General features: G+C 43.1%; 1 long non-coding RNA gene, 1 other non-coding gene and 1 pseudogene across 2 annotated transcripts; 1 reads left to right on the forward strand and 2 right to left on the reverse strand.

The window, feature by feature from the left end:
• Positions 1–59,180: 59,180 nt before the first annotated feature.
• Positions 59,181–643,689, reverse strand: LOC126162548 (uncharacterized). The gene is made up of 3 exons (XR_007535088.1): positions 643,465–643,689; positions 480,402–480,620; positions 59,181–61,578 (listed from the first exon to the last, which is right to left on the reverse strand). It is a non-coding gene; the product is annotated as an uncharacterized LOC126162548 (long non-coding RNA).
• Trnat-ugu (transfer RNA threonine (anticodon UGU)) lies at positions 457,380–457,453 on the reverse strand. Its single transcript has one exon. It is a non-coding gene; the product is annotated as a tRNA-Thr (tRNA).
• A 72,867-nt stretch (positions 643,690–716,556) lies between the features above and the next one.
• On the forward strand, positions 716,557–716,674 carry LOC126164228 (5S ribosomal RNA; annotated as a pseudogene).
• The last annotated feature ends 436,759 nt before the right edge of the window (positions 716,675–1,153,433 follow it).

Consider the following 1,153,433-nt stretch of genomic DNA (forward strand, 5'->3'; position numbering starts at 1 on the left):
GCTCAGGCCGCCCAAGGGCTACTACTGCAGTGGATGACCGCTACCTACGTAATATGGCTCGGAGGAACCCTAACAACAACGCCACCAAGTTGAATAATGCTTTTCGTGCAGCCACAGGACGTCGTGTTACGACTCAAACTGTGCGCAATAGGCTGAATAATGCGCAACTTCACTCCCGACGTCCATGGCGAGGCCCATCTTTATAGACACGACACCATGCAGCGCGGTACAGATGGCTCAACTACATTCTGAATGCACCGCTCAGGATTGGCATCACGTTCTCTTCACCGATGAGTGTCGCATATGCCTTCAACCAGACAATCGTCGGAGACATGTTTGGAGGCAACCCGGTCGGGCTGAACACCTTAGACACACTGTCCAGCGACTGCAACAAGGCGGATATTCCCTTCTGTTTTGGGGTGGCATTATGTGGGGCCGATGTACGCCGCAGGTGGTCATGAAAGGCGCCGTAACGGCTGTACGATACGTGAATGCCATCCTCCGACCGATAGAGCAACCATATCGGCAGCATATTGGCGAGGCATTCGTCTTCATGGAGGAAAATTCGCGTCCCCATCGCGCACGTCTTGTGAATGAATTCCTTCAGGATAACGAAATCGCTCGACTAGAGTGGACAGCATGTTCTCCAGACATGGACCCTATCGAACACGCCTGGGATAGATTGAGAAGGGCTGTTTATGGACGACGTGACACAACAACCACTCTGAGGAATCTCCTCTGAATCGCCGTTGAGGAGTGAGACAATCTGAACCAACGGTGCCTTGATGAACTCGTGGATAGTATGCCACGACGAATAAAGGCATGCATCGTTGCAAGAGGACATGCTACTGGGTATTAGAGGTACCGGTGTGTACAGCAATGTGGACCACCACCTCTGAAGGTCTAGCTGTATGGTGGTACAACATGCAATGTGTGGTTTCCAAGCGCAATAAAAAGCGCAGAAAGGATGTTTATGTTGATCTTTATTCCAGTTTTCTGTACAGGTTCCGCAACTCTCGGAACCGAAGTGATGCAAAACTTTTTTTGATGTGTGTAGTAGACTTCTCTTGACCAGGAATGCCCTTTTCTCCCCACAGCCGTTCTTCTTCTTTACCCTCTTTGCTTCATCCATCGTGCGTTATTCTTCTGCCTAGGTAGCTCTCCGTCTACTTTGTGATCACCAGTCCTAATGTTTAGTTCTTGTTGTTCTCATTTCTACTACTTCTCAGTACTTTTGTCTTTCTTCGATTTACTCCCAGTTCATATTCTTTACTCATTAGACTGCTCATTTCATCCAACACATTCTGTAATTTTTCTTTTCTTTCACTGAGGATAGCAATGTCATTATCGAATCTTAACCATACATCCTTTCACCTTGAATTTTAATTCTACTATTGAACTTTCTTTTATTTCTGTCATTGCTTATTTGATTTACAGGTTGAATGGCAGAGGCAAAGGCCTGCAGCCATGCCTTGCATCCTTTTTAATCCGAGCACTTGGTTCTTGGTTGAAAATGTTCAAATGTGTGTGAAATCTTATGGGACTTAACTGCTAAGGTCATCAGTCCCTAAGCTGACATACTACGTAACCTAAATTATCCTAAGGACAAACACACACACACACCCATGCCCGAGGGAGGACCTGAACCTCCGCCGGGACCAGCCGCACAGTCCATGACTGCTGCGCCTTAGACCGCTCAGCTAATCCCGCGCGGCGGTTCTTGGTCTTTCACTCTTATTATCCGCTATTGGTTCCTATACATATTGTATATTATCCGTCTTTCCCTATAGCTTACTCATATTTTATTCAGGATTTCGCATATCCTGCACCATTTGACGTTGTCGAAGGCCTTATCCACGTCCACAAATCCTGTGAATGTGTCTTTATTTTTCTTTATTCTTGCTACCATTTCAATGGCTACATCAGAGGTGCCTCTCTGGTGACTTTACCTTTCTCTCATTGCCATCTAACACATCTTCAGTTTTCTTTTCCATTCTCCTGTATATTATTCTTTTCAGTACCTCAACGAAAGGGTAACATTGTACGTGCTGGAGCGTGGAATGTCAGAAGTATGAACGTGATAGGCAAGCTAGCAATTCTGAAAGGGAAATCAAAGGCTCAGTCTATATATAGTGGCGATCAATGAAGTGAAATGGAAAGACGACGAGGATTTCTGATCAGACGAGTATAGGGTAATGTGAACAGCAGCAGAAAATGGTATAGCGGGAGTAGGATTCGCTATGAATAAGAATTTAGGGCAGAGAGTGAATTACTGTGAACATTTTTGTGATACGTTTGTTCTCCTCGGTATCAACAGCAAACCAATACCGACAGCAATGGTTCAGGTATATATGCCGACGTCGCAAACAGAAGATGAAGAAATAAAGAAAGTATATGAAGATACTAAACGGGTAATTCAGTGCTAAAGAGAGACGAAAACCTAAGTCATAGGGGACTGGAATGCAGTCGGAGGGGAAGGAGTAGAAGAAAGGGTCACGGGGGAATGTCGGCTTCGTGCTAGGAGTGAAAGAAGCGAAAGAATGGGTTCTGCAATAAATTTCAGCAAGTAATAGCGAATACTGTGTTCAAGATTTACAAGAGGAGGATGTATACTTGGAAAAGGCCGGGAGTTACGAGGAGACTTCAGTTAGATTACATCATGGCAGGCAGAGATTCAGAAATCACGTACTGGACTATGAGGGATACCTAGAAGCAGATATAGACTCAGATCATACATTTGTAGTGAGGAAGAGCACACTGAAGTTTAAGAGACTAGTTAGGAAGAACCAGTGTCTAAAGAAGAGGGATATCGAAGAACTAAAACATGAAGAGAGACACTTGAAGTTCTCTGAGACTAGGTACTTCGATAAGGAGTAGCTCAGTAGGCAGTTCAGTTGAACAGGAATGCACACCTCTAAAAAGGGCAAGTGGAATGGGAATTCCACTGTTAAATTCAGAGAACAGAGAGGATAGGGGGAAAGAGAACGTTGAGGGCCTCTGTGAGGGGGAAGACTTGTTTGATAACGTGATACAAGAAGAAATAAAAGTCGTTATAGAAGAAACTGGGAATCCAGTATTAGAATCAGAATTTAAAAGAGTTTTGGAAGACTTCAGCTCGAACAAGGCAGAAGGGATAGATAACATTCCATCTGAATTTCTAAAATCACTGGGATCAAAGTATAATCAATGCTGAAGATATTCATTTATATAGATAAAAAACTTTCTATGGATTAATATTTTTATAGTCTCCAGCCAGTATCATCATGCTCAATACCCGTTCCTAATTTTCTATTTCCATAGATTATTCCTCTAATTTTTCTCCAATTTATGCATCAGAAGGATGCAATCTTTTCTTTGCAGCTGACTGAAGATTTTTATCTGCTTTGTGTCTTTTTATGGATCTTTATTATGACTATATGGAATATCACGGTTTTTTCAGGCTTGATCTAATGAATTTATTCATTGATCTTCTCTAGCTAACCTAATTTGGTTCCCAGATCGCAAAATCTATTGTCAGGTAGATACATTTCAAAAGTTAATTTATTAATTAATATGTCAACTAATCTTTTTCCATAATTTTCACTCTGCTAGAAGGTGAGTGGCAAGTTATTCAAAAACCTATTGATAATAAAATCGCTAAATTTATTTGTTAACTTTTATGTTATGCCCACTTTTTTATTACAATAATTTCTATTTTCAGCTAATTATTCTCCATGAAAACTGCTAATCTATCGATTAACTCCGTGACATCATTCATCCAAATATATTTGTATGGTTTTTCTGTGTATTTTTCTACTAAGCCTTCACTTTTTTTCCAGTTGAAAAGTCTGAACTTGAAAGTGGTTGTCTTAATTTTGGAGAATATTCTTCACAAATTCTTTTATCAAACTTTTATATATTTTTCCTTTAATTGATCTTATTTTATTTCGATTATTATCAGAATACAATGCTCCAGAATTGAATAGTATACCTGAATAATTTGATAACCTTTAATTGATCTTATTTTATTTGGATTATTATCAGAATACAATGCTCCAGAATTGAATAGTATATCTGAATAATTTGATAAATCAGCACAATAAAATTTTTCACCCATACCATAGATACTAATATGTTTTTTAGTTAACAGATTTATTAATTCATCTGTATCTTCATATTCTTTTCCACCAAATTAATTTATCTCTCTCAAATTTTACTGGTAAAATACCAATATATTTAAACATACCAACAGGTTTCAATTCAAAACCCTTCACTATGATTGATACATTTTAACATGTTTTCACTTATATTTATTTTTTGAATATCATCCAATTTATCTCTATTCTTTTCATTAAATTTTATTTTTTAAATTTTTTTCTTCATATTTATTCATTGCAGTTTGTATTCCTGAGTCTCTTAATATGTATTGAAACTAGAAACTGTGGACTTTCATATTGCTTTAATTTTTCAAATTTATTAAGTGCAGCTTCTATTTCTGATTCACTTAATGTGTAGTCATACATTGCAGAGTTATCATCAGATCATCTTTAATATGGACTTGAGTATCCTGGTAATTTTCCATGATATGGAATCATGTGTTTTTCAACCTCTCCACGTTCTTCAATTGCTTTCAGAACATTAACACCAAATCCTTCAATTCCTTCTTTTACCTGCTAGGTCGCATAAATAACAGGCTGATCTTCTTTTTCATATTTATCACATTCTGTTCTTGGTTGTTCATTCCATTTTTTAAATTCCTCTTTTCATTCTTCAATTTTTTCTATTTCGTTTGGCTTTTTAAGCAACCTCTGGGTCATATTTCGAAAATATTTACTAAGGATAAAAAATATTAATGAAATTTATTTTTAACATAAAAATAAGATTATGCATTACGCTTTCAATTTTGTTATCGATCGGACCTTACTTTTATTTTTAACATAAAAATAAGACTATGCATTACGCTTTACCCACAGTGTCGCATTAGCAATCGGTAAACTGAGGGACATGAGATACGAGTTGTAAGTCACGAAGACAGCTGAGCCATAGATGGATCTGATTCCAAAGCTACGTCATTAGAAGTACACGAATATTTTACGATTACAGGCATTTCAGTAACGGCTGTCAGTGACTGTAGTTTGGAAGTTAAATTTATTTTTGCTAGTAATACACTGCCTTCCGTCTTCAGTCCAATGTCTTCAGATGAAACAACTTCATTTTTAAAACCTGAATGAACATATTTGTCAGTTACCTCTGTTTCAGTTTATTACCCAGCAATAAATCAATGACTCCTTCATTTGACTACGAAATGTTCACCTTCTGTATTTCGTGGCCAAATGAAAGTAAACACTAACAATACTCCATTTGTACGTCAATCTCCTCAGAGTCTGTTTTTTCTTAAAACTGTGTCGTTCGTTCACTACTAGGCTATAAACTCAAACTGACGTAACGCTCAGAAAAGTTGATTTAGTCCTTGAAAATGGAGTCGTACTTCCTCAACTTGTCAGGTTTAAACAACACAATAAAATATTGTAACTGAATACTAATTAACAGCAAAAAATATTCTCAACCTACGAATCATTTGTCCAAAATCTTGCAATAAGGCTATATTCACCTATGCATTGGATAAATGTCCTTTCAAGTTCTTCTCTTTGTTTTCTCATTGTGCGCCATAAATGTTACCGTGATGACTTCGTATGTCAAGCACCACAGCTATCATTATATGCTGGTCGTAGAGGTGTGTAATTGTATGCTGATTCATTTGCTGTTTTTCAATACATGCGTACATACAAACACACACACACACACACACACATACATATATATATAGGGTGTTACAAAAGGGTACGGCCAAACTTTCAGGAAACATTCCTCCCACACAAAGAAAGAAAATATGTTATGTGGACATGTGTCTGGAAACGCTTACTTTCCATGTTAGAGCTCATTTTATTACTTCTCTTCAAATCACATTAATCATGGAATGGAAACACACAGCAACAGAACGTACCAGCGTGACTTCAAACACTTTGTTACAGGAAATGTTCAAAATGTCCTCCGTTAGCGAGGATACATGCATCCACCCTCCGTCGCATGGAATCCCTGATGCGCTGATGCAACCCTGGAGAATGGCGTATTGTATCACAGCCGTCCAAAATACGAGCACAAAGAGTCTCTACATTTGGTACCGGGGTTGCGTAGATAAGAGCTTTCAAATGCCCCCATAAATGAAAGTCAAGAGGGTTGAGGTCAGGAGAGCGTGGAGGCCATGGAATTGGTCCGCCTCTACCAATCCATCGGTCACCGAATCTGTTGTTTAGAAGCGTACGAAATGTGCAGGAGCTCCATCGTACATGAACCACATGTTGTGTCGTACTTGTAAAGGCACATGTTCTAGCAGCACAGGTAGAGTATCCCGTATGAAATCGTGATAACGTGCTCCATTGAGCGTAGGTGGACGAAACTAAAATGAGCTCTAACATGGAAATTAAGCGTTTCCGGACACATGTCCACATAACATCTTTTCTTTATTTGTGTGTGAGGAATCTTTCCTGAAAGTTTGGCCGTACCTTTTTGTAACACCCTATATATATATATATATATATATATATATATATATATATATATATATATATATATATATAGGGTGTCCCAGCTATCTTGTCCACCCAAAATATCTCTGGAACAATAACAGCTATTGAAAAACGACTTTCACCGGTATCAATGTAGGGATGGGGCCCATGAATGTACATATTTGGAAACATTCTAAAACGAAAGCATATGTGTTTTTTAACACAAACTTATGTTTTTTTAATGGACCTCCTATCGTTTTTCTTCAGCAATCCATAACATGACAAAGCACATGCACAATGGCGTTGATTGCATCGCAATATTCCCATTACATCCCGAGATATTGAGACGCGAAGTTGACGCTTGAAACACCCGACATGCGCTGCTGGCGCACGTCCTGAGGCTCAGGCGTGAACCCCATACTGCCCGTAATCGCGATGTGATTGACATGCGTAATCACACTTCCATACTTATCAAGTGTCCGAAACGAATAATACGGTCTGATGCCATCCTGCATTAACGTCGTACATTCCAGCAGGTATTTATCCCATAGGCTAGAGGTGATGCGGTTCTGTAACATATCTGTGTACCGCAACGTTAGTCACAAAGTTAACTTCGCTTATCGTTAATCCGTTACTAAAAAGGTAATGCCGTTCAACTTTAAAACTTTACTTTACTGTAGATCTAGCGCAAGTGACAGTTAATCATTCACTCGTGATAGTAAAATTCATGTTGATGAGTCTTAGTGAAACTAGCAAGTGGACTGAAAGTTTTACCGTTGTTTAGGTAAAAATGTTTCGATTTGGGAAGTTCAGGTAGGACATAGAAGATGAATGTAAACATGTTTAACCAATTAGTTTTATTATCACATAATTATCAATGTTACGTTTATCTAATGCGTTAAATGACAAATTGTTGCAAACAAATGTTTCTTAACATCACTGGGTAAAATGGCCCTTTGTAGAAAATTCCACTGTGATACCAGCACTACATACTAAACATAGAGTTCACATCTCATCCTCAAAGTGCCAATTGGCTTGCATACATAAGGTCACTCTGCGGATGAAGGATGCCCTACTTCGTGCTACTGTTTCTTCTTTGATGGCTGTACAAGCATCAATAATGCGTTGCTTCATGTCCTCTGGTGTTGTTGGTTCATGTTGGTAAACAGTATCCTTCACTGCTCCCCAAAGAAAATAATCCAGCGGTGTAAGGTCCGGAGATCGGGCAGGCCACCTAACTGGACCACCTCGTCCAATCCACCGACGAAGTCGTCGTGCTCGTAAGGCGTTATGTGCAGGGCGTCCGTCATGCTGATACCACATGACCACTCTCCGGTTCAGAGGTACGGTGTCCAAGAGAACAGAAAGATTGTGTCGTATAAATCTGGAGTATTGTCTGCCATTTTGGATGCCATTTATAAAGAAAGGTCCGATAATGGTATCTCTAATAATCCCACACTAAACATTAACTTTGCACGGACGTTGATGATCTACCTGACGGAGCCATTTTGGATTGTCTGCAGACCAATAATGCATATTCCTCATATTGACTTTGTTGGAGAATGATGCCTCGTCGGTAAAGAGAACATCTGCAAAAAATTTGGATTAGTTAGAAGTTCTTGCTGAGCCCACCGACAAAATGTTACCCTATTGCGGAAGTCATTTCCATGAAGATCCTGGTGTAAATGAACATGGTAAGGATGACATTTATGACGTTTAAGAATACGCTGTGCACTTGATTTCGACACACCAACTTCACGTTCAATTTGACGTGTGCTGATTTGAGGATTCACAGCTATGGTAGCGAGCACAGCAACCTCAGCACGTTCATCTGTGCGTGTTCTAGGACGATGTCGAGGTCTTGGATTTAAGCTTCCCGTTTCACGTAGACGAGATGTGAGACGACCAAACAACCGGCGCGAAGGCGATGGCTTGTCAGGGAATCGTCTTCTGTACTGTCGTTCTGCCTGAACAGCATTTCGTCCACCTACAACAGGGTACAGTACAGGTATGTAGAGTAGGGTAGAAAACAGACATATTAACTTAATAATCATACTGTTCGCTAACAGTACTATCAACAAACAAGCAATCTCATAACGTATTTCCCGTCAACGTACATTCTCCATAGATCAGCAGCATTTCTACCATATCTTCATGTGTGTACATTATACTGTACAGTATAAGTTCCACAACACAACGTTTACTCACAATGTGTACTACCTCCGTGCCGTCACTAGATTACTCTGATGCACGACTACACTGGAAAGCGGTGTACTGCACGCCAAAGCAACAACAAATGGGATGCTCGGAGGGTGGTGGAGTACAGGAGTTTGCATGGGTCGCAAATCATAAACAAGGCGAAGTGGTAACTGTGGCAGTAGTGGGAACTACGTTGGACACTTGAATAGGTAGAGCCAGGCCCTGCGCGACAGGCAGAACGGGTCATATAACGCATTAGATAAACCTTATTTTGGGTGTGCAGGATAAATAAGACAACCTGACGGGTGTACACCGATCGGTACTAGGTAGATACGTAGGTAGATACGTAAAACGAAAAATGGTTCAAATGGCTCTGAGCACTATGGGACTCAACTGCTGTGGTCATAAGTCCCCTAGAACTTAGAACTACTTAAACCTAACTAACCTAAGGACAGCACACAACACCCAGCCATATACGTAAAACGTGCAAGAGGGAAACCATTATGTGCTTATGAGAGTTGATGGCAGCAGACCGTATTATTCGTTTCGGACCTCTTGATAAGTATGGAGGTGTGATTCCACATGTCAATCACATCGCGATTACGGGCAGCATGGGGCTCACGCCTGAGCCTCAGGACGTGCGCTAGCAGCGCATGTCGGGTGTTTCAAGCGTCAACTTCGCGTCTCAATATCTCGGGATGTAATGGGAATATTGCGATGCAATCAACGCCATTGTGCATGTGCTTTGTCATGTTATGGATTGCTGAAGAAAAACGATAGGAGGTCCATTAAAAAAAAAACATAAGTTTGTGTTAAAAAACACATATGCTTTCGTTTTAGAATGTTTCCAAATATGTACATTCATGGGCCCCAGCCCTACATTGATACCGGTTAAAGTCGTTTTCCAATAGCTGTTATTGTTCCAGAGATATTTTGGATGGACAAGATAGCTGGGACACCCTCTATATATATATATAAAAAAAAGTTTTGCATTACCACTGGTTACCAGAACTCCTGAAGATAGACGTTGACTGTGGGTACTGTATCACAGACGAAGTCTCTCTGACTGTCCAGAGATATCACTAAACCCACCCATAGACGTATACAACCATTCATGAGCACGCCTATTAGATGGAGGGGGCCCGACAGCTGATCAGTTCCAGTCATTCCACCAGGAGGGAGGTACACGGCTCGTATTGTCTGTAGTTCAACCATGCCTAGACGGTCAACATCGCGGTTCGATCGAGTCCGCCTTGTTACTTTGTGCCATGAACGGCTCTCAACAAGGGAAATGTCCAGGAAGGTCTCTCAACAAGGGAAGTGTCCAGGGGTCTCGGAGTGATCCAAAGCGATGTTGTTCGGACATGTAGGAGATACAGGGAGGCAGGAACTGCCGATGACATGCTACTACTGCAGTGGCTGACCGCTACCTATGGATTATGGCTCGGAAGATCCCTGACAGCAACGCCAACATGTTGAATAATGCTTTTCGTGCAGCCACAGGACGTCGTGTTACAGATCAAACTGTCTGCAATAGGTTGCATGATGCGCAACTTCACTCCCGACGTCCATGGCGAGGTCCATCTTTCCAACCACGACACCACGCAGCGCGGTACAGAAGGGCCCAACAACATGCCGATGCTCAGGATTAGCATCACATTCTCCTCACTGATGAATGTCGCGTATGCCTTCAACCAGACAATCGCGGGAGACGTGTTTGGAGACAACCCAGTCAAGCTAAACGCCTTAGACACACTGTCCAGCGAGTGCAGCAAGGTGGAGGTTCCCTGCTTTTTTGGGGTGACATTATGTGGGGCCAATGTACTCCGCTGGTTGTCATGGAAGGCGCCGCAACGGCTGTGCGATACGTGAATGCCATCCTCCGACCGATAGTGCAACCATATCAGCAGCGTATTGGCGAGGCATTCGTCTTCACGGACGACAATTCACGCCTCCATCGTGCATATCTTGTGAATAACTTCCTTCGGGATAATGACATCGGTCGACTAAGAGTGGACAGCATGTTCTCCACACATGGATCCTATCGAACATGCCTGGGATAGATTGAAAAGGGCTGCTTATGGACGACGTGACACAACAACCACTCTGAGGAATCTCCTCTGAATCGCCGTTGAGAACTGAGACAATCTGGACCAACAGTGCCGAGGTGTCGCATCAGAGATATGAAGGGCAACTTTTGTTTTTAAATGTAGTGCAGTAGTTTCGTACTTATTTTCTGGTAGCGGCTATCGAGACGAATCCAGTGATGTGTAATAGTAAGGTCTTTGAAGGTGAACGAAGGTCACATAGGTGGCATGAACGTCCATTTTCACAAGGTGTTCGAAGTGATGATCATTGGTATCAATTCAGTGTTGCAATCTTTTTATCTTGGATTGAGTGGTATTCCTTATCACTTATCACTTCGGCACTTATCGAAGCACATGCTCTGACAATTCTCTCTCGTATATCTCGCAAATAATAAATATTCGCCGAATACGGCGTATCCATCTCACGTGCTATTGACATGTAAGCAACGTTCGACGGTTTCGCAATACAACACTAATAGGAACGGTAAGACTAGTATCATCGAATCAAGCGAATGATAATGACGTATTCCTTCGAAGAACAAGTTGATGTATTCTCATTTACCGTGAATGTCAACGAAGTTCAGTGAGAGCTAGAGATTTATACGCTGAAAGATATCCTCAATGTACTCACCCCACACGTCGTACATTTAAATATGTGTATGGTAAATTGAGAACAATTGGATTTTAACGCATCGGAAACATATCCGGCAAAGGAAAGTTACTAACAAAGAAACGGAAATTGGTACTCTTGTCACTGTGGTTCGAGACTCTGGTGTTAATTCGCGTCAAATCGCAAAGGAATCCTGCATGAGGCAGAGTAGTGTTGTTCGTGTTCTGCTTCGCCATAAATATCATTCTTACAATATCAGTATCCATCAAGAATTAACGCTTGGCGATGGGCTCAACTTCAGATTCAGAGGGACGACTCATTTATTAGTTTGATTTTGTTTACTGATGAGGCTACATTCACGAACCACGGATTTGCATAACATGCATTATTGGGCAACTGAAAATCCCTGTTGGCTGCTGCAAGCTGCATACCAAACCGTGGTCAATGAATGTATGATATGGGATTCTAAACGATAGAATTATAGGCCCCTATTTCATCGAAGGAAATGGTAGGTAGTACAAACATTCCTGAAAGAAATATTAGGTCTGTTACTGGAAGAAATACCTTTAGGAACAAGGAACAGAATGTGGTATTAACACAATGGGTGTCCGGCACATTTTTCGCGGATGGCTAGAAATAAGTTGCAGAGAGAATTCCCAAATCGTTGGATTGGACACGGAGGAGGTATTATCCGTGGCCGGCTCCTTCTCCCGTCTTGACGCCTCTGGATTTTTTCTTGTGGGGGTTCGTAAAAGACATTGTTTATACAGACGTTCCAACTACACCTGAAGATATGCGAGAGAGAATTGTCAGAGCATGTGCTTCGATAAGTGCTGATGTGATAACGAATAGCGCTCAATCCTTGATAAGAAGATTGCAGCACTGCATTGATACCAATGGTCATCACTTCGAACACCTTCAAAGACCTCACTGTTACACACAACGGATTCGTCTCGATAGACGCTATCAGAAAATGAGTACCAAACTATAGCATCCCATTAAAAAAAAAAAAAAAAAACAAACAAAGTTGACCTTCATATCTCTGAAGCGACCCCACCTAGCAACAAAAAACCAACGTCATATTATGGCCCCTGTTGTCCCATGCATCTTTTGTCCCACATACTTTTCAGCTCCCACCATACTTTCGGAGTTATTCTTGGTGGCAATAGTTACTGACTCACCCTGTTGATCCATATTTTTCCCTGCGGGGTTGTGTCTTTCTTTGCTCTACGATCTCGTCTTGTTTGTCTTTCCCCATCTTCGCAGTGGTCTGCCGCCTGCGGCACAGCCCTGGCCTTCGTGACGTGTGTCGTCGCCCGCGCCTCTGCCTCAGAGGTCGCTCGAGCTGTATAGTGTGTACTAGTTGAAGCTCTTTGCTGGCCTTCTTATTTGGCAACTTCTTCCTGAAATGAAGATGGTATTTTGATTTAATGCTAACTAGCATCTGCTTCATTCGTGACCTGCTTTCAGCAACAAGCTTTTGTGCGCGCCATTCCTTTCCTATTTCGAAGTGATTAGGTTCAATTTCTTCTGAATTTTCGGACTTTTCTGTCGATGATCCTATTTCTGAAATTGAATTTTATATTGATTATTATTGTACAGGAGCAATGAGCGTTTCCTGCTGTGACTCGTTTGTGAATGTTATGAACGTTCTTTTTTTTCAAAAAACATGTTCAAATGTGTGTGAAATCTTATGGGACTTAACTGCTAAGGTCATCAGTCCCTAAGCTTACACACTACTTAGCCTAAATTATCCTAAGGACAAACACACACACATCCATGCCCGAGGGAGGACTCGAACCTCCGCCGGGACCAGCCGCACAGCCCATGGCTGCAGCGCCTCTGACCGCTCGGCTAATCCCGCGCGGCGTTTTCTTTTTTTTCGGTCTTTCTGCAGTTTCTTTTGCCGTATCGCTATTGACGGATTGTTCTCAACTGGTATAAATCCTGCCTTGGTTACTGTAATCTTTCTTTATATTATTTCCAGTAACTTTGTTAATGTAGTTATAAATTTACTGGAATTCAAAACGACACCTTTCCTGGGATGGCTCTTTGATCTGGTGGTTGAGTACTTTGCTGTCTCTTCTGTTTGACGGTTTTCCTCAGTATCATTTAAGGTACTTTTGCTATCGTAGCATTTTGAGCTTTCTCTTTATGTGTGCAAGGGTTGGACAAAAATATGGAAACACTGCGGGAAATGCATTATTGAACGTAAATGTAGATGCTATTTAAGCCTGCAGCTTAAGCTGTTGTATTTGACTACGAACAGAACCTGTGCAAAGTCCTCAATACGTTCCAAGTGTCAGTTGTGGTCAGAAAGGGTTCTGTGTAGTTGTCGGTGCATTATGTCAGAGCTAAGTGAAATCATACTTGTCCAAATCGTTGGTGCTCGTAAGGTGGGGGCTTCCGTAACCAAGGTAGCCGAAGGGTTTGGTGTTTCAAGAGGGAACGCACGAAGATTTATACCGCATACCGGAAAGCAGAGAGACCTCAACCGCTAAATCTTAACGTGGACGAAAGCGTGTGTTGAGTGATCGTTATCGACGGTCATTGAAGAGGATTGTGGCGAAAAATAAGAGGACAGCAGCTGCAAAAGTTACCGCAGAACTGAATGTCGCACTCACGAACTCAGCCAGCACCAAAACAACACGAAGGGAGATCCATAAGAAGGAAATCAAAGGGCGAGATGGAATACCAAGATCACTCATCGGTAACGGAAGTGCCAGTAACAGAAAAACATGGTACCGAAGCCATGAAACCTGGACTATGGAGCAATGGAAGATTGTCATTTGGTCAGATGAGTTTTATTTCCCAGTGTTTCCAACTTCAGGCCGAATGTACGTCCCAAGAGTGAAACATGGCAGGGGTTTGGTGATTATTTGGGCAGCCATATCGTGGTATTCAAAGGGTCCCATGATTATTTTTCCATGCCGCATTAATGCCAAGCATTATGTGACCATTTTGGCTGATCAGGTCCATCCCATTGAACATTTTTTTGTTTCCTAATGACGATGCTGTATTCCAAGACGACACCAGTACATACAGCTCGCATAGTCCAGGACTGGGTTTTGTGAGCACAAGGATGAACTGTCGCATCTCCCCTGGCCATCACAGTTACAAGATCATAGTATTATTAAGCCTTAGTGATCTACTTTTAAAAGAAGGGTGCGTGATCACTATCCACCTACATCATCGTTACTTGAACTTGCCACTATTTTGTAGGAAGATTTATATGAGATTCCATTGAAAGCCGTACAGGACCCGTATTTATCCATTCCGAGATGAGTGAAAGCCGTTTTGAACGCCAACGGGCTTTCCTGCGCCGTATTAGTCATAGTAATGTGTTGTGTTTTTGATGTTTTCATATTTTTGGCAGCTCCTGTGTTTGTTAGTGTTTTTGGCAGGACATCAGTGCCCTACGGCATGGTAGCCATCTCTGTTCCATTTTGAGTAGGGTTGTTGGAAATGTAGTTGTCTGAGAGTCCTGTACGATGAAGATCGTTAATCCTGCAGTCACGCCACTGAAACTACACTTTAACATTACGGAAATGTGGAAATGGTTTGATGTGGTTTAGTGATAGCGATGTATGGCTAGGTTATGAAAATGTACCTGAGATCAGAGGCGACGCGGCAAAGTCAGTAGCTACCTGGTTGAATCACCTTCTCCCTGAACCCGTGGGTCAGCATACCTGGGAATTGTTATGGTTCGTGGCCGCCTTCACACACTTCTGCGACGATTATTACCTGCCGTGAAAGCGGAGGTCACTAACGAACGTCTTTTTGGTGACGTTCGACTCATAAAAATGTGTGTGAAATCTTATGGGACTTAACTGCTAAGGTCATCAGTCCCTAAGCTTACACATTACTTAACCTAAATTATCCAAAGGAGAACACACACCCATGCCCGAGGGAGGACTCGAGCCTCCGCCAGGACCGGCCACACAGAACATGACTGCAGCGCCTGAGACCGATCGGCTAATGCCGCGCGGCTCTCGACTCATAGAAACGCTGATTTGGTGCACATACACAGTGTTTCTCAGTCAATTTAGGACTGCGAGTATGAAATTCCAAATTTCAATGCTATCTCGTGGCGAGTTGTGGCATTACGATCTTTGGAGCTTCGACAACAGCCGTCTAGAAGGTTAAAGTACTGGCTTCACTGCAGCAGGCGTTCTGACAGCAAATGTAATAGAAATGTTTGACACATATCGGAAAATTGCGGTGGAACAGCGAGGCAATACGATGTTTTTTGAGCCCTACATCGTTCGTGGGCGAGAATTCGACCCGAATACCGAGAGGCAGGTTCCTGGTCGCTCCTGGATGACAATAACCCAGCCCACGAAGTGAAGCTTGTGATCGTTTTTTGCCAGCAAATGAATCACAGTCCTGGATCACCAATCTAATTTGGCCACAGCCGTCCTCTTGTTCCCCGAACTGCAACTCAAAATGAAAGGACACAATTACGATGCAACAGAGGACTTCCACGAAAATTGTACTGCAGTGCTAAATGCACTTTCAAAGAAAGAACTAAAGTGTCTGTCTCAAAACACTTTTAAAACGATTTTAGCTGTGTATTGATTCAGGAGGAGACTTTTCGTAGCCACAGTCCTAACGGAACTAGGACACACTGAGTTTGATGGGTGATTCCGTAACTAAGATGGCCCAAGTATTTGGTCTTTGAAAAGGCATTATATTCAAAATATATACTGCGTGTAGCGAAAGCAGAAAAACGTGAGTTGTTAAGCCACAACGCGGATGAAATGGTGTGTTAAGTGATCGTGGCTTAAAATAAGAGAACAGCAGCTGAAAAGTCACTGCAGAGCTGAAAGTCGCCCTTGCGAATCCTGTCAGCATCAAAAGAACACGAAGGGAGCTTCAGAAGCAGGTAACTGCTGGGTGAGCTGGAATTCCAAAATCACTCGTTCGTAAATCAAAATTCTGTAACAGGAAAACGTGGTGCCGAAGCCATAGAACCTGGACTATAAAGCACTGGAAGAATGTCATTGGTCGGATGTGTCTTGTTTCCCCTGTTTCCAACTTCTGGCCGAGTTTACGTCCCAAGAGTGAAACATGGCAGGGGTCTGGTGATGATTTTGGCAGCCAAATCATGGTATTCCATGGGTCCCATGGTTATTCTGTGAGACAGCATTACTGCCAAGGATTATGTGACGGTTTTGCCTGATCAAGTCATTCTGATACTACATCGTTTGTTCCCCAACGGTGATGCTGTGCTGCAAGACCATTGGGCTCTTGTTCACACAGCTCGCATCATTCAGGACTGGTCTGCATGCAGGAGAATGAATTGTCGCATCTACAAAGGCCACCACAGTCATCACATTTCAATATTACTGAGACTTTATAGTCTACTTTGGAGAGAAGTGTGAAGGAGCACTATCCACGTCCATCGTCGTTACTTGAACTTCCCACTGTTCTGCAGGAAGAATGATGCAAGGTTCCTTGAAAACCGTACAGAACCCGTGTTTATCCATTCTGACATGATTGGAAGTTGCTCTGAATTGACAACTGTTTGCCTACACCATATTAGGCATAGTGAAGTGTTGTATTTTTAGTGTCTCCATATTTTTGTCCACACTTTGTAGGTAGGAATTTGTAACTCTGGGTGTCAAAATTTCGTTTGTGTGAAGGCAGCTAGCTGCTATATCGGATACTGGAGTGCAGTTCAGAAAAATCCTATCGGTTAATCAATGACTGAGTCTTTCTCGTTGGTGGGAGCTGATTTGCGCATATTTTGTGCAGACCAGAGAGGAATAATAGAGTTTTTGAGGACTGTAGACAGGGACACAGAGGGGGACACCCTCGATCGAGGCACGGAGACTAATGGTAGAGATCGGAAGAAGACAGACTTGGCGTGGAGCCTGAACCATGTGGCGAGGTCGATACCTCGTACCTGGTGAACTTCAGCACCACCTCTTGGTATCTGGGCAGCTAGCGCTCTCTAGCGAAGGAAAGGTGGGGGTGACAATCGGACCAAGGGTTGGGGAGAGTCTTAGAGAGGGCGGTGCACGAGGCGGAGCCTACTTGCTTTGGGTTAGCGTGACCAGCTTACCCGGTGTGCGCATGCCCCAGCAGCGGGCACCGTGTGTTGGCGCTGGTGGTATAGAGCTCTATGGCAGTTATCGCAGCGTGCCAGCGGTTACTAGTGTATTCCGACAGAACCGTCTGATGAGTAGCTTGGCTGGAGATTTGCCCAGTTTGATTGCCATGCTTGATCGATGATAGAGATTGGGATTTGCTCCGTGCCGCCGTTGGATAAGCAGCTGCCAGCAGATATTCGTATACTCCTAGCTCACTTATTTGTTACATAGTTTAATTCTTAATTTCTTTGGGTGTTTTTGGTACTTGCATTGTTTAATTCATAAATTTCGGGCGTATTATAGTATTTGAGAGTTGTAGCATCGCGTTTTAATACCTGAATAGTGTAAAATCGCGTAGTCTCCTTCCGCCGCCGAGCAGTGTGTCAGCAGTGCGCAAGTAGCAGCATTACTGCATTTACTAGGCAATCTTGTATTTTAATAACCGTTTAAATTTTGTGTCAATTTGTTTGTGCTCTCTGTAGATTAGGTCAGACGTTCTTTGCACAACAGTTTTTAGCATAGATAGGGACTGCAACTGCTGTGTTCGGATGTGGGCTGAGTTGGCATCCCTTCCCTCCAAGCTTCAGGCAGTGTTAGCTTCGGTCACACAGCTTGAGGCTGTTGCCAATGGGCATCACTGTGGGGGTCTGGATGGGGGTTTGTCAGGGAGGCCCAGCTCGTTCCACGCATCCCCCGATCGGACTACGACTGTGGCTGCCCGGGATACTGCCCACATTGAGGCTGATCCCTCACCTGTGGTAGAGTGGGAGGTCGTCTCGGGGTGTGGCAGGGGGCGAAAGACATTCTGGAGGGCTGAACGGAAGGCCTCTCCAGTTTGTCTGACGAACCGGTTTCAGGCTCTGTCTCAGGCTGATACTGACCTTCGGCCGGACATGGCTGCTTGTCCTGTTCCAGAGGTTGTCCCTCAGTCTGCAAGATCTGGGCGGACGCAGAGGGTGGGCTTACTGGTAGTTGGGAGCTCCAACGTCAGGCGCGTAATGGGGCCCCTTAGGGATATGGCAGCAAGAGAGGGGTAGAAAACCAATGTGCACTCCGTGGGCATACCGAAGGGAGTCATTCCAGATGTGGAAAGGGTCCTTCCGGATGCCATGAAGGGTACAGGGTGCACCCATCTGCAGGTGGTCGCTCATGTCGGCACCAATGATGTGTGTCGCTATGGATCGGAGTCAATCCTCTCTGGCTTCCGGCGGCTATCTGATTTGGTGAAGACTGACAGTATGGCTAGCGGGATGAAAGCAGAGCTCACCATCTGCAGCATCGTCGAAAGGACTGACTGCGAACCTTTGGTACAGAGCCGAGTGGAGGGTCTGAATCCGAGGCTGAGACGGTTCTGCGACCGTGTGGGCTGCAGATTCCTCGACTTGCGCCATAGGGTGGTGGGGTTTCGGGTTCCGCTGGATAGGTCAGGAGTCCACTACACGCAGCAAGCGGCTACATGGGTAGCAGGGGTTGTGTGGCGTGGATTGGACAGTTTTTTAGGTTAGATAGCCTCAGGCAAGTATAGAAAGGGCAACAGCCTCAAAGGGTGCGGGGCAAAGTCAGGACATGCGGGGACTAAGCAGCAATCGGTATTGTAATTGTAAACTGTCGAAGCTGCATTGGTAAAGTACCGGAACTTCAAGCGCTGATGGAAAGCACCGAAGCTGAAATCGTTATAGGTACAGAAAGCTGGCTGAAGCCAGAAATAAATTCTGCCGAAATTTTTACAAAGGCTTATACGGTGTTTAGAAAGGATAGATTGCATGCAACCGGTGGTGGCGTGTTTGTCGCTGTTAGTAGTAGTTTATCCTGTAGTGAAGTAGAAGTGGATAGTTCCTGTGAATTATTATGGGTGGAGGTTACACTCAACAACCAAGCTAGGTTAATAATTGGCTCCTTTTGCCGATCTGCCGACTCAGCAGCATTAGTGGCAGAACAACTGAGAGAAAATTTGGAATACATTTCACATACATTTTCTCAGCATGTTATAGTCTTAGGTGGGGACTTCAATTTACCAGTTATAGACTGGGAAACTCAGATGTTTAGGACGGGTGGTAGGGACAGAGCATCGAGTGACATTATACTGAGTGCACTATCCGAAAATTACCTCGAGGAATTAAACAGAGAACCGACTCGTGGAGATAACATCTTGGACCTACTGATAACAAACAGACCCGAACTTTTCGACTCTGTAAGTGCAGAACAAGGAATCAGTGATCATAAGGCCGTTGCAGCATCCCTGAATATGGAAGGTAATAGGAATATAAAAAAGGGAGGAAGGTTTATCTGTTTAGCAAGAGTAATAGAAGGTAGATTTCAGACTACCTAACAGATCAAAACGAAAAGTCTGTTCCGACACTGACAATGTTGAGTGTTTATGGAAAAAGTTCAAGGCAATCGTAAAATGCGTTTTACACAGGTAAGTGCCGAGTAAAACTGTGAGGTATGGGAAAAACCCACCGTGGTTCAACAACAAAGTTAGGAAACTACTGCGAAAGCAAAGAGAGCTTCACTCCAAGTTTAAACGCAGCCAAAACCTCTCAGACAAACAGAAGCTAAACGATGTCAAAGTTAGCGTAAGGAGGGCTATGCGTGAAGCGTTCAGTGAATTCGAAAGTAAAATTCTATGTACCGACTTGACAGAAAATCCTAGGAAGTTCTGGTCTTACGTTAAATCAGTAAGTGGGTCGAAACAGCATATCCAGACACTCCGGGATGATGATGGCATTGAAACAGAGGATGACACGCGTAAAGCTGAAATACTAAACACCTTTTTCCAAAGCTATTTCACAGAGGAAGACCGCACTGCAGTTCCTTCTCTAAATCCTCGCACAAACGAAAAAATGGCTGACATCGAAACAAGTGTCCAAGGAATAGAAAAGCAACTGGAATCACTCAACAGAGGAAAGTCCACTGGACCTGACGGGATACCAATTCGATTCTACACAGAGTGCGCGAAAGAACTTGCCCCCCTCTAACAGTCGTGTACCGCAAGTCTCTAGAGGAACGGAAGGTTCCAAATGATTGGAAAGGGGCACAGGTAGTCCCAGTCTTCAAGAAGGGTCGTCGAGCAAATGCGCAAAACTACACACCTATATCTCTAACGTCGATCTGTTGTAGAATTTTAGAACATGTTTTTTGCTCGAGTATGATGTTGTTTTTGGAAACCCAGAATCTACTCTGTAGGAATCAACATGGATTCCGGAAACAGCGATCGTGTGAGACCCAACTCGCTTTATTTGTTCATGAGACCCAGAAAATATTAGATACAGGCTCCCAGGTAGATGCTATTCTCCTTGACTTCCGGAAGGCGTTCGATACAGTTCCGCACCGTCGCCTGATAAACGAAGTAAGAGCCTACGGAATATCAACCAGCTGTGTGGCTGGATTGAAGAGTTTTTAGCAAACAGAACACAGCATGTTGTTATCAATGGAGACACGTGTACAGACGTTAAAGTAACCTCTGGCGTGCCACAGGGGAGTTTAATGGGACCATTCCTTTTCACAATATATATAAATGACCTAGTAGATAATGTCGGAAGTTCTATACGGCTTTTCGCGGATGATGCTGTAGTATACAGAGAAGTTGCAGCATTAGAAAATTGTAGCGAAATGCAGGAAGATCTGCAGCGGATAGGCACTTGGTGCAGGGAGTGGCAACTGACCCTTAACATAGACAAATGTAATGTATTGCGAATACATAGAAAGAAGGATCCTTTATTGTATGTATTATATGATAGCAGAACAAACGCTGGTAGCAGTTACTTCTGTAAAATATCTGGGAGTATGCGTGCGGAACGATTTGAAGTGGAATGATCATATAAAATTCGAAAGGTAAGGCGGGTGCCAGGTTGGGATTCATTGGGAGAGTCCTTAGAAAATGTAGTCCATCAACAAAAGAGGTGGCATACAAAACACTCGTTCGACCTATACTTGAGTATTGCTCATCAGTGTGTGATCCGTACCAGCTCGGGTTGACGGAGGAGATAGAGAAGATCCGGTCGCGGGTAGTGGCTGAGTCCCTAGGGAGTACAGGCTACTTCTAAAGGAAGGGCCGCCACACGAAGGGGTATTGGTCCAAATGCTCGGCAGCAGGTAGGGTGTGCCGTTCGTGCAGTGTTATCTGCTGCAGCTGCAGCAGGACGTGTTCAAGTAAAATTCTTCAGAACTGCAGCTCCAGCAGTGCGTGGTTGTCTGAGGGACAATGACGCGTGTCTGGGCCATTGCTAAATAAGTTGTTTTACTACTCAGAATCTCTGCTCAAAGGGCATCCTAGCATCGTGTTTTCGACAATCGGCCTTCCAAGAAAACTGGAAAATTTGGGTTGGTTGAGAGATAGCCTTCTCGTTGCAGAAGTCATCATCAATAACTTTTTCTTCTTCTACTTATGAGGCAGGTTTGGCAACATCTGGATGCTACTCCACAACGACTGCTAATTTCTCTCTCTTGTAACATGGGAAAGAAGCTCATTGGTCGACTTTAATGAATATCAGCTACAGTGGTTGGACCAAAGTATGGAAACACCACGAAAAATGCATTCTTGAATATGAGTGCAGAAGCCTGGCTAGCCAAGACTGCAGGTTGCGTTGTTGTATTTGATCTCAGGCGGTACCTTTGCAATGTCCTCAACACATTGCAAGTGTCGGAACTAAGTGAATTCGAACTTTGGCAAGTTCTTGGTGCTCATACACAGTGTTTCTCAGTCTATTTAGGACTGCGAGTATGAAAGTCCAAATTTCAATGCTATCTCGTGGCGAGTTGTGGCATTACGATCTTTGGAGTTTCGACAACAGCCGTCTAGAAGGTTAAAGTACTGGTTTCACTGCAGCAGGCGTTCTGACAGCAAATGTAATAGAAATGTCTGACACATATCGGAAAATTGCGGTGGAACAGCGAGGCAATACGATGTTTTTTGAGCCCTACATCGTTCGTGGGCGAGAATTCGACCTGAATACCGACAGGCAGGCTCCTGGTCGTTCCTGGATGACAATGACCCAGCCCACGAAGTGAAGCTTGTGATCGTTTTTTGCCAGCAAATGAATCACAGTCCTGGATCACCCACCGGATTTGGCCACAGCCGTCCTCTTGTTCCCCGAATTGCAACTCAAAATGAAAGGACACAATTACGATGCAACAGAGGACTTCCACGAAAATTGTACTGCAGTGCTAAATGCACATTCAAAGAAAGAACTAAAGTGTCTGTTTCAAAACACTTTTAAAACGATTTTAGCTGTGCATTGATTCAGGAGGAGACTTTTCGTAGCCACAGTCCTAACGGAACTAGAACACACTGTGTTTGATGGGTGATTCCGTAACTAAGATGGCCCAAGTATTTGGACCTTGAAAAGGCATTATAATCAAAATATATTCTGCGTGTAGCGAAAGCAGAAAAACGTGAGTTGTTAAGCCACAACGCGGATGAAATGGTGTGTTAAGTGATCGTGGCTTAAAATAAGAGAACAGCAGCTGCAAAAAACACTGCAGAGCTGAAAGTCGCCCTTGCGAATCCTGTCAGCACCAAAAGAACACGAAGGGAGCTCCAGAAGCAGGTAACTGCTGGGTGAGCTGGAATTCCAAAATCTCTCGTTCGTAAATCAAAATCCTGTAACAGGAAAACGTGGTGCCGAAGCCATAGAACCTGGACTATAAAGCACTGGAAGAAAGTCATTGGTCGGATGTGTCTTGTTTCCCATTGTTTCCAACTTCTGGCCGAGTTTACGTCCCAAGAGTGAAACATGGCAGGGGTCTGGTGATGATTTTGGCAGCCAAATCATGGTATTCCATGGGTCCCATGGTTATTCTGTGAGACAGCATTACTGCCAAGGATTATGTGACCGTTTTGCCTGATCAAGTCCATCTGATAGTACATTGTTTGTTCCAAAAAGGTGATGCTGTGCTGCAAGACCACTGGGCTCTTGTTCACACAGCTCGCATCATTCAGTACTGGTCTGTGTGCAGGAGAATGAATTGTCGCATCTACAAAGGCCACCACAGTCATCACATTTCAATATTACTGAGACTTTATAGTCTACTTTGGAGAGAAGTGTGAAGGAGCACTATCCACGTCCATCGTCGTTACTTGAACTTCCCACTGTTCTGCAGGAAGAATGATGCAAGGTTCCTTGAAAACCGTACAGAACCCGTGTTTATCCATTCTGACATGATTGGAAGTTGCTCTGAATTGACAACTGTTTGCCTACACCATATTAGGCATAGTGATGTGTTGTATTTTTAGTGTCTCCATATTTTTGTCCACACTCTGTAGGTAGGAATTTGTAACTCTGGGTGTCAAAATTTCGTTTGTGTGAAGGCAGCTAGCTGCTATATCGGATACTGGAGTGCAGTTCAGAAAAATCCTATCGGTTAATCAATGACTGAGTCTTTCTCGTTGGTGGGAGCTGATTTGCGCATATTTTGTGCAGACCAGAGAGGAATAATAGAGTTTTTGAGGACTGTAGACAGGGACACAGAGGGGGACACCCTCGATCGAGGCACGGAGACTAATGGTAGAGATCGGAAGAAGACAGACTTGGCGTGGAGCCTGAACCATGTGGCGAGGTCGATACCTCGTACCTGGTGAACTTCAGCACCACCTCTTGGTATCTGGGCAGCTAGCGCTCTCTAGCGAAGGAAAGGTGGGGGTGACAATCGGACCAAGGGTTGGGGAGAGTCTTAGAGAGGGCGGTGCACGAGGCGGAGCCTACTTGCTTTGGGTTAGCGTGACCAGCTTACCCGGTGTGCGCATGCCCCAGCAGCGGGCACCGTGTGTTGGCGCTGGTGGTATAGAGCTCTATGGCAGTTATCGCAGCGTGCCAGCGGTTACTAGTGTATTCCGACAGAACCGTCTGATGAGTAGCTTGGCTGGAGATTTGCCCAGTTTGATTGCCATGCTTGATCGATGATAGAGATTGGGATTTGCTCCGTGCCGCCGTTGGATAAGCAGCTGCCAGCAGATATTCGTATACTCCTAGCTCACTTATTTGTTACATAGTTTAATTCTTAATTTCTTTGGGTGTTTTTGGTACTTGCATTGTTTAATTCATAAATTTCTGGCGTATTATAGTATTTGAGAGTTGTATCATCGCGTTTTAGTACCTGAATAGTGTAAAACCGCGTAGTCTCCTTCAACCGCCAAGCAGTGTGTCAGCAGTGCGCAAGTAGCAGCATGACTGCATTTACTAGGCAATCTTGTATTTTAATAACCGTTTAAATTTTGTGTCGATTTGTTTGTGCTCTCTGTAGATTAGGTCAGACGTTCTTTGCACAACAGTTTTTAGCATAGATAGGGACTGCAACTGCTGTGTTCGGATGTGGGCTGAGTTGGCATCCCTTCCCTCCAAGCTTCAGGCAGTGTTAGCTTCGGTCACACAGCTTGAGGCTGTTGCCAATGGGCATCACTGTGGGGGTCCGGATGGGGGTTTGTCGGGGAGGCCCAGCTCGTCCCACGCATCCCCCGATCGGACTACGACTGTGGCTGCCCGGGATACTGCCCACATTGAGGCTGATCTCTCACCTGTGGTAGAGTGGGAGGTCGTCTCGGGGTGTGGCAGGGGGCGAAAGACATTCCGGAGGGCTGAACGGAAGGCCTCTCCAGTTTGTCTGACGAACCGGTTTCAGGCTCTGTCTCAGGCTGATACTGATCTTCGACCGGACATGGCTGCTTGTCCTGTTCCAGAGGTTGTCCCTCAGTCTGCAAGATCCGGGCGGACGCAGAGGGTGGGCTTACTGGTAGTTGGGAGCTCCAACGTCAGGCGCGTAATGGGGCCCCTTAGGGATATGGCAGCAAGAGAGGGGTAGAAAACCAATGTGCACTCCGTGGGCATACCGAAGGGAGTCATTCCAGATGTGGAAAGGGTCCTTCCGGATGCCATGAAGGGTACAGGGTGCACCCATCTGCAGGTGGTCGCTCATGTCGGCACCAATGATGTGTGTCGCTATGGATCGGAGTCAATCCTCTCTGGCTTCCGGCGGCTATCTGATTTGGTGAAGACTGACAGTCTGGCTAGCGGGATGAAAGCAGAGCTCACCATCTGCAGTATCGTCGACAGGACTGACTGCGAACCTTTGGTACAGAGCCGAGTGGAGGGTCTGAATCCGAGGCTGAGACGGTTCTGCGACCGTGTGGGCTGCAGATTCCTCGACTTGCGCCATAGGGTGGTGGGGTTTCGGGTTCCGCTGGATAGGTCAGGAGTCCACTACACGCAGCAAGCGGCTACATGGGTAGCAGGGGTTGTGTGGCGTGGATTGGACAGTTTTTTAGGTTAGATAGCCTCAGGCAAGTATAGAAAGGGCAACAGCCTCAAAGGGTGCGGGGCAAAGTCAGGACATGCGGGGACCAAGCAGCAATCGGTATTGTAATTGTAAACTGTCGAAGCTGCATTGGTAAAGTACCGGAACTTCAAGCGCTGATGGAAAGCACCGAAGCTGAAATCGTTATAGGTACAGAAAGCTGGCTGAAGCCAGAAATAAATTCTGCCGAAATTTTTACAAAGGCACATACGGTGTTTAGAAATAATAGATTGCATGCAACCGGTGGTGGCGTGTTTGTCGCTGTTAGTAGTAGTTTATCCTGTAGAGAAGTAGAAGTGGATAGTTCCTGTGAATTATTATGGGTGGAGGTTACACTCAACAACCAAGCTAGGTTAATAATTGGCTCCTTTTGCCGATCTGCCGACTCAGCAGCATTAGTGGCAGAACAACTGAGAGAAAATTTGGAATACATTTCACATACATTTCCTCAGCATGTTATAGTCTTAGGTGGGGACTTCAATTTACCAGTTATAGACTGGGAAACTCAGATGTTTAGGACGGGTGGTAGGGACAGAGCATCGAGTGACATTATACTGAGTGCACTATCCGAAAATTACCTCGAGGAATTAAACAGAGAACCGACTCGTGGAGATAACATCTTGGACCTACTGATAACAAACAGACCCGAACTTTTCGACTCTGTAAGTGCAGAACAAGGAATCAGTGATCATAAGGCCGTTGCAGCATCCCTGAATATGGAAGGTAATAGGAATATAAAAAAAGGGAGGAAGGTTTATCTGTTTATCAAGAGTAATAGAAGGTAGATTTCAGACTACCTAACAGATCAAAACGAAAATTTCTGTTCCGACACTGACAATGTTGAGTGTTTATGGAAAAAGTTTAAGGCAATCGTAAAATGCGTTTTACACAGGTAAGTGCCGAGTAAAACTGTGAGGTATGGGAAAAACCCACCGTGGTTCAACAACAAAGTTAGGAAACTACTGCGAAAGCAAAGAGAGCTTCACTCCAAGTTTAAACGCAGCCAAAACCTCTCAGACAAACAGAAGCTAAACGATGTCAAAGTTAGCGTAAGGAGGGCTATGCGTGAAGCGTTCATTGAATTCGAAAGTAAAATTCTATGTACCGACTTGACAGAAAATCCTAGGAAGTTCTGGTCTTACGTTAAATCAGTAAGTGGGTCGAAACAGCATATCCAGACACTCCGGGATGATGATGGCATTGAAACAGAGGATGACACGCGTAAAGCTGAAATACTAAACACCTTTTTCCAAAGCTATTTCACAGAGGAAGACCGCACTGCAGTTCCTTCTCTAAATCCTCGCACAAACGAAAAAATGGCTGACATCGAAACAAGTGTCCAAGGAATAGAAAAGCAACTGGAATCACTCAACAGAGGAAAGTCCACTGGACCTGACGGGATACCAATTCGATTCTACACAGAGTGCGCGAAAGAACTTGCCCCCCTCTAACAGTCGTGTACCGCAAGTCTCTAGAGGAACGGAAGGTTCCAAATGATTGGAAAGGGGCACAGGTAGTCCCAGTCTTCAAGAAGGGTCGTCGAGCAAATGCGCAAAACTACACACCTATATCTCTAACGTCGATCTGTTGTAGAATTTTAGAACATGTTTTTTGCTCGAGTATGATGTTGTTTTTGGAAACCCAGAATCTACTCTGTAGGAATCAACATGGATTCCGGAAACAGCGATCGTGTGAGACCCAACTCGCTTTATTTGTTCATGAGACCCAGAAAATATTAGATACAGGCTCCCAGGTAGATGCTATTTTCCTTGACTTCCGGAAGGCGTTCGATACAGTTCCGCACCGTCGCCTGATAAACGAAGTAAGAGCCTACGGAATATCAGACCAGCTGTGTGGCTGGATTGAAGAGTTTTTAGCAAACAAAACACAGCATGTTGTTATCAATGGAGAGACGTGTACAGACGTTAAAGTAACCTCTGGCGTGCCACAGGGGAGTTTAATGGGACCATTCCTTTTCACAATATATATAAATGACCTAGTATATAGTGTCGGAAGTTCTATACGGCTTTTCGCGGATGATGCTGTAGTATACAGAGAAGTTGCAGCATTAGAAAATTGTAGCGAAATGCAGGAAGATCTGCAGCGGATAGGCACTTGGTGCAGGGAGTGGCAACTGACCCTTAACATAGACAAATGTAATGTATTGCGAATACATAGAAAGAAGGATCCTTTATTGTATGATTATATGATAGCAGAACAAACGCTGGTAGCAGTTACTTCTGTAAAATATCTGGGAGTATGCGTGCGGAACGATTTGAAGTGGAATGATCATATAAAATTCGAAAGGTAAGGCGGGTGCCAGGTTGGGATTCATTGGGAGAGTCCTTAGAAAATGTAGTCCATCAACAAAAGAGGTGGCTTACAAGACACTCGTTCGGCCTATACTTGAGTATTGCTCATCAGTGTGTGATCCGTACCAGATCGGGTTGACGGAGGAGATAGAGAAGATCCAAAGAAGAGCGGCGCGTTTCGTCACAGGGTTATTCGGTAACCGTGATAGCGTTACGGAGATGTTTAGCAAACTCAAGTGGCGGACTCTGCAAGAGAGGCGCTCTGCATCGCGGTGTAGCTTGCTCGCCAGGTTTTGAGAGGGTGCGTTTCTGGATGAGGTATCGAATATATTGCTTCCCCCTACTTATAACTCACGAGGAGATCACGAATGTAAAATTAGAGAGATTCGAGCGCGCACGGAGGCTTTCAGACAGTCGTTCTTCCCGCGAACCATACGCGAGTGGAACAGAAAAGGGAGGTAATGACAGTGGCACGTAAAGTGCCCTCCGCCACACGCCGTTGGGTGGCTTGCGGAGTATAAATGTTGATGTACATGTAGATGTAGCTGTTTAATGGTGAGCGATCTTTAACATTTCTGTCACCCTCTTTCCGGCCAGTGGCTCTTGTTTATGCTGCACCAGTTTAGTAATTATTGACTGCCTGGTGCTCTACCCACCGCCGTCCGTTTTCCAGTCTTATTTCCATAATGTCTATTGCTGAACTGTTGTCATCTGTGCTCAACCCTATCCCTCGAAGTCAAACTACTGGACATTTTACGGCTAATTCCTCTTAATTTAAAAACTCAAATGCCGCAGGAAAATGACTTTAGGTCTTTTTAGTGTTGCCGGCCTGTGTGGCCGAGCGGTTCTAGGCGCTACAGTCTCGAACCGCGCGACCGCTACGGTAGTAGGTTCGAATCCTTCCTCGGGAATGGATGTGTGTGATGTCCTTAGGTTAGTTAGGTTTAAGTAGTTCTACGTTCTAGGGGACTGATGACCTCAGAATTTAAGTCCCATAGTGCTCAGAGCCATTTGAACCATTTTTTAGTGTTATTGGCGTTTAATTTCTTTTAAAGGGCCTTGTGACCTGCATGTTTTGTTTTATACTTTAACTGTTCAGCTTTTGTTTATCAAGAAGGGAGTTCCTTTTGGTAGTGTTAAGAACTGTTGTGCGGAAGCGTTAGTAATTTGTATTTCTTGTGAAGTTTTAGATAATAGTTGCCTGATCATTTTGTGGTGTTGCAGTTGTTCTTGTTATGTCCGGGCTTGCTACGAAATGGGAAGAGAAATTCCGTCTTATGCAAGACACCTTTTTTCTGTTTTGTTTCACCCAGGCATGTGTCGGCACATTTTGTGCTAACTTCAGTGGGTTATTTTTTATTTTCTAACTTACATGATACTGTTGAACATTTGTTTTGGTATCTATTCTGCTACACAATCTACAACTTCTAATGATTTTTGATATTGTGGTGCTTTCTCACATGTTGTTGGGGGAGTGGATAGGCAGATTTCGTGACCTAAGGGCGCTTGGCACTGCACTTTCTCCCATTTTTCATAACGTAGGCGTTTGTAGATTGAGAGGAGTTAGCCGTAATGTCCAGTAGTTTGACTTCGAGGGATAGAGTAGAGCACAGATGACAAAAGTTCAGAAACAGACATTATAAAAAATCGGAGAAGTGCAGTGTCCAGCGACCATAGGTCACAAAATCTGCCTATTCACTTCGCCAACAACGTATGAGAAAGCACCACAATATCAAAACAATGAGAAGTTGTAGATTGTGTAGCCGAATAGCTAGCAAAATAAACGTACAATAGTATCATGTAAGTTAGAAAATAAAAAATAACTCACAGAAGATAGCACAAAATGTGCTGAAACATGTATGGGTGAAACAGAACAGAAAAGAAGGTGTCTTGCATAAGGCGAAATTCCTCTTCCCAATAGTTGCCTGACTAATCATTCGGACATACCGAAGTGCTTGTTACTTGTTGGCATGGTTAACTTAAATCTTCTACCCGAGCATTTATCCACGGTTGCGGTAATCGGTAACCAGTGCGTTGCACCCTGATAACATACTTTGCATTGTTCGGCATGTCTGATTAACTTAAATATAATTTTTTTTAGATTAATGTTTGTGTTTTGAGGCTGTTGCCGGCAGCGGTGGCCGTGCGGTTCTAGGCGCTGCAGTCCGGAACCGTGGGACTGCTACGGTCGCAGGTTCGAATCCTGCCTCGGTCATGGATGTGTGTGATGTCCTTAGGTTAGTTAGGTTTAAGTAGTTCTAAGTTCTAGGGGACTCATGACCTAAGATGTTAAGTCCCATAGTGCTCAGAGCCATTTGAACCTTTTTAGGCTGTTAAACGCCTCGTGCCTACTTCTGCTATAGCCTTCAGTACAGAATCTTTTGAGATGGGCCAATAAATTGTTGTTTTATCCCTGCTTTATTTAAGAGAGATTTTAATTACGTTATTGTTGGGCCATTGTTAACTTCACGCCTTGTCGCCGCAGATTGCGCGCCCGAGGTCTGCTTCGGCGTGTAATGTGCCTTTTGTGGGCTTCAACACTGATTTCACACCGGCGCGGTTCTTCATGATTTTTGATCGTGCTCTAAGGAATCTCTTGCGTGAATTGCTTTGCTTGCAATTTTTGAAGCACCAAGAGTATATATAATGCACTGTTTTAATAAGAAAAGATTTAATGCCTGTAGCTAGTAAACTGCTTTGGTAATTGTTTTGGAACGTAATGTAAAATTTGGATTCACAATGTAGATCAATTTTTCCTAATGTTGCACTGTTTTCATAGAAAAAAGTTAATTCTTGCAGCTAGTAGATGGTTTATTCTGAAAAGAAATGAACTTAAAAATGAATATTTGTAATATATTGAGGAACTGTATTGTGGTAATAAATTTTGTCAAGATATTATTTAAAGAAACAGACGACGTTCAATTTGTTACCCAGTCCTTCCACTAGAACCTGTTGATTGTGTCCTCTCATTAATTAAAGTTCTTGTTATGCTGTATCAAAATGGTAGCAGAGCGAAGTACGGAGGAGGCAGTGCTACGGTAATAGGGGAGGGGGGGGGGGGGGTGAGAGTGGTTGGTGATTAGAATATTGCGTTTAAGAAAACTCTAAATGCGGAAGGATATGAACACGTTCTGCATGCGGTAGAGAAAGAGTTTGGAGATAATGACTGTCTGTATCAGCACGGCCGTGCGCCCTGTCGTAAAGCAGTATACGTGAGTCATTTCTTGGTGGACAATAATATTTCTAAAATGGGTTGGTCTGCTCATAATTCCATCCTGAGCCCAATGGAAGACCTTTGGGGGGACTTAGAACGTCGACTTCGCTCCAGACATGGAACACCTTTGGGGTGACTTAGAACGTCGACTTCGCTCCAGACATGGAACACCTTTGGGGTGACTTAGAACGTCAACTTCTCTCCAGACATGGAACACCTTTGGTGTGACTTAGAACGTCGACTTCGCTCCAGACCGTGGCGTCCATTATCGCTACCTTCTCCGGTCTCGGCTCATGAGGAGGAACGGGCTGCCATTCCTCCAAAGAGACACCGCATTGAAAGCGTGCCAATGAGACTTCAACCTGTCGCAAAGGCGAAGGGTTGGCACACCTCATATCAGTGTCCACAAACAGGGGTCGGGATCCTTTTGATCACATAGTTTATTCTATTCACAATAGATGTATTGTGTAGCTTTGCACATACAGGCTACATAAAAGGTGTCATATACCTTAGAGGTTTTGGAGATAAGGTTTCTTCAGTTCTACGTACTTTATTTATAGGCACCACCGGTTTCACAGCATTTTAGCTGCATCAGCAGGTGCAGTAAAATCATGCTCTGATCGAGAAAAGAGAATGGGATGACTCAACGTTTATGGTCAGCAGTACTAGCTAGCTACTTAATGAAAAATTGCTGACTATGAACGCTGGGTCATCCCATTCTCTTTTCTCGATCAGAACATGACTTGATTTTACTGCACCTGCTGATGCATCTAAAATGCTGCGAAACCGGTCGTGCTTATAAATAGAGTACTTACAGCTAAAGCGGTCTTATCTCCAAAGTGATACATCCAGGCTGTGGCTGCCCCGACAACCAAGTCTTCTGCGTATTTTAGACACACTGCGCACGGAAAATTTACGTTGAATAATAAGTGCAGCCTATACAGGAGATACACGAATGCATCTCGAGAATCCGAGAAAGCGGACGAGTTACATACAGGGGAGTCCCACGTAGCAAAGACGCGCCGACAGAATCCCGGTAAGAAGACGAATGCAGCCCGTCGGAAGATGGGGGCGTTGCGTGTGATAAATTTGCCTGTGCCGGCTGGGAACGTAACAAATGGAGAGAAATGGCAGCACGAGCAGCAGCCCGCCCTCTCAGCAGCACGACGGCCGCCGCCTACGGCAGCCCGCGCCGCTGTACGCCAAGTGGCGCTGAATCATTGATCAGACGCCGGGGCGCGGCGACGGCAGCGCCCTGGGCGGACAGCGGCCGACCGCTGAGTGACGGCGCGGCCGAGGGCACATATCGACCTGAGTGGCTCGACTCGACGCGGCTCGATCCCAGTTTCCGGCGCGCGTAAACGTACTCGCACACACCATTCGGTACGTTCGTCCACAGTGATTGTCACACCAGATCTCCCAGTTAGCTTGTATGGATTAAAAACTCTTGAGATCTTTCTGTTATATGGAAATGAATCGTACGTCCCCACAAGTAGTTTTAGACTTTTAACCTACCACAAGGTAACTTGCAGAACGATGTAGTGGCTATTCATGAACCACCCTCCGACCAGAGGTGTAATTTTTAATTTCTCACTAAACAAGTCGCCAATTTCAACCAAAATTTTAAAAAATTTCGAGAAATGGCAACCAAACAGCAAGAGAAATTTCAAACAACTCGTGTACGAGAAAAATGAAATTACTCGTGACTTAGTTACAACAACGAAATGTAACACCACCTACACTCACGCTTGTTGCTTCCATTAAAACTCCACGTGTTTCTATGTATAGTGTATCCGTAAAACTGTAAACGAATGCCTGGCTTAATGTGCTTCCAGTCGCGACAGCTTGACTCAGATTTCATTTGTTACAGACGAAAATAAGGAATTTCTTTCTTACAAGAGACACCTTTGATCTCGAATGCTCGGAGCGGCACGAAGTCATGATTAGAATAACACTCAGGAAAAAAAAAAAAAGAAAACAACGTTCCAACCTATCATAACTGACGTTTTAATATAGAGAAACAAAGTTACTAAGTATCAATAACGTAATTCAATGATGTCAGAGTATCATTACAGTTTCAATCAACAGTGCCAAAAACCCCCTGCTTAAAGTCATTATAACGGTGCAAAACACACATATCCTACACACCTTTTAGTGTGGAAGTCCTCGCAGGGCAGATGCGTGATTTCGATAAAGTGGTTAAGACAAAGTGGAAGAGAACAACGTGCAAACCTCACTAAAGCCACGATTTTACATTCAAACTCACTTTCGCATTCAAGAAGTGCAGTATCAAAAGCCATAACGTGCCTTTCGCCAAGCATATTGCAACACAGGTGTGTACTTTGGTGCAGAAAATTGATTGTAGACCACAGGGTGAAATCTGATGATGAAAGTATCTTCACTTGTGGTCTGACATATTTTAGTCTTACAGTCCTTCGGATAAAGAGCTTATATTGCCGAAAGAAATAAACATCGAGGGGTTGGGTGAAATCTGATGATGTAAGTATCTTCACTTGTGGTTTGACACATTTTAGTCTTATAGTCCTTCGGATAAAGAGCTTATATTGTCGAAAGAAATAAACATCGAGGGGTTGGCAATATTTTGTTGACTTCGATGGCAGTACCTTCAGGTTAATATTTTAGTTTCGAAAACTTGCATGACACGACCAGGAGTCACTCAGCAATAGGCTCTTTTTTCTTGTCGCGTGTTCACCAAATTAGAAAACGTTTCATATGTTCTTTAGTTGTTTCTCCACCTTTTCGTGCCACCACATGATTGTTTCGTGGGCAGGTTGCTTCCAGTTTCTTTGAAATATTTGGGCGGAAGGTGCCTCGCGCCTCTCGAAAACGTATGTACGGCTTGTTTGATAGTCTGTCTGTCATTGCTAAAGCCACATCAGTTACGTAGCTGTGGGTAGAGCTATGCACAGACTGCAACACACTAGCGGTAGTTTTCTCTCTTGTGTGAGGCAGTGTTGATGATGAGGACATTTCATACTGGAATTGACTCTGGTTGCTGTTCCAAACATTTCCTTTCTCCACACCCTACTCTGTCATAAACACGCTCACGTCCTCCACAAACCGTTGTTCCTTCTCATGTATACTGTTATCATCTTCCATGTTTGACGTGTGATAGATGTAGTAATATGCCTGGTTGAAATGCCATATTCAGCCTTAAGATTGTCGATAAAAGAAACTGAAGCTGAAATTGTCCAAACCAATCATTTCAGACGCTTCTAGTGCCCCATTTGCAGGTGCAAATAATGAACTGTAGATCCATCCACCTCGCTCTATCACATTGCGATATGAAATGCTCTTTTATAGTTTGTAATTGCGACAGTCTGTTTCCTTTGAAACGGGTTCCTGCTCACCTTTTGTTGGACACATAGTTTAGAATTGATTTTCAATTCGATTTACTTTGAATACGCTTCTATAACCTCTTTAGTTTGCTACATGAATTGAAGCCACGATTGTAATAGTCTTCATAAATGTTCTCCAGTATGCTCTCATCAGCATCTTCTAATACACTGGCCTCGAGTGCATGGGTGGAGATAGTTCGTACTCACTTTGACTGGACTGTTTCTATTGCTCTGGAGATGAACGTCGTGCACTGCTTGAACAACCACATTCACGTTCAGGTTCTTCCTGTCATCAAAATCAGTATATCTGTCCAGCATAACGTCATGTATTTTTACATCATCCCTATTACATTTCTGAATTATTATGTTATATAACATATCCGTGAGCCTCCTATCCTCGATCTCAATTTCATTTCCACATTCAGCACGTCACAACTTTGTCCCTAATGCTATTTTGTCGAAAGTCGACATGTTGAGAAACGTGGCTGTTGTACTAAGGTTTATAATTTATAAAAAACAGCTACCAGCCACATGTATGGTTTAAAAGGTTTATTATCTTCAGACCATGACCGGTTTCGGATTTTTCTTTACAAATCCATCTTCAGAAGGCAGTTACAAGCATTCTAAGTTGGACCTAGTTTTGTTTTTGTTATTCGTTTGCTGCACTGGGAAAGAAAAGAAATATTTTTGTTGTCATATCGGTAATGGTATTTTTACACAAGATTTACTTCTTTTACAAAATCTAATTGCTCATGAGATAGTTCTCTGTTTTAAACTTAGTAAACGTGCAGGTTATTGTACTTACGAGCTATGTAGTTCTGCCTGCTCGTAAGTACAATAACCTGCACGTTTACTAAGTTTAAAACAGAGAACTATCTCATGAGCAATTAGATTTTGTAAAAGAAGTAAATCTTGTGTAAAAATACCATTACCGATATGACAACAAAAATATTTCTTTTCTTTCCCAGTGCAGCAAACGAATAACAAAAACAAAACTAGGTCCAACTTAGAATGCTTGTAAATGCCATCTGAAGATGGATTTGTAAAGAAAAATCCGAAACCGGTCATGGTCTGAAGATAATAAACCTTTTAAACCATACATGTGGCTGGTAGCTGTTTTTTATAAATTATAAACCTTTGTCCCTAATATTTGGATCACATTCGTAGGGTTAATTCTCTTCATGATATCAGTGTACACACTTTGTGCATTAACCTTGAAACGTCCCCTTAGAACAAATTTATACAAGACTGTGCTTAACCTGACACACAATATTATTTAGCGCAACGCAATCTGACTTTCAAAAATCCCTACAAAAGAATGGCCCTGACTAACATTAACCTATACCTTTCATAAATCACTTACCTCACAAAAATCTTCATTACTCGAACTACTGCAATACAGCGAGCGCCACTACTGCCAGCTAAATAAAAGATTCAAACTACGGAAGTCACTAACTACTGATAGGGATAGTTAGCAAATGAAAGATTTTAATAGAGAACAAACACTGTATTTACCTTAATATTCATAATTGACATCCAGTATTAGAAATTATCAAAACTCCGCCATCTCTCTCCCCACATCCACCACTGCTGGCGGCTCACCTCCAACTGCGCAACGCTACGCGCTGTTAACATCCAGCTGCCCCTCTACAATGGCAGACAACAATGCAAACTAGCCACAGACTGCACACAGCACAGCCAGTGATTTTCATACAGAGCGCTAAGAAAACCTAAACAGCCTACTTACATAGAGAAAACATAAACAGCCTACTTACATAGAGAAAACATAAACAGCCTACTTACAACCTGCTTGCGAACACTCCAAGAGACACATTCGTACTGCAGCAACTATACTATTCACGCGACTCAGAGCACTTGTTAGTGCAGCTACGACACGCCATCAGCTGATGGCGCTAGTATGTAAGTGCAAAGTTTTGGATGGAACTGACACAGACCGCTGTTGTTTTTATGATCGGGTGTTAGTCTAAGAATGGCTTCAAGCGGTTCCGAGCGTTCGATGTCGAAAGTCTCCCTTGTTAGGTGTAGCCTAGAGGAATCGCTTCTGCTGCTCACTCTTTTTCGTATTTACGAGTTTCCATTATCAGTAACTATTATTCATTTCTTTTAAAATGTGGACCGAATGGACAGAGTAGGCAATTTTAGGAATTTAAAGCAGAAAAAAGCGATCTGACAACTAGCTTGTTCATACTCAAAACAAGTTTATAAATTATTGGAGACAATAAATAGGAAAGCTTACGAGGTTGATTAAGATAACGTCACGATATTGCCAATGGAGGCCAAGCGAGGGAATGAAAGCTTGTTCGTCTTTAGAAGGCGTTAGAACGGAATTAAACAGAACAAACAAAGTTAAAAAATATCTTCTGCGCGAAGTTCCCTGGTGGCATATTCAATTTTATTTGTTTCATTTCTTTCCTGGGTTAGAATCACCGAAATGATTTTCGAGTCTTTATATAACATAAATATTCTCCGCCTGAACAGGCCTTGCAAGATCAGCGGTACCGACAGACCGCTGTGTCATCCTCATCACAGAGGCCTCACTGAATGCGGATATGGAGGCATTTTTGGGCGATGTAGATTTACGAGACTGCAGCCGGTACTTCTCGATCAAGTAGCTTCTCAATTTACCTCACAAGGGCTGAGTGCACCACTCTTGCCAACAGGGCTAAGCAGACCTGGACGGTTACTTATCCAAGTGCTAGCCAAGCCCGATAGCCCTTAACTTCGGTTATCTGACGGGAACCGAAGTTACCACTGCGACTAGGTCGTTGACATAAGGTAAATACTATTGAACTAAAAACTTCGTATATTAACATTTATAAGTCAAAATATCAATTAGTTTAAGCGCATGAAAACAGTTAGGCAAGCAGTTAAAACTTACAAATTTCCATTAATCGTAATCTACGGTAAATGTGTTTTCACGAGTGTCCTACATTACTAGGTCAATGTGCAACAGCTCAGAAAAATCCTTTGCGTCAGCACGTAAGTCAGTGCTGTATTTTGCTCCTAATTCCTCGACCCTACTGACAAGAAAGAGGCTCAACTAATCTATTGACTCAGTGGTTCAAACAGTCCCTCCATTCTGTTCATGTTAGTACAGACATCCACCGAGTACGTAAAATTAAGTATCTAAGTATCTAACACACCTGAGTTCCTAAAGACATACACCCCTTCGAAAGACATTTCAACTGCTGTTACGTTAATAGAAGCAGCCTTGAGACAAAAATTGATGGACTCTTCTGCATTATGGTTGAGAGGAAATACTGCCGCGTTGTTGCGCATGGAATGTAGTAACTGGTAGTGCAATGTCGAACATCAGTCATGCGACAGTTAGTAAATTACTTCAGTTTTTAAAGTGACAAGACTTTCGAGTGATTTAGTGTAGTGCTCCATCTCGTCCTAACCTGTAGTAAACTGTACATCTCTGCATGTCTTCTACAGCCAACACTCTTCATGAGATGAAGTGTGTTCTGCGCTCTAGTTTCTGTCCACAGTAGTACCCCTTCCAGTTACCTACACATGTAAGAAGATACTGCTTTTTCTAAGGACTTTTCGTAGACTTTTCGGTGTAAGTCCGTCCAAATAATTTATAACAAACCATATATCAAATTCTTCTTCTTTCGCCCTGCTCCAAGTTTAACTTCCATCAATATTGGGGCCAATACTTCCACCACCAAAGAGTATTCCTGAAATCAGTATCAATGTCTGATACCAGTAGAGCTACTTGATTTGCCACCGCCTTTCAGGTCCTGATATCTCCTTTGCGTCGGCCATTTTGAGCGATATTTCACTTCTTCCATTGTCTCTTCCCAGTTTTGATATTTAACAAGTCATTGCGCTCGTTTCTGTTAGTATTCAGTACTTTTGTCTTGCTCTGCGTCTTCATTTTATGAGCGGAAAATCTGTGCCATCTGCGACCCTGAACATTAGACTGGCATTTTTAATCTGACCCTGAAAGTCTCATTCACATTTGTCACTGATTCTTCGACATAAAAATTACACAACTATAATGATAAGAGCAACTCTGCATTTTACTATTCTGAAAGCAAATTTGTCTTTCTCGCCTTTTCTATTTGATGCTTCTCAACACCTAATAAAACAGACACCACCATCATCTAAAAAATCGTAATTTTTAACATCGTCACCAGTCATTTGACACGCAGTGCTACGTGAATCTCTCTTCCAAACGTATCCACTCATTAACCACCTATGCTTCACCTGCATGTTTTCTAGCGTTATCTTGCTCACCTTACATGCCAGTTCCTTGCAGTCATTTTTGTACAACTTCAACGTATAGCTTACATAAACTTCCGGAGAATGTTTTGAAAGTTTTTTCACTGGAAGTACAGATCACGGATCTTTAAGGTACAACAGACAATTTCGTTACATGCTACTGCAATCAGCGGAAATTGAAAGTTTCAGTTCTGAAGAAACAAAGGCAAACTTCTAGCCACAGGAAGTATCACTGTCAGTGTACTGACTGCCAGTATGCCTGGTATTATCCTTACCAATTTCATTCAAGTGAGGAAGTTCTGTGTAGTGATGTTTACTAACAGCACTACATTACCCAAGGTTTAGATTGGACAAACATGCTTCGCCCTTTGTTACCGATGACAGTGCTGTTTACTTCCGCAAGATATAAATGTTTTGAACTCCTGATCTACGGCTTGTTCGTATACTTTAAATACTTAAATGCTGGTGGTGTCTCTTCCTTCGCATCGTTTGACTGGTATTAAATTCGTTAAAGGGGTGCATGCCTATTTTACTTAAGCCTGTGTTGCTTCTGCGTGCTTCACTCAAGAAACTCGTTGTTCGTTAGCAAGAATATACCGACATTTTGTATGCAGTTATTTACAAAATGTGCCATATGTGGTGGCTTAGAGTACATGTAACTTGATTCAGTCTGAACTGTATAACACCTGTCTCTATTTCTAAATATTCTACTAATCCCATCGAAGTCCATTGACTAAGTGTCTGTCAATTACAATAATCATAAGTCGAATGGCAGCTAGACTAGGTCACCCGGCCTAAAGATTTACAGGTTCAATCCCGGGAAACGATCAGATTGCTTTCTGGTATCATTCGCACCAGGCGCAATCGCGACTAATGTTGAAGTAGTGTTTAAAGAGAGGACCTTTCTTCTCAGGCCAAATCTGCTGGGTTTGTACTTGTCACACTGGCCTATATCACTGCCGACGGAAAGGAACTGATGGGTATCCGTCCACACATCCCTACAGAACATCGAAGTACACTTAGTTCCTCTAAATGGTTCTGTGGTTTGCATACATCTTCATGTAGATCTAACATCGGCATGAGAGCTACTTAGGACAACAGGTACGGACTGATCTGCACCTTTTTGCACTACCTGTGATGCACTACTGGGAGAAGCGGGCGTAAGATACTCGTCCAGACATACACTACTGGCCATTAAAATTGCTACACCACGAAGATCACGTGCTACAGACGCGAAATTTAACGACAGGAAGAAGATGCTGTGATATGCAAATGATTAGCTTTACAGAGCATTCACACAAGGTTGGCGCCGGTGGCGATACCTACAACGTGCTGACATGAGGAAAGTTTCCAACCGATTTCTCATACAAAAACAGCAGTTGACCGGCGTTGCCTGGTGAAACGTTGTTGTAATGCCTCGTGTAAGGAGGAGAAATGCATAGCGTCACGTTTCCCGACTTTGAGAAAGGTCAGATTGTAGTCTATCACGATTGCGGTTTATCGTATCGCGACATTACTGCTCGCGTTGGTCGAGATCCAATGACTGTTAGCAGAATATGGAATCGGTGGGTTCAGGAGGGTAATACGGAACGCCGTGCTGGATGCCAACGGCCTCGTATCACTAGCAGTCGAGATGACAGGCATCTTATCCGCATGGCTGTAACTGATCGTGCAGCCACGTCTCGATCCCTGAGTCAGCAGATGGGGACGTTTGCAAGACAACAACCATCTGCACGAACAGTTCGACGACGTTTGCAGCAGCATGGACTATCAGCTCGGAGACCATGGCTGCGGTTACCCTTGACGTTGCATCACAGACAGGAACGCCTGCGACGGTGTACTCAACGACGAACCTGGGTGCACGAATGGCAAAACGTCATTTTTTCGGATGAATCCAGGTTCTGTTTACAGCATCATGATGGTCGCATCCGTGTTTGGTGACATCGCGGTGGACGCACATAGGAAGCGTGTATTCGTCATCGCCATACTGGCGTAGCACCCGACGTGATGGTATGGGGTGCCATTGGTTACACGTATCGGTCACCTCTTGTTCGCATTGACGGCACTTTGAACAGTGAACGTTACATTTCAGATGTGTTACGACCCGTGGCTCTACCCTTCATTCGATCCCTGCGAAACCCTACATTTCAGCAGGATAATGCACGACCGCATGTTGCAGGTCCTGTATGGACCTTTCTGGATATAGAAAATGTTCGACTGCTGCCCTGGCCAGCACATTCTCCAGATCTCTCACCAACTGAAAACGTCTGGTCAATGGTGGCCGAGCAACTGGCTCATCACAATACGCCAGTCACTACTCTTAATGAACTGTGGTATCGTGTTGAAGCTGCATGGGCAGCTGTACCTGTACACGCCATCCAAGCTCTGTTTGACTCAATGCCCAGGCGTATCAAGGCCGTTATTACGGCCAGAGGTAGTTGTTCTGGGCATTGATTTCTCAGGATCTATGCACCCAAATTGCGTTAAATGTGATCACATGTCAGTTCTTGTATAATATATTTGTCCAATGAATACCCGTTTATCATCTGCATTTCTTCTTGGTGTAGCAATTTTAATGGCCAGTAGTGAACAAGTCTAGATTTCCTGTGATTTCCTAAATTTTTTGAAGGAAATGGAAACGTGATCTCATTTTATGAAGCGTATAGCCTATTTCATTCGCTGTCTTTGTCCAAGAATTTGCTACGTCTCCAGTAGTCTCGTTGTAAGACGAGGCGTTAAATCCACTCTTCGCTTCTTTCTGAAGCATGTGCTGTACACTTTCCAACGCCGTCTTTAAGAATTATATTAGCAGAGATGATGCGGCAAACGCACGCAATAGGCCTTCTTCGTGTTATTATGAATCACTCTTTTCATCTCCTCCTCATTGCATTGAACTCCAAGAAAAAAAAGGAAAAAAAGCGCACGACGAAGGACTTATCCGAATGGGATGGAAATAGAACATTGTCAACGTATCGCCTTGCTGTAAGATGCCGCGAATAACAGCCAGAGGGGTCCTGCTATGAAATGAAGTGGCACCCCGGACCATCACTCCTGGTTGTGGGCCACAGGGCGGGCGACAGCCAAGTTGGTATCCCGCCTCTGTCCGAGGCTTCTCTACACACGTCTTCGGCCTGCCATCTCGTTGGAATAGAATTCCTTCAGTGCTGAGTCCCGCTTCGAATTAAGCTCCGATGACCAGCGAAGACGTGCCTCGAGACGACCTGGATGGCGGGGGACACCAACCTGAATGTTGCCCACCACACGGCCTGACAACCGGGAGTAATGATCTGGGGTGTCATTTCTTTTCATAGCAGGACCCCTTTGGTTGTTATTCACGACAATCTTACAGCACGCCGGTACGTTGACGATATTCTACGGCCCGTTGTGTTGCCCTTCGTAACATGCCATCCTGGGCTTACATTTCAGCAGGATTATGTGCGCTCGCACATGGCGTGAGTTTCTACTTCTTGCCTTCGTGCTTGTCAAACCCTGCGTTGATCAATAAGGTGGCGGATCTCTCCCCATTTGAGAACGTCTGGAGCATTATGGACGGAACCATCCAGCCTGCTTGGGATTTTGACGATCTCACGCGCGAATTGAACAAAATTTGGCACGATATGCCTCAGGAGGACAACTTCATCAATCAATGCCAAGCCAAATAACTGCTTGCATAAGTGCCAGGGGTGGACCAACGCGTTGTTGTATTGCTCGATTTGTGAAGCTCTTGTATATGTGTTTCTAAAAGGTCGGCTACCCCTACCATGTATCAATATGTCGATGTTTCTGAATTCTCTGTAAGCCGTAAACTGTTTCTCTGCAGATGAGATGGCTTCCACCTATCAAACAATGTGAACGCCCCTTGCTTGTATTTTAGACCTGCGTCTCACCTACGTAATGGACTCTATTGTTCATTTGGCTTCGGACCTTCAGTAGGTTGAACGTTGTTTCTCTCTAAGCTTCCCTGCAGACTGCAGAAAGCCTGGTTTCACTCTCAACAGCAGAGACAAGTGTGCTGATTCACTCTAGTAGTCTCCACGCACCAGTATCGTTGTTGAGACGTATTGGGCAGTCATGGAGCCAGTGTCCCCAGCAATCTTCTTGACTTACACTAATTCAAAAAGGGCTCTAAGCCTTATGGGACTTAACATCCGAGGTCATCAGTCCCCTAGATTTAGAACTACTTAAACCTAACTAACCTAAGGACATCACACACATCCATGCCCGAGGCAGGATTCGAACCTGCGACTGTAACAGCCGCGTGGTTCCGGACTGAAGCGCCTGGAACCGTTCGGCCACCGCGGCCGGCACTTACACTAGTCATGTTCCCTGAGGATAGTTCTAACAGATCCGGCGCATTGGATAATGAACAGCATCCCAGCTCCCGGGCAACGTTGGTATGTTATGCTTGACGCAGGCAACCACTTCCACTGTCGCCGCAACCCAGAGCAATAATCTGAAACCTATCGAACGCAGTCGACAAGTTCCTATCTCTCTTCGAACAGAGAACTATTCTCCCTTACAAAATATTATTTACTGTGTAAACTAAGGCACAACAGCACCTAACACCGACCAACTTAGTAGATAATGTATTAGCGTGTCGTTTTATTCTGGGCAGCGATACTCAAACAGAAAAAGGAACAGTCAACGGCGATATATCCGTTTTTACGAGTACACTATTTCTCATAAAGCGGAAACGATTACTCAGAACAGTATGAGTCGAATATGATGAACATTATTCTTATTGTGGAGCACATGACCGGTAGCAATGAAACATAAGAAGCACAGATCAAGGCAATGGTTTTGTGAGAAAACTGTTGATTGAAATATATGAAACGGCCGTGCCAGTTTGATATACGACAAATGAGCTCTTTATAAATAACTCAATACGTATGGCTGCACGAAAGCATTTATTTATTATTTATCTAATATCCGGATACATTTGGAATAACTTATTTTCATGGCCTCCCTCTAAATTCCTCCCCCCCCCCTTTTCACACACAGTACTACCATTAATAAATTAACTATTCCGTGAGATCTCACGATGTATCTCATCAGCCTTTCCCTTCTTTTAATCTCTTTGAGCAATGAAGCTTATTTTTGACCAATTCGGTTTAGTGCCGCTACATCAGTTACTCGGCCTTCCATCCAATCTGTAGCGTTTTTCTTGTGTGTGCTGCTTACTGTCCTCATTTCACATCCGTGTAGTAGTACATTCCTGACATATTGTCACATAAGAGTTCCTGAATCTGAAAATTATATTAAGTACTAAGATGTATATCATCTTCTGGAAAGTTTGTTTGTTTTTTTTTTCTTTTTTGCCAGTCGACATTTTATGCTTACTTTTCTTGGGTCACTGTCAGTTATTTCGCTGCATGAATGATATTTCTAGTGTCTAATTTCTTAAACTAATTTCCTTATCATTATGTGATTTTGTTCGACTACGTTGCCTTAACTTTGTTTTACTTGGATTTATATTCATCTTTTTCAAACGATCGGACTTGCAGGCGGTCGTCGTTTGCTACACTTCACAATATTTTGCCTGGGCAACTGCTAGTCGTGCTCAGAAGGGCCTTCGAAAAGTAACATGTGGCTAACTTACAGGTGTGCGTCGAAATATCGTGGAGCGAAGTATACTACGACCGGCAACAAGCTCGAAATTTTATTCAACTGTCAGTTCGTCGAGAAAATTTCAGTATTGTATTCATTTCAAGACACTATCCATTCTGTTCAAATGATCTTTCAAGTCTTTTGCCGACTTGATAGGTTACAATGTCGTCTATCAAATACTAAAGTTCTTACTTGTTCTTCCTGGACTTTAATTACCTTTCCAAATTTCTCTTTCACTTACTTTATCACTTTCTCAATATACAAGCCAAATAATACAAGCGACAAACCTGTCCAGAGCCCAGTCAACTACCTCTCTTTTACATCCTCCAACTCTTAGAACTGCAGTGTATTTCCTGTATTTTATCGCTGGTATGGCAAATCGCAGACAAGAAAATGAGCAGTTATAAAACTCAAGAAGTCCAATGAAAAGAAATCGTACAATAAGTTATCAAAAGACTTTAATTAGTAAAAAACTAAACGATTCAGTTAGTTTTTTCCCCTACAGATGAAAGGACGTGAGCATCTTCAGAGGCCACAAAAGGTTTCTTCAAATGCAAAAAAGTCTTTTTGCTGCTCGAAAAAATGTTGTTTCCACTAATATCAGAGATGTAGCACTAAATATTACTTATTTTTGATAAAACAATATCTTCGATGTTTTCAATAGTTTGTGATGATAACGGTGGGAATATCGTTCGTGGTGCAAGTGAGCGACTTTTTTTTCGAATTGGAAAGGAACGTCCTGAACGATGATTATACCGTAGTATTTTCGTAATAATCTGCGACCGAGGATATTGGGAAATCCTACAGATACCTTTACAAAATGTAGTAAAATGATCCTCTACCTTTAAGGATGTTACATACGGTTGTTAAAATATTGTAAGTTCCTACATTTACAAACAGTATTTGTATTTGTAATAGAAAGTTCTACTTAAAGCACAAAATAACATTAATGCAGTAATACAGCTGCAACAAGTTTCAAGATTGTATTGTAAATAATAGTAAATTCAAGGAATCTTAAAGAAGCAGTTCTGAAGTCATGTTCTACTGTCAGATCTGTTCTAAAAATTCCAGCCGGCAAAGTTTACGTGCAGACGAGCTAAAAGTTTTTCAGTAACTAAAGAAAACCTAACTCTTTATGTAAAATTAAGAAAATCGTGGTTAGTTATTTGGATAATTGCGGCCCACGAAGCAAAAATTGCCAAAAATCTGTTTTTGCCCTTTTCTGTATATGTACGGTAACTTTCAACCTCTGGTTCTCGGTAACGGATAATGATGCCGAAAAATTTTTGTGGAGGGTATATTGTAAAAACTTCGATTTGCCACAAATAGAAATTATACACGTGACCATTTCCACAACTGGCACCTAAAAATCGTGTTTTTTTTTTTTTTTTTTTTTTTTTTTTTTTTGATTTTCTCAGATATACAGTGGTGATGAAATTGCTAACCAACCGAATGGCTTCATCAGCCAGGACTAATTGGAGACGGAAACCAACCCTCAGAAATCGTGATGCGAACAATGTAGAGGATGAGTCACTCTTGTCTTGTTTCGAACAGAAAGCATATATATTTGGTAGACGATCTAAAAATTTCGCGTATTGGAGTACTTATCTTCAGACTGACTGACAGTGATGGTCACTGTTCTCGAAGTACTACGACGGCAAAAGATGCGTTGGACAACTTACGTTTGGACTGAACGATGGTGACTGTCACTGTTTCTTAACACGCCATTTGTCCTGGCATTGTTCTCGAAGGAAGCAACGGTAAAAAGTTTACCTTTTGTCATAATGACGTCGTCTTCCAGAATGACAGTTGCTAGTCCTGTTGAGGTGCTGTCTGGTGCAACGTAGGTGAACTGCACATCTTCCCGTTTAACAACGACCAGACATGGTAATCTGAAACATTTGGGGTCGAATTTGGAGCAGAGAATCAGAAGTAAATTTCCTCCTCCATCATTACTGATAGTACTAATTTTGACAGTGCATAAGAGGTGGAACAATATTCATCTGGAGACATTTTAAAAGCAGTGCATGCGTGCACAAGTGGCTGTAGAATGAAACATGATTGTTCAGCTGTTTGCATTAGTTTAACAAATTAATTCATATTTTTCCATGTTTTGGAAAAAAAGTAATCTGGTATGAGATGCGCTTCTCAGCAGTTTTATGCAGCATCTTCTTGCCTCTGTACCAACCTCAGTATCAAAACTGATTCGTGCAAAAACAGTTTCTAGTTGGTTGCCTATCTGAGAAATAGTTCCAAGGAATAATTAAGAGAACATTTCTGGGGTTTGCGTTTCCGACAACAATAACTGCAATTAAATGGCATTAAATCAGCGCACAAATCTACTTATACGTACTCTACATGTCACTGTGCGTTTCGTGGCAGAAGGTACTTCGTAGCAAAATTAGTGAACTTCCGTCCTACTCCAATGTAGTACTGTTTTGTCCTCTGCCAAGATTAGGTGTCTATTAATTGTAGGCATTGCAAACGTACGACGAATAATGGTACATCTTAGGGCAATGGCATCAAGTGAGAGAAGTAAACCATGTGCATCCAGTATGTATACCTGGGGGGCCCCATTCAACCTATTGAAGAGTCTGTTCTGGCAGCCATTCAGTGAACAGGGTACAACAACTACAGATTGTGGCGCACAATAACAAATGATGGCTGCAGTATGGGCTCCGAAGTCGTACTTGGATCATTCCAGCAACTAGCAGAGAACGTTGAGAAGACTAACCTTGCTAGCGGAGTTTCTACGAAGCTCACAATTTACAGCATTGTCCCTAGAACTGATCGTGGCCTCCTTGTTCTGGGTCGAGTGGAAGAACTGAATCAGAGACTTCAAAGTTTATGTGATAGGCTGCGACTTCCTTGACTTGCGCCATGGGGTGAGAATTGTAGGATCGTCGTAAATGGGTCAAGTATGACACTACACACCAGAGGCTGCTCCCCAAGTAGCTGACTGTGTATGGGAGGGACACAAGCGTTTTTCGATTACGCGTCTCTCCATCCAGTCCAGATTCAGAAAGCTGCAAGAGACTCCAGAAATATCAGCTTAAGATCCAAGGAAATACTAAAATTCTAGTAGCAGTGGTCTTGAAAAGTGGTGAGACCCACCTAGTACTAATTGCAGTAAGGATATTGAAACTTGAAGTTAATAGCAATGAGAATTTTGGAGAAAATTGAAGCATATATCGAGAGGATCGATATGGTATAGTTGTCACAGTAGACAAGACTCTCAATTGTATTGAAATAGAAATTGTATCTTCATGCGAGATTGCAAGCCTTAGTATCAAGGGTGGGCATAAAATTGAATACTTCTATCGACCAACAGAGGTACCTCCTGATGTAATTGAAAAAAATTGAAAAAATTAGAAAGAAACCTCAGTTCGCTTGGACTTAAGTTCCCAATCTCGCTGTAATCATCATTGGTGACTAATCACCCACCAATCGATTGTGAAAATTACAGTTTTGTTAGTGATGGGCGAGACAAGAGATTCTGTGAAACATTACTAAATTCCGTCTCTGATAACTACCTAGAATAGATAGTTCGGAATCCCACTCATGATGGAAATACATTATATCTAATGGCAACAAACATACCCGTGTAATGATCCAAAATTACCCACTTTTGCATCTCAAAAAAGAGTATGTATGACTTTTCCTGCCGATGGTTGAGTGCAGAACAATCTTGGTTTTGGCGAAGAGCTATAGCGCCATTCCTTGCCCGATATTTGCGTTTCAGGTTGGTGACTGCGCAGCTAGTTTTCATCTCCTGTAACAATTCTGTTCAGAAATATCTTAACCTCGAAACATCGCAAATGAATAATGTTCCTCAAAGGCATCGATGAGACGATCTCTCAGTCCAGCAGGCAACTGACGTGGCACTTACCTTGTGGACACGTCATTGAATTTCAACACATTATGGACAATAATGTGCGTTGAAGCAACATTAATATCTAAAGCAGTCGCCATTTCGTTTACAGTGATTCGCCCGTTTTCCTTCGCAAGTTCTCCCACTACGGCAACGTTTTCGTTCGTCACTAAGCGTTAAGTGGCGTGCCTGGCCTGTTTCGGAGAGTCTTCCACGGAAGCTACGCCTCTTTTAAACTTACTTTTCTACTCGAGCACTTGCTGCAGGGACACACAAGTTTCTGTACTGTGCTTCCATCCTGCGATGCTTTACCACAGGTTCAACAGCTTCACTGCTCAAGCAGGGTGTCGCAGATTGCTGCTCTAACGCGGTGCAAGACTTTCGGGAGGCTGTTTCTGCACTGATACAATTTTCTTTTCTGTTACGCAAAAACAGGCTGCCAACTTTTGATAATTTTTTGAAACACTAGGATAACTCTGCCTACTCCGAAATCAACGGTACTAGTGCACGAGTTTTATTGCACTTTTAAGATTTTCATTTGCATGACACTCGTATATTGGTTGTGCTATCTCTCTGCCATTTGACAGTGAGGTCGATACTCTACAACGTCCGCTATCAACGACTTCTCCGGCGGCGGGTAGATTAGCCAGCAGGCTGTTGCAGGGGCCACTATCTCTGACGCGAAGCTGGAGATAAATTCCTGCCGAAGGACGGCTGCAAGACATTTCAAATGGTGCCGTGCTAAAGTCTCTACCTCCTTTACACCATAGTTCTGCAACCCGGCTGTTTACTGGATTTCATGTGGGTTACGTTTTGGGTTGCTGCTCTTCGTAGAATAGGTAGACTGGCTTGACCCTTGACCATCTGGATTATTCTATTGTTATGTTCTACAATTTACGACCACCCAGTGTGAACTTGAGTTGTGAACTATCGAATAAATGCATATTTTCTGCGTAATAAATAGTGTTTTGTACCGTAGCAGGTGTAACAGATGGTCACATAGTTCTTCTTCTATATAGGTCCTATAAATTTATCCAACAAGGTTTAGCGAGAACAACGTTGACTCTCCTCCAAAGATTTCGATGTAAGTTCCCCGAGCACCTACGCTACAGTTTTTTATGTGCTACACCGATCTGTTGCTATCGTAGCACGATGCCTATGAATTCGTTCTATACTGTTTATGCTGCCAAGCCTCTTTGATAAAGACTCCAAACGCTGAGACAACTGTGAAGAATTCATAATACTTGTTTCTTTTCTGTTATATGTTTATGCCACTTGTATACTGCCTGATTTAAAACAAAGATCCTAGTTAAAATTCTGTTTAATTTCTGTATGTCATCTGCAGCGGGCTGATAAGCTTAGAAATCTGTGTATCACCGTATGATCATAGCCTGTAGTATAGAAATATTTTTGGTATATGCTTTGATCTGTGACTTTATCCCACCAGAATACATCTCTGTGTCGAACATGTGAACAATGCTCGCTAGTTTTGTATTGTCGGATGTAGGTAACGATTTTATTTAATGTTTTTGATGAATGAATTAGGTAAGTAATCATGGTAAACCTATTGCAGTGTTAAGACATACGGTCACACAGTATAACGATTTGTGTTTTGCTGGTACTGTAGTGGCTCAGCTGGACGTAGCGGGACACGGCGGAATGTAGCTAGCTACCTTTTTGTTAGAGGGCGACCTGGTTTTCTTGGTGAGATCCTAGTGAAGATAAGTTTGCAGCAGCCTGCCTCTGATGCGTGGATGATGTGTTAGATATTTCGTATCTTGTGGGTAATTGTAATGAATGCTTGTACTGAGAGAAAGGGGGAGGGGAAGGGAGGGAGAGAGAGAGAGAGAGAGAGATGGGGGGGGGGCTATTTTTTACTATTGATAATTATGTAAATTGATTGGAAGGAGAGAGGAAAATGGTGAAACCTTGTGCTGGCGTATAATCTTCTCATGGCGATTAGCCCGAGATGATCGCCAACTCTAAACATTACAATTCACATCCGACGGATTGAATTCTGTCACTCCAGGGGACAGTAACTGTGAGATGTGAGTGTGACCGAGGATATTGATGCACGATCAGCTAGCCTGTTACACAGCGGCGATAGAAACGCCATCCACCCCCAACTATCGAAATATTCATCCTCTAGACGAGTGTTTCCCCTCTTGTGTTAGCACTCGCCTTCGTAAATGACGTCCCTAACGCACACCTATGCGGTGGCGCTCGATTCAAGGGACGGCCGTTGAATCCTGGAGGTAGATGAAATTTTCACTCACAGTATTTGCCCGGCAGGGGTTGGAGATGTTGTTGCGTAAAGTTCCCGATTACCAGTCTTTGCGCCAATGCTCTGGATTACACTCCAAACGCCGGCCGAAGTGGCCGAGCGGTTCTACGCGCTACAGTCTGGAACCGCACGACCGCTACGTCGCAGGTTCGAATCCTGCCTCGGGCATGGATGTGTGTGATGTCTTTAGGTTAGTTAGGTTTAAGTAGTTCTAAGTTCTAGGGGACTGATGACCTCAGAGGTTAAGTCCCATAGTGCTCAGAGCCATTTGAACCATTTTTGATATACTCCAAACATCTCCGCGATGTCTCGTGACTCTGTTGACGATGACCCGTCAGAAGGAACGTTAGGCTATGCGGCCACACTGGTAAGTTTCGAGAGTAGTAGGCTATGTACCGACACTAAGTTTCACCCTTTTCCTTCTTTCAGTTTCATCAAACAGAAACGTAACACCATACACACATCCATTACCTTCATTTATACTCCACAAATACGCAAACAACGAAACTCTCACATATCCGCAAGAAACGGGTGCCAGTGCGCGCGGAAGAACACCACCCTTTTCGACTATCGGCTGAATCCACCTTGTGGGATTTTCCAGCTAACAATGTCATACGACATTTAATTCAATCGTATGTTAGCGACCTCAGCTGCTGGAGGCAGGCGTGTTTGGGGCTCACTAACTAAATCTAGATCATAAACTTTGCTCTGAACGAAACAGTAGGAAGTGTGGGATAAAACACTGACATCTCTCTTGCAACATTCTTTCCCATATTGAGGTTATATTCCGTATGTCGTTCTTGTAAATCTATTTCTGTCCAGTATTTTGAACACCATTCGAAGCGACAATGCAAAAAGGGTCTTGAAATACAACTACCGCTGTACAAATAAATACATTGTAAACCAGTTTTTTCTATTATGGAAACAAGCAAGTATATTTACCTTACGATTACTTGATTTGATATAAAAATGTAATGATCTTACCCAGAAGAAAAAGACCACACTGCACTGCGATTCGTAGAAATTCATGTGGATTTGCTAACCTGGTCTGTTCATAGCCTCAAACCTCAGTGAACGTATTTAGGTTGAACAAGAACGATCGGTTTCGTGCCGGATTAATTGACCGAAAAACTAAGCAACAATTATTCACGGTACTTCAGGCGGAAATTGAATAAATTCAATCTTCAGTGTGTCAGCACGTAGCCGAAACCCTTCTCCATAATTTAACGCCGCAATAGTGGCGAAACGAGGTCTAACAATTTTAATTACGCAATTTTTTTGGCAAAAAATAGGAACGGGCATCGGGAGATCTTTGGTCACGTACCGTAATTCACTCGTATAAGCTACACGTCACCATTGTATTGCCTCTACTAGTTCTGCAGGGGAACGCTGTAACGTTGAGGAAGCGAAAGTTAGTACTGTATTTACCACGTTAAGCCTCGGAATAAATAAGGTCCATCTTAAAATTAAATAGAACTAACTGTGTTAAAAGCCGTATGTGTAATTATATATGCCCATCTCCTAATTAAAACCGCGCAGGATTAGCCGAGCGGTCTGGGGCGCTGCAGTCATGGACTGTGCGGCTGGTCCCGGCGGAGGTTAGAGTCCTCCCTCGGGCATGGGTGTGTGTGTTCGTCCTTAGGATAATTTAGGTTAAGTAGTGTGTAAGCTTAGGGACTGATGACCTTACCAGTTAAGTCCCATAAGATTTCACACACATTTTGAACATTTTGAACATTTCCTAATTAAAACCGTTTCTACTTTACCACATCAACAACTAGCAGACGTTTCAGAACATAGTTCCGAGTATCTTGTTGCACTCTCCATTGGCAAAAAACGCGTTCATAAATATTTGAGTATTAAAAGGTAAAATAATTTTTACACGTTTTCGCTTTAGATCCCAGTGCTTCTACGGAAACTGCGCGCGAATTCTTGGACTTTTTACATAATATCTGGGAACACTATTAGCTGTAACGACCAGAAGCTTGACGAATCAACGAGCACCATCATGATGATGGTTAGTTATGATATCCTGTGCTAATGGATATACAAAAAACGTCCAATTAGGCTTGTTAATTTCGTGGTGTGACACACCACCCTTCTTCCATCGTCGCTTCAGATGGTGCACAGAATACTGGACAGGAATAGATTTACAAGAATGATACACGGAAATGAACAGAATGTTGCAGGAAGGATGTCAATGTTTTATCAAAAACTTCTTATTATTTCGTTCACCGCGAAGTTTGTTCAAAATGTTCAAATGTGTGTGAATTCGTAAGGGTCCAAATTGCTTAGGTCATCGGTCCCTAGGCTTACACACTACTTAAACTAACCTATGCTAAGAACAAAACACACACACACACCCATGCCCGAGGGAGGACTCGAACCTCCAGCGGGAGGGGCGGTGCAGTTCGTGACATAACGCCTCAGATTGCGGGGCGAAGTTTGTGATTTAGATGTAATCAGTCAGCGCAAAACAAGCCTGCCTTCAGCAGCTGAGGTCACTGACATGCGATTAAAGTAAAAGTCGTATGACACTATTTGCTGGGAAATTCCACTGGGTGGGTTCAACCGAGAGTCGGAAAGGGTGGTGTTCTTCCGCGCGTATTGGCAACCTTCCGTTGCGAAAATGTGAGAGATTTGTCGTTTGCGTATTTATGGAGTCTAGATAAGGGTAATGGATGCCTCTATAGTGTAGTCATATTTCTGTTCACCCTTACGCTACTGGCCATTAAAATTGCTACACCAAGAAGAAGTGCAGATGATAAACGGGTATTCATTGGACAAATATATTATACTAGATCTGACATGTGATTACATTTTCACGCAATTTGGGTGCATTGATCCTGAGAAATCAGTACCCAGAACAACCACCTCTGGCTGTAATAACAACCTTGATTCGCCTGAGCATTGAGTCAAACAGAATTTGGATGGCGTGTACGCCCATCCAGCTTCAACACGATACCACAGTTCATCAAGAGTGGTGACTGGCATATTGTGACGAGCCAGTTGCTCGGCCATCATTGACCAGACGTTTTCAATTGGTGAGAGATCTGGAGAATGTGCTGGTCAGGGCAGCAGTCGAACATTTTCTGTATCCAGAAAGGCCCGTACAGGACCTGCAACATGCGGTTGTGCATTATCCTGCTGAAACGTAGGGTTTCGCAGGGATCGAATCAAGGGCAGAGCCACGGGTCGTAACACGTCTGAACTGTAACATCCACTGTTCAAACTGCCGTCAATGCGAACAAGAGGTGACCGAGACGTGCAACCAATGGCACCCTATACCATCACGCCGGGTGTTACGCCAGTATGGCGATGACAAATACACGCTTCCAATGAGCGTTCACCGCGATGTCGCCAAACACGGATGCGACCATCATGATGCTGTAAACAGAACCTGGATTCATCCGAAAAAATGACGTTTTGCCATTCGTGCATCCAGGTTCGTCGTTGAGTACACCGTCGAAGGCGCTCCTGTCTGGGATGCAGCGTCAAGGGTAACCGCAGCCACGGTCTACGTGCTGATAGTCCATGCTGCTGCAAACGTCGTCGAACTGTTCGTGCAGATGATTGTTGTCTTGCAAACGTCCCCATCTGTTGACTCAGGGATCGAGACGTGGCTGCACGGTCCGTTACAGCCATGCGGATAAGGTGTCTCTCATCTCGACTGCTAGTGATACGAGGCCGTTGTGATCCAGCACGGCGTTCCGTATTACGCTCCTGAAACCACCGATTCCATATTCTGCTAACAGTCATTGGATCTCGACCAACGCGAGCAGCAATGTCGCGATACGATAAACCGCAATCGCTATAGGTTACAATCCGACCTTTATCGAAGTCGGAAACGTGATGGTACGCATTTCTCCTCCTTACACGAGGCATCACAATAACGTTTCACCAGGCCACGTCGGTCAATTGCTGTTTGTGTATGAGAAATCGGTTGGAAGCTTTCCTCATGTCAGCACGTTGTAGGTATCGCCACCGGCGCCAACCTTGTGTGAATGCTCTGAAAAGCTAATCATTTGCATATCACAGCATGTTTTTCCTGTCGGTTAAATTTTGCGTCTGTAGCACGTCATCTTCGTGGTGTAGCAGTTTTAATGGCCAGTAGTGTATTTATGCACCATTTCCTTTTTAGTTTCAAAAAATCATATAAATTATTGCCAGACTAATAGGAAAGTTCAGTTTGATCTTCCTTCGGACTGGAATCGCATTATTGTTATTATTAAAAACAGTTCACGAATGTATTTGGTGATGTTCTCTTTATTTTTTGATTTAACGGAATATACACGGATTAGTGTGACTACGATTCAGCGAAAACGATGGATGACATAATGAACATAATATTACTCTTACCATGTACACTGAATAGTGAATTGTAATATACACTAAGATAACAAATGTCATGAGGTAGCGATGTGCATATCTATAGATGGCGCTGGTATCTTGTGCACTAGATATAAAAGAGCAGTGCACTGGCGTTGCTGTCATTTGTACTCAAGTGATTCATGCGAAAAGGTTTCAGGCTTGGTTATGGCCGCACGACGAGAATAAACAACCTTAGAATGTGGAATGGCGGTTGGAGCTAGACATATGCGACACTGCATTTCGGAAACCGTTATTGAATTCGATGTTCCGATATCCACAGCATCAAGAGGGTGCCGAGAACAACGACTGGGAAACCGTGGCCTGGTCAGATGACTCACGGTTCGAGTGTGGCGCAGACCCTAAGAAGCTATGCACCCAAGTTGTCAACAAGGTACTATGTAAGGTGATGGCGGCACCATCATGGTGTGGGCTGTTTTTATATGGAGTGAATAGGCTCCTCTGGTACAACTGGTCATTGCCTGGAAACTTTTATGTTAGGCCTTTGGAGACCATCACATTCATGGACTTCAAGTTCTCAAACAACGATGGATTTCTTGTGGGTGACAATGCACCATGTCACTTGGTCATAATTGTTTGCGATTGGTTTGAAGAACGCTTTGAACAATCTGAGGGAATGATTTAGCCACCCAGATTGCCCGACATGAGTCCCATCGAACATGTATGGTATATAATCGAGAAGTCAATTCGTGCACAAAATCCTGCACCGGCAACACTTGTGCAATTATGGACGGCTATAGAGGCAGCATGGCTCAAATGTTTCTACAGGGGAGTTCCAACGACTTGTTTAGTTCATTCCACATCGAGTTACTGTACTACGCCGAGCAAAACCATAGGACTGGCCGGGGATCGAACCTGAGAACACTGGATTTGTAGTAACTCACTTTGCCACTAAGAGTTAAGTTATTCAGAATATTTACGGGGAAATAAGCTCAATGACAAGAGCATGTACAAAGAGAGAGAGAGAGAGAGAGAGAGAGAGAGAGGAGGAAGCGGAATGTAACTTCACATCTTTGGTGGCTTTGTATTAGTGATTACAAAATCAAGATAAATGGACAACTGAATGGGCTGAACGAGCACCCTGCTGTCCATTGTCAGTAGGAAGCTATACACCACCGGGAGGGATGAGGTAGAGCCGTACCTATGGTATGCTGGCCCTCAATTGTTGTTATAGGCGCTTGAAATCATGGGCTCTGGAACTGGGGTGGAGCTGACGTACGAGCGAGTCCCACACATGCTGCATGGGACAGCTTGCCTTGAAATCTTGCAGAAAGTTCCTAGAGATATGAACCGTGAAAGGCAGAAATGGGACGGGAAAAACCATCCGGTTAATGCCGGTACCGGTATTTTAGTTCCGATTAATAGGTATTTTCCGGTAATTTTTCGGTCTCCGTAATAACAGGCGTTTTTTATTTGTCACTAATAACCGAGTAAAAATCAGAAATATCATTTAGCTACATTAACCGTGCTAAATTTTCTCGTGTTTAAGTAAACTTTTTTAAAAAAGAAGTAGTTTTTATGCGTAAAATTTGCGTTGTTTTGAAATTTTGTTATTACAGGAAATGGGGAAAGCAATCAGTTCTATTTTAACAACAATGGCAACAGAAACGAGCAACTAACACATGATATAAGAATTGGTACAGCATTGCTGAGGCAATAACACCCCTGTTCGCGTGTGTCGTGGCTTAAGGTACGCGTGTACGTGTCGTGTGCAAGACTTGCCCCATACTTGATCTATATGGTAGTTTTTCGCTGTTGCCGCTGAACATTCGCTGTACTGCAGAATGGCACTGACACATTTTTACAAAGTGACGTAATAATGAATTACAATGCTACATTTGCCTTAAAACATGATTTGTCTGTCATTTCTATGAAATAATAAAGGACGAATGACATTGTGGTGACAAAGATAAATTAAATACTTAACAACTATTCATTAATAATCCACAATAAAAATAGAAAGTAGCAGATTTGCTGCTGGTGTCTACATAATATGCTTTCATCTGCTTGTAGCTCTTGAAGAAGGACAAATGAACACGAAAAACAGACTTCTTCAACCTCAGTTTTCACCCTTTAGAACTGACTGTTCGTAATGCCCAAAATACTGATATGATCCCTGATTACAACATGATTTTAAGCATACTTTCAAAAAATTAGAATCAATACTGGCATTTTTTTTCTTTTCGTTGTTAGATTTCTACGTTTATTACAGGAAATGATAAGAAAAAAGTGCCAGATACCGGTTACTTTGATCGCTTTTAACAGTCAGGTTAAACTGGCGTGAAAAAAATGATATAATCAAAAACCGGGTGTTTCAGTGATAACCGCCATTCCTAGTATGAGGGTGAGCATTATCCTTAATGAAGGATGGTACAAGGTTACTGACTGATCAGAGGTAACGCATGAAGATGCAGGTTGTGTGTGACATGTGCTGTGCCGTCAGGGTTACCTGAAACACTTCCAGAGGCGATTGAAATCACACCCAATGGCTCTTCACACAATGGCGCCAGGGAAAACACCAGTCTGATCCTCCTCCATCATGGGAAGAATGCGGCCTGTCCACTTCTCTCGGCGATGGTCGTCAGAGGTCGTGCAGCACTTCCATCGCTGAAAATGATGCGACACTGGTCGTCAGCAGTCTCACGTACGGCACGGTCCCACCGGTAGCCGTTTATGTTGTGGTCCTAATGGCAGCTTATACACGGGAGGTGATTCACTAGCCCAGCTTCTGGCAGTCTCTAGCCAGTGGCCAGTGTTGTGGTATGACACGTGGTATTATAAAGCGTTCATTACTTGCGCCTGCTGGCAGGTGCACGTGTGAAGGGGTTACGATGTGCTTGATGCACAATAGGGCAGTTCTCCCTCGGTGTTGTTAGGCTTGGTCGATCAGAACTTTGGGAATGGGAGAAGAACCGTACGTGTCATGCAGCACGTTGGCCACTGTCACATCAAAGCTCCCTGGATGCCGGGATGTAGCACAACTCTACGTATCAGGGACATGCAAATCCACAATGATGCCCATTCAAACCTTGTCATGCGCTAGCAGCGCTGTCTCCCTAACCGTCTAACACATTGCACACCCATTCTACACCTTCTCAGACTTAACAAGGTCGTATGGTGAGAACACTATTGCAGTTCTGACCGCTGATGATATGCATGTGTAAGGATTTTGATCCAAAACTAACCTTCCCTTACAGGTGCTTTACTTTTTTGTCATTGTGTGTAGTTTGTATCATGAATATATCCTCCCCGTTCTACAAGAATAGGTTCCAGGCTAACGTTGGAAAAAGACCTAGCGATCTTCTGTGGTTGTTTGCAAAATTCAATATTGTGAATGAAGACGCTGTATTGCTGAATGTTCTACACTATTGACTGTGATACATGCCCCGTTTCGGCTTGGCGCTTTCAGGTAATGTGTAGAAGATTAATGGTGTCTTCTTACCTTCCTACAAAATAGAGTCCCTGTTAAGTTCATCTAAGAAAACGGTCATTTAAACTGTTTAAGCACATAATTATCTATCTTTCACTTTATGACTGCATATTATAGGTACTTATTATGCATGAAGAGTTGTAGAGGAATTCCTACTCTTTTATATTCTTGTTGTTTATTGATATTTTTACCATTCGTATTTCAACTTTTTAAGTGATATGACAAAAGTGTTTGGTTCTCTAATCGTTTCTGTTCGTTGCGTACAGGCAGGCTGCATAAGAAGTTGACAGCGGGCCGTAATACTACAAGACATTCACAAAAGTATCTTTTCTTCTCTTGCAGAAATTCTTATGTCAACCTGCAACATTAAATCTCTCGTGTAATTAAACAATTTGAATGTCCAATATGAACAGGCACTGATATCTTCAGTTTTGTATCTCATTAAGATTAAAATCAAGCGAATCAAGACATGTTAAAATTGCCATTGAAGCCACTGAAGCTAGGTGTGCTGGCTGGCACACGTTCTGAGCAACACCAAATGACGCTGTACGATTTTTCAAGACAGTTTATGATTTGTCATGACGAAATACCAAAAGGGAAAGTATTTATCTTCAAGGAATGGAGTGGGCAATTGTTACAGTCACAAGAAATGACAACTTTATTTACATGTACAAATTCACGACAAGATGGTTACACAATATGAATACAGAAATAATATAATAAATAAATAACCAACTACGTAATGAAAATACATTCACAATATTTTAAGTATGTAATGAGGCAGTAGGGAATTCTATTTCTTACAACAATGAAAACAACAAATGATAGTGGACATTTAATGTATACTCCATAATAGCTTCTCTGAGACGAGGAGATACTGCATGTGATGTTGTTACACCTGTGGGAGATTTTCTTCTGCGTATAATTTTATGATTAATACGAGAGACGTTTGAAACAAATAAGAGTTGAAAAGTTCAATAAGCACTCATAGTGTGGGAGATTATAGATTAGTTAGAAGAACTACAGTGAGCGAAGTGAACAATTCTTTGAGAACACTTTTGCTAACTAGGACCAAACACTATCTAGCATTGTTAATGACGGTATAGAAGTCGAATCAGTCCGTGGTCTGCGTTGTAACTAGATCTGAGTAGTTAAATTCACTAGTTCCCTCTGCCTATAGTCAAATGAAAAAGCGAGTACGTCGTTTCTGCAATCAAAAACTGTAATAAACATTAACAACTAAGAAAACATTAAATATTCGATTTCTGAATGCTTACGCAAGAAATTCTAAGTACCTGAGCAATGGAATTACTGAGATCTACGCCCACAGACTGCCGTGCATGACAATTGCCACGACTGAAAAACATTGCTTCTTAACAACAATGTCAATGTTATGACTTCTGCTCACTGGCCTTTCCATTCAGAGAATTTCGGTATACAAAATATCGTCTTCTTAATACGAAAATTCCAAATTTAGGCCATTTCAAGGTGATAACGAGTTGATTACGAATTCCGAATACTGTCAAGGACATTTTTAGAACTTTCAGGCAGCAACATCTGTTATTCTTTTCATGCAGGCTCACCGTTCAAATATAAATTATTCTTACATTAATAAATAGTAAATACACGTGCGAAACTTTAACGACTGGAAAATCTTCGATATCACTAAACGCACAAAGTGTGACGTGGATTGGTGACTCTGTTTTGGTTTTTATTATAAGTACATTTACAACGCTATTTTAATTTCTTAAAATTGAAGTACAAATTTAATTATCTGGAGTTAAGTGACGTTATTTAAGTGCAAACACTCTCATGCTCTGGGAATCTGATATCTCAAATGATGAAAATACAACAAACATTTACAAATGCAACAGAATGCTAAAGTTCAATCTCGTAAGGGCTTAAAAGTAATCGCATTGCAAAGCTATACCAAGAATTTTATCAAAAAGAGGTTCCCACAATTTAGCCGAGTCTACTGCTGTGTTCCCACATCTGCTGACGTTCAGTAGGAGACATCCTACAAAATCTACGTGTTTGTTCGCGCTATGGGGTTTGAAATCGCCTTAGGCGACAATTTCACAGTAAGGCAACCGTATCTTTAGTGTTATTTGGATAATTTCCATCATCTTTACGATTAGATCGAGACTGGTTAGGACTGGCTGTAAAATATAATTATCGACGAGAGCCAGCAGTTGCTAACTTCGTCACACATCCGGTTTGGCAATTCAGTTCTAATTGGAATCAGTTCTTAAAGGTACAGTACTAAGTGTGAAACTCTACAGTGAACGCGGTATAACCACGAATAACTACGCTCAAGTGATCTGGTATATAAAGTTTAAGTACTAAGATCAAACAGCATGCTTACATGTAAAAGTGCTGGAAACTTTGATTAAACGAGAACTGTGCATCCCTCGCTTGCCATGAGAATAGGTCGCGCTGATTTCTGTGATAAGATGATTCGATCGTAGGTGAAATGGACGAAACTAAAATATCTGAAGCAATACCGCTTTCTTCCGAAGCGGGTCTTACACTAGACGCTTTTGAATAATTTAAGAATGATCGTTATGATTGTATGTTGGTGGCTAGATCCACGCAGTAATAGTAAATTTCTCGTATCTATTAACCCCCTTAAATTCAACGGAATAGATTGTTTTAACTAGCAGGTATCCATTCTTCCCTTTTCCTCTAAGCAGTCCGCCTTTGTTGCTCACTCCATTTCGAGGACCGTCTCGTGAAATGTGAACACATTTTTGACTTGTTTGCGAGGACAACGACACGCCCGAGGAAGTCGCCGGAGATGGGAGGCGGTAGCAGGCTGCCGAAGCCGGAGACGGAGGGTGTGGTCGTGGTCGTGGTCGGGGGCGGAGGCTGGGGGCGGCGGGTGGGAGGCGGCTGTCGTCGTGGTCCCAGGGCTCGCGGCAGGGCGCGCCCTACATGATGACGCACTTGCCCTTCTCGGCCCACGGGTTGTTCTTCTTGTCCGGCGCGTGGATCAGGGGGTCACTCTTCTCGTTCTCCTCCACGTACTCGCGCATCCTGCAACACAACAACACACGCCGTTGTCAGTAACGTGTTTAGAACATGCCTTTATTACAGAGCGGTGCAGGTTGTTAGCGGTTCAAATATGACAGGTAGTCAAATGAAAAAGAAACAGATGGTAACGTGTAGGTAAACTAGTTATTATTTCAAAAGTAATCGCCATTACTATAATCCATTTGAGGCAATTTGAACCATAAAGGCCCAAAGCACAGACAAAATTTTTTGAGAAAAATAGGTGTTTGTGGAAGTGAAATTTATAGCCATAGTCTCATAGGCCTGACTCTTTTTTTACACAAGTCTCAGCATCCTACGTTTGCTATAAAAGAACAAAGTGCCCAATAATATTATGAAACCTTAAGTAATATTTAGGATTATTATTATTACTATGTAATTATTAATGTTAATCCACAAAATTTTCATATATTGGATAGTGGCAGTAGTGTAGATTTGGCTATTGTGTAATTTGTAATTAATTTGAAACTAGAACCAGAACGTAAAGAATAGCTGCTACATGTACACCCGCTCCCCCCTCCCCCCCGCACACACACACACACACACACACACACACACACACAATTATGACCTATCCCAGTACTTCATGCTCCTCCGTATCATCGTTTTCATCAAGCACATTCTCTGACTTGAGGTTCAAGTAAACCTGTCTGTTCACTTCAGGCGTGTAGTAGTAGTTGTTTTGTTGAATCGTGTTTCAAGCTTGATCTAGTAGTTTTGTTAAGCCTTTGTGTTTCATGGTTAATTTTTCCCTTCCACCTATGTATATGGGGCATTATATTTTACAAGGCATCCACAAACAGTGGCTTTAAGAAAATGATTGCCTCCCACGACTCCACTGAGGACATGTTACTTTAAACAACAGTTCATAGCAACCTGTTGAAAACATAATTGTAAAATTTCTGAAATGTACATTGTTACCACGAACATCAGCTTTTGGTTTGGTAGTGAGGTCGGTGACAGTCTTAAGGATTCTGAAATCCTCGGCGTCCATTTTACGGACAGGAATGTGAAATCGTGGAACGTGAGGGCGCCAGTGTAGCCAGTGAGCATTCCTTCAGTAATGAAAAATTGCGCTTTGGACCCATATTGAAGTCAGCATCAGAGAAAGAGTAGAGACAGCTTTTTGCAAATGTTCAAATATACGGTGTAGCGGTAAAGCACTGACAAAACTTGTTCGCTTTAAGATCGACAGATATCAGGAGCATGAATATATTCTACAATGTCAAAATCGACGACAGAGTGCTTTACGCCCCTACGATTCTCAGCGCCTCATTTATTGCACTGTGACAGAAGACTGTCAGTACCCTCGTGGAAAAATGTTTGCGGTTGCCTACTGAACCATGATTGCACCCAAGCGTACACCTCTTCGCCCGAAGCAAATCAACGACCGCAAATGTCGTTCTACGAGGCTCCAAAAATATGAAGATCGCACGGGGAAAGGTCGGACTGTATGGTGGATGCGTAAAGGTTACCCAGCGAAGCTTCTGCAATGTATCTAAACAGGAGGCACGCCAGCTAAGGGCCCGCTGCTCGCTGACTTTTTGGAACTCGGCGCTCCACTTTGCAGAAACTGAAGCGCACCATCAGAATGTTGACGGACGGCGTCATTCTGTTGCAGGATAATTCCGACCGCAGGCTGCCAAGGTTGAAAAAGTTTCGCTGGGAAGTCATTACACATCCTCCGTACAGTCCCGATCTCTTCCCAGGTGATTTCCATATATTTGGACCCCAGAAGAAAAACATTCGCGACGGTCCTGTGTCTTTGGACGAGGGCATGCGTACAATAATGGTTCCACAGGCAACCGCAAATATTTTTCCATGAAGGCATTGACCGTCTTGTCTCACAGTGGGATAAATGTATTAATAGTTATGGCGATTACTTACGAAATAATTAAGTATACTTATTTCTTCCCAACACCAACAACTGAGGAACATATTTGTAGAAAAAAAGAATCTTCTTCAGTTGCCGCTAATTTCTTAATTTGTTGCACGACCGGTTTCGAAGCCTAAAGCTTCATCTTCGCCACCAAACATAGGAACATAAATGTGTTGCGATCGGACCAGTCAGTCACAGAGTGTCACACCCACGTCAAACAAACGCATGGGAGCGTAGAATCAGCAACCACAACGCACGATACTGAAGGCACTTTTTCCCCATTTGTTTCGTTTTCATTTGACTGCCACTTATATCTACAGGATGGCCAATAAATTTGCGCACGTGGCTGTCTTATGGAAAATCCTACGGTTTGTGTCCAGAAAAGTAAAAATTCTGCATCTAAAATTGTCTCCGTAAGACATTCCCACAATCGACTCTAACTACCGTGAAACTTCCTGGCAGATTAAAACTGTATACCGGACCGAGACTCGAAATCGGGACCTTTGCTTTTCGCGGGCAAATGCTCTGCCATCTGAGCTACCCAAGCACGACTCGGGCCCCGTCCTCACAGCTTCACTTCTGCCAGTACTTCGTCTCCTACCTTCCAAACTCTACAGAAGCTCTCCTGCGAACCTTGCAAAAGTAGCACTCCTGAAAGAAAGGATATTGCAGAGACATGGCTTAGCCACAGTCTATGGGATGTTTCCAGAATGAGATTTTCACTCTGCAGCGGAGTGTGCGCTGATATGAAACTTCCTGGCAGATTAAAACTGTGTGCCGGACTGAGACTAGAACTCGGGACCTCTCTTTCAGGAGTGCTAGTTCTGCAAGGTTCGCAGGAGAGCTTCTGTAAAGTTTGGAAGGTAGGAGACGAGATACTGGCAGAAGTAAAGCTGTGAGGACGGGGCGTGAGTCGTGCTTAGGTAGCTCAGATGGTAGAGCACTTGCCCGCGAAAGGCAAAGGTCCCGAGTTCGAGTCTCGGTCTGGCACACAGTTAAAGCTGCGACGAAGTTTCATATCAGCGCAGAGTGAAAATCTCATTCTGGGCTCTAATTATTGTTTATTTTCTACTATTGCCAATTTTTCGCTATTGTGTAGTACCTCTGCACAAAGCCACCAAACAGTCCGCCTACCAACATAAGCCGGGCAAATATACAAGTGGTCACGTGTACAACTGGTTTAAAAACATTTTAAAAATTAGCAGTTAAGAGGAAAGCACTGCCCAGCACGAGTTAACTGTAGTAAAATAGCTGTCATAGCACCAGCAATTCTCAAACTAATAACATCAGCATCTGAGTTTCTGTCAAAATAGTCTGCTTTTAGAACGAGGTGAGGGAAAAGCTCCTTATAACATCTAAACATGACACAAAAAGACAAAAACTTATCTCCAGTAAATGTTCTGAACTCTGATTTCTCGTCCTTTATTGTGAAAATCAGGCAAACAGGACAGCAACATCAAATGGCTCTGAGCACTATGGGACTTAACATCTATGGTCATCAGTCCCCGAGAACTTAGAACTGCTTAAACCTAACTAACCTAAGGACAGCACACAACACACAGTCATCACGAGGCACAGCAACATCAGGGAGGGAGCACTAACTTAGTCCAGGCAAGGATTCATGATGACCTATGTCGTGTATTTGGAAGGCACTGTTCCGGTACTTGATGAAGTGAATTATAGAAGTCACAAAGCCTAACAGGACATGAATTTAAGCCGCGCTCCTTTCGAATACAATCGCAGTGTCTGGAGCGCTATGCTATCGAGCCTCGCTGCGATACGTAATATGTAGTTAAAAACCCTTAGCTTTTTTAGAAAGGTACTGCGCCGCTGTCTGTGTAAGACTCGCTAAGAAACATCTTGTAGTGTTACCACTGACAGAATCTCTTTTTCTCGCTGTATTTAGGCGGCGAATTTTTTTTTAATTTTTTTTTTTTTGTATGCCCATCACGGTATGACAGCGTACCGCTCATTTTCTGCTTGTCCTGCTTGTCATTGGTCACGCGTATACACACATGAAACAGCGTAAGTAAGAAAAAGCGACAAAATTAAAACGTATAGTGGTTATTATCATTAGTCATTTCTGTACATTTGACTAAAGCTAGTTATAATACGTTTGAACCTATTGATTCAATCATAAGTGAACTGCATAGTTTTTCTATGCAAGTGTCTCAGATTTGAGAAATCACTGGTTTAAAATTGGTGGATATCTCATGTTTGGAAGATTCTCGTGTATTTTCTTCCTATTGTCGTTTATGAGGAGAATCACGTTAGTTCCAGGTCAGCAAGAGTAATCATTTCAGGGGAGAGGTACTCTTCACAGATATTACGCCCAATAGCTAGCTGGCTGCCAAAAATGCTGAACAACTTAGAATAGAACTCTCGTGATTTTTGTATGAAGATGGACTGAATCTGCAGATCCAACACACATTACTTTGTGTTGACTTTGCCGAGAATGCTTTAAATCTTTGAAAATGTTGCCGCAACGGCAATGAATATCTGAGTATGTTCGCGTCTGCTGAGCGAAACTGATCAAATAACTCAATTGCTGCGCTACCTGTGGTGGCTTATCTGCACATTATTTTGTTTTATAAAAGAAATAATCTATAATACAACATAAAGACGTTGTTACTAAAATCTCGGAAGGTTCATGACCGATTTACTACGAATTTTTAGACATAATCTAATAAATGTTCGGACGGAATTCATCTACATATTTTTAATGTATATGGTATATTAAAATATAAGTACAACGTATATTGCGGAAGCATAATTAGCAAAAATTTTGAAAAAATTTTTACCGGTTTACTTCAAATTTTTACACGAAACTCCAATAAACATTCGATCGGACACGGGCTACATATTTTTTGACACATACGATTTAAAATATCCGTATAATAGCAAATGGGGAACGCTGTTAGCAAGAATCCCGAGAATTGTTAAGCGGTTTACTCCAGATTGTTACACGATACTCTAATAAACATTCGGATAGACATATGCTACATACAAAGGCGTAACGTTGTTAGCAAAAATCTCGGAAAGTTCTTGAGCGCTTTACTTGAAATTTTTACACTATGCTCCAATAAACAATTGGATGGAGATATTGGATGGACAGGTGCTATATATTTTTTAATATAGAGGTTGTTCGGAAATTCCCGTTAAGGAATTTTAGAGGGAAGTAAGTACATTTGCATATGGATTCATGTCCGGGAACATACCATTTCCGTTCTACGGCGGTTTCAGTTCACATGTGTAACGCATCCATGTCTGCTGAGGGAAAGGGAAATGTCTCAGAATTGCATACTTGATTTTCCTACAAAACATACTGAACCGGCTCTTGGAAAATGTGCCATTGAATGTCCATCAGGAACTGTGGTTTCAACATGATGTGCACCACCTCACTTCTGACGGGAGGTCCGGAGACATCTCAACAGATAACATGGCGAAAGACGGGTAGGCCGATGTGGATCAACCGCGTGGACGCCGCGATCGCCGGGTTTAGCTCCTATGGACAACTTCTTGTGGGTCGAGACAGAAGACAGAGGAAGGTCTGCTGGCCCGAGTTCTGGTCGCTGCAATAAAAACTGAAGAGAGACCAGGTGGGCTGGATAATGTGTACCAGAACATGCATCGTAAGTACAATGCCTGTAACAATGTTGGTGGTCGCCACTTCGAGCCGCTGTTGTAATGCATCAATACTGTTCTGAATGTACGATATGCTGAGTTCTTTTCTGTTTTGGAGTAATGTAAATACGTAATGTTAAAATGTTAATATAAACAAATGTGCTTAAGTGATAAATGGATGTTTCGTTGTGTTTCCTGTCGGATAGTTACCTAGTAATTGTATTGCTTCACGCCTAATTCAACTTCTCAAGCAAAAGTGGACGAGTTAAACGCGTGAACCTATTGTAGAACAGGAATTTTCGAATATCCTGTATAATATATATAAATAAATATTATCTCCATATACCAGAAGATTTCTGCTCGCCTCTATGTCCCAAAAAGTTTCGGAGCACATTTCCACTGGATGTGAAACGCAAACTAGTGCAGCTAACTGTTCTGCCGAACCTTCACTATTGTGTTGTAGGCCTAACTCAATATGGCACGACTAGCGAAAACACAAGTGGGTTAGAGCTAAACATGAATGCTTGTATAGTACGACGATACAACAGGGTCTCGGCGCACAGTGAAATTTCTGCACTATCAAATGCACAAAATGGATGAAATCTTAATTGTAACATATGGAGTAAAGATTTGTATGATAGGAACACATGGAAAGAACCCTTTATTTTCCTTTTGTTTGTTATCTCTTCTTCCTTGCTTTCTCTTTGAGTACTTGCCATTACGTGTCACAAGGGATTCTGCGGAGAGGTGTGTGTGTGTGTGTGTGTGTGTGTGTGTGTGTGTGTGTGTGCGTGCGAGAGACGCATTGCTGACGCACAGACACTACGCAGACGTTCCATATGATGGATGGGGAGCATTAAGCGAAGGGCTGCGACTGACTGATGGTCCCTAGCGGAACATCTGAGGGCTATCGAAACATATACACGGGGCAGCGACAGCGCTGACGTCGCGTATGAGCAGGCAGCTGAGCTTTTAGTAATTGCCGTAACATCGCAAACTGATACGCGCTTGGCCATAAAGAAAAAAAAAAACGCTTCTATGAAGTCGTCTCTCAGCTATAACAAGCTAATAGAGCTGATCATAATAAAGACCAAAAATTAGTGAACATTAGCTATAGTAAAGCCGTATCGGTTGCAGCCTTGATTCTGACCTGGACTTATACCTATCTCTCGGCAGTGTCCGACATAATTTTGTTTACAGTAAATATAATAGCGTCTGCTGATTTGTTTCTACACAAAACTCTCCCCGATATCCGAAAGAATAAAATCTACGTTATGTGTGTACTAGATTTTTAGCTATAGTATCTCGTTATTGTGTTATACATATTTGATAGAGAAACACGAGAAACTAGTAGACATTCACTACAATTTTTTAGTGTATCGAACAATCGTGAGTATAGTTGGGCTACAGGCCACGAGATAATTATCCTTCAGATATAATCGTAAAAACGGAGCACCTTTCAGTGCGAGCGTAGGTGTATTGTTGCATCCAAGCCTTGCTTCACCTGAGTGACCGAAACAAGTTGTTGACATTTCAGAGAAATGGTTCAAATGGCTTTAAGCACTAAGGGACTTAACATCTGAGGTCATCAGTCCCCTAGAACTTAGAACTATTTAAACCTAACTAACCTAAGGACATCACCCACATCCATGCCCAAGGCAGGATTCGAACCTGCGACCGTAGCGGTCGCGCGGTTCCAGACTGAAGCGCCTAGAAACGCTCGGCCAATGCGGCCGGCGGACATTTCAGAGAACCTGTCGCATGGCGTGGGCCGTAGGGCGTAAGTGTTGTCTTACCAATCGGATGACACTGCAAGTGATGCTACGATGCACCAATCAACCCAACTGAGATATCACTCTGTTGTTCGTATGTCTCATACAAACTGTGGAAGTCCTTGTAAAGCATGAAACCTGTTATCTATGATCTACGGTGTTTGCGAATCAGTGCAAAAGTGGGTCATATAATTCACGCCTTCAAACACTACAGCGACTGTCTGAGATTTAGGATGAGGTAGGACTTTAAGGAGAAGAAAGTGTATCGCTACAACTGTGTCTGTTTCCCAGGTTCATGGCGATAACACGGTATTCAGATGTGATTATTTCTTGTTTGACCAACAGTCATAAGCAAACCTTACTATTTGCGTAAAGAGTCATTCCGAAACAGTCATTACCGATTACAGACAAATCACTGTCGGCTGCACCATAGAGCATGCTACTGGATCTAAACGTATCCATACAAACCAGAAAACTGGATGTATGTATAGGCCTGTATGTGTATACGTGTATTCCAACATTTCCTCCTAAATCTCTGGACCGATTTCAGCCAAACTTGGTACACAGATCACTTACTTTCTGGAAAGAAATGCCTTTGGCGTAAGGATCTCCTTCCTATCAAAGGGGCGGGGGTGAACAAGCAGTGTAACCCACGATGAACTAATACCCATAGTTTAGACTTTCAGAATTTATTTAGTTATTAATTCATTTACACAAGTTCCGTAGGACCAAATTGAGGAGCAAATCTCCAAGGTCATGGAACGTGTCAGTACATGAAATTACAACATTAAAGTAATAACAGATAAAAATAAGAGGTTTATTAACCCGAAAAAAGTCAGTCCATAAGTTTAAGCAAATGCAATCATCAATACACCAAGTATCAGCTTAATTTTTCAAGGAACTCCTCGCTCCTCGACAGAATAGGAGTGACCCATGAGGAAAGTCTTCAGTTTAGATTTGAAAGAGCGTGGCTTACTGCTGAGATTTTTGAATTCGAGTGGTAGTTTATTGAAAATGGATGAAGCAGTAAACTGCACACCTTTCTGCACAAGAATTAAGAAAGTCCGATCCAAATGCAGGTTTGATTTCTGCCGAGTATTAACTGAGTTAATGCTGCTTATTCTTGAGAATAGGCTAATATTGTTAACTAGAAAGGACAGTAAGGAACATATACACTCCTGGAAATGGAAAAAAGAACACATTGACACCGGTGTGTCAGACCCACCATACTTGCTCCGGACACTGCGAGAGGGCTGTACAAGCAATGATCACACGCACGGCACAGCGGATACACCAGGAACCGCGGTGTTGGCCGTCGAATGGCGCTAGCTGCGCAGCATTTGTGCACCGCCGTCGTCAGTGTCAGCCAGTTTGCCGTGGCATACGGAGCTCCATCGCAGTCTTTTAACACTGGTAGCATGCCGCGACAGCGTGGACGTGAACCGTATGTGCAGTTGACGGACTTTGAGCGAAGGCGTATAGTGAGCATGCGGGAGGCCGGGTGGACGTACCGCCGAATTGCTCAACACGTGGGGCGTGAGGTCTCCAGAGTACATCGATGTTGTCGCCAGTGGTCGGCGGAAGGTGCACGTGCCCGTCGACCTGGGACCGGACCGCAGCGACGCACGGATGCACGCCAAGACCGTAGGATCCTACGCAGTGCTGTAGGGGACCGCACCGCCACTTCCCAGCAAATTAGGGACACTGTTGCTCCTGGGGTATCGGCGAGGACCATTCGCAACCGTCTCCATGAAGCTGGGCTACGGTCCCGCACACCGTTAGGCCGTCTTCCGCTCACGCCCCAACATCGTGCAGCCCGCCTCCAGTGGTGTCGCGACAGGCGTGAATGGAGGGACGAATGGAGACGTGTCGTCTTCAGTGATGAGAGTCGCTTCTGCCTTGGTGCCAATGATGGTCGTATGCGTGTTTGGCGCCGTACAGGTGAGCGCCACAATCAGGACTGCATACGACCGAGGCACACAGGGCCAACACCCGGCATCATGGTGTGGGGAGCGATCTCCTACACTGGCCGTACACCACTGGTGATCGTCGAGGGGACACTGAATAGTGCACGGTACATCCAAACCGTCATCGAACCCATCGTTCTACCATTCTTAGACCGGCAAGGGAACTTGCTGTTCCAACAAAATGGCTCTGAGCACTATGGGACTCAACTGCTGAGGTCATTAGTCCCCTAGAACTTAGAACTAGTTACACCTAACTAACCTAAGGACATCACACACATCCATGCCCGAGGCAGGATTCGAACCTGCGACCGTAGCGGTCTCGCGGTTCCAGACTGCAGCGCCAGAACCGCGCGGCCACTTCGGCCGGCGCTGTTCCAACAGGACAATGCACGTCTGCATGTATCCCGTGCCACCCAACGTGCTCTAGAAGGTGTAAGTCAACTACCCTGGCCAGCAAGATCTCCGGATCTGTCCCCCATTGAACATGTTTGGGACTGGATGAAGCGTCGTCTCACGCGGTCTGCACGTCCAGCACGAACGCTGGTCCAACTGAGGCGCCAGGTGGAAATGGCATGGCAAGCCGTTCCACAGGACTACATCCAGCATCTCTACGATCGTCTCCATGGGAGAATAGCAGCCTGCATTGCTGCGAAAGGTGGATATACACTGTACTAGTGCCGACATTATGCATGCTCTGTTGCCTGTGTCTATGTGCCTGTGGTTCTGTGAGTGTGATCATGTGATGTATCTGACCCCAGGAATGTGTCAATAAAGTTTCCCCTTCCTGGACAATGAATTCACGGTGTTCTTATTTCAATTTCCAGGAGTGTACATCTTCTCCTCCTGTACGGCATGGCTGTGTGCTGCATGCGGCTGCCTCGAGTCGAATGAGCATGCTGTTGCCTCACGAGCGAGATGTACAGTAAATTTACTTTCAGTAAATTCAACTCCCCCTACACAACATTCAAATATATGGTCAGTGCAGTGCCGTGATTCATCTATGGACTCAAACGGAATACTGATTTTTACGTACATGGCCAGTCCCCCACCCCGCAAGGAACTCCTTGAAAAACAGCCAGCCAATCTGTATCCTGGTAAAGGATGCCTCTAAATTGTCAAATTATTTAAGTGGTGCTCCTACATACCAATAATTAGGGAAAAAAGTTTCTCGTTTATTATATTTTCGCTGTTCATATGATAAATCTGACGTATGACGTTTTAATTTATTACTTCTTTACTACTAACTCTATTTACAACACATTTCGCAGACATTAGCAACATATAATGCTGGATGCACCAGCACAATTATGTCATTGTACAGCACAAAGTTCGAAAGACACGACGTCATATACTTTGGGCTGCGTGAAAATGAAACTGCGGGCTAAATTCGATAGAGCTGAAATATGTGTACAAATACGCGTAAATTACGTTAAATGTGTGTGAAATATATTTGATACATGCATACGTGGACAAAACCACGGGTGAAAAGCGCTCGCTAAACCGCTGGACCTGGAAATAAATCTTGTGGGGGTAAGAACCACCAACCTCCTATTGGGGTGAACGTGATAACGTAGAGAGAGAAGGGAGGGGAAGAGGAGGAGGAGGAGGAGGAGGAGGAGATGGCAGACACGAGGGGTAAGGAGGAGATAGACACAGTCAGGGAAGGACGACGTAGACAGAGAGAGCAGAGAGAATGAGATGGACAGTGAAAGGAGAGAGGCGGAGTGGAAAGAGGACGAGATGCGCATAGATAGGGGGAGGAAGAGATGCCCAATGAGGGGGAGAACTAGATGGACAGAGAGAGGGGAAGGGCAGGCAGAATTAAGAGTCAGAGGAGCAGATGGAGTTAGAGGGTGTAGTGGGACGCGAAATTGAAGCGTCACCCATCCACCAGTGTCAGCCCAGTTTGCAGGTGAATATAAGTTTAATTTAGTTTTGTTTATGTATTTCTGTAATATTTTTTGTAATAGCTGTGAATTATCTAAAGTTTTTCGTATTTTTTGTATGTTTCATGTACGGAGAGGGCGGCGCAACGAACCGAGACAGCATCTTCGCTGCCGCGACCAGAGAGGAAATTGCTGGCCACTATACGTCGCGGGTCGACAGCCAAAGAGCAACAGAAGATCCTGGAACCGAGTTGTTGCGTCGTGCTTCTAAAAATTGAAAATGAAATTTTGTACTCTTTTTGTATAACAATGACGTCATAGAGAGCTTAATCTTATTGAAAATGTCAGTCCTAGTTTGGTAAGCCTCAGGTTCAGAACGTCTGTATGTAGGAAGTTAATAAAATAGTGGATACTACTAAAGTTGAAACACGTGTTCTGAGGATTTATTTATGGAGAATTATGTGAACTGATTAATAATATATTTGACAAGATTATTGGATTTTGACAGCGTTCATAGCAACTTCGAATCTGAAAAGTTTAGTCAATGTGTGATTCTGATATCGATTAAGTCAAGATAACGTGTGTCAATATAAGTTCTGAGGAGAAACAAACGAAATTTAAATTGAAAGAGTTTACGCAAACTAATTGGCCCAAGTGACGAAATTCTTTGCTTACGACTCAACTGATGTTTTACAGTTTCGTTCAAGAACCATTCTGTGACAATTTAAAAAGAATGTAAATCATTTTGAAGTGGGTTGTAACTGACGTAGGTGACGAAGTCTGCACATGGTCATATATCAAAAGAAAGTCATTTATAAACAAACCTATACGTCGTTACACTACAAGGGGTAAGGGAGTGGTGTGCAGAGGGGAAAGGAGCAGATGGCGAGAGGGGCAGGGGGAGACAGAGGGAGGGAGGAGGGAGAGACAGGAGATCGCCAGAGAGGAGGAAGGAGTAGATTGACTTATAGGAGACTGAAACAAATACATACCTGGGCAATGCTGGGTACCCAGCTTGCTCTTGTAATATAAGTAGTCTCCCACATTACACTGATAAAGCGAAAATAGTTATGTGTGGACAATGGAATCATCATCATCAAATACAGCAGAATAATAGTAAATTAATTTTTCTCTAAAATTATTGGTTGGTTTCATGTAATTTGATTTCCAGTTAGCTCAAAGAAAACTGTGTACAACTCTGTATAAGACAGGATGTAACATCAGAAAAAAAGAAATGGTAGAACATGAGAAAAAGGCAAGATGTAAAACGTAATGTTCATAATGTTCTGATGTGTGTATTTATATGCACGTGAGCTGCCGGCCGATGTGGCAGAGCGGTTCTAGGCGCTTCAGTCTGTAACCGCGCGACCGCTACGGTCGCAGGTTCGAATCCTGCCTCGGGCATGGATGTGGTTGATGTTCTTAGGTTAGTTAGGTTTAAGTAGTTCTAAGTTCTAGGGGTCTGACGACTTCAGATGTTAAGTCCCACAGTGCTCAGAGCCATTTGAACCATTTTGCACGTGAGCTGGACATCCTCTATTATAAATCACCTCACTCGCTTACGTTCAGGAACGTACAGTCTATGTCTTGCATTCATTAATACAACAGGCAGCTCCCCATTCTGTTCCAGACGGGGCAATCGGGACCGACCCAGCGCCGTGTCGTCTTCTGTCAATGAGTCTCCCTTCCGTTGTCGGCTTTCCGTACATTGGAACTGCTGCTTCTCATCATGTAGTAATTGAGTGGACTCAGTTCCGGTCCACTCACCAAGGAAAAATCTGACAGCATCGGGAATTGAACCCGGTTCCTCTGCGTGGCAGTCAGCCTCACTGACCACTTTTGCTTTTTCTTTCCTTTTTTTTTAAATATGATTTTGTTCGATATTGTTCGTTGCATTTGTTCGGGGCGGACGTCCAAGACACTCTTTCAAGTTTATCGATGATCCATTTACTCAGTATTTTTATTGCAGAGGGTAGTAACCCTCCGACCGAACATGCTGAGCTACCGTCCCGGCATACTTAGCTACGCGGACAGACATTCGTTAATATAATACAGATTACTTTCCTAAGGTCTTTCTACAATTCTGCTCAATATAGCCGCTATAAAAATACGTATAGGAAGTTCTATATGTTGTATACAGCCTCAAACATCTTCTGGGAACTGATTCAGCTACTATACATACCTACAACGGTTCAGAACGCCAAAACAACTTTATCGAACATGATTATAACACCAGAATTAAACAGAGCCTTTTCCTGAAGGTGAAATCGAAAGGGACAAATTTCGCAGGTATAGAAATTTCCATCACCTTGTAACAAAGCAGGTGCCCTCTCTTCTGTTTCTCCTCCCCAAAAATTTATTTATTTATTTATTTACATTTGGAAATATCTTCGAGATTACCACTTATATGACATGTGCACAGAACGAAAAATCTTGAATATTAACTCAGGACTTAGCCAACTTAACTTTATTATCCAGTACATGCATTCAGTTAATCAGATTCTGTTGGGGTAATTATTATACCTAAAAACTGTGCTAATTCCAAATACTAGTGATTCGAATCTTCGTTATCATTTTACATACGTAATCTGATTATGACCGAAGCAGAGAGTATATGAAATGTAGACTGGCAATGACAAGAAAAGCATTTTTGAAGAAGAGAAATTTGTTAACATCGAATGATGATTTAAGTGTTAGGATGCCTTTTCTGTTACTGAAATAGAATCCAGTATTCTGGCAAACTGGAGAGTATAATCCAACTGCAATTATTGTTTAATCCGGAGGTACTCATAAAACATCATCCGAAATTGTTCTAAAAGCATTCTCTGAAAATTATTTCGAGCAGTTAGTTCATGAGCCCACGCGAATAGTAAACGGTTATAAAAACACACTTGACCTCTTAGCAACAAACAATCCTGAGCTAATAAAGAGCATCAAAACGGATACAGGGATTAGTGAAGACAAGGTTACCTTAGCGAGATTGAATATTATAATCCCCAAATTCTCCAAAAATAAACGAAAAATATATCTATTCAGAGAAGCAGATAAAAATTCATTTGACGCCCTCCTGACAGACAATCTCCACTCCTTACAAATTAACAATGTAAGTATAGACCATACGCGGCTTGAATTCAGAGAAAGTGTATCGACAGCAATTGAGAGGTTTATACCAAATAAATTAACAAATGACGGAGCTGATTTCCCTCCCCCCCCCTCCCCCCCTGTAATACAAAACAGGTCAGAACACTATTGCAGAAACAACGAAAAAAGCATGCCAAATTTAAACGAACGAAAAATCCCCAAGATTGGCGATCTTTTACAGAAGTCCGTATTTTAGCGCTGATTTCAATGCAGAGATGCTTATAACAGTTTCCACAGCGGAACTTTGTCTCGAAAGCTGGCAGAAAATTCAGAGAGATTGTGGTCGTATGTGAAGTAAGATAGCGGTAAGACACAGTCAATGCCTTCTCTGCGCGATAGCAATGGATACACTGTCGACGACAGTGTTGCGAAAGCAGAGTTACTAAACACAGCGTTTCAAAATTCTTCACCAAAGAAGACGAAGTAAATATTCCAGAATTCCAATCATGAACAGCTGCCAACTTGAGTAACTTGGAAGTAGATATCGCCGGAGTAGTGAAACATCTTAAATGACTTGATAAAAGCGTCTTCTAGTCCAGATTGTATGCCAATTAGGTTCCTTTTAGGGTACGCTGATGCAACAGCTCCATACTTCATCATACAAAACAGCTCGCTCGACGAAATATCCGTACCCAAAGACTGGAAAGTTGCACAGGTCACACCAATATTCAAGAAAGCTAGTAGGATTATCCACTAAATTACAAGTCCATATCATTAAGTCGACTTGCAGCAGGATTTTGGAACATACATTGTGTTTGAACATTATGAATTACCTCAAAGACAACAGTCTATTGACACACAGTCAACACGGATTTAAAAAACATCGTTCTTGTGAAACACAACTATCTCTTTACACACACGAGGTGTTGAGTGCTATTGACAAGGGATTTCAAATTGATTCCATGTTTCTAGATTTCCAGAAGGCTTTTGACACTGTACCATACAAGCGGCTCTTAGTGAAATTGCGTGCTTATGGAATAGCGTCTCAGTTATGTGACTGGGTTCGTGGTTTCCTGTCAGAGAGGTCACACAGTTCGTAGTAATTGACGGAAAGTCGTCGAGTAAAACAGAAGTGATTTCTGGCGTTCCGCAAGGTAGTATTATAGGCCCTCTGCTATTCCTTATTTATGTAAACAATCTAGGAGGCAATCTGAGCAGTTGCCTTAGGTTGTTTGCAGGTGATGCTGTAGTTTATCGTCTAGTTAAGTCATCATAAGATCAAAAAAAATTGCAAAACGATTTAGAAAAGGTATCTGAATGATGCGAAAATTGACAATTGACTCTAAATAATGAAAAGTGTGAGGTCATCGACATGAGCGCTAAAAGGAATCCGTTAAACTTCCGTTACGCGATAAATCAGTCAGATTTAAAGGCCGTAAATTCAACTAAATGCTTAGGACTTACAATTAAGAACAACTTAAATTGGAAAGAACACGTAGAAAATGTCGTGGGGAAGGTAAGCCAAAGATTGCGTTTTATTACCAGATGACTTAGAAAACGTAACAGATCTGCTAGAGACTGCCTACACTACGCTTGTCCATCCTCTTTTGGAGTATTGCTGCGCTCTCTGGGATCCTTACCAGTAAGGATTAACGGAGTATATCGAGAAAATTCAAAGAAGAGCAGCACGTTTTGTATTATCGAGAAATTGGGGAGGGAGTGTCACGGACATGATACAGGGTTTGGGATGGACACCATTAAAACAAAGGCCATAAATCGTACGTTACTCAACAACAAACTGCAATTAAGGTATTTAGACTGGAAACCTGGTGTGGACCGCGTCGTTTAAAGTAGCCTGCTTTAGACAACCACTTTTCAGCGAGATTCGACGGAGGCACAGCTATTGGAGGCGTATTAGCTCAGGTAAATACGAGTACTCTTAAGCTCCCTAGTGAATCAATAGGTCGATAGACAACAAAGATAATTTCAGTTAGGAATAGAAATATTTTCTGTCTAACAATGGCGTCTACGCCGGAAGGAAGCCTTGGAACAATGTTCTGCAAGCGCATTTCTTATTTAATCACTACTTTGTAAATCTGGATGCCAGACGGGTTTCGAACCGTACTACTTACGGATATGAGTCTTGGTAGGTCACTACTACAGAATAGATCAATGCTGAAGACAATAAGTACATGCAGGCACAATAATCTCTGTCACCAGAAACAGAGATCTCATTTGTGAGAGGGAAGGGCATAGTGGGACAAGTTGCTGTTCCTTAATAAGGCAAGGCGTGTTCATCAGTCAGCAATTACGGCACACAAGTGCACGTTAACTGCAATGTGATGTTCGCGAAACCTAAATGTGAAGACGCACTGCAATAGTCGACGGTACAGCGGGGTGCCGCTTGATTACGCAGCTTGTGTTCAGCCTCTTGGCTCTACAATTAGCCAACTGCCAATGAACAGAGATGTAATTAGTGTCTGCTGTCTCTTCGGTCGCGCTGCCACCATTCGAAGAGCTATGAGGGAGTGATGGTAAAACCCGTTACGTGCGGTAAACCGACAGTTAAATATTTGTCTTTGCTACAAGGAACGTAGTGTCACCATTTCTTGTCTCGTCGAATCTCCGGCGTATAGTGTATGAAAACTCGGAGAAAATCAGACGTTTCGGAATGATGCTATTCTTAAGGAAAGACCGCAAAAGAATTTACAGATAATTATAGAATGTGAATTTTAAGGTTCAGTAACAGATTGCCTCCAGTGACATATAATTTCTCGCCCACCTTCCTTGCTTTAGGTACCACACGCTTCAGCTTCAACTTCAGTTGTCATATTCACTAACAAGGCATGGAAAGCTTGGAACTTCCATTCTATGCCGAATCGAGGTTCGAAGCCGGACCCTTGCCTTTCACTGTCAGCATTTTTACCACTGAGCTATCTAGGCGCAGCCAACAGCGTACGAGGAAGCTTCACGGCAGCGTACAAGTGTATCCCACTGCCGAGTAAGAGATTCATTTTCGAAACTGTGCTAATCTTTATCAATGCTGTAATGAGACCGTTTGTGATGTGCTGCATTGGTTGTAATTTTGTTGTACGAGGTGCATTCAAGTTATACGGCCTCCGATTTTTTTTCTAATTAACTACTCACCCGAAATCGATGAAAATGGCGTTACTTCTGACGTAATCGCCCAGCAGACGTACACATTTTTCACAACGCTGAAGCCATGATTCCATGGCAGCGGCGAAGGCTTCTTTAGGAGTCTGTTTTGACCACTGGAAAATTGCTGAGGCAATAGCAGCACGGCTGATGAATGTGCGGCCACGGAGAGTGTCTTTCATTGTTGGAAAAAGCCAAAAGTCACTAGGAGCCAGGTCACGCGAGTAGTGAGCATGAGGAATCACTTCAAAGTTGTTATCACGAAGAAACTGTTGCGTAACGTTAGCTCGATGTGCGGGTGCGTTGTCAGCACACGCGCAGCCCTTCTCGGACGTTTTTGTTGCACTGCAGGAAGGAATTTGTTCTTCAAAACATTTTCGTAGGATACACTTGTTACCGTAGTGCCCTTTGGAACGCAATGGGTAAGGATTATGCCCTCGCTGTCCCAGAATATAGACACCATCGTTTTTTCAGCACTGACGGTTATCCGAAATTTTTTTGGTGACGGTGAATCTGTGTGCTTCCATTGAGCTGACTGGCGCTTTGTTTCTGGATTGAAAAATGGCATCCATGTCTCATCCATTGTCACAACCGACGAAAAGAAAGTCCCATTCATGCTGTCGTTGCGCGTCAACATTGCTTGGCAACATGCCACACGGGCAGCCATGTGGTCGTCCGTCAGCATTCGTGGCACCCACCTGGATGACACTTTTCGCATTTTCAGGTCGTCATGCAGGATTGTGTGCACAGAACCCACAGAAATGCCAACTCTGGAGGCGATCTGTTCAACAGTCATTCGGCGATCCCCCAAAACAATTATCTCCACTTTCTCGATCATGTCGTCAGACAGGCTTGTGCGAGCCCGAGGTTGTTTCGGTTTGTTGTCACACGATGTTCTGTCGCACCCACGAACGCACTTTCGACACATCCATAACTCCATCACCACATGTCTCCTTCGCTGTCGATGAATTTCATTTGGTTTCACACCACGCAAATTCAGAAAACGAATGATTGCACGCTGTTCAAGTAAGGAAAACGTCGTAATTTTAAGTATTTAAAACAGTTCTCTTTCTCGCCGCTGGCGGTAAAATTCCATCTGCCATACGGTGCTGCCATCTCTGGGACGTATTGACAATGAACGCGGCCTCATTTTAAAACAACGCGCATGTTTCTATCTCTTTCCAGTCCGGAGAAAAAAAAATTGGAGGCCTTAGAACTTGAATACACCTCGTAGTGGAAGAAGGCTCGAAATATGACTAAAGCCTGTTACATTTATGGTTAGTAACACGTGACAGAAATTTTAACAGGAAGTACCACACGCTATCTAGTGATCACAACATAGGAGCCACTTTAAGCACAAGGAACGTTTCGTGTTCCTAAGACCAACTTCAATAAAGCCTTCGGCAGAATTGAAGCAGTGTTTAATTTTCAATTACAGTTCTGCTGCCAAATGTGTCCAAGCAAAGGGGACATGGAGTTCTTTATATGAATGCCACCCATGCGACAGTCACTCTGACTGTCACAAAGTTGCGCCCATCATTCTGAAGAGCTGCATAGACAGAACAGCAGGGAGCGCTACATATATATCAAAAGAGATTAGCTACAAATCCATTTCTCCGAATACATTTTATATACTTTTTGCCCTGCTGTTGCTGTTCTAACATGTCTATCGTTTTCCTACTTTTATATTATAACATTTCAACGTAACAAGACCTGAATTAGGAGGCTTACTTACCATCCTTTACGCATCCTACAAGCTCAGTTACATACCTCGAGTTCTAGTTTGGGTATTGATGTCAGCGCAGTGGTGTTGCAGGTATTGTAAGAAAATGAGTGGAATACATTTCTCACAGATAATTTCTGTTGGTGACGCTGAAACAAGTATGAGAGTTATGTGTTTGGTATCTGACATCTTCCTTCCCACTTCGACGTAAACATTTCCATTTACCTCCATGTCATATAATATATCATATTATGACCTTCAGTGTTGATGTCGATTACGTGATTCGTTTGAATCGGTATCTGTGCCTCCACCTCACCTCACACTGAGCTATCACAAAAAGTTAATCTGAGAAACAAATAATATACTTGGCACCTTATCATTGCTTGGACATTGAGATGTGTCGGGTGCAAAACGGGAATAGTCGGCAAACTGATTGTTACAAACAACGAAACGCCATTTTAAAATATTCTTAGTAGTAATAAAAGGCACGGTGAGTAAATATATATGTTTGCTGATTACATAATTTAACTTTCGTTAAGTTCTTACATTTCAAGTGCCAAGACACAAATTTATTGAAGGAGTGTTCTGTTATCCACCCTCATTTCAAGTGCCAAGACACAAATTTATTGAAGGAGTGTTCTGTTATCCACCCTGGATTTTGTGAGACCACTATTATTTACACCACTATCAGATGATTTCTGGTGTTAGCCATTTTCAAATGCGTACTATTACAGTCGTAAATTAATACCATCTCTCATTTTTATAAGCTATCGCTATTTTGATAAACACGAACGAGAACAACATTCTCTATTCGTCAAAAACTTAAAATAACATCACTGCTGTGGTGCAAGCGAACATAAACTTAAAAACTCATAATATATCGCACGGAACACCCGGGTTTACTCGACACTGACTGTTTTACAGTCATAGACTGTGCGGTTGGTCCCAGCGGAGGTTCGAGTCTCCCCTCGGGCACGGGTGTGTGTGTGTGTGTTTGTCCTTAGGATAATTTAGGTTAAGTAGTGAGTAAGCTTAGGGACTGATGACCTTAGCAGTTAAGTCCCATAAGATTTCACACACATTTGAATATTTTGAACAGTTTTACAGAGACCACAGTTCAAAGACAGTCCATCGAAGAGTCCCCACATGTCGATATTTGTTGAGGACTTTGTGCCTTACTATTATATATCTCTTGCTGGCGAGTTTATTATCATATGTTATGAACAGACGAAACTACTTTTGTCTGGCCACAACTGTGTGATTGCTCTGGGGGAAGCATCAAACTAGAACACATGAAATATTAGTTCACTTTATGTCGTAAATAGATAAAATATTTTCTTGACTTTGACACACATCTTTGCTGCAAGATTGCTCGATAAGTTACAACCATAACTGACTATTAAAGCATTACTTGATGTACAGGTTAACGAACTGTTCTCTTGCAGTACAATGTTCCACATTTAAGTAAATAAGTCCATCAGAAACTTCAACTATCAAGTTGGTCCTATATTATGACGTTGTTTACTCCAGTGAGGTCACGTACTGGGGCAGAGCTCTTGCCAGCTCGATACCATATTGACCTCAGTGTGAGGGCGCTGCTATGGTCAGAGTGGAGACATGGCCTTCAGGAGCGCCTCCCGTACTTCGTTACACATTGCAGCGAGCCCTCGCTAATCTCTTTACGATAGCACATATACTTTTCTTGCAAGATTTACACGTTCCCTTTCATCAAATACTCGGCTGTATATCATATCATATGATATGAAGTAAGCATTAGTATACTTGCGTAATAGACATGGAATACATACAGGTTGTCTGATACGTCACTTCCTATATTTAAACAGTTATAATTTCTTTATTTATGAACCAATTTTCTTAGACCTATTTTTGCTAGAAATAGCACTCCTTGACGTTGTGTTTAACATCATTTTCTCTTTTGTGTCAGTTAGAAAACGACGCTTGCATTGAGTGTGGAAGTACAGGCCAAGCTATCAGCTTGTTGTGAGGTTTGGGGATCTGTGGTGCAAGTACAAATGCGGTGGCTGGCTGAACGAGGGATCCATGCTACACTGGATGCAAAAACAGTTAAAAATTGAAATTTCAGATTACTAACAGCACAGAGTGTAGCCGATACAACAAAATGAGGTAAACCATAAACTTCGAGGACACCAGAGAATGTTAGCAGATGTCATGAAATGTTCATGAGGAGCTCTAAGAAATCACTGCGTCAAGGATCTCCTGAGAGTGGTCTTTCATGTTACGCAGTTGCAACAACTCTTAAGAAATATCTCATTTTCACGCCGTGGAAGCCACATTGTGTGCAGCATTTGTTTTCTGATGACTGTGACAGAAGAATGGATTTTGGATAATTTTTTTTTATTTGAAATGATGACTGGCCTGAACTTTTTGAGTACATTCTGTGGACTGTTGAGGCAGTTTTCCGCATTGGAGGATTTGTAAGCAGACATAACTGCCACTACTGGTCCGACGAAAACCCACACGAATGTATTGAAAAAGGACAGAGGCGTCCAAAGATGACAACATGGTGTGGTATCACGTCATCCGAAGTTGTTGGGCCTTCCTTGCTGCGAAACACAACGAAGGCGAAAGATTCCTGGTAATGAAACGTGTACTAACGGTAAACATAAAATAAGTAAAATAAAGTACCTCCAATGGTCACAGGTTCCTTTCAGTGTCGTACGACAGATACACGTTTAATTTTTTGTCAAAAGAAACACAAAACCATGTTCTGAAATAGTGTTTTGTTTCCCCACTGGACAGTGCCGCAAGTTCCTCCAAAAACTCGTAGCACAACACACACACAAATGTCATATTAACAAATGTAAATCCACCTGATAATGGAGGTTTAAACCTTTGAAACGCGTCGTGGAGATAAATAAACAGTGACTGGTCACAGTAAACTTGTTGTTTCATTTAATGTTAATAACAGTCACGGTAAAGCCTAACCTAAAATGTTCGCATTTACGATTTTTCGTTTCGCATTACGTAACAGAGCCGACTCAACTTAGTCTCGACAAGAAAATGGATGATTAAACTTTGTAAAAGATATGTTTTAATGTGTATTCCTCTGACATGTTATAGTATCTAAAGACCGAGAGAAAAGGTTGACGAAAACCAGGTCGCAGTCAGAGACGCTGCATCACCAGAGCGAGTGGGTAGCAGCGCGAGTCAGCGACGCTATAACTACTGCAGCTGACCAACAGAAACGTTACCGAAGGCCACTAAGAATGAACTTAACATGTACAAGGGATAATCAACGGTCTAATATTGTTCTAAAAATGGTTCTTATTTCGATCCTCGAGGAAGGAAGAGGGAGTAGTCGCTGTTATGACGCAGATGGTTAACGGTCGGTCGTAGTAGCGTATAACAGGACACTGACGTGTCGTATTTTGATTCTGAATTCTAGTTCGTCATCAGTAATGATATACTCCGACAAGTTAATTGAAATTAATTTGTTCAAGATTCGGCAGACAGTCTTGAGGTCGGGAGTTTAATCGATTGGATTAGTACTGAGAGGTGTTGGTGTCTGAGTGGCAGCTCAACATGATTGCTATACAAGCGCATGATAATTATGTTCGGAAGATAGCTAAGTGGACGTCCGTGTAACCCTACGCACTATGGATAATGAGTACGGAACTTCCGCACGCGATTGTATGATACATTTGTTGATGAATTTTCAAGAATAGTTCATCGTACCGGCTATTAGATGTTGTGGAGGTTTCTTTTCTTTGGTTAGGGATTTATGTGAATGATGGAGAACTCACCTATTAACTATCCAATATGTTGGATAGTTTGGAGTATTGATCGCGTGCACCGTAGAGAGTGACACAGCTGATATAATAGTGGGTGTAGAGGAATACGGAGTGAGTATCGGCCAATTAGGATTATTATTACTGCGTGTTCTAAGGTATCTGAACAACGCTGAGAACCCCACGACCACATACTGAGGTGAGACTTGTAGTTTTGAGGTCTGGACGGCGCAACTTTACGTCATTGTACGTCAATATACTATACCATATATCGCGATTGTCTTTGGAAACAGACTATCTTCCTATATTTTTGATAGAGTCTAGACAAAGAACGATTCAATCAAGACCCATTTAAGGAGGGACGAACAGTGAATATCTTTTACGATTCAAGTGCTGTAATTGATTTAGTAACTTCAAGGTGTAGTGGGTACGCGAATGTCAACGCCTGAAGAGATCTGAATATTGCTAAAATCTTAAATTAGAATACACAGTGGCGGTGACTCTTAGGTTTTTTGTTTGTGTTTTATTTCCGATTAGAAGAGGAATAACTTACACAGCACATCAACCAACCACTATAAATTGTGACTATTGAGATTTTCAAGATAAAAATAAAATTGTTTAAGTATCTGAAAGTCTAAAACTGTGATCTGCGTGCGTCATTTGTAGTACAGAGAAAGTACTGAAGGAAGTTTTCATTCTTTTAAGAGAAAGAATGAGATATAGAGACTAAGACAAGGAAAAAATAGAGAGAAAAGGTGATTTTTTAGAGTTGCCTTAGGGCAGGTAATTAAAATAAAGTTAATCCCATTTATTGGACTTGGGAAGAGCCAAGAATATAATATTACATAAACATAGAAAACCAAAGATTTAGCTACAAATTTTTTTGAGAAAATATGTAATAATCACTGTGCTGAGTCGGATATGAGCTAAAGAAGAAATCTTTGGAAAGCAAAAGATAGTACAAATACTTAAAGATAGGCAACATTATGAAAGAATAGGTTCGTAATAGATTTGGAACATTGGAATAAAAAATGATGAATTCTCAGGGTGCGAATAATACAGTCGCTGGTTCGCAACGGAATGCAAATAAAACGTAATAATAATATCGTTGCATCATTAGAAACGAACGGTGTACAAATACATAATATTTCGTGAAAGTATGCTAAAGCTCATCAGTGTCAGATTTTTTTTTTTGAAAGTGAATGGAGCTGTTGGTGGAGTTCATATCAGTCGATGGCTATTAGCGTGAGTCCCATCTAAATACTCGGAGAATGACGTTGATACGTGGTGTCCACGTGTCGACGTGACTTGTTACTTTTTGGACTACGAAAAGCTGCATGCTAGTGGGGAGAGCATACTCAGGTTTCAACGTTGTTGTATTTACTTAATACCTGCCAAACTAGTCTAAAAGATGTTGGTTATCGTAGGACCTCTGGAATTGTTCTTGTTAATTAAAGTCAGATGAATTATCCGAAAACTTTTCAACTACGATATCTAACATCGGCCATCTAGCCCGAAATCAGTATTGTGTCAAAGCTCAGATTGGTATTGTGTTTGTCAGCGGCACTCTTCCTTCGGAGATCAGTCATTATTTACGTCGTCGGTGAATTCTTCGTTGTAAAAGAAATAACGACAGTTCAATTTTGGACAGGATATTACGAAAGTGGCTCACCTAACAAATCGAAACTGATATTCCGACAAGTTACATCATATGCAGTGTGGTGTGCCATCCATTGTTCGTTGACTATTGGACTGTGTATACCAATATTGAAAAAGTGGATTCTTTTCTAAGCTGTCCACTGCGACACGAGGTGTCAATCTAATCTGCACGGTGCATCACAGCCACTAGAATTGCCCATCGCATGGTCAACAGTATTAGTACCCGCACATGATGCAGTCGGTGCAGCAACTGAAACCTCATCCGCAGCAACTTTCTGAATTTGCTCTTCGGTTTCTGGCACGGATCGAAGTTTATGACATGTGGCCGGGCAATGTTTTATGGAGTGACAACGAGGCACATTTTAAAAAATGGTTCAAATGACTCTGAGCACTATGGGACTTAACATCTGTGGTCATCAGTGCCCTAGAACTTAGAACTACTTAAACCTAACTAACCTAAGGACATCACACACATCCACGCCCGAGGCAGGATTCGAACCTGCGACCGTAGCGGTCACGCGGTTCCAGACTGAAGCGCCTAGAACCGCACGGCCACAACGCACGGCGAGGCACATTTTCCACTAGAGCGTGTGGAACAGTTAGACCGTGTTAGGTACGAAGAGCCATTGCTCTCGCTGTATGTCGCTGTGTGGTGTGGACCTTTTTTCGCGGTCTGTTCTTCTTTGAAGAGAATATCACCCCCATGGCCTGTCAGGTTTAGCGTGACGTCTGCACATTATCGATACCTCCTTGTAGAGTATGTGATTCCTGCTCTGGAAGAGCGCAACTGTGGGGAAACCAGCGTTTTCATGCAAGTTTGGGCAACACCTCATGTCGCTCGCTCAGATCTGCTTAATACAACCTTTCGCGTACGTGATAGCTCCAGAGGTTTCCCAGATACATTTTGTGCCAAAGCACCTGATCTGAATTCACGTGACTTTTGCCTCTGGAGATATCCATCTGATCAGAAGGCTAGTATACAGCAACTCGTTGCTCAGATTTCACAGGAACTGCTGCGAACAACTGTTGATCACGTCGTTCTACGGATGCTGCATCTCGTCAACATCTCCGGTCCTCATATTGAACAAATTGTGTAGGCAGTGGTAATAATAAAATCAACATTATGCCTTTCTCATTTGCTTGAATTTTCTGCCGAAGTCACGTTCCTAATCCATTACATATGGAAACATTTATATGCGTCTTTCTTGCATTCAGAGCGCTAGATTTTGCATCTGGTGGCGAAAACTGGAATTATTTTTTTCTTCCAGCGTGAATCGATTCCGCATTAACGGGATTTTCGCTGCCATACGATGATTACAGCCCACACTGGACGTCTGTGAGCAGCTGCACTTTAATTATTTACCCTCGATCCTACTAGAGTTCAGGAGAATGCAGAACCAAGAGTCCACTTTAGGCCACTTTCCCATAATAATAATAATAGTAATGGAACCAATGACGCGGGATTTAATTATTTATTTTAATTGGTCCAGTTGCAGGGAGGCGAGGCATCGTGTTCCGGCCATGTGCACAGGCAATGCGGCTGGCCTGTGCTCAGCCGGCATCGATCCGCGTGGCCGCTCGCAGCCGTTGTTTGCCGACGCCGGGTGGACAGCGCTGAGCCGGCTGGCACACAGCACGGAGCCCCTAATGGTAGGCATCCGGCGGTGCCCGCCTCCGGCAGCCGTAGCCAGAGGCCAGCGCCTGCGTGCATAGCACAAACGATACCCCCAAGCACAAGCCTTTGATCCTCATCCGCGAATATTGAAAACTTGTAAACCGTAGTTACCAGTACCATAGCTCTCACTGGATTGAAGAGCTCCTACCAAACAGAACACACCACGTCATTCTGATCGGAGAGACGTTTTCAGAAGTTGTTAACCCAGGGCGTGCCCCAGGGGAGTGTTCCAGGACGAGTACGTTTTACAATATACATAAGTGACTTAGTAGTTAACGTCGGACGTTCCAGGCGGCTTTTCGCGGATGAAGCTGTTGTATACAGAGACGTCGCGACGCTAGAACATTTTAGCGACATACAGAAAAATCTACAACAATTGTAACGTATCACGAATACATAGACAGAAAGACCCTTTATTGTATGCGTAGACAGTTGCAGGCTAATGACTGGAAGCACACATTTCCATAAAATATCTAGGAGTATGCAAAAGAAGTGATTTGAAGTGCAATGATCACATAAAATTAACTGCGGGTAAAGCAGGTGCCAAACAGAGCTTCATTGGAAGACTCTTCGGGAAATGTGATCGAGCAAAATAGAAAGTAGCTTACAAAACACAGCCGCGCGGGATTAGCCGAGCGGTCTGAGGCGCTGCAGTCATGGACTGTGTGGCTGGTCCCGACGGAGGTTCGAGTCCTCCCTCGGGCATGCGTGTGTGTGTTTGACCTGACTATAATTTAGGTTAAGTAGTGTGTAAGCTTAGGGACTGGTGACCTTAGCAGTTAAGTCCCATAGGATTTCATATACACATTTGAACATTTTTACAAAACACTCGTTTGACCAGTACTTAAATATTATTCGTCCGTATGGGATCCGTACGAGATAAAGGAAGTAGAGAAGATCGAAACAAAAGCAGCACGTTCCGTTACAGATTTATTTACCAATCGCGAAAGCGTCACGCAGATGATCAGCCAATTCTAGTGGCAGATTCTGCAAGAGAGGCGTTCTACATCACGTTATGGCCTACTGTTAAGGTTCCGAGAGCGTATGTTATCAGAAGAGTCGACCAAAATGTTTGTTCATCCTGTATACAGGGTGTTACAAAAAGGTACGGCCAAACTTTCAGGAAACATTCCTCACACACAAATAAAGAAAAGATGTTATGTAGACATGTGTCCGGAAACGCTTAATTTCCATGTTAGAGCTCATTTTAGTTTCGTCAGTATGTACTGTACTCCCTCTATTCACCGCCATGACTTCATACGGGATACTCTACCTGTGCTGCTAGAACATGTGCCTTTACAAGTACGACACAACATGTGGTTCATGCACGGTGGAGCTCATACACATTTCAGTCGAAGTGTTCGTACGCTTCTCAACAACAGATTCGGTGATGATGGATTGGTAGAGGCGGACCAATTCCATGGCCTCCACGCTCTCCTGACCTCAACCCTCTTGACTTTCATTTATGGGGGCATTTGAAAGCTCTTGTCTACGCAATCCCGGTACCAAATGTAGAGACCCTTCGTGCTCGTATTGTGGACGGCTGTGATACAATACGCCATTCTCCAGGGCTGCATCAGCACATCATGCGACGGAGAGTGGATGCATGTATCCTCGCCAACGGAGGACATTTTGAACATTTCCTGTAACAAGGTGTTTGAAGTCACGGTGGTACGTTCTGTTGCTGTGTGTTTCCATTCCATGATTAATGTGATTTGAAGAGAAGTAATAAAATGAGTTCTAACATGGAAAGTAAGCGTTTCGGGAAACATGTCTACAAAACATATTTTCTTTCTTTGTGTGCGATGAATGTTTCCTGGAAGTTTGGCCGTACCTTTTTGTAACGCCCTGTATATCTCACGAAAAGCGTATGAAGATAAACTTAGAGAGATTCGAGCCCACACGGAGGCTTACCCAGCAATTCTTCTTCCCGCGAACCACAAGCGACTGGAGCAGGGAATGGGGAAAGTGATACAGATACACGAAGTACCCTCCGCCACACACCGTAAGGTGACTTGCTGAGTGTAGAGGTAAATGTAGATGAAGGTATCCGCAATGCGTAAATTTTCGTCTACTCAAGTCAGACCCCATAATTTACACTCCACTGACTAGGGCCATAGAGGCTGATTTTGACCACATTTTAATACGACGAAAGAAGAAAATATAAAAATGCATCAAATGGAGCAGTCGAAAGGCAATACAGACGTCTAAAAATCATACTGGCAGAAAATACAAAACGCCTAACGTAAGCGGAATTGGCTGGAAGATAAATGCGAGGCAGCAGATCAAAGCACGAACAAGGAAAGATAGATTCCGCCTATGGGAAAATTGAACAGATCTTTCGAGAAAAGAGAAGAACTTGTCTAGATTTAAGGAACTCAGATGGCAACCCAGTAGTAAGCAAAGAAGGGAAAGCTGGAAGGCGATGGGAATGTGTAGAGGGTTTATCAAGGGAAGCAAATTCTTTTACAATGTTATAGAAAGGGAAGAGGATGTGATAGGAGGTATCATACTGTTGTAAGAATAAATCGTGGGTAGAAGCAGCCACAATGAAAATATTCCACGTGGTGTGCAAGATTTCAGTTGCAAACAAAGCAGGTACCGACACGTATTAACATTACCGAACTAACAAACACGGTCCCAGGATACTGACTCGAAATGTTTACAGAAGAATGGAACAACAGGTAGAAGTTGACCTTGGGAAGATCAGTTTGTGTTTCGGAAATGTGTAGGCACTCACTCTTTGACTTACTGTAGAAATTGGCTCGAAAAAATGCAAACCTAAGTGTACAGCATTCGTAGATTCAAGGAAAGTTCTTGACGATATTGACTGGAACAAACCCTTTGAAATTTGGAAGGTAGTGGAGTCAAACGCAGGAAGCGAAATGTTATTTACAATTTTTACGGAAACCAGACTGCAGTTGTAATAGTCGAAGGCCATTAAAGGCAATAAGTGGTTGAGAGAGAGTGAGGCAAGTTCGCAGTGCGCACCAGCGAAACGGAGGTTGGCTGATTCAAATGGTTCTAATGGCTCTGAGCACTATGGGACTTAACTGCTGAGGTCATCAGTCTCCTAGAACTTAGAACTACTTAAACCTACCTAACCTAAGGACATCACACACATCCATGCCCGAGGCAGGCTGAAGCGCCTAGAACCGCTCGGCCACTCCGGCCGGCGGAGGATCGCTGGGTGAAGGTATTACCTGACGACACTGTTGAAGAGGATCACGAATTGGTGAAGGAGTAGACCGTTTGCCTTTGTTTGATTTCTTGGATTCTTTCCAGTTGACAGTGGGAGACTCGGATATTTGTTGGCTGGACGGATGTAAAAAGTCTTCAGCAGAGTATTCCTTCTATCGTTTCGGGCCTGCCAGTTGTGTAGAAGGTGATTCGCCGCATGCGAAAATGTGGTGGCTTGTTGCACAGCTGGAGGAGGAGGAGGAACAGAAATGCGAACGTGACAATGGGACAATGTTGGGACAATGTTGGATTTCAAGTTTTAAGTCAGTGTGGCTGTGTCCTTCGTGGAGTGAGGTATGGGAAGAACAGTGCTGTAAGTGCCAGATGCTAAAACGCACGGCTTTCGACTAGCCGACAACTTGTGAGCGAGAGGATAAGGCACTTTTTCCTTCACCTGGATCTCCTGGACGGCCTCCTCATCGAGATACGCAGGATATTCTCGGGGTGAGGCATGATTGCTTGCCATGGCAATTGATACAGCGGGGAGAAGGAGGTGGGCAATTGCCCTCGTGAGCATCCCTACCACAAGTAACACATTTGGCTATGTTTCAACAGGACATTCGAGTGTGGTTGTAATGTTGACACTGGTAGCAGCGCATCAGGTTTGGAATGTATGGTCGGACCGTGATGGCTTCATAGCCTACTTTGATTCTTTGATGGAAGCACTATCCTATCAAACTTGAGACAAAGAGAGCATGTAGGCACTAACGTTGCATCACCCGTTTTAATTACCTGGTCAGAGGTAAGTTTTGATTTTTCCCTCTGTTTGGAAATTTGGAGATTTGTGGTAAATGCAGTGTGGAACCGCGCGACCGCTACGGTCGCAGGTTCGAGTCCTGCCTCGGGCATGCATGTGTGTGATGTCCTTAGGTTAGTTAGGTCTAAGTAGTTCTAAGTTCTAGGGGACTGATGACCTCAGATGTTAAGTCCCATAGTGCTCTTAGCCATTTGAACAATTTTTGTGGTAAATTCCAATGGGAACAAACTGCTGAGGTCTCCGGTCCCTAGGCTTACACACTATTTAATCTAACTTAAACTAACGTTGCGGAATACGTGAAATGTATTCGCAGTTGCGAACACGAACAAACATCATTTGTATAAGGGTCAAGGTTTTCTCGGGGTGATTGCTACCCGCGGGTTTTTCAAATAAGGGCACAGAAGTAGCGAGCAAGTTTGCCAAACTTAATCTCAGTTATTAGGCAGCTGTCACGCTGTGCGTGTCGTGTCGCAAAGTATTTTGATTCTGCTGGGCAATGTACGTCGTGCAATGCAAGATACAAACCTCAGATCTTCGAAATGTGCCTCAGTTGTCAGATATCTCAAACCAAAAAGGAATTACTGGCACTGGCTGCGAGCGGGCATTGATTGAAACCAAAGGGGAAAGTTGAAAATTTGTGCCAGACCGGGGTTCGAACCCGGGTCTCCTGTTTCCTAGGCACGTGCTCTAACTATTTTTTTGTCTCATTTTATTAGTTATTGTTTTATTACAGAGGGCAGATAACCCTCTGACCGAACACGTCGAGGTGCCGACTATTGAGCCATCCAGACACAGCGGTCATTGCAACTGCACAGACTATCCTAGCACGCGTCCCGTCAGACACAAATTCGCAACTTACCCACACGCTATTTGAAAATTGTGGTAAGGCCTTATAGGACCAAACTGCTGAGGTCATCGGTCCCTAAGCTTACACACTACTTAATCTAACTTAAACTAACTTACGCTATGGGCAACACACACACACACCAATGCCTGAGGAAGGACTCGAACCTGCGACGGGGAGAGCCGCGCGGACCGTGACGAGGCGCCCCAGACCGTGCGGCTACCCCGCGTGGCTGCTCCATTGTAAATCCTCTTGAAATATCAGCATGACCGGAATTACACTTTACGAAATTTCGACATTTAGAAACAACAATTCATTTATAATTCTTAGATGAACGCACTTCTGAACTTTTAGGCAGACTCAGCAGGTAGCGTTCTAGTAATTAAAAACTCAGTTTGTGAGAAAAAAGCGCATAATGGGACCAATAAGTGTAGACTCGCATTTACTGTATCACATTATGTTTATGCTTTGTAAATAAATTGCAATTATGCAGATTAAAAGGCAACGTGTATGCCTTCTCAGCTGTTCAACTTCACCAAAACGTTTGTAAGAAGAGTGGTACAACTTTTGATTTGTACCACTTTGCCTTTCACTATGCGTAAATTGCTGAGAGAAAGAGTGGTACTCCAACTTTTAGGGACAACAAAAAGGAATTTAAGATACAAATAACTAAAATGCTTTTAGTAAACGTAATTATAATATTTCATTTGTACAGTTCACCAAATGAATCACGAATTATTGTAAAGCATGAGTTTACATTAAATGAAACGCGAAACCTTTCATTTTGCAGGATTGGGAAAAATAAATTATTATTATTATTACTATTAATTATTATTATTAACGAATGTCCTCACTGGAGAGCCGGCCGTTGTGACCGAGCGGTTCTAGGCGCTTCAGTCCGGAACAGCGCTGCTGCTACGGTCGCAGGTTCGAATCCTGCCTCGGGCATGGACGTGTGTGATGTCCTTAGGTTAGTTAGGTTTAATTAATTCTAGGTCTAGGGGACTGATGACCTCAGGTGTTAAGTCCCATAGTGCTTAGAGGCATTTCAACTATTTGAACCCACTGGAGAACGATAAACAGGTGATTTTCAATCTTTCTACGGGTTCTTCTTGTTTTCCCAATACTTCTTCATTATCTCCCCGAAGGCCTTCTTTCTTTCTGCGGTCCATTTTGGTCGGTATGGTTTTGGTTCCATCTCTGGAATCAATTTAGCTTCTTAATGTATCCCTATCTAATGTGCTTGTTAGGTCAATTTTTGATTTTGTCAAATCCTGTGTTTTATATTATGTACATAGTGTCACGTCCGAAAGAACAGACACCGCATAACAGCTACCTCAAAGTTATAGATAACAGTCCGGCACATCAGCCAGATAGACGCGCGCGTCACCCGTCGCTTCCAGCATTTGGAGAGCTGCACCGCCCCGGATCGAATCGCGAATCCTGTCCCTCCCGCCTCCCTCCAGCCCCTTCCCCCATCCCGAAGGATTAACGACGAGGGCCGGAGTGCCGGCAAGTCTGGATGCAGTTTTTAGACGATTTTCCAAATTTGACTAGTTGGACATTGGGCTGATAGACTATCCCCGTCCGGCGTCAGTTACACGGTTCACAAACTTCCAGAAAACGTCCTTCCCCGACAAAAAGGAAACCCGGCTGCTCTCTACCACGAACAGCATCAAATCCACATTAAAATGGTTCAAATGGCTCTGAGCACTATGCGACTTAACTTCTGACGTCATCAGTCGCCTAGAACTTAGAACTAATTAAATCTAACTAACCTAAGGACATCACACACATCCACGCCCGAGGCAGGATTCGAACCTGCGACCGTAGCGGTCGATCGGCTCCAGACTGTAGAACCGCACGGCCACTCCGGCCGGCCACATTAACATGCCGATCATGTGTAGACACTAAAAAGAGGACAAAGACAACAGTACTGGCTATTGTTTGACAGGTTCGAAACCTGCCTCGGGCATGGCTGTGTGTGATGTCCTTAGGTTAGTTAGGTTTAAGTAGTTCTAAGTCTAGGGGACTGATGATCTCAGATGTTAAGTCCTATAGTGCTTAGAGCCATTTGAACCATTTATTGTTTGACAAACACATGCGTAAACGGTCGAACTCTGTTGGTCAAACTTTGTTGTCAAAACGACTTTCAATCTAATTTCTCCCACATCAAATAGTATTTATGTTCGACAAACACGTCAAACAAAGCAGCGTACTGGCAAATAATTTGATGACCACTTGAAGTTAGATAAGTTGTTGGATCGTCTACGTGAGACTTAAATGGTTGAAGTCCAGCATGCGAGTGAACATAACAGAAAAAACTAGCAGCACCTAAACAAGACGTCGCATTATTGTACATAAACTCTGCAGAACACCCGGCAGACAACCATTACCATTTCAAATATTTTTCCACCTCTAATGTGGAACCGGACGGACAGTTGATGCTCCATCAGAAAGCAATGCTTGCTTCCTAAACATTTTCAGATAATCACTCGTTGTCCGAAGAATGGCTTTGAGCCTTTACCACACCGTGCTGGCGCGTGTTTAGAACTTAGACAACAGACAACACAGGAGTGCGCATTCCCGGACCGATAAACTTGGCTGTTGTGCAGCATGGCGAAGCAGCTGCGGAGAGTTCGGCTCGCGCTATTGATGAGACAGCATTGCGCTAACGAATGCCCCGCACGTCGCATCACGGCAGCCGAGCTCGTATCCAGCCCTGAATATTTCAGCGGCCTCTGTGTTTGTGTGTCTGTGCGTCTCTGTGCCGATACGCAGAAACCTCTCTCCTGCCTCCACCATCTCGCGTTCTGTCTGCCTTTCCTTTACGTTACTTGCGCAGGCGTTCGTGAACGCAATACAGCAGCACGACCCGAATTTCTGTTGCTGGTATGGGAGTTCCTGGATGGCAGGGCTACTTCTCAGCTGCGATCACACGACGCCATGCAATGAAATAATTGATGTAGGTTGATTCTTTCAAATGAGAAGACAGCAGCCAGTCACTATTGATGGTGCTATTTATTCAAATAAATAGCCCTGTAACCGCTTTCGAGCCGACAGGTTCTTCTCAGACTGCTATTCACATGAAGATGCTCATTTTTTGAAGTTTACGTAGGTTTCGTGCTCTTTATTTCACCTTGTGACGAAATATTCTTGGGTTTGTGGTGCCGTCGAAAATCCTGCATCACTTTGTTAGAATGTTGTTGACTTGTATTGACGAAATGTTGTAGAGTATATACAGCACTTGTAACCACATTGCGTAAAGCGCGCGCGAGCGTGCGCACGCGCGCGCACGCACACACACACACACACACACACACACACACACACACACACACACGCAAAACCCAAAAAGCTTTTGTCACGTGGGAAGAGGAGGGCATTTCCAGCACTTGTTTTCCATGTGCAAAAACTTTTTGGTGTGTGTGTGTGGGGGGGGGGGGTGCTTTACGCAAAGAGGTTACTCTACAGTATTTCGTGAATAAAAGCCAACAAAATTCCAACAAAATGATGGAGGATTTTCGACGGCACCAACATCACAAGAATCTTCACCGCAATGGGGAATAAAGAGCCTAAATGTTATGTAAACTTCAAGAAATGTCGTCTCCATGAGGATAGCCGTCCGAAGACGAACGCGTTGGTTCGAATAAATTGCATTGTCAGTAGTGACTGATTGGTCTCTTCTTCTTCGATAGAATCAGCCTGTATTTTGGACACAGCCACGGTCAAAATGTTGGTTTTCGATAAAATAACAGAAGTGATTGGAAGTAGGAAATGCTGTATAATCCTAACGTGTAGGACTCACTATAATTAAAATGCATGTGTATGTAAATTCATTAATATTCAAAATGTGTTCATTGACAGGCGTTTTTATTTATTTATTGTTTTCATACATAGATAATGGCAGAAAAGAAACAAAGCTTCCTGCGATCATCCGTGTTACATTTCGCAGTATTTTGTAGTGAAATCAGTACTTAGTAACTGCAGAACTACGAGAATGAAATTAGAGAAACTCCTGAAACATACAACTAACGATTGAGTAACAACTTCAGCGATTATTACTATTAATTACCGACGCTAAGCATAATTGTTCTGATAAACTTGCTGAAATCTTGGAACAGTGCAGTGCATATTTCCCTGAACGTTAACAGCGTACTCAATCACATTAATGAGGCGGTAGACGGAGGGAGGGAGGGAGGGAGGAAGGTCATGTTTAACATTCTGTCAACGATAAGGTCGTTAGAGACGCAGCATCAGCTCTGACTGGCGAGAGGAGGAGGTAGTAAATTGGCCGTGTCCGTTTCAAAGAAATCTTCCTGGCATTTGACTTAAGCGTTTCTTTGAGAGGCAAGGCGTTACATTGCTCTAAAATGTTATGTCTGTCAGAAAGTTACCTCGTCTCGACTACGTAGTAAACGATAATGTTTTTGACAGTAGACATAATAGAAGTATGCGTGCTGTTAACTTCTGTGGTACAGTAAATCCAATAGCTCGTAGATCATTAACAAGGTATGTTGGGGTGGTTCTTTTTCTGCAGCATGTAAGGACACCTGAATGAATAAATGCCGATGAAAGGAGATGTACTATAATGCCTGTGGCAGCATGGTCACAGCAGCGGTCGACATGGAAGAAAAGTCATATCTTTCTTGTATTTATTCGTTACTGAAACCGAGTCCTTACGGCTAGTCAGATTGGTAAAAACTGTTATTTGAACTTGTTGATATTACATTATACACTGTGCTTCAAAAACACTTTTACAAACACTGGGGACAGGTACTTTATACTAAAACAAGAAAAAAGCTCTTATAAACAAATTTCCGAAAATCCTTCATTTTCTAGTCGTTGGTGAAAGTTGACGTTTAACGGCTTTCCAGCTGCAACCCAGCAACGTCACTTACCTACGCAACACATTGTATCCTAGATGACATTGTATTTCCAGGGAGACTTGTTTACATTCGTTATTCGTCTGCCTTCCAGGTGTCCATTACGTGCACGTACAACAGGTAGCGAGTTAACTGAAAGTGTTCTGTTCAAACATGGCAGTATATTCGTTTCGTGAGCAGGCAGAGATTATTTTTATGTACGGTCGCGCGAATGCTAATGGACACGAGGCTGCGCAGCTATACCAACGGCGTTTTCGGACCGAAAACAGCCGAGTCTTCCAACCTTTGGTTATGTGTATCATTGCGTTATTGAGACAGAAACCTTAGCACCACAGACTATTGATCGAGTAACACTACGTGTTGCTCGTAAGCCTGACCAGGAAGTGTAGATTCTACGGCCTGTCAGTGCAAGACAAGAGGCGCTGGCATTCTGCACATGTTCGAGTTGAGGATGGAAGATATTCCACGAGCAACTCGCGTATCCGTTTCATCTTCAACGTGTGCAGTGCCTTAGGCTTGCCGATCACCTACCATGGGAGAACTTTTGCCGATGGTTTGTTGCACAAACTGTCAATTCATCGTTTATCTCTTCAGCTTTGTTTACAGACGAGACAACATTTAGAAGAGATGGGGTAACAAATTTCCATGCGGTTCGATCGCAATCCTCATGGCGTAATATGCCCTAGACATTGGCGTCAGTTTAACATTAACATGCGGGCTGTAATTGTAGTTGACTGCCTAAACAGTCAAGACACAGTCAAGACCTAGTAGAAAATGTGGCCCAGCAAATAAGAAGAAACAGGTGGTTTATGCATGATGGAGCTCCAGCATATTTCAGTCTCTGTACCAGAGATGCACTGGCTTGTGTCTACCAAGTGTGATGAGTAGGTAGAGGATAGGTAAAGGAGGACCAGTTACATGTCCTGTTTGTTTTCTCGACCTCAGTCCTTTGAATTATTATTTCTGAGGGGCGTCTTAAATAGTACTGATCTATGTAGCACACCACCCGGATGCAGAGACTCTTCGTCAATGTGTTATGGAAGCCTGTGAAACCATTCGAAACCGTCACGGAGAATTTGAAAGGGGTGCGACTGTCCATGATCGACGGGTGTACGCCTGTTTAGAAGAGGACATTTCGAGTATTTATTATGAGTTTCTGTGTTGTTGAGCACCCATCATCTGTATTTAAACTTTCATGAATAAGTAGGAAACGAAGGAGTTTTGGACATATGTTCATCTGAACTTCTTTTCTTGTTTTGGTGTAAGGAACGTGTCCTGAAAGTTTGTAAAAGCATTTTTAGAAAACCCTGTATATGATAACACATCTAACAAAAAATCGTTTTGGGTATGAGTCCCATTACGTACTTTCATTGTTTTACCATACATATGGTGTGTTGCCAACCATATGTTATTCCCAATGTTACTTAAGTTCTTGAATACTGTTCTGCAAACTTTTATGTCTTTGGATGGACAGTGTGTTCAGGGAAGTTGTTAGATCACAATTTAATCACACCAGCGTCGTCTGTGACAATTTATTTCTATATCCAAACAAGATGTTATTGATCGAAGAGTCCACGATTGTAATACGGATTCATAGTGCCATATGGGAAACTTTACGCGTTTATTTTGCTACTTAATTATAAGCAAATGTACTTACGAATAGCTATAAACCGTCAATGCAATAGCAACTAGTCATCAAGGTACAGAACTAGAACATACGGAAATCAGAAGCGCCAAACAAGATTATCACTTGTCCTCTACTGCACTGTTTATATTTGTACAATTTTCGGAACCCTCTAATAGCGTTTTGGTGCACCTTTGAAGCGTAATACAGCAGTAATTCTGCGTGGCATGGATTAGACAAGTCATTGGTTGGTTTCCGGAGGAATGTGATGATGATGATGATGATGATGATGATGTTTGGTTTGTGGGGCGCTCAACTGCGTGGTTATCAGCGCCCGTACAATATCCCAACCTTTGCTCAGTCCAATTTCACCACTTTCCTGGATGATGATGAAATGATGAGGACAACACAAACACCCAGTCATTTCGAGGCAGGTGAAAATCCCTGACCCCGCCGGGAATCGAACCCAGGACCCCGTGCTCGGGAAGCGAGAACGCTACCGCGAGACCACGAGCGGCGGGCACCGGAGGAATGTGATGCCATACCTCTAAGCGCAGGTAAAGTGAGGACAGGTGGTTTGTGGACGCGGAGCCGGCGCCCAATAGCGTTCCAGATGTGTGCCGTCCGGCTCAGATCTGTCGAGTTCACTGCCATGCTCTACAGTCCCATTGTAGTGTGTGTAGTTATCCTGCTGGAAGGTGCCATCGTCGTTGGGGAAGAAATCAAGCATGAAGGGATGAATGTGATCCGCAATAATGTTCACGTAGTCCACAGCTCTCTCAATGATTTCGAATACTATCACAGATGTAGATGCAGATGCTCTCCGTCTTCAGGCCACAAGTGGCCCATCGGGCTCATCCGACCGCCGTGTCGCCCTCAGACGAAGATGCGGATAGGTGGGGCGTGTGGTCAGCACACCGCTCTCCCGGTCGTTATGATGGGTTTCTTTGACTGGAGTCGCTACTACGAGGTGCATTCAAGTTCTAAGGCCTCCGATTTTTTTTCTCCGGGTTGGAAAGAGATAGAAACATGCGCATTGTTTTAAAATGAGGCCGCGTTCATTGTCAATACGTCCCAGAGATGGTAGCACCGTACGGCAGATGGAATTTTACCGCCAGCGGCGAGAATGAGAACTGTTTTAAATACTTAAAATGGCACGTTTCCCTTACTTGAACAGCGTGCAATCATTCGTTCTCTGAATTTGCGTGGTGTGAAACCAATTGAAATTCATCGACAGTTGAAGGAGACATGTGGTGATGGAGTTATGGATGTGTCGAAAGTGCGTTCGTGGGTGCGACAGTTTAATGAAGGCAGAACATCGTGTGAGAACAAACCGAAACAACCTCGGGCTCGCACAAGCCGGTCTGACGACATGATCGAGAAAGTGGGGAGAATTGTTTTGGGGGATCGCCGAATGACTGTTGAACAGATCGCCTCCAGAGTTGGCATTTCTGTGGGTTCTGTGCACACAATCCTGCATGACGACCTGAAAATGCGAAAAGTGTCATTCAGGTGGGTGCCACGAATGCTGACGGACGACCACACGGCTGCCCGTGTGGCATGTTGCCAAGCAATGTTGACGCGCAACGACAGCACGAATGGGACTTTCTTTTCGTCGGTTGTGACAATGGCTGAGACGTGGATGCCATTTTTCAATCCAGAAACAAAGCGCCAGTCAGCTCAACGGAAGCACACAGATTCACCGCCACCAAAAAAATTTCGGGTAACCGCCAGTGCTGAAAAAATGATGGTGTCCATGTTCTGGGACAGCGAGGGCGTAATCCTTACCCATTGCGTTCCAAAGGGCACTACGGCAACAGGTGCATCCTACGAAAATGTTTTGAAGAGCAAATTCCTTCCTGCACTGCAACAAAAACGTCCGGGAAGGGCTGCGCGTGTGCTGTTTCACCAAGACAACGCACCCGCACATCGAGCTAACGTTACGCAACAGTTTCTTCGTGATAACAACTTTGAAGTGATTCCTCGTGTTCCCTACTCACCTGACCTGGCTCCTAGTGACTTTTGGCTTTTTACAACAATGAAAGACACTCTCCGTGGCCGCACATTCACCAGCTGTGCTGCTATTGCCTCAGCGATTTTCCAGTGGTCAAAACAGACTCCTAAAGAAGCCTTCGCCGCTGCCATGGAATCATGGCGTCAGCGTTGTGAAAAATGTGTAGGTCTGCTGGGCGATTACGTCGAGAAGTAACGCCAGTTTCATCGATTTCGGGTGAGTAGTTAATTAGAAAAAAAAATCGGAGGCCTTAGAACTTGAATGTACCTCGTATTCGGTCTAGTAGCTCCTCAATTGGCATCACGAGGCTGAGTGCACCCCGAAAAATGGCAACAGCGCATGGCGGCTTGGATGGTCACCCATCCGGTGCCGGCCACGCCAGACAGCGATTAACTTCGGTGATCTGACGGGAACCGGTGTATCGATTGTGGCAAGGCCGTTGCCAATACTATGACAGGTCCTCTGGAAACCCAGGTGAATGTACTCTACATTGTAGTAATGGCCCCACCCGCCTGCGTCTGTCGTGCGGTACGCGTGTAGAGCAGGCGCTTGCCTAGGTGACGGCGTATCCGGACACTAGCCTCCACTTGATGTACCAAGAAACGCGAACCATCCAACCAGGTGAGACGTCTCTATTGATACGTGGTCTGATCTGTAGGATCCAGTGCCCAATGGAACGCTGTCGTTGGATGTACGTGGAGGCGTGTTGGGGTTTGCGGAGCTTCATTTCCAACAGTGTGTGCTGAATGGTGTGTTTCGAAACACTTGTGTCTGCACTAATACTGAACTCTGTCGTCATATCTGTCATACATCACGACCAATTCTGCTTTACGGAGCGGGAGAGCCCCCGATTTACACGTTTTCTGCTGAGGCGTTGTTTCAATATCCATCAGTCACTTTCCATAGGTGCAGCATACCTGGTTAGTAGGCACCTCTCGTTCGGTCCTGTGGCTGGTGAATACTAGATACCTATTGAGCCAGGAAGTGTCAGCGAATATTTTGTCTCTGTCAAAAGTTGTTTCCTATGACGCGACCTATAACCCCTAGCCGTTTGATGCAAAAACTTTGAAACACAATCTTTGCAGAATGCAACAGAATGACCTTTTTAAAATTTGGGATATTGTAGATGTTGAAATTTTAAAGTTTTGATATAAGGAACCGACATCTGGAAATGTGAAATAAAATTCTACAGCACTGTGCAGTTTCTAAGCATTCGGTAAGCTAAATGAAACACCAGAGTACTCTAGTCTGAAAAACATTGTTGGTAGCAGAGCACAGTCAAATACTGTATACTGAATCTGTGATTTCAGTACTGTAAATGTTCAATGTGAAGCCCATCATAGATTTCCAACAGTGTGTGCTGAATGGTGTGTTTCGAAACACTTGTGTCTGCACTAATACTGTACTCTGTCGTCATATCTGTCACACATCACGGCCAATTCTGCTTTACGGAGCGGGAGAGCCCCCGATTCTCTTTGACTCCGCGCTTCCTTCTGCTGGTATCAAACACTGTAAAGATGCGCTCAGTAAGCTCAAGTACTGTTCCTACTGGTGATGGCTACACAAAGGAGTTTAAATAACCCCAGGGGGAAAACTCAGGAGGAGTGAGGTCAAGGGAGTGCGCACAGGCCAAGGAACTACACATCATTTTCCAATTACTCTCCTCCTGAAGTTGTCTGTGAGGTACGCGCTGGCCCGACGATCGAAGTGCGCTGGAACACCATCGCACTGAAACCATAAACTAGAGCGCAGTTGCAAGTCAACCTACTCCATACGTTCAGGCAAGACATTCCCCAGAAAGTTCAAATACAAGCACCGTGCAGCATTCAAAAGATCCAGTAACATATGTGGTGCAGCAGGATGATCTCCAACAATTCCAACCGTAGTGCGTGTATTGCCAACAGCCCAGTGGTGGCTGTAGAAACTCGATTTCGCATTTTCGGTTACAAGTTCGTGGTGTCAAAAACCCTTCGAGATTTATCATCTACAATATCCTAAATTTTAAAAAAAATGTTCGAATGTGTGTTAAATCTTATGGGAGTTAACTGCTAAGGTCGTCAGACCCTAAGCTTACACACTACTTAACCTAAATTATCCTAAGGACAAATACACACACCCATGCCCGAGGGAGGACTCGAACCTCCGCCGGGCCCAGCCGCACAGTCCATGACTGCAGCGCCTTAGACCGCGCGGCAAAAAGTTTTAAAACATCATTCTGTTACATCCTGTATGTGTGCTTTCCAGTACAGATGAGGTGCGCCTGGAGTAATAAGTTAAACTTTCCACACCTCTGAGACAGTGAAAGTAGACAACTAATGTATGATCAAGACACCCGTAACACCCCCGTTCGTTGGGACATGGAGGGGTTTGGGGGGGGGGGGGCGGGGATTGGGGTAAGAGGTGATTTGTGAGCATAGCTCTGGAGCGCCGGAGTTGATACAACCAAATCTGCTGTATGAATTACTATATGGAAACATACTGTTGGGGTATACCACCATGAGGAGTGCAGTGCTGGGTGTGAACGTAAAAACAGTCGTAAGCTTATGTATTGCTGTCAGATACATAGTTTCTTGAGTTGCTGCACTGATTGTCGACAGAACCAATGACATTTTATGTCTTAGGACTGGGATGGGGTCGGGTGTGGGGATAGGATGGTGTATCATGTGAAGCGTAGCTCTGGAACATTTGGAACCATTATTTCAACCAAATTTAGTATGCGTATCAAATTCTACCTGGGAAAAGAAGCTATGGGACTAGAACAGTGCTAGCACTCTTAGAGACAGGGAAGGAGGGATAAATAAGGAACAGAGAACCACCAGGGAATCAGCAAGTATTTGAATAAGACCGAAGAATGCTGCGGGGCTCCTTCATTTCACCGCTGTTTGGAGACACACAAACACACAGCCCGTTACGAGCGGCTGACTTGTTTGCAGTACTTTCGCCGTTGCCTCTCGCGCGACAACCAGACGACAGCAGCCCGCGGCGGCGCGCTAGTCCTCTGCGCGAGCTCGTCGGCAGCGTGACGTAGCCGTGACGTCACGGCGGCGAGGCGCGGGCTATAAAAAGCCGCCGGCCCTTTTGCCTATTTGTGCGGAACGGCGCGGCACGCCGTGGCGCGACTGCTCTTCCTTTTCTGCGTGCATCGCCTGCGCGTCACGCCGGTAACATTCGAGCGAGCCGAGCCCGAATAAATTCCGTCAGAGTAGACAAAAATTCGTCTGCTGACCTGGAAGGCTTTGCGAGGAAGCTGATCGCGTAGCATTATCTTGGGAACAGAAGTGACTTTAATCGGGGTGACAGGAAAATCCTTTATCCGTATTCCATATTGAATTATTCTTGCCTCAAGTAATTAGAAAAACCGTGAGAAATACGAGGGTTGGAACTTCAATAGTGGAGAAGAAATAAAAACTTTGAGGTTTGCCGATGACATTGTAATTCTGTCAGAGACAGCAAAGAACTTGAAAGAGCGGTTGAACGGAATGGACTGTGTCTTGAAAGGAGGATGTAAGATGAACATCAACAAAAGCAAAACGAGGCTAATGGAATGTAGTCGAATTAAGTCTGGTGATGCTGAGGGAATTAGACTAGGAAATGAGACACTTGAAGTAGTAAAGGAGTTTTGCTATTTGGGGAGCAAAATAACTGATGATGGTCGAAGAAGAGAGGATATAAAATGTAGACTGGCAATGGAAAGGACAGCGTTTCTGAAGAAGAGAAATTTGTTAACATCGAGTATAGATTTAAGTGTCAGGAAGTCGTTTCTGAAAGTATTTGTATGGAGTGTAGCCATGTATGGAAGTGAAACGTGGACGATAAATAGGTTAGACAAGAAGAGAATAGAAGCTTTCGAAATGTGGTGCTACAGAAGAATGCTGAAGATCAGATGGGTAGATCACATAACTAATGAGGAGGTATTGAATAGAATTGGGGAGGAGTTTGTGGCACAACTTGACAAGAAGAAGGGACCGGTTGGTAGGACATGTTCTGAGGCATCAGGTGATCACAAATTTAGTTCAAAAATGGTTCAAATGGCTCTGAGCACTATGGGACTTAACATCTTAGGTCATCAGTCCCTCGTAGGTTCAACTCGATTTCTAAAGGAAACACTTCAAGGCATTCGCTGCAGAACTGCTACAAACTCGTCGGGCAATGGACCGCGCCGCTCGAACTGTCAACACAACTGGCACTGCTAAGAGTATCCTGCGACTTCTACATCGCTGGCGACGGGCTATACACAATGCTGGTGACTACTTTGAAGGTCAGAAAAACTATGAAACACGTATCTACACTCCTGGAAATGGAAAAAAGAACACATTGACACCGGTGTGTCAGACCCACCGTACTTGCTCCGGACACTGCGAGAGGGCTGTACAAGCAATGATCACACGCACGGCACAGCGGGCACACCAGGAACCGCGGTGTTGGCCGTCGAATGGCGCTAGCTGCGCAGCATTTGTGCACCGCCGCCGTCAGTGTCAGCCAGTTTGCCGTGGCATACGGAACTCCATCGCAGTCTTTAACACTGGTAGCATGCCGCGACAGCGTGGGCGTGAACCGTATGTGCAGCTGACGGACTTTGAGCGAGGGCGTATAGTGGGCATGCGGGAGGCCGGGTGGACGTACCGCCGAATTGCTCAACACGTGGGGCGTGAGGTCTCCACAGTACATCGATGTTGTCGCCAGTGGTCGGCGGAAGGTGCACGTGCCCGTCGACCTGGGACCGGACCGCAGCGACGCACGGATGCACGCCAAGACCGTAGGATCCTACGCAATGCCGTAGGGGACCGCACCGCCACTTCCCAGCAAATTAGGGACACTGTTGCTCCTGGGGTATCGGCGAGGACCATTCGCAACCGTCTCCATGAAGCTGGGCTACGGTCCCGCACACCGTTAGCCCGTCTTCCGCTCACGCCCCAACATCGTGCAGCCCGCCTCCAGTGGTGTCGTGACAGGCGTGAATGGAGGGACGAATGGAGATGTGTCGTCTTCAGCGATGAGAGTCGCTTCTGCCTTGGTGCCAATGATGGTCGTATGCTTGTTTGGCGCCGTGCAGGTGAGCGCCACAATCAGGACTGCATACGACCGAGGCACACAGGGCCAACACCCGGCATCATGGTGTGGGGAGCGATCTCCTACACTGGCCGTACACCACTGGTGATCGTCGAGGGGACACTGAATAGTGCACGGTACATCCAAACCGTCATCGAACCCATCGTTCTACCATTCCTAGACCGGCAAGGGAACTTGCTGTTCCAACAGGACAATGCACGTCCGCATGTATCCCGTGCCACCCAACGTGCTCTAGAAGGTGTAAGTCAACTACCCTGGCCAGCAAGATCTCCGGATCTGTCCCCCATTGAGCATGTTTGGGACTGGATGAAGCGTCGTCTCACGCGGTCTGCACGTCCAGCACGAACGCTGGTCCAACTGAGGCGCCAGGTGGAAATGGCATGGCAAGCCGTTCCACAGGACTACATCCAGCATCTCTACGATCGTCTCCATGGGAGAATAGCAGCCTGCATTGCTGCGAAAGGTGGATATACACTGTACTAGTGCCGACATTGTGCATGCTCTGTTGCCTGTGTCTATGTGCCTGTGGTTCTGTCAGTGTGATCATGTGATGTATCTGACCCCAGGAATGTGTCAATAAAGTTTCCCCTTCCTGGGACAATGAGTTCACGGTGTTCTTATTTCAATTTCCAGGAGTGTATTTTGTACGAGCAGTAAACAAATAGTTGCCACTATTGAAGTTCCAGTCCTCGTATAAGTAAGGTTGGTCGGATGGGTACTTGATTCCTAGCAGGAGTCTAGTTTTAGCCTACGTGCTGCCTCTCTCAGTAGATTATCTTTCGTTAAAAAAATCATGCAGTCTACATCTACATCATTTACATTCACTCATTACTCTGCAATTCAAACTTAAGTGCTTGGCAGAGGATTCTTCGAACCACCTTCAGACTATCTCTCTACCGTTCCACACACAAACAGCGCGTGAGAGACATGAACTCTTAAACCTTTCTGTAAGAGCTCTGATTTCTCCCTATGTAGGTTGGAGACAACAAAATATTGTCACTTTCAGAGGAGAAAATTAGTGATCGAAATTTCGTCGAAAGACCTAGCCTTGGTTTAATGATTGCCTTCCCACCCCAACTATCTTAACATATACGTGACACTCTCTTTCTTATTTCGCGATAATAAACGTTTTTGGTGGTAACTTCCTATAGGACCAAACTGCTGAAGTTATCGGTCCCTAGACTTACACACCACAAATCTAACTTACGCTGAGGACAACACACACTCCTCTGCTGAGGGAGGACTCGAACTTCCGAGGGGGGACGCAACGCGATATTAAAAAAACGAGTTGCCTCCTTTGGACTTTTCCTTTGTCCTTCGTCACACTTATGTGGTAAGGATCCCACACAGCACAGCAATACTCTAGCAGAGGACGAACAGGTGCAGTCTAGACAATCTCTTTAATAAACCTGTTACATTTTCTTTGTGTTCTGCCAATAGAATGCAATATTCGGTTTGCCTTCTCCACAACATTATCTATATGATCATACGAATTTAAGTTCTTCGTAATATCAATTCCTAGAAATTTAATTAACTTTACTGCCTTCAGATTTCTGTGATTTATCCTGTAACCGAAATTTGACGGATTTCTTTTCGTCCTCATATGGATCAGTCAGTTACCACGTTTCACATCACAGTGATATCGTGTCTAAGATATTTTGTAATTGATTTTATCTTCTGTTGACTTTACTTGTCGGTAACCGACAGCATCATCTACAAACAATCTAAGAGAGTTGATCAGATTGTCTCCTAAATTGTTTATATATATTAGGAACAGCAGAGGGTCTATAAAACTTCCTAGGGGAACGCCCGGTATCGTTTTTGTTTCACTCGATTTTCCGTCTATTGCTACGTACTTCTGCCTTTCTGACGGGAAGCCGCGAATCCTGTCTCACGACTGAAGCAATACTCCTTATGCACGCAATTTGATTAGAAGGCTCTTGTAACGAAAGGTCTCAAAAGCCTGCTAGAAGTCTAGATATATGGAACCAATTTGTGATCTCCCGTCGATAGCACTCATTACTCTGTGAGAATAAAGAGCTAGTTGTGTTTCACAAGAATGATATTTTCTGAATCCGTGATCTTTATGTGCCAATAGACCGTTACCTTCGATATTCATAATTTTCGAACACAGTATATATACCAAAATCATACCGCAAATCGGCATCAGTGATATGGCTCTGAAGTTCAGCGGATTATTCCTGTTTCCTTTCTCGAATATTTGTGTAACCTGTGCAGTTTTCCATTCTTTCGGCACGGATCTTTCGTCGAGCGAGAGGTCGTGTACGACTGCTAAGTATGGGGCTGTTGTATCAGCTTACTTTGAAAGAAACCTAATTGGTATGCTATCTGGACCGGAAGCCTTGCCTTAAAGAGTGTTTTGAGCTGATTTCCTTCATTGAGGATATCTGCTTCTAAGTTAGTCAAGTTGGCAATTAACGGATCAAAGTCTGGGATATTTACTTTGCCTTCTTTGGTGCAAGAATTTCGGAAAACTGTGTTAAATAACTCTGCTTTAGTGGCGTTGTCATCGGTAATATTGCCATTGGCATCGTTTAGTGAAAGCTTTGATTGTGCCTTGCCGTTGCCGTACTTTATAAACGACCAGAATGTCCTTGGATTTTAGGTCGGATTTCGTGACAGAGTTTGGTTGTGGAAGCTATTAAAAGAATCTCGCATTGAAGTTCAAAATGGTTTAAATGGCCCTGAGCACTATGGGACTTAACATCTATGGTCATCAGTCCCCTAGAACTTAGAACTACTTAAACCTAACTAACCTAAGGACATTACACAACACCCAGTCACCACGAGGCAGAGAAAATCCCTGACCCTGCCGGGAATCGAACCCGGGAACCCGGGCGAGGGAGGCGAGAACGCTACCGCATTGAAGTCCGTCCTAAGTTTCGAGATTCAGAAAAACATCGCCAATCCTGGAGATTTTGCGTTCTTTTAAATTTGGCATCGTGTAGTTCATTCAGCTGTACGTAAATATTTCTGATTGTCCATTAACTTACTATGCTTTATCGATTAATTAGTAGATGTGTTGCCAATTTCCTGATAGGTGATAAAGTGAAGCAGGTGTAACGCCCAAGAATGCCAATGCATTCCATGAAAATTAGGTTTAACTTTGAATGGATTTGGACGTTAACAGAAAAGCAAAATATTGGGATCGAAGGCGGCATATTATTTATAATATTACCACTAACTTATTAACTGCAGCGTTGGAAATGGGAAGCGTTATTCCACCAAGGACGAGTTTGATATTTATCAGACTCTCTGGTGCTGTTCATCACCTAAGAACTAATTAAATAATTAATCTTTCTTTCCTTTCCGAAGTGGTGTCGCTAATCGACTTCAATATGAGGAGTCACTCACACGGGAAGAAATACACTCTTACATTAGTCGTGGAGTGAAAGCAGACAACCTCCGAATGTCATCTTGAGAGATTTCTTGCGATGCTTGACACACAGGTGGTACCAGGTCTTACCAAATGAAATCGGGACTCATCTGACCACGCCACCGTTTTCCAGTCGTCTAGGGTACAAACGATATGATGACGGAGAAGCAGTGCAGGCGATGTCGTACTGTTAGCAAAGAAAGGCACTCGCGTCGGTCGTCTGGTGCTATAGCCTATTAACACCGCAATGTCCCACCGGATACGTTCGTCTTACCGCCCACATTGATTTCGGCGGTTATTTCAGGCAGTATTGTTTGTCTGTTAGCACTGACGACTGTCGTGTGGCCTTAATTATATCGGGAACTTTCACGTGAACTGCATGAATTTATCATGAATCGCGTAAATACAAATATTAAAAAACTAAAAACCCGCCTCGATTGCGAAAAATGCACCTAGTGTTACGTGTTAAACAAGATTTCGGAGTGTATAACTACACCTTCTTCAGAACAACAATAAAACCCACAAGTGCCTAGAAAGACCTTCGTCAATGATTAAAAGAACACCATAGCTATACAGTTATAAACGAAAAAGAAAAGGAAACACAAACAGTACATAGGTACCAAGTGAAAACCACTACTTAACTTAATGTTGTTCTGAAGAAGGTGTAGTTATCTACGCCGAAACCTGGGTTAACACTTAACACTTGGTGCTTTTTTTGCAATCGAGGCGGGTTTTTAGTTTTTTAATATATTAACCAACGATTGCTGACGCGCTGCGATGTTGAAAGTTCGTAAATACAAATGACAACTTCGCCAACGCACTGTCCTTTTATACCTTGTGTACGCAATTCTACCGCTATTTGTGAATGGGCATAACGCTATCCCGTGACTTTTTTCACCTCAGTGTATATAGTACACAAAAAAATTAACTGAACACAACATCTCAGAGAGAGAGGAAAAAAGAAGCTGCAGGCATAACGCGGTCGGAAACACAGGATGACCGTGTCACCCCTCATCAAGTCTCCGATACTTGTCAATGCAGTTAAAGTCCGCAGCGCCAGATGATGTGAGCGAGGTGTGGGCGCGGCGCCGCCAGCCGGTGTTTGGCGCGCATCGACCCGCGGCTCGCGGCTCGCGGCCGTTTGCCGCCGGAGCTGCCCGCAGCAACGCGACGCGTGTCTCCAGCCTGCTACGGCAGCTGCTGCCGCTGCCGCTGCCGCCGCTGTTCTCATTAGGGGACGCCTACTCACACCAGCTCTCGCTTCTCCACACTCCCTAGACTCCAGCCGCCTCATCAGTGAGCTGCTTCCGAGACACCGGAACAACTTGTCACTGGGTTACGAACTGATACACTAAAGTGCTTTAGAAAGCATCGCTCCTGCGAAACGCAACTCGCCCATTTTTCACATGGTATCTTGCGAACCATGGATGAAGGGTATCAGATGGATGCCATATTCCTTGACTTCCGGAAAGCGTTTGACTCGGTGCCCCACTGCAGACTCCTAACTAAGGTACGAGCATATGCGATTGGTTCCCAAGTATGTGAGTGGCTCGAAGACTTCTTAAGTAATAGAACCCAGTACGTTGTCCTCGATGGTGAGTGTTCATCGGAGGTGAGGGTATCATCTGGAGTGCCCCACGGAAGTGTGGTAGGTCCGCTGTTGTTTTCTTTCCACATAAATGATCTTTTGGATAGGGTGGATAGCAATGTGCGGCTGTTTGCTGATGATACTGTGGTGTACGGGAAGGTGTCGTCGTTGAATAGCTGTAGGAGGATACAAGATGACTTGGACAGCAGTTTTGGATTGGTTTAAAGAGTGGCAGCTAACTCTAAATATAGATAAATATAAATTAATGCAGATGAATAGGAAAAAGAATCCTGTAATGTTTGAATATTCCATTAGTAGTGTAGCGCTTGACACAGTCACATCGATTAAATATTTGGGCGTAACATTGCAGAGCGATATGAAGTGGGACAAGCATGTAATGGCAGTTGTGGGAAAGGCGGATAGTCGTCTTCGGTTCGTTGGTAGAATTTGGGAAGATGTGGTTCATCTGTAAAGGTGACCCCTTATAAAACACTAATACGACCTATTCTTGAGTACTGCTCCGTATCAGGTCGGATTGAGGGAGGACATAGAAGCAATTCAGAGGCGGGCTGCTAGATTTGTTACTGATAGGTTTGATCATCACGCTAGTGTTACGGAAATGTTTCAGGAACTCGGGTGGGAATCTCTAGAGGAAAGGACGCGTTCTTTTCGTAAATCGCTACTGAGGAAATTTAGAGAACCAGCAGTTGAGGCTGACTGCAGTACAATTTTACTGCCGCCAACTTACATTTCGCGGAAAGACCACAAAGATAAGAGAGATCAGGGCTCCTACAGATGCATATAGGCAGTCATTTTTTCCTCGTTCTGTTTGGGAGTGGAACAGTACCCTCCGCCACGTACCGTATGGTGGATTGCGGAGGACGGATGTAGATGTAGATGTAGTGTGGGTCGGTGAGTGTCAGACTACAAAGTTCCAGGCTTCGATCACCAGTCGCCACTAAGATTTTTTCCTGCCATTATCGCTTCCGTGGCCTCTGGCATGTTTGTTCATGTGAAACGTGTGAAGCTGCAGCGCGTTTCGGAATACTCGTAGAAGTGTAGGTCCCCATATAACTGACTGGGTAAGTTAGTTCAAAAGGTCAAAGGAAGGCAAGAGGATGCCGCCAACGAGAGGATCACGGTCAGTAAAGCGCACTGTGTTCTAACCTTCGGGTGAGGACAGCCGAAGGGCCGTCACAGGACTAGACACGAGCCAGGCGTATTTGCACTATTTGGACATAGAATGTGTGGCCGTGCTGATACGAAGGCTATTCGTTTCTTAAGGTGATCGGCCGCGAAATGGAAACCACAGTGAAAATCCGATGAAGCTTTGTACAGATGTGTTCGGCAGTGTCTCTAGTATGTCTGTCAATCCCGTCAGGTTGTTCTATTCAGTTATGAGGGTCTAGTGGGCACGTAAAAACGCCTAGAAAATATTGTCACCCGCCAAGTGTGAGTAACTGCTGGGAGATGTCGTCTGCTTTCATCCAGACCACATACCGTAACTGTCATGCATTTCCATCTTCATGACAACTGGGCCGCACTCTCCAGGGGTAATGAAAATGCTGCTGCAGTGTTTTCGATGGGAAGCGTTTGATCACCCCCAATACAGCCTGTAGTTGGCTCCCCCTGAGTTTCCTCTTTGCTCACTCGAACCGCTGGCTATGAGGACATTTTGCCAGAGACAACGAACTGCTGACCAGCGTAGAGCATTGGCGGAAAGCAGAGGCGGCTGCTTTCTGCGACGAGGATATTGGAATGTTGTTACAACGTTACGACAGATGTCTGAGTCGAAGGGCGACTATATAGAGAACAAGCTGGAAAACGTAGCTAATTGGTGAAAATAAATTTTTTTGGATTTTCACAGTGGTTTCCAATTCGCGGCGATCGGACCTTACTTTCCAAATAGCCCTCGTAATATCGTATGTTTATAACTGATGAAATGTAATGTCGCATGAGAAATGTCTTGATGTACCAACTGGGTCTGTTATGGCTCTTTTGTGCCTATAATTTAATCAAATAATGAAGGAAGAGAGTAAAAAGCACTTTAGCGTAAACGTCAACTCCTACTTTCTCTTTTTCTTGATTTTCAATGTTTTTCTAATTACTGCCGATAGACATTCTTCTTCTGTAGAACTGTAGCGTTCCTTATGAAAAAGTTGGTGGACTACCGATGCCGGCCTCGGTGGCCGTGCGGTTCTAGGCGCAGCAGTCCGGAACCGCGAGATGTCTACGGTCGCAGGTTCGAATCCTGCCTCGGGCATGGTTGTGTGCGATGTCCTTAGGTCAGTTAGGTTTAAGTAGTTCTAAGTTCTAGGGGACTGATGACCTAAGATGTTAAGTCCCATAGTGCTCAGAGACATTTGAACCATTTTTGACTACCGATCTCTCGATAGTTCCACGACTTACTAAGGCGTGCAGAACATAACGCCTCCGAATTTTTATGTGAAAACTCAAACATTTTTTGTCAAAACTAGACATGGTTGTCTCACTGGGAATTCCGCGATCGTTCATTAAATAAAATATGGCGTTTCAGTCTTCGATCGCTATTCGTTATTTTCAATTACCTGTTTCGGGCTAGCTGCCCATCTTCAGATCTGTTAGACAATGTTAAAAATGTAATTAATAAGAGAGATACAGTTAGTGATAAAAATATCTTAGTTTACAAAAAGAAATTTTGGAACGTATTAAATGCCAACATACCACGTGTTGTAGTTACAGAGTAACTTGTCCGTACAGAACACACAGTTCACTGTCATAAGTAAAGTAAATTTCAATCTGTTAAAACATTATATCTCTTAAATACTGCGATATAATGTTTTAACAGATTGAAATTTACTTTACTTATGACAGTGAACTGTGTGTTCTGTACGGACAAGTTACTCTGTAACTACAACACATGGTATGTTGGCATTTAATACGTTCCAAAATTTCTTTTTGTAAACTAAGATATTTTTATCATTAACTGTATCTCTCTTATTAATTACATTTTTAACATTGTCTAACAGATCTGAAGATGGGCAGCTAGCCCGAAACCGGTAATTGAAAATAAAGAATAGTGATCGAAGACTGAAACGCCATATTTTATCAAACATTTTTAAATAAAACAAAGGTCAGTAACATTCTACATTTTTGTTCCTATGTCTTCTTGTTTATTTCTCAGTTTAGCTACCCTGACGACGAACATATTTCTCCCAACGACAGACCACTTTGTTGATACCGTCACTGTATAATGTTTGACTTTGTTAACGGAGCCACACCCTCACCTCTGCTTGCATCGCCTCTCCACTATCAAAGTAAAACCCTCGAAGGTATTCTTTACGCTCGAAGGTGTTCTTTACGTTCTGAAAACAGATCAAAATTGGATGGGAACTAGTCGGGTCTGTGTGGAGGATGATCGATGACAGTGAACCTAGGACGTCGGATTGTTGCAGATGTCGCAGCGCTCATGTGTAATCTCGGCATTGTCAAGCTGAAGCACAGGGTGCTCAATGTGTGAACGAACTCTCTGAATTGCAAACTATTACAACACACCGTTTCTCATGCACCGACGAAGTTACCTTCCACACCGAAGAATTAGACGCTACGATTCGGTGCCGTCTAACGGAAGAGTGCTGCAAATGTGTAAACATGAAGAATAAAGGTTTAAGCCTGTTAATAACGTTTGTTTTATTTAAAGATCTCGCACGTTCCGAAGATACTCTCGGAGCTCATTTTCGTCAAGAATTTGCGAATTGCTCAGAATTCTACGTTAAAGCTATCGCAGCCTGCTGACAGTATAAGTAGATGGAAACAACGAACGAAAGTTATTCACGTGACTTACATGTGAAGTATCCGAGGTCTGAAGTTCCTTATCCGCAAATACAAGGCTTGTCCAGAAAGTAAGTACCGATCAGTCACGAAATGGAAACTACATTCAAAATGAGAAATGTTTGCGACAGTTGGCTCCATCTTCCAGCTACTTCCCTAAATAGTCGCCGCTCCAGCTAGGACATCTGTCGCACCGTTATACCAACTTTCCAATATCCTCGTCATACAAGGCAGCCGCCTATGCTTCACACCAATTCTCTACGCTCATCTATAGCTCGTTGTCTGTACGAAAATGTTGCCTTCATAGCCAGTAGTTATTGTGTGCAGAGATGAAACACAGAGGGAGCCAATTACCGCCTGTAGTGCCGATGATCAAACGCTTCCCATCGAAAACGCTGCAGGATCATTTTAATTGCCCCTGCAATTTGCGCCCAAGAATTATCACAAAATAGGAACCGTATGACAGTTCTGTAATGTGAGCTGCATAACATCAGGCGAAATTTCTCACCAGGACCTCATACTCGGCGGGAGACACTATTTTCTACGCATCTTTATGTGCTCACCATGCGCTCAGAAATGAAAAGAGCGAAGTGATGCAACCGACAGGGATACTAGAGACATTGTCGAACACATATGTGAAAAGCTTTATCAGATTTTCACAGTGGTTTCCATTTCTTGACCGATAGGAACTTACTTTCCGAATATTCCTCGTACAATAAGGTGGAAACTAACTACAGACAAAATTTGCTCTCCTTTCGTGTTTTCGCTCCTTCATTTGCTTCCCTTCAGCGTTTCTCTCACGGCGGTAAGGTCTTCTTCACCCATGACTGATTGGCAGTTATTTTTATATTTGTGGCCGAATGCAGTTTCTGTCGCAGTGACCGTCAATTATACTAAAGCAAAAAAGTCATGGTCGCTGCTGGTCGACCGATCGTCTGATATTTTTTATGTTATACATTTTACTGTTTCTGTGTCAACTACTAAGGTGGACAAGGAGAAGGAGGCAGGTATTCGCGTAAATGAGAGTGAGAAAACAACTAACTCCACTACAGCGCAACTGTAGCTCTAACACCATGTGTCTATGACAGATTGTAGTGATGGGGAGGGGGAAGGGCAGTGCTGCCAACCTTCAGTCACTCAAGCTTGACAACTCGCAGCATGTATCTGTGCTATCAAAATGGGCGAGAAAGCGAGCAAATAGACGAGAAAGAAGAGCGATTGGCCGGCGGCTGGCCCTCGTCAGTCGGATCGCTGAAACGTCAAAGTTATTTTAATCATGGTGTATGCAGCTTGTGGTGTTTCTGATTCGTATTTGACATTCTCAGGTTCCCCATTCAACATGTAAATCATCGAATAGTTGAATGGCATGCTGATGACGCTGCTCCATAACCTGTGTCTCGGCCGAGCGAAGTATCGCAATGGTTAGCATCCAGGACTCACATTCGGAAGGACAACGGTTCAAATCCGCGTCTGGCCACCCAGATTTAGATTTTCCGTGATTACTGTAAATCGAAATGGCGGTGTGGTTCCTTTGAAAGGGCATGGCCGATTTCCTTCCCCATCTTTGAAATATTCGGAGCTTGTAATCCGTCTCTTATCATCTCTATTTCGATGGGACGTTTGCTAAACAGTCGAACGGTGCACCGACCGTCTCAGTAACCGAAGTAAACAGCATGCACACTTCAGCAAAGATCAGTAGTAACAAAGCGCTAACTCACTTGAAACGAAACTTGTGACGAATTGGAAGTCTGCACAAGCCAGAGACTGAGATGAGAAATCAGTTTCTCAGGCAGTTTTCCATGTAGGCGGAGCGCGCAAATTTTATCAGTAACGTCACTCTCATTTCAAAACATGCCACATTGTCGACTGGCTGCCTTCCATAATTTCCTTGTTTATCTCATGTTGATTCATGAGCCATGTCCACACACTATCTTTTTAGGGTGGGGAGGGGGAGAGGGGCATGGCGGAGGGTGAGGCAGAGCATGATAGCGGGGTGTTATTAACGCACCCTTGGTGTGGAACACTCTCCCATTGCATTCAGGCACGGAACATAGCAGTACCATAAGGTGTGTAGGAAGGAGTCAAATCTTCAGCTCACCAGTATATTTGGAAGACAAGGTGCGTTTATAAAGTTCGATGAATGGTATCTGGAAAGAAATGGTCCCAATATGCAGATATCAGCGTTTGCGAAACTCCTGCGAAGACACCTTTGGTAACTGAATGAAGCATTGAAGTCGCAAGATTTTTGGGACACCTGTTGAAAGGTAATGCCAGCGGTGGACTGTCTCTTATGAATGCCTAACCTTCTCCAGAACATAGTGGCAGCATACGTACAATATTGCAGTTCTGTGTTATTCCGAATTACGATGCAATGTTCCTTCGGGCATACATGCATGTCTGAAGGGACAGGCACTTCGGTTGACTACAGTCGTTACCAATTAAATGAAAAAATTGCAGTTGTGAAAATGTATTACCATGTCTCCCCTGCACGGAGATATACATAATGGATGTATGAATACAGGCTGTAGACATATGGCTTACGACGTATGAAAGTTTAGGTTTGGCCCTGAGTCGTGCTAGGGTAGCACAATGGTAAGGCGACCGCTCGCGATCAGCAGAAAATCCGGGTTCGAGTCCCGGTCCGGTACAAATGTTCACTGTCGTCATTCCACTATACAGCTGATGGTAGTTCATACTCGCCACTGCGAATACATTTCATGCTGCGGTACCATTGTCAACTTTTCGTGATGATGACGTGCAGAAGAGCTGGATATCGGTCACACATCTTAATGAAGTCTCCACTAGCTTTAACTGTACCAATCTGTATGACACAAAGAGAGAACACAAGTTCTACATAATAAAATGGTTGCCAATGATGACACTGAGACACTGCCCGATAATCCAGATCTGTCTCAGAGAGTCGATGACTGTCATCATCTGCTACACTTGCTCCAAGTTGTACAACGTTATACTTTCCAACTACCGACCCTCACGTTCCTGGTTAGCAGCAGTTTCCTTTTAGCCACGGGTACGCTTGCACCAGTCAGAAACGCATTTCCTGAACACAGCTTCTGGTGCTTTAATGCGTTCCGTCGTTTGCGTCTCTGTCGCAGTTTTTAGCAGTCTGGAACAAATCACGGTATTTAACATTGCTCCATTGCAATACTTCAAGAATCTAGACATTCATAACGCTCGAATGAGCGCAGGAACAAATTTGCTTCACATTCTCTCAGCTTCAACTAAATTATTGCGTTATTGCCTTCATAACACGTTTCGAGAGATAACGCTCCCGCAATCAGACAAAACTCGTGGAAGAACCTTGTAAATTACAACCAGATGAATAAATACTAATATTATTCTTGTCACACAATAAAATGTCTGACTGATTGTTCTCGCCTCATCTGATAACAACAACGTGCGTTATTCTGCGCCAGCTCCGTCACAACGGCTTGCTCCCTCGGGTTCAGCGCCTTCCATCGGAAGTGCTGAGTGCTGGGCCCCGATAGTAATGAGTACCAGCGACTTGGTCTCGTCATCCAGCCAGTTCAGTTACCAGCTACCAGCTGAAGCCGGCCGGAGTGGCCGTGCGGTTCTAGGCGCTACAGTCTGGAACCGAGCGACCGCTACGGTCGCAGGTTCGAATCCTGCCTCGGGCATGGATGTGTGTGATGTCCTTAGGTTAGGTAGGTTTAAGTAGTTCTAAGTTCTAGGCGACTGATGACCTCAGAATTCAAGTCGCATAGTGCTCAGAGCCATTTGAACCATTTTGAACCAGTTGAACTGCGAAGAAACTGAGGCAGGGAGATAAGGATACCTTCGACGGAAGACGGTGAGCCGGAAGGGGTAACCAGTTATGAATGAGCTGGCGCCGTTGATACCAAGTAAGACGAAGACAATTAGTCTCATTTCTTTTATGTGGGTGGACATTTTATTCGTTTTTAATTATCTTGTGGAAGCTTGTAAGAATCTTGTACGAGTATTGCTTGATTAGTGGGAATACACGCGTCGTGTACATAAATGAGATTAGAATTATTGAACAGTGTACTTTAAACAAACAAATGACTTTCAAATTCTTTACACAATCACGATCTCTTATCCAGTAAAAATAGGTGAAATTAATTGTTTCAGGTTAATGAGTTCTATGCTACGCGACACTCCTGCACATCGCTCCCCGTTCGCATGCGTGTTTATGCGTATCAGACACACGCTACCATTTAGATATTGGTGCAGTAAGTGAATTGTTCAACAGAAATAAATATCAGAGGAGAGCATTGCGTCTCTGGGACGACGTAAGATTCGATACATGTTTAGTTGGGACTGGTGATCGCATAAATGGAAGAAAGTAGAACTACAGGAAGAGGTCACCCTTTGCTTTTTTGTAAATAACGCAGTAGGACGCACCTGTGTTATTGTTTAAGGAACCATTTTCGTATTTTTTCGAAGGGGTTTGCGGAAACTGGAAAAAATGTAACAATTGGGCGGGAACTGTAGCACCTTGTTGTAGCGCTGCACCACTGCCTCCGACAACAGAAAGACGAAGGACAAAGAGTAAGGGCGAAACGGCTGCAACGGAACGGTAAGGGATGGAAAAATCTTTACAGCAGCACCTAAATGCCTGCAGCAAAACGTCCCAATTCAGGCGTCTTAGAAGACCATCAAATCTCCTGCAGTTCAGAACTGTTCTTTTGGAGAACAACAAACGTATCACACAGTAGGGGCATAGTTTTGTTATTGCCCCCAGTAAATAACGTCATGTCATATCTCTTTGTAAAACACTCTTTCACATTGCTTCATTTCGGTGTTTCGCTTTTTATGCTATATTACTAGCTTCGGAACAACATTTTCCTTGTGAATCCTCCAAATGCTCAGAGTTCCATTATCGTAGTATTCAAAGTACAAATTACTGCTGAGTGTTCATTCCAAGTTTATTAACAGTGAAATATGTTTGATTATGAAGATATATTTAATTACGATGTTTTCCTTGCTTGTGTACACAGTAAACTGATGGAGCCCATTACTCGTTCCATATACGTAACCTGCGTTCCGTTCCTACTGTCCTGTCTGTGCAGTGAAAATTCTTTTTTCTTTTCTCTGCGTCTTTCTGCATTATATGTTGATGAAGAATTTTTTTGTTTTCATATTAAAATTTTTATTTATATTTCTGACATTTGCAGCAACGATAGATGCGACGCCACATCAGGAAACTTGTGGTGTTACATTAGACTTGAAATTATATCTACACTGTAAAGAAATAATGCCATATTGTACTACAAATAAAGGAAGCGTCCGAAGAATATTTCGAGGTGTTTCTTAGAAGGACGGAGAACTAACGATGTAATGCACAAGAGGTCATACACTTCATTTACATAAGATGCTCACTCTGACCACTAACACTGATGCTTCTCAAATTTTGACAGGAAATTAGTTTAACAAACCTCATACAGATCACGCACAAAGCAGTTCGCCTTTAAGCTGTGTCATTGTAGACGAGTGAACAGGTTATTCCCCTTAAACTTTTTGCCCTAAAAGGTCGACAAAGGTCCAGGTCCTTCTTTAAATTTCCCAGAAATAAAACCAGTAAACCAAGAGCGTGCAGCAGACGGCTACCAAATTTACGTCTTCGTTCACTCGCTATGAAAATATTAAATAATACCGAAACAACAGTTTTATTTTTCATATTTATACACTTACCATAATTAACTTTTAATTTTTTAAAATAATCTGTTATTCAGACTATCTGCTTTGCATTATCTACAAGTTTAATAGAGTTTGTTCCAAAGTGAAAAATGCCATTAGTGTAGGTGTTGTAAAAAGAACATTACTTCCTGTGCATTAGCTTGCAGCCGCGAGGAGTAGCCTCGCAGTCTTAGGGGCCCTGCAACGGTTCGAGTCCTCCCTCGGGCATGTGTGTGTGTGTGTGTGTGTGTGTGTGTGTGTGTGTGTGTGTGTGTTCTTAGCATAAGTTAGTTTAAGTTAGATTAAGTAGTGTGTAACGCTAGGGACAGATGCCTCAGCGGTTTGGTCCCATAGGAACGTACCACAAATTTCCACATTTCCATTAGCTTGCACTTAAATGTCGTTATGTTGTCTTTAGTTTTCAGAGTCAACAGTTTCTTATTTTCCTTTCTCGTTATTAAAGAAGGGAATAATTACTACTGTAGTGAATATCCGAGAAAGTTTGCTTCAATAGTCGAAATATTGCAGTAGTATTGCGACACTTCTATTCAACACATTTATTGTGCATCGGAAATGTAGTGTCTGTGGTGAAATGATGGAATGAGGTCTGCCTTTTTATGCAAAACAACAATTCTTCATACTTTTACTCAAAGGTGTTTGGACACATCTTTATTTCCCATCTGAACATTTAAAAATGTGCGTGGTAATAGCAGTTTTGGTGTATTCCGAAAATCTGGTCACAGTTTCCCATTACTACTGCGGTTTTATCTTTTCTTTGCCTTGATTACCGTCCAATTTTTGTTATAGACAATCGACTACTCAAACTTGACCAATCAATGATACAGTCGACAATCAAGCTACCGTTAAGGTAAAGAGACAGTTCATATGAAAATAGTAATAACAAATGGTTTACACCTAATTTTTAAATCTCATCATTATTTTGTTAAAATATATTGTTAAAAATATTAATGGATTCTTTCACCACTTCTTGGTAGATCAGTTTCATATTTAAGATTGAAAAGCAAGCAAACCACATTTTGTTCAATTAATATTTGTCCATTACGATCCTTCTTTCGACTTATTAGATCTTCATCAGATATCAATTTTCCTTTTTTCCTTTAATACGCGTGATTTTAATCCTTCATTTTTAACAATCTCGCTGTGAACTTGTTTGTCCTCCCCGTGTCTTCTACACGTAAGGCTTCATCATATCAGTCTTAAAACTTTTGTATAATGTTATTGTAAGTTTCCTCATCCACCAAATTTTCCTTTTTTTTCCTTTTCTTGCCTTTTATAAAAATATTAATGAGTATAATGAGCATTATTTCAGTTTATTTGCAACATAACTGACGAATAAAATGAAAATAAAGAAGGATTCGAACCCACGGCCTTCTGATTACCGTTCAGTATTCTTTCCGCCGCGCCAACAGCATCCCGTAAGTTACGTTAACATAAAAGACCCATGTATCACACAACCCGCGCCAAAAATGCTGTTTCTTCTAAACGCTTGGCCATTTGAAACTCCTGTTTCTGTTACTTTCTTTCCTGGTCGAGCCCTACTTATACAAAAAATCTGGAGGAAATCGGTGACGACAACTAGGCGCAGTTCCCTTCTTAATTTATTTTAGAATGGTGTCAACAGTACAGTATCAATAGTATAGATTCTATCAGCATAAACGCCTTGTTCTACTGTAATAGACGCAAGGGGCGCGTGTACTCACTGTGTGGAATGAAATAAGCATGTGTCTTTCCATTAGTTGTTTCTTCATATATTTATCACAAGTTATGACTTGTTGGAAAACTACAGGTCCAGTACTTTGCGTCGCACGAGTTGCATACTACACACGTATTTCCACAGTCGTGCAGGGAATCTTTGTGTGACTGCTGAGGATTTTCGAAACATCAACGTCGTTTGTTGTGTACGTCTACGTACCCAGATAAGTGCAGCGATGCTTCGTGAGAAAAACAGAGTATTTCGGGATCAGCTACTTCACCATGCGCAAACTGCAGTGTCCAGTTGCAATACTGACGTCGAGCAACAGTATCTGACCTAGTCAGTCGATGCACTACCGTTACGTGGCAAGATTTCAGTTTGAGTTCGTGCCCAATTATGTCAGCAGATGCCGCCGACACAGCGCTGAAAGGCGTAACGACTTTTTAGGACTTTTTTCCAAGGTCGCGGCTAACTCTCCCACTTCGGCAGCTAGAACCTGTGCGCCACATGGGGCACTCCGAGGAACGGGCCGGAGCGTACGCGGAGATCGGGGCCTGGCACCACGATACTGCCACCCGCGCGCTGCAAGATGTAACTCTTCCGTCGTATTTTAAACACTCTGTGTAATTCAGGAACAGGTGTGAACCGATGTATGAAATGCGCCGTTAGTTTCATTCAAAATTTCACTAAATGTTTCGTATTGTCCAACAAGAATTCCTAGATTTTACAGGTAAAGGGACTTAGTTCCCACTACAGCTAGTGCCGAAAGCAATGACCCGGTAACTCTATTCGCATCTTCACAATTGAACATTCCATCTCACATAATATAGCTACCTTTATTTTTTACTCTCGTGATACTCAAATTCCCTTCAAAGCGACTGCGCCATTTTAATCTAAAGTTATCCATCAAAGTTCAATTTTCTGTTCAGCGTTTTATGGTGTTACTAAATCTTGGTGAATGTCGTTCTGGAGATCGCTGTAGAGTATTGGATACACTCACCAATCTGTATGTGTGTCCTTTATAGCTCTGCTGCAATATCGGCGAACTGCACGAAAGCGGATGTAGCGTGACGCGTGCATGCTACAGGTGCACCGATTCCCAGTAACATGCTGGAAACATAACGCGCTAGTCAGTTCCATTTCGTTCCAGATACGTGTGTGATGCCTACTTCCCCAACTGTAGGAGATTCATTGCGTACAACGGCGGTATGTGGTTAATCGACAGTGAATATGACCTAGTTATTTATGCAACCGCAGTAGGTACTTCCAGGAAATTTCTGCACATCATCGAAAGACTAAAGGACAATGGAAAACATTTATCAGATTTCAAAATAAAGCTGAGCCAATGGTGACGGACGGATGCACAAGTCACATTTTTGTGTTGTTTTAAATCATCTGGCATAATTCAAGGCAACTGTACCTGAAAAAGTTACTGATTTGAGCTATTTAATTTCTAACTGACTTGTTTTTCAAGAAGCATGGTAGTATTCTCTACTACGTAGCGTAGCGTTTCTGTTGTCGATCTTTCACAGCATTTGTAATCTCTTTACCCCATCTTCATTATATGACTTGCTTCCTCTCATGTTATCCTGCCATCTTACATCAATAATATCCATTATTTTTTCAAGTCGAATGTGTTTCTGACTAGCGAAATACATACTGTCTTAGCTAGGATACCTAACAAAACTGACAAATCAGGAAAATTTCGAACAATATCAACTTAAACAGCAAGTTAAATGAAAGAAATAAAAAAATTAAAAAATAAAAATTAAGCACCAGTAAGTGATTTACAAAATATCGTAATTCTACATCCACCTCTCGAACAATAAATACGATTCTACATTAAAAATACCAACTGGTGTGGGTTTGTTATGACCTTTGGACAACTTTTAGCTGTGCTGATTTAGCTCACTTGTTTTTTGTTTATTTCGGTGTCTAGGAGATCTACTGCTCGCTCGAACACAATGACCACTGAGCTCTCCGCGGGCTCAGTGACCTTGAGGTGGCTGCGGTGCAAGCCACAAATCAGTGCAGGCTCATACAGGTATTGATCCTTCTAGAATGTCGTCGTCTATTCCTACCTTACACTTGACCAACTTTAGTGATCTCTATGCCACCCAGAAAGTCAGCTGTAAGTCACAACTAGAAAATTGACACGTATCGTTACACAGGTAAAGAAAACTTACCATTTTTCATTACACTATGAGTGGAGTGAGAGACTGTCAAAGAAGGGAGGTAATTTAACAGGTTAGGATACTTTTCCTCGGGTTTTAGGGATCCAAGGGTATGCATTTCTGTATGGGGCTTTGGGAAGGATTGTAGTGCTAGCAGAAGGATTCTGCAACAGTGTATGGTCTACCCTAACGTTCTGAGTGTTTTCATTGATATCAATGAATACCTTAGGATGGAGGTAGAATCAAAATTATAGTAACAAGTAGTCTTCCCAAAAGGCGGATAGATGGAGAGGCACCAATCAGAAATGTCAGTTGTACCTACTGTTGTGGCTAACTGATTCTAAATGGCTCTGAGCACTATGGGACTCAACATCTGTGGTCATCAGTCCCCTAGAACTTAGAACTACTTAAACCTAACTAACCTAAGGACATCACACACATCCATGCCCGAGGCAGGATTCGAACCTGTGACCGTAGCAGTCGCGCGGTTCCGGACTGAGCGCCTAGAAACGTTAGACCACCGCGGCCGGCCCTAACTGATTCTGAGGGTGTTATCAATGTTATAGATAAATTTTCTTTCTGCGAGGGTAAGAAATGAGAGAGAGAGAGAGAGAGAGAGAGAGAGAGAGAGAGAGATGAGACCTGGCTTTGAAGGCGAGGCAATTTCCAGACGGGCAGGTGGAGTTTAAAGTGCAAGTATAAAGTGATTTCACGGGATGCATGCGGATGGAATAAATGGAGAGGCACAGTTGAGATTTAGTGAAGGAGTGAATTACGTTTCAGCGGCAGTCTGTGTCGGATTATACTTCTCAGGCGAGCTGAATATAGATGAGGAAACGAAGTTGATTATGAGATGAGTTTTGCTATGTTGCAATACAAGATATTCCTCTAGAAACTTCTGCGTTACTATTTATGAGACCATTAACTCTTACTCTGAACTGTGACACAGAGTCTCACTCTCTAGAGGTGCAAGGAGAACCTGCGGAGGGTGGAGTAGTGATGGCAAGCGCTGTATGTAACCTGGCCCAGTGGTGAGATCAAGAATTTTCAAAAGCGGCGACACACTGACCCCGTGAAAACAATTAGGCGACCATTATAAATCCACATTGGGATTATGATGGTCAGAGACGTAAATGTTGGTCCACCAATTAAACGTTTCCGATGGCGGACGTGAGGTGATCACGTGGCATCGTCTGTGTCGCACCGTAGCTGGACCAGCTTGCCAGCGACAGCGTATGTTTCTCGTTTATGAGGAAGGAGGAAATATTTTGAAAGTAATGACATCGTTCATCATCACCTTAGTCCATATGGTCCGTTTCCGTGACTAAATAAAAGCCTATTTAATTCACCATCTATACCGTACGAAGTGCACGCTAATGTCTAGAGTAGGTCTTCCAAGACTTTAGAAGACAACTGAATATCGATGTCTCGCGGCGTAGAAGTGAACTATGGGGCCCAACACAATCGCTTCAGAATCTTCGAAAATAAAACAAGCGAAACGCAAAGTCAGTTACCAGCAGAGATAAACCTTGTACACTAAGAAAATATTTAGAATCAGTTTAGCGAGTGAGAAACGGAAGTGAGAAACTGATCTCCATCGACAATATTTCAGACGTTGTTCAGCTATATTCGAGTATTCTGTATGGAAGACCCGTGGTCTCCAATGAATCGTTACAGAGTAAAAACGTTTATTATTTATTCGGTTAGTTACTCTAACTACTTTCGTTTCGCAACAGTGAAAAATGCTGTAACATTAAATCATCAAAACGTATACACGAAATGCAGAGTAATGCAACGAATCTCAGATGATAAGGTGGGCTGTGTAACGCATCTTTTGATATAACCAAACAAAAAGGCGGGCTCTTGTGCCTGATTAAAGTATTTGTGAAACGGTAATTACGCTAAATTAACAGTGAAAGACTGTACTTCTAAAAAGACAAACGCTTTTTGAAAAATGCTTTCTGTAAACTCTTGATATTGTACTACTTTTTATTTTAGGAACGTGTAACCGTGTCATATACGTGGTAAGAGCCATGAATTTGTTTCTATCGTTCCCTTTTTGTCAGAGGCACAATACGTATGACTCTTGATCACAACTTTAGAGCATTTTATTTCAAAATCCATTTTTCTTTTATGATAGGGCCAACCTTTCAGTTTTCCTGTGTTAATAACATGAAGCAAGTCATTACTGGTCGTTTGTTTAAGTTGGAGGCGAGTACCATAAGAGCTCTACTACTGTTACTACTTTTACCGCCGGCCGGTGTGACCGTGCGGTTCTAGGCGCTTCACTCTGGAACCACGTGACCGCTACGGTCGCAGAATCGAATCCTGCCTCGGGCATGGATGTGTGTGATGTCCTTTGGTTAACTTTAAATGCGAACATTTTTAGGTTAGGCTTTACCGTGACTGTTACTGACATTAAATGAAACAACAAGTTCACTACTGCAGTATATATGTGATGTGTTACGACAGCAAAAGGAACCTGTGATCACTGAAGGCAGTGCCACAAGTTCCTCCAAAAATCGTAACACAACACACACACAAATGTAATACTTACTAATGTAAATCCACCCAATGATGGAGGTTTAAACCTTCGAAACGCGTCGTGGAAATAAATAAAACGGTGACTGGTAACAGTGAACTTGTTGTTTCATTTAATGTCCTTTGGTTAGTTAGGTTTAAGTAGTTCTAAGTTCTAGGGGACTGATGACCACAGATGTTAAGTCCCATAGTGCTCAGAGCCATTTGAACCATTTGAACTACTTTTACCTTCTGAAGCCTGCACCTTTATTCGAAGTCCGATTAACTTTTTACAAAGCAATTTCCTTTTCATGAATGTTACCTACGTATAAGATTATTCGTCACGAAGCACGTCCTCAACCAACAATGATCATTTTGGTCCGATTTTCATTTTTAGGTGGTGTGTGTGTGTGTGTGTGTGTGTGTGTGTGAGAGAGAGAGAGAGAGAAATCTTATGGGACTTAACTGCTAAGGTCATCAGTCCCTAAGCTTACACACTACTTAAACGAAATTATCCTAAGGACAAACGCACACACCCATGCCCGAGGGAGGACTCGAACCTCCGCCGGGACCAACCGCACAGTCCATGACTGCAGCGCCATCAGACCGCACGGCCAATCCCGCGCGGCTTTAGATGATAAATTCATTAAGTCCCATTTTATTCAATCTGAAAATAATCAGCATTTACAATATTTCAGTAAAAATGAGAACGGTTATATCTTCTTTTTACTGCCTTTGGTTTCTCTTTATTTAAAATTAGATTACTAAACCCTCATAAAATTTACGATTGCATTAGGGTTTAAAGTAGGACACTTTGTACTTAATTTGGTACGCAACGTACCATTGTATGCGGATTGGTCCATGTCAGACGGATTATGCTAGGCTGTTTTAAAAGGATGTTCGCATTACGTAAGATGGTGTACGTCGGTGTGGTAAGTTTCGTGCCGTACCGTCAGGCTGACTTTAGAGCTAAGGGCAGATCCAGCGGACGAGTGCCGGGGGCCGTTACCGGAAGATACAGCGCGGGCTGACACGGACGCCTCGCCGCCGAGTTACAAGGCGGGCACGCTTCTCGCACAACTTTGGCCGTCACGTGCCGCCTCATCGCTCACCCCGAGGAGCTGGCAAAGTACTCGCTGGTCTCGTCTCCACAGCACGCGGCCAGCGTGTGTCTCCTTATGTTTTACTTGCTACACAAAGAAGAAACACGATACGAAATGTACAGTATGTCCACAATTAAAGTTCCATTTTCAAAAAGCTGTACATGGAGAATCACTGCTGAGAATGACGTCGGATTTGAACAGAATATTGTAGACGCAGGGAGGAACGTCATGGAATTAAAAAAAATGTTTAACGAACGATGACCAGTACATGATGCTGTAGGTGTCACAATGTGCACCCCAAAGGACGCGCGGCACATAGCTGTTCCTGCGCCCGAGACCTCCCGCCCCCCCCCCCCCCCCCACCCACCACCCCCCGCTCTAACACGACTGTCTTCATGACGGATCGCACGCTGCTGGTAAAGCTTTTTTACAAGAACAGCGAGAGTGCGACAGTATCCCATCAGAAATTTTCGACAGTCACGGCTATAAGAAAAGCCACTGGTCCGATGTCTGCTAAGGGTCTGAAGAAACGATTATAAAATTCGAAAAGACGGTTGGTGTGCAATGTGTCAGTGGGAGGAAAACATTTGATTCGACATCTGTTGTCACAGCATTTCAGGAGGGATAGAGCGGTGGTGCGCAAACATGCAATGCACGGGGAATTGCCCGAACGTATTTTTCCGACGACATGAGTCGTGCTGGTAGTGTTACCTGCACCGTAACTGGGTAACGGTATGAGAGTCATTCCAACCCTTCAATAGGGTGGATGTGTGGGTAAGATCCTTTCTATCCAAGACGCACATTACGTAGCCAGTGAAGCGGTTGCTGCAGTGCATTTCGAAAAAGCTAGAATAATCAGCCGTCATTTCACTACAGCCTGGCCGTCCTGGCCGTGACATTTCTGCTGGTAGTGTTCTATTCAGTGCTTCAATTTCGAACGTAGCTGAGTTGAAGGCACGCATTGCGCAATGAATTCCGAGTCTCGCCTATCAGCTCTGGAACGTGTCGTTTCTTGATTTCAATTTGTAGCAGGAAACGGTGCACAGCGTACTGAACATGTCTTTCGCCAGTCTCACGACAAATAGAACCGGATGTAATTTCGCTCCAGGACAATTAAAAACCATATGAAGATTGTATACCATCTTCATATACACTCCTGGAAATTGAAATAAGAACACCGTGAATTCATTGTCCCAGGAAGGGGAAACTTTATTGACACATTCCTGGGGTCAGATACATCACATGATCACACTGACAGAACCACAGGCACATAGACACAGGCAACAGAGCATGCACAATGTCGGCACTAGTACAGTGTATATCCACCTTTCGCAGCAATGCAGGCTGCTATTCTCCCATGGAGACGATCGTAGAGATGCTGGATGTAGTCCTGTGGAACGGCTTGCCATGCCATTTCCACCTGGCGCCTCAGTTGGACCAGCGTTCGTGCTGGACGTGCAGACCGCGTGAGACGACGCTTCATCCAGTCCCAAACATGCTCAATGGGGGACAGATCCGGAGATCTTGCTGGCCAGGGTAGTTGACTTACACCTTCTAGAGCACGTTGGGTGGCACGGGATACATGCGGACGTGCATTGTCCTGTTGGAACAGCAAGTTCCCTTGCCGGTGTAGGAATGGTAGAACGATGGGTTCGATGACGGTTTGGATGTACCGTGCACTATTCAGTGTCCCCTCGACGATCACCAGTGGTGTACGGCCAGTGTAGTAGATCGCTCCCCACACCATGATGCCGGGTGTTGGCCCTGTGTGCCTCGGTCGTATGCAGTCCTGATTGTGGCGCTCACCTGCACGGCGCCAAACACGCATACGACCATCATTGGCACCAAGGCAGAAGCGACTCTCATCGCTGAAGACGACACGTCTCCATTCGTCCCTCCATTCACGCCTGTCGCGACACCACTGGAGGCGGGCTGCACGATGTTGGGGCGTGAGCGGAAGACGGCCTAACGGTGTGCGGGACCGTAGCCCAGCTTCATGGAGACGGTTGCGAATGGTCCTCGCTGATACCCCAGGAGCAACAGTGTCCCTAATTTGCTGGGAAGTGGCGGTGCGGTCCCCTACGGCACTGCGTAGGATCCTACGGTCTTGGCGTGCATCCGTGCGTCGCTGCGGTCCGGTCCCAGGTCGACGGGCACGTGCACCTTCCGCCGATCACTGGCGACAACATCGATGTACTGTGGAGACCTCACGCCCCACGTGTTGAGCAATTCCGCGGTACGTCCACCCGGCCTCCCGCATGCCCACTATACGCCCTCGCTCAAAGTCCGTCAACTGCACATACGGTTCACGTCCACACTGTCGCGGCATGCTACCAGTGTTAAAGACTGCGATGGAGCTCCGTATGCCACGGCAAACTGGCTGACACTGACGGCGGCGGTGCACAAATGCTGCGCAGCTAGCGCCATTCGACGGCCAACACCGCGGTTCCTGGTGTGTCCGCTGTGCCGTGCGTGTGATCATTGCTTGTACAGCCCTCTCGCAGTGTCCGGAGCAAGTATGGTGGGTCTGACACACCGGTGTCAATGTGTTCTTTTTTCCATTTCCAGGAGTGTAGTTAAGGCTAATCGGCCATTGACCTTCTTCTTCCGTGCTGGATGGACACGTATTGCCCGAACTCTAACGGGACTCGGTAAGTTTGTCTGCTGCGAGTAATGAGTGTAACGGGCAGGGGCACTACGAATGTAGTGTGTGGATATTAAGTTGTAGATGTGAGTCTCACTGGGAGCGTGCAAGGGACAAATCCCTGCAGTCGCACTATCCTCTGTGCCCGCGGTGGCTCAGATGGATGCCGGCACGGTGGCTCAGCGTGTTCGGTCAGAGGGCTGCTCGCCTTCTCTAATAAAAAAAACTGAGTAAAGGAATCAACGATCAACTTGAACGGATGTCTTGTGACGTGCGGCTGGCCGGAGTGGGCGAGCGGTTCTAGGAACCGCGCTACCGCTACGGTCGCAGGTACGAATGCTGCCTCGGGCATGGATGTGTGTGACTTCCTTAGGTTAGTTAGGTTTAAGTAGTTGTTTAAGTAGTTGTAAGTTCTAGGGGATTGATGACCTACGAAGTTAAGTCCCATAGTGCTCAGAACCATTTGAACCATTTTGTGACGTCCGCCCAGACCACACGCAACGAACAATACCGAACAAAATGAAAAAAAAGGATGGTTAGAGCGCCTGCCATTGTAAGCAGGAGATCCCGGGTTCGAGTCCCGGTCGGGGCACACATTTTCAACTGTCCCCCGTTGATGTATATCAACGCCTGTCGACAGCTTAGGGTCTTGATTTAATTATCATTTCAATTAAAAACCAGTATCATTTTCTTTTTATGTGGTTTATGGCCTCAGAACCATTAAAAACTGATTTTTCTTATCCGACGTGGTGCGAATTTCCCGTGGTGGATGAGCTTACGTAATTAATAGTGCCACAATTCGTACATGCCGAACTTGTGCAGTTGTGCACATTGAACAAGACGGATCGCGTAATGTGCAACTCAGATCATAGGCATCTGTCATTTATAGCCGATCCTATTTGCGTTAAGACGCATACAGTGCCATCTACTGGTAAAATTTTTTCTTTTTTGTTCTATGACGAACACTGGACCATCGGATGTTTAGCCGTCGTGACACATCTCCTGCACTGCTTGGAGATCGCACATTGCGTCGAGCATTCTCAGCCATAGCTCCAGTAACTTCTCCAAAAATTTGTGGTGCAGTTGGGAGTCGTCATGTCCCGGGAGCAATTCCAAAATCACTAGTTAATTCGAACCTCCGAATCGTGTTCTTCACCTCTGGTGCGCAAAGACGAGCTCGCCGCATTCCTTTAATGCGCCGATACTTGCGAAGAGCAGCAGCACTATTGCTGCCGTTTTAATAAAACAGCTTTACCGGAAAAGCCGTGCTCATCTTGTCCAGACTCATGCTGGCTGTCTGCAACGTTAATGCACAGCGATGCTTTTGTTTCAGCCCTACGTCGCCATACCAGTAACGGCGCCTAACGGAAAGTCAGGACTCTAACCGTACTGACAACGCAAATCCTGAAGTGCACCGTCTGAACATAGTTCCTGTAAAGTTAGGTACCCATACGGTGAATAGTTTTCTGTCTACACTGACTCAAGTAACGGAGGTTTAATTATTGCTACCCTGTATATACGCTCGTCTACACAAGGGAAAGGTATGGAATTCGGGTATGGGGTTTCGTGGACCTTTCCTCGGCATTTTCTGGGCTGCCGTGTTCGCCTCTGCCCCCGTGCTCAAACCTACGCTCACGTATTACACAAGGACCACTAAATTTTGTCTCGGCCGCTTCAGCGCCGCCCCTTGCTGCTCTAAGATTCCGGCAGGCATGCAAAGCGAGTTCGGCTCTGGTGCGGTGCTTTGTGCTGGTGGGCTCGCCTCGTGTGCTGCGGCTGTGGCTGCGGGCGCCGTCAATCTTGCAGCAGCAGCAGCGGCGGCAGCGCCGAGAGCAGAGCGGGGGAGGAGCGCGCGCTGGGTCGGGCCGGGCCGCGGCTGCGGCTGCCGGAGCGACGGCTGCATTATGCAGGCTCCACACGCCCTCTCGCCGACACGCAGTATGGCAGGCGAATGTGCCGAGCTCCGCAGGTCCGTGCGATCACAGCTCTAGTTAATGTACTGTTTACGCCCGACAAACACATCTTCGTCTCGAATAAAACTCATTTCAGTTTTAGGCAGCGTCTTTATGAGACACTAAGATAACTGTAAAAGCAACATTACGGTCGTCTTTTCAACTGTACTCCTCAGGGCGATTGAACTGAAGAGTTACGGGGATAGCCTTCCCCGTACAAGGCACCTGATTTACCTTGACCACCCTGCGAGGTGCCGGGGTGGACAAGAGTTTGTACCTCTTTAATTCAGACGAATTTTGCATGAGAACGACACATGCACTCGACCCCCTCCTTATCTACCAGGTAATTAATTACGCGCAAAACGGTAACGGAAGGAAATGATGGTGGACCCTGCTACTTAGTAAAATATGGAGTGCACACTCACAATGATTTAATAAAAATCGTAATCTACTCAAAAAAAGAGAACTTTATCAAAATAAACAACAGGAAATCGGATTCTGTCTATATCTACGAAATGATATGTGGATTAACTATTACAATGAGATTTATTATATATCAGAACATAAATGCACATGATTGTCGACGCACACAGTAGGTTAAAGAATAGGGTATACTGAAATATCATGAGAATAAGAGTTGGCTCGAGAACAAGTTGCTCCTACTCTCTGTGATGCAATAGATTGACGATAATGACTCGAGGTTGTAATGGTTCTTTATTTATATGACCATTACAGCACCAACCCCAGTTCTCGGTACCAGTAATATCGTACTACTTTTCTGCGAAGTAACAGACATATTTTTGTGACAATATTCACATTTGGTTCTATTAATGTATAGGTACTCCGATGTACCGATATATTACAGTGACATGGTTCTTGTGTGTATTCATTTCTCTGAGACTGTCATAATCTTTGACTTACTTGTCACCGTTTTGGCGTGAATGCGCACACAGCAGTCTTTGTTTCACTTTGCAGAAGTTAAGTCGTTATTTCGCTTTGTAAAAGAACAGTCAAGTCCTGTGTTTGGTTAAAGTAGAAGTTAAATATATGAAGATTGATACAAAACTGTTTTCTTGATGATGTGACAATTAAGAAGAAGTATATGTGAATTTACAAGAAGTTTAATAAAAATTTGGATCGTGAACACCAAGTCAAAAATTATTTCTACCACACCATTGTTCTGATCTGGGATCGTTTGATCATTAAGAATTTCCCGAAAAACGCATTTGTTAGGTCTTCAACTATTGCTAAAATACAGATCTGGACCTTCTAGCACTCAAAGTGCAATCACTCTAGAGCCAACAAGATGAGCCATAACAACCTCGACGAAATCTACGTGGGAATACATTCAAGATAAGTGCCAAAATTAATGACTTTTTGCAGTGACTTCATTACGTCCATTCTGACGATACCATCCACAGTCAATAACTTTGTTGTTGCCCGATAAAGCGAACATATGCTGCGTGAGCAACATTATTAATCTGATTTCTAACCTACTTTGCAAGTGGCAGTATTGTTAGAAGGTCCTAATGAATCAAATAATAATGTCCCGACTATATAGCAGTATCGCAATTAGTAGTGAGAGCTCAAATGGGATCACATGGAGAAACAAGCGAGGTGGATTTGTAGCAAAAGCTAGCGCGCGTGCTGCTGAGGGATTCAGTATAAAATTGATAAGGTCCTATAATGCCGGAGCCGCAAAATACTGTACCAGTACTGAAATATGCAGCACGTCGTCGGTAGGCAGCATTCTGATGACGTAGGCGTCGACTTCTGCCGTGCAGCAACTCTGTGTCATCCCCTGGCCGCGAAGGCTGTCCGAGAATTCTAAGTTCTTCCGAAAACGAGCGACCAGGTAGCAAGACCGTCCGACTCCAAGGAAGATCAGATCCCGAAACCCCCGCCCGCGCAACACAAGAGCGAAGCCAACATTGCTCTACTCTCTACTCTCTTCGAAAAACTGCGAATCAGCATTCAGTTCTGATTCCAAAATTCCCCCACACTGTCTCAGAACATCATTCGCGCCAATAGCGACCGTTCCCCCCAATTTCGAGCAGGGATTTATGACGTCAACTAGCCTCAGTTTAAGTTGACCAATCATGCCTCTGCTATTCAGCTGAGGGCACTGAACCTGCCGTTTGACCGGCTACGAAAACAACCTGCCTAGACCACCGGCCATTCGGCGCCAGACAGTCGCACCCATCAGGGCACAGTCCACAAGTATTCTCAAAATCAAGAGGACAATGCAGTCAGTCGGTGCCTGGAATCTTCGTTCCGGACGCGCCGGAATGGTAAACACATAAACTGCAGCGACACTCAGACGTCTCGTAGGTAGTTTCCCCTGCATACAATTGGCGAAACTCGACCGACGTCAGTCGTTCCGCCAGGCGCTTAAGCCTATTGTATGAACCCCTCAGAATTCTGGGAAGTGCAGCCCCCAAACGGAAACTCAGTGTGCCGCATCCTCCGATGCTTGCCTCGCACAGGCCATCCAGGGAAGTAAAACATGTTTAGGAATTTTTTTTTGAGCTCTGAGTACAAATACTCTCATTACAATAATCTTATTCGGTCTGTTACTACCGTGCAATGACATAGAACATTAATAAAATTGATGAAAATGAGAGGTGACATGCAAAAGAGGGCATGGAACCTCTCAACCCCAATTAATTTTTTGTCCTGAAGCAAAATAAAAGAAATGCGTCAAGGAAATGTTTAGCTGCCAGGGAGACATTAACCAACATGATTGCCATTCTTGTATGCTCGTTCCTTATGAAAATGTGTGCAGCAGTGTGTCTTTTTTAAATATCACCATAAACTTTATTTGGTAATCCATTTTGATTCCTCAAGACCCATTCAAATACGTTATCACTGTGTACCATTCACATAAACATTACGTAACAAAGGAACTTCGGGTGTACCCCAAGGGATAGTTACACAACCATTACTTTTCACGATATGTATGATGATTCAGCTGCCCCTACCTACGAGTTTTATGCAACGGACAATGCCTTCAAATACCACATGCAAATTGTTATATTCTTTCGCTCGCTGTGTGCAAACTATTAGTCTTACAGAAAAAATGAGCAGGACCTTTTTGTAGGAAATTTAATGTAGTTAAATTTTGTACCCTGATGCGTTTTCGCTAGAGGCCGTAGTTTTCTAATTATTCAAGAAAATCATACGAAAGCGACTTTCAAACGCGATTTTCTTTCATAGCTCGAAAACCGTGACCTTCAGCACAAACGTAACCTAATACAAAATTTTACTACATTAAGTTTCCCACAAAAATATTCTGTTCATTTTTTTTCCGTAGGACTAATAGTTTGCATGTGGCGAGCGAGAGAAAATGAAATCTCACACGTAGTTTTCGAAGGTGCTGTGGATTGCATAAAACCTATAGGTAGGGGCAGCCGGATCACTCTGTATACAAATGACTAGCGGACAACGTCGGAAGTTCCATGAGGCTTGTCGCGGATAATGCTGTTCTATAACGAGAAGTCGCAACGCTAGAAATTTTGAACGAAACACCTGCAGAGAATCTACGCTCAGTGTAACGATTGGCAGTTGACCCTCAACATCAGCAGATGCAACGTATTGCGCATAACTAGGCAGAAAGACTCATTATTGCATAACTAGGCGATTGCAGAACAACAACTGCAAATTTCTAGGAGTATGCGTACAGAACGATCTGAGTTAGTCTAACTATATAAAACCTATAGCAGGTGTGAAAGATGGCAAACTGAGATTTATTGGAAGAATCCTCAGGAGGCGTGGTCCACTCACAAAGAACATAGTTTACAACACCGTCGTTCGTAATACTTGAAAGCTGCTCGGCGGAATTGGGTCTGTACAAGATCGGATTGGTAGACAAAACACAGATCCAAACAAGAGCAGTATGTTTCTTTACAGGTTCATTTAGTAAGTTCGAAAGCGTTACGGGGATGCACAGCCAACTTCACCAGTGACGGTACAATAGAGTTAAGGTACCAAGGGTGTTTGTCCGTAGACGATTCATTCAATATATTGCTACCTTCCAAGTGCACCTCACGAAAAGGCCATAAAGGTGAAGCTCCTGACATTCGAAGCCGCACGCAGTGTTACCAACAATCGTTATTCCTGTGAACCATTCGAGACTGGAACAGGAAGAGGAGGAAATGACAATGGTATACAAACTACCCTCTGCTACACATGGTAACGTGACTTGAGGACTGAAAATGTTATGTTGGTGTAGTCGGGTTTTGAGGAGCTGCTGCCTGCAAATACACGTGGACCCTTGGACTGGAATCGTTGGCCGTGAGGCATCAGCGTATCTCTGCAGGAAATACATCTATATTTTTTTGTGGAAGATTTTTCCACCATTTGGTTTAATTGTTCATTTATTTTACACAATCATGATTTCAGCGTTTTAGCCATTCTTAAGTGCATGTTGAAAGGTTAAAATAAGTTTGACCTGTATTTTAATATTTCAACATGCTCTTGAGAATGACTGCGAAGCCGAAATTATGATTGTGTAAATTAAATGAACAATTAACAGTCAAATGGTGGAAATGTCTTTCATAAAGTTCTACAGAACTGATCCTCCATGAAGGGAAGATCACTAACATTCATAATCATGGAACCTGAGATAAATAAATCTGGCACATAGCGCTTTGTGATTAGGAATTTATTATTTCGTATATGTAATATAATTTCTTTAGTAAGGGTAAATTCTTTGCATTTTATGTTTGTACAATTTGGCACCTTAACATCTCACCAGTAATGAATTAGACATTCTGTAATTGTAATGGTATGTCTTGCCATGTGAACATGGGAGAAAGCAGGAAGGAAAGACAAGCCTCGTAATCGCTCACGCACGTGAGACTCAGACGTATCTAACGGTTTTTCGGCGTGAGGGAGGGATTGGCGGGTAAGTCGTCGATCGCAGCGGCTCTCGATGGAAGCTTAACGTGTCACGTGCTGGACCTACATCGTCCGCCGCAGTTTGTTCTGCTCTCCTGCGACGGAAACAAATGCCGTGCGCCGCTGTTGACAAATGACGTGTCAGTCGCGTGGCAGGCTGGGAGGGAAGCGCAGATGGAGGGGTGGCTGAAGCAGCGAGCTGGTGCTCTCTCCCCCCTCCCCCCTCCCCCCTCGCCCTCCCTTCTCCTCCAGCCTCTCTCCCTCTGCGGTAGAAGCCGAGATCCAGCTGGGCGCAGCACGACCCTGATACCGAAAAAAGTCCTTGTTCAAGATAACCTGCGTGCGGCTCTCGAATTCAGGGTAACGACTCACAGTTCGCTGGTCACTAGACAATGCGCCTGCTTCCAGTCTTTCGCATTGAATCGCAAATCTCTCTGTGGCAGGGCACGTGGTCCTCTTCGCATTACAACGGAGCTGCCTATATGACGAAGCCGTGTTCCATTACCTCTTTTCCTGCCGTTTTCTAACAAAAACAGTCTGCAGTTTGGCGTAAAGCCCTGGCGACACTTGTTACATATCGCCGAGGAGAGAGGAGCGGTCCTGCCTCATCACTTCAGCAACTTCAATGAACGTCAAATAAATAAATAAATAAGAAGAAGTAGAATTACATAATTATGCAATCCTGATCCTAAATCGAAACATGTCGGGATGCTTCATTTGACATTCAAGAATCTTTCACTATTCACTGTCAATATGAGCGACTCTACTGTTATAACTTTTCAGAAGAGAAGTTTTAATTCTTATTTTATCCTTGGCTTCAAAACTAGTGTGCCAACTGTTTCAGCTTTCTTTCTGAAATCCGCCGAGTCATGTTGCTTCTCATACAGCAATACTGAATCCAAAATCTTTTAGACAGAAACGCAACAAAGTCAAAGATTTGTCTGTCCGTATCATAATACATCATTGGTTAACAATACTTTCCAAACGCTCAAACAGAAACCTGCCCCACTAGGCTTTTAGGAATAAATCTGAGTATCGGCTAAATATTGACGAGTACGAGACGGGCAAGTGATTAATGAATGTTAGCGATATCGTAGGTACGATTCGTTCCTTCGCGTTTGTTTTCGTGATGTCCTACACAGTAGAGGTGCATCAGAAATTCTTCCTAAGTAAGTCACCAAAATGTCATGTGTACATTTATTAAGCCATGTTAGCGGAATGAATGTGAATGACGTTCATCAGAAATACATAGTTGTAACTCAGGTCCCATGTAAAAACTACGATGGATAGATGTGGTGCTATTGTACAAAACAGGCAGGAACACACACTTTTTTTACTCAACAGTCGTTCTTCCATTCGGCGCCCTTCTAAATTGAAAAATTCGCATAGGGAATACATAATTTCTGCGTATTTTGAGTGCAAATATATTCCTCTTATCTTCACAAGAACGTCAGTTAAATTTTAAAATTATATTCTACAAGTTCGCCACGACGATACCGGCAAATGGCGAACACAATTGTTCGTGAAGAGTCCAGTCTATAGCCTATGTGGCCTGGAAACAACAAAATAAAATGTGTTACGCTACACTTACACAACATACTTTCCGGCATGAAAATACGTTTTTGTTAGTACTGTATTTTTACTAGTCGATCGAAATAAATTTCTCTTCCGGAACGTAGCGGTGACGAGTGTGTTACGGTGCCGCAAGGCGATTTCTTTTTCATGCGTTACAGAACACCGCCAAAGAGCGTCTTTCACGGAGAGGAGGAAGCCGCTGGGTCGTAGGCGCAGCCCTTGATCTGCTGGCAGAGAGGAAGAAGATCCAGAGATTAAAGTCTTAATGAGGTGGCGGGCCGCCTGATCAAGGCAGCGGACGCGCAGAGTCTGCAAGGACTGCAGAGGAAATGATTATAATGGATCTAATGCAACATTAAAATGACGAAAAAATTAAGGAAAAAGGGATTTGGGGATTAGGTGCGAATTTGTCCGTTGGACATCTTGGAAAATGAAGGAAGGATGCCGGCCGGAGTGGCCGTGCGGTTCTAGGCGCTACAGTCTGGAACCGAGCGACCGCTACGGTCGCAGGTTCGAATCCTGCCTCGGGCATGGATGTGTTTGCTGTCCTTAGGTTAGTTAGGCTTAAGTAGTTCTAAGTTCTCGGCGACTGATGACCTCAGAAGTTAAGTAGCACAGTGCTCAGAGCCATTTGAACCATTTGAAGGAAGGATGCAGTCATTCTAGAGTATGCCTTAGGGCTTACGCTATTTAACGAAACCATAGGAAACCTACATCTGGATGGACAGACGGTCATTTGAACCATTGCATCCCCCCGCCCCGTCTTACCTGCGAATCGAATGTCTTTTCATTGCACTAAGTCGTTCAGTTCGGTTGACCATTTTTACAAAGAGACACAAGAGTTGGATCTCATACGTGCTAAGTGATGATCTTACCTACAGAGGCACATTTTGTTCGCCTTGTTAACACTGATAAAATCTTATACCGACATATTCCCTCCTTGTTGTTGTGGCTTTACAATTCAGCGTGGGTCTTTGTCATTTTAACCTCTTCCTTTTCTGCCCAATCGTTTACTTTCCTTCTCCATCCTATGATTCCTACGGCTCTGATGTTTTCTTCCACGTCATCCAGCCACCGTTTACGCGGTCTTCCCTTGGATCTTCTTCCCGTCGGTCCCTATTAGAAGCCCTTCTCTGCAGTTCTCGTGTCCTCCATCCTTAGGACGTGACCCAGCCAGGCTACTCTTACTTTTAATTAGCCTTGCATTATCAGCTCCTTGTACGAGACGATCCGACTCATAATTCGCCATTATTTCGTATTCCTTCATGAATTTTCGGTAATATTCTACGTGCAAATATTCTGAGTTGTTGTTCACCAGTACTGGTTAGCGTCCATGCTTCACATCCATATGTAACCACTGCCCTAATCGTAACCTTATATATAATCAGTTTTGGCTGTCAATTTATCATCCAAGATGTCATTAGCTTTTTATTAAGTGTATGATAACACCCATTACCACTTGAAACGCGGGCTTTTATTTCAGTAGACATGGAACTTACTTTACTAATATTAGCCCCAACGCATTCAAAATCATCTAGGAGCTCAAAATTAAAAAGTGCTGCTGACCAGTTGCCCATGTTACCTTTCCCTGTTCTATAGTGTTTCATATATTTAGTTTTTTATTCGTTAATTTCCAGTTCTCTATGCTGTGTGGCTTCTTTTAATTCTACAGACACTCTCTTCAAAGGTATCCTTCGTCCACTAATAACTGCAACGTCATCAGCGTACGCAGTCAACTGCGTGGTCCTTATACCCGCATGAAGAGTGATTCAGCTGCCCCTACAGATTCGTTTTATATAACCCGCATTGCGTCTGTATCAAGAATGGTACCAAGACAGGCGACAGGCACGTAATCGATAGTACGTCCCTCTCAGAGATTTGGGCGACAGTTGGGAAGAGAAGTCTTCCGAAGTAAGAGTGATTTCAGGTGTGCCGCAGGGGAGCATCGTAGGACCGTTGCTATTCACAATATATATAAATGACCTTGTGGATAACATCAGAAGTTCACTGAGGCTTTTTGCGGGTGATGCTATAGTATATCGAGAGGTTGTAACAATGGAAAATTGTACTGAAATGCGGGAGGATCTGCAACGAATTGACGCATGGTGCAGGGACTGGCAACTGAATCTCAATGTAGACAAGTGTAATGTGCTGCGAATACATAGAAAGAAAGATCCTTTATCATTTAGCTACAATATAGTAGGTCAGCAACTGGAAGCAGTTAATTCCATAAATTATCTGGGATTAGGCATTAGGAGTGATCTAAAATGGAATGACCATATAAAATTAATCGTCGGTAAAGCAGATGCCACACTGAGATTAATTGGAAGAAACCTAAGGAAATGCAGTCCGAAAACAAAGGAAGTAGGTTACAGTACACTTGTTCGCCCACTGCTTGAATACTGCTCACCGGTGTGGGATCCGTACCAGATAGGGTTGATAGAAGAGATAGAGAAGATCCAACGGAGAGCAGCGTGCTTCGTTACAGGATCATTTAGTAATCGCGAAAGCGTTACGGAGATGATAGACTCCAGTGGAAGACTCTGCAAGAGAGGCGCTCAGTAGCTCAGTACGGGCTTTTGCTGAAGTTTCGACAACATACCTTTACCGAGGAGTCAAGCAGTATATTGCTCCCTCCTACGTATATATCGCGAAGAGACCATGAGGATAAAATCAGGCATACCGACAATCTTTCTTTCCACGAACAATACGAGACTGGAATAGAAAGGAGAACCGATAGAGAACTCAAGGTACCCTCCGCCACACACTGTCAGGTGACTTGCAGAGTATAGATGTAGATGTAGATGTAGATAAACGGAATCGCACAGTAAAGAATACAAGTTTGGTGTGGCCATGAGTAACACGGTATTTTTGGACCGAGCCATATCTTACTTTTTCCACACTTGTTCAAGTGTTTCCAATCGTTTTTTGTATAATTGGTGGTGTTGTCATAGAGGTTTATTCAGATTATAATAAGGAATATTTCGTAAATGGTTCAAAATCGTTGCCTTATTAATTGTGTTTCATGATCAGAAACAACGAAATTAATAGGAGATATCAAAATGGGAAGCGCGGAAGTAACAACTTTCCGGTATATAACCCACTGAAATATTTATATAAGGGTGGTTCAGCTGCTCCTATACATGACGTTTTATGATACCTCACACGACACAACAATGTTGTTGGTCATTTCACTCTGGAGATGTGAAGCACATTTTAAAACGTCACAGAGCGAATGGTAGAGTATACCAAGACAGACCTATTGCACAGAACTTGTTTATGAAACTATTTTAGCACATTAACGCGCCAGATCTGATTTTAATGTTGTCATTGGGTTATGTTCGGGACGTTGTTACTTTCACACTTCCCATTTTGATATCTACTGTTAATTTCGTTGTTTCCGAGGTTGAAACACACTTTATAAGACAACGTTTCCGAACCATTTACGAAAGATTCAGTACTATAGACGAAATAAACTTGCAGAGACATCCAAAACCTGTATGACTACGCCTCTAACTGCACAAAGAAAGGCTGGAGGCTCTTGGATAAGTATGGCAGTAACTCAGCTGTATTTTCTACAGTGTGAATCCGTTTACTGTCGCCGTAAGCTCTAGAGGGAACGTATATCGCCGGCCGCGGTGGCCGTGCGGTTCTGGTGCTGCAGTCCGGAACCGCGGGACTCCTACGGTCGCAGGTTCGAATCCTGCCTCGGGCATGGGTGTGTGTGATGTCCTTAGGTTAGTTAGGTTTAAGTAGTTCCAAGTTCTAGGGGACTTATGACCTAAGATGTTGAGTCCCATAGTGCTCAGAGCCATTTGAACCATTAGAACGTATATCGATTACGTGGTTGTATCCTAGATAGCTACATCTACATCTACATCTACATGGATACTCTGCAAATCAGATTTAAGTGCCTGGCAGAGGGTTCATTGAACCACCTTCATAATTCTCTATTATTCCAATCTCGTATAGCGCGCGTAAAGAATGAACACCTACATATTTTCGTACGAGCTCTGATTTAGCTTATTTTATTGTGGTGATCGTTCGGCCCTATGTAAGTCGGTGTCAATAAAATATTTTCGCATTCGGAGGAGAAAGTTGGTGATTGTAATTTCGTGACAAGATCCCGTCGCAACGAAGAACGCCTTCCTTTTAATGATTCCATCCCAAATCCTGTATCATTTCTGTAACACTCTCTCCCATATTTCGCAATAACAGTAAACATGCTGCCTTTCTTTGAACTTTTTTAGTGTACTCCGTCAGTCCTATCTGGTAAGGATCCCGCACCGCCGGCGTATGTGGCCGAGCGGTTCTAGGCGCTTCAGTCTGGAACCGCGCGACCGCTACGGTCGCAGGTTCGAATCCTGCCTCGGGCATGGATGCGTGTGATGTCCTTAGGTTAGTTAGGTTTAAGTAGTTCTAAGTCTAGGGGACTGATGAACTCAGATGTTAAGTCCCATAGTGCTCAGAGCCTTTTGAACCATTTGATCCCACACCGCGCAGCAGTGTTCTAAAAGAGGACGGACAAGCGTAGTATAGGCAGTCTCCTTAGTAGGTCTGCTACATTTTCTAAGTGTCCTGCCAATAAAACGCAGCCTTTGGTTAGCCTTCCCCACAAATTTGCTGTGTGTTCTTTCCAATTTAAGTTGTTCGTAATTGTAATACTTAGGTATTCAGTTGAATTTTCGGCTTTTAGATTAGACTGATTTATCGTGTAACCGAAGTTTAACGAGTTCCTTTTAGCACTCATGTGGATGACCTCACACTTTTCGTTATTTGAGGTCAACTGCCACTTTTTGCACCAATCCGATATTTCTTCTAAATCGTTTTGCAGTTTGTTTTGATCTTCTGATGACTTTATTAGTCGATAAACGACAGCGTCATGTGCAAACAACCGAAGACGGCTGCCCAGATCGTCTCCCAAATCGTTTATATAGATAAGGAACAGCAAAGGGCCTATAACAGCACCGTTTCTGATACGGACGTAGTGCGGTTCGCAGAAAACGGATGGGTAGAGGCAGCTGAATTACCCTTTATTTGCCGTTTTCGTACACTCTACTCCTCTCGAAAAACACTGAGCTGCCCAGCCTAATATTCACGTACGAACTATTTACAGTTTTAATTCTCTTACCGTCTACTACCCCTGGATGGAACAGGAAAAGAGGGGATGGGGATGAAGACAATGGTAGCGGAACAATGGACTGTCACGCACTGGAGGGTGGCTCGCAGAGTGTTCTAGATATAGACGTGGAGCGTCGGCCGGTGGCGTGCCGGCAGCGTGGCTGCCCCCGGGGCGAGGCTGTTTAATAATGCGGCAGCCAGCGGTGGCGAGCTGGCGTTGCGTTGACACAGGCTGGCCGTGGCCCCCGGGCACGGGCACGGGTTGGGGTTGGGGGCAGGGCGGCCATTCCGGCCGTGGACAGCACGCAACACTTCCAGAAGAGCTGCCGGTGCGGCGGAAGACTGCGTCAGCGCGTGTTCCTCTGTGTTAATGGTAGCTACATGCTCTGACAGAAAAATGTATCCAAAGAGGCCGAAGGGCCCCTCTAACGTTCGTAGCCCTAGCAAATGCCCATGACACACTATCATTAAATAATTTGTGACTGAGCGTAAGAAATATTGGTGTTTTGCTAGAGCAGGCATTGATTGCACCGGAAATAGCGACTGTTGAAATTAAATTTATCAGGACAGCCACAAGTCACAATCAGAATGTTTTATTTTTAAGTTTTCGTTATACTATTTTACAATACCATCATCAGAAACTCTGGAATTTACACTGTAAAATGTACAACAAAGTGTGACAACGCGAAATATCACATTAACGTTGAAGAACGTATATGGTAACTTACGTTTAAAATACGCACTAGTTGGCTAATTACACCGCCGCGTGAGATTAAGTTGGCTGTACAACAGTGGTGGATATTCAGAGATAATGTAGTTTTCTTACTGATCACTTGTTCGAATCTACTTCACGGAAAACCAATGCGTTTCAGCTACTACACTAACATCGAAATGTGCGAAACTACCGCCATTTGTTACGAAATTCGTATCATTTCAATCGCCGCTTTTAGGGGCGTGTATATAGACACGTCATTTCTGTACTGGCCAAAATTTCACTGTGCTGCAATGTTGCGTTAAATTGGGCACCATGCGGCGGGCCATCCCAGATGAAAACACACACACACACACACACACACACACAGAGAGAGAGAGAGAGAGAGAGAGAGAGAGAGAGAGAGAAAGAAAGAGTGTTTTTGTGTTTAGTCCCCTTTATATTTATTTACTGTTTAACATTTTCAGTTTCGTTATTATGGTGCTATCAGACGTGACATTTACTCCATTTATGCATCTGACGCACTCCGTGCAAAATCTTTTTCAATATCGTTCTTTGACGATCACGACCTGTTACGACGAAAACCGTTTAACGAAATAAACTGACACTGGAGAACGTCTATACATTCGTGCTCTTTATTCATAAGATTAAATTGCATTTAATTCTTGAAACATATGTGTGATGTGCAGTTCATGTTCAAGACAAAGGGAAAAGCCTGATACTAAAATTATTCTTGTCGCTTTTGTTGGTCAGAATATAGCATAGATCATATTTATCAGTAATTACAGTTACATTTATATTTTTAGCAGACAAAATGTAGTTGTCTTTCATGTATATAGCGTGAAAACGAAATGTGAATGAGCTTGAAAAACAGCTTTCTACTACACGTTAAAGAAGCCACTAATTTATAGTATATTATTGTGCTTCCTGTACGTCCTTTCCTTTGGAATTGTAAACGCGCTTTGTTTGGCCGATAGGCCAATTTGTACAGACGCCTCTCTCACATTATTAGGAGGGGGTCCACGCACTGAAGGACGCTCGAGTAGATATCCTGGCGCATACCGCCGTTGAAGTTTGCAGGTACTTCGCAACTATGCCGACGGGGCTACATTGGTCCCTCTTGGATGGACCGTGCCGTATCTTCCTACTCGAACCCCGTAGTTGAAGCGCGATCGATACTGTTCTCGTTGGGTATCAGCATCGGCAAAGGCCCGTACCATGTTCTGTTCACCCAATAAAGGCATAGTTCTGTCGCCAGGACGGACGGAAGCGAGCACAGGAATGTTCAGTAATTGACTTTACAGGCTGCCTTGAAACACGACCTACAATATATGTTGCAAGACAGTTCGATTCGCTACTAACGTTCGTAAAGATTACAAAATTTACGATCTGTTTTGAGGCAGCTGATTCAGATGGGAACTTGAATATACTTGTTTTTGGCGGGTGGTGCACACTAAAGCGATGACTGAATAAGGGACTGTCAGGCAAGCAGAAGTAATGCAAAGTACAAGAAATGTGGGTTTCAAATCGTATTTGTGCAATAAAATTAGGCAAAGTAAAGAGACGTCCGTTTACTTGTAGTATATGTACAGTCTTTAGTGGCCCATAATGCGTTTCATGGAATTTGTTTTGTTTTCCAGCAGAACTAATGATTCAGTTTTGGGCAGGATGTACGGAAGATTTCCCTAGTCGCGTATTTAGAATTCTCGTACAAGCGCTTGCTGCCTGGATTCCAACCAGGCTGTGAGATCGCGTCGATGTCGCGTTCATATGTAAAAAATAAGCAATTTTCTCTACACTCACAGCTAAAAAATTTACGTCAATGGAAATACAGCACTGACTCAATCAGGAACAGGCATTACAACTCAAAGGGTTTCCATCGTAGCAACAAAAAGTGTCACAACAACTGACAAAGCAAATATCGGGTTTCCCAGAAATCTTTCCCTGATTGGCAACAATTATAAGGCATAAAATATGACACATGGACAAATAGTTTTTATCTTGAATGGAATGTGACATATTCAAATTTTTGTGTGTGTACATACTTACTGTTACTTTGTTTGTTACAGGGCGCAGTAGCGTAACAACAGCTGGATCGGACACCATTTGCAAACAACATGTACTCAGAGCAGGAGGGAGCCCATTGTTCCTCTGCTATTGCTAACCAAGTTCACCAGAAACACTCCACAGAAAATTCCACGCAGCATACCATAGACAGCACCAAGATTTGGTATACGCAGTTGAAGGAAACAGGGAGCGCCTGTGATCTCGCTAGAACAGGCAGACCTGGACCTCGTGTGCAGGTAATTCAGACACCGACATGCCTTCGTTAGGATTCCCAAGAAGTCAGTATGCTTCTGGCGTTTTCTCTGGGCTGTCTTTGGTGACTATGTCTAGTGGTACCGGAGGACACATTGAGTTTTCTTCCGGTGTGAGTACATGTTGTTTGCAAATGGTGTCTATTTCCGCTGTTACGTCACTAAGTGACGGTAATTATGTCTGTGTAGAAAAACTCTACTATGTCACACGAAATTCAAGATAACAAGTATTTGCATATGCGTCATATTTTGTGCCCTATGAAAGGGGAAAGATTTCTGTGACACTCGATATTTCTGGCTGTAACGTTTACTTTTCAGAGGTTGGTAATTTGACCAAACAATCACAAAAAGTGTTTTCTTAGCAATTTGTAAGCTTGCAGCCCTTCTCGTTATATTCCTATACTTAAATGCCGTCGCGCAAATCTAAAATCGGGCAATTGGCGTGATTACGGATAGACTGCAGCCTTTCTTCATTGCTGCGCTAGGGAGGAGAGGCTGTCTTTTACCTCCGGGGAAGCTAGCAGGCTGAGTGGAGCTGGAGCCGTCCTTGAGGGATTGGAAAGAGGAAAAGTCGCCGCCCATATCTGGGACCTACCTGGGCGGCGTCTAGCGCTCTACCCGCTAGACCACCGTGACCACTCAATCTTTATTAGCTAGAGCGAATTTAATGAAAAGCAAGTAGAAATTATTTAATTGCGTGGGAAGAACTCTCATACAGATAAACAAGGAAAGGCTAAGGGTTGTAGCGGTGTGCCTAACACTCATTCCATTTCCTTGTTTCGATTTTTAACACAGTTAGATGATTAATCAGTGGTAGTATGCACATGATTTATATTCAGTGATTCACACGGATGACATTTGTAATGTTAGTGTTTATTAGAAAAAAAATTCCATAGTATGGTAAAAAGATTTACTTAACACACACCACTGTCACTACCTTCGCAAAGCTATTTCACTCAAGTTAGTGTACTTCAAATATTTCTCCATAAACATTTCTGTATTTTACAGGAGATTTACGATTGCTTATCATTCACATGCGGTTGTTGCACCATTTGAGCCACTCTAAAATCCTGAGTGGAACCTCTTTAATAATTCCTTATTACCCTCTTTTCCTTTGAATTTTGCAATTGATGTTCTTCCTCTCAACTCATTTCCACTCTTACCTGTCGTCGACATACATTTCTCATAAGAGCTTCACCAATATTCAGCACAACTATGTTCCTCTACGAACATGTCCGTCTCCCAGAGATAACTTGCCTCCAGCACCCCCCCCCCCCCCCACCCGCTTCCCCTCCCACCAGTAGCTATGGCAACTTAAAACATGTCATGCTGTGTTTAGTGTAGTCCTATGATTGAAAGGGACAGGGAATTACAAGGAATACAAACAGCAACGAAAGGCAAAATTCATCAGAAATAAGTGAAATGTAGACAACAGTGGTAAATTTATAGCCACAAATATACGTTTGCAAATTTTCCGAAATAGTAAGTTTTTCTAAAGAAATAAATGAAAGCGCACTGATGAAGACGCTACAGTAGTGAAATATGGTTTTTCTAGGTCAAACACACGTTATGTTTTGATGATAATGGTATATATGAATGATTAATTTCTACAAGCATGCGAACGTAACTAATACATTCATCACAAATCACACTATTTTATAAATGGTGAAACATATCAAAATAATTCTACGGTTCGCTAAGGAGCACGTGTTTTGCTAAACGTTGACTTTCGTAACTAATTACGTACACGATTACTTTTGTAACTAATGACATACTTAGATACAGAAGATGTCTTCTGTCTATTCACTTCGCTTCCTAGTTAATAAATTCTCAACGAACCCAACTGAATGGGGAAGCAACCTGAATAACTGGAAGTCGAATATTACAGATCAGCTGCTCGTTTTGCATCTTGCTGTTTAATCCGCAATGGAACAACCGTATTTCCTTAAAAATATACATACATAACAGTGTGCTACTAGCAGTGGCATTCTATGGGTCTTGGAAACAGGTATATGCTGATGTAACGTGTATTAATGTTTGAAACGTTCCACAAAGCAGCAGGGAGACGTGCACAGGTTCGCCTTTATTGCTCCTAAACACTGCATAGCAGACCGATAAATGCACATACTCTTCATAGTTAATCCATTACTCTCCTCTTTCAGCGAAAGCTTTTACTGCAGATATGAGCAAAGCTTTATATCACTGAATTCCTATTACGCAGAGCTCGCAAAAGCAGTCAGAAGTTTCATTAAAAAAAAAAAAACTTCTTTCTTTAAATGTACCAGCGAATAAAAGAAGTGAACAGTATGAATCAAACTACGTAGTATAATTCGTGGAAATCTTTATTTAGTTTATTTCGATAGCTTCACCTCTTTGAATATTATAGGCTTACAACGAAACAGGACGAGTGAAATATATGTGCTCCGTCTCCAACGACCTCGTCGATCACTCGCCATTAGAACCCAACCCTGTTTTAGATACGCAGTTACTCGGATAGCACCCATTGTTACTTTTCACAGGGTTCATTTTTAATCCCAAGCAAACGCCTTCGTACGAAGTCGCATTTTGCTCAGCGAAAGAGTACTAACCAAGCTAACTGCCAGTCCTGAAAAATCAATAGTTTGCTGACCAACCTCTGCTTCATCCACACATTAGTTTACTTCTGAATGTAAAGGATTGCATGAATACAGGTTAAATCGCTTTCTGAAACTAGCTCTGTAGAATTGTGCAAGCAATTAGTGCCTATTTGCTTCTATATAAGCAGAAAAGTTGAACTCTATATAAGCAGAAAGCTTGAAAAATACAAATAATGGTATTTTCTTTATTTTCTGGAATATTTTCATTCCAAAAATTGTTGTCAATGTTCTGAAGCGCAGTTACCCATAGTTAGAAACTGATATATTAAGAAAATCTTCCTTAAGATAAATGTAAGCGGTAGTCAAATGAAAAAGATGTGTGTGGGGGAAAAAGTAGTAAACTGTTAAGGTTTTCAAAAGTAATCGCCTTAACAGTTAATACATCTATCACATTGTGAGACAAGGCGGTCAATGCCTTCATGGAAAAACATTTGTGAGTGCCTACGGAACCATGATTGTAACAAGGCGTGTACCTCTTCGTCCGAAGCAAATCGATAGCCACGAATGTCTTTCTTCAGGGCTCCACTTTGCAAAAATTGAAGCGCGGCATCAAGTCCAAACGCGGAGCAACGATGAGGGATGGCATTATTCTGTTGCTGGATAATTCCACCTCACATGATGCCAAGCTTGTTTCGACTAGGCTGCAGAAGTTTCGTTGGGAAGCCCTTACACATCCTCCATGTACAGTTCAGATCCCTCCCCTGGCGATTTCCATATTTCTGGAACCCTAAAGAAAGACGTTCGTGGCCGTCGATTTGCCTCGGACGAAGAGGTAAACGCCTACGTTCAATCGTAGTTCCGCAGGCACTCGCAAACGTTTTTCCATGAAGGCACTGATATCTTGTCTCCCATTGGGATAAATATATTAACAGTTAAGGCATTACTTGTGAAATATTGTAGTAATCAGTTCACTTACTAGTATTTCCATCTGCATCGTTATTATTTTACTGCCCTTCATATGTGGGACATACACTTGTCTCTAGTAAGTAAGAAAGTTCACTTCCATTTCAAATTATGTCGAAATTCAATTAGTTGGCGTTATTTCCCGAAAGAATATCACCGCACTGAAAATAAAAATGGGTGAGGGGTCGGCGAAGTAGAGAAAAGAAAATGTCTGTGGAAAAGGAGGATACTTTTTATTTTTTATTTTTGATGGGGTGGGGAGCTGGACTCTCGGTAAACAGAATAGCGCCTGTAGTATATGCACACCCACATAGCAGTCACGTACTGCGGGCTACTATCACGGAACAGGCGCATTCCTTGTCCTGTCATAGAAGGTCTCTTCAACTACGATGTCAAGGGGCTACTTCCCGAGCTTTAACTGACTACGGGTAAACATTTGACCCAATATGGATACCACGCAAGCTAGTTTCCCTCTTGCATTCCAGCAAATAGTGAGTTCAACGAACAGCTACATTCAGCACACGTGACATTCTTGTGATTAGTTTGCAGCTCACTGCTCCCGCGTTTAAACACATGTTTCTAAACTTGCCTGTCAGCGAGCACCGGCTTGTCATCTGAGTGGAATTCTGAGATAACGAAAGAAAATTTCTTGTTCATATGATGCATTTTAACTTCTTTTTAACTCGTGATGTCCTGAGCGTGTCAATAAATATAAAGGGGCGCGGGACGACACAGTTTTATATTTAACGGAATAATTTCTGCGGCGAACGTGTGTTACGAAACTTTAGTCTACTGGTTATTCTCCACACACAGCGTGTAGAACGTCTGTGGAGTTTGAAAAGTGTGTATTTCAACTGGTGGCACGCTGAAGCATTGAATGGGTTAGTAACGCATACACTAACAAATCAGTTGGTAAACAGTTGCCAGCAAAATATTGGTATGTGGTTCTGAGTCTGGGTCTAAGACTACGTTGTACTTGTCAGAAACGTTCAAACTGGATCACACCGTTGCACTGCTAATACTGACTATTGGAAGAAGAAGACGATATAGGTATTACAATTACTGACAACAGAAGAAGATTGAAGACAAAACCGAAAAAGTGTTTATGAAAATATATGTTTGGAATGTGGTTTGAAGGTAGAAAGTAGGTCTGAGGATTGTTGTTTCCTCTTTTTCTTCCTCTTCGCAATGATTTGTACATCGGAAAGTGCCGAGTTGCGTTGTCATTCAGCGTCAAAGTTAAACTATATGTAAATCGCCCTATAACTGTCTGGGGAGGTCACTTCGAAAGTGAGAGGAAGGCAATAGCAAACCACCTCCAACAAGACAGCGCCTAGTAAAGCACTTCGGTGCTGAAACCGAACTTCGGTTTGAGGGAGCTTCACCTTTATTTTTATTTGCTTCATATTAACAGTGCAGCATCAACAGTTATGCCTAAAAAGACATTCTCCACACAGTCTTACATTCTATCATCGCGTAAGACTGCGCGGAAACACGCTCCTAGTAACAACCATGCTGGTATCTTTATAGTTTTGCACTCTAAAATCGAATGGTCGTATTAACAAATATGTTGTGCTAGATGTTAGGTCTTAAATGCTCATATTAACAGAAGAAAGTGCGATTAACGTGATAACTTTTAAAACGTTTCTAAGGGTGTAAATTGAAAAATATTTCCTAAAATGTTGTCCCTCAATCAACCAAGCAACCTGGCCCATCTCTCTCCTTCCCCCCCCCCCCCTCCACACACACACACATACACACACACACGCCCAGATAACACAAGGGCAGAATCAACACGGAAAAAGTATTAAAATGACACAGTAAGCATGTGTGCCTGGTTGATCACTAAAGTCAAAGTGGGGGAGCCAGCCAGGACGGAACGCCACGCAGCATAGTTTGCCAGACTGCAGCTTGTTATTCATGAATGAGTTCAACCCAGCTGCACCTGACCCCTCTGCCTCGACACGCAGAGGAAAACCAAACTGCTGCGTCTTCGTGTGTCTCCAGTGATGATGATGATGTTTGGTTTGTGGGGCGCTCAACTGCGTGGTTATCAGCGCCCGTACAATTTCCCAACCTGTGCTCAGTCCAATTTCGCCACTTTCCTGGATGATGATGAAATGATGAGGACAACACAAACACCCAGTCATCTCGAAGCAGGTGAAAATCCCTGACCCCGCCGGGAATCGAACCCGGGACCCCGTGCTCGGGAAGCGAGTGTGTCTCCATCTAGCTCCCTTCCCTTCTGCGCCTGCTTCCTCGTTGCCCTGAATTCCAGCGCGTCCTAGTACTCAGCAGAATGCTTCCCGTGGATTCAGTTTTTATAGCACAATATTTGTTGTACAGGGTGGTTCATAGGTATAGAACCACCGCTCTAAAACAAAACAGGTGATTGAACACAATTATGAGGTCAACTAGCATGAGATGGGAGGGGGAGAAAATCTGCGAGGCTATGTCATCAACATGGAAGCCATTTTAGAAACTGCCACCTCGAATGTAATTCATGATTTTTAAATGGAAAGGGATCATGTCCCATATCAGACAGATAGCTGCACGAGAATAACAATGATTCATTTGAGTATAGCTTTCGTCACTGAGTTACGAGAGGTTTATTCCTTACAGAAGACGTGAAAATTATTTATTCTTCACAAGCAGAGCACATTTTTATTTGGGTAAATAAGGTAGGCCATACAATTCACATTTAGTGGATGATAGTAAATGTGTATATTGAATAAAATCTTCTTGGTTCTCAACCCGCGTCAATTCGAATAAAATTTTTGAGCTTGCGATAGCTATCACCGTAATCGTTGTCAGGAGTACAAACCGCTAACTACTGGGGCTGGCACGGTTTTTCGCTTACACAGGTACGGCTGCAGCATCTGGGACCAATAAGAGAGGGCTGAAGTGACGTATGAGCGGAAGGTGAACTGGGCAGCTTATAGCAACTGCGGCCAGTCGCGGGAGCTGGTGACGTCTGATGGCGGGAGGGGCCAGCGCCATATAAGAAACCGCCACTACCGCCTCCCTAGAAGCGTCAAGCATCCATCTTTGCTTCCTTTCGACATCCAAAGCCCGCCCCCACACCCTAATGTTTGTGTACCCTGGCCTCTTTTAAAATTATTACTACTTATTCCAATTCCAACCGCCTCCTTTATAACCGAATCCTAATACGTTGACGCGTGAGCCAAGACTCTCGTCTTTTCAGATTATAGGTTGTGTCCGTTTTCCACACAATGATCAGCTGTGGTCGACTTGTCAAACTCCCTTTGTTAAATTTGTCGCTTGTGCTCGGTATAAAGATCCGCAATTGTGCGAATAGTTTAACCTAGACGCTGCTGCATTCTCAAGGGACGCCACACACACCGGGCACGCTAAGAGCTATGTCGTCGTTTTGGCCATCTCTGAATGGTGCCAGGTGCTGCAAACTTTCCTATGTAAGCGGAAAACCGTTCCATCCCTGGCAGTCACTGGTTTTTACTTGTGCCTGACAACGACGGCGGAGACAGCTATCGAAAGCTCGAACATTATATTCGAATCGATGCAATCTTGAAAACCAAGAATGTTTTATTGTGACATGCCGCCGCGAAAGAATCAGAGGACAGATGTTACTTACTCCTGGTATTTATTGAAGACGTGAAAACCGTATATGTTTGATATATTTCATAACTCTATTTGCGTTTGAAAATTACCAGTTGCATCCAATTTGACAGGTTGCAAAATGCTGCCATGTTAGTAACAGCCTCACAGATTCTGTTCCCCTCCTCCATCAGATGCTACTTGCCTTATATTTCTGTTTACCCAGTTGTTTTTGTTTTAGGAGGTTGGTTCCACTCTTAGGAACCACCCGACTCTCCATTCTCCTAGGAGAATACTGTAAAAATCACGAATCATTTACCTCGGCAGCGCTAATTTCCTTGGAGTGTGGCGTAAACTTCCGAGCCGCGCACTATTCAAACGTCCGCAACTACTACACAAAAGTCGTAACATTTAACGTATTTTTAGCTCTTGATTTCTTGTAAAACCTATAAAAGAGTTTTATCAATGAATTTGTCTCATATAGAATTCACACTGGCGAAAAAAAATCACACTGCCCTTTTTAAAAAAAAATATGTTGGCGATAGTTGTTTTCAGTTGATCTCTGCTAGCATATACATAGAGCGTTTGAGACCAAGCAACCTTTGAATCACTTTACTGGCGAAAATTAGCACAGCCTTTGGCTGATATCAGAGTTAAGCGCCTCACATTGTATACTCCGGAAGCTACTATGTACAGTATGTATCCAAATTCTAGCGACAAAATTTATTCAAGGCTATCTTCTAAGTATTTTGGTATAAGGTACCCACAGTTTCCCGTGGGTCGTTACAAAGTAATTGCATTTAGTCGATTTATTCCCAGATTAATTTTAAAGACAAACTAGAAACATTAAAACAAACTGAAGTTAAAGGTATAAAATTAACAATTGAACCCACTTCCATTATGTATTGTCTATAGGAGCAGTATTCGCAATTATAGGAGGTGTTATTCAATGATACCTAAAATACCTGCATAACATCACAAATGTCGGCAGTATGTTTCGTTTGGAAATGAATTTCCCTCATTCACTGTCGGCCGGTGTGGCCGAGCGGTTCTAGGCGCTTCAGTCTGGAACCACGCGACCGCTACGGTTGCAGGTTCGAATCCTGCCTCGGGCATGGATGTGTGTGATGTCCTTAGGTTAGTTAGGTTTAAGTAGTTCTAAGTTCTAGAGGATTGATGACCTCAGATGTTAAGTCCCATAGTGCTCAGAGCCATTTGAACCATTTGAACCTCATTCACTCGCGGTAGTTGCTTCTGGCAACATTAATGCTCACTTCACTCTCAAACGTGCATTCAGTAGTGCTCAGTTTTGTCTCGGGTTGGTTATTTCGACAATGTTAGTTGCACGTTAATAGTGTTACAGAGTTGTGTGCAAAGATTCTGTTATTTAGAGATTGTTGATACGCAGGTCGTGTATGGGTTCACTCAATGCAGTGGAAGAGCGGCGCAACGGCGCTATGCTGAGCTGTTCCTGCGACGACTGCAGTCACGTCGCACACTACTTTTCTACTTCTTTCGTCTGAAAGTTATTACTTTACCGTGTGTTTTGTGGTGCAAATTTCAGTTATTGCGTAGTAAAGACTTTTTCACTCGTGTGAAGGTATTTTCATAGAAACAAAGGTAATTGGGGTAGTTGTTGCTGCTGCGATCTTCAATCCGTAGACTGATTTGATGCAACTCTCCATGATATTCTATCCTGCGGAACGCTCTTCATTTCTTAGTAGCTGCTACAACCTTTCCACAGCTGAAACTGATTACTATGTTCCTCCCTTGGTCTCCCTCTAAGATTTTTATCTCCCACAATCCTCTCTAAAACCAAACTGACGATTCCTTCATGCCTCAGGATGTGTTCTGTCAACCTATATTTCCTTTAATCAAGCTATCACATAAATTTATTTATTTTTTCCAATTTGATTCTGTACCTCCACATTTGTTACTCGATCTACCCATATAATCTTCAGCACTGTTCTGCAGAATCACATTTCAAAAGCTTCTATTTCCTTCTTGTCTAAAACTTTATTGTCCACGTTTCACTTCCTTACAAAGCTGCACTCCAGACAGATACCTTCAAAAAGGTGTTCTAACAAATTTATATGTTAACAAATTTAGCTTTTTCAGGAATGATTTCGGTGCTATAGCTAGTCTACATTTTATGTCTCCTCTACTTCATTCATCATCAGTTATTTCGCTGCCAAAATACCAAAACCCATCTGCTAATTCTAATGTTTCATTTTCTAATCTAATTTCTTCAGCGTCGCCTGATTTAATTCGACTACAACCCATTACCCTTGTTTTACTGCTGTTTATATTCATCATACAACCTGAAGACGCTATCCATTCCATTCCATTCAGTTGCTCTTCCAAGTTCTTTGCTGTTTCTGATATATTTACAATGTAATCGGCATCTTTATATCTCCTAAGTCAACTTTAATTCCCTTTTCAAATTTATCCCCGGATTCTTTTACCAGTTGCTCAATTTTTTTTTTATGCTGCCCGCCACGAATTCCTCTCCCGTGTCAACCTCTTCATCTCTGAGTAGCACTTGCAATGTATGTCCTCAATTATCTGTCGGACGTATTCCAATCTCCGCCTTCCTCTACAGTTTTTACCCTCCGTAGCTCCCTCTAGTACCATGGAAGTTCTTCCCGTAACAGATGCCCTACAGTCCTGTCCATTCTCCTTGTCAGTGTTTTGCAGACATTCCTTTCCTCTCCGATTCTGCGGAGAACCTCACCATTCCTATCTTATCAGTCCATATAATTTTCAGCATTCATCTGTAGCACCACATCTCAAGTGCTTCGATTCTCTTCTGTTCCGATTTTTCCACAGTCCATGTTTCACTACCATACAATACTGTGCTCCAAACGTATATTCTCAGAAATTTCTTTCTCAAATTGAAGCCTACATTTGATGTTAGTAGACTTCTCTTGGCCACGAATGCCCTCTTTGCTAGTGCTAATCTGCTTTTTATATCCTCCTTGCTCCGCCCGTCACTGGTTATTTTTCTACTTAGGTAGCAGAATTCATTAACTTCATCCACTTCGTGATCACCAATCTTGATAAGTTTTTCGCTGTTATCATTTCTGCTACTTCTCATTACTTTCGTGTTTCTTCGTTTACTCACAATCCGTATTCTGTACTCATTATTGGACTCTTCATTCCATTCAGCAGATCATGTAATTGTTCTTCACTTACTCTCAAGATAGCAATGTCACCAGCGAATCACATCATTGATATTCTTTCACCTTGAATTCCACTCCTGAGCCATTCTTTTACTTCTAGCATTGCTTATTCAATGTACAAACTGAACTGTAACGATGAATGACTACATCCCTGTCTTACATTCTTTTTAATCTTAGCACTTCGTTCTTTATCTTCCACCCTTATTGTTCTCTCTTGGCCCATGTACATGTTGTATATTACCGGTCTTTTAAGTCCCATAGTGCTCAGAGCCATTTGAACCTGTAGCTTAGCCTTATTTTTCTCAGAATTTCGAACATCTTGTACCGTTTTACACTGTCGAACGCTTTTTCTAGGTCGACAAATCCTATGAACATATCTTGATTTCTCTTTAGTCTTGCTTCCATTATAAACTGCAACGCCTTAACTGCTTCTCTAGTGTCTTTAGCTTTAATAAAGCCAAAACGATCGTCATCTAATACATCCTAAATTTCTTTTACATTTTTCTGAATATTATTCTTGTCAGCAACTTAGATGCATGAACTGTTAAGCTGATTGTGCGATATTTCTCGCACTTGTCAACTCTTGCAATCTTCGGAACTGTATGGTTGATGTTTTTCCGAAAGTCTGATGGTATATCGCCAGTCTCACACATTCTACACACGAACGTTAATAGTCGTTTTGTTGCCACTTCCCCTAATGATTTTAGAAATTTTGATGGAATGTTGTCTATCCCTTCTGCCTCATTTGATCTTAAGTCTTCCAAAGCTCTTTTAAATTCGGATTCTAATCTTGGATCCACTATTTCTTCTATATAGACTCCTATTTCTTTTTCTATCACGCTAACAGACAAGTCTTTCTCCTCGTAGAGGCCGTCAATGTACTCTTTCCAACTATCTGCTCTCTGCTCTGCATTTAACAGTGGAATTCCCAGTGCACCATTGCTTTTAATTTCACCGAATATTGTTTCGATTTTTCAATATGCTGAGTCAGTCCTTCCCACAATAATTTCTTTTTCGATTTATTCACTTTTCTCATGCAGCCATGTCGCATTGCCTTCCCTGCACTTCCGATTTATTTCATTCTTAAGTGACTTGTATTTCTGTATTCCTAAATTTCCCTGAAAATTTTTGTATTTCCTTCTTTCACCGATGAACTGAAACATTTCTTCGGTTATTCATGGTTTCTTCGTAGCTGCCTTCCTTGTACCTACAGTTTCCTTTCCAATTTTCGTGATTGCACTTTTTTGGGATGTACGTATTAAATAATATTGGGGTAAACTACAACCTAATCTCACTCTCTCCTCAACCATTGTTTCCCTTCCACGTCCAACTCTTAGAATTAGTCTGGTTTCTGTAGACATCTGGTTCCTGTAAAAGCAGTAAATAACCTGTTGCTTCGCGCATTTTATTTTTGCCACCTTCAAAATTTTGATTATTGTCTTCCAATCAACTACAATGTTGAGCTTGCTATAAATCTAAAAATGCTATAAACATGGGTTTGTCTTTCTTTAACCTATCACCTACGATAGAATGGGATAAGCTGTAGGGTCAGTATTGTTTCGTATGTTCCTACATGTCTTTGGAACTCAGACTGATCGGCTTTTTCCAGTTTTTCCTGTAAATAATTCGTGTCAGCATTTTATAAGCATGACTTATTAAACTGACAGTGCAGTAATATTCACCTCTGTCCGCACCTGTCATTTTTCGAATTGCATTTATTACGCTCTTGTTTAAGTATGAGTGTATTTCGCTTGTCTCATACCTTGCACACCGAGTGGAACAGCGTTGTCATGCCTGGTTCTCTCAAGGATCTAAATTATTCTGAGAGAATGTCGTCTTCTCCATGGGACTTGTTTTTCGATTAGGTCTTTCAGTGCTCTGTCAAATTCTTCCCAGAGTATCATATCTCCAACCTCATCTTTGTCTACTTTCTCTTCCCATTCTGTATAGTGCCTTGCAGTTCATTTCCCTTGAATAGCCTTTCAACCTTCCAACGTTCCTTTCTTTGGTTAGTAGTGGATTGCCATCTGAACTCTTGGTAGTCATATAACTGCTTCTCTTTTCTTCAAATGTGGTTTAATTTTTCTTATAAGAGGATCAATTTTCCCCCCGATATTTACACTTCTACAGTCTTGCGTATGTCCTCCAGCCATTCCTGCTTATCGATTTTGCACTTTCCACCGATCTCATTTTTAAGTCTATATTCCCCTTCGCCTGCGTTCATTTGGTGCATTTTAATAGTTCCTCTTTACCTCAGATAAATTTAATATCTTCTGTATCATAAAAGGAATTCTACTAGGCTTTGTCTTTTTATGTATTTGTTCCTCAGTTTGTTTAATTGTTTTATCTCCGAAAGCCACCACTTTGTCTTATATTGTATTTCCTTTCGTTTCCGTATGCTGCTCCTGTAAATCTCACCAAGTTATGCGTTCTTCAATTTTGTTCAGGTCCCATTTCCTCAAATTCCTACCTTTCTGCAATCTGTAGTTTTAATCTGCAGTTCGTAACCAATAATTTATGCCATGAAATGTATTCGCAAACTGCGGATACAGTACTGCAACAGCTATAGAATTTACTGGACTCATATGAGAGCTCGCACAACCATGTGATTCCCCCACCAGAATAGACTTTTTTATTTTTCTCGTCAGCTTGCCTTGGCTTTGGCAGTGTCGGTACGTGTGTGTGTGTGTGTGTGTGTGTGTGTGTGTATCGATGCAGTGTTCTATTGGAAGACTGCACTAATTTATTTCATGCTAAGGCCGGGTCGGTCCTAGAAGCATGCTCGGATAGCCTAGTCAACCTGAAACCTTTCGGTGTCTGCAGGTCTCTCCTACGGGTACAACCTTCTTTCATGACTCTCCAAACAAGCTTTAGCGACGATTGAATTACGCTCTGTGCAAAAATTCTGCCACGCGGCTTTCTCTTTCATTCCTTTCTCCCTGTCCATGTTTCCCTTGTCTTGCTTTTCCTACTGCCCGCATCTCGTGGTCGTGCGGTAGCGTTCTCGCTTCCCACGCCCGGGTTCCCGGGTTCGATTCCCGGCGGGGTCAGGGATTTTCTCTGCCTCGTGATGGCTGGGTGTTGTGTGCTGTCCTTAGGTTAGTTAGGTTTAAGTAGTTCTAAGTTCTAGGGGACTTATGACCACAGCAGTTGAGTCCCATAGTGCTCAGAGCCATTTGAACTATTTTGAACTTTTCCTACTACCGAATTCAATCCCTCAATAAAATTAAACTTTTCGTTTCCGTTAACTAACAAACCTAATGAATCATAATGACTGTTAAAGTCGCCAGAGATCACTGGTGCCTTAAGACTCAGAAATTGTCCCTGAAGAAAAGCTAAATTTTGTCACTATGGTTTGAGTTCACCCTGTATACCTTAACAAGAGGTAAATTTCACAACTGTGTAACATTACTGAATGTTTTATGTCATGGTGTTTGTTCTATATTCTGAAAATGATTCAGAATAGACACAAAAGAGCGTTACCGTTATGTTTTACGATGCTCCTCTTGAGGTTTGAGTGTTAATGTACCGGGTGATCAAGAAGTCAGTGCAAATTTGAAAACTGAATAAATCACGGAATAATGTAGATAGAGAGGTACAAATTGACACACATGCTTGCAATGACATGGGGTTTTATTAGAACAAAAAAAAATACAAAAGTTCACAAAATGTACGACAGATGGCGCTTCATGTGATCAGAATAGCAATAATTAGCATAACAAATTAAGACAAAGCAAAGATAATGTTTTTTACAGGAAATGCTCAATATGTCCACCATCATTCCTCAGCAATAGGTGTAGTCGAGAAATAATGTTGTGAACAGCACTGTAAAGTTATGGTGAGACATTGGCGTAGCCGGCCGCGGTGGTCTCGCGGTTCTAGGCGCGCAGTCCGGAACCGCGCGACTGCTACGGTCGCAGGTTCGAATCCTGCCTCGGGCATGGATGTGTGTGATGTCCTTAGGTTAGTTAGGTTTAAGTAGTTCTAAGTTCTAGGGGACTGATGACCACAGCTGTTGGGTCCCATAGTGCTCAGAGCCATTTGAACCATTTGACATTGGCGTCGGATGTTGTCTTTCAGCATCCCTAGAGATGTCGGTCGATCACGATACACTTGCGTCTTCAGGTAACCCCAAAGCCAATAATCGCACGGACTGAGGTCTGGGGACATGGGAAGCCAAGCATGACGGAAGTGGCGGCTGAGCACACGATCATCACCAAACGACGCGCTCAAGAGATCTTTCACGCGTCTAGCAATACTTTGTTGTTTTTTGTTTTTTTTTGTTCTAATAAAACTCCACGTCATTCCAAGCATGTGTGTCAATTTTTACCTCTCTATCTACATTATTCCGTGGTTTATTAAGTTTTCAAATTTATACTGACTTTTTGATCACCCGGTAGTTGTGAAGAGATGAAGGGAATGACACAGAATAGAAAGAATCAAATAAGCAGAAGGATTATTGATGAGAGTAGAATAATTTGTAGGTTAGAACTCCTAAGATGACATAGCGTGTTATGGATGCAACACTTAAAGAGATTGCCAGTTTCGGGTGGCGACACAGGATCCGCACGAGAACAAATAAAGCTGTGTGTGCGGAACGCGAGCCGATCGCGGCCGGCGCTGCTGCGGCAGAGTGTTTGCCCTGCGGTGGCAGCTCCCGAGCGCCATGCCACGCTATCCATCCATCCATCAGGCAGCCCGGCCGCCGCCGTGCGCTGCCTGCGCCACTCTACGCGGTGGGGGCGCAGGCGGCTGCTGGCACCGTTCATTACGGCGCGAGGTACCGGCGCAGAAACGGCAGGCGCGCCGGCTTCCATTACAGTGTCACACAAAGTTTAGACTGCAGCTCTCATTCTCCCGCTTCAGCAACACCCGGTAATGAGAATAAATAATACAATGAGGTGACGAAAGTCACGCGGTGCCTCTTAATATCGTGTCAGACCTCGAGCAGCAGCTCGACGTAGCATGTACTCAACAAGTCACTGTGGAAGTTCCCTGCAGAAATATTGAGCCGTACTGCCTATATAGCCGTCATAACTGCGAAAATGTTTCCGGTGCAGCACCACCTGCACCAGCTGAACTCTCGATTATGTCCCACAAATGTTCGATTGGATTCGATCTGGATGGCCAAATCACTCGATCGAATTGTCCAGAATGTTCTCCAAACCAACCGCGAACAATTGTGGTGCGGTAACGTGACGCATTGTCATCCACAAAAATTCCGTCGGTATTTGTGAAGATGAAATCCAGTAATGGCTGGAAATGGTCCCCAGGTAGCCGAACATAACCGTTTTCAATCAATGATCCGTTCAGTTGGACCGGAGTACCCAGTCCATTCCATGTAAACATAGCACACACCATTATGGAGCCACAACCAGCTTGCTCAGTGTCTTCGTGGCTCTTACCAACTGAAATCTGGACTCATCTGACTAGGCCACGGTTTTCCAGTCGTCTGGGATCCAATCGATGTGCTCACGAGCTCAGGATAGGCTCTGCAGGCGATGTCGTGCTGTTAGGCACTCGCGTCGATCGTCTGCTGCCGTAGCCAATTAACACCAAATTTTGCCGCAATGCTCAAACGGGTACGTACGTCGTACGGCTCACATTGATTTCTGTGGTTATTTCACGCAGTGTTGCTTGTCTGTTGCCACTGACAACGCTGAGCAAACGCAGCTGCTGTCGGCCGTTGCGTTGTCCTTGATGAGAAGCAATGCCCGAAGTCTGGTATTCTCGGCACACTCTTGACTCTGTGGGTCGCGGAATATTGAATTCCCAAATGATTTTCGAAATCGAGTGTTCCATGCGTCTAGCTCCAACTACCATTCTGTGTTAAAAGTCTGTTAAATCTCGTTGTGCTGCCGTAGCACGTCGAAAACATTCTCACATGAATCACTTTAGCTCAAATGACAGTGCCGCCAACGCACTGCGATTCTACCGCCAACTGTGTATGTACCTGTCGCGATTCCAAGATTTTTGTCACCTCACTGTTTGTGTTTCTTGTATCTTTGTTAGTCTGAGGCTTGAAAATGCCGAAAAGAGTTTACCTTGCAGAAAAAGGGGCTGCTTTAATTACTATCTAAAAACAGAATAGGATTATTGGCAACTCAGTATGTCATATATTTCTTTCGATAGGTACGCCTTTTGCTGAGAAACAGTGCTGCAACGGGCCTCAACGTGCTGTGGCTGTGGCGGCCTTTTACAAAAACGGCGACTGTTACTGTTGCTAGAAGGGAATACCGTCGTCATTTCAACCTTCGACTGAACGATTATGTACCATCATCACATGCAGTTAGGCTATGGTTGAAAACTTTGAAGCAACGCCAGTACACTTAATCTGAAATCTCCAGGAAGCCAAGAAACTGTCTCTCACAGGAACGAATAGATGAGGTGCAAAATGTTGTAACCAACAGTCCAAAGCGTTCTGCGAGACAAATTCAGGCAGTAGTGGGACTATCCAGCCGTAGTGTGCACACAATTTTACTGAATGATTTAAAGTTGCAACCGCACAAGATACAGGTTGCGCTACAGTAAAAGTTAAGCAAATGTGAATATGAAAAGCGAATGACTATTTCTTGAACTGTATGGACACTCAAAGCCTCTTAAATTTGCTGTGGATGAGAGACGAGGCTCATTTTCATGTCAATGGTTACGACAAGGAAAAAAAACAGAAAACTGGTACGAAGATAACCTCAGAAACTCCACAATGCTCCTTACACAGCTGGAAAACCACAGTGTGATGCGCTGTCACTTTCTTTTTTGGGTATGAATATGGCCGTGAAACCACAATCACATACCAGCAGTATGCTGCCGTAGTTGATACATTCCTCACATCTGAACTTTAACAGTTTTCTGTAAAGAAATACTGGTTTCAGCAAGATGGCGCTACGTTTCACTGTGCTTAAATTTGAATGGCAGCAATACGCGGAGTGTTTGGTACCCTTATCATTTCAAGGAATGCGGACACTTTGTGGCCTCCCACATCTCCCGACTTCTTTTGGAGGTTCCTGAACGCCGGGTGTACGACAGACATACACAGTCAACTGCGGAAGTGAAAGACACCATGCGAACAGAAAGCAGCAACATTCCTACACACATGCTTGAACGTGGTGTGAACGATTTATATCACAGATAGATTGAGTGTCAACGAAACAATGGTGGCAACCTACAAGACATTTCAGAACGTAAACAGTGCCTGACATGGCAATACGCAAAGGTTTCGTTGAGATCGAAAATGTTTTGCTGTATAACCGCCGGCTTGTCTCGCTGTGCCCAAATAGGCCTTTTTTCTGCCACACCGGTTGTATACTGACGTAAGAGGATTGATACAAGAAATAGAGAAGATCTACATACGATCAGCGAGTTTCATGATAGGTTCATTCAGAAAGCTCGAAAACGTCACCGTGTTGTCAGCCACTGTAGTGGACGTGTTGTGTATCACGGTGTGGTTTAGTGGTGTAATTAAGACAACGTACGTTTCTAGTAGAGTCAACCAACGTATTCTTTCCTCCGTTTATCATGAAAACCACGAAGGTAAAATGAGAGAGAGCTCAGTTGCAGTAATCTTTCTTCCTGCAGACCGTTCATGACCGAAACAGGAAACAGAGGAAGAGTCGGTACCCTCCGCCACATACCGTAATGTGGCTTCTAGAGTATATATGCATTCTTCGTTAGACAGCTACATCTATCTCTAGTTTTATCTATTTATTGATGGACTACTGTCGGGTGCACACGTCCATCATCGGTAGCACACGTATTGCAGAAGATATTCCACAAAGGTAAACACTGTTCATAAACCTTGACGGTAAATGTTATATACCAATACTGCGGTTCAGTAGCAATAGTACACAACATAAATGAGGTAGTAAATGGTAGGATTATCGGTAGTGCTGGTAGAATGGTAGCGAAAAAAAAAAACATGAGAGCCGACGACATTTTTTTTTTCTGCATATGATTAGAGCCGCACATTATGCAGTATTAGTCCATTGTGTATTTTATATCCTTACGGAATATTAATTGCATTCTATCAGTAATGAAAATTAGTTGGTCGCGGAACTTCTGTGCTTTTATGTAGCCAAAGCAATTACTTTTAATTTATGTACAGTTTACAGGCACAAACGTAAAGAAATATAAATAATAATTGGTGTTATTATGTACTCAATAGAACGTTCTTCGTGATCACAGGCAAGAATTTCCTATACTGATGAATGCGAAAGTTGTTTATGAATAACATAAATATGCTTTATATCAGCTGAACGAAGTATTTAAACGATGTTTGATGTATTTTTGTTTTTTGTTTTCTGTTAATTATATCTTTTCGTTGGGGTTACAGCGTTTTCTAGGGCTACATGATAAATCTGTACTGTTTTCTTTATTTTTACTAAATATCTCTCTGTTTCACGATACAAATAATAAATTTTCGAATTAAACATTAACAGTTTCAGTTTTGCTATTAATATTTTGCTTTAAATATTGTTTATTCGTAAGTAAAGAATGATAATTCAGAACAAAATGTTCCGTAGGTTACCCGTCCTTTTATATATCCTCACTGTTTCTAGACGGTTCACCACTTATGGTTTTTGGTCAATCTAGTAAGATACTGATTACATACGCAAAGAAAGCGATGGTTATGAGGTAACTCCCGATAGGTATTGCAACACACCCTATGGCAGGTAATCGGGATACTACCTTAACTGAGCAAAGGCACTGGGGAAACTACCGTAGTTTATGCTTACGTATGGTAGTCTACGGTTGCTTACGGTGGTTTTAAAGCTGTGATATTACACCGATGGCATCCTGCATGTTGGTGGCCACAGCGCCACTTTGCGATGTTTTCTGTTACGCCACTACCTTTCCAAATCCGTGTAACCTGCTGCCAAGTGAGCCAGAAGGATGCCTATCATATTCCACTGCAGAAGCTGGAAATTGTTCAGTGATGCGAGCTCTTACCACATATCAGGTCCTGCCATCTGCTGTGAGGCCTGGAACGTTGTAGACGCACCACAGTGCAAGGACCGGGCCGGCGCGGTGGCGACCTACGTTTCATCACGACACTTCTGTTGTCTACATGACTAAAAATGTGACGACCTGTCATAAGAGCGCTGGATCAAGCAATCATAAACGCCAGACCCAGCAATGCAGTATCTGTCGTCGACTGAAAAAGTAGCAAAAAGCACGCCAGCCGTCGACCTGAAATGGGTCATTCTTTGCCAACTACAACTAGACGCTGCCTCTGCTTGCAGTGGGTCCATGGACCATGTCTAATACTGATGCTGTCGGGAGCTGAATGCAGCCTTCCAGCTCTCAACCTACAGCTGGCTGACGTCAACAGAATCCGGAGAGTCTTCCGGAGGTCCTTGATCTGCAGTCTGTTCTTGGGCGTTTACTGCATGGTGATCTGTTGGATGGTCGCCTAACGACGTGGCCGGCCTACACCAGAGTTTGGTGCCAATGCTTTGCTGACGTCTGCGGGTCTGACACAGTTCCACACCTGCTGAGGTGCTGAGTTTGATGATTCTGTGGTCGCCGGCGTCTATGTGTCAGTGGCCATCTCCTGCTGCAGCTTACTGAGACAAGCAAGCGCTACTACCCTGGCTCAACACGCTTCACGTGGACGTTGGCAGCTTAATAAGAATGAATTTTGCTAAATAAATCGTGTTGATATTTTCACAATCTGCCACTGTAGCCGAGTGGTCAACTTGATGGACCCTTAAATGGAGGGGTTCATCTTGCTGCCAGGGATTTTTCCTTCGTGAGAAGACTGGAGCGCGGTGCACTCGGTCGTCTGCAATGGAAGGGAGTGCGGTGAGCTGACACCATGCCCCTCCGTACCGCATCCGACGATAAATGACCGAGCATGTCGCGACGCTCGGTAGGGTATCGGGTGTTTTCAATTTTCTTTTCGTTGCGTCTTTGATTCCATGAAGGTTCAGGAACTCTTTCTTCATACCTGCTGCTCTGTCTAACACCGTGCAACCTCTATGTGACGTGCTTCGTTTTGTAATGACATTACTTCAGTCATTCGTCATCGGATGCTGTTTGGAGGAGCGTAGGGTCATCAACCGCACTCCCTGCCACTGTCGACTTCGAAGCCGCTACCTCGCGATCAGGCAGCTCCTAAAGTGGTACCACGAGGCTGTGTGAACCCCGATCCACTCCTCCCACTTAGAAAAATTCCTTGGTAGTAAAACGAATCTAAGCCGGTCCGCTTCACGAGAGTCTGTGCTTTGACCATTAGCTAGGGAGGCGGACACAGAAAGGTGTAAACGGTACTGCCAGGCTAAAAAACACTTGAGACATTCGCTTCGGTACTGTAGTGGGTCCTAGCAGGCCTAGATTAACTTCTGGAGGAGGACGAATGAATACTACGATACACATAAAATATTAGATCACTTTATTAACACTCGAACAGTCTCAAGTACTTAACTTGGAAGCAATCCATGTCCACAGAATAACTGAATGTATTCGTTACTGCCGCTGAACTCTGTCACTGATCACTTGATACAGTTCAGAGTGATAGTCTCTTCTCTCAGTGTACAATTCACTATTAACTTCGATACAAATGGCAAATGGCTCTGAGCACTATGGGACTTAACATCTGAGGTCATCAGTCCCCTAGAACTTAGAACTACTTAAACCTAACTAACCTAAGGACCTAAGAAGCGCCTAGAACCGCTCGGCCACACCGGCCGGCAACTTCGATACAGTTCTGGCTTTTAATACATCTCGTGCTGCTGGATCTGACATAAGCGATGATTGCAGCCTGTATTAAAAAACGAGAAACCCGCCTCGATTGCGAAAAAGCACCTAGTGTTAACCTAGGTTTCGGCGTAGATAACTACACCTTCTTCAGAACAATAAAACCCACAAGTGCCTAAGAAGACCTTTGTCAATGATTAAAAGAGCACCATAGCTATACATTTATAAACGAAAGCCAAAACCACTACTTAACTTTTGACATATGTACTGTTTGTGTTTTCCTTTTTTTCGTTTATAAATGTATAGCTATGCTGCTCTTTTAATCATTGACAAAGGTCTTCTTAGGCACTTGTGGGTTTTATTGTTCTGAAGAAGGTGTAGTTATCTACACCGAAACCTAGGTTAACACTAAGTGCTTTTTTCGCAATCGAGGCGGGTTTCTAGTTTTTTAATATATTAACCAACGATTGCTGACGCTCTTCGATGGTGAAGGTTCTTAGATTGCAGCCTGATCTGAGCAGCACTGCGCTCTGACATAAATAATTTTCCAGCAGCGGGAGCGTGTGGAACATCTTGGGGTCGTATCTATGCCGACGTCTCTCATTCGTTGCTGCATCAGGCAGCGACTGGCCCTCGTGAGGTACTTTTATATGTTCGTAGAATTATTTCTGATAATAATTCCAATAATAATAACTATCGGCGGTTGTAAACGCCCTTTTGCCTCATGTGTAAAAGAAACAGCTTCCATCGCTGTGCTCGGGAATGTCTAATGGTAGTGGTTTATGAGCTTCCTTGCAACTATTAAACCAAAACAACATAGTACAGGTTTCATTTGGCACAAACGTGAGCTGTAGAGAAAGTGACTGCTCGCGGTGTATCCGGCTATCATTATTTATGGATTACGACAGGAAGGAGACAGACTAATAGAATCGCGTGGCTGTTCCCTCACAATGTTAGTTTGATCTCTCTGAGCACCTTATAAAACGTGAGAGACAATTAGGCGGGAGCCGTTGCTGGCAGACTATAAATCACTCTCAGCTGAAGTCGGCTTTCTGCAGGCGGCTCGCCGTGTGTAGTGTGCTGTACACACGCAAGGGTAGCGACAGAGGCCGCAAGAAACGCCGCACTCGGCTCCGCCAGCCATTAGGCTGCCTCGCGAGTCCTCGCTGCGCATTATGAGCAGCAGCGGTCCGCAGTAATTACCGCATTCTCTGTCTTGTGCAATGTAAGCGCTCTGTAGCAAAGTAACTGACCTGAGAGCGGAAAAGGGCTGCTACCAGCCTACATCTTCCAGAGATGCCAAGAGGCCGAAAGCAGCAGATCTTGAGTGGAACTTCTTCATTGTCGCAGAAACGTCTTTACAAGACACTTCGATAAAAACATGTTCGTGATTGACGTTTGAGTGAGTCGAGTGATAGTGGACAGCCAACCGCAGCTGTTTCTCAGCCTCCACACGCTCTTCTTGTTCTCTGTGGCACGTGTAGATCCTCGCAGGGCGCGGTGCGTTACCCAGGGTGGAAGAAAGGAAGGAAGGAAGGAAGATTAGGCTTCAACGTCCCGTCCAAAGACGAGGTAATTACAGACGGAGCACAAGCTTCGATTAGGGGAACGAAATTGGGCGTGTCCTCTTCAGAGCAACTATCCCGGCGTTTTCCTGAAGAGATTTCGGGAAACGTCGGAAAACGATGGAGTAGAGTGCAGGGTGGGCGTCTGAACCTCCGTCTCTCTCTCTCTCTCTCTCTCTCTCTCTCTCTCTCTCTCTCTCTCACACACACACACACACACACACACACATACACGCACGGAAATAAATTCACTAAATGAGACTGTGATCCTCATTGATTTTTGCGAATAAAACCACCTGAATCGCTTTAAATATTTTCATTTCTTACATTTCGACTGCTACTATCATTGGCTCTGTAATTAAAGTAGCATAAGAAGGAGAGGAATTCTTGATACACTATCAGTCGGTAAAAGAGAAAAAAATTACCCATCCAAACTTAGAATTCGTGAAATCAAAATTAATCGTCGCTTGCAACAGAACGTATGCCTAACTTGTTCGCATAAACACTCATTCTCCACTGAAAGTCCCAGCGAGACATTCACAGTTTTCATAAAATTATTCTCGTTGCTATATAGGGTAAAATTCAAAATGATTCTACGTGTCTTTGAACATAAGGATATTACTTCATGAAGACCCCTTTCAGTAGTGGACGGGACGTTGGTTCATTTTACAACATCACTCGATATACAACCCAGAATTTACGGAAATTCATGCTTGTCGCGAGAGCCTACGATCGTACACGGTCACCGTTATAAATCAAACCGACTTGAGATTAACACATTAAATGCTGTTAGTTAAACCGAACAATAATAAATACCACAAAGTAGCGCAGGGCAACCAACAGACATCGTTGTAGTACTTAAAGTCGACTTTTGCCTGGACACTGTTGCAAGCCCAATCACTTCGCCTCGTACTTAAAGTCCTACGACCTTCATCCTGAATTTAGTACATACACACACACACACACACACACACACACACACACACACACACACACACACACACACACACATATATATATATATATATATATATATATAACGAGTACCTAAATATTTGTGTCCGCAAGTAGTCACTAAAGATTATCAATCCTATGTTTTTATTGTTTACACGTACATAGAATTACATGTTACGTCCAGAATATGATTTCTTACTCTCTCTTTCTCTCTCTCTCTCTCTCTCACACACACACACACACACACAAATACACACACATATACAGATACACATAATGCGCGTTAGGGACTGTTGTGTGGGCGACACACCTCTCTTCCGGCCGTTGTGAATTTTAGTGACCTCATGCCGCTACTATTCGGTCAAGTAGCTCCTCGATTGGCATGACGAGGCTTAGTGCTCCGCGTTCCAGTCCTCCCCTGATTATACAACCTAACTTATGCAATTTGAGCACAATGACTGCCGTTCATGTTGCTATATCTTTATTAGTAGCTGAATAACAAATCAGGTACGCAAATTCGATGTAAGGATATTCTAGTTATATTTTACAGCCACGTCTGTAAATGTCATCAGTAGAAGTTTCGCTCGCCACAGTTTGTGAGCGCCTGACCTTGTGTCACCGTAAACTTTATCATTTTGTGGTATGATATCGCAGCACAATACTACCACTTCATCGACTACACTTCTGGAAAGATGGAGCTGATTAGAAGAAAGTCTGTTGTCCTCCGATATCATGCCGCAATGCGGTAAACAATATTTCGACACAACGAGCTGAGATAAGTTGCACTATCACAGACTACATTTACAGACATTGCTGTAAAATACAGTGTCTTTAGACGGATTTTGCAGCATCAATTGAAACTACACAACTGCTAATAAACAAAAAACAGATATCAACATCAGCAAACAGACGGCTATAACAGTTTTGATACAAATGTGTTGTATGTTAACCGATATAAGGCGCCACATGATGAGCATACGTTCGAAACTCATAATGCTATGCCCATATAAACAATAAAATCTGTGAATTAACAATATTAAGTGACTGATTGAGACCACAAACGTACAGTTCCATTTTCATCACCGCCACCGACAATAGGAGTCAGTTTGGCTCCCAACAGCACCCGTAGAGTTAACGTCAACGTAACGCTTGCAAAGAAGCGCAATACTGCATCTGACTACCATTCTTTGACAGCAAACCAGTTTAAAGAACGCAACGTAACGCTCGTTATGCCATATTACGCCCACCTCTACATACGGCTTTACGAACAGCGATGGGGACATCTAAGCAAGGCTAGCTCTTCCGAAAACCCTGTAAACCAACACACTGTACTTCGTTCTAGTGAGCCATTCTTCCAATATATATCTTCCGGCAAGTCCTTTGAAGCATCCTGACTCAAAGAATTCACCGACTTGGAGAATGACAAGAGAAAACATCAACTCGGACTATTCACAAGGGTGATGGGACAGCGCTGGTGTGAATTTGTGTCGCTACCGCACCGCATACTGTACCATGTACTCTAACGTGGCGGGCACGCCTGTTGACTTGATGCGCGTTATCTGTCTCCTCTCCACAAGTTATCGCTCTCGACATCGCGTAAACATCGGGTCTGCAGGCCACTCGGGAAATAACCGCAGACGGGCGACCGGACCAGGCAGCACACGTAATTCCCACCGTCACCCTCCATGTTTCGTAATCACCTGCAACATTTAACGGCCTGAGTATGCTACGATTAGTTACTGCGTAAAAGTCACCTTCCAGCGCACCCCTAGACTTTTTAAGCACACAAAGCTCCGACTGATATCCGTCGCTTTTGTGGCATCTATCTCACTGAAAAGTAACATCTGTAGTAAAACAGAATGCTGTCCATTTGTAGACACACAGCATGAGTATTAAACAACTAAATGTCCCGTTGTTTTCAAGAAGCTGGAACACTTTGCTCTGTCACCTTCTCAAAGTTTTACCAAAAATTAGCGTATTTGGTCTGTTTTCTATCAAACAGGGAAAGTACTACTCCATCTTCTGCCATTTACGCTTTTTTCTCTTTTCATTTCTTAGTCAGTCATGTCATTTTCTTCTCCCCTTTCTTCACTGCATGAGATCTATTTGCGAAAAAAAGTCTCAGATAATTTTGCTAACCATCAGAAATTTCAGTCTTGAAGTTCGCGAACAGTCGCCTCCTGTTCTTCTGGATGGTAGTCCAGTACCTTATATGAAAACGGTAAACAAGTTCGGTATTACTTTCGATGAACAGCTGGGTAGAAAATATGCCTGCCTCAAAAAGTTTCTGAACGTATTGCCGCAATATGTGCAACGTAAACTTGTGCAGCCACCCGTTTCACCGAACTTACACTATTGCGATGTAATCTAGCACAGCGCGATTAGTGAAAAAAAATGGCTCTGAGCACTATGGGACTTAACTTCTGAGGTCATCAGTCCCCTAGAACTTAGAACTACTTAAACCTAACTAACCTAAGGACATCACACACATCCATGCCCAAGGCAGGATTCGAACCTGCGACCGTAGCGGTAGCTTGGTTCCAGACTGTAGCGCCTAGAACCGCTCGGCCACCACGGCCGGCGATTAATGAAAAGACAGCGGTTCGAACTAATCATGACTGACTGTGTGCGTTACATCTGAAACATCTCTGTCACTACTTCATACGCCAACTTCGGGTCAGTTGCGGTTAGCGAAGTTAATTGACTGCCAGACGCTACGTTTATTTTTTCGGCTCCTCAGTGCACATGGACCCCCAGCTCATTACAGATTGAGTACCTGTCGACTGATGATACTCTAACCACAAGGTGTCACTTATCTAGTACTCTGTGGCAATGCTCATCCATAAAGCAAAAGCTTTTGCGAACACTTTCTCTGTTGCCGTCTCTGGAACAAACTATCTGCCCTCTGCGCACAACTAAATGCCCCGTTGTTTTCAAGAAGCTGGAACACTTTGTTCTGTCACCTTCTCAAAGTTTTACCAAAAATTAGCGTATTTGGTCTGTTTTCTGTCAAACAGGGAAAGTACTACTCCATCTTCTGCCATTTACGCTTTTTTCTCAGTCATGTCACTTTCTTCTCCCCTTTCTTCACTAACTGTTTTTTGTCCTATTCCTCTTTATCTCGCTTTTCTGCCCTTTCTCATGTCCATATTTTATTGGAGCCTGCTTGTAACTTTCCAATATTGTTGTACTCTTCATGAACGAATGTGACCTGTGTTTATATTTTCTCTTCCTGCACTAAAGTAATTATTACGTGTTTTATAATGTCAAGAAAGTGTGGTACAAAAGTGTTGTACACATTATGGTAGGCCACGCAACTCCTACTGAATGCTGATTATGAAAATATTGTGATTTTTTCTGTACAAGAGCCTAACTGTACAGAGCGCTGGCTGCGTATTTTTATCGCTCTATTCTTCAACTGTTTCGCAATTTCTGACCAAGAACAAACAATATTAAATGAGCACTTTTTTGTCGGCTGGCAAAGAAAGGCGTGTAATGGAACAGGCATGTTATTCGTCATTTTTCCGATACGCATTCGGTGCGATAATTATTCTGATTCATTGAAGCTACATGGAATGAAGCTCAGTATTGTAGTGAGACTAAAATGGCGTAATTATCTATTTTTCTTTATCATTAATAGCGTGGTTATTAACCCTATTCTAGTGTTGTATGAAACTGCTTGAGTGGGATGATGATTGTTGTCGGTTCTGGTAAGCGCCGTAGAACATGCAGTTTTGCAGACTATTTTATCTTAATTTTACTGCTAACGATTTCCAAAATTATTGGCTGCAACTGTCAGCTGAACAACCACATCACGCATAGCACAGTGCGTGAAATGGCTCCAGCCAACAAGAATAATAAGTTTTGCTCTCAAATATAAAAAAGTAATGATAGCAAAGCTTCATATCTCATTCGAAAGTGATTTTTGCGAAATAATACAGAAGGTTTCTATATGAGCAAAGAGTTTGAGTGGCTCTTGCGTTCTAGGATGTAGTTTAAGTAGCGACCATGGCAAAACATGCACTACACTTCAGAGTGACATAGATAACTGACACTATGTTTCAACACAGTCGCCAAGCATCTGTAAACAACTGTTTGACTGTTCTGCCAGTCTTTCAACTCCTCGGTCCTAAACATCTTCTCCTTGCTCACGAAGGCAATCGAGGCGGCTTTGTGAACATCCTCACAGTTGAAAATAGCGTGGCGCAAGACTGGACTTCTGGATCAGTATCAGCCACGTCTGCGCGTCCTTGTTCAGATTGTTGACATCATTTCACTACGGCTCGTCCATATACCGTCTAAATTCTACGGTGAACCTGTATGCAATTTAGAAGTTTTCCCCACAAGAATCGCACTGTGCCGCGTACTTCAGCTTTGGAGAACGTTTCTAGTTGCTGCGCCATTTCAGACAAACACTGCCGCGGGGCTGTTACGCGTACCGCAGCAGAACTGTGTCTGCGGGCACATCAGAAAATGTGCTCTTCCGACAAGGCGCCGTTCTTGTTGCGCGCTGATCTGAGGGTGGAGCGAAATCTGTAACTTAACTTTCTGAAGTCGCTGCGTAGATTACATGTAATTTTCAATGTGTTTATTGTAATGAATGTAATGAAAAATATGTAGAATATCTAGTTAGATGTCAGAGAGGGTCTCATGGACCTAATCTCGCAAGGCTAAATCTCTACACATAAAGGCAATGTCCTGACTGCCTCATCAACGCCCAGCCCAAACCGCTAATGATAGAAACACGAAATTTGGAGGTGATGTGTATCTTATGCTGTAGGCTTCGTTTAAGAAGGGATTTTTCGAAATTCCGATTAAGGTGAAGCAGGGGATGAAGGTTTCGTTTTTCTTTATTTTGCAAAATATCGCTATTAAGGCAATTTTGAAGCCAGACCTACGAAAATTGGTATTTGGTTTCTCGGTCAGAAACAAAGAAATACGTATTTCAGCATTTTTGAAAGCTTAACCCTAGGGGAGGAGATAGCGGGTGAAAGGTATTTTTGGAAATATATCACTATTAAAGAACTACTAAAGTACTTTTAATGCTTCATCTATGGAAACTGATATTTGACATGTCGGTTACAAATAAGAAAACACGTGTTTCAGTGTTTTTGGAAATTGAGTCCCTAAGGGGGCGAAAAAGCCTAAGACTGAGTCAGTGACTTATTATCGCCCAACGCAAACTGCTAAGGATAGAAACTTGAAGTTAGGAGTGGGTGTGGGTCTACTGTAGGCATCGTCTGAGTGGGGATTGTCTAAAATTCCATTCCTAAGGGGATGAAATAAGGAATGAACGGTTTTTTGAAAGTATGTCCCCATTAAAAGAATTTTAAAGCTGGAATTACGAAAATTGGTATTTGGTTTCTCACACAGAAAATAAAAGATACGTGTTACAGCACTGTTGGAATTCAACAGCTAAGGGACTGAAATTGTGGGTGAAAGGTTTTTGCATAAAAATAATTACTAAAGAACTACTAGTGGATTTTTAAGGCTACATCTGTGACAACTATTATTTTACATCTCGTTTGGAATTTTTTTTAAAAAATACGTGTTTCAGTGTTTCTGGAAATTCAACCTGCAAAGGAGTGCAAAAGGGAACAAAAAATTTTGAGAAAATATTTCGTTACATTAAAAAAAACTTAAAGTTAAATTTATGAAAATTGGTGTTTCATTTCTCCGTTAGATGTAACGTAATATTTGTTAGGGGATGAAAGTTGCTACGGAAATATCTCCACGAGATCGCAAAAGGCCGCTTGTTGGTCAGAAATACATACGAGAAACACCATGACTGTATGGGCTTAGAATGTGTAGCAATTTGTGAACAATATAAAAATTTGATCAAAAAAAAAAAAAAACTCTGCAGACCATACAGTCTGCACGAGCGAAGCAGTGGGCGCTAAGCTAGTAAATATGTAAAAGAAGGCCTTAGAAACACTAAAATACAATGTTCCAGAAATGCTGGCATAATGGAATAATGTAAAATATAAACAAAAATTAGATGGAAGTGTGAAAAGTAAAAATATCATGGGAAAAACTGTTTAAGAAGAGCGTCAGATGCGACTGCTGTTTGTCATCAGAGCTGGGTAACTCGCGCGCCGAAAAGCCTTGCGATTTGGAGCAGTAGTGAAGGCAGCGGACTCGCATTGCTGAGGAGGGGGGTTCAGATACGCGGCCGTCAGTCCAGGCGGTATCCATCATCAAATTTCCGCCTGCCATTGCGGTTCTGCGTCGAGCGCGACTCGAGACCTCGCAATTCCAGACATTAAAGAGTCGTATGCGAACCACTGCGAAGTAAAGCCGCGTACGAACACTTCATATCATGTGACCATGTGGAAGCGGAAATAAGCTTTTGGGCCGCAGACTGGTTCTTCGCAAATTACTATTGCGTTAAAGTTCCTTTCTTATGTTCCGTAAGTAACTTCATACAAGGCCATGAAAAATTTTTGCGCCCTGACGGTGAAAGGCCAATTTTTCCGTTAAATACGCTTTGCCTATTGAACAAGTATTTTCCTGTAAGATTTCTTCCCTGAAGTATGTTCTGGGGAGGTCAGGTATACGAGGTCTTTTAAAGTCCTTGCATCAAACATCTAGTGGCGATAGATCGCTTAATAGGGACCAACATTTGTTACAGACAAAACGTTAGCCGTTCTTTAGTATTGGGACGGCGTGATATCACCGAAATAGCAGGGTGTTCTAACCGGGTGTGCCACAGCTACATCTGCATCTACGAGAGCGTTCTTAATTTCTTATGCGAAAAGTCTAAAAATGTTTTAAGTAAAACAAATGTTATTGACATTCAGCATCTTTATCCTTCATGCCTACATATTTATTTCTCATCGTAGTCACCTAGGCGTCGAATACATTTCTCTCAACAAGAAACAAGTTTGCTGACGGCGTCACTGTAGAATGACTTCGTTGATGGAACCATAACCTCACCTCTGCTTGCACCACTTCATAACTGTCAAAGTGAAATCTCCGAAAGTGTTCTCAAAGTTTCGGGAACCGATGAAAATCGGATGGGGCGACTTCGGGACTGCATGCAGATGATGAATGACAGTCAACCCAAGGCGTTGAATTGTTGCACATGTCACAGCATTTGTGTATGGTCTGGCATTGTCATGCTGTTTCTCACTCACCGACGTAGTTATTTTACACACCGCCATGTTATACGCTACAATATGGAGCCCTCTAGCGGCAGAAGATTGCGTCAGCGGAGCGAGAGAGTCGACCGAGTAATATGCATGATAGGTAACACTTAAGCGATATTGAGAACAGAATAAAAAATTCAGAGGCCTTGCAAGCTGCCGTATTTTGCTTGGTAGAGGGGCCATGTACCACTAATGCTTGTTTCCTTTCCTGTTCCAGTTGCAGATGTAGAGGTAATTTCGGGAGTACCGCAAGGAAGCGTGATAGGACCTTTATTGTTTACAATATACATAAATGACTTAGTTGACAACATCGGTAGCTCCGTGAGGCTATTTGCAGATGACACGGTTGTCTACAAGAAAGTAGCAACATCAGAAGACTCGTACGTACTCCAGGAAGACCTGCAGAGGATTAATGCATGGTGCGACAGCTGGCAGCTTTCCCTAAACGTAGATAAATGTAATATAATGCGCATACATAGGGGCAGAAATCCATTCCAGTACGATTATGCCATAGGTGGTAAATCATTGGAAGCGGTAACGACCGTAAAATACTTAGGAGTTACTATCCGGAGCGATCTGAAGTGGAATGATCACATAAAACAAACAGTGGGAAAAGCAGGCGCCAGGTTGAGATTCATAGGAAGAATTCTAAGAAAATGTGACTCATCGACGAAAGAAGTAGCTTACAAAACGCTTGTTCGTCCGATTCTTGAGTATTGCTCATCAGTATGGGACCCTTACCAGGTTGGATTAATAGAAGAGATAGACATGATCCAGCGAAAAGCAGCGCGATTCGTCATGGGGACATTTAGTCAGCGCGAGAGCGTTACGGAGATGCTGAACAAGCTCCAGTGGCGGACACTTCAAGAAAGGCGTTACGCAATACGGAGAGGTTTATTATCGAAATTACGAGAGAGCACATTCCGGGAAGAGATGGGCAACATATTACTACCGCCCACATATATCTCGCGTAATGATCACAACGAAAAGATCCGAGAAATTAGAGCAAATACGGAGACTTACAAGCAGTCGTTCTTCCCACGCACAATTCGTGAATGGAACAGGGAAGGGGGGATCAGATAGTGGTACAATAAGTACCCTCCGCCAAACACCGTAAGGTGGCTCGCGGAGTATAGATGTAGATGTAGATGTAGATGAGGGAGATACGATTGTCCCTATGCCTCCGTATGAGTCCTAAGTTCTTTTAACTTATCCTCGTGGTACTTAAGCAAAATATACGTTGGCGGCAGTAGAATCGTGCTGCAGTCAGTTTCAAATGGCGGTTCTCTGAATGTTCTGAATAGTGTTCCTCAAAAAGAATGTCACCTTTCCTCCAGGGATTCCCATTTGAGTTCCAAAAGTATCTCCGAAGTACTTGTGTGTTGATCGAATTTTTCGGTATCAAATCTAGCAGCCCGCTCCTGAATTGCTTCGATGTCTGCTTTTAATCCGACCTGGAGGAGATACGACACACTCGAGCAGTACTCAAGAATGAGTCGTACTACTGTTCTATAAGCGGTCACCTTTTCTGTTGAACAACACTTCGTTGAAATCCTTTTGATAAACTAAAGTCGACCATTCGCTTTTCCTACTACGGTCCTTACATGCTCGCTCCGGTTCCTACCGCCACACTTGGATATTTAATCGACCTAAATGCGCCAAGAAGCACACTATTAATGCTGTATTTGAACACTGCTTGATTGTTTTTACTATTCATCCGCATTAACTTATATTTATCCGCATCGAGAACTAGCTGCCATTCATCGCACCAACTATAAATTGGTCATCTGGTACTCTTCTACAGCAACTCAACGACGACACCTTATTGTACACCACAGGGTCTTCAGCGGCTGCTTGCTGCTCACCCTGACAGTCAGGTCATTCATCTATATGCAGAATAAGAACAGTCCTACCAATATTCACTCAGGCATTCCTGACGATATCCTTGTCTCTGACGAACACTCGCCGTAGAGAACAACGTACTGGGTTCTATTACTTAAGAAGTCCTCGAGCCGTTCACGTATCTGAGAGATTATTCCGTATGCTCGTACCTTCGTTAACAGCCTCCAGTGGCGCACCGTGTCAAACGCTTTTTGGAAATCTAGGAATATGGAGCCTGCTTGTTGCCTTCCATCCATGGTTTGTAGAATATCATGTGAGAATAGGGCAAGCTCAGTTTTGTAGGAGCGATGCTTTTTAAAATCGTGCTGATTTGTGGCTCTACCCTTGTAAACTGATACTGAGATTTTCAAAAGGAAAATCTCAAGAATGAGTCTCCCTAACAGGACAGTGCTATTTTAGAAGCGAATGACGCTGCAACTGTGCTGAGCCTACCTCCTTTCGTACGGAACTGATTACTGGATTGTAGGCAACATACAAGGCAGACGCACAGTTCGCACGCCTGCGCCCTGCCGCCTTTCAGGAGCATAATCACTACAAAAGGGCACCTATCACGAAACATTCTATCTACAATAAATGTTGTCCCCCACTGCGTGATCTATAACCCCTAGGTGCTTGATACAAGGACTCAAACGTGCTGAACAACTTTTTAAATGTTGTCGGTAAAGAAACAGACTCCTTACAAACCTCTGACAACTGTGAATGAATTTCCTTGGAGTATAAACTGTCTAAAGGCATTTTACAACTACAGTTTATAAATTTCAAGATTACTTCAAGACGTGAGGTAAATAAAGTTATCCCAAATTTTATCACTTGTCTAACCTTACTGCACAACAGATGCCAACATAAAATTCTATTGAGCCATGCGCGTTCTAATCACGAAGCATTTTGAGAGACCTATTATTCTTGTTATTATAGCTATGCGGCAGGTATGTGATTAATTTATTGTGAAGTTCTTTCTATGCTACAGTTTCTGACGTTAGTGTCCTGTTGGTAGGTTAGTTATTTTTAAGCATGTCAATAACATTAACAACAACCAACACTCTACAGCCATTCAAATTATCATAAAAACTACAAAAATGAAAAAGTCAGTGTGTTGAGTGTTGTTATTCACAATGTCTTTGAGCTGTGGTTGCACTCTCCAGGAACTTATTTGTTTTTACCTACCGAAAGTAAACTAAGAACTGTAACTACAGTGCAGAGAAGGTTCCGTATTATTTTATCACATACTTATTGCGTACATGAAGCAAAAAAAAAAAAAATTTGTATTACAGTTCACTGAGGAAGATCGAAAATACAACAAACGAAGCGCCTGTGACGATCAAACAGCATTTCAATCAGTAGAAGACACGGACCCTATGCACTAACAGAGAGAAATAATCTATTTAGCGACTACGGTACGAGAGAAGGTGTATAAAAGGATTTACTGATGTCGTTGGTACCTGTGTGCAGGGGCAAAGGAGCTTTACCCTTCGCTTGCAGCATGCATCTGGCACCAAGATCGGCGGCTGGGCAGCTCCCCTTTAAGGGCGGCCTTCCCTCTCTGCTGCCCTGGCCTTCCCTTCCCTCCCCTCGCCTTCCCTTCCCTCTCGTTCCCGGGCGACGAGTCCTGCGTAGAGAGGCACAGGCAGAGGCCGACTCCCTCGCAGACTGACGACAGAGCTGCTGCTTCCCCAGAGCACCACGATCGACGGGCTTCACATCCCACCACGGTCGTTCGGCCTTCTTTCAGTTTGTAACGCCGCAGGTTACAACAACAGCAGCAACATTCTGTAGAATTTTTAATTACTCGACTGTAAACAGTACCTGAGAGCAGATACAGGGTGTTTCAAAAATGACCGGTATATTTGAAACGGCAATAAAAACTAAACGAGCAGCGATAGACATACACCGTTTGTTGCAATATGCTTGGGACAACAGTACATTTTCAGGCGGACAAACTTTCGAAATTACAGTAGTTACAATTTTCAACAACAGATGGCGCTGCAAGTGATGTGAAAGATATAGCAGACAACGCAGTCTGCGGGTGCGCCATTCTGTACGTCGTCTTTCTGCTGTAAGCGTGTGCTGTTCACAACGTGCAAGTGTGCTGTAGACAACATGGTTTATTCCTTAGAACAGAGGATTTTTCTGGTGTTGGAATTCCACCGCCTAGAACACAGTGTTGTTGCAACAAGACGAAGTTTTCAACGGAGGTTTAATGTAACCAAAGGACCGAAAAGCGATACAATAAAGGATCTGTTTGAAAAATTTCAACGGACTGGGAACGTGACGGATGAACGTGCTGGAAAGGTAGGGCGACCGCGTACGGCAACCACAGAGGGCAACGCGCAGCTAGTGCAGCAGGTGATCCAACAGCGGCCTCGGGTTTCCGTTCGCCGTGTTGCAGCTGCGGTCCAAATGACGCCAACGTCCACGTATCGTCTCATGCGCCAGAGTTTACACCTCTATCCATACAAAATTCAAACACGGCAACCCCTCAGCGCCGCTACAATTGCTGCACGAATGACATTCGCTAACGATATAGTGCACAGGATTGATGACGGCGATATGCATGTGGGCAGCATTTGGTTTACTGACGAAGCTTATTTTTACCTGGACGGCTTCGTCAATAAACAGAACTGGCGCATATGGGGAACCGAAAAGCCCCATGTTGCAGTCCCATCGTCCCTGCATCCTCAAAAAGTACTGGTCTGGGCCGCCATTTCTTCGAAAGGAATCATTGGCCCATTTTTCAGATCCGAAACGATTACTGCATCACGCTATCTGGACATTCTTCGTGAATTTGTGGCGGTACAAACTGCCTTAGACGACACTGCGAACACCTCGTGGTTTATGCAAGATGGTGCCCGGCCACATCGCACGGCCGACGTCTTTAATTTCCTGAATGAATATTTCGATGATCGTGTGATTGCTTTGGGCTATCCGAAACATACAGGAGGCGGCGTGGATTGGCCTCCCTATTCGCCAGACATGAACCCCTGTGACTTCTTTCTGTGGGGACACTTGAAAGACCAGGTGTACCGCCATAATCCAGAAACAATTGAACAGCTGAAGCAGTACATCTCATCTGCATGTGAAGCCATTCCGCCAGACACGTTGTCAAAGGTTTCGGGTAATTTCATTCAGAGACTACGCCATATTATTGCTACGCATGGTGGATATGTGGAAAATATCGTACTATAGAGTTTCCCAGACCGCAGCGCCATCTGATGTTGAAAATTGTAACTACTGTAATTTCGAAAGTTTGTCTGCCTGAAAATGTACTGTTGTCCCAAGCATATTGCAACAAACGGTGTATTTCTATCGCTGCTCGTTTAGTTTTTATTGCCGTTTCAAATATACCGGTCATTTTTGAAACACCCTGTATAAACACAGATCACAAATTAGTAATGATGAAGAAGTAGGCTGAAGTTCAAGAGAATCGTCAATGTGTTAATAACTGTCGTAAGTACTGAAACACTGAGCAATGATGAGGTGCGTTTGAAGTTCCCTAAGGCTGTCTACTATCTGCATCACACTCCGCAAGCCACCTAACAGTGTTTGACGATGGGTACCATCAAGTGATCCCCCCGTCTCTGTTCCACTCGGGGATGGCGCTTGAGAAAAATGGTTGTCCGAAAGCCTCTAATTTCTCGAATGTTCTCGTCATTGTAATTCCGCGAGATCTGTGTGGGAGTATGTTGTCCGACTCCACTGGTAAGGTTCTTCGAAGTATCTATCAGAAACCTCTCCGTGGTGCACTGCGCCTCTCTTGTAGAGTCCGCCACTGGAGTTTAATGAGCATTACTGCAACGCTCTCGCACCGACTAAACGATCCCATGATGAAACACGCCTTTCTTCGTTGGAACTTCTCTACTTCTTCTATTAGTCCTAGTGGGTAAGGATCCCAGACTGATGAAAAATACTCAAGAATCGGTAGAACAAGCGCCTTGAAAACCACTTCCTTCGTTAATGAGTTACATTTTCTTAACATTCGTAGGAGGAATTTCAGTCAGGTATCTGCTTCTACTGTTTGTTTTATGTGGTCATTTCAGAAATTTATCATCAATAGTGCAATTGTAGTTCAGTGAATTTCTTTACATGTGTATGCGCAATTTGTTACATTTATTTACGTTCAGTTGTAACACGCCCGGGAGTACTATTGGGGGTGGGGGATCCTCTAAACTGGTTGTCGTTTCGTGACGGTGCACCCTGTCCACACCACGTACCTGATAATCCCGCGGCGGTCGTACTGTTCTGCTCCACACAGCTACTGGACTGCCTGAAATTATCTATCGAAGTATGCAAGCGAGTAAGGGGAGCCACTCAACGTTAAGCACAACACTGTTCTACATGTGGTATGAACAACTATATTCTGAGACGATTAAAGGAAATCGCAGGTACACTGTTTACATTCTAATTCATAAATGTTAATCCCAATTAACGATCTTGATGATTATCTGTCTACAAAAATCACTCAAGACGAGCGTTCGCGTAGCCGACACGACGCGGGTGATTGTTGATGATGCGGAAGCCAAATGATCGAACGAAGGTTCTTACGCTCGTCACACATACAGATGTCTGGTAATAGTCCTCCTTGACGCTAGTAATCATATAACACTGTTCGTAAAGTTAATTTTTCAGTTGTTCTCACAGTTCTCATTTGTACGAGCGTGCGCGTAATTGTCGCGGCGCGGCTGATTGTTGATAAATGCGGAACGCGATGACCGAACGCTCAAGTCCTCAGGCTCGCTACTAGACACTGGCACTTGCCTGCACTCTTTTATGGTAACTAATTTCTACTGATTCACATTGGTTCATTCTGGGAGACCGAACACGGCGCAGATGGTTGATACTGTACGACACGCAACGAGAGGATACACAAATACGTTATCGGCGGCACCGCTCATTTTTAATTACATCTTGTCGCACTTTCCTCTGAATTACTTCCATATTTAATCACTTTACTGTAATAGCACTTGTAGCAACACTTCAATCTGAATACTAACAATGCTTCTTACATGCAGAGCTACACACTACACAACATATCAGTTCCGTGTCCCGTGCTCGACTCTCTAGGCGTGGCTGCCCGCAAAGATACTCCCCAAGTAAGCCAGCGATATGACGGTACACTTACACAGTGTCAACTGCCAGAGCCTGCATCATTCCGACGCTTTCTACTAGATCAGTTTACAACTAAACTTTCGCTAGGTGAGAGGGCCCTCATAGATACGAGTCATAGTGGTACTAAGAAACTTTGGAGAAACAGTTGTAAGGACAAGAGGAAGCAAAGTAACGAACAAACCGCTGAAAGAAATATATTTTAACTTCCAAATGAGAGGATACCAAATGTTAATTGTATCAGGGGTGCCATATCACTCCAACTGCACACGCCTCACACCATTACAGAGCTCGAACAGTCCCCTGTTGACAAGCAGGTTCCTTGGATTCATGAGGCTGTCTCCATACCCATAGGTCCATCCGCGAGATACAATTCAAAACGACACTCGTCCGACCAAGTAACATGTTTCCAGTCACCAACTGTCCCATGTCGGTATTGACGGGCCCAGGCGATATGTGAAGCTTTGTGTCGTGCTATCATCAAAGGTACACGAGTGGGCATTCGGCTCCGAAAGCCCGTATCGATGATGTTTCGTTGGATAGTTCTCACCCTGACACTTGTTGATGGCCCAGAGTTGAAATCTGCACCACTATGCGAAGGGTCGCACTTCTGTCACGTTGAACGATTCTCTTCTGTCGTCGTTGGTCCTGTTCTTTCAGGATCTTTTTCCGGCCGCAGCGGTGTCGGAAACTTGATGTTTTACCGGATTCCTGATGTTCACGGTACACTCGTGAAATGGTCGTACGGGATGATCCCCACGTCATCGCTACTTCCAAGATGCTGTGTCCCATCGCTCGTGCGCCGATAACACCAAGTTCAGTCTCAGTTAAATCTTGATAACCTGGCATTATAGTATCAGTAACCAATCTAACAACTGCGCCAGACACTTGTTGTCTTATATAGGCGTTGCCGACCGCAGCGCCGTTTTCTGCCAGTTTACATATCTTTGTATTGGAATACGCATGCCTACACCAGTTTCTTTGGCGCTTCAGGGTATTTGCTGTCTCCAACTATAGAACAGTCTGATGCCTGTGTTTCAACCCCACGTCGCCGTACCTAACGGCAAATCATGACATTATCACGACTGATCACTGCGGCGCACAGTCTATCATTCCTATGAATTTGGATGCCCATACGGACAATAGTTTTCCTTCAACAGTGTAACGAAAGTTCATTCAAGTAACGAAAGTTTAATTATAAGCACCCTGTACATAGTGAACAGTAACGTTCCTATCACACTTCCCCTAGGTACTCCAGAAATTACGTTTACATCTGCCGTTTTCTTTCGTCTAAGAGTGACGTGTTTTATCTGTAAGAAAGTCTTGAATCCAGCGGCAAATCTGGTCCGACACTCGGTAAGCTCGTACTTTTTTCACCACACGGCAGCGTAGCCCCGGTGTGAAATGCCTTCGTAGAGTCAAGGAACACGCCATCAACCTGAGCGCCGTTATCTACAGCGCTGTGACATCATGGAGGACCAGTCGCCCTGAGTTTCACGAGATTGCTGTTTGTGGAATCCATGTTGACATTTTTAGAGATTTTTGTTCTCCAAAAACGTAATAATTCTTGAGCAAAACATACTTCATAATTCTACAATAGATTGACATCAACGATATAGGCCGATAATTGTGTGCACCTGTCCTACGACCCTTCTTGGAAATGGAGAATTACCTGCGTTTTTTCGAGTCGTTACGGTATACTTAGTTGCTCAAGCGACGTACGGTCGTCTGCTGCTAGGATGGGAACAACTTCTTTCGCGTAATCTTTGTAGAATCTTACAAGTGTCTTATCTGGTCCTGGCACCTTTCCACTACTAAGCGGCAGTAGCTGCTTTTCAATTCCGTATCAGTTATGTCAATATCTGCCATTTCGACGTTCGTACGACGATGAATACCACAGTAAGCTGTTCAGTCAAAGAGGAATGGAGGTCCCAGAAAAAGGCAGCCACAAACTTTGAGCTTCCAAATATAGGTACAAGGGAAGTGGCTGCGAAGGAAACTTAGGTAACAAAAGGATAAATATTATGGTGGACAGGTGACATTTTTATAAATTATTTGTAGTTCGACTAGTGTTGGAGGCTCGTTCATCATCAGGAATTTTACACTGGCACTGATCACATCGAAGCTTGTACCTAACATTGGTCAGCGATTGTTTTTGTCAGAGGAAAAAGTTGAAAATCTAACCATGTAAATTGTAAGGGTGGTGTTGCAGTGCCTGTGTTATTCTGAATTACGATGCGAAGTTCCTTTGGAATGCATGCATATCTAAAGGAACAGGCACTGCGGCCGTTACGAAGTACATTAAATGTATTCGCAATTGCGAATATGGACAGCCATCAGCTGTAGAGTGAAATGGCGACAATGACGATTTGTGCTGGACCGGGATTCGAACCAGGGTTTTCCATTTATAGCGACCGATCGCCTTACCATTTGGCCATCCGAGCACGACTCACAGCCAGACTCAAACATCCACATGTCGTCAACCACGTGTCTAGAACCTGTACTCGTAAATCCATTAAATATATTACCGCACAGGTGAGACATTTTGCATGAAAGTGGCTTGCCCTGTGCCGGCAGATACATAGGATATTGCGATACCTGCGCTATTCCGAATCACGATGCAATGTTCCTTCAGACATGCATTCTTGTCCGAAGGAATAGGCACTGTAGCGACTACAGCCGTTATAATATATGTTAATGTATTACCAGTTGTGAATACGGACAACCATCACCTGTACGGGAATATACATTATGGATCGACGAGGGCAGGTTCTGTAGGCATAGTTGACGATATAAGGAAGTCTGGGTGTAGCCGTGAGTCGTGCACAGACAGCCAAATGGTAAGGCGACCGCTCGCGGTAATTGGGAAATCCAGGTTCGAGGCCCAGTCCGGCATTCCATAGTTGTTCCTATTAGCAATTGCGAATATATTTAATGTAAACTGTAAAGGAAATTTGTTAGAATCACGAGGTAGAAGTACATCTCATGGCAGCTTCAGCAGAAGATCGATATTTTACTGAAACGATGTGGTCTGGTTCTCCGCAGTGAAAACTGACGCTGCGATATCGACGGTGTTTACGTTGACCGCACACAGCTCGCAGTGTGCCCCTGTTATCTACTCCGAAGAGCCATTTAAATCTGCCGCCGTGAGCTCCTGCAACCAAATGATAAACGTGCGCCTCGGCCATACCATCTACATGTGCTTTTTTTTCTTTTTCTTTTTTTTTCTTTTAACCATCATATGGCTGAAGTACGACCGAGCAGTATGCATACTAGGCAGTATAAAATGTGGCGAGAAACGTCCTGAAAAGCTTGTAAGAGTGTTGCAAGGTAAGTTGGGCTGAGGAGTAGTTGTTAAGAAAAAAATCGATTCGTTGCGCCGTTTTCGAGTTAATTAGCGTTGAAATAAGCCAATCAGACCGTTGCACGCACGAATTCAAGCAGCCAGCCAAATAGAGTTAGTAATTGTTCTCGTAGCGAAGATGATAACGCACGAGATTGCTCAGAATCTGGCTCGGGTTCGATCCTTACTACCGTCTCGTGTCCAGTTTTTGCGTGGATCTCTTGTTTGGCGTTGGGAACCAAACGAAGAACACATCTGGTGACACCGTCTCTGGTGGATCGCCTGAATTTATCTCGGAAAAGGCGGAACATATCGAATCTTGTTCTTAAGAATCACTTGTCAGCGCCGCCTACCTGGGAACACACTTAAAATCTTTTCAGACAGGTTTCCGCCACCCTGTATATGACAACGTCTATGTGCCTAGAAAAATTGTTCAAATGGCTCTGAGCACTATGGGATTTAACATCTGAGGTCATCAGTCCCCTAGAACTTAGAACTACTTAAACCTAACTAACCTAAGGACATCACACCACACACAACCATGCCAGAGGCAGGATTCGAACCTGCGACCGTAGCGGTTGCACGGTTCCAGACTGAAGCGCCTAGAACCGCTCGGTCACAGCGGCCGGCCTATCCCGTTAGAGGCGGTGGATGATAGACTAGCTCCGAACATCTGTCTAATAATAAATAATTTGTATTCAATTTAAAAGTGTTGCTTTAAAATGTCTGTCAAGTAGGTGGATGCAATTGAGAGTTGTACTTCATAACAGTTGTGCGTCAATTATACGGGAGAAGGGAAGTCTAGTTCGTATGACGTCTCCCCAGAGGGATTCCCTGCAATTGAATAAAAGCATTGCAGATACTACGAGCAACGGTTGCCCTTAGAAGATATAAAGAAACAACAGAAAGCGAAGTGCGGTGTAGGCTGACCGAGTGGAACATCCTGGGCGCACGTGGAGGGCGCGCAGAGTACGAGCAGCACTCAGTGGCGGCACACACGTGTGTCCGCCGCGTAAACAGTGGCGGCTAGACCTCCACAGCGCTCGCCACGAAGAGCCCCACACCGTGCTGTGCTGAGCTGAGCACTGCTGGGACCACCACACAGACTTGTTTGAAAGCAGACAACCTTTTAGGTGGGGCAACCACAGCTGTGAGTATTCCTCTTGGGTATTAACAACCACTTCAGTTGTATTTTGGTCCTTTATTACTGTACCCCTACCGTTTTTGTGGCGTTAAAGCCACATCTTCAGGTGACATATCATTAAAAATTTAGACCGGAAAAGCTCGGAATCTTTTTCCCAACATTCGTTGTCCGTCAAATACAAAACACAAATAAGAGAGCATGCGGCCTCGTCCCCTGTACGCAGTTCTATATAGATTGGAGAAGCGACCACTATGACATGATTTGTTTTGGACCCATCCACTATATTGGAATTTGGAAGTTTTTAATCCATGACGTAGCGTCTTTTAGCGGTGTTTTGTATTTGACGGACAACGAATGTAGCGAAAAAGATTCCGAGCTTTTCCGCACCAATGTTTTAATCATATGTCACATGAAGATATTGCTTTAACGCCACGAAACCTGTAGAGGTACACCCTAATAAAGGACCAAAACGCAGCTTAAGCAGTTATTACACTACTGGCCATTACAATTGCTACACCACGAACATGACGTGCTGCAGACGCGAACTTTAACCAACAGGAAGAATATGCTGTGATATGCAAATGATTAGCTTTTCAGAGCATTCACACAAGGTTGGCGCCGGTGGCGACACCTACAACGTGCTGACATGAAGAAAGTTTCCAACCGATTTCTCATACACAAACAGCAGTTGACCGGCGTTGCCTGGTGAAACGTTATTGTGATGCCTCGTGTAAGGAGGAGAAAAGCGTACCATCCCGTTTCCGACTTTGATAAAGGTCGGATTGTAGCCTATCGCGATTGTGGTTTATCGTATCGCGACATTGCTGCACCGGCCTTTGTGACCGAGCAGTTATAGGCGCCTAGAACCGCACGGCCACTACGGCCGGCCCCTCAGTCAACAGATGGGGACGTTTGCAAGACAACAACCATCTGCACAAACAGTTCGACGACGTTTGTAACAGCATGGACTATCAGCTCGGAGACCATGGCTGCGGTTACCCTTGACGCTGCATCACAGACAGGAGCGCCTGCGATGGTGTGCTCAACGACGAACCTGGGTGCACGAGTGGCAAAACGTCATTTTTTCGGATGAATCCAGGTTCTGTTTATAGCATCATGATGGTCACATCCGTGTTTGGCGACGTCGCGGTGAACGGACATTGGAAGCGTGTATTCGTCATCGCCATACTGGCATATCCCCCGGCGTGATGGTATGGAGTGCCATTGGTTACATGTCTCGGTCACCTCTTGTTCGCATTGACTGCACTTTGAACAGTGGACGTTACATTTCAGATGTGTTACGACCCGTGGCTCCACCCTTCATTCGATCCATGCAAAACCCTACATTTCAGCACTATAATGCACGACCGAGTGTTGCAGGTCCTGTACGGGCCTTTCTGGATACAGAAAATGTTCGACTGCTGCCCTGGCCAGTACATTCTCCAGATGTCTGACCAATTGAAAACGTCTCGTCAATGGTGGCCCGGCAACTGGCTCTTCACAATACGCCAGTCACTATTCTTGATGGACTGTGGTATCATGTTGAAGCTGCATGGGCAGCTGTACCTGTATACGCCATCCAAGCTCTGTTTGACTCAATCCCCAGGCATATCAAGGCCGTTATTACGGCCAGAGGTGGTTGTTCTGGGTTCTGATTTCTCAGGATCTATGCACCCAAATTGCGTGAAAATGTAATCACATGTCAGTTCTAGTATAATATATCTGTCCAATGAATATCCGTTTACTATCTGCATTTCTTCTTGGTGTAGCAATTTTAATGTTCAGTAGTGTACAAAAAGAAAGAAAATAGTAACAGCTCAGAACCAATAGCCCATAAAGGAAGAAAGTATAATAATCTGAATTGGCTTATAAGTGCAGATAATGCAAATGTGAAAGATGTGAATAGTAATAGTGAGTAGTGAGTAGTCTACTATGATCAATACACACAAACAAAATTTAAATATATAAAAACAACTTTCGGATATCGCGTATGTAACAGTACAAAGTAAACAATGAGACACACTTTAAGCCCAGTCGAAAAGTATACGTGTAGAAGCAGCCATGCTACACGTCTCTGATCAGATGCCAAAGAATGCATGGGATTGGCTCTTTGCTTTTTGGCTCCGAGCTAGCCGCTGCGCGCTAGTGTTTTGTTCGCATTATTAACTAGACAATGCGTCAGGTAGCGCCGCCAAATTGATGTGTAATTATTCATGGCACGATGGGAGAAGAAGTGCGCCAGCAGAGGTCGCGGGGTCAGCGGCGTGTTTGTTGTCCGTTCAAACGCAGCGCGCTGCACCGGCCGCCTCTCAATTATGTAGATGAGAGATGAGAGCGGCCCGAACAAGTGCGCCACGGCCGCCGGCGCCGCCTGCTTTTCATCTCCGCCAGCGCGGCTCCGCAAATTAGACAGCAAAACACGAAAATTCGCCTTTGTTGAGGGGCGTCCCTTCTCTTTAGTGCCGAATCTGCAGAGTAGCTCCTGTAAAGCATACCCTCTAAGACGTACCTTTATCACGATCTGCTTTTCCACAGGGGATTCCTTGCGGCGGAATGAAATGCTTTTTACTACCTTTGGCTAAGGACAATATTTATGCTTCGCGGCACTCGTGCTTGAAAAATTTGAGGGCGACGACCGTATTCTCTGGAATGTCCATCAGGGTCTCTTACACTGAGCACATCTTCCCACCGCCACAAAAAGAAATCCGTACGAGATTAGAAACATTTCTGAAACAATATTTATCACGCAGCAGCTTGTATACAATCTCTGAAAACCGTAGCTTCAAAACCTTCATGATCCTCTAGCGGAGAAACGGTGCATCTGCGACACTTTCGCCAGGTTAAACAAGTGTATCTTTTTATCTCCTCTAAACACTCTAACATTATGAACACGTAACTTTTTTACAACCTGTGTATGAGAGTCGCAACACGAGCAAACTGTAGCGAACTATTGGAAGATGCGTAGAGCATCGACACTTGTTTCAGGCTATGAGTGCTGGCTCTCAATCAATATATGTAAAGGTATCGTAATGCGTATTATTAGGTGGGATGTCACATAAGTGTTCGATCACACACTTTGCTTTCAATCACTGTAATCTACAATAAAAATAAAATATTTAGGGTGTGCCATCGGAGTGATCTAAAGTTAAACTAGTGTCTAAAACTGGTTGAAGAGAAAAAAAGAAAAGCTTACCAGCCTCGTCCATGTGAAGAATTCAAAGGAAATGTAATTCACCAACTAAACAGATCTTTATCAATTTATTATAAACCGGTTTCGACGACATTCTTCATCCTCAGGCCCTTTAAATATATAGTGGCTGAATTTTCCCGGAAGTCATAAATTAGAAAGTCCCACGTGAAAATAACAGGTATCCGCATCACACACAGTGCTTACTACGAGAGTATGCGAATACCGGTTATTTTCACTTGGAACTTTCTGACTGATGGCTTCCGGGAAAATTCAACCAGTATATGTTTAGAGGATCTGATGATTAAGTGTACATCACCTACCCCATTCACTGCCACCGCCTACCATCATGCTGTGAGGGTCTGAGAATGGTCAGACACTGACCGAAACGGTTACCAACAAAATAAATGTTACTGCGTTCGAGACTTCCTTTCAATCAATTTTTAAAGTAGGTACTTCTAGCCGACCGCTGTTTCTCCACGAGAAAAGTTCTCAAAAATTACTCTCTCCTGCATCATTTATATAGATTAGGAACAGCAGAGAGCCTATAACACTTACTTGGGGAACGCCAGATATCACTTCTGATTTACTCGACGACTTTTCGTCAGTTACTACGAAATGTGACCTTTCCGACAGGAAATCACGAATCCAGACGCACAACTGAAGCGATACTGCAAATGCACGCAATTTCATTAGAAACTGCTTGTGAGAAATGTTATCATCCTTTATTTCTTCTTATGTAGGCATTAGACCGTGGTCAAGGATATGAGTCCGTGGCTACGGTTCCGTGTCTAATGTTTAATATCACGGGATGGGTATGAAACAACATCAAGGATGAAAATCATAGAAATTAGGGTTTAAACGAAGGCTTACCGACATGGGGTCTTCCCTTACACCGTTCGCGAATGGTGAGGGAAAAGGGGATGTACCTAGTAGTGGTGTGGGTACAGAAAGTTCCAAGACGGTGTGGCCTCACGAGAGAGCTGCATACGTTATGGATTATGACTGCCAACATGTGTACTGCCGGACCTTTTCCACCTGGGAAATTTTGGAGGTTAAGTGTAGTGCAGCAATGTCTCATCAGCCAGAAGTTTTTCTTGCTACCTGGCCTGGGTGTCTGACACAAGAACCTCAGGTTCGATCACTGGACCCATAAAGTAGGACAGCTGAGGAGTTACTTTAAGTAGGAGTTGCGGAACCATTTACGAATAATGACGTTGACGGCTTGGAGAGTGGTGTTCCCATCAATATCTCCCCAGCAGAACGTTCAGTAGTACCTTGGATAGCTGTTTATTATTATCATCAATATAAATTGTGCCAGGCAACACGTGAAAGTATAGGCATTTAACAATAGGTTCATATACTACTTCTACTACTATTTTGAGTGCTACGGACTGGCAGTGTATATCTCGATTTCAAAATAAACGGATCACACAGGTTTATTTTTTGTTTGCTATAGCCCGCCCTCTGTCGCAGAAGATAAAAAAATATTTTGCAACCTCTCTCGAGGAAAAATCTACCGTTAAAAAAATTAAAGAAATGTCTAATGGATTTAAATCGCTGTAGTTCTCTGAGCAGCTAATCACATAACAAAAAAATGGAAGAGCATATTCCTGGACTGCATGGACTAATGACTAATGTAATATTAAGGAAAAATTTTTAGAAGTCAAGAAATTGTGAAAAAGAATGAATCGTAATAAATTTCAAGACAACTAGAAGAGAGTCAGTATGTTCGGAGACCGAGCCCAAAGTGAGATACATGTAAAAAATGTTGCGTTACTTACGTCCATAGCTGTCGCACTTTGGTAAGCTATGAACACACTTTAAATGGGTTAAATTATCTTTACTGGAACTTCGACCTACTTTCTAAATTTCAGATATCGTAAGATAGTAGTACAATTTTGTGAAATTAGTGAACAGAAAACCCAGTAACTGACCTCAGCAATCTTAAAAATCGGCGATACAGCCTTTTACAAAAATACATTCACTTTTGGTATTGGTATGTTAACAGCGTGTATTTTTGAAACAGTGGAACCAAGGCTGATGGGTTTATGAATTTACTGAATAATTTCGAAGCAAAAGTTGAACAGGTCGCCTCCATAATACAACAGATATGCAGCGAAATACGACGCACGGCAAAACAGGCCAAACATGGGATCACACATCAGATGCAACGGGCGTAAGTGAACTGGTTCATATGAAACTCATACCCCTGTGCTTCGGCCACAGAGGTTATTATATTTGCATGGACAACCGGAATAACACGATACGTGCCGTTGTCTGAATTAATTTCACTGGGTTGCATATGATGGGTAATACCGTTTGCATATAAGTTCACTATTGGGAGAGGCAATTTACTTTGCACATATTGCACGTTATATTTGAGCGCTAACATGCGGTTACGTCCGTCACTGCCAGCTTAGTGGGTTAATAGCAAGTTGAATTTACTACGAACGTGTGCATTAATTGTAGTAGTTTCTTGTGATTTTGTTTAACTGTTCTAGTTTACTCCTTAAAAATACATTCCATCTGATAATATAAAAGAAAGAACGAAATAATGACACTAATAATGATAATCCAGAATGAGATTTTCACTCTGCAGCGGAGTATGCGCTGATATGAAACTTCCTGGGAGGTTAAAACTGTGTGCCGGAATGAGACTCGAACTTTTTTTTTGTAACCATATATATATTTATTTAAATATATTAACAAACGATACATTTAAATAAAGAAACATTTGATTCTATTATCCTATTTCTAGGGTTGGTTAATATTTTATAGGTTTTCGTTTGTATATTCTTTTCGTTTTTATCTTATTGTTGTCCTTGAAAACTTTTACATGGGCATTTGTCGTCTTTTTTGTTTTGGTAAAGCATTGCAGGACAGGCGTAATAATTTATACGTAGCATCGACACATTGATTTTGAGTTCAAATTTCTGTGTGTCATGCACTTGTGAGGCCACGTTCAGATTGTGTATTCTGGTTTGATCTCTTCCTCTAGTTTGCACTGTTAGGGGGACAGTATGAGGAAAAAGTTCAGGATGATAGATGGAGCAGAAGTGGTAGAAATTTTTTTTTACATGTGCTACAGATTGTACATAAATTGAAGAAGAAGGAAAAAATTATGTCATGTTATATAAGAGAAGCAGAGAGGAAAGTGCGAGTAAACAATATAAATTTAATAGGGCACATAGTATAGGAAATCATTCAAAAAAATTATGAGTAGTTGGCATTTTTCACTAAGTAATGCTTGTATCCTAGACAATACAGTACAAAAATGAGTAAGAAAGAAAAAAAAGGTCATGTTAGTACTACTGGGCATACTTTTGACACTGATTTGGCTGCGAGCATGACAGATGTTTGGTGAGAAGCACTTTTTATCACTGATTTCACCAAGAAGAAACACTTTATACTAGTATACTTCACTATTTGAGGCGAGAGGAGAAAGCACTTATTCACTATCACTGCACACGTTCTTCTTGTGGTGAGTGTGGTGAGGTGGCTGGTGGCGGTGCTGAGGGTCACAGGCTGGGGAGGACTCTGGCGATCGCTGTCTGCAGTGGAATCTGCAGGAAGTTTCTGAATTTCTCGCGGTAGCGCCTGTGCTGCTGGGCTGTCTTGTTCTCCTCCCAGAGGTCCATCACGAAGGCCAGCAGGTCGGTCTGCCTCCGCGCTACGATGGCGTGTGCTGTCATGGCGAGGATCCAGAGAGTCGCCAGTCGCTCGGGTCGTGGAAATGGGTTGCAGTCTGTGGCGGAGATTGCTTCCACTGTGATGCTTCCCGGCGCCGTTCTGTTAATGTGGGCCACCATCTGCTGGCACGCTTCCATATGTTGGTGGCATTCCCACAGGTGAATCGGTGTTTGAGCGTGTCGGTCATGGCACATACGTCGCACTTGTCACTTGCGACGAGTTTTATCTCCGCCAGTCTTTGCTTGGTTGGTAATGTTCTGTTGACTATTTTGTACCATGTCTCGCCGGCCGGAGTGGCCGTGCGGTTCTAGGCGCTACAGTCTGGAACCGCGAGACCGCTACGGTCGCAGGTTTGAATCCTGCATTGGGCATGGATGTGTGTGATGTCCTTACGTTGGTTAGGTTTAAGTAGTTCTAAGTTCTAGGGGACTGATGACCTCAGAAGTTGAGTCCCATAGTGCTCATAGCCATTTGAACCATTTAAGTTCCATAGTGCTCAGAGCCATTTGTACCACGTCTCATTCGCATGTTTAAGCAACATGTTTTCCGAGACGTTTCCCCATATTTGTTTTCCATTGTATTGCGGGAGTTTGTGTTCAATTTTGTTTTTTGCCGGCTTTCCCCCGAGGGCCCAGTATATTCTGTTGGCTGTTCTGTGGCTGGGGTTCGCCACGGTGTCCAGAACGTAACTTTTGTTGGCGTAGTGCAGCCTGACGTGTCGAATTCTGAAGGGAATGTGCCTCGTGTCGACCAGCGCTTCTTCTGATACTGGCTTGTATCCTCCAATTATCTTGGCTGTGACGCTGGCAGGGTTATTGTCCTGGATGGCGAGCGTCCGTTTTCGAGATCTTTGCCTTTCGCGGGCAAGTGCTCTACCAACTGAGCTACCCAAGCACGACTCACGCCCCGTCCTCACAGCGTTACTTCTGCCAGTACCTCCTCTCCTACTTTCCAAACTTTACAGAAGCTCTCCTGGTTCGCAGGAGAGCTTCTGTAAAGTTTGGAAAGTAGGAGAGGAGGTACTGGCAGAAGTAACGCTGTGAGGACGGGGCGCGAGTCGTGCTTGGGTAGCTTAGTTGGTAGAGCACTTGCCCGCGAAAGGGAAAGGTCCCGAGTTCGAATCTCGGTCCAGGACACAGTTTTAATCTGCCAGGAAGTTCCAATAATAATAATAATAAAGAATAGGCCTCCGGTATGTTCTGCCAGTCGTAAAAGGCGACGAAAAGAACAAACCACTAATAGGGCTAACCCCCCTTTTAGTGTGATTACTTGGTTCAGGACAGAACTAAAGAAGCCTCGGACAAGCGCCGTCATGGTCGGGGACGACGCTTGAACCCTATGCCCGCCCACAATGGTAACGACACTGCTAGCCACATGGAAAATGATTTAAATCCGAATAGAGGTGTTTTGCAGGATATGCTTCCTGCAACCACCCTAGAAGGAAAACAAAGACAGAGGATGAGATGGTCAGATGAAGTTAATCGACACCTCATGTTCTGTTATTACCAAGCAACAAACCTAGGAACCAACACAACTGGATACAGATCACAAGTATACACAACATTTATTACCAGATACCCGGAATTAAAATTTTTAACAGAACAACGACTAGCTGATCAGATCCGTGTAATAATAAAAAATAACAGGATACCCCAGTCAGAATTAGAAAACATCAAACAACAAGTACAACAAATACTGGAACAAAATAATGTGCAATCAGAAGAAGAAGAAAACACAGTAATGGACTCAAACATCCCAGAGCAAACAAACAAAGACCAACACGCATCAATTAAACAATCAGAGGAAAACGAAATCTTAAGACAGCCACCAGAACAAGCACAAATAGAACACGAAGAGAGACACGTGTTAGATATAGAAGAGAAATTTCAGCTGACATATATAGAATACAAAGACACAAATACAGACATTAGACCATTCTTGCATAGACCGCCAAATAACCCACAAGTCGAAACAACAATAAAAACTATCAACACAATCATACACAACAAAATAAATGAAAACACAACTATGGAAGAGTTACAACTACTGGTTTATATAGGAGCACTCACTACACTAAATATACACACTAGGCAGAGATCAGAACAAACCAACACACAGAAGAAACGCACAAAACCAGCATGGCAACACAGGTTACAGATCAGAATAGAAAAACTGAGAAAAGACATCGGACAGCTAACACAATTTATAAGAAATGAAATATCAGACAAAAAACGAAAAAGGTTAGGTAAAATCTCACAACAAGAAGCAATAGAGCAATTAGATGAAAAAAAGCAGAAATTACAAGCATTGGCCAAACGACTTAGAAGATACAAAAAAAGTGAAAATAGAAGGAAACAAAACCAAACATTCAACACAAACCAAAAGAGATTTTACCAAACAATGGATAACACACACATTAAAATAGACAATCCACCAAACATAACAGACATGGAACACTTCTGGAGCAGCATATGGTCAAACCCGGTACAACATAACAGGCATGCACGGTGGATACAAGCAGAAACAGACGCATACAAGATGATACCACAAATGCCTGAAGTGATAATTTTGCAACATGAAGTCACCCGAGCAATTAATTCTACACACAATTGGAAAGCCCCTGGAAATGATAAAATAGCAAATTACTGGCTAAAGAAGTTCACCTCAACACATTCACATCTAACTAAGTTATTTAACAGTTACATTGCAGACCCATACACATTCCCTGATACACTTGCACATGGAATAACCTATCTGAAACCTAAAGATCAAGCAGACACAGCAAACCCAGCTAAATATCGCCCCATAACATGCCTACCAACAATATACAAAATATTAACTTCAGTCATCACACAGAAATTAATGACACATACAACACAGAACAAAATTATAAATGAAGAACAAAAAGGCTGCTGCAAAGGAGCACGAGGATGTAAAGAGCAACTGATAATTGATACAGAGGTGACATATCAAGCTAAAACTAAACAAAGGTCCCTACACTACGCATACATTGATTACCAAAAAGCCTTTGATAGTGTACCCCACTCATGGTTACTACAGATTTTGGAAATATACAAAGTAGATCCTAAATTGATACAGTTTCTAAACACAGTAATGAAAAACTGGAAAACCACACTTAATATCCAAACAAATTCAGATAGCATCACATCACAGCCAATACAGATTAAGCGTGGAATATACCAAGGAGACTCATTAAGTCCTTTCTGGTTCTGTCTTGCTCTGAACCCACTATCCAACATGCTAAATAATACAAGTTATGGATACAATATTACTGGAACATATCCACACAAAATCACACATTTGCTATACATGGATGATCTAAAACTACTGGCAGCAACAAATCAACAACTCAACCAATTACTAAAGATAACAGAAGTATTCAGCAATGATATAAATATGGCTTTTGGAACAGACAAATGTAAGAAAAATAGCATAGTCAAGGGCAAACACACTAAACAAGAAGATTACATATTGGATAACCACAGCGACTGCATAGAAGCGATGGAAAAAACAGATGCCTATAAATACCTAGGATACAGACAAAAAATAGGAATAGATAATACAAATATTAAAGAAGAACTAAAAGAAAAATATAGACAAAGACTAACAAAAATACTGAAAACAGAATTGACAGCAAGAAACAAGACAAAAGCTATAAATACTTATGCTATACCAGTATTGACCTACTCATTTGGAGTAGTGAAATGGAGTGACACAGACCTAGAAGCACTCAATACACTTACACGATCACAATGCCACAAATATAGAATACATCACATACATTCAGCAACAGAAAGATTCACATTAAGCAGAAAGGAAGGTGGAAGGGGATTTATAGATATAAAAAACCTACATTATGGACAGGTAGACAATTTAAGAAAATTCTTTCTAGAACGAGCAGAAACTAGCAAAATACACAAAGCAATCACTCATATAAATACATCAGCTACACCATTGCAATTTCATAACCACTTCTACAACCCTTTAGATCACATAATATCAACAGATACAAAGAAAGTAAATTGGAAAAAGAAAACACTACACGGCAAGCACCCGTATCATCTGACACAGCCACACATCGATCAAGACGCATCCAACACATGGCTAAGGAAAGGCAATATATACAGTGAGACGGAAGGATTCATGATCGCAATACAGGATCAAACAATAAACACCAGATATTACAGCAAGCATATTATTAAAGATCCCAACACCACAACAGATAAATGCAGACTTTGCAAACAACAAATAGAAACAGTAGATCACATCACAAGCGGATGTACAATACTAGCAAATACAGAATACCCCAGAAGACATGACAATGTAGCAAAAATAATACATCAACAACTTGCCATAAAACATAAACTAATAAAACAACACGTTCCCACATACAAGTACACACCACAAATTGTACTGGAGAATGATGAATACAAATTATACTGGAACAGAACGATTATAACAGATAAAACAACACCACATAACAAACCTGATATCATACTCACCAATAAAAAGAAGAAATTAACACAACTAATTGAAATATCCATACCCAACACAACAAATATACAGAAGAAAACAGGGGAAAAAATTGAAAAATACATCCAACTGGCTGAGGAAGTCAAGGACATGTGGCATCAGGATAAAGTCGACATTATCCCAATTATACTATCAACTACAGGAGTCATACCTCACAATATTCACCAGTACATCAATGCAATACAGCTACATCCAAACATATATATACAACTACAAAAATCTGTAATTATTGATACTTGTTCAATTACCCGAAAGTTCCTAAATGCAATATAACATATACCATACAGTTACAAGGAAGTCACGCTTGACCGAGGTCCGCGTCACGTTCCATTTTTAACCAGACTTAAGTCTGAGGAAAAAAAAGTCAATAATAATAATGATGTTGATGATAACAGCTACTAGTAATAAAAAGTGAGACGGAGTTTAAATGAAAAGAAACATAAATGAGTGAAAAAGATAAGGAGACGATAGTTTCTTTGACAGTTTTGAGTAACTTTAAGAAATCTCGATGGCTGGAGTACTTAGGTCCAGATTGCTTTTCACGCTTTCTTTCGGATCCACGAGGTTCCTGAAGGAAATCTGCGATGTACTGGCCTACTTCCTATTTTATCATCCATCTGATAGGTTCAGAACTGGAGATGATGCCCCTTTCAGACTCTAGTTTTGATCCGGGGATAAGATGACGGTTTAATGGACCTACAGTATTTCCCTTCTGTGTGCTCTTATCCTAGTACCGTGCCACTTCGTTCCTCCATTGCTGGTCATATCTTTCCGACCTGGGTGTGACTTAGGTGGTCAGTACGCTCGCTTTAGCTGCTGTGAGAGAACTATATCTCTTGCACTGAAGCAGCCAAGTTTAGCATCCAGATGCCGGTATTTTTTAAATTATGTATATATTTTGTATGGGGATAGTGATGTACTAAATGGTGAACAGGAGCAGCGGTTAGTACAGTTGAACCGTTTGGCTTTTTCCCCTCATTTAGCTTATCCATTGCAGATGTTTAAGAACCCGTGAGCCTGTATTCAGTGTAAATACATAAAACTGCATCCAATTAATTTTTTTAAAAATAGATATTCATTAATTCTATGAACCGGTTTTCGAACATTTTCAAGCTCATCTTCAGATTGTGTACAGGAAGCTACGTAGCTATTTCAAGTATAATGCTGGGTGCTGGCTCTGTGACAAGAAGCTCGAACATGCTTGTTATCGTTACAGAGCCAGCACCCAGCATTATACTTGAAATAGCTACGTAGCTTCCTGTACACAATCTGAAGATGTGCCTGAAAATGTCCGAAAACCGGTTCATGGAATGAGTAAAAAACTACTGCGAAAATGATTCGTTGGAATTTTCTGTATTTACATACTTTCTCCTGACCTTCGGGAAGAAGCAATAGGTCCGCCTCTTCCAATGGCAGAGGAGTCCCATTTCTCTTGTTACTACGCAATCCAAGGGCAAGTTACCCGATTACGCAGGGAAGCTGCTTCCTCTACACGCGAGATACCTTGGATAATAAGCTGGCATACCACAGTGCGTGTCGTGCACTTCTTTAGGAACAGGCCGGCCGGAGTGGCCGAGCGGTTCTAGGCGCTACAGTCTGGAACCGCGCGACCGCTACGGTCGCAGGTTCGAATCCTGCCTCGGGCATGGATGTGTGTGATGTCCTTAGGTTAGTTAGATTTAAGTAGTTCTAAGTTCTAGGCGACTGATGACCTCAGTAGTTAAGTCCCATACTGCTCAGAGCCATTTGAACCATTTTTTTAGGAACACTAATATTGTGATTCAATCGAACCTTCACGTGTGAAAAATCTTTGGCCCAACGACGAAGGCTCTTTTTTCTGTAAAATGCACAATTTTGACGTAGTCCTCTCTTCTAAAACAATGCAGTTTAACCAACGCGTTTGGAGTTAGATTTGTACCTCTGAAGCATGACTATAAGGATCTACAAAATTCACAATATCGCCACAACTTGGACTCCAAACTTGTTTCGTCAAAGGGCGCACAAACCGGTGCACCAGACGGATGCTCCGACGATTCTGCATTTTTACCATCGCCACGGCAGCTTTGTGGGCACGTGCATTGTTCTGGTATGTGATTATTTTTCTTTCGGAAATGAGTCCATTCTTTCGCATTTTACCGCTCAACTGACCAAGATGTATATTTACAAGTGACTGTTTAACCCTCTGCAAGAACTTGTTGTGTCCAGGCCGCCAGTTATGTTCGCTATGCTACTGGCAGGGAACACATGAATTACGTCGGGAGAAGATTTCCCCCCAAACGTGTTGGAGATGACTGCAGGTAAGCATGGTTTACAGTCTTCACTTCAGCCAGTGAATTTCTCCACCTACTTTTTTCGATAGTAAGAATGTAGGTGACCTGACGCCCGCTCCGTTTGAGAGCAGATGCAAAAGACTGTGGTTCTTTCATACGGCAACAGCTTTTCTCACAGTTCTATAGAACAGAGTCAAAAAAACGCACAAGATTCCTGTTTGGCTGCTCTTATAACTGTTGATAATGTGGAACAAGGAAGGTCGCGCAAAGTAGTGCGTGAGGAGGGAGCAGGTGGTGGCGATGGCATCTGTTCACTGCCGAGTACCCCATTTGCGCACAACATTTCTGCTTATTATAACGTAAGAGTGTGTGCTGGTCCTACGACAGCAGAGTTACCTGCATGTAGAGAGGCATTCACGCGTTTTTACGCAGTCTCTCAAGGTCGACTACGCTCTATCCAAAAAATAGCATCTGATCTCAGACAACAGTTCTGCAAAGGATATGAGACGCAAGCACAATAACGGACCTCGTTCAGTTCCTCGGCCACATAGAAAGGTTGTTGGACATCACATATCTTTATTTAAACTAAGGATTTCTTATTACTCGTACCGTAAGAATTTGTCCAAACTGTGACGAAAATGCACGAAGTTTTTGTGGTCGAATATTAAATTAATGTGCCCTACAAACAGTTGTGGGAAGTGTTCAGTACCTCTAATAGAGGTCTACCATTTGGATATCCTCGGTCTGACATTTGTTCTACCGGTGACGCTTTAGGGAAGCGGATATCTGCTGCTACCGCCAGTTACAAATTCGAATTGATTGTTCAAAAAGAAGTTCACTTAAGAAAAGTGGAAGCTTTTTAGTAACTAAAAAGACGCCTCGAGCACAATGCTCGGCAGGGATTACTGACAGTTTCGATTACGTGCTAAACTTCATTGTATCTCAGCTAACAAGTAATGTAATATTTTACCCGAGACAGCTATGATTTTTTTGGTGTTTATTACCTTGCCAGTTGTGAAGCAGTAACGCTTACACATCGTGACGGAGTTGCCAAGAGCGGCAGAACGAAGTGACCTCTTTATTGTTTCATTACTTGAAAAGTAGCCAAAATCTGGAGAGAGATTTAATTTTTATTTCAGGTGGAAGCGCTGGTAAGAACAAAAATTTTCTCAGGAGTATTTTCTGTATATGCTAGTGCACAGCCTGAAATTTTCAATAGAACAACTTATTCCTTTCTAATGAGACGTCATTCTTTTTCGTCCAGTGACCAAGATTTGTCCGTAATTTCAGGTAAGAAACAGAATCAGGTCATTGAAGTACCTGATGACTGGGACACAATCTTTAGCTCTTCTCGAAAACATCCAACATCTTACCGCATCTGAAAAGTAGACCAGACAATGATATTCAACATAAAAGAAGCTGCTGACCTTTACTTCAAACCATCTGTGAAAAAGAAAAGTTATACTGAAAGGGCTAAGGATGTATAAAATTGAGGCAGCCACGAGCTACATTTTTGTGTGGGGCAGTTATACAGGAGCTCGGCCCAAGTTTGCACTTCGAAACAACGTGCAACTTCCACACGAATTAACTTTCAGTCAGATTTACAAAAATGTACTCAAGATTAAGAAGCCGAAAGCTCAAGATCTCATGGTTCCTTTTTCCTTACTTGGTGAGTGACAGCCAAAACTTTTTCGAGATACTGGTTACCTGTGGAGAGGAATAAGACGGATGTAACTTGGATATGACTCGAACTGACGACAGTAGTGGAGAGGACCAATTAACGTTTCTTTCATCAGTTATGTGTATTTATAATGTAACTTCCTCCACTGTTCTATAAAAAACTGGTATATCATTATAATTAGTGCACTTACCGAGTCATCCGTTCATACTCCCACTTACGTTTTCTGACAAAAACCGCCTTTGTCGGTGAGGACTGTAATTTGAAAACATAAATAAATAAATCTTATCAGCTACGCTGAAAGGCAAGTTATATAGCGTCGTAATAATGTTTTAGACGATCCCAAGAAGCCACACAAAAATGTAATTGACGGCAAGACTTTATATAACTATTTAGAGCGCTTTTTTGGCTCTCTTTAAAAATGCAAGATTTTGACAAGGTTCGTTTTTGTTACGAAGTCGTCTTTTTTATTGTTTCCACTTGAAAAGGTGACTTACTGAAGTAAATACAGGTCCGAGAGATTACTAAAATCTGTATGTGTGCGCACGCGCTGCAATAATTACAGGCGCTTGATTGTACCACGTTTCTTGAAACAAAGGATCGTAGGTTTTAAACGGTTTGTCCTGTATATTCTGGTAGACCAGTTTATAATGTATATTTGTACAGTTGCTGATCTGATTTATTACTGAAAAAATAAACGGTGCTTTTTTACAGTGGAATATTGTCGTTAAATACCGTAATGAGGCTGCTGTTTAGAAGCCAGGCGCTACATATTGTGTTGCCAGCCTCAGCCAGACGTTACAGAGTGTTGCCAGTCTAAGCCAAAAGACTGGTGAGAGGTGCACTATCGGTTTTCGGGTCGTATAATAATATCGGTGAGGCAACGTGTTTGCTGGACACGGTATAAAATGACGTATTCGCAGTGTGGTGTATTTGCGGAGGTGTGGTCTTTTTTTCGAGGCGGACCGACGTCGGCCGCGCAGAGCGCAGCGCGTTTATTATTTTGCCGCCACAGGCGCTGCGTGCTCCCGCGGTCGAGAGTTCGCGCACGCGCAGTGCGCCCCGCACCGCAGCGGGCTCCGGCGCCTTGTTACGGGAATGAACTTCAGCCTGCGGCGCCGAACGCAGCAGCAGAACAGCAGCAGAACGCCGCTAATTGCTTGGCCCGCACCGCCCATCGATTGGGAAGTCATTCCGCGCCCTGGTCGACGCCCCGGCCAAGCTTACCCCCCCCCCCCCCTCCTTTCCACCCACGTCCCTCCCAAACAATGCTTCAACTACGCGCTTGTTTGCTTCTCCCGATTAACCTTGCCGGAAATCCCAAAGAGTAATTAGAAAGTTTCCCACCTAGACCAATATTTGTACCCGGCGTTAAATTCGAAAAGGACTGAATTGAGTGTGTGAATACATGAAGAAAGAGAGAGAGAGAGAGAGAGACTGAGAACCTTTCATCTGGTTTTTTTTTTTTTTTTTAATTGTAGAACCTAGTACATTACATGATTAAGCGCCATCCCTTTATAAGTCCTTCTCTCAGATTCAGTACATGAAATGTTCTCAACGAACGAGGTTGTAGACAGTTTTTACCAGTTGCGTCGGCCGACGTTGCATTATTATACATGTTAGACTCACCTACACCATTCGCTACAATATGTAAAGATTCACGAATATAATTGAAACGGTTACGATGAGTTCATTAAGAGGGCAAATCATTATGAGAAAGGTCACCCATCATCATCAGTTTTCATCATTTTATTTGATTTTTCTAAGATCGCACTGAAAGCGTTTTGCGATGATCTCGATTCGATTCTCTTTTTTATAGACTAGTTATTGTTATTAGTGAATATTGGGGTGCATGAAGTTTGATAACGGTTGCTGGAGTACACATTTGTTTTGTTTTTTCATCGTTAGGATACTAGCAACTATCGTGTTATTGTTTGATCACAACGATTTAAAACGAATATTATTTCAAAATACCTTCCCAAAACAAATTAAAATTTCATCTCTGTTAATGAAATGATTCATTTGTTAATTTAAATCTTTGTTCCGCTGCTATTACAAACGGAAAAAAGGCATAATAAGATGGAAAGACCTAAAGAGTTAAAATGACAGAGTAAAAAATAACAGAACAAGTAACAATGTATATATCTTGACAGGCACATTTCAAAATTTGCAAATCACGCTAGCTCAGAAGAATTTTACGAAGTGCTTTTAGTGGACAAACAAAGAATAAGCGAAATCCCAAGTAGGATCTGCTACATCGAAGTTACGGTTCGTGACATCGCCAAAATGAGAAATCAAGGATAAAAATATGTATATATATGAAATAGAAACACCTTGGTGGCAACAGTCACTAATCACAGTGAAAAACAGTAGACAGTTCAGAGGCAAGCTATTCTTTTACTCTCCTGGAATGTCAGAAGTTACAGGGACAAACGAAAAGCGTGGACAAAAAAATTAATAAATAATAATAATCATAAAGGAAAGTGTAAGAAATATTATAAGAGGCCCAAGTGTACGAATCTTCCTACGATGCAAACTCTTAGAATATCGATAGCAAAAGAAGACAATATGAACTGAACAGTTTTCGTTGTCGCAGAACAAGAACTCATCCAGTAGTTGTAAAACACACACACACACACAAAACTACAAATAAATTGCCTTGCGATCTACATGTTAGACGTCTAAGTTTTTGTTCCGGAACGTTATAGATCAGTACGAGCTAGATATCGGAAACTAGTAGTTTTTACAATTCAAGGCAAAAAAGCTGAATTCTTTACGTGCAGTATACTATATTTGTTCTTTTATTTTTTATTTTTAAATCTCTATCGGCAAATCACATGCGGATTTCGCAATGCTATAACTAGTTTTGGCCAGTCAGCGCTCGTCGCTAGACCAAAGGCACATCTGCGAGCGGTTTGCGGTATTTTTCATAACGCAAAGGAAACCGCTCGCAGAATGTGCCTTTAGTTTGAAGGTGTCTTCTGGCTGGCCGAAGTTGGTTACGCCATTGTGAGTTGCATATCTGAGTGTGTCGTAAAGATATATAAAAAAAGAAAATAATCTCCTAAGACAATATGTGCACAGTGTGTACTTTTAACTGCATCTGTTATATTACACGTACAGAAAAAAGCTGCACTGTCTTGCATTCTCAATGGTTTCGCTTCCTTACATGTGCGCGTTTCGCGTTTGGGTGGTTGGGAGGAAGCGAACACTCGCGATTGTTTAGTCCTATGCCGAAGCTCCGCGAAGTATTCACGGCAGGCAGCGAGATCTGTTTGTTGATATCCGCAGCGGATAACCACCCACCAGTTGAGAGTGAGAGGCTCTCTGACTGTTTGTTTGTAGGAACATCTTCAGCTGGACTGCCCCGGAATACGAAGGACCCCGCAAGCTATAGATTCCTTTGTGTAGCTGAGGAACCTCAATCAGTATTTTCGGTTAATACTCTAATATTCTCCGATTGCGGGGTCATTAGCCGTGAAACACTGGCTCATTTGGAATCTTCGTACCGCTTGTTTGAAGCAAACTTCTCTTTTATTTTTGTTGGGAACAGCAGTTTCTAGGAGACTGGCTTCGCGAGACCACATCCGAGAGCAGTCAGCCTGAGGGCAGAGCAGAGCTGGGGACCGACCCCGACTACCCAACACGTCGCACGGCAAACTTGACATATAAAGTGTATTGTATACGTACACGTCTTGTCAAATAAAACTTCTTTTTTTTATAACTGAATTTAACTTCATTTTTGTACATAGATAAGCGTGGCATACCGGCATCTACTTACATACTCCGCAAGCGACCGCACGGTGCCTGGCGGTGGGTACCTTGTACCACTACTAGTCATGTCCTTTCCTATTCCACTCGCAAGTAGCGCGCGGGAAAAACGACTGTCTATAAGCCGTCGTACGGGACCTAATTTCTCTCATCTTATCTTCGTGGTCCTTTCGCGAAATGTACGTTGGCGGTAGTAGAATCGATCGGCGACAGCCCTCAAACGCCGGTTCTCTTAATTTGTGCAATAGTGCCCCGCGGAAAGAGCATAGTCTTTCTTCCCATTTGAGTTCCCGAAGTATCACCGTTATACTTCCCTGATGATGGAGCCAACCGGTAACAAATCTAACAGCGCGCCACTGAATCGGTTCGATATCTTCCTATAATGTAACCTGGTGGGGATACCAAACACTCTAGCATTTCTCAAGAATGGGTCACACAGTCGTACTATATGCCTTTATACACACCTCAAAAAAATTTGGAATGTCATAGAGTTTTCTTATAGTCCAACCACTGAGGCTTGTGCAATACCTTATTAAGAAAACAAACATAATTCCTTCTGAAAACAAGAAAGATTTTGGTTAGTTACAAAAAATCACTACAAAACAAAGGAGACTCTCTCCTAAGCGTACAACTTAAAAACAAAAACAGTGAAAATGTTTATCTCATGATGATTATCAGCGTGGTGGGTATGCCTTCCCCGCACACGGATGAGTTCTTCCTCTCTGCGAGGCATGCTCTTGGGGTATGAGGTCCCACTCCTCAATGACAGCTTCAGTGAGATCCTGAAGATTGTCAGGTTGATTCAGACACTGTGCAATGGCCACCCACAACAGGTTCCATGCGTGGTCAATTACATTCATGTCTGGGAACTGTGCTGGCAAATGCATTCGATTGATGTTGCTTCTTTGAAGATACCGAGACACTGATAGAGTATGGTGTGGTCTTGCATTGTCATCGGCTAGGATGAAGTTGACAGTGACTTCATGTCTGTAGAGCCTTAAAATCGTTTGTAGGTCCTATTAAGGTATCGGGGCATGTCATATTGCTGTAGATGGAAATCAGATGGGCCCGCAGTCTAAACATTATTGCCGTCCAGAACATTATACTTCCACCTGAACGTATCGGCGTTCCTGGTGTCGTCTAGCGCTTCTCTAAACCCTAACACATCTAGTGTCCGGCCGCAGACCAATCCTGGACTCGTCAGCAAGCATGACATCACTCCATTTTGTAATGGCCCAACGTTGACGCGCAAGAGACCACGTCCTTCGACTGCGCAGGTTCCGTTGATTCAGTGCAAAACTTCTATTTGCTCTTTTGGAATGAAGACCACCCTGGTGCAGTCTTGTACGCAGCACTGCTGACCAACCTGACGTGCTCATTCCGTTTCATATCGTTTAACAACGTTTCGCCTAGATACTTAACCGATGTGACTGTATCAAGCAGTACATTACTAATGCTGTATTCGAACCTAAAAGATTGGTTTTCCTACTCATCCCTATTAACTTACATTTTCCTACATTTAGAGGAAGCTACCATTTATCGAACCAAGTAGTAATTCGGTCTAAGTCACTTTGTATCCTTCTACAGTGTTACAACGACTACACTTTCCCATACACCACACCGTCATCCGCAAACAGCAGTAAATTGCTGTTCACCCTGTCTGTCAGATCATTTATGTATATAGATAATAAGAGATAGATAGATAATAATATCACACTACAATGGGGCACTCCTCGAGACACCTTTGTCTCTGATGAACACTCACCATCAAGGGCAACACATTGGGTTCATTGCTCAAATAGTTTTCGAGTCGTTCGCGTATCTGGGAACGTAAACCGTATGCTCGGACCTTCGTGAACAGTCTGCAGTGGGACACCGCGTGACAGGCTTTTCGGAAATCTAGGTATATGGAATCTTCCATTTCCCCTCCATTCATGATTTGTAGGATGTCATATATAACCAATATTTTCTCAGTTTCTCAGCAAGATCTTTCACTAACGTATGAAGAAAGTTGTCACATGCTTCGCACATAGATCTTTTTACAGACACACGGATTTATCCCAGCCTTTTCCTGTCGTCTTTTGCACGTTATTTTTTGAGCTGAAAGGTCAACGGTCTCTGCTTCCTCAGAATCTTCCGAATTTGTTATTAAAACAGATTGGGTCTTTTCCGTCCTAAATCCACTTACTTGTCTTGTAAGTCTAATCGCTGTAGGAACATGAGTTCAGACTAGCACAACGGCAACGCAAGTCTACCGCTGCAAATGAGATCGGAGGTCAATAATATTTGGGTAGTTGCAAGCAGAGTTTAAATGTGCGGCCTCAGCTGATATTTTTGCATCACAAGGACATTCAACGAATAGGTCCGCAATGATCGTCGAATTTCCTTGGCTCGGTGTAAATGGAACTCTTGATAGTACCTAGTTCGTCTGCCTAGTCCTTGTACAGCAGACAGACAAGACCGTAAAGGAACTTTTGTTTATTAAGCTATTGTTAATTTATGTAATAATATATGTTTTGTACTTTGTATCGAGACATAGGGAAGATAGCGCACCATCTTTAATAAGTTTTCCTGTCCTGTTGCTTTGATTTTCACGCTGATGTGGCGATAGTTAGGTTATGTTCGTGGATATGCAAATGAATAAAAGCAATTTTACCATGTCGTACGCATGCTTGATGAGGACGAGTGCTTGCTATAGCTATGACCAAACATCAGTTTTTGTCCCCTGTCACCGTCTGTTACTTGTGATATGGCTTTGAGAATTATGTAATGTTGATAAATAGATAGACGGAAATAGTCACAACGTCAGGCTTTAAAAAAAATCTCTCGTGGTTGGAAAAACTGGATGAACGCCACAGCAAACCGCTTACAGCATAATTTGGCGAGAACTGCAATGAGCGATTTACTCGTCTCCACCAACGTTTGCAAGATCAGCTTTGAGTGAGTCTGGTTAGCAAGTGGACCTGAGAGAAACTAAAGCGACTTCTGGCGGTGCGTACAGTCGCGTAGTGCGCACGGCTGGCTATGTGTGCAGGTACCTGCCGCTGCCGCTGCCGCCGCCGCCGCCACAGCCACAGAGGGATGTCGCCCGCTGTTTCACCGTGTTTACTCACGCCACGCAGTCAGCTTCGCCAGCTTGCATAATGCACCAGCACTGCCGCACAACGCACGCAATTACCACACCTGCCGATCTGTGCAGCCTTGTGCTTTGTTGCAAAGGTTGTGCTCTTGGCTAATCATATACCACTGTATGTTGTTGTAGTCGTCAGCCGGAAGAGTGTTTTGATGCAGCTCTCCACGCTAGTTTATCCTAAGCAAACTTCACCTCGGCGTAACTTCTACAACGTCTGCCTTGGTAGCTGCAGGGTTAGCAAGGCAGATCGCTATCCGAAGTGCCCGGTTCCGATTCCCAGTCGGGTTTGGAGATTTTTCTCCGCTCGGGGACCGGGTGTTACGTGGTCCTTATCTTCCTAAGGTCGTCACCATGGGTACGCAGTAAACTGATGTATCTCCTGAATTCTCAGACCACAAAACTATTGTTCGTATTCTCACTGTCGAGATGGCTGTATGGGCAAGAACCGAAAGCGAAAATGTGATAAAAACCTCCTGTAACCTACTTCTAGCTCTAACTGCATACTCTTCGCTTCCGCATACAGTTTAAACCCCTCTCCCCTTCCAATAACTTGCATCCATTATCAAATTAACTATCCCCTAAAGCATCAAGCTTATTCCTATTAATTAACCAATTCTTCTAGTGACAATCAGCCACACATTTATTTACTGGACGCTTTTATTCTGTACTTCTTTTTTAGTTATCCGATGGTTCCAACTAATCTTCTGTTTTCTTCTATAGCACTCCATTTCGAAAGTTTCTCTTTTATTGTACATAGTTATACATTGGTGGTGAAAACTTAAGAACGTAAGTAACTTTCGCATGATGTGTTCCTGCGACGTAACATAGCTCGATGAAACTTGGACCATACAAAGAAAGGTTTAACTTTTTTCGGAATATATTCGCTGGATTACGAATTCTTTTAGCGTAAACTATATTGGGTACAGCTACACTACCAATCAGTGACACATGAAAATTTGGATTGGACAGGGAACACCCGCAGGCGTATGAGACGTCCACACGCTCCAGCTATCATTCGCAGTTGTCAACCGCGCTGGTGGGGGGAATGGAACGCCCTGCACAAGAACTCCTCAACCAAGCCAGTGGCCAGCATTGGAGGACAATGCACAGCATGTGTTAGCGTCCGTAGTGATCACACACCCCATTAAGAAGCATATCATGCGAAAGTTGCTTTCTTCCTTACGTTTTGCACACCACTGTGTCTGTACATGAAACTCCACTCGAAACAAAAACAAGGTGTGTCAGACATATTCATCTTATTTCACAAGACTATGTCTTCGAAAAGCATGAAGGCACAAACTGGGGGTGATTTTAATTCACTTGTCGAAAATAATAGTTTCCACTTGGCGCCAGTTTTGGGTTGCTGGTTCATGTGGAAGCCGGTAGAGCTCTGCCTGTTGCAGCTAGCTCGCTCTTTCATTGCGGAACTTGCGTCGTAAGTGCCAAACGCCGGGTCTTTCCGAAGGCTGTGAATTTAGTACTTCGTACGTCAAATATTCAATCAACACGGCTAGGACTGCCGCCAGTACCGACATAGGTGCCTCGCACATACGGTCCTCGCGCACTAGATCGTCCTCACGTTCTAGTCTGTATTTACAGCCTTTATTCTCAGTACGTGTCACCGACTGCCACTGTCCTGGTTTACCAGGCTCTAAAAGCTCATATCTTCCGAACAACACACCATATTTACAAAATAACTGCACCACGACAACCGCAATTTCTGGACAAATTTACATCAATCACTGAACGTTTAAAATATTCTGTGAGTTGTAGCGATTTTCAGCATTTGTATGAAGTAGGGATCTTTGAACACTTAAAGAACTTCTTTATTTTGTGGTGTCACAATAAGGAGGATATCTTCCATACGAGAAAATCCCCCTCTTTCCAATATTATGTGCTAGAATTGACGTAGCACTTAGTTTCTCGCATAAAACAAGATGTTAATAATACGTATTTAGAATCATCTAATATTGATTAACATAAAAAGGTAGACATTTATGTTTATTATGACAGCTGAGTGTTAATGCTAGCGCTTGTTTCTGTTAGTAACATTTCGTTTATCGTGTAGCTTCGTAAAAGTGATAAAATACGATAATTAGTGACGGCCATCCGCCAGGTAAACAAACATGTGAATAATGTAAACGAATATACAGGGTGTATCAAAAATAATCACCCGATATAAAAAAAAATCATAACTATTATGTGGTTTGAGGTATGTACGTGAACAACGTACTTTTGGAAAGAGCAAACTCTCAAGTTTTACATGGTTCCCGCTACGTAGCAGCAGTGTGCACCCACATCAGTTCTAGTAAAAATGGCGTTGGGACAACAGAAAGCGTTTTGTGTTCTACGTTTAGCGCAGAGCGGGTCAGTGATAACTGTTCACTGTGACTTTCGTACTTTGTATGGTGTGGATCCTCCTACGGCACAAAGCATTAGACGATGGAATGAACAATTCCGTAGAACAGGTTGTTCGTGTAAAGGCAAATCGCCGGACCGTCCCCGAGTGGGATGGCTCTGAGCACTATGGGACTTAACATCTATGGTCATCAGTCCCCTAGAACTTAGAACTACTTAAACCTAACTAACCTAAGGACAGCACACAACACCCAGCCATCACGAGGCAGAGAAAATCCCTGACCCCGCCGGGAATCGAACCCGGGAACCCGGGCGTGGGAAGCGAGAACGCTACCGCACGACCACGAGATGCAGGCCCGTCCCCGAGTGTCTGACACAGACGTCTAACGCATCCGCCATAGTTCCATAAGGAGACCGCAGAAATCCGTTCGCCATGCAGCTCGACAGCTCAACATGCCGCTGATGTCCGTCTGGCGTGTGGTGCATCCACGTTAACACATGAAACCATACAAAATTCAGCTATTGCAAGCTCTTCGTGAATCTGACACACAACAACGTGTGGAGTTCTGTAATTACGTTCTTGACAAGATGAAGGATGACAGTTTTCTTCCAAGCGTAGTGTTTAGTGACGAGGTAACATTTCATTTAAACGGAAAGGTGAACCGTCATAAACTGGGACTGTGTGGTACGGAACAACCACATGAAGTTGTACAACATGAGAGGGACTCTGCAAAATTTAATGCATTTTATGCAGTTTCATGCGAAAAGGTGTATGGTCCATTTTTGTTTGCCAAGAACACTGTTACAGGAAGCACATATCTCGATATGCTTGAGAAATTTTTCCCCACTATTGGAGACTGATTCGAATGACTTCATTCAAGAACATGGTGCGGCACTGCCACACTGGCATCTGGAAGTGCGGGAATTCTTAAATCAAAGGATTAATGAACGATGGATGGTCGCAGTGGGCCAAATGGTTCAGCCTTACATTACTGGTCCCAAAGATCACCGGACCTAACTGTATGTGATTATTCCTTGTGGAGATTTATGAAAGACTCTGTTTATGTGCCTCCGTTACCAACAACAAGTAACAGTGAATCGCATATCAGCAGCTGTGGAAGCTGTAACTCAAGTCATACCCACTGGAGTGTGGGAACAATTTGAAGAATACTGCCTTGACTTACGCCGAGCACCTCAAGGGGAGAAAAAAAAAAGGAGAGAGAGAGAGAGAGAGAGAGAGAGAGAGAGAGAGAGAGAGAGAGAGCATATGGCATCGTTGGCCGGGAGGCTTCATCCGGGGAAGTTCGGCCGCCAAGTGCAACGAGTGCAAGTCTCATTTCAGTCGACGCCACACTGGGCGACCTGCCGGTCAAGAGGACGAAATGATGATGAGGACAATACAACACCCGGTCCCCGAGCGGAGAAAATCTCCAGTCCGGCCGGGAATTGAACCCGGGCCCACTTGCATGGGAGGAGAGCACGCTACCACCTTTATTTATTTATTTTTTTATCTCATTTTGTTCTATATTGTTCGTTGAACTTGTTTGCGGCGGACGTTCGATGACACACGGCCAAATTCTCCTTTGATCCGTTCACTAATTTTTTTATTATTTGTAGCTAACCCTCTGATCGAACACGCTGAGCTACCGTGCCGGCGCTTCCACCCAGCTAAGCAGGCGGACTCAGGGAGTGCATTTTGAACACATATGAAAAGGTACGAAAAAAACTTTTTGAGTTTCCCAGCCGGCCGGAGTGGCCAAGCGGTTAAAGGCGCTACAGTCTGGAACCGCGCGACTGCTACGGTCGCAGGTTCGAATCCTGCCTCGGGCATGGATGTATGTGATGTCCTTAGGTTAGTTAGGTTTAAGTAGTTCTAAGTTCTAGGGGACTGATGACCTTAGAAGTTAAGTCCCATAGTGCTCAGAGCCATTTTGAGTTTCCTATTCATCAAAAAACAAGATTCACTGTATGCGTTTTTTTTTCAGAAACATAGACGCGCCAAATCGTATGATTGCTTTTGAGACAACCTCTATTTATAGCTTTCACCAAGATCTATATGCTGACACCTCTGTATCGTATCAGTGGTATTAAGACAACTACTTTTGAAGTGTCGCAGCGAATTTTTTTTATTGTTTGTACCTCTGGAAGCGATTACTTAGAGAGTACTATTAATCACAGCTCTGTCTTTAATTTGCAGTTTCACGACTAATGTGAATATTAAAAAACGCCAAATTTACAATCATCTCTTCACGCTTGGACAGCTTACGTGGTTCATACCAATTACGTTTTCCCATCCCCAGCCTGTAGTTCTTCTGGAGCAACATTAGGTACCCCGTCCTGAAGAACGTGTATCTCTCGGCAAGCCGTTTGGCATCCGGTGCGGGGCGTCCCACCCCTCGTACTGTAAGTAAATCACCACGAGGCCGCTAGCTGTCGTTCTGCTGACGTACTGCCCAGGTATACCAACATGCCGACTGACTAGCATTTCTCCTCGTTACGTCACAAAGTCCCTCACTGTCGTATTCTGTATTTTCACAAAGGAGAATGTGCAATGATCTTCGTTTTTGCACGGAAATGCTACGGATAGTTATTCCACGCCTCTGGATAGCCTATGCGCCCCGTTATTTATTCATAACCGTCATTTGTGCTCTCATCCATCGTAAGACATACCAGAGTAGTGTAGTATGATATGCAGATTACAATATCTGAAGTGTTGTAACGTACTTAACTTCTTCCACAAAGTAATGCGACGTTCGCGGTACAACTCACACGAAGACATTTAGATTTAAATCCACATTTGTATCTATGCGCTGTGAATCACTTTAAAGTCGAAACGTTAATGTTTATTTTCATTCCATCCATTCACGTATACGGCTTCTGTGCGAGCTGTTATTAGTCTGCTTTTATCTTAATGGTTCCTAACAAAGCGATTTATCGGCGATAGAAGAATATTAGCAGCAATCTTCCAGAAAGTCCAGACTTTTTAATAGTTCTGCACTCTATGTACCATGTTATTCTGACCTGATAAAGATCCCACATATGCGAGCAGTATATCAGTTTTACTGTACACAGGTTTTGTAGAGAGACTTATGTCGACATAGGGTAGTTTCGGGGTATCTTTATCAATGGACCGAAGCCTGCCATTTGCTCTACCTGCAACTTAGTCAGCGTCATTAATCCACCGCGTGTCACAGCACATTATTACTCGTAGGTATTTGTAAGACAATTCTGATTCCAGCTGTTTTTAATTAATCTTGTGGTCTCAATGTGTTTCAAATATTTCGTGAGGTTCATAACTTTATATGTATCTGAGTTAACAGATGGTCATTTGCTATATAATGAGGAACTGACTCGATATTATTACAAGTGTTAATCGGATAATATTTCCTGACACAAATTTGCGCGCTCTGCTAACAGTATGTAGTTGCATGTAACACTATCCTCTCAGTCAGTAATGCTTAAAAAGGACGGTATTAGCTGTGTTACACACTGCACTGGAGAACACCAGCTACTGCTTAACAATCTGTAAATGACTCTTTATCTGCCCTGTCAAATTTTCGACCCGGTTTTTAATCTAATTAGATATCCCATATGAACTTATGTTTCAAGCGTCGGTGCAGCACTGAATCGAACGCTTTTGATAAGTCTAGAAATATCGAATCCACCACTTAGGGTATCTTACATGGAATGGCTAGACAGGATTTTAATGATCCGTGCTTCCGAAATTAACCGTGATTGTTACGGTGATCATTTTGTCTGAGTATATGTTTTCGAGTTCTGCTACCAATGAAATAAATAATACAGGAAGATACATTGCTTTTCGACCGAAACAATTAAACCCCAACAGACAGACAGATCGCAATTAACAGCGTGAGACATTTGACAACGGCTGGGATGCAACTGAAGACAAGAACGCACTAGCTAGTGGTCAGGAACCGTAGACTACTGCGCTACCTCCTCTTCTTAGTCCACACACACGGAAATTTTTCATTATCTCTATATGGATAACTAAACATGTAAAAATTTCAAGCACTTAGTCACGTTAATAATTCAGAATATGACACGAACTCAAAAAATTAAAACCAGATCGCAATGGCTCAGCAAGCATTTTACAGGAAAAAGCATTTACTATGCGGGACACTGAACAGACATCTGTGTAAAAGAAAAGTGGACATTAAGGAAGGAAGACGGGAAAAGGCTGCAGACCCTTTGAGAACTGGGTATGTAGGAGGTTGGATAAGATGGAGTCAGGATTGAAAAGATATGGAGAAGAGTTGATAAAAAACGACAGATATCACAGGAAATCTGAAAAATAAAAAAAGAATTGGTTAGAACACTGTCTAAGATGGTAATTGTTACTGATAGATACTTTAGAGGGGACGATGAAAGGAAAAAGAAAAAGAGGAACCAGTTCTTAGACAATGTGAAACTGCACAACATGTAATGACAAAAAGGACTGCATAAGGCAGAGCAAGATGGCGGAAGGAACAGCAATAAAAAAAATTAAAAATATTGTACCACTACAGCAACAAGGCATTTACAAACTAGGTAGCGACAAGGGGACTGTGGAGAGAGGTATGCTCAAAGTTTTAAACTCTAGGAGCGAAGTCGCATTCACCCCTCACTGTAGTGCAGTTTGTTTTCTTCTAATAGAGAAACACGGGCGTCACGGCAGACTTCTATTGAGGACGCAGTTAGTGGAGCGTGAAATCGCTACTGAAGTTTGTCGACCATTCGGCCACCGTTCAACAAACACGTATGTCGTTGCCGGATTTACGAGCAGCAGTAAAATATGCCGGACGCTTGCTGCATATGAGCGCTGTTTTTCTTCTCAAGTGTTATAAATGAAATGTGTTCGCGTAGAAACTTACCACTTGTGGTATGATCCTTGCGAATTAACCGCTTTGGATATTCAGATATTGTCAACAATAATTACTAAGTGATAATCTGTCCGACACTCATACGCCAGGTGTCCATCTTCCCCCCCCCCCCCCCCCCCCCTCTCTGAAAGATGGCCTTAATGGTCTCCACTGTGACACCAACATGAAACTGAAGCGGCTGCCACGTTATGGTAACGGGAACAGAAGACATAACTCTTCACTAACGCGGACACTATATCGAAAAACTTTTGTTTCAATTATTAATTTACACCAGCAGTTACTGTTGTTGCAGTGAGCACACTGTTTCTCTTCGCTAGTCCCTGTGTAACTATTACAACCAATACCTACTTGAACCGCAAGGACGCGCAAAATTCGACGAACTATTCGTGACCAGTGAACCATCGTAAAATCGAAAACATGGTCAAAGTAATAAACATGGAAAAATTTCAGTTTTTAATTACCTTCGTTTCAAAAGTTACCTATCTACTGTGAATGAGTGTTATGAGAATAAATTAATTTCTGAGTTGTATGTGACGCGCTCATAACAGGACCGTAAGAACGTCCCCTCATCGATGTGATTCTTATTGACAGAGTGTGTAGGGCACGACGTGGACTTCAACATGTATAAATAGGAAGACGCAACTCTCAACCGTTTTCGAGAAAATAGAGTTTGAAAATTTTTCGTGTGTTTATATATTTTGCATGGGCACCGATACCCAAGGATTCCGCAGCCGAACGATTACGCACTTAGATTCAAAAGCGCGAGGTGTCTGAATTTAATCTCTCTGCCGGTACTACACAAAAGCGACAAAGAAACTGATATAGTCATGCGTATTCAAATACAGAGATATGTAAACAGGCAGAATACGGCGCTGCAGTCGGCAACGTCTATATGAGACATCACGTGTCTGGCGCAGTTGTTAGCTCGGTTACTGAAACCACAATGGCCGTTATCAAGATTTAAGTGAGTTTGAACGAGGTATTATAGTCTGCGCACGAGCGATGGGACACATCATCTTCGAGGTAGCGATGAAGTGGGGATTTTCCCGTACGACCATTTCATGAACGTACCGTGAATATCAAGAATCCGGTAAAACATCAAATCTCCGATATCGCTGCGGCAGGAAAATGATCCTGAAGTGAATGATTCAGTGTGACAGATGTGTAACCCTTCCACAGATTGTTGCAGATTTCAATGCTGGGCTAACAAAAAGTGTCAGCGTGCGAACCATTTAACGAAGACCCACTCGTGTAACCTTGATGGGTGCACGACACAAACGTTTACGCCTCGCCTGGACCCGTCAACACCGACATTGGACAGTTGATGACTGGAAACACGTAGCCTGGTCGGACGAGTCTCGTTTCAAATTGTATTGAGTGGATGGACGTACACGGGTATGGCGTAAGTAGCATGTTTATACACTACTGGCCATTAAAACTGCTACACCATGAAGATAACGTGCTACAGACGCGAAATTTAATCGACAGGAAGAAGATGCTGTGATATGCAAATGATTAGCTTTTCAGAGCATTCACACAAGGTTGGCGCCGGTGGCGACACCTACAACGTGCTGACATGAGGAAAGTTTCCAACCGATTTCTTGCACACAAACAGCAGTTTACCGGCGTTGCCTGGTGAAACGATGTTGTGATGCCTCGTTTAAGGACGAGAAATGCGTACCATCACGTTTCCGACTTTGATAAAGGTCGGATTGTAGCCTATCGCGATTGCGGTTTATCGTATCGCGACATAGGTGCTCGCGTTGGTCGAGATCCAATGACTGTTAGCATAATATGGAATCGGTGGATTCAGGAGGGTAATACGGAACGCCGTGCTGGATTCCAACGGCCTCGTATCACTAGCAGTCGAGATGACAGGCATCTTATCTGCATGGCTGTAACGGATCGTGCAGCCACGTCTCGATCCCTGAGTCAACAGATGGGGACGTTTGCAAGACAACAGCCATCTGCACGAACAGTTCGACGACGTTTGCAGCAGCATGGACTATCAGCTCGGAGACCATGGCTGCAGTTACCCTTGACGCTGCATCACAGACAGGAGCGCCTCCGATGGTGTACTCAACGACGAACCCGGGTGCACGAATGGCAAAACGTCATTTTTTGGGATGAATCCAGGTTCTGTTTACAGCAACATGATGATCGGATCCGTGTTTGGCGACATTGCGGTGAACGCACGTTGGAAGCGTGTATTCATCATCGCCATACTGGCTCATCACCCGGCGTGATGGTATGTGGTGCCATTGGTTACACGTCTCGGTCACCTCTTGTCCGCACTGACGGCACATTGAACAGTGGATGTTACATTTCAGATGTGTTACGACCGGTGGCTCTACCCTACATTTCAGCAGGATAATGCACGACCGCATGTTGCAGGTTCTGTACGGGCCTTTTTGGATACAGAAAATGTTCGACTGCTGCCCTGGCCAGCACATTCTCCAGATATCTCACCAACGGAAAACGTCTGGTCAATGGTGACCGAGCAACTGGTTCGTCACAATACGCCAGTCACTACTCTTGATGAACTGTGGTGTCGTGTTGAAGCTGCATGGGCAGCTGTACCTGTACACGCCATCCAAGCTCTGTTTGACTCAATGCCCAGGCGTATCAAGGCCGTTATTACGGCCAGAGGTGGTTGTTCTGGGTACTGATTTCTCAGGATCTATGGACTCAAATTGCGTGAAAATGTAATCACATGTCAGTTCTAGTATAATATATTTGTCCAATGAATACCCGTTTATCATCTGCATTTTTTCTTGGTGTAGCAATTTGAATGGCCAGTAGTGTATGTTTGTATGTTGGCAGCGCTAGAGACTGCGTTAATATCACTGACATCAGCGCTCTGCGCTCTCGCTAAGTGACTCTGTGGCTGGTCGAACTCGCAGTAGGAAGTTAATAGTTAGCAGTGATGGAGGTTAGAAGCAGTGTTAGCGCGAGCGGACGGTTTGGACGTGTGTCCTTCATGGAGATTTAATATTGGTTGGACATGGATTGTAAAATGATGATTGATGTACTTGTTAATACTTGGATAATGAAATTATCACTGTTCTACAAAAAAAGACCTTTTTTCTATTTCTGATAAAAAATATTGTGATCCTAGTTGTATTTTGAGTGCTGAATTGAAAACTGTTTTTGTTTTTTTTTTCTGTCAGGGATAGTTTATGAGTAATCGCAATTTTATTTCTCTTTTCAGTTTCTGATATAGTGCAGCAAACGTGAGGTGAAATTCGACAAACAAATGCACATCTTTATGATGTTATAAGTTCATCACATTAATGGAGGGTGGGATCTAACATATAACACAGTAACCTTCGTGTATACACTTTGAAGCATTCATTTGATATAAGAAATTACAGAAAATTGACAAACAATGAGCCACTGCCTTGTAATGCACATCACTTTTTTCTCTTGTATTGTGAATCTTTCTTCTCTCGAATGATATTCCAGCAATAATCTGCCAACATAGAAGGTACCCACTTCCCTTCATAGCGCCTTTCTATGGTCGAAATGTCTTTATGGAATCTTTCCCCATGTTCATCCGATACGCCACTACAACTCTCTGTGAAGTAGTCCAGATGAGAGCCCATCATATGTACCTTCAAAGACGTATTACACCCCAAATCCTGATATGCTTCGATCATATCCTTCACCATTGCTTTGTAGTTAGTAGCTCTTCTTCTTCCAAGGACGTTTTCCGTCACCATCTTTAAACAGTCTCATGCGGATTTTTCTTTATCAGTTAAACATGCTTCAAAATTTGCATCTTTCTGCAGCTCCCTGATTTGTGGGCCCACAAATACACCTTCCTTTATTTTTGCAGCTGAAAGACGGGGGAATTTGGTAGCTAGATATGCAAACCCACAGCCTGTTGGATCCATGGCCTTCACGAATTGTTTCATCAGGCCAAGTTTGATGTGAAGCGGTGGAAGTAGTATATATTCAGGAGCTACCAGACTTTCACGTTGTACATTCTTTTCGCCAACTTTACATCTTCGCCAGGGCCATTTCTTTTTCACGTAGTGAGAATTTCGGTCTCGACTATCCCACTCGCAAAGAAAACAGGCATACTTTGTGTAGCCTTGTTGCATTCCCAGTACCATAGCAATTACCTTGAAATCTGCACATATTTTCCACTTGTGTTCATTGTATTTTAATGAATTTAGTATCCTTTGTACGAATTCGTAATTCTCTTTTGTCAAACTAGCGTAAGTTACTGGAACAGAGGGTATTTGATTTCCATTATGGAGCAAAACACCCTTCAGACTTGTTTTCGATGCATCTCTGAAAAGTCTCCACTCCTGTGAAATGTAAGTGAAGTTCAGCACTTTCATCAGGCCAGCAGCGTCATTGCAAAATGTCAGTGCTTCGTCAGTTGAAAAATAAGAAATAAAGGCATGTTCTCTGTGCCTGAACACACTGATTTTAGTACTTTGGTGCAGTAGATTATACTCTTGTAATCTTGAACCAAGCAGCTGCGCCTTTTGTTTACTTAGTCCTAGATCATGTACTAAATCATTTAAATCTGCCTGTGTTAACAAATGTGGCGATGACTCACTTGTGCAGTGATATAAAGAATCATCATCTGTGATTTCTTCAGTACTACTTATTTCACCGTCACTCGGAATTGGACCTCGAGCTCTTGAAAGTACTGGATGGTTGTCGGAATGCTGCACTGGCACTCTCGCTGAAGGCAGATCTGGGTAAACAATGTGCATCTTCAACTTTTTGTTTGTAAAACCCTGAAGTTTTGTTAGACAGAAATAACAATCAGTAACATGGTCGTTAGGCTCCCTCCACACCATGGGAACAGCAAACAACGCCACATTCTCTTTACCTTTCCACCACTGAATTAGTTTGCAGTAATATGTAGCACAATAGAAATGTGGTGCCCATTCTTTATCTTGGTCTTCTACCTCTGCTCCAAAGTACTGTTTGTATGCTTTCTTTATGACTAAAGAAATTTTCTTCCTATCTCTGGCAAAAGTGAACTTCCCACAGATGTAGCAGAAGTTGTCCGGCTTATATCGACATCCACGACGACCTGGCATTTCTGCAAATTTAAAAATACCACTTTGGTAATACACCTGTATTAAATTAATAGTAGGGAACTAGAGCAACGCTGATGTGTAAAAACAAGCAGTCGTTTTACCTTCAGCACCAGGATCAATCAGTTTACACACAGGAACTAAAAAATTTCAACCGTGCTCGGAAATATGACATACAGTTACTTGTCAGCCAAAACACCCAATCGTTAAAAGACTGACACAAATTGCGGCTAACACCACTGTTGTAAACTCGATGCACCTGCCCCTAGGAGGCGTGAAGCTTTACTGCCGAGGCAGTTAATGCCGAGTTAATGAGATGTTTCAGGTGGTCTTAATGACATAGGCGTGGCGGGGGATAACCTAATGATGTCTGATTCTTCCCACCTGCTGTTGTACAAGAAATTATCACGTTCTATCACTACTGGATGCGGCAACATACCCGTATTTCTCTATAACGTCTCTGTGTTTGCCAAGAACTGTGAATATACATATATATACATATTACATAAAAAGTATCCCTGACAACGATATTTTGTTTACATATTTGAATTTCCCACGGTAAAATGGTCTAGAAGCACATACTTTAATATCAGAACCCATGTCGAATTATTGACGATTATATAATTTTTGGAACTGGATGTCATATGATTAAGGTAAAATCTGCTAAATACATTGTTTGCTCTGCAACAAAATCTTTCCTTTCCTAACCACATGCCTATTAGTAGCTAGAGCCTATAGTAGTTAGAATCTTTTTTATTTAGTTGATTGTAGTTGCTGCTTGCCGTATCTGCTGTAGTTCGTATCATGAAGATTGTCTGTGAGGTAAGTGAGTTATGAAAAAGTGGAGGTTATTGTTAGGATTTCTTCTAATTCAGGGCCATTCTTTTGTGTTAATTGTTTCAAGTCAGATTGCGTTGGGCTTGTATAATGTGGGCAATAAAACAATAGGATAAGTTTGAGTTGTATTTTCCAGGGAAAATTCTGTGAGTCAGTGTTGAAATGATAAAAAAGAAGTAACGGGACAAGGTTCAGTTACATTCAGGAGTTTAAGTAATAACGTAGAAGTTTCAACGGAGACAACCTTATGACTCCCCTAACGCTGCATATCAGTAAGGGACTCCTCAAGCTGACGGAGGCTCTGTAGTGGTGAGGGGCGGTGCAGTTGGAGTGATATGGGACTCCTGATACATCCAGATACGACTCAGACAGGTGACACGAACGTAAGAATCCTGTTTGATCACCTGCACCCATCCATGTCCATTGTGCATTCCGGCGAACTTGGGCAATTCCACCAGGACAATGTGACACTCCACACATCCAGAATTGCTACAGTGGCTCCAGGAACACTTTTTCTGAGTTCAAGCACTTCGGCCGGCCCCCAGACATGAACATTATTGAGCATATCTGAGATGCAGCGTGCTGTTCAAAAGAGATCTCCACCCCCTCGTACCCTTACGATTTATGGACAGCCCTGGAGGATTCACGGTGACAGTTCTCTCCAGACATTAGTCTGAGTCCATGCCACGTCGTGTTGCGGCACTTCTGCGTGCTCGCGGGGGCCCTACACGATATTAGACAGGTGTACCAGTTTCTTTGGCTCTTCGAAGTAGTTCTTTGTGTGTTATCTACATCAATAACCGGTGCTATGCTTCGATATTTGTGGCACGCTGCGAAATTGTGTTACAACCGAGAACCGTTTATGAATGTAAACAAAGTTTTTTTCAATAGAAACACCGAAAAAACCATGGACATGCAAAAATTCGGCGTTTATTACCTCTGATGTATGTCGCGATAGTTATAGGTTTTCATGTTCCTACGATCAATATCTTCCTGATTCGTACAGAGCTGCATAGGTTGCACATTGTATTTGTCACAAATGTAGATACAATAATATAAATAAAATGACTACACCGATTAGATTGAAAATTATCCTATATTAGTTTTCATTTCCAGTCTCCTTAATACAAAAATTCTCCTTTTTTCATGTTAGAAGTTAGAAAAATAGTAAATGATTATTTAATATAAATGATTATTTAATATTAATATTTGATACTTTGCACGGTCGTAATACATCTGTTGCTAGAATTACGTGGGAATAAAAAAAAATTACCAGCAGTGAGATTCGACCCAGAGACCTCGCGTTTATGAAGCCAAGCGCCTACTCGCTCGGCTGCAGAGCCCATAACACCAGCGGCCCTACAAAGCATGCAGCATAAGCGTGCTTTTAATTTTCAAACTGTATTTTCTCAAAAACGGTTGAGAGTTGCGTCTGCCTATTTACATGTGTTGAAGTACTAGTTGTGACCTACACACGCTGTCAGTTTGAATCAAATCGGTGAGGGGGAGTTCATACGGTCTCCTTGTCATAGCACAAAGAACGAAACTTTCGCTCATAAATGCAAATGAAATTCTGTAGTACGATTGACATCGCAGTTTTCATAACAAAATGAAACAAGTGAAAACGAGTCACCTTAAGCTCGTATGTGTAAGATTTTAAGTGTTGTAATAGCCGATCGGGGTTGTAGTGAAAAACAGTGAGAAAATAAATAAACTCTAAAACTGTAACCCAGGGAGGAAGAAAAAGCAGAAACGGTTTGATAGTGTCATAGGAATGACCGAAGACCAATTATCGATTATTTTCACAGCCGTGAAGAATCAGAAGAGAGGTACAGGCGTTGGACAAAAATATGGAAACGCCAAAAACACAACACATTACGCACCTAATACTGTACAGGAATACCGTTGGCATTCATAACAGCTCCTGGGACTGGATAAATATAGGACCTGCACAGTTTTGAGGGGATTTTCCTGCAAGACAGGTACGATGATGGAGGTGGATAGTGATCGCGCACTCTTCTCGCCAAAGTAAACCACGAGAGCTTACCAATGAGATCTGATGACTGTTGGGAGACGCGACGGTTCATCCTCTTGCTGATAAAACCAGTGCTGGACGATGTGAGCTGTGTGGACAGGATCTCAGGGCTCTTGGAACATAGCATCGCCACTGGGGAACAAGGATTGTATCACGAGAGGGACCTGATCAGTCAAAATTGTCACATGCTTCTTGCCAATGATGCGACCTTGCAGAATACACATGGGACTCATGTAATACAACGATACCACTGTCCAAGTCAACGAAACCCCGCCATTTTTCACTCATGAGACTTTAACTGGGCCACAAGTTGCAAACAGTGTGAAACAAGACTCATCTGACCAAATGTGCAGTTGTAGGGGAAGGAGTAGAAGAAAAGGTTACAGGAGAATATGGGCTTCGGACAAGGAACGGAGGAGCAGAAAGACTAATTGAGTTCTGTAACACGTTTCAGCCAGTCATAGCGAATACTCTGTTCACGAATAACAAGAGGAGGCGGTATACTTGGAAAAGGCCGGGTGATACGAGAAGATTTCAGTTGATTACATCATGGTCAGACAGAGATTCCAAAATCAGATACTGGATTGTAAGGTGTACCCAGGAGCAGCTACAGACTCAGATCACAATATAGTAGTGATGAAGAGTAGGCTGAAGTTTAAGACATTAGTCAGGGAGAATCAATAAGCAAAGAAGTGGGATACGGAAGTACTAGGGAATGATGATATACGCTTTAAGTTCTCTAGGGCTATAGATACAGCAATAAGGAATAGCTCAGTAGGCAGTACAGTTGAAAAAGAATGGACATCTCTAAAGAGGGCCATCACAGAAGTTCGAAAGGAAAACATAGGTACAAAGAAGGTAACTGTAAAGAAACCATGGGTAACAGAAGAAATACTTCAATTGATCGATGAAAGGAAGAAGTACAAAAATGTTCTGGGAAACTCAGGAGTACAGAAATACAAGTCGCTGAGGAATGAAATAAATAGGAAGTGCAGGGAAGCTAAGCCGAAATGGGTGCAGGAAAACTGTGAAGACATCGAAAAAGAAATGACTGTCGGAAGAACAGACTCATCGTACAGAAAAGTCAAAATAAACTACGCTGACATTAAAAGCAAGGGTGATAACATTAAGAGGCAACGGGAATTCCACTGTTAAATGCAGAGGAGAGAGCGGGCAAGAGGAAAGAATACATTGAAAGCCTCTATGAGGGGAAGATTTGTCTGATGTGATAGATGAAGAAACAGGAGTCGATTTAGAAGAGACAGGTGATCCAATATTACAATCAGAATTTAAAAGAGCTTTGGAGGACTTAAGATCAAATAAGGCAGAAGGGATAGATAACATTCAATCAGAATTTCTAAAATTATTGGGGGAAGTGGCAACAAAACGACTATTCACTTTGGTGTGTAGAGTGTATGAGTTTTGCGACATACCATATGAGTTTCGGAAAACCATCATCCACACAATTCCAAAGATGACAAGTGCTGACAAGTCGAGAATTATCGCACAATCACCTTAACAGTTCATGCATCCAAGTTGCTTACAAGAGTAATATATAGAAGAATGGAAAAGAAAATTGAGGATGTGCTAGATGACGATCAATTTGGCTTAAGGAAAGGAAAAGGCACGAGAGGGGCAATTCTGACGTTGCGGTTAATAATGGAAGCAAGACTAAAGAAAAATCAAGACATGTTCATATGATTTGTCGACCTGGGAAAAGGGCCCCACAATGTAAAATGGTGCAAGATGTTCGAAATTCTGAAAAAAGTATGGGTAAGCTTTAGGGAGAGACGGGTCATGCAAAATATGTACAACAGCCAAGAGGGAATAATAAAAGTGGACGACCAAATATTAAAAGGGTGTAAGACAAGGATGAAGCCTTTTGCCCCTACTGTTCAATCTGTACATCGAGGAAGCAATTATGGGATAAAAGAAAGTTTCAGAAGTGGAATTAAAATTCAAGGTGAAAGGATATCAGTGATACGATTCGCTGATGACGTTGCTATCGTGAGTGAAAGTGAAGAAGAATTACATGATCTGTTGAACGGAATGAACAGTCTAATGAGTACACAGTATGGATTGAGAGTAAATCGAAGAAAGGCGAAGGTAATGAGAAGTAGTAGAAAGGAGAACAGCGAGAAACTTAACATCAGGATTGGTGATCACTAAGTAGTTGAAGTTAAGGAATTCGGCTACCTAGGCAGTGAAATAATCAATGACGGACGGACCAAGGAGGACATCAAAAGCAGACTAGCAATGGCAAAAAGGGCATTCCTGGCCAAGAGAAGTCTACTAATATAAATATCGGTCTTAATTTGAGGAAGAAATCTCTGAGATGTACGTCTGTAGTACAGCATTGTATGGTAGTGAAACATGGACTGTGCGAAAACCGGAACAGAAAAGATTCGAAGTATTTGAGATGTGGTGCTGTAGACGAATGTTGAAACTTAGGTGGTCTGAGAAGGTAAGGAATGAGGAGGTTCTGCGCAGAATCTGAGAAGAAAGGAACATGTGGAAAACACTGATAAGGAGAAGGGACAGGATGATAGGACATCTGTTAAGACATGACGGAATGACTTCCATGGTACTAGAGGCAACTATAGAAGACAAAAACTGTAGAGGAAGAAAGAGATTGGAATACATCCAGCAAATAATTGAGGATGTAGGTTGCAAGTGCTACTCTGAGATGAAGAGATTAGCACAGGAGAGGAATTCGTGGCGGGTCGCATCAAGCCAGTCAGAAGACTGACGACAAATTAAAAAAAAATAAAAAATAAAAAAATTATTTACGTGAAGATTTTTGAATCGCAAGCTTCTGTACGACTCCTGGTGTATGTGTGTGCAGCACATTTTTCTTTTCCCCGTCATTTCCTTTCCCCTACCGTTTCCAGCAGTCGGATCGCTTGTGCGAAGCACGCCTCGAGTGAGGCTTCGAATGGTATCACCACCAGAGGGACTTCTCAACCTCTCTGTCAAATATCTTTCTTATTATAATTCCGGCACCGCTATTTTGTATCCCCATGTCGCCATGCCGGGTCATAAGTCTTTGGGACCTAATTGTAACACGTCCTGTTGGCTCCCCACAGCCATTCTCTAATAGCGCTGACATCGACGCTTAATGTCCCTCATTTCCGTTCAGGAAACGGCAGAGCAACATGTCCTCCAGAATGAGAACGCTCTAGTTACGTCCCGGCAGATGGACCTCATTTAGGGCTACACGGCGCCGTCGCACGACGAAGCACCGGAGCCCTGGCCGCTAAAATTAGTATAAGTCTATCACCGCCGCCTACCAAGCATTTCCTGGAGGAGTTGAATTTTTAAGGTGTATTGCTAAATTACAAACATCATTCAGTACGATTCGTTTGGAACAGAGAAAATTTTGCGCACTCTCTCTCTCTCTCTCTCTCTCTCTCTCTCTCTCTCTCACACACACACACACACACACACACACAAACACACACATCCTCTATGACATTAACAGAAATCATCGTGTTGGACCAGTTACAAGCGTAACGAGTAGAGGCATGACGATATGATGTTGGTTTACCAAGGTAAATGTACACTCCTGGAAATGGAAAAATGAACACATTGACACCGGTGTGTCAAACCCACCATACTTGCTCCGGACACTGCGAGAGGGCTGTACAAGCAATGATCACACGCACGGCACAGCGGACACACCAGGAACCGCGGTGTTGGCCGTCGAATGGCGCTAGCTGCGCAGCATTTGTGCACCGCCGCCGTCAGTGTCAGCTAGTTTGCCGTGGCATACGGAGCTCCATCGCAGTCTTTAACACTGGTAGCATGCCGCGACAGCGTGGACGTGAACCGTATGTGCAGTTGACGGACTTTGAGCGAGGGCGTATAGTGGGCATGCGGGAGGCCGGGTGGACGTACCGCCGAATTGCTCAACACGTGGGGCGTGAGGTCTCCACAGTACATCGATGTTGTCGCCAGTGGTCGGCGGAAGGTGCACGTGCCCGTCGACCTGGGACCGGACCGCAGCGACGCACGGATGCACGCCAAGACCGTAGGATCTTACGCAGTGCCGTAGGGGACCGCACCGCCACTTCCCAGCAAATTAGGGACACTGTTGCTCCTGGGGTATCGGCGAGGACCATTCGCAACCGTCTCCATGAAGCTGGGCTACGGTCCCGCACACCGTTAGGCCGTCTTCCGCTCACGCCCCAACATCGTGCAGCCCGCCTCCAGTAGTGTCGCGACAGGCGTGAATGGAGGGACGAATGGAGACGTGTCGTCTTCAGCGATGAGAGTCGCTTCTGCCTTGGTGCCAATGATGGTCGTATGCGTGTTTGGCGCCGTGCAGGTGAGCGCCACAATCAGGACTGCATACGACCGAGGCACACAGGGCCAACACCCGGCATCATGGTGTGGGGAGCGATCTCCTACACTGGCCGTACACCACTGGTGATCGTCAAGGGGACACTGAATAGTGCACGGTACATCCAAACCGTCATCGAACCCATCGTTCTACCATTCCTAGACCGGCAAGGGAACTTGCTGTTCCAACAGGACAATGCACGTCCGCATGTATCCCGTGCCACCCAACGTGCTCTAGAAGGTGTAAGTCAACTACCCTGGCCAGCAAGATCTCCGGATCTGTCCCCCATTGAGCATGTTTGGGACTGGATGAAGCGTCGTCTCACGCGGTCTGCACGTCCAGCACGAACGCTGGTCCAACTGAGGCGCCAGGTGGAAATGGCATGGCAAGCCGTTCCACAGGACTACATCCAGCATCTCTACGATCGTCTCCATGGGAGAATAGCAGCCTGCATTGCTGCGAAAGGTGGATATACACTGTACTAGTGCCGACATTGTGCATGCTCTGTTGCCTGTGTCTATGTGCCTGTGGTTCTGTCAGTGTGATCATGTGATGTATCTGACCCCAGGAATGTGTCAATAAAGTTTCCCCTTCCTGGGACAATGAATTCACGGTGTTCTTATTTCAACTTCCAGGAGTGTACAACAAGCATCATACAGACTTCCAAGATGGGGGACGGCAAAGGCCAGCTGGAAAGACCAAAACATATGAAATAAACAGTTCATACCAGCTCGGAAGGTCTAATGTCGAAGCAGACTTGTCATATGCGGCCAGTCATCTTTCCGTACTTTCACGTCGTAGGATAGCGCTACTGTAATGTTGAACGGGAGGTGATCGTCTCTTTAGCTTCCTCATTTAAAGGTAAATTTCGTCATCAAGAAACGGATATCCTGTTCACTCACAGCATCAATTTTTGACTGCTGATGGTCGCTGTATTTGCCTCTCATAGCGCACTTATCGAGTTGAAGATTTGTGTCCACCTGCACACCATTGCTTCAAACAATGCTGCCTCACCGTAAAACTCACTCATCTGACGGTGAATGTCAACTCCGAACGTCTATCACATAAAGAAAGGTAAATCTGTTAGTCAGCCTTAGAATGTCACATACGGCGAATGTTTCATGCCAAACATTATCATTCGCACACCGAGGGAGGTGGCGCAGTGGTTACCACACTGAACCCGCATTATGGGGCGAATTGAGTACGAGCTCCTGTCTTCCAAATATAGATTTTCCGTCATATCCATGAAGCAGACAATGGAACTTTCTGAGTGCTTCTTTGGAAAAATGCACTGCGGATCTTCTCTAGTCTTATCCAATCAGAATTTCCACACTGTCTAAAGTATCTTGTCCATGGGACACTAAAGCCTATCTTTTCTTTTTACCATTGGCACATAGCTCAAAATTATATGAAAATAGGTCGTATTGGTACCAGAAAGCATGTTTTAGATACATGCACAAAATGGCAAACGCTCCATAGTGATGAGATCAATAACAAACAAAACATGAAGTAAAGGGTCTCATCGATGAGATGGTCATGGGGATGGCCCACTAACTCCGGCAGAGGAGGTTGGGATCAACCGTTGACTTTTCAAAGGCACCATCCTGGCCTCACTTCATTTAGGAAAAACTCGGAATTATTGAATTAGGGACCCGTGTTTTAACCACACATACTGGGTAGTGCGCCACCAATATGTCTGCGCAATAGATCAGACCTGGTTGAGGCAAGTGGTATACCGTCAAAATGATAGAAGAAAGCGAAGTCTACCAATCTGTTTTGCGGACCGAAGGGAGGATCAGGTCCAAACTTTTCGCTGCACTTAACGATTATTAGAGAATTACTGTACGCAGACCAGTACTGAACTGGATCGTTAAATGCTTAAGCAGCTGGTCGTACGTAGCTGAAGGGCTAAGGTGACCATGTGAGGCACTGTCAGATTATGCAATCACAGTTCGACTTAAGCTGTTCAAACTGAACTTTCGTGGCCGCCTGTTTGTCTCCACTCCTTGATCACCACCTACAATGTATCAGGTGACCCAAACACATTGTTGATGTTAGTTAAGGCGTGGAATGCCTATTTATTCCTTAAATTAAAACATGGAGTTGATTCAAATTGCACTGAGCACTATGGGACTTAACTTCTGAGGTCATCAGTCCCCTAGAACTTAGAACTACTTAAACCTAACTAACCTAAGGACATCACACACATCCACGCCCGAGGCAGGATACGAACCTGCGACCATAGCGGTCGCGCGGTCCCAGACTGTAGCGCCTAGAACCGCTCGGCCAGGAAAGATGGAGTGATTAGCGGTGTGCGCTGGACGTTCATAACAAGAAAGGCAAAGCTCCACGTTGCGGCCCTGATGTGTAAATCGGGACCGACCGATTGCCGTGTCTTCCTCTGCTGTTGGTGTCATCGGATGTAGTATGGAGAGACGTGGCGTCCGCACACCCGTTCTCCCGGCCGTTGTTGGCTTTCTTGCACGTGGAGCCGCTTCTTCTCGTTCAAGTAGCTTGTCAACTGGCATCACGAGGCTGTGTGTACCCCTGTCCAAGGAGGAATCCCTTGCAGTACTGCCGGCCGCGGTGGTCTAGCGGTTCTAGGCGCGCAGTCCGGAACCGCGCAACTGCTACGGTCGCAGGTTCGAATCCTGCCTCGGGCATGGATGTGTGTGATGTCCTTAGGTTAGTTAGGTTTAAGTAGTTCTAAGTTCTAGGGGACTGATGACCACAGTAGTTAAGTCCCATAGTACTCAGCGCCATTTGAACCTTGCAGTACCAGAAATCGAACCCGGCACCTCCTCATAGCAGCCAGATCACTGAGCTGCGGAGGTGTACCCTGCACCTCCATGGTGTTCTGCTATTCTGATTGCCAACAGCCAGTGATTATGATGATGTTTTAGAAAATGAAGTGCATCCCACAGTACATAAGTTCTTCCTTAAGAGTCCTGTCTTACAGAACGACAATGCTCCAGTCACATTGGTAGTGTTGTTGAGATGGCAGTGTTATTGAGACGTGATGTGACGAATTTTCAGACGGCTTTAAAATACACTACTGGCCATTAAAATTGCTACACCATGAAGATATCGTGCTACAGACGCGAAATTTAACCGACAGGAAGAAGATGCTGTGATATGCAAATGATTAGCTTTTCAGAGCATTCACACAAGGTTGGCGCCGGTCTCGACACCTACAACGTGCTGACATGAGGAAAGTTTCCAACCGATTTCTCATGCACAAACAGCAGTTGACCGGTGTTGCCTGGTGAAACGTTGTTCTGATGCCTCGTGTAAGGAGGAGAAATCACGTTTCCGACTTTGACAAAGGTCGGATTGTAGCCTATCGCGATTGCGGTTTATCGAATCGCGACATTGCTGCTCGCGTTGGTCGAGATCCAACGACTGTTAGCAGAATAAGGAATCGGTGGGTTCAGGAGGGTAATACAGAACGCCGTGCTGGATCCCAACGGTCTCGTATCAATAGCAGTCGTGTTGACAGGCATCTTATCCGCATGGCTGTAATGTATCGAGCAGCCACGTCTCGATCCATGAGTCAACAGAAGGGGACGTTTGCAAGACAACAACCATCTGCACGAACAGTTCGACGACGCTCGCAGCAGCATTGACTATCAGCTCGGAGACCATGGCAGCGGTTACCCTTGACGCTGCATCTCAGACAGGAGCGCCTGCGATGGTGTACTCAACGACGAACCCGGGTGCACGAATGGCAAAACGTCATTTTTTCAGATGAATCCGGGTTCTGTTTACAGCATCATGATGGTCGCAACCGCGTTTGGCGACATCGCGATGAACGCACATTGGAAGCGTGTATTCGTCATCGCCATACTGGCGTATCACCCGGCGTGATATATGGGGTGCCGTTGGTTACACGTCTCAGTCACCGCTTGTTTGCATTGACGGCACTTTGAACAGTGAACGTTACATTTCAGAAGTGTTACGACCCGTGGCTCTACCCTTCATTCGATCCAAACGAAACCCTTCATTTCAGCAGCATAATGCACGACCACATGTTGCGCGTCCTGTACGGGCCTTTCTGGATACAGAAAATGTCCGACTGCTGCCCTGGCCGGCACATTCTGCAGATCTCTCACCAACTGAAAATGTCTGGTCAATGGTGGCGGAGCAACTGGCTCGTCACAATACGCCAGTCACTACTCTTGATGAACTGTGGTATCGTGTGGAATCTGCATGGGCAGCAGTACCTGTACACGCCATCCAAGCTCTGTTTGACTCAATGCCCATGCGTATCAAGGCCGTTACTACGGCCAGAGGTGGTTGTTCTGGGTACTGATTTCTCGGGATCTATAAACCCAAACTGAGTGAAAATGTAATCACATGTCAGTTCTAGTATAATATATTTGTCCAATGAATACCCGTTTATCATCTGCATTTCTTCTTGGTGTAGCAATTTTAATGGCCGTTAGTGTATATTTAGCCACGCGACTTCAAAGTTATCTAAGATTTAAGATAAATTGTAGAACAGTAGAACCAGCTGATTTTTCCTCCGTATCATTACTATTGGACCAAAGAATTTCATTGCCTGACATGTTGTACAGTTTTCCACTAGAGCCGGCCGGTGTGGCCGTGCGGTTGTAGGCGCTTCAGTCTGGCACCACGTGACCGCTACGGTTGCAGGTTCGAATACTGCCTCGGGCATGGATGTGTGTGATGTCCTTAGGTTAGTTAGGTTTAAGTAGTTCCAAGTTCAAGGGGACTGATGACCACAGATGTTAAGTCCCATAGTGCTCAGAGCCATTTGAACCATTTGATTTTTCCACTAGAAAATGTTGACAAGATGTATGCTCTCATTCACAGATTTTTCTGGACAGTGATATAAACCTGGTCCACAGCCATGATAACCAGGCTTATTGTTTTATTATTTTGCCAGCCACCTGTAGAGAGTAGTGGTTAAGCACAGTGATAAAAGTAATTTTAACTCCAGCGAAATCCGTTAACTCAGGGGTTATGACGAGACCCCGGGGAAGCATGTGTACCTATCAGCGCAATTACTTCACGAGCAAGGAAAATAGGGAGAGTGCTTACGATTTAGCGAACTGTCAACGAAACCGATATCAGAGACGGAGCACAAGGTGAGATTAACACGGATGTGGATACAGTTTTTGCAAAACGAACCATCCCAGTATTTGCCTTAATGGATTTAGAGAAACAACAGCCAACATAAGGCTGGCTGAGCAAGCAGGGATCTGAAACGGTACCTCCCGAAATCAAGTCTCACAAACAAATTCTGACCTCACAAAAATGTCTAGGAAAATCACTTTCTAGTTGACATATACCAATCTTGTTCTGAGGAGACACAAGATTCGCCAAGATGTGGTTACAATTCCATACAATCTACAAATGTAAGGTGATAGTAATAACGCTTGGAGGAGACGGTAGCAGTTGTACCGAAGCCCCTTATATTTTATAATATTTAGTAAGAAATTGGAACTCAAGAATGGTCCCTGACCCGTTACAGTCATACATTAAACGGCATGTCGCCTTCTCTATCGTGCGGCGCAGATTTTGCACATGGTCAGATAATTTTAATGCATTTCGGAGAAGCTCTGAAAGGTTTTCTCTTGTTTATTTGTAATTCATACAGTTGAACTTCATGTAATTTTGCTTTGAAATCGTTTCCGAGCGACTGTATGGTAATGTCAGCTTTAAAGTGTAAAATGTTCTCTAAATTTATTTACAAATGAAATGGCTTGTACGCAGAACACAGAAGTATCTACCAGTCATTCTGTAGCGCACACCCGCAGTGGAACACGACGAGCTGTAATGAGTTACGAGATGTTAGGTAGTTTTTGGTTGAGAGTGGCAGCTGGTTTTCGCGCAACTCAGACACTTGACAGGCGGGAGCTGGCTAGCGCACTTGTTTCTGTCACATTCACAAGTGTCTGTACGTGACGTCACGTCCGCCAGTGCAGGTCGGACAATGGACTGGACAGTACATGTTTGCATACGCGTAGTATAAACCATAAAACTTAACAGTTGCGCTCTACCAAATCTACGGTTCTATAGTTTTGGTACCGTAAATAAATGGTGTAGTAAATGATAGGATTACCGGTAACATTTGTAGTATTGGAAGGAAAATAAACAAATTAATGTGGAAAACAAGAACTTCGAGTCGATGAGTTTTATTTCATTCATTTTTTTGCTTCTCTGATTGTTTATTGGAATCTAGTAAAACATTGTTGCATACGTAAACAAAGCGATCGTCGTGAGGTAAAGCCCGGTATGTATACAACACGTCTCACGTGCACGTAACGCGGGTACGATCTTAAACTGACCAAGACTACTAGGAGAATTACCGTAGTCTACATTTACTTATGATAGTTTACGGTAGCCTACGGAAGTTTTACAACTCTAAGCCGAGCACGGTACACCAACTTCGAGAGCATAACAAGACGATTTAGCTGATGCATAGATAGATTACGCAAATTATGTATTTAATTAGTTATTGAGCCAAGAATGTATAAGCAATGAACTTTCACAATATCTTCAATAACAATTGTAATAAGAAGAAAGCTGCATTCAGACATAAGCTTGTATGCAGAGTGACAATTATTAGAATTATCAGAAACAAGAGGAAAATTGTCACTACACCTGTTGTTAGTACGGCTACGTGAATATTTGTTGGGGTGGTAGCGGATACTGTCACACTAGGTGAAGTTAAGTTTCATCCACAGCAGCTTTACTTCTAGACGGTTGTTACGTTAGAGGACCCTTTGAATACTTCCACATTATCTTGCAAATGCTTTTCCAATTTCAATAATCACGTTAATATACATTTGATACTCTTTAATAGTGAGTATTCGCCTGGAACCTCTCTTAATTGTTACTTTATCATACAACAGAAACTTTTTAATCACCGGATATCACAAGCACTTTTACTCTCCATATTGATGGAGATGTTGCTGCCATAGTGTAGCTCCCACGGCTGGTAATGTGATATTGTACGAGAACTATTCATCATTAAGATCCGATCGGTCGCGAAATGGAACAGCAGCGAAAATCCGATGAAGTTTTACACAGATTTGTTAGACAGTGTCTCCCGTTGATCGCGTCATGTCGCTCTTTTCAGTTCTGTGTGCACTGTGAGCACGTAAAGATGCCTAGAAAATAGTGTCTCCCGCCAAGAATGAATGCCTGCTGAGAGATTTCGCCTAATTTCATGCAGCCCATAACGTAACTGTTATGCATTTCCTTCTTCATGAAATTCTCGGTAACACACTGCAGCGGCAATGAAGACGCTCCCGCAGCATTTTCTATGACAAATATTTGATCACCCGTCATACAGCCTGGACTTCACTCCCTCGCTCTCGCTGATTTTCATCTCTGCTCAGTCCGCCCCGATAGCTGACTGGCCAGCGTGGCGAACTGCCGTCCTATTGGCCCGGGTTCGATTCCCGGCTGGGTTGGAGATTTTATCCGCTCAGGGACTGGGTGTTGTGTTGTCTTCATCATCATTTCATCCCCATTAAAGTTTCAGCGGCGACTATGAAGAGAAGTAGCTGGAGGGTGTAGGTAACTGATGCAAACAAAAACATTTTTGATTCCACTGTGGTTTCCATTTCGCGACCGATCGGTCTTCAATAAACGAACAGCCCTCGCACTTATTTAATTGGTATTGATGAACCCTTCAAATGGCTCAAATGGCTCTAAGCACTATGGGACTTAATATCTGAGGTCATCAGTCCCCTAGACTTAGAACTACTGAAACCCAACTAACCTAAGGACATCACACACAGCCATGCCCGAGGCAGGATTCGAACCTGCGACCGTAGCAGCAGCGCGGTTCCGGACTGAAGTGCCTAGAACCGCTCGGCCACAGCGGTCGGCGATGAACCCTTGACATCAAGCAAAACACCCAATGTGTTGACAGAAGTTTTCAGCTGTCAGCTGTTTCAAGATACCTATGCTATTAAACTGATTTGTTTCCATGGATGTCAAAATGTATGGGTGTGCCGTGTCGTCCAGATCTAGCACCAATCTTTTTAACGGTAGTGTTGTTGCTAGCAAATGTGGAGAGCACTACTTGGTATCTGGTATAAATATTCATTCTGTTGAAGCGCTTAGATGATTTTGTAAGTGTATCAAGAAAAGTAATAAACTCTTCGTCATCCAACTACATCTTTTTATTATTAGTGAGCATTTTGGATAATGGAATCGCGAATGTCATCTACGTCAAGAAAGAGGCAGGGGCGGAGCCAATCGGATTCTGAGTAGCTACAAATCTTTGACACTTCTTGAGTTTAGCAGTGTTAATGGGTTCGTTAAGTAAGTGTGGTGGACCATTATACAACATGGGAAAAGCTGGCTTTTATTTTGGTGGTACAAAGTTAGCGAACGTTATGGGCAATGATTCACCAAGATACTCTACCGCTGCTACTCCTCAGGGCTACGCAATAGACTCGTGCTACAAGCGAAACACGAATAACGTCGCCAGTAGCCCTGCCGTATGTTACGCATTGCTGGGGATGCAGCGACTGCAATAGCGTCCCCATAGATTCCGTCGACTACCGACTTGTAAAGAGATTGCGTTTGCTGGGACTCCGTATTCGTCTCAGAGAGTAGCAATTCCAACTCCACAAAATTGCAGTGCGTATAACACGTACTGAATTTCAGACGCCCCGCGACCTGTTTTTAGTTTGAACGTCAGAAAACTGCAAACGATTTGCTTTGCTTCCTCATATCAGGGACATGTACAAGAATCCGCGTCGCACTTCTGTTTATTTGTCACATCAGTATTGCTGACAGTCTGTAGGGAAGAAGTGAGCCTTGCGGCAAGCATTCAGAACGCTGATGTGTGACGTAAGAAGCCGGAAAATAGCGGAAGAACGTTAAGAAACAGAGAAAACGGAAAATCGTTACGACCACTTCCAATTGGCTTATTATCAAGACTCTGAGCAGGCCAGTCCATTACAAGGATGTTGTCGTGTAACCACTCTGCCATAGGCCGTGCATTATGAACAGGTGCTCGATAGTGATGAACGATGCAATCGCCATCCCCGAATTGCCCTTCAACAGTGGGAAGCAAGAAGGTGTTTAAAACATCAATGTAGGCCTGTGCTGTTATAGTGCAACAACGGGTGCAAGTCCCCTCCATGAAAAACACGACCACACCATAGCAGCAACGCCACCGAATTTAACTGTTGGTACTATACACGCTGGCAGATGACGTTCACCGGGCTTCGCTATAGCCACACACTGCCATCGGATCGCCACATTATGTACCGAGATTCGTTACTCCACACAACGTTTTTCCACTGTTCAGTCGTCCAATGTTTACGCTCGTTATACCAGGCGAGGCGCCGTTTGGCATTTACCGGTGTGATGTGTCGAGCAGCCGCTCGACCACGAAATCCAAGCTTCCTCACCTCCCGCCTAACTGTGATAGTACTTGCAGTGGATCCTGATGCAGTTTGGAATTCCTGTGTGATGGTCTAGATAGTTGTCTGCCTATTACACGTCACGACCCTCTTCAGTTGTCGACGGTCTCTGTCAGTCAACAGACGAGGTCGGCCTGTACGCTTTTGTGCTGTACGTGTCCCTTCACGTTCCCGCTTCACTATCGTATCGGAAACAGTGGACCTAGGGACGTTTAGGAATGTGGAAATCTCGCGTACAGACGTATGACCCAATCACCTGACCACGTTCGAAGTCCGTGAGTTCCGCGAAACGCCCCATTCTGCTCTCTGACGATGTCTAATGACTACTGAGGTCGCTGATATGGAGTACCTGGCAATAGGTTGCAGCACAATGCACCTAATATGAAAAACATATGGTTTTGGGTGTGTCTGGATTCTTTTGATCACATAATGTAACATGAAACGCACACAGCACGGGGTGCTTCATACACTGATGCACTCGCTTTAATACCATACACAAAGACATACGCAGATTTATCTGGGTTTGTTTAGCACGAGCTTTGTATCATCTGTACATATTAAAGATTACATTCACCGCTCCGCTTTGCTGTCGTGTTTATGAAGACTAATCTCAGGAACTGCAGTAGCGATGTTGATAAAGTTTTCTGTAACAGACTAATTCCGACAGATCGTCCGGCTGTAGACACCGGGTAGTTTTAACTAAGGTGCAGCTACTCACGAAACTCCACTGTGGGATGCAGCTATCTTATGGCGGCGAAACTTGGTAGACGTGATAATACATTAATGCGGAACTTACTTACGCTGGAAAGAATGGGTTCCAATTTTGGCCACTAGGGGCAAATCTGGCGCTATACACTATTTGTATGACGGTATGACATCCAAACTTTTTGACAAGTCACAACGTGAGTGAACGGTATGGCTATCGAGAAGAGAGACCACGCGCTGCTAGTGAAACTGTTTTATCTTAGCGGCAGTCATTAGGGCTACTCTGAGAGAGTATCGCCGCCTGAAAGGTCTGAGGAGAGGCCCGATGTCAATAAATGGCTTAAAGAAGATGGTAATAAAATTCGAAAAGAAGAGGCGGCTGTTGTAGCACCTGGAACAGAAAGACTTCCTACCCTAATGGACGATATTGACGAAGCTGCCGTTGCCGTAACTGTCCATGCAGCAGATGCATCGGCTTGTGCTAGGTGCTTGTGCAGTGTCACGAGAATTGTCCATCTCATACTCAACAGTAAAGAAAGATCCAGACGGAGCTGCGACTGGATCCTCATCCGCAGAAAAAAAATGGTTCAAATGGCTCTGAGCACTGTGGGACTTAACATCTATGGTCAACAGTCCCCTAGAACTTAGAACTACTTAAACCTAACTAACCTAAGGACATCACACAACACCCAGTCATCACGAGGCAGAGAAAATCCCTAACCCCAACGGGAATCGAACCTGGGAACCCGGGCTCATACGCAGAAACGTTCTGAATTTGCTCTTCGGTTTCTGGCACGGATCGAAGCTGATGACATTTGGTCGGGCAATGTTCTATGGAGTGAGATGGCACATTTTACACTACAGGATGCAACAAATAAAGTGGCTAATTTGGGGTGCTGTTAAACCACGTGTTGTGCAGGATGAGCCATTGCATTCGCTGTATGTGACTGTGTGCTAGGGATTCACAAGTACCTTTATTCTTTGAAGAGAATACACCCAGGGAGCCTCTCAGATGTACTGTGACGTCTAAGCGTTACCTAGATCTCCTTGTACAGCATATGATTTCTGCTTTGGAAGGGCGCGGATGTGTGGGAACCACTGTTTTCATGCAAGATGGGAACACCTCATGATGGATCTGCTTAATGGAACCTTCCACAAACGTGTTATCTCCAGAGGTTTTCCAAGTGTATCACCTGCAAGATCACCTGATCAAAAAGAACGCGTTCGCTAGGGACACATTCGATCTCTACCTGACCTGAAGGCCAGTATAAGAAACATGTTGTTCAGGTTCCACCGGGACTGCTGCAAGATCTCGTCGAGATCTCCGGTGCTCATGATTAAGAAATTGTTTAAGCGGTGGAAATAATAAAATCAACATTACGCCTTTCTCACTTGTCTTAACTTACCTGTACGTGTCCCGTTCCTAATCCATTACATATGGAAGCATATCCAAACGACTTCCTTGTATTCATAGCGCCAGATTTGCATCCGGTAGCCATAATTGGAGCTATTTTTTTTCCAGCGTAAATCGGTTTCGCATTCACGCTTTAGAATCCCTACCAAGTTTCCTTTGCATACGATAATTTCAGCCCACACCTGACCTGTGAGTAGCTGTAATTCTGACGAACCAGTTCTTATTCTTTATCCGTGCGAAACCGGGGCGGGTCCGTAGTTCGATTACAATTGATCGCTGCCTACGCACGAGGTAAGATCATAGCCTCGGTAGAGGTTGTCAGTTCCCGTTAAAATGTCAACTACTGACAGTCCGCTATCGTGGCACTATTGGTGTATGTAGCCAACAGGGATTATAGGAGAAGACGTATTTCTTTATTTCCGTCTATGATCACAAACTTGTTAGGACCTTACTACCGGTTTCGTTCAGGAATGACTAACTTCAGATCTGTTTTAAAACATGTCCTAATATAAGGAAGACATAGTGGCAGCGTTGAAGGATAAACACATAAGCTTAGCATTGTTGTACATATTAGGCCACAGTGCCGGAGGAGCCAACTTGTTAAGAGCGCTACTGTTCGTAATAGTCAGCTGGTTATGAACAGTAGCGCTGTTAAAAAGTTGACTCCGCCAACACTGTGGCCTAGTAGCCTAGTATTTGCCATATTTTAAATAAGTGAGACAGTGCTAAGCTGACTGTGTTTATCTTTCGATGATGTGACTTGGCTTCGTTATATTAGGACATGCAAAAACATGCATTAAAACAGATCTGAAGATGGTCTTTGCTGACTGGAACCGGTAGTTAAGAACCTAACAGTTCTGCACTTTCTGAACGACTTTTCTATTCAAACTTCCTGGCAGATTAAAACTGTGTGCCGGACCGAGAGTCGAACTCGGGACCTTTGCCTTTCGAGTGCAAGTGCTCTACCACCTGAGCTACACAAGCACGACTCACGCCCCATCCTCACAGCTTTACTTCCGCCAGTACCTTGTCTCCTACTTTACAGAAGCTCTCCCGCGAACATTGCAGAACTAGCACCCCTGGAAGAAAGGATATTGCGGAGACGTGGCTTAGCCACAGCCTGGGGGATGTTTCCAGAAAGAGATTTTCACTCTGCAGCGGAGTGTGCGCTGATATGAAACTTCCTGACAGATTAAAACTGTGTGCCGGACCGAGACTAGAACTCGGGATCTTTGCCTTTCGCGAGTCTAGTGCTCTGCCAGGAAGTTTCATATCAGCGCACACTCCGCTGCAGAATGAAAATCTCATTTTGGAATTTGCTATTCGTAAGCATGTCTCAGCTTATGAATCATAGAAGTGCAGTCACGTGTTGACTTCTGACCGCCTCCGAAGGCCGCCGGTCGCAAGACACAAACGCTCTGTGGCATCGGCATTCAGCTAGCTAGGGAGTGCTTCATTCCTAACTTCTCTGTGAGCTCCACTGCCGAAATGATTAACTCACGTTTTTCTAGCGCATCCCCTCTCGGCACTGGCAGGGCTGGCTGTTGGTCTAGTAAACCTCCCAATTGCAACCCATGCGAGAAGTAAACTTACTTTTAGTTCACGAAGAAGTACATCTTATGATTTAACATCGCCTAAAGACGCCAACATCTTGGCTGTCTGGACCAGACACACTCTGCAACTAAACAGACACATGCTTGTGAATAGGTCTCTGGAAAAAAAAAATAGTGTCAAGTTATCTGAAAAACTGTTGAGGAACCGGCAAAACGAGAAAAGGTGAACACATAAGTGTTGCCACTTATATGATGGCTAGTGCGACTCTTTACTGATGCTGTAGCCGCTATCCCGCTGTTGGCAGGCGCGCGATAAGATAAGGGTGGACAAGCGAGTGGAGGGGGGTAGGGGAGGGGAGTCAGGGGAGGGGCAAGACGGAGGGACAGGTGCAGCGGCGGCCTGGAGCGCCGCCAGCCCCTTGATCCACGGCTTCCTGCGGCCGCTGGCAGCGTCTCCAGATGCTGCAACTGCTACCACCGCCCACAGGCCACGAGGACGCCGATGGTTTGCAGCGTCAGCGCTGTCTCCATCCCCATAATCTGAATCATCTTGGAATTGCTGACATTCTACTTTTTCCCCCTAGATGCACTTCAACAAGAAACGGAAGAACCTAGTACAGCACGTCTGAAAACGGGCGTCGAAATCAATTGCATTACGAGTAACATTATTTGACTTATAAAAAACCGAAACAAAACTACTACAAATAGACAAAGAAGTCATAGAACAGGCTGATGCCTTTTTGCACGATGGTGTGTAAAACTTAAGTACGAAAGTAACTTTCGCATAAGGTCACTATAAAGGAAAATAGCTCGACGAAACTTGGACCATACATAGAAAGAACTTTTGCAGTTTATTAAAGAAGGTAACGGAAAGAAATACGCCATCAGACGAACGGAAATGACCCTTTATGCAAAGATAATAATTACATTGAAGTCATCGCGACTAGCCGGCCGGGGTGGCCGAGCGGTTCTAGGCGCTACAGTCTGGAACCGCGCGACCGCTGCGGTCGTAGGTTCGAATCCTGCCTCGGGCATGGATGTGTGTGATGTCCTTAGGTTAGTTAGGTTTAAGTAGTTCTAAGTCCTAGGGAACTGATAACCTCCGCAGTTAAGTCCCATAGTGCTCAGAACCATTTGAACCATTTTTTTCATCGCGATTAATAATCGTATCCTGGAAATTACAACCGGAGGGCATTGTTGTTAAAAGGGTGTGTGAGCACGGATGGCAGCGCATTCCCAGGCAGTGCTTGCGGTAGCCGTTCCATTACTCCACAAGCGCGGTGGACAACAATTAGATGGTCGTCGGTGCATGCAGACGTGGTCTAAAACTTCTGCCCAACGCATCCCACACTTGTTCGTTGGGATTTAAGTCGCGGGAATGGGTATGCCAGTAACTGCGGAATATCCTCTCGTTCCGAGAGCCCCTCCATCTCTGCTATTCCATGTGCTCGTGCAGTTTTCACACATAAAAATGAAGTCAAGACCGAATTCACTCTTCTAAAGACGCACATAGGGGAGGAGTACAGTGTCATAATAACGTTGACCAGTGAGTGTACCATTTTCCAAGATTTGGACGTCAGTACACTCATGCACACAACATAACATCTGGACCACCAAAACGATCATGTTCGAAAATGTCGGTCGTACCGTCACGTGGGGAGAGGTGGGAACACCTGGTGCACCTAATGACATTGTCGAACATTATTATTTTGGTGGTACAGGAGTTACGGTGTGCCGGCCGGAGTGGCCGAGCTCTTCTAGGTGCTACAGTCTGGAACCGCGCGACCGCTACGGTCGCAGGTTCGAATCCCGCCTCGGGCATGGATGTGTGTGATGTCCTTAGGTTAGTTAGGTTTAAGTAGTTCTAAGTTCTAGGGGACTGATGACCTCAGAAGTTAAGTCCCATAGTGCTCAGAGCCATTTGAACCATTTGAGTTTCGGTGTCGAGAAGCACAATGATCCATGAGCGGTTTCAACTCGCTACCCACTCTCCCATATTCGGCTTTTCTGTGATTTAGTGAGTGAATCACGCTGGGCTTTCCTAGTCCATGCTTTCACAATCCGAACCTCTGATTCACATGTAATGATTTGTCATTTCCGGTATATTGTAGCTTAATCTTCCTTACGTTCATGAATCACACTTCCCGTTTTCTGACGGGCTTTCAGACATTAGTAATCGCGAGCCTGTGTAAGACTCGTTAGATGATTCAACACTTAAATCTGTGGCCCTTCTCAGTTTGAAAATCGACAGATTTAAATAAAACTTCCCGTCGTAATTTATTTCGGGAAGTATACGAGTGTATTACGTTGATAATTCAGTCTGAAATTATTTAAAACGCATGTCGACTCTTTCAACCAAATCAGCAATTAGCGATTAAATTGGGTAGAAACTGTAACACATTACACAAATAATTTCGCAATCTTACAGTGTCACATTATTCTGCGTTCGAGTCTCTGCAGTATAATGGTGGACATTCACAGAAACTTTATTTTGTAGTCAAAGTGTAGTCGCTGGGATTGTTGTGCTGTTGAATTTTAAAAATACTCTACCGAGAGTATGTACAGAAACAAACATCGATATTATTTAGGTTACTTGCGTGTCATAGGATCCATTAGATTGGGAAAATACAGTCTGACATATCCATTTTGCAAAAGTACGTACACCCAGTGTAACGACGTGCCCTCATCTTCCTTCCTTTCTTACAGTGCCAAAAGTTCAGATTAAATGCTATTTTAACATGGATTGACTTGGGAATATCCCAAACGTGCACCTACAGCGATTTACCTTTCTTATTGTGCTATCACTAGGATTTTTATATCACATTACCTCTGTGTGTCCAGTGTTGCGTTAACGGCTTCTTTATTGTTTTCAGCATACTGTGAATTTAAGATTTGTTTTGTATCGGAATCTATCCTTTGTTGTGACTATGTAATTTCGTACCCGGGTACGACTGAAACTAATGTAGCTATACGCTGAATAATGGAAACAAACTGTAGTAACTTTTCCAGCGTTGAGATGACTTTATGGACGTTTACCGAAAGCCAATATATTAAAGAGAGAGAGAGAGAGAGAGAGAGAGAGAGAGAGAAAAGAAAAGAAAGAAAGAAAACAAACAAACACTGAGAGACACTTCGTCACACCGCGGTATTTTTACATGTCGGTTTTGCTGGTCGAACGATCTATTTGTGCATAAAATGGATGCTATCACAGTGAGTCTCTCACAGCCCAAGTGATCTACAAAGTAAACTTTACTGAAAGCCCAGGAGCTGGCGAAAAGCCTACAACGGCTCTAAAGCTGTCTAATGGAACAATATAAACTTCTGAGACGTTTTAAAGCAATTGGTTGCAGGTCCCACTTCAATCAACCGCTATTTATACAACAGTTACAGTGTTCAGCGTTCCGAATGGACAAAATAAACAGACGATTATTTCGCTAATGAGATATCGCGCGACACAAATTGATCTGGTTAATAACGGTCGAAACTATTTACTTGATGCCCTTTCTAATTAGCCACTTGTCAGCGTATCAAAGCTCCGAAGCTAACTAAAGCATAGACGGGAAGATACTTTAGTCAACAGTAAAAAAATATCCATTACAGCGGACCATCTTTTTAACCGCAGCAGCGAAAATGCCTTCACTCTGGAATATCGTTCCACAACAAATCACGGAAAAAACCAGAGAGGTAACAATACGTCTGCTAGTTTGTGTCCGGACGCGGTCGCAAATAAGATTTTGACACAGTTCTCATTGTGATTTCCTGTTGTGAGATAAAGCTAATGCAGAACGCAGCCTAGGTATTGTGTCAAGGAGTTACACGATTCGGCAGGTGTAAAGCGAAACGGTTGACGTGTCGCTTGCCTTATAACACAGAGTTTAAAACTATAGAACGGAAGGACATAAATTATACTTTTCTTTAATTCTCTTCTATTTATTACCGAGTGACCGTAATCGGTAACGGTTACTGGCAAACTTGAAGCGCAATAGACAGTCAGTTACAGTTTGTTTGGATCTGTATAGTAAAGATGAAAAACATTAAGACTTATCTGAGAGCACCACAGGGAGTCTTTGCATCTCACTTATTTCCGTAGCTTTAATATTTTTCGTGGAATCATGTTACTGTATCATCACCGCAAATGTCGGTTTTCCCTTTTTACCAGTTCCAAAATTACTTCTGCCGCTGTGAATACAGGCATATTGAAAGAATCGAATGCGAGACTAATCCTTGACGATTGTAATTGATGTTATCACCAAGTTAAGAGCTTGGATTATAGTCGAGATCTTCGATTGCAATCGATTTGCACTACCCTCTGTAAGAGATAAGTAAAATGAAATGACACAGAAATCCCTCTACAATGTATTTTAACGATAATGGTTTGTCACGTATCGCTAAACGACAATATAAGAGTTTTATGTTGTATTATCGGAAACTTTTTCAGTGGAAGAGCACGACCTGTGAATTCTGGCATTTTAGCTCATATTTCTCCCAGTTTCTGGAATGCATTGCACTTATTTCTTGCGTTCGTGGCCAGTAACGCTTAATAAGAATTGTTAAATGTTGCCACATTTCTCCTGAACACTCGAATACACCTAGCATATCACGGTTGTCACTCATTACCTCAAAAACAACATACCTTCATGAAAAGACGCCTCATCATTACCAAATATCTTCGACTTAACATAAGGTGAGAGTGGAAGTTAAGAAACTGGGCCATCGCTGCTTTACCACTAACCACGCAATGCGCATTAAACTGTGTGCACTTTGTATTGCAATGAGCGTCATCACGTACGAAGTACATGCATGCCCCGAGGGATGGAATTCAAATTCACGCAAACTATTTGTCACCTTTTTCAAAAAATAGTGAATGTCTGTTACAATATTACAGCTACTGAGTACTAACAGTTGCGATAATACAATGTGTACCCTATTTTGATCAGCGTTCAACAGATTGTTTTTAATCACACACTGGTAAGGAATTCTCCGGATCTCTTCATCGCATATTTGGTGAACATCGCTACGAACTCTGCGTGTATTCTTCGTAAATCTGCCTCTGCCATTTTGTTTTTGACGTAGCCAATGTGGCGCTTTTATTGACTTTCGGGAGATCAAAAGGACGTGAAGTGCTGCACGAAATTGTACTACTTCAAGAGGCCGTCTCGACCGCTCGAGATTTTTCCAATACAAAATGGTGTACTTTCCTCCCTTCCTCCTTCCCTCCATCTAACCAGTACCACAGCAACCAATAACTGCGATAAAAGCGTATTAGCAAGCGTTTTACAGTGCAATTAAAATCACTGCGGACTTCGCATTGCTTTCTACTCCGTTTATACTACTGCTCATTCAAAGCAACGTAGCCGGCCGCAGTGGCCGAGCGGTTCTAGTCGTTTCAGTCCGGAACCGCGCGACTGCTACGGTCGCAGGTTCGAATCCTGCCTCGGGCATGAATGTGTGTGATGTCCTTAGGTTTGTTAGGTTTAAGTAGTTCTAAGTTCTAGGGGAATGATGACCTCAGATGTTAAGTCCCATAGTGCTCAGAGCCATTTGAACCATTTGAAAGCAACGTAACTGAGACCGTCAGATACACACGTTTGTCACGTCAGGTACGTACTATACGAGGTACGGCAGTGACTAGCTAGCACCTTTCAGATAATACGTTCACAAGAAATGTTGATCAAACAGGATACTATTAGCACGCCTTTAGATAATGCATACATGACCTGCAGTTATTTTCGTGAAGAAACTTCACTATTTTCCTCCGTGTTTACTTGTATAAATTTTGAGTATTCCGCCTTGAAAAACACTTTTTTTGCCGAATTATGTTCCGATGGTTTTACACCATCATCAGTGAGTTTCTCTTTATTCTACTTAACTAGACATGACGATGATCACGTGCTGACAGCCTTGTGACCGTAGCTGGTATTTTAACTATTTTCCGTTCGCCTTTTTTGTGAGTGGTAGTGATTTTCACGATGTCGCAACACTAAAAACAAAATTTCGCAAGAAACACTGTTTCGTATTTACGATACATTCGTCTGTTCCGTCTTTATCGAAACGTGTATTATACGGCTAAAGAGTGAAAAACAAGAAGATTTGTTTTCTTCAAGTCAGAATCCTCAAAATGTATTTACATACCAATAAATGGAAGTTCGATAAGTTAATTTAACATCTTGTTGACAAACACATGAAAGTTCTGAGAGTTTTTCCTAAAAAAGAAAGCACGAAAGAACATCAAAGTATTATTTTAAATGAAGAAGACCCATGTAGAATGTTGAAAAAATTACAGAGCAAAGAGCAGATATTAAGTCGGAGTGAAAATAGCTCTACGACTGGAATTTGAAGTCATTTAGTCTATATTACGGAAACATAGTACATATCAAGTAGTTGACTGGCTCCCCAACTATAGCTAATTGGGACGTTTTCATTAGTGAAAAAAAGGTTGTAGCGCAGATGAGCAGATGTTTATTTTCCTAAAACCGTCATCAGCCCTGTGTTCCGTTGTCTCACTGGCTGTCCAAGCGTAGCGTTGTGGTACTGATAGAGAACTCCATATCATTAAATATTTCGTAGTACAAATTATGACCAGCTGCTGAAAACACGTGAATGTTATCTTCAAGCCAAACTGCTTTCATTGCGGAGCCTCATTTTAGGATTCTCTCTCTCACTCCTCCATTAATCCAATTCTCTCTCCTCTGTTAATCCAACTTGATCATAGTCCCAAACTGACGAGAAATAACCGATCCAATGAGGGTTTTCTGAGCTACGACTGCGGGTTAGTTACTTTTCATTGCATTCTTCCTATGAATCACTGCCTGGCATCGTATCTTTCTACAACTTGTTTTATGTGGCCGCCTCGCACGCATACTTCTAGTCTTTCACGGTTGTTGCATTTCCTAGCGCTTGGTCGTCAATGGTGTAACAGAACAACAATGCTTCATTCCAGCTATTTATGCGCGTACGTTGCATGTGGTTATGATAATACGCCAGAGTTTTAGGGTTCGATCTACATCTACAGAGATACTCCGGAAATCACACTTAAGTGAGTGGCAGAGGGTTCATCGAACCACCTTCACAATAATTATCTATTATTCCAATCTCGAACAGCGCGCGGAAAAGACGAACATCTATAACTTTCCGTGTGAGCTCTGATTTCCCTTATTTTTATTATGATGGTCGTTTCTGCTTATGTAGGTAGGCGTCAACAAAAATTTTTCGCATTCGGAGGAGAAAGTTGGTGATCTGAAGTTTCGCGAAAAAGTCTTTGTTTTAATTATGTCCACCTCAAATCGTGTATTATATCAGTGACACTTTCTGCCCTATTTCGCAATGACACAAAACCTGCTGCTCTTTTTTGAACTTTCTCGATGTTGTCTGTTAATCCTATGTGGTAGGGATCCCAGACCGCACAGCAGTAATCCAAAAGAAGACGGACAAGGGTAGTGTACGCAGTCTCTTTAGCAGACCTGTTACATTTTCTGTGTTCTGGCAATAAATCGTAGTCTTTGGTTTGCTGTATCCACAAAATTATGTATTGGATCGTTTCAACTTAAGTAATTCGTAATTGTAATCCCGAAGTATTTGTGTGATTTATTGTGTAACCTAAATTCAGTGGATTCCTTTTGATACTCATGTGGATGACTTCATACTTTCCGTTGTTTAGAGTCAATTGCCACTTTTCGCACCTTACAGATATCTTGCATAAATCTTTCTGCAATTTGTTTTTGATCGTCTGAGGCGTTTATAAGACAGTAAATGAAAGCATTATGTCCAAACAATCACAGATTGTCTCCTAAATCCTATAGATAAGGAACAGGAAAGGGCTAGAAATCACGTCTGTTTTACTCTATGAGTTTCCGTCAGTTTCTACGAACTGTGACCTCTCTGACAGGAAATCACGTATCCAGACACATAACTGAGACGATATTTCATAAGCACGCAATTTCACTACAAGCCGTTCGTGTGGTTCAGCCATCTGGAAATCTAGAAATACGGAATCAATTTGAAATTCCTTGTTAGTAACACTCAGCTCTTCGTGTAAGTAAAGAGCTAGTTGTGTTTCACAAGAATAATGTTTTCGAAATCCGTGTTGACTATGTGTGAGGTAATTCATACGGTTGGAACACAACATTTGTTCCAAAAACCTGCTGTATATCGATGTTAATGATGTGGGCCTATAATTTAGTGGATTACTCCTACCACCTTTCTTGAATATTGGTAGATCTAACGAATATGTGACACTTAAATTCAGTGCACAATATGTGAGTTTGCGAAAGTTCTGGAACAATATAGACCATGAAATGTTCACACTGCCAATGTGCTGATTGAAAGTTTCTCTCTGTTACTTATTTCAGTGTTCAACAATTGTTATTTGGTATCTCTCGAAGAAATTAAATAATATCAACCTTTACAGTAGCTGCGGATGTGTTGAAACCTTAAACAGATGTAAACGGTACCTTTCGATTGTGTTTTTTCTTTTGCTGTGCTATTTTGTATTTCCTTCAGAATTAATGGAAAATATTACCTTTTCTCAACGGACATGGGAAATCTATTCTCAAACAGTTGTTTCCACGCTAGGTTGCAAGTAACGGTTCATTCTATGCAGTATAGACTGAAATGACATATTTTTGAAGCGGTTTAAAATAGTAAATCTTTCTTGATTTCAGATCTGATTTGTTCGTTGGGTGCAGAAGGACCTAAAATTGCTGCCCAATTTGTCCGTCCAAGTGGAAATGGTGTTATTTTCAGGAGAAGTACGCAGAGTATACATCCATTGTTGGGGAGGCAATTTGGTTCTGTTTACAAGAGATGAGCATCAGACGCCAAGAGGATTAAAGCATGTCATAGAGAGCTTCTGGACACTGGCAACATTCTGAAGCGGCATGCTGCGGGTCGGTGTGTCTGAAGAACAAGGCGAGAATTTCCGCCAAGCGTTCCAGCGAAGTCCAAATCAATTCTACAACTGAAATAAGACACGTAAACTGTGTCTAATCAGAAGACTCGTGATAACTGCAGTGCAGCTTCCAACAATTGCCCAAGATCAGGATTAATTCTGATTCTGTGACATAAGAACAGCGGTCGCAGAAAATATAGCGCCCTGTTAAAACTAACAAGGAATTTAACTGTGGCACACTGTAAAAGTTTCCGCCTGCTTCGCCCTCCAGCTCGTTCGTTTCAGCGAGAAAACTGGGAAGAAGACTTTGGCGCATGTCGCAGAATAACGAACCTTCGCTGACAAGGACACATCCGCACAGAAGCAAGGACAAACGGGTCTGCAATATCCGTTGGTGAACAACATTTCGGCAGGGTAAGAAATGTCGCCAAGCAGCAACACACTAGCAGCTGCGCAGCACGCACAGAACTGGCTTCGTTCTGGCAGTGGGGAAATACAGCTTTGCGCCTTCAGAAGTCCGTACAGTGGCGAATGCTTCACACGTTGACGATCGCACGAATTTCATGGGCAAGACGTCTTGCTGTTTGTTAATTGCTTGTATGCCGATTATGGAACCAAACTAGGACGTCATCAATCACTTTTTCACTGAACACATCTTCAGATTTTAAAGACATCTGACTCACCGTGTTCGTCTTAACAATTGTTGACTGTAATCTGAGTCAACTGTGCAGAGCTTGCTTGCGTGATTCATCTGACTATGTGATGAGAGGAAGATGTTTTGCTGCACGTGAATGTTTTTGGATTAAAAATTAAGTACCAAAAGAGGATGTTTTACTGTTTTCATTCTTATTACTCAGTCCGAGGCACCTTGTGTGATTCTACTGCGTGAAGTGATTAACAAAAAAAATCCTTTTTTGGAAAATGTTACATTTTTGAAATTATTAGTTGAAAAAGCTGACATATAGACTATATGTGTTTATCTTTTTGCTATGGGTACCTATTGAATATGGTGAGCGTTAACAAGGATAGCGGACGTTAGTGCAGGATTAGTGACAACTGAAGGAGGCATTGTTATACCCACACGTGTACATGGAAACAAAAGAAAAAGTACCATCAGCCGGCTTCAATTTGTCTTAAAAATTACAGTAGAATATTCACAAGTCGCGTTTCTCATTCTGGATTATGGAACTGTTTTATCGATTAGTTATCAGACAACTCACTGCACTGTATATTACAGAGGCACTAGAAGTTTAGTGGCAACAACATCACTATCTTCTCTGTTCCGTTAACCGCTGCTAAAAAGATAAATGGATATAAGGAAAGGAAAGAAAAGGAAAGGAAAGGAAAGGAAAGGAAAGGAAAGGAAAGGAAAGGAAAATGACAGCTGCTCTTCGGCGAAATGTGAGTTTGTAATAACTACAAGCAGATAACTCCATTACTCATTAAAAGCCCCACAAATGTGCCAAAACGTACCAATGTAAGAACGGCCTACTCAATATCCAAAGCCAGCGATTTGAACACGGAAGGGCATAAAAGACTCGCTTAATGGCATACCAAGCTATTTTGGGAAGCTGGTGTGGAGACTGTTCCTTATGGACTGGGACTCGATAACGATCTAGCAAAGAATCTATTCCACAGTCTCGTTGGGTTGCCCGTCCCTGACATTATGGACGCTTTTTGAAAAAGAAACTTCTCGTGATATCAACTCGCTTGCAGCGGTGGTTCCGTTTTCCTTACATTCAGGTTGATGTCTGGGCGACTTTAGGCCAAAAGATAGTATTGGTCTTATTTCCTATTCCAAAAATCTCTCCTTCCGTACCGAAAGAAGCCATTTATCTCTTGAACTCACGACTCGTAAACAGTTCCCTACAGTTCACTTTTTTCACGAATTGTCGGTAGCATTCAATTTATTACAGCTACCCACGAGTATTACAGATTTTTTTTATCTATATCTTTTATTGGTTTTGTGAGATATCGTTTTCAATATGGGGTTACACTGTCTCGGATTTCACCAATTTTCATTTTATCTACAAGATTTACGCTGACTTATGTACGTGAGCAATACCACTAATTATAGTGGTTGACTGGCTTATTACTATTTTTACAGCTATTTGCTGCACCAAGCATTGGTATTACTGAGGTTTCACAGAGTTTGTCGTCACCTCATTCGTGTTATCGTCTCGCTAGTGTGGAGAGCACTCTGTTACTCATGGTAGTTTAGGTGTGCTGACATTTATTAAGTCACATATTGCTGACTAGTGAGAAACCAGGCGTTGCCCAGGTAATTATTTATAACTGTGCCCGAGACTTCGTACATGTGGAATTTATTTTTGACTCAGAGCTTCTTTGTATACAACGTTTGAAGTGGTTTGATAGAGGACGTAAACGAAGAGTTTGTTTGCTTCACTAACACGGGAAAGAGCCACGTAGATCTTGCCATGCAAAAAGCAGCCGACACCAGGGCTCATGCCCGCAACACGCAGCATATTGTCGTGTGCTTTGGGTATGGTCATGGCATAACATACTCTCTCTGGTAATTTTATATGCTTAAAGCGGAATGATAAAATTTTAGAAATAAGCAGTCTTCAGGGTATAAAAACTCGTTCGCTTGCGCCACTTCCCATTAAAATTTTCACTTCTATGATGTTACCTTGTACAGAATTAACTTTAAACCTCTGTGAGTGGAGGGTTCTGAAGAGCGAGATAATGTATGGTGCTCTCTGTCAGTGTTACGTCGCGCTTCGCTTTCGATAGGAGTTTCCAAGGAGCGTGTTAATGCCTAATGTTCATGAGTCGCAGGAGTCTCGCCTCACGATTTTCATTGGATTCTGGAGACTACATAACTGTTATGGTGTATTCAGAAAGACTCGACCGTTTTCTAGGAATTTCACTCTTAAAGAAAACAAAACGAAAAAGTAATGATAGGCACCAAAATCACAAAGCAAACTTAATAAATTCGTTTTTACTAGCAAAGAATATAAATAAAACGTATTGAAAGAAGAAAAGCAATATCGTTAAGTACTTAATACACACAAATTTAAATCAGTAAATCAATGTATCCTAGTCAAATTGGAAATTTGTGGTAAGGTCTTATGGGACCAAACTGCTGAGGTCATCGATCTCTAAGCCTACACACTACTTAATCTAACTTAAACTAACGTACGCTACGGACAACGCACACACCCATACCCGAGGGAGGACTCGAACCTCCGACAGGGGCAGCCGCACGGACCATGACAAGGTGCCCCAGACCGCGCGGCTAACCAGCGCGGCCATGTATCCAGGACAGGTAAATTCAATGTTACTTTGTATTCGTAAAGGTAAGATTGTGGTGGTTAAATCTGTCACTGACGTAAACTTACTAAGATACATCTGTTACTAAGTTAACGCCATATATTGATTTTTTGGTGTACTATCCAGTGGTAATTAAACAACTGAACTACTCAGCTGACCAAGTGGTTTTGTATAAAACTTTATATTACGACCTCTTTCCTTTCTTTTTCTGATTTTGATGAAATGAAGCCTATAGCCTATGTTGCCCCAAGCTACACCCAAAGAACCTGTGAAAATCCGATTAAGATTCGTGTAATAGTCTTGAAGATTAACGTGTTCAAACATACAAATAGATACGACGGTTTTACAGTTTAATTTTTAGTGTAGAAGAAAGATATAGATAAACTGTGCATATCCTGGGGTAAGGCTATGTCACAATCGTTCCTATGAGGGGATCTAAATACACTCCTGGAAATTGAAATAAGAACACCGTGAATTCACTGTCCCAGGAAGAGGAAACTTTATTGAAACATTCCTGGGGTCAGATAAATCACATGATCACACTGACAGAACCACAGGCACATAGACACAGGCAACAGAGCATGCACAATGTCGGCACTAGTACAGTGTATATCCACCTTTCGCAGCAATGCAGGCTGCTATTCTCCCATGGAGACGATCGTAGAGATGCTGGATGTAGTCCTGTGGAACGGCTTGCCATGCCATTTCCACCTGCCGCCTCAGTTGGACCAGTGTTCGTGCTGGACGTGCAGACCGCGTGAGACGACGCTTCATCCATTCCCAAACATGCTCAATGGGGGACAGATCCGGAGATCTTGCTGGCCAGGGTAGTTGACTTACACCTTCTAGAGCACGTTGGGTGGCACGGGATACATGCGGACGTGCATTGTCCTGTTGGAACAGCAAGTTCCCTTGCCGGTCTAGGAATGGTAGAACGATGGGTTCGATGACGGTTTGGATGTACCGTGCACTATTCAGTGTCCCCTCGACGATCACCAGTGGTGTACGGCCAGTGTAGGAGATCGCTCCCCACACCATGATGCCGGGTGTTAGCCCTGTGTGCCTCGGTCGTATGCAGTCCTGATTGTGGCGCTCACCTGCACGGCGCCAAACACGCATACGACCATCATTGGCACCAAGGCAGAAGCGACTCTCATCGCTGAAGACGACACGTCTCCATTCGTCCCTCCATTCACGCCTGTCGCGACACCACTGGAGGCGGGCTGCACGATGTTGGGGCGTGAGCGGAAGACGGCCTAACGGTGTGCGGGACCGTAGCCCAGCTTCATGGAGACGGTTGCGAATGGTCCTCGCCGATACCCCAGGAGCAACAGTGTCCCTAATTTGCTGGGAAGTGGCGGTGCGGTCCCCTACAGCACTGCGTAGGATCCTACGGTCTTGGCGTGCATCCGTGCGTCGCTGCGGTCCGGTCCCAGGTCGACGGGCACGTGCACCTTCCGCCGACCACTGGCGACAACATCGATGTACTGTGGAGACCTCACGCCCCACGTGTTGAGCAATTCGGCGGTACGTCCACCCGGCCTCCCGCATGCCCACTATACGCCCTCGCTCAAAGTCCGTCAACTGCACATACGGTTCACGTCCACGCTGTCGTGGCATGCTACCAGTGTTAAAGACTGCGATGGAGCTCCGTATGCCACGGCAAACTGGCTGACACTGACGGCGGCGGTGCACAAATGCTGCGCAGCTAGCGCCATTCGACGGCCAACACCGCGGTTCCTGGTGTGTCCGCTGTGCCGTGCGTGTGATCATTGCTTGTACAGCCCTCTCGCAGTGTCCGGAGCAAGTATGGTGGGTCTGACACACCGGTGTCAATGTGTTCTTTTTTCCATTTCCAGGAGTGTAGAACGATATACCGCTCTTTATCTGTTAAGAAATGTTGCCTAGTATGGCTAAGCGTACAGGAGGAACTACACTAAGACAGTATTTCTTGACTGATAAAGAGTAAATTTTAAACTTCCAATTAGAAACAAACATTTTATATGGAAGAAATCGAAGTAGAACTTATCTAATTTATTTTACAATGAAATTATACAACTGAGTTTCTCTTTTTCGCGATTAATAATCAGAACTGTGCTGTTAGCATGAAACATATTAGTGTTTCTAACAGCGTACAAAGTCATTCTAAGACATTCATCCCTAATGGTAGAAATAATCAGTTTTCTCATAAGAGCTTTGATAGCCACTCTGTAGCGTGTTCTTACAACCTTCCTTACATAACGAAAGCTTGGAGGCCATAGTCCGTAGCTAAAGCTGTATTTTAAACAGCCAAAGCAACAAAAGCATTCTAAAAACTAATCACAAAAGTTATTATCCCTCTTCAAATATTTCATGATACTTTCTTTTGGCAACGAGTAGGGCTCTGTACGACATCAGCCTGCTATTTAATTAGAAGTAAACAAAATTTCATTCAGTGTTGTCTATGAATTCGTTGTACGCGGAACGTAACAGTTGCACGACCGACGGCAGGCCGGCGGTATTGGTAATAGTCCCACGTGTGTACTCCGCGCTAGATAAACATCGAAACAAATTAAATTTTTGTGTGAGTACTGGTACAATATTGGCGGACATTATTTATTAAAACGGCCAATGTACTCCAGCAGATACATACCACAAGAATAAAAAAATAGTAGTTGCCGATTTGACAAATATGTGAGCATCGAAGTTGATTATATTTTAAAATGAATTACTAAAGCAATAAACGTTTATGACCGACGTGCAGTTGTTTCCGTTTAATGTCCAACAGGAACGTAATTTGTTGTACGTATTTATTTAGCAGTAAGGGATCGCAAAATTTATTCAGATATCATCGGTGTCGGATTATAAACAATCCCTTCTCAGATTTACTCTTGTTCCATTCCAGATCATCATTTCCTTTGACGTTTAAAGACCGCCCGCTTCCTAAACGAACAAGTTTCATTATAACGAGGGCGGGTGAATAGATGACTGGTTTGCAATCCGAAACAGGTAATAATTGTATAAACTTTGTGATGCTAGATTTCTAGATAGAAAATTGTTACTGACACTGTAGTAGTGGTTCTCCTTAAGACATGAAAAGATTAACTTTTGTAATTTATTGATATTAAAGACATGGACGAAAGGAATGTTTGTCTCAGCGTAGACCTATAACATCTCTTCGAAGTTAAGCTCTTTGGAAACAGATCACTGACTCAGCCGAGGAAAGACAGATAAAGCAATCGCCATATTCTCGTTTGAGCAATCATGGCGATATTCGACATGGGCGATTTAGGAAACCGTCACAAATGGATTGGGTCCGAGTACGGTGCAGCTCATTTATCTGTGGATAACATTAAACCATAGAACGAAATCAAAAATCTGAGTAATGTTAAATGAGTGACTTCGAAAAATTAGTGTTTTCAAATACGTCACGCTACCTCGTTGTTGTCGTTCGGCTTATGGAAGCCATAAATATTGACACCACAAATTGCAAGGCGGCTTGTAGCTATATCTCTTCCAAATGAATTGCAGTTATGGTCGATCGTATTTCTGCAGTGTCGATGGGCAATGGATGTTGCAATCAATCGCTCAGCAGTTGCGCGTATTGAAAGCCCTCGTGATGACAACGCCCGTGTGAAAGCCAGTGTACGCTGACGTACGGCAAATATTTGTCCCAATGCGGAAGCCTGCTTCCCAAGCAATCTGAAGCAATGACAGAGTGCTCAATATTTGACTGTGGAGTTCCACCTCTTCTAGCACACTGTCACGAAAATAATCTTTGGTACAGTGGGAACATTCATACAGGGTGAACATTAATAAAACTGGAAAACTGCAGGGACGGTTCCTCACTGAAAATGGAGGAAAAGAGGTCCTGAGAACATGTTCCCGGAAATGCACGGTAGATGGCACTGACGGATGAAAGTTCCTCTGACCACTTGCCGAGTGTTCCTCGTGTGTTATAGGCTGGGTGATTGAAGCAGCGTACTATAAGCAGCAGAATGGTCCAGTATTTATATGGTGAACAAGCCGAGATGGTGTTTGTGTACGGACAAGCAGACGGAAACGGTCGAGAAACAGCATGGCTATACCAAAAAAGTACCCTCACAGACACCAGGCACATCACACAACATTTCAAGCCCTTTTTGGGCGTTTGTGTGATCGTGATCATGATCATGATCATGATCATGTCTTCCAGACAGACAGACGTGCGGGAGGGGGGAAGGCGGACTGTACGTTCACCAGATTTGGAGGAGCAGGTTCTGTCTCTCCGCCGTTTCCATCTGCTTGGCCGTACACAAACACCATCTCGGCTTGTTCCCGACGTGAATACCGGGCCATTCTGCTGCTTACAGTACGCTACGCCAATCACACAGCCTGCAGCACACGGGGAACACTCGGCAAGTGGTTAGAGGAACTTTCATCCGTCAGCGCCCTCTACCGTGGCAACGATGCATTTCCGGACGCATGTCCATAGGACCTTTTTCCTCCAATTTTGTTTCTCATATCAGTCAGTAATAATAAATGTTAACTTTCGGTATGCACAAATACTATCAAAATCATCTGTTTGCCCGTTATTGCTGTCAGACGTAAATAGTTATACCTTTGTCTCTTAATTTCAACACTTGGTGAATAACATTGACTGAACTGCATCAAGTAAGAGCCAGCCACTTAGAGACTGAGCCCTCTTCGGTTTTCTTCACACTTCAGGATATGAAGGTTAGCGCCCGGTTATAAACTTCCTGAAAACTTACGATGCAATTCGAACAACTACTCAGCAAAATTGAGTTCGAAAATTTGAAGATTCCGAGAGCTGTTAAGTAGAAAATATGTCGGTCAACCTAACAACATTGCACGCAGTCGAGCACGTAGCTTTTTAGTCTCATAATCACGAGGCCCCTAGTTTGATTCCCTCTAGACACAAATTTTATTTATTAGACTTCATAAGTCTTGTCAAACTGGAATCTTAGTTAAGAAATATCGACATAAATCACAATTTTAAGAGGAAAGTAACACGAAAAAACGATTGATAAAAAATAAATATTTGAAGTAATACCATATTTGCGTTTTTAATACTGGTATTTTAGCTGTCACTAGAATTATAAAGCTATTTTAAATGCTATCTGATGTTTTCTAAGTTTGTACGAAATTTTAATCCGTTAGGAACCCTCGCGTTTCAAGACGATTAGGAATTAAAACCAAATATGTTATTTTGATTGCAAAGTTATGATTCACTTCAATATTTATTAACTGATATGTTTATTTATTAATGAATATTTAATTCGGATATAAGTTAGAAAAAGACGTCGCTGTTACAATGCCGTTTTCACGATGTCGCTGTTTAAAGTCATATGAGATGCAGACTTTGTTTTAGATTGGACGACTAACACTTTCACATAATCACATCACTTATGAAAAAAACTCATTTTATAAACAATTATATACTTTTTTCACATTACGTCACATTCACATTTCAGTCTTCAGTGTGGAAATCTGTAAGAAATTGTACACAGGGTAATTTCTTAGGTGACAGTTGTGTAGAATACACATTACAATTATTTTGAAGCATAACGCGCATTTCTCATAAAGCTAAAGAAGTCATCAGTCCGAAGATTGTTTTGAACACCATAGGTATGCCACTGCGCATGGTCCTGCTGGAGGTGTTACGCTATTGCCTGCTTCAGACCTTTGAACTGACTTACACAGTCAGCGTGAATTCCGAACCACGATGCAACTCGGCATTTTTCACCTCAAGAGACACTGCCAGAAGCGAAAGAAGTGATAAATGATAGATAAAAATCATGGGGTGGACCAGGAATCGGACCTGAGACCTTTGTATATATACTCTGGCTCTTTACCACAGTTCAGGTTTTCTTAAATCTGTTTCTGTGCCGTTCTTTCTGAGTGGATGTCGCATGACATCTCTTTTACTACATCGATGAGAACTTGACACAGCCCTTTTTTTTTTTTTTGTTACAAAAGGCTGACAGTCCCCTGACCTAATACTACGACCTACCGTGCCGATTTGCAACTGAGCCACTGTACATGACGACGTAACACAACAAACTACGACAAATTAATAATTATTATATTTCTCATAATAAATGCTAATTTTATTTAGCTTTTGGTGTTGCGTATCCGTGTGCTGCCAGAAATCTTCTTCGCTCCTGTGTCTTTTTGAGAATATGTAAAAATGCCCCCTAACCAGTTCATGGCATTTTTCTTCGTGTTCGGGAAAGATTCCTCATCTGTGTGTGGAAGGTTCGTCTGTGTTATCGCGTTGGCCGAAGTTCTTTGGACACTTGCTAATTTTTTTTTCTAACGGACACCCCTACGTTGTCTGCATTAATGCATACAAACTGATGTTCTTCATCGTCAGTGAGATTGCATCTGCCATATGAATGGAGTGTAGTCTTGAGTACGTAAGAGAATGGCTGGGTGTGCGCCTGCCGAAATATCGGCGGTGGTCGACGACGTCACCCGGCAGCAAACCCATAAGTTATTTGAACATTCAGTTCGCCGGGAAAAGATAAGGTCTCACAAGAGTATAAGTACTTTAAGTGGCACAAAATCTGGAAGAATACCCACGACCCGCTATTACCCTCCAACGTAAGGGCACAGTAGTATTAAGCTGTCTACAGAAAAACTCTTACGAACTCAAGACTACACTCCATTCATATGGCAGATGCAATCTCACTGACGATGAAGAACATCAGTTTGTATGCATTAATGCAGACAACGTAGGGGTGTCCGTTAGAAAAAAAATTAGCAAGTGTCCAAAGAACTTCGGCCAACGCGATAACACAGACGAACCTTCCACACACAGATGAGGAACCTTTCCCGAACACGAAGAAAAATGCCGTGAACTGGTTAGGGGGCATTTTTACATATTCTCAAAAAGACACAGGAGCGAAGAAGATTTCTGGCAGCACACGGATACGCAACACCAAAAGCTAAAAAAAATTAACATTTATTATGAGAAATATAATAATTATTAATTTGTCGTAGTTTGTTGTGTTACGTCGTCATGTACAGTGGCTCAGTGGCAAATCGGCACGGTAGGTCGTAGTATTAGGTCAGGGGACTGTCAGCCTTTTGTAACAAAAAAAAAAAAAAAAAAGGGCTGTGTCAAGTTCTCATCGATGTAGTAAAAGAGATGTCATGCGACATCCACTCAGAAAGAACGGCACAGAAACAGATTTAAGAAAACCTGAACTGTGGTAAAGCGCCAGAGTACATATACAAAGGTCTCAGGTACGATTCCTGGTCCATCCCATGATTTTTATCTATCATTTATCACTTCTTTCGCTTCTGGCAGTGTCTCTTGAGGTGAAAAATGCCGAGTTGCACCGTGGTTCGGAATTCACACTGACTGTGTAAGTCAGTTCAAAGGTCTGAAGCAGGCAATAGCGTAACACCTCCAGCAGGACCATGCGCAGTGGCATACCTATGGTGTTCAAAACAATCTTCGGACTGATGACTTCTTTAGCTTTATGAGAAATGCGCGTTATGCTTCAAAATAATTGTAATGTGTATTCTACACAACTGTCACCTAAGAAATTACCCTATGTACAATTTCTTACAGATTTCCACACTGAAGACTGAAATGTGAATGTGACGTAATGTGAAAAAAGTATATAATTGTTTATAAAATGAGTTTTTTTCATAAGTGATGTGATTATGTGAAAGTGTTAGTCGTCCAATCTAAAACAAAGTCTGCATCTCATATGACTTTAAACAGCGACATCGTGAAAACGGCATTGTAACAGCGACGTCTTTTTCTAACTTATATCCGAATTAAATATTCATTAATAAATAAACATATCAGTTAATAAATATTGAATTGAATCATAACTTTGCAATCAAAATAAAATATTTGGTTTTAATTCCTAATCGTCTTGAAACGCGAGGGTTCCTAACGGATTAAAATTTCGTACAAACTTTGATTAGCAGGTCTGTAATTTCGAGAGTCGATCTTGCGACGCTTTTTAACGCGGGAGTAGCTTTGGCTCTTCTCCAGTAACGTGTAACGCACTGATACTTCATCCTCTGTGGTATGTAGCAGCTAGAGTGAGGCCAGTTTTCGATGCAGAACGTAACGTATAAATCACTATCCTTAGTAACTGTGTCATCTTCAGATTCGAATCGGTTTTCAGACTATGAGACATTTCAACGACTTCCTTCTTAGTGCCGGCATTACTGGAGGCTATAGGAACTACAATAGTGCCCCGTCCTCTGGCGAAAGTACTCTGAGAAAGGAAATACAAATTTTCGCTTTTTTGTTTTGTTTTCTGCTGCCTTGATTTCGTACTGCGTTTGAGTACCACTGCAGTAGTCTATAAATCTTTGCAGTTGTAAAACAAAGAATATCTTTGCCAAAATATTTCTTGCACTGTAATCTACACCAAGGAGTAGGGTTTATGCGTTTGTAAATAATCAGCATTTCGTGAGTGATACTCGTTTTGGGTGAAACACCGAGTCATTCTCTGGAATAAAATAAAAGTGCCGACTTGTCTACCGAGGTCCAGCATCTCGTCCACATGTAAGATCATACTCAAAAGGGCTAAAATTAGGTTTCGATTACCGAGGGTTAACACGGCAAATTTCAGGAGGGTAGAGATCGCGAACATTTCAATAGAGTAAGTATTCCAAATTATCTTGGGACAGCTTCAGAGACGGATTAATCACAATGTTGACACAGGAAGGCGGTATTTTAATACTTGGCTTTATTCACTTAGACTACTACCTAGTTTCGAGTGTTCAGCTCTATAAATAGCATACTGTATTACCGTCACGAAACGGGGATCCATTTTGGTGAACGTAGCTTTACGTCAAGATAAATATCTACAGAACAAGGTGCCATACATTAAAAGATGTCGGCCTATTCACATGCGCATGTATTCGCTTTGGTTTACAAATTGTACTGTTCTTGATGGTTTAACAGTCTGTGACATAAGTCGGGAAAGTTTGCGGAGCTATAACGCAGACTGAGAACAGATTAACGATTTCAGAGATCTATGCTTTCATATACCCAAGGAAAGATAGTAAAATTATTAAAAAGATGTGGTGTAGTAAACTGGGTACTTCGATGAGAACAGGTTAACAATTTCAGAGATCTATGCATTCATATACCCAAGGAAAGATAATAATAATAAAAGTAAAATTATTAAAAAGATATGGTGTAGCAAACTGGGTAATTCGAAAATTTAAAAAACTTTCACTTAGTGCAGAAACGGTTTAAATGGTTTTGCCATTTATTCAGTGCGGAAATTATGAAGGAATTACTACTTTGGTTTAAGTTAGCCGTAATCAGAATGCGACTAAAATAATATACACTCTGTTTCGTCGTTCAGTTGTTCGTCGATTGGTGTATCTGACTCATTTTTAAAATTACTGAAAATTTATATCTCTTCTAGAATATCAATTTTTCTTTCCTTAAATAAATAGAGCATAAGTGGAAAACGCTGCTTTTATTTAATAAATTTATGGCTATGGTCGCCAATGTGAAGAAAAGTTTGATAGCTTAGCAGTAAGTTTGACCAGTTCACTACGAGAGTGTTATTACGCTACCCCGACGCACTAGACTGTTAGTGACGCACTTGACTGCTTGCGCCCGTGATACAGGGGTAGCGTCTTTGATTGGTAATCAGTATGTCCTCAGTCGCTGTTCGACCCACGCCGCAGCTTAGATTTTGAATAAAAATCATCAGCAATGGCGTCCGAAGACTTCCGGCAAAATAAGTCACCCTTTTTCTACCAACAGTCTTGTAAAAAGGGGCGGAGGAGTGGAGACAGGCGTTCAGTGAGGGGGGGGGGGGGGGGAAGAGGCAATCTGTCCCTGTAAGGCAGGAGGATCAGTAATAATCCACGGCCTGAGGATGTAGAAGGCAAAGGAAAGTACTGCGTTAGAGACACATAATTTGTATTCACAGGACACGTGACCTATAACTGAAAAAGTGTCATGATGATCTTTCCATTTGGAAAAGGTTCAGATTCAGTCCTATATTCGGATCTTCGGAAAGGGACTGCAAATGGGGATGTGACCATGAGAAAGAGGTTGAATAACCAACGAAAGGGTAATGTCCTACGTGTCGGTGAGTGGAATGTTAGAAGTTTGAACGTGGTAGGAAAGCTAGAAAATCTGAAAAGTGAAATGCTAAGGCTCAATCTAGGTACAGTGGAGGTCAGTGAAGTGAAATGTATGGACGACAAGGGGTTCTGGGCAGATGTGTGTAGGGAAATATCAACAGAAGCAGAAAATGGTACAACGGGAGTAGGATTCGTTGTGAACGGGAAGATAGTGTAGAGTGTGAATGCCTGAACAGTTCAGTGATAGGGTTGTTCTCATCAGAATTGACAGAAAACCAACACCGACAACGATAGTTCAGGTATACATACCGAACTCGCAAGTGGAGGATGAAGACTGAGAGAGAAAGCATGAGAAAGTGTATGATGGTATTTAACAGGTAATTCAGTACGGAAAGGGTGATGAAAATCTAACAGTCATGGGGGACTGGAATGCGGTTGTAGAGGAAGAAGTAGAAGAAAGGGTTACTGGAGTATATGGGCTTGGTGGTAGGAATGAGAGAGGAGAAAGACTATTTGACTTCTGCAGTAAATTTCAGCTAGTAATAGCGAATACTGTGTTCAAGATTCACAAGAGGAGGAGGTATCGTTGGAAAAGGCCGAGAGATACGGAAAGATTTCAGTTACATTCTTTAATATTGGTCAGGCAGAGATTCCGAAATCAGATACTGGATTCTAAGGCATACTCAGGAACAGATGTAGACTCAGTTCACAACTTAGTAGTGATGAAGAGTAACCTGAAGTTTAAGAGACTAGTCAGGAAGAATCAATACGCAAAGGAGTGGGATACGGAACTAGAAGGAATGACGAGATAATCTTGAACTTCTCTGATACTATAGATACTACAATAATGAATAGCTCAGTAAGCAGGTCAGTTGAAGAGGAGTGAACATCTCTAGTAACGACTATCACAGAAACATAGGTATAAAGAAGGGAACTGCAAAGAAACCCTGGGTAAGAGAAGAAATGCTTCAGTTGATTGATGAAAGAAGGAAGTACAAAAAAGTTCAGGGAAATTCAGGAATACTGAACTACAAGTGCTGATTAATGAAACAAATAGGAAGTGCAGAGAAGCAACGGCGAAACAGCTGCATGAAAAATGTGAAGAAATGAAAAAAGAAATAATTGTCTGAAAGACTGAGTGAGCTCATAGAAAAGTCAAAACAACCTTTGGTAAAAGTAAAAGCAAGAGTGGTAACATTAGGAGTGCAATAGGAATTCCACTGTTACATGCAGAGGAGAGAGCGGATAGGTGGAATGAGTTCATTGAAGGCTCTATAATGGTGAAGACTTATCTGTTGACATGCTAAAAGAAGACAGAGGGGTCAATATAGAACAGATATGGGATCCAGTATTAGAATCATAATTTAACAGAGTTTTAGGAGACTTAAGATCAAATAAGGCAGACGGCATAGATACCATTCCACCGGAATTTCTAAAACTGCTGGGAGAAATGGCAAAAAGGGAGACTATCCGCATTGGTATGTAGAATGTATGACACTAGAGATAAACCATCAAGCTGTCGGAAAAATATTGTCCATACAATTCCGAAGATAGCAAGAGCCGACAAGTGCGAGAATTATCGTACAATCAACCTAACAGCTCATGAATCCCAGTTGCTGACGAGAATACATGCAGAAGATTACAAAAGAAAATTGGGAATGTATCAGATGACGATCAGTTTGGGTTTAGGAAATTTAAAGGCAACAGAGAGGCAATTCTCACGTTGTGACTCATAAGGAAGCAATGCTAAAGAAAAATCAAGACACGTTCATAGGATCTGCCGACCTGGAAAAAGCGTTCGACAATGTAACATGGTGCAAGATGATTGAAAATCTAAGAAAAGTAGGTGTAAGCTACAGGGAAAGACGGCTATCATACAATATTTACAAGAGCCAAAAAGGAATAATGAGAGTGGAAGACAATGTACTAAGTACACGGATTAAAAAGGATATAAGACAGAGATGTAGTCATTCGCCCCTACTGCCCAATCTGTACATCGAAGACGCAATGACAGAAATAACAGAAAGGTTCAAGAGTGGGAAAAAAATTCAAGGTGAAAGGATATTAGTGATAAGATCGCTGATGACAGTGGAAGTGGAGAAGAATTACATGATCTGCTGAATGGAATGAACTGTCTAGTGGGTAAATATATGGGTTGAGAGTAAATCGAGGAAAGACGAAAGTAGTAAGAAGTAGCAAGAAGTAGCAGAAATGAGAACAAGAAACATAACATCAGGATTGTTGATCACGAAGCAGATGAAGCAGAGGAATTCTGCTGCCTAGACAGCAAAATAACCCACGACGGGCGGAGCAAGGAGGACATCAAAAGCAGAGTAGCACTGGCAAAGAGGGAATTCCTGGTCAACAGAAGTCTACTAGTATCAAACATACCGAAATAGAAGAGAATCCCAGCATTTTAGATGTAATGCTACAGACGAATGCCGAAAGTTAGGTAAGGAATGAGGAGGTTCTTCGAAGAATTGGCGAGGAAAGGAATATATGGAAAAACACTGACAAGAAGAAGGTATCCTTTAAGACGTCAGAGAATAACTTCCGTGGTACTACGAGAGGGAGCTAGAGGGCAAAAACTGTTGAGAAAGACACAGATTGGAGAGCGTCAAACCAGTCAGAAGACTGACTAAAACGTATTCGTGAGGAGCAGCTTCGAATCCCCTCTCGGCCATCCTGCCGTAAATGTCCCGCCTTTGCTCATGGTCGCTTCAGCAGTACCTTAAGAAGGGACGCGGCCAATTGCCTTCCCTTTCCTCATCCGACAGGGATCATGCAACGTCTCTAACGACGGCGCGCTGTGCGAGACGCTAGATCCCGATGTATCTTCCTTGCATTCAGATCTAACAAGGGGACCTCACAGACTGGCTCTGCTCGATTGTCTTGAGAGGTATAAGGCTTGAAGTGAGGTGTGTGCAAGTCAAATTCCTAAAACAGTGCGATGCAATTCTCTAGTTTCCCGCGTACTATTACGCTGTAGGTTAATGGGACAGACAATGGCGGTTTAATCCTCACAGATTTGCACAATAAAGCGCAAGTGCTGTACATCTATAAAACGTACATGCAGTGGGAGAAAGCGTGTAACTTGGCGCCATTTCTATTATAAATAGTGACGGCAACCGTGGACCCTCCATTAGATGTTCACCGCAGTTACCAAATGAATTTTGACATCTGAAACAATTCCTCGTCGACTATAGTAAAAGGAGAGATCAAAAAATTTCCGTTCTAAGGCAATACAGAGCAGACTCAGTACGCCGATCAGCGAAATCGCCGTGAGCATTGAGGCAATTATCCCACCGGCGCACCAGGTTGAAGATACCCGTTTGGTAAAACACTGTGTGCTGCTGTGTGAAGTCCGCAACTGCCTACTGCACTTTGGTGCTTGAAGTTAATAAAGAAGTGGCTGTCGTGTTAAATTCACTGCTCCCTTTCATCTAAGGGATCCATAACAATACACACAAAATTAGATGCAGGTATCGTATTTCTTGACACAGACTCCTTTGTAGATATCTCTTTACTTCCCTTAAATGGTATTACATACTGTTTCAAAAGAGAAACTCAGTTGTATAATTTCATTGTAAAATAAATTAGATAAGTTCTACTTCGATTTCTTCCATATAAAATGTTTGTTTCTAATTGGAAGTTTAAAATTTACTCTTTATCAGTCAAGAAATACTGTCTTAGTGTAGTTCCTCCTGTACGCTTAGCCATACTAGGCAATATTATAAAGATATAAAGATATTTTTCGAATGATAAATACTCTTAATTAATGGTAGCTGAGCTCTAAATTGGATTACCTCAAGAAATACAGTAACCAGACATTTTGTGTACATCTTGAATAATAACGTTTGGTTGCTCTTGTAAATAATTTATTTAACAACCGGTTTCGTAGCCTATTAGCCACATCATCAGGTGTCATTGAATAAATTATTTACAAGAGCAACCTAGCGGCTATTATTCAGGATGGCTGCGGTTGTCCATCATGCAAGACAGTGTGAAACATTTTTTTGTACAGCATTATTTATGCCATCACGCGTTTCTTCTTTTCATCAATCTTCGATCTCTGTAATAGATTTATGTCTTCGTCAATGCAACGTTTTTATCTTCTGAACTTTGAACTCTACAGCTGTCCAGTGCAAAATATTAATTATAATAACTACAGTGTTTCCCGAGTTGTGAGGATCCACAAGTTAGAGAACAGAACCCACCAATAATTAAACGTAAATATACAACTCGGAAAACACGGTAATGGAACGAATTGTTATTTTCCACAGGGCAGCTGCAAAATTCAAAATACAGCCGATAAAAACCTTGTACTGAAGATATAACGCCATTACGCCAACTGAAGATGAGCGAAAGCCCGAAACGCATTTTGGCATAATAAATCATAAAAGTTGGCCTATTGCGAATGTTATATTACGAGAGTCAAGACTGCAGTTCCCAAATAAGCTTTCTTAACATCTCGTGTCAATATGATATTCCTCCGTCCTCTATAAGGCACCACAGCTGAAACGGTAAAAGCTCTTTGAAGACTAATGAAAGATAATTTGCTTAAGAATGGTTAGAGAAAGACCATATAAGTTATGAAGGCGACAGACTATGTTCAAAAATTAATACTGCCCATTATTTTTTCATAAAGTATCTTAAATTTGGTAAAGAAGGACAATGAGGTTTACCTAATTGTCAAGAGGGTCCGGGATGTCGGTGGTGTTCAGTTCCTTATTGGTTACCTATCGTTACTTCTGACGCATAGCACACGCTGTGTGGGTTGGCCCTGCGTTCCCTGAATTGTCTATGATGCCATCCAACCTTAATTAGAGATTTCAGTTCTTAGGAGAGCGATTCAAAATTGCAGAAGCAAGATCTCTAATGGACGAACTATATTGCCGAGATCAATCTGTAATAAGCCCGATGTTTGGTTAGAACAATGCTTTACTACATTTTTTTTTTACTTTAGCTACCCTACGGCTATCCAAATATTTTTCGAAAGATATTCGCTGAATGGCGAATTCTTCGGGTATCCGCTGCACTGAGTATATCTACACTACCCATCGGTGACATAGGAAAATTTGGACCAGACTGGAACACGAATCCGGATTCCCGGCTTATCGAGAGAGCTCGCCTTATCATTAGGCTATCTGAGCATGCTCACCGGAGCGACCAAAACTTTCAAGTCACGCCGCCTACATTCTTATGACGTTGTCTAATCTGTTCATCCCTTAGTGCTAGCAACTTTTAGTTTTATTCCCGCATCAGGAAGAATGAAATTATGAGGAATCAAGAGTATGATGATGATGATGATCATCATCATCACCACCACCGCCGCCGCCGCATGCCCTGTCTAAGGCTTGTGATACATATTTTTATTTGACAGTTCTACAGCTGTCTAAATATTTTTCGAAATATATTCGCTGATTTTCGAATTCTTCCAGCATCCGCTGTATTTGCATCTATTGCCCATCGGTGACGCATATACTATGCCGTGAGGGTGTAGGCAACGTGACATATGGAAGTTTGAATGAGTCCGGCAAGCGTGTTCGGTTAGCCTAATGGCCAGGCGACCGCCCGCGATAAGCGTAAAATCCGAGTTCAAGTCCCGGCCAGGCACAAATTTTCGCATGTGAGTGCAGGCTTTCTAGGCGAATTTCATCGCCTGAAGATTATGGAGACGCATTCCATCGAAACGTTGCTACGAGTTGACGACGCTACTCGGCTGACAACCCGTGAAGACTTCATATACGAAATTTTCACATGTCACCGGCGGGTAGTATAGCTATACCCAATATAGCGGATGCCGGGAGAATTCAGCAAATATATTTCGAAAAATGCCTTACTAGACAGTAGTGTGCCGTTGTCATCCTCCGACCTCTGAACTGATTTACCCATCGAACAGGGGGACCTACAGATTGACATGCGCCTGGCATTTTCTGCTTTAATATTACCAGGGCTAAAATAAGCGATAGAAGATAAAAAATCCTACCCCCGACCAATCATCGAACCCAAGACCTATGTATCTGGATCTAGTATTTTACTTACTTTTGTTTTCAGATGCATCAAACAACCCTTAAAGTCAAAAGTTATTGATATATTGTTATAGCGTAGAATCACTCATTACTTTACATCACAGTTATTAAACATCTGTTTGGTCGTGATGGCATGCTGTACGTGAGTGCACAATGTGAACGAGCTATTACATGCAGCCGTGCGCCGCAACAACTAAGGGATCAAGCTGCAGATGTCACTCACTTTAGTAGTATGATTCAGTCAGATCATTACGCCGTAAGTAATGGAGAAGAAATAGAAGAAGAAACACGAATAAGATGAAACATACAAGATGTGGAAATGAAGAGATAGAACGAGCAGTATAAAAATAAGAGAAAGGAAAGAAGAAAGGGAAAGAATAAGGAGAAAGACTGACGGAGCATCCGTCCCATTCTTCTCCCGCCTCCTCCCTCCCACTTTTACCATGATTATTGCTTCAGGTACGTTTACGTAGAAGTATTGATATTTTTATCCTGTGAATGTGTTGCGGTACAAATACTACCATGTCACATTCGTCGTCATCACAACACGGTATATCTTAAGATGAATTGTATTTCATTCGACAGTATCTGCTGAGGAAGATTGCAGAGTCTTCGACGATCTAATAACGATGTATCCTGCTGACCTCAATGTGGACGTTAGCTGAGCCGTCAGTGTGTCAGATTGCCGCGCAGAAGAGCATAGGTTTGCGGAAGTTTGTGGGAGGACCCGAGCAGAGAGCATCTCGCTCAGGAGCCACTCTAAGGGCGATCAGCGCCTCCGATTTGGGACAGTGGAGACTAACGGACAGACCTGCCACAATCGATACAGTAACGTCTTTGGCAAGGGACGACTGAACAGTCGGTCAGCAGCGCGTTATCCCCGAAACCTAATCACGGCATTGTTTCTCATGCTGTAGTGAATTTTTGGTTAGTGTGATCTGTCTTTGCTTCTTTTGTACATGTAACCCAATGTCACGCAAAATTTTGTAAATATTTCTGTTTAACATAAATGCACCATTGTATATGAAATATTGTTTGTTAAATTTCTTGTAAAATGCTTCTCCCAGAGGAAATATACGATGAGCGTTCAATATGTTGGTTGGTTGGTTGATTGTTTTGGGGGAGGGACCAAACAACAAGGTCTTCGGTCCCATCGGATAAGGGAAGGACGGGGAAGAAAGTCGGCTGTGTCCTTTCAAAGGAACCATCCCGGTATTTGCCCGAAGCGATTTAGGGAAATCACGAAAAACCTAAATCAGGGTAACCGGCCGTTCCATTTTTTCTCGGGAAATTTCGGTTGAGAATATGTAGAATTTGCTGTGGGACATCGTTGAATATTCCCACTTTAGCCCCTAACGTTTCATGAAGATACGACAGGTGGCGGCGTTGTACGTAGCGTTCAAGTGGCATCGGTAACGGAGCGGAGTGCTGTCATTGAGTTTCTTTTGGCGGAAACCAGAGCTTGCCGATTGTCTGCGGAGACCTGGCAGTGAACAAAAGCATGGCGAGTCGTTGGGCGAAGCGTCTGTCATCATCGCAATAAGGTCGCGCAAAACTGTCTGATCGATCTTCCGCGTGCCAACCGGCGGCAGTACACAGCTGTGACTCCTGCAATGTTGGTACGTACGGAAGCACTCATCGGAGGAGGTCGCTGGATCACAATCGAACACCTCGCTGCACAATTAGACGTCTCTGTTGGTGGTGCTCACACTTATCTTCCTCATCCATCCTAAAGCCTAGATCTCGCACTTTCCGATTCCCATCTGTTTGGCCCAATGAAACGCGCACTCCGTGGGAAGCTGTACTTGATTGATAGGGAAGTGAAAGATGTAGCAAGACGTTGACTCCTTCGTCGAGCAGTAGAATGGTACCATACAGGGAGACAGACCCTTCTAGTAAGATGGCATAATGCTGTCGCAGTGAACGGAGATTGCGTTAAAACATAGGCTTTTCTAGCCAGAAACGTGGGAATAATATAGTGTATTAGAATCCTCAGTAAGACCTACCTGCTTTCAGAAAAAAATGTGTTGCATCACTTATTGAATGCCCGTCGTATTTATGTAGTGGAAGGGAGATATCACGGACTGGGACAGTTGAAGGGAGAAAGACGCCAGGTTATGTTCCATGTCGGCTGGACGGAACAACGACAGCAACTGAATGGAGATGTGGATTTTTAACGACTGAAATTCGGGTAGAAGTGATGTTCCCTTCGCGTGATGTCAAGTGGTGAAAATTTAAAAAATGGCTCAAATGGCTCTGAGCACTATGGGACTTAACATCTGAGGTCATCAGTCCCCTAGAACTTAGAACTATTTAAACCTAACTAACCTAAGGACGCCACACACATCCATGACCGAGGCAGGATTCGAACCTGCGACCGCAGCGGTGGCGCGGTTCCGGACTGAAGCGCCTAGAACCGCTCGGCCACTCCAGCCGGCGGTGAAAATTTGTTGAGCGTGATAAAAACTTATAATCCGTACACTGATGAACAAAAGCGAAATTAATTAGCGAAATACATTGTTAAGACATCGATTAAATTTAGTTTACATAAAATTTTTCAAATAGTGAGAAGTGAGAAAAGAAATTACATTAGTAGTTGTAGATAGTGAGTCAAAGTCTAATTTCACAGGCAGGTTTAGAGCTTTTGTAATCACTTACCAGTGCTTTAATAATGATTGGCGACAAATCGTTACGAAGTGTAGTCGACATTTAAGCACATACCCCAACGGTCCCATAGCCATACTTGTTGACACGCCGTTTACGAGACGGGCAAGTGCGCCCGCACCGGTTTGAACTCGCCTTGTGCTGGCCAACCTGGATGGGGTTTTAGACGGTTTGCCAAGTCTGATTAGGTAAATACCGGGCTGGAACCCAAGTCCCGCCTCAGTTACACGATTCGCATACATTTGGAAAACTTGCACACACTTTCCACATGAATAACACTCTTGGGTACACAGCTGGGGTACATACATTCCGTCCCGAGGAGTAACGGGATGGCGACAGGAAGGATATCCGGCCACCCCTTAAATTAACCATGCCATCTCCATTAAGAACCGGGCTGAACCCTCGGAGACGTGGGACAATGGCGCAAGGAAAGGAAAAAGACTAAGCAGATACCCAATTCCACCAATATCACTCGCATCCGTAGCTTTGTGAACATAGATGATAAAAAGCTATTCGGAGCAGCAAATTGACAAAAACAAAGAGCAGTTTATCAGAGAATATCCAGAATGTGTTTACACTAGTTTAAAAATGGATGTAGTTAATCTTTCACAGATAGTCATGAAGTGCTAAACGTTCAGCAGTTTATGTACGAACATTACCAACGATTTCTTAGGACATGGTTCACTGATTACTGAAAACCGAGGCTGTGTTCCGTCACATTGATGACTCGTCCTAAAGATTATACTCGACTCTTTTTTTTATCTTTATTCTTGTCATCAAAATTTTACGTTCTACTCCAATAGACACCGGGATATATAATAGCACAGCTTGCTACAGTTACGTCTGAGAAAGCAAATGCACTTCCATTAAATCTTTATGTAGTTCTACAGGATTTCGTTATTGCACTAGCATTAACATATTTCAAAACAAAAATGTGGCCGTGATATAATTCTCATGAATTCGTCGCTCTCGATATTCAAAGATGGTTACGAATACGTTATCTACATCTGACAGCTTAATTATGACAAAGCTTTTTAATTATTTAAACTAAACTGTTCCGATGTAGCATTCAGTTTTGACTACAACATACAATTATTTGATCTTTCCTGCCTCTTTTCACATACAACTTATACATATCTAGTTAACTGAGTTAGTTATGTGATTCAAGTTTTAGCTTTTAGTTTCCGTTTCTAGAAATTGTGCCTAACGCTGCTAACATTTATTTACAATCACAACAACTTTTTATAACCAGTGAGGCAGTAGGTTACGTAGTTCAAAGCTTCCATGAGGAATCCCATCAAATCTGATGTGAAGAAAGCATTGCAGCGTCAAAAATCTCAGTATAATCAGTTTGTCAGACATAGCACTTTAATTAATATCAATTAACCTAGACAACATCTGATACCAAATTCATATTCCTCAGAGCAAATTTTATCGTTACCTATTGATATATATACTATTTTATTTAATTTCTATTTTGATAATATTGTGAATATTTTTAAAAAGGTTTTTATCCCATCACATTGGTATCAATACAATTGAGCCAGTACATTATAAACATGATTTGCATGTGTACAGAACGGATACACTGTAAGAGACTCTTTGAATTATGAATCATTAACTTACAGAGAAAATTAAACTCTGACCTGAATTAGCACTATATGCATGGTGTTTCAAAAACACTTTTACAAAACTTTGGGGACATGTTCCCTACACCAAACCAAAAAAATTCATATGAACATCTGTCCGAAAATCATTCAAGTTATTAACGGAAGTTGACATTCAACTGTTTTCTAGATACAACCCAACAACATCACTTATCTATGCACCCGTTTTGTCACTGTATTTTAGATTGCGTTGTGTTGTCAAGGAGACAGACACTTATATTCGTCATTCGTGTCTTCAACGTCTTCTGTTGTGTACTACAGGTAGCGAGTTAACTGAAAGTTCTCCGTTTGAATATGACAGAAAAATTAGTTCATGAGCAGGCGGATATGATTTTTTTTTTTAATATACAGCCACGCGAATGGTAATGGAGACGAGGCGTACGGCTGTATTACACGGTGTTTTCAGACCGAAGAAAGTAGATTCATCCCACCTTTGGTGCTGTGTATAGTCACGTTGTCGGACAGGATCCGTAGGACTACAGACTATTGACCGAGGAAGGCCACGTGTTGCTCGTACGCCTGACCGAGAAGGCCACGTTCTGCGGGCTGTCAAAGAAGAGCCAGGTGTCAGTGCAAGACCTGTGGCCCAGGCTTGTGGTACATCTCCAAGTTCAACATAGAGGATACTTCACGACCAACTCACGTATCATCCTCAATGTGTGCAGGGCCTTACGCCTGACATTCACTCACCACGGGAGAACTTTTGCCGATCGTTTGTGGAACAAACCGCCAATCCGTCCTGTGTCTCTTTAGTTTTGTTTACAGACAATGCAACCCTTGGAAATGATGAAATAACAGATTTCAACAACCAACGCATACGGACCGACAGCAATGCTCTTGCTATGGTACGGGTTAGACATCAGCATATTAATATCTGGGCTGGAATTGAAGTGACTGGTTGGTAGGGCCACACGTACTCCCAGCGCGTATTACAGATGTTGTCTACAGGGATTTTATTCAGAACACTTCCAAGATCTGCTGGAAGGTGTGCCCCTGCAAATAAGAACAAACACGTGGTTTATGCACGATGGAGCTATAGCACATTTCAGTCTCAGTGCTTGAGATGCCCTGGCTGGTATCTACAATGACAGATAGGTAGAGAAGGACCAGTTCCATGATCTGCACGTTCCCCCGATCTTAGTCCTTTGGATTATTATCTCTGGCGGCGCGTTAAACAATTTGGCCTGTGCAGCAGACCACCTGGATGCAGAAATTCTTCATTTACGTGATTTACGTGTCATGGAAGCCAGTGAAACCATTCAAAACCATCAGGGAGTATTTGGAAGGGTACGAAAGTCCATGATTCGACGAGTACATGCATGTTTAGAAATAAGAGGAGGATATTTCGAGTATTTATTATGAGTTCATGTGTTGATGAGCTTCAATCACGTAAATTGTAAAATTTCATTAGTAAGTAGTAGTTTTTATATGAACTTCTTTTTTGTTTTGGTGTAAAGAAGCTATCCTTGAAATTTGTAAAAGTATTTTCGAAACACGCTTTATAATAGAAAGGGACTCATGAACCATTTTATCGTTACTACGAGTAATTAATTTGACGCTCTAATAACGATTTCACGAGCCACTATGTTAAGTTGCTTCAGCTGATGGTGGATAGTGAGTGTATTGGAGAGAGAATGTGTGCAATACGTGTTACTTATGTAATCATAATTTTATCGAAGACACAAAGATTTCAGTGGATTTTTATTTTCTGCCATTGCCTGTGATGGTATGTTTTTGGTCTGCAAAGGATAGATAAACACTAGACAAAAAGTTTCATTAAATTAATTCATTGTCAACAACGAAAAATGCTCAAACCCTTCAGAGTAACCGTCGACCACCCAGAGAACCCAGATGTTTAAAAGATTAATGTATCCACGAAAGCTTTGGGTTTGTATTTACATTCACTACTGAACAACAGGTGGATCGCAATGTCAATGGTCTTAGTTCGTCAGCTATCTGTGCACTATGGCTGTTATCAGTCTTGAAATAGACTCTTTTAGACAGACGTCACCATGAACAGACACGACCGAGACATTCCCCATTCCTTAGACAAAGTATGTTGGGATATTACTCCCCCTTTCAGTCAGTACACAACTGAGAACATGAGGCGTTGCACGATCGCTGCTTGACAATCGACGTCTCTCCACACCAGGTCTCCTTCACCTGTTCTTCGCGGAGTCTCTGAACGCCGACTCGAGCCGACCCATGACTTTTACTTCGCACGGAGCCACTGCCGTGGAAGCGCAGAATTGTATGCATCAAAGGACGTGTAAAGGTTGAATTTCTGGAAGCAAAACTTACTTGGGACGCAAGGTAAGCAGTCTAACAGACGATGCGCCTGAATACGATAAAAGCGGAGGCTGTCGATGCATTGCAAGTGCACGTCTGTAAAAAGGTTACAGCGTAATTTTCGACCAATGCAATCTGTATTCGTTTGTTTGTTTGTAATGTAAACAAATCTACAGTTTTATTCCGATTTTGATGAAATTTTGCACACTTTATCTTGGAGACAAGAGGAAGACCACTGTCTACATAAGATTTCATAATGTGACTTGAAACATATATGTATGTAATATATAAAGGGGATAGGCTGTTACCAAAAAACTCCGAAAGTTCTTGGTCACTTTATTTCAGATTTCTACATTCAAATGGAGCAACTAAGAAAATTAATGAAAAACTAAATGTCTAACAAACGAAGTATATAGTGCCAAACGTTGTGTGGCACATGTTAAAAATCCAGGTCAATGCAGCTAGTGAGGCATAAAATATACGTACGGTTCTTTATAAAGCACACAAAACTACTTTATAATCAATGGAATATTGCAGGTTCTCCATGAAACGGCAAACAGAAAAAAGGAGGAGTTAAATGGTGAAATTTGCATACTTCCTGAACGAAATGTACTGCAAATTGCTCACAAAGGGTCTTTTTAAGATCTTCAATTTACGGTATTTACCAAATGTCCTAGCCTTAGATGTGGAAGACGAGTATGTCGGCCGAGAACAGTGCTAGTAGCGTTGGAATACTTTAAATTAACATTATTATATTAAATACTTTCCAACTAATCGATCAACCAAAGTAATGAGTTAAAATTATATGCAACAGAAAGTGAACACAAGTATTTACAATTTTTTCTTGTAAGAGAGCCAGAGAAGTGATCGTGAGTTTTACAGAAACGATGACTAAGGAGGCAACTACCATGTCCTTAGCAACAAATAAACTCGGAAGACATATTTCATAAGTGTCTGAGAAATATGATACAGCAATTTTCGCCTTCAACCAGTGTCAAATGAAAGTGGCCCTTGAGACTTCCCTAAAATAAAGAAAGGACGACAAATTTTTGATACAGAATGAAAGGAGAATCGTAAAATCATAGATTAATATCTTTAATGTCAGACGGTGGCAGGATTCCAGAACATAATCTACTTTTGAAAGTAATAAAAATCTGAATGTATTTGCGACGTCTGAGACGTGTGAACGTATATTGCCTCAGACAAGCTTTTTAGGTTTTTTTTGTCATGGAAGAAGGTAAAGAGGTAGATTTGGTTCCATCCAGATTTCCGAAGGGATTTGGCATTTTATCACAGTGCCGTACACTGTATACACAAGAACCGCAGCAACTTACCAAATGTGAGACGGAATCCAATGAAGAAATGCAGTTTAGGTTTTCCCTTCATTACTGGCTCAGAATTTACAGACAGGGATATACAGGGTGTCTCACGCGCGACCGATACTAGGGAGGCTGATTCCGATCGGCATATGTGCTGTGGTCAGTTCTCGTACAATGAAAGCTGGCAAATTGGTTTTAGCCGAGTTTGCGGAGGTGTCGGAAGGAAGGCTGACAAAGTCGTTATACTTTTTAGCACTTCAAACTTAAATATTTTTAAAATGATGTACATATCAAGTCTGCAGCATACGTAGAGCTGCGCTCTGCAAAATCTATGATTAAGTAGTTTCAGCTACACTACGTCGACGTGGAGTTGGAGACACGCTGGGGAGATTGGCGAACGAATCTGCAAATAAACACGGTGACTTTAACGGACTCAAGGACACCAACAAGAAATCTGCCACAGGTCTTTAACAACATAATACCACGCGACAAAAACACAACCAAAGCGAATATAGTTCCAATAGACATTACAATACACCATTAGAAAACCAAGAATACATCCTAATCTTGTCTATAAAACCATAAAAAATGGTTCAAATGGCTCTGAGCACTATAGGACTCAACTTCTGAGGTCATCAGTCCCCTAGAACGTAGAACTATTTAAACCTAACTAACCTACGGACATCACACACATCCAAGCAGAGGCAGGGTTCGAACCTGCGACCGTAACAGTCGCAGGGTTCCAGACTGTAGCGCCTAGAACCGCTGGGCCACCCCGGCTGGATAACCATAAAATACAATTAAAATTACAATATAACATACATATATAAACTTGTGGATGTTGCGAGTAGTTGTGAGTACAGCTGAACGACTAAAAAGCTAAGAAGCGGGAGGCAGTTGAAGGTACGACTGTGCAAACACTAGCGCAGTTTGCCGGAAACAAACGTACCCGCAGTTAAGCGATAGCTCTCCAGTGGCCGTTCTTCTGACATTGCCAGACGGACCGGCTGGCTCTCTCGTACCTTCAGCGAGATAATGTTTGCCGCAGTCGGTAAACATTCCTCTTGCGGCCAATGTCGGATTAAAGTGCTCCGCGGAACAAGTGCTTGCAACAACAAAAAAGGGGGAAGGGGGAGCAGAAGGAGCAGTTTAAACGCGGACGTGGCACAACTTGCGCAAACCGCAACGCTGCGCGCACGTCCTGCGTCGCCGCCGTGACGGGGAGGAGCTTAAATAAGGAGCTCCTTATTGTACGTCGCGCACGTCAGAATTACATCAGCAACCTCCAGAAACTAAACTATACACGATTGCCAAGAGCGAGACATAAGTTGCTCAGTTTTCGCGTAAAGCGTGTCTTCTTTAAAATCCCATTGCCGTTTAATGAAAAAAATACGAGCTTACGGAGTATCGGAGCAGACTTTCTTGCAGACAGAACTCAACACGTCGCTCTTAACGGAAGAAAAGCGACAGAAGTAAAGGTAATATCCGGAGTACCACAGGGAAGTGCGATAGGACCGTTGCTCTTTAGAATATATATAAATGATATAGTAGAAAGCCTCGGATGCTCTTTCAGACTGTTCTCAGATGACGAAGTTGTCTATACCAAAGTAGAAACGCCAGAAGATACTAAGAATCTGCAGAACGGTCTGCAGAGAATTGATGAATGGTGCAGGCTCTGGCAGTTGACCCTGAATGCAACATATTGTGCATAACAAGAAAAGAAATCCACGAAATCCACTACTATAGAGCTACACTATTGATGACAAACAGCTGGAGACAGCGTCTGACGTAAAATATCTAGGCGTAACAATACAGAGCGACCTTAAGTGGAATGATCACATAAAATGGATAGTGGAAAAAGCAGACACCAGACTCAGATTCATCGGAAGAATATTAGGGATTTGTAACCCATTCACGAATGAAGTGGCTTATAAGGCGCTTGTTCGCCCGATTCTTGAATATTGTTCATCTATCTGGGATTCCTATCAGATAGGACTGATAGAGGAGATAGAGAAGATCCAACGAAGAGCGGCGCGTTTCGTCACGGGATCGTTTAGTTCACGAGAGAAAGGTACGGAGATGCTAGCAAACTCCATTGGCAGACGTTATAAGAGAGGCGTTGTGCATCATAGAACAGGTTTGGAAGGATCAGATAGTGGTACCGAAAGTACCCTTGCCACACACCATTAGGTGACTTGCGGAGTCTGCAGCGGAATTCTTCTGTAATTTGTGTTGCACGGATTTTGTAAAAGATATTTTGAATTATATCCACCATAATGCTGCTAAACTTTTTTATTCTTCTACAGTCACTTTCGACAGTACGTCATTATTCAGCAGACTTTAATTTTTCTTTTAAATGGCGTATGCTTGGAGTTTTAAAAATACCGTAGGCCATCAGAAGTAAACGTAGACTACGGTGGTTTTCCTAAGAGCTTCGGCAGTTGAGGTTGTACCCGCGTTACGTATACGTCAAATTGTTGCATACCATCGGGTGTTACTTCATAACGGTCGCTTTCTTTATGAATGTGATCAGTGTCTTTCTAGATCCCACTAGAAACTCGATGCAGTGAACCGTCTAGAAAATGAGTGAAGGTATTTAAAGGGCCCGGTACTTATGGAACATTTTTATTCTACCTAGTAATCCTCCTGTAAACAGTAAAATCGAAATTGTCAATGTTTAATTCTGGTTTTATTCGTAAATTGTCGATTTGTAACGTGAAAGAGAGGGATTTTGCAGCGAAAATATAGAAAATAAAACAGATATAAAATATAGCACTCTAAAACTCAATTTCCGCAACGAGAAGCTAAAATAAATAAACAACCACAAAACAAAAACGTATCAAACGTTGCTTCAATACTTCATCGAACTTATATAAAACATGTTTCTGTTATTCATAAACAACTTTCTTATTTATCAGTAATAACAGGAAACTTTTGCTTTTGATCATGATGAATGTTCTACTGAGTGTAAAGTGAAAACAGTAATTATGTACATTTTTATGCTTGTGCGCGTAAGCAGTACTTACATCAAAAGTAGTAGCTTTGGTTACTTAAAATCACAGAAGTTGCACGATCAACTAATTTTTATTACTTATAAAATTCAGTTTACATGTTGTAGAAATATAAAATATTTAGTAGACTAACACTGAACAATGTGTCGTTTTAATTATATGCAAAACAATCAAAAAACGAAGAGAAGTCTTCGGCTCCCAGTTTGTCACTTACACATTCATTTGCGTGTCTTTCTCTATTAGTGCTACCAGTACTACCGGTAACCCTGCCATTTACTTCGTCATTTATGTATCTACAATGACAGATAGGTACAGAAGGACCAGTTGCATGGTCTGCAAGTTCGCCCGATCTTAGACCTTTGGTTTATTATTTCTGGCGGCACGTTAAACAACTGGTCTATGCAGCAGACTACCTGGATGCAGATATTCTTCATTGGCGTGTCATGGAAGCCAGTGAAACCACTCGAAACCGTCAGGGAGCATTTGAAAGGACACGACAGTCCATGATCCGGCGAGTACAGGCGTGATTAGAAATAAGAGGAAGACATTTCGAGCATTTATGCTAGAATGACTAGAGCAACATTTACGTTCGAGTCTCACCTAATTATTTATCAAAGATGAGCACTCGTTTGTTTCTTCCTTGAATACAACTTTTACTATCGAGTTGTAATCCGTAATGTTCACAATAATAAGTTCCCTTTGTCTTTATCAGGGCAAGAACAAAATCAGAGTCATTAATATTACATTCAGCAACAGAGATAATAAAATTTGGCGATAATGCAATGAGAATGTTTTCTTTTCTTATGCATGAATAACGTCTTTCGTTCCTACACGTAGCACAGTATCTGATGCAATTATTTCCGTAATAAATGTTATACTACAATGGTTCCCATCTCCTCCTAAACCATTGGATTGGTTTCACTCTAACTTGGTACACATACTACTTACAATGTGGGAAAAACACCACTCCTGTGGTAAGAATCACCAACCTCTCAAAGGAATGGGAGTGTGGAGGGGGCTGAAGAAATAGCGCAGGTAACGGCGCACAAACAGCTATACTATATTCATCAGGAATTTTTCCCGCCCACACTCCCCAAAAGATGATGAAATAAAAAAATGTTAATCGTTCACTACGTTTTACCTGTTCATGTAGTAAAACTGCCACATCAGGCGTGACCTTTTAAATTGTTAGTTCTTTACTACTAAGTCAATTCGGAACACATTTTGCAGATAGTATTCACATATACAACTGAATGTACCTACAAAAGCATATCATAGTGCGATACATAATTCAGAAGATATGACGTCATAAAGATTGAGCTGCGTGAAATTAGCTAGAGATGCAGGTGAAATATGTTCACAAATGAGTGATACATATATTAAACGTATTTGAAATACATGTGACATTTTGGTACGCGGGCAAAGCCGTGGGTAAAAAAACTTCTTCTAAACCTCTGGATCGACTCCAACCAAACTTGGAATACATATTTCTTAAATTCTCGAAATAAATTCTCTGAGAGAAAGAAGAAGCAAACTTCTGTTAAGCTGTGGGTAATATCGTGGAAGGAGAAGGGGGAGGAGGAGACAAACTAAGAGGAACGGAATGAATACAAACCCGGGCAACCATGTATACTCACCTACAATTTTATTAGCGATATTTTCTTTGTTACTTTATTGTCATTATTAACTAGCGACGTATTTATTATTATTATTATTATTATTATTATTATTATGGTTCTGTGGCGCAACCCTTCGTTATTCCTCGGTCCTTTTTGGTACTTAACGTTGCATGCCCTACCACACAAGTCCGTGTCCACCGCAGAAGGTAAACTGTTTATTGCTAATATTTGCAGTCATGACTCCTCAGTGGTCACGTTAGTTATTTTTATCTTTTAGATACGAATAAATATTATATGTCGCTTTGCAAGTGATTATTTGTTTTTGTTTTCGATTAAACATGTTTACCTATTTCTATTAGGATCATCAGAGCACTTCAAAAAATAAAAATTACATTTGTTTAACAGTACTCTTTTTATTAAAACTAATATTTATTATTCTGTTGTAGTGAGAATATCTTTATCATTATATCTTATCATTATATCTTATCATTATATCTTTATCATTATATAATTACAGGAAGGAAGGGAGGAACGAAGGAAGAAAGGAACTAACGAATGAATGAGGGACGGAAAGAAGATTAGGGTGTAACGTCCAGTCGACGACGAGGTAAGTAAAGACGGAACACAAGCTTTGACAGTGGAAGGATGGTGAAGAAAATCGGTCGTGCCCTTTTCAAAGTAATCGTTATGGAATTTGCGTGCAGTGAATTAGGGAAATCACGCGAAACTTATATCTGGACGGGTGGACAGGGATTTGAACCGTTGTCTTCGCAAATGCGAGTCCAATATGCCAACCTCTGTCCCACCTCAGTAGGTGTATAATTACAAACGGTGATATAACCTAAATGTGCTGCGAGGAAACACATATTTCCTAACGGAATTGTTATAGTTAAATAAGTATCCCTTAAATCTTATAGACCACTCATGATGCTTAATTGTAAACTTGAAGAGGTGAAACATCTTTGGATGAAAACAACATTAACATTCAAAAAAATGGTTCAAATGGCTCTGAGCACTATGGGACTTAACTTCTAAGGTCATCAGTCCCCTAGAACTTAGACCTACTTAAACCTAACTAACCTAAGGACACCACACACATCCATGCCCGAGCAGGATTCGAACCTGCGACCGTAGCGGTCGCGCGGTTCCAGGCTGTAGCGCCTAGAACCGCTCGGCCACTCCGGTCGGCCATTAACATTCGGTTGAAAAAGATGAATAATATTGATTCTTATCTACATGATAAGCATAATTAGATTTGTAATCCTCCGTGGCTATAGGAGCTCATCCACAGTGATCACCCCCTCCGTAGGCCTGCCCCACGCATGCACGGAATACAGTGTGAACACAGAGTAGGAAGCCGTGTGTTACAGGGTCAATGAATTCGACGGAACTTACCCAAACCCGAAAAGAAATGCAGAAACGTTCTGATTTACTTCCTCCAAAAAAGTTGGTTAAGGAATATCAGTGGTCTGCATCTTGCGCATCTTTGATTTCCTTTCATTAGATACGAGATATATCTGATCGAAGTTAAATTCAGTCTAATGATCTAAGCTCAGTAAGAAGTGAAGATGCTGTTCTGGTCCTTCCAAGTTGAAACAACTAATCTCCCTCTGCTAATAGTGTATTTCTATATCCCCCACAATAAACATAAAGCCCATGTCTTCAAACTTTTCTGCTTCTGTAAAAGGTTCTTATGATCTTTTGTGTATAACCGAACATCACCCACTGCGATATTTTGTGATCTCTCAAAGGCTTTTGAGTGTGTGAATCATGAAATTCTTCTAGATAAGTATTTTGGCATGAGTGGGACAGTGCACAAATGATTTAATTCATACTTAACTGGAAGAATGTAGAAGGTTGAAACTAACAGTACAGATAGTCTGCAGAAACCAGCAGAGTCCTGTAATTGGAGAGGTATCAAGAACGGTGTCCCATAGGGTTCAGTCTTGGGTCCTTTATTGTTCTTAATATATATTAATGACTTGCCACTCTATATTCATGAAGATGCAAAGCTAGTTCTTTTTGCTGATAATACAAGTGTAGTAATCACACCCAACAAGCAAGAATCTACTAATGAAATTAAATAATGTCTTTCAGAAAATTATTAGGTGGTTCTCTGCAAATGGACTCTCACTAAATTTTGAGAAAACCCTGTTTTTAGAGTCCTGTACAGTAAGTGACATAACACCATTGATAAATACAGACTATGAACAGAATTCTGTTGCTAAGGTAAAATACTCAAAATTTCTGGGTGTGTGAATTGATGAGAAATTGAATTGGAAGAAACACATTGATGATCTGCTGAAACGGTTAGGTTCAGCTACTTATGCTATTAGGGTTATTGCAAATTTTGATGATAAACATATCAGTATACTAGCCTACTATGCCTATTTTCATTCACTGCTTTCATAAGGCATCATATTTTGGGTCAATTGCACAAAAGTGTGTAATCAGAATAATAGCTGGAGCCCACCCAAGATCACCTTGCGGACATTTATTTAAGGAACTCGGGATATTCACAGTACCATCGCAATACATATATTCACTTATGAAATTTGTCATTAATACCCCACCACAATTCAGAAATAACAATGAAGTGCATAGCTACAACACTAGAAGAAAGGATGATCATCACTATTGTGGATTAAATCTCACTTTGCCACAGAAAAGTGAGAATTATGACGGCAAAAAAAATCTTTGTTCATTTGTCAAATAGTATTACAAGTCTGACAGATAGCCAACCTACACTTAAAAGCAAATTAGGAATGACAACTCCTACTCAATAGTTGAAATCTTAGATATGAAGTAGCAACTGAAAAAAATTAATTATTTTGTGTAAAGAAAACGTATTTTAAAGTAACACGTTCCACATCATTACGAAATGTCGTATTCGTGCTCTATGGAACAAGGATTAATGTATGTACAAGTTTCGGCCGACATCCTTCAGTTTGCCTTCTGCGAAATTTCATCTTTCATAACAATCGTAAGTGGTTAATCGGTTTTTCTTATCATCTGTGATTGCATCTACAGATTGCGCCTCATTTACAGTGTTTATCTCGTGAACCAGTTTTTAGCTAACAAGGCCCGAACTGATAATATAATGTATTACACCAGGCCCGCTCCTCTCCCCTTCTCATCGTTCTAGTCCACTAAATGGAAAGAATGGTGACAGGAGCCATCTGCATGCTACAGTGTGGACGTTTTCCCTCTTCTGTTACTGAGATTCAGTTTTCAATGGCTTTTGTACTTTTCTCATATTACACCGTGCTTACTATCACATTGTGTCGATTTTCAACCTGAACATTAGTCTATACAAATCTAAACACTATCATGTCTAACATTTTCAGTTTTTTATCTTAATTGGAGTCACTTGCGCGAGTTCAACACGGAGTCTTGACTTACACTTCGTATTTTTCCAAGTCCTTGTACAGGCTAACAGGTACCTAAGACAAGAAGCTGCAGTCCGAATTAACGAAGGCTGCTCTGATTATTCCGAGTGTGAATTTTCGTTTTGCTTCTTCTCAGTTGTTTCAGCAATGGTCCCCTTCAGATACACGACAGTGCATACAGTTTCATTACGAATACGCGCGTATAGGCAGTCAGTTTAACACATTTGATTCCTACTTTTGGTTAAAATGGTGATGTGGGATTTGACACAGATATAGATACGAAATCTAGGTAAACAGAACACACATTATTGTGAATATTCTGTGTGAATAGCGTCAGGGGTAATCAGATGAGTCTCTTCGTAAATTTACTTTTGAAAGTCAGTGAAAATGACCTAGTAATTCACACATTTGCTACGACTAGTACATGGTCGCGTGGAAAAGTTTGTAGAGTTTTCGGAATGTACAATGTAATAATAAGAACAGAGCCTTTGAAACCGTAATCATTCAGCTCTCATTTCAGCTGATACGCACTTTGAAACGCAATTTCGCAGTTTGCGCTACGGTTTCCTATCGAGAAATTAAGCGGGTACTCTCTAAACAATGAACAAATATTATTTGCATGTTTCGTCACCATGCGGCTTTCTACATGCATACACTTGCTTTAGTAGTCAAGGGTAATCTTGTGCACATGAGATGCCTATTGTGAACACTCCACGCCTTACCACTGAAGTTTTGCAAGAGTACACTGGTTTACTGGTTGTAACGTTAGTTGTTCATTTTAAAAACAAATTAATAGTTATATATGAAGATTTTATGACAGTATATGTTGTTAAATTAATCTAACAACTTCAATTGCTTGTTTCACTTATCGCTTTTGGAAACTAAAGGTAAAACATGGATAGAAAAGTGAGTTCAGCTACGAAACACAGCCAAATTGCGTATACTCACTCTAAACAAACCTTTACTGAAGTTCAATAGAAGTCTGAGACAATCACAAAGCAAGTATTGTTATTGAATGTTGTTTCCATTGTTTAGCAGCACCTGAACACAGAGTACAAGCGGCAGATTTGAGGGTTTTTAGTGGGACACACACACACAGGGAGAGAGAGAGAGAGAGAGATAGATAGATCTGTTTTTACGAGTTTTTCAAGTGCAGTATTCTGAGGTTCTTCGCTCTGCGGTAGGACTGCATAACGGCCGCATTTTCTGTCTCTGAGGTGGAAGTAAGCCAAACAAATGTAAGCCCAGAGCTGGAATTTCTTGTTATGATGCTACTGCTTCGCTACAACGGCGGGTATTCGCCAGAGAATATGCTGCTGAGCGAGTTGAATAAATAACGATGTTTCAGTGTGCAAGTCGCTTTTGAAATACATCCAGTTGAGGTTAAACTGACAATTCATATAACTTTCTTTCTAAAAACCTTGGCGTTCTTGGAATGACGTACCATCATTAGTTTTTCACCTTGTTCATTTTAAGTATTTAAAGTTTAATCCATGTTATTCAAGTTCTTTTACAGATCAGAACAGAATGAAACGTCGTCTGGGAATGAAAAATTTAATTCTGCTGGAGTGCGAATCGGCAGCCTCAGTGAATTGTGAAATTTTGTCTCGGGAGAGTACATACAATTACAGCTAATAGGGTGTACTTTGCTGCACGAGAATAAGGCAACTAGCGAGCTGTTAGTGGTGACGTATTAGTGCCGAAATGCTTTTTGACATTGAACTGTTTCATCAAAATGGACCATGTCGATGGAACTGGACTAGTTGCTTACCACTGACGTTCCTGTGCTCCACCAGAATGCGAAACAGATGCAGAAGTGTGTTGGCTCGAATGGATCTTACTTTGTGGGTGTCTTACGCTAACTTTACGTAAGCAGTAACCTAAAAAAAAAATATGTTTCCTTTTTGTCAAATAGTGTGCAGTAATGGAAATCAGTGTAGAGGCAGGGTTCCTACGAAAGTAATAGTACAATGTCTGAAGCACATGTGTATTGAATTTATTCGTGTTTCAAATTCTGGACACTTACAGGCCACAGCAAGACATCGATATCTTTATTTAAAAGCACTTTTTGGTTGTAGCAGAAACATGGACAGATGTATCATCTTGTTGAAAGATTAAACTTTCGTCCCATAGGTCCTCATAGATTCGAATCAATTTTTCCTCTAGCATCTCAGTGTACATGTTAGAGTTCATTCTAGTGTTCAGCCAAGCGGTGTGAGACTGACCTTTAGCGCAGAAGGCTGCCCAAATCATGATTCTTCTTCACCAAAATTTCTGTTCATTCTTACCTGCCGCTCTGTTCTCATATCATGCCAGTAATACTGAAAACGCCCGCCCGGTTAGCGGTGCGGTCTAACGCACTTCTTTCCAGGCGGGAAGGAGCGCCTGGTACCTGGCACGAATCCGTCCGGCGGACTTGTGTCGAGGTCCGGTGAGCCGGCCAGTCTGTGGATGGTTTTTAGGCGGTTTTCCATCTGCCTCGGCGAATGCGGGCTGGTTCCCCTTATTCCACCTCAGCTACACTATGTCGTCGATTGCTGCACAAACAAGTTCTCCACGTACGCATACACTACCATTACTCTGCCACGCAAACATAGGGGTTACACTCGTCTGGTGTGAGACGTTCCATGAGGGGGGGGGGGAGGGAGGGGGGTCTACTGGGGGCCGAACCGCACAATAACCATGAAAGAGTGGTTCGGTGTGGGGCGGCGGAGGGGTGAAGTGGACTAGTGGACTGCGGTAGTCGTCGTGGGGTTGTGGACCAGTGCGGTTGCGGCGGAGACGGAGCCTCTCCGTCGTTCCTAGGCCCCCAGTAAACATGCAATACAATACAATATTGGAAACCATCCAGGCCCATTTAAATTAAACTTCTCATAAATGAAGATCAGTTTACCCCATTCTGAAGTCGATGCCATATGTTTTTCAACAAACTTCAGCGTAGCATCTTTGTGTCTGGGTGTTAAAGCAAGTTTCTCCAGTAGCTTTTCGAATGCATATTTGTCGTACACGTCTGACAGCTACTAGCAACTGTCAATCAGCAATAAGTTGAGAAGGACGACGGTTGGTAACTCTTGCGTTACGCAAAAGTAACCATTTCGATGCCTCAGATAATTTTCTATTTTGCCCACATTTTGCGTTACACAAAAGTAACCATTTAGATGCCTCCGATAATTTTCTACTTTGCCCACATTTTCCGTTGTTTCCATATAGTGCGCCCACTGTAACGAAATTATCAACCACTGTACTTGAACGCTTCAACTTCTTGGCGATTTGATGGTTAGATTGTTCCATTTACATGTACGCACCGTTTTTGCTTTTTCATCACGGATAACTATTTTACGCGTGTCATTGTCACAGTCGTCGTTTGTGTACACAACACGCCTTGTCACTAAGGGTATTTACCGTAAATGCACATACGCACGCACTAACACCAGACAAAGCTGACTGCTTTTATACCGAGCTGCACACTCTACCACTTGAATCGTTGATGTCTTGTTATGTACTGTACTACTGACATCAAATGCGATACTATTTGACTGCATTTGTCGTATATTGGCTCTCAAACTGTTGCATACATATTGTGCACAACTATTCCAACCGACAATGTTATTTTTCCTACAAATATCTTTATACTGATTTCCCCTACTTTACCCGACGCTCTCGAGCTGAGAGCAAAATCACGTCTAATGTCTTGTAAATATTGCAAAGGAGATCAGGAGCAGGAAATTAACTTCTCTCGACTACCTGACGAACACGTTAAATTAAATGAAAAGTTATGGATTCGCTTAGTTTTGGTTAGTTCGTTTGGAGGTAGTTAACTTACCTCAATGTCTTAATGTAAGAAGCTCCGAAGTCTCACTGCAGCGTGTCACTCGTTGGTAGCAGTATTGTTTCGGTATAGAGTTTCAGAAATTTACCTTTCCTAAAGTTGATAACTGTAGCCACACAACACTTTACTTTATTACATTCACTGACTTAGCACGAATCGTCCACACGACAACTGCAAAAGTATGGAGGATGAAGCGGGAAAGCACTTTTATGGCCATATCTAGGATAGTGGTGGAGCGTTAACCTCAGCATAACTGTCTACGTGTAGGGCTAAATTTGCCTTTAGGCTGTGAAATTCGCAGAACTGGTTTGTGCTGCGTTATAGTAATTTATACCATCCCTATGTTTGCAGACACACGTAGTGCGCGAGCCTGATTTTTTTTTCACGACTGCGGAAACAACCATTCTCTGGCTACCAGTTGACAAGTGAACAGGTGAAAGTAGTAGTCGTCGAATTTTCTGTCGTGGGCAAAATGACAGAAAAAATGAAACAACATTATTGTATCAAATTTTGTTTAAGCTCGGCGATTCTCAAGTTTAAACAATCCGCATGATTCGTCGATGGGTACCAAACAGTTAAAGGCATGGTACAATAGCTTCAAAGATGGTCGCTCTTCAATGAAGAGCGAAGCACTTTCAGGCAGACCCTTAACATCGATAATGAGGTGGTTGTGGAAAGAGGAAAGATCCTTGTGATGCAGGATAGACGAATCACTATCAGAGAACTTGCAGACAATGTTAAAATTAGTATTGGATCCATGCATTCCATTTTAACGGAACATTGGGACCTTAGGAGAACTTCGGCAACAATATTGCCGAAGTTGCGAACAGCTGAGCAGAAACAACTGTTCGAAAATCGCACAGGATATACTGGATACTGTGAACAATAACCCAAACTTTCTTAACACAGTTATCACTGGTGATCAGTCCTCGGTTTATGAGTACGACCCAGAAACAAAGTTATAGTCATCGCAATGGAAGCATCCTTTATCTTCGAGAATAATAAAGGACCGAGGCAGGACCACAGCAATGTGAAAGCCATGCTGACAGTCTTTTTGACTCCAATATCGTGGTCCATCACGAGTACGCCCCAGAAGGTATTAACGTCGACAAGGAGTACTCCCAAGAGGTTCTGCGTCACCTTCGTAAAGCAGTGAGACGCAAACAGCCGGACCTCCGTGCAGCAGGAAGTTGAAACCTCCACAACGATAACGCACCCGCTCATCGTTGTCAATAAATTCAGAGTTTTTTGCCCAAGTAGAATTGGGTTGAGGTTTGTCCCTCTGACCTAGCTCTGAGTGACCTCTGGCTTTTTCCTAAACTGAAAGAGAGTCTGAAAGGGACCAGATTTCAGAACAGGGAAGACATTATGCAGAATCTGAATGAAATCTGATTTCATAAACAGAAGTCGGATACTTCTGAACAGTTTTCGCACACGCCGCTTTCTTTACTAGCGGACCGCTGTGGTACGTTATATGGTGACTGGGAGAACCCAAGGGTTACGTTCAACCACCTTATTGGAAGCGTTGTCTATCTTTTCAAACAACGGCGTCTTTCCTTTGCACGATGAGTGTATATGACTGTGACCAGTGTGTGTGTGTGTGTGTGTGTGTGTGTGAGGGAGAGAGAGAGAGAGAGAGAGAGAGAGAGCTGAGTCACAAATCGACTTACGGCTCGTCATCAACGGTGTCTCACTCCATGAGATAATGATTTAATACAGAGCACTGACGCACAAACTTGAAGCCAACCTACCTGTTCCCAATGCCAGTAAAATAAAGGCTAACCACGAAATCTCGATCTGTTCCCAAGAAAAAAAAGGATGCATTAATACATCAAGTGATTATAATCCATTTCTCTCGTAATGTGCGTCTTTTTTTTTTCTTAGGATAATCAAGAAGATTGCTTACCACAGAACGTGAAGCTGTTGTCTGGAGGTGCAACTGGAGTTCACCAGGAACTACCAACAAGAGCAAACATGGCCAGTAGCGCCTGTTCGTGTATTGTCAAAGGTCACGTCACCCCTACCGTAAGCGAATAAGATTGGCCAGGCACTCAAAACATCCACGTGCCTAGGTACTAGTGCATATGCGACAGTTGGTCGCTGGGCCAAAAGCGTTGCAGCACGAGGTGCCACAGGCCGGGGGGAGGGGGGAGATGAATAATGAGGTCTCCTACGTGTCAGTTACAGACAGCAGCGCAGCTGTTACTCGTGTCTAGAGACATTTCCTCATATAAACAGAAACGACATACTTCCAAAGAAATCAGCTTCAGCCACACGATCTGAGAGCAAAAAATTGGTGTGCAAAATATGAACAGGGAGACCTTACTATTTTGATACAAACAGCTTACGAAATAAACAGTAGAATTTGCACCACGTGGCTGAAGGAATGACTTATCTCCAGTCTTCAGTATAGATTATTTGTTGTAGTCAACAGTATTCGAGTTGAAGAAAATAAAGCCAACAGCCTTGCTCTGAAAACTTTGAAGCACTTGACACACAGCTGCATAAAACAGCTAAAATATTCTAAAAGCGTTATCTGTAATTAATACAAACGTCTGATAAGAAGCTAACATTTCCCTAATCTCTGTGTTAGTACGATAAATCTGGCGAATATATATAGAACCGTTCCAAGTTGAAAAAGTAATAGATTGTTTCCAAATGGATGAAACTGGCACTGGAGCCAGAGACTGCAGGTTACTTCCTCTCATTGAGTTACTACAGAACCAATTTTTCCAATAGTATACACTGAGGAAGTTAATTGTAACTGTGACTCAAACGCTGGTTCAAATCATTGCGTGACAGTTAAATTATTTTTCAAAATAGCGTCGTTCTGCAGCCCATAAATCTTTCTTAAATGCCTCGGACCGCGTGATACACTGATTAAACTTGCGCCTGACACGCTTGAGTCCTGTGCGTTTATGTCTGTTACCGAAATCGGATCCTCTGCTTCTCTTCTGACTTTAAGTAGCTCTTAAATTGTCCTCGTGGCGCTGAGAGCACCCTGTTTCAGATGGCCCACACAGGAAAAGTGGGCGCGATGTCTGAACTTTACACGCTGACCCCCGGCTATGGAAAAGGACCAGAACTCAAGCAGTTCCGACCGTAGCTGGACTTTCGTTCAAACATGCTGAGAACGACCCTGTAAATTTTAGATGAATGATGAAATTAAAAGAATTACTATTTATGGTGATTAGCATTTTCGAAATACTCAGTCGGTTCTTGGAGGAACACACCTATGTTAAAAACTGAAGCACACGGTATTAATGTTGCACAATGATTTTTTATACCTTCTTGTGATTGGGCATTCAGCCTTCAGGCCAGCAACGAAGCTGTACATGATCTACCAACATTAATATGAAAACCAGTCGAAAGCCTGAATAGCCACTTTTACAGGTTCTGGGAGGCCCCGACAGGGATGGAGAGGCATGCCGACTCCATTTCGTGGCCAACGCCGTTAGGTTTCTCGGTTGAGGATACACAGGATGAAAGCCCGACCGTGGCGATCACACAGATTCTCGACTGGGTTTAAATCCGGGGAGTCTGATGGCTAGTGCAGCACGGTAAACTCATTAGGTGCTCTTCGAACCTCGCACATACACTGCAAGCAGTGATACATTGCATTGTCCTGCTGGTAGATGCCATCGAGCCGAGGAAAAACAAACTGCATGGAGAGGTGGACATGGTTCCCGAGGATAGATACACACTTGTGCTGATGCATCGTGCCTTCCTAAATGACAATACCACGAAAGGAATGCCACGAAAACACTCCCTAGACCTTAACGTTCCCTCATCAGGCCAGAATCCTTTTCACGATTGATGCAGGGTCGTACACGCCACGAACCGGTCCGATGAGCATAAAGTGTGATACCTCTGGAAAGACCACATTTAGCCATTCAGTGGACGTCCAGTTGCAGTACTGGCACGCAAATTCCAGCGTTCGTCGCTGATGAACAGCAGTCAGTATGGTTACATGGACCAAGCAATGATCGCTATACAGTCGTTGAAGGCTGTCAGAGAATTCTAAGTTCCATGCCCTCCTTTGCATGTCGCCTCTCACTTTCATCAATTTTATTAATGTTCTATCTCATTGCAAGGTGGTAACAGACCGAATAAGGCTATTCTGAGAATCAAGCAGTATATTGCTCCCTCCTATGTATATCTCGCGAAGAGACCATGAGGATAAAATTAGAGAGATTAGCGCCACACAGAGGCACACCGACAATCCTTCTTTCCACGAACAATACGAGACTGGAATAGAAGGGAGAACCGATAGAGGTACTCAAGGTACCCTCCGCCACTCACCGTCAGGTGGCTTGCAGAGTATGGAGGTAGAGTTAGATGTAGATTGTAATGAGAGTATTTGTACTGAGAGCCCAGGTTACTTTTCACTTTATTCCTATCCATGTTGGGTTACTTCCCTGAGTGGCATGTGTGAGGTGAGCATCTGAGGACGCGACACTGCATTTCCGGTTGGGGGCTGCACTTCCCCGAATTCTGAGGGGTTCGTACAATGGCCTTAAGCGCCTGGCGGAACGACTGACGTCGGTCGAGTTTCGTCTATTGTATGAAGGGCGAAACGACCTGTGAGACGTCTGAGTGTCGCAGCAGTTTATGTGTTTACCGTTCCAGTGCGTCTGGGGCGAATGATGTTCTGAGACAGTGTGGGGGAATTTTGGAATCAGCACTGAATGCTGATTCTCGGTTTTTCGAGAAGACTAGGGAGTTGAGCAATGTTGGCTTCGCTCTTGTGTTGCGCCGGCACAGGGGTTTCGGTATCTAATCTTCGTGGAGTCGTACGCTCTTGCGACTTGGTCGCACTTTTTCGGCAGAACTTAGAGAATTCTCTGACAGCCTTCGAGGCCAGGGGTTGAAACAGAGTTACTGCACAACAGAATCTGGCGCCTACATCATCAGAACGCTGCCTACCGACGACCTGCGAAAGATTTCAGGGTTGGTAAAGTATTTTGCGGCTCCGGCACTGTAGGACCTGTGATTTGTATACTGAAGCTCTCAGCAGCATGCGCGTTCGCTTTGCTACAACTTCACCTCGCTTGTTTCTCCATGTGATCCCATTTGAGCTCTCTCTACTAATCGCAATACTGCAATACAGTCGGGAGAGTAATATTTGATTGATTAAGACCTCCAGCATTATCGTCAAGCTATTGCATCACAGAGAGTAGGAGCCCCTTGTTCTCGAGCCAACTCTTATTCTCAGTTCAGTACACCTCATCCTTTGACCTACTGTTTGTGTCGATAATCATATGCCTTTATGTTCTGATGTAGAATAAATCTCATTGTAATATTTAATCCGCATATCATTTCGTAGATATATGCAGAATACCATTTCCTGTTGTTTATTATGATAAGGTTATCTTTTCTTTATCTGAGTAGATTACGATTTTTATTTAATTATTGTGAGTGTGCACTCCTTATTTTACCAACTAGCAGGGTCTACCATCATTTCCTTCCGTTACCGCTGTGCGCATAATCAATTAGGTGGTACATAAGGAGGGAGTCGAGTGCATGTCTCGTTCTCATGCAAAATTCGTCAGAATTAAAGAGGTTCAAAGTCTTCTCCACCCCGGCACCTCGCAATTTCGTCGTTCACATCTCTGCAGCCGCCGTTCACCCATGCTATCTAAGGCCCGTTGCGTTATCACAGCTGGCTCAGCGCCGATTTCGGATAGCGCCATTTTGTCTTGCACGGCAGCACATGAACGGTTTAGGAAGTTAGTCGTTTCGGAGAAGCTTCCACCCTTGGCCCGAAAACCAACAATCATGCCTTTTGAACGTCAAACGAATCGTTCTGTATTCACATTACGACAACTACTGCATTTTTTTACTCGTCCCGCCGACGTGGTCTATATACCCTCAACTGCCAGAGCTGCCATTTGCCATCTGTCAGCAGATATAGCAAATTGAGGCCGAACTGTCTAGAAAGCAGAAAGCCCGTTCACAATGTAAGATAAAATAAGTATTATTGTGGAACACTGATACTGTGATTTTAGTTTTTATTATGGTGAGCAGCAATATTCATGGTCCATGTTAGTAAAAAAACGATATTAAACACAAACAGCTCGTGGAAACCACCTAATCTTATAAAAATACTTGTTAACTGGAGTACTCTCAATAAAAATTTTCAAAGCCAAAATAATGCCGCATGATATATTTTCAGAAAGCTGAACCGACAGTCCGTTCAGTTGTATCAAGAAATGAAGCAACTTTGTACCGGCAGGACTGCTGCCAATCCCAGCAAGCTTCCTGATGTGCAATGTATATTTGCGCAGCCTGCAAACACAGGCAAGCGACTGCGCGTGGCTGCTCCTTAGCAGCTAAGATGAAACACCCATTCCTGCTTTTGGCCTAATCCGCTTATAGCGGCGCGCGCAGACTGCCTCATGTTTCCGAAATCAGGCCCAGCTGGTGCGCGTTCGTCATCCCATGAAGCGTGGCGGAAAGAGCGGGGTGGGTGGGGGGGTGGGGATGGGGGGAAGAGAGGTAGGCGAGACCGAATCACAGGCGGCCGCAGGCGCTGTCGATCCCGGCGCATTAGTTATCGATCTCTCGACAGGCGCGCGCATTATGCACGCTCGGCTACATGCAGTTCTCGTTCTGTTCACTGTCCGCCTCCCGTCCAGAGACACCGACGCCGCTGCGGCCTACGGTTGCCCCAGAGGTGATTCTCTGTCTTTAGGTTACAACATGTGGTACGAAACTCGTATATTTCAGGCGGCTCTTACGAAAACTGTTGTTAGCTTTCTAAATTGGCGTATAGATCGCACTATTCACCAGTAGGCTTATAGCAGAACCATTTCATATTCTGAAAATGAAAATATAGTCCAAATAGGTTGCATTCTGTTTATTATCAGTGCAATCGGCAATTTTCAACCGTAGATCACTTTCGAGTACGTATTTTACGCTTCACGCTTCTTTTCACATATGTGCATACGTATATGTCGGCTAATAGACGTAATTATGTGCACTACTATACAGTTTTTACGCAACATACGCACAGAAATACGATTTATGCCTGTCCACATGTACCTACCAGTGATGTACTGGAATGTGAAATGAAACATGAGTTTAAAGTATGTACTTGAAAATAACCCACTGTTGAACCTGGCCAAGTATACGGATAATAAACAGAATAGAGCCTATTTCGGCCATGTTTTCATTCTCAAAACACTTGAGGATGTGGACCTCCACAAAAATAAAATTTCAAAAAATTTCATGTTCACTCGTTAGTGCAACTCTTTTAGTCCTCCTGCATAATTTTTGTAAGTACTTTAAGACAGTTACAAAAGACGGTGGAGTACTGTATTTGCTTGATCTCCATCACAGCTTTTCGAGATCTAACAACATCTCGTAAAAGTAAAGCCGCCTCTTAGAATAAATGACTCATATAATGTTTTACTGCGATCGAAATCTCCTGTAGGTTCAGTCTGCTGGCGATCTCACATATCTAAAAAGATAACCTGTGAATTGAGGTAATTAATCTCTAACTGATCAGTCAGCATATCTGTTGCAATAACAACTGGCAATATCAGCACAGCAGAACTACATCTCAACGTAAACTGCATTATCGGCAGCATTTAGCTGATTTCCGGCAAATTATAGGTTTTACTTTAGAATCAAGAATCATTTAGTCGCCATAATATTCTCAGTAACTACCGAATGTGCTTCAAATACAGAGTTTCACTGAAACAAAAATAATCACTTAAATATAATGCTTGAGGAAAAAGACGTGATTATAAAGTGTGTGGTGTAGGGTGGCGAAAAGGGCAGCTCGTCTTACTGACCTTCCACGCATATCTTCAACTATTTTTGGCTGCGTTAAAATAAGCAATTTCCAAAGGGGAAAATGGATGCAAGACAGTGTGATGCTGACAGGTCTTGGTGCTGTTTTGTGCATACGTAATATTTCTCATACTGATGCTAATCAGCGGTAAGGCTTGGCGATCACAAATAACATAATGCACGAGTCCAATAACGACTCCATGAACAAATGTGAGTTACACGAACCAGATAGTTACAATCGAAGTACAGAAGGTTCGTTATATCGGAGGATTCTGTGATGTTACAAACTTTCAGAAATAATGAAAAAGGGTAAAGTATCACTTTGAGATAGGGACCCTAGTCCGGAAACGCTCGAGTCGTAAAGTATGAGCGAGAATCCACTCATGTGCAGCCTTAGCCTCGCGCGGCGCACAAGCTTAGGGCCCCTACTTCCGAACCCTGTCATGACGTGCAGAATTCCCGCTGAGTACTCCTCAATACGCTTAGACAATTTCCCCTGTTGATCGACTAGTAACAGAGCACGTAACCTGACGTCAAAGAGACCGAAAATCCTAATACAGTACAGAAATAACGAATTCCATTTGCCTGTACAAGTTTTATAAGTTTCAACTTTTACAACGATTGTTGAAAATGGCATCCCCACGCTTCAGTGCTGGCATGGCATCGTCGCACAAAGTTCTGTTGTCCCCGTTCTAATATGCCCGATGTCGTCTGAACAGTGTGGCACACAGTGAAAATTCTTGCCAGGAGATCCTCTTCAGTCTTTACACGAGAGTCGTACACAGCCTTTTCACATGGATTCACAAGGAGATCTCAAATGGAGTGAGACCAGGTGAACGTGCTGGCTACCAATCGGGACCTCCTCTGCCTGTCCAATTATCAGGTAATGTCTGATCCATTTGTTCACGAACCCTCAGTCCAAAAACGGTTCAAATGGCTCTGAGCACTATGAGACTTAACATCTGAAGTTATCAGTCCCCTAGACTACTTAAACCTAACTAACCTAAGGACATCACACACAACAATGACCGAGGCAGGATTCGAACCTGCGACCGTAGCAGCAGCGCGGTTCCGGTCTGAAGCGCCTAGAACCGCTCGGCCACAGCGGCCGGCCCTCAGTCCAAAGTGAGGTGGTGCTCCATCATGTTGGAACCACGTCCGATGACGGATAAAAAGTTGGATATTTTCCAGGAACCTGGTTAGTACGTCTGTGATAAACACTGTGTATTCTAGCGCATATACGCGAGAAGGAAGAGGAGTCAGGCCTAGTACGTAATCAATGACTACGCTTGCTCACACGTTGACTGATAATCTGTGTTGCTGGCACTTCACAAATGTAGCGAGTGAATTCTCATCGGCCCAAGTATGGCACTTGCGACTATTAAACATTCAGTATTTGGTGAACAATCTTCATCGTACCAAAACTATTTCAGTTTATAGCTTTCTCTCGGGCGTTTCCGGACCAGGGTCCGTTAGCGCAGACCGATACATTTACCTTTCTATGTCATCCCAGGAAGCTGCTAAAATCACCACGGAATCATCCTATATAATATGTAGCTCTGAAACGGCGATCAAGAGTGCATAGAAGATTGTTAGCGTTATTTAACACAGAAAAAAGTCGTAACTTTTGATAGTTTGTCAGACAGCATCTCTGTCAATTGGATCATTAACACATGACGCCTGGCTACGCCGAAGTATCTATGAACAAGATTTTTTCAACATAGACTAAATAAATAGGGAAATAGGCAGAGGGAGGGAGAGGGAGGGAGGGAGAGAGAGAGAGAGAGAGAGAGAGAGAGAGAGAGAGGGAGAAGTTCGGGAATGGCAGTGACCGGCAGGTCTTTCCTAGTAGCGTGAGTGATAGGCAATTATTTGGATGTGCGTTCTCCTATTCTCTTAGTTAACGATGTTTAATAGCATCCTAGGATACTGGCCACTGTAAAATCGTAGCTCAAGGGTTATTTACTCTTTTTTTACTTCTCTACTGAAAGTGTGAGGCTCCCGAATAGATATTTAGCCTAGGTGATGTCTTTCAGAACACAAAGAAAGAAAATATGTTATGTGGACATGTGTCCGGAAACGCTTACTTTCCATGTTAGAGCTCATTTGATTACTTCTCTTCAAATCACATTAACCATGGAATGGAAACACACAGCAACAGAACGTACCAGCGTGACTTCAAACACTTTGTTACAGGAAATGTTCAAAATGTCCTCCTTTAGCGAGGATACATACATCCACCCTCCGTCGCATGGAATCCCTGATGCGCTGATGCAGCTCTGGAGATAGGCGTATTGTATCACAGCCGTCCACAATACGAGCACGGAGAGTCTCTACATTTGGTACCGGTGTTGCGTAGACAAGAGCTTTCAAATGCCACCATAAATGAAAGTCAAGAGGGTTGAGGTCAGGAGAGCGTGGAGGCCATGGAATTGGTCCGCCTCTACCAATCCATCGGTCACCGAATCTGTTGTTGAGAAGCGTACGAACACTTCGACTGAAATGTGCAGGAGCTCCATCGTGCATGAACCACACGTTGTGTCGTACTTGTAAAGGCACATGTTCTAGCAGCACAGGTAAGAGTATCCCGTATGAAATCATGATAACGTGCTCCATTGAGCGTAGGTGGAAGAACATGGGGCTCAATCAAGACATCACCAACAACGCCTGTCCAAACGTTCACAGAAAATCTGTGTTGATGACGTGATTGCACAATTGCGTGCGGATTCTCGTCAGCCCACAAATATTGATTGTGAAAATTTACAGTTTGATCACGTTGGAGTGAAGCCTCATCCGTAAAGAGAAATTTGCACTGAAATGAAGATTGACACATTGATGGATGAACCATTCGCAGAAGTGTACCCGTGGAGGCCAATCAGCTGCTGATAGTGCCCGCACACGCTGTACATGGTACGGAAACAACTGGTTGTCCCGTAGCACTCTCCATACAGTGACGTGGTCAACGCTACCTTGTACAGCAGCGACTTCTCTGACGCTGACATTAGGGTTATCGTCAACTGCACGAAGAATTGCCTCGTCCATTGCAGGTGTCCTCGTCGTTCTAGGTCTTCCCCAGTCGCGAGTCATAGGCTGGAATGTTCCGTGCTCCCTAGGACGCCGATCAATTGCTTCGAACGTTTTCCTGTCGGGACACCTTCGTTCTGGAAATCTGTCTCGATACAAACGTACCACGCCACGGCTATTGCCCCGTGCTAATCCATACATCAAATGGGCATCTGCCAACTCCGCATTTGTAAACATTGCACTGACTGCAAAACCACGTTCGTGATGAACACTAACCTGTTGATGCTACGTACTGATGTGCTTGATGCTAGTACTGTAGAGCAATGAGTCGCATGTCAACACAAGCACCGAAGTCATCATTACCTTCCTTCAATTGGGCCAACTGACGGTGAATGGAGGAAGTACAGTACATACTGACGAAAGTAAAATGAGCTCTAACATGGAAATTAAGCGTTTCCGGACACATGTCCACATAACATCTTTTCTTTATTTGTGTGTGAGGAATGTTTCCTGAAAGTTTGGCCGTACCTTTTTGTAACACCCTGTATATCAGGCTCGAAGAGAAATGAACAGTCAGAGTGAGTGCTCTTTCTGGGACCCACAAATAGCTTCGGGGTTCTGCAAGCCAATAAGATGGAATGTTGACTATACTTTACGTAGACAATTGATAGTACTAAAAGAATAAAATAAATAAAATAAAAGATAGAACGAGCGGCATCCGACTTGGTGATAGCGCTGTAGTCGTGTGTTTAACTTAACTGTCTTTCACTGGCACCCCCATGTGTTATGGGTATAAGTGCAGCTTTTGTGATCATTGCTACCTTAATATGTATCCACTTCAGTGTGTTACTTTTTTCCTCTCTCTGTATGTAACAGTTTTCTCACAAATACGTCACTTCATTTACTCAAAAATGGCTCAAATGGCTCTGAGCACTATGGGACTCAACATCTTAGGTCATAAGTCCCCTAGAACTTAGAACTACTTAAACCTAACTAACCTAAGGACATCACACACACCCATGCCCGAGGCAGGATTCGAACCTGCGACCGTAGCAGTTCCGCGGTTCCGGACTGCAGCGCCAGAACCGCTAGACCACCGCGGCTGGCACTTCATTTACTACCAGATGTTTTCTGCACAGTGGTAACTGCACCACTATTCGGACTCCACCTGTCAGCGTAAACTAACCGTTTTACGATTTTCGGTATGCGTCCACACTTCAACGCTGACCTGCTGCCCAGGGGAATATAAGCCTTAAGGGCTTGATTTTGCCACATGTACTTGGAGATACTAACCAACCTAAAAACATACTACTCCTAATAGCTGTAGTTATTAGTCAACAAATTAAGTAAATACTGATGTGATGCTGTTCAGTACACTGTCCTTAGTAGCCAGTAAAACTACCTGCACATGTGCGTCCAACACCGTGTATCTAAGGGAGCCAACGTCTGACGACAGCACGTTTTTAATGGTAACACTTCGCATCAGAGAAACTGGATAATTGCAGTCTCTTGCTCGGATCATGAAGACGCAGAAATATGGTAGGCAGTTTCGTAGGATTTAGAATTAACAACCCATATATTAAATTACATACTATACTCGTTTTCCTTGGAACAATAAGGGTGGACCATAAACAGAAGTGCTATTCTATTAACCTGTGCGAATTTCTAAAGTAATATCTCCTCTGCTTAGCGAAATCTGTTGTGTTTTGTGTTAGAATATGTTGCAGAAATTCGGAACGGACTCGTCTGGAAGTGAATATAAGAATCCTTAATGCTTCAGAATGACATTCCCTAGGCTGTGGCTGAGTCGTTACCCTGCAACGTCCTTTCTTCCTGTAGAGATAGGACCTTAAGGTTTGCAGGAGAACCGTGAAGTTTGGAAGGAAGGAAACAGTTGCTGGTAGAAGTAAAGCTGTGAAAGCGGTTCATGGCGGGATAGCTTAGTCGGCAGAGGTTTTACCCAAGAAAGATAAAGGTTACACATCAGAGTCCCGGTCTGCCACACAGTTTCAATTTGGTAAGAAGATTCGTCCTCAACATAGCTCGACCCACGGTGCCGATAGTGTAGTTCCCAGCTGTTCTCAGGAGGTTTTGCGGACGCAGGAACAGAACACGGGAACTCCATTTGTGAGACCAGCGGACGCTGGGCAGACGAGTGTACGAGCGAGCCACTCTGCTGGAGACGGGGAGATAGCGGTTGCGGCTGCACCTGCTGCCCGCACACCGTGGCGGCCACCTGTCCCAGGGACACTACCAGCTCTTCTCCACTGGTCGGCCTGAACTACGGGTACACAGCATTCCGTGTTATCACGGCGTTCTCTCTGCGCCGTGACAGTACTAGCGCATCAGTACAAGTCTACTCGTAACAGGTTGGCTGCGTATGTCTTCTAACCCTTTCTCTTTGGATGATGACATACTTACGTCAATAAATTTTTATTTGCGGCTCTGAAAAGAACTCATATTTTGATGTTTATGATGTGAAGGTTTCAACCGACACTATAGTATTGCCCACGCATAACTTTATTATTAACGAAATTTTGTCGCTTCACAAAGGCCGAGGAGGACTCTTTCTTCTCCAGTTCAGAATCTCAGATTTAGGAAAAGCTCCCTGCAAGTATCTTAGGAACTAAAACCGTGTAAAATACAATTGTAGTAATCTAATCTTCCCCAACGTTCCACGACAAATGATCATAGTGGTAGGTTTACCACTAGTTTTCAACGAAAACTGGCTTGCACATAAATTTCTAAACAGACTAGCTGGGCAGGCTGGCACTGTGTCAACTTTCTGAGATGAGGCTACATCGATCCTAACGACATAAAGTTCTATGAAATACACTATGTGTGACAGGAAAGAAGTTCCTCACATTACTAACGATCTACTTGCCGTACGTATCTGTGCAGAACTGATTCTGGCTTTGAATGGTGTCCACACGCCGTGGCAGCTCACACATCGTGGAACAGCTAAGTGGCAGTGGGCGATCAATTTCCTACAGTCGGTTTCTTGCGCCCGACTGTCATATAGAGGATCTAGCACAAAATAATTATTTTAATAAAAAATAATTTTTAATATAAGACGTTTTTAAATCGGACTAAAAAGGATAAAAACTTCTCTTAGTTCTTAGTTCCGTGCAGGTAGTCTTGAAACTCGTGATTGTGAATTTTTTATGACTACGAAAATATTTGTATGATTTAAAATGGAAAACGTGAGCACATGCAACAGACAATACTAAGGAGGTGAGCTTCGCATCCATCAATTATGGAACACCTCAGGAAATGCTTTACCAACAAGCATTACAGCTCTCTTAGCAACAGAAAAGTTAAAGCTCTTGTACTAACTTATAACAGATGCCCAAATAAGAATATAGGAAAAGAGAATTTTTTACATGATATTATAGTAAAATGTTAATTTGGTTAGATCATTGACTCAAGTTCAGTTTAAATGGATGCAACTGATTTTTTCTGTGGTTCTGAGGCAGGTTTATGCGTGATGCCCAAAACGAATATTAAATTTAAAAAAATTAAAGATAATTGTGTATTGCATGCGCACCACGTTTTCCCTTTCAAATCTTACAAGTATTTTCGTACTGGTGGCATTGACTCCCAAAGAGTTTTTGCAATGATTTTTTTCAATACTAGTCTAGTAACTTAGATAATTCCAGTTTTAGTCCCAGTCCATCTTCACTTTTCCTCTGGTTTTGCAGGTGAATACGAGAACTCTTCTTTGAAATGGTGCTTCAACTTTCTCAGTATCTTGGAAAGCTTTGCCTGTGTTACTCTTTAAGCATTCGTTGGATTGTTACGTTTTTTTGCGGAGTTTCGATTCTCCCCTTCTGCATAGTTTTCGAAATTTTCATCGTTATTATTAGGTCTCGGAAGTTATAAACGCCCGTGCTCTGGCCGATGGGGAGAGTTCGTGGCTTGTTCTCTGGCGCTTCCCGGAAGTTTCGGCTAAGTTCACACAGCTGCAGCTAAGTTCCAGCCTGGAGCAGTAATCGGTTCAGACTTTGTTTCTAACAAGTATAACTTAGGAAACTCTGAACTCGCTTGACTACGTACTTCAAAATTAGAACGTGATGGGAATTAAAGCAAAGCATAACAGCAGCTGGTCATTTGCACACGCAATCACACTGCGCCACTTCTGGAGTAATTATCGTTGGAACGCGCTGCAATGGCTGGTGCAACCACAGTGCTGCCATTTGTACGTTTGCGGTACTTTTCACGTATCAGACGCAACAAACAGGCCACAAACGCGTTAATTCAGGTATGCCAGGCACCCACGCCCCGAAAGTTAATAATGCCCTTTTTGCAGCTCCGATAATTATCCCCTTTTACAAACGACAGCAGTGAATGATACACTGGTATGAAAGTTTTCAAATTGGGATTACTTTTCAAAAAGCCAGTTCTGGAAATCTGTAAAAAGATCCATTATCTGAAGAATGGACGACTGATGGAATTATGATGCAGGAAGCTGAAATGCTGCAAAACATTTGCAGTTCGTATGGCCATTAAGAGGAGATCTAGTGTACACATTTGTATTTTGAGCAGGATGACTACATTTTTATTTATTAATCGTATGGCGTACATTAAAGTTTTTGAATCACAAAAATAGCTGTAGATACTCACAAATATTACAAAACTACCACACATCAACACTTCATCACAGTTCTCCAGTATAATACAATACAAATGCCAGTAGCTGTAGGCGAACATCAAGGTCTTTTATGTAGTTTCGTCCACTCGTCACTGTCAGGAAATCTTCAAAAGGCCCCAGTGTGGGCATGTGCAGAACATGTTCGTACAACATGAGCTTCTGTCTGTCATGTAGCATCACAGTTACAAAATGGTGATGAAGGTTCCTCCCCCCCTCCCCCCCTCCTTCACTGGTGGAGAGTATCCGCACATCTCACGTGGTCCGTTCGGATGCAATTCAGAGTAGTACAAACTGTCGGAGGCTGGTCAAATCCACGGGTTTATCCTGGACGCAGGGCAGTTTCAGGCATTGTGGAGGATAGTTTTGTTGCCAGCAGCGTTCCCATTCATCAGTGGTTGTGAATTCATCCTAAGTAAAAATCACAGCTGTGATAAGAGTCGGATATCCTTATCTCAATCTTTTTCGCTTCACAGATAATACACAATTAAATACTGGAAGGTGAGGATTATCAACAATATCCCGACATTCACGTAGTAGCGCACTCTTCAACAGAAGCTTGACCAGTATGTGAGAGCAGATACTCGAAAAATATGTGCTGACGGTCCCCAACTACTGCCACAGCGTTTATGAAGAACGTTATTTATGGAAGGTAGGAGACGAGATACTGGCAGAAGTACAGCTGTGAGTACCGGGCGTGAGTCGTGCTTCGGTAGCTCAGATGGTAGAGCAATTGCCCGCGAAAGGCAAAGGTCCCGAGTTCGAGTCTCGGTCGGGCACACAGTTTTAATCTGCCAGGATGTTTCAATGTTATTTTTACTTTCGAGCTTAGTATATGCTCGCGTAAAATACACCTGTCTAAGATACTCCTGAAGTACTTTCGGGCATGTGTGACGAAATTTGTCTCCCTCAAAACAGACGCCGGCTGTGGTGGCCGAGCGGTTCTAGGCGCTACAATCTGGAACCGCGCGACCGCTACGGTCGCAGTTTCGAATCCTGCCTCGGGCAAGGATGTGTGTGATGTCCTTAGGTTAGTTAGGTTTAAGTAGTTCTAAGTCTAGGGGACTGATGACCTCAGATGTTAAGTCCCATAGTGCTTAGAGCCATTTGAACCATTTTTTTTTTTGTCTTTTCCTGCAATCACATTAAACGTTCTCTCAGCTAACATGTTGTCAAATGGATTTGATGCCCGTCTGCACAGAAAAATTTAAATTTATTACTTGTTGAAATGCAATTCAGCAAGAAATTGAAACATATGATTCATGCCTGTATTTCCAGCAGGTGTGCCCGTTGTTAAAGAGGACATAATTTTTGCGACCGCGCCTAATGCACCCTGCAGTAACACCAAAAAAAAGACAGCGATAAGGAAGCATTGTCGACAGCCCTCATGGCTAGCCGCGTGGTCTAACGCACTGCTTCCGCAGCGGTACCGGTACGAATCCGCCCTGAGGTCCGGTGCAACAGCCAGCCTGTGGATGGTTTTTTAGGCGGTTTTCCATCTACCTCGGCGAATGCGGGCTGGTTCCCCTTATTCAGCCTCAGTTATGTCGGCGATTGCTGCGCAAACACTGTCTCCACGTACGCGTACACCATAATTACTCTACCACGCGTCCGCCCCCGGTAGCTGAGTGGTCAGCGCGACATAATGTCCGGGATCGATTCCTGGCCGGGTCGAAGATTTTCTCCGCTCAGAGACTGGGTGTTGTGGTGTCCTGATCATCATCATTTCATCGCCACCGACGCGCAAGTCGCCGAAGTGGCGTCAAATCGAAAGACTTGCATCCGGCGAACGGTCTACCCGACGGGAGACCCTAGTCACACATTTCCATTTTTGCTCTACCACGCAAACATTTGGGGTTACACTCGTCTGATATGAGACGTTCCCGGGGGGGGGGATCCACTGGGGACAGAACCGCACAATAACCCTGGCTTCGGAATGGGGCGGCGGAGGGCTGAGTGGATTGCTGCAGCCTGTTGTGGGGTTGTGAACCACTGAGGGCTACGGCAGGGACGAAGACCCTCCGTCATTTCTAGGTCACCGATTCAATACACAATACACAAGCATTGTCGACGACAGGGCAGATGTAAAATTGAGCTTCTCCCGACATATAGAATATTCAAATAACTTATAGCATCGCGGTGCTAACGTCCTTGACAACCGGTCGTTAGTGTAGTTGTGAAGGCAAGAAAGCAGTACCGATCCAAGCATACGAATGTTTACAGCACAAATGACTGCACGAGCGAGACGTATTGTATAAGTCACTTGACACCTGTACACGATAAGTGCTCTAACATCAGTGCTTATTTTCCACACTCATATTTTTAATACGTTCGACCGTTTTCGACTGTCCCCCCCATTCTCCCTCCCCCACCTCGTCCAGCTCCAGTCGCGAATGGTGCGAAAGAAAGATGACTGTCGGTAACTAACCGACAGGGTCAGCTCACGAGACGTGTGTGGCAGAGAGTAGTATGTCGCTTGGAAAGTACGCTCTCGTGATCACAGCTCCAGTGTGGGCGTCGTTATCTATTGCATTTTGGATCTCCTGGACGAACAGAGCGAGCACGTTTCACACGTCCGTTTCTTGGAGAATCCATGTTGATTCCTGCAGAGGAGATGTGCGACCTTCATGAAGCTCATTGCAAGTGAGCATAAAACCTTTTTTGTTATTTATTTTTATTCCAATTGTATACCACAATACTTTTCTCCAGTTAATTAATTTCGTCTACGATACCTAACTTATTTTCAACCAGAGTACAAACGACATTTCAATCCCTTTGTTTGCAGACTGAAATTATAAGGGGGCAATCAAATGGAAACAGGACTAATGGGAAAGTAACTAAATTGTTCCATTTCGAAAGTAATCGCCATAACACATTTATCCAACTCACAAGACGTTCAATGCCTTCATAGAAAAATGTTTGCCGTTGCCGACGGCGAGCACCTCTCCGTCCGAAGCAAATCGACGCGCATGGGTATCTTTCTTTAGGGCTGCAAAAATATGGAAATCGAAACTTGTGCAGCATATTTTGACAGCATATGGGCGGCCATTTTGCTAGCAGGTAGTTCCGACTACGCTGCAGAAGTTTCGCTGGGAAGCACTTACACATCCCTCAATACAGTGTCTCGTCGTCCATATAGTCCTGATCGATCCTCATACGATATCCATATTTTTGGGGCGCCGAAGACAGACATTCGTAGCGGTCGGTTTGCTTCGGATGAAGTGCAGGACTGAGTATAATAACGGTTCCGTAGGCAACCGCAAACATTTTTCCACGTAGGCATTGACCGTCTTTTCTCACAGTGGGATAAATATATTAACAGTCTTGGTGATTATTTTTTTGAAATAATCCTTTTGCTCCACATGTCTCGTTTTCATTTGACCGTTATTGTTACGTGGTGTAAAACATCGTAGTCTGTAACCGTTTCTGAATTAGTGTGGACTTAAGCTGCGACAAATAATAAAACGTATTCATTTATTCGACAACGTATTGGCGTCGGCTATGGAGTCTTCTAGTTACACATATCTGTGAAACGACGTTTCTTAAATAACAGAGATACCTGCGCCTTTTTCGAATCTCTTGTGACACCCCATTTCTATAGCTACCTACGACAAACTACTGCAACGAGGGAAGCATGTTATTTCGTATCATGTATGAAGAGTCGAAAAAGTATATTAAGTGGCGCAGTTAACCATTCCTCTACTGACGAACTATTGATTTTTTCGTCGCTTCATAATAGACCAATTTCATTATTATAAATGAAAAGCACAAAATTGTGGATTTTCTGCAGTATAGAGCCCCAATTTTGCGCTTTTCATTTATAGCTATTGTGGAAGTTCGGCGTAGGACTTAACGGATTCTAAGAAAAATCATTGGCAAAGAAAGTGTACAAGTACCGTTATTCGTCTGCAGAGCCCATAAAATTTGACATTCAGTCATCAATAGGAAAATTTATCACACTACTCCGGCATGAAACATGCTAATTTTGGAAGGGGTAATGGTCAGCAAAGCAGCACAAACTGACCGCCAGCAGCGAGTCAGCAACATGCATCTGCACTTTCCCAATGTCCATGCTCTAAGCCATCAGTGTCGTTCTGGGAACATTCTTATCGTGTCTTTAATGGTTCGGTCATACTACGATACGTTTCGACTGAACTATTATCTGTCACCATGGTATTCCCAATGCACACAGTCTATTCTGTTGGCAGCGAACTGTTTAAACCTGCTATCGATCAGGAGCCTGTTTTTATTAATTGTTTCTTTTCCATTCATTGTCTTGATCACAACTAGTGTTCGTAGACAGTGCCAAATGGACTTCATTTCCATTAGTTATGCAGATATGAAGATTGTGTTGGTAGTGGATAGCGTGATTTGGGCGCACTACAGCAAGTTCTTTAGAGTCCGTTCGAAATTAGTAAGAGACGGGTGGCAGCAAAATACACTAAACAGCAACGGAAAACAGCAACGGAAATGAAAAGTAACAAAACTGCAGCAAACTATGTGGACACTCACACTGAAGCACCAAAAGAAGTAATGTCAAGATCAAAAGGAGAAAATGATAGAAGGCGTCTTAAGCAACGTAGCAGATGGCTGTGGCCGTCCCATTACAGGAAGAAAGAATGAGCCAGCCACTCCGCAACACACTAAAACCTGCTGCCTAAAAGCTTAGCCTGGAGTCCAGACATATCACAAAATCTTGAAACTTTGACCACACCTCGCCTCGTTATCAACTATAATGGAGGGCAGGTGCCCATCAACATTTAGTTCCCCCTCTCATCACGATAGAGAATGCACTTAGTTAAAATATGGCGTACGTCACAGACACCAGAGAAGGGGTTAGGTTCTCTAGCCGGAGTGAGAGCCGGCCGGTGTGGCCGAGCGGTTCTAGGCGCTTCAGTCTGGAACCGCGCGACCGCTACGGTCGCAGGTTCGAATCCTGCCTCGGGCATGGATGTGTGTGATGTCCTTAGGTTAGTTAGGTTTAAGTAGTTCTAAGTTCTAGTGGACTGATGACCTCAGAAGTTAAGTCCCATAGTGCTCTGAACCATTTGAACCGGAGTGAGAAGTCATGTGTAAAGGGACAGTGCTCCAGATACTTGCACAGAAGAGGTTGGAGAGTTGCAACAGACCAGTCTTCAGACTGCATAACAGAACAGTAACATTCCATACCATGCAACGATCAAATGGGCCGACGGAAAAAAAATTGCAACACCAAGGAGGAGTTTTGGGACATAAACAAAAGCGGGTAGGCGCGTTTCTACATCTGAAACTTTATGACTGTCTAATCAAATTTCGTGCAAGTAGCGTCCTTTAAATACACATTGTAATGGACGTGGGCGTTGGTTACCCTTGGGACTGGTGCTTTGTTGTCAATCAAGAACGAGGTTACATCAGAAAACACGGCAGCCTCCACCCTGCCTTCCAGTGAGCTCTCGCTTCACACCACTGAAGTCGTAAATGGCGGTAGTTAGGAATCAGTGGAATGCACGCTACAAGGCGTCTGGCGTGACTGCCGTTGCCAGCAATCATGTACTCTGGCTATCCTCCTGCTCAATCTTTTTACAGTACGGCAAAAGAAACATCTCCTTGATTCTGCCTTAATGCCATTTATGATCGTGTGTTGGTTAGGAAGAGGTCAGTTGAGCGGCTGCAACCAATGTGTCTGCGTGCTAGACACACTGGACCTATACCTGGAAGTATGATCTGTGGTGCGATTTCGCATGACAGGAGAATCACTGTCGAGGTCATCTCAAGCATCCTGAGTGCAAAATTGTACGTCAGTCCGCTGATTCGATCTGTCGTGTTGCCATTCATGAACAGCATTCCAAGGTGTGTCTTCCAACAGGATAACGCTCGCCCACATACCGCAGTTGTAACCTAATATGCTCTAAAGCGTGCCCACATGTTGGCTTGGTCTGTTGTATCACCAGATCTCCAATAGAGTACATGTGGGCATCATAGGACGACAACTCCAACGTCATCCACAAACAGTACTAACCGTCCTTGTATTGACTGACCAAGTGCAACAGGCATGGAACTCCATCCCACAAACTGACATACGGCACTAGTAAAACACAGTGAATGCATGTTTCTATGCTTGCATTCAACATTCTGGCACTTACGCCGGTTATTAGTGTACCAGCATTTCACATTTGCAGTGGATTATTTCGCATTTACATTAACATGTGATCTTTCAATGTTAATCACTTAAATATGTTACCTAGAGAAATACATTTCCGAAATTTCATTACTCTACATTAACACTTTTTTGGTGTTGCTATTTTTCCCCGTCAGTGTATTTATTTAATAACAGTACCTTTGCTTCAAAATACACGACGTGTTTCATACTTTCTTCCATTAAAAAAGCAAGTGACATTATAAACACAGTATGTACAGGGATTCAACCTAAGTGACCATTTTCCTTAAAGAAGTGACTAGGAATATACAAAGCATTGGAATAGGTGCATTACGCATCACTTGAGTCACTCTGACTTACATGTGAATGTGAAAATTTGTCGTTTAAAGTAAACACTTTAATTTTGAACCAACTCCACATGAACAGAATCCAAAGTCTTCACTCTACATACTCGTCATATTTGCAAACCGAGCGAGGTGGCGCAGTGGTTAGCTCATTGGACTTGCATTCGGGAGGACGACTGTTCAAACCCGCGTCCGGCCACCCTGATTTAGAATGTCCGTGATTTCCCCTAATTGCTTCAGGCAAATGCCAGGATGCTTGCTTTGAAATTGCACGGGCGACTTTCTTCTCCGTCATTCCCTAATCCGACGGGACCGATGATCTCGCTGTTTGGTCCCCTCCCCCAAACCAACCACACTTAGAATCCGTACACTTTGTCTGCTACGCGTTCGTCTACATGGCAATAAAAATGTGACTCACTGTATGCATTTGCGGTTAGTTTCACCGCGTCCGGCTATGGCTATGCAGTGGCTATCAGTCGATAGGTTTGCCTCGCACAGAGGTGCCTGTTTAATTACGCGACAACCGGACATCGGCGATGGCCGCCCATGAATAAAAATCAGTGTGTAATTACACGAGGGTGGGTGGCGTGATGGGGTATGTGTGTGGTGGTGGTGGTGGAGTTCCAGGGCCGCGTGTGCTGCGCGATATCATCTGCCGGCGCGCCTGCTGCTCTGCTGCCGGTGGGGGAGGGGGTTACAGCGTGAGGGGGAGGGGGTTGGTATCGACCGGCGCCGCGACCACCCGCCACCCTCCACCCCCGCCCTCTGATAATAGCGGCAGCCAGCGCGCGGCCCGACTCCCCCTGCGCGAGGCAAACGCTTTGTTCTGCGGCGATCGCCAGCCACAATAGGAGCTGAGCGTACAACATGCACGTTCCGGCGAAAGCCGTAATGAGAATTATTTGAGCCAATCCACGAATGTTCGCCGTTCAATTGTATTTCCTGCTGTGCACAGATGCGGGGTGAGAATTATCTCGAAATCAAAATTCGTGCATGCAGTGTGTTTCCGTGACGATATAAACTTCTAAGCTTGGTAGCGAAAAGCAAATTTTTAAATCTGAGGTACGGCACCCTCATCCGGAAACGACTGACGCGAAAGCTATACCCGAAAATGAAGAAATTTGCAATTTACCCTGTTGGTCTCCCGACAGAGTTTAGAAATAATTTTATTTATCTTCTCTACTTTGAAAATGTAATCCATCGCAACAGTTAGCGAGTTTTTATGTCTATCCTTGTGACTGATAGCCTGCCGGACTTCGACCGTTCACTTCCTTAAAAAGTGAAAACACCTGCAGCTATCATTTTGATTTTACTGTACTGTATTGCAACTAGTTTCGGTGACTCAGTACACCATCTTCTACATCTACAAGATAACTCTGCATTTCACAACTGAGTGCCTAACATAGTGTTAATCTAACTACCTTCAAGCTATTTATCTACCGCTCCACTCTCTAGAAGGGAGCAGGATAATCGAACACTTAAATTTTTCTGTGCGAGCTCTGATTTCTCTTATTTTATTGTGATGAGCATTCGCACAGTGAGAAGAAAGTTGGTGGCTGAAATTTTATGAGAAATCCTGTAGCAACAAAAATCCTTTTGTTTTAAGGATAGCCATTCCACTGGGTGTTGTGTGATGTCCTTAGGTTAGTTAGATTTAAGTAGTTCTAAGTTCTAGGGGACTGATGACCATAGATGTTAAGTCCCATAGTGCTCAGAGCCATTTGAACCATTTTTGATAGCCATTCCGGTTCACGTATCATATCCGTGCCACTTTCCTATTTCTCTATAGTACAAAACGCTGCCCTTCTCTGAATATTTTAGATGTCCTCGTCAGTTCAATCTCGTAAGGATCCAGCACTGGACAGCAGTACTCTAGCAGAGGACAAACATAGTGTAGGAAGTCTCTTTAGTAATCGTTCCAACTTAAGTTATTCGTAATTAGAATCCCTAAGTAATGTTGAATTTACAGCCTTTAGATTCGTGTGATTCATCGTGTAATCGAAACTTAGTGGATTCCTTTTGATACGCATAAGGATGACTTCACACTTTTCGTTATTTAGAATCCATTGCCACTTACTGCACTATTTAGGTATCTTGTCTAAATCGTTTTGCAATTTGTTTTTGATCATGTGATGACTTTGACAGTAAATGAGAGCATCATCTGAAAACGACCTAAGAGTGCTACTCAGATTGTTTCCTAAATCGTTTATATAGATCGGAACATCAGATGGCCCGTAACACTTCCTTGGGGAACGCCAAATATTACTCCCCTTTTACTCAATGGCTTTCCGTCAATTATAACTTCAGGCCTTAACTGACGCTGAGGGTGTGAACTCCACTCGGATACACAATCCCATGAGTGACCAACGTTTATGAACTGGCTTCCGCAGAATACTGTAAAAGCTATATTGTGTCTCATAGTTGCAGACACAACATCGCTTTTACAATATTCTACCTAAGCCGGTACATAGATGTTGGCCACTGGTGAGGTCTGTATACGACTGGGGTTAACCTCCCTCCGCGTCAGTTAAGGACTCAAGATAATGCACTTAGCCACCGAAACTGGTTGCAATAAAATATAATCAGAGTGTCGGCTGCAGTTGTTTTCATTTTTTTTACGCCAGTTAATCGAATTGGCGTCACCCCGATATGCAGGTATGACATCGCCACACAGTTTTGGCGTACTCGTTCAAGCCATTCCTGCCGGCCGCGGTAGTCTAGCGGTTCTGGCACTGCAGTCCGGAACCGCGGGACTGCTACGGTCGCAGGTTCGAATCCTGCCTCGGGCATGGGTGTGTGTGATGTCTTAGGTTAGTTAGGTTTAAGTAGTTCTAAGTTCTAGGGGACTTATGATCTAAGATGTTGAGTCCCATAGTGCTCAGAGCCATTTGAACCAAGCCATTCCTTGTTTTTCGAATAATGTCTCATGAGGCGATACTTCCTGGCAGAAATACCGTAATCTAGAATCTCGACAGGTGACATTCCGAAAATACCTACAAGAAGAAATCAGGTCTGATCACATGAACGAGCTAATCAGCAAGCAGGACTACCTCTTCCTGCCGACTTTCCATTGCCTCGTACTGCTGAAACTATGATTTTACTTCCGTTATTTTGAACACATATAGAGCTATATACTTACATGGATATGGTGTCTGTTCTTTCGGACATGTCCAAAAGAACAGACACCATTGATGACCTGCAGCCGCCTAGAAAGAATTTAGAATTATATTAATACCGTCAGCTGCCGACGGGCATTGATCTATATATCAACGGGGACAGGTGAAAATGTGTGCCCGACCGGGACTCGAACCCGGGATCTCATTTTGTTCTAAATTGTCCGTTGTGTATGTTCGGGGCGGACGTCCCAGGACACCCGTTCAAGTTGTTCGTTGAGCAGTTCACTTAGTTTTTTTGTTACAGAAGGTAGCTAACCCTCTGACCGAACACGCTGAGCTACTGTGCCGGCGATCCATCTGAGCCACCGAGGACACAGAGGATAGCGCGTCTGCAGGGACTATCTCGCGCACGCCTCCCGTGAGACCCACATTCTCACCTTGTATGTCCACACACTATATTCGTAGTGTCCCACTCCAACACACTTATTACTCGTGGAAGACATTCTTACCAGATCCCGTAAGAGTTCGGGGAATATGTGTGCATCCGCACAGAAGAAGAAGGACATGTCCGGTATTGCCAGAACTATGTACTTATATGGATATCCATATAAGTATACAGGGTGAGCCACCTAACGTTACCGCTGGATATATTTCGTAAATCACATCAAATACTGACGAACTGATTCCACAGACCGAACGTGAGGAGAGGGGCTAGTTAATTGTTTAATATAAACCATACAAAAATGCACGGAAGTATGTTTTTTTAAATGGAACCCCGTTAGTTTTGTTAGCACATCTGAACATATAAACAAATACGTAATCAGTGCCGTTTGTTGCATTGTAAAATGTTAATTACATCCGGAGATATTGTAACCTACAGTTGACGCTTGAGTACCACTCCTCCGCTGTTCGATCGTGTGTATCGGAGAGCACCGAATTACGTAGGGATCCAAAGGGAACGGTGATGGACCTTAGGTACAGAAGAGACTGGAACAGCACATTACGTCCACATGCTAACACCTTTTTATTGGTCTTTTTCACTGACGCACATGTACATTACCATCAGGGGTGAGGTACACGTACACACGTGGTTTCCGTTTTCAATTACGGAGTGGAATAGAGTGTGTCCCGACATGCCAGGCCAATAGATGTTCAATGTGGTGGCCATCATTTGCTGCACACAATTGCAATCTCTGGCGTAATGAATGTCGTACACGCCGCTGTACATCTGGTGTAATGTCGTCGCAGGCTGCCACAATACGTTGTTTCATATCCACTGGGGCTGTAGGTACATCACGGTACACATTCCACTTAAACGTACCCCACAGAAAGAAGTCCAGAGGTGTAAGGTCAGGAGAACGGGCTGGCCAATTTATGCGTCCTCCACGTCCTATGAAACGCCCGTCGAACATCCTGTCAAGGGCAGCCTAGTGTTAATTGCGGAATGTGCAGGTGCACCATCATGCTGATACCACATACGTCGACGCGTTTCCAGTGGGACATTTTCGAGCAACGTTGGCAGATCATTCTGTAGAAACGCGATGTATGTTGCAGTGCTCTCCGATACACACGATCGAACAGCGGAGGGGTGGTACTCAAGCGTCAACTTTAGGTTACAATATCTCCGGATGTAATTAACATTTTACAATGCAACAAACGGCACTGATTACGTATTTGTTTATATGTTCAGATGTGCTAACAAAACTAACGGGGTTCCATTTAAAACAACGTAGGTTTGTGTTAAAAAACATACTTCCGTGCATTTTTGTATGGTTTGTATTAAACAATTACACTAGCCCCTCTCCTCACGTTTGGTCTGTGGAATCGGTTCGTCAGTATTTGATGTGGTTTACGAAATATATCCAGCGGTAACGTTAGGTGACTCACCCTGTATAGTTCTGGCAATACCAGGGACGTGTTTGGATGCGGCCCGGTCAGGCTGAACGCCTTAGACACACTGTCCAGCGAGTGCAGCAAGGTGGAGGTTCCCTGCTGTTTTGGGGTGGCATTTTGTAGAGCCGACGTACGCCGCTGGTGGTCATGGAAGGCGCCGTAACGGTTGTACGATACGTGAATGCCATCCTTCGACCGGTAGTGCAACCATATCGGCAGCATATTGGCGAGGCATTCGTCTTCATGGACGACAATTCGCGCCCCCATCGTACACATCTTATGAGTCACTTCCTTCGGGATAACGACATCGCTCGACTAGAGTGGCCAGCATGTTCCCTATCGAACATGCCTGGAATAGATTGAAAAGGGCTGTTTATGGACGACGTGACCCACCAACCACTTTGAGGGATCTACGCCGAATCGCTGTCGAGGAGTGGGACAATGTGGACCAACATGCCTTGATGAACTTGTGGATAGTATGCAACGAAGAATACTGGCACGCATCAATGCAAGAGGACGTGCTACTGGGTATTAGAGGTACTGGTAAGTACAGAAATCTGGACCACCACCTCTGCAGGTCTCACTGTACGGTGGTGCAACATGCAATGTATGTTTTTCATGAGCAATAAAAACGGCATAAATGATGTTTAGTTGATTTCTATTCCAATTTTCTGTACAGGTTCCGGAACTCTAGAAACCGAGGTGATGCAAAACGTTTTTTGATGTGTGTATTTTATTTCAGCTTACAAATTGAGTTTACGACGTGTGAGGTGGCACCCTATGACGAAAAACGTAGCTAAACATTGAGACCAGCCACATCTCTGGGCCGCTCAATTAAGCTGAATATTGAGTATAACAAATATGTATATTTTCGTGTCATAGCACTTGGGGGCTCGAGCTAACTGTTAAATCTACAGTGCGTAGTGGCCAGTACCGTTGTAGCTTGAAATAAAATTTTATGTCTTCTTGAGTTATTAACGGTATATAACCCTCATTTGAACAAGAACTTTCCTTTTCCTTCTCTTATCGAAAGCAAGAAACGTCTTGTGGAACAAATTAGAGAGACGGAGTAGCGTTGCAGGAAATTACGATTCCGCGCGCCAGATATCGCCCTTAACAATGAGAATAAAAGCAATATCCTTCCATGAGAAAAGGCAGCTCTTTCCGAAGTTCGAATTCCTTCTTTCGGCCTATCTGAGTTTAGCGATTCGTTGTGCTGTTACTATTTCATCTGCACAAGAGACGACAAAAAGCCTACCTTCAGAACCGGGATGAATACAAAAGAGATCTCATAAAGTTGTTCGTCCCGAATAAACGTTCTTGTCTCTTTCGTCTTATTGCATTTCTAATTAACAGAAATGGACGGAAAATTTAATAGCGATTACTAACTTTCGAGGTTGACTTATTCTCTGATTTCAAAACTTTTAAAAGTTTGGCGCTCCTTCAGCTTACTGAACAGTCAACGCGATTACAAAACATGGAGTACAACTTTATAATTCTAAAAGTAATTTCACTTTGGTAGTTGAAGATGTGATTGTTCTAGCAGTATGCGACATTTAATCGCAAATTGTGCATTGCTGTATGGTGGACCGTTTAACCCACTTTTATTTTGTTTCTGGGTTTTCTGATACTTCCGCGACATACCATTTTGATGTCTCTCTCTCTCTCTCTCTCTCTCTCTCTCTCTCTCTCTCTCTCTCTCTCTCTCTCACACACACAAACACACACACACACACACACACACACACACACACAGAGAGAGAGACACACACACACACACACACACACACAAAATTATTTGTGATTTGTGAACGAACTTATCGGCTGGGTGAGATTCGGAAGGAAAAAGTAAAAAGTTATGTTACACACACACACGCACACACACACACACACACACACATACACTAATGGATATTTGTGAACGAACTTGTCGGCTGAGTGAGATTCTAAAGGAAAAAGCTATGTGAAGGTAACAGATGTGACAGAAAACTTATGAAAACCATTTACAATGGGAAACAAAAATTGAAACAGCATGTCAAGGAGGAAAGATTACACAAGTCACCTATTTCAAATTCCTGGCGAAGCGTGTGCTTTTCCATTGGATATGACAAGGCATAAAAAAGCGCATGTAACAGACAAACTCAACACCGTTGTTTATGTCTATTGTTATCAAATAGCGTTCATTCAAAAGCGAAACGAGTATCGAAAATGGCAGTCTTGAGAAGAGTGTGTAGAAAAGCCCTGTTTAAAAGTTCGGTCGCCAGGAGGAAAGGCACCACACTGATCAAGGGATTTAAATAGGGCGAAGTAAAAAAGAAAGACTACAATAGTGGTAAACGAACGTTATCATAATGAATATATTGTTACGATGCGATGAGATTAGTTACAGAGATAAAGTAATTGTGAGATCAGCAGTTACCATGCTGAAAAGGAGTGGAGAACAACTTGTTTTCAAAATTGAATGACAGATACCTTGTAGGCAACTAGGAATATTTCTAATGCGATATTTCAACAGGAGAAGTTTTATATATTTCTGTGATAAATACGTAGTGTTGTTGTAGCAATGGCAGTGGCGCTTTGGGAGTTGTGAGTGGTCGCCATGATGGGCCACTCTGTCTCCGTTGGCTAGAGCCAGCGTTCTCTGTGGAATCCAGTCACTCTGAAAGGCCTGACAGAGAGTTAAGAGCTTCTGGTCTTACGGGAGACAAGATAAGCCTCCGAAAGAAATCTCCGCTGCAAGTCCCTTTAGGCAGCAGCACTAGTCCGCGAAAACAGGGTTTTAGCCCTGCGGAGAGCTTGACCCTGACAGTAATTTTTTGACAGTGGCCTAAATGCTGCAGGATGAAAGATTCAGGGTAACTCACCAATGCGAGCCATTTGGTAGAATAAGACTGAATTTCTTGACAGACTGACGCCGGTGTCCCAGCTTCCTTGTCGGTTCCACAACCTTGAGCATTATGTTTCCGCGTCGTTTCAACCTAGGCGGAATGGTAGGGGCACTCTCCAGGAGCTGCTCGTTTATGTTGGTAGCCAATGTCGGAAGAAGGTGGAACCACTCAACAGTAGATTTATAACAGTGATGTTAAAAAGCCGTCGGCGAACGTTTAATTGGGTGCAGCAAGTTGCATGCTCTCAGTTAGTCACACGAAGTCAGTGGTACGCATTGGAGCAATTAGCCACACGCATTCGCTTAAACTTTTAGGTTTTTCTGGCACCAGTTGTCATTCTGACCGACTATGCTGATGTGTGTGCTTCTCGCATTTCGATCTCAAGGGGACATGTACCCTGCATGTTACAATCGAGCACGGACAAACAACGATGACATTTGATGCGCATCTCCGTGTGAATGTGAGACTGACATCACTGTATTCCACCTTCACGCACAGTCCACCCTCCAAACTCATCATATCATGGTAGCCCACCTTTCATAGATCGTAGGCGGCAACTTGTGACGGCAAGTTGTTTTGAAGGATAGATTATTCTTTATCTGATCATTACTGTGTGCATGTTGGTACTGTCAATCATATTTGATTTAAAATCAACTCAATCTGTACACCCACATCTAGGTGCCAATCATTTGTCGTCAGCAGAGTTATGGCGTACTCGTTTGTTTACTCAGTATAACCGCTTCTAAGGTTCTAAATAAATGCTTCTATAGGGTGAATGTGAAGAGTTCGGGGAACGGTCTCATAAAATAAAGTCAAGAGTTACAAACAAAATATCTCCGCTGGCATTCAGAATTATCGCCATAAGCCACAGCACCCTTCTGACACCGGTTCTAAAGGTGTTGGAAACTGTCAGCAATTGTTTCTTGTGGAACTGCTCGAAACAGTGTGGTCACGTATTGTAGGACATCTGCGTCAGGCAGCAGATGCGACCTGGTGCTACCAATACCACCCTGAACCAAGTGGCAGTCAGTGGCACGGTGTTCATCGTCTTTCTCATCTCATAAAAAAAGAGTGACGAAGTCCTAGAGCCTTTTCCACAGCAAGGACTTGATGCACCATGAATTTCTACCAGACGTAATTGGGGAACACGATGAACACCGTGACACTGACCGTCACTTTGTACCCGGATCGCAGTGGAAGCACCAGCTCGCAATTTCTGTAATGATGCAGATATGCAACAATGTGTGACCACTTGCTTCAAGAGTTTCCACAAGAAGCATTTGCTGACAGTTTCCAACAACTTTATAACCGACGTCAGAAATGTGTTGTAGGCTAATGGTGATTACTTTGAAGCCACAGAAGTTACTTTATTTGTAGTTCTTATTTCATTTCTTTTCCGCGACCATTCAATAAACTTCTCAGAAGCATCTTGTATGTGTAAATAAATATTACACGGCCTAGTCACGTTAACGTGACCAACGCCTATCTTCGGCGCCAACGTGCAATAACTACTCTCAGATTGCAAGTGGCGGCACTAGCACGGGAAGGTATATAAACTGTGTCAGGGGTTTGTCGTTGTCGCCGAGAACAGTGCAGTCGTTGTCGTAAGGTGGAAACGGAGCAGTTTATCTGGCATCCTAAAGGTCATTATCATTGGATTTCGGGCCAAGGATAGAAGAATTTCTAATTGTTTCTAACTGTGCCTGTGGTGCCACGGTTGAAGTATACCACGCATGGCAAAACGGCACTACCCAAAACCGGCTCTGAGGCAACTGTAGTGCACCACGGGCCATACATGTCAGGGGTGACCGATTGCTGCGGTCATGTGTAGGGGCGAACAGACGTGCAAATGTCGGGGAACTGGCAGCCAAAATGAACCAAGGTGCTACCGACAGCGTCTCCTATCATTCCGTTCAGCGACCATTGCTACATATGGGCCTCCACAGCAGGAACCTGGTTCATGCAGCCATGCTGACTGTGTAAGTAGGCTGTTTAGGTTTTTATATTGGTAACGCCACGTAGCGCTCTATATGAAAATCACTGACTGTGCTGTAGAGTTGTGGCGATTCGTGAATGAGTCGTTCATTTGAACGACTCTAAATAAAGAGTCGTAAGAATCGAATCGTGATACGGACGAATCGTCGTTCAAAAGAATCGTAAGAACGATTGCGTGTTTCCGAGTCGTGACGAGTCCAAGTTCCAACGACTCATCGATTCTTAGTACGCTATGCTTCGAAGGCAACTTCCGAATCATGCCGAGTCGTGCCGAATGATAACGACCGCCAGATGGCAGTCAAGTGGAGGATGTGTGTGAACAAAGGAAGTCATTTTGCGCCACCTTTCGCACAAATCGATTCCTCTTTCCTGGCATACTGAAATAAAACAACAGATGCACTCAAATCAAATGTGACCTTTCATCAATTAAGGCATTACACGTATAAATCGAGAATCACACTTGTAACGTCATATGCATGTTTACTCATAACTAAACTATTTCTGGCATATCTTATCATGACACAGTTCGATTCTAGCCCCATTGACAATTTCAGACATGTCCTGCCATCTGAGAGTAAGATGTAGAACTTTTTGCATTCCGTAAGAATCGTGCCATCGCAGACTAGAATGAATCGTGAAAGAATGGTGAACGAATTGTAGGAATCGATTCGCAATGTGAGATTGAATCGTAGGAATCGAATCGGGAAAAAGAATCGTGTTGCCCAACTCTACTCTGTTGTGTGAAGTCTGTGGCTGGTTTGCATTGTTGGAATATTTGCTATTGTAGTGTTGGGCAGTTGGATGTGAACAGCGCGTAGCGTTGCGCAATTGGAGGTGAGCCACCAGCAGTGGTTGATGTGGGGAGAGAGATGGCAGAATTTTGAGAGAGTAAGTTTGTAATACTGTACATCATGAACTTATATATATATATATATATATATATATGATGATGACTTTTGAACATTATTAAGGTAAATACATTGTTTGTTCTCTATCAAAATCTTTCATTCGCTAACTATGTCTATCAGTAGTTAGTGCCTTCAGTAGTTACAATCTTTTATTAGGTGGCAGTATTGGCCCTCGCTGTATTGCAGTAGTTCGAGTAACGAAGCTTTTTGTGAGGTAAGAGATTCATGAAAGGTATAGGTTATTGTTAGTCAGGGCCATTCTTTTGTAGGGATTATTGAAAGTCAGATTGCGTTGCGCTAAAAATATTGTGTGTCAGTTTAGTGTTGATCAGAATAAGTAAAGAGAGAAATGTCTGAGTACGTTCAGTTTTGCTCAGCTGTTTGAAAAACAAATAACGTAAGGGGTTTATCAGCACAGTAATTGAATAATTTTTCTAAGGGGACGTTTCAACTGCTGTTCATCGACGACGAAGGTTGGAACCTGCACGCCATTACCGCAACTAGGAATCACATGAGTGGCGACAGGTGTCCTTTTCAGTTGAAACACGATTTGTGCTCCATGAGACAGATGACCATCGGCGTGTACAGCGTGAAACGTCTGAAACCAAATACCCTGCAACAACTGTCGGAAGGGTCCAGGTCAGAGAAGAGAGGGTTAGGGTCTGGGGCATGTCCTCGTCCTTCTGGAAGGCATGGATCAACCTAAGTATGCATCTGCCCTTGGGGATCATGTCCACCCCTACATGCAAGTTGTTTTTGCTCGGCACGATGGCAGCTACCAGCAAGACAATGCAACGTTTCACACAGCTCGCAGTGTACGTGCGAGGTTGGAAGAGTACCAGGATTGGTTTACCGTACTCTTCTGGCCATCTGACTCCCCAAATTTGAACGCAATCGAAAATTCGTGGGAGAGCTGTTCGCGTCGTAGATGCTCTACTGAGCTGGTCACAGCGCTCAAGTTAGCATGGCTCCACGACACTGTCTGCACCTTCTAGAACCTCATTGACACTCTTCCTACACGTCTCGCAGCGATGTGCGCTGCGCCTAGTGCTTCTTCGAGCTCCTGGCAAGTGGTCACATTAATGTGACTGGACCGTATATTAACATACTGGGTGAGCAAAAAGTCAGTATAAATTTGAAAACTGAATAAATCACGGAATAATGTAGATAGAGAGGTACAAATTGACACAAATGCTTTGAATGACATGGGGTTTTATTAGAACAAAAAAAAAAAAAAATACAAACGTTCAAAAAATGTCAGAAAGATGGCGCTTCATCTGATCAGAATAGCAATAATTAGCGTAACAAAGTAAGACAAAGCAAAGATGATGTTCTTTACAGGAAATGTTCAATATGTCCACCATCATTCCTCAACAATCGCTGTAGCCGAGGAATAATGTTGTGAACAGCACTGTAAAGCATGTCCGGAGTTATGGTGAGGCATTGGCGTCGGATGTTGTCTTTCAGCATCCCTAGAGATGTCGGTCGATCACGATACACTTGCGACTTCTGGTAACCCCAAAGCCAATAATCGCACGGACTGAGGTCTGGGGACCTGGGAGGCCAAGCATGACGAAAGTGGCGGCTGAGCACACGATCATCACCAAACGACGCGCGCAAGAGATCTTTCACGCGTCTAGCAATACTTTTTTTTTTGTTCTAATAAAACCCCATGTCATTCCAAGCATGTGTGTCAATTTTTATCTCTCTATCTACATTATTCCGTTTTTCATTAAGTTTCAAATTTATACTGACTTTTTGATCACCCTGTGTCTGTTACAAGGAGATAGATCCGTTGTACCCAAGATATAAGTCATAACCATCATGATGCGATGTACAGGACAAATAACCACTGTCTGCAAGTAGGCGACGTTGCTTCAGTAGCTGGTGCAAACGGAATCACAATATCGGGAGTGTGTCACACTAGCAATAAATGAAAAACGTCGTTTTTCGCTCATCCTTCAAACAACCCAATCAGAAAATGGATTCGTTCATTCTGTGCCAAGAAGAAACCTTTCAGCAAGTGTGGAACCGTCAGTTATGGTGAACGCCTGCAGGCACCGTGAGAGCCCGCCTAGGGCAGGGACGTACGCTGGCTGTCCCCCCCTCAATCAATACCCAGGGCGCGCTTCGGCTCTCTGCGAGCCACGCCACGCCGCACAACCACTTCGCCCAAAATTTGCGACCGTCTAAATTTGCCGCGACTTGCGTAGAGGCAGCGCGCTGGCGGCATGCAAAGTGGTGTGTGTGTGTGTGTGTGTGTGTGTGTGTGTGTGTGTGTGCGAGCTCGCGCGACGTTCTCGGAATATCAGATAACCTCGAACGAAAATATTTGCTCCCTAGCCGCGGGCGACAGCGCCAAAGCAAAGTACCTACACGTCTCCGAGGTTGGACACTGCAGCTTGAAAGTCTCCAGACTTTCGTGACGTAGAATATACAAAAACATACTGAACGCTGTGGTGTTGTAAAGAAGTCTTTACAGAGAGTGATTCATTTTCTGAAGTTACGCTGATATGGTGAGATTCCATTATTCCTGGTACTACATTTGCTAGGCGGTTCTTACATTTTTGCCGACACAGAGGTCATGCTACTATGGATAATGATAAAATGGACTTGGAACTAGTGAACTAAATGCCAGTGTTAATCAGTGGGTATGCAGGTATAAGCGTCTGCTTATCGCATTGTCTTCAAAATTCAACCGACTCGAAAATTTTCGCTCAACTTCAACAAAATCTACTTTGTTTGTAAGAAGTACGCTACGGCAAACAATAATATATTTAACCCAGAACTGTAGTGGGTTGGCGCATTCACGTCTAAGAGAGAGAGAGAAAAACACATTACGAAGGAGTTATGCATACTTGCCACAAACTGATATTCAGACATGCATCGACGGAAAATGCAAAACTGTGAACTTTGGCGACCGATGGATGAATGTATGACGCTGCGGGGGCCATTACACCGTGCAAGTGGCAAGGATAGTAAACAGGGGACATGTCATTACCAGGGCATAAAGTCTTTGCCAATTTCATTCCGTGTACTCATTTTGACAGTAACTATGCCTCGCAGGCAGGCGCTTGAGCAATATAAAGAGATGTCCGCATTTGGGAGATGACATGTAGTTGGACTTAAAGAAGCCGGTTGGATTAGGTGGTGAAGCGCTAGACATTTCAATATGAGCACTGCCGCTATTCGACGATGTTGGCAGGAATAGGTGAACCATGACCGAACATATCGTCAAGAAGGAAGCGATCGACCTACAAAGACGAGAGAATGTGAGAACTGAGCAGTCGTTAGAGACATTCAGAACCCTGGATTCATCGTTACCACCAGTCACAAGTGCAAAATGTGCTTCAGTGACCATAAGGACCATTGACAGGGGGCTCACAGAAAGGACTCAACTCACGGTGCCCCTTGCGCCAACTGCCATTGACCTCTCGCACAAACAAATCTGGTTGTAATGGAATAGGGCACATTCGACCAGGAGCCTCACTGACTGGAGTGGTCTTCGGTTGATGAGTCCCGTTTCGAACTGAGCCCGATGACTATCGAAGACGTGTCTGGAGACGCCGGATACCAACCTGACGGTCGTTCGCCGTGGCTCTCCAACCGTCTCAAGATTTTGTCGGTCTAACGCGCCATTTGGACAGAATTTGGCACGATATGCCTCGGGAGAACACCCAACAACTCTTGTCAATGAATGTCAAGCTGAATAACAGCTTGCATAGTGGTCATAGGTGGACCAACGTGTTACAGAGTTGCTCAATTTGTAAAGCTCTTTCTCTTTAATATATTTTCCATTTTTTTCTGAAATTCTAATAATTTGTCTATACATGTACATCCCATCTACCGAATTCCGTCCCATTCCGATTATTCTTTCGTGGTGTGCAGTGTTTTTTTTTTTCTTCTTAGAGTGTATATACACCTTTTTGTCTTAGAGCGTGTATGCATTGTCTGACTAAAAGTATCCGGACACCTATTAGTGGACATTAACGAGCTGTGTGTCCATTCTCAGCCGCTTGAACTCTGCTGGGGAAACTTTCAATGCGATGTCTGAACGTGTGTTGTGCGACAGAAATTTCGAGCTCACAGCTGCCTTTGTCGCCTTTGCGATATAAGGATATATGTTTCAAAATACAGTTAAGGAGTTACTACAGATTATGGTTTTAGGAAGTAATTACTGAGGGCGTATTTTTTTATGTTTCACGTTGAGTGGGCGGTGGCCGGAGCAACGCAGCCGCGTGCACTTGGATGGGGGCGGACCATCGGCGCGTCGGTCAGACACCTTTAGCCGGCAGTCAGCGACCGCCGGAAGACACCGCCGCTTTTTTCCGATTCGCTGCGACAGTTATTACATGAATAAGATCTACTCTGTTCATGTTCAGTCACGCTTTCATAGACACGTACGAACGTAAAGTTTCAACGTGGCCTTTAATGTATCGTGCTTAAGCAATTGTTCAAACTGCAAAAACTGCCTGGATGCTAAGAATATGTATCTAAAGAGAAATAATAGCTCATACAAGGTGTCTCAGGAGGAATGAACAGTACTCATGGCATGATACGAACGATGATTTGAAGCAAGAAAGGCTACCAAACATTGGCTCTAAAATGTATACCTTAAGAGCTATCGGCACTTCGACACTATGAAAGACGACTCTTCTACTGAACACGTGCTCATAGCTCTTAAGGTATACGTTTTAAAGTCCACGTTTACTGTACTTTTTTGCTTCGAATGAGCGTTCCTGTCGTATCCCTGAATTTTGATCATTCCTCCTGGGGCACCCTATATATAGCTATCTAATTAAAACTGACATCCGGTCTGTGACGAAGGTTAACGACATCTTAGAGACAGTAGGTTCCTTGAAATGGCAGTGGGCTGGCCACGTCGCAAGAAGAAAAGACAACAGATGGACGAAGCTAGTACTGGGGTGGAGTCCGAGAGAGCACAGGAGGCCTAGAGGAAGACCACCAGACACAAAGACATCAAGAAGATCGCTGGTAACACCTGGCAGAGAACTGCCCAAGACCGTCCCACTTGGAGAAGACTGCTGAATGCCTACCTGAATCCACGACTCGAAGAGGCCACATCATTTAATGATTGAATTGGCTGATGATGATCATGAATTAAAAATGTATGCAGAAGAAATACGCTGAAGCGCCAGAGAAACTGATATAGGCATGTGTATTCAAATACAGAGATATGTAAACAGGCAGAATACGTCGCTGCAGTCGTCAAAGCCTACTTCAGACACCAAGTGTCTGGCGTAGTTGTTAGATCGGTTACTGCTACTACAATAGTAGGTTATCAAGATTTAAGTGAGTTTGAACGTGGTGTTATAGTCGGCGAACGAGCGATGGGCACAGCTCTCCGAGGTAGCGGTGAAGTAGGCGTTCTCCCGTGTGACCATTTAACCTGACAAGGGAACCTCCCCATCGCACCCCCCTCAGATTTAGTTATAAGTTGGCACAGTGGATAGGCCTTGAAAAACTGAACACAGATCAATCTGTTTTCTCGATTGATCTGTGTTCAGTTTTTCAAGGCCTATCCACTGTGCCAACTTATAACTAAATCTGAGGGGGGTGCGATGGGGAGGTTCCCTTGTGAGTATCAGGAATCTGGTAAAATATCAAATCTCCGACATCGCTGCGGCCGCAAAAAGATCCAGCAAGCACGGGAGCAACGACCACTGAAGAGAATCCCCTTCTGCAAATTGCCGCAGATTTCAATGCTGGGCCATCAACAATTGTCAGCGTGCGAACCATTCAACGAAACATCATCGATATGGGCTTTCGGAGCCGAAGGCCCACTCGCGTACTCTTGTTGACTGCACGACACAAAGCTTTACGCCCCGCTTGGGTCCGTCAACGCCAAAATTAGACTGTTGGTGATTGGAAACATGTTGCGTGGTCGAAGGAGTCTCGTTTCAAATTGTATCGAGCGGATGGTCGTGCACGGTTATGGAGACATGCATGTCAGTAAGGGACTGTTCAAGCTGGTGGAGGCTCTGTAAAGGGGTGGAGCGTGTGCAGTTGGAGTGTTGTGGGACCCCTCATTGGTCTAGATACAACTCTGGCAGGTGCCACGTACGGAAGCATCGTGTGTGATCACCTGCATTCATTCATGTCCGTTATCCATTCCGACGGACTTGAGCAATTCCAGCAGGACCATGCGACACCCCACACGTCCAGAGTCGCTAAAGAGTGGCTCCAGAAAGACTCTCCTGAGCTTCAACACTTCCGCTGGCCACCAAACTCCCCAGACATGAATATTATTCAGCATACCTGGGATGCCTTGCAACGTCCTGTTCAGAAAAGATCTCCACCCCCTCGTACTCTTACGGATTTACATCTACATCTACATCTACATCCATACTCCGCAAGCCACCTGACGGTGTGTGGCGGAGGGTACCTTCAGTACCTCTATCGGTTCTCCCTTCTATTCCAGTCTCGTATTGTTCGTGGAAAGAAGGATTGTCGGTATGCCTCTGTGTGGGCTCTAATCTCTCTGATTTTATCCTCATGGTCTCTTCGCGAGATATACGTAGGAGGGAGCAATATACTGCTTGACTCTTCGGTTAAGGTATGTTCTCGAAACTTTGACAAAAGCCCGTACCGAGCTACTGAGCGTCTCTCCTGCAGAGTCTTCCACTGGAGTTTATCTATCATCTCCGTAACGCTTTCGCGATTACTAAATGATCCTGTAACGAAGCGCGCTGCTCTCCGTTGGATCTTCTCTATGTCTTGTATCAACCCTATCTGGTACGGATCCCACACTGCTGAGCAGTATTCAAGCAGTGGGCGAACAAGCGTACTGTAACCTACTTCCTTTGTTTTCGGATTGCATTTCCTTAGGGTTCTTCCAATGAATCTCAGTCTGGCATCTGCTTTACCGACAATCAACATTATATGATCATTCCATTTTAAATCACTCCTAATGCGTACTCCCAGATAATTTATGGTATTAACTGCTTCCAGTTGCTGACCTGCTATTTTGTACCTAAATGATAAAGGATCTATCTTTCTGTGTATCCGCAGCACATTACACTTGTCTACATTGAGATTCAGTTGCCATTCCCTGCACCATGCGTCAATTCGCTGCAGATCCTCCTGCATTTCAGTACAATTTTCCATTATTACAACCTCTCGATACACCACAGCATCATCTGCAAAAAGCCTCAGTGAACTTCCGATGTCATCCACCAGGTCATTTATGTATATTGTGAACAGCAACGGTCCTATGACACTCCCCTGCGGCACACCTGAAATTACTCTTACTTCGGAAGACTTCTCTCCATTGAGAATAACATGCTGCGTCCTGTTATCTAGGAACTCCTCAATCCAATCACACAATTGGTCTGATAGTCCATATGCTCTTACTTTGTTCAATAAACGACTGTGGGGAACTGTATCGAACGCCTTGCGGAGCCCTGTAGGATTCATGGTGTCGGTTCCCTCCAGCAGTACTTCAAACATTAGTCGAGTCCATGCCACGTCGTGTTCTGCACTTCTGCGTGCCAGCGGGGGACCTACACGATATTAGTCAGGTGCACCCGTTTCTTTGGCTCTTCAGCGTATGATGTTTCTGGTGCGCTAGTATATGGTCACGTAAGGCGAGGCATATCACGGCATGCTGTGGAGGAATGGCAACCCATTTTTCCTGATCCGAAACCAGGTAGGAAGTGATGCTTGGATCTATAATGAAGTCGACGCTCTAGCTCATCTGCATTGTGTTCAGGTCGCCCTCTCGGCTGACCTGACTAGCTTATGCTCGAAATCCCTGAGCTATCCTGACAGACTCGCTCTGCTGTTGCTGCTTCTTTACTGACAACACAAGACTTCTGTCCTCCTTTTATACTGGCGGCTCCGAATCTCGTGACGTCTGGTGGTCAATTCCGCAATACACTGGGATGTCCTGATACTTCTCATTAGATAGTGTAAATAGGTCTGACTTCCCAACGTGCCAAAACTACGTAGCTTTACACCCGAAACAGTAATGTGCTTCATTTGGTGACTCAGACAAACGGAAATACACTCCTGGAAATTGAAATAAGAACACCGTGAATTCATTGTCCCAGGAAGGGGAAACTTTATTGACACATTCGTGGGGTCAGATACATCACATGATCACATTGACAGAACCACAGGCACATAGACACAGGCAACAGAGCATGCACAATGTCGGCACTAGTTCAGTGTATATCCACCTTTCGCAGCAATGCAGGCTGCTATTCTCCCATGGAGACGATCGTAGAGATGCTGGATGTAGTCCTGTGGAACGGCTTGCCATGCCATTTCCACCTGGCGCCTCAGTTGCACCAGCGTTCGTACTGGACGTGCAGACCGCGTGAGACGACGCTTCATCCAGTCCCAAACATGCTCAATGGGGGACAGATCCGGAGATCTTGCTGGCCAGGGTAGTTGACTTACACCTTCTAGAGCACGTTGGGTGGCACGGGATACATGCGGACGTGCATTGTCCTGTTGGAACAGCAAGTTCCCTTGCCGGTCTAGGAATGGTAGAACGATGGGTTCGATGACGGTTTGGATGTACCGTGCACTATTCAGTGTCCCCTCGACGATCACCAGTGGTGTACGGCCAGTGTAGGAGATCGCTCCCCACACCATGATGCCGGGTGTTGGCCCTGTGTGCCTCGGTCGTATGCAGTCCTGATTGTGGCGCTCACCTGCACGGCGCCAAACACGCATACGACCATCATTGGCACCAAGGCAGAAGCGACTCTCATCGCTGAAGACGACACGTCTCCATTCGTCCCTCCATTCACGCCTGTCGCGACACCACTGGACGCGGGCTGCACGATGTTGGGGCGTGAGCGGAAGACGGCCTAACGGTGTGCGGGACCGTAGCCCAGCTTCATGGAGACGGTTGCGAATGGTCCTCGCCGATACCCCAGGAGCAACAGTGTCCCTAATTTGCTGGGAAGTGGCGGTGCGGTCCCCTACGGCACTGCGTAGGATCCTACGGTCTTGGCGTGCATCCGTGCGTCGCTGCGGTCCGGTCCCAGGTCGACGGGCACGTGCACCTTCCGCCGACCACTGGCGACAACATCGATGTACTGTGGAGACCTCACGCCCCACGTGTTGAGCAATTCGGCGGTACGTCCACCCGGCCTCCCGCATGCCCACTATACGCCCTCGCTCAAAGTCCGTCAACTGCACATACGGTTCACGTCCACGCTGTCGCGGCATGCTACCAGTGTTAAAGACTGCGATGGAGCTCCGTATGCCACGGCAAACTGGCTGACACTGACGGCGGCGGTGCACAAATGCTGCGCAGCTAGCGCCATTCGACGGCCAACACTGCGGTTCCTGGTGTGTCCGCTGTGCCGTGCGTGTGATCTTTGCTTGTACAGCCCTCTCGCAGTGTCCGGAGCAAGTATGGTGGGTCTGACACACCGGTGTCAATGTGTTCTTTTTTCCATTTCCAGGAGTGTATTACTATATTACTGAACGCCATGGAAAGAATTGTTAGTCCGTTTACGTACCCACTTGCCGGCATATCGTGACATTTAATTGTTTTCATGTGGTATTAACACAGAATGAAAGGTTTAAAAAGTGTATTTTTAATCCTATTGCGAATCAGTGTGAAATTAATGCTGCTGTGAAAACGTGAATACATTTAGTCTCTGTATGTCCATCTTTTTAGCGATGATCGCGGGACTCGGCTGTTCGATAGAGGATGTCTAATTAAACACCTTTCAGGCGTCAATTTTCAGCCTTTTTTAATTAGGTAAACAGTTTCAGCGCTTTATTACGCCATCTTCAGACCCCTGGCCGACGTGTAAGAATAATCTACATCGCTTGTGATCGAAGCAGGGGCCAGCAATACTGGTATTAGAAGATATCTAATTGCTACAGTGGGCACTTCAAACATCCAAATTTTGGTGAATATCCAAATTTTAGAACGTAATGTACTGCGCGGCAAAACAAAACAGATGCGGCAGATAGAAACACATGCGTCAAATGTTTTCACTTCAAAATCCCACCAGAGACGACGATACTGTTATAATTAAGAAGCCTCAGTAGAAACACTGTCACATACGGACTAGCCGTCCTCTTCACTGCTTGGCAAAGATACAGCCAGATTTCTGTTTGATGTGAATGATCCACTTCTAAATGAGGTTTTAACCGAAATCAAAATCCACTTAGTCGATTACCCGTTTATCATTCGGGCAAGTAGGAAATTAATGTTAAAGAGCATACTTTGTTAATAACCTACGATACTAACAAATTACAGTGAAATCAGACTCCATATCTGCTGCAGTCACAAGCAGATAAGGAACTTCTTAGCTAACAGCTTTTCAGCTGCTGCACAAACAGCTCAACCAAGGTGTTTGTACCGGAGTCTCGGGGCGCACCTGCAAGTAGACATTTTTCTAATGAAAGAATGGACCCACTAAGAGGATAACACGTGACGTCTATCTCCCGTCAAACATAAAAAACAGCATTCCAGGTGTATGACGCCCTTTCCGTAGTATTGCTCTCAGAACGAACATTTGTTCTTTATTATCATAATACGCAACCAGTTATACTGACGCCTTAAACCGTAATAAAAAAGAGAATCAGCACCGAGACAAAGACAGTCCTAATTTAGAGACCTTTGTGTGCGCTAAAGCCTTTTCTTCAATTCATAGTTTTACTTCCTATATTTTGCTAATTCTGCTTTTAGCGCAGAAAGGCAGACAAAAGGTGTCAGGCATTTTAATGTCTTCGCCACGACATTCGTTCGAGTGTTTAGCAGTTGATGGATCTATCATTCTGCAATGGTGTCATGATACTGGACATCAAATGAACAGGTACTGCAATTGCATGTACGTCCATATTTTTAGGATCGTAACTCTTGTGGTTCTTCAGCTTCTCCCGGGGTATTTCATGTCGAAATAGTTCACGGGTGCAGTGCCGGATGTCAGTGTCCAATGGACAAAATATTTCGTCAGGCGACCACGTAGCCATCAGGTGCGCTGATTAAGTGAGTGAGGGCGGCCGGCGCCACGCTTTTACCTCCTGTCCCTCTGCCTCTGATCTGCCGCTCTGCCGGCAGCCTGCGCTCAGCATCCCCATCCCCACTCCTCGCTCCGACACTGCTCCGTCCTCGGTTCACGCCCAACTGCTTCTTCGATGCTGGCGGCAACTCTGATGTTCCGCCACCTGCCCCTGACGTCAGTTCGGTGCCTGTTATCTCATTTCTCTTCCTGACCATTCTAACAGCGGGTTCCATGCCTGACCCAGCACTCACCGGCTGTCACATTCGCAGGGTATCAGACAGACTCCGGATTTCTGTAGTCCAATGTCGTCTTTCACACTGCCAATGTAAATGTAAATGTAAATGTCGTGTGACTAGGGCCTCCCGTCGGGTAGACCGTTCGCCGGGTGCAACTCTTTCGATTTGACGCCACCTCGGCGACTTGCGCTTCGATGGAGATGAAATGATGATTATTAGGACAACACAACACCCAGTCCCTGAGCGGAGAAAATCTCCGACCCAGCCAGCAATGGAACCCGGGCCCTTAGGATTGAGATTCTGTCGCGCTGACCACTCAGCTACCGGGGGCGGACACACTGCCAATCATAGACCGTGTTTTGGCTGGTGAGCGGAAGATCGTCTTCGCTTGGTGTTTCCGGAGAATTATTCGTCTTATCTTCCCACATAACGCGCCGCAAAAGATAAAAGCGCGGAGCCGGCACCCATCAGCCAATTCATCAGCACATTTGATGGTGGCAACGTGGTCATTTGCCGAAATATTGTGCCCGTTGGACACTGACATCCGGCAGTGCATTCGTGAACTATTTCACCACCGTTATTCCTGTTTATCAAGAAGAGCACAAAATTGTAAATTATGTAATGTTGGATAGTGCTGTTATCATGATCTGCGGAGATTAAGTCTTTTGAAAAAAGTTTAACAGTACTCTATTTGCCAAAACGAAACACGAAAATATAACGCAGTCAAGGTACCGTCAGTATGTGAAACACCATTTTAAAAGATGATTCATTCAAATTTACCACTGTGTAGCAAGTTTCTTCTGTAAGATCCACACATCATCTAATCTGAAGAAGATGAAAAACTAAATCGCAGAAAAAATGTAGTAGTTTTCCATACGTTTCCCGAAACTGCAACAAGCTCCTAGATCGATAACCTCCTACAGTCCGCAGCTCGTGGTCGTGCGGTAGCGTTCTCGCTTCCCGCGCCCGGGTTCCCGGGTTCGATTCCCGGCGGGGTCAGAGATTTTCTCTGCCTCGTGATGACTGGGTGTTGTGTGATGTCCTTAGGTTAGTTAGGTTTAAGTAGTTCTAAGTTCTAGGGGACTGATGACCATTGCTGTTAAGTCCCATAGTGCTCAGAGCCATTTGAACCATTTGATAACCTCCTACAAAGCCACATTTCATTTATTCTCCACGTTTTTCATCTGGCTTCGCTTCGAATGACCTCGCCGTCGGTGAAGCGTCCAGCAACCTCAATTAAAGAGAAACCTACGTAAAGGAATACTGAAACATCTGTATCGCAAAGTAACAGAGTTTAAAACTTCCTGGCAGAATGAAACGGTGTGCCGGCCCGGGAATCGAACCTGGAGTCTTGCCTCTGCAAAATCCTTTCTTCCGCGATTGCTAGTATGCAAGAGAGCTTCGTGAAGGGGAGAGATACTATCAGAACTGAAGTGGCGACTTCTTGTCAATCAGGCTTGGTAGCTTGAAAAAGCACTGCCTGCTGTAGGCAAGGCGCCCGATTCCAATGCCGGTCCCCCAAAGAGTTTTAAGCTGGCAGGAGGATAATCTACCAATGTTTAATATCACATCTGCATCTACATGGATACTCTGCAAATCACATTTATGTGCCTGGCAGAGGGTTCATCGAACCACCTTCACAATTCTCTATTATTGTAATGACGTTTAGTGCGCGGAAAAAACGAACACCTTTGTCTTTCCCTACGAGCTCTGATTTCCCTTATATTATTATGGTGGTGGTTTCTCCCTTTGCAGGTCGGCGTCAGCAACATATTTTCGCATTCGGAGGAGAAAGTTGGTGATCGAAATTTCGTGAGAAGGTTCTGCCACAGCGAAAAACGCCTTTGTTTTAATGATATCCACCCCATCAGTGACACTCTCTCCCTTATTTCGCGGTAATACAAAACGTGCTGCCCTTTTTTGAACTTTTTCGATGTTATTCGTCAATACTGTCTGGTAAGGATCCCACACCGCGCAGCAGTATTCTTAAAGAGGAGGGACAAGAGTAGTGTAGATCTGTTACAATTTCTAAGTCTTTGGGTAGCCTTTCGCACAACATTTTCTGTGTGTTCGTTCCAATTTAAGTTGTCCGTAATTACAATTCCTAAGTATTTAGTTGAATTTACGGCCTTTACATTTTCCTGGTTTATCGCGTAACCGAAGTTTAACGGATTTCTTTTAGCGGTCATGTGGATGACTTCACACTTTTCGCTATTTAGGGTCAATTGCCAATTTTCTCACCATATAGACATCTTTTCTAAATCTTTTTGCAATTTGTTTTGATAATCTGATGACTTTACTAGTCAATAAACGATACCATTGTCGGCTGCTCAGATTGTCTCCCAAATCGTTTATACAGATGTGGAACAGCAAACTTGGGGAACGCCAGAAATCACTCCTGTTTTACTCGGTGACTTTCCGTCAAAAATACGAACTGTGACCTCTCTGACAGGAAATCACATAAACGAGACGATATTCCACAAGCAGGCAATTTCACTACAAGCATCTTGTGTGGTACAGTGTCAAAAGCCTTCGGGAAATACGGAATCAATTTGAAATCCCTTGCCAATAGCACTCAACGCTTCGTGTGAATAAAGAGCTAGTTGTGTTTCCCAAGGACGATGCTTTCTAAATCGTTGTTGACTGTGTGTCAATAGACCGTTTTCTTCGAGGTAATTCATAATGTTCGAACACAATATATGTTCCAAAATCCTGCATATCTACGTTAATGATATGGGCCTGTAATTTAGTGAGTTACTCCTACTAACTCCAACTTAAATTGGAAAGACAACATAGATACTATTGTGGGGAAGGCGAAACAAAGACTGCGCTTTGTTGGCAGAACACTTAGAAGATGCGACAAACTCACTAAAGAGACAGCTTACATTACACTTGTTGGTCGTCTGCTGGAATATTGCTGCGCGGTACGGGATCCTTACCAGCTAGGATTGACGGAGGACATCGAAAAAGTGCAAAGAAGGGCACCTCGTTTCGTGTTATCGCGCAATAGGGGTGAGAGTGTCACTGATATGATACGCGAGTTGGGGTAGCAGTCACTGAAACAAAGGCTGTTTTCTTTGCGGTGAGATCTATTTACGAAATTTCGACCGCCAACTTCCTCTTCCGAATGCGAAAATATTTTGTTGACACCCACCTACGAAGGGAGAAATGATCATCATAATAAAATAAGAGAAAACATAGCGCGAACGGTAAGATTTAGTTGTACCTTTTTCTCACGCGCCGTTCGAGAGTGGAATGGTAGAGAAGTAGTATGAAAATGGTTCGATGAATCCTCTGCCAGGTATTTAAGTGTGAATTTCAGAATAACCACGTAGATGTAGATGTACATGTACATGTACTACCTTTCTTGAATATTGGTGTGACCTTCATGTCTTTGGGTAGGGATCTTTCGTCGAGTGAACAGTTGTATATGACTGTTCAGTATGGACCTATTGTATTAGCGTACTCTGAAAGGAATCAAACTGATATACAGGGTGTTAAAAAAAGGTACGGCCAAACTTTAAGCAAACATTCCTCACACACAAAGAAAGAAAATATGTTATGTGGACATGTGTCCGGAAACGCTTACTTTCCATGTTAGAGCTCATTTTATTACTTCTCTTCAAATCATATTAATCATGGAATGGAAACACACAGCGACAGAACGTACCAGCGTGACTTCAAAAACTTTGTTACAGGAAATGTTAAAAATGTCCTCCGTTAGCGAGGATACATGCATCCACCATCCGTCGCGTGGAATCCCTGATGCGCTGATGCAGCCCTGGAGAATGGCGTATTGTATCACAGCCGTCCACAATACGAGCACGAAGAGTCTCTACATTTGATACCGGTGTTGCGTAGACAAGAGCTTTCAAATGCCCCCATAAATGAAAGTCAAGAGGGTTGAGGTCAGGAGAGCGTGGAGGCCATGGAATTGGTCCGCCTCTACCAATCCATCGGTCACCGAATCTGTTGTTGAGAAGCGTACGAACACTTCGACTGAAATGTGCAGGAGCTCCATCGTGCATGAACCACATGTTGTGTCGTACTTGTAAAGGCATATGTTCTAGCAGCACAGGTAGAGTATCCCGTATGAAATCATGATAACGTGCTCCATTGAGCGTAGGTGGAAGAACATGGGGCCCAATCAAGACATCACCAACAACGCCTGTCCAAACGTTCACAGAAAATCTGTGTTTATGACGTGATTGCACAATTGCGTGCGGATTCTCGTCAGCCCACACATGTTGATTCTGAAAATTTACAATTTGATCACGTTGGAATGAAGCCTCATCCGTAAAGAGAACATTTGCACAGAAATGTGGATTGACACATTGATGGATGAACCATTCGCAGAAGTGTACCCGTGGAGGCCAATCAACTGCTGATAGTGTCTGCACACGCTGTACATGGTACGGAAACAACTGGTTCTCCCGTAGCACTCTCCATACAGTGACGTGGTTAACGTTACCTTGTAGAGCAGCAACTTCTCTGATGCTGACATTAGGGTTATCGTCAACTGCACGAAGAATTGCCTCATCCACTAACCTGTTGATGCTACGTACTGATGTGCTTGATGCTAGTACTGTAGAGCAATGAGTCGCATGTCAACACAAGCACCGAAGTCAACATTATCTTCCTTCAATTGGGCCAACTGGCTGTGAATCGAGGAAGTACAGTACATAGTGACGAAACTAAAATGAGCTCTAAAATGGAAATTAAGCGTTTCCGGACACATGTCCACATAATATCTTTTCTTTATTTGTGTGTGAGGAATGTTTCCTGAAAGTTTGGCCGTACCTTTTTGTAACACCCTGTACAATCTGGACCGGAAGACTTGCTTTTGTTAACTGATTTAAGTTGCTTGACTACTCCGAGGATATCTACTTCTACGTTACTCATGTTGGCAGCTGCTCTTGATTCGAATTTTGGGATATTTACTTCGTCTTAACATTGTTCTTAAATCAGTTGTTTTCACGATTAAGCGCATAAACTGTTGCGCTGATTACGAACGCGCGCCCCTATTTGGAAACTCCACGTGCAGCTCTGGAGCTCGCTAATAATTACGCGGGCAGAGGTATGCAGTGCGGCATTAGCAGGGTAGGCAGTAACGCACGGGCAAGCATACCAGCGCTGGCTGCGTAGCGAGCTGCGCGCACCGTGAGGGCGGCGAGGAGCGGCGACGCGAGCTGAGCTGAGGTGTGTTGTGGTGATTTTTAAACCGGCTGTCGTTGCCGCTGCGCTCACGAGATCAACGTGAGGGGCTTATAAAGTGCTCCGTCCGGAGGGCATTTGCGTTAACGGCTGTCGCTGCAATCTGCCGTGTCAGCCGGGCTGCGCTCAGTGCGATGAATAATGCACGCGGTCGCAGCCACGGTTTCCAGTCCGCCGGCGTTAATTTCGCGTCTCGGCCGCAATTGTATCGTTCTGACGTAAACGTCAATAAACCACGCCACGGGCGCTTGCGCCAGCGAGCGCAACGGGGAGCGAAGTGTCGCGCGCTCTTTTCGATGCCTTCACTGGTTCGTGAAAGCGAGCGGCAAAAGTTGTCTTTGTGCAAAATCGTAGCATACGTGCAAATGAAAGGCACTTCAGGGCATTCATATCTGTGATAGATTCTCGGAGTTCCAATGTTTTGCTTTACGCTGTCTCTTTGTGTTAAAGAGGTTAAATAAGTGCATGACGGACTTCTAAAGTTCGTTTGTTTCGTATGTGTGAAGCGGATGTAGACACACCTGTCGTATGACCCTGTTACTGTCCCCGGCTCGTGGTCTTGCGGTAGCGTTCTCGCTTCCCGCGCACGGGGTCCCGGGTTCGATTCCTGGCGGGGTCAGGGATTTTCTCTGCGTCGAGATGACTGGTTGTTTGTGTCATCATCATTTCATCCTCATTCACTCCCAAGTCACCGTAGTGGCGTTAAAGAACATGTGGAGCGGCGGCCGAACCGCTCCGCGAGGGGTCTCCCGGCCACCAATGCCATTCCCTCATTATTGTTATTATTACTCTGTTATTCTGCCAACTTCTCATGATTTCATTGAATTGCAACCATTATTATGAGAGATGAAATGAACAAACGTCCTTAACACAAGCTGGGTATCATTTAGTAATGAAAATGTTTATTCAACCCTTTATTAATACTGTGAGTGAGGATCGGTAGATTGAAGCATTCGCTCCAGTAAGAATGCATAAAGTCCGCTCTTCAAAGTTAAAGTTCGAAGATCCGTCGTGGATAAATTGTCAAGGTCCACAAAGCTATCTGGAAATTTACCAAGTCTTTAAATGCTCTGGTTTTGAAAGTTCACGCGCGCAACTGTCGGAAACTCCCCTAAGTTCCTGAATCGTACAATTATACAGTCGTTTGACCATCGAACAGACTCCCGTATGGACGACATAGTAATAGCATCCCTGACGTGGAGAAACGACTGAAAGAGTTGAAAACAAATAAGTACGGATGAAATTCTAATTCGGTTTTTCCAAGAGTCCTCTACGGCATTGATTCCTTACTTATCTTGCATTTGTCGCGAATCTCTCGCCCAGCGCAAAATTCCAAGCGACTGTAAAGAAACGCACGAGGCTTCTGTGTATAAGAAGGGGAAAATAACGGATACGCAAAATTACAGATCAATATCTGTAACATGGGTTTGCTGCAGAATCCTTGAACACATTTTCAGCTGAAATAAAATAAATTTTCTTGAGACCAAGAAGCTTAAGTCCACAAATCAATATTGTTTTAGAAAGCATCGCTCGTCCGAAACTCAACTTATCCTTTTCTCACATGATATACTGATAACTACGGATGAAGGCCAACAGTCAGACTCAATATTTGTACATTTGTGGAAAGCAGTTGAAACGGTGCTCCACTGCAGGCTGCTAACGAAGACATGAGCATATAGAATAAGTTCACAGATATGCGAGTGGCTCGAAGACTTCTTCAGTAATAGAACCGAGTTTGTTGTCCTCGACTGCGAGTGTTCATCAGAGACAAGGGTTTCGTCAGGAGTGCCCCAGGGAACTGTGATAGGACCGCTGTTATTCTCAGGTATACATAAACTTCGCAGCTCTTTGTCTAGTGGCTAGCGTTTCTGCCTCTAGATCACGGGGTCCTGGGTTAGATTCCCGGCCGGGTTGGGAGGATTTGTTGTTGTTGTTGTTGTTGTTGTTGATGATGATGATGATGATGCTTTAGGGCAAAAAACAGCTGACGCCATAAGCGGCCGTGTCACAACTTAAAGTGGTCAGTTACCCAATGAATTTGAACTCAATAGCACTCAGATCCTAATCGATTGGAATAGAGAGATAGCTGAAAACAATCACTTCCCCTTTGAGCAGGCTCCTCAAGGGGTTGACAATTAAAATTCCTTAGCGAAATTACTGCGACGAATAAAAAGTAAAACACGATATACAACTGGTGCTGCATCTGCTAAACTACCTGACAATTCTGATGGCAAACATACATTAAAACGTAAATGGTGATAAAACCGGCATCGGGTCAGAAAATGGCGCACTATCAATGGTTGGTTGCAGTAAGCAGAGACTGATGCGGGATCTCCACTTAAATGAGGGTGACTGAGACGACAGTGCTCAATACGCAGCCGAGCTAACAGTATCTCCTCGCCGCGCGGGATTAACCGAGCTGTCTCAGGCGCTGCAGTCATGGACTGTGCGGCTGATCCCGGCGGAGGTTCGAGTCCTCCCTCGGGCATGGGAGTGTGTGTTTGTCCTTACGATAATTTAGGTTAAGTAGTGTGTAAGCTTAGGGACTGATGACCTTAGAAGTTAAGTCCCATAAGATTTCAAGCACATTTGAACAGTATCTCCTCGCGACAACAGAGGCGAGAGGGAGCCGTCCAAGCCGTTGGGAGGTGTATAATTTCCCGGAATTTGTTTCGTTATAGAGAAGACCAGTGTTCATGCCAGAGTGATAGAATGTTGTTACGTGCTGCAACACAGATATCTGTAGGGACGGAATAGTCGGGTATGGGATGGAGAACTAGCTATGGAACCGGTGTGCGAGTCCTGTTCGCACTAATCTGGATTTTTTTCCCATCTGTCTCGTTTTTATTTGAGTGATCCCTAATACATAAATAATAATGGTCGCCGTTCACTCGCTGAGGCTTCAAAGCGCCCACTAGTCAGAAGAAGGCAATGATAAACCATCTCCACTAATACCTTATCAAGAAAGCAACGAAGGAATTCCCCCGTGCTTTAACGAGTAAATAAGTAACTTTCTGACGTGCGTAACGGGGACTCCCTCTACTAGGACCGAAGCGTTTCACAAAGGACGAGATTCAGCCAGTTGTCCCGTTGACATAGAAGAGCAGATGTTTAGGTCAGAGTTACCCACTGGAGAATGTCAGCTCCACCGGAAGAGTCTAGTCGTGTCCGGGACTTAACGGCAGTTTAGCGTCTGTGTAAGAGCGTCTCAGGCCATCAGCTGCAAGTCGTCTCGTGCTGTAGCCATTGCTGCCCATCCACAGTAATGTTTCCCCTGCCGTCCTACGGCTGACAATTCCGGCACTGTCGTGGTCGTGGGCGGCACTCCGAGAAATTTGAAAAAAAAGGGAAAGGGCGACTAAAACGTAACCTCTTTTCTACAGAGACTTGGTTAGAGAGGAAGATGACGAAAGGAACTTCCTCTGTTTGTCTTCCAACGAGAAATATTTATAGGCGAAAATATAACATGAGACATAAATTGGTCTCCATATTAACTGTACTCAAACGTTTGTAGCTGCAAGACATTGACTACTTGCAGGAAGTCACCTCCTGGAATTTTTTGGGTATAGAGGACACTGAAGCGTATTTGTATTTGTCCGTTCTTGTCCTCACATTTGGAGTTGCCGACATCGAAGCTCCATGTTATCCACGGATCTTACTACTTATTGCGACCTGTTCAGTAACTTCTACGTCAGACACTCTTGCTTAAGGCACACCAGTTCAGCTATCGTTATGTCATCTGTAACAGAAGCCTTCAAAAATAGCAGTCTTGCGTTCACAATTGGAAATGTAAGCTACTGACATGTTGTATACAGTTGTTGCTTAGGAAGGGCACATCACGCAGCGGAAGACCACCATCCTGAACCACTTTAAAATTCTCGTTACTGGAAGCCATTCTGCGCAGAGAAGAGGGGGGGGGGGGCTCTTCCGGCTTCCTAATAAAGCTTATCCGTTGCCCGTAATCCGCCTACAAGGTACATTGAGGGCTGAATCTAAATTCATGGCTGCCGGACAGAGGCAGCATATTCAGTGGCATAAAAGAGAGCATTGTACCTTTGAATAAGCGGCCAGTGTTCCGAGGAACTACTCGTCTCATCGCTAAAGTACCAGTTTGCGATTTACATTGTTTCGTGCTACGATTTTCATTTCAAATCGACACAATACCAGAGACTTTACTGGTCTCATAGTTTTATGTATACACACTGAAACATTTCGTTACTTTTACAGTGGTTCTTCAATATTTTGAAGGGACTGCTACAGTTTGGATTGAGACAATTCTATAGATATGGGGTAGTTATAATCAAACTGACGGTGTTCCTAGTGCTACGGTGCGGGATGTATACATCGCATGTCGCTGAAACATGGTAGGCGTGTTTATTAATCAGAGCGCTCGCGGAATATGCTGAAAAAATAGTTCCAATTTCTGCTACCAGGTGAAAATATGGCGCTGTACGAAGCCACCAAATGTGATGTTTCCTGTTTTGGCGTAAGCATGCTGTTTGTCGCTTGGTGGTGAGTGACGAATTGTTTTTTGAAGTGATTGTTGGGGTAACGGATTAAGAAGGTTGACGTTTTCTGTACGAAAAGCCATGACTATTGAGAAGAAAGACCGTGCACTCCTGGTAAAGTTGTTTAGCCAGAACGGCAGCAATAGCAGCCCTGCGTTGCGGGAATATCGTCGACAGAAACAGCTGCGAAGAGATCCCAGTCAATAAATGGACAGACGAATATGATTAACAAATCTGAACAGACAGATGATTTCGCTGGTGCAGCAGGGAAAGGGAGGCGGCCCGTTCCCCGTGGCAGTTGTTGAGCTTGCTGTAGCTCTAGACAACCGTGCAGCACACACCTCAGATTCTGCAGCCGCTGCTCTAGCTGTGCCATGGAAATTATCTATCCCTGGTCAACAGTTCAAAAGGTATCCCTACGAGACTTAGAATATGCACCAAATTAAACCCAAAGAAAGGCTACAACGCCGTGACTCTGTCTTTTTGGCACGCATGGGAATGGCTGACATGTTGCCAGGGAATATTTTTTGGACAGATGAGGCAAATTTTACTCTTCACGGTGCCGGGAATGGACGGAACTGTCGCACATGGGGCTATACTTTACCATATTTTGTGCAGGAATATCCACTACACTTATGTCATGTGACTGTATGGTATGGTTTCACAAGCGCCTTAATTCCTGGTTCGTTTTTCTTCGAGGAGGATGACACCTTGAGGGTCTGTTAGATGCAGAGTGACATCTGCACGTTATAAGGACCTCTCTGCGTAAGACTTGATTTCAGCTTTTTCAAGACGCAACTGTGCTCGCACCACTATTTTCGTGCAAGACAGTGCGACACCACAGGTCAGCTGCCAGGTGAAAGATTTGCTCCGAGAAACCGGTAATGACCGCATCAACTCTAGGCAATTCCTAGATGTGTGGCCTTCCAGATTGCCCGATTGACTTCTGATTGTGGGGATATATTTGAAAGATCGTGTCTATCAGGGATATATCTGGACTCTTCCTGGTGTGAAGGATAGTATGTGACGACATATTGCTCTGATTACACCGGATATACTGCGAGTAACTGTCGACCGTGCTGTGTTACGGATGCAGCATGTTGCTAAATCGGGAGACCACATTTAACACATGTTATGACCACATTCTAATAAAGGTGCCAGACCCACTATTATCATGTGTCTGGTGGTTCCTCCCCTTTTCCTGCACCCACACCACATTCTGACTGCTTACAGAACCATGTTTCACCCGGTGACAGAAAGTTAACTATTATTTTTCACCATACTCCATAAATGCATCGATTAAGAAACACACCTAAGATGTTTCAGCGTCCTGCGATGTATATAGCCCGCACTGTAGCGCTCCGAACACGGTCAGTCTGATTATAACCATCCAGTATAACTCTCGCTGGGCTTCCCTGCTCTGCAGACGGGAAGTCTAGAGGGTGAAACCGAAATCTACCGACAAAATTTCCGAGGCTGCACAGGGATAATTTCGGGGTAGTTTGGTATCAGACAGCAGTCGTATCTGGTGATTCATTACAGAGTAGTTGCATTTCGTTCGATTTCTTTTGCTGTTGTTGTTGTTGTTGCTGTTGTTGTTGCTGTTGCTGCCTTCAGTCCAAAGACTGGTCTGATACGGTTCTCCATGCTACTCTATCCTTTGAGTAACTACTGCAACCTACATCCTTCTGCATCTGCTTACTGTATTCCTCTCTTGGTCTCCCTCTTCGATTGTTACCGCTCCACGATTCTCTCCAGTACGAAACTGGTGATCCCTTGATCTCTCAGAATGTGTTCTACCAACGATCCCTTCGTCTAGTCAGGTTATGCCACAATTTTCTTTCCTCCACAATTCTATTCAATACCTCCTCATTAGTTACGTGATCTATCCATCTAATCTTCAGTATTCTTCTTTAGCGCCACGTTTCAAAAGCTTCTATTCTCTTCTTGTCTAAACTTTTTATCGTCCGTTATTCACTTCCATGCATACTACACTCCATAGAAATACTTTCAGAAAAGCCATCGTGACACTTAAATCATTATTCGATGTTAAAAAATTTCTTTTCTTCAGAAACGCTTTTCTTGCCATTGGCAGCCTACATTTTATATTCTCTCAACTTCGGCCATCACTTATTCTGCTGCCTTAATAACAAAACTTATCTACTACTTTAAATGTCTCGCTTTCTAATCTAATCCCCTCGGCATCAACTGATTTAATTCGACTATATTCCATTAACCTACTTTTGATTTTGTTGATGTTAATCTTATATCCTCCTTTCAAGAGACCGTCCATTTCGTTCAGTTGCTCTTCCAAGTCCTTTGCTGCCTCTGACAGAATTACAATGTCATCGGCCAACTTCTAACTTTTTATTTCTTCTCCCTGGACTTTAATTCCTTCTTCAATTGTTTTTCGTTTGTTTTACTGCTTGCTCAATATGCAGATGGAATAACATGGGGGATAGGCTACAACCCTGTCTCACTCCCTTCTCAGCCAGTGCTTCCCTTTCGTGCTCCTCGACTCTTATGACTGCCATCTCATTTGCGTACAAATTGTAAATACTCTTCCACTCCCTGTATTTTACTCCTGCCACCTTTACAATTTTAAAGAGAGTATTCCAGTTAACATTGTTAAAAGCTTTCTCTAATTCCACGAATGCTTTAAACGTAGGTTTACCTTTCCTTAACCTATCTTCTATGAGAAGTCGTAGGGTCAGTATTATCTGTGCTGAAACGGAAATATCTGCAGAACAGTGGAAATACCGACGGCATGCTCTGTGTGTGTTATTTGGAAACAAACTTATTCCATTCGCTCGCTGCACTTGCTGTTGCGAACTCTGTTGGCCATTTTACTCCTGACGCTAAAGTTTTTATTCAGTACTGCTCGGTTCTGTCTCAGTTTCTTTTTCTTTTTTCAGCAATGTTAGTCGTACATTAACGGTGATGCGCAGCACCTTTGCATGTGCCTCAGGGTTGCTGCATTGCTGTGTTCTGTGATATACGTTTCGTTGTGTTTTTTTTTTTAAATCTCGTATAGATATGTTTCGCAGAAACTAAGTTAATTGGGATGACAAAGTGAACAAATCATTATAACAGTATTACTCTGTAAGCACGGGCCCCTGAGTGCGATTCTAATATCATGTCCGCTGTGCCGCTCCGCCAGCTTCTCTAGCCTATACTCAAAGAACTGTGACAGATCCAGAATTTAACATTGGGTGTACACGAGGGAGTGGTAGGTACTCAAAGAGGAACTTCCTGGTAGATTAAAACTGTGTGTACCCAGTTTAATTCTGCCAGGAACTTTCATATCAGCGCACACTGTGCTGCATAGTGAAACGTTCACTGTTCTAGTACTTATTCTTTCAGCGAAATTCAAAAATAGCTGCTTTCACAGATCTAGTGCCGCTGCATCGCAGAGTTTTTGTGACGTGGACCGCTAAAATGACTAAGGATTCCAGGGGAACTTATGCCACCTCTGTCTCGTGCTTCTGACAAATAAGAAATAACTGTGAAGGCTGCGCGTATTACTAATGAGAGGATACCGGCAAAGCGCTCATGCAGTTGTTAATTTCTCGTTGCGCGCTTTTAGCATAACAGTAGCAGATGTTCATATTTCAGGCTCCAGACATTAATTTTAATCAGAACTGTTTATTTATTAAGAAAGGCGCTGTTGCAAATTCCGAGGCAGTTATTAGAACTTCTGGGGTCGTTTGTGTTGCCCGCTTCCTCCTTGTTTATCTTTCAGTAATGAGCACTAAGTACCCAGACCATCTTCCTTCATTTATTCCGAAACTTTAGTACTCAAGGGAGGCAGTTCATTAACGATTCACTTCCAACTTTCTGGCTTGTACATAATTAATCTCCTCCTACCTACACTTCCTGTCCCTATTTTTCCCCCAAATCTGAGCATTCTCTCGAGATTAAAGGCTGTGAGAGCTACTTGATGAAAGCGAAACTTTACCGATGGATCTATCGCGTTGCGGCACAGGTAATAAGGAAGTGTCTGACGAGAAACATTCTTAGATTTCATATTTCAAGAAGGGTGGTAGGTTGTAACTTGCGCGCGTTTCGTTCCTACGTCGAAGGACGCTAGAAATGGAGAAATCATCCCGACGTTTACTTTAAGAGAACAAGGAAACAAAGTAAAAAATTACAACGTGAAAGCTGGAGTGGTATTTTAACCCCACTTTCTCTGAAAGTCACTTCATCACCATGCTCGATCCTTCATAATTGAGTCCACAGCAAACTTACATCGATGGCAGGAAGGAGTGAACAGATGTGAATAGATATTCTCTAAATGCCAATCTCCAAGGGAACCTCACCTCCAAACTCCCATTTACTATTGCAATGTAATCAGTGGCATTAATTTCCTGAATGATGAGGACGTGGACTTTTCTCGTGACGCCAAGATCGAAGATGGACAAGTACAGAGTGATTCAAAAGAAAGAACAGATTTCAACTGATTATTACGGACAAGATGAAAGAATTATATCGCACATGTTACTGAATGGAGAAAACTTCAAAGTTTTATGCTAGCACGGACGCTATACCACACGCTCAATATGAGCACCATGCGTTGCTCGAGAAACATGGACAACTTCAAGAATTCAGTTTCTCAGATATTGCAGAGTAGCTACCATAGATGGGACAAAGACTCTGCCTTTCATGTATTCTCACAGGAAGAACTCGCAAGGCGTAATGTCTGGTGACCTGGGTGACAAAAAACAAGGAACAAGATTTTTTTGTCCACCTCCTCGAATCGTTGGGGATAGTGTTGTTGAGATAACACCGTAGCGTCATTGGAGTGTGAACACCAGAATGTTAGAGAGAGAGAGAGAGAGAGAGAGAGAGAGAGAGAGAGAGAGAGAGAGAGAGAGATATGCTGTGTAACGCAAAAATAGTAAGATAATTGTGAGCTGCATGTGCTTAGCTTATGGAGTCCGTTTACACAACCGGCCCCGCTGCGAACACAGAATTCATCGCTTAACGGATCTAGCTGCAGAGCTGGCTCAGGGGGATTGCCCGCTGGATGCGGCACCGCTTGCATAATACGCGCGCGAGTCGAGGGATCGATACATAATGCGCCAGGATCGACAGTCCCTGGGGCGAGCTATAATTCGCACTCACCTCGCTCCCTGCAGCAACGCCGATTGTGGAGCACGTTCGAGGGGCGCGAGCGCTTGGAATCATACTAACGGAGAAAAAAAGTCTGTTTGAGGTCGTGAATTTCAGAACAGGAATGGCCGCAAGTCACAGTGTGCTAATGCGAGCATCTCTCGACTCAAGAAACAAGACGGTGTTTATGGAGCCACCACAACTGATTAACATTTCGGGCTATCAGCACTAAACTAATAAAATGCCTGAACAGAATTTTACAAACATGGGAAATCTTCATGTTGCTTTCCGTGTATGAATTTCGTACGATTTCTAAGCTGCCGCAGGAACTGAACAGGCTTTCGGTAAATCTTAATATTCGAATGTATGTAGACTTTCGCTCCTGTATCTTCCTGCCTGGTGATGACTGCGAAATAATGCAACACATCGTTATTAAGCTGGAGCTAAAGCGTTTTTGCTGCTACAGTGCGTTCAGTTTAATGCTGGCCCAGGTGTTATGTATTTCTTCTTTGAACGCGTATTCGTTGCCCGTCTTCTTTTGTAGCACGGCTGCCACATAAAGTGGAGGTCACAGGATGGAAGGAACGATATATATGACTTCACATACCGTCATGAAACGCAGGTTCGACTGCTATCTCTTGCAATGTTAATTGTGCCGTCAGTATATTCTGCGCATAATTACATATTCATAATATATGCTAGCTCCAAATCCTGTGAGATATGGAATGCCTTTAGGAAAAAATGTGTTCAATTGTGATAAGTAAAAACAATATGGAAAGTATTTTTACAATGAGGTCTGGTTGTTTAGCCGAGTAGGCAAAAACCTCGAATAAATACATAAGGTGAGTTACAGAACGGGAAGAAGAAAAGAGTAATGGGGTATGGGGGCAGACATGATTGGGAGTGAACGCTAGGGGACGGTTCATAACTGATTCTTCCCACCCCAAAACATATTTCAGTAGAAATGTTTATGTTTATACATATATCGGTTACCAAATTTCACAGCTGCCTTTCGGAGAAAAAAAGTAGCACGAAAAGTTTGTCCCGACTATGACAATTAAAAGCTATATTTAGTAAAGCATGCGTATCAGTTCCTTGTGTGATGGTCTGCATATGAACGGGATAACGATTTGACCAGTAGCATTCTTTCCGGAAGAAAGCGTACATTTCTAGGCTGACCGCACCTGCTATCAACGACACATGCGACACGGTTCGTAGGTCAATTGGTAGAACCGACAAACCACAGCAAGTTTAGTAAAGGAAGACAGGCGTTTCACTAAGGAGAAACAGGCACTGAGAGGCAGTGAGACACACAGAGAGAGAGAGAGAGAGAGAGAGAGAGGGGGGGGGGGGGAGGGCAAAGAGACATATTCCGAACGACGGAAAGACTGCCTTCTTCTTCCGATTTTCTAATGTGTAAATTATGACGTTGTGCAAGTTGGGAGTGTTTTTTGCTATCATAGTTCGTAAATTGATTACGTGACATACTTTATTCTCATGTTTTTCAAATGCTATCTTCCTCTAAACTGCAATTTATTGTGTGTTATATTAAATCGCTGTAGTAAGTACTGATGTACTAAAATTATTATTATTACACTAGCTTAGCGCCCGCTACTTCGCTCGCGTTGACTGTATGGTTTGTACATATTGTTCTTTTGTTCTACTTTAATTGAATTTTTACTTTGTTCGCAGATTGCAGCAGTTTATAAGCTTTTTCATGCTAAATAAGGTCTTTGGTAGCTGGAGTCCAAGGCTTTTGTTAATCATGCCTTCTGTGTTGTTATGGTGATATTTCCATAGCAATTTTCATCCACTAACATATTTACTTATATCTAAGCGAGAAGTGAAATACCAGTTCCATAGATTTAGCTTTAAATCTTTCTCTAATATATCCATTTTTTAAAAATTTTTATCCATCATTTCAACCCTTTAGCGGCTGAATTTCCGAAAACAGTGAACCACATATTTTTTCATTTCTAACTGAGAAGCCAAATACCAATTGTCATAGATATAGCTTTAAAAATGCTTTCACAGTGAAGTGTTTTCTGAAAACATTTCACCCTCTATTTCATTCCTTTAGGGGTTAAGTACACAAAAAACAGTGAAATGCGTATTTTTTTATCTCTAACAGAGAAGCTAAATACAAATTTTAATAGATTTATCTTCAAAAACGCTTCCATAATGAAATATTTTCATAAAAACTTTAATCTCTTATTTTACCACCATAGGGTTCAGTTCCAAAAAATAATGAAACATTTTTTATTTCTAATCAAGGCGTCAAATTCAAATGTTCATAGATTTAACTTCAAAAATGCTTTCATAATTAAATATTTCATAAAACACCCCCTTATGGCTTGAATTTCTAAAATCACTGAAACATATATTTTTTCATTTGTAACTGAGAATTCAAATACTAATACTAATTTTCATATATGTAGCTTTGAAAATACCTTAGTAGTTCTTTATTAATGATTACTTTTTTTAAAAAAAATTCATGCCCTATTTCAGCCGCCTTTAGGAGTTAAATTTTCAAAAATGCTCTGAATCTCTGACTGAGAAACCAAATACCAATTTTCCTAGGTCTAGCTTCAAAGTTGCCTTAATACCGATAATTTTTTTCAGAAAGAGCTTCATCCCTTTCCTGATCCCTTAGGGATGGAATATCGAAAAATACTTTCTTAAACGACGTTTATATTACAAGATCAACATCCACTGCAAATTTTAAGTTTCTGTCGTTAGTGGTACGGGCTGATCAGTGATGAGTCAGTGAGTGAGTGAATGAGTCAGGCGGAACATTGCTGTTTATATACAGAAATTAAAACATATATTTCATTATTATTATTATTATTATTATTATTATTATTAAAATGGTAGACATTTGTCTCACGTTAAAAGTTTGTCGAGCCGCAAGTAAAAGTAATATTTGCAGGGAGCGGCAGAGAGAAAGTAACACAAACAGTGACCCCATTCCAGAACTGATTCCTGTCTCGCGCCTGGACAGACCGCAGGAGGATGGAAGAAACGTAACAGTGGGAGGTTGTGTTCACCATCTACAAGCCACATCCTACGCTAATCTTATACAGTAATATGAGTCGGGCTACAGGACCTCTCAGTGTTGGACACTCGACTTCCCCCCCCCCCCTCCACTCCCCACATAAAGTGCAACACCATCTTAGCAGCTGTGTTAATTATAGGCGCTCCTGATATTAATCTATCCTTTGAACTTTCCCCATTATTCTAACAGAACCGGCGTCTGCCGCGGTATGTTAACTCATCACATAATATGGTCACGCTTCTTCGAAATGTTTTCGCTACGTCACTTCAAGACAATATCTGAACGGTTCTTCAATAACGTCATAGCTGATGGTTTCCTCTATCTTTCTCCAGCTGAACCAACACTCAATCGCTATCCTGCAGTGTTCGTAGCTTTCCTTCCTTATATTTCTCCTTCCTTCAGATTTAATAACGATTTTTCATGCAATTTATTGGAATTTGCTGATCGTCTATCCCAGTTTCGACAAGACAGTGCAACTTGTCATATATAATATCCAGACCAGGTGATGCTGAGATATTTCTTTGATCTCAGGATTATAATTAATTGTCGGCCGCCCAGGTCCTCTCTGCTGACGTCTTTATTTCTTCGCGGGCCCTTGTTTAAAACGAACGGTGCGAAAGAGGACTTTCACACCCCACAAAAAATGACTAGCCCTCTGGCTGTGCGCATCGAGGGTCAATGATTTTTCTCCCAGCATTGGCTGTTTTAATTATGGTATGTGTTGCAGTACTTATATTTAAAACTCAGGACAGCACGCACATGCCACGATCGTTCCTCCGAGACTGACTGTATAATGAAAACTTTCACCATACCTAAGCAATGGTCTGTATAATTTGCACTATCAAGACAAAGTGGAAATGAAGTTCCCTATAACTCTTGTTTAAAGTTACATGAAGATGGTATCTGTTCTTGCGCACATGACCATGCAGCTCTCTAGAATGAAATGATAATTAAATCAAGACCCTAAGCTGTCGACAGGCGTTGATATTCATCAACGGGGACGGTTGAAAATGTGTGCCCCGACCGGGACTCGAACCCGAGATCTCCTGCTTACATGGCAGACGCTCTATCCACCCTTTTTTTTCTTTTGCATTTTGTTCGTTGTTGATCGTTGTCTTTTGGTCGTTGCGGACGTCACATGACATCAGCTAAAGTTCGTTTGTTGATCCTTCCACTCAGTTTTTTTTTATTGAAGAGGCCAACCAGCTCTCTGACCGAACACGCTGAGCTACCGTGCCGGCAATTGATGATGATTAGGACAATACGACATCCAGTCCCTGAGCGGAGAAAATCTCTGACCGCACCTGAGCCATCGAGGGCACAGAGCACAGTGCGACTGCAGGGATTTATCACTTGCACGCTCCCCGTGAGACCCACATTCCCAACTTAATGTCCACACACTACATGCGTAGTGCCCTTGCCCATTACACTCATTAATCGCGGCAGACAATCTTACCGAGTCCCGTAAGAGTTCGGGCAATGTGTGTGTGCATCCGCACAGAAGAAGAAGGTCAATGACCGGTTAGCCTTAACTACACTCCTGGAAATGGAAAAAAGAACACATTGACACCGGTGTGTCAGACCCACCATACTTGCTCCGGACACTGCGAGAGGGCTGTACAAGCAATGATCACACGCACGGCACAGCGGACACACCAGGAACCGCGGTGTTGGCCGTCGAATGGCGCTAGCTGCGCAGTATTTGTGCACCGCCGCCGTCAGTGTCAGCCAGTTTGCCGTGGCATACGGAGCTCCATCGCAGTCTTTAACACTGGTAGCATGCCGCGACAGCGTGGACGTGAACCGTATGTGCAGTTGACGGACTTTGAGCGAGGGCGTATAGTGGGCATGCGGGAGGCCGGGTGGACGTACCGCCGAATTGCTCAACACGTGGGGCGTGAGGTCTCCACAGTACATCGATGTTGTCGCCAGTGGTCGGCGGAAGGTGCACGTGCCCGTCGACCTGGGACCGGACCGCAGCGACGCACGGATGCACGCCAAGACCGTAGGATCCTACGCAGTGCCGTAGGGGACCGCACCGCCACTTCCCAGCAAATTAGGGACACTGTTGCTCCTGGGGTATCGGCGAGGACCATTCGCAACCGTCTCCATGAAGCTGGGCTACGGTCCCGCACACCGTTAGGCCGTCTTCCGCTCACGCCCCAACATTGTGCAGTCCGCCTCCACTGGTGTCGCGACAGGCGTGATTGGACGGACGAATGGAGACGTGTCGTCTTCAGCGATGAGAGTCGCTTCTGCCTTGGTGCCAATGATGGTCGTATGCGTGTTTGGCGCCGTGCAGGTGAGCGCCACAATCAGGACTGCATACGACCGAGGCACACAGGGCCAACACCCGGCATCATGGTGTGGGGAGCGATCTCCTACACTGGCCGTACACCACTGGTGATCGTCGAGGGGACACTGAATAGTGCACGGTACATCCAAACCGTCATCGAACCCATCGTTCTACCATTCCTAGACCGGCAAGGGAACTTGCTGTTCCAACAGGACAATGCACGTCCGCATGTATCCCGTGCCACCCAACGTGCTCTAGAAGGTGTAAGTCAACTACCCTGGCCAGCAAGATCTCCGGATCTGTCCCCCATTGAGCATGTTTGGGATTGGATGAAGCGTCGTCTCACGCGGTCTGCACGTCCAGCACGAACGCTGGTCCAACTGAGGCGCCAGGTGGAAATGGCATGGCAAGCCGTTCCACAGGACTACATCCAGCATCTCTACGATCGTCTCCATGGGAGAATAGCAGCCTGCATTGCTGCGAAAGTTGGATATACACTGTACTAGTGCCGACATTGTGCATGCTCTGTTGCCTGTGTCTATGTGCCTGTGGTTCTGTCAGTGTGATCATGTGATGTATCTGACCCCAGGAATGTGTCAATAAAGTTTCCCCTTCCTGGGACAATGAATTCACGGTGTTCTTATTTCAATTTCCAGGAGTGTATATGAAGATGGTATCTGTTCTTTCGGACATTAATAAATATTAAATATTTAAAGACAACGTAAAATACAGTTCTGGAAATTTATTCTCTAGACACGATATTACTACTCAAGGAAACTTCCGTTTGTGAATATGCTGTAAAGTAACGGTGAAGAATGGTTGAAAAATACGAAGTTTTCTGTCACTGAATCCGCATCGTTGTCTCAGTTGTCACACGCTCCGTGATTACCCTTACTAATCGTATTTAATATCAGAGGTCATACGCATAATTTGAGTTTTGCGCGTTACCCTCTATGCGCGCTTGATTACTGGATCGATGTAATTGATGCTGATATTAAATGGCCGTTACGTAATGTGCTCTGGAGCAACGTCTTGAGGTATTCTGCTCAGTCCTCGTCACTTTGTGATGCTGCTTTCACGTTTGGAGCTTACGGAAATTAAGACAATGCGTTGGCCAACAGTTAACTGAACTTCCTAAGACGCAAACAATGTCCTTAGGCACATTGATTTGTGAATTTTTGCCATCACTTTTGAGTGTTTTCTAACCGTACCGGAACGCTACTCCTGTTTATATTCATGAGTCTCTAAGGAGTTTTTGCAGGTGCCTTCGAGTTAGCTGTTTTTGCCCCTGAAGATTTTGTCGAATATAATCTTACACATGCGAAATGGACACTGCGGTGATACTAATGCGCATAAAGCGAGAAAAAGTAGGAATACAATTACTGTGTTATTGATGAGCCTCTCTACTCTCCCGTCTTGGTTAAATCTCTAGTGAAAACACATGTATAATATAGTTCTGTGTATAAACTCAGCCGAGGAAAAAAGTTGAACGAATTTGAAGGAATATTTCTAAGTCTGTAAGACATGCCGGCGAAGTCAAATTGGAATAGCTGCAAGAGAGGCTCTTCTCATTAGAGTACTTTAAGTAACTTTCAAGAACCAGTATTTATGATAATGAGGCGATTCATCTTCTTCTGTGACGTATGTCGCGTAAATATCATCACAAGAGGCAGGAGCCAGCGTCGCGTAAAAAATTGTTATGTTCATTTTCCGTGGATCAGTTCACCAACGCCCAGGTACGAGACACACTCGCTGGTGCGTTGTGCAGTTTACAGCGCACATGTATGCAGGTATTTCACTCATCTGAAATAAAACTCAATGTAAAAAAAAAAAAAAAAACCGAGCCAGACACATTTTTTGACTTTACATTCTATTCTTCTTCTGTACCATTTTTATGGTTCAGATGGCTCTGAGCACTATGGGACTTAACATCTGAGGTCATCAGTCCCCTAGAACTTAGAACTACTTAAACCTAACTAACCTAAGGACGACACACACATCCAAGCCGAGGCAGGATTCGAACCTGCGACCATAGCGGTCACTCGGTTCCAGACTAAAGAGCCTAGAACCGCTCGGCCACTCAGGCCGGTGTACTATTTTTAAGTTTTCCTCCGTTGCATATAATCAGAGTTATGCGACGTATGTATTACCGTCCGAGTGTTCGGAGTGTTGTGTGAGTGCTTGTATTCTACCCAGTGAAAAGCTACGGTCACATCAGGAAATAGTTCACTGGTGAATATTCACGTCAATAGGTGCACAAATATCGATAGTTGTGAAGTAAGCTAAACTGATCTACCTGAATTTCGCTGAGCAAAGGGCAACAGAGCAAAATTACTTACAACACTCCGTTACTTACATCTGATATAGATAATTGTTTGGCGATATTAATTGCATTTGTTAAACCGAGAATATTTTAAGTTAATCTTATTCGATACTTACACTTATAAGTACGTTAGAGATATCTCGTTGGCTAGAGGCAGAGGGCTCCTGCCGGCACTGCTTTTGGAGTAGCTGTGCGTGTCAAGTGAGGCTGGTGTATCCACATCTCTGAGTGCCCGCCATGCTTAGGGTGGACAGGAGGCTTATTTTATCACAGCCAGACCGTGGGTGCCGCTGTGGTATCGATAGCTACGATGCCACAACATAGTTCCGCTCTGCTAGGTTGGCACTACGAGACACACCGACGACAGGGCCCTCTAGCCCGCGCTGTCGAGGTCTACGAGCTCCGCGACTGCTTCAGCCCATTTTCATGAGGTGCAGCCAGCCAGGAAACTTCGCTTCAGTTTGCTCTCCATACGACGGGTCTAAGACCTCGCATCTGTACAAAGTTATGTATTCTTTCTTGCACCAGTAAACCACTTTTACTCACTGCAGTACCGACGTATTTTTCCTGCTCCTGATCCTACACACGCGCTGCCTTCCAGGCGGGATACAGAAGCCGCAGTCATCATTGACTCAGTATATCGTCCAAACGACTAGCCATAACTGCATCTTACGCACAAGACTTCGCGAAACAGCAGCACTGTACTTGAGCCGGCGTGACCGCTGGAAACTTCACGCTTGTGGTCTGGCGCAGCAGCCGTCGTCGCTGCTGCTGCTGCTGCAGGGCCTGGAGAAACTTGGCCGCCACTGGAGTGGAACAAACGACGTACTGGCGCGGTGCGGTCAGCCGCGGCGGAATACATTCGCATATGCTAGGGGCACAAACTCTAGGAACGAAGTTGATGCTAGGTGGCTTCAAAGGAACGCTCTCTACAGGAAAGGTAAGTATTACTGCAGACAGACTGAGAAGGACCACTAGGCAAATTAAACATTCAGAACTGAGCCTTCTGCCATACGTTCCTCTACTAAGTACACCGAAATGAGTACACACTGAGAGACTAAATTACTATTCCGGAGATCGTAAGGAAATTGACGTGATGAAACATGTACAGGGTAGTGTGAATATTCAACTGAAAAATCTATCAGTGGTACAGTGAACAAAATCAGCGCCAACGTGTGTTGGTTCAAATGGCTCTGAGCACTATGGGACGTAACATCTCAGGTCATCAGTCCCCTAGAACTTAGAACTACTAACCTAAGGACATCACACACATCCATGCCCGAGGCAGGATTCGAACCTGCGACCGTAGCGGACGCGCAGTTCCAGACTGAAGCGCCTAGAACCGCTCGGCCACCAGAGGCCGGCGCCAACGTGTGTATTTCTGGGAATAAGAATAGTTTTAAACAAATTAACAAAAGAATCATCTGTTTTTGTTGGAAGCGATTAAATGCGAATTTGTTCTTTTCATACGGAGTGGATATTTTGTAGTCAGAGCTTTTTCCCGTGGCAGAAATTGCATGCCGTCCGCAACACCTACTCCACACTCGTCATAATGTCACAGGACATTACGAACAAGTGGCATAAGAAAATACTGTAAACGAACACGGGTCGCCAAAAACGCCTATGAGACATCTGATTGTATGAATGATTGTACCATTGGAAACTGGGAACTTTTTATTGCTTGACCACAGATACTGTCAAGGTTTTAACAAAGCCTACGAAAATTTCATCTTAAATGAGGGCAAAAAAATTAAGGGTTATTGCAATCGACACTCCACCGTAAGCATCTAACAATAGTTAAATGCGAAACGTAGCACCGTCCGTATTCCTGTAAAATTAATAAACGTCATGTAACTCGCACACTCGCGCCTAGAACAGCTCGGCCACTAAGGCCGGCTAGTGCCGCTGTTTATTCGTTTATTTTATCTCATGGCTTAGAGTGGACCACTTCCAGAACTTATCACCTGAGGAAAACTTAATGTTGTCGCAGGGTAACGAGCTTGTCGGACTTATCATACAAGCGAAATTCTCATTGTGAATTACACTAACGACAACACCAAAGTAAGAAATAAGTAAGGAAGACGGCACACTTGCATAGCACAGTTTGAGAGTTATACCTGACAACCGATACATCCACAGAGCAGAGTTAAGGATTGCAGCATTAAAACTTGGCGCTAGACCGGAGCCTCTGACCTAAAACTTAGCTCTCCTAGCATCCGATGTGCAGTTGTCTCACAGATCCAACTCTCCAGGCACGACTCAGCTTCAGTTGTGCACCTTCACAGATGCTGCCCTGGATACCCTGCGCAACTGAGGATGTCGCGGAGAAAAGCATCGCCTGCAGAGGGCAGGGTGCGGGAAGAATGCAAATTTACGGTTCAACGTCCCGTCGCCGACGTAGTTATTAGCGGCGGAGTGCGAGTTCGGATTAAGGAACGATCGGAAACTAAACTGGCCGTGTCATTTTCAAGAGAACCATCCCGGAATTTAGTTTAAGCGATAAGGGCAACTACAGGAAACGCAGCAACAGATGTGTTTAGTGACTAAATTACGGGAATTCAGATCCGCCTGTTCCACAAACTATTGTTTTCTTAAAGCGCATACATGCTTCGAATCCTTTATGTCATTATTAGCGAGTGTTTCATTGACGTGTTATTCTGTAAGCTAGTGGTCGTCAAACTACGGCTCGCGGACCGGATGCGATACGAATGAAGTATTTATGCTGCCCGCGGTTGTCAACTGTATTTTGTAATAATGTAGCTCCAACAGATAACAGCCGAATTCAAAAACGCCAACTAACGTTAAGAGCTCCTGAAGAGTGCAGCTGCCTTCTTCAGCAAACAAACAAACTCTTATGTAAATATATAGGAACATTTTAAGATCTGGTTCATTCTGACGTTGCTGAATTCGGCCGCGAGCAAAGTAAAGTTGGGCGCTGACCTCAGGAGCAGAGTGATGAGAAGCATGGTCACTGCGAGGTTAGTGCATGTGAGAGGCGGAATGTTTGATTATTTGTCTCTCGGTACTGAAAGCTCCTAACGACCAGCTGCGATGGTAAACTTGAAACGGACATAACATGGATTCGTGAATTCGCAGGCAATTACTGTGCCACAGCTTTGGGGTCGTTGAGGGCGGCAGCAACCGGATTGACTGACACAGAACAGTCGACACGAAGTGTTGCGAATGATGCCGACTTTTAACGATCAGTAATTGGGGGATGCACGGCCAAATTATGGCGCCCACTATGTAGCTACTGGGGGCTCATAACACACTAATTTACGCACATTTCCAGTTACAACGGGTAGGTCTGTGGCCTCAGGTACCGCCCCACAACGTCACCTTTCGCTCGAGTGACAACCACTGCTCCAGAATGTCAGGTATTACTCTGCTACTAGCCATAGTTATTTTGATAATACCTGTCCCCTATCACTGAGCAACACACGCAGAAACACTTGTTCAATTGAACATAAAGACGGGCCGAACACAGAGCAACAAAATGAGAACTGTTTTTTTGTTTTATTTTTAAGTCTTAACCTGTGGGTGTACGTTAGGGAAATAAGTTACAAAATGAAAACGAAAAGAAACCTTACCTCTTGGTTTCATCTATGTACCCGAGACAATATTGACGCAGATATTATATATCGTCATCACTCCCTCTGTACACGATTACTTTTGGGCCAGCTTAATTTTAATGCAACACCTTTCAAGTTTTAATTATTAATGGTCGTCAAGAAAGCGGTGACCATCAAACCAAGGAGGCTCTCTAACGAAGGACGCCAGGCGCACGGTGATACCTTCACGGGAGGCAGTCAGCTGTTAGGACGAGCCAGGTAATGGCAGACTACCCAGCAGATCTCGTAAGACAGGCGAAACTTGTTGCGGAACCGACCGTTTAGGGTGGCAACAAAACACTTTTCCTACTCACGAGGAGAACATGGAAAATGCCATAACTAAATTTCCCAGAAACTTCGATCGGTGGAAGACGAGTGAAAATAAGCGAAAACGTGTCTCGGCTTGTGCATAGATACTCGACCGTTATGGAGGAAACGACTGTCAAAGTTTTCGGGGTGCTTTATGTGCCTTTCAGTGAGTAAACAGTTCAGCCGCAGGTGTGATGCAGTGGCTAGCACAGCGGCTTCACACTTTTGCACCCCGTGTTGGAAAACCGATTATTATTTTTATCTTTGTTTTTCATTTATCCACCCATGTCCTTAGAAGATTCCTACACGAATATTTACCAATTATATTGAAACAGAGTCCCTATTCATCTATTAATTGTATGCTTGGTAAATGAATAAAAAAAGAAAAATAAATGAATGAATGAGAAAATTATTTGAAATTGTTTTCAGTGAAATTACTGTAGTGTACCTCGATTCGTAAACCATTGCAAGCGCCAGTTTTCGGTAAAGTGATCCGTTATGCGTGGTTTGCCGCGAAATTATTCCCTGTGAGTGAAAAAATGGTTCAAATGGCTCTGAGCACTATGGGACTTAACATCTGAGGTCATCAGTCCCCTAGACTTAGAACTACTTAAACCTAACCAACCTAAGGACATCACACACATCCAAGCCCGAGGCAGGATTCGAACCTGCAGCAGCGCGGTTCCGGACTGAAGCTCCTAGAACTGCTCGGCCACATCGGCCGGCGATTATAAGTAGTGCAGCCCTCATAAAAGAACGCAAAGGCGACCTCAGAAAAGCTACACGTGGAGTTACCAAGAGGAGTCAAATGTGTATTGAACTTGGAGGTGGAATTTTTTGAAAATCAACAGTGAACGTCCTCATTTGCCTCTGCTTTAAGCTTGCTTGGGTGACATACCAACTGCTGTATCTCTGTATTAAATAAATGTTGGAAACATGTTATATGGCATTTTTATCGCAATTCGTCTATACTACCACCTCCTAAAATATTTACTAGCTCTCATGAAAGTATTTTCAGAGGTTGCAAACTTTTTAAATTCTCATATTTTTATGGTTCATTCTGATATTAAGCCTTATATTGTATTCTTACGTTTATTCCTCAGGCAGATTCGGAGCATTCCCTTCGATGATATCACCCTTGGAAACGTAGGAGTTTCCAACAATACGAGCATCGTGAGAGGTTGATTTTGGTTGGTTGATTTCGGGGAGGGAACCAAACTGCAAGGTCATCAGTGCCATCGGATTAGGGAAGGAAATCGGCTGTGACCTTTCAGAGGAATCAGCCCGGCATTTGCCTGGTAAATCAGGATGACCGGACGCAGGTTTGAACCGCCATCCTCCCGAATGCGAGTCCGGTGTCCTAGCCACTGCGCCACCTCGCTCGGTCACGCGAAGACAGGTTTTGCACTTTCACATTGCTTGGTATGAATTTCATTCGAGAAAGAAACGTCGTTAATGTCGCTGAAGATTTCACTCACTCTACGGTCGCAGGTTCGAATCCTGCCTCGGGCATGGATGTGTGTGATGTCCTTAGGTTAGTTAGGTTTAAGTAGTTCTAAGTCTAGGGGACTGATGACCTCAGATGTTAAGTCCCATAGTGCTCAGAGCCATTTGAACCATTTGAACCCCGTCACGCTGGATGAACATAAGCATTCTTGTAACCAAAGGAATCGCTTCCAATAACGCTGGAAGCTCATTTTCAAGAAAGTGTAGGCAAGGGAGTTCTGTAAGACGATGCGATAACACAACAGGCCTAATCAACTGACTGTCTATCATACCACACCACATATTTATAGAGAAGCGTTCCTGAAAAATGTGCCTCCACTGAAGTGAATTACGAGTGTTATCGATGCCGTCACTAGTGAAAGTGGCTTCATCAGTAAAGAGTTGCCCGCATCTCGTGGTCGTGCGGTAGCGTTCTCGCTTCCCACGCCCGGGTTCCCGGGTTCGATTCCCGGCGGGGTCAGGGATTTTCTCTGCCTCGTGATGGCTGGGTGTTGTGTGATGTCCTTAGGTTAGTTAGGTTTAAGTAGTTCTAAGTTCTAGGGGACTGATGATCTAAGATGTTAAGTCCCATAGTGCTCAGAGCCAGTAAAGAGTAAAAATGGGAGTACGTGGTGATTTGCAAGTATCCAATGACAAAATTCCAATCGTCTACATTCATATCTTGCTCGAAGGTGTTAAATGAGCTGTGAATGACACGGATGGAAGCCGTGCCTACGTAAAATCCGTCATACTCTTGTATGTGGACCAGTGATATGTGCAGAAATTTTACTTGTGATTATTGGAGGATTACGTTCTACCGATTGAATAATGTCTTCTAGCTCATCCACAGGTTGTTCATTCACTCGCTCAGATGCAAGATGACTCCTGGTTGCTGGGCACTGTGCAGTGTCACGGAGCGTATTGAACACAAGACCGAACACTCTCGAATCTTGTAGTCCGCGGTTAGGAAATCGTAGGCCGTATTCTCTACAAGAAGCAGCAGCAGCAGCGTTTCCATTACAAAACCCATACAACACAAATACCATATCGACGTACTCAGCATGCGTAAATACGTGCGGCATGTTTACGCAATACAGTACGGTAGACATGACCAAATAAATAACAATGAAAACTTCAATGTAAACTAAAGCACAACTTTACAACGTGAACATCAACAATCCACTGCTGATATTCGATAAATACACCCACAGCAAACGGTGTACCAACATACGAAACCAAAACGCATTGAACTCATCTGTATCTCTGTATTCAGTAAACATTGGACACATGTTCTATGGTATTTTTTTATTAGAATTCGTCTATACTACCATCTCCTAAAATATTTAACATTCCTCCTGAAAGACCCTGTATACTCGTACACATAATGCAAGGTTTACAACTTTGGTTCCGCCGTTTGCCGATAGGTGGCGACAGTGGTGAGTAGCGGTCGAAAGAAACAGATCGCAGACGTCAGGCAGTTAGCTTGGACCTCGGTCAACATAACCTCATTCAAACATTAGTCGATTTGTGCCTGCATCATAAAGTCGTTCTTGATTGAAAATGTCAGTTTACGAGCCTAATTCTCGCCATTTACTGTTCCGTTTCAATATGAAGAAAACAGCGGCTGAGTCTCATCCAATGCTCTCATGTACGTATGGTAATGACGCTATTAGTGAAGGAAAGCGTCGTGAGTGGTAACAACGCCTCAAGAACGGTGATTTTAACGTCGTAGACCGGCATAGTGGTGAAAGAGAGAATGTTTTCGAAGATGCAGAATTGGAGACATTGCTGAGAGAAGACTCGCTTCAAACTCAAGAAGAATTGGCACGATTAGTGGGAGTGACAGGGATTTCTGCATCTCATTGTGACCGGGGACGAAAAATAAATTCATTACGTTAACCCTAAATGCAAAAAAGGGGATATCCCGGCCATGCTACCACGTCGACGGCCAAACCGAACATTCACGGCTCCAAGATTATGCTCTGCATTTGGTGGGACCAGTTCGGCGTCGTGTACTGTGAGGAGTTAAAACCAAGTGAAACAATCACAGGTGCTCGTTATCGAACGCAATTAATGGGTTTGAGCAGAGCATTAAAAGACAAACGGCCGTAACACAGCGAGAGGCACGATAAAGTGATTTTGTAGCACGACAACGCCCGACCCCACGTTGCCAAAGAGGTCAAAACGTACTTGCAAACGTTAAAATGTGAAGTCTTATCCCACCCGCCGTATTCTCCAGACATTGCTCCCTCGGACTATCAGCTGTTTAGATCAATGGCGTATGGCCTGGCTGACCAACACTTCTCATGAAGAAGTCACAAATTGGATCGATTCGTGGATCGCTTTAAAAGATGAACAATTTTTTCGACGAGGGATTCGTACACTGCCCGAAAGATGGGAGAAAGTAGTGACCAGCGATGGAAAATACTTTGAATGATACATGTGTAACCAATTTGTTTCATTAAAGCCTCAAATGTCGGGGAAAAACAGCCGGAAGCAAAATTGTACACCTTGTACGTATGACACTTCGAAACCCAGTTGTAATTTTACAATTAATATAACGCTCTTGCATCCCCTAACTTGATAATAAACATTCGTGCAATAATCTTCTACATTATGGGCAGATAAATCAAAAAATAAAAATATATTAAAATAAATAAAAACGATAATAGGGTTTAGAAGATGGGACGAAAAATCGACAGGCGGTGACGCTAACTACAATGCCATTATTTCGACTGAGGTAATCAAGCTTTAAAGGCAATTACGTCGAAAACTTTGACCGTCGTTTTCTCTGAAACTGTCGAGTATCTACGAATAAGCCCAGACACGTGTTCGCTTATTTTGACTCTTCTTCCACGGAGCGAAGTTTCCGGGAAATCAAGTTATGATGCTTACCGGCCGGCCGCGGTGGTCTAGCGGTTCTGGCGCTGCAGTCCGGCACCGCGGGACTGCTGCGGTCGCAGGTTCGAATCCTGCCTCGGGCATGGGTGTGTGTGATGTCCTTAGGTTAGTTAGGTTTACGTAGTTCTAAGTTCTAGGGGACTTATGACCTAAGATGTTGAGTCCCATAGTGCTCAGAGCCATTTGAACCATTTTTTTGATGCTTACCGTGTTCTCCTCGTCAGACAGTGTGGTGTTTTCTGGCTGGAACAGAGGTTTTAAATAGAACCTAGCAACATCACTCAGCCTCTATTTTGTCGGTGTCCAGGAGCAGTAAGCACGTAGCTTCCCCCCCGCCTAGTCAGTGTCCATCGCAGAGGACCTCGTGGTAGGAGCCATGTTGGCGGATGTCTGGCTCCAACGCCTCACGCACTTCAAGAAGTAATGATACTCTTTGAAAATAGCGGATGACGTTTACTGCTCGCGGTACCTAAATGATCTACGTGATTCACGTGATCGGAAGACAACCGCCGGCCGCATCGGCACGACAATCGAGATGCTACATCCTGCAGGCTTCCTAGCACGCCATCATTCGTCACTATTTTATCGTTAGTATTCTCTCTCCAGCTCGTCTCTACCATCCATGTAGTATTTGACATCATTTTGTAACGTTTAAGTGATGCTCCATTACATGTGAAAGCTGATACTGAATACTAGTGCAGTATTTCCTCCCGATTTCAGCGCTTGGTTTTCGTTTTACTGTTTGTTTTTAAATCTTAAATACAGAATACACCCCAATTAATTACTCACATTTTTCCATTTCCCATTATGATCTTGGCACGATCCTTCCTGTTCACCTACATCCCCATCATAACCGGTCAGCCTATAAGTAGAATCGACTCAGAATCTACCAGGATCGCTCGGGACGGCAAAGCATTCTTTGGATTCCACTTAACGCAGACAGTGGGACGCAGATGAGGTGTACCACCACATGTGGTTCAGTAAAATCATGTGCCGTATTTGTGAGTCTACGTGTAGGAGAGATAGCACCAAAATAATTATGGCAAGCTACAGAATAATGAAGAGAGCGTCTTATATCATCCAACTTTTTAGAGAATAATATAAGGAGCAATCAAATCATAACAAAACAGTTGGTAAAAACCGGTTATTATTTCAAAAGTAATCGCTATAATTGTTAAAACATTTATCTCACTGTGAGACAGTACGGTCTGTGCCTTCATGGAAAAATGTTTGTGGCTGCTACGGGACCACGGAAAACCACATACTGAGAGGTCTATACAATTAACGCACGCAGTTACGTGGACACTATGCAAAAATTGAAGCGGGCCATCGAGTGCAAACGCCCAGGACTGTTGACGGACGCGACCATTCCTTTACAGGATAATGCCCGCCTACATTTTGCAAAGGTGTTTTCGACTTCTTTTCTAGAACTATAATTTTTATTTTAGGTATTTGTCGTTGGGAAGCCCTTACACGTACTCCATTGAGTCCCAAACTCTGCTTATCCCATTTCCATATTTTTGGAGCTCTGAAGAAAGGCATTCGCGGCTGTAGACTTACTTCGGAGGAACAGGTGTTCACCTGGGTACATTCATGGTTCCGTAGGCAACCGCAAACATTTTACGTGAAGGCACTGACCGTAAAGAAAAAGAAAATTGGGTTCAACGTCCCGTCGACATCGAGGTCATTAGAGACGAATTGTGTCAGGGATGGGGAAGGCAAATCGGCCGTGCCCTTTCAAAGGAACCATTCCGGAACTTGCCTGATGTAATTCAGGAAAATCACCAGAAACCTAAATTTGGATGACTGGACGCGGGTTTGAACCGTCATTTTCCCGAATGCGAGTCCAGTGTGCTAACCACTGCGCCACCTCGCTCGCTGCCCAGGCACTGACCATCTCGTCCCACATTGGCAGAAATATTTAACAGTTATGGGGTTTACTTTTGAGATAATGAACAGGTTACTTACTTTTTTTCCATCTGTCTCGTTTTAATTTGGCTGCCCCCTAAACCTTAATAAAAGTACGCAATGAGGATGCGACAAATCGCCGAAGCTTGCCTGGTTGTTAAAAAGGATTGGTTGTTTGCATAATATATGGACCTGTTTTTCCATCTGCTGATGAAAGTGCGAGCCAAACACAAAAGTATACCATAAGTGTAGACAGTGTACACAACATTATCGCCGGCCGGAGTGGCCGTGCGGTTCTAGGCGCTACAGTCTGGAGCCGAGCGACCGCTACGGTCGCAGGTTCGAATCCTGCCTCGGGCATGGATGTTTGTGATGTCCTTAGGTTAGTTAGGTTTAATTAGTTCTAAGTCCTAGGCGACTGATGACCTCAGAAGTTAAGCCGCATAGTGCTCAGAGCTATTTGAGCCACAACATTATCTATTTTAGTTCATTTACCACTGGCCCAGTCTGCCGTCAAGTCAATACATCTCCATTGTGTACCAGAGGCGGACTAAAAGAGGGTGCGGAGGCGTTGTTCCGCCACAGGACTCCTCCAAATCTGGAGGGCTTCGAGATTTGGAGGCCCCCGGGACCACATCATGGCCAAAAATAATCAGTAAACAAGGGCAGTTTGGAGGAAGCAACAGTTTTTACCAATTGTAAAAATCAAGATCGACACTACGTCTGGACTTTATAAGCCAGAACTAACCATAGAAAACCCTGTTGTGACTTTTTTATGACGAGAAAGATTGCAGAAGACTTGTCTTAAGATATTCCGTAGCAGTAGGGAAAAGATGGGCTGGATATTGCGCTTCGGAGGGCTCATTGTTATGCCAATGCGTCGTCAGTGTCCGGTGTGCGTGGTGGAGTACGACGAAACATTCGAGAAGCCTGTCCAAAAGCTCGGTTCAGTCCCTGAGCTGAACATACCTTAAATCTTTGTGGAGTTCACGCATTCTCATTTGTTCGCTCAAGAGTCATATGCTTTGGAACTGTTGAGTCAACGTATAGACGAATTACTTTTAGAAGAAAAAAGGAAAGAATTGGAGATGATGATCTGATTCTCACGGGAGTTCTCATTATAATTCAATTAAAGTGATGAAAGAAAACGGAGAAACAAATGCAAGCACTCTGGTACATATGCAAAATCCATAGAGGCAAATCTTGATACTAGATCTGCAGTAAGTTTGTTCCTTCCAGTACTATGTTATTTTTACCTTTTTGATCTACATCATCTTTTGGCACACGATACTGCACGACAATGTATTCAGTCCCTAAAAATGACTTTGCTTGAAGCACTTGCCAAGTTAGAAACCCTGAATGAGTTTTTAGTAGTGGACCAAACTAAAATTGTTGATAATGCTGTCACTTCTGGCACTAAAAAATGCAGTGATATGGGCATTAACATAAACCGACGGGGAAGACGAAGTGCAAATGAAATAATTCCGCTGGATTAGCGTTGCAAGTAGTTCGTCAGTCACTGCCTGAATGCACAGACCTATTTATACAAGAAATGTCACAGTAATATACAGAAATCACCAAAAATTGTCGGAACTATTCAACCAAAATTTATGGTTGTAACTTCCGATGACGTTCTGGCTATATCAGTAGAGAATCTGGTAGAAATTTGCGTAAGTGCGATAAGGATCAGGTACAGTAAGAAATAAAAAGATACGGGTAGGCATCTAAGTGCCTTCGAAACGACTATGAACGCTGCTACAGCCCAATACGTCCTTTAGTTTAAAATTAAGTCGTAATTAAGTGAATGACTGCCCTGTAAATCACTTATAATCCAATATATCTTGAGAGTTAGGCTCTCGGTCGCATCATGCGAAGTTTTTCTGTTCTGAAACTAAATTATCGTTCCTTTATAATGAATGAGGAACGACTGCCCAATGTGTCCATTTCCTCAATTGAAGAAAAAGTTTCAAATAAAACTTCAACTACGACACTGAGAATTTCAGTAATAGAAATATTGCATGAAAATATGGAAAAATGAAGAGTTTCTCACTTTAAATTCTTAAAGGAAATCATACAAGAAAACGACCTGAAAAAAGCTACAAACGAAGATCGCTGTAAAAAAATAGCAACTACATTCAGATTAACGCAAAATGCTTATAGTAAAAAATGACTTGATAAATTCAGTAAACTTAGAAGCTACAGCACTGTCATCATACTTTAATGTCTTTGTGGAGCAGAAACTTTAAAATTAAATAGAAAGACGGATACTGAAGAAATTCAAAAGAAAGAAAAAAGATTATTAGGAAAATATTAAAAAATACTGATGCAGAAACTTATAGGCTACGAAGTACTAACAAAATGGAAGAATACACAGACATGCATGGTGAGATGCATGAAGAATGGCACTCAGTAGGTTGAGAAGACAAATAGTAGAATTCTACGAAAACAGAAGTAAGGCCAAAACTGAGGCCAATTAAATGGATCGCTGAGATTGCGGAGGATCTTAAAGTAGCCGGTATAACTCAGGCAGACGTTACAGATAGAAAAAATTTGGTCAAAAGATATTTGATTGGGAAGTTGGTCAGAGGGAAATTAGAAAACGTGGTGGAACACCGTGGTCGGATAAAAGAGTCTTCATTCTGAAAGGATGAAACAAATTTGGACACAAAGGAAGGCAACCATCAAAAGCGACATTGATTGAGTGTACCTCGCGTGGTGCTATTGGGCCCACATGTGAAGAATAATATAATAATAATAATACAAATAACAATTACTATCTCGTACTGACGTTACGAAACTAAGTGGTGATATAATTGTATAAACTTCGTTTCAAGGCATATAAAATAAAAGGTAATTTTGTTATTCTACTCATTGTGATTTTTTTACACTCTACCTGACGGTGGCTGTGCTAAATGGTGCTTCGTAATCTAAGTTTCCCACCTTTAAATACGTATATTACGATTACCAGAACGTAGAGTACACACGTTGTAAGTGCTTGATTTTGTCAGCCATTGCAACTATATTATTGACTTCTTATAAAATGTGCAGTACAGGCACATCAATTTTCTAAGCAGATTGGGGAGCCTCATTTAGTTTTGCCGCGCCGGGCCGCCGACATAGTCGGCCACTGTTGTTTACCGGACTTGACTGTCGCCACGACGTAGCGAAACGCAGAGCTGTGGACGAGGCGAGAGCCGCTGCAGCGGCCGACCGTGTGGCGGTGCAGCAGCGGCTGATTGGCGTTATCGAGCGGCGTGCCCTGACAGCGGGCGGCGTGCGCAAACAAAGCGCCGCGCCGCGCCGGCCACCGCCGCTGCTGGCATTTGCCCGCCCCTGCCCCCTGTAGCCCAAGTTGTGCCGCCCTGACGCTTTGACAGAGCGGCGGTTCCAGCGCCGGTGACGACTACTCCGGGCCTACTACGGGGAAGCCGTGTGTGCTCGGCCGCTGCAATGCGGATTCACGTTACTGTCACCGGCAACACGGACGCCATCGCACGCGCGTTCACCGCGTACTACCAGCACCGTACTACCGTCCGCAGCGGAGAAGAATGCACGCGACAGAAATCGGGTGTGTTTCCCGACAAGTCCACAGCAGATAATTGCACGCCCTTTTAAAAATAGTTTCGTAAATGAAAATCGTCAGTATTGGGTGACTGATTTTATGAGAAATGATCCGCAAACATTGCGATTGTAGTTCCGCATCAGCTTGAAACGTCTCTGTGAAGTCGTTTCATAAGACGCTTGTCGAATTCGGTACAGTATTTTTACTTTACTACCTGATTTTAGCTGAATTCGTGAACTCTTCCAGAAAGACTGAGCACTCAAAAGAGGCCTATTGAATATTACATGTGTGTTTTAATGTGGGGTTTCGGTTTTGTTTTGTGGGAAACGCTGACTTGGTTATCGTCTGCTGGGAGCGGACGATGTTGCTTCTCGTTCGAAGGAGAGCACAGGATGACCAACTTAGGTTTTCAACACCTGAACAGACAGGTTTACCCATCTTAGTCGAAGGCTGTGTCGAAGGCTGTTTTTGTGTGTGAGGTTGGTGCTCTGGTAGCTTCAGCTGCACAGGAACCTAGATAATGTCGAAAGAGAAAGGGGCACTTTTCTGTGAACGCTTGGTGAGTACGGATCGTAACTCTTAAGGAGGGTTTCAGGTGATAGGAGGCAGGTTGAGTTAGGACTTCGTTATGTTTAACTGTTGAAATACTTAAGAACTTCAGTTTAACTGAAGCGTGTGAAACGAGTTATTTTTCCGAAACTGCCATAATTATATTGCTTTAAATAGGCGATTTTTGAGTATTCGAGTTAAGTGTGGAAGTTACTTTGTTCTTTTTGAACGACGATGAAGTAGAATTTCAAACAGTAAATCTGATTAGGAAACTTCAACCGTACGTGATGCGAAGCGATTTTTAATTTTTATGATTTTTGATCTTTTATTTTGTAGAAGTTGCTTTTGGCTTTGTGTGTCGATTTTGTGCCACGTGTTTGGTAATCAATGACCCTTCTGATCCGCCACGGCACCGCAATAGGCTTTTTCAATGAGCTATAATTTCTGCAAGAATATCTGATCTTTCGTGCGCTTTCTACAAAGCGGCAAAACAGTTTGATGCTGAATGCACCACGTGCTCTAGTTCGGCCGTTTGCAAGCAGCAGAAGCAGTTAGTTTGTTGAATAATTATCGCACAACCTCGTGCATTGGTTAAACCTCTGTCCAGAACAGTGCATGCGTAGAATCGTAATGCGAATCTCACTGAGATATTTTTATGGTATGAATGCAAAGGAGATGATAGTATCATTGTCTCCCATCCCCGTTTTCTGTGTTTCTTCTTGCTGTAGTTAAATTGTGCTCTGTTACATTCTCACGTAATTCTTACTTAAATATTTCTAGTCAGGCACCAGTTATGTGTAGTTAGGATGTGCAACCAAATACTTAGATACAATAAATAATCTACGTGAAAGATAAATTCTGTGGTGTTGATCTTACCCACTTACTCCTATTTCCAATCCTGAATTAATCAAGTTGCTTCATACACGACATGGAGTGTTATTTATCTGGCTACTTGAAGAAATTTGCATACTTGTAATTAAATTATTAAAGTAATTAAACTAATAATTTTCCAGTTCCGCTTTTTTTCGAAATAATTAGGAAGGACTTGGGCTGGTGGCGACCCTGAATTTCCGAATTTTTATCATTATTTGTGTGGGAGAAGCAGCTAGAAATGCGAGATAACATATACGGCTCGATGAGAAACGTCGTAAAGATAGTAAAACGTTACAAGCTGTAGAGTATTTCAGTAATTTGTGCCGCACTGGGACTCTGACCCGGATTTCACGCTTCAGCTGTCCGTATATGCTTCGAAGAGCAGCCGAAACTTACATTCGCCCTGGGTGACTACTGTCCCTCGAACTGGTACCGTACTACAGTGATTCCTGCACGGAATGAGACACTGTTTTTTTCGATCGTCACATTGCCCTGCTATGGTGTGAAATACTGTGCTGTAGTCTGTGTTTTAAAACTTAGTCCCAAGCAATATTTCTTCGACAGGAATAGACACTACGTTGACGATCAACGGTTGCAGTGCGGTAGCTTACGTCATGGCAGGCAATTTGACGAGCGAAACAAGAGTCTCAACCTGTGCGGGAATCGCGGTAGTATAGTGCGAGCACCAGAGAATGTAAACAGCAGGACGATTGGAAGTCGGGGCTGCCCCTGGAAGCGTGCTCGGATAGCTGAAGTGGTTAAGGCGACAGCTCGCCACAAGCGGGAATTCCGGTTCTGTTTGTTTGTTCTGATGCGGAACCATCGTAATTTACGAATCATTTCATGATTTATCCGACAATACAGTGTATGTTCTTTCAAAACATGCATGCATGCTGCTTCAGACTATAAAGTACAACATAGATCACTTAAGTACAGTATGCCTTTATGAGATTCTTACGATATGAGTAGATTACATTTTCACATCTTTCAAACGTACTGATACTTCCTTAATAATATAGGCTAAAACCATTTACATGGCCTTAGATTCAGTAGCTTCTTTTTTGTCATCAGTCTTCTGACTTGTTTGATGCGGCACGCCACTAATTTCTCTCCTGCTCCGGACTTTTCATATCAAAGTAGCAGTTCCACCCTACATCCTCAATAATTTGTTGGATACGTTACAAAGTCCGTCTTCCTCTACAGTTTTTTCCCTCTACAGCTCCCTCTGGTACCATAGAAGTTATTCCTTGATGCCTTAACGGATGTCCTATCACTTTCTCCCTTCTTCTCAGTGTTTTCCATACTTTACTTTCCTAGCCAATTCTGCGGAGAACCTCCTCATTTCTTACCTTATTAGTCTACCTAATTTTCAATATTCTTCTGCGGCACCACATCTCAAATGCTTCGATTCTCTTCTGTTTAGGTTGTCCCACAATACATGTTCAATACCATGCAGTGCTGAGCTCCAAAAGCACATTCTCAGAAATTTCTTCCTCGAGACCCATGTTTAATAGTAGCAGGTTTCTCTTGGCCACGAATATCTTCTCCACCAGTGCCAGTCTGCTTTTTATGTCCTTACTCCGTCCGTCACTGATTATTTTGCTGCCTAGGTAACCGAATTCCTTAACTACGTCTGCTTCGGGATCCTAATTGCGAGGTTAAGTTTCTCGCTGTTCTCATTTCTGTTACTTCCCATACTTTTGTCTTCCTTAGATTTACTCCCAATCCGTATTCTGTAATCATTAGACTGTTCATTCCTTTCAACACATCTCGCAAGTCTTCGTCACTTTCGCTGAGGATAGCAATGCCACCAGTGAATATTATCATTAACGTCCTTTCACTTTTAATTTTAATCCCATTCTTGAACCTTTCTTTTATTTCCGTCATTGCTTCTTCGCCGTATAGTTAACAGCAGGGGCTAAGGACTACATCCCTGACTTACATCCTATTTAATCCGAGCACTTACGTAGTTCTTGGTCTTCCACTCATATTGTTCCCTCTTTGTTCTTCTACATGTTGTATATTACCTCTCTTTTCCTATAGATTACTCCTACTTTTCCTCAGAATTTCGAACATCTTGCATCATTTTACATTGTTGAACGCTTTTTCCAGGTCGACAAGTCCTATGAATATGTGTCGATTTTTCTTCAGTCCTGCTTCCATTATCAACCCCAACGTCAGAATTGCCTCTTGGGTGCCTTTCCCTTTCCTAAAACGAAACTGATCATCATCTAACACATCCTCAATTTTCTTTTTAATTCTTTTGTATATTATCCCTGCCAGCAACTTGGGTGCTTGAACTGTCAAACTGAGTGTACGATATTCTCGCATTTGTCAGCTATTGCTATCTTCAGAATCGTCTGAATGGTTATCTTCCGAAAGTCAGATGGTACGTCGCCCGTCTGATACATTCTACCCAACAACGTGAATACTACAATACTTCAGTGGCTGTGTTATTCTGATTACGATGCAAAGTTCCTTTCTACATGCATGAATGTCCAGAGGATGTGGAACGTGAATATTTTGTTGCCACTTCCCCAATACTTTCAGAAATGTCGATGGAATGTTATCTATTCCTTCTGCCTTATTTGATCTTAAGTGTTCCAAAGCTCTATTAAATTTGGTTCTAATTTTGGATCTCGTATCTGTTCTGTATCGACTCCTGTTTCTTCTTTTATCACATCAACGTAAGTCTTTTCCATCATAGAGGCCTTGAATGAACTTTTCCCATCAATCCACTCTCTCCTCTGCATTTAACAATGGAATTCACATTGAATTCGTAATGTTATCACCCTTGCTTTTAATTTCACCGAAGGTTGTTTTGATTTTTCAACATGTTGAATCCGTCCTTGCGACCATCATTTCTATTTCGATTTTTTCATATTTTTCGTGTAGTTATTTTGCCTTAGCTGCCCTGCACTTCCTATTCATTTTGTTCCTAAGTGACTTATTTCTGTATTCCTTAAAAATTCCCTGAACATCCTTCTTTCGTCGATCAGCTGAAGTATTTCATCTGTTATGCATGGTTTCTCCTCAGTTGTCTCCCCTCCACCCACGGTTTTCTTTCCAGCTTCTGCGATTCCTCTCTAAAGAGATTACCATTTCTCTCCAACTGTACTGCCTACTGATCTGTTTGTTATCGCTGTGCCTGTAGCGTCAGAGAACTTCAAATGCACCATTTCATTTCTTAGTACTTCAGTATCCCCCTTCTTTGCGCACTGATTCTTCCTGATTGGTGTCTCAAACATCACCATCATTACTACATTATGATCTGAGTCTCTATCTGAACCTGGGTACGCCTTACTATCTAATATGTTCTTTACAAATAGCTTAAACACTGGCACCGTTCACGTAAGTACAGGAACTCATTAATAGGCTCGATAGCACTTTCTATTTATTCATTTAAATCAGCACTAATGGTCGAGATTTCTGTATCTTGTTTCAAGTATTACAACTTGATCTCTGCATGCATGTTTCATGAGAGTTTTCACCTTTCACGACTTTTCACCTTTCACGCTGCTGCTGTAAAACAAAAAAAGAGAAAAATCAGGGCATAAACGGCCAGCAAAGAAACGCAGCAGAACAAGAATGACAGTGGAGTCTATTAATAGTTAAGCAATGTTTATGTGGCCGTCAGTAACAACGACCACAGGAAGGGAACGAAAGGAAAGAGAGTTTCCTCGCTACCCACATCATCTCACGCAGACACTGCGAACTGCAGTAGTGCATTAGGTCTTCAAAGTAAAGGCTAAAATTTGTTCCATACGAATTCGGTATGATCGAGACACATACCAGACACGAACTATTCGTTACTCATTACTTTCCTTACTGAACGTCACTACTAACGTAGCCATTACCCACAGATTTTCGCTAACCTAGCAAATTGTGGATATCACCGTGCTTATGAATGTGCAACTTGAGTAGGTTCTCTGTCCCGAACACTTCCTCTCTTACACATACTGATGAACAGTCACCACGGCTACACTGACATTAATGTTAACAGCTGAAGATACTGAATTGCAGTCTCTGTCTCATGAAAATATTTGCGAACAGAATCGTCAGACTCCTGTGTCACGTAGGCCGCTCCAGTCAGTCACGGCAATTCTGCCGCGTGGTCGCTGGCGCGTGCAGTGGTACGGCACCGCGATTTGCCGTACGGACTGAAAATGTAGCGTAAATGATTGCCGCCACGCTATAATTACGAATACTGTGGACTCCATCCGAGTCTTACGCGAAACACATACGGAAAGGAAACCCTGCGAAGGACAAAATGTATTTGGCACTTCGGGTCTCTAACGATTTGCACAGCTGAAAAAAAGAAATCGGAGCAAAGTAACGAAACGCTTCCATTACTGTGAGTCACCTGAGGGAAGGAATTGTAAGAATACAAAAACTATTGACTTGGACCCAATCGGGCACGAACTGCACTTGGGGAAGAAACCATAGATAACGAAACGTTTAGAACATTCTTCGAATCTCGTGGCATACTCTGTTCTCAGTAACGAATACATACAATATATAACAGATGTAGAATACGTAAGGAGCCTGTTGGTACTATATACGTATTTTGGTAAGTGTTATCGTGGCAACAAGGCTCTGTTTATAAGAGTTGAAGAAAGGTGCGATAATTGGCTGTTGGGCCAATAGGTGCCGTATTTCCGAAACGGCGAATCCTCTGAACCGCTCGCGTAGGTCTGGTGAAATTGCTTTGTTGTGGAAACAACTGAATTACAGAGGCCGTTGGTGCTGGCGGTGAAAACCCTGAGACTACAACGGTTCGTGGTGGGCAACCGACATCTTACAGCGGAACAACTAACAGTCCATCGAGCAAACAGACATCTATCAACAGTTTTCAGACTGTATTGGCCGAAATATCTGGAATTTGTCCGGCAATGTGCATACAGAACTGCTGATGCCTCACCGGTATTCTTCTTTAAAATGTCGGAACAAAACAGGGTAACTAGGAAAGCTTTATTGATTTGGAAATGTTGTCATAGCCTTTCTTAGGAATAATAGCCCACGTGGAAGACACTTTAGACTATATTAATCACAAATTCACCATCTCCCATCACGTTCATCCATGTAATTTGATTGTGTTCCCTGGGGAGGAAGGGGCCTTGCGTTCAGATTATATGCCTGTATATATAACTAGAATGACAGTAAATTGCTGGAAGAGCATTATCAAGCTTTTGAAGGACAACTACCCTCCAACAATTTTCCCATTAGACACCTGTGGAATAGTAGTGCTGACTGAGCATACAGAATGCCAAGCATCTTTCCACAAACGTAGGGAGGAATGCTGATAGCATGGCTTCAGATACCCATGGAGACCCTTCTTCACCAAATTAATACAAATGCAAGACGTCTAGCTGCTGTGTGCTGTAAACGGCAGTACTCTCTAAATTAACTTTTGGTAATAATGTGAGAGACTATAAATGTATGCCAGGGATTCTATCGGTTAATCGTTTTCGTGAACGTTGACTATCGAAGCGTTGGTGATTTCAGTCAGTTTGATAGGTTAAAATATTAAAGGTAATCTGGAATCTATGTCTCATGTAGGAGATGTTTTAACAGAATGAGGTACCTAAATTCTCCTTAACGGTCGGCAGTAGCTTCATCTTACGTGTATTTCTCTCCTGCGGTTCTAGACTCCATACAAATTCTCCTGACACCCTAATGTTATGTGATGGGTGCCAAGCTGGCTCAACACAGAGGCGCTAGTTATGCGATATGGTCCGTGTAAAAGAGAGAACATATTCCACCGTCATTATCAGTACTACGTTCTATCTCTAATGGCTTTTTCTTAATTGTTCTGTCTCACGTAACACTAGCTGCTATTTTCTTGTCCAGGTAGATTTTTATGTACAATATGTTATACAGCTTGTCATGCTTTACGATACTGTAGTCTTGTTTCCCTTTGTGTTAGCCGTGTTAGAACACATAATTAGTTCATTACCGCTGTTTTAGCCGGTGCTTTATCACGAAACCATCTTGTTTTTCCAGCACAAAATAACAATGATACCCGAGGCAAAATAACGAAAAACCAATAAGGATAGCACAAAGTACTGGAACATCTATAGGTAAAACGGAAAAAAATCATGTCTTGCATAAGGAGGAATTTCTTTCAAATTTTCTTTGCGAGCAAGCAAGAGATCGATCATCCTAAAGATGATTAACATAGTCTCATAGCCTGAGGACTGTAGCGCTTTTGGTGAAATGATTGAGGATGGTTAATTTCCTGCTATTACACGGGGAAAAAAGAAAAAGGCCTCATTTCTGGCCAAGTTCTGACCAAACATCACTTTTTTCTAACCACAAGACAACTCGAAAACAATTATTTTCCGCAATTTGTAACTATTCTGCAATTACGCACAATAAGTATATATGTAAAATATTTTCTCCGTCGCTCTGCAGCTAATAAGAACCTGACAGCCCGCTCGCGACAGCACGTCGTGCGCCCGCAGTTATGTGAGTAACGCACGAATTTAAAGGCGTCCGCAGCTCAATAGGCGCCGATAACGAGCACGCACAGCGGCGGACCGCGAATTACGCGCCTTGTTACCGGGATGGGACGAGGTGAGGCGAGCTGAGCTGAGTCCATTACAGGCCACAATGGCAGGCCCACGTGCGATTAACGCCGCACCACAGCTGCATCACTCTGCAGTTCACTGGGCACCGCGCTGATACACTGCCGGTTTCTAATCATCCCATCTTTGTTATCCACTCTGCTCAGCCTTGTTGAATACTGAAGTGTCGAGATACAGTATTGCAGTTACAAGTACAGGGGTCGGACAAAAGTATAATGAAACATCGCGAGAAATGCTTGCTTGAACAGAAGTGTAGACGCTAGGTAGCGGTGTCGTGTACTGTTGAGCCAAAACATTATGATCACCTGCTTAATAGCTTGTGTTTGGAACGAAATACATCACTGATTCTGTGTATCACGGATCCGACAGTTTGTTGGTAGGTTTGTGGAGGTACGTGGTATTAGATGTCTACGCACAGGTCATGTAATTCGCATAATTGAAGGGCCGCTGATTTACGTACGCGGTAATGGCACCCGATAGCGACCCAGGTGGTTCCATATGACTAACATCAAGTGAATTTGGTCGTCGAGACATCACCGTGAGTTCACTATAACGCTCCTCAAATCACTGTAGCACGATTCTGGCTCCGAGACATGGACAATTGTACTGCTGAAAGATGACATCGTCGTCGGAAAAGACGACAAGCATGGAGAGATGCAGGTGGTTCGCAGCTGTTAGCGTATCTTCGATTACTACCACAGGTCCCATGAAAGCGCAGCAGAATGCCTACCATAGCATACATAATATTGCTCCCACCGACGTGCATCCGTGGCGCGCTCAACGTTCCGAGCCGCCGTTCTCCACGATGACGGTGTTTGTGTATCAAAAACGTAATTCACCCGAAAAGCCGACACGTTTTCACTGATCTAAGGACGAACCCAGATGGTCCCGTGCCCGCTGCAGTCGCAACTGTCGATGTCTTTGGGTCAACACGTGAACACCTAAGAGTGATCTGCTGCGGAGCTCCATGTTCAGCAATGTACGATGAGCAGTGTACTCCAAAACTTTTGTGCAGTGCACCAGCATTGTGCCCTTTCGCCAGAGATGCCACTGATCACCATCTACCGTACTTTACAGAACAGACAAGCTTCTGAACCCCACGTTCTGTGACGCGTAGTGGACGTCCAACGATTTAGCGCCTAGTGGTAATTTCGCTGCCCTCCTACCTCTTTTCGTAGATGCTCACGACAGTAGCACGTAAACGTTCGCCCAGCTACGCCCTTTTCGAGAGACTCGTCCACAGGCTCAGCGCAAAAGTAATCTGGCTGTTGTCAAAGTCGCTTATATCAATGGATTTCCTCCTTTGGAGCCCATATCTTCGCTAGGGTGATCCCCTGCCCGTGTCTGTTCCGCTTAGAAACATTACTTTTGTTACCTCGTCAGGTGCCCACAACGCCACCAGGTGGCATCCAGCGTCGCGGTGGGCAGTGGTCACAATTTTTTGGCTTCTCAGTGTATTTGACCACGAACGGCGCCGTACTGTGTCTCCAATACTTTCGAATTGTGTGTCGTGTGTAAGGTGTCGGGCAGATCCAACACCTTCCATGAAAACCCTGACATGATAGGAAATCCGGCAATATGTCACATAGCTCCGAATAAATCCTGACATTAAATTAACCAAAGTAATACGATCAACGAGTGAGCAAATTGAATACCACAGACTAACACAAGAACGCCTAAATGCATGTCATACCTTCCCACCGTGAAACAGACGCAGTTCCGAGGGGAGAAACGAGAACAGAAGCCGAGAGAAGAGCCGCGTTAAGCTAGAAGGCCCTACGATAAGAGCGTGACAATAGAGGACCGCTGGGAGGTCCAACCCCCAGCCCATGTTAAAAGACAGAGCCCTCCAGAAGAACAGTGTAGATCTTACGATAACACTAAAAGGGCCACACCAGCCGCAAGTTTTAGCGTGAGACTATACGCGTCTCTGTTACGTAGCAAACATTAAAAACATTGCTGCACCACGAAAAGTATAATGTTTCTCATTGGATAGACAGAATTTTTGTAGGTGGAGCTTAAGGTTAACATTGAGACGCTGACTGGTCAGTTGAAAACACAGCCAGATAGATTTTTCTTAAACCCACTTCAGTAAATTGTATTATAGAGAAGTTAGAAAGAGTTGCTTCCGAGACGGCGAGGTGTGTGGAGCTGCGCCGCCCGCCGCCCGCTGACGCTGCCTAACCACCTATAAGGTAATGAACGCACGCGATGCCGCATAAGAGCGCATAAGGCTTCACTCAGAACTGCAGAAGTCTCATCTGTTACATCCCTTTTTACGTAATACTAGTGTCGATCGTCAATTAAACTTTGTAGTGTTCACATTTGCTACTTGAAGTTAAAATCTGAAACGCGATGATTTTTCTGTTATATAATTATTGAGAAGCCACATCAGTCACTGTAATTTACGACAAGTTAAATAAGTAATTAAAGATAACCGAGGGTCACTGTAGACCATTTCTGATAGTTTTCTCTTTTATGAAACTTAATTTAAACCTAGATTATAGATGTGATATGGCATAGGTCATCCTTCGATCCATTATAGAACTTGGAAACCCATTCAGGGGATATTCGTTCACATTTTTGTTGAATGTAGTTGGTTTTTATCATCATGCATTAAAATATTTCCTTTCATCAATAGTACAATTTATAAACAATGTTTTGTGAGTAGAATAAAAATTCCAATGGTAAACTTAACTGCTTTTTCGACGTTATTTTACCAGCTAACTAAAAATAGGAAAGCCTTGAACCTCTTCCACTAAATTTAGTTGGTATTAAGATTCTTTTACAGGGAGTGGAGTGGAGCTGACGCTGAAATCATTAAGTATTTGATTATATCATCGCTAGTCCCACTGAACTCTTCTGAACTCTACATGTCATGTGTGGTCTGGCGTCTCCTTACCAGCAACAGGTCTCAGGTTCAAACTAATCAATTCCCTAAAAAACACGCTCAGAGCGTCGTTGCGGGAAAGTGGTAGGGAGACACGACTTAGAACAAACAGACACCATGGAGAATGTTAGACGTGGCCGGAACAGTGTGCTATGTAGTTTTGATGCTTTATGTCAGAACTAAATGAATGCGAACGTGGGCAAATCGTTGGTGCCGGTATGGTGGGTGTTTACGTAACCAAAGGAACCGAAGTGTTTGGTGTTTCAAGAAGCAACGTATCTGAGATTCATACCGCATACAGGAAAAGGCGGAAAAACATCACCCGGTAAGTCGCAACGCGGACGAAAGTGCGTCACGAATGTGACAGACGGTCATTAATGTGGATTTTAACGACAAAAATAGGACGACAGCTGTAGAAGTCACTGTAGAACTTTGTCACTCGCGAACCCTGCTAGCACAAAAACAACACGAAGGGAACTGCACAAGGAGGGAACTGCAAGGCGAGCTGGAATTCGGAAACCACTCGTCAGTGATGCAAGTGTCCATAGTAGAAAAACGTGGTGCCAAAGTCAAAACCTGGACTATGGAGCAACGAAAAAAAAGTCATTTGGTAGGAGGAGCTTCTTTTACAATCAGAATTTCAAATTGTCGTAACCACTCTGTTTACTGAGTACAGGTGCCTTACGCGTTTCGATTATACGTCAGTTTCAAAGGCATTTATAAAAGTCTTCATAAACTGGCGGAAAATTCACAGTAACACCAAAAAATAATGTAGATTTTTAAAATTTCAGGAATAAACTTGCTAGGTAGCAAATTTTAGCGATTAACATTGCAGGTTCACAGGTCAATGTAAGCGCGAGATATGACACTGCAAATGTGAAATGCTGGTACATCAGTAACAGATGTAACTGCCAGAACGTTGAATGTAAGCATGCAAACGTGTATCCATTGTATTTTACAGGTGACGGACGTCAACTTGTGTGATGCAGTTTCATGCTTGTTGGACTTGGTAGGTCAGTACAGGATGGTTAGTGCTGTTTGTCGGTGACACTAGAGTTGTCCGATGTTGTCTCGCATGTACACTGGAGACAGATCTCTTCGAGGAGGCCAAGAAAACATGTCACAGCTCCGTGGAGCATGTTGGGTGAGCGTTATCCTCTTGGAAAACATCCCCTGGAATGCTGTTCTTGAACGGCAGCACAATTTGCGAACCATGAAACTGACTTACAGATTTGCAGTCAGTGTACACGGGATGGTTATGAGATTGCTCCTGCTGTCATGCGAAATCGCACCCAGACCATAGCTCCAGGTGTAGGTCCAGTGTGTCAAACACGCTCAGGAAGCTGCTGAAGATGCAGAGCCACGATGGTGTTCGCTCTTGGTTGTGCCACGTGGCCGGCCGGAGCCCGGCCTCTGCCAACTCTTGTCCATCGCTGCCAGCAGTCATGTTCAGTGGTTACATTCGTGCAAAGTCCTTCTGCAAAGAATCAGAAGGACATCCTGCTTCTCAACGCTGTTACGCGACCTCGTTCAAACTCAGTAAGGTGTTGATAATGGTGTCTTTGTCACCTTAAAGGCATTCTTGACTATCAACGGCTCACCACGTCCAGTCTCAAAGTTAACTAACGCTCACAAACGTTACAACATGTATTTAAAGCAAACATGATTTGCATCCACTTTAGGCGACTGGTGCGAAATTTGAAGACACATCATCTTTCAGGTGTAGGAAGACGCCGCCAACTTTCGTTTATGTCGCACAACTCCTCCTTGGTTTTACTATTTTTTTGCGTCAGAGTATTTTTGCACTTGTCTGTTGCTCACAAGAGATGACTAGGTACCGAGTACTCATATGTGTATTTAAATATGAAGACTTCTAAAATGATGTATCTTCGAAACGCGTATAGCAGCTCTAATTAACAAACATTTTTGCTAACACAATTTGAAATTTAGAGTGCAATATGGGCACCACGTCTCATACTGCATTTTTGCAGATCATTAATGTGAATTCTTTCATACTGTGTCGAACTTCTGATCTGAGTTTACGTCCCAAGAGTGAAACGTGGCGGCGATTCATGACGATTTGGGAGCCATATCGTGGTATTGTTTTGGGCCCTTGCTTACCCTGCAAGTTCGCACTCCTGTGACCATTTTGGTTTGTCACGTCCATCCAGTGATGCAATGTTTGTTCGACACTGGTGATGTGTTCCATGACGACGGCGCCATTGTTCACACAGCTGGTTTTGTGAGCACGAGGACGAATTGTCACTTCTGCGCTGGCCGCCACTCACAAGATCTCAGTATTACAGAGCCTTTGTAGTCGACTTCGGAGAGAAATGTGTGTGATAGCTACCGATCTCCGTTATTGTTACCTGAACTTACAACTATTTTGCATGAAGAATGATATGATTGTCTTGGAAACCTTACAGGGCCTGTATTTAACCATTCTGAGACGACTGAAAACTGTTTTGAACGCCAGCGGTTTTCCTACACCGCTAAGGCCTGGTAATGTGCTCTGTTTTTTTTTCTTTTTTTTTTCTTCACCCCCTGAACTGTCATGAAAAGAGGCTTTTATTTGTATTTAAAAAGGCTGTCACAATTCATTAGTGACCGAGCCACAAAGAAGCCACAATGCCAGTACAACCATAGTATAGTATAAAACCCGTCTGCGCTGCCACTTAGCTAACGCATGCTCGTTCAGTTGTGCTCGACTCCGAAGCAGCTAGTTCGAATATGGGGACAAGAAAAAAACATTAATCGCCAGTATCTAGATGGCAGGAGAGAGATGGTGGATCATCAGACGATACGCCAGAATCCTGGGTTAAATCCTTATCAGAAATGCGGTCTCGATGGTGTCCACGTCGACCGCACACGACGCGCCGCCCACATCTTCGCAGAACACGCATTTAAACAGGCCGCTGCGGGCGCCACTAGAGCACGCCGTCCTCGCTCTACTCACGCTGATGTATCAGCCGGCACGGTAGCTCAGCGTGTTGGGTCAGAGGGTTTAGCTACCCTCTGTAATAAAAAAAAACTGAGTGAATGGTTCAACGAACAACTTCAACAGGTGTCATGAGACGTCCGCCCCGATCATATACAACGAACAAAATAGAACAAAATGAGATCAGCAAAGAATTAAAAAAAAAAAATATATCCGTCCGCGCTTCATTTCAAGACGTCGCAGACTGGGCTCCGCCCAGGTCCCGGAAGATCCCCAGTGAGCACACAACTACGAACATTCTACGATGGTGTTAATATTCAACGACAATACAAAAGTATTTCTGAAACAGTGCGGAACAGCAACACGAAATAATAAACATAGCCCTACGTATAATTTTACTATGCTATACATATTGTAAATAAATGTGTCGATGTTTCAACCTTTTATTAAATGTTTAGAGCCGTGTGGGATTCGCCGAGCGGTCTAAGGCGCTGCAGTCATGGACTGTACGGCTGGTCCCGGCGGAGGTTCGAGTCCTCCCTCGGGCACGGGTGTGTGTGTTTGTCCTTAGGAAAATTTAGGTTAAGTAGTGTCTAAGCTTAGGAACTGATGACCTTAGCAGTTAAGTCCCATAAGATTTCACACACATTTGAATGTAAATGTTTAGAGTGGTCAATGTTTAACCAACCATCTCGTACAAACTACAAACACAAGAACCAACGTGTCATGTGTTTTGATACAAGCATGTAGGCCGTCTGAGATGAATGTGTGAATTCGAAACTGGTGGCGCTGCTTTACCAATGCAGTAAACCAAAACCAAAATGGGCTAGTCGCTGCTGTACCCTATCAACATTCTGTATCACGCGTAGGCTTTCACGGCCGGTATCTTTGTCGGTTACGACTTCCGGACTGAGAGGCTGTGGACGAAGCGTAAAACTGCTTCCTGACGTTTCGTCTCCAACTGCGGGAGACAACTTCCGAGATTAATACGGCTGCTGCTACTAAAGCTTAAGGGGATCTCGCTTTTATAGCGCGGATAGAGGGCACCACCATACGTCAGTGGATGGCGTCGTCATTTTCGATTGAAAATCATTCGAGAGCCCCTCAAGCTTCTGTCGCAGTAGCCGTTTTATCTCGGAAGATATCTCCCGCAGTTGGAGACGAAACGTCGGGAAGCAGTTTTATGCATCGATCGCGGCCTCACAACCCGGAAGTTTTAACTGAAGATTCTGTATCATCTCACCTCAATAGCCACTGTTTTCCAGTAATTCCATTATTTGATAAAGGAGCACTACTCCTAACCTCTGCATCTACATCTACACTCCGCAAGCCACCTCTCTGTGCGCTTCCTCCCACCCGCCCCATCCGTGTTTGCTGGTGCGACAAAAGAACGACGATAGACTTCTCTATGAAATCTTTAATTTCTCTGAATTTTTCATCGTCGTTTCGCTAGAAAATTTAAATTTTGAATAAAAATCACCAGCAGTGGCCGTCGAAGACCCCCGACATAAGTCACCTTCGTTATGCCAACGGCGAAGGAGCGGACAGAGGTTCAGGCCACTCTCTTGTACTTGAGGTGGGAAACTGCCCCGAGATCAACAACGATCAACGGCATGAGGAATCAGGGAGGGCGTGTGGCCTGTGATTAAAACAGAGTCACGTTGATCTCTTCCACTGGCCAAAGATTCTGGACTAGACCCCCATTCGGACCTCCGGCAGAGGACTACCGAGGGGCAGGTGACCATCAGGAAAAGATTGAATAACCAACTGCGAGTAGGGGCGAGGAATGTCAGAAGTTTGAATGTGGTGGGTAAACTAGAAAATCTGAAAAGGATACGCTAAGACTCAATCTAGCTATAGTAGGTATCAGTGAAGTGCAATGGAAAGAAGACAGTTGAATGATTATGAATAGCTGTACGTGCTGGAAAAAGGAAGTACTCTTTGTTGCCAGGTATTTTCTCCTAGTGAGGTAGGACCTTGTCGACTGTAAGGTTGTTAACACCATATAACTTAGTGAGTTGTTAAATGTGTAGAACTGTTCGTATCTGAGGCGTTACGGGAACGTTTACTAGTTGGACTAGGCAATCTATCACTTACCTTACACAGAATGTGCAAACGAGATTTTTTAATATAAATTCTGTTTTAAAAATAGATTAAAAACAGTCTTGCCCGCAGTAAAATATCTATTTTTTTACGGTATGCAGCTGCTTAAGCAGTTGGCGTTCGTGGAGCCACGACACCTGCTCCGTTCACAGCCACCGCCTATCATGACTGTCACATTCTGACCGAAACTGGTAACAATTGCTTTATTATGGTGAAGACAGTTTTTGATCAATTTTTAAGTATTTTAGGTAGATCGCTTATTTTTTCCACGAGAAATGTACTAAAAAATTACTAAATCGTGTTTGATTTCGCTCTGAAGGAAACAAATAACGTATGACAAGGGTCTGGCGAACTTTTATTGTAGCTGATCAGTGGAAATTGTCTAATGGAAGGGTGGTTAGTTGTGAGTGCCGCCTAAGAAATAATAAAAGGAACAGATGTTAAAGATGAACTGCTTCGTGATTTTTGATGCGACCAAACGAATTGTACTCTTTCAGGACTGGTCATGAACTTTATCGTAGTACGGAGAATGGTGTCTGTTTTTCCGTTTCAGCTTTCCAACAGCAGTAAACGTTTCGCAGCTCCGTCATTAAGAAAAGAATATCTTGGGAAGTTGTTTCCTCGCTGTCATAAATTGCGCAAAGCGGAAGAGTTTAGATCTGTATGGGTGTGATTTACATATTTATGGGATCCCGGGCGAAATGGCCGCGCGCTGTGGTCGGAGCCGTATCAGAAGTGTTTTCCGCGGAATGTACCTGCCTCCACCTAGCATAAGGTTATAGAAGAGAATAAAAAGCCAAGAAGGCTTTCACGCGGATTACACGTTTATGTTGTGGATGGTGTCAGTGATCCGATAGCATTTTACCGTTGATATCTACCAGAGAAAACCGCCGTTGGTAGACAGCCTATGTCAGAGCCTTTGTACGTCCTTCATGTCAGAATGGAGAACAGTATCAGATCTCCATGGACAAAACAAGGTGGGTTTTCAAAAAAAGTGTTCAAATGTGTGTGAAATCTAATGGGACTTAACTACTATGGTCATCAGTCCCTATGCTTACACACTACTGAACCTAAATTATCCTAAGGACAAAAACACACACCCATGACCGAGGGAGGACTCGAACCTCCGCCGGGTTGGTTTTCGAATTCGAAGCATATTGAACGTTACTACCCATTCGTGTCTTATTACATACAAGCTTATTTCAAATTTCGGACGTCAAAGACGCTGACACTATATTTCTGAGCGCCACATTACAACCGGAAGTACCTATTAAATAGAATAAGTGTAATACTAAATTAAAGAAACTTTTTATTTGGTGTCAGTTTCGAGGTTGACGACGTTACGCACTCAAACGTGTCCAAATGTTATGCGTTAGACCTAATGAAGTGCTAGAAAATATTAGCTGTACCGGGGGGGGGGGGGGGGGCTTCCTCCTACATTTTATCCTAAATAATGAAAACTGCGAGGTTATCCAGATGAGTGCTAAAAGGAATCCATTATACTTCGGTCACGGTAAAGCAGTCGAAACTAAAGACCGTAAATTCAACGAAATACCTAGGAATTATAATTAAGAATAACTTAAATCGGAGAGAACACAAAATGTGGGTAAGGTGAACCATAGACTGCGTTTTATTTACAGAACAATTAGAAGATGCAACAGATCTGCTATAGAGACTATGCTTGTCCGTCCTCTTTTGGAGTACTGCTGGGCGGTGTGGGATCCTTACCAGATAGGATTAACGGAGTACATCGAGAAGACTCAAAGTAATAGCAGCACTTTTGTATTATCGTCTAATAGGGAGAGAATGTCATGGACAATGTACAGGATTTGGGATGGACACCATTAAAACAAAGCGATTTTCGTTATGGCTGAATCTTATCACGAAATTTCAATCACAAACTTTCTCCTCAGAATGCGAATATATTTTGTTGACGTCGACCCACAGAGGGAGAAACGATCATCATAAGAAAATAAGGGAAATCAGAGATCGCACTGAAAGATGTGTGTTCGCTTTTCCCGCGCCCTGTTCGAGAGTGGAATAACAGAGAATTATTGCGAGGGTGGTTCGATGAACCTCTGCCAGGCATTTAATTGTGATCTGCAGAGTATCCACGTAGACGTAGATGTAGATAAAATAAGTAAAATTTTATTTCAGTATGGAAGCAAACTGAGGAACGCTTCCTAAATATCTAGACTTAATCCAAGCATTTGACTCAGAGTATCGCGAAGTTTCTTAGTCTACGTGGCGACAATGGTGTGAGTTATTCATAATCAGCGTCGTAGACGTAACGGATATTAACCAACGTCAAAAAACTCTTTGACGAATAGAAAAGTGTTAGAACTGCCATCCACGCCTCTGAAATAGCCGTAAGGATTTCTTTTACGGTAAAACATAGTAATCTGGTCTGAGAGCACCTCTTCACGATACTCTGTGCTATATAAGCTACTTAATCTCTGCGTAACTACTGCAACCTACATTCATTTGAACCTGCTTGCTGCACTCAAGCCCAGGTCTGCCTCTACAATTGTTGCCTCCGCCTCTCCTCCCCCCCCCCCTTTCTCCCAACACTTCTCTCAGTTTCCAATTCGTTGATTCTTTGGTGCCTAGGGATATTCATTATCAGCTTTTACCTTCTTTTAGTTAAACTGCGCCGGCCGTAGTGGCCGTGCGGTTCTAGGCGCTACAGTGTGGAGCCGAGCGGCCGCTACGGTCGCAGGTTCGAATCCTGCCTCGGGCATGGATGTGTGTGGTGTCCTTAGGTTCGTTAGGTTTAAGTAGTTCTAAGTTCTAGGCGACTGATGACCTCAGAAGTTAAGTCGCATAGTGCTGAGAGCCAAGTTAAACTGCGCAGTAAATTTATTTTATCCCCAATTTCGATTCAGTATCTCTCCGTTAATTATCCAACCTCCCCGTCTAATCTTCAGCATTCTTGTAAGACATCATATATCAGAATCTTCTGTCTTTCCTGGTTTAAATGTGTACTGCCCATGTTTCACTTCGCTCACAATATATGGTACGAGGGCATCAGCAGCGATGTGAAGAGCTCTCCCACAAGCATTGCAGTACAGTACGGTACAGTACAGCAAAGTAGAGTATCGTGTAAGATGCAGATGAGATGGCGCGGAACCCGTGCACCTCACAGGGAGCGGCAGAACTATGCATCTCGCCGTGCAGGTGTTTCTTGAGTGCTACGACGTAAGATCTAGAAACAGATGTGCCGTAGCCCGTCCTGTATAGCCTAGAGAACTCTCAGCCAGTATGAAGGTGAGAAGTCTGGTCGGACGTCACGAAATACGTTTACATTGGAACGTCAGCACAAAGTTGAAGTGTTCATACCAGTGTTGACTGGTTACTAGAAGCACACTGAGGTTTGAAGGGACATATCGGCTAGTCTACTCATAGAAACGCGTTTTCGATCTAACCAGTTGCACTACACTTAGATGATAAAAGTCATGGGATACTTCTAAATATCGTGTCAGATCTCCTTTTGCCCGGCTTAGTGCAGCAATTCCACGTGGCATGGACTCAACAAGTCACTGGAAATCCCCTGCAGAAATCCTGAGCCGTACTGCCTCTACAGCCGTCCATAATTGCGGAAGTGTTGCCAGAGCAGGATTTTGTGTACGAACTGTCCTCTCTATTACGTCCCATGTCGGGCGATCAGGGCGGCAAAACCATTCGCTCGATTTGCCCAGAATGTACTTCAAATCAGTCACGAATAATTGTGGCCGGGTGATATGGTGCACTGTCATCCATAAAAATTCATTGTTTGGAAACATGAAGTTCATGAATGACTGCAAATGGTCGCCGAGTAGCTGAACATAGCCAGTCCTAGGCAATGACGGGTTCATTTGGACCAGAAGACCCAGTCCATTCGATGTAAACACAGCTCACACTATTATGGGGCTATCGCTCAGTTGAACAGGGCCTTTTTGACAACTTAGGTTCATGGCTTTGTGGGGTCTGCTCCACTCTCTAACCCTACCATGAGCTTTTACCAGCTGAAATAAGGACTCACCTGATCACGGCACGGTTTTCCAGTCGTCTAGGATCAAACTGATTTTGTCACGAACCCAGGAGAGGTGCTGCAGGCGATGTCGTGCTGTTAGCAAAGGCACTAGCGCCGTTCGTCTACTGCCACAGCCCATTAATGTCAAATCTCGCCTTAATGTCCTAACGGATAGGTGCGTCGTACGTCTCACATTGATTTTTGCGGGTATTTTCCGCAGTGTTGCATATCTGTTAGCACTGACGACTCTGCTGCCCTCGATCGTTAAGTGAAGGCCGTCGCCCATTGCGTAGTCGGTGGTGAGAAATAATGCGTGAAATTCGGTTTTCTCGCTACACTCATGACACTGTAGCTCTGGGAATACTGAATTCACTAACGATTTCTGGAGTAATATGTCCCAAGCGTCTAGCTCTACCATTCCGCGTTCGAAGTTTGCTACGAGGTGCATTCAAGTTCTAAGGTCTCCGATTTTTTTTCTAATTAACTACTCACCCGAAATCGATGAAACTGGCGTTACTTCTCGACGTAATCGCCCTGCAGACGTACACATTTTTCACAACGCTGACGCCATGATTCCATGGCAGCGGCGAAGGCCTCTTTAGGAGTCTGTTTTGACCTCTGGAAAATCGCTCAGGCAATAGCAGCACAGCTGGTGAATGTGCGGCCACGGAGAGTGTCTTTCATTGTTGGAAAAAGCCAAAAGTCACTAGGAGCCAGGTCAGGTGAGTAGGGAGCATGAGGAATCACTTCAAAGTTGTTATCACGAAGAAACTGTTGCGTAATGTTAGCTCGATGTGCGGGTGCGTTGTCTTGATGAAACAGCACACGCGCAGCCCTTCCCGGACGTTTTTGTTGCACTGCAGGAAGGAATTTGTTCTTCAAAACATTTTCGTAGGATGCACCTGTTACCGTAGTGCTCTTTGGAACGCAATGGGTAAGGATTACGCCCTCGCTGTCCCAGAACATGGACACCATCATTTTTTCAGTACTGGCGGTTACCCGAAATTTTTTTGGTGGCGGTGAATTTGTGTGCTTTCATTGAGCTGACTAGCGCTTTGTTTCTGGATTGAAAAATGGCATCCACGTCTCATCCATTGTCACAACCGACGAAAAGAAAGTCCCATTCATGCTGTCGTTGCGCGTCAACATTGCTTGGCAACATGCCACACGGGCAGCCGTGTGGTCGTCCGTCAGCATTCGTGGCACCCACCTGGATGACACTTTTCGCATTTTCAGGTCGTCATGCAGGATTGTGTGCACAGAACCCACAGAAATGCCAACTCTGGAGGCGATCTGTTCAACATTCATTCGGCGATCCCCCAAAACAATTCTCTCCATTTTCTCGATTATGTCGTCAGATCGGCTTGTACGAGCCCGAGGTTGTTTCGGTTTGTTGTCACACGATGTTCTACCTTCATTAAACTGTCGCACCCACAAACGCACTTTCGACACATCCATAACTCCATCACCACATGTCTCCTTCAACTGTCGATGAATTTCAATTGGTTTCACACCACGCAAATTCAGAAAACGAATGATTGCACGCTGTTCAAGTAAGGAAAACGTCGCCATTTTAAGTATTTAAAACAGTTCTCATTCTCGCTGCTGGCGGTAAAATTCCATCTGCCGTACGGTGCTGCCATCTCTGGGACGTATTGACAATGAACGCGGCCTCATTTTAAAACAATGCGCATGTTTCTATCTCTTTCCAGTCCGGAGGAAAAAAATCGGAGGCCTTAGAACTTGAATGCACCTCGTAATACCCGTCGTGCGGCCATAGTCACGCCGGACACTTTTTCACACGTATCACCTGAGAACAAATGACAGCTCCGCCAATGCACTGCCCTCTTACACCTTGTGTACATGATAGTACCGTCATCTGTACATGTGCATATCGCTATCCCATGATCTGTCGCCTGAGTGTATGTAAAAAAATATCAGCGGTCCTACCACACTTCCCTGGGGCACTCTGACGATACCCTGGTCCCTGATGAACACTCGTCGTCGAGACCAACGAACTGGGTCAAGTACATTACGGTGTCTTCAAACCACTCACATATCTAGGAACCTATTCCGCATGCTCATGAGGCACCGTGTCACTGTTTGCAGTGAGTTTCTATCAACTGCTTAATCTAACAGCAATGGATCTCTTCCTCTACTTAGGCAAAATGTTTCATTTGTCTACATTCAGAGTTAGTTTCACGTCCCTTCACCAATCTTAGACCTCCTTCCTGCTTTCCGCTAGAGACATGTGACATTACCGCCTTCCTGTGGATACCAGGATAGTCTGCAGAAAACCTCATGGTTATTTCGATGTTATCCATTAGGTCACTTACTATAAACAGTAATGGCCCTATTACATTCTCTTGGAGTATTCCAGAATTTACCTTTACATCTTTCGATTTCGTACTGAGTTCTGTCAAAATCTGAATCCAGAAGTAAATTTGGACCAGGACACAGTGAAGTTCGTATTTCGTTTTCTAAACGACAGTGCGGAACTGTATCAATTGCCTTTTGGAAGTCAAACATTCCAGCATCAACGTGGACGCCTTATCTACGACGCTCTGGGTTTCATAGACGAACAGAAACTGTGTTACGCAGTGCCTCTGTTTACGGAATTAATGTTGGTTTTTATAGAGGAGGTTTTCATTCTCCAGAAACGTCATAATGGGTGACCGCAGAACATGTTGCATAGTTTTACTATAGATTGACGTTAAGGATATAGGCCTATAGTTATATGCATCAGTCTGACGACAAATTTTGAAACCAGCGATGAGCTGTCCTTTTTCCCAATCGCTTCGGACCCTTCGTTTTTCGAGTTACCTATGTTAAACTACTGCTAAAAGCGGAGCTAGCTCGTTGGCATATAATCTGTAGAATCTGACAGGCGTCTCATTCTTTGCAGATTCTTTTCCAATATCGAGTCATTTTAGTTTATTTTGTATTTCGTGTTCCCATACTTCAATCAATATCTGCCCTTTCAGTATTCGTACCTTGACTAAAGGGAGGAACGGCACTTTTGTCTTCCACGGTGAAATGATTTCGGAATACTCTGAATTCAATATTTCGGCCTTGTCTCTGTCGTCTTCCGTTTCTGTGTCACTGTGGTCGTTGAGGGACTGAACAGATGATTTGAATCTGCTTAATGACTTCACTTAGGGCGAGAATTTAGGATTTGTACTCGGTTGGATATGAAATACCTCGCCGAAGTGAGACCGTTCTCAAGGTATTAGCGTAATGCCTCCTGGAGGCACGCCAGTCAGAGATCTGTAATTTTTTTACATTTACGGTGCAGAGCACAAATATGTACCCCAAAATAATTCCATGCAACTCTCAAAAACGATCGATGAAACTAACTTAGAAATGTTCCGATCGAGTTTAGCTCACTACAATTAAAACTATCGTTCGCCTGTCCGCTTGGTTTTATGGGAGAGAGCTTGCCTGTCACGCGAATGTCCCGGTTCGATTCCCAGCGGATGTAAATTTTTAACGAAGGTTCATGTCCTACGAGCATTTTTGTGAAGCTTAAATTACATACACATGAAGAAAAAAAGCTGATGACATTCGAGACTAGTAATTGCTGGTTCGAGTCTCGTTTCGATCATTACTTTTTCGATTTTTCCGTTCAGTTAGAATATCACTTCATCTAAATATAAAATTCCTCAAATATATGCTAATTAAAACATATAGAATTACCATTTTTATGAAAAATGCACGTCTTCTTATTTATTATTGCATATCCCACACAAAAATTCCGTTTTTATTGCAAACATAAATTCCTAATTACCAATTTTTAATAGAAGCTTATTAATAAAAATTGTATAAATGAGGAAAACATTATAATTAATTTTTTGGAGAAAAATGAACTCAAATTCTACTAACCTGGACTGTGTACATTGTTTTTTTATACGACAAATGTGGTGTAACACGTGCCGGAGCGATAAGCGCCACAAAACACGGAAAACAATAATTGTATTGGCATCGAGCGCAATATACAAATGCTGATTTTTTTATCACGTTCTCCCTCAAATCACAGACAATGTTCACAAAAAAGATAATTTAGTATGTTTTAATTAGCATATATTTGCCGAATTTTATATTTAAGCGGCTTCATTACTCTACACTTATGCTCATAAATTAAGGATAATTGCAGAATGTGGTGCCACACAACGTGGCACGACACAAAACTGCAGCTAATAGCAGAGGCACAGAGGGAATACACACGACACAGATCTAAGTCCACGGTATTGGTCATAAGTTGAGAAAACCGTCCCGAAACACATGTGCTACAAAATGCCACTGTTTCCTGCGCATGTACCCCGACATTAATATGGGATATGTTCACCATGCACACGTACACAGGCCGCACAACGGGTTGGCATACTCTGGATGAGGTGGTGTAGCAGCTGCTGGGGTAGAGCCTCCCATCCTTGCACCAGTGCCTGTCGGAGCTCCTGAAGTGTCTTAGAGGTTTGAAGATGTGCAGCGATACGTCGGCCGCGAGTAGCCCAGACGTGCTGGATGGCGTTTAGGTCTGGATAACGGGCAGGCCACTCCATTCGCTTGATATATTCTGTTTCAAGGTACTCTTCCACGATGGCAGCTCGGTGAGGCCGTGCGTTTTCATCCATCAGGAGGAAGGTGGGACCCACTGCACCCCTGAAAAGGCGGACATACTGGTGCAAAATGACGTCCCGATACACCTGACCCTATACAGTTCCTCTGTCAAATACAAGCAGGGGTGTACGTGCACCAATCATAATCCCACCCCACACCATAAAACCACGACCTCCATACAGATCCCTTTCAAGGACATTAAGGGGTTGGTACCTGGTTCCCGGTTCACGCCAGATGAAAACCCGGCGAGAATCACTGTTCAGACAATACCTGGACTCGTCCGTGAACTTAACCTGGGACCACTGTTCCAATTACCATGTATTGTGTTCTTGACACCAGGCTTTACGGGCTCTCCTGTGACCAGGGGTCAGTGGAATGCACCTTGCAGGTCTGCGAGCGAATAAACCATGTCTGTTCAGTCGTCTGTAGACTGTGTGTCTGGAGACAACTGTTCCAGTGGCTGTGGTAAGATCTCGAGCAAGGTTACCTGCAGCACTCCATGGCCGTCTGCGGGCACTGGTGCTGATATATCGGTCTTCTTGTGGTGTTATAAACTGTGGAAGTCAAGTGCCGTAGAGCCTGGACACGTTTCCTGTCTGCTGGAATCGTTGCCATAATCTTGAGATAACACTTTGTGGCACACGGAGGGCCCGTGCTACGACGGGCTGTGTTTGACCAGCCTCCAGTCGCCCTAGTATTCTCCTCCTCGTAACTTCATCAATATGTGTTCTTTGAGCCATTTTCAACACACAGTCACCATTACCACGTCTGAATACGTCTGCACACTTACTCACTGCACCGTACTCTGACATGCACCAACACACCTCTGCGTATGTGGACTGCTGCCAGCGCCACCGTACGACGACTGCAGGTCAGTTGCACAGCATGGTCATATCCCTAGGTGATTTAAACCCGCAAACCGCCCACCAGAGCGTTGTTTCACCATGTATCAGCATTATCCTTAATTTATGAGCATGAGTGTAATTAGAATAATGACCGAAACGGAACTGACCAGCAGTTACCAGTCACGGACGTTGTCTTTTTTCATTCTTACGTATTTGACGCTTCACAGAAATGCTCGTAGAAATACACCTTTCTTTAAAAAAGGTACGCCGGCCAGAAATCGAACCGAGGCGAAAAACGTGGCAGGAAAAGCATTCTACCACAGAACCACGCGGTCCATCGAAAAATTATTGTAATTTTAGTGAATTAAACAGGCTCCGAAAATTTCAGAGTCTGCCTCGAAGTCCTTTAGGTGACTGGTATTTGAGATCTAAACTTCACGTACCATAAATACAAAAAATTACAAAAAAATCGATTGGCGTGTGGTCTCCTTGCAAGTGTTTGGGCGGTGTGCTTATGTCCTGACGTCAGGCAGTCATGCATCGTTATTACGGGTGTCTCGTTACGTGAACGCTGCAGCGCTCCAGCGGCCAGGTAGAAATGGTGGTTACTGCTGAAACATAAAGTTTTCCGCTATACCGTTTTTTCCCAAGCGAGTTTAAACTGACTATTAAAACTACTGAAAATAGTATGTTCCTGAAATAACCTATTTTCGGTTATTTTATTCCTATATTTCCTGTAATAAACCTAGAAATCGAACAAAGACTGAAAAATTTTGATTCTCGGTCTGAAACGTAGAATCCAAATATTACATTAAATAGGTAAATAAAAAAGAACTTAGTCCTTCCATCGTTCGCTGCTTTCCTCGAAAAAGTGGTAAGTGGTTGAATACTACAAAAAATCCGCCAATATTGTCCTAGTGATTCTAACTTTTTGAAACTCGTGTCAAATATCATGTTGTAATCGGGGATCATACCACTATTTGGGCGTTACGAATAGGCGGTGCTAAAGGGTGAACACTGAGGTGGTTAAACTCTTTTCCGTGTTAATTTGTTCGTTTTCAAGGACGAGCAAGTAGACATTGGCAGCTGATCAGCTACTTTCTATTTTCATCGTATACTACGAAAGAATTATTGTTAATTTTTTAATTTATTACTGTTACTGTAATGTCTTTCATCTTTCATAATTTCATAGAAATGGAAGACCCATCTTTAATCTTTTAAAGCAAATGAAGCAGTGTACTTCATTTCTGCGTAACTTCGTAAAAATATTTCCAGACTAGGGTTGGTGCCACTCTGCAATAAAACGGATGCCCAGTGGCGACAGTGAGATACGCGGCCGGGGCAAATGTTGCGCACTGCACGTACACACGTCCCTTAAGCCAAGACACACAGCAACAGCAGTGCTGCACCAATCCTTCTGCCTTGGGTTTGTCGCCCGTTTCTCTCGACATCGCTATTAAACTGACACTGATGTTTTTCCCATTTTCTATAACACAAAATTTCAGACCAAGACAAATTTTACGAATAAAAATACTCCTTTAAAAAAAAGGTTTATTTAAAACTGAAAATTTTTTTGCACTTCTGCTATAGCTGACTGATATTTCGGTTATTTTATTCCCTTATTAGTAAAAAATAAAGAACACCTGTTACAGCCACGACCAAACAAATACCGATAAATACCAGTGTGTGTTCTAACTGGTCGGCTTTTCCTATCCCTAGATGCTACTGGCCCTCCCGCACGTGGCAGACTCGTGTGCTGGCAGTGAGATCGCCAGCCCGCTCCGCTCAGCAGCGTGTGGCCAGTTTGCCAAGCCGCAGGCTTTCGCCACAGTTTCGCCTCGAAATCTCCGCTCGCTCACCTGCTAAGGCTTATTACACGCCACCAAATTGCGTCTGCAGCACGTCTCCAGCAGGTCATCAAGCCCGAAGTATTAAGATGCACTACGTAATTTAATCTGAGCCTCCTGACATCAACTGATTTATTTAAAACAACCGGTTTGGACAGATTTTGCAGGTATCTTCACGTCTTAAAAAATCTTTTTGTTCTGGAACGTGTCCATTTGAAGTTAGACCTCACGCCAAGTTGTCACACGAGGTCCAACTCAGAAGTGACCACATTTCAGAACAAAAAGATTTTTTAAGACCTGATGATGACAGCAGAATCTGTCGCAACCGGTTGTATTAAATAAATATTTTTGCGATCTTGCCTTTAGAATATTTTTAGCAAGTACATCACTCATCCCGTCTCTTCAAAATGAGAAAATTCGATCAGAATATTTTTTAAAGTGTAGCAAATTACTGCAGGAAGTAATATTGGTCAAATCTAGAAGAAAAATTTCTGTAATGATATGTCCGGGAACCAGAACCTGTTGAGATGTGGGCAAATCTGTCCTTTCAATCCCATCTGTCGTATGTACAAATAGACGCTATAGGCCGTGTTGCCATGTGGTTACCATGCATCCTGTCACCATCCTTGAGCCCTTCTTCGTAGTGAATTTTTCAAATACTTATAGAAAAACATTTTTATTTGTCATATTAAATTTATTCTTGTTGGTTTCGGTTATCTGAACCATCAACAACTGCAGCAGAAGTCATAAGGTCTATTAATTTGAAAATGTGTGTTTCTGATGGAATACACATTCGTATACCAAATGTAACAACGACAAAACGTGGAATGCAACATAACCGTATTTTGACATTCCGAAGAACTCAGATATGGTTCAAAATTGTCAGCATTATATATGCAACTTACCTGAGTTTTTCAAGATATTGACAAAATATGGTTATGTTGTACGCCACATTTTGTCATTGTTACATTTGGTATACGAAAGTGTCTTCTATGAGAAATATGCATTTTTTTAAACCAACAGATGTTGTAGCTTTTCTTCCTGTTGGTGATGGTTGAAATAACTGAAACAATCAGGAATAAGTCAGATGACGGCAAAAAAAATGCTTTTGTATAATTGTCTCAGAGGTTTAGCTAGTTACCTACACAAATTTTTAATCTTTGAAATACACCTGTCTTCATTCTAGTTGCGTCACAAGCAGTGATTACACGATTCTGTAATGTCTGTAGGTTCTAGACAGTTTGAGAATATACCAGATGTCTTCAAGTGTCCCCATAGCCAGACACACAACGGCTTGAGGTCCATAAACAACGTCTTACGAGGAAGAGATAATAATGAAAGTGGAGAATTCAGTGACCTTTTAAGCATAAAATTAACTCAAAACAATCAAGTAAAAATTTCAACATTTTAAAAGCACGGTACAATTTACAAGTACGGCAGCGCCTAAAATAATAAAAGAGGCACGACGATAGTAGCAAAGGACATTTTGAAGTTTTCCACTTCGGCTGCGTTTCATAATCATTCAGTTTCATGTATCTTGCACGATTGGCCAATATCCGCCTTACAGGTTATTTTCAAGCGCAGTCTACAAAGCAACAGATCACACATACAACAAGTATAAGTTCGGCATAATGACATACAAAGATAATATTTTACAACGGGTAACCTAAAATTGTACTTACAGGATCGACACCTGTAAGAGTTTATTTAGTAATAACGCACAGGTTGGAAAATAGAAAGACTGGGACGATGCAACAACAGCTGATTTTACGCAAGTTGCTGACAAGGCCTCAGAAGCGACTGACTTAAACATTCCTTCCGCCTTGTACTCTAATTAGCGTGCCGTCTCGCGGACACACCGACTCACTCTTCGTGATTTATTTCTCCCCGGATTTGCTCCGAAACGTTTAGTGGCGAACTGGGGTTGGTCTCTCTACTGCCACAGTAGTAAATGATTCTGAGTAAGGGTCGGTAGGCTCACACTGATCAGTGAGAGAAAATTATCAGTACTAGTATCCTATTAATTAATGCCGCTTAGCAATCCAAATACTTTCAGGAGGACTTTGAGAATTGACCACTACTTTGAAAACGTACACTACACATGTTCCAACTGGTTTCTAGCAACATCCGCTGGTAATCTTCTCCATTAACGAAAAACAGAGACCAGTTCGAAGTAAAAAAGGAAGGTGACAGACGAAACCACAGTACAACGGGGATCAACAGAATTCACTGGCTTCCACTCGACGTCACCAAGCCCGTTTTCGATCGCTGACCACCACATTCAGCTAGCTGATGTCTCCACACTCTGGTGTGCGGCGTCCTCTTGCTCACTGAACAGCAACACTCGCTTAGAAAGCCAGCAGGTTAAGCAGAATTCCGAAAGTTTCAGCACTGGCAGAACCACTTTACGCAGCGCCGAGAGTCGCTAACGGCCAACAGTACCAGTTCCCTACAGGGCCCATGACTCCCTCTCTACATCCCCGCGAGCTGCTCGCCAATTTTCACTTATTAGCTCCAGACCTGCCTTTAGCCTATTAACGTCAAGCGGAGTACAGGCATTTCAACTAGCCAATTCCCGATCCCGATAATAGCTAATTCCAACCGGGGATTTTTAGAAAGTTAATTCCCAACAGGAGCCTGAGTACGCCTGCATTATAATAAAATCCATCGTCCCTTAGGTAGCGTAACAGGCCCCGACAACAGCCCGTTTAGAAATTATTACGGGAAGAGCAACTCATCTGCAGGCTCAACAAAGCCACCTCTAGCCAGAAATTGGACCGCGCCATTCAAAGTAACCAACTGGCGAGTGCCTCGACGGAACCAACAGTATTACGCGTTGCATGTTCCGTCCTTATAGTACTCCGTTTATGCGTAAAGCACCCTTAAAATGGAGCTTACATTGTTTTGTGATATTCTCAGCTAAAAAGCTTAAATATTTTACATCGAGATCGAAATGACCCCATTGCTCCTGGTGAATTTTACTGCGTCCAATTGACTGCGGTCTCTGGCCGTGTGAGTACATGTATGATTCACGAGCGGAAACAAAGAAGAGTGAAAGTTATGACAGACAATCATGGACAGTATTGTCCTGCAGCAAGTGTGCAACAGTGTCTTCAGACCACATTAATTCCACCAACACCAGTACTTCGAATTCTGTCATTTCAAGGAAGGGGGTTTGATTTTACTCTGTGTCATCATCTTAACACTGTTTTCTTTTTTATTTTTATTTTGAGAGCTACCATTTGATCTGTGGGCAATTCAAGCCACTCTTTCGTAGTATAGTAATTGAAATATTTGTTTTTATTTAATTTGAGTTAATTAGTTGAGTTATAAGTTTATTAGTATAATCAAATAATTTAGATTTTTCAAGGTAGCTAAAGGCTTCAGAATAACAAGTACGTCTTACATTGTTCAATGTTTTGTTTTTGGTAGTTTAAGTATATGTTTTAGACCGCAGCGATATCTTCTGCTCTGTTAGTTCTCTCTGTTAGAATCTCGGTTACATTCATGTTTGTTGTTGGAAAGTGTTATTAGTGAAAGTTTCGTTTCGTACGATTTACGAATAAAACAGAATCAAAAGTAACCTCAGGTTCAGCTTCGTTATTTATGGATTTAAATATGTGCAATTATTGAAGTGTTACGATTTTACATCTGAGGCTGATTGGTTTAAAAATACTAGACTGCACGTACTATAATTTTGAAATCAGCCTCAATTCAACAGTAGTTAAACAATATTCATGAAAAAATTAACTTCGCACCACAGACCGATCGGCTAACGGTCATTTATTTGAAGAATTTCACCGACTACATTGCAGCAACCTCTTTGACTTTCAGCGTGTAATCTGACGTGAAAACTTAACTGCGAGGAATATAATGTGTCAAGAAATTTATTTTCAATTCTAAGGGCCTGAAATTAATTCTAATTAAAAACAAATAGTGTTTGCTCGTCGAATTAGACTGAGCTTGGTTAATAACAGGGCTTGTGAATAAACAGTTTACGACGATGTCAAGTTACGTTACGCCCACTACTTGTATTACTATTTCAAGATATTTTAATGAATTGTGTGACTCGTCCTCTCGGCTTGAAATAGAAATAGACTGAACACGATTCTCGAGATCGAAGACATCGTCACCCGCCAACTTCATAAACTAAAATTTAGCACTCACGAAACACTACGAAAAGGAGGAGGAGCCACACTATTCATTTATTTTTTTTAAATTACTAACAAACTGAGTTGGCCCCTGTATTTGTATGTGTTGTGTGTATTTAGATTCCTTGTGTAAATGTTTTAGCAGTGCCCGATGCTTGCGTTACTCTACCAGCGTGTACTGAGGTGCGTCCAGATTAGTGAGTGACGCCGCGGTTTGAATCCTGTCTCCCGATATGTCACTGGGAAGGGGCCTACTGTTCTGCAGAAGGAGCCAGTCTGTCATTGCACTGCCAAACAGTTTACATTGTTTTTCTATTTATCGCACCAATGGCAGTTCAAATAAACTGTGTTATTGCTACGAACGATGTTCAGTTTCCCATTGCCCGGTCATTCCGCTCCCTAAGCACCACTGCCGGCTGGCCACGTATCACTCGGCTTTTGCGTTGAGGGAAGCTGATTTCTGCATGGCGCGCTCACTTCAAGCGTTCTCGTTTCTCTCTCCTTCCTACATAGCATGGCACCGGCTGTCTTCGTCCACCATGGTGCAGGAACAGGTGACCATAATCAGGCTCGTACGGTTATATACAATGCCATTAAATTTTTATCAGAAGAGGGAAAAGAGAAAGCAAAAATCCCATTGAAAACTGTGCTTGAAAAGACTGAAGGAACCACTAACTATTGCAGTCGATCAATAAAGCAAATAAAGGAGCCGTAAAACATAGCTACACGTACCTTCCAAAGCTCGGTTACTTCGGACAGACACAGGAGAATTACACTTTTATGTAATATCAGTGAAAAGATTATCAGGGTAAATGACACATAAGCTGGGTGACCCACGTTCCTTATTTTACCGAATAAATACCGTAATATGTGACATCATGAACTACACTACACTTTTCACTCTTTGTCAGGGTTCCGTACCTGAACCGGTACAAACGGGATCCCTATGGGATCACACTGTTGTCTGGATGACTCCTAAAACTCCTTTTTCTCAGGAACGGGCAGACGCGTCAAGTTGAAATTTATGCCACTAACGAAGGCCTTTGGTCCCTTGGCGGTGTCAAAAATTTGAAGCTTCCAAGTCAATCGATCAATCAGAACATACGGCCATTTATGTCACATATTTTGATACTCGCAAACTTAGTCATCAAAACCCATCCGGGATGAATGAACTGACTATATACAAAATTAAGTTTGCAGGGAATCCCAAGGGTGCGAGTGCTGCTCGCTCCTGGCCAATTGTTTTCGATTGTTTCTGTTTCATGAGATTTCGTTCTGGCAGCATGACCAAGCGAGGTGGCGCACACTGGACTCGCATTCGGAGGGACGACGGTTCAAACCCCCTCCGGCCATCCTGATTTAGGTTTTTCGTGATTTCCCTAAATCGCTTCAGGCAAATGCCGGGATGTTTCCCTTGAAAGGGCACCGTCGACATCCTTCCTCCCTAAATCCGATAGGACCGATGACCTTGCTGTTTGGTCTTTTCCCTCAAACCAACCAAGCAACCTGCCAGCACGTTGTCTACTTCTTTGTTTCAATCTTTGTTTACCGGACTCGCTTTTGTGATGAAGTGAGAAACTATTGACTCTGAATATCTATTTTTGTCGAATCATTGCTCGTGCTTGCAAAACCAGTAAATAGGATCGTTTGCAGAGTTCCTGGCTGTAGCTTACAACTGGTGCGAGATACACGTTTCACCTAAGGCTTCTGCTGTCTAACTGCACCTCCCATACCGTGCAACCGTCCACCGTCTGCGCTCTTCCGGACGAAGTTATATTTCGTGTGCCTTCTACATAGAAGTTTTTCTGTACGCTAGGCTTTTGACGTGTAACGCTTTTTGCATCTCGATATAGCGGCACATATTATCCCAGTGAAGGCAAACTGTTTGCCTTGTGCCGTGTCGGCACTGCACCGCATGTTTTCTGTCATCTTCCTTTTATAAGGACGGAGTTCGTGGTCTTCGCCGCCCGATGGCCCGACGAAGTCGCATGGCGCCGGTATGTGCTAGAGGGCGCGGTGGCGTGTGGAGAGCGGAGTGGCAGCCACGACGCAGGTGGACAGTTTTGATGTGACAGCGACCTTGGACGGACAGTGGATTGAGCGATATGCCCGTACTGCTGGTGTCTGGTATCACGTTACCAAGCTATCAGTGCTGGTGGTTTGGCAGAACAGCTCCGAGTACTCGGAGGGGTACATTAGCCCTGACTGAATTGATGTCTCTTATCCTGTGGGGCACTCTATGGTCCTTCAAATCTGTTACGTAGCGGTCTCACATCGTAGTGACGGAAGTTGTGGTAACTTCCGTGAGACACGACTGGTGAGGATATGGGACTGTGACAGGAACTTCACCTCTTGTTACCACGTGGAGAATAAGGGGAATATATGTTTTGTGTATTAAACCTTAGGGTACTGGTTTAGTGTATGCTTGTTCGACAAATCGAAATTAATGAGGTAATCGAGGTGACGATGTATTTGACGGAATCATTTTAATGCACCCATGTTACTAACCTGTCATGGGCTCTTGAGGGCGGTGCCTTTCAGTGTGTTGGCCGCAGTGTGCGATTACTTGGTTGATAGTGATTGAGTGCTTGACATGATGATTTTTCTAACAGCCTTTCTAGCGCATTTATGTTAATTTTTAGTTCTCCACTTTGAGAATTGCTACATTTCAAAGATTTCTTTCCGGCCGCTGGTGGCCGAGTGGTTCTAGGCGCTTCAGTCTGGAACCGCGCGACTGCTACGGTCGCAGGTTCGAATCCTGCCTCGGGTATGGATGTGTGTGATGTCCTTAGGTTAGTTAGGTCTAAGTAGTTCTAAGTTCTAGCGGACTGATGACCTCAGATGTTAAGTCCCATAGTGCTCAGAGCCATTTGATCCATTTTGAAAGATTTCGTCAAATCCATTTCTCATGCTTATGAGATTAATGTTTATATGAAGAGTAATTTTGTGGCCTATTGGCTAGTTTCTTGTTAATGTCAGTTAATGATTAATTTTCTGCTGCATGTGTATTTTTTCAATTATTTGTGCGTTACTGAGTAAGCTTCTGGCTGATACGTTGACGGATCGTTTGAATGTGCTATATTAATGATTCTTAGTTTGTGTTTTTTTCATATCGGCTTGAATATTCATTCTGGTGCATCAGTCTGTTCGAGTCTAGTATTTACAAAATACGATATTTTATTGCTCTGTTGCCGGCCGCGGTGGTCTAGCGGTTCTGGCGCTGCAGTCCGGAACCGCGGGACTGCTGCGGTCGCAGGTTCGAATCCTGCCTCGGGCATGGGTGTGTGTGGTGTCCTTAGGTTAGTTAGGTTTAAGTAGTTCTAAGTTCTAGGGGACTTATGACCTAAGATGTTGAGTCCCATAGTGCTCAGAGCCATTTGAACCATTTATTGCTCTGTTCTTAAGATTGCCTTACATCGGTATATCTGTATCCCACCTCATGCTCAATCAATTGCTCCGAGCCTTCAGTTTCAAATGGCTCTGAACACTATGGGACTTAACTGCTGTGGTCACCAGTCCCCTAGAACTTAGAACTATTTACACCTAACTAACCTAAGGACATCACACACATCCATGTCAGAGGCAGGATTCGAACCTGCGATCGTAGCAGTCGCGCGGTTCAGGACTGAAGCGCCTAGAACCACTCGGCCACTTCGGCCGGCCCCGCCTTTAGATTCACCTTCCTGTTCGAGCCCGGAACCTTAACCATTTATAAGCAACTAAGGAAGTAATGTGCAGCAAGCATTTATGTTTCCAGTTTTGGACGCCGCCGAATTACTTTTTTCCGTCCAGCGGTCAAGAGTTTGTCCCCGAGTCGCATGGCTGCTCTGTTTCCGCACTCATCCGGACTCCAGTGGAATGTCCCGTGATGTCGGGCGCCGCCCGGGAAGCGCGTGGGGCAGAAAATCGGATTTGGCGGGGCGGCGGCGCGGCAGACCGCCGCAAAATGCCGGCCGGCAATAAATTCGAATTTGCGAAATTCGGTTTGCAGCGGCGGCCGCAGGTAACGCGCTGTGTGATTGCGGGCGTAGCCGCGGTCTGGCGTGGCCCGCACGCGGACCGTGAAACACTGTGACCGCACGCACTTTCACTGGTCCGCGCTCCCACTGTTGGCATAATCTGCGTGCGTACGCTGCATCAGCTCTGGAACAAATTGTGGCGACTGTGTTGATGCTTGAATTGGTATGGTGGAAGCGGAAAAACTGTGTAACAAGGGGACCTCACGGAATGGCCTTTTTTGATTTCCTCAATTCTTTCAGAAACTGGAGGCCACTGGCCGCACATGAACTTCCCAATGCAGCACAACATCGGTCTTTCTTTCTTTCTTTTTTCATTTTTATTTTTTTTAAAAGGGTAAGTCCTTTAGAGTTGTCTGTATCTGAGTGATTGGCATGCAAGTCTTATAGCTGCAAAGTCCCTGGTTCGATCTCGGTACTAAACTTATATTTAAAGCAAGTTAGCAGTTGGTGGATCTTTGTTGAACTTCGTCCTGAAGTGTCGTTGCACTGTTATGACTGACTGATGTGAGTGCATTTCAAGCACGACATACGCTTTCTCGGCTCCTGTCGCCATTTTGTCTCACTGCGTTCTCGAGCGCTCTGGCGGCAGAAACCTGAAGTGCGGCTTCAGCCGAACAAAACTTTATGAGTTTTTCTACGTATCTGTAGTGTGTCGTGACCATATGTCAATGAATGGAGCTACAGTGAATTTATGAAATCGCTTCAATCATTTGTAATAGCCCTGTATTTTTTGCACGCGTTCTATTTAGCGACGAAGTGTCATTCACCAACAGCGGTAACGTAAACCGGCATAATATGCACTATTGGGCAACGGAAAATCCACGATGGCTGCGACAAGTGGAACATCAGCGACCTTGGCGGGTTAATGTATGGTGCGGCAGAATGGGAGGAAGGATAATTGGCCCCCATTTTATCGATGGCAATCTAAATGGTGCAATGTATGCTGATTTCCTACGTAATGTTCTACCGACGCTACTACAAGATGTTTCACTCCATGACAGAATGGCGACGCACTTTCAACATGATGGATGTCCGGCACATAGCTCGCGTGCGGTTGAAGCGCTATTGACTAGCATATATCATGACAGGTGGATTGGTCGTCGAAGCATGGCCCGCACGTTCACCGGATATGACGTCCCCGGATTTCTTTCTGTGGGAAAGTTGAAGGATATTCGCTATCATGATCCACCGACAACGCCTGACAACATGAGTCAACGCATTATCAATGCATGTGCGAACAGTACGGAAGGCGAACTGTTGAGAGGAATGTCGTTACACGTATTGCCAAATGCATTGAAGTTGACGGACATCATTTTGAGCATTTATTGCGTTAATGTGGTATTTACAGGTAATCACGCTGTAACAGCCTGCGTTCTCAGAAATGATAAGTTCACAAAGGTACATGTATCATATTGGAACAACCGAAATAAATTGTTCAATCGTACCTACGTTCTGTATTCTTTTAAAAAAACCTACCTGTTAGAAACTGTTCGTCTAAAAATGTGTGCCATATGTTTGGGACTATTACAGCGCCATCTATCACAAAGCGAAAAAGGTGGTCCAACTAAAACATTCGTATTTCTTTACGAACTACACGAATATGTAATAAAAAATGGGGGTTTCTATCATAAAAAAGCGCAGTTGATATCCGTTTGACCTAGACACCCCCCCCCCCCCCCCCCCTGTGGCAGCGCCATCTAGCGGGCCAACCATAGCGTAGAAGTGTGTAACATGAATCGTAAAACACCTGCCTTCTGCGCGTGGTTATTGCACGTTGGCACAGAATCACTTGTTTTCAGTGATGAAGCAACATTTTTTCTTAATGGTGAAGTGAACAGACACGATGTGCGAATCTGGGCGGTAGAGAATCCTCACGCATTCGTGCAGCAAATTCGCAATTCACCAAAAATTAACGTGTTTGTGCAATCTCACAGTTTAAAGTTTACGGCCCCTTTTTCTTCTGCAAAAAAAAAAAAAAAAACGTTACAGGACCCGTGTATCTGGACATGCTGGAAAATTGGCTCATGCCACAACTGGAGACCGACAGCGCCGACTTCATCTTTCAACAGGATGGTGCTCCACCGCACTTCCATCATGATGTTCGGCATTTCTTAAACAGGAGATTGGAAAACCGATGGATCGGTCGTGGTGGAGATCATGATCAGCAATTCATGTTACGGCCTCCACGCTCTCCCGACTTAACCCCATGCGAATTCTTTCTGTGGGGTTATGTGAAAGATTCAGTGTTTAAACCTCTTCTACCAAGAAACGTGCCAGAACTGCGAACTCGCATCAACGATGCTTTCGAACTCATTGATGGGGACATGCTGCGCCGAGTGTGGGAGGAACTTGATTATCGGCTTGATGTCTGCCGAATCACTAAAGGGGCACATATCGAACATTTGTGAATGCCTAAAAAAACTTTTTGAGTTTTTGTATGTGTGTGCAAAGCACTGTGAAAATATCTCAAATAATAAAGTTATTGTAGAGTTGTGAAATCGCTTTAATCATTTGTAATAACCCTGTATGTCATCGTCCCGTAATTTCTCTTGTGCCCAGTGGCAGAACTGTGCACGAAGTTCAAAGTCGTCGCCATGCAATTCCTGGTGCATAGAAATATGGTACGGGTGCAATCGATGTTGATGTAGCATTCTCAACACCGACGTTTTTGAGATTCTCAATTTTCGCGCAGTTTGTCTGCTACTGATGTGTGAATTAGCCGCGACAGCAGCTAAAACACCTACTTGGGCATCGTCATTTGTTGCAGGTCGTGGTTGACGTTTCGCATGTGGCTGAACACTTCCTGTTTCCTTAAATAACGTGACTATCCGGCGAACGGTTCGGACACTTGGATGATGTAGTCCAGGATACCGAGCAGCATACATAGCAGACGATCGGTGGGGTATTTTGATCACAATAGCCATACATCAACACGCTATCGACCTTTTCCGCAATTGGTAAACTGTCCATTTTAACACGGGTAGTGTATGACGAAGCAAATACCGTCCGCACTGGAGGAATGTTACGTGATACCACGTACTTATACGTTTGTGACTATTACAGCGCCATCTACACAAAGGGAAAAAGTGATCAAAGTAAAACTTTCATATTTCTTTACGTATTACACGAATATGTAATAAAAAATGGTGGTTCGTATTAAAAAAAAAAAAAACGGAGTTGATATCCGTTTGACCTATGGCAGCGCCATCTAGCGGGCCAACCATAGCGCCATCTGGTTTTCCCCTTCAAGCTAGACGAGTTTCATTCTTTGTAGTTTTTTCGTTTGATGCTTATTTCGTGAGATATTTCGCCCAGTCACTATCAACGGACCACCCTGTATATATTCCTAGGATGATGGAAAAGGGTCCGGAAATGTCATCCAACGACACTACAGAGCGTGAAACTTACAGGCACCGGCGCCCATATATATTCCGTAATGATGATAAAAACTTTCTAGGGTGATGGCAAAGGGTAAATATATCAATTCATGGTAAAGTTCTCTGTACCAGAAGCGAAAGAGCCAAAAGTTATAAGCGAAAATCGTTCTCATACCTCTGACAGTAGAGTGCATGTATTGGTACTGTTCTTGCTATATATATATATTAATTATAGAATATCACCTGCAACATTACAAGCGGAAATGAGCAAAAGAACTCAGAGACGCGTTGAACGTTCATTTAGGCCACGTAGATAACCATTTCTCTGTTACGGTAAGGGTCGGATCCTGGCGGAAGCAGCAGGCGCTATCTGCAATCGCCTCGTCTTGGAGGGCGACCACCTTGACCGTGGGGGAGGGGTGGGTGGCGGGCGAGAACAGCCGGCCGGCTGTAAGTGAGACGGCGATAGCATCGGCGGGCCCACAGAGGCCCTGCCTGCGCGCGGAGCCTGTCCAGCGGCCGCGGCCGCCGTGCTGTGTCGCGCCCTGCCCCGTCGTGCTCAACACGCTGATTGCTGCTGCTGCTGCTGCAGCGGACACTACAGACCCACCGCCGACGTCAATCATATTCGGCGTTGTCACTGTCCGGAACTGAAGCACTTAACACGGATTGCTACGAGAGTATAAAACTAAGAAGATTGCACAATAGCAAAGCCATTGGTTCCGCGCAGCCGAGGTTGAAACCATTTTATGATTTTTCCCAGTTTAGATTTTCATGCTACTCGTAAGTCACTAGAAAAGAATATGAATTCCTTCCCCATATGTATCAAACAAAGTAATGCTATCCCCCCTTCGACTCTTACATCAAGCAAACTCAGAATAGAACAGCCGCAATTTTTCCTAAACATTTTTATTACTTAACCAACCAGTTTGAACACCTCATTAGCGTTACCTTCAGACACTCATGCGAAAAACGACTGGAGACATCCAAATATAGGCACACATACAGTAAGTACCATATATATTCCACTGGATTCCGTGGACTTCTATTTATTCGACGTGTGCACTCCAAACGGAAGACGACTGTCAACAATTCGTACCTCGTCTTTACGTGCGGCGGTCACCTGCCCGCTACCTAATGTTCAGTGTGCGACGGCGACTCACCTCGCGGTTATTGTGCACCTGAAGACGGGCTTACAGTTGGCCGAACCCGGTCGTGATTTTCTACCAATAAAACAATTTGCAACCGCAGTGGTCGGTTATCTCACCACCGTGCTCATCCGTTTGCTACAAAATTCGCCTGATCTGAACCTGATACAGCACATTGGATATGCTGTGTGGCGCACGACCCGCGCTCACAAACCACTGGCTTTTAATTGCGTGAGAAGTGCTATGTACCTCCGCAAACCACGCCGGACATGCTAACAGGATCATTGTATTGCATTCAAAGATGGCCCAAGCACCCAATAAGCAGGTGGTCATAACACTGGGACGCATTACTTTATATTGTAAAAGCAGAAACGTAAGAGGGCTATTTTTTGCTCGAGGTTCGATCGGTCGTGAAAGTAAAATCACTGTGAAAATCCGATGAAGCGTTGTGCAGATGTGTTACGCAGTGTGTCTTATACGTCCGTCAATCGCGTCTCGTCACACTTTTCAGTTCTGAGCGGCCAGAGAACACATAAAGGTGCTATGAACAGTAGTCTCCAGCCAAATGTGGAGTGTGTGCTGTCATTAGCTTTCTTGATGCTGAAGAGTGCCGCCAGATTTGCTGAAGTCTACAAAAGTAAATGTCATGCGTGACAGCAGAGTATGGCAGTGGTGCAGGAACTTCGAAGCAGGAGGTACAGACCTCATGGTGCCGGCAGTCGGCGAAGGAAGCGAGTGTCAACCGATAATAATCTTTTTCAGCGAGTGGACCAGGCGATTCGAGCAACTCGTCTACGAAGGGTAATTCAGAGGAAAAGAGGAATGTTGTCATAGGCGTCGTCCTTCACGACAGTGCTCGGTCGAACACTGCAGCTGCAACAGACGTGTTCCTGCAGCGTTTTCGATCAGCAGTGTTGATCACCCACCATACAGCTGGAGCTTCGCTCCCTCTTGTTTTGGCTGGTTCGAATGGCTCTGAGCACTATGGGACTTAACATCTATGGTCATCAGTCCCCTAGAACTTAGAACTACTTAAACCTAACTAAGCTAAGGACATCATACAACACCCAGTCATCACGAGGCAGAGAAAATCACTGACCCCGCCGGGAATCGAACCCGGGAACCTGGGCGCGGGAAGCGAGAACGCTACCGCACGACCACGAGCTGCGGACCCTCTGGTTTTCATCTCTTTGCTGACATGAACCGCTGTTTGTGAGGACAACGAGCTGCAAACTAGTGCAGAGAACTCGCAGAGAGCGTAGGCGGCTGCCTCCTATGACGAGGGTATCGGAAAGTTGATATTATGCTATGAGAAATGTCTAAGTCGGAGCGGCAGCTATGTAAAGTAGCTGGAAGGTATGACTAAACGTTACAAATAAAACATTTTCGATTTTTAATATGGTTTCCATTTCACGGCCGAATAGATCTTTAGAAAATAACCCTCGTAATTCCTCCGCTACACGCACTTCATCAGGTCTCATGAAACTGTTCGCGAGCTGCTAAGTAATTCACAAGGAGACTGACAACAGGAGCTGCTGCACGGTATCCACAGTGGAGAAACTGCAATACACTTGCGTCCTATGTGCATACCAGACATCACTGATCATGTGGTGCTGTGAGGGAAAAAGAGAGAGTAGGTCAAATAGCAAGAGGTGGTCAAGTTGTTATATAATAATCCCTCTTATCACAGACAGTGACTATTCCTGATCACTATTTCGGCATTCGTCATCCAGAACGTTTAAACAGTGATCGTCAAAAAGTGATAGTCGCGCCAATGGCCGAATGTTATTAGCATCTAATGTACAGGGAGGCGAGCTATATGTGAATCGAATCTACACGTTGCGTTGGTCATTTTTGGGTCACAGACCGGCCAGCTCGAGTGGGTTGTTTTCAGTGTGTATATATGTAAACGCTGGACTGTCCCTCTCAGAAATAAAAGACTCGGCTAGGGCTTTTAAAACATATACCAAAGAAAATTATAAAGATTTACAGACACAGGGCGCACAAAAGTTCCCTTAATGAAGACAACTGGCGCACTTTAATGTGCGATGGGCGTGTAGCTATAGAACTGAAATAAAACAACCTGCCAAAAAAATGAATGAGCGTTTGTCGATTATTAGTGGATATTACGCCAGAAGCAAGAAACGCAGAAAGTGTATATTCGGAGAAAGAATGGAAGGAAGGAAGAAGAGAGGGGTAGCATGCGTAAGGTAATCCTTTCAAGAGAGACATCCCGAAATTTGGCTTATGCGACTGAGGGAAACCAATTACGGAAAACTTAGATCTAGATGGCCGGACGGCGACCAGAACCTTCACCTTCCCTAACGAGGGTCCAGTGCCTGACCAAGGCGTCACCTCGCTCAGCTCTGTTCTAGGAAACAGACCACCATCTTCTAGCGTGTGCGCAATTAAACAAAGAGGGGATTTAGGTAGTATTGAACCGTTATAATGCGGTTTTGTTGCTCTGAGAGATCAACGCATATAGGCATGACTTATTCTGTACATTTTGAACCTGTCCAAAGTGTATATGAACTTAGTCTGAGACTACTTTTCATGTTATATTTATATTGCCTATGCCATTTAGATAATTTATGGAGACTGGTACTTCCCTTCCTGACAATTATGAAGGTCTGTTAATTCCAGGTACTGGTCTCGACAGGTTGAAATACGGGGTTTTGATTGGGTTTAAAATTAGTTTAATCTAAACAGGGCGGAACATAACGCATCGGTCTCATTTGTACACAACGAAGAAAACAGTGTTTGATGTAAGTAACAAATGAAGTACGTCCGCCACATGCGGTAGAGCAACAAGGAAAGATCTCTACTGCGCAATCAGATTCAACAGTAAATGCAACGTCCTATTTTCATTGGCTTTTAACACAGTGTGCTATGTCTTGACTCAGAATTGCCGATCGCCTTGTGATACTGCGTACTCAGGCTACGATTGCTGACGGAAGACGCCATTAGGGTCAACGTCATCACTTGACGATATGCCAGTTTACCGTCGAAGTATCGCAGAGTCTTATCCGATGCAACACCGCACAACCCTTCGCAAAAACAGTTTAAATTACAAAGAACGATCGTGACGTTTCCGTCTGAGGACATTGCTCCAGCGTATTTGCAACACAGAGCGACTCCTATGCCGGTATATAAGCACCGAAATATAGCCGAGGGGTTAGTGTGGTGTTCGGGCGAAAACTGTTTGATCGCCCTCTTACACAAGACAAGCTGCTTATTTTAATGACAGTTTAGCCAACTCTCACGTATTGGTCGTCAAATGGTTCAAATGGCTCTGAGCACTATGGGACTTAACATCTGTGGTCATCAGTCCCCTAGAACTTTGAACTACTTAAACCTAACCTAACCTAAGGACATCACATACATCCATGCCCGAGGCAGGATTCGAACCTGCGACCGTAGCAGTCGCACGGTTCCGGACTGCGCGCCTAGAACCGCTAGACCACCGCGGCCGGCTATTGGTCGTCAAGTCAGTCATTTGAAGATGGGAAGTTAGGAGAGTCTGCACTGTCAAACAGTTCTTTTGTTAACTCAGATGGACCACTCACGGCGGAACAGTAGCTCTCTACGTAAACGAGAAAAATTCCTCGCGATATTATCAACTGACCGATTCAGACACATGACTCACGCCCCAGAATAGCAAGGTCTTCCTGTTTGCTATGGTTTGAGGCGAATACTGAGGGTGGGTGTCAGTGATTAATGGCCAGAATAAAATCAACATTGATCTCACTACAGTGCTGGGACTGCATTTCCCGAAGAACACACACACACACACACACACACACTAGGGGGAGCGCGCGCGCATCAAATGTCCGTGGTATTTATTCCCATTTCCATGTCTCGTTGAATTTGCGATGTTTGTTTCCCATTGTTTGCTTTATTGCATGGTCCTAATGCGTGTAATTTGCCTTTATCTTGCCCTGATCTATGAACTGAATTACCCATCAGTTCATGAAATTAGCTACAGTTTGACATAGATACGGATCACAGTGCAACGTGACATTTTCCCACATATATATGTCACTACAAGACATGAAAGGAACGAGAGAAAAATTATAGAAAAAAGAGTTGTCGGACAGAATTTTTGGATTTGCTGACTGCCACCGATTGTGCCATACTAATAAGTACAGAACTATGAATAAGTATAAGCATTTTTTATTGAAGGTTATACAGTTTCATATCGGATGGTCATTTAGAAATGTAATTCATATCCTCAAGCGACTACAGTGTGTCTCTGTTATGTTTATCGCAAACGGGTACAATCACCTCAAAATTGATATACTCGCACCAGTATTATTTGGATTAGAGGAAGAATGAGAGGAAAGAAAAGCTAAGGACCGTTTATTCATTTAATAATACACAGCTGCATGCATTGTTCAATTTATGCTGAAGTTTCTCCAATGAAGCCTACTCATAGATAATGTGGATTGGTAGCGCTGGAGAAGAGAGGGCTTTATGAGCAGTTAGCTTTGCTAACGCATCACAGAAATTTTTTTTCCAGTGAAAATACTTTACCGTCACACACTGCCATTTTCATCGCGTAATGAACAGCTGTGACGTACAGAAATATTGTTCTATCCTTCCCACAGGGGATCAAAGCATCTTTGCTATCTAATCTGTGAAGCACGAATGCGTATTACAGCGGAATATTGCGCGCTCGGTACTTAATTGGGTTCTCGCGTCACATCAGAGGAAGAGATAATCTCCCCGCTTTGTCGCCCTACCTGGAACTTCCCTGACCCGTTTTAGTCCTCGCCAAGGACTTTGTTGAAATGAAAATCCTTCGCTAATATCTGGTATCATGGAAATGGATCTTGATTACGGCTCTGGGGTTCGTAATGAATATGACTGCGATCGAGGCAAACGCAATACCTGTATTTCGTTACTTCTCTGTTGGCAGTGACATTGTTACAGCGTGAGAGCTATAGTGGTGTGTATGAGACGAAGGTGCCCCATCGTCTCGCTGAAGTGAAAATTCCATCAAACAGTTTCCGGCATACGTTTATGGAAACTACTGGAAAAAGAAATTATGGAAATTCAGGTCCGCCTGATGTACAAACTATTCTCTTTAATACTCAAATATTTTTCGGCACATTTTGTGCCGTTATTAGTGGGACTTTAATTCAGGTCGTTAAAATGCAAAAACGTTTTAAATAATAGTAATAAGACATAAAACTTTTTAGGTCGATTGGAATTATTATCGTATTCTCTAGAACGTTAGGTTATGTAGGACCTTCCATCCTTTATTATATGACAAGCGAGCCGCAAACACGTGGAACTGATTCGAAGAGAGCCGCATTGTCTAGCAACCAATAGTTAACATTAACAAAAAGCATTTTTATTAATGAAGAAATATTTATTTTTTATTTTAGAGCTTCACTAAACCATGTTTCATGACTATACAATAAGAAATAAGAAGATAGTTTTGTCGTTTGCTTTTTCGAACGCAAATTTTTGCTGTGAGCTCTTTGAAATATGGCTGTTCGCACAAATTCACTTAACTGCTCATTACTTCGTTAGGATCCATATTTAGCTTTAATGAACTCCAGTGTCGAGTTAGCTGTTCCCGGAACTTGGAACAGTCTTTTGTTAAGGTTTAGTTTCTACTGAAATATACTTCTAAAAATTCAATATTTTAATAACCACTTCGGTTCAGTCCTTTTACTACTTCGTCCTCTTTCAGTTCCAGTACCTCCAACACTAAAACTGCTTAACTCTTAAGATTGAGTGGTCTCTCGGGACAGCCATCCTTCTCAACAGCAAACGTATTTCCAAGAATCAATATGAAGGTTTTAAGTGTCTTCAAATCACTAAACCTGTGGTTTCCTCAGCGAGGTTACACCTCTATACACATAAAGTCCCTCGCCGCGTTTTTCTTTCTCTATGTCAAGGCTAATCTCAGGAAATACTGTAGGAATTTTGATACGGTTTTCACTAGTAGGTAGACTGATTCACGAGGAAGATTTGCTTATATCATTGCGTACTGTAAACAAGACGCTTGGTTGTAGATACATAGTGCTGCCGATGTGAAGTCGGGGTAGGTCACTAATTTTACATATGTAATTTTGTTTCCACCTGAACTTCAGGAAGGTGGGGTCAGGTGCCCTAATGTGAAATACAAATGTGTACAGTCTGTATGAAGGTGACCTCCTGAAAACCAATGCGGCTGCTACCTCGCCGACACTGGCAGAGAATGCAGTACCATTCTTCCTGTGTCACAATAAAAGTTTTCACAAGATTTGAGTTTTTCTGACTTCACGACTGAATGGGTAGTAAAGCTGTAGGAGGGAGGAGGGGGTCGAAAAGTTCCTAACAAATAAAGGATGATAGATATTTCATAACACCAATTTATTTTTCAATGTAAAGTGTGATACAATTGCGAGCACTCTCAGATAATTTCTGCAACTCATTCAAATAAAAGGTCTTCGATTTCGAGTTCAAGCAAGCGTTCACAGTATCAATCGCTGCATCATCATTGTCGAATGGCCGTCCTTTGAGGTCTTCTGTTAGGTTTGGGAGGATAAAATAAAGTCTGATGGCGCCAAATCTGGAGAATATGGCGGATAACACAACAATTAGAACCCGCAGTCACGCAGGACTTCAAGTGTCGTGTGGGGTTTGTGTGCCGGTGCGTTGTACCGATGTAAAAGAACTCTGCGCGCCAATTTTTTGCCCCTTTTTTTCTTGATCTCTTCTCTCAAATGGCGCAGGCGGGTGCAATAGTATGATGCGTTGATAGTTACGCCCTTTTGCAAGTAATCCAGAATAATTACTCCTTCCGCATCCCAGAAGACCGATGCCATCACGTTGCTAGCTGATTTTTGCACCCTAAATCTTTTTGGGGTAGGGGATGAAAGATGTTTCAATTGTTGTGACTGCTGTTTTGTCTCAGGATCAAAGTGGTGAGCCCACGTTTCGTCTGTTGTCACCTACCTTGCAAGAAAGCTCTCTTCATCAGCTTCCAATTGGCGGACAATTTCTTCACAACACTTCACACGCTTCCGCCTCTGATCTGCATTCGAGTCTTTCGGGACTCACCGAGATGAAATTTCATAGAACGCCCATGGGAGATTGCAAATGTGGTTTCAATGAGCTGCAACGTTGTTCGACGATCCTGCAAAATCGTATCGTGAATTGCAGTCACTGTTTGATCAGCAGCAATGGTGACAGGCCTTCTGCTCCTTGTCGCATCTTCCACAGTCTTTCTTCCACGTTTTAAGTCGGACGGCCAGTTTGTCACTGTTGCATAAGACGGAGCACTGTCGTAAGTGTATTCCCTGTGTCCTTGACAATTTCCTTGGGCGTCATTCCCTTCAAATGAAGATATTCAATCACAGCACGGTTTTTGATTCTCCCGATATTCGCCATTTTGCTTACACTACGGTGTACAACGCAAAAGTGACAAAACATACATGGGATGCTGCAAATATGAAAGCAGCAATAGAGACCTTGTTGTACAAGCACATGGAATTTCTTAAAGCGCAAAAATACGAAAAACTTGGACTCTTACGCTTCATTAAAATGTTGAAAAGTGAAGGAAATTTAAATGTTGATGACACTGTTAACGCACTATTGGGAAGAAAGCCCACTTTACCAATCAATATGGGAATGGGCCTTGTGGATCATTGTAAGGAGAGAGAGAGATATATCTATATTTTTGGCTTGTCCAACAAAGATGTACGCAGACTTCGTTTTCATCTTGTTCGGGACAACAGGGAAAATGAGTCTGCCTGACTAAAGTCGTTCAAGAAATTTCTGAAAATGAATCTCTCATTTAAGAGCACCTGAATCGATATCATTGTCCAGAGTGCACAACCTTAACAAAACGTGTCTCAATACTTTAATATTTTAGAATGAGAGTTTAAACGGTATTCCTACAAACCTGACAATTTATGGTTGTGATGAGACAGAATTAGCCGCTGTGCAGTTAAAGCCTTGGCAAAGAAAGCGTAGAAGCAAGTAGCTTTTTTGGCGGAGCAGCAAAGCTTAGTCACGATCGCTTTTTGCATGAATGCAGCTAGAAATGATATACAGCCACTCTTGATACTACCAAGACAGAATATGAACAAAGAGCTTTTGGGTGGAGTCGATCTGACTGCCATTCATCTGGGCGGATCCAGATGAACACAGCCACGAAATTGTTTAAATACTTTGTAGCAGCTACCAAGCCTTCTGCATCAGATCCAATACTCTTAATACTTGGTCATTATACGCATTCTAGAAATTTAAATGTAATTATTTATGCAAAATTGTGTGCACCCCTCCACACAATCCACATAACTGCAACCCTTCGACGTTGCATTTATGCATCCACTGAAGACTTTCTAGAATACCGTAATTCGGACATGGCTGGCAAATAACAGATCCAGCATGTCCGTTACACGCTGGCAGAGATTTGGGAGTAATTATATTAAAGCAGCAACAATGGGTACGACCATAAATGGATTTAGGAAAGCTAGTCCTATCCCTTCAACAAGTGCATATTTGATGAGCACGACTTGCTAGAGGAGACCATTTACAAGGAAACAATCAACAACAAAGAAAGTGGTGATAATTCTAAACAGTCAGTCACTGCCATATCTGAACTAAGTCCATTTTCCAGCCTAGGCCCAACTGCAACAAACAAGAGGGGTCCAAAGACCGAGTCAGCAAAATTACTTGCACGCATTCCAAACAAGAATGAGTTGGAACAGTGCAAAACCCACACTGCAAATAAACCGTTTCCTGTAAACGCAAGCTCTTCGCAAAAAAAGAGGCCATACGAGATTGAAGAAATACTGCAATGAAACATTCACTCGTTCTAAATAGAATAGAGATAGAGGAGATACGTCTAGCGAAAGTTCATCTGAAGAGGATGCTGAATGTACTTATCTGTCGAAAATTACGGTCAAAAAGTATGGTGTCTGGGTCCAATGCCAAACGTGAATGTTATTGGCCCATGAACTGTGTGCTGGAAACCCAAAAAACCAATTCTGCAGTGGGAAGTGTGGAAAAAACTGTTAATTGAAACTCCTCAAATGTGATCTTTTAAAAAATAAAATGGTGACAATTGACGATAAAATCCAAACAGAATATTGATTGAAAGCGTTTACACGTCAGAATGTTCACTTATTTAAAACATCTGTTAACCTACATTGGTCGGTATTAAATTGCGTCGTGTATGGTTTAGAGTATTTCCTATTAGTGACTATGTTCCCAGTATTGAAAAAGTGCACATTTATAAAATATGGTTTATTGCAATTACCGTTACAGTTTGTTTGTCTTGTGTTTTTTGAATATGATATTTGCAAGTGAGTGAGGGATTGTTCTGTCAGTTACCCCGATTACACTTCAAACGTAAGTTCAAATGGTTCAAATGGCTCTAAGCACTATGGGACTTAAAAGCTGAGGTCATCATCTCCCTAAACTTAGAACTACTTAAACCTAACTAAAGACATCACACACACCCATGTCCGAGGCAGGATTCGAACCTGCGACCGTAGCAGCAGCGCGGCTTCGCACTGGAGCGCCTAGAACCGCATGGCTACCGCGGCCGGCTCAAACGTAAGTGCAATAAATAAAGTGAATATAAAAAGTATTACACATTATAGCAATTTACCTTATTAATAATTTTCTTCAGACTTTTGAAATGAGCGAACGCTATAATCTCTATTTATTTAACTGTCCAAACACTTTCAAACCAGAATTTTTTCCGGAGGAAGTAAAATGTTTCTTTATGTGATAACATCATAGGTGATTTTTTAATGATTTTAGATGTAAGATTTATACAAAAATATATACCCGTTTTCAAAACATACTTTGTACACTTGGTTTCATTTTATGGACTAAAGCTACTACTTACCATATATTGTCTATTGTAATAAATAGTAAAATGGTCATTCAATAATTACCATGCAAAATAACAATAAAAATATTCAGTTACACAGGGGAATGAAGCGAACCAAGCGCATCCGCGTATCCTGGTGATCGGGAGCTGCTGTGCGCTGCTACATTGACCTGCTGATATCTTCATAGTGATGGCAGCACGTGCACGCGATGAAAGGGTGGAACATTCACAAATTTGTACCTCGACTTTCGATTGGGAAAAAATATTTCCGTTGCAGCTAAGACACAGTAAAAGTTAATGTACGCAATTGTAGCCAGGGGGTTTGAAAGAGTTAACTTGTTATGAAAACTAAGCACACACCGTGCTAAATCAGAAATAAGTTTTCCACTCCTTTTTAATGTGTGTAGAGTTTGCAAATACTGAAGAATATCTGAAATATAAGCCTTGTCTCACTACTAGTGTGGGTCATCATGCTGTGGAAGAGATTCTCTTTTTTTTCTTGCATATCTTGTTTAACCGGGTTTATTAACTAGAAAAACCACCTACAACATTGCCTCTTGATAGCCATCTCACTAAGTAATCCGAGGGTACACCAGGAGGCTTGTCACTGTACATTTCTTTTATGAAGGATATGAACTGTGGGTGTGTTTTTACTTTGGAGCGGATATAGTTGAAAATTTTAAGAACTGCCTGTGTAACTTGCAGATATTGAAAATAACTGCCACAAACGGCGCTTAAACGCGATAAGAAGGTTGTTCGCGTACAGCTGTAAACAGGTCTGCGAGCCACGTTCGTGGCCGTCGCTTCTGTATAGCTTACCACCAGCGTCGAAATGGTGTTATCGTGATGAGGTTGGTAGACATGCTGACAAATCACTTTAGCTGTAAACTTATTAATGCTCTTGCGCGAAAATATTTCGCGGCTATATTTTAGGATTACGTTCAGTTATTTTCGTGATGACATGAACGTTCCGTTCGGCTTTGCATCCAGCGCTGGCTGTCTAAGTCTGTTTAACCAGTCTGCCACCGTGCGACCTCGCCGTTTACGATCGTATCGCTCGCAGGATACTGAAAGATATTATGCAACTGACAGATGGTGGTTGATGTGAGACTACCAAGCCCAGTCAACTACAGGCTTGGAGCACTATTACAACATTCGTTCTAAACCATGATTTAGCCTAGAGCATTAACTTATAACAGAGCACCAAAGGTGTACACGTTCTCATCTGGAATAATTAATTCAGTAGGACACTACAGGTACGCTGTTTCTGTTCGACGCAAATGTGTGCTAACCTTAATTAGTTTGCGGAATTACAAATAACAGCACCTTCGCTGTGAAACACTAGACAAGCAGACAAAACTAAAAAATTACAACATAGACTGCCTCGTGCCGTCACCATCTTTCTTCTCTCATCATCTCCAAACCATGACAATACACTACATACACATCCATTACAGTCATCTACACTCATATTACTGCCGTTATGTACAGAAGGCATGTGTTATATAATAGTCATTATAGTCATATTACTTGATATTATTAGTAACATACAAACATCATTCGACTCGACAAGGTTATTTTCCAATGGAGTAGGAGGAGTTGGTCACTAATAAATCCTTTAGGGTCCTTTTAAACTTCGGCCGGCCGCTGTGGCCGAGCGGTTCTAGGCGCTTCAGTCTGAGACCGCGTAACCGCGACGGTCGCAGGTTCGAATCCTGCCTCGGGCATGGATGTGTGTGATGTACTTAAGTTAGTTAGATTTAAGTAGTTCTAAGTTCTAGAGGACTGATAACCTCAGATGTTAAGTCCCATAGTGCTCAGAGCCATTTGAACCATTTCACGTCATACTACTGTCGATCGTCAATTAAACTTCGTGGTATTCACATTTACTATTAGAAGTTAAAATCTGAAACGCGATGATTTTTCTGCTATATATAATTATTGAGAAGCCACATCAGCCACTGTAATTAACGACAAGTTATATAAGTAATTAAAGATAATTGAGGGTCACTGTAGACCATTTTGATAGTTTTCTCTTTTATGAAAATTAACTTAAACCTAGATTATAGATGTGATATGGCATAGGTCATCCTTCGATCCATTATAGAACTTGGAAACCCATTCAGGGAATATTCGTTCACATTTTTGTTGAAAGTAGTTGGTTTTTATCATCCTGTATTAAAATATTTCCTTTCATCAATAGCACAATTTATAAACAATGTTTTGTGAGTAGAATAAAAATTCCAATGGTAAACTTAACTGCTTCTTCGACGTTATTTTACCAGCTAACTAAAAATAGGAAAGCCTTGAATCCCTTCCACTAAATTTAGTTAGTATTAAGATTCTTTTACAGGGAGTGCAGTGAAGCTGACGCTGAAATCATTAAGTATTTGGTTATATCATCGCTAGTCTCACTGAACTCTTCTGAACTCTAAATGTCATGTGTGGTCTGGCGCCTCCTTACCAGCAGCAGGTCCCAGGTTCAAACTAGTCAATTCCCTAAAAAATACGCTCAGAGGGTCGTTGCGCGAAAGTGGTAGGGAGATATGACTTAGAACAAACAGACACCACGCAGAATGTGAGAGGTGTATCTTAATCAATGGCGTAAACACATACAGTTGAAAGTACATGATACTAGAAGCAAAACGTTCTCAGTAAAGATAGGGTCGAAAATGCATACCTTAAGAACTACGAGCAAAATTTCATCTTCGATACTGCGAAGCAAAATTCTGCTACACAAAGCTCGGTCTTCAAAAAGATTTCAGGCCTCTTACTTTGATCCATGACGGTGTTGATTTTTCAGACTTACATAGTTTTAATAATTTGCCAACAGCCATAAAAAGTTTAAATATTAATAAAGTTCAGTTTAAATCGATCATATGGATTTATTTGCGACTAATAACTTCAATGAGAAGTTTCCAAGTCGTATCGACTGATGTGTATATTATTCATAATATCAAATAATGCGAATATTACGTAAAATCTGACCTCAGTAGATCATCACTGCAGTAATGTGCTCAACGTAAATAAGTTTTTTAATCTAATTTTCTCTTTGTACGATGCGTGCGTACAGCAACCTAAGGATTATTATATGGACCCCAGTGCACTGTAGTTGTACATGTTTTGCGACAAATTTGCTATTACCTTTAAAATGAAAACACATTCAAAATATTTTGAGTTATTCCACATCCATGATGACTGTTTGGCTTTGGATCTGTGGACGGTGTAGTAGCGTCTCCTTTTCTTTGTAAAATTGCGTTGATTATTTCTGTAACGTTCTAGTACATCAGGATCTCCTCCCTATGGTTCTGTGGAGAAAGAGAACATCAAAGTAATCTAATTTAATCTACGTGAGCCGCTGCTTTAGATCACGAAGCCCTAAAAGTAGCTACTGCACTTAAATTTTCAACAGTTGTTACTGCATTTAGACGCCCATTGTACTGTTGAAGCACGCACAGTGTAGAACGTAACCAGTATGACAAAAACATTGACAGTACCGATTCGTTCCAGACATTCTCAGACTGCTGTCCTCTAGTGTCGCTCTTCCGCTAAAGATCACGGCTAAAATCAGGCGGCTTCCACCAATTATTTACCAATGGGAGCTAGGTCGAAAGCTCGGGGGATTTTAACTATATGACGCAGCTGGGAACCCATGAAGATTTCATTAATTCATATCGCAACGAGACCATACATTCATACATTACAATGATCACTAAGTTTTCCGTCACAGAAGTCCTCTCTCTCTCTGTCTCTCTCTCTCTGTTAGACCACAGTCGAGAACAAAAGGGCCACGCAATTGGCTAGCTGAACTGCTACTCTAGCACGGGGCCCCTGGAGGCAGCTTCAGGCAGAATATTTAGACAGTGATTAGTAAACGCTAAACGCAGTTCAATACTTTTGGTACCAGCATAGTCTAAAACACTCCTACAAATGTGCTGTATCTTCCACCTGCTTTTAGATGACCTCTGATTTCAGCTTTCGAATTAAGATGAGGTTGTCTGTATTTATCGTTGCACAGCACATGCTCCAGTTAGGCGTTCTTCTGTATATGATAGTTGCCAACGTTTTACGTTTAGAGTACTCGTTCGCTGTCAGCGTTTTCTACCTGTGAGATAATCTCTAAAGTCACTGGAAGATTTCGGCATTAGCCATAGTTGACTAAAGAGGCACACGGAGCCTTCACCGCGCACACACTACACAAGTCGGAGGCGCTACTGAGAGCGAAGATTCAGATCCCGGTGCATAGCTATCAGCTGGCGTGCTGTAAACCTTTGTGGCTAGAGTAAGATAACTCAATAGTTTCTGAAGGAAACTAAGTGTAGAGTTCAACGTTCCATCGAAAACGAGGCCCACGTCTGCAGAAGTGGTTCACCTGTCTGTATTGCCATGGAAATCTTGAAACAGAAATACTTATGTGATGAAGTGAGACCTGTGTCAGTGGGTGGCCATCCACAGAAAGATTCTCGCTAAGTTTGCGAAGAAAAGTTGTGAACCACAGTAAATGTCCTGCTTCTTTCCTGCTGTAAAAAAAAAAAAAAAAAAAAAAAAAAAAAAAAGTGAACTCGTATGGGACGAATGGCCGGGATACCCCAAAGGGCGGGTTCAGCCGCCTAACTGAATAAGTTTTCCTTATTCTTCGTGCCTGCAGGCACCTTTCCTTCGCGATGTATGGGAACTGTGTCTAAGTATATGTATATCGGTTAAGTGTAGGTGACTGTAATGGATGTGTATGTAGTGCTACGTTCGTGTTGGAAATCAGAGAAGGGGGAGCATGACACCCGGTGCCAACACGAGACTGTTGAAATTTCGTTATTAATTTTTTTCTTTTCGTCTATCGTTTTACTGTCGAAGCGACTATTATTTACACATGGGCGGGCTGAAAAGTAATGCCTCAGAATTTTTCTGTGAATATTCAAAGGTTTTTAAATAAAACAAAAGTTACTAACATTCTGCATCTTTATGCTTCGGGTTTACATATTTTCAGCCCTCTGCTGCTAAAGGGTTCCGAATCTGAAAGTGGGGGCGCGTGACGTAACTTTGTTGGTGTGGGAGAAACAGCAGGCTGTAATCGAGTTTCGAATTCGAAGAGTTCGTCCACACACGAAGCACACTCTGCTTCAGCGTGGCAATGCCAGACTGCTGAAGAGCGTTGCGACACGCGCAACAATACGACGCCTTGCCGACTTGGCCCCATCCTGTTTTCATGTATTTCGAAAGCTTCGAGGACTTTATTTTGATAGTGAGGAAGCGGTGCAAGCAGAGTTGAGGTTGTGGGTCTCTCAGTAAAGGCAAATACTCTGCAGTGAAGGTATCGACAAACTGGTCCATCATTGGGAGGAATGTGTTCGTTGCCAGGGTTCTATGTTGAAAAATAAATATGTAGAACATGAAGAATAAAGATGCAGGATGTAAGTAACGTCCGTTTTATTTAAAACACTTTATAGAGTGTTGACGTAAAAGATTCGGAGCTTTACTTTGTAACGCCTCTCGTAATTTCTCAAACTGGTAATGGACAGCAGACATTTGCATCGGACAGAAGTAGCGTATCTGTAGTATCCGACTGAATTAATGATTCCAGATGACAACGTGTGCACCTTCGGTGCTCTATTGGAAGTTAACGTGCTGGACTATATCAAGGCTTAGAAGGAATGTTATGCTAGTGCTGCATGCCATTAGTTGACTGTCTCCGGCACAGTTGACACTGTAGCAGAGTGGACTTTGTAGTCTCATGTCCACCACCGTCTGTCAGGGACATAATACCTTCCAAGATCCTGCAGGCCTTCGATAAGAAGCAAGGGATACGATCGTAAACGGCGATGTCGAACGGTGGCTCACTGGTTAACGAGACAGGTCAGTATTCAGTCAGGGCTGGATTCAAAGCTGAACTATGTTCTTATCATCACGAAAATAACTGTACACAATATCAAAATACAGTCGCGAAATATTTTATCACAACAACATTAAGTTTACTGGTAAAGTTATATGTTAACTTGTAATATGCTGCCCGCATCTCGTGGTCGTGCGGTAGCGTTCTCGCTTCCCACGCCCGGGTTCCCGGGTTCGATTCCCGGCGGGGTCAGGGATTTTCTCTGCCTCGTGATGGCTGGGTGTTGTGTGCTGTCCTTAGGTTAGTTAGGTTTAAGTAGTTCTAAGTTCTAGGGGACTGATGACCATAGCTGTTAAGTCCCATAGTGCTCAGAGCCATTTGAGCCATTTTTTTTGTGATATGCTGACGATATTCTATGCCGCATTTTGTTGCTCTGCATGGCAACCCATTTTGTGCTTACATTTCAGCACGAAAATGCTTGCTCGTACGCGGCAAGAGTTTCCACTACTTGTCTTACTGATTGCCAAATCCTACATTGGCCAGCAACGCCGGCGGACCTGTTCCCAATTGAGAACGTGTGGAGCATTATGGGCAGGGCCTTTCAACCAGCCACGATCTAAAGCACCAATTGGACAGAATTTGGCACGATATCCCTCAGGAGGACCTCTAATAAGTGTGTCCGTCAATTGCAATCTGAATAAGTGCTTGCATATGGGCCAGAGGTGGGCCAAAGCGTTACTGATTTGCTCAATTTGTGAAACTCTTTCTCTCGAATAAGTCATGCAAGTTTTCTGAAACTGTAATCATTTGTTTGCCTGTACGTATATATATCACATCTACCGATCTGGGCCCCTTTCGGATAATTCGTTACTGATGTGACCTTTTTTCTTCTTAGAGTGTAATTGCTCACAAGCATTAGATAAAAGGTAGTGCAACACTGCCGCAACATGAAGGATGTTGGTCAAGTGGCGTGGTCACTGTCTGTAGCTGACAGTAGCTCAGATGAAGAAGTGCAGTGGGCGGCAACGGCTGTGGTCGTGTCGGTTGCAGTGTGCACTGTCAAAGCATCGGAGGCCATGTAAACGTAGGCTTCCGCGGCCGTTGTCACACTCAAATGGTTCAAACGGCTCTGACCACTATGGGACTTAACTTCTGAGGTCATCAGTCCCCTAGAACTTAGAACTACTTAAACCTAACTAACCTAAGGACATCACACACATCCATGCCCGAGGCAGGATTCGAACCTGCGACCGTAGTGGTCTCGCGGTTCCAGACTATAGCACCTAGAACCGCACGGCCACCCCGGCCGGCCTGTCACAGTCAATAAAATTCTTCTGAGGTTGCGGCCGCATTGTCATCTGTAAAAAAAGTTCGACCTTTCGGCAACTGTTGCAAGGCGCCTTCCTCAGGGTGTATTGCTAACTGTTCGGAGGCCAGTTCAAGGGCTCTAACAGCATTTTTAAGGAGGACAAATAACGTGTGTGGATCAAGTGTGAAGTGGTGTGTGGTCGGGGCCCACAACAGTGTTTCCAGGTACTGCCTGAGAGGTGTGGGTATTTAGCACTGTCACATCGTGCAGTGGCAATATGGTTGAAAGAGTTTCGCGATGATAGGAACGTCATTAAAGATCGGCAGCGCATTGTATGAAAACACCCTGGTTCTCCTCGGCCACAGAATATGCGCTTTGCACCAACTGGTACCAAAATGCTGGTTATTGTGGCTTACAATATCCATTCGTTAATCCTGCATCACGTTGTACCGCATGGGCAGTCGGTCACTGCAGACTATTACTGAATCTTCTTGCTACGTCACATTCGTCCCGCACTGAGAAGAGAGCGACACCATCCTCCGCCACTGCATCTCATCATCTTTCAGGACTGTGGAAGACGCCACACGGCGATCCCCGCGCAGGAGCTGATGCGTGTTTGGGGGTGCGAGATACTGGGACATCCACCACATTCACCCGATATGAGTCCATGCGATTACAGCCTGTTTAGCAAAGGGACCTGTTCGTGGCGCACGCTACAAAACAAGAGAAATCATCATCCATGCCACAGGGCGGTCCTTGGGAGACATAAACAATACCAATTCGATTCTACACAGAGTACGCGAAAGAACTTGCCCCCCTTCTAACAGCTGTGTACCGCAAGTCTCTAGAGGAACGGAAGGTTCCAAATGATTGGAAAAGAGCACAGGTAGTCCCAGTCTTCAAGAAGGGTCGTCGAGCAGATGCGCAAAACTATACACCTATATCTCTGACGTCGATCTGTTGTAGAATTTTAGAACATGTTTTTTGCTCGAGTATCATGTCGTTTTTGGAAACCCAGAATCTACTATGTAGGAATCAACATGGATTCCGGAAACAGCGATCGTGTGAGACCCAACTCGCTTTATTTGTTCATGAGACCCAGAAAATATTAGATACAGGCTCCGAGGTAGATGCCATTTTCCTTGACTTCCGGAAGGCGTTCGATACAGTTCCGCACTGTCGCCTGATAAACAAAGTAAGAGCCTTCGGAATATCAGACCAGCTGTGTGGCTGGATTGAAGAGTTTTTAGCAAACAGAACACAGCCTGTTGTTCTCAATGGAGAGACGTCTACAGACGTTAAAGTATTCTCTGGCGTGCCACAGGGGAGTGTTATGGGACCATTGCTTTACACAATATATAGAAATGGCCTAGTAGATAGTGTCGGAAGTTCCATGCGGCTTTTCGCGGATGATGCTGTAGTATACAGAGAAGCTGCAGCATTAGAAAATTGCAGCGAAATGCAGGAAGATCTGTAGACACTTGGTGCAGGGAGTGGCAACTGACCCTTAACATAGACAAATGTAACGTATTGCGAATACATAGAAAGAAGGGTCCTTTACTGTATGATTATATGATAGCGCAACAAACACTGGTAGCAGTTACTTCTGCAAAATATCTGGGAGTATGAGTGCTGAACGATTTGAAGTGGAATGATCATATAAAATTAACTGTTGGTAAGGCAGGTGCCAGGTTGAGAGTCATTGGGAGAGTCCATAGAAAATATAGTCAATCAACAAAGGAGGTGGCTTACAAAACACTCGTTCGACCTATACTTGAGTATTGCTCATCAGTGTGGGATCCGTACCAGGTCAAGTTGACAGAGCAGATAGAGAAGATCCAAAGAAGAGCTGCGCGTTTCGTCACTGGGTTATTTGGTAACCGTGATAGCGTTACGGAGATATTTAGCAAACTGAAGTGGCAGACTCTGCAAGAGAAGCACTCTGCATCGCGGAGTAGCTTACTGTCCAGGTTTCGAGAGTGTGCGTTTCTGGATGAGGAATCGAATATATTGCTTCCCCCTACTCATACCTCCCGAGGAGATCACGAATGTAAAATTAGAGAGATTAGAGCGCGCACGGAGGCTTTCCGGCAGTCGTTCTTCCCGCGAAGCATACGCGACTGGAACGGGAAAGGGAGGTAATGACAGTGGCACATAGAATGCACTCCGCCACACACCGTTGGGTGACGGGGAGTATAAATGTAGATGTAGATGTGAAAGAGAGACGGAGGCACTGACTGTGCACAGTATCTTCCATTAGTGTGGGGTAAGGTGATCGAGGTGATTATATTGAGGACATGTAACATAGTGAGCGTTTTTCAGTAAAGTCTGATATGAATTATAGCAGTGTTGCCACTACTTTTTATCCAACTCATGTAAATTATGACGTTGGTAATCTTTGGTTTGTGGTGGCGCTTGTTTACGGTGTTTGTGCGTGTGTTCCTTCTGTACGCTGCAGTGAGTTTTATTTTTCTGAGAAGAACGATCACCTTGAGGCAGAAGTCAGAAGTGTGCAGCGACTTGCGGGTGGTGAGGAGTCGCTCCCCGCTCAGGCCCGTTCGCTCCTGATCCTCCCCGGCCCAGGCCAGCGCGACTGCAGCAGCAGCAGCAGCAGCTTGTGCCGTTATTAGTGGCGGCGTCAAAGCGCAAAGCGGCCGCAGCCGCTCCCAATCGATGGCCAGCTCTGGTCCCGCTCTGGCCCGCGTCTAATTAAATGTTTCGTGCCACTGCCGGAGCTGGCGGTGGGGGTGGGGGTGGAGGTGGAGGCCGGTAATTCGCATATCCGCACCGTGGCCTCTGCAACAGCAGCCTTTTAATTACCCCTATTTCCTGTCTCCCGCCGGTTTGTCGCTACTCCCGACAAGCTTTTCTTTATCGTCGTTCATCAGTGTGTAAGTACGTACGGCGTAACGTGCCACATTTCAGTAGAAGTACTGCCACGGCGATCAGTTAGGTAAAGGCACCGAAGTGGAAATTCTGACGTTGGGGTTGGCTCAGTGAGGTCGTCAGTGCCGTAGAACTAAGAACTACTTAAACCTAACTAACCTAAGGACATCACACACATCCATGCCCGAGGCAGGATTCGAACCTGCGACCGTAGCGGTCTCGCGGTTGCAGACTGAAGCGCCTAGAACCGCTCGGCCACACCGGCCGGCCGTTGGGGTTTATAATGTAAGCAATACTAAAGAAAAAACAGTACACGCTGATAGAATTTGTCGACCCGGGAAAAGCTTTCGACAGTGTCAAATGGCTCAAGTTGTTCGAAATTCTGAGAAAAACAGGGATACGCTATAATGATAGATGGGTAATATACAGTATGTACAACAGCCAAGAGGGAACAATAAGAGTTGAAGACCAACAAAGAAGTGCTCTGATTGAAAAGGGTGTAGGACAGGGATGTAGTCTTTAGCCCCTTCTGTTCAATATATTCCACGTAGACGCAATGACGGAAATAAAAGAAAGGTTCAAGAGTGAAAAAATTCAAGGTGAAAGGATATCAACGATAAGATTCTATGATGACATTTCTATCCTAGTCAATGAAATGAATAGTAATCAATACAGAATATGGATTGAGAGTAAAACGAAGAAAGTCGAAAAAACTATGAAGCGCCAGAAGTGAGAACAGCGAGAAAATTAACACAAGGACTGATGATGGCCAAGTAGACGAAGTTCAGCATGTCTGCTACCTAGGCAGAAAAAGAACCAGTGACGGACGGAGCATGGAGAACATAAAAAGCGGACTACCGCTTGCAAAAAGGGCGTCCACAGCCACGAGAGATCTATTAGTATCAATCATAGGCCTTAATTTGAGGAAGAAATTTCTGAGAACGTACGTTTGGATCACACCTTTGTACGGGTGAATCATGGACAGCGGGAAAACTGGAACAGAAGAGAATCCAAGCATTTGAGATGTGGTGGTACAGACGAATTTTGAAAATTGGGAAACTGATAAGGTAAGGAATGAGGAGATTCTCCGCAGAATCGGCGACGAAAGGAATATATCGAAAACACTGACAAGAAGAAAGGACAGAATGGTAGCATATCTGTTAAGACATCACGAAATAGCTTCCATGTTTGTGGAGACAGCTGTAGTGGGTAAAAACTGTAGTAGAAAAGACAAATTAGAATACACCCAACAAGTAATTGAGGTCGTAGGTTGCAAGAGCTACTCCGAGATGAAGAGGTTGGCACAGAAAAGGAATTCGTGGCGGGCCGCATCAAACCAGCCAGAAAACTGATGACAAAAAAAGAAAAAAAAGCTCTGGTACCATCGATACAACCGACAGAACGTATAAAGTCTTGTCTGAAATATCTATTTAATATCAGGCACTTATGTGCTCCCGCGACAACTGTATACGGCGCTAGGCGTACCTTGACGTGCCGAAACATTCTAACTGCTGCCCACGGCGAGACTGACTGCCTGGTGGTAACGCGGGCAGGCATAGAAAAGCGTAGGTGATCAAAGTCTGGTGACGAAGAATGGAAAATTCTCTGTCGGCAATAAGTAAGTTTTACAAGTACTTACCTGACTATTTTATGTAGGAGATTCGAAGTGTCATCAAAACGCCTTATTGTCGACAGGTTTAGAATTTCGCAAGGCCACATTATAACTTTGTTTCGTTAAAGGTGATTGGTCCACCCGCACAACTGAAGTCGGGAAATTGCGGTAATGTTATGTCACTATCCGGAGGCAACGCTAACATGGAGATCCAAGAAATTGTTACTAGATACTGATTGATATGCAGATCTGATTAATACAAGTTCTGTATGTGTACTTATTTCAACAGCAAATCACTTCCTAAGGAATGTTCTGTTCTGATTTTCCTGTTGCCCACTTAGGTTAATTTGGACTGACGTCACTGCCGCTACCATCTTACTCTGTTTCAACCATTTTCGGAAACAGTAAGATTTTATTTTTCTTGAAGTTGCTACTATAGGATATTACTTGTCTTCGAATGTAAATGAGTGTTCACTTCATGCGACAGCAGCTGATAACATTTTCATCTTATCGTACTTTGAGGGAACGGCGGAGGTTGGTGTCTCCTCTCTTCATTCACTCTTTGATAGCGAGGTCGTTATGAGGAGAGCAATTTTCTACGAAATGTCCGGCCGCGCCGTGCACAGTGACGTTCTTATTGAAGAGTAATCGGGAACCGGCTTAGTAAGACACGGAATCAGGGGAACGGAATCAATCTGGAGCGACTTAATAAGGAGGTCGTCTTGTTCATCTTCCTTTCGAGCAGCAGAATAAACGAGAGAGCCCTACGACGCTAAAACAGTTCATTCACATGCCAAAACCCAGAGTAAGACTTCCTAACAACGCTAAAATTGATTCGTGAAAAACAACAAAAGGGCATCAGCCAGCAGTTGCTCGTTGATTTATTGCAACCGGAAATCGGCGAGCGATTATTTAAAGCAGTATCTGTAGAATGCGCTACTGGAGAGACTTCCAGAGTGGAATAAATGGCTCTGAGCACTATGGGACTTAACTGCTGAGGTCATCAGTCCCCTGGAACTACTTAAACCTATCTAACCTAAGAACATCACACACATCCATGCCCGAGGCAGGATTCGAACCTGCGACCGTAGCGGTCGCGCGGTTCCAGACTGAGGCACCTAAAACCACTCGGCCTTCAAAGTGGACACCATAGCTATAATTTATTGACTGGATAGCGTATTTTTCCACTTAAGTCTTATTTATTTAGACTTCATCTTTGTTACACAATCGGTTTCAGATTTGTAAGCCTTTACGGAGTGTTAAGCTACAACAAAATGTCATACGCGTGAAAGTAAACGCGTATTCACGTGATACACTGCGGTTCTTGTCGGTTTACAATCTGTGCAGCACTTTTCATCCACACTGTTCAGAAGAATGCAAGAGCCGATAAGTGTGAGAATCATCGCGCAATGAGCTTAGCAGCTCATGCATCCAAGTTGCTGACAACAATATTACACACAAGAATGGAAAAGAAGATTGAGGATATATTACGAATGGGAAAGACACCAGAATGACAATTCAGAGGTTGCGGTTGATAATGGAAGCAAGACTAAAGAAAAATCAAGACACTTCATAGGATCTATAGACCTGGAAAAAGCATTCGAAATTGTCAAATTGTGAAAGATGTTCGAAATTCTGAGAAAATGGAGGTAAGGTATAAGGATAGATAGGTAATATACAATATTTAGAAGAGCCAAGAGGGAACAGTAAGAGTGGAAGACCAAGGACGAAGTGCTCTGGTTAAAAAGCATGTAAGACAGGGACGTATACTTTCGCCCCTACTGTTCAATCTATACGTTGAAGAAGCAGTGATGGAAATACAAGAAAGGTTCATTAGTGGAATTAGAATTCAATGTCAAAGTATATCAGTGATGAGATTCGCTGATGACAGCCTCAGTGAAAGTGAAGAAGAATTATGGTATCTACTTAATCGAATGAACAGTCCAATGACTACAGAACATAGACTGAAAGTAAATCGAAAGAAAGCCGAAAGTAATAAGAAGTAGCAGAGGTTAGGACAGCGAGAAACCTAACATCAGGATTGGTGATCACGAAATGGATAAAGTTAAGGAATTCTTTTGCCTAGGCAGTAAAATAATCCATGACGGATGGAACAAGGTGGACATACAAAGCAGACCAGAGCTGGCAAGAAAGGCTTTCCTGGCCAAGAGAAGTCTACTCATATCGAATATAGGCCTTCATTTGAGGAAGAAATTATTGAGAATGTACTTTTGGAGCACAGCATTGCATGGTAGTGAAACACGAACTGTGGAAAAACCGGGTGAGAAGAGCATCGAAGCGTTTGAGATGTGGTGCTACAGAAGAACGTTGAAGATTGGTGGACGGATAAGGTACGGAAAGAGGAGGTTCCCCGGAGAATAGGCGAGGAAAGGAATATATGGAAAACAATGACAAGGAGAAGGCGCAGGATGATAGGATATCTGACAAGACATCACGGAATAACTTACATGGTATTAGAGGGATCTATAAAGCGCAGAAACTGTAGAGGAAAACAAATTGGAATGCATCCAGCAGATAATTGAGGACACTTGAGGACTAGGTTGTACGTGCTACTGTGAGTGGGAGCTTGGCACAGGAGAGGAGCTCCTGGCAGGCCGCATCAAACCAGTGAGAAGACTTTTGGAAAAAAAAAACCCTCTGCATTTTTTAGTTTGGCAGACGTAACTGAATATCTTTGCACATTTATCCTGCTTTAAGGGCGCCAAATACCTGTCAGACTATCGAGAAAGCACGATTTTTAAACCAAAACTAACGGTAATACAGTTTTGAATACTCAGCCACTTCATGAACATGGAACTTCAGTCAAAATAAACAATAGATAATGTGTGAACCGCCGAAACTAACGAAGAAGCAGCCTAAGTGGAAACATACCGCCTTCATTTCTAAACTTGGCAGAAATAAATACTACAGATGACATTCCGAGAAAAAAAAACAGATTTCGAAAGTGCTATTGTGTATCAATAACTGGCGTGTTCTGATCTGTTGTGTGTCACTGACAAACTAAGCCGTACCAGTAAATCTCCAGTGACAGTAATGTCCGTTTTGCGAAGCTTAGCTCACGAAATTTACTACTTATCCGTGTGAAGCATTTCGATGCAAAATGTTGTTTTCAATCCAAATAACCTCACTGCAGACATCTATGCGACCGATATAACATCGCGACGGTCGGAGGTCTGAATTCTAATTTTGCCACGGGCAGCGCACTGCTCTGCGCAATACTCGTCCGAGCGCGCCTCGAGGGCTCGTGAGTAACTCGCTTTCAGCTGTAGTTGCAAACTCGATTGCGACTGCAGGGATAAGGGAGGGGCCGGTATGGCCAACAGGGATGACGGCGCGGGGTAATGCTATGACGCATCCTGATCTCTCTCTCTCTCTCTCTCTCTCTCTCTCTCTCTCTCTCTCTCTCTGTGTGTGTGTGTGTGTGTGTGTGTGTGTGTGTGTGTGTGGGGGGGGGGGGGGGGCTTGTGCACGTCTTTCCAGCTTTCCAGCGAAGTGTGCCTTCGTCGTATGTGATAAAACTTCGGTAATTACAGTTGTCACATACTAGATTCGTAGGTTTCGTCTTTGCTTAGCACGAGTATATCTGGCGTACTTCTTAAAGGTGATGTGTGTTCGCTAAATACGATCACATTATCGTTTCTCCACCTGCATCTACGTCTACGTCTATATTCCGCCAGCTACCTCGCAGTGTGTAGCGAAGGATACTTTGAGTACCACTGTCATTTCGACTCTTTCCTGTTCTATTCACAAATACACTCCTGGAAATTGAAATAAGAACACCGTGAATTCATTGTCCTAGGAAGGGGAAACTTTATTGACACATTCCTGGGGTCAGATACATCACATGATCACACTGACAGAACCACAGGCACATAGACACAGGCAACAGAGCATGCACAATGTCGGCACTAATACAGTGTATATCCACCTTTCGCAGCAATGCAGGCTGCTATTCTCCCATGGAGACGATCGTAGAGATGCTGGATGTAGTCCTGTGGAACGGCTTGCCATGCCATTTCCACCTGGCGCCTCAGTTGGACCAGCGTTCGTGCTGGACGTGCAGACCGCGTGAGACGACGCTTCATCCAGTCCCAAACATGCTCAATGGGGGACAGATCCGGAGATCTTGCTGGCCAGGGTAGTTGACTTACACCTTCTAGAGCACGTTGGGTGGCACGGGATACATGCGGACGTGCATTGTCCTGTTGGAACAGCAAGTTCCCTTGCCGGTCTAGGAATGGTAGAACGATGGGTTCGATGACGGTTTGGATGTACCGTGCACTATTCAGTGTCCCCTCGACGATCACCAGTGGTGTACGGCAAGTGTAGGAGATCGCTCCCCACACCATGATGCCGAGTGTTGGCCCTGTGTGCCTCGGTCGTATGCGGTCCTGATTGTGGCGCTCACCTGCACGGCGCCAAACACGCATACGACCATCATTGGCACCAAGGCAGAAGCGACTCTCATCGCTGAAGACGACACGTCTCCATTCGTCCCTCCATTCACGCCTGTCGCGACACCACTGGAGGCGGGCTGCACGATGTTGGGGCGTGAGCGGAAGACGGCCTAACGGTGTGCGGGACCGTAGCACAGCTTCATGGAGACGGTTACGAATGGTCCTCGCCGATACCCCAGGAGCATCAGTGTCCCTAATTTGCTGGGAAGTGGCGGTGCGGTCCCCTACGGCACTGCGTAGGATCCTACGGTCTTGGCGTGCATCCGTGCGTCGCTGCGGTCCGGTCCCAGGTCGACGGGCACGTGCACCTTCCGCCGACCACTGGCGACAACATCGATGTACTGTGGAGACCTCACGCCCCACGTGTTGAGCAATTCGGCGGTACGTCCACCCGGCCTCCCGCATGCCCACTATACGCCCTCGCTCAAAGTTCGTCAACTGCACATACGGTTCACGTCCACGCTGTCGCTGCATGCTACCAGTGTTAAAGACTGCGATGGAGCTCCGTATGCCACGGCAAACTGGCTGACACTGACGGCGGCGGTGCACAAATGCTGCGCAGCTAGCGCCATTCGACGGCCAACACCGCGGTTCCTGGTGTGTCCGCTGTGCCGTGCGTGTGATCATTGCTTGTACAGCCCTCTCGCAGTGTCCGGAGCAAGTATGGTGGGTCTGACACACCGGTGTCAATGTGTTCTTTTTTCCATTTCCAGGAGTGTAGTTCTCAGTAGGAAAGATTGCTGGCAAGCCTCCGTGTAGCTTCTAATCTCTCTAATTTTATCTTCACAGCCCTTTCGTGAGATATACATATGAAGAAGAAATCTGATTGTTGACTATTCTGGGAACTTACCTTCTCGGAACCTTAACAATAGACCAGAACGTGGTACACAACGCCTCTCTTGCATCTTTTGCCTCTCGAGCTCGTTGATCATCTCTGAAACGCTTTACTGCTTTCTAAATAAACTTGTAACGAAACGCTCTGCTTTTCTTTGGATCTCCTCTGTTTCCTCTATCAGTCCTATCTGGCACAAACCCTTACTGACGAGCAGTATCCAAGTATTGGTCGAACGAGTGTCTTTTAGGCAAACGACCTTTGTTGATGGACTGCATTTTCTGAGGATTCTTCCAATGAATCTCAGTCTGCTATTTGTCTTATCCACGATTAATTTTATGTGATCACTCCGCTCCGCATTCGTAGTCCTAGATATTTTATGGAAGTCATTGCATCTAGTGAATGTTGTTTAGTCGTGTAATCGTACAATAACGGGTGCTCTGTCTACGAGTTCGCAATACGCTACATTTTTTTATGTGAGGGTCAACTGCCACTCCTTGCGCCAAACGTCAATCGTTTTCAGGGTCTTCCTGAATTTCATTACAACTCTCCAGCCTCACGACTTCCCTGTATGCAACAGCGTTATCTGCGAAAAGCCTCATGGAACTTCCAACGTAATCTAATAGATCATTTATATACAGTGTGGAAAGCAATGGGCCTGCAACAATCCCCTGGGGCATTCCAGAAGTTACTTCTCTCCGTTCAAAATGACATGCTGTGTTCTCTTCGCTGAAAACTCTTCAGTCGAGTCACACAGTTGGTCTGATATTTCGTACACACGTATTTTGTTCCCTAGGCGACAGTGTAGACCTGTACCGGATGCCCTCCAGAAGTCAAGGAACACGGCCTATGCCTGGGCGCCTGTGTCTACTGATTTCTGGGTCTAGTGGAGGACAGAGCCAACTGCTTTTCACACGATCGCTGTTTTCGGAACCCTTGTTTCCTGCAGGGATTTTCGGTCTGCAGGAATGTCATAATATTTGAGCAAAAAACACGTTTAAAAATTCTGAAACAGTCCGGTGTCAGAGATGTCGGCTTTTAGTTGTCCGTCTGTTCGACGACCCCACTTGAGAACGGGAATGATCTAAGATTTTTTCCAATAATTAAGAATGCTTTGCTCCTACAGCGACCTACTACGGCACACTGCTGCTAGGAGAGGAGTAAGTTATTTCTCATACTCTATGCCGAACATTAAGATATCTCATCGAGTCCAGTGGACTTTCCTTCGTTGAGCGATTTCAGTGCTTATCTATAGCATGGCCACTTATTTCCAGATATGTCATTCTGACGTTCGTGCGACGATTTAGAGGAGGAAGCGAGATCTCCCTCAGTGAAAGTTGTAGAAAAATATGTTTAGTATTGCGGCCTTTTCTCTGTCGTCCTTTGTTTCAACGCCGTTATGGTCACAGTACCAGACGATTTTGATCAGTTTACTGATTTAACGTAACACGGGAACTTCTTAGGATTCTCTACAAGTCGGTAAACAATTTTTCTTTCGAATTATTTGAAAGCTTTTTTTTTCGGTGAAGCTTTGGTTATTTTTAAATGCGAACATTCTAGGTTAGGCTTTATCGTGACTATTATTGACATCTAATTAAACTATTTATCTCCAAGATACGTTTCGATGGTTTAAAGCTCCAACATCAGGTAGATTTACATTTGTCCCCGCACGCGTGCGTGCGTGCGTGTTTGTGTGTGTGTGATTTTTGGAGGAACTTATGGCACTGTCTGGTGGAGGAAGAATACGCTATTTCAGAGAATGGTTTTGGGTCTTTTGACAAAAACTCAACGCATATCTAACGGTAAAAATAAAAGTAACTGGAACAGAACCTTCATTGGTCACAGATTCCTTTCACTGTCGTAACACATCATTTGTATATTATCATATTTTGTATGCAAGTATGGTATCTGGAAACTATTAGGTGCAAGGATCATATAGCAGAAGAGTAACATTATCGCAAAGTACAAAGAACATACATCATAACAATATTATTACAGAATGAGTTTTAAAGGTATTTGGAAATGTTTGTTTTGAGGTGCTGAATACATGCGTTGGAATACATATTTCAGATGGTATATAAATCCGGTTTTGTCAAGTTTATATACCTTAAACTTCATACTCTTTTATATAATGACGTGACATGTTGTAAACTTTAAATACAATAATTATGTTGGCTACAAACGTAAAATTATACGTAAGTAACAATTTTGGTTTGGATTCACAGATAGGAATGAAAGATTGGAGGCAGGGGGGGAGAGAGAGAGAAAGAAAAAAGGGAGTGTGAAAAGAGTGATTCAGAGCAATCTTTCCGAAGCAGGGGGTTCTTCAGATTATATCTGCTACATGTAATAACTGCCTGAAGGTTGAGGTAATACATTGGTTAATGCTTTAATATACAAATAAATGTACAATTTGTGCCATTAGTTGATGTACAAGTAGTTTGAAACTGACAGGGGGTACAAGCTGTTAGTGTGATGGTATAATTGTAAATGGGGTCAGTCCCTCGTACATTTGGGAGATGTCATGGTAACGTAACTAAATATTTATGAAGATATATTAAGTGTGTGTAGGTGTGTGTGTGTTTGTGTGTGTGTGTGTGTGTGTGTGTATGTCAAATTTAACAACGCGGCCAGTTGCTGAAAACAGAGATGGTGCTATTGTTAATATTGTCATTTATGTCATTTAAGATGGATTAAGATAGTTTTGTTTGCTGTATGTATATTTGGAGTGTTTCAAGGGTATATGGTTTTTTGCCTTTAGGTTGGATGTGTAAGATGCTGATACTTGTGTCGTTAACATGGTATTTTGTTTCATACAGGTGGGTGGCTATTATTGATGTGACTTCTGCTTAGGCCGACAGGTTTGATATTAGATTAAAAAACCATGTGGCAGCTCTAAAAAACAAAAAACTCCATACATCAGTAACAGCGATCCACTTGCATGAACTAAAACACCCTGGTAACACAAGTATCAGCATCCTGAAGACGTCCTCCAAACACGAAACAAAACCTGAATGATGAAAATGCCAATATTTACAATAGTATCATCTCTGTCTTCACCAACTGCTTACGTTATTAAATTTGCAGTTCACACACACACACACACACACACACACACACACACACACACACACACACACACACACGTCGTACTAACAAATTTAAATCCACTTGATGGTGGAGCTATAAACTTTTGAAACGCGTCGTGGAAATAAATAAACAGTGACTGGCAATAGTTAACTTGTAGTATCATTTGGAGCTTTGACTACGTTTAAATTTGTAGCGAAGCTCTCTTTGCTTTCGTAGCAGTTCTTTAGCTTTTTCTGTTGATACTCGACATTGTTAGTGCTGCAGATGATATTTTCGTGATGACTGCTCAGGTAATCTAAAATATGTTGTCGCTCTTGCTAAGCAGATCTTTCTGCCCTTCTGTATCCTCCTATTTACAGCCGTATTCAGTGATGCTGTAACGATCGTTTGATCACTGATTCCGTTCAAAAATGGTTCAAATGGCTCTGAGCACTATGGGACTTAATATCTGAGGTCATCAGTCCCCTAGAACTTAGAATTACTTAAACCTAACTAACCTAAGGACATCACACACATCCATGCCTGAAGCAGCATTCGAACCTGCGACCGTAGCGGTCACGCGGTTCCAGACTGAAGCGCCTAGAACCGCTCGGCCACAGCGGCCGGCACTGATTCCGTGTTTTATGCTGAGTCGAAAGGTTTGGGTCTGTTGCCAGTACCATGTCTAAATGTCTAAGATGTTATCTCCATCCTAAGAAATCTGTCCTAAGAAATTCACACGCCACACGTGCTTTGCTAACCTACTGGCCACTTCCTGCGTGTAGTGCACGCCAGACCTACTAGGGGAACCCTATAGTTCACCACATGGCGCAGATCTAGAAATTTGCATCCGACCCCGTTGCAGAAGCGTCTGAGCTTCTGGTTTAGGCCTTCCACTCTGCTCCAAATCGGAGGACCATGATCGGTTCTGGGAACAATGCTGCAAAACGATATCCCTGCTTCAAACCCGACGGCGAGGATAGCCGTTTTCGTCAACCCTGGAAACCGAGGAGGGCCTCTGAATCCAGATGACAGCTGTCATTAGTGCCTAGATGAGCCACGATTTGCAGCACAGTGCGCTTAATAGCTGGCGGCAGGCAAGAGACGTGGACGCTGGCCTTTTTCTCCAAGCTGCTCGCGAGTGACTATCACCCGCCTAACAGTGAAGATTCCAATGACAAGCAATCCAACCCTCTGCGCTTGTCTGGACCTTCCAGGAAGATCAGCCACAGTCCTAACAGACGAGGCGCCCCGTCAAGACGTAAGAGGATAGTCGTGCGGCAGGTCTCCATTTCCGTCTTCCGCCCAGGTATTCGTGACCTCATCAACCGTTCAGTTCACCCATCACCGTCAGGTAAATGTCCACTGGCTGAGATTTGCGAATCGGAAGACGCAGAGACATCAGGGATCCCAGGCGACGCTACAGCCTCCAGGGGTGCCAAAGCACCGATCTCAGGTGCACGAACACCAACTCAACCCAGGGCAGCAGGCCGAAGCCTGTCAGCGTGGCCAATAAAGCTTCCAACTGCTTAAAGAGAGTGGCCAAATCCCCCTGCATCCGTACACAACAGGCGCAGTCTCTATCCATTTTTAATCAGTTATTGTCTGAGCCACGGGTAATGAAATCCTGACCCAGGAAACTGAACTCGCTAAAGACAACCGATCGAAGAATATACAAACTCTTAAACAAAAATAGCATTACGAAAACAGCTAAATAAACAACTAATGTACACTTTCACTCAGGAATACCACTAAATTAAACTATGTAAACATTCTGCGTTGCTGTTCTTGAGCCGGCCGCTAAGACCGACCGATTCTAGGCGCTTCAGTTCGGAATCGCTCTGCTGCTACGGTCGCAGGTTCGAATCCTGCCTCGGGCATGGATGTGTGTGATGTCCTTAGGCTGGTTAGGTTTAAATAGTTCTAAGTCTAGGGGACTGATGATCTCAGATGTTAAGTTCCATAGTCCTTAGAGCCATTTGAATGATTTTTTTGCTGTTCTTGGCTCCCATCTGCTTGTAGGCTGGAGCTATATTGAATATTTACTATTCGCAAAGGTCTGGCATCAAGTAAATAAAGCGACACTAGCAACTTCCGGGAAACTACAAGGTAAACTAATTCAACACAAACGACTGAAAAATACACAAAATCTTACACAAAAATAGCGCTACTATAACAACTACATACACAGTTACTGTTCAAATCTACTCAGAAACAAGTAAGAATACCGCTGTTAATATTCGTTTGCAGGACATCATGCGACGACCAAGAAACGCTATACAAGTTAAGAGGAAGATGTCAGATGGATATAGATAAGTAATAACTAATACGTAATCAGTTTCTGGCAATCAGCTATTTGTTAAAACATTCATACATTGATTTTTGAATTCAATCTAATGTCTTAGTTTCTACTATTCAAAGGTTATTACGAATAGAATTTCCAGATAAATAATACAAAGACAAAATTCATACATGTGTTTACGGCTGGTCAAAATGTCGAGCTCAGATACGTTATTCATGACAGATCTAACTATTCAGGGAAGAGCGTTTTCGATCAGGTATGTAGTCTAGAAAAAGGAAACTCTTTCCTCATTGAGCAAACCCACGTTATTTCTTTATAAGAGATTTTTTTTGCTGTGGTTACCAGTTGATCCATCTTGATTGTAAATGTTGACTGCTATATTCTATTCACAGCAATGGAAAACCTGGAATTCGTCGGCACTGCCCTTAAACGATTTCATTTTATATCTTCCAATGGTTCATACAAACAGCGAACATTATTAAAGTGTGAATAAATCGATTTGAACGCATGTAGTACTTGGAGTCCCTCAAGAGCCAGTACAATTAGTACAGCTACTTTTGCTAAAGTATTATTCCGTGATATATTTATCATTTCTGTGTAGATGTCCTTAAATGATATGACACTCTGACATTATAAAATCCAAAAGATAGTAATAAATTTCCTTCGTGAATATCTGAAACCTATTTACGGCTACATCAGGAAAATGAAACTTTAGCTCAATCACAAGAAATATTAAGCCACGTTTACAGCTCACCAATTAATAATCTGTCCATACATGTACGAATAATAATCAGCCCCTAAATGTGCGAATTTAGTCTACCCGTTAATATTAATGCAGAAATCTTTTTGTGAAGACATTGTCACCTCTGACTAAAATTACCTTTAACGCATCCTAGAAGGTCCATTCGTCATATATATATTATAAAACTGTTAGGAGGTTTCCTCAGTCGATAGAAGATCTAAGAACACATTTTGATTACTACGACGTCCTGTTAAAACGTGTAAACTGAGATAGTAAGTTTAGAGAACATTTCCCATGGAACACAGCTAAAAGCAGTTGACGTTCGGGATGCATAACACCTGCTCCGTTCACCGCCACCACCTACCATCACGGTATAAAGTCCGAAGATGGTCGAAAACTGACCGAAACTGTTTACCAAAAAATTAAGGTCTTTTTGCGCTCGAGACTGGTTTTGTTCATTTTAAAATACTAAACTGAAAATTTCCGCTGCCTTAATTTCGTGCTGCGCTGACATGTGCTGACACTTTCTGATCACGTTACGTCTTCGTGATTACATAATACTGGCGAAACATGCGATCACCACAAACTGTATTGATTTCCACGCGTCGGTAATTATAACCTCATATACATCTCTCTTACATATTTACAGCAACAACAGCAACGAGAAACCCTATCCTTCCGTTCAGGATCACTTTCAGCTCCTCTCTTGTTGCAAGCATCATCCAGCGAGACAACGTTGGACTACGGAGTAACCTGCCTCGAAGCAGCAGATATGCTAAACATTTCATCATTTTCTAAATTAATAACAATTAATGGTACTTCAGCCTTTTGTTACAACTAAATTATTGCATATCAGCAGCAGCTTATCTTCTTGTTTCCTCTACACTTTTGAAACAATTTTTGTTACTGCATCATAATATTATGTCAGTTGACGATATACTCTCATATTATCATTCCCTGTTATGGAAAAAGGGTCAGTGAAAGTGGCAGTCAAGCTTTCCCTACTAATCAGAATTACGCCGATTGTATAGTAAACGAGAGCTTCCTACTTTGTGCAGGCATGGAGTTCAAACGAAACGTAGTACACTCCTGGAAATGGAAAAAAGAACACATTGACACCGGTGTGTCAGACCCACCATACTTGCTCCGGACACTGCAAGAGGGCTATACAAGCAATGATCACACGCACGGCACAGCGGACACACCAGGAACCGCGGTGATGGCCGTCGAATGGCGCTAGCTGCGCAGCATTTGTGCACCGCCGCCGTCAGTGTCAGGAAGTTTGCCGTGGCATACGGAGCTCCATCGCAGTCTATAACACTGGTAGCATGCCGCGACAGCGTGGACGTGAACCGTATGTGCAGTTGACGGACTTTGAGCGAGGGCGTATAGTGGGCATGCGGGAGGCCGGGTGAACGTACCGCCGAATTGCTCAACACGTGGGGCGTGAGGTCTCCACAGTACATCGATGTTGTCGCCAGTGGTCGGCGGAAGGTGCACATGCCCGTCGACCTGGGACCGGACCGCAGCGACGCACCGATGCACGCCAAGACCGTAGGATCCTACGCAGTGCCGTAGGGGACCGCACCGCCACTTCCCAGCAAATTAGGGACACTGTTGCTCCTGGGGTATCGGCGAGGACCATTCGCAACCGTCTCCATGAAGCTGGGCTACGGTCCCGCACATCGTTAGGCCGTCTTCCGCTCACGCCCCAACATCGTGCAGCCCGCCTCCAGTGGTGTCGCGACAGGCGTGAATGGAGGGACGAATGGAGACGTGTCGTCTTCAGCGATGAGAGTCGCTTCTGCCTTGGTGCCAATGATGGTCGTATGCGTGTTTGGCGCCGTGCAGGTGAGCGCCACAATCAGGACTGCATACGACCGAGGCACACAGGGCCAACACCCGGCATCATGGTGTGGGGAGCGATCTCCTACACTGGCCGTACACCACTGGTGATCGTCGAGGGGACACTGAATAGTGCACGGTACATCCAAACAGTCATCGAACCCATCGTTCTACCATTCCTAGACCGGCAAGGGAACTTGCTGTTCCAACAGGACAATGCACGTCCGCATGTATCCCGTGCCACCCAACGTGCTCTAGAAGGTGTAATTCAACTACCCAGGCCAACAAGATCTCCGGATCTGTCCCCCATTGAGCATGTTTGGGACTGGATGAAGCGTCGTCTCACGCGGTCTGCACGTCCAGCACGAACGCTGGTCCAACTGAGGCGCCAGGTGGAAATGGCATGGCAAGCCGTTCCACAGGACTACATCCAGCATCTCTACGATCGTCTCCATGGGAGAATAGCAGCCTGCATTGCTGCGAAAGGTGGATATACACTGTACTAGTGCCGACATTGTGCATGCTCTGTTGCCTGTGTCTATGTGCCTGTGGTTCTGTCAGTGTGATCATGTGATGTATCTGACCCCAGGAATGTGTCAATAAAGTTTCCCCTTCCTGGGACAATGAATTCACGGTGTTCTTATTTCAATTTCCAGGAGTGTATTTTTGTTATGTCTGTCTTCACTTGAAACTAAAGTTACAAAGTAAAGCCACGAGGAAGCCATTATGATTGAATGGCCTGAAATGAAGCAGACAAAAATCGTTGTTTTAGCAGCACTGAATATGCCACTAAGCGTCATTTTAAAATTTTGCGACTGTCCGATGGTACTGCAGGGCAGGAAGCCATGAATTCAAGTTGTCTGTCTCAAAGAACTCTTCACACTGCACTGTGCTTTTATTATTTTATGTCCCACTAGCTCTTTCTGACCACAAATTGCTGTGGTTCAGTTTTGATAAATTGAACAAAAAAAAAAAAAAAAAGAAACCACACGTTTCTAATATGTACAGCAGTTGGATATACATACTGATCTCCTTCTCCAATCAGTCTCTGCCCATCTCTACCTCTCCCTCTTCTTGTCCATCCCCTCCTCCTCCTTCCCCGTTTCTCTATCCACCTCTCTCTCTCTCTCTCTCTCTCTCTCTCTCTCTCTCTCTCTCTCCCCTCTCTCCCTCCATTCTTCTAGATCTGCCTGTTTACCCTCCCCATGTTATATAATTTTTAATACATGTGTGGAATGCGAGGACAAAATTTGAAGAAAATCTGTCCAGTATTTTTTGGAATTTTTCGTAACAATGTTTCCCCTTTATATATTACATATTAATTTATACAGGGTGGGGCAAATAAACATGGACCGGACCGTTTGTAACACCATTAACGGAGGAGGAAAAGACCTATAGTTACTTCCAATAGGATGGAGCAACTGCCCATCCAGCCGACCGAACCTTTGAGCACATTTACACAACCCACACGCCTGAAGGATTCGTTAGCAGAGGTCAGTTTGATCGCGGCTCTAGCTGTCCACCCACAGGTGACCCAGGTCACCTGATCTGTCAGTGTGCGATTACTTTGTACGGGGAGCCCTCAAGTCAAAAGTGCGTCGCAAAAATCTTCAATCTTCAAGAACTGCGGCAGAACTTTCAGGATGAGATTGGAGAAATTCCAGCAGTCCAATTTCGATCCGCCTTCAGCAACTTGCTGACCATCGCCCAAAAGTGCCAACAGACGAACGGTGGACGCTTTCAACATCCGCTATAGTCAGGTTAGTTCTGTGTTTCCTTTCTTCTGCTGATTTTGTACTCTGGAACTCTGTTCTCAGGGCCACTTTCAATTACCCCACGCTGTATGTTATACGTATTAAAAGTATGCGTTTAAAACGCGCACATATTCAAGTGCAACGTTCTGTCAAAGTTTCGAAGCAATTGGTGAAGAACTTTCAAAGATTTTAAGCTTCTGAACAAACGAACAAGTACATTTTTATTTATTTATATACCGGGTGGTTCTAATTAAAGTTACCCTAGTTAACACGTTTGTTGTTGTTGTTGTGGTCTTCAGTCCTGAGACTGGTTTGATTCAGCTCTCCATGCTACCCTATCCTGTGCAAGTTTCTTCACCTCCCAGTACCTACTGCAACCTACATCCTTCTGAATCTGCTTAGTGTATTCATCTCTTGGTCTCCCTCTACGATTTTTACCCCCCATGCTGCCCTCCAATGCTAAATTTGTGATCCCTTGATGCCTCAGAACATGTCCTACCAACCGGTGTCTTCTTCTCGTCAAGTTGTGCCACAAACTCCTCTTCTCCCCAATTCTATTCAATACCTCCTCATTAGTTATGTGATCTACCCATCTAATATTCAGCATTCTTCTGTAGCACCACATTTCGAAATGTTCTATTCTCTTCCTGTCCAAACTATTTATCGTCCATGTGTCACTTCCATACATGGCTACACTCTATACAAATACTTTCAGAAACGAATTCCTGACACTTAAATCTATACTCGATGTTAACAAATTTCTCTTCTTCAGAAACGCTTTCCTTGCCATTGCCAGTCTACATTTTATATCTTATCTACTTCGACCATCATCAGTTATTTTGCTCCCCAAATAGCAAAAGTCCTTTACTACTTTAAGTGTCTCATTTCCTAATCTAATTCCCTCAACATCACCCGACTTACTTCGACTACATTCCATTATCCTCGTTTTGCTTTTGTTGATGTTCATCTTATATCCTCCTTTCAAGAAACTATCCATTCCGTTCAACTGCTCTTCCAAGTCCTTTGCTGTCTCTGACAGAATTACAATGTCATCCGCGAACCTCAAAGTTTTTATTTCTTGTCCATGGATTTTAATACCTACTCCGAATTTTTCTTTTGTTTCCTTTACTGCTTGCACAATATACAGATTGAATAACATTGGGGAGAGGGTACAACCCTGTCTCACTCCCTACCCAACCACTGCTTCCCTTTCATGCCCCTCGACTCTTATAATTGCCATCTGGTTTCTGTACAAATTGTAAATAGCCTTTCGCTCCCTGTATTTTACCCCTGACACCTTTAGAATTTGAAAGAGAGTGTTTCAGTCAACATTATCAAAAGCTTTCTCTAAGTCTACAAATGCTAGAAACGTAGGTTTGCCTTTCCTTAATCTTTCTTCTAAGATAAGTCGTAAGGTTAACGTTAACCACGTTATAACACGGAAACTATGTGCCGTACTAGTACCAAACTTGGTAACGTTAGTGTCCGGAGTATGGGGCGCGTGATTTCCACGCGGCACAGCCCCACCGTCCAGTTCCAACTACGGCCACCAGGCGTCGTGATCAGTCATCGTGATTCATAGCCTCTCACACCTGACCAATCGCATTGCAGTTCTTGATGTGTCAATATGAGCTTACACAAAAGGTGCAGGGCATTATTGGTGAAGCTCTATTACCAAAAAAACAGTAACGCTGCAGCAGCACTTCGAGAATGTCTCCGGCTGTAAAGATTACGGAAGGGTTCTCCTCCCCGACTTGCTGTGGCTGTTGCTATGGCAGACAACGCTGGGCGCAGTTCCCGATCGTCAGGCAGTGCACGCGTTGTCACCACAATTAACATCCCGTGGTCCACTGTACGGAAGATGCTTCTAACTATTCTCAAGAGGTACCCGTAGAAGATCCATATCGTACAGCAGCTTGCACCACAGGACGCACAACGACGTGTTGACTTCGCTCTCCACTTTCTCGCATGGACTGAAGTTGACGAGGGTCAGCCCTGGACCATCTATAGATGAAGCTGATTTTTCTCTCACGGGTAAGGTGAACACACACAACTGCCGAGTGTGGGATCTTACGTCCAGTCACTGTGAATGAAGTTCCTCTTTATGGTGAACGTGTCATCGTATGGTGTGGCTTCACGGCTACGTTCATCATTGGCCCTATTCTTTTTTCAACAGGTTGGCGCTCAAGGACCAAAGACATGTGTGGCTGGCCGGCGTTACTGAGATATGCTTCGCCAGCATGTCATACCATCCAACAGGACAGAGACCTATCTTTAACATATTGCAGCGTGTCAGCAACTATGAAATGTACAGCAAATAAACAATTTTTTCAGCCTTCAGTTGCAAGGTAATTTTACTCGTTTACCTAGATTTCGATTCCAGTAATGGAATCTTCTTCAGAACAAAAAATGAAATTATTTTGTGAGCCAAACACTGGCCATGTCACAGATTAAAAATTAAAACATTAAAGACGCATAATCATAAGATTATGTCAGTCAAAATTAAAACCATTAGGGCGAACGTAGACGGAGCTGCGCCGGCCATAAATCAGGACCACACGTAAGCGGCTCGAAAACCAGCTCCGTCTACGTTCGCCCTAATGGTTTTAATTTTGACTGACATAATCTTATGATTATGCGTCTTTAATGTTTTAATTTTTAATCTGTCACATGGCCAGTGTTTGGCTCACAAAATAATTTCATTTTTTGTTCTGAAGAAGATTCCATTACTGGAATCGAAACCTAGGTAAACGAGTAAAATTACCTTGCAACTGAAGGCTGAAAAAATTGTTTATTTGCAGGACAGAGACCCATTGAACTCAACAGTTTTCGTGCAAGATGGGGCCCCACCGCACATCGCTCGTGAAGTTCGCTGCTTTTTCGAAACACATTTGGAAACGATTGAATTATCAGCTGATCGTCTCCAAGTGCTTGGCCCGCACGATCACCTGATCTCACTCTCTTTGATTTCTGGTTGTGGGGCTACGCGAAGGACAGGGTTTACCAGAGGAACATTCTCACATGTGCTGATCTGAAGCGCAGCATATCAAGCATACCTACGGACATGCTTCGTTCTGCTGTGCAGAAAACAATTCTGCGCTTTCAGTCTCATCTGGACAATGATGGGCGCCATATTGAACACATTTTGTAGCAGTAATGGTACCGGTTTGTAATGGTATGTTGTAACATAGCAGCACATTAAAGGTGTTTCAATTGAATTGATTCTGCATTATTTCTTTTCTCCACGTCCTTGACATTAATGCTACCAAGTTTGTACTTCTACGGTAATTAGTTTCCTTGTTATAACGTGGTAAATGGGGAAAGTTTAATTGTAACCACCCAGTAGATTATCGTTTTCGTACATCCTGTTGCATCAGCAAATATACAATAAAAGTCCATCACATTAATAAAAGGAAGGTCTGTCTTGTGTGGGACTCTGTCTACAGATCACAGTAGCATTTGCAGACTACATCAGACACAAACTGAAACCCATGGAAAGCCACCACTCCGCCTACCCACCGCCACCTCTTCTCCTCACGTGTTGATGATAGACGAAGAAGTGGTGTGGAGCCTGGTGGCAGCAGAAAGGTCGCTCAGTCTTGTTCGAATACAGGTTCTCTAAATTTACCTCACAAGATTTAGCTAGAAGTACGTTGCCTTTCTTCCAGAGTTTCCCATTTGTGTTTCCCTAGCTTCTCTGTTACAGTTTCATATGAGCCATTCTAGCGAGCCGACATACGGAGAGAGAATGGTCTACGCCGCTAGGGTGACCATGTTTCGTCCAAACTGCGGCGGAAAGTATGAAAGGACGATAGCGAAGTGCGAAGTCTGCAGAAATACTACTGTCACAACAAAAAACACAACACTAAAATGCAAAAAATTTTTTAGAACATGTTGTTGAACTACTGGTTCACTGCTAAACTAACAGTACATGTCCAGCGTCCTATATACAGTTACAATGCTCGGAGTTCATGGAGCGAATGGTATAACTATTTACACACCAATATCTTTCCGTTCTGAAGTTTATTCAGGATACAAACCACTGCACTAATAAGAATACAGAATACAAATTAGCTGCTGTAAGATTTGTTTTCCATGGAAAAAGCAGGAACTTAAAACAAACACATTGCACTAGATAAGATAAAATCATAAACTGTCGTCCGTTCCGTAAGTAGTCATCTGTTTCTGATGGCAATCAAATGTTAAGGCAGAATTATTCATATTTTCGCTCTTAATGCCTTCCATGGGTAATTTTATCAATAACAAGCACTTCAGAGCTCTGTGTTAAAAAGTTCTGCAATAAAGAAATAAAAGAACAAAAATAAAAAGGAAATTGTCTATACCCGACAACAAATACATTTCTTAATTTAGACAATAAATATGCAGGTATAATGCATCATGAGACTAAAATATTGGCAAGGTGATTTTTTTTTCAGCAATGAATCTGTAGGTGAACTCTTTTTTATAATAAATAGTGCTACAGGAACCAACTACAAACACGAAGAAATGTGCAAAAAAATTATCCATGCAGTCAGCAGTACTACAGAAACCGAAGCACCTAGTCTTCTGGATTGTAACAGAACTCAGACTGAAACTTGACGTTACCAGCAAAGACTGGCTGACACAGGGTCTATAAAGCTTCATTTTAGAGAAAAACAGTGCGTCAACAAATCAGTACATTGGAATGCTTAGTGGTGCGAATGATATTTGCAGGAACGAAACCAAACAGCCGACTGAAACTTTGAGAGTCACTGTGAGTAAAGTAAATGAGTAACCACTCATCGTGACAGGCATCCCTCACAGCAGTCATCTAATACACACGTCAAAAAAAGTTTTGCGTCACCCGGTTCCCAGAACTCCTGTACATAGACGTTGACTGTGGATATTGTTTCACAGACACAGTCCCTTTGACTGTTTAAAGATGTCACTAAACCCGCCCAAAGACGTAAACAACAATGCATGAGCAGCGCTTATTAGGTCGACGAGGTCCGACAGCCGATCAGTTCCAGTCATTCCACTAGGAAGGAGGTACACGGCTCGTGTTGTATGTAGTCCAAGCATGCCTAGACTGTCAATTCCGCGGTTCGATCACGTCCGCATTGTTACTTTGTGCCAGGAAGGGCTCTCAGCGAGGGAAGTGTACAGGCGTCTCCGAGTGAAACAAAGCGATGTTGGTCGGACATGGAAGAGATACAGAGAGACAGGAACTGTCGATGACATACCTCGCTCAGGCCGCCCAAGGGCTACTACTGCAGTGGATGACCGCTACCTACGGATTATGGCTCGGAGGAACCCTGACAGCAACGACACCATGTTGAATAATGCTTTTCGTGCAGCCACAGGACGTCGTGTTACGACCCAAACTGTGCGCAGTAGGTTGCATGATGCGCAACTTCACTCCAACGTCCATGGCGAGGTCCATCTTTGCAAACACGACACCATGCAGCGCGGTACAGATGGGCGCAACAACATGCCGAAAGGAACGCTCAGGACTGGCGTCACGTCTCTTCGCGGATGAGTGTCGCATATGCCTTCAACCAGACAATCGTCGGAGACGTGTTTGGAGGCAACCCGGTCAGGCTGAACGCCTTACACACAAAGTCCAGCGAGTGCAGCAAGGCGGAGGATCCCTGCTATTTTGAGGTGGCATTATGTGGGGTCGACATACGCCACTGGTGGTCATGGAGGGTGCCGTAACGGCTGTACGATACATGAATGCCATCCTCCGACCGATAGTGCCATCATATCGGCAGCATATTGGCGAGGCATTCGTCCTCATGGACAACAATTCGCGCCCCCATCGTACATATATTGTGAATGACTTCCTTCAGGATAACGACATCGCTCGACTAGAGTGGCCAACATGTTCTCCAGGCATGAACCCTAACGAAACATGCCTGGGATCGTTTGAAAAGGGCTGTTTTGGACGACGTGACCCACCAACCACTCTGAGGGATCTATGCCGAATCGCCATTGAGGAATGGGACAATATGGGCCAACAGTACCTTGATGAACTTGTGGATCGTATGCGACGACGAATACAGGTTCAAATGGCTCTGAGCACTATGGGACTCAACTGCTGTGATCATAAGTCCCCTAGAACTTAGAACTACTTAAACCTAACTAACCTAAGGACAGCACAGACGAATACAGGCATGCGTCAATGCAAGCGGGCGTGCTACCGGTTATTAGAGGTATCGGTGTGTACAGCAATGTGAACCACCACCTCTGAAGGTCTCGCAGTATGGTGGTGCATCATGCAATGTGTGGTTTTCATGAGCAATAAAAAGAGCGTAAATGATGTTTATGTTAGTCTGTATTCCACTTTCTGTACAGGTTCCGGAACTCTCGGAACCGAGGTGATGCAAAACTCTTTCTCGTGTGTGTAGATTCATCATGTCTGAAAAAGATTCAGAAGATAGGACAGTCAGCTTCTATAGAAAGATGTATTAGTCAACCGCACATGCATTTTTTTCGCTGCCTGTTTTATCTCTACTGTTTACTGAAAATTCCGCAAGCATAAAATACTTTGCTATTTCTAGACACTAAACAGTATTATTGATGTATATACCTATTTCAGTTTTGCAATAAGGCATTTGGCATGTACTTTCATGTGACCAGTTATAAATTATAAAAGATAATGTTCGCATTAGAACATTATGATTCTATGTTGGTTTATGATTATTTCAATTTGATAATAAATGTAGGCTTTAAATAAAAACGAGAAATACAGTCAACTGTGTAATATGTTTTGTACTTAGCAATGGTAGAGAAATCCTCTTATCTTCATTGTCTTCAGAGCCATTTGTCGAGTCTCGTTTATATATATATATATATATATATATATATATATATATATATATATATATATATATATATAAAATCTCATACTGCTTTAGGAAACTGATGTCCGCGTACTGACCTTCAGATCCCTTATGAACAAAATCGAAGCGGCAAAGATTCTAGGTCGCCTCACAGGCGTAAAATCTAAAAAAAGAACCTGTTGTCGTCCGAAGTGCAAACACATTAAGGGTGCATATATCCGAAAATGACTCCAGTACATTACAAGTGTAAAGCACTGTAAACTTACAAATCGGAAGAGACCCGCAGATGAATAATCACGTGAGGTTTCACATTTGGCCACACTTCTCTCCATACATGCTCTCTAGGCCATATCAAGATGTTACGATCCTAGAGGCTCCTCTCTGAATTAGTTCGATATCTGTTGCCATGCCTAGCCGATGGGACAATATACACTGGTGGGCAAAACTTAAGGACAAAAGTAACTCGGAATGTACCATCACTGCCGAGCTCAGTGAAACTTGGACCGTACATAGAAATAACTGTTATAGACAGATGGTATAAAAAAAATAAAAAAAAACAAAAAACGCAGTGACACGAACAGAAATGACACTTTTATTTACACACAATACTTACACCGAATTCATTGCAATTTATGCGGGATATAGTTCTTGTATGCATTGTATCGTATGTTAACCGGGGACCTAGAAACGACGGAGAGGCTCCGTCCCCGCCGCAGCAGCAGTGGTCCCCAACCCTACGACGACTACCTCAGTCCACTTCACCCCTCCGCCGCCCCACACCGAACCACCCTTTCTGGGTTATTGTGCGGTTCGGCTCCCGGTGCCCTCCCCCCCCCCCCCCCCCCCCCAGGGAACGTCTCACACAAGACGAGTGTAACCCCTATGTTTGCGTGGTAGAGTTGTGCTGTACGCGTACGTGGGGAACTAGTTTGCGCAGCAATCGCCGACATAGTGTAACTGATGCGTAATAAGGGGAACCAGCCGCATTCGCCGAGGCACATGGAAAACCGCCTAAAAACCATCCACAGACTGGCCGGTTCACCGGACCTCGACACAAATCCGCCGGGCGGATTCGTGCGTGGGACCAGCCGCTCCTTTCCGCCCGGAAAGCCGTGCTTTAGACCGCACGGCCAACCGGGCGGGCTTGATACAGTAGTTAATGGAATGTGTGATCACCACGGACAGCTATGCAACGTGCACCCATGCTGTCCACAAGGTTGGTAAGGAGTTGCAATGAAATGAATACCCCTAGCTGCATACAGGCGTTGATACGAGTATAAGTCAACGGGGACAGCTAAAAATGTGTGCCCCGACCGGGACTCGATCCCGGGATCTCCTGCTTACATGGCAGACGCTCTATCCATCTGAGCCACCGAGGACACGGAGGATAGTGCGACTGCAGGGACTTATCTCTGGCACGCCTCCCGTGAGACCCACATTCGCAACTTATTGTCCCACGCTATATCCATAGTGCCCCTGCCCATTATACTCATTACTCGCGGCTTTACCGCCGATTCCCGTAAGAGTTCGAACACTGTTTGAGCATCCGCACAGAAGATGGTCAAATGGCCGGTGAGCCTTAAATATATGTATATGAAGATGATATCTGTTCTTTCGGACATGTCCGAAAGAACAGATACCAACTTCATATATCAGCACGCCTGACAACTGCAGGATGGGCGCTACGGTAATACATCTCCTCAACGCACCCGACATGTGCTCGGTGGAATTTAAGTCGAGGAAACCGGCAGGCCAGTCCACTTGCCGAATATTTTCTCGTTTTAGGAGCGCACTGTCGTCCACAAAAAACCGTTCTGAGGGTTCCATACACATTTAATTGTGTATATAGATTGGTCATCTTTAAGTTTCGATTACAGTCTGCATGTATCAAAATATACGTCCCGGGTTCGATTCCCGGCGGGGTCAGGGATTTTCTCTGCCTCGTGATGACTGGGTGTTGTGTGATGTCCTTAGGTTAGTTAAGTTTAAGTGGTTCTAAGTTCTAGGGGACTGATGACCATAGATGTTAAGTCCCATAGTGCTCAGAGCCATTATCAAAATATACGACAAATGTTCATATCTTTGCACCGTCAAGAAAACGTAGGTCTATTATTTAACATAAATTTCAACTTGATGCCTTTACCCGTTTCTGAGAGAAAGGGGTCTTAATCGATGGACAAACAGACGGGCATCAAAGTGGAGTCTACAAGGGTTCCGTTTAAGGGGGGACGTTGATGAAATTGACCAAAAATGTCAATTTTTGATTTTTTTATTTGTTATTACAACTCATGGACAATCAGTTCATAAAGTTTCAATGTTGTAATCGCATCCGAAGTGCCTCAAAATTAATTAAAAGTGTGACACGGCCTCCCTGCCACGGCCACGATTTGAAGCAGCACTTCAATACCAGCTCAGTGAACAACGATTCTGTGTATTACTTTCAACCAAACGCGTGCGGTATACATCTAGAAGGCTGTGATACATGTCCTTTGGCTTTATAGATCATCTTTGGCTGATCCTGCACCTCTTAAAAAGGTGAATTCATGGGAAAACCTAAAATCCAAATGAGTCTCTAAATTCACTCATATGGAAATGATGCCCTGACCACGCATTTGCATCTGATACATTAGTCAGAATTGCAACTTATGATGCAGTGAATGTATTTAATGATGTGAATGTCGGGAGGATGAAGGTATTAGAAAGAATGGGCTCTAAGATAGGAAATTTCACTCAAGACATCCTGAGAAAAATAGATTTACAGCGCGTCTCTGCAGCTGAAAACTTAGTTGAAGACCTGGTAAAGGAAAGAAGAAGACAACAAGAAACCAGAGTAGAAGCCTCGAAGGGAAAAACGACCCAGAGTACAAAGGAGGTGCCTTCTAAAGAAGTGACATAAGGAAAAAAGTTGGGTTGAACTTTAAATTGGTTTCCTGAAAAGTTCGTTTTTTAAAGTTTATGTACCTTTTCCTCAGATTCTATGAATGATAGAATTATGAAATTTTGTACACATATTTCTGTAAACCTAATAAACGTTGTCTCAAGAGCAAATTTTGAAATTCTGATTGCAAGCTGAGATATGGGGCAAAGTGCTTGGAATTTTGCATGAATTTAAAATTGTACTTGTGGAATTATAAATAAAAAATTATGAAAATTCTTCTATTTGACCTATTCCAAAAACCTCACGAGAGAAACTTACGACATATAAAGAGATGAAACAGAGAAATTTTTGTAGAAATCTCTTGAATACTTTCTGAGAAAAAGGAACATACATTATTTTTTGAAAATAAAACTTCAAATTTCATTCAAAAAATTTTGAATATATATAAACAAAGGATTTTATATGTAAATGTGTTACTTTAATGTAAAGCGTGGTACAAAATTTCATTGCCATATCTCCAAAACTGTGAATTTGGTGCATTTTTGGAATAGTGTGTGTTTTTCATCAACGTTCCCCCTTAAACCGAGTGAGGTACAGAACCTTAAAAATGAAGTTAGGGCTGAATGAAACTCTGAAAAGACGCACATGGGGAAGGCGTACAGTGTCATAATAACGTTTACCGGTGAGTTTACTGAGTTCAAAGATTCGGAGGTCAATACGCCCATGCAACATTGTCTCGCCTCACAGCGTATCATCTGGACCCCAAAACTATTATGTTCGACAATGCTGGATGTACCCTCATATTACAAGAGGTAGGAACATGTAATACATCCAGGAACACCGTCGAACATATCGATGTTACTTGGCACTGAATCTAATGCGAAAGTTATTTTCGTCCTTATTTTTTGCACACCACTACAGAATTGGTCGCACTAGCGTCTTATATGTGATCTTTCTTACAGCTGACTTACATAATCCCATAATGCTTCCAAGAAATGATCATGAGAATCAGGTAACAGGTGTTCACATACCCCTTTTCTCCACTCAGTCAGTAAATGTAAATGTCGTGTGACTAGGGCCTCCAGTTGGGTAGACCGTTCGCCGGGTGCAAGTCTTTCGGTTTGACGCCACTTCGGCGACTTCCGCGTCTATGTGGATGAAATGATGATGATGATTAGGACAACACAACACCCAGTTCCCGGGCGGAGAAAATCACCGACCCAGCCGGGAATCGAACCCGGGCCCTTACAATTGACATTTTGTCGCGCTGACCTGTAGCTGAGCGGTCAGCGCGACGGACTGCCAATCCTAAGGACTGGGTTTGATTCCCGGCTGGGTCGGAGATTTTCTCCGCTCAGGGACTGGGTGTTGTGTTGTCCTAATCATCATCATTTCATCCCCATCGACGCGCAAGTCGCCGAAGTGGCGTCAAATCGAAAGACTTGCACCAGGCGAGCGGTCTACCCGACGGGAGGCCCTCGTCACACGCCATTTCATTTCATTTCATACCACACAGCTACCGGGGACGGACCACTCAGTCAGTAAGCGAATGGGATAGGCCAGAAAATCTATAATACTGGTGCGAAGTGCCCTCAGCAGTTCACCAGACGGTGGTTTGCGGAGTGCATATGTTGACGGATAGTATTCCTGTTTCTGTGTTACCGTTTAAAACTCATTGACAAGATTAGATTATTGCCACCAATAAAATAAGCAAAAGGAGAAAATTAATATTTCATTGCTTTCTTCAATGAGTCATCACCTAAAAGTAATTCACTTTCAAAAACGGCTAACAACAGGCCAGAATCATAACTCGTCAATTCTTCCGCAAGACTGAATAATCCTCTTCAAAGTTGAACTAATAGGTTTTTGGGGAATTGCGTTAATGTTTGGGGTAATAATATAGCTATTATTAATTTGGTAGAATGAACTTTATTGATTTCGAATCGTGATATATAATTGAGCACGCTGGTAAGCGTAATTTAATTGAAAAACCAATATCCAATGAATATTACACGAGCACTTGAAATACTTTCATTTCACGGTTCATCGCAGGCTGGTTTCATCAGCAAACTCTGTTTACGAAATCAACAATGCTGCGAAATTACTTTCGCTTCAAACGAGGAGCGTCAATTTTCGTTCGTGTAGTGTTGGAGTCTGATTAGAGTGGAAATACCGCAGGCGTGTAGATGTTAGTTTCCGCGGGATGCACAAACCAGGGGACAGCGGCACGTCTCGTGTAATTTACGACGTGGGCTAAACAGCAGCGGCGAGACGTGCAGGCTGCGGCGGTGCAGCCGCCCGAGGGGTTGATGAATTACTACAAGCAATTTAAAGCGAAAGCGTCATTTGCTTAATTGGTACCAGACAACGTGGCATCCCCCCGGCTGTAGCAGCGCCTTTTAAAATCGCGCGGTGCATTATTCCGTCGCTGACGGATTGCTTTATTCATTAGATAGGAGGACAGTGGACCACTTGTTTGGCGATATCTTTAATAATTATATTCCTTCGCCAGCGCCGGCCCTGCGCGGTTTCAGAAAGTGTGCCCAATCTGATGCTTCCGATAACGAGGCCGAGGGGTTTGAGAGGTGATCCCAAGAGCAAAGTCTCTGGCCTCGGTCGTTATGGGAATAGAAGCGAAACGATGCCAGCACATACTCCGAATGGCCGTGTCCACACTGACAGCCCAGTCTGGCCGCTGCTTGCTCGAGTACTAAAGGTGTAAAATTGTGGAAACCGAAGATACATGTTGCTTAATTCATAAACATTTTCAGAATGTCAGCACAAATTTTAAAAGCATACACTTTAGTACAGGCTATTTAAAGCTTGCTGGGTACAGAGCAGGAAATAACTTGTTTGTAAATACTTTTAAATAATTACTTGGTTCAAATGGCTCTGAGCATCATGGGACTTAACTTCTGAGGTCATCAGTCCCCTAGAACTTAGAACTACTTAAACCTAATTAACCTAAGGACATCACACACATCCATGCCCGAGGCAGGATTCGAACCTGCGACCGTAGTGGTCCCGCGGTTCCTGACTGTAGCGCCTAGAACCGCTTGGTCACTCCGACCGGCTAAATAATTACTTAAAAATATTTTTTCATGCTATTTATACTTCCAGATTCTTTTATTTAACCACAGCAGTGCTTTTGATTCACCATCATCTATTACAACGTGATTTATATTTATCGTTAGGTCTTTCACCACGCTTCCCAATTTTCAGTTTTCCCCGTCGCGTGCCTACATTTCATTCACGCCATGACTGCTCACTGCCCTCTTCGACCGTGCGAGTGGATCAACAGCCCATTCTAAAGAATACCATACGAGACGGACTCTCAATAGTGTGGTGCAAACACCTATCACCGGACGACCTCTTCAAACTTCCATAACTGTTTCATCACTGTCTTAGTACAGTTTTACTGGAAAATGTTCCAACAGCAGTTTTCCTTATCAATTTTTCTCAATTAATGAAGTTCGCTAGCTGGCTCATTTCCTCCCTATTTATGCTCGACTATAGTCAGTTAAGAAAATTTTTTCACTTCATTTTTGTCTGCAGATGATCCACATGGACTATGGTTTCATCCATCTTGCGCAGATATTGGATGTGCTAACTGTAGCCCTCTTTTAATATGGACTGAATTTCAGTACTAAGTTCAATAAGTCAACTTTTTAGACCTTTAGCCTATTATAACACAGCTTTTGTGAGTGACGTCTTTACTGCTCTGTGTCCGTTGATTCTGTTTCTATTTCATTTTCAGTCATTTACTCTCGTTCCGAAGTATTTTTTGAGCACGAGTTTTGACACTTTCGACGTTCGTCTTCTGGTGCATAAATTCCCAGTTTAGTCATGCGATGAACAGGCTTTTAAGAGGTTACACAATTACTTGGTTTACGAATTGAACGTTGGAACATCGTGCATTCTCTCTAACCTTATGAAGTGAAATGTTTTAAGCAAAAACCTGGTTCTGTTCTCCCTGTTGCACAATATGTGTTAACAGCATTTTATGAAACCGTTTTGTATTCAATACAGAGCATCGCTTGAAGATGTACCTTTGTGTGAAACCGGTTGTGTTGCCTAATAAAGGAACCCGAGTACAGCTAACGCGGCCTTTAAGAAATTTCATTCATTTTCAGATTTATTTACAGGATTTTTAATGCTTTTCTTTGCAGTAACATCATACACTTTAGGTTAGGTTTGGCCGTGGCCTCTTTGACTGTTGTTGTTGTTGTTGTGGTCTTCAGTCCAGACACTGGTTTGCTGTAGCCCTCCATGCTACTCTATCTTGTGCAAGTTTCTTTATCTCCCACTACCTACTGCAACCTATATCCTTCTGAATCTCTTTAGTGTATTCATCTTTTGGTCTCCCTCTACGATTTTTACCCTCCACGCTGCCCTCCACCACTAAATTAGTGATCCCTTGATGCCTCAGAACATGTCCTACAAACCGATCCCTTCTTCTAGTCAAGTTGTGCCACAAATTTCTCTTCTTCCCAATTCTATTCAATACCTCCTTAGTAGTTATGTTATCTACCCGTTTAATCTTCTGCAATATTCTGCAGCACTAGATTTCGAAAGCTCCTATTCTCTTCTTGTCTAAAACATTTATCGTCCGCCGGCCGGAGTGGCCGAGCGGTTCTTAGCGCTACAGTCTGGAACCGTGCGACCGCTACGGTCGCAGCTTCGAATCCTGCCTCGGGCATGGGTGTGTGTGATGTCCTTAGGTTAGTTAGGTTTAAGTAGTTCTAAGTTCTAGGGGAGTGAAGACTTCAGAAGTTAAGTCCAATAGTGCTCAGAGCCATTTATCGTCCACGTTTCACTTCCATACGTGGCTACAATCCATACAAATACTTTCAGAAATGACTTCCTGACATACTATACTCGATGTTAACAAGTTTCTATTTTTCAGAAACGCTTTCCTTGCCATTGCCAATCTATATTTTATATCCTCTCTACTTCGACCATCATCAGTTATTTTTCTCCCCAAATAGCAAAACTCATCTACTACTTTAAGTGTCTCATTTCGTAATCTAATTCCCTCAGCATCACACGATTTAATTCAACTGCATTCCACTATCCTCTTTTTGCTTTTGTTGATGTTCATCTTATATCCTCCTTTCAAAACACTGTCCATTCCGTTCAACTGCTCTTCCGTTAAAAATACAAATTGCTGTAATCAGACAGATTTGTTGTATCACGCTTTCCTCCACGCGTTTCAATCGCACAAGGATTAGCCAAAGTTTTAATTATCATCTGGAAAAAATGAAGTGACGTAATTAATTTTGTTTGTCTGTTTGTGTGTCTGTCTGTATGTAAGTGCATGTCTGGAATCCTGGTTCACACTGAAATCCCCGAGCCACAGGGAGAAAACAAAATGGGGACAGCCCACTCGTAAGAAAGGAGAATTGTTACATCATATGGTTTTGGCTCCTGTAGCGGCGTGCTAGGCACTGTCGCGCCGACATTTCAGTGTGTACCAGGACTGTAGACCAGTATGTTAAACAAAGGAAAAAAAATTACGTAACTATTTTCTGGAGGTGATAACACTTTCACTAATTGTTAAACCCTCGTACCTCCAGCATCAGGTGGATGATTGATTGATGAGACATGATGCGTTGTTGATAGGCATAAATCCACATTGACGGAGCTATAATCCTCCGAAATGGGAAGTGGTGGGTGGTGGAGGTAGTGGTAGTGGCAGTTCTAGTAGTAGTAGTAGTAGTAGTAGTAGTAGTAGTAGTAGTTATCTTGCACAGGTTACTTCATCTTCGAAAAACTACCGCAACCCATAAGGAGCAGGTCAAACGAAAACAGAACACCCCCCATAACGAGACCAACGAATGGTTCCACTCAAAATTAATCACCATTCGCGTTAATACATTTATCTCACTGGGAGGCGGGACAATTTCTACACTACTGGCTATTAAAATTGCTACACCAAGAAGAAATGCCGATGATAGACGGGTATTCATTGGACAAATATATTATACTGGAATTGACATGTGATTACATTTTCACGCAATTTGGGTGCACAGATCCCGAGAAATCAGTAATCGAGGACAACCACCTCTGGCCGTAATAACGGCCTTGATACGCCTGGGCATTGAGTCAAACAGAGCTTGGATGGCGTGTACAGGTACAGCTGCCCATGCAGCTTCAACACGATACCACAGTGCATCAAGAGTAGTGACTGGCGTATTGTGACGAGCCAGTTGCTCGGCCACCATTGACTAGACGTTTTCAATTGGTGAGAGATTTGCAGAATGTGCAGGCCAGGGCATTAGTCGAACATTTTCTGTATCCAGAAAGGCCCGTACAGGCGGTCGTGCATTACATGCTGTAATGTAGGGTTTCGCAGGGATCGAATGAAGGGTAGAGCCACGGGTCGTAACATATCTGAACAGTAACGTCCACTGTTCAAATTGCCGTCAATGCGAACAAGAGGTGACCGAGACGTGTAACAAATGGCACCCCTTACCATTACGCCGGGTGATACGCCAGTATCGCGATGACGAATACACGCTTCCTATGTGCATTCACCGCGATGTCGCCAAACACGGATACGACCATCATGATGCTGTAAACAGAACCTGGATTCATCCGAAAAAATGACGTTTTGCCATTCGTGCACCCAGGTTCGTCGTTGAGTACACCATCGCAGGCGCTCCTGTCTGTGAAGCAACGTCAAGGGTAACAGCAGCCATGGTCTCCGAGCTGATAGTCCATGCTGCTTCAAACGTCGTCGAACTGTTCGTGCAGATGGTTGTTGTCTTGCAAACGTCCCCATCTGTTGACTGAGGATCGAGACGTGGCTGCACGATCCGTTACAGCCATGCGGATACGATGCCTGTCATCTCGACTGCTAGTGATACGAGGCCGTTGGGATCCAGCACGGCGTTCCGTATTACCCTCCTGACCCTACAGATTCCATATTCTGCTAACAGTCATTGGATCTCGACCAATGCGAGCAGCAATGTAGCGATACGATAAACCGCAATCGAGACAGGTTACAATCCGTCCTTTATCAAAGTCCGTGATGGTACACATTTCTCCTCGTTACACGAGGCATCACAACAACGTTTCACCAGGCAACGCCGGTGAACTGCTGTTTGTGTATGAGAAATCGGTTGGAAACTTTCCTCATGTCAGCACCTTATAGGTGTCGCCACCGGCGCCAACCTTGTGTGAATGCTCTGAAAAGCTAATCATTTGCATATCACAGCATCTTCTTCCTGTCGGTTAAATTTCGCGTCTGTAGCACGTCATCTTCGTGGTGTAGCAATTTTAATGGCTAATAGTGTACTTTCAGTGGCATTTCCTAATTTAATGTCTTCAGAAACGTCTAATTTAAAAATTCGTCTACATTCCATTACCCTTGCTTTACTTTTGCTGATTTCATCTTAAAAGTCTTTTCGAAACTCTCCGTTTCATTCAGCTGTTCTTAATATAACATATCACACGTGACTGTTTACATCAATACTTTCACTATTTGTGACCAGACTGTACAAATACAACGTATTTCACAGTGACGCTGACATTTTTCGTTCCCAGCAAGTGTGTTTCGCTCTGTATTAAAGCGTTACAGGCTACCAACTCAGGAATTTCCAGTTCGATTCCCGGTGATATCTTCATAAATCCTACTCTTCGTTCAAGGACAAGAGGATTTTCTTTGGCGGAAGAATGTGGAACATATACCTCTAAGTTTCGCGCGTCCATATGACAAACTTCTCCTATCAGGAAGCAGTGACAATCGCATGCAAGCCGTCGGAGTAACTTCAAAACAAATGTCTTGCGCCAAGGCTGAGATCCGACGATATTTTTTACAGCACAAGTATTAAACGTAATCAATGAATCAGTGTGCCGTTATTCGTAATTTTTTCATAGTGGCCATAATGGCTACTTTCGTCAAAATCGAAAATATGAAATAAATAGAAAATGTAATAATGAAGTCCGTCTACTGTCTTTTCAGTGGCGTTTTTACTACGCCAACGCACTTTTAGATGTCACAGTTTCATCATCAGAGCTTCATCTGTTACGTAAAGTATTTAATTACGATGTTCTAGCGCCGCGACATTACAATGAAGGCCCGGGTTCCCGGGTTAGATTCCCGGCGGGGTCAGGGATTTTCTCTGCCTCGTGATGACTGAGTGTTGTGTGATGTCCTTAGGTTAGTTAGGTTTAAGTAGTTCTAAGTTCTAGGGGACTGATGACCATGGATGTTAAGTCCCATAGTGCTCAGAGCCATTTGAACCATTTTTTTTTTTTGCAATGAAGGTCCTTATATAATAACGGAAGCCCCGTTGATTAAGACCATACTTTGAAACGTACACTGCCGCAGTAAAAGCTCTACCGAAAGGACAGACAAATTTTATTAAGATTTCTTATTTAGTCTTCCATATGCTGCATTGCCGACGTTGTGCGATGATATTGTGTAATGTCGTCACTGGTCGAAAGGAAAATAATATTTTAATTTCTGCAACGGCTAACAATAAACGCTTTAAAGGAGGTTAGAGCTTGTCCTCGTGTCGACAGTGAGGTCACTGCCGACGGAGCAGAAGTTCGGAGTGGGGCGGAATGGGGAAGGAAGGTGGATTATCCGAAATGATTTAGGGAAAACGCAGAAAGTATAAATTTAGGTGTTTGGACGAGAATTTTAACCGCTTTACTCCAAAAACGAAGTGCAGTGCCTAACCATTGCACTACCTCGACCGGTCTAAGAGCGTGTTTCGTTAACATATTGGGAAAAGTTTACTTTCGTCCGGTAAAAATCCGCTTGTTTGTTGAGTGATTTGGTATGAGGAACTCTTGTCCTCCAGTGGCTAGTTGCAGAGTAATTAGTTCGGTTGTTCGTGCCAATTTGTATTTACCGTCAATGCCAGCACTGCAGTGATAATTCGTGTCGCAATAACTAAGGAAATTTGTTGTTTACCTTACTGTCAATGACCTCTTGATTTCTGGGCTTTAATTCTTGACAACGCGGTTACGACGCTACCAGGTGTACAACTGACGTAACTTATACAACAAACAGTAGGCAATATCTACCTGTATGCAAATCATCTTACGGTGTGTGGCGGAATGTACTTCTGCCGTCACTTATTTTTCTCCCCTTTCCTGTTCCATTCGCGAATGGCGCGTCAGTATATAACTTTTCAGTAAGACCCCTCTGAGTTTTTTACAATGTGTCTCCACACCAGCAACAGTGAGTTAAGCTTGGACCCTGCGTGTGATGCTAGGTACCTTCGCCAAGTCAGATAAAAGTCAAAAAGAACTGAGGTTCTCAGAACGAAAGCGGCAGGCGTGGTCCGTGCTGACGTGAGCCACAATCAGCAGCCGGTTGCAGCCACTGCGCTCAGCAGGTGTCAGCAGAGACTGCAAGCATGCCGAGTCTCCTACCCTTGAGAACCGACATCGACGTAAGTAGTGGTAGTGCTGTCGACAACAGCGACGGGGCGGATTAGCGCATTAAATGTGATACAGTCTCGTTTCAGCACATATTAACGGAGGACGGCACTGTAAATGTTCGCCTACGTCATCAAGAAAGTATTTAAGATAGTGTTGTTACACTTTTCTTCAGAAGACAAAGCGTGTAAACAACAGTCGAGGTGGAACCTTTACAGCGTCTTTCACAACAAATGTAGGGTTTTGGTACTCCAAATGAAGAAAATGATGAATTTACTAAGTCACATGCAATTTAACACCATTGCACATCGATGTACTGATAGCTTTCTTTTTCTTTTTTTACATAGAACAAGGTTGACGTTTTCAATCCAGCAGAACGAATTCTTAAGTGATGTTTTTCTGGAGAGAAGTAGTAGTTTGAATGTAGAATTTTTTTAGTTTCATACGTATTCCTGTACGAAATGGCGGCTATGGCAGATGCTTTATTTGTATATGAAATGTGCAAGACAGAATAGCAATACTCATAATTTAAAAGCTGCACTAATCATACACTGACTCCGTGTGCGAGCCAGACACGCCGTCTGTGTATGAGAGACACAGTAATTTTCGATGTGACATTCGATTTTATGCGTATACAGGGTGCATCGTAATTAATAATTGCTGTTTTAGGTAGGTCATGGGTGAAATTAAGGTCAATCACATGGGGATTTAATAGAAAAGCTTACTTTCCAATAACATTCATGCTAACTAGGACAATATTTCACACCGAAAGCAGTAGCGGCTAGTAACCAGACACTGGCAATTAACTCTTTTACAGCTCCACGTTTACTGGAACGGTTTTGCTTCTACTGTCGTACCCTTTCAACCGTGTCAGTTTTCACTGTTGTAACACACTTACCTAAGAATGAAACCTTAATTTTTCAGAACTGTCTGGTTTCAAAAGATAACGTGTGTTAGTTTATAGAAATAGGACCGCTCCTGAAATTACGTAAAAGAATAGCACGCCAAAGCGTGGGAATTATATTATTTCCACGTTGGACATTCGATAATTAGAAAGACAAACTGATGAAGAAAAAAAACTGTATTTTTACAAAATGAGGCTTTCAATGCTTCTCAGCATAACCACCACCAATTCTAATACACGTGTCCTGACTATGAACTAGTTTTTCTTATAACTGATGCAAAGAAGTCTCTCGAAATGGTAGAGAGCAGCAATCGGTCGTCGATTTCGTTCTAGCTTTGTTGATTTGTTAGTTTACCTTACTATGGAAAAATGAGTACATGGATTGCATATGTGAGAGCATAATGTGAGAGCATCTTTTGGAACCATATATATATGTATATATGGCGTATTTTGCTACATACTGTAGATAAAAAGAATCTATTTTAAGCTTCTGAAGTTTATAAAATTGAGACCGCTACGGTCGCAGATTCAAATCCTGCCTCGGGCATGGGTGTGTGTGATGTCCTTAGGTTAGTTAGGTTTAAGTAATTCTAAGTTCTAGGGGACTGATGACCTCAGATGTTAAGTCCCATAGTGTTATAAAATTGATTTCCCAGAGAATGGGGCCTGTTACGCTGACCAAACGGGAACGAGGTTGGAAATTGGGTTTGGAGAACACATTGGGTTGGAAAGGAAAGTTGCCACGGAGAGACAGAGCACAACTGTTCATTTACTGACACCAAAGCGTAAGTTGCCGACTTTGACGTCTGATGTGTTGTTGCTACTAAAATGTGAGACGGGAAGGTTCCACGACCTCCTGGAAAGGCTAGAGATCTTTTGTCATCACAAAAATGTTGGCTGTAGCTTGATTAATGAACAGGTCAATATGAAAAAACCCACTTTTGGGAATTATTTAAAATCTGCTTGCTTTAAAGCAGTGAAGAATACGACCCAGGGGGTACGAAACAGGGCCCGACTTTTGCCAATATGTAGCAGCCACCGACGTAATATTGTACGAGTGCGATGGTTAAAATATTAAACCCACGTAACGTTTTCCATGTTATATTGGTTTCGATGTACATACATTGTTAATAACAGCAATTCAGTATGTTCTTCTTATTGTACTTGTATTTAAAAATCTGAAGTGGCACAGAGATCAATACTCTCTACATCCGCTACTGGTTGAAAGATCACATCAACAATCTATCTTGGTGATATTTCGCGCCATCTACGAACTATTCACTAAGCAAGAGGAGCCACATACCTCGTCACGACAACTACAAAAAGTACAAAAGAAAAAAACGTTCCGATAAAATCACTTCCAACAGTGACAGCATACATGATGTGCCTTCTAGTGGTTTGCAAAATGTTATTAAAAAAAATTTATGAAACTGACGTTACGTATGGTTTTAAAGATTAACAAAAAAGTTGGCTCGCAACTAGTGAATCTAGCATTTTCTAAAAATCTTCTAATGTTAACTGTTAAATGTAGCAGTAAGTCAGTACAGCAAAGTCTATAATTGTACTGGTATTTTATTTTATTCTTAGGCAAATTTTAAGTTTTATTAGACACCAATGTTGCTTTACTATGAAGGTTACGTCTTACATAGTTTATATACTGGGCGTCACAGTCAATCCATGTGTTCTCTGCAAAGCCAACACCGTTACATAGTACTCTTTAGTGAACTGTGGCACGAGCCCTAAGAATAGATGTAGACGTACTAAGGCATGTATAACAATGCTGAAATACTGGTATGTAATTCAATGTACAAGCGATATAGGCTCTGTCATGAGTTGTATTTTCTAAACTATACTCTGACTATGTGCTTCTTGTACTTTTAGCACTGACAATAGCTAGTTACTAGCCGAAATCTGGATCTGGTTTAGTATAGCTAGGACGCAAATGACGACTCATTGCTGCTCTCTGTCATTTTGAAGGAGATATCACAGTCGTTGACCGTATTCCACTTTCATAATGGAGGGTAATTTGGCAAAGATGTCAGTCTTGTTTGAGCCACTTTCTCACAAATTCTTTGACGTCCTCTTTGCTGCTGAATTTTTTTCCACTTAATGCCTCCTTGAGTGGTCCAAACAAACGAAAATCCGAGACTCAGATCTGGACTGAGAGAGGATGAGGTAGTGTCTGCCAATCCATTTCTTCATTGGTTTCTTGGGTCAGCGGAGCTGTGTGAGGATGAACATTGTCGATTTCCAACATCACGCTTCTTTCTATTCGCGACATATTTATCTAATTACTGGGTTTATTTGTTCATCAGCACGTCTGAGAAGGGAACCTCCCCATCGCACCCCCCTCAGATTTAGTTATAAGTTGGCACAGTGAATAGGCCTTGAAACGCTGAACATAGATCAATCGAGAAAACAGGAAGAAGTTGTGTGGAACTATGAAAAAATAAGCAAAATATACAAACTGAGTAGTCCATGCGGAAGACAGGTAACATCAAGGACAACGTGAGCTGAGGAGCGCCGTGGTCCCGTGGTTAGCGTGGGCAGCTGCGGAATGGGAGGTCGTTGGATCAAGTCTAACCTCGAGTGAAAATTTTATTTTCGCAAAGTTATGATCTGTCCGTTCATTCATTGATGTCTCTGTTCACTGTAATAAGTATAGTGTCTGTGTTTTGCGACCGCACCGCAAAGCCGGTGCGATTAGTGAACGAAAGGACGTGCCTCTCCAATGGGAACCGTAAACATTTGATAGCAAGGTCATAGGTCAACCGATTCTTCCACAGGAAAACACGTCTGATATATTCTATACGACACTGGTGACGGCATGTGCGTCACATGACAGGAATATGTCGTCGACCCACCTAACTTGTACACTTGGCGAATGGGTAAAAAGATTCTTCTACCTTGCCCGATTTGGGTTTTCTTGTGGATGCGATAATCACTCCCAAAAAAGTGATGAAAACATAAGAATTTGTCACATAGGCTGCAACAAATGAATGCAACAGTTTTACAGTCGCACAATTTTCCCTGTGTTCTGTCAAAACATATTTTTTTAACATTTTTAAATTTTTCCATGTGTAGACCGTCAAATCCTGCATATGTCCAAGCAAATCTGAACATGTTCTGGAATTTTGGAGAACGAAGTTGATTATATAAAAAATTAAACTTAACACTCGAGGGAAGACTTGAACCAAGGACCTCTCGTTCAACAGCTCCTCACGCTAACCATGGGACCACGGCGCTCCTGAGCTCAAGCGTTCCTGGATGTTACTAATCTTGCATCTGGACTACTCAGTTTGTATATTTTGCTTTTTTTTTCATAGTTTCACACAACTTCTTCCTGTTTTCTCGATTGATCTGTGTTCAGTTTCTCAAGGCCTATCCACTGAGCCAACTTATAACTAAATCTGAGGGGGGTGCGATGGGGAGGTTCCCTTGTGAGTAGTAGGAACTGTTTATTTTACGCTGATCTTCCAAATAATCACAAAAGACGGCCAACATGACTTTTCCGGCTGGTGCTTGCGTTCTGAATTTCTTTCGGACAGGTGAGCAGGTGTGCTTCTATTCCATGCTTTGTCTTTTGGACTGATTCGAAATGATGCACCCAAGTTTCATGACAAGTTAAAATCTTGTTTAGGAAAAGGTCACCTTCGCTATCATAGCGTTCTCTCAAATCTGTGCAAAGTCTGAGTCTTGTTTCCTTCTGTTGTCGTGTTAACTCTTTCGCGACCCTCCACGTAATTGTTTTTCTTTACTTGAGCTTGTTACTGATAACGTTATGAACTGTGACAACACTTACCGCAACTGTGTTTGCTATATGTTCAAATTTAGCACGTCGGTGTTCACGAACATTGTCAATGCGTGTTTCAAGCGAAGGAGCTGACATTTCAATTGGTCGGCCAGGAAATTGCTCGTGAGGCATTGGCGTTCTGTTCAGCCCACTTGCCATCGTTAAATGCCATAATGAGGCTATAAACAAAACAATTGTTATCCGTCAACTGTTCTCACGTCATCCCAGTAATGGCGACCTAATACCATGAAACTACAAAACTACTCCTACAAATTGTTTCATTTCTATATCAGTCTCTCCAAGTATTGAATGTCCCTCCTATTTGTTCTTGAAAGTTCCGCGGAGCCAAGTGAACCAAAGCTACTTGACAGTGAAATGAGTCACTAAATGTATTGATACTGAAAAGGAAAACACCTCCGAATTTTCTGCAAAATCATATTTATTTGGTCACTAACAAGCTTTCGGTTTCCCTGGTCGTCTTAAGTTGACAACTGTATGTCGCACACAGGGATAAACGTTATGTGCGACTTACGCAGATGTTATTTGTTCAGAAGATACAAAAATGAAAGCATTTAGATAGAGAAACGTTACTTTCTTGTCACGTAGATAGAATTACCTTCGAGAAAAAAGGGAGATACATTTAACAATTGATGAGAAACAAGATGAATTTACTGTTTTAATCTAGCGTTTGTAACGAAAACTTAATTTAAAGAAGGGGAAAATTGAAATTGCTTCTGACCATTTAATACTGGGCTGGAATTCTGTTAGTTCCAATATCACCAGTAGAGTCATCTTTCTGTTTTTCTTAACGAGATGTAAAACTTCTCATTCTACATCATATGAATGACATTCTGCTGAAAGATGATCAGTAAAGATTGACTCTTTCTTCCTTAGTCTCCAGCTTGTCTCTTGTTCACACAGTCTAATTGACACAGCTCTGCCTGACTGACCACTACACACTTCTTCGCACTGGTTGCAAGTGGTTTTATATACACTACTCTGTGCCAAGGATTGGAATTTGTATTTACTATTGAATAAAAATAGTGATATGCTACTGGTATTATAAAATGCAGGTTTGTAGTTGCGAAACTTTAACTTTTGTAAAGTTGTCCGAAATGTTGCCAGTATATGGGATTTTGCCTCCGCCTTTGTAACTACTGTGTGATTGCCGTTGGCTAGCGTACAGAAGTGGTGAAATTTTATGTATTTCATTTTTTCGTAGTATACTATCAATGAAGGCAGAGCTTTAGCCATTGCTGGAAACGATATGTTTGGTAGTCTGTAGTTTTGTTTGAAAGGGTGATTCAGATAATGGAACATATATGAGGCGATGCGCCTTCAAACGGGAAGCTGCAGGTTTGTGGCTGTGTGGATGCTTGGAGCTTGCAGGTGTTACCGTATCAGCAGCTATATTTTTTTTCTGTAAATAATGTATATTGTCCGAAGAATGCTGATAAAAAGACGACTGCGAAAATAAAGAGCTTTTTATTTCCTTTATTGATCTGAGTGAATTATAACGGAAGGTTCTGAACTACAGCCTAGAAAACAGCATAGAAAAAATGGAGTCTCTCAGGAGGTAGGCTGCCAGCAGAGATTTGAAAACCCGAGACATATCGCTCGTTTCTCATTTATATCAAATGGTTGCTAACAATGCGACGTGGAGAATACTGCTGACCTTTCCGTACAACGTCAAATGTTATTCAAACGCACATCATTTGCTCTTGTTCACAAAGTGAATGCAACAATTTTTTTTTTTTAAATGAGTCCCCGTTATATCAAATTTAATGAAAGGGTACATATACTGAGACGAGAAATTATTAGATGGTTGACCTGCATCGCAGATCTAATAGCCCTTTCCTGGGCTGACAACATTCTTTGTGAAAGCAACAGTTAGAAAGCTACGCATAGCGCGGAAATAAGTATTTTCGTCACAACAGAGCGAAATATATTTTAGGCTCGTAATTCAGATACATTTTTCACGCACTATAAGGGACAAATAATTTTCCAAAATGTTCACCAGAGAGTTATAATTTCAAGGCTAATTTTGTGGTGGTTCGAGAGTCAAATGCCTACGGATTGAATAATGATGGAATGTTCCCCAGTAATCTGTCACAGTGCATAAGGAACTTGTCAGCAGTATGGGTGTAGCTCGTGTACGGTAGTTGCTGGACATTTATCAGCCCTTTGCCATGAAACACATGACATAAGGGGCGTCTTGTTTCTCAGTATGCATTGCGCTTTGCCGTCAGTCGGCCGAGCGCACGGCAGCAAAAGCTGACAGCTACCTCTCTTTAGCGGCTACTTGTTTCGCACGGGCAGCAGTTCAACGGTCGTCCTGTCCTCCGTCAAGCGTGCAACTGGTTTGTCACGACTGAAAGTTGAAGGGAAAGGTTTTTCCTCTAGCTGCGGCATTCTTCGTCGCAAGCAAAGACTGCGGTGTTGTACCGTATGGCACTAAGAGCGAAGCAATAAATACGTGGCTAAATGACGTTCACATGGCGGTAGAATTAAGAGTCCACATGGCTTACATACGATGCTTCCAAAATGTGGATCCGGAATGCTAATATTTCAAAGTAGAGTATATAGTCCGATAGTACAATGTAACGGAAGTAAAAGCACTGTGTGTATATATTGCAAGTGCAGACGGTCTTGACTAAATTAGAACCATCTCCTTGCGTCTACATGGATTTCAGGAGAGTTTAAGCCACATTAATGATTTATTTTGTCCAGATACAGTACACTTTGCTCTCAAATTATAGATATAGCTTCATTGCAGTTTTCGGTTTGAAACTTATTTAAAAATAATTTTCGTTTCGCCTGCTGTTGTAAAACTGAAATCAGTTTAATCATGGTCGTTTTAGTGTAGAAACCTGTACACAGCGTGCGCTATGAGTTGGCAGAAGGATCGATGTTAGAGCGACAAAATAATTTTTGTGGGGAGGGGTGAGAGGGTAGCGGTTTCCCCGTGTGAGGAAGAAGCCCTGTCATCGCATGATTGTCGTTAAACTGTTATCACTAAAAAATTTTTGTTATGCGTAAATGAGTTTTGCCATAATTGCCCACATTAACAAATTTATTTGTTGCACCAAACTACTAGCTGCTGTAATTATTGCTCTAGAGACAGCTGCAGGGTTCATTGAAACATGAATAGCTGGGCAGTTCAACGAATACTGGAAAATGACGTTTTATTCACGGTGGAAAGAAAACCGCAATAGACTAAAGTTTTTAAAATGTCCCTTTACAGATAGAATTACAAGGTTTAGCACAGTAATAACCGGCTTTAGGTGACAATGGGTTATTCACTTGTAACACTGAAATGCACATCTGCTTGCTACGGTCTGAAGACGATCAGTGTCGGCTGAAACCAATTATTTGCGGAAAAAATCTGGTGATTGTGCCTTTAAATAACTATTTCTAATATATATATATATATATATATATATATATATATATATATATATATATATAACACAACTGATTGCAGTCATTTTTCCTTGTTGTGATCCTATAAGATTAATGAAGATGTCAAAGCAATTATGTGATAAATGCTTGCAAAGAAGTGAAATGAAATTTAATTTGGTAAGGCGACCATCAGTTATTATTATTACTATTATTTAAGAGTTAAGCATGATTGAACTCAAAGCTGTGTAAAAGTGGTCACATACGTTTGTAATACAAGTATTTTGAAACACTGCTTTTTATTTACTAACTTGTTGTTTGTACGCTGCAATTGGCAATATGTCGTAATGTGAAGGTCAGGTTATTTCTAGAAATGAAGTGAGCATGTGTGTATTTACACTTCCTTTGTGCTACACCTCTATACTTGAACAAGATACTGAGTCTTTACGTCTTTACAGTAGTGTAAACTATCAGTTCAGTCATAGTTGCAAAATACTAACACGATCAATGGAAAAACTAGTGGAAGCTGGGGAAAATCAACCTGGATTCCGGGAGAAATGGAGGAACTTGCGAGGTAGTACTGGCCTACGACTTCTCTCAGAAGATAGGTTAGGGAAAGGCCAACCTACGTTTACAGCATTTGTAGTGTTAGACAAAGCTTTTGGCAATGTTGAGTGGAATCCTCTTTGAAATTCTGAAGTCAGCAGGGACAAAATACAGAAAACCAAAGGCTCATTGCAACTTTTAGAGAGACCAAACGGCAGTTATGAGTTGAGGGGCGTTAAAAGAAAGCAGTGGTTGAAAAGGGAGTGAGACAGGGCTGTAACTTATTCCCTACGTTATTCAATATGTACACTGAACAAGCAGTAAAGGAATCCGAAGAAAAATTTTGAGTGGGGATTAAAGTTCAGGGAGAAGAAATAAAAACTTTGAAGTTTGCTGTCTGCTCCGCCAGACAGCAAAGGCCAAGGAAGAACAGTTGAACGAAATGGTGAGTGTCTCGAAAGGAGAAAATAAGACGAATATCAATAAAAAAAACAAGGATAATAGAATGTACTCGAATTAAATCACGTTATTCTCAAGCAATCTGCTGAAGAAACGATATACTTAAAGTAGTAAATATGTTTTATTTGGGTAGCAGAATAAGTGATGATGGCTGAAGCAGACTGGATATTAAATGTAGGTTGGCAATGGCAAGAAAAGCGTTTCTGAAGAAAAGAAATTAGTTAACATCGGATATCGATTTAAGAGGTAGGAAGGCTTATCTGAAAATATTTGTGTAGCCATATATGGAAGTGGAATATGGATGATTATCGGTTTAGGCAAAAAGAAAAAGAGTAAAAGATTAAAAGACGAATGTAGTAAGTGGGTTCAGAAGGGTGTAAGTTGCAGTAGTTATTTGGAGATGAAGAGGCTTGTACTGGATAATGTAGCATGGAGAATTGCACCAAGGAGGACTGGTCCTCGTACTGAAGTCGTACTCCTCAACTTTCAGAATTAAATTCTCACTGATGACTCAAAAATTTATAGAAATACGTTTGTCTAAGGAACAAAAGCAGTGAAAATATCCGCCACTGATTAGAAATTTTAATGGTACTGACGATACACGATTCACTGGTGAGCTCGTCCTCAAGTGCACGAAGTGTTGCATGTGGCTTTCGCTAGCACTGTTACATAAGAGCCTAGGTACACAACGAGACAGATAGTCCAAAGTTTCTGTTTTTGTGTACTTGGTTATTTAAGAACAATTGACAAATAATTCGCCGTATTATTTGCATGCCTGTTTTGTCTAATAACAAGTAAGAACATTTTTGGGAAACAAAGTTTTTCGCTTATTTATCATTAATAGAATCCTGATTATTTCTCGAAAGATACACACTAATTAAGACTGAGGCAAAAGCGTTTGTGACGGTAGTTCTAAATTACGATTTTCATTTGAACTTATTACTACATTCCATTTTGGGCTGATGCAGCAACGCTGTCTCAATATTCCCAAAATGGAAAACAGTCTGTTGCAAGTGTTTTATTAACAATGACGCGTTTCGCACGGTTAGCGCATCTTCATATTACGTTGAGTAGCGGAGAGAACGTTAGTCTTATTTAAACGCCATTGATATGATGGCGTTGAAGCTAAGGCCGAAACCGTCAAACACAGGAAAGTTTTTCTCTTATCTGAATTACCAGTTTAAGAATACCCGTCTCATAAGCATGCATTGTTGGGTTGGAAGGAACAGCTTATGAGGCGGGTGTTTTTAAAATGTAAATTCAGATAATAGAAAAGTTTTTCTGTCTTGATGTTTTACAATTGCGGTCTTCCTTTACCGTATCATGTCAATGGCTTTTAAATATGGCAGGCCGGAAAGCCGAGCGGTTCTAGGCGCTACAGTCTTGAACCGCGCGACCGCTACGGTCGCAGGTTCGAATCCTGCCTCGGGCATGGATGTGTGTGATGTCCTTAGGTTAGCTAGGTTTAAGTAGTTCTAAGTTCTAGGGGACTGATGACTTTAGAAGTTAAGTCCCACAGTGCTCAGAGCCATTTGAACCATTTTAAATATGGCTAATGCGGTCTTGGCTGCTCAAAATAATCTGAAGATTCGCTAACCGTGCGAAAAGCGCTTTTACTAATAAAAAATCTTGCAACCGGAACTTTTCTGTTTTTGGAACTTTTTCTTTGATTTCAATTGTCTTGAACCCAAGTGCTTGACAGCAGACTTGTCTCAATTCATTATCGATTTCGTTCTGTTCAGCTGTCTTTAAATCTCATCATCAATTTGTAAAAAAGTTCATAGAATAATTGGTGCACTTTATTTTTCCATGGAATTTTTCACAAATTGACATTCAGACCTGTAGATAGTCTTCATACCTCGAAATCGATGGTAAATTGATACACGTCTGCAGTAAATTACGGGACTAAACAGAATTAAAAGTTAATATTCCCTAGATCGCTGTAACTATTTATTGCGACGTTGTCGCGACAGCTTTTCTTCATTACTTTTCTTCAGCTGCTCCTGCAGCAAGCACACATTACACAAGGTATATATCACGCTGGAGACTCTGGTTAAGTTCCCGCCCTATGTCGTTGTTAATACCCCAGCTTAGAAAGAGAGACAAAAACAAAAAGCCAAATTTCGTAAAAAGAAAAGTTTTGTATGTAGCACTGGGTTTCTCACGCCGAGCAGTTCTCGCACGAAACCCCTTCAGCGGTGGGACGCCGCCGGTGGGGCAGGCGGCGTGCATTGTTACAGGATCTGTCAGCGCGGCGGCCGACTGCGCGAGTTACGCCCACTTCGGTCGGGCGAGTCGCCGGTGCGACAAGGGCCGTGCGAGTGCGTGTATTGCAAAAGCTATCACTACAGTATTCTCAAATGGATTTGCGATAATAGAAGGAAAGAAAATAAGAAAGTGGTATTATTGTATTTGCTCTGCATCTACGGAAGAAACAAAAGACTGGACCTTAATTTTGGTGTTATGTTGCACGCAGAAGAAGATAACGGAGAATATTGTTGTTTTGTGCCGCTGATAATTTTAAAAACTTTTTTTTTCTGCATTGGCTGTAGTAGTAGATTACTAGGCGGCGAGACGCGACAACGGCGTCGTGTTCGCTGCCGGCAGGTATGTAGGTCGATGCGATGCCGTGTTCTCGCCTGTTGCAGCACGCTGGATTGTTTTCTTGCTATCCGGTAACAGTCCCTCATTTATAACATAACATACACTTCTATTAGCGGAAAAGGTAGTTGACTGTGCAGTACTCTGGTAATAGTAACACGTCAAAAACAGTAGCTCAATGAAATATCGCTAATGATGACATTTAACGGGAAAACCAGGAAGGTGTGTCTACGGAGATCCTGTGAAAGTTGTCAGGTGAGAGAAGGCAGTGTAGCAAATCGCACAGTTTCTCGCTGCGCGGCTCGCGCTCGTTCGCCTAGAGCCTAAGAAGCTCGCGGCAGCAGTACTTACGCCGCTATGCTCTTGGAGAGGGGCCAGCGCTCCATGGTCGCCTGGTACTTCATGTTCTCTATCTGCTTCTTGAGCGCGTCCTTGTCCATGGCGGCTAGCACACTGGCGTCCAGGGTGGCGGCTGTGTGGCCCGGGGCCCGACTCGCGCCTGCGCAGTATCCTCCGGCGTCCGCGCGCACGCGCGAACTGCTGTGACGTCACTCGCTCGAGGTGGTCGCCCTGGTGCAGACAAGAAACATCGCCGCATCAGCCTCAGGTCGCAGCCAGCCTCGCCGTGCGCAGAGGCGAGTGCGTACTTCGTCTCCCACGACAGCGTCCAGAAGCAGTATTATGACATGACTGCTAAACCGGTATCGATCCTCCTTCTGTCTCTTTTGGATCTCATTATTTTGAGTCACTGTTTTACTATCGTTCTATCGTTCCCACTTTACAGCCTGGCATAAAATGAAGAAGAAGGAAGATTACCAAACAGTATTTGTTAAAAGTAACAAAAGGTGACACTGTGATTTTGCTGAAGAAGTTGCTCTTAAAGAATTTTACTGCTGTTTTTAACAGGGTCTACTTTTCCACTTACTTTTCCCCCCCAAATGCTGTGTTAACTAATATGTATGAAAATGTACTAAATCCGACATAAACAATACTAATCTCTAGCTCCATAGCTTCTATAGACATGACAAGTCAAGAAAACATTTATACGTTGAAACAATTCATAACAGCGACGGCAACGTAACGTCAGAAATGAGCAACATAGCGAACTATCCTAAAAGAGGGGAAACACAAAAAATGAACCAAAAGGTAACTCAAACTATAAAAAAATCTTCATTAGAAAGATATCTACATATAAATAAACAAAATATTAAAATAAATAGCTCCATACAACATTCTGAAACGTTTATCACGAAACGAAAATTTTCCACAAATTTCGTTGAGGGCGGGCCAGTTATACACATAGTGTCTTACATATCGAGTAAATCTTCGTAAGCCCGCCCGGTTAGCCGTGCGGTCTAACGGACGGCTTTCCGGAGTGGAAAGGAGCGCCTGATCCCCGGCACGAATCCGGCCGGCGGACTTGGGTCGAGGTCCGGCGAGCCGGCCAGTCTGTGGATGGTTTTTAGGCGGTTTTCTATCTGCCTCTGCGAATGGGGGCTGGTTCCCCTTATTCCCCCTCAGCTACACTATGTCGGCGATTGCTGCGCAAACAAGTTCTCCACGTACGTGTACACCACCATTACTCTGCCACGCGAACATAGGGGTTACACTCGTCTGGTGTGAGACGTTCCCTGGGGAGGGGGGAGTCCACCTTGGGGCGAACCGCACAACAACCCTGAAAGAGAGTGGTTCGGTGTGGGGCGGCGGAGGGCTGAAGTGGACTGCGGTAGTCGTCATGGGGTTGTGGACCACTGCGGCTGCGGTGGGGACGGAGCCTCTCCGTCGTTTGTAGGTCCTCGGTTAATATACAATACAGTACAATACAAATCTTCGTAATGCATGTTTTGGAAATAAAACCTTTAGCCCCTATCAGTTGTTCAAATATATGAAACCTCGAGAACTCACTCTCAGAAGAACCAACAATGACTTGTCCAAAGCTCTCTTCTTCCTTATCACTGCTTGATGCAGTCAGGGGCCGTAGTGTGAGTGAACAGACTCTTTATTTCCAATGGTGCTACTAGGAATATTATACATTTCAGCTGTTTTTCAACCACTATTCTCCTTACTAACCGCTGCAAAGTCAGCAAGACGCAGAGTAATACCGTCATAATTTTGGTACCTTCGACCTCCTAGTTTGGCCCTAATGCGTCTTGACATTTTAATAAAATCTAAAACAAAATTAAAATTACTCTGTTTGAAAACAAGTATTTAAAACTTTTTAAAACATTACGAAAATCTAGGTTGGCAAAGTTGGCTCTTTTTCATACAAGTCCCTGATCAACACACTATTAAATCTCAAAGCAACGTAATATTTACATCTAAGCGTGATTCTAAAGGACAATTATACGCTCCATTAACCAAGGCATTTATCAAAACACTCAAGTGTGAAAGAATGACCAGGATGAGATACTTTTGTAGACAATCAAGAAATTATCTCCATGACGTAAGCAAAAATATAGATAATGACCCTCAAAACGGCCATTCTTAAATGTCTTCTGCATGAGAGGAAAGCAGTGACGCTTCTATTGCGTAGTACAGAAACTTGGCAGAGAGCCAAAACTAATTGTTTTAAAAACCGGCTTGTACCACGTGGTAAAGTTGTCACAGCTGTCAGTTCCTTCTGTATTCTTTTATTCTGCAATTCGTCCTAAGTGGTCTAGTGGGCAGTTCTCATTGACCATTCTTGATAACACACAGATCACTTACATGGGCTTATTCGCTGATGTTGTTACTTCGGAAGCACAAGGTAAAACGTAATGATTGAGGCACTGACTCAAATTCCATAGAACTCGAGCACACATTCATCCGTGCTGCCAATGAGATTTAGGATTTCCACTTTTTCCTTTTGATTTGAAACTTTTCCTTAGAGCACTCAAGATGAACGATTTCTTTGAAGAGGATCAGCCAATTTCATGTCCTACCCGTGCCCAGTCAGCGTCTATGCTCCAATGATAGGATCTGGAATCCTCACTTCCGACAACAGGACAACTCGATTGGTTAGCTATATAAAATGCAGCTAAAAATTTTAAAAACGTCACTTTCTTCTTTTCGTTCTATGGAGGCTCTCTACGGGAGCGATACGTAATGGACTGAAGAACTGAAGAGAGTCCTTCGATAAATTTAATGTTTAGCCTTATTGTGGCTATTGATCCGTCCGGAGATGCCTTCTGTAACCGCCCTAAAATAATTATGCAGCTGCTGGTCGGCTGTAGAAGATAACTGAAGACGACCTCTCTAGATTTATGGAAAGCCACAACAGGGACGAAGATGAGATTAATGCCGAAACCGTAAACAGAGGTTAAAGTTGTGTGTGACTTTGTCTAAAACCGAAGTTTTGTGAAATAATTGACAGATCCGCTTCATTGCTCTTTGGGTAAGTGCCAGACTACAAATCATAGAACTGGAGTTCTATCTCCCTTCAGTCCTAGGTAGAAAGCACAGGTCACACCAGTCTAGAAGAAGGCTAACAGAAGTGATCCACAAAAGTACTGTCCGATTTTATTGACATCCAGTTATTGTAGAATCTTTGAACATGTTCTGAGCCCAGATTCAATGAGGTACCTCGAATAGAATGGCGTCCTCCATGCCGACCAAAATTAGTTCTGAAAACACTGGTCAAGCAACTCGAGCATTTTCTGACACGACCTCCTGAAAGCCATAAGCAGAGGCAGTTAGGTGGATGCACTATTTTTGACTTCCCCAAAGCATTTCACTCTGTGACATACAGAAGATAATCAACGACAGTAGTATCAGTGTAGTATCAATCGAAATTTGTGACCGACTTGAGGATTCATTAGTAAAGACTGTCGTCGACTAACTTTAGGCGTACCCACGGGATATCTGTCTGAATCCTCCATGTTCATGCTCTATATTAATTAGCTGACAGACGATATTAATAGTAACCTCAAACTTTCCGTAGATGATGCAGTTGGCTATAATGATGAACTGTCTGTAAAAAAGCTCCACAAATTTGGCGTCAGATCTTGATTAGCTTTCAAAGTAGTTCAAAGATTGGCAAAGGACTTAAAATGTTACAGAAGAAAAATAAACATACTATCCTATGACTACAATATTAATTAGTCACAACTGGAGTCAGTCAACTCATACAAATATTTGAGTGTAACCATTTGCAGCTATATAAATACGATTAATTAATGAAGAATGGGAAAAGCAAATACAAGATGATATGGGGGAAAATGAGTTTGGATCCCGGAGAAATGTTGGAATATGCGAAGCAATATGGTCTTAGATTAAAGAAAGACAAACCTACCGTTGTAAGAGAGTGTGCCCAGAAGTAATGTCTCCGAATTTTTTATGTGAAAACTCTTAAAGCTTATTAAATAAAACAAACGTTATTAACATTCTGCATCAAAATTCTTGATGTCTACACATTTATTTCTCAACATAGTCATCCTGGTGATGAGCACACTTCTCCCAACGAGGGACCAATTTGTTGATACAGTCACTGTAGAACGTTTGACTGTCTGTTGAGCCACAACCTCACCTCTACGTACACCGCTTCATCACTGTCATAGGGAAGTCCTCTCAGGTGTTAGTTAAGTTTCGGAAACAGATGAAAATCGGATGGAGCCAAATCGGGAGAGTATGGAGGATGATCGATGACGCTGAAGCCAAGGCGTCGGATTGACGCAGACGTCGCAGCGCTCGCGTGTGGTCTGCCGCTGTCTTGCTGAAGGACAGGGTGCTCCATGAGTGGACCTACTCTCTGAATTCGAATCTCTATAACAACATGCTGTTTCTCAAGCACTAACATACACTACAGGCCATTAAAATTGCTACATCACGATGATGACGTGCTACAGACGCGAAATTTACCTGACAGGAAGAAGATGCTGTAATATGCAAATGATTAGCTTTTCAGAACATTCACACAAGGTTGGCGCCGGTGGCGACACCTGAAACGTGCTGACACGAGGAAAGTTTCCAACCGATTTCTCATACAAAAGCAGCAGTTGACCGGCGTTGACTGGTGAAACGTTGTTGTGATGCCTCGTATAAGGAGGAGAAAAGCGTACCATCAAGTTACCGACTTTGATAAAGGTCGGATTGTAGCCTATCGCGATTGCGGTTTATCGTATCGCGACATTGCTGCTCGCGTTGGTCAAGATCCAATGACTGTTAGCAGAATGTGGAATCGGTGGGTTCAGGAGGGTAACACGGAACGCCGTACTGGATCCCAACGGCCTCGTATCACTAGCAGTCGAGATGACAGGCATCTTATCCGCTTGTCTGTAACGCATCGTGCAGCCACGTCTCGATCTCTGAGTCAACAATGCGGACGTTTCCAAGACAACAACCATTTGCACGAACAATTCGACGACGTTCGCAGTTACATGGACAGGAGCGCCTGCGATGGTGTAAACAACGACGAACCCGGGTGTACGAATGACAAAACGTCATTTTTTTGGATGAATCCAGGCTCTGTTTACAGCATTATTATGGTCGCATCCGTGTTTGGCGACATCGCGGTGAACGCACATTGGAAGTGTGTATTTCGTCATCGCCATACTGGCGTATCACCCGGCGTGATGGTATGGGGTGCCATTGGTTACACGTCTCGATCACCTCTTGTTTGCATTGACGGCAATTTGAACAGTCGACGTTACATTTCAGATGTGTTACGATCCGTGGCTCTACCCTTCATTCGATTCCTGCAAAACCCTACATTTCAGCAGGATAATGCACGACCGCATGTTGCAGGTCCTGTACGGGCCTTTCTGGAAGCAGAAAATGTTCGACTGCTGCCCTGGCCAGCACATTCTCCAGATCTCTCACCAATTGGAAACATCTGGTCAGTGGTGGCCGAGCAACTGGCTCGTCACAATACGCCAGTCACTACTCTTGACGCACTGTGGTTTTCGAGTTGAAGCTGAATGGGCAGCTGTACCTGTACACGCCATCCAAACTCTTTTTGACTCAATGCCCAGGCGTTCAAGGCCGTTATTACGGCCAGAGGTGGTTGTTCTGGGTACTGATTTCTCAGGATCTATGCACCCAAATTGCGTGAAAATGTAATCACATGTCAGTTCTAGTATAATATATTTGTGCAGAGAATTCCCGTTTATCATCTGCGTTTCTTCTTGGTGTAGCAATTTTAATAGCCAGTAGTGTACATACCTTACACACCGCCATGTTACACGCTACAATTCAGAGCCTTATAGAGGCAGAGGGCTGCAAATACGTAGACATAAAGAATAAAGATGTCGAATATTGATAACGTGTGTTTTATTCAAAATTTTTAAGATTTTTTACATAAAAAATTCACAGACAATAATTTTCAGCACGCCTTCATAGTATTGATAGACTTAGAGGAAGTTTTTGACACTTTTGACTGGAATACAGTGATTGAAATTGTGGAGGTAGCAGGTTTAAAATACAGAGAGGGAAAACATTTCTTTGACTTCCACAGAGATCAGACTGCAGTTATAAGAGTCGAAGGGCATGAAATGCAAGCTGCAGTTGAGACGGGAGTGAGGATCGTAACGTATCCCGACGTTATTGATGTTCTACCATGAGCAAGCAGTATAGGAAACCAAGGAGAAATTTAGAAATAGAATTAAAGTGCAGGAAGAAGAAGTAATAACCTTGAGATTTGATGATGATACCGTAACTCTGTCAGAGACAGAAAACGACTTGGAAGAGCAGCTGAACATAAGCCGAATTAAATCAGGTAATGCCGACGGAATTAGTACAGGGAATGAGACACTAAAGGTAAGATGAGAGCTTCCCTGTTTGAGTAGCAAAATAAGATGGCAGATGTGGAGAGGATATAAATTGCAGATCGCTAATAGCAATAAAAGCACTTCTGAAAAAGGTAAATTAGTTGAGATCGAACTCATATTTGTTAGAAAACATTTTAAGAAGATATATGTGTGGAGTGTAGCCATGTACATAAGTGAAACGCAGACGATAAGCAGTTCAGGCCAGACAAAAACAGCTTTTGAAATGTTGTGCTTCAGAATAATGCTGAAGATTGGATGGGTAGATGGAATAACTAGTAAGGGGCTTCTAAGTCGACTTGGTAAAAAAAAGGGGTTTATTGCACAACCTTAGCTAACAGCACGACGTCGCTTGCATGCCTCTCCTGGGCCCGTGACCATATCGATTGGACCCTAGAATACTGATATACCGTGGCCTGGTCAAATGAGTTCCGATTTGAGTTGGTAAGAGCTAATGGTAGGGTTCGACTGTGGCGGAGACCTCACGAAGCCGTGGACCCAAGTTATCAACAAAGCACTCTGAAAGTTGGCGGTGGCCCCAAAATGGTGTGGGCTGTGTTTACACGGAATGGACTGGATCCTGTGGTCCAGTGAGCCAGCTGAGACCATTTGCAGCCGGTCATGAACTTCATGAGCCCAAACAACGATGGAAATTTTATGCCTGACAATGCGCCATCTCACTGGGCCACAGTTGTTTGCGAGTGGTTTGAAGACCATTCTGGACATTTCGAGGGAACGGTTTGGCCACCCATATCGCCCGACTGGAATCCCATCTAAGATTTATGTAACACAATCGAGAGGTCTGTTAGCGCACAAAATCCTGTAACGGCAACGCTTTAGCAATAATAGATGGCTATACGGCTATAGGGGCAGCATGGCTCTGTATTTCTGCAGGGGACTTCCAACGACTTGTTGACTCCGTGCCACGTCGAACCACTGTACTATGCTTGGCAAAAGGAGGTCAGACACCATATTACGAGGTATCCTATGACTTTTGTCTTCTCACTGTACATGTCAGATGTTATACAGGGTGCCCCATTTAACTTGACCATCCTAAATAAATGTTTGTCTAGATGTAAACTACAAAATGTTTGAAGCAAATGTTCTTTAGTCGTCAGGGGGACATGAATCAGCATGATTGCCTTCGTTGTAGGTTTGTTTTTTAAAATGATATGAACAAGCGTATGAATTTTTTAAATGGCACTCTGTATTTTTTATTCGGTAATTCATTTCCTCTCCTAAAGACTTATTCAAAAATGTATCACAGTGTACCATTCACTGAAACGGAATGTTATTAGTTACATAACACAACACTGACGTTGATGCTCCCAGCCCTTAGTGCAGGTACGCGGGGTAATGGAACACATCCACGTGCTGGCGTTGACAGAGGACAAATGTTAACGTAAGTAGAATGAACATTCGTCATTCCGTCACCCATCGTCAGTTGAAGAGTTGTGTGAGTAGAATGTACACCAACGAAGAGAAGGTAGAAATGCTACTCATCTATGAGAATGTAAGTTAGCGGAACAGTAATTGCAATACTGTTTTCTTATGTACGGGTACATTTAGTACAGTAGTTTAGTCCTTCGAAATACTTTTGTGTAGAGTAGGCATGCAGTAAAGGCTGTCCTTCCTACAAACTGCAGCGACATAACGTTTCTTTTATTGTTGATGTTGAAGGTAGACGAAATGCTACGTAGGCAGCGGAACTGTACAGAGACGATATCCTAACAAGAACCCACCTTCCCGACGGATGATTTCTCGTCTTGTTGCAACGCTTCAGTAAACGGGAAGTCTTATCCCACGACAACACAATCGTCGTAGCACTCGCCCAGACGAAGCTGCCGAAGTTGCTGCTCTCGCTTCCGTTGCTATGTATCCACATGTGAGCACACAACAGCTTGAACTCGAAATTGGCATTTTTAAATCCAGTGTATTCTTACACGTCTCCGATTCCGTCCTTACCATGTCAGCCGTGACGAGCTGGCGCTACGCTTATTTTGTTCATGTATCGTTGAGATCGATTGTGGTTGAGGTAAGCTATCTTTGCTTTTCGCGTGTCTTATCTTGCGCCTTCGCAGGCGGAGCGAGTTGGTTGTTAGCCTTCGATGGGTAACCCTCGAGATCTCGTGTCATTCGCGGGGGAGACGAGTGTCAACGGCTGCCGAACGAGTGTGATGGCCATTACACGTTGTGGTGTGAAATTGGTTGGGCGTTTTACCGACATGGGCAGCTTGGAGATACAAGTTCTGTGACTTGGCTGGGAACAAAATTTGATGGGAAGCGGTGAAGCTGTGGAAGCCGCTCCCTCATATTGTGTACCTGATATGGAGTAAGTCGTCGTAATTGTTTGTTCACCGACGCTCTCACAGATTTTAAACTTTATTACTATTATGAGAGACTTTCTTGGCCTAGTTATATGGTAGCCGTTATTTGAAAATTTTCTCAGAAGTTATTTTTTTGTCTCTTGCAATCAAATGGTTTTATGTCGCTGTTTTTTAAAGCCTGCACTCTATTAATACAGTTGTCCATGTGTAAGTGAGTCAAAGGTTGTGCCCAGTGTTTCTACGTTTTAGAGTTATTGGAATGTCTTTGTGATTCGGGCAGAAACTTTTAATTGTGCCAGGACCTTGGCGGGGAGTGAAATGTCATCCGAAGTCTAGGTCTGGTAGTGTTTAAGAACCTGGCCACTACCGGAGTTGTTCACATATCCCCTTCCAAAGTTTATTATTTATCTTCCTTCCGTCAAGGCGGGTTAGGCTGGTAGATATATATTTTGTATGTAACCTGTTTGTATATGAACTTGTTTTCTTAAATATTACGGACCGGCAACTGTCTAAACCTTAAGCTGCATAGCATCTGCTGAGTTCCTTGTGCAGCTTTTTCTAGTAATTTTTTTGTTAACACGTCTGAGTACGTAAACATTTATTTTTTTAAGATCAGTGTCTCTGTTGCAGTTTTTTTAATTAATAGATTCTATCATGTTATGTAATGGCATCTTAGTTTGGTACTAGTGCTCAAGTGCTATTAAGTCACCCTTTACCTGTAATTGTTTCACTATATCCATTTTGAGGGAAGTCCTATATGGGAGTTTGAAATTCAAGTTTGTCAGTAACCCCATTTTCTTAATTTGGAATTCTTTATTAGAGTACTGAGTACGTTGGGTTTCTAATTGTATTTGCAAAGTTTTATGTAGTGGCTCGTCCACAATTTGTAATTCTCAAATTATTTTTTTAAGCCGTAATGCCAATAAAGTGTCTTAATTATAGTGTGTCACTACCAACCGTGATTCCATCCCGCTTCCTCTTTTATGGTATTTAAGATATGCTGTGCAAGTATGGTGTGACTAAGGAATCACGTATCAACGTACAGCTACACCAAGAATTGATGGGAATGATTTCCAGAATTGTGTTCATTTCTTTGAGTGGGCACAGCAGCAAATCCTCGCCAACCCGAACTTCTTTTAGAATGTTCTATTTACCGATGAATGTTCCTTCTCAAACAATGGACAGGTAAATACAAGGAACATGCACTATTGGCCCAGCGACAACCTAAGATGTCTTACGCAGGTGGGACATCAGCGTCAGTGGAGAGTTAACGCCTGGTGTGGGTTGCTCGGTACTACAACTATTGGCCCTTATTTCATCAATGGTAGTCTAAACGGCACAGCGTATGCCAACTTCCTCAGACGAATTCTTCCTCCTCTTCTGGATGAAGTGCCGTTAAAAACTAGAATGCTTATGTGGTATCAACATGACGGATGTCCAGCACATAATGCCTTGCGTACACGTCGTGTTCTGAACCGAAAGTATCCTTCCAGATGGATTGGTCGAGGAGGAACAGTTACTTGGCCTGCTAGATCTCCTGATTTAAATCCTCTGGACTTTTTGGGATGCATTAAAGACGTTGTCTATCGCGATATTTCAACAACTCCAGAGGACATCCAGGAACGTATCGTGCTTGCTTGTAATTCTCTTCAGCAGGCAGCATTGGAAGCGGTAAATGATTATTTCATTCAACGAGTGCACTAGTGTGTCGACGTCCAGGGTCACCACTTTGAGCACCTTTGAATGCTCTACTCCTGGGCAATGGTACAGGAGAGTCAAAGTCAACTTTTGTGTTACGTTTTTACTTTCTTTTCATTTTTTTTCTGACAACTCTAGCAAGAGGGCGCGTTTGTGATCCCGGGCTCAAAGTCAATGCTGTGTTATGTAATTAATAACGTTGTGTTTCAGTGAATGGTACACTGTGATACATTTTTGAATAGGTCTTTAGGAGAGCAAATGAATTGCCGAATAAAAAATACAGGGTGCCATTTAAGAAAGCCATACTGCTGTTCATATCTTTGTAAAAAACAAAGCTACAACGAAGGCAATCATGCTGATTGATGTCCCCCTGACGGCTAAAGAACGTTTGCTTGAAACATTTTGTAGTTTTCATCTGGACAAACAGTTATTTAGGGTGGTCAAGATAAATGGGACACACTTTATAAGGAAATAATAAGAAATCAATTGCATAAAAGTAATTTAATTCCTTTATCTGTTTCGAGCACTTAGTGCCCTTCTTCAGAACGTTATGCCTATCGCATTATTAGTCAGTGTCAGCAATAAGGGGGATAGAAGAAAATGCCATGGTCAAGTGGTTCATAGCGTATGTACAAAATTATTACAAAGAAGTAAAATTCTAGTTTCGTACAGACATTGTGAACAACATACCAAGACATTTTGCTGTATGCCTATTATTGTTGACACTCGCAAAGAAGGCGACAGGTCTTTTGAAGGAGGGCACCAAGTGCCCGAAACCGGTAAGGAATTTAAATTTCTTTCATGCAGCTGGTTGCTTATTATTTCGTCATACGTGACTGCAGTTGCTGAGGATGGATGAATTACTGTCAGATGTTATTCATTTTGCCGGTCCGTGAAATCCACCAATAACACATTTTCTAAGCCAGGAAATATATACTACTGCCCAAAATTAAAGCAATAAACGGAAATTTTGCAAGGTTGCGTTTATTTTGCCACAAAATGGTATAAACAGGTGATAGTAAAGCAGAAACGACGTCAAGAATACGGAACGTAATCAACTGCAACATGCGTTACGGTAGATAGAAATGTTCTTGGTTTTTTTTTTCAACTTAACGGATTTGCAAACATATTCTGACAACTGCTTAATGTGCTCTGTATGGGGTGTGACCACCTGTGTATAATACTGGTATTTAAAAAATAACATATTATATTTATCACTTTTGCTGGTGGCAAAGGCTCTGAAATGGTAAAATGGTGCAAGGAAAATTTTAACTTGTGGATAATGAAATTATATATTAGGCCAACCAGTATCAGATACCCATCAAACTGACGAGAACGTTGAGCGACGGCATTCTTTAGAGGCCAGTGTTCGATCTCAAGATTACGCAGTTTGCATAATTACATTGCCCGGATACTGATAGAAAAGACCGGTAAAAGAGATCTCAGGGACGCTGAAATAAAAGTTTGATAAAGTAATAGCCGATTGAACACTAGTAGCGATCGGAGTGGTACTCAAGCGTCAACTTTAGGTTACAATATCTCCGGATGTAATTAACATTTTACAATGCAACAAACGGCACTGATTACGTATTTGTTTATATGTTCAGATGTGCTAACAAAACTAACGGGGTTCCATTTAAAAAACGTAGGTTTGTGTTAAAAAACATACTTCCTTGCATTTTTTATGGTTTGTATTAACCAATTACACTAGCCCCTCCCCTCACGTTAGGTCTGTGGAATCGGTTCGTCAGTATTTGATGTGGTTTACGAAATATATCCAGCGGTAATGTTAGGTGACTCACCCTGTATATATATCACCCGTGGCCTGTGAGGTCGAGCTTTATCGTCCATCAGTACGAAGTCTGGACCCACAGCACCTCGCAACAACCACGCATGAGATACCAAGATCTCATGGTACCTGACAGCAGTATCCTGCTGATTAACCCATAAATAACATAAAGAGGTGTTCTAGTGGTCAACATAAGCCTGCTCACACCAATAGGGATCCTCCTCGATAACCGTCTCTTTGCACAATATTTGGGTCCCGAAATCGTGTCCAACGTGCCCTCCAGATACGTATCCGTCGAAAATCACTCTCCAGACCAAATCAGGACTCATCTATGAAAAAAAGAACATTGGCCCACCGTTCGACCGTCCCGGTCGTATGTTGATGGATCCACTCTAGACGTTCCCTTCTGTTTAGATACGCCAGACGTAAACAGACAGCAGACCTCCAACAATAATGGTCACTCTGCTGAAGCCAACTGTACATCGTTTGCCTCGCTACAACACGTCCAGAGGATGCTGCGAGGTCAGATTCCTGTTACTGTGCATTTATAAGGCGGTACTGTCATGCCCTTACAGCCACATAACGATCCACTCTTTCTGATGTCACACGTGGTCGGCCCTGCCCCGGTCTTCAGGATACAGTTTCGGTCTCTATTACCTGTCGCCACATCTGAGAAACAACAGAACGATTCACATTAAGCCATCGGGCCACATGAGTTTACGACTCTCCTGCTTCCATTCTTCCTATGGCCCTCCAGAGTCTGCAGGCGTCTTCTCTGAGCCATAATGCACAATCTGTGACTATGTTCAAAGTAATTGTGGATGTTGGACGACCCTGCCAACACTACACCGCTTGATAGGTGTTCTGACGTCACTGCTGGCGTGGTTGTCCGTTGATCGGAAGGCCATCTTCCATCCAGAAAACGATCGTAAAGACATCTGTTGACAGTTTGTACGATAATATCATGAATTAGACACAGGAAGGGGAAATACACTACTGGCCATTAAAATTGCCACGCCAAGAAGAAATGCAGATGATAAACGGGTATTCATTGGACAAATGTATTATACTAGTACTGACATGTGATTACATTTTCACGCAATTTGGGTGCGTAGATCATGAGAAATCAGCACCCAGAACAACCACCTCTGGCTGTAATAACGACCTTGATACGCCCGGGCATCGAGTTCAACAGAGCGTGGATGGCGTGTACAGGTACAGCTGCCCATGCAACTTCAACACGATACCACAGTTCATCAAGAGTAGTGACTGGCGTATTGTGACGAGCCAGTTGATCGGCCACCATTGACCAGACGTTTTCAATTGGTGAGAGATCTGGAGAATGTGCTGGCCAAGGCAGCAGTCGAACATTTTCTGTATCCAGACATGCGGTCGTGCATTATCCTGCTGAAATGTAGGGTTTCGCAGGGATCGAATGAAGGGTAGAGCCATGAGTCGTAACACATCTGAAATGTAACGTCCAAAGTGCTGTCAATGCGAACAAGAGGTGACCGAGACGTGTAACCAATGGCACCCCATACCATCACGCCGGGTGATACGCCAGTATGGCGATGACGAATACACGCTTCCAGTGTGCGTTCACCGCGATGTCGCCAAAAACGGATGCGACCATCATGATTCTGTAAACAGAACCTGGATTCATCCGAAAAAATGACGTTTTGCTATTCGTGCACCCAGGTTCGTCGTTGAGTACATCATCGCAGGCGCTCCTGTCTGTGATGCAGCGTCAAGGGTAACCGCAGCCATGGTCTCCGTGCTGAAAGTCCATGCTGCTGCAAACGTCGTCGAACTGTTCGTGCAGATGGTTGTTGTCTTGCAAACGTCCCCATCTGTTGACTCAGGGATCGAGACGTGGCTGCGCGATCCGTTACAGCCATGCGGATAAGATGCCTGTCATCTCGACTGCTAGTGATACGAGGCCGTTGGGATCCAGCACGGCCTTCCTTATTACCCTCCTGAACCCACCGAGTCCATATTCTGCTAACAGTCATTGGATCTCGACCAACGCGAGCAGCAATGTCGCGATACGATAATCCGCAATCGCGATAGGTTACAATCCGACCTTTATCAAAGTTGGAAACATGATGGTATGCATTTCTCATCGTTACACGAGGCATCACAACAACGTTTCACCAGCCAACGCCGGTGAACTGCTGTTTGTGTATGAGAAATCGGTTGGAAACTTTACTCATGTCAGCACGTTTCAGGTGTCGCCACCGGCGCCAACCTTGTGTGAATGCTCTGAAAACTAATCATTTGATTTGTGATAAATTACGAGGGCGTGCTGAAATGTAATGTCTATGAATTTTTTATGTGAAAACTATTGAATCTTTTTAAATACAACAAATGTTATTAACATATTTATTTCACAGCATAGACATTCTACGACGAACACATTTCTGCTGACGAGAGATCAGTTTGTTGATACCGTGACTGTAGAATGTTTGACTTTGTTAACGGAGACACGACCTCACCTCGGCTTGCACTGCTTCATCCTGTCAAAGTGAAGTCCTCTAAGGTGTTCTTTAAGTTTTGGTAACAAATGAAAATTGGATGGGACCAAGTTGGCACTGTATGGTGGCTGATCGAGGACAGTGAATCCAAGGCGCTGGATTCTCGCAGATGTTGCAGTGTGTGGTCTGGCGTTTCATGCTGAAGGATAGGTTGCTCCACGTGAAAGGGACTCAGAATTCCAAGTTTTCTCATTCAACAGCTTAATTACGTTACAACAGCGTCATGTTACAGGCTACAATTCTGAGCCCTCCAGCGACAGTGGGCTGAAAATATGTAGATATGAAAAATTGTATCGAATGTTGATAACGTTTGTTTTAGTTATAAAGCTTGAAGAGATTTTACATAAAAATTCAGAAGCATTACATTTCAGCACGACCTCATATTTTCCTCGTAGTCCCTCCGATATTGGAGCAAACAGAATGACATTTGCAAGTATTACGCTTAGAGCTAATTGAGCATCTGTCGTCATTTTCGGGCCGCATTTCACAGTCAGTTACCAATAACTATGCTTCTCGGTATAATTTTGTTTCGGTGCTACTTGCAACTACAAGAAAATGCCGTAGTAAGTACAGTAATTGTGAAGTGGCGGTTTTGGAGAAACAAGGTACTCTGACTAAACCTCTTAGCATCATACTTGTTCACAGTACCTTTTTTAACTGAACATGGTCTATCTGTTTTCCTTCATTCATGACTGTTATAGGCCGCGAATATCATGCAGTTCAGGGTGTCTTGCAACCGAATTAAGTCAATTTACAATGAGAAATCACGTCACTATCCACGAGCTCTCTGTAGAGGATACATGGAATACAACTGATGTAATTCATACTGCAAAAGAGCAGGAGAGGAAGGAAAATTAGTGTTTTATGTCACATACATAAACTCCGAACTATCTTGAGACGCAGCATCAATTACTTGGCAGGAAATATGCTGTGGTCTGTTCATCTACATCTACATGACTACCCTGCCATTCACACTTACGTGTCTGGCAGAGGGTTCATCGCTTCACATCCACGCTATTTCTCTGCGGTTCCACTCTCGAATAGCTTGCGGGGAAACGAATACATAAATCTCTCAATGCGAGCTCTGATTACTCTTACTGTATTACGATGATCATTTCCCCCTATGTAGGCGGCTGTCAGCAAAATATTTTAGATTTCCGAGGAGGAAGTTGGAGACTAAAGTGTCTTGAAAAGGTTCCACAGCAAGAAAACTCCTTTGTTTTAATGATCGCCACCCCAGTTCCCGTATCATATCCGTGACACTTTCTCCCCTATTTGGCGATAATATAAGACGAGCCGTCCTTCTTTGAACTATTTCGATGTCCTCCGCCAGTCCTATGTGGCAAGCATCCCACACCACACAGCAGTAGTCCAGAAAAGAACGGACGAGTGTAGTGTAGGTAGTCTCTTTAGTGGATTTGTTCCATCTTTTAACTGTTCTGTCAATAAAACTGGTTCGTTGATTCGCTTTCCCCAAACCCTTATCTATGTGATCGTTCCAGTTTAAGTTGTCCATAATCGCTGTCCCTAAGTATTTAGTTGAATTGACAGTCTTAAGGTTTGTGCGATTTATCGTCTAATCGCAATTTAGCGCATTCCTTTTAGTGGTCATTATTTATGGTCAATTGTCACTTTTTGTACAATACAGATATGTTGTCTAAATAATCTTGCAGCTCATTTTGATCTTCTGATGACTTTACTAGATCCTAAATGACAGCAATGCCTGAAACAATGTAAGCTGGCTCCTCAGATTATCTCCTAAATCATTTATACAGATTAGGATCGAGAGGGGCCCTACAACACTTCTCTGGGAATGCCAAATATCACTTCTTTTTTTACTCGATGGCGTTACTATGATCTATGATCTTCCTGATCGGAAATCACGAATCCAGTCTCACAACTGAGAAGATACTCCACAGGCACGCACTTTGATTAGAAGCCTCTTGTGTGGCGTACAGTATCAAAAGCCTTCCGGAAATCTAGAAACGTGGAATCAGTTTGATCCCCTGTCAGTAACACTCAATACTTCATGAGAATAAAGAGCTAGTTGTGTTGAAAAAAAAAAAAAAAAATCTAGATCCACGCTTACTTTGTATGAACAGAAAGTTTCCCTCGAGGTAGTTCATGAAGTTAGAACGCCGTATATTTCCAAAATCCTACTGTAAATCGACGTCAGAGATATGGGTGTGTAAATTTTTTCTGGCGCGATCATAGCTACACACCTCTGCGGGAGCGCTCAACAAACTCTGCCTCACTCTTTCATCACACAAGCTGCTCCGCTTCCTCTCTGCTCTCAGAGCGGCAGAGACTCTCCATAAGCAGAGACAACAATGGCACAGCTACTTCCATTTCGTCCTTGCTATTGATATATTAAAATAAAGTTCCCTTAGCTATTACCCAGCAATTTACAATATTTGTTGTGGTTGGCAGGAGAGCCAACACCGTGTTACTAGAGGAAGCCGAAAGGCACGCGTTTTAGCTCACGCAGGCTGGCGTGAGGTCTGGAACAGGACAAGGAAATTAGACTTTACAAAAAACGGACGTAGCTGGTGGAATACTTAACTTCAATCAACAATGGTTCAAATGGCTCTGAGCACTATGGGACTTAACATCTGTGGTCATCAGTCCCCTAGAACTTAGAACTACTTAAACCTAACTAACCTAAGGACATCACACACATGCATGCCCGAGGCAGGATTCGAACCTGCGACCGTAGCAGTCGCGCGGTTCCGGACTGCGCGCCTAGAACCGCTAGACCACCGCGGCCGGCTTAACTTTAATCCATTAATGGTGAACGTCGCTCTTGACGGTACATGATTCACAGTATCAATAGTAACTGGTAATGGAGCCTTGCTAGGTCGTAGCAAATGACGTAGCTGAAGGCTATGCTAACTATCGTCTCGGCAAATGAGAGCGTATTTTGTCAGTGAACCATCGCTAGCAAAGTCGGTTGTACAACTGGGGCGAGTGCTAGGAAGTCTCTCTAGACCTGCCGTGTGGCGGCGCTCGGTTTGCAATCACTGATAGTGGCGACATGCGGGTCCGACGTATAGTAACGGACCGCGGCCGATTTAAAGGCTACCACCTAGCATGTGTGGTGTCTGGCGGTGACACCACAATATTTACATTAAAATTACAATCAATTATACACAGTCAGAAGTAAATGCATTATCACATCTGTTACATATTAACTATAGTTTCTGGAGTAAAGTTTACATATTGAGAATCAGGAGTACAGTAAAAACTATCAACGGCTATTAAACGGCGAAAAATTCTGGATGATGCAGAAGGTATTTTATCTGCATTTTTGGTGTTACAAGTTGTTCAGCTTTCCAGCCCTTAGCTTCAGATTTTTCGTCCAGCGAGCGGTTGTATATGATTAATAAGTATGAAGCTAGAATGAAATTTCCACTCTACAGCGGAGTGTGCGCTGATATGAAACTTCCTGGCAGATTAAAACTGTGTGCCGGACCGAGACTCGAACTCGAGACCTTTGCCTTTCGCTGGCTAGTGCTCTACCAACTGAGCTACCCAAGCACGACTTTCTGTCCCATTGGTAGAGCACTTGTCCGCGAAAGGCAAAGGTCCCGAGTTCGAGTCTCGGTCCAGCACACAGTTTTAATCTGCCAGGAAGTTTCAAGTATGAAGCTATTGTGACAGCATGCTATGGAAGGAACCTAATTGGTATACTGTCTGGACTGGAAAACTTTCTTTTATTAAGTGATCTGAGTTTCTTCGGTATACCAAGTGTATCTTCTAGGTTACTCATGTTGGCAGCAGTTCTTGATTCGAATTATGGAATATCAACTTCGACTTCTTTGGTGAAAGGATTTCGAAAATTCTTCTTTAACAACTCTTCTTTAGTCGCACTGTCATCGATAATATTACCATTTCTATTGCGTAGTGAATGTACTGATTATGTCCTACTGCTCCAGTTTTCTATATTCAAAGGGATCACTCTGCGAATCACCCCAGGTTGGTTTTCGGAAACCAAGAGAAACATCAATATGTGTGGCAGGGCCAGGTGTGGAACCCAGCTTCAAACTCATTGCTTTGTAATAAGTATGGAGAGGGATTTATTTTGTTTCACAACCATTTTAACTTCCTGTCACAATGAGTATGCAATAACAGCATGAGTGACTCGGACAATCTTCGCATTTAGAATTTCTGTCAACTGCTGGGCAAATGAGAGGTGATCACAGATCATTGTGGAGAATGTGTTGTAATCAAGCTTGATACACACATGACAGCAATGCATAGTTGTGTGTTATGATATTAGCTGAGTCTAAGAGTTATTTTTCCATATTACGTTTTACTGCTGAAATTGTATTAGATGTTATTACTGGTTATGGCCGAGTGCGAAGCGTTATAAATTGTTAATGTTCTTGCCCAGTTAAGTAGGAATGTTAGGGCAACGGTAGGATTTGCTTCTATGATTTAATGGAACAAATTTTGTACATTGACTGTGTAGAGCTCTATTTTGCAGGCTAAAGAAACATTTTGATTTATTGAAAGTGTATTTTTGTTCCGTTGATGCTAAATGAAATTGACGTTAAATTCAGCCTGATGTCTACACAACCCCAGTCCGAACCCCACTCCAACTAAATACCAACCTACAAGAAATAACACATTTTCTTCTGTGAGAACGTAAATAGCGTTTAATACACGGTACATATAGAAGTTGGTTTCTTTTCTCTACTTCATGCATAAGAAGTTCCCCTTTGCTGGAAACTTGGCCGTGCGGTTCTAGGCGCTGCAGTCTGGAGCCGAGCGACCGCTCTGGTCGCAGGTTCGAATCCTGCCTCGGGCATGGATGTGTGTGATGTCCTTAGGTTAGTTAGGTTTAATTAATTCTAAGTTCTAGGCGACTGATGACCTCAGAGGTTAAGTCGCATAGTGCTCAGTGCCATTTGAACCTTTTTTTAATAATTCACATATTATACCGTATTGTATTGAAATGGGGACCTAGAAACGACGGGGAGGCTTCGTCCCCGCCGTAGCCCACAGTGGTACACAACCCCACAACAGGCTACAGCAGTTCACTCACCCCACCGCCGCCCACACCTAACCTAGGGTTATTGTGCGGTTCGGCCCCCAGTGGACACCCCTACCCCCTCCCCGGGAACGTCTTACACCAGACGAGTGTAACCCCAAAGTTTGCGTGGTAGAGTAATTATAGTGTACGCGTACGTGGAGAAAATGTTTGCGCGGCAATCGCCTTCATCGTATAACTGGGGCAGAATAAGGGGAATCAGCCTGCATTCGCCTAGGCAGATGGAAAACCGCCTTAAAAATCATCCACAGACTGGCTGACACACCGGACCTCGACTCTAATCCGCAGGGCGGAATCGTGCCTGGGACCGGCATGCCTTCCCGCATATCTCACACATAGTTTTCTGTTCTCAGAGTGCGGCAAAGTGCAACGATAGTCCGGTGTGAGGACCCCGCCCGCTGCGCCTGGCGCACACAGAATTTGCCAACCCGCTCTGTGTACCTAGTCCGCAAATCGTATTTCGCCACCACCGCTTGTAAACTAACCGCTGTACCTCGCTGTACCTCCGGCCGAAGCACGCTGCTAGACTGCGTCAAGTTTCACTTGCGTCGACCTTGAGCTTGAGCTTATGATAAAAATGACAGAATTGTCTTCCGTGAAAACTAAATTCTTAAGTATGTCCGAACTCTGAAATTTTGCTCTCCATTCAGCCCCTCGAATTTCACACACTCCCTCTCGAGTCTTTCGTTAAGAGCTAATTACATACCTTCCAATTCTTAGCAACGTCTCCTTGATTGCTGAACATCTCGTAAACTCTAAGAGACCCCCATTGTCTCCTCAGTCTTTTCGAACCCTGGGTCACTGACTCTTCCTCCTTTCCTCGGACCAGCTTCATACCCTTCTACGTTTGCTTCATGAAAGATTAACAGGCCCACCTGTTCTAACCCAGAACTCTATACTGTCTGTCAACCAGCCCCCCTACCCTTTCCATTCACTCCAGTATCTCACCTACCTTCCTGTAATCAAATTCCTGTTTCTCACTGTTACGGTACACATATCCTACTCACATATTCCCCAGGAATCGCCAAGCCCAGATATAGTATCCAGTCCACTTTGTCCCTCATCCACTTATCCTACCTCTACATTTACCGGGAATTCATCAGCATTTACAACAAATCCATCGATTACAAGCTTCACCCCCCCCCCCCCCCCCCCCATGAACCATGGATCCTTGCCATTGGTGGAGAGGCTTGCGTGCCTCAACGATACAGATAGCCTTACCGTAGGTGCAACCACAACGGAGGGGTATCTGTTGAGAGGCCAGACAAACGTGTGGTTCCTGAAGAAAGGCAGCAGCCTTTTCAGTAGTTGCAGGGGCAACAGTCTGGATGATTGACTGATCTGGCCTGGTATCACAAACCAAAACAGCCTTGCTGTGCTGGTACTGCGAACGGCTGAAAGCAAGGGGAAACTACAGCCGTAATTTTTCCCGTGGACATGCAGCTTTACTGTATGATTAAATGATGATGGGTCCTCTTGGGTAAAATATTCCGGAGGTAAAATAGTTCCACATTTGGATTTCCGGGCGGGGACTACTCAGGAGGACGTCGTTATCAGGAGAAAGAAAACTGGCGTTCTACGGATCGGAGCGTGGAATGTCAGATCCCTTAATCGGGCAGGTAGGTTAGAAAATTTTAGAAGGGAAATGGATAGGTTAAAGTTAGATATAGTGGGAATTAGTGAAGTTCGGTGGTAGGAGGAACAAGACTTTTGGTCAGGTGAATACAGGGTTATAAATACAAAATCAAGCAGTGGTAATGCAAGAGTAGGTTTAATAATTAATTAAAAAATAGGAGTGGGGGTTAGCTACTACAAACAGCATAGTGAACTAATTATTGTGGCTAAGATAGACACGAAGCCCACGCCTACTACAGTAGTACAAGTTTATATGCCAACTAGCTCTGCAGATGACGAAGAAATTGATGAAATGTATGATGAGATTAAAGAAAGTATTCAGGTAGTGAAAGGAGACGAAAATTTAATAGTCATGGGTGACTGGAATTCGATAGTAGGAAAAGGGAGAGAAGGAAACATAGTAGGTGAATATGGATTGGGGCTAAGAAATGAAATAGGAAGCCGCCTGGTACAATTTTGCACAGAGCGTAACTTACACATAGCTAACACTTGGTTCAAGAATCATGAAAGAAGGTTGTATACATGGAAGAACCCTGGAGATACTAGAAGGTTTCAGACAGATTATATAATGGTAAGACAGAGATTTAGGAACCAGGTTTTAAATTTAAGACATTTCCAGGGGCAGATGTGGACTCTGACCACAATCTATTGGTTATGAACTGTAGATTAAAACTGAAAAAACTGCAAAAAAGTGGGAAGTTAAGGAGATGGGACCTGGATAAACTGAAAGAACCAGAGGTTGTACAGAGTCTCAGGGAGAGTATAAGGGAACAATTGATAGAAATGGGGGAAAGAAATACAGTAGAAGAAGAATGGATACATTTGGGGGATGAAATAGTGAAGGCAGCAGAGGATCAAGTAGGTAAAATGACGAGGGCTTGTAGAAATCCTTGGGTAACAGAAGATATAATGAATTTAATTGATGAAAGGAGAAAATACAACAATGCAGTAAATGAAGCATGCAAAAAGGAATACAAACGTCTCAAAAATGAGATCGACAGGAAGAATATAATAATTCCAATCCCAAAGAACGCAGGTGTTGACAGATGTGAAAATTACCGAACTATCAATGTAATAAGTCACAGCTACAAAATACTAACGCGAATTCCTTACAGACGAATGGAAAAACTGATAGGAGCCGGAATCCGTAGAAATGTCTGAACACGTGAGGCGATACTGAACTTACGACTTATCTTAGAAGAAAGATTAAGGAAAGGCAAACCTACGTTTCTAGCATTTGTAGACTTAGAGAAAGCTTTTGACAATGTTGACTGGAATACTCTCTTTCAAATTCTGAAGGTCGCTGGGGTAAAATACATTGAGCGAAAGGCTATTTACAATTTGTACAGAAAGCAGATGGCAATTACAATAGTCGAGGGGCATGAAAGGGAAGCAGTGGTTGGGAAGGGTGTGAGACAGGATTGTAGCCTCTCCCCGATGCTATTCAATCTGTATACTGAGCCGGCAGTAAAGGAAACATAAGAAAAGTTCGGAGTAGGTGTTAAAATTCATGGAGAAGAAATAAAAACCGTGAGGTTCGCCGATGACATTATAATTCTGTAAGAGACAGCAAAGGACATGGAAGAGCAGTTGAACGGAATGGATAGTGTCTTGAAAGGAGGGTATAAGATGAACATGAACAAAAGCAAAACGAGGATAATGGAATGTAGTCGAATTAAGTCGGGTAATGCTGAGGGAATCAGAATAAGAAATGAGACACTTAAAGTAGTAAAGGAGTTTTGCTATTTGGGGAGTAAAATAACTGATGATGCTCGAAGAAGAGAGGATATAAAATGTAGACTGGCAATTGCAAGGAAAGCGTTTCTGAAGAAGAAAAATTTGTTAACATCGAGTATAGATCTAAATGTCAGGAAGTCGTTTTTGAAAGTATTTGTGTGGAGTGTAGCCATGTATGGAAGTGAAACGTGGACGATAAATAGTTTGGACAAGAAGAGAATAGAAGCTTTCGAAATGTGGTGCTACAGAAGAATGCTGAAGATTAGATGGGTAGATCACGTAACTAATGGGGAGTATTGAATAGAATTGGGGAGAAGAGGAGTTTGTGGCACAACTTGACTAGAAGAAGGGATCGGTTCGTAGGACGTGTTCTGAGGCATCAAGTGATCACCAATTTAGTATTGGAGGGCAGCGTGGAGGGTAAAAATCGTAGAGGGAGACCAGGAGATGAATATACTAAGCAGATTCAGAAGGATGTAGGCTGCAGTAGGTACTGGGAGATGAGGAAGCTTGCACAGGATAGAGTAGCATGGAGAGCTGCATCAAACCAGTCTCAGGACTGAAGACTACAACAACAACAAGAAGCTTAACGGTATGTCGTCACCTACATCATAGCATTAGCCACCAGGTATTCGCCATCGATAAAAACCATCTTTTATTGGTTTTAATACCAATCGTTTTATTCATTTAGATCGATAATTGTAACATCTTAAATTACTTTAGGCTGTACGGCAACAATGTGGTTGCTAACAGCCCGTCCTCCAGTTTAGAGGGAGCAGAATAAAGTAATCCAAAACAAAGTATGAAATTCCAGTTGCACTGTTTCAGTATCAGCAAACGCTTCATCTTGCTTCTCCTTTCCGTCCCTACGCTGCTTAACAGAACCTCATGCTACAAACAAATACGAAAGAAGCCCTGACTAAGGTGGCAACATTATCGTAACAAGAGGTACCGAACATTTCACTGAAATCATTCCTCGCAGACGAATGTATTGGGATGCTTTCCTGTGATCAACTGCCACACTGCTGAACGAAAATGTCTTTCACACATCAATATTACTTACGCTGGGCAGCAGCTGACTTCACTGAAAGTATTAACGGTCGAACAACATTGTTTCTGTGCTGTGCTGATTTCACAATTGAACGTAACTAACAGTATGTACCTAACAGATTGGCGTAACTTTAACACTGCTCTACCCAAGTCGTTTAAAGTGCATGGTAAAGGGTAGTTCATACCAATATTGACCACTGAAGGATCTACTTCATTCTGTGGACATCTTCCGTAAGACCCACTTCTTAAAGACTACAGACAACACAGCAGTCCTCTAGAATAGCTAGCACCAGACTTTCATGTACTATCTACTGAAGAGATGCACTGTACGTTCTCAGAATTCTCTTAAGATACGTAAGTTTTCCATTTGCTATTGTTTCAGCAGGACAGATATGTAAATCAGGATAGAATTACCAGTTCATCACTAACGCTGTAATGTGGTACACTCAGGTATTTCGTTTGTTTATCCGAATTCGTCCTGAGATCATCTGTCTAAACTGGATCTGCTTTTCTGAGGATTTCCCTGACCATATTAGGTGCATCCAATAAGTGTTTAATAAAAACTACATCTCTTCCACAACTCTTCTTCAGCTGAGCGAATGCTCTGTTTCAAATAATAGGATGGTAACTATAAAGAGCAATAAAGAGTTTCCGTTCGAAGGCCATAAACTACAGAATCGGTATGTCAAGCAGACAGAATTGCCGTGAGCACTGAGGCAATCATGTTACAGACACAGCGGGCTGTAGATACCCGTTCAGTAAAACACAGTGCTCGCCTGTGTCAAGAAGTCCGTAACTGGCTGCCGCACATCCTCGTCATACAGGAATCATGGACCCTTCAAGGACTCTTTTAAGGGCACGAAGGAGCGGTTGGTATGTGAAACACATTTTCGTTCAGCAGGGCAGCGATTAATAACGGAAATGTAACCCACCATAATTGTTGGGCTGGGTTATTTGGGGAAGGAGACCAGACAGCGATGTCATCGGTCTCATCAGGTTAGGGAAGGATGGGGAAGGAAGTCGGTCGTGCCCTGTCAAAGGAACCATCCCGGCATTTGCCTGGAAAACCTAAATCAGGATGGCCGGACGCGGGATTGAACCGTCATCCTGCCGAATGCGAGTCCATTGTGCTAGCCACTGCGCCACCTCGCTCGGTACACCATATTTGTCTGTGAAGAATGATTTCAATAAAAAGTTATGATAATATTGGCATCTCAGTCAGAGATTATTTCGTATTTGTCGTAGAGTTTGAGGCTATGTTAGGTAGCACGGAGAAAGATCAGGACCATAGGGTGGGTGCTCGCGTCTCCCCCACTTCAGTTGACCTAACTTCTGCAATACATTTTCGATACATGGAGACGTGCATTATCATGAAGCTGTAGCAGCCTTTGGCGCACCATTCCACAACACTGGTTTTGTACAGACCTGCTTCCCCATACTCATTCTTCAGTCTCCGATATATTTTTACCAATGTCTAAGCTTCGGAATCCAAGAAAAGAATAACACCACGTTGGTCCTGTTTGGACGCATTTGGTATAACACCGTCGTAGTTCACGCCTCTATATTTACCGTAAGCACTTGGGTAAGACACGACTGAAATTACAACGAAATAAACACCGCTAGCTGTATACAGGTCAACGGGGATAGTTGAAAATGCGTGCCCCGTGCGTGACTCGAAGCCGGGATCTCCTGCTTACATGGCAGACGCTCTATCCAACTGAGCCACCGAGGACGCAGAGGATAGAACGACTGCAGGTACTTATCTCTGAGACCCACATTCCAAACTCATTGTCCCGCACTATATTCATAGTGCCCCTGCCCATCATACCCAGTACTCGCGGCGTTTTGCTGATTCCCGTAAGAGTTCGGGCACTGTTTGTGCATCCGCACAGAAGAAGAGGATGGTCAAATGGCCGGTGAGCCTTAACTATATATACATGAAGATGGTATCTGTTCTTTCGGACATGTTCGAAGCAACAGATACCATCTTCATTATATACCAAAGACACGAATGTCACACTAATCTCTTGCCTACATGTTGGTGCTTATATACCCGCAACGGAGTCGCATTACGTTGCATACACACTGTAGAAGCGCCATCAAACGGAAACATTTTGATCGCCTCTTATACAAAGCAAAGATTATAATTTGTCACACAAGTTCTTAGGTGGAAGCTATAGACAAAAAAATATGAAAAGAGAAATAGCATAGAAACTGTCCAATAAAGGAATACATAGTGTTGGGATAACAATGTAACTCTGACAAAGGGTAAAGATTTCTTCAAGTACAGGGGAAAGTGGGCTATAATTACATAGGAGGCCAAAACAACTTAGTTATCGTTTACTATGGCCGATGCCTAGATAATCTTTGGTTTACTTGATAATCATTGTGGTGCCTACTAGACATTTACCTTCGCCTGGCTTCATTTGGTGTAGTGGAAAAGACGAAAGCACTTTCGAAGAAACGGAAACTAATATTCCTTTTCAGAAGCAGCTGGAAGTGTGCAGTGCTGATAATTCCCGTGTGTGCTGCGAAGTTGTATTTCGTGGCAGGTTTTTGTGCCGCTGCTCAGACAGTCGCGGTAGCCCTGTTTTGACGATCGGAGTCTATCCAGAGAGCGCGTCTGGCGGTGTGCGGGCAGCGGCAGCGGCTGCGAGCTCTTCAGAAACGGAGCGACACAGCAGTGGTTAGCCCGCTGTAGCCGGTAGTGGGCCAAACAGCCGACATGGACTTGGCCAGCTGTGGCAACTGCTGAAGAGCTGTGGGGCGGCGCCGGGGAGTTGATCGTGGATTGGACTGGCACACTATTTGTTTCATGTTCTCATCAGGTGAGAACCAACAACCGTTACGTACTATTGATAATACATTTCAACCATCAGCAGCTTTATTCCCCCTACACATCATCCACCAGTTTCGGTCCTATACCATCATCAAATGGTTCAAATGGCTCTAAGCACTATGGGACTTAACAGCTGAGGTCATCAGTCCCCTAAACTTAGAACTACTTATACCTAACTAACCTAAGGACATCACACACATCCATGTCCGAGGCAGGATTCGAACCTGCGACCGTAGCAGTCGCATGGTTCCGGACTGACGTGCCTAGAACCGCTCGGCTACCGCGGCCGGCTATACCATCATCACTGGATGTCTATCAACATCGGCAAAAAAAACTGAAAAAATGCAATGTGCACGAGAATCACGTAGCCCAACAAAAATAAGGGTGTAAAATTACGTTGTATACTTACAAGGTAAAACAGGTCAATTAAAAACATATTTCATTTTACTTTTAAGGTGGTACATCATCAACATTGTCACAATGAAAGCACCCAAATAACTATCGTAACACGGCCTTGAAATACTAATGAACATGTCTTACAATGCTTCAAGTCAAATAGACAATGTACAATAGAAGAAAGAAAGGAATATAACATTGTCAAAGTTCCGCGTTTGCAGAGTAACATCAAACATAGTACAATTGTAATACATAGCCGACACAATAAGGAATTTTTATATCATTAGCAAAGCAAAGGACGAAAGATCTTTACCAAACATCTTTGACAGACGGAAAACATGGAGAACAGTAACAGTGAAAGTTACAGCGATCACAATAACAAAAGTTAAATCCACGTAACAGTGAAACCATGTACATTGAAAATAACAAATACATAAACTACATTCGTGGTGCAAGAATAGTTAAGTAATATGAACAACTGTTCCACAATTTAAGTGAAAAATCGCATGTCAGGCAGTACTTGACCTACGACAATAACAACTTTTATTCAACTGATACACAAGTGGGTCAGACGGAGTATAGATACAGAAATACATAGTTTTTATATATTAAACTGACATTTTACAGAACTGAAATCCCTAAAAATATTGGAACAGACAGTTATAAATAATTACCATCATATTATAACGGTGAACAAACTGTACATTTCCAAGGTACTACGGTAACAAATATCTCCAACCTGTAAGTTTTAGTGAGGATATAAAAATCACTTATAACTGAAATTGTACAGATTATGATTTAGAGAAATAAGGCAATCATCTGACAGTAAAATACAGAAGAGAGTGGAAGCGTGTGAACAATGAACAACAATAGGTTCCTCAGAGCTAGTGAAACGTAGATTCGTACACAAAGTAGTTGCCATATTAACGCTGACTAGAAAATCAAAGAAAGCTGTTGCTTGATGTGGTAAGACTACACTGTTAATCACCACCTGCACATCAGGTTTCACATCATCCTTATTAAATGGGAAGGATATGAATGAATTTGGTATTAAAGGGAAGCGTGGAGGATAAAAATCGTAGACGGAGACCAAGAGATGTTTACACTAAGCAGATTCAGAAGGCAGTTACTCGGAGATGAAGAGGCTTGCACAGGTTAGAGTATCACGAAGAGCTGCATCAAACCAATCTTCGTACGGAAGATCACATCATCATCATCATCATCATCATCATCATCATCATCATCAAAACAACAGCGTGAAGCAGTAGTGCTTGTGTCATGCTATTCATATCCACTCATAGGTTGCCAATGAGGAGACAGCGTTACAATCATATATCACGGCACTGGAATGTTGTGGACAATAAAACGTAAGTTACGCCTATACTGTACACACATGATAAAATCTGTTTTAAAACACAAGGTAACTAAAATAAACATTATCAGCTTACATATGAAAAGGACTGACCATGAATATCAGTAGTGTACATGTAACCTTGGAAATATACGGGCTGAGTCACTAACTATTGACGCCTAGAATAACTCTTAAAGTATGATAGCAGCTGAAAAGTTTGTGGCACAAAAGTTGCATAGGACAACATGACGTTGATTTTTTTCGGAGATATGAAGGTCTTTTTTTTTAATGGGATGCTATAGTTTGTTACTTATTTTCTGATAGCAGCTATCGAGATGAATCAAATGATGTATAACATGACGTGTAACAGTAAGGCCTTTGAAGGTCAACGAAGAATAGGTGGCATGAACGTCCATTTACATAAAGTGTTCGAAGTGATGACCATTGGTATCAATACAGTGTTGCAATCTTCTTATCACGGATTGAGTTGTATTCCTTATCACATCGGCACTTATCGAAGAACATGCTCTGACTATTCTCTCTCGCATATCTTCAGGTGTAGTTGGAGCGTCTTTATAAACAATGAACTTTACGAATCTCCACAAGAAAAAATCGAGAGGCGTCAAGTCTGGTGAACGAGCCGACCACGACACATCTCCTCCGCGTCCAGTCCAATGATTTGGGAATTGTCTCTGCAACTCATTTTAAGCCATCAGCGAAAAATGTGCCGAACACCCGTCGTGTTGATACCACATTCTGTACCTTGTTCCTAAAGGTATTTCTTCCAATAACAGACCTAATGTTTTTTTTTGCAGGAATGTAGTTTACTTCCTACCATTAAGATTTCCTTCCATGAAATAGGGGCCTATAATTCTGTCCTCCAGAATCCCATACCATACATTGACCGACCACAGTTCTTGGTGTGCAACTTGTCGTAGCCAACATAGATTTTCAGTTGCCCCATAATGCTTGTTACGAAAATTAACATTTCCCGTGGTTCGTGAATGTAGCCCCGTCAGTAAATAAAATCAAATTAATAAATGTGTTATCCCTCTGAATCTGAAGTTGAGCCCATCGGCAGAATTCAATGCGACGCGTACAATGCGTAACAACTAAGTCTTAGTGGAGACTGATATGGTAAGGATGATATTTATTGCGATGCAGAACGCGAACAACACTACTCTGGTTCATGCCAGATTCCCTTGCTATTTGACGCGAACTAATACAAGGATCTCTAACCACAGTGGCTGGAGTACCAGTTTCTGTTTCCTCGTTAATAACTTTCCTCTGTCGGATACGTTTCCGATGCGTTAAAGGTCCAGCTGTTCTCAGTTTAGCATACACGCATTTAAATGTACGACGTGTAGTGTGAGTACGTTGAGGATACCTTCCAGCGTACAAGTCTCTAGCTCTGACTGAATTTCGTTGGCATTGTCCGTAAATGAGAAGCATATCGACTTGTTCTTCGAAGGAATACATCATTCACATTCGCCTGATTCCACGATACTAGTCTTACCGTTCCTATTAATGAAGTATTGCGAAACCGTCGAAGGGTGTTTAGATGTCAATGGCACGTTAGATGGATACGCCGTATTCTGCTAATATTTACTATTTGACCGATATACGAGAGAGAATTGTCAGATCATGTGCCTCGATAAGTGCCGGAGTGACAAGGAATACCACTCAATCCATGATAAGAAGATTGCAGCACTGCACTGATACCAATGATCATCACTTCGAACACCTTCTGCAAATGGACGTTCATGCCGCGTTTTCGACCTTCGATGACCTTCAGAGACCTTACTGTTACATATAATTTGATTCGTCTCGATAGCCGCTATCAGAAAAGAAGTAAAAAACTATAGAATCCCATTAAAAAAAAAGAATGTTGACTTTCATATCTTTGACGCCAGCCCTCCTAGCAACAAGAAACCAACGTCATTTTACGGCCGCCGTTGTCCCATGCAACACTTGTCCCACACACTTTTCAGTTACTATCATACTTTCGGAGTTATTCTAGGTGTACGCTGTACATCAGGGCCATGTGTAGAGTTAAATATCCTGTACACTTAAAAATATGGCACGTTCTGAGCTCAACACGTAGATGAGAGGCACACAATAATAAACTGCAAAAAGTAGCAGGCTTGACATATTCAGTGACAAGCCACACCATGTCCAAAACCATCCTAAAGATGAGAGGCACACAATGATGAAATACACTACTGGCCATTAAAATTGCTACACCAAGAAGAAATGCAAATGATAAGCGGGTATTCATTGGACAAATACATTATACTGGAACTAACATATAATTAAATTTTCACGCAATTTGAGTGCATAGATCCTGAGAAATCAGTACCTAGAACAACATTGATACGCCTGGGCATTGAGTCAAACAGAGCTTGGATGGCGCGTACAGGTACAGCTGCCCTTGCAGCTTCAACCCGATAACACAGTTCATCCAGAGTAGTGACTGGCATATTGTGACGAGCCAGTTGCTCGGCCACAATTGACCAGACGTTTTCAATTGGTGAGATATCTGGAGAATGTGCAGGCCAGGGCAACAGTCGAACATTTTCTGTATCCAGAAAGGCCCGTACAGGACCTGCAACACGCGGTCGTGCATTATCCTGCTGAAACGTAGGGTTTCGCAGGGATCGAATGAAGGGTAGAGCCACGGGTCGTAACACATCTGAAATGTAACGTCTACTGTTCAAAGTGCCGTCAATGCGAACAAGAGGTGACCGAGACGTCTAACCAATGGCACCCATTACCATCACGCAGGGTGACACGCCAGTATGGCGATGACGAATACACGCTTCCAATGTGAGTTCACTGCGAAGTCGCCAAACACGAATGCGACCATAATGATGCTGTAAACAGAACCTGGATTCATCCGAAAGAATGACGTTTTGCCATTCGTGCACCCAGGTTCGTCGTTGAGTACACCATCACAGGCGCTCCTGTCTGTGATGCAGCGTCAAGGGTAAGCGCAGCCATGGTCTCCGAGCTGTTAGTCATGCTGCTGCAAACGTCGTCGAACTGTTCGTGCAGATGGTTGTTGTGTTGCAAACGCCCCAACCTGTTGACTCAAGGATCGAGACGTGGCTGCACGATCGGTTACAGCCATGCGGATAAGATGCATGTCATCTCGACAGCTAGTGATACGAGGCCGTTGGGATCCAGCACGGCGTTCCGTATTATCCTCCTGAACCCACCGATTCCATATTATGCTAACAGTCATTGGATACGATAAACCGCAATCACGATAGGCTACAATCCGACCTTTATCAATGTCGGAAACGTGATGGTACGCATTTGTCTTGCTTACACGAGGCATCACAACAACGTTTCACCACGCAACGCCGGTCAACTGCTGTTTGTGTATGAGCAATCGGTTGGAAACTTTCCTCATGTCAGCACGTTGTAGGTGTCGCCACCGGCGCCAACCTTGTGTGAATGCTCTGAAAAGCTAATCATTTGCATATCAGAGCATTTTCTTCCTGTCGGTTAAATTTCGCGTCTGTAGCACGTCATCTTCGTGGTGTAGCAATTTTAATGGCCAGTAGTGTACTTGAAGTAACAGGTTTGACATATTCAGAAAAAAAGAATAACAGCCGAAGTACATTTTTGTGTCGGCGTGGCTGGCCAAGGAGTAGCTGCGGGCTGTGGGCAGCAGCAAGTAGCCAAAGAAGACTTCGTCTCGTGCCAGAACTGGCGGTAGCTTTAGTGGTAGTGGCAGTGGACAAGTTGTGGGAGACGTCTGGGTCCGACGGCGTGCCGTCTGGGCCTGCCTTGTATCAGCGTGACTGGCCAAGGGGTTGTCCGCAGCTGTCTGCAGAATACGCCGCAAGACGTGGCGCAGCGAGTGGGTTGGATCGCGGCCAGCAGGCTAGAAAGAGAGGCTGGAATGCTGAGCGCCATGGAGCCAGGCGGCGTGTTTCGAGTGTCACAACGGTCAAGGCGGGGTCTGACCCAGCTGTACGTGGACAGCGCCTGCTTGGAGAGCGGACGGTGTCCACAAAAAGATGGCAGCCCACAACCAGCGACGAGGAACGGTGGAGACTTCAGTAACTGCAGAACTATGCAGAAGAACAAGTGTTCTGCTTTCGTAGTTGCCTTGGGCAGCTGGTAGGTTTCGTCAGAGTAAAATGTTGTCCGACAAGTGCCGAATGTCGTGAAGTCGGCTGGTACCTGGTGTGGTGTTTTCAAACAGAGCGAAGTTGTAAATGGTGTGAAGCGAAATTTTGCATCCCTCGGCGGGTACGTGGGGTGTAAGACGGTGACACTTTATTGCATTGTGGTTATTGTACTGATGCAGAGATTGAGATTTAATCATTGCATGCACCCATAAATTTCTTCTGTGTTGTGCTATTTACTTCTGTCACTGAGCAGAACTGGGAGGAAAACAAATTTGTAGTATAAGACGACTAAATGAGAGCGTCGGTTTACAAGGCACATTCTTTGAGATAAAGGGAAGGGTAGTGTGGGAGATAAAGATTTTAGAGAGCAGGTTAAAAAAATGAAGGTTGCAGTGATTATTCGGAGATAAAGAGTCTTGCACAAGAAACAGAAGCGTGGAGATCTTCATCAAGGCAGTCTTCCGACTGAAGAACACAGTAACATCGTGACAGTAGTTTCTTAATTGGTGTCCACTTTAATATCACTTTGGTTGAGTAAGATTGTTGTTAGTAATATTTGGATTTATTTAGAATAAGTTTGTTATTATTATTTAGCTGTGCCCATTTTGTTTATTTCTGATTTTAACTCTTTGAGGTATTCCTGTTGAAGTTGTTTGAACTTCCATATTACAATATATGGTAGTGAATAAAAGTTATTTGAAAATAAGCCCACACTTGGATAATTCCCAGCCCAATTCCCACTCTATCTATATCCTGCACTACATGTGGAAGATCTAATATTAACTGGTCATTTTACAAATGTAACTCTTTCTATCTGTAGCAGTATTTTGTGAATTTGTTAGTTTTTGAGGTTATGGTCCAAGATTGTGTCCGTGTTGCAGAGGGAAAAAAGGACAAAGACTATGTCATTTTTGCCCCGATCCGTTAAACACCCAGCAATTTTCCAGACACAATAGTTCTGCTTCTTAAAAGACATTTGTAAATTAAAGCAGTAACTATTAAACTTGAAACGCTTTTCCTACATCTTTCTCAAATATTTTTTCAAACAATGGTGAATAACAAATTGTTTTGGAATGAAAGTGACATGAAATGTACAATAACTACCTTGAAAAAGGGTAAGATGCAGTAGCCTCTGCCATATATAGTACCTCTTGTGACGCTAAGACGTCACTGTTCCGGAAAGAACAAAGTGACAATAGAAGCGAAGAAGACACTCTTTGGATTTCGTGTCGTGTTGTGTCGGTCAAGAGTTTGATAAGATGCTTTTAGACGTAAAGTCGCAACTTTGTGGAAGAATCTATACAAAAATTCGACACCTGGCTTTGAGCTGACACAAGGAATGTTTACAACCAAAAGTAAGGAAAAGATTAGTTGACAACTTTCCGGAAGAGACTACTCTTCGGCAGCCAGGAATCATCTCTGCAGTAGTTGCAAAGGGATTTAATAAGGCACAGGTCTATAAATGAACTCTCTCTACTAGAAGAAGCATGCGACAAGCTTGAGATTCAACCAACACAAATGTATAACAGCATGGACGAATCAGATCTCGCAGTTCAGAAACCACCAAGAATTTTTGGCACGCAAGGGAAAAATAAACCACCAGTCTGGTGCGATAAGTGCTAAGCACAGCATTCAAATGAATATGACAGCGTGTGTCAAATGCACAGCACATCCTTGGTACCCTGGTAAATGTCTGCGTGTTTTGTCAATGTGAATTATCAGTTTAAAGGAAAATGGAGTACTTAATTGTTGTTGCAGATAGAATCTGCTCATTCCCACAGAATAGTCAGAATCTTACAACGAATGCAGAAGAATTCGCAGGACGAATGTCATATCAAACTAAATGGGGAAAGAACCTATCGCAAACATGGTGTCTCTGCTTCACTCTGATTATGAAAACTTAAGTACTGAAGCAAATAGCTTGGTTCAACGGAACATGTATAATTTATGCACCAGTAAATGTATTAGAATCCAATTTACGCACCGGTTCTTGCTATACTGGCGTGTAGTTTTGTTTGAAACATATGGTAATATTTCAGCGAATAACTGTTTCATATATGCAGTAATAAATATACATGTAATGCATGTCTGTATATGTATAGATGAAAGGTTTGTTACGTTTCCGCTTTGTTGGCTGAATTTGCATCAGCTTGCTCGTGCACGATCTGGTCATTGCGCCCCGTGGATTATTCGACCGTGGCCAGCGCGAACTAGCATTGAAGGTTACTGCGGCACTGGTGTGTGGTAACAGTCGGAGTCACCTGTGCTTGTAATTATCGATAGCAGTGTAGTGTGTATATTGTGTTTACATAGCGTGTATATTGGTGACTACAAACAACGTAACTAAATAATTTCAAGAAATGAAAAAAAATAATTTCAATTATATTCTTGTTTTGATACTGTATTTTGTTTAATTAATATAAAATTGTGTAAACGGAAAAACATTATTTTTATAATTTTCCAGAACAAAAAAAGGCAAGGTGCGTTTCTCTCATTTACTTTTGCGAGTGAATAATGAGAGGTGGGACATAAAAAGTACCTAGCTCATCGCTCATGCAGTGAGTAAGAACCGTTTTGCACATTTGTTAAGACGACACAGACTGACGAACGAGGGTGTCTCTGTGGACTGTCAACCGCGATGTATTCCACTGGTCAGTGAAGGTACAAGCTGTGCATATCACAAACTTCCGCTCTTTCTGGTCAACAACTGAATCCACTGCCTTGAGTAGGCTGATGAGGCGATCTGCGGAAGAGTTTGGTCACGTAACAGGAACTAAACGATGAGTTCTTCGAGTGACTGTCAGTTGTGCATTAAGTGGTCACTTTCTGTCAAAGACTACTTTCCAACACAACTCCAGTACTTGCTAATCGTATACAACGCAAAAGACAATACAAAAACTAAAACATAACTGACATTGATTTTCTGCTTCTTGAAATTATCTACAGTTATCGTCTGCAATCAACAACACAATGCATATATGTGTGTTGGTGATGTTTTCTCTGCGTCGAACAGTCTTCCCGTAAACATGTCACAATCTTTGCAACCTGATGTTTTCTGCAGGCTAACCATTTTGCGTCCACGCATATACACTTCAACAAATGACCTTTTGCTCCAGCGAAAGTAAGTGTCAATGTCTTGCTTTTGCGACACGTATTTGGAGATACTACCCAACCTAAAAACATATGACTCGTAATAGCCGTAAGTATTACTCTGCAAATTGCGTAAATACTGATGTAATATTGTTCAGTGCACTGTCCTCAGTCACCAACAGGAATTTCTGCATTTATACCAGCATAATGATCATCCAGTACATTATGATAACTGTCTGTCGCGAGACTGAACTCTGCTTGATGGAGTTGTGGGCACGGGATACTGACACGGTGATAAAGGAAATTAATAGACCACAGAAGAATTAGGAATTTATCTTAGTGATGGTACGGGCCGCAAATAGGCAGATAAATGGCAGACTGTTACGGCTCGGAGGCTGGGAATGAGTACATCGTAAATGATACACTCCTGGAAATGGAAAAAAGAACACATTGACACCGGTGTGTCAGACCCACCATACTTGCTCCGGACACTGCGAGAGGGCTGTACAAGCAATGATCACACGCACGGCACAGCGGACACACCAGGAACCGCGGTATAGGCCGTCGAATGGCGCTAGCTGCGCAGCATTTGTGCACCGCCGCCGTCAGTGTCAGCCAGTTTGCCGTGGCATACGGAGCTCCATCGCAGTCTTTAACACTGGTAGCATGCCGCGACAGCGTGGACGTGAACCGTATGTGCAGTTGACGGACTTTGAGCGAGGGCGTATAGTGGGCATGCGGGAGGCCGGGTGGACGTACCGCCGAATTGCTCAACACGTGGGGCGTGAGGTCTCCACAGTACATCGATGTTGTCGCCAGTGGTCGGCGGAAGGTGCACGTGCCCGTCGACCTGGGACCGGATCGCAGCGACGCACGGATGCACGCCAAGACCGTAGGATACTACGCAGTGCCGTAGGGGACCGCACCGCCACTTCCCAGCAAATTAGGGACACTGTTGCTCCTGGGGTATCGGCGAGGACCATTCGCAACCGTCTCCATGAAGCTGGGCTACGGTCCCGCACACCGTTAGGCCGTCTTCCGCTCGCGCCCCAACATCGTGCAGCCCGCCTCCAGTGGTGTCGCGACAGGCGTGAATGGAGGGACGAATGGAGACGTGTCGTCTTCAGCGATGAGAGTCGCTTCTGCCTTGGTGCCAATGATGGTCGTATGCGTGTTTGGCGCCGTGCAGGTGAGCGCCACAATCAGGACTGCATACGACCGAGGCACACAGGGCCAACACCCGGCATCATGGTGTGGGGAGCGATCTCCTACACTGGCCGTACACCACTGGTGATCGTCGAGGCGACACTGAATAGTGCACGGTACATCCAAACCGTCATCGAACCCATCGTTCTATCATTCCTAGACCGGCAAGGGAACTTGCTGTTCCAACAGGACAATGCACGTCCGCATGTATCCCGTGCCACCCAACGTGCTCTAGAAGGTGTAAGTCAACTACCCTGGCCAGCAAGATCTCCGGATCTGTCCCCCATTGAGCATGTTTGGGACTGGATGAAGCGTCGTCTCACGCGGTCTGCACGTCCAGCACGAACGCTGGTCCAACTGAGGCGCCAGGTGGAAATGGCATGGCAAGCCGTTCCACAGGACTACATCCAGCATCTCTACGATCGTCTCCATTGGAGAATAGCAGCCTGCATTGCTGCGAAAGGTGGATATACACTGTACTAGTGCCGACATTGTGCATGCTCTGTTGCCTGTGTCTATGTGCCTGTGGTTCTGTCAGTGTGATCATGTGATGTATCTGATCCCAGGAATGTGTCAATAAAGTTTCCCCTTCCTGGGACAATGAATTCACGGTGTTCTTATTTCAATTTCCAGGAGTGTATATCTGAAATGACGAAGATGGCTGCTGTTCGCGTTCTACTGTCATGAGCGTCTACGTAAAGTGGTTAGAGAATGGTTAAAAACGAGAAGATGAGGTGATGGACAACCACGCTTCATCACAGAACATGGAGGTCATAGCCTTGCCCGCTCTGTAAAGAGGGACATGCGGCGCCCTGTGGCACATCTGACGACACAGTACAGCCCTGGTGCAGGCACAAAAGTTTCGGAACACAGGGTTGAGGCCACACTGTTGATAATGGGACTCTGCACTAGATAATCCCTCCTCTTCCTATGCTGATTCGAGGGCATCGTCAACTTCGGTTACAGTTATCACAGGATCATTGAAACTGGACTATGGATAAATGGAAACGATTCACCTGGTCGGATTAATCACATTCATTGCTACACCAGATGGATGGTTGCGTCCGGGTACATCGTCATTCAGATGAACAACTGCGCGAAACATGCACCGCGCCACGGACGCACCCCGGTGGAGACAGTATTATGCTACATCTACATCTACATTTATACTCCGCAAGCCACCCAACGGTGTGTGGCGGAGGACACTTTACGTGCCACTGTCATTACCTCCCTTTCCTGTTCCAGTCGCGTATGGTTCGCGGGAAGAAGGACTGCCGGAAAGCCTCCGTGAGCGCTCTAATCTCTCTAATTTTACATTCGTGATCTCCTCGGGAGGTATAAGTAGGGGGAAGCAATATACTAGATACCTCATCCAGAAACGCACCCTCTAGAAACCTGGACAGCAAGCTACACCGCGATGCAGAGCGCATCTCTTGCAGAGTCTGCCACTTGAGTTTGCTAAACGTCTCCGTAACGCTATCACGCTTACCAAATAACCCTGTGACGAAACGCGCCTCTCTTCTTTGGATCTTCTCTATCTCCTCTGTCAACCCGACCTGGTACGGATCCCACACTGATGAGCAATACTCAAGTATAGGTCGAACGAGATATGGATCAGAAACGGAGCGGGTGCGAGTCTTCTGTTGCAGGTTGCATACTTTGCAGGTCAAGGCGCCAATGTTCCGACAGTTCTTCCGACTTCCTTCCTTGCTGCTGTAGTTCCGGGTCTATGACGAGTCTGAGAACTTTGGCGCTGGAGTCCCTTCCTACTCGTGGACTCATTCTCTCTTATTGAAGCGTGCAAGTGAGTAACGCTGATTGAGGCTTAACACAATTTGGCAGTTGTAAAACAGGACTGATAAGGCGAAATGACCGAAGCTGTTTTTTGTGAGGCTGTGGAAGATGCAAGACGAAAATTAATGATGCAGTGTATACAGTTGCATTGCAAATGTGCTTCGTTACAGGAAGGGTGAAGTCTGGAGAAAGTTCCAATCCGTACAGTACAAGCAAAGTGGTTGTACTGTTGTTTATTCCAGCTCCACCATAAGAAACATACGTGCTGCATAAGACAAATCTGGGCACAGAGCAATGTCACTCCTATGTCCACGAGACCAGAAAGCCCTCTAATTCTGGGCCGGCCGGTGTGGCCGTGCGGTTAAAGGCGCTTCAGTCTGGAACCGCGTGACCGCTACTGTCGCAGGTTCGAATCCTGCCTCGGGCATGGATGTGTGTGATGTCCTTAGGTTAGTTAGGTTTAATTAGTTCTAAGTTCTAGGCGACTAATGACCTCAGTAGTTAAGTCGCATAGTACTCAGAGCCATTTTAGAGCCCTCTAATTCTGTATTCTTTTGACGATGGTGGTGGTGGCGGTAAGTTGCTATGGGACCAAACTGTTGAGGTCATCGGTCCCTAGGCTTACACGCTACTTAATCTAACCTAAACTAACTTACGCTAAGGACAACAGACACACACCCATGCTCCAGGGATGACTCGAACCTCCGACGGGGGGCACCCCGCGAACCGCGGCAAGGCGCGTCAGACCGCGCGACTAACCGTGCAGCTTGGTCATGGCAACTCGCATTTATGAATTAACAGCGAGTTGTGTAGCTCACAGTTCACTTCTGTAACCTCTAACACTGTCGTGAATTTATTTTAATAATTAGTCACCATTTACGGAATACAGTTCATTCTTATAACATTTTTTCATGTATTCTCGTCGCAGATTCAGTAACGCCTCGAAACTGTGTGTATGGGACTCGACAACACATTCAGATTCTGAGTTTTCGGTTTAAACGGGCGATGGTGCAGACTGGCGACTAGAGTCTCCGAGCGCACGGAAATGGACAGCGAGTTCATAGATGACGTCATAGGACCCGCTGGCGAGCTTAAAGCGAGTATGCGCGATTCATTTCTGATCTCTGCTGTGGGGGACATTCACCGGGCATCCATGGGTCGTTTGGCTGCAGTCGAAAGCACAAAGGCAGTGCTGGACTGTATGAACATTTTTGCGCCCCTTCATGGGAGTCGTCTGTCCCGACGGCGATGGCATTTTCTAGCATGACAGCTGTCCATGTCATAAGTCATAATCATCCTACAGTGTTTTGAGGAACAGGGTAGTAAATTCACGTTGATCTCTTGACCACCAATTTAACCCGATGGAACACTTCTGGGACACTATCGGGTGCATCTGAGGTCATCAGTCCCCTAGACTTAGAACTACTTAAACCTAACTAACTTAAGGACAGCACACACATTCATGCCCGAGGCAGGATTCGAACCTGCGACCGCAGCAGCAGTGCGGTTCCGGACTGAGGCGCCTAGAACCGCTCGGCCACAACGGCCGGCGCTGAGTGTTGGTCTGTTTGTTCTTGCGGAACAGTCAACGCTTTCATTTTCGCTCGACGCTCATACAGCAGTCTTGGAATATGATGTCGTTTGCATCTCAATGCTTTTTGAATCGGGGATCCTATAAATTGCCTGAGTTACCCATTTTTCGTTGTCGATACCTCAAACCAGTTTAAGCGAATTGTTAACTAATGTAGCTGTTTCCCGAGGACATTATATATTTTTGTCTTACAAAGCATATCGTCGGATTTGAGCGGAGTGGGGCTTATGGTGGCGATTGTGCAGGCGTATGCTTATTTTACCTAAATCATTTATTAAACAAATATAAATAACTCCACAAAAAATTACAAGAACACAACCATGAACAAAAATGATAACTCCATGGTAGAGGTACATTACCCAGTTCTAGTTCTGGAGCAAACTGGGCACCAAAATACCGTAAACAAATTAAAGACTTGACAAGCAAAGATCATAAAATAACCTAATATTAGATACAGGACCAGTGACCCATTGGGGACACCAACAAGAGCAAACCTGCAGATCGAAATATCGCACTCTTGGCCCGTAGGCACTACAACTGGGCATCACTCATTATAGTGGCCAAAATGTATAAAACTAGAACTACAAACAACAGCATCGTCCTTTCAGCCCGTGGACTTTTCAGCTTGGCATCAACTCCATATAGTAGACAAATGAATAATAACATCTACCTCTACCATCTAGCTCTACTAGCTAGTACCTTCATCAATTACTCACTACTGCTACTGCAGCCAGAAGTGCCTCAAATGTGACTACGCTATTAACAAAGATAATCACACAATTCTGCGGTTAAATGTATACACAATATAGACGACGCTCTCACCATAACAAGACAAAAAAAATTTCACAGAAGACTCGTTTGAGGAACGCTAACACATGTGAGCAGCTTCTAAAGAAACACATACAAACACTATACTGTGCTCACGGCCCGCCGTGCAGTATATGACGGTAATGAACAGTCGCACTGTAGTACATTTTCTCTCTCTCTCTTCACTGTAAGCCGTACTCAGTGCACACGACCCTGAATCGGAGGAAATGTCAGCTGACTGAGATATTACTGCACGCTTCACATAGAACAGCAGTTCTTAGGTGTTGCACCATTGATCTCTACAAGATTTACTATTTTTGGCAACGAAACTGTGTCCTCTGAGGACATTTCTTTAGTTACCGCTTAGAAAACTTCAAAAATCTGTAGTGCCTGTTGCACTACATCCCAGTCGGAATCTTTTAAGTTTAAAGAAATCGATTTTCCACGTGAAGTGACACGACAAGACAGACTAGGATCTTTATTTAAAAGAAATCTTTAGAACATGTAACTGGAGTTCCATGTTGTTGGGAGATATTTTTTCGCTATCAACTGCCGTTTTTAAAAAAATGTTTTAGCTTTTCGGCAAGCTTCTTTAAAGGTAATAGCCTTTTTTTATGTTTCTAGTGTTATCTGTTAATACTGCCGTCATTTTAAAGCTGATATTATATATGGCGGCAACAGCCTTTTACTAAATATACTATATATTTACTGTGGTGTGTCACTTTTCACATTGGAATCACTCTAAATGCCGTCATTTCTCTGCTATAAAATGTTCTGTGGTTGTATGGAAACTATTATTTATACCTGTCCACCGGTCATAGGTAAGGAAAATTGATTTTTTCAGTGGTTTAATCACTTTCATCTCATCAAATAACTCTTTATATAGATTGGACATTAAACTCATAATGTTTTTAGACTTGGTAAATTATAATTTGGACAATGCATATTAAAGATTTTTTTTTTTCAAAATGTGTCTCGAAGCTATATAAAAGGGATGGAATACTTTGTAAATAACTTTTAAGAGTTGTCTGTCAACTGTCATGGTTTTATTTAATGTGATAGGGTTAACAGAATTAAGTAATTTACTTTACGTTTTGAACGCGAAAAATGGTTGCGATGATGCCGTTGTAAAAGAAAATGAGTCAGGACTTGGTTCGTAACCAGATGGCAATAACCGGCTAGATACAGTCTGAGGACTTCCTGGGAGAAGCAGTTATCAATGGGCATTAATCTCAATAAACTGTTTAACGAATATCTGCACAAAAATCATCGGTTGATAGCTGTCTAATCGATTACCTAACCCAAAATGATCAGAAGGTTCTGTTGGACACTTCGAATTTCTACGTATCTTCGGTTCTGATGAGATATCAGAAGAACAGGAAATTATCTCCTGCCAGAAGTGACATTTTTCTTTTATATTCAATTTGGTGAAATTATACCATACATTGCTTGAAGTTCGTCTAGGCGACGGAGGTGTAACTGGGCTAGGCAGATGTGACTGAGATGTTGTCCTGCAGGACTGAAAAGTGCATTGCAGGGGAAAATTAAAAAACTTATTAGTAAGAATACTTTTTAAATATTAAAAACTTGAAATGACCATGGGATCTTTAGACAGAGGATGAACCATTCTCTTCTAAAGGCGAATCCAGGGTCTTAACGAGTACAACATCCCTCTCAGTTGCACTTCGAAGTGGTAGCGATATTACCAAGCGATATTACGCACTAACAAGATAGCATAATAGATACGGTTATTTCATCCGCTCGACTGACCAGGCCGCAGCCGTTTTAAAAATTATATTAACTGTATTACTGCTTTGAGTTCCAGGACCGGATCCCAATTTTTGTTCGCCACACTGCTGCAGTTTGTCGCTGGTGACACCACACAGAGCTGTCTATATATTCAGAAGCACAACAGATTCACGGCTAATTTCATATTCCTGGGGTCAGAATATGTTACTAGAATAAAATATCGAGCGAATGTTAGATTCAGATTAAAGTTTTCACTATTATTCAGAACATAGGAGCCGTAGTATATTATACGTATTATTATTTTTACTAGTAGAACCAAATGTTCCCAAACGCGACCATAACGGTAGTTTTTGACAGACATACTGCCCCACACACATTCTTCACTAGCCGATGGATCTTTGCCGCTGGTTCAATGTGGATGCATTTGGTAACAGCGTCGCTATACTTCGTTTCACCATTTATCGCACGGACATCAGAAAGACATGAATGCCACACTGATCGCTCGCCTGCATACACACATAAAAAAAAGTTCTGCATCGCCTTGGTTCCGAGAGTCCCGGAACCTTTGCAGAAAATTGGAACAGAGATCAACATAAACACCATTTCCGTCCTTTTAATTGCTCATGAGAACCACACATTGCATGTTCTACCACCATACAGCGAGATCTTCAGTGATGGTGCTCCATATTGCTTTATTGTACGCGCAAACGAAGTTGACACTCGGCGCAGTGGCTGATGGGAGCGACTGCAGAGGCATTTCCCATTTACAGCAGCTCCCATCAGCCAGCGCGCCGAGTGTCAACTTTGTTTGCGCGTTTAATACACACCGGTACGTCTAATACCCAGTAGCACGTCCTCTTGCATTGATGAATGCCTTTATTCGTCATAACATACTATCCACAAGTTCATCAAGGCACTGTTTGTCCAGATTGTATCTCTCCTCAACGGCGATTCGGTGTATATCCCTCAGAGTGGTTGGTGGCTCACGTCATCCATAAAGAGCCATTTTCAATCTACCTACAGGGTTCATGTCTGGAAGATATGCTAGCCACTCTATTCGTGCGATGTCGTTATCCTGAAAGAAGTAATTCACAAGATGTGCACAATTGGGGGAGCGAATTCTCGCCCATGAAGACGAATGCCTTGCCAATATGCCGCCGACATAGTCACACTTTCGGTCGGAGGATGGCATTCAGTATCGTACAGCCGTTACAGCGCCTTCCATGACCACAAGCGGCGTACGTCGGCCCCACACAATGCCACACCAAAACGGCAGGGAGCCTCCACCTTGCTGCACTCGCTGCAAAGTGTAGCTCGCATTCACCGAGGTAAATGGAAAACCGCCTTAAAAACCATCCACAGGCTGGCCAGCACACAAGATCTCGACACAAATCCGCCGGGCGGATTCGTACCGGGGACCGGCACGCCTTCCTGTCTGGGAAGCAGCGCGTTAGACCGCGCGGCTAGCCGGGCGGGCATATTAGTGTAGTTCAATGTTTACTTGCGCTGATGTCTTTAGACAATGATACAGTCCTAAATCCAGTAAACGGCGACTGATATCACTTGTATATTATCCATGTCGGCTCTCCTTGGCGGCAACATCATTTGAGTGCTAAGACGCTCGCTGTAGCACTATCCTGGTATTGCCTAGAGGCTGTCCTTTAGTACTTCTTTGCTGAGTGAAGCCGTGTATCTGCTGATATTCACACTTGGCGGATGGATCCCCACTCGGAAACTATTTGTGTGATGTAAGATGTAGGCGTAACATGGTTGTTGCTGGAGGGTCCTCTCTAGAGTAGAAGATTAACTGTGTTACGCCTGAATCGTAGGCAGATCGGCGCTCTTCTGTATACAGACTGTGTCCTGTATCTTCTGCAGCACTCAGCACTGCAGATATCTACATGTAGCGCCATAAGGATTTGGTACGAGGGCGTGCTGAGAAGTAATGGCTCCGAATTTTTTATGCGAAAATTCTTAAAGCTTTTAAATTAAAGAAACATCATTAACGTTCTACAGTTTTATTCTTCACGTCTGCAAGTTCATTTCTCAACATAGTCATCCTGGCGATGTACACATTTCTCCCAACGAGAGACTAGTTTGTAGATAGCTACAGTGTAGAATGTTTGACTTTGTTGACAGAGCCACAGTTTCATTTCTGCTTGCACCGCTTTATCACTGCCAAAGTGAAGTTCTCGGTGTTCTCTAAGTTTTCGTAAAGATGCGAATCAGATGGGGCCAAGTCGGTGTACGTTTTCGTAAAGATGAAAATCATATGGGACTAAGTCGGGACTGTATGGAGGATTTTCTATGACAGTGAACCCAAGGCGTCGGATTGTTGCAGATGTCGCAGCGCTCGTGTGTGGTCTGGCATTGTCATGTACTCCATGAGGGTACTCCATGTGTGGACGTACTCTTTGATTTCCAAACTCGATTACTGCACGCTGTTTCTCTCGCATCTACATAGTTACGTTGAAACATCCCCTTAGAAAAATTATGAATGACAGTGCTGGTAAACCTCTTACGTTATTTGATTTTCAAAGCCGGCCGGGGTGGCCGAACGGTTCTAGGCGCTACAGTCTTTCATTTGCTAACTATGCCTATAAGTAGTTAGTGCCTTCAGTAGTTAGAATCTTTTATTTAGCTGGCAGTATTGGCGCACGCTGTATTGCAGTAGTCTGAGTAACGAAGATTTTTGTGAGGTAAGTGGCAAGGAAAGCGTTTCTGAAGAAGAGAAATTTGTTAACATCGAGTATAGATTTAAGTGTCAGGAAGTCATTTCTGAAAGTATTTGTATGGAGTGTAGCCATGTATGGAAGTGAAACATGGACGGTAAATAGTTTGGACAAGAAGAGAATAGAAGCTTTCGAAATGTGGTGCTACAGAAGAATGCTGAAGATTAGATGGGTAGATCACATAACTAATGAGGAAGTATTGAATGGGATTGGGGAGAAGAGAAGTTTGTGGCACAACTTGACCAGAAGAAGGTATCGGTTGGTAGGACATGTTCTGAGGCATCAAGGGATCACCAATTTAGTATTGGAGGGCAGCGTGGAGGGTAAAAATCGTAGGGGGAGACTAAGAGATGAATACACTAAGCAGATTCTGAAGGATGTAGGTTGCAGTAGGTACTGGGAGATGAAGAAGCTTGCACAGGATAGAGTAGCATGGAGAGCTGCATCAAACCAGTCTCAGGACTGAAGACCACAACAACAACAACAACAAAGTGATTCATGATAGGTATAGGTTATTGTTAGTCAGGGCCATTCTTTTGTAGGGATTATTGAAAGTCAGATTGGGTTGTGCTAACTGTTGATCAGAATAAGTAAAGAGAGAAGTGTCTGAGTACGTTCAGTTTTGCTCAGCTGTTTGAAAATCAAATGGTTCAAATGGCTCTGAGCACTATGGGACTTAACATCCGAGGTCATCAGTCCCCTAGACTTAGAACTACTTAAACCTAACTAGCCTAAGGACATCACACACATCCATGCCCGAGGAAGGATTCGAACCTGCGACGGTAGCAGCAGCGCAGTTCCGGACTGAAGCGCCTAGAACCGCTCGGCCACAACGGCCGGCCTTGCAGTTGTTAGTTGAAGCTGACTCCGTAGCTTTGACGTCGATTATACGCCAGGAATTAAATCAGTATAGGAACCTTTTTGGACGGGCTGTGTTAGGCAGTAATCTTCACAGGGCAGAGCCTGTACACTCAAAACACAGCAGCACGGACATCGCGAAGAAAATGTGGTAATATTATCAATGAAATAAATACTTAAAATAAAAGTTTCCGTTCAATAGTCCGAATGACATTTCATAATTTTCTTCACAGTAACGCCATGAGACACTTTCATATTCTTTTGTATCTCAAAGCGGGATCAAAACCTGGTGACGAACCTAAAGGCCGGAGACGGCCAGTCCCGAGCAGAAACTACTGAACGTTTCGCGCCTTCCCCTTATCGGATTAATGAAGGCAGGGGGAGAGCGGTTAATTAACGGAAATGATTTCTCTTCAGGTCGTTTCTCAGAAAAAAGACGAAAGGAGGGCCGCCCGTTTAATTAACACCGACACACTGCGTTCAGCTGGGTCGCTACGCGGAGACAGTCTCAGCCCTCTTACCGTAATCAGGCCACGCTTGTGTTTTTTTCCTTGTTACGCAGCAGAGACTAGACCATGGTTTGACGACAATTTAATCACAGTGTGGCGCTTTCGATGTGATGCAAATGGGATGTAGAAATTTCGAGTGGATTATATCTCCATCTCCTGTCAATAGGAGGCTGATTAAAATAGTGTAGGTATCGCTTTTCAGTCAGATTCGACAGAGAGAGAGAGACCGAATCACTACTAGAAAATAATACAAATGCCCTTTCAAAATTATGCTGGTTAACTTAATGGACTGACCGCCCCCGGTAGCTGAGTGGCTACCCTCTGTAATAAAAAACTGAGTGAACGGATCAACGAACAACCTGAACAGGTGTCATCGGACGTCCGCCACGAACAAATACAACGAACAATATAGAACAAAAAAATGAGATCAACAAAAAAGAAAGAAAAGAAAAAGTGGTCAGCGCGACAGACTATCAATCCTAAGGTCCCGGGTTCGATTCCCGGCTGGGTCGGAGATTTTCTCCGCTCAGGGACTGGGTGTTGTGTTGTCCTAATCATTATCATTTCACCCCCATCGACGCGCAGGTCGCCGAAGTGGCGTCAACTCGAAAGACTTGCATCAGGCGAGCGGTCTACCCGACGGGAGGCCCTCGTCACACGCCATTATTATTATACTTAATGGACTTCAGATGTTTATGACTATAAAGACAAATCATACACCAACTGCAGCGAACAACTTGCGTACAGCTCTGTTTTATTGCTTGTGGATTCTAAACCAGTATAAATTTTCTGAAAGGAAATTTTATTACACACATCGCTTGTTATATACCGTCCTTTAATTTTTCACTACTATCAGTCTCGGCCGTTACCATTATCATACATCTTAAATACATACCAGGGAACTGAAGTAAACTTTTACAGATTTCAAAAAATCTACCAAGTGAGCTAGCAACAGAGTGGAAATGTAGTATATCACATCTTAAGCAAGTATTAGCACGACATAACTTTGTGAAAAAAACACAGTGTCCTATTTAGAGACCTAAAATGGAAACTGCATAGTAGTGTGAATAGATGAGAGTGCTCCTGAGTACGCTGATACTCATTCTCATCCAACTGTCTGCTGAATTTATAAAATTTGTAATAATTCGCTTTTGTTTCCTGGTGCGTATTTTAAGTTTTTAATAATAGTTTGACGGACAAAACTGTAAACAAATAAACATTCTAAAGGCAGCCACTGCGGAAAACGCTATCTTACAGAAGAATCTGTAGAAATGATGCTCTTCCACGACTATGGAGCACAAAGGTTATTTTCATGCCAGTTTCTCCACTCATTTGCATTTGTTGTTTACTTAAAATCTATTTCGAAGTATTTCGTAGTTTCAACTTCAAGCACTTGTGTACAGTCATCAGAATGTGCCTGAAGATGAAGTCATAAATCGATTGTAAGTAAAATAAACAAACGAAGATGAGTGGAAAACTAGCATGAAAATAGCCCTTGTGCTCCAAAAAAAAATTACGTACAGCTGAAGACCGCAGTATCCGCCGTCACGAAAATTTTGCAAGTTTGCGTTTATTTTGCCACAAAATAGTATAAACAGGTGCTAGCAAAGTAGAAACAACGTAAAGAATACAGAACGTAAACAACTCCAACATGCAGAACAGTAGGCCGCGCGGAGAGGCCACACTGTTTGAGGCGCCATGTCACGGACTGAGCGGCACCTCCCGCCGGAGGTTCGAGTCCTCCCTCTGGCATGTTCAAGTGTGTGTGAAATCTTATGGGACTTAACTGCTAAGGTCATCAGTCCCTAAGCTTACACACTACTTAACCTAAATTATCCTAAGGTCAAACACACACACCCATGCCCGAGGGAGGACTCGAACCTCCGCCGGGACCAGCCGCACAGTCCATGGCTGCAGCGCCTTGGACCGCTCGGCTAATCCAGCGCGGCCTTTCAGGCATGTGTGTGTGTGTGTTGTTCTTAGCATAACTTAGTTTAAGTAGTGTGTAAGTCTAGGGGCCAGTGACCTCAGCAATTTGGTCCCTTAGGAATTCACACACATTTGAACAGAACAGTAGACGAAAATGTTCTTTGTTTTCTCCCAGCTTAACAGATTTACAAACGCTTTCCAACAGTTGATTAATTTGTTCACTATGGGGTGTGACCACCTCTGGCACCAATATAGGCCTGGCAACGACGGAGCTTGCTGTGAATAACATCATCAATGTCATGTTGAGACAATAACGCCCATTCTTCCTGCGGAGCTGCTCGCAAGTTTTGGAGAGTGGTTGGTGGATGTTGATGGGATCTAATACGTCTCCCTAATGCATGCCAGATATACTCTATGGGATTCAAATCGCGGGACCGAACAGGCCACGCCATTCGTGCAGTATCTTCTGTTTTCAAGAAAACATCAACCTCTCGTGCTCTATGAGGTCGGGCATTATCGTCCATCAATACGTAGTCTGGGGGCACAGCACCTCGCAACAACCGTGCATTAAGTCCCAAGACCTCGTCACGGTACCTGACAGCAGTTAAACCTTTCCGATTCACCCGTACACCTTGATGAAGAGGTGTTCGAGCGGTCAACATAATCGCTGCCCCCACCACTAGCGATCCTCCTCGATATCGGTCTCTTTCCACAATGTTCGGGTCCCGAAATCTTGTTCTACATTCCCTTGAGATGCGAATCCGTAGAGAAGAATTCTCAAGACCAAATCGCGACTCGTCTGTGATAAGAACATTGGTCCACTCCTCGACTGTACAGGTGGCATGTTGACGACGCCAGTGTAGACGTACCTTACTGTGAAGACGCGTCATAGGCACACATACAGCAGGTCTCCGACAGTAAAGGCCACTCTGTCAAAGCCTTCTGTACACCCTTTGCCTCGGTACAACACGTCCAGTGGATGCTGCGAGGTCCGATGCCAGTTCATACACAGCACTAAAGCCGTACCGTCGTATCCTTACAGCCAAATAACGGTCCTCTCTTTCTGATGTCACACCTGGTCGGCCCTGCCCTGGTCTTCGGGGTACATTTTCGGTCTCTATTGACTGTCGTCACATCCGCGAAACAACAGAACGACTCACGTTAAGCCATGGGGCCAGTTTACTACTGTCCTGCTTCCATTCTTCCTATGATCCTCCATGGTAGAGAATCTGGCAGGCGTCTCCCCTGTGCCATAATGCACCGTGTGTGACTGTGTGCACAGCGATGTTGATGTGGAACTATCTGACAAACATTACTCCGTTTGATAGGTGCCACGACGTCATCGCTGGCGTGGATTTTCGTTGACCGAAATGTCATCTTCCGTATGTAACGCTGGAAATGCATATCCTCCTATTTCCATCTATTGCACTGCAAATTTTTTCCTTATTTTGTTACCTGAAGATATAACATTTCTGTGTCTTTGTATATTGTAATTGTTTTACTATTTGTATATATATGCATTTATGTCGATGTATAATTGGTTTGTTTTGTGAATATTATTTGTATTTATACGCTGGGTCTGGCCTAGGGAAAACTATAATATCGAACGAATACATCGATAGGTCGTGTGGAGAACGAAAGTGTTTAGGATCTTTGGTAGTGTTAACTCTGCCGCGTGGAGCGCGGGCTGAGCAGGGAGAGTCTGGCGGGAGTAGTGCAGTGGAACAGGTGTGTTGTGTGACGCTCCCGCGAGTTGCCGCGCTTTCGGGGTTTGGCAGCATGCAATTGCGCTAGAATTGCTATGATAGTTTCTGACACGGTGTCGCGGACGGGAAGCATTAGCTGGCGCACATCAAGAGCCCATTTCGCCTGGTGACCGTGTCGAGAAGGAGGCGCGCCAACATCCAATTTCTGCAACAGCGACGGCCGACAATGAGTGACTGTCGCCACCTCCTCGATCGACAGCTTCGAACCTTCAATCAACCAACAAGGAAGACTGGAAGCACGTAAAGTTTTAGAACTGTATGGTAGACCTCAGCTTTTCAAACTTTTAAAATTGTTGAATCACAAAATTACAGCAACGTAGCAGGAACCTTTGTTGCTCATTGTCCCAATTGCATTGCCAAGCAGGGTCCCTTCCTTTTCCGGAATGAACCCGAGTGTCGATGAAATTCAAATTCGATTTCGCTGCTTTAATTTCAAAGTTCAGTTAAGGTATTCATAGCTGGCTACAATATTTAGATTACACAAGCACAAATTAAGAGTGTGAGTTTTGTTACCGTATTTTAGCTTACCTGTGACTGCAGCTCAGCTTGGTACGTACTAAATTTTACTACTGTTAATTGTTCAGAATCATTTAATTCAAGTTCAAAGTTAAATCTCTTCTTTCTAAATTGCGTAGATTCAAGTAGCTTTTGAAATGATTGTTGAGGTAGTCCAAGACTAACCGTATTTTACTGAATTTCGATGTGCTTCAGAAAGAAAGCTCACTATTAATTTCAGTCACTAAATTAACTTTCGATTTTCCTGTTTTATTAATTCTTTTGCTAAATTAAGTCAGAGTGTAGCGAAATTTATTACTTCTGACAAACTTTCAGTTTTCACACTGCACGTGTCAACCTTCAGTTGCCACGCTTCTAGTGCTAATTATATGTATAATAACCTTTCTTTTTCAGTTACTATAGTAATTGTCCTTAGGACTGGCGACTGTAATTTTCCCCAAATCTCAAATATCTAATTACCGCTAGTTAATTGTTAACGTAACGGCCGCACATTTACTTTCTTTATTAACGTTACCCCTTTTCAAAATTAATTTCCACCAGTTTAATTTGCATTTTTCCTTTCATTTAGATGTAACCCTTTCCTCCCTCTTTACCGACAGATTAACTTCGGTGACGATTGCTTTTCCCAAATTTCCATTAGGTACACGTGGTTTAATTTTTCACTGTCATTAAGGTCGATAAGTGAGGGGGTGGTTACACGTACAGAACACGATCGTACGGATGTGTGTTGACACACTGAATGATTATATCGCGAATTAAACATAGGAGTTTATGAGTACCATATTTTGAAAAGTTTTCACACCGACAGTTGTTTGTGCCATTCAGCTTGCGTAGCTGCTAGGTACGACGTTGTTATGTTTGCTTGCAGTGTGCTTGTGTGTTCCTCGAGTCCACTGAGACTTGCCAGTCAGTTAGTGTGTGACAGGTCATGAGTGGCCGGTGGGGTACACCCATGCGGAAAAAGCCAACATGCTCATGGTGTATGGACAGCGGACGAAGAATGGAGTTCGTTTTTGTGCGGTGTATGCGGCAAGACATCCCAATAGACGTCAACCATCTCGGCAGTTATTTATCAGTCACTTCAAGCAATTACGTGAAGTGATAAGAGAAGGAAACAAGTGGCGATGGGAGGGAGAGAAATTAACGTTCTTGCTGCTGTTGAAATTGATCCACACGTTAGGAGCCACGTAAACGCACGAGGATGTGGCAAGAGTCAGGTAAGAGCACAAGTATCGCAGCCTCCTAAGAGACCATCTTCCATGGATGCTAGAAGACGTTCCTCTGCAGACTAGTAGGAACCTGTGGTACCAACATTATGGCTGTCCAGCTCATAGTGCACGAAGTACTAGAGCATGTCTTCACGAATTGTTACCAAAAGCGTTGGATCGGAAGCAGAGGACACGTAGCTTCGACGGCCCGTTTCCCGGGTTTGACCCCAGTAGGCTTTTTACTGTGGGGAAAGCAGAAAGACGATGTCTGCTAGGACATACCAACTACACGCGATGATACGCAGCTACGTACTACTGAAACATCTCCGCTGAAATGCTAGTACGGGTGCAGCAGCCGTTCCATGTCAGATTGCCACTGACGTTGGTAACACAATCTATGGATGTCAATTGTCTCGCTACTAATCGGAACCCACATAACTATTGTTCTTTACTATGTGCTACCACAGGTATTGTACAAGTGTCAGTGTGGGAACTTTTCAAAATACGTAATCTCGTAAATTACTCCTGCAGCAAACATCACTGACATCCTAATTTACCCTACTTTTAATTTGTTAATGTCAATAGCGATTCTTCTATTTAAAAAAAGTATATATTACACAAAAACTGGGCGGTTTTTTAGGTCAGAAGGTCTCAGGCAACCACAGAAAAGGCGTCCGTCTAAAAGGGGGCAGATAAAACACAGTAAGGTTGTTGTAGAAACGATGGGTATTGTAGTTGTAAATTGTCGTAGCTGTGTTGGGAAAGAACCAGAGGTCCAAGCCCAAATAGAAAGCTCTGAGGCTCAAATAGTTATAGGTACGGAAAGCTGGTTAAAGCCGGAAATAAGTTCATACGAATTTTTTTCAAACGACCTGACAGTGGTCAGAATGGCTAGATTAAATACAGTTGGTGCAGGAGTATTTATTGTCGTCAGAAGTAGTTTACCCTGTATCGAAATTTAAGTAGATAGTTCCTGAGAAATAGTATGGGTAGAGGTTATACTTGAAAGTCGGACTAAACTATTAATTGGATCGTTTTACCGACCCCCCGACTCAGAAGATACAGTTGGTGAACAGTTCAAAGAAAACTTGAGTCTCATTTCAAATAGGTACTCCAATCGTACAATTATAGTCGGTGGTGACTCCAATCTACCCTCGATATGCTGGAAAAATTATACGTTTAAAGTCGGCGGCAGGCATAAAACGTCATCCGAAATTGTACTGAATGCTTTCTCAGAAGATTATTTTGAACAATTAGTAGATGAGCCCACTCGAAGCGTAAATGTTTGCGAAAGCATACGTGACCTCTTAGCAACAAATAATCCTGAACAACTAGGGAGTATCATGCCGAACACAGGGATTAGCCACCACAGGGCAGTTGCTGATAGTCTGAATACCATAACACCCTCCACCATAAAAAAGAAACGCAAAGTACATTTGTTTAAAAAAGTTGTAAAAATGCTCTTAACACTTTTTTAAGAGAGAGTCTCCACTCCTTCCGTTCTGATCATCTAAGAGTAGAAAAGATGTCGACTGATTTCAAAGAGATAGTATAGGCAGCAATTGAGAGGTATATACCGCATAAATTAATAAGTGATGGTACTGATCCCCCACGGTACACAAAACGGGCCAGATCGCTGTTGCAGAAGCAACGAAAAAAAAGCATGCCAAATTTAAAAGAACGCAAAATCCACAAGATTAGCAAAGTTTTGCAGAAGTTCGAAAGATAGCGCGTACTTCAATGCGAGGTTCTTATAATAATTTCCACAACGAAACTCTGTCTCAGAATCTGGCAGAAAAACCAAAGAGAACATAAAGCACGCCAGTGGCAAGACGCAATCAATAACTTCACTGCGCGATAACAACGGTAAAGTCACTGATGACAGTGCCACTAAAGCAGAGTTATTAAACATGGCTTCCCGAAACTCCTTCACTAAAGAACACGAAGTAAATATTCCTGAATTCTAATCAAGAACAACTGCCAAGATGAGAAACATAGAAGTAGATATCCTCGGTGTAGCAAAGGAGCTTAAATCACTTAATAAAGACAAGGCCTCCGGTCCATATTGTATGCCAGTCAGGTTCCTTTCACAGTTTGCTGACACAATAGCTCCAGATTTACAATTATATACAACCGCTCGCTCTCAGAGTGATCCGTAGCTAAATATTGTAAAATTGCTCAAGTCACAACAATACGCAAAAAGGGAAATAGGAGTAATCCGCTGAATTACAGGCCCATATCACTAATGTCGATTTGCAGTAAGGTTTTGGAACATATACTGTGTTCGAACATTATGAATTACCTCGAAGAAAACGATTTATTGACACATAGTCAGCACGGATTCAGAAAATATCGTTCATGTGAAACGCAGCTAGCTCTTTATACTCATGAAGTAATGGGTGCTATCGATAGGGGATATCAAATTGATTCCATATTTTTAGATTTCCAGAAGGCTTTCGACACAGTTCCTCACAACCATCTCCTAACCAAATTGCTTGCCTATGGAATATCGCCTCAGTTTTGCGACTGGATTCGTGATTTCCTGTCAGAAAGGTCACAGTTCCTAGTAATAGACGGAAAGTCATCGAGTAAAACAGAAGTAATATCCGGAGTTCCCCAAGGAAGTGTTATAGGCCCTCTGTTGTTACTGATCTATGTTAACGACATAGGAAACAATCTCAGTAGCCCTACTAGATTGTTTGCAGATGATGCTCTCATTTATCGTCTTGTAAAGTCATCAGATGACCAAAACGAATTGCAAAATGATTTAGATACGATATCTGTATGATGCGAAAAGTGGCAGTTGACCCTGAATAAAGAAATGTGCGAAGTTATTCATATGAGTACTGAAAGAAATCGCCAAATTTCGATTACGCGACAAGTCACTTAAACCTGAAGACTGTAAATTCAACTAAATAGTTAGGGATTACAATTACAAATAACCTAAATTCGATCGATCACATAGATAGTGTTGTATGTAGAGCAAACTAAAGACTGCGATTCATTGGAAGAACACTTAAAAGGTGCAACAGGTCCACTAAAGAGACTGCTTACACCATGCTTGTCCGCCCTATTCTGGAGTACTGCTGTGCGGTGTGGGATCCGCATCAGGTGGGACAGACGGATGACATCGAAAAAGTTCAGAGAAGGGCAGCCCGTTTTGTATTATCGTAAAGTAGGGGAAATACTGCTACAGACATGATACGTGAAATGGAGTGGCAATCATTAAAATAAAGGCGTTTTTCGTTGCGACGGGATCTTCTTATGAAATTTCAATCACCAGTTTTCTCCTGCGATTGCGAAAACATTCTGTTGACACCCACCTACATGGGGAGAAATGATCATCACGACAAAATAAGAGAAATCAGAGCTCGCACAGAAAAATTTAAGTGCTCGTTTTTCTCGGGCGTCGTTCTAGAGTGGAACGGTAGAGAGACAGCTTGAAGCTGGTTCATTGAACCCTCTGCCAGGCACTTTATTGTGAGAAGCAGAGTAATCACGTAGCTATAGATGTAGAAATACGCGTTAGAGGTATTATTACAATCTTTTTATTGGTAACAATACGAGCCCCAGACTAACAATCCATTCTGTGAAAACCACACGTCAGTGGCAAGCACTTTCCATTTCCGCAATGTCTGCGGTCCAAGTTTTACATGACTTACATACAAAGAAAAAAAAAAGAAAAAAAAACAAGACGAAGGAATTGACCAAATCTACGTTTTGATAACATTTCCCCAAAGCAGAGACACGTTTAGGGCACTGACATTAGCGAGAAGTACATATTCGAGTTCTGACAGGAAAATAGACATAATGGGCGTTGCACATATGGCTGACGGTTTTCTCACGGCGTCAGTCGCACACACTGTCCCCTGATGTGAAGCCCCACAACTTAGGCGATGACTTGGTCATGCCAACATAGGGTCTTATTCGGTTAAGGGTCCTCCAAACGCCCCTCACCTTATAATCACCAGCCGGAAGACGTTCATGCGGCTCGATACAGTCTTGGTGTTTAGATTTCCACAATGAAAGTCTTATCTGGAGGTACATTCAAAGACTTTGCTGTCTAGAGAAAACGTTTCTTTGGTTTTAGCCTACGTTGAGATTGTTAATGGCCAAACAGTGGGTGAGCTTCAGTGTTCTCAACCTTTTGTCAGTCTTCATCAGCAGCGTCTTCTCGACGAATACTTGGAGATACAATGCCAGCATAGCTGTATATCTTCCCAACAGAGTTGGGTTTTAGACGTATGATGATTAACCCACAAGGTTCATTCAAGGCAGGATCCCCTGTCTGGGCATGGGTTGATCTATACAACACAAACAAATAAACACCGTCGTAATAGGCCTTGAAACTCCGACGATACCGACGGACCGCCGTACCATCCTTAGCACTTAGACGTCAAAGGATGCGGCAAATGGTCAGCACACGGATCTCCCGGCCGTTGTCAGTTTTCGTGACTGGTGCATCTTCTTTCCAGTCAAGTAGCTCCTCAATTGGTTTCACAAGGGCTGAGTGCACACCACTTGCCAACGGCACTCGGCAGATCCGGACGGTGACCCATCCAAGTGCTAGCCAAGCCCGACCGGTGTTACCATTGCGGCAAGTCCGTTGGCGACGTATATACCACACAGTGGGTGTGTATTCTGCAGTAGAGTAGCACAGCGACAAAGCTGTGGATCTAAGTACTGGTTGTGTTCTAAAAGTGGTGGAGTATTTCGATGTTAAACCTTGGTACTTTGGGGTGAAATAAGAGTGAAAGAGGGTTCCATTCCAGGGTAGATGTAATTTCCTGGAAGCCTCTTTATTCCTGAGGTGGAGAACAAAAATTTAGAACTTTGATGGATTTGGCTTTAGGTGGTTGGCTTCTAATAAGTACCAATTTCGTTCAGAGAGCTGTTAAAGGTGAGTTCGGCCTCTTTGAAGGTAGCACTCTGGCTTCCTACACTGGTGCATTGTTCAGTCGGAACCGTACATTTTTATACGATACAGCTTTCATGTGGCCAGGAGTTCCTTGTTCTATCTTGTTGCTTTCACGAGGGCTAGCATGTAGTAGGCCGTACACAGTACACAACAATGACCAGAAAAAATAAATAGGCTGTTATCCACATTTTATGATTTACCACACGTTAAAAAAATAAAAGTGCAGTATTTAATCATTTCGATGGTTAAAAATGTAACACGGACAGCATATGAAACCAAATTGAGAGACAGTTAAAAATATCTCCTCAGATAAATTAGTCAGTGATCTATCAGGGACTAATTTTTCAAAAACATTTGAGAAGACCTGAAAGATTGAAATCGGACTGTAATTAGCGGTGGTTTGCTTATTTCCAGGGACATCATATTTTCCGACGTCATTAACAGTATACAAAGAAAGTTTAAGTGTAGTTCTGTCAAGCTGTCACAAGACTTCTGACATTCTGCTAGAAATAACACACTCTCCTAATATGACAGTAAACGTCACGTGCTTTTGAATTTCAGTGTTCATCATTTGGATATTGGAATGCGGGTTGGCCATCTCTGGACCCAGCTTCTGGTCTGACTTCATTGCCCTGTCTTCAGTCCAGACCTCGCCATCGTTGCCATGGTCCCTCTCAGTACATCGCCACAATGAGGTATTTTGCGGGAAAGAGATGTGGTATCATCAGTACCACTCCACAGTGCGGCCACCTCCTGACTGCAGGTCACATGTCAGACAGCCGATGGCCAGCCATTTTTAGCACAGGCGCAGTGCTGCCGAGTTAGGTAGCGCAGGCATAGCCAATGCACATAGCTGCTCTATGGTAACATGGGAATGCCCGGCTGGTGTACCCACATCAAACAGCTACACGACAGTACCATGCCAATCACGCTACGCCACGCCACAGGAGACTCATCTGTGGCGCTCATATTCCTATGCTGCCTGGGGCTTTATAAGTGCAGTCCCTCACTCCAGCAGTGTCGTCTTGGACTTCACTACCGCTGATACCACAACGCTACACCATTAAGATCGCCATCATCAGGATTTCAAACCTGTTCTGGAACTGGACAACCCACGTTCAAATGGTTCAAATGGCTCGAAGCACTATGGGACTTAAAATCTGAGGTCCTCAGTCCCCTAGACTTAGAACTACTTAAACCTAACTAACTTAAGGACAGCACACACATCCATGCCCGAGGCAGGATTCGAACCTGCGACCGTAGCAGCAGCGCGGTTCCGGACTGAAGCGCCTAGAACCGCTCGGCCACAGCGGCCGGCTACAACTCAAGGGATTTGGCTTCAAAGCACTACAATTTCGGAGTCATCCACGGACTCTGCTGATAGCTATCCCAGTGGCGCTCTAGATTATTCATTTGTGTTTAACATTATACTCTGTCGATTTTTCGTTTGTTGTGGAATAAAATTGTGTACTCAAACCTGCTGTTACTTGTTGTTCACCATTCATGGACACAACACCCATTTTTACATTAGCATTAGCTTTTGGCAGAAGATTGCTGATTTATTATTAACTAGCCTTCTATCATGTGCTTGGCTCACACAACTGTACAGCACATATATCTTCCAACTCTCTCAGTCCACATCCCCCTCATCCCTCTGTACATCTCCTTCTTTCCCTCACTGTCTATCCCCTCCTGCTCTCTCTTCCTTTTCCATTTCCTCCTCCCCCTCCCTCTGTCATCTTCTTCTCTGCGTCCTCTCTGTTGATCCATCTCCTGCTTCCCTCTCTGTTCAAAAAATGGTTCAAATGGCTCAAAGCACTGTGGGACTTAACATCTATGGTCATCAGTCCCCTAGAATTTAGAACTACTTAAACGTAACTAACCTAAGGACATCACATAACACCCAGTCATCACGAGGCAGAGGAAATCCCTGACCCCGCCGGGAATCGAACCCGGGACCCGGACGCGGGAAGCGAGAACGCTACCGCACGACCACGAGCTGCGGACCCTCTCTGTTCATCTCCACCCCTGTTTTACTTTTGCTTCTGTCCACTATACCTCTCCAGTCATCTGCTACACCTACCTCCTTCCCCTCTCTCTGTCCATCTCCTCCTCCACACTTCCTTGGTCCATCACGTCATCATCCCACTCTCTGCCCATCTCTTTCCCCCCTCTTTCTCTGTGTCTCCTCCTACACACTCCCTTGGTCTGTCACCTCACCATTCCTCTCTCTGCCCATCTCCTTCTCCCCCCTCTGTCCATCTCTTCTTCTCCCCTCTCTCAGTCCATCTTATCCTCTCTGTTCATCTCATCGCCCTCTCTACATCTCTTATACTCCTCCCACTCTTTGTTCATCTCATCCCTCTACCTCTACCTAGCCATCTCCTCTATTTCCATCCTCTCTGCCTCCCTGTCTCTGTACTCATAGCTCTCTCTCTGTATGTCCCTACTACCTCCCTCTTGGTCCATCACCTTGTCCTCCTTTCTCTGTCCACCTAACACTCCTCCTCTCAGTATCCATCTCTTTCTCATTCCTTTCTCCACTCAGCTTTGCCCATATGCACATGTAGACCCTAGCCACTGAACATATCTGTTGTTCAGGACAGCCTGGATGTCAACAACAACCCTGCTTGTTCCAGGTAGGTGCTTCTTACTCTCACAGTACTTCTTCCCAGATAATAAATAATATGTGTACCAAATTTTGTTCAAACCGATTCATCTGCATAGGAGGAGTTGTGGCACGCACGTAAGCATGCACGCACGCACACACACACACACACACACACACACACACACACACACACACACACACATTTTTATTCTGTAAGTCTTGCTCTTTTTCTCTGGTGTTTCAGCGAATGACTGATTTCGTCTTTGCAAGATGTTGCCTGAGTCAAACCAAACAAATAATGGTCACCAAGTCTTTCATGCGACCCTCAGATTTGACAGAAAGCATTGGTTGTTTCCTGTCACAAACCAAATGATTTTTAATGTGGAATTTTATGTGTCCATTCAGTAGCACAGTCCCAAATTAGTATAGTGCGATATTCGTTTTGTCGATATTTAAAAACAGGGAGAGCAAAACAGGAAGAATAACCATTGCTGTAGCAGTTACTGTGAAGCACTGCTGTGCTGCAGTAGCAGTCAGTGTGGGCAAGGGCGGTGATGTCGCTGCTGGAGTAATGGTTATTCTACCTTCCCTTTTAATACTGTAGCGAGTAGTTGGGTCACGTAGTGAAAAGGAGGCCGAGCATGGAGCGTGGCTGAGTGGACCAGTTCACATCCAGATACGTCAGTGACACAGCATTATCTGTAATAACGTTTATTTATTGTGCAATGTGAACAGAGCTGTAAGTGTCTCAGAGCTGCAGTCAGCAGCCACTTCTGAAACAGATCGGTGCCACGGCCGTGCGCTGTGCCGGCGACAGCGGTGAGGTAAGTAAGGCGCTGTCCGCCCAGACGACAAATTCTTGGGATTACAGCTTGATAATAAATTCAACTGGGAGGAGCACACCACAGAACTGAGGAAGCGTCTTAACAAATCTCTATTTGCAATGCGAATTGTGTCGGACATAGGGGATATAAAAATGAAAAAAGCTGGCTTACTACGCATACTTTCATTCTATAATGTCTTATAGGATTATTTTTTTGGGTAATTTTTCAAGCCAAGCTAAAGTTTTCCGGGCAAAAAAACGTGCAGTAAGAGTTATATGAGGTGTGAACTCAAGAACATCCTGCAGGAGCCTGTTTAGGGAACTAGGGATACCAACTACTGCTTCCCAATATATTTATTCCTTAATGAAATTTGTCATTAAAAATACATCACTTTTTCAAACCAACAGATCAATTCATGGAATCAGTACTAGAAATAAGAATAATATGCACAAGGATTTAAAGTCACTTACTCTCGCACAAAAAGGTGTGCATTATTCAGGACTCACATTTTAAATAACTTGTCGGCAGCCTTTAAAAGCTTAACAACCAATGAAATTCAGTTTAAGAGAAGCCTAAAGGATTTATTGGTGGCCAACTCCTCCTACTCTATTGATGAATTTCTCAGTAGGACCAACTGATATATATTTCAGTGCAGTAATGTGTTCATTGTAAATAATTATTGTAGTAATTCTATTACATGCTTATTACCTCATAAATAAAAAAATATTTTTTACTTTAAATTCAGTTTATCAGTGTTTGTAAAATTATTCTTTCGTATAGCGTTCATTAAAAGAATGATGATCATTCCACTTGGGACATGTGGAAGGTTGTTTTAGTTGTAAATATCTGTCGTAATATTGTTTTTCTGACATGCTCCAAATCCTGGAAGACCTCCTCACTATGGATCAATTGGAATGAAAGTAAATCTAATCTAATCTAAACGACGTGTGATGACAGTGTAGCTTCCACTTCAGCACTCTCGAAGCTTGTGACGCGTTCAGGTGGGGATTGTCTACTGTGGTCCAGGGTGTCAGACTAGGCCCTGGTCATACATCATGGATCGACCAAGACGCTAGCGGGAGCTCACGAGTCGGCCGGGAGGGTGTGCGGAAGCGCTGCGCCTGGTCAGTGTGAAGAGGCATCCTGCATAACATCTGCACTGTCCCACTAGACAGTACTGATAGATCACAACTGTAGTTTCAGTGAAACTCAATAGACAGTCATTCCTTCTGGTTCCAATGGCTCTGAAGACCTATTTAAAGAGCCAGGCACTTGCCTATGATGTGGTGGCTGTGTGTATGAACGCATTTCCCCTCATTTATCGGACCCGTCAGCGCTCCTTGACTCACTGTAATCAATAATTATTCTTGGACGCTGAGCTCTATTCTTTCTGGATATGTTTGATTTTGCAGTGGCACTTGGGCGGTGAAGTTGCGTAGTGTTACATCACAGTGTCTTGCTATGTGGTACAGCAATCTTGCGTTCCTGTCTATCTAGCACTGTGGTTTATTGCATTGGTGATACCTATTGCGTTCTGAGCTCGCCTGATAGAACTTTCTAGAAAATTTAAACATGTGCAGTAAAATTATTCTGCTGTTCAGGAATACATGTCGATGAAACCAATATCTAACTAGACTAGCCTTGGACCGCTCTAACGAAGTCATTTTGTTTGTAACGTGAAATAAACCGATGCTTTCCGTCGACAATGGGCGACGCATGAAAGACGTGACGAGCATTTTTTGTGTGGGCTGACACCAGATACGTATTGCCGAAACGAAATTACAAATGTTTGCCGAAACAACACAGGAAATGAGCCTGAACACTCTTAGGGGAGGATACACTGTATACGTGTATGATTGCCTAACAGTCTGTTGTGCCACTGCGTTTGCTTTTATAAAACAAATCACATCCGCAAAACCGCCAGCCCAAACCGCACTCCACCCAAAACCTGCGCCTCGGCATGAAATTTAGCCTGCGTGCAAACCTTATAGGTTCCTTGTGTGTAGCTCTTTGAGCATATTTTATTCTTATTTTATTCCTGTTTCTTAGTACCATGTTCCTGTCTTGTTTATAAGACAATATCAGTTGTGTAATGAAAATGTTACATAGATATCTACATATAGTTGCACCCCCACAACCCCCAGACACTTCCACTTCCCAACCTATGCTGTTGCCAATCATTCCACCATATCAACAGGAAACCTGCGGCACCATCGTGCTCTAACGTGGGTAAAACTTGAAAATGTACTGTTCTTTCCAAACTTAATGAGAGGGTTTAAAAAAACTTCTTTAAAGTCAGTGAAGAAATTGTCCCTTTCCCAATATGCTGTTAAAAAGACTGGGGAGGATTCGCGCGGAAGCGTCGCAACGCGCAGGAAATAATGCGTCATGACATCGGAAATGTCTTCCTTACTCGTCAAGAGACTACCATTCCTCAATGCGGCATAAATACGGCACCACACACTTTTGCCTGAATTCCTCCTAATAGCTACCAATACGGACGTTAGTTTAATTTTTATCTGAGTTAGGGGACTATTATGATGATCTCATTTTCCTATCTGTAACAAGTTTACCTTAGCAGACTGAAGATCTGCGAAGTTCTCCGCCGTTGGTTTGCACTTGAACGACTGTAAACAGGCGCTCGCCGCCCGCAGAGAGCCAGGCTGTCTTCGTGGTTGCCCTAGTCTTTGAAATAGGTGCACCAAAGGCGTGGTGAGTCATGCTGCTGGTATGAGCAATCTCTCCCTGGACGCTGCTCCTGCGTTCAGTCAATTGATCGAACGGCGACCAGTTTGCCTTGCTGAGCGTCCATCTGGATGGCTTTATTTTGGTCTCTACTGTGTCTTGTAAGTGTTCCCATAGGGGACTGGTCACAGCAGTGAAAATCATTAACCACTTGCCTATGATGATGATGATGTTTGGTTTGTGGGGCGCTCAATTGCGCGGTTATCAGTGTCGGTACAAATTCCCAACCTTTGCTCTGCCCAATCTTTCCACTTTAATGATTGTTGATGAAATGATGAGGACTATACAAACAGATGCCTATGAGGTGCTTATATCTTTGTGTGTGTGTGTGTGTGTGTGTGTGTGTGTGTGTGTGTGTGTGTGTTTGTGATGTGTATGGACTCTTGGTAACTCGATCAAGAAGCCCGGTAACATATGACAAGGGAACACCAACAGAGGGATAATGGGCTGAGGAGCAGCGTGATGGCGTTGTCTACGGCAGGTTTAGGGGGCAGTCTTGCTCGGTTGCTGCTACGGTTGCTGATTAAGGGATTGAAGAGACTGGACATCTAGGCCCATCAGTTCCTTATTCACCACTACACTGTATAGAAGATCGCGGGTCGATCTAACATTATATAGAGCACTTACAGCTATTTAGATGAGGCGTATAAGCAGGCTGAACTGACAGCCATAGATGAAGAACCCTGCCCTCTCTACCAGACAATGAATTGCAAGTGGTGTGCCCATATTTAGAGTTAAACACTCAGAATAACATTGTCTTTATTTAATTTTTAGATGCAAGAACATTTCTTCTATTATCATTGAGATATGTAATCACAATTTGTAAATACAGACAGAGCACATTGCCCTAAAAGTCGCATCACTATATGACACCCTTGCTGAAATTCAGGCTGTTGTGAATCTCCCTAGATATTGGATATTGGTCAAGGACTTTTGCCGTTTGTAGCTGTGTGTCCTGTAAGAATATAAATGTTAGTACAAAACACATTCCATGTTCAAATTGCTTCAGAGATGACGTTTCTTACCATACACTGTGATAGTTTGTTTAAATGACTCTTCTCTAAGTTTGAGATTAAGGACATCGTACAGCCACACAATATGTATTACAATTAATTTGTTTTTACATCCATATCTTTTTTTGGGTGGAGGGGGTGGGCGCTCTCCTAAGTAATTTCTGGTTGATTGTATGGTCTTGTTCCTAGTCGGTACGGCGACTCAGTTGTGGTGTTACCTTATGAGATGAGAAGTAGTGAGATCACATGAGCAGCTGTGGAAATAATATGTTTGTGGATTTAGAGAATGTTTATTTACAAGTTGAACAGAAACCAGACTGCAGTTATAAGAGTCAAAGGACATGAAAGGGAAGCACTGGTTGAGAGGGAGCAAGACAATACTGTAGCGTCTCCTCTACGCTAATCATTCTGTATTCTGTATATTCAACAAGCATTAAAGGATACCAAGAAGAAACGGAATTTAAGTTGAGGGAGAAGCAATAAAAAAGTTTCCGATGACATAGTAATTACGACAGAGAAGGTAAAGGCCTTAGGTCAGTATAACAGTATGTTCAAAAGACGTTACAACATAAATATGAATAAATGTAAAACAGGGGTAATGAAATGTAGTCACATTACATCAGGCGATGGTCAAACAATTAGATTAGAAAATGCGACACTGGAAGTGGTAGGTGAGCGTTGCTATTCGGGCAGCATAATAATGCCCGAAGTAGAGTCGATATAAAATACACATTGGCAGTAGATAAAAGCGTCTCTGAAACAGAAAAATATGTCAACATTGAACATAAATTTAACTCTTAGTAAGTTTTTTTTAAAAAAAATGATTGTGTGGATTGCAAAGTTGTACAGAAGTGAAACGTTGACGGTAAACACTTCAGATAATTTTGAAATGTGGTGCTGCAGAAAAGACTAGAGGTTACATCAGTGGTTGCCAGTCTTTCTGAGACCATTGCCCCTAAACGAGGACGTATAGAAATTAATTTTCTCCCTCCCCCGCCCCACATCAGAGTTTAGTATTTAGATAAAGTTTAGATTGAAAAAATATTATGTTTGGATATCCCTATTTTTTAAATTACAGGAAAATAATAATATTTCGTTAACATTCAACAAATAAGACACTTATTTTTATAAGTGTTTCATTACATGAAGAAGCTCTTATACATGAAGCGAAACTATGGGCCTCATGGAAAAAAGGTGATCCGGCTGACTCTTAGTCTGATCGCGAGGTGTGGCCATTAATGACACGCGTTTATCACGTAGGCTGACGTGAGGCTCAATGAACGATATTTGACTGGATGTATCTGGAACATCTTAGTTGATTAGAAAGATAGTAGACAGGAATACAAATAATACTTAGCTTTAATTCAGCATCAATGTTGAACGTCGATCTTGACTTTGTACAATAATATTTACAAGTGCAGTTATAGACTGAACTGCGAATACTTCTTTACGATTCTGAGTGCTTCACACATATAGATCAATTATCAATGCATAAACTATATGTGGCACCTGGCTAGGTCGTAGCTACTGACTTAGCTGAAGGCTATACTAACTAGCGTCTCTGCACGTGAGATCTCCGAAACTATGACAGGTGAACCATTCCTAATGAATTCGGCTGTAAAACTGGCCAGTGCGCTAGCTTGTTTCGTAAGACCAGCCGAGTGGCGGCGCTCGGTCTGCTAGCGTCGACAGTGGCGACTCACGGGTCCGACGTGTACTGACAGACTGTGGCCGATTTGAAGCCTACAACCTAGCAAGTGTGGTGCCTTGCGGTGACACCACAGAAACAATGAAAGTCAGTAAGAAGATAGGTACTGCTGATTTCTAACAATCGCGTGTTCGAAGTTTAGCCAGTTCCTCGCTTTTGTTGTTATTACCATCATCGCTGCTAATTCACTTTCACACCTGTACGTTGTGACAAATGGAATCAGTATTCCTAATGCTTTTTGATTACTTACTTATTCAACCAGCGATCAGTGACCTTGCATATCATTCGCTAACCTTACAAACCGCCTCCACCAGATTCTATCCGTTGCGGCTTCCATACAGTCTCCTGTGAATCCTAGTTTTCGCAGGTTTTTCCAGCTATCGCTCCTGGTTGTCACCGATGTCCCTATGCCACGTAACAGCTCTGGGGCTGCGAGGTTATAATCGGTGTGTCTGCACATAAATTAATCAAAAAATAGGAGGTTTAAGTGAGCGATATGTGGCTGGCAGTTGTGATGTGGTGACTTGGATGGCGAGATTCTGATTGTGCCAGAAACTAAAGCATATAACAGTTGGTTCTATTCGAATTGAAGGCATTCCGAGAGCTGCAGTCCTGGCTGTGTGCATCTCAGGACGCTATGTTCATTAATAGGTGCGCTTGCGGAAAGTACTGAAAACGTAAGGGTTCCGCGTTCTACCACCAGATGAAAATATGGTTCTGTATTTAGTCAGAATGTGAAATGTCTCCTGTTTTGACGTCAGTATGCCGTTTGTCACGTGGCGGTGCGTATTGATTTCTTTCGTGAAGTGACTGTTGGTGTAAGGGGTTAAGAAGATTAAAGTTTACCGTACGAAACTGAGTAGCTACTGTGAAGAAAGAGCATGCACTGCTGGCAAGTTGTTTATCGTAACGGCAGCAATGACGGCGCGACACTGCGGGAATGTCGCTTTTACCAAGTTGATTAGTTTATCAGCTACTCCAAATATCGTTGTATAGGCTCACTCTGTGGATACTATAATTTGTCTTTGAAAAAACTACAAATGTGGCAAATACTGATTTGCTAATTCCCAATTCTTTTTCCATGTCTGTCTCATAGTAAATTTAATGTGTCAAATACTGGTTTGCTAATTCCCAATTCTTTTCCCATGCCTGTCTCATAGTAAATATATGGTTAATTCTAGATTTTTCTTACTTGAAAACTGCTTGGTTGTACCCTACTATTTCCTCAGTGATGGCTTGAGTTTTTCCTGTATTATCAGGGATAAGACCTTGTAGCTGGTATTCAGCAGCGAGATTCCCTTATAGTTATTACAGCCTCTTTTGCTTTTCTTCTTAAGGACCTTTCTGTAAGTATCTCTTCCTTCCTCCATATAATTTTGATTGGTCTGGTCAACTCTTTAACGAAATGTGAACAATCTGATATTATTTGATCTTCTCCTGGCGCCCTCTCCACTTCAGTCTATTTATTGTCCCTCTGTCCTCCCCGATAGCTGAGTGGTCAGCGTGGCGGATTGCCGTCCCACGGGCCCGGGTTCGATCCCCGGCTGCGTCGGGGATTTTTCTCTGCTCAGGGACTGGGTGTTGTGCATTCTGAATCATCATTTCATCCACATCCGGCGCGCAGGTCGCCCAATGTGGCGTCGAATGTAATAAGACCTGCACCAAGACGGCCGGACCTGCCTAGCAGAGGGCCTCCCGGCCAATGACGCCAAACGCTCATTTCATTGTCCCTCTCACGTACTTTTCAGTAACGCCATCTGCTCAACTGCTTAATAATCCTTTACTTGTTCTGTTTGTTGTAACGCCTATTCTGGGTCCTCCACATTTAACACACTAACGAAGTATTTTACTTATCTTTATAGAATCATTTATTTGTGAACTGTCATCTTCCTATCTTTATCATTAATGGCTAGAGACTCGCCTCTACTTCCACTTACCTCTTGCTTGATATTTTGGAACATTTGTCTGGTGTTGTTTCTTTGACCTTCCTCCTTAGTATCTTTTAGTAAGACAGTAAGATATTTTCTCTTTTCTGCCCTCGCTATTATTGTTGCCTTTCTTTTCACTTTCATGTATTCTTCATGATTGTTTTTATTGTTTATGTTGTTTGTCAGTCTTTCTCTTGCTTTCTTCTTGCGTCTACTGCTTCCTCTCACGTTTGATTAAACCAATTCTTTTTTATTATTTCTCTTATCACATATCACCTCCGTTCCTGTATGTTTTATACCTTCTTTTATTCTCGTCCACGTTATATTAACGCCCACCTATTCGCCATTCTGTTCATTTTCAGTTATTGTCTCAAACTTGTTCCTCACAGCCACACGGCCAAGAATGGAGCAGGTAGGTGGTGTTATGGTGAGGTCATCGGTCCCCTAGAACTTAGAACTACTTAAACCTAACCAACCTAAGGACATCACACACATCCATGTCCGAGGCAGGATTCGAACCTGCGACCGTACCGGTCGCGCGGTTCCAGACTGAAGCGCCTAGAACCGTTCGGCCACCCCGGCCGGCCGGACAATAACATTCCTGCAGTGGACTGACCTGCGCAGAGTACCGACTGGAAACCAATGGAAAACCTTTGCGATGAGGCAGGAAGCTGACTTTGCGGCAGACCCCATCGTCCAAAATCAGTATCTCCTCTTGAAGAGGGATAGGCTGACATTCAGAAACCCCAGCGGAGTTGAAGCCGTCATGAAGGTGAAGAGTTGACATACTAAATAGTAATGTCCACTAATAGGTGGCCAGGTCTTTTGAGCAGAAGGTGTAGGTCAGAAACGGGCTACTGTTCGCAGGCGAGGTGTCGTGGTGAATGCCTATATTTGCTTTCGGGCAGTGTGTTCTCATTAGGTATGAACTAAACTGTAATCGAACCCTTCCTGTTTTTACTCCCCCCCCCCCCTCCCTTAGTGGATAATTACTGCTTGGTTGGGAGCCACTGAACTAGATGGATACACGGGATAACTAACGAAGAAGCACTGAATCGTACTGAGGAGAAAAGAAATTTGTGTCACAACTTGAATAAAAGATGAGATTGGTTGGTATGAGGTACCCTGAGTCATCAAGGAATTGTCAGTTTGGCAATAGAGGGAAGTGTGAGAGATAAATGTTGTAGAGGGATAGTCAAAGTGGGGAACTGCATCAAGCCAATCTTCTCATTGTAGATCTCAGCAGCAAGTGGTACAGTTTTCATACCTGTGCTACTTTAGTACATAAATCACATGCCACAGGTGCCTGAAAGGTTGCTCACTGAAGCAACTGTTTAGCTGCATACTCACCAACCACATGTGGCACACGTCGAAAATGAGTAGTCATTTTAATTTTTCTTAAAAAATTGAGATTTATACTACGAGAGTTGCCCAGAAAGTAATGCACCCCTTTTTTTCTTGAACAATTCTTTATTGAACATAATGAGAATCACACACACGAAAGAATGATTTTTATCTAGACATACTACTTTTCCACATAATCTCCATCCTCCAGCGCGAAACAAGAGCGTGTACGTCCTGCTGGTGCCAATCATTGCCCTGGTGGCGGAGCCAGTGCTTCACTGTGTGAGTCACCTCCTCATCGTTCTCAAAATGTCTTTCACGAATGGCATCCTTTAATGGCCCAAAGAAGTGGAAGTCCGAGTAGGTTAGGTCAGGGCTCTAGGATGGATGGAGTAACACTGTCTAATCCTATTTTGCGATGTGTTCAGCAGTCCTCAGATTTGTGTGGGCCGAGCGTTATCGTGTTGCAGCAAAGCAACTCCCGGGATGCTGTGGCGCCGAAGTCGCCGGAAGTGCGTCTTGAGTTTTGTTAATGTGTTGACATATGCTTCTGAATTAATAGTACCGCCTTTTGTCATCACATCAATGTTGAATTTTTTATTCTGTGGGGAGTAGGAATGGCGCCATTCCATCGACTGTCGTTTTGTTTTGGGCTCAAAATGGAGAACCCAGATTTCATCACCTTTCACAATCCGGGACAAGAAGGCCTCCCACTCGGCTTCAAAACGTTGCAACAAATCAAGACAAATGTTTTTTTCTGTGCAATTTGTGGTCCACCGATAGACACCGCGGGACCTATCTTGCACTCACTTCTGAATGTCCAAGAGTGCGGATGATTGCATCCACACTTTCTTTGCTGGTTGACAGATGCAGCGCCATCTGCCTAGTCGTCATGCGTCTGTCCTCGAGAATGACAACGTCAGCTCGCTGCAACATGTCACGTGTGACTGCCGCGGATGGTCTCCCCGACCGCTGCAAATCGTGGAGCTCCGCCGAACCGCCTTCTGATGACCTCACCCTCCGTGACCAGCGGCTGCCTGTACTTCTGTCGACAGCAGATTCTCCATAGACTTTGCACAAGCGTCTGTTAATATTCCACACAGTTTCTTTCTCTGCAGCGAGAAATTATATGACGGCGCAATGCTTGTAACGTACTTCACCTACAGACGCCATTTTTGAAACTGTCCTGCAGCTACATTATCTGTCGAAAGTGACGGAAACTTGGCGCGCTCAGGACACTTCAAATAACACATTCATACCGTTTCGCATTCGTAGCAATGTTTTCGGCTGAGAAAAGAAAATGCGATTAATTACTCCCCGGGCAACACTCGTATATTCGTAAAGACGTCCAAGGCTCACTGTCACCAGCTCCCAGATCGGGAAATACGGTTTCGCGCAACGGATACCAACAAGTGAAACGAAAGTTCTACAAGGGAATGAGATATCTTACAACACTACAGCTCGAATGTAACAGTTACAGTTTTCCTTACATGTTGTCTGTAATTTATATTTCCGTTCAAGATTTAAAAATTTCTTATAAATTCCTACTCAGGACATACGTAATACGATTTATTTGTAGATGCTCAGTGTAAAATAAATTTTGCAATTTATTTTATGTTGTTAAAAGCTTTCAAATCATTTAAAAGTATCAGATTCTTAATGAAAATTGCACTATCTGATCTAAAGTTCATGAAAAAGTGAACATTGTGAACATGTTGAAGTCATAAATAATTTCGGGAAGTGGCTTCTTGGAGCGGAGTAGCAACTTTCATGAAGTGGCATTATGTCACCGAAATACAATATATTATTTCGCCTTAGCTATCACTTCTATCCATCATCACGTTCGCGTCTTGTTGCTATAGTCATTGGTATCTTAATACGGGAAAATCAATATAGCCTGAAAATTGCACTGATGTATAAAAGGAGAACGAATTTCTACCACCATCTTTCTTAAAGATCATTAGCTAACAAAATTAACCAACATGAAAATTCTTTCTTTAGTTTATTTGCTCTCCTGATTTATGTGATCATACCCATAGTATTGGTCTCTGAGGAACAATATATAAACTTCTGACAGCGTAAAATTAGTCACTTACTTGGTGGGTACCTGGTGTTTGTATCTACTTCGATTCTATTGATTAATCTCCTGTTTTCCCTCTCTCTGTTGCGTCATATTTCACCTGGAGGCATAATGTCAATAATCAACGAATCGTTAGTGTTTTCAGATCACGTGACATCCTAAAACTAAGGTTTGAAATTCTGTGTAAAGTTTGTTGCAGTTCGCTAAGTGCTCTCATTCTTAGATAGTGGATGAATAAAAACTGGGTATTCGCAAGTCGTGGCCTACAATTCTTTTTTCACCCCCACCTCCATCCCACCCACACAGCGATTCTTCCTAGACAGTAGTTTGATTGAAATCGGTCCAGTCGTTGAGGAGTTGTGGAACATACATACATACATTTTTTATGTTTGGTTAAGTGCAGGCTATTCAGTTATAAATACAAACTTTTCGATGTACAATCTTTGTGTTAACACTTGTAGAGGTACCCTCAAATAATCTTCATTAGTCATTCCACTCTTACAAATTCGTTGCGGTAGAAACCTTCATATCGAAAAAATAACAAATATTGCTGAAAAATGCACTTGTAAAGTAGAATTTTTTGTTTATTTTAATGAACAACGGTGCGTAGTTATGGTGGCAATGGCCTTTTGCGTTTAGTTTCCAAACTCATTTCCCTGCATTAACCGGAAACAACGGTGCGTAGTTATGGTGGCAATGGCCTTTTGCGTTTAGTTTCCAAACTCATTTCCCTGCATTAACCGGGTCAGTCGGTTGAAACGCTCAGAAAATGGGAATTTAAAAATGTAGACGAGAACCGAAAGGTGCATTACTATTCATTACAGTTAAATGAAGCTCTTTTTTGTAGCTCTGAATTCAAGGACTCACCCTGTAAAAGGATGGCTGATGAAGTATGGCAAGTAACGCGCTCTCATCGCTGTGAATCGTTATTATATTGGTATTATCTCTCTAAACGCCAAGGTTTATTTCGGATCTTTTTCGTAACATTAGACTCAGCAGCTCGGCACTGTAACTGACCCTTTCGTGCTATCCGAATTCCGGCTGTGACCTGACTGAAAAGCTTCTGCTGGGTCGTACGATTACTTCCGAGAGGGCCGCAGCCGCCGGATGTGGCTTCTGCGTCCGGAATGCGGTACTTCCGGTTCCTGCTGCATTACGAGCAAGCTTAACCTCCTGCTGTTCACTTCTGTTTACATGCATCTGCTGCGTGTCACTGACAGTATTATACAATGCTAGAAAGAAGTAGAATCAGATGATTTAAATGCAGGTTTTTTCAAATTTTTTATATATTCGAATCAAGCAAGAGGTTTCATTATTCGTTCCGACTTATAAGGAGTTCTCATCAGACGATGTGTTCAAGAAGAAGCAATACAGCAAAATACTAGAAAAGAAAATTACAGATGAAACTAACTTCTATACATAAACGCATGTACTGGAGTAAGCTACACTACCTCGTCAACTAAAGAGCCTCGGAGGGACGCTGACAGTTTAAGCGTATCTGCCCTCTGTTTGTCACAACTGAAAGCCACAGTTGACTATGTAATAATGTAAAGTTAATAACTGTTAAATGAAAAATATATGCTTAAGGAAATTTATAATGTGAAATTGATTTTGAGAGAAAGCCTTCTCGACGTGAAAACTAGTAAAAAACACATAACTACGTAGTACAGCAATTTTGTACTACTTTTCACTTTCTGAAGGCTATTCGGTTTGCGACTTACTATGCAACGTACTCGAGTAGGTATGGTTGCATATAGAATTTAATTCAATTTGTAATTTAGTTTACTACTTTGTTATGTACTAAACATATCACCTCATTATGATATGATAATGAGACGAAACCGCTAATGGAACCACGTGTGTGAGTTGAGGCTGACTGCCCCAAGGCAGCGTGACACTGTCAAAGTCAACTGCTGATGATATTGGCATGCGTATTCAAATACAGAGATATGTAAACAGGCAGAATACGGTGCTGCGGTCAGCAACGCCCAGATAAAAGACAACAAGTGTCTGACGCAGTTGTTATATCGGTAACTGCTGCTACAATGGCAGGCTATCAAGATTTAAATGAGTTTGAACGTGGTATTATAGTCAGGGGACGAGCGAAGGGGCACAGCAGGTGTCGATGAAGTGAGGATTTTGCCGTGCTACCGTTTCGGGAGTGTACCGTGAATATCAGGAATCCGGTAAAACATCAAATCTCCGACATCACTGCGGCCGGAAAAAGAGCCTGCAAGAATGGGACCAACGACAACTGAAGGGAATCGTTCAAAGTGACAGAAGTGCAACCCTTCGGCAAATTGCTGCAGATTTCAATGCTTGGCCATAAGCAAGTGTTTGCGTGGGAACCATTCAATTAAACATCATCGATATGGGCTTTCGGAGCCGAAGATCCACTCGTGTAACCTTGATGACTGCACGACACAATGTTTTACGCCTCGCCTGGGCCCGTCAACAGCGACATTGGAATGTTGATGACTGGAAACATGTTGCCTGGTCCGACGAGTCTCGCTTCAAATTGTATCGAGAGGACGGACATGTAGGGGTGTGTAGACAACCTCATGAATAGATGGACGCTGCAGGTCAACAGGGGACTGTTCAAGCTGGTGGAGGCTTTGTAATGGTGCGGGGTTCGTGCAGTTGGAGTGATATGGGACTCCTGAAACGTCTGTATACGACTGACGGGTGACGCGTACGTTAGCATCCTGTCTGATCACCTTCACCCATTCATGTCCATTGTGAATTCCGACGGACTTGGGCAATTCCAGGAGGACAATGCGACACCCTACACGTCCAGAATTGGTACGGAGTGGCTCCAGGAACACTCTTATGAGTTTAAACACTTCCGCTGGCCACCAAACACCTCAGTTATGAACATTATTGAGCATATCAGGGATGCCTTGCCACGTGCTTTTCAGAAGAGATCTCCAGCCCCTCGTACTCTCACGGATCTGTGGGAGGCCCTGCAGGTCTCATGACGTCAATTCCCTCCAGCACTAATTCAGACATTGCCCGAGTCCATGCCACGTCGTGATGGGGCACTTCTGCATGCTATTGGGGCCCTATACGATATTAGGCAGGTGTACCAGTTTCTTTGGCTCTTCTGTGTATATTGCCAAAATTTGTCAGGCAAGGAGAGGTTGAGGTTTTAAGTTCCTGATCATCAATTCTTGCGTCAATATCGTGGATTAAATTCCACATCTCTCTGAAGTGTCTCATGGAACGAGTGCACGTGACGCTGTTGGTGGTGATCCGTCCGTTGGATGGGGCTGTTAAGCTTGGCCGCCCCTTAGTGCTATTCGAGAGAAGTAGGCTATGTGCCGGCAGTGGAAGTCAACCTCTTTCTTCTCTTCATTCATAACAACGCAAGCCCAACAATACACTTTCCCAGCACCGATCACACGACACACGTACACACTTGACACTTTATAACAGGACGGAGGAAGGCAATGACAAATCACCTCCACTTGGACCTTGCCTTGAGCGGCAGTGTGGGATTCCAACATCTGCTCCCCTACGCTCATTCCAAGAGTATAGGAATACTTTTAATATGTATTTTTCCTTATGTTAAGTGAGCGGCTGTTCGAGTAATGACCCATTGTATAATCAGGTACTTTTCGGCCAATCACCAGGCGAGCTGGTGATTGGAAACATAATACCTGATCAAAAGTATCCGGACACTCATATGTAACGAGAAATTGCTAACTATGTATCACAAGAATTAGACAGTATTGTGTTTTCAGTAGATCGTTGACTTCGAACATGGGGCAGTCATAGGATGTCACCTGACTAACAAAGCCATCAGGGACATTCAGTCTTCCCGAAGCTGCCCAAGTCGACTATTGTTGATATAATTGTGCAATCAATATGGGAAGGAATAATCACAGCTAAACCAATACCAGACAGACCTCATACACATGGACCGTCGAGCACTGCCGAGGGTGGTTGTGAAAAAAAATTATGAAATCAGCGGAAGGAATCACTCGTCAGTTGTGAAGTCTTACCAGCAGTTCAAATAGGGTAAATATTACGCGTAGGGACTTAAAAAATGGAATGCGATGGTCGAGTTAGAGGGTGATGATGATGTTTGGTTTGTGGGGCGCTCAACTGCGTGGTTATCAGCGCCCGTACAATTACCCAATCTTTGCTCAGTCCAATTTCGCCACTTTCCTGGATGATGATGAAATGATGAGGACAACACAAACACCCAGTCATCTCGAGGCAGGTGAAAATCCCTGACCCCGCCGGGAATCGAACCCGGGACCCCGTGCCCGGGAAGCGAGAACGCTACCGCGAGACCACGAGCGGCGGACCGAGTTAGAGGGTGGCAAACTCGTAAAACAGTCTTGATATAACAGATCTGATTTCATTGTATTAGTCATTTACTATTCCTCTGCAAACTTTAAATAAATTTCCGCTGTATTGTATAACCATGAACATTCATTGCATGACCAGCTACAGATAAGCTTTTACTGTGGTTACACACTCGTATTAACACGCAATTATTCTACAGATCTTTTACCAGATAGGTCACGACTTCATGCTGACGAATGTTCTTCATTGACGTGTATTAACATTGCCTACCCCAACGCTCTTCTCAGCAGTGTGAGCAGTGTTGGAAGCACCGTCCCAGCGGTGTGAGCGGTGTTGGAAGCACCGTGGCATACTTGTTGTGACATAGACGTGTCTGTTGGCGAACACCAGTTGCCGCCCGCCAAGCAAAACGTGCCTCAAACGAATGATAATACAAGGCAACCCAAATATTTGCACTAGCACATAATTACATTCCCCGGTGGAGGGGTGAGTGGATTGCCGTAGCCTGTTGTGGGGCTGTGAACCACTGAGGGCTAGGGCGGGGACGAAGCCTCTCCGTCGTTTCTAGGCCCCCGGTTCAATACACAGACATACACACACGCATAATTACATATGTATAAAGATTTACGCCTAGGCATTATCTGAAAGATATAATTTTTAACGTAAAATTAATTAACAACATCTTTACTCATTTATAGTCGAGGTGGGTAGAGGAAACTTCAGATGTGTCTGAATTCCTAAGAGACCAAACTGCAGAGTCGTCGGTCCCTAGACTTACACACTACTTAAAATAACTTATGCTAAGAACAATACACTCACCCATGCCCGAGGGAGGACTCGAACCTCCGGCTGGAGGGGCCGCGCAATCCGTGACAAGGCGCCTCAAACCGCGCGGCCACTCCGCTCGGCGAGGAAACGTCGCACCTCCGAGTGTTAAGCGAAACATCCCAAATTTAGTTCCGCAAAAATTCTCTATCCTCGCACCAGCTGTTTGTCATAAGTCACATACACTGAAGAGCCAAAGCAACTGGTACACCTGCCTAATATCGTGTAGGGCCCCCGCGAGCACGTAGCAGACTAATGTCTGAATTACTGCTAGAGGGAACTGACACCATAAATCCTGCACGGCTGTCCATAAATCCGTAAGAGTACGAGAGGGTGGAGAGGTCTTCTGAGCAGCACGTTGCAAGGCATCCCAGATATGATCAATAATGTTCATGTCTGGAGAGTCTGATGGCAGCGAAAGTGTTTAAACTCAGGATAGTGTTCCTGGAGCCACACTGTAGCAATTTTGGACTTGTGGGATGGTGCAGTGTCCTGTTAGAAATGCATAAGTCCGTTGGAATGGAGCATGGGCATGAATAGATGCAGGTGATCAGACAGAATGTTTACGTACGTATCACCTGTCAGGGTCGTATCGAGACGTATTAGGGGTCCCATATCACTCCAACTGCACTCGCCCCACACCAATACAGAGCTTCCAACATCTTGAACAGTCCCCTACAGACATGCAGGATCCATGGATTCATGAGGTTGTCTCCATACCCGTACACGTCCGTCAGTCGATACAATTTGAAACGAGACTCGTCTGAGTAGGCAACATGTTTCCAGTTGTGCATCTTCATATTTTCGCGGCGCAATGACTGTTCCATAAAATTTCGGGCACGCGTATAAATTTCACTTCTTCACTGAGATTTATGCACGTCCGAAATTTTATGGAACATTTTTCCAGTCATCAACAGTCCACTAACGGTGTTGATGGGCTCAGGCGAGGCGTAAAGCTTTGTGTCCTGTAGTCATCAAGGGTACACGAGTGGGCCTTCGGCTCCGAAAGCCCATATCGATGGTGTTTCGTCGAATGATTCGCACGCTGGTACTTATTGATTGCCCAGCATTGAAATCTGCAGCAATGTGCGGCAGGGTTGCACTCTTGTCACGTTGAACGATTCTCTTCAGTTGTCGTTGGTCCCGTTCTTGCAGGATCTTTTTCCGCCTGCAGCGATCTCGGAGATTTGATGTTTTATCTGATTCCTGATATTCACGATACACTCGTGAAATGGTCGTCCTGGAAAATCCCCACTTCATCACTACCTCGGAGATCATGTGTCCCATCGCTCGTGTGCCAACTACAACACCACGTTCAGACTCACTTAAATCTTGATAGCCTGCCATTGTAGCAGCTGTAACCGATCTAACAGTTACACCAGACACGTGTTGTGTTATGTAGGCGTTGCCGTCTTCTGCCTGTTTGCATATCTCTGTATTTGATACGCATGCCTATACCAGTTTCGTTGGCACTTAAGTGTATATGGAACTATGGTTCGTGATACAGTCAAACACGTGGAGCTACACAGATTGAAATCTGTTGAACCCAAAAGTAGGCGGGACTTTGTCCATTTCACAACAAGAAAGAAACGTTCGCACATACGAAAGGAGTTCAAAAAATTAAGCAAGACTTTTTCTCTCGGCCAATTTCGGTTGGAAAAATGCGGATTTTTTTTTTTTTTGTGGGGCATTGAGACATCGTAGAATTTTCCAGCTACAGTCCCCATAGTTTCATAAAGTTCCCGTAGGTGGCAGGGCTATATGTAGCCTTCACTGTATATCTGTAATCAATGCTAAGCAATGCTTGATGTGGTGTAAAGAGCAACGCACTGGTCGGTGGATGACTGGAAACGAATGATGTGGCGTTATGTGGCAGTAGGATGAAAGGGTTTGAGTCTGCCGAACGCCTGGAGAAGGTTACCTGCGATCATGCATAGTGCGAACAGTGAGGCAAGGAGGAGGTGGTGTTACAGTATTGGGGTGTATTTCGTGGTTAAGGCGTGTTCCCCTTATTGCGCTTAAGAAATCGCGAAGGATACGAACATGTTTTACAGCGTTGGGTACTGCGTACAGCGGAGAAAAAGTTCGGAGATGATGCTTGTCTCTGCATGACAAGGCACCCTATCAGGAAGCTGTGTCTGTGAAGCAATGGGTTGTGGACAGTAACATTCTTGAAATGGCCTGGCCTGCCCAGAGTCCCGACCTAAACAGCTTTGGATTGAGCCAGAACGTCGACTTCTCTCCGGACCCACGTCTGCCATCACTACCCTTTCTGATTTCGCTCTTGTGGCAGAATGGACTGCCATTGGCCCACAGACATACAGACTCGCCATTGGAAGCGCCTTCAGCAGAGTTCAACCCCTCAAAAAGGTGAAGGATGGACACACTCCATAATAAAGCTCAAAAAAGAGGGGTCTGGACACTTTTGATCAGATTATGTGGCAGAAGGTTCCAGTTACGTCATTTACCTTATAACAAGCGAAACGTTTATAAAACCTTCACGAGAACCGCGACGTGAGATCTATTAGTAGTTTAATTCTAGGAAATTATTTACCAGACCAAAATTAAATGTCTAGTCTGTGTGGAAGTGTATTGGTTTGGGTGTACACAGAGTAAAGACGGTGACATGCTCAACATGTTCAGTGTACTTTGTTTCTGATGTGAAGCTCCGTTTTATTTGGACTAATGAAGCATTTATTTAGTCGTAATTGGTTTCGGCCCTGCGAGAAAGTTCGTCTTCAGTCGCTCCACATTCTTGTACTTCTAGTGCGAACAGCTTGTTAAATGACGAATCTCATTGTTTGCAATGTGTTTAGAATTATATTACATCTTCATTTGATGAAATAGTGAATGGTCACAGTGTTTCTCCCAGTTAGAAAGTGTCGCAGATTTCTCCAGATACCATGGCTAATATAACAAAAAACTCTCGTCATAAACTGAAACTTCATTGAATCCATTCTCGGGAATTGTGTTAAACGTTATTCGTTATAATCCTCCCATTTTCTCCACATAAGTATAATTCACCGTCTCATCAGTCAATCATAACTTCATACTTTGAATTTCAGATGTCCTGTGAACAAACCACAGCATGCCATACTGACCAAACTAGAGAATGGTTAAGAATCGAAAACGCAAGTTGAGAACGTTATACAAAGGCTACCGTCCAGCCACAGACTTTTGCCGGGAAAGATGACACTTTCAGGAGAATCACTTCGGAAAATGGTTGTTGCCGTCGTATGATGGGTCGGATATACCACAGTGGAGAGATTAACTCTGATGAAACAACCGCAGTAGTTTCAAGAGATATGAAAATTAAGCGCTGGATTGCATTTGGAGGAATATAAAAGGGACATGAATAAAATTGCACCTTATAAACCGTACTGCAACTACTCTTAACTTCATCAAAGCTTTGAAACCTCCAAATAAAGAACCGAGTTGTAAAAAACAGACACGACCGCCCACTAGCTTCTCAGAATAGAAGAGGAGATATATTTATTGGTGATCAAAATTGCTAAGTGGCTTGTTCTCACATTGCACCGGCGTCGTCCGCAGTGTGGTACTGTTAGCAGATGCGTAACAATGGTAATCGAGGGCTGGTGAAAGTAACCATAGCCACATAGGCGACACATCCCATTTGACTTAGATACAAACAATGTGTTCCTTATTTGAGCATTAATGATTAACAATGAAATATTAGACAACAGTTACTGTAACTGTTGAAGACTATCTCTGTAATCATTTTGGATATGATAGCCTGTTTCTGTCTAGTAAGTGCAATTCTCTTCATTGAGACGATGATTACTTTGCAGCTTGGGAGGAAATTACTTTCAGTTTAATCAAGACACTTTGAGGCCTTCCAGTTTTCTTCCTTATCATTACTCTTGTTTTCAAACTTTCGAATCACAAGCTGCTGAAGCCTGTTTTAGTTCTGAAATATCCAGCTGTAACTTTACTTGTTATACTTCACGGATAGAAAACAATTATAATTTTTTTGGCACCAAGCAACATTAAATATGAATCTAAATCTGCATATTATGCTATTGTCCTTTCTAGTCGTGTCGTGCACAACATGACTTAGATGTGACAGATTGTGTGTAGTGGACTTTCCGAGATCAGTTCGTATTTATGTCTGACAGCAGACCGAGTAATACTAACTTCTGTTACGAGATATGGGAATATGTTAGTATTAGCAAAAACTCTAACACAAGACTATACAGCAAGTCACAACTCTTTACGCGCAAGAAAGAGGTAAAATTTAACATTTATGTACAGCAGCTTGGGATAAAACTGATTCTTTATTTTTCTTTAAGTTTACTGTAGCCACCGCTTAAGGAAAGGCAATGATTTTCATATCAATTTTTCACACATTCCATGTAAACGTTTAATACTAATACTTCAGTATTTATTTATAGGGTCATTAAGTTTTCGAAAGGTCTGAGATGTGTTTGTCGTAAATAAAGGAAATGCTGTGTGGAATATCTAGTGACCTGAGTTGCTGTTAACGTTGTTTGCGTGGACACAAGTACATTCTGAAGACTGGAAAATGAATCACAGTTGGGTTTGTGAAAAACCGTTCCCACAGTAGTCAATCCTTATTATACCTTCCATTTGATCTTCTATTTGAAATATTATAGCTTTATCCCCCTATAGATTCAGGTAGCAGTTGAGATCATATAGCAGAAAAATTATTTCCGTGAGAAAGTCGCTCTTACACGAGAAAAACTGATTCCGTAATACAGTTTTGCGTCTCTTCTCTCGGAAAATGTAATTCGTTAGAACTTTGCCTTTTCATTGCCAATGAATTCTAAATGGCAGGAATAATTGTTGATGTGCAATTTCCATCTTTTTAGGAAAGTATTCAAGTAATAATGAATTAAAATCTGAAGTATCTACATCCTGCGTCTGTACTCCGATACTTGTGGAACCATTATCTGGTTGGGCATCTGTAGAAGGCTTGAAGTGTCCCTGGTTGATTTGTTACTCACATGGCATCCAATGACTAACATACGTTCGAACTCACCGCGCGCTCCTGACCAACCCAGTCTGCTGTTGCTGCTTCTGTACAGACGACACAGTACTCCCCGCCTCCTTTTACACTGGCGGGTCCGCCTCTCGTGACAGCTGGTGGGCCGTTCCACATTACGTAGGGGCGTCCGGATGCTGATCAGATAGTATATGGCGACGCCCGTGTGAATGCCTTGATTTATGGGGGCACCGTATTGGCCAAGCGCCGCCTAATTGTTCTGGAAAATTCGCCGTCCTACCGTTATCTGGAACCCGTCGATTCTTCATGTTCTCTCACCTTAAAGGAAATATTGCCGAGCGAGGTAGCGACATGGTTAGCACGCTGGAATAGAATTCGGGAGACGTGTAGGTTTTCCGTAATTTCCCTAAGATTTTTTTTGAAAGGACACGGCCGACTTATTTCCCCATCCTTGACACAATCCAAGCTTGCACTCAGTCTCTAACGACCCCGATGTCGACGGGACGTTAAATCCGATCTTCCTTCTTTCCTGAAGGAAATTTTGGGTGGCATACATTGCGGAACCACAGTAGACATCCAAATGCATGTGACATGAATGGTCCAATTGACAGCAAAAGAAACCATAGCTGAAAGTTTTCAACAGCTTTATGAATGTTGACAAACGTGTATAGTGGCCAGTGGAATAAAGGCATATTCTGCATATCTTTCTATTACCAGTATTTAATGTTTCAATTAATCGAAATTCTTAGACTCGCTTTTCACGTCCGATGTAGTTAAACTTTATATCATTAAAGAGAAGTTTTCTATCGGAAACGTGTGTATGACGATTCCTATATCCGGCTCCGCTACACAGATGCTAGGTTAAGAGGATCGACTAGGGAGGTACACCACTGGCCATAAAATTGCTACACCAAGAAAAAATGCAGATGATAAATGGGTATTCATTAGACAAATATATTATACTAGAACTGACATGTGATTACATTTTCACGCAATTTGGGTGCATAGATCCTGAGAAATCGGTACCCAGAACAACCATCTCTGGCCGTAATAACGGCCTTGATACCCCTGGGCATTGAGTGAAACGGAGCTTGGATGGCATGTACAGATACAGCTGCCCATACAGCTTCAACACGATACCACGTTTCATCGAGAGTAGTGACTGGCGTATTGTGACGAGTCAGTTGCTCGGCCACCATTGACCAGACGTTTTCAATTGGTGAGAGAATGTGCTGCCCAGGGCAGCAGTCGAACATTTTCTGTATCCAGAAAGGCTCGTACAGGACCTGCAACATGCGGTCGTGCATTATCCTGCTGAAATGTAGGGTTTCGCAGGTATCGAATGAAGGGTAGAGCCACGGGTCCTAACACATCTAAAATGTAACATCCACTGTTCAAAGTGCCGTCAATGCGAACAAGAGGTGATCGAGACGTGTAACCAAAGGCACCCCATACCATCACCCCGGGTGATACGCCAGTATGGCGATGACGAACACACGCTTCCAACGTGCGTTCACCGCGATGTCGCCAAACACGGATGCGACCATCATGATGCAGCGTCAAGGGTAACTGCAGCCATGGTCTCCGAGCTGATAGTCCGTGCTGCTGCAAACGTCGTCGAACTGTTCGTGCAGATGGTTGTTGCCTTGCAAACGTCCCCATCTGTTGACTCAGGGATCGAGACGTGGCTGCACGATTCGTTACAGCTGTGCAGATAAGATGCCTGTCATCTCCACTGCTAGTGGTACGAGGCCGCTGGAATCCAGCACGGCGTTCCGTATTTCCCTCCTGAACCCACCGATTCCATATTCTGCTAACAGTCATTGGAGCTCGACCAACGCGAGAAGCAATGAAACGATACGATAAACCGCAATCGCGATAGGCTACAGTCAGACCTTTATCAAAGTCGGAAAATTGATGGTACGCATTTCTCCTCCTACACGAGGCATCACAACAACGTTTCACCAGGCAACGCCGATCAACTGCTGTTTGTGTATGAGAAATCGGTTGGAAACTTTCGTCATGTCAGCACGTCATAGGTGTCGCCACCGGCGCCAATCTTGTGTGAATGCTCTGAAAAGCTAATCATTTGCATATCACAACATCTTCTTCCTGTCGGTTAAATTTTGCGTCTGCAGCACATCATCTTCGTGGTGCAGCAATTGTAATGGCAAGTAGTGTAATAAGCCCGCCCTGAGCGTTGGTTGCTGTGGCCTGGCGAGTAAATTGCTCCCACGCCGGCTACATGGGAGGAACCTCTCGGCCAGTAAACTACAATTTGGCTGCGGCGCCGAGGAGCTCGATACGGCGGCACGTGCATCACAGTCTGCGCCTTCTGGAAACACGTGGAAGTGGCGGCGGTCAAATCACACCCGGAGTGCGCAGGACACATCTGTTTATGACCCAGGCGACTTCCAGTAAAACTTGTTTGCTTCTGTTAACTCTCATAAACGGAGTAAACCCACGAACCAATAGTCGTACCTACGTATTGGCATGTAGTACTACGAACGTTCAGGCATGTGGGCAATGGGGAGCCATTCTCATCCATTTACATCTTATCTACGTACGTACTTCGCAAGCTACCATACGGTACATGACAGAGGGTACCTTGTTCAATTCCATGTCATTCAACTTCCTGTTTCACTTGCAAATAGAGCGAGATCAAAACGACTATCTAGTGTGTCGCACTTCCGTTAGAACTGCTTGTTTGAAATCCCAGACTGCATCCTATCTCGTGGTGAGTTGTGGCGTTTCGATCCTTGAAGTTTCAACAGCAACTGCACGGGAGGTCGCTGCAGCAGACGTCCTGGTCGCAAACGTAGCATTACGTGTCTGTCATTCTTCGGAAAAGAGCGGTATAGAAGCGAAGCGACATCAACTTTTGTATTAAGTTTTTGTGTTTTTTGGCGACTATTCATCCAATTTAACGGAAATACCGAGAGGCAGGTTCCTGGTAGCCCTCTACAACATCATTCCAGCGCATGGAGTGAAGATCGTGCACGAACTTCTGGCTAGCAAAGGGATCGCAGTCCTGGATCACCCACCCTATACACCGGTTTTGCTCTCAGCCGACTTGTGCTTATTCCCAAAATTGAAGCTGACAATTAAAGGACACCGTTCCGATCCAATTAAGAACACCCAAGAAAATGTTACTGCAGTACTAAATGAAATTCCAAAATAGTTCTACGCTGAAGTAGCCCAATCAGACTGCAGTCTCAACAAACAAATAAAATAAATTTTAAAAAATCCAACTAGCCCAGACGCACTTTGTACTTCTCCCCCTCTCCAGGCAGTTTCATTGTAGTATTAAAATGACGTAGTTAACTGCGTAAAAATAGTGTAAAGTTGCAGTATTTCAGAAAAAACACGCAGAATTCCCTTGAGTTGACCTCATGTTCGAAGGTTCGAAGATATTTACGTAAAACTACATCACTTTCAAAGATATTTGCTTCTGAATTTCGAGCGTACGTACAGTATTTCATGCGTCAAATTCTGCACGTGTTCTCTCCACCTATGCATTTTATAACTCTCTTGTTCTTATACTTAATGTTTATGTCAGCAACTCCATGCTAGGATATTAACTTTATTTTGCAGTACAAATGATTTGCCACATTCTGCTGATAATGCTAAATCATGTTGTCACACAGTGGAAATGCTTGTCTGCTAAATCATGCAGCCAAACAGTGGCTTTGAACTGGATATTTTACAGAAATTTTATACATCAGAGACATTCTACAAACTTCGTACATATTACTAGCACCAGCTATGGGATGTGAGTTACTGGGGATGTAAGTTACTGGGGGTGTAAGCTATTGTATCTCAATGGGCAAACGGCAAACAGCAAGCAACGAATGGGGTTAAACAGATAAACGGTTTGCTAGGTTTTGTCACGATGTACTATCGGGGGAGAGGGGGGGGGGGGAGATGGGAAGAGACAGAATGATTAATTCCTAAATAAGTAATGCAATTACACAGATGTAATCGTGTCCACTAGTACTACCTATCGAGCGAGCTTAGTGTACTGCACATGCCACCGACATTGAACTTGGATTGTCACATACCTTTGTACAAGGCTGTTTGTTGTACTAAGAGCTAAACTATGAAATTGCATTGGTAACAGAAATAATGATAATTGAAATACATCAGAGTTACTTTGCATACGTAAGTAACAAGAAGATACAATTATTCATCGACTCGACACGTGGAAATTACATACCCTAACGCCTCACGAAGCTGCACTATAAATTTCCACAACGGGTTTGAAGACTTTTGGAGAAAACTCTCTATTGCTGCGTGACACCTACAATGATAAATACCAAGCAATATCTTGCGAATTAATGGCTAACTACCTACTCGTAGACTAATATAGCGACACACATACATTGTGTTTGTTTTATATTCTAATCTTACACACTCTATGCCACTGATAAATTGTATCTGCTCCATCACTTAAAATCTAGACTTGCTTACATGTCGATGACATTAACAGCTTTCAATCGTGAACGAGTAAGTCTTAACTGAAATTACTCGAAGTAACTGCGAGCATTTTTTTAAAAAAAATCTGATAGATCAGTAGTGGCACGTTCATAATATGTCCACATTCGCAAAAAAATAATGTTTGTTGTCTACAGTTTAACCGCACAGTAACTTCTCGTTTCAGAAATTATGAGCTCAACTAAGTGTCAGCGATTCTCTCGTCACAATAAGACTAATTTTCGATCGAAAATTCTCGCAGAACGAATGCAGCATATCTTTCTTTGGTACTGAGACAATTGATTATGAAACTGAAAAGTTCAGAATTGCATCGCAGAACGGATAGAGTGGCGGCACATCTTTTGTGATAACGAGACGTAGCAGCTGGGCGGGCGCTCGTCTGTGCGGAGTGTGTTGTAGACGCCACAACCATGCGGTAGCTGAGATTTTTGCTGATAGTTGGCCTTTAAAAGCCTGCCGCCATTGCGTAGCGTCTACTGGGGCTACCTGAGGAGCGCACTTCAAAGTGATTAAAAAGAAAAATCAGCTTCCTGGATCACTAACTCAGCATAAATCTACATAAACTGTGGAAAATCATACGGACTGCTTATTTTTCGCTGTATACTTAGTCTACAGATACCAAATATTATCCTTCGAATGTAAAATAGAGAAAGAAAATTATAGATAAATTATTTATCAAAACCGTTTAAAAGTAGTTTACAGGGTGCGAGGCAATGATGGTTAATTGACAAGGTGATACAAAGACTATACTTCGTACTATATTTCTTCTCCGAAATAAAATGTATTACTTTCACTTTTCACATACTAGAAAGCCGTTTTGAAAAATCACTACTTCAAACTTTTTGGTATGGATACTCGAGAATACAATTAAGTCTAGTATAGCACCAGCTAATTGGCTGCATCTGAGCTGTAACACTTACCACAAACAGGTGAAATATCCATCCATTTACTACTTCAAAATTTTGATCATTTATTTATCATAATATGGATGTAGGGTAATTATATAACCGATGCTTGACGAAAATAATGATTTATGTTTCTATAAACCGATACATTTCGTTATGTGGTTTAACATTCTGTCAATATATCTGTCTCTCGATTTGGCGTAATATGACACACACACGCCAATTAGGCAACAGCAAAACTGAACTCGCTGACTGATGTTGCGCTAGCCCCAATTTGTCTCGCGTCCGTGAAATCTGAGACCGATGCATTGGCAAGCCTGAATTCACAGACTATGCATTTTGCATGACCCACCATCTCAGGACTTGTAGAGGCGGTGAAATATAAAATTGCATTAATGCTCATGTACAGACGTCAGCAATGGCAAACTCAGTTGGAAGGCACTATACAAATGGGAGCAACCATTTGAGGATGTCATTGATGTAACATTGTAGCCGACAGTATCGTTTTTCTTCTTCTTGGAGCACACAAGCATCTCTCCAAAAAAAAAAAAAAAAATGTACATCAGACATGTATGTTACTACCATCAATCTTATATCTTTTCACCTACTCATTATTTGTTGTAGTTCAGCATGCTTTTCCTCATTCACTGTTGCAGAATCTGCAAAGGTGCTGGGACGTGAAAGATCCGTGATTGTCAGGAATTGTCCAAAATTGATTGTTTTTCTTTCTGAAACGTTTCTGCTGTTGCAGATAGTTCACAGAGCTTCTCCCAGCCTTCTCTTTTGTCCCGTTATACACAATTCAGACCTTGCAACATCTATGAGAACACCTACGTTGTCTTTCCTAAAGTATGCTTTTTTACTCGCTCAGGGCTGTAGAATCTGCAAGCAGTAGTAACACTCGGAAATACAGTTGACCGACTGTTGAAGAGTGAAGAATTTGTAGGAGTGTATTACGAGATCGGCAAAGAAGAAGAACAGCTATGGGGTAGTCTCTTGTTAGGTTGAACATCGATGCTGACTTTGAGACATTATTGTATCAGCAATATTGGGTGAATATGCACCAAAACGCATTAAATTATGATGTCTTGAATGGCTGGTGAGTCTCCATTTAGTAATCGAATATGTACAGTTTTGATAGCTAATAGGTTTGAGTTTAAAGGGCCTAGGCATTTCTTGGAAGCATGTTTTCATGTTGTCGAGAACAGAGTTTATCAAATTAACCAACCTCTTAAAATCAGTTTTTTGCTATTGTGCAACTTTCTCTTGCTACAGTCAGGTAAAGTGAAACAAATGTACAGTCGTGCTCAAAAGTATCCGAACGACCTGAATTGCATTTCGCCTGATTCGCATGCAACCCACATAACGCAGCTGTCTAGCAGGTCCTCTAATCGCTCCTTGGTACAGTCGTTTGACTATTGAAAATGGCTCCAACAAGTCACCCCTAGAAAACCCGGCTCTGTAACGCAATAACTCAAAATGTAAAGTAATATCACGATACTACAAATATCAGGGGACACCTTAGCACAGATATGACTATCCTTAAGGCTTGTAAGCTCACATTTATTGCAATAAATGACATACCTGAAATGTTACCACTCTCATTATTACGTCAGATAGGTAATGCACCTAGTAAGTTCGTCGTATTCATTTCTTCTTCAAAGTAACATACCGTACTTGTTATTTAACACAAAATGACATTAAAATTTAAGTTATTCACGAGCAGCTAGTTGAGAATATGTATGAACTTCAAATGACACGACGAACCGTCTCGTTCTGCATATGGATTCAAACCCAGGTCATGCAGACTAATATTTCGTGACAGACGGAATCTAACAGTGATTCCTGACTTGGCGTACAGAGAGTGATATACCTCGATTTTAGACAGTATCAGTTAGCAAATATCAACTTAAAATTACATAACGTAAACATTTTTAACGGACGCGAATTCCTACTCAGCATCTATTATCCCTGTTAACGAACTACGAGAGATGTTAAATATTGCTTCTTCACAGGTAACTGACTTGTAATGCCATGAGGTAAAGCTTTGCGTTGGACAGAGATTCGAACCCAGAACTAATCGGATTGTTATCGAGCCGGCCGGAGTGGCCGAGCGGTTCTAGGCGCTACAGTCTGGAACCGCGCGACGCTACGGTCGCAGGTTCGAATCCTGCCTCGGGCATGGATGTGTGTGCTGTCCTTAGGTTAGTTAGGTTTAAGTAGTTCTAAGTTCTAGGAGACTGATGACCTCAGAAGTTAAGTCCCATAGTGCTCAGAGCCATTTGAACCATTTTTGATTGTTATCGAAGCACAATCAACTGTGACATATCGGATTTTCTCGGCAGTAGCTAGATGCTTTAACTGAAATGACGAGACGAAACATTAATTTTTTGCTTCCCAGGACTCCAACCCGGAACCTATCGGTGTTATATTCTAGAGAAAACGGACGTTAAATATGGGTTTGTTACATCAGCAGCGACATGTAAGCATGTTTGAACTAGAAATAATATGACGAAGAGTTCAGTGCTGACTGGGAATCTAACCCCACACATACGGTTGTTGACTACACACAAAGAGACGTCAGCTACCGAGTTTTTCTCCACCAGCAGCTCGGAAAAACATCCTTCAACTTACAGTGATCTCTCGAATAGTCCTGTGTCTCACTGGAAGTCAAATCCGTTAGATATCGTTAGTGTTGACAACGAATGAAAATGCATTTAAAATCAAAATTATCATCCACCAGCAGACAGGTGTTCTCATGCTAGAGCTTGATAATACATAATGAAAACTTTAGTGCCAGGCCAGCATTCGAACCCATTCACGCGCAATATGTAGAGATGTTGAGGAATCTGAAGTTTCGAACAAACAACAAATTGTAGTCGAGCTGTATTGTCACGAAGGGATCAAATTCCGCGTTAAGGGCGGTCTGAGTTGCATTCTAAGTTCAGAACTAATTTTATCGACATAAAGAAGTTCAAATGAAAGATAGAATAAGGGTCCTGTGACCCTACAAAGCGTTTGTTTCGTCACTAGAAATAAATAACTAGTGTAAGAAAGGTTACTGGTGATGGAGTTCCCACATTTCGCCACTCCTGACTTTATTGTGGTTCAAACTTACGTCTACTTGGTAGAGAAGGAATATCATGTTTCATGTGAATTTCAGACCACAATGCCATTATACTTTCTTAACTTGCCGTAGCCAGAAGAGATTAGAATCTGTCTCTCCCTGTTAAAAATCATCGGCAGAAGTTGGAATCGAACCCAACCCATCATCATAGGAATCAAGCACCAATCAAACAGACCACCAACGCCTCTTCTGTATGGCTCATTTTCTATCATAAAACCGTTGCGGCACACTCGATAAGAATTCTGACACACAAGCTCCCTGTAGTGGTTTGCAGCATGTTCAGTACATTCATTTACTTGGTTGACCGAATCGCCATGAACTAGCTGCCTCGACTACCCAGTACATACATTCGACTCTGATTTGTAATCACGGAAATGATATTACGTAACTGCCACCTACACAGAACTTCCAACAATGTAGCATGCAGAAATTTAAATAGGAATTGTTCCTTTCCAGTTTATGTACTCTATTGCGCTATCCGTTGAAAACGTCCTGTAGTGCAAAAGAAAAGCTGTAACTGTCTGTCTCTCAGAGGTCTAGATCCGGCCATATGGATTATATCACAGTACTGTGGAATTCGGATGTTCTGGAGGAACTGTTGTCGACTTCTGGAGGGGCTTTAGCAAGATGGCAGCTAGTAGCGTCACGGTAAGTGTCGCGCACCGTAGGTAAGACGTCGCGAGTTCTACTGCATTCGCTGCTACATTATTTACAACGCAATTCTGCTGTCTGCTGAAGTTACCAATTTATTGGAACTTTGAACATAATTCCCTTTACTTCTCAACCCAAAATAGCCGCATGTGGAAAAAGGGCTAACTTCTGCAACATTTTGTTATTTTCAGGTTTAATAGACGGCCAGGCAGCAGATGCATCTCGAAGCTTTTGTATTATGTATGGGGAGAGCGCATCGTAGCAAAATAGTCAGGAAAGTATTTTCTACAATAGCTGTCGTCTGGTAGTGGCATTTTATTCTTCTTCAAACCGTTTTTGACAGCTTTAACTCAGAACAAGTTTTCTACATGCATGTAATCAATAAACTGCATGTGCATTGTCAGACTGTCGTAGATAACATCAGGGAATTCGCATATATCGTTGATGATTAATTTCTCTCTCATGATTAGTATTGTTTTAGCAACACTTAAAGAAACCTTACGAAAATTGTGCACTGCATTATAAGAAATGAAATAAAACTACCCACGATAACCTTACATAACCTTACGACGATAGTCTCTTTGATAAAACTGAGTATCTGTACACAAGCGTGCATCTATCGGCACGAATTAGTAAAATACTACTCACTTAGATTTCGATTGGGTCTGTGTTTAATTGGTATGCCATGTTATAAAAAATGGGTCAAATGGCTCTTATCAGTATGGGACTTAACATCTATGGTCATCAGTCCCCTAGAACTTAGAACCACTTAAACGTAACTAACCTAAGGACATCACACAACACCCAGTTATCACGAGGCAGAGAAAATCCCTGACCCCGCCGGGAATCGAACCTGGGCGCGCGAAGCGAGAACGCTACCGCACGACCACGAGCTGCGGACGGCTATGTCATTTCAACAGGCATGCTAATGTGGCATTTCATAAATAAAGTTATGTATTCCTAGAGGCCCAAAATTTGCGTGTCAGCAGCGGAACGAGGCGATACCTGTTGTGGAGCATTGTAAGTTTTTCACCATTGCACTATGAGCTGAAAGTTTTTTCTTGCGATTTCCTTATCGATGTTTGATCTGACTGCTTGTAGCTCTTTCACAGAAGGGATAAAAACGCTACGTTCAGCAGGAAAGAAACCGCGAACGATAACAGACGCATTTTCAGAGGCCAGCACGTCACCACAGAGCTAGCGAAGATATATGTGTTATGCAGTCCTCTTACGAGGCCAATAGTGGCTAGAACTCGTAAACTGCTAATTAAAGGACGAGTTTAGTTGCGATTTCCACGTGCAGCGACTTTCCTGGGCTGAAAACCGTAAATTTACAATCTTTTGTTACACCTCAAGCGATAATAACTCTGATTTTTCAATGGAAATGACAGGAAAAATCAAGGGAACTTTGAGGCTTAATTCCGTGCACACCAGGAAGTAACTCGTCATCACAGAGTTGCCAAATATACCTTGCCTTGTTGCCCAATCTCAGTTACAATACTAGCAGGAAGAAGACGAACCGATGTGATCCAACAGCGGGCTGGGAAGTGACCATAGCTGGCGTCTCGAAGACGCAGCTGCTACGGCCTAGAATACTTAATGGGTCTGATTCGCATTTCTGTAACCAGGTTTAGGGACTGGAGCGTAGTTACTAATAATACTCAGAACTGACTGCAAACTAAGCATCATAAATCAGTAACTCTCATAGTTGTTTTTATATTTCTTTCTTAACTGTACAAAAACTAAGAAACTCATTCACGGACGTTTTCGTGCCTCGCCGATAGTCGGGCACACCAAACAAACAAAAATAAAAAAGTATGTGTGTGTGTGTGTGTGTGAGAGAGAGAGAGAGAGAGAGAAAAGAATGAGAGAGACAGTAAAAAAAAACATGTAAAGAAATTGAATACCGGTATGTAAAGAAATATTTCATTAAAATAACACATTGTACATCATTACGAAATGTCGTAATCATGTTCTATGGAACAATTAATAATCTCATATAATCTAATCATATCATATTGCTTACTAGCGGTGAAAAGTCATGAATTACCTAAATTTTCGCCAATATCAGCAACCAAGTCTAAACTTGAAAAATAAGACGACAGTTTTTGTAATAAACCGGGACTCCTATCGAGACCCTTTCATCCCTATCAACTAACCACGAAAGATGTGTAATATACCTCCATTCAGAAGTAACAATGTGTGTATGCATGTAAAGATGAAGTGCATGATGTGAAGTTCTGTGACGGAGGTACGAACCCAACACGTAATCGGATTGTTAACTAAGAAAATCAAATGTTAAGCATCGGTTTTTCTTACCAGATGCTAGGTGTTCGAATCTAAAATGAGGACACAAATTTTTGTGCCTCAGCGACAATCGAACCGCACTCCTATCGTTCTTCGTTATCGTCCACGAATATAGCTTAAGTATCAATTGCTTACTCACCAACAGTAAGACGTGTGCGTGTTTGACCAGAAATTGTTGGCAACACATGAACAGACATTAAAAATACACGTTAATTTTCACTAGCGGGCCGGTGTGCACGTGATAGGGCTTGATATGAAATTATGAGTATTTTTGTACTGGATCTGGAATCGGACCCACATAAATACCTTTGGAGGAGACCTATAGAAGGTTGCAGTCTTGGACAAAGGAACGAAATTATTGAACTATACTGTTCCGAGAGATTCAGATCCTCGAAAGAGGAGATACGAATTCGAATCACAGTCCAACACCAAATTTTTCAACGTTTCTAGTTCAATCAAGTACAAGTAATATAAGAGCCGCGTTCATTTAAATGGCTATCGGTTCATCAAATAAAATAAGATTTTGCAATGTAATTAAGTTTACTGGCGACAGTATTTCTGTTTACAATGACCTCCGCCTATGTCATTTCCTAAAGCAAACCAGCTCTGTCCAGATGGGAATGAAGGAATGTGATGTTTAATGCGGATTCTGGATTATAACGTCTTTCTAGAGGTTACCAGAGGTATAGTAAATCTGTTTGTGCCTCTTAAAAGTAAATGCCTAAATCCACGCTTTGCACTTGTGATAGTTCGTTCCACCAGACCATAGTGGCCACATAGACTATTAAATGGTTAAGTAGAAGCATGCTTCTGACGCGGAGATTACGCTATTCTCACGATAGCAGGATGTAAAGACTCTTCTAGGCATCATAGCCACGATGTGAAGGCATTTTGAAATTTTCACTAATTCAGGATACTTTTTAGTTCGAGAAAATCCACGGTGAAGTGTGAAGTTACCGGATAAATCAATTATTACCGTCATTATTACCATCATTTTCTTCTTACCTCTGCTGGAACATACGTGCTTGAAGATCATTTAAGGCCTTTTGGTCATTATAGAGGTAGTTGCCCAAGAACAGGTTCTTTCCCTGTCTACTGAATCCTTTTCATGTTAATATCAAACATCAGCAATTACTCGTAGATTACAGTAAAACTAAAGTAATTGACGAAGACGTTACTTGATATCAAAAACGCGCTGCCTTTCTTCATTTACTAGCGCCTAGAAATGGCTGTCAAATACTGCCAAACCAAAAGCCAAGGGGTCTTACTGCCTTCTGATATACGTCGCTGTCAGTTCTTCCATGCGATTTGGTCGACGTGACCTGTTTCAAGTTGTGTATGACAGAGAATGTTTTAGAAAATAAATTGTTTTCCTTTGCAATAAAGAGAAAGATTTTCATTCTAAGTTATCCAAGTTCAAAATTTTCGCATTATAGTTCAAATTTCATATTCGCTTCTACAATATAGGGAAGTATTTCACAGTTGCAAAAGCCGCATCGGACTCATTGTCGCTGACCATAAATTCTAGCCCAGAGTGACAGCAGTTTAAGTAACCTAATGTAACGAAGACTGTTTCCTAGTGCTATTTCTCACCGGGAAATATGCAATTCACTCATTGGGCTCCATTAGCATACTGTATCAGTAATTTCTGTGTGTATGCAATGCATACGGATTGTAGAATTCAGTGGTGCTCTCTCTTTCACTTCTGTATACAACATGCCTGACCTAAATGGGCCCATTATCATTACAGGCCCTGGGCGGTCTAACATCATACTGACAACAGTAATGTGCTTATACTGACAACCTCACTGTTCGTTTTACCTGATTTTGTAATCATTTAAATAAAACAACATGACCTTCCAGTGGGAGACATTTCGTCCCCCTTTTCCTCGTGTGGAGTTTGTCAGTAAGCTTTATGCCTTCCAACCAGCGAAATGCGGCAGAGTAACGGTGGTAAATGATTCACAAACCACGATTTAGCACCGTTAAGACTATTTCTTTAAACATTGGCGTAACTGAAGGAATTTAGTTTATTCTTAAATCGCCTTATGCAGCAACGTTCACAGATATCTCATATAGGAAAAGCTCTTTATCCTGGTACGAAGATTGTAAAACAAACTTCCCACAGTTTGCTTCAGGTTGGTCTTTTTGTCTGATAGCACTGCATAAGTATTTTGTCTGAGAGGTATCACAAGTAGTGTTCCTGTAGCTGTGGGAATCATTGGTTGAAAACGAGTTTAACAACCTAAGTCTGAGTTCATCCATAAACTGAGGCATATTTATAATACTGAAGCTAGACTGTGTATCCTTGTCTTCCTTGAGTAGGCACTGGAAGGCGTTGACTCACACGTATACAATACAATGAATACTTCGAAGGCTATCGTTAACGTTGCTCTCATAAACTAATTTTGTTTTTTTTTAATTCTTCTGTTTCTTATGCATGCAATATGTGTTGTAGATACAGTCTTAGACACAAAAAAATTGTCCACCGAGTCGTTCACGTAAGGTGGACATTACAATTGTGCTCCCCTCTGAAATCTATATTCGGCAATATTCTCGACCTGGCAACATAGTAGACTGCTACACTTCCCGAAGGAACTCTTGACTGCAGTCAGAGTACATCACTCTTGTTTACAACCGTAGTCTTGGAGTAAAACGCGAGACTAGCTAATACGACGTCTGGTAACCAAAAGCACATCTTGACAAAATTTTTATCACGCCTTTCTCTCGGTGCTGAAGCTATGTGTATGATTCAAGCGAATCTACAATATATTTCGCTTTCTGTCACATTGGTAATAACGGTTTGGTTCAACAATATTTTAGGGAGAGATTTCTTGGCCGACCATCTGCCTCTGAACACCGCATGTGTCTGAGTTCTTTGGGACCCGTTTGCTGCCTACCGGCGGGGGCTGAGGCACTGCGCTGCCTCGCCTTCTTCCGACAACGTCTGCTGCACTCCTCACTCTCGATGGGGTAAAATGTTTTAATGTTGTTTGTGGTGACCCATAAAATTTGTCTCCAATTTGTGTTTCACACTCGATAGCATCGGAGGCACAAAACCGTTTTTATTTGTTGAGTATTTTATTACACTAGTATGCAATACATCAATGTGGCATGGAATTAATTTTATTGTTTCTGATCCAGTGCACTATAATTAAAGAGTCACATCCTGTTCTTTTACCTTTCACGGGAGATTCTTCAAATAAGTTAATTTTGCCATTGATTCATATCTGTTAATCAAGGCACAGAGAGTAAGAGTAATGTAATGTGTTTGGTTTCTTTCTTTGATTCCCTATGGTAAATGGATGCGAAACATTGTGTCAATACCTTTCAGAACCTGCTCTATAGCTACTAAGGCAAATTGCTTGTTTTGAGGTCCATACATTAAATAATGGAGAAGAGAATGCTGTTGATATTTAAAATATTCAATTGGATTCAAGACGACAAAATTGACCATATTTGAAGCTACCCAGAGAAAAAGTAAGTTTCTAGAGCAGCCTGCTAGCAAATGTCTGCAGAGAGTTCCTAATTTCTACTGCGGAAATTTAGCACAGATGCCCTGTAGTAACCAAGAGGTTTCTTTCCATCGTACTTATCACCCTGGCATGTAAGTCTTAAGTGAAGAACAATATTGAATTTTTTATCGTTGACAGTCGATTCGAATTTCTTCAGAAACGCTTGTATTGTGAAGCACCTTGGAAGTCAGAAAGGCGAGATCTGTGACCATTAACACAACTTACTGTCATCTTCAACTTTTGTGATTCTGTTTTCCTCAGTTGCATGTAATATTAAGGTATATTGATAATTTTTACTTATGGACCGTCTGATACAAAGAAAATATCAGATGTTGGAAGTATGAAACAAACTATTCCACATTTGCAGAATATTTTAAACACCATAACCTTCATCCTACAAAAATGGAACAAGAAATGAAAATAATGAGAATAAGCAACCATAACAAACATCTTATACAAAGAAAGAAAATTTTCACATTCAGAAAGCCATAGCAGAAAACAAACACGTGATAAATGAACAAACACACATCAGCACAGGCTCCCTACTGCACTTAATAAAGGAAATGATAAGATAAAACAAAAAAACTCTTCCCCCTTCACCTTCTGGACACACACACACACACACACACACACACACACACACACACACACACATAAGCAGAGCCCACAAAAAAATTATACATATACCACACCAAAACACACACACACACACACACACACACACACACACACAGCACAAAAAGTTATATCACACCCAAACACACACACACACACACACACACACACACACAAACGCACACACAAATGCATACACAACAGATCACAGATACTTCAATAATTACACTCGACAGTTTGGCAATAACATTCGATCTTTGGCAAAAACATTTGACAGTCGGCAACAGAAACTAAAACATTGCGTTGAAACAAGCGTTCAGTTCATAGTGCTGTGGAATGTGGGAAAAAAACGCAAATTGGCATTCATAAGAAGAAGAAGAAGAACAACACCAAAAATGCAACAGGAGCGTAATATGTAAGAAACTGTCCACGCAGCCTGTAACTACAGTTCAAAACATTACTACTTAATAGGAAATACCAGCCACCAGTGCCTATAGATACAGTGACAAAAATGTAAATTAAATAGCAAACATATGTACACATTCCAGGCCACTGATGATGCCTTGCAGAAAATAAAGGCGAAACGCGTATTGCACTAAAATTGTGTTTTATTCAGTTGTTGTCAGACGTTCCATAAGTAAAAATTATCAAAATGCTGTAATACAACTTACTGTGTCGAGCTACCAAGAGGATTTGATGTGTAAAGGTTTTCTCCTGATTTCTTTACAGAACTTTTCTGCAAATTCGCAGCCCCATAGAATTAAATAAAAAAAACAACTCACACACGCTGGCCCCGACCACGGTTAGAACCAACGACTCATGGTGCCGTTGCGACATGAAACATGGGCGGTACCAAGGGGCTACGGACACACTGCTGTCAGCATGCCACTCTCATCATGGTCTTGGTCACTCAGCCTCGTAATGCATCGTGTAAGATAATAAAAGTTGTCACTTATGTGAAGAACAGCATTTCTTTAGCCAAAAAATTGAATTTTCTGTCTCAGTGTCTTAGATTACATGAGGATTATATAGCACGAGTCATTCAAATGGAAAGGGAATATGAAGTAAATTTAGCGAGTCAATTCACTACAATACACGGAAGTGATTGCAATGTCACAGTGTTGTCAAATGTTTGTGACGATGTTGCCAATTCTCAGCTGTGCTAAGAACAGCTCTGTAGAGTTATGATAGGAGAATCCCGTGCTCGTGTCATGGGAGGATACGGAGAGGAGGCGCGGGGTTTGGTTAATATGCAGCGTTTTCTCCTACCAACTGTGTCAAACATTCAGATGTGCAATCTTCCATCACAATTACAGTTGCCCAAAAAATATATACGAATAAAACACTTACCTTGTTACTTTGTGACAAAAGATTATTTCAGTACAATAAAAAGTCTTTGGAAATCAAGTTAGCCCACCTGTCACGAAAAGTAAGATAACAAACACTTTGCACCTCGAAATCGATTGCATCTATGTGCAGTCTTGTGATCATACAAGTAGAATTTCAAGAATTGCACGAGAATTTAGAAAAATGTTGGTGCGAATGGAAGCTATAAGAAACACAGTTAACTAACTATTCTGTACCACATAATAATCAATTCATTTGAAAATTCAGAAGAGAATAAACTAAAAAATACGCCCTTTAAGACAGAAACTAAAGTGCAGATTCGGGCACTGTGCAGATCTGCACTTTTTCATCTCCAGATCTATACAAATAATGTATACTAACCAGGGTATTCATTGCTTTCTTAATGTTTCCCTCTTGTTTAGTCTTCTAGTGATGAACTGGATCCACACCCATGAGTCTGATTATTTCTTTGTATCCTTCCTTCTACTATCTTTGTGTGTTATTGCTCGATGTTCAAAAAGGAAAATATTATGCCTGCTCCCACGAGGTATTAAAACGAGGTCGCAAGAAGGCTAACGAATTACAATCAAAATACAGTGAGACGCCGATTTGTCTGTCGTCATGGTATTAAGTCGACAGAAATAGTTAGGTGTTATTGCCTGCATCACCGGCATCCCGTTGTCGTCTTCTGTTATTGAGATTTTCATATTACCCTGAACACAAATGTGTATATTCTCCGTGAAGAAACATCCCATATTCCATTCATCCTGATCGGTTCGTTACATGCATCGGCAGCAATGAGTGATAGGGAATCTGTTGTGAGGTGACGAATAACAATAAAAATGATAATAATAACGAATCAGTAATCAAGGATGTTACTGCACTACAGACCATTAACAAAATAACCAGGAAAAGCTGAGTGTTTAATTCTACCACTGCATAGCTGTTCTTACCACTTTGTTACTGAATTCTGTTCTGGTTGTTTGTAGAGAGAAAAGAAAGAACCCTTTAGCCATACATATCGCTAGTACAACGAGATATTACCTATGAATTATCCTTGCTTTACATCACGAGACGAACATGGCGTCACCGAGCTGATATTTGAAATACATTTCTGTTTTCTCTCTCTGTCTCTCTCTTTTTATTTTTATTTTTATTTTTTGAGGAAAGCATCGAGAAGCGCGAATAATAAGCAAGTAGCAAACCTGTTTGCTGTTATTTTCATTGGGACACATAATGCAAAAATACAGCTTTTAAGTGTATTATTGCGTAATTCCAGTTATTGACAGTCTATTCGTGAGCTTGCTTGCATTCAGTGTGGTGAAACCTATCACAGAAGCAAGCAAAACACAAATATTTCTTGCACCATGCGCATCATGCAAACGAAATCTCGCTGCACTGACGTGTTGTCCGATATATTGTAGGGAAAACATATCTGATTCATGTTGCTAAATACAGCTCTATCAGATATCAATTTGGATGCGTACCAAGTGTATAAAAGTATATCTTGAAATACGCACTAAGTCACATGGAGGTATTCGACTGAAACTTAGGCATGATCAAGACTGTAACTGGGGTCGACAGCATCGTCGTCTACCACCTTGACAACTCGAACGGTGACAGTGCTCAGCCGGTTACTTACGTTTACTGGTATCAAAGCTACAGCACGAAATCACAAAAATGTTAATAACCCGAAGATCATTAACTTTGGAACCCATAGAAAGTAAAGCAGTAATCAGTCGGAAGAGTGGTTTGAACACCACAGTGCTTTAATAGGCACGGTCTTGTTGGAGGTGGTATGCCGTTGCTTTCCTCCGACCTTTGAGTTGACTCACCTAGCCAGTTAATAGGGGAACCTACAGTTTAACGTGTCTTTCGGACCACAGTGCAACTCGGCATTTTTCACATCAACAAACACTGTCTGACGCGAAATAAGTGTAAAATGGCACATATAAATCGTGGGCCTAACGAGAGATTGAACCTGAGACCTTCGTATTTGTTCTCTTGCTCTTTATCACTTTGCCACTATGCAGCTACTAATGTGGTCTGTGCTTAGCATTAAAATTAAGGACCTCTCATTTGTGCCTGCGTTGGCACATGCGTGTCCCTTAGGAGACCTTACTTTTAGTTTACCCTCGTGTAAGTGTGTGTAAACGCCTTCCGATGCTCACTCACGGAAGACAAGGATACACAGTCGAGCTTCAATATTATAAATACACCTCAGTTTGTGGATGAACTCAGACTTAGGTTTATAATCATTTTGAATATTTAGCAGCTCTGTACCCACTGGTGTTAAACTCGTTTTCAACCAGTGATTCCCACAGCTACAGGAACACTACTTGTGATACCTCTTAGACAAAATACTTACCCAGTGCTATCAGACGAAAAGATCAACCTGACACAAACGATGGGAAGTTTTATTTACAATCTTAGTACCTGGATAAAGAACTTTTCCTATTTGAGATATCTGTGAACGTTTCTGCATACGGCGATTTAAGAAAAAACTAAATTCCTTTAGCTACGCCAGTGGTTAAAGAAATCGTCTTAACGGCACTAAATCGTGGTTTTTGAATCGTTTACCGGCCTTACTCTGCCGAATTTCGCTGGTTGGAAGGCAGAAAGTTCACTGACAAATTTCACACGAGGAAAATGGGGACGGACGAAATGTCTCCTACTGGGAGGTCATGTTATTTATTTAAATGATTACAAAATCAGGTAAAACGAACAGTGAGGTTGTCAGTATAAACACATTACTGTTGTCAGTATGATGTTGCAACGCCCAGGGCTTCTAAATGATGAAGGGCCCGTTTAAGTCAGGCATATTGTATACAGAAGTGGAAGAGACAGCACCACTAAATTCTACAATCCGTATGCATTGCATACACACAGAAATTACTGTTACAGTGTACTTATGGAGCCCAAAGAGTGAATTGCATATTTCCCGGTGAGAAAGAGCACTGGGAAACAGTCTTCGCTACATTAGGTTACTAAAACTGGTGTCACTCTGAGCTAGAATTTATGGTCAGCGACTAAGTGTAAGCCCGCCGGAGTGGCCGAGCGGTTCTAGGAGCTAAAGTCTGGAACCGCGCGACCGCTACGGTCGTAGGTTCAAATCCTGTCTCGGGCATGGATGTGTTTGATGTCCTTAGTTAGGTTTAAGTAGTTCTAAGTTCTAGGGGACTGATGACCTCAGCAGTTAAGTCCCATAGTGCTCAGAGCCATTTGAACCATTTTGAACTAAGTGTAAGGACAATGAGTCGGATGCGGGTTTTGCAACTGTGAAATACTTTCTTACGTTATAGAAGCGAATATTAAATTTGAACTAATATTGCGAAAATTTTGAACTTGGATAGCTTAGAATGAAAATCTTTCTGTTTACTGCACAGGAAAACAACTGATTTTCTAAAACATTCACTGTCATACACAACTTGAAACAGGTCACGTCGACCAAATGATATGGAAGAACTGACAGCGACGTATATCGGAAGGCAGCAAGATCCCTTGGCTTTTGGTTTGGCAGTATTCGACAGCCATTTCTAGGCGCAAGTAAATAAAGAAAGGCAGCGCGTTTTTGATATCAAGTAACGTCTTCGTCAATTACTTCAGTTTTAATGTAATCTACGAGTAATTGCTGATGTTTGATATTAACATGAAAAGGATTCAGTAGACAGGGAAAGAACCTGTTCTTGGGCAACTACCTCTATAATGACCAAAAGGCCTTAAATGACCTTCAAGCACAAGTGTTCCAGCAGCGGTATGAAGAAAATGACAGTAATAATGACGGTAATAATTGATTTATCCGGTAACGTCACACTTCACCGTGGATTTTCTCGCACTAAGAAATTTCCTGAATTAGCGAAAATTTCAAAATGCCTTCACATCGAGTCTATGATGCCTAGAAGAGTCTTTACAGCCTGCTATCGTGAGAATAGCATAATCTCCGCGTCAGAAGCTTGCTTCTACTTAAACATTTAATAGACTCGCATTTTTCCGCCGTGACTAATTTTGTAAGCTAAGAACATCATCCGTTACAGCACACTCCTGGGGCTGGGAAATGTGGCCACAATGGTCTGGCGGAACGAACTATCACAAGTGCAAAGCGTGGGTTTAGGCATTTACTTTTAAGAGGCACAAACAGATTTACTATACCTCTGGTAACCTCGAGAAAGACGTTATAATCCAGAATTCGCATTAAAAATCACGTTCCTTCATTCCCATCTGGACAGAGCCGGTTTGCTTTAGGAAATGACATAGGTGGAGGTCATTGTAAACAGAAATACTGTCGCCAGTAAACTTAATTACATTGCAAAATCTTATTTTATTTGATGAACCGATAGCCACTTAAATTAACAGGGCGCTTATTTTACTAGTACTTAATTGAACTAGAAACGTTGAAAAATTTGGTGTTGGACTGTGATTCGAATTCGTATCTCCTCTTTCGAGGATCTGATTCGCTCGGAACAGTATAGTTCAATCATTTCGTTCCTTTTTCCAACTCTGCAATCTTTTCTAGGTCTCCTCCAATGGTGAGTATGTTTGTCCGATTCCTGATCCAGTACAAAAATACACATAATTTCATTTCAAGCCACTCCGTACGCCTAGTCAGGAATGACTGTTAGTTTCCGTCAGTCACGAAATATTAGCCTGCATGACCTGGGTTTGAATCCATATGCAGAACGAGACGGTTCGTCGTGTCATTTGAAGTTCATACATATTCTCAACTAGCTGCTCGTGAATAACTTAAATTTTTAATGTCATTTTGTGTTAAATAACAAGTACGGTATGTTACTTTGAAGAAGAAATCATGAATACGACGAACTTACTATCTTACCTATCTGACGTAATAATGAGAGTGGTAACATTTCAGGTATGTCATTTATTGCAGTAAATGTAAGATTACAATCCTTAAGGACAGTCATATCTGTGATAAGGTGTTCCCTGATATTTGTAGTATCGTGGTATTACTTTACATTTTGAGTTATTGCGTTACAGAGCCGAGTTTTCTAGGGGTGACTTGTTGGAGCCATTTTCAATAGTCAAACGACTGTACCAAGGAGCGATTAGAGGACTTGCTAGACAGCTGCGTTATGTGGGTTGCATGCGATTTAGGCGAAATGCAATTCAGGTCGTTCGGATACTTTTGAGCACGACTGTACTTCAGTACAAAGAAAACGTTTTCAATGCCACCCGAAATTCGTTATGATTCGTGCTCGACTAATGTTGTTAATAAGGAGTTAAAGAAATTTGAAACTTTTCAAGAGATAGGTTCCAGCTGGACGTAGAAGGAAATAGTTCAACTGTACTGCAGCTATGTATCAATGTGAATAACAGTAAAGTGTTTGAGGCGGTACTATACACGCAACTGCCTAATGAACGCACAGGCAAATGCTAAATCAAAGGATAATATTTTTTAAGTGGTCAATCCTAGCAAATTTATATTCTGCAAATCAGCAAGGATACCGTAAGTTTTAATATTGGCCACATGTAGAGAAATCAAACGTTGTCAACATACCGTTTCCTGCAGAACTGAAACATGTTCACATTTTCGAAAAAAGACAAAGACTTCTCTGTAGACATCTGCGGCATCCACTACTCACATTATAAATGGATTATTGAGGAAGACGACAGAAATGACAAAGAATTCTGAGTTGTAGCTCTGCATATTGCAAAAAAAGTCGCGAAAACACGTGAACTAATTCAAGTTGCAGTTTGGTAATACAGAAACAGGTTACTTCCATTGCAAAAAAATTTGTGAGCGCGGAATAGTATTACTGTTCATTGTAGATCCATCAAAGTACGGGAACGTTATCGCTGCTAATTTCATTCCAGGAACACCCAGTGGTAAGAATGAGTGTGTAAAATTTGGCAAGTTCAGCGACAAACTGAAACTAAGGTTTGTAATTTATTCTGATAACAGTAGCAGCCGTAGCAGGGTCTCTGGTTTGTATTCCGATCAGACACATTTGCATAAACCATTCAGTATTGCTTACTACACACACTGCAACTACGATGAGCGATATTTCGAATTTAGATTGTGCAAAGGCAGCGATTCGTTGAAATTATTCAGTGCACAAATGTAGGCAGTCGCTGAGTCTGTAAATCGGTTTTAGTTGCAAATCAAAATGATGGACATGACCCCTGAAGAAATACTAGAATGTCGCTCAGCTGAGATTTGTTATATTTGCGAGGAACCATTTAAGGAAGAACGTGTGAAACAGACACGAGTGTCATTTCACCATTTTATACGGAGGCGCAGCACATCCAAGCTGCAGTGTGAACTACAGGCCTCGCTATGCGGTGCTCGTCGTATTCCACAACCTTAGCAATTATGGTGGGCATCTCTTGATCACGACCATTGGTGAACAGAAGACTTCACATGGCGACGAAAGAGTTAAAAATAAATCCATATCATAGTTCTATTCTGGTGTAGAATATTGATAAATATAAATCTTTTACGAAAAGTTTTGCAGTATGGCACCCATGCCAGTACTGCAATGTAAATTTCAGATTTATCGATTCGCTAATATCCTTGACATGCTCCCCTGAAAGAGTTCATCGTACCAGACATCCAATGAACTCAAGATTATGATGAAACATTCTCCTAATGATGGAGAGCGTAATCTAGTTAATCGGGACAACGAATTAATTTTACTGGAAGATCGCCTATCATGAGTCGAATAGTTTAAAAGTTTGCTAATAGGTGAGATGATATCAGAAGCTGAGTACCATAGAGTTTGCAGTGCATAGAAAGAATTCAAATGCAAAACGCTTGGTAGATCATTCTGATACATAATTGAAAATTGAAGTAATGCTCCTTCCAGATGTATTCGAAAACTTGCGCTTCAGTCCTGAGACTGGTTTGATGCAGGTCTCCATGCTACTTTATCCTGTGCAAGCTTCTTCATCTCCCAGTACCTACTGCAACCTACATCCTTCTGAATCTGCTTAGTGTATTCATCTCTTAGTCTCCCTCTACGATTTTTACCCTCCACACTGCCCTCCAATACTAAATTGGTGATCCCTTGATGCCTCAGGACATGTCCTACCAGCCGATCCCTTCTTCTGATCAAGTTGTGCCACAAACTTTTCTTCTCCCCAATCTGCTAAAAGTTACTAAAGTGAGATTGAAACTTATTAACCGATACTGAGCAATTACAAATTGTTGAGCATAGAATCAAGAATGGTATTGTTCACTGCTCACATACACATGTAGTTGTAAAGAATAGCTGCAAGACTGACTACGAAGAAAATAAAGATGAGTCTTACGTCACATACCTTCATGTTAACAGTCTACACAGTTGGGCAACGACGCAACACGATCTTGTCTCTAATTCTACGTGGGTGTTTGTCGAAGGTTTTGCTGTAATCAGCATACTTGATGATTCAAACGTAGGTATATTTTAGAAGTGGATCTTGAGTACGCAGAAAATTTAGATGAAGCTCTCTTTGATCTACCATTATCTCCAGAAGGAATTACACCACGTAGCATTTACAAGCTGGGAGTTCCAAAGAAAGTCTTTTCCATGTTATACGATAAGAAAACTAGGAGAGTCGCTATAGAAGCTTACAGCAATTTCTTAAGAATAATCTTAGTCTACACAACCTTCACAGGACATTGTTATTGCGTCAGGTAGCCTGGTTGGATATTAATGCTGAGAAACGTATACATGCGAATAAAGATTTCGAAAAAAATTTCTTCAATCTCATTAATTATAACATTTTCAGCAAAAGCACACAAAATGCGCCAAAAATGAGTGATGTGAAAGTGGTAACGAGATAGGAAGGTAGATCTAAGATGCTGCCCTGATTGCAAGGCCTAATTTTAAATGCAGTATTGTATTTAATGACAATTTAATTGAAACTGAACTAAAAAAAATTAATCTAGTGTTTGATAAGGCAATACAGCGGGAATGGCTATTTAGGATACTTCCAACAAACAGCTAGCAGATTTTCAGTATGACTATATGTTGAAAATATTTGGGTCAAAAAACTTACAAACTTGTTGCACCTACACGGATAGCCCAATATAACATGTAAGCACCGCAAATATTTATGGCGATATTAAAAACGATATGCATAGGCAATCTGACACTTCGTCTTATCCTGATGATTACTTTTATACCGTCCCACGTGGCAATAAAAAGCAAGTGGATGTAGGCCTAATGAAAGATGAATTGGCAGGAAAGATCATTACTGAATCCATAGGACTGAGAAAAAATTTGCTTTCTCGAGACTGAGGCGTAATGTGTAAAGCGTGAAGCGACAAGTGTAAAACGTTCATCAGCGAAAGAACTTAGCATTGATGAACATCGCGAATGTGTGTTAAATAATAATGAAGTTTCTGTTGTGCAGTGTAATTAGTTCTAGGCTGCACACAGTTTCGGCCCTAACACAATGCAAATTAGCACTATTGGCAAACGATGATTAGCGTTTCATACTTAGCGATAAATGAGCACTTTTGTTTGGTGCCACTACCGCCTGAAGAAAAATGATTGATTTTATTGTAAATACTTGAAAAATATAAATATTGTAGCGTAAATATCTAAAAATTTGTAAATTATACATTGTAATTGTAACGGATGTAACTTCACATACTCTTAACTCGTTATCTTGGGTTAGACGTTTTGGTAGTAATTTAGTTATAAATCGTAATTACTCAGGTAACGAGATAATATTGTACCATTTGAACTCTGAATGTGCCTAGAATGCAATGCTAAAATGTGAAAACAATGTCTGTAACATGGAATTTATGTTTTTAGAGTTGCTGAAATGTAAAAACATTGAATACACTAAAATCTTATATATAAAATAATGAATGTAAAAAAATTGTGCTTAGTAAAATTATAATAAATTTCATATCTATAATACGTTTTGTTTGAGATTTTTCCTACCCATCCCCACAGTTTACGCTTCATGTGACATAGCATTAGCGAGCTGACATGCGTCGTGTCTCTGTGCTGTAAGTGTGTGTGTGTGTGTGTGTGTGTGTGTGTGTGTGTGTGTGTGTGTGTATTTGTATTATCAGACACCTGAGACGAGGGGAGATAACTTACGCTTCATGTGACATAGCATTAGCGCACTGGACTTTCTCACAGAATTACAGGAGAGAGATAACATATGCAGAATTTCACGTATGGAATACGTGTTCTAACAGTATTAACGACATTACCTATAATTGTCTTATCTAACTTCTTTATCTGTTTTTACTGAAAGTAACTTCTGTATCACCAAGCTCTTTGATGTAACGTCTGTGCAAAAGTAAATGTTTTATTCATTAATTATGACCATTTATGTAATGGTAATTAATCCATGAACGTAATTTCGAAAGAAATATATTGTACTACAATGAAAATATTAAAACTTTACTTGTAATACTGGTTCACGCACAGGGAAAGTAGGTTTGTAATGATGCAAAACATGGAGGGAAGCTCCTCTGCAACAAAACAAGCTTGGCGGGAACAAGAAATGGGGATCTGGCGGTCGAACTGCAAAACTCCTTTGTGGCATGAAGCAGTCTGTGACGACCAGCAAAGTGTGCGCATCTTAGGAACCGAATGAGGTGAGAAGAACTGCAAGATTACATATAAGAATATAGCCTCGGACGTTGACACAATTTGTCTTAGTATTCGTGTCATACTTTGGCTGGCTCTGTACTACGAAATTCCGACCCTAAGAAGAAGATTTTCAGAGCCAGTTTCAGAGCTAGTTTCACAGAAGAGCCATGGATACTTTCTCCGCCTTTCTTGAATAGCACAGGAGATCAACATATACACTACCTCCATCTAAAATTACCAGTTGAGTACTGTATAACTGCACGGACCAGTTACGCGGTTTCTTTTTTAATAATAAGTTTGACTTCTGTAAACTTTTTGTTGAGCACCCGCATTTTATCCTTAGTCGTTCACCTAGACAGGATCCTATCCCCAGCGCTACTATATTTCTGAGTATCCTATTTAACTGCACTGAAAAGTCATTTCAATAAACTTTCACTGCAGTTAATAAACTTTGTGAAGTAGTAAATTTCATAACTATTCAGTTCGCATAAGTTTTGAAGTAATTTTCATAAAAGGATAGTTAATGTTTAATCGAAGTACAATGACTAAGCGAAGATTTAAAGCATTCAGTTGAAAGATCACTCTTATTGAAATAACAGTGTTTATAATTTCATGTGTTATGTAGCTTACAGTGTTTCTGATATTGTGTTGTGAATAAATGTTCAGCTTAGACCCGAATCTACTGATAGACTAGTTTTGGGTTCCCCTGCTAATAACTGCGCCAGATTTAAATTTCATATTACAGTAACAGTACTCAAGAAGTACAGTTTTTATTCCTAGAACTTATGTGTATTATAGTAAACAAAGAGCTACAACTATTCAAATTATAATAGATTCAGGTATCACATGTCCCATCTGAGGGAAATAATATAAGGAAGTTAATGCTCTTTGAGAATGCAAATAAAAATCAGCACAGGAGAAACAATTGCTTGAAAACTATTTCAGTGGTAGAAATTTTCAATAAATAAACTGTCAAAAGAACCTCTTGTTCAAGTTAGTAGTGCTCCAGCATTAGTAATCACTTACGGATAATGATCGTTAGCTTCCTGCTCTAATACACAGAAGGTAAGTGTTATTGAGAGCCAGTTGTTGTCTAAACGTATTAATGTTCATGCCAAACCACTGGTACATTAATTACTTGCTAAACTGCTTCGTATGTTACAAGTAAAACAGACTTTCAGTATGAAGTAAAGTCAATCCCAATAATTAACATTCTTTACGAACGGTGCTAATATTTGGTACAACTTTGCCGAATTAGGCTGACGACAGTTTCCTTTCACTTAATTACATTTTACTTTATTAGTAATAAAACCTTGGTTCGATTCTAGTTTGTTTTGCTATTGTTCTCTCTCAGTAGGAATCTTTCTAAAGAAGAAAAAAAAAAGTCAGATACCTTTCCATTACACAGAGTCACGGTCACAAAATAAAAATCCTTTCATAGGAGTAACATTATCGGTGTATTGCTAGCTTAGCAGTAGCCGGCAGTGTTATAGCGTGCACTTAATTCGGAGGCAAATATCTTTGGCAATAATGTCATCTTACTTAAATATCTTTGAACATGAGATTATTTCAAGGGAAGCTTGCGTAATTTCTTCGAAAATGCTACAACTTGATACCACTTTTACGCAATTGATTACCTCATGTAAACACTGAACTGAGATTGGTTGGAGACGGGAAGTCGTGCAAAGCACAACTGGGCTAGTTTTTTTTTTTAATTTATTTATTGAAACTACATTTTGACTGGGCTGCCGACTTTTAATACTTCGCTGCACTTGGCTGGAGAGGAGGAGCTTGTCACGTGATGGCGTCGCAGAGGGTGTGGCTTCGTCAAAAATGTAAGCAAAGCGATCCAGAACATACACAGACAATACTACTCATTGTGAGGCGTCCGACCATTTGTTGAACAGTCACCGCGTAACATAATACTATCTGCTCTATTGGCTAAAACATGTTTTAGATAATTATATTCCTCAGAAGTGACTTAGTGTCAGTTAACATAATTACAAGAAAAACTGCTTCCCTCATCCATATCCGTTTCTTTCACAACGGCTGTCGATTTCCATTAAGGTGAAAAGTGGCATCACGAACAAGTATTAGACATGACTTCACTTCATGTACTGAGAGGCAGCACAGCATCGTGGAACAGCGAGAAGACGTGTCACACGAAGGGAACTATCCATACGGAATGTGATGTTCCTGTTGAGGCCTGACGTTCAACGTCTACATGCTTGCATAATGCCTACAACGAATATGTGGGTATTTGAGTAGGCACTGCCGTATTTTCAGAAGATATTTTTCAATTCTTGTTGCTCTACGTCTCAAAATTACGAAAAAGAACTACAACGATATTCTGAAGGTTCTTTACTGTTTGTCGTAGATGAACAGTTTGCTAAATAGCATTTTGTGTATCAATATGACGCAAGTACATAGTTGTTTCTGCTCGACACAAACAAGGTTCGTTATGGAGTTATTTGTTCTGAATTCTGGTATGATCCCGATTGAATATCCTTGCGATATTTTGGAACGCTAGTAACGCATTTATCCGCAACGATTTCTGCTAAAATTGCAGCTCCTAACGAATAATCGACCATAATCCTCTGGAGTACATTTCTCTGCGTGAGAGAGTGTAAATTTGTGAGTGCGAAGTGGAAACTGCTATGAAGGTCAATTTTGTGTTATACTTATATCCAGAAGGCGGGGCATGACACGGGCTAGTTTTCAAATGCTATCTGTAATTTCATATGGCGAGGAGTATTCTTTAGTCATTTAGTATATCAGCTCTACAGTTCAATAAACATGGTCCCTGACTCAATCTATAGGAAAAGAGACTGACATTCGGATGTCATATACAAGAGTTTGCAGCTTTCCAAAGAGAGAAATGTTGCCAACGTACGAATAATTTGTGTTGTCTATTAGAAGCTACTTTTGACAGATGTAAATTATGACAGATATTCGTTTTGAAAAATGTTAATTACGGTGAGTATTAATTGTATCAAAAGTCTCTAGAGGCGTTGAACCGAAATCGAAGAGGCGGTGGTCCACAGCTACTACTTTCCTGTAAAAACAAGACGGGAAAGTCAACATTTTACTAAACATTACGAAAGTGCTATTATCTTCTGGTTGACATAATCGACTAACACTGGTTCGCCAGTATATGACGAAATGGCTTTTCGTAGCAAGTCAGTACGATCTGATTACGTCGACCAGAAAACAGCGTTATCGAAACCAGTCTTTGATTGAATCAAATCATGGTACAGCTTCTCGGCAGTCATGTTCTTTTTGTTTCAAATAATTATCACGATAATATCACTTGGTTTTTGAACAAAAGAAACATACGAGTAGACAATATTACCCTAATTAAGTACTTGGAAGCATGATAACGAAATTTTAAACATGGAGAGATACGAAACGGAGTACCAAGAATGTCAGAGGCTTCATCCGCAATACGAGCTCGTTTCTGAGCGATAACAATCTGTAGATGTATTCAGAGATTTATCAAATAATCTTGAAGAGACAATAACAAATAATGATGTCAGCAAATGAGTTTGTACTCTTAAGAAAATCGTAAACCGACAAAAATTAGAAAAATAACGAACTTGGATCATATACCGAGAGGTAAAGAACGCTATCTGCTACAGCCCATACCGTAATGATAAATGCTGTGCTTGTCTATAAAGCAAGTTTCTCCCAACGCCAAAAGACGGCAGGACACGCCTAGAAAAATTGGCGACATGGCTATCAGAAACTATAGTTTGTACTTAGCGCGTGTAATATGATAAACGATAATGATGTAGGCCGAAGCAGTGAATTAAAATTTGCGAACCCAGGTCTCTCGTTTACTCGGCTGATGCACTAGCTGCTACGCCACACTGACTTTGCGGCTACCAGCGCCACATCATTTACCCTAGTACGTCTGCTTCACCTGATACAAACTCACGCTTCAGCCCATTGCTATTACACTTCTAAACTCGCAGCAGTGTCTCCAAGGCTCTCCAACATTGCGATAGCAATTTAGCAACATGGGGAGGAGCCTGTACCCAGACGTATGTGACAAATTATTGCAGTATTGTTGTTAATCAGGCGGAAAATGGGAGCGCAATTACCTCGTCCCACCAACTGCGATGGTAGATCACCGACAAAGTTTACGGTGCACAAAATGTCGACTGAAATTCATCTTAACACTGTCTAGCGTATAAACCAGAAGATATATGCAATCATACAGTGCGTTATTAGATCATGCAATTTTCTGAGTTTCCCAAATGACCATGACGTAGAGCGCAATCTGCTAGTTCTCAACAATAACGACCTAGAGAAGCAGAAACGGCAGCACATTATAGAGAACGGTCAGTCTGCCATTTTCGGATGAGAGTAAGCGTTCCCCTCACACGTTTGCATGGAAATACACTGAAGAGCCAAAGAAACTGGTACACTTGCCTAATATCATGTAAATCCCCCGCGAGCAAGCAGAAGTGTCGCAACACGACGTGGCATGGACTCGACTAATGTCTGAAGTAGTGATGGAGTGAATTGACGCCATGAATCCTGCAGGGCTCCCCATATCCGAACGAGTACGAGGGGGTGGAGACCTCGTCTGAACAGCACGTTGCAAGGCGTCCCAGATATGTTCAATAACGGTCATGTCTGGGGATTTGGTGGCCAGAGGAAATTTTTAAATTCAGAAGAGCGTTCCTGGAGCCACTCCGTAGCAATTCTGGACGTGTGGGGTGTCACGCTGTTCTGCTGGAGTTTGCCCAAGTCCGTTTGAATGGATAACGGACATGTATGGATGCAGGTGATCAGATAGGATGCTTACGTACGTGTCACTTGTCAGAGTAGACGTATCAGAGGTTACATATCAGTGCAGCTGCACACCCCCGACACCATTATAGAGCCTTCACCAAGTTAAACAGTCCCCTTCTGACATGCAGGGTCCATGGATTCATGAGGTTATCTCCACATGCCCATCCGCTCGATACAATTTGAAACGAGACTCGTTGGACCTGGCAACGTGTTTCCAGTCACCAACATTACTATGTCAGTGTGGACGGTCACAGCCGAGGCGTAAAGCTTTGTGTCGCGCAGTCATCAAGAGTACACGAGTGGGCCTTCGGATCCGAAAGCCCATACCGATGTTGTTTCAGTGAATGGTTCGCACTCTGACACTTGTTGATGGCCCAGCACTGAAATCTGCAGAAATTTGCGGAAGGGTTGCACTTCCGTCACATTGAACGATCCTCTTCAGTCGTCGTTGGTTCCGTTCTTCCAGGATCTTTTTCCGGCCGCAGCGATGCCGGAGATTCGATGTGTTATCGGATTTCTGATGTTCACGGTACATTCATGAAATGGTCGTACGGGATAATCCCCACTTCATCGTTACCTCGAAAATGCTGTGTCCCATCGCTCGAACGCCGATTACGACATCACGCTCAAACTCACTTAAATCTTGATAACCTGCCATTGTAGCAGCAGTAACCAGTCTAACAACTGCACCAGAAACTTGTGGTCTTACGAGTATATAGTCGTTGCCGACTGCAGCGCCATATTCTACCTGTTTACATACACTATGTGATCAAAAGTATCTGGACACCCCCAAAAACACACGTTTTTCATATTTCACATAAGCAGCATATATAAATTGAAGTTTGTGTTGGGGGGGGGGGGGGCACTCAACTCGGGTACTTCGTGCAGCAATGTTAGCCGTAGTGCTGTGATGGTGTAATGGTTAGCATTTCTGCGTAGCAAGAAAGAAGACACGGGGTTGAGTCCTGGTCGCAGCACAAATTTTAATCCATTTCTTCTGCTTCGCCGGTCGGGGTGGCCGAGCAGTTCTAGGCGCTACAGTCTGGAACCGCGCTACCGCTACGGTCGCAGGTTCCAATCCTGCCTCGGGCATGGATGTGTGTGATGTCCTTAGATTAGTTAGGTTTAAGTAGTTCTAAGTTCTAGGGGACAGATGACCTCAGAAGTTAAGTCCCATAGTGCTCAGCGCCATTTGCACCATTTTGAACCATTGTTCTGCTTCAATCACTATCGCAGATATTAGGTGCATTGTGCTGCCACCTACTGCTGCAGAGTACTCCACATCAGAGACCTCAATGGTCATTAGACATCGTGAGAGAAAAGAATGGGGCGCTCCGTGTAACTCAGGACTTCGAACGTTGTCAGGTGATTGGGTGTCACTTGTGTCATAGGTCTGTACGCGAGATTTCCACACTCCTAAACATCCCTAGGTCCATTGTTTCCGATGTGATAGTGAAGTGGAAACGTGAAGGGACACGTGCAGCACAAAGGCGTACAGGTCGACCTCGTCTGTTGACTGACAGAGAGCGACGACAGTTGGTCGTAATGTGTACTAAACATACATCTATCCAGACCATCACACAGGTTTTCCAAACTGCATCAGGATTCACTGCAAGTAGTATGACAATTAGGCGTGAGGTGAGAAAACTTGGATTTCATGGTTGAGCGGCTGCTCATAACCCACAAACCACGCCGGTAAATGCCAAACGACGCCTCGCTTGGTGTAAGTAGCGTAAACACTGGACGATTGAATTGTGGAAAAACATTGTGTGGAGTGGCTAATCATAGCTATCCTATGGCAGGGTGTGGGTATGACGAATGCCCGGTGAACGTCATCTGCCAGCGTGTCTAGTGCTAAAGGTAAAATTCGAAGGCGGTGGTGTTATGGTGTGGTCGTGTTTTTCATGGAGGAGGCTTGCACCCCTTGTTGTTTTGCGTGGCACTATCACAGCACAGGCCTACATTGATGTTATTAAGCACCTTCTTACTTCTCACTGTTGAAGAGCAATGCGGGTATGGCGATTGCATCTTTCAACACGATAGAACACCTGTTCATAATGCACGGCCCGTGGCAGAGTGGTTACACGACAATAAAATCTCCGTAATGGACTGTTCTACACAGAGTCCTGACCTGAATCCTATAGAACGCCCTTGGGATGTTTTGGAACGCCCACTTCGTGCCAGGCCTGACCGACCGATATCGATAACTCTCCTCAGTGCAAGAATGAGCTACCATTCCGGCTGTATCATGATTACTGCGACGAGTGCAGTCAGCGTCATCACAGGCGATGCAATATGAATTGTTCACTTGATGCCAGAACTCAACCACAAATCGCCGCACTGGCGTCAGTGTAAACCTCCACGCTAGACAAACGTGACGTGGACTAACTAGCCAAGGAATCGGCTGTAGACGGAACAGAAACTGCACCGAGCGAGGTGGTGAAGTAGTTAGCACACTAGGCTCGCATTCGGAAGAACGGCAGTTGAAACCCCCGTCTGGCCATCCACAGTTAGGTTTTCCAAGATTTGCCTAAATCGCTTCAGGCAAATGTTGGGATGGTTCCTTTGAAGCGGCACGGCCGACTTCCCTCCTCATACTTCCCTAATCCGATGGGACCGATGACCTCGCGTTTGGAGGGGAGGAGGGGTAGGATAAGAGAGGATGTGAAATGTCACAAACTGTCTATACCAGTGGCCGTTAAGCTACGGCCGTGGGCTGCGTGAGGCCCGAATCAAGTATTCGTGCACCCGGTGATTGTCATTCTTATTTTATAATAACATGGATCATAACAGCCGAATCCAAAAATGCAACTAACATTGAATTTCTGCATGGAGGAGAACACTGTTCTTTCCCGCAAATCACATACAGCAGTTACTATTGTCTTTTTTTGACAGGTGGTGTAGAGTTATGAGTGCAGGTGTTTTACTGATTCATGACAGTGAATTTCAAACTTACAGTTCAGCACTTTTTTGCTGTTGGAGCTGCAGTGCAAGATCTTTGCCCATCCATCCTGAAGTTTTAAGCTTCTCTCCCACATATTTCAGATTTTATTCACACCCGATTAAATTCCTAGCCAGTAGCCGTTTCAAAGAGGTACAGACACGAGACGCACGTGGAGACCATTTGAAGGTGGCGGAATGCTATAAGGCAATGTGCCAGTTCCCTTCTCGTGGTCACTGTGATAGAAAATGATGACCTATAGCGTAACTGTTCCATTCACGTTCGTAAAGTCAGCTGGCAGCCAGTTTTCACACGGTGGTGGTGATTGTCAACATTTAGTAAAGATATTAGAACGTCATGTCTTTCGTATTTAAAAAAGAGTTGATGTTGTCACTACAAAAATAAGTGTGAACAACAACGACAACTACTGCTTATTAAATGAATTAAATGTACTGAAATGAAATGAACGAGTCAATGTCAGTTAAACCAATGAAGATGTATGATATGAAATAAAATCGCTGCAAACAGTACGAGTGCCGATCTGACAAAAATTTTCAGTTGCCACTACATATTCGAGAACTGCTTCTCTTGTATCTTGACCGAAACAGACGACAATATGATTTTCGTGTTACACACTCCATTTGGATTAGGCCTACTGATTTCGAAGGCCGGTTACGGCTGCAATACATTTTTGAGAATACTGGATACGTCTGAATGTAGGTGCCTCTTGCGTGTTTGGAGCTTTTAGGAATAGCTATGGGAATCTCGTAACGCTGTCCATATACGGGACTTACGACACGACTGCAAAAGTTAATTCCTCCAAATGTCAAGCGCCTCAATTGCAGTAGGAAGCGTGTTGAGAAGTAGCTTAATTATTTCTTTTTCTGTCTCAAAAAATACAGGCAGTTAACCATATTCACTCTCTTACCACTCTAAAAAAACCTTACATTCCAAATGAAGCAGGAGAGAACTTGATAGATCTCACACACTGTGGCCCCAGAACTTCAGTGGACAAGCATGCAGGAAAGTGAGAAAGTCTGACGGCTGACAGCGGACGGAGAAATGGGCGGCGAACGCAGGTCTGATAGTAGCATCTGAATAACAAAAACAGTTATGATAATCAGTAAACGCCGATGCTGAGTATTCGTAAAATGGATTTTGGTTAGCTATTCGATCGCTGTTGAGAAAATGACGTATCATTAGTTGCTGCACTGTAGCGACGTCTTTGAGAGTTTATTCAAGAAAACGCCGGATTCTATGCTTTGTCCATGATCAAACCGCTACTTCTGTTAGTTAAATTGTTCACCACACGGATTTCTGCTGCTTCCTTTACCACCGAGTCCCAAACAGACCACGCCGACGCTAGACTTCCGGTACTTTCAAACCACATGAAAAGACCAGTGCCTATGCAATGCTTCGCCAAAGCTGATTTATTGGGCTGTAAGAGCCTAGCGTACATTGGGTGTTCCCTGCATCTTTCATGGACCACACAACCCGCTGCCCAATGTATGCGAGGCCACACTCGTTGGGGATCTTGTAAACCCCAGCCTTGCGGAGCATCAAGTCACATTTGACAGAACCAATATGGTTGCTCTCTTCGGTGTAGGGCGAAAGATTACTGTCACTTTGTGCTTAGTGAGGATCCGACAGATTTTTGACGACAGGCTTCCCAGTCATGCAGGAAAGACATAGATTTGATCTCTCTGTATCAGCTTCATCATTCCTTAACTTCACCTTCGGTTTTATCCGAAGCTCCTCACGTACCTGTGGTGTAAACTGTCCTTTAGGTGCTATAGCTCATTCTGCAGACTGCTCACGTTAGTGATTCCTTGTGCTCTCTAAACCGAAGTTCTGGCAACACTGATCTTCTGGGAAGGGCAGCTATTTGCAAGTGAATACAAGTACGTATAAGTGGGTTTTGGGTAAAATGCTTGTCCAAAGGTTCTCTTGTCTTTGCGTTGAACCAGAACACCCAAGAACGGAAGGTATCGTCGTCATTCATTTACCACTGTAAATATACTAAGTTTAAAAAAAAAATCATTTATGTTATTCTCACTAGGGGCCACACTACAAATGTGTCGACAACGTCTCTCCAAAATATTTTGGGTTTCAGTTTGTCCAGCACCTTTTCCTCGAAGAGCTCCGTAAACAAACTGGCTACCGGGGGCGACACAGGACTGCACAAGGCTCAAGGTAGTTCAAAAAATTCGTTGTTAAATTTAAACGAAAAAGAAAACATGTGTGTTTTGGGGAGGGGAGGAGGGGAGGAGAGGGGTATGATTAGAGAGGATGTGAAATGCCAGATACTATCTGTATCAGTGGGCGTCAAGCTACGGCCGTGGGCTGCGTGGGGCCCGAATCAAGTATTCGTACGGCCAGTGGTTGTCATCCTTATTTTATAGTAGCATGGATTATAACAGCCGAATCCAAAAATGTCAACTAATGTTTAGAGCTTCTTAAAGAACTCAGTAACAAACGAAAATACAGAGACAGCAATATTTTAACACGTGCTTAATTTTAATTAACATTGGTACATTTGGAGGTGAACTAAGAAAAGTTAGTAGCGTACCTTGGTGGCAGACGAGTAAGTGGCTTCGCTACTGCGGAGTTACAGAATCTGACAGGGGGACATGTCTTATTCTTGTCTTCCAGTGCTGACAACTCAGGGCGTGTGTGCCTCCTGCCAATCAGCTATACTACTGGCCATTAAAATTGCTACACCAAGAAGAAATGCAGTTGATAAACGGGTATTCATTGGACAAATGTATTATACTAGAACTGACATGTGATTACATATTCACGCAATTTGGGTGCATAGATCCTGAGAAATCAGTACCCAGAACAACCACCTCTGGCCGTAATAACGGCCTTGATACACCTGGGCATTAAGTCAAACAGAGCTTGGATGGCGTGTACAGGTACAGCTGCCCATGCACCTCCAACACGATACCACAGTTCATCAAGAGTAGTGATTGGCGTATTGCGACGAGCCAGTTGCTCGGCCACCATTGACTAGACGTTTTCCATTGGTGAGAGATCTGGAGAATGTGCTTGGCCGGGGCAGCAGTCGAACATTTTCTGTATCCAGAAAGGCCCGTACAGGACCTGCAACATGCGGTTGTGCATTATCCTGCTGAAATGTAGGGTTTCGCAGGTATCGAATTAAGGGTAGAGCCACGGCCCGTAATACATCTGAAATGTAACGTTGTAACCTCCCCCTCACTTATCGACCTTAATGACAGAAAAATTAAACCGCGTGCACCTAATGGAAATTTGGGAAAAGCAATCGTCACCGAAGTTAATTTGTCGATAAAGAGGGAGGAAAGGGTTACATCTAAATGAAAGGAAAAATGCAAATGAAATTGGTGGAAATTAATTTTGGAAAGGGGTAAAGTTAATAAAGGAAGTAAATGTGCGGTCGTTACGTTACCAACTAATTGGCGTTAATTAGATATTTGAGATTTGGGGAAATTACGGTCGCCAGTCCCATGGACAAGTACTATAATAACTGAAAATGAAAGATTAATGCACATATATTTAGCACTAAAACCGTGGCAACTGAAGGTTGGCACGTGTTGTGTGAAAACTGAATGTTTGTCAGAAGTAACAAATTCCGCTTCACTCTGACTTAATTTAGCAAAGGAATTTATAAAACCGGAAAATTGAAAGTTAATTTAGTGACTGAAATTAATAGTGAACTTTGTTTCTGAAGCACTACGAAATTCAATAAAATAAGGTTAGTCTTGGGCTACCTCAACAATCATTTCAAAAGCTACTTGAATCTACGCAATTTAGAAATAAGAGATTTAACTTTGAACTTGAATTAAATGATTCTGAACAATTAACAATAGTAAAATTTAGTACGCACCAAGCTGAGCTGCAGTCACAGGTAAGCTAAAATATGGTAACAAAACTCGCACTCTTAATTTGTGCTTGTGTAATCTAAATATTGTAGCCAGCTATGAATACTTTAACTGAACTTTGAAATTAAAGTAGTGAAATGGAATGATATTACTTTAATGCTGGCGTTTGAATTTCAACGACACTCGGGTTCATTTCGGAAAATGGACCCTGCTTGGTAATGCAATTGGAGTCCGCCCCCGGTAGCTGAGCGGCCCAGTCTGCTTTAGGCGGTGGCGCGGCACGGACCTGCTGTCCCGGCCGCGGGCGCGCGTGGACGAGGAAGTGTTTACACCGTCGGTACTCGCGCGTGTTGTTGTCTGACTCGATCGCCATGGCACACAATTTTCGAAAGACTACGCTCCAATTTACGTTCGACAACGAATTTGCCAGACCCAAAGCTTTCGAAATAGAGCGTTTTTTGAGGGAAGAAGTTCGTTTACCTGCTACGGACATCATTGGAATACACCTGTCCATTGTAAGCAGTACAATGTACGTAAAGATGACCGATGAAGCTGCGTGTGAAAGAACTCTCTCCGCTGCTCAAAGAGGATTTAAATTTCGACACTCTGATGGCCATATCAGCGATGTAACAGTAGCTCCTTCAGGATTGGGTGTGAGGATGATTCGGATCTTTGAACTGCCGTTTGAGGTGCCAGAATCGATGGTTACTGAATCGCTGCGACCATATGGAACGGTACTTAGTCATACGCCTGAACGCTGGGCAAGTTTTAGTACCTATCCTGTGCTAAACGGCGTGCGACAGGTGCGGATCGTCCTTACTAAACATATCCCGTCTTATTTATACATTGGCGGGTGTCGAGCTATTGTGATCTACGATGGCCAGCCACGCACTTGTTCTGGCTGTGGTGGAGAAGGACATATCCGCTCGGAGTGCATACAACGCCGCGTCGTGCAACTGCCACATGGAGACGCGTCACAGCGAGAAGTTCCCACGCAACTGCCGATGACGTACGTGTCGGTGGCTCGCCGGGAGGTGTTGCCCAGTTCGGAGCGTGACAAGGACGTGTTTATGCAAGAGCCGACCGAGTTACGGGAGCCTGGAGGTGACTCGGAGAATGTCCCTACGCCCACGTCACGTCGGTTGAGGGAGGAGCCTTCCGACAACTCACATGAAGCACGCGACTTGGAAGTAGAGGTCGAGACAGTGGCGCCGGCAACGGACCAACGAACGATCGACGAACACACTGAGGCAGCAGAGGGCAGGGCACGCAAACAGCGATCGCCGAAGCGTCGCAAAAAGCGTCGCCATAATTCAGGTGACACGTCCCCCCCTCGCCTAGGGGATACGGAAGTTATCATAGCCGCAGAACTGTCTGACACAGAACACGTGCCTTTAGAGGACGCTGACAGGATTCCGTCAGATGGAGACCGGATGTCCTGCCTTTCAGATGGTCCCTCTTCATTGACACCGACTGACCCAGAGCTGCCGACGAAGGAGTCAGGGATACCAATGTCCCAGCAGCCTCGTCGAAATACATCAGAGGACGTTTCTCGGATGGATGACCACTGCGACTGGGCGGAACCAGTCGAGGACATACAGGAATTGCCACCCCCTAATGATGACCACTCACCTACAGGATGCACACCACGGAACGACAACAAAGGAGGGCAGCCCGTTGGCGGGCACCCCTCTGAGCACGAATAGTGGACTAACGCCCTTGGAGTTCTCAGTGACATGACACGAGCATGACAACGACAACGAACCAAGCATATAAGGTGGGCACAGTGAACATTAACACCGCACGTTCGCTTGCAAAGATGCAACTTCTCCGGGACATGATTTACGCCACTGACATTGATATTCTGCTGATGCAGGAAACCTGCAATGCTGCTTTTCCCGACGTGCACGGATACAACACTTACCTAGCGCCGACTCCAGATGGAGGACGTGGCACAGCGATACTAGTCCGGGAAGGGATTCCGATGTGTGACCTCGTTTACCTTCCTTCGGCTCGGGGTTTGGCTATGACCGTGAACGGCATTCGTATCGTCAACATCTATGCACCCTCCGGATCTGACAATCGACAGGCGCGTGCACGATTCTACTCGGAGGAGATTGCCCCCCTATTCCATGGACGGTATGACCACATCTTGGTAGGGGGGGATTTTAACTGTGTACTCGCCCCGAAGGATCAAACTCCTAATTTCAGCTCATGCCACGCATTGAACACGATCTGCCGGGACATGGCCCTTACGGACACGTGGGAAAAGATCCATGGGCAGCGAGAGGGCTACACGTATTTTACTAGCCATTCGGCGAGCAGGCTGGATCGGATTTATGTTTCTGACGGATTAAGAGATCACGTGTTGGCTGCTGAACGTTGGCCCACAGCTTTTACGGATCACCTTGCATATTTATGCACGTTAACCCTCCCACGGCAGAGGGTCTGGCGGAGTCGTAGTTCCTGGAAACTCAATTCATCCTTATTGGTGGATCTCGAATGTCGCCAGCGGATCGAAGAAACATGGCAGACTTGCACTCGCCGTCTGCCGCTGCACCGTACGGTTCTTTCGTGGTGGCTGCAGTGTGCAAAACCGGCGATACGAAGAGCTCTCATCACGTATGGCAAGGAAAAAGCGAAATGGCTCCGAGATACACTTGACTATTTCTACATGGTGCTCCGCGACCTGTCCTCCATGGCCCCATCGCTCGAGCGTCAAGCGGAAGTCCATCGCATTCAGGCCTGTATTTTATCGATCACGAGACGTCGACTGGAGGGACTTTCGATCCGTGCTCGGTGCTTGGACAACGTCGATGGAGAACGTATCGGCATGCATCATGTGGCCAAGGGAAATGCGCGTACTCGCCGATCCCTAATCACGGTCCTCCATGATGACGATGGTCGGCCCTTGACGTCACAACGGGACATTGCTGCTGAGTTTCTGGAGCATTATCGCCTCCTTTTCACTGGGACGCCGACGGACAATCGGACAGGAGAAGAACTTTTGCGACAGATGCAAACGGAGGTGGATGGTTCAGATGCAGAGGCGCTATTGGAACCCCTAACGGAAGATGACATCCGGGGCGCACTCGCGAAGGGTGCGGTGCATAAATCCCCTGGGCCAGATGGGTTGACACTCGAATTTTACCGCGCATTTGCGGATTTAATGATGTCCCAGTTGGTATTGATGTATAATGAGTTATTGAGCCCTGACACGGACGTTCCGTCGCAGTTCATGGCGGGACTGCTTATACCAATACCGAAATCGACAGCGAGTGTCAGCGCCCATCAATTTCGACCGCTCACGATGCTCAATACTGATTATAAGCTCTTTGCGCGAATGTTGGCGGCAAGGCTCAAGACTGTAATATCCAAGACAATACCACCAGACCAGGCTTGTCTAGGGGTTCGGAGCAACATACATACTATCCTCGGCGAATACCGTGACGTAATTTCACTGACGGAAGCTTGTCGCATGCGAGCGGCGTTCGTATCGGTGGACTTTGATCGTGCCTTTGACAGGATCAACCATGATTTCCTTGACTCGACAATGCGACGCATGGCGATACCACAGGATTTTATTACCGTCCTCATGCGCCTCCTTCGCGGCGCTTCTTCGACGGTGAGAGTCAATGGCAGGGAGGTAGGACCGATTCCTGTTTGCAGCTCAGTTAGGCAGGGATGTCCCTTGTCGATGTTACTGTTTACAATAGCGCTCGAACCATTGATGCAGACTCTTAGACGGACTCTAACAGGCATCCGACTCCGTGCGAGCTCCTTCACGTGTCGTGCATATGCCGACGACTTGATGATACTCGTCCGGTCGGAGAACGAAGTAAGTCAGGTGGTAACCCTTCTTACTACGTACGGAGTAGCTGCGGGAAGCAGGGTCAACATGAATAAAACCAAGATCATGCACATCGGTCGAGGGCTGGACGATCTGCACAGTCCGTTTACGACGGTGGACATCTTGCGATGCTTAGGTGTATCGTTCACCCGATCGCTACGGCAATCAGCGGCGGCGAGCTATCGACGTCTCCTCCAGAACGTCCGACTGCACATACGCAACAATTCACTCCGAACGCACGACCTGCTCCAAAGGGTGGACTACACTAATGTTCACCTGGCCTCGCGACTGCCGCACCTGGCACAGGTACTGCCAATGCCACATGGTATTGCTGACAGATTAATGGCGGCCTTTGGATACTATGTCAGCCAAGGAATGTCGTTTAAGGTCAAATACAAGACTTTAACTCTCCCACACCATGCTGGAGGACTTAACCTCACGGATGTGCGGAACAAGGCTCTAGCTCTATACCTGCGAGCGACGCTACGCACTTGGAACCAACGGCAACACGCCATCACGTCGGCCATCCTGGATGTGCTTCATCCCACGTCCTTTGAACCACCGGTCGCTGTAGGCACCATCTCGCCCTCTTTTTCTCACGTCGCGCGATTTTTTGTTGATTTTAGTTATGTTCAGTTACAGATACCTTCTACAAGAATCCCCACTACCCGTGAGATATATCGATACTTGCGGCGTCATCATGGCAGCAATGTTGTCGAACTTAAATACCCAACACGAAACTGGCGACAGATTTGGCGAGCTGTCCATACACCTCTCCTCACCACAGCAGCGCGATCGTCATGGTATACACTAATCAACCGCAAGACAGTCAACCGCCAACGTTTATACGACATTCGCATGGTAGATTCCCCGCTCTGCCTTATATGTGGCATTCAGGACACCGACGAACATTCTCTGCAGTGCGGTGAGGCAAAGGATGTTTGGCGGCTGACGCAACGCATCATGGCCCTCCTCAGACGCACCGATGAATCAACGATCACGACGGACGCTTTATTTTTCCCTGACGCTGTATTTTTCCCTTCACAAAAAACTTCGGCAATCCGATGGATTTGTGGACACGCATCGCACTACGTGCTCTCGCGGACATTGATATCGGGCATGGACTATTGGCATTATCTACTAGAACAACACGAAATCATCCGACGCCACTCTAAATATAAAACGAATTTTGCGAACTTTCTAGGCAGCATGTTTCATAACCCCCCGAAGCGGTGGGGAGTCCCAGGTTTACGTTGTTTCGAGGGATAGAATGTACTCCCAGTGAAGTGACGAGGATGTCACTTCAGTCCTATATTTCTTTTCCTTCTTGTTTATATATGATTTTTCTTTTGGGACACTAAAATAAAATAAAAAAAAAAAAAAAAAAAGTAAAATAGATGAGGCAATGCCACAGGGAGTGGATCCATAGACTTACCTGAGTTGCATTACACCAATTTTATTTTCTTTTATTTTATTTTATTTAAATTCAAGCATCAGAAAAAAAAGGGGTAGCGTAAAAAAAAAAAAAAAAAAAGTGGCTAACGCAGCAAAAAAAAAGAAAAAAAAAAAAAAAGCGGTCAACGTGACAGACTGTCAATCCAAAGGACCCGGGTTCGATTCCCGGCTGGGGCGGAGATTTTCTCCGCTCAGGGACTGGGTGTTGTGTTGTCCTAATCATCATCATTTCATCCCCCAAGTGGCCGAAGTGGCGTCAAATCGAAAGACCTGCACCAGGCGAACGGTCTACCCGACGGGAGGCCGTAGCCACACGACATTTCATTTTTCAATGCAATTGGGACAATGAGCAACAAAGGTTCATGCTAAGTTGCTGTAATTTTGTGATGCAACAATTTTAAAAGCTATGGTCTGACATACAGTTCTAAAACTTTACGTGCTTCCAGTCTTCCTTGTTGGTTGATTGAAGGTTTGCAGCCGTCGATCGGGGAGGTGGCGACTGTCACTCATTGTCGGCCGTCGCTGTTGCAGAAGCTGGATATTGGCGCGCCTTCTTCTCGACACGGTCACCGGGCGAAACGGGTTCTTGATGTGCGCCAGCTAATTTTTCCCGTCCGCGACACCGAGTCAGAAACTATCATAGCAAGTCGAGCGCAATTACATGCTGCCAAACGCCGAAAGCGCGGCAACTCGCGGGAGCGTCACACAACACACCTGCTCCACTGCTCTACTCCAGCCAGACCCTCCTCTGCCCGCGCTCCACACGACAGAGTTAACACTACCAAAGATCCTAAACACTTTAGTTGTCCACACGACCTATCGATGTAATCTTTCGATAGCATAGTTTTCCCTAGACAAGACCCAGCGTAAAAATACAAATAATATTTACAAAACAAGCCAATTATACATCGACGTAAATGCATATATAAATAGTAAACAATTACAATATATAAAGGCACAGAAATGCCATATCTTCAGGTAACAAAATAAGGAAACAATTTATAGTACAATAGATGGAAATAGGAGGATATGCATTTCCGGCGTTACAACGTCCACTGTTCAAAGTGCCGTCAATGCGAACAAGAGGTGACTGAGACGTGTAACCAATGGCACCCCATACCATCACGCCGGGTGATACGCCAGTATGGCGATGACGAATAGACGCGTTCACCGCGATGTCGCCAAACACGGATGCGACCATCATGATGCTGTAAACAGAACCTGGATTCATCGGAAAAAAATGACGTTTTGCCGTTCGTGCACCCAGGTTCGTCGTTGAGTACACCATCGCAGGCGCTTCTGTCTGTGATGCAGCGTCAAGGGTAACCGCAGCCATGGTCTCTGAGCTGATAGTCCATGCTGCTGCAAACGTCGTCGAACTGTTCGTGCAGATGGTTGTTGTCTTGCAAACGTCCCCATCTGTTGACTCAGGGATCGAGACGTGGCTGCACGATCGGTTACAGCCATGCGGATAAGATGCCTGTCATCTCGACAGCTAGTGATACGAGGCCGTTGGGATCCAGCACAGCGTTCCGTATTTCCCTCCTGAACCCACCGATTCCATATTCTGCTAACAGTCAATGGATCTCGACCAAAGCGAACAGCTATGTCGCGATACGATAAACCGCAATCGCGATAGCCTACAATCCGACCTTTATCAAAGTCAGAAACGTAATGGTACGCATTTCTCCTCCTTACACGAGGTATCACAACAACGTTTCACCAGGCAAGGCCGGTCAACTGCTGTTTGTGTATGAGAAATCGGTTGGAAATGTTCCTCATGTCAGTACGTTGTAGGTGTCGCCACCGGCGCCAACCTTGTGTGAATTCTCTGAAAAGCTAATCATTTATATATCACAGCATCTTCTTCCTGACGGTTAAATTTCGCGTCTGTAGGACGTCATCTTCGTGGTGTAGCAATTTTAATGGCCAGTAGTGTATTAGGGTATAAATTTCAAACGGAAGTAACGTAGATTCGTGTAGGCGTGTAATATAGTTGGTCATTTTGGAATGAGTTATGCATTCGTAGCGAGGAATGTGAAATTAAATTAAGGGGACACGCCCCTGAACGGGCTGCATTTTTAGCATTATCTTCATCCTCATAATGCAACTAAGCGATAAATGAGAGATAGCTCAAAATTCTTATACACAATTAGGATCATTATTCAAAGCATTTCCCAAAAAAACATTTAGATACTTATTATAATTTGGTACTGACAACAATATGTATAATAGTATAAAAAACGGAACACTATTTCACTGTGGTACAATTTCTTCGGAACCACTAACTGCACAGTTTGGAAAAAGAGTCAGAGTACAGACAATATTCACATATGTGTTTTATGCCTCCAATTTCCTTCCCTGATGCTGATCTGTGAAAAGGACTAGTAATTTATTTTACTACAACAAAAATATTCAAAAAGTAGCTCAAATATCACTGACATCAGCATCATATAAATTTTTCATGAAATAGTAAGCAAGGAAGGTAGAGGAGGTCATTCTAAATACCCGTACCAATTTTTGTAAGTTTAACTTCTGTCATTTCGGAGAAAAGTGTACCTGAATGATGAAAATTCAAGTTTTCGGTAAATCGCAAAAAATATTTACAGATTTACGTATTAACTTACCACTATGCTTGTTTAGAACATTCCAGCTGCATACTCCAGTTGTCCTCCTGTTTCCTTATCCTCCATACTCTTTCTCTTCACTCTGTTCTTTATCCTTGACTCCTTGGTAGCAGCTTCTGCAGCTGTCTCTGTTTCGGTTACCCACCGCTTGTCAATAGCAGTTAGAGCTGGAGCCATATTCCTTCCCGTCTGGATGTTCAATTTCTTCATAACATTGATCCTTGAAATTGCACCATCATTGAATGTTATTATTGTATCCATTCGATCATTCTTCGGCACTGTCAGCCCAAAAAAACAGTTTTGGGTATGCTCTCCCATGTACAACTCTTGAAGGTTTCATTTGCATTCTTAGAGAGACCATGCATACATTTCCTTAGAAGATTTTTATTTACCAGATCCCTACATATAGTCAAAATTACCTCCTTTACAGCAAGTGGTAAGGAATGCTTGTGGGTATATTGTGTGGCTGTAGCATTGCTCAACCAGTACTTTCACCACGAATCTTCCCCTTTTCGACACGAACCATGCTGTGGGATTTCATTTGTTGACACTCTGTGAAAGCATCTTGCCCAAACAGCTCGTCTCACGTTCTCCAAATCTCTTACATTTCTCCTTATTGCCAGTCCACAATATTGAGTCAAAGAATCAATATCACTTTTTGCAGGACGACCTGGACCACCTATGCGTTTTTCGTTTGACAGTTTTTTTCACTGAAGTCTTTACATTATTTTCTCAGCTGAACTCCCATTCTTTTTTGTACATGCCCAACACATTCAGACTTTTCTATCAGAGTGCCTCCATATGGTCCTTCATTAACAACAGTAGTGTGTCCTTTACAGTCTCCATCCCCAAGGTAGCCTACATACCTCACACCATGACTAATCCCTGGTCTTCTAAAAATATTTAGAACTCCTTCAGTGTTCAAATGTGTGTGAATTCCTAAGGGACCAAATTGCTTAGGTCATCGGTCCCTAGACTTACACACTGCTTAAACTAACTTACGCTAAGAGCAACACACACACACACCCATGCCCGAGTGAGGACTCGAATCTCCGGTGAGATGGACCGCGCAGTTCGTGACATGACTTCTTTCGTTTCCATGTTTCCACTTGGGCCATCTAAGTTCTTTACACAAACATGGGTGCCAATAAATTTACTTGAACAATACTGGCAGTCCTTTGTTAGACATTCATAATCTAGTATCTTACCAGTTTCAATAAATGTGGCAGTGTCAACCCCATTCAGAAAAGTATAACCTCTCTTCTGCCAAAATCCGTCAATGCTGCTACAATGTCTGTATTCTCAGACAAGGCTACTGCTTCTACTGCTGCTCTTTTCATTAAATGTTCACTTACACCACATAAAGCATTATGTATTAATTTATTGTATCTTTCAAATCTCAGAGGAGGTGGAGGCAAATCCATCACTGCACAAAACGTCTGGGCAGCTCTCCTTCCCCTTCCAATACATCGCATTGCATAAGCAAGCTGAATACTTACATTGTAACGTCGACTATCAGTTACTGTCGATGTCACAGTATCAATGTGCATCTTACACGAGTTACAGGCAATCACTAACCGACTTGAAAGACCCTTCTTTGCTGAAATGTCCTCAGAAACGTCAATATTATCTTTACAACTGCATTACTTACATTTCACAGCACTCTTCAAAAGTCTTGACAGCATATTTTGGTTCACAATAACATTTCCGTCGTTGCTGCTGCTCACAATACAACTAGGCTTGTTCTTATTACATTCAGAAAGCGAAAGTTTACGTCTAGAAGCACTGCCTGTTGACACAGTTTCCGCAGGCGAGTTTTGAAGCAACTGATGTGTATTATTCGAAACATTCGCTTGTGGCTAAATTTATTTTCTCTCGGCATTTGTAGCACAGGAAACACACACACACACACACACACAGAAACAAAACAACACTCAATATCTACAAAACCACACGTGTATGAAATTCCGAAATCATATATTCTCAAATCTTTGTTTACATTTGAACCATAGCCTTCTAGATATGCCAGTACTTTGGTTCTGGGAGTCAGTGCCTTCTACAATACACCTGTGTTAACGATCCGTAACTAACGACGGAAAAAAAGTAAGAACAAAATAATGCATCACATATTCTGACGCACTTCAAACTGACAGATGGGCGTGGCCCCTGTGCAACATTACGTTCAAACTCAATTTTAGAACGAACGGAAAATGATAAAGCCCATAAACTATATATTTTTAAAATCAGCATCAAATGCTCTTTACTATAGACCAAGAATGTTTTTTTTTAAATTTTTTGTCATTTTCACGAGCATGTCCCCTTTAGCCTGTTGTAATACAATGAGGTGACAAAAGCCATGTGACAGCAGAATGAACTTGACAGATAGCTGTAGTATCGCAGACACAAGGTATAAAAGTGCAGTGCATTGTCGGAGTTATCATTTGTACTCATGTGATACATCTGAAAAGATTCCGACATGGTTATGGCCGCACGATGAGAATTCACACTCTCAATGTGGAATGTCTACATCTACATCTACAACGATACTCCGCAATCCACCTTAGGGCGCGTGGCGGAGGGTGCCACCTACCACTAATAGCCACTTCCTTTCCTGTTCCACTCGCAAATAGAACGAGGGAAAAACGATTGCCCGTATGCCTCCATATGAGTCCTAATTTATCGTCTCTTATCTGCGTGATACTTACGCGAAATGTATGTTGGAGGTAACAGAATCGTACTGCAGTCAGCTTCAAGTGCCCGATCTCTAAATTGTCTCAGTAATTTTCCTCGGAAAGAACGTCGTCTTTCCTCTAGGAAGTCCCTTTTGAGTTCCAGAAACATTTTCGCAACACACTCGTGTTGTTGGAATCTACCAGTAACAAATCTAGCAGCTCACCTCTGGATTGCTGCCATGTCCTGTTTTAATCTGACCTCTTACGGATCCCAAACACTCGAGCAGTACTCACGAACAGTACTTAATACTAGCGTCTTACATGCGGTCTCCTTTACAGATGAACCACACTTTCCTAGAATTCTCCCAATAAACCAAAGTCGACCATTCGCCTTTCCAACTACAATCCTCACATGCTCATTCCATTCCATATCGCTTTGCAAAGTTACGCTCAGATATTTGACGACGTGACTGTGTCAGGCAGGTCACTACTAATGCTGTATCCGAATATTACGGGTGTGCTTTTTCTATTCATCTGTATTAACTTACAGTTTCCTACATTTACAGATAGAGTGGTAATTGGAACTAGACGAATGGACAAAGCACGTCGCAAATAGTTTAGGATTGCAGTATTACGAGAGTAATATTATCAAGAGCGTGACGAATACAAATTTTCAGGCATTACCTCTCACCACGGACATCGCAGAGGCTGACAGCCTTCACCTAACAACCGAGAACAGCGGCGTTAGCGTAGAGTTGTCAGTACTAACAGACAAGCAACACAGCTTGAAATAACTGTGAAACTCATTTGTCAGTGTGGAAGGTACGACGAACGTATCCGTTCGGACAGTGCGGCGAACTTTGGCGTTAATGGGCTATGCCAGGAGACAACCGACGTGAATGCCTTTGCTAACAGCACGACGTCACGTGCAGCGCCTCTCCTGGACTGTGACCATATAGGTTGGATCCCATTTCAGATGGTAAGAGCTGATGGTAGGGTTACCGTGTGGCACAGACTCTACGAATCCATGGACCCAGGAACCAAGTTGTCAACACGGCACTCTGTGCATGCTGATGGTGGCCCATAATGGTGAGGGCTGTTTTTACATGGAATTGACTGGATCCTCTGGTGCAACTGAAGCGAACAATGACTAGAAATTATTATTTTCGGCTATCTGGTGAAAATTGTCAGCCATTCATGGACTTCATGTTCCCAAACAACAAGGGAAATTTCTATGGATGATAATGCGCCCTGTCACGGGGTCACAATTGTGCGCGATTGTTCTGAGGAATATTCTGGACAGTCAGAGCGAATGATTTGGAAACTCATCGAACATTAATGGGACGTAATCGAGAGATCAGTTCGTGTACAAAATCGTGCACTGGCAACACTTTCGCAATTATGGAGGGTTTTGGAGGCAACATGGCTCAATATTTCTGCAGGGGACTTTCAACGCCTTTTTGAGTCGAGGAGGGGAGGGAGGAGAAAGGTCCGCCACTATATTAGGAGGTACCCTATACGTTTTGTCACCGCAGTGTAGAACGCAATGAGCTGAAGAAAACTTACATTCAAGAGATTTAATGAATGTTTCTGTTGGTGTCACATATTCCATAAGGCATTTAAATACAAGTACAGTTACTGTTAGTAATCAGTTAATCATCCGCTCACACAGGCAACACAACACCACTCCGTCAGGCAAGTACAGTGTGACTGGTTCAGGGTCGCTGAGGATGTTAGCAATATGAAACAGAGAACACGCGATGCCGACTTGTGACGATTACTACTTGGGAGGTGGGGGACAATTTATCGCTAATCTGTTGGGAGCTCATACGCTATGTGATCAAAAGTATCCGGACACTCCCAAAAACATACGTTTTTCATATTAGGTGCATTGTGCTGCCACCTACTGCCAGGTACTCCATATCAGCGACCTCAGTAGTCAGTAGACATCGTGAGAGAGCAGAATGGGGTGCACCGCGGAAGTCACGGACATCGAACGTGGTCGGGTGATTGGGTGTCACTTGTGTCATACGTCTGTACGCGAGATTTCCAAACTCCTAAACATCCCTAGGTCCACTGTTTCCGATGTGATGGTGAAGTGGAAACGTGAAGGGGCACGTATAGCGCAAATAGCGTACAGCCCGACCTCGTCAGACGGGCCGCTGTGGCCGAGCGTTTCTAGGCGCTTCCGTCCGGAACCGCGCTGCTGCTACGGTCGTAGGTTCGAATCCTGCCTCGGGCTTGGATGTGTATGATGTCCTTAGGTTAGTTAGGTTTAAGTAATTCTAAGGCTAGGGGACTGATGACCTCAGATGTTAAGCTCCATAGTGCTTGGAGCCGACCTGATCTGTTGGTTGACAGAGATCACCAAAAGTTGAAGAGGGTCGTAATCTGTAATAGGCAGACCATCACACAGGAATTCGAAACCGCATCAGGAACCACTGCAAGTACTGTGACAGTTAGGCGTGAGGTGAGAAAACTTGGATTTCATGGTGGAGCGGCTACTCATAAGACACACACCATGCCGGTAAAGGCCGAACGAAGCGTCGCTTGGTGTAAAGAGCGCAAACGTTGGATGATTGAACAGTAGAAAAACGTTGTGTGAAGTGACGATTCACGGTTCAGAATGTGGCGATACGATGGCGGGGTATGGGAATGGTGAATGCCCGGTGAACGTCATCTGCCAGCGTTTGTAGTGCCAATGGTAAAATTCGAAGGCGCTGGTGTTATGGTGTGATCGCATTTTTCATGGAGGGAGCTTTCACCCCTCGTTGTTTTGCGTGGCACTATCACAGCACAGGCCTACATCGATGTTTTAAGAAACTTCTTGCTTCCCAGTACTGAAGAGCAATTCGGGTATGGCGATTGCATCTTCCAACACGATCGAACACCTGTCAATAATGCACGGCGCGTGGCGGAGTGGTTCCACGACAATAACATTCCTGTAATGGACTGGCCTGCACAGAGTCCTCACCTGAATCCTATAGAACGCCTTTGGGATGTTTTGGAACGCCCACTTCGTGACAGGCCTCACCGACCGAAATGGTTCAAATGGCTCTGAGCACTATGGGAGTTAACATATGAGGTCATCAGTTCCCTAGAACTTAGAACTACTTAAACCTAACTAACCTAAGGACATCACACACCTCCATGCCCGAGGCAGGATTCGAATCTGCGACAGTAGCAGTCACGCGGTTCCAGACTGAAGCGCGTAGAACCGTTCGGTCACCGACCGACATCGATACCTCTCCTCAGTGGCCATTCCCCCAGAAACCTTCCAGCACCTGACTGAACGAATGCCTGCGAGAGTGGAAGTTGCCATCAAGGCTGAGGGTGGGCCAACACCATACTGAATTCGAGCATTACCAATGGAGAGCGCTACGAACTTCTAGGTCATTTTCAGCCAGGTGTCCGGTTACTTTTGATCACATAGTGTAGCAAGCTCATTTGTGTAAGTTACCAGTTAATGATAAGATCGATATATGCGGCCCGAAGTGCCGCCTCAGAATGTCGGTATTGGCTTTTCAGCAAAAACGTTTGACGACCACTGTCCGTATCACACAAGAAATGGTTAACATAGACGTCAAAATAACTAGATGTAACCAGAATGGGGCTAACGGTTAAGTCGTGAGCCGAGGCACTGCCTGGCGCACGTACCGCCGGTTCACAACAGCGCCGAGGGAGGGGATCGGCGCGTGAGCGGACTGCCGGCCGCGGCCGGCGCGATTTGCGGGCTCTGCGTAGTCAGCTTCCAGCGAGACCGTAAATTGCGTCTGCAGTGCTCGCAGCGAGCGCAGCTCGTAAATCGCGCTTTATAGCGGATAATTCCACGTGCACGCCACCGGATGCTCGCTACTGATGTGCTTATCTTCTGCTTCCCCCTTTTTGTTTTTCTTTAGAGGCCACCGCGGTTTTCGATATTACTCTCTTCCTTGATACACAGACCCGTCAGCAGACAGGTCTTAGTCTGACTGCCAAGTCAAAGAGGTAGAGAATAGTCTTTTGTTCATTTCATCCAAATGACGTTGCATCGTCCAGGCAGGTTACACGCATCTGGCAAAGCTGTTTTTGCCACGTCATTAAGAGAAAGGAGGAAGAAAACTGGTGACAGATTTCATGGTCGCAAGTATGGTGGTATCTCCCTTAGCATAGATTCACACCTGCCGCTGCTTTTAGGAAATAGAGAATATGCTTTGCGGCATATATCTCAAAATGAGTCTTGCCTTCGTCGGAAACTAAAATGATATATATTCTTTTCCAAGTATACCTCCTCCTCTTGTGATTCTTTAACAGAGTATTCGCTATTAGTTGTTGTTGTTGTGGTCTTCAGTCCTGAGACTCGTTTGATGCAGCTCTCCATGCTGCTCTATCCTGTGCAAGCTTCTTCATCTCCAAGTACTTACTGCAACCTACACCTTTCTGAATCTGCTTAGTGTATTCATCTCTTGATCTCCCTCTACGATTTTTACCCTCCACGCTGCACTCCAATGCTAAATTTGTGATCCCTTGATGCGTCAGAACATGTCCTACCAACCGATCCCTTCTTCTTGTCAAGTTGTGCCACGAACTCCTCTTCTCCCCAATTCTATTCAATACCTCCTCATTAGTTATGTGATCTACCTATCTAGTTTTCAGCATTCTTCTGTAGCACCACATTTCGAAAGCTTCTATTCTCTTCTTGTCCAAACTATTTATCGTCCATGTTTCACTTCCATATATGGCTACACTCCATACAAATACTTTCAGAAACGACTTCCTGACACTTAAATTTATACTTGATGTTAACAAACTTCTCTTCTTCAGAAACGCTTTCCATGCCATCATCAGTTATTTTGGTCCCCAAATAGCAAAACTCCTTTACTACTTTAAGTGTCTCATTTCCTAATCTAATTCCCTCAGCATCACCCGACTTAATTCGACTACATCCCATTATCCTCGTTTTGCTTTTGTTGATGTTCATCTTATATCCTCCTTTCAAGACACTGTCCATTCCGTTCAACTGCTTTTCCAAGTCCTTTGCTGTCTCTGACAGAATTACAATGTCCTCGGCGAACCTCAGAGTTTTTATTTCTTCTCCATGGATTTTAATACCTACTCCGAATTTTTCTTTTGTTTCCTTTACGGCTTGCTCAATGTACAAATTAAATAATATCGGGGTAGGCTACAACCCTGTCTCACTCCCTTCCCAACCACTGCTTCCCTTTCATGCTCCTCGACTCTTATAACTGCCATCTGGTTTCTGTACAAATTGTAAATAGCCTTTCGCTCTCTGTATTTTAATCCTGCCACCTTTATAATTTGAAAGAGAGTATTGCAGTCAACATTGTCAAAAGCTTTCTCTAAGTCTACAAATGCTATAAATGTAGGTTTGCCTTTCCTTAATCTTTCTTCTAAGATAAGTCGTAGTGTCAGTATTGCCTCACGTGTTCCAATATTTCTGCTGAATCCAAACCGATCTTCTCCGAGGTCGGCTTCTACCAGTTTTTCCATTCGTCTGTAAAGAATTCGCGTTAGTATTTTGCAGCTGTGACTTATTAAACTGATAGGTCGGTAATTTTCACATCTGCCAACACCTGCTTTCCTTCGGATTGGAATTATTATATTCTTCTTGAAGTTTGAATGAAGGTATTTCGCCTGTCTCTTACATCTTGCTCACCAGATGGTAGAGTTTTGTCAGAACTGGCTCTCCTAACGCCGTCAGTAGTTCTAGTGAAATGTTGTCTACTCCCGGGGCCTTGTTTCGACTCAGGTCTTTCAGTGCTCTGTCAAACTCTTCACGCAGTATCGTATCTCCCATTTCATCTTCATCTACATCCTCTTCTATTTCCATAATATTGTCCTCAAGTACATCGCTTTTGTATAGACCCTCTATATATTCCTTCCACCTTTCTGCTTTCCCTTCTTTGCTTAGAACTGGGTTTCTATCTGAGCTCTTGATATTTCGCTATTAGTAGCTGAAGTTTATTACAGAATACAGTTAGTTCTTCTCCTCTCTCATTCCTTGTCCCAAGGCTATATTCTCCTGTAACATTTTATTCTGCTCCTTCTGCTGCAACTGCATTCCAGTCCCCACATGACTATTGGATTTTCATCTTCCTTTACGTACTGTATTACTCTTTCAGTATCCTCATATACTTTCTCTATCTCTCCATTTCAGCTTGCGACGTCGGCATGTATAAGTGAAATATTGTTGTCGGTTTTGGTTTGCTGTCGATTCTGATAAGAGCAACTCTACCACTGAACTGTTTATAGTAACTGACTTTCTGCCCAGCCTTCCTATTCATAATTACTCCCACTCTCGTTATACCATTTTCTGTTGCTGTTGATATTACCCTATACTCATCTGTTAACCTATACTGATCTCTTTCAGATGTTTGTTGTTGTTGTGGTCTTCAGTCCTGAGACTGGTTTGATGCAGCTCTCCATGCTACTCTATCCTGTGCAAGCTTCTTCATCTCCCAGTACCTACTGCAACCTACATCCTTCTGAATCTGCTTAGTGTATTCATCGCTTGGTCTCCCCCTACGATTTTTACCCTCCACACTGCCCTCCAATACTAAATTGGTGATCCCTTGATGCCTCTTTCGGATAAGAAGTCAAAATGATCGCTAACCGGAATTTGAAATGTGATTTCTGAAGTTTTCTGTTTTTGCTTATTACTCTTTATATGTTTCCGGTTCACGATCTCTCTTTTCCTCTTCAACCTATCTAATTAAAGATACGTTATTTTAATTTCCTATTGTACCTCGTGAGCACAAATCTTTCTGCTTCGTTTCACGATTTTCAGGTCTCGACTGATTAATCTGCAATTCCATGGGAGAGCTGCATCTGATACTTTACTGGCCCTCTGCTGCAGTTATCCCAAATAAACACCAAACTGCAGTCCTGACATGTTTCTGCCATACTAACTAACCTGCAACAACATCCAAATTAGTCAAACATGAAGCTGCTTATACAGTCAACTAACAAACGTTTCTGCTGTAACTGAGATCTGATGCGCCAGCCGTAATGCAAACGCCTGTTGTGCTCTAGAATGAATCTGTCACTCTGTTGAGGACAGTACATTGTTTTGAGATGTCTTGCTAGCCTAAAATCGTGTGCTGGGCCGCGACTGTAACCCGAGAAATTGCCTTTCTCGGGCAACGCCAGTCCAATGAACCACTCCCACAGCTTCACTGCTGCCATTAAGTTCCTCCTATACTCCAAATTTCATGAAAGTTTTCGAGTACATATGCTACACTAGCACTTCTGGAACAAACTGAATTTCAAATGGTGCCGTTCACTTCTTTGTCTAGAACTGCTGAGTTCTGAAATGATTTGCTAGCAGATACCTAACTATTTTGGATGTTTTAAGTAGTCTATCAAACAGAAAGAATTATAAGAGCAAAACAACGAAGGATGACAATCTTTCTAAGGATGAGGTTAAATTTCAGTGTAGGTAAGGATAAACTACGACTGACCACAGTCTTATTATTTTCGTCATTCTACCCTTATTATTTGAAAATCAGTAAAAATAGCTGCATAACTGCCACGAATCAGACACGATATGTTAGTTTATTTCCATAAACTAGTTTTTGATTCTTTTCAGTCTGATTTTCAGATGGAGCATGCACAAATTACATATATATTTTCGCTCTGTGTTGCTGGGTATCCTGTTTTCATATCACAAAGGAGATACTCAGCATTACGCTGCAAAAATGATTCTGAAAATGACACACCAGGAACCGCGGTGTTGGCCGTCGAATGGCGCTAGCTGCGCAGCATTTGTGCACCGCCGCCGTCAGTGTGAGCCAGTTTGCCGTGGCATACGGAGCTCCATCGCAGTCTTTAACACTGGTAGCATGCCGCGACAGCGTGGACGTGAACCGTATGTGCAGTTGACGGACTTTGAGCGAGGGCGTATAGTGCGCATGCGGGAGACCGGGTGGACGTACCGCCGAATTGCTCAACACGTGGGGCGTGAGGTCTCCACAGTACATCGATGTTGTCGCCAGTGGTCGGCGGAAGGTGCACGTGCCCGTCGACCTGGGACCGGACCACAGCGACGCACGACACTGTTGCTCCTGGGGTATCGGCGAGGACCATTCGCAACCGTCTCCATGAAGCTGGGCTACGGTCCCGCACACCGTTAGGCCGTCTTCCGCTCACGCCCCAACATCGTGCAGCCCGCCTCCAGTGGTGTCGCGACAGGTGTGAATGGAGGGACGAATGGAGACGTGTCGTCTTCAGCGATGAGAGTCGCTTCTGCGTTGGTGCCAATGATGGTCGTATGCGTGTTTGGCGCCGTGCAGGCGAGCGCCACAATCAGGACTGCATACGACCGAGGCACACAGGGCCAACACCCGGCATCATGGTGTGGGGAGCGATCTCCTACACTGGCCGTACACCACTGGTGATCGTCGAGGGGACACTGAATAGTGCACGGTACATCCAAACCGTCATCGAACCCATCGTTCTACCATTCCTAGACCGGCAAGGGAACTTGCTGTTCCAACAGGACAATGCACGTCCGCATGTATCCCGTGCCACCCAACGTGCTCTAGAAGGTGTAAGTCAACTACCGTGGCCAGCAAGATCTCCGGATCTGTCCCCCATTGAGCATGTTTGGGACTGGATGAAGCGTCGTCTCACGCGGTCTGCACGTCCAGCACGAACGCTGGTCCAACTGAGGCGCCAAGTGGAAATGGCATGGCAAGCCGTTCCACAGGACTACATCCAGCATCTCTACGATCGTCTCCATGGGAGAATAGCAGCCTGCATTGCTGCGAAAGGTGGATATACACTGTACTAGTGCCGACATTGTGCATGCTCTGTTGCCTGTGTCTATGTGCCTGTGGTTCTGTCAGTGTGATCATGTGATGTATCTGACCCCAGGAATGTGTCAATAAAGTTTCCCCTTCCTGGGACAATGAATTCACGGTGTTCTTATTTCAATTTCCAGGAGTGTATTACTCGGTCGACGGTAATTGCAACCCCTGCCGCCAGAGAACTTTGAATTGTAGCGTGCAATGTGGCGGTGTGTATTATAACGATGTCGGTGCACGAGAGACCCTCAGAAAACTGAAAGCACGATGTCTAAGAGTACGTCCACACGTGGAGCAGCCGCACATTCAGCATGACAACACCACACCACACACGAGCGCTGTGACGTCTGCAACAATCCGACTCCTTGGCTTCACTGTCATCGACCATCCTCCATCTAGTCGCGACTTAGCTTTCCTATTTTCATCTGTTTCCCAAACTCAAAGAATGCCTTCAAGGACGCCACGTTGATAACGATGAAGCTGTGCAAGCAGGCGTGACGACGTGGCTCCGCCAGTAACGCCAAACATTCTACACTTACTGGTCTGTCGTTGGAAGAAAAGTATTCGCGGCCTGACTGACTATGCTGAGAAACTAATATGTAGCCATGAAGAATAAAGATGTAGAATGTCAATAAAGTTAGTTTTATTTTAAAAGATTTAAGAGTTTCCACATAAAATATTCGAAGGCACAACTTTTCAGCCTGCCTTTGTATTTTAAATATATACAGGGTATGTCAAAAAAATGTATACACACTTTGAACTGTAATAGACAATTTATTTCCCGTTCTACAAGGTTAAATATCTGTGAGAAAGTAATGTTATGTTTCTTCAACAGGTGGCACCAGTGGCAAGGAAGTAACTGCAACATGGCGGACGTGCGTTTGAGCTTTGAAGCGCCGAAGCAGATAATTAAGTGGTACTGGAAGTTTGAGAATGTAGCTGCGGTTCGAAGACAGTGGAGAAGTGAGTATGGTACAGAACCACCTTCAAGGTTAACAATTACACCTCTACGAGACCAATTTGAAATTCATGCAACAGTGTGTGATGTGCATAAAGGTCGATCAGGGCGACCTCGTACAGCTACAAGTGATGATTCCACAACTGCGGTCTTGGAACTGTTTCAGCGTTCGCCTCAAAAATCTTCAAGGCAAGCGGCACGTGAGAGAAATGTAATTGCTAGTAGTGTGCTACGCATTCTGAAGAAAGGCGAGTTTCGTGTGTACAGTCCAAGGCTCGTGAACTAAGTGACGACGATCCAGATCGAAGGTTAGAATTTTGTGAATGGGTTCAGGAGATGGTGAGACGTGAACCAGGATTTATGGGTAGCATAATTTGGTCGGATGAAGCCCAATTCAAACACAATGGAACCGTCAATAGGCACAATTGTGTGTACTGGGCTGCAGATAATCCTCACATTACAGTTGAAAAGGCTGTGAATTTGCATGGTGTAAATGTGTGGTGTGGTTTGTCTGCAAGGGGACTCATTGGGCCTTTCCGCTTTGAAGGTACTGTTACTGGAGAAACGTACCTAACAATGCTTGCTGACTCAATATTCCCTGCCATTCGTGCATTATACGGTAATGATGAGTTTTACTTCCAATAAGATGGCGCCCCGCCGCACTATCATAGGGACGTACGAGCATACCAGGATCACAATGTGCCAGGCCAGTGGATAGGACGCAGGGGACCAATCGAGTTTCCTGCACACTCTCCAGACCTCACGCCGCTGATTTCTTCTTATGGGGCACAGTAAAAGATGAGGTCTACAAACGTAAACCACGTAACCTGGCCACACTTTGGAATGAGATTCAGGCGGTGTGCGCCGAAATTTCATTGGACACTTTGGTACGATGTACAGAATCAGTGGTGACTCGTACTCAGACACGTATTGATGCTGAAGGTCACCAGTTTGAAGATTAATCACATTTGCAAACTCCATTTATTTTTCCAATTGGACTTTCAGCTTTCCATTTCCAGAAACTTAACATTGTATAACGGGAAATAAATGTTCTATGACGCTTCAAAGTGTGTATACATTTTTTGCCGCACCCCGTATATATATTCCACAATATCCATAACGATTAATCACTATTTATTCTGAAAATAGCCCCTATTCTTTGTGCATTCTTTGTGTAAGTATGTGTGTGTGTGTGTGTGTGTGTGTGCGTGTGCGTGTGCGTGTGCGAGTGTATTCTCTATAATATTAATCAGCTGGTTCCCACCAGCCTTTGGACACACGGTGAGAGGTAAGTCATCTGCCGAAACATAACCCTCGTACCCTATGCCGTAGAAACTTCCACGTAGGCACAGGACGCACCAGTCCTGGGGATGACCGCGGCATTTAACATTTCGCAGTTCATAATGTCATGACATTTCCTGCTATTTGCGTATAAACGTAATCTAAGGCATCCGTAATGTCATTAGAGCGTTAATGTGCAATAATCCTTATGCGAGTCTCTGATTAAAATATTGCAGAATATTATTAGTCTCCCGTACCACATGAAAGGAATACGTACTACAAAATTAATTGAATAGACGGTAACATATATTAGAGTGAATCATAATGTAGAACCTTTTTCTGTCCAAGCACTCTATTATAATACAATTAAGTTACTTATGAATTCGTAATAAGTATGAAATACGTATTCAGTAACGTAACAGTAATTTACAAAAAAGATGCTATCGGCCGGCCGCGGTGGACAAGCGGTTCTAGGTGCTTCAGTCCGGAACCGGGCGACTGCTACGGTTGGCCGGCCGGGGTGGCCGAGCGGTTCTAGGCGCTACAGTCTGGAACCACACGACCGCTACGGTCGCAGGTTCGAATCCTGCCTCGTGCATGGGTGTGTGTGATGTCCTTAGGTTAGTTAGGTTTAAGTAGTTCTAAGTTCTAGGGGACTGATGACCTCAGAAGTTAAGTCCCATAGTGCTCAGAGCCATTTGAACCATTTTTTTGCTACGGTTGCAGGTTCGAATCCTGCCTCGGGCATGGATGTGTGTGATGTCCTTAGGTTAGTTAGGTTTAAGTGGTTCTAAGTTTTAGAGGACTGATGACCTCAGATGTTAAGTCCCATAGTACTCAGAGCCATTTCAACCATTTGATGCTATCGATTTTAAAGTTCTCTGAACATTAATTTTTTCCGAAGAGCAGAAAACTTTTCCTTTTTTCCTTTTCACTTAAAAGGAAATCATCAGGGACGGATAATTTGCTCAGTATTACAAGCGGTCTGAAGGAAACGACCGTTGCTTGGCACCGTAAACCGACGTCGAAGCCTCCGAGAGTGCTTAAGCGGAATTCTGGGAATTCTGAAAAGACGAAGTCACGAGATCGCATACTGGATACACAAAGAAAAGTTTAAGTTTAACGTCTTGTCATTTGAGAACCACTATCTCGTTTGTAGGAGGAAGCTTGAGGAATCATCACGGAATTTGCCTTGATTTATTGAGCCGGCGGAAAACTTGGATCAGTAAGACCGGATTGAATCTGAAACCATCTCTTGCCAGTTATAAATGCATTCTTGAAAACAGTGCAGAGACGGCAATCCCAATGGTAATTCGGGCTTCTTCTCTTGCTTGTCCTTTGAGACTGTTTGGTTGTTTTTATACGAGGAGGTTTAATTAACTCCTAAGGCACTGACAGAAAAAAATCGCAACACCAAGAAAGTGTCGCGTGACATAAATTAAACTTGATAGGCTTGTTTCTACTTCTGAAAGATGATGTCTATTCAAATTTCGAGTCAGTGAGTTAATGTTAGTCAAGAATATCTTTAAGATGACAAACCATTATCAACACCTCACTAAGTTTGAACGAGATCGTATAACAGGGCTAGAGAAGCTTCGGCGATATTGCAGAAAGACTTGGCAGGAATATAGCCAGCCTCTGTACGTAACTGTTGGCAGTGGCGAGCCACATAAATGCACGGTCGCGAGAATACAGGGCTCCGGACGCCCACATGGGCCTTCCGAAAGGAAAGATCGTCGAGTGCAGCATATAAGCTCAGGAGCATCGTGCTGCACTTGCAGCAATTTGAGCATCATTTGTCACCACAGTGACACAACGAACTGTTACAGATCGGTTACTTCAACGACAGCTCTGAGCCAGACGCCCTGCAGTGTTGTGCATTCCGCTGACCCCAAAACACTGCCATTTGCAACTTCAGTGGTGTTAAGCGAGACTTCATTGGAGGAGATAGTGGGAGTTGATATGTTTTCTGCCACGGTGTCAGTGATGTCCGTATGTCGGTTAGGAGGAGGCCAGTTGAGAACATGCAACCATCTTGTCTGCGTGCCAGAGACGCTGGACCTACAACTGCAGTTATGGTCTGTGGAGCGATTTCGTATGACGGAAACAGCACTCTCGAGGTTACCCCACGTACCCTGACTGCTAGTGTGTACATCAGTCTGTTGATTCGACCTGTTATGCTGCCATTCATGAACTGCATTCCAGGGGCTGTTTTCCAAGTGGATAACGCTTGCCCAAATACTGCTGTTATAACTCCACATGCTCTACAGAGTGTCGACATTTTGCCACGGCCTGCTCGATCACCAGATCTGTCGAGTAGATGCGAGACATCATCGGGCGACAAGTCCAGCGTCATCCACAAACGGCATGTATCAATAGACCAAGTGCAGCAGCCATGGAACTCCGTCCCAGAAACTGACTTCCAGCACCTGTACAATGCAATGCATGCAACTTTGCACGCTTGAATTCCACATTTTGAGGATTACACCGGTTATTAATGCACCAGTGTTACGTATTTGCAATGATTATCTTGCAATATTAATCACTTAAGTATTTTACCTAGACAAATGTGTTCCTGAAATTTCACTACTCTACATTAATTCTTTTTTGATGTTGCGACTTTTTTCCCGTCAATGTCTATTGTTTATTTCATATCTCACGTGATGCGGCGTAGTGACAGTAAGATGGTTCAAATGGCTCTGAGCACTATGGGACTTAACATCCATTGTCATCAGTCCCCTAGAACTTAGAAATACTTAAACGTAACTAACCTAAGGACATCACACAACACCCAGTCATCACGAGGCAGAGAAAATCCCTCACCCCGCCGGGAATCGAACCCGGGAACCCGGGCGCGGGAAGCGAGAACGCTACCGCACGACCACGAGCTGCGGACAGTGACAGTAAGATATTGCAGCGATGAACGAAATATTTTTTTTATGAATTCAGCGACAGACCACAAATGTTCATCAATTAGGTTATTCATTTCGGTCAAGTATGACCATCTTCAGACCTGAGTAGATGCAGTACACTGCACACGTCATTACATATATATATAATTAGACATACAAGCTTTGTCATAATGTTGTAAATTTTAAATACCATGAACACCATTACAGCATAGATGTTGACACCAATTTGAGGAAACAAGTTATACTGCCGTCAGTACATCTTATTTCCTCGAATTCTCAACATATGTGTCGTAATGGTATTAATGGAACTCAAACTTTGTAACTTTGTGTCGCAGAAGTCGTTCTAGAAAGTGGCAAGCGTATTCAACAATTCTTCTGTCATCGGTTGGAAAAGCAGATTTCTGGAACACCGTCTCAGTATCGCACAGGACGCGACTGCTGCGAGGCCGAAGCGAACATCACGGAAACAGACGAAAATACTGCATTATATAATGAGGGACTAGACATCAGCGCCCGTCGGAGTCGGTAGGGCGACTACATGGGGTGACTGTCATTAGGCACACTGTCATCATTCCATGAAGACTGGCAGAATATCTGAAGTCATTATGGGACGTAACAACCAAAAGATTATTCAAATTAGTATGCAGAAACCATGAGATCGGAGGGAGTCCATCGCCCCATAGATAGTATGTTATCCTCACTATCCTGAAGATACAGGGAGCGCATAAATTTATGAGCTATAGCAGAATCAGCAGCTCGTGCATCCACACTACTAATAAAAATAATGTACAGAATAACGGAAAATAAAATGGTTCAAATGGCTCTGAGCACTATGGGACTTAACTGCTGTGGTCATTAGTCCCCTATAACTTAGAACTACTTAAACATAACTAACCTAAGGACATCACACACACCCATGCCCGAGGCAGGATTCGAACCTGCGACCTCAGCGGTCACGCGGTTAAAGACTGTAGCGCCTAGAACCGCTCGGCCACCCCGGCCGGCAAAAACGGAAAAGAAGACAGGCGATCAATAGATGCAGATCAGTTTGGTTTCAGGATAGGTGTAGCAAGAAGAAAGGGAGGTCTTACATTAAGCGTGAGACTAAAAAGTAAAAAGAGAAAAAACACGCTTTCATAGGATTTATTGATCTAGCAAAAGCTTCTTAAATTGTCAAGTGGTGCAATATGTTAATAATACGCTATATAGATAGACGATTAAATGCAATATGTATAGGAACCTTGAGGGAACAATAAGAATGAAAGGACAAGAGAGAAGTGCGTTGGTTAACAAGACGTACTGCAGGGATGGTAATCAGTCCACTGCTTGTATATCGAAATGGCAACGGAGAAAATGAAAGAAAGATACTGAAGTTGTACCAAAATTCGGATTGAAAGGATATCAGTGACAAGATTCACGGAAAACACAAGAAAGAAGACCCCCCCCCCCCGGATATGGTAAAGTTAAAATTTATTAAAAAATGATACAGCGATAACGACAGAATCAAAGACCGACTGTAAGCTTCGGGAAAGACATTAGCTATGAATGTGCAGTAAAGCGTAGACAAATGACCATGAAATATAATTCACTTTTTTGTACATGATTTTGTTTTACTCTCTCGTATGCAGAAGTTTTGTTAAGCTGTACTGCTCGGAATATGACGGACTACGAGTGTTTTGTATCATATGTGTTTCTGAATAAGAGAAGACTTGATATCAGTATTAAGTATTTTTATGAAAGTGAAATAGAACCAAGTTAAGAAGTCCTTCAAATTTTATATCGTCTTGAGAGGCACTGGTGTTCTCTGGAGTCGGCTGCCTGCATCTACAATGGAAATGGAGGAAAAGAAGTCCACGGTCATATTTTCGTAAAATTAACAGAAGGAGAAGCTTTCAGAACACGACAAATATAATTAAAATATTTATAGTCATGTACCCAGAAAAAGAAACGACGGAAGGTAAAGTGAATGAACAATAGTACAATTTTGTAGACGCAGAACATTTCATAATAATGCAATTGTACTAATATTCTCTTTTCGCTGCAAGCGAAAGGACGATTACAAATCAATTACGTCACATTCTTTCCGTTTAATTATATTTTTTATTGCTATTATAATTCATAGTTCAATGGGATGATCACAGAATATGGATTGTGAGTGAACTAAAGCAATATGCAAGTAATGAGGAGTAGCAGCAATGAGACTAGCGATAAGCTTTACATCAAAACAGCGGAAGAAGCACTGGGCGACGTAAAGGACTCTGCTACATCGAAAGAAAAACAGCGCATGATGGAAGAAGCCAAGAGTAAATAACAAGCAGACTAGCTATTTCCTCAGTTCTCTTGTACATTCTTCTGTATGTCACTGTGGTCAGCAAATTCGATGAACGGGATGTTAAGCTAATTGTGAAACAGTTCTGTCTTTGACGTCTTCGCAATTGTGTGGGTATTATTCTTCCGAAAAACAGATGGTATACCTCCAGTCACATGTAATATAAACATTAATATAATCGAATGAAACAAGAAGTTTACTGTTACCGTTCAATAATTATTTATTTCCACGACGCGATTCGGAGGTTCAAAGCTCCACCGTCAGGTGGATTAGTGTGGATTAATATGGCACGTATGTGTTGTGTTACGACTTTGGAGAAACATGTGGCATTGCCTCCAGTAGTCACAGGCTCCTTTTCCGGTCGTGTTAAATCATACACACCACCACACTTAGTCAACATTCTGTTTAAAAATGTGATGGTGTACATGATGTAACACAGCAAGAAAGGGAGTGTGTGGCCACCGAAGACAGTGGCACAGGTTACACCAGAAGCGTAACACAACATACACACGTCATATTAATTCACATAAATCTACGAGATGATGTAGCTTTAAACCTCCGAGTTACATCATGGAAATAAATACTGACTGGTAAGAGTAAACTTGTTTCATTCGATATCAATAACAATCGCGGCTAAGCCTACCGAAAGTGTTCGCATTTCAAACAGATACATTCGTATGGTTGCCACTTCCCCCAAAGATTTGAGAAATTCCAGTTTTATTACTTTTTTTTTTTTAACTGCAAGCGTTCGAGAAGGTCTCAATTTGAGAAAGAACTTTCTCAGAAAATACGTCTGGAGCACAGTACTGTATGTGAGAGACTCATTGACTGCAGACAAGAGAATCAGAATGCTTGAAATGTGATGCTATAGAAGAATGTTGAAGATTAAGTGAGCTCATAAGTAATGCAAAACTTCTCTACAGGCGAAGAAAGGTATAGATGGAAAAACAGCAACAAGAAAAAGGTACATGGCGACAGGACACGTGTTAACAGCAGCAGTTGTAACTGAATACTCACTCTATTGATAATCTGCCCTTCGGAGTTATTATAAGGTTCAAATGGTGCAAATGGCTCTGAGCACTATGGGACTCAACATCTTAGGTCATAAGTCCCCTAGAACTTAGAACTACTTAAACCTAAGTAACCTAAGGACATCACACACACCCATGCCCGAGGCAGGATTCGAACCTGCGACCGTAGCAGTCCCGCGGTTCCGGACTGCAGCGCCAGAAGCGCTAGACCACCGCGGCCGGCTATTATAAGGGCCTATCAGTAAAATCAGTAAATTTCCGTTGCTGCAGCGTATATGCAACGTAGCGTGACTCCATCGAAGGTATATAAACACCAATATCTAGGCAAGGAATTAGTGTGGCATTCGCGTCTTCCCGACGTGTGTGTAATAAACGCGGAAACGGGAACTATGGAGAAGTTATTACCAAACGCTTCCAAGCAGGACCAACGTGCAGTTATTCTGTTCTTAGTTGCAGAAGGACAAACGTCACTAGACAACCATCGGAGAATGAAGAATGTGTATGTGGCAACATGTCTGTCGCCAACCACGTGAGGGAAAACTACGACAAGAGGTGCTGCTGCTTCAAGATAACGCTACAAAAATCATCCTCAAATGGCTCGAAAACTAGTTTATGAAAATAAATAATTACGAGGAAGTGCTGAAAAACTAATGCCTCTGAATTTTTTGTTGTGTTCTCAATGTCGGTTGAGGTTGAGCCGTGGCGCCATTGAATTACTAGCGGTAGAATGTTCTGTCTGGCGCCATTGGCTCAGGTGTAGTATCAACTATCCCTCTTGCGGCCCCATTGCCATTACCTATGAGGAAGAGTTGGTATCTGTGGGTTATGTCTGTAGAAGATCTTTGTTTGCCGATATATATACAGGGTTCGCTGGCCCGCCGGCCCTTGTGGCCGAGCGGTTCTAGGTGCTTCAGTCGGGAACCGCGCTGCTGCTACGGTCGCAGGTTCGAATCCTGCCTCCCGTTTCCGCGTTTATTACACACACGTCGGGAAGACGCGAATGCCACACTAATTCCTTGCCTAGATATTGGTGTCCTTAGGTTAGTTAGGTTTAAGTTGTTCTAAGTTCTAGGGGACTGATGACCTCAGATGTTAAGTCCCATAGTGCTCAGAGCCATTTTTTGTTCGCTGGCCCGAGAGGGAGGCACGAAGTTTGCGGACCGGCGTAGCGTCGCGACAAGAGGTGGTCACGTGGTCCGAGCAGCCGCAGCCACGAGCTGCGCAAGGAGGGGCTGCGGAGTGCTCGGCGTCGACTACAAGCAGCAGGCCGACATCCCGTCGGTTGGTTGGCTACATTCGTGTCGGACGACCGCTCGTGACCTGGCTGCCCCCTTCTGCCTGGCTTTCATCGGCACCACTCAGTAACCGCTGCGAAACACCGTGGATCCATGGAACTGCTTGCTGATAAAGGGGAGTAACATTCTGTAATCCTCGTGGTTATTTGTTTCATTGTCTACCTGCCCTCCTTATTATTTTATGGTTTGTACCCGATCCTCAGAGTTTTCCTCGGTCGGCTCTTTTGTCGCAAATGTAGTTAGTAGTATTTTACTAAGACACTAATTGTCGTTTGAAAATTTGTCCCGCTATTATATTGAATTTCCTTTCTGATTTGTACCCGATAATCAATGTTCTAACTAATCGGCTCTTGGTGGTAAACACAGCCGGAACAATTGTACTAAGGCACACGTTTCCGTTAAACAAAAGAGGGACCTTGTGATTAGATATAGCTGTTAAACGGGTCAGTTCATTGATCGTAATTGCTTTCTCAGTCATTAGTTATGATCTGAACAACCTGTTGTACTATGCTGTTCGTTTCTGTGTTTGAAAGACCGGGTCATTATAGGTGTAGTTTAGCTGGGTCTTGTGGTTCCGCCGAGTGAATTCTCTTGTAATAAGTGTCCACAAGTAATGTTTTAGGACGTTCTTTCAGAGCGGTCTTAATAACTGACAATCAGTTTAACATTGAAAATATTAACAGCCAACTGTCACCAAGGCTTTACTCAAAATAAAATTGTGGGAAAGGACGGGTTGGGATTCAGTCGCGCCTTGGTTGCCGATTGAAATTAAGAGGTTGGTTGCTTTGAAGTAACCCATATCATTCTCATATTGTTTACTAATCTGTTTAACTTTTAAACACAGCTGCGCGTCTTAACCCGGAACCTTTCGACATATAGCTTTCAAATTAAAAGTTAAGTCATCTGTTTTGAGTAATTGAATCACTCTTGTCATCAATGGTGCTTATATAGAATAAAAAATGGCTCTAAGCACTATGGGACTGAACATCTGAGGTCATCAGTCCCATAGAACTTAGAACTACTTAAACCTAACCAACCTAAGGACATCACACACATCCATGCCCGAGGCAGGATTCGAACCTGCCACCACAGCAGCCGCGTGGTTCCGGACTGAAACGCCTAGAACCGCTCGGCCGCAGAGCCCAGCGGAGCTTATATAGTTTCCACGCGTTGCAGAAGGGCATTTAATAAGACAGACTGTGTCCAGCGCTGTTTCACCCGATAATGGGAGGGCTGCAGGTCCGGCCGTCTTGTAATTATTGTCATATTGTTTGCTGTTTTGCAATACAGCACTTCAGATTTCTTTTGCAAAGATTAAAAGCTTATTAAACTTAAGTTTTAAGGTCAAAAGAATTTTGCGAATTTGCTCATTTTATTAAAGAAAATTTTTGGTTAAATGCTTCGATTATCTGTAGAACACATTTTATATATTGTTAAAACAGGTTATGTAAAACGATATTTATATTGGTGGGTCCCCCCTTCCACGTTTTTCTTAATTCCAGTACGTACCACGAGGTATTACATATCGTAACGCAAGAGCTACGTCAACTCAAGTGGAAGACACTAGAGCACCGCCCTGTAGCCCTGACCTCTCCCCAGGTGGTTATCAAGCCTTCGGTCCCTTAAGAAAGGCATTGAGGGTCGACGTTTCCGGCCGGACGACGATGTGCAGCAGGTGGTTACGTAGTTCTTCACGCAGAAGGAGATCGTGTGTTACCAACGGGTATCTTCGACACGGTGTGTCGAAGGGATGATTGCCTCCATGCTCAGGGCATTTTGCCTGATTGGCATACCGGTTCTGGGCTGTACGATCTTCGAACAGAAAACTAAGGGACGAAAGAAAACAGAAACAATGTATATGCAACGAGTCATTGAAACGTTGGGTGTGGGCTATTGTGAAATGCAAAGATTAGCACAGGAGAGGGAATTGACATCAAGTCAGAGAGAGAGAGAGAGAGAGAGAGAGACGAAGGACGGGCAAGTGCTAGTAGGACTTGCGTTCTGAGGATTGCCTACAAACTAATAATTTTGTGTGGCTCAATGGCCTAATGCAAGTCTCTCTATTGAATGCCACCTCAGCGACTTGAGTGTCCCTAACCTACCCGATTTATCCGACCAGGAAATCCAAACCTGTGTCGTTCCTGGAGAGCCTTCACGTCGTTAGAGGTGAAGGCTAGGTTAAAACGAAGACTGAAAAATCCCTTTGCTATCAGAGATTCGATGCCTCGTCCTCTCGGTTTCTATGCATGCGCTTTACACCTAGACCTTCAGGCCCGACATTTATACAGGGTGAAGAAAAAATGCCGCCCTTGGAGGTCGGCATGCAATTTCTCATCCAGATTCAAGACAAAATTTCATCTAGCAAAATCAGATCGGGTGTATTTTGTAAACACATGTATGAAAACGAGAGATGACAACAATTTTATATCGTGCAGCGCATGTGAATGTACTATTGGTCGGAACACAACCCACATGTCACCCGTGAACATGGCTTTCAGGCACGTTTTGGCATATACCTGTGAGCTGCAATCATTGGAGGAGTGCTTTTGGGCCCTTACCTATTGCAAGACACGTTTCGTTGGCATAATGTGCCTGACGTATTAGAAATCGTTCCACTTCGTGTTCGGCGGCCGCTATGCTTTCAGCATGATGGTTTACCACCACACTTTGGAATGAATGTGCGTAATTCTTTAAATGTAGCGTTTCCAGGGAAATGGATTGGTCGTGGAGGTGCAGTGTCCAGATGTCCACGTTCCCTGGATTTTAATCCACTAGATTTTTATTTGTGGGGAAACTTAAAGGAACAGGTTTGTAGTACTCCGCCATGGATGTACACGACCTAACAGATCGCAAACAAGCTGTTTCGGCAAAGGTGGATGCAGCTGTGTTGCATAGGACCCAGCAAAATATGATCCAGCGAGTGGCGAAGTGTTTGTAAATGCAAGGTGGTCGCTCTCTGAAGACAAGCCTGGATGTCAAACATACAGAATGGAATTATTGTGTTTAGCATAACGTGTAATCTAGTGCAGCCTACATGTTGTGTTTTTTGTGCCTTATCCACTATTATTTTCTATTGCCCTTATTCGCGTCGTGAAGGAAATGAGTGGTTGTTTACGTGTGTAAGAAGTTCATGTTATGTCTTAATGTTTAAATAAACGTAACAGTAACAGAAAGAAATTCACAAGATTCCACATTTTGGAGGTATTAACTGGACAAAATTTGATTCGTTAACTGGAAAAAAAAAGTTTGGCACCGACGCGACTCGAACATCGCCCAGTCCGCATATCCGTTACCCACAGTACCGCTTCGCCTCACTTTTTTTGTTGTTGAAACATTTATTTAAGGAACAATGTTATACATTCCAAATACATATTAAGTACATGTACTAACCATGCTCACGTATTATACATGAAATGATTTAAACAAAAACAGCCTGATCATTGCAATTTTTCTGATGTTAAAGAAATACATCAGAAGATTGTATTACGACTAAATTACTATAAAGAATTAATTTGAACATCAAGAAAGTTTTTTAAAGACATTCAAACTTCTTCAAACATGAATAAACAAGAAACTGTACTTTGCTCCATTCATTACAGAAGCATAAATAGCACTTTATGAAGAATATCAGCAAGTTTTTGGGATAATTTTTAATATATTAATGTACGCAAGGAAATCGTCTGCGTGAGAGACAGGTTAAGGGAAGAAACTGATCTTTAACCTTCTCAGCTCAGTCAGACTAGCTATGCGCATTTCACGCAGTTGTATGGAAGTCACTAAAACTTATACAGAATATGGAATAGAGTATTGAAGATTTATGCCCATCACACATAAAAACAATTTAATAATCATATTAGACAATCTCTTTTAAATACTTGAGAATGGCGGAAAAGAGATGTTATAAAGTTGACTAGCCTTCCAATTACACCTTCTGGACATCAATGAAATGTTAAGTATCTGAAGTGATCAGACCTATGTAATAAGTCTTTCACTGGAAAACTGACGTACACAACACAGTGCAAAAATGAAAAGGGCAATTTGCCAGCCATTGAACATTACATTTTATCAGATACAATCTTATGGTTTTAACCAATCGATAAAGACATTTCGATAAAAACTGTCAGCTTTCATATTTATACTATAAATCAATAATGCAGCTTTAATGTTTAGTGTTTTGACACTATTAAACACACAATCTGACTGTCACATAAGTTCTGTACACTAGCTTATAAAATTACAAAAACTACTTTCTGAAGTAGAAAAAGCACACATCAAAAATTTACACTAAAAATTTAAATAATATCCTTAAGGTAACTACAATACATCCATCACTCTTTTTTATTTTAAAAAATGCCCATTCTTCAAAAATAATTTTTAACGTATTACCGAACTTTTTCTTGTGATTCGAGTACTTTCTAATTTTGTAGTATTCACACAGCATGTGTGCCTTGAACTCTATGGTGCTGTCGGATCCTAGTTTGTTGATGACGTAATTAACAAAATTTCCCAGCAAACAGTACGCAGCGTTATTTTTTGCCTCTGGGAAATAGCGTGCTTCAGGCCTGTGTATCAATGACAGCGATATACTCTCAGGGGATGTCCTTGTAATCAGAGCTATTTGCTCTCGGATCCACTTCCAACTATTCATGTGACCGCTGCAAGTATATCTATGAAGTATTGTGTCAACTAGACGGCACTGTTGACATAAATTTGTTTCACAGAGTCCGATTGCGTACAGTCTTTGATTGCTGCTAACTATGTTGTTAACTGTCTTGTACCGTGACGTTTTTATGTTAGACGTGAGCACATTAGAACTAATGTTTTTTCCCAATATCTGTCCAATCAGTGTTTGGAAACTGTCGTTCTATTTTGTTCCTTCCTTTGCTTTTCTTTCGTTCCCGCATTATGGCTCTTGATGTTAAGTGTCGTGACTGTCTGATTTCGGCACTTCCGTAACTGAACTCAGCATTGAAAACCTCACATGCTGTAAACGACTGTTGATATTCTGCACTTCAATCAGGCAAGCAGGCTTCGAGGTTTAATGATCTCGAACAGTTGGCTGGTTATGCTTTCTCGCGAGTCTCTTTTTAAATTAACTTGCCTTTTCATAAAAAGTGCAGAGGCTTTATCCGTTATATCAATTAATCCTACTCCACCATTTTTAGGATCTAAAGTGGCTACTTTAGCAGATACTCTGAAAATTTCACCTTTCCACAAAAAGTTTGTGATTTTGGTCATTATTCTCCAAGCTATCATTCTCGGCGTTGGAAAGAGCTGGGCAGTATAATAAACTTTAGCAAGGATGCATGAGTTGATATACTTTGTTCTTTGAACTTGGCTCAAATATCGAGCTAAATTCTCTATAATGGCTCCTTACACTTTAACTGCTGCAACTTTCCAATTTTAAAGCCGTCATATCCATGGGGCATTCTGTCAGCGTGATCCCAAGTGTTTTATGTTGTCGGACTAATTTTGCCTACTTGACGCTGTTATTATCAAAACCTCTGAGTTTTAACATCTTACTTTTTTTTGTTTGCATTGGCTCCAGATGCTCTACAGTACGTATCAGTCACTGTTGCTAGCGTGGTTACCTCTTCATTATTCCTTATAATGACCCCTATATCGTCAGCATAGGCTCTTATAACTGTTTGATTTCCTGATAATGTTCAGCCTTTTAATCTAGCATGGACATGTCGTAGGAAAGGTTCCAGTGAAATGGCGAAGAGCGACATTGATAGAGGACTTCCTTGAGGATCACCTCGTTTTATTTGTATCGGCCTGGATTGTTGAAAATTCACCGCTGGTTTTCCATTTATTCCAATTACTATGTTCTTTATCAACTGTACGACCCTATCGTTGAAACCTATTTTCTTCAACGTCTGTTGAAGATATTCGTGCTTGACTACATCGAAGGCTTTATAAAAATCTAAAAAAAATAAAGCACACTTTATGTTCGTTACAGAAGTTATGATAGCCCGGAATTCTGCTAGATTTTGAAAAATTGTTCTGCCTTGCACACAGTTCTGATGTTTACTAATAATTTTACCTGTAAGGCACGAAATTCTCTTGTTTACTATTCTAGCTATTAATTTATAATCAGAATTCAGCAGTGAAATTGGACGAAAATTATTTAAATCTTTGTTTCCCTTATTTTTTGGCACAAGAACAATTTTACTCTCCTTAAACTCAGCCCGAATCATTTTACTCTGAATAACATCGTTTATAATGTCCATGATTTTCGCACCCACTATTGACCAGTAACGGATGTAAAACTCTGCTGGCAGACCATTCGGTCCTGGGGATTTTTTTGGTGTTGAGGCGCACAGAGTCTCATACACGTCCTCTTCGCTGACAACCTAGAGAAAATTTTCGTTATCATCTTCTGTCAGCTGTGGGGCTAGGATGTCAAGGAATTCTTCCAAGGTTGCATCACTATTTTGATTTACAGAATATAGCTCGCGAAAGCAGCGATAAATCTCTACCATGATATCCTGATTGGTTCTGAGAATCGTATCGGTTTTTTTTTTTTTTTTTGTTCGAAATTCATCAATAAAAGTCCTTCTTTCGTTTCTCCTAACGGTGCGGGGAGGTAATTTCGTCTACTGACACCGAATTTGGATTTGACTTTTTTGATGTCTGCTATCCGAAGTGAGGAACCTTCTGAGACCTGAGCATATAAATCTCTTAAAACGGAATACCAATATTCTATAGTGCGTTTCATTACTCTTGCGCTCTGGGCACTGTATTGAATAAGAACCTTCCTCAACTTTGGCTTCGCCATTTTAGCCCACCAGTCGGTAGCAGTGGCATAGCTACTACGAGCACGCAGGCATGTCGCTCATTCTTCTTTAATCAGGTCTTCTATATCATGATTTACTAGCAAGGAAATGTTCAAATGGCTCTGAGCACTATGGGACTCAACATCTTAGGTCATAAGTCCCCTAGAACTTAGAACTACTTAAACCTAACTAACCTAAGGACATCACACACACCCATGCCCGAGGCAGGATTCGAACCTGCGACCGTAGCAGTCCCGCGGTTCCGGACTGCAGCGCCAGAACCGCTAGACCACCGCGGCCGGCAAAGGAAATGTTCAAATTCCACTGATTCTTGAATAGGCGAACTGGCTGTCTTGTTAGATTTATGCAAGCTAAGACACTTGAAAGGTCTGTAAAGTATGTAGGAATGGTTTCTAATTTTGTCACGGAAGTTTCAAGATTTTTATAAATACAAGATCTATTAATCCTGCTACGAGATGTTACCGTGACATAAGTGAACTCAACAATAGAGGGTATTTGATTTCCCACACATCCTTTAATTCTCACTTGAGAAATTAAAATTAGATAACTGATATTTTCGATTTAAAACACAATTAAAAACACCTCCAAATAATAACTGTCTTGGATTTTTCCTAAACAAGTATATCAGTTCATCTTTGAAGAAACGTGCCCTGTCAGCTCGGTGAAAACTTCCTGAAGGGGCATACAAGTTGATGATAATCATAGATATTTAATCCTATTCCCCTTCCGGATTCCAGTCGTACCACCTCACTTTCTGGAATCCCTTCCCTCACCAAAACAGCTGTTCCAACACTTGTTTCGTGAGACACATTTATTTAACTGACAAAACCGGGAATTAGTAAATCCGACAATAGAAATTCTTGTAACAGGGCAATATCAGTAGCAGAGTCGTACAAAAATTCCTTAAGTTCCGATAATTTCAAAATGGACGTAATTTTATTTATGTTTATGGTGGTGACAGAATAAGATTGCGTCACTACGCTGTCACAATGTAGTTGATTGATGAGCTAATTTAGTTTCCTGTTGTTCAGGGTTCAGTTAAACTATTAACAGTTTTCTCGCAAGGCTGAACATGGAATAACACTTCAATCAGTTTATTAATTACTGTCCCGTTTTTTTCTACTTCTGAGGTTTTCTCTTGTACCGCTAGCAGACTGATTTCCTTGTAAACTTTCTGGTTTTTCGTACCGAAGATTCATTGGGCTTGGGTCGCCCTTTCCGGATTTTCCCTTCCCTTGGTTTTGAGCTACATTCACATTTTGTTCCTTTTACTTTGCGGCTCATCTGGAGCAGCAGGAGCCGCTTTCGCATTTTCTGTTGCTGGTGTCTGCCCTGCGGAGTTGACCGTGATTTCATTTTGGCCAACACTTCCTTGTTCTTTATTAATATCACTTACTTCCTGATCGAGGGAAACAAATTGAGACGGCAGTTTTTCAACCTCTCCCTGAATTTGTTTACTAACAGATAGCTGCTGTTCTTTGCAGTCAGCTACTTCATCTGTTTATTTCTTGCAAATTAGTACTGACTACATCCCCTTCATTTTCGGGTACCGTATGTTTATTATCTTTCTGTTCATCAGTTTACCTTCGCGTTCTGCCTTCCGGTTCCTCTGCCTCCTCATCGCACTGTTTTTGCTTGCGAACTGAGGGGGCTGTACAGGACAGCTCGTCCTCTGAACAGCTGTCATTTGGCTCCAGAAATCGTTTCCTCGATTGCATTTCAGTTTCACGAGTAGTGGTAACAGGGTTTCCCCTTGTTGTTAACGGGGGGAATTGACTGTTATCGTGAAGGGGAACATCAGCTTGGCCCGCTGAGTTAACATCCTCAACCAGTTGATCCGGCCTATTCTTTGGTAACAGATCATTTAAGGTAAGTTTCTGACACTGTATCAAATTACTTTTAAGAACAACAGTTCGCCGCGGACATTACTGTCTGAAGTGGCCGGTTTCGTTGCGTATGTGACATGTAGCTTCCAGACCTGTATAAACAATTTGTGCCTTATACCAACAAACAGTTATGTGAGACGGAATATTTGTCTAAACGTCCATCGCTACACAGCGGACGCCCTTGACACATAGCAGTTTAAAGCGAGGCGACCATATTTCATTTGTAACTGATTTAACGTTCCCGTAGTTTGAAAGAGCTTCCTTAAACTTGTCATTTTAAATTTCAATGCGAAGATTCAAGACACGAACGGTTTTCTACTCATTGTCAGCTCTATAGATGAAACCTTACTTTTATAACCATTTCTATGCACAAAATGTACTTCATGGCCCCACTTTCGTAACACTTTATCAACAGCCGCAGTACTGAATAACTTGACAAAAACAGTATTTTTTCTGATCTAGTTGCAAGTTATGGACGGTTTCAGAATTGAAACCAATTACCTATGTAATCCAGTCATTTATTTCCAGGGATGTCGGCTGAACAGGACGGGATTCCTTTACAAAAACAAATACCAGAGGTTTGTAGCCATGGTTAATCCAGCGACGAAATTTCGGTTAAACAACCGAAATTCCAATTAGCAGCAGCACGACCAGAAGGAGTGACCAGATCACAAGGAATATGAACGAACACTGAGGTTAACGGACGGACAGCACTCGGAGAAGCACAAGTACAGCGATGTAAACACGGAGGTGCAGCGCAGCAGTAAACGTCCACGCGCTAGCGCGGCTGAAACGGAACTAATAACGTGCAATCTACTGCAGCCTACCTGTTGTGTTTTTTGTACCTTATTGGATATAGACGATGTTACTCTATCCACTATTATTTTATATTGCCCTTATTCGTGTCGTGAACGAAGCAGAGTGGTTGTTTACATCCGTAAAAAGTTCGTGTTATTTCTTAATGTTTAAATAAACGTAGCAGTAACAGAAAGAAATACCCAAGATACCACATTTTGGAGGTATTAACTGAACACAATTTGATTCTTTAACTGGAATAAAACTTTGGCGCGGACGCGACTCGAACATCGGCGAGTCCCACCCATATCTGTTACCCACAGTACTGCTTCGCCGCGCTTTTTTTAAATCTCATTTTGTTCGTTTTAGTTCGTTACATCTGTTCGCGGCGGACGTCGCAAGACACCCGTCTCAGTTCGTCGTCGATCTATTAACTCAGTTTTTTTTATTACAGAGGGCAACTAACCCTCAGCCCGAACACGCTGAGCTACCGTGTCGGTTAGCTAGTCGGACAGCTCCAGCTGAGCGCCGACTTTGTGCAACCTGTTCTTGGCCACGGTGCACGCAGTTAACAGCGTTGACAGAGCGTAATTTTTTAAATCGCATTACTATTAAACCTATTGGCGGAACTAGGGTTTGCTAGATATATTTCTAACTGAGATGAGGAATCGTATGCCGAGGCCAAATGCGCCATTTGTTCTTTACCCTCTATGATAATGCATATACAGGTTGTGTGTGTCAGTTTGCGAGTATGAAAGAACGTGACATATATGACCATATCCTTTGATTGCATTGACTTAGAAGTTTAAATTATTTACAGCTCCAAGGGACCGTAGACCTTAATACAGGGTGTTTCAAAAATGACCGGTATATTTGAAACGGCAATAAAAACTAAACGAGCAGCGATAGAAATACACCGTTTGTTGCAATATGCTTGGGACAACAGTACATTTTCAGGCAGACAAACTTTCGAAATTACAGTAGTTACAATTGTCAACAACAGATGGCGCTGCGGTCTGGGAAACTCTATAGTACGATATTTTCCACATATCCACCATGCGTAGCAATAATATGGCGTAGTCTCTGAATGAAATTACCAGAAACCTTTGACAACGTGTCTGGCGGAATGGCTTCACATGCAGATGAGATGTACTGCTTCAGCTGTTCAATTGTTTCTGGATTCTGGCGGTACACCTGGTCTTTCAAGTGTCCCCACAGAAAGAAGTCACAGGGGTTCATGTCTGGCGAATAGGGAGGCCAATCCACGCCGCCTCCTGTATGTTTCGGATAGCCCAAAGCAATCACACGATCATCGAAATATTCATTCAGGAAATTAAAGACGTCGGCCGTGCGATGTGGCCGGGCACCATCTTGCATAAACCACGAGGAGTTCGCAGTGTCGTCTAAGGCAGTTTGTACCGCCACAAATTCACGAAGAAAGTCCAGATAGCGTGATGCAGTAATCGTTTCGGATCTGAAAAATGGGCCAATGATTCCTTTGGAAGAAATGGCGGCCCAGACCAGTCCTTTTTGAGGATGCAGGGACGATGGGACTGCAACATGGGGCTTTTCGGTTCCCCATATGCGCCAGTTCTGTTTATTGACGAAGCCGTCCAGGTAAAAATAAGCTTCGTCAGTAAACCAAATGCTACCCACATGCATATCGCCGTCATCAATCCTGTGCACTATATCGTTAGCGAATGTCTCTCGTGCAGCAATGGTAGCGGCGCTGAGGGGTTGCCGCGTTTGAATTTTGTATGGATAGAGGTGTAAACTCTGGCGCATGAGACGATACGTGGACGTTGGCGTCATTTGGACCGCAGCTGCAACACGGCGAACGGAAACCCGAGGCCGCTGTTGGATCACGTGCTGCACTAGCTGCGCGTTGCCCTCTGTGGTTGCCGTACGCGGTCGCCCTACCTTTCCAGCACGTTCATCCGTCACGTTCCCAGTCCGCCCAGTCCGTTGAAATTTTTCAAACAGATCCTTTATTGTATCGCTTTTCGGTCCTTTGGTTACATTAAACCTCCGTTGAAAACTTCGTCTTGTTGCAACAACACTGTGTTCTAGGCGGTGGAATTCCTACACCAGAAAAATCCTCTGTTCTAAGGAATAAACCATGTTGTCTACAGCACACTTGCATGTTGTGAACAGCACACGCTTACAGCAGAAAGACGACGTACAGAATGGCGCACCCACAGACTGCGTTGTCTTCTATATCTTTCACATCACTTGCAGCGCCATCTGTTGTTGAAAATTGTAACTACTGTAATTTCGAAAGTTTGTCCGCCTGAAAATGTACTGTTGTCCCAAGCATATTGCAACAAACGGTGTACTTCTATCGCTGCTCGTTTAGTTTTTATTGCCGTTTCAAATATACCGGTCATTTTTGAAACACCCTGTATGTTACATAAATTTCAATTTGCTATCTCTACCCGTTCGTGACGAAAAAGGATCTCAACTTTCGGATAGACAAATACGTAGATAAAAAGACAGACAACAAAGCAAGCCTAGACTTACACCTCTTCTCAGTTATGTAAAGCCTATTCTATAAACAGAATGGTTTAAGAGGTCCTCGCTCTCGAATGTAGCCATTTCATTCTTGTCACTATGCACCATGTTTCGAGATGACTATAATCGACTAGTAATAACAAGACATTTCTCGCAGCGAGTAGTGGTTACGCCTTTAAGTGGCCGCCGATTCCAAGACGGCGGACAGTGCGCGCCATGGACAAGCCGATGCCTGCTGCACGTGGCGCCAAGCGCCGCCGATCGATACAACGACTGCGATCACGAAAGCAGATGCGGTGTCAGCCCGAACCCTACCGCCTTTCTGCTCGGCTGCGCCGCGCCAGGTGCGCCGACAAAACCTTGCGATCGCATTCTTTCCGCTGTAGCGTTAGTCGCTGTCAGGTGTTCGCTTTCAGTGGCTCTAGGAACCCAGTCGTGAGCTATGCACTGTCTTGTTTAGAAGTAAGGATTCTTTTTAGTTTGAGGCGGAGCAGAGCACGTGCAGTGTAATGAAGTGCCAATGAGAAATATACCTCGTCACAGGTTCGTCGACATGCGACGTGTGGGAGTGTAAGGGAATGACGCTGTAAGCTCCGGAAGTACGTACAATGAAAAAATTTGACAACAGACGTTACGAAATACTTGGCTCCCCAGCTCGTGCTACAGATTGTTGAGGTATGCGACCTTGAAGGTCCATTACAAAGATACTGACATTGGAACATAGATGAATATTTCACCTACAAGACAGTGACAGTTGCCGTTCTCTGTTCGTAAGGAAAACAGTTTACGTATCGAGGACATTGGTTATTCACGTATACTAGAAATAATTTATTTATATTTTTTGAATCCGTGAGGTCTCTACATGCTCCAAGAGTGTTCCAGTGGAATTTATCAGACGAAGTATTCATGTGATGCAGCTATTGTTGTACCAGAACAAACACTCGTACTGCATTTGTATGTATGGAGGACAATGAACCACTGTACTCTGGACAGCAGTCACTCTAGTGAAGATTGAGTGGTTACAAATAGTGGATCCGGAAACAGTCCAGTTTTCTTTGATATTAAATGTTCAATAAATTGTGCTGAAAGGCATTAGATGCAGTGTTTTGTGGGCTGGAATTACTGTTTGAATTCTTAGGCCACGTGTTTCAAGAAGACTCAATAAACACATTACTGCCTGAACTTCGTGCGACGACAATGAAGGCGCAAATTTTGGGCTTTTCCCTCAACCGAAGCAGTAGACTGCTGAGTACAAATGGTTCAAATGGCTCTAAGCACTATGGGACTTAACATCTGAAGTCATCAGTCCCCTAGGCTTAGAACTACTTAAACCTAACTAACCTACGGACATCACACACGTCAATGATCGAGGCAGGATTCGAACCTACGACCGTAGCAGCACCGCGGTTCCGGACTAAAGCGTCTAGAACCGCTCGGCCACAGCGGCCTTCTGAGTACGAGTACAGATGTAGGTACAGTTGCAAAACAGTCTGTCAGGGACCAAAGAGGAGCTTATTCGAGTAAGGTCGCGAAAATCACGAAACTCATTACACACACTTTCTCACAGTTGTGCGTGTGCGACGGGAAACCTCGGGGTGTTGGTAATCCGAGTTCTTGCCACTATATGAGCACATGCTGCGAGTGAAACAGACGATGACAAACGTTATCGTACGAACTGATAGGGAACTGAAATTTGAGAATTCTGCAGCATATAGAGCACACATTGTAACGAGAGCAGAAGCTACTTACCGACCGGCGTTGGTTCGCGAGCCCTTGTAGTGCAAGGCGCCCGCGGTTACGAGAGTGTTAAGACGCTGCGCCTGTTACACTGAGCGTTCGGCTACCCGCTGCACTGTACTGCGCGCTGTGCTGCCGCTGAGGAAGGCGCTCGGCTGACTGCGCTGGGGCTCCTGCTACGGCTGTGGCGACACGCAAAGCTGGCAGCGGGCTAAGACTGGCCTCCCTCACGCGACGCTGGCTCGCACTGCTGGCCGGCCTAATTGCGATTTGCTATATAGGATTGCTGCCGGAAGCCACACAAGCTGCTGCCTGCAGCGCGTCACGGGCCACTGGGCGGACGCTCGTCTAGTCTTCCGCGTTGTCGTCAATAAAGCGCACAGACAAGGATGACTCTCTTCACGATATCCCTGGGGTAACAATCCAAACATTTTGCCAATGTCTTGGATTAAATTTCAAAATTCTCTGCAGTGTCTCATGAAGTAAGGGCATGTGACGCTTTTGGTGGTTATACGTCCATCACATGCGGACGTTAAGCATGCAAGTCATTGATGCCATTCGAGAAGAGTTTGCTATAAGCGTAAACATGCAACAAGTTACTTGGAGTTGCATGTTGACGAAAATTAAAATTTTGGCAATCGCAAGCGTACAGGGCAGGAAAATAAGAACCGAACACCGCCACAAAGGGCGCATGAAGTTGGTCTATTGAAAAGTAATCGTCAAACACGTTAAGTCATTAATCGCATAGGGAGACGCGACAGTCAATTTCTGTTTTGTAGAACGCAGTCGGGCGCTGACGGATTCACAACCGCACCCACTCCTGCACTTCCTCGTCCGGCTGAAACTGACGTCCACATAATTCTTTCTTCAGGTCAACAAAGATGGGAAAATCATCGGGTGAAGGATCCGGGCTATACGGAGGATTTTGCAGTGTTTCCCAACTAAATAGCTGAAGCGTAGCCTTTGTCCGATGACAGCAATAGGATGATTCCATCCAACAGCAATCCTGGGTGTTCTGGCTTTATGACGCTTCACAGTTTCAGCAAAGTGTCTTCATAGCACGGCGCATTGACTGTGGTTCCACTTTCGAGGAACTCAACAAGCAGAGGACCCCTGAAGTCGAAGAAGAAGGTCATCATGCCCTTACCGGAACTTTTGTGAACAGCTTCGGAATTCTTTGGTGGAGGAGATGTGGCTTTATCGTTTGACCTCAGGATATCGGAATGCTGTCAGGTGGAATCATCCTCTTGCACGATAAAGCCCATCCCCACACTGCCAACTGGACGAAGGCCACGCTTCAGCGAATTGGTTGGGGAGCACAGCAACATCCTCCATATAGCTCGGATCCTTCATCGGGCGATTTTCACATCTTTGGTAACCTGAATAAAGGCATGGTTTCAGTCGAATGAGGAACAGCAAGAGAGGGTGCTTTGGTGGATCAGTCAGTGATCGACCGTGTTCTACGAAACAGGAATTGATCGTCTCGGCTCCCAGAGGGATAAAGGTCTTAAAGTGTGTGGTGGCCACTTCTGAACCATTCCATGGTTCCGTTGTGGCGACTGTTGTATTTTTATTTGACTACACCTCATAAATTGTATACCAAAGAGCTGAAAATTGTTTAATTACATTGTCGTCATTGGTCAATGTAAGCTACAGCTGCCTATATACCTGATCAGAGTGTATCACGATGCTATACTTGCTTCTATAGGAGTTTACACTGCACTTATATTACCGCTAAATCTAAAGTAGCTATCCTCATAGTGCAGAGAAGAATATTACTGAGATTTACAAATGCATACAGAACACATTTACGGAAGCTCTTTTTATATAATTTAGGGACATTTCCTCTAAACATTGTAATCAGAAAGAAGGGAGCCCGAAGTAACGCAGAAAAAAGACAAAAGAGCAAACACCGAACAGAAAATCACTTCATGCACAATGCGAGAATGGCAGGATGACTGCGATGCAGGAACAACAGTGTGAGCTTCCGATCGTAAGGAACAGACCTCAAATGATGTACAATGTACATTCGAGGGATATTATTACCTTAGCCAATGAATCTGTATAGTGACTCTCACTCCGTAGAAACTGGAACCACGGACCGTATTTTTCGGCAACGTGTTGTTTTAATAGACCTCTTCCAGTCCGAAAGAGCTGAAATAAGTGATGAAGTAGTACATATAATCAAAGCGGCGTAACTCCATTTTCTCTTGGTATGAATCCTGTGTATCTTGCCTCATCTGTGAATAAAATGCAGCCTTTGATCTACATATCTTCAGCAATCTGTTGTGCAAACTAATGCCAAAATCGTAATTAGTTGGTTGCTGATCAGTGTCCTGCAGATTTTTATGTGAAAATACTTAAAGCTTTTTAAATGAAACAAATGTTATCAACGTTCTACATCTTTATTCCTCATGTCTACACATTTGCGGCCCTTGCCTCTAGAAGGCTCCGAATTTTAACGTATAACATGGCGGTGTGATATGTAACTATGTCGACGAGTGAGAAACAGCGTGCTGTGATCGACTTTCGACTTCGAAGAGTTCGTCCACACACGTAGCACCGTCTCCTTCAGCATGATAACACCAGACCAGCCTGCGCTGTCTGCAATGATCCGATGCCTTTGATTCACTGCCATCGATCATCCTCTATAGAATACCGACTTGGGCCCATCCTCTTTTTAGCTGTTTCCAAAACTTAAAAAACACCTTCGAGGACTGCAATTTGAAAACGATGAAGCGTTGCAAGCACCGATGATGTCGTGATTCCAACAAAGTAAAACATTCTACAGTGACGGCATCGACAAATTGGTCTCTCGTTGGGAGAAATGTGTTCGTCGCTAGAGTGACTATGCTGAGAAATAAATATGTAGACATGAAGAATAAAGATATAGAATGTTAACAACATTTCTTTCTTTTAAATACCTTTAAGGGTTTTCACAGAAGAAAATCGAAGGATTTACTTTTTGGAACGCTCTCGTACAACTATTCAGACAGGCACAAAGAACTAGAAAAACCAGACAGCCTACACGACAGAATAGTACACAATATTTGTCACAAGTAAAAAGATCCATATCTCAACAGATAATTCTTTCCGAACGTATCATTATAGGAACTTTTGTTCCACTTTCGTGTAGGAATAGATGATAGAGCTTTAAACACCCTTCAGACGTAAATGGCTTATTGGTTAATGGTGAAAGTTTCACGGAGCTGTTCGCGAAGACGCTGTCGTATATAGAGAAGCTGTAATGCTCAAAAATTGCAACGAAATAGAGGAAGACCTGTAAAGGATGAACGGTTGGTGTAGCGAATGGCAACATAAACAAATGTATCGTAATATGCTTAAATATGCGGATAGAGCCGTTTTTGTTCGATTATACTATTTCCAAACAATCTCTGAGAACATTCACATCTATTAAACATCTGACAGTATGCGTACAGGACTATTTGAAGCAGAACCACCACATAATCGTCCAAGCACGTAACTTATGAAACACTCGCCGACTTTTCTGAAGGGCAATAACCTGCCACACTGGCTGTCGCAATTTGGATTGAAGTATCTACTTATTTTGTCATCTTCACTACGGTATGATCTGCTGTGTGGTCATTCTTAAGAATGTAGTATATCCCGTCAAAAGGACATATTTGGAGTAGACCCTTTGTGACTATTTCTATTGTACTCTCGAAAACGGCTCTATAGCAAACAATACTGTAGTGAAAACTACAAAACTAATAGGCATTTTATCCAAGTAACGACAGCCAGTGCGGTAGGTTATTGCCACGCAGAAAACTTGTTATGGCACTGAACACCGTTGCATCAAAAATACTGATCGATACCCTCACCAGACAGCACTAATAGAGGAAATGTCTTCTGACTGGTTTGATGCGGCCCGCCACGGGCTACTCTCTAGTGCCAATCTCTTCATTGCAAAGTAGCACTTGCAACCTACGTCCTCAGTTATTTGTTGGATAATTCCAATCTCTGTTTTCCCCTACAGTTTCTCCCTCGACAGCTCACTCTAGAACCATGGAAGCTATACCGCGATGTCTTAAATATATGCTACCATCCTGTCCCTCCTTCTAATCTGTATTGTTCATATATTCCTTTCCTCACCGATTCTGTGGATAACCTTCTCATTCTTTTCAGTCCACGTAATTTTCAACATTCTTTTGTAGCACCACATCTCTAATGCTTCGATTCTCTTCTCTTCCGCTTTTCCCACGATCCATGTTTCACTACCATACAGTGCTATTGGTTCAAATGGCTCTGAGCACTATGGGACTTATCATCTGAGGTCATCAGTCCCCTAGAACTTAGAAATACTTAAATATATCTAACTTAAGGACGTCACACACATCCATGCCCGAGGCAGGATTCGAGCCTGCGACCGTAGCAGTAGCGCGGTTCCGGACTGAAGCGCCTAGAACCGCTCGGCCACAGTGGCCGCCTCACAGTGCTATTGTCCAAACGTATATTCTCTGAAGTTTCTTCCTCAGATTAATGCCTATGTTTAATACCAGTAAATTTCTCTTGGCCAGGAATGCCCTTTTCTGCCATTGCTGTTCTGCGTTTGATGTCCTCCTTGCCCCGTCCGTCATTGGTTATTTTGCTGCCTAGGAAACAGAATTCCTTAACTTCATTTACTTGGTTATCAACAGTTCGTAAGTTAATTTTCTCGTTGATCTCATTTCTGCAACTTCCCATACTTTCGTCTTTCTTCAATTTGCTCTCAATCCGTATTCTAGACTCATGAGACTGCGAGTTACTTTAAATAGATCCTGCAATTCTCTAATTCTTCTTCACATTCATTGAGGATAGTTATGCCATTAGCAAATCTTATCACTGATATCCTTGCACCCTGAGTTGTAATCTCACTCTTGAACCGTTCTTTTATTTTCATCGTTACTTCTTCCATATACGCATTGAACAGTAAGGGCCATAGACTCCACCCGAGTCTCATATCATTTTTAATCTGAGTACTTCTTTCTTATCTTCAAATATTATTGTTCCCTCTTGCTTCTTGTACGTATTGTATGTCACTCGGCTTTTACCATAACTTACTACTATTCTTCTCAAAATTTCGAACATCTTGCATCGTTTCACATTGCGTAACACTTTTCCTGAGTCGACAAATGCTTTGAGTGTGTCTTGATTTTTCTTCAGTCTTGTTTTCATTATCAAGGAAAACGCCAGAACTAATTCTCTTGTGCCTTTCCTATCCTAGAGCCAAACTGATCGTCATCAAACTGATTTTCGATTTTCTTGCCTATTCTTCTGTATCTTATTCTTGTCACAAGTTTGGATGTATGGGATGCTAAGTTGGTTATGCGATGGTTTTGGTATCTATGTGTCCTTGCCATCTTCGGAATTGTCTGGATGCAATTTTTCTGATAGTCTGATGATACATCGCCAGTCTAGTAGGTTCTATACACCAACCTGAATAGTCAATTGGTTGCCACTTTCACAAACGATTGTAGAAAGTCCAACAGAGTGTTACCTATCACTTCTGTTTTATTATATCTCAAGCATTCCAGAACTCTTTTAAATTCTGATTCTGTCTGACTACGTATTCGATATCGACTCTATTTTTTTTCCTTTTCCCACGTCATAAGACAAGTCCTCCCCCTCATAGATGGCACCATTGTACTCTTTCCATCTGTCTTCTCTTTCCTCTTCGTTTAACAGTGGAATTCCCCTTCCACTCTTGACTTTACCACCCTTGCTTCTAATTTCACTGAAGATTGTTTTGACTTTTCAGTTTTCCTTATTCAGAAACAGTCCTCGTGATGATCATTTCATTTTCGAATTCTTCACATCTTTCCAGCAGCTATTTCGCACTGGCTGCCCTACACATCCCGTCTATTTCAATGTCTTTCCGTGAACGTTTTTGTACTGCCTCCTTTCATCGATCATTTGTATTTCTTCGGATACCCAAAGTTTCTTCGGAGTTCTCTTCCTTGAACGTATGTCTGACTGTCAAACATATGCGACTATCCTTGTAAGAGATATCTACTCCTTTTCATTTAAACTGCCTACTGTGATATTACTTATCGAAGTACCCATTTCCTTAGAGAACTTCAAGCACGTCTCATCATTCCTCAGGACTTCAGTATCCCACTTCCTTCCAAACTGGTTCTTCCGTACGATTATCTTAAGCTTCAGTCCGCTCTTCATCACTACTAAATAGTGATTTGAATTTGTATCTGCTCCTGGGTACGCCTTGCAAACCAATATCTGATTTCGGAACGTCTGTCTGACCATGACGAATTTTTTTTTTTTGGTCATCAGTCTACTGAGTGGTTTGATGCGGCCCGCCACAAATTCCTTTCCTGTGCTAACCTCTTCATCTCAGAGTAGCACTTGCAACCTACGCCCTCAATTATTTGCTTGACGTATTCCAATCTCTGTCTTCCTCTACAGTTTTTGCCCTCTACAGCTCCCTCTAGTACCATGGAAGTCATTCCCTCATGTCTTAGCAGATGTCCTATCATCCTGTCCCTTCTCCTTATCAGTGTTTTCCACATATTCCTTTCCTCTCCGATTCTGCGTAGAACCTCCTCATTCCTTACCTGATCAGTCCACCTAATTTTCAACATTCGTCTATAGCACCACATCTAAAATGCTTCGATTCTCTTCTGTTCCGGTTTTCCCACAGTCCATGTTTCACTACCATACAATGCTGTGCTCCAGACGTACATCCTCATAAATTTCTTCCTCAAATTAAGGCCGGTATTTGATATTAGTAGACTTCTCTTGGCCAGAAATGCCTTTTTTGCCACAGCGAGTCTGCTTTTGATGTCCTCCTTGCTCCGTCCGTCATTGGTTATTTTACTGCCTAGGTAGCAGAATTCCTTAACTTCATTGACTTCGTGACCATCAATCCTGATGTTAAGTTTCTCGCTGTTCTCATTTCTACTACTTCTCATTACCTTCGTCTTTCCCCGATTTACTCTCAAACCATACTGTGTACTCATTAGACTGTTCATTCCGTTCAGCACATCATTTAATTCTTCTTCACTTTCACTCAGGATAGCAATGTCATCAGCGAATCGTATCATTGATATCCTTTATTCTGTATATTATTCTTGTAAGCAGCTTCGATGCATGAGCTGTTAAGCTGATTGTGCGATAATTCTCGCACTTATCAGCTCTTGCCGTCTTGGGAATTGTTTGGATGATGCTTTTCCGAAAGTCAGATGGTATATCGCCGGACTCATATATTCTACACACCAACGTGAATAGTCGTTTTGTTGCCACTTCCCCCAATGATTTTAGAAATTCTGATGGAATGTTATCTATCCCTTCTGCCTTATTTGACCGTAAGTCCTCCAAAGCTCTTTTAAATTCCGATTCTAATACTGGATCCCCTATCTCTTCTAAATCGACTCCTGTTTCTTCTTCTATCACATCAGACAAATCTTCACCCTCATAGAGGCTTTCAATGTATTCTTTAAAAAAAAAATGGTTCAAATGGCTCTGAGCACGATGGGACTTAACTTCTCAGGTCATCAGTCCCCTAGAACTTAGAACTACTTAAACCTAACTAACCTAAGGACATCACACACATCCATGCCCGAGGGAGGATTCGAACCTGCGACCGTAGCGGTAGCGCGGTTCCAGACTGCAGCGCCTAGAACCGCTCGGCCACTCAGACCGGCTATTCTTTCCACCTATCTGCTCTATCCTCTGCATTTAACAGTGGAATTCCCGTTGCACTCTTAATGTTACCACCGTTGCTTTTAATGTCACCAAAGGTTGTTTTGGCTTTCCTGTTTGCTGAGTCTGTCCTTCCGACAATCATATCTTTTTCGATGTCTTCACATTTTTCCTGCAGCCATTTCGTCTTAACTTCTCTGCACTTCCTATTTATTTCATTCCTCAGCGACTTGTATTTCTGCATTCCTGATTTTCCCGGAACATGTTTGTACTTCCTCCTTTCATCAATCAACTGAAGTATTTCTTCCCTTATCCATGGTTTCTTCGCAGCTACCTTCTTTGTACCTATGTTTTCCTTCCCAACTTCTGTGATGACCCTTTTTAGAGATGTCCATTCCTCTTCAACTGTACTGCCTACTGCGCTATTCCTTATTGCTGTATCTATATCGTTAGAGAACTTCATACGTATCTCGTCATTCCTTAGTACTTCCGTATGCCACTTCTTTGCGTATTGATTCTTCCTGACTAATGTCTTGAACTTCAGCCTACTCTTCCTCACTACTATATTGTGATCTGAGTCTATATCTGCTCCTGGGTGCGCCTTACAATCCAGTATCTGATTTCGGAATCTCTGTCTGACCATGATGTAATCTAATTGAAATCTTCCCGTATCTCCCGGCCTTTTCCACGTATACCTCCTCCTCTTGTGATTCTTGAACAGGGTATTCGCTATTACTAGCTGAAACTTGTTACAGAACTCAATTAGTCTTTCTCCTCTTTCATTCCTTGTCCCAAGCCCATATTCTCCTGTAACCTTTTCTTCTACTCCTTCCCCTACAACTGCATTCCAGTCGCCCATGACTATTAGATTTTCGTCCCCCTTTACATACTGCATTACCCTTTCAATATCCTCATACACTTTCTCTATCTGTTCATCTTCAGCTTGCGACGTCGGCATGTATACCTGAACTATCGTTTTCGGTGTTGGTCTGCTGTCGATTCTGATTAGAACAACCCGGTCACTGAATTGTTCACAGTAACACACCCTCTGCCCTACCTTCCTATTCATAACGAATCCTACACCTGTTATACCATTTTCTGCTGCTGTTGATATTACCCGATACTCATCTGACCAGAAATCCTTGTCTTCCTTCCACTTCACTTCAGTGACCCCTACTACATCTAGATTGAGCCTTTGCATTTCCCTTTTCAGATTTTCTAGTTTCCCTACCACGTTCAAGCTTCTGACATTCCACGCCCCGACTCGTAGAACTTTATCCTTTCGTAGATTATTCAATCTTTTTCTCATGGTAACCTCCCCCTTGGCAGTCCCCTCCCGGAGATCCAAATGGGGGACTATTCCGAAATCTTTTGCCAATGGAGAGATCATCATGACACTTCTTCAGTTACAGGCCACATGTCCTGTGGATACACGTTACGTGTCTTTAATGCAGTGGTTTCCATTGCCTTCTGTATCCTCATGTTGATCATTGCTGATTCTTCCGCCTTTAGGGGCAATTTCCCACCCCAAGGACAAGAGAGTGCCCTGAACCACTATCCGCTCCTCCGCCCTCTTTGACAAGGCCGTTGGAAGAATGAGGCTGACTTCTTATGCCGGAAGTCTTCGGCCGCCAATGCTGATTATTTATCAAAATTTAGGCAGTGGCGGGGATCGAACACGGAACCGAAGACGTTTTGATTATGAATCAAAGACGCTACCCCTAGGCCACTTTTTTTTTATTTATACACTACCCAGTCCACGCGCGGAGAAAATCTCCAACCCTGCCGGGAATCGAACCCTGGCTCGCTTGTACGGGAGTCAGACACGTTACCACTCAGCTTTTTTATGCTTTTTTATGCTTTTTTATGCTTTTTCCCTAGACCACCTTTTTTGGCAAGTGCTCTACCAACTTTTTTTTCTCCCTAGACCATTTTTTTTAACCCTTAGACCACTTTTTTTAAGACGCTACCCCTAGACCACTTTTTTTTTTAGTGCGCGACGCTTACCGTTACGTAACTTTTCTTTTCTTCATAAGGCAGGAAAGTAAACATTTGCTCCAATTTGTAATAAGAACAGAATGAACAAAGTGTATCATTTCTAGGCTGCCGTAGCGCAATATAAGAAATGAAATGTCTTCTTGAGTTTTTTTTTTTTTTTAAGCCAAGTAGTAAACAGATATTTTTATGGTGCACAAAAGACTATCACTTCATAATTAAAGGAAAGTTGCTCCGCTGCTCTGCGCGAGAAGGGAAATGTGAAAACGAGAATGGGAAAGAAAAAATGCCTTCTGCATTGGTGAGTATCTGAATAGTATCGTAAATTTCCGACAAGTACTAAAGTCCCAGGAAGCAAATGGGATTCATACATACAGGTCACTGGCAACCTCTGCTATCCGAAATATTGTATTTGAAGCATTTAACCGTTAATTATTATGTTCAGCATATTTCCAAATATCCTCCTGTAGTTACAATGTTGTCTCATTTTAAAGCGTTCAATTTCTATGTAAGAATAATAGTCGAGGAAAGTAGCATGCCTATTCTGCATAATAAACGATGCTGTGTGGCCCATGATCCACGTTACAGCGTTGTTTTTTGCTCGTGGATATCTCAGTTTTTGTGGCTGAATGATCTCTAAAAGATCTACACCACAGGGCGTCGTACGGTCTATCACCGACAATCGTTGACGAAGAAATGTAGTAATTTCTTGTGCATGTCCGCACATGAGCCTATGAAGAAGCGTATCGACCCTTCCGCATGCGTCACAGTTGGGCGTTGGATGAAGGCCACTTTTATGTAGCTTTTCATTCGTTGCTACTTTATCGTTGACTGTTAGATACCAGTCGGCTATGACGCGTGACGGTAACACGTCGCTGTGCACATTCCGCCATACTATACTCCAATGTGTATGTGGATGTTTTTCTTCGAGACGATTCCTGTGGTTTGTTGTCATGAGAAGGCCATAATGCTTCCTGTTCGTCAGGCTTCCGTTATCGACGATGTTGTGTCGAATGTAGCTCATTTCCATGTAGTACAGTCGCACATGTCGGTAAGAAAGTGGAATGCCGGTGATATTAACGGGTGGGTCAAGGCTATGAGGCTTCCACCGCTGAATGAGATTTGTGATGATACTGGTCCTCCGGGTACGGAACTCCTTCCTGATGCGATTTAGGAGCAGGGTGACACATTTTTTGTGTGCTTTAATGAGGTTAAGGCCACCTTTGAACGAAGGTAGGGTTAAGGTATCGAATTGAACTTTGAAAATGTGCCCCCTAAAAAGAAACCAACATAACGCTTGTTGTATACTCTTGGCTAGATGGTCGGAGATTGGAAGAATTTGCGCCAAATAATTCATCTTGCTCGTAATGGCGATCTCGATGGTCTTAACTTTCTGTAGTATGTTCAAGTCACGGTCGGAGTGAAGTATCAAAGCAGCACGTAATTTATTAAGCATGTGTGACCAGTTCTTCGTCAGGAATTTGTCTGGTTTGGCCTCAAAGGTAACACCGAGGGTTGTGTGAGAATCCTTGACCTTGCACCAGGTAACATGGGATATGTCTCCGATACCGCCACCGATCTGAAAAGCTGTGGTTTTAGTTCGATTGAGTATTGCTCCTGAAAGTACCGCGAATGTTTGTAAAAGAGTTTCCGCTGACAGAAGTTGTTGCGATGATGACACAGTTACGCATACATCGTCAGCATACGCAATGCATGGGATAGTGACAGACTCGACGCTAAGTCCGATCCCGCTATGCGCCAAGTTGTTCAGTAGCGGCTCCACTGCAATGGCGTACAAAATCATTGACAGAGGTCATCCTTGGCGGATGGATTGCTCAACGGAAACTTCTTTTGTAAAATGGCCATTAATGAGAATCCGTGAAGACGCGTTTGTAGTAAGTGTGCGAATTAATTCTATGGGATAAAGTCCAAATCCTAGTTTCTTCATGCTTTTCAAAAATGGTTCAAATGGCTCTGAGCACTATGGGACTCAACTGCTGTGGTCATAAGTCCCCAGAACTTGGAACTACTTAAACCTAACTAACCTAAGGACATCACACACATCCATGCCCGAGGCAGGATTCGAACCTGCGACCGTAGCGGTCGTGCGGTTCCAGACTGTAGCGCCTTTAACCGCTCGGCCACTCCGGCCGGCTTCATGCTTTTAAAGAGGAAGTCATGACTTACACGGTCATAAGCCTTCTCAAAATCTAGAAAGATCAGAGCACCCTGTCCTTTGGTTTCGGCATATGAACAGATGATGTCCCTCAAATCGCAGGCAGCTGAGATTGCACTTCGGCCTTGCACTGCACTGTACTGATAACTGCCCAAAACCTTGTACATAACGGTTTGCATCCTTAGCTTAATCGATCTGGTGATGATTTTGAAATCGGCATTCAGGAGTGTGATGGGTCGCATGTTTTCGACCTTCCTGCTTTTCCCTTTTTTCGGTAAGGGCAGGATGATACCTTCCGTAAATGCCTTGGGTATAACTTCCAGGTGCCAGAGTTCATTCGCTATCTCGAGGAGTGTCGGACCGAGGAGGTTCCAGTAACGCTGGTAAAATTCAGCGCTGAGACCGTCGGGTCCTGGTGACTTCCCTTTCTTTGCACTGTGGACCGCCAGTCGGATTTCGTCCTCTGTGAAAAGATATTCCAGATTTGCATTATCCTGTTGTGACAAGCGACAGCTCAAGGTCCTAAGAAAATCGTCGCACGAGTGTGCATCAACGGCTTTCTTCTTGTAAAGTTGACTATAATAGTCGTAGACGTGCGAGATGATGTCACGTTGCTTCGTGATGGCATTCTCAGCGTCATCAACGACGGCTTCAATCAACATGGCTTTACACCGTTTCCTCGTTCTCAGGATGTGGTACAGAGAGGCCCGTTCTTCGGCGGCAACGTCCTTGGGGTGGGCTCGCACGATGATGCCTTGCATGCGTTGGCGTTGTATCGCAGTGATTTTCGCTTTATATCGTTTGATCTTTACGTCGATATCGCGAGAAGGATTGTTAGTGCGACTGTACAGTTCTCTCAAACAGCGATAATAAAACTCAATAGTCTGTTTCTACCAAAAACTTTTTTGTCGGGCGTAACTCATGAGGGTGAGGCGTAATTTAGACTTAGCACACTGAATCCACCACTGGAGAACGCTATCGTAACGACGTCGTTGCCGCTGGAGCTGTTGCCACGTTATGTTCACCTCCTATTCAAGTTGGGCATCCTGCAGAAGGGTGACATTCAATTTCCAGGAGCCTTTCCCGCGGTATATTTGCTGGCGGTGTAGGTTAAGGTAACACTGATACGCACAATGGTCGGAGATGTTGACAGGAGCTATGGCACGTGTCGCTGGAGGACTTCGGACACATAGATCCTATCCAGCAGACTGGCAGAATGACTGGTTACGAAGGTGTACGCTACCCGTTCACCGTGCAGTTGTTGCCATGTATCGTGAAGACGCATGCCATGAATTAAATGTTCAAGTTCGATACATCTGTTCGTGTTAGGAGTATGGTCTCTGTCGTTAAGCACACAATTGAAGTCACCACCGAGGATGAGATGTGCACGATAAGCGCTAAGAAGAATAGGAACCTCGTTTTTATAAAATGTTGAGCGATCTCTCTTATGAGTGCTACCTGAGGGGGCGTACACGTTAACAATCTGCACGCCATTCACTCGAAGAGAAATGCCACGACCACTAGGCAGCCGCTGCACATCCGTAAATGGTATACCGTCGCGCAGAAGTATGGCAGTGCCTACAGCATCCTGGAGATTGATGTTATCAATGAGAACGTAACCGGGCACTTCTAAGACTGTGACTACCTCCTGTAGGAGGGCAATGTCAACGCTGGTACCATACAAGAAATCAGTTAGCGAACGGAGTTTCACCGCACTTTGAATTCTATTGACGTTAAGTGTGATAACGTTGTAGGTTTGGCTATCGCACATGATGGTTGAGGACAATGAGCTCTGTGTTGGATCGTCCTTCTCGACGGCTTTGAATCAAACTCGTTGGGAACGTCTGGAGTACGAAACGAAATGTCAAAACCAATAACGAGTCAGAGAGTGGAAATGTCGCAGCGCGCTGGTCATGCGCGAGAGCAGCTACTGCTGCATCTCCTCGTCCTGCTGCCACCACGGCTCACTGCTGTCGGGGTGCTTCGCGGTGCGCGCGCCGCCCTGCCGCCACCGCCGGCTGAGTCTGTCAGCGTGGTCGCATCCGCCTGACCACCACGCGGGGCTGCGACTGACGTCAGCGAGTTCCTGCGGGAGCGCTGCTGCAGCTGCTCGCTACTCTGTTCGCTCTTCCTCTTAGCCGTTACGGTGCTCTGTTCCCTCTCAGCGCTCAGTAGTGGCTTCAGGTGTTTGGTTTGTTCACGAATGCGTTCTTGCCTCGCTGTGTCCTCGCAGCGCACGGAGCAAGAAGATTGAGGTTCAGTCTCACTGCCACTTTCTGACACGTGTACGGGTCTCAAATCATCCGACTTTTCCTCTTTGCTACTAGTCCCTTTGCTTCTCCTTCGACGGCCTTTCTTCGTTTCTGCTGCAGTCTCTACCGATAGGGGTGGTTCAGGCAAACTGATCTGCACCCGCTCCTGTATCTCACACTGCTTAGTTTCAGAGGTGGCTGGCGCATCGTTGCTATCCAGCGGTAACTGCCCCGGTGAGGATGACCGTGCCGGATCGACGTCCGTCCTACCGCGAATGTCTTTGGCACTGCATTCCACCTGAACTGGCATCTCCGCCTCGCTAACACGTTCCGGCTGCCGAGATGGTAGTACAGTCCCCGCGACTACCTCACTCAATAGCGGAACAAGCTTTTCACTACCGTCTGCAGGACGTTCCCGTGGAAGTTGAAATGGACGTAGACGTGTACAGTTCATCCGCAGATGTTCTGTTGAATGGCAGATCGAACAGGTAGGGGGTTGTCCAATGTAAGTTACCTGTGCACGACAGCCGCCAATGGCAACATGCGAAGGTATATGCTTTTTTAAGTCTACACGTACACTTCGCACCCCGCTGTTAACTTGGTAGCGATATGCACTCGACCATTTTTCATTGGTAACTGACAAAACAGCGCAGTACAGTGACAGAGAACGTGCTATCAGGTCATTAGGGCACTCAGGTGGTACATTAAATACCCTGACGGTTCTCACTCCGTATCCCGAAGGCACGATTTGGACATTACTAATACTGCCATCATTATGACGAAATGGTCTCACACCAGCATGCTCCTCAACGAATTTCTCATAAGTGTCACTCGAAATAAATTTGATAAATAACGAGTATTGCACAAAGTCCAACTGGAACGTGTCGACTATATATTCCGGCAGTTTCAGATCCTCAAAAATCCACTCATGGATTTCAAAAGCCGTCGGTCGCAAGGCAGCACGATCGAAAACGCACTGAACGCTGTTCGCTCTGTTAATTGTCGGCATCTTACTTACAACAGTTATACAGAAACAAACGTTAACAGCGCTCGCACACGCTGCTCAGCTCTCCACCGCAGCACTGCTCGCGACGTAAACACTGGCCCGCGCTACCGCCCGTCACCGCGCGATGTGCACTGGCCGAGTGATTGAGCACGACTGTGAGACCACGGGTACCCTCCGTGATGAATACAGCTGGAATATTCCCGTGCCTGCGGATCTTTTCCAAGTACACCTCGTACACTTACGATTCTTGGACACAGTATTTACCATTACCAACTGTCATTTATAGCACAACTCAATCAGTCTTTCTTTTCTCTCATTACTACGCCTAGCCCATATTCCCTGTAATCCTTTCTTCTATTCGTTCCCTAACAATACCCCACGTATTGAATTACTCTTCCATATCCTCATATCCTTCCTTTATCTCTTCATATACTGCCTGCGACGTCGGCGTGTATACCTGAACTATCGTTACCGGCGTTCGTTTACTGTCGAACCTGATGAGAATATAACCAATCACTGAACTATTCACAGTAGCTTAGTCTGTGCTTCACTGTCCTTTTCGTAACGAATCTTGTTCCCCTTATATCATTTGCTGGTACTGTTGATACGACCCTGTATTCGTCTAACCATAAATCTTGTTTCCATTTCACTTCACTGACCCCTAGTATACCTAGACTGAGCCTCTTCATTTCCCTTTTCAGCTTTTCTAGCCTGCCTATTATCTTCAAAATTCCTACATTTGATGTTCGAAATCGCAGAATGTTATCGAGTCGTTGGGTATTCAGTCTTTTTCTCATGGTAGCTCCCCATTGGCAGTTCCCTCCCGTAAATCCGAATGGGGAATTAATCTGGAATGTTTTGCAAGTGGAGAGATTATCATGACAGTTTCTCAGTTACAGGCCACATATCCTGTGTATACACATTATGTGTCTTTAATGTAGTGGTTCCCATTGCTTCTGCATCTTCTTGCCGTTGATCTCTGTTGACACTTCCGCGTTTTAGGGACAGTTTCCCACGCCAAAGGCTACAGAGTGCCCTGAACCTCTATCCGCTCCTCCGCTCTCTTTGTCAGGATTGATGGCAGACTGAGGGTACCGTTTTATACCGGAAGTCCTCGGCCGCCATTGCAGATCATTTTTAATCAAAATTTCAGCACTGGGTGGTTTCGAAGCCGGAAGCCAGGACGTTTTGGTTACTAGTCAAAAGTGGTCCCCTAGTCAAGGGTCTATTAACCGCTTCAGTAATCGCAAAAGCGTCAGAGACGGTCGAAAATGGTTCAAATGGCTCTGAGCACTACGGGACTTAACATCTGAGGTCATAAGTCCCCTAGAACTTAGAGCTACTTAAATCTAACTAACCTAAGAACATCTCACACATCCATACCCGAGGCAGGAATCGAACCTGCGACTGCAGCAGTCGCGCGGTTCCGGACTGAAGCGCCTAGAACCGCTCGACCACCGCGGCCTGCAGAGGTGGTCGTTCAAAACCAGTAGCTGACGCTACAAGACAGCCTTTGTTAGACGGACTCATTAAGTGATCAAACTGCGAGAGCGAATGTTCTGCATCTAGAAGTACTATATCTAGTTATGCACTCTGCAAACCACTTTGAAGTGCACGGCGGAGGGTAACTGGAGTGGTACCAAATGTTGAGCTTATTCTGGTACTAATCACGTAAGGATAGCCGGGAGAATTCCTACTTAAATGCAGTTAACGTGCTGCTAATTGTTGTAATCTTGGCGTTACGATCAATAGGAGAGCAATACATAGGGGGCTGAAGAGCGGCTCCATAGCCTTTACTTCATTAGGGTTCTTGAAAGTTTGTCCGCATATGAACGTATTAATGAAACAAAAATTCGTATCTCTTGTAAGGTAATTGTATTTTTATTGCACGACCGGTCTCGGAAGCTTCAAGCCCAATTATCAGGTGCTACCAATGTAAGTAGGCTGTTTATGTTTTCTTATTGGCAACGTTACGTAGCGCTCTGTATGAAAATCACTGGCTGTGCTGTGTGCAGCCTGTGGCTAGTTTGCATTGTTGTCTGCCATTGTAGTGTTAGGCAGCGGCAGCTGGATGCGTTCTGTATGAAAATCACTGGCTGTGCTGTGTGCAGCCTGTGGCTAGTTTGCATTGTTGTCTGCCATTGTAGTGTTAGGCAGCGGCAGCTGGATGTGAACAGCGCGTAGCGTTGCGCAGTTAGAGGTGAGCCGCCAGCAGTGGTGGATGTGAGGAGAGAGATGGTGGAGTTTTGAAATTACATATATTATGACTTTTGATGATATTAAGGTAAATACAGTGTTTGTTCTCTATTAAAATCTTTCATTTGCTAACTATCCCTATTAGTAGTTAGTGCCTTCAGTAGTTTGAATCTTTTATTTAGCTGGGAGTAGCGGCGCTCGCCGTATTGCAGTAGTTCGAGTAACGAAGATTTTTGTGAGGTAAGTGATTTGTGAAAGGTATAGGTTAAAGTTAGTCAGGGCCATTGTTTTGTAGGGATTATTGAAAGTCAGATTGTGTTGCGCTAAAAAATATTGTGTGTCACTTTAGTGAATGTTTGAGTACGTTCAGTTTTGCTCAGCTGTTTGAAAAGCAAATAGTGTAAGAGGTTTATCAGCACAGTCGTGTATAAATTTTTCTAAGGGGACGTTTCATATGGCGACCCTGCCAGGATACCTCACTGGAATCTTCTGATTTTTTTCTTGTAGTTTGTGTATTTAGTGTAGCTTTTGTTTATTGCTAGCGCGTAATTGTAGAGAGAATCTCCTTTGTAGTTGCAGTCTTTCATTGTTGTACTGTAATACAGTTGTGGCATGCATGTAGATTTGCACCAAGTATTTCGCAGCTGCGCTTGTAATTAACTACATATTATTTTCAGTGCTATGTTAATGTGTTCTCTTATTTTTGCTCTTCAAATTGTGTTTTTCTGTGTTATCGTGTGAAATATTGTCACAATAATGGCGTGTGAAAAACGTAACACTAGGCTCCAAAGTAAACTGAGAAATAATAGTGAAGACGAGCGTAGCTTATCAGCACCACTGTGTAGTGAATTAACAGACATTCCAAGTAGTAATTTGGTAATTGTGCATAGGGAAATGGATCGGGCGGCAAACAATGGCGTAGGCAGTGAAATAATTAGTGAACATGGAAGCATTATCGATCGATCGCTTGGCAACAGCTCGCCTCAGGAATCCGAAATGATAGGACACAATTTTGCAAATACTGGAGATTCAGGTTTTGCGTCCTCACCGTTTTCTCAAATAAGTCAAGACACATTTTCTGCTTGTCAAAATGTGAATGTTGCTGGTGCAAATGCACTGCCGAAAAGCGTAGAGGAACAGATTCCAGACACTAATGCATTGTTATTACAATTAATGCAACAAATGGGACAAAATCTTCAAAAGTTAGACACAATGGAACAGAATCTTCAAAAGTTAGACACAATGGAACAAAATCAGAGACAAACACAGCAAAAGCTGCAAAAGTTAGACACAATGGAACAAAATCTTCGGAAGTTAGACACCACACTTGAACAAACACGTGAAGATTTAATCACTGAGTTACATAACATTGAATCGAAATGTCAGAAAGTCTGTAATGACGTAAAAACACAAATTTGTGAGCATTTTCAGCCTATTTTTTCGCGGCATGAAAATGCATTACAGAATCACGAAGCAGCCATAAAAGAGCTGCAAACCATTGTTCATGAAAATCATGAGATCTTGTGGGCTAAAATTGACTCAGTTGCATCTACCGATTCAGATACGCAACTGGCAAAAACTCAGGAAAACTTAAAGAACACAGTAGATTCGATTTCAACACAAATGGACACTCTGAAACTTGGTTCAGAAAAACACACTGAGGAAATGTGTTCACTATCGGAGAAAGTAGCTGAACTTTCGGATCAGGTCACTAACTTATCTACAAAGGTAGATGATGATCTGAATGACACAAGACCCGTAGCCTTCACTGACACAGAAGAGTATGAACAAATAAGAAAATTCAAACAAAATCAAAATCAAATCAATACACAGTACAAAAGAGAAATCCGGGAAGTACAAGATCAGTTGACACAGGTAATACAAGAATTATGTATTTCAGAGGACACTCGCGCCCCAATATGGGAAGAGGGACATAGAAATACGGAAAAGCCACAAAATAATAACACAGGGCATTTCGGTAATTATGAAAGGAATTGGCAAGGTACACCGAATTTTGAGATGGAACCGCCGACTCGACGTAACAATGACCGATATGTGACTCGCCGACATGATGATTTTGACTATAAGCTGTTCATTACTACACGTAAATTCAAAACATTTAAGAACTCTGCCAACGACATTCAACCACAAGCATGGCTCCATCAATTCTCTCATTGTTTTCCTCCCAACTGGTCATTGGAGCACAGGTTAGAATTTATGTGTGGCTACTTGGAGAATGAACCAGCTGTAAGAATGTGATCGGTCATTCACGATTGCCACAGTGAAGGAGAATTTTACCATGCCTTCCTCTCAGCATATTGGTCTCAAGCCACACAAGACCGAGTAAAACATGGCATCATAATGATGAAACATTTCGAACAATCTGAATTTTCCAGTCTTGTGAAATATTTTGAAGATATGTTGCATAAGAATCAAAACCCATACAGCCCCTCAGAACTCATCCGCATTTGTTTAATCAAACTGCCTGAACATTTGAGACATATTATTTTAGCAGGACGTTGCAAAGACGACATTGAAGCTTTTCAGGGACTCTGACAAGAATTAGAAATTGACACAGACAGTCGCGGGATGCGAAAACGGGAAAACAATCACTACAGGGCACATCCGTCACAATTTTGTGACGACAGAAACAATAACTGGACACGACAAGTCTATTCTTACAGCGCAAATCGTGACCAAAACAGACACCACCCGTATGACAACCGTTGGCAGAGTAGTAATAATTACAGGGAAAGATCACCTCTCCGTGGTAATGACTATCACAGAGACAATCAGAGAAACAGACAATATGGGAACCAAAACAATTATTATCAAGGGAGACAGAATAACTTTAGACGCAACGGTCCAGCGCGCAGTTATGATTCAGGGAGAAATTCTCCACCACGTGACCGACAAGAAAGAAACTATCGAATCTACCGACATGACGACAGACGATATGATTGCAACGACAGACCTGAACTGCGTCAGAACTGGCGGGATTCTCGTCACGGTGAATTTGTAGAAGTTAGGTCTCCAAATCCCAATAACGACGCGCGCCAACAAAGAGACAATAGGCAATGACTCACTCCGCTGGCAGCCACAAAACGTACTTATGAAACTGACAACGCAGCTGCCGTAGCTAGTAATTACATAAAAATGGAAGACATTAGGGACATCTTACTCCAGGAACACGACGTAAAACATAACAACATTGCATATCCCGTGATTCACATTACTGTAAATGACGTAAAATTTACGGCAGTACTTGACTCTGGCAGTCCCATTTCAGTAATTAATGAAACAGTTTTTAGCAAATGCAACAAACCGAACGATTGCCCCACACTTCCGTTACGTAAGATTAAATTACAAGGTGCAATCTTTGGAAAAAGTGTAGATGTACGCCAACAAACCAATTTAGAATTCTTTTGCCAAAGCCACAGCTTCTCTATGAACTTTCTTATTGTTCCATTATTGTCGACGGAAATTATACTGGGAGTAGACTTTTTGAATGAATACAAAGCAATCTTAAGCTTTCACGATGCTGAAATAAGTTTAGAGAAAGAAGGTAAGTCAATAGCTTTGAAATTTGAAGACTGGCTCTCAAACCATGATGAGGAAATTAATCGGCTTTACGTTCTGTTAGACAACAGTTCGGAATTTTCTACGGAACTAGACACTAACAATCACTCTGCAAGTACTGACAGCGATGATATCAACGGCATATTTGAAATTAATGAGTTAATTCAGAATAAAATTCAAACAATTGAGAATTGTAATGACACTGATAGGCAGGACCTTTTTGAGATTCTACAAGCACATTCCACAGTTTTTACTCACAAAACAGGAACAATCAAGGGATTTCAATACCAATTTCGTGTTCGTGAGCATACTAAATTTTGCGTTAGACCATACGTAATTCCAGCACATTATAGGGAATACAATCTATGCTTGACGAGGGCATTATTGAGCCTGCAGTAAGCTCATACAACAATCCGTTACATGTTGTTGAGAAGAAAAATGGATCGATCAGGCTTGTCTTAGATTCGAGACAAATCAATACTATCATTATTCCTGAAACAGACAGGCCGCAGACGATGGAAGAACTTCTTCAAAATTTTAATGGTGTAAAAGTGTTGTCTTCCATTGATCTCAGATCCAGCTTTTATCAGATCGAACTTCATCCAGAATGCAGAAAATACACAGCTTTCCTTTGTTTCGGCGTTTGTTATCAGTTTCGGAAACTTCCTTTTGGTTTGAACATTTCTTCGGCAGCATTCATTCGCGGGTTAAATTCCATATTACCTGAGTTCTTAAAACGTCACATCACCTTCTATGTGGACGATATTCTAATAGCAGAAGCTTCATGGGAACAACATAACCGCATCCTCAACAGTTTGTTACGTATTTTTGCAGAATCTGGAATTACAGTTAACTTGGAAAAGTCTGAATTCGGTAGGTCAAAGGTGAAGTTTTTGGGACATATTATTTCTTCTGAAGGCATTCAGCTGGATCCTGAAAAGTTAGAAGCAATCAGAGCCATTCCAGTTCCATCCACAAAAAGACAAGTCCGCAGTTTTCTAGGTCTCGTAAATTTTTACCGTCGTTTTCTGAATATGCAAATTCTAGTTACACCAAAACTTTGTTCTCTCACTGGAAAAAATACTATTTGGAACTGGGACGAACAAGCACAGTTGGAATTCAATTCTTTGAAAGAATCGCTACTTAACGCGCCAATACTAGCTCATCCAGATCTGTCACAAGATTTCTACCTTAGCACGGATTCTTCTAAAGTCGGTCTTGGTGACCACTTATTTCAAGAAGCCATAGAAAATGACACTACTGTTCAGAAAACCATTGCTTTTGCTAGCCGAGTGCTAACAAAATCTGAAAAAAATTATTCCGTTACTGAATTAGAAGCTTTAGCTATCGTTTGGGCATTTAACAAATTCCGTTTCTTTCTTTCTGGTAAGCACGTAAAAGTATACAGTGATCATCGTGCATTACAATTTCTTATGTCTTCAAAATTAAATCATGATAGCTTAAACGTTGGGCATTGTTTGTGCAAGAATTCCGCTTCACAATAGTCTACATTCCCGGCAAGGAGAACATTGTTGCGGACGCGCTGTCACGCGCACCGGCCGGGCTTGATAAAAGTAACACAGAAGGCAACCTTGAGAAAAATTTCAGTATTCTTTACATTCAGAAAGTCGCCTTTGAAAACTTCATCACCACATCTTTAAAGGACATTGCTCATGAACAAGATAAAGATCCGATTTGGAAAGACATCAAAAGTAAATGGCATGAAAAGACACACACTCAGATTCGGCATTATTACCTGGTTAGAAACAACATACTCTTCAAACGCTGCACTGTTGATGACAAGCTATGGGTACTTTGCATTCCAGACGATTTTGTTAATTAGCTCATTTGGTACATTCATTTCAGCTACGCACATTTTGGTCCACGAAAATGTTATCATAATCTTCGAACGACTTGTTATTTTAACAATATAGAAAAGAGAATTCGAAGAGTCTTGTCTATTTGTAAACTTTGTCAAAAGGCGAAACCATCTACTATCTCACATCGTGCTCCGTTGTTTCCTATTATTCCTTCTAAATTAAAAGAATTTGCTGCTGTTGATCTCTTGAGACCCCTTGTCAGAACATCGAATGGATTTTCGTACGTTCTAAGCGCTGTTGAAGTTACTTCAAAATTTGTTTCTTTCACTCTGTTACGTAAAGCCACTGGACGGTCTGTATCCAACGCCTTTGTTAAAAATTTCTTACATGAAGTTGGACACGTTAGTAAAGTCATTTCAGATAACGGACCGCAATTCAGATCTGCTGTTTGGTCACGCATGCTTCGGAATCATAAAATCAAACCTGTTTTTATTTCATTGTATTCACCACATTGTAACCCCTCCGAACGGATTATGAAAGAAATCAATAAGCTTTGCAGACTTTATTGTCACAGAAAGCATCAGCATGGGGACAGATATTTACACTTATTTCAAAACGTGCTGAATGAAATGCCTCATGACTCCACTGCTTTACCACCTACTCTTGTACTGAAGAATGTAGAACCTCCGAACAGAATCAGAGAGCTTGTACCACTCCCGAATACACGTAAACTTCGACACAAAGACATAATTGATTTGGCTCTTAAAAATATAAAATCTGCAGCAGACAAAAGGAGAAAACTACACGTTTCACCAAGTAATTATAAAGTCATGGAGATGTGTCGGTCGGGCCAGTCAGTCACAAGGGATTAACCCAAGCCAAACAGCGTATCGAAGCATAGGAACAGCAGCTGGGGCTCAGTGCAGCCTGTTGCTAAGCCAAATGCAAACGGCGGCGCAAGCGTCTAACGTAAACTGAAGAGCCAAAGAAACTGGTACACCTGCCAAGTATCTCGAAAGGCCCCAGAGAGCACGCAGAACTGCCGCAACACGACGTGCCATGGACTCGACTAATGTCTGAAGTAGTGTTGGAGGGAACTGACACCATGAATTCTGCAGGGCTGTCCGTAAATCCGTAAGAGTTCGAGAGGGCGGAGATCACTTCTGAACAGCACGTTGCAAGGCATCCCAGATATGCTCAATAATGCTCATGTCTGGTTTGTCTGGCGGCCAGCGGAAGTGTTTAAACTCAGAAGAGTGTTCCTGGAGCCACTATGTAGATATTCTGGACGTGCGGGGTGTCGCATTGTCCTGCTAGAATTGCCCAAGTTCGTCGGAATGCACAATAGATGTGAATGGATGCAGGTGATCAGACAGGATGTGTCACTTGAAAGAGTCGTAGCTAGTTATATCGGGGGTCCTATATCACTCCAGCTGCACACGCCCCACGCCATTACAAGGATTCCACCAGCTTCAACAGTCCCCTGCTGACATGCAGGGTCCATGGATTCATAAGGTTGTCTCCATACCAGTACAGGTCCATTCGCTCAATAAAATTTGAAACGAGACTCTACCGGCCAGGCAACATGTTTCTAGTCATCAACAGTCCAATGTCGGTGTTAACGGGCTCTGGCGAGGCGTAAAGCTTGCAGGCATCAAGGGTACACGAGTGGGCCTTTGGATACGAAAGTCCATATCGATTATGTTTCGTTGAATGGTTCCCACGCTGACTTGTTGATGGTCCAGGACTGAAATCTGCACCAATTTGCGGAAGGCTTGCATTTTGTCACGTTGAACGATTCTCTTCAGTCGTCGTTGATCCCGTTCTTGCAGGATCTTTCTCCGGCCGCAACGATGTCGGAGATTTGATGTTTTACCGGGTTCGTGATATTCACGATACACCCGTGAAATGGTTGTAGGAGAAAATCCCCACACCATTGCTACCTCGGAGATGCTATGCCCTGTCGCTCGTGCGCCGACTATAACACCACTTTAAAACTCACTTAAATATTGATAAACTGCCACTGAAGCGGCAATAATCGATCTGACAACTGCACCAGACACTTGTTGCCTTACATAGGCGTTGCCGAGCCGTAGCGCCGTGTTCTGCCTGTTTATATATGTCTGTATTTCAATACGCACGTCTATACAAGTTTCTTAAGCGCTTCAGAGTATATAATTGGAGTCTATCATCAGAGGTTCGCCAATTCAGGTTTTTCAGCACGTCCGCGGCGTTGTTCTGCGACTAGGACAACCGTGTGGGCATTCGTGCTGCTCTACTTTGTATACTCTCAATGTCCCCGGATAGTCCTACGTGATATGAACCTCACATTTTTGAGCCATGTACTCAAACTGAACGCACAAGTGTTTCGTCGGCCGTCTCCTTTGTAGCCTAAGGCGCATTTTCGTAGTATCTTGGCAATGAACCGAAATGTACCACCTGTCTTGCCTACGACTGGATCTATGTGATCGTTCAATTTCATATCCCTTCCGATTATTACAACCAAACATATTTGTATTGTGGCGCAGGATTTGGATGAGAGTGGAGGTTGGCGGCGGTTGTGCAAGCGTGGGCTTTTAATCAGTGATCGTTTTAGTAAACTAGAATTTAAAATACCAGAATGCATACGAGTACGGTAACTCCTTGCGCTCCACTACTTGCTATGATTACTTCCAGATAATAAAAGAGAAATATAAAAAAAAATTACTCGCCTTTCAGTAATAAAATAATCTGATGTTCGAAGTGGACAACAACGATATGCAGTCAAAATTTATCGTGAGTTACAAGTAAACATTTTGTAGATAAAAGAATACAGTTTCTATCAGTAAATGAGGTTATAAGAGTGCTACAAAATAAAATAGCAGCAAGTGGAACGGATCACTATGAAGATCTACAGTCCACCACCAACATCTGCACCATCTCTCAGACAGGCAGTAGATACGACAACAGGGTATACAGCCTACTATGGAATCTTCAAGGAAAATTCATAAATAAGCAAAAGCTGAAATGAGTATCACTAATACAAAGTGGTTTCACAACGGCCTCGCTTTGTTTTCAAATTCAAAACAATAATAGTTCACTCAGTTAGCAACACAGTCACGCCGTGACGATACAGTTGAATACGTTTATTGCTCAATCAAATTCCTCATGGCCTCGCCGTGCTTCATTACAACAACAAACAATATCAGGCCGACTTCAGCGATCCCGGCGTACACCCACATGCTGTACTTTGGTTAATTAAAATTCTGATACGGTACACGCAAAAGCACCAGTGACTTCATGCCCTGCACTGTATTGCCATAATCTAAACTCTCCACCGTCTTTTCCTGTCTATGACCTGTCATCTCTTTCTGGACGCCAGCGAGAAGACACCGTCTGCTGTCACAGCACGAGAATGTCCGTGCTACAGCTGGCCACTCTCCACGCTGCCCGCTGCAGTCCGCGCCTGCTGCTTCCACGCTGCCGTCTGCTCCACGGCACTGTGCTCCCCCAGGGTCTGCTTTCCTTCGTGGACGTCAACAAGCTGCGCGCCAGCTCTGCCCAGCCTCCTGACACCGGCCACAGAGGCGCTCACTGCGGTTCCTGCGGCCTGCTGGCGACCTCTTGCGTAGTTCGCTACTCCAACGAGGAAATCTAAAACGCTTCTCCAGTGGTGGGATGTGTCCATGGAGGTAGAATAAGGGGAGATGGCGCTACAAACTTACGCTGTACGTTGTTTTGAAGCCAGTGGGCGGGGCCTGCCGCCATCTTGGATCCCCCATAACATTAGCAGACGAGTGTTTACAATTGCTTCTTGTTCGTTATTTCTGTCGTGTACACGCGATATTCGTTTTATATAGTAAATGTTACACTGGTTTAGTGAACAACGAAGCATAAGGAACGCAACTTCAAACGTTTTTCTGGTCTTAAATGCGTATTCGATACAGTAAAGGACACGAAAATATGACGCTTCGGGCCTCAGTACAGTAATTCCTTTTTGTTTATACACTTCGAATAACCGAGAAGAGAAGTATGTGTTATGAAAAGCGTGCTTTCGTAATCCATTTCTACTCACTTGCATTGTGTTTGTGTCGATAATTGATAAAGCCAGAACTCCAAAAGCAATGATTGATAGTTTACAGGCACCGATTTGTATTCGTTGTATTTTCAAGTCAAATGCAAATTTTAAATGTTCCAGTTTGTAAAAAAATTTACCTCGTTTCCTTTGGTGTCCCTTAGATGTATGCAGGCATGGAATAAACAAGCTGTCATGTCAACAAAGTGAAAGATTCGTTAAATTACGAAGAAAAGAAGTGAATTAAGATTGTCAGGCCCATTGTAGTTTACACATCTGCTTCGTTTTTAAATTGTACCTACCAAATGACATTCAGTGTGGCAAATAACAGCAATTTACAGGGTAACACGACAACACAGTGATTAGTGTAATTATCTGAGACTGGTCTTAGATAGGGAACTTTGCTTTAACAAATATGTAACCCTTTATAATTTAACCACTGTAACAGGGGTTCCACACATTTTACTGAAGATTTAATTAACTAAATGTAGTATATTAAATTATTTCATTTTAAAACCTTAGTCCTCATTTCCAGGATATTTCTAGCCAGGACTTTTCAGTTACTTGGGAATAACCAAACGATGAAAACCAAGTGTATTGCTCACCTTCAGAGAGCTCTTCGCGTTGGATTGATAGGAAATCTAAAGTCAAATCACAGAAATAAGACCATACTGTAAAACTTTACAGTGCATCAGAATTTCAAGTATATATAAGAAAATATCGCTTAAATAAGCCCACTTACGAATGAAATGTGATTTGTTTAAACTTTAGACTACAATCACAACGATTAGAACACCAGTAAGCGACGCAAGCCGGCATTTTTTATCAAAACACTTCACGACTACACGGAATCAAACCACCAGAAGCGAATGTTTTGGGGTAGCTAACGTGGCGGATCTTCACTTGGGTCGGCTTCAAGTTTGTGACGTCATGACAACTCCTCTTATTTTTACCTCCATGGATGTGTCGCAATACACGGCGCACTGTGAGTTCACTGATTCCAATTTTAACTCACTGATGTTATATCCAAAGGATTCATTTAGAACGGTAAAGTACCACGCCATGGCAAACCACGCGAATCACTCGAGCAGCTAGGGCAAGGGCACCGATTCCAAAATGACTTTATTTCGGATCCTATAATCCCCAAGTGCGCTATACCCTGCGCGATTAGCCTTGCGAACCAGGCGCATTGACGATGCATGCTGCAAGATCGATAGCCTAATCACTCCGTCACGTAACATCTGGTCAGTCAACCGGCGCAGGATATTGATTTTTGGCGTTGACAGCCGATAAACGAAGTGGCGCGCTGATGTCTCGTCTGACAGTTTTATCCAAATGGTTCAAATGGCCCTGAGCACTATGGGACTTAACATCTGAGGTCATCCGTCCCCTAGAACTTAGAACTACTTAAACCTAGCTAACCTAAGGACGCCACACACATCCACTCCCGAGGCAGGATTCGAACCTGCGACCGTAGCGGCCGCGCGGTTCCACACTGAAGCGCCTAGAACCAATCGGCCACAACGGCCGGCTTGCTTTATTCAATAGTTTTTGTCCGTTACCCCTAGCTTTTCAGACAAAACATTGGGAAACTCCACGAGCAACTAGAATATAGCTGCGTCTCACCGAGTTATAAATGACCAGGTTCAAATTCGGTAGCCTTTCTGGACACTTTATACACCCCTTGAACACCACTATGTTCACACAGCTTATTGGGCCAGAATTTAAAGCAAAACTATCAGCATATTCTAAAACCAATCCACTGACCTGAATAAAATCACAGCCCAGTAACAATTCTGTATCCAGTTCCGTAGCCAAGAATAAGCTTACTGGCCACGACAGGCCATCAATTTTACAATAGGCTCGTACGCACTCAACTAACACTAGTAACTGACCATTCATTGCGCGACAATCCTGGTTGACAACTTGCGCGAAAACAGAAACCTGCATACGTCACGATTTCTTAAATACTAGGTATGATCGAGAATAGAGACGCTGCTACCTGACTCCAAAGAGGCACAAATAGGTTCTCGGTTGAGCAACGCACACACAAAGGAAAATCTATCTTGGAACCACCTTCCCCTTATTATGGCCTCTCGGTCGGACTCCAGATTGACGACGCCCTGCCGGCCGCCGTGCCCGAGCGGTTCTAGGCGCTTCAGTCCGGAACCGCGCAACTGCTACGGTCACAGGTTCGAACCCTGTCTCGAGCATGGATGTGTGTGCTGTCCTTAGGTTAGTTAGGTTTAAGTAGTTCTAAGTTCTAGGGGACTGATGACCTCAGATCTTAAGTCGCATAGTGCTCAGAGCCATTTTACCGCTTTTTTTTTAAATATATATTTCGTCCTGAACGGCAGTCGCTTGCAAAATCCCGTACCCACCACAGCGGTAACAATCTCCTCTGGCCGATGTAGCAGTCTCATTAGGTTTATGCACTCCTGGGTCCCGCGCTCGACCGCACCCGAGCGAATTCTATCATCATGTCTTTCATCATCAAACCTGGTGCTTTCTATGCTAGCAATTATCTTATCCAAAACAGAAAAAGTTATTGGTTTCTCAGAAAATAATATTCACGGACTGTCACACTGCAATGCCCACCCCCCAGAAAAATATTTAAAATAATCTTTCGTAATAAACGAACTCCTAATAAACCCAGTACAAGCGTAATGCAACTACGTTGAAACTTGCAAGAAACAGTGCTGATGACAGAAGGCTGATCAAACAGAACTAAGCAAAGGTACCACATCGGCTATAACGAGCTACAGTGTTCATATCACAAAAATCATAAAACCAGACGCAGTCACTGTGCAAGAGAAGACCAGCTGTACCACTCCAATCTACTCTACCCATCCACCTTGGTACTCAAAGTAATAAATGAGCAATTCAAACATTAAGACACAAAAACATTTTATTCCGACCTGCGATAACAAAAAAAAAAAAAAATTAATGGACGGAAGCCATTTAATACGAAACAATAAATAATCCACTCCTATTGAATAACAAACATCAAGTAAAAATAATCGACTGCAACTCAGTGGGCAGTTAACACTAAACAGACTGGACAGTATGCTGAGATCAGCTCGACGGTACAAGTTCACAGCAGTGAGCAATGTTCTGAAATATGCTCACTAAGTTCAATTCTTTTCGGTTGAACAGCGCCTGTCCCAAGAGGCAACTGGTACACTAATCTTCATGTGGCGGCTCTCCGCAACCCGACGATTCCTCCACGCGATGTGCAGCTGCCCACTTTGCCTCCTGTCCTCAGGCTCTCATTGCTCCCGACGCACTCGGCCACACACTGCTCCGAAGGAACGCGCCAGTCTTGTCCACTCGGAATGGAGACCGCGCTCATCTTGGCAGCTGGAACCTTCCTTCTTGACTGCCAGGCAGAGACTACTGCACGCGAGTCCGGTACGCCTCTAAGAAAGGAACAGATCTCGCCGTACACGCCCTCTGGGGCGCCACGCTTGTAGCTGTGGCTGGGAAACAGTCAAAGAGCGTAACCAAGTGCAAAATCTGTAAGATCTCAAAGGCTGAAAGTGATGTGCTGTGGTCAACAGAATTTGGCATTTGGAAGGGTTACGGGGCGCTATGTATTGCATGAAACTGTTAGCAGACAATTGCATAATGCCAACCTCTATTCCCCACGACCAGGAGAACACCACGCCCTACACCAGGACACCATAGGTTCCGTTACAGATGGGCAAAGAAATCGTGCAGAACGGGCGCTCCAAGATTGGCGTCAGGTGTTGTTTACGGACTATACCCAGACAATCGAAGAACACGTGATTGGGTGCATTCCAGTAAAATCGAACGGTTCCAACACTGCGTCCCATATGAGCTACAGGCCTGTGGTGAAGTTACGTTCTGCGTTGCTATTACATGGAAACACCTTACGCCTTTCGTGATTGATTAGGGAGATCTCACTGCCATACAGTAGGTGATCAATAGCGGGGCCATATCGCCACCATTTTTGTGTCAAATTCATCTTGATGGGCGACAACACACGTGCTCATCGTACTGTTCTCGTCAACACATTCCTTCAGAATGAAGTGACCTGCCTATTCTCCGGTCATGAACCCAATGGAACACTTTTGAGATCGACTGAAACGAGATGTTTCCGACTTCAAGTACGACCACGTAGTCTGCGAAACTTACGTAGAATCGCCACTGAAGAGTGGAAAAATTTGGACCAGGTGATCTCATCCGTGGTATGTCACGATGGATTCAAAACTGAATCATTCACATACTGATATTGGTTATGCTTGCTGTGAGCACCTGCCCCCCTCCCCTCCTCGCTACCCCTCCCCCTGGTAAACGGACGATTTTGCCTTACACAAAAATTTATTTTTCTTATTTGATGATATGGACACAGTGCGCAAGAATACTCGTATATACGCCAAGTTTTGTTTCCTGTACCATGAATTTCGAAATAAAGGGGTGATGGAAAACTTTTGTTGATATTTGTTGACAATTGCTTTATCTGTAGAAGTGTCAGGTTACTATTAATATTGTCATTAATATATAACATGAACAACAACGGTCCTAAAACGTTTCTCTGGGGGAGCTCCTGAACTGTCGATGGCTCTCCATGGCTCTGAGCACTATGGGACTTAACTGCTAAGTTCATCCTTCCCCTAGAACTCAGAACTACTTAAACCTAACTAACCTAAGGACATCACACACATCCATGCCCGACGCAGGATTCGAACCTGCGACCGTAGCGGTCGCGCGGTTCCAGACTGTAGCGCCTAGAACCGCTCGGCCACCCCGGCCGGCTGATGTATCTCCATCCAAGACAACATGCTGCGTCTATTAAGAAATCTTCAAGAATCTTTATTTTCTTCCCCGAACATACACTCCTGGAAATTGAAATAATAACACCGTGAATTCATTGTCCCAGGAAGGGGAAACTTTATTGACACATTCCTGGGGTCAGATACATCACATGATCACACTGACAGAACCACAGGCACATAGACACAGGCAACAGAGCATGCACAATGTCGGCACTAGTACAGTGTACATCCACCTTTCGCAGCAATGCAGGCTGCTATTCTCCCATGGAGACGATCGTAGAGATGCTGGATGTAGTCCTGTGGAACGGCTTGCCATGCCATTTCCACCTGGCGCCTCAGTTGGACCAGCGTTCGTGCTGGACGTGCAGACCGCGTGAGACGACGCTTCATCCAGTCCCAAACATGCTCAATGGGGGACAGATCCGGAGATCTTGCTGGCCAGGGTAGTTGACTTACACCTTCTAGAGCACGTTGGGTGGCACGGGATACATGCGGACGTGCATTGTCCTGTTGGAACAGCAAGTTCCCTTGCCGGTCTAGGAATGGTAGAACGATGGGTTCGATGACGGTTTGGATGTACCGTGCACTATTCAGTGTCCCCTCGACGATCACCAGTGGTGTACGGCCAGTGTAGGAGATCGCTCCCCACACCATGATGCCGGGTGTTGGCCCTGTGTGCCTCGGTCGTATGCAGTCCTGATTGTGGCGCTCACCTGCACGGCGCCAAACACGCATACGACTATCATTGGCACCAAGGCAGAAGCGACTCTCATCGCTGAAGACGACACGTCTCCATTCGTCCCTCCATTCACGCCTGTCGCGACACCACTGGAGGCGGGCTGCACGATGTTGGGGCGTGAGCGGAAGACGGCCTAACGGTGTGCGGGACCGTAGCCCAGCTTCATGGAGACGGTTGCGAATGGTCCTCGCCGATACCCCAGGAGCAACAGTGTCCCTAATTTGCTGGGAAGTGGCGGTGCGGTCCCCTACGGCACTGCGTAGGATCCTACGGTCTTGGCGTGCATCCGTGCGTCGCTGCGGTCCGGTCCCAGGTCGACGGGCACGTGCACCTTCCGCCGACCACTGGCGACAACATCGATGTACTGTGGAGACCTCACGCCCCACGTGTTGAGCAATTCGGCGGTACGTCCACCCGGCCTCCCGCATGCCCACTATACGCCCTCGCTCAAAGTCCGTCAACTGCACATACGGTTCACGTCCACGCTGTCGCGGCATGCTACCAGTGTTAAAGACTGCGATGGAGCTCCGTATGCCACGGCAAACTGGCTGACACTGACGGCGGCGGTGCACAAATGCTGCGCAGCTAGCGCCATTCGACGGCCAACACCGCGGTTCCTGGTGTGTCCGCTGTGCCGTGCGTGTGATCATTGCTTGTACAGCCCTCTCGCAGTGTCCGGAGCAAGTATGGTGGGTCTGACACACCGGTGTCAATGTGTTCTTTTTTCCATTTCAAGGAGTGTATATCTTACGAAATGACCACGAAGCAAAATCAGAGATATTCGAACTCATACGGAGGCTTACCAACAGCTGCGTACAGTTCGCTCCTTGAAAAATAATGTAACATCCGTACACGAAGCATCGTTCGGCACATAACATAAGGTGGCTTGTGAAGTAAAAATATAAATGTATATGTAAAGGTACCGTAGCTGTACTTGTGGATGTGGATGAGACTGCCTTCGTTCTCTGCGACACTCAGTTACGACTCCCGGAGAAGAATTGGCTGCTGAGAGTGGATGGAGGCTGCAGCTGGCAGCTGGGAGGCTTTCTGGCGACGAGCGGCGTCCTCACTTGATTTCCTGGGGGAATGAGACGCCGTCCCGGAGGCTGAGCTGCTGTTGGAAACGGGGAATCTCTGCGAGAGCATTTCCCTCTCAGCTCTCAACGCACAGCGCGGGAGTGAGGCAGGCAGTGTGGCTATTAGAACACGATTACTCGAGGTAATCGCGAGTCATAGCATTCGTGCTGTTTTCACCCCGTCAAATACACTCTGCGCAGCAAATTCGTTAACCTCTCCTGAAATGCTCATATTAGATTTTTCAGGGAATCAGAATCACTTATGTCAACATTATTTGGTAAGAAAAAGAAATTGAAAAGTATAATGTTACCATCTTGAGCTGATGATAAAATTCTTTATTTTTACAACCAGTTGCGATCGACTGACCATCATCAGGTTCAGAAGAGTATTCATGGCATCATGTTTGGCGAAATATAAAATCATTAACGTCAGATGATAAAACTATGATTTGGACACGGAAAGTAAACAAACGTATGGCATAAAAGAGTGACATATCTCATTACGAACAACATATACCATAAAAACGTATATGCATCGCGTTTGTGCAGAGTTACTTGCTATCGTATTGTAATATAAATTAAATCGTTACTTTATAAAAACTGTTACGTAATGCGCTTATTCATGTTATAACTGCAAACGGGGTTAACACTGTAAACAAATTCATACCACATAGGGATGACTGCACCGTTGATCACTGTTTACTGGCCGAACCATAGATGGTCATAGTCGACTTCATATATCGATAGTGACTAGTATCTTATATCAGCAAGCGGTGTTCGTGTACTTGATAAGAAGATTTGACAGTCGTAACAGAAGTTCTGTATGTTCTGATAGCAACTTACGCGTATTATAATGACAGTTGCGTTGGCAGAAAACGAAATATATGGAAGTAACGGCACACAGGCACTCACAGGCGCTAGTGTGAAACAAGCTACAGCCACATTGATATATATGCACTGCTTCCGTCGTTCACTATCATTTATGAGTCGGGCCATACAGATATATAAAATCTATGCCTACCCGAATTCTCTAATTGTGTTACAGTATAACAGATGTATTCATACATAAGTAACTGTATCAATACCACACATAACAAACTAAAGCGATAGTTGTGTGTTAAGCATTATCAAGATTTTCCACAGAATTGGATCTGTACGGCCTGACTCACAGAAGTTATTATACGATGGAAGCAGTGCACATATGAATGTGGTTGTAATTTGCTTCACACAAGTGCATATGAGTGCATGTAAGCCGTTACTTCTGTGTATTTTGTTTTCCCTCACTGCAACTGTGATTATAATACGTGTAAGTTACTATTAGTTGTAACATCCAGAAAATCTATTACGAATGTCATGTGCACTTATCGTAGCAGACAGCACACAGCTTGTTGATATAAGATACTAGCCATTATCGATATATGAAGACTTCTATGACCACCTTTGTTTCTGCCACTATATAATGATCATCGGTGCAGTCAGCCCTGTATGGTAAATATCTTGAAAGGTAAACACTGTTTGGACTATATAAAAATGATTGAGAATGTATACAAAAGTATGCAAAATATAGTTTACTAACAACATTTATTTTCCCAAAACAGACAGACATAAATTATGCTGAACAAGTTTTTATTGTATACCGTAAACAACTAACAGTTGGTTTAAAACTGCAGTGGACAAGGAACCTGGGTGGCAGAAGTGAGTCAAGTACTCTGGCCCTAAAAATGTGGATAACGCAATCTGAATTGATCTGACACTGAGCAGACTTTGATAATCTACAGAAGTTTCTCAATATAAGTACAGCTGAGAGCAAGTGACGATTGAGATCTGTATGCTCTGCAGAGGCCAGAGCGGCAGTACATTACCCTCTTTGCTTCGTACAGTGATGTAACTTGCAGCTGGTGAAATGTGTGTGGTGGAGGCGAGCCCGTGACGCGGCACCTTTGAATTGATCACGGCCACGAAAGAAATGCAAAAATCCCACGGTCTAACGATCAGGCAGATGGTTCACAATTTACTCTCTACCAGAGCCCGGAAACCGTGGTAGATTTCAGTGTGTAACACACCCATTCACTGGTCGTACCAAGGACGAATCTCACTTATATGACAGAGCACACAAGGATACCAAACGTCAAGACTGGTAAACCAAAGATGAATAAGTGTGCCCTCAGCAAACGAGTAGTCAAAGGCGTTTGAAGTCACACTGTTGGTACAGTAAGAACTTCACCACAGGCTCCCCAGTCTAAATTACTCACAAGTGAAGTCAGTCTCAGAACAGGTCACAAGCACCAACCACACATGCCAGAGCATCGACCAGAAGTTCTCTCTTACCAGACCAAAGTCCAGTATCCAAGTGCCTCGCCCCTCTTCAGAAAAAAATCCGTTTTCCCGCAAAGTATACAAACGACACCGCCTTCATGCCGTCTTGAGCCAGTCACAGTGCTCTAGAGGCGCTAAATCCTCCCTACCACACGACAGCACAAGCTTCTGTCGAACCAGGGCAAGAGTTAAGAAACGTGCATCTCTGGAAAAAGAAGAAACAGCCAATTACTGACTTTTTTAAAGTTTTTGCTGAGGGGAAAGATGTTTTTCTCTGAAGTCTTATCGCAACAAGCAAACAGATACAATCTTAACGATCTTTATCTAAGTCACCCGTGCCTTGGAGCTTGTTAGTCCTAGCTATGAGGTGTAGTAAAGATTCTATCTCTAAACATTTCGCAGACGCTGGAGTTTCTTATACAACCGAGGCAGATAATGGAAGTGCGTCATAGGCCTATTTGCAGTATTGGCGAACACGAAAACTTGTGAATTTTTACTGCGCTTGACTCTGCACACAATGCCCAGTTTACAGCTCCACTGTGTAGACGTATCCCTTCAGTCCGTCGGCCCCAGCCCAGCCTTTGGCTGGCGCCAATGCAGGTATAGTGGCATTGTTCTGCTGGAGACCTGTCTCAACAATGGGCTGCTCTGTGTGCCCTCTACGGCTGTGGGCCTGTCCGGCAAGATTTACTGAGGGATGTGCTCCCTGCCAATTGCTTCCAACTCCCAACATGCTGTTTCTACAAACTAAGAACCATAAAAATGCCTCATGCCTTTAGCGCCCTACCGGGCTCCATCAATGTCTGCTCAGGCCGTTAATTTTCTAGAGTCTCGCTCAAGGTGTGTCAGGTTGTAATAAAATCTTTAATAATTTTCTGTATACGAAAAATAGGCGAGAGAGTAACTTGTCCAATCTCAATTTGTTCACAGTTTTAAACCGATTGCAGTTATAAAATGAGTGAGTGCACTATGCGACAGTTTTTATAGACTGACGATGTAATTTATATTACGATCTCAACAGGTATCTCGCATTTACGTTTTTGTGATTGTGTTGCAGAGTGGCCGAGTGGTTCTAGGCGCTACAGTCGGGAACCGCGCGACCTCTACGCTCGCAGGTTCGAATCCTGCCTCGGGCATGGACGCATATGATGTCCTTAGGTTAGTTGGGATTAAGTAGTTCTAAGTTCTAGGGGACTGATGACCTCAGAAGTTAAGTACAATAGTGCTCAGAGCCATTTTGACTTTGTTGTTCTTAATGAGTCACATCACTGTTTATGCTGTACTTTTACTTTCAATGTCTAATTCATGGTTTTTCATCTGACGTTAATAATTTTATGTTTCGCCTCACATGCTGCTGTGAATACTTTTCCGTGAATATGTGACATTTTCTTACTTGTGTGTTGTCATTAACATTTATATCTTGTAACAGATTCATGACAGTTTAATCCTTTAATATTACTTATGTATTATTTTAATTGGTTGGTTGGTTGGTTTGGGGAAGGAGACCAGACAGCGTGGTCATCGGTCTCATCGGATTAGGGAAGAATTGGGAAGGAAGTCGGCCGTGCCCTTTCAGAGGAACCATCCCGGCATTTGCCTGGAGGGATTTAGGGAAATCACGGAAAACCTAAATCAGGATGGCCGGACGCGGGATTGAACCGTCGTCCTCCCGAATGCGAGTCCAGTGTCTAACCACTGCGCCACCCCGCTCGGTTTATTTTAATTGGTTTACAAGAACCTAATGACGTCAATCGCGCGAACTGGTCGTTTAAATAACGAACTTTATCAGCAGCTTGAGGTGGTAAAATGACATTTTTCAAACATTTACGAGCTGTGGGGCACCGCCTCCTGAAAACATATTGTTTGATAAGGTTAAATCTTGAAGTTGTGACCTGAAATACCCCTACAGAGTTGTAAAGTTTTCTTTTGTGTTCGTTGGTATTATACTGCTTGTTAATTTCACTTCTCACGACTTCATTTTACCAGGAACCATATCACTCATTGTGTTTAATCTAACTGAAAGTACCACATTGGCTAGCAACCATTTTGTAACCATATGTCAACTAACCCTAGGCGTCAACGATTTCGATAAACAGACAGTCGGCTACGAGGCTGTGACTGAACAATAATGGCAATGAATAGAAAGTATCTGCATGCTAATTAGGTATCAGGTGCTGAGAAAAAGTAAGTCGTTCTCTGCTGCCATGAAACATGTTGCATCACCTCACTTCTCTAGTACCTGCTGTGTACGAAGAGAGCGAGGATTTTTGTATGATCTTTCCACTAATTAACTGTTTTCTACATTGCGAATTAATGTACACACCAATGACAGAGGAGACTACGTCAATGCACTGCCGGTCGCTCTAAGCGGTAGGCTATCACATGGTAACATGTTGCACCCACGAATCAGTACTCTAACAAAATGGTTCAAATGGCTCTGAGCACTATAGGACTTAATATCTGAGGTCATCAGTCTCCTGGAACTTAGAACTACTTAAACGTAACTAACCTAAGGACATCACACACATCCATGCCCGAGGCAGGATTCGAACCTGCGACCGTAGCAGTCGCGCGGTTCCCGACTGAAGTGCCTAGAACCGCTCGGCCACAGCGGGCGGCAGTACTCTAACTTGCTGCTTACTAATGTTAGACATACAGGCCCCCATTTCTTTTCGTTTCTCTGAATTTATGGAAGTTTCGTGTGACCATTTTCTATTTAATTTTCGAGTCAGACTCCATTACTAAATTTGGTCTCCTTGACATTCGACAGCAGATTTTAACCTGCAAAACATTTGCGGAGGCAAATGGGGACTTAGATCATATTTTTTTGACTGTGAACTGCAGATTAAAACTGAAAATATGGCAGGGAGTTAGGAAATAAAGGAAATGGAAACTAGGTAACTTGAAAAGCCAGAGCTTCTTGAAAGTTTCAAAGAGAGCATTAGGCAAATATTGACTGGAACAGTCAAGACAAATGGGTGGCTTTGAGAGATATGGTGAGGGCAGCAGAGGATAAAATAAGACAAGGCTTACTGTAAATCCGTAGATAACACATGAGATACTGAATTTAACCGATGAAAGGAGAAAGTATAAAAACACTGCAAATGAAACAAGCAAAGAGGAATACACACATCTAAAAATAGAGATTGATAGGAAATGCGAAATGGCGAACCGGGAATGGCTGGAATGAATGAAAAGAGGTCAGGTGGCAGTCGAGTACTAATTAAGGGAGAGCTGAAATATGGGATGAATATACTGAGGACATTGATTTGGCGCCTCGTGGAGAATGGAGTGGGGGAGTGGTTCCACGCTCGTGGTAGGTGGAAGTGTAGACAATGAATGCAGCGCCGGCCAGTGTGGCTGAGCGGTTCTAGGCGCTTCAGTCTGGAACTGCGTGACCGCTACGGTCGCAGGTTCGAATCCTGCCTCGGGCATGGATGTGTGTGATGTCCTTAGGTTAGTTAGGTTTAAGTAGTTCTAGGTTCTAGGGGACTGATGACCACAAATGTTAAGTCCCATAGTGCTCAGAGCCATTTGAGCCAAGCCAATAAAGGCAGCCAAATATTGTCAAAGTTCCTCATTGTTAACCACAAACGGAAGTAGTGCAGAGTGCCTCCAGGAAGCAGGTGACAGGTCTTGAGCCCTTAACACAGACGTGCTGGTGTAGGCGTGCCATTGTTAGCATTTCTCGAAGGGGCAGCTGGTGGTGAGAGGCCTTGGTACCATCAAATACCAAGTCAACGGTTTTTGACAGCTGTTGCTGGTCTAACAGCGTCCCAGTTCGGCTGAAAGAAGCAGGCCGGTGGCAGACCTAGCGGAAGATGGTGGTCACGTCAGGGAGATGAGCCTTGGACCAAAGGCTGCAGCACTGCGTCCGGAGGCATCGAAGCCCAGCTCTGAGGAACTGCGAGGATCTCAGTCTATACGTCGGAGAATGAGGTGGGGAAAGATTCTCAACATGTGGATTCATGGAGATGGCGGCAGAGTGAGGTGCAGGCTCTCAGGTAACGGTGATTTGTTCAAAGCCTCGCTGCGATGATGATAACTGCATCATAAGAATGTTGTGTACCCCCCAGCGGAGACCGGCTTACGACGGGTGTCGTTACATAGCCCACTTGTGTCGATCACCTGCCTGGCTGGCCTGGGGGTATATATACAACCGAAATGGGGGAAGACATGTACTGCCGCATACTTCAATGGTGTCGAAACATCCTAAAGGTTCGCTATTGACCAGAGAACTGGGTCGCTGTTGATAAAGCTGCTGGTATGGCGAAACGCTGCATCAGCTGGCTGTGTCTCACGCCTAGAATGCGGCACCTGGTTCCTGCCGGAGGTCATACTGTTACATCTTCTCCCTCCCAGAAATAATCCAGCCCACTAAATCATTGCATCAGAAGCTCACTCTAACGTCAGCTCTAATGTATCTACAATTGTGTTACACCCTACATTCTCCCACTCGAGTGTGCAGAAATCAGTCTTGAGTTATCTACACTTTTTTTCCTTCCAATATTTAAACACATTCACTGTCCCACTCCTATGAGTCACATACACAGTGTTTCAGGTCCTGTTTTACTGTATCTTGCTTCAATTCTCTCTTTTTAGTTCGGTGAGCAGCGGTCGTTCCAACTCATAGGAAGAAGGATGGGGATCGGAGGGTCATCCTATCACCGTAACCTGCTAAACTTACCCACTTTTGTTGTATCTTCCTCGCCAGTACTGATTTCAAGTAATTGATAAGAAGATATGATTAACATGTACATCCAGTAGGGTCACACCCTGTGCTAGCGTAAGTAAACAATACTGAAAGATATCTGTCGGTGAAGGATCCGGTTGGGGATCAGTTGGGGATCATAAAAATGATGTATCTATTAACATGGAAGATGGGGAGACGCTATGTGAATATACATGAAAGAAAAACCTTTGGTGGTCAGATGAAATGAGTGGCCGGATCTGTACATTTATGGTAGTTAAATAAATATTAAATAAATAACTTGGCCATATTTATGTGTTGCGCAACTGATAGCAGGAGGACGTAAAATGGAAGTTTGCGAGGGAATACGTAAGCATGCGCTCTGGTAAAAATACCATGTTTATTCAAGAACAGCTGAACAAACTAATAAGGTAAACAACTAATAAACGGGTGATGGTTGCTGTTCTTCATAACACCCTCGGCTGGGTTACAAAATTTCATTTACAACTGCGTCTTGGAGACCCCAGCACGATGTATCATTAATTATCAACTATGGAATAGTAGAGAAATCTTTCAATGGCGACATTCGCGCACATACTCATATAATAGCTATTCAGGACAAATGTAAGAATAAAGAAAAACATCACCACTACGCATGCCGTTGGCAAACGGTCGTTCCCTTGGTTTGAGTGCACGAAGCAAGTGAACAAGAAATCAACGATAAGAATAAGCTGTTAATAGTTGCAGCATAGAAGAAATTCTGAAACTAATTTGAAAGTTTTACCCTGAGAATCAGTAACTGTGACATATAACGATTCTCACAATTCGCCAACACGTGGTCGTCGCAAACAAAAATTCTGCATATAATGAGTGGTAAAATGCAGAATAGCTGACTAAACTGGATGGGATACTTTACTGTAAGTCACGATCTGCGAACTTAAGGCCTGAGATCCGTACTTAACACATGTTGAGACAACAAAGACACGTGGAAACTAGATTCCGAAATGAAATTGAAATTAGCGACGTTTCAGAAATCTCTTCAATTATAGTACACTCATGAGATCACCAACAAATAGATCAGACTGAATTGGAACATACATCACGAGTCCATATGTTTCGACGGAGGTGGAGCAGGACAGTGGCTTGTGTACATGGCGAAGTGCAACTTGTTATAATGCACCGAAATTAACCAGAAAAATTCTGTATACCACTCAACGAGCAAAGAGCGATGAGAGCAAGACATTAATTTTGGCCGGAGCTGAAATCTACAAAAATAAGATTGACCCGTCTCGCTTCTCCCAGAAGACTGCCGAGCGAACACTTTTGGAACCAACATGTCCTATTCCTTCGGAAGTGCCCAGAGAGCTCCCTATTGTATGGTACCAACCTGTACAAGAGCTTCGTCCAAGGCGAACAGAAACCTCTTTGTTACCTGGTACGTGCTTTATAGGGCTGGGTATTCTGCCACAGTAGCAGACTACGTTTACTCTCACAGATCTAGACACTGAAATTTGTCTTGTACACTCTTATTCATGCTTTTCACTCATCAGGTGAGAGGAGGAAAGGATGTATATACTGACTTATTGTACACAGAGGTATTGAATGTGCGTGTGGGGTCCGATAATGAGCAAAAACCTTAGTAAAATGTGAAGTGAAATAAAGATAATATACGTTATGGCCACTATAGACACACTCAGTTACTAAGTTTCTTTTTATGTAGTTTACAGTTTACACCCAGAATTGAGGTGTCAGAGGTAGGTATATTAAGTTAAATGTTGAGCAAAATGATGAAGAGGCTCATGTAAAAACCTTTCAATACTAGGCTATCTTCTAGCAATGAGGACCAAACCAGGCCATTCTAGGCCTACACGAACGTATCTGTATGCCTTATCACCTTATCATTATGTCATAGAAAATAAGGTTATTATTTACAAAGGGAATGAGCCCTTGTTAGTATTGCTATGGTCGCCTTCCCAGATATAATGACCGGGCAGCTATCAAAGCCCTCCATGTTCTACGACTTAATGAAGTCCATCAAGCAGGCCATCAGGCCGCAGTCAGTTGCGCCGATGGTAGCTGCGTCCGGAGACCGCCATTGACCATGCAGCAGAGACTGACGCATGGCGGGTGTCGATGCGTAGCGCAGCTGCTTGCCTAACCCAGCGAATGTATATGGCCAAAGTGTATCTTTTAATGCGGAAGACAAGTACTGCCACTTACTTAAATACCGTCGCAACTTCCTGAAGGCTGGTCATTGCCCTAGCTCGTTTTGCTGCCGCTTGTGACGGACCAGTAGAGCAACTATGTTTTTGCGTAGTTTAATTCTTGCATTCTGTGAGTGTTATTATGTTTACGTGATGAAAGCTCACATTTTAATAACCGTAAGGCGTAGATTCGCACAGTCTGTAGCACAACTATTGCTTCTTTTGAATGGTCAGGTACACAGCTCAGTAAGGCGTCAGCCTCTGATGTGAAACATCAGGCGGGTAGGCAGTTACGTTATAAGCTTTTTCTGTGGGCTTTTATAATTAATTCTTAGTTGTAGGATGAATAGGATGTGTGCATGCTATGTACGGGCACAAGGCGATATGCGCAGAGTTCGTGAACAGCTGAAGAAGCTTTTGGCCACAGTTAAGCTCTTCAGGCTGCTGCGTCGGGGTGTACCGGAGACAGAGAATGTGGCTCGTTGCATGGGACCTGAGGTGTCATTTGTTACGCCTACGGGCTCTGCTGTCGAGGCACTTTGCACTAAACCCGATCGGTGGATCCATCCTCACTGCAGGGGGACTGGCGGGTGGTAATACGTGTGCGTAGTTCGAGACAGAGTGTCAGTGCGGAGACTGACCATCTGGCCTCGCCCATTCACCCTGTGAGTGGCCAGGGTTGCGTACACACTAAAGACACTTGGACGGTCAAAATGTTACAAGTAAGTTGTCGAACTACTTTAACAAAATTCCCGAATTTACTACTAGTTGTCGGAAACTCCAAAGTTAGGTGTGGTGTGGAGTCCCTTAGGGAAATATCTGCCAGGGCCGGGAAGGAATCCAACGTGCAGTCGCTGTGTGTGCCAGGGGGGCCTCATCCAACATGTGGAGGAGGCCCTGCCTACAGTTATTGGGTGTGCAGGGTACAGTCGTCTGCAAGTCATGGCTCACGTTGGCATCAAGGACGCCTGCACTTGGGTTCTGAGGCCAACCTCAGCTCATATGGGCAACTGGCAGAAGTGGTGAAGATCGCCGGCCTTACGAGCGAGGTACAAGCAGATCACCATTTGCAGTATCGTTCCCAGAATTGATCGGGGTCCTTTGGTTTGGAGCCGAGTGGAGCGTTTCAGCCAAAGGTTCCGTCGATTCTGAGACGGTATTGGCTGCAGGTTTCTGGACCTGGACTATGGGTTCGAGAATTGTAGAACTGATGGGCCAGGGCTGCACTGCACACAGGAAGTGGCTGTTCGGGTTTCATATTACGTCCCTACTTGTGGAAAGCACATGGTTTTTTCAGACATAGTGAAAGCAGAACGGGTACAACAAAAAGACACTTCGACGGTCAAAATTTTATCAGTAAATTGTAGATAGTCGTTTTTCCTTCGCTCTATTTGCGAGTGGAACAGGAAAGGGAATGACTAATAGTGATACAGGGTATTCTGCGCTACGCATAGTATGGTGACATGCGGAGTATATATGTATATGTAGAGAACTAGGTCGGAATTGAGGAACCTGTTGATACGGCGAAATGTTGCGTCGGCTGTCTGCGAACTCAAGCCCTGAATACGGCAGAAGGATTCCGGCTGGCCACGTACCGTTAGCATATGCATAGAGGACACAAAATTGACAATATTACAAGAATATGATATCCATATCCGGTCCTCAGCTGGATGTTGATACGATATTGGGCGGTACAAAAATGGTTCAAATGGCTCTGAGCACTATGGGACTCAACATCTTTGGTCATAAGTCCCTTAGAACTTAGAACTACTTAAACCTAACTAACCTAAGGACTTCACACACACCCATGCCCGAGGCAGGATTCGAACCTGCGACCGTAGCAGTCCCGCGGTTCCGGACTGCAGCGCCAGAACCGCACGGCCACCACGGTCGGCTTGGGCGGTACACCTGGCCACCATTTTCAGGTGAGTAAACAGTGGCATTAACTCGCCGGAACGGAAATCAGACCGCAGCGATGGCTCCTTTACACGCCAGCTGAAAGTTCACCCCGCCAGCCGGCCGCTGTGGTCGAGTGGTTCCAGGCGCTTCAGTCCGGAACCGCGCTGTGCTACGGTCGCAGGTTCGAATCCTGCCTCGGGCATGGATGTGTGTGATGTCCTTAGGTTAGTTAGGTTTAAGTAGTTCTAAGTCTAGGGGACTGATGACCTCAGATGTTAAATCCCATAGTGTTTAGAGCCATTTGAACCATTTGAACCACTATCTAGCGCAAAGCTTGACAGTTCACCAGTGGTGAAAATTCGCGGAAACGATAAATCGATTTCAAACACTGTTGGCATCTTTTGATGAACGAAACAGACACCGTTGTCTTCAATATGAAACAAAACAGGGTTCCTATTCTTACTTAAAGGGTACCCCGGATTTCAATAGCTGCTATCATTACACAGTCCCAATAACGCAACGCAGCGGCAGCCATTTGTGTCCCATCGTACAACATTTTATGTCCAGCAGGAAGACAATGTTACGCAACCGCACACTTTTCTGGCTGAAACTAACGCGTGTGGCGATGGTTCTCCACGCATCGATCCTGGACCGTACGAATCGTTTGTCCAATATAGGGTTTCCTACAACGGCAGGGAATTTTGAAGACATCGGGCTCCCTTAAACCCAAATCATCCTTTACTGAGACCAGCAGCGCTCTAGTCTTAGCTGGCGGATGGAATACACTTTTAATATAAAATCTCTTTAAAGTTCTTCCTATTTTTGAAGATATTCTTCCCGCAAAGGGTAAGAATGTCACCTATTTATTTGCATCTTCTGTTGGTTGCCGCGAGGGTTCAATCTGTAGAGCACGACGTATTTGATTGTCGGTACAACCATACTGCTTGAACACTGGTTTTAGATTATCCAGTTCTTGTGGCAAACTATCTGCATCTGATATCGCCTAAGCTCTTTTTACCAATGTACTCAGGACCCCGTTGTGTGATGGATGACAACTTGATGCACGAAGATATCGATCTGTGTACATGGGGCACCCCTGCGAAGTAACATCTCATCACTTGAAAGAGCCACGTTCCGGTCCATCAGAGAAAACCAGGATTTAATAATTCTATCAGAGGACAACGGCAATGCAACGGTTATTTTTTCGTAGCACGATTATTTGAGTAAAACGGATCTTTTACGTGCAGACTCGGCATACTGAAGATTACAGAACGATCCAACTGAAAGTATAAAACGCAAGACGCTTTCACTTTTGAAGAAGAGTTCATTATCTGTCAATGTTCTTAAAAAACTTCGGTCTGGTGCTGCAGTCCCACCCAGATTATACTGTTTGCCTAAGGTACAGAGCAAGGGACTCCACTTCGACCTTTTGTTAGCAATTTGGGTGATCCTACGTACAATTTGACGAAGTATTTAGCATCCATTCTCAGTCCCCACGTAGGAAAATGCGAATATCATATTTCAATCCTCAGGTTTTTGTTCGGCGTTTGAAGTCTTTGTGTCTCAGTCCGACGGATTTGCTAGTTAGTTTTGGGGTTGTGTCACTTTTTTCCAGAATTCCTCTGGAAGATTTTTTGCACTTAATTGACTTGAAATTTTGACTCAACGTTGCGTTCACAAATGCGCGTGTTTTCGTACACGTGTTTTTTAATGTCTGTAATATGTAGACGAATATGTAAGATATAAAGAGGAAAGATTACAGTATCTGCATTTGCAATAGCAATAAACGAGTCTTAAGGCCAGAGAGAAGGAGCAAGAGGAGATGAACATACGGGTGGGAGGTAATGAACGTAGAGAGCGCGAAAGGAAGATATGGACATAGATAGAGGACAGGATGAGAGGAAGGGGAAGGAAAAGATGGACAGAGAAAGGGGTAGGAGTTGGTGGACAGAGAGAAAAGGGCAGTCAGGAGGCAAGAGGAGATAGGGGGTACGAGAAGATGTGAGGTGAGAGAAAGGTGATGGACAGAGAGAGGGGGAAGGAAGATAAGGACAACAGCAGGGGGTGGAGATACTGGACAAAGAGGACATAGGCAGAGACAGGGGACAGGAGTAGATTAAAACTAATATCCATTTTCCATACATATTTATCAACTTTTCATTTAACGAGGCTGAGCCATAGCAACGCATGGCTGTGTACAGCTAGTGTATGTACAGACATGCCTCTCTCCAACAGATCAGGGAATGTGAGACTACGAAAACAAAGTATGAATATGTACTTCATGCTAGAAGTAAGCTGCCTGGTGTCAAACAATATTTTAACTTATGATACTTTTAACACAGGAGAAATTGTCACTTGCATATTAAATTAATTGGAATGTAAACTAATATGGCACCAACAATATTTGAGGTATCTATTCCATCCACAAGTTTTCCCGCCGTCTTAGCAAAATAAAATACACGTAATTTTTAGAAATTTAAATGATTGTGGAAAGTGTCGCATCTTAAAGCATTTCTTGTTATGATTCCAAAACTTGTATTAGACTTCCTGTAATCGCCATATTTTCAAAATTATGGGTAATAAAAGATTGAGATTAATGTGTCTGAACATTTTTTTTACTGTTAATTCACCTGATGTGTTTGTGATCCAGTTGTAGGTGTGCAACATAATATTTTGTTCTCTAATGTTCTCTGAATGAGCTATATATTTTGAAAACATTGTTTAATTAAATTTTGATATTGTAAAGATGATTCCTCTCTCCATACGTGACATGGTTTTGCAAATAGCCAAAATAGTTGGTCTCCCATGAAAGTTATTATCCTACTGCGATATTTAGTTTTTATAGATCCTCAGGTTATGGAAACAAAATAGGTGATAGACTTATCTGATTATAACTTTCGAAATATGGATTTCTCACAGAGATCTGAGACTGCAAATTTAGAGGGGTTGTTTGGTATCTACGAAATCAACAAATAGTCAACAATGCTTTGTTGACTTTAGAAACATGTTTTGTGTATAATAAAAGTAGAATTTATGAAACGTCAGTTTAGGTTAAAAGCAAAGGGACTGTTCCAAGGTGTTACGATCGACTTTGCCTCCTTTATCTATAAGTACGTATATCAAAGCCGACCCCAGGGATGATCAGTTTGGGTTCCGGATAAATGAAAAAACACATGGAACAATACTGACCATACAACTTATCTTAGAGAGTAGAGTGAGAAGACAAACGTATGTTTATAGCATATGTAGGTACAGAAAAAGCTTTTGAAAATGTTGACTTGAATACGCTCTTTGACATTCTGAAGTTAATAGGGGTAAAATATAGGGAGCGAAAAGTTATCAACAAGTTACGAGTCCAGCGGCTTGAAAGGGAAACAGTAGTTGAAGATGGAACGAGTGAATGTTATACCTGTCCCCAAAGTTATTGCACCTGTACACTGAGATAGCTGTAAAGGAAAGGGAGGAGCAATTTGAGAAGTGAATTATTGTTCAAGGAGAAGGCATAAGAACTGCAGTTTGCCGATGACATCGTAGTTCTGTTAGACACGACAAAGGACTTGGAAGACCAGCTGATCGGAATGAAGAAATTGATAACAGGTTATAAGATGAGTACTAATAAAAGTAAATTGAATGTAGTCGAATTAAATAGGGCGATGTCGATCGAATTAGATATTTAATGAGACACTAAAAGAAATCGATGGGTTTTGCTATTTAGATAAACTATAACACGATGACCGAGACAGATAGGATATAAAATGTAAGTTGGCAATAATAAGAACAGCGTTTCTAAGAATGAGAACTTTTCTAACTCGAAATATAAATTTGAGAGTCAGGAAGTCTTTTCTGAAGGTATTTCGAGTATACCCTTGTGTAGCAGTGAAACGTGGACGATAAGAAGTTCAGACAAGAACAAAATGGAACCGCTTGAAATAAGGAACTACAGAATAATGCCGAAGATTAGATGGGTAGAGCGAATATCTAATGAAGAGATATTGAATTGAACTGGAGAGAAAAGTAATTTGTGCCACAACTTGACAAAAGAACTGATCGCTTTATGTGAAATATCCTAAGGCATTCAGAAACCATGAATTTGGTAACGGAAGAAAGTGTGGCAGACAAAAATTGTAGCAGAAGACCAAGGTGTGACTGCAGTTAGCAGGTTCAGATGAATGAAGGCTGCAGTACGCAGAGCAGAAGAGGCTTAGACCAGAGCAGAGAGTTGCATTAAACAAACAGACAGACAGACGGACAGAAGATCACAACTAAGACAGCATTCCACTGTCGACGACTACCATTCATTCTCTTGTAACAAATGGACTTTACCTACGTATCTGAACAAAATAGGACAACTATTTATCAGTAATTTTGACAGTGGAAAAGCTGAAACACCGTAGCATGCTGTTGCGCAATGTATTTATTTCAGAATATCTCCGCACATAAAATAGTTGACACAGTAAATGTAACAAAGTAGCCAAAAAAGCGCCCAGGAGAGAACTGGAGATTCACCTTCCAATAGAAGAGAAGAGAATGTCTCAGTCACCGAAAAGAATTGATGATACAGTGACAGAAATGGAAAGTGTTACACCAAGAAAGAAGAATCCGATGTTTATCACACTTCGAGGAAATGTTCAACACATGACGGACTTTAAATGATTAAACTTTCGTGTAATTCAGAACTGATATCCACATCAACATCAATATGATGTGCACCCTCCATGGGCTCAAATACAATAGACAGAGTTCGAATGTCATATTGAGTAATTTCTTTCCCTGCGTGAAAGATATGCCGCGGCGTTTCACAAATTTTGGTGGTTGGAGTCTGGTACGAAAATACATGTCTTCTTATCAGACACCAGACACGCTATGTGAGCCAAAAATCAGGGAACCGTTCAGGACTGTCAAGACTCCACACATTCCTTAAGGGGTTTGTCGTTTGAATTGCAATGGATGTTCGTTTGGCACTTTGCCTGTAATCTCCACACGATTTTCATCTGTTGTCATCCGTCTCTTCGTCAGAGCGAGTAGAACAGCCTTGCGATCTTCACGTAACATAGTGGAAGGAACGCCATTGCACAGCAGCCAACCGTCCGTGCGATCTGTCGGCACAATGCAGCCGTGTCCTTCATACAACTGACGCGACCTTTCTCAAAGTGTGAAACATGACAATAAGCTGCACTTGCACCTCCTATTGGCATGCCGTGTTGCAATCTCCACTTAAAAACATAGAGTAATCACACCATTCTTCATCAGTAGGAACGTCTTTTCTTCTGCACTGATAAAAAAACCTGCACAAAGATGAGTTTTTAATCAACATACTCTATAGGCATGAAACTATTGTAGTGCCATTTCGGTAGCATTTGGTGTAACACTTTCTATTTCCGTCAGATTGTAATGAAGATCACGGCGTATACATGTGTCGAGCTAAATGTAGCGTATAGATGTTCGTTGGGGAGAGCCAGGAACGACAACTTCTGTGTATCACTGGTTGTCTTCCGCAACAAGTTACAGTATTATCACCAGAGGACACGAGAAAAAGATTGGAGGTTCGCTGAATACAGTGCACATCCTCGCTGGAACCACGGAAGGAACTCGAGTGCCAGAGGACACACGGCGCTGATGGCAGCATAAAATGCAATTACGAGAACGCAAAGAAAAGTGTAAAATTTTGCATATCAGTGAAAACATGTGAGAAAATGTATAAACTACGGTGTTTGGGAACGTCAGCCTTTCGAATTCCAGAAACTGTATTCTAGTTTCGCAGGTCACAAACCTGACGGTATCTCTTTAGAAGTATTCCAGAAACGACAACATTTCCCATCTGAAACGTTACTGAATGTATTATTCTGAGAACCATGATTTCGGTGTGAGTGCTATTTTCAAGTGATAACCCTATACGCACCAATACATATTCTTTGCTGTTATGAGGATGTCCACGTGCCTACGGTTTTTCACATATTTCATGTCTATCAAAACAAACAAATTTCTGTCGTCTCTATGAAAAAAGAACGTGACGCTTCATATAATTTCGACAAAATAGGTGTATAAAGAGTGCAGCGTTTCCATTCATTTGAGGCGGGAAATATCGTTTCTTACATACTGCCGGGCTGTGGACGCAAACAAAGCAAGTAAATAGAAAGCAGTTGTTGCTTTTAAATGTGTAATGTAAGTGGCAAAAATTATGAATATTATTATTATTATTATTATTATTATTATTAACATATATAGCGGTGTAGCCGTGGAAGACGTACGGGAAAGGACCGTAATATTATATAAGTAGTTGACTCGGTATCTAGATAACTTTAATTAGTAAGCAATGTTATTGTAGTACTTACGAATTAGCTGGAAAATGTTATTTTTTCTAAAAATAGTTACTGAAAACAATTATTCAGGGTGAACACGAACTCAACTGGTGGAGGTTCGGAGGGTTGTTCAGGGTCATTTTAAGAGTGTTTTGGTATCAGGGACACGTGCCTTCTGATAACTCATAAGAGAGCAATAATGTAACTACTATTTATTCTGTTTGTTATTCCATTTACCTTTGTTTCTGAGGAAAAGCCTGTGATATGTAACCATCAAAATGTACAGCGCAAAGTGTTCCTACGAGCAGATGCAAAAACACTGTGTTGCTGTAAGAATATCTCAGCATAGTCTCGTAACGCCGTTCTTCCATTGGATTCAGGAACCCATACACTCGGAGCATATCGGTCAAATATCATTAGTAAATGTATATACTGTGCTGTGTATCACCGCTAACGAACAACCAACACTGGTGGAAAAGAAACAAACCCAAGACAGAAGCGGGCAGCACTGAATGCAAGTTTGAGAGCTAACAGTAAACAGGGCATTACTGCTGTCAACAGGAAGTGACGTTAGTAATTGGAACAACTGTGTTCCGAAACTGACACACAGCACGTACCGCTGATATTTCCTCTGTTGCGCGGATACTTTCAGTACAATAGAGATAAAGAGATAAGTATTGGGCATAAAAATCAAACGAAAGATAATTACTCTGTAACGAGCTTCCGAAGACGACTGGTTCCTCATACCAAAATACTCAAAGAATATCATTTGAGTCCTGTTCCACCCTATTTATAATAAACAATAAAGACTGTGTCTTGTTTGTAGGTAGCAGAACTGTGTACAGCAGCACTGAATAAATAATCCAGTGTCCATCTCCAGGATTTAAGACACCCACACTGCTGCAGGTCCTGCAAGCCTCCACTGGAGGGACGTTTCGGAAGATCTCGATAATGCATAGGACGGCGAGGGGCGAAATGCGTCCCGCGCCCATGACTCTCCTGAGGTACATTTACTATCTGGCCGGCCACTACCCGCTCTACGCGCCAACTGCGGGGGCAACGTATTATTTAGTATCCTGGTCGGGGGAGATATGGAGCCAGTACCAGAGGCGGACGGCCGCTGCAGTAAGGGCTCCACAGAGACCGTGGCTAGTCGCGTATTTTCGCGACATCCACCTGACGTGCCAGAAACGTATATCCTGTGGCTGGAGATAACACTGTCCGTGGTACAGAAACTGTATTTCATTGTTATCTCGAATTTTATGACGCGTAATGGCCCTCGATGGTCGCGCATGTGGTTTACAGACTTTGCATTGATTCTTGTGCCCGTTATTGTCTCTTTGGACTGTTATACTATATCAAAATTATGACAACTATCTGGGCTGTGGACTACGGATTACTACTCATTTTGTGTCAAATATACAACAGGACAATGTCTCGCGGTTCACATGATCACCTTGATGTTTATGTTCAACATCGAAGAAAAAAATATACTGTAAAATTCGAGTATTGTTAACACGTCGTATTCCGTACGTGCTTAAAACGCCACACACACACACACACGCACACACACATACACACACACACACACACACACACACACACACAGAGAGAGAGAGAGAGAGAGAGAGAGAGAGAGAGAGAGGCACAGAAATACATTGTAAGTAGGCTGTTTATATTTTCTTATTGGCAACGTTACGTAGCGCCCTGTATGAGAATCACTGGCTGTGCTGTGTGCAGTCTGTGGCCAGTTTGCATTGTTGTCAGTCATTGTAGTGTTGGGCAGCTGGATGTGAACAGCGCGTAGCGTTGCGCAGTTGGAGGTGAGCCACCAGCAGTGGTGGATGTGGGGAGAGAGATGGCGGAGTTTTGAAATTTGTAATACTGGATATTATGAACTGCTATGTATATTATGATTTTTCAACACTATTAAGGTAAATACATTGTTTGTTCTCTATCAAAATCTTTCATTTGCTAACTATGTCTATCAGTAGTTAGTGCCTTCCGTAGTTTTAAGCTTTTATTTAGCTGGCAGTAGTGGCGCTCGCTGTATTGCAGTAGTTCGAGTAATGAAGATTTTTGGTGAGGTAAGTGATTTGTGAAACGTATAGGTTAATGTTAGTCAGGGCCATTCTTTTGTAGGGATTATTGAAAGTCAGATTGCGTTGCGCTAAAAATATTGTGTGTCAGTTTAAGCACAGTCCTGTATAAATTGTTCAAAGGGGACGTTTCAATATTAATAAAGCAAATAAATTTCCTAGAAGTGTCTCTGGTCATCATGAATACAGCTGTCTAAATCAATTAATGTACTCCTTTGTTTATAACAACTCAAGCTGACCCGCAGCTTAGGCACACGTCTTCTTGCAACTGACACTGAAATTTTATTTACGAGTTCTAAGGTTTGGCCTGGTTACGGAATCTTTATTGTAAACAAAGAAATGTACTGATCGACCTACACGTCTTCATTCACAAGTAAGAGAGGAATTAATTGTTACCCAAGTCTTGCTCTTTCTTTCCCCCTTCCCCCCCTCACCAATGATGCAACTGTTTCAAATCTTCCTATCCAGTCCTCAGCCTTCCAGATTCCACTGTAGTGCCTTTACTCCTGACAAACGCCTGTCCTTTACAACAACAAAATGTGAGCCGAACTACGATTTCGACGCCACAGTATAAGCAGAATAAGTCATTAGGGCGAGTGAGATATCTGTCAGCATTACTGGTCCGTAAAGTAGCAAGATACAGATTTGTACCGTGTAAAATAGTGACACTAGAACCTATGTAACAGTGAAATACGAGTGAATGTTTAGAAAAGAAAACTTCACTGCACTGTACCACGTACAGGGGAGTACATGCAGAACAGTATTTACATGTCGAACAATCATTAACGTGTAAAAATGAAATTAATGTTTTTTTAATTGTGGAATATGTCCGGCAAGTTGTTTGTTGAAAAAGAATTGCAGTTATTGATTCAAATTATTTATGACATGCCACAGAGAATACTACGAAACGATTTTATACAATATGACAAAGTCTTCAATACAGCGACGAAGTAATGCTGCAGTAGATAAACATAAACCTCTATGTGCGTGAGATCTAGAAAAACTTTAACCCAAGCAATAAGTGCACGTAAATGACACAGTCATAAAGTAACTTACTTGCTATTTCCGCCGAGCTACCTACAAATGAAACAAATACAGATGCAAATGACGTGTGATATTGTAACTGGGTCTTCAGTGGTTAATGATTCATGATCAGTCATCGAAACAAGGTTGATCACTTATTTCAAGTAAATTGCATGGAATTCCTCATTCGCATCTATAGTTATAAAATATTATCTTGTTATCTCGTTCGTGGCCTCATTGTCTTCTGTGGGATGATATACTGGGCTCGGATCCTATTTCTGATATGAACAAACATTAACTGGTGAAAGGATTGTGTTATTCAGGTGGCTTCCAAAGATTACGGAATGAAATAGTCACTGAACTTTGAAACAACTATATTTACTAATATTAGCACACCCTGAAATATTAACACAGAACACTTCTCTCTTTAGCAGTTTTGAAACGCACGTTAGCTCCATTTACCATAGCTCCTCCATCAATACTGTTAATTTCACATCATATTCCTGCGAGGACTGTGCATTTACAACCACTCTCCTACCAAGACTGTGCACAACGAAGAAGAACATAGATATAATATAAAATCAAAGAGCTGATAACTTTGTCGATGATAATCACTGGTATATCTTTGAAACAATTAATAAAAATTAATTTACATAAATTTAAATAATATACTGAAACATTTATTAAGATATGTATAATATGATATTCCAGTATGAAACAACCAATTTTTTATGAATACGTGTATATACGAATATTTATATCAAACTGCAGATATCGATATTACCTGGTATCGTACGTTTCTTATCGTATTATTGACTCGATTGCATTACAGAAGGCATTCGGTCCTCACAGCTGCGATGTAGATTATCATCAGTCCGTAGAGAGTATGATTCGATGTAGACTTTTCTGTAACGTCAGCTGTCACAGTTTACCACTTCGATGGGCAGAACTTCTGTTGTAAAAGTTTCCTTCTGTCATATTTCCTGACTGATGTGTCAATTTTACCAGGAGTCTCCTCTTTGACCACACTGGGGAAACACTGGTGCGGACAGTCTCGAAATCATCGAAAATTTGTCAGACACCATACGAGCAACTGGGACGGTAACTAGACTTGGAGTGTGAAAATTTGCAACTAAATTCTTTATTAGTTTTTATCCTTATTGTTCTTTGAATTACTTCACTTCACAGGAGTTCGAGTGAAGTGTCAGCCATAACATAGTCGGCTTTTCAGTCTTAATAAATTACATGATACAAAAATGTGTAATATAACTTAAAGATAAAAAATACTATCCAAGTAATATTCCAGTGGAAAACGGATCAAAATATTCTATATAGTGGTGCTGTTTACACGTTTGAGTGTGTTGTGGTCGCGCCATAATGGAAGTTGATGTATGTGTGGTTTGTAGTCAGGGATGGGTCACACTGGTTAGGACTAGAGTACTTTGTTAGTATGGAATGTGGATCAGTAGAATGAATGATACTGGAATACGGATGGTGACACAACATAGTTACACGATCGAATGGTGGGATGGTGTAGCTGTGCCAAGAAACTTACAACCCGCTTGTCTATGTTGATAACAAGCAGAAGGGGAATGGGAGACGTGGGCTGATTGCGCGCAATACATTTTGCAATAATTCATAAATGATTTATTAAACTTTTAAGTTTATAACTTAGAGTAAAAATATTTAAAGAAAAATATTTAAAGAAATCAAAATATGTAACCCTGAGAAAATTATAAATTCTATTTAAGTAAACTGGATCTAGTGACAGCAAAACAATTTAAAAACATAAACAACTGCGCAAGAATTAAAACGCAAAGTAGAGGAAAAGACTTGCATCATTACCTTACAGATGACGACTTCTTTTCATGAACTCAAATAACGTAAACCACAAGACAAGCTAGGGAAACAAATTAATTATAGATACTGTACAAATATCAGCGAGGATATAAACAAAATTTCACCAACAGAATAGAAAGGAAACGAACTTTTGCTTAACGTTGCACTATACCTAGTGACTGTAGTGACGTAATGCTATTTACTTAATTAGATAACTTCGTGTAATCTGTAATACTCTTTTGTATTCTATTCTTTCCGTACTGTAATGTCAGTTTGCCTATCAGTGTGGATTATTATTTTTCTTTATATTTTTATTGAAAAATGAACGTAAAACTGAACACATTATATAATTTCATGACTGTACCTATCGCTTCTATGAGCTGTATAAATATAAATGGATAGTCGGACACCAGCAACATTAAAGAAACAGACAGATAGTACTACGATCTCACATTCGCAGTCTTTAAATTGCTGTTCGCGAGAAATACACGCTTTACTTAATTTTTGGCAAGTTAAAAAACAGGCACCAGTCCTATTAAGAAATTTACATACATTTATCATTCTTTTCCTCAATAGTATCTGTTAAATGCAGTAATTTACGGTAACAATATAAGATCATTTAATTCTTTCTCTGAGGAAATTAAAGTGAAGCAACTATTCCATAGAAAACTACTGTGAAATAATTTAGACAGTCCATTACACATGGAACTAAGATTCACCTTCTCATATTAATATGCATTCTTTGGCTTCTCATTGCTTTCAATAACACCACTTATAGTTCTACACAAAAGCTAGTGGAAGGTAATGCTGGAAACAATGACATTAACGATGCTGTTCACAACACAATGGCCACAATGAAAAAAATTACATCACATAAGGTATACATCAAAATAATGTAAGGCTTTCAAATGCCATTTTTAATTAGTTTCCCTAAAGATATTAAAGCAAGTAGTTACTTCCAAATAAGAAGAAATAGCAATACTACTCAAGTACTCAAAATCACTTAATTTGTAAATATTTTTTTATTACTCACAAAATTTTAATACGCCGCTTTAAGGAGCAGTCGTTTACATTTTGAAAAGTTTGTTGGTGTGATGCTAAAGTTTAAATCCAAGAAAGTGGACTAGGAATCAATATAAGCTAAAGTAAAGTGGAATAGTCAACGCTTGAGCAATTTAAAATAATAATGTTCTATTGTAAACATAAGTTTTATCCATGCAAATACAAGAATATCTCCTAGTTTGCCTGAAAGTGGTGAGATGCAGAGTCGAGTACAATGGATTGAATACATTGACAGCTTCCACATGGAATTTTTATTGCATAAAATATCGCTTTCCTTTATAGTGGAATGCCTTGCATCGTACCATAGAGCGTAGTAGCGGGTCTTATTCTTCCAACAGACAAGCACCAACTTCCATTTGAGGCTTTGCTATAACTTTGCAGCTCCAAAGATATATCTTGCTACTAGAATGAGATTTTCACTCTGCAGCGGAGTGTGCGCTGATATGAAACTTCCTGGCAGATTAAAACTGTGTGCCGGACCGAGACTCGAACTCGGGACCTTCGCCTTACGCGGGCAAGTGCTCTCCCATCTGAGCTACCCAAGTACGACTCACGCCCCGTCCTCACAGCTTTACGTCTGCCAGGTCCCGAGTTCTAGTCTCTGTCCGGTACACAGTTTTAATCAATCTTGCTACTATTAACAGATAACATCTGACAGACCATGCCACTGGAGACTTTACGGATCAACAGTTAACACTACAATTTTGCAAAGAGAAGACTTCGTGAATCAAGATCTGCAACGAAGGAGAAAGTGAGATTTCATTAATAGTTCCACGTATTTTAATGGCAATGTATTGTAATAATAATCTTGAGAAAATATATTTATTTCAAAGAGAAAAATTTTGTTGACTTTTATTACGGTTATATAAGAGAAAAAAAATAGATGTAGAATATAGGTTGTCCTCCCGTAGCATAATAAGAGAATACGCGTATAAGAGAATACGCGAAAGAACTTGCCCCCCTTCTAACAGCCGTGTACCGCAAGTCTCTAGAGGAACGGAAGGTTCCAAATGATTGGAAAAGAGCACAGGTAGTCCCAGTCTTCAAGAAGGGTCGTCGAGCAGATGCGCAAAACTATAGACCTATATCTCTGACGTCGATCTGTTGTAGAATTTTAGAACATGTTTTTTGCTTGAGTATCATGTCGTTTTTGGAAACCCAGAATCTACTATGTAGGAATCAACATGGATTCCGGAAACAGCGATCGTGTGAGACCCAACTCGCTTTATTTGTTCATGAGACCCAGAAAATATTAGATACAGGCTCCCAGGTAGATGCTATTTTTCTTGACTTCCGGAAGACGTTCGATACAGTTCCGCACTGTCGCCTGATAAACAAAGTAAGAGCCTACGGAATATCAGACCAGATGTGTGGCTGGATTGAAGAGTTTTTAGCAAACAGAGCACAGCATGTTGTTATCAATGGAGAGACGTCTACAGACGTTAAAGTAACTTCTGGCGTGGCACAGGGAAGTGTTATGGGACCATTGCTTTTCACAATATATATAAATGACCTAGTAGATAGTGTCGGAAGTTCCATGCGGCTTTTCGCGGATGATGCTGTAATATACAGAGAAGTTGCAGCATTAGAAAATTGTAGCGAAATGCAGGAAGATCTGCAGCGGATAGGCACTTGGTGCAGGGAGTGGCAACTGACCCTTAACATATACAAATGTAATGTATTGCGAATACATAGAAAGAAGGATCCTTTATTGTATGATTATATGATAGCGGAACAAACACTGGTAGAAGTTACTTCTGTAAAATATCTGGGAGTATGCGTGCGGAACGATTTGAAGTGAAATGATCATATAAAATTAATTGTTGGTAAGGCGGGTACCAGGTTGAGATTCATTGGGAGAGTCCTTAGAAAATGTAGTCCATCAACAAAAGAGGTGGCTTACAAAACACTCGTTCGACCTATACTTGAGTATTGCGCATGAATGTGGGATCCGTACCAGATCGGGTTGACGGAGGAGATAGAGAAGATCCAAAGAAGAGCGGCGCGTTTCGTCACAGGGTTATTTGGTAAGCGTGATAGCGTTACGGAGATGTTTAACAAACTCAAGTGGCAGACTCTGCAAGAGAGGCGCTCTGCATCGCGGTGTAGCTTGCTCGCCAGGTTTCAAGAGGGTGCGTTTCTGGATGAGGTATCGAATATATTGCTTTCCCCTACTTATACCTCCCGAGGAGATCACGAATGTAAAATTAGAGAGATTAGAGCGCGCACGGAGGCTTTCAGACAGTCGTTCTTCTCGCGAACCATACGCGACTGGAACAGGAAAGGGAGGTAATGACAGTGGCACGTAAAGTGCCCTCCGCCACACACCGTTGGGTGGCTTCCGGAGTATAAATGTAGATGTAGATGTAGAGAACAGAACTGAGAGTATGTTATCTGTTTCCCAGGGTTTGGAAGCATTATGTAATTGCGGCCTGCGCGCTGGACGGAGAGAGCGGCGAGGAAACCTCCCCCACCCCCCCGCCCCCATCCCCTTTTCGCTGATACAGAATAGAGAGGAGAGAACACCACTCTCCATAGTGACTCCCCCCACCCCCCTATCCAAAGCAGGTGAGTGCTGAATAGAACACTAGCCATAGTGACTACGCCCTATAAAAGGCTTAAATGAGTACCAAAGTTGTCTTTGTGCAGTATGTATTGTTTCTTTGCTTTAATGCACATTTGATGAAAAAGTTAAACTTTTTCAAAACCAATGTCTTCTCTGGGTACAGAATAACTAACTGTAAAAGTATCTAAATTTTTTTCACAAGTTTATGTACTTGTCTGTAATACGTTGATCCATGTTTTGATGTCAAATTGTTTTTTAATGTCTCCTATTAAGTGAGGAAATTGCTAGTAACAGACTGTAGTAGATATATGTACTTCTTAGTAAGGTCTTGCGTCTAATATTTGATTTTTTTGTTCCAAAACAGTCTTGTCACAAATTAAAACAATAGTTGATGTGGGGAAGCAAGCAAGCGCTGAAAGGTACATGAAGAACTGATTTTTTCTCTTCGCTCGCCCATGATCAAGACAACAGAGCCCGGCATATGCCTTGAACCGCTAAAAAAGCGATTATACCATATATAAGGGGCATTCAAAAAGAAACGAGCCGGAGGCATAATCACAGAAACCGGTACTGACGCTGGCTGTTGAGACACTTGCCCCACTGTGACACAAGGCAGTGAGTGGCTCTCTCATAAAATTCCCGGGGCTGCGATGTTAACCAGTTCCGCACGTACAGCTGGACGTCGTCGTCCGAAGTGAATCGTTTGCTCCTCAAAACTTTTTTTAAGGGGACCAAAAATGGAGTAATCACAGGGAGAGAGGTCCGGATTGTATAGAGAGTGGCCAAGAACCTCCCATTTGAATTTCTGCGGTAGTGCCGCGACTGTGTTTGCCGTATGAGTCTTTGCATTGTCGTGGAGCAGGGTGACCCCACGGGTAGATTGCCTGGTCGTTTTGATTTGATCGCTGGGTATTCACTGTTGTGCAGTGCAGCAGGAAGTGAATCACTTTTGGTCCCCTTTAAGAGCCTCTGAGGGCAAACGATTCACCTCGGACGACGACGTCCAGCTGTATGTGCGGAACTGGTTAACATCGCAGCCCCGGGAATTTTATGAGAGAGCCATTCACCGCCTTGTGTCGCAGTGTGACAACTGTCTCAACAGCCAGGGTCAATACCTCTAACATACAGGTACTGGTTTCTGTAATTATGCCTCCGGCTCGTTTCTTTTTGAACGCCCCTTATACTTATACAAAATTAAATGTTTAAATATTGTTTCGGAACTTGGTCAGATTATTAAAGAACATGAAAAGTTTAAATATTGGGAATCTCAATTCGAAAATTAACTCTTGGTGAAATTCTAAGAGGCTCGTAATATTAAACCTAGACTGTTCTACTTGTGAAATTAGATGCAGTTTATCATAAAAAACATTATTCCAATTTTTTCGAAATTATAGAAGATCGTAATATGAAAGTTACGGAGTTCTACATCTGGAATTAGGTTCAGTTTATCATGAAGCTTCCTCATCTACTTTTTGAATTATTGAAAAAAAAAAACAAATTTTCGTACCTAAATTCTGTAAAGTGAGTTAGATTAACTAATCTTTGTCATTGAGCTACAGAGTCAAGATGACAGCGCTATATTTATTATAGCGCTATATAGATAACATTATAATTTTATGAAGCTACAAAAATTAAACCAGAGTCACTTCAGAGGCGATCATCTTTCGTCGCTACCGTATAAAAAATCCAGGAATTCAAAATTTAAGAGATATCGGCCCGAGAATTTCATACAATAGAAACAGAATACAGATATACGTAGAGTAAAATTAGGATCGTTGATTTCTTCAACTGAGAACGATATAAATAATTTTGTAGGCATACGGGGTGCCCACTGGGTGCTGACACCTAAGCTGGAAGCTATTTTTGGAGCAAGTGTTTCCTTCCCCATCCGCAACGAGGGTGTATAAAGAACGAGGTGTATGCACCACGGAGGTTATTCGATAGTTGTAAGTAACACGAAACGTGCTACGCGCTGCTAGAGCATATGCCGTTATTTCGTAGCGATAGTGGTTGATTGGACCTTGGATGGCGGTAAAGATGATTGGCATTATTGTACAGGGTGATTCAAAAAGAATACCACAACTTTAAAAATGTGTATTTAATGAAACAAACATAATATAACCTTCTGTTATACATCATTACAAAGAGTATTTAAAAAAGGTTTTTTTCACTCAAAAACAAGTTCAGAGATGTTCAATATGGCCCCCTCCAGACACTCGAGCAATATCAACCCCATACTCCAACTTGTTCCACACTCTCTGTAGCATATCAGGCGTAACAGTTTGGATAGCTGCTGTTATTTCTCGTTTCAAATCATCAATGGTGGCTGGGAGAGGTGGCCGAAACACCATATCCTTAACATACCCCCATAAGAAAAAATCGCAGGGGGTAAGATCAGGGCTTCTTGGACGCCAGTGATGAAGTGCTCTGTCACGGGCTGCCTGGCGGCCGATCCATCGCCTCGGGTAGTTGACGTTCAGGTAGTTACGGACAGATAAGTGCCAATGTGGTGGCGCTCCATCCTGCTGAAATATGAATTGTTGTGCTTCTTGTTCGAGCTGAGGGAACAGCCAATTCTCTAACATCTCCATATACTGTAGTCCAGTTACAGGAGCACCTTCGAAGAAAAAGGGACCAAAAACTTTATTGGCTGAAATGGCACAGAAAACGTTCACCTTAGGCGAGTCACGTTCATACTGAGTTGTTTCCCGCGGATTCTCAGTGCCCCATATACAGACATTGTGACGGTTGACTTTCCTGTTAGTGTGGAAAGTTGCTTCATCACTAAACACAATCTTTGAAACGAAAGATTCATCTGTTTCCATTTGAGCAAGGATAAAATCACAGAAATCGATTCTTTTAATCTTATCAGCTGCAGACAGTGCTTGAACCAATTTCAGACGATAAGGTTTCATAACTAACCTTTTTCGTAGGACTCTCCATACAGTTGATTTTGGAATTTGCAGCTCTCTGCTAGCTCTGCGAGTCGATTTTCCTGGGCTGCGAACAAATGCTTGCTGGATGCGTACTACATTTTCATCACTCGTTCTCGGCCGTCCAGAACTTTTCCCTTTGCCCAAACACCCATTCTCTGTAAACTGTTTATACCAACGTTTAATACACCACCTATCAGGAGGTTTAACACCATACTTCGTTCGAAATGCAAGCTGAACAACTGTCGTCGATTCACTTCTGCCGTAATAACACAAAAAGCTTTCTGTTTAGCGGTCGCCATCTTAGCATCAACTGACGCTGACGCCTAGTCAACAGCGCCTCAAGCGAACAAATGTACAACTAAACGAAACTTTATAGCTCCCTTAATTCGCCGACAGATAGTGCTTAGCTCTGCCTTTTGTCGTTGCAGAGTTTTAAATTCCTAAAGTTGTGGTATTCTTTTTGAATCACCCTGTATTTCGGTCGAATGATATATCGCGACTATCTTGTCAAACTGCGCAAAAATGAACTTACTTGGATTAAGAATTTAGCTGTGAAGCCCTTGTTTTGTTCTCGGCATTCTGTTTTGTGCGCCGCCCGCTATATAATAGAAAACCGCGTGGCAAGTGTCTGACGTTGTTCTCCACTTTTAATGTGAGCAATCAACCTAACGTAACTAGAAATAAAGAATAGAAATAGCTTCTGAGCTGTTTTGAGTGTTGGGAACGGTAGGACAAGCTTTAATATTTTTAATACTTATTAACTGTGCGTGCGAACTACCAGAATATACTGATCCGTTAAACGACAGAAGCCTTTTATTTATCGTCGTGATTCCTGCCTTCTCCGCATAATTTTTAGAGTTTTAGAAGATTTTATTTTAGTTCCGGTGAGTTGAATTATGGACATGTGGGTTGAAGATGACTGAACAGCAAGTTCTTCACCACTTTTGGTTGTTCGCAGTAATAGTTTTCAGACAGCTGTAAAAGGCTGTGCTATTCAAAATCGCACAAGATTACCAGACATTTCAACTTTAACTTTTTTTTTTGAGTCATCAGTCTTCTCACTGGCTTGGTGTGGCTCACCTCGAATGCCTCTCCTGTGCCAACCACTTCATCTCAGAATAACACTTGCAACTTACGTCCTCAATTATCTACTGGATGTATTGCAATCTCTGTTTTTCTCGTTTTTACCCTCTACAGCCCCCTCTGGTATCATGGAAGTCACTTCCTAGTGTCTTAACAGATGTCCTACCGTTCTTTCCCTCCATGTCATAGTTTTCCATATATTCCTTTCCTCGTCGATTCTCCGGAGAATCTCCTCATACTTTACCTTACCAGCCCACCTAATTTTCAACATTGTTCTGTAGCACCACGTCTCAAATGTTTCTATTCTCTGGTTTTCGCACAGTCCATGATTCTCTACTATAGATTGATGAGCTCCAAATGTACATCTTCATAAATTTCTTCCTCAGATTAAGGCCTATGTTTCATACTTGAAAACTTCTCACGGCCACGAACCTTATTTTTGCCAGCGCTAGTCTTCTTTTGATGTCCTCCTTGCTCCGTCCATTATGAGTTAACTTGAAGCCTTGGAAGTGGAGTTCCTTAACTTTGTCTATTTCGTGATGACCAACCCTGATGTTAAGTTTCTCGCTTCCCTCATTTGTGCTACTTCTCATTACCTTCATCTTTCCATTATTTACTCTCAATCCGTATTCTGAACGCACTAGACTGTTCATTCCATCCGGAAGATCTCATAATTCTTCTTTGCTTTCGCTGGGGCTAGCAATGCCATCAGCGGATCTTATCATTGATATCATTTTACCTCAAATTTTAGTTCCAATTTTGAACCTTTGTTTTATTTTCATCAGTGATTCTTCGATGTAAAGATTGAACCGTATGGGCGAAAAATCTACATCCCTCTCTTACATCCTTTTTAATCTGAGCACTTCGTTCTTGGTCTTCCACTTGCATTCTAACATCTTACATCATTTTACATTGTCAGATGCTATTTCCAGCTTTACTGTACAGGATGGGCGGTTGGGCAGGTGGTGGGCGTTATGGAATGACTAGGATAATTTTTAGATAAAGGCCATTTATTGGCGTAAGCATGTTAAAAAGGGATCACATGGGCCTAGGGAGGTGAGGGTGACCCAGAGCGTAGAGTTTGGCGAAACATAGTTCGCGAAGCTAACGAAAGTGGTTGTCTGCCAAAACTAAGTCCACAGTGCCGCAGCACCGGGAGAAGAGGAAAGGTCTACACTGCTACAGGGCGCGCGTCCGCCTCGCGGGTATCAAGAATACAAGAGAGTGGGCCCGGCGACGGGTGGCCAGGTATATTCGGCACACCATGCGACTTCCTCCGCCATGATTGGTCACGACCGAGAAAACCGTGTTGGCGGCATGGAATTTTCCAGAGCGTAGATGCTAAGCGATGCCTGGGGCGGCGTTACCTCGTCAGCACGTGAGGAAAGCACGTGGGCAAGGTGCCCTTCCTCAATGCTGACTTCCTGTTGCTAAACTGTGGGATGAAAGAATTTACAGGCAGTTAGAGCTGCTAACCGTAATGGAAAAATGAAGTTACCGTTTGAAAGCTCATATAATGAAGTAAAATCCTCTACTGTCTGGCTCATCCTTTACATTACAAATACTATAAACGTGTCATGGTTTTTCTACAGCCCATGTTCCATTTTCAACCTCAAAGTCAGAATTGCATCTCTGGTGCCTTTACATTTCTTAACCCCAAACTAATCCTAATCTAACAGACCTTCAATTTTCTTTATCATTCTTCTTTACATTATTCTTGTCAGCAACTTTGCTAAGCTGATTTTGCGACAATTCTCGCACTTGTCAGCTCTTGCCTTCTTCAGAATTGTGTGGATGGTATTTCTTCAAAAGTCAGACTCATACTTTCTACACTCCAATGTGAATAGTCGTTTTGTTGCCACTTCTCCCAATGATTTTAGAAATTCTGAAGGAGCTTTATCTATACGTTCTGCCTTATTTGATATTTAATCGTCCAAAGCTCTCTTAAATTCTGGTTCTAATACTGGATCCCCTATGTCTTCTAAATCCACTCCTGTTTCTTTTTCTATCACATTATCAGACAAGTCTTCCTCCTTGTAGAGGCATTCAAGGTAATATTTCCATCTATCTGCTATCCTCTGCATTTAACAGTGGTGTTCTCATTGCGCTCTTAATGTTACCACCCTTACTTTTAATTCATCAAAGGCTGTTTTGAGTTTTACATATGATGAGCCAGTTCTACCAGCAATCACTTCTTTTTCTGATTGTTCACATTTTTTATGCAGCCATTTCGCATTAGCTTCCTTGCACTTCCTATTTATTTCACTCCTAACTGACTTCTGTTTCTGTGTTGCCGAACTTCCCTGAACACTTTTATACTACCTTCTTCCATCGATCAACTAACGGATTTCTTTCGTTACCCATCGTTTCTTCGCAGTTACCTACTTCTCCTCATCCATTACTACTTCTGTATCCCACTTCTTTGCTCATTGAATCTCCTTGACAAGTCTCTTAAACTTCAGCCTACTCTCCCTTATTACTACAATGTGATCTGCGTCTATATCTGCTCTGGGTATGCTATACAATCCAGTATCCGATTTCGGAATCTGTGCATGACCATGATGTAATCTAACTGAAATCTTCCAGTATCACCCGACCTTTTCCATGTATACCCCCTCCTCTTTTGACTCTTGAACAAAGTATTCGCTAGTACTAGATGAAATTTATTGCATTACGCAGGAACGTTATCCTTTCGTTGGTTGTTCAATCTTTTTCTCATGATCACCTTCCCCTTGGCAGTCCCTTGCCGGAGATCCAAATGGAGGAGTAGTCTGGAAACATTTGCCAATGGAGAGATCATCATGAAATTTTGTAATTATAGCCCACATGTCCTGTGTCTTTAATGCAATAGTTTCCATTGCCTTCTGCATCCCTATGCTGTTGATCGTTGGTGATTCTTTCGCCTTTAGAGGCAGTCTCCCACTTCAATGTTAGAGTATACCCTGAGCCTTTCTTCTCTCCTCCATTCTCTTTGACAAGGCCGTAGGCTGAATGAGGGTGACTTCTTATGCTGGAAATCTTCAGACGCCATTGCTGACGATTTTTATCCAAAATTTAAGCGGGCAGAGTTGTTATCCGAAACCGAAGACGGTTGAATAGCAATTAGAAACTCTATCTATCTCTTTACCTAGACCACGGATGAACTACCTGATTTCAGCTTATAAACTAAATAATCAAACAAGATAATTTTTACCCGCCGCTGCACCAGGTGGCTGTAGTTCAATGGCTGGTGTACGCGTGATCATGAGATGGACTCAGGGCAACAGTGGAGCTTCCAGATGGACCAAATGAGAAGAACGTAGGATTGTGGGACTGGCTCTGACGATCAGACAGGTGGTAACAGATGATGTCGGGGCATATATTACAACCAGGGCGGCAACAAGTCACAAGAAGCTGGGTTGAGATCGTAAGTTGCCATATGTCTTTTACTGTTGACACTTCACCATAACAGAATATAGATCGAGAACCATCTGCGACACTGAGTGGATCGTTGACTGGCCTGTCCTAGTTCTGCCAGTCATACAGTATGTATAGGATGTAATGGGAAAAGTTCACCTCAATACCAGCCTCAAGTCAACAGTCTTGATGAACTGACAAGGCATGCTTTTCAGGCATGACAGTGAGTACTCAAGATGATGTTCGAGAGCAGATTACTTCCATGGCATAACAAACACCTTAGTGTATTTGTGAACATGGGAACCACAGCCCATACTAATGTTGAAGACGGACGTCAGTTCCAGTGGAATAAAAGTTTAATCATTTAATACCTGCTATGTGATGCACACCTGCACATCGAAAAGGTGGTATATTTCACGTATCTGGTTCGTTTGTGTTCGATGGAACTGAGTCACATAAGTAACACTACCGACGTGCCTTTTTCGCATTATTAAGAAAAGGGGAAACAGATTTCTCCAATCCATCTTACGAATATCTATTAAATTTCCAAGCTCTGATTCCTAGTCTCTGTATCTGTGTGTGCTGTGTGTGTACTCTGTCTTACACAAACATCAGTTTCAATGTCATGCTAATTCAGTATGGAGGTACGTTAATATCTTTGACTTTCAAGTGAAGTAATGCAACTTGATGCCTTTTTATGCATTGATTTAATGTTATGCCAGAAGTAAGTATGAGGCGCGTTCAGAAAGCAATGCAACACATTTTGTTTCTGAAAGTGGGTTGGTCTTATTCAGGATTCCAGCACACAATATTATTCCCCACCCAATGAGACCACCTTGCGCCACCTTACTGGGAAGCCCCGTATGCCCGCATGGTACCAGTCTGCTGCTCGACGTCGGAGCCAAGGTCTTGCAGCATCAAGTTTTCACGATGAGCCTCGTAACGCGCAAGTAGTTCCGCACAGATGGTCGTTCGTGGCGCTTTATGGTCTTGTGCCAGGCGGCGAGGAACACACCTTTGAGTACCTAGACTGGTGGACGAGTGTGTCAGCACTACGAATAGAGACGTCCAGTTGTACAGCGAGGTGTTTGATTGTGACCCGTGTATCATCTCGAATGAAAGTGTCCGCATATTCCAACATTTCAAAAGTCACAGGCCGCAGATCGCACAGGTTTGCGCGACCTTGTTGCGATGAACACAGACTGTAACTCTCTTTTCCTAATTGGTCTACTGAATTACGATGTAACTGATCGTGATTTCGTACGCATAGTGAAATTTTACAATGAGTACGGCTATCGTTACCGAATGAAAATAATACGGGTTATAAGGAGGAAAGTGTACAACAGACTCTTCCGAAAAAGTATCTATTTTAAATGGTTCAAATGCCTCTGAGCACTATGGGACTCAACTTCTGAGGTCATCAGTCCCCTAGGACTTAGAACTACTTAAACCTAACTAACCTAAGGACATCACACACATCCATGCCCGAGGCAGGATTCGAACCTGCGACCGTAGCGGTTGTGCGGTTCCAGACTGTAGCGCCTTTAACCGCGCGGCCACTCCGGCCGGCTATCTATTTTAAACATTGATAAGTTTTAAATGGGTGGAATTTAGTGCAATTGCACACGAACCACACAGGGGGGGGGGGGGGGGGGGGGAAAGGGTACCACGTAATATTTTAATACAAGAAATACTGATAATACAAAACATATTGATTGGCAAAAAGGGACAATTAAACGGTCGCCAGACCACTAGGGCAATGAATATCCAGAATCTTAAGAAGGGTAATGGAAAAGAAAATTAAGCAAATGATCACTGGCATGGAAACTGAAGGTTGCCACCGTTTTCCACAACACAGCAGTTCACGAGGAAATAAATGAATCAGAAAGCATTAAGTTCCCAATAACTCACTCTGAAATGCTAAGTTTTGAAAGGAAAGTTAAATGAAGTTACTGATTAAATAAATAACTGACTGTAACTGAAACGTTGTTTCGTAAAAAATGACTTTCAGTAACCTCAGCATAAGATATTGCAAAATTTGGAAGAAGGCAGGCAATTTACTTTTAATTATTGGAAAACTGAAATGAAACTGCGCACTGTTGATTTGTGCTGTACTTTTATTATCAATTTTGCAAGTGGAGCTTTACGTTACTTAAAGTGAGTGAAGTTAATACTCAAAATTTCAAATTAGTTAAGCTTCGGTTATGCAAATCGAGAATGAACAGTTACAGAGGCAGCAACATTTAGACTGAAACTGGTCATTAGCAAACAAACAAAGCTGGCAGTAAGTACCAAATCAGTTGTCATATTTCTACGAAACTCGGTCATTGCATAAAGTGGAAAGGGACCCTGCCTGGTAATAATGTTTGAGGGCAATGACAACACATGTGTCTTACATGTTTTATCTACTGTTGGTTATTATTCAAGAAAGTTAAATCATCCCATGTAGGCTTTCACGGCCGGTGTCTTCATCAGTAAACACTTCCGGGCTAAGCTGCCATGGTCGATCTGTAGAACTTCTTCTCCCTGACGTTTCGTTCTCAACTACGGAGAACGTCTTCCGAGGTGAGTCGACGACTGTATATATGTATAGAGAGGCAATTGAAATCCACAAACATCAATACAATTTTAATCGTAAAGTTGTTGTTGTGGTCTTCAGTCCTGAGACTGGTTTGATGCAGCTCTCCATGCTACTCTATCCTGTGCAAGCTTCTTCATCTCCCAGTATCTACTGCAACCTACATCCTTCTGAATCTGCTTAGTGTATTCATCTCTTGGTCTCCCTCTACGATTTTTACCCTCCACACTGCCCTCCAATGCTAAATTTGTGATCCCTTGATGCCTCAAAACATGTCCTACCAACCGATCCCTTCTTCTAGTCAAGTTGTGCCACAAACTTCTCTTCTCCCCAATCCTATTCAATACCTCCTCATTAGTTACGTGATCTACCCACCTTATCTTCAGCATTCTTCTGTAGCACCACATTTCGAAAGCTTCTATTCTCTTCTTGTCCAAACTAGTTATCGTCCATGTTTCACTTCCATACATGGCTACACTCCATACAAATACTTTCAGAAACGACTTCCTGACACTTAAATTTGTACTCGATGTTAACAAATTCCTCTTCTTGAGAAACGCTTTCCTTGCCATTGCCAGTCTACATTTTATATCCTCTCTACTTCGACCATCATCGGTTATTTTACTCCCTAAATAGCAAAACTCCTTTACTACTTTAAGTGTCTCATTTCCTAATCTAATTCCCTCAGCATCACCCGACTTAATTTGACTACATTCCATTATCCTCGTTTTGCTTTTGTTGATGTTCATCTTATATCCTCCTTTCAAGACACTGTCCATTCCGTTCAACTGCTCTTCCAAGTCCTTTGCTGTCTCTGACAGAATTACAATGTCATCGGCGAACCTCAAAGTTTTTACTTCTTCTCCATGAACTTTAATACCTACTCCGAATTTTTCTTTTGTTTCCTTTACTGCTTGCTCAATATACAGATTGAATAACATCGGGGAGAGGCTACAACCCTGTCTTACTCCTTTCCCAACCACTGCTTCCCTTTCATGCCCCTCGACTCTTATAACTGCCATCTGGTTTCTGTACAAACTGTAAATAGCCTTTCGCTTTCGCTCAGTATTGCCTCACGTGTTCCAACATTTCTACGGAATCCAAACTGATCTTCCCCGAGGTCGGCTTCTACCAGTTTTTCCATTCGTCTGTAAAGAATTCGCGTTAGTATTTTGCAGCTGTGACTTATTAAACTGATAGTTCGGTAATTTTCACATCTGTCAACACCTGCTTTCTTTGGGATTGGAATTATTATATTCTTCTTGAAGTCTGAGGGTATTTCGCCTGTCTCATACATCGTGCTCACCAGATGGTAGAGTTTTTTCATGATTGGCTCTCCCGAGGCCATCAGTAGTTCAAATGGAATGTTGTCTACTCCCGGGGCCTTGTTTCGACTCAGGTCTTTCAGTGCTCTGTCAAACTCTTCACGCAGTATCTTATCTCCCATTTCGTCTTCATCTACATCCTCTTCCATTTCCATAATATTGTCCTCAAGTACATCGCCCTTTTATAAACCCTCTATATACTCCTTCCACCTTTCTGCCTTCCCTTCTTTGCTTAGAACTGGGTTGCCATCTGAGCTCTTGATATTCATACAAGTGGTTCTCTTCTCTCCAAAGGTCTCTTTAATATTCCTGTAGGCAGTATCTATCTTACCCCTAGTGAGACAAGCCTCTACATCCTTACATTTGTCCTCTAGCCATCCCTGCTTAGCCATTTTGCACTTCCTGTTGAGACGTTTGTATTCCTTATTGCCTGCTTCATTTACTGCATTTTTATATTTTCTCCTTTCATCAATTAAATTCAATATTTCTTCTGTTACCCAAGGATTTCTATTAGCCCTCGTCTTTTTACCTACTTGATCCTCTGCTGCCTTCACTACTTCATCCCTCAGAGCTACCCATTCTTCTTCTACTGTATTTCTTTCCCCCATTCCTGTCAATTGTTCCCTTATGCTCTCCCTTAAACTCTGTACAACCTCTGGTTCTTTCAGTTTATCCAGGTCCCATCTCCTTAAATTCCCACCTTTTTGCAGTTTCTTCAGTTTCAATCTGCAGTTCATAACCAATAGATTGTGGTCAGAATCCACATCTGCCCCAGGAAATGTCTTACAATTTAAAACCTGGTTCCTAAATCTCTGTCTTACCATTATATAATCTGTCTGATACCTTTTAGTATCTCCAGAATTCTTCCAGGTATACAACCTTCTTTTATGATTCTTGAACCAAGTGTTGGCTATGATTAAGTTATGCTCTGTGCAAAATTCTACAAGGCGGCTTCCTCTTTCATTCCTTCCCCCCAATCCATATTCACCTACTATGTTTCCTTCTCTCCCTTTTCCTACTGACGAATTCCAGTCACCCATGACTATTAAATTTTCGTCTCCCTTCACTACCTGAATAATTTCTTTTATCTCGTCTTTTATCTCGTCTCTCGTAAAGAAGAAGGATTAAAATTGGGCAAGATATGGCGGTCGACGTTGCATCAATCACGTGACAATCGATTGCCTGCAATCGAGAGAACAGACGATAGCCAGAGATAGCTACACATCGACGCCACGTGACGTGCGGTGACGCCCTCTACGATCTCCATATAAGCAGCGGCCCCAGCTCCTAGCAGCCAGTCGTCGACTCACCTCCGAAGATGTTCTCCGTAGTTGAGAACGAAACGTCAGGGAGAAGAAGTTCTACAGATCGACCACGGCAACTTAGCCCGGAAGTGTTTACTGATCAAGAAAATTAAACTTTGTGAAAGAAATGCCTGTACAATGTTAGTTAACAGTCTTATGATGTTGTACCTATGCGCACGGCGAGGAATGTAGCTGCCGACAATGCTGAGCCGTTTTTTTGGTGCTGCTACAGCTGGTTGAGAACCACGAATCGTCTCCAGAGCCACGGATAATTATGGGACAGACCATAGTTAGAATTGCAGCTTCCTCCGGCTGTCCTCTCCGACTGTGCTCTCAATACTCGCGGATTAACGAATTAGGTGCGCCTACACTGGCGCGATCATAGCTGCACATCGCATACTTTCTCCCTCTTTCATGACTCAAACTGCTCTGTTTCCTCTCTGCTCGCAGCGCGGCAGAAACTCTCCTTACGCAAAGGTAAACAACGGCACAAATACCGCCATTTCGTCGTTACTGTCGATACATTAAATTAAAGTACGCTTGGCTTCTACCCAACAATTTACAATATCTACATTATAAATACAATCAACTATATACAGTCAGAGATAAATACACTATTACACCCATTACATATTAAGTATAGTTCCTTTAATAAAGCTTAGATATTCAGAATCAGAGGTACAGTACAAGTTATCAATGGATATTAAACGGCAAAAGATTTTTGAATGGTGCAGAAGGTATTGTACCTGCATTTTCGGTGTTATGAGACGCCTCACCCAACGACTCACAGTAGACTATTTTTATTCACTGCCGCGTCTCTGTACACATATTGCAAGCGCCTGTGGATATCTGCGATGCTCTGGTTTTCAGCCAAGACAAACTACAGCTCTCTGCTTGGAAAGCACGTCAGTCGCAGATGCCATTTTGATGGCTACATATAGCACCGCCACCTATCAGAACTTCGTGTAACTATAGGGACTGAAACGGAAATATTCGACATTTCTTTCAACCGAAACTGACCGAGAAAAAAGTGTTGAATTAATTAGTGAACACCCCTTGTATTGTACTCATCTTTACGTAAATAATGCCTGTCTTTCACATTGGAGTCAATTTTAGACACGAGTTTAATATTACTCCGCCAACGGCCTTGCCGCAGTGGTAACACCGGTTCCCGTTAGATCACCGAAGTTAAGCGCTGTCGGGCTGGGCTAGCACTTGGATGGGTGACTATCCGATCTGCCGAGCGCTGTTGGCAGGCGGGGTGCACTCATCCCTTGTGAGGCAAACTGAGGAGATACTTGATTGAGAAGTAGCGGCTTCGGTCTTTAACATAAGGCTGGGAGAGCGGTGTGCTGACCACATGCCCCTCCATATCCGCATCCAATGACAACTATGGGCAGAGGATGACACGGCGGTCGGTCGGCACCATTGGGCCTTCATGGCCTGTTCGAGAGGTGTTTAGTTTAATATTACTCCAGAGGTAAGTATGTGTACGCAATTTTACGCAAATATCGCAGAAATAATGTAACTGGTCTTTATTTTTACATATAATTTTAATAAATTGGTTGGAGATAGGGGTGTCTTGATGATGTCACTGGTAAGACCAATAACGTCACTGGTAAAAGTGATGATGTCAGGTCATCCCTGGCCCTCATTACGCAGACGTAGACGGCATGGAAACTGTTCTAGAATACTCATTACCTTCCTACTGTTAGGAATATCCATAGAGCGGGCACTCAGATGTGCGGAACAGAGTTTTTGTGTGCAACATACATTATATCCAAAATTTATGTGAATGTGATGTGGTGTAAGCTTTGTCTGTAAGCCTTCTGAATATTTTGAATGTCATTACATGGCTAGTACAGACACATTCCGTTCAAAATTACCATGGATTCTCTGCACACATTTCACAGGCATCTTAATAATTTACATTCGATAGCTGCAAAGAGCTTCACATAAGACCTCGAAGTAATAAATGTAAGGGTACTTTTTATGTAAAAGAAGGGGTAGCTACTGCTATTTATAGGTTTTTCTCTGTTTTTGATCGTTTTTCTTTTAACGAAGCATAAGGGGAACGACAGTTCAAATCCGCTTCCAGGCCATCCAGATTTAGGTTTTCCTTGATATCCGTAAGTCACTTAAGCCAAATGCCAGGATGGTTCCCTCGAAAGGGCATGGCCTCTTTCCGTCTCCATCCTTCCATAATCCGAGCTTTTTATTTGTGTCTAATGACTTTGATATCGACAGGACATTAAACACTAATCTCCTCCTTCTCCTCCTTTAATAAGTTATACTACTGTGGCATTGTGAAGTAACTTCCAAGCATGCGAATGTGTCATTGCTCTGAAAAACGTGAATTTGGAGCAAAGACATGCAGCAAATTTGCGATCTACAAGACAAGGAAATATTTTTTGAGGGCTATGTTCTTCTACTTTCAGTTTCCAGTGCCATACGTTTAACCTTCGTTGATCCCCATGAGTAGAAGGACAAACTCCGTTTTGCCCTACTCTCCATTGTTGCCAGATGTATTCAAGATGGCGGTGATGATGTCACCCAAGATGGCGGCCTGTAGACTTGGCAACAGCATGTGACTTAATCCAAGATGGTGGTAGTGACGTCAACTGATGATGCGAGAACCCTTATCCAATTTGGCGGCTTTTGGCAGGAAAGTTCCATGCCCCGCCCCCCCCCCCCCCCCACCCAGCCTCCCTAGCAGGAAGTTTGAATTTTGGTGGGAAATTGAATTATGTGATCCTACGGACCACCCAGAAGTTCCCCATCGCCCCTTTCCGACTTTTTGCATGAGGGCGCATCATCCTCTTGGAAAATGGGCGGGAACTTCGAATTTTGGAGGGAATTTTGCTCTAAGAGCTTACTCCTGCAGCTGAGGGGAGTTAGTATCGTGTTACCCCCACTAGAGATTGCCCCACTAGAGATTGCTCATTATGTCATTCAGTTCTAATATAATTTGTTTAAACTTGTATAAATTTGTACGGATTTGTTTACATTTGTAGACTTTTTTTTAAATTTATTATCTACCTACAGCATTAGTGGCTTAGTATGGTATTACCGCTACAGGAGGCTGTACATACACAAACACACAGAAAGTAGCAAACATGCTGCAAATGTGGAATATCTGGGTGGAGGCGACTGGCTGCAATCGAGTACAGTGCTATACTACGCCTCCAGATCGGAAACATAGTGAATTTGCGCTAGGTGTTGGCAGCCGTACTACATTTACAAGCAGTTTTAGAACAGGGAACGAGAGGTTACGTCGTGATCGCATAGGTAGAAATGACATAAAAAATAGATAGAATTGCGAAAAATGATGGAAAATACGTCTAAATTGAGAGAAAATACGCTGAAATGCGATGAAATTGAGGAAGTAATTATGTGTCTTCTGGTTGGCACATAACAATTCTTGTACATTAGGGCAGGTATAAGCTAGAGGAATCCAAGAAAACGTCGACACAGAAGCGAAGGGAACCAGGGAAACAGTTACTTTTTCTCCCATTGAGGCAGCATTCTACTGTATGTCTGTTGAGGTAACAATGATACAAGCGAGTAGACTACTGTATTTGAAGCTTTTAAGGAAAACAGAGAACCATCTGCCTCTGAACTTACATGTATCTGCATTAAAGGATAACAAAGAGTGGACGGGGTGATTGATTGAGATGGAGCTGTAACGAGGTATGACTTAATGGCAGGCTGTTGATGCATTCTAGAGAGGGAGGGAGATGTTGGCCCAGGTCATTTGACCATTTTTTCTTCTGTTCTGTCAGGATGCATCAGTCACGTGACATAGCCTGCATTCGACTCGTATACAACCATGTGTTCTGTGCTTGACTTAGAACACTGTCTACTTGCGATCGTTAACAGCAAGCCTCTCCGCCTCATGTCATGTGCGATGAAACGTGACCATCCTGTTTCGACACATTCGTCCAAGTGAACGAAGATTTATGCAATGTACTCCATTCACTTGTCGCACCTTGGGTATAAAATGGAGACTTCAGTTTCATAACTAACATTATTCTAAGTTAACGATAGATATTTGTGAGCAATTCCCATATATACGTCTGCTTGATAGATGTCCTGATTACAGAGGTAGTGGTGGCATATCGTGTAATTTCACATCAGACACCGTTGCTATGCGTTTATCTGTTGTCTTGTAAGAGATATTCTCCATGACTAACGATCATTTCATATAGGACTAATGCGAGCATAGTATAATTTCTGAGCCATGACCAGATGTGAACAGTGGATGCTATACATCTCTGGAAAGCCACATTGTATACGTATCACACAGAATCGATATTTTAAGGAAGTGGTTTTTTCATTTTACCATAGTTTATCGTAGAGAAACTTGCAGGAAGGATGTATGTCATGTGCAGGAGATACATTTCTTACAACAGAATGATAACAGCACTGCATTTCACATGACTGATAGGTTGGAAACTGAAGCAATCTAACATTAGAGCCTGCTTTAAGTGAAGAACCGTGTAGCCTTAGGAGTGTGTGTGTTTATGTTCCCACTTAACAATACCCTCCTGGTACTGATCCCTTACACTAGAACAATACTGTAAAATTGATAGTGTAGTTGATTTACATATAATGCTTCGAACTCCATCCATCTGGAGCTCCATCATGCATTAAAAAACCGCTTGTTTCTTGTTCTTCTTAACCGTCTGCCATTACATCACAGCACTTTCAAATCTACTACTATACACCGATAAGGGGTGCTACCGTGCTGGACATGGGTGCCTCTGGAGAAATCTTGTGCACTTGAATGGGCGAGGACTCGGCAAGTTGCATTCATTCACGAGACACGGAATGTAGCGGTCTAATTCTGGTCAGCTGCAGATTATATCGGTAACGATACTGCAGGGTGGATTGGTCAAAGATAGTGCTATGTAGGACTGTCAGTCTCTAATTTTAAATTAAGACTGCGAGAACACTCTGTGCCTCCCATCTGCACAGAGATAGATCGTAAAATACGCACTATGCTCGAGGTGCTAGAAATATGTAGAGTGCTTTCTGGTATACTTTGATGATGTATATGTTCGAGAATTAACAATGAATGGATGTACTGCACAGTCATCTATCCACATTTGCAATGACACTCGCAAAGTAGAGAAGGGACGGTTTAGCGATTATATGGAAATTGGGACACATGCTGTCGCATCATTGGTCGGTGTTGAAATTACTAAAATTGCTGAAATTGTTCGCACTATCAACTGTGTTGCTTATTGTTACAGTAGATCGAGGGTGTCTTTTCCACACCATTAATCCATTGGTACACTGTTGGTTACGACATAATGATTGACTAACAGCGCTTGTTTGAGATGGAGAAAGAGTTTTGGTGGAGAGGCAACACCTTTTGGGGATGGCTAGCATCGAAACAGTGATCACGTACATGATTGCAGTATGAGGAATCAGTTGAAATGGAACGCAGAGCCTTCAGCTATTCCATCACTGTGACAGATGAGCTTAAATGTAGAGGTCGTTAATCACCTTCAGACAGCACATTGGAGACTGCCCCAAAATGCCACCAGACTCTTCCAGTTTCCTTATGTCGTAATTGTATTTTATTTAAAATCATCAAGTGTATTTGTGTGGTATGTTATGATAGAAGCAGTAGCAACATGATTTATACCGTGCGACGTCTAGTTTTCGGCGAGAAGCAATGGATCAGAACGTGTTAACGTCAGTTTAGAACCTGACACAGACATCGAAGTCGTGGTGGGAAAAAACAAAATGTATGGCGGTATACAAAGTGTGTTACAACAGAGAAAGCAATGTTTCAAACAACGACACTGGGTCACAGGGAGCGTCTCTTGCAACTTGCAGTATAGTCTGTGGGATACGATCATCCTCCTGTAGTACAGGTGATGAAACTTTAAACTGGTCTGTGCAGTGGATCTAGGATCGTCACATGTGCTCGATACTGGCACACATGTGGTATTTGTTTTCGATATACGGGGGGATAGAGATGCGGTAAAAATCTTATCGAGTTCTCTATCGGATGAAGTTAGTGGAGCTTTTATAGTTCGTAATTTTTCTCTGTTGGATGGTACAGAACAACGGAGATAGCATGTTGGGATGATAGACGTGAATGGGTCCTGAGGGATGCGGATCTGTAGTACATGCATGTAGTTTTGGGACGAACCACAGTGCAGTAGCAAAACCCTCGTCCTTCTCCCAGTTCCCGTTTCCATTGAATGGTCAAAACACATTCCTCTTGCAGTAACTGAGCTTAGCCTGTTTCTACATGGGGTGCAGAAGGTGGTAGATATAGCTTTCTCTGACTTCTACTCAGACATTGGAATGATCACATACGCAGGATTGTAGCGCAGAGTCTGAGGGGCAGTTGCAAGGTGCATAGCAACTACCTAAAACCACGTTGGAATTTTACTGTAGCAGATAGGTTCGGGAAAAGTGACTCGTTTCGAGATATGAGAGCGCCAGAAATATGATTCACTAGTGGCTGTAATCATTAAAGGACTTCTCCATAGGATCCAACACAGGTATGTGGTTGAATGGAAAGACTTGATTCCAAATCCTGGACAGCATTTCTACTGAAAGAGTAGCACTAGAGATCTGAAAAGCTAGTGTACATTTCTTATGAGATCAATCAGCACATCATCTACTACTGTTTGTGACCCCTCTCAATCAACCATTCCCTATAGGCCAGTCAATATATCACCGAACCTCTGACATGACATCAAAACAGAATGCGTTACAAAAACTGGAGAAATATCTAGTGGCGGCAGTGTGAGGGAGTTGTAAATACCGGTTTCAGACCACGCTCCTTAGCCGAATCACTTTCAAAATTCGGTAATTTTACTAAGCATTTTAGTCTGGTACTAAACACTCCGTCTATATTCCGTGTCATGGTATTTGTCTGGAAAAAGCCACTTCATTCAGAGGTAATGTCATATGTAGATTTATAAAACGAGTATAACTTTTAACATCGATACTTGTATGCACCTGTAGAACCAAGACCGCTTCTGATGGTAATATGGTTGTGATTTTTAACATCTGGCGGTTTGTAAGAAGATTACGCGTCTCTTTCTAGGACACAGTGGTACCTCTTGCAAGAAAACTTATGAGACATGTCCACCCATCGTGGATTTTTGGTCAGTTTATTTCGTATTGCCAGCAATCAGCTATTGACGAAGTCAGCACCAGGCTTATGAAGTATGTGTTTGTGTTCCAACATGTGCAAAGGAAATGACTATGGACAGTCGTAAGGGAGGTATGGATTTGACGTGAAATACCTTAATAGCAAAGGGAAAAGTATGTAAAGTCAAAAGAATAGTACAGATATATCTATTTCCATAGCCACAGCAGTCTGCAGGGTGTACTTCCGATACTTCGCTCATTGTTGAATATCCCGTTCAACTGAGACCGTAATCGTACCATTTAACTGTAAGTATAGTGATCAAATATATATGTGACCGATTTCGTAGGTAGATTCTGTATATGTGTGTTGGCACGGCGGCGGTGGTGGCCTTTGACGGGAATGATTCACGTTTCCCGCTAATGGCAGGAGCCGTCCGAATGGAGAGGTCTGTTCAGATGCAGGAATGTAGTTGACTTAACCATGTCATTCTGTAGACGGCCGAATAGCGGACTAATACTTAATATGTGTTGGACAGCTTCCGTGATCGCGTGGAAATTTAAGAAGATACAATATGGACATGTGTTTACGCTGGACCATTATTCCCTCCCATGTAAATTGGCCGATTGACTGCTTCTTCACGTTTCCCATCTTTATTTGATTGAGAGAAGATCGGTTGTGGTGTGTGTTGAGTGCATCTAGCAGGTGAAAGACGGTTGGAGGACACGATTGCTGGTTCTCTAGACATAAGAAACACCTTAGTTAACTTTGTATATTATAAGGATGATTTCGAATCTGTTACATCACCGACATCGGTATACAGGAGTGGAAATATCAGCTTCCTCTATTTTTTTCGAGTTTTCATGTAAAGGTCTTCGCAGATGGGGTGAGTTTTTAATTTACCGATTTTACTCATAAAACTAAATTAAAATGAACTTTGTCTATCTTCGTGGAAAGGAATGTTATTTTTCCTTTTTTTAATAGTTGCCTTATTACAGGCGTCGAGTTGATGTTAAATAGTCCAGCGCAAAACGACCAGTTCTTCCTCAGCCCCACCTGTAGCGTCCTACGTGACACTAAACAAAAGTGTTTTCCACCCCAGAACGAGAGGCCTATTGGGGGCGTTGAGGACCTGTCTAGTCTGACAGCTAATCGCGGCAGCTGCGTCCTCTAACCATTAGGGGCAGCTGTGTCACTTTACACTCCTGGAAATTGAAATAAGAACACCGTGAATTCATTGTCCCAGGAAGGGGAAACTTTATTGACACATTCCTGGGGTCAGATACATCACATGATCACACTGACAGAACCACAGGCACATAGACACAGGCAACAGAGCATGCATAATGTCGGCACTAGTACAGTGTATATCCACCTTTCGCAGCAATGCAGGCTGCTATTCTCCCATGGAGACGATCGTAGAGATGCTGGATGTAGTCCTGTGGAACGGCTTGCCATGCCATATCCACCTGGCGCCTCAGTTGGACCAGCGTTCGTGCTGGACGTGCAGACCGCGTGAGACGACGCTTCATCCAGTCCCAAACATGCTCAATGGGGGACAGATCCGGAGATCTTGCTGGCCAGGGTAGTTGACTTACACCTTCCAGAGCACGTTGGGTGGCACGGGATACATGCGGACGTGCATTGTCCTGTTGGAACAGGAAGTTCCCTTGCCGGTCTAGGAATGGTAGAACGATGGGTTCGATGACGGTTTGGATGTACCGTGCACTATTCAGTGTCCCCTCGACGATCACCAGTGGTGTACGGCCAGTGTAGGAGATCGCTCCCCACACCATGATGCCGGGTGTTGGCCCTGTGTGCCTCGGTCGTATGCAGTCCTGATTGTGGCGCTCACCTGCACGGCGCCAAACACGCATACGACCATCATTGGCACCAAGGCAGAAGCGACTCTCATCGCTGAAGACGACACGTCTCCATTGGTCCCTCCATTCACGCCTGTCGCGACACCACTGGAGGCGGGCTGCACGATGTTGGGGCGTGAGCGGAAGACGGCCTAACGGTGTGCGGGACCGTAGCCCAGCTTCATGGAGACGGTTGCGAATGGTCCTCGCCGATACCCCAGGAGCAACAGTGTCCCTAATTTGCTGGGAAGTGGCGGTGCGGTCCCCTACGGCACTGCGTAGGATCCTACGGTCTTGGCGTGCATCCGTGCGTCGCTGCAGTCCGGTCCCAGGTCGACGGGCACGTGCACCTTCCGCCGACCACTGGCGAGAGCATCGATGTACTGTGGATACCTCACGCCCCACGTGTTGAGCAATTCGGCGGTACGTCCACCCGGCCTCCCGCATGCTCACTATATGCTCTCGCTCAAAGTCCGTCAACTGCACATACGGTTCACGTCCACGCTGTCGCGGCATGCTACCAGTGTTAAGACTGCGATGGAGCTCCGTATGCCACGGCAAACTGGCTGACACTGACGGCGGCGGTGCACAAATGCTGCGCAGCTAGCGCCATTCTACGGCCAACACCGCGGTTCCTGGTGTGTCCGCTGTGCCGTGCGTGTGATCATTGCTTGTACAGCCCTCTCGCAGTGTCCGGAGCAAGTATGGTGGGTTTGACACACCGGTGTCAATGTGTTCTTTTTTCCATTTCCAGGAGTGTATATGACGAAGATACATTTGGGAAAGCCGCCCTTTTATCTCCTAAACTATACCTGCTTTTGTGTTGGCGAAGGACCAGCATATCAAGGTGGACCGGCGGCCAGCACATGTCGTGAGGCTGCTGGTGAAGTAGCTCCCTCCCTCGGTCCACTCATCCTGTAGGTGGAGAGAGGGTCTCGATTTTCGGCAGTTTGTGATTGTACATTGAGGAGAATGCACGCTCAACTACCACCCCCTCTGCAGTCTTTTAGGAGGACGATTTTCCGCAGTACATGTGCTGCATTACGACCCATTCAATATGATTGCTGGTTTTTTAACGGAAATTTCGAAGTGTAATTAGAATTGTGATGCATTTTCTCCATCAGCTGTGATAGCGTGTATTGGCTTCGATTACCTGGGCTGTAGGGTGATTTTTAGTAGACGTGTGTAGTGAACTCTGACGTCAAACAGCGGTAGATGCTATATGCTTGCAGGTAATATACTTTTTAAACTCATCTCTGTCCGACACCAGCATCTAGTCAGTTGAAAGTATTTCCCACTAAAAAGAATACAGATAGTACGTTGCACCCCAGCCTTTTTCCCCCTGGCTTGTTGATGTAGGGTAGAGTTTGAGTGTTTCTGTCGCTGATTTCGAGTGGTATTGCGAAATTTTTTCCCAGCGGGATAACACCAGTTCTATGGTATCGTCAGTTTTTGCGCTAAATTGCGATTTTATGCCATCCTTGTGCAGCGCTATGCATGTAGCTGTGTTAGGCCCCATCTTCGTGATTAATTACATAATTAGGATAAATATTTGTGTCAGTTTCAAGCAGTATTGCGAAATTTTTTCCCAGCAGGATAATATCAGTTGTGTGGTGTCATCAGTTTTTGCGCTATATTGCGATTTTAGGATGTCCTTATGTAGCACTGTGCATATAGTTGTGTAATTAGGACCCACCTTTGTGATTAATTACGTAATTAGGATCGATATTTTCGTCAGGTTCCTGACCAAAATAAATAAAGTACATTAACCTAACCTTCCTCTCCCGCATCTGGACAGTTTTCATGTGCTAGGGGGTGCACTTAGGTTTTCCACCCAGTAGAATCAGGGTTGAAGTCGCTGACACGTTGCGTTTTTTTGTGCACTGAGTGTTTGTGCACTGCATTATTTCGCCGGCCGCGGTGGTCTAGCGGTTCTGGCGCTGCAGTCCGGAACCGCAGGACTGCTACAGTCGCAGGTTCGAATCCTGCCTCGGGCATGGGTGTGTGTGGTGTCCTTAGGTTAGTTAGGTTTAAGTAGTTCTAAGTTCTGGGGAACTTATGACCTAAGATGTTGAGTCCCATAGTGCTCAGAGCCATTTGAACCATTTGAACCACTGCATTATTTTCAGGTGTTTAAGCTTTGTGAGCGAATTTGCATAGTGTTACACATGCATTATTTTGGCGATCTACGAGTAATTTGCACCTCTGCATGTTGTGTACTGGATTATTTTGGTAATTTACGAGTTGTTTGCGTCTCTGCACGTCAGTGTACCACATTATTTACGAGTAGTTTCCAGGTCTGTAAACTGTAAGGGATTATTCATCAGTAAATTATCTTATTTTACGAACAGGCCGCTGGTTAGCACATCAGGGCGAGTGTTACGTATCAGCGTAATAAATAAACTATGTGAAATCCGCCCCTAAATAAAACATAAATAAACTACACTCCTTCCTCTCTCCAGCAGCATAGAACAGGCACAGTTCTTTTACTGCCATTTTCCCCCTCCAGACCGCTGGCGGGGTGGAGGGGTGAGGATGCTGGGGCACATGTGCAGCCAAGAAAAACACGGGGCCAGCCGGAGTGGCCGTGCGGTTCTAGGCGCTACAGTCTGGAACCGAGCGACCGCTACGGTCGCAGGTTCGAATCCTGCCTCGGGCATGGATGTGTGTGACGTCCTTAGGTTAGTTAGGTTTAAGTAGTTCTCAGTTCTAGGCGACTGATGACCTATGAAGTTAAGTCGCATAGTGCTCAGAGCCATTTGAACCAAAAACACGGGACATCATCGCATAGTGCTCAGAGCCATTTGAACCAAAAACACGGGACATCATCATGATGCTATGATCCTATTGACTGAACTGCATGATCACATGACCTATCGTGACGGCCTATAGTGGTGAACTCACAAACTAGCTCAGTTCTTTGGTCTGCTGTGTTGGAGGCAGTTGTCTCTTGTGCGATGGGAACTTATACGTAGATTTTAGAAATGGCAGACAGTTCCAGCAGAGACAGATGTTTCCATGCATTGTGTAATGCAACATTAATGCCAAGCATTTATTTGCGGGACCATATTTTTCCTCTTTATATGTGCAAGCATTAATGCTTGCTTCCATTCTTCATGCAGTGAGCTGTGAATGCACTCCTCTGCGGAGTGGGTGCATGTAATACAGCTATTAAAACTCCCCCTGGATGGCACCAACATATTGCTAATGAACAGATGCTCCTTCCACACCGACAGTTCAACAAGCGAAATTCCCACCCATTTTCGAAGAGGATGACGCACCACCATTCAAACAGTCGGAATGGGGTGACTCGTAGAATCACATAATTCAATTTCGCGCCAAAATTCAAACTTCCTGCCAGGGGGGCGTGGAACCTTCCCACCAAAAGCCGCCATCATGGATAACGGTACTCACATCATCAGCTGACGTCACGAACGCCATCTTGCATTACATCATTCACTGTCGCCAAGTCTACAGGCCGGCATCTTGGATTATGTCATCACCGCAATCTTAGTTACATTTGGCAACAATGGAGAGTGGGGCAGAACGAAGTGTATCCTTCTACTTCCATGGTAACCTTTTCAAGATATTATTTATTTATATTAAAAAAATTTTTAAGCTTAATGTATGGAAATTGGTATTTCTCTTCTTCTAAAGAAATATTTGTTAGGGGATGAAAGTTGTTATGTAAATATCCCCACACTAACGGAAAAGGGAATATTAACAAAAACTTTGGGCCCCAGCTAACAGAATCGCTTTTTGGTCAGAAGTACATTCGGAAAAGACCATGCTTATATGGCGTTAATTAGCGTGAAAATCTTATGAGGTGTTGCAGTATGTGAACAACATAAAAGTTCGATTAAATAAAAACAAAAAAGTCTCTGCAGGCCACGTGAGCGAAGCAGTGCGTATCATAACCTCAGTCCATTTTATATGTCAGATGTACTATCTGTGATTACACTTCACTATTATTGATGAAGTCGTGTTTTACTGGATGTGAAATTTAGTTGTGTCCTTTGTTTTATCTATGTACTGAGGCAAATTTTCTGTATCTCATTTTCTTTATGTGTGTAGATCTCCATGTACTCTAGGAACTTCACATGGCTATCCCTTCCCCCCTCTTCGAAGAATTTAAACTGTCGAGTGTTCTTTTTCTCTGTGTGTACTAAATGTGGAGAGGTGGTTTCAGTATGTTATTTGTGTCATGTACTACAGTTCCAATTCTGATGGAATATACACTTAATAAAGCATCTCTCAGAATTTCTTGAGGTTTGGAGCAGTTTTCACAAAAACATTCAATAAGACAAGCTTTTAGGGCTGTATATGAACAATAAGTAATTAGGGTTTAGTAAAAGTCCAATTGTGTGATGATAATCTCTTGTTAAATAATATTTTAAATTTGCAGCGCAACCTATAGGCTTCTTGGAACGTTATCGGGTGATAGATACCGTCGTACTTTGTTTCTGCAAAAATGAGTTGTTTGTCTGACGTCGTCACTGCTGTACCAGAAGAGCCAGGGAAATACTTGAGCGACGTGTAGACAGGGAGGTGCCTGGAACAAAGGGAAGAGTGTAAGCAACCAGCCGACGCTCTGCTGCCCGGCCGGATTAAGGGGCTGTCGACGGGCGCCCCGGCTGCCAGGGGCGAAACTGCGGCGCCAGTTCCTTCCCCAGAGAACCCGCCAGAACCTCATATTGTCTCCCTCGTTTCTGACGCTTCGCTAAAGGCGAAACTTCGCGCTGTATAAAAACCGCGCGCTGATATTACAAAACTTGTAATTCCAAAGTGATACCTCGACTGAAAATACTGCTTCCAACGGCCGCCAGATTCAAAGTTTCATTACCATTGTCCCTTTCTAGCAATGAAGAGCTGTAAAACATTACAATAACTTTTGCGAAAAGTGAAATGCCGCAAAGGATACATTCCTGGACTGAGCTATACAGGGTGAAGGGAAAACACCTGATAATGTCGGGACAGGATAGTGGACATCTAATTGAGCAAAACTCGAAGTTAAGCAAACCTTAAATTCCTATCCACGGTTGTTTGCGTTCGACGCCAATGTTCTGTAATATTTACTGGATAAAGCTTGACTGTTAAATCGGCTACCCTAAAAGTAGAGTACGTTGCCTAATTTTTTAAGATAAAAGCTGTGCTTCAGAAACAGTAAGACGGTCGAGATGTGATAATATAAGTACAATGTTGTTAATGTTGAAGTTTAAGAGCGACATGCTTTAATTTGTGCTAATGTACAGAGATGGCTGTGAGCAATATGGTGGCCGGCCGCGATGGCCTAGCGGTTGTAGGCGCTTCAGTCCGGAAACGCGCGACTGCTTCGGTCGCAGGCTCGAATCCTGCCTCGGGCATGGATGTGTGTGATTTTCTTAGGTTAGTTAGGTTTCAGTAGTTCTAAGTTCTAGGGGACTGATGACCTCAGATGTCAAGTCCCATAGTGCTCAGAGCCATTTGAACCATTTGTGAGCGCTATGGGACTTAAAAAAGTCATTACACTCGAACATAATACGTGTTCCAAAATTCTACAACTGATAGCCGTTAGAGATATAGGTCTATAATTCTGCACATCTGTTTGACGTCCCTTCTTGAAAACGGGATGACCTGTGCCCTTTTCCAATCCTTTGGAACGCTACGCTCTTCTAGAGACCGACGGTACACCGCTGCAAGAAGGGGGGGCAAGTTCCTTCGTGTACTCTGTGTAAAATCGAATTGGTATCCCATCAGGTCCAGCGGCCTTTCCTCTTTTGAGCGATTTTAATTGTTTCTCTATCCCTCTGTCGTCTATTTCGATATCTACCATTTTGTCATCTGGAAGACCATCTAGAGAAGGAACTACAGTGCAGTCTTCCTCTGTGAAACAGCTTTGGAAAAAGACGTTTAGTATTTCGGCCTTTAGTCTGTCATCCTCTGTTTCAGCACCATTTTGGTCACAGAGTGTCTGGACATTTTGATTTGATCCACCTACCGCTTTGACATAAGACCAAAATTTCTTAGGATTTTCTGCCAAGTCAGTACATAGAACTTTATTTTCGAATTCATTGAACGCCTCTCGCATAGCCCTCCTCACACCACATTTCGCTTCGTGTAACTTTTGTTTGTCTGCAAGGCTTTGGCTATGTTTATGTTTGCTGTGAAGTTCCCTTTCCTTCCGCAGCAGTTTTCTAACTCGGTTGTTGTACCACGGTGGCTCTTTTCCATCTCTTACGATCTTGCTTGGCACATACTCATCTAACACATATTGTACGATGGTTTTGAACTTTGTCCACTGATCCTCAACACTATCTGTACTTCAGACAAAATTTTTGTGTTGAGCCATCAGGTACTGTGAAATCTGCTTTTTGTCACTTTTGCTAAACAGAAAAATCTTCCTACCCTTTTTAATATTTCTATTTACGGCTCAAATCATCGATGCAGTAACCGCTTTATGATCGCTGATTCTCTGTTCTGCGTTAACTGTTTCAAATACTTCGGGTCTGTTTGTCACTAGAAGGTCTAATATGTTATAGTCACGAGTCGGTTCTCTGTTTAACTGCTCAAGGTAGTTTTCAGATAATGCACTTAAAAAAATTTCGCTGGATTCTTTGTCCCTGCCACCCGTTATGAACGTTTGAGTCTCCCAGTCTATATCCAGCAAATTAAAATCTTCACCCAGAACTATGACATGGTGGGGAAATCTACTCGAAATGTCTTCCAAATTATCCTTCAGGTGCTCAGCCGCAACAGCTGCTGAGCCAGGGAGCCTATAGAGACATCCAATTACCGTGTCTGAGCCTGCTTTAACCGTGACCTTCACCCAAATTATTTCACATTTCGGATCTCCGTCAATTTCCTTCTATACTAATGCACTTCTTATCGCTATAAACACGCCTCCCCCTTCACTGTCCAGCCTGTCTCTGCGGTATACATTCCAATCTGAGTTTAGAATTTCACTGCTGTTTACATCTGGTTTCAGCCAACTTTCTGTCCCTAGTACTATGTGGGCATTGTGACCGTTTATTAGTGAGAGCAGTTCTGGGACCTTTCTATAGATACTCCTGCAGTTTACTATTAGCAGATTAATATTGTTATTCCTTGTTGCATTTTGCCTATTCGTACCTTGCCGCGTCTCAGGAGGCGTCTTGTCGGGCCTAGGGAGGGAATTCTCTAACCTAAAAAACCCACATGTGCACTCCACACGTACTCCGCTACCCTTGTAGCCGCTTCCTGCGTGTAGTGCACGCCTGACCTATTCAGGGGGACCACACATTTCTCCACCCGATAGCGGAGGTCGAGAAATTTGCACCCCAGATCTCCGCAGAATCGTCTGAGCCTCTGGTTTAAGCCTTCCACTCGGCTCCAAACCAGAGGACCGCGATCGGTTCTGGGAACGATACTACAAATAGTTAGCTCAGATTCCACCCCGCGAGCGAGGCTTTCCGCCTTCACCAACTCCGCCAACCGCCTGTATGAACTGAGAATGACGTCTGAACCCAGACGGCAGGAGTCATTGGTGCCGACATGAGCAACAATTATCAGTCGGGTGCACCCAGTGCTCTCTATCGCCGCCGGCAGGGCATCCTCAACATCTCGGATGAGACCCCCAGGCAAGCAGACAGAGTGAACACTGGCCTTCTTCCCCGACCTTTCCGCTATTTCCCTAAGGGGCTCCATCACCCGCCTAACGTTGGAGCTCCCAATCACTAATAAACCCCTGCCCCCGCGTGCCTGCTCGGACCTTGCTGAAGGAGCGGCCACATGTCCACTCAGAGGCAGAGCGGGCGATGTCACACGGCCAGCCTCCACGTTGACCCTCCGCCTCGTGCGCCGCGAACCCGCTCCCGGTACCCGCGAAGATGTCTCGACAGTTTTGTCAGCATTGGCTCTCGTAAGGGTGTCAGCAGTTCTAATGGAATGTTTTCCACTCCAGGGGCCTTGTTTCGACTTAGGTCTTTCAGTGCTCTGTCAAACTCTTCACGCAGTATCATATCTCCGATTTCATCTTCATCTACATCCTCTTCCATTTCCATAATAGTCCTCAAGTTTATCGCCCTTGTATAGATCCCTCTATATACTCCTTACACCTTTCTGCTTTCCCTTCTTTGCTTAGAACTGGGTTTCCATCTGAGCTCTTGATATTCATGCAAATGGTTTTCTTTTATCCAAATGTCTCTTTAATTTTCCTGTTGGCAGTATCTATCTTAACCCAAGTGAGGTAATCCTCCACGGCCTTACATTTGTCCTCTAGCCATTCCTGCTTAGCCATTTTGCAGTTCCTGTCGATCTCATTTTTGAGACGTCTGTATTCCTTTTTGGCTGCTTCATTTAATGCATTTTTATGTTTTCTCCTTTCGTCAATTAAATTCAATATTTCTTCTGTTACCCAAGGATTTCTACTAGCCCTCGTCTTTTTAACTACTTGTCCTGTGCTGCCTTCACTACTTCATCCCTCAGAGCTACCCATTCTTCTTCTACTGTATTTCTTTCCCCCATTCGTGACAATTGTTCCCTTATGCTCTCCCTGAAACTCTGTACAACCTCTGGTTTAGTCAGTTTATCCAGGTCCCATCTCCTTAAATTCCCACCTTTTTGCTGTTTCTTCAGTTTTAATCTACAGTTCATAACCAATAGACTGTGGTCAGAGTCCACATCTGCCCCTGGAAATGTCTTACAATTTAATACCTGGTTCCTAAATATCTGTCTTACCGTTATATAAACTGTCTGATACTCTCTAGTATCTCCAGGATTCTTCCATGTATTCAACCTTCTTTTATGATTCTTGAACCAAGTGTTAGCTATGATTAAGTTATGCTCTGTGCAAAATTCTACCAGACGGCTTCCTCTTTCATTTCTTACCCCCAATCCATATTCACCTACTATGTTTCCTTCTCTCCCTTTTCCTACTCTCGAATTCCAGTCACCCATGACTATTAAATAATCGTCTCCCTTCACTATCTGAATAATTTATCTCACCATACATTTCATCAATTTCTTCATATCTGCAAAGCTAGTTGGCATACAAAATTGTACTTCTGTAGTAGGCGTCGGCTTTGTGTCTATCTTGGCCACAATAATGCGTTCACTATGCTGTTTGTAGTAGCTTACCGGCACTCCTATATTTTTATTCATTATTAAACCTAATCCTGCATTACCCCTATTTGATTATGTATTTATAACCCTGTATTCACGTGACAAAAAGTCTTGTTCCTCCTGCCACCGAACTTCACTAATTCCCAGTATATCTAACTTTAACCTATCCATTTCCCTATTTAAATTTTCCAACCTACCTGCCCGATTAAAGGATCTGACATTCCACGCTCCGATCCGTAGAGCGCCAGTTTTCCTTCTCCTGATAACGACGTCCTCCTGAGTAGTCCCCGCCCGGAGATCCGAATGGGGGACTATTTTACCTCCGGAATATTTTACCCAAGAGGACGCCATCATCATTTAACCATACAATAAAGCTGCATACCCTCGGGAAAAATTACGTCTGTAGTTTCCCCTTGCTTTTAGCCGTTCGCAGTACCAGCACAGCAAGGCCGTTTTGGTTAGCGTTACAAGGCCAGATCAGTCAATCATCTAGACTGTTGCCCCTGCAACTACTGAAAAGGCTGCTGCCCCTCTTCAGGAATCACATGTTTGTCTGGCCTCTCAACAGATACCCCTCCGTTGTGGTTGAACCTACGGTACTGCCATTTGTATCGCTGAGGCACGCAAGCCTCCCCACCAACGGCAAGGTCCATGGTTCATGGACCTTGTTTTTTTGTTTTTTTGCTTTTTTGTTTGTTTTTTGTTTTTGAGTCATGAGTTTTCTGATTGGTTTGATGCGGCCCGCCATGAATCCCTCTCCTGTGACAAACTCTTCATCTCAGAGTAGCACTTGCAACCTACGTCCTCACTTATCTGCTGGATGTATTCCAATCTCTACCTTCCTCTACAGTTTTTTCCCCCTACAGCTCCCTCTAATACCGTGGAAGTCATTCCCTGGTGTCTTAACAGATATCCTACCATCCTGTCCCGTTTACTTATCAGTGTTTTCCACACATTCCTTTCCTCTCCAATTCTGCGCAGAACCTTCTCATTCCTTACCTTATCAGTCCACCCGATTTTCAACATTCGTCTGTAACACAACATCTCAAATGCTTAGATTCTCTTCTGTTACGATTTTCCCGCAGACCATGTTACACTACCATACAATGCTTTACTTCAAACGTTCATTCTCAGGAATTTCTTCTTAAAATAAGGCGTATGTTTGATACTCGTAGACTTCCCTTGGCCAGGAATGCCCTTTTTGCCAGTGCCAATCTGCTTTTCATATCCTCCTTCCTCCGTCCATCACTGATTATTTTGCTGCAGAATTCCTTAACTTCATCCACTTCGTGACCGTCAATTCTGGGATTAAGTTTCTCGCTGTTCTCATTTCTACTACTTCTCATTACTTTCTTCCTTCTTAGATTTAGTTTCAACCCATATTCTGTACTCATTAGACTATCCACTCCGCTCAGCAGCTCATATAATTCTTCTTCACTTTCACTCAGGCTAACAATGTCATCAGCGAATCGTATCATTGATATCTTTTCATCTTGAACTTTAATTTCACTCTTGAACTTTTCTTTTATTTCCATCATTGCTTTTTCGATGCACAGATTGAGCAGTAGGGGCGAAAGACTACATCCCTGTCTTATACCCTTTGTAATCCGAGCATTTCGTTCTTGATCGCCCACTCTTATTATTCCCTCTTGGCTCTTGTACGTACTGTGTATTACCCGTATCTTCTTATAGCTTAACTCTATTTTTCTCAGAATTTCGAACATCTTTCAGCATTTTATATAGTCGAACGATTTTTCCAGGTCGACAAATCCTATGAACATGTCTTCATTTTTCCTTAGTCTTCCTTCCATTATCAATCGAACGTCATAATTGTCTCTCTGGTGTCTTTACTTCTCCTAAAGCCGAACTGGTCGTCATCTAAACCTCTTCAGGTTTCTTCTCCATTCACCTGTATATTGCTCTTGTCAACAACTTGGATGCATGAGCTGTTAAGCTGATTGTGCGATAATTCTTACACTTGTCAGTTCCTGCAGTCTTCGGAATTATGTGGATGATATTTTTCCGAAAGTCAGATGGTAAGTCACCAGAGTGATACATTCTACACACCAACTTGAATAGCCGTATTGTTGCCACTTCCCCAAAGGATGATCTTACATCGTCCAAAGCTCTCTTAAATTTTGATTCTAATACTGGATCCCTTATCTCTTCTAAGTCGACTCCTGTTTCTTCTTCTATCAGATCAAACAAATTTTCCCCTTCATAGAGGCCTTCAATGAACTCTTTCCACCTATTCGCTCTCTCCTCTGCATTTAGCAGTGGAATTCCCGTTATGTTCTTAATGTTACCACCCTTGCTTTTAATTTCACCGAAGGTTGTTTTGACTTTCCTATATGCTGAGTAAGTCCTTCCGACAATAATTTCTTTTTCGCTTCCTTCACATTTTTCATGCAGTCATTTCGTTTTAGCTTCCCTGCCCTTCCTATTTATTTCATTTCTTAGCGACTTGTATTTCTGTATTCCTGAATCTCCCTGAATATTTTGGTACGTCAATCTTTCATCGATCAGCTGAAGTATTTCTTCTGTTATCCACTGTTTCTTAGCAGTTATTTTCTGTGTACCGATGCTTTTCTTTCCAATTTCTGTGATTAGCCTTTTCGAGATGTCCATTCCCAAACCACCCACACGCTGGATTTTCTTAGAAACGATTGTGAATATGTTCAGATGGAAGTTCTCTATATTACAGAGTCGTCAAGAAGGCTGCAGCTTAAAAGCAGGTCAATCTGCAACGTAAAATCCTATAAGCTCCCCCCTTCTCACAAGTGTGTCGGGTCCTGGGAACTTGGCGGTCTCCCTCAGTTGTCAGTCAGTCTTTAAACGGCACATCACTTTCAGAGTGAAGCACAACACTTGTACAGTGCTCCTGCCCGTTATCTTTGAATCTGAGAAAAATCCCACGATTATAAGTTGTGGCTTAACTGGAACCATATCATTCAGAGCATTGGGTCGGGACCTAAAGGGGCAGTCAAATGAAGTAGATGGAAAAGAAGGAGGTAAGCTATCAGTTATTTGAAAAGTAATCGCCGTAACTGTTAATACCACAAATATTTTTCCAGCAAGATACTGACCGTCTTGTCTCAGAATGGGAAAATTTATTAACAGTTACGACGATTACTTTTTAAATGATGAAAGATTTACTTACTTCTGTGTCGCTTTCTTTTGACAACCGCTTATATTATAACATCTTACTTGACATTTTTCCTGCCAAACGTGACGCTTAAAGTTCCATAAGACTGGTGATTCTGGGTGGGCGCAGACTCAAAATTTTACCTGCTCTTCAAAAACGGCCACTTTCCGAAATACGTCAGCTGCGGGTGGTGGTCAACTACGCGCCGAGAGAAACACACTTTCAGTGGACACTACAGCGTTTTCCTACCCCTTTAAAGAGACTTTTGACCCTCTTCGATTGCCATGTCGGACAAATCATAGGTATGGTTAAAAATGCTTCATAAAATGCTCTTGCCCATAATAGGGCACTGGTCAAGGTATTTAATAAGATGCTAAATAACTTTCATTCACTACGATAGTACCAAGAAACGTTATTTAAAGAATTCATACGTTTCGTAAATCCATTTATGTACTTTAAAATATATTCCTGTATGTACCGAACATTTTTTTCATCTTTATTGCTAGATCGGTGAGACATTTTAATGAATCTGGTTATCTGAGTTTGAACGATGGCGTCAACATAATGGTATACACAGCACAGAGTGGTTATAATTAAACTTCCGCTACTTGATAGGGCCCCCACGAAAAGCGAGTGACCATAGGACAATGAAAGTTTGTGGAAACATTTTTAAAGACATGTGGGAGAGAAATAACGAATAGACCATTGAAAGAAATACGTTTTAATTCTCACATGAGAGGGTAACATTTGTTAATTTCGTACCATGTTTACGTTGCGGGTTACAAACACTGCTCACTGTAACGTTCATTTGCATTCACAACAGCCTGGAACCACACTAGAAATACCATTTCACAGGTGTTCGCAGCACTTTTTGAAAGGTGGACCTTGGAATATTCAGCTGTTATGAAACTCGTGCCCTGTTTGAACAGCGCATATTACGTCCAGCATTCTCAACCATGGCAACAGTTGTGGTGCAATTGGCCCTCGGCCTATCGCAGGAGCAATTCACAAATCGCCAGTTAATTCGAACTTCCGAATCATGTTCTTCAACCTAGATGCCGGAAGAGGATCTCTTCTTATTCTTTTAATGTGTCGATACTTGTGAACAGCAACAGCGCTATTGCTGTTGGTTTGATAGAATATCTTTACGAGTAAAATCTCTGCTCAGCGTATTGGCCGTCTGCAGCTGTAATTCACACTGATGCTTGCGTTACAACCCTACGGCGCCTTACCAGTACCGGCACCTGGCGGCAAATCATGTCACTAATACTACCAACAATGCAAACCCTGCAGCGCATAGTCTGAACATCATTCCAAAAAGGTGGATACCCATACAGTACGTGGCTCAAGTAGAGAAAGTCTGATTACTACGACCCTTTATGTTGACGTGCACTATGAAAATTATGGCCGAAAGCCTTGTGAAATGCCTCATAAGCATTGATTGCTGTTTCAGAACTTATAGTACTGGAAGCCCAAATTTCGTGCGGAAGCCCACATTCTGAATCTATGACGTTCGTTGTTAAGTAATCAGCAGAACACGGAACATTTTTACTTTCTACATCTACATCTACATCCATACTCCGCGAGCCACCTGACGGTGTGTGGCGGAGGGTACCTTGAGTACCATTATCGGTTCTCCCTTCTATTCCAGTCTCTTATTGTTCGTGGAAAGAAGGATTGTCGGTATGCCTCTGTGTGGGCTCTAATCTCTTTGATTTTATCCTCATGGTCTCTTCGCGAGATATACGTAGGAGGGAGCAATATACTGCTTGACTCCTCGGTGAAGGCATGTTCTCGAAATTTTAACAAAAGCCCGTACCGAACTACTGAGCATCTGTCCTGCAGAGTCTTCCACTGGAGTTTATCTATCATCTCCGTAACACTTTCGCAGTTATTAAATGATCCTGTAACGAAGCGCACTGCTGTTCATTAAATCTTCAATAGAAGCACCCACAAACTTAGTATGGGGGAGAGAAACCAAACCAGACACCAAGCGTAACAACAGACCTATATGCGATTTTTATAAATGTGTTCGGAAGATAGTCCTACGGCCTGAATTTCTCTCCGCCAGGCGTACACCCTACTATTGATGAAAATGACCACACCTGACTAATTGTTTAGCTTAAAGTTACTACGAAATTAGGTACAATGGTTGACGGTTGTACCTTAATCTTCGTATCATCTCAAGCATTTACGATTTCAGTTAATACACTTTTTCGTACGTAACTGTTGTTTTGTTAGGCAACGAACGAAAGAGAGGTTTAAGAATCGCTTAAGGAAATATGTAACTTACATATTTTTACTGTAAAGGTCCACGTTACAACACGTTGTGTTTCTCTACCTTTTCGAAATTTATTTCTTCAAACAAAGATAAATTTAAGGCCTCTTTCATTTATCATACACTCAACTGGAACTTTACTACCTACTTTTAACTTATCAGTCGTATTCGAGTATTAGCCACTGGCACACTCAGAGACAGTGACTAATGGTAACAGTGCTACGACCAGTTCACTCCAAATGTTACCAAGTAGCAAATAAAACATTCGTGCACAGTAGACCTGTTTATAACGCACCTTATCGCACGAAGCCGACCTTTCTGCTGATATAATGATGAACCAGTTCTCGAGCAGTTGGGCAAACAGTAACCAGTTTCACACGCAAACAATACCCACCCGCCTAACAGGGGCAGTGCTTTGGAAGCTAAGATCGCCTGATGCAGCAACTGCAGTATAGACTTCCTACTCTGTGTAAGAGTCGAGATTGCATGACTGTCAAATGAGGTTTGACACCACGTTCGATCACATCCCAAATAAGTTCATCAATTTAAAACATAGAGTCAGAAGATGAGTCCATGATCATATTTTGGCACGTTATTTTACAGATTTGGCTTGATCACACAAAATTTTGCACTTCACTATTACCGGTTTTGGCTACTGCCATCTTCAGATCATAAAATAATCTGACGTAGTATCAACATCAAACGAAACATATAGGTACATAGTAAGTAAGATCTGGCGAATTGGAGGAGCCAGCACATCAATTGTAACTCGCCACTGTGTTCCTCGAACCACTCCATAGCACTCCTGGCCTTGTGACATGGCGCATTATCTTGTTGAAAAATACCACTGCCCTTGGGAAACACGGTCGGCATGAAGTCTGCAACCAGTTTACGATACTTCTTGGCCATCATGTTGCCTTGCATGAGCTCCACTGCACCCGTTGATGCCCACATGCATTTTTCCCAGAGTATAATGGAGCCATCGTCAGCTAGTCACTGCCCCTCAGTACAAGTGTCAAGGGGCTGTTCACCTGGAAGACGACGGATTTACGCCCTCCCATTGGCAAGATGAGGAAGGTATCGGGGTTCATCAGACCACCCAGCACTCGGCCACTGTAGATTAGATTAGATTAGATGAGATTAGATTAGTACTTGTTCCATAGATCATGAATATGACACTTCGTAATGATGTGGAACGTGCCAGGTTAATAAAAGGTGTCGATACAAGATATTACATTACACAAAATATTACATGACACTTAGTAATATTTTTTTGTTGGGGGTTGGGAAAATTACCCACTTACTATATCCAAAAATTCATCTAATGAGTAGAAGGAGTTGCCATTAAGAAATTCTTTTAATTTCCTTTTAAATGCTATATGGCTATCTGTCAGACTTTTGATGCTATTAGGTAAGTGACCAAAGACTTTTGTGGCAGTATAATTTACCCCCTTCTGAGGCAGAGTTAGATTTAACCTTGAGTAGTGCCAATGGTGACGTGCTCATTTCAGTCATAGTTGTCGATGTCATGGTGTTAACATGGGTCGTCGGCTGCGGAGGCCATTCGTTAGGAGTGTTCAGTGCACTGTGTATTCAGACACACTTGTACTCTGCCCAGCATTAAGGTCTGATTTGTTTCTGCCACAGTTCACCACCCGCCCTCTTTTACCAGTTTGCTCAGCTTAAGATGCAGGATGGGCAGGAGGCATGGAGGAGGTTGGTGGAAACATTTAGTGGTTTGTGGGAGAGAGGGGAGCCATCAGTGGGCTAGCTAGGGGTACAGGTAGGGTGTGAGATAACAGCACACATCTAGCTGATATGGGGACACAAGTAGGGTGAGCGTACTGGGACAAGGGATGGTGTACACACACACACACACACACACACACACACACACACACACACACTCAAAAACACACACACGAATACACTACTACACACTCACACAAACACATAGATACACAAACACACATACACAATCAAACACAAACACATACACAAACAAACACAAACACACTCCTTCTCTCACCACTGGGTGGTGGTTGGGGTGGCAGCTAGTTACCTTAGGTTTAGGCCAGGGTGGTTACAGGCACACAGATGGACAGACTACGGTGTGAGATAACAGCACAGAACTAGCTGATAGGGGACACAAATTGGGTGAGGGTACTGGGGCAGATGTCAGTGTACACACACACACAAACAAACACAAGCAAACACACATAAACACAAACTACTGGATGTAGGATGGGGTGACACCGAGTTACCTTAAGTTTAGACCAGGGAGGTTACAGGTATGAAGATTGTGCTGTAAGCGTATCTTCCTTATGTGTAGCTCAGAAAAGCTGAAGGTGGTGGTGAGAATTTAGATGGCATGGTTTGGATGAGCAGTGGAACACTACTTTGGGAGGTTTGAGAGTACTTCCGGTAGGATGTCCCCCATTTCAGGGCATGATGATAGATGAAGCCCTGACAAAGGAAGTGGTTCAGTTGTTCCAGTTCAGGGTGGTATTGGATGATAAGAGGCTCGTTTATTGGTGACTGGTTCTTGGGATGGAGGATATGGCACAGGAAATCTGTTTGTGAATTAGGTCTGGAGGGTATTGCCTGTCTGTGAAAGCCTTTGTGAGACCTTCAGCATACTGAGTGAGTTCTCATCAGTGCAGATGCATCTACTATGGGTGGCCAGGCTGTACATGAGGGATTTTTTGGCGTGGAAGTGGTGGCAGCTGTCACATTGCATTTACTGTTGGTGATTGGTGCCACCTTCTTTGATGTCGATCTCCTCCTCTCAGATGGCTCCATCCACACCTCAGTCCATATCAAACCCATGTGCATGTGCGTGTGCATGTGAGTGTTTGTATGTATGGGATGTGTGTGTGTGTGTGTGTGTGTGTGTGTGTGTGTGTGTGTGTGTGTGTGTGTCTCCTTCCACACCAAAAGATCCACACAGCCTAGCCACTCGTGGTAGACGTATCTGTGGTGATGAGAACTCCCTCACCCAGTATGCTGAAGACGTCACAAAGGCCACCACCAAAAAGTGCCCACTTGTCATTTAATACCACCCTAGACTGGAATCACTGAACCACTTCCTTCGTCCTACCTAACATACTGCCAAACCCTCCCAAAGTGTTCTGCTGCCACCCCAACCTCAACAACATTTTAGTCCATCCTTACGCCATTCCCGCCTCCAGTCTGCTCCCAAGGGAATCATAGCCCTGTCGAAGACCCAGATGCTAGACCTGCCCAATCCACCCACCCAGCACCATCTACTCCAGTCCCATCACAGGCTTATCCTACCCGATCATACGTTGGTTCACCTGTGAAAGCAGACATACTAAAATGTAGACTTTCACGGCCGGAAATATCATGTCCATTATAATTTCAACCGAAAGGACGAGGGTGTGAAATTAAAAGGTATATGGATGCCGGTGTTAAAGAAGATGTGTACCACCCGTCCACTACTCGGTGATGGCAACGGCGATCGACGGCGACGGACAGCGGCCAATTGCACTGACGTTTTCAAAACACGTGACGTCACACCGCGGCGCGGGAGCGCGCGGACACGAAATTTAGCGGCAGTCAGTAGCGAGCCAGTGGGTGTGTTGGACCTTCCATCGACCTACGGACGCCCTTGAAGACGTCTCCCGCAGTCGGAGACGAAACGTTGGGAATTGAGACAAAATTCATCAACCGACCAAAACACATCCCTCGCCGCCCCCCCCTCCCCCCCCCCACCATACTCAACACCCAACTTCACCCTAGCGCAATCACCGTGGGCCAGTAAGGAGGTGGCAGTTGGCTGGGCACAATGTAGGGAGACAAGTGTGTGCATGTGAGTGAGTGTGTGTGGGTGTTTGTGTGTGTGTTTTTCCTGCAGCTAGAAAAAGGAAGTGCATTCCGAAAGCTAGCCAAGCTCTGTACCTTTGTTTGTGTACCTATCAAAGATGCAACCTCTAAATAACTAAATCGTCTTCTTCATTCCTCAATATTCGTAAATGAAAAATAATTAACTTTGGAGCGTTTTCAGGTACAGTTTATTCACTTTCAACTGCAAAACATTAGATAAGGATTGAAATGCAATTTAATTTTGCGTTTCAGTGACGCATAGTGCGTCCAGATATTACTATACTGTAAGTATAAGAATAAACTATCGAGTTCTGCTCCTTTTATGCGAGATATCTCACTTGTAAATCTCTGAACATTTCTGTCAAATTGTGTATCTTACAACGTACTGCAGAAGAAAATAAAGAGGTTTTTTCTTCATCTTTTTGTTGTTCTTTCACTGAAACAAATACTTTGTTTTTTTCGCATACTTCTTTGTGTTCGAGAAGAAGAGGATTATACATGAATATCTGTTGATACGAATTGTTCAATACACTACTCTCATCTTCTTCTAGAAGTACTGCAGCCATTAGTGCTTCATTCGCAACGCTATTTGAATGATGTGGTCCAATTTTGCAATATATGGGTGAGATATAGAAGTGGAGGCATAAGACATTCGTACGTCCAGACACATACATTTAGGTTATCAGTGGTTTCCCTGAACCACTTCAAGTAAATGCTCGGGTGTTTCCTTTGGAAAGGAAATGGTCTATATCCATCCCAATCCATCTGAAATCCGTGCTCATATCCCGTCTCCATTGACTTTATCGCAGGCGAGATGTTAAAATGTGAATTCTTCACTTATTTCGAGATGAATCGGTTTCAAAATCCTGTGCGGTTGTTCTGACTTAAGTTTCCGGCAGTTTCCCTGAACGGCTACGGACGAATGTTAAGTTCTTTCTTTCAACATCTTTCAACAAGGCCATTATCCTTCCTCGATACAATCTTGAGGCACTAACATATGATCTGTCACCAATAAGGTCGCTGATGCCAGAACTTGAAAGCAGTACGAAAGTTATTCGTCTTATTACATGTCTGTAACGATCTGTTGTACCCAAGCCTGTAACGTATTGCTGTATCGACCGCGAATTTCATAGAATACTACGAGGGAAATCTTCGGATTAATACCCCGCATCACTTCAGATATTTATCTCACAGCAACACAAATAAGTTGTACCGTTACGCTGTATCACTACCACGTGCCGTGGCGGCAAATGTGTGCTCCTGTTCACAACAGACATTTCCCTTTGAACTTGTAACCTACAAGTGCGTAGCCTAAGTGGAAGTCATTTATTACAACTCTGAGCTGGACCTAAATGAACAGCTGGAGATTTCAGCAGTATGCTGAATAACGATCACAATAATTGTATGGTGTGGAAACATCACTTGATGCATTCAGCGGATCAATAACAGGGATCTCTCAGCCGTGAACATCTCCCAAATATAGACCAGAGGGGAAAAAAGCAGCCCTTAGCTGGTAGTTTTCACCGTTGAGGGTTGTGTAGGAAAACTAATTTATTGAATGTAAAATATTCTTGTCGTCAAAGAAGATTAACAGTTAAAGAGAACTTAATTTTCAATCTAAAATAGATTTTGTAAGCAGGGGTCAGACATAAGAATAATAATTAAAACGGCTTCAGCACTATGGGACAGCATTCAGGGAAACAGAATTAAAATCAACTTTGACTTATCGCACAGAACTGGGAAGCAACAGTAAGAATTACTATATGTAGCCCTTGGACACATATAGGGAAAGACAAATGTAGCTTCTGCAATAACCTTAGGACACTAGACGTAATATCACCCACACAGCACGCATGTAAACGTTGGTCTAGGACTACTCCCATCACCAAGTAGTCACTGCAACAAGCTGCTACCACCTTCCTACAGGATTACACGCGTGTATCTCAATACAATCTTCTGTAGCATAATACATATGAATGAAACCCTCTCACAGAGTAAAATAATATGGTAGCTTTCTTTGTACAAAAGATATAAACTAAATCAGTCACCCTCACAACATAATAAAAAGAGCATCCTCTTTACAATAAAATGTACAAATCAATCACACTCACCACCTAATTAACAAAATCGAAGTGGCTCTCGCCTTTAGAGAAAACGTTCACACGCCAGCGTGATATCACACAACAAACGTGACACGTAACACTATAACCACGAATCTCTTGTGCGTAATATTATTTGTTAGTCAATCCACTCAATGCGCCGCTTGCTCTCTGTACTACACTGCGTCACTCGACAACCAAGATGCAGTCTTCGGCTGCTAAAGCAAGGAGGTAGCCACATGCAGAAGCCGCTCTCCCCACCGTTGGCCGGGGAAAAGACACCAACTGCCCCACCAGTTTGGTTGTACCCGCACCGACCTTCAGCGGTGTCCTGCAGACAGCGCCTCGGCGTAGGCTACTAGCTTAAGGCTTCCCGTTCTCGGCCGTGAGTCAGCTGACTTCCCGTAGTCCGCCTCTTACCCCCGCAGCTGCAGCTGCGACAGCTCCGGCCTGCCACACTGATTTAGGAGTCGGGCTAACGGCTCCCAAAACTGGCCCGGCGCCTCGCCACGAATTGTCAGCCGCATGTAGCAAGGCTTTCAGTGCAGCCCCGGTCATTGTCACCGCATCTCCTGCTCCACTGCCCGCACCTCCAAGCGTAGCCGCCCTCAGCAGCCGCATCCCTCGCCGACCGCGCTCACTAGCCAAGCGCTAATGCGATAGCGGCGCTGACACAGCTGGCTGTGTGAGGCAGGGAGGAAGACGTGCTGCGAGTAACAAATTCACGGCGTACTGTAACCGCCTGATGCAGGCGCTAACCGGAAACCGTTCAGCCAAAGTAAATGCGTTGTTGTGTTGTATGAGGTTGCTAGTTCACAGGATGAGGCGAACGAAATTGATTGAGTATTGTATATTCTAATTCAATCGCCAGGATACTGATCACAAACCGAATCCAAAGTAAGTAAAGAGGTTTTGCTGCTGTTAATTGATGTGAGAGAAAGTTAAGACTTCGATTTATGTGGATATATGGTATTTCGTTTCCACATTTGCATTGGCAGTTTTGTAGTGCGCTAAACTATAATTCGTATGTATAAATAAATATACATTTTCCAATTCCTTGACGAAACGTTGTTTCACTTCACATGTTATCCGCTGGGAGGCTACAGTTACAACCTGTATACGAAAGGTTGATTGAAGAGGTCTCGTTAATATCATCCATGTAATACACTCGCAATAACCGTATAGAAAAAAAGCATTACGCCAACTGCTGTAATGTGAAATACTGTTGTGCAATGGCTTTCCAGGTTAGCGACTCGGTAATTAGATGTAATGTTGCGCTTCTTTCTGAAAATTAAAATGTAATCGTCCCCATGTGATTGCAATGGGTCTCCGACTTACAATAACTTACATGCGTTACCAGAAAAACTGTCTTATACTTAACCCTTTCATTCATTAAAACTGGCAGAATTAATTCAATTTGTTACAAGAAAATGAAGCGCCTATAATCTGAGTACTGAATGGTAGCAAACGTGTACTACTATTATGTTTTATCATTCCAATTAATTAGCGTACATTCATAATTTACCTTCTCCAATAAGTATTGTTCAATGGTCTGTGTCCTCCGTTTCTTAAAATTTTTTAACAAAATCCTTTTCCATGTTCATAATCTCACAAAGGACAGCATAATTCATTTCTCCATCCAAGAAACACGAGAACATTATTAAGAGCAAGTAATTAATACATCGCGGTATCAGAGAATAATTATTGCTTCTATAGTTACATATATACTGCTCATTTTAAAACATGCTAGCGCTGTTTCGGTTTTCTCACTCGCATACATACGTCACTCTCGTCGACGACTCATGTTCCATCTATCGAGTCGTCCTTAATCCCAACATATCACAATAGTCTCGTGTCTTTCCATTATTTTGGGCATGACAGTCGAAATAAAAGTCATCTGAACTAATGTTTCCCATTTACTCACATAACTTAAAATTTTTTACCTAAACTACATTCCATTTGTGTGCTTCGAGAAATTAAATGCATTTCATGGAGTACAACTAACACACTGTTTCGGAACGAAATTCGCGTAAAGTACATATGTGAAAAAGTGTTACCATAAAAAGTAAGTGGTACAGTGCATACTAGAAGAATGAAATAGTATTTTAGAAGAGTGGGAATCAAATCTCGATAGTTGCAGCCTGATTTAGGTTTTCCATACATTCCTCAAAGCATTTCAATAGCATTACAAAGCGGGTCCTTGGGCAAGGCGGTGGCAGCTTCCCAGTTCCCAGACGAACCCGATTATATAGACGATGGCATACTGCAACTCACTGATAATAACGAATAACTAGAGGATTCCTCAGGTGCAATACACTACAGAAAGACTCGGTGTGGGTGATGCGTGAAATCAAAGAAAAGCATAGCTTAAAAACTAGGGACAGTTTGTATCGAAGAATGAAAAACGAATTGAAAAGAAGTAAAGTAACAAGACAGCGATCCACCCTCTTCCAAAAGACATTATTTTGATGCCATACGTAATCTGTAAGGAGAGAGTGTATATTCTCCAAGATAAACTGAGATTTTATGGAATCCATAGCATAGTCAATCAATGGATAATCTCATATCTAACAACAGAATGCTGAATGTTGTACTTGAGGAACCAACCACTGTAACCGGGAGAGAGTCTTCTGAACGGGCAGAAATCAGTTATGGGATTCCACAAATGTTAATCTTAAATCCATTATTGTTTATTATGTATGTAAACGACCTTTCGCCTAATACACAGCAAGCAAAATTAGTTCTCTTTGCGGGTGACACTAGTATTGCAATCAATCCAAACATACGAACAGCAAAGGAAGACGTTTAACATTTTAAAGAACATAGTTCTTATATAGGAAAACAGCGATCTGTAATTATTATAAATAAATTAGAAGAAGTCTTGATCGCTTAACTTTTTCAATGGTGACCGGTTTCGAACTTTTTGTCAGATCATTTTCGGACCATGAATGTTTTCCGGAAGCGGTGACGCATGGCAGTCCTCTTGTTTGTGGCTGGTGGTGTACTGAGAGGACTGCCACGCGTCACTGCCTCCGGCAGACATTCATGGTCCGAAGATGATCTCATAAAAAGATCGAAACCGGTCACTAATAAAAAAGTTAAGCGATCACGACTGCTTCTAATTTATTTAAAGAAAGACGTGGTAAATAATGCTCTTAAAAATATTATTGAATGGACTCGTGAGAATCGTCTCACTTTCAATTCCAAAAAGACACAGCATATACTGTATCTATGACGGAAACCTCAAAAATTTTAGGTGTCCACATCGATGAGTATTTAAAGTGGAAAAGATACTACGTATATTTCTTTACATGGCCATTTTCCGCAGAAGCTGTTACAATCAATTGTCATTCGTTTCGCCTCTTGTAGCAAGCTTAACAAGGCAAAACCAATAATAATTCATGAAATAAATAATTTGGGAACTCCTAAACAACTTAATTCAACTATATTTGTCTTCGAAGCATGGTTAGATTTGGAGAGAAAGATCAGTAAGTTTATATATTTTCCTTATTTTCATTCAATACCTTTCATCGCATGAAAATGTGCTCCAAGAATAGTATGTGGTGCTCACACACGATCATCTTGTAAACATCTGTTTCAGAAGTTAGGCATTTTGACTATTGCTTCACAGTATACTTTTATTACCTTGAAATTTCTCGAAAGTAATCCATTGCAGCTCAAAAGGAACAGCGAGATGTCTACAATAGCAGAAGAAAAAATGTCAGTCTTTACTTCACGTTAAGGTTGTCTTCAGCACAAAAAGGGGTGCACAATGCTGCCGCCAATATTTTTGATCTCTTAGCGAAAGACGTAAAATGTCTGACAGGCAACGTTGTGAAATTGAAAACAAAATGAAAAATTTTCTACTTGACAACTCCTATACCATATAAGAATGACTATTTTTGTAATGTGCACTGAAGAGCCAAAGAATCTGGTACAAATGACTAACATCGTGTAGGGCCCCCGCCAGCACGCATAAGTACCGCAACGTAACGTGGCATGGATTCGACGAATGTCCGAAGCAGTGCTGGAGGGAACTGACAACATTAATCCTGCAGGGTTGTCCATAAATCTGTAAGAGCACGAGGGGGTAGAGCACAGCACGTTGCAAGCGATCCAAGATATGCTCAATAATACTCATTTCTGCCGAATTTGGTGGCCACCGGTTGTATTTAAAAGCAGACGAGTGTTCCTGGAGCCATTGTGTAGAAATTCTAGACGTTTGGGGTGTCACATTGTCCTGCTGGAATTGCCAAAGTCCGTCGGAATGCATAATGGACATGAATGGATGCAGGTGATCAGTCAGGTTGCTTACGTATGTGACACCTGTCAGAGTCGTATTATCTAGACGTATTAGGGGTCCCACATCACTCCAACTGCACAAGCCACACAGCATTACAGATCCTCCGCCAGCTTGAACAGTCCCCTGCGGACATGTTGGGCCCATGGATTCATGAGTTTGTCTCCATACAGTTACACGTCCAACCACTCGATAAAATTTGAAACGACACTCGTCCGACCAGGCAACATGTTTCCAGTTATCAACAGCTGCTGTAAACTCTTGGTTGGTGTTGACCGGCCAAGGCGAAGCGTAAATCTTTGTGTCGTGCAGTCATCAAGAGTACACGAGTGGACCTTCGGCTCCGAAAACCTATATCGCCGATGTTTCGTTGAGTGGTACGCACGCTGACACTTGCTTATGGCCCAACACTGAAATCTGGAGCAATCTGCGGAAGGGTTGCACTTCTGTCACGTTGAACGATTCTCATGAGTCGTTATTGTTCCCGTTCTTGCAGGATCTTTTTCAGGCCGCAGCGATGTCGGAGATTTGATGTTTTGCCTGTTTTCTGATATTCACCGTACACTCGTGTAATGATCGTACTGGAAATTCCTAGTTCATCGCTACCTCGGAGATGTGTCGTATCGCTCGTACGCAGACTATAACATCACGTTCAAACTCACTTAAATCTTGATAAGCTGCCATTGTAGCACCAGTAACCGATCTAACAATTGCGCCAGACACTCGTATAGCCGTTACCGACAGTAGCGCCTTATTCTGCCTGTTTACATATCTCTTTATTTGAGTAAGCATGCCTATACCAGTTTCTTTGGCTTCAGTGTATAAAGCATAGTCGACGGGAATTATTCACAATTGGATTTTATTGTTAAAGAAAAAAACTTGTAAATGGTGAGCATGTAGTCATACATGGGGCGGTCGTAAAGTTTCTAGCCCGAAGTAGTTACTGTAATGTCTCGCACAAACACCAACACCTACTTTTTGGTGACCAATTTTGCGTATGCAAGTCAAATTTCGCGGCTCCAGCTTCGTTAGTTTTGCTGCTCTGATGAGTTGTGTAGCGTAGTGTAAGCAGAATAGAGAAAATCGAGAGAATCAAGAACTGTGCTCTGACTGAATATCTTCATTTGAAGGGAATGACTCCCAAGGAAATGTCCTCCGGGACACGCGGAATACGCTTAAGGAGAGTGCTCCATCTTACGCAACAGAGAAAAACTGGGTGTCTGACTACAAACGTGGAAGAACGAGTGTGGAAAATGCGCCAAGGAGCGGAAGTCCTGTCACCGTCGCCACTGATGAAACAGTGACTACAATTCACGATAGGATTTTGCAGGATCGGTGGACAATATTGCAGCACATTGAAACCACATTTTGAATCGAGTTTCTTTGGCTTCAGTGTATAAAGCATAGTCGACGGGAATTATTCACAATTGGATTTTATTGTTAAAGAAAAAAACTTGTAAATGGTGAGCATGTAGTCATACATGGGGCGGTCGTAAAGTTTCTAGCCCGAAGTAGTTACTGTAATGTCTCGCACAAACACCAACACCTACTTTTTGGTGACCAATTTTGCGTATGCAAGTCAAATTTCGCGGCTCCAGCTTCGTTAGTTTTGCTGCTCTGATGAGTTGTGTAGCGTAGTGTAAGCAGAATAGAGAAAATCGAGAGAATCAAGAACTGTGCTCTGACTGAATATCTTCATTTGAAGGGAATGACTCCCAAGGAAATGTCCTCCGGGACACGCGGAATACGCTTAAGGAGAGTGCTCCATCTTACGCAACAGAGAAAAACTGGGTGTCTGACTACAAACGTGGAAGAACGAGTGTGGAAAATGCGCCAAGGAGCGGAAGTCCTGTCACCGTCGCCACTGATGAAACAGTGACTACAATTCACGATAGGATTTTGCAGGATCGGTGGACAATATTGCAGCACATTGAAACCACATTTTGAATCGACCATGGGCTTGCTCATGACATTGTTGTGGATATTTTGGGAATGCGGGAATGCGGAAAGTTTCATCTCGGTGGGTCCCGAAAGACTTGAATGCAGATCGGAGTCGGGAGCGTGTGCAGTGTCGTGAAGAAATCGCCCACCAATTTGAAGCGGATGAAGACAGCTTTCCTGCAAGGTATGTGACAATGGTCGAAACGTGGGTCCACCACTTTGATCCTGAGACAAAACAACAGCCACAACAATGGAAACGTCCTTCATCCCCTATCCCAAAAAATTTCCGGGTGGAAAAACCAGCCGTTTGCGTGATATCATCAGTCTTCTTGGACGAAGAAGAGGTAATTATGGTGGATTACTTGTAGAATGGCGTAACTGTCAATGAATCATACTATTGCACCCTCCTTCGCAGTTTGAGAGAAGGGACAAAGTAAAACAGGCATGGAAAATTGGCACGCGGAGTTCTTTTGCATCAGGACACAGCACCGGCGCACAAAGTCCTCGCAACACTGGTGATTCTGCATGACTGAAGGTTCGAATTGTTACGTCATCCGCCGTATTCTGGTTTTTCTTTTCTCGAACTTAAAAACAGACCTCAGAGGAAGACGATTTGACAATGATGATGCAGTGATTGCTGCTGTAAACTCTTGGTTGGACTCTAAATAGAAAACGTTTTATTTGAATGGTTTGCAGAAGCTATCTGAGCATGCCCGCAAACGTATTAGTGTACATGGGTATTATATTGGAAAATAAATTGGTATTATGAAATTTCTGTCATTCTTTATTTGTTAGGCTAGAAACTTTTCGATCTCTTCTCGTACATATAAATGTGTAATTTAAAAGTAAAATGGCTTGTTGCACATCGTTACGATTACTCGTAGAACGGTTCCGTAGAATACGAAACTAAGTAACTAACTGTCCAACAGACACCAGCAATTGACAAACGCGTAAAAAATACAAAAATCTGTTTCTTCTTAACCCAAACGGATCAAGATGCTAAAAATAACAAACTGGACTGACCACAAAAATAAAAGTCAAGAAAAATACCATAGTGACCACAAATAATAGTTAACGGTGCATGTATTGATAAGCAAGATGACATAACAAAAAATCTGGAGGTCTGACGAGAAAGTCAAGGCGAAGCTACAATGAGTGTCGTGCTCACAGCTAGTCGTGAACGTCACTCCTCATTAATGCAAGAGAACGCACTAATGTAATCCCTACACCGACCAAACTAAATAAATAAAATAACATGAAAATTCAAGAAAACAGGTGACATGACGAATCGATTTAGAACTGAAATTTCACGTGGAACGTCACACAATCTCTTAAAGGAGATGTATTAGCTATTACAGTGCAGTAACACTAATAAACATTTATAATTTTGTCTGCTTAGAAGAAAACACTACAGAATCATGGGAAAGGTATTCATCGTGTACTTCATTACGTATAGCACCAAAAACGGTCAGTAAATGACAATTCTTCACTTCTGTGTGTCAAACACCGCTGAAGATCATCAGACAGAATCATCAGTGATCAATGAGGTTTTATTCTTCACCTAAGAATAGGACACTACGTCCTCCATTATTTGTTGGAGGTATTCCAATCTCTCTCTTCCCTTAGAGACAGGTTTTGAACCATGAAACTTTAATTCAAGCCCTTGAGAGCAAAATTCCGAAAAACTGCTTCAGTTACAGTAACGGATATGTACTTGAGTCTGTCAGTTCATTCGGTGTTACCAAGACCTTCGTCAGCAGTTGGCGAATTTTGCGTCCGAAAACAGAACTTGATTTAGGAAGATCCAAGTTCGAGACCAGATAACGCTTCGTCAATGTAAGAAACACGCAATTAAATTTATTTTCCCAGTATCAGAACTCTGATCCAAATAATAGTCTAATAGTCTCATTCTCGGCTTCATCAGAAACGCCAGGAACGAAATTTTCGATTTGAAAACGTTTGAAAGGAAACCTCAGGAAGAGTAGAAATCAGAACAGACTGAGTGCCCTTTCTCTTCATTCTGTGTATCGCAACTTTCCAACTGATCTAGAGGAAGTACTGAATCACTTCTCGAAATTGGCAAGACGGATAAATACGTGGTAAGGGTAAGTGCTGGTAGCTATTCTGTGTTTGACTCTTTACTTTAATATGCATAATTTTTTTTTGGATTTATCACCGTGTGAATAATACAGTTTTTCTTGGGCTAACAATAAATATTAAAAATTGAGTCCTCCCCCCCCCCGCTCCCTCGACCACTCTCCCCTCCCCCTCCGTCCACCGAATTAAAAGACCTTGAACACACACGGAGCTCATCTATTTGAAAACTGTGTATCCAACGAGCGACAATTAGGGACCAAGCTCCTTCAATTGCTTGTAACGTAGTTAGCAGCATAGTATGCAGACGCTAACTTCACCATACGAATCACGAATCATATACAACATTTGATCTTGAGGTTTATCACGTATTTTATTTTTTGACACTGTCAGTCATCGCTCACCACGATTTTTTTACGCCATTCGGCTACCACAGATCCATTGCCTACTAAAATGTCTTGTTTCTCATGTCGTCGTCTTTTCATGCTGTACGTACACCGTCCATCCAACAAATGCCGAGACTGATTTTATTGCTGGCGTAGAAGCGACGTCAGCGCAGTAGGAACGTTGGCAGCTAGCAATAACAGCTGTAGACAACAGAAGTGCTTTCGGCCATTCAGTAGTCAGAGGACAGTGCTAAGTAGTGGGCATGCTGGATTAGCGCGTCAACTGTGTTGTGTCACAAATCTAGATCAAGTGTTCGAGACATTCTCCAGAATGTCTTGAAGAAGAGGAAAGTGTGTACAGAGTTTATGTCGCCCATTCCCGAACAAAAACAACGCTGTATGGATGCCTGCCGCGCCTTGATTGAATTGCAATAGATTGACAATTATTCTCTGAAAATAAACAAACAAACAAACATCAGTGTTGTTTAGACTTGGTGCTATTAATACGAACCTACCAAAAAAACAACAAAATGCAAAAATTCACATAAAGTGTCGACGCTTTCACGACTTGGTGCTATTAATAAGAACCTACCAAAAAAAACAACAAAATGCAAAAATTCATATAAAGTGTCGACGCTTTCACGACATAGCCGACACTGAAACCAATGTGATGTGCGAGTTCAATCACATCCCAAGGAAAGAGTTTTCTCACAGTTTCACGGGGTGGTATGAACGTTCTATGAGTTTTACTCTAATAATGGGCGAGGGAGTGGGAGAGGGAAGGATACTAAATAGAATACCTAAAGCATTAAAACCACCAACTTAGCGTTTCTCTGTTTTTTTATTAATCCAGCCTGGAAAATTTTTTGGACTGACGGCCATACATTACACCTGTAATTACATGCACAGCTTTTTTATATTTTCAAAACTAATCTAAAGATGTAGTAATAGAAACAGATTATCATATGTACTAGGGCATGCTGAAAAGTAATGCGTTCGAATTTTTTGTCGAAATTCTGAAGTCCTTTTAAATAAAACAAATTTTATTAACATTGCAAAATTTTGTTGTTCATGTCTACATATTTGGACAACGGCCTTGTCGCAGTGAATACGCCGGTTCCCGTTAGATCACCGAAGTTAAGCGCTCTCGGGCGTGGTCGGCACTTGGATAGGTTAGCATCCGGGCCGGCGCGCACTGTTACCATTTTTCCGGGTGCACTCAGCCTCGTGATGCCAATTGAGGAACTACTCGACCGAATATTAGCGGCTCCGGTCAACGAAAACCATCATAACAGCCGGGAGAGCGGTGTGCTGACCACACGCCCCTCCTATCCGCATCCATAGCTGAGGATCACACGGCGGCCGGATGGTACCGATGGACCACTTGTGGTCTGTAGACAGCGTGAGTTAGTTTTAGTTTCAGTTACGCCTGCATATTTATTTCACAACATAGTCATCCTGACGACGAACGCATTTCTCCCAACAACGGACCTGTAGAATGTTTTATTTTGTTGACAAGAGTCACGACCTCACCCCTGCTTGCACGGCTTCACCATTATCCAGGGTTCCCTTAAGTTTTCGGAACAGATGAATATCGAGTGGGAAAAAGTGAATACTGCATGGAGGATGATCGATGACAGTCGCAGGAATATTGTGTGGTCTGTCACTGTTAATCTGAAGGAGAGGGAGGTCCATGCGTGGACGAACTATTCGAACTCGAAACTGGATTACAGCACGCTGCTTCTCACGCACCGATTTAGTTCCGTTACACAGTGCCATGTTAGACGCTTCAGTTCGGAGCTCTCTGGCAGCAAAGGAAACTGAAAATACGTAGACATGAGAATAAAGATGTAAGATGTTAATAACGTTTCTTTCATTTAAATGTTTTAATAGTTTTCACGTAAGAAAATCTCAGGCACTACTTTTCAGTACGCCCTCGTATAACAGGGTTTCAGACTGGAAATACTGGTTACTAAAGAATGTTCCGCAATCCTCATTTCCAGAAAACACACATTTTCATTCTGTTGGAAGTTTGATTTCCGGTATATATTACACTGAAACTGCTGTGTTTTTGTAAGACGAGTTATTATGTGGACACTTTATTGTGTCAGTTTTAGATAGGAGGTGTTTTCAGTCAGGGTTACGTAAGATATCGGCCTGAACTATCACCATTACGACACTGCCAGCTCCAGCTTTGTGATACTCGAACTTACATCCCAGTTGTTACTTCCTTCAGTATTTTTAATAGATCTGAAGTTGGGCGACAGTGCTTGAAACCTGCAATCAAGAGATGGTAATGAAGCTACCGGCAGAACGAAAATAAGAATATTATATATAAAGTAAATTCTTTCAAACAAAGATTTGGATAGATATCATAATTTCGAGTATCACGATCTCTGTGCGTTCAACGCAACACGATCTAAAAAAACTCACCGACAGCATTTAATAACGTAAAAAACAAGACTATTTCAATTCACTACGCTGGCTGTTGGAAGATGAATGCAAATTTGCAATGGAAGTTTTAATCAAATTAGGAACCGTATTAGCTGTGTCGTTGAAGTTTTTTTTTTTAATTGCTGAAAATCGGATGCTGGACAATCGTTCTAATTTTCTGCTCACTTTGAAATTAGAGACTATTTGGTGTAATTAGTTAAAATGCCGTAACAAAGGGTTATGGGAGAGAACAGAGAACGCTGTGTCCGTAAAACGCAGCGAAATGGCCTCTGGGTCAGCGCTTGAAAATGCGAACTACCAGCAGCCAGTCAGCGTGCGAGCTTTTTAACGAGTTTACCCGCAGGAAATATCCTGATGAAGCTCAAAGAGACGAGAAAAAAGACAGGTTAATTAAAGCTACCGGCAGACCAACGTCCGTAATACGTCCGTCGGATTAGTTTCACCTTTGAATACGAAAGTCCGCAGGCGGGAACCGGCGCTTGCTTTTATATTCGTTAACGAAAGTATTTTCGTGCTGACTCGGAATGGTATCATCCGATGAAAGTGGAATCGAATTCCACAGTAAGACTTATTCTGACGTTCAGTTTATACATAGCACGAGCAATTCTCTCCACTACGTCCGATCCTCAAACACTGTCCGGCAGAAAAAAAAGAAGCACCCGTAAGAGGAGGAGGAAACGAAATTAAACGTGTGAGTTGGGAGGAGATGTGTGTTATTCCAGTGATCACAAAATCGAGTCACATTTATAAATAAGTTGACGGTATGAGCTCACTGTTCATTAAGACCTAACACCCCCTCCGGCATTGAGGTAAGACTGATTCGGCTGGAATTGGTATACTAACATAAGGCCATTATATACTGTCCTGAGGGAAGTTGGTCCACAATGAAGTAACTGGTACTTGATATCCTAAATACTGGCATTGGTACAGAATTAACATCAACCTGACTCCACACATGTTATGCTAGGGACAGGGAGTACTGCAACATCACGCAGACACCTCGTAGAGTGCATTGTCCCGTTGAAAAAAGACACCACGACACACATGAGGACGCAAGAAGTCCATGACGCATAATTGTGTCTCCTCGGCTCCCTGTCACAGCTATCTGTGACCTGAAGTCATACCTGATGGCTCCCCACGCAATGTCGCCAGGAGTGATACCGATGTGCCTCTGCAAAACATTGTACGAATGGGACCTCTTCCCAGGCAGCCCCCATACTGACAACAGTCATTTGATTTCGAGGCGATGTTCATCAGCATTCCAAACTTCCAAATCACAGCATCACTCCAAACATAGCCGTTTGTGTTTTGGTGTTAACGGCAGCTTATGGCCGGAATGGTAATTTCCTGAAACACCTCTTGCTAGTTTCTGACCAATGGCACAAATGTCACAGTGTGTTGCAGTGAGTCCATTACTTGCTTTTGAATGGAAGGTACAGATATGAAGGGGTTAGGATTTGCCTGGTGAGCAATACGACGATCTTCCCTTGCGGTCAGGCAGGAGCCTTGACGACAAATATGCTTTCCCTCACGTTAGTATGGGTGCCAAGCGGGTCCTGGACCAGTATTCACTCCGTCTATGCCTGCGTCACTAGGGCCCAGGACAGTTTATGAATCCCTGCCATTTCCCCTCTCCTTGGCCTCATCCTCTCCTTCTACCTCCAGGCCAGTTGCCTAATGTATCAATGGCGGGCTGTTATCCTATCAGTTGGTTGCCTAAGGGTATTTATTTAGGATTCATATGGCTGTAATTTATTAGGCAATTGGGGCGGATTTATCCTATTGGTTGGAGCCACCAGACGACGGTGTTTATTTAGGGTCCTTATCACTATCATTTATTACCTATTTAACATAAGTTATCACGCTTATCTCCATAATTTATTACCCAACATGGCTGCAACAATGACATCACACAATCGAACATGGTGGTCCAAGATGGCTGAAGGTCAATGGATCAACAATATTGCGGATATATAAAGTGTTCTATGAGTCCAGTCAATGTCATGCCAATGACGTCACATCGCACATAGTCCAGTGGAAAGAAACGTAAACATGCAGCTCTTTACAGCATGTTACTCGCCAGCACTGTCCAACTGTAAAATTATGAAAAAATCAAAGTGAGGTAGTTGTCTGACAGTTTATATTGCACGGTTCATTTAATTAAACGTATTTGAACATTTTGGTGCAATATAACACGTCATACGTTTTCAGCGTGTGTGTGTTTCCCCATCTTTTTTAAACAAAGTACATGTTCGCTACAAAACAGTTACACTATGGAGGTATTGGGGTTCATTTTTTAAACATAATACACCTTTGCTACATAACAACTTGGCCTTCTGTCTCTCATTATGTAGAGCGCTGTCATAATAAGAAAATAAACTGTTAAAAGTACATACAAAGTTCGTAGCCATATGAGATTTTCCATCGCAGCTCCATTATCACAATACACACTCGCAGGAAAGTAAAAAAAAAGTAGAGGCTAACTGAACCGTGATATATCGGGAATGACGGACAACGCTTGAAAAAACAAAGAATAGTCACAAAAGTTGTACATTTGTTATGCCCAAAAACATGCGTAGCAGAGTGATGGTCTGTACGACTTAAGTGTGATTGATACTGCTATGTAATAATAATAACCACACAACCACGCAATAATTTCTGTAACATACACTGTGCAATAATTTAGAATTAAAACACATTTGTTGAAGTAATAGTGCATGCATTGTATTCCACTGTCACTCAGAAGTGTTCCTCCAGCACAGGAATCGCTGAGTGACTAACGGAAGGCCCCCATATGGTGTTCTCAGTACCAACTGTGTGCTGTGTGGAGTCACAGATCTGTACTCTGGAGTATGTGTCACATTTAGAAACGAGTACTGTGGAATGCAGTGTCCTTACAAGAACCGAAATAAGCTATTCCTACTTTGTTATTTATGGAGATTTTACACCCTTCCACAAACTCCTCTGTTTTTAAAGGCAACAGTGACTCAATTTCTTTTTAAAAAATAGAGTGATGACGACGTATTTTTTACGAAAATTATGCTTTTACCATTGCTATGAAGCCTGCATTCAAAAAGAAAATTCTGAACGGGCCTCGAAAAAAGCTATGTTATAAACAAACCCATTACTTACATTTTGTTCTGAAGATGGAACTTCTGATACCTCTGTCATTTAATCTCCATTCCAGTTCCTTTCGCAAAAGGAACATGGAAAGAACGATTGTCAGTGAACGTCTAATTCTTCCGGTTTTCTCGTTGTGATCATTTCACAAGACATTCGTGGCAGGAAGTAATACGTCCCCCTACTCTTCGTGGACATACTCTGCAGCTCTGCATTGTATCTCGTCTGCCTGTTCTATTAATGTGATATGGAAGGGGTCAGAAGCTGACGAACAATACTCAGAATCGATCGAACAACTGTTCTGTAAGCCAATTCTTTCATGGATGAATTACATTTGCCGAAAATTCCTCTAACGAATCTGAGCCTGCCATCTATTCCACATTTGGTTTAAGTAGTCATTTCACTTAAGCTCGGTCCAGATGGTTCTTTCCAGGTATTTCATGACCGTTAGTGTTTATAGCTATTTTTCATCAACAGTGCAATCATACTGTGTTTCTTGGCCTACTTATACGCACTACATTACATTTACTTGCATTCAGTGTCAGCTCCCAGTCCCTGTGCCAGTCATCAATCTTCTGCAGCTCTTCCTGCAATTCCCTAAAATGTCCTGGCGTAGCTATCTTCTTATAACCCTTTCAGGCCTGAATTTTTTTGTGGAAGAAGGAAAATTTTTCTTTATGCTCTAATGTTCTCAGAAGATTTTAGATACAAGAGTTTTGCAAATGTATGACCTCGTTTTCAATATGTAATTTGAATATTTGTCTTTTTATGGACTAAAATAAATAATTCTTAAATATTGATTGTTGTAATCAATAAACCGATAGCTCAATAATTACTATGAAAAATTACAGTAACAATATTCAATTATTCAGTGGAGTATAACTAACCTACAACTTCCGTGAATTCTGGCAGTCACAAGATGCTGCGCATTGCTACATTCACTTGTTGATATTTTTACGGTGATGCCCAACAGGTGGGAGTATTCGTGCATGACGAAAAGACTGAACATTGACAGACGTGTACGTGAGGTTTCCATTGAAGAAGAATATTTCTGTTGCAGTTAATACAAGCTAAATATTAATATAGAGAATTGCAGCCAGTGGGCCTGAAAGGGGTAAACAACCACATCATCTGTGGCGAACCTCATGGAGCTTCCGATATTATCCACTGAATCACTTATATTGGTGCAGCTGCTTTACGGATATGTCACAACCAATCTGTCATGTAACATGTTTTTGTTAGTGGTGTTAACATGTGATCAATGTGGGTCCATGTGTAATTTTTTATTGCTATAGAACCATCAAGCTACAATAGCAGTGTCATGTGTGATTTGTAGTCGAAACGTTATGTAATTTGATAAATAATAATACAGACAATTTTTTGTTGACACAAGATCGAATGTTTTTATTTGCAGTCGGAGATCTCTAATCATAATTAAATATTACTGTAAGCAAGCTGCATGTGTTTTGTGCACATACTGTTACTCTCCACTAGGTGTTTACCTACTTAGGGAGCAAATTTAGCGGTGTATACTTATTAAGGTGACATCACCCAATCAATCCCTCTCCCCCTCCCCCTCCCCCTCCCCCTCCCCTATATCTTGACAGCTACATGGCACCATTTCGCAGTCTGCATATCTGATGCAAAGGTCTCCGTATTTGGGATGTTTTTGATGATTGTGATTCGTGTCTATTGTGGCAACATCATATGCCACCCCACCTAAAACACATCAGTATCAACTGTAAAATGTCTTTTCTGTGTTACATGAATGGCAGCACATGCTCGACATCTATATTGCATCCTTGCGCATTTAAGCAATACGTACTGCAGAGCTCCAGTCTGTTCGTTACACAGCCGCGCGCTCTAGGGCGCCTAGTCGCGGTCCGAGTGGCTCCCCCTGTCGGAGGTTCGGGTCCACACATTATTAAATACATAAAAAATTAAATAAACATATCTCAAAGAAAGGAAGTAAAAGGTAGGCGAGGAGCCTAATCTCAGTGCTTTCTAAAACACAGTAAATATTTAACCAATTTCTTCATGAATAGTATATATCGGTATATTGATGAATAAATATATTTATAAGCATGCTGCTACCGTTTTTCGTGTAACTGTGGAGTACTTATGGCCTGACGCCATATATAGGAATCGGCCTCTTTGACCTCCAATAACTCATGTACTATTCAAGTTACATCCTGTAATTTATACTAATTTAGGTTTACACTAATAGCTTTCTAAAGACACGTAGATCGACGAAATCGGATGAACCATTCAGATTTTGGAAATTCGTTGCTGGGTGTTACTTGTATAATTTATCCTCAGATACTAAACTTTAAACTAATAAATTTATTGAAAATCTGATTACACCATCAGAATCGCCGTGCCAATAATGGTAATGCACATGTTTCTTTTTGAGGTATCACTATTCATCTGGCTACTATTAATATCTACACGAAATGTGAAACGTCTACCATTAAGATTTCACAAAGTCCGTCATCTTTGGCACTCCCGGCATAGACATCTCCTTCATCGACACAAAGTATCGCCCTCGTCACGGTAGAATTCCCAGCCACGCGGCTGGACCATGCGGTGGGGCTACCTCTCTCATCCGGCGGCTAACGTTCGGCACCATGTGGTTGCTGCCGGGCCCCGACTTCGACGAGCGTCCTGTGCGGCCGCCCCAGCTCCGAACATATAATGTTTCCAGGCCGCCACAACTCGCCCGTTACCTCACAAATTGAATATCGGTCATCTAGCAAGAGAAAGTTTTTACAGAGTTTAAAACTGACAGAACAACTACACTTAATAGTACATAATCTGCAAATATTGTAAAGTTACAGTTCTACAAGTATATTCCAAAATACACTGTGTTTCAAGTAATCCATGGGCCTTGCTCGCACATCTGCCACATCTGCAGTGGCCTACTCTTTTCCCAGTAGCAGTTTATACTCTCACCAACTGCGACATGGTCGCGTATCCAAACAGTGATCCAATACTGTCAAATGTTTTTTTATTCCAGTCTTTGATCACAATCTGAATTCTTTAGACGATGACCGGTTTCAGTCAATAATGACCATCCTCAGATCTTTTTTACACCATGTCCTAAAATGTTAAGGCCATGATGGCATCGTCAAAACATATAATTATAATCAGCATAGCATCGTCATATAGATCTAAAATGAGGTGAAGAATAGGCCGCATCGTCCACACAGTCATTGTACACCTCACACCGGTCAACTTTCCTGTGTTCTTATTGAGTCAGTAGACAAACTGCAGAACACTGTTAAATACAGAAAAAACAACTGTATTGTAAGATATCTAACAATTTACAGCACATAGAAGTGATTGGCACAAAGTATGGGAGAGTTTGTTGGCATTCGGAACACTTAGACACTCTTCTAGTGGATCAAACGCACCATTCATTCTGTAGTTATATATCGTAGCTTCTAGTCTGGTAATACCACGTTCCTTTGCAAAGGAAGATGTAAAAATTTTATAAATTTAGTAATTTAGTTATCAATAATTTTTTTTTCACTTCTGAGCTTTTGATATGACAACATTTTTATATGTATAATTATACTGCAATTGGATGTCATCCACTTTAGTTTGTTCGAAATGTCTTATCATGGTTTTCAATCACACTGCTGTTGGATTGGTACTCTTGGGTAAGGAAATCGTTGTTTGATCTTAGGTAATCACACTTCACGGTTTCGTGTAAAATTCTAGTAAAATCTTGCGTTATTTCCAAGTCCATAAGACAGTAGTCATCTATTCGATTTTGTTGTAATTTTCCAGGTTGTTGGTGCGTTAGAATATCTTTTTTAACGTCTGACGATTTCGCTTTATATTGTTTAGTCACAGGAGCTTTATTTCCTCAAATTTGTTTCCTGTGCCTCTTTGACAATTTTTCTGATGTATCTGTTGCTGTCACATTATTATTCCTGTGTAGGAGAAATGGTAATTTTCCCTTTACACTGTGTCTCACAGAGATGAAGTTGGAGAATATACCACAGAGGTAATTGGTAAATGCAATACAAATTCCAATCTTTAACTTTATGGAGCTGCCCTTCTGTAATTGTTGTCAAGAAACTTGTGTCCAGCTAGACCCGACATCAGTGCCATCCATATATTATAGTGGCCCCATGATAGGGTAACTTCCGACAGTTCCTTGGTATATCCTTTTTACTTCACCTTTTCTATACAATTGTTTGTGTGGGATGTAATGTTCAATTGGGGGTGTCATATTGCATCAAACGGACGCCGATGCTGATATACCACTAAAATCCCTCTGTAAGTAATACAATTTAAGTGGGAAGGGTTGTGTCATGTCACTTTAATAAATGTACTTCGCAAAATTTTTTCCCTAAGTAAGTGGAATAAAAGTATCTGAACAAAACATTTGCTGGTTTCTTTTCATAATATGCAAATATGATTGCAGATCTCTGATCGCAAATGAAAAATTCGATCTAGTTTCAACATAAAATTATCTGTATAATTTATAAAATTGTGTAACATTTCGACCACAAGACCCACATAGCACTACTATTGTAGCTTTCTTGTTCTACAGCAGTAAAAAAATTCACATAGATGACATGTTGGCTCTACTGATAAAAAGGCATTATGTGATTGATTGTATATGGCAGGTCCATGAAGCAGCTGCACCAATATAAATGATCCTCAAGATAACATCAGAAGCTCCAGGAGGTTGCTCACAGATGCTGTGACTGTCTATAAGGAGACAGCAACGCAAGAACACTGTAGCGAATTGGAGGAAGACTGCAGACGATTGATGACTGGCAGAGGGGCGGGAAGTTTAGTCTGAATGTAAGTAAGTGAAAGTGTAAGGTAGTTTATATAAATAAGCCAAGAAATCCAGTACTATACTATTAAACAACTGAAAAATCACTAGAAACAATAACAGTCATAAAATACCTGAAAGTAACCATCTCGATCGACCTTAAGTGAAATGAGTACATAAAACAAAATGTAGGAAAGGCAGGTGGCAGTGTAATTCATCCCCAAACTAAGTGGCTTACAAAACACATGTTCGACCAATTATGAGTATTGCTCTTCAGTTTCAGACCCTTACCAGCCACATTAATAGAAGAGGTACATAACATCTAGCATGGAGTGGAATGCAGGTCATTGTTGAGTTAGTGTGAGAATCGCGCAGATGCTAAACAAACTTCAATGAGGCGTTGCGCATCATGGACAGGTTTAGTTTTAAAAACCGAGAGAGTATCTTACTCAAAGAGTTGGGGAATATATTACTTCCTCCCACATGTGGCTTGTGAAACTAACACACCGAGAAAGTCGAAGGAATTAGGGCTAATATGGAGGTTCATCGACAGTCATTTTTTTCGTGTGCCATTTGCTAGTGGAACTGGGATGAAGGTTAAACGATAGAGGCAGCAGAAGTTCCATCTTTTTTTCCAAATTTTAAATTATGTGTTTGTTTACAAAATAACTTTTTCCTACGCTCATTCACAATTTGCTTTTTAAATACAGGCTACATAACAATAGTAAATGTACAGTTTTCTTAAAAAATACATCGCCATCGCCCTCTTTCGTTCTTTAAAATAAATTGTGTCATTGATGTTTTTATAAGCAGTAGTTTGTGTCAGGATGGTAATTCTCCATAAATAGTAAAGTAAGACTGGTTTACTTCGTTTCTTGTGAGAAAAAGTCATTCTTCAGCACATGCTTTGAAATGTGCTACATAGACCTGAATACGGATCTTTGACCCAAAACTCCACGCAGCAAACGGTTTGTAACTAGGGCACCATCTGGAGGCTCTTTTCTTGTCAGTCAATGAGTCCTGTATTGAAGAGACATGTATGAATGGCAGTGAAACCAAATTCTTGTGCTAGTCTCTCTACACATTTGTCGAATTCCCAATAATTGCAAAGCGTATGTTATAAGAATTCGCCCATTGTTGTGTGGTTATTATTATTACAGTAGTGCCAGTTACACTTAATTATACACAGCATTCATTGTTTTTAAAGTGTAGCAATGGTGTAATGAGAACGAAAACTGGACGTTAAGCTAGTTGCTTGGCTATACAGGTAATCATTTCACGTAAGGACCATGAAGATAAGGTTAGAAAGATTATTACGGAAGCATGTAGTAAGTCGTTTTTCCCTCGCTCGGTTTGCGAGGGAACAGGAAAGGAATGATACAGGGTGCACACCACCATATGCTGTACTGTGTGGCTTGTGGACTATGTATGTAGATGTAGATGTAGATGAAATACCTCTTCTCAGCAAGTTACCGCATGATTGTTTAACCAGCCTTGGCTGCATACTAGAGGCTCTAAGCCGCAATTCTTTAATCAGTGAGACTTCGTTCCTTCCTGGGAAAACAAATAACTTTCTTTTACTGCTAGTTACGATTATTTCTTTAAAACCGGCAGTGCATTTCGCCCAGTAGACATAACCGCTCTTAAGGTCTACTAATAGATGTCTAGATACTTTGATTACAAAGTGCATGTACAATGTAGATTACACAACATAATACAAGCCACTAAGAGTGAATAAGTTGTACACTGTGAAAGTGGCAAGAGGTATATACTACCCTAGCCGCAAACTAGTATCAAACTCAGCCATATCAGCCGTTTCACTCTTCAATAGCATGAGAGAAATATGGCCACTTTGTGTCAAAAAAACCTAAATCTTTCCGCTCTGTTAAAGTAGCTCTGCATTATACTAACACTTCATAGTAGGATTGCTGATTCATAACCAACAGTATGATGGAACGTAAAAAACGCAGCCCTGGCATGGGGGGGGGGGGGGGGGGGGCACGGTCTGCCACCGAAACATTGTGGTGGGCGCGGAAATGGATGGGGCCCAGTGGTGTTGCAGTCTGGAATTCTATTTCGCACAGTAGACATGTAGCACTGTTCGCAGTGACCAGAGAATAGCTGATCGATAGTGGCAGACAGGACCCAGTTAATGTTTCTATATTAAAGCGTTTTAATTAATCGATTTTCTTTATTTTACTTCTATGATCACAAATTTGTTTCATCAGACTTCCAGTTTTGGTCTATAATGACAATCTTCACATCTTCTGCAAAATATGGACAAAAAGACGTAAATACACCAGCAGATTGTCTACAGCTTGAAACAATAAAACAGACAATAATGAAACGTACTACTGATTTACATGTGCATTTGTGCGCTTTAAGTATGAAGAAGCATACTTGCTTTATAAAAACATGTCTCAATACACTGGAGCCATAGTGGCATCGTCAAATGTTAAACACTAAATCAGCACCAGCATCGTCAAATATATACAAATAACTGCATATGCAAGAGTTATCTTGTCAGAAGCACTACTGTTCAAAACTGTTCCGTGCACTGGTACGGAGTTTTATCATTTTTTTTCTTGCAACGGCGTGCCGTAGGGTACGAGGTGCCCTATGGCGGTCACGTTCCTCTAACCACTTAACGCCTATGCGGCATTCTGGCATTAGCGCTGAAAGAAGGCGCTGATTATGTGCGGCAGGCTGTTTTCTTTCATTGTGGCTTATTTAGCTATTTTATTTATAGTTTTTATATCATTCTATGCACTTTGAAAGCTGTTTATTATTTATGTCATTATCTACAATATTGGCACTTTAGCGTATGTTAGCTACTGTCTCTTAACTCATCCCATTTTTAATAATCTAGCTTTTGTCGTGTTTCATTTCATCGCTTTTTATTACTGTAATGTCTTTTACGCCTTCTAAGACCATTACAGACTTTACCGACAGTATCTCTCTTCATTTTACGTTGTTCAACTAATCTATGAGGAATATCTGACATCTGGTGACTTTGCAACACAAACATTTTGTGGCTACTTTACGGCAGTTTGTTTCGAACAGTAGTGCTGCTGACAAGATGACTCTTGCATATGCAGTTATTTATACATATCTGATGAAGCTGGTGCCTATTTTATGTTAAACATTGGACGTTACCACTATGGCTCCAGTGTATTAGGATATGTTTTTATAAAACTGGTATACCTCTTCATACTTAAAGAGCACAAATGCACATGTATGTCAGTGGCAGGTTTCTTTATGGTCTATTTTATTGTTTCAAGCTGTAGACAATCTGCTGGTGTATTTACATTTTTTGTCCATATTTTGCTGAAGTTCTGAATATGCTCATTATAGACGGAAACCGGTAGTCTGATGTCAAAAAATTTGTGACAATAGACATAAAGTAAAGGAAATTTATTCTATATTCGGGTCACTGTTTTATTCGCCACCATGTAGCAGTTTGTGAAAGCGTAATTGTTTTCTCTCTCTCCTACTTCACTGAGTGCTACAGTGCATTCACATAAAAATGTGTTAATTGTTAAATATATAACTAGGGGCAATCAGTGTATTTTGTCTTAAAAATGACCATGCAATTACAGAGTGTAATTATAATGTAGCAAGACTGACCTTATTTAAAAAAATGAATCCAAACACCTCCACAGTGTAATTATTATTGTGTAATATGAATGTAATTTCTTTAAAAAATGAACTCTAACCCCGATTGTGCATGTGTTTGTAGCAAGGGCGTATTTTCTTTAAAGAAAGACGGTTATACATATGCCCTTAATAGGTACAATGTGTTAATCTCTGCCAAAACATTAGGAAATGTTGTATAAATAGATAGTTGTTTACAACTACCAAACAAATTATATCACTCAGATATTTTTTATTTTACTCTTATCGCAGCAACAGCAATATCTTGTGTGACCTGCAGCGTGTTTTAATATCACGATAACTAAATACTTCTAAATACATATCTGGAGGGACCCAGAAAGGTTCCTAAATTTTTAGTAAGTATACCACGCAATACCGAGCTGTTTCGTGTCGAACAAACTATCGTACTTGATACTGCCACAATTTTTCATTGGACTATGTCTACCATGAAGTCATTGTGGTGACCTTGGGAGACTCACACGACATTTTACATATCTGCCAACTTGGTGACCCTTTGACCTTCTGCCATCTTAGACTACTACGTTTGATTGTGTTATATCGTAGTGGCAGCAACACTGAGTTGAAATATTGGTTATTAGATTATATTAATAAGGGTGATAAATGATACTATTTGACTCATAAGCTATAGTGACAATAATCCTAAATAATCAGCCTTATCAGGCCCCAAGCAATAATATAACAGCCTTCCCCAACTGTGTAAAAAATTAGAATGCTAAAGATCTTATACAAATACCCTTACATGGTAACTAATAAATAAGATAACTTCCCGCCATTAAAGCGTTAGGTAACTAGCCTAGAAGGAGAGGAAGAGAAGGGTAAGGAGGGGGTCATAAATCGTGATGGACTCCCACGACATGTAGGTGGATGAACCTGGCTAGCTCCCAGTCTCACATTAATATACTGTCCAACAATGGACTACTATTACTTCCAAATGCCTCATAAAACTGGATACTGCATGATTTGATCTGGCAGTCAATTGGAGACCATATTGATGCACCCTTGAAACACTTTTCATGTGTTTATAATGCTGTCTCAAACGAGTATGCAATATTTCCATGTCTATCACAGTGTTCATTCAGCACCTTACGATGGTCACACCCCTTAGATCAGGCTGTTCCAACCGAGCTCCAGGGAGCCGGAGCGCTCTGGAGCGCTCACTGCGGCAGCTCGGAGCCCGCGTGGAGGGGGAAAGCGAACTCGCTGCCCCCTGGCCGCATGCAGCCGCAACTGACGCAATAATCCGTGTTCAATGACAGCTATGATTAGCCGCGGGAGCCCTGTACCTCTATTGGAGGATACCTTTCTATTCATTGAGAGGGATGGTCGTCCGCAGTGTCTTGTATGTCATAAAGTAATTAATTCTGAGAAGAGGTACAATATACAACGACATTATACACGTCTTCACGCAGCGCACTACGATCAGGTAGAAGGCGTTGCACGCAGAGAATTGGTGGCCAGGCTTAAGAACGACATACCAGGAGACGTTAAGTTTAAAAACGGTTTCGTAATACGGAGGGTATCAAAACATGCAACATAGTTCGTGATCTGTAATGCGTTTATAATTTTCAGGTGAATGAGAGCGGAGAAAACACTACTGAGTCTGCAAATCGAGCAAGCTGCAGGGTGGCTCACATCATTGCGACGAGTGGCAAGCCGTTTTCGGTGGGACCACTCGTAAAATCGTGCATGGTAGCCGTTGCAGAATGTTTGTTTCCAAGGGAGGTGCAGGCAATTGAAGGGGTTTGCCTGTCAAAGCAAACAATGTCTCGTCGAGTCCTAGACATGGCAGCGGATTTAGAGACACAGCTCAGGAAAAAGGCGGAGAGCTTTGTTGCATTTTCGCTAGTGCTTGACGAAAGCACCGACATATCGGACTGTGCTCAGCTTGCAGTTTTTGTGCGTGGAGCTGCAAGTAACTGAAGAACTCTTGGATGTGGTACCACTCGATTACACCGCAACAGGACGTGACATTTTTGAAGCTGTTTGTGAATCAGTGGACAATATGAAATTGCCGTGGGATAAGCTCCATTCTGTAGCGACAGACGGTGCACCACAAACGATCGGGTGTCACCAAGGTTATGCTTCTCGTTTGAAAAATAAACTCAGGGACGAATTCGGGAAAGACATTTTGACTCTTCATTGTTTTATTCACCAAGAGGCACTGTGCGCTGAAACAATAGAGCTAGGTGGCGTAATGAAAGATGTCGTGAAGTGTGTGAATTTTGTGCGGCGTCACGGTATGAATCATCGCCAATTCAAAGGATTCCTGAAAGATATGGAAGCGGAGTATGGGGATTTCTTGATGTTTTCTTTGCCATTCGTGAGGAAATAACCCTTTTTCTCGAAATGAAAGGGGAAGAAATGCGTTTTCTGAAAGATATAAACTGGATATCAGAGCTGGCGTTCCTAGATGACATAGCTATGCATCTAAATAATGTAAATCTGTCATTGCAGGGCAAAGGGCAGCTAATAGTTGACATGCACGACCAGATCAAAGCGTTCATGCAAAAGTTACGTTTATTTCAGAGGCATATGAATAATGGATATTTAACGTTCTTCAATCGTCTTGCTTCTTTAAAACTACCTGAAGGTACTACTTTCGGCGATTACCAAGCAAAGTTAAAGCAGCTCATCACGTCGTTTGAAACACGATTCCGAGACCTCACTAGTTTGGAAATGGAACTTAAGATGTTCAGCATTCCTTTTTCAGTTTCCCCCGATGACTTGTCATCATCACTTCATTTGGAGATTATTGATTAGCAAAATTCAACTTTGTTGAAAGACAGGTGCTACAAAGCGTTGGATTTGTCATGATGGTATCGTTCATTACAGCAAAAAACATTTCCCAAGCTTCACAACAATGCTGCTCAGATCATGGGCATGTTTGGATCTACGTATTGTTGTGAGCAGCTTTTCTCAGCAATGAAAAGAGTAAAAAGTAAGGAACGATCGTTTCTTCAGGATGCAACAATGAAGGCCATCCTCCGCATTACCGCTGTGAACACTTTGACGCCTGATATTTTCGATCTTGTAATGAAAAGAAAAGTCAAGCTACAGAGGCCCAATAAATTTAGTATGCAATTTCTTATAAAACAGTTGTTTCTTATTTATTTCCTGAACATCGTATTTCCTGGTGTAGCATGTCACCACGTCTTAGGAGCTAAAAGTATGAGGTTGTCGATCTTGTAAGACGCAACTGGCACATCAAAACGCTTGCCTTGCCGCCTGCCTCAGCCTGCCGTGCCACCTGCCGGCGTGCAGGTCCACTTGAATGGTCACAGCGAGCGACACGGCTCCCTGGAGCAGGGAGCGCTCCGCGGCTCACAACGGAGCCGACGAGCTGGAACAGCCTGCCATAGATGCTCTACCAGGCCTCACAACAACCCTAAACACGAACAGCACTAATGCACTCTGGAGGCCTTCATCTGCGACTATTTGCAACTGAGTCTGATATAATAGATATTTTTAAAATGTAATCATTTCTGTTCCCATCAATTATGTGTTCATATATGTAGTTAGACTGATATCCTGTCGTGCCTTTTGGGTGTTTCACTTCTTTTGTCAGAAACTATATGTCGTATTCTATCAGTCTTTCAGTCTCCTCGAAAATGAAATCGACTAGAATTAAATATGACATTATGAAGAAATTTCTGAGAATTTGCGTTTCGAGCACTGCATTATATGGAAGTGGATCGTGGACTGGGATAAAACACAAAAGGAAGTGAACTGAAACGATTGAGATGTGGTGCTATTAAGGGGAGTTGTAAAGCCCTATCCCGACAATGTTACATTTAGTGACTTGGCTTCCCTACATTTCAGGACCCAATGTATCCATTGACATGAAACTTTTATAGGACATTAAACTGTATGTTCTGAGTCTGCTGAACGACAATAATTGCATTTCAGCCACTGCTTTCGGAAATACAACTTTTTAATTAGATGGTTAAAATTTTGTGTACTTTTTGTACGTTATCCTAAATCACTTTAATTATACATGACATTATGTTATTCTTTTAGTTCAGTAGACTCAGGATATGTACACTCCTGGAAATGGAAAAAAGAACACATTGACACCGGTGTGTCAGACCCACCATACTTGCTCCGGACACTGCGAGAGGGCTGTACAAGCAATGATCACACGCACGGCACAGCGGACACACCAGGAACCGCGGTGTTGGCCGTCGAATGGCGCTAGCTGCACAGCATTTGTGCACCGCCGCCGTCAGTGTCAGCCAGTTTGCCGTGGCATACGGAGCTCCATCGCAGTCTTTAACACTGGTAGCATGCCGCGACAGCGTGGACGTGAACCGTATGTGCAGTTGACGGACTTTGAGCGAGGGCATATAGTGGGCATGCGCGAGGCCGGGTGGACGTACCGCCGAATTGCTCAACACGTGGGGCGTGAGGTCTCCACAGTACATCGATGTTGTCGCCAGTGGTCGGCGGAAGGTGCACGTGCCCGTCGACCTGGGACCGGACCGCAGCGACGCACGGATGCACGCCAAGACCGTAGGATCCTACGCAGTGCCGTAGGGGACCGCACCGCCACTTCCCAGCAAATTAGGGACACTGTTGCTCCTGGGGTATCGGCGAGGACCATTCGCAACCGTCTCCATGAAGCTGGGCTACGGTCCCGCACACCGTTAGGCCGTCTTCCGCTCACGCCCCAACATCGTGCAGCCCGCCTCCAGTGGTGTCGCGACAGGCGTGGATGGAGGGACGAATGGAGACGTGTCGTCTTCAGCGATGAGAGTCGCTTCTGCCTTGGTGCCAATGGTGGTCGTATGCGTGTTTGGCGCCGTGCAGGTGAGCGCCACAATCAGGACTGCATACGACCGAGGCACACAGGGCCAACACCCGGCATCATGGTGTGGGGAGCGATCTCCTACACTGGCCGTACACCACTGGTGATCGTCGAGGGGACACTGAATAGTGCACGGTACATCCAAACCGTCATCGAACCCATCGTTCTACCATTCCTAGACCGGCAAGGGAACTTGCTGTTCCAACAGGACAATGCACGTCCGCATGTATCCCGTGCCACCCAACGTGCTCTAGAAGGTGTAAGTCAACTACCCTGGCCAGCAAGATCTCCGGATCTGTCCCCCATTGAGCATGTTTGGGACTGGATGAAGCGTCGTCTCACGCGGTCTGCACGTCCAGCACGAACGCTGGTCCAACTGAGGCGCCAGGTGGAAATGGCATGGCAAGCCGTTCCACAGGACTACATCCAGCATCTCTACGATCGTCTCCATGGGAGAATAGCAGCCTGCATTGCTGCGGAAGGTGGATATACACTGTACTAGTGCCGACATTGTGCATGCTCTGTTGCCTGTGTCTATGTGCCTGTGGTTCTGTCAGTGTGATCATGTGATGTATCTGACCCCAGGAATGTGTCAATAAAGTTTCCCCTTCCTGGGACAATGAATTCACGGTGTTCTTATTTCAATTTCCAGGAGTGTATGTTATTACTCCATGAAAATTTGAATACTCTACTCGAAGTGGTTTCTGAGATTTACGCAAAAATGCAACAGAAAATGTAAATTTTCAGGAACGGCTTCTAAAGTTTCAAAAGAGTGTAACTCAGTTAACATATGCTTAATTTTTCTAAAATTTTTAGTCACTCAGAAGCACCCTGCACCATACTGTATATCATCCTCTTGAACTTTTTCCAAATATTTTCTTCTTTTCATTTTTTCTGGACTCCTTAGGGGCCGACTGTCCTTCATTCTCTGCTTTATCAATGCGAATCTTGTCCATCTGTTCAAGTTCACTGATGCAGTTTGCTCCAGAATTAATTCCCATATACTGTAGCACTTTCACCCTATCAATGTTGCCATCATTAAAAGCAGTAACACCATCACTGACCCCCATTTAGTGTCCTCATTCCAACAAAAACATTTTTTGGTAAGCGAGTCCATATAAGATTACTGAACGACTCAATGGGATTTTGAGTCTGACCATGCAGACACTTCTTCAGTAATTCAGGATTTGCCAGGTCTCCGTAAATAGGTTTTATGATATTCATGACTACAGTTGGGATAGAATGTTTATTGCTGTATGAACTGTTTGAGTACTGGACATTGCGGTAATTGCACCATGAATCAGGTCCAGGAGGGCAAAGATGGTTTACTGGTTTTTTATCAGTTGACCGTCTGTGAAAGAAGGTAGCCCATACTGCCTGCTTCATTTTCAACAAATCCTCAGTATTATTTCTAATGGCCATCCCATAATACTGCTGTAGTTCATCTGTCATTTTGTCCGTCAGCCTGACTCTTATGGTTTTACCATCAGAAAGTTTCTTGTCTCTCAGACTTTGTTTAAACTTCCTCAACCTGGTACCCATCCTCTTCTGAACATGATCTTTATAACACAGCAACCCCCAGCCTTCTATATAAAAAAATACCGATTTTATTAGATCTTGAAGTAATGCACGTAAAAATTTTAACATTTTCAACCGGTGTAGATTATATTTTAAAAATTAAATAAAATATTTCCCACGTGAGTTTATAAGTTATATATATACATATATATCATTTTATTCGGAAAATTGCGAATTTTATAATGAGATAAAAATCAGAAAACGTGAAAAAAATCCATTCTAACTCCCCTTAAAGAATGTTAAGAATTAGATGGGGTGATAAGAAATGATTAATGTTCTCTGCAGAATCGGTGAAAATTAGAACGTTCAGAATCGCGTGACATCTGTTAAGAAACCAGGGAAAACTTCCATGGCACTAAAGGGAGCTGTAAGCAGTGAAACCTGTAGGGGAAGACACAGAGTGGTACATACCCATCAAATAATTGATAATGTTGGAAATGAGTGCTGTTCAGAGGCGGAGAGAAGAATTCTTGTAAGTCCGCCAAGGGACTTCCTAGTCGCCCTTCTTACTTTACAGTGCAGATATGCCGTACAATGTACTCTGATTTTTGACAATCCACGTCCTTTAGTACATCATAGTTTTTCTCATAAATGTCTCCCTCGCCCTATTGGGTAAAGTACCGCTACAGATGCTCCAATTAATGTGGCTGAAAGACGGTGGGGCTCCAGCTCACTGTGATGGAAATGACAGACGCCTCTCCTAGACTCCACGTACAACAGCGGTGGGCTGGTAAAGAGTTCCCTTTTCCATGGCCATCGTGGTGATCATGTCTTACACCTCTTGATTACTTTCTGCGGGTTTACTATGAAAATTACGAAATGTGCTACTAGTGTAACATAACAACAGTACCTTATTTCATGAACCCACTCTGCGAATGGAATTCTGAACGCGCAACCACAAGCATTTAACCATATGCGTCAGCGTCTCCATCGCCTATGTAAACTGCTTTATCATCATATTAAGTATTCCTCTACCGCAGTCCGTGCGTTCGATATAAACTGATAGGAGATTGGTTGCATAACAAAATAAGATATCAACCATAATACAAATTTCAAGAATAAGTTTTTAAGCGGCTTAAGGGCCACAACTGATTTTCCAAAATTCAAAAATACATAAAGTCCAGTAAAAACAAGAATCTCTAAATCATGGGCTATGTTAGATTATAAACAGACAATTAAACACAGGTGAGAAGGACAAGAAAGAAAACCGCACTCAGAAGCCTCCAGGGAGGTCGGTCTGCCCTCTTTCACTCAGGTGAGACTGGTGGTGAGCCCAACTACATTTGATCCGTCGGAACCCAACCAGGGGACAGCCACAGACCGACCGACACAACGACTTGCTTGCCACCAGTCAGTACATGAGAACTCAAACACAAAACGTTACGAACGTTACAATGAAGTATGTATTAGCTGCCAAAACTACACACCATGTTGGACAGCGACAACAGGTGAGAAAGGAGGCTGCCTGAAATTACGTTAGTGGCCAGGGCAGGTAACCGGAATACTAACGGCCACAAGGCAGAAAATTCCTCTAGTACACTTGAATTTGAAACACAGTAATATAGTTAACTTCACCCAAAAGGAACACTGCCTAAATTTACGTCACTGGCCAGGGCAGGTAAACAGAACACTAACGGCCACAAGGCAGAAAATTCCGCTGGTGCACTCAAATTGTAGTCAACCAATATGGTTAATTACACTGCATGGCGGCTAAATTTCAGCGTTAGAAACACTCGGTGTTGCTCACAGGAAAACCTCCCCAACAGCGAACCACCGAAACGAACCACTACAACATGAATGGACGTGGCTTGGGTAGTTGAAACCACTACTCAACTTTGACGTCCTGGGTCGGTGAACCACGAAACTCGTTGCGATCGGACAGATCCAAACATGCTCCGACACTGCGCAGGGACCACCAGCGGACCCAGCCGACTGCACCTCGCGCAGATAACCTCTCTGGTCCGCAGCAACCGACCGACTCCTCTCAGAATGCCGACAACATCTAAAATAGTCGTCAGTAGAAATAACGCCAACTACACACACAACTTGACAAATACTTGCACGAAGACCTGGACGATACCCAACAGTAAGTAAACACGCACGAAGACAAATCGGGAGTCGATGCGCGCGCACGCACACACACACACACACACACACACACACACACACACACACACACACACAGCCGACTCATGAACGATCGGCGAGACAAAAAGCGTTGCCCGGTAGGACGACCGACCGACGATCCACCAAGACCGTGGCCCGACTCAAGAGATGCGTGGTGGCAATGTTCGGACGAGCCATGTCGACGCAGACCTCACTGCTCCAACCCAACTGCACTAGTGCCGCATTGCAACTCCCCGACTGGCAGGTCCGGACTGCGCTGCAGACGCGTTCCAACTTACTGGCAGACCCAAACTCGCGAGCCGAACTGGCTTACGACAGACAACTACCGGGAAGTAATAGCAGTCTAGTAAAAATACTACGAGAGGGGATATATCGATACGCGCTGCTAACGCCGCTCACGGCCAGGCAAAGCAGCAACTCAGTGACAGTAGTAATTAAAATTAACGTAGTGAGGTGGAATTAAGTTAAAAACAAGGTGTAAAATACATGATGGCGGGAATACGGGCCACGCACAGCTCAGTAGGGAGACAATCTTCCATTGCGCGGTACTACGGCTTTGTAAAGGCAAAGTTTTCGATCCCTATTTCCTTTTTATCACTGCCGAGGAATTCGCTCTGTTTATGGAAATGAAAGGAGGATAGAGTCATTTATGAGTTATGACAAATGGGTAGTGGACTTAGCCTTCGTTACTACAGTAAGGAGCCATTTAAATAGCTTACATATTTCATTGCAAGAAAGGACTGTGACAAAATTAGTGCAGTGGTGTATAAACATTCTCCATTTGAAGAACAGTTCGGTATGAGACTTAACATTCATTGAATTTATTTGGACCTGCAATTACTTCAGAATAAATATTTTGTGATTTATCTCGAAACCAAAACATCGTGCACCGTTAAAAGAATTCCTGGATAATATGTCACATCCTGCTTATGTACGAAATGCAATAAACTTCTTTAATGCTCCATTCTTCTTGCGCTTGATACAGTACTTTTCCAAATTACTAAGTGACAGGTATTATAGCAGCACGAAAAAGTTAGTGTTGTCGTGATGTACATATCGACAAATTTTCAAGTCTACGATGAGATGTGGCTGACTTCATGTCTACGTTGGGTTTAACATTTTTGTTCGAATACGCCTCAGTAAAGTGAGAAGAAACGTCTCAGTTTCACTGTACAGCACTGAAAAGAGTTTTAAATTTTATGTCACAGCGGGTTTAGAAGCTAAATTCTTCATAAACTTTGCATGTAAAAAAAAGTGTTACGCAAATGTTATGTATTGTTTGTATTTTCCCCTTTGATAATTCTTTTTCTGCTAAGCGCAGCCTATCACAGTAATACTGGCTTAGAGCCATTACCACTTTGAGCTGAAAACGTCTGTTCCAAGCAATTATCTGTCTACGACGTCACTATAAAGAAGTAATTATAACTACGTTGTAACCTTCAACCACATACTAATCTTTTCTTTACGCTCGTCAGGGGTGAGACTCCCTCACTCAGAAATCAGTTTAGGACAAACCGCTATGTAGATCATTAGGAAGCCACCGTCTACATCAGGCCTTGCCGAAATTTACGCCCCCTGACGGAGCACGCGCCCCGCGAGCGTAGTCGAGTCTGCTCAGCGCTGCGGCTTCTCCCACCACTGCGCCATCTCGAGATGTGTGAATGGTACATTTATATGGCGAGCGACACACAGGCGGGTAACATAGGACGACGTGTTTGCAACACAGTGCGACCACTTAGAACAGAAGAATGTTGCAGTATACTTTCTATGCAGGATTTTGTCACTGGTGTTTTTGTAAACTTTTTATTTTTCTGCCAAAACAATAACTTTTATTACTTAATTAAATAAATATATGAGACAGTGTTAATGCGGTGAGCAAAATTACAAGAAGCTTTACTTGCAGGTATTTAACATTTAGATGTGATGGTTATAAATTTATTCACATTGCGATTTCAGAATGTGTAATATATACTGAAGCGCGAAAGAAACTGGTATAGCCATGAGTATTAAAAAACAGGGATATGTAAACAGGTAAAATACGGCGCGGCAGCCGACCAAAAAGCGTCTGGTGCAGATGTTAGATTGGTTACTGCTGCTACAATGGCAGGTTACCAAGATTTAAACCGAGCGAGGTGGCGCAGTGGTTAGCACACTGGACTCGCATTCCGGAGGACATCCTGATTTAGGTTTTCCGTGATTTTCCCTAAATCGCTCCAGGCAAATGCCGGGATGGTTCCTTTGAAAGGGCTCGGCCGACTTCCTTCCCTGTCCTTCCCTAATCCGATGAGACCGATGACCTCGCTGTTTGGTCTCTTCCCCCAAACAACCCAACCCAACCTCCCAAGATTTAAGAGAGCTGAACGTGGTGTTGTAGTTGGTGCACGAGCGATGACACACAGCATCTCCGAGGTAGCGATGAAGTGGGATTTTCCCGCACGATCATTTCACAAGTGTATCGTGAATCTTAGAAATCAGGTAAAACATCAAATCTCTGCGGCTGGAAAAAGATCCTACAAGAACGGGATCAACGACGAATGAAGAAAATTGTTTAGCGTGCCAGAAATGTAGCCCTTCCGCAAATCGCCGCAGATTTCAGTCCTGCGCCATCAACAAGTGTCAGCGTGCGAACCATTCAACGAAACATCATCGGTATGGACTTTCGTAGCCGAAGGCCCACTCGTGTAATCTTGATGACTGCAAGACATAAAGTTTTACGCCTCGCCTGGGCCCATTAACACCGACATTGGACTGTTAATGATTTGAAACATATTCTCTGGTCGGAGCAGTCTCGTTTCAAATTGTATCCAGCGGATGTGGAGACAACCTCATGAACCCACGAACGCTGTATTCCAGCAGGGGACTTTTCAAGCCGGTGTGGTCGTGTGCAGTTGGCGTGATACGGGACCTCTAGGTACGACTCTGGCAGGTGAGGGGTACGTAAGCCTCCTGTGTGATCACCTGCATCCATTCATGTCCATTGTACATTCAGACGGTCTCGGTCAATTCCAACAGCCCAGTACGGCATCCTACACTTCCAGAAGTGCTACAGAATGGCTCCAGGAACACTCTTTTGAGTTTAAACACTTCCGCTGGCCACCAGACTCCCCAGACATAAACATTATTGAGCATACCTGGGATACCTTGCAACGTGCTGTTCAGAAGAGATCTCCACTCCCTCGTACTCTTACAGATTTATGGATAGCCCTGCAGGATTCATGGTGTCACTTCCCTCCAGCACTACTTCAGACATTAGTCGAGTCCATGCCACGTGTTGTTGCGACACCTCTGAGTGGTCGCGGGGGTCCTGTACGAAATTAGGCAAGTGTACCAGTTTCTTTGGCTCTTCAGTGTATATGGAACTATGATTTGTGATACAGTCAAACACTTAGCGTTCACAGATTGAAATCTGTTAAGTCCAAAAGTTGGCGAGACTTATCAGTTTCATAACAAGAAAGAAACGTTCACACATACGAAAGGCGTTCAGTGAGTAATTCAACACTCTTTTCTCTCGATCAATTTCGACTGAAAAAATGCAAAAATTATCGTTGAGTTTCTTATGGCGAAAAACCAGAGTATCTCAGATATTCACAGGCGCTTGCAGAATGTTTACAGAGACCTGAAACTGCATAAAAGGACTGTGAGTTATTCGGCGAGGCGTCTGTCATCATTGCAGATCGATCGTGTAGACCTGTCCGATCTCCCGCAAGCCGCCCGGCGCACTCAGCTTTGATTCGTACAGTGGTGGAATGTGAGGACACTAATTCGAGGTCATCGGTGGATCATAAACACCTTGCTGCTCGACTGGTAGGGCTGACATACGCGTCCACCAGTTGGGGTACTCAAAGCTGAGTACCCGCTGGATTCCTCGCCGCCTGACAAACCATAAAGAGCAACTATGGACCATCTGTGCGGAATTGCTTGCGCGTTACAAGGCTCATCGTGATAGCGTTTTGTCGAACAGGCGATTAAACATGGGTTCATCACTTCGAACCGCAAGAAAACGGAAATCCATCGAATGGCGCTACACCACTTCTCCTCAGAAGAAAAAGTTCAAATCCGCATCCTCAGCTGGTAAAGTCGTGGCGACGGGCTTCTGGGACTCTGAGGGTATTATTCTGTTCGATGTCCTCCCTCCCGCTGCAACGATCAACTTTGCAGTCTATTGTGCTGCCTTTAATATACTGAAGGAGCAACTTCAGCGTTTTCGTCGCCACAAAAATGCAAACGAACTACTTCTTCATGACAACGCACAGCCTCAGACAATACTGTGCACCCGAGAAGAAGTCACAAAAGTTTCTAAGACTGTTCTTTCACATCCACCGTTCATGCCAGACCTCGTACCTTCCCACTTCCATGTATTTGACCCAATGAAACATGCCCAACGTGGGAAGCAGTACGTGGATGGTGGGGATGTTACTGATGCAGCAAGACTTTGGTTTCGACGTCGACCAGAAACGTGGTACGGCGCTAGCAACCAGGCCTAACAGTAAGCTGGCGTAAGGTCATCGCATGGAGAGGAAATTTTGTAGCCAAAAGACGGGGGAATAGTATCGTGAACTGTAATTTTGAATAAAACCAATCTGCTTTCAAAATAAAAATGTGTTGCATTACTTATTGAACGCCCCTTGTCTGTGTTGAACTGAACATTGAAATAACTTTAGCGGCTTCCCTGTTCAGTAGAGAGTACTGCTCTTGCGGTAACATTCAATAAAAGTCTTGTATATTCCTGGACTGGACAAATAAGTCTTAGAGCTGGGTGCTACAATATACATCTATTAGCTCAATTTCGAAGTAATAAGATACATCAGCAGTCAAAAGCGAGAACAGTCTGCCAAACACATCGAAATCGGTCTTCAGTCGGGCAGTGACTTGGAATCTCTTTGAGAGCTCACGATGAAGGGTTTCAATTACATGGCTGATCCGCAAATGATTGCCTTCAGTTCGAGCAAATGTTCTATGGCATGAACTTGAAGCTGATTTTTTTCATAGGATTATTTTGATTGATATCATCTATCGCGTCCGCTGTGTCCGTTTCTAAATGATTCTCCTCTTGCATTAAGACATTTAATAAATCCAAGTCATTGGTGATGTCGACTATGAAAGTTCTGGTAACCACTTTACTTAACCTTAACTCAGTTTTATTCCCTAATGGTCGCCTTAACTTAAGCACGCAATCACGGTCGTTCTTCAGAGGACAAGTGCATCATATCGCCTTTGTGGCTGGTGTTGCAACGATGTCCCAATAAGAGTTTCTCCAGCACATAATAGTGCGATGGCGTTTTATGCACTTTGCATGACCTTCACGATAAGAAAAATAAAGCAATTCCTATTCAGTACTGAACAATGTCTACATCTACATCTACATCCATACTCCGCAAGCCACCTGACGGTGTGTGGCGGAGGGTACTTTGAGACCTCTACCGGTACTCCCTTCTATTCCAGTCTAGAATTGTTCGTGGAAAGAAATATTGTCGGTATGCCTCTGTGTAGGCTGTAATCTCTCTGATTTTATCCTCATGGTCTCTTCGCGAGATATACGTAGGAAGGAGCAATATACTACTTGACTCCTCGGTGAAGGTATGTTCTCGAAACTTCAACAAAAGCCCGTGCCGAGCTACTGAGCGTCTCTCTTGCAGAGTCTTCCACTTCAGTTTATCTATCATCTCCGTAACGCTTTCGCGATTACTAAATGATCCTGTAACGAAGCGCGCTGCTCTCCGCTGGATCTTCTCTGTCTCTTCTATCAACCCTACAACCCTATCTGGTATAGATCCCACACCGGTGAGCAGATTTCAACCACTGGGCGAACAAGTGTAGTGTAACCTACTTCCTTTGTTTTCGGATTGCATTTCCTTAGATTTCTTCCAATGAATTTCAGTCTGGCATCTGCTTTACCGATGATTAATTTTATGTGGTCATTCCATTTTAAATCACTCCTAATGGCTACTCCCAGATAATTTATGGAATTAACTGCTTCCAGTTGCTGACCTGCTATATTGTAGCTAAATGATAAAGGATATTTCTTTCTATGTATTCGCAGCACATTACACTTGTCTACGTTGAGATTCAATTGCTATTCCCTGCACCATGCGTCAATTCGTTGCAGATCCTCCTGCACTTCAGTACAATTTTCCATTGTTACAACCTCTCCTCCTTTATCTTTTACGAGCAAGTGTTCAGCGCTATAGTATTCCTAATTCAGAGCTTAAATCTAACTTAACTCAGGTAGTCGGCAAACTGATTGTTGTGTGAGAAGGCGACGGTTTTGCTCTAGCGGAGTCGGGCTGTGGCCTTCGGTTTCCTGTTCCTCCTCGCACCTCAGACCCACGCTCGGAGTTCAAAAAATGGCTCTGAGCACTATGGGACTTAACTTCTGAGGTCATCAGTCCCCTACAACTTAGAACTACTTAAACCTAACTAACCTAAGGACATCACGCACATCCATGCCCGAGGCAGGATTCGAACCTGCGACCGTAGCGTTCGCGCGGTTCGAGACTGTAGCGCCTAGAACCGCTCGGCCACTTCGGCCGGCGCGCTCGGAGTGCTAGGCTGGGTTGAAGCTAGAGCGCTCGCACTGGCGAACGCTGTTTGACTAGGCCTGATCTAAATTACCATAAGTAAAATGTCTGGACAGCTCTTCTATAGCGTAAATTAATCTGAGACCCGCGACAAGCTGACACCGAGGTAGGTCAGAACTGACGTGTGCTTGCTGCGGATTACTACAGAGCTGCGACGCCACCTGTCCGTTTAAGGGCCTGCAAGTGCAGATGGAATCCCCTGGACATGGAAATTTGTTGAGTGTGGTGAGAAGCAGTACGTGGTGGCAGTAAACCCGGAATAGCCGCCCCTGCAGACGCCGCGGCCGTAAAGTGACTCGGGGCTTAGCGTGCGAAACGCTCGCAGAAGACAGTTGTAAGCTGGGGGCAATGAAACCAGCCGAGACAGGCGGCCGCAGTGACGACCCGGTCCCCAAACGCACGTAAACAGCGCCGCAGTAAATGGACTGCACTTCGTTGTTGCACCCAAACATTTACTGACTTGCTATTTATAGGTTAAGTACTGACTAAATGGACAGATTCTTTCGTAGCACGATCCTGCAGGACTTGCGATTTTCTCTGAATTTCCTGTAATTTTATTTCATATAACAGTAGAAATTCCATCGGCCCCTGCCAGTAACTGAAGATGGGTGGAAATTTTGTCCTGGTATTCTGTCAGCGAATAGAGTAAATTTTTCAGAATGAATATTCTCTCTGCGGCGTGTCTACACCGATCTGTAACTTCCTGGTAAATCAAAACTGTTTTGGTCCGGGACTCGAGCCTAAGGCCATTACCTTTAGCGGGAAAGTGCTCTACCGACTGATCTATGCAATTATGACTTGGTATCCTTCCTCACAACTTTACTTCCGGCAGTATCTCTTATCCTATTCTCCAACCTTCACAGTTTTCCTGTACACTTTGTGGAAGAAATAATATTGTGGAGGGATGACTTAACCGCGGCTTAAGGCATAATCTCCAGAACTAATTTTTACTGTGCAGCCCGGTATGGGCTGATTTGAAACTTCCTGGCAGATTAATATTCTTCAGCGAATTCGCGACCAGAATCTGCGTCCTTTGCCTGTCAGAGGCAGCTACTTAACCCACTCAACTATTCAAGCATAACTCGATTGCCCCCCTTCGCCCCTTCCCCCCCTCCCCCCTGCCCCATATAGCTTCAATTCCGCCAGTATCTCTTTTCCTACCTTCCCAACTCCACAGAATTTCTCCCGTATATCAAGATTTATGTACTTCAACTGGTTGTGTGACAGAGATGATTAGACAGCATTATATTTTTCCTAAGTGTGTTTGGGAAATATAGTGGAGATAATTCTGGGTGATACGACGTAACATCTACACCGAGCTCTCAGACATTTTTGGTCTTTACGTCTCCCTCTGGTACCATGAAAATAAACTGCGGATGGTTAAACTGTGCCCGCATCTCGTGGTCGTGCGGTAGCGTTCTCGCTTCCCACGCCCGGGTTCCCGGGTTCGATTCCCGGCGGGGTCAGGGATTTTCTCTGCCTCGTGATGGCTGGATGTTGTGTGCTGTCCTTAGGTTAATTAGGTTTAAGTAGTTCTAAGTTCTAGGGGACTGATGCCTATAGATGTTACGTCCCATAGTGCTCAGAGCCATTTGAGCCATTTGAGGTTAAACTGTAGTGAATTCTGATTTCTTTGAGCTCCTGCATGAAATGACGTGTAGGTTACTAATTATATTTCCCCACATTGAGAAACAAAATGCTCTGAATCCTTCAAAATTCTCTGCAATATCACATAGCAACCAAATTACCAATGAGATCGCCCCACGTTGAAACCCAATAAGTGACACCAATCATTAAGTGAAATCAAGTAGGGAAAGATTGTGAGGTTAATGGATTAATAAGCGAATGGAACAGATTGTTTAGATGATAAAACATGAAACATTAGCTTTTATTACAGTACTTTTCTACATAAAATTACACATTCAGGGCTAAAAAAATGGTTCAGATGGCCCTGAGCACTATGGGACTTAACAGCTGTGGTCATCAGTCCCCTAGAACTTAGAACTACTTAAACCTAACTAACCTAAGGACATCACACACATCCATGCCCGAGGCAGGATTCGAACCTGCGACCGTAGCTGTCGCGCGGTTCCGGATTGCGCGCCTAGAACCGCGAGACCACCGCGGCCGGCATTCAGGGCTGACCTGACACTGCTTGAACAAGTATCACTTATTAACGGGAAGGAGGGGGAAATGGACCATTTCTTCGTGATCATTCGTCGTGTGATGATATTGTCGGTGGATGCTGGGTCGGTACGGGCTGTCGCCTCGGAGCTGGGTGGCGCGACTCGGCTGCCCTCATCGGTGTACTGCGGCTGTTCAGTGAGCACCCCAACAGCTCTCCACGTTGACAGGTCGGCTTGGGGTATCGTTGCCGAAGAGCGTAATCGCGATGTCAGAAGACAGATGTCAGGTATGGAAATTCTACTTTAGTCGAGTGCTTCATTCCCAAGCAATGGACTGTAAAAGTTTGTCCGTTTAACGTGGAACAGGAAATGAATAACTCATAAAGTGACGATGAACATTTGTATGGTCGTCGGGCTCATACAGTCTAAGTAGACGAGGGGTGGAAGTGCCCCCGCCGGCCGTTGTGGCCAAGCGGTTCTAGGCGCTTCAGTCTGGAACCGCGCGACCGCCACGGTCGCAGGTTCGAATCCTGCCTCGGGCATGGATGTGTGTGATGTCCTTAGGTTAGTTAGGTTTAAGTAGTTCTAAGTTCTAGGGGACTGATGACCTCAGATGTTAAGTCCCACAGTGCTCAGTGCCATTTGAACCATTTGGAAGTGCCCCCATGTTCTCTTGCTTCCGCACTGTCTCACCGACTGTCTCTCACTCTCCTAAGCTCACTGACTCCCCGAAGATTTCCTTCTCTCGGCGTTGCCATTGATGGACTATATTTGCAAAGTCTCCAGGTGACTGATCGTCGTATTATGACCGCGACTCCCAGTGCAGCATGCAGAATCCCTATCCTGTCCACCTCGGTAGCAGCGTGGTCGGTGCGCCAGACTGCTAACCGAAAAAGCCCTGGTTTGTATCCTAGGTGGGTCAGAGTTTTTCCGCTCGGGGTCTGGGTGTTGTGTTCTCCTTACGGTCGTATCGTCATAATTGACTTTGTAATAGCTGTATAGGCATGTGCCGAAAGCCAATAATTTTTTTTAAAAAAAAGCTTTTCTATCTTGCGTGAACTGGTGTGTGACTCGAAAATAGGCGTCTTTCCCACGTTTCACTTTTATGGCTGTTCGCAGTGTTGGTCGCACATTCTTCATGAGGACTGGACAGTCTCATGTTTGTGCTTCATCTAAGAATCTGGTGGCTGGTATTCGTAGTTTATAAGCAATCTCCCACAACCCAGAAATTTTTTTTAAGCTGGCTAACTTCTTTGCCAGTTCTTTAGTTTTACACGTATCCCTGAGAGAATTATTAGCGCTTTGTGTCTGCACTCTGTTCAGGTAGGCACCTGTAGGTGTCCATCAGTTATCAGCACGTGTCTCGCTTTTTAAGGCAGGCGAAAACTGCTGAAGGTGAGCGTTCCTGTCGCTTATCTATCTACGCACTACCTTAGTTCCTGCAGGAGCCCACAGTTAACTGCACGTTTTGCATTGTCCGCCAGGCACATCGCAAGGTGCCCATTCGTAAGGACTTGAGGATATTCGCCAGCCTATCCATTGCATGGCTACAGAAGGCCCCCATATCCGCGTCTCCGCCGACCACTGAATGGGGCCTTTCTTTCCCTTCATCACAGGTTGCAAGCGCTGGAAGTTGGCGAAAGTGTCCACCGGTGGAGGTATCACAAAACACGTGACTGATCAGCCGGTCGCCTCACCTAGTTACTGGTTTTGTAAATTTTCCTTACAGACACACATTTTAATCATGTGAAACCATTTTAAATAATGTCTATGGACACGTTGTTTTAACTACAGAATCTGTGTTGTCGGACATTTAAGTTCTTCAGCACTTGTGCCCTCTACCGGCCTCATGGCCGCGTCCTTGCTCGAGTGTCGATAAGTATAGGACGCCCTCAGACCATCGGTAGAACTTGTTCATGTACCAGTGCGTACAAAGAATTTAACGTTGATACTAGTGACAGAAAATTCTTAATGATGTTACAAGTTCTCGGTTGAGCTGTTTAGCATATTCCTAAGAGGCTATAAATCCGATCCCAGTGACCTGCAGGGAAGTGGAGCTGCCCTCTAGAAACTGCAAACTGATGTGAAAGAACATCGCGCTACGTGTTATTGAAAGAAGATTACCAGGACTGGCCCAATTACACATGAAATTGGGTACCACACCTCACATGGATATATTAATGAAGGGGCTCATCTAACTACAAAGAAAACTATCGGTTACTGTAACATTTTGGTTTGTTATGTAAGACATCTAACATGTAGAAAATAAATTGCCCACTGAATTAAGCATGTAAACATTTAATAAATGGACAAAAGGTTGTAATTATAAAATACAGTCTTGGCACGGGAGAGTGGACAATGACAGCCTAATCTGAAGCCTACAGTGCGCAACAGAATTGAAAGATCGCTTTTTCGAAACCCCATGATTCTCTCACACTGTGACGCATGGGTTTGAAGTTTGTCTCAAACACGCCTGCAACGTTCCTCTGTAATAGTGCAAATGCGTGGCGCCCTGTGATTTCACCCTCGGGGTCGGAAACGCTTCAAGCAACAAGGTGTCGGGACGGTTGAAAAAAAAGGCTGCAGCCCAGAAGTTCACGTAAGGTGTAAGGTGGGCTAATGATACCACGTTGGCACCAAATTTCGCCATAATCCTCCCTAATACCATCGACGACATGTCACATCCCTCTTACCCATATATCACCCCTTATTTTGATGCCCATGCGATATAGGTCAGAACCGCGGCAGCTAGCGTTGAACCAGTGGTTTTCTTATAGGTGGCAGAGGAAAATATTTCAGACACTCCGCCGCTCACAATCGACACGAAAAAAATGGTTCAAATGGCTCGGAGCACTATGGGACTTAACTTCTGATGTCATCAGTCCCCTAGAACTTAGAACTACTTAAACCTAACTAACCTAAGGACATCACATACACCCATGCCCGAGGCAGGATTCGAACCTGCGAACGCAGCGGTCGTGCGGTTCCAGACTGTAGCTCCTAGAACCGCTCGGCCAGCCCGGCCGGCTCGACACGAAAAGCCCGCAGGAAGTGGCACAAGGTAATTCAATGCAACGACGGTTTCCATAGGGGCGTTGGCCGGCCGGAGTGGCCGTGCGGTTCTAGGCGTTAAAGTCTGCAGCCGAGCGACCGCTCCGGTCGCAGGTTCGAATCCTGCCTCGGGCATGGATATGTGAGATGTCCTTAGGTTAGTTAGATTTAATTAGTTCTAAGTTCTAGGCGACTGATGACCTCAGAAGTTAAGTCGCATAGTGCTCAGAGCCATATGAACCATAGGGGCGTTGAATTCCACTCATTTCGTCGATGAATACGACAGTTCGCAGTGGGACGAGCACCCATATGACGTTCTTGAGAACTGATGACCCTTCGCCGCTCCCCCCCCCCTCCCCGCCCCTCCCTCGGGAAGGGAAGATTCAACACTCCTCCAAGGACAAGCAGGGCTGCAACACCATGATCTGGCTCCTTTTCAGGTTAGTGTGACCGCTATTTTTGCTCTGGTATATAGAGTAGAACCATTAGCAACCATTCAAAAACTTTCAACAAAATTTTCGCGTGATCTAAAGCTTTTTCAGGTCTCCTGTTACGCTCTCTCCTGTGACGTCACTACAGGGTGGGAGGGGGGAGTGCGGACACTGGCCATTGACATGTGCATCAATAAAGCGGCAAAGGGGCCCTCTAAGTTCAAACAGGTGGGCAACATCCTCGGGACTACCCATTCACCTTTTCTAAGCACTTCAAAAATGTATCTGCATACAGTCCTCGACACTCATCCAGCTGAATGGCGCTTCGCTGGTCCCTTGGCGCCTGAGGGTACGCAATTCCACCTTAGGAGTGTTGAGGCAGTTGCTGGCTCTCGGGCGCTAGATCGACAGTGAGGCACCACTCAGCTGAATGAGTGTTGAAGTCTAACAGGTACATTTTTAACGTGCTTAAGAAAGGTGTGTGGATGGCACCGAATGTGTTGCTAAGAGGAACCCTTTGCCGTTCTGTTCCCCCCCCCCCCCCCCCCCTCCCGTGATAAGGCCTCTTAAAGGCGCAAAACAGTCAAGCCGAAGAAGCATAAACACCAGTTGCTGCTTCGGATTTGCTGCTTCCGATCACGTTCAGATGTCTTCGAATGCCTTTGAACGATCTCAAGTGGTTCCATCCTTTATACCAGAGCAAAAATTGGGGCCACAGTACACTCCAGAGAGGTCAGATCACGTGCAATGGCTTTGATGGATCACAAAGTCCTTAGATAGTGTTGAATATCCGGAGGATGTCAGTAGTATCGAACATTGTCGACAAAGTCGTCCTGTTGCTCGTCGCACTGCGAGCTGTGGTTTTAGACCGCGAATTTGTGTGAATCAATGCTCTAAGGGATGGAATAGTTTCATTGGCACACTTTACGCCGCTTACTGAGGGTTTTTCACGTCGATTATGAGTGACAGTGAGTTTGAAATGCATTCCCTAGCCACTCATGCGACAACCGCCTGACTTCAAGTCTGTGTGTGCCGGATATGACCTCCAACACAGAGCTGTTAAAAGAAGGGCTGAAATGTGTATAAGATGGATGCGACAACACGTCCACGATGACGTTGGGCAGAATTGTGGTGAAATTTGGTGCTAATGTGACGTCATTAACCTACCTTACACTTCATATGATCTTCTGAGATTTGACCTATTCTTGGCATATGTCGACAACTCGCCGAGCCCAAGGGTGACATCAAACATGTGGCGCTTTTGTACCATTACAGAGAAGTGCGATACTGCAGTGCCTTCGTTATTCCGAACTACGATGCAATGTTTCTGCAACTGTTCATATTCACAATTGCGAATACATTTCTGGTATTACAGAGAAGAGTTGTTCGTAACAATGAACCTAATTTCAAACCTGTGCATCGGAATGGGAGAAAGTTAAGGAATTTCGGAAAAATGTGGCATAGTACCGGGTGATCAAAAAGTCAGTATAAATTTGAAAACTTAATAAACCACGGAATAATGTAGACAGAGAGTTAAAAATTGACACACATGCTTGGAATGACATGGGGTTTTATTAGAACAAAAAAAAAGTATTTCTAGACGCGTGAAAGATCTCTTCCGCGCGTCGTTTGGTGATGATCGTGTGCACAGCCGCCACTTTCGTCATGCTTGACCTCCCAGGTCCCCAGACCTCAGTCCGTGCGATTATTGCCTTTGGGGTTACCTGAAGTCGTAAGTGTATCGTGATCGACCGACATCTCTAGGGATGCTGAAAGACAACACCGACGCCAATGCCTCACCATAACTGCGGACATGCTTTACAGTGTGTCCACAACATTATTTCTCGACTACAGGTATTGTTGAGGAATGATGGTGGACATATTGAGCATTTCCTGTAAAGAACATCATCTTTTCTTTGTCTTACTTTGTTATGCTAATTATTGCTATTCTGATCAGATGAAGCGCCATCTGTTGGACATTTTTTGAACTTTTGTATTTTTTTGGTTCTAATAAAACCCCGTGTCATTCCAAGCATGTGTGTCAATTTGTACCTCTCTATCTACATTATTCCGTGATTTATTCAGTTTTCAAATTGATAGTGACTTTTTGATCACCCGGTATATATGACAGATACGGCCAATGACTGCGAAACTGGTTATATTTGTAAGGCACGCTGGCTTTTGTCAAAGTTTCGAGAACATACCTTCACCGAAGAGTCAAGCAGTATATTGCTCCCTCCTACGTATATCTCGCGAAGAGACCATGAGGATAAAATCAGAGAGATTAGAGCCCACACAGAGGCATACCGACAATCCTTCTTTCCACGACCAATACGAGACTGGAATAGAAGGGAAAACCGATAGAGGTACTGAAGGTACCCTCCGCCACACACCGTCAGGTGGCTTGCGGAGTATGGATGTAAATGTAGATGTAGACCCCGGAAAAGCAATTACAAAAACTAGCAGATTCGCCGAAGTCCATGATGGTAGCAACTAGCTGACTGCGAACGTCAAGACTGCACAATTAAACTCTGATGTAAAACAACTAGTCTTGCATCCCGTCAATTCAGTTACTGCATGTTTACCAGTCGTAGAGAGTGTGAGTGAGGAACTCTAGCTCAACCCAAAAACCGGTACTCTAAGATGCAGACATCCCTCTCTGCAGCTCTCTGTAATGATTCGATGACTTCTAGCAGCTAGTGTCTACTTTTCGACGCCGTGGCAGCTAGTGCCCTCTGACATTAATTTTCAAAATTTGGGTGGTTATATTAGTTTAGGAAAATTGCTTGTCATTTTCAAGACACCTGACCAATAACAAATTTATAAATAAATTTAACAAATTCCTACCTTTGTAGAGTTTGTTTTGATGAACCAATGGTGGCATGGCATGGGAAGGAAGGCAGCAAAACTCTTCCACTATATGAAAGATTTTTTGATACCAGACAACAAGAAGGCTTGCACGTAGACACGTATGGGAAAGTGCGCATCCTACCGAAATAATTATTATCAGCCATTCACAAGCTCTGTTACTCAGATTTAAAATGAACTTACATTCGTGATATGGCCGCAGGCAGTGGCTGATCGCACAGTCTCCCACTCCGAGTGCTACACCTGGCTTTCACATTTTATCTTTCCAAATGTATTTCTCATAGCATGTTGCACAATGCAGTTTCATGGAATGCAGGCTGCCCACAATGTGCCCACAGTGCGGAGACAGGACACAGTCAAATATCCTGCCGATACTTGTTTGGGGTCCTGCTTTCAGCTCTGAACAGGTTTATGACTATCTGGTCCTTCTACACTCCTGGAAATTGAAATAAGAACACCGTGAATTCATTGTCCCAGGAAGGGGAAACTTTATTGACACATTCCTGGGGTCAGATACATCACATGATCACACTGACAGAACTACAGGCACATAGACACAGGCAACAGAGCATGCACAATGTCGGCACTAGTACAGTGTATATCCACCTTTCGCAGCAATGCAGACTGCTATTCTCCCATGGAGACGATCGTAGAGATGCTGGATGTAGTCCTGTGGAACGGCTTGCCATGCCATTTCCACCTGGCGCCTCAGTTGGACCCGCGTTCGTGCTGGACGTGCAGACCGCGTGAGACGACGCTTCATCCAGTCCCAAACATGCTCAATGGGGGACAGATCCGGAGATCTTGCTGGCCAGGGTAGTTGACTTACACCTTCTAGAGCACGTTGGGTGGCAAGGGATACATGCGGACGTGCATTGTCCTGTTGGAACAGCAAGTTCCCTTGCCGGTCTAGGAATGGTAGAACGATGGGTTCGATGACGGTTTGGATGTACCGTGCACTATTCAGTGTCCCCTCGACGATCACCAGTGGTGTACGGCCAGTGTAGGAGATCGCTCCCCACACCATGATGCCGGGTGTTGGCCCTGTGTGCCTCGGTCGTATGCAGTCCTGATTGTGGCGCTCACCTGCACGGCGCCAAACACGCATACGACCATCATTGGCACCAAGGCAGAAGCGACTCTCATCGCTGAAGACGACACGTCTCCATTCGTCCCTCCATCCACGCCTGTCGCGACACCACTGGAGGCGGGCTGCACGATGTTGGGGCTTGAGCGGAAGACGGTCTAACGGTGTGCGGGACCGTAGCCCAGCTTCATGGAGACGGTTGCGAATGGTCCTCGCCGATACCCCAGGAGCAACAGTGTCCCTAATTTGCTGGGAAGTGGCGGTGCGGTCCCCTACGGCACTGCGTAGGATCCTACGGTCTTGGCGTGCATCCGTGCGTCGCTGCGGTCCGGTCCCAGGTCGACGGGCACGTGCACCTTCCGCCGTCCACTGGCGACAACATCGATGTACTGTGGAGACGTCACGCCCCACGTGTTGAGCAATTCGGCGGTACGTCCACCCGGCCTCCCGCATGCCCACTATACGCCCTCGCTCAAAGTCCGTCAACTGCACATACGGTTCACGTCCACGCTGTTGCGGCATGCTACCAGTGTTAAAGACTGCGATGGAGCTCCGTATGCCACGGCAAACTGGCTGACACTGACGGCGGCGGTGCACAAATGCTGCGCAGCTAGCGCCATTCGACGGCCAACACCGCGGTTCCTGGTGTGTCCGCTGTGCCGTGCGTGTGATCATTGCTTGTACAGCCCTCTCGCAGTGTCCGGAGCAAGTATGGTGGGTCTGACACACCGGTGTCAATGTGTTCTTTTTTCCATTTCCAGGAGTGTATGTTAACGTATATGTCGTGAGCCACTTAGGAAAGCTACTAAGGCTTAAAAAAGTAACAGATCCTCCTCACCACAATAAAAAGAAAATAAGAAGTAATTAGCTGTGGAATCATTGGTAGTAGTGAATACTGCGTACAGTCATCACGTAGAGTTACAGGATCGACTGTACTGATTATTGGAAAGTGCATACTACATTATAAAAGGTTGCATGACAGTTGGAGCATAAATTACCATGTAACAGTATATTATGGCCACTGCCATGTTGCCCTTATATTTCTGTGTAGTCTATTTTCAATTAGTTGAACATAGTATTGATAAATTAATGATTTAACGTTTTATTTTAATAAGGTTGATATTGCAGTAAGCCAAAACTGGTAATATTGTGAACTATTCAGTGTGTTTCCGTGATGGTGCTGCAAATTTTCAGGGATGATGGAGAAGGGTAAATGTACTCATTTTACGCAGGGGACCATGGACCGTAAATGACCGAGCCGGAACTTAGAAGCGAAAATGGTTCTGATAACGATGACAGTGGAACACAAGTACCAGTCCTGTTGTTGCTAAGGTAGTCAACTTTCAGAAGTGGTAGCACTGAACAAAACAAAAAAAAAGTCCAGTAAACATTGGCTCCAAAATGAATACCTTAAGAGCTATGAGAAATTGTTCAGGTGAATAGTTGTGTTTCACCCTAGAGAAGATCAGCAAGTAAGATATGCAATTTAAAGCCATTGTTTACTGGTCATTTTTTCGCGTTTGGTCCGTGCTGCAACCTCTTGACAGTTCCTACCGTACAATCTTAGCACCAACAGTACCAGTACGTGTATTCCACTGACAGAGGCAACAGAACGATTTTTGCTTATTACTTACGACCTGGTCATTTCCAGACTGCAGTGTCTTACCTAAAAATAACTCATTTATCCTTCCCCATGATCCCCAAAAATTTGCAACATTATCACAAAATTAACCTGTGTAATATTTTGCTATCAAGATGGACAATTACGAGACTAAATACTGTAGTCATGCCCCTGATGCCAGCTGATAGCGTGCATTGATGTACGCAGTTCTATCGTCGCAGTAATGACTATGCAAACTCTCCAGCCCACTTTACAGGAGACACTCGGACGGTTGGTTTTATCACCTGAAAATTACTGTCTTCGTATCTGCAAGCTCCTTCAGGTGTGTTCTCTGAAAAACAACTTCTTCGTTGCAGCTATGAATTATATTTTGCGGGGTGGCAAGTGACTGCATAGAAGGAAAACACACACTGTAGTCCACATGATACATTCTGGAACAAATTTTTCAATAACATAGCCGGCCAGGGTGGCCGAGCGGTTCTAGGCGCTACAGTCTTGAACTTCACGACCGCTACGGTCGCAGGTTCGAATCCTGCCTCGGGCATGGATGTGTGTGATGTCCTTAGGTTAGTTAGGTTTAAGCATTTCTAAGTTCTAGGGGACTGATGATCTCAGAAGTTAAGCCCCATAGTGCTCAGAGCTATTTGAACCATTTTTTTCAATAACATATTTAAACGATCAAGTCCTTTACAGCAAGTATGTACACAATAATGCAACAGAATTCTTCCTTCTGTGTTCAGATTCAGAGCTAGCACTTGCCTCGAACTTATAAACTGATGATGAAGTTACAAGTTATGAATACATAATTCATTTAACAGGTGACCCCAAAGTGGATTCTTGAAAACATAGAATTCAGTTGAAGTTCTTTAGTATTATAGGCTCTCCATGCGAAATTACAGAAATTACAGAAATACATTGAAATTACAGAAGGCACAGTTTATAATGTTCACAGTTCTTCACGTACTCAGAAAAATGTAGAGTCCAAACTTGAGTAGATTCTTCCAAACTCCATAAACTAACACGATGAAACTTTTCCAAGTTCACACACATCACGGTGTTGGAGGCAGAGCCGAGACTAGTTCACTGACAGCGTCCTTGTATCACCACGACTCTTTTCTCGCTGGACTCACCAACGAGTCTGAAGACTTTTGGCCTGCTTCGGCAGTTTATGAAATTTCAGCATGTTTTCCTATTCCTTCCAGATTTATTTATGATTTTGCTTTAATTTACCTAACGGATGGTTTTCCGTATGTTGCTGGCATAACAATTTTCCGAAACCACATAAGGCTTCACTGTTACTGGCGGAGCTGTTCTGGCCATCGCAGTTGCGGGCGCCGTTTTCTCGTCGGCCGAAATCGTGAAATTTTACTGTAAAATATTTCTCGGATTTTTCACAAAACGCCTCAGTGGTCTCTGAGCCGTGTGGCCCGGTCAGCGATATTCCTGCCGCCGGTATGGGTCATCTTTCCGGTGGTGTGCGTAGAGCGGGCAGTGGCGCCACCTATCGGGCCGACCGGGGAGCGGGGGGTAAGCTCTAGCAAGTAGGGAGGATTTTGCTTTGGGGCGCCTTGCAGTAACGTCGTTTGGGAAGTCTGGCACACAGAACAGGCGCCGTGCGAGGCAGCAGGAAGAGCACATCTAAAAGGGGCTGTCTACTCAGGAGACGGCGCTGCAGCAAATACTGCCGGCGTGGAAACAGTCACGTTTCTGGGATGCCGTAGGTGTATTACGCTTGTTATATGTCTTCTGGCACCAGGATCTGCGGCGGCTGGCTTCATCGAACAAGCAAGAGGGTAAGGACCTTGCTTGTGCTGTAAAATGTGGCCGGAATCGACTACTGGGTTCAGTGCTGTTGACTTGATTTTCTTGGCCGGCCGTTGCTACTCCTACTCAGTCTGTCCTCGAATGTGTTTAATTTCAGCTTGCTTAGTACGCAATGTTCTAGTGAGAGCTGTATGTCATGTGAGATTAACATTTACTAAGGCCTGGAGCGCTGATACATTCTGTTTGTAGACTGCTACTGTCGGTGTTAACCGCCATTGAAATCAGTTTGGGTGGTCCTTGTCTATGTGCCGCCTGGTTATTGTATTTATATCACACGACGGAGTTAAGTTGGCCAATAGCTATAGATATACATGGATAAAATTTTCCCTGCATGTATTTTGTTGCGAACTGCAATAACATTACTGTTACGTTTCTATCTGAAGTGATAGTCTGTCTGAGAGACACGTGTCTAAGTCAGAAAGAGCAGTTTCATAAATTCTTTTAAGTTACTGAGAGGCCAGTTGTTATTGTGTGTTTAAATAGTGATTCTATTAAGGAAAGTACAAGAATTCCTTCAATGACAGTATGTGGACATGGTAATTAAGTCTGAATTAATCACAAATTTAAGTGTGGCTATTTGCTGTAAGTCGCCTTGTGTTTTGCGTCGGTGGTGGGGGTGGAGGGGGGAGGGGGTGAGCGAGTGATGGTCGCGATATACTGTTAGCCTGCACGCTAGTTACCTGCATTTGATTTCGTTTTATCGGGACCTCCGCTGTTTGTCTAGGTAGCGGGTGCGGAGTCCTGGGTTGCGTCCTGCTTGTGCTGTTGTGTGTTTTCCGCCCCCTTTGCCCGCGCGTGCCGGCTGGCCGTGTATCTAGTTCACTCAGGGATTAATGTATAATTGCACTTACGCACATAAGATAATAGATTTGTACTGCTTAGCTGATGTTCATTAATATTTTGATTAATTCTACACATGATGTGCTGTAATGAATTGTTGTGTTTATAGTTACTTAAGGCAGATGTCAGTCTGTTGCTGGTACCCACTAGATTTTTCGTGCCTATTCGTGACCGTTGCTGCTCCCGTTTCTGGGGCCATGCCGAGCCTGTATTGGAAACAGCTGAGTAGGCGGGCGTCCGCTTCTGGGCGTAGTTTCTTGATTCCCACGAGGTTGCTTGGCCACATAAAATTTTATATTTTATAACCTACATTGTAGGGTGCCTGCCATTTAAGTAACGTGTTTGTGTGCCATGATATCTGATTTGTTGTTGCCTGTACTCTGACATACTTTTAGTACTACCAATCACTGCAGTGACGGAAGACTACATTTCCTCGTTAAATTTTAATAAATTGTTCTTCAGGTTGATCATAGTTTTTGAGTAAATAATTTTTAACTCTTTTGACTAAATGTGTAATAGGCCATAAGTACCGTGGTTTATGAATGTTTAAATTTTTAAGTAACTTGCTCTCATCTAAATGGTAATTTGAAAAATGTGTTGATGGTTTTATTTGTTATTTGTCTTGTTTAAATGTGCTAAATAAATGTTCAGTGCAACTGTCGATGGTGACTGCCTTAATGTGTCGCTTGGTCCAGTCCTACCACCCCACAGCCTATGGTGCTGAGCTTGTGTTGTTGTGTAAAAATTGAATTCCATGCTGTGTTGACACATCAGTCTCTTCAAATCTTTGTCGCAGGGGACCGACGTCTACCACGACGTGGAGTTCGTCGCTGGGGAAGTCCCATGCTAGATGGAGTGGCCAAATAAAGGACCTGTTTTTTCATCCTTTTTAGAAACTAGAGATTGGTAGGCGCGGCGCTGGCACAAACGACTGCCGCATACTCCAGTACTGGTCCTGTGAAGGTTTTGAAAAGCATGATTACCAGCTACTCTGGTAATGAGTAGGTGGGGTTTACCACTGGAATAGCTTCCTCAGCCTTCCTAGAGCTTTTCTCTGAATCTCCTCAATGCGTGGGCGTCACATCAGCCGTTTGTCCGAGGTGGTGCCCAGGTACTTTGCGGTGGCACTCCGAAGCATAAGTCTTCCCTGAACTGTGGTTTCTGCCAGATCCGCTGAGGTTCTTCCGACACATTATGATGGCATGGCTAGCTGCCACTGCGTCGCCCATGCTTCTACGTCGTTTGCTGTGACCTGTAACCACCGCTACATCATGTGGCCCTTCATACTGCAATAGTACGCGGGGAAGCAGGCGCTGCTGATGCATAGTAACAGTAGCGAGTTACAAGGTGCGAGGGACACGGCCTACCCAGCCCCCAGGTCAAGCCGAGCGCGCCATCAGCGTGTACTAGTGGCGGATAGAGAGTTGCACAACTGTCTAACACAGAAATTAAGTATTGTTACCATTTGTTACAATTTTGTAATGGGCAAGACGAACTCTAGATTGCAGTTTATTGGTAGGATCCCGAAGCGATGCAGACCTTCAACAAAGGAAATTGCTTACAACGCGTTAGTTAGCCAGTCTTAGAGTAGTGGTCGTCTGTATGGGACCCTTACCAGTTGGGCCCGATTCAAGAGATTGAGAAGGTCCAAAGAAGAGCCGCAAGATTCGTGACTGGTACATTTAGCCATCGAGAGAGCGTTACGAATCTCATAGAAAGTTTGAAGTGGTATACACTCGCAGATAGACGACGCGCTAAACGGAAGAGGCTGCTCACTAAATTCCGAAACCCGATCTTCGCCGAGGACGTAGAGCATATATTATTACCACCAACTTTCAAATCGCACAATGATCACTATTCAAAGATAAGGGAAATTAGAGCTCGTACTTAGGCGTTGAGACAGTCGTTTTTCCCATGACTTTGGCTCGAATTGTGCTCTCCGCCACACACCGCTTGGTAGCTAGCGGAGTATATATGTAGATGTAGATTTTGTAATTTGTTCATAGAATATTGTAGGGTGATGCAGATGTAGGATATAATATGTTTGAGCAAAAACAAATAAGTATTTTTCGCAAAAATCACTATTTTTCGTAATTTCACAGGCGACAGTGAGAGAGATAAGAAGCTGAAGCTTTGAGCATATACAAGGGACAGTCAGATGAAAGTAAGTAAACGGCTCTGTTATTTCAAAAGTAGTCACCATATCATACCCAGGCATGCACCTTTTTGTCTGAAGCAAATCGACAGCCACGAATTTTCTCTTCAGGGCTCAAAAAGCGTGAAAAAACCACGGCAGAGCTCAGCACTATATGGAAGATGTGTAAAGGCTTCGCATCGAAGCTTCTGCAGGGAACTCGAAACAACTTTGGCAACATGTGGTCAGCACCACAGTGTCGACATCGCACTTAGATACACTTTCAAACCCTCCAATTTATTCCAGTCCTCGAATCTATATATGCCTTATCAATCATGTTCCGTAAACAAAATATGTGAAAATCTGCGTTCGTTCCATACACAGAGAGCTCATACCAGTTACAGAAACTGAATAGAAATTATTGCATCACAAGGAAAGGTAATCTCATCTTCCTTCCACTAGCGTTCGTTTCACGTTGTGCCAGCCTTAACTACAAGCTTCTACACGTTTACAAAATTCACTGTGTGTTTTTCGTGTGTTGGTTGGTTTGGGGTATAAAGGGACCAAACAACAGGGTTATCAGTCCATTTTTCCTGACGCAAGCAACGCTCAAGGTGCAAAATTACCCAACACCACATCTAAAATGGAAACGAATGGAAAGAACAAATATGGGGAAAACATACATCACAAGGAAAAATATAAGGTATTAAAAACATAGAGCATATGGTCTGGACTGGCTGATCACAATAATAAAAGAGGATGAGCCATCCACTCTGCAACACATTAAAATGTCTACCCCAAAACGACAAGACGAGATGAACACATGTAGGGAAAAGACGTCCACCAAGGCAAAGAAAGTACGACAGAGTTAAAGTGGAGGGATGGTGGCGACCTCAGAAGGAAGGCTAAATGCCCACCCTTAGATGGTACAATAAAAAAACCTCACGAATAAAACGTAAAACTAAATCTGCCGTTCAGGCATTGTCTCCCAACACCGAAGGTAAGGTGCTGGGAAGGTTAAAAGTCCGCCGCAGAGTGGCTAAAAGTGGGCAGGCCAGCAAGATGTGGACGACAGTCAGATGTGAGCCCCAGTGATACCGAGCTGGGTCCTCGCGACGGCGGAGGTAGCCATGTGTTAACCATGTATGGCCAATGTGGAGGCAGCAGAGAACCACAGAGTCCCTGCGAGAGGCCCACATGGAGATCTTCCATACATTCGTAGTCGCCTTAACGGCACTCAGTTTGTGGTGCATACTGAGATTATGCCATTCGGTCTCCCAAAGCGGCGTAATAATGCTCAAAGGTCGGTTACGAGGATGCCGATCTCCAAAGCGGTTTCCGTGTAGCCTGTTTGGCCAGCCTGTCGACAAGTTCAGCTCCTGGGATTCCGACGTGGTCTGGGGTCCACACAAACACCAAGGAACGACTGGACCATTCAAGGGCATAGGTGGACTCCTGGACCGTCGCTACCAAAGGAGCTGCTCAAGGAGTCAGTACAGATAAGAAACGGCTCGCCAGGGCATGAGCGGATGCACTCATAGACCGACAAATGGCCACCAGCTCCGCAGTGAAAACACTGCAGCCACCTGGCAAGGAGTGCTGTTCAATATTTCCTCTATGAACATATACGAAGCCAACGTAACCATCAGCCATCGAGCTGTCAGTGTAAACCACTTCATGGTCTCGGTACATGTCCAGAATAGAGAGCATGGGACAGCAAAGAGCTGCGGGGTTAGCTGAGGAACATGTGAAAGATCCAGGCGAAGCTTCGGCCTAGGTGTACGCCATGGAGGTATACGTGAATGGACCTCGAGTGTAAGTGGAAAAGGCAAGGACACCACTTCAGACAGAAGAGATCGGACACGAACCGCAATCTTTAGCCCTGACCTAGGCCTCCAATGCGGGAGACGAACCGCCGTGAACGGGAAAAGGAGACGGTAATTCGGTTGCTCAGGGGAACTACGAATGTGTGCAACCTAACTGGAGAGCAGCTGTGCACGCCTAACCTTCAATGGAGGGACTACGGCCTCCACCAGGACGCTGGTCACCGGACTCGTCCTAAAAGCTCCTGTTGCCAGTCGAACGCCACAGTGGTGCACTGGGTCGAGTAAACGCAACGCTGAGGGTGCCGCCGAACCATAAACCACACTCCCATAGTCAAGGCTGGATTGAACAAGGGCTCTGTAGAGCTGCAGCAGCGTAGAGCAATCTGCAACCCAGTTGGTGTTGCTCAGGCAGCGGAGGGCATTGAGGTGTTGCCAGAACTTCCGCTTCAGCTGACGAAGATGAGGAAGCCACGTCAATCGGGATTCGAAAACCGATCCTAAGAATCAATATGTCTCCACTACGTGAGAAGATCATCATTAAGACAAAGTTCTGGTTCCGGATGAACGGTACGACGTCGACAGAAATGCATGACACACGACTTTGTGGATGAAAACTGGAAGCTGTGGGCTAGAACCCATTACTGCGCCTTGTCTATGGCTCCCTGGAGGCGCCGCTCGGCAACACCAGTGCTGGAGGAGCAGTACGAAATGCATAAGTCGTCTGCATACAAAGAAGGTGAGACCGACGGCCCAACAGCTGCTGCTAGACCGCTAATGGCCACTAAAAATAGAGATACACTCAGTACAGAGCCCTGCAGGACACCATTCTTCTGGATATTGGGGGAACTATTGGAGGCACCAACTTAGATATGGAAAGTACGAAGCGATAGAAAATTTTGGATAAAAATCGGCAGCGGGTCCCGGAGACCCCACTCATATAATGTGACAAGGATATGTCGTCGCCAGGTCGTGTTGTAAGCTTTTTGTAAATCAAAAAAGATGGCAACCAGTTGTTGGCGTCTGGTAATGGCTCTTCAGATGGCAGACTCGAGGGAAACTAGATTATCAATGGTACAGCGACCCTGGTGGAAACTGCTCTGGCATGGAGCCAGTAGGTCACGTGACTCCAGGACCCAACACAACTGCCGACTTACCATACGTTCTAACAGCTTACAAAGAACATTGGTGAGGCTGACAGAGCGATAGCTATCCACATCAAGCGTGTTTTTACCGGGTTTCAGCACTGGAATGGTGGTGCTCTCTCACCACTGCGATGGAAAGACGCCATCGCACCAGATCCGGTTGAAGAGGACAAGGAGATGCCGCTTGTAGTCGGACAAGAGATGTCTGATCATCTGACTGTGGATCGGATCTGGCCCAGGAGCAGTGTCGGGGCAATGTACAAGGACGTTGAGGAGCTCCCACTCTGTAAATGTGACGTTCAGTGAACGAGAGCGCGGTGCCTTCCATCCGCCGTTTGCGGGTGCGAAATGCTGGGGGATAATTCTCTGACATGGAGGTTCAAGCATAGTGCTCAGCGAAGTGCTCGGCAATTGCTTCTGCATCGGTAAATAACACGCCATTGATGTTAATACCAGTAAAACCTGTCGGGGTCCGGTACCCACAAACACGTCTGATCTTCATCCAGACTTGGGAAGGTGATGTATGGCTCCCAATGGTCGAGACGCACCTCTCCCAACACGCCTGTTTCCGTCTTTTTATAAGCTGGCGAACGCGGGCAGGGAGCTGTTTAAAAGCTATTACGTGCCCTAGGGAAGGGTGCCGCTTATGTCGCTGTAGAACTCGCCGACGCTCTTTAATGGCCTCAGCGATTTCCGACGACTATCAAGGTACTGAATTTTGCTGGGGCACCCTAAAGAACAAGGGCTCGTGTTTTCCGCCGCATATACGATCGTTCTAGTGACCTGCTCAACTCCCACATCGATAGTACCATTTGGGGGAGATTCAACGGTGACAGCAGAGGTGAAAGCTTCCCAGTCTGCCTTGTTTAAAGCCCAGTGACAGGAAGATGGGAAACTAGTCACTACCACACAAGTCATCGTGGGCTCTCCAGTGGACAGATGGGAGAAATCCTGGGCTGCAGAGCGATAAATCAATGACCGAGTAAGTTCCTTGAACCACAGTGAAATGAGTGGGGGGCCCTGTATTTAACAGGCAAAGCTCGAGTTGATACAGGAAGGTTTCGACATCTCTATCTCACCCAGTAAGCACAGTGCCACTCCACAAGGGGTTATGGGCGTTAAAAACTCCCAAAATTAAGAAAGGCTTAGAGAGTTGATGAATCAGTGCAGCCAATGCGTTCATGGGTACTGCACCATCAGGAGTAAAATATACATTGCAGACAGTTATTTCCTGTGTCGTCCTTATCCTGACAGACACAGCTTCAAGAGGGCTTTGAACTGACACAGGTTACTGCATATTGAGTTCAGGACGTAGACACAGCAGGCCGCTGTGGACGAGCGGTTCTAGGCGCTTCCGTCTGGAACCGCGCTGACGCTACGGTCGCAGGTTCGAATCCTGCCTCGGGCACGGATGTGTGCGATGTCCTTACGTTAGTAAAGTTTAAGTAGTTCTAAGTCTAGGGGACTGATGACCTCAGATGTTAAGTCCCATAGTGCTTAGAGCCATTTGAACCATTTTTGACATAGACACAAACTCCACCTGACACTCTTTTATAGTCACTACAGTTCTTGTAATACCCATAAATCCGCAAAGAGCAGGGCTGGGCTCTGAGCACTATGGGACTTAACATCTGAGGTCATCAGTCCCCTAGAACTTAGAACTACTTAAACCTAACTAACCTAAGGACATGACACACATCCATGCCCGAGGCAGGATTCGAACCTGCGACCGTAGCGGTCGTGTGGTTCCAGATGGAAGCACCTAGAACCGCTCGGCCACATTGGCCCGCCAAAGGACAGGGGTCTGCATTGCCAGAAACCAGGTTTCCTGGAGGGCAATGCAGAAAGCAGGTGTAAATCTTAACAGTTGCTGTAGCTCAACCAGGTGGTGGAAAAACCGCAACAATTCCACTGGAGGATGACGTTATCGTGAGGCTGGGAAGGCATGAAGCATGCAAGGAGGCAGGTGACGCCTCAGGGTCACCTGCTGCCACCGATTGAGTATTCGTATCCATTCATATTGTGGACGAGGCGTCAGTGAGATCCAGTTCCCAGGGGACACTGAGATCTCCACCTCATCTGCAGGTGCAGAATTGGTAAGGAGTGTTGATGTTGGTGCCATGAGGGTCGTTTCTCTTAGCAGACTTCTTCGTTGCCCTCTCGCTTCTCTTTAGGGACTTCAGGCATGGGGGAAGACTGTGAAGCTCTTCGTCCAGCATCTTTTGGCTCCTTTAGCCACTTGCGAATGTCCGCAGTGGCATTTGTGGAGACCTTGAGAGAGAGAGTCCCAAGAGACGCCTTCTGCATGAGAGGAGCCGGAGGAGGCTGTTGATTCTCTGGCTGCGGGGAGGGTACCGATGTACCCTGAGTTTGGGGGCCCTTGCTCCAGAAGTACGTACTCTGGAAGCAACGGATTGAGGTTGTCCCCCTACCACCAAGGTGACAGATGTATTTTGGAAGCCCAGAGGGCCCACTATTCATGGCACAGAGTGTGGTACGAATGGTACTTGTGATGGTGGTGATAATGCAGCTGCAGCGTATGTGGACGTCAGCTGAATGGGGTGCAATAATTCAAATTTACGTTTAGCCTCTTGGTAAGTCAACTGGTCCAGGGTCTTGTAATCCATGATTTCCCACTCCTTTTGTAGTACTATGCAATCTGGTGAGCAAGGGGAGTGCTGTTCTTCACAGTTGAGGAGGTGAACAGGGAGTATCTGGATGCAGTGGACGTCCACAGTCTCGATATGTGATGTTGGAAGTGCAGCAGGAAGAAATATGCCCGAATTTCCAGCACTTAAGAAACCGCATAGGGGGAGGGACGTTTGGTTTAACGTCAAAGCTGTAAACCGTCACCTTGACCTTTCAGGCAATAAATCATCCTCAAAGGCCATGATGAAGGCACTGGTAGCAACACTGGACCCCTATAAACACGCTGGATGAAATGACCACCCCGCCGTTCTGGATTTGCGCGGAGCTCATCGTCAGACTGCAAGAGGAGGTCACGATGGAAAATAATCCCCTGGACTATGTTGAGGCTTTTACGGGGAGTGACAGAAATAGGAACATCACCCAGCCAGTCACAAGCGAGTAACGCTCGGAATTGGGTTCTGGATGCTGTCTGTATCAAGACTGCACAGCTTCTCATCTTGGACAGCGCTGACACTTCCCCAAACAGGCGAATATGGCTCTCTTCTTTCTGTAGCCCTACGTTCCTCCCATGATGTAGCGAGAGTGGGAAACGATGTAGGGTCATATCTGTCAGCATTGTACTCGATCTAGCCCTTCTTAGAGACTGCTGGTGCCATACAGTCATCAGCAAGACATAACTTAGTCCGCTTCATTGCGGGTCATCCACCCTGATGCCACCCACTTCGATCAGGGGCTCTCCCCACGGGCGCCACCCAGCCACAGGAAAGGCCACCTTGCTATATGGCCATTGCTAGGAGTCCTGATGCCCCAGGAAGACAGGCATCTACTCCTTGGCATACGTGGGGGGTTTACAGCTCAGGCATCGGTAGTGTGATCCTTGTGTTGCCAGGAGGCTACCACCAAATGGGCACATGATGGCCCCACCACTACGGACTGGCTACCATGCTGGATGTTGGGCGCAGTGAAATCCAGTACTGTCACGGGGGCGAAAGGGGACAGGAGACAACAGAAGAAGATGACATACCCCGGAAAGTGTCCTCGCCCAAATAGCCGAATTGCAGGTGGAGATGCAAAGCCATGAGAGAGGTTCAGGAAACTGAATCTAGGGACACTATGGATAACTCATGCACCACGTAAGGCGTCCTTCCCTATATGGCCCGCACTTCTGTAGAATTTGGAAAGTGGTAGGTCAAACCATAAAATGAGACCTGAACTTATAGGGCCGAAAAGTGTGAGACTCCTTTTAGTCGCCTCTTACGAGGCGCAGGGATACCTCAGGTCTGTTCTAACCCCCAGACTGTTCGTATGTTGTCGTTATTGATGTAGTGTCCTCTGACTTCACTATACCCAGTGTCCTGAGAAACATGGTAAGTTTGTAAGTTCGTCCAATAATATGAGCTAGACAGTGCGACCTTCGGAAGTTAGAATTGTTTCTTCATTCAGGTTTGATGGCAGTTTATATGAAGAATTAGAAGTTAGGTACCCAACAATGTGACAGTTTTTTTCCAGTTCTACGACAGATGGGTGACATATCTTCGTGTTCATTGTTATAGAAATGGCTTTTGGTGTGGGCGTGAATGGAAGAAGGGTGAGTAGTTGGCCACATAAAAATTATTCGCTGGAACTGCTGGAAACGTTTTTGGATGACGTGAAGATTAAAATCATCACAGTCGTCAGGCACATGGAAGATATGGAACACACCGAAATGTGATTTATGAAAGGATAAAAATGAAAACAGAAAAATGATCTTTGATCCTTCGAAACCCTGGTAGAGAAGCAGTACTATCAGATCTAGAAGAGAATGTAATTCGTGCCCATGAAATGGCTCTTGCTACCTATGATTTGCAAGTTAATGAACTAGAGTCGCGCTTGATTGTTGACACAAGTTTGTCATACTGCTCATGAGTTCAAGAAAAATCTGTTTGGAAAAAAGTGAGTTGCCATGTTTTTGAGAAGACAGAAATATATGACGGTAGTATCTGTTCCCAAAAGAACAGATACCATTGATGACCGTGCAGTTTCTCTAAAATGAAATGATAATTAAATCGACATCCTAGCTGCAAACACGCGTTGATATACATCATTGGGGACATGTTGAAAATGTGTGCCCCGACCGGGACTCGAACCCGGGGTCTCCTGCTTACATGGCAGACGGTGTATCCATCTGAGCCACCGAGGGCACAGAGGATAGTGCGCCTGCATGGACTTATCCCTTGCACGCTCCCCGTGAAACCCACATTCCCAACATGTCCACACCACTTCATTCGTAGTGCGCCTAATAGATGTTTGCCCATCACACGCATAGCGTGTGCATTCGCACAAGAAGGTCAACGGCCTGGCAGTTATAGGTAAAATATGGTACTGGGCCATTGACCTTCTTTTGCAAATGCATACGCTATTCCCCATCTCGTACGGGACTTGGTTATTTAATCTGCCACGAGTAATGAGTGTGATGGGCAAACATCTATTAGGCGCACAACGAATGTAGTGGTGTGGACATGTTGAGAATGTGGGTCTCACGGGGAGTGTGCAAGGGATAAGTTCCTCCAGGCGCACTATCCGCTGTGCCCTCGATGGCTTAGTCAGCCTTCAGCGGCGCAGCGGTGCGGACGGTGTTCACCTCCCTGCCGCACGTCTGCACGAGAGGTGTGTAGCGGTGTGCCGCACTATACATATAACGAATCATGGCCTTGTCGGTCCGCAAATCTATACTGAAATTTAGTTTTGTTAACGAACATGATCGACCGAAGGCTTACGAGATCGAACGTTATTTACGGGACGAGGTGAAAACCGAACCTGACGTTCTAGTTGGAATACACTTATCTATAGTCAGCAGCGTGGTATATGCCAAGCTCATCAATGAAGCCAGCATTTGACGAACTACTACTCCGACACCGACAAGGGCTTCGTTTATGTCATATGACGGGAATGTTGGAGCGGTAACAGTTGAACATGCCGGCATGGGACTCAGATCGATCCGCGTCTTTGAGCTTCCATTCGAAGTGCTAGAATAATTGGTGACAGACGCCCTGCGTCCTTACGGAATGGCCCTCTCCCACGTGGCTGAAAAATGGGTGAGTTTCACGACGTATCCTGTCCTCAATGGCGTCAGACAAATACGGATCGAACTCCGAAAACACGTTCCGTCATACTTGTACATCGCTGGTTATAGGGCGATGGTCATCTACGACGGACAACCAAGGACGTACTCTGGGTGTGGGATGGAGGGACACGTCCGTTCTGAGTGTGCTTAACGAATATTGTTACAACTACCACGGGATGATCCACCCTTCACACCGCATCCGACTGTGCTCCCCAAGACTTACGTCGCCGCATTACGCGATGAAGTGAGCCGCGAGACAGAAGCGTTGCGAGCCACGGAAGGACGACGTTGGGCTGGATCGCCTGCAGCAGTCACAGGACGCCCTCTCTTCGATGCCTCTTGCGGCCCCTTCAGATAAGGCACTTGCAGGCGTCGATAATACGACAGCGCACGATTCCCCCACGAACAATCGGAGACCATTGTGACCTCTGATTCTGAGGCCCGGCAACGAAAACAGCGATCACCAAAACGCCGGAAGAAGCGCTGCCTCACGGTGGAGAACGGCCAATCTGATCAAGCAGGCAGTTTTGCGACGTTTGCGGGTACAGAGCAGACGACCATGGATACAGAAGAACTGCCTAGCGTGGATGGAAGGGTGGCCAGTGGGACGGCGACACGACCTTCCGATGACGATGCTCCAGAAACAGCGGAGGAGTTCGAGCGACGGCAACAGGCTACTGAGGAGGCTACGGCGCCTACAACGCACGACAACGATGGGATGCTAGGGGACTGGTCAGAAGACCCACCCCCGTGGGGAACAGATGATGCCGGAGGAACGGCTCCCATACACTCTCCCGATGTAAGACCGGAAGAGTGGACGGAATAACGGCAGACCATATGAGGGGACGGCAGCCTTTGTACGGAAGAATTAGCGATCGTAAGGTGCCCTATCTACGTTGACAGCCATGCAGCAAGCTTATCAGATAGGGTCTGTTAACATCAATAACTTTGGCACGCCGGTAAAAATTAAGATGCTCAGTGATATGATAAAGGCTGCAGATTTCGACATAGCGCTATTAAAGGAAATTCGGGTATTCCCCCGCCCCCCCTCTCACTCTTACGGTTACGACATTTACTGTTCCCCGTGTGACGAGAGAGGCGTTGGCACAGCGATACTATTAAAGGAAGGGATACGTGCAGACGAAGTAGGATATTTGCCTTCTGCCCGTGGTACGGCCGTGACCATAGGTGGAATACGTTTGATCAATATATACGCACCGTCAGGCTCGGATAAGAGAAGGGACACAGCAGATTTTTACGCCCATGAGGTAACGCCGTTGCTCCAGGGACGATACGATGCTTGCATACTCGGCAGAGATTTTAATTGTGTGCTCGACAGAAAGGACCAACGTACTAACTATACTCCTAGCCAAGAACTTTGGGAGCTGGTGAACGGGATGGAATTCGTCGATACATGGGACCTGAAGTATCGCAATCAACCAGAGTATAAATGTTTTACGAGCCACTCCGCGAGCCGTTTGGATCGGATCTACGTTTCAAGGGCGTTAGCGAATTCGACGGTGGACGCAGAAATATGGCCGACAGCGTTTACAGACCACGAGGCATATATTTGTACGGTTAATCTTGATAGACAACAGGTATGGAGACGGAGGGGTAATTGGAAGATGAATGTCTCCCACCTGCATGATGCAGAAGGCCGACGAATAGTGGAGGACGCGTGGCATGGCTGCCTCCGTCGACGAAATTCTTTCGGTTCTGTCCAGCAGTGATGGATCGAATGCGCGAAGCCAGCTTTACGGAAGACGTTAATAGCTTACGGGAAGGAGGTTTCTCAATGGCAGCGCACGACCACTGAGTTTTACTTCACGGCTCTCCGGGAACTGTTAGCTCAACAACCTACACCTGAACGCCAGACGTCTGTCCACCGAGTCAAGGCGAAACTGGTACAACTTGCGACGCTGAGGATGGCGGGTACGATGATACGCGCGAGGTCACAGGATTGCCTGCCCAACGAGGTTCCCTCGATGCATTATGTGATAAAGGAAAGACGAAGAAGACGAAGGACGTTAATACATGAGATCAACCTCAGCGATGGCCGTCGTTTTTCAACACAAAGGGGCATAGTACAGGCGTTCACGGATCATTTTAGCAGATTGTATGTGAGCAGCGGGGAGAGCCAAAGGGAGCTGGGGAACGTCTTGGAAGAGATCCCAAACGCGAAGCGTGTGAACGGGGAAGCGGACGTGTTATCTGAAATTACGTGTGCACAGCTGGAAAGAGCGATTACACGAGGTGCCTGCAAAAAGTCCCCAGGTCCAGACGGATCCTCGTTGGAATTTTACCATGCCTTTGTGACCATTATGACACCGATGTGGCTATGCATGTTTAATGAGCTTCTGCGGCAAGAAGTACCGGTTCACATTCAATTCACGGAAGGGCTCATGATCCCGATACCCAAGCCCCGAGGTGGCAAACGGCCTTGTGATTATCGCCCCTTGAGCCTCCTTAAAAGTGACTACAAGATCTTTATGCGCCTACTGGGCAATCGTATCAAAACGTCGCTGGACAATCGAATACATGCCGATCAGACTTGTCTTGACGGCATCAGTAATATCCACACAGACTTGGGAGACTATCGTGACGTCGTCTCCCTAGCGTCTGCATGCCGCTTCCGGGGGGGGGGGGGCTGGTTGCTGTAGCTTTCGATCATGCTTTTAATCGCGTGGATCATGTGTACTTCGCGGCGGGGATGAAGAGGATGGGTGCTCGCCATTACTGACCACTGCTGTGATGCGGCTGTTGCACGGAGCGAGATCAGCAAAGGTGATCAATGGAGGGAGAACTGAGTATATTAGGATCTTACGATCAGTTAGACAGGGTTGCCCCTTGTCGATCCTCCTATTTGCCATCGCCTTAGAACCGTGCCTCGCAGGCCTTCGCCCCTGTCCTACCGGGATCTCCCTAAGGCATCTATCATTCAAATGCAGTGCATACGCGGGTGACATTGTGTTCCTCCTACGCCAGCCGGGGTGGCCGAGCGGTTCTAGGCGCTACAATCTGGAACCGCTCGACCGCTACGGTCGCAGGTTCGAATCCTGCCTCGGGCATGGATGTGTGTGATGTCCTTAGGTTAGTTAGGCTTAATTAGTTCTAAGTTCTAGGGGACTGATGACCTTAGAAGTTAAGTCCCATAGTGCTCAGAGCCATTTGAACCATTTTTTGGTTCTTCGTACGGAATGAGAGGGAGACTCAATCAGCACTGGATTGGCTACAGACGGCAGCTGGCAGCGAGGTCAACTTCCGAAAATCACAATTCATGCATGTGGGGCGTGGACTACAACCAGGAACGGAAGGATCATTACCTGCGGTGCAAACCCTCAGCTGTTTGGGTATCACCTTTCATAAGGTGACGGCGGGAACGGCTGCTGACAACAACCGACGGTTGTTACTCAGAGTCCGCACGGCAGTACGACTAAACGGCCTACGGTCGATGGATATGCTGAAGCGAGTGTTACTCGTCAACCTTTATCTCGCACTCATGATGTGTCACCTGACACATCTTCTTCCCTTGACGCGAACGATGGCTGTGAGGATTCAGGCAGCTTTTGGGTACTATGTAAGCCTGGGACAGCTCTTTAAGGTGCAGTACAACACGCTTATCCTCCCAGCGCGAGAGGGGGCGTTGGTTTAGTGAACGTGCACGAGAAGGCGCGTGCCATGTATATTAATACTATGCTCAAACGGTGGTGCAACAGGAATCACTCACTTACGGGGACGATCATCGAAAAACTAGTACCAACATCGCATCTTCCTCCAGTCAGTGTCGGCCATATATCGCCGCCATTAATGTATGTGCGCACGTTCATCGTGGAAAACAGTTACGTTCGAGAGCGTTTACCGACGTCCCGACAGTCGACATCGAAGGACGTGTACTATCTGCTTCTTCAACAGATCGCCCGGAATAGGGTGGAACGGAAACATTCAGTCATTAATTGGCACGTAGTGTGGAGCACGGTACACCATCCCCACCTACCTACAACAATCAGATCAACAAGGTACATTGTAGTGAACCGAAAATACCCAACGAATGACAAAAAGTACGCAATACATTTGGCGGATTCGCCCATGTGTCAGCAATGCGGCGTGCTGGATACGGACGACCATCGGCTGGTCTGCGGCAAGGCATTGGCTGTCTGGACTCTTGCAAGAAAGATAATAGCATTCATGCGGCGCACTATTTATACAGAAATATCCTCCGAAATAGTATTTTTTCCAGAAGAAACGTATTTTCCGCGTCCTAAGACAAACGCAGTGGTGTGGATCACAGGTATGACGGTCCATTACATCTATAGAGACACACGTCTGAACGTACTGAACGTATCGGATTACGGGCAATATTTGCAAGATGGGCACACAAAACTGTTACGGCTACGAAACTACAAGGACTGGTCTGCCAATTTCCTTGTAACGGTTTTTGCGGACCCGCCATATACTTGGGGTGTACCGGGAGCGCAAAGACGAGCGGCGGTGCTGTCGTTGTGAAACCGAACAAGTAAAGTGATCAGCTAAGGACAACTATGTGAGTATGCGACCTAAGAAGAACTAACACTTGCACAGCTAGCAACGGGATGTACTTCAAATTTTGTTTTAATATCTATAAATACTTTTCTTTAGAGTGCCGGAAGTGGCCGCGCTTTGACTTTGTTGTTATTATTTCATGCTGCATGGTAGGACGGCAGCAAGGTTCCTGCCAAGACAATTATCATTATAACTGTCTTGGACGTACTATGATTATTTTGTGACTAATAAAGGTTTCTGTTTCTCCTACCTTCCCTATAAAATAAATAAATAAAATAAAAAAGTGATTCCCTTATGCAGAAAAAAAGATTGATAGACCATTTGCTATGTAAGCAGGAGATCCCGGGTTCGAGTCCCTGTCGGGGCACACATTTTCAACAAGTCCCCAATGATGTATATGAACGAGTGTCGATTTAATTATCAAGACATAGAAAGTTGGGTGTAAGAGTGTCAGTTTATTTTTTGAAGTGTTGTGGGTTAATACTGACAATTTGTCACAAGTGGAAAGTGTAGATTTCAATAAAGGCACTACAACAGTGTGACACATCCACCATATATGAGTTTTCTACGTAAAATGAGGAGTGTCACATAGTTCAACAACTTGCCCTCCAAACAATATGATACAAAGAAATTCCCCATCTCCTCCTATAGGAGATAGATTTTTGAAAAGACGGAATTCGAAAGAAGAGATGTGAGTAAAATTCTCAGCATTACGCATGAAATATTAAGGGAGTTACGTTTAAAAAACCCTCATCGTCACAAAGTTCTGCAGCCATACAGTACCCTAAAAAATAAAGTCAAAGTATCCGCCCCAACGAATGTTGTTATCCCAAAAGACTTACCATTTCTTTTACATCCAACCTCAATAGGAGCTGTAATGTAAAGTGTCTTGACATTAGTTTACCAAATTCGCTTAATCTTCGTCTTGTTTTATTTTATTCGGTTTCACTCTAACGTTAGTTAGTTATAGGCATACTTAGTTTTGTATATGGAATGATATAATTATATCTGTGCACATTACAAATTTGAAAAATGGCAGGCAATACTCTCGTCAGGTTGTCTGTGATTGGGAAGAGAAGGCCAAAGGGAGATTTAAAATCATTCGACTTGTGAACTTTCTCTTTATTTTAACAGAAGTCGGACTTACTAAACATCTATTGGAAAAACACCTCCAGTCGGACTGACTACTAAAGAATATAATAATTTACTATCATAAAACCGTAGCAGATTAATAGGAGACACTGTAGCAGTACAATAAAAGAGCTAAAAATTCTTTCTCGGAAGAAACTAAAATTTAAAATCCAAAGTAGAAGTGTACTCCGCAAATAAGCAACATACAGGAAAATTACTATACCGCCGGAAAGCGGAGGCGTGCAAGGCACACAGGAGAAATATCGAGACAAAATCAATATTAAATAATACGTTCTGAATGATACAAGTAGCCAGTGAGAGCCTTCATGAAATTAACAGATCTTAAATCCACTAATGTTTGGCCAGTTCAAAAAAAAAAAAAAAAAAAAAAAAAAAAATGGGTCTGAGCACTATGGGACTTAACTGCTAAGGTCATCAGTCCCCTAGAGCTTAGAACTACTTAAACCTAACTAACCTAAGGACATCACACACATCCATGCCCGAAGCAGGATTCGAACCTGCGACCGTAGCGGTCGCGCAGTTCCAGACTGTAGCGCCTAGAACCGCTCGGCCACCCCGGCCGGCCCCAGTTCAAAAACCAACAGTGCATACAAGGAGTAAGATTAATAACCATTCAGTTGGACGAGCCACACCTGCATAAACACATTTAAGCAAATAAATCTAGTAATTACTGAATTGATTAATTAGCTGGTTAACACTTCAACAGTTTACATGAGCTAGAAACGAAAAAAAATAATAGGACAGCTCAATGGGCACGCAGTAATTAAGACAAAAATAAATACATCGACGTGCTACACAGCTCTGTCTTGGCAGAGAGTAATGGGGTTGGCAAGATGAAGTGGTGCAGGACCATGTGCACCCGGCTGGTCATTCGGCCGAGAGAGGACCTGGCTCTGCTTTCAGATGCTGCGCCTGCTCTGTCAACCAGGCAGATTTCACCCCAGTGCCACCAAAAGAAGCACAAATGGTAGCCTAATTAACAGAGCAATACAGAATTTAATACAGGAATTGGGCCGGCCGTCTGCTATAGACCGCACGTCGTCACACGACAGTCAAAATTCAGCAACAAGAAAAACAATTTTTCAGTGAGTTAACGGAGTCAAATCAATGACTCTTGTAAGGTGGTCGAAACGTAAACATTGTTCCAAATACAGTCACCGAGCATGAAATTCGACTGCCGAACACAAACTGTACCAAAGTCGCGGCACGTGGGCGAGGAGTAAACAAATAATCACCACTCGGAGCGGAGCATTAAACCCCAAGTTAACGCGTTCGGTTGGCTAACGAATCCCTGATTAACGACAGATATAACATAACCTTTTGAATAACATTACAGCCACGTGTAAGATGTTAGTAATAAACGGAAAACGAAGTCCCCACTGAAAGAGACTTCATTATTAAGACAAAGAGGCCCCACCCGATGATGCTGTAGTCTATAAGAAAGTAGTATCCACGAAAATTGTGAACCAATCAACGAGGATTTGCAGAAAATAAATGCGTGGCGTTATGACTGGCAGTTATCTTGCAATATTACTAATTGTAACCTACTGCGTACAACAAAGCGAAAATCACCATTAATGTACGAGTACAAAATAAATTCCCAGTCTTTGGAAGCTGTAACATCCGTCAAGTATGCGGGTGTGACTATTCGAAATGATCTCAAATGGAACGATCAGATTACACAAGTAAGGTGTAAGGCGAACTGTAGATTGCTGTTTATTGGTAGAAACCTGAAGCGATGCAGTCCTTCAACAAAGGAAATTGCTTACAATACTTTAGTTCGTCCATTCTTAGAGTATTGTTCGTCTGTATGGGACCCTTACCAGTTGGATCTCATTCAAGAGATTGAGAATATCCAAAGAAGAGCGGCAAGATTCGTGACTGGTACATTTGGCCATCGCGAGAGCGTTACAAATCTCATAGAAAGTTTGAAGTCGGACACACTTGCAGACGGACGACGCGCTAAACGGAAGGGGCTGCTCACTAAATTCCAAAATCCGATCTTCGCCGATGATGTAGAGCGTATATTAGTACCTAGTCGTAGTAATAACTTTCAAATCGCGCAATGATCACCATTCAATGATAAGGGAAATTATAGCTCGTACTGAGGCGTTCAGACATTCATTTTTCCTTAGCGCGATCCGCGAGTGGAGCAGAGGGGGGAAATATGACTTTGGCGCGAGTAGTGCCCTCCGCCACACACCGCTTGGTGGCTAGCGGAGTATATATTTATGTAGATGTAGAATGTTTGCAGCCGGCCGCAATCAAGTTAATAATTGTTCGCAGTCCAGGAACCAGCATGAGTGTCTCTTGCTGGTATTGCTGCTATGCTCAGAGCCGGTGACAATTGTCCATTCAGGACAGTAATTAAATATTAGTCACTTGTTTTCCTTCTTAGAAATCAACAGGCTCTAGTATTTCGCAACATCACGTATCAATTGCAAAAAAATTACAATATATGTCACACAGTCACAATTCAACGCCTGTACCCAGCTTGGTGCTATTTGTTCCTTAGAGCAATTTCAACATGTCTTGACAACTCAGCTTTAGACATTTTTCCGAAGCCTTTCACAAGTCGCGACTAATGTCAGAAAAAGGTCATTACAAATACACATTCGGCAGTTCAGATTTTCAGCTCTTGCGCAGTTACCAAAACTAACAGGAAAAATGGTAACAAATGACAAGCCGACAACTGTGGGGTCTTGCCCACTCGTCGCTAATAGGATGCCTGTAGGATGTCGCGCTCTCTAAATGCTATACAACAATTCAAACAAATAACGTTAGTAGTTTTATTTCCAGAAAGCAAATTGACAATACTTGACTTGACTGTAGCAAACGTCGCTAGACAAGAAAACAGTACAGTTCTTGCTATACACATGAGTGCAAGGAAACACTTGATACGGATCACGACAGTCTGACAGCGTAGCACCAATCACGTTGCAGACTCGTGCCGATCTGAGCGGCCGAGGCTAGCAGGAGCGTCGCTTTTATTTACGTCTTGGAGCGGGCGCGGTCCAGTTCCGCGCACCATTGGCCCACGTTTCTTCACCGCCTTCTCTGCTCTTACGTTCCTCATCTTCGTTCCGGCGTTTGTGGTTACGCCACAACATTCTTCCCCCCAAAGCGACGGACCATCGTCGTGCACGGTGTGCGACAACGGCGGGGGATGGAGGAGGGGTGGACGCTCTGATGGGCTGGAAGCTGTGGCTGCAGGGGACTACCAGCTTCCGGCCGCACCCCGCCATTCGTCCTGCGCTCTGGCGGAGACGTCCCCCGGAAAACGACCAGAAAGGTACACGTCCACCTCCTGCTGCCATGAACCAGAGGAAGGCGGCGAAAGATGCGGTGCGGGACGGTCCATCACCGTGGGTAGGACGAGAGGAGGCGCAGGAGGCGAAGGCTCCGTCTCTATCGGGCCATTCCGCGGTGTCGTGATGACACCCTCTCGCGGCTGCTGCGACTGCGCTGCCCTCTGGACCCGTGAATCTGGCGAAAGAGAGACTAAAAGATCATCGTATATGTAACAGAGGCGAAGCTGATTTTGATGGCGGCCCTGTAAACCATCTGGACCTGAAACAAGATATATACAAGAGCCAAGTCGACGGACGATCTCGCGTCGTGCTCATAGTCTGCTGCCGCTAAAAACCCTATAAGTATCATGGGGCGTGAAGCGATACTTGCGGCCTTCCTGTGGTACCGGATGCTGAGGAGGGTGGAGCAGGGGGAGCAGTGTCCAATGGCGGCGGCCGTGAAGCAATTCCTCCGGCGATGGTCCATCTCGCTGATGCGAACGATACGAGGCGAGAAACAATTGCAGTGCTTGCTTGATCCCTGGTGTGTGCGGAGCGAAGTTTGGCCATCTGCTGCTTGAATGTTATGACAAAACGATCTGCTTCGCCGTTTGACTGGATGGAACGGTGCAATAATTAGATGCAGTATGCCATTTCGTTCACAAAATATTTCAAACTCATTTGGCGTGAACTGAGGTCCGTTGCCTGACACTATTACTTCGGGTAAACTTTCTAGGCAAAAAATCGAAGACAACGCCTGAATTGTGCTACGTGAAGTTGTCGAGTTCATTGACACAGCAAACGGGAACTTGCTATACGAGTCAACCACAATTAAACCAGCGAGTGTCCCAAAAAGGCCCCGCAAAGTCTACGTGCACTCGTTCCCATAGCGATTGCGACCTAGGCCAAGCAAAGAACTTTTGTAGCGGAGCGGACTGATTTTCCGCACGTGCTTGACACTGACGTCATCTGCTCTGTTTGGGCGTCCATGCCCTGCAAAGGAAAATGTCGACGCGCTAACTGTTTCGTACGAACAAACTCCCAGTGTCCTCAGTGAAGTAACTGAAACAGTTCTTTTTGCACAAGCTTAGGGATCAATACACGTGACTGTCCATTGTCATTTTGAACAAGAATCAGACCTTTCTGTATAGCGAGGCTATGCTGACGTCCAAAGTATCGGCGCACTGCAGGATTCTTTATTCTATTCAAGGATTGACACCAAGATGTGCGAATATAATTGAGCAAAATGTTCAAATCTGGATCAGCTTCAGTGGCCTGTGCAATTTTCTTATAGTTCAACGGAAAACATTGAAGCAATTCAGAATCTTGAGCATCGATGTGACAATAAGATGCAGCACAAGCGTCAAAGTCTTTGTCAGGGCCAATGAGAAGACGTGAAAGTGCGTCCGCAGTACTATGTAGAGCCGTTGGACGATACACAATCTCGTACTGGTATTGAGACAACAACAAAGCCCATCTTTGCAATTTTTGGAGCAGTTCGTACAGGAACCTGTTTCGTCGGATGAAACAGGGACTGCAAAGGCTTGTGATCCGTTACCAAGTAGAATTTTCTTCCATACAAAACAGTGGTGAAACTTGGTGACACCATACATGTAACTAATACTGCGTTTTCAATTTGTGAATAGCTGCACTGAGCTTTGGATAACACTTTCGATGCGAAAGCAGTAGGTCTGTCTTGATCACCAATCCTGTGCGAAAGCACAGCAGCGATTCCGTATGACGAAGCGTCAACTTGCAATACAAGTGGTTTTTCAGGATCAAAGTGAACTAAGCATCGATCGCTGAGCAATATATCTTTAAGTTTTTGAAAAGCTGCCGGCCGGAGTGGCCTTGCGGTTCTAGGCGCTACAGTCTGGAACCGCGTGACCGCTACGGTCGCAGGTTCGAATCCTGCCTCGGGCATGGATGTGTGTGATGTCCTTAGGTTAGTTAGGTTTAAGTAGTTCTAAGTTCTAGGGGACTGATGACCACAGCAGTTAAGTCCCATAGTGCTCAGAGCCATTTGAACCGTTTTGAAAAGCTACGTAGTACTCATTTGTCCAAATAAAGAGGACATTCTTGCGACGCAAATGATGCAATGGAGCCGTGATTTTTGCAGAATTCGGTGCGAACCGAATATAATAGCTCATTTTCCCTAAAACTGACTGCAATTCTGTGATACTGAGAGGACTTGGTAAGTCGCGCATGGCTAATAAATGCAACTGCAGAGGACGTACATCATAAGTGTTTATGACATGACCAAGATAATGATACTCAGGTTTAAAAAATCACAGTTGTCCAGTCTACACTTTAGTTCTGCATCTGATACATAAAACGAAGGACGTAAATCTGGAATATGTTCTTCAGGTGTACGACCTGATACTACAATATTGTCCAAATAGTTTGAACAGTTTGGCAGTTGTGCAGTCAGCTGTTCCAAATCCCGTTACAAAATGGCGGGAGCGGAACCACTGCCAAAAGGCAAACGCAAATATTTAAACAAGCCTAAGTGAGTATTCACTACACACTTTTTGAAATTCTTAATCAAATCAATTTTAGAAAAGTAGCGTCCAGCGCCTAATTTGTACATAAGATCTTCTGGGCGTGGCAGTGGATAAGTCTCAGTGACTGTTTGTGGGTTGACGAGACAAAGTCAAGGCAGAGGCGAATGCCACCTGAAGGTGTTGGGAGAAAAAGCAGTGGACTTGCCCTTTGACTAGTTGATATGGTCACAATAACTACTGTATCTTGCAATTCTTTAAGGTCAGCCGCGACTTTGTCCCGTAATGCAATGGGAACAGTTCTGGCCCGGCAAAATTTCGGCTGAGCATTGTCTCTCAGCGTAATATGTGCAACAACATTTTGAGCTTTGTCTAAACCTTCCGAAAAGAGTTCCGGGAATTCTTTGAGGAAGCTAGCTATATTGTCTTTTGCATTGAATGCAGACACTAACAACACATGGTCCTGAATGTAGAAGCCAAAAAAATCAAAAAGAGTCAAGTGCAAATATTTTCTCACACTCGCTTGATTGTAGACTGTAAATGTCACTGTTCGCATATGCGAGCGATACACGGAAGGCAAAGTACATGTTCTGAGAACGGAATGTCTTGTCCATTATAAGCCGTCAGGTGCGCGCTAATTTCAGACAGGCGTGGAGAAACTAACAGTTCATATGTGTGACGATTTAGCAATATGATAGAAGCACCCCTGTCCAACTGAAATTCCACAAATAAGAAAATGAACGGAAAGTTTGTTTGACTGACGTATCACTGACAAAACTGCATGCTTGCTAATTGCAGACTTGGAATATACTGCAGTAACGACATGGGTCTTGTGACGAGCATTTTGTGAGTGGGCTGAATGCTTATGTTTGTTCCGTTGCAAACATACGCATTGCCCAGGTGTGCTTTCCTACCACTGGTGTAACATTATGCTTGTCGGGAGGAGCAGACTTGGCGTTTGTGCCGTGTATAACAGCGAAGGCAAAACTTAATTCTGTTCGCTCTTGTAGCCGCTTGTTTAGCGAACTGTGTACGCGGCGTGGAAAGTTGTTTACCCAGCGTGGCTAGCGTACGCCGCCGGTGCGAAATGGGGCGATCACTACCAAGGGACTCAACCCGACAAACAGCTGGCTGCTCAAATGTATGAGCCGACAAGGCACCGGAATCGTACTGATCTCATATTTGCACTACCTGCTGAAGTGATGGATCAGACTCTTAGATAATTTGTTCTCTAACTTTGACATCAGGCACACTGTACATGATCGCATCACTTAACATAATGTCTGAGTGTAAAGCACCGCAAGAACATTTGAATTTGCCTTTTCTTGCCATACCCTGCAAATCTGTTACCCACTCGCGATATCTTTGTTCTCAACGTATTTTGCAATTACAGAATTAATAGCTAGCTGCTACCACATTCACTTGTTGGTCATAATAGTTTGTTAGTGAGTACTGCGTCGTACTACAGGCGGAACACTGCACTTCCTAACGTTGATAATAGACAAGGAAGTTTCACTGCACCTGGCACGTTGAGGGCGATGATGTACGCCTCAAACTGGGCCAACCACTCGAGCCATTCCTCTTCTTGTTCACTAAACTGTAGAAAAGGTAGTACAGCAGCTGTAATCGGCGGTGCTTGTTCTATCGGGCGCGCAGCCTTGGCCAGTAGCTGCTGCACCGTTTTGAGAAGAGTAGATATCTGGGTCTTCATACTGAAACAACTGCGTTAGCTGTGTGGCATCTAACGCCTGCGGCTGCGGCGCCTGAGCGGGGGGCGAGACAGGTGGGGGTGGCCGTATTGGAAGACACAAATGCAAAAAACATACAAGGCAAAAATTATGATAAACGCAAAGAAATGTTCTGCAACACCCACCTGAAAACACTGATTAGCAAAAATGACAAGAAACTGGTAAAGCAAAGCGAGCGCCCCTGCAAAGTAAAGGCAAGAGAGAATGAAGGCGCCAGCACAATATACACAAAAAACAGAAGTCCGTGGCCGGCAGCACGTAGTTTGGTTGTAGGACTCGTCGCCAGTTGTCGGGTCTTGCTCACTCATCGCTCATAGGGTGTCTGGAGGATTTTGCACTCTCGGAATGCTATACAACAATTCAAACAAATAACAATACTTGACTATAGCAAATGTCGCCAGCGAGTGGCGACGTGAAAATAGTACAGTCCTTGTTATACACAGAGTCGAAGGAAACACTTGATACGGATGACGACAATCTGACAGCGCAGCAACAATCACGTTGCAGGCTCGGGCCGATCTGAGCGACAGCAGCGTGGCTTTTACTCACGTCTTGTAGGGGGACACACCTGGCGCGGCACGGTCCGATTCCGCGCACCATTGGCCGCCGTTTCCTCACCGCATTCTCTGGTCTTGCGTCCATCATCTTCTTGAGGTTACGCCGTAACAACAATATTGCCTTGGTCCGAATTTAATTCGTACCCAAAACAGCGACCTGAGCCAATGTTGTTTATTACACCCTAACCGCTGATAGACCGAACAACAGATACATCAAGTAAGCCCTAACCGCCCAAGCCAATTCATGGAGCAAGCAAAATCAATTTTCTTGATCAGATCTTTCCACGGGGGAACTCCACAATAGTACGATGGTGAGTCAAATGAAAACCTTAAATCTGTAATAACAAATCGAAATTTCGCGCCGTTATCCTGTAAGTTGGTTAGCGTGCTACAGTGTGCAGAATGGCCTGTATGTGGCACCATAGTGCAGATGTACACATACCGTCGCAGTATCAGCATAAAGATGGCTGCCCCACTTGCGACTTGCACCAGGGAAGAACAGCGTTCTGTTATTCGGTTTTTGCATAGTGAAGCTGTGAAACCTATTGACATTCATCGACGAATGAAGGTTCAGTACGGTGATGCATGTTTGTCACAGCAGCAAGTCTACGAATGGAGTAGGAAGTTCGCAAATGGTGTGACTTCAGTGGAAGATGCTCCTCGTCCAGGTCAGGCACAACGAATTGTGACCACAAAACATTGCAGCAGTTGAAGCCATAGTGAAGGAAAACCGCCGAGTGACACTGAATGACATTGCAGCATGTCATAGGTCAGCACACGACATTGTGCATGATGTGCTCCAGGTTCACGAAGTGTGTGCAAGATGGGTGCCACGGCAGCTGACTCCTGAAATGAGAGAACGACGTGTTGATGCTTGTGAAAAACTTCGGTGCTTTGAACGAGAAGGTGATGGCTTCCTTGCAAGAATCGTTACTGGGGACGAAACCTGGGTTCACTTCCACCAACCGGAAACGAAGAGAGCGAGCAAGGAATGGCGCCATTCCTCATTACCAAGTGATTTACATATGTTTGGACCACTCAGAGACTCAATGGGAGGAAAGAAGTTCCGTTCTGATGAAGAGGTACGCCACGCGGTGCATGAGTGGTTGCGCGGACTACCAAAAGAATTTTTTTCTAAAGGAATTTATGCACTTTGTAAGCACTGGAGGACTTGCATTGAGCGTGGGGTAGATTATGTTGAAAAGTGATACAGCTTTGTACCACTTCTGCACAATAAATAATATTTAAAAAAGTATTTAAGGTTTTCATCTGACTCACCCTCGCAAAAACGCAGGTTAACGTGTTTAACTTCACTCAACCACCAAGGACACAAAGACATGTACGAGCATGACTTCTTATCTACCACACGCAAGGGATGAACAGCTATAAGTAGTCAGTAACTATCACATGAAAAAACTACAACAGCTCAGTAATTTAAGTAGAAAGCTCATTTAGAATGACAACCCACCAGTTGACACATTTCTGGACTATTTCCGTCCATCAAGTCACTGCTTCGGCTCAGTTGGCAGGTATCGTAAACGCTTCACTTTTATTTTCAATGCAATGCAAGGTTTCTTTTTCCATGCATGTAAAAGGAGAGGTACCGCGCAACACCAGCGGCAAGGAAGCCCTACAAGTTCAGAACACCTCAACTACCGAAACGGACAGTACGTCAGTATACACCGAGCTCACAAATTCCTCGGCGCCAAGGACAAAATATTCACAGTTAGAAATTTAGTACCCAAGTCAGAGAGCTTACAGCACACACAATATTTCATCCCAAGCGAGCAGAAGACTGTCTGCAGCAAATGATACTCTTCCCTCCAACTCACTCCAACGTCATTCTGCCCTGTCCTCCATCAAATGTCCACAAGCCGGACAGCCACAGCCAATGTCAGCACACGTCCTCCGTTCGCCTCAAGTCAGTGTGCAGGGACCGCTTCCTGTGCGACGACTGGAATCCCAGTCAGGTCCTCCTTGCCGAGCGCCGAACTGCCTCTCGTGATCCAGCGCAGCGCCCCCTTTCGCCCCTGCTCACCGGCAGCGCGCGGGAAGGGCAAACAGCGGCGCTCGGTGTGACGCCGTAACGTCACTATAATGATAAAAAAAAAAACACTGTAATGAGTCATTTTCTCGTCAGACACAAATAGATGATTTCAGTCAGTAGTAGTAAATATTTTTGGATCGAATTACGTTATCACACTGAGGAGTGGGTCGACAAATATTTTAAGAATTACATATTGTTTGATATACATGGAAATGGTAGATAAATTACAAAATGACCATGTTCCGTCGCTTAACAACCAATTTAGGCCTGAAGCAGCTATCCCTCATCCTCTTTCATGCACTGACAGGACTCTTTATCAAAAGCACAGCGGTTCAATACGTTTCGCATTCGGAGATTCACCGAACAGCAATTGAGCATTTTGCATTGAAGGGAGGCAGTATGTCCCGATTCCACCAAATCTGCAGCAACCTGTTGTCAGCAATTTGTTACTTCATTTTTTAATGTTTCTCTTTCAGTTTGCTGCAACTCTAATTGCTTAGCCTCTGGTAAAGAAGAATGGACATGTGTATACTTATATTTCCCTGGTGCAGTCCGGCTGCCCTTTCATCCTTCTCTATGATGATGTTTTGGTTTGTGGGGCGCTCAACTGCGTGGTTATCAGCGCCCGTACAATTATCCAATCTTTGCTCAGTCCAATTTCGCCACTTTCCTGGATGATGATGAAATGATGAGGACAACACAAACACCCAGTCATCTCGAGGTAGGTGAAAATCCCTGACCCCGCCGGGAATCGAACCCGGGACCCCGTGCTCGGGAAGCGAGAACGCTACCGCGAGACCACGAGCGGCGGACCCTTCTCTATGCGTGTTGATATCAGTGTAATTGGGAAGTGTTTTGAAGCAAGATCCCCCGTAGTCAGAGAGCAGCGAAATGTCATTGTCGTTTAGTGTCGACTTAACCTTTCAACTTCTTGGGGCAGACCCAGAGACGTAAGTCAGTTACAAGAACGGAAAGCTCTGCTCTGATGTAACACGCAGGTATTAATAACAAGTAGGCTACCTTTTCCTTACCCACCAGTCGCCTGGTGCAGGGGCGAGCAGGGAGGAAAAGCTTTTGGCTCACTATTCGTTCGGGGCTGGTAAGTAATGGATGCGCTAGTCTTACTCTGCTCTGAGATTGTGAACCGCGCGTATTGTAAGTCGACTTTGTATTTCATTTAGTTCAAACCTATTATACGTCGCAACAGTGCGTAGTATTTGAGAATCTTGGTTATTCAGTACTTTGGTGTAAGTTCCTTGTTTGGGGAACATTTTGTATCTTATTTTGTTCCGAGAAATGACAGTTAGGCCTTGTGATCTGTGCTAAAATCTGCAATATAAAGACGAGTGAGAATGCTGGTGAAGAGATTCCACTTTTCTGGTATCTGCAAATTGCTTTTTTATTTATCCTCTGGTGTAAGTTCTGATGGTGTTCCCATTGTATAATGATAGAATTTGGTCGTCAGACACCATATGTACGCCAACTAGAAGCTAGTTCATTTTAACGACGATTATTCCAGCGATCTCCTCTTTCCGACTTATGTGACTCATCGTGTTCCTGCCCAACTAGAATAACTTCGAAGTGATTGAATTCTCACGAATCTGATTGAGTTTGAGCAGCTGTCGCGCATGTGCACGGTCCTGTAATCCTAATCGGAGCGTACAGCAAGGGAGATCCAATGAGAAAGACGGTTACATACATATATAGCAGGTCTCTGGCATCAATCCTTTTTATATTTTTGTACCTTTGTACGCGGTAGTGACGAATTCGTGGGACATACCGACACGTCTACATGGTATCCACAATGTTCTCTAGGTCCTATTGAACGTTCAGCTTAGTCAGATCACTGTAAATGAATAGCTGCATGTATGCTTTGTGTATGTCTCTGCATTAACCTGACTCTGATGCCTATTTCAATCTCCAATCCCTCATAAATGTGGCTGCACCTGATTAAATGAGAACCCAGATGTTTCACTGACATGTACTGAGAGATGTTAACTATATATCAGATTCATACGGAATTTTTTTTATCAGCAGTATAATGAAGTAACTTGGAAATGACTAAACGCACCCTTCATTTCACAGCCATTTCTTTGTCCCTGTCATTTCTTTCTGGATTATCAAAACATACTGATAAAAATAATGATGAGCTCCAAATGTATTGATGAGAAAAGAAAGACTATGCCATCATATCCAAACTATTATTTGCACTGCTGACGACGTTATATGCCTCTTGAACCTACATGCCCATCGTATGCACAGTGAAATCGTAAAATCGTTATCCACTGCGCTGCAGAAATTCATGATTAACTATTTCATCGGGCCATTCATGTAAAACAATCTTTTGTGTTCAAATCTTGTAGATTGTCAGAGAAGCTAGCCAAGAGCGTGGGTGTGAGCCACACCTGTATACAAAAGCAGGGTAGAGCAGCTCTAGATGTTTTCAAAAAAAATCCAGAGAGATTCTGGTCGTATGTAGAGTATGCTAACGGCAAGACACAATCAATGCCTTCTCTGCGCGATAGCAATGCAAATACTATCGATGACAACGCTACGGAACCAGAGTTTCTAAACACAGTCTTCCGAAATTCCTTCAGCCAAGAAGACGAAGTAAATATTCTAGAATTCGAATCAAGAATAGCTGCCACCATGAATAACTTATAAGTAGATATCCTCAAAGTAGCGAAGTAACTTAGATTATTGAATAAAAGGAAGTCTTCCGGTCCAGACTGTATTCCAATTAGGTTCCCTTCAAAGTATGCAGATGCAATAGCTGCGTAGTTAACAATCATATACAACCGCTCACTCAACGAAAAACCCACAAAGACTAGGGAGTTGCACAGGTCACGCCAGTATTCGAGAAAGGCAGTAGGAGTAACCCGCTAAATTAAGGCATGTATGCAGCAAGACTTTGGAACATGTATTGTGTTCGAACATTGTGAATTACGTCGAAACGAATAGTCTATTGGCACACAGTCAACACGGATTTACAAAACATCGTTCTTGTGAGACACAACTAGCTCTTTACCCACACGAAGTGCTGAGTACTATTGACAAGGGATTTGAAATTGATTCCGTATTAATAGATTTCCTGAAGCTTTTTGACCCTGTATCACACAAGCGGCTTGTAGTCAAATTGTTTGCTTACAGAATATCGTCTAAGTTACGTGATTGGATTCGTGATTTCCTGTCAGGGAGGGCACAGTTCATATTAACTGACGGAAAGTTATCGAGTAAAGCAGAAGCGATTACTGGAGTTCCCCAAGGTAGTGTTATAGATCCCCTGCTGTTCCTTATCTATATAAACGATTGAGGTGACAATCTGAGCAGCCGTCTTAGGTTGTTTGAAGATGATGCTATCGTTTATCGTCTAGTAAAGTCATCAGAAGATCAAAACAAATTGCAAAAGGATTTAGAAAAGATATCTATATGGCGCGAAAATTGGGAATTGACGCTAAATAATTAAAAGTGTGAGGCCCTTCACATGAACGCTAAAAGGAATTCATTAAACTTCAGTTACACGATAAGTCAGTCAAATCTATAGACCGTAAATTACAATCACAAACGAACTAAAATTGAATGGAACACACAGAAAATATTGTGGGGAAGGCGAACCAAAGACTGCGTTTTATTGGAAGATGCAACAGATCTGCTAAAGAGACTGCCTACATTACACTCGTCCGTCCTCTTTTGGAGTACAGCTGTGCAGTGTGTGATCCTTACCAGACAGGATTAGAGGAGTACATCGAGAAAGGTCCATGAAGAGCAGCACGTTTTGTATTATCGAGAAATAGGGAAGAGAGTGCCATACTGACTCGATACAGGACCTGGGGTGGACATCATTAAAACAAAGGTATTTTTCGTTGCGGCGGCTCACAATCACAAACTCTCTCCTCCCAATGCGAAAATATATTGTTGACGCCGATCTACACAGGGAGAAACGGCCATCACAATAAAGTAATGGAAGTCAGAGCTCGCATGGAAAGGTATAAGTGTTCCTTATACGAATGAGTGGCCTCTGTTATTTCGGACGCCTCCGAAAGGACAGAGACCACGTATTCGAATAAATGATTCGCCTAGACGAGCAATGGATCCATGTTCTTCAGTGCGGATGCACAAATACGTGCGACCTCCTGTGGGAATCTCAGAGTAGCGAAAATGGAGAAGATGGACAGGGACTGCGGATAGGTAGCACTCGATGGGAAAGTTGAACGGCCATGAGGCGTGCCGAGATAGTCCGCCAAGTTGTGATAAACACTGCATCCCCCGTGGCGCAGTAATTAACGCACCTGCTTAACAAGTAGGAGATCCCAGGTTCGAATACCGGTCCGGTATACATTTCCACTCCCAACCGCTGATTCCGCATAGTGTCCTGATGCAGCCGACATCAGTAATCCCTCTCCTTTTCTTCCCCCCCCCCTCCCCCAACCCCTCCCTTCGAGTTCAGTTTAGCTATCATATACACTCCTGGAAACGGAAAAAAGAACACATTGACACCGGTGTGTCAGACCCACCATACTTGCTCCGGACACTGCGAGAGGGCTATACAAGCAATGATCACACGCACGGCACAGCGGACACACCAGGAACCGCGGTGTTGGCCGTCGAATGGCACTAGCTGCGCAGCATTTGTGCACCGCCGCCGTCAGTGTCAGCCAGTTTGCCGTGGCATACGGAGCTCCATCGCAGTCTTTAACACTGGTAGCATGCCGCGACAGCGTGGACGTGAACCGTTATGTGCAGTTGACGGTCTTTGAGCGAGAGCGTATACTGGGCATGCGGGAGGCCGGGTGGACGTACCGCCGAATTGCTCAACGCGTTGGGGCGTGAGGTCTCCACAGTACATCGATGTTGTCGCCAGTGGTCGGCGGAAGGTGCACGTGCCCGTCGACCTGGGACCGAACCGCAGCGACGCACGGATGCACGCCAAGACCGTAGGATCCTACGCAGTGCCGTAGGGGACCGCACCGCCACTTCCCAGCAAATTAGGGACACTGTTACTCCTGGGGTATCGGCGAGGACCATTCGCAACCATCTCCATGAAGCTGGGCTACGGTCCCGCACACCGTTAGGCCGTCTTCCGCTCACGCCCCAACATCGTGCAGCCCGCCTCCAGTGGTGTCGCGACAGGCGTGAATGGAGGGACGAATGGAGACGTGTCGTCTTCAGCGATGAGAGTCGCTTCTGCCTTGGTGCCAATGATGGTCGTATGCGTGTTTGGCGCCGTGCAGGTGAGCGCCACAATCAGGACTGTATACGACCGAGGCACACAGGGCCAACACCCGGCATCATGGTGTGGGGAGCGATCTCCTACACTGGCCGTACACCACTGGTGATCGTCGAGGGGACACTGAATAGTGCACGGTACATCCAAACCGTCATCGAACCCATCGTTCTACCATTCCTAGACCGGCAAGGGAACTTGCTGTTCCAACAGGACAATGCACGTCCGCATGTATCCCGTGCCACCCAACGTGCTCTAGAAGGTGTAAGTCAACTACCCTGGCCAGCAAGATCTCCGGATCTGTCCCCCATTGAGCATGTTTGGGACTGGATGAAGCGTCGTCTCACGCGGTCTGCACGTCCAGCACGAACGCTGGTCCAACTGAGGCGCCAGGTGGAAATGGCATGGCAAGCCGTTCCACAGGACTACATCCAGCATCTCTACGATCGTCTCCATGGGAGAATAGCAGCCTGCATTGCTGCGAAAGGTGGATATACACTGTACTTGTGCCGACATTGTGCATGCTCTGTTGCCTGTGTCTATGTGCCTGTGGTTCTGTCAGTGTGATCATGTGATGTATCTGACCCCAGGAATGTGTCAATAAAGTTTCCCCTTCCTGGGACAATGAATTCACGGTGTTCTTATTTCAATTTCCAGGAGTGTAGATGTTCGTTTTTTCCACGCGCTCTTCGAGATCGGAATAATATGGGAATTATCGTGAAGATGGTTCGATGAACCCTCCTACAGGCACTTAAGTGTGATTTTCAGAACATCAATGTAGATGTAGATGTCAAGCAAGCATCCCTGAGATTAATTTCTCATCCAAGAATAGAGCTCATATACGAGGGGAACCTTTTAATTGTCCTGGTGGTATTTTTCCTCGTTGGTTCTGCAGAGGATCTCCTAATCTCTTTCTTATCACTCAACTTAATTTTCAGCATCCTTTTGTAATACCAGGTCTCAAATGCTTTGATTCTCTTCTTTTCTGGTGCATGATTCACTTTCATACAGCGATGTGCTCAGGATACACAGTCTCAGAAATTTCTTCCTGAAGTTAAGGCCGATTTTTGAATCCAGTAGACTTATTTTAGCTACGTACGTACAGTGTAAGTGTGGGAACAACATAAGAGGTGCTTATGTATACAATACTACTGGTTTCGAACATTAGGATTCCAAAATTATTTTCCACTTCCTACATTTCATCAATACAGTGAATACGTGCGAACGTTCTGCGATATTTTAATTGACACTCCCAGTCAGTCTAGGATCTCTCTTAATAATTCTATGTACTTTTAGATGTGAATTTCCAGCATACTGGGTTAATGACGGGCAGCAACGTGTGTTAACCAGTTTCATGTAGAAAACATCCGAAATTGAAAGATCCAGTTTTTTATTTAATTTATGACTAATTTCAGGCATCAGTTAAATAAAAAAAACTAATCTTGCAACTTTGACTGTTATATACATACAATTCTTAGATGTTTTTGACACGTGGTTGTATCGTAAGGAAGACTGAATAAAAATGACGATATATTACGCAAATCCCACAGCCATTGTTATCTATAATTATTTTGAGTCCTATGTCTTTTTATCTTTGTTTATATTAGCTAACGTATACTTGAAAAATACGTGTAGTTACACGATGAATGTAATGTAGATGGTAACATGTGTGCTTTGTGTTGCATACCCGTACCTGGAGATAGGACAATATTTTGTTGAAGTAGTACACGTACGAGATTAACATGAAAATAAAAACAGATACAACTGCATGTGACGTTCATTGGAATAAGCTTCTCTCTTGGTCCGGAAAGACCTTAGTGCAAATAGAAGAAGTCTTAGGGTGTTCGAAAAAGAAGGCAAGTGTTGACTGGTGTGAATATCGGGTTTAACACACGGTTGCAAAACACAAACGACTTTTTTACGGAAAAATGGAAGAACGCATAGAGCCGAGCCCGGTGAAGACCGATTTTGGTAAGAATAAATGTAAGAAAACGCGCGGCAATATAGACCTTGTGACTTATCTTAGAAAACAGAGTCATCAAAGACAGACCTACATTTATAGTATTTATGGCTTTAGATAATGTTTTTGACAATGTTGACTGGAATAAACTCCTTGAAATTTTGAAGACAGCACAGATAAAATATAGGCAGCGAATCGGTATCTACAGCCTGTACAGAAACTGTCTAATGAGATGAAAGGGAAGCAGTGGTTGAGACGGGACTGAGAGGGGATTGTAGCCTGTTCCTGATGTTTTTAGTCTGTACACTGATCAAACTGCGAAAGTAACAAAGAAGAAATATGGAAAGGAAATTAAAGTACAGCGGGCATAAATAAAAACTTCTGATAACATTGTAATTATATCAGAGACGGCAAAGAGCTTGGGCGAAGAGTTGACCTGAACGGATGGTGTCTCGAAAGGAGGTTGTAAGATGACCAACTAAAGCAAAGCAACGGTAGAGGAATGTTGTCGATTTAAATCAGAATATTCTGAGAGAATTATATGAGGAAACAGGAAAGTAAATGTAGCAGAGGATGATGTCCAAAGTAGGGAGGATATAAAATTCAGTCTGGCAATAGTAATATTTCTGAAATAGAGAAATTGTTAACATCGAATATAAATTTCATAGCTTATTATTTTTATGGAATGCAGCCTTGAGCGGCAGTGAAAGACAGACGATAAACAATTCAGACAAGAAGAGCATAGAAGCTTCTGAATATGTGGTGTTACAGAAGAACGTTGAAGACTAGGTAGGTAGATCAGATAACTAATGCGGAGGTACATCATCTACTTCTTTATCAGTATGATTACTCTGCAATTGACACTTAAGTATTCCTAAACCGTTCCCTGTCTAACAGTGCGTAGAGCAAATGAACACTTAAAACTTTCCGTACGAGCTCTGATTAGTCTCATTTTATTGCGATGATCATTTCTCCCTACCTAGGATGGCGACAATGAAATATTCTTCGGATTCAGAGCAGAAGATTGGTGATTGAAATTTTTTGAAAAGACCTCGTTCCAACTTAAAACGACTTTGTCTTAATGACTGTCAACTCAGCTTGCTTATCATATCTATGACACACTCTCTCCTATTTCGCTATAATACAAAGCGAGCTGCCCTTCTTTGATCTTTTTCGATGCCCTCCATCAATCCTATCTGGCAAAGATCCCTTGCTGCACTCTAGTGCTGACAAATATAGTGTAGGCAGTCTCATCAGCAGACCTGTTGCATCTTCTGAGTGTTCTGCCAACAAAGAGCAGTCTTTGGTGTGCCTTCCTCCACAGCAGCATCTATGTGAGCGTTCCAATTTAAGTTGTTCGTAATTGTAATTTCTAGGTACAGAAATTTAACAGAGATGTTTTAGTACTCATGTGGATGACTTCACACTCAGCTTTGTTTACAGTCAATTGGCACCATACAAATATCGTATATAAGTCATTTTGAAATTGGCTTTAGTTTTCTGACAAATTTGCTGTACGATATACGACAGCATCATCTGCACACAAGTGGGGTAAAAAGAAATGTATGGCACGATTTGGCCAAAATAAGGAAGTTGTTGATTGGAAACAACCTGAGGCATATACAACATGTTCGTTTTATAATTAATGGAAACGAGGAGAAGATTAAAATTTCAGAGGGAGACTAAGGCTAGACTATGGTAAGCAGGTTCAACTGGTTGTAGCTTCCAGCAGCTAATGCAGAGATGAAGGGGCTTCCACGCGGTAGGCTAACGTGGGCAGCCGCAGCAAACCAGGAGTGAATGTGAATGCCACAAGAACGAAGGTATACAGGGAATAATTTCACTTTCGATCGATTTGCGATTGAAACAGGAAATGACAATGGTACAAAATACCCCACGCCGTGGCTTTGTACAGTGGCTTGCGCAGAACATATTTGGATGCAGATGTGGACGTAGAACTAGGGGCCACCGCACGTAATCATCTCAGCATGGGCACACCAATTTCCCTATACGTGTGATTTAGACACGTTTAGGGAAACGGCTGTCTGCTTGTTATTTTCTCATATTATTTTCTACAGTGTCCTTTTAGTATCTGGTCATTGTTATAAACATAAACACGCTGACAGAACAATTGTAGTAAAACATGTTTTTACATTCCCAGGTATTACATTTTCTGGCCATTTACTTTAATTCTAACTATTCTCCCTGTTAAATATTTTGCTACCACTAAAATTTTCGTACAGATAACATTCCTCACGTTTTGCGCTTTTAAAGCACCACCACAAGCTTCAACAACTATTTTCAAATTGGTTTATATGGAAATTGCATCGTTTTCCCATTTATGGAATAACAAGCATGATAATACGCAAACAAAACTATACATTTTTTAAGTTTTACTTAATTTTTACATATTCGTGTTCAATGTCCGTTTATAACACAATTGCCGAGAATTCTTCCGGGTTGTATGGCCGTGGTCCATGGAACTCTTCCACCCCTGACGTTTCGTCCAAAGCTACGTTGGACATCTTCGGAGGTGTCGGCAAGACTCAGCACAACCAGGAGCCCCTCCGAAGATGTCCAACGTAGCTTTGGACGAAACGTCAGGGGTGGAAGAGTTCCATGGACCAAGGCCATACAACTCTGAAGAATTTTCGGCAGCTGAAACATCCGGTCGTGATAGCCTTCATTGTATGACTGTAACACAATTCTTTTTTTTTTCAAAATTTTGCCAAGAACGAACAATCCGCGTCTCTATAGAAAAACGCAGTAATGTTGCTCAAGAATGTATTCGTACATGTTGAAAATAAACTGACGGTTCATCTGCTTATTGCCATTGTGGTGTCGCTCACTGTTGTTAACTTGTAGCAGGTATAACTATTAAATTAATAATAACGATATTTTGTATCGATGTTGCACCAAAAGTAGCGTCCATTTGTGTAATACCACTATCCGTTTGTCTGTTTTTTTTATTCGCTTTTGAAACTAAAGGAAAATATCAAAGTGCATGTTTCAGATACTTTAGCAAATGTGGAAAATTTTTCTAACTGTAAGCATGTGTTGTCCGACAACAGGCATTCTCTCACTTTCAAGAACCTTTAATGACGACTGTTATACACTGTGATAGATCTAAAAAGTGACGTAACAATTTCTGCACATCTTCAAACTTCTTAAAGGAAAACATAGTGTCTTTAAATTAATTATCCTTCCTGTAATTTCTGCTCTAGCATACTACAAAGATTTTCATTTTCTAGTTCACTTTCTAACTCCATTTATACACAGGGTGTAATGGATATGAGTACAAATATTTTTGTTGGTGACTGAGAGTGGTGTACTGAACCACAGTACATCGGCATTTACTTTATTTGCAGACTAATAATTATAGCTATTAGGAGTGGTATGCTTTTAGGTTGACTGGAACCTCAAAGCACATGTGGCAAGAGAAAGACATTAATGCTTATTTTTCCCCTGGGCAATATGTCACGTGTTGAGCTGTAGACACATAGGTGCAGAACGCTGAGTCTATAATGCAGGCGTAGTCCACTTAGTGGTGCAGTTAAGGCTGTGCAGAAAACATCAGGTAGTAAATTATGTGATCTGTTTCTTGGAAGACTGTTTGACACAGAAAAAACAGCCAACACACCAATATCTGTACATAGGAATATTAAGGTTCCAAATATAATTAAATAATAAGCAATTGGTAGCTTATTATTTCATTATATATGACTACAGTAACTGAAGATGGATACATTACTAAAACCAAGGTACCACATACAAAAATGTCTGCATTTATGCCTGTTACACACTGATTACGTGACTGCATCATTCCAAGGCGATGTACACTGAAGTGCCAAAGAAACTGGTATAGACATAAGTATTCAAATTCAGAGATGTGTTAACTGGAAGAATAAGGTGCTGCAGTCGACAATGTCTGTCGCAGTTGTTAGATCAGTTTCTGCTGCTACAATCTCAGGTTATCAAGATTTAAGTAGTTCGAACATGGTGTTATAGTCAGCGCACAAGCGATGGGAAGTAGTATCTCTGGGGTAGCAATGAAATGGGGATTTTCCCGTATGAGCATTTCACCAGTGCACTATGAATATCAGGAATCTGTTAAAACATCAAATTTCCAACATCATTGCTGCCAGAAAAAGGTCTTGCAAGAACGGGGCCAATGATGACTGAAGAGAATCGTTCAAAGTGACAGAAGTGCAACAATTCCGCAGACTGCTGCAGATTTCAGTACTGGTCCATCAACAGGTGTCAGCATGCACACCATTCAATGAAACATCATCGATATGGGCTTTCGGAGCTGAAGACCCACTCATGTATCCTTGATGATTGCATGACACAAAGCTTTATGCCTCCCCTGGGCCCGTCAACACCGACATTGGACTGTTGATGACTGGAAACATGTTGCCTGGTCGGATGAGTCACCTTTCAAATTGTATCGAATGGGTGGAAGTGTACAAGTATGGACCCAACCTCACGAATCCATGGACCCTACATGTCAGCATGAGACTGTTCAATCTGGTGGAGGCTCTGTAATGGTGCAAGCTTGTGAAGTTGGATTAATTTGGGATCCCTGACACATCTAAATACGACTCTGACTGGTGACACTGTGAGGCATCCAGATTTTACGGACCTTTAATGAGCTTGATCCATAACGACAGTACGATACAGTGTGACACCCTCAGAAAATAATAGTTATATTACATCAACAAAAAGCAATTGCAGTAATCTCATGTACCTAAAACTAATAATATCTACCAATATAAGGACAGGGGCATGCATAAGTGAAACACACTTAGGAGATAAAACGAGCAGGTGGTTAATGGCATTGGAAAACCCCACTTAACAAGAGAACGGCGAGCTTCAGCGCAGAAAGGGATAAGACCAGAACAATACATTACACCTTTTAACTTAAATACGGCCGGGACTGAGGGTAAGTGGCTGGATGGCTTTAACAGGGCTATATGGCGACCTGGCAAGAAAAATAAATGGTCGCAGGTTCGAATCCTGCCTCGGGTATGGATGTGTGTTATGTCCTTAGGTTAGTTAGGTTTAAGTAGTTCTAAGTTCTAGGGGACTGATGACCTCCGATGTTAAGTCCCATAGTGCTCAGAGCCATTTGAACCATTTTTTTAAGAAAAATAAAAATTCACCTCTATCAAGATGGTGATTGGTCGAAGCCATATTGGGTAATGGAGATGTGAGACAGTGGGGAGATCCCCATTATATAAAAGCATTTTGAGAATTAAAATTTCTAGATCTCTCTCTCATCTCGCGGAGGACCGCACAAGTGTGTGGAAAATAGTGAGGGTGTTGAGGGCTTCTGCAAAGTCTGAATGATATGCTTCACATATCATGGCGACAGATAGCAAAGAGGTAGTTAATTATTCCTATGGGAACTTTTCGGGCAAAGAAATTGTGCATGTCACTCAAACCCTTAGGGAGTGTGCAATAGCCATTATTTCGACTAGGGAAGAATTAAGGTTCTACGGAACACAGGAAAGTTGAGGCTGAGTGAATTCAGTCAAAGCCAGAGTAGGGAATTAGTGTTTCAAATCCAGCACAGAGACAACGGCGTTGCAGATTTCGCTTGCTTAAGTACCATTGCGCATTAGGCCTCAGTAAATGTTGAGTCAAGATTTTGCTCATTCCAAGTTGTGTACTCTGTGACAATTGAATGTCAAAAGCTAGGACATTAACCTACCCTCACACTTAGTACATGAGAATTTTTCATTGGTTTAAAAAGTAAAATGATTCTTCACCAAATCAGTGCATTGATCAGCTACACCATCATAGACGTAAGTTAGTAGATGAAGACTTTTAATCATTCTTTTTTATGATCAAATTTTTCATATGTAGAGATAACGATTTTAATAATCGAGAATTCAATGTCCAAGAGCTAAATATTGTGTGTAACATGATTGCTGAGTATCATTGACCAATGAAAGCAGAGTTGATAAATTAAATGCAGAATGAAAAAGGGAATAGCTGCTTTGTCTTTCTAGAATAGATCCCAAACTTCCACTTTTTTAATTAATGCATTCTATTTATGTTACAGCAGCATTTCTAATTATTTTTGTTATGATCCACACCTAATATTAGGTGCCTTACAGGGCCATGTTCATATTTATATAGAATGTCTGCTTAACACCCTGGTCCTGAGAAGATAGTTCAGATGTTTGTCTATTAGAGCACCTCACAACATGTACATTAGCACCCTGTCTGATCACCTGTATCAGTTCATTTCCATTGTGCACTTCGACGGACTTGGGCAATTCCAGCAGGACAATGCGACACCCCACACGTCCTGAATTTCTACAGAGTGGCTCCAGGAACACTCTTCTGAGTTTAAATACTTCTAATAACCACCAAGCTCCCCAGACATGAACATTACTGAGCATATCTGTGATGCCCTGCAACGTGCTGTTCAGAAGATATCTCCACCCCATCATACTCTTACGGATTTATGGACAGCCCTGCACCATTCTTGGTGCAGTTCCTTCCAGCACTATTTTAGCCATTAGTCGAGACCATGCCTAATCGTGTTGAGGCACTTCTGTGCACTTGCGGGGACCCTAACGATATTAGGCAGGTGTACCAGTTTCTTTGGCTCTTCGGTGTATATTGGTAAAACTCTGTCACATGCCACTTGACGAATCAGAAAGCTTTACTTGAGTATTGCTCATCAGTGTGGGATCCGTACCAGATCGGGTTGACGGAGGAGATACAGAAGATCCAAAGAAGAGCGGCGTGTTTCGTCACAGGGTTATTTGGTAACCGTGATAGCGTTACGGAGATGTTTAGCAAACTCAAGTGGCAGACTCTGCAAGAGAGGCGCTCTGCATCGCGGTGTAGCTTGCTCACCAGGTTTCAAGAGGGTGCGTTTCTGGATGAGGTATCGAATATATTGCTTCCCCCTAAAAAATAGTTCAAATGGCTCTGAGCACTATGGGACTTAACTGCTGTGGTCATCAGTCCCCTAGAACTTAGAAGTACTTAAACCTAACTAACCTAAGGACATCACACACATCCATGCCCGAGGCAGGATTCGATCCTGCGACCGTAGTGGTCACGCGGCTCCGGACTGTAGCGCCTAGAACCGCACGACCACTCCGGCCGGCCGCTTCCCCCTACTTATACCTCCCGAGGAGATCACGAATGTAAAATTAGAGAGATTCGAGCGCACACGGAGACTTTCAGACAGTCGTTCTTCCCGCGAACCATACGCGACTGGAACAGAAAAGGGAGGTAATGACAGTGGCACGTAAAGTGCCCTCCGCCACACACCGTTGGGTAGCTTGCGGAGTATAAATGCAGATGTAGAAAGCTCGAGGGAACTTTAGCAGTTTACATATAATTTTTACGTCATCCAATTTTTTAGGTCAGTTGAATGATAATTTTCCAGATATGTCAGCTCATAAAAATCCGGGACCTGGAGGTATAGGGCCTCATACATATAGGCAAACTAAATGATTTCTCACTAGGGGCGGCACCCCTCATGGCTCCCCCCCCCCTCCCCTCCTCTCCGTCTTGCGGGCGGCCTTACACAGAATGTCGGTAAGGTCGACAGGCGCACAGTCTGTGCGGGCATGTAAGGCCAGACAGTTGGTACACTTCCCACCTCAACGTTTGCAGAGCTGCTCGCGCCTAGTGCGTTAATCGGCTCCCGCAGAGCGACGGCAACCAATGTCGGTAGCCTCCAGGCACGTGTTAAAGTGTGGCCAGAGAGCAGAGGTCAGGCGGAGCGGCAGGCGTACGGCTGCGGCTGGAGCGCAGGGCAGCCCGTTCGGCTGTTGTTTTGCGTCGTTAGCCGCGCTACGAGCCAGCAAAGCCGCGCCGGTCGATGCCGGCGACGCGACGGCCGGGATAATCTAATAGCCGGCGGAGGCGCGCCGCGCCGCGCCGCGGGCTAGCCGGCCGTCGCCCGTCCTGTCTGCTGGGGCAACTTCCGGCCCGCACCTGCACAAGTGTCGGGCGGGCCACCGCACCACAGGGGCTGTCTGACGTTCAAAGGCAGCGCGCTCATCTCAACTTCCGAAACACACGCTACATGCGGCTCAGCTTACGTCGAAAATACTATGGCGAGCCAATAGAAGAGGCTGCTCGGTAAAAACTTGTGATTACAGCTTAATGATCCGAAGGAGTCCAAAATTATCTACACTTTTTGTTTGACAATGTACCCCGTTGTCGAAAAAGGATCGAGAATGGGTTAATAAAAAATTAGAGAAAAGTTAATCCTTCATCCCGCACTTTTCATAAATGGATATTATTAACTATTTTCATGAGCGGGAGTGGTCAAGAGATATAGGAGACACGTTTAAAAAATATTTCACTTCCATTATTTTGAAAACTAATTTTTTTATCACTTCGCATATTTGAGAAACTATGTATTTGGTCGCATTTATCAATACCCAAACATAAACGAAATAAAGCAGAAGTTTCGTAATACTAAACGAAAGCCTAGAAACAAAAAGAAGCACAGGAAGTAAATTGTCTAAAGCTTACGATATGTTCCCACAGTACACATTAGTGTACTTAAGTCAGACGTGGAATGAACAGAAGCAGGTTTTATCTTTATTCATTTTCAAGTTCACTGTACATTTTTCACATATCGCGTTTGTATATCCATTCGGTTTTGGGGCTTCACACTTGTTCTTTTCTTCCTCCATACTGACCGCGCGAGATGACGGTTCAAATCTTGATTTCTTTTCATCTATCATGGACCTACAACAGCGGCTGATCTAATCGTATATAGAACAAGAACCAAACAACAGTCGTATTTCAGTCTGTTCTTATTTACTTTTCTTTAAGGTACCAGTTTCGGCACACTATGAACGGACGTACTGTACCACACAATGTTCAAATGTGTGTGAAAATCTTATGGGACTTAACTGCTAAGGTCATAAGTCCCTAAAATTACACACTACTTAACGTAAATTATCCTAAGGACAAACACACACACCCATGGCCGAGGGAGGACTCGAACCTCCGCCGGGACCAGCCGCACAGCCCATGACTGCAGCGCCTGAGACCGCTCGGCTAATCCCGCGCGGCTATTGTATCACAAATCTTGGTACCATGCAACAGAAGGCATAAAATAAATCTGGATTTCTGAATATTTTTCTGTAGCGAATACCCCAAATGAGTAGCCCAAAGGTTAGACAACAATATGTTCATGTGCTAAGTACGTAGTTGCAGTCACCAAAGTTACTAGTACACGAAAATATTTATAATTTCAAAACATCAAATAATGACCATACAATGACGGCATCTTGCGGCAGAATAGCGAAGGTACGCGTAATAGCTACGTGATGTCTGAACCAGCGCAGATTGATGGCCAATTCTTTCTTCCAGTTTAGACTCACGTCGATCGAGATAAGGAAATCAGCCGGCAGTGTAGAACTCTGGCAGAGAGCAGAAAAGATCCAGTTCAGACCCTGCTTTGCTGATAAGAAAAAGCAGCGCAGTGAAGCGTCCTTGTGTGGGATGTTGTTTACTCCGCCCGTCAGACTGACTTGAATGTCATTTATGTCGTCAAAGGGTCAGCACTTCATGTGATATTCTGCAGCTTATCAGTTTGTGATAGGTTCATAATCAGAACACAAAGTCTATTTAAAGCTTTTTTCTTTTTTTTCAGAAAAGCACTGCCCGACTTTTGCATTTCAATCAACTAGCAGCAGGCGTCTACGCGTCGTTCTTTTTGTTCCGAAGTCATAAAGTGTGCGGGACAAGCTTCGCAGACACTTAAAACATACCGCAGAATGTGGACGTTGTCGCTGGGAGATGTTGCTCCACTGCGATTTCAACACAACAAGGTTGACACACTGCAGTCGAATGTCCGCTATTTAACACTTCCCGCTCACAACTGAATGGACTAATGGGCACCTGTTATTTACAGTTGTTAGTTGAAGCTGCCACAATAATTAGTGCGCTGACATCAGTTATATATCAGGAATAAAAGAGGTCTCGGTTTTTTTTTTTTTAAAGTAATGTGCTTAAAAAATTTTGGTTCGACATATGGATTACTTTTCAACATAGTCTCCTTCCTTTTTAACGTACTTCATTCGGCGGTCGACAAGATTGCTACGAACCCGCTTTTAGGCTTGTCGCGAGCCACTTTTGCACCATTACCTGCGTCTGCATGTCTAAGGAAAATAGACGAACTCTCCAAGGATCCGTTAGCAGACCAGCAAATGAAAGTCGGAAGAGAAGTCTAGCCTGTAGAGAGCAGTTGAAAACAATCTTTGTCGAGGGCTTCAACGATGCGGTGATCCGTGTGCGGGTGGGGGTTGCCATGCAGCAGCAACACTTTCACAAGAATTGTCGTCATTTGCTGCGAATTACTGGCCTTAGGTTGTTTTCCAACAATTCGCTCTAAGACTCTTTGTTGATGGTTATTCGTTTTGACAGACTCATATGAGTCCCAAAATATGGTTAGCGTAACCTTTCTCGCCATTGAAGAGGTATTTTTGTCCTTTTCTTTTGTCGTTTGGTTATCTGCAGCTTTTTCACTTCATAGCTCTGGCGTTTTGTTTCTGGGTACTAGAGACGAAGTTAACCTCAGATTACTTGCGTAATAAATTCCTGACAACGTACCTTCGGCGCACAGCATTATATGGAACTGAATTAAAGACTGTGGGAAAACAGAAGAGAAAGAAGAGACTGCGAAACATGTTGACACGTAATTAAATGGACTGATGAGGTAAGAAATGAGGAGACTCCTCACAGAATCGGCTAGGAAAATGTGGGGAACCTGCATTAGAAAAGGTAAATTGATAGAGTTATGTATGAGGTGGAGCTATGGGCCTCATGGAAAAAGGGTGACCCGGCTGAGTCGCAATTTGACTCTTAGTCTGATCACAAGGGGTGGCCATTAATTGCACGCATTGATCACGAAGGCTGACGTGAGGATCAATGAACTATACTTGACGGTATGTATCTGGAACATCTTAGGCCATTAGAAAGTTAGTAGACACGAACACAATTAAATACTTAGCTTTAATTTAGCATAGCGGTGAACTTCGATCTTGACTTGGTACAATAATATTTACAAGTGCAATTATATACTGAACTGCGAATACTTCTTTACAATTCTGATTGCTTCACACATATAGATCAATTGTCAATGCCTAAACTGTATGTGGCGCCTGGCTAGGCCGTAGCAACTGACTTAGCAGAAGGCTATGCTAACTAGCGTCTCTGCAAATGAGATCTCTGAAGCTATAACAAGTGAACCATTCCTATTAAAGTCGGCTGTAGAACTGGCCAGTGCGCTAGCTTGTCTCGTAAGACCAGCCGAGTGGCGGCGCTCGGTCTGCTAGTATCGACAGTGGCGACTCGCGGGTCCGATGTGTACTGAAGGACCGCGGCCGATTTGAAGCCTACAACCCAGCAAGTGTGATGCCTTGCGGTGACACCACAGATAGAATATGTGTTAAGACACAAAGCAGTGACTTCCATGGCAGCTGAGGGAGGTGGGAAGATTAAAGATTGGAGGGAAACTCAGAGACTGGAATACATTCAACACATAACTGAGGATGTCGGGTGCAAGTGCTACTGTCTGGCTAGAAGAGGTTGACACAGGAGAGGAGTTCGTGGCTGACTGTATAAACTAGTCAGATGACTGAAAAAATTTCAAAAATAATAAAATTAAAGACCGATGTTTCATCATCAGTGAATATCCCGGTGAAAATGAGTAGCTTTACCCGTTGAAACGGCCGAGTAATCGTTGACAGAGGTCAGAATATTTGACCATGAATTCTTTAGTAAGCTGTGGAAACCGAATTCATCTTGGATGACTGATCTCAAAAAACTATCCGCTAAAACCATCTCTTCCTACTGTTACGTCCCAGAACAACATCCCCGGTGCACACTAAAAATTTGTCCAAGTTCTACCTTCCCAGTTCCCTGAAGCCGAACCGCCCATGTCAATGACAAGCAGACTACCAGCTAGGCGGAAATGCTGAGTGAGTTGCTGCAAACACGCATGCTATCGCAACACGGGGGGAGAGACCGAGTGTCCGAGTCTGCAAGCTGAGCATAATGACACCATGGTAGCCGAGAGATACCGTCATAATAGTGAAAAAGCAGAGTTTCGTAAGGAAGGCTAGGTACAACGCAACAATAGGTATTCAGGTGCCAAACCAGCTGCAGCTGAAGGTGGGAAAATCTGGAGTCACTGGGAGAGCTGACAGCGAGGGAAACCAGGGTGCATGATGTCAGAGCCAAAATGGTTCAAATGGCTTTGAGCGCTATGGGACTTAACAGCTCAGATCATCAGTCCCCTAGAACTTAGATCTAGTTAAACCTATCCTAAGGACATCACACACATCCATGCCCGAGGCAGGATTCGAACCTGCGACCGTAGCGGTCGCGCGGTTCCAGACTGAAGCGCCTAGAACCACGCGGCCACTCCGGCCGGCTGTCAGAGCCATCCCCACGTCCCCAGAGCGCACTAGAAGCGCCGACATAAATATCATACCCACCTTAAGAAATGTCCGATTTGTTGAGGGCTCATTACTGACGGCACATTGCGTCGTCTCAGTGCGTGTACCAGTTTCAGATATCCAGGAGGCTACAGCGATCGACCGTCGGCGCACCTAGCTGTCTATGGAAACACGAGTCTGACTGAAAGGACGCTGCTGCTGTCAGCTGCAGCTCCAGTCCTGATGGACCGTGGAGGCCGCTAACACCCTGCAGGTCTGCTGTAGGCTTGACCTGCGTGACTGACGTGGACCCTGTCCGTCATCTGCCTTCGAAAAGGGGGGGGGGGGGGACTGCTGCTGCTCATTCAAATTCCTGGGACAGACACCGATGCTGCCGGCTCCTGTCTCCTAAATGGGACCTGAGAGCCGATCCCAGCAAACCAGTGAGATTTTCCGCTGCACTTTGGAAGACAATCCTGTCTTACTGTATAATAAATGCGCTATCGTCAGCTATGGTTTCTTGATGCTCCCGAGTGTATCTAGAACCTCACCACATATTGCCCGGCTCTCTCCTGACGACTGCTAGAGTCTGTGACCAGACTCCTATACCATATCTCAGCTTCCAATGATGTCATTATTCTTCACTTTGCCAATTTGGGCGCTCGGTTGTTTCCCTGTGCTGAGGTAGCTTCCGTGTTTGCCGTAACTCTCTCAGAATTTTCCCTATCTGGCAGCCCACTGGTCATTGACACAGGTGGTTTAGCTTGGACGAATTTTTAGAGCGTCTTCCGGGATATTGTCCTGGAGTGTTACACTACCAAAGAAACCGAATCACTGCTCGTTGTTCCTCCTTTGTACAAACCCCTGGCAGAAAGGACATGTTTAACCTGTTAAGGACAGAAACAAACTGAAGTAGCCAGAGGTGACCTGTGAGTACATGACTACAGTGGTACGTACATGACTACAGTGGTACCAACTGTAAGTGTGCATGTGAAGAAAGAGTTTGAAAGTTTTAAAGGTGTACTATGGCGAAAGTGTGGATAATTTTTTTTACCCTCCCACATACATTCATTTGAGAAGACGGTAGCACAGAACTGCTCAAAGGCCTAAACAATTCTTCTTTTACAAGTCAGATGCTACCAGTTATGAGTGATGTGAAAATGAAAAGACTGGCATAATAAGCTTTTCTTTTCATTGCACCCAGTACTTTATTATATTTGGGGTAACTGAAGTCCATGTCCAAACGCATATACTATAGCACTTAGTGACTGTCGCTTATTGCTCTCCGCTCACGAGTGAAAAATGGGCCAATGAAAGTGCTACTTGAAGAACCCTCTGTGACACAGTGGAGTACAGATGTAGCTTTAAAGTCTTGATTCCAAGACAAAGGTTTTCAAAATTTTGCTTGTACGCCACATGCTGAAAGCCGCGAGTAGTCGATAAAAACTCGAAGAAGAGATAAGCATGATATGTGTGTGCATGTTTTGTGGCAGCCGGAAATTATGATAAAATAAAAGCTTTCCCAAACCATTTATTTTGTGTTGCGGTCAACAAACGCTAATTAAACATCAACCGCAAAGTTTACCAGAGTCATCTTGTATGAAATAACATTAATATTAAAACTGTTCGAATGAAAAATGAGACATTCGACCTCAAATTATTTTACCTGTATAATCTATAGAGCCGGTATTAGAAATAAAGCTCTTCACCTACTTCCATATATTCCGCAAAGAGATTATAAGAGTAGCGTAAGACATGATAGTCTACATGCGGAGGTACACAGAGTCATTAGACGCTACTTCTAACTAAAAATCTATAACCTGGAACTGCAAGAGTGGCACGAGGCACCCTACACTAAGCTCTGTACAAAGGCTTGGTGAATGTAGACGGTGACATAGCTAAGACAGACCACACAAAGTACTTCAGCAATAAGAAAAACTTGCGAGCTGTGGTTTTCGTTAAATTTTCGCTGGCAATGTGATGCACTTTCCGAACTAGGTATCTAACTTTTAACTTTTCACAACTGGCATTCACAATCATGTGAAATTTTCTGAAAGACATTGTGTTTACGCCAGTGACTGTTGAACTTTTTATTTCCACTATTGAAATTTCGGGCATAGGCCATTATCAAGTGCAGATGTTTTAGCTTTAAGCCATGTCAACTTTATACAGTCTGACACATTTATACGTCGTTGTCATTTGCTGTTATATACATTCGTGACGCTGCTAAATAGTGCGAGCACTTAGCAGCACTTTGCAGCGTTACGAATGTATATAACAGCAAATGACAACGACATATAAATGTGTATAAAGTTGACATGGCTTAAAGCCAAAACATCTGCACTTGATAATGGCCTAAGGCCGAAATTGTAATAGTGGAAATAAAAAGTTCAACAGTCACCGGTGTAAACATGTCTTTCAAAAAAAATTAATTTTTAATTTTTATAGCTGCCAAATTACGACAGCGATATTTTTGTTATGTGGCGGTCCAAATCGCTGTCGCATCGCCAGCAGAAGAAGCACTACGAACGGACTGTTTGCTCTGCAAAACGTCGCCAAACACCTTCTGGATATATTTGGGTCGGCTTGTCTTAGCTGACTCACCCTCTGTACAGTATGATCCAAACCTTGAGGGTCACAGTAGAGCATGCTAAATTAACAGTTATGAGAAATTTTCTTCTTTCAGTCACCAAGACAGACTGGTCTGACGCGTTCTTACGAGTTCTTTTCCCGCATTGACACCTTCATCTCAGAATAGAACTGACAGCAAAAGTATTCAGTTCTCCAACCTCTGTTTTCCACCACAGCTTTTACCCGCTACAGATCTTGATATTTCCTAATGTTAACGGCATGTTTTGTTATCCTGTTTCTTCTTTTTGTCAATTACTTCATACGTTCTTGTCCTCGCTGATTCTACGAATAACCTCCTCATTTCTTGTCTCAGCATATCTGATTTTCCACAATCTTCTATAGTACCACGTCCCAAACGCTTCGGTTCTCTTCTGCTCTGGTTTTCCCACTGCCCATGAGACACTTTGATTCAATATTGTGCTCCAAACGTAGGAACTCAGAAATTTCTTCCACAGTTTAAACCCAATGTTTGATGATAGTAGACTTTTATATAAGAAACTATCAGCCTAGAATACGGTAATGAAACCAACCTTTACCTAGGTTTCAGCCAAAATAATTGAGCCTTCTTAAGAAGATATACCTGAATCCATCATGGACGCCGTGCGGTGGACCTCGGGAGCTCACGTGAAAACCTAGGTAAAGGTTGTTTTCATTACCGCAATCGAGGCTGATAGTTTCTTATATATTAGATTATCACGATTGCTGTCTGGGCTGCAATGTTGAAAGTACAAAAATAGTAGACTTCTTTTGATCGCAAGTGCCCTCTTCGCTTATGGTGGTCTATTTTTTATGTCCTTGTTTCATCCGTTACGTATCATTTTGCTTCCTGTGTAGCAGAATCGTTTACTTCATGGTAATTAATTTTGATAAGTACCTCGCTATTTTCATTTCTGTGACTCTTCATTTCGTCTTTTCTCAGTTTACTCTCAATCCATATTCGCTACTGGTTAGATTGTTCATTCCGTTCAAAAGAGCCTGTAATTTTTCTTCGCTCGTACTGAGGACAGCAATGTTATTAGCGAATTTTATCTCAGGTGTCCTTAAACCGACTCTTGAATATTTCTTTTCCTTCCATCATTGAATCTTCGATGAATAGATAGAGCTATAGATGCGAATGATTGCATATCTGCATTATACCTTTTTAATCGGAACGCTTCGTTCTTGGTCTTTCGATCTTACTTCCTTCTTGATTATTGAACATTTTGTATGCTCAGCGCCTTTCCGTATGACATGCACTTGTTTACCTGAGAATTTCGAAAATCTTGCAACAGTTTACATTGACGAACCAGTTTTCATTTCTAGGTCAACAGATCCTCTGAACTTATCTTGATTTTTCTTGTCTTGCTTCCGTTATTCAACTGAAAGATATGGCATATCTCTAGTCACACAGATTCCACACACTAACTTGAAATGAAACAAAAGGAGTTGCCACTCCCTCCAATGATTTCAGAACCTATGAAGGAATGTTGTCTATGACAACTGCCTCATCTGATCGCAAGTCGTTCAAAGCTCTGTGAAACTCTAACAGCTGACACTTCTTACTCTTACCGTGCTTTCTACTTTTAAAAGTGGAACCCTTCTACAACACTGCTTGACAATAGGTTCAAATGGCTCTGAGCACTATGGGACTTAACATCTATGGTCATCAGTCCCCTAGAACTACTTAAACCTAACTAACCGAAGGACATCACACAACACCCAGTCATCACGAGGCAGAGAAAATCCCTGACCCCGCCGGGAATCGAACCCGGGAACCCGGGCGTGGGAAGCGAGAACGCTACCGCACGACCACGAGCTGCGGACTTGACAATAGGAAAGAGGTGTCCTTCTTCTACTGCACCAAAATCAGCCAATCATAATTAAGGTTCGTTCCAGTTACAACAGTTCCCTCAGACACACTAACCACCGGCACCGTGCTCCGCGGTAACTGACCGTTCCGTACTCGTCCACCCCGCAAACACCTGAAACCGGAAGACGCGGCGCAGATGTGTCTGCCGACGACCGGAGGGAAAGCCAAACGAAGATTCGATCGATAAGAGCCGACATGGCTCATTGGGATCTTTTAAAAAAGTTTTTATTCACTCTTTAAAGATGGCTCAGCACACATTTTTCTCCTATCGTGAATGCTTGACTAAAATTTTGAAAAGTTTTAATTCACCTCTTAAAGATTGCTCAGTATAATTGTTTCTCTATTGTGAATATCTGCTTAAAGTTATGAAAGGTTTTAATTTACGTGTAGCTCAATGTAATTTTTTTCTACAGTGAACATTGGCTCAAAGTTAAGATTTAAAATTTCCCCTTTTGCTCTTATTAGAGGATGTATTAAAATCTCTATTATTTGGTTCCCACCAACTTTTTGGTTAACAAAAGTAAGAGTATAATGTGTTAATTGCAGTTCAGGTGTTTAGATGAGTTAATCTTTTACTCTAATAGTGCCAGCAGTTAATCCACGCGTAGTTGCGTGCCTGGACCCGTTAAAAACCCCAACACCTGATGGCACAGTTACGCATTGTTCCTGAGGTATCAGGGTTGCACATTGATAAGAAATCATTGAACAAATAATTTATGGACACTTGAAGCTTATCCTGCGGTAAATCGAGTCGTGCGGAACGAAAGATTGGTTTTGTAAGTGTGCTGTACTTTGTCGTAGTATTTTTTGTAGGACCCTAAGTAAGGTTATTGATATTATTGATCTTATACGCAAGTGTACTTTTAAGTATCTATTTTCGGAAGTTTTATTACACTGAATATTTTTTGTATTTTTTAAAATTTGTATCCATTAGATTGTTGCCTTTTATCAAATTCTGCTTAAGCATTTGTTCTGGTTCTCTGTTTATTCTGGTTCTCTATTTTTTAATAATACCTAAATATTATAATATCGGATAGTGATTCACATTACTTTGCTTGTCCTGTAGAACATTTTTCACTTAGTTGCTCTACGCCTGTTACCACCATCTGCTTTTGGAATATTTCTTCAAAATAAAAATTATACTTTTGGTGTATCCACTGCTTAGATTCAGTCCTTCCATGCCAACGGTCCGTGTCATTCTATCATCCGTATCATATACAACATACAAAGGATAAGCGTTTTTAGCAAAAAGGCTGAAAGTTATCGACAGATTTACTTCAAACTTTTGTACGACACTCTCATTAGACATCACACTGACATAGGCTGCACATTTAATAGGCAAAAATTTGTAAATTTTTTTGTAAGAAGCGACTGCCAGAAAGAAAATTCTGTGCTTTGTTGTGCTGTGCTGTGAAAATGTGCGGTTTTGCTAACTTCTTCACAGTCTGTTTTAACTAAGATATCAGGGCATATAAACCGTTACACAAAAATTATCTTGTCTCAATTTTATTGTTCCTCTTTACAGTGCACATAATTTTAAACGTAAATTGTATACACTACAATGTGCTGTTTTGTTTTCATACTCGCAGTTGCGTTTAACAGAAAATAGAAATGTAGTTTTTGTGGATAACTGGCTTATGGAATCTGAACCACCCAAAACTTTGTAAATGAACAGAGGGAGGGGACAGAAGGATATTAGGGCGTATATCCAATTCCCACACACATTTAGCAATTGTGAAACGTTAACGGGTTCGCTAGCCGCAGCTATGTAGACGACTACGGTTTTCGCCTGCTGGAGTTAGCGCTACACATCTGGAAGTTAACGACAGCGCAGTTAACTAACAGAGATCTTCTTACAGGCTGCAGCATAAATAGCCTGCGCGTAAATCCTTCTCTGAGTGTAGGAAGAAACTCATTGTACTGACGCTAACTGCCTGAGTCGTAAACCACCTCTATAAAAGTGAAACTGTTTTAATGTAAAACGGTCTAAGCGTATCGAGGGAGGTTGGGTCGGTGTAAACTGAACTGACTTTAAAGTACGTCGTCGATATCTGTCTGTGAATGGAGAAGGAAAACGACGAAGGCTTTCGTAGCTCTATCTGCAGCATCGAGGTTTTTCTGCTCTTCACGCGGCGGACAGACGCGCTGCGTCGCGCGGCAGTAATAACGAAAACGAATAACAAGCAGGCAGGGGCGGGGGATGCTCTGGAGAGGCCTTAGCTTTTGTGGGGCACCTCGTTAAAGGGCGCCTGCTCCCTCTACCATCACCCCAGCCTCCGGGACGCTGCCCTTACTTCAGCCCACAGCCGCTGCTCTGCCCTGCGCCGATGCACGTCCAATTTTGTTTCAATTAAAGACTTCTCTCTGGTGCAGTGGACTCATCTCTTCAGTAGTGACTGAAGGTGCATACTTTTATGCGATAGTTGCAAAGCTGAACTAAGAAGTTTACACTTTCCCACGCATCCTGTATGCTACTGGACTAAAGTAACAGGTGCTTAACTCAGTAAAGATAGCCCGTCGGAATACACACACATTTATTAAACTCTCTTCTTGCTAGCAGATCTGTGCAGTCTGTAAATTAATGCTGATAATACACCACAACATTTAAGTATGATTAAGTTTAGTGAATAATATAATTTATGCATCATATGTACTGTTGATGTTTATACAGTGTCTATATCTTCACATTATAATTTCCTTCAGGCAGTCAGAAACAGTTCTGACGATTGCAGTATGCTGAATACTACGAAACTGATTCACATTTTGCAAAGTCTGCATTGACATCAGCTGAGCCGGCCGGTGTGGCCGTGCGGTTCTAGGCGCTTCAGTCTGGAACCGCGTGACCGCTACGGTCGCAGGTTCGAATCCTGCCTCGGGCATGGATGTGTGTGATGTCCTTAGGTTAGTTAGGTTTAAGTAGTTCTAAGTTCTAGGGGACTGATGACCTCAGATGTTAAGTCCCATAGTGCTCAGAGCCATTTGAACCATTTGACATCAGCTGTCTGTTACAGACTTGGACTCGAAAACGGATTTCCGGCTTATCGCGAACGGTCGCCTTATCCACTTCGGCTGTCACAAAGAGCTGATGTCAATTCGGATTCGCAAAATGCAAATAAATTTCGTAAAATTTACAGTTGCAAACGATACTGGCCAAATAGGTGTTATTAATTATACCTCGTGCAATTTTCTTTTTAAAGGTTGGACCGGTGCTAATACGGACACTACGAAAAATATACAGGAGACACAGATTTTATGGCGACTCGTTTATTTAATATCGCACTTCAGTAACATAATTATCAGGTAATCAAAATACGAACAGGAAATACATTTGAGTAACACGAGGTGATGTAACTTAAACCGTCTAAGTTACATGAACTCATGTTACTCACATGTAGGACCTGTTTACATTTTGATTATCTGATGATGATTATATCGAAACATGTCAATAAATAAATTAATAGTCACAAAATCTGTGATACCTCTATATTTTTTGAAGTATCCATATTACTGAACGTTTAAAAATATTCAAAATGTACGCATACTTATTACGTCAGAGTTAAAAGTTGCAAACCCTCAAATAGATGTTTTGACGGGTTATGTCACGTTCGTATTACACAAACGGATTCAAAAATACCAATCATACATAATTTTCATAGCACTGTTTAAATTGCCTAATATAGTCAAGGACCGCAATATAATACATAGGGCACTCTAAGAGAAATAGCGAACGTTTTAGGGCGTCGGAGTATAGAGTTCTTCGAACAAAACAAAGAATAAACCGTGTCCAATTTTTTATTAGTTAAGAGTTACGTCTGTACCCAAACAATAAGGTGTTAAACAAAGAAAAATGACGATGCTACCCACTTCTCTTGACAACATCACATACGGCTCTTGTGAAGTCGCTCTGCCGTTCTTTATTAATAATCCGATTAATTCGTCTCTTGGCCGGCCGCGGTGGTCTAGCGGTTCTGGCGCTGCAGTCCGGAACCGCGGGACTGCTGCGGTCGCAGGTTCGAATCCTGCCTCGGGCATGGGTGTGCGTGATGTCCGTAGGTTAGTTAGGTTTAAGTAGTTCTAAGTTCTAGGGGACTTATGACCTAAGATGTTGAGTCCCATAGTGCTCAGAGCCAATTCATCTCTTGTGTTTGCTATTGGCCGGCCGTTGTGGCCGAGCGGTTCTAGGCTCTTCAGTCCGGAACCACGCTGCTGCTACAGTCGCAGGTTCGAATCCTGCCTCGGGCATGGTAGCTAGGAAATCTCCTTAGGTTAGTTAGGTTTAAGTAGTTCTAAGTTCTAGGGGACAGATGACCTCAGATGTTAGTCCCTTAGTGCTTAGAGTTATTTGAACGATTTATTTGTTCAGTAAACATTGACTGAAAGAACCTTTTTATAGCCAAAGCAACCTCTTACGATGATGCTCGAATCTCGTTTTCAAGAAAGTCTAGATACCGGTACTCGATGCGGTAACGCAGCAGATCCAATCAACTGATTGTCTCTTATCATACATTTACAGAGAAGTGCTGTTGAAAACGCGTGTCCACAAAGGCGGCTAGTCTTCCGTCGGATTACCGATGTGTAAAAGTGGGTTCTTCAGTGACAATATTATCTCGATTACTCGGCAGTTTGCAATTATCCAATGACAAAATACCTATCGTCTACCTTCATCTTTTCGAAGGTATTCATTCCGTTCCAAATAATGATAGAGGCCGTGCCTACGCAATGTCCGCTATTTTCCTGTACATGGAACACCGATACCTATAGATATATTCTACGTATGGCTGTTGAAGGACTACTTTTACTAGCTGACTACTGACTTCATTCACACTTTGTTCATTTGACGGTTAGATGGGATATGACTGTTGTGCACTGCAATATTCTCATGTAGTTATGTGAAAATACGAGTCAATGTTTTTCTATCTGGTACTCTGTAGCTAGGAAATCTACCGTATTCTGTACAAGTAGCAGTAGCGTATCCATTACGAAATCTATACGCAAATAGCAATCGGCATATTCAGCATTTGTGAATACGTGCGGTATGGTTAAACGATACAAAAGAATTGGTCAACAAATCACGATCACAATCACAATTGAAAAATTGAATTAAATAGACTCAAGAACAACAAGACAACTTCAGAAACAGTCGATAAATCAAACCGTAGGAACTGGAGTACCAACAGCGGAAATCAAAAACTGGTTCAAATGGCTCTGAGCACTATGGGACTTAACATCCATGGTCATCAGTCCCCTAGAACTTAGAACTACTTAAACCTAACTAACCTAAGGACAGCACACAACACCCAGCCATCACGAGGCAGAGAAGATCCCTGACCCCGCCGGGAATCGAACCCGGGAACCTGGGCGTGGGAAGCGAGAACGCTACCACACGACCACGAGATGCGGGCAGCGGAAATCAGCACTCATCTCTGTAACTAGCTGTATCTCTGTAATCAATAAAAAATTGGACACACATTATATGGAATTTCTTATTCAAATGAATCCCTACTATCATCTCCAAAAATAATAGATATTTCTCCTGAAACGCCCGGTGAAGTACCGTAAAAAACTAAGTTTAAGTTATTTTTCCCGGTTAGCGATGTGACGGTGACAAAATCACCCTTTCAGAATATCCCACGCAACATTACAAACTGTCACCTACATGAAATCCATCGCTGTTGAAAACCTTAGTTCAGCAACCACACGTTTCGCTCGAGACTCAGTTGCGACACTCACAAAATTTCTAATCTGAATAACTCAGCGATGGGGTGAAAACGAAGTTCTGCTGACTATCTTACCCAGTCCTATGGCGAACCGCTGCTGCCACCGACCCAGTGTGTGCTGCTCCAAGCGCGAAAACATTTAGACCAAGTGGCGCCATCTTCCATGTGTTCGCGCCCTCTCCAATACTGATCTTCTTCAACCTACCAGTTTAAGACTCAGAAAATAACCTTTTTTAAATATAGACAATCATCGCATTGAGACTACTCCAACATTTTTTTTCTTTCCACGCGGATCATCTTGATACCAAATAGTTAAATTTATGTCTTCTGGGTTTCTGTCATTCAAAAAAATGATAGTCATCAATCTACCAAACAGAGTACAAATAAAGATCTACATTTATTCTAGTGGTTAATAGGGCATTTCATGTGATTTACACTGGTGCTACGAAGTATTCACACCACTTTTGAATTACGACTAATTTTACTATTCGTAACTTCATTTTTGTGCTAATTGTACCATTTAATCAATCTTATAATTATATAAAAAACGTTTCGACAAAGGAAGATCGGTAATAAGTATGGATATCGGTTGCTGTCGTTCTACTACCTGTACGTAGACTATCTGAATAACGGCATTCTGGGTTATTTATAGTTAGTATTGTAGTGTCTGAACCGCTTCGTGAATCGCCGACATATTTTTGGCAGATATATCTGTTGACAGTAGCTGTTTTTTTTTTTTTTTGACGTAGAATACACCTCAGTAACTAATTGAATCAATACTAATTAAAGGTTTATTTAGTGGCGTATTATGTATGGATATTTAGGCTACATGCCGTTACTTTGCCAATTTTCGTCGTACAGATTATTGTGCAGAGTCTATGAGCTCATCTCATAGATACGAATAAATATATTTTCTCAGTATTTTCTCAACGTAATTGAATCATGGGTAACTTAATTCTCGCTGGCGTTTCCCAAGTTGGAGCCACCAACGGCCAAACTTAGCAGAGAGTATTTCCGTAGGACGTGCGCAAAAACTCCTCCACCTACTTCCAGAACGCCTAGTTTGGTACACAAATGTTAAACCTCCGACTCAGTGAGGCATTTGTTTACACAGAGCCCCGCCTCTTTCCCCAGTTGTGTGGTATGTTCACTCGGTCCTCTCCCCCCCGACACATAACTGCTCCTCAGCCAGCGTCATGATAGGTGGCTCAGGCTGTAGCTTTACCCGCCACTTTTCCCATCAAATTCACCAATAAAAAGGATCCTCTGAATCTGAATTACCAATTCGAAGAACGTAACAACTTCCAGTTCAACTTTTTTCCTCCTTTAGGAAATGTATAAAGGGCAGTCAAATGAAAACAAGACAATAATGTAAACTTTTTATTATTTCAAAAGTAATCGCCATAGCTGTGAGAAAAGACTGTCTAAACCTACACGGAAAATGGTTTTTGGTTGCCTACAGAACCATAACTGTGCGCACGTGTGCACCTCTTCATCCGAAGCAAATCGACGGCCACGAATGTTGTCTTCGGGACTCCAAAAATATGGAAATCGCATGGGGAAACATCGTGACTCTATGGAAGATTTGTAAGGGCTTTCCAGCGAAACTTCAGCAGCGTTAACAAAACAATCTTGGCAACGTGGGTGCGAATTATCCTGCAACAGAATGATTCCTCCGTCAACGTTCCTGAGCGTTTAAACTCGATGCCGCGCTTCAAACTTTGCAAAGTGTCCACGAGAATAAATTAGTTGTTTCAAATGGATGCAGAGCGCAGTACACAGACATACGAGAGACACTCATAAAGTTTTAACCATCACCTTAGAAAACGAAGCTGTGTCCAAAAAAATGGTGATGTTGTTAGTCCGTGGCTATAATGTCACGTAGAAGAAGGTGTAATTAGATGAATGACGAACACTAACTTCACTTAACGAAGGTTTATTCAGCACTTGCACAAACAAGAGCGCAGAGCGAACTGCCTACGGCCAGAACACATACAGTATATATACAGTTACAGAACATTCCATTACAATGATTCTTGACATTTGTGGATACTTCTGAAATGTATTCGAACCGAATATAGAAATTAAAATTTTGCAGCTCAAGGGAGTTTTGTACTTACTACCCTCCCTACAACAGCCTAGTATTATAAACATTACACCACGTCAACTGCGCTACTCACCTCCTTCTGGGCCATTGCTCCCTCCTTAAAGAACAGCGTCTCGATGTTACGTCGTCCTAGAGCAATCGTTAGAAATTATGAAATAAGAGACTGCCTGTATGGAACAGAATTATGAGTCGATACCTAAGGCCGTGTAGGAGTTGGCTGCACAGATCAACAACCTGCAAGTGGCAAACGCTAACATTGTAGACGAGATGGCTGTTTTGGCCAACCGATTAGAAAAGCTAGAAACAGATTCCACACAGCTTGTAAAGTAGAAGTTGAACGAACAAGCAACTAAAATTGAAACCGAATTCAACTCATGGCTAGAGGTGAAGGAGAGCGAGATCTACAAAAAATGTTGATTCTAAGGTACAAGCAGCCATGGCAGATAGAGATTCCGAATCGTTCACTATCGCAATAAGTAGTCAAGTACAGAACGACGTGCAAACCATCAAACAAATACTCAATGAGGATATTCCGCAGTGGCAAGTGAATATTACCAAACGGATATCCGACTTCGAAAAGGGTTTAGCACAGAGCAGCAAACATCTTAAACATGAAACTATGTCGCCAACAGCCAATATTTTTGGCAATGCACAAACTTATGAGCGACGCAACAATGGTGAACCTAGGCGATAATGCGAAGAGCTGAAGCTTCGGTTCAGAGCACACAGTCTATGTCCCAAGAGCAAACCAGTGTAGTCCAAAAATAATGGTCGAAGAAAGTTTGATCAAAAATAGGCAGTTTCAGACGTCTACTACTGAACGGAAGCCAGTACATTCAGTAGTATTCATAAGAAGCTTTAAAAATATCTTGCCTAGTGTGTGGAACGAAGCACAGAAAATTCAATACTATGTCATACATTCAGGGTGATGCAGCGTTGTGGACTTCGGAAGTTGCAGATAGCTGCATGACGTTTGAACAGTTCGAAAAGGCGTTTTTGTCGAAGTACTGGTCGCCTCCTATACAAGAGCGGCTAAGAAAATAAGTATACAATCCCGAACCGTACTCAGCTCGTCTTGGGAATCTGAGACAGTATTTCGAGAAGTATATAAACAAGACGCGCTACTGGGATGAGCCTATCTCACCAAGAGACACAGTAAGGCTCCTAAAATCACATTTACTCATTCGTATCAAAGAGAAACTAATACACGTACCAGAGACCGACATGGAACATTTCCTGTCTGTCCTAGATTCAATAGACTTAATCCAGGAAGACGCAAAAGCAGCGTGTGATCACTCACGAATAATGGATCAGGGTGTAAAAATGACAGGAATAATAGTGCACCAAACCACAACCATGGAAATGGTGGGGGCGGTAACAAGCGGCAAGAGCATTCGCAAAATGGTAATAATGGTAGAAGTCAGAACGGCTATGGGCATCCGTCCCATAATAAAAAGCGTCGATTTGATGACCGGTACGATTCCGGACCGCCCGGGACCAACCGCTGGAAAAATGCACGAGGTCAGTGGCATAGCAATTACAGAGACAGCAATCGCAATTGGAACCAGAATCACCGACCAAGCCCCGAACGGCAAGGTAATGACCGGTAGGATAACAGACCACCGCTGCAAAACGCACCTATAGCGCTGTCGTGGCGGCCTACAAATCAAAACGTACTCATAGTAGAGGTCACGGACAATAGCCGTCCAAGTACCTCGCAAGCAAGCCATCCAACAAACTAGAATCGGCCACGATATGCTCTCCGTCGCTGGCCTAGGGGTGGAGTGAGAGCAACACGAATGATAATAATATGCCTGGAATACATATGCTGCGATACAACGACGGTATCAGTATGGAGCAAGATCTACTGACCGAACCCCATGAATGTAGTAAAGATAGCAACGAAAATGTGCAAGCCATAATAGAAGCGAAAATCAATTATGTTGTAGTGAATATAATCATCAACATAGGTGCTTCAGTGAGTGTAATGAGTACAGAATTGTTTAAAGCGCTGGGGAAGGACGTAGCATACCGACTTTCCCGGTTAGTAATTGCAAGGTGTCTGGAGCTATAAGTGCACAGAGGCAATTAATTAAGCACCAAGAGCAGGTGGAGATTTGTAAGGAGGGCGAAGCCATAGTGAGCTAGTTCCTCATTGTTACAGGATTAAAGGTGGCCTGCATTCTGGGAGTAGATTTTCTCCGTGAGAGGGACGCAGTGATCGACCTCTCCTCGGGAAAACTAAGCATAGTTAATAAAGGTAGGAGAAATGAGATGTCTATGATGAAATCGAAGGAGGTACTTGTGCCATGTTGCAACCGAATCAATATCAAATGTAGGAACCCCTATGTAGTGCACTTAGATGATTATTCACATGTGACAGATCTTTATTACCCTAGTATGGAAGATAGAAATTTTGAAACAAATGTAGATGCATTTCAAACCAAAGTACAGGAATCTGAAAGTTTAAGCAAAGTACAAAAGCAACAGTTAACGCAGCTGCTATCGGAATATACCATGGTATTTACCGACCGACCAGGAATAATCAAGGTTCAAATGGTTCAAATGGCTCTGAGCACTATGAGAGTCAACATCTTAGGTCATAAGTCTCCTAGAACGTAGAACTACTTAAACCTAACTAACCTAAGGACATCACACACACCCATGCCCGAGGCAGGATTCGAACCTGCGACCGTAGCAGTCCCGCGGTTCCGGACTGCAGCGCCAGAACCGCTAGACCACCGCGGCCGGCAATAACCAAGGGGTACCACTATCACACAGAGGTGATACCCCACAAAACGTACTGTGGCGCACCTTATTCCATCCCTTCGTCGATAATGGAAGTAGTGGCTAAAGACATTCGGAAGATGATAGAGCAGGATATCATTGAGCCCTATCTCTTCCCATATAGGTAGTCCTCTTGTAGCAGTGGCGAAAGCCAACGGAAAAATACGGTTAGTATTAGATGCAAGGGACATCAATGAAATTATTATACCTGTCAGAACTCGTCCAGAAAATTTAGATGTGCAGATGCAAAAATTCCACAGAGTACAGTACTTGACCTCGGTCAAATGTGAAAATCCCACTTACGCCAGAATCAAGGAAGTACACATATTCGGAGGGCGAAGTTACCAACCCTTCGGGTTGAATGTAAGTGGTAGAGTATTTATTACTGCTCTCGACACGGTACTGGGTCCAGACTTGTTAGAAAAAATCACAGTATATGTTGATGACCTGGTAATCGCTACTGCTAATTGGGACGGACATTTGGAATTTCTGCATAGAGTATTAGAGAAATTTAAACAGGCTGGCATGACAGCCAATTTAGAAAAGTCAAAACTTGGAAGCAAAAAAATTAAATTTCTGGGACACCTTATCACGCCGCTTGGTATCAGCCCAGACAACGAAAAACTAGAGGCGATCCGAGAATTTCCGAGACCACAAAGTAAGAGACGATTAAAAGCGCTCATTGGACTTACGTCTTTTTTCAGGAGGTTTGTACCAGATGTTAAATGATGAGTCATTTTTAAATCTACTGCGAAAAAATGTGCAGTGGGTTTGAACTGACAAGTGTCAGCAAGCTTTTGAAGCAATTAAAACCGCCCTGCTGAATGCAAATATTTTGCAGCACCCGGACCTATCAAAAAGTTTTTGTCTTGCGACGGACTCGTGTTCCTCTGGCTTGGGAGCGTGCCTGTTCCAGTGGGAGGAAGGCAACGACCCGGCAACAATAAAGATTGTCGGCTTTGCCAGCAGGACTCTAACTAGCTGCGAGAGAGCCTACTCGTTAACCGAACTGGAAGCACTCGCCGTAGTCTGGGCTGTGAAAAAGTTTAATTAGTATTTGTATGAGAAAGAGATTAAAGTGTATAGTGACCAGCAGGCGTTAAGTTTTTTGATGTCATGCAAGCTATTCCATACCGGACTAAGGAGATGGATGCTTACCTTACAAGAATACCGAATAAAGATTATGTTGTAAAGTAGCAGTATTTTGCACCTTACTGTAATATAATAATTGTTGCAAAGACGAGTTAGATATCGGTTATTATGTTATTTATCAGGGAATCAGCCTATTGAAATTAATATAGGGAGTATCAGACGGCATAAGACGCGTATTAACTTTAAGAAATTCGCATGTTGCATGAAGTCGGGGTTCAGGTGATATTTTCTCGGAGTTTGGCTGGAGCGGACGAGCGGCACTGCTCAAAAGCAGGGCAGAGGGGTGCGGAAGTTTACAACCGACCATTACGAGTCGGCATGCGAAAGCGTCCCGACGCGCCGCCGGAGCAGGTAGGCACCCATTGCGCGGACAACACAGGCAGGCCTTCGAGGAACGGCGCCTCGTTGGCGCTGGGCGTTACGCCGACGCCACTGTGTCGAGATGAGCTGGCGCCTAAGGGAGCCTTCCCACGAATCTTAACGTTTTCTGGGGCTTTCTAAGAAACGCAGTTAAGCTAGTGCAATGACCTTTTCCCGCGCGAGGGCGAACAGAGAGACACGATTGGTGGGTTCAATTTTGAACGGAGTTTCAGTTTGTTCCAGAACATTCTAGGCGCAGTAAGGCGCAGAATGTTTTAATTGGCTGGAAGAAGCCAGGAAATAATAGTGGGAGCGAACTGTGCTGGTCTGGAGCCACGGGATTGGCCAGCTCGAAAAATAGCGTGGGGGGTGCTGATTTTTGCAGAGGGAAGCTTTTGGAACTGTTATCGAGGAGAAGCGCCTTAGCTCCTGTACCGAGCGGACGTCGTGCTTTCGGCTCCCCTGTAGGAGAGTAAATTTTTTTCAGTGTGCTGTGCAGAACTTTGAATAAGTCTGCCAGCTACAACTGAAACTAGTATTCAGTTAGGGGTACTGTCATGTTTTACTGTTAGAGACACGCTGATTCCGCTAATTACGGTTGGGAATACTGTCTCACAGGAAGCAGACAGGAGCAGAGCAATTTCCTTGAGCCACAATTTATTAAAGACGTTACTGGATTCCGCCTTTGGGCTGGTGAGTCCCGTCTTAACGAGTGCGAGACGATTGGAAAGAAAGCAGAATTAGCTTTTGAATAGGAGTTTACGAACAGGAAGCCTGTTCGCGAAAATAAATTCACTTTGTAGCAATTGAGGCTCCTCGGCGACGCAGACGCCACTGGAAGCTTGCTGACCTGTCCACGATGCTGCATTTGGTAACGTGATGCTCAGTTTCGGCATTTAATCCGATATTACGTACGCCTGTGATTACCAGAGCTCAGTTTTCCAGCCACGCTCTTATTGAGAATTTGTTAATTGCAGTAGGTTTGTCTGACGTATTTTATGCCATCTGACAAGGGGAGAGAGTAGAAAATAACAAGTACAGATGCGTTATCCGACCTTAAGAGTTAGTTTTGGAATTTAAGGGCCATTGCCATTACTAGCTTAATTTTATCACTTATAAATGTATGTCATTGTTCAGTTTGATGACAGGAAGATTAGTGATCAATAAATATGTTCAATGCTATCCTTGTTTGTTTAGTAGTGAACAGTTCCCTGAACACTATTTAGTTATTAAATATTAATCAAAATTAGTGAAGGGGAAGTTTTAATTAACAGGTTGGGTCTCATAACAGGCCTTCAGCCAGAGCCAACGACCCGATCCAGTAGGCAAAGTTAACAAGTAAAAGCATTCTTGTTAATCCCCCCCCCCCCCCCGACATTTGGCTGACCCGCCTAGGGTCCCTAATCATCATTATATTGAAAGAAAGCCCTGCCAATGTATACAAAAGGTCAAGATAACAAGATAACATAATAGCGGATGCTTTGTCGCGACTGCCGGTGGGATTACCGGAGTTAGCAGAAATGCTAGAACAATCCGCCGAGTATAAAGTGCTTTTAGTACGAGACAATGCGTACAGGAAGTATTTTCTATAAATGTGTAAAAATATCTCTGAACTACGAGATCAGATCCGGTGTGGGCAAAAATCGTTAGTAATATTATGAATGATGCTAACAATAAAGATCAGCGAGGTTTTAAAATTGTGGACAACCTTTTGTACCATAAACTTAGCACAAAAGGAGACTGCTGGGTAGTATGCATACCCAACCAGTCTGTCAAAGTCGTAATATGGCATACGCACTTGGCATGGGGCCATGCAGGGATCGGGAAGTGCGCAGAACTCATTGCGATATATTGCTACTTCCCCCGAATGAAACACCAAATTCAAGTAACAGTTAGGAATTGCGCTATATGACAGAAAGGGCATGATAGGTACACAAAATTGGAACTTCATCCCATAGTTCCACTCCGGCCGCTTCAATTACTCTCTTTGGACGTAGCAGGCCCCTATCCCATGGCCAGGGGAGGTATGAAATATATACTGGCAGCGTACGATATTTTTTCCAAATACTTGACAATTTATTGTATAAAATCAGCTACTGCCAAAAGCATAGTAACACGGGTCAATCAAGAATACTTGCCTCAAGTGGGGAAACCTGAAGCCATAATAACTCACAATGCAACTTATTTCACGGTCACACTTGGAAAAATTATCTACAGGAACAAGGTATACAGCATATTCTGGTATCTCGGTTTCATGCAGAAGCAAGTTTAGTCGAAAGAACATTCAGAGAATTGAATAACTTCCTAGAATTTACATTGAAAACCGACACACAAAATGGCCTGAGTTGGTACCTAAATTTGTCAAAATACACAATTTAACACCCCACTCAAGTACAGGATACCCACCAGTAGAGATATTGAAAGGGGTTGATAAGACACAGAATGAACGGCTCACACCTCCCCCGAGGCTACCAGCCAGGGCCGAAACAAGAGAGAAGAAGATAAAAAATTGTATGGGACAACTTAACCAGTTGTGCCGCAAAGAGGAAAAAGAAGTACGACCGAGGTGTAACTAACAAACAGAAATACAATGTAGGTGACATGGTGCTTATTCGTAAGCACCCCAAATCCTCAGCCACCCTAAAGCAAAATAGTAAGTGGCAATTGATATATTCACTGCCCTTTGAAGTAATAAAGGTGCTGCACAAATGTAGCTATTTGTTAGCGCACCCCCAGAGGGGGAAAGTAAAAGGATTGTATCCACGTAAAGATATGAAATTATTTATTCAATGACCAGCCAGACAGTAGCAGTAAGAAGAATTCAATTGTGTTTTAGAGTATAAATATGTTAGCTTTAAGAAAGAATTTGGGTGTATATAAAATTTTGAGAAGGCAAGACATTTAATAGGTAAGCATAGCACGAAAGTAGAATCAATAAACTGGGCAACAGCATGCAAATTGAAGATTTTATTTACAGACAATTATTGTCAGTAAAATACTATATGCTCATCAAGCAATGGACAATTTTTTTGTTGACAAAGTAATGAATAATTTCTTGAATCATTTTTCATTTGTAGTAAGTATGTACACTTAATGATGATATTTCATGTAGCAATGTAATAGGTGTAATTGTGTTAGAATTAACGAACCCTGAGAGAGTCTCTACTGGACAAAAAATGACTTTGTAGTACAAAACAATTATGTGGAGTAATGTTACTACCTATAGTGATCTGAGAACGACACTGCAGCAGAATTCAATCAAAGACAAACCCGTTTCGTGTAACCTACACTTTGTATGTAACGATGCTTCAATTGAAGCCTGTGTACTTGGTACTCGTTCTTGAATATTAACTACGCGGTACGCGAATCAAGTCAGTCTACACGGAAACTACACTGCAGTCCTGTAGGACAGATCATTCAAAAAATAAATAAATAAATAATAAATTCTAATACTAAATGAAGTATTTATTGAGCAATATGCCCAACTCCAGCATTCATGCACATGGTAAAATCTGTTTGCTAGATGGGTGATAACCTGGCAAGCTACACCAAAAAGGGAAAAGAAGACTGTACCAAAAATCACATACCTTTAAACAATTACAAAAAAGACATATATGCCTACTAACAATACTAAAAGTGTGTAATGAACATGGTAAACACAATGGACTCAAAATAGATGAGAGTGATTATGCAAAGAACAGTTGATATGCATTCAAAATAAACTGTGTGCATAAACAATCTAGGAAAGGACGGAATATTGTGTGTAGCAGGGACAGAAAGTGACCGTTGGATCTGCACCAAGATATACGTCTGGATACGTCAAGTGTTGAGTGACTAATTGTCATAGTGCAGTGCTCAACGAGCAATGAATTTACTGTGTGTACAAATGGATGATAGTAATCCGTTCAGATTCGGTTAAAACAAACTTCGCTCGACAGGAACATTTAGTGTGTGTGATCCGAAACATTTTCGTGTGCTGAGAGACGCTCTAGCAGCGCATCGACCGTGAGAACAATGACAGTGTGTAGTACAACGTGCGTGTGACGAACCCTAAATAACAGTGTCACAGTGCGATTCAGTTGTGAAGCCACAAGAAACCCGTTATCACGCCAGAACATTCGGTGCAGACCAGCGAAACGACGGCTTACTGAACAATAAACGCTTTTAACCAAGTTGCATTTTCTTCCACAGCTAATAACCTGTACCCTTAAAGACAGCACACCGTTGTGGTATATTTGTTTCATGCGTTTCGCTGGACAGCCATGCGGAGAAGCAGAGATGTGTGCCGTGAAGCCAGCCAGCCGGTCGCACGAAACAACTGCAACACGCCGACATCGGTGAATGGTTCGGCGCAGTTCGCGACTGCGCGGACTCCGTCGCTGTTAGCGGACAGGACGTCGACACGTAGTTGACACGCCGCGTTCCAGACGACGCTACGCAAAATTGCTTCGCGCCGCCCGCTCCATACGGCATTGTCGACATTCAGCTTAACATTACTAACTACCCTGTTAATGAACTAACACGAAATTATGTGTCAAACATTTTTTCTTTAGTTAACTGTGTATAAACTCAGCATATTAATTTGTTAGATGATATGTTTTCGTCACATTAGTGAAGCAAAATGACGTGAATTCCATACCATGGTGGAACATTTGTAGTGAATAATTGTAGAGACAAGTCATTATATGACTGTAAAACTATTTAATGATTGACTTCCTTTGTTACACGGAACATAAACATTACCACGGATGTGGAAGAGTGTAAAAGGTACATTTCCAACAAGGGGTCTAAAAGTTTAACATTTTGTCATAAATCTTTCGTGTGTGACACTTTATCTATGAACATTTGATAAACGCCAGCCTTATTTGATGAACAATCAGACTGCGTTTTACTGCAAACCAGGCGGGGTGATCACGGCTTTGTTTTCAAAGGTTTCCTGACCGCACATAGCCCAAATGGGGGAATCAGAAAACTGTAATGACCCTGGGACTAGGTTCACAGTCACCTCGCAAAGTGTGAGAAAACCATAAACAGCGTAAATAAAACTATAGTGCAAAAGAGCAAACAAAGTGAATAGTGAATATCCCAAATAAGGTGAGAAACAATGACGAAACGGACGTTAGTGGCAGCATATTGCCGAACATTCATGACGTTAGGCAATTGCTGCCAGGGGGCCATTGTAATGTCTCCTGGCAAAACACGTATTACATGTAGTAAAAAAAAATTGAAAAAAATAATTGAACTGGATGACTGTAATTTTGATTCTGCATGGATAATGATTGTGTGAACTATATGTAATAAAGAGAAACCATTATGTGTCATGTTTTATACTTGTATAGAATTATGTATCGATTTTTTCAAGATAATATCTGTGTCGGCGAGTACTGAAACCGCCACAGATGGTACTTATTAAATATCAAACAAAGATGTAAATGTATTAAACCTAGTGTAGTAGTGTAGTAGCGACCGAGAATTAATTTCTCTGTCGCCTTTTTGGAGTTACGTGAGTAGGAAGAGCCTGTGACGCTATGTAGCAATCTTTTGTCAAGATTGAGAAAAGGACGCCATTAGGTATTGATTTGAAAAGGTGTGTAAGAATTTAATCTGTCTAAATGTTTTGAATAGAGTTACTTAGTGAAAACTTGCATTATGATCTGTGATAAGCTTGCGTGGTATTTTATCCCATCCTTTTAAGACATTTTGAGCTATTTAAATATTATTCGTGGTGCAAAGCTGCGCTACAAACGAACGAGCCACTGCCGCCGCACATTCAAACTGCATTAAATGAAACCAATCACACCGCAAAGAAGCGGACAGGTAATAGTGAACTAAAATTATTTCTTTCAACTTTCGGGTTTGCAGGGCAGAGCAGCAGATTTTATGATGTGTTTTACAGGTGGATGCGGGCTGCACATGATGTTATATTATTAACAGTGCAAAAGGGTAATATACCTTCATGACATAAAAGAAATCTAGTTGTGCGTATTTCTGGTCTGGCAAACATTATAGTAAAAACATTTTTTCTCTGATAATAGTCTCATGTTCTCGTGTTAGTCGTGGTACTTATTGGTGTTTTAACGTTAACAAAAATCCATTGCAAAATTTTGATGTTGAACAAACACTGCGTACTGTAACATCAGTATTGATAACGAAATAATTTTCAGTAACCTTTTCAATAACTGTAAACTAAGAAAGATATGTTGAACTTTATAGTGAGTTACAGTAACGAAACAATGTTCCTTTTATAGAAAGCCAGATCCAGAATAATAAGAACATAATATATTTTGTTTTGTTGAAAATTAATGATCCAAGGAAAGTCACAGCACAGCATCCCACACAATTATTTCAGGGCTCTTTTCGTAGCAACATATTTTATCTCATCCATTTACCAATATATTAGTTGTTACGCGAGCATCAACAAAGAGAGCGAAACGGTGATCTTCTTAGAACTTCCTTTGGGCTACGCTCTTCGTCACCTTTCCGCTTGTTGCCTGTCGCTGGAGCTTCGAATTTATCCTGGGTTGCAGAATCCTCATAGGGCTTCATTCGAGGGACGCGGAGCGTATTTCTGATCTTCCGTCGTCTTGTGTTGGGGTCGAAATCTTCAACTTAATAAGTAACATCTGACAACTGTCTTACAACCTTACAAGGTCCAAAGTAGTGCCTGAGGAGCTTCTAAGAGAGACCAACCTTCCGAACAGGAGTGAAGATCCAGACGAGGTCACCAGGCGTCATACCTTCGGCGATCGTTTTCTTGAGCCTGCAGCGTGCGGAGTCGAGCTAACTGCCGAGCTTCCTCGGCTCTGGTTAACACATGGCCGATATAGTCGTTGTCCACGTCATCAGGATGTAACGGAAACACAGTGTCCATTGTCGTAGTCGCTTCACGACCACCCACCAGAAAAAATGGCGTAAATCCTGTGGTGTCTTGTTTGGCGGTGTTGTAGGTAAACGTCACGAAAGAATGCACCTCATCCCAGTTGCTCTGCTCAACATTGACGAACATTGATAGCATGTCGGCCAAGGTCATATTAAGACGTTAAGTAAACCCATTAGTTTGCGAATGGTAGGCAGTCGTCATGTGTTGAGTCGATTGAAAAACTTTTCCTCGATCAGTAAGTAACGACCTTGGGGCACCGTGTTTTCACGGCTTTTGTAATGGCATAGCGTATCAGATAATCAGTACAAACAATAATCCATCTATTGCCACTACCTGACGTTGGAAATCGTCCAAAGAGATCAATCCCAACACGCTGGAAAGGCGTTTCGGCTGGTGGAATTGTTATGCGTCGGCCAGGTGGTTTCTGAAGGAACTGACTTTCTCGTCTGGCACTCTGGACAGTGCGACACATAGTGACGGAAACTCCTAAATAAACCTGGCCAGAAAAATCTCTTACGGGTTCTATCGTATATCTTAATAAATCCTAAATATCCGCCTTAGTGTGTCATGGAATTTCTGTAGAACATCTAAGTGCATGTGTTTAGGAATCACTAGTAGCCATCTCTTTCCAAACGGATCAAAGTTTTTCTTGCAAAATAATCCATTAACTACCGTAAAATGTCCTTTTACATCCACTGACCGATTTAAGGTAAGCATAATTTGAGACATCTTGGCGCCCCTCTTCTGCGCAGCAGAGAGATCCTGGAGCCCAGCGAGACAGTCACTATGTTAATCAAAGTCTTGATGGTCTTGCACAGGGTTTCTTGAGAGACAATCGGTATCTTGGTGTTTTTTTACACTTTTGTACACTACCCTTGAAGATGTAGTGCCCGCCTGGCGAATCATCCTGTTGGATCCTTAATACCTGTCAACCAACAAAGTGAATGATGGTCTGTAACAACTGTTAATGGCCTTCCATAGAGATACTGTCGAAATTTGCACATGGCCCATATCACAGCAAGGCTTTCTGTTTCTGTAGTTGAGTAGTTTCTCTAGCCTTTTGTAAGTGTCCTAGAAGTATAGGCTATAACCTTCTCCGTTCCGTCCGAAATTTGCACCAGAACAGCACCGATCCCATACCCACTGGCATCTGTGTGTAGTTCTGTAGGTGCTCCCACATCATACAGACCAAGTACAGGGTCAGTTGTCGTAGGTTTTTGCAGCACATCAAAAAGAGTCTTGTTGAGAACCAACCCAGACAAATTTAGCATAGGATTTTAACAACTCTTGGAGTGTCCTGGCTTTGATACAAAAGTCTTTGATAAAACGACGGTAATAAGAACATAACCCGAGGAAGCTTCTCATATCTCTAATACTTTTAGGAGTAGGAAATTCCGTTACAGATCTCACCTTTCCTGCGTCTGGTCACACACCTTCGTTTGACACAAGGTGTCCAAGTATTTTGATTTTTTTTGCTCCAAAGACACTCTTTCTTGAATTAAGTTTCAGTCCGCCTTGTTGGAGACACTTAAGAATGGCACTCAGTCTTTTTATCTGTTCAGCAAATGTCTCTGAGAACACTATAATGTCATCTAAATAACAAAGACACATCGTCCACTTCAGGTGACGTAGAAGATTATCCATCATCCGTTCAAAAATTGCTGGTGCATTACACAAAGCAAACGGCATTACCTTAAACTCATACAGGCCCTCAGGAGTGATGAATGCAGTTTTCTCACAATCAGCCTCATCTACTTTGATTTGCCAATATCCCTAGTACATGTCCATGTTTGAGAAAAACTTAGCCCCCTTCAGACAATCTAGTGTATCGTCAATTCGTGGAAGGGGGTTAACGTCCTTTTTAGTTATCTTATTAAGCTTCCTGTAATCAACACAAAAGCACCAATTGCCATCCTTCTTCCTGACGAGAACCACTGGTGACGACCATAGGCTCTGCGAAGGTTGAATAATGTCATTCTTTACCATTTTCTCTACCTCGTCGCGAATTACTCGACGTTCCGTTGCTGACACATGGTATGCTCTCTGGCTTATTGGTTGATAGTCTCCAGTGCTAATCCGGTGCTTCACCGTCAATTTGACTAATTTGCTTTTCACCTGTGGATTGAAGCATTCAGAGAACTCTTGAAGAATGGCAAGTAGCTTCTTCTGTTGTTCCTTAGTGAGATCTGGTGATAGTCGAGCTAGAAGATCTTGTCTCATATAACCTAACATAACCTAACCTAACCGCTAGCTCCAATTTCGCCTACAGACTCGGCATGGGAGGTTCCTATGACGCTCAGCTGTTCGGCAATTAACGGCTCAGCGTTTGCTACGTACATGCGTCTTGGAAGGATCTGCGGTTCTCGGCAAGAGTTAACTATCCATAATTCACCGAAACTGTTCTTAAAGGAGACGACAGAGCCTCTGTTGACCAAGTTATTCTTCAGTGGTATGCTTCTCTTACATTCCACTACAAGATCCATGGGTTGATGAATGGCATGACACGTGACAGTTATCTTTCTACCGCTGACTGCAGGAATGATCACTTCCTCCAGCACACATAGTCTCCACACACCCGGATGCTTTTCTTCCTGTCCACAGTATCTCATCTCGTCTAGAATAATCTTCGATTGACCACGGTCTATAATTGCCTGAGAAGCTTTCAAAAAGTCCCATCCGAGAATAACGTCATGACTACGTTCTTGTAAGACGATGAATTCTAAGGGCTGTGTATGGTCACTTCTAGCCACACGAATGACGCATCTTCCTGTAGGTTTTACATATTTCCCATTAGCCATCTTCAGCAGAGATGTTTTGCTGTCGACGAATACGGTTTTCTGCAACTGGCGACGGTACTTCTCCGAAACGACTGAATATGATGCTCCAGGGCCCACAAGAGCTTGGGCTGGTCGGCCATCCATGAGGATATCGACGTAGTTTCCTATCATTTTTGTAGTGATCGACGGCGGAGGATTTTTCTCTGCCGCGGCCTCACCTCCAAGGAAGGTCGCACCCTTTAGTTTTCCAGGTTGCGGTGGTTAGGTGATCGGCTGGAGTTTCTAAAAGGCGATGGAGACCTTGATCGGCATGTTGGGGAGCGTCCTCTCCAGCGGCTAGCTTGCGGCGATGGTAGCCTTCGTCGTCCTGCACCCACATCTTCTTGTTCACCTTCGTATTTCCGGAGTTGGCGTCGGCTAAGTTCGGTCTACTGTCTTCTGGCGCGGGTGTCATCAAATATCCGCCGCGTTTCTTGACAACAGCGCACCCCTTGTCCCGGTCGTCCGCAGTGGAAACATGCTGTTCGGTTATCCTGGATCTCGGTTTTTTGCTCGCCATGCAATCCAAGTGCCTTCTGAACTTCCTCTCTCACTATCTGAGAAAGAACACTTGTGAAATCAGTTGCTTCCTCCTTCACAGACATTGATACGACGTTTGGAAGCCGTTCAAATTTCTCGCGTGTAATTGTTTTTTGACGCATGGTCTCGATATACTGGCACCATTTTATGAAGTCGTCTGCTGTCGAAACCTCCTTCAGGAGTAGAGCTTGATACATCAGCAATACCCTTCATGAGATGTGCAACCTTATCTTCCTCCTTCATTCTAGGATCTACTATTTTACACGACTCCAAGACCTCATGAAAGTAGGATGTTGTAGTTTCTCCTGGATGCTGTGCCCTGCACTTAAATTTATCTTCAGCCTTGGACTTCTGTCGTTGTGTGTCGCCGAAATATTTGCGCAGTTCCGCCTGAAATACTTCCCAGCTTGTGAACTTCTCCTCTTTGTTCTCAAACCATTGCTTGGTAGCGCCCTCCAAGTAGAAAAATACGTTAGCCAAACACACGGTGTCACCCCATTTTTTATATTTTGCTATACGCCCATATACTTTCAGCCACTTGTTTGGATCTTGGCCATCGTCACCAGAGAACCCAGAAGGATGCCTCATGTGGTGGCACACAGTTGCTGTCATCGTAACGTCCTCTTCTTCTTCTGTCTCCGATAGATCGATCTGTTGAATATGGCTCGAACTCGGGTTTCTCGCCACGTAAACGGCGGCTATGTCGTGGCCTGATGGGAGCCACTGTGTCGTCGATAATGTGTGCTATCACGAGTTCCAATACCCAGCGTCTCCACCAGAATAATGTCACGTAGAAAAAGATATAATTAGATGAATGACGAACACTAACTTCACTTAACGCAGGTTTATTCGGCACTTGCACATACAAGAGCGCAGAGTGAACTACGTCCGGCCAGAACACATACGGTATATATAAAGTTACAAAACATTTCAGTACACTGATTCTTCAAATTGATGGATACTTCTTGAATGTACTCGAACCGAATACGGATATTAAAATTTTACAGTTCATGTGCGTTTTGAAATCATGACCATCCATGCAACAGTCTAGTTTCATACCCAGTACATGACGGTGACTGTGCTACTGAGCTTCTTCTGTGACGATATATTCACCCTCAAATGCTGAAGGTTTTTCGCAGGGGCACACAACTGGAGGAGATCTTGGTTGTACAAGTCTGCAATTAGGCCGTTCAGGAAATGTTTCACCACAAAAATCACCTCGTCCTCATTCTTGAAATGCGTGATTCGCAATGACTTCTTCATCCGAGGAAATAGCAAAAGGAAGTAATCAGTGGGGTTCATGAAAGGAAAATACGAGACATGAGCCAGAATTTGACGCTCCTGACAGTGTACGGTGCATAATGTACTGGGATGTTACCGTGAAGCAAAATTACCCTTAAACAGGTATATGTGACGCTTTTTGTTGACAGCCTCCTGTGACTACTTCAAAAGATTTTGACAGCATGCTCCTGTGACCGATTACCCTTTACCAATACAATCTGTCCTGGAGCACAGCACCAGCTTCCCTGTTGGTGGTTGAGGCTTCGTCTTCTGCGGCAGGGCTGGATCCACATTCGTAACTCTTTTGTTTTGAGGTCAAAGTGACACACCTGTGTCTCGTCCGTGCTGATCAGGTAGATAAAGAACTCGTCTTTATTGACCTGACCCCTCGGTGTTTTCGAACAGATGTGAACACTGAATCCAACTGGTGGCGACACTTGTCGTTTCCAAAATGTTATAAATGATGCTGAAAGCTGATCCGTGGCTGATTTTCATTTGTTAAACTATTGTTTCAGTCGTCAAACACTGGTCCTCCAGCACCAAGGTTTCCACTCTCCCGGTTCTTCATAGAGGTTGGTTTGCCACTTGGTTCCTTGGTATTCACACTTGTGTGACTATGAAGGAGGCGCCTGTGGTATACGATGGTGCATTGTTGCCGTATACTTCCACCATCTCCGTACACATTGTTGCAGCGGTGTTCCTTTTTGAATGCAGAAGAGGAACTAGCGCTTTGTCAGTGGACTGCGACTTTATTTTTCCCCCTCATCCAGAGGCGTGCTACGGTACTGAGGCACCGGAATTTCAGTGTGTATCAGGACTGCAGACATGTAAATGCAAGCAGGGAGAAAACTAATTACGTAACTTTATTTTTTTTCGGCTTAATACTAAATGCCTGTTCCGCTTATCCGTGTCATCGCTGGTAGCATAACGGAGTGCTCGTTGCGTGGTGCGCGGGCTGCCGACCCACCAGGCGCCTCCCGCTGGACACCTAAGCCGCGCTAATTAATCATGAAATATGTTGAGCGCCCTGCTCATGCTCTGAGCAGCGTTGCGTAGCTGACCGACGCTCCACTGTTCCGCACAACAAAACGATTGCCTCTCAGCAGTCTCAGCTCTTTAACAGAAATTTCGGCCACGCTCGGTTCTTGGCCTGCTATTCGGCTAACTGAAGCTTCCGTATGCACGGCCCGTGTGGTTAAATGGGTCCCTTTTCTATATCAAAACGTTACGACATTTTGACCGTATTCCACCCTGTCACCACCACAAGCCCGTCTGATACTTGATAGCAAATTAACTACATGTCTGTTTCTTGCATATTGGCAGGTTAGCCTAATTTGAGGAAACATGTGGTGTAGATAAATTATTTTCTATGACCATTTCAGAAACTGACGCAAAATTAAATTATTTATTTTTCCTGTCATCCAGACAAGGAGCAATCCTGTCTACCGAGGCACTCAACAAAATGAGTGACTCATTGATTATTGTTATAAGTGAAAATAATATTGGTTGGTCCATTTGGGGGGGAAGCGACCAAACGGCAAGGTCACCGGTCACATCGGATTAAGGAAGGATGGGAAAGGAAGTTGGCCGTGCCCTTTCAAAGGAACCATCCCGGCATTTGCCTGAAGCGATTTAGGGAAACCGGGGAAAACCTAAATCTGGATGAATAAACTTGTTGTAGCTGGGATTCACAGTCATAAACATTTTTTTGAAGGAGATCAGCTTTACGCCAGTGACTGTTATAAGTTTTTATTACACTATTGCAATTTCAGCCTTAGGCCATTATCAAGTGCTTATATTATGGCTTTAAGCCATGTCAGCATAATGTAAGCTGACATATTTGTATGTCGTTGTCAATACTGTTAAATACAACGTCACGAGTGTATTTAACAGTATTGACAACTACATACAAATGTGTCAGCTTACATTACTTTGATATCGCTTAAAGCCATAATATCAGCACTTGATAATGGCCTAAGGGCGAAATTGCAATAGTGTAATAAAAACTTATAACAGTCACTGGCGTAACGATGATGTCCTTCAATAAATCAGGATGGTCGGACGCGGGTTTGAACCGTCGTCCTCCAGAATGCTAGTCCAGTGTGCTAACCACTGCGCGCACCTCGCTCGGTGAAAATAATGTATTCGAGGATTAATATGGTATAGGATTATTCACCAAGTAATCGGTCTGCATACTTTTCTTCGGAATGTAATTCAAAGCACCATCTGACCTCTGAAACGCTAAAATATTCTTTTATAAATACTCGTTGTTGAAACGAAAGATACACTTTTCACTTTTAGCATTTCTCAGAATTCAAGAATTTTTTTTCATATACATCCAACCAGTTGATTAAAATTCCATAATAGGCACAACTGAAATTATTTCTTGTATGATTCATTCAACGATTATGTGATTTTCAATTAACACTATAACTGGGTTTATTTTCACTCACGATATATAATGTTAGACCACATTGCAAAATGTTTTAACTCTTTCCATAAAATGAACTTTATTGTAGACTGTCATAAAAGACTGAATATATTTTTGCAGACATACATTGGATTGAAAATTCACTCCTTTATCACTTATCGGGACGTAATAGCCATAGGAGTCGTAGTATAATTTCGTTCAAAATGTTCAAATCTGTGTGATATCTTATGGGACTTAAGTGCTAAGTTCATCAGTCCCTAAGCGTACACGCTACTTAACCTAAATTATCCTAAGGACAAACACACACACCCATGCCCGAAGGAGGACTCGAACCTAAGCCGGGATCAGCCATATAATTTCGTGCTCCTTGATGCCGGCCACCGAAGGGGTGGGCATTGTATCGTGTGAAGAGTTGACACGTGATCACATCGCGACGTACATGCAACAAATACGAGCAAAATCTCTACGTGGTACTGCACAATTTCTGCATAAGCCTATCAAAAATATCCGGGCACCTATTAGTGGACGTTGATATTTGGTGCGTCCACGTTTCACTTTTAAGTTAGCTTAAAGTATATTGAGGATGTTTTCAGTGAGATGTCTGAATATATAAACGAATGGTGGCTCATTTTTTCGCAAGACCTAACCGAAAAGAAAATTATGGTAGGCACTGGAGCGAAGTCGACATTCTAACTCATCCCAAAAGTCTTCCATTCGGTTCAGATTTGGACTCTGGTCAGGCAAGTCCATTTCTAGAATGTTATTGTTCATAAACCATTGTCTCACTGCCGCCGCTTTATGACAGGATACATTGTAACGGTGATACAATTATCGTCTCAGAACTGTTCTTCTACTGTATGCGCTACAGAATGTTACAAAATGTGTTCATGCCCTTTCGCATTTATCGTTTTCTTAAGCACATTAAGGAGACCACACCCTCATCACGAAAAACATCCCTATACCGCAACACCACTTCCTATCTTTCCTGTTGGCATTATACACGATGGCATTCATCAAAAGAAAACCTTTCCTTCTGATTGCTACCGGGTATAGCGGATTCATAACTCGAAATCATTCATTGCTAGACATCCACTGCCCCGTGGCTCGCTTTTTACGCCACCAAAAACGTCGCTTAGCAATAACTGTAGAAATGGCGGTACGAGAAGCTGCTCGACCATTGTGCCCCGTGTTTCTAAATTCCCTACCCACAGTAATTGTGCTATATGGACTGATAGTAGCACATTCGAAATCACGAATCATTGCTTTCTCTGATGTCATGTCATATTTTACAACCAACCCGCGCAGTGTTCGACTGTGCCAGTCCGTCAGTCAGTTAGGTCTGTCTAATCATTTCTTCGTCGCAGTCTCATCAATATCTTTGGAAGGGTTAAAATATTTCTGATGGATTTGCTACCCAGGTGACATCCAATGAAGAGTCCACATTCGATGTCACTGATCTATTGCCGGCTGGAGTGGCCGAGCGGCTCTAGGCGCTACAGTCTGGAACCGCGCTGCTGCTACGGTCGCAGGTTCGAGTCCTGCCTCTGGCATGGATGTGTGTGATGTCCTTAGGTTAGTTAGATTTAAGTAGTTTTAACTCTAGGGGACTGATGACCTCAGAAGTCCCACAGTGCTCAGAGCCATTTGAACCATTTGAACTGATCTGTCGTGACTGACACATTCTGCTGCTACTGCTTCTCTGCTGAAACACAGTACGCCCCGTGTCCTTTCACACTAATGGGTCTGCTCCTCGTACCATACAGTGGTAACTTCTGCATTACATAGGGGTGTCCGAATTCTTTTGATCAGATAGTGCATGTCTACACCTGACACACAGTAGGACACAGCAGTACCACACTGATGTGTGTTAAATGACGTTTACATTTCATGATGTAAGTTAAGTGAGATGCTCTTTTTCCCTTTTGATTACTACCAAAGTTTGTTTGTTATTTCCTGTTTAAAGAAGTAGTGAGGAAAAGAGCACATACTAACGAATTTTATTTAAAATACACTACTGGCCATTAAAATTGCTACACCACGAAGATGACGTGCTACAGACTCGAAATTTAACCGACAGGAAGAGGATGCTGGGATATGTAAATGATTAGCTTTTCAGAGCATTCACACAAAGGTTGGCGCCGGTGGCGACACCTACAACGTGCTGACATGAGGAAAGTTTCCAACCGTTTTCCCATACACAAACAGCAATTGACCGGCGTTGCCTGATGAAACGTTGTTGTGATGCCTCGTGTAAGGAGGAGAAAGGCGTATCATCACGTTTCCGACTTTGATAAAGGTCGGATTGTAGGCTATCGCGATTGCGGTTTATCGTATCGCGACATTGCTGCTCGCGTTGGTCGAGATCCACTGACTCTTAGTAGGATATGGAACCGGTGAGTTCAGGAGGGCAATACGGAACGTCGTGCTGGATCCCAACGGCCTCGTATCACTAGCAGTTTAGATGACAGGCATCTTGGTATCTTATCCGTATGGCTGTAACGGATCGTGCAGCCACGTCTCAATCCCTGAGTCAACAGAAGGGGACGTTTGAAAGACAACAAACAGCTGCACGAACAGTTCGACGACGTTTGCAGCAGCATGGACTATCAGCTCGGAGACCATGGCTGCGGTTACCCTTGACGCTGCATCACAGACAGGAGCGCCTGCGACGATGTGCTTAACGACGAACCTGGGTGCATGAATGGCAGAACGTCATTCTTTCGGATGAATCCAGGTTCTGTTTACAGCATAATGATGGTCGCATCCGTGTTTGGCGACATCGCGGTGAACGCACATTGGAAGCGTGTATTCGTCATCGCCATACTGGCGTATCACCTGGCGTGATGGTATGGGGTGCCATTGGTTACACGTCTCGGTCACCTCTTGTTCGCATTGACGGCACTTTGAACAGTGGACATTACATTTCAGATGTGTTACGACCCGTGGTTCTACCCTTCATTCAATCCCTGTGAAACCGTACATTTCAGTAGGATAATTCACGACCGCATGTTGCAGGTCCTGTTCGGGCATTTTTGGATACAGAAAATGTTCGACTGCTGCCCTGGCCAGCACATTCTCCAGATATCTCACCAATTGAAAACGTCTGATCAATGGTGGCCGAGCAACTGGCTCGTCACAATACGCCAGTCACTACTCTTTGTGAACTGTAGTATCGTGTTGAAGCTGTATGGGCAGCGGTACCTGTACACGCCATCCAAGCTCTGTTTGATTCAATGCCCAGGCGTATCAAGGCCGTTGTTACGGCCAGAGGTGGTTGTTCTGGGTACTGATTTCGTAGGATCTATGCACCCAAATTGCGTTAAAATGTAATCACATGTCAGTTCCAGTATAATATACACTCCTGGAAATTGAAATAAGAACACCGTGAATTCATTGTCCCAGGAGGGGAAACTTTATTGACACATTCCTGGGGTCAGATACATCACATGATCACACTGACAGAACCACAGGCACATAGACACAGGCAACAGAGCATGCACAATGTCGGCACTAGTACAGTGTATATCCACCTTTCGCAGCAATGCAGGCTGCTATTCTCCCATGGAGACGATCGTAGAGATGCTGGATGTAGTCCTGCGGAACGGCTTGCCATGCCATTTCCACCTGGCGCCTCAGTTGTACCAGCGTTCGTGCTGGACGTGCAGACCGCGTGAGACAACGCTTCATCCAGTCCCAAACATGCTCAATGGGGGACAGATCCGGAGATCTTGCTGGCCAGGGTAGTTGACTTACACCTTCTAGAGCACGTTGGGTGGCACGGGATACATGCGGACGTGCATTGTCCTGTTGGAACAGCAAGTTCCCTTGCCGGTCTAGGAATGGTAGAACGATGGGTTCGATGACGGTTTGGATGTACCGTGCACTATTCAGTGTCCCCTCGACGATCACCAGTGGTGTACGGCCAGTGTAGGAGATCGCTCCCCACACCATGATGCCGGGTGTTGGCCCTGTGTGCCTCGGTCGTATGCAGTCCTGATTGTGGCGCTCACCTGCACGGCGCCAAACACGCATACGACCATCATTGGCACCAAGGCAGAAGCGACTCTCATCGCTGAAGACGACACGTCTCCATTCGTCCCTCCATTCACGCCTGTCGCGACACCACTGGAGGCGGGCTGCACGATGTTGGGGCGTGAGCGGAAGACGGCCTAATGGTGTGCGGGACCGTAGCCCAGCTTCATGGAGACGGTTGCGAATGGTCCTCGCCGATACCCCAGGAGCAACAGTGTCCCTAATTTGCTGGGAAGTGGCGGTGCGGTCCCCTACGGCACTGCGTAGGATCCTACGGTCTTGACGTGCATCCGTGCGTCGCTGCGGTCCAGTCCCAGGTCGACGGACACGTGCACCTTCCGCCGACCACTGGCGACAACATCGATGAACTGTGGAGACCTCACGCCCCACGTGTTGAGCAATTCGGCGGTACGTCCACCCGGCCTCCCGCATGCCCACTATACGCCCTCGCTCAAAGTCCGTCAACTGCACATACGGTTCACGTCCACGCTGTCGCGGCATGCTACCAGTGTTAAAGACTGCGATGGAGCTCCGTATGCCACGGCAAACTGGCTGACACTGACGGCGGCGGTGCACAAATGCTGCGCAGCTAGCGCCATTCGACGGCCAACACCGCGGTTCCTGGTGTGTCCGCTGTGCCGTGCGTGTGATCATTGCTTGTACAGCCCTCTCGCAGTGTCCGGAGCAAGTATGGTGGGTCTGACACACCGGTGTCAATGTGTTCTTTTTTCCATTTCCAGGAGTGTATTTGTCCAATGAATACCCGTTTATCATCTGCATTTCTTCTTGGTGTAGCAATTTTAATGGCCGGTAGTGTAAGAGTAAATTTCGTATTTCTAGTGTATCTGTTTCACATGATGTAGCTTCTTGTGTTAGCAATTCTATGATTGAAATAAAAATCTACACGTTACATCAATCAGTAAATGAAACTAAAAATTCATAAAGCGAATTAAAATCCAATGGGAAGAACTAAAAACTTTGCTGTTTGATTGATGACATAGTAATTCTATCTCAGACGGCGAAGGACTTTGCGACCGAACCGCTGAATCTTTCCATCAGTAAATGGGGTATGTTCTCCACTGACTCGGTTGTTTTAACCCCCTCCACTGACGGAATGACCCACTTCCCAATTCCGTATGTATAAAACCAATACGGACTTGTAGCTGTCACGCCTTTGCGCTTACTGCTACGTATTTTAACTGTAAATAGCTCAGTCCCAATGGTAAGAGGCAGTAGTGAATTCACGTAGTTAATATTTGAATCCAGCACAGCTGCCACAAGCTCAGCTCACTTTTACTCCACTCCTACCCTCGCCATTGCACCACATTAACTAGGTGCTACGTGGACCTTGCTAAATTCACTTGCGTATACATTTTTGACCGTTACTCGCCAGTATTTACCTAATGAATAGTACACTCCTAACCGGACTATTTCCCTAAGAGCTGTGATGATTGAACGGGTTCGATCCATGGCCTACAGTGCCCTACAGTTCACACGGTAACACTGCCTACCTGACCCACTTAACTTGGTAGTGAGCTTATGTATCCAATCACCACTGCTAGCAGCAGTGGATAATCCTATCAGCACGACGAGAGCAGCAGACTTACCGTCGAATCCTCCTGAAAATACTTATAACTACGGTCGCCAGCTCTGAAGGAGCGAAAGAATAAATCAACTTTTTGGGCTCGTTTCAAAGTGAAATGGCTTGAGTTGAATTTAAACTTAATTCTGAATATTACTATTTCTGATCATTCTAGATGATTCTACAAAGCAAATACTCTCTCAATTTCTGTGAGGTGGCTTGGTAATTACTACCAAGACAGGTTATGCAACTTCGGTTAACAAAATTCTATCCTTCAACTTATTTAATGATTTTGGATATTACTCTTTGGACCATTGGTACAGAATCAGTTAAGTGACTTTACTTGAAAGGTTGCTCAGAAAAATTTAAGTAACTGTAAATAGGCGACTCATTCTGGTGTGACCATTGCTCTTTTCAACATTCTTATACGCTAAAGTATTCTACAACCAAAAGAATTGTAAATGAAAGAGGCGATGGTGGCCTCAGTCTGATTTCACTATACTATGTTTGAGGTTACTACACTTTACAATGAACAACATGCGTCGTAATTTTACTCATTACTATATTCTGTCCTCTGCACTTGCATAAAAGAAAACTGGTATTCTCCTTTTACATGTATACAAAGTTCGACTTAACAATTGCAAGCAGTCTTGCCTTGGGTAGACGTGTCGGTGCTGGTGGTGAGATGCCGGTGGCTAACGCAGCTCTTCACGCCTCATGCCCTTAATGGCGGCTGGAACTACGAGCTGTAGCACTCGTATAAGCTACTGCACGTCCGCCATAAAATCTGGGCACAGGAACTCTTACAATCAGCCCCAGTGGCATAGAGGCGGCTTCAACAACCATTCGTCGCGTTTTACTCCAAAAACGGCGACGATATTCGCCTCTTCGCTGTTGCACAATCACTTTTGCGTGAGCACAGTTACGCACGTCCGATCACGTCAACACTCCCCAGGCCATTCCATTGTTCAGTCCCTGTGTCTCCAGCTACCCCTAGCTACGCTCGTATCACCAAGAGTGGGGGCGTTCCCCTACCACCTTTTTACCGAAATCATTTAGTATTTAAGAATATTTATATTTACTACCCTGGAGTCCATACCAGTCATAATAATTTACTACTAGCGTTTTACAACATTAAATTATACAGTAATAACTTATAATTACCAAGAAAAAGAATACATTTGACTCTGAGAGCTTAGTGCATTGTCTGACAGCGCTAATTCCCAGTTTCGCCAATAGATGGCATCAGGGTGCACTCCCTGGCAGTCTCACACAAGCGCGCCCGTTTCAGACGCGCGGGCTCCAAATTGCTGTCAGCCCACCATCATTTCAGTTCCGTTACAACTTGTAAGAGCAGATGAAATGAATGGACAGTGTGTTGAAAAGAGTTTATAGGACGAATATTAACTAAAGTAAAACAAAGATAATGGAATGTAGACGGATCACATTACGCCACAATGAGGGAATTGAAACAGGAAGTGAGGTACTAAAAGTAACAGACGAGTTTTACTGTTTGGTTAGTATCATAACTGACAATGGACGAAGTAGAGAAAATATAGTGTTAGGAGGTTTTTGTCAAATTATTTTTCTTGAGTGTAGTTTTCTACTGAAGTGAAATGTGGACGATACTGACACAAGATACAAGAAGGGAATAGGAACTTTTGACGTGTGGTGCTACAGATGAATGCTGAAGAATAGATTTGTATGTCAGATAACTAATGAAAACAGAATGCTTGTAAGTGGAGTGAAAAGAAATTTGCTGCACAACTTGACTAAAAGGAGGGAGCAGTTGGTAGGACGCAATCTGCGACATTAACGAATAGATAATTTTATAATGAAGGGAAGCGCAGGGCAGTCAAATTTGTAGAGCGAGATGAAAGCTTGATTGCAGGAAGCAGGTCCAAATGGATGTACGCTGCAGTTGTTAAGCAGAGATTGAGAGACTTGCAAGGATAGACTAGTGTGGTGATGTGCATCAAAGCTGGTGTTCGCGTGGCTGGCGTGGTGTGAGCGTGCGTCCCACAGAAGAGAGACCCCTGACAAGACGCAGAGCTGCGGGCCATTTATTTTACTGGTGTACCTGTTATCCCGCCAGCGTGTTTGCCTCGCCATGCATGGCGAACAGCGCTTATCTGGGGACGGCCAGTAGCGGCGGAAGCGTCGAGAGAGTGGGGAGGGGCGGGAGGGGGGCGCCGCCTGCTAGTATTCAGCAGACGTCACGTCACGGCAAAGTGTGCCGCGGCTGCCGGCTGCCCCTGTCCCCGCGTCACTGGCTCCGCTGTCGGCGCTGATATCTCGGCTTTTCTTGCGCGTCTCCGATTCTGAAGAAAAACTTTGCTACAAAAGAGAGAGAAAAGCAGACTAATGCTTACAGGCGCATCGACGTCAAGCTCATTTGGTCTGGGCCACCAGCTAAATTAGGTAATGATGGGAAAGAAAATCAAGCATTATCCCATTAACGGAACCATCTCTGCATCGTTTTCTTTATATGTATCCGCCCAAAAGTTCGGCACGCGGGATTGCGCCAGGACGAGTGCCACTTTTCTCCCCACTGCCACACAACGCTGTATGTGCTGGAGGAGGAGGGAGTGGAGGATACTACGAACGCCTAGGGGAAGATCAGTTTGGATTCCGGAGGTATGTAGGAAACACGAGGCAATACCGACCCTACCACTTCTCTTAGGAGATAGATTAAGGTGAGGCAAAGCTACGTTTATAGCATTTCTAGACTTAGAGGAAGATCTTGACAATTTTGACTGGAATACACTCCCTCAAATTCTAAAGGTGGCAGGCTGAAAACAGAGAAAGCTATAGGATATTTACAACTTGTACAGAAACAAGACGGCAGTTATAAGAGTAGAGGTGCATAAAAGGGAAGTAGTAGCTCAGAAGGGAGTGAGACAGGGTTGTAGCCTCTCTCCGAGGCCAATCACTCTGACATTGTCTAACATTCTGCGTGGTGTGTGTTGTTCTAAGTCGTGTCTCCCTACCACTTTCGCGCAACGACGCTCTGAGCGTGTTTTTTTTTTAGGGAATTGACTAGTTTGAAACTGGGACCTGTTGCTGGTAAGGAGACGCCAGACCACACATGACATGTAGAGTTCAGAAGAGTTCAGTGAGACTAGCGATGATATAACCAAATACTTAATGATTTCAGCGTCAGCTCCACTGCACTCCCTGTAAAAGAATCTTAATACTAACTAAATTTAGTGGAAGGGGTTCAAGGCTTTCCTATTTTAAAAAAATGGTTCAATGGCTCTGAGCACTATGGGACTTAACTTCTCAGGTCATCAGTCCCCTAAAACTTAGAACTACTTAAACCTAACTAACCTAAGGCCATCACACACATCCATGCCCGAGGAAGGATTCGAACCTGCGACCGTAGCGGCCACGCGGTGCCAGACTGAGGCGCCTACAACCGCTCGGCTACTCCGGCTGGCTTTCCTATTTTTAGTTAGCTGGTAAAATAACGTCGGAAAAGCACTTAAGTTTACCATTGGAAATTTCATTCTACTCACAAAACTTTGTTTATAAATTGCACTATTGATAAAAGGAAATATTTTAATACAGAATGATAAAAACCAACTGCCTTCAACAAAAATGTGAACGAATATTCCCTGAATGGGTTTCCAAGTTCTACAATGGATCGAAGGATGACTTATGCCACATCACATCTATAATCTAGGTTTAAATTAAGTTTCACAAAAGAGAAAACTATCAAAATGGTCTACAGTGACCCTCAATTATCTTTAATTACTTATCTAACTTGTCGTAAATTACAGTGGCTGATGTGGCTTCTCAATAACTATATAACAGGAAAATCATCGCGTTTCAGATTTTTACTTCAAGTGGCAAACGTGAACACCATGAGCTTTAATTGACGATCGACACTAGTATTACGTAAAAAGGGGGTGTAACAGATGAGACTTTTGCAGTTCTGAGTGAAGCTTTATGCACTGTTATGCGGCATCGCGTGCGTTCATTACCTTGTCGGTGTTCGTCAGGGGGCGGCGCGGGCGCAGCTCCATGCATCTCGCCGTCTCGGAAGCAACCCTCTCCTAACTTCTCCTTACTACAATTTACCGAAGTTGGTTTAAAAAAAACTATCTGGCTGTGTTTTCATCTGACCAATCAGGGTCTCAATGTTAACCTTAAGCTCCACCTACAAAAATTCTGTCTATCCAATGAGAAACGTTATACTTTTCGTGGTGGGGCACTGTTTTTAAAGTTTGCAACGTAACAGAGACGCGAAAAAGGCCTCACGCTAAAACTTGCAGCTGGTGTGGCCCTTTTAGTGTAATCGTAAGATCGATGCTGTTCTTCTGGAGGGCTCTATCTTTTAACATAGGCTGGGGGGTGGTCCTGGCAGTTACTTTTCGTGGTGGGGCAATGTTTTTAACGTTTGCAATGTAACAGAGACGCGAAAAAGTCTCACGCTAAAACTTGCGGCTGGTGTGGCCCTTTTAGTGTTATCGTAAGATCTATACTGTTCTTCTGGAGGGCTCTATCTTTTAACATGGGCTGGGGGGTAGTCCTGGCGGTTACTTTTCGGGGGGGCAATGTTTTTAACGTTTGAAACGTAACAGAGACGCGAAAAAGTCTCACGCTAAAACTTACAGCTGGTGTAGCCCTTTTAGTGTTATCGTAAGATCTATACTGTTCTTCTGGAGGGCTCTAGCTTGTAACATGGGCTTGGGGTTGTCCTGGTGGTTAGCTGGCGACGTGGGTGTCCGTCCCTTATCTTAGGGCCTTCTAGCTCAACACGGTTCTGCTCTCGGCTTCTGTTCTAGTTTCTCCCCTCGGAACTGCGTCTGTCTCACGGTGGGAAGGTATGACATGCATTTAGGCATTCTTGTGTTAGTCTGCGGTATTCCATTTGCTCACTCGTTGCTCGTATTACTTTGGTTAATTTAATGTCACGATTTATTCGGAGCTATGTGACATACTACTGGATTTGCTTATCATGTCAGGGTTTTCATGAAAGGTGTTGGATTCGCCTGACACCTTACAATTGAGCAAGCAATACAAGAAAACAAAAAAAAGAGTACGAATCAAAGTTCAGGGACAAGGAATAAAAACTTTGAAGTTTGCCAATAGCATTATAGTTCTATCAGAGCCAGCAAAGTACTTGGAAAAGCTGTTGGACACTGTCTTGAAAGGAGGATATAAGATAAACAGCAACAAAACGATAATGAAATGTAGTCGAACTGAATCAGGTGATGCTGCGGGAATTAGACTGGAGAACAAGACACTAACAGTGTTTAAGTTTTGTTACTTGGGCAGCAAAATAACTTATGATGGTTGAACTAGGTAGGATATAAAATGTAGACTGGCAATGGAAAGAAAAGTGTTTCTGAAGAAGAGAAATTTGTTAAAATCGAATATAGACCTAAGTGTTAGGAAGTCATTTCTTGAGATATTTGTCTGGAGCGTAGTCATTTATTGAAGTTAAACAGACGATAAACAGTTTAGACAACAGAAGCTTCTTCTGAAATGTGATGCTACAGAAGAATGGTGAAAATTAGATGGGTAGGCTGCGCAACTGATGAGGAGGTACTGAATAGAATTGTGGAGACAAGAAATTTGTGACTAAAAGAAGGGAACGGTTGATAGGACACATTCTGGGACATCGAGGGATCACCGATTTAGTACTGTAGGGAAGTGTGAGGGCGTAAAAATAGTAGAGGAAGGTCAGGAGAAGAATAAAGTAAGCGTATACAGATGGTTGTAAGTTGCAGTAGTTATTCGGAGATGAAGAGGCAAGCACAGGATGAAGTAGCACGGAGAGCTGCATCAAAGCAGAAGACCACAACAATAAATCTCGAGGAGGTACTTTTACACCTATGATGAATCATATTTGTTGTTTTTATGTTACAGGACAGCTAAAACAATAATAACTCTTTTTGAAAATATAATTGGTGTTTCATTGCATTATGTAACTAACTATCCGCTCCAGGATAGCAATTCATGACTGAGAAAGTACATACCCTTTCCTAGATAAACACTGGACTGTACTAATTCGATACGTTACCTCACAATTTTTAAATAGTTCTGGAGTAGAATACCCTCTTTAGACCTCATCGTAAAGTCATGTTGTTGTTGTTGTTGTGGTCTTCAGTCCTGAGACTGGTTTGATGCAGCTCTCCATGCTACTCTATCCTGTGCAAGTTTCTTCATCTCCCAGTACCTACTGCAACCTACATCCTTCTGAATCTGCTTAGTGTACTCATCTCTTGGTCTCCCCCTACGATTTTTACCCTCCACGCTGCCCTCCAGTACTAAATTGGTGATCCTTTGATGCCTCAGAACATGTCCTACCAACCGATCCCTTCTTCTAGTCAAGTTGTGCCACAAACTCGTCTTCTCCCCAATTCTGTTAAATACCTCCTCATTAGTTATGTAATCTACCCATCTAATCTTCAGCATCCTTCTGTAGCACCACATTTCGAAAGCTTCTATTCTCTTCTTGTCTAAACTATTTATCGTCCACGTTTCACTTCCATACATGGCTACACTCCATACAAATACTTTCAGAAACGACTTCCTAGCAATTAAATCAATACTCGACGTTAACAAATTCTTCTTCAGAAACGCTTTCCTTGCCATTGCCAGTCTACATTTTATATCCTCTCTACTTCGACCATCATCAGTTATTTTGCTCCCCAAATAGCAAAACTCCTTTACTATTTTCAGTGTCTCATTTCCTAATCTAATTCCCTCAGTATCACCCGACTTAATTCCACTACATTCCATTATCCTTGTTTTGCTTTTGTTGATGTTCATCTTATACCCTCCTTTCAAGACACTATCCATTCCGTTCAACTGCTCTTCCAAGTCCTTTGCTGTCTCTGACAGAATTACAATGTCATCGGCGAACCTCAAATCATAGGTCACTAAAAAGTCTCAGTGGACAGGACTTTCTCTCCGAAACTGAATTCGGCGTAACGAAGCACGTGACTCCTTAGAGCTCAATACGGGCGCTGTAGGTCTGTGTGAACGAGAATTTCGAAGATCTATATTTCAGCTATTTCATAGAACTAAATTACCATTTGAGGAATGTCTTTTTTCGAACAGGGAAAGAGGATATTCGTTCTAGCAAACGAGACAGTCCGTTACCATGTTTTGGTCACATCTGTTTACACTGAAAGATACCTTACCTATCGATCTGTAACCAGCAACCCGTCTATTTAGGAGTATATGTGGTTTGGGATTGGAGGTGAGCGACTGTCCACGCATGGCTTCTCGACAGTCCTGCCATACGGGAAGTTACACTGCCTTCAGATGTTAAACGACGAAGAGTATTCTCGTAGCTCTGCAACTTCCAATTCTTCTTCATTGATTGCGAACGTCCTATAGCATGAAGCTACTGTCCAATAGGTATACTGAGCCAGATGTCACGTCAAGAGTAATGAACGCTAAAACAACTGAGGAAACGACTGTCGCCTCAAACGCTGGTCTGGCCATTTAATTTGCCACTCCTTCAAGACGTCATAAACAGTCGTCAAATCAGCATGATGTGTACCACATGACAGGGAATGCAAATGGCTAGCGTATCAATGGAGCCGTGAAAAGCAGGCAACTGTAACGCCACTTACATTCTGTATGCAAGGACACTTTACACAGCAGGAATTTGCTTGCGTGTGGCTAGTTTTTGATTGCAGTTGGTTTTTTGTACTTTTCTTGTATACGGGTGGTTTTGTGAGCTGGCTCACACATGTGGTCTATTTATTGTTTTTTTTGTTTATTTATTGTTATTTGGTATACATAACATACAGTCAACACCTGATTACATTGACTGTACATTTAATGATAAAAATTGGTGTAAGGACGGGCAGAACTCGTAATAGCTGATTACAGGTAATACTAACGCACCGTGATAACTGAAAACAAATAATTTTATTTTAAATTTTAGATGAAAGTGAGCAAAAAATGATAAAAAGTTAGAAATGAAAATTTCACAATAAAATCTGTCTACTGTCTTTTCAGTAGCGTTGTGGCTGACAATGTATAGCGTCATCACGAGGGCTTAAGTTGTTATGAATGACTTCCGTTGATATATGCTAAATAAATCAATCAAATTTTCAGGTGTGCTGTAAATTTGCAACAAATATCTTCACATGTTTTTCTATAATTTTGTATATACCCACCTCAATTTTGCAAATAGCAATTAAAAACGCACTGTAATGTGTTTTTAGCATGTTGAAATCGCAATGATGATCCTTACATAATAGCTGAAACCCTGATGACGAAGCTGAGAGAAATCTACACAGGCATATTGAAGAGACAGGCGACGTAATTTATTGTTAGGTTTTCCTTTTATTTTAATGTCTTGGTTGTGCCAAGATTAACGCTATGGCTACCGTAAAACGAACATTCTAACTTGTTCTGAAATTAAACAGCTAGTTATACCTCTGCTTATATAAGGGTCAGTCAAATGAAAACGAGACAGATGGAAAACATCTGAATAAAATCTTTATTTCTAAAGAATCACCATAGCTGTTAATACAGTTACCCCAATGTGACACAAGGCGATCAATGCCTTCTTGGAAAAATTTTAGCGGTTGCCATATTTGTACAGCTGCCTGCACCTCTTCATCCGAAGCAAATCGAGCTTATTTCTTCAAGACTCCAGAAATACAGAGATGGCATGCGGAGAGATTGGGACTATTTAGAGGAGGTTTAAGGGCTTCTCAGTGAAACTTCTACTAAAGGGCCGAAACATTCTTGGCATAATGTTGCATTAACTTGCAACAGAATGATGCCGTCCGGCAACATTCCTGGGCGATTGGACTTGATGGCGCGCATCGTTTTTGCAAAGTGCCCTAGTACCTTTGTATGTTAAATGTAGCGTCGTGTCCCAGAAAGTCAATGATCAACGAGCCATTGCAAACAGAGAGAAAGGTCATCATAATTTTCCCCGAGCTGATTTGCCTGTTGTTTCCCCTACGCTATAGAAATTTTGATGGGAAGTCGTTACATATCCTCCACACCGTCCTGATCCCTCACCCTCCCCATGCGATCTCCAATTTTTTGAGTCCTGAAGAAAGACATTCATGGCCTTCTGTTCGCTTCAACGAAGAGGTGCACGCTTGGGTACAACCATCATTCCGTAGGCAATCGTAAACCTTTGCCTCCATAAAGGCATTGACCATCCTGTCACACAGTGGGATAAATGTATTACCATTTATGGCAATTACTTTTGAAATAATAAACACTTTACTCTCTTTTTTCTATCTGCGTTTATTCTGTGAGCTAAGGATTACATGATTATCATGTGACACTTCAAAGGATGATACAAAACCACTTCATGCGAACAGGCAGTTCGTAGGTTACGGTCTCCTAAAAACTTCACGATGAGCTTACAAGACGTTTTACGCGACAGACGCTTTGAAATCGTCACCAAGCAGACGATATGTCCTTGTGCTTTCCACAACTAGCCAGATGAATACCAATCTGCAACACGCGTCCTTAAAAATACGAATAAAACGTACAAGTTCCATCAAAGGAGGGAATTAGTGTTTAACGACCCGTCGACAACGAGGTCATTAGCTACAGATCACGAGCTTGGATTAGGGAAGGATGGAGAAGGAAGGCACCGTGCATAAGGTCCCGAAGGAACCATCCAGACATTTGACTTAAGCGATTTAGGAAAATCTCGGAGAATGTAAATGAGGATGCCCGGATGTGGCCTTCAACCGTCGTCCTGTCGAGTCAAGCGTGCTAACCACTGCGTTACTCTGTTTGGTAAGTTCCATCAAAGCTCGCACGTTTCACCAACAGGAGGCATGCTGCAACTACCTCTTACACATTCGGCAGAATATGGTGCAGTGTATGCCACACAGCTCTGAACAAGTAAGAAGAAACTAACAGTAAAAGTTTCCCGTGGAGTCTTCAGTTTCCAGAAAGAAATTACATCACAACAAAATCATGTCCCTTATTATCGTAATATTATCAGATATATTATACACTCCTGGAAATGAAAAAAAGAACACATTGACACCGGTGTGTCAGACCCACCATACTTGCTCCGGACACTGCGAGAGGGCTGTACAAGCAATGATCACACGCACGGCACAGCGGACACACCAGGAACCGCGGTGTTGGCCGTCGAATGGCGCTAGCTGCGCAGCATTTGTGCACCGCCGCCGTCAGTGTCAGCAAGTTTGCCGTGGCATACGGAGCTCCATCGCAGTCTTTAACACTGGTAGCATGCCGCGACAGCGTGGACGTGAACCGTATGTGCAGTTGACGGACTTTGAGCGAGGGCGTATAGTGGGCATGCGGGAGGCCGGGTAGACGTACCGCCGAATTGCTCAACACGTGGGGCGTGAGGTCTCCACAGTACATCGATGTTGTCGCCAGTGGTCGGCGGAAGGTGCACGTGCCCGTCGACCTGGGACCGGACCGCAGCGACGCACGGATGCACGCCAAGACCGTAGGATCCTACGCAGTGCCGTAGGGGACCGCACCGCCACTTCCCAGCAAATTAGGGACACTGTTGCTCCTGGGGTATCGGCGAGGACCATTCGCAACCGTCTCCATGAAGCTGGGCTACGGTCCCGCACACCGTTAGGCCGTCTTCCGCTCACGCCCCAACATCGTGCAGCCCGCCTCCAGTGGTGTCGCGACAGGCGTGAATGGAGGAACGAATGGAGACGTGTCGTCTTCAGCGATGAGAGTCGCTTCTGCCTTGGTGCCAATGATGGTTGTATGCGTGTTTGGCGCCGTTCAGGTGAGCGCCACAATCAGGACTGCATACGACCGAGGCACACAGGGCCAACACCCGGCGTCATGGTGTGGGGAGCGATCTCCTACACTGGCCGTACACCACTGGTGATCGTCGAGGGGACACTGAATAGTGCACGGTACATCCAAACCGTCATCGAACCCATCGTTCTACCATTCCTAGACCGGCAAGGGAACTTGCTGTTCCAACAGGACAATGCACGTCCGCATATATCCCGTGCCACCCAACGTGCTCTAGAAGGTGTAAGTCAACTACCCTGGCCAGCAAGATCTCCGGATCTGTCCCCCATTGAGCATGTTTGGGACTGGATGAAGCGTCGTCTCACGCGGTCTGCACGTCCAGCACGAACGCTGGTCCAACTGAGGCGCCAGGTGGAAATGGCATGGCAAGCCGTTCCACAGGACTACATCCAGCATCTCTACGATCGCCTCCATGGGAGAATAGCAGCCTGCAATGCTGCGAAAGGTGGATATACACTGTACTAGTGCCGACATTGTGCATGCTCTGTTGCCTGTGTCTATGTGCCTGTGGTTCTGTCAGTGTGATCATGTGATGTATCTGACTCCAGGAATGTGTCAATAAAGTTTCCCCTTCCTGGGACAATGAATTCACGGTGTTCTTATTTCAATTTCCAGGAGTGTATATAATGTCTCCTCCTTTGCTAATGTACATATTTAGTATTTCGTACCCTTCACCTTTGAGAGCTGTTAATATTGGGAAACAAGCCTATATGAAAGGAAGAGCCGGGTGTAATTATGGCAGAAGATAAATTAAACGAAGGTTATGATACAAGAAGAAAATTTTCGTAGTTCTAAAATATGTTTGACCAAGTTATACACCCGAATAAAAAAGGAAAAAGTATGCACCACGAAGGAGTTATCCAAATGGGACGGAAGTCGGTAGATGTGATGTACATTTAGAGACAAGCAAATGATGACGATTTCAGAAAGAGCGCATGATTTATTCAAGAGAAAGACCTTCACAAACAGAGCCAGTCAATAACGCTTTGGTCCACCTCTACCCCTTGTGCAAGCAATTACTCGACTTAGCATTGATTGATAGAATTGTTGGATGTACTCCTGAGGGATATCGTACCAAATACTGTCCAAGTGGTGCATTAGATCGTCAAAATCCCGAGCTGGTTGGAGCGCCCTGCTCATATTGCTCCAAATGTTCTCAATTGGGGAGAAATCCGATGGCGCTGCTGGCCAAGGTAGGGTTTGGCAAGCACGAAGACAAGCAGCAGAAACTCTCGACGTGTGTGAACGGGCATTATCTTGCTGAAATATCAGCCCAGGACGGCTTTCCATGAAGGGCAAAGAAACGGGGGGAGGGGGGTAGAATATTGTAGATACATCGCCGTGCTGTAAGGGTGCCGTGGATCACAAGCAAACGGCTCTCGCTATGGGAAGAAATGTATCCCAATCCATCACTCCTGCATTTCGGGCCGTATGGAGGGCAACAGTCAGTATGGTATCCCACCGATGTCGAAAGCATTTCCAGACACGTCTTCGCTGCTCATCGGGACTCAGTTCGAAGCGAGATTCATCACTGAAGATAATTCTACTCCATTCAATGAGATTCCAGGCCGAAGATGTGTCTGGAGACGCCCCGGACATCAGTGAGATACCAACCAGACTGCCACCAACCATACGGCCCGATAACCAGAGTAATGGTCTGGGGTGCCATTTATTTTCATAGCATGACCATTTTGGTTGTTATCTGTAGAGCCCTCACAGTACAGCACTATGTCGCTGATGTTCTACGCTCAGTTCTGTTCCCCCTTCATGGCAAGCTATCCTGGAAATACATTTTAGGAAGATAATGCGCCGGCCGGAGTGGCCGAGCGGTTAAAGGCGCTACAGTCTGGAACCGCACGACCGTTACGGTCGCAGGTTCGAATCCTGCCTCGGGCATGGATGTGTGTGATGTCCTTAGGTTAGTTAGGTTTAAGTAGTTCTAAGTTCTAGGGGACTTATGACCACAGCAGTTGAGTCCCATAGTGCTCAGAGCCATTTGAACCATTTGAAGATAATGCCGTTCTGAACACGACGAGTCTTTCTATTGCTTGTCTTCTACCTTTGCCATCAATGTCGCCGAATCTCTCCCCAGTTGAAAACGTTTGGAAAATAATTAGTATGGATCACGAACCAGCTCGGAGTTTTCACGAACTAACAAGCCAATTGGACAGAATCTGACACTATATCCCTCAGTAGGACAACCAACCACATTATCAATCAGTGCCAAGACGAAGAACTGCTTGCACAAGGGCCAGACTTGGACCAACTTGCTCTGTTTTAAGCTCTATCTATTGAATAAATCATTTAATTTTTCTAAATTTGTAATAATTTGTTTTTGTATATACGTGCTTCACAGCCACCGATTTCCGTTCCATTTGGATGATTCCTTCGTAGTGCGTCGTTTCTTTTTGTCTTAGAGTGTGTAAGACATGCAACGCAGGCCGTTGAAAATGGAGCGTGAAATTAGCTAGCCGGTCGATGTGGCCGTGCGGTTCTAGGCGCTTCAGTCTGGAAACGCGTGACCGCTACGGTCGCAGGTTCGAATCCTGCCTCGGGCATGGATGTGTGTGATGTCCTTAGGTTAGTTAGGTTTAAGAAGTTCTAAGTTCTAGGGGACTGATGACCACAGATGTTGTCCCATAGTGCTCAGAGCCATTTGAACCATTTTGAAATTAGCTTGCAGTATATTACAGCCTTGTATATGCAAATGATCAGCGTTTCAGCGCTACTACACAAACTATATAGGTGGACGTCACGTACGTTCTTCTTGTAAGTCAAGATTATGAATCGTGTTTCTCATTCGGTAAACGTATTTCAATGTTGGTTGTTTGCGAGAAGACAGTGTTACGCTTCGGTAAGAAGCAGAAACGACTCTCAGCATCATCACCTCTGGTTTGTACATCTGGCAATTCGGACAGCATGTGTTACATTTGTGATGTCTTAAGGCCAGTGGCTTTGTCTTATCGACAGAGTCTCCGTAGCTTTATGTTTCAACATGACCTCGCGGGACCGCACGTTTCCCGTGCCGTCGGCGATTTCCTCGTTACAGATTACTTTCGACTGTTTTACTAGTCAGCACAATCTCCATATCTCCATGTCACTGATAGAATTTGATCATGAGTTTCCGAGAGACTGGTACTCCCCGTTCGTCAGACACTGCAATTGGCGAATTCTGGCACAGATTTGAAGCGGTACGCACAGATGTCCCCTTATCTGTCATCAAGCTATGTTCGACCAGATGCCCAGCTGTGTTAGGGATTTTATCGCTGCCAGAGGTGGAAACACTGTGAGCTAAATTTCGGACAGGTGTGAACCCAGTAATCTACAAATTTAATTATGTATTTATCCTACTATACCGTATAAGCACAATACTTGGTTCTTTGCTTTCATTCCTGGTGTTGCAGTTTTAACATCCAGCAGTATAAAGTCCGTACATTTCAAATAATAAATTCGAGGGGGGAGGGAGGACTGGGAATCAAGAGATAAAGGGACGCTGTAATACGTCAATGATCAGCCAATGAATTCGGAAAGTGCCCATGCTCTGCAGCATACCTGGACTCCAATCAAAATTCAGTTATAGTGGAAAGTATACCACAAAGCACTTGTTTTCGTAGAGCGAATTCACTAAGTCAAAAGACTTTTCTCCAGTGTTCGGCTTGGATCATCTCGTACCTTTGTGGGAGCAGGTGTTCATTTGTACTTATTTCATTCGTTTCGGGGCAGATGTGCAAGTTTTGTTCCATCTGGCCTTCGTCACATTCACATCTTTTATCAGTTTTACGAGATCGCTTCTGTATAGTCGATTAAACACTTTCCAATTACCGTACGGCCATCAGTTTATAATGCGGCAGACAACTCCCCGCCGCGCGGGATTAGCGGTCTAAGGCGCTGCGGTCATGGACTGTGCGGCTGGTCCCGGCGGAGGTTCGAGTCCTCCCTCGGGCATGGGTGCGCGTGTTTGTCCTTAGGATAATTTAGCTTAACTAGTGTGTAAGCTTAGGGACTGATGACCTTAGCAGCTAAGTCCCATAAGATTTCACACACATTTGAACATTTTGAACAACTCTCCTACCAGTTTTTGACAGCCCATTGACTCTCATCATTGGCAGATACAGTTTTCTGAGGCTAATGGACCAATGTGCGAGAAAGTCAGAGCATACCGCATTTTTACGGTACGTAAAATGTACAAGGTTATTTTCTTCTGTATTAATTTCTTGATGTCAGACTTCGTGTCAAGATGTGTCTGCATATTAGCAGTATGTGTATGGAGCGATTTGAAGCGGAATTACTACACAAAATTAATCACAGGTAAAGCAGAATCTAGACTGAGATTCATTGGGAGAAACAACAGGTAATGTAGCCCATCAGAAAAGGAAATAGCTTACAGAACACTCGTTCAACCAGTACTTGGCTATTGCTCGTCAGCCGGGGGTCCGCACCAGATTGGATTGATAGAGGAAATAGAGAAGAACAACACGTTTCGTTATAGGTTCATTTAGTAAGCGCAAAAGCAAAGGAAATGGAAGGAAGGTAGATTGGGTTTAACGTCTCGTGGACGTCGAAGTCGTTAGAGGCGGAGTACAAACTCGGATTGTATCAAAGACATGGAAGGAAATCGGCCATGCCCTTTCAGAGGAACCATCCCGACATTTGCCTGGAGTGATTTTGGGAAATCGAAAACAGGATAGCCGACCGAGGTGGCCGAGCGGTTCTAGGCGCTACAGTCTGGACCCGCGCGACCGCTACGGTCGCAGGTTCGAATCCTGCCTCGGGCATGGATGTGTGTGATGTCCTTAGGTTTAAGTAGTTCTAAGTTCTAGGGGACTGATGACCTTAGAAGTTAATTCCCATAGTGCTCAGAGCCATTTGAACCATTTTTTTGAAAAAAGGATAGTCGGACTCGCGTTTGAACCCTCGTCCTTCCGAGTACGAGTCAGTGTTCTAACCAGCGCGCTACTTCGCTCGGCTCGCGAAAGCGTCACGGATATGAGTCAACTACAGTGGCAGACGCTACACGAGAGGCATTCTGCATCACGGTATTGTCTACTATTAAAATTCCGAGGGTGTACGTTCAACAACAGTCAACCAATATATTGCTTCCTCCTACGCACATCTCCTGAAAAGTCTGTCAAGATAAGGTTAGAGAGATTCAAGCCTACACGCAGGCTTGCGCAAACTACATGCAAATGCAACAGGAAGAAGGAAAAGTGATACCGGTGCACAAAGGACCCTCCGCTGCACACCATAAGGTGATATGCGGAGTATAGATGTAGATATTACAACATATCACACTCAGATAACACTTTGGCATGGATAACCGCGTCATCTGCGAGAAGTCTTAGACCGCACCCGTAATGTACCGGTAAGTGATTAACGCTTGTACCCGTGAACAGCGCTGGCCCTTCCACACCCTTCCTGCCTGTCTAGTTATACTATAGTCGCAAATTAAGCAATATATCCGATTCTAACAGCGTTATTTTCGCAGATGTTGGTACAGTACTGAATCTGTATTTTGAGAACTCAAGAAACGCACAGCTCCTGGGGTTAGATATAAGCATTGACATCATACTAATGCGTGAAGAGTACTAACAGTCTTTCCCATGATTAGTATTTCTGGACTTTATGCTGTTTGGCATGAAAGAAGTCGTTTTATTCCATGTAAGTCATTCTATTTGAATGAATATCTTACAGAATTCTGCTACAGACAAGACTGACATAGGTATATTTATATGGATCCGCTGTGTCGATCATTTTATACATTAATTTCATCTATTTCTATCTTCTAGACAAAACATTTTCCAAGAAATCTGAGGCAAGTGTCGTTGAGAATCAGACTAATTCAGGTTCTAACGGATTTGAGATCCTAAGATGGATTTTGTCGGTCCCTTCGCCATCTACGTCTAGACAGAACTTCTTTATGCCACTGGCAGCCTTAATACACAACCAGAATTTGGTAGTTTCTTAACCAGCGGAAAACCAAAATAACAACTCATGTTTTCCAGTTCATCATCAACATCAAAGATTACACCGTTTCTGGTTTTTTTCCTGTATTAAATATTTTGCTCTGTCCATGTTTCCTTCGGTCGATCGATATTCCTTCTTCCTTTCTTTTGGCACTTCCATAGTAGCACTGGTCTTCTGTATTCTGGTTACTGTTTCCATTTCTTCCTATGCATCATCATTTCTTCATTAACATTAAATATGTTTTATTGTGTCCTGATAACTTCACTTCTCTTCCTATCAAGTAATGTGTATCCAGTTATTTCCCTTAGAAAACTCACCTCTGCACTTTCTACCCTTTTGATCTGTCGTTTAGTAAGTGTTGAATATTCATATCCATGTAACAATGTCCCTACTACCATTATTTTTTTTCAGTTTAGTCAATATAGAACTTTTGCTTTTAAATACAGTTTGATTGTGCCACATAGGCAATGGAGTTTTTTTTAACTTTCTGTTTATATCGTCATTTGATATGAATTGACAGCCTATAGATCACCGAAAGTGGTTACACGAGAAGCAAAGAGGAGGTTGATTCACTTAAGTGTACAGGAGAATAGCGAATGAATAAAACATTGAAACTGGGTACAGACACGGTAACAGAAAAAAATGAAAAACTTCTGCTTTTAGTAAACGAGGAAGAGTCTAGATATCACGGGGCTCAGTCGCAGAACCCTTTCTTAAAGAGATGAGATCCGTTGGTATAAAAAGTGATATAACATACAGGGAGAAGTTTATGATACCGTACGTTTGGAAGCCAGCAATTAGGTGAGTGTGGCGTGCAGATTGATAGAAGGATAAGTATGTAGGTGTAACAAATATAAGACTGTGTGTAGCACGTTGTGGAGAATATTGTCTGTAAAAAGCATATAGATACGAAAAGGTTAGCACATGGCAGAATTATACCAAGAATCTGGTTTAGTAAATCGGAATATCATAATCTTGAACGTGACTATTGGGAGCAACTGAGAGTGAGTATCAATTAATAAACATCCAATCTGTTGCTGGAAGTTTGTTTATTTTAACTTGACCTACGTTTCGACAATCCTATATCTTCATAAGTACATTTTACCTATAAATTATGAAAAAAACAATATTTATAGCTGCCAATTATGAGGTAAAATAATTAAAATTCCCAGTTTAAAAACGAAAGCATTACTGTTAGTTACATTAATTAAAACACGATACATAAATCACGAGCTAACCAACTCAACTCACATTGAAGTAATTATAATTAAAATATGCATTGAAACTGAAAGAGTAAATACATATAGCTGCTGATCAAAGGTAAACGTAGAACAAAACGTGTAGCGTGTAGCCATAATAATTACGTAAACTATTACAGAGCGCGCCACATGCTGCGTGTTGATGCCGTAATAAAAGGCTGAATTATGTAATATTAATCTTTTTCTGCACCGACATTCCGTCGTAACAAACGAATAATAATTTATGACGCTACCAATATAAAACAGCTTAATAGTAATGAAGCATAACAGTAATACGTAAACCAATACGAAAAATAAAGAAGTACCAAATAGTCTCACTCGAATAAACCACAACACCTTTTCATAATATACAGATGTGAAAAATCTCTATTACATGAAATAATAAATTACATGCTTCTCTTTCGAAGAATTATACAGGAAATTAAACTCTGAATGCGACATTAAAAAACACATATCAATGCACTCTTTTGGGAAACTAGCCTATCAAAGAGTAATACCATTTAGTGAAACTAGTGGAAAATGTTACAAAATTACATATGAGGAGAAAAACCCTGCCGACGAGGAAGTCATGCTGACAGACGAGATACAGCTGCAATATATTTATGTAGTAGTGAGTAACGGTTTGGTTCCTCTGAAGGATCCTCTGTTTCGCAATCGTAACCATTTCAAAAAAAGATCCCTATAATTAATTTGATACGTCTAATCTCCATACTGTCATTTCTCTATGTAACATCTCAATTTCTTCGCTCTTATTCGATTATGATCGACTTTAGCAAGGATTTCCGAATGTAGAATTATGCAAATTTACACCTCTTAATGCCCTTACAGTTTTTTCGTTGTAAAATACTGGACATCCATGCTGTATCATCTTGTAAATACCGCAGGCGCATAGGAATCATTTGCAGTTTTAAAATTATGAATTACATTTTCCTTTAAACTATTCTCAGTGGAAAACGTCACTTTGAAACAATTTTTTAACCATCAATCGTCCAACCCTAAGCGCGTGTTCCCGCCATCATGTGTTTACACCCTGTTTTTAACGTACTTCCACCTCACTACGTTAATTTAAATTACTACTGTCACTACCGAGCGAGGTGGCGCAGTGGTTAGCACACTGGACTCGCATTCGGAAGGACGACAGTTCAATCCCGCGTCCGGCCATCCTGATTTAGGTTTTCCGTGATTTTCTTAAATTGCGCCAGGCAAATGCCGGGATGGTTCCTTTGAAAGGGCACGGCCGACCTCCTTCCCCATCCTTCCCTAACCCTATGAGACCGATAACCTCGCTGTTTGGTCTCCTTCCCCAAACCAACCAACCAACCTACCTACTACTGTCACTGAGTAGCTGCTTCGCCTGACCGTGAACGGCGCTAGCAGCGCGTATGGATATATTTCCTCTCATAGTATCTTTGCTCGACTGCTATAACTTCCCGGTCGTTGTATGTCGTAAAGAGTTCAGGTTGCGAGTTCGGGATTGCCAGTCAGTTGGAACGCAGTCCGAGCCTGCCAGTTGGGGAGTTGCAATGCGGCACTAGTGCAGTCGGGTTGGAGCAATAGTGAGGTCTGCGCCGACATGGCTTGCCCGACCATTGCCGCCACGCATCACTTGAGCTGGGCCATGGTCTTGGTGGATCGTCGGTCGGTCGTCCTACCGGACGACGCGTTTTGCCTCGCCGATCGTTCCGACTCCCGATTTGTCTTCATGCGTACTTAGTTACTGTTGGGTATCGTTCAGGTCTTCTTGCAAGTGTTTGTTAGGTTGTGTGTGTAGTTGGCGTTATTTCCACAGACGGCTATTTCAGATGTCGGCATTCTGAGAGGAGTCGGTCGGTTGGTGCGGAGCAGGGAGGATACCTCCGCACGGTGCAGTGGGCTGGGTCTGCTGGCAGTCCCTGCGCAGTGTCGGAGCGTGTGTGGAGCTGTCCGATCGCTATGAGCTTCGTGGTTCTCCGACCCAGGACGTCAAAGTTGAGTAGTGGTTTAAATTACCCAAGCCACTTCCATTCATGTTGTGTGGTTCTTTTCGGTGGTTCACTGTTGGGAAGGTTTTCCAGTGAGCAACACAAAGTGTTTCTATTGCTGAAATTTAGCCGCCATGTGGTGCAAATCACTATATTGGTTGACCACAATTAAAGTGCACCAGCGGAATTTTCTGCCTTGTGGCCGTTAGTGTTCCGGTTACCTGCCCTAGCCACTAACGTAATTTCAGGCAGTGTCCTTTCCTCACCTGTTGTCGCTGTCCAACATGGTGTGTAATTTTGACATCTTAATACATATTTCATTGTGGATAATCACATTCGTAACTTTTGGTGTTTGAGTTCTCATGTACAGAGTTGTGGCAAGAAAGTCGTTTTGTCGGTCTGTCCGTGGCTGTCCCTTGGTTGGGTTCCGACGGATCAAGTGAAGTTGGGCTTACCACCTGTCAACGAAGGCAGACCGACCTCCTAGAGGCTTCTGAGTGCCGTTTTCTGTATTGTCCTTCTCACCGGTGTTTAATTGTCTGTTTATAATCTATCATAGCCAATGATTTAAAACATTCTTGTTTTACTGGATTTTATGTATTCCTGAATTTTGGAAAATCAATTGTAGGCCTTCAGCCACTTAAATCCTTTGTCCCAAAAAAAAAAAAAAAAAAAAAAAAATTACGGCCTTCTGCTTTTGAAAGGTTATGGTGATTTATTTTAAAATCTTCAAAATTTTATTGTCTGCCTTCAGCCGTTTGTATTGCATCTTGTTTATGTTTGTATATTCACCCTTGCCTTGAGGCTCTCAGCCTCTCTGTGTATATATATGTTGTTTTATTTGCAATTTTAACTGCATGTTTTTACCACTTGAAATTTGCCTTGTTGCTTTAAGATTTCTTGTTTGGAGGCCTTCAGCCTTGAAATAATTGCCTTTTGGAACTCGTAATCCTAAAGGTTCGGCTATGTGCCGTTTTGGTTTATAGACGTTATTAAATTACAATAAATTAAAATTTTGAGTGAACCTGACTGACACCTTATTTGGCCTCTTTCCACAATCCTAATCATCTGTTCTGCCCAGCGGTTTTAGAGGGCGTCTCAGTACCCCTGCTTCTTGTTTTCTCCTCAAACTTTGTCTGCTATAGATGATTTCTATCCTTTATTATAGGCTACAGTTTTCATTAAATTGATCTCTTTCCCTATTTATTCTGGAGTTAAAGATATGCAGTAGTTTTGTCATAACTCATAGCTAACATCATACGCTTCTGAAGAAGATACTCATCGCAGTATCAAGACCTAGGTCAAGTAAATAAATAAATAAATAAATAAATTTCCGGCAAATGGTTGGCTATTTGTTACTTAAATTGAAATAATGATGGCTTCAAAACTATTAGATACTGGAAACTTCCCGCATCCCTTCAGAGCAGGATCGAATACTTTTCTACACTCTATAACCTCTATAAAATTTGAGAAATTCCTCTATACACAGGGAGATATAATCAGTAATATTTTTCTAGTGAGTCATTCCTGAAGAGGACGAAAGCATACATTACATTACACAACAAAAAGTACCCTCTGCCATTCGTTTACAGTGAATGGTGAATTATAGATGTAGATCAATAAGTAGAGCAAAAGTAACTTTTCATGGCCATTTACGTACTTTAATAATTAACAATAGTCAACAATAATTTTTAGGAAGTAATTATTCAGATATTGATCGATAAATATTAAATGCATTCAATTGTCAGATGTTTAGCGAATTAATGATATCAGCTGTCTACTAGGATTTAAGTGGAGGAAGCAATAGCGGTAGTAAAATAACTTCCACGAAGACCACACCAAAAAATATACAGCAAACAGCTAGGCAGACGGAACATAAGAGCAACATTCTTACGTTGAGTAAAAAATAAAGATTGAAAATAAGTATCGTGCCTTACAGTAAGATAAACCAAAAGTAAAAATCATTCTGAAAAATAGTGTAACTGTAATATAACTTGGCACGTAAAATCCAGGTAATAAAAGCAAGGTTATTGCACCTTTCCGCTCAGTGTAGAGTGTGTTTACTAATACAAGTTATCAGACTATCGTTGCTCATCGCAAGTTTATCAATAACAGATCCTGGAAAACAAAGTGGATTTCCCTACTCTATTTCAAAATCGCTTGCTTCCTCGTGGGCGAGTTATTACGTAAAAAGACCATTGCCGCACAAAGTTTTGCAGCGCAGCATCGATATTCGGGACATACAGTTGCCATTTTGCTAGTGAAGAGTAACTTGGCGTTATAAACTAGGTGAATAAAGGGATAAAATTTTTCGGTCGGGGTGCTTCGTGCTGTTCACCTGTCATTGTCTGAGCAGAACAAATTACGTAGACATTTCACACAGCAATTCAAGCACAGTACAATGACCCCTTACCCTATCCATTCTCCATCAAACAGTTGCGGAGATAACACTACAGCCGATAAAATTAAGATAGAATGGTCAAAATAAATGTTACATATTGCTAATGCTGTACAGAACTGGAAACAAAACTGATTTCGTTCTGCGAGGTACAGTCGTAAGAGAACCAAAGTAAAGATGATAAACGCATTTCTATTTGATTAAAAAAAAAAGACCCTTACAAAATATTCCACTGCAATCACTATAGCTTTTCGTAGTCATCTTGCATAATACATTATTTATGAACCAATTAGCCCTTATTTTTGAATGTGGTTAGGCATACTCCTTACCAAATTTTCCAGATAAACCTGCCGGATAGTGTCCCATTCCTCCACAGTAGACTCTGTGCTATTCTGTAGGGTCTCTGGTGCGACAGTACAATTGCAAACCACTCGTTTTAGTATTGCTCATGGATTATCAATGCATCTGAGATCCGGAGAATACGGAAGCCATTCTATATGACTGATTCTATGCTCCACCAGGAAGTGTTCACATGACTGTGAATTGTCGTCCACCTGCATGAATTCCGTCCCACTACATTCAACAAATAGAGCCTCGATGCGTGCAAGGATGTCACTATGATATTTCATGTTAGTCATCCCTCCGTGTACTGGTATAACGGGTTTCCTGCGCCCGTACAAGATTCCACCCCAAAACATGACTGAACCGTCTTTATAAGAGTTGGGGTCTGCGATACAGTTAGTGTAAACGTTGTCCCCGTTACTTCCACCCACGAATATCAGTATTTTCGGGGTGGCCTCTGATCTGGGTCTAATTACGTGGGCTTTTACGCTCAGAGTTAATTGACAGGAAAGTTTTCTAAGTAACGTACCGCATCATAACGGAAAGAAACCTATGCTCGAGAAACGAACGTTTCGGACAGGAATTCAGTAGACCCAGAAGAAGACCACTGTAACGATGACCGAAACGCTGCTTTCTTCTGTACAGTGTTTTACAATACGACGCGGTACGATATTCAGAAAACTTTCATGTCTACTGATACTGGTCTCATCAGAAAAGAGCGATGTGTCCCACTACTGTCTAGTCCACAAAGAGTGGTTTCATGCTCATGAGACAAGACCCTCTCTCTGAACACGATTTAAAGGAAGAGCCTCGAGAGGCGTTTGGCACGTAATTCCTCCTCATGGAGACTGTGTAGTATCGTTTGTGTTGACACCTGCACTCCTGCAGCTGTTTGGAACCGCCGCCGTAGACGTGTCGCATTGTGTTGAATTTCTGCTCGCTGTTATACACTCCTGGAAATGGAAAAAAGAACACATTGACACCGGTGTGTCAGACCCACCATACTTGCTCCGGACACTGCGAGAGGGCTGTACAAGCAATGATCACACGCACGGCACAGCGGACACACCAGGAACCGCGGTGTTGGCCGTCGAATGGCGCTAGCTGCGCAGCATTTGTGCACCGCCGCCGTCAGTGTCAGCCAATTTGCCGTGGCATACGGAGCTCCATCGCAGTCTTTAACACTGGTAGCATGCCGCGACAGCGTGGACGTGAACCGTATGTGCAGTTGACGGACTTTGAGCGAGGGCGTATAGTGGGCATGCGGGAGGCCGGGTGGACGTACCGCCGCATTGCTCAACACGTGGGGCGTGAGGTCTCCACAGTACATCGATGTCGTCGCCAGTGGTCGGCGGAAGATGCACGTGCCCGTCGACCTGGGACCGGACCGCAGCGACGCACGGATGCACGCCAAGACCGTAGGATCCTACGCAGTGCCGTAGGGGACCGCACCGCCACTTCCCAGCAAATTAGGGACACTGTTGCTCCTGGGGTATCGGCGAGGACCATTCGCAACCGTCTCCATGAAGCTGGGCTACGGTCCCGCACACCGTTAGGCCGTCTTCCGCTCACGCCCCAACATCGTGCAGCCCGCCTCCAGTGGTGTCGCGACAGGCGTGAATGGAGGGACGAATGGAGACGTGTCGTCTTCAGCGATGAGAGTCGCTTCTGCCTTGGTGCCAATGATGGTCGTATGCGTGTTTGGCGCCGTGCAGGTGAGCGCCACAATCAGGACTGCATACGGCCGAGGCACACAGGGCCAACACCCGGCATCATGGTGTGGGGAGCGATCTGCTACACTGGCCGTACACCACTGGTGATCGTCGAGGGGACACTGAATAGTGCACAGTACATCCAAACCGTCATCGGACCCATCGTTCTACCATTCCTAGACCGGCAAGGGAACTTGCTGTTCCAACAGGACAATGCACGTCCGCATGTATCTCGTGCCACCCAACGTGCTCTAGAAGGTGTAAGTCAACTACCCTGGCCAGCAAGATCTCCGGATCTGTCCCCCATTGAGCATGTTTGGGACTGGATGAAGCGTCGTCTCACGCGGTCTGCACGTCCAGCACGAACGCTGGTCCAACTGAGGCGCCAGGTGGAAATGGCATGGCAAGCCGTTCCACAGGACTACATCCAGCATCTCTACGATCGTCTCCATATGAGAATAGCAGCCTGCATTGCTGCGAAAGGTGGATATACACTGTACTAGTGCCGACATTGTGCATGCTCTGTTGCCTGTGTCTATGTGCCTGTGGTTCTGTCAGTGTGATCATGTGATGTATCTGACCCCAGGAATGTGTCAATAAAGTTTCCCCTTCCTGGGACAATGAATTCACGGTGTTCTTATTTCAATTTCCAGGAGTGTATATAGACATCAATCCTGTACACCTGTTGTTTTTCTTTCGCGACGACCGCTCCTGTGACAGTCCTCCACTGATCGTGAAACTTTTTCCTGATACTAGAAACATCACTTTGACTAACAGCGACATTCGCTGTGACGTCTATTTGTCTCATTCCCTACTCCATTAGAGTGACTATACAGAGCCTCTGATCGTACGTTGTAGTGGTCCATCACAACTCTCAGCTCAGGTACTGCAATATTACAGGTATCATGGTTGTCACAGTAGGAACATGGACTATTTCAGCTAGCATTACGTTACAAACAAACCAATGTAATGATACCATAGTGTATTTCTGGATCACAACGCTCAGCTTTAAAGTTTCGGCAACATAAATTTGTTTTGAGCACAATACCATAGCCAAAGGAAATTGTTTTTAAGAAAACGTAAAACAATATATTAATCACAAACGTGTAGAGAGTTTGTACTACAGTACATAATGGCGAGACAGAAGAACATGCGCAAGCTACCACTGTGAGATACGTTTTCACAAATTGCTTTACATTTATTTATTTGGGTTTGTTGTACATGCCATACAGGCTTCCCCTGATGATTAATAAATACGTGCAAGGGTGTACAGAGAACTTAATTCCTGATAACACATCGTACTAAGACACAAAGTAACAGGAAGAAAAGGTACAGAATAGGACAAGTTAATTTGTTCTGAAGCCCTCCTTGTGACTAGACATTGAATAACATGCACAGGTTTCGCTCTCTTACAAATTCAGATGAGGCTGAAGGGTTTCAGAGACCTTTCCAAATCGCAAACATCCATGATGTATTCACCTAGTCTGAAGAGACTAACGAGAATTTGTACCAACTCTAAGATTCGAACCCAGGTCTCCTGCTCACCAAGCAAATGCGCTAACCACTACGCCACCCTGGCACAGTGGCTTTGTGCGGCTGCACAGACTACTCTTGTACGTCTCCCTCCATACCTCAGCCAGCTTGTACTGTCCCTAAAATGGTGAATTCAGAGTGACTGTTAGTTTAGGAGAAGTCCATGTTGGCTGAGGCGTGACTGGGAACCTGGACTGAGGAAGGAGGCGTGCTAGGGTAGTTGGTGCAGCTATGCAAAGCCGTTGTCAGAAGGTGGTGTTATGGTCAGCGCATCTGCCTACTGAGTACGAGACCTTGGTTCGAATCTTACAAATTTCACAATGATTATTTAAATTATTGAACTTTCTGAAACGAGGCTAGATATCTTCGAATTCGATATTTCAGTTTGCTTTGACTCTTCCATATGCTGACTGGGAGTTCCGTATATCCATAAGTGGAGATGACTGGGGGAATACTTATGAAGAAAGTGCGTCCTTTTGCTGTGCATCACAAATCCAGTCCGTAAATCCTGAGTTTCTGGAGGCAACAGACAGTAATGCTGCCAGTCTTCCCACTTTTCTTTCCATGCTTCATGTGCTCCGGCTTTAAGTTCAGGAATGTAGTGGGATGTACTGAAATCTAGGTTAAGCAATTACTTGTTGTGCGTTGAGTCTTTTGCGAGTTTCTTTTCATCTGCATACCCATCAGTTGTTGAGAAATACACAAAAACACTACAACTTTAATCATAAATTGATGTGCGAACTCCCCAATAAAATGCATGCTAATATCATTTAGTTGTGGATGATAAGCTACCAATATCCTATAATGTACAGAGGGTCCTGCATAAACCTACACTGTAAAAAAATAAAGATAATGACAACAACAAACAAAACTGTTTTACTCCTAAATTTCGTAGAACAATTATCACTTAAAACCTGTTCGCTTTTAACTTCAAAAATTACTTTCCCGATTAAGACCAAGATGAAACAGGAAGAGAAAGAGGAGGATACACGAAGTAGTACTATAAAGGATACATCTGCTACAGGAAGAAAGTGTGAAAATTTTGTTTCAGCAAAGGTTAAATGTAAGACTGAATGTAGTGGAGGAGGACTTGGAATGCTAATAAGCTATACTGTTTTCTGAAACAGTCAGTTAAGGAAGCAGCGGAGGAGGCTTTAGGAAGGGAAAGGGAGAGAAAAGTAAGAATTGAGTGGATGACCACAGAGTTGTTGGAGGTGGCTGAGAAAAAGAAGAAACTGTATCATACATCTCTGGGAGTAAAGAGGACTGGAGTAGGTACAAGGTACATAAAAAGTGGGTTAAGAAATTAACAACAAAGTGTAAGAAAGAAGAATGGGAAAGACTATGTGGGGAAACAGAGTATTCGCTTGAGTATAGAAGATCGCTAGAGGCATGGAGGATGATAAGAAAGATGAAATGGCTAGCAGTCCCTCACCGACAATACAGTCTATATCAATTGAACAGTGAAAAAAGCACTTCAAGGAACTTTAGTAGAAAACAGACCACGTGATAGAAGTCTCTAAAAAGCAGTACGTTAGCTATTATAGAGCCTATGCTCGAGGAAGAGGTAAAAGAGATGCTGAAAAAAGCAAGAAACGGAAAGTCAAGTGGACATGGAGAAGTTGTGATGGAATTGTGGAAATACAGTTACCCTCAAATGGTGAGACTTGCAGGTATATTGTTCAGTCAGGTAGTAGAGGGAGAGGAAATATCAAGATATCTTGTACAGATCATATTTTTAACCTTAGATAAATAAATGAGAAGGTATATTCTAAGGGTCAGGAGGTACACCTAATATTTGTGGATTGTGGGAAACGATGGAGTATATAGGTGTAGAAACACAACAGATATCCCTATTCCAAATAATATACGCATCAGTTAAAGTAGGGAGAAAGCTGAGTGAGACATTGCAAAAATTGAAAGGACTTAGATAGGGCTGCAGTATGTCGCCGACACTGTTTGAAATATATTACAGTATGTATTGGAACAATGGAATCAGTCATGTGGATGTATGGAAGTTCCCTTCTAGCATGGTGCTACCTACTCATTATTATTTACCGTTGATCAGGTACTGATACCACATAGTAGAAAAGATGTCAAATACGTGATGAAGAAGTTAATACAAGCATATGAACCAGGCGGGCTTAGTGTAAATATGAGCAAAACACTATATCTAGTAATGGGAGAAGATAGAAGGGATACAGTACCACCCAAGGAACTATTACAGCTCTAGAGCAGTTTAAATACTTAGGATCACCTATCCATTCCTCGAGAAGCTGTGAAGCAGATATGGAACGCACAATGGAGCAGGCAACAGAAGCAATTAAAATGTTAAATGGAATTCTGTGGTGCCAGGCAATATCGAAAGAAACAAAGAAGAGGACTGTGCAAACAGTAGTTGAGAGTATACCAACATGTGGTGCAGAAAAATGGACTTTGGGGGAGCTGCTGCCAAGGGGCGTCAGTGTGGGGGATCGGACGCGGGGATTCGAGGGCCGTCGAGCACGTCCCACGTGTCCTCCGATCCGCCCCGGGTACTGTCTGCACTGAGGTTCACCCCTCACCTGTGTTCGAGTGGGAGATCATTCCAAAGTCTGGCAGGCAGCGAAAAACTTTCCGAGGGACCGATCGTAGGGCTTCCCTGGTTCGTTTGTCGAACAGGTTTCTGGCGTTATCTGTGGCTGACGATGTCTCTGAGCCGGATGCAGTCGTCCACCCTGTTCCAGAGGAAGCTTCTCGGCCCGCAAGGTCTGGGCGTTCACAGAGGGTGGGTTTTCTCGTAGTTGGGAGCTCCAACGTTAGGCGCGTAATGGGGCCCCTTAGGAACATGGCTGCCAAGGAGGGGAAGGAAGTCATTGTGCACTCCGTGTGCATTTCGGGGGGAGTCATTCCGGATGTGGAAAGGGTGCTTCCGGATGCCATGAGGAGTACAAGGTGCAGCCAACTGCAGGTGGTGGCTCATGTCGGTACCAATAACGTGTGTCGATTTGGATCGGAGCAGATTCTGTCTGGTTTCGGGCGGCTAGCGGAAATGGTAAAGACTGCCAGTTTTGCTTCAGAGAATAAGATGGAGCTCATCATCTGCAGCATCGTCGATAGAACCGACTGTGGTCCTCTGGTGCAGAGCTGAGTGGAGGGTCTGAATCAGAGGCTCAGGCGGTTCTGTGACCGAGTAGGCTGCAGATTCCTTGACTTGCGCCATCGGGTGGTGTGTTTCCGGGTTCCGTTTAATAGGTCAGGAGTCCACTACACACAGGAGGCGGCTACACGGGTAGCGGGGGTTGTGTGGAAGGGACTAGGCGGTTTTTTAGATTAGAGGGTCTCAGGAAACCACAGAAGGGACGTCCGTCTAAAAGTGGGCAGGTAAAACACAATAAGGCAGTACAAACGATTGGTATTGTAGTTGTAAATTGTCGTAGCTGTGTTGGGAAAGAACCAGAGCTCCAAGCCCTAATAGAAAGCTCTGAAGCTCAAATAGTTGTAGGTACAGAGAGCTGGCTAAAGCCAGAAATAAGTTCAGCCGAAATTTTTTCAAACGATCTAACAGTGTTCAGAAAGTACAGATTAACTACAGTTGGTGGTGGAGTATTTATTGTTGTCAGAGGTAGTTTGCCTTGTAGCAAAATTGAAGTAGATAGTTCGTGTGAAATAGTGTGGGTAGAGATTATACCTGACGATCTGACTAGACTATTAATTGGATCGTTTTACCGACACCCCGACTCAGAAGATAAAGTTGCTTAACAGATCAAAGAAAACTTGAGTCTCATTTCAAATAAGTACCCCGCTCATACATTACAGTCGGTTGTGACTTTAATCTACCCTCGATATGCTGGAAAAATTATGCTTTTAAAGCTGGCGGCAGGATTAAAACGTCATCCGAAATTGTACTGAATGCTTTCTCAGAAAATTATTTTGAACAATTACTTCATGAGCCCACTCGAAGCATAAAAGATTGCGAAAGCATACTTGATCATTTAGCAACAAATAACCTAGACAAATAGTAAGTATTGTGACGAATACAGGGATTAGCTACCACAAGGCAGTTGCTGCTAGGCTGAATACCGTAACACCTACAACCATCAAAAAGAAACGCAAAGTATATCTATTTAAAAAAGCTGATAAAAATGCTCTTAACGCCTTTTTAAGAGACAGTCTTCACTCCTTCCGATCTAATCATATAAGTGTAGAAAAGTTGTGGAATGTTTTCAAAGAGATTGTATCGACGGCAATTGAGAGATAAATACCACATAAATTAATAAGTGATGGTACTGATCTCCCATGCTACACAAAACGGGTCAGATCGTTGTTGCAGAAGCAAGGAAAAAAGCATGCCAAATTTAAAAGAACGCAAAAACCCCAAGATTGACAAAGTTTTACAGAACTTCGAAATATGGCGCGTACTTCAATGCGAGATACTTTTAATAATTTCCACAACGAAATTCTGGTTTCGAAATCTGGCAGAAAACCCAAAGAGATTCTGGTCATATATAAATCACACCAGTGACAAGACGCAATCAATACCTTCACTGCGCGGTAACAACGGTGAAGTCATTGATGACAGTGCCACTAAAGCAGAGTTATTAAACACGGTTTTCCGAAACTCCTTCACCAAAGAAGACGAAGTAAATATTCCTGAATTCCAATCAAGAACAACTGACAAGATGAGAAACATAGAAGTAGATATCCTCGGAGTAACCATGTAAGGTGTCGGGCAAATCTAACACCTTCCATGAAAACCCTGACATGATAAGCAAATCCAGTAGTATGTCACATAGCTCCGAATAAATCGTAACATTAAATTAACCAAAGTAGTACGAGTAACGAGTGAGCAAATGGAATACCACAGACTAACACAAGAATGCCTAAATGCATGTCATACCTTCCCACCGTGAGACAGGCGCAGTTCCGAGGGGAGAAACGAGAACAGAAGCCGAGAGCAGAACCGTGTTAAGCGAGAAGGCCCTACGATAAGGGCGGACACCCACGTTTCCAGCTAACAGCTAGGACCACCCCAGCCACAAGTTAAAGCGTGAGATTTTTTCACGTCTCTGTTACGTCAGGACCACCCCCCAGCCCAGGTTAAAAGCTAGAGCCCTCCAGAAGAACAGTATAGATCTTACGATAACACAAAAAGGGCCACCCCAACCGCAAGTTTTGGCGTGAGACTTTTTCGCGTCTCTGTTACGTCAGGACCACCCCCCAGCCCATGTTAAAAGATAGAGCCCTCCAGAAGAACAGTATAGATCTTATGATAACGCTAAAAGGACCACACCAGCTGCAAGTTTTAGCCTGAGACTTATTCGCGTCTCTGTTACGTTGCAAACTTTAAAAACATTGCCCCACCACGAAAAGTATAACGTTTCTCATTGGATAGACAGTATTTTTGTAGGTGGAGCTTAAGGTTAACATTGAGACCCTGATTGGTCAGATGAAAACACAGTCATATAGTTTTTTTTAAACCAACTTTGGTAAATTGTAGTAAGGAGAAGTTAGGAGGGAGTTGCTTCGGAGACGGCGAGTTGAGCAGAGCTGTGCTGACCGCCGCCCCCTGATGAACACCGACAAGGTAATGAACGCACGCGATGCCGCATAACAGCGCATAAAGCTTCACTCAGAACTGCAAAAGTCTCATCTGTTACACCCCCTTTTTACGTAATACTAGTGCCGATCGTCAGTTAAAGCTCATGGTGTTCACATTTGCCACTTGAAGTAAAAATCTGAAACGCGATGATTTTTCTGTTATATAGTTATTGAGAAGCCACATCAGCCACTGAAATTTACGACAAGTTAGATAAGTAATTAAAGATAATTGAGGGTCACTGTAGACCATTTTGATAGTTTTCTCTTTTGTGAAACTTAATTTACACCTAGATTATAGATGTGATATGGCATAGGTCATCCTTCGATCCATTATAGAACTTGGAAACCCATTCAGGGAACATTCGTTCACATTTTTGTTGAACGCAGTTGGTTTTTACCATCCTGTATTAAAACATTTCCTTTTATCAATAGTGCAATTTATTAACAATGTTTTGTGAGTAGAATAAAATTTCCAATGGTAAACTTAACTGCTTTTTCGACGTTATTTTACCAGCTAACTAAAAATAGGAAAGCCTTGAACCCCTTCCACTAAATTTAGTTAGTATTAAGATTCTTTTACAGGGAGTGCAGTGAAGTTGACGCTGAAATCATTAAGTATTTGGTTATATCATCGCTAGTCTCACTGAACTCTTCTGAATTCTACATGTCATGTGTGGTCTGGGGTCTCCTTACTAGCAACAGGTCCCATGTTCAAACTAGTCAATTCCCTAAAAAACATGCTCAGAGCGTCGTTGCGCGAAAGTGGTAGGGAGACACGATATACACTCCTGGAAATGGAAAAAAAAAACACATTGACACCGGTGTGTCAGACCCACCATACTTGCTCCGGACACTGCGAGAGGGCTGTACAAGCAATGATCACACGCACGGCACAGCGGACACACCAGGAACCGCGGTGTTGGCCGTCGAATGGCGCTAGTTGCGCAGCATTTGTGCACCGCCGCCGTCAGTGTCAGCCAGTTTGCCGTGGCATACGGAGCTCCATCGCAGTCTTTAACACTGGTAGCATGCCGCGACAGCGTGGACGTGAACCGTATGTGCAGTTGTCGGACTTTGAGCGAGGGCGTATAGTGGGCATGCGGGAGGCCGGGTGGACGTACCGCCGAATTGCTCAACACGTGGGGCGTGAGGTCTCCACAGTACATCGATTTGTCGCCAGTGGTCGACGGAAGGTGCACGTGCCCGTCGACCTGGGACCGGACCGCAGCGACGCACGGATGCACGCCAAGACCGTAGGATCCTACGCAGTGCCGTAGGGGACCGCACCGCCACTTCCCAGCAAATTAGGGACACTGTTGCTCCTGGGGTATCGGCGAGGACCATTCGCAACCGTCTCCATGAATATGGGCTACGGTCCCGCACACCGTTAGGCCGTCTTCCGCTCACGCCCCAACATCGTGCAGCCCGCCTCCAGTGGTGTCGCGACGGGCGTGAATGGAGGGACGAATGGAGACGTGTCGTCTTCAGCGATGAGAGTCGCTTCTGCCTTGGTGCCAATGATGGTCGTATGCGTGTTTGGCGCCGTGCAGGTGAGCGCCACAATCAGGACTGCATACGACCGAGGCACACAGGGCCAACACCCGGCATCATGGTGTGGGGAGCGATCTCCTACACTGGCCGTACACCACTGGTGATCGTCGAGGGGACACTGAATAGTGCACGGTACATCCAAACCGTCATCGAACCCATCGTTCTACCATTCCTAGACCGGCAAGGGAACTTGCTGTTCCAACAGGACAATGCACGTCCGCATGTATCCCGTGCCACCCAACGTGCTCTAGAAGGTGTAAGTCAACTACCCTGGCCAGCAAGATCTCCGGATCTGTCCCCCATTGAGCATGTTTGGGACTGGATGAAGCGTCGTCTCACGCGGTCTGCACGTCCAGCACGAACGCTGGTCCAACTGAGGCGCCAGGTGGAAATGGCATGGCAAGCCGTTCCACAGGACTACATCCAGCATCTCTACGATCGTCTCCATGGGAGAATAGCAGCCTGCATTGCTGCGAAAGGTGGATATACACTGTACTAGTGCCGACATTGTGCATGCTCTGTTGCCTGTGTCTATGTGCCTGTGGTTCTGTCAGTGTGATCATGTGATGTATCTGACCCCAGGAATGTGTCAATAAAGTTTCCCCTTCCTGGGACAATGAATTCACGGTGTTCTTATTTCAATTTCCAGGAGTGTAGAACAAACAGACACCACGCAGAATGTTAGAACCAAGCAGCTTAAATGACTTAATAAAGGCAAGGCCTCCGGTCCAGATTGTATACCAGTCAGGTTCCTCTCAGAGTATGCTGATAAAATAGCTCCATATTTAGCAATTATATACAACCACTCGCTCACATAAAGATCCGTACCTCAAGACTGGAAAATTGCTCAAGTCACACCAATACCCAAAAAGGGAAGTAGGAGTAATCCGCTGAATTACAGGCCTATATCACTAACGTCGATTTGCAGTAGGGTTTTGGAACATATACTGTATTCGAACATTATAAAGTACCTCGAAGAAAACGATTTATTGACACATAGCATGGTTTCAGAAAATATCGTTCTTGTGAAACATAACTAGCTCTTTATACTCATGAAGTGATAAGTGCTATCGACAAGGGATGTCAAATTGATTCCATATTTTTAGATTTCCAGAAGGCTTTCGACACCGTTCCTCACAAGCGTCTTCTAACCAAACTGCGTGCCTATGGAGTAACGCCTCTGTTGTGCGACTGGATTCGTGATTTCCTGTCAGAAAGGTCACAGTTCGTAGTAACAGACGGAAAGTCATCGAGTAAAACAGAAGTAATATCCTGCGTTCCCCAAGGAAGTGTTATAGGCCCTCTATTGTTCCTGATCTATATTAACGACATAGGGGACAATCTGAGCAGCCGTCTTAGATTGTTTGCAGATGATGCTCTCTCATTTACCGTCTTGTAAAGTCACCAGATGATCAAAACAACTTGCATAATGATTTCGATAAGATATCTGTATGGTGCGAAAAGTGGCAATTGACCCTGAATAAGGAAAAGTGTGAAGTTATTCACGTGAGTACTAAAAGAAATCAGGTAAATTTCGATTACGCGATAAGTCACGCAAATCTGAAGGCTGTAAATTCAACTAAATACTTACGGATTACAATTACGAATAACCTAAATTGGAACGACCACATAGATAATATTGTGGGTAGAGCAAACTAAATACTGCGATTCATTGGCAGAACACTTAGAGGGTGCAACAGGTCTACCAAAGAGACTGCTTACACTACGCTTGTCCGCCCTATTCTGGAGTATGTATGTGCGGTGTGGGATTCGCATCAGGTGGGACTGACGGGTGACAACGAAAAAGTACAAGGAAGGGAAGCTCGTTTTGTATTATCGCGAAATAGGGGAGATAGTGTCACAGACATGATACGTGAATTGAAGTGGCAGTCATTAAAACAGAGACGTTTTTCGTTGCACGGGATCTTCTCACGAAATTTCAATCACTAGATGATGAGCGGCAGAGATGCAGAATATAAGTAGTAGAGATGGATGGAATAAGGAGGGCAGTCTGGATATCCAGAACAGAGGGGAGGATAATGGGAAAAATTAGGGCGGTAATGGATACAGAACAACCAGTCGTGCAAGGAATTGAGAACAGAGTTGTTCGGTGATACTGCTATGTACCGCGGATGGAGCAAAGACGATGGCCAAAAGCAGCCCTCGAGTGGTCGCCGCCAAGAGGCAGGAAGTGTGGATGGCAGAGATTAGCATGGAAAGCGGGAGTAATTACAGTGATGAGGAAGAGAGATCTTAAAGAGGAAGATTGGCATGGTAGTGAAAGCTGACGAAGAGGAATACAGGGCAAATGCTGAAGAGTGGAGAAGCCTTTAAAAGAAAGTAAGTAAGTAAGAATAAAGAAAACCCAATAACAATGGCACAAAGTTACTGAAATGTATATAGGTTTATATGATATACAGTGTTTGCCTAACAGGCAGCCCTTGAATCCAATAATTTTATTTAAAACGTGGCCACGGCAACAGCAGCAATACCAGATGATGAACGTTACTGATACTGTGAAGGAACAGTAAATATGAAGTAACGTTTAGCACTACGATTGGTGATTCGTAGCTTGATGATCCTGGAAGAAAATATTAACACCACTCATCTCTGCCCCGAGATTCGCCGTTGTCTAGACAGTAGGCAGCTCAGAACTGAGCTCCATATTCGACAGAAGCAGTTACTAACAACTGCAGCTGTGACATATACTTCCACGATCCTTTTTAAATATTTCACATGTGATATGTTCGTATCAGTAATTTGCTAAGCGAGCGACGGCACCTTGATTCGGGTGTCCAGAGATTTCTTGGCATGCCACGAGACGACGGTGCGCAAGTGCTACACAGAATCGATGCTCTTGCAGAGTACATTGGCCGGTAAATCTGTTCTGCTCCGGCGAGCACATGACGCTTGCCATGGCATGACGAGTACCAATTTGGAAACGCGACAGATTTTCTTGTCTGGAGGCGGCTGTGCGTTGGTTAGCCACATATAAAGCCGGCGGTTTCCTCGAGGCACTTCCATCACTGGTTTGAGCGGTGAGGCCAGGACATAATTCTGCCACAAAGATACTTCGCCAAAACATAGTCGCTGTCGTTATCAACATACAACAGAAGTTAATGGTGAGCTGCTGTGTTAAGAAGGGCGTTCAGTAAGTAATGCAATACATTTTTTTTTCTCAGCCAGTTTCGATTGAAAACATTCGGAATTTGGCGTGGGACATCGTGGATATTGCCGCTCCTGCCCCCACAGTTTCGCAAAATTCCGATAGGTGGCGGCCTTATTCGTAGCCTTCAAAATGGTGTCTGTAACGTAGGTGCATTCCAAGTAGAGTGCTGTCGTTGAGTTTCTTTAGGCGGAAAATCAGTGTCTCGCACATATTCATAGTCGCTTGCAGAGTGTCTATGGAGATTTGGCAGTGGACAAAAGCACAGTGAGTCTTTGGGCGAGGCGTCTGTCATCATCGCAACAAGGTCGCGAAAGCCTGAACGATCTCCCGGGTACCAGCCGACTGCACGCAGCTGTGACTCTAGCGTTGTTGGAACGTGCAGACACTTCACCGTGTTCGTCAACACAAAAATGCAAACGGATTTCTCCATGACAACGCAAGGCCTGACACAAGTCTGCGCGCCCAATAGGAACTCACAAAACTTCGTTGGGCTGTTATTTCTCCTCCACCCTATAGCACGAATCTCGCACCTTCCGACTTCCAACTGTTTGACCCAGTGAATAATGCCCTACGAGGAAACCAGTACGTGGCTGAAGGGGATTAATGCAGCAAGACGTTGGCTCCGACGTACACCAGTAGAGTGGTACCACGGCCGTTGCACTGAATGGAGATTATGTTGAAAAACAGGGTTTTGTAGTCAATATAATACGGTGTACTAGAATCGTGACTAAAAACAAACTGCTTAAAAAAAGGTGTCGCATTACTTGGTAAACGTCCCTCGTGTATCTTAATGGGGCTTAGTCGAACCCAAGGCGAGTGAATTATACTACTGGACTGGGTCAGCGATCGAGCGTATTTTTATTGTATTCTTCGGTGAGAAATCACATTCCAGCCATTGCGATGCAAGATGTCAGATTTATGTTTTCCTTTTATTTAAGACTAACTGAGTACCCAGCATTGCCCGTTTCTATTAGCCCATCTCTCTCTTCCCCAACTCTTTGTCCAGTTCCCTCGCCTTCCTCTCTGTCCATCTCCCCTCCCCACTCTCCGTCAATCTCCTCCACACCCAATGTCCATCTCCTCTTGTCCTACTCCCCACTCTGTCCATCCCATCCACCCCACTCGCTGTCCTTCTGCTCCTTCCACATTGTCCATCCGCTTCAACTACCCCTCCCCTCTGAGTCCATCTCCTCCTGCACCTCAGTCTCCTCCTCATTCCCTTTATTTCATGCTCCGCCTCTTTCTGTCCATATCATCGTCACCCTCTCCCTATGAATCTCACCCCCTCCATCCTACTCTCCTCTCTCATTCTGCCATCTCCTGTCGCCACTCTCTGCTTATTTCCTCCTTACTGTTTCTTTGCCCATCTCTTCCACTCTTTCTCTACACCTCCTCTTCTTCTTTTTCTGTCCATTTCCCCACCCTCTCACTGTGTCCATCTTCTCCTTCCTCATGTCTGTGTCCATGTCCTCCTTTCACCTTTCACCTTTCTGTCTATCTGTTCCTCCTCTTCTCTCTCTCCACGTTAACAGGAGGTTGCTAGTTCTAACTCCCTCAGTATTTCTTTCCACATAGTAACATGAGTATCACGTTTCGTTGAAATCGATCAGGGGTTTAGGAGAACCTTCTTAGCCACATATATTTAAAATGTTGCACACATATTTCTACACATATTTCACCTGTATCTACACATATTCCACCTGTATCTCGTATTACAGTTTCGATTTCACTTAGCTCAATGTCTTCGACGTATCTCCTGAACAACGTGTCGTACAATGGCATAATTTTACAAGTACATTCAGTGGCATATTTTTATACTGTCCGAAAAATGTGTCGAGAATCCAGTAGGTAGTAAAGAAGTAATCAATTAAAACGTCATGCCTGATGCGGCAGTTTTACTGCATGAACAGTGAAAATGTAACAGACGAAACACTTTTTTCCTTTTATCGTCTTGTGAGAGTATCAGCGAGAAAAAGTGTCGTAGTAGTTTGAAACTTTACGTAAAGTTTTTTGCAAGTCACTAAATACTCACAATCTCAAATACTGGATGAATAAACCCTACGAATTCGCACGTTGTCGCACGTTTTCACCACCACCTCTACACCTATGATACGTAGGTGGTTCCTAGCCCAACAACAATTCTCTTCACACAGTAAGTGATATATGTACCAAGTTTGGTCAAAATCGGTCGTGTGGTTTTGGAGGAGGTGGAACATACAGATACACAAACATACGACACATATATATATATATATATATATATATATATATATATATATATATATATATATATATATACACTTGCTTGTATATATATATATATACTTGCTTGTAATCAAATTGGTCCAGTGTTTCCACTGGGTGTTTAGAACCAGGGATTGTTAGTTCCTGGCGCATTATGACCAGCCGCACATTGTGTGAACAGACGCTGACCAGGATGCCGATGGTTCCCACTTCAGACGCGTCCTGGATTTGGGTGTTGACAGTGCTTATTGTAATGGCGGCACTTACTCGCCATGACACAGCAACGTCTTCGGGTTCTGTGGTTTTTGAATGAGTGTGACCCTTGCCAAAAGTCACCCTCCCACACCCTCGTGATGCTGCCGCCTCGGTCCGGGACTGCTTATTTGGGTTTCCCCTTATTCGCAGCTGTCAACCATATCTGATGGATCGTTCGCTATCCGCCACCTGCGACCAGCCCTGTACCTGAGGCTCGGCTAGGGTATATATATATATACACTCCTGGAAATTGAAATAAGAACACCGTGAATTCATTGTCCCAGGAAGGGGAAACTTTATTGACACATTCCTGGGGTCAGATACATCACATGATCACACTGACAGAACCACAGGCACATAGACACAGGCAACAGAGCATGCACAATGTCGGCACTAGTACAGTGTATATCCACCTTTCGCAGCAATGCAGGCTGCTATTCTCCCATGGAGACGATCGTAGAGATGCTGGATGTAGTCCTGTGGAACGGCTTGCCATGCCATTTCCACCTGGCGCCTCAGTTGGACCAGCGTTCGTGCTGAACGTGCAGACCGCGTGAGACGACGCTTCATCCAGTCCCAAACATGCTCAATGGGGGACAGATCCGGAGATCTTGCTGGCCAGGGTAGTTGACTTACACCTTCTAGAGCACGTTGGGTGGCACGGGATACATGCGGACGTGCATTGTCCTGTTGGAACAGCAAGTCCCCTTGCCGGTCTAGGAATGGTAGAACGATGGGTTCGATGACGGTTTGGATGTACCGTGCACTATTCAGTGTCCCCTCGACGATCACCAGTGGTGTACGGCCAATGTAGGAGATCGCTCCCCACACCATGATGCCGAGTGTTGGCCCTGTGTGCCTCGGTCGTATGCAGTCCTGATTGTGGCGCTCACATGCACGGCGCCAAACACGCATACGACCATCATTGGCACCAAGGCAGAAGCGACTCTCATCGCTGAAGACGACACGTCTCCATTCGTCCCTCCATTCACGCCTGTCGCGACACCACTGGAGGCGGGCTGCACGATGTTGGGGTGTGAGCGGAAGACGGCCTAACGGTGTGCGGGACCGTAGCCCAGCTTCATGGAGACGGTTGCGAATGGTCCTCGCCGATACCCCAGGAGCAACAGTGTCCCTAATTTGCTGGGAAGTGGCGGTGCGGTCCCCTACAGCACTGCGTAGGATCCTACGGTCTTGGCGTGCATCCGTGCGTCGCTGCGGTCCGGTCCCAGGTCGACGGGCACGTGCACCTTCCGCCGACCACTGGCGACAACATCGATGTACTGTGGAGACCTCACGCCCCACGTGTTGAGCAATTCGGCGGTACGTCCACCCGGCCTCCCGCATGCCCACTATACGCCCTCGCTCAAAGTCCGTCAACTGCACATACGGTTCACGTCCACGCTGTCGCGGCATGCTACCAGTGTTAAAGACTGCGATGGAGCTCCGTATGCCACGGCAAACTAGCTGACACTGACGGCGGCGGTGCACAAATGCTGCGCAGCTAGCGCCATTCGACGGCCAATACCGCGGTTCCTGGTGTGTCCGCTGTGCCGTGCGTGTGATCATTGCTTGTACAGCCCTCTCGCAGTGTCCGGAGCAAGTATGGTGGGTCTGACACACCGGTGTCAATGTGTTCTTTTTTCCATTTCCAGGAGTGTATATATATATATATATATATACCCTAGCCGAGCCTCAGGTGCAGGGCTGGTCGCAGGTGGCGGATAGCGATATATATATATATATATATATATATATATATACCCTAGCCGAGCCTCAGGTACAGGGCTGGTCGCAGGTGGCGGATAGCGAACGATCCATCAGATATGGTTGACAGCTGCGAATAAGGGGAAACCCAGATAAGCAGTCCCGGACCGAGGCGGCAGCATCACGAGGGTGTGGGAGGGTGACTTTTGGCAAGGGTCACACTCATTCAAAAACCACAGAACCCGAAGACGTTGCTGTGTCATGGCGAGTAAGTGCCGCCATTACAATAAGCACTGTCAACACCCAAATCCAGGACGCGTCTGAAGTGGGAACCATCGGCATCCTGGTCAGCGTCTGTTCACACAATGTGCGGCTGGTCATAATGCGCCAGGAACTAACAATCCCTGGTTCTAAACACCCAGTGGAAACACTGGACCAATTTGATTACAAGCAAGTATGACTCGTGCAAGTAATAACAACATTACCCCAGGTGGTAACCAATCCACCCATCAACAGATGGCAACCAGGAATTCGGATTTGGGGAACCTGGACTTACACGATTACATCAGAGAAAGTCGGAGCTCTCTGGCAAACTTCCACTTAAAACACCTACATACATTTGAACCTTTAACATAAATACATTAATCCAACCAGGAAAACTTCTAAACCTTACAACAGAACTTGAAAAGCAAAAGATAGTAATACTAGCTTTACAGGAGACACGTTTTACAGATGAAGAAACATCAGATTATGGCAACTATCGCATCTTTAAGAGCAAGACGGATAAACGAATCGGAAGAGGAGCCCCCCATCTCGGGATGGCGTTTATCATACACAAGAGCGTGCTCAGCTCCATCAAGGAAGTTACTCCCGTAAATAATAGGATAATGACGATGCGCTTACAATGTGCCAACAAAACATACACAATGGTTAATGTTCATGCACCCACAAACGGAGACAACAAGAAAAACCCCATAGAAACAGAAAAGTTCTGGGAAAATTTGGAGAATATAATGGCCAGGATTCCAAAAGATGATACAAAAGTTCTACTCGGCGATTTTAATGCCCAAATTGGTAGAGAGAAAATCCACCAAAAAACCGTAGGCAAATATCCTGCACATAAATTTACCAATAAAAATGGTACAAGGCTCGTCGAACTATGTAAGCAGAATAACCTGAAGATAATGTCAACATCTCTAAGAAAATGTCCAAGAAAACAAAAGACATGGAGATCTCCTATACAACAAATTGGCGAGTTTCAAATAGATCAAGTACGCAGAGGAGCACACATTGATTCAGACCATTACCTAACTAGAATTAAAATCAAGTTTACAGCACGAAGAAGTCATCAGAAGAAAACAGAAATACAGAAATATGACACCAAGAAGATTAAAGAATCTAAAGTAAAAGAAGAATGGGAGAAGGAAAAGGCAAACACATGGGAAGAATTTCATTCTAAAATCACGCGAATAGCTAAGGAAACTATTCTCTTGAAAAAGATATTCAAACACCCTTGGTGGGATTCAGACTGTGAAAATGCATTGGAAAGGAGAAAAAAGGCATTTCAAGAATATAACAGTAAAAAATCACAAGAAAGTCTACATTTATTTAACGAGGTTAGAAAACAGGTTTCAAAATCTATTAGGCAAGCAAAAAGGAAGTACACAAAGGCACAACTGGATGCCATAGAAGAAAATTTCCAAAACTATAATACAAGAGACTTCTACAGAACTTTCGCAGATAAAATACGAGGATATATCCCTCAAAATTTATGTTTCAGAAAACCAGATGGTAAATTAGCCCTAACAAACCAGGAAAACTGTCAAGTATTGGCTCAATATTTTTCTAACCTACTAAATTGCACAGAACCTAGTTTAAGGTTTCCCAAAGATATCAGTGCCAACGCTCAACCGGATTCATTACCACCAACACAGGAAGAAATCAAATGTCACATTAAAAACTTAAAAAATAATAGAACATCTGACGAAGATGGCATTGTTGCAGAGCAATTAAAAAACCTAGGACCAAAGACGTTGCAAGAGCTCACAAAAATAATAACAAAAATATGGGAAACAGAAAAATTACCAGAGGATTGGAAATGTGCCCTTATTCACCCGTTACATAAAAAAGGAGACAGAACAAATGTCAATAACTACAGGGAAATCTCACTTTTACAAGTCACCTACAAAATTCTCTCAACATGCCTGCTGAAAAGAATACAAGAGCAGCTGGAACGCCAAATTGGTGATTATCAAGCAGGCTTCCGCCCCGGTCGCTCATGCATAGAACAAATATTTAATTTAAAGACAATATTAAAACACAAAGCAATTAGAAATGCCCCCATAATTTGTACATTTGTAGATTTTAAGAAAGCCTATGACTCAATTGACCGGCAATCTTTGTTTAACATTTTAGAGGAACTTGGACTTGACTCCAAAACACTAAGGCTTATCAAAGAATCACTGACAGACACTGTCTCTAAAGTTAAATTCAGGGGAGAAATTCTGAACCTTTTCTCATAAAAACTGGAGTACGTCAAGGTGACGGGCTATCTCCACTTCTGTTTAATATAGTCCTGGATAAAGTCATTAAGGAATGGGAAAAAGAATTAAAAAATCAATCCTACTGGAAACCAATCCATCTTGGTAGAACCAAAGACAACGTGGAGGTATCTTGTTTAGCATTCGCGGACGACTTGGCCATACTTGCAGATGATGAAGAAATCGCCACCAAACAAATAGAGATCCTTAAGGAATGCGCGGATAAAGTAGGTTTACAAATTTCGTTTCAAAAGACAGAATTTTTCTGTACGAAATTCCATATACACAGTTTGAACACAAAATATGGAAAAATAAATAGAGTAAAACATTTTAAATACCTAGGTGAAATTTTGGAGCCAACCGGAGGAGAGAAAGTTGCACAGAAGATCAGACAACAGAAAATGAAGAGAGCATATGGTATGACACATGAAATATACAATAAAAAATGCATCTCCTCGAACACAAAAATCAGACACTACTGCGCAGTAATTAAGCCAGCAGCACTATATGCTAGTGAAACGCTCACACTCCACACAAAATGTGACTTAGAAAAAATACTAAAAGAAGAACGCAAAATTATGAGAAAGATTTTAGGTCCAAAATTAACAGAAGAAGGATACCGGATACAATCAAGAAGAACCACAGAAACTATATCAAACCTGGCAGCAGACATAAGAAGGCGAAGATTAAAATTTTATGGACATGTCACTAGACTTCCCCCCACACGACTCACCAACAGAATTCTCACTTACATAGAAAAAGTCAAATCAACGACACCATGGATTAGCCAAGTAAAATTAGATTTACAAAAAGCAAATATTGAACTTAAAGATGTCAAAGATAGAAAAACTTTTAGAAATAAGGTGGAAAAGTGGATTGTATTGTCGGAGAAGGAAGCACTAAAGAGACCAGGAACAAAATGGACAGAAGAAAGAAAAAGAAAATATGGAGAACGAATGAAAGAAGTATGGAAGAAACGACGTCAGAAAGCTTTGCGTGATCCTTCTGGGTCCATTCGCGATAAGTAAGTAAGTAAGTAAGTATATATATATACACTCCTGGAAATTGAAATAAGAACACCGTGAATTCATTGTCCCAGGAAGGGGAAACTTTATTGACACATTCCTGGGGTCAGATACATCACATGATCACACTGACAGAACCACAGGCACATAGACACAGGCAACAGAGCATGCACAATGTCGGCACTAGTACAGTGTATATCCACCTTTCGCAGCAATGCAGGCTGCTATTCTCCCATGGAGACGATCGTAGAGATGCTGGATGTAGTCCTGTGGAACGGCTTGCCATGCCATTTCCACCTGGCGCCTCAGTTGGACCAGCGTTCGTGCTGGACGTGCAGACCGCGTGAGACGACGCTTCATCCAGTCCCAAACATGCTCAATGGGGGACAGATCCGGAGATCTTGCTGGCCAGGGTAGTTGACTTACACCTTCTAGAGCACGTTGGGTGGCACGGGATACATGCGGACGTGCATTGTCCTGTTGGAACAGCAAGTTCCCTTGCCGGTCTAGGAATGGTAGAACGATGGGTTCGATGACGGTTTGGATGTACCGTGCACTATTCAGTGTCCCCTCGACGATCACCAGTGGTGTACGGCCAGTGTAGGAGATCGCTCCCCACACCATGATGCCGGGTGTTGGCCCTGTGTGTCTCGGTCGTATGCAGTCCTGATTGTGGCGCTCACCTGCACGGCGCCAAACACGCATACGACCATCATTGGCACCAAGGCAGAAGCGACTCTCATCGCTGAAGACGACACGTCTCCATTCGTCCCTCCATTCACGCCTGTCGCGACACCACTGGAGGCGGGCTGCACGATGTTGGGGCGTGAGCGGAAGATGGCCTAACGGTGTGCGGGACCGTAGCCCAGCTTCATGGAGACGGTTGCGAATGGTCCTCGCCGATACCCCAAGAGCAACAGTGTCCCTAATTTGCTGGGAAGTGGCGGTGCGGTCCCCTACGGCACTGCGTAGGATCCTACGGTCTTGGCGTGCATCCGTGCGTCGCTGCGGTCCGGTCCCAGGTCGACGGGCACGTGCACCTTCCGCCGACCACTGGCGACAACATCGATGTACTGTGGAGACCTCACGCCCCACGTGTTGAGCAATTCGGCGGTACGTCCACCCGGCCTCCCGCATGCCCACTATACGCCCTCGCTCAAAGTCCGTCAACTGCACATACGGTTCACGTCCACGCTGTCGCGGCATGCTACCAGTGTTAAAGACTGCGATGGAGCTCCGTATGCCACGGCAAACTGGCTGACACTGACAGCGGCGGTGCACAAATGCTGCGCAGCTAGCGCCATTCGACGGCCAACACCGCGGTTCCTGGTGTGTCCGCTGTGCCGTGCGTGTGATCATTGCTTGTACAGCCCTCTCGCAGTGTCCGGAGCAAGTATGGTGGGTCTGACACACCGGTGTCAATGTGTTCTTTTTTCCATTTCCATGAGTATATATATATATATATATATATATATATATACGAGAAACGTTGTTGGCAAACAGGAAAGTAGCTTTTAGGGTTCATCTGCTTGAAATTAGAACCATGAAATCTAAATTTGAAATACCAATAAACAAGGCACAAGAGTCCGAGAGAATGGGGAACAGAGAATGGGAGGAAATGAACATAGAAAATGGAAACGAGGAGGTCGACAGAGAGAAAGGGAGGGGAAGTGATGGGCAGAGAGAAGATGAAATAGGAGATAGACACAGACAGGTGCTGGAACAGATAAAGAAAGGTGGAGGAGCAGATGAACAGAGAGATGGGGTCGGGAGGGGGGGGGGGGGGGAGAAGAGATTAGGACGTATATCTGATTCCCGTTCATATTATAAACGTGTACTTTCTCTTTTATTTCTTTTCCATTTAACCAGACTGAGTCACAGTAATGCATGGCCAAGAGCAGCTATTTATTAAAAACTCTGCTATTATTTACCAGACATGTAACAGCTAATTATTCTGAAATAACTGCATCCTGTCACTCATTTTTCACTTTACACAAGTTTTCGTCTTCTTATTACTTAGGTTGCCAAGTACGTTGCCTTAGTTTCCCGCAGCACGAACGGAATGCTTTTGCTGTTTATCTGACAGAATTTCTCATAAAGTTAGACTTTACCTTCTAATTTGTCAACTTTACTCCTGACGCTACGTCTTAAGGAATGATGTAACGGAAAATGTAAACATTTATTTAAAAAACTGTTACAGCCATATTTATTAATGTACAAATCTAAAATTTTACAAGTGTAAAGAAAAAGAGTTGTGTTCTAATGGAAAAATATAATAAAATATGCAGGATTAATAATTTGCCAGAAATTTCGATTTTTAATTTTTTATTGTCTTTTTCATAAAAAGCCATAACTCGAATTTTAATCATGCAATTAATCTGAAAATTTCATTATGTGTCCTGAGAAGGTTATAAGACCACTTAACTACTGTTATTAATTTATGGCACAAATTTTATCATTAACAGAGTTTTTAATTTTTCACGTCCAAAATTAACTTTTTTTCCTAGATGCAGTCATCTAAAAATCAGAATGTAATTGCAGGATCTCGTATTTTTTAGTTCCAGGGAGACAACGACACGTTACAAACAGTTCCTGAAAATTTCATGGCATTAGCGGATATACTTCTTCAGGAAAGGCTTCCAATAATGTAAAAAATATAAAACGGAGAAAATGAGGTTCAAAATTTTCTTCTCATACTTCTACATGTAATAAGCTTACCTCAATTTTAAAATCCTCACTACTGATACTCCTCATCCTCCAGGTTTCTCTTCTCTCCTCTTCATATCTGCCTGGCCTATACTATTTGCAGGTAAGACACTAATGTGTTAGCTTTTTTTTACCCTGCTCTGGCGGATGATGTAAAATGCTTTTGTTGTAAACACACCAGGATCTATACCAACTCTCTTCAGCACTTCAGTTTTGCCATTATTTCCGTTATTGTGACATAAAACTGCAACCTAGACACCTATTTTCAGTATTTCAAATCCACAGAATGTCCTTTTTGAGCATCTAATCCAAATTAAATTATTGAGGCTTTCATTTGCATTTTGTGTCTTTCCGTGAAGACACTTCCTCAATAAATCAGTGTTTGAAAGAAGCCTGAATGTGGGCTTAATTGGATTCATAACAGATTCTGCTAATGAGTGTTTATGTGAATACGTCTCATTTCTGTTGTTGCACTTACACGAATCGTCTTTCGGACACAGACTGTGCAGTGGTGTTTGGTCAGTGGATAGTTTGTGGAAAAAAAATTGCACACACAGCACGCCTCACTGCCTCTAAATTTTTTTGTGTTTTTCCTGATATAACTGAAGAGAATCAATTTCTTTCATAGTAAGCCTGCCATTTCCTACTAGTGGTTTTGCACCCTCAAGTGCTTCACTTTTCCCCTCTTTCGGCAAGCAACGAAGCCTACCACCAAGCGTCTTTTGGATGTGACCACCACATTCCAACTTTTCTATTGTTGTATTGTACTGATTTTTATCTGTTACAGCTTTGAACGAAGAGGACTCCCCATTACCAAGCTATTTAGAATATTTAACACTATACTGGTCCTCAGATCTGGAGAACATCCTCACAACTGCAGCAGCCTCCATGCTCCCACTTGAGCCACTATAATTTTTAGAGCATGTTACTGCCTGCTTTTCTTTTCACAGTTTCTCACTGTGTTCATTGTTGGACACTTTCCTTTTTGCACATTGTTGGCATTATTTAGACATAATTTCTATGTCTATATCTATATCTATATCTATATCTATATCTATATCTAAGACTTTACCAGTAACAGATGCAACTCCATACAGAGTTGTGTGACTCCTTTTATCCAGGTCCCATCTACACACACACGCACACACACATACACACACACACACACACACACACACACACACACACACACAAACACAGGTCAGTAACATTTGTAGGAGATTCACTGTCATGAATATCTACCCCAGGGGCTATTTCTTTTTGCTTTATTTCCACCAAATCCTCCTCTGCTTTCTTCATAGAAACTTTGGCAGTATCGCATACAGCATTAGACATTTCTTTATTTTTTTTCAAACCTTGCACAATATGGAGGCATGATCAGAAAACCACACTATAAATTATTTGCTTCCCTGACCTGTCCAAGGCACCTCAGAGCATATGCTAACCTAAAATTGCTTTCATAGGTACCAGTGTCACTTTTTTCGGAGGAGGAAAATGAAAATTCATAGCCACATGAATTACAAATTAATTTAAAATCACAAGCTATTCCCACTCTTCTTTCTTCAACAACAATCATGCATTCCTTTTTTTCTTTTTTTGCAGCTAATACATGAATATGAAAACTGTATAGCCTGGCATAGAAGCTCTAAATAATAAGTCTGAATCCAGTGGAATCGATATCAACATCACTCACGCACCTGTACAGTTCTCCGGTCCCAAGTTTCAATGCTGAAGCTGAGACCTTATGTTCTTCATTTCGAGCTGCTTCCTCTTTTTTGTTGGTAAACCGATTTCCTTGAAACCTCCGTTTCCTAAATGCAGTTTTTCCACCACCCATTATACACAAATCTTGACTTCCGCGTAAAGGTTTATGAATCCAACCTTCCACCTACTAATATTTGTTAGTATTGTGAAAACGTAAATAAACAAAAATCAAGAAAGTTTTCAGGCAAAGATATAGATGTTCACCAGAGATATAGATGTGAGTCAAAGATCTCGAAAGAAAATAGCTTTCATACAGACAATAATTCCGCTGAGAAAACAATTTCCCAATTGTCAGAAAATGTGAGAATGGCCGCCAGTGCAGAGTTAATCAGTTTAACAATTTAAAGGCATTTCTAAAGCTGCTATCACAAAAAAAATTCACACACAACATAGATTAAACTGTGTAGATCAAGAAAATAATATTTTTGAAAAATCGATTTCTTGGACCAAAATCCATTACATTTCCGTTTAATGACAAGGTTGTCGCCTGTATCTCAAAATATAACGGCCGTTTCCAAAAATATAGCTGTATCGCACACTTTCTGCATTCGATACTTGAAGGGTTTACTTACGTCTTCACTCTTGTATGCTAAGTACACTCTTTTCAGGTCATAAGCGTACATCATGTTACGAATAATGACTAAAGTCTGCGCAGGAAAAAGACGGCCTGATAACAGAGCAAGATTTCTCTGTGCCACTGGTACCTGCGCGCCTGCGTGTACGTGAATACCTTTTGTTCAGCATACAAAGGGGTCTAAATCTCTTTCTTGTGGGATTCGCGGGGGTATCCAAGAGAAAGTAAATTTCTTTCTCCACAGTGGATGAGAATGCCTCTGCTTCGCGGCGGCGACGAGTGCTGCCCAAAGCCGCGGAAAGCAACAGAAGCAGAGGAAAACTTTTGCTTAGTACCTTTGATCAAATGCACAGAAATTTTCTCTTTGTCTCTGAGAGTCTTTTATAAGCTACCTATTGCAAATTTCCACTGATTATATTCTCTTCTGGGTGCCACGTTTAATTTTTTTGGATGGAGCCTTTACAGGTCGAAGAACCTATTCGACTGTATGGTTGTATGAGTTCATCTTCACGTTGACCGCTCCTTATGGACAGCCGAAAAGTAATGGAGCCATTACACGTTCAGCGTACTTCACGTTTGTACAACAGCTATCGATCTATAACGACACCCATTTCTCAATTCCTGCAGCTTCATCTCCTGAACTGAATTTCTCTTGCGTTTAATTTCCATTCCAGTCAGTGGAGCGCCTGCTTTATTCATTTATGTAAATGAGATTCGTCCGTTGTTGGATACTCGGTATTCAGTCCGGAGACAAATAAGGCTGGAAAAGGTCGCCGGTATACAGAGCCAACAAAAATATTTAGAACTGCACATTTAGGACACAGATTTCTCACTGAGGATTTTCCTTCAATTCCGAAAAGTTGAGCTTGAGCTTGACAAAGAAAGACCACAGAAGAGGACTTCATTTAGTTTACCAACTAATGCAGATGTGGTGACACTGAAAAACGACGCAGGACAGGAGGAACTATGCATTTTTATTTTATTTGTAGGGTGTTAGTCCACAATTCGCTTTCAGTGTTTTTGCGTACTGTGCGTTACAATTGTCCGTCCAAATAGAGTGAACCTGGCAGAAGCCAGAAGTGCTGCCAAGTAGTTCGCAGCTCGTGGTAGTGCGGTAGCGTTCTCGCTTCCCGCGCCAGGGTTCCCGGTTTCGATTCCCGGCGGGGTCAGGGATTTTCTCTGCCTCGTGATGACTGGGTGTTGTGTGATGTCCTTAGGTTAGTTAGGTTTAAGTAGTTCTAAGTTTCAGGGGACTGATGACCATAGATGTTAAGTCCCATAGTGCTCAGGGCCATTTGAACCTTTTTTTTTTTTTTTTTTTTTGCCAAGTAGCCCATGGTCGAGGGGTAACGTCTTTGATTAATAATCAAAAATATCTTCGGTCCCAGGTTATAGCCCCGCAACCTCTTCAATCTTGAATAAAAATCATCATCGTTGGTGGCCTGGCCGAAGACTTCCGGCATAAGAAGTCAACCTCATTCTGCCAAAGGCCTTGTCAAAGAGGGCGGAGGAGCGGACTGACGTTCAGGACACTCTCCTGCCCTTGGGGTAGGAAATTACCCCTAAAGGCGGAAGAATCAGCAATGATCAAGGGCATGAGCATGAAGAAGACAACGGACATAGGATATGTGGACTGTAATTGAAAAAGTGTTACGATGATCTCACCATTAGCAAAAGATTCCGAAATAACCTCCATTCCGATCTCCGGGAGGAGACTGCTAAGGGGGAGGTGACCATGAGAAAAACCAACGAAAGAATAACGATCCACGAGTCGCGGCGTGGAATGTCGAAGCTTGAACGTGATAGAGAAGCTAGAAACTCTGAAAAGGGAAATGCTAAGACTCAATCTAGATGTAGTGAGCGTCAATGAAGTGAAATGGAAAAAAAAGGCAATGAGTTCTGGTGAGATGATTATAGGGTAATATCAATAGCAGCAGAAAACAGCATAACAGGAGTAAGATTCATTAAGAATATGAAGGTTAAAAAAAGGCTCTAAGCACTATGGGGCTTAACATCTGAGGTCATCAGTCCCCTAGACTTAGAACTACGTAAACCTAACTAACCTTAGGACATCACACACATCCATGCCTGAGGCAGAATTCAAACCTGCGACCGTATCAGCCGCGTGGTTCCGAAATGAAGCTCCTAGAACTGCTCGACCACAGCGGCCGGTGAATATGAAGATAGGGCAGAGAGAGAGAGTTACTGTGTACAGTTCACTTTCAAGGTTGTTCTCATCAGAATCGACAGTAGACCAACACCGACAACGTCAGTTCAGATATACATGCCGACGTCGCAAGCTGAAGATGAAAGGAAAGTATATGAGGATACTGAACGGGTAATTCAGTACGTAAAGAGAGACGAAAATCTATTAATCATGGGGAACTGGAATGCAGCTATAGCGGAAGGAGTAGAAGAAAGGGTTACAGGAGAATATGGGCTTGGTACTGAGAGAGAAAAACTGAGTTCTGCAATAAAGTTCAACTAGTAATAACCAATACTTTGTTCAGCCAGTACTCTGTTCAAGAACCAGAAGAAAAAGAGGTATGGTTAGAAGAGGTCAAGAGATACGGAAAGATTTCAATTAGATTGCATCAGGGACAGGGGGAGTTTCGGAAATTAGATACTGATTGTAAGGAGTATCCCAGAGCAGATATAGACTCACATCACAATTTAGTAGTGATGAAGCGTAGGCTGAAGTCTTAAGAGACTAGTCAGAAAGAATAAATGTGCTAAGAAGTGGGATACGGAACTAAGGAATGAAGAGACGCGTTTTAATTTCTCTGTGACTATACATACTGCGATAACTAATATCTCGGTAGGCAGTTCAGTTAGAAAGGAATGGATCATTTTAAAAAGTCCAATCATGTAAGTAATAGAGAAGAACGTAGGTACAAGAAAGGTAACTGCGAAGAATCCGTGGTAATATAAGAAATGCTGCAGTTCATCGACGAAAGAAGAAAGTACAAAAATGTTCAGGGAAATTTAGGAATACAGAAATACAACTCACTCAGGAGCGAAATAAATCTGAAATGCAGGAAAGCTAAAAGGAAATGGTTGCTTGATAAACGTGAAGAAATCGAATAAGAAATGATTATCGGAAGGACTGACTCAGCATATAGCACAGTTAAAACAACATTCGGTGAAATTAAAAGCAAGGTTGTTACCATTAAGAATGCAATTGGAATCACACTGTCAAATGTAGAGGAGAGAGCAGATAGGTAAAAAGGGAACATTGAAAGCGTCTATGAGGGGGAAAACTTGTGTGATGACGTGATAGAAGAAGAAACAGGAGTCTATATAGAAAAGATAGGGGATCCAATATTAGAACCAAAATGTAAAAGAGCAAACGAGGCAGAAGGGTACATAACATTCCAGCAGAATTTCTAAATTCATTCGAGGAAGTGAGAAAAACGATTACTCACGTTGGTGTGTAGAATGTATGAGTCTGGCAATATACCATCTGGCATTCGGAAAAACATCATGCATACAATTCCGAAGACTGAAAGAACCGACAAGTCGAGAATTATCGCAGTCAGGTTAACAGGTCATTCGTCCAAGTTGCTAACAAGAATAATACACAGAAGAATGGAAAAGGAAATGGAGGATATATTAGATGACGATCAGTTTTGCTTTAGGAAAGTTAAAGGCTCCAGAGAGGCAGTTTTGCTATTGCGGCTTATAATGGAAGCAAGACTGAAGGAAAGTAAAGACACGTTCATAGGATTTGTCGACTTGGAAGAAGCTTTCGACACTGTCGAATAGTGTACGATGTTCGAAATTTTGAGAAAATAGGGGGAAGCTATTGGGAAAGACGAGTATCATTGAATACGTGAACAACCAAGAGCGAACAATATAAGTGGCAGAAAAAGAACGGAGTGTTCGGATTAAAAAGTTAAAAAGAGTGTAAGACATGGGGATAGTCTTTCGGTCCTACTATTCATTACTATTCCTACTAATCATTACATCAAAAAAGCAACGAGGGACATTAAAGAAAGTTGCAAGAATGGAATTAAAAATCAAGGAGTAATTATTCCGATGATAAGATTTGCTGATGACATTGCCATCCTCAGTGGAACTGAAGAAGAATTATCGGATCTGTTGAACGAAATGAACTGATTATGGATTGGTAAGAAATAGAAGAAAGGCAAAATTAATGAGACGTCCCAGAAATGAAAGCAGTGAGAAACTTAACTTTAGTGATTACGAAATAGATAATGTTAAGGAATTCTGGTACCTAGGTAGCAAGATAACTCAAGACGGACGACGTAAGGAAGACATAAAAAGCAGACTAGCATTGGCAAAAACAGCATTCCTGGCCAAGAGGAATTTGCTAGTATCAAACACAAATCTTAATCCAGAAAGAAATTTCTAAGAATGTACGTTTGGAGCACATCATTGTGTAGTTGTGAAGCATGGACTGTGGGAAAACTGGAACAGAAGAGATTCGAAGCATTTGTGATGTGGTGCTACAGAGGAATGTTGAAAATAAGGTGGCCTGATAATGTAAGGAATGAGGAGGTTTTGTGCAGAATCGCCGAAGAAACACTGACAAGAAGAAGGGACAGGATGATAGGACATCTGCTGAGACATGCGTGACGGAGCTGTAAAGGGTAAAAGGGTAAAAACTGTAGAGGAAGACAGAGATTGGAGTAAATCCAGGAAGTAGCTGAGAATGATGGATGCAAGTGCTTCTCTGAGATGAGAAAGTCGGCACAGGAGAGGAATTCGTGGTGGGCCACATCAAAATAGTCAGAAGCTTGATGATTCGGAGTAGATATTAGCTTTTACTCCTTGAAAGATTACATTAAGCAGTGCTACAAAACATTGCTTCAGGAAACTAAAAAGAATACACTGGAAGAAAGTTTTACGAAGGCAGCTGCAATTTGATACATGGAGAAGACCGTATAAATTACTGACTGAAAAGGTTAAGGAACCTATTATAATGTCCACAATTCGTAAGGAGGATGACTCAATGGAGGGTGTCAGCAAAATGTCTGCTAACCGCTCTACTTCTGATGGTAACACAGACACAGATACTGATATACATTCATAACTTAATAGAAACGAGATAAAGTATACGAAAATCAGACGTTGGTGATACCTTTCGCACAAGAAGAAGTTACTGTCGCAATTCCCGAGCTCACCTGGTCCAGATGGCGCCTACCCGCAGGTCGTGCAGACTGTGGGTCCATTGATAGTGCCGCATTTGACAGACTTACTAAACGAGGCGTTTGCGAATAGGCAGGGTCCCGGTGACATGGAAAACAGCTAGAGCAGTAGTGTTAAAAAGGGGCATAATCGGAAAGCTATAGGCTATTTGTTTATTAAGCGTCCTGGTCCAAGTTCAGGAGCGTCTGCTCCGTGATCAGTTGTAGGTGCACAGGGAGCTCTTTGGTCTAAACCAGTGCCAATATGGAGTCAGGAAAGGGAATCTATAGATGATGCGGTTAATAGAGCTCTTCAGATTGTAGCAAATGCGACAACGGAGTCTTCAGTCGCGCTCATGATTAACATCGCAGGCACATTAGACAATATGGTGGCTTGCGATGTTCGCATGCCTTCGAGATCTCAGGGTCCTCAAATGTTTGTATAAGAGATTTGTTGGACGTATCGTCCAGTGACTTGCGGGACACGTTACAAAGGGCTGTCCGGAAGGCTCCATAAGTGGTCCACTGTCCTGGGATCTTAGTATGAACCCCTATTACATCTATTAGACGGTGCATATACTATTGAAGGTGTTGTCGTATATTCAGATGATATCCTAGTAGTTGCGCCTACAGACTCCAGGGCGAGACCTGAGGAAAAGGCGAATTATATACTTGTTCAGATGCCGCTTTGGTGCAAGAGCAACAAACTGAGCATACCTGTTCATAAAACCACATACATACTTTTGAAGGGATGACTTTCTCTTGCCAGAAATCCTTCCCTGAGGCTTGACGGAATTCCTGTAAAACGCAGCACTGTTTGTAGATATTTAGACACTCTTCGAGACAAGAAAAGAAAATTTCTAGAACACTCAAAATCTGTCACTCAGAAAGCGGTCAAAGTTATATATAAGATTTCCCTGCTGGCACTGCTGACTATAAATTACCGTGGCGTGTGGTGCGGTCGTACCACGAAACTATCTTCAATGCCATTGTGGGCTCCGCTGCCAGGGTCCGAGCGCTTCGCCTTAGACTAGGCAGCTACAAAACAATACTGCGACGAATTCGGTGAAACATACATCTGAGGCTCACCGGTACCTTTCGCACAACACCTGTAGAGGGTTAACTGGTAATGTTCGGGATATGTGCTATGGATATCGTGGTGCATTACAGGGTAGCGCTTTACTGGTTGGGGCACGAGCAATATGATCGTGTGTACGAGATCACAGGAACGCACATTGCTCATATAAGACATTTACGAGCCTGGAAGTTAGATGAAGGGCAGTCCGACTGGGGCACTGCGAGCACTGTGCTTTTACAGCATATTCCCAAGCATGAGGAGCAGGCTCGAACTGCTCGACATTGCCCCTACTCGAGATATGGTGCACCTATTAACAGGTCACAGTCTATATGCCAAACATCTGCATGGAAAGGGATGTAGTAATACGCCAGTCTGTTAATGTGGAGAGGGAGGATCTGCTGATCATGTCGCTCTCAGATGCCCCTTTTCTTCAGGTAGAGAGAGACTGCAGACAATTAGACTGCGATCTGCAAACAATTGACCCCTTTTCTTCAGGTAGAGAGAGATTGTAGACAATTAGACTGCGATCTCCAAACAATTGGAAGTGACCAAAACTTCTAGACTAAAGTCAATATGATAGCACATCGGATATCTAAAAGGCAATTGCTTCACTTTCAGTCTGTCAGATAAAGTGGACGCTCTGAGTATCAGAATAATTTCAACAGGTCACAAGAAACGTTTCCTCAATTATAGATAATGATAGGCATATAAAAATTTAATTTAAAGTAACTTCATATCTGTGGCTAGGGCTTTCCATCAGGCAGACCGTCGCCTGGTGCAAGTCTTCTTGGTTGACGCCACTTCGGCGACTTGTGCGTCGATGGGGATGATGAGGACAAAACAACACCCAGTCCCTGAGCGGAGAAAATCCCCGACCCAGCCGGGAATCGAACCCGGGCTCCTTTGCAATGAGAAAAAAGGGAAATAAAGTAAAAGGAAACGCAAGATGCTATGGCTACCCACAAGGGTATGCGTAGACTCGAGGATTGCCGAGGTATGCACGTACCAGTGTGGGTGATGTAGAATAGTGTAGCCACAATAGGTTTAGAAATAGGTGTAGCTGTAATTTGTCGGCAAACCTCGAGTTCTTCCGAGGCTGCCTGTAACATATCTAGTAATGTAAGAGGTAAGTTATTCATTTTGAACTTGAGGTAATTACATTTATTTTATGTTATTTTTTTAAACTGATTCTTATTTTTCAAATTATCTGTTTCATCACTACATTAATATTATTAATTGTTGCTGTTAACATGATTTACTACTACATATATAATATAAAATATTTTATGTCACCACGATTGAATCTGTACGACCTGTTTAGCGTTTTCAGAGAGCAGTTCTAAAAATCGTAGCATTAAATTGAATTGAACTCAATTGAAAAATTGTCCATGAAGTCATAATCTGTGTTTAAATTACAGGGTAACTATAACCAAATTATAGCGTACCCAGCGCCGTCCGGTGTGGCCGAGCGGTTCTAGCCGCTTCAGTCTGGAACCGTGCGACCGCTACGGTCGGAGGGTCGAATCCTGCTTCGGACATGGATGTGTGTGATGTCCTTAGGTTAGTTAGGTTTAAGTAGTTCTAAGTTCTAGGGGACTGATGACCTCAGATGTTAAGTTCCATAGTGCTCAGAGCCATTTCAACCATTTTTAGAGTAACCAGCGTTGTACATTTCCTCCTACCTTTCTCTGTCCATTGCCTTCTCCCCGTCTATCTTCTCCTCCCACTCTCTCGCCTCACCTCTACGCCCATTCCTTCTCCCCCTCGCTCTGGCCATCTCTTCTTCCCTCCTACCTGTGTCTTTCTCCCCTTATCTCCCCACATTATTACCCCCGCCCCAGGAGGAGGTTGTTGGTTCTTACCCCCACAGTATTTCTTTCCAGATAGTAATAACGTGAACCAAGTTTGGTTAAATCGATCCTTGGGTTCAGAAGGAGCTTTCTAACTGTGTCTTTGCCCATGTATACACGTCACAAATATGTCACATACGTATAATAAATTTCACACATATCTGTACACATATTTCACTCGTATCTACAGCGAATTTCGCCCTACAGTTTAGTTGTCACGCAGCTCAATGTTTATGACGACATATCTCTCGAACTATGTGTCGTAAAATGATACATTTTTTGCAAATACATTCAGTGATATTCGTGAATACTGTCTACAAAATCTGTCACAACTCTAGTTAGCAGTAAAGAAGTAATCAATTGTAAGGTCATACCTGAGGCTGAAGTTTAACTGCATGAACAACTAAAATATAGTAAGTGATTAACTTTTTTCCTTTCAGAGAAAAAGTCTCATAAAGCTTTGAAATTAAAAGCCTGTTGCCAGTCACTAAGTGATCTCATTCTCAAATATTTGATGAATAAATTACTCCCCCAATCGTTCTTTGCACGGCCTTGCTGTGCTGGTACTGCGAACGGCTGAAAGCAAGGGGAAACTACAGCCGTAATTTTTCCCGAGGACATGCAGCTCTACTGTATGATTAAATAATGATGGCGTCCTCTTGGGTAAAATATTCCGGAGGTAAAATAGTCCCCCATTCGGATCTCCGGGCGGGGACTACTCAGGAGGACGTCATTATCAGGAGAAAGAAAACTGGCGTTCTACGGATCGGAGCGTGGAATGTCAGATCCCTTAATCGGGCAGGTAGGTTAGAAAATTTAAAAAGGGAAATGGATAGGTTAAAGTTAGATATAGTGGGAATTAGTGAAGTTCGGTGGCAGGAGGAACAAGACTTTTGGTCATGTGATTACAGGGTTATACCAAGAGATGACTACACTAAGCAGATTCAGAAGGATGTAGGTTGCAGTAGATACTGGGAGATGAAGAAGCTTGCACAGGATAGAGTAGCATGGAGAGCTGCATCAAACCAGTCTCAGGACTGAAGACCACAACAACAACATCGTTCTTTGCAGATTGTAAGCGATGCCAGTACGAAGTTTGATTGCAATAGATTTAGTGATTTAGGAGGAGATATGGAACTTAAATACATCGTCTTTTATATTATTTATGGACATTATTAGAATAGTATTTCAGCTGTTGTCTTAGAGGAAGGAAATGATTTGGTTGGAATGATTGGTTTTGTAAGACTTTTCACAGCAAAACTGAACTATAGGAAGGTGAAAATACGACGACAATAATGAGTATGTGCAACTGGATTAGAAGTAAAGCAGGGATATTACTGTCTTTTATCTATGATTAAGGCTATAGCACCAACAAAGTTACGTTCAGTCGGCATAATGATACAAGACCACCTCCTGTACAATGGCACATATGGAACGAATCACTCTTACGGCCTATAAATCACACAGTCAACATGATTCTCACTTTTAAAGAAAATATCCGCATGTCCAGAGTGTCACCACAAAACCACTATAACAAGCTGTACTGTACTCACAGACTGTCCGTGTGTAATATCACTGACGATTCGATACTCTCACTGCACAGCCTGTACACGTCATTCTACACTATGCTGCATCATTCGACAGATCAAAATAATACTTTCGGCCACTAAAACAACTAGTTAGTGCTTCTCTTGTAATCTTGGATCCCTAGCCTCCGTCTTCACTGCAGTCGACGTCCTGTGGCCTCGGAAAAGACACCAACTGCACCAGTGTGTTATTTGTGCCCACACAGCGACCACTTTCCATGCTGACTGCGGTCCCGTAAAGAGCTGCTTGGCGAGTCAGCTTGGAGGAGACTTCCCGCTCTCGGGTCTCCTCCAACTCGCAGCGCTCTTCCACAGCCCCTCCCGCCTCGGCCCAGGCTCTCTCCCAACGCCAGCGTGACAAGTCGCCAAGAAAAACTCTGCCAACGGGCGAATTAAATGTGCTGCTCGACACGTCACACAATGACATGAAAATTTTTGTGTATGTCATTAACAGGAGCAGTTGAGAAGAATACATGCACTATTTGTTGGACAGCCATAATGTTGGTGCTTCAGGTTCCTCCCAGTCTGCAGGGGAATGTCTTTAGCTCAGTTAGGAAGCTGCTGCACTTGTGCGCGTTCAGTGTTCCGACTATGAAAAACGGGCCTATGAGCTGAAAAAAAAAAATTGTTCAAATGTCTCTGAGCACTATGGGACTTAACATCTGAGGTCATCAGTCCCCTGGAACTTAGAACTAGTTAAACCTAACTAGCCTAAGGACATCACACACATCCATGCCCAAGGCAGGATTCGAACCTGCGACCGTAGCGGTCGCGCGGTTCCAGACTGTAGCGCCTAGAACCGCTCGGCCACCAAGGCCGGCCTATGAGCTGACGGTTCACTATCCCTCGCCATGTGTTTATACTCCACGGACGCTGGTGTTCCACCTGACGAAACCAGAAGGGACTGTAAACAGACCAATAGTGCATGTCTCAGCGGTTTACCAGGCCATGATTGGGAAATATGGCTTTATCACTTAGCAAGATACGTGATACTTCTGGGGTGCCCTGTATTAAGTTAACACGATTCTCATAATCGTTTCCATGCAGCTCTTGATGGAGACATATGTGATACGAATGTAACCTGTGTCGATAGAGAATCCGTGGGACACTTACCTGACCCATACCGCTTGCTCGTGCTACTGCGCGGGTTGTAATGTGCGCGTCAATTGCAACAGCAGCAGCAACATTAATTTCCCCTTTTTCTGTCGTCACTTGTTTCCTTCTGTTAGGTTAGGGTGTTACACTGCCTCTTAGACGTAAATGGTTGAAGAGGTTGATAAATAACTGCCAAGCTGGCTGACGTCTATTGGGATATCTTGCCCCATACACCTTACCATACCGAACTAAATTCTTCCTACACTCTCCATACACCATGAGCATGTTGGCTTTTTCTGCATTGGTAAAGCCCATTCGTCTACTCGCGGCCAACTGCTTGCATTGCCACACACTAACTGGTTAGCAAGTCGCAATGCACTCAAGGAACACACAAGCACACTGTAGGCAAACGTAACATCGTACTTACGAACAACGCGGGTTGAATGGCACAAACAGTTATCGGTGTGGAAAGTTACCGATATACGAAATCTCATAAACGACTGTCACTAGAACCCTGAAACAAACACCACTGACTTTCTAATTTACTTTAATTTTAATTCGTTAATGCCAACAGGCATTGTTCCATTTAAAATCGTGTATGGTTGCATCATAAACACACCTTCTAAATATTATTTGGCTAAAAATGTAAGCCCCTGACTATAAATCCATTTTGTGAAAACCGCACACCAATAGCACTTTCCATTTCCGCAATTTTTGCGGTGCAAGTTTTAGGCGACTCACCCTGTAGACCACATCTCCCCACTCGCAGTCACATTCCCGTCGTTTGTATTCTTGTCAGCTGCGGACAGTTATTTCATGCAGTCGTCTTCTGATATTCGGAAGACTGATGTGGTTAATCTTGTGCTTAATGGGCGTGGGAAGAACGTAACTCAATAGAAGCAATGAAACGGAAATTTAGAATGGGTATTGTTGAAGGTTTGAATAAAATATCGTGAAAAGGATAATATAAACTTGGCCTAACTATATAGCTTTCAGATGGCTCTAAAGTAAAGGGATCATATTTTTCTTTCTCTCAGAAACCATACGTATCACCCCTGTCTTTAGCTGCCTTGCAGAACCTGAATTATTCGCTATAGCACTTAAAAAAGAGAATAGATTGCTACTCACCATACAGGTAAGACGTTGAGTCGCAGACAGACACAACAAAAAGACAATTATACATTTAAGCTTTCCGTCAAAAGGCTTCAATTGCTGGAGACAGTGGTCACGCGTGTGTGCGTTGTGCTTGCGTAAATACGTGTGTTTTTTGTACCTTAGAATAAACCCTCTTGGCCGAAAGCTTAAATGTATAGCTGTCTGTACGTGTGTAATAGTCTTTTTGTTGTGCATGTGTGTGATTCAGTGTCTAACCTGTATAGTGAATGGCAATCTGTCCTTTTCATAATATTGTCGTTATTCCATACTGGATTTTTCAATGTTTGCTCTTGCCTTTAGTACCTTAAATACTGAATGAGTATCGACTGTGAATTATGCATAGTAATCTACGTGAGAATGAATATGGCACGATTATTGTTTACATACTACAGTTTTCATATTATCTTTGTATATAATGTGGTAGAAAGACAATTAACCTTTTTGAGTTCTACCGGTCGCTCATTTCGTTTGAATATTGGTTCAGAGGACTTGAGTAAAGTGAGATGATGTTCAGAATTCCATAAGACAATGCGTTATCTAGCAGACGAACTTGAGTGTGCAGCACATTTTAGTGACAAGCGAACTGCATGTTCAAATTTTTAATATGTTGTAGGCTGTTGTCGTAAAGAATTATAGAATTTTAGCTCTTTCCACCGTTTCTCCCTTCGTCATACAGAGCTGGAAATCACTTCAAAAATTTCCAATTGGGACAACATGTGCCCCTTTCTTAGCCTGTAGGGATATGTGGCAGAAAGCGTATACGCCACAATAGCCCATTATGTTTTCAAGAGGTGGCATTGAAGGATCAAAATAATTTTAAAAATCTGGAAGAAGTAGTAAGAATTTTGACTAAATCTTAATTGTGCGGTTTGTGTTGTTAAAGAACAAATTATGCTCAAGGATGTTGCAGTAGCGCATTATATAGTCTGAATTGGTGCTACGAAGGGTTAATTCCTGCTGCCAATGAATGCGATTCGTGAAACGATAAGTTCTACTGAACGTGCAACCATACAGTTGCAGCATATACAGAAAGTTTTTTGAAAGTTGTGCTCGACCAGAAGTGGGTCATTCCTAGGATTATTTTATAGTCAAAGTGGTTACGTTACAATAATTAAACGAATATGATAGCGATAGCAACTGATGTGTGAATGGCTGATCTCAGTATGGACTGAACGAAGTGGAAAGAGTTTAAGTAACATAATATCGTTATAGGACGGACCGAAAAGGGTAGGTTCCCGAAATGTGGTTAGACAACTTACGGGAATGCAGCAACGTGGCGTCTTCGGCATTTCTTACGCCCGTGAAATCTGGTGTCGTGTCGTTGTTGTGATAGCGACTCCACAATTGGATTCGTACACGCATCCTCACAATTCAGTAATCTCTGCTGTTGCTCTGACTATACATTTTCATTCCCTTCCTGCCTGCAATCCATATTCCTGTTACTATTGTAGTCATTGTATTCATTCTTCATCTGAGCATTGGAATTACTCCATCCTCCATGGTATGGTTGATAAAGTCTGAAATTTACGTCATCGTTGGAACGTGGCCGATTATTCCTCCGTTCGTGATGCGGTCGCAGCGGACCGGTAAAATTCTGTTCCTGCTCCCCGATCGCCACGATGTGCAGATACAGTTTCCTACAGTTTCCCAGACCAACTCGGAACAGAAAATATAAACTATGTCGCGCATAAAGAATTATGAGAAGTGTTATCAGAGCAGACAGAGACTGTGCGCTCGCAAAACTACATCCGGTAGGCAACATATTAGTCGGTGGCATGAGTTGGAAAAGGATGACTGCCTTCCCTTGATGTTTTGGTCAGGAGAAATACTGGGCCGCGGGGAGTGACCGCGCTGTTTGAGGCGCCATGTTACGGATTGCGCGGCCGCTCTCGCCGGAGGTTCGAGTCCTCCCTCGGGCATGGGAGTGTGTTTTGTTCTTAGCATAAGTTAGTTTAGTAATGTGTAAGTCGAGGGATCGATGACCACAGCAGTTTGGCCTCTTAGGAATTCACCCACATTTGAACATTTAGAAGTGCTGACGGTACCTTGGGATATGTCATTTATAGGTAGCTAACTCCCGCTGATTTGTATCTTCAGGCTGATGGTTGACATATCCTGCTCAGCGTGAAGGGTTCATAGGGCCTACGTCATCTCAGATCTGAAAGGAAAGTTTGCCAGCTGAGTTAGCCCACCTCGTAGTTGCCTCTCGCCAGAATGATTGTAGTGGACGGTCAATCAGTAGCGCGTTGCGCTATCGGACAATCGTGAATCGGTGAATGTCGAAAATAACGAGGTGACACATACGGCTACAACCTCTTTGTCTTACGCTGATAGCATTTTCATCAGTATTGGTCGTATTCTGCAAAAATGTCATGTGTGATATACGTGGGGTTTATGGAAAGCAGGAAAAGTTGTGGACGGGGCCTAATCAGTTACCGTTGGCTGCCCAGTAAACACATACACTTTATTTAAGGAAATCATTTATTAAAAACAACAATTTTTTAAAAAAATGACTGTGACACAAGATTCCAGTTTTATTTGACGATCTGAGGGGTAATATCCGCAGGACTCGTAGATCTTGAATTCCCCGTAAGTTCGAAAGTGGGGAATTAACACGGCTCGGCCACCATCTAGGATTAAAGCACTTTTCGGTTACGTGAAGGATGATCTTGGTTTGCGTAAGGTGCGTGTTTATTACATCGCATATATTGTAGCATGTTATAAATTGACACCATTAGGATTGGTGTACAGAGCATAAGCGTCACACATTAAAACAGCCTAGGAAATCTGTTATTGCAGAACAATTTCGTATCATCGGTCATCCTATGGAATATAACAACACAGAGATTCCTTTTTGTAGTTTCATCTACTGGGTTTAAGGAAGCAGTTGAGATTAAATTAGCAAGAGACCTTAGAGACGCTGGTTTTTGCTTAAATTCTGCTTGGGATTCTGCTCTCTCCTTGGGTCAACAGTGATCACCCGCTGGAAATCAATGTTCGTTATCGCCGGATTCGGACTCTGGTCGTCGTTGGTGGTGTGGTGGCGGAAGTCGTTACGGTTTGCGTTGTATTTCTGCATATACCCACCATACGAAGGTTTTAAGTTGTCTTACACAGAGCTCTGTAGTTGCATTTGAGCCTGTGAAAATATCGGCGTTTTTAATACGTTGTAGAAGTTGAAATTTGAGATAATATCAAGATGTCCGACGAAAGCGAAACGCGCTATTAATAAAGGAATAAGTTGCAACCAAGTCTGTTTTTAGTTCAGATAAGTTTTTGTGGCCAATGCCTGATGCAGAGATGCGGCGGACTCTGTTTCCTCTCGTGATTAGGAATGTCAGCTTCAGGAACTAATGTTGTTATTTGCTTCCTAATCTTTGTGCTGACAATGGCGAGAAGACAGACCAGATAGAGGTAGTGTGCCAGAATTTATTGGCCTCTAATCGTGAAAAAAGTCAACAACGATGAAGTCATCAACATTTAGAAGAAAAAACAATAAATGAAAATGTTATCAGTAAATCATTAAGAAGAAATGAGAAAACATAGATTCTGTTTAAAAAAATCACCACGAAGGAATTATCTGAATGTGTCAGAAATCAGTAGATGTGATTTACATGGACAGGCAAACAAATGATTACAATTTCATGAAAATTGGATGATTTATTCGGGAGACAGAGCTTCACAAACTGAGGAAGTCAATAACAGGTTGTCCGTCTCTTGCTCTTATGCAAACTGTTACTCGGCTTGGCACTGATTGATAGAGTTGTCGGATGTCTTCCTGAGGGATATCGTGCCAGATGCTGTCCAACTGGAATGTTAAATCAATATCCCGAGCTGGTTGGAGAGCCCTGCCCATAATGCTTCAAACGTTATCAGTCAGGGAGAGATCCGACGACGACCTTGCTGCCGAACACGAAGAAGTAGCGGAAACTCTCGCCATGTGCGGTTTTGCTGAATTGTAAGCCCAGGATGGCTTGCCATGAAGGACAGCAAAACGGGGCGTAGAATATCGTAGACACGCAGCTGTGCTGTAAGGGTCCTGCGGATGAAATGGAATGGCGCCGCGGGCCACCACTCCTGGTTGTCAGGCCGTAATGGCATGCGACAGTCAGGTTAGTATCCCACAACTGTCTGGGGCATCTCCAGACACGTCTCCGCTGGTCATTGGGGCTCATTTCGAAACGGGACTCATCACTGAAGAAAATTCCGCTCCAGTCAATGAGATTTCACGCCGAAGACGTGTCTCGAGACGTCCTGGATAGTGGTGGATGCCAACCTCACTGTCGCTCACCACACGGTCCAGTGGTGTTGGCCCAAAAAATGACTCTGAGCACTATGGGACTCAACTGCTGAGGTCATCAGTCCCCTAGAACTTAGAACTACTTAAACCTAACTAACCTAATGACAGCACATACATCCACGCCCGAGGCAGGATTCGAACCTGCAACCGTAGCGGTCGCGCGGTTCCAGACTGAAGCGCCTAGAACCGCTCGGCCACTCCTCCGGTGGTGTGTCTGATTTTTTCCGCCTAGAGTGTATTATATAATGTTGATTTTGTGACCTGTGTAGAAACTGAAATCGTTGTTGGTAAATTACTGTCACATGTCTTAAAACTGAAGAATTAATTATCAAAGTAGAGCATTGTGCCATCAACCGACAGCAACTTCGACATCTGCGCTGAAGATTTGTTGCATTTCCTTTTTAAGTTCACATGGTAATAAAGTAACATAAACAAGCATTAATAGGGAATTAAGTCGTAGTACCTCACAGTCACCGAATATCTTTTAAAAAGAATGAGATGAGATATGCTTGCTAACATTCCTAAGATGTTCGGGCTTACATGTGGTTCGTTTGCGTCGGAATCTCTTCGCTCGAACTCGTCTAGGGGTTGAACCACACGTGTGGTATACACTCCATAAAGTCCAGAATGAGATTTTCACTCTGCAGCGGAGTGTGTGCTGATATGAAACTTCCTGGCAGATTAAAACTGTGTGCCGGACCGCGACTCGAACTCGGGACCTTTGCCTTTCGCGGGCAAGTGCTCTACCATCTGAGCTACCCAAGCACAACTCACGCCCAGTCCTCACAGCATTACTTCTGCCAATACCTCGCCTCCTACCTTCCAAAGCCCGCGAGAGGCAAAGATCCCGAGTTCGAGTGTCGTTCTGGCACACAGTTTTAAACTGCCACGAAGTTACACGCCATAAATTATACACTTGTCAACCTTTGATTAAATTGTCTGGCTGATGGCAAGTTAGCGAAATACAAAATTAATATAACATACAAAAACAGTAGTAATAATATCGGGAACAAAATTAACGACCCATAAATGATGTAGGCCACACAGTTACGATTTGGGTTGAATAATGTGTATTTAGAAAGCAAACTAATACCGAAAGTGGTCGTATTTAGAGTTACTGTCACACTCATGCCCATATCCATTTGAAGCAGTTCGATCATTCACAATCTCAATGCGAAACACAAGCCTAATGCTCGACCTCGTTATTTACACGAAAAATAGAGTTCAGACCAGGCGCGCGGCTGCTTACCGCTCAGACTAAGGCCGGTTCCCACTAGAGCGCGGCAGCGCGTCGTGCGGCAACGGCAGCGGCAAGCGTTTTCCGCTTTGACGCGACGGCTCGCGGAATTGGCGTTCCCATCTGGAAGCGGCAGACGCTAGCGGTAGCCAATGACGGACAGCTACTGAGGTACGGGTCGGGACCCACTGAAACTCCCGGTGCGTTTGAAAAACTATATCTTACACCTACATGGAGGAAAGACGAAGTTGGGTGAAGACATACCAATTTTTCATTTTCTGTACAATGTACTCTTTCACATATTCCATTATGTATGTTTTCTCATTTCACCATAAACTGATTTCATGACTACCGTTCATCGTTGTTCACTATCTAGCACATTGCTTAAGAATCATGAAAGAATAATACATATTTGGAACAAAGTTTTCGAAACCAGATTTGAAATTATAAGACATTTCCCGGTGCAGACGCAAACCTACAATACTTTATTAGTTACGAGCTTCAGTTTGCAACTAAAGAGACAGTAAACGGTAGCAAATTAAGGAAATGGAACTTGAATAAGTCAAGACCCACAGTTTTTCGATAATCTTAAAGTTAGCGTAATGCAACGACTGACTGAAACAGAGGAAGGAATCCGCTAGAATACGAATGGATATCTTTGAGAGAAGAAGTGGTGAATGCAGCAGAGTATGAGAACGGGAAGAAGGTACAGTAGAAATCGTTAGATAAAACGTAAAATATTAAATCTGACAAGAGGGAAAAATATAAAAATGCAGCAAATAAAGTAGGCCATTGGAAATAAAAATGTCTAAACATGACGTTGACAGAAAGTCCAAAATTGCAATGTGATTTTGCACTTGTAAAACATAAGGGAATGAAAATGAGAAAGAACAAAGGAAACTTTGCTCAAAGGAGAAGCAACTGTCAAGAATTCATTTGGCAAGCCAGAACTAAGCAAATAAGAGAAGGCTACATAGTGGAAGGAATATGTAGACAGGAGAGGGGGAGGGGTTGTACAAACTAACATAAGTACAATATTAGATTCCTGTGAGATGTCTGAACACGCAAGGCAATTCTGATCCTACCACTTAACTAAGTAGACACACTGAAGAACAGCGAAACTGTGTTTATAGCATTTGCATGTTTAGAGAAAGGTTTTGACAATCTTAATTAAAACATTCTTTGAAGCTCTGGAGATGTCATCGATAAAACACTGGGACACAAGATTATCTACAACTTGTACAGAAACAAAACTGCATTTCTAAGACTTCAATGATTTGAAAGGGAAGTAGTAATTGAGAAGGCAGAAGTAGAGAGGGTATAAAATGAAGACTGTGAATAGCAAGAAAAGCGTTCTGAAAAAGAAAATTTGTTCACATGGAATATAAATTGTAATGATTGGGTACTATTTTACGAAGGTATTTGTTTGCAGTGCAGCCTTGTAAGTGAAACGTAGGCGATGAACAGTTCTGTCGAGAAGACAATGGACGCTTTCAAAACATGGTGATCAATAAGAATGCTGAAGATTAGATATGAGGATCGTGTAACTAAAGAAGAGGTACGGTATTAAATAGAGTAGGAAGAGGAAATTACGGCACAACTTTGACTACAAGAGGCGTAAGTTGACAGGACATATTATGAGGCGTCAAAGAGTGACGACAAAGGGGTTGGGTGATAGTATTCTGATAATAATCATTTGTTCAAATGCTATTCTACTATTTTATCTGTTAATGTAAGCAGTGAATTTAGTCTTCCATGCACTCCTCCATAAAACATTTAAACCAAAACTGAAATCAGCTGAACACCAAACCTTTCAACCACTGTCTGACAACTACTGCATTCACTTTCAACTTTCTATAACCATCACTGGCTAGCCCTACACATATACAGATATAAGGAGAACAGAAATAAACAAACAATTTCAGCACATAATTCTTTAGGTTGGCAACATGTACATAAACAAACCAAACAGGAAGGGGCATGAGGTGAACACACTGTAGTTACGACTTCAAATCAGTGTTTTCGGTAGAATGTCTACAGCTAGTGACAGAAGAAAAAAGAGCAAACATGAAAATGTGCTTATGTTCCATAATCTAAGTTTTAGTTCAACCTCCAGCATGTGACCAGGTGAGGGGAAACGTATATGTCCGCCAAAAACTCGATTCACTGTAATTAATCAGTTATGCATTTAAAACAAAACTGAATCATTCTAGATTCTACCGAAAATGCCTTAAATCAAAAGGCGAAACGCGTCTTGAACCAATAAAGTACACTCGATAAAGAAAAAAAAGTTTGTTACTTACCAAAGGACATAATCAATAGCTGTAGATACTTAGCAAATTACATCTTATGACATACCAGCAAATTAGTTTCTGTTTAACTTCTCATTCCACATGCTATTAAATGCTGTTTAAAAAAAATCATCTATCCCTTCTGAAAAACTGTAGTTTCTTTCATATCTCGGTAGATAAACAGATTTTGGATATTTATCATGCGACGAAATACATGACTTTTTACAAGTTATAGTTTGCAAAAAAACGCTTTTAGATTTCTTGAACCGTTTACGAAATTTGCAGTTGATACAACCACATGGTTTACAACGAGCAGGACGAAGTATCGGTCGCGTCGCGAGAGACCGCGCGCAGTCACTGCACAGCCCGTCCGCCGACGTATCATTCAATATCTCGAGAACGGTGATAGCTATCGTTCTGCTCTCAGCTTTAAAAGCAAATTTGATATGTTGACTAAATTTCATACGCATTAATGTATTACCTAAAATGAACTGTACGCAAAGTCCACGCAATGCGTTTTTTCCTCTGCACACTCATTAAAATTTCGTGTAAAGGCTTACGTAAATGCGATACAGCAAGTAACCACGACGAATATCGAAACGAAATTCGGCCCTTTATCGAGAGAAGATATCAGGCTGTAACATGCCCAAGAATCAAATTTTTCTACCGAATAGTTTCCTTGGAATTGGATGATAAGTATTTCATAGCTGCCGCTTCGTCCGCGCCAGCGGTTCGGCGAAAGTTCTTGTGGCCCGGGGTTGCGTACCTGACCTCACGCTCAGCGCGGTCTGTGATTGGCGGCGCGCACCTGGGGCGCGTCACGCAGCAGCGGAAGCGGTTCGACATGGTCAAAAGGCCGGTTCCCACTAGAGCGCGGCAGCGCGGCGTGCGGCAACGGCAGCGGCAAGCGTTTTCCGCGTTGACGCGGCGGCTCGCGGAACTGGCGTTTCCATCTGGAAGCGGCAGACGTTAGCGGTAGCCAATGACGGACAGCCACTGAGGTACGGGGCAGGACCCACTGAAACGTGCGGTGCGTTTGAAAAACTATATCTAGTTGGGTGAAGACATACCAATTTTTCATTTTCTGTACAATGTACTCTTTCACATATTCCATTATGCATGTTTTCTCATTTCACCATAAACAGATTTCATGACTACCGTTCATCATTGTTCACTATCTAGCACATTGCTTAAGAATCATGAAAGAATAATACATATTTGAAACAAAGTTTTCGAAACCAGATTTGAAATTATAAGACATTTCCCGGTGCAGACGCAAACCTACAGTACTTTATTAGTTACGAGCTGCAGTTTACAACTAAAGAGACAGTAAACGGTAGCAAATTAAGGGAATGGAACTTGAATAAGTCAATACCCACAGTTTTTCGATAATCTTAAAGTTAGCGTAATGCAACGACTGACTGAAACAGAGGAAGGAATCCGCTAGAATACGAATGGATATCTTTGAGAGAAGAAGTGGTGAATGCAGCAGAGTATGAGAACGGGAAGAAGGTACAGTAGAAATCGTTAGATAAAACGTAAAATATTAAATCTGACAAGAGGGAAAAATATAAAAATGCAGCAAATAAAGTAGGCCATTGGAAATAAAAATGTCTAAACATGACGTTGACAGAAAGTCCAAAATTGCAATGTGATTTTGCACTTGTAAAACATAAGGGAATGAAAATGAGAAAGAACAAAGGAAACTTTGCTCAAAGGAGAAGCAACTGTCAAGAATTCATTTGGCAAGCCAGAACTAAGCAAATAAGAGAAGGCTACATAGTGGAAGGAATATGTAGACAGGAGAGGGGGAGGGGTTGTACAAACTAACATAAGTACAATATTAGATTCCTGTGAGATGTCTGAACACGCAAGGCAATTCTGATCCTACCACTTAACTAAGTAGACACACTGAAGAACAGCGAAACTGTGTTTATAGCATTTGCATGTTTAGAGAAAGGTTTTGACAATCTTAATTAAAACATTCTTTGAAGCTCTGGAGATGTCATCGATAAAACACTGGGACACAAGATTATCTACAACTTGTACAGAAACAAAACTGCATTTCTAAGACTTCAATGATTTGAAAGGGAAGTAGTAATTGAGAAGGCAGAAGTAGAGAGGGTATAAAATGAAGACTGTGAATAGCAAGAAAAGCGTTCTGAAAAAGAAAATTTGTTCACATGGAATATAAATTGTAATGATTGGGTACTATTTTACGAAGGTATTTGTTTGCAGTGCAGCCTTGTAAGTGAAACGTAGGCGATGAACAGTTCTGTCGAGAAGACAATGGACGCTTTCAAAACATGGTGATCAATAAGAATGCTGAAGATTAGATATGAGGATCGTGTAACTAAAGAAGAGGTACGGTATTAAATAGAGTAGGAAGAGGAAATTACGGCACAACTTTGACTACAAGAGGCGTAAGTTGACAGGACATATTATGAGGCGTCAAAGAGTGACGACAAAGGGGTTGGGTGATAGTATTCTGATAATAATCATTTGTTCAAATGCTATTCTACTATTTTATCTGTTAATGTAAGCAGTGAATTTAGTCTTCCATGCACTCCTCCATAAAACATTTAAACCAAAACTGAAATCAGCTGAACACCAAACCTTTCAACCACTGTCTGACAACTACTGCATTCACTTTCAACTTTCTATAACCATCACTGGCTAGCCCTACACATATACAGATATAAGGAGAACAGAAATAAACAAACAATTTCAGCACATAATTCTTTAGGTTGGCAACATGTACATAAACAAACCAAACAGGAAGGGGCATGAGGTGAACACACTGTAGTTACGACTTCAAATCAGTGTTTTCGGTAGAATGTCTACAGCTAGTGACAGAAGAAAAAAGAGCAAACATGAAAATGTGCTTATGTTCCATAATCTAAGTTTTAGTTCAACCTCCAGCATGTGACCAGGTGAGGGGAAACGTATATGTCCGCCAAAAACTCGATTCACTGTAATTAATCAGTTATGCATTTAAAACAAAACTGAATCATTCTAGATTCTACCGAAAATGCCTTAAATCAAAAGGCGAAACGCGTCTTGAACCAATAAAGTACACTCGATAAAGAAAAAAAAGTTTGTTACTTACCAAAGGACATAATCAATAGCTGTAGATACTTAGCAAATTACATCTTATGACATACCAGCAAATTAGTTTCTGTTTAACTTCTCATTCCACATGCTATTAAATGCTGTTTAAAAAAAATCATCTATCCCTTCTGAAAAACTGTAGTTTCTTTCATATCTCGGTAGATAAACAGATTTTGGATATTTATCATGCGACGAAATACATGACTTTTTACAAGTTATAGTTTGCAAAAAAACGCTTTTAGATTTCTTGAACCGTTTACGAAATTTGCAGTTGATACAACCACATGGTTTACAACGAGCAGGACGAAGTATCGGTCGCGTCGCGAGAGACCGCGCGCAGTCACTGCACAGCCCGTCCGCCGACGTATCATTCAATATCTCGAGAACGGTGATAGCTATCGTTCTGCTCTCAGCTTTAAAAGCAAATTTGATATGTTGACTAAATTTCATACGCATTAATGTATTACCTAAAATGAACTGTACGCAAAGTCCACGCAATGCGTTTTTTCCTCTGCACACTCATTAAAATTTCGTGTAAAGGCTTACGTAAATGCGATACAGCAAGTAACCACGACGAATATCGAAACGAAATTCGGCCCTTTATCGAGAGAAGATATCAGGCTGTAACATGCCCAAGAATCAAATTTTTCTACCGAATAGTTTCCTTGGAATTGGATGATAAGTATTTCATAGCTGCCGCTTCGTCCGCGCCAGCGGTTCGGCGAAAGTTCTTGTGGCCCGGGGTTGCGTACCTGACCTCACGCTCAGCGCGGTCTGTGATTGGCGGCGCGCACCTGGGGCGCGTCACGCAGCAGCGGAAGCGGTTCGACATGGTCAAAAGGCCGGTTCCCACTAGAGCGCGGCAGCGCGGCGTGCGGCAACGGCAGCGGCAAGCGTTTTCCGCGTTGACGCGGCGGCTCGCGGAACTGGCGTTTCCATCTGGAAGCGGCAGACGTTAGCGGTAGCCAATGACGGACAGCCACTGAGGTACGGGGCAGGACCCACTGAAACGCGCGGTGCGTTTGAAAAACTATATCTAGTTGGGTGAAGACATACCAATTTTTCATTTTCTGTACAATGTACTCTTTCACATATTCCATTATGCATGTTTTCTCATTTCACCATAAACAGATTTCATGACTACCGTTCATCATTGTTCACTATCTAGCACATTGCTTAAGAATCATGAAAGAATAATACATATTTGAAACAAAGTTTTCGAAACCAGATTTGAAATTATAAGACATTTCCCGGTGCAGACGCAAACCTACAGTACTTTATTAGTTACGAGCTGCAGTTTACAACTAAAGAGACAGTAAACGGTAGCAAATTAAGGGAATGGAACTTGAATAAGTCAATACCCACAGTTTTTCGATAATCTTAAAGTTAGCGTAATGCAACGACTGACTGAAACAGAGGAAGGAATCCGCTAGAATACGAATGGATATCTTTGAGAGAAGAAGTGGTGAATGCAGCAGAGTATGAGAACGGGAAGAAGGTACAGTAGAAATCGTTAGATAAAACGTAAAATATTAAATCTGACAAGAGGGAAAAATATAAAAATGCAGCAAATAAAGTAGGCCATTGGAAATAGAAATGTCTAAACATGACGTTGACAGAAAGTCCAAAATTGCAATGTGATTTTGCACTTGGAAAACATAAGGGAATGAAAATGAGAAAGAACAAAGGAAACTTTGCTCAAAGGAGAAGCAACTGTCAAGAATTCATTTGGCAAGCCAGAACTAAGCAAATAAGAGAAGGCTACATAGTGGAAGGAATATGTAGACAGGAGAGGGGGAGGGGTTGTACAAACTAACATAAGTACAATATTAGATTCCTGTGAGATGTCTGAACACGCAAGGCAATTCTGATCCTACCACTTAACTAAGTAGACACACTGAAGAACAGCGAAACTGTGTTTATAGCATTTGCATGTTTAGAGAAAGGTTTTGACAATCTTAATTATAACATTCTTTGAAGCTCTGGAGATGTCATCGATAAAACACTGGGACACAAGATTATCTACAACTTGTACAGAAACCAAACTGCATTTCTAAGACTTCAATGACTTGAAAGGGAAGCAGTAATTGAGAAGGCAGAAGTAGAGAGGAATGAAGACTGTGAATAACAAGAAAAGCGTTCTGAAAAAGAAAATTTGTTCACATGGAATATAAATTGTAATGATTGGGTACTATTTTACGAAGGTATTTGTTTGCAGTGCAGCCTTGTAAGTGAAACGTGGGCGATGAACAGTTCTGTCGAGAAGACAATGGACGCTTTCAAAACGTGGTGATCAATAAGAATGCTGAGGATTAGATATGAGGATCGTGTAACTAAAGAAGAGGTACGGAATTAAATAGAGTAGGAAGAGGAAATTACGGCACAACTTTGACTACAAGAGGGGTAAGTTGACAGGTTATATTATGAGGCGTCAAAGAGTGACGACAAAGGGGTTGGGTGATAGTATTCTGATAATAATCATTTGTTCAAACGCTATTCTACTATTTTATCTGTTAATGTAAGCAGTGAATTTAGTCTTCCATGCACTCCTCCATAAAACATTTAAACCAAAACTGAAATCAGCTGAACACCAAACCTTTCAACCACTGTCTGACAACTACTGCATTCACTTTCAACTTTCTATAACTATCACAGGCTAGCCCCACACATATACAGATATAAGGAGAACAGAAATAAACAAACAATTTCAGCATATAATTCTTTAGGTTGGCAACATGTACATAAACAAACCAAACAGGAAGGGGCATGAGGTGAACACACTGTAGTTACGACTTCAAATCAGTGTTTTCGGTAGAATGTCTACAGCTAGTGACAGAAGAAAAAAGAGCAAACATGAAAATGTGCTTATGTTCCATAATATAAGTTTTAGTTCAACCTCCAGCATGTGACCAGGTGAGGGGAAACGTATATGTCCTCCAAAAACTCGATTTACTGTAAGTAATCAGTTATGCATTTAAAACAAAACTGAATCATCCTAGATTCCACCGAAAATGCCTTAAAGTAAAAGGCGAAACGCGTCTTGAACCAATAAAGTACACTCGATAAAGAAAAAAAAGTTTGTTACTTACCAAAGGAAATAATCAATAGCTGTAGATACTTAGCAAATTACATCTTATGACATACCAGCAAATTAGTTTCTGTTTAACTTCTCATTCCACACGCTATTAAATGCTGTTTAAAATAAATCATCTATCCCTTCTGAAAAACTGTAGTTTCTTTCATATCTCGGTAGATAAACAAGATTTTGGATATTTATCATGCGACGAAATACATGACTTTTTACAAGTTATAGTTTGCAAAAAAACGCTTTTAGATTTCTTGAACCGTTTACGAAATTTGCAGTTGATACAACCACATGGTTTACAACGAGCAGGACGAAGTATCGGTCGCGTCGCGAGAGACCGCGCGCAGTCACTGCACAGCCCGTCCGCCGACGTATCATTCAATATCTCGAGAACGGTGATAGCTATCGTTCTGCTCTCAGCTTTAAAAGCAAATTTGATATGTTGACGAAATTTCATACGCAATAATGTACTACCTAAAATGAACTGTACGCAAAGTCCACGCAATGCGTTTTTACCTCTGCACACTCATTAAAATTTCGTGTAAAGGTTTACGTAAATGCGATACAGCAAGTAACCACGACGAATATCGGAAAGAAATTCGGCCCTTTATCGAGAGAAGATATCAGGCTGTAACATGCCCAAGAATCAAATTTTTCTACCGAATAGTTTCCTTGGAATCGGATGATAAGTATTTCATAGCTGCCGCTTCGTCCGCGCCAGCGGTTCGGCGAAAGTTCTTGTGGCCCGGGGTTGCGCACCTGACGTCACGCTCAGCGCGTTCTGTGATTGGCGGCGCGCACCTGGGGCGCGTCACGCGGCAGCGGAAGCGGTTCGACATGGTCAAACCGCGACGCAGAGCCCGCCGCGCCTTGCCGCTGACGCCGTTTCCATGGCAACCACGCCGCTGACGCGCGGTTTTGACGCGCGGCAACCCTAGTGGGAACCGGCCTAAACCGCGACGCAGAGCCCGCCGCGCCGTGCTGCTGACGCCGTTTCCATGGCAACCACGCCGCTGACGCGCGGTTTTGACGCGCGGCAGCCCTAGTGGGAACCGGCCTGTCTCCCGATACCACACAACGCGAAATTTTCTAAGTCGTTTCATTTCCTAGCTGCCTAAAGACCGACTGTCCGCTTTCGCGTCTGCATCTGAATTGTTCAATTTGGTGTCTGTAGCCGAACTGTGCGCTTTCTCCTCTGCACCAGCACTGTCTCCTTTGGTGTCTCGACCTAAACTGCCATCTGTCCGTCTCCGACCACGTTTTCCGTGTGCCGAACATCTTCACTCAACTGACTAGCGCAGTTCTCTTTCCTGAAGCCGTCCATCTCATTGGCTACAGCTTATTCTATATTATTTTACATTTTAACATATTTAAATAATCAAAGCTTGACCACTTTCACGTTCTAAATAAAGTAACAATAATATCCATTACATAATAAACGTTAAACTATTTTACACAAAACCAACACAATTTCCTTCTTAACTTTAAATGTCACGGCCATTAGCCTTGTACCAATGTGCTTTCAGATAAATAAATAAAGAACAAAAGTAACTATTATGCACTAAACTTCACAACAAATATTCTATTACCTAACGCTTCAATAAGGTGTCATGCTGTCATCGTTCAATGTGTTTTGTGTGGAGGAAATGATGATCTGAAGCTTAACTATAAATAATGATAATCTAAATTTACTATATCATTTAAAGAAATAAACTTAGAGAGTTGATATTTACGGCCGGCCGGGGTGGCCGAACGGTTCTACGCGCTACAGTCTGGAACCACGTGAGCGCTACGGTCGCAGGTTCGAATCCTGCCTCGGGCATGTATGTGTGTGATGTCCTCAGGTCAGTTAGGTTTAAGTAGTTCTAAGTTCTAGGGGACTGATGACCTCCGATGTTAAGTTCCATAGTGCTCAGAGCCATTTGAACCATTTGATATTTACAACGCTTGTCATTTTAATGATGCGCTTCTATATGAAATGTCGGTAGTTATGATCGACCAAAGCGTTCAGGTATTAGCATTCAGGTCTTTGTTACAAAACTTGTTAATTTCACTCTAACAGTAAATCCTAAACTATTATAGATATGATCAATATTCAGACTTTATTGGGAACACCATGAAAATTTATGGAGAATGGCATATTAAAATTACTGTGGCTTGATTCCCTGCATTACTACAGAATTAAATAGTTTTCATAAGTTTTTCCCTTTATGGCCGTCTTAGGTCCTCCAAATTTAGCACTGCTTCGTCTCCTTGGCCACAAATGGCTTCTACCGGGTTTCCTATGACTTAGGTTCTCGCATACTACCGGGCTTAGGCCTGATCAGCCTCGCCTCATTCAGCACAATAGATGCTCGCGGACTTTCCCCATCTCGTGGTAAACTGCGCCCTTTGTGGCACGCGGTCCTGGACGACAGGGTTCGTTTCACAATTCCTGTAGGCTGACTCTTTCGACCACATATTTAAACGAGAGCGCAATGCTCTTTAACTCGCATGTACCCCCGCACTAATGTTAGGCTACGTTAAGTGTGATCACTGTAATGTGGTATGGCAATAATCTGTAGCAGTCAAGAACCAGCGAAACGCGATAAGCCGTTCTATGATGCGAGACGTGCAACGCTCTGAGTGCTTTGCGGGATCCAGGGACGCTTTCAGGAGGCTCCACGCAGAGTTGCAGTTGGTGGTGCCCGCTCCCCGAACCAATAACTTTCCTGCGCCACAGGGCAGCCGCGCCGCTGGGGTAATGATTACCTGCAGGCAGGGCGTTGCTTTGGCTTCTGGCCAGCGCATTAGCACTTGAAAGGCGACGGCACAGCGGGGGGACCGGCCCGGTTATCACCTCCTGTCGCGAATCGGTGCACAGGCTCCGTCACCAGCTTCTGGCCGCATACTCTCCACAATGGCATACCCGACACCGCGAATGCGAAATTCTGCCGAGAGTCGTGAAAACATTAAAAAATTTGAAATAACGTTTCGAACTAAATACCAGTACTAGCATCTAGAGTATTGTTCGCGGTATGGAATCCTTACCAGATAGGACTGTGGGAGGATATCGAAGGGGTTCGAAGAAGGCAGTTCGTTTTACACTATCGCAAACCAGGGAAGAGTGTCGTGGGTATCAAACCTGAGTTGAGGTGATAATCATAAACACAAAGGCGTTTTTCGTTGCGGCGTGATCTTATCACGAAATTTCAATCACCTACTTTCTCTTCCAAATGCGAAAAATATTTGTGACACGCTCCTACATATGAAGAAATGACCGTTGTAACGAAATAAGAGGAATTAGAAGTCGCGTGGATAGATTTAGGTGTTCATTTCTCTGACAAAGTGTTGTTGAGTGGAATGGTCGACCGAAAATCTGAAGGTGTTCTATGACCCTTCTGGCAAATACTTAAGTGTCAATTCCAGAGTAATCATGCAGATGTAGGTGGGTTTACTATCCTTTTGAGCAAAACAATCCCAGAAGTTTGATGATAACTGGGCCCAAAGACTTTGTGAAATTTTTAAAAATCATTTCCGCTTTTGCCTGTTAAACCATCATTATTAGCGACTGCACTTTCGACATGTTGTCAACTTCAAGCATTTGCAATTTTTGTTTGTCACATCACTGGAATGTTTTAGAATTAATATTCTGTTATACTTTATTGCACGAGTGCGTGGGAGTGATTGAGAGAAAGAATGAGGGACATATGAAAATTCGAAATTTTTGTATTTTGAAGATCTACATGAAATCCTAACCGTGGGAAAAATTCCAGGGAAGAACCGCGAGTCATGTGACATGTCTGAGTTAGCCTGCTTTTGTGAAAGACAGCCAGAAAACGAGTTGGGAATGGAGGGAATAAGTTTGTTATATAATTTCAGAATTATTTAATTATGTATTTGATTTATAATTAAATCCAATTGATGTTTTGCTAATGTAAAATTACATTCTAAATTGTAATTAGACAAGAGAGGATTTTGCCACATTAATCATCTAGAAATAATGTTCATATTGGTCATTCAGATCAACAGCCAATCACAATTGAGAGCTTCGCACGCGGAGAGCGGGATGCCATCTGTACGAGAACCACACTGCTTGGGGGAGTCACTTTCAAACCATTGTACCGAACACATCATGTTACATCGCTCTTCGCAAACAGTACATATGGAATGTTGTAACCCGCTCAATAATATTGAGCCGTGCTGGCCCCGGCTTATGCGTTGGTTTAAACCTTGACTGTTTCTCTGCGTTTGGTTTCCTGCAGTTATTGCGGTTATGCCGTGGTTCTTCCTCTTTCTACGTGTGTCAGCAGCGGTGTGTAGCGATATTCGCAACTTGTACTATCTTTGGTATGGTGTTCCGGCTAGCCGGCGTGCGGCTGTCTGTCAGTTGGTGCGGATCAGCCAGGAAATCTCCGCGCGGCGCAGTGGGCCGGGCCCGCTGGCGGTCTCTACGCAGTGTCGGAGTGTGTGGGAGCTGTTCCGATTCCTACGAGGTTCGTGGCTCACCGACCCAGGACATCAGAGTGGTGATTCATTTACCGAGGCCAGTCTGTTCACACTGTGCCTTGCTTTTCATGGTTGGCTGTTGGGGGTATTCCTGTGAGCAACAGCGAGTGTTCGAGTTGGCGAAAGTGTGGCCATCATCTGGTGGAGTTTAACTGAATTTGGTTATTTGAAGTCCAAGTGCACCAGCGGAATTTTCTGCCTTGTAGTCGTTAGCGTTCCGGTTACCTGCCCTGCCCACTGATGCGAAATTCGAGCAGTGTCCTTTCCTCACTGTGTTGTCACTGTCCAACATGTGTGTGTAGTTTTGACAGCTTATGCATACTTGGTTGTGGACGGCTACGCCTTTTACGTTTTGGCTTTGGAGTTCCTCATGTACTGGTTGGGTGGAAAGCAAGTCATCTTGTCGGTGGGTCCACTGACTGTCTCTTGGTTGGGTTGCCGGCAGATCGAATATAGTTGGGCCGAATACCTGTCTCCCCTAAGCGAACGTTAATATTTCAAGTGCAAACCGACCCCCGGAAACTTCTGAGCGCCCCTGGCTGTACTGCCTTTTCTCATTGGTGTTTAATTGTGTATTTTAATGGCTCATAGCTGATGGTTAGAATTTACATGCTTCTAGTTGGATTTTAAATAATGGGCCTTCAGCTGTTTTGAGATTGAAAGTTCCTTCCTTTCAAGTCTTGCATTGTTTGGGCCTTCAGCCTCATTTAAAATATTTTTTGGATAAAGTGTTGGGTTGGGTTGTTGTGGGGGAGGAGACCAGACAGCGAGGTCTTCGGTCTCATCGGATTAGGGAAGGACGGGGAAGGAAGTCGGCCGTGCCCTTTCGAAGGAACCATCCCGGCATTTGCCTGGAGCGATTTAGGGAAATCACGGAAAACCTAAATCAGGATGGCCGGACGCGGGATTGAACCGTCGTCCTCCCGAATGCGAGTCCAGTGTGCTAACCACTGCGCCACCTCGCTCGGTTTCTGGATAAAGCTTTAGGCCTTCTGCCTTTTGAAAATATATTGTTGTTGTGTTTTTCAATCATGGGCCTTCAGCCATCTTAAAATTTAAATTCCTGACATGTTCAATCTTACATTGTTTGGGCCTTCAGCCTCATTTAAAAATAAATATTTAAGGCTAAAGCCTTGGGTTTTCTACCTTGTAAAAATTTATTGTAGTTGTGTTTTGAATCATGGGCCTTCAGCCGTTTTAAAAATTAAGGAGGTTGTGCCCTTAAGCCATAAGCTTGTGTGACATATCCAGTCGATAGTTAAGCTCGGAAATTTGCACTGTAATGTTTGGGCAACTAAATAAAGTTATATGTGCTCGAGTGTAACTGACAGCCGCTCATTTTTGGCCCCCTTTCCACAATTCCAACTACCTGTTCTGTCCTGCGGATTTAACCAGGCGTTTCAAATATGAATCTCTGTCATGCTGTGTAAGAGCAGTTGCCTAAGGTGTTCTGAATGTATCAGCTGTAAGTTTAAATTTGATGTAGTAGGCATCGTAACTGCATCACGAGTTGCAATCACAATAAATAATTTTTAACAGCCAAAAGTGGAAATGATTTCATTTAAAATTAACCCCAGTAAAAATATTCGCCTTAGGGATCTCTGTCGGGGGACTGCTCAGAGGGATGGCATCAGAAGAAAAAGCCAAATATGGCGTTCAGCGAATCGGAGCGCGGAATGTTAGATGCTAGAGGAATTAGAAATAGAGAGATTGAGTGAGGTGGGATTCCAGGAAGAACACTATGTCTGGTCGGGTTATTACAGAGTTACCATTACTAAATCAAAATATAGGATAATGCAGGAATAAGGCTAATGATAAATAAGGAAGTACCAATGTCGATGAATTTCATGAGCAGCATGGTGAGCGAATTAACACAGCCAAAACAGACACGAAGCCAAGACCGAGCCACTAGCACAATTGTATATTCCTAGTAATAGCAAAGATGATGAATAAATTGAAAACATGTGTAAGACCGTCAGGTTCAAAAGACAATAGCATGACAACTCTGTGCACCTCGGGCTAAATATCTTCCTTTCGCAACTGATCTTTCTCATTTCTAAAAGCCCCTAGCTGATGTTAACTATCTGAATTCCACCCATAAATACATTTTGTATCTCCCAATTCTCACTGTTACTATTATTATTATTATTATTATTATTATTATAACTAGCGGTAGTCGTTATCTGTAGTGACCGCCTCCGTAGCTGAGTGCTCAATGCAGATAAGTTCCATGCGGCGGTCCCGGGTTTGATTGTCAGTACTGTCAAGGATTTCTCCTTGGTGGGAGGAGTGGACTATGGTACAGCCAGTAGCTATTGAGGAGCTACTTGACCGAGTAGTGGCAGTTTCAGGTCATGAACAATGACAAAGCACCCCTCCATACTGCATCCAGTGACGCCATTGGAAGAGGATGACACGGCTGTCAGTCGGTACCGATGGACCCTGGGCTTCTGGGTGAAGGTCACGTTCACAGTAGCAGTAGTAAAATTAGTATCGTTAGGATTATTGCTATTAATACTCCGTCAGTACTGCTATGCCATAAGTCATAAGTTAAATTCAAATCATTTTAGTTCTATTACTACCATTTTATGAGCCTTTATCATGCTAAATTTATTATCATCTTTAAGTAACAACAATACGGAAAATATTGTATGTGTAAAATCATGGACCGACGTAAGAGAGGATCTGAAGGGCCTAATCTGGTCAAGTTAAATTAAGAAACATGAGAGATGCTTGTATGATTGACCCTTCAATACCAAAATAAAAGAAAATAAAAAGAAATGGGTGGATGCGACATAGCACGCAATCGGGTCAAGGGGCGTCGGATGCGTGTGTACACACACCAAAGTGGGGAATTATTTTCTTTGAAACTAGTTCCACAGGTGATACGAATTTTTAAATTATTTCATTTTGCCTGCAGGTAGTAACTTTTACTTTATTTTCTTACTGTTGTACAGTGCGGTCGTATGCTGTTTCCTAGTATCTCGATATATATATTAGCTGTATTATCATCATAATGTTGTAACATAGCCTTACCCTGAACTGAATCTCGATTTGCGTCCATTTTCCAGGAGCACGGTTTCATCACATCTTCGAAAACAGTGCTTGTTTTATGGTGTGATTTCCACTACCACGTGAGTTTGGTGTTTCGGGTACGTACTTTATGGTCGCATTCAAGCCAGTGTGCGGATGACTGAGGTTCCCGGTGCATGCGGTCATCAGCTTTTGGGAAATCGAGTTGGTTTTGTAGTGTTGTTTCCGCAGTTAGTGTAGTTAATGTCTTGGATGTATACTTTATGTTGGCAAGCAGATCAATCTATGCGTGAGTGTACTCCGGAGCACAGTGATACCTCTTAGGAAATTCGGTTGCTTCGGATATGAACTTTTAGTGTCGCATGCGATGTGCCTCGAAGCATCACCGGCGCGCAAGTCGCCCAATGTGGCGTCGACTGAAATAAGACTTGCAATTGGCGGCCTAATTTCTCCGAAAGGGGTCTCCCGGCCAACGACGTCATACGCTCATTTCATTTCATTTCACTGCATGCCTGGAAGCCCAGTTGTTATTTGCATTTGTAGGTCAATGTGCACTCTCCGCTGTTGATTGGCGACTTTGTATTATGAACATTGGCATCAGAGCTCGATCGTATCCCTCCACTGCGGTCGCTGTGAGTTTTCTCCAGACTGTCGATCGATGAAGAGGTATCCTGCCCGTCACACAAAGAGAACATCATGTTCGTGTTGGCTGTTTGAGAAACTAACAATGCAGCGAGTGGTGTCATGTCTTCGTTGGCTAAAGAGCTGTTCAGGGCTGTTGTCTGGGCGAGACCCGTTGCAAATGCTACGTCTGAGCGACGTGCAGTTGTTTAGATTCTGTTGGGTATCTTGGGTTGTTGCCTCGATCTGTTTTATCAAATTTAATCTGAAACGAGAAGTTGTAAGAGTGATCACACACCTGCGAAAGGAAAGATTTGTTGTTGTCTGCATTCGACTGCCTGGTTAATTACAGTCTTTTAGCCCTTGGTGTATATTTTATTAACCTGTTGCGACAGGGTGGAATTCGGTTCTCTTCGAATTGTTATCACATTCACACAGTTCAATCCACCTACCTCGATGGGCTCCTAATCTGCTCCGAGATACTATCTCGGTGGTGCAAAGCAGCGTTAAGGCAATCACGACCCAATACCTACCAGATAGAAGTTACAAGTGTCTAGTTAAAAATCAGTTCCTGAACGTTCATGATAAAAGTCGGGCGTCCGAGTTTTACCTTCAGTTAGCGAGACGTTTAAAGTTATACTTACTATTTATTGCCACTAAGACTCAGTTAGTTGAATGTAGTCAATTACAGTCATTGGAAAAGGAATGGACAAGGTACAGGGACACAGTACTAGAAGTGGCTAAAGAATGTCTTGGAACAGTAGTGTGTAAAAGTAGTATGAAGCAAACAGCTTGGTGGAATGATACAGTCAAAGCAGCCTGTAAAAGGAAAAAGAAGGCGTATCAAAAATGGCTACATACCAGAACCCAGGTAGACAGAGAAAGTTATGTTGCAGAAAGAAACAAAGCCAAACAGACAATTGCAGCATCCAAGAAGATATCGCGGGAAGACTTTGGAAACAGGTTGGAGACTATGGGTCAAGCTGCTGGAAAACCATTCTGGAGTGTAATTAGCAGTCTTCGAAAGGGAGGTAAGAAGGAAATGACAAATATTTTGGACAGGTCAGGAAAACTGCTGGTGAATCCTGTGGATGCCTTGGGCAGATGGAGGGAATATTTTGAAGAGTTGCTCAATGTAGGTGACAATGCGATCAGTAATGTTTCAGATTTCGAGGTATAATGGGATGGGAATGATGATGGAAATAGGATCACATTTGAGGAAGTGGAAAAAATGGTCAATAGATTGCAGTGCAATAAAGCGGCTGGGGTGGATGAAATTAAGTCGGAACTCATCAAATACAGTGGAATGTCAGGTCTTAAATGGCTACACAGGATAATTGAAATGGCCTGGGAGTCGGGACAGGTTCCATCAGACTGGACACAAGCAGTAATCACACCAATCTTTAAACATGGAAACAGAAAAGATTGTAACAACTACAGAGGTATCTCTTTAATCAGCGTTGTGGGTAAAATCTTCTCAGGTATTGTTGAAAGGAAAGTGCGAGTATTAGTTGAGGACCAATTGGATGAAAATCAGTGTGGGTTTAGGCCTCTTAGAGGTTTCAGGACCAGATCTTTAGATTACGGCAAATAATGGAGAAGTGTTATGAGTGGAACAGGGAATTGTATCTATGCTTTATAGATCTAGAAAAGGCATATGACCGGGCTCCTAGGAGGAAGTTATTGTCTGTTCTACGAGATTATGGAATAGGAGGCAAACTTTTGCAAGCAATTAAAGGTCTTTACATGGATAGTCAGGCAGCAGTTAGAGTTGACGGTAAATTGAGTTCATGGTTCAGAGTAGTTTCAGGGGTAAGACAAGGCTGCAACCTGTCTCCACTGTTGTTCATATTATTTATGGATCATATGTTGAAAACAATAGACTGGCGGGGTGAGATTAAGATATGTGAACACAAAATAAGCAGTCTTGCATATGCGGATGACTTAGTTGTGATGGCAAATTCGATTGAAAGTTTGCAAAGTAATATTTCAGAGCTAGATCAGAAATGTAAGGACTATGATATGAAGATTAGCATCTCCAAAACGAAAGTAATGTCAGTGGGAAAGAAATATAAACGGATTGAGTGCCAAATAGGAGGAACAAAGTTAGAACAGGTGGACGGTTTCAAGTACTTAGGATGCATATTCTCACAGGATGGCAACATAGTGAAAGAACTGGAAGCGAGGTGTAGCAAAGCTAATGCAGTGAGCGCTCAGCTACGATCTACTCTCTTCTGCAAGAAGGAAGTCAGTACCAAGACTAAGTTATCTGTGCACCGTTCAATCTTTCGACCAACTTTGTTGTATGGGAGCGAAAGCTGGGTGGATTCAGGTTACCTTATCAACAAGGTTGAGGTTACGGATATGAAAGTAGCTAGGATGATTGCAGGTACTAGTAGATGGGAACAATGACAGAAGGGTGTCCACAATGAGGAAATCAAAGAAAAACTGGGAATGAACTCTATAGATGTAGCAGTCAGGGCGAACAGGCTTAGACGGTGGGGTCATGTTACACGCATGGGAAAAGCAAGGTTACCCAAGAGACTCATGGATTCAGCAGTAGAGGGTAGGAGGAGTCGGGGCAGACCGAGGAGAAGGTGCCTGGATTCGGTTAAGAATGATTTTGAAGAAATAGGTTTAACATCAGAAGAGGCACCAATGTTAGCACTGAATAGGGGATCATGGAGGAACTGTATAAGGGGGGCTATGCTCCAGACTGAACGCTGAAAGGCATAATCAGTCTTAAATGATGATGATGATGATGATGATAAGCCTCATGAAATGCCTATCAAGAGCGTACTTAGCGTACTTACGTCTACACTAACATTATCACTGCAAGTTTACAGTTACAAAGACGTGTTACACATTGTCACACGAAAGCAGCCAGAAATTTTGAAATCGACCCGAATACGCATTGTTCACGGTCTATACAATCACTGACCCAAAACGCGAGTTAAACAATCGGTTGATTCAGTACTCTTCCTTTACAGAAGTACTCGCCATACTATTCCGTCCCGAATGCGTAACATGCCACGCGGATTTTCTGAGTTCGACCAGAATATTTCACACCATGTTATCTTTGCACGGAAGTACAAAAAATTACCTACCGTTCACTAAAACGATTCCCACTCAAATCGCTTTCTGTTAGCGATAACAGAACCGAATTTACGTTTCTGGTTCTTCATTTTACATACTATTTGCAAAAAGCGATGTGGCATGATGTGTTCGGTACAATGGTTCGGAAGGGGCTCCCCTAGGCAGTGTCCTTGTACAGATAGCACACCTCTCTCCGCGTGGGAAGCTCTCAAATCTGGTTGGGTGTTGATCAGAATGTTCAATCAGAACAGTCTTTGCAGATGATTATCGCTGCAAAATCCTCTCTTATCCAATTACAATTTAGAAGGTAATTTTTCGTCAGCAAAACTTGAATTTATTACATTAGATTTAATTATAAACCAAATAAAATATGAAATAATTCCAAAATTAAATAACAAGCTTATTCCTTTCCTAATTTGTTTTATGGCTGTCTTTTACACAACCATGCTGACTCAAACATTCGTCACACGACTCGTAGTTCTTTAGAGGATTTTTTCCGCGGTTGGATTTCACGATGATCTTCACAAAATAAAACATTTTGAATTTTCATATGTCCCTCATTCTTTCTCACAATCACTCCCATGCATTCACATAACCAAATATACTGAATATTAATTTTAAAAGATTCCGAAAATACGTCAACTAAAAATTACAAATGTTATAAAATGAAAGACTCTATTTAACTGATATTCAGGAGCTGAACTATGCATTATAGCTCCAAATGATTCTGAAAGTTAATCTCTTACCGTTCTTAAAACAGCTTGGAAATATCACAATGGTTTTTCTGTAATTCTTAGGTAAAATGTTCTGTCTTCGAAACTATGATAAATAACGAAATGGAATTCGGACAGTATCGTTTTAGCAACAGCAAAAAGCAATGTGTTTAGTTTGAACAAAATCGGAGAATAACTAACGTTGTTTATTTAGATTCATGAGGAGTACAAATATTCGTAGCTTACTACTGGCAGGCTTAATTACGGCCACATGCGTCGGCTGATATGGATGCGTCAGCTGCGTCCCTACCAAAGAAAAAGAAACGAACGAATCTCCTGCAGCTACTGGGCCTCAGGCGCTTAAGCCTCCACAACTTACTGCACCTACGACAACGCGGAATGACTTGCTACTTTACGCTGTGTAGATTGGTTGTTACATGGCATATATTGAAAGGGTTATACTGGGGAGCAATTGTATATAACACCAGAATAAGATAAGAATGTTAATAAATTAAAATGAAACTACTATATTGTAGACGATGAAAGTCTCTGATAGGCTCGATAATGCGGATCGCTACCTGTGCGCGACCACAGAACCAAATATCTCTGGTCTGAGATTATTGTGATGGAGTAAGAGAGCAAGAGAGCGCTTGGCGCACGGTTGTAGGTAGCTGTATGTGAGGGAAAGACGATGGAGTAGGCCGTGAACAGACCTATATTTAACTTGATGATCTGCATTTATGTTGGATTAATGAAGTAGATAATACTTGCTGTTTAAATCTCATTTTTGTGAATCAATTGTCAGATGTGCTTGAAAAGCGAAACTTAACTCGCAATATAATTTTGCTAAAAAACTCAGTGTTAGTAACCCACCACAATCAGTATCACCTCCCTGTCCAGGTCATATATTTTTCAAAGAAGTTCGATTTTGTTAAATGTTCTCGTTCATCAGACAAATGGATTTCATGTGTATTTCAAGTATTATGGCCAGCAGCACACTGCTGAGCTTGTAGTTAGCATATTTATGTTTTTTATGAGTGACCAGAATATATCGTGTTCCACCGTTGCTGCATTAGAGGTAAGACAATTTAATTTATTTGTTACGTGCACAGGGCCCAAAGTTATCAGTTTTGAACAGGGCCAGATGATTCAGTGCCTAAGGGGCTGAATGTATTTTGCAGTGACTGTATTCCTTCTTTGGTATTGGGAGCTGCATTGCCCAATCAATTCGTGTAAAGTTCTGCTAACAATAAGACAGAGTAAGCACACAACTTGCAGTTACAGCACGCAAGACGACAACTTGGGCTCAGTACTCATTCCACAGATCAGACATTCATCCAACGTAATCGTAATCTTTCTCTGTTTTTATATTAAAGAACGTTACAATATTAGTTAGTGCAGATACACGCCGCGTTTAGTTCCTGCTGGACCTTGAGGAAGAGGCGCTGAAGCACAAACGATTTATCAGTGGCGAAAAGCGTTGCTACACTGGCTGCTGTCTAGTTTCAACTAAGGTGCTACTTTAAGAATTATTTGAGCCACACGGATTGTAAGGTGTCAGGCAAATCCAACACCTTCCATGAAAACCCTGACATGATAGAAAATCCGGCAGCATGTCACATAGCTCCGAATAAATCCTGACATTAAATTAACCAAAGTAATGCTATCAACGAGTGAGCAAATGGAATACCACAGACTAACACAAGAACGCCTAAATGCATGTCATACCTTCCCACCGTGAAACAGACGCAGTTCCGAGCGGTGAAAAAAGAACAGAAGCCGAGAGGAGAACCGTGTTAAGCTAGAAGGCCCTACGATAAGGGACGGACACCCACATCGCCAGCCGATCGCCAAGAGGAGCCCCCAGCCCATGTTAAAAGATAGAGCCCTCCAGAAGAACAGTATAGACCTTATGATAACACTAAAAGGGCCACACCAGCTGCAAGTTTTAGCGTGAGACTATACGCATCTCTGTTACGTAGCAAACATTAAAAACATTGCCCCAACATGAAAAGTATAACGTTTCTCATTGGATAGACAGAATTTTTGTAGGCGGAGATTAAGGTTAACATTGAGACCCTGATTGGTCAGTTGAAATACCTTTTTCTTAAACCCACTTCAGTAAATTGTAGTAAAGAGAAGTTAGAGAGTTGCTACTGAGACGGCGAGGTGTGTGGAGCTGCGCCATACGCCGACCCTGACGCTGCCTAACGACCGACAAGGTAATGAACGCATGCGATGCCGCGTAAGAGCGCAAAGGCTTCACTCAGAACTGCAGAAGTCTCATCTGTTACATCCCCTTTTTACGTAATACTAGTGTCGATCGTCAATTAAACTTCGTGGTATTCACATTTGCTACTTGAAGTTAAAATATGAAACGCGATGATTTTTCTGTTATATAATTATTGAGAAGCCACATCTGCCACTGTAATTTATGAAAAGTTAAATAAATAATTGAGGATCTCTGTAGACCATTTTTGATAGTTTTCTCTTTTATGAAACTTAATTTAAACCTAGATTATAGATGTAATATGGCATAGGTCATCCTTCGATCCATTGTAGAAATTGGAAACCCATTCCGGGAATATTCGTTCACATTTTTGTTGAATGCAGTTGGTTTTTATCATCCTGTATTAAAATATTTCCTTTAGTCAATAGCGTAATTTATAAACTATGTTTTGTGAGTAGAATAAAAATTCCAATGGTAAACTTAACTGCTTTTTCGACGTTATTTTACCAGCTAACTAAAAATAGGAAAGCCTTGAACCCCTTCTACTAAATTTAGTTAGTATTAAGATTCTTTTACAGGGAGTGCAGTGGAGCTGATGCTGAAATCATTAAGTATTTGATTATATCATCGCTAGTCTCACTGAACTCTTCTGAACTCTACATGTCATGTGTGGTCTGGCGTCTCCTTACCAGCAACAGGTCCCAGGTTCAAACTAGTCAATTCCCTAAAAAACACGCTCAGGGCGTCGTTGCGCGAATGTGGTTGGGAGACACGACTTAGAACAAACAGATACCACGCAGAATGTAAGAGGATATCTGTCTGGAAACAGAGAAGTAATCCCCACAGTTATCGAAAGTAAGATTAGTGTTGCAGGTTAGTGTTGCTTAGACTAAATGGGTTAGTGCCCGAAAGTCTAAGTAAAACTTTGCATTGACGGCTAGTATCGTCTGCTTAGCGGTATTTAATGTAACATAAGAACTATTACAAGCACGCATAGCATAAGCATAGCGTAGCAAAAGGTTGCGTGTTTTGGTGTAATTTTAATAACTGGAGGCGTAGTGAAACGAATGCGTGTTAAAAAAAAAAAAAAAAAAAAAAAAAAAAACCTGGGTGTTGACGTTGATCAGTGGTCATTTGTTGTTGTCCAGTGTTGAAATGCGTTGATTATCTGTTTGTATTGTGTCGTGTTGCGCTTGTTATTGTGTGCCATGGTGCGTGCCAGTCCGCAAAATTCTGAAAGATTACAACTTACGAACGCTGTCAAAGTTTGAACAAAATTATTGAAGCCAGTTTTTTTAATGTTTTAGGAACGGATTTTAAAGGATATTACAAAATTTTATAATATCTCAAAGAAATGTTCCATATCAAGGATGCTTTGATCTTATGGGCCTACATAATATTTAAGGATTGCCACCTGCCAACTTTGCAACGTTTTCGTAAGAAGTGTGTCAGGCTATTCTCTGTTTCAGAGTAAAGTGTCTCTTGCGTCTGGTTGCTTCCCATCCTTGCTGTGGCGCCGCCGCCGACCGTTAGTAACCGGAGAGGAGGAAGGAAGCGTTCATTATTAATTGTATTAAAATTTAAAATAAAACGAATATTCAGCTCAACTGTCTGCATGTCAGTAAAAACCAGGCCTCCATTTCCCAACCACGTTATCTGGCACATGATCAAAAATCTAACAAACCATGTATTTTGGTTGTTGAACAAGGCCTACGATCAGAAACGTAGGGCGCGCGGTGTAGCCGCGTGGTCTGAGGCGCCTTGCACGGTTCGTGCGGCTCCCCCCGTCGGAGGTTCGAGTCCTCCCTCGGGCATGGGTGTGTGTGTTGTCCATAGCGTAAGTTAGTTTAAGTAAACTTAAGTAGTGTGTAGGCTTAGGGACCGATAACCTAAGTAGTTTGGTCCCAAAGACCTTACCACAAACTTCCAATTTTTCAGAACCGTACAACGGTATGAAAATAAAATAAAAAGTAAGACAGCATAGTCATTCTAAAAAAGTACGGAATGTGGATGTACTGTGCAATTTTTGTTGCGATCATAACCGTGTGAAAAACGGCTCAGCGCTGACATGCTGCAGTGAAAAAAGGTGACTCAATTTGGCACTACCTACTGCCTACCTGTAAAACAAATGACACATTTCAAGTGTGCAGAGAATTTCCCTGACGTCCTACGGGTTTACTAGCCATGGCGGACTCCTGCACCTACCAGAAGTTACCTCAGAATAGTGACCGAAAAATGGACAAGATGGAACAATATCGCCGATGAGAGTCAAAGCTCGTAGGTATAAACTCATTCGCTACGATGCATGAAATGCAGCTGGACATTAGTGCTGCTCCGACACGCCTCGTTTGCAAATTAATATTCTGGAAGTAAGCGTCTCTCAAAATGGTTCTAATGGCTCTGAGCACTATGGGACTTAATTTCTGAGGTCATCAGTCCCCTAGAACTTAGAACTACTTAAACCTAACCAACCTAAGGACATCACACACATCCATGTCCGAGGCAGGTTTCGAACCTGCGACCGTAGCGGTCGCGTGGTTTCAGACTGTAGCGCCTAGAACCGCTCGGCCACTCCGGCCGGCCGTCTCTCATGGATAGCGTCTCTCAGTACATCATTCAACACTGCTAGAGATTTACAAATGCACCAATGGATGTGGACACATCTTTCTCTTGTTGTTGTGGTCTTCAGTCCAGAAACTGGTCTGATGCAGCTCTCCATGCTACTCTATCCTGTGCAAGCTTCTTCATCTCCCAGTACCTACTGCAGCCTACATCCTACTGAATCTGTTTGTGTATTCATCTCTTGGTCTCCCTCTATCATTTTTACCCTCCACGCTGCCCTCCAATACTAAATTGGTGATCCCTTGATGCCTCAGAATATGCCCTACCAACCGATCCCTTCTTCTAGTCAAGTTGTACCACAAATTTCTCTTCTCTCCAATTCTATTCAATACTTCCTCATTAGTTATGTGATCTACCCATCTAATCTTCAGCATTCTTCTGTAGCACCACATTTCGAAAGCTTCTATTCTCTTCTTGTATAATCTGTTTATCGTCCATGTTACACTTCCATACATGGCTACACTCCATACAAATACTTTCAGAAACGACTTCCTGACACTTAAATCTATACTCGATGTTAACAAATTTCTCTTCTTCGGAAACGCTTTCCTTGCCATTGCCAGTCTACATTTTATATCCTCTCTATTTCGACCATCATCAGTTATTTTGCTCCCCAAATAGCAAAACTCCTTTACTACTTTAAGTGTCTAATTTCCCAATCTAATTCCCTCAGCATCTCCCGACTTAATTCGACTACATTCCATTATCCTCGCTTTGCTTTTGTTGATGTTCATCTTATATCCTCCTTTCAAGACACTGTCCATTCCGTTCAACTGCTCTTCCAAGTCCTTTGCTGTCTCTGACAGAATTACAATGTCATCGGCGTACCGCAAAGTTTTTATTTCTTCTCCATGGATTTTAATCCTCCTCTGAATTTTTCTTTTGTCTCCTTTACTGCTTTCTCAATATATAGATTGAATAACAGCGGGGAGAGGCTACAACCCTGTCTCATTCCCTTCCGAACCACTGCTCCCCTTTCATGCTCCTCGACTGTTATAACTGCCATCTGGTTTCACTTAAATGTACATTATAAGCCACCTGCCACACACATTTACTCACGTGACTTAATATATACTGACTAGAAGGATGTAAATAAATCCATTTGTGTATATGGAAATGAGCTGAAGCACAAACTTACTGTAGTGCTAATTAAAGTACTTATTTTAAACTAACAGCCTTTCTTGTTTATCAGGGGTCTTGTCCCAACCAGGTGAAATTAAATTTTTTTTATTCCTTTTATATCAAAGTTGCTGGCAAAGGCTTCGCATCAGAATAACTGTTTCTCTGTCTTTTTATCCTGTGTCAGATTCCTTGATGCCTATGCTCATCCAACACGCAGTTATTTAAAGGCAGACGACAGGTGCTGTTTGAAAATAAGCTGTCTACTAGTCAATAAAAACCAGGCCTCCATTCCACAACCACGTTAACTGGCATGTGGTCAAATTTATTTAGGTTCTTGGCCTGCGGTCAGAAATATACATTAGTATGAAAATTTAAGAAAATGTAATACGCAGTATTTGTAGTCTTGCAGCGACACAGGTTCTTTGGCTGAGTTTACATCTGCCAAATTCAAACTGACATCGAAATGTTAAATAATTAGATAATGGTGATGACAGTGTTAGACGACAAATTATATTTGAGCATGAGTGACGTGTTTAGCCAAAAACGTTCAGCAGCCCAGATCGCATAAATATTTCATTGTTTAAAACAACCTGTTTCGACAGACATTGCTGTCATCTTCAGGTCTTAAAAAATCTTTTGTTATGAAATTTGTTCTTTTTACGATGGCCCTCACTCCAAATCGTCACGTGGATAATAATCAGCACGTAGTAAAAGGTTTGTCACAATGTGGTGATTTTTATCCACGTGACGATTTGGAGTGAGGGCCATCGTAAAAAGAACAAATTTCATAACAAAAGATTTTTTAAGACCTGAAGATGACAGCAATGTCTGTCGAAACAGGTTGTTTTAGCTAAGGAAATATTTATGGAATGTGGACTGTTGAATGTTCTTAGTAGCTAATACAGATCGCTCCTTCGGTCTTCTCAAAATGGGAAAATTCAGTCAAATGATATGTTTTGGTCTCGAGCGGTGCTCCGTACCGCAAAGCCCGGACACGCACGGCTTCAGGCAAAGCTGTGGTGGGTGAGTCGGCTGGCAGTGAGCCGCGGCTGCAGATGCTGCGGCAGTGGATGGCTGAGTCATGTGGACCTGTCAGAGAAAAACTAGCGGACGTGACGTAACTTCCGCGGGTTCTGTTTATTTTTCACGTTTGCGGTATCTACAGTGCAAACCACAATACTCGAAATTCGAAGATTTCCATTACAGCCTTTAGAACTTGTATATGGGAGTGAGTACGTACCTTTTCTGTGCTACAACCGTTTGAAAACATGTTTGTTAGGTAGCTATGTGATAGGGTAGCAATGATGGGGGATGGCTACGACGCATCGGCTGATGTCATTTGACGTTTGTCCTACCTCTCTAACCTGGTTCGAGCCTCATTCACGTGTCTGTGAGTGTTAGAGCAACATGGTTTAGTACACGTTTGCAGAATACACTCACATGATCGTTCTGAATGGCGAAGCTCGTTGCCTTTATCAAGATCGTTCTCCACAGCGTCCCACTCCATCGCATACCCTTTTCGCCACAATTACGCAACCGCTTCGAAAAACGGTACCCGCACTGCCAGCAGGCATGACTGTGATACTGTGGTGCTCCAGGAGGACGCCGCACACCCCAAGTGGAAGTGGCCGTACTGTATCATGTTGAAGAGAACCCATCAACGAGTACAGACGCAACTTTTTGGTTGTTAATGAGTGGAATTGTAAGACAAGTGATGTACTGGGTCACATATAATAAGGTATTTGTAAAAGTGGTCGCGTTGCCAACATGTTTTCAAGTGGTTGTAGCATGAAAACGGTATATTATCTACTCACTCCCCTCTACAAGTCTTTGAAGTTTCCGAACACCCTGTAGATATAGTGACGAATGATATGTCAAATTAATGAGGAGATCAAACAGACTCTGTTGGTGAACAGATATGATTTGTAAGTAATATATGTGAGAAGATGCAACACCAAGATGATTTTATAATTGAAAGTCAGAAAATCTTTAATAACTTTTATAATACTCATTTTAGAAAAGAGATGAAGCGCTCAAATTGTAGCTCTCAGTAATTCACATGTATTTTACCGTAATTAATTAAGCTATGAGACACCTTTTAATTGAACTTTGATTGAAAGTCACTTATAATTCTGGAATATTTACTTCGACATCTTTGGTGAAGGAATTTCGGAAAACTGTGTTTAACAACCCTTACGTCATAAATTCCAGATATGCTAAACATCTTTTAGTGACAAGTGGTGCTACTGAAGTCCGCTTTCATTGGAACGTAAACCAGCTTCACAATGTACCTTTGAACATAATGCACTCCGTTTCCTGAAATATGCATACTTTAGATACATACACAAGCAAGAACTAACAGTAGCGCTTACTGCGCGACAGTAATCTTTGAATAGGATATTGCAGTGCATGTGTTGTTCAGAAGTACGACACAAATTCCTTTGGCCATGCATGTATGTCCGAAGGAACGAGCACTGCGTCGACTACAGTCGATGTGAAATATATAAAGTGTATTTGCAGCTGCGAATATGGGCAGCCACTAGCTGTATAATGGAATGACGACAACGAAAATTTGTGCCGTGTAGATTTTTTTTGTTTTTTGTTTTTGCTTTTTCACACTACCGGTCTCGAGTATTGCAACTCTCAAGAGTGTCTGAAAACGTAGCAACACACCGTAGCAAAAAATATCTAAACACAAATCATGTAACTAAGTATTATTACACAAAGATAGTATTTGCCATTAGTAACAAACGTAGCTACATCGACGTCATTAATTTAAAAATTGCATGACATGCATAATTGTGCAAAGCACAATTGTCAAACTTTTTTTCCTTTGTTATTTCATCCGTCCTCGCTACATGGAGGAAGGGGAAGCGGGGAGCGGCTGGCAGCGGTACAAATAGCCCATTCTTCAACCAGTAGAACGAACGTAACACCAACTTAAGATGCTAAAAACAAACAACAAGAAGACACATGTATTGTGAACTTAAAATAATTGACAGTGTCACAAGAATGGGAGAAATATAAATAATAGAATGTTGTCTTCACGAATTGTGTAGAAACAGTCAGAAAAATGTGGACACACACACACACACAGTTAAAAACACTTGGCAAACACTTGAACACTAAACTCTGCAAGACCACTGAACATGACAGAAGATACAGTGACCATAAAAAAAATGGAGAGCCGCACACTTTCTCTATAACAGGAGGGGGACCTGCCTTGGGACGGTGAACAATAGATGAAAAGAAGGGTGGATATGGAGGGAGTCAGGGGGGGGGGGGGGTGGTGGTGGTGATGAGGACGGCAAACTGGGAAGAGGTGGCGACAAGACAGGAGTGGCTGTGACAAACCCTTAGTGCCAGGATTTCACCCAGGACAAGTCCCCCCCCCCCCCCCCCAAGCATATCCCTAAGCCATGCCCCTGACCAGCGACCAGTTCCGTCCGCTGGAAGTTAGATAAAAATTATTTGCGTGACAGATACGTCAGATGAAGACACTTCCTCCAAGGATACAGTGCTACACACAGTGTTAGAAGATTGTTATGATATTCAGTAATAAGTAAGAAATTTAAGTTTATCAATACAATATGAATGTGTATTATTACAGAATATATATATACTGAAAACATCACCAGCGCTACAAAACAAAGAATTAATCTGATGTTAGTTACTGTCAATAAGGACAAATTTGCATCAAGTACTTCGCTTAGTATAATACGTTCCTTTATGGAAACAGCAGAGCCAGCACACAATGCAAAAACAACACTCTTGGATCTGCTACGTTGGTAGTAAGCCAAGGATGTATATGATTAATTCGATTGTGTAACATCAACATTATACACAAACAAGTAAAAGTAGCTTGGCTTATCTATCTACAATTAGCTTATGAAGATTTAAAAAAATATAAGAATGACATAAAGTAGAAATGCCTAATGAAAGCAGTAAGATATCTGCATATATGAGTTGCTTTATTAGTATTTGCTGTGTAATGGGTGAATTTTAGCTATTAAATTTTTCCTCTGTCATCCCTGCGCTTTATAAATGAAATTAATTTAGGGACTATAAAAATCGTGGCTGTTGCTGTGTGACAGATTAGTGTCCTATGTGTTGTTGGAAACATCTCAGGAAAATAGTCTGTTGCTATTCTTTGTAGTGTCTGTTGTCAACCAAGAGTTGTGTGTATCTGTTTAGTTGTCATTCAAACCAGTGCATCTTTTCCCTTCTTCTTTGATAATGGTGATGTGTATGTTTGTTCCATTATGACCTCAAGGAAGTAAATGCTACAATGTTTCATGGCTGCAGTCTTTAAGGTACACCAGTTCTTTTTCCACCCTTGAAACTCTTCAGCAGAATTACTAAGTGAATACGACGTGAAAACAGCTAGCAAGAACAAAATAATTTGGTTTCCTTTTTGAATTACAGTCAAAATTGGCGTTTCTGAACTTAGGTTTCAACTACGCTGTGGCTTCACATTCTCTAAGTTCAAATTATTCTTTGAAGGTATGTTGTTCGGTTTTAGCTTTTGGTAACTTTTCTCACACTGAAGTCTGTTTCTTCATAGGATATTCATCTCAATACCGAGTAGTTTTACGCAAAGAAATCAGTGCTAAGCTGCCTTCACCTACGTTTGCTATGGAAGTACCTGGCTCATCTTAGGCCACTTCAGCAGGTGCTTAGTAATTTTTCTTCTGATTTTGCAGCAAAATTCACCATTCAGAAAGATACTAGTTTACCATTCATTCTAAAAAGTTTTAAAATTTTCTGTACACTTGCATAAGTTTTAAATTTATTGTAATTTCACAATTATGATCGGAAATAATTTTTTTTATAAATTGGAAAAAGCTACTGAACTGTTGGTATATACTTCACGGCAGCGTAACTAAAGAAGTATTTCTCTTTTTTTTATTATTTGTTGGAAAACGTTAGTCATTGCCACTGTGTGTTCTGTTGTTGGATATTCCACAATCCAAATATTAAATCAGTTTCACTGGATGCTGAGTGCTGATGACAGGATGTGAGGGGGATTTCAGTAGTATAATTTTAAATTTCTGAAACATCTATGGATATTCCCATTCTTATGTAAATAATATCTGTGTAACTGAAAGTGAAGAATTAACATGAAAATAAAATCAGAAAGCTGCTCATTTGTGTATAAACAGATCTTAATATGAACCATGGACCTTGCTGTTGGTGGGGAGGCTTGCGTGCCTCAACGATACAGATAGCCGTACCGTAGGTGCAACCACAACGGAGGGGTATCTGTTGAGAGGCCAGACAAACGTGTGGTTCCTGAAGAGGGGCAGCAGCCTTTTCAATACTTGCAGGGACAACAGTCTGGATGATTGACTGATCTGGCCTTGTAACATTAACCAAAATGGCCTTGCTGTTCTGGTACTGCGAACGGCTGAAAGCAAGGGGAAACTACAGCCGTAATTTTTCCCGAGGGCATGCAGCTTTACTGTATGATTAAATGATGATGGCGTCCTCTTGGGTAAAATATTCCGGAGGTAAAATAGTCCCCCATTCGGATCTCTGGGTGGGGACTACTCAAGAGGACGTTGTTATCAGGAGAAAGAAAACCGGCGTTCTACGGATCGGAGCGTGGAATGTCAGATCCCTTAATCGGGCAGGTAGGTAAGAAAATTCAAAAAATTTGAAGTTAAATATAGTGGGAATTAGTGACGTTCGGTGGCAGGAGGAACAAAACTTTTGGTCAGGTGAATACAGGGTTATAAATACAAAATCAAACAGGGGTAATGCAGGAGTAGGTTTAATAATGAATAAAAAAATAGGAGTGCGGGTAAGCTACTACAAACAGCATAGTGAACGCATTATTGTGACCAAGATAGACACGAAGCCCACGCCTACTACAGTAGTGCAAGTTTATATGCCAACTAGCTCTGCAGAAGACGAATTGATGAAATGTATGATGAGATAAAAGAAATTATCCAGGTAGTGAAGGGAGACGAAAATTTAATAGTCATGGGTGACTGGAATTCAAGAGTAGGAAAAGGGAGAGAAGGAAACATAGTAGGTGAATATGGATTGGGCGAGAGAAATGAAAGAGGAAGCCGCCTGGTACATTTTTGCGCAGAGCATAACTTAATCATAGCTAACACTTGGTTTAAGAACCATGAAAGAAGGTTGTATACATGGAAGAACCCTGGAGATACTGAAAGGTATCAGATAGATTATATAATGGTAAGACAAAGGTTTAGGAACCAGGTTTTAAATTGTAAGACATTTTCAGGGGCAGATGTGCACTCTGACCACAATCTATTGGTTACGAACTGTAGACTAAAACTGAAGAAACTGCAAAAAGGTAGGAAATTAAGGAGATGGGACCTGGATAAACTGAAAGAACCAGAGGTTGTACAGAGTTTCAGGGAGAGCATAAGGGAACAATTGACAGGAGTGGGGGAAAGAAATACAGTAGAAGAAGAATGGGTAGCTTTGAGGGATGAAGTAGTGAAGGCAGCAGAGGATCAAGTAGGTAAAGAGACGAGGGCTAATAGAAACCCTTGGGTAACAGAAGAAATATTGAATTTAATTGATGAAAGGAGAAAATATAAAAATGCAGTAAATGAAGCAGGCAAAAAGGAATACAAACGTCTCAAAAATGAGATCGACAGGAAGTGCAAAATGGCTAAGCAGGGATGGCTAGAGGACAAATGTAAGGATGTAGAGGTTTATCTCACTAGGGGCAAGATAGATACTGCCTACAGGAAAATTAAAGAGACCTTTGGAGAAAAGAGAACCACTTGTATGAATATCAAGAGCTCAGATGGAAACCCAGTTCTTAGCAAAGAAGGGAAAGCAGATAGGTGGAAGGAGTATACAGAGGGTCTATACAAGGGCGATGTACTTGAGAACAATATTATGGAAATGGAAGAGGATGTAGATGAAGATGAAATGGGAGATAGATACTGTGTGAAGAGTTTGACAGAGCACTGAAAGACCTGAGTCGAAACAATGCCCCGAGAGTAGACAACATTCCATTAGAACTACTGATGGCCTTGGGAGAGCCAGCCCTGACAAAACTCTACCATCTGGTGAGCAAGATGTACGAGACAGGCGAAATACCCTCAGACTTCAAGAAGAATATAATAATTCCAATTCCAAAGAAAGCAGGTGTTGACAGATGTGAAAAATACCGGACCATCAGTTTAATAAGTAACGCCTTCAAAATACTTACGCGAATTCTTTACAGACGAATGGAAAAACTAGTAGAAGCTGACCTCGGGGAAGATCAGTTTGGATTCTGTATAAATGTGGGAACACGTGAGGCAATACAGACCCTACGACTTATCTTAGAAGAAAAATTAAGAAAAGGCAAACCTACGTTTCTAGCATTTGTAGACTTAGAGAAAGCTCTCGACAATGTTGACTGGAATACTCTCTTTCAAATTCTGAAGGTGGCAGGGGTAAAATACAGGCAGCGAAAGGCTATTTACAATTTGTACAGAAATCAGATGGCAGTTATAAGAGTCGAGGGGCATGAAAGGGAAGCAGCGGTTGGGAAGGGAGTGAGACAGGGTTGTAGCCTATCCCCGATGTTATTTAATCTGTATATTCAGCAAGCAATAAAGGAAACAAAAGAAATGTTCGGAGTAGGTATTAAAATCCATGGAGAAGAAATAAAAACTTTGAGGTTCGCCGATGACATTGTAATTCTGTCAGAGACAGTAAAGGACTTAGAAGAGCAGTTGAACGGAATGGACAGTGTCTTGAAAGGAGGGTATAAGATGAACATCAACAAAAGCAAAACGTGGATAATGGAATATAGTCGAATTAAGTCGGGAGATGCTGAGGGAATTAGATTAGGAAATGAGACACTTAAAGTAGTAAAGGAGTTTTGCTATTTGGGGAGCAAAATAACTGATGATGGTCGAAGTACAGAGGATATAAAATGTAGACTGGCAATGGCAAGGAAAGCGTTTCTGAAGAAGAGAAATTTGTTAACATCTAGTGTAGATTTAAGTGTCAGGAAGTTGTTTCTGAAAGTATTTGTATGGAGTGTAGCCATGTATGGAAGTGAAACGTGGACGATAAATAGTTTGGACAAGAAGAGAATAGAAGCTTTCGAAATGTGGTGCTACAGAAGAATGCTGAAGATTAGATGGGTAGATCACATAACTAATGAGGAGGTATTGAATAGAATTGGGGAGAAGGGGAGTTTGTGGCACAACTTGACTAGAAGAAGGGATCGGTTGGTAGGACGTGTTCTGAGACATCGAGAGATCACCAATTTAGTATTGGAGGGCAGCGTGGAGGGTAAAAATCGTAGAGGGAGACCAAGAGATGAGTACACCAAGCAGATTCAGAAGGATGTAGGCTGCAGTAGGTACTGGGAGATGAAGAAGCTTGCACAGGATATAGTAGCATGGAGAGCTGCATCAAACCAGTCTCAGGACTGAAGATCACAACAACAACAATATGAATAACGTATAATCGAGATTTGATGATGCAGTCTGTGTTCATTTTCCATTAAAAAATGTTAAAAGGTAGTGTTAATGTAAAATAAAGCAATTAACTCATTTTGCTGCCTCTGCTGTGACCTCGTGGCAGTCAATGTGTTAAATGTTCCAGAAGTAAATTTTTATGTCACAGACATAACACTTCAACATACAACGAAGGACTGGAATTATGTATTTAAAATGTTAAAATAATTACGCAGTGACATGCTCATGAATAAATAAAGGGCATTCAGATCACATATTTAGTGCGAAACATTTAATTTCACTACAGAAAAATTCAGGCTTTCCCAAGTTTCTGGGATAGGATCTTGCCAACTTGACTTGGATCATCCTTTTCTGTTCAAACAAATTTATTCCCGTCTCTGTCAAGCAAGTAAACTAAATTTTTCTTCTTTAGGGCCAACAGCGTAATATATGTCTGATAACGGAATGATTGTGAAGATAAATACACCAAATAGCTGCTTATAATAAGTAATCTTTATTTACATTTACGACAGACTGTTTCGACTTAATCGTCATTTTGAAGTACATCTAGACTGATGTGACGTCCGTATTGCGTCGTTAGTTGATTGTTTTGTAACTGTCACTGCTTTAATAAGATCGAAAATGTTGTGAAGACGTTGAAATTAAATGTTAATTACGACGTGACAGCAGTTTGACAGTTCCACTCTTACGATGCTGTATGTTATGCTACTGTTACAAAACAGTCCACTAACGACGCAATGTGGACGTCACATCAATCTAAACGTACTTGAAAATGGCGATTAAGCCGAAACAGTCTGTCGGTGCTGTTCTGGTGCAAATTTCGGACGGAAAAGAGAAGGTTATAGCCTATGCTTCTAGGACACTTACAAAAGCCGAGAGAAACTAGTCAACTACAGAAAGAGAATGTCTTGCTGTGATCTGGGCCATATGCAGATTTCGACAGTATCTCTATGGAAGGCTATTCACAGTTGTTACAGACCATCATTCACTTCGTTGGTTGACAGGTCTTAAGGATTTAAGGATCCAACAGGACGACTCGCCAGGTGGGCACTACTTTTTCGAAAGAACGACATTACCATAGTGTACAAAAGTGGAAGAAAACACCTAGATACTGACTGTCTTTCAAGAAACCCTGTGCAAGACCATCAAGACTTTGATGAAGATAGTGACTGTCTCGCTGCACTCCAGGATCTCTCCACTGAGCAGAAGAAGGACGCCAGGATATCTCAAATTACACCTGCCTTAAATCGGTCAGAGGATGTGAGAGGACAATTTAAGGTAGTTAATGGATTACTTTGCAAGAAAAACTTTGATCCGTTTGGAAAGAGGTGGCTACCAGTGATTCCTAAACACACGCGCTTAGATGTTCAACAAAAATTCCATGACAGCCCAGAGGCCGGACATTTTGGATTTATTAAGAGATACGACAGAACCCGCAACATACTGAGTATTGAGAGAGATTCCATCTTATTCTGTAACCCCACGGAGGAGCAACGAGGGACGATCGGCTCAAGAAAGTGAGGGATCAGCTAGAGAAGCGACAGACTTTGATGAGTTCACTCTGTCCGATTTAATTTTAATTGTGAGTAATGGTTAAGTTTGCTCCTGCAGGTTGTTCTAGTGTCGAGGTCGACATTAGTACTTCGAATCTCATATTTGAGATTTGAGCTGTGTTTACTACATTGAAGAGCCAAAGAAATTGTTACACCTTCCTAATCTCGTGTAGGGCCCCTGCGAGCACCCCGAAGTGCTGCAACATAGCTTGACATGGACTGGACTAATGACTGAAGTAGTGCTGAAGGGAAATGACACCATGAATCCTGCAGGACTGTCCATAAATCCGCGAGACTATGAGGAGGTGGAAATCTCTTCTGAACAACACGTTGCAAGGCCTCCAAGATATGCTCAATAATGTTCATTTCTGGGGAGTTTGGTGACCACCGGAGGTGTTTAAACTCAGAAGAGTGTTCCTAGAGTCACTCTGTAGCAATTCTGGACGTGTGTGGTGTCGCACTGTCCTGCTGGAATTTCCCAAGAATGCACAATGGGCACGAATGAATACAAGTGACCAGACAGGATGCTTATGTAAGTATCACCTGTTAGAGTCGTATCTAGACGTATTAGGGATCCCATATCACTCCAACTGCACACCCCCACACCATTACAGAGGCTTCACCAGCTTGCACAATCCCCTGCTCACATGCAAGATCCATGGATTCGAGAGGTTGTCTCTATACACGTATACGTCCATCCGCTCGATACAATTCGAAACGAGACTCGTCCGACCAGGCAACATTTTTCCAGACATCAACAGTCAGTTCTGGTGTTGACGGGCCCAGAGGAGGCGTAAAGCTTTGTGTCGTGCAGTCATCAAGGGTAAACGAGTGGGCCTTCGGCTCCGAAAGCCCATATCGATGACGTTTCGTTGAATGGTTCGCACAATGACACTTGTAGATAACCCAGGATTGAAATCTGCCGCATTTTGCGGAAGTGTTTCACTTCAGTCGTCGTTGGTCCCGTTTTGCAGTATCCTTTTCCGGCCGCAGCGATGTCGGAGATTTGATGTTTTATCGGATTCCTGATATTCACGGTTCACTTGTGTAATTGTCGTACATGAAAATCCCCACTTCATCGATACCTCGGAGATGCTGTGTACCATCGCTAGTGCGCCGACTGTAACACCACGTTCAAACTCACTTAAATCTCTATAACTGCCACTCTAGCGGTAGTAACCGATCTAACAACTGCTCCAGACACTTGTCTTTAGGCATTGCCGAAGGCAGCGTATTTGAATACGCGTGCGTATACCAGTCTCTCTGGCGCTTCAGTGTAATATACGCTTGTGAATTATATAACAAGCATGTACAGCTAATGAGGTTACAAGATCCGATGATGACGGCTGAGACCTGTCAAAACCGATCACAGTAATAAAAGGTATTGCTAGCGTTCTTGGCTAACTTCATTCTTCAAGAATAAACAACATTCAAATTGCCGCCTGGTCGACGCAGTGTCAAACATATATAATTAAAGAACGGTTGAGTAACGTTCGCCCGTTGTATTAGTTTATCCGGATTATGAGAGCACTGTGCCAAGGCGCGTGCTGCCAAACGAGTTTTTAAATTATATTGCGTGCATTAATACACGTTTTTTTCCTGTTGTTGAAACTTGGAAGCTGTAATTTTAATATGGTGAGTCCGTTTATGCCTATGGCGCCGCCATTTTGTAGTACATGGCAGTGAGTACTTTCAATACGGACCAGAACAGGCGCCCTGGTGGATACGTAAATTCATATTCTATTAAGTTTTTTTCCTTACTGTGGTGCTCAGCATTGTAAATTGTAAGAGTCTGATTGTTCTGAATGTACACAGCGATCATGTATATCACGGTATGAATAATTCAAATCAACTGTCTTTCCAAGCTCTCCTGCTTGGTGTTTTGTGTGACCGTTAAAGTTTAAGATTTTTGTGCTCTTCTCTTTGATTTGAATGGGATATGAATGTAGACAGCTGCCTCTGCTCTGTCTTGAAGGCTTTAACGTTAGAAAGTTACTGATTCGCCAGTCAGATGATGTTAGCTGACATGTAACAACGTTTGAACTGTATTCGCAAATGCGAATACGAACAATTTTGAGGTGTATAAGGGAATCACAACAAAAATTTGTACCAGACCGGGACCTGCACTACGCGAGCGGTTGCATTAATAGCTGTGGCCACCTGTGCATAATTCACAGCCAGACCCGCACTTCCATATGTCATCGCTCCTGCGTCAGAACCTTAACTCGTACACATAATATCAAATTACCGTACAAGGGAGGACATTTTCTAAATTGAAAGTCGCTGCCTGGTCGGCGGATGTATAAGATATTGCAGTACCTGTGTTGTTAAGAACACAGACACTGCAATATAGTATGTAAGAACATGTTTTGAATATTTGATTCATCTTGTTACTTTTGCCTCCCTATTGACAGTAAATTTGAGTAAATTACGTTTATCAAATTCTAGTGCGGTAGAACTAACAGTTGAATTGTGTCTCTAATGTTTTAAATATATTTGCTGTTTAATCAAGTCCAATAATTTTTCCTTTTTGAAATCGTTTTAACTAAAAATTTCTAGTTTAGTTTTGAATTTAAACAGGTCTGTTTGTTTCTTGCTGGTTAAATATAATAACAATTTTAATGTATTTAACTGCTCGGGTGAGGAGCTTCATTTACGAATAACTAAAAAAGGACGTGACAGCAACGAAGTTATGTGTAAGTAACAAACGTCTAACGATGTATTAAAGGACATTTGTTGAAGCTGTAGTAAAATTGGACGCACCTGCCTGTGGGTGCCAGCGGGGCTAATTCTATATACTGGGCCTGTGCCCGTGGATTTTTTATGGTCTTCTTTCATAGAATAAATAACTATTTGGTTAACTGTGGTTTACCATGTTACATCTTGTGGTGCATCATGTGTTACCTTTAGTTAAGATATTGTACAAGTACCAATGTTGAAACTGTCCTTGGTATATATATTTTGTTAAATAGATTCTCTAATATGGCTCATTGATTTACCACTCAACGGGTAAATACCCAAGTCCAACCTGCTCCAAGGTTTTCCCATCCCCTATCCCCAAATCCTGTATCAATAATGGTATGTCCGATCGAAAGATAGGTGTTTTATTGAATGAGCTCTCTATTAGGTAACTATCTGCTTGATTTCGTGTTTATGTGTAAAGAACTGAGGAGACTGCCCCATTGGACCGCTGTACGCTACAAGCGAAAGCTAAACACATTTACAAAGTTCTTCAATAACACTTACGATGAAATACGTTCGTGGGCTACGTGAAATATTAGATACGCAGGACCTCAGTTGTCCTCGTTCCGGTAAATTTATGAAAATATGTGCTACGTGACTGTTTTAGTTACGATTTTCGCGTCAGGCGCGTTAGTAACTTTATTGTCTAGGGCATTACATATTTCACTCTGAATTTCAACGTTGGAGGACCGCCATCTATGAATGTATCTGATGTTTCATTTAGTCCCTCCTCTCCTTCAGGGTGCTTCACTATTTTCGTCAAGTATTGTTCATTTCCCGTGGGCTGTACACGGCACAGCACCTAACAGATCCTCAGAAACACTTCTATATTATACTGACGGTATTTTTCACAAGCTGCACGAGAGTGCTATTCGTAATGTAGTGAAGGATAGTAAAACGCAACATTGAAGGACCAAGAACGTGCAAGAGCTCTGCTAGCCGTCATCTAGAGCCTTTGGTAAACTGTCCTTATTAAAACAGCGAGTTAAACTACCTACTTGGGTGCGTTCCACGGTGGCTCATAACGCTATACGTCGGGCTTAATTACAGACGTAGGTTAATTAAGCAACTGATATGCCGTGGTCGGCCTTCCGTAATGTAGACACCACCAGACGCGTTCCACGTTCCAACTAATACCGGCCCGGTTGCGTGCTGCCCGCGGGAGCATTTCCGTGGCTCTTAATTAAATACCGTTTTAAATTACGAGAAATTTCTTTCCCAGCATTACGTTTTCCTGCTTGCCAGCGGGTAGCCAGATACACGAGATCCGCTCACCCTGTTTTCTAAATATCCAGCAGCCCCCAGCGCCTCAGAGAACCAGGGACAGCAGACTCACTGTACAACCGGCGCTCCCTCTTTCGTGCAGCGCGTTATTACGTACATTATTTCTTTTATTACTATTTCCTTTCCTCAGCTGCCACGTAATTATATCTCGCTATAAGACGTTTCTCCGGCTCTGGTGCTTTTTTCGGAGCGTTTGTAGTCGAATATTAAACACGCAGTCGCTAGTTTCTGCGTAATAGTATTCTCCCAAAGAACTCATTTGCCAGATGTTTTTTACTCGTATTTTCGTCGTATCATTTCCCTGTGTCTTCAGTAGGCACCAGTCTCCAACCTCGGGCCGTGACAGTGCTTCTGTGTTATTTCTGTCTCATCTGCAATACATATACAACGAGGAAAAACGTACAGCGTAAATGAAGCACTGATAGACAACGAGAAGATGCAACATTAAGACACAGTACCAAATAAATAATACTCATTTGCATGTTTTTAATTTAAAGTTCCATTTTTAGTATTGTGAAATCCAGGACTTGCATGTGAAGGGAAAAATCACCTATTTGTGATGCAGAACACGCTCTCGACGGCTGTACGATCGTCAACAGAAAGTAATTTCTGATTGCATTAAGCTTAGTTGGAGGCCCACAATTAATTTTGAGTAGTGTACTCTAGAAATTACAATAAATATGTATGAAATTGGTAGCATATACAGGGTGTCCACAATGAGACTCCAACATTTTAATATCCTATATTTTTATCATTTCAGATGGTTGACCTGTGAATCCTGAAGGCGCAGACAGAGCAACTCAACAAGTTTGTGGTGTGCAAATTTGATACGCCAAGTGGCCGTAGTGGAGCTGCAATCAATTGTTTTAGCAAAATGGAGGATATGAAGGAGCGTGCACAAGTGGTCTGGTGGTATGTAGAGACAAAATCTGCGACCCAAATGCAAAGAAATTTTCGTCGAGTTTACAACAAAGCGGCCCCATCGTTCAAGACTATAAAGAAGTGGTGTGATCAGTTTTTCGATACTGGGAGTGTTGCGAAAGGGCATGGTTGGGGTAAGCCTGGGATCAGCGAACATCATGTGGAACAAGTGCGGCGGTCATTCGAACAAAGTCCACAAAGGCAGCACGAGAACTTCGTATGAAACGTTCGACAGCGCACAAAGTGCTTCATCAGCGATTACGTTTGTACGCATATAAAGTGCAGATTGTGCAAGAAATCAAGCCTGATGATCGACCAAAGCGGGAAGAATTTGCATGTGTCATGTTAGATCGCATTGCCGCGGACGAGACATTTTTATCACGCATGGTGTTTACTGACAAGGCAACCTTTCACGTGTCAGGGGCTGTCAATGGTCACAATGTGCGCATCTGGGGGTCCGAAAATCCACATCCACCTAGGGAACACATGCGCGAAAGTCCGAAAGTTAATGTGTTGCGTGGTTTGATGATAAATCGCATTGTTGGGCCGTTTTTCTTTCAGGAGCCGACTGTGGATGGAGCCATCTACCTGGACATGTTGGAACAATTTGCCGTGCCACAGATAACAGACCTGCAGCCAAATGTGATGTTTCAACAGGACGGTGCACCACCCCATTGGAACCTTGATGTCCGAAAATTTTTAAATGACACGTTTCCGCAACGATGGATTGGCCGTGGAGGTCCAATTCCTTGGCCGCCACGTTCGCCCGACAAAATCCCCTCGATGTTTTCTTGTGGGGTTATGTGAAAAACCGGGTATACGCTACAGCAGTAAAGGACCTGCAAGACTTGAAACAGCGCATAAGAATTGTCATCAACTCTGTCACACAACAGATGCTCCGCAGGGCACGAAATCGATAGACTTGATATTCTTCGTGCTATCCGTGACACCCATGTTCAAGTGTACTGAACCTGTGTACGAAAACTTGATGAGCTGCTGTATGATTTCTCTGTATTTGTTCGTCAATAAATTGTTTCCTCTCAGATTTTATGAGTTCAAATGTTGGAGTCTCATTGTGGGCACCCTGATTAATGAAACGGCAGCACATGAAAATAACGTCTAGTTAAATTTTTAGTAAAGCAATACAGAATATCGATACAAAAAATCCATGCATATCTAGCGTGTGACTTTAGTGATTTTCGTACTACTATGGGTGTTTACTTTAACTGAAGACATTGAAGTACTTCGAAAACTACACATCGCATCAAAAAATGTTATAATGCCAATTTGTTCGTCTCGGAAACAGATATCCGACGATACCACTCTCGATCCGCCTCCCCGCCATGTGCATACGTGGCGGGAGACAACTTTGAAATATTCAACAAGAAAACTCATTTTTTATTGCTGACTACGACTCTACGGCAGAACCTAAATACAGTTCGTCTAAAGCACTTTCTTCGTTTCGCCACACATGGCGCTGTAATCGGAGGAATAGAAATGGGCGCACAATCGTAATTTACGACATGCTACTTAATGGCCCTTGAATATCCCCAACGCCATGCTGCGAGGACAGGACAGGCCAGTATTTTATGACTTCTAGTTGGAAACCCCATTCCAAACGTTATATTCCTCCGACAAGTCGAACAGGGGACTAATCGACGCGCCACCGTGGCCGTATAGCGAACTACGACATATCATAACAGGCAGTACACTGCGATCGGAGCTCACGCATCGTGTTGACGTAGAACGGAGTTGTTTTTTTTTTCTTTTTCTTTTTTTAAACCATCAGTCTTCTTAATTGTTCGACGCGGTCCACCACGAATACTTCTCTTCCGTGCCAACCGCTTCCTCTCAGAGTAGCACATGCAACGTACGTCCAAAATTATTTGCTGGATGCATTCCAGGCTCTCTCTTCCTCTACAGTCTTCTCCGTCTACAGTTCCCTCTAGCACCATGGAACCATGGAAGTCGTACCCTGATTAACAGATGTCCTATCATCCTGTCCCTTCTCCTTGTCAGTGTTTTCCACATATTTGTTTCTTCTCCGATTCTTGATGTTTGATACTAGTAGACTTCTCTTGGCCAGGAATGCCCTTTTTTATGCCCTCCTTGCTTTACCGTCGTTTGTTATTTTGCTGCCTAATTAGTGGAATTCCTTAACTTTATCTACTACGTGACCATCAGGCCTGATATTAAGTTCCTCGCTGTTCTTATTTCTGCTACTTCTCATTACTTACGTCTTTCTTCGATTTACTCTCAGTCCATATTCTGTACTCATTAGATTGTTCATTCCATTCAGCAGATCCTGTAATTCTTCTTCACTTTCAATCACGATAGCTATGTCATCAGCGAATCTTATCATTGATATCATTCCACCTTGAATTTTAATTCAACACCTGAACCTTTCTTTTATTTCCATCATTCCTTCTTCAATGAACATATTGAACAATAGGGGCAAAAGAATACATTCCTGTCTTAGACCCTTTTTAATTCGAGCACTTCGTTCTTGGTCTCCCTCTCTTATTATTCCCTCTTGTTTCTTGCACATATTGTATATTACTCGTCTCTGCTTATAGCGTACCCCTATTTTTCGCAGAATTTCGAACATCTTGCACCATTTTGCACTGTCGAACGCGTTTTCCAGGTCGACAAATCCTATGAACGTCTCTTGATTTTTGTTCAGTCTTGCTTCCATTATCAACCGCAACGTCAGAATTGCCTCTTTGGTACCTTTACCTTTCTTAAAGCCAAACTGATCGTTAGCTAACACATCCTTAATTTTCTTTTCCGTTCTTCTGGATATCATTCCTGTCCGCAAGTTGGATTCATGAGCTGTTAATCTGATAGTGCGATAACTCTCTCATTAGTCAGCTCTTGCAGTCCTCGGAATTGTGTGGATGATATTTTTCCGAACAGTGGGATTCCCATTGCACTCTTAATGTTATTACCGTTGCTTTAAATTTCAAAGAAGGTAGTTTTGACTTTCCTATATGCTGAGCCAGTCCTTCCGAAAATAATTTATTTTTCGATTTCTTCATGTTTTTCACCAAGCCATTTCGGTTTAGTTCCCCTCTTCATCACTACTGCATTGTGATCTGAACCTATATCTGCTCCTGGGTACGCCTTACAATCCAGTATCTATTTTCGGAATCTCTGCCTGACCATGATGTAATCTAACTGAAATCTTCCTGCATCACCCTGGCCTTTTCCAGGTATAGCTCCTCCTCCAATGATTACCAGTGAAGTTAGTCAATCAGGCCGTTGCGCAGGCAAATTAAAGTGGCGCTCCAGACGCAGTTAGTGTTAGTTGTTGTCATAGCGTAGTTGATATCGCACGATACTGATCAGCTTTTGGCTCGTGTTCGATCCTTGCTATCGACCCGTGCCCCATTTTTGTATCGCTCCCTTGTTCGGTTTAAGGAAACCAAACGAAGAACACATTTGGCAACATCGTCTCTGGATAGACGTTTGAATTTGCGCGCACAATGACCTAACTGGGTGTACAGAAAAACAATGATATGTTTGAGGGAAAAGGTAAACTTGAGAGAATTACTGTTGATATTCAAAACACAATAGCCTTTTCAATTTATGGGACAACTAACACTTGTATTGCTTTGCAGATCTAGTCGAGGACATCCTAACATACGTGCTGTGCGTTTTGCCCTGCTTTGTTAGTAACGGAGTGCATCGCTCCATGGGCTGCAAATAGCGTTCTTTTCTTTGAAGTTTCAAAGTTCGTCAAATCTTTGAGTTCCTTAAGATCGCTACACCTATTAAATTTTTGATATAATTTCCGGAACTTCCAATTTCTTCACTGCTTGCAGTGAACACTTACAAAAACAGAGACCAAACGGAAAGATAAGTTTGGGATCAACAGCACCAGCTCGCGGTTAGTGCTGATATTCATGTGCTGTGCACATACCTCGTCATAACTGCGCGCCAGCTCACTGTTGTTGGTGTGGTCTGCAGTCCGAAGACTGGTTTGGTGCAGCTCCCCACGCTGTTCTGTTCTGTGTGAGTCTCTTCATCTCTGCGTAATCACAGCAGCCTACATCCATTAAAAGCTGCCTCGGTCCCTCTCTACCATTTTTCCCACCCCACACTTCTTTCCTCCATTACCAAATAGAGATTCCTTGAGGTCTCAAGTTGTGTTCTATTAACCGATACCTTTTCACTCTAATTGTGCCACAAATTTCTTTTTCCCCGAATTCGATTCACTACTTCTTTATTAACAACCCTATCCATCCATCTAATCCACAGTGTTCCCATGTAGTATCACATTTCAGTCTTCTATTCTAGTCTTGTCTGAACTGTTTATTGTGTACTTTTTATTTTGTGAAATGCCATCCTCCAAATAAAAAAATCTTCAGTATTAACTGACTAACGTTTAAATTTATCTCTGATATTTGCAAATCGGTCTTTTTCGGAAACGCTTTCTTTGTTATTGCCTGTCTACATTTTATAACGTCCCCAACTCGGCCACCATCGCTTATTTTGCTGCCCAAATAGTAAAACTTGTCTACTAGTTAAGTGGATTATTTCCTAATCTCCTGACTTAATCCGATTACATTGCATTATGCTTGCTTTACTTCAGTTGATGTTCATCTTATAACATATTTTCAAAGCAGTTATTTATTGCGTTTAACTGATCTTCCAAGCATTAGCTGTCTTTGACAGAATCATAGTTTTTCGTTTAGTTAATCTGAGTCACAGTGTAAGCAACAAAGCTGAAAGGTTTTATTTCTTAAGCTACATTTTAATATCCTTTGCAAATTTCTCCTTAATTCTCTTTGCAGCTTGCTCATATACAGCGTGAATAACATCGGAGACAAGCAACTACTATTCTCACACTCTACTCAAATACCACTTTCCTTTCATGTCCTTCGACTCTTACACCTGCTTTCTGGTTTCTGTACAAGTTGCAGATAAATTTTTGCTGCCTGTATTTCTGCCCTACAACTTTGAGAATTTCATAGATTGTATTCCATTCGACATTGTCAAAAGCTGTCTCTAAATCTACGAATTCAATAAACATAATTCAATCAATGTTGCAAAATAAGTAGAACAAAGAGCATTGAAATGGAAAGGTACGAAATTTCACAACATCCAAACCAGCCGAAATTTGCATATATCGCTTTGGGATAACGTAGTGCCGTCACCTGCCCCTAAAAAATTGAAAGCTACGCCCTCAGCAGACAAGGTGATGCTCAGCGTCTCTTTCGACGTCTGAGGTTCAATACTCATCCTATTCCTCGAGCACGAAAGCCATTAACAGTGACGTGTACTGTGAGACTCCTTGTACACAACTGCATCAGGAGCAGACGGCCTGACTTTCTAACTAAGGGAGTCATTTTACTCCACGATGACGCGCTTCCACACGTCTACAATGTTACACAAAGTGTAATGGCCAAGTTTAAGTGGAAGCAGTGAGCCCGGACACGTCGCCCTGCGACTTCCATATGTTTCGCCTGCAGCTATATAAATTCTGGGAACAGCGAATCCTTCGGCTCGTGAAACAGCGGGATAGTTGTGCTCACGCCCCTGGTAATTACTGACACTATGTGATCAAAAGTATCCGGACACCCCCAAAAACATACCGTTTTCATGTTAGGTGCTTCGTGCTGCCCCTACTGCCAGGTACTGTCTTGTGACAGCCAGAGCGAGAGCACCAGCAGCAGCGAGTACTGTTTGTATAAAGCGTTTATTTTGCATTTTGTTTACGACATTCCACTAAGGAAGGGATTCTATTTGTGTTTATCTGCTCTGCATAGTAACTAACAGTTCTTGATAAAACTTTACGTAGTTTTCGTGTTAGATTTCTTAGTGTTTTCTTGATCGTTTAGAACAGAAAGCGCCCTAAAACCGTCTTTGTTTGTTTCGCGGCCGTTAGCCACTAGTCACTTGAATCTGCAGTTGTCTTGTGACAGCCAGAGCGAGAGCACCAGCAGCAGCGAGTACTGTTTGTATAAAGCGTTTTTGTACTTATTTGCTGCGCTTAGCTTTTAAATAGTTTTTCTGGGAAAACCTAGCGTAGTTTTCGCGTCTCGTATTTCAGTGAGTGTTTCTTGATTATCAGAGTAGCTCATCAGAAGATTATCTTGGGAATTTGTCACCGTATAGGGTAGGGTAAACATAGTCATGTGTAGGGACTGTGGTTGTTGTGAGCGGACGCAAGGAGAATTGGCCACTCTTCGGGGGCAGGTGGAGGCTTTGTCTGTTAGGCTCATCGAGCTCGGGGCGCAGGCGTCGGCTCGTAGTGGCGTTGGGGCAACTGTGGTGAGACCTATGCCTACTTCGGTGGCCTTGGAATCACATGGAACCCCTGATGTCGCTGCGTCTTCCGGCAGTGAGCATCTTACCGGTCAGCCATCACTCCAGGGTGAATGGCGTACAGTGGTGGGCTCGCGCGTGCCTGGCCGAAAGGCGAAGGTGGGATCTGGCCGCGTGGCAGCTGCCTTACCCCTTTCCAACAGGTACGGGGTGCTTCCTAGTGGTGATGACATCGTTTCCGAGCCACCACAGGATGCCTCGCCTGTTGGGCCAGTGGCCGATTCTCCGGCAAGGTCCCGACAGTCACAGAGGGCGGGCCTATTAGTTATAGGGAGCTCCAACGTTAGGCGGGTTATGGAGCCCCTCAGGAAAATAGCGGGTAGGTCGGGGAAGAATGCCAGTGTGCACTCGGTGTGCTTGCCGGGGGGTCTCGTCCGTAATGTGGAGGAGGCCCTTCCGGCAGCTATTGAACGCACTGGGTGTGACCGGCTGCAGATAGTAGCACATGTCGGAACGAATGACGCCTGCCGCTTGGGTTCTGAGGCCATCCTTGGTTCCTTCCGGCGGCTGGCTGATTTGGTGAAGACAACCAGCATCGCACGCGGAGTGCAAGCTGAGCTTAATATCTGCAGCATAGTGCCCAGAGTCGATCGCGGTCCTCTGGTTTGGAGCCGTGTGGAGAGTCTAAACCAGAGGCTCAGACGACTCTGCGACTATAATGGTTGCAAATTCATCGACCTCCGTTATTGGGTGGAGAACTGTAGGGCCCCCCTAGACAGGTCAGGCGTGCACTACACACCGGAAGCAGCTACTAGGGTAGCAGAGTACGTGTGGCGTGCACACGGGGGTTTTTTAGGTTAGAGGGACCCCCCCTTGGGCGAAACGATAAAATACCTGACGGCTTACCAGAGAGGACATTATCATCGTTGATAAAGAACGTCCGTCCTCAGAGACCAAAAACAGGAAAAGTTAACGTAATATTGGTAAACTGCAGGAGTATCCAGGGCAAGGTTCCTGAATTAGTATCTCTTATTGAAGGAAATAGTGCGCATATAGTATTAGGAACGGAAAGTTGGTTAAAACCGGAAGTGAACAGTAACGAAATCCTAGACACAGAATGGAATATATACCGCAAGGATAGGATAAACGCCAATGGTGGAGGAGTATTTATAGCAGTAAAGAATTCAATAATATCCAGTGAAATTATTAGCGAATGCGAATGTGAAAATCTGGGTTAAGCTAAGTATCAAAGGTGGGTCAGATATGATAGTCGGATGCTTCTATAGACCACCTGCATCAGCAACCGTAGTAGTTGAGCGCCTCAGAGAGAACCTGCAGAACGTCGTGAAGAAGTTTCGTGATCATACTATTGTAATAGGGAGAGACTTCAATCTACCAGGTATAGAATGGGATAGTCACACAATCAGAACTGGAGCCAGGGACAGAGACTCTTGTGACATTATCCTGACTGCCTTGTCCGAGAATTACTTCGAGCAGATAGTTAGAGAACCAACTCGTGAAGCAAACGTTTTAGACCTCATAGCAACAAATAGACCGGAACTTTTCGACTCCGTGAATGTAGAAGAGGGTATCAGTGATCATAAGTCAGTGGTTGCATCAATGACTACAAGTGTAATAAGAAATGCCAAGAAAGGAAGGAAAATATATTTGCTTAACAAGAGTGATAGGGCACAAATCGCAGAATATCTGAGTGACCACCATCAAACGTTCATTTCTGAGGAAGAGGATGTGGAACAAAAATGGAAAAAATTCAGAAACATCGTCCAGTACGCCTTAGATAAGTTCGTACCGACTAAGGTCCAAAGCGAGGGGAAAGATCCACCGTGGTATAACAATCATGTACGAAAGGTACTACGGAAACAAAGAAAGCTTCATCATAGGTTTAAGAGTAGTCGAATCATAGCTGATAAGGAAAAGCTGAACGAAGCGAAAAAGAGCGTAAAGAGAGCAATGAGAGAAGCATTCAACGAATTCGAACATAAAACATTGGCAAACAATCTAAACAAGAACCCTAAAAAGTTTTGGTCATATGTAAAATCGGTAAGCGGATCTAAATCCCCTATTCAGTCACTCGTTGACCACGATGGCACCGAAACAGAGGACGACCGAAGAAAGGCAGAAATACTGAATTCAGTGTTCCGAAACTGTTTCACTGCGGAAAATCGTAACACGGTCCCTGACTTCAGCCGTCGCACGGACGCCAAAATGGAAAATATTGAAATAAACGATATCGGAATTGAAAAACAACTGCTATCACTTAGTAGCGGAAAAGCATCCGGACCAGACGAGATACCCTTAAGATTCTACAGTGATTATGCTAAAGAACTTGCCCCCTTTCTATCAGCAATTTATCGTAGATCGCTGGAAGAACGTAAAGTACCTAGCGACTGGAAGAAAGCGCAGGTCGTTCCCATTTTCAAGAAGGGTCATAAATCAGATGCGAATAATTATAGGCCTATTTCGCTTACGTCAATCTGTTGTAGAATAATGGAACATGTTTTGTGTTCTCGTATTATGACGTTCTTAGATAATACAAATCTCCTTCATCATAACCAACATGGATTCCGCAAACAGAGATCATGTGAAACTCAGCTCGCCCTATTTGCCCAAGAAATTCACAGTGCCGTAGACACTGGCGAGCAGATTGATGCCGTATTCCTGGACTTCAGGAAGGCATTTGATACGGTTCCGCACTTACGTTTAGTGAAAAAAATACGAGCTTACGGAATATCGGACCAGGTTTGTGATTGGATTCAGGATTTCCTAGAAGAGAGAACACAACATGTCATTCTTAACGGTTCAAAATCTGCAGATGTAGAGGTAATTTCGGGAGTACCGCAAGGAAGCGTGATAGGACCTTTATTGTTTACAATATACATAAATGACTTAGTTGACAACATCGGTAGCTCCGTGAGGCTATTTGCAGATGACACGGTTGTCTACAAGAAAGTAGCAACATCAGAAGACTCGTACGTACTCCAGGAAGACCTACAGAGGATTAATGCATGGTGCGACAGCTGGCAGCTTTCCCTAAACGTAGATAAATGTAATATAATGCGCATACATAGGGGCAGAAATCCATTCCAGTACGATTATGCCATAGGTGGTAAATCATTGGAAGCGGTAACGACCGTAAAATACTTAGGAGTTACTATCCGGAGCGATCTGAAGTGGAATGATCACATAAAACAAATAGTGGGAAAAGCAGGCGCCAGGTTGAGATTCATAGGAAGAATTCTAAGAAAATGTGACTCATCGACGAAAGAAGTAGCTTACAAAACGCTTGTTCGTCCGATTCTTGAGTATTGCTCATCAGTATGGGACCCTTACCAGGTTGGATTAATAGAAGAGATAGACATGATCCAGCGAAAAGCAGCGCGATTCGTCATGGGGACATTTAGTCAGCGCGAGAGCGTTACGGAGCTGCTGAACAAGCTCCAGTGGCGGACACTTCAAGAAAGGCGTTACGCAATACGGAGAGGTTTATTATCGAAATTACGAGAGAGAACATTCCGGGAAGAGATGGGCAACATATTACTACCGCCCACATATATCTCGCGTAATGATCACAACGAAAAGATCCGAGAAATTAGAGCAAATACGGAGACTTACAAGCAGTCGTTCTTCCCACGCACAATTCGTGAATGGAACAGGGAAGGGGGGATCAGATAGTGGTACAATAAGTACCCTCCGCCACACACCGTAAGGTGGCTCGCGGAGTATAGATGTAGATGTAGATGTAGATGTAGATGTACTCCACATCAGCGACCTCAGCAGTCATTAGACATCATGAGAGAGCAGAATGGGGCGCACCGCGGAATTCACGGACTTCGAACGTAGTCAGGTGATTGGCTGTCATTTGTGTCAGACGTCTGTACGCGAGATTTCCACACTCTTAAACATCCCTAGGTCCACTGTTTCCGATGTGATAGTGAAGTGGAAACGTCAAGGGACACGTACAGCACAAAAGCGTACAGGCCGACCCCGTCTGTTGACTGACAGAGGCAGCCGACAATTGAAGAGGTCGTAATGTGTAACAGGGAGACATCTATCCTGACCATCACACAGAAATTCCATACTGCACCAGGATCCACTGCAAATACCATGACTGTTAGGTGGGAGGTGAGAAAACTTGGATTTTATGGTCGAGAGGCTGTTCATAGGCCACACATCACGCCAGTAAATGCCAAACAATGCCTCGCTTGTTGTAAGAAGCGCAAACATTGGACGCTTGAACAGTGGAAAAACGTTATGTGGAGTGACGAATCACGGCACGCAATGTGGCGATTCGATGGCAGGGTGTGGATACGGCGAATTCCCGGTGAACGTCATCTGCCAGCGTGTGTAGTGCCAACAGTAAAATACGGAAGCGGTAGTGTTATGGTGTGGTCGTGTTTTTCATAGAGGGGGCTTGCACCCCTTGTTATTTTGCGTGGCACTATCACAGCACAGGCCTACATTGACGTTTTAAGCACCTTCCTGCTTCCCACAGTTGAAGAGCAATTCGGGGATAGCGATTTCATCTTTCAACACGATCTAGCATCTGTTCATAATGCACGACCCGTGGTGGAGTGGTTACACGACAATAACATCCCTGTAATGAATGGACTGCCCTGCACAGAGTCCTGACCTGAATCCTATAGAACACCTTTGGGATATTTTGGAACGCCGACTTCGTGCCAGGCCTCACCGACCGACATAGATACCTCACCTCAATTTAGCACTCCGTGAATAATGGTATGCCATTCTCCAAGAAACCTTCCGGCACCTGACTGAATATTCCTGCTAGAGGAAGCTGTCATCAAGGCTGAGGGTGGGGCATACGCCATATTGAATTCCAGCATTACCGATGGAGGGCACCACGAACTTGTAAGTCATTTTGAGCCAGGTGTCCGGATACTTTTGATCACTTAGTGTATGAATAAAGACATCAAATGTATCCATAGCGTTGTTTCGTACCTTTTCTATCTTTGTATTGTCTGCCATGATCCTACATTTCCCTGGAACCCAAATACACCTTCCTCCAGGTCAGCATCTACTAGTTTGTTCATTGTACTGCAAATAATTTGATTAACTATTTGCGGATCTAAACTTACTTACTAAACCTACTTACTTAATTGAAGGTTCGTTAATACTGCCATGAGATCTGCCGTCTTTGGTGTTGGAATTATTACATTATGTGCTACGCTCGCGTAAACATGTTTGACAGATATGTAGAGTTGTTTGTGTACGGTTTGTTGTAGTGAGGAAACGGATGTTTATTGTAACTGAAGACATTGAAATATCTCGAAAATTACACATCAGAACAAAAAAAAGTTATGATTTCGTTCTTCTCGTATCGGTAGGGGGACATCCAACGGTAACACACTCGATCCGCCACCCCACCACACTTGTGGGTGGCGGGGGAGAGCCTTCAAATCTTCAGCGGGAACCCCCCGTTTTTCATTGCAAATTAAATGGTTCAAATGGCTCTGAGCACTATGGGACTCAATTTCTGAGGTCATTAGTCCTCTAGAACTTAGAACCAGTTAAACCTAACTAACCTAAGGACATCACACACATCCATGACCGAGGCAGGATTCGAACCTGCGACCGTAGCGGTCTCGCGGTTCCAGACTGCAGCGCTTGAACCGCACGGCCACTTCGGCCGGCCATTGCAAATTAAGATTCTACTGCAAAATCTACGTACGTTTTGTCTGAAGGATTCTCTTCGTTTCGTCACAGTCGGTCTTGTAATCGGAGAAATAAAAATGGGTAAAAAATCGTAATTTATTACATGCTACTCAATGGCTCTTGAAAATCCTATGGCACATGGAGCGCCATCTCCACGCTGCGACGGTAGGACGGGACAGTACTCATAATTTCTAATAGGAAACCCCATTTACAACGTTTTATTCCTCCGACATATCGAACAGAGGACTACTCGACACGCCACCTTACCTGTGTAGAGTACTATGGCTTATCATAAGAGTCAGCACACTGCGTACGGAGCTCAAATATCGTGCAGACGTAGAAAAGATAGCGGCTCTAAACATCACAATACCTGCGCAGTATTTATAAGTGTTTACGTGGGTGCTGTTTATGGTACCTATAACGGTGTAATGTTTTGAATTCTGTTGATAAAGAGGGATTTCCGAGTAATGAGCCATTTAACAGTCAGGAACTCTTCAGGCAAGCTGTTAATGAGGCAGGGGAAATCTAGTTCCAGCGTTGCCTTTTTAAGTAAAGGAAACTAAAAATCTTGTTCAAAACTAAAGGATGGAAAATACTTTTAATATGACTCTGGGACAATATGCCCCAGACCGAAAAAAAGAAAGAAATCAAATCCTTATGTATGTGATATTTCTTTATGAGCACACAACGTGAAGCCGATGATTTTCTGGATATGCGCTGCGTACCTAGGTCTATATTTACAGCTGGCGATGTGAACGACAATTCTAATGTGAAACCTCTTTTCTTTCTTCTTCTCTTATGTGCTACTTGGGTGCATGTTTTGAATGCGCTGAGCTGGCTGCGAGTAAATCGCTTCAGAGATAGCGCTAAAAGTCTCAAAATAATAAAGAGCGATTGGACGAAAATATGGAAAAAGCGTGAGAAATGCATGCTTGAACATAAATACAGATGTTATCCAAGCCTTCAAGCTGCGCTGTTGTATTTGACCACGAACGGCACCTGAGCGATGTGGCCAATACGATGCAAGTGTCAGCTGTGGTCTGAAAGGAGTACTGTGTAGCTGTGGGTACATTATGTAGCAGCTAAGTGAATTCGAACGTGGGCAAATTAATGGTGCTCGTACGACTTCTGTAAGCAACGTAGCCGAAGTGTTTGCTGTTCGAAGAGGCACTGTATCGACGATTTACGCTGCATACAAGGAAAGCGGAAAAACATCATCCGATAAGTCACAGCGCGGACGAAAGTGTGTCTCGAGTGATCGTGATGGACGGTCATTGAAGAAGACTGTGACCAAAAATAACAGGACCGCAGCTGCAAAAGCCACTGCAGAACTGAATGTCGCACTCACAAACTCTGTCAGCACCAAAATAATGCGAAGGAAGTTCCAGAACCATTCATCAGCGATAAAATTGCGTAACAGGATAACATGCACTGATGCCTTAAGACCTGGTGCAATGAAGAATGTCACTTGGTCGGAGGAATCTCGTTTCCGACTTCTGGTCGACTTTACATCCCAAAAGGTGAAACATGGCGGGGGATAGGCTCTCCAACTGTATTGGACAGCACCTCAGAACCGAACGAAATGGGGGATCCTACGTGCTGTTCGAGTTTAGTGTGCTGGGGGGTGAATGGGAATTTGGATTGAGGAGAGACGCGCGCTAGGACAGTGGGTCCAGCTGTGCAAAGCCACTCTGCCAGGATGGCGTAGTGGTTATCGCATCTGCCTAGTCAGAGGGAGACCCAAGTTAGAATCCTGGTCTTGGTAGACATTTTTTTTTGGCGTTTCGCTAAGTTGTAAGTAGGCTGTTTAGGTTTTTTTAATGGTAACGCCACGTAACGCGCTGCATGAAAATCACTGGCTGTGCTGTGTGCAGTCTGTGGCTGGGTAGCATTGTTGGAATTTGCTATTGTAGTGTTGGGCAGTTGGCTGTTAATAGCACGTAGCGTTGCGCAGTTGGAGGTGAGCCGCCAGCAGTAGTGGATGTGGGGAGTGAGATGGCGGAGTTTTGAGAGCGGATGATCTGGACAGAGACAGTAAATTTGTAATTTTGGATATCATGAACTACTATATATATTATGACTTTTGAACACTATTAAGGTAAATACATTGTTTGTTCTCTATTAAAATCTTCCATTTGCTAACTATACCTATCAGTGGTTAGTGCCTTCAGTAGTTTGGATCTTTTATTTAGCTGGCAGTAGTGGCGCTCGCTGTATTGCAGTAGTTCGAGTAACGAAGATTTTTGTGAGGTAAGTGATTTGTGAAAGGTATAGGTTAATGTTAGTCAGGGCCATTCTTTTGTATGGATTTTTGAAAGTCAGATTGCGTTGCGCTAAAAATATTGTGTGTCAGTTTAAGCATGGGTTCAGCAGTAGAGGTTAGGAGGAGTAGGGGCAGACCAAGGAGAAGGTACCTGGATTCGGTTAAGAATGATTTTGAAGTAATAGGTTTAACATCAGAAGAGGCACCAATGTTAGCACTGAATAGGGGATCGTGGAGGAATTTTATAAGGGGGCTATGCTCCAGACTGAACGCTGAAAGGCATAATCAGTCTTAAATGATGATGATGATTATGATGAGTTTAAGCACAGTCAATCATAAATTTTTCTAAGGGGACGTTTCATATGTCGACCCTTAGCCGAGGATACCTCACTGGAATCTTCTGATTTTTTCTTGTAGTTTGTGTAATTAGTGTAGCTTTTGTTTATTGCTAGCGCGTAATTGTAGACAGAATCTCCTTTGTAGTTGCAGTCTTTCATTGTTGTACAGTAAAACAGTTGTGGCATGCATGTAGATTTGCACCAAGTATTTCGCAGCTGCGCTTGCAATTAAGTAGATATTATTTTCAGTGCTATGTTAATGTGTTTTCTTATTTTGCTCTTCAAATTGTGCTTTTCTGTGTTATCGTGTGAAATACGTGATAATTATGGCTTGTGAAAAACGTAACACTAGGCTCCAAAGTAAACTCAGAAATAATAGTGACGACGAGCGTAGCTTATCAGCACCACTGTGTAATGAATTAACAGACATTCAAAGTAGTACTTTGGTAATTGTGCATAGGGAAATGGAGCGGGCGGTAAATAATGGCGTAGACAGTGAAACAAATAGTGAAGAGGGAAGCATTATCGATCGATCGGTCGGCAACAGCTCGCCTCAGGAATCCGAAATGACAGGGCACAATCTTGCAAATACTGTAGATTCAGGTTTTGCGTCCTCGCCGTTTTCTCAAATAAGTCAAGACACATTTTCTGCTTGTCAAAATGTGAATGTTGCCGGTACAAATTCACTGCCGAAAAGCACTGAGGAACATGTTTCAGACACTAGTGCATTAATGCAACAAATGGGACAAAAACTTCAAAAGTTAGACACAATGGAACAAAATCTTCAAAAGTTAGACATAATGGAACAAAATCAGAGACAAACACAGCAAAAGCTTCAAAAGTTAGACACAATGGAACAAAATCTTCGGAAGTTAGACACCACGCTTGAACAAACACGTGAAGATTTAACTACTAAGTTACATAACATTGAATCGAAATGTCAAAAAGTCTGTAATGACGTAAAAACACAAATTTGTGAGCATTTTCAACCTATTTTTTCGCGGCATGAAAATGCATTACAGAATCACGAAGCAGTCATAAAAGAACTGCAAACTATTGTTCATGAAAATCATGAGACCTTGCAAGCTAAAATTGACTCAGTTGCATTTACCGATTCAGTTACGCAACTTGCAAAAACTCAGGAAAACTTAAAGGACACAGTAGATACTCTGAAAATTGGTTCAGAAAGACACATGGAGGAAATTAGTTCATTATCAGAGAAAGCAGTTGAACTTTCGGATCAGCTAAATAATTTATCTACGAAGGTAGATGATAATCTGAATGATACAAAATCGGTAGTCTTTAATGACACGGAAGAGTGCGAACAAATTAGGAAATTCAAACAAAATCAGAATCAAATTAATACGCAACACCAAAGAGAAATCCGGGAAGTACAAGATCAACTGACACAGGTAATACAAGAATTATGTATTTCAGAGGACACTCGCGCTCCAATACGGGAAGAGGGGCATAGAAATGCGGAACAGCCACAAAGTAATAACACGGGATACTTCGGAAATTATGAAAGAAATTGGCAAGGTACACCGAATTTTGAGATGGAACCGCCGAAACGAAGTAACAATGACCGATATGCGACTCGCCGACATGCTGATTTTGACTATAAGCTGTTTATTACTACACGTAAATTCAAAACATTTAAGAGAACCAGCTGTACCTGTTAAACCCATACAGACCCTCAGAACTCATCCGCATTTGCTTAATCAAATTACCTGAACATTTACGACATATTATTTTGGCAGGACGTTGCAAAGACTACATTGAAGCTTTTCAGGGACTCTTACAAGAATTAGAAATTGACACTGACAATCGCGGAACGCAAAAACAGGAACACAACAATTACAGGTCATATCCCTTGCAATTCCGCAATGAAAGAAATAATAACTGGACACGACAAGGCCATTCTCACAACACAAATCGTGACCAAAACAGACACCACCCGTATGACAACAGTTGGCAGAGTAGTAATAATTACAGGGAAAGATCACCTCTCCACGGTAGAGACTATCACAGAGACAATCAGAGAAACAGACAATATTTGGAACCAAAATAATTTTTGTCAAGGGAAACAGAATAACTTTAGACGCAACGGTCCGGCGCACAGTTACGATTCAGGGAGAAATTCTCCACCACGTGACCGACAAGAAAGAAACTATGGAATCTACCGACATGACGACAGACGATATGACCGTAACGACAACCTGAACTGCATCAGAACAGGCGGGATTCAAACAGGGCAGGGCCCTCTCGACAAGGTGAATTTGTAGAAGTCAGGTCTCCAAATCACAATTACGACGCGCGCCAACAAAGACACAATAGGCAATGACTCATACCGCTGGCAGCCACAAAATGTACTTATGAAACTGATGACACAGCTGGCGCAGCTAGTAATTACGTAAAAATGGAAGACATTAGGGACATCTTACTCCAGGAACACGACGTAAAACATAACAACATTGCATATCCTGTGATTCACATTACAGTAAATGACGTAAAATTTACGGCAGTACTTGACTCTGGCAGTCCCATTTCAGTAATTAGTGAAACAGCCTTTAGCAAATGCAACAAATCGAACGATTGCCCCACGCTTCTGTTATGTAAGATTAAATTACAAGGTGCAATCTTTGGAAAAAATGTAGATGTACGCCAACAAACCAACTTAGAATCCTTTTGTCAAAGCCACAGCTTCTCTATGAACTTTCTTATTGTTCCATTATTGTCGACGGAAATTATATTAGGAGTAGACTTTTTTAATGAATACAAAGCAATCTTAAACTTTCATGATGCTGAAATAAGTTTAGAGAAGGAAGGTAAGTCAATAGCTTTGAAATTTGAAGATTGGCTCTCAAACCATGACGAAGAAATTAATCGGCTTTACCTCCTGTTAGACAACAGTTCGGGATTTTCGATGGAACTTGACACTAACATTCACTCTGCAAGTACTGGCAGGAATGATATCGACGGAGCTTTTGATACTAATGAGTTAATTCAGAATAAAATAATTCAAAAAATTGAGAATTGTAATAACCCTCCCCCCCCCCCCCCCCCCCCCCGTGAACCATGGACTTTGCCGTTGGTGGGGAGGCTTGCGTGCCTCAGCGATACAGACAGCCGTACCGTAGGTGCAACCACAACGCAGGGGTATCTGTTGAGAGGCCAGACAAACGGGTGGTTCCTGAAGAGGGGCAGCAGCCTTTTCAATAGTTGCAAGGGCAACAGTCTGGATGATTGACTGATCTGGCCTTGTAACACTAATCAAAACGGCCTTGCTGTGCTGGTACTGCGAACGGCTGAAAGCAAGGGGAAACTACGGCCGTAATTTTTCCCGAGGACATGCAGCTTTACTGTATGGTTAATGATGATGGCGTCCTTTTGGGTAAAATATTCCGGAGGTAAAATGGTCCCCCATTCAGATCTCTGGGCGGGGACTACTCAAGACGATATCGTTATCAGGAGAAAGAAAACTGGCGTTCTACAGATCGGAGTGTGGAATGTCAGATCCCTTAATCGGGCAAGTAGGTTAGAAAATTTAAAAACGGAAATGGATAGGTTAAAGTTAGATATAGTGGGAATTAGTGAAGTTCGGTGGCAGGAGGAACAAGACTTTTGGTCAGATGAATACAGGGTTATAAACACAAAATCAAATAGGGGTAATGCAGGAGTAGGTTTAATAATGAATAGGAAAATAGGAATGCGGGTAAGCTACTACAAACAGCATAGTGAACGCATTATTGTGGCCAAGATAGATACGAAGCCTACGCCTACTACAGTAGTACAAGTTTATATGCCAACTAGCTCTGCTGATGACGAAGGAATTGAAGAAATGTATGATGAAATAAAAGAAATTATTCAGATAGTGAAGGGAGACGAAAATTTAATAGTCATGGGTGACTGGAATTGGAGAGTAGGAAAATGGAGAGAAGGAAACATAGTGGGTGAAAGTGGATTGGGGGAGAGAAATGAAAGAGGAAGCCGTCTGGTAGAATTTTTGCACAGAGCATAACTTAATAATAAGTAACACTTGGTTCAATAATCATTGGGGGAGAGAAATGAAAGAGGAAGCCATCTGGAAGAATTTTGCACAGAGCATAACGTAATCATAAGTAACACTTAGTTCAAGAATCATAAAAGAAGGTTGTATACATGGAAGAATCCTGGAGATACTAGTAGGTATCACATAGATCATATAATTTCCAGGGGCAGATGTCGACTCTGACCACAATCTATTGGTTATGAACTGTAGATTAAAACTGAAGAAACTGCAAAGAGGTAGGAAATCAAGGACATGGGACCTGGATAAACTGAAAGAACCAGAGGTTGTACAGAGTTTCAGGGAGAGCGTAAGGGAACAATCGACAGGAATGGGGGAAAGAAATACGGTAGAAGAAGAATGGGTAGCTTTGAGGGATGAAGTAGTGAAGGCAGCAGAGGATCAAGTAGGTAAAAAGACGAGGGCTAGTAGAAATCCTTGGGTAACGGAAGAAATATTGAATTTAATTGATGAAAGGAGATAATATAAAAATGCAGTAAATGAAGCAGGCAAAAAGGAATACAAACGTCTCAAAAATGAGATCGACAGGAAGTGCAAAATGGCTAAGCAGGGATGGCTAGAGGACAAATGTAAGGATGTAGAGACTTATCTCGTTAGGGGTAAGATAGATACTGCCTACAGGAAAATTAAAGAGAACTTTGGAGATAAGAAACCACTTGCATGAACATCAAGAGCTCAGATGGAAACCCAGTTCTAAGCAAAGAAGGGAAAGCAGAAAGGTGGAAGGAGTATATAGAAGGTCTATACAAGGGCGATGTACTTGAGGACAATATTATGGAAATGGAAGAGGATGTAGATGAATATGAAATGGGAGATACGATACTGCGTGAAGAGTTTGACAGAGCACTGAAAGACCAAGGCGAAATAAGGCCCCAGGAGTAGACAACATTCCACTGGGATTACTGACGGCCTTGGGAGAGCCAGTCCTGACAAAACTCTACCATCTGGTGAGCAAGATGTATGAAACAGGCGAAATACCCTCAGACTTCAAGAAGAATATAATAATTCCAATCCCAAAGAAAGCAGGTGTTAACAGATGTGAAAATTACCGAACTAACAGTTTAATAAGTCACAGCTGCAAAATACTATCGCGAATTATTTACAGACGAATGGAAAAACTGGTAGAAGCCGACCACGGGGAAGATCAGTTTGGATTCCGTAGAAATGTTGGAACACGTGAGGCAATACTGACCCTACGATTTACCTTAGAAGAAAGATTAAGGAAAGGCAAACCAACGTTTCTAGCATTTGTAGACTTAGAGAAGGCTTTCGACAATGTTCATTGGAATACTCTCTTTCAAATTCTCAAGGTGGCAGGGGTAAAATACAGAGAGCGAAAGGCTATTTACAATTTGAACAGAAACCAGATGGCAGTTATAAGAGTCGAGGGGTATGAAAGGGAAGCAGTGGTTGCGAAGGGAGTGAGACAGGGTTGTATCCTATCCCCGATGTTATTCAATCTGTATATTGAGCAAGCAGTGAAGCAAACAAAAGAAAAGTTCGGAGTACGTATTAAAATCCATGGAGAAGAAACAAAAACTTTGAGGTTCGTCGATGACATTGTAGTGTCAGGAAGTCATTTCTGAAAGTATTTGTATGGAGTGTAGCCATGTATGGAGGTGAAACATGGACGATAAATAGTTTGGACAAGAAGAGAATAGAAGCTTTTGAAATGAGGCGCTACAGAAGAATGCTGATGATTAGATGGGTAGACCACATAACTAATGAGGAAGTATTGAATAGGATTGGGGAGAAGAGAAGTTTGTGGCACAACTTGACTAGAAGAAGGGATTGTTTGGTAGGACATGTTCTGAGGCATCAAGGGATCACCAATTTAGTATTGGAGGGCAGTGTGGAGGGTAAAAATCGTAGAGGGAGACCAAGAGATGAATACACTAAGCAGATTCAGAAGGCTGTAGGTTGCGGTAGGTACTGGGAGACGAAGAGGCTTGCGCGGGATGGTGTATCATGGAGAGCTGCATCAAACCAGTCTCCGGACTGAAGACCACAACAACAACAACAATGACACTGATAGGCAAGACCTTTTTGAGATTTTACAAGCACATTCCACAGTTTTTACTCACAAAACAGGAACAATCAAGGGATTTCAATACCAATTTTGTGTTCGTGAGCATACTAAATTTTGTGTTAGACCATACGTAATTCCGGCACAATATAGGGACCGTGTTAGAACAGAAATACAGTCTATGCTTGACGAGGGCATTATTGAGCCTGCAGTAAGCTCATACAACAATCCATTACATGTTGTTGAGAAGAAAAATGGATCGATCAGGCTCGTCTTAGATTCGAGACAAGTCAATACTATCATCATTCCTGAAACAGACAGGCCGAAAACGTTGGAAGAACTTCTTCAAAATTTTAATGGTGTAAAAGTGTTGTCTTCTATTGATCTCAGATCCAGCTTCTATCAGATCGAACTTCATCCAGAATGTAGAAAATACACAGCTTTCCTTTGTTACGGCGTTTGTTATCAATTTCGGAAACTTCCTTTTGGTTTGAATATTTCTTCGGCAGTATTCATTCGCGGGCTAAATTTCATATTACCTGATTTCTTAAAACGTCACATCACCTTATATGTGGATGATATTCTAATAGCAGAAGCCTCATGGGAACAACATAATCGCATCCTCAACAGTTTGTTACGTATTTTTGCAGAATCTGGAATTACAGTTAACTTGGAAAAGTCTGAATTCGGTAGGACAAAGGTGAAGTTTTTGGGACATATTATTTCTTCTGAAGGAATTCAGCCGGATCCTGGAAAGTTAGAAGCAATCAGAGCCATTCCAGTTCGATCCACAAAAAAAAACAAGTCCGCAGTTTTCTAGGTCTCGTAAATTTTTACCGTCGTTTTCTGAATATGCAAATTCTAGTTACACCAAAACTTTGTTCTCTCACTGTAAAAAATACTATTTGGAACTGGAACGAACAAGCACAGTTGGAATTCAATTCTTTGAAAGAATCGCTACTTAACGCGCCAATACTAGCTCATCCAGATCTGTCACAAGATTTCTGCCTTAGCACGGATTCTTCTAAAGTCGGTCTTGGTGCCCATTTATTTCAAGAAGCCACAGAAAATGACACTACTGTTCAGAAAACCATTGCTTTTGCTAGCCGAGTGCTAACAAAATCTGAAAAAAGTTATTCCGTTACTGAATTAGAAGCTTTAGCTATCGTTTGGTCATTTAACAAATTCCGTTTCTTTCTTTCTGGTAAGCACGTAAGAGTATACAGTGATCATCGTGCATTACAATTTCTTATGTCTTCAAAATTAAATCATGACAGGTTAAAACGTTGGGCATTGTTTCTGCACGAATTCCACTTCATAGTAGTCTACATTCCCAGCAAGGAGAACATTGTTGCGGACGCACTGTCACGCGCACCGGCTGGGCTTGAGAAAAGTAACACAGAAGGCAACCTCGAGAAAAGTTTCAGTATTCTTTATATTCAGAAAGTCACCTTTGAAAACTTCATCACCACATCTTTAAAGGACATTGCTCATGAACAAGATAAAGATCCGATTTGGAAAGACATCAAAAGTAAATGGCATGAAACACACACTCAGATTCGGCATTATTATCTGGTTAGAAACAACATACTCTTCAAACGCTGCACTGTTGACGACAAGCTATGGGTAATTTGCATTCAACATGATTTTGTTAATAAGCTCATTTGGTACATTCATTTCAGCTACGCACATTTTGCTCCACGAAAATGTTATCATATTCTTCGAACGACTTGTTATTTTAACAATATGGAAAAGAGAATTTGAAGAGTCTTGTCTATTTGTAAACTTTGTCAAAAGGCGAAACCATCTACTATCTCACATCGTGCTCCGTTGTTTCCTATCATTCCTTCTAAATTAAAAGAATTTGCTGCTGTTGATCTCTTGGGACCCCTTGTAAGAACATCGAATGGATTTTCGTGCATTCTAAGCGCTGTTGAACTTACTTCAAAATTTGTTTCTTTCAGTCCGTTATGTAAAGCCACTGGACGGTCTGTATCCTACGCCATTGTTAAAAATTTCTTACGTGAAGTTGGCCACGTTGCTAAAGTCATTACAGATAACGGACCGCAATTCAGATCTGCTGTTTGGTCACGCTTGCTTCTGAATCATAAAATCAAACCTGTTTTTATTTCATTGTACTCACCACATTGTAAACCGTCTGAACGGATTATGAAAGAAATCAATAAGCTTTGCAGACCTTATTGTCACAGAAAGCATCAGCATTGGGACAGATATTTACACTTATTTCAAAATGTGCTGAATGAAATGCCTCATGACTCCACTGCTTTACCACCTACTCTTGTACTGAAGAATGAAGAACCACCGAACAGTAAACTACGACACAAAGACATAATTGATTTGGCTATTAAAAATATAAAATCTGCAGCAGACAAAAGGAGAAAACTACACGATAAAGCAAATGCAAGAAATTATATATTGGTCAGAAACTTCTCATTAAAGATCATTCATTGTCACATAAGAAGAAACACTTGAGTCACAAATTCTTTCTAGTTTACAAGAACGTTTGAGGTAGATGACACTATTGAAATGAAGAGAGAATATTTTTCAGGGTTTGAAATTATTGCAGAAAGCTACGACGTTTTTGAGATTTGGCTGAGGTGTTATGATGTTATTATTACGATGACGATATGTATTAGGGTGTTGAGGTATGTTTATGATCAATTAGCTGATGCTATATGAGGAATTTGATTATGTTATGTATTTATTATGATGAAATATTGAAGTGTCGTCGCAAGATTGACGTGTCGACGAATATGTATATGTGTAATAAGGTAAGGAGTAATGAATAATGATTAGGGACTCTGACTTGTGAAAAAGGATGTTGGAAACCAAGAATCGTACTTTAAGAGTTATAAAATGTGTGTAAATGCGTGAATGTATCACAATGCCGGTGAAAATTTTTAAGACACTGCTATATTCATAGGATTTTGTTTCTACACGTTTGCAACGCAAATTCTCAACCTGTGAAATTTTTAATATGAGACTGTCACTGTAGTGCAAACTGGTGTTGTAAATATTTCGGTAAGAAAGTTAAGTGACCTTCACATAATGCGTCGTGGGCACCCACCTGCATGACAGTTGCCTGGAAAAAAGCCATTAGTGTGTGCCTTTCAGAGGCACAGGTGGAGAAAAAAGGAGGCCACTATCCTCGCTATTGACATTTCTTTGTAGAAAGCATCCCAAATACGACACTCTCAAACTTGAAAATATATGATTACACTGTGGAGCTCTTAATTTATGATATTTACTAAAATGCCTAATGAAGTGATGAGAAACATTTTACATCTATTGTCTTTCTAGTTGCGAGATTTTTTTGCCTTTGGAGACGCCATTTGCCTAGTGAATGACATTTCATATGTTGCTTTATATATATATTTGCTCAATTCGTTTAATATCTAGTTTCTAGCTGCACTGCAGTGTTGGTTAAAATAAAATTTAATAGATGTACTAATATAGATATTTTATGCCTTCAGATCCAGTAAATAACCATTTTATGATCTATTTCCAAAAAAAAAAGAGGGAGCACAAAAAGACATTTCCCTTCACAGGAATTGCATACATAATTTTTGTCAATGACTGGTAACTTGTTTCGTAGATAAATCAAGGTGATGCATCACTCTAGTGTTAAGATGTGACATAGGTATTAAACATGGCCATTTTTACTGTAATATTTTTTCTGCTTGAGCTTTGCCATGTTTAGGTATAAGTTATTGCATTTGCTGCTGCTGCCTGCCATGCATAGTGCTACTAAATTTGACTTTGTATTACTCTGTTAAGCCAGTTTTACTAATGATTTATTTTTATTGTTTTCTGCACATTGCCTTATATTAGTTGTAATATTGCAATTGCTCTGCTAATTTAGATTTAATGCTGCTAGCTTTGCCAATTTGCATTTTTTCATTGCTGTTACTTGTTTTGTGTTGCTGCATTGCCTCGTCCCTTAATTTATGCATCTGAACTCAGTAGATTTAAGTTAGCTTTAGATGGGGTAGGCTATATAAGAGAACGAGTTATGATGAATTGGAAGAAATGCATTGAGAAGCTATAAGAAAATGGTTTGGCCAAAAAAGGATTTTGAAAGAGGACGAATAGAATACAGAAAGCAGGCTTAGATAGGACTTTTTGGGAATAATGATGAACGAAGGGAGATCTCCATGCAAAATACTGCAGTTAAACAAACCCTGTCCTTTCCTTTTATGTTATCCCTCTATGTGTTTGTGTACCCTTGTGTATTTGTGTTCTTCCTGTCTTTATGTGTTTAGTTAATAAGATGCATGTTGTAGAATTTATCTAGTACTAAGCTACATTCACTATGATGAGGAATACTGTTATCCTCAAATATAATTTGCATTTATGTCATTTTCTTTGTAAAGATGTTTACTAATTATTAATTCTGTTCTGTTTCAATTCTCATGTGTGAAATTAATGTTTCAAAAACTATTCTCATTATTTTATTTATTTACTTATGTCATAATTCCTGTAACACTGATGTATATGTCTATTTCTATTCTATTACTACAAATGTTATCTGTACTATTATGTTCTTTAATGATGTATTTTGTACCTTTGTAATTGTATTCTTATGTTGTAAATTTATAATTGTATAGACACCAGTTATTCAAATTAAGTTACATTTCACTGCACACGTTTCTGTTGGTCATAGTAATGCACAATATGTGAGAAGTTGGGACTGTTAGTGTTTGCACGTGTGTTGATAATTCAGCAAGGGACTCGTTAACAGCATTGCTGGTTCCAAGGATAACTCCAAACTTTGTGAGTGCACAAGTGGTGGTTTATGGACTTGCTATATAGTACAAGACTCTTCGATGGTGATTGTGCACCTGCACAGTCGCAACAGATGGCTCCTGGCCGTCTCTACGAGGACTGAAGTGGGTCTGCACTTTTGATGATCCACCAATACCATTATTTCTACAAGGACTGCAATGGGTCTGCACCTCTGGTGGCCCACCAATACCATAATCTCTACCAGGAATACAGTGGGTCTGCTCTGTGATGACCTACGTACCAATATTCTTCAAAACTTCGACTGACTCTGCAGTGGGTTTGCTCTGTTCTGGCCCATTACCTGTCTGCATGTCAAGAGTCAACACTGTCTTTCCATTGGAAGGACAACGCTACTTGTTCAAGACTGCATGGAAATCCAGTACTTTCGTGTGCATTTTCTTTTATTGCTCATACTTTGAAAAAAAAAAAACACTGCAATTTTAATGTGATGAATGATCAGAACTGTCTTTATGGTCTGTGAGAAAATTTTAGCTTTTGACCAACATTGTATCAATAAGTGTGTGCATTTGATTTCTTTGTTATTGTAATTGTGAAAAAATTTTAACAAATATGTATTGACCAGTGCCCAAAACAATTTGTAAAATTTTTTGTGGGGAGCATAGGGGCTATGTAAGTAGGCTGTTTAGGTTTTTTTTAATGGTAATGCCACGTAGCGCGCTGTATGAAAATCACTAGCTGTGCTGTGTGCAGTCTGTGGCTGGGTGGCATTGTTGGAATTTGCTATTGTAGTGTTGGGCAGTTGGCTGTTAATAGCACGTAGCGTTGCGCAGTTGGAGGTGAGCCGCCAGCAGTAGTGGATGTGGTGAGTGAGATGGCGGAGTTTTGAGAGCGGATGATCTGGACAGAGACACTAAATTTGTAAAACTGGATATCATGAACTGCTATATATATTATGACTTTTGAACACTATTAAGGTAAATACATTGTTTGTTCTCTATCAAAATCTTTCATTTGCTAACTATGCCTATCAGTAGTTAGTGCCTTCAGTAGTTTGGATCTTTTATGTAGCTGGCAGTAGTGGCGCTCGCTGTATTGCAGTAGTTCGAGTAACGAAGATTTTTGTGAGGTAAGTGATTTGTGAAAGGTATAGGTTAATGTGAGTCAGGGGCATTCTTTTGTAGGGATTTTTGAAAGTCAGATTGCGTTGCGCTAAAAATATTGTGTGTCAGTTTAAGCACAGTCAATCATAAATTTTTCTAAAGGGACGTTTCTAAGTGCCGGCATGAAGACGAAGATCGCAAGGGCAAATAAGGCGGTGAGACGTCGACAGTCAATAGCCCGCTGACAAGGACCGCACTACGACAGAAGCGCCGCTCCTGCCAGCCTCGGCCGGACAGTATGCGGACAGTATTAGCACAGTACTAGCGGAGAGGACTACGATAGCAGCGACGTGTGCTCCATATCAATTGCTGACGTGGACCTTGTATACATAAAAGGACTTTGATTGTTTGCGTGTCGCCCATCGCTTGCGACACCATTGTAAATTCAAAGTTAAGTATTGTCAATCTTTTTATTTGTAATAAAAACTATTAACGTGATTTTGCTTGATTTGTTGTACAGCATTCCGAGAACACACCATCCTTTAACCACCCTGTGCGAGACGAATTGGCAGGAACCCACATTTGGCAACGATTATCTGCCAGACGGCCACGGAATTTTCTATGTTGCTAGCGCCTTAACTTTCTCTTGTCTGTACTTTGCAATGGTTTAAAAGTTTCTTGTCGTTTTTAATAACCAGTGTTTTCAGGTAGGCGTTGCAAAAACTTTCTTAGCTTGCTTGCCTTGTCTATTTGTTGCATTTGTGTCTTCCAACAGGCTCACCCCACCTTTCCCGCCCTCTGCTCAGGCGCCATAGCCGCAAGCGTTAGATGTGTAAGTAGGCTGCTTAGGTTTTTATGTTGGTGACGCCACGTAGCACTCTGTATGAATATCGCTGACTGCACTGTGTGCAGTTTGTGGCTGATTGGACTCATTGTTGGAATATTCACTTGTGTAGCGTTGGGCAGTTGGATGTGAACAGCGTGTAGCGTTGCTCAGTCAGAAAATATTAGATACAGGCTCCCAGGTAGATGCTATTTTCCTTGAGTTCCGGAAGGCGTTCGATACAGTTCCGCACTGTCGTCTGATAAACAAAGTAAGAGCCTACGGAATATCAGACCAGCTGTGTGGCTGGATTGAAGAGTTTTTAGCAAACAGAACACAGCATGTTGTTATCAATGGAGAGACGTCTACAGACGTTAAAGTAACCTCTGGCGTGCCACAGGGGAGTGTTATGGGACCATTGCTTTTCACAATATATATAAATGACCTAGTAGATAGTGTCAGAAGTTCCATGCGGCTTTTCGCGGATGATGCTGTAATATACAGAGAAGTTGCATCATTAGAAAATTGTAGCGAAATGCAGGAAGATCTGCAGCGGATAGGCACTTGGTGCAGGGAGTGGCAACTGACCCTTAACATAGACAAATGTAATGTATTGCGAATACATAGAAAGAGTGATCCTTTATTGTATGATTATATGATAGCAGAACAAACAGTGGTAGCAGTTACTTCTGTAAAATATCTGGGAGTATGCGTGCGGAACGATTTGAAGTGGAATGATCATATAAAATTAATTGTTGGTAAGGCGGGTACCAGGTTGAGATTCATTGGGAGGGTCCTTAGAAAATGTAGTCCATCAACAAAGGAGGTGGCTTACGAAACACTCGTTCGACCTATACTTGAGTATTGCGCATCAGTGTGGGATTCGTACCAGATCAGGTTGACGGAGGAGATAGAGAAGATCCAAATAAGAGCGGCGCGTTTCGTCACAGAGTTATTTGGTAACCGTGATAGCGTTACGGAGATGTTTAACAAACTCAAGTGGCAGACTCTGCAAGAGAGGCGCTCTGCATCGCGGTGTAGCTTGCTCGCCAGGTTTCGAGAGGGTGCGTTTCTGGATGAGGTATCGAATATATTGCTTCCCCCTACTTATACCTCCCGAGGAGATCACGAATGTAAAATCAGAGAGATTAGAGCGCGCACGGAGGCTTTCAGACAGTCGTTCTTCCGGCGAACCATACGCGACTGGAACAGGAAAGGGAGGTAATGACAGTGGCACGTGAAGTGCCCTCCGCCACACACCGTTGGGTGGCTTGGGGAGTATAAATGTAGATGTAGATGTAGATGGAGATGTAGATGGAGGTGAGCCGCCAGGAGTGGTGGATGTGGGGAGAGAGATGCCACAGTTTTGAGAGGTTACTATGAGCGGACGATGTGGACCTGTGTCCGTCAGATAAAGGAAATTTGTAAGACTGGATGTCATGAACATATATATATATAATGACTTTTGAACACTATTAAGGTCAATAAATTGTTTGTTCTCTATCAAAATCTTACATTTGCTAACTATGCCTATCAGTAGTTAGTGCCTTCAGTAGTTTGAATCTTTTATTCAGCTGGCAGTATAGGCGCTCGCTGTATTGCAGTAGTTCGAGTAACGAAGATTTTTGTGATAGTCATGGCCATTCTTTTGTAGGAATTGTTGAAACACAGACTGCGTTGCGCTAAAAATATTGTGTATCAGTTTAGTGATGATCAGAATAAGCAAAGAGAGAACTGTCTGAGTAAGTTCAGTTTTGCTCAGCTGTTTGAAAATTAAATTACGTAAGAGTTTTTCCAGCACTGTCATTCTTTACATACAAAGGGGATGTTTCAGATGCCACACAGCTAATGCAGATGTTTCAGTTCCAAACGCAACAGATCTCCATGTTACTCAACACAGGGTACAGCCACTAGCCAATGCTGCGCGCCCAGCGGAACAAGCACCACCTACAGCAACACCTTCTGCTATACCAACTTTTCGACAGTTTCCTGAACACGACGAGGAATGACTCGAGTGGTTGTACCTGGTCGGAGCGCACCTCCTCGCTCACAATGTACCAGGTACAATGAAACTTCCGAATCTATTATCAGTGGTAGGAAGTGCAGTGAACAGATTAATTCAAAAACTCTTTCCTTACGCCACGCCGAGTGAACTTGCGTATGACAATCTTATCTCTTCGCTCACTAACTACTATGGCCAACCAGTGAATGTGGTAGCGGCTAGGTATCGATTCTTTCATTGCAAAAAAAAGGTCAGAACAAACGTATCGTGAGTGGGTAACTGATTTGCAAGGAAATTCAAATTCAAATGTGCTTGCGGTGCTCTATATTCAGAGGTTATGTTCTGTGATGCAATTGCGTACAATGTACCTGACGTTCAACTCAGAGAGCAAATTTTGAAACAGCCCGATCTACCATTTCAGCAAGTAGTGCAAATACTACATCAGTACGATGCCGGTGGTTTGTCGGTTCATACATGTGAGCAGCCAGCTATTTGCCGGGTTGAGTCCCTTGCTTGCCATCACCCCATTCCACATCGGCGGCGTGTGATAGCCACATCGAGTAAATAACGTTCCACGCCATGTAAGCAGTTTGCTAAACAGGCACCTACACAGGCGACGGAATTCAGTCTTGCCCTCGGTGTTATTCACGAAACAAAAGCCAAGACTGCCCTCCCGACAGGCTCAGTGTTATGCTTGTGGCAGGAAAGGTCACGTACAGGCAACGTGTTTGCAATGGCACAAACATAAGAATTCGGCCCACTCACAAAAATCTCGTCTCAAGGCCCATGTCATTAATGCAGTACCATCCAAGTCTGCAACAAGCATTTGGAAAACTAGCAAGCGTGCAGTTTCTTCAGTGATATGCCAGTCGAACAAAATTTTGTTCATTTACTTCTTTGTGGGAAACGTGGGAAATTTTAGTTGGAAAGGGGTGCCTCTGTCACATTGCTAAACTGTCACACATACGAACTGTTACGCTCCCCATGCCTGTCTAAAACTAGCACGCAACTGCCGGCTTGTAATGGACAAGACATTACCCTTCAAAAAAATGTTCAAATGTGTGTCAAATCTTATGGGACTTAACTGCTAAGGTCGTCAATCCCTAAGTTTACACACTACTTAACATAAATTATCCTAAGGACAAACACCCACACACCCATGCCCGAGGGAGGACTCGAACCTCCGCCGGAACCAGCCGCACAGTCCATGACTGCAGCGCCTTAGACCGTTCTTTTTCTTTCTTTTTGTTTTAAATCTCATTTTGTCCTGTATTGTTCGTTGAATACTTTGTTCGTGGCGGACGTCCGATGACACCCGTTCAAGTTCTTTGTTGTGATCCGTAGACCCTCTGGCCGAGCACGCTGAGCTACCGAAACATGTACTTGCGTGCCATGTATCGCTCGCATACGCGGACAGTGACTTTTACAGCGCTACAATCATGCAATTGTAAGAGCATATTTGGTCTTATTCTTTTGATTTGTTTGTCGTTAACATTCAGGACAATGTGTTGTCAGTGTCTGCATTCAATGCAAAAGGCAGTGTAGTTAGCTTGCTAAAAGAATTCCCAGAACTCTTACGGTTTAGGCACAGCTAAAAATTTTGTTGTGCGTGTTAGGCTGAAAGATTATGCTCAGCTGAAAGTTTGCCGGGCCAGAACTGTTCGCATTGCATTACAGGATAAAGTCGCTGCTGAACTTAAAGAACTGCGAGATGGGCAGGTCCACTGGTTTTGCTCCCCTTCCGTTCGTATTTGCCTCTGTGTTGACTTTAAGTCTACAGTCAACCCACAAACTGCCATTGATACTTATCCACTGCCACGACCAGAGGATCTCAAGGACAAAACTTTTCAAAAAGTGACTTGTGCGACGCGTATCTTCAAATACCGTTCGATGAAGAATCTCAAAAAGTGTATGTTGTTCATACTCGTTTGGACATGTTTAAATATTTGCGTTTGCCTTTTGGCAGTGCTTCTGCATCCATCATTTTCTAACGGTATTTGGAACAGCTGACTGTACAAGTGCCAAACTGTCCAAACTATTTGGATGATATTGTCGTAGCAGGTCGTACACCCTAAGAACATGTTGCAAATTTACGTGATTTGTTTCGTGTGTTGTCTACTGCAGGACTAAAGTGTAGACTGGACAAATGTGATTTTTTAAAACCTGAGTTGCAGTACCTTGGTCATGTTATAAACACTCAAGGCGTACATCCTCTTCAGTCGCATTTGTTAGCCATACGCGATTTGCCAGTTCCTCGCAATGTCGCAGAAATGCAGTCACTCTTGGGGAAAAAGAACTATTATGTTCGGTTCATACCGAATGCTGCACAAATCGCACCTCCTTTGCATCACTTGCGAACTTGCGACGCAGGAATGTCCCCTTTGTTTGGACAGATGAGTGCCAAGTAGCTTTGCACAAACTTAAAGATGCATTGCTCAGCGATCGATGCTTAGTTCACTTTGATCTGACAAACCAGTGGTATTGCAAGTTGACTCCTCCTCTTACGGAATCAGTGCAGTGCTTTTGCACAGAATTGGTGATAGACAGGCCTATTGCTTCCTCATCAAAAATGTTGTCCAAGGCTCTGTGTAACTATTCACAGATTAAAAAAGAGGCTTTGGCTATTGTGTACGGTGTTACAAAATTTCACTACTATTTGTGTGGCAGAAAATTCTACTTAATAACGGATCACAAGCCTTTGCAGTCCTTGTTCGTCCGACGAAACCGGTTCCTGTACGAACTGCCCGAAAATTGCAACGATGGGCTTTATTGTTGTATCGATACTAGTACGAGATTGTGCATCGTCCCACAGCTCAACGTGGTAATGCGGACGCTCTTCACGTCGTCCGTTTGGCCCTGATACAGACTTTGACGCTTCTGCTGCATCTTGTCACATAGATGCTCAGAATTCTGAACTGCTTCAATCATTTACGTTGTACTATAAAAAGATTGCACAGGCCACGGAAGCTGATTCAGATTTGAACGTTTTGCTGACATACATTCGCACATCTTGGTCTCACTCAATGAACTGCATAAAGAACTCTGTAGTGCGTCGTTACCTTGCATATCGGCATAACGTCGCTACAGAAAGGTGTGATTCTTGTTCAAAAGGGCAGTGGACAGTCACGTGCGTTGATCGCTAAAGCTTTGCAAAAAAAGTGTTGCAGTTACTTCACCAAGGACACTGGGGTATTGTTCGCACAAAACAGTAAGCGTGTCGACACTGTGTTTGGCAGGTTATGGACACCCAAAAATAAGAGATGACTACACAGTGTCACACATATGCGGAAAATCAATCCGCTCCGACACAAAAATTCTATGCTTGGCCTAAGTTGCAGTCACCATGGCAACGTGTGCACATGGACTTTGCGGGACCTTTTTGGAACACTCGCTGGTTGATTGTGGTTGTATAGCAAGTTTCCTTTTTTGTGCCAATGAACTCAACAACGTCACGTAGCACAATTCAGGTGTTGTCCTCTATTTTCTGCCCAGAAGGTTTACCTGGAGTAATAGTGTCAGACAACGGACATCAGTTCACGTCAAATGAATTTGAAACATTCTGTGAACGTAATGACATACATCATCTAACTAGTGCACCGTTCCAGTCACAGTCAAACGCCGAAGCGGAACGTTTTGTCAGAACATTCAAGCAGCAGATGGGCAAACTTCGCTCCGCGCACATCAGGGATCAAGCATTGCAACTGTTTCTCGCCTCATATCGTTCGCACCCACGAGATGGACCATCGCCGGCGGAACTTTTTCACAGCCGCCGCCATCGGACACTGCTCCACCTGCTCCACCCTCCTTTTCTTTTTTCTTTTTGCTTGCAGCGCCGCCATAAAATCAACTTCGCCTCTGGCATGTGCACGATGATCTTGCAATGTCTCCTCCCCCAGATTCACGTGTCGACAGGACAGCACGGCCACAGAAGCCGCCAGAAGGAGCCCTCACGACACCGCGGTACGACCCCAAGGAGACGAAGCCTTCCTCCTCCACCTCCTCTCGTCTTACCGATGGAGCTGGACCCGCCCACACCGCAGCAGTCGCCTCCTTCTTCATCTGGTTCATGACATCAGGAGGAGGACGCGTACCCGTCTGGTCGTTTTTCGGGGGACGTTTCAGCCAGAGCGCAGGGCGGATGGCGGGGTAAGGCCGGAAGCTGGCCATCCCCTGCAGCCACAGCTTCCGGCACGACGTTGTGCCCACACTCCTGCCTCCCCCGCCGTGGTCGCACTCCCTAACGACGACGATCCGTCGCTTTGGGAGGGAGAGGAATGTTCCGGCGTTTCGATAAGCGCCTGCATGAAGATGAAGATCGCAAGAGAAAAGACGGCGGTGAGACGACGTCAGCCAATAGCCCGCTGACAAGGACCGCACGACGACAGGAGCGCCCTCTAGCCGAAGAGAATATAAGCGCCGCTCCTGCCAGCCTCGGCCGGGCAGTATTAGCTGAGTACGAGGAGAGCACTACGATAGCAGTGATGTGTGATCCATTCCAACTCCTTACATCGAACTTATATGCAGCAAAGGACTTTGATTGTTCACATATCGCCCATCACTTGCGACACCGTTGTAAATTCAAAATTAAGTATTGTCAATCTTCTTATTTGTAATAAAAACCATTAACATGATTTTGCTTGTATTGTTGTACAGAATTCTGAGAACGCAACATTCCTTAGGCACCCTATACGGGACGAGTGGGCAAGACCCCACAATTTTCATTCGTCACTTCATTCTGCTTATACACATCACAGTTGTTTCTCGAATCATTTGAGTAAAAGCACCTATGCCTGGGTTTCAAGCAGGATCCCTTGTCTTGTTCGAAGATGAGGTGCTATTCCAATATAGTTGGAGAGCCTCTGTAATGCTGTTCGTGTTTAGCAGGAATACAAAGTTGTCTGACGTGTGAATGAGAATTTGGATTGAGGAAGGAGGTGTGCTTGGGTAGTCGGTGCAGGTGTGTGCAAAGCCACTGGGCCACGATGGCGTAATGTTTGTCGTGTGTGCCTAGTGAGCAGGAGACGTAGATTCGAATCCCGGCTTTGGTAAAAATTTTCATTCTCGCTTCAGTCTGCATTGTACCAGTATTTATCCAGTCCTAGACAACTGGAAGCTGTTTTTAATGGCAACGGTTTTCCTACTTTTCCTATACTCTGTTAGGCATCTATGTATGTATGTATTGAACTGGGGACCTAGAAACGACAGAGAGTCCTCGTCCCACCATAGCTCTCAGTGGTTCACAACCTCGCAACAGGTCACAGCAGTCCACCCACACCACCGCCGCCCCACACCGAACCCAGAGTTCGGCCTCCAGTGGACCCCCTCCGGGGACGTCTCAACGAGACGAGTGTAACCCCAAACGTTTGCGTGGTAGAGTAATTATGGTGTACGCGTACGTGGTAATGGTGTTTCCGCAGCAATTGGCGACACAGGGGCACTGAGGCAATATAAGGGTAACTAGCCCGTATTCACAGAAGTAGATGGAAAACCGCCACACCGGACCTCGACACTAATTCGCCGGGCGGATTCGTGCCGGGGACCGGCACGCCTTCCCCTTCGGGAAGCATCGCGTTAGACCGCGCGGCTAGCCGGGCGGGCCTGTTAGGCGCAGTAATGTTTTGTTTGTGGTGTTTCCAGATTTTTGTCCATGACCTGTAGGACACGCAGAGAATACACCATATAAATACGAACGCATTTCGAGATTTTCGTCCACTCGACTCGATATGACTGCTACCAGACCAGAGCAAGATACCATTAATTTTTACCTTAGTCGGTGACAAGTGATACATTTTTTCTGGGGTTACCACCTAAAAGATTTGCAAAAGGTAGAACATAAGTATAATAAATTAAGAGTATCGCTACATTGTAACCACGAGACTAAACGGTCACAGCCTTGAGACGTGCAATATTACAACATCGACTCGTATGTCATTGGATTACGCAGTGTTTCGTGACCCTTGACAAGAGGCACTTATTTTTAAAAATCTCAATTTTTTTTCATCTCGTTGCCTTACACTGGGAACATTTGCATGCAAACTGGTCGTAAGAACAAGGACGCGTAACTGTGTAACGTCCTCTCGGCTCGGTGCTCGCATTCCGCAGTTAACACGACATACGTGTTTACGGCAGCGCCGGATAGAATGCTCCACTCCCTGGTTTACTGTAGCGGCGCCAAGGCGACACCGATTTGCATTCATCCGAATTCATGAGCTTCAGCGTGAATGAATCTCATAGCTATAAAACTCCCGTATGCAGAGCGGTGGGCAGGCTCTGTGTGAGAGTGTGCGGTCGTAACCACCAAGCACTTTGTACGACGTAGAGATCAATGACCAAGTACTACTTGTTTACGACCAATAATATTTGTTGTTGGATCTTACATGTTTCTAACTAATTGCAAGACAGAACTTTCAGAAGTAAACTTGCGTCTCACGCCCAGCAGACTCCGTAGCATCAGTTCTCATTTCCTGTAAAACTCACCTCCCTTTCTACAATAAATCGATGATAAGCCTGAGTTTTCTTTAATAGTTCAAATGGTTCAAATGGTTCTAAGCACTATGGGACTTAACATCTGAGGTCATCAGTCCCCTACTTAAACCTAACTAACCTAAGGACATTACGCACATCCATGCCCGAGGCAGGATTCGAACCTGCGACCGCAGCAGCAGCGCGGTTCCGGACTGAAGCGCCTAGAACCGCTCGGTCACAGCGTTCTTTAATAGTCATTAAATTGTTCTCGAGAGTCTGAAACTGTAAACAATGCTTTCATATTTAACATAAAAATCATTTGTGGTACTAGTTGCAACAAAATATGACTTGCAACTAGAGAAAGTATCCTAGTTACTCGTATGTACGAATTAAGCATAACGTCTCTGGTATTAAAGTGTGTTATTCAGATCATCAAAATGGTTCAAATGGCTCTGAGCACTATGGGACTTAACAGCTGTGGTCATCAGTCCCCTAGAACTTAGAACTACTTAAACCTAACTAACCTAAGGACATCACACACATCCATGCCCGAGGCAGGATTCGAACCTGCGACCGTAGCAGTCGCACGGTTCCGGACTGCGCACCTAGAACCGCGAGACCACCGCGGCCGGCTTCAGATCATCAAATGATACAGTTTCTTAGCCGTGGCAGAGCAGCTCCCGCCCTCTTTCTCTGTCTGCGTTACTCCCTATTTGAATTTTTTTGTCCATTTGGCTACACCACTCTAGAATGTGACTGTTAAACACTTTGCTACAAGTTTTAATCAATGGTAAAGCTAGTGCAAACGAAAGGCATTGTGTAACACGATGATCTTTTCTTATTACTGTCACAAATTCTACAAGGCTCATTTTGTTTCGGATAGTTCAAATCAACAATCGAGTACAGTTAAACCACCCTTTATTCTCATCCATACACTGCCTGAGCAGCATGGACAAGGAGGGAAGGAAACGAAATGAAACCTCCCTGGTTGAAGGGGTGCATAACATCAATTCATTGATTACAAAATGGAATCAATTTTACGATTAGTCTGACAGTATGACCGACTCGTTGTATGCACTGATTTAGGTTGGGAAGGATGTCATTAAAACGTTTTACGTTCTCCTGAGGTATTGCTGTCCACAACTGCTGTATCAGGTCTTGATGTCGTGGTAACTGGCACTGGAACGTAGTTGACGTTAGACGTAATCCACGGACGTTATCTGCAGGAGAGGGAGGAGATATTTGTTGATCTTGCTGGTCACAGTAGAACCTCAACACCGTGCATACAGTTCATAAAGACATTATGGCATGTGTAGATCTGCATTGTCTTGCTAAAAACTGGCGCCACAAAGCTGTCGCAAGAGAAGCAACACAAAATGCATGAGGACGCAGTTCCTTCAGTAACTACCGTAGTGACAAGTCACAAACGATGGCTCCTCAGAGCATGACGTCAGGAGTAACACCGCTGCGCTTCTCTAAAACACTGAAAAAGTGGAACGTCCTGCCTGGTAGCGACCAACCTCACTGACATTTGAAATATGGTGTTTTGCAGACAGTGATTCGTCGCTGATCACTGACGCAATTCATCAGCAGCCCACGCTCACAGAACCACTCTGCATGTAGCCGTTAGTGTTGCGGTGTTAACGGCTGCCTATCGATGACACGGTAATCCCCTAGTCCGCCTGCTGCTGGTCGCCAACCAGTGGTGCGGGGTGACACAGACCACTGCAGGAAGTCCACTACCTGCTCTCGGATGGCAGAAGCATATGTGAAGGGGTTGCGATGTGCTTACTGCACAATGCGGCGATTATCCGTTGTGGTGCTCAGTACCCGTTCACTGGAACATTCACGGTGAATATCCTTGCCCTCACGTTCCTATGCAGCTCAGGATAGTGACACCCACACATCCCAGTTCCCCATAAATCTGGATATTACGCGATTCGACAAAGCGGCCAAATGGAGACCCACAATAAGAACCCTCTTCAACTTTCTCAGGCGCTGAGAAGGCTGTCTCACATGAAACATGAAATATCTGTGTCCTTCACAGTGATCACTCAAGATCTGATGCCCTCATGTACCCTACCACGCCTGGTAACAACGCTACACACGAACAACAGTAAACACGTTAGTGAATGTTGTACACTATGTGATCAAAAGTATCCGGACACCTGGCTCAAAATGACTTACAAATTCGTGGCGCCCTCCATCGGTAATGCTGGAATTCAATATGGTGTAAGCCCACCCTCAGCCTTGATGACAGCTTCCACTCTCGAAGGCATACGTTCAGTCAGGTTCTGAAAGGTTTCTTGGGGAATGGCAGCCCATTCTTCACGAAGTGCTGCACTGAGGAGAGATATCGATGTCGGTCGGTGAGGCGTGGCACGAAGTGGGCGTTCGAAAACATCCCAAAGGTGTTTTAAAGGATTCAGGTCAGGACTCTGTGCAGCCCAGTCCATTACAGGGATGTTATTGTCGTGTAACCACTCCGCCACAGGTCGTGCATTATGAACAGGTACTCGATGAGGTTGAAAGATGCAATCGCCATCCCCGAATTGCTCTTCAACAGTGGGAAGCAAGAAGTTGATTAAAACATCAATGTAGGCCTGTGCTGTGATAGTGCCACGCAAAACAACAAGGGGTGCAAGCCCCCCTCCATGAAAAACATAACCACATCGTAAAACCACCACTTCCGAATTTTATTGTAGGCACTACTTACATTGGCAAATTGGCAAATGACGTTCACCGGGCATTCACCGTATCCACACCCTGCCATGGGACCGCCGCTTTGTATACCGTGATTCGTCACTCCACACAATGTTTTTCCACTGTTCAATCGTCCAATGTTTACACTCCTTACACCAAGCGAGGCGTCGTTTGTTATTTACCGGCGTGATGTGTGGTTATGAGCAGCTGCTCGGCCATGAAATCCAAATGTTCTCACCTCCCCCCTAACTTCATAGTATTTGCAGTGGATCCTGGGCAGTTTGGAATTCCTGTCTGATGTTCTGGATAGATGTTTGCCTATTACACATTACGACCTCTTCAAGTATCGGCTGCCTCTGTCAGTCAACAGACGAGGTCGGCCTGTACGCTTTTGTGCTGTACGTTATCCTTGACGTTTTCAGTTCACTATTAAATCGGAAACGGTGGACCTAGGGATGTTTAGGAGTGTGGAAATCTCGTGTACTCAAAAAAAATGTTCAAATGTGTGGAAACCTTATGGGACTTAACTGCTAAGGTCATCAGTCCCTAAGCTTACACACTAGTTAACCTAAATTATGCTAAGGATAAACACACACACACATGCCCGAGGGAGGACTCGAACCTCCGCCGGGACCAGCCGCACAGTCCATGACTGCAGCGCCTTAGACTGCTCGGCTAATCTCTCGTGTACTGACGTATGGCATAAGTGACACCCAATCACCTGACCACGTTCGAAGTCCGTGAGTTCCGCGGAGCGCCCCATTTTGTATTGGCTTTAGAAGAGGTAAAGACACCTGAAAGGAAATTCTGGCGTTGCGATTGATAACACTGGTCAACAGTGATTCTGTTACCAATTTACTGACGCTGAATTTGGGGTAACTTAATTTCCCTGAATTCGAACATTCGTTTCGCTAGCTTGGCTCTATTTGTTGTGGTAACGTGCAATACGTAGTAAACAAACAAACAAACATTCAAAATATTAACAGAGATACATTGTGTACACAGTCAAATGAAAATGAGTAAAATATATGAAAAGGATCACAAAAATGCAGTTTCATTGTTGATTCCGCATGTACTAGAAGAAGAAAGGAAAGAACAGACGGCCTTTTAAAAACTCCGCCTGTGTGATTTTCTCTTGTGTTGATTGTCAGGACACTCACGCTGAAGATTCCAGCAGTAGTCTGCCATCGTGTGTTTGTCCCATCTACCTTGATATCGTTCTTCCATCACCTGAAAATCTTGACTGGATCTTTCACCTTGTTCCTCGCTGTAGTCACCAAGATTGTCCGGAAATCTATCAGGATGGCTGTGGAGGTTGTGAATCTTAATGCTCATATTAGCCCCCAAGCTTTTGAAGTTTCTGAGAATGTTTTGCACCAGTTCCTCATAATTATGTACTTTGTAGCTACCCAAGAAATTATTGACAACAGAGACAAAACTGCTCCAGGAAGATGTTTCAATGCAGTTCATAACTTTAATGAATTCCAGATCATGTATGAGCTTCCAAATTTGGGGGCCATTAAATATACCAGTTTTTAATTTTTCATTACTGAGTCCAGGAAATGATTTGCATACATATTTGAAACATTCACTATTTTTGTCCAATGCTTTCACAATTTGCGTCATTAGACCAAGCTTGATATGAAGTGGTGGAAGAATGATGTTACCCCTGTCAACTAATGGTTCTTTTAGGATATTAGCTGCTCCTACAGTAAAGCTACCTCTTGATGGCCATGAAAGTTTTCCCCAGTGATCATGCTTCGTTCTGCTGTCCCACATCCAAATAAAGCAAGGGAATTTTGCATATCCACTTTGCTGTCCAAGCAAAAAGTTAACCATTTTTAAATCATCATAGACCATTGGTGTTGGCTATAAGGAAGTTCCTGGAGATATTTTCGTATTCCTCATGAAGTTTCGTCGAGTGGCCAACTAGAATGGATGCATAGCAGTTACCATTATGCAGCAACACATTTCTTCTGGTTGAGCAATCGATAAAAAACCTCCAGTGTTGAGGTCGATATTTGGGTAGTCTCACTTTTACTAGTAAAACAGGGATGTCACTGCAATAAACAAGTGCGTCATCTTGACTGAAATATGGAAATAGATCTTCTCTTGTCCGGTAAGCTGTGATTTTAGTTCCTGGTTGCAGGCAATTCTTCTCATTTAGTCTAGATGCCAACTCAAAAGACTGTTTAGAAAGACCGAGGTCTCTTATCAGATCGTTAAGCTCTTCCTGACTGAAGATCTGATGTCTTGTAGAACTTCCTTCGTATTCAGATTCACTACTACTAGTGTTCAAGGAAGTAGTTTAGGAAAAAATTCGGAAATGTGTGGTAAGGTCTTATGGGACCAAACTGCTGAGGTCATCGGTCTCTAAGCTTACTCACTACTTAGGCTAACTTAAACTAACTTACTCTAAGGACAACACACACACCCATGCCTGAGGGAGGACTCGAACCTCCAACGGGGTGAGTCGCGCGGACCGTGGCAAGGTGCCTCAGTAGTAGTAGTTTTGGCAGAGTGGTGAACACTGGTACAGAAATGTCGTCGGTATGTGGCACAGGTTGCCTTGCTGATTCTAAATGGGGATATTCTCACTTATGCTTCTTGAAGCGATTGAATTCTTTTACACTGACAATAAAAAAATAACAACCATTATGTTGGTTTTTTGGCTCTCGCCACACCATTGGCACTCCAGAGTTTAAACCCCTTCTTTTACCATTAGTCCACAGTCGTTAACACTCGGCACAGCTTTTGCAAACTTTATGAGGAGCCCAATGTCTATCTTGGTCTCCTAGTTTCATGTCAAAATAAGCAAGATAGGCCTTTTCCACAAAATCATTGCTCTTCTTCCGTTGTTCTTGCAGTGTGCATTCTCCACAAATACAGCAGAACACATCAGGAGAGTTGAAACAACCTCTGTGCGAAGAATTCATGTTTATTTACGAAAAGCATAAAATAAAATAAAATTTTTGTCTGCAAAAATATATTATCATAAATATCATAAAATTGAACTAATAAGACAGTATATATTACAATACGATCTATAACTTACATTTAATTAACAGTAATGTAACAACTGATCGTAACATACCTTTTTCTTGATACTATGAACGAGAAATTCTTCAGTAACAAAACCTGAGTGAAAGTGAAGAAAAATTATAGGATATTTTGAATGGTATGAACGGTCTAATGAGTACAGAATATTAATTGAGAGTAAATCGAAGAAGGAGGAAATTAATGATAAGTAACAGAAATGAGAACAGCGAGAAACATCAGAATTGGAGATCTCGAAATACACTCCTGGAAATTGAAATAAGAACACCGTGAATTCATTGTCCCAGGAAGGGGAAACTTTATTGACACATTCCTGGGGTCAGATACATCACATGATCACACTGACAGAACCACAGGCACATAGACACAGGCAACAGAGCATGCACAATGTCGGCACTAGTACAGTGTATATCCACCTTTCGCAGCAATGCAGGCTGCTATTCTCCCATGGAGACGATCGTAGAGATGCTGGATGTAGTCCTGTGGAACGGCTTGCCATGCCATTTCCACCTGGCGCCTCAGTTGGACCAGCGTTCGTGCTGGACGTGCAGACCGCGTGAGACGACGCTTCATCCAGTCCCAAACATGCTCAATGGGGGACAGATCCGGAGATCTTGCTGGCCAGGGTAGTTGACTTACACCTTCTAGAGCACGTTGGGTGGCACGGGATACATGCGGACGTGCATTGTCCTGTTGGAACAGCAAGTTCCCTTGCCGGTCTACGAATGGTAGAACGATGGGTTCGATGACAGTTTGGATGTACCGTGCACTATTCAGTGTCCCCTCGACGATCACCAGTGGTGTACGGCCAGTGTAGGAGATCGCTCCCCACACCATGATGCCGGGTGTTGGCCCTGTGTGCCTCGGTCGTATGCAGTCCTGATTGTGGCGCCAAACACGCATACGACCATCATTGGCACCAAGGCAGAAGCGACTCTCATCGCTGAAGACGACACGTCTCCATTCGTCCCTCCATTCACGCCTGACGCGACACCACTGGAGGCGGGCTGCACGATGTTGGGGCGTGAGCGGAAGACGGCCTAACGGTGTGCGGGACCGTAGCCCAGCTTCATGGAGACGGTTGCGAATGGTCCTCGCCGATACCCCAGGAGCAACAGTGTCCCTAATTTGCTGGGAAGTGGCGGTGCGGTCCCCTACGGCACTGCGTAGGATCCGACGGTCTTGGCGTGCATCCGTGCGTCGCTGCGGTCCGGTCCCAGGTCGACGGGCACGTGCACCTTCCGCCGACCACTGGCGACAACATCGATGTACTGTGGAGACCTCACGCCCCACGTGTTGAGCATGCCCACTATACGCCCTCGCTCAAAGTCCGTCAACTGCACATACGGTTCACGTCCACGCTGTCGCGGCATGCTACCAGTGTTAAAGACTGCGATGGAGCTCCGTATGCCACGGCAAACTGGCTGACACTGACGGCGGCGGTGCACAAATGCTGCGCAGCTAGCGCCATTCGACGGCCAACACCGCGGTTCCTGGTGTGTCCGCTGTGCCGTGCGTGTGATCATTGCTTGTACAGCCCTCTCGCAGTGTCCGGAGCAAGTATGGTGGGTCTGACACACCGGTGTCAATGTGTTCTTTTTTCCATTTCCAGGAGTGTAGTAGTTGGGAATTCTACTACCTAGTTAGCAAAATAATGATAGACGGAGCGAGGATGATATAAAGAGCAGAACAGCAGTGCCAAAAATGGCATTCCCGGCAAATCTATTAGTAGCAAACGTCTCAATTTCAGGGAGAAATTTCTGAGAATGTACGCTTGGAGCGCAGCATCGTATGATAGTGAAACATGGACTTCGGTAAACCAGAGAAACGAAGCATTTGAGATACACAAAAGAATGATGGAAATTATATGGATTGGTAAAGTAAGAAATAATTAGATTCTAGACAGACTCGACGAGGTATGGGACATACAGAAAGCAATGGCAAGAAGAAGGGACAGGATGATAGCACATCTATTAAGACATCAGGGACTGACTTCTATGGTATTACAGGGGACTGAAGAAGGTACAAACTGTAGAGGAAGGCAGAAACTGAAGTATAGCCAATAATATAATTGAGGATGTTGCTTGCAGAGAAACGAAGCATTTGAGATACACAAAAGAATGATGGAAATTATATGGATTGGTAAAGTAAGAAATAATTAGATTCTAGACAAACTCGACGAGGTATGGGACATACAGAAAGCAATGGCAAGAAGAAGGGACAGGATGATAGCACATCTATTAAGACATCAGGGACTGACTTCTATGGTATTACCGGGGACTGAAGAAGGTACAAACTGTAGAGGAAGGCAGAAACTGAAGTATAGCCAATAATATAATTGAGGATGTTGCTTGCAGAGAAACGAAGCATTTGAGATACACAAAAGAATGATGGAAATTATATGGATTGGTAAAGTAAGAAATAATTAGATTCTAGACAGACTCGACGAGGTATGGGACATACAGAAAGCAATGGCAAGAAGAAGGGACAGGATGATAGCACATCTATTAAGACATCAGGGACTGACTTCTATGGTATTACAGGGGACTGAAGAAGGTACAAACTGTAGAGGAAGACAGAAACTGAAGTATAGCCAATAATATAATTGAGGATGTTGCTTGCAACTGCACACCGAGATGAAAAGTTTGGCACAGGAGACGAAATCGTGGCGAGTCGCATCAGGAGGAGGAAGAGATTAGCATTTAACGTCCCGTCGACAACGAGACCATTAGAGACGGAGAAAAAGCTCTTATTACCGGAGGATGGGAAAAAATCGACAGCGCCCTTTGAAAGAAACGATCGCGGCGTTTGTCTGAAGTGATTTAGGAAAATCACGGAAAACCTAATTCTGGATGGTCGGATGCGGGTTTGAACTGCTGTCCGCCCAAATGCGAGCCCAGTGTACTAACCACTGCCCCATCTCTCTCGGTTGAACTGCATGAAAGCTGTCAAAAGACTGGTGGATCAAAAACAAAAAAAAACAGGATGATGAGCTATGCGTCCAGCCAAGAACTGTCGAAGCTCAAACACTTTGCGTCAATCAAACGAAGAGAGCACGTAATGGATACGATAGCAGTATGGTCTGGGAAATATGTTAGTGTGAATTGTCTCTTGCGCTATTTGATTCGGAACTCTTCATAGAAAGCTAGAGAGATACAAACCGCCGAAGTGGAATCTAATTGAAAGACGTGCACCGGGCTGTTGAGCCAAACGGAATTATCATTACTTTTATTATTATTACATAGCTGTGGGCTGTGTCCAGCGTCATGGCTGATCTCCGCCTCCAGAGAATCATATTATATGCAGTGTCAGGCTGCGGCCACGAGAGGACAGACGGCTCGGACACGTAATGGGCATGTGCGCAGCAGTGGCCCAGCTGGTGGCAAGGACAGCCGGCGGAGAGTCAGCTGCAGCACGTGGAACCAACAACAACTTCCAGAGACCAACACAGTCGCCGTGGTCGAACCAGTCGAGGTGTCTGAAATGGTGGGTTGGGCCAGAAAGTTGTTGGAGTCAGTTTCTGCACGGAGACGAACGAGAGAGTTCTGGGCAGAGCTGAGAGAAGGCCTCGAGAAGCAGGTGTACTACAGTTGTGTCAGCCAGCCCTCACTACAGTCTGCACGGGACGCGGCCTCCGTGAGAACGCAGGAGTCTGGTGGAGCAGTTGATGTCTTTTGCCGACTGGGTGGCCAGCGATTCCTGTCGAGGCGGAGACGGGGGCTTCTGTATGATTAAGAGAAGCACTACCTGGGTGCTTATACAACCGACATGTTGGTGGTTTTATCATTGAAACAGTGCACTGTAGGGCATACGACCGATGCATCAGGTGTGTGTGTGTGTGTGTGTGTGTGTGTGTGTGTGTGTTTGTGTGTGTTTGCCAAAAATTCTGCACAGCCGTATTTAATTGTTGTGTGACAAGTTGTGGTTGTTTGTTGATGGCACACATGAACGCGGATGTGAATGCTGTGATCGTGAGTAGTTCAGTTCGTTAACTACACTCTGTGGGTATGATTGATTCTATTAATACCACAGTGTTTTGTGTAAACTACGCCGTAAGCGTGGCTGCTGAGAATTCATCTTATTACTCAACTGTTTGTGTCACTGTATTGGAATTTAATTAAGACATACATTTAGGTGGTCTGGTTCAAATGGTTCAAATGGCTCTGAGCACTATGGGACTTAACATCTGAGGTCATCAGACCCCTAGAACTTACAACTACTTAAACCTAACTAACCTAAGGACATCGTCATGCCTGAGGCATGATTCGAACCACCGACCGTAGCGAGGTGGTTTGGTTGTGCATTGTGTGTACCTTGTGGTGGTAGCAATATGACGATGGTGATATGGTAGACCATTACATAGTTGTGTGCTATGATCCTAGTTAAGTCTAAGAGTTGATTTTCTATCTTATGTTTTTCTGTTAAAGTTGTTTCAGATATGATGACTTGTTATGGCCAGGGACCAAGCATTGTAAAAGTGTTAATGTTGTTGCCCAGTTGTGTATATTGGGGGCAAAGTTTGGATTTTAATTATTTAATTTATTGCAAGACATTTAGTTGTACTGCTTGTGCAGAGTCCCGCTTAAGCATCTTTATGGCCTACAGAACTATTTTGTTTATTGGTTGTGTAAATCTATTCTGTCATCTTTCCAAAATAAAAGGAATTTACTAACAGACAATCATATAAGCCTAGAAAGTAGGAAAATGCTTGCCAAAACTTTTGTCTGGAGTGTCTTAACATATGGATGTGAAGCGTGGACTCTGGGAAAGACAGAGAATAAGAGACTGGAAGCAATGGATATGTGGATATGGAGAAGAATGACGAAAACAATCTGGGTAGATAGAAAAAGTAATGAACAGGTCTTAAGATAAGTGAATGAGAACAGAACGCTGCTAAATTATATAGGAAGAAGAAAATCAAAAATGATAGGACACATAATGAGACACAACCAATCCCTAAAGAATGTATTTGAATGAAAAGTTTTAGGGAATAAAACCAAGAGGCAGGCCAGTATTTTAATAACATCAAAGAAGATATGGGGATAAAATCTTATGAAGAATTGAAGAGGATGACGAAGGAGAGAGAAACGTGGCTAAATCGACAAGGCATAGCCTTTAGTTTATGATGATAATGTACCGTCTTTGTGTTAATATGACTGTCAGATTGAGAACCACATCTGCATACCCCAGCCCGAACCCTATTCCACCCAAATCCTAAGCTACGACAGTCGTCACACGAGAGCTACCTAGTAAATGAATTATCGAATAGGAAGCTTAGAAGTGTCCACCATATTCTCTTCCATACTGCGCCGTAAAATTGACGTTGCTCAAAACAAGAACGTTATGTCTTTCTCGACTCCCTAATTCCTGAGAACAGCAAAGTATTGGGGAGGGGGACTGAGGCGTCCACACGCCCCTTCCTGTGCCGTTCCTGTCACCCGGCCTCCGGCCTGCTCCTCCATTCACCGAAGAGCAGCGACGGGCCCAATTCAAGGGCTAAGGCCGTAGCCTCCCATTGTTTGGGCCTGGCGACTCATTGTGTTAACGCCAGTCACCTTGTCGACTGGTCGCCCTCCGGAGTACGGCGTGTCTAAGTTCTGCCGTACCACACAATGCAACGCCACGAGTCGCTTCAGTAACGGGCTGATCCACCCCACTCAGGCTCCCGCTGCCTCCCTCACTCTCCCTGCCACCTCCACTCTCTCTCTCTCCCTGTTCCTCTCTCTAGAACTCTCAGCTCCCTCTCCTTTCCACTGTGGGCGTATTTGGAGGATATTACGTGGCAGAAGAGCGACGCGATATTAGTCACTTAAATGTTCTCTTACTTTACTATATAATTCTCCCTCTAGGTTACACCTCGTGATGACTGTGTGTTGTGTGATGTCCTTAGGTTAGTTAGGTTTAAGTAGTTCTAAGTTCTAGGGGACTGATGACCACAGATGTTAAGTCCCATAGTGCTCAGAGCCATTTGAGCCTCTAGGTTACATTAAACTGTCTGGCGCGCCAAAATTTTGTTGTGGATCGGACTACTGCATATAAACTCGTGTGAAAATTTATGGACGAAATAACTTTTGCATGATATGTCACTTTCGATAAAACTTGGATATATAACAGGCGATCAAAAAGTTTCTGTTTGAAGGCCGTACAGTCCAGAATAGATATGCCAGTCAGGCAAAATCGCCGTGAGCATTGAGGCAATCATTACACCGACGAGCCAGGTTGAAAATACCCTTTGAAAAATGTTATATTACTGCCTTGAGCTGCTGGTAAAATATTTTATTTGCGCAACCAGCTCCAGTCGTCTGACCATCATGAGGTTCATAAAAGTATCATGTTAGGCAAATTATAAAATCGTTATCGTCAGGTGGTATCATAGCATAATATAAATTACGTCGTCAATCAATAAAACTAATGGGTAGATGACAGAAACTGCTTATGCAAATAAAGTATTTTACCAGAAGATTTAAAATGGTAATATGAAATTTTTGAAATATTTTTAAGATACCGGTTTGGTAAAACACCATGTACTGTAGCATGAAGGAGTTGTTAACTGCCTGCTTTACATCCTCGTCCGACCGAATTCGTCGACCCTTCGAGGTCTTTTTTAAGGGACCGTAGAAGTGATAATCACTTGGGCAGAGATCAGGACTAGGGGCGGGGGCTCGAGTGTCTACCACTTGGGCTGGTGTAACTTCTGCGCTACCACATTTGCGATATGGGAACCTGCGTTATTATGAAGCAGCAGCACCACTTGACGCACCAATCCACAACGATGGCTTTCGAAAACTTGCTATTCTATGCAGGTTGGTCCATTGATTGTGACCGGGCCAAATATCTCACGAAATAAGCGTCAATCGAAAAAACTACAAAGAACGAAACTCGTCTAGCTTGAAGGGGGAAACAGATGGCACTATGGTTGACCCGCTAGATGGCACTGCCATGGGTCAAACGGATATCAACTGCGTTTTTTTAAATGGGAACCCCCATTTTTTATTACATATTCGTGTAGTACGTAAAGAAATACGAATGTTTTAGTCAAACCACTTTCTTCGCTTTGTCATAGAAGGCGCTGTAATAGTCTCAAACATATGGCTCACAATTTTAGATGAACAGTTGATAACAGGTAGTTTTTTCAAATTAAAATACAGAACGTAGGTACGTTTGAACATTTTATTTCGGTTGTTCCAATGTGATACATGTACCTTTGTGAACTTATCATTTCTGAGAACGCATGCTGTTACCTGTAAATACCACATGAATGCAATAAATGCTCAAAATGATGTCTGTCAATCTCAATGCATTTGGCAATGCATGTAACAACATTCCTCTCAACAGCGAGTAGTTCGCCTTCCGTAATGTTCGCACATGCACTGACAATGCGCTGACGCATGTTGTCACGCGTTGTCGGTGGATCACGATAGCAAATATCCTTCAACTTTCCCCACAGAAAGAAATCCGGGTCGTCAGATCCGGTGAACGTGCGGGCCATGGTATGGTGCTTCGACGAGCAATCCACCTGTCATTAAATATGCTGTTCAATATCGCCTCAACCGCATGCGAGCTGTGTGCCGGACATGCATCATGTTGGAAGTACATCGCCATTCTGTAATGCAGTGAAACATCTTGTAGTAACATCGGTAGAACATTACGTAGGAAATCAGCATACATGGCACCATGTAGATTGCCATCGATGAAATGGGGGCCAATTATCCTTCCTCCCATAATGCCGCACCATACACTAACCCGCCAAGGTCGCTGATGTTCCACTTTTCGCAGCCATAGTGGAATTTCCGTTGCCTAATAGTGCATATTATGCCGGTTTACGTTACCGCTGGTGGTGAATGACGCTTCGTCGCTAAATAGAACGCGTGCAAAAAATCTGTCATCGTCCCGTAATTTCTCTTGCGCCCTGTGGCAGAACTGTACACGACGTTCAAAGTCGTCGCCATGCAATTCCTGGTGCATAGAAAAATGGTACGGGTGCAATCGATGTTGATGTTGCATTCTCAACACCGACGTCTTTGCGATTCCCAATTCTCGCGCAATTTGTCTGCTACTGATGTGCGGGTTAGCCGCGACAGCAGCTAAAACACCTACATTGGCATCATCATTTGTTGCAGGTCGTGGTTGACGTTTCACCTGTGGCTGAACACTTCATGTTTCCTTAAATAACGTACCGGTCCGGACACTTGGATGATGTCGTCCAGGATACCGAGCAGCATACACAGCACACGCCCGTTGGGGATTTTGATCACAATAGCCATACATCGACACGATATCGACCTTTTCCGCAAATGGTAAACGGTCCATTTTAATACGGGTAATGTATCACGAAGCAAATACCGTCCGCCCTGGCGGCATCTTATGTGATACCACGTACTTATACGTATGTGACAATTACAGCGCCATCTATTACAAAGCGAAATAAGTGGTTCAACTAAAACATTCCTATTTCTTTCCGTACCACACGGAATATGTAATAAAAATGGGGGTCCTATTTAAAAAAACACAGTTGATATCCGTTTGACCTATGGCAGCGCCATCTGGCGGACCAACCATAGCGCCATCTGGTTTTCCCCTTCAAGCTAGACGAGTTTCGTTCTTTGTAGTTTTTTCGTTTGACGCTTATTTCGTGAGATATTTGGCCCGGTCACTATCAATGGACCACCCTGGATACATTCTTTATTCTCCGATGGGTTTCTACCGATGTTTCTCCTTCGGCAGCCAACAAAAGAATAACGGTACGTTGTCTCATTCGGACGCATTTTGTAATAAGGTCGCCGTAGTTCACGTTTCCGCATTTAACGCACGCACGTCAAAAAGACATGAATGCCACACTAATTCCTTGCCTACTTGTCGGTGCTTATATACGCTCAAGGATGCAACAATATATCTACTGTTCTATGAATAACAAAAATCAGAATGTATCTCTCCAAATAAATACACAGTATCACATCAACCTTAATGTCTTGAAATGTAAATGGAAACTACGACAGGGAGGAGGCCTAAATACTAATTTTTTTCCAAAACTGTTGCACTGAGGAAGATCGTAATGAGATTCTTTGTTTAAATCGTCGTCAGAACACCAAAATGACAATACGGTCCAAAACATTAATGACTCTGCTGTCAGTCGACATCATGTTGCAGGGTGGTAGTTCTGATGTAAGAAAATATTATTGTTATTACTACTATTATTAAGCTTCAGATTGAGAAAGGGAAGCAACATATACTTGCGTGGCTCCCTTTCCCATTTAGAAAGTGCCGCGTACCATTGCGGAACAGTGAGGCTTTGTGCGAGCGATGTGCGATTAGAGAAGAAATTCCCGGACGTCGCTCTCACTGTAAGTGTACCTAAGGACCAGTTTAAAACTGAGTTTGAAGAATATTACAAGCGGTGAATATAAGTAGTGTGTTAACGTCGGCCGCGACTGTTCTGTCCGCGCAATGACACGTCGGACACGGTTGGCTCCGTAAAAAACTTGGCACATAGAAAGTAAATGATTAAGCAAACACAAATTTAGAGTAATTGACACTATAATTAAGAACTTGGACTTAACGCACATATAACGTGTTAACACTTACGTCAATAACAATGACAGAGCTTGAGTGGTTTAAAAAGTTTAGAAATTACGTAGAAATGTCCATTCATTAACCATTCTGCGTTTTTCACACATGCTAGTCCCACATGCAACAAAATGACAGTATTTATCTGTAGGGTTTAACAAACTACAAGTCTAACAATGAATAGCTGAAATTGGATCAAATGGCTGTAAGCACTATGGGACTTAACATCTGAGTTCATCAGTCTCCTAGACTTAGAACTATCTAAACCTAACTAACCTAAGGACATTACACACATCCATGCCCGAAGCAGGATTCGAACCTGCGACCGTAGAAGCAGCGCGGTTCCGGACTGAAGCGCCTAGAACCGCGCGGCCGCAGCGGCCAGCTTCTAATAATGACGCCTATGGCTGCTGCTCCTTTTGTGACTTCCTCACTGTGAGGAGGTTCGAGTGGAAGTTTGTGGCCTGTTGGCCTTTACTCCCCTGGGAATCTTGTAGAGTCTTCTGTCTGTACTGTTGGTTGGGTCTGTACTGGCAAGGAGTGCCGATGTCCTATTTCTTGAGTTTGTCGATATGACGATTTTTCTTCTTCTTCTTGCTTGTTGCTGAGGGCTCTCCCTCGGTTGGGATACTGGGCATAGCGCATCCTGCTTTTTCATACTCTCCGTTGACCAGAGCGAAGATGATGTAGCGCATTTGCCACTCTGTGAAGATAGGGAAGGAATGATCAGATCGTAATCCTCCCTAGAAAGACCAACAAGGCCTTCTGGATACTCAATTGGTTGATGTGGGGGTGGAGGTTTAGAATGGTTAGGTGGAACGAAAGGATAAGGGTTGTCGTGGTGGGGGTATGTACCATCGCGAAGCGAGTCAGCGATCTTCTTCGTCACAGCGCTTGCGCTGTACATGTCTGGAAGCGGGAGGAATTGGACTTCTTCCCACTCTTCTTCTTGCGCTGCTGCTTCGGTGTCCGTCTTGTGCTGTGTCGCCTCCCCTTCGGCAGGCTCGTCGGTCTGCGTGGCCACCGTCGCGAACTCCTTCTCACGTGGAGGAGTCGTCTGGGTGGCGGTGTCCTCTGTTGCGGCGGGATCTTCTTTGGCTGAGCGAAGCACCTGTGTCAGCACAGCAATCTGACGCCGAGCCTCGCCCAGTTCCGCCAGCATGGCCGCCCTCTCTTCCGCCATGGCGGTTTTGAAGGCGGACATGGCTTCTTGTACGGCGTCGTTGAGGCTCCTGGTGACGACGTCTTCCGTACAAGTGACCACCTCTTCGTGTGTGGTGGTCACTTGCTTCTGCGTCTTCTTCTCCGGCCCGCGCCAGTTTCTTCTGTAGGCGCAGGAACGGGCGTTGGCCGCATGTGCGCCGCCGCAGTTGGCGCAAGTGCAGGGGGCGTCCTTCTGCTTCTTGCAGTCGCGTGTGTCGTGTGCTTGCGCACACTTCAAGCACGCAACTGCGCCGCTGCTGTGCTTGGCGACGTGGCCAAGCTTTTGGCAGCAAAAGCACTGCGCTGCAGTCTTCCTCTTCTTCTTGCCGGAAGTCCCTGCTATCGTGAGCAGCAACTCCGCCAAGGCAGCAGCTTTGCGTCCCCTTCCGCGTCCCGACATCTCGAGTAGCAAGAGCTACAGAGACAATCAGCTATGCGTCACTCACCGCAGCGTGAGCGGGAATCCCGAATGACGCCTATGTAAAAAAATGGCTCTGAGTACTATGGGACTCAACTGCTGAGGTCATTAGTCCCCTAGAACTTAGAACTACTTAAACCTAACTAACCTAAGGACATCACACACATCCATGCCCGAGGCAGGATTCGAACCTGCGACCGTAGCGGTCTCGCGGTTCCAGACTGCAGCGCCAGAACCGCGCGGCCACTTCGGCCGGCCGCATATGTAATGGTGCGTCAGTATTATCCAGGAGATAAAAAGAGAGTGATATCGTCCGGCAGTGGACGATGGCTTGCGCGCTTGTTTTTTGTAATATTCAAATGTCTTCAGAGTCTGTCTTTAATATCGATGTTTTTACCTGCGCGCTGAATTAGTCTATAATCTCTTAGGCGCGTCAGTCGCGCTGGATTCATTTCTCTTTGTAAATCGTCAAAACACATCATTACAATGCGTAGTTAAATATTATACATTGGCAAATAAATTGCTCTTGGCCGCTTTCATTACTTAGATCAGTGTTTTATGTGATGAGACGTGGCGTTGTGAAAATACATCTCATAGGCTATATAGGAGGTACGAAGAACCCATTCCCCAGCCGTCATGAAACCATAGAAGCAAGATTTATTCAACAGCATAAGGAAGAGTGTGTAAGAAGAAGGCCGATTAGGGCTTAACGTACCGACGACTATGAGGTCACTAGAGACGGACAGGTGAGGTACTGTACCAGAGGTGCACGCTGACCCTGGGAGGCAGCATTGACCGCAGCAAAAGAAGGAGGCGTGTGGCGGCGACTGAAGTAGTTCATTGGGCAAGTCGGAGTACTGTCACAGCCCCAGTAGTAGATATGTCGCCGTGGCGATACACCAGGTGGCAACACAGCCACCCCAGTACTGGGATGGACTTAATCCCTGGCGCCAGGAGGTAGCATGGGCCCCTGGCGAAGGATGCAGCGTCAGCGGCCTGCAGATGCGAGTCTGCGGCAGCAGAGGGCTAATGGCGGCCCAGCTTTTAGCCAGGTGTGAGTGGCACCTGATGTTGACTGTGAACTGTACAGGGTGTCTAGCCGACCTGGGCTGTCGGGTGTAGTTTACTGAGAATTTATCGAGAATTTATAATTTTACTTCACGCATGTAGCTGCAGCCGTACTACAGGCTTGCAACATGAGTTCTTGCAGTGTCTAGGTGCCAACCGGCCTATGCCTCAATACAGAAGGGATTCTTACTGGTAAAAGCCACTGGCAGTGTACGATTTTAGCATTCCACTGAATGCACTAAAGGTGACTACGCCACTGACTAGCCAGTAGGGAGGTCTGAGAAAGTGGTCACGTGGTAGCTAGTTGCAGCGTCCTCTGAGGCAGAGGGCAATGAAGTCGCCCTCTTGTGATCCAGCATCCGGACATAGCAGATGCTCTTGGTTTCTGCCTAGCTCTCCGATGGGTGTAGACAGCCTGGTGCCTTCTGCCACCATCTCTGCTCTCTCCATACCAGTTGCGGCACGTAAAGGAGCAAGGAACCCCGGAAGGCACCCTGGAGTCGGTTGACGTCAGTCAGCCGCGGGCCTCAGCTGGGAGGCTCCAGTTCAACTCCCAGCAGCGCCAGGACTAGGCGCAGACCCTGGACCAGCAGCTGGTGGTGGCAGCGACGCGTTAGGCGTGGGTCCACTTCTCGCTGCAGACACCGGTAGACGACAGACACTGCATGGCCGGAGTGGCTTTGATTCCTAGTAGCCCACCCCAGTCTTGTTTTACTAAGGTGTACGGGCGCAGGAACCAGACGTCGTCGGGTAACCCCGCGATCCACTGCGCCAGGCTGGTGGCCTGCATCAAGTTATCTCAGCGCTTTTGCTGTCCTATCAGAGGAATTTGAAGGCAGCATGCTAGCTCGCCTGCTTACAGGTCGCGAGTCGTGCTAGGGAAAGCTGATGACGTAAAAAAGGGGATTGAATCATTAACCTCGGGGCAGCACACCAACTAAAATCTCTCAGGACCGGAAAAATGACCAAACCTGGTGGGATACATATACTATTAAACGCATAATATTAACAAAAACCTGCTCCTCTTTTAGAAGCGGTGTACCATAAGTCGATGGAGGAATCAAGCGTCTTGTGATCAGAGAAAAGCGCAGGTCACTCCCGGTTTCAGAAGGGTCGTCCAACAGGTACACAAAACGATCTGACGTCGGTGTCTTGTAGAATTTTGGAACATGGTTTATGCGTGTTGCGTTATATTACTGGCCATTAAAATTGCTACACCAAGAAGAAATGCAGATGACAAACGGGTATTCATTGGACAAATATATTATACTAGAACTGACATGTTCACGCAATTTGGGTGCATAGATCCCGAGAAATCAGTATCCAGAACAACCACCTCTGGCCGTAATAACGGCCTTGATACGCCTGGGCATTGCCTCAAACAGAGATTGGATGGCGTGTACAGGTACAGCTGACCATGCAGCTTCAACACGATACCACAGTTCATCAACAGTAGTGACTGGCGTATTGTGACGAGCCAGTTGCGCGGCCACCATTGACCAGACGTTTTCAGTTGGTGAGAGATATGGAGAATGTGGTGTCCAGGGCAGCAGTCGAACATTTTCTGTATCCAGAAAGGCCCGTACAGGACCTGCAACATGTGGTCGTGCATTATCCCGCTGAAATGTAGGGTTTCGCAGGGATCGAATGAAGGGTAGAGCCACGGGTCGTAACACATCTAAAATGTAACGTCCACTTGTTCAAAGTGCCGTCAATGCGAACAAAAGGTGACCGAGACGTGTAACCAATGGCACCCCATATCGTCACGACGGGTGATACGCCAGTATGACGATGACCAATACACGCTTCCACTGTGCGTTCACCGCGATGTCGCCAAACATGGATGCGACCATCATGATGCTGTAAACACAACCTGGATCCATCCGCAAAAATGACTTTTTGCCATTCGTGCACCCAGGTTCGTCGTTGAGTACACCATCGCAGGCTCTCCTGTCTGTGATGCAGCGTCAAGGGTAACCGCAACCATGGTCTCCGAGCTGATAGTCCATGCTGCTGCAAACGTCGTCGAACTGTTCGTGCAGATGGTTGTTGTCTTGCAAACGTCCACATCTGTTGACTCAGGGATCGAGACGTGGCTGCACGATCCGTTACAGCCATGCGGATAAGATGCCTATCATCTCGACTGCTAGTGATACGAGGCCGTTGGGATCCAGCATGGCGTTCCGAATTACCCTCCTGAACCCACCGATTCCACATTCTGCTAACAGTCATTGGATCTCGACCAACGCGAGCAGCAATATCACGATACGATAAACCGCAATCGCGATAGTCTACAATCCGACCTTTATCAAAGTCGGAAACGTGATGGTTCGCATTTCTCCTCCTTACACGAGGCATCACAATAACGATTCACCAGGTAACGACGGTCAACTGCTGTTTGTGTGTGAGAAATCGGTTGGAAACTTTCCCTTATGTCAGCACGTAGTAGGTGTCGCCACTGGCGCCAACTTCGTGTGAATGTTCTGAAAAATCTAGTGATTTGCATTTCACAGCATCTTCTTCCTGTTGGTTAATTTTCGCGACTGCAGCACGTCATCTTCGTGGTGTAACAATTTTAATTGCCAGTAGTGAATGATATTTTTGAAATCCGAATATCTGTAGGAATCAACATGAGTTCCTAAAACAACGGCAGAGAATACACAGAGAGGCTGTGGCACGTTATTCAGCGCTCCCTGCGCTATCACGCCATACTACGGCTGTTGTTTTGAGTGTGAGAGAGTTAGCATATCGTTGTGTAAAATACACAATTACTAAGTTTCTTTTCGGATTTATGTCGACTTTGTGTTCAAAATATAAATGCACGCACATATCTCAAAAACAGACTGAAGATGTACATATTCTTACATATTGTGTTTCTTACCTATTCTGTGTTTTGTGTTCAGTGATGTATTTGTTTATTTGTATTATAAAGCTTGTCTCATTTCACAAGTCCCTCCAGATCCTCGTGCACCGTGCACTCCTCCTCACCTTCTGTATACACCTCCCGTCCCCGTCGCGGATCCTCTAAGACCTGATTCCTTTCCCCCAGCTGCTCCTTTTCCTCTAACATATCCGTGTCCTCTACACCTCCTACTGCCTTGATCCCTCTCATCCCCCGGTTGCCCCTCTCCTCTCCAACCCCTGCCCTCTGGCACGCCTTCACTGTTATGTCCCCCCTACCCTCCCCCTCTACACCATCTCCTTTCCCAAGGCAGCTTCTGTTGACTCCCCCTCCCGGATGATGCCCTCTCTCCCTCCATTTATCCCTCCTATCAACTCTGATCCTCACTTCCCCCTCCCTTCCTCTGTCCTTTTCCTGGGCTCCCTCTCCCCCCCCCCCCTTCCATCCTGTTTCTTCCCTGCCTACCCTCTTTCTGCTCCCTTCTCTCCCCTGAGTCCTTTTGCTTTCCACTCCTCTACCTTTCCCAACTCCCTCTCGTGTCTGCCCTGCCCCCCCCCTTATGAGACCTCTCCCTCTCTCGGCTCCTCCCCCCCCCCCCCCATCGTATTTGCTCTCCTTCCCCCTTTTTCCCCTCATCTGTCCAGGTCCCCAACTCTGCCCTTGGCTGTGGTGTGTCATCTTCGTGCCAACTTTTTATTGCAGTGTTTTATGTGAGTGTTAAGTGTTGTGCGTCTTTTCTGAAGTGTTGCAAAAAGAAATCATGCTGCCGCTGGATTTGGTTTTTACATCTCTTGCGAACAGAAACCAGGCTTTCGCCGTGTTTTTTTAATTGTCTGTCTACTATTTTACCTGTATGCTTCCTGTGTATTTTATTAGCATCGCCAACCCCATGTTTCATGTTTTAACTTCCACAATTTTCCCCCATTTTACAATTAAAGTCACAGTTTTTATCGCCTGCTTTTACTGTTTATTAGCTTCTTCTTCTCTTTTAAAAAATTTGCAAGAGCGGTGTGTTAAGCTGCTGCCAGCCCGCCCCCTTCAGGGGGAATCGAAACTCAATCAAGGGGGGAAAAAACTTGTCTCATCCAAGTTCTCCATGGCAAATACCTTTAGCCACATGATATTCCGAGAATTTTGTGACGATAGAGAACCTTAACAAAGGCAAGTATTACAATCTGTAACATTTCCGAAACGCCAGGAGCAGAAGAGCTTCTTTTCTTTGAGAGTGAAAACTTAAATTTCTGGATGAAAGGTAGAGGGTATTACGTCTTTTTTGTATGATTCAGTTCTTGACAGTTGTAATAGGCGTCATTCTAATAATTGTTTTTCCTGCTTTCTGGAAATTGTAAATAACGCATGCTTGAAGTGTAGAGTACAGACAGAAACGTTTGGAATTTAGTGTTAACAGATAGTTAGGACCATTTGTGTTTAAACCACCTGATTTTCGATATGCCAATTTCAGCATATTAATTTGCTAAGAATTTATGTTTTACTTTAATCTTATGCTTAATGTCCTGTTGCAGCTGATAGCAGTGATCCTCCTTCAATTTACACATAGTGTTCTTCAGCTGTGGGATTGAATGGTGTTTATTCTTTCGATGGAACACATACCACACATTCAAGTAACTGATAAGTCTGGGTGGGCAATGAATCCACTTTCTTTAGTGCGAATGCACAAATACGTCCGACCTCCTCGTATATATCGGCCGTGAGGTGCACCGAGATAGTCCGTGCAGTTGCGATACCACTGTGTCCCGAATGGCGCTGTGGTTACTGCACCCGCCTAGTAACCATAGTCTGCCGCCGGCAGTGCTGCGAGGCGGTCACGCGCCAGAGCGCTGCGGGCGAGGCGCGCAACGTGTGTTTGTGTTTACTTCGGCCGCTGTAAGTGCCGTTTTCCTTCTAGACCACCAAGGCGCACAACTATCGGAAGAAGACATTAAGTTTCAACTTTTGTTCCGACTTAGCCCGAACCAAGGCCCTGGAGGTAGAACGATTTATTCGCGATGAAGTTAAAATACTGTAACCTCCCCCTCACTTATCGACCTTAATGACAGTGAAAAATTAAACCGCGTGTACCTAATGGAAATTTGGGAAAAAGCAATCGTCACCGAAGTTAATTTGTCGGTAAAGAGGGAGGAAAGGGTTACATCTAAATGAAAGGAAAAATGCAAATGAAACTGATGGAAATTAATTTTGAAAAGGGGTAAAGTTAATAAAGAAAGTAAATGTGCGGCCGTTACGTTAACAATTAACCAGCAGTAATTAGATATTTGAGATTTGGGGGAAATTACGGTCGCCAGTCCTAAGGACAATTACTATAGTAACTGAAAAAGAAAGATTATTACACATATAATTAGCACTAGAAGCGTGGCAACTGAAGGTTCACAAGTGTAGTGTGAAAACTGAAAGTTTGTCAGAAGTAATAAATTTCACTACACTCTGACTTAATTTAGCAAAAGAATTAATAAAACCGGAAAATCGGAAGTTAATTTAGTGACTGAAGTTAATAGTGAGCTTTCTTTCTGAAGCACATCGAAATTCAGTAAAATACGGTTAGTCTTGGACTACCTCAACAATCATTTCAAAAGCTACTTGAATCTACGCAATCTAGAAATAAGAGATTTAACTTTGAACTTGAATTAAATGATTCTGAACAATTAACAATAGTAAAATTTAGTACGTACCAAGCTGAGCTGCAGTCACAGGTAAGCTAAAATACGGTAACAAAAATCGCACTCTTAATTTGTACTTGTGTAATCTGAATATTGTAGCCAGCTATGAATACTTTAACTGAACTTTGAAATTAAAATAGTGAAGTGGAATGATGCTGGCGTTTGAATTTCAACGACACTTGGGTTCATTCCGGAAAAGGAAGGGACCCTGCTTGGTAATGCAATTGGGACAATGAGCAACAAAGGTTCATGCTAAGTTGCTGTAATTTTGTGATGCAACAATTTTAAAAGTTTGAAAAGCTGAGGTCTGCCATACAGTTCTAAAACTTTACGTGCTTCCTGTCTTCCTTGTTGGTTGATTGAAGGTTTGAAGCCGTCGATCGAGGAGGTGGCGACAGTCACTCATTGTCGGCCATCGCTGTTGCAGAAGCTGGATGTTGGTGCGCCTTCTTCTCGACATGGTCACCAGACGAAACGGGCTCTTGATGCACGCCAGCTAATGCTTCCCGTCCGCGACACCATGTCAGAAACTATCATCGCAAGTCGAGCGCAATTACATGCTGCCAAACCCCGAAAGCGCGGCAACTCGCGAGAGCTTCACACAACACACCTGCTCCACTCGCTACTCCAGCCAGACTCCCCCTGCCCGCGCTCCACGCGGTAGAGTTAACACTACCAAGGATCCTAAACACTTTCGTTCTCCACACGACCTATCGATGTATTCGTTCGATAGTATAGTTTTCCCTAGGCCAGACCCAGCGTACAAATACAAATAATATTCACAAAACAAACCAATTATACATCGACATAAATGCATATATATACAAATAGTAAAACAATTACAATATACAAAGACACGGAAATGTTATATCTTCAGGTAACAAAATAAGGAAAAACATTTGCAGTGCAATAGATGGAAATAGGAGGATATGCATTTCCGGCGTTACACGTGCCCCACATTGTCTGAGGATGTTCGTGTAACCTAAACAGACTCAGAAAATGTCCCAAAAAAGAAACAGCGGAAATGCATATGGTCAAAACATCAACAAAATTTAGCATTCGCCTAATTAACCATAAATCAATTTTTAGACGATAATAATTGAGTGGAGACACTCCTAATCTTATTCCACTCTGTCATCTTGCACAAAATAAAACAGGTTGACAACATATTAAAATTCATAGAAAACATAGAAAATGGTTTAGCTATTCCAAAATCGTCAAAATTCGTAACACTATCAAGAAATGGAATACTATTTACAAAATTAATCAGAGTACATGGTCATAAAAACAGGTATATCAAAATACGCAAATTAATTATTAATTACATATTATACACATTTTATATAACCTTTTCATAATTAATACTCTCGCCATGAGAGTCCAATTTACGCTAAACAAGAAAATAATATTCAGTAGATCGAAAAAACCATAAATATTGACAACAGAATTCTTTCACATCAGCTGTCCGGGAAGAAAAACAACTCCGCCTTCCGTACTCGTAAGTACAAAGAATGCCGACAGCGGCACAAGAGCCGACAGCGGCACAAGAGCCGACAGCGGTTCCGCCTCGCCAGTATTGTTGCGCCCGCCTGTGCGGCACGCTTGATCTCACTCGCCCTTGTAACGGCATTTCCACAACGTCCGTTTGACTGAATTCTTTCGGAAAAACTCACTCCCATGTAATCTCAAGGAGTCCCTTAATACTATCACAGTGGATAACTCAACACTGTCCATCATCACGCACATGTACTAGCCTGAAACTTAAAACAGCGTCTAAGTACATCGACAAAGACTAGTAAAACACACATTCATGAAATCTTACAGCAAGTTACAAAATCATATTTACATTCCTTAATCTACTGTGACTCAGCTGAAAACTTAAACTAGCAGCTTGGTTTCAAAATTGATTAATATTCAGTAACACTTAAATCATTTAATCAACATTAATTACTTATTAATTACAACTTCTTTAATGACCTCTAGGTCAGGCAAAAGCATCGCAACATGGCACATCCTTAAATCTTACACTCTATATTTACGTACTGTACAAATTACCCATTGTGTGGTATTAATCGATCCTAGGTTGGTACAATTTCAAGTCTACAATATTCCGTATACCTAATCGTTTTCCAGAGCTTGGATACTCTAAGCAATAAGCATTTGTGTGAGGTATACCAATGACTTTATATGGTCCATTATAAACAAACTTAAATTTAGAGATTTCATGGTCTATCTCGCTCGATTTCTCATGAGCTTTTACAAGTACTAAGTCTCCGATTGCAAACTTAGCAAAACGCGCTTTAGCGTCATGACGACGTATGCGAGCGTCGGCTTTTAGCTTCATTACTTCTCGCAAACGATCTTTTTTCACACCAATACTAATGTCAATCTGTGGAGGGAATTTGATTATCTCTTCCAATTCACTTTCTACACTTTTGTCAATGCCGAGATTCCTCACGTTATGGTGGTTCAAATTAATTCCTATGTCAATGTCATCCGGCCAGTTAACAATGTGTATAGGTTGGTATTGCCTATGCACACCGCCTCCTGCCTCATCAAAACTAACTACTATTGCTTTATCTTGTGACGTACATGTCAAAGTTTTGCTTTCGCAATTAATCACTGCACGGTACTTTAATAGCCAATCCAACCCGATAATTACTTCCGTAGTTAAGTCTGGCACGACGAAAAACTCTTGTTCAAATCGTGCCCCACATATCTCGAAGTTGACAAAAATCTGTTTTGTGACCGGTTTACTGGCCTTCCCAGTAGCACCGATAATTTTCACTCCTGTTACTGGCATAACTACGATACCAGGTCTGTCTTTCAGTAACTCAAATATTTTCCCAGATACAGCACTCAATTCTGCACCGGTGTCAATCAACAAGTTTAGTTTTAGGCCGTGCATATTAACAGACACTACTATCTGTCTACACTTGTCCTCGTCTGTTTCTTTATTTTCCCACAGTAAATCCTCGTCTATATCCAGGTCATTCCAGAAAAAACCATTCGGCTTTGATCCTAAATCCGGCTTATCTGGCGGCTTTTTCATCCTCTGTTCACATACAGTTTTAATTTCAACACGTTTGTCCTGAGGCTTAGTCTGTAGCTTCGCCTCCAATACCGAAACCTTTTCCTCTAACTCGTCAACTAGTGAGTGTTGCTTTGCTATCAATTCACTAATTGTCACCTTCGTTGATTCCTCTTTAGTCAGATTGATCTCATCTGCCAATCTACCTGGAGAGATGTGCCCAGTAGTATCTGCAATTACTTCCTCTAGATCTGCGCAACCCACACTGTTATCGTCTGACCGTATAATGTCAGCTCTAACCTCATACACGCTGTAATCTATGTGCTTTACTACCAATCGTGTCCGGCTATCACTAAAATTTTGGTAATCTTTCTCCTTAATACTCTCGCAATGTTTAAACTGGAGTTTTGCGTCGGATGGGTCGGCCACTTCTAACACTATAACTTTCGATAAAGTCTGCCGGTTAGGGCCAGAACTTTCCGTTACTACTTCAACATCCATCTCCTGCGGGACGAAACACGACGAATCTTGCTCGTGCTCCCCATTAACATCAACTATTTCTAGTAAAGTCTGCCGGTTAGGGCCAGAACTTTCTATCTTTACACAAACACTATCTTCCCGCGGGACGAGACGCGGAAAATCCTGCACGCGCTCCCCATAAACACTTCTCCCATACAGGCCCCTATAATCTCTTAGTTCGTCGTATAAGCGACCGAACTGCCTTAACCAGACCTGATCCCTCTCTGCATCCCCTCGCTCGATGACGGACGTGTTATCCGACATCTGATCTTCTCTCAATAATTGCGAATCATTCTTAGACTCAATCTCCAGTTCCACTGTGGGTGTTACAGCTGCCACTTTATCATCGATTTCCGGAACACTACTTAAATTGTTCTCATTGACAGTGAATGTATTTTCTACTGCCGTGTCTACAGCTGATCTACTACTTGTGGGCGCACTCCTTTCTCCTAACACTGGCACACTCTCCCGCCGTTGATTATTCCACACGGAATTTTCATAACGACGACACCTGGGTTTTCTCCTGTTATTGGGCCGCCAAAATTTCTCCACGCCCGGTCGGCCCCTCACCGGCGCGGCTAATGGTTTCCCTGTCTCGTCCCAGCAGATACGCTCCCCGGATGCTGCTGAGGCGGCTGATCACACCCTCTGGCGTTATTACTATTCTGCGAAGCCCGTATCACGCTAGTGTGATACTGGTTTCCGTCATTCCTGTTATTATTTGCATTGTACTTATTGTCATTACGGCCCGAACCACTATTGATATTGCTGCCAAAGTTGCGGTATGCATTATTCCCATAGTTATCATTGTTGTGGTTGCTGTGGTACCCGTTGTTGTTACCACGGACTCCACCACTGTCGCGATTATTGCGCCAATTGTCCTCGTCCTCAACTCTTTCCAGGAAATCATTGATTGTCCTGTGATTGCTTCCTACGTAGCGTTTTGTGTCATCTGGAAGCTTCCTGTAGAGTTCCCAGACTATTTCGGATTCCGTGCGGCGATCACGCAAATATTCTAACTTGCGGATCCAGCCCTCACAAAACTCCTTCATCGAACCGCGTGAATTCGCATCGAAAGGCGTCGATACGACAAATTCGCGCCAGACACTTTGCTGTTTTTGCTCTGACCAGTATTCAGCCAGAAACAAATTTTTAAACTCGTCAAAAGTCAGGTTCGTAATGTTGAGGTTTAAGCCCCAACGCTTGGCATCACCAGCCAGCACATCAATAACCGCATTAATTTTTCTCTCATTAGTCCATGATCTGGGTAAAACTCTTTCACAATTTTTAATGAAATCCGTCGCGTGTATACCGCCTTTTTTCAAGGGGTCGAACCGCTCCTCTTTCGTCAACAATTCCGAACTATGTGCACAGATTGACACATAGCTCTGTTTTTCGTCAAGTTTCTTTTCTAATTCCGACACTCTCGTAATTACTTGGCAAGTGGTTGTCGCAAGCGTTTCTATTTCCCTTTTTTTCTCTTCGCAGGTATTAGCCTGCTTCGTCACTTTGGTATCTACTTCGGATACTAAAGCCTTTAAAGTTCCCACCTTCTTTTGATCCTCTTTTTTCACTAATTGAATTTGTTCCGTCACCTTATTCTCGATGATCGGAGCAACTGATTCTCCTACACTTTTCTCGATTCTGCTAATTTCGGAATAAAAACGAGTATTTATGCTCGCAATTTCCGCCTGAACGCCTATCATTTCCTGTTTAAGATTACCGATTTCGGTATTAATTACAACAATATCTTCTTTGATTTTATCAGCTTTTGTGTTAACAACTCCAACATTGTTGTTAACAACGTTAATAGCTTTGTTCTGATTGTATAGCATCCGTTCAATTTTTTCAGACTGAGCTTCTTGCTTGGCGCCTGAGCTTCTTGCTTGGCAGCCTGAGCTTCTTCCTTGGCAGTCTGATCTTCTTGCTTGGCCGATTGACTCTTGATTTCGTTAATCAAAACATTCAATAAATCAGTTAAATTCCCGGAAACTACCGGTTTTACTTCTGTAGCGGCTTCCTCTTTAATTGTCCCCCCGTATTCGTCATCAAGGGACTCAGATTTGATTTTCACTTCCGATTCCGAAACATTTTCTAAGGTTTGGAATTCCATTTCTGCTCTTTGTTGCGTTTCGGCGGTCGCGTCTTCCATGCTAGCCGCCTGCCCCTGAACAATGGGTACCGCGGTGCGCGTTTCCCACTGTTCCACCGATTGTTCCGTATCCAAGTCTACCAAATTTTGGCAATTGTTGCCTTTCACTCATTTTAATAATTTTCAATATAAATGCCAAATCTCAAATCTAATTAGGATTCCTCACACTAATATTCTCGCTGACGTATCGACCATTTCGTAACCAGTATTTTGTTACGAGATTTGCACAATGCAAAATTCGTGTCCAGAACAACCTCAAATTCGAAGATTGTCCTGTCACCAGGTCGCAACGTGTAACCTCCCCCTCACTTATCGACCTTAATGACAGTGAAAAATTAAACTGCGTGTACCTAATGGAAATTTGGGAAAAGCAATCGTCACCGAAATTAATCTGTCGGTAAAGAGGGAGGAAAGGGTTGCATCTAAATGAAAGGAAAAATGCTAATGAAACTGGTGGAAATTAATTTTGAAAAGGGGTAAAGTTAATAAAGAAAGTAAATGTGCAGCCGTTACGTTAACAATTAACCAGCAGTAATTAGATATTTGAGATTTGGGGGAAATTACGGTCGCCAGTCCTAAGGACAATTACTATAGTAACTGAAAAAGAAAGATTATTACACATATAATTAGCACTAGAAGCGTGGCAACTGAAGGTTCACAAGTGTAGTGTGAAAACTGAAAGTTTGTCAGAAGTAATAAATTTCACTACACTCTGACTTAATTTAGCAAAAGAATTAATAAAACCGGAAAATCGAAAGTTAATTTAGTGACTGAAGTTAATAGTGAGCTTTCATTCTGAAGCACATCGAAATTCAGTAAAATACGGTTAGTCTTGGACTACCTCAACAATCATTTCAAAAGCTACTTGAATCTACGCAATTTAGAAATAAGAGATTTAACTTTGAACTTGAATTAAATGATTCTGAACAATTAACAATAGTAAAATTTAGTACGTACCAAGCTGAGCTGCAGTCACAGGTAAGCTAAAATGCGGTAGCAAAAATCGCACTCTTAATTTGTGCTTGTGTAATCTGAATATTGTAGCCAGCTATGAATACTTTAACTGAACTTTGAAATTAAAGTAGTGAAGTGGAATGATGCTGGCGTTTGGATTTCATCGACACTCGGGTTCATTCCGGAAAAGGAAGGGACCCTGCTTGGTAATGCAATTGGGACAATGAGCAACAAAGGTTCATGCTAAGTTGCTGTAATTTTGTGATGCAACAATTTTAAAAGTTTGAAAAGCTGAGGTCTGCCATACAGTTCTAAAACTTTACGTGCTTCCTGTCTTCCTTGTCGGTTGATTGAAGGTTTGAAGCCGTCGATCGAGGAGGTGGCGACAGTCACTCATTGTCGGCCATCGCTGTTGCAGAAGCTGGATGTCGGCACGCCTTCTTCTCGACACGGTCACCAGACGAAACGGGCTCTTGATGCGCGCCAGCTAATGCTTCCCGTCCGCGACACCATGTCAGAAACTATCATCGCAAGTCGAGCGCAATTACATGCTGCCAAACCCCGAAAGCGCGGCAACTCGCGGGAGCTTCACACAACACACCTGCTCCACTCGCTACTCCAGCCAGACTCCCCCTGCCCGCGCCCCACGCGGCAGAGTTAACACTACCAAGGATCCTAAACACTTTCGTTCTCCACACGACCTATCGATGTATTCGTTCGATAGTATAGTTTTCCCTAGGCCAGACCCAGCGTATAAATACAAATAATATTCACAAAACAAACCAATTATACATCGACATAAATGCATATATATACAAATAGTAAAACAATTACAATATACAAAGACACAGAAATGTTATATCTTCAGGTAACAAAATAAGGAAAAACATTTGCAGTGCAATAGATGGAAATAGGAGGATATGCATTTCCGGCGTTACAATACCACCAACGGATTTAATTGGTATCCACTTGTCCATAGTTAGCAGTGCCGTCTACGTCAAAATGATCAACGATGCGGCGTGCGACAAGGTGCTTCAAGAAGCAAAACGTGGACTGCGCTTCTGTCATTCCGACGGCAACGTCGGAGCCGTTACCGTCGATCACGCAGGTCTCGGCACACGGACGATAAGGATCTTCGAACTGCCGTTGGAACTACCTGCAGACGTCGTCATCGAGGCGCTCCGTCGCTATGGCAACGTTCTGGAACATGTTGCAGAACGCTGGGTACAATCTCAAACCTATCCAGTTGTAAACGGTGTTAGACAGGTCCGCATCGAGTTGCAGAAACACGTGCCTTCCTATCTACCTATCGGAGGCTGCCGTGCCATTATAATGTACGACGGCCAACCTCGGACCTGTTCCGGTTGCGGGAAAGGTGGTCATCTACGGTCTGAATGCATTCAATGACGTGTCGCGCAGCTCCCGTTGTCGGAGCACCCACGATGACCGCCCTACCGGTCACTTACGCAGCGGCTCTTGCCGCGTCTACAGTTTCGTCCAGTCCGTCGCCCGGTCCCTCCGATCGGCACGTCCCACCGTCCCAGTCACCTACGGACGGTGCAGACGTCCCACCTGACAACCTTGCCACCGAACAGGCTCCCGCACCGGACGCTGAGGAGACCAGTACATCTTCACAACACCTGTTTGACAATTTCATTGTACCCACCAACGCCTTCCCCCCAGGTCGACGCTCCTCCTTGCCGTCGTCCGACGCTGAGGAACACGTGCGCAAACAACGCTCGCCACGTAGGCGCAAACGCCGCCGCCGTTCACCCACGGGCTCTCAAAGCGTCGCCACCCGCGACGACGAAGACGACACCCAAACAGCCGACATTTCCACGCAGAGGTCGGCGGACAACTTTCACGATGAACAAGACGTTTCGCAGGACGGGACCACCGTGGAGGTCGTCACGCACAATGTAACGATCGGTGCGCAGGTTGAGACGCCTGTCTCCCCGCCGACAACTCCAGATCTCTCTCACCACGCAATTCCCATGGACATTGGACAGACCCACGGCACAGGAGCATGGGGCGACGACGTTGAGGAAGGTACACCCCCTCCTCCGGATGAGTTGCCTACGCCGGACAAGGCTGCCTGTTAACATCAAAAGCGAGAAACTGCAGCTGATGGGACGGGACTTCCTGTCGGTGCCCTCCTTATACTTCCCTTGGTAGATGCACGTCCACCACCACTGAAACAAACGTAGCGGTTCGCAACACTGAACATCAACATGATCGGCACTGCACCCAAGCTGCAGCTCCTATGTGACATGCTTCGGGCCTTTGACGTCGACGTCGCCCTTCTTCAGGAAGTACGCGTTGCCACACTACCACCAGTCTACGGCTACGACTCATACACGTCCACATGCGAACAATCAGGGCGTAGAGTGGCTTTCTACATACGCGAAGGAATCCCACTCAAGGACATGACAATCATTCCCTGTGGAAGGGACACGACTGTTACCATCTTCGACACGCGCGTCGTCAATATCTACGCTCCGTCTGGCTCGAAGAACCGCCGGCAGCGGTCCACTTTCTTCGGACATAACGTGGCTCCCCTGTTTTCTGGACGCTATGTTCGCCTTAGCATGGGAGGCGATTTCAACTGCGTCCTCCATCCTCAGGACCAAACGCCTGGTTATTCGCCATGCCCGGCGCTGCTCACCTTAATCGAAGATTTTCATCTAGTGGACGTTTGGGAGAAAATTCATGGCAATACCCCCGGTTTTACCCATTATACAGCACATTCTGCGAGCAGACTGGACCGGTTTTATGTCTCTGCCCACCTTGGCAACGAAGTCGCCCAAGCTGAAAGATGGCCCCTTCCATTTTCCGACCACTGCGCCCTCATTTGCTCCCTGGCTCTGCCACCTCAGTCAATGGGGCGCAGCAGAGGTTACTGGAAGCTTAATGCCTCCCTACATAATGATCCACACTGCCGACAATGTATTGCCACTACATGGGCGTCTTGCAAAAGACGCCGCCCGCAGTACACATCCACGTTCCATTGGTGGCTAAAATGTGCCAAATCTGCGATCAGAAAGGTCTTCATGCAATGTGGCAAGGAAGCAGCAGCAGAGCATCGAGACACCACAAATTTTCACTACGCCGTACTCCGTGAGCTCGATGCGCTCCCTCCATCACCTGAAACCCATAGTGAACGACAGCATATTAAAGCTCGTCTCCTCTCTCTCCAACGTGCACGACTGCATGGTGTCGTGGTGCGTTCCCGACGACAAGACCTCCTCCACGACGAAACACCATCCACAATCCATGCCGCATCCGACTATAGTCGTCGACGTCGACTTTTCGTCCCCAACATCACGACCTCCGACGGTGTTCACCATGCAACACAGGCGGCAGTGGTGTCTGCCTTTGCTGAGCATTACCGACAATTTTTCAACTGCGTCCTCCATCCTCAGGACCAAACGCCTGGTTATTCGCCATGCCCGGCGCTGCTCACCTGATCGGACCCTCACCGTAGCGGAGTCAACGTCCATGATGTCTGCAATCACCGCAGAAGAGGTGGTAGATGCAACCAACAAGGGGGCCAAGAACAAGTCACCAGGACCAGATGGTCCGCCGTGGAGTTTTACCGGGCGTTCACCACGTTAATGCTTCCTCGCTGGATGGAAATGATTCAGGAACTCTTTACTCCGTCCTTCCCAATTCCACCTGAATTCGTCACTGGCATTCTTCTACCTGTGCCTAATCCGAAGGACCGAGCGAGGTGGCGCAGTGGTTAGCACACTGGACTCGCATTCGGGAGGACGACGGTTCAATCCCGTCTCCGGCCATCCTGATTTAGGTTTTCCGTGATTTCCCTAAATCGCTTCAGGCAAAGGCCGGGATGGTTCCTTTGAAAGGACACGGCCGATTTCCTTCCCCATCCTTCCCTCACCCGAGCTTGCGCTCCGTCTCTAATGACCTCGTTGTCGACGGGACGTTAAACACTAATCTCCTCCTCCTCATAATCCGAAGGGAGGGTCTCATGTCTCTGCATATCAGCACCTTACACTGATGAATGCAGACTATAAAATCTATGCACGCCTCTTAGCAGCGCGCATGCGCACCGTCTTACCTACGGTCCTTTCACCGGAGCAGACTGCACGTGGTTGTGGGGCCACCTTACAAACAGCCCTAGGAGAATGCCGTGACCTAATAGCGCTGGCGTCGGTTTGTCGCCTTCGTGCAGCACTGGTATCCATCGATTTCACGAGTGCCTTTGATCGCGTTCGACACCCATTCTTCCTCATGGTGGCGACACGTATGGGGTTCCCATTACTTTTTGTCGATGCCATTCGCCGGTTACTACTTCCCGCTGTCTCGATGGTACAAGTCAATGGGAGGCGTGTAGGACCGATTCCTATACGCCGCTCCATGCGTCGAGGATGCCCTATGTCTACTTTACTATATGCCATTGCACTTGAGCCCCTCATCACTGGTCTTACCTCTAGACTGCAGGGTCTCACTTTACGTGACTGCACCTTTCACTGCAGGGCTTATGCGGACGACCTCCTCTTTCTCACCTGCTCCTCCACGGACCTCAATGACGCTATCCAATGGATCCACTAGTATGGAATTCTTTCCGGTAGCATTCTTAATGTCCGTAAATCGACTATGATGCACATTGGGCGCGGCTTCCCGGCAATGGTGCCGACCCCACTCCCAGTCAGTACCACCCTTCGTTACTTGGGTATCGAATTTACGAGCTCCACACACCGCACAATGGCTCTAGCTTACCGGCTGCTTTTGCAGTCGATTCGGCACCATGTCCATGGTCAAGTGCACTGTAACTTAAACCAACTCCAACGTGTGTCCTATGTCAACATGAATGTCGCCCCTAAACTGGTACACGTCGCCCAGATCCAATGCCGGTACTCATTGGCTGCCGCATCCAATCAGCCTTTGGATATTTCGTGTCAGCAAGGGCACTTTTCAAAGTCCGCTACAACACTCTAACACTGCCTCCTGCAAAAGGTGGCCTCGGACTCGTCAACGTGCGGGCACGATCTTCTGCACTCTTTGTCCATGCTACGTTGCGGCAATGGCGGGGGCCGGTCCCGTCCTTAACACGCAGTCTCTTCGATATCCTCCGACCAGCTTCTCTCGGTCCACTGATCAATGTGGCACCTATTTCTCCATTATTGTACCACGTCGCCCATTGTTTCATAGAACTCAGCTACGTTCGGGCCGATCTTCCAGTCACCCGTCTTCCCCGTACAAAAGATTATTATCGTTTGTTTATGCTGTCCAACCCTTTCGACCCCATGGTGCTACAGGACCCTGACATTAACTGGCGAACGGTTTGGGGGTGTGCATGCACCCTTTTTACCGTCGTCTGTGTCTGCAGTCTGGTTTGTTTTAGTCTATGGCAAATTCCCGACTAATAGTCGACTTTATCGCATAGGACTGGCCACCTCCCCACTCTGCCCTGACTGTCAGCTCGAAGACACCAACGAGCACCGTCTTACGTGCCCCCTAAAACGAAACGTATGGCTCCTCATCCAACGAATCGTGGGCTTTTACCTCCGTGCCCCGCCAACAACGGTAACCCTGGCTTTCTTGCTGTTGCTCCAGACATTTCACTACCCTCTTGCTAAGCACCATACCCTAATCTGGTTTCGAGGACAGGCTTTAGAATACCTGTTTCAGAGTGGTCCGCATACAGTCCTTGACTTCTGGTACAAAGTTGTGACCGCGCATAGCACCCTCACCCGAAAACCATTTTACCGACAAACTTTTGCCGGTAATCTCCGCAGCGTCTTCCTTGACCCCCTCAAAGTTGGGTGTGCCATGCCTACCTGTCACATGATGCAACACCCTTATCCACGTTCTCATGCATCGACCACAAAAAATAAAAAAAGGAAGAAGACAGATTATGTTATATTTTGTTGTATTTAATGTTTTTCTAATATTTTTTTTTAACTAACAGTCATTTGTATATGTTTAAATGGTACCTTGAAGAACTCTTGCATAGTGTACATATATGTATTGTTAGTTGTTCAATAAAGATTATTGAAAAAGAAAAGAAGAAGACGGAATGTTATGTTTTGTTGTATTTAATGTTATTCTAATATTTTGTTTAACTAACACTCATTTGTATATGTTTTAAATGGTAACTTGAAGAACTCTTACATAGTGTATAAAAAAAAGTAAGCAGGAGATCGTTGCTTCGAATCCCTGTCTGGAACACATTTTCGCTCGTCGCCGCTGATTCCGCTTAACGTCCCATTGCAGCTGATAGCAGTGATCCCCCTTCAATTTACATATACTTTATATGTTGTTTCCTATGTGTAATTTCATTATGTGTAGCTATGAAAATAACGTTACGTCTTTAATTTGTAATTTGTTATTTTGGCGTTTTGTTACATTCTTCCATGGCTTTATTATGTCGTTGCTGACATCGTATCCTAACTGCGACTAAAGCTGTGTGAGGAATGGATTAGGAAACCAGGCGCCTTAATCATACCAAAGGTACAAATTTGAAAAAGGTTGAAAACCTATTTTGAGAAAATATTATTTTATTTTTGTGGATGTCTGTTGATAGCTTAAAAAAACAAGGATCCATTATACGCCAAACAAAACGTATTATTTAAATTATTCAGATATAGTAATGCTCATTTAAGGGTTAAAACTTGAGCAATCGTAGCCTACATGTTTTAAATTATAGCTCCGTATTCCAGCAGGAGCCCTTTAGGTGAAAAGTATGAAGAGGAGATTAGTCTGTGAAGAAATCTTCGCATGCTTTTATACATGGATACTAATTTTCTACAGTTTGGATCTACAACAGGTAGTTACGTATTTTAAAAAATAACTTCAAATAATTGCTTAAATAAAGTAAACTGCGCAAAGCCTAAATTTATCTGATACTGAATCTTGGAAATCGAAGTATGGCTAAAGTGTAGTATTGGACCCCTCCACCCCCTTTTCCTGAATTGTTGGCTGTGGTGACAGACTTACCGTAGCACACCATAACATTTAAGTTCTTCCCATATTTACCTGTACTTTGCTATGCTTAACGCACTTTTCTTCTTAAAAACTACAACTGCTCAGTAAATACAGAAAACTTAGTTTATGACAAAATATTGCGTGTTATGTACATACTCCTATATGTTAAGTAAGCAACGAAAAATGCAAGGGAGTTCCACTACGTAACTTTGCAAAATTTGACTCTATATGTAAGCGAAATAATTTGATTCGTGCGAGAGGCAAGGCAGTATATTGGATATTATTTTAATAGACATACGATCCAACAAATATTTCATTGCATATCCGACTGCATGGGTGAAATGAATGGTGCAAACAATCGTAATTGGCGTAATCTTTCTGTCGAACGTTCGGCTCTGAAACCTTTGTCATTCTTCGAAAATTTTCTGTCGAAAATGCGATACTAAAACACTCGAAAGTGAAACCTAAACTAAATTTTACAGAGCGTTTCTTTTACGGTAAATACTCTGCTACTGATCTTCTAAGGTTACAGTAATTAATCAAAGCTACGAACACTGTGAAGAGACGATGTACATAAAGTGCTAGTGCGCTACAGGCAGAGATAATATGGCTTCTGGCTACACCTGCTAAACACTAACAATTGCAATTGCGTAATTTCCTTACGCATCGTCAAGTACTACGTCTCTTTCTTTCGACTTCCGAAAAAATGGTAGAGGGTGGATCAGTTTTTTGCTCCTCTCTGGTCGCGCTGCCGCCTCTCTATGGTATTCTATCTCCTTGCGTGAAACGTAGCTCGCTCTTTTGGTCCACGAGACGCAGAAAGCTGAAGATAACCAGCGCCCTGGCTGGTGCCGTGTTCCTTTTGTTCTGGAAGGCGTTCGATACAGTTCCGCACTGCCGCCTACGGGCGAAATACGAGGGTATGGAATGTCATCTCAGCTGTGTGATTGCACTGAACAGTTTCTAGCAAACAGAACACTGTATATCATTCTCAAAGGACACAAATCTTCAGACGAGTAAGTAACTTCGAACGTACTTCAAGGGAATGCTGCAGGCAATATCAATGACGTAGTGGAAAACTGCAAAAGTTCCATGATGTTTCTCATGGATCACGCTGTTGCACACCGAGAGGCCGCAGTGCTAGAAATTTGTACTGAAAAGCAGGAAGATCTGCAGAGGGTCGACACTAGCTGCAGGAATTGACAGTTGATCCTCAACATAAACAAATATTACATATTACGCATAAATTGACAGAAATACCAGTTATTGTATGATTACAAGGTGAAGAACATTCAACGGAAGCAGTCATACCCGTTAAATGTCTGGCTGTGCGAATAAGGAGTGATTTAAAGTGGAACCACCTTATAAAACTAAATCCAGGTAAGGCAGATGCCAGATTGAGATTCATTGGAAAAATCTTCAGGAAGTGTAGTCCACCGACGTAGAACGTCGCTTTCCAAACCCTCGTCCGACCAATATTTGAATATTGGTGGTCAGTCTGGAATTCATACAAGATATAGGAAAAAGTGAAAACTCAAAGGAGTGGCGCATTTCGTCATAGGTTCATTTAGCAAGCGCGAAAGCATCACGAGGATGTTCATCTATCCCTAGCAGCAGACGCCAGAAGAGACTTCGCACACTGCAATGTAGGTTTACTGTTAAAATTTCAAGAGCGTATTTTTCTAGAATAGTTAACCAATATATTGATTACTCCTATATATATATATATATATATATATATATATATATATATATATATATATATATATATATATATATATATATATCGCTAACTGATCATAAAGGCATAATTACAGAGATTTGTACTCACGCAGAGGCATAGCAACAATACTTCTTCCCGTAGAGGGTTCGTTACTGGAACAGGGTAGGTTCACAAAGTACCCTGTGCCACACAGGGGGTGTCCCACTTAAACATTACAGTGCAAACACCTCTGGAATAACAACAGATACTGAAAAACGACTTTCATGGGTATGAGTGTAAGACAGGGCCTCATGAAATTCTAAATCGTAAACAAATATAAGTTTCGACCCAAACTTACGTTTTTTTTCTTTTTTCTTTTTTTAAACAGCCGTTGGTTGCATCGAAATACGTCAATTACATCCCGAGAAATTGAAAAGCGAAGTTGGCCCATGAAATAAACGAAACGCGCCGCTATTATACATCCCGAGACCCAAACGTGAACCCCACGTTGTCCGTAACCGCGACGTGATTTGACGTACGAAATCTTACTTTCATTGTTTCCACGAGGACCTAAAGTAATAACAGGGTATCCTGCCACAAACACTGATCCGTCGCTATAACGCTTTCATCTCGGGATGTGTAATACCAGCGCGTTTCGTTTATTTCAGGCGTCAACATCGCTTTGCACTTTGTCAGAATGTGATTGACATATTGCAATGGAACCAACGCCATTCTTTTTGTGATTCTTCATGTAATTGATTGGACAGGAAACAATAATAAGCATCCATTTAAAAACAGTTTGTGTTGAAACTAATAGTTGCCTGCGTTTTAGAATGTCTCATAATATTTATTTTCATGAACCCGAGTCTTACATTCACACCAGTGAAAGTCCTTTTACAGTATCTATTTTTGCTCCAGAGATATTTGCGCTCCAGTATTTAAGTTGTACACGTAGACGTAGAAATACTAAAAATCTGCTCCTGATTTTTCGAATGTACAGACTGATCTCTAGCAAATGTACTGAAGTCAGAAATGATGAGGCAGATCAGTTATATCGATTGAAACAGTTCCGTGTGACCACACCTGACGCATTTCCAGACCCGTTGTCGTTGTCGACGTGGAGCTCTTTGAGTCAACTACACGCACAGTGGTGGAGCTCTGCCTGCGGTGATCGACCTGCTCCGCGTTGTTTGGGAGACTTGATGACGTCACGCACCCCGCAGCCGGCAGCAGGCAGGCCTCCTCGGGGAAGCGGCACAAAGTGAATTCCAGACGGAGAGCAAGCAGACCCGTCCCCCCTCGTCTTTTATGCACACCGCGGAGGATTCCGACCACAGAAAGCAGACCACGTTTCTCCGCCAGCGCCGGGAAACGAAACTCTTTCTCGTGTAGCTCTCCCGAGATGAGTAAGCACTCGGGCACGAAATTCGTCAGTGCTGCATTGTTACAGCCTGGGTGGCCTCTCGATGGGAAATAGGATGTACTTGTTTAGAATCGCAAAACTTTATCTTGAAATGAAAATTACCATTTTCTGCACTTCAACCACTTACTCGAAATAAAAAACAGTTCGTCGTGATGTTTTATCCACATTTGCCGTGAATGTCTCAAGAATTTTACGTGAATACTCTTAGTATAATGAACATATATTCGAGACACCTATGGTTTCTTAGTCATTGCATTCCTTGTGAATTGACAAGACTTCAGTTGTATTTCAGGACAGAGGTTCTTACTTTATCTCGATGTGAGGCGCATATCTAATTGTGTTAGTTTCGTTTCATAGTACCGACTCGTTTGATTACTATGATGCTTTGCCAGTAGATATACCAAACAGAAAAAAAAACGATCCACATGACACAGTACTCTCATCTCATGTTAAAAAGAAGCAGGGGAAGACAGTAGTGCCGATTCTAATTATTTTCTGGAAGAACCAGAACCAGAATCAAAAAAGAGAAATGTTATAACACTGAAACATCCCCTTAGAAAAAATAATGAATTACTGTGCTTGGATACCCCTTACGTTATTTTATTTTCAAACAGCTGAGCAAAACTGAACGTACTCAGACATTACTCTCTTTACTTATTCCGATCATTACTAAACTGACACACAGTATTTTTAGCGCAACGCAATCTGACTTTCAATAATCCCTAAAAAAGAATGGCCCTGACTAACAATAACATATACCTTTCATTAATCACTTACCTCACAAAAAATCTTCGTTACTCGAACAACTGCAATACAACGAGCGCCAATGCTGCCAGCTAAATAAAAGATTCTAACGACTGAAGGCACTAACTACTGATAGGCATAGTTAGCAAATGAAAGATTTTCATAGAGAACAAACAATGTATTTACCTTAATAGTGTTCAAAAGTCATGATATATATAAGTTCATGACATCCAGTCTTACAAATTTACTGTCTCTGCCGGCCGCGGTGGTCTAGCGGTTCTGGCGCTGCAGTCCGGAACCGCGGGACTGCTACGGTTGCAGGTTCGAATCCTGCCTCGGGCATGGGTGTGTGTGATGTCCTTAGGTTAGTTAGGTTTAAGTAGTTCTAAGTTCTAGGGGACTTATGACCTAACATGTTGAGTCCCATAGTGCTCAGAGCCATTTGAACCACTTTTTTACTGTCTCTGGTGGACACACGTCCAGCTCATCCGCTCTCAAAACTCCGCCATCTCTCTCGTCACATCCACCACTGCTGGCGGCTCACTTCCAACTGCGCAACGTTACGCGCTGTTAACAGAAAACTGCCCAACACTACAATAGCGAATATTCCAACAATGTCAACCAGCCACAGACTGCACACAGCACAGCCAGTGATTTTCATACAGAGCGCTACGTAGCGTTACCAACATAAAAACCTAAACAGCCTACCTACAACACAACTACAAAACAATAAAATACGCTTAATAAATTCAGAACTGGTGAAATGTGCTAGTCAAGGTTTATGGGATTCCTGATAACTAAATAAGAACCTGATTTGTTATCGGTATTTATATTCAAAGTAGAACAATGGAAAATTCAGGATGGAATAACGGCAATATTATGAAAAGGATAGATTGCTACTGATCGTATAGCGAAGACTATGAGTCGCAAACAGGCACATCGAAAATACTGCTAAACAAGCAAGCTTTCGGTCAAGAGGCCTCCTTCTGAACTAGACAGCATACACACACACACACACACACATGTACTCACGCAAACACAGCTCACACACCCATGACCACCGCCTCTGATCTCAGCAGCCAGAGACAGAGGTCATGGGTGTACGAGTTGTGTTTGCGTGAGTTCGTGTGTGTGTGTGGGGGGGGGGGGGGGGGGGAGGGTGGGTGGGTGTCGCATAATTGAGAAATTCAGAAGAAGGCCTTTTGGCCGAAAGCCTATTTATTTAGATGTCGTTTTGTTGTGTCTGTCAGCAATTCAACACTTCCACTATACAGGGTGATTCAAGGGCAAGTGCACACACTTCGTGAGTGTAATGTACGGATCAAAATAAGAGTAAAATGTTAAATTAAGTTTTGTCTGAAACTGCTTTATTTTCGAGTTGTGTGCACGTCATTTGTGGTAGACATTACATCACGGGCCAGTACGGACTTTTGTCGACGGTGCCTCTGCACATTTCATTCAGAAGGCAAGACAGTGTCAGGTCGTGAAGTACCAGCTCCTTGGATCACCAACAACTGGACTTCTACCGTCGGGGTTGTCTCAAGGAGCTCGTGTATGGTGTTGCAGTTGAGAATACAGCACACCTACAATAGCGATTTAAAATGGCTGCGCAGCTGTGCACAGTGAGATGAACGGGCCTGCAGCATTCCTAGAGTGGTAAGAAAAGTCGAGCAAGTCACTGATGTCGTCTACATGGACATCATTTTAAATGTGACCTGGTGTAAACGTATAATATGTTCAGTGGAATTTCCGGTCCCTTAGTATCGTTGCTTTCTGACAAGAATAAATTTAGTTTTGTGTTGTACTTGTGATTCCTACTTCACTGAATAAATCTGAAATAAAATAATTTCAAACAAAACTTTACTCAACGTTTTACTGTTATTTGACACATACATTACACTCACTAAGTGTGTACAGTTACATTTGAATCGCTCTGTATATTCAGATCAGGTGATAGGAGTATGACAGCAAATAAATGATAATATTTGTCCCCTGCACGTAGCAAATTTGTTATTCACAATTGCGGTTTTGACCTATTATACCATTCTCGACTATGAAGTTTGTCATTCCTTTGAAGAGGATATCTTCCTCGTGTCAGTCATGTTCGCATATTCCTTATCCATAATAAGATAGGAGTCTTCATCATTTAACGGTCGTCCCAGTCCAGCGACTTTCAAACACCGCCAAAAGGCACGTAACTGGACCTCGACCACTAGGCTGAACTGTTACATCTGTGGACGCTACCATAGGTGGCCACGACGTCACACATCCTTCTGCCCACCAATTAACATTTTTGTCCGGCCTTTAAGTTTCGCCATGCAGTGAATCAGAGGTATAGACGAAGAACACTTAGAACCAGTTACCGCAGAACCACTGCCAGCTTGATCACCTACCACAAAGAAATTCTGGATGGATGGATCTCATCTGCAACAGCATGTTTCTTCACCTGGCATGGCTGGCTCTTGTGCACTTGGCGCCCCTTGCAAAGGACTCTAATGGGGACTCACAACTTCCCTGCAGTAGCGAAGCATGTGGAGATTGTATGCATCCCCTGACCTGGGAAAGATGCCCACTCTCCACAAAGCTGTCGTTGGATAACCCTACTCCGTGAAGTATCCAAAATGAGTCTCCTCCTGCGACTTCTCCTCGACCACGTAGAAGCTTTTTCCTTTTACCAGACTTCCAGTAGGATTATGTACTGGGAATTCTACAATCCATCAAGTACAGCTCTTGTTAGAGGATGTAATTGAGTCCTTAAACCACCACAAGTTCTTTGCAGGCCTACTGCTCGATGTCACTAGAACTCTCTGATCCATGTTGCATGAAGGACTACTATATACGTTGCTGACGCATGGAATCCCAACGCGACATGTGAGACTACTCTGCAACTGCTCTTATGGACAGGCCTTCCAAGTACACACTGCCAACAGAGTGTCATCTCATCATCTCACTGCTGCCTCTGTACTGCAAGTGTTGGTGCTTGGCCTGACCCTGTATACAGTAGACACTCCCACAACACCACAGGTGCAGTTGGCTCATACACTGATTACACAGCCCCGTGCACGAAGAGCATTAAGGCACAGATACTGCAACAGAGTCTTCAGATGGCGATTGATCAGCTCAGTGACTGGGCAACATAATGGTGACTAGTGCATCGTCATTACAAAGAGCCTGATGCCAACAAGTCTGCCACCAATCATCGTCAGGGGAACAGCGTGTCATTTGACTGATACCTTGGTGTCACGATGGACAGACGTCTAATGTGGCCCCAACACACAGAAGTTTGTGACAGAACCCTTGGACGACTCAGCGACCTTTATGTAGTTCTCAGTCCACACTCTACACTCACCACCAAGGCTGGACTTGCTATTCACTCTTACGACCTCACTCCAGTATGCAGCAGCTCCTTGGGGTAATGCTGCCGAGACCCGTATCTCACAGCTGCAAAGGTGTCAGAACAAGGTTCTGTGATTGTTTCTCTGCCTTCCTTGGCTCTATCCATCGCGAGAACTACACCTATTGGTTGATGTACCATGACTGACATCAAGAAACTGCAAGGAAAATCTACGAGTACCAAAAGACTCCTAGCCGACTCATTCTATCGTAGCTACATCATTTCAGGACTAAGTTCCATGTCTAGGTATTCGACACTAAGTTCCCTTTAATTACAGACCAAAAGCCACTGGTAGTGCTATTCGGGACGTGCTCCAGTCTTCCAGAATGGACAGCATAACAACTCCAACACTGGTAACTTCCTTAGCTCCTACAATTATGTCATTAAGTCTAATCCAACTACGCTAAAGCCAAACGTGGACTCTCTGTCTCGTCTTCCTGTTGGATGAGGCCTGATGTTTCACCTGTAGGACACTCCTGTTTACACATAGACACGAGATGGAGGTAGACCTTGGAAGGATTTTCCATAATAGCTGCACAGATCGCTGCAGGCACCCTCTCAGAATTGATCTTACACCTGTTTGTTTGTTTTCTTTCCTTTTCTTTACTTAATACTATGTACATTATCTGAAGTCTGAAAACATGTATGCCTGTAAGCGTTGTGCATGTATATCTTCTATTGTAATAATGTCTTACAAAGAGGTTACATTATTCTAACATAGTTGGTTCCAATCAGAGCAAAGGATAGACGAGGAAACCTGGACTTGGTGTGAGACTTTCTGGATATCGAATGAATGAAAATGAGGATTTCAGCTAGTGGGAAAGAAGTGTGAAGGTTGAGAAAAGAAACTGTGATATTAAGTGATTAAAATTAAGATTCTGAAAGGAGCTGACGCCAGAGCTATGAATGACGGAAGAGTATTGTTTTTAAGTGCGGTGAAGATTGATTAATTGCATGGCTGTAGCTCATATAATTTCTTTATGCATCTTTTCCGTTTGACCAATTATCGCGCTCCTACAACTACATATCGGATGTTGCGATTAAATACGACTGGAAATCTGTGACTAAACTGAAAATATTACTCCCACATGGACATCCCTTCATAATTTTATGCAGTTTCGAATTTATTTGTACTTTCAGAAAATCTGACTCAAACCATTTTGTTACCTAAGAGCGCCCGTAATTATTTTGGAGTGTTGTTGCTAGTATTCATGGACATCCCTTCATAATTTTATGCAGTTTCGAATTTATTTGTACTTTCAGAAAATCTGTAGTTGCTAGTATTCAAGACAGAAGCTACACAATCTTAGCAAAATCAGCGTAGGTACAGATTGCAACATCAGTTACCATCTAAAAACGGCATTAGGTAGGAGAGACTTTTCTGCATATGAATCGGTCATTTTAGAAATGCATATTTTTGAGGAAACTTAGAAAACTATTTTTAAAAGAAAGTTCAACACATATCAAAAGTTCCTTCTTCCTTTTTAAACAATATAGTTAGGTGAATAATTTAACACACAACATAATCTCCAACTTCTAGTAGACTCAGACAAAACAGGTATCAAAGTGATTGGAGTTACGTTTTTTTCTAAAATTAATTCAAATGCTTGTGAAAATGTATCACTGAAACGTGCTATTGTAATCAACTTAATAATAATTTTACATCGAAAAGCTATCAACCATGCAAAAACTGATTTGTATAGCAAACGTAACCACATGTATGACATTAATGATATATTGCCTTTAACATTAATGTTAATTTGAGGCATCTAACTTTTTTAAAATTATGCAGAAAAAGTAATGTTGTAATGTTATGAGTCGGCAATGCAAATGCAAGACTGAAAACAATTACTTCAAATCATCAATGATTGTCCAAAATTTGAAAGTAGAATTGCTGATATTCTGCAAGAGTATACGGCAAGATCTTGTTCAGTTCAGCATATTTAGCTTCAGTGATTAACAGCTGTCTGTTGTATGCCCTTGTTTGCCGTAAACACACATTTCGCTTCCCAGAACCCCCACAGGATGAATGTATGTTCCACTGCTGTGTTGATTAATGGTGATGCAACTACTGCCCTGGATAGCGAGATGAGTTCTTCAAATGACTTAATGTTGATGTCTGGAATGCAGTAAGCTTATCTCTTGAAGGGTGTTCACTTTCCAGTAAATTTACTATCTTTTTATACAGAGGAGGCCACCAATCATTGAAGTTAATTACATCTTCAATGTCTACCATAGTAACCATGAACTTCCCAGGAAGTCTCGACTTTACTATTATCTCACATACTTCTTCTGGTTGATAAATTCTGTCGTGCTTTGGCAAAAGCCTCTTCACAACATGAAAACCATGCTCATTGCGGAGAAAAGAATGTGCTTCCTGGGGAAAGAAGTGCTGAATTTTTCCAAAACGTTCTGTTTCTGCAAGAGCAATTAACAACCTTACTATAAGGGCGCCGCTGCTAGCTGCGCGGGAAGCCGCCGCCACCCCGGCACTGTCGCTCTGGCGTCCGTGGGCCGAGCAACGAACCACCACCCCTCAAGTTACCGGGTCGGGTGTACAACAGCATCGGGACCATCGCCGTAACTTGGCTGTTCCCATCGTGTTGACCCAGTAACACCGCAACACCCTCCTCAGTCATCATCATCATCATCGTATGAGCCTAGTTGGAATTGACGTACACGCAAGGTATGTGCGCCTCGCCACATACCGACTTGCCACTCATCAACACCATCATCAACGGGCTGGACTCAAAATAGTATTAATACTAATATGATCCTGTGCTAGTGGCAGTTCTCTCTCCCGTTCTTTTAGTGAAGGACATCAGGTCAGTGATATCATACTGCAGTTAGAATACTCGTTGATTGCAGACGCTTTTGAGGAGCGTATCTCATTAACAAGGATCGAGAACCTGGCAGGAGTGTACTGCGACTCTGTTGGTTTTCTAAGGGCGCTCCTTCCTGTTGTGGAAACGGAGCTCCTCAGCGTAATCAGTGATCAATGGTATCCTGACAATAAATGCAGTGCGATGCTTTGCAACGAATTATCACTCCCCCTCCCCCCCCCCCTCCCCCCTGCCAGAGTTGAGTTTGGAATTGAAGACACAACTCTTCATTATCTTTGAGGGGAAAATGGCGTGATAACGCGGAGCACGTCAATTGCCGAGCGGCTTCGTAAATCCAACTAGAGTGCTACACTGGCCCGGTTTTCCGAGATGGAACTCAGAGGGTGAGTAAAGCACTCTGCCGAATATTACATCTAGACATCCATACACATGTCTATGATCCGGTAAATGGAGGGTCAAGATATATCAAGCTCCCTAAAGATGTAGCTAACAGGAAGACTTGCATTAATGTCGAAAATAGAAAGGATCAGGCTTGTTTTGCATAGTCAATCCTGGCTTGTGAACGAAACTGGTTCGACCTTTTATTGTTCTGTTCAAACGCTCCACTATACTTGCCTTCAGGTGAGTTAAGTGAGTAGTGATGTATTCCGTACCGCTGCATCACGGTCATGAAATACCTATTGTAAAAGTCTCGGTCGTGATTGGTTTGGAGGTTGACTGGACATCGATTCGTCCCTGTCTGTAGCAAACGCTCAAAAACATCCGCGACATTTCTCCCCTTTTTTGTTTTAACAGATAATACCCAGGCAAATTTGGAGCATGTATCAATAACCATTAAAATATTTGAATCCATTATTCTCATGTTAATATTCCCTCATATCTACAAGATCAGCTTGCCATAAGTCATCCAAACCTTTAATCTAACATTCCTACGAGGGTACGTTTTGCTTGCTGGTTTGTGCAGTTCTCGAACTACTGTCTCCGTACTTATTCAATGATACCTCTCTCTCAAAGCTCAGAGGTTATTGAAACAGCCTCATTCGAATGAGCTGTATTACCTGCAGGAGCTGATGCCATGAGCAACCGTAGTCGATCTATTAGTTCGTGTGGTTTTAATAATTTATATACTGCGGGATTCGATTGTTCACTGTTTTATGCTCAATGTCAATACCATCACCGCTGCTGCTGTTGTTGTTTTCACCTTCAAGTATTGGTTTTATAATGGTTTTATATTTCTTGTTCCTCAGGCTTTTCGAGATCTTATGTACATCAGTCATGTGCAGTATTTCACGGTACATTTCCTTCATTAAATGAATAATTTATTGGTTTTTTGGTAGATCTTAGGAAAATAAGAGTCATTAAGCCAGGTGTTCTCTCAAACCGCCTATCACCAATCTCTATTGTGTCATCAGTTACAGTTATGGGATGCATGCCCAACATGTTCGGCCTTCCCCTGCTAACGCCGAATGTTCTGTCTATCTGACTAGGGGCGTGACGGATAATGAATTCGTCAATGGAAACACCACCATTATCGTGTGTTTTCGTTTTTGCTCAGCGCTGTCTGAGAGATTCAGTAACTGGTGAAAGGTCTCTTTTAGTGTTTGCTGTCGATCCATATGGCCTAACCTCAGCAATCTTAACTTCTCACGAACTGCTGTCCGCGCTTGAATCACTTTCTGCTTCGTTGACATCTCGGTGTATACTAATCAGACATCTCCGCAGCGTGAGGCCTTATATATCTGCTCTTCTTCTTCCTCTTACTATGTGCCTGCTCCTCCTTCTCAACAACAAGGAACTCTACGTCTATTTTCCCCTCAATAGCCTCGACCTTTTCAGTTAAGTCGGTTACTTCCTTACCGACTTCATTAACTAACTCATTTAACGCATTCACCTTTCTTAGAAGAGCCTGGTAATACGTCTCTAGTTCCGTCTGCATACCTCCAACTTCATGCACAATAGCCTGAATTTTCGCATCCATGTGCAGGAGAATGTTCGGGCGTCTGTTTTACACCCATTCCCTCGGGTTGAGAGCTAGACATGCGCGTAAATTTGTCCATGGTGCAGCGTATACTGATATACTATTCTCTCTTACCGTGCTATATATGCAGAAACTCTTGTAAGTTCCACCTGTACTTGCCATCACTCAGTTTTCTTGTTTTATCAATAACGAGGAACAAATACTGTGAATGATTCCAGCAATCGGCACATATATTTACAAAATCATTAAACAACATTTCAGTCCCGACATGTGCCTGGTAAATGGGTTTTAATTTCAGATTGTCTTGTTTGAAGGCTATAATGATGTTTGCATTATCCCTAACCAACTGTTTCGGGATTCTGGAATATGTTTGGTTTAGATAAAGTACATCAGCACCCATATGATGACCGAAACAGAAATATTTTCGAATTTGGTCTTGGTTTTCCACAGCAACATCGTCAAATATGAAGACAGTGTTTGACTTTGCTTTTTCAGATGGAGGGATATCACCGCTTTCACTGAATATCGTGTATGTAACACCATCTACACCCCGCAATATCTCCTGTAATAACTGATAATTGGGTTGAAACAGTGTTTTTGATAATACACAAACACGTTCAAATCGAACTCCATCTACATGTGTTAGCAGCGCCATGAGGACATTAGTCTTGCCGCAATTGGTTGGACCTACAATAATTGCTCGTATATTATCAGGATGGAGAACTCCGTTCTTCTTCTTCCTCAAGTCTTCTTTTGCATCTTCACAGGACCAGTCACCGACAGCAAAGTCATTGTGATGAGGATGTTTCACCCACCCTCCCATGATACTGACTACACCAAGTACTGACAAGTATACAGGGTGTTACAAAAAGGTACGGCCAAACTTTCAGGAAACATTCCTCACACACAAACAAAGAAAAGATGTTATGTGGACATGTGTCCGGAAACGCTTAATTTCCATGTTAGAGCTCATTTTAGTTACGCTCAATGGAGCACGTTATCATGATTTCATACGGGATACTCTACATGTGCTGCTAGAACATGTGCCTTTACAAGTACGACACAACATGTGGTTCATGCACGATGGAGCTCCTGCACATTTCAGGCGAAGTGTTCGTACGCTTCTCAACAACAGATTCGGTGACCGACGGATTGGTAGAGGCGGACCAATTCCATGGCCTCCACGCTCTCCTGACCTCAACCCTCATGACTTTCATTTATGGGGGCATTTGAAAGCTCTTGTCTACGCAACCCCGGTACCAAATGTAGAGACTCTTCGTGCTCGTATTGTGGACGGCTGTGATACAATACGCCATTCTCCAGGTCTGCATCAGCACATCAGGGATTTCATGCGACGGAGGGTGGATGCATGTATCCTCGCTAACGGAGGATATTTTGAACATTTCCTGTAACAAAGTGTTTGAAGTCACGCTGGTACGTTCTGTTGCTGTGTGTTTCCATTCCACGATTAATGTGATTTGAATAGAAGTAATAAAATGAGCTCTAACATGGAAAGTAAGCGTTTCCGGACACATGTCCACATAACATATTTTCTTTCTTTGTGTGTGAGGAATGTTTCCTGAAAGTTTGGCCGTACCTTTTTGTAACACCCTGTATATACATATACAATGCTCATGAAGAATAACTTGATCATTCATTTTTGTGAATAACTGGTGTAGCATTGAAAAATAATGATATTAATAAGCATAATACTTTGACTATAATGAGAGAGGTATGAAATAAAACACATACACAGAAAATCATCAGACTCTTTCTTTATCCTTCTCTTCGCACCTGTACAGTATTTCCCAAACAAAGCTTTTTGACATGCAATAAATTCTGCTCGTATCTCCCTCAAGCCGACTGATGCCTGACAGTACTCAGGTTTTTCACAAGCACATTTAATCAGTTTCTCTTTCGGTTCAGCGTTCATGTGCAAACAAAGGTACTGTTTCAAATCATCAACATGTACACTGCGCACACGCAGGAAGTTTACAACATCATTCTATGCAGAGTCTATGCTTGGCACCCATGGGTTTAATCTTTCCAAAGCAAGACATAGCACAGTGTCTAGACCGTATAACTCCATAACTGAGGCATGCCTCAGATAAACCCAGTTGTCACCCGATTTCACACATAGTTCACAGTCATCACACACTGTTGTAACAGATAATGTCACACCAGTAAGGCGAATGTCTGGGGGAGAACGAGTTGGATAATACTCAGTAGTCATCTGCTGATTGATGTAGCGGTCTGCACGACATATTTCGTCCCAGTCGAAGACGGAAATTGCCACTTTAACACCCTTTTACGCATTTTCAATTTCTATTCTCGCACGCAAGACACAGACATGATGCGCTTTTGTACCAATGTTTACATGTTTCGTTCTACTTTGAGTTAAATTGTATGTAGAAATGAAAAGCATGGGTACACTTGATGCCTTCTTAACCACAGCATCTGCACTCTGTGATTGCGCTAGCACAGGAATGTTCTGCTGGGATGGGTCATATGTTGGTGACCAGTACTGTCCTCCACCTTGCTGTTGTTTAGGACCACCAGCAGTGTTTGAGGCGTAGGAAGCAGATCATGTGTCCTCATCACATAAATCTATGAGTGGGACAGACAACAACAGCTCCTTGTCCTGCTCTAGCAAGTGAGCTATGTGTGCTACAGGATCCCACATGGTCGCTACAGGTTGACATGCTGCAGCAGGTCCAGAGGTCGGTGCAGGTCACGACAAGATGGCAGCTGAGATTGCTACAGGTCCAGACACGGCAGAGATCGGCAGGTTGGCGGTCGAACCTGCGTTCTTAGACCCATCGAGGGTGAGGTCCCAGAGCCGCTGAGCCTGCCCTATATCCCGTCCAACGACATTACCACATACTGCCATTCTACTGGTTGAAGTCTAACACGTGACTTGATTAAGGGATCCTATTGGTTCCCACCATTTTGTCCCTCCAGACCGCCATCTTGGATTATGTCATGGGAGGGATGTTGGCGCCTCTTGGTGGTGGTACTGTGTACTAGGTCAGTTGGACACCAGACCTCATGCTGAAGACACTGGATGGAGCTACTGCCTGTAATTGTTTAAATAAAGACTGAAAATAGAGGCTTATGTCCATCCTATCCAGCACAGGCTGAGTCCTTTTCCCACCAATTCCTAGGAAGAGGTGGCAGTCAGATGACTTAGGTTAGTGGAGGTAGCCCAAGTGATCTTTTTCCCGCCATTTTCTTTGGTTAGTCGAGGTAGCCATTGTGTGCTGCATTGTCGTGATGGAATTTGAACTTCCCACAATTTTCTGGGGGGAGGGGAGGGGAAGGGGGGAGACGGGGTTAGGTTAGTGGAGGTAGCCCAACTGACCTATTTTCCCACTAAAATTTGAATTTTCCGCCATGACATCATTGCGATGTTGCCATATGTATCGCCAACATCTTGGATCTGCCATCTTGGATACATTTGGCAACAATGGAGAGTGGGGTGAGGCTCCTGTTGTTCCACTACTTACACCATGTCTTCTCTTTAGCATTAATATCGCCCAGTAGGCCTTTCCAGTTGTTTATAAGTACGGCACCCACTGCTATCTCCAATTCTGCATAGAACTGGTTCTTCCATTTGGGTATACTTTCTTCAGCATGTTAGTTCAGAAACGACATTTTACATCTCCTTGTCTATTGCTAATACTGCTATTCTGGGTGTTACTGACGAAAATGAAATACTTATAATTTGTAAAGCTTGTAAGTGTCCAAGGTTGTCTATCTGCATAAACATGTTACGTGCATTGTGAATATAATTCTCTTACCGAAGACAAGTAGCATAAGAATGTTGGTAAGGAAGTAAAAACAAAACACTGATACAAGAAGACAGACACTAAGAAAATAAAGATTGTTCTCACGTTGTAGTATGTTATTCCTAAGCCTGTTGGTACTAGGATTCAGACGAATAATTATTCAATTTCAATTCGAACAGAGGCATGATTTTGCTCTTGACTGTTAGCTAAGCAAGACTCAGAGTCAGCATGCAGTGAACTTTGTATCTGTCCAACCTTGAGCAAATAGATTGCATTTTTCTTACTCCACATAAAGTGTACTATAGAGAAGATGCTGAGTGGCTGCGTTCACAGTCTACTAGGCTGCCTTATGAGCTAATGACCTTCGCAGGAAGTCAAGCACTTCACAGAATACTGCAATAGGAGTAGTAGGACTATGTATGTTCCAGGGCACCACTCAGCCCTGAGTTCAGATCTGGAGGTCCTGAATTGAGAAAACAGTGAGAGTATTTGTGGGTTACCTAGATGTAGCGGAACTGACTTAACAATCCACTATGGAGGCCGCTTTACACTTAAAAGCGATAATGAACCTTCTTATAGCACTGACATCAAGTCCAAGGCTTGTGCAGGTTGCCAACATGCCAGGGACAAGTGCATGACATACCAAGCTAGACTACTTCATTATCCATGACACAATTTTCATCATGCATCAATCCACTCCTTCCTCTCCTTACTCCCCTTTCCACCTCCTCCACCTCCTCACCAACCAAACTCAGCATAGTACTAAAATGATATATAAAAATGGCGCCAATTTCGAAAGTACGCAGTAAAAAATTATGTTTGTGTAAACAGATTATTCAGGTCACACGTGCACACACCCATACATGCACACATGTATGTTCATGCACACACACACACACACACACACACACACACACACACACACACACACACACACACATACACCAAAACCAAAGCAAAAATTGTAACAGCTGCTACAATTAACCCACATCACATCAAAACTGCAACATTTAACATATGTTTCAGCAATACATTGAGCTATCAGCGTCATCAGTAAGTAAGTGAACTTAGGTTTTAAATAGTGAAGCAGATATAGATTATTAGTGACACAGACTCTGCTAAAGCGTAAACAGGATGTACTAACTACTGTATGACGTGTATGAGTGTGAAGATTACAGTCTACAAGTAGGTAGTTATTTGATAATGTGTAAGATACCTCTAGATTCATTTGCTTAATATTCATTGTTGTAGCTTAAAATCCAGTAGCTCGCACTGACTGCACATACACACTGTCAGTTTCTGATGACAGAATACTATCTGTAAGTGTCAGCTTGCAGACCAATCGCTCTACTTGCTGGAACAAGTCGCAACTTACCAGAACAAGTCCTGAATTGCTTAATCGATGCCATGATTAGTTTTGCTTACATCTGCACATCCCACTGATTCACATGTAGAATTATGTCTATAACATCCAGTAACTGACATCCACTGCACATATAGTAGTTGACACCTACTATCATGTATGGGCATACTGAGTTCTGAACACATTTTTATGTGGAAAAGTCAACTGTCACTGCCGTATTTGCTCAGAATCTTATTTTGTTTAAGTTTACCAACTGTAACCTGACATGAGGAAAAAAAATTCTCAAGTACGAAGAAAAACAACAGCTATGGAAGCTGTAAAATATGAGATCCCTATGGCAAGTGCTAGTAAACTTCATTATAAGTTTTTCAGAACAACTCTGACGTATAATAATTCTGGACAATATCTAGTTCAAAGACATACGGATTCCTCTTGTATACTAGATGACAAATGTGATGCACTGTTAGTTGATCAGGTCTTAGAAACCCAAAAGAATGAATTCCCGATTAGCAGAAGTCAGCTCACAGAACGTTTCCAAAACTAGTAAAACTAGTTGTGCGTTGAAGCTGGACACTTCATTCAGAGAAAAGGAGTCTGGCAGGAAGTGGATGGCATCGTTTTCTCAAAGACAGCCACACATTACACACACAATTCCAGAGAGAATAGCTCAACCAAGTTAGGGAGTAATTGATAATGAACCAATCAAGGAACTTGCACCATATGTTGCAACAAAGAAGAAGACAGAGCAAGACGAAAAAGACGAAGACATTAAAGCGAAAGAAAACAATGTATTTAAATGGAAGACGGAACTATTGGATAGGAGGATGATTGCGTTGAAGAAGAAGACAATGATGACGAAGGTGAAAAGCAGGGTGATTATTGTGAAGAAGATAATGATCATGACTGGAAGATGGTTCCCAACAAATCATCAGCGGATATCAATTGGAATAAACTAAATGAATTGGTGGAGTGTTTGATTTTATAATTAGCTTTGAAATCTATAAGCAATAATTCACATCATAATGAAGCACTAGCGATAGAAGAGGAACTTTAAGAAGCATCAATAATTGCTTGAAGTTTACAACATTAGCTGTCGAAAATAATAAAGTGAAAGACTCAATTGCAGAATGAGATGTTGCGTATAAGAACATTCCATCAGTTGATGGACTTCCGTAAAATATTTGAAACTGTTCACGTAATTATTGCATGCTATTTCGCATGTCGAACAGCAGGCATTAGATTTAGTAAGCAGATGGCGAGCGATTGTATCCAATTTCCGAGAGAATTGGAAATATAGGCAGAACTGCAGAGCCAACATTCCGATCTGATCATGCGCATTTGTGTGTGTGTGTGTGTGTGTGTGTGTGTGTGTGTGTGATGTTTGTAATGTCTGATGAAAATAAAGTGTAAGACAAAAAATATAGCTGTTCCACGACAGTGACCGCACATGGGTGATGGAGACCACTGCATTTCGCTTTCGGCTTCACAAAATGATAGGCATGCCACTTAGACATCGGCAAGTCTCAACTCGTAAAACATGTACTTTTCCAAGCCTTAACGTGTTCTGAGAAAAGCACACATACAGTTTGTTGAGTCTGAGCTATACGAGAGATTACAAATGTATCGACTAGCTGCTTCTCGGAAGTTTTCAGAAAATGTTCACTCAACAGGAAATTAAGTATAAACATGAGACCAGTACTGGTAGAAGTGCTATTGTTGCTGCTGCTATACTCTGCGAATGCATCATCAAATCAGAAAAAATGGAAGTCTAATGTGCACTACTACTACTAATAAAATTTGTACTGATTTTTTTTTCTTATCCATTGCTTGTTATTACTCAAGAAAGCTGGGTTGTTTTGCTCCCATGTTGCAGAACTTCACCCATACGGGATGTTCGAAGCATAGTATGCACCAGCACAGTGTCAGCATTGGAGAAGGACGACTGGCATCAAATTTTAGCGCAAGGTGTATGAACACCAAGCTTGAAGTAGCAGTGCTGTACTATATGAATGAGTGAAAGATACATACATCAAAAAAAGTTTTGCATCACCTCGGTTTCGAGAGTTCCGAAACCTGTACAGAAAATTGGAATAGAGATCAACATAAATATCATCTCCGCCCTTTTCATTGCTCATGAAAACCAAACATTGCATGTTGTACCATCATACAGCGAGACCTTCAGAGGTTGTGGTCCAGATTGCTGTAGACACTGGTACCTCTAATACCCAGTAGCACGTCCTCTTGCATTGATGCATGCCTGTATTCGTCGTGGCATACTATCCACAAGTTCATCAAGGCACTGTAGGTGCATATTGTCCCACTCCTCAACGGCGATTCGGTGTAGATCCCTCAGAGTGGTTGGTGGGTCACGTCGTCCAAAACAGCCCTTTTCAAACTATCCCGGCCATGTTCGATAGGGTTCATGTCTGGAGAACAAGCTGGCCACTCTAGTCGAGCGATGTCGTTATCCTGAAGGAAGTCATTCACAAGATATGCAAGATGGGAGCGCGAGTTGTCGTCCATGAAGACGAATACCTCGCGAATATGCTGCCGATATGTTTCCACTATCTGTCGGAGGATGACAATCACGTATCGTACAGCCGTTACGGCGCCTTCCATGACTACCAGCGGCGTACGTCGGTCCCACATAATGCCACCCCAAAACAGAAGGGAACCTCCACCTTGCTGCACTCCTAGACAGTGTGTCTAAGGCGTTCAGCCTGACCGGTTTGCCTCCAAACACGTCTCCGACGATTGTCTGGTTGAAGGCATATGCAACACACATCGGTGAAGAGAACGTGACGTCAGTCCTGAGCGATCCATTCGGCATGTTGTTGGGCCCATCTGTACCGCACTGCATGGTGTCGTGGATGCCAAGATGGACTTCGCCATGGACGTCGGGAGTGAAGTTGCGCATCATGCAGCCTATTGCGCATAGTTTGAGTCTTAAAATGACATCCTGTGGCTGCACAAAAAGCATTATTCAACATGGTGGCGTTGCCGTAAAGGTTCCTCTGAGCCATAATCCGTGGTAGCGGTCATCTACTGCAGTGGTAGCCCTTGGACGGCCTGAGCGAGGCAGGTCGTCGACAGTTCCTGTCTCTCTGTATCTCCTCCATGACCGAACAACATCGCTTTGGTTCACTCCGAGACGTCTGGACGCTTCCCTTGTTGAGAGCCCTTCCTGTCACAATGTAACAATGCGGACGCGATCGAACCGCGGTATTGACCGTCTAGGCATGACTGAACTACAGACAACACGAGCCGTGTACCTGAAAACTGATCGGTTGTCGAACCCCCTCCGTCTAATGAGCGCTGCTCATGCATGGTTGTTTACATCTTTGTGCGGGTTTAGTGACATCTCTGAACAGTCAAAGAGACTGTGTAAAAATTGGGAAATTTGTGTGTACAAGAATGTAAATTCCTATTCATAAGACATCACGTAGTGGAAATATAAGAGATGTTGATGTTCAGTCTTTAAATGAAGTTTGTTATGGAGCTGCGTTTAATTTTCAAGACTGTTAAATAGTTTTCACATACCAAGTCGTAGGATTTGTTTCAGAAGTGAGTAACAATAAAACAGTTACTTAACAAGGACTGATTTACAGGTTTTGAACACTTCATTGATTTTGAAGCATATGGAGACTGTGAATGTATTTATTACACTGAAGTGGTTCTGTTTCAATTTAACAAATAGGTTGCTTGTTACATTAAAGATATATTATCCATGTTACAAACGACTTTCTTGAAAACTGTAATTCAGTATCATTTCGATTTTATAAAGGCAGATAACGATGCCAAAACTTGGTTACCTAGTGAAGCTACTTCTAATAGTTTCCCAAATTTTAAAAATCTTCTGTTTACAACAGCTTATATTGCAGAAAGTGTCAAAGATGAATTAGATTATGTATCATGATGGTATGTTTCCACTGTGTATGACAGCATAAAAAGTGGTTCAGTTCAGGAATAACAAACCGGTTGTAAGGCTACTAGAGTACTTTTGTAATATGAAAATGTAAAAAGAATTAGTAACGATTTCCACCATTATAACTTTTTGCTGCATTTCTTCGAACTTAGCGCCATTTTTACGTATCGTTTTAATACTATGCTGAGATTGGCTGGACAGGTGGAGAAGGGATAGTGAAGGAGTTGGCTTGTCACATGATGATGATCGCATTATAGATAAGGAGGAAGAGCGGCTTGTGACATCATGCATTTAGACCTGGTACGTTGGCAAAGCGCACTATCACTTGCATGTCTGTAGTATCGTAAGGTTCTATACATCTTTTACGTTTAAAGTGGCTGCCGTCTTGGACTGGATCATCATTGCTCCTGCTTCCAGGCAATCTACAAATATTGGCAAAATGCCCTCACCATATCTTGAAGCCAGGACTTCTAGATCCGAACCCAGGGCTGGGGGGTGCGCTGAAACATAGGTACTGACAGGAAGCAGCTCTTTCCAGAAGAATGTTTTTAGTGGGTGAAGGCGTACATTCCGTTCCTGTGGCTGATTAAAAGTTCTCAATGTCTGAACAGTTTTTGGAGTTGCTTTGAACTAGAAAAATCGAGAAGCCGATCGGTAGCCCACCTGGATTTAGAAGGCTAGTTGCAAGCGTTGTGTGTCAATGAAAAGCTTTAAAGAGTTCACAAATGTGTTTTCGTGTTCATGGATGAAATCATAAGTAGATTCCAGTTCTTCGGGGTAGGATGTGTGTGATCGATAGGCTGAGGACTTGTATCAAATCATAAAGCCATTAACGGGAGAGACGCTCTTTGCGACGACTGATGGTAACTAATAAATTGCAACTGTTGTCGTATTGCATTTGTCTGTGACATTTGAGGTATTGGCTTTGGTCTGTTTCCCTGTTTTGTCTTTGTGGAGATTAACTGCGGAATTTGCAGGGGACCATATCGAGGCGGCTTAGTGGCCCTCAACGGTGCACTTTCTCCAGCCCAGAGGTCGGATCTCGGCACCCTCTGAATCTTTGTTGATGCAATTATACTTTTACAAAACAATAATTTTTTGTTTTGGAGTGGGTACAAATTAATCCTGTCTCGAGGCCAAAGAGAGGCGACCTACATTATGATCACACTTAAGTGTAGCAGTGTACATAATCTACCTGGGCCTGCCTTAAACGTTTCATTGTTAATCAGTGGTGCAGCATATCGCGTAATTGGTATTACATGCCGCACGTCGCGAAGAGCGTGTGAATTGTGGCAGCAGTCGCGAGTGAGCGCGCGACGTTGCGGCAGCTACGGGGACGAGTGAACGGAATGTTCCAGCACCTGGACGGAATGGAAGAAATTTAGCATATACACCGAATGGTGACAAACACATTGAAAGACAAAAGCATTCATTGGTAACAACTGCCTCTGTGAAGATAACAGGCGAATCGCGTACTTCTTGAAGGAATGAGTACCATTCTTCATTCCTCTGGATACCTGTCATAATATATCTTTTGATATAGACGCAAGGATGAATCTTTGTATTTGACAAAATAGTCCGGAAGGGACATGATGATAATAATGTCAAGTAATATTCACGTTTGTGGGCTGCATCATAACCTTTCCAGTTTCTGTCAGTTTAAATTAGGCCAGAAGCAACTTGCATAGTGATGCAAAAATTGCATGCCGTAACCAATCTATTGATAGATATTTTATTATTAGAAAGTCGAAACTGCATCTTAATTCTAAATCAGATAAACTTTTTGGAAGATAATTTCTTTTGTATGTTCATTTGCTGCATTCACAGTCATTTGTCATCAAGTGCACCATTAAGTAACAATGACTTTTTGGCATGAAGTTCAGTTTAAACCACTCTATTGAAGTCAATGAACACAATTTCATTCAAAATAAAAACAATCAGCATTTACACGATTTTAACTGCAAATGGGAATAATTTCACCTCCCCTTTTTAATCGCCGTTGGAGTAGATCCATTTGTTTGAACCCTTATAAACTCACGAAAATTAATCAGTTCATATCAAATGAACAGCTTCGAATGGCGACCATATATTGGGAGTTAAATGTAATTTTGTTATGTTTCCTCCACATACAAACTTTTTGTCACATAACTACTTATTGTATTTTTTTTATTTTTATGCTCATATATGTACAGTGAGACAACTTGATATGGAGAAACAAAGTAAATAATCAAATGGTATGATACAGATACTTGTACAAACTATCTAAAATACTGTTCCGCGTGTAAGGTAAGGATATCATTGGTTATGGGTCTTATGAAACTTCGTGAATCGGGTAGACAGTTCATGGCCGTAATCTATCTCGAATCTAGTTGTAAAAATGTGTTGGTAAAGTGCGTTATTCATGGAACTAGCATCAAGGAGTGACTTCTGATTATCAACAACCTCTTGTAGAAAATTCATACTTTGAGTGAATATCTCTTGTATATTGCTGTTTAAAACGGACATAAAAAATTTATTCCAACAATATCATTCATATGTGGCATGGGAAAAAAGATAATATTATAACATGCAATTTATTATACTAAACAGTGATAAAGAATCTCAAGCCGACGGCTCGCTGATCTAGCAGTTGTTAATGTGGAATCTGCAGCTGGCGAAATAAAATCGCTGGCTGAAGGTGAGGGGCTTCACATCCTAGCCACGAAACAGATCATTACATGGAGCTGTACAAAACAAGAGGAACAATGATGATGATGAATTTCGATTGCATGCTAGCCAAAAAGGGCACTTCTCATTTCAAAGTGTAAGACATTCGGTCCAACCAGGACGCTATTTGATCCACACAGAATGCACTAAGATCCGATATTTCAGAATTAAAATTTGCTTACTAGGTCATCCCTGGTGCTATAAATACATTAAAAGATGAAGTGGCCTCAGTACACTCGTAACAGTCTAGTCTAAAAGAAACTGTCCAGCAGCTAATAGAGAAAGTAAACAGCTTAACTGCTGAACAAAAGGTGAGATTAAAGAAAAATCTGATGTATGTGGCCAGAATTTCTGTAACGATTTTATGAAATGGATATCGGAGAAATTTGAAGAGATTAATGAAAAGCCATATTCTGAGTTACAATTTGCTATACAACAATCTACTACTAAACTATCATGAGAATAAGATACTTCTGAAGACTAATTCAATCTTATTTGTATCATATTGTAACTACATTAAGTAGTTAACACCCTGAATTGTGTAACAAAACTGCTGCACAGATTAATGCCATTAGGAGGGAATTGTCCCCTATTTAAAGAGTCGTACATAAGACGCCACCCCTATGTTAGAAGGTAAGTGATGCCTAAAATATTCCGAGACAGTTTGATAGGATCCACAGTTCATGGTAGCCTGCCACCTAACCATGTGTTATATGAAATGGGAGCAGCTCCTACTTTGCCATCTCTTAAGAGGAAGGTTTGCTAAAGCATATACCGTTTCAAGTCTCTTCATCTGACAGATAGAATCCATACCCAGTCGTTTTTTAGAAAAGAATCATTTAAAGGAGATTAACCTATAGCATTATCTGTTTTTCAGAAAATACGATTGACTACAGTATTTATACAGTGCGAAGCAACACTATGACAACAGAAACACTTGAGTGTTATCAAACTTATGATCAATTTGAAAAGGCATTCTAATCCAAATATTGGGGTACCTGTGTACAGGGAAGGCAGAGGAAAGGAATTTTTAATCCATTCCCTCTCCATAACTGACAGGGTAGTTCACATAAATTCTTCGAAAAATAATTGAATGAAGCATGATAATGAACTGAACTGATCTCACGTTGAGATGAGTTGCAGATTCTTAAAAGTAAACTACCACTAACTGCCAAATAACAATTGTACATGTTGTTAAAGCGAACTTAAAGAATTTTATGTCTATGCTGGTATCAGTTGATTTGATACTTGAATAGACTGAAATGAATAATTTCAACAACACCAACAATTCTGCTCCATCAGATAACTATTTCAATCATTAAAGTAGAGCAATTGATTGCCACCACAGCTGTTAGCGTCGCCAGTAGGGCCTCTGCTGAATAACCATACGCAAGTCTGACGAACCTCAATAAAAGATGGGAACATGAAAGTAGGTGCAATACCAGATACGTTGTTAATGGTGCAATCAGTGGCATAATAATTACCACAATTAGTGTAATCCTACTATAAGATATCATGGAGAATCAAATGTAAATGGTACTCAGCATGATGATGATAAAGTGTAAAACACGCTGCTGAAGTGAAATGCCACACTCATAATCCAATCATTCATATGGTAGAAGTGGTGGCAGACAATAACCCTGAGCCGTGGTAAAAATTGGCTGTTTTGAAGAGCGCGCCGCAGCGCGTAGTCTGAAGCAGTCGCCCTCCGTTTCTGGCGGTGGCGCCGCTGTGACAATCGCAGCTTTGGTGTCTCCCTCTGGTGAGAAAGGGGAAAGGTTGCCTGTTCACGTGCATTTGAGGGGCGCTATGAGCCCGCCAGTGGGTCAGTTGGTCAGCCAAGTCAGTCTGGCTCTGTCTCTCGTCCGCATTGGTGAGGCAGTTAGTGTCTGTCTGTCGTCCGGAGTGCTAGTATGTGTTAAGCCGCAAGTCTGCTCGAGTTACTCGGGCAACGGTCATTGGCGGTTGCATACATCGGTTGGTCGGTCGCGCACTGAGACGCAAGATGACTTGTCCGCCTTAGGCCCGCACCGTATAGCGAGGGGTACTGGCTTCGCAGTCGACACGAGAGCAACAGGAGTCAACCCACGACGTCGGTCTGGCTGGGGCGAGCTGCGACGCCGTGAGACGGGAGATCGGCGCGCTTTCCTTCGTCCGTTGAAGCGGCTGGCAGCGGACGGTTCGGGAGAGCGTTTTGGGGGTGCTGCGGCAGGTCTTCGCCAGAAATCGCAGTTATTAGAAGTTAAGTGATTCGTGATATGTCGTTTCATTTACTTGTTAAATTCAACTTGCTTTCTTGGTCAGTCTCTCGTCCCCAGCTTGCTCGTTTTTCTCTCGTCCGCATTTGTTAGGCAGTTAGTGTCTGTCTGTATGTCTGTCTGCCGTACGTTGTGTGTTTGTCGGATTCGGTGTTAACGAATTTATTGCTTAAGGTGTAAAGGCCGAATTCCTGAAATATGTTTTATCTTGCCTATCATCTTTAGAGACGGTATATGTGTAATGCAGAGCATGTTTGTACATTTTATGTAAGACTGCATTTCATGGGTTTTTATTTAAATGGTCATTTTAGTATATAAAGTTGCCACCCTTCCACCGTAAGAGTTTTCTTTTAAAAACAAGTTGCACTTTCGGTGGCAAGTAATTTTTTTAATGTGAGTGTTTTGTACCATTTCCATGCAGGGTGCATAGTTTATGCGTTTGTGTGAGTTGTTATAATTTTTAGTTCAAAGTAATCTGGTGTGTTGCAGATTTACACCAGTGTAGTCTTTCAGAGGTTGTTGTGAGTGGTCGTAACTACGGCCATGTTAAAAGGGAGCGGCAAAGTTCTCAGCCCGAAAGCACATACTGCCAAAAAAAAAAAAAAAATGTTATTTCTGCCTCTGAATAAATTTTAACTTGATATTTAGAGGGTGTTTTCTGATTATAATTTTTAAATGTTTTTTTTTAAAAAAGAAAGGGTTTTTAGAAGTAAAATTTCCATTTGCTGAAAGAAATTTGTTTTCATCAGTTACCCAATGGCAACTACTTCCACGCTCACAGAGTGTGGTTAAATGTGTTAATGTTCTTGATGAATCGCTAGTAAATAAAGTAAATTCTTTAAGAAAAGAATTTAGAAAGTAAATTCACGGTTCACACCCCCTTATTCCAAATTCATCAAACTAAAACGACCACATTATGCCCTCCAGTATCAGTCAGGCTCTGAGGTGAGGGCAACGATGCCAGTTTCATTAACCTGTTGCGATACAATGGAGGAGCAGATATTACAGACGAATTGTGTACTGATCTGAACCTGGGTAATGGGCAACCTACTTCAGGCTGTTGCTAAAGCTGTAATGAGAAATATACCAATTATGATTGTTCTAGATACTGGAGCTACTGCCAATATGTTGATGAGATTGCGAAGATGACTACCTCACCAGCTGAGAACTGTGAAATTATTGTTGTGGCTGGTACTGGGTCATTTAATGACACGAAGGAAACACGAGCCCCTGTAATACTCGGAAATAAAGTCATTAGATGCACATTTATAACTGTAGAAAGTTTAATCATGAACTGCATCCTTGATACTGAATTTTCACAAGAGAGACCCAAAAATTAAACCTCTGCAACGGTAAATGCTATCTGTGTATTGATGGATAGAATATTACTAAAATTTGTTGAAAATAAAAGCAAATCATGGTAAATACTATCAAGTTGTAAAGCTCAAACTTATTAAAAGAAAAGTGCTGCATGTGAGCAGCCAGCAGTCTCATTGCATGAACTGTGGTGAAGATCATATTTATGATAACTGTCAGAAACTAAGTATCTTAATTAACAGCAACAATTAAAACTAGTCTATGTATTATTAAAGTTTATAGATGTATTTGTAGACAATATAGGCATCATGTGAGTTTATGAATAACATATCAAGATAATTCTTCGCAAAACCTACCCTCACATTTCTTACTCCATCCAGTGATCTAACCGAGAGGCTGTTGCTAAAGAAACCCATCAAATGTTAACCTGGAAGATTACTGTGCCACTGTTATCACTGTATTGTAGACTGCTGTTGGCCATGTCTAAAGTTGGTGGAAACTTTTACTTTGGCTTGACACTAGAGTGATTAATCAAATTATTGTTCCTATCCGTGCTAGGCATGGGAACCTAGATTGACAAAAATTTCATTGTATGGAATTTTTGCAAAGCATTGATCTGGGTATCTCCTATTGGCAAGTTAAATTAACAGAGGAATCTCACAAATATGATCCTCAGTGCTGAGCTTGGATTTTATAAATGAAGACTTTATATTGGCGGTCAGTGTGTCTTCTGGGACCAAACAATACTACAATACAAAATTTAAAAACTGTTGTAATTCACCAAAGTATGGTGCACCTTAGCAAAATGCTAAATCAAGACCAAAATACATTTCTAATCCTAGAAATCACGTAGTCTTAGAAACACCTTTTAAGGATTTGATTTACAAACTCACAACAACTGTAATACATAAATATATTTCTGTAAGTACCAGAAAGTGTTATTTTAGGGATTGCTTTGATACATTTGATTCGCAAACTCATAACTTAAACACATAAATATATTCATGTAAGTACCACAAAACATTATTACATTGCTATATATGAGAATACAGAAAATAAATTTTACATATAAGGAAACTTTAAAAACTAAACTACACATTGCTCTGACAAACTAAGTAACTTTTATTGCATGCTGCACTATGCTTCAAAGTAATTCAGATACATGATACTATTTTTCAAGATAGTCACTAAGTCTCTCAAAACAATGGATGGAACATTCTACCAATCGAACATTCCTTGACAATCAAAAGAATCCACTCCTTGATCATGTAACCATTTTAGAACCATTGTCAGGATATTGAATCAAATAAGTTTCTTGATTACTTGGACATAGTCATCTATGGTCGATGTCGACAGTCTTTCTTCCTGATAAGCATTACCTATGCCTGTAAGCCTGTAGGCCCAGTGCTACATCGAAAAAGAGTATTGCTATATTGTTATGAGGATATAAGCAATAGGGTACAATAGAATATTGCAGCATACTCTCAACACATTTTAGTTCCAAATTACTAACAAAAAACAGAAATTACCTTTATTTCTTGAGGCCATGCTAACACTGTGATAAACAGTTGTTATGAAACATGCTGAAACCGACTGGAAGCTTACAGAAACGACAGCGAGTGATGCACACAAAGCACACGGTGTGAAGTATGTGCTGCAATCAGGCACAATAAGTTAAGCTATTTGTTTGAGCTAGAAACAAATAAAAGTTTGATGTAGCATACATGCTACTCGACTAATGAGTGAGACACACTGTGTTTATATTTACAGGTAGAAGTTACCAATATTGTTTTCTTCCCACCGCCCAGAGTTGCCGAGCGGTTCTAGACTCTACAGTCTGGAGCCGCGTGACCGCTATGGTCGCAGGTTCGAATCCTGCCTCGGGCATGGATGTGTGTGATGACCTTAGGTTAGCTAGGGTTAAGTAGTTCTAAGTTCTAGGGGACTGATGACCACAGCAGTTAAGTCCCATAGTGCTCAGAGCCATTTTAACCATTTTTGTTTTCTTCCCCTTGGTTTAAATGTCAGCTCAGATGGCTTTATTACTGCCCTAGACACTGTGGTGAAACCTGAACTGTTAGATAAAGCAACTGAATGCTGATGAAGAATAATTCATCAGCATTCAGAGGAACACCTTAATTTTACAGAAAGTTAATAAATACCCAAGAATTCCATGTGGTTGTAAAATACCTTTGAGAGTACATCCAAAGTCAATCTCTTCTAAAGAGAAAGAAGTGAAAATATCAACTAATTTATTTAGGCCCATTTAAAATCTTTAGAACACCTCATGAAGAGAGCTACCTATTAGTTTTTCCTGGGTCAAATAAGACTAAGGGGTTATACCCCTCACCACGCCTTCAAGAAAAATATGCTGTAATTTAAGTTTTCAATGCACACAGATTTGTGTAAATATACAAAAGCTCTAAGATATATGTGTTAGTTGCTTTATCGGCGTCGAAAAAAAACTAATTACATGATTTACGCAAAGAAGTACAAGGGTTTAAGTAAGTGGCAGTAATTAATATGACCTGTATGACATTGTATCAGTGGTGGACGGTTATCATGTGCTCATATGCTACAGTGAACTGTAAATTTTGCACTAAAATTACCCTTTTTCTCTTTGAATGCAAGCCAGAAATCACACTCAAATTTCGGCTGTTACAACAGTACGCGGGCCTCTCGAAATTCGATCTTCATCTTGCACTGTTCCTGGTGTTCTGCCACCACTGATTTGTTGATTTGTTTGAGACTGACATAACTCAAAGTGTTCAGATAACGTGTTTATTGGACGTCCAGTCTCAGCTACATACACCAGTCCACAGTCACATTCGATTTCATAAACTCCGGCGGCATGAAACTTGTCAATTGTATCTTTTGTCGAGCCCAGAACGTCTTTTATTTTGTTGTTGCTACGAAAAATCGGCTTAATACCTGCCCGACGGAGAATTTCGACCAGACTTTCAGTATCGCCTTGTACTAAGGTAGTAGGACCGTGTTCCGTGCTTCGTTCTGCGTTTCCCTATTGCCCTCCTCCTCCGGCGCCATAGTTTTACGTATCGTCGTGATGTCGTAGCCATCAGCTCCAAAAATATGGACCTGAGGTTCTGTAGTTCAGCTTTGAGAATGTGTTCATCGCCGATCCTGTACGCTCTCTTAGTTTGCAGGGCCGATTTCTTTTGCGTAGGATGGTCGTGGGAGGATTCATACAGGTCTCTCTCCGTGTTGGTGGGCTTCCTACAAAATCTGTGTCCAAGCTTCCCGTCAGGCTTACGGTAAACTTCTACGTTGAGAAAATGCAATACCTCGTTCTTTTCTATCTCCCTGGTAAAGTGAATTTTGCTGTGGTGCTGATTGAGATGTTGGTGGAAGTTCTGAAGCTCTTCTTCTCCGTGTGGTCAGATGACGAAGGTGTCGTCATCGTATCGTAGCCAGCATTCTGGGCATAATGGTGCGTAATGGAGTGCTGTTTCTTCGAACGCTTGCATAGAAATGTCTGCTGTGGCAGGCGATAGAGGAGAACCCATAACTACACCGTCCGTCTGCTCACAGAAATCCCCATTCCACCAAAAACAGGTACTCGTCAAACAGTGGCGCACTAGCTCGCAGATATCAGGTGTCATGCATTCCTCTAAGATGTTCATGGTGTCCGTCACGGGTACATTTGTGAACAAAGACTTCACGTCAGAACTGACCATCAGATCCGTACCCGAGACATACTTTTCTTTCAAAAGTGCTACAAAATAGGTGGAATCCTTGACGTATGAATCTGTGTGGCTTACTAGACGCCTGAGCTTCGAAGCCAACTCTTTCGCTAGTTTGTAGGTCGGTGAGTTAATACTACTCACTATCGGCCGTAAAGGAAAGGCTTCTCTGTAGACCTTTGGTACACCACATATTCTTGGTATGAGTCTTCGGGCCGTGTCAAATTTCATCCCAGTTTGCTTCTGCAGCGCTTGCGTCGATTTCATTATCTTGACCGTCGTTGCCCGCATCTCGTGGTCGTGCGATAGCGTTCTCGCTTCCCACGCCCGGGTTCCCGGGTTCGATTCCTGGCGGGGTCAGGGATTTTCTCGGCCTCGTGATGGCTGGGTGTTGTGTGCTGTCCTTAGGTTAGTTAGGTTTAAGTAGTTCTAAGTTCTAGGGGACTTATGACCACAGCAGTTAAGTCCCATAGTGCTCAGAGCCATTTGAACCATTTTTTTGACCGTCGTTCCTCCCTTATGTTTATGGTAAATAGATTCACTCAAAAGATCCTCCATCCGCTTGTCATAATCTACTGTGTCCAACACTACGGTGGCATATCCTTAGTCCGTCTGTATTACCACTATCTGAGGGTTGTATTCAGCTCCTTGGTGGTATGGCGTTGCTCGTTACTGATGTTTTGCTTCGGAGGCTTTGTGTGAGCCAAGACTCGTACTGTTTCTTGCCGTATCTTCTCTTCCTCTGGTTGTGGTAGGTGACGAACCGAAGCCTTCACTGATTCTATAATGTCTTCTTTCGGTGAAACTTCCTGGCAGATTAAAACTGTGTGCCAGACCGAGACTCGAACTCGGGACCTTTGCCTTTCGCGGGCAAGTGCTCTACCAACTGAGCTACCCAAGCACGACTCACGCCCCGTCCTCACAGCTTTACTTCTGCCAGTACCTAGTCTCCTACCTTCCAAACTAACTTCTTTCGGTACTAGTTTTAGTGGGATTGCATAGTTCATCCCTTTAGCCAGAATTTGTGTGGCTGCATCATCCCCTGAAATAATGGCTCAAATGGCTCTGAGCGCTTTGGACTTAACATCTGAGGTCATCATCCCCTAGTCTTAGAACTATTTAAACCTAACTAACCTAAGGACATTACACACATCCATGCCCGAGGCAGGATTCGAAGAACCTGCGACCGTAGCAGCAGCGCGGTTGAGGACTGAAACGCCTAGAACCGCTCGACCACAACGGCCGGCCCTGAAATAATGGATAGGTTTATTAACAACCTGCATTTACTATTACGTACACAATACATAAAATGTCAGTGCATTGGCGGAGCTGTCATTTGTACTCAGGTGATTCGTGTGAAAAGATTTCCGACGACATTTTAGCCGCACGACGGGAATTAACAGCGTTTGAACACGGGACAGTAGTTGGAACTAGACGCATGGGACACTTAATTTCGGAAATCGTTAGGGAATTCAATATTGCGAGATCCACAGAGTAAAGAGTGTGCGAGAATACCAAATTTCGGGCTATACCTCCCAGCAAGGACAATGCAGTGGCCGACGGCCTCCACATAACGGCCGCGAACAGTGGCGCTTGCGCAGAGTTGTCAGTGGTAAGAGTCAAGTATCACTGCGTGAAATAACTGCAGAAATTAATATGTGCCGTACGACGATCATATCTGTCAGGACAGTTGGTCGAAATTTCGCATTAATGGGCTATGGCAACAGGCGACCGATGTGAGTGCCTTTGCTGACAGCACGACATCGCCAGCAGCGGCTTTCCTGGGATGATGACCGCATTGGTTGGACCCCAGACGACTGGCAAAGAGTAACCCGGTCAGAAGAGATCCGATTTCATTTGGTAAGAAGTAATAGTAGCCTTCGAGTGTGGCGTGGACCCCAAGAAGCCATGAAGTTTGTCAGCAAAGCTCTGTGCAAGCTGGCGGTGGCTCCATGACGGTGTGGAGTGTTGTTCAGCCACTTTGAGACCATTTGCAGCCTTTCATAGACTTCATGTTCCCATACAACGACTGAATTTTTGTGGATGACAGTGCGCCATGTCACCGGACCACAGTTGTTCGCCATTGGTTTGTAAAACATTCTGGACAATTAGAGAGAATGGTTTGGTGGCCCAGATAGCCCGACATGAATTTCATCGGACATTTATGAGACATAATCGAGAGGTCAGTTTGTGCACAAAATCCAGCATGGACAACACTTTCGCAACTGTCGACGGCTGTAGAGGCATCATTTCTACAGGGGACTTCCAACGACTTGTAGAGCCCATGCCACGTTACTGCACTGCGCCGAGCAAAAGGACGTCTGACACGATATTAGGAGGTAGCCCATCACTTTTGTCTCTTTAGTATAGACGTCAATGGAGTAAAGACAAGAAATTAACCATACAATAATATAGTACATGGTATAACAGCTCTGCCTCATGAGTAACCACTGGAACACAGTAAAAGGAATATTTCTACGGTCTCGATGGACATGATTAGGGTAAAAGGAATGCACAAGGGAAATGTAGAATAATCAGACACTTCGAGATTCTTCATACTTTCATATACGCACCACTGTATAGCAACTTGGGATTGTAGTATAGAAACAATATCTACGTCTACTTCCCATTTTCTAATGTAGTTGTTTGTATATACAGACACTTTTGAAAATAAACAATGATGTCCTAATTTTGCAGTAAACATAAAAAATTTGTGATGAGTATACAGCGAGTAATCCATGGCTACATGCCATTCTGTAAACCTAGAACTTCGTTGCCATACAACATGTGATCATGCGCCAATTTAAACAGTTTCTCTCGCACCATGATTGAAGTTACGACACACGGACCATGTTTTGTTATCCTGAATAACACATCGTCACGCATAATGAATTGTGGCCGCGTTGAAATCGTTTACAGTTCTCATCAACTGCTTGTTCTTTTTGCCAATCCTCTGTAATACACAAATTTTTCTACTGAGGCCATCTGCATTCTCAAGATTTTTATGTAGTTTACGGTTTACTTTGAAATCCATTTCACTCCTTACCATGTTAATATACTAGATGGATCGTTTGACTCTAATAACAGTTTCAATGCCATGTGACCTGTTAGTGCCTTAAACTTCTTATCATATAGATAATGTCGAATTTATGTCACGCTATATATGAGACTCAAGATTTCCTTCTAAATGGTAGAATAGTTCATCTCTCCTCTATTTAAATTATTTAGTGCATAGGCAACTAAATGTTCCCTCGCCTCTGGTTCTTGATTCATCATATGTCACAACACATGACTAACCTCATCAAAAGATAATATGAATTCCGTTTCACAGTTCCGAAAGAAGAATGTCAGAATAGTTGTCAACAATTCTTTCAGTTTTTCAAATGCGCTTTCAGACACTGAAATCCAATGAAACTTTACATATTTTTCCAACAAATGAATCAGTATTCATGGTGTTTCTCCAAACTTTGTGCCAATTTTTTATAGAAGTTTGCTAATCCTAAAAATAATTTAATTCTTTTGTAATCTGTGATGGAGAACTTTATATGGTCGTTACTAATATACGATCTGTCCAAACTCCGTCATGACTAATCGTGTAGCCTGAATATAGAACTTGCTTTAGTGTGTAGTGACACCTACAATGACAATTAAGTGCACTACACATAACCTCTTACAAACCTCCCTTGGCCGGCCGTTGGTGGCCGAGCGGTTCTAGGCGCTTCAGTCTGGAACCGCGCGACCGCTACGGTCGCAGGTTCGAATCCTGCCTCGGGCATGGATGTGTGTGATGTCCTTAGGTTAGTCAGGTTTAAGTAGTTCTAAGTTCTAGGGGACTGATGACCTCAGATGATAGTCCCACAGTGCTCAGAACCATTTGAACCATTTGAGACCTCCCTTAATTATTCCACATGCTCTTCCATTTCTCTTGCTGTTATATCATCCAAATATACCATACATTGCTTCGGTTTTGAGACCCTCAGCACTCCTTTCATCAAATGCTGACATTTTACTGGCATATGAGGTGTGACAATAAAGTAATGAGACTAATTTCCTTTGGAAGATGTAACAACCCTGCAGGCTTGCGTAGGCATAATATCTTTGACCTTGATCTATAAGCTGTTTCTAGTCCAAGTGGCACATCGATGCAACTGCTCGGTCGTGTGTTGTGCTGTAATAAGTTAACACGTGTTTGCGTTCCTCGTCACGAAAATGGAATCGCATAATAATGCATAAAGGTATTCCATTACTTTTTTGGTTAAACTGGGTGAAAACGCGACGACAACTTGCGGTAAGCTTCAGAAGGCTTTTGGAGAGAAGGTTATGTCAAGAGTTCAAGCTTTTCGTTGGCATAAAATGTTTAGTGAAGGCAGAACGAATGTTGAAGATGAAGACCACAGTGGACTACCATCAACCTCACGGACGGATGTCAATTTGGCCAGAGTGCGCGAACTCGTACGATCTTATAGAAGATTATCTGTGAAAATGATTGCAGAAGAACTGAACATCAATCGAGAAACGGTTCGTCTAATAATAACTGAAGATCTTGATATGAGAAAGGTTTGTGCAAAAATGAACCCAAAAATCTCACACAAGAACAGCGAGAAACATGGGAAAGTGTGGCAGCCGATCTGTTAGAGCAAACGGAAATCAATCCAGAGTTGTTGGGCCGTGTTATCATTGTTGATGAACGTTGGTATTTTCAGTACGATCCAGAGACAAAATTCCAAAGTTCACAATGGTGCTCAAAGGGATAGTCCAGACCAAAAATAGCTCGCATGTCAAAGTCAAAAGTGAAATGCATGCTTGTGTGCTTCTTTGATTCCAAGGGAATTGTTCATAAAGAGTGGGTGCTTCCTGGATAAACAGTTAACCAATATCACGGCAAAGAAATTTTGGAAAGACTTCGTAAAACAGTTCTTCGTGTCTGTGCCAACATTGGTGATAATTGCATTCTGCAACACGATAATGCGCCATCCCATACTGCTCTGTCAGTATAGCAATTTTTAACCTCAAAACAAATTTCAGTACCACCACAGAAACCTTGTTCACAGATATCGGTCCGTGCGACTTTTTTTCTATTTCCAAAAGTCAAAACGGCGGTAAAGGGACACCATTTTCAGACAATACAAGATGTCCAAAAAACTGTGACGAGGGTTTTGGAGGATATTACAGAAGATGAGTTCCAGAAATGTTACCATCAATGGCAGTTGCGCTGGAAAAAGTGTGTACAATCAGAAGGGAACTACTTTGAAGGAGACAACACTAAACTTGACTAAACGGTAAGCAACATTTTTTTTTCACATTAGTCTCATGACTTTATTGTTGCACCTCGTATTTCTTAGCCTCAACATCATGCGAGAATACAGGTACGGACATGAAGGAACTGTTAATACAGTTTATGACTGGTCCTCTGGTGCTACTTCTAGTTGACGATAACTACTACACAAATCTATGGTGGAAGATATCCTACAGTGCCCCAAGCTGTCCGCGGTTGCGTTATATTTGGGATTGGGTATGTGTGCATTATCATATGATAATTCAGGTCACAAAAAACCAATATATCTGAGTTCCAACTGTGCCCTCCCTCAGTATGATCACTATTGGTGCACCTCACTGACTGGTACTTCCTTCAGTAGTACTGTACTCTAATTGTTAGTGAATGAACTCCTCAATCATCATATGCAGATGATAAGGAACGTGGTATGCTTTGCAGTACATAAGTGATTCAATCCCTGTTGGGAATCTGTGTTCTGTAACCAGGATCGCTAGTAAAGTCCCAAGAGGATTACATATACCCTCAAACTCCATTAACAACTCCCCAATCACTAATTTCTCTGTTCCAAATTTTTCCCTTTCTTCTGTAATTCAGTTACGCTTACTGCTTGCTTATGATCAGGTTTCAGATTCATTCTGTCCAGATCATCTTCGTCTAAAATATCCAAATTGATGACCAACAACCCACTTGACAAATCCATGTCTTTGGTCTCAGAATTATCTACTTCTTCACCATCTATTTCTAGTATGCATACAATACTCCTGCGTACTAAACACTATGCTTAGTCTAATTCATAATTTTCTCCCAAAGGCTCAACCACACATAATACTTTTATTAGCAGATCCGTTCCCATGTTCAACCAGAGCAGTTTTCCTGTACCTTGCGGTACTTTATCGGACGAATTGACCCTTAGTGGTCTTGTAAGCAGCTTAATCAGTTCATATGTCATGAGAGACGAACCATGTGGTGGAGTGCCACTGACAACAATTTTCCCCAGATCGAATGATGTTCAACTGAGTTACACTATGCGTTAGTCAATATTATCATGATACTCGACGAGCAAATCTAAGATTAAGGCTACGATGCAACCATCGCCTACACAAGACAAAACGTCCATATATTTCTCGAAATGTTTTGCCTCACATGAAAACATCACTGAACCTATCGAAAGCATACCATTACCCCCTACTCGACACAGCTTATACCATGAAGGGTTTATCGCCTTTTTTCCATGACGTTTAAACTTGGCGCACACACATACACGTACAGGTATGTGTCCAATAAAATCTTGTGTTTCTTCCCCCCACTACCCCAGTCAAGCAAAATATCGCCTCTGTGCACAGTCCAGTCATGGTAAATTTCATCGGGAGAACCGAGTGGCGGCCATTGGTCTCCTTCTGTCGTTTAACGGTTGGTTATTTCCTGTTTCACACCTTCTTATCATACTCTCTGTTGTGCCTACAGTTCGATTTCTGTGTTCAGCTTTCTCAAACTTTTTACACTGTAGCTGATGGCAGTCTCATCGTATATCGCCCAAACATTCACATTGGTAAATTTAGTACCAGTGAAAATATGCTTCTCTCATCCCAAACTCAGGTAGATAACACTGAGTTTTCTAATTCTGTCTATGACACTTTCGGTGGATTCTCCCTGTCTTCGTGACACCCTGTTTTACTGTTCCCGATAATACCTACAACTACTTTGCCTTGTATATCGCTATACTAAACCACTTCTCAGTACTTCAAATGTTTGAGCGTTTCTCAAGGCCTCTTGGTATGTCACATATATTTTAGCATCAGCTATTAAACGTAACGTGACCATATGAGACAATTTTTCATCCACCCAGCAACCTGGCTTCGTGTTAGTAATTTGTCCACAAACGTCGACACATCTTCCACTGACTTACCTGAGGAAAAACCAGACGAGGATCTGTCGTCTTTCATAGTGTCTTACTGCCTATGCAGGTCTGTACTATCTGCTTTCATTTGAGCCGCTTGTTCTAATAAAAAAAAATGGCTCTGAGCACTATGGGACTTAACAGCTATGGTCATCAGTCCCCTAGAACTTAGAACTACTTAAACCTAACTAACCTAAGGACATCACACACATCCATGCCCGAGGCAGGATTCGAACCTGCGACCGTAGCAGTCGCGCGGTTCCGGACTGCGCGCCTAGAACCGCGAGACCACCGCGGCCGGCTGTTCTAATAAAGACTAGTGCACTTCTGGGATTTTGACTATCCGTCCCCCTAATTTACTCATTGTAGAGCTTATTACCTAACAACAGGGCAAAATATAACAGGACAAACAAAGGTAAATACTTAATCTGAGCAATACTGTAATAATTCTTAATATTAATCTTTATGTCTAACCACTAATTACTCTCACTCGCTGCGTTGTCTGAAGTAATGCCCAGGTCTCCTACTTTTAGATCAAGTTATGAGTGACGACTGGACCACATCCTTCGTGCTCAATAAACTACGCTGCCTTCACTGGATCCGTCTCACATGTCTCTCTAGTGTTCTCTCTGAACCCACTGCATTCAATACAAGTGTCACTTCACAACACTTTGGAGGCCATTCTCTAGTCTAACTGGCCAGACATCTCGACCTACAGAAATAGCGTGAATAGCGGACAGACAAATCAGTTGTCGTCACTCACCACACTGTGATGACGTGACGGTGCTGTTTGCTGACCTGCGATGCTGCATAATGTTACTGGCTCTTCTGAAATCAGTTGATATTGGGTGAAGCTGCTGGGTCACTTATGGAAGCAGTTATCACTGTTAGGCAGCCTCAAAAGCGTCAATATTATCCAGTACTCACTAAAACCACAAAATATGAGGATCACGACTCAGGACGATGATCATGGCGATGTGTGTGAAACACTTTTTCCCCTTGCTGCCATGTAATCAGAGATGTAATGGTATAAACATCACACTTTATTTAGCAAGATCTACACAGTAGCGGCTGGTGGCTTCTCGATGACATGCATCAATCCTAGGTGGCAGAGCCCACGATGTGGTGGCTCACCACAGACACCAGTAGACGATCAGGCAGCCTCAGCAGAGGTGTTGCAACGACTGCATAGCGAACTCGTTGTTACGTCAGGCTTTCCACTGACAGCAGGGCGAGGAAACTCTGGACATGCAGCAACCCCAGCAGTAGATCAGATGTGAGATGCACTCAGGTAGCGGGTGTGAACACAAAATCCCTCAGAGACGTCCAGGACTGGGTTGATGACAGCTGGAAAGAGACCCCAGATGCGTGGCGGGTTTTAAGTACCAGCAGCTCAGGTCTGGGAGCGGCCCATAGACAACAGCTAGTGGAAGTGGCAGCTAGTTGCAGGAAAGGCTGGGTGACCCATATCCGGTTGATGGTTCACATGGAGTAGTTTTCGGTGTAGGTGCAGTAAAGGACAGGTAATGTTAGACCAGAGCGGCCTGTATTTACACCCACTTATTTCGGTTCTATTGTTACAAAGCGCCACTTTTAGTCATGTAGAGAGACTGGGACGGCACAGCACGAAATAATCCAACTCGCGACTGCTCAGTGTTGGTGTCTAGCACTGTGCCAACTCAGCATTATTGTGCGCCACATATCGCAGTGTCACAGGCAGCAGACTGACACAATGGCCCGCGGGTTGTGTAGTCTGGGTAGAGAGAAGTTGACGCAACGCAAATTTAGACATCCTATTTGTTAAGAGTTTTATGAAGTATGTGTGCTAATTGTGCTTTACACCAAAGTCTCTGAGGATTTTATCTATTGCTTCTCTGTCTACCAAATCAAATGCTTTCTTGAAATCAGTAAATGGAAATATTATAGGTTTGTTGATTAACATTCTGTAGCGAGTTATTGTTTTGATGCTAACAATCTGTTCTGTGCAGGAGTTTACCTTTCTAAAACGTCATCATATCCTCCCAGTTGTTTTTCTCAAGCATCTTCAACTCTGTTTAAGAGAATTTTTGAAAATATTTTGTGTGTCACAGACAGAAGTGACATTCCTCTGTAAATGTTGAAATTTTGTTTTCCTACCTTTCTGTAGTAGGTGGACCAATGGCATATTCCCCACCTCTGGAATCTTTTCTGTTTTCCAAGTGCTTCAAAAAGCAGATGTAGATCCCTTATATTCTTTGGTTCTGACCATTTCAATAATTCTGTTGTAATGGAGTCTCCATCATTTTCTTGCTTTTGAGAGTTTCGATGGCTTCATGAATTTCTAGTTCTGTTGGTCGGCAATTTTTCTGAAGATTTACTGGTACTGCTGGAAATTCTAATTCATCTGTTGAGACTGGACAGTTTGACCATTGGTCAAAAACTTTTGCTAATATTTCTTCGTCAACCCTATTTTGCCATTTTCATCTTTGAAACAATTACTTAATGCTTGATGGCCTTTAAATATATGTTTAAAAATGTGTCAAAAATTTCTAGTGTATTATTGCTTAAATTTACTTGTATTTTAACAAGCTAACATTCTTCAAAGGTTGTGTTATTCAGAAGATATTCTCCTAAATTTTGATTTTCAGATATCTAACTTTCGGCATTTTTTGGTAGTTTCTAAAGTATGTACACATCAGTTTTAACTGGAGCATTTTACACATGTTGATTAGATTTTCATCATTTCTTTTTGCTCTTGAGTATGCTAGATATTCGCCTACAATGTTTTCAAATTTCTCTTCTCCCTAACTTGTGCAGTGAAGTCAGCGAAACGTTTCTGTTTTTAGATTCTGAAAGATCTCAAAATTCGTTTACATTCTGTAGATTTTTTGTGTTGTCTTCAGCTATAGATGCGTGGCAATTTGTAAGGGCATAGCTTTTATTCTCGCACTTTATTATTAAAATAGACATTCTTTCTGATTTTACCTAAATATCTATTGCACTATTTACGATTTTCTTTTTGTTTCCATGCTGTTCCAAACATTTACATGTTTATCAATATTCATACTGCTGGTTTCTCTTAGAAAATTCTCTAATGTTGTGTATCAACTACTTTCTATCTAAGAACCTCGTTTCTGCACTGCTAAAATTTGTATATGGTTCTTCTGTAAAAATAATTCCAACTTCTTCTGTTTTGCAGTTTCTGGAAGAGAATTTACATTCAACAACCAAAAGTAATACTTCTTATTGAACTCAAAATAAGAAAGCATTTCAGTATATTACATTTCTTCTTCACCACAACTGTTGGGACTCCCCAGAATCCTAAGTCTCAATGTATTACAAGATGCACTGATGAATTTCTCATTACAGTTATCGTCTGGAGTAGTGCACCCATTCAGTTTTGTAAATTGTGATCTGAAGTCATAAACTGAAGAGAGCAGGAAGCGTAGGGTTATCCCTGAATTCCAAAAGTAATACCAGGTCGTTATCCTGGTATTCTACTAAAGTCAGCAACTACTAACATGTACAACAGGCACTACCAGGGTACCATCATTATCATATGGAAATGTTGTGCCCTCTGTCCATTATAGCCTTGGACAGGAGGCTGCCTCTTTCGCCAGCTCCGCTGTTCCAAAATACTTCTCCACTTTCGCTGTCGTTGATGTCTTCACCGAAACCTTGGCAAGAAACCCTTAGATGGCAGTATCAGCAAGTCCAGCTGAATCAAGGTTATATGAATGAGTGGTATCTGTGACACGCTAGGGAGCATATCGCGATCGTGAATTTGTAATAAACACAGTGGTCGTAGGTGCAGTGCCGCTTCGAGCGCCGAGCGGGAAGATTCTTGTTTACTTCACTTGCCGCAACGTCGCTAGTGTGGAGTTTTCCTTGTTAGTGTTATTCTGTCTGCCGACTGAGTCGTAGCGCCTCCGCTCCGGCTTGTTTGTTTGTTTGTCTGTTTGTGTTCGTCTACTTACAGTGGCATCGGCCGCTCCGCTATGACTACCATGGTTTCCACGAGTATTCCACGAAAAGGTACTGTGAGCTTTACTTTCGATAAAACAACGCGACACGTGCAGCCCTGATCTCTAGAAATCCACGATTGGCTTGTCGATCAATTCATGTGAACTCTGCTCAGGTCCACACCGCTTATTTTGATGCCGACGAGTACGTGTGTTACGTGAAATTTATGGATCCCCTTCACGTTGAAAGATTACTGTCGTGACACGGTTCTCAAGTCCCGTTAGTACGGTGTCACTCGCAGATGCTGAAATCGAATATACCAATGTTTGAGTGTTCAACCTCCCGCCTGAAGTTGATGACAATTTTCTAAAGGACGTATTGACTCCTTACGGTAACGTGAAAAACGTCCGTCGTGAACGCTGGTCTACTCTGTGGTGTCACCGCCAGACACCACACTTGCTAGGTGGTAGCCTTTAAATCGGCCGCGGTCCGCTAGTATACGTCGGACCCGCGTGTCGCCACTGTCAGTGATTGCAGACCGAGCGCCGCCACACGGCAGGTCTAGAGAGACGTCCTAGCACTCGCCCCAGTTGTACAGCCGACTTTTCTAGCGAAGCTTCGCTGACAAATACGCTCTCATTTGCCGAGACGATAGTTAACATAGCCTTCAGCTACGTCATTTGCTACGACCTAGCAAGGCGCCATTTATCCTTTGCGATGTATCTTGTGAAGCATGTACTATCAGACCAATGAGCACCAATTATGGATTAAAGTTAAGTATTCCAGCAGCAACGTACTTTATTTGCTACATTAAATTACATTGTCCTGTTCCAGACCTCACACCAGCCTGCGTGAGCTTAACGCGTGCTATTCGGCTACAAGTCATAGTGGATTGGCTGTCAGGTCAGTCCACTACATACTCAACACAGATTACAGTGTTATGGTGGAATTCGTTCCGTGGAAATGCATGTCAAACGCAATATTCCATCACATTTACAAGTGTGTGGTTACCGCCTCCGTGTCAAGTATACTGGTCAAGAGGGAACCTGCTTCCTACGTAATGAAAGTGGACATGTTCGATCTAATTGCCCGCGGAGGGTTTTTGTATTACGGCCGTTATTAGTGCAGCGTCCCAAATTGACGGTTGCTGATCTTTTTCCTTCTACTCCCTAGGTCGGCCCTACTTCTGCTTCGAATTATAATGAACAAACAGTCAGTTCTGATAATCGTGTCTATGAATTTCCGCCTTCACCTCCACGACAGGTTCACAATCCTATTTTCCCCAGGACAGAACTTATAACGGTGACAAATAAGCGACGTCACACTCAGGGTGGTGATGGTGAGGATTTGGCTGTGCCTTTTGCGCCAACCTCCTCCGCGTCGATTGCGTCCCCTGCTCCTCTCGATGTTACGATACGTCCCACCCGTAGTACGGTGAGTGCGACGAAGTTATCTCCAGCATCCCTCCTGCTCGCGAAGTGGCTCCTGCTGCCTGTGTGTGAAGAGGGAGCGGAGTCCCCCGCCCCCCCCCCAACCCTTGTCTTTGTGTCCTCCGTTGCAGTCTGAGATGATGCAATATCCTCCTGTTCATTCCTCTTCAGCCGCCGATGGTTTCCTGCATTTGCCGACTACAGCAACTCCCGAGGAGAATAAATTAGGGACCAAGTATCACCTGTTGTATTGTTCGTTCCCAAGCATGCTTCCGCCTTAGTGACTGGAACTACATTACATGACCCTAGTTCTGGGGGGAGGAAGCTGTGCCTATAACCCCTCCCACGCCTCCGTCTGCAGAGGCCGCCATCCGACGTAGTCGACAGAAGCAGCGTATACAACCTGACCGTGCGGTGGCACGTAAGAAATCTAAGAGAAAAGGCTGCAATGACGGGGGTTCTGGTCCCCCGATGTCTGATTCCTCTGCGTATTCCGCAATGGACCCTGACTGTCAGCTGTCTACCTAATTCTACTCGTAGGTTCCGTACATCCCTGTCCAGCTGTGATCAGTGAGCCATACCTACACGTTCCTTTCCTTAAACGTTAATCGTGTAGAATCAGAATTGCGATTGGCTTCGCTGCGTCAGTGGAACGGTGGCCTGATCATTTAATATTAAAAGACTACGACCAAGGTGTGGACGGGGCCAAGGAATTGACATATCTGACGTGATTTAACACATAAATAATTTATTCATACCATACAATACATAACACCAAATACGCAAATCCTGTTTCGATGCTTACAATTGCCCAAAATGGGAGGGACACCACTTTCGAATTGGAAAGGCTTTAATTTAAGAGATTAAAACTCCTAATATAATTTTTTATAAATAATAATAATACAACACATAAGTAAGCGCTAAGTGAACGCACTCTTAAATCTCTAATTATTAATCACAAAGCGTGGGGTTACCACATTTAAATTTTCATTGCAATATAAAACATAAATACATGAATTCACAACACAGCAAGGCTTCAAATTTCAACCTGGACAACCTATGGTCCTAAAACTTTCGTATTACATTCCAGCCAATCACATCAATAACTTATAAACACGGTTGGCAAAATACAAACGTTTGCACTATAATGAATTTTAATAATCCACAATCACTCAAAAAACAACATCAGAAGTTCGATACGGAGCATGTAAGCCTGTTTATGCAATCTTTCGGACCAAAATAGGCACGAGGGCCACCATAACAGCATTGCGCAAGTTGCTTTTAGGATAGGTGCTCCCATTAGCTTAATCACTCAGCAGATATTTAATTAAGCGACAGGTAAGATAGTTAATGCAAATACAAGGTATTTCTAAAGTTTTTTTCCTCCCTTTTAATAAGAAGGTTTTAGTAAGGAAGACATTAAACTTTGAGGAGACGCAATAGCAATCTAGCGGGCACGCCTTCACGAGGACGCCATGCCACTACACACGTACTACACTAGCCGCGTGTCCGCTGTTCAAGCCAAACATTAATAACACAGATATGAAACTTCCTGGAAGATTAAAACTGTGTGCGGGACCGAGACTCGAACTCGGGAAATGCATGTCCCGAATTCGAGTCTCGGTCCGGCACACAGTTTTAATCTGCCAGAAAGTTTCATATCAGCGCACACTCCGCTGTAGAGTGAAAATTTCATTCTATAAACATCCCCCAGGCTGTGGCTAAGCCATGTCTCCGCAATATCCTTTCTTTCAGGAGTGCTAGTTATGCAAGGTTCGCAGGAGAGCTTCTGTAAAGTTTGGAAGGTAGGAGACGAGGTACTGGCAGAAGTAAAGCTGTAAGGACGGGGCGTGAGTCGTGCTTGGGTAGCTCAGTCGGTAGAGCACTTGCCCGCGAAAGGCAAAGGTACCGAGTTCGAGTCTCGGTCTGGCACACAGTTTTAATCTGCCAGGAAGTTTCATATCAGCGCACACTCCGCTGTAGAGTGAAAATTTCATTCTAGAAACATCCCCCAGGCTGTGGCTAGACCATGTCTCCGCAATATCCTTTCTTTCAGGAGTGCTCGTAGTTCTGCAAGGTTCGCAGGAGAGCTTCTGTAAAGTTTGGAAGGTAGGTGACGAGGTACTGGCAGAAGTAAAGCTGTGAGGACGGGGCTTGAGTCGTGCTTGGGTAGCTCAGTCGGTAGAGCACTTGCCCGTGAAAAGCAAAGGTCCCGAGTTCGAGTCTCGGTCCGGCACACAGTTTTAATCTGCCAGGAAGTTTCATATCAGCGCACACTCCGCTGTACAGTGAAAATTTCATTCTATTAATAACACAGTTCCACATTCCTGACACCCAAATAGTCGGGATCAAAACAAAACCAAAAATACGAAGAGTGCAAGATCCAGCATAGCTACAGAACAGATCTTACTTCATGCGGTTGCCTTCACAAATACAGTTATCGAAATGAAAACAAGAACGTGGAACAACATTCCCTAATCAGCAAAATTTCTTCGTTAGGTCCCGGTAGCGTTAGACAACGCTGACATGCCAATGTTAACAAACCTCTAAGGTTCAAATGGCTCTGAGCACTATGGGACTCAACATCTTAGGTCATAAGTCCCCTAGAACTTAGAACTACTTAAACCTAACTAATCTAAGGACATCACACACACCCATGCCCGAGGCAGGATTCGAACCTGCGACCGTAGCAGTCCTGCGGTTCCGGACTGCAGCGCCAGAACCGCTAGACCACCGCGGCCGGCAAAACCTCTAAGGCAACACCCTCCAACTGACAAGACGAAACCAATGTGACCCCTTATCAGCTTCGTGACAGGACTCGAACCCCCAGCAACTCACTTAGAATAAATACAGTGCAAATAGTATGGCGGACACATATACCCAGGGATTAACAGAACACTAGACTGAACTAGAAATAACCTTAATAATAGAGCACTAGATCTTGGGAGACAAGGAACTAACTCCCCACCCGAAATTCTGCAACCACAGGGCGGGAGGATGAACTGCCAAAACATAGAAGTGCAAACGTACACAAGTAACTACCAAAATACACTACACCGATTAGCAACGATGCGTGGGGGAATCTGCACTGTCAGAATTGCACCAGTGAACAGAACAGTGGATGGCCACGGCGGTGGCCACAAGGCGGGAAAGACGACTGGATGAACTCAATCCAAAAGGACGATCAACTTGAAACATTCACACTTAACTTCTTTTCTCCTTTCTCTCGGTGCACTTCGTCGTTTGTCCGGGACTGCTGTGCACAATTCTGAGCCGTCTCCAGTCGTCCCGGCAGACACCGACCCAGCCGAACTGCTCCCGGACTAAAACCCTCGCCGAACGGCGGCTCCACCACGCCATGATGGTTACTGTTTGTTTGCCTTCGTCGACGCAGGCGATGATTAGACTGCCATCCGCCTCCCGCGGACAACCTGTGAAGAGCGCACAGAGGGGCCTCAACCCGGCCGACGTTCCTCCACGTGTAGAAGTGCGGGTTCGATAACACCCGTACGCGGAAGGATGTCGACGTCACCAGAGCAGACACGAAGGCCACTGCGCGAAAACCTCTTCCAGCGTGACCGCGCTCGCATATAAATAGTACAGGCCAAAGAGTCTGCTGCAGTAAACACGTGAGTCGGTCGTGTTACCAACCTACGGTTTCTAAGTACACCAAAGACAGAACTCGCAATCGATAGTGGGTACACTACGGGCGGGAGTTCAAACGAAAGAGCTTCATATGAGACCAACCCTGAACAACCGCGGAAAAACGAAATAGAAGCGAAGCAATAAAATACAGCAACGAGATGCTAAAGCCCGATCGCGCCCAAACACTATCGATTACCAAAAATATTGGCTCCACACGACGCTCAGGAAGCGAGCCGTGGAAAGATGGAAGTAACACGGCTCAGTCAGTTCATTTATGATTCATGTGCGGACATAGTTTTCTAACAGGAGGTGTTATTTAGTAATTTCTCCTTACCTGGTTTTCGTATGGTCTTTAATGTACCACACGAATGTTCTTCCGCGAAGGCATTCCTATTGTTGAGGTGGAAATGTTGGATTCTGGTAGGGCATAGGTTGTCAACTTTTTAATCTTACCTTGGTTCTTTTATATACCCCTACTGGCACTGGTCGCACAGTGGATAGTTCGCGTTTTTATAAAGAGAATATTGTTTATCTGTTGTGTAAGAGTCCACCGGGTATTCTATTGGGTGGTGATTTTAACTTTGTATTGCGTCCTGCGGATCAATCTCCAAATTTTAATTTCTGTCGCGAATTACAAGAATTGGTCCGCTCCTTACGCCTAAAAGACGTAAATACCCGACGTTAGTTAAATTTACCCATTTTAGTGCGACTTCTAGTAGCCGGTTAGGTAGATTTTACTTATCAGACTGTCTAAGCGATAATATTCTTAATGATGAATTTATCTCAGCTTCCTTTACGGATTACTGTGCTGTGGCCACAACTGTCAACCTTGAATGGCAACCAGTCAAATTGTTTCGCCCACCGTGGATGCTAAACGTTGCTCACCTAGCTGACCCCTCCCTCGATATGTGATGCGAGTCGTGTGGGAGCGTACTCTACGGTCCACTAGGAAATATTCTTCCACCCTCGACTGATGGACACAGATAGCAAAATCGAGGCTCAGGCAAACTTTGATACATTTCTGTGCTGCCAAAGCGTGAGACTTTCGGAGAACTTATGAATATCACTATTCCATCCTGCATGAACTTTATGCTGCTTCGGATCACGCCCCTCTGCGAATTGTAAAGGCCAAATTGTTAACCTTGAAAGGGTTGAAAATCCGAAGCCTCGTTCATTGGTGACGAAAGAACTGACTTCCTTATATCATTTGCTTGGGCATCAGACCCGTCGCCGACGTGCTTGTATTCATTCTCTCACGACACATGACGGACGTATCGTAATGGAACAAGCTGATATAGTGCGTATCTCACACCAGTACTATGTAGACATCTACGATATCGATGAGTCCAGTGAAACCTTTAACGATCTACTTGTCTGCATCTTGGATAAGACAATTACACCTGAACGTAATGAAACGCTCTTGGCTGCCTTTTAACCTGAGGAAGTTTAGAAAATTATTTTGGGATTGCTTTCTCAAAAGTCCCCGGGTCTAGATGGCCTTCCAAATGAATTTTACGTGCGCTTTTGACCGTTGTTGGGTGCTACATTTACCTCCTTTTTGAATGAAGTGTTACAGGGTAGAGCAGTGCTGCCCTCGTTCAAAGTGGGAAAAATTGTTTTAATCCCGAAACGCACTGGACCGGCTGCCCCAGCTCACTTTCGCCCACTTACTTTGTTAAACTTTGATTATAAGACTGTGGCGAAGGCAGTTAATAGTAGGATGTCGGCTCTGATGGATACGATTGTTGCAAAACATCAAAGCTGCGTACCTGGTCGTACCATTCTTACCCCTGTAGTCGAGTGTCGTGCCGTGGTTTCCGTTGCTGCTGTAACGTCCATCCCTTGTGCCCTTGTTTTTCTAGACTTCGACAAGGCGTTTGATCGTGCTAGTCACGACTTTCTGCTTCGGATTCTGGAGGCAGTTGGTGTCTTTATTGACAAGACGCCGAGTGCTCGCAAATCTGTTTACGGGTATTTCGGCTTCGGTGATTGTTAATGGACAACTGACGCCCCCAATAAATATCCGTAGCGGAGTGCCTCAAAGAAGCCCGGTGTCAATGACTTTATTTGTGTTGTCTCTGGAGCCCCAACTTCGGATGCTGGCATCCCAGTTGACAAGTTGGACGCTTCCCGGCGGGACTATAGCTGTTCTTGCATACGCGGATGACGTGATTGTTCTACTTCGCAATCCAGCTGAGATACATCGACTGAAGACTGTCATCGATAATTTTTGTCGGAGTTCAGGTGCAAAACTTAATGAAGGTAAATGCAAGCTTCTTCCCTTGCGAGGTTTTGATCACGCGGTTGTTCCATGGGTTACTGCGGTGGATCGGTAAACGTCTCTCGGTATCATCATTGATCGTTGTACACTCAAAATGGCGGCGCTCAACTGGAAGTCTGTTACGGAAAAAAATTAGGGAGCGATATTAGAGCATGAAAGGCGTTCCCTTACTCTGCTCCAGAAAGTCCGAATATTAGATACATATGCCTTATGCCAAGCTTATTACGTGGCCCAAGTTCATCCGCTTCCCTCGATGATATCGAAGAAACTAAAACAGTTGTGTGGTCGCTTCTTATGGAAAAGACATATCTGTCGCTTGCGGTATTAGGTGATCACGAAGCCTCGCTTCTTTGGGGGGATGGATCTGACAGATATACGAAGGAAGTCGCAGATGCTATATGTGCGTCGTACCATTTTGACGATGTCTCAAGAAACTCACATTCACGTCTCGTTTATTTCTCTGTGTCCGTCCTGCTGGTCTTGAACCTCCTATTGATGTTGGTCGCAAAGTTAAAACACATTCGTGACTTCTGTCTTGCGGTGAGCTATTTCGGGGCTGACGTCTTATGAAGACCTGTCCTCACCATGAAAGTCCTACAGACTCGTGGAGAAGCAGTCCCTTCCCCGAATCTCGTTGAAAGAGACTCGTCGCAAACAACCTGGACGACAGTTTCGTTCAATATGAGTCTTCCAATTTTGCCGATGTGAGTAGCGTCCTCGTGGTATAAGGTAGTAAATAACTTGATTCCCACGAACGGTCGACTTTTCCGTACTGGGCTTAGTGACACGGATTTATGTAGTCGTTGTACGTCTCCCGATACGATACGACGTCGCTTTACTTGTGGAGGTCATAAGGCGAACTGGTCTTTGATCAAGATACAAGTGGCCTTCCTTACTCGATCTTCTGAGACTGCCTGCACTACGGACATCATATCGCGCCCAGATTCTTCTTTCTTTCCACGGTAGAAAACCCATACCGTTATGTGGTTTCCTGGGACACTTCGTTCATTATGTTGTAGAAGGCGAGGGAGACGATCACATGCAGTACATGATCACTGCCTATTGGACATGCTTGCGATAGCCTCGATATCTAGATCTCTTCTCAAACATGTTGAATCTTATTTTCCGTCGGCAAGGTGTTGGTTAATTTAATTTATTCTGATAAGTGTTTTTCTTTGTTACTTATGTTCCCATCTGATCTGCTTCGACTTGCCCTGGTTCTCCTGTTCGTTTCGTTTTGTTTTGTGTTTTGACTCCGCATCGCTCCAGTTCTATTGTCAAATGCGTATCGATGAAGTATAGATACACGTGAGCGTATACAATCCTTGCACTCAACTTGGGTTTTTTCTTTGTATCCATACTTCGACTGTAATCTTGTTTCGTTTTCCTTCTACTTTTAGATTCACTTACGAACTATAAAAATATATAAAAAACAAAATTAAAAATTTGCTAAAAACCATATAAAAATTATTGTTGATGCATATCTTGTGAGCTTGGTGGTGGTTTGTCGGCTACGTTCTCGGTTTTCTTCTTTTATTTATTATTCTGTTATCATAATTAATTTTTTCTCCCATTTGCAGCCTTTATTACATGATGATTTGACTATGGTCTACTGAAGTGTCATGATAGTACCAAGTCATTCTGATAATAAAGAAAAAAAAGATGGTGCAGTGACTAACGCAGCTGCCAGCTAAGCAGGAGATCCCAGGTACGTGTACCAGTCCGGCCCACATTTTCGCTCATCACTGCTGATTCCGCATAAAATCCTGATATAGCTAATATAATTAATTCCTTCCCTTTCCTTTCCTTTCCTTTCCTTTCTCCCCCCTCCACCTTCAATTTACATAATATGAATCAATATTATTTAAAGAGGTGTAACTGCTATATCATTTTTTTTTTTTATCCTGGTTTGTGACACGCAACCTTGGAGCTTTGGGATACAGGTAGGCGGAGTTTATAGATCTTTTACGTAGTCTCAAAGCAATTAAATTGTTCGTATTTTGATTCAAAATAAATGAGTTTCCATGAAGGTTTTTTTCCTAAATTGTCAACCAATTTTTTTGTTATGTGCCAATGTTCTTAGATGGTCTAACATAGGAACATAGGTGGCATAACGTTCTCACATTACTAATGTAGTTTTGTGTTGACAGCGAGGTCATGACATGACGAGCGCATTTAGAAAACCTTCGTCTGGAAAAACACTGGCGCGACCAGTAGCTGTCGCGCTAGCCGCATGTCGCACGCTGGCGCTGCGGTTAATAACGCCACTCTGTGTGCGGTATACTCGTATATAACTCACATTCGCGGCCGTGGCTGTCACGTCGCGCACGGACCGTTTTACAAGAGCGACCCACACGCCATGGAGCTGCCGCACTCGGTTACTAAAGCAAGAAAGAACGCTGTGGCGGTTTGTCGCATGTTGGGCGCCAAACGAAGCACTCTGGATTGTTTTTGACATATTTCAGTCACTGAACATTTATGGCTTCAACGCTTTGAGTTAGTCTTTATGGAGCGAAAGATACAATGTAACTACTGGTCACAAAATACGTATATTCATTCGCATAAAGGACATTTTTAAGCAGAATACATTAAGATTGCACTGCATTTATTTATTTTAAAGAATGACGTCATTCCACCAGGCTGTTATTTCAAATTCGTAGTTTATTTAGCCTGCGCTCCTTCTCAAGTGCGCAAAACATGTGGATATGTAGCCCACCTAATAAGAGGTTAGTGTATCTACGTCTTAGTGCACTCGAGAAAGAGCTCTTATTCTAAACTAGCTGAAACTACTAATTTAAAATAACAGTCTGGTGAAAAGATTACATTCTTTAATTAATCGAAACTGTGGTGAACACATGTAAGAAGTCAGCCGTTTTCTTTAGTGTTTTTCCCTGTGGTTACAGAAATGTAATTGAGATAATTATATTTGTGGTCAGTAAGGTGACAATTAGTTATCTGCACTTGGAGGGACAGGATCTGTCTCTCTAAGCAGTGATTTACCCTCTCGATTTTTCGGACACAGATTTCTCGTCATGAGACACGCGAACTTAGAATAATTTTGTGGTTAGAGAGTGCGGACTTCTGTTTCTGGAGAGTAGAACCAGTGCGTACTCTGGATTATTTAGGTGTGACTTCTGATTCGGATATTACAGAATGCATTTAGAATATTTCGCGTCTTGGACACTCACAATAATTGCGCCGCGTCTCAGTCGAAGTAGAGTTGGATCAGACCTAGAACTATTTATCCTTGAGTCGGAATTTCAATTCAGGTAGCGCAGTGCGTATTTTGAATATTTTTGCACTGTGGCCACGTACACTTGGAATAATTTTGCAGTTTTTCGCATTTCGTAAATTTTTGGGTAATTACAAACCACTATATAGGGACTCAACATTCAGATCTAATTAGGTTCTCACCAGCTTACTTATTACATGGAATTCTTCAGTAAACAGTGAATATACACTGAGCTAAAGAGACTGGTACACCTGCCTAATATCGTGCAGGGCCGCCGAGAGCACGCAGACGTGCGACAACACGACGTGACATGGACTGGACTAACGTCTGAAGTAGTGCTGGAGGGAACTGACACCATGAATCCTGCAGGGCTGTCCATAAATCCGAAAGAGTATGAGAGAGTGAACATCTCTTCTGAATAGCACGTTGGATGGCATCCCAGATATGCTCAATAATGTTCATGTCTAGGGAGTTTGGTGGCCAGCGGAAGTGTTTAAACTCATAGGAGTGTTCCTGAAGCCACTCTGTAGCAATTCTGAACGTGTGGGGTGTCGCATTGTCCTGCTGGAATTTCCCAAGTCCGTCGGAATGTACAATAGTCACGAATGGATGCAGGTGATCGGACAGGATGCTTACGTAAGTGTCACCTGTGAGAGTCGTATTTAGACGTATCAGGGGTCCCATACCACTCCAACTGCACACGCCCCACACCATTACAGAGCCTCCATCAGCTTGAACAGTCCACTGCTGACATTCAGGGTCCATGGATTCATGAGTTTGTCTCCATACCCGTACATATCCATCCGCTCGATATAATTTGAAACGAACATGTTTCCAGTCAACAACAGTCCAATGTCGGTGTTGACGGGCGCAGGCGAGGCGTAAGTCTTTGTGTCGTGCAATCATCAAAGATACACTAGTGGGCCTTCGGCTCCGAAAGACCCTAGCGATGATGTTTTGTTGAATGGTGCGCACGCTGACACTTGTTGATGGCCCAGTAGCGAATTTGTGGAAGGGTTGCACTTCTGTCACGTTGAAAGATTCTCTCCAGCCGTCGTTGGTCCCGTTCTTGCAGGATATTTTTCCGCCTGCAGCGATGTCGGAGATTTGATGTTTTACCGGATTCCTGATACTCACGGTACACTCATGAAATCTCAAACGGGAAAATCCTCAGTTCATCGCTATCTCGGAGATGCTGTTTCCCATCGCTCCTGCGCCGACTATAATAATACGTTCAGACTCACTTAAATCTTGATAACCTACCATTGTAGCAGCAGTAATAGGTCTAACAACTGCACCAGACACTTGTTTTATAAAGGGCGTAGCCGACCGCAGTGCCGTATTCTACCTGTTCACATATCTCTGTATTTGAATATGCATGCCTATACCAGTTTCTTTGCCGCTTCAGTGTATATGAAACTTAATTCTCGTTGTTTGATTTTAGATTAATTGAAAAACTGACAACTGTGACCACAAACCCTATGGCGCATAGACGACCCAAGAAACTTTCACCAGTGGTCGCACTGACCGACAAGTAACAAGGGAATTTTGTTATTTATTAGCACTTCTCGAATATCCATTTTGCCAATTTTCTGTTTGGAATTAAAACAAAAAAATACATTGTGTCTGTAGTGACATCAAAAAATTTCATTTCGATGTATTCGTGTAAACATCTTTGACATTACTAAACAGTCGAACAAATAGTAAATATGCACATTGTGCAAAAGTACAGTATTCAAATTAAGAAAAATGACACCAGACGGTTCCTGTACGCTAAGTGCAGCCGCTACAACGCAGTTTTGTAAACACCTCTCCGGTGACGCCTCTTCATAGCTCTTTAGACGGATATCGTTTCACCTACAGTTGTTTGCCCATCGCAGTTGAAAGCTATTGAAAGCGCTGCCAAGTGTCAGGTCTTCCTGACTGACTCGACTGTAGGAGTATCTTATTAATCAAGTACAAATGTATTAAAACCTCATTAAAGCCTCTATGAGGGTGAAGATTTGTCTGTTGTGATAGAAGAAGAAACAGGAGTCGATTTAGAAGAGACATGAGAACTAGTATTACAATCATAATTTAAAAGAGCTTTGGAGGACTTATGGCCAAATAAGGCAGAAGGGATGGATAATATTCCATAGGAATTTCTAAAACATTGAAGGAAGTGGCAACAAAACAACTGTTCTCATTGGTGGTGTGTAGTAAGTATGTGTGAGACGACATACCATTTGACTTTCGGAAAAATATCATGCACACAATTCCGAAGACGGTAAGAACTCACAAGTGCGAGAATTATCAATCAATCGGCTTAACAGCTCATGCATCCAAGGTACTTACAAGAATAATATACAGAAGAATGGAAAAGAAAATTGAGGATGCGCTAGATGACGATCATTTTTGTTTTAGGAAAGGTAAAGGAACGAGAGAGGCAATTCGGACGTTGCGGTAAATAATCGAAGCAAGACTAACGAAAAATCAAGACATGTTCATAGGATTTGTCGACCTGGACAAAGCGTTCGACAGTGTAAAATGGCGCAAGATGTTCGAAATTCTGAAAAAAGTAGGGGTAAGCTATAGGGAGAGACGCGTCATATACAATATGAACAACATCCAAGAGTGGACGACCAAGAACGAAGTGCTCGTATTAAAAAGGGTGTAATATAAGGATGTAGCCTTTCGCCCCTACTGTACAATCTGTACATCGTGGAAGCAATGACGGTAATAAAAGCAAGGTTCAGGAGTGGAATTAAAATTTAAGGTGAAAGGATATCAGTGATACGATTCGCTAATGACATTGCTATCCTGAGTGAAAGTGAAGAACAATTACATGATCTGCTGAACGGAACGAACAGTCTAATGAGTACAGAGTATGTATTGAGAGTAAATCGAAGGAAGACGAAGGTAATGCCAAGTAGTAGAAATGAGAACAGCGAGAAACTTAACATGAGGATTAATGGTCACGAAGTAGATGAAGTTAAGAAATTCGGGTACCTGAGAATGTGCGTCTGGAGTACAGCATTGTATGGCAGCGAAACATGGACTGTGGGAAAACCGGAACAGAAGAGAATCGAAGCATTTGAGATGTGGTGTTATAGACGAATGTTGAAAATTAGGTGGACTGATAAGTTAAGGAATGAGGAAGTTCTACGCAGAATCGGAGAGGAAAGGAATATGTGTGGAAGACACTGACAAGGAAAAGAGACAGGATGATAGGACATCTGCTAAGACATGAGGGAATGACTTCCGTGGTACTAGAGGGAGCTGTAGAAGGCAAAAACTGTAGAGGACGATAGAGATTGGAATACATCCGGCAAATAACTGAGGACATAGGTTGCAAGCGCTACTCTGAGATGAAGAGGTTAACAGAGGAGAGGAATTCGTGGCGGGCCGCATCAAGCTAATCAGAAGGCTGATGAAAAAAAAAAAAAGAAAAAAGTTTTTATTTGCTACTGAGCCCATTTCGCGCCATTTTTCCACTGAGTTTTGCATTGTAGACTTCGATGGAGGTTTTGCCAAAACAAAAGTTCCGCATACGTTTTCCATGAAAGTGCTTTGCATAATAATTGACCCTGAACACAAGACTTTTATCGTGAGCATGATTTTGTGTTGCATACAACTGATCACTAAACTCGCCTGCTGTGGTCATTCATTCGAACGTAATAACGCATGGAGGTACTCGGGAAAGAGCATACGGGAGATGCGCGTACGCAGACATGTCCCAGCAACCTATTCGTGCAGCGAAATCACTTTTTCCAGCATTTTCTCTGATGGGCAGCTCTCCTGTTATTTGTGCGTTGTGACACGACAGAGTAGAAAGACATCCGATGTGGTTTGTTTCGCTTTGAGCGCGGCCGCTCGACTGCGCACCTAAGCTGCACTGACTGACGCGGTAAGTGTGTTTCATTATCTGGAAGATGATTTCTATTCCAATTTCGCACCAGCTGAAAAATAATAGCGTTAATAGCGCCACTATGAGGATGCAAATCAGGTATGCTTTAAATACACTTTGTAACAGTCGTAAGTGTTAGTTACCTTTAAGATTGGACGTGGCGAGTTGATGTTCGTCAAAGGATGTGTTCAAGGAGACAAATCAACACCTCACTGAGTTTGAACGAGGTCGTTTGGAAGGTCTACGAGAAGCTGGATGTTCTTTCTGCAGTATTGTAGAAAGACTTTGCTGGAATGTAGCTACCGTACATGATTGCGTGCAACGGTGCTCCCGAGAATATACGGTCACAAGAAGACCGGGCTCCAGACCGTCGTTTCGGCGTATGGTTCTGACACATCATACAGCATCTGCAGCAGCAGTCTGAGCAGCAGTTGGCACCACAGTGACACAAGAACTGTTACAAACTGGTTACTTCAAGGACAGCTCCGAGCCAGACGTCCTATAGCGTGCATTTCACTGACGGCAAACCACCGCCATTTCACTGGTGTCAAGCGAGCGCTCCTTGCAGAGCATGGTGGAGGTCTGTTGTGTTTTCTGAAGAAATCTGGTTTTGTCTCGGTGCCAGTGGTGGCCATGTGCAGGAGGAGACCAGCTGAAGGCCTGCAACCGACCTGTCTGCAGCCTAGACTAGACACACTGGACCTTCACCTTAAGTTATGGTCTGAAGTGCGATTTTGTATGACAGCGGGAGCACTCTCATCCTTATCCCACGCCCCCTGACTGCACATTTCTAATTGATTCTCCTGATTCAACCTGTGTCATGAACAGCATTCCAAGAGGTGTTTTCCAACAGGACAACGTTCTCCCACATTCCGCTGTTTTAACCGAACATGCTCTACAGTGTGTCGACATGTTACCTCAGCCTGCTCGATCACAAATCTGTCTCCAGTCGAGCGTATATCGTACATCATCGGACAATAACCCCAGTGTCCTCCACAAACAGAAATAACTGTCCCAGTGTTTATCGTTCAAGTGTAACAGACATGGAACTCCATCCAACAAACTGACATCTGGCACCTGTACAACACAATACATGCACGTTTGCATGCTTGCATTGAATATTCTGGCGGTTACACAGGTTATTTATCCACCAGCATTTCACATTTTCAATGGCTTATCTTGCGCTTACATTAACCTGTGATCTTGCAATGTTAATCACTTAAATATGTTACCTACGCAAACGTTTTTCCCAAATTTCATTACTCTTCATTATTTTTTGGTGTTGCGTTTCTTTTCCGTCAGTGTATATACAAGTCCCGCCTGTCCGGGTTTTATTAGGATCTTTAGTGACGAAGGAGAGAACGCACAACGAAGGTCCGTTCTAAGCTAACAACGTAAGAGCGAGGAATAATTATAAGGAGGAATAAGGAAGTATATCTTAGGATATATGGATATACCAGCTACTGCAAATGGTAGAATATTATTTTCTAATTCCAGGCCATAATGCTAACGTCGATAGGGTGTTCTTTTTCCTAAACGACCAATGGAGTTCTATGAACTGCAGTCACAAAGATGAAGTTATGTAATTTAAAATCATCCTGCCAAGAATTCCACAAAATGATATCCAAGAAAAATAATTTCTTGATGATGTGGATTCAAAGGAGAAATATTAATATTTAACTGTAGATTATTCTTAATTCTTCATAAATCTAACATAACTAGCAGAAATTATCGAATTTTTTTTCTTTTCCGTTCCACGAGAACACATAATTGCTTATTTGGTTTAATGAAGAAGTTTTAGTTTATTTGAAGTAAGATTATTTTTTAATTCCTTAGGGACCAAACTGCTGAGGTCATCGGTCCCTAGACTTACACACTACTTAAAGTAACTTATGCTAAAAACAACATACACACCAATGCCCGGGGGAGGACTCGAACCTCTGGCGGGAGGGGCCGTGCAGTCTGTGACATGGCGCCTCAAACCGTGCGGCCAGTATGAGCAGCTGAAATAAGAATTTCTTAGGAAGAAGACACAAGTACTTTTAATGTTGATCACTCAAAAACTGACTGTAATTGATTATTACCAGAAGACCGAAAATACCCAACTGACTCTCTTCCTGTTAAATAGATAGTCCAGCTTTTAGGAAAAAATGTCCGGCTAAATATAACGCCGAGTCCGGATTTTCTGTTTTTGGACTTCGTAACCCTAAGCGCAAACCACTAAACTTACAGCGGAGTACGATACATCAAATATGAGAGCCCGGCTAGACGATTCTTTCGATTTGTAGACTCACTATCGTGGAAAAGTCGCAGTTAATTAGTTACTGAATGAAGAAGGAATCTATAACAACTTCTTATATATCTTTAATGTCATTTGTACTAATTATACCAAATACCGCCCACCATATCAAAGTGCTCATCGGGAAGAATCGATTGAGATACTAACATGTTTATTTCTGTACTTAATTGGCTGATAAGAGGTTTCTGAATCAAATGCTTAAAGTCAGAACTATTAATTGTACAAGACAGGTACACAAGCAGTATGCCAGCAATTGTTGATAAACTTCAGCACGAATCATAAATAATCTTTAGATAGCAAGTTATCGAAAATTAACTATTTTAATAATTTAATTAGAATTTCCATTGTTTCAGGTATTATTAAAATTCTGTTGAAGATGTATATGTTTCCTCAGCACGAGTGGAGAAAGAAGGTCGTTTTCTACGAGATTGATGTGTCACAGGTAGGTTTAGTGGACTTAACGTTTGTCGCGAGAACAACGAGTGCGGTCTCTGAATGATTTAGGTATGTGTTCGGATTCATGTAGTACAGAATACTTCGTGTCTATAGACACTTCGAATAATTTCGCCATGTGTTAGTCGTTCTCAGAAGTAGAGCTGGTCAACACCAAGGAATTAATAGCCATGAGCCAGATCTTTAGCTCAGATAGGACAGTGCAGACTTTGAATACTTCGCTAATGTGGCCACTTGCACTTGGGGTAATTTTTCCAATTTACCCCATTTAATTAATTTTACAGTGGTTTCCAAACAGTTATATGGGGACTGGAGTAGCATTTAAATGTAATTGGTGATAGCAATTAGGTTTTCACCAGTTCCTTGATTAATATATGGAGTTGATGAATATATGTTTTTGAATATACAGTGAATATACACTGTATGTTCAACAACATCATATATTAATTAAGGAAGTGGTGAAAATCTAATTGCTCGTTGTTGGATTTTAAATTAATTGAAGACGCGTTAAGTGGGATCACAAACAATGATGCAGAAACGAGCCAAAATCCTTAAACCAGTGGTCGCATTGACGTAGTAAAAATAAATAATTCTATTATTTATAACCATATCGTCACAGTGTCAGTGCTACAAATATTTTCTGGGGCAGTTTTATTTTGCCCGCCATCAATAAAGTTGCGTCTGTGGAATCTATGTTGATTCTGTACCTGTTATGAAGGATGTTTTTTGTGGCAAATTTAAAAATACGTTTTCGATGTCATCCATTCCTGTTTTGCTTATTTCCATAGTGAACGCACTAGAATAACAAAATTTCTGTTTCTTCAACTTCCATTTCAAAACTGACAGTCTTTTTGTCTAGAAAATGTAAAAAGTAGGTGGTTACGAGCCGAATGCAGCTAGTAGCACACGACTGGTCGCAGCTGTGAGTTGAGAGGTTTGCTGCAGAAATGGTGTAACCCACAAGTTTCCTGTTTGTAGAGAAAAGGAGTGAAAGTTAAAGAAACCGTATAAATTAATTATTATTACTACAAAAATTGTTCCTTGTACTTCGAGTGATATTATTAAATCTAAATATTTGCTGTCTACATGAGCTTAAAAACTGCATTTTCATTGTCAAAATTATGAGTTACACCATTTTACCTCCAAGAAAAATTTGAAACTTTATTGGCGTATTCCACATTATTATATGTCATTGTTGCTCTCTACGAACAAAATATGTATTCACTGCCACAATGAAGTAACCTACATTATCATAGTCTTAAGAAAAATGATGGAAATAACTCTATTTAAATTAAATAAACAGTATGTATTAAAGAAAATAAACAACATTTATTTCACATTATGCTACAAACATGGGATGCAAAGTACAACTTCTTTCTTTACTGACATTAGAACTCAAAATAATGCAAATATTTAAGGTTATATTACAAAAATGTCTAGACATTTCTCCCAGTAAACAAGCAATCACTCATTTTCGCCTTCTTCACTCAAAGATATGTCTGTATCAGAAACTCTACAAGTGTAGCCTGAAATTAATAATATCTTCATAAAAACTGTGATGGATGGTAGGCACATTTTTCATCAGCTTCCTTGTTCTCTTTCTACACTTTTTTTGAATGGCAGGAGGCCAGTAAAGTTTCCACTCGCATCCAGATCAGCAATTTCTTCTCCTTCGACGACAGTAACTGTTGTTTTAGTTGAGGTACTTTGCATTTGTCCACCATTTCCAGGATCTGTGAGAGTAAGGGTACCTCTTTTACTTTGTGGATCATTTATAGGTGCTGACACAGCAGATGCTTGTAGCCTTGCTGTTTCAGCACTGATTTGTCTTTTCGCATTTCTCTTTTTAAGCTTCCTTTTGGGGGTTCCATAATCCATCTTCATATGAAGAAGCATGTGGAACATATTCTTGATCAGAACCAGAATCACTCAGATTTTCTTCACTAAATGAATCCATAGTGGGTTACATCAATTTTGCACTCAATTACTTTCAAAATAGTCGTCTACAAGTCACATCACAAACGCTTTACTTCTTAATGGCACCGTTTTTTCTGCTTTTTGTGCATTATGGAGTCCCTTAAGGTAGAAGGGCAGTCATTTGTTTTTTGAATGTAATTACTTTCTGCAGTTGACTTCACTCATCGTAAATGAAAACGCTTGTCAACCTAACCACATGATCCACTTCTCGCCCTGTAGCCTTTGCTGAACTACCGAGCCCCATCCAGTGGCTTAAGGCAGAATCAAAAGTGGCTGCTCTATCATTTGGTCATAGACTCTGTTCAGCCACCCTGCCAAGCAGTTAATCATTGCCGTCTACTGAAGTACGTTAACAATCACTTGTGCAGTTATAAAGTATACATCCAGTCTAGTCATCCCATCTTGTTCAGTGCTTCTCACAACACACTTTGACTAAAGGTGCAACTACACACAAACACAATCGTCTCATCCACCCCATACGATCTCCTCTTCTCTCATGAGCTGCTGAAACCCTTCGGCTCTACTCTCCCTTCTCCACACACAATTGGACATAGTAACAAGCCACTAGCAAATAAATAAACACGTCTAACTGCCAAGAGACGCCGAAATTGACGACAGGTGGGCACTAAATTTAATGCAACACTATCCAAAAACGCAAGTTAGAAATGGTAGCTTCCCACCAACAATCAGACAATCCTGCTCCACTTCATTCACTCCTCCATAACAGTCAACCTCTCCTGGGCAAAATAAGTATAGCCAACCTTTTCGCCGTTTACCTTGGCAGTACATTCACCATTCCTGAACATCCACTCTGACCAGAATATGACTCCATATATCCAAGGGCAAATCAACACACCTGGTACTCCTCCACTCCTAGTATCGAATACATCACAAACGAATTTACCACAGCAACTGGACCACACGTCATAACAGCCACTATTACAAACATCGCCCCTAGTCATGATTCTATCAAATAGTGGCATGTTAAAAATGTTCTTTATTCTTCTTAAAACCCTGGCGCAATTGTATAACACCATCCTTTACACTGGTGAAAGACCTGAAAAATTATCCCATTCGTAAAACCCAACAAGCCTCCTTGTAAAACCTCTTCCAACCGATGCTCCAACCTTATATCGGACATCAGCAAGGTCTTCTCCAATAGCATCCACACGTTGAAAAAAAACTCCCTCTCCTCATTTCAGGGTAGCTCCTGTCCCAACTTTTCCGCCGCTAATCGTTACCTATACCTAGCCCTCCTCGTACACCAACAACGAAACAAATATCGGTCCTATTTCTAGACACTGAAAAAGCCTTAGGGTTTTGGTCTCCCGTCCAAACTGAACTGTAATCGCTTCCAGTCACTTACAGCCGTCTAACTGTATTTATTCCAACAAATCTTTCGCCCCATGTACCAATAAAAAACACGCTCTCCGCATTTTCATTCCATCAACTGCAGTCATTTCCCAATAATTTACCCTGTCACCAGTACTTTGCCTCATACACAGTGATGTCCATAAATTAGGCGGTCCAGCGCCCGTACTTCCACGTGCAGACGACAGTTCTTTCTTTGCTGTTCATCCCACCCGCCATTTGTCCCAACGTCTCCTCTAATTCCATGTCCATAATTTCATCTCCTAATCTAACAAGTGATTCATCTTCATCAGTCATGCAAAAATCCAGATAGTATTAAGATTAACAATCCAAGCTTTCTTTCTTTTAGATCTTTACCTCTAGTCAGCAAATAAAGAGTTTACCAAGAACTCTCGACCAACACTGACAATGAACCTACAAATTCTAAACTATCCATTTGAATGCTCACAACAGATTAAACTACTGACCGATCGAACATTGGGACTCAATCCCACGACAAAAGGCCTTCATGCTCCGTCTCCTCATTTACGGAAAGGTTGTATGGCTTTCCCTCCCTACCAAGATTTACCACCTCCACCAGATTGCCCAACGTCTTGCATTCCGCTCAACTATTTGTGGATGTACTCCAATCTCTGTCTTCCTCTACAGTTTTTACGCTCTGCAGTTCCCTCTGGTACCACGGAAGTTATTCCGTGATGTCTTAACAGATGTAAGACATCCTGTCCCTTCTCCTTGTCAGTGTTTTCCATATTTTCCATTTCTTGCCGATTCTCTGGAGAACCTCCTCATTCCTTAAGTTATCAGTCCACCTCATTTTCAAAATTTTTCTATAGCATCTCAAATGCTTCGATTCTCTTCTTTTACGGTTTTCCCACAATCTATGTTTCATTATCATAGAATTCTTTGCTCCAAACGTACATACTCAGAAACATCTTCCTCAAACGAAGGCCTATGTTTGATACTAGTAGATTTCTCTTGGCCAGAAACGCCCTTTTTGTCAGTGCTGGTCTGCTTTTTATGTCTTTCTTGCTCCATCCGTCGTGGGTTGTTTTGCCGAATCCCTTAACTTCATCTACTTCGTGATTACCAATCCCCTGATGTTAAATTTCTCGATGTTCTTATTTCCACTGCTTCTCACTGCGTTCGCCTTTCTTCTATTTAGTCTCAGTCCATATTCCGTACTCATTAGACTGTTCATCCCATCGACAGATGCTGTCATTCTTCATTACTTTTACGAAGGACAGCAATATCCTAGCGAATCTTATCATTGATATTCTCAAACTCCACTCCTTTTCAAATTAGTCAGACATCAGCAAAAACACCCTGTGAGAGAGTTAGCGTCACGAGAATAAATTACTGGGGGGTACAAGTGGCCCTTATTCTACACGGAGCACATCGGTGTTTAATTGTGCGAAATTGGTTTAATTTCTGTATTGTTGTGAATGAATCACACTGATTTACATAGATTGTGACATGACAGTTTCAGGACAATCATCAAGTTAACATAATACGTCCTGAATAGCAAAAATAACACTGAACACAACAATATCAAATTTAAATAGAAGATTCTCTACAAGTTTTTTTTTACATCTAGACAGTGAAGCACTGTCTCAGTTGGCCAATATTATGTCAAATCATTCATTTCTGTTTCATGTTGTTTTGTAGGGCGGGCAACCACACCCAAACTTCGACATTTTTCCAAAGAAAATTCTGCACTGGATGTATCAATGATTTTTATTAAATCTGCGACCGGTTTCTCACCACTTATCGGTGCATCCTCAGGTAATATACAACGCTGTTTATAACATGGTAACGTTGAACATTGCCCTGTAGCCACTCCCCACCATTCACGTCCAATATACTGTCATTTGGTGAAAGCGGTAGTTACAATTTAAAAATCTTTTTTAAAAAATTTTTAAATGAGCTTTCCCAGTCATTGCCGCACGCATCATTATATTGCCTGAGGATGCACCGATAAGTGGTGCGAAACTGGTCGCAGATTTAATAAAATTATTGATACAGCCAGTGCTGAGTTTTCTTTGGAAAAATGTCATTCATTTCTGGTTCTAAGTCCGGTACTATTTACGACAACAATCAAGTCTACGGATGATGGTTAGTTTTCCTGAGAAGATATGTAACAGATTACTCCAGGTTGCTCATGTTCACAGTGGATGCAAGCTGGTGATCCAATAATTTTACGCCTCTGCCAGCGGCATTTGCCTTTAGCTGCGACGTGTTGTTGGCTGCATGGCTGCTCTCGCCTTCTGAATATTCTATAAAAAGCCAATCAAAATCTTTACTGATTTCAGCAACTGAAACTGCTCTACGTTTCTCGTTAGGCGAGGAAACATGCACTCATCCCTAGTCTGGAAAACATGGCGATATACACGTTCATAGATGAAGCAGCGCGTGCACTTCAATGTCCTCTCAGTTCTCGCAGGAACAATTAGCTACGTTCCTGTCTCGTTTCTCTGCTATCGGTGCTCAACGACTCTTCAGCTAATTTCTAGCTGAATGCCAGCCAAAGTAAACGCAGTGTTTACACAAAATTCCTCTTTTGGCGTCGTGCAGAGCGTGATGCGCCCTGTTCTACATTTGACGCTGGTTCAGAGGAGAGTCCGTGAAATTTTTGGTATTCTGCCTTTCGTAGCAAAAGCTGTCCCCCCAACTGTGTCATTTCGTGCTTCGCATCACGGCCTTTTCAGACCAATGGTAGCATTCCTTTCATCTCGTGGAAACTACCCCCGCCAATTGCGAAGGGCATACCTTCAAACTGCACTGTAATCTCGCCACTTCTACTCCTTCAGAGTTTATTTCAGCCAATCGGAAATTTTGTGCCCGCTCCTGATGCCTAAAAGTTACACGCGTACATCATGAGAGCGCTACAGACCTTTCACATGATCAGTAAATGCAACTCTCTTTTAGCTGTGTCTCAGGCCTGTTTGTGACTATCTGGAAATTCCCCAAAGCAATTTTCTAAAGAATTTATTTTTTATTTATTTATTTACACGTCAAGTTCCGTAGGAACAAATTGAGGAGCAAATCTTCAAGGTCATGGTACGTGTTAGTACATGGAATTACAACATAAAAGTAATAACCGATACAAATAAATGTTCATGAACCTGAAACAAGTCAGTCCACAAGTTTAAGTAAACGCTATCAGCAGTACAATAAGAGTCAGCTTAATTTTTCAAGGAACTCCTAGACAGAATAGAAGGAGTGACCCATGAGGAAAGTCTTCAGTTTCGATTTGAAAGCGCGTGGATTACTGCTAAGATTTTTGAATTCGAATGGCAGCTTATTGAAAATGGATGCAGCAGTATACTGCACACCTTTTTGCACAAGAGTTAAGGAAGTCCGATCCAAATGCAGGCAGCACTGGGCCATGACCTGCTACCTTCGATGTATCGCATGGTGCATTCGTTGTCTCCCTTGCTGCCGGGCACTGACCTCCTGTTAAAAGCCTATCGTTGTATGTGGGCAGTAGCTGCACAACCCCTAGTCTGTCCCAAACTGAAGTGTCTCTTCCAGCAGCTTTTTTCATCTTTTGCTCATCGACATGCAGGATTTGGGTTCGGTGTGTTAATACCATCGAATCGAGTGTCATACCTTTTTGCATTACATACTGTACATTTTGATAGGCAAATCTGCTCATGTGACATACCCATCTGCTTTTTATGATGTATAAAATCTCATGAAAGGTGCGAAATCGACATTCATTCAAGCTGCCACCTTACATATCTGACTCCATCCATTTACAGTTTTGCGCTGGGTCAATCAACAGTTGAGAAATTGATTAAGTCACTGTAAAATTGTTCTCAACTGCTGAAAGGAGCAACTGTTACGTATTTATATTGACCAACTCGCTATTTTAATTTGGCATAGTCAAAACAGGTGTTCTATCAGTCTCTCTTTGTTTTTCCATTGCAATTGATTGGCTATATACTACAGATTTGAGCACAAAACTAATCTTTTTCCAGAATGTAACATGATTTTACTATTTTCTGATAATATATATATATATATATATATATATATATATATATATATATATAGCTGATATCATATATATTATATATTAAATATTATTATTTAAATGATATGAAGCTTTTTCTTTCTATTCTATGGTTGCATATACTTTAATTTTAAATTTAAACAAGTTAGAGATTCTCTTGCAATTTATATACTAGAGTTTTTTGCCTTTAATATAAATTTGTATCACTCATAATTTTTACATTTGAGAGTGATTTTTATTTGACATCAAGATTTATTTTAAATGATGATGGAGATATATTGCAGTTGAGGAAGCCTTCATTTAAGATTACCCCCGGCTTTTTCAATACTTATGTCTTATTCTTACCCTCAGTTTCTATATTTGTTAGTAGCTTCTGTGGCAATTATAATTCACAAAAGTTTCATCTCTTATAATAATTTCTCAAATTATCTTACGTTTATAAGCACCATCCCCATAACTTTACAAGCACAATTCATTACATTTTTTTTCATTCACAAACCTATTCATATCCCCCAAAAGTCTTAAACTTATTCATTATGAACTTACAGAAGAAATAAATTATTCATCAGCTTTAACAAAAATATCAAATTCCTAATTCTACTAATTACCCTGTAAACATCAAATCAATATCATCAAATTACAAAATCCCTATTTGTACATAACCTATATATATCAATAAACACTTTATGTACTAGAACCTTAGCCTCCAAATCAAATATCAAAACTTGTTTTTCTTAACCTAGTTATGTTCTCAAAATAAAAAATACAAGAGAATATCATTCATGTGTCAAGATTTAAGAAACTCAAAATTATTGTTAACAAAAATCTGTTTCTTACTCAAAATTCTTCAAAAATTAAATATTTTTAAAGAATAACAAACTCTGTGTGTCCTTCAAGAATTTTTTTTTTCGTTTAACTAGATACATATTATTCCACCACAGTCACTCTTTTCTCATATATCTTTAATGTGGTACATTTAAGTTGTCTTCCTCCTCTTCATGCGCCTCAATGTGTCTCCCCTGATCTTGGAATGACAATTGGCAGAGAGAAAGACTGCAGAAGGTTTGAGTGTATTGTGAATGCTTGGTCGCCTTAGTTCCATTCCACATGTACCCATGGCGAAATTATATTGGAGATCTATTATTGGCAACATAAAAACTTAAATTCTCCGTCCATCCTTGAATCTTTATGCCAATCCATCGTTGGTTAATTCGTCTCTTTTTCTGTACGAATAGTCGTCTCTCATCTCTCAGTGTGACGTTTGAAAATGTTGCAATTTGCCATTAAGAATGTATTGGACTTTTGTATTGTTGGAACAGTTAAAATGGATTTTTTGTTGGTGAGTAGATGCAATAATGGTCTTGTATAGGAAGGGGCTTAGAAAGGTTTCTTGACTTCTTCTGATTCAGATCTTCTTTCTTTCTAATCTTCTGCATTGAATCTTCTTTTTCGGTTGCAGTTGCATCTTGCTATCTTCTCACTTGTGTCTTCATTCTTTTCTGGACCAGTAATTGGGATTTTTGGCCTGGTTAACCTCGTTGTTGTATAATCCATTCTTACAGTATTTTCTTTCAAATCTTTACGTATCCTTTACTGTATCAGGTTGTTCTTCAGGAATTCAAACCATCATTCTCTTGCTTACTCGAATGAATGTTCAGGGAATGTACCACAATTGCTGGATTCCATATGGTATGACGATAATTTCAGGTGTTCTGTATCTTGGGTTACAGAAACACGTCTCTTCTTCTTCCAGTGAATTCAAACATTCGTTTGTCATTGATGTGATACGTCCCCCTCCATTCCAGTTTGGTGGACTTCCATCATATCTCCTTACGCTGCTCTAAACAGCTTGTGACAGAAGTGCTAAGTTCCTATCACTTTAGCCAAACTCTTGTTATGAAGATTACAAGTGACTTCTATACGAATAAAGATCACGTCATGTTACATGTCAAGTCGATCCAGGTTTCATCGTAGATACCCATACTTGTCCACAGAGGTGTTATCCTCATGGACTGTTGCTCCCACAAACTCATTTCCTTTCGTCATCTCGAAAGCAGATGTATTGGGCACTCACACTTAGTGTTCCTTCCTCTCACGTCTAACTGCTCTACTCAGTTCTATTGTCAATCTGACGACGATGATGATGCATTGTTCTTGATGACATTGTGTACAATACAACATTGTGCACACGTTTGTCCATCTTACACCCCAAATTTCTCTAATTTACATGTTATTACCACCTGTCTCAGTTTTCAGGTTGTTCTACGAAACTTATGAAAGCGAATGATTATCAGAACCCCTTCTCCCTTAAGATAAATTACAAACTTTATAAATACTAAACTACCAAGACACTTTACAAAAATTCTGTATTATAAGCTATATATAAGATCCTCCCTATTGAAACTTTTCATAGCTTTACATCCATTTTAACAGATCAACGTCTTTTATCCCCATTCTAAATGTACACTTTCTTTTTTTCTTTTCACTATTAGTATAAAGGTAATGGTTTCCTCATCTTCATCAAGATGAATACTAAGAGGAGAATTTATGGGGATGAAAGTTAGTGTGTTAGTATGTTCCTATTTTTCCTCACTACAGGTACATCATATTGTAAATACTCCGCAGCTTGACTCTGACTCTGGCGTCTTTTTCTCTGCAATCTTTTCTTTTCAGCGTAAGCTGTAACAGAACTTCAAAATACAATATATCTCTACTTCTTGTTTCCCTTTTAATAGCTTTCTCCACTGTCCAATTCCACTGTTCTAGAATTTGCACTTTTATTAGCTGTAGTTATCCCTATCTTCTTCTTATAAACAGTACACTGCGATATTACTTTCACCCTCTATCTTACTCTTCCTTACTGAAATCATCCCTGTGTTAAACTCACTACCTTGTATTTACATACTTCAAAGAAATATCATATTTCTTGCTTTCCTTAATAACTCAATTCTCTCTCTTAATTCTTATCTCCCAACAACCTTCTACACCGATTTCCCTAACACTTCCTTTTATTATCAACTTGTAGTAACTTCCACAAATCATAAATACTTCTCATATTCCCTAAATATATCCGCAACAAAATGTTCACTGTATGCAATGGAACAAACCACACATAAATATTTCGTTCTTACATAATTCTTTCAACACAAATTATCTTGGCTTCCTTTCATCCACAAAAATTAACTTCTTTCTACATTACACTACATTTGAAGAGAGAATTTATTACTATTTCCTCAAACTATCCACATGCTAATCTCTGTCTTTCTCCTTTCTTTCTATTCTTTCCCCATAGCACATTTCCACATCAGAATGATTACTTTAGTTCTTACTTTACTCTTCTGCCTTCACAACTATGCGTTTGATATACTGAGGAAGTTAACCAATTAATTTTATGGAGATCAGTACAAACTTAAAAAAATTATTTGTATGCATTTTCTTAACTTCCCTAGTCTTTGACGTCTACATTTTATTTTCATTGGAATCTGGATAACTGATACATCTAATTCTCATTGGGGAGTTAGTATTTACTGTTTTATCCTTTATACACTTTAAAGTGACTCACATAGTGCAAGCCCAAGGATTTTTCTGTTTTTGGGTTAATCAATTCGACTGCATTATTATGAACTACCTTACTTACTTCCATAGGGCCCTTGTATACCGAAAAGAATTTATGGCTCTGATGTTTTCTCTTGCTAGAGAGATGGTGGGTTTTCACAATTACGTTTTTAGTGAAAATACTCGTGAGGTTGCCGTTTCGTCTACCCGGGCCTTGCTATTTAATTCTGCCGCATTCAAATTGCTCTGTGCCAATTTTACTAGATATTGATATTCTGAATGTTCTGCTATGGAGCTATTTGCCCATATTTTTTATCATACACATCTATGATATCTTCACAAGTCCCTGTCCTATATACATCATCTGACTTGTGTATCAATACTGGTGTGGTCAATGGTGCATTATCCTCTTGTCATACCATTTCTCCCTTGGTTTCGTATAAATCAACCAAATCCTCAACAATCTGGTCATCATAAGTTTTTGCACACCTGCAAACATTAACTTTTGACAACTATTGTGCCTCATCATTGGATGATTCCCAGTCAGCTTCCCAGCATGCTGGCATTTCTGTCAGATCACTCCTTAAACCTACTTCAGAGTCTTGTTGATCAAAGCTAAGTCTATTTACACAATTAATTATAAAATCAACTTCATTTGGCGATTGAAACTCTTGTGACTGGTCTTCGTTTCATTCATATTGCCAGTTATGCTTCTTAGCAGGGTTTGGTGGCCTCAACACGACTTCCTGTACCAGTTCATCCAGGGTGTGTTGTCCTGCTGAAGTTTGATCCTCCCAACATTTCTGTGTTCTAGGCATTCTAGATCCACCCAAATAATTTGGGTTTTGTGGTGGAGAACTTCTAAATCTTCCTGTTTCTTTTGCACGGTGATCATGTCGCGAATTATAGTTACCACAATAATTTGGGGAACCAAAGCCATTATTGTAATTCCGCGGCTCACCAAAACCATAATTATTGTTTTACCTCTGTGAGTTGCCAAAACCATAACCATTTTTATTCCATGGGCGATTTTTATAGCTCACAAAACAATTACCTTTCCCAACATTACTCTTACCATTGTAAGCATTATTAAAGGCCAATCGGTTGCTATTATTCCTCCTACAATTAGTTTCTCTCACTTCACGCTGTTTTTTCGCATCGTCTTCACTGAAGCTGAATTCAAGTTCTCTTAACATCCTTTTAAATGCCTGTATATTATCTCCAGCTCAGCCAACCAACGATTGCGGATAACACAGGGGTACATTGTGCTCATACAGATCAGTTCCCCGTCAGTGTATGGGTTGTATAAACACTGATCCTTTTTCGTCATTTCTTCGGAAAATCTAACTGGCTTCTTTTCTCATGAATTTTCTAATGACGTCGTCTTTAGCAATTCATATTTTACTATTTTGGGTTTCCGCGGACCAATATCGCTCCAAGAACGCAGACTTGAATTGTTCATATGACTGACAGTTTGCAGCGACTCTTTGCATCGTTTCCGCTATTGTTACTTCCACATGACCACAAATGAAATCAAGTTTATGTCTAAGTGGCCAATTTCTGGTAAACCGATTTGGAATTAATGGATAAACATGCGGGGTTGTAAACCGTTCCCGTTATCTTCGTAATGTTGAAATTTTCTCTGACTGTCAAAAAATTATCAGTGTCGAATTTCTCTATTGCACCATACGGCGTTTGTGTTTTCGAAACATTTTCCGTTCCCTTCACTTGCGTCATATTTTCCTTTATTCGTACTACCACATTTCGAATCTGAGACTACATATTTGAGTCCAATCTAGTATCGCATCTGCGCAATGGTGTGCAATTATCTACACCGTACCGTTCCTCGCGTATCGGACTGAAAGATACTTCAAATTTCCAGTTACTGGATCAGTGTTTTTTCTTTGTACTTGCTTCATATTGACCTGTGGTATCTGACATGTTGTACTATAACTCGTAAATTGAGAATTTCGTACGCATGTCGCAGTAAACTGCTCTGTTGTCGGGTTATTCGCGTACTTACGGCGGGTCGGCTGCTGTTGCTTTGGTATGCGCGCAGTTACCGCTTCTTGTACTATTGTCTTCTGTGAATGCACACTGTCTGCTTCGCTCACCTGTCTCAACTGTACTTCTACCACTTGTTTCTGTTTCCGATAGGAAAATACTGACGCAATATCTTGTGGACGTACAAGTGGCCTCTCATGACCTTTTTGCATTCCCGTAGATTGCAGAATTCCGGGAGATTGCAGAATGAGATTGGTTGCATCTGGACTTGTTTCCACCACTACGTCAGATGATAATACCGTTTCCGTCGCCTCACTACTGCTTTCTGCAACGTTCTCAATACACTGCTTCAGTTCTGTACGAAGCTGTTCATACTGCTGCTTATTTTTCGAGACTATATTTACAATGCGTGTACCGAATCTTCTTAACGCGGTTCGCGTTACTCGTTTTCTGACATGGAGTTCTTCCACGACTTGTTGCGCCTTACCAGACGCCTTACGTGCTAAATTATCAACTCTTTGGTTGACATTAGACACTGCATCCTGCACATGGCCAACGTCAGTGCGCATCTTTTTCTGATCGGCCATAAGCGACTTAATTAGTTCGCGCGAGTATTTCGCCTTTGCCCGGATTTCAATAAACTGCTTCGTTCGCAACGTTTGCTGATCTTTCAGAAGTATTTCGAACCCAACATTGCTTTCAATTTTGAGACCATTTAAAGCAGCATTTCTTTCGGTTTTAGATTCACCGTTTAGGTTTTTAAATTCGCCGTTTCGGTTTTTAAAGCCACCAACCCTGCATTTATTTCTGTTTTTAAGTCTGCTAATCTGCACTCATCGTTCGACTTTTTTGCTTCACAATAGTAGTGAGTTGCTTCAACATGGCAAACCACTATCACACGTTTCGCCATCGTCATCTGTCACCATTTGGTGTAAATTTTGCCGTTCTCGTCTTTCATGTGATGTTTCACCGACTTCTGTGCGCAGTGCTGACGCACTTATACACATTCTTCCTGTAGGAAACTGTCCCGTTTGATCCAGAATTACGACGTTTGGTTCAACGTACCGAAGTTGCATATCTGATTCTGCTTCTGAATCATTAGAACCGTCATCTGTACGGTTTTGTGCGGTCTCAACCTGAGATACCAATCGAGAAACTGCCTCCATTCCCTCTGCATTGTTACTCTGTTCGGTTTCGTGACATGCATTCGATACACTTTGTTGTTCGACATTTTCTATCCTACAAGATCTTCAGTTTGCCCTTTACGCGATGATCTTCGTCCGTCCGCCATCTCAGACCGTGTAACTAACTGACCTCTGTCTTTCACGATTTCCGCGTGTCTGAGCTGTAGTGAACAAGAAGTTATACGACCTGACACGTCTCCAAAATATCGCAGAAAGTCTCTTGTGACATTAACACATCATTATCAAAGCCGTTCACAGTCTGTGGGTGCTCAAACCAACTCAACAACCCCGTGAATAACTTCATGCGCGCCTCATTGACATGCATGATTTGGTTTCGGTGTGTTAATACCGTCAAATCGAGTATCATACCTTTTTGCATTACATGCCCTACATTTTGATAGGCAAATCTGCCCACTATCACTGAAGCATGTCATGTGACACATCCATCTGCTCGTTATGACGTATAAAACCTCATGTAAGGTGTACAATCAACATTCATTCAAGCTGCCACCTTACAATATCCTTTCCCATGAATTCTACTTCCACTCCTACATATTTCCATCATTGCTTCTTTGATGTACAGATTGAACTGTAAGGGCAAAAGACTACATCCCTGTCTTACATCTTTTTTAATCCAAACACTTCTTGTTCGTCTGCTCTTATTATTCCCTCTCGGCTCTTGTACCCATCTTTCCTATTTTTCTCAGAATTTCGAATATCTTACACCACTTGACATTGTCGAATGCTTCCTCGTGATTGATAAATCCTATGACCGTATCTTGATATGTCTTTAGGATTGCTTCCATTATCAAATGCGACGCCAGAAATGCCACTCTGGGGCCTTTACCTTTCCTAAAACGAAACTGATCCTCATCTAACACATGTTAAGTTTTCTTTCCCATTATTCTTTATATTATTCTTGTCAGCAATATGAATGCCTGAGCTGTTAATCGGACTGTGCGATAATTTTGGCACTTGTCTGCTCTTGCTATCTTCGGAATTTTATGAATGATGTTTCTCCAAAAGTCGTATGGTACATCGCCAGACTCTTATGTTCTAGACACCAACTTGAACAGTCGTTTTGTTGCAACTTCCCCCAATGATTTTATTTTGTTGGAATATTATCTATGCCCTCTGACGTATTCGATCTTAAATCTTCCAAAGTTATTTCAAATCCTGATTCTAATACTGGGTCCTCTATCTCTTCTATATCGACTTATTTTTCTTCACGACGCGGCTTTTCCCTCACGGAGATCTACAATGTACTATTTCCACTTATCCGTTCTCTTTTCCGCATTTATCAGTGGAATTCCCATTTCACTCTGAATGTTAGAATTCTTGCTTTTAATTTCAACCAACATTGTTTTGACTTTTCTAAATACTGAGTCCTTCCAATAATCATTTCATTTCCGATTTCTTCACGCATTTCGTGCAGCCGTTTCACTTTAGCTTTTCTGCACTTCCTATTTATTTCATTACTAATTGACATATATTTCTATGCCTGAAACTCCCTAAAATTTTAGTACTTTCTTACATCTATCTACAGAAGCATTTCTTCTGTTCCACAGAGTCGCTTTGCAATTACTTACTTTGTACTGGGTGGTAAAGTTCCCACATCTCTAAGATCTGGAATACCTAAGCTAATCCTGTGCCTCATGCAAATCGAATCTCAGCACAGTACTGCATTCTCCACGTTTATGAGCCCTACCCTGCTATAGTACCTCTATAACCACGTCCCACATTCCTTACAACTCTGCACTTTTCATGTTATTCCTCAGTGTAAACGGTCTTGGCTTCCCCACTCACGAAATATTACTGAAATCTATCCATCCTATCACTTGTAGTTCATCATACCTTTTACATTCGACATGAAGGTACCCACGAAATATTACTGAAATCTATCCATCCTATCACTTTTATTTCATCATACCTTTTACATTCGACATGAAGGTACCCACGACTCATTCACCGCATTATTGTAATGATACTGGTCTACCACAGTAGTCCGTATCTTGAACCCACATTCTGCTTTCTTTATATCACTCATTTCCCAGTTCCATTTGCAAATCAATTAGGTGGGAAATGTTACCAGGAGCCCACAGCACCACCACCACCCTCACATAACTGAAACTTACACCCATCACAAACATGGCGTCTCATTCAACTTCTGATCATCGTTTTTTGTTCTTATCAGCCTATTCTTTTATACTTAATGATTTGCTCTGAAAGGCTAAAAACTGACAACATGGTCGCTACCAATGGGGAATGTAACAAACAGAAAAATTAAAAAATACGCAAACGGGTAACTACTGATGTATGTACAGGGAAGAATAAACGTGAAATAGAAACATGTGACAGTGTGGTGTAACAGCTATTCTAATTATACCTGCTCCATTTTAATAGATAAATATGCAAGGGAGAATCTAAAAACAGTATCTAGTTAAAATTACATTTGAAATATATGTCTTCCAGCTGAACTAGGAAGGATCTGCTAGTTAATGCAATCAGAATTCCTGTTAACTGGAAAATAAGAATACTATTTTAAGCGCAATGCGATTGATGTTGAACGTGTTACGTATAGCAGAAGTGCGTCTGATAGACCTGTATGATTGCGATGCAAAATTTCCACAGTGACTTACTGTACGTCTTGAGTTATGTTTTTTACGAGAAAGGAATATAGTAGTGCGAAGATGGTAGGTTCATTTTACGCCATGCTTGGTCCATAACTTCGATAGCATTATTATGTACGAGATAGACGCGTGTTAAAATCTGTGACTGACAATATTCATGTGTACCAGCAGTGGTGTGGGAAAACAGAGTTGGTGTTGCCATAATCTGTTACAGGTAGTGGTAAAGTTTTGATGCCAATGTCGACTAGACAACCACACCTACAAGACTGCGTAGAGGTGCATATTAATAGAATGTAGGAAACTAGCCTCGGGTCATAGAGTCTATGTGTATTCTCAGACTCAAAACCCCACCAGCTGTTATAACGAATTAACAAGAGCGTTTCCGTTTTTCTATTCTTTCCGTTCCTTTAATGTCTTTCACTTAGATTTCTTCAGCAGTCAGCGTAACAAATAGCCTTTAGATTTAGTGCGTAGTAATGGGCTGCACAAACCGCTCGAGGAGCTGCTATTCTTGTTATCATAATTGTACACGCAAGCCATCTTCTTTGAATGCCGTAATTGTGTGAAGTTTTACTATTGTCATTATGCTTATTTGTTACATCATTAATAGAACAGTGTGGAGTTGCTAGTCTCCCATCGGGCGCCTCCCCAGGTGGCGGATAGGGGAATGCCCACCAGATATGGAGGGTACCGGGGAAATAAAATACCCGGGGTGGACCAAAACTAGCAACTACTGCCTTGTAGTTTAGGTATTGGATTACCAAAGGCTAAAGAAAGAAAACCTTGAGCAAAAATTACCTGGTCCTCCAGGTTGGGGGTTAATGCGATGGGCCAACTCCCCATTCATTGGAAAAACCTCACTGGTTAAAAAGCCTATAAGATTACAGCAGGACGGATATAATAGGAGACGAAAAAGGCTAAGAAAACGGACTGTCTTAATTGGTGTATGGAATATACAAGGATTACAAAATAAAGTAGGAGAAGTGATTAAAGAAATGGAGGCTAGAAATCAAGATATTATTATACTCCCAGAAACTAAGAAAAAAGGAAGAGGTATTGAACGAATAGGATCATATACACATTTCTATAGTGGTGTCACAAAAAATCAAAGAGCAAAATGGGGGATATCGATATTGATGAAAAACAAATTCAAAAGAATGGTCACAAACTGGGAAACTATTGATGAAAATCTGATTAAAATTAATATTGATATTCATGGATACAAAATTACTATTATAGGAGTATATGGAATAAGCGAAGATGAACCAATTTGTAAAAAGGATGATTTCTATAATAATTTAAATGGAATCATAGAGGATATCGGGAAAACCAGGGAGATTATTATTGCAGGGGATTTTAACAGTAGAACTGGAAGTAAAATTGGAAATAAAATTATAGGACCATTTGGAGAAAATGTTATAAATGATAATGGTAATAGACTTATTGATATCTGTGAACAAAATTCATTGAGAATATAAATTGGCTTTTATCAACATAAAGAAATACATAAATACACATGGCATAAAGATACATTGAATCAAAAATCAATAATAGACTATATTATAATTAAACAGCAAACGAGGATAAAAATACATGACATAAGAGTATATAGAGGGGTAATTCTTAGCGATCATTATTTGGTAAATTCCAAATTTTTATTCCCCTTCAGAGGAAAAAGCACTGAAGAAAATCGAAATTGTCCTATAGAAAATATACAAACAGAAATCAAAATTCCTAAATATAATTTGAATATTTTGGAGAATGAAAGCACAATATTTTTATATCAAAAGAGATTAGATGAAAAACTGGTAGAAACAGAGTTTGATAATACAGAAGATCAAAATCATTATATTGTAAATAAACTACATGAAGCTGCCAAGGAAGCTTTAGGAGAAACAGAAGAAACACGTACAAACCATCCATTATACTACTGGAATGAAGAAATTAAAAAGGAAGTGAAATTAAAGAAAGAAAAATATTTAAAATGGTTAAATACCAGAAATCTTCAAGATAAAATAGAGCTTAATGCACAACAAGCGAAAATCTGGAAAAAGGTTGCAGAAGCAAAAAACAAAGATTGGGAACAGTCATGTCAAAAAATTGAATCCTATATTGGTGGTAAAAGAAACACAGAAGCATGGATAACTATAAAAAATTTAAGAAGGAATTCCAAAGAAACAACACATATTAAATATATTACTCATGACTCTTGGGAAAAATATTTTAAAAGTTTATTAACAGAAAACAGGGAAGAATACTTGGGAAACCCTGAATATAATGAAATGATAGGTCTACAAGCAGAGAATTACATCCGTTTGGAAATAGAGACAGTAAAAACTGCAATAAAATCTTTAAAGAATGGAAGGGCTACAGGCATTGGAGGTATTCCTGCAGAATTATTAAAATTAGGAACAAAGAAATTAATGGAATTGTTAAGAAACCTTTTTGAAAGATGTTTAAATGGGGAAGATGTCCCAAATGATTTGAAAGTAGGATATATTTCAGTGATACATAAAAAAGGAGCGAAAGATGAGTGTAAAAATTATAGGGGAATAACAGTGACCAATACCTTCAGTAGATTATATGGAAGAATTATTAAATATTTGTTAGAACAAAAATACAAAGAAAAGGAGGCTGAAGAACAAGCAGGTTTTAGAGCTGGAAGATCAACAATTGATCATATCTTTTGCCTGCAACAAATTATTGAAAAAAAAATGGTTCGGGCACAACCTATACATTTAGTATTCATAGATATAGAAAAAGCCTATGATAGTGTGCCTTTATCCAGTTTATGGAAAGCTTTAATATCAATAGGAATAAATCCAAGAATAATTAAAGCAATTCAAAATTTATATAAAAATTCTATTTCAAAAATAAAAATTGGTAAATATCTATCACATGGATTCCAAGTCACAAAAGGATTACGTCAAGGATGTAGCATCTCACCTACATTGTATAAAATATATACAGAAGTAACTTTACAGAATTGGAAGAAAAAATGTCACGCTATGGGAATACCAATAAATGATAGAACAATATACTCGTTACAATTTGCAGATGACCAACTGATTATAGCCCAAGACTATGAGGACATAGAGTATATGACCAGAAAATTGATTCAAGAATATAAAAAATCAGGTCTAAATGTAAACATGAATAAAACAAAGTACATGGTAATTGGTGGAGTGAATGGAGACTTAATATTAGAAGAAGGGATGGGAACAATAACAGCTACTGAGGAATATAAATATTTAGGTGTGAAAATTACAAATGATGGGAAACAGGACAAAGAAATTAGATCAAGAATAAATTCTGGAAAGACGACAATCTCTTTATTGAATGGAATTCTCTGGGACAAACACATAACAACTGATAACAAAATAAAGATTTTTAAAACAATAGTTAGGAGCATTATTACATATGGTTCAGAAGTGTGGACAACAAAATGGCAACTCAAATCAAAATTATTAGCCACAGAAATGGATTTCTGGAGACGTTCAGCAAGAATATCAAGACGAGAAAGAATAAGAAATGAAGTAATCAGAGACAAGATGAAATGTAAAAATTCAATTATTGATTTCATCGAGCACAAACAACTTAAATGGTATTGACACATCAGACGAATGGAACAGGAAAGGCTACCAAAATGCATAATCGACTGGGTACCAATTGGAAGAAGAAAAAGGGGACGACCACCTGATACATGGAAACAGGGAGTTCAGTCAGCAATGAGGAAGAACAACATTCCTGAAGATTTATGGACAAAGAGAGAAGAGTGGAGAACAATAATTAGTAACTTACTGTAATCTAGAATAGGTGCTGGAAAAATGTACTCACATTGTAAATCCAGAATAATAATAATAATTAATAGAACAGTATCAATACGATAAATAATAAAGTTCTTGCAGCAAATAAATAATAAATTCTCTGTAATAGTTGGAGACGTGGTTCTTGAGAGTACGAAGAGACAACTTAACTGATCCACAGAGTTGCCATCCTATTTCACCCACCTAAATCATAATAGAATTCTAGAAAATATTATGAACTCATAAGGCCTACCTGAAAAAAGTGTCTACGTGGAACCACAAATGGTTCCTAAAATAGCGATCGTGAATAGCTCCACACTCAGTCTTTATTTATAGAACCATTAGACCCATGGATGTGGGTGACCACGTGCAGTCGCTCATTCTAGACTTCCAACAAGTTTCCTATTCATTGCCACACTGATGCCTTCTAAAGGAAACACATTCGTTGAAGGTATCCTGACGGGATCGCTACTGAAATGTTCGACAGGCAGTACGAATTCTGGTATAGCTGTCAGTGTGCCAGAGAATACAGCCGTAGGTCCTTTACTGCTCATATTCGAAATTAATTAGTTACCATCATAGATTTTTCAGAACTGATGTAGAACTTTAAAGAAGAATTAACGGATTAAAACTGAGGAAATAATAACTCAGATTTTGACTAACTTTTCTCGTAGACAAATGTAGAGGTGCAAAACTAGCGAAACGCGTTAAATGTAGTAGCGTTTAATGGCATGATGAAAGATTCGGAAAGTAATACGAAGACCCGGGAATAATAAATCATGAAAACATGAAGTGAAATCGTCACAAGGACTAATTTGTAGGTAAAGCAAAAGGCAAGTTTGAATATGAAGGTAACTTCTTACAAAATACTTGTTCGGCCTACTCTAAACATAGTACTGAAGTCAGCTACATTCATATGATGTTGGAATAGCGTGGACATTAAATTTCGTCGCCGAATGATATCCCTTGCAAGGATAGTGTAACAGAAATACGCAAAGATTTCAGTTTACAAAAAAAAAAAAAAAAAAAAAAAAATGGCTCTGAGCACTATGGGACTTAACTTCTGAGGTCATCAGTCCCCCAGAACGTAGAACTACTTAAACCTAACTAATCTAAGAACATCACACACATCCATGCCCGAGGCAGGATTCGAACCTGCGACCGTAGCGGTCGCGCTGTTCCAGACTGTAGCGCCTAGAACCGCTCGGCCACCCCAGCCGGCTTTCAGTTTACAGATAATCGGAAAAACGTCTAATACTTCATTACAACCTTCTTCAAATTTCCCAAGAACTAGTTTGTTGTTCTGAAAGGAACAGCAATGAATGGAGCAGGGTGCAGTAAGGTACTAAGCTCCAGAAACAAAACTTCTTACACAATAATTTTAATTTTTAGGAGTTCGCAAAGAAAATTTGGCGCAATTGAACCCTAGCAATAATAATGCATTTCCTATAAAACGCGCTACCAAGGGAGGGTTGGGGAGCGTGTGCACTTTACGCCAAACCTAACATAAAAAACAAAATCCATTCACTGTTGTTGACTTATATCAACAACATATTTTTAAAGAACTGCTGATATATAAGTAGGGTCCAGAACCTGCAAATATCTTTTTGCACACTCTTAGAGATATCAACGCACTTTCAATAACATCTACTACAAAAAGAGTGGAACTTTATGACCACCGCAAAAAATGCATAAATATAAATAAAATAAAAGCGCAGATTTAGTAAATTGCTGATTAAAATTCTTCTTGCTATTATGATAGTTATGTTCGTTGATTTTTACTCATAACCTGCTATTTGAAACAGATATTGATGTCTAAGTAATGTCCCCAAACTGAAAAATTTAGAATATAGCATTCATTGGGAAAGAGGCATCTAACACTAAGAACTAAATTTTTGGCTTAAATTTAACTGAAAATTTTAAAACATTTATGGGATCTGATAGAAGGATTCATTAAAAATAATAAATACTTTTTATTTAATTTTAAGACATAATGTAATTGACTAGATTACGATATCACAATATTTTCAAAAGGTGGACATAAAAAAACGCCTCCCTCCTTGAAATTTCGAGAGTGAAAAAGACAACGTTCGAGTAAACCTCAATACAGGGTAGGAGAAAACTATTTGCAAGCAAGACTCTTTTAGACTTATTAGCGTTAAAAAGAACATTTTCAACAAAGCTATTTAAGTTACAAAAGCAGTCTTCAAGGAAATTTAGCAGAATTAAACAGAAGGTAACGCTCTTAAGCTGAAAAGATTTGCAAGATTAACAGAGAGAATAAAACTTCAGAGATGAAAGGTAATAACAGAATTATAATCTGCTTCTGTGTAGTAAGTCCGCTGACTCAACACGTCCATGAAGATCGGCTTCTTATAGGTGAAGGCCACTCGCGCTAATTGGCCACTTTACTGCAATATAAAGAAACCAGAGATATAGACGTGCCATATATGCAATTACCTAAAAGAAAATGCTCCAACCATTGACCACGAAAGATGAAATTCGTGCCGAAAGTAATTTCAGGCTAAGCAATACTAGGCACGCCTCCGTGTATGAAAATCATAATACACACGCATTACCAATTCCTGTACACAAGAAAAGGTCAGGTAACACCGTAGAAAAGACTTTCCGCATATTCTTAAAAGCAAAGAGTTTCAGGAGAAGTAACCAAATAAATAAATGAACAAATACTCCTTGGCATTCTGCGATTATCTACAGCTTCCATAGAAACAGAGGACTAAAACAAAAACAGTGTCCGCTCACATAGAGGCAGGTTAATAACAATTTCGTTCCAGCCTCCACCTGAAAAGAGAGAAATGCAGCACGGCAAAGCACCTTATAGCTATTCGAACGATATAAATATAGATTTAGATTACAGAGGCAGCGCCGTGGACTTTACTTTATTTGTTTACTTATTTATCCTAGTAAGAGTATACTCATCATGCTCCCCTTCCTTTAACTACGTATTCTTTATAATTTACATTACATTCATCATGACACAAAATCAGATTACATGTAAGATTAGAGTTATAGAATACTTGATTGATAATATTAATGCAAACCTTACTAGCACAACTGAACTTGTTATTTTCATTATGAAAATAATTATGAACTATTCGTGTTGGGTCGTTAGTACTGGCTATATCACAGGCGTAAAAGATCGCTTGGTTCTGTAAGAATCTTTTCTGTCCTCCGGAAGTAAAGTTTCGGCCCATCCAGCATCTCATACCTTGCACACCCGCCACAGATGAATAGTTAAACTGAAGCGCAAGTCTATGTTGAAAATTGTTATCACAAACATTTAGCAGATGGTTGTTACAGCTGTGATACAGCTACCTAAAAAGAGAAAAGGGCGCATCATAATTTCGTTTCAGTTTAAATATTCATTTGCGGCAGATGCACAGTCTATGAGGCTCTGAATGTGCAAGCGGCAGAGTAAGCCACGTTTATTAAGGGCAGCTTGTTACGGTAATGGCGGAGCTCGGCAACCTAAGCCCAGCGAGCACGGCGCGATGCCCGTGGCGTCCTTTGACCTTTGCGAGCTGGCCATAGAAATTGAAAAACCAGCGCTGTTACGCGGCCGACTGGGCAACTATAGCCTGCTCTGCGAACTTCATTCGGCCGCACAAAAAAAGGATGTTCTCAAAAAAATGCCGTTATCCTTTTACTGTGAACGATGATACAGTTTTCAGATAAAAGAATGAACACATTATAGTGAATGACATAGGGACTCCGGTACGGCTGTTGTGTTGAACATCACAATGGTGGCCCCAGGGCAACAGGTTGTCCCTCGATTGCCTTACAACTCATTTCGAACGGCTACCTGCATATGCGCTTTAAAACAGCAGCCAGTTGTTTTCTGTTGTACCACGCCTCCTATCGTAGGTGTCGCTTTTTTGTACATCTCTTACTCTATACCAGGGGTCTCCAAACTTTTTAGCCCGCGGGCCACACTGACTCCTCCACGAAGTCATAAGGGCCAAGATTTACCTAGAGGGATTAAAGCACCCTAGCACTCCATGATCACCGTAATGTAAGGCTAAAGGAAAGATGAAATCGCTAGCACTGAAACGAACTACGATTTTTATTTAATTACATAATTTTGTTTGGTGGATGTACCTGCCGAAATTCTGGCGTATTGTATTCTGGCGAATTTCAATGACAAAAAAGTATGTCACTGCACATTCTTCACGAAAACGTCCTGCAAAGTTAACGAAATCTCAAAATCATTGTTAGCAACTCTATTACTGCAAGACGTAACAGTGGTGGAGTATGTCAACGCATTGTTATTTCTAGCGGCGCAACAATAAGTTTAGTTATGTAGTCTTGTAGCGAGTAACAGAGCCAATGTCGCGGTGTATTGGTCGCGATAGGCCTCGAAACTCAATTGTTGGCAGTATAGGTACCACCTCAAATAATTGGCGGGCCGGATACCGGGGATGTCCGGCCAGCTAACGCGGGCCGGTTTGCCGGCCCTCGCGGGCCGGTTTCGGCCCGCGGGCCGTAGTTTGGAGACCCCTGCTCTATACCAAACCACCCAGCGGCGTTCATGCGAGAAATGCAAGCTTTGTATAGTATTTACTTTCTTTCTTTCTTTGTTTTCCTTGTTTTTAGATTTCTCCCTTGTGCCAAAAAAATATAGCTCTGGCGTGTTCGTATATGTGTTAAGTGGAAGGCGTTCTCAGTGCGTATCTTAAGTCATGGAAACGAAACTCCTCGAAAATAATCAGGGCAGTTTCATGAGACATCTCTCATCAGAAACACAGCACCTATCTTTTCAAATACGATATCTTACGAGGACGCAGAAGCAGCTGAACAGCTAGATTCCATTTCCTTAAATTTACGGAAAGCATTCGACATTGCACAGAACAGAAACTAACTTTAGAAGAATCCAAAACAATAGAACCGTTATGTACTTAAATACATTAATGAATTGTCAACCTAGATCAGCTGTATTGCAGTTGCCACCGGCGACGTTGTCGTCTACTGGGAAGTATCGTAGCCAGATGGTGGTATAGAAGTACAGACCGACCTAGATAACATCTTCATGTGATGTAGTGGACGTTAAATCTCTTTAAATGCATATAAATGGAAGATAATATCCATAAACAAGAGAAACAAACCGATTAAACCATCTGTGGTGTACTTCTTGGGCCAGTAACACCGTATACAGTGAATCAGGGGAAGATAGCAATCGGGTTTGACGCCTATTTGCTCATGTTAGTTCACTGTGTCGAGAGAGCCCAGCATGCAGTGGTTAACTGCTTCCTTGACTCAAGTCTCAAGCGACAAACTGTAAGTGCAGTTGTAACGTATATTTTTCGTCTTTGGAACGAAAAAACTGTAAAGTAAATGCCAATATATTTAAAAACAATAATAGTGATCATGTACATTTTCACCAATTGTAACCGTCTGTTTACTATGTACTCTATCTTGAATTCTATGTGCGCCCATTTACTACCCGTCTGCTGCCGTATTGGAAGACATACTGTATTTCAAGTTGTACCTCACCCCGATACTTGAGAAAGACGCCATATTTTCATTCTGCTAAGATGGTCACTCGTGATACAGATTTTGTACATTTATTTATTTGTAGACGATGCCTATAAATTACGGAGTAGCATACTAATAGAACCAGTATTCCCGGTGGATCTGACAACTCACAACCTGACAGTCCTCATGAACCTCTAAGCGCAGAAACTGCGTCTAACGCTAGTGTTCCAGCTGCAGAAGGGATCTCTACCTCGTCTGAAAAGATTACACAGATGCCAGTAGTGAAAACACCAGAGAAAAGGAGGAGGGAAACTACATCGGTGTCGACAGACCAAGAAAACCTACAAAGTTTCAACGTAGTGCGACATAAAAGGACTGACACAAGAAAACATCCTCCATCCACCAAAGCAGGGAGAAAAGTAAAATCTACTCCTGAAGGCCGTGTGTTGTATGAAAAAGAAACTACTCCAAAAAAAGAATTGTAAGAAGTGGCTTAATAAAAAATGCACAGATAAAGCATATATGTGTAGTGACTGTGCTGTAAGATAGTACACTACTGGCCATTAAAATTGCTACACCAAGAAGAAATGCAGATGATAAACGGGTATTCATTGGACAAATATATTACATTAGAACTGACATGTGATTACATTTTCACGCAATTTGGGTGCATAGATCCTGAGAAATCAGTACCCAGAACAACCACCTATGGCCGTAATAACGGCCTTGATACGCCTGGCCAATGAGTCAAACAGAGCGTGGATGGCGTGTACAGGTACAGCTGCCCATGCCGCTTCAACACGATACTACAGTTCATCAAGAGTAGTGACTGGCGTATTGTGACGAGCCAGTTGCTCGGCCACCATTGACCAGACTTTTCAGTTGGTGAGAGATCTGGAGAATGTGCTGGCCAGGGCAGCAGTCGAACATTTTCTGCATCCAGAAAGGCCCGTACAGGACCTCCAACATGCGGTCGTGCATTATCCTGCTGAATTGTAGGGTTTCGTAGGGATCGAATGAAGGGTGGAGCCACGGGTCGCAACGCATCTGAAATATAACGTCCACTGTTCAAAGTACCGTCAATGCGAACAAGAGGTGACCGACACGTGTAACCAGTGGCACCCCATACCATCACGCCGGGTGATACGCCAGTGTGACAATGCCGAATACACGCTTCCAATGTGCATTCACCGCGATGTCGCCAAACACGGATGCGACCATCATGATGCTGTAAACCGAACCGGGATTCATCCGAAAAAAGGACGTTTTGCCATTCGTGCACACAGGTTCGTCGTTGAGTACACCGTCGCAGGCGCTCCTGTCTGTGATGCAGCGTCAAGGGTAACCGCAGCCATTGTCTCCGAGCTGATAGTCCATGCTGCAGCAAACGTCGTCGAACAGTTCGTGCAGATGATTGTTGTCTTGCAAATCTGTTGACTTAGGAATCGAGACGTGGCTGCACGATCCGTTACAGCCATTCGGATGAAATGCCTGTCACCTCGACTGCTAGTGATACGAGGCCGTTGGGATCCAGCACGGCGTTCCGAATTACCCTCCTGAACCCACCGATTCCATATTCTGCTAACAGTCATTGGATCTCGACCAACGCGAGCAGCAACGTCGCGATACGATAAACCGCAATCGCGATAGGCTACAATCCGACCTTTATCATCACAATAACGTTTCACCGGGCAACGCCGGTCAACTGCTGTTTGTGTATGAGAAATCGGTTGGAAACTTTCCTCATGTCAGCACGTTGTAGGTGTCGCCACCGGCGCCAACCTTGTGTGAATGCTGTTAAAAGCTAATCATTTGCATATCACAGAATCTTCTTCCTGTCGGTTAAATTTCGCGTCTGTAGCACGTCATCTTCGTGGTGTAGCAATTTTAATGGCCAGTAGTGTAGATATCGACCGTAGAGTGTACTCTCATTGAAATACAAACTTTTATTTGTATTACTTACCAATAAAATATGTAGTAATATTTATTCGTGGTGCTATTACATTTATTTTACAATCTTATCCTGCTTTTCGGGGTGAGACGAGTAGTAGACGAACCTGCAAACAAAATACTGTGAGACGTAAGATTTATTTTTTATCATATACATCGATTTTCGGTTTGACTAAACCTTGCCAGACATATATGATTAACTTCGGTTTGAAAATCTCAAAATTTCCCGTCATTGTTTCATGCGGAAGCATAAAGTATGGTATCGTCCCTCGACGTATTTTCAAACATGAACCCGACTCATACAATTATAGTTGGCGGTAACTTTAATTTACCCTCGATATGTTGGCGAAAATACGTATTTAAATCCGGAGGTACGCATAAAATCCGTCCGAAATTCTGCTAAATGCATTCTCTGAAAATTGTTTCCAGCAGTGAGCCCACGTGAATTGTAAACGGTTGTGAAAACGCACTTTATCTCTTAGCAACAAATTATATTGAACTAATAACAAGCTTCAAAACGGATACACGGATTAGTGAACACAGGATTGTCGTAGCGGGACTGAATATTGTAACACCCAAAGCCTCAAAAAATAAACGAAAAATATACCTATTCAAAAAAAAGATAAAAACTCAGTTGACGCCTTCCTGAGAGACAATCTCCATTCATTGCAAATTAAGATGTGGCTTAAATACAAAGAAATAATGTCGGCAGCAATTGAGAGATTTATACCAAATAAACAAACGACGGAGCTGACCCTACGTGGTACACAAAACGGGTCAGAACGCTGTTACAGAAACAACATAAAAAGTATGCCAAATTTAAACACACGTAAAATCTCCAAGATTGTCGATCTTTTACAGAAGCTCGAAATTTAGCTCAGACTTCAATGCGAGATGATTATAATAGCTTCCACAACGAAACTTTGTCTCGAAACCTAGCAGAAAATCCAAAGAGATTTGGGCCGTATGGGAAGTATGCTAGCGTTAAGACATAATCAATGCCTTCTCTGCGCGATAGCAATGGAAATACTATCGATAACTGAGCTGCCAAAGCAGAGTTACTAAACACAGCCTTCTGAAATTCCTTCATCAGAGAAGACTAAGTAAATATTCCAGAATTCGAATTAAGAACAGCTGCCAACATGAGTAACGTAGAAGTATATATCCTCGGAGTAGTGAAGCAACTTAAACCACTTAACAAAAGCAAGTCTTCCGGTCCAGCTGTATACCTGTTAGGTTCCTTTCAGAGTATGCTGACACAGTAGCTCCATACTTAACAATCATATACAACCGTTCGCTCGACGAAAGATCCGTACCCCAAGACTGGAAAGTTGTTCAGGTCACACTAATATTCTAGAAAGGTAGTAGGAATAATCCACTAAATTACAGGCCCAAATCATTAACGGCGGTATGCAGTAGGATATTGGAATATATATTGTATTCGAACATGATGCATTGCCTCGAAGAGAACGGTCTATTGACGCACTGTCAACGTGGATTTAGAAAACATCGTTCTCCTGAAACACACGAAATGTTGAGTGCTATTGACAAGGGATTTCAATCTGATTCTGTAATTCTAGATATCCAGAAAGCTTTTGACACTGCACCACACAAGCGGCTTGTAGTGAAATTGCGTGGTTATGGAATATTTTCTCAGTTATGCGACTGGATTCGTGATTTATTGTCAGAGAGGTCACAGTTCGTAGTAATTGACGGAAAGTCATAGAGTAAAACAGAAGTGATTTCTAGCGTTCTACAAGGTATTGTTATAGGCCCTTTGTTGTTCCTTATCTAACTGAACCACTTAGGAGGCAATCTGAGAAGCCGTCTTAGGTTGTTTGCAGATGATTCTTGGCCCTAAACAACGAAAAATGTGAGGTCAGCCACATAAGTGCTAAAAGAAATGAGTTAAACTTTGATTACACGGTAAATCACTCAAATCTAAAGACTGCAAATGCAACTAAATGCCTATGAATGACAATTACGAACAACTTAAATTGGAAGGGAAACATAGAAAATGTTGTGGGGAAGGTTGTCCGACCTCTTTTAGTATACTACTGCGCAGTGTGGGTGCTTACCCGATAGGGTTGACGGAGTACATCGAGAAAGTTCAAAGAAGGGTAGCAAGTTTTGTATTATAATGAAATAACGGAGAGAGTGTCATTGAAATAATACAGGATTTGGGGTGGACATCATTAAAACAAAGACTATTTTCGTTGCGGTGGAATCTTCTTACGAAAGTTCAATGGCCAGCTTTCTCTTCCGAATGCGAAAATATCTTGTTAACGCCTACCTACAGAGGAAAAAAACGGTCATCGTTATAAAATAAGGGCAACCACAGCTCGCGAGGAAAGATATAGGTGTTGATTTTTTTTTTCCGCAAGCTGTACGGGATTGGAGTAATAGAGAATTGTGAAGATAATTCGATGGACCCTCTGCCAGTCACTTAAACATGATTTGCAGAGTATCCATGTAGACGTAGATGTAAATGTAGAGATAGAGGAGACATGTGAATTCAGTGATGGGAGAAAGCAAATGAAAGATTCAGATTTATCGAGCTGTTTGTGACAGTACTGTGCATTTGTAAAAGAGACGCATCTACTGCTGTCTATTGTAGAACACTGTTTCAGGATTTCAGTTGATTCTCACGTAGGAACCAACAGCAAATGAATAAATTCAGAAAAACGATTGAGAGGTTACCCAAATAAATCCCCTGCACTTAACTGATGGTATTCAGGTTGCAATCAGTGTATTTGAATATTATTCGTAACTACTCTTTATCTCATCCCCCTGCGTCATAAAAGGGAATAAAACTGAATGGTCTGTTCGTTTGATATTTCGGCCCTCGGGGACTCGGTGGCAGACAGCATTCGTCTCTGAATGGCAGCCTTTCCACATAATGTGCGAGGCTTTCAAGATACGGAACGACTAATGAAATGCATTCTTCCTGCTGACTTATAACTGACAGAATGAGATTTTCATTCTGCAGCGGAGTGTGCGCTGATATGAAACTTCCTGGCAGATTAAAACTGTGTGCCCGACCGAGACTCCAACTCGGGACCTTTGCCTTTCGCGCGCAAGTGCTCTACCATCTGAGATACCGAATCACGACTCACGCCCGGTACTCACAGCTTTACATCTGCCAGTATCTCGTCTCCTACCTTCCAAACTTTACAGAAGCTCTCCTGCGAACCTTGCAGAACTAGCACTCCTGAAAGAAAGGATACTGCGGAGACATGGCTTAGCCACAGCCTGGGGGATGTTTCCAGAATGAGATTTTCACACTGCAGCGAAGTGTGCGCTGATATGAAACTTCCTGGCAGATTAAAACTGTGTGCCCGACCGAGACTCCAACTCGGGACCTTTGCCTTTCGCGGGCAAGTGCTCTACCATCTGAGCTACCGAAGCACGACTCACGCCCGGTACTCACAGCTTTACCTCCGCCAGTATCTCGTCTCCTACCTTCCAAACTTTACAGAAGCTCTCCTGCGAACCTTACAGAACTAGCACTCCTGAAAGAAAGGATACTGCGGAGACATGGCTTAGCCACAGCCTGGGGGATGTTTCCAGAATGAGATTTTCACACTGCAGCGAAGTGTGCGCTGATATGAAACTTCCTGGCAGATTAAAACTGTGTGCCCGACCGAGACTCCAACTCGGGACCTTTGCCTTTCGCGGGCAAGTGCTCTACCATCTGAGCTACCGAAGCACGACTCACGCCCGGTACTCACAGCTTTACTTCCGCCAGTATCTCGTCTCCTACCTTCCAAACTTTACAGAAGCTCTCCTGCGAACCTTGCAGAACTAGCACTCCTGAAAGAAAGAATACTGCGGAGACATGGCTTAGCCACAGCCTGGGGGACATTTCCAGAATGAGATTTTCTCTCTGCAGCGGAGTGTGCGCTGATATGAAACTTCCTGGCAGATTAAAACTGTGTGCCCGACCGAGACTCCAACTCGGGACCTTTGCCTGACACTTGAAAACATCGCAATAAATGTTTGGCAACTCTTTCATCGTTGAGTTGCTTCCTGGAGCGGTATTCACTTAACCTGTTAAGTTCATTTGATATTTGCTTGCCATTCTCATGAAATATCCTGAATGCTTCTCACTAAAGGTGTAGCTTCGAGTTAGCAAATTTAATTTTTGGAGCCAAGGAAGGGCGCTCCAGACTACAGCAACAACTGATATCATTTTTAACTTTATGAATTATTTGCCTTGTCTGCCTGACTGCTGCAATCAGAGGTGATAATGTGGCAGATTTCTCAGGCCCAAGATGCATAAGCTGTCGTTACAAATCTCACTCGACACACATCATTAATCATTGTTTCTGCGGGTATAATAATCTTCAGCTAAAAAATAGTCTAACAGGATACTAACCGAGTGGTAACTTGTTTAAGATTTCACTTTTTCTAAGAAATTATCTTTTACAAGTGTTGAGGAATGCCTCATCTAAAATTCGCGTTTTCTGATCCATGCAATGTTATGGTATTAATTTTCATCTGGATCCGATCCTATATGGTACAGTCTTTCCTTGTGGTTTCTCACGGTAACATTTCTTGTATAGTCACGCAACTGCACTGGCGTGTGGTTAAGAGACCAACAAGAAATTAGCATTGCGTTGTCTACATGATCACCTGCACTGTGTTTCAACCATCGTCCACTCTTGTACATCCGGAGTTGATGGTGCCAACAATCTGAACAGTGGGATCTGGAAGGTTATCGTTTATGTTACAAAACCACATCAGTTTATTTTAATTACTATCCGAAAGATACAATACAATTGATAAATGATGCAGCATTACATATGAGGACTGTCATTACGCAATTTTATGTGCGTATGTAGTTGTCTGAAAGTGACCTATGAGGTACTCCTTTTTTTTACTAATGACAGATATTTACATTGAAATCAGATACTTATACACTGGTCAGGAAATATAAATTTCAATTAAGTCTTGATTTTATTGCTTTTACACATATCGAACTTTTGGATAGTGTTTTCCAATAATCAAAATATTCATATAAGAAAAGTCCGTTCTCCTCTAATATTCATCTAACACTTTGTTTCTATTTGGGTAATGACACTTGGACGTTATCCCAATGAACTGTTCCCTAAATCTGAAATGTCCCCTCATTACGGTATATAGTGTCCCTTTTGAAATATTCAATCCGATATATTTGAGGTAAATATTAAAAGGACTCTGAGTAGTATTATATGGACATAAACGACAAATTAATTATGAAAATGTATTTAATTAGCTCCAAAGAAAGACTATATCGATTGCAATGTTATAAAAAGACATTATTTATATTAGATTAGATAGTAGTGCATAACGTTCTCGAAACTAACATTATTATCTTAGTCATTATATATAACAGAAAAAAGATATTTAAAATCACTTTGAGTCAGATCTTTTCTGCTGCTGTATGTAAGGTACGCTTGCGGTAACTTTTGTTATTTTGTTCTCGTACGTAGCGAATAATTTAAGTGTGTATTCTGTGCTTTGTGGAAATATATTTACAAAAAGTGAGGGCATTGTGTTACTTAAAGAACCCATGCAAACAATTCTTCCTGAATTAATAATTGCAAGAAGTTATGTAGCATTTTTTCAGTCTCTGCGAAGCGAGCAGCGGTGATATTTGACTGGCAACAATTGGCCGCCATTACGCAGCGTATTTAAATTTATTTTTCTGTGTAACATCTTACCACAGCCGGAGCAGAAAGAATTATTTCAAGTTATTCAAGTAACTAAAGTGCATAGCTTCACTAATTTTATTTCGTCAAAAAATGCATACTTTCAAAGATACGATTTATTCTAGGTCAGTGAACTTAGCCTGCATTACATTTCGCCGAAAGCATTTGAAATAATTTGTAGGGTGCCTGGCGCTCATTTGAAACATAATTTTTTGTCGTCCGCGGCGGTCTAGCGGTTCTAGGCGCATAGTCCGGAACCGCTCGACTGCTACGGTCGCAGGTTCGAATCCTGCCTCGGGCATGGATGTGTGTGATGTCCTTAGGTTAGTGAGGTTTAAGTAGTTCTAAGTTCTAGGGGACTG

Source organism: Schistocerca cancellata, chromosome 2 (assembly GCF_023864275.1).
Source record: "Schistocerca cancellata isolate TAMUIC-IGC-003103 chromosome 2, iqSchCanc2.1, whole genome shotgun sequence".
Classification (NCBI taxonomy): domain Eukaryota; kingdom Metazoa; phylum Arthropoda; class Insecta; order Orthoptera; family Acrididae; genus Schistocerca; species Schistocerca cancellata.